The 954,230-nt window shown below is 40.0% G+C and overlaps 12 protein-coding genes and 1 long non-coding RNA gene across 35 annotated transcripts; 6 read left to right on the top strand and 7 right to left on the bottom strand.

Annotated features, from left to right (window-relative positions):
* Positions 1 to 118,082: 118,082 nt before the first annotated feature.
* On the bottom strand, positions 118,083 to 347,225 carry NEDD1 (NEDD1 gamma-tubulin ring complex targeting factor). The gene is made up of 18 exons (XM_080392626.1): positions 347,066 to 347,225; positions 345,846 to 345,989; positions 343,890 to 343,984; positions 342,337 to 342,453; positions 340,976 to 341,116; positions 333,421 to 333,650; positions 332,215 to 332,416; positions 331,086 to 331,272; positions 327,936 to 328,067; positions 327,682 to 327,729; positions 327,022 to 327,245; positions 326,139 to 326,295; positions 325,685 to 325,841; positions 323,104 to 323,170; positions 310,412 to 322,399; positions 167,331 to 178,048; positions 150,769 to 165,953; positions 118,083 to 127,117 (listed from the first exon to the last, which is right to left on the bottom strand). The coding sequence occupies exons 2-15, from the start codon at positions 345,979 to 345,981 to the stop codon at positions 322,295 to 322,297; spliced, it is 1,998 nt and encodes a 665-aa protein (XP_080248752.1). The 5' UTR covers positions 345,982 to 345,989; positions 347,066 to 347,225; the 3' UTR covers positions 118,083 to 127,117; positions 150,769 to 165,953; positions 167,331 to 178,048; positions 310,412 to 322,294.
* A 1,112-nt stretch (positions 347,226 to 348,337) lies between these two features.
* CFAP54 (cilia and flagella associated protein 54) lies at positions 348,338 to 496,213 on the bottom strand. The gene is made up of 72 exons (XM_080392625.1): positions 496,076 to 496,213; positions 480,825 to 480,900; positions 479,616 to 479,764; positions 470,981 to 473,773; positions 465,521 to 465,626; positions 461,574 to 461,717; positions 459,306 to 459,477; positions 457,425 to 457,483; positions 455,966 to 456,109; positions 455,421 to 455,534; positions 455,224 to 455,325; positions 448,443 to 448,641; positions 447,273 to 447,368; positions 446,008 to 446,120; positions 445,722 to 445,890; positions 445,001 to 445,086; positions 442,863 to 442,997; positions 441,663 to 441,813; positions 439,796 to 439,854; positions 438,658 to 438,786; positions 437,831 to 437,978; positions 436,991 to 437,068; positions 436,788 to 436,909; positions 433,705 to 433,878; positions 430,506 to 430,598; positions 427,896 to 428,081; positions 426,733 to 426,875; positions 423,999 to 424,146; positions 422,863 to 423,018; positions 421,123 to 421,245; positions 418,187 to 418,330; positions 416,811 to 416,907; positions 413,762 to 413,851; positions 412,708 to 412,834; positions 411,701 to 411,812; positions 410,598 to 410,746; positions 408,773 to 409,003; positions 408,186 to 408,322; positions 406,308 to 406,486; positions 405,386 to 405,613; positions 404,953 to 405,176; positions 404,721 to 404,856; positions 403,897 to 404,011; positions 402,709 to 402,861; positions 402,003 to 402,200; positions 400,991 to 401,078; positions 400,365 to 400,571; positions 398,489 to 398,555; positions 396,125 to 396,307; positions 393,287 to 393,373; positions 392,133 to 392,255; positions 389,271 to 389,324; positions 387,664 to 387,880; positions 387,219 to 387,313; positions 385,421 to 385,590; positions 379,867 to 379,969; positions 378,294 to 378,432; positions 377,170 to 377,327; positions 376,796 to 376,972; positions 375,399 to 375,525; positions 373,878 to 374,033; positions 372,658 to 372,766; positions 369,995 to 370,100; positions 369,141 to 369,233; positions 368,484 to 368,625; positions 366,176 to 366,376; positions 364,723 to 364,931; positions 361,555 to 361,740; positions 360,171 to 360,277; positions 359,159 to 359,348; positions 357,749 to 357,826; positions 348,338 to 355,164 (listed from the first exon to the last, which is right to left on the bottom strand). The coding sequence occupies exons 4-72, from the start codon at positions 471,175 to 471,177 to the stop codon at positions 355,045 to 355,047; spliced, it is 9,558 nt and encodes a 3,185-aa protein (XP_080248751.1). The 5' UTR covers positions 471,178 to 473,773; positions 479,616 to 479,764; positions 480,825 to 480,900; positions 496,076 to 496,213; the 3' UTR covers positions 348,338 to 355,044.
* Positions 496,214 to 496,483: 270 nt separating this feature from the next.
* Positions 496,484 to 589,019, top strand: CDK17 (cyclin dependent kinase 17). Of its 6 annotated transcripts, none has more exons than XM_080392650.1 (18): positions 496,484 to 496,933; positions 534,982 to 535,130; positions 539,667 to 539,705; positions 549,322 to 549,486; positions 555,802 to 555,935; positions 572,387 to 572,512; positions 574,784 to 574,840; positions 577,290 to 577,404; positions 577,928 to 578,022; positions 578,831 to 578,893; positions 582,007 to 582,130; positions 583,137 to 583,257; positions 583,800 to 583,897; positions 584,227 to 584,332; positions 585,127 to 585,169; positions 586,380 to 586,470; positions 586,703 to 586,780; positions 587,225 to 589,019. In XM_080392650.1, the coding sequence occupies exons 2-18, from the start codon at positions 535,013 to 535,015 to the stop codon at positions 587,260 to 587,262; spliced, it is 1,611 nt and encodes a 536-aa protein (XP_080248776.1). In that variant the 5' UTR covers positions 496,484 to 496,933; positions 534,982 to 535,012; the 3' UTR covers positions 587,263 to 589,019. The 6 variants fall into 6 exon arrangements, with proteins under 6 accessions (XP_080248776.1, XP_080248780.1, XP_080248779.1 ...); XM_080392653.1 differs by lacking the exon at positions 496,484 to 496,933 and adding an exon at positions 497,061 to 497,084; XM_080392652.1 differs by lacking the exon at positions 496,484 to 496,933 and adding an exon at positions 497,234 to 497,377.
* Positions 557,997 to 571,670, bottom strand: LOC308065961. Its single transcript, XR_013928987.1, has 2 exons — positions 566,643 to 571,670; positions 557,997 to 560,047 (listed from the first exon to the last, which is right to left on the bottom strand). It is a non-coding gene; the product is annotated as an uncharacterized lncRNA (long non-coding RNA).
* A 5,614-nt stretch (positions 589,020 to 594,633) lies between the features above and the next one.
* Positions 594,634 to 658,364, bottom strand: ELK3 (ETS transcription factor ELK3). Of its 3 annotated transcripts, XM_080392648.1 has the most exons (5): positions 633,909 to 634,040; positions 616,862 to 617,070; positions 605,918 to 606,712; positions 600,079 to 600,201; positions 594,634 to 596,259 (listed from the first exon to the last, which is right to left on the bottom strand). In XM_080392648.1, the coding sequence occupies exons 2-5, from the start codon at positions 617,066 to 617,068 to the stop codon at positions 596,161 to 596,163; spliced, it is 1,224 nt and encodes a 407-aa protein (XP_080248774.1). In that variant the 5' UTR covers positions 617,069 to 617,070; positions 633,909 to 634,040; the 3' UTR covers positions 594,634 to 596,160. The 3 variants fall into 3 exon arrangements, with proteins under 3 accessions (XP_080248774.1, XP_080248773.1, XP_080248775.1); XM_080392647.1 differs by lacking the exon at positions 616,862 to 617,070 and having other exon boundaries at positions 633,909 to 658,364; XM_080392649.1 differs by lacking the exon at positions 605,918 to 606,712.
* Positions 658,365 to 677,580: 19,216 nt separating this feature from the next.
* LTA4H (leukotriene A4 hydrolase) lies at positions 677,581 to 693,242 on the top strand. The gene is made up of 19 exons (XM_080392645.1): positions 677,581 to 677,910; positions 678,935 to 679,065; positions 681,151 to 681,271; positions 681,786 to 681,854; positions 682,521 to 682,625; positions 684,965 to 685,017; positions 685,617 to 685,689; positions 686,002 to 686,142; positions 686,383 to 686,406; positions 687,420 to 687,490; positions 687,598 to 687,709; positions 688,632 to 688,776; positions 688,858 to 688,961; positions 689,303 to 689,373; positions 689,937 to 689,991; positions 690,807 to 690,902; positions 691,397 to 691,479; positions 692,282 to 692,386; positions 692,713 to 693,242. Exons 1-19 carry the CDS (start codon positions 677,596 to 677,598, stop codon positions 692,831 to 692,833), a joined length of 1,995 nt encoding a protein of 664 aa, XP_080248771.1. The 5' UTR covers positions 677,581 to 677,595; the 3' UTR covers positions 692,834 to 693,242.
* A 148-nt stretch (positions 693,243 to 693,390) lies between these two features.
* Positions 693,391 to 710,161, top strand: HAL (histidine ammonia-lyase; the record flags this gene model as incomplete). Its single annotated transcript, XM_080392646.1, has 20 exons — positions 693,391 to 695,865; positions 696,304 to 696,364; positions 696,538 to 696,565; positions 696,860 to 696,934; positions 697,033 to 697,105; positions 697,190 to 697,256; positions 697,440 to 697,477; positions 697,557 to 697,682; positions 699,120 to 699,259; positions 701,134 to 701,181; positions 701,918 to 702,065; positions 702,148 to 702,243; positions 702,374 to 702,432; positions 703,265 to 703,345; positions 704,836 to 704,901; positions 705,014 to 705,179; positions 707,611 to 707,745; positions 708,687 to 708,795; positions 708,900 to 708,969; positions 710,012 to 710,161. The coding sequence occupies exons 1-20, from the start codon at positions 695,619 to 695,621 to the stop codon at positions 710,159 to 710,161; spliced, it is 1,983 nt and encodes a 660-aa protein (XP_080248772.1). The 5' UTR covers positions 693,391 to 695,618.
* A 3,506-nt stretch (positions 710,162 to 713,667) lies between these two features.
* On the bottom strand, positions 713,668 to 730,975 carry AMDHD1 (amidohydrolase domain containing 1). The gene is made up of 9 exons (XM_080392657.1): positions 727,132 to 730,975; positions 725,319 to 725,425; positions 724,274 to 724,338; positions 723,406 to 723,683; positions 718,915 to 719,140; positions 717,321 to 717,445; positions 714,825 to 714,918; positions 714,265 to 714,425; positions 713,668 to 713,798 (listed from the first exon to the last, which is right to left on the bottom strand). The coding sequence occupies exons 1-9, from the start codon at positions 727,266 to 727,268 to the stop codon at positions 713,684 to 713,686; spliced, it is 1,308 nt and encodes a 435-aa protein (XP_080248783.1). The 5' UTR covers positions 727,269 to 730,975; the 3' UTR covers positions 713,668 to 713,683.
* Positions 730,976 to 731,115: 140 nt separating this feature from the next.
* On the bottom strand, positions 731,116 to 732,438 carry SNRPF (small nuclear ribonucleoprotein polypeptide F). The gene is made up of 4 exons (XM_080392658.1): positions 732,281 to 732,438; positions 732,018 to 732,143; positions 731,731 to 731,795; positions 731,116 to 731,233 (listed from the first exon to the last, which is right to left on the bottom strand). The coding sequence occupies exons 1-4, from the start codon at positions 732,281 to 732,283 to the stop codon at positions 731,167 to 731,169; spliced, it is 261 nt and encodes an 86-aa protein (XP_080248784.1). The 5' UTR covers positions 732,284 to 732,438; the 3' UTR covers positions 731,116 to 731,166.
* A 22,952-nt stretch (positions 732,439 to 755,390) lies between these two features.
* Positions 755,391 to 824,223, top strand: NTN4 (netrin 4). 9 transcript variants are annotated; one of them, XM_080392636.1, is made up of 13 exons: positions 755,391 to 772,530; positions 772,659 to 773,509; positions 774,393 to 774,500; positions 776,868 to 776,942; positions 777,052 to 777,581; positions 796,167 to 796,454; positions 806,798 to 806,924; positions 808,209 to 808,397; positions 814,551 to 814,767; positions 815,482 to 815,594; positions 816,778 to 816,846; positions 818,671 to 818,841; positions 822,480 to 824,223. In XM_080392636.1, the coding sequence occupies exons 2-13, from the start codon at positions 773,404 to 773,406 to the stop codon at positions 822,614 to 822,616; spliced, it is 2,130 nt and encodes a 709-aa protein (XP_080248762.1). In that variant the 5' UTR covers positions 755,391 to 772,530; positions 772,659 to 773,403; the 3' UTR covers positions 822,617 to 824,223. The 9 variants fall into 9 exon arrangements, with proteins under 9 accessions (XP_080248762.1, XP_080248763.1, XP_080248761.1 ...); XM_080392637.1 differs by having other exon boundaries at positions 755,391 to 773,455; XM_080392635.1 differs by having other exon boundaries at positions 755,391 to 773,509.
* Positions 824,224 to 857,173: 32,950 nt separating this feature from the next.
* On the top strand, positions 857,174 to 879,351 carry USP44 (ubiquitin specific peptidase 44). 8 transcript variants are annotated; one of them, XM_080392629.1, is made up of 7 exons: positions 857,175 to 859,587; positions 862,441 to 862,556; positions 865,269 to 866,777; positions 875,340 to 875,538; positions 876,032 to 876,140; positions 877,363 to 877,568; positions 877,926 to 879,351. In XM_080392629.1, the coding sequence occupies exons 3-7, from the start codon at positions 865,347 to 865,349 to the stop codon at positions 878,126 to 878,128; spliced, it is 2,148 nt and encodes a 715-aa protein (XP_080248755.1). In that variant the 5' UTR covers positions 857,175 to 859,587; positions 862,441 to 862,556; positions 865,269 to 865,346; the 3' UTR covers positions 878,129 to 879,351. The 8 variants fall into 8 exon arrangements, with proteins under 8 accessions (XP_080248758.1, XP_080248755.1, XP_080248757.1 ...); XM_080392628.1 differs by lacking the exon at positions 857,175 to 859,587 and adding an exon at positions 859,628 to 859,872; XM_080392632.1 differs by lacking the exon at positions 862,441 to 862,556 and having other exon boundaries at positions 857,174 to 859,587; positions 865,275 to 866,777.
* A 6,696-nt stretch (positions 879,352 to 886,047) lies between these two features.
* Positions 886,048 to 903,040, bottom strand: METAP2 (methionyl aminopeptidase 2). Its single transcript, XM_080392656.1, has 11 exons — positions 902,773 to 903,040; positions 901,861 to 901,962; positions 898,514 to 898,579; positions 898,069 to 898,171; positions 893,509 to 893,670; positions 891,622 to 891,803; positions 891,445 to 891,539; positions 891,264 to 891,360; positions 890,640 to 890,743; positions 888,085 to 888,200; positions 886,048 to 886,838 (listed from the first exon to the last, which is right to left on the bottom strand). The coding sequence occupies exons 1-11, from the start codon at positions 902,951 to 902,953 to the stop codon at positions 886,586 to 886,588; spliced, it is 1,461 nt and encodes a 486-aa protein (XP_080248782.1). The 5' UTR covers positions 902,954 to 903,040; the 3' UTR covers positions 886,048 to 886,585.
* Positions 903,041 to 920,165: 17,125 nt separating this feature from the next.
* On the top strand, positions 920,166 to 933,956 carry LOC308065943 (melanocortin receptor 5-like; the record flags this gene model as incomplete). Its single annotated transcript, XM_080392619.1, is given in 3 exon segments — positions 920,166 to 920,252; positions 920,256 to 920,915; positions 920,917 to 933,956. Coding segments are annotated over 3 exon segments (1,296 nt in total). The 3' UTR covers positions 921,466 to 933,956.
* Between the last annotated feature and the right edge of the window lie 20,274 nt (positions 933,957 to 954,230).

The following is a 954,230-nucleotide window of genomic DNA, read 5'->3' as shown; positions in this document are numbered from 1 at the left end:
CTCAGCAGTGTTCAGGAAAAAGCAGATGAGTATACCACATACAGATGCAACACACCAAACTGAGAAAAATATAGAAGTTTTTAGTGGGTTTTTTATGCCTCCAGCAGACTTACTTTCTTTTACAAAAGAAAACAAGTAGAGAAAGCAAGCAGGGTCTCTGCTGACACCTTGTAATTTGCAAGTAAGAAACTTTGTGCTTTATGCTCAAATCTCCTGATTAAACTGAGTTGAAAGATACAGTTTCAGGCTGTTTTCCCTTTCGCTTATGGTGTTTCCAGAATGTGGTCCCAAAATACACATTTAAAAATTAACAGGAGCTGAATGGCTAAGAAATGAAAAATGCATCTTAGCTTTAACCATGGACTGCAGCAGATACGTCCATAGGTTCCTCAGAGAAAATGGCACATATTTATAACACTCCAAATATTTCTTCAAACAGTTATAAAATGGGATGCTAAAACACACACGCACATGGAGAAAGGCAAATGGAGTCAGCATTACTGGGCTAACTTTATAATACAAAAATCCATCAACATTAGCTTCATAAATACCCTTTACTGAGGAATCAGCAGTTTCTTAACATATCCAAATGCTTTGGAAAGAGCTGTTTCTCCCATCAGTGCTCAAATGGTGCTTTTAGTAAACTCAGCAAGAGGTCTGAGAATGCATCCAGGAGGAGACTTCAGCTTTGCTCTTGGTCTGAAGCACACATTTCGTTAACTCAGGGTACATATTCTCTGTGCAATGCTGTCACACGGGTTCCAAGCGGTGACTTTGAGGGGCACAGCTTTAAGGGGTTAAACATATTAATGATGACATACTGACGTTTCTAATGCTAATGTTTAAATGGAATCTAGTTGATTAATGAGGTCTTTCATTTGCAGTCACTACAAAAACATTTTTTTTTTATCTTACTTGCACAGTCTACAGTACTTTCAAAGACACTGGCTGCTCATTATGAATAATCACACAGTGTTCATGAAAGAAGAATACACTGAAAATGACAAAATCCCCAAGTTATTAATGTGCAAATATTCAATATAAAGTGATAATTATTTATAAAAAACACTCTGAAATGTTGTAATGTCATTTGTATAATTTCATGGTGGAAAAAAGAAAAAGAAGGGATGCAATTTTATTTTTTTATCATGTTTCTAATATTTGCTATGCCCAGGATTAATTTTCAAGAAAAATGTAAATCTTCTTTTTAGACAGCTGCTTCATTGAAACTTAAAAAAAAGAAAAAAATAAAGAAATCAATTTGGTTTAAAAGAGTAAGAATATAAACACCATACAATTAACTGTTAATGATGTTGTAAAGCTGTTTCTTAAGAAACATATTTAACTCCTGATATTAGAACTAATCCTCAGATTTACATTAAAATATATTCTCCTATCTCAATTTCTGTTCTGACATTCAAAGGTGTCCTTTTTCTCTGGAAACATATTGATACAGAATCATTGCAATAGCCTGTTTTGTGAGCTTCTCTGTTTCAGGTATTAAAATAATAACAAAAAGAAAGCAAGCATGGGAACATGTTAACATCAAATTTAACAAATTCAAGGACAGAACCTTTCCACATGGTGCACATTTAACCTATAGAAGACTTGAAAAATAAAAAGCGTCTTGGAGGCAAGGAATAAGCTTCAAGGTGGGAGTCAGTCTGCAGCTGTTGGAAGCAGGCAGGGAACTTATTAGGGCAGAATAAACCGTGCCTGCCTTGTGAAACAATCCGTACCCTTTCTATTGAAGTAGCTGGTAACAATTAGCCACACGAATTTACATGTTGAAATGTAGGCACCTAAATTTGTACCGATACACTCCATCTATAGTACATCTAAGGTACCCACTACCACAGAACATGATCATCTAAATTATCTCCCATTCATGATGCTTTTTTCTTAGGAACAAAGTAGAGAGACTAGGACAGTGAGTGTGACATGCTGCAGCATGTCACGTGGAGGTATAATGAATGAAACAAGCATCTGGCCTGGGTATGTCATGGTTGAAGTAATGCAAATCGCAGCCTTGAGAAAGCAAAAGGTTTGAAGCCAACAAAAATAATGAATTTGCTTAATTTTCCTGTCGTGGAGCTATTTGCTGGCATTTGTTTGCTTATTTGGCAGTCTAATTTAATATACAACAGTACTCCTTGACATACCTAGGTCTAGGGCTCAGAGATTTCTAGGAGATTTTTTCCCCTTCCCAGACACAGGAAGTACACATACTTTATTCTGATGCAGATCTCCACCTTTCCACCATGCTCCTTAGTGATACCAAAAAAAAAAAACCAGGTGGGAAGGGCTGTGATTTGAAAGTCATTTTAGCCTCTATAGGGTTTTGAAGGCCTTTGAAATGTGTTCTGAGTTTCACATAACACCTTTACTTCAAAGCAATGAAAAGCTTAAATTAGTGTTGCTTGAGAACATTTCAAGACCGATTTTTCTGTAAATTAATTTCTTGCACTATTTTCGCTGCTTTTGGCTTGCAGTAATTTAATCAGTCTGTAATCTTCTATCAGTTATCATGCCATGCTATAACGTTCCTTTACACTTGAATGGAGTCTCTGAGTATGCTTCCAACCTATTGAGGGGACACATTCTAGGTGCTGCTGGTCCCAGATTTCACGTTTCAGCATCTGAGAAGCACAGACATGATTAAAATAGGTTGATGTCAACTTTAACTATTCTATTTTTCTCATTATGTGCACTGAAGATAACCTACCCTCACAGACTCATTTAAAGTCCTATATTCAATTGATAGTTGGTTTATGTTTCAACAGAGATTGTTTGGAAAATATGGAGATTCCTTAGATAAGATTATATGAAATATCCTAAAAGGAAAAAAATAATTCCTGATTGTGCAGACCAGTTGCACAAAAAACTGTTTCTGGCTGTAATTTTTATGTGTTGTTTATGACAATTTACAATAGGCTTTTGCCACAAATCCTAGGCAGAATCTATCAATCTTTCTGCCATAAAGTAAAACAATGCTTCACTCCCTTTGTGTGACCCTGGTGCTGTAATATTTTTCTAATTAAGATCACTATAAAATTCATTTTTCCTCTACTCCCTCCTCCACATCCCACTCCAATTTTCTCTCAGAATAAGAAGGCTACCGTTTCTGTCTACTACCAACATAAATCAATTCATAGCAAATAGCCTAGTGTGATATCTATTAACTTGTCACCAGGGATAAAATTTATTTAAAAGTTAAGAAGTGTTTTGCAATATGAAATGCTACCCAGTGCTGCAGTAAATAGTATATGCTTCCTTAATAAAGCACTTTTTCAGGCACCATTTTTGGAAATACAGTCTACCGGTACTGGAAGACTGGATGCAATTCACATACCATGAACATCTTTAGTGATTAGTGTCCCAGGAGTAACAATTACTATTCTAGACAGCTTGCCTTGTATTATGTCAACAAGATTTTTCATTGGTTTACTGTCCCTTCCTTTTTTCTTATTTTCCCAAAGAAGCAAATAGATCACCTTTTTTAGATAGGGACCTAGGAAAAATACAGAGCAGATGGATAGTCCAAATAATTTTCCTTATACATATCATAGCATGGAACTCAGCTAATTCCATCTTTCTTTTCTGCAGGTTTTATGGTGATTTGATTTTCGTTGCACAAATATGAATGTATCTGTTAATCAGCTTTGGCATGTGCAAAACTGTGAAAGAAATCTTCCCCTATTTTCTAGGGAGATTTAAAAAACTCTGTTTGGAGGAAATCACCCCACTTGATAGGTGTATAAAATAAAGTAGGGTAAAATATGCACTACAACATTTGTTTGCCTAGTCAAATCACTTGTATTTTTCTGTTTTGCTCTGTTTATTAATATCTAATGAGAAATAAGAAAGAAAAAAAGACACAGACAAAGAAAACAAATGACAATAAACCAGTATTTCATCAGATTACTGAAAAAAGGGAGAAAATAATTCATCTCCAAAGACTTACATGAAGTTTTTTAAAGATAACAAGCGTAAAGAAAATAGTTGGTATTGTATGTTAAAGTTCTCTTTAAAATCCCATTCATTTGTAAAGTAGAAAACATTGCCGTATTTTTCCAGTTCCATGTACCGCCCTGTGTTAACTTCTCCTCAGAGATGTGTTGGATAGGTCATTTGCAATTTTGCATAAAATGGAATGTTTCATATTTCCCTTATCTAAGTATGATTCATCTAGCCACTAAAATTGCTATTGAAACCCATTTTGCATCATTAGCTGATATTACTAAATCGTTCAGCATGCTCAGAAAACACAACCATGGGAAAACATATGTTCATGTGAAGCACTTTTGATAAGCTGTTATAAAGAGAGTTCCAGTACATAAACCCATAACTTCTGCCTATTAAAGGAAATGTGCAACAAGTAGGCCAAATCTTGATTATATCTCTGATATTAAAGCTGCAATTTTGGTTTATTTTGCCACCATTTGTCGTGATTATGCCATCTGTGAATGACCCCTTTAAACTCCTCTGCAGTCCTGCACAAAGTGAGAAAGAGCCATTTTTATGGTTTACTTCCATTTCATATTTAGTTTTTGTTTTGGACATTCCCAGTTCATGAGTTCTGGCCTGGCCTAGGAATAAGGAGATATCGGGTTTCCTCCCAGCCCTCTGGCCTGACCTCTGCCCAGCAGCCATAATGCAGCTCTGGGATGAGGGGATGCTCCCTGCAGCACGGGGCGGGGGGGCAGACCAGGTGGCTGCCTGCAGCTCCGGAAAATTTCCCAATTAACAGAGTGTGGTGGATACATCTTGTCCTTGCTTGTAATAGTCAGGCAAGGCAAGAACCATCTCTTTCTTTTTCATCATAGTCAAGCAAGGCAAGAACCACCATAAAACATTTTTACAAGCAACCAGTTGCTATGGGGTTATCGTTTTTCTTTGAAAATCTGCAGCAATCATATTGATTCTTTACTGAAAAAAATACAGGAAAGCCAAAGCTATGTGTATATGTTCCTTTGACTGTATGATCAAAGCTCTTTAAAGTACAATAGGGTCTCCTTTCCAGAAATCCAGTCGGTGAATTGGCATAATTTCTACCTTGCAGGTTTTTGCATGTTAAATCAAGACAGAGTATTTCCATGATACTGTCTGGACCGAAGCTGTGATTTGGCATCTGGCAGCAGATCTTCTGTGGCCAGTCACTGTCCCATCCAGCCATCCTTTCCAATGGTTTGCTCCTGGCTGTGAATCATTGTGTCCCTGCTGCTGTGTTTCTGTCCATGTGGTCAGGTAGGGTAGAGAACTCCATCCAGCTGAAAAATAACCTCTGGAAGTAAATAAACAAGAGTGTTTACTTTCCAGCCTGCTCCACTGCCTGCATGGAAAAAAAGCTGTGCCAGCATGGGACTGCAGGATGAGGAGAGAGGCATGAAACACAGGGCAAGAGCCAGCAGCAGGGACAGCTACTGCTTGTGCTGGTGAGGCCACCAAAATCTGTTCAGCACGCTGTGCCCACAGCACCGTGCCTGTCGCCTATTTGATTTTCATCATCCTCTCTTTAATTGAAGTTCTGCCTCCTTCCTTGTATTTCTCAGCAAGCAATTCCTCAGTGTGTAAAGGCTTAGCTCCACTTACCACTAATGCCTCTACTGCTCTGTGCAGAGGGAAGAGCCGGCACCCACTCGGGCAAGTCAGCAGAAATAGCTGTCCTTCTATCTGGTCAATGGCACCAATAGGCAAACATTTCTCCACTGGGTTGATCTACCAGCAAAACAAACCTCTCACGAAACTCAGTTAAATATAGCAAACCCACTGTTTGCCTTCCTCCCTGAGAGATATCACAAGGACATTTGGAAATTAATCTGAATGGCATTAAGTGTCTTTCTGACACAGGGTAATGATCAATTCACCAGCAGGTAACACACACAGGTTGACAATGAGGTGCCCTTACAGAAGTGACAGAGGGGAGGTGCTTTTAGTCTTCAGGGATCAGTACTTCCCAAAGCCCTTTCCCTTGTGTTGCATAGGTCCTCCACAGCAGAGGGGAGCTTCCATGGTTTGGTTCAGATAGGATCCTTCCAGCAACATTTTGCAAGGCAAGTTGCAGGCACTAAGCAGTGCTCTAGCAGGCTGCCAATGATCGGTTTAGAAACAGTACCAGCACAGAGAGCTAATTTGAAATACTTTAAGTGGTGAGAAAATGCTCAGAACATCAGTATCTACAGTACCCAACTCGCAGGCACGTTGGAGAGGGAAAGGGCATTGGCAGTAGGGTACCTTGGGCCAGGAGCAAGTTGCTGTCAAACACTTTTGAGGGTTAAGATGACCCTTCCCGTGTCTCTCTGATCCCTGCAGCACCAAGGTGAGACAGAGACAATCCACAGTGATGAAAAATACAGCACTTTTACCTAACCTGTGAGTCATCAAAACAATCTTATTCCTTGACTTCTGGTGGGGGAGGATAACTCCTAGAAAAAGCTGATTATGGTAAGTATGCACACAATGTTTGCTGGAGACTATCACCTTTCAGTACAGGCACACAAAAACATGAGAGATTTGTAAAAAACATTGAAATGCCACCACTGTATGAACCTCCACAAATCTAACTGAAAGATTTTCTCCTTTCCAACAGCATAGCAGACTCACTCGGTACAGCTGCTTAGGTGCTATTTTTGTATTGTATTGCTCAAAATCATTGTGTCTCACTGCCGAGAGGGCTGTTGGGCAATAGGATGAAAGAGAAACAGTGATGCTGTGTCTGAGGAGTCATTTTAAAAGCTCCGTGAATTTAGTGTAGCTCCACAGAGGAAGGTAGTGTTGCTAGCTGACAGGATACTCTCTACCATTAATTAAAGCCTGTTTACTTAGGGATCATATCTTCATGCAAAGGAAGAGAATTATTTTTAGAGAGATTTCACCTTTATTGCCATTGAATAAAATTAACGTTAGCTGAATGGCTCACACAGAAACATAAAAAGCAAAAGCATTTTAGAGTGTCAATTACAAGCATAATGTCTGGAATGGCTCTCACCAGCAAGCAGCAGCTACTGGCCCTTGTGAAATGACTCCTCAATGCCCTCTCTTTCTGCTTCCCACCGGTGAATGTGCTGGCTTGTGATTCTTCAAAACAGCTCATTTCACTGCAGACAGAAGCAAGCATGATTAACCCACTGTCCAGGCTGACTAAAGCTATCCATGTTCATGGCAGCATGGCTACAACCCCAAACCTGCCCCCTTTGAAAGAAATCGTTACACAATATTTGTTCTAAGCTGTTTGCCTGGTTTTAGGGCTTATGTTTTGATGAGCTGGAGACGTACCTTTCCCTGATGAAACCAGTCGGTTCAGGGACAGCTTTGATCTTTGCATGTCTTCCATCCAGCAAAAGGATTTTGCAAACAGTAACCTTGAAGGAAGTTGGCTTTCAGCCATGAGCAGGAGAAAGTAAATATTACACACCAGTTAAGAATTTTATGGAGAATTTGGGAGTAAGACTTTGTTTTAATAGAAAGCAAATTTGGGAGAAGTGAAATTTTTCTGTCATGTTTCAGTTTCCGATGTGCAAAATGAAAATGAAACAGATTGGCTTATGTTGGATTGATCCATGCAGAACTAATTTAGTTTGCTAAATACAATTAAAATACCTTGTCTCAGGACAGTTCAACATTAATCTTTCCCTGAGCTGCCACAGTGCTTCGCGGGAGCTACAGTTTATTCTCTTCTGAGAGGCAGGTTACCTGACAGATCGCATACCTTATGGTCCACACAGTTTTAAATGAGACTGGGAAAAATAGAGATTGCTTCATTTAATTTCATTTTGATATGTTACCTTTGGTTAAACAAAAAACTGCAGGGAAATTTTGGATGAGAATTTAGGAATCCACCTGTCTGGAAAACTAAAAATTCTTTTGTACCATTGTCTGCAAAGTGCAGAAGTAGATCGTACCTGGCCCTCCAGGCAGGTGGTGAACCTGCTGGCTCTCTGGAAATGAACGGCTTCTGTGGGTAAGTTTGGAGAACCAGGACAGCGATGCATAACAACAGCTCAGATACCTCAAAGCGAACGAGGAAAACAAGCTCAAGGTACATAACCCAGACTTTTACACTGCAACACTTCTGTGCAGAAATCATCCACCGTGATTGCCAAAGGTGTGATTTTATTGCTCTAAAAGCTCTCTGAATTATGCCATTCAAGAATAAAGGCAGCAGCTTTCCCCTCGAAACATCTTTACACAGCTGGATACCTTGTCATTGAATACTTTCCTCTCAGGTTTTTTTTTGCCTTTTTTTTTTTTTTCCCCAGCACAGTTTCAAAATTGATCTCTCTCCTTTCAATAAGCTCAGGATTTTGAAGGGTTCAGCTGTAGAGGTAACAACCAGTTTTCACCACCGAAAATGCAAGGGTGGAACAGTACACACTTAGAAGTAGAGTTTCAACGTTTTATTTTCACAGAAAGGCTATTTCTTTCTAGGACACTAATGAGTAGAAGCCTGTATAGGAAAAAAAAAATTGTCATACACAGGTGGCAAAGAAATTGCTGAAGAGTTTTATCCTTTAGTGAAGGCATATTAATGCCAGCCGTGGTTACTCCAGGCTGCTGGCTGAGCTGAGCCAGGTTGCTCCGACCGCTCCCACCGGAGCTCTCTGTCCCAGGGAGACAGGGAGGGCAATTCACACAGGGGAGTCGGCGGCTGCTGGGCACTGGGAGCTGAAAACTTCCAATTGATCTTTCTATTGATCTTCTATCATGGGGCTTTAAAACCACTTAGTGGTTTTGGGGTAAGGGGCGTGGGGGGATGTTACAGTTTCATAAAAATCTTCTCTGATTAAATGGCAGTTTCATTATTTTGGTGATAACTTTGGATCTATGCATGCACACACACAAGCTCCAGCACATATTGTTTACAAGATAAGAAGCTTAGAGATAAACAGTTGCCTTCTTTTCACTTCAGCTATACCACAAGCAAAGACAAATACATAATGCAACAAATCCCCAAGCAGTGAAGTCAGTGAAGAAGACTGATTTACACCAGCTGAGGACGTGGAGCGGAGCACTCACTTTTTTCTTGAGGGAGTATATTCCTCATTTCTTTCCTAGGATTTTTCCTGCAGGCTGTGTGGATCATTAGAAATGAACTAATTATACAGAATGTTTTAAAGATATTTTATTTAACTAGTGACGTACTTTTAGTTTAATGAATACCACATGGCAGGCTCTACATTACACTAGATGGAATTAGGTGTTCAGCATGAATCAAGAAATGGCATTTCCCTTGCCTAACATGTCTACTTACTAACATCTCACTGCAGGTGTCTTTTCTAACTTCCACGATGTAGTAACTTCCTAAATTTTTTTGAGGGATTCTATATCAGAATGCAGGTAAAGATCAAAGTTTAAGTTTTACGTAGGAGTTTGTGTCCCAGTTTCAAAATAAATTTATCCTATATGCCCTTATGTCTCACCAAAAGTCAGTCACAAGCTTTTAAGTGCTCATTGTATTGAAAAATTAATTTAGATGTATCTGAAGACCTTACCTACTATCCAGTGCAAAATGAATTTTATCAGTGAACAAATTATTATGTTAACATTATTGTCACATTATTTTTAAACCTTTGTCTGGTCACAGCTTAATGTTCTGTGCAAGTTCAGCTTCATCTGCACTTATTGATTCAAAGTGTTGTTTAAAAAGAACTCATTACTAAATATATTCTGTCATTCTCACTTATTCACTGCAATCACAAAACAGAATTAATTTCAGCAACAATGAAGTCCAAAAATATAGCAAAGAATAATGACAAAGCTCAGAGAGTATAAACTTCAAATCATGATTATCCATTGATGACTGAAAAGGTATTCTATATTTTAAATACTAATATTTGTGGGCTTCTACTAGTGGTAAAAGTACTGTGCTATAAATAGTGCCTTTCTGAAACAGCATATTGGCAGACAGCACTGTGGGCATGATTCTGATTTGTCTTTGGTAAATAAATACTGCAGTTTACCCTCCTGTGATTGACATCTCTGTGGTAATAGTCTCTACTTCTAAATTTATTTCACCATTTTCAGTGCATTATCCCTTATTTCAAGTCTGCTTTAATTTGCCTTCTAACTATTTTAATAATATGTAAACTGGGGAAATGGGAGCTTTTGCTCCCCCTGTATCCAGAGTTTGCAGATATCCCTCCTACCCAGGCCTGAGAAAGCAGGGGTGCCAGTAGGCAGGAGATATGATACCAAGGGGGAAAGGACAGGATCCGTCTCATTTTAATGCATCACCTCAGATCCCATCCGATATGAAAGAAGTCATCCTAGAAGGATTAACTATGGTTTGAAATATTACCTCCCAATCAAGCGACATGTGCATGTGCAGGTCCAGACAAAGTTTTCCACTTGTGCTGAGGAAGTAGAGGATGAGGATCTGAGAAAGACGGGATTTTTCTTTGCCTGAATAGTTTAAAAGCTGTGGATGCTGGATCCGTGAGTACTCTGTCCCTTTCCTGGTCCCTACCCCTCTCAAACCCTTTTAGATCCTCAAATGTGGCCCTTGAACTCACACAGGTTAAGGAAAAAATGCTACATTTGATAGTAAATTTGAAACATCTTCCCCAGGCTGTCAACTCAGGCTTGAATGAGCTGAAGAGGACGTAGGGTGCCATGTTGTGCTGGCTGTCCTCTCTACTTCAAGGAAAAAAGAAGAGACTAAATATGGTGCTCCATGACTGCCTCAGTTAAGATGAAATATTACAATTTTGTTTCAATTTTTGCTGAGACTGTAACTATGAGAACAAAACCTATCAGAAGAGAGGGACTCAGGGGAATGGGAAAAAATGTGAGAGAAAGTGTCTGAGACCTGCATCCACATCTCTGTTCTAGATTGATCTGTGCATGAGATCTGACTTCCTTCCATTGCTCCGTATTCCCTGAAACAAAGGTAAAGCCTGAATACAAATATTACTGACTAGGATGTGGAAGAACCCATCCTAATCTCTGATGGAACCAAGCAGGCTGTGTGCCTTTTAAAACACAAAGAGTTCACCTCTGTGGAAGGAACCCCCCTGCCTACTGGAAGCTCAGGGAGTGTGAGCTATCTTTAGCATTTCCTTGCTCTTCTACTAGCCATTGCTGGAGACAGACTATTGGATTTGGGCATCTTTGGTCTTACCCATTGTGTCTTTCTCCATGCACTTAGAGGGTCAGGGTTGGACTGTAAGCTCCATCCTGGATCCGAGAAACGTCTTTTTAATAAAATTAAAAAATTTAAATGGCAAATCTTGCCTAGTCATGCATAAAATCCTCCATTTCATGAAATTTGCATTTTACAATAAAAAATGAGCTCTATGAAAAGACTTATGACACCATGAAATCCCCACATACTTGTCATGGAATCACAGAAACACAGAATGGTCAGGGTTGGAAACGACCTCAGGGGATCATCTAGTCTAACCCCTGCCACAGCAGGTTGCACAGAATCGCATCCTGGCAGATTTTGAATGTCTCCAGAGAGGGCATCTCCACAGCCTTTCTGGGCAGCCTGTTCCAGTGCTCTGACACCCTCAAAGTGAAGAGTTTTTCCTCGTATTCAGAAGAAACTTGCTGTGTTTCAGTTTGTGCCCGTTGCCCCTTGTCCTGTCACTGGGCACCACTGAAAAGAGCCTGGCCCCATGCTCTAGACACCCACCCATAAGATACTGGCATACATTGATGTATTGATGAGATCCCCTGTCAGTCTCCTCCAGGCTAAACAGGCCCAGCTCTCAGACTTTCTTTGTAAGAGAGGTGCTCCAGTCCCCTGATCATCATGTAGCCCTTCACAGGGCCCTCTCCAGTAGTTCCCTGTCTCTCTAGAACTGGGGAGCCCAGAAGTGGACACAACAGTCCAGACACAAACTCACCAGAACAGAGCAGAGGGGGAAGATAACCTCCCTTGACCTGCTGGCCACACTCCTCCTAATGCCCCCCAGAATACCACTGGCCTTCTTGGCCACCAGGGCACACTGCTGGCTCATGGTCAGCTTGGTGTCCACCAGAACACCCAGGTCCTTCTCCCCAGAGCTGCCTTCCAGCAGGTCAGGCCCTGGCCTGTACTTGGGGTAGGGGGTTATTCCTCCCCTGGTGCAGGACCCTACACTTGCCTTTTTGGAATGTCATTAGGTTTCTCTCCCCCCAACTCTCCAACCTGTCCAGGCCTTGCTGAATGGCAGTGCAGCCTTCTGGTGTATCAGCCACTTCTCCTGGTTTATACCATCAGAAAACTTGCGGAGGGTTCATTCCGACCCTTCATCCAGTTCATTGATGAGTAAGTTGAAGAAGACCAGACCTGGTACTGACCCCTGGGGAGCACCGCTAACTACAAACCTCCAGCCGGACTCTGCGCTGCTGTTCACAACCCTCTGAGCTCTGCCACTCAGCCAGATCTCAGCCCACCTCACTGTCCACTCACCCAACCCATGCTGCCTGAGCTTACCTGTGAGGATGTTATGGGAGACAGTGCCAAAAGCCTTGCTGAGATCAAGGAGACAACATCCGCTGCTTTCCCCTCATCTACCCAGCCAGTCATTCCATCATAGAAAGCTATTAGGTTGGTCAGGCATGATTTCCCCTTGGTCAATCCATGCTGACTATTCCTGATAACCTTCTTTTCCTCCACATGCTTAGAGATGACCTCCAGGATGAGCTGTTCCATCACCTTGCCAGGGATGGAGGTGAGGCTGACTGGCCTGTAGTTTCCCAAGTCCTCCTTCTTGTCCCTTTTGAATGCTGGAGCGACACTGGCTTTCCTGCAGTCCTCAGGCACCTCTCCTGTTCTCCACGGCCTTTCAAAGATGATGGAGAGGGGTTTAGCAATTACACCTGCCAGTTCCCTCAGCACTTAGGGGTGCATCCCATTGAGGCCCATGGATTTGTGGGTGCCAAGTTTGATTAAATGATCTCTAACCTGATCCTCCTCAACCAAGGAGGAGGTTCTTCCTTTCTCCAGACTTCCTCTCTTGCCTCCAGGGTCTGGGATACCTGAGGGCTGGCCTTGGAAGTAAAGACCGAAGCAAAGAAGGCGTTCAGTAACTCTGTCTTCTCAGTATCCTTTGTCACCAGGGCACCCACGTCATTCAGCAGCAGGCCCACATTTTCCCTAGTTATCCTTATCCTACTGACGTGCTTGAAGAAGCCCTTCTTGTTCTTGACATTCCTTTCCAAATTTAATTCCAAACAGACCTTAGCCTTCCTCATCACATCCCTTCATGTTCTAACATTTCTATATTCCTTCCAAATGGTCTGTTCCTTTTTCCACATTCTGTAAACTTCCTTCCTTTTTTGACTTTTGCCAAAAGTTCCTTGGTCATCCATGCAGGCCTCCTGCCCCCTTTGCTTGATTTCTTACTCACAGGGATGGTCCCTTTCTTGAGCTTTGTGGAAGTGGTGCTTGAATACTATCCAGCTCTCTTGGACCCCCCTACATTCCAGACCCCTACCCTATGAGGTCCCTGCAGTGAGGTCCTTGAAGAGGTCAAAGTTAGCTCTCCTGAAGTCCAGCCTTACAATTCTATTTGTTACCCTACTTCCTTGGCAGCTGGGGAGAATCAGAGGTATCCTCCAGAGGGATTGGATTGGATTTTTCTCAACCCTGCTGAATCCTTACTTAGAAACAGCACCCTCTTTTCACAGCTTAGGAGAAGAGAAAGTAAGGAAAAGCTGAGACCAGTGGTTTTGTGCCTGAAATATACCTTCTGTAAGATCATAGAAGGCAGCTGTGCTAACAGCAAGTGACCCAACAGCACTAGAAAAGGCTTCAGAGAAATGTTGGCCATGCCAGGGTGCCTGCCACGTACCCCAGGCCTGTTGAAGAGCTCCTCAGGCTCCAGTGCTTTCCTAAGAAGTCTCCAAAGGCCTTTATTGTCCCTACACTGTCCCAGTGCTACAAGGTGAACGCAGGGAGCAGAGGCAGGGCTAACTGCTGGCCAAGATACTTATGTAATATCTCATTAGGATCTGTGATAAACATAAAAAATTGTCAGACTGATACCCAGCAACACTTCCTTCCCAACATTTTTGTTGTTGTGGAAGGTAGGCATGACCACACTGAACATCTGCTTGGTCCCAGCCCTCCGGCACCAGTGTCTTGCCTTGACCAGTCAACAGCTTAGCGGGTGCCAAGGCAAGGACAGGAACCCTGCACCACAGAAACATTTCTATGTGCCAAAGTATACCGCAGTTCTGATACATAAGATTAAAACCACTTTTATACATACATTTTGAACACTGCTGTAGTAAAATAGTTGGAACACCAATCTATTAAATAACGTTACCAGATAAAACATTTGTATTTCATCTTTGTAACTATAGAAGCAATGAGAAATCAATGAGCTACAGTGTGAAAAATTTTACTTCTGTTACATGCATGAAATCGAAAGGTCACATGCTGTGAAGGATCGTAATGGTCTTAGGAAGAGAGAACAGTCCTCCACTGTTTTAGAATTACAGAATCATACAATGGTTTGGGTTGGAAGGGACCTTAAAGATTGCCTAGTTCCAACCCAGCTGCCAGGAGGAGGGACATCTTCCATTAGACCAGGTTGCTCAAAGCCCCATCCAACCTGGCCCTCAACACTTCCAGGGATGGGGTATCCCCAGTTTCTCTGGGCAACCTGTGCCAGTGCCTCACCACCCCCATAGTGAAGAATTTCTTCCTAATAGCTGATCTAAATCTACCTTCTTTCAGTTTAAAGCTATTACCCCTTGTCCTATCGCTACATGCCCTTGTAAAAAGTCCCTCACCAGCTTTCCTGTAGGCCTCCTCTGGGTACTGGAAGGCTACTGTAAGGCATCCATGCAGCCTTCTCTTCTCCAGGCTGAACAGCCCCGACTCTCTCAGCCTGTCTTCACAGAAGAGTGCTCCAGCCCTCTGAGCATCTTTGTGGCCCTCATCTGGACTTGTTCCAAAAGGTCCAAGTCCTTCTTATGCTGAGGGACACAGAGATGAGTACTCCAGATGGGGTCTCATGAGAGCAGAGTAGAAGGGGAGCATCACCTCCTTTGACCTGCTGGTCGTGCTTCTTTAGGCGCACCCCAGCATATGGTTGGCTTTCTGGGCTGCAAGGGCACATTGCCAGGCCATGTTGAGCTTCTCATCCATCAACACCCACAAGTCCTTCTCCTCAGGGCTGCTCTCCATCCATTCTTGGCCCAGCTTGTATTTGTGCTCGAGATTTCCCTGACCCAGGTTCAGGACCTTGCACTTGGCCTTGTTGAATTTCATGATATTTGCATGGGCCCACGTCTCATGCCTGTCAAGATCCCTCTGGATGGCACTATGTTCCTCTGTAACTAGAGAAAGACAACCAGCATACAGTGCTAACACATTTTATCATTAAGCAGCATCTGCAAATGCCAAACTTATTTACGGAACTTACAGTTGTATGTTATCTCTTACAAGCAATGCAAAAAAGTAATATGCTTCACATAGATTATTCCTTGTAATTCTACACTGCTTACTCACAGAGATAACTCTCACTCACTTTGTCTTCTCATTATCTAAACAGACATGCCTTTCCTTAAGTCATCAACAGAGGTCATCACACAAATGCCCTTGTGGAATATTCATTAATCAAACAACTAATTTGAAATGGATCTTCAAAGCATTATTCATTCTCCATCATTCTTCATACATCAATTTAAATGCTTTATGTGTATAATGATTAGGTTGATGTTTAATTAATTGTGAAAATGTGAATTAAAGCTAAATTACAAGACAAATTATTCCACAGCACACAAAAAGCTTAATTCCCCACTGTTAAGTTTTGAAATCTCGGCAAGATTCCACAAACACCTTTGCCAGCTTCATAGTGTAAGATTATAGAAGATAAATTGGCTACACTGTTTAATAAAGGTTATAGTGTCAATGCCACTTATTTACTTTCTCCAATGGCAGAATAAACAAAGGTTAATGAAAATACACATCACCTATTTGTAATTAAGAATAAATATGTAATTTGTTATTTGAGAAGCAACTGAGAGTGCTCAAGACAGGGGGAGATACACTGGAACGTTTTGCTCCAGAGAATTCATCTAAACTTATAAAGTCCTGAGAAATAATAATCAGTTTCTCAGAGATCACCAAAGATAATCCATCATCTACAAAGTATGAAGCAAGATGATACACTATGTGATGTACATGTCTCACACATGGCAAAAGTCAGTTGTTTTTTTGACAGAGTAGCGTCCAAATTGCAGCATGTTAGTTACATCTGTCCTATTTACAAACCAGTGGCTTTAAAGTGGATAAACCATTATTTATGTTCCTCCCTACAGGTTTTCACACATTGTTGCTCTTTCAGAATGGATACTTCTTTTAAATGCCAGGAGTCATAAATGCCAGGAGCCATAAATGGATGGCTGATCTCAGTACGCCGCAGTCTGAAGTACTTCGGTATGCCTTCTGCTAAAATATATAAAGTAACAATACAGTAAGCTGATTTATAAAAAGAACTTCCCAAATTTACACATGAAAAATAGTAAAATATTTTTATGTAACAAGAATGAAAACAACCTAAAAAAATTTATTTCGTTATAGCTGAAATACATACGTATGTGTACATAAATATAGGCAAAGAGTCTATATATGGCCAAAGAGGTCCATAGCATGATGCAGGTTTAAAAAATAGTTATGGTAGGTAAGGATCACATCTAATTTTTATTACAAAAGTAAATGTAACTTCTAAACAGATTTATTTTCCACTGGTTATTTAATGGAGATAGGACAAAAAAGGGCACTCGGATTAAAATTTTTTCTTCTGCTCACACAATAAATATGACAAAAGCTGTGCAAAAGGCACGATATTGAATTCAAACGACATCAGAACAGGGAATGCATTTTACAGGACAGGGTAACAGCAGCTGGCCCCAGTGTGGCAAGGCAGCAAGCACAGGCATTTGTTAGCCATGTTCTGAACCTTACTTCTTGATTAGAGTTCACATACACTCCAGCAATAACATCTAAAATCACATCCTTCAGGCCTATCCATATGCAGTATTGCACCAAAGTAAAAATTAAGGTTCCATTAGTTACATGCTTAAATGTATTGTGCGATAAGGCTATATTATTGAATGGATGATGTCTGAAGGGTAGGCAGGAAGATTTGTACAGGGCTGCTTAGAATAAGGAGATTTTTTCTTTCTTCTTTTCAAAAGCCTATATGAACGAGTCTGAGGTGTCTCCTTATTTGTACAGCTCAATAATGAGAAATACTGAACACCTACAGCTCTCACTGACTCAGAATCAGATGCACATCCAGTAATAAACCAGTTCTCTTAGATTTACTTTCTGTAAGCAATCAAGGAAAAACACTGACTTTTACAAAACACTGCTATTTCTGCAGCAAATCCTTGAGTGCACAGACCTAGGCCACCAAAGCAATATGAATATTAAGGATGCTGACTATTAGTCAAGATGAAATTTCAAATCAAATTAATGTCAAAATACAATGCAGAAAAAGCCAAATAGTCAAGCAGCATCTCATTAATTTTGCTGTTTGGAGAAAGTTCAGTAGAGGTTTTCAGATGAACCAAGAGTTTTCAATTTGCTCAGCTGTCTTGAATAATAAGTATCTTTTTTTCTCTTTTTTCTGTTTCGTTTTGGTGTTTCTCTGGTTTGTTTTTTTTTTTGTTTGTTTGTTTGTTTGTGTTTTTTTTGTTTGTTTTGGTTTGGTTTTTTTTCTTTCCCTCCAGCTGGGTTAATAGCTTTATGGTCTACAGGCCACACATGCTAAGAAGCAGCAATGTCCAAATTCCAGTTCAGCACATCACAACCATTAGCAACTGATAAACAACATTAATAAACCTGGTCTCATCCAAGCCAAAGCAGATATCATTCAGAAGATGTAAAATACAGTAAAAGAGATTGAAGTATATGTCTAGTTTTTAGTGATTTATTTATGAAATTCCTGGGGGACATAGCCACACAAAGGTCTCAAAGCTGTGGTCTGTGGTAAATAGTATGTCATAATATATTTAACAAATGATAATTCAAACCACAGAAAACTACAGAAGGAAAGGTTCAGAACATGTTTCCTAGCTAGGAAGTTACCAAACACTTGGTTTTAACAGTTTTATTATAGCTTAGGGGTAAAGTCACTGCTGACTCTACAAATAAATAATTCCTCTTCTTTGTAGTAGCAAAGTCATTTGCTCACATTAAGATTGTTCAAATCCTAGAAAAATTACAGGTCAAGATGTAGAAGTTTCCATGAAAATGTCCCTGTGGATTGTCAGACACTAATGAAGGAACCGTTTCATATATGGCAGTAAGCTTTCAGAAATTATTCAGAACCAATAACTATAACAATAAAATATGAGCAAAAGAAAATTGATCTAACATCAGTGAAAACCTCAGGTGCTATAACATGCCAGCTCTCATAGTTAATGACTGAAAAATAAAGGGAAATACTCTACAGAATTCTGTATTTGATTCTGTAGTGCCAAGTGTCTGTAACTGTAAAAGGCCCACACAACAGCAATCCTATGCTTCTCAAAAGATCATTCTCTCACTTGGTACTGCTGCTAGGATCAGCACTTACAAAGTCTGCCAGAATCTTCCAGCCCCCTATTCTATATACTTACTGGCACTTTTTAATGCCATAAGTAATCGTTTCCTTCCTTTGATGCTCAGATATGCCAAGTACTATATGGGAAATGCTATTATCAACCTTATGGACACCTCTTATAGTACATCTCGTTCTGCTTCCTGCTGCATATTACAAGTGATTTACTCCTTACACATTGCTGCCAGCCTGAAGCCTGTTTCCCAGAAGTTTAGCTGCATCACCTTTCAGTGTCCCATGCTACAATTTATAGGATATGTACTTAAAGGATATATATTTTCATTGCTGGCTGCTTTTACTAAGACAACTCCGCAGATGATCCACTAGTTTCCATTTTCACAAACACCTGAATAATGTTAAACATCGGAAAAAAATTGACATGAATTTAGTTCGGGTTTGGCTAGCACATCCTATTATGCTAGCAAAAGCTTTAGGCTGCAAAGTCTGTCATGCTGTGCCTGCTCTCAGTCCAAATGCTCAGAGAAGAATGATGTGTGTGAAGTAACCCTAAGCTATGGATTTGTGTCAGAGGAAACCTCTGAGTCTGCCTTTGACTATTGCAAAAGCCCCGTGCCAAAGTCCATTAGGGCTCTGCTCAGGTTATCTCTTAAATAGTTGGGTCCCAGCTCTCCTTTTCTTGTTCCCCCTTCCTTCTTTCTATTATTTCTACTAACTTTCTGAAAAAAAACCAACCCTACTGCAAAACAACAAACACACAAGCCATACAATCTCATTAAGCCTGCATACAAAGTTCATCATATGCAGTGATGAGGACTGCAGAAATGTCATTCTTTACATGCAACAAATATGCTTCAAAATCCTAACCACATATCTGACTGCCTCCCAGGAGACCATCCTATAACTTGTCATATTCACATTAATTAATTCAGGGCTCAGGGCTTGTTTGTTTTGTGCTAGACTTATTTTTTCTTCTTTTTTTCTTTTTTTTTTTAAGGAAAGGCTACTGGATGGTAACAATGAAAAGGGCAAAAGTCACGTAGATAGAGTCTTCTGAAAGGTCAAGCCATTAAGAATTTGCTTATATCTTTTATTGTGTCTGCACTTTTGCTACTGATATCCAAAAGATGAGTCCCAAAGCTGAGCAGGAGAATCAATGGTCCTGGTCCCAGTAGATGCCACATCAGCCTCCATTCATCTGCTCTATGTAACTTGGCTTCACTGAAGGTTCTCACTGAAATTACCTCCAGTGTTTTCCATCACAGCCCTTTCACTCTGTGTAAACAATTCAGAATATCAGAAGCCATTAATACCTGTTTTTAAACACTGCATCCTTGGAATCTTTGACTACTCTGACAAGAGTGAATAAAAATGTAGATTTAACAACATATTACCAAAAACCTTGCAGTGACTACAGTGAAGTACAAGGTATACTTGCCACCAGTCCTCCAGCCATTTTGATTGTCTGCTCTAAGACTTTTCCATATTCTTTTTATTGATTTAAGAAGAAAGTATTTAAGAACACCTATATTCCTGCTACACACAGATTATTGTCTGATAACTATCATCAAAGAAAAATAAAAGACCAGTTTAATCTTATTTGCCTCTTGAAAAATACCTCCTCAATCAAGAGAAAAATCAGGACACGAGATGATGAAATAAAACTCTTTTAGAAGAAAACATTTTTACCAGCAAGGAAAATAGCCCGTTCAGTTAGCTTTTACTGTTCAGTTCTGTTAGAACTGGTCTTGCCTGCAGACTTCTATTTTCTCCTGGATCTCCAGGAAGATAATTCCAGCTGATGACTTGTGGAGCTCCCAATTCCCACCTTTTATTCTTTAGCAGGCAGTAGAGAGAAACATCTTTAACAGCTTAAAGCTTCAGTTCCTTTACTAGCACTATTATTTGTCTTCAAAATACATTTTTTCATCACCCATCCAACATAATTTCCCAGTGTCGGTGCAATACAATAGCAAAGTCTGTGGTTTACTAGTACATGTCACATTCCTTGCATTTAAAATATTTGCCACTGAAAACTACTCTCTCTCAACAATAACCCCATGGAAAATGTTCAATTCATCAACAAAGTAATTATTTGCAAGGACCTTCATTCCGTAAAACAGTGGAAAGTGTTTCAGTCTGTCTCTCTCTCCCTCCATCTTTTTTTAAGACAAATAAATTTCAGAAGCAAGAGATACCTGAAACAGAGCTCTGTATTTTACTTACAATCAGCAAATTTTCCTGAAGACACTGAATTTAATTTGACACACTCACTTTTTTTAAAAAAAAAGGTGATGGGGATATTTAGTAGCTTTTGATAACATCAAGATGGTGATTTTGGGATACCTATAGTAACTTACCCAAGCTAGCAGGAATGTTGCTTTGGCACTTCATACAATCCAACCCCTGCTGTTTTTCCTTCCAGAATACCCTTCACTGATTTTAGCTTTGATTTCTGCTACTCTGAAAACAGCGTCAGACATTAACCTCTTCCAGGTTAATCATGCAGCCTCCGAGGTCTGTTATTTGCCTTTGGTGAGATGAAATGTGAAGGTCTATGGATCTTAAAGAGATGTCAGGACAGTCCTAAGTGCAATGTCTTTCAGATCTGCAGCACAGTACTGAGTCAGCAGTGTCTCCAGGCTGTGGACTGCAAACCAGTACAGGCACCAGTTATAGGTCATTTGCAGCTGCTTCCTAGAAATGCCTAAGGCCTCTGCAGGAGGTTATAGAAACTTTGGAAAATAAAGGTTCCTGGGGTTCTGTGGTGAATTGTGAGGAAAGGTAACAGTCCGTGAGCCAACAGCATCCCCCAGGGCATCTATGTCAGATGTATTTACAACTGTTGCAATTCTAGTACACTCAGACTGGTCATCTCGGAGCACGGCATCAACATTATAATTGCATCTTCTTTACCAGTCACAGCTGACCTGGATCTCAGCCTTAGCACTAGGCTCACCCTGAAAACAGCACCTCCAGCATCTATCACCCACCCCTTGTGCCACTGCCAAGGACTGGTCTTTCCACCATAAATGGTTAATGCAGTTTCCCAGCAGTGTGAGGCAACCTGATGGTCAGTCATCTGGGGATAAAAGGATAAAGCTCTGACATGCGTGTGGTGTTAAATACTCCAGGGTCAAAACTGGACATGAACACAGATGTACCCACAGAAAATGCTTGTATCAGCAGAAGTTATTTTGGTTTTAGTTCCCATGGGGTAATAAACTGCACTGGCAGAATGTGCTGTGATGCTGGCCTGATGGTATCTATTCTGAGTTACAACTTCGGGAGACAAAAAGCTCATACCCCTAGCAGACAGAGGTGCAGCAATTAAAAACCTGCAGTCAAGCGGAAGCCTGGAACAACAATAGCAACACATGTACACAAAAGGTGATGATCCTTTGCTTTTTTGGACCTCAGGCCAGCTGGGAGTGTGCAAGGGAGGGAGACTGGTGCCAATACCCCAAAACAGAGTCGCAGCTCTCCTGGCCACCTCCCAACCTACTCACACACACAAACACACACACAGACACACATACACATTTCAGCATTATCAACACAACTGCTCCTGCACCACGCAGCAAACCAGCCGGGGGTTTAATTAGTTGAAAAATTAACCCAGAAAGTGAAGGGGGAGAGAAAGTTGTGGGGTCTTTTGCCTCAACTCACAGAGCTGTCACATGCAAGTGGCTGAGCTGGCACTGCTGAGCAGGAGGACACTCCCTTCGGGGGGCATTCTCCTGTTTTGTTAGCAAACATTTTGCACCATGAAGTCACAAGCTGTGACACTGCTTTGTCCCTGTCATCATTTTGATGTATTAGATAGTTGCATTGTTAGTCTCCCTTTCTAGTCAGATGTGGACCTACTTCCATTGCCGGACTAAATGCCCCCTGCTCAAAACAGAGTGCATATTTTGAATTCGAACTGTAGAAGCAGGTTTTCATCACTACATCCCATTTCACTGCTCTCTACCTGTTTTGGAAAGGGGGTGGAACTTGTATATCTCTTTTTAGACATTTTACCTTTAGTTGTCTAAGTACAGCCTCAAGGATCTGCATGTGTGTCACAAAGCCCTTAGAATATCAGTCAGCAAAACCTGTATGTAGTTTCAGGCAATATCTGCCTTTCTTCTACTCCTGCAGTCTAACCAGACTTTCACTTACCCAAATCACTTCTACTACAGGAACACAAGACAGCGGTAATCTTGTATCCTTGATTCCTCCTGCTCTGTTCCTATGTGCTGCATAGGTAAATGAAAGATGGACTGTCTTACGTTGCTGGGGTGCCTTCCATCATTTTCAGTGCACTTCCACCTTGGAGCAGGATTTGGCTGGAAGGCTCCCTTTGCTCACCACAGACACCACCTTGAAATTGCCAACTACGGGAACATGGATATCTAGCATCAGAATTGACCTGGACAGGATTTAGAAACCATTTGAACAATGACAAACTGCAATAACAAAGCCATAAGACTTCCAAAGCAAGTGATGTGGAAATGCAGAAAGATGGGCTGCCCTTAGCTGCATTGGGAATTCTTTTGGAGGCTCTGTTAGGAACTTTAGCAACCACTGAGTTCGAATTTCAGCCTCGGTCACCACATCCATCAGGCCAGTGTTGCATCCTCCTGCTCTGGACTACAGCCATTATCTCAAATATTTGCTAACAATTCAAACAGAAACGTCTTGGAATTACTCTATATATCACACTATTCTAGTTTTTATCTCATTTACCTGATCAGTGATTAAAGCAATAAACTTCTGAAAGTCACTGGAGTATGAGAAAACACTTAATAAATGGGGCAAAATCCCACTTAAACAGCACCGGCAATACCTGCTGGAAGGAAGCCTCTAATGTTAGCAGTTAAATTCTGGAGAAAGAAACTAAAAAATGAAAACTTGTTAGGATTATCTGTCCTGTATCCCTTTAGCAGAAAGCTAACTGTCATCTATGTAAGTAAAGTGGTACCAGTTATGTTGTCAGCTGTCATGTTTAGGATTAATGCATAATTTTGTCTGTAAGTTAAAACATTAAAGAATTAAATAAACCAAAGGGCAGCAGGCAACCCAAGTGTAATAGCTAGCATTAATGGAAAGACAACATAAGTCTCACTGCCTCTTGGATACCAGATTTTTTATAAAGTACAGGTCTCTCATACCTTCCATTAACTTCGGTGAGAATTGCAGGTTCTTAAAACTTCCCAGTTTAGAGACTGGAGTCAGAAGCTTTCAACAGCAGTGAGAATCTCACCTCGTATGAAAGGCAGAGGTAAAATGTTGCATTGCTCAGTAGGCAACAGGTTGGTGTTACTTTACCAAATACAGATGATGTCTCCTCGCAATATAGTCCACCAACTTCTTCATTACTCAAACACCACCTATGCCAGAAAGGCAGTCCTGCGTAGGCTGAAGAATCTCTGTACACAGAAAGCAAGTTCTTGCTGGATTCAGAACAGGACTTTTATTGGGAGTGTTTCAGGGTTCTAAAAGCATCAGACACTGCAGACACTCAATGATAAGGAGGTTTGTGGTGATCACAAGTAAAGTTGGGAGTCACGGGGAGACCTTAGAGGGTCCCATTTTATTCCCCCTGCAGTTACAAGATAAGATTAAGTTTTTCCCCTTTACGAAGTGAGTCAGTATCTGTTCTGAAACACTGAATGAAGTCCTCTGTTAACCTTGCTGCTCCTTGCCATAAATTTTGGCCTACTGCTAAGGATGAATAATAGTACAAAAAAATCCAGAATAATTCCTTATGTCTCCCACTGCGGCTTGAAAAAGCTATCATATTGCAGGTCTTTTTTATTGAATGTTAAGACATTTAAGGAACGATTTAGGTGTCATGCTTTGAAAAGGATATTGGACTGCGAAGAGCATGCAATTATGAGGTACTTACCCAGATGTTGACTCAAGTGTTTGTTTTTGATATTTGTGTAGGATATGACTTGGCTGGCTCCTGTCTACTCCTGAGCAAAAGCTACTGAATGAATGTGCAGTACAACAAAAATAACCAAACCAGACAAAAAAAAAAAAGTGCTTTATAATTTAAGTAGTCATTGAAAAGACTGGATAAAACCTGAGGATGGAGCCTTTTCTTTCATCCACTGTTTTCTCTTACTGTCATGAAAAGATACTACATCTAAGTATTCAACAGAGACTCATTATTTCAGTTAAGTAATAAATAGCATGTCAGCTTGACGTGCTCAAGGAATGCTTCAGCAGTATCTTTGGTTTTCCTATTGGAGGAGATATCAAATAATAAACATTTTTTTCAGGGTGAAAAAAGCAAAAAGCATTACCGTAAACTAGTCTGTACCATACAGCGGACAGAGAACAACTCTTTGTCTCTGGCTTCTGTAGCTCTGTACCAGAAGCAGCTGTGAGCGTGGAGCCCAGCTTGGCTCCTCCTGCTGCCAAGAGGCCCCAGCCCCCAGTGCTCCAGTCAGCACAGAAGTTTGATGTGGGTTTGAAGCAAAACAAACTCATCAATGAATTTTAGTGAGATAGCAGGAAAAACTGTAAAAGCATCGAAAAAAAAGACCACAATAATAAACAAAGGCTTTTTTTTTTTTTTTGGCAGGGAGGGGTGTGTCAGCCAGTTTTTTGGTTTTGCATGGTCTCTAGGATTCTCACATTTACAAAAAATGTCTCAATAATGTCTCCTTTGTTCCCAGACTTCTTTTTCCTTCTCATTAAAGGGAAAAATCCACAGTGCTATGAGTAAACACTAAGACAAACAATATAGGAATGTTAACAAAATTTTCTAAAGCTGAAGAAACCTCAAGTCATATCTTCAGATACCTAAGTGCCAGGTCATCTGGATTCAGAATTTGGTCTAAAACTATGGATCAAGGTGAAGACATCAAAAAACAACAAAACTGAAATTGCCAAGTTTTGACCTCTCCAGAAGGAGTGTTTCTGTCCAGGGTACAGTCAACATCCCTGAGAAGCAGCAGCAGAGCATGAAAGTGAGTTCAAGGCATGTTTCAGGGAAGAGGTAAATGCCAAACCTCAGGTGGTTTGTGCACTGCTAACCCCTGCCCTCCTCTCTGCACTCCAGGAAAATTCTCTTGAAACACACACTGTGCAGTGAGCTGGGGAAAATTCCTACACGAAAAGTAAGAGGGCTGAGGATGAAGATGAGTAACATTCAGTCAACAGCAGCTGCTTGGGGAGGGAGGGAAGGAAATCTAGAAATACAGATTTTTTGAATTCTTATTAGAGCAACTGACCAACAGGACTCAAACCCAGAAGCTGGGAAATGTGACAGCCTCCCTTTCCTCCCGGCTCAGCCTTGTGCTAAGGGCTAGGGCTGCAGCTGGCTCCAGAGCAGCTGCTGGAGAGATGCTTGGAGCACCCCACCAAGGCAGTGCCACACAGCCAGGGACTAGCATGCCATCAGTAGTGAAATAACTTTGGGCTGCATTACCCTCAAATGAAAAGGGATGCCGCTCCTATTGTTGGCAGCAGAGGACCTGAACACTCACAATTTTAATTGTGCTCACTGTGCTGCAATTTAAAGACCTGAAGAGACAGATTTCCAATCTGTCTTTGCTGACCCCGAGACCCTCCCTATTTCAGGTTCACTTTTGTGCATGTACCTTAGGTCAAACAGATTCGGAAGTCTCTCCCTCTGTGTGACCTAACTGCTCACAGAATTTAATTTGTGGATTTGTCCTGGCAGAATAAGAGGTCAGCTCCTGAAAACCCAGCCTTAACATGTCCTGTTGACAGCCTCTCAGATATTGCCTATCTGCTACCCATATCACAGCACCTGTATTCTCTCCTTATAACAGTAACAAACCTCCCTTCATTCTCTAACCTGTCATCTTTTCCCCCTGTGAATTTCCAATAACATCCTACAAAACCATCAGAGGCTGAATGAAAGAGCTGAGAAAATATTGCAGCTGATGTTATGCTCCTGCATAATCCCCTAAACCATGGCATATATTAATATAAATCTGTAATAAGAATAAAGCCCTGGAACAAAACAGTACAGGTTTCCCCTTGTTTGTTTGTTTGGGTTTCTCTTTGTCACTCCATGTATGTTAATATAAAAGACTGTAAGCAGCGGTACACGACCAGTGCATTACTCTCAGCTAATGCGTGCCTATGAGGCATTCCAGCTGCTCCTTCAACCTGAGCTGTTTTGTAATGCATGTGAACCTTGTTTGAGCTGGCATGATATAGTATCTGGAAGAGCAATTTAATGCAATCTCTCATCTATTTCACTGATTGCAACCATTTAGTGCAATCTTAAAGAAAGATGATTAGAACTCACTGGTTCTTAATGTTTAATTTATTTACATTCATGTCTGCTAGAGAGCCATTTCATTCATCTTCCAAATGATAGCATAAAATCATTGAAAAATGATGTCCAATAAACATTATTATTATACTGCTGTCCTCACTAGCAGATAACAACTGCTGTCATTCATAACACTGATTGACCTATATAGCACAGGTCTTTAAATTCTAGCTGTAATAAAACACAATACAGGCATATCAGTTCCGTATTGATGCCTGGCACAGTAACAGATTTTTAGTTAAAATAAAATTTAAGCAAGACTGGCATTGCTGTGCAGGTAGGTGGAAGTACAGCCACTCTTCAAAAGAAAAAGACCCGACACATAAATGTCATATTAGCTGAAAAGAAAGGGTGAATTTTTGGAACCATGACTGCATCCTAATTGGCACTTCTGGTGTTGTTGCCTGGTGCAGAGGCATTCATATTAAGCTGAACAAATGCCACATTTGCATTTCCGATAAGTGCTAGCATTTTTCACATTTCTCATGCATCTCTTGTTTAAATAAGCATATCTGAAAAGTTACCTAATTTAGCCTGCCAAGATAAGTTACTATCTCATTCTCATTGGCAGAATTGTGGTATTCTTATAATAATAACCTTGATTCAAGGTAAAGCATCCTGCCAACAACATTTGGGAAATTAAAATAAGAGCAACATCAAAAGTTATAGTGGCTGCAATGGATAACTTCTAACAAAGCAGAAAACAATATCCGGTGCCAAACAAACACAAAGTATTTAACAGAGTTTCTAGTAAATTAATGCATTAATGAGTGCAAACCTTTTTTTTTTTTTTTTTTACATAATGCAGATATTTTTTAATTGCAATGTTATAAATTGCTGAGGGTTTTTTATATGGCAAAAAGCAATATTCACATATAATTACTTCTTTCAAGGGTACTGTATTATTATGAAAGAAGGTATACATTTTTCCTGATGGAATTAAGGTAATGAATAAATGAAAACTCATTCCAGCTGTGCAGTGCAACTTCTAAGTTTCTAGTAAAAATATTGGAAGTATAAGTTACTCCTGCAGTATGTATGGATACATACATAACTATATAATAAATAAATAAAGGTATAATGTTTTAAATCATCCCCCGCAAACACAACACTCATTAGACCTATCAAAGTGTTTCTCTAACAAGGAATCTGGAATTAAAATTCAGCGCTCATTCAGGAAGCAACCATGCAAAATGGGCACTTTTCACTTACACAAACTAAAACGGCATGTTACTTTTCTTGAAGCTCCAACACTGAAAGAAAGAGACAGATGGAGGGTTGGATGGACTCTGTTCTCTCCACATCACACCTCATTGCCAGCTGAATTGCTTGCCAGGTTCCAGCCTGTGACACATGGGCAAACCCTGGATGGTCAGTGAGGTTGCTCAGGTATTGCTGCCCTTTGACTGCCAAACTGATATTACCAAACTGGTATTACTCAGGCAAACTGAGCCTATCTCCAACTTCAGGCTGAACTTCCACAGCTGAAAAGTAAAGGAACTACCCATTTCATTTGATGCAGGTTGAAAATACTGCACACAAAATTAATCAAGGACCAAAAAAAAAAAAAAAAAAAGAAAAAAAGCCAAAAAAGCCAGAATCCACTTTAAGTCTCTTTTCAGAGAACAAGCTAATGATTTTAAAATTTGGGTACTTGGGAATTCACAAAGGAATAACTAAATGAGGGTTAGTAAGTAGTTCCCACCACTGTTTTTTACTATTACCCTATTTAATATTTATGCTTGCTGGTATTATTTCTGTATATACCCACACACATACTCACACTGTTATGGCAGAAGGGGGTGAGGGAAGAGTCTGAAGAGAAAGCTGGTGAGCTTGGAGATCATGACGGCAGTGACATGGGAGCATGACCACAGGGATCCAGGGATTGCCCAGTACTACTCTCAGCACTGCAGAGCGATAGCTTTCTGCAGGGTTTGCACCCTGTGAGCACCTAAACAGTGGCTTCTATGAAGGAAGGGGAATGATCTTATAAAGGTGCACTCTCTGCTCTTCCATAACCACAATCCCATACTCTATAAATGCCATTTCTATAGCATAACTCTTGAACAATCGATCTCTCTGAATGGAAACATAGCCACTTACAACAACTGTAAGAAAACAACTCAAAACCCCAAACAATCAACTCCAAACATGAGAATTTCAGTCCAGACTCAATGATGGACAAATGGCACTGGCATTTCCTTATAAATTTTGTGTTTACCTTACCAAATTTCATGGTTTCCTCTTAAAATATTGGGTCTTCCCTTCTCTAAATAGCCCTTCTTGGGACTGCTGGAACCAGAGGTTCACAGTAAGACTGTTCAGGACATGGTGCAGCCACTTCCCTTTTCTAACCAATGAAGCAAAACTCTTTGGGTATCAAGACAGCAGTGGCACCTTTCAGAATTCATACTCAACTTACATTGTATCAGCAGAAAAAGGACAAAACCAGAAATGCTTTTCTGATGTCCTCCCAGTGTACCTAACTGCTATATGCTAGCCTGAGGTGGCTGGGGTGGCAGGGCATCAGTTCTGGAGGTATCTTTGTGTTTTAGTTCTCTGGGGGTTCTTTAAAACCCAGTAAAACTTGCTTGGAATGCCTCGGCATACAATGACCCAGTGGTGCAGTAGAACCACCACTGTGCAAGGAGCATTTGCTTTCTACTGGAAGTAAAGGTTCACCTGTTTCTACTGAATTTTGAACAAATTTCTTTGCCTTGGCAAGAGGTTAAGAGTTCCTTCCCCACTTTCATCCATTTTGCCAGAGGAAGGAGAGAACAGCTACCCCAGCTGTGCTGTCTCTCCAGCATGGTGTATGCATGGTCACCAAGAACAGCTTTCAATAGCTGGGTGGCAGTCCTGTCCTGAAGAAATGAAGCTATGCTAGATACTGTAAAAAAAGGAGTAGACAATGCTTGGTGTGAAAAAAACCCACCAAAATTATCTGTTTCTCCATTTTCCAATGACCATTATCACTGCTCCCTGGATCCAGTTGGACTAAACCATCCTGGTGGCTTCAGCTGTGCTTGTTCCTGCTTCATCACACTAGCACAGGGCAACAGAGTGGATTCAAAAAGCTCTGGGACCATCACTGTACAGATCATCACGACCTTCCATTAATACGATGTGCTTACTACTACCCTGAGTATTACTCTGGTCACTACAAATGTGAAGGGGCTTTCTGATAAAAACAGATTTTGGTGTCAGGTTAAAAAAACCCACAGTCCAATAGGTTCAAAGTATGTACAGTATCCAGCAGAGATGGGGGAGCAGCGGAGGCAGCCATTAGTCAGCCAAGTTGCTCTGAACCGGCAAACTCCAAATCAGGGATGTGCAACTGTACCCCAAGGAGGGACCCTCCCTGCTTCCAGTCTTGCACAAGCAGCATTCATACCTTTAGCTGCTATTCCAGCCTTCCTGACTGCTTAGGCTATGGACACATGAACATGTTAACTTTTGGCAAGCTATCATGATTTTTAAGAACTGTAAATGACACCCAACTCTTAAAAGCACTGCAGACTTACCTGAAGAGCAGCAAAAATATCAGCAGATGAGTCAGGGCAAATCATGTCACACTTCCAATCACTTACTTGCGCTGTGTAATTTGCTCCAGGTTTATGGCTTCAGTGTCAGCTCCTTGCTCAGGGGTGCCTAGTCTTACAAAGTCTGAGCTAGTCACACAGCAAGATTTAATGTCGGTAACTCTACCTCCCAAATTCTTGTTATGTATGTGCTGTGGATAGCACAGGATGGAGCAGGGAAAAGGCAGCAACTGCTCTCTTAAGCTCCTTTTGAAGCTTCTGGTATTTCATGGCTATCCGAGCGCCAATTAGGACTCTGATTTAAAGTTTCAGCAGTCCCCAAGGACAATAGCAGCCACAGCAGAAAAGTAAATACTCAAGTTTTCCTTTGCCTTACACTGATCAAGGAAACACTGATACCAATACATTTTCCCATTTCTCTGCGACTATTATTTGCCACCAAAAAATAACTTCTAACCAACAGAGTAGAAAGAGTCAGGCAGAATGGTGAATTGGGCCCAGTATGTTTTCACAGGAAACAAAAGAAATTATGATATTGTGCCAACCAGGACAAGGCTGCAGGAGTCAACCTAAGTGGATAATTCCTTTTATCTGATCACCTCTTACACTGTACGCATAAGCAGAACAGTCCCTCTTCTCACTAATTTGGCCCATTTTTTCTCAGTGCTTCTTTAGAAATTATTGGGAAAAGCAGTAAATTATGGGCCTGGAAATCTACATGTTTCTGTTTTGTACAAAGCATTGTGACCTTTTTCTGCTCTCCAATAACTACAAAGTGTCTTGCTTTTAAAAGTTCAGGCTTTTCATGTTGTTAATCCTGGATGATGACAAGCACACACCATATATTTGGAAGATATTGATTGGAAAATAAGAATGATATTAACATTCAAATTGATTAACCTTTGCAGGGATATCATATTATACTGACAGAAGATGGGTTGGACATCAACAGTACTATTCCAGGTGTCTGATTGAAATGCTGTGATTCACCATCCCTACAGTCACCCATTTCCTTCCTCTGGCTCAGGGGGAAAGCTGGCTTCTTCACAGCATCTTCTGCCTCTTCCACTGTTTCCTTTAACATGATTTAAGGCATGACACACACTTCCAAACTACCACCATCCAAGCAATGGTGCCAAGGATGGAAGATGAGGGTAGTAGAAAACCTTTCCCAATCTGCCTAGGTTCTGATGGTTTTCACTCCTGGATGGCCATTCATAGGAGCATCCTGCAGGTACGGCCCCACCTCAGGTGCTGGGGCTCAGCCCAACGAGCTTCCCAATGTACCTTGGCTGTGGCCCCATCCACCACTGGGCATGGCTGGCAGGGGATACTGCCAGCCGCTACCTCCTGCGGAAGATCAAATATGGCTTTTTAAGTGCTCCATTGGTGTTTCAGCACAAAGTCAGCCATCTCAGCTTAAAGGCAACTGTGCCAGTCTCACTTCTCCAGAAAGCAAGGGAAGGACTAACCTGCCTGAAGCTATTCCCTAGCCAGGCACAGAGTCCAGCTGGAAGCAGCAAAGCCTTCCTTATGCAGAACTAGAGGGTAAAAATGGACAAAATTGCTAATGAAGATACTTGTAAAGCCTCTAAGATTTCTGAAATTCACCATAAAAAGCAGTAAAAGTATTGTCATATCTGTATCTGCCATTCAGTTTGGGTACCAGAACTTGGGTTGTTAGGAGTTTTGATTAAAAAGAATTTATTTATGTGTTTATTTTAAGAAAAAGCTCTTAAATTGCTTCTTTTAGAGGCAACTGCACCTCTTTTTTTTTTTTTTCCTGGTGTTTTTTTTTGTTTGTTTGTTTGTTTGTTTTAAAAAAGAATAATCAGTGGCCAGGAGTGTAAAACAAAGAATGAGAAATCTCAGGTGCTTGAGAAAGGTAATGAAACTTGGTATCTATAGTAGTAGGAAGCAATATATTTTTCCTCATTTCCTATTCTGTGTGAGATGGGGCTTACACTGTGATATAGGGCAGTATGAACCAGAAGAACAAGAATTGACACATCTTGGAAAAAGAAATAGGAATGAGTGAATGGGAGCTGCCCTGCAGAAGAAGTGTAAACTGCAGCGATTTTATTGCTATTGTATGTCTTGAAAAGGGGACAATCCAGTGTAGGTAGGCGAGGAATGATAGGGTACATTAATTCAAATTGGAAGACAATCTACTTCACATAGATTTCACAAACAGAAGACAACCTCTATTTATCACAAAAAATTATTTTTATCTAGGTTTGTGCAGCTTATGTTATCCTCTATAAATGGACAAATGATGCCATTCTTTTCATTACCTAGAAAGTAACATTCAAGGAAATAAAGCTCTGGCTAATAGCTACAAAATAATAAAAAAAAGTAAAAAAAAAAAAAGTAATATGCAGGAGAAACCTGGCTAGACTTAAAGGGTATTCAGATTCTTCTCCAACCTGTACAACAATTGCCTTCTTAGGCTATAAATTGTGAGAATGAGAACAATTGGAATCTGAAAGTGCTTTTATGATTACCGCTTACTGTTGTGGAACTGGTATGTTTTCAAAGGTATCACCATTACATTACAAACTCTGATTAAAAAGATGAAACATAAGAGTTTTATTTGTAAGTAATACTAAATAATATTCTGCTCCTTTCTATTGCATATAAAAGCTAGATTAGAATTTAGAAGTTGTATTGTTAAAGCTGCTGTTATTAGCCAGACCAAAATATTACAGGAATGTTGACCAAATCATATATAAGGCACTAAAAGTGCATAGAGTTCAGATCCTGTTTCTACTTAAATGAGCAAGCACTTTGTCCTGACTTCTAGAAGAGTTGAATCTGGGAACTGTGTAGGCAGTGACTCATCCAGTATGGGTCATCTTCCTTTTGTGTATCTCTACTGCCAATCTCCACCCCTTTATCCTGGGTTTAGCCCTCTAATGGGCTCCAACAATTTATCAAAGAGATTAAAGAATGAACAGGACATCATCTTCCCACTGTGCTAAACACCAGGTTGAGGAAGGGAAAGCCTAAGGAACACTATCCCCAATCCACAGCATTACCAGAAGATACTTCCTCCTAATCTGCTTTTGGAGTACCAGGCAACCAAATCACCTAATGAACCATAACCAACAGTGCACACCAGCTGCTAAACATACCACCTTGTTTTCCTTTTTAAATTCTTGGGGTACTTCCATATTGTTAATTTTTCTCTAATTGCAGTCATGGTTATTGTCTCCTGCTGTATTAACATGCCAGTGTATTTGCAAATCTTTAATAATTTAGGCACCATCTGACTGACCAAATTCTGTGAAGGCTATCACTGCTTCTTTCATTTTCTGCAGTTGCAATGTATTTACTCCTGGGTTACCCTTTCTTTTCTTGTACCTTCCTCTTTGTCCTAAATTCTTACCCTGATTTCTACCCCTAGCCACTTCCCAATGATCCTATGTATCATCCTCTCATAAATATAAGAAGAATATCCATAGATTCCACTGCAGTGCCCTTCCATCTAATAATAACATCTAATAAATAAAGGAGCAAAGGGCCAATATGCATATAAGCAAACTGCACAATCCTGCATCTAGACATCCTGTGACCTGGTGGTGTCTTGCCCTGCAAAGAAAGTAAGAATAAGAAAAAAATACCACATCTACATCCCGAAATTTCAGTGCCTGTGAAGAGCCTCCAGTCTTTCATTAGGCCATTTTTGACTGTAAAAATAAAATGACTGCTATTCCAAAATGAGTGGTGGAAGTTATGATACTCCTCAAATTCATGAATAACATCATGAACTTTCTTATTGCAGTTATTTCTCCTCCTTCCATGAAGAGTCTGCTTTCAACATAGGCTGAGCCAGGACATCAAATTTCTACTCCCTTCCTCTACCAGGACTGAAAAGCCCCATCCAAACCCCTAGATGAAATGTTGCCAGCCCACACCAAGGCCAGTGTTCTATGCGTGCTGCTGAAATCACTGCCAATCTGGTAACCACAGTAGCTTTCTACAGTGTTGAGCTGCTTTAATGAGTAGCCCCAAATAGTATAAAACTGGGGCCCATGATGTACTACTGACAGCTCAGCTTGTAACATTCAGTGTGGAAACAGGTCAAATTCAGCTCCGTTTCTTCCCCATGACTGTGATGATGTTACTGAATATCCATCCAGTATTGCTGTGAACTAGAGACAAGGTTCGAGAGAAACCATTTGCTGCTCCCTCCCCGCTGCCCCCTGCCCAGCACTAGCAGCTGCCAACACATAGAAATGTCTGACTTGCAGTCCAAAATCATCCACTGCTCTTCTGAAAGCACCTCCAAAAGCAAAAGTACTGTGAGAAAATTCCTGCCTTTTGTGCATTATGTACAAATGAGCATATTGTTACTATTCCCCAGCACATGTTTTGATACAGAAGTAGTGCAAGAAAGGTGTATGTCCTCCCTTTCATGACTATAAGCCAAGAGCCTTTAAGCTGCAGCTTTCTGATACAAAGCAGCAGTCACAACACGTTTCCCACCATGCAGGACAAGCCTAGTGCTTGCAAGAATGACAGTACCTGTGCAGTTCCCAAGGGATCAAGGATTTGTCTTCCAGCTTTGTCACTGCTAGGCTGGAAGGAGACTTTTCTTGTTTTCAGTGGGTTAAGAAACAAAACCTCTTTGTTTCTTAGACCTGTATTAATACAACATATTAAAATCTCTCTTCAGTGGGCAGGGCTTCTGGTGTTACATTGGCAAGGTTGCAAAAATATTTTGATCTTCTCTGTCAAACTTCTTTCTGGAGTGTTTGGGTTTTTTTATAATCTGCACTGACTTCCTGGATATTTTTTTATTTATATAGTTATATATATGAAACTATTGATATCTCTATGTAGCAACAGATACAGCTCACATATTTCTAACAAATGAGGCTGTGTTACTGGATGTATACTATGAATTGCCTGGCCATACTACTGCAGAACGGTATGTTTTATCATGCAAGTTGAGAACTAAATTGTTTTGTTCCCTTGTTGACTGCAATACACACAAGAAACTCTGTAAACTCCAAATTACAGCTGCCAAACTTTTGCACATTGCCTAGTCAATTCAACAAAAATAAAATGGATTCTTGACATCATTATAATCTGAAGCAACCTGGAAAATGTGTGGGTGGAACTGATGGAAAGATGGAGAAAGGAAGAAAAATGCACCAGGATACATAAAACAAAACCACATCTTCCTTGAAGTTTACTGCTTACATGCCCATTGATGGAGAGGGATGCAGCAGCTGGGACAAATGATATAGTGTAAATCTGAAATCAGTTATGCTTGGTATGCTACATAATGCCAAGGTTTCAAATCTACATTAATGGCCCCCACATATCAGTTTTTATACTAGCTGTTCAAAGGCCATGGAATCACTATATCAAAACACAGTCAGTCAAAAATACAAATGACAATTGCAAAGCTCTCTGAAGAAATTAAGATGAAAGGCTCCGAAGCTCAGCAAGTTAGCAGACAATACAGCCAAAAAGTCTTCTTTCAGTCAAAAGAGGAAGAGTCTTCAGTTGCTGCATCTGGGAAAGAGAAGATATTCTACCACTTTTTGCAACAGCTGCCCAGAAGTGATATAAAAAGAGAACAACATTGGGTAGTTAAGGGTCAGTATCTGCATATTTTCTTACATTCCATTATGGAGGGCAAATTCTTTTTTCAGCTGGCTGAAAATATGAGGGAAACTTTTTAAAGAAACTGTGGACATACCAGCTCCAAGCATTTAAAAATCACACATAAAGACATGACCTTCAGGAGTCATTAATTCATCTTAAACATCTGAGATGAAGACTTATTCTCAGTGAAGTAGATGGCAGATTTGATTTCAAGAGAGTATGGATTCCACTCTGTCAGATTTCCTAAAAATCTTCAGGTTGATTTAATTCTCAGGTCAGGTTATTAAGCCTGCAAGGTGCATTCAAGTTACATTTTCAATTTTTTCCCCGCAGAAGAACTAAAAACCAACAAAACTTCAATTTTGGATGACCAAAATTCCATTTGAAAAAAAAAAAAAAAAAAAAAAAAAAAGAGGCACAGGCCTGGAACTTGGAAATATGCCACATTTGAGACACACAATGAGGCAACACTTCCACGGTTCAGGGCTGTCAAAGCCCACCTAGTTAATAAACTTTAGCAGGAAGGAAGGGACTAGTATCGTAAAGTCTGCTAAAATCTGTTTTGTTTTGTTTTAAGTAATGGGTTCTAAATTAACCCACTAAAATAAAAAGCTTGAGTTTAATTTTTAAAAAAAAAGCCATTTTAGGGTATGGTAAAGGAGCTGCCCCCCTAACGATGTATGCACCAAGGTCTGGAGTTTCAAAAAATCAGGGACAGTTCTACTATCTGTCTTACCAATGCAGGATTTCACCTGGGGATAAATTCTCTCTTTCCCAGGCAGCTCATTTTTGCCAGCAACCTTTTTTGAAGTTTTGCAGTGCTGAAAATTCTGAAACCACAACCTGTTACATTTATCAATGATCAGATACAGTGACAAGGAGCACAGTTTTGTACAGAACAGTCAAATTTAGAGAACAGAGGAGTGCAACAGGCTGTAATACATTTTTTGTTGGAAACGTAAATGCTATGCACAAACACACAAATTTAGGTCATTAAAATCTACCAAAGTGGAGATTTTGTAGGCCATTAAGAACCAAAAAGACAGGTTTTCATCCAAAAGCTCTGGAAAGACAAAGCAAACCCTTGCCAAAAAAGAAAGAAGGGAAGTATTTTAATTGGTCCACCCAAAACTTTACTTGACTTATCAATTTATAGTAGCCCACAGGGTTACATGAGGAAACAAGAGTCCCCCAGAACGTGCTCACATTGGCTGTGAGATGCACTAGTAACTTGTAACCATGCTGCATTGCTTTTCTTCTCTGTTTCTCAATTTCTGTTTTTGTATCTCTCAATAAATCTGATTAAATTGTGCTTGCTTAGTGAAGGGCAAAGGAAAGAGGAGATGGAACTGGCTAGGATTGAAAAGAAAAGCAAGGAAATGAAAAAGACAAGAAATAGAAGTTGGGTTATTTTTCTTAAAACCTTATGTACCCTATGACACTTAACACTGTGCAACTTAAAACAGAAAGGGTTTTTGAAAAGCTCAGAACAAATACTGTAAAACAAAGCAAAAAAACCCAGCTCTAGATGAAACACTTTTCTAAGCTTTGTGTCCAAATAAAATTGTAATAGTATAAGCAGAGGCACGGGTTAATTTCTAAGTTACCTGTTAGACTCCAATCTGTTAGATTCCAATGTAATCAGCCATGTAACTAGCTTAAAAATTGGGAAGCTTTTCTCCACTTTGAAAAGTTACAGAGTTAGACATCAGTTCTTCATACCGCTGTATAAGCCTTTATGTCACGACCACTGAAAAGAGTTCTTCTGAATACACTTCAGACACAGGCATGGAAACCAAATACAGAAAGTAGAGTTTTTTCATTTAATCCCCTGAACAAGAAATCACAGTCTGAGAGGGGAGGTGAAACTCAGTTTTCAAACCCTACATTCGTTCAGGGTGCCGTGTTACTGTCAATTGTGTTGATGGCTGTCCTGTAAAGGAATTTGTGAAGGATTTTCTAAAAAAAAACCCCAACTAATAAAGAAAAATCCGTGCCACTTGATCAGGTTCACCGCCACACTTTTTAGCTGACTACTCCATATGATCTTTTGTCTGTCTCCACTCCTCCCCGTCTGTTCAGATGGAACAGTGCCCACTTGCAAATTGGACAGTCCCTGTTGCAGAGATGGCAGATGCAGAATGAATACTTGAACAAGAGGAAAAAAAAGTAGCTTACAGACACTTCTGACTGCCAGTGAGACACAGCTGCATTGCAGAAAGCACATTAAAAAAAAAAAAAAAAAAGTGCACCAAAACCCCAAGAAACAATTGTGGCTAACTTTCAAAAAGACGTAGCTGAATTACAGTTGCGAAGTAGACAATTGCCTCCTCAGTCATGGGTGTGAGTGCATTGGCAGGCCAGCAGTTACTGGCAGCAGAAAGTTATTAAGAGTTAAGATTTGCTAGATGCACTGATCAAAGGAAAGAAAAGTTTTAAGTGGGTCAGCTCAGAGGGTGCATTATTTTCAACACCCATCACAATGCCAGAGGAAGCTCTGGCCAGCAGTGGTTTACCCCCGTTAACATTTCTCACGCTTCTGCTCATAAGGTAGTGATAGGCTGCAAATATCAGTAGGACTGAGAAGTAACATTTCCTTCATTTTTTATCGCACTAGAGCCCCAGGAAATGGCACTTGCCTGCACATTTACTTCATCAGATACTGAGACTGACATTTTATTCAAACCTATCCCATTTGTTTGTCAATAATTGCAAAGTAGTATATTCTATTGCACAATAGAGAAATGAAGGAAAACAACAGGGACATGAGGGGAACACCCAGGCAGTGAAGAGTGCACCCAGGAAAGCTCCAGACCCAGTGATGCTCCCCACTACCACTGTCCAAGAGTCTGTGTCTGTAAAAAACATTTCTCAAATTTCTTCTGGTCTCTGTGGAAATGGGTTCAGGAAAACACAAAAAGTAGCCAGTCAGATACATAACCAGGGTTGTCTTGCCAGAAGGTCAGGGAAGATGTCTAGAAGAGGAGAGCAGCTTTTGCTGATGGCTGAAAAGGTGGTGATGACCCATTGAGTTGTTGCTTTGCCAGGATGAGAGGTGAACTTGGACCACCATTTGACTGTTTTATGACCTCAGTGGAAGTTCATGTAAGTAGCTGAGATAGATACTGCTTAAATTCTAGACTAAGTGGTAAAATTTTTGGGCTCAGTCTTACAAGGGCGCAGTCCCAACTGATTTCAGTGTCCTGCTGAAAAGCCCAGCAGCTGCTATTGTTTCCCCCCACCACTATGGCTTCAACTCCATGCCCTTTTGCCTTAAATTGCTATGAAAAGGACTGGACAGAAAACATATTTTTAAACAGGGAACAGTCATTAAATGCTAAATTTCCACCAACATAAGTCATTTAGTATCAATAATTTCGCTACATAATTAGCTTTGCATAACAATAGTAGCTGGATACCCTCACACTGTAATAAGCAACAGGCTATTCTGCCCTGGAGACAATACAATCAAAACTGACAAAAGAGGAGAAAAAGGATAATGTATGGAGAGATTAAGAGAATGTCCCAAGGTCACACAGCCTGTGTGCCAAAGAGGCTGGAGCTGAACCCAAAGATGTGGAGTTACACCAGCAGCTGCTGTTACTTTAATGTTCCTAAAGCAGACAGCCCTAAGGAGGCACAGCAAGGGAAGGTGTATTACGGATCTAACTTCCACCTGAGGATTAGTTGTCCCTAAGGCTAACCAAATCGACCAGGAGAGCAGGGTCTGATCCATCTGCAGTTTAGAAGGCGGTCTTTCATCCATCAGAGCTCTGCAGTGAAGGCTGAAAGAGTAAACAGACATCTCCGGTGGCATCATTTAGTTTGATGTTTTAGACTGTCTCTGTTACAAATGCTACTGAGACAACGTGAAAGGAGATGAATGTCACAGCAGTATTAACATGGAGTGATGTTAATGTTTATTAACCTAAAAGGTTTGGGGAGCATTAAGGAATAAAAACAGCTGGGTGTCCTGCAAAATCTTTTTCCCTGCCAAAGCATTGTCTCAATTGACTGTTTGTCACCATAAGTGTCACTTACATGACTGTTTCTGGTTTTGTCCCTGAATGTCTAAGCATTTTAAATATCCGGTGAGATAAGGATACTTCTTTATTTATGTGATGACAAAGAAAAGGCAGGAAGAGGTAGCACTGCTTATCTGCTTTTTTATTGTCAGAGTATTAGCAGGTTATCATTATCTCTGAATGCTATAGCAATTTGATTTTGAAACTGGTTTCATTTCTGCCCTTTCCACCTCATTTCTCAGAACATTTGGAGTCACATTCTCCATTGATTCTCTTCCTCTGACCCTACGGAGATTGAAGAGATACTTAAGCTCAGGTGTAATGTTCACTAAAAACTCAAGAAAATCCTTACACACTTTCTCCATCAAGGCTTTGTTTTGATCAGTCTCCTGGCCTATTTATAATCTACTCAACAAGTTACATACCTAAATGTGGTAGTGGGTTTTAGTATATTTGTGAAACTATTCAAGGGCTGATTATTAAGGTATGTTCCACAACCACCCGCTACCAAAACTCAATCATAAATGCAAATAGAACTTGCAGACAACAAAGTCAGTCATGTTCCCTCTGCCATGCTGTGAGCAATAGTACATTCATTGCTTTTTCTTTCATTGACTGAATCTTTGATACATAGATAGATCCAACTTTGAGCACCATCTTTTAGAACTGAATATAACTTATGGTTTTCAGTGTTGCCCTCTATATTTAATTGAAGGTATATGTAGTTGAAAAAATTACCTTTAGAACACAAAGATGCTAAGGTGCATACTCTGCACTCCTGTACTTGGGAGGAGAGCTGGGCACATCCTTGCAGTACTCATGAGTAATTATGCCTGAACAAGAACGCTTTAAAACTGATCCAGTGTCAGTCAGTCAGTCAATGACTTTGGCTAATAAATCTGGGTCACCTACAGAACTTATGACAATAAAACCATGCCCTTCATTTGCAGCACAATTTTTGATCATGTCCCTGGGTTTGGGCAGGACTTTGAACAATTTTCTCTGCTTATGAAGGTTGTAATGGCTTGTAGAAAATGAGTCGCTTTTCTGCATTTTTCTGCATACCACAGAAAAGCATTAATTCTGGTGAGCTCTGTGTCCTTGTTTTGAAGCTGTTTGCCTGTTTTCTTTTTTCCCAGTAATTCATAGGTAAAGGAATCGCTCTGTTACTGCACCAGAAACATCTACGGAATGCATACATTTTATTTCATCTTCATCACTTACACATACAAATCATGTCTTCACCATTGAACAAGGGTTTTATTCAAAGTAGATATCCTAAGAAAGAAGCTTCTGCCATCAGTCTCTTCACCAGTGTATTCAGATACCTACCTTCAGATAGTCTGCCACAAGTTACAGCCAGTACTATACCAATATTATTTTATATCACATCATTATGAATCACCATAAACCAAAAAAACATTCTTCTGCAGCCCAGGCAAGGCACTAAGGACACAACACAATTGACAGCAACTTCACTGCACTGACATAATCTTTTTGCTTGATACCAGATTATCTTTAAATCTAAATCACTCAAATACATAAATGAATGAGACACCAGGGAAGAATCTGATTCTTTGTAGGTGAGAAACTCTGCTACCGATATCACCAAGTCAGCCAGGAGCAAACCAAATCTTTTCAACTCAAATTGTCTGATCTGAGGTGAGTTCTCATTTTTAACAAGACATTTACTAAACTTCTGCATATATATAGAAAGCTAATGTACTTCTTGAGAGATCAGTCATGTTACTATCTCAATCTAATTAGAGTAAATTGTCCTTAAAACAACATTGATTTTAGATTAAAGCTTTCCATTGTATTACCAGTAGGCAATGTTTCTCTTATTTAACCCTGGTGACAGATAATGTTAAATTCAACAAAAAAACCTATTTATTAAAGAGCATAGTTAAACCAATTTTGACTCTTAAAAGAGAAAGTTAGTTAAATTGTGCTGATTGTTGTATGAAATAAATATAATACATGCTATTATAAGGGCAAAAGTTGCATAATGCTTTTTTGTTATTCATAATGTTGCAGAAACATTAGAAATATCAGAAAATGTTTCTGCTGCACAGATGAGATTTATTTCTCATCTTATCTTCAGGTCATGGTTTAACTCCCGTGCTCTTTTTCACTGTTTTGTGATTTTTCTCTAAAGGTAGGTAGAAACTAGTGTTTACGCATCTGGTGTCATGTCCAGTTAAGAACCTAGTTTCTTTTTTCCTAAAATGTACTTTTTCCGAAATTAGTTCTCCTAAAATGGACAGTCTAAACCAGAAGATCTTCCAGAAGATGAACCTTTCAGTCAGACAGCACATGAAATTTGGTAAGTTAGTTTGGCACATCTATAAACAGAAAATCAAGTGCCTCTTCCCCAGTAGTTTGAAACAATGAGAGAATTTGCTTCAGTGCACCAGGAGAATAGCACACATGGAGCTATTCCCACTTCCATCTTCAAAAGTACATCAGACAAGTGCAAATGGGAAACCGAAGGCTGGCACTTAGCTGAGACCATTTATTCACACCAGATGTCTGCCAAAGAATTCCAGGTGGTCAGCATAGATACTTGCCCATGATTTTAAATAAGCTTTGATTCGAAGCAACTGAGGAAAATATTTTTAAAAAATATACTGGCCCACTTGTGGATTCAGTAGCTGACAACCCAGGCTGTGAATGCACATTAAAAAGTGATGATGTTATGACCAAGTGGTATGTTCTGTTCCACTAGACCCAAGACAAGGAGGGTGATCAAGCCACTAGAAAAAAACCACAAGCATGGAGAAAACGAGATACTTGGGAAAAGGGCTAGCAGTAAAGAGGGAATAATATTTGGCTTGACTCTAACTAAATATATTAGCATTACTGGAGAAACCAAGACAAAGAGAAGCAGTTTCCAGAAGTATGTTTGAAAGATGTCTGATCTTGAAGCTTTTTTGTGCATTCGGAGCATGCCTACACCTCCAGCTACACTCTTAGTAGACTGTAATAGCGGCACTTCCACAGGTAACGAGTAAATTCCAGTTATTACGATACTGTTTTCAGTTCATCATGGTTACAATCCATATTTTCTTGCCACAGCTTGTATGAATGATGGAGAATGTTGACAATTTTACATTTACTATCACTTTGGGTGTTGTTTTCTTGGTAATATAGGAACTTACCGTAATAAAAGCAGTCAATGTGTATTGGATGTTTTCATTCAGTACTGTTTAGTGGGCATCTGTTCCCTATAGAAGTTCTGGAAAGCTATTCCTGGCTGCAATGAACACGCACAGATTACCTCTCCTTGCTGAGATCCAAAATGCATTAAAATAAAAAAGTTATGAATACAATGTTTTTAGATTTTTCCATACCTGGTCACCTCTATGAGTTACAAAAGAAGCATTTCATGTGACCAGGCCACACGCTGCTGCAGGGCAAACAGGCGCATGACCACAGTCACTGCTCAGGACTGAGATGGAGAACTGCATTGGTAGCACAGTGACCGTGCACCTGGGGGCAGGGACAAGTGTGATCATCTTCAAAGCACTTCTAGTAAACCAGTGTCTGATTATTGTTAGTCCTCATTCTCAATGGTCTCATCTCCTCCTCCACACACACTTAATCTCCACACACTGGCATAAGACAATTTTGAAGGCCATTTATCCTCTGAAGTTTTTTTTTCTCATCCATAAGGAAAACAACAAAAAAAACCAACCAACCCCCCAAAAAACAACCAACAAACCAAAAACCAGAGGTTCACTCCTCTTGAAGAGATTCTTGGCAGAAAACAACACTTGATTATAGCCTTGCTATTTAATTAGGATGGCTTACCATTATTTTATGTTTTAAGAAAAAAAAAAAACTTTAAAGTCCAAACACACTGATACATTTTATTAAATTTATATTATGCTACATGTAGAAAGGAATGGAAGATCCTGTAAAGGCAGAACCCGTGCCTGGATCTGAGTCTGTGTGTTTACTGTCAACAGCACTTACATCCTGAATGTCTGTCTAAGCCACCCAAGTTCCCTACTCTTGCCATACTTAGAAACGACTAAAAATGGAGCCCTTAAATGCCAAATCTATCATGGGCTGTTCTTCTCACATGCCAAGTATATTTTTCAGGGTTTACATAACTTTTGCTGCCACTGATTTTCAACAACAGGCCTGATTAATTCCTACGAGTTTTTGCTAAACATTGGGTAAGTCATCACACAAAAATGCAGAAAAATGAAATAAATAGTCTGGATCTCAGTGAGCTCTACTTCTGATTATCATTTCCAAATTATAGTCAGGCAGGTTTAAGCAGTCAAACCTTTCTTGAGGGTAGGAGGAAAACACCATCTGCAACGCGTTCAAACCAACTCCTGTCCTGTGCCAGGAGTGACCGCTGGGACCACAGACTACTGCCTCCTCTGAGTCAAATCATCTTACCCTTCCACTTACTGCCATGTAAGCTGGGTAAGGTGGCATCACTGCACCAGAGATCATCCTGTGACAGAACTGCTGTGTACTCACACCTATGCTTTATTCTGATGAAGCTAAAGGGTTTTAACTCTGGGTTGGACCCCCAACCCCACAGGCTGAAGAAGGGCTGAGGGTCTGCTGGGCCACTCTCCATCCAGCACCCTAGGTGAGGAACCACCCATTGGTCCTAAAAATAAAATGCACGTATGTGGGAAATGAACTGGCCACTGCACTTGGATCAGGATACCCATGGGAAGTGACACCAAGAAGCACAAATTCAAAAATAAAATGAAACACATCAGCTTACAAACCTCTAAACATAACTTTTTTAAAGGACCTTCAAAAGACTTTAGTGCAAACAAGTGAAAAGTCACTCGTGCCTCACAAAACAACAGGTGGAGAAAGTAACACTGATTTCTTGGTGTTATTTTATCTTAGCATTTAATGTTTGAAGATACTGTTACACTTAGCTAGCAAAATAGTCTTACGGAACCAAGAATCCTCCCTGTTGATGAACTGCAGATCAGACATAATGGGGTTACATCATGTTAATTCTTTCAAGAGTTCCACTATCTACTCACTGCCATTCCTCTACTGGAAATAATTGCAAATGTTCTAGTGCCAATACAATTATTTTTAAATTGTCAAAAGATAAGAAAATGTTGTGCTGAAGTTCATTTTTTTAAAAGATACTTTAAAGTTCTTTGTAACAATTCCTTTTGATTTTCACTTCTTCATTTCCTGCCAATTCTTACAAAATGTTTCACAAGAAAATGCAACTGTCTCAGACTGTATTTGCAGAGTAGATGATGTACATATAATGCTTATCTTCATAAACATATAGATTTCTAAAAAGAATGTTGACTAACAACATGAAAAAATAAGAAACCTTTAAAATCAGTTTTAACATCAACCTTTTCCATTTCAGTAGCAGCTGCTGTTCTTTCCACCCTAAATATACTCATGGGCGAACTTCTGGACCAGTAGTCACTGGATATTGTTTTAAAAATGACTGAAGTACACTAACTCTCATTGACTTTCAGTTTTGCTCAACATGGCATGCCCCCTGAACAGTAAGTGACAGATGTGTCTATTGTCCACAGTAGGGCTTAAAAGGCATCAGTGCCTTTTTGACAGGATTCATTTTCCCACCTAAAATGTTCTGTCAGACAGAAGTTGGCAGAACTGCCATAAAAACTCCTTCTTGGATCACAACCATTAAAACAGAGCTTTTAGAAAGACATCTGGATGGCTTCGGGACCTGGTATGTTACCCCACGTCCAAGAAAACCAATGCATCTTGCTTAATGATGGATTCAGGAAGAACCCAAAGCTTTGAACTGCTTCCTGTGAAAAGAGAACTAACCTGCTGTCCTTTGAACATATAAGTCCACTTTGTTTTATTTGTGTGATACTATTTTAATTTATTCTGAAATAAGGCCCGTTTCTAGTATGATGAAGCATTTCCATGCCTATTGTCCCACATAGCAAAGGGGCTGGCCTTTTCCACCAACCCACATCAAAGGGAAGATGCAAAGGGATTTTGCAAATTTTATGGGGCTAAATGACCATCAGCTTTATTGTACAGGCACAGCAAAGAGAGGCCACAGGCAGCAGCCAGGTGTGGCCCCCCAGCGTGGCCCAGGCAGAGGTTAGGGCTGCAGCAGGGCTGATGTTCTTTCTGATGCTGACAGCAGAGCGCAGCGCATCAAACCTCCCGGTGCTCCCGGTACAAGCAGTAACCAGGTTGTCATTGCCAGCTTTATGCCCATATTGAGACCTCCTGTAAAGGCAGAATACTTCTCAGGAAATCTCTGGTTAGTTTAACGCTCCTTAGCGCACAGTAATCAATCCAAGAGAGTGAAATTAATGAATCTAACATTAAAAGGTAAATTTGTGCAACCGTGTCATATTTCATTGCAAGTAGCCTCTTGCAACCCTCAGACCTTGCGCACTAGCCTCTGTGGGAAAGACAGCCAGATCTCCAAGGAAAATGGACCGTCCTGTACAAAGATTTTAACAGCTGGGGCACGAAAGAAAATCACGGTACCTGGCAACCATCTCTCTATAAATGTTTTCTTTCAAGTTGGATCTGCTAGGAAAGCTCCCTTTAAAGTTTGATGAGCAAATGCTGATTGCACCATGGAGACAGTTTCTACAAGTTACCATGAGGTAGTAAGGAAGAAGGCAAAGGTCTGTAATATTCAGGGGATGCCTCCCTCTGCTAATCAGAGAAAGCTGAAAGATCAAATACTTGCTCAGTGGGCAGCTGTTACTGGGTTTGCTTTTTAGTTCAGTTCGATAAATTGACTTGCTTGGTTGTTTCTAAAGCAGATTATTGTTAAAGTGCTTCTTGGTGAACAGCACCTCTTGATAGCATTTTAATTAAAATGAATATGTGTCTCATTTATTTTTTGGGGTCTAGTATGTGACACTTCAGAATACTGACAGTGTCAGATGCCATTTTCCTCAATTAATCGGTATATAATTATTCTCAAATGGCTGGGAAGAGTGCAATCTTTTCCTTCATGCCACATTTACCACTTTGATACTCACTCCATTGGTAGTGCCCAGTACAAAAGTCATGCTTTCCCTGTGAGAGGAGACACCAAGTTGAACTTGCAGATCAGGCTGCTGTTGCCTACACTCATACTCATCTCAGCAGCAGCACCTTGTCTGCTGGCTACACCAGGCAGCTGCGTGCCTCTGGCTCCAGACTTCAGAGGGGCAACACCAGGCACAAAGGGACACATCCCTGTTCCTGGTTCAGCCCTGGAGGAGACGTGCAGTCTTCAGCTCAGAATGAGGCATTTCTGTCCAAACCGGGCAGTGCAGCGTAAGGACATCACAGCTGGTTGTGCGTGCAGGTTGGCAATACCATCACCACGTTGTGTGGGATCAACACGGACATGTGAGAAAGAAAAGAAATAAAAACACTAATGCAAAGCAAATGCAGCCAGGCTCACTAATCTTTTCTATCCTAAGAGGTCTAGCAGGAGCTTGGTCTGTTGAGCCAGAGCTCCAGCCAGGGCTGTCACTGTGAGGCACTTATATGCAAACCTGAATGCATGTAACTCATGCTGCTGCATTTAGGAATAGAAGTAATATCCTCCCACTTCTACATTAAGGAAGCTGAAGCACAGGGACTGGGTCAAAGACATGCAAAAAGAATCTCTGGGCAAACACAGCAAAAGGACGTGGGCCTCCCACGTTTCCAGCTACCACATGAATCACTGCATCAAGTTTCCCCCTGGTATTAATGGTAAGTAGTCAGAATCACTGTTTTAGTTATCATACCATGCATCCTTCTTGTAAATATATATCTAATTCCTATCAATGATAGATTGTCCCTTCTGGCCCTATCTGCAGAATAGGGACTATTCTTTCCCTTTTGTACCAGTCATGCTATGCTAAAAAATAATTATTAAAAAACCATGGAGATCATCCTGCTTCTTTAGTCCTGGCATCCCCCTATCATTATAAATATTTTCCTACACTGTTTCTGTTACATGGGTTCTGTAATGAACTATTTGTTCATCAGGGAGCTAGCTTGTAAGCTGTAAAGATCAGAGCTTTATTTCAAAGGGAGGGAAAACATTACAGCGTTTCATCTTATGCGCATTTGTCGTGGTTTAACCCCAGCTGGCAACTAAGCACCATGCAGCCGCTCGCTTACTCTCTCCTGGTGGGATGGGGGAGAGAACTGGAAAAGTGAAAATGAAAAACCTCGTGGGTTGAGATAAAGACAGTTTAATAGGTAAAGCAATAGCCACGCACACAAGCAAAACAAAACAAGGAGTTAATTCACTGCTTCCCATGGGCAGGCAGGTGTTCAACCCTCTCCAGGAAAAGAGGGCTCCATCATGTGTAATGGGTACTTGGGGAAACAAATGCCATCACTCCAAATGCCCCCCACTTCTTCCCCCAGCTCTATATGCTGAGCATGACATCATAGAGTATGGAATATCCCTTTGGCCAGTTGGGGTCGGCAGTCCCGGCTGTGCCCCCTCCCAGCTTCTTGTGCCCCCCAGCTGCTGGCGGGTGGGGTGGGGTGAGAGGCAGAACAGGCCTGGGCTCTGTGTAAGCCCTGCTCAGCAGCAACTAAAACATCCCTGTGTGTCAGCACTGTTTCCAGCACAAATCCAAAATATAGCCCATGCTAGCTACTGTGAAGGAAATTAACTCTACCCCAGACAAAACCAGCACAGCATTTAGGTGAATCTATAACTCAGTTACAGGAGCTTACTAACAGGCACTAATGCACCAAAGCGGTGCAGCAGAATTTAGACATTTTAGGCATCTCCAGAAAGAGGTGTAGACTCCATTCTGCAACACACATATCCAACAATCAAAGAAGTTACTCTGTTTTCAGTGCTTATAAACTTCCTTCTGCTGCAACCCTGCATTTGTGCAGGTAATTTTTTTTATTATTTTTTTTTCTGTTGTGGACACCTGGCCACTTGGAAACATCTAAGCCACAAAACAGCTGTCACTGTAAAACTTCTGGTTACTCTGAACCAGGGCTGGATTCAACCTAACAATGACTGAGAGGTGAGAGATTTAGTATCATCTTATCAATTTTCTGAGCCATCTGGTTCCAAATGTGCAATTTAACAGTGCACCATTACCATGGAGAAGCTAACAGCATTTATGAAGTTTAAGACTAGAATTATCCCAGATAAAATCCTATCAAGTCCAGCGTTATGTGTTTAAAATGTAGCTACCATTCACAGTGAAGCAAAGATGTCTGTGTATCATTAAATCTAATGCAATACAAAACAATGCTCATATGGAAGTGAAACCTCATCCAAATGTTTGATCTGATGTCAAAGTAACACATGTAAATGAAGAAAAAGATACCAACACAAGATAAAGAATTTAGCAAGAACATGTGTACAAATCTCCATTGGAGTGCTTCACTTTTCACACACGAGGTAGAAAACACCTTCTCATGTATTGCACTATCTGCGTGTAGTGCCATGAACTGCACCGGTATGAGACAGTCTTCAAAAATGGAAAGAAAGAATTTAATAGGTTGCTTTCATCCAACTCACTGCTCTAATTGCTGAGTGTCCCACAAACTTCAGCTTAGAGCAATTCCTGCTAGGATATCCCTTTCAGCCTTCCTTCTTCCACCCCTCCTTGTGCCCATTTTCCAGAAGGGGAAATGAAGCCCAGGTGCATACCAAGACCTGCTGGAGATCACACAAAAAATCTGTAGCAGAGGACTAAGATGACGGACTTCCTCTAGCTCCAGGCTTGTGTTCTTGCTGAATGACTGTGTGACTCCTCATTCTCCTTCTACAATGTACACATTATTTTTATGAGTTTGGAAGCTTGGACTTCATACTGGGTGGGTAGTCCTTGCAGTCATTAGGAAGCTCAATAAAAGTTAATACACATCTAGGAACGGGAGGGCTATCCTCCAGATTGGGCTACTGAAATAGTAGTTTAATATTATTTAATATTATTTAAGATTTTATTTGAACTTTCAGTAAAATATTCATTCATATCCTGATCCTACTATAAAATTCTTTTTTATGTAGTGGTACTGATTTTCAGACTCTCACGGTTTTAAAGTAGGCCAAATGTTAGGTTTAAATACCCTGAAAATGTCTTTCTAGGAGATAATAATCAGTTGAATGTAAAATTGAGCTTGAAAGGTAATACATCTGTATGGATCAGTGCAATTTTGAAGACTAAATTATGTCTAATTAACTAGGCTGAGATAGTGGCTTTTTCCCCACCTCATATTTCATTTCATTTTTAAAAGTCATAATCTATACATTTACCAGCTCTCCACCTGAAATGCGGGGGAGTGCTGCCTGCAGAAGGCTCCAAAGCCAGACCTAAGATACCAGGCTCTGCAGTTCCTCGCAGCTAAGAAATATGTCAAAAACAGCTCTCCGTTGTATCACATGCCCGACATTGGCTTTCAAGGAAGGATTCAGCCTGAAAACCCCTTTGAAGTGGAACACAGAAACTTTGAAGGCAGCATCAGAACAAAATCACGTTCCACTCTTCACATCTGTCTGTGCACTTGGCAGATGCCGCACACCAATAATTTAAATTAAGGCATTTTTCATTCTCAGGCTTTGTGATAATTCCAGGGCATTTCCTCCATCATATTTGTAACCTATTCATTACACCATTTTACTGCATAATGAAGACAAATGCCAACAGTTTAGCAACAGATTTGGATAATGACAAGATGTACAGTAACACAGAGTAATGTGACCAGGCCTGCAAGTTCTAATTGAATATTTTTCTGATACCGCTTCCATTAATTTTTCTTCCTGTTTCATTTTGCTAGCCATTTTACATGTCACCTGCCCCCTTTCCCCTTTCCTCCTCAAACTGCGTGCTGAAAGCATTTTCAAGAAATAGATTCTGACTCAATTGTGGAGTCAGGCTTTCTCCTTATCAACATACACGGCTCACTTGCCGATGAACCATTGAGCTTCTGATGGAGGAAGCAGCGTACATCCCAGGCGTGGTACTTAATTGGTATGCTGGCCCATGCGAAGCTATCTGATTGCATTCAGTAACTGGCAGGGACAGAAAGCATTTCCAAGGGAAATAATATCTAGCTGTGAATGTGGAATATGTGTGTAAGAACTGAACAGTAAACACCAGCCTTAATTTTAATATCTCACATTTTGCAAAACTTAAAAAAGATGAGTGCTCTGATATTCAAACAGACCCCTGCGGGACAGGAATGTTATCATAAGAATATTATAGAAACCAATGTAAAATATCCAGCTGCTGTGAGAGTTTTAGGGGCATCAAATGTTTTTGAATCACCATTTTCCTTCCACAAATGAAAGTATTTACCTATTAACAGCAGCAAAACTATATTATTTCACTGGGCTGTACGACCACAAGCAACATTGCCTTTCAGTTTAGGCTTTGATATGTTAGTGCTTAAAGTCCCAAACAGCCCTTAAAAAGCTCCAAGGTGAAAATGTAAACCCATAATCCAGCCCTAAATGGTCATTTAAAAAATGATCATCCCAAAGCTCAGGAGTGCCTTTATCTGTTTATGAGGCATTCCAGTTAAAATAGTTATACTAGGAATGTGGGGAGGATGATACCTATTTAATTTTACGGTGTTTTTCTCTCTCTCCAGTGATAAAAGGTGTCTGGGACTGCAGCAAGAGCCAAATCCTGTTTGCCTTATTCACACAACTAGTCACACTGGCTACAGTGGGACTGTGGAAGGGATTTGGCCTGAACTCTTATTGTGTCAATTACCTTTCTTTACAAGCTGGTTTCTCTTTTTGTCCTACTCTCTAGCCAAACTGTTACTCATACGCTTCCAGACGAAATGTGTGAGACAACAGCAAAGATGTGAAAGCAGCCAAAAGAAATATCAACTCAGATCAGTGGGTTCAGATTAAAAACAAAACCTTGAAAAAACAAAACTTCTTGCTGACACAACTTTTAGGGAATTGGTCCAGGAAGATTTATGCGGAACTGTTTAGACAATACCTGTTTTGTTCATTCCTTAGAATTTACATCTGCTTTCCCAGAAATAAGGAGGAAAGAATTTGTGATACTCAGACGCAATTTGTGTGCAAATCTTGACCTTCATAAAGATGCCCAAATGTTCACAACTCGATTTTTTATTTACTTTTTTTTTTTTTTTTTTAAAGTAATGTGTGACATAAAGAGAATTAAGTGCCTGTCTGGCTGGGCAGTCATTTAAGCTAGGGCAATAAGTAAGCTCAACCTGCCAGAACTGCGCAGCTCCTTCTTTCAACCCTGTCCAACGCGTAGCCCCATGAGCTCATGCTGGGAGCTTTTCACACCTCAAAGCTAAATCTCTGCAGTCTTGATCAGTTCCTGGGTCAGGCACCTCCTGAAGCACCTTGGGAGCGTGGTGCTGAGAGACAGTCGCTGCCTTGGTTTTGTTGGAACTGCTGCTGCTGTCGAGAAGGACCTTTGCCACTTCAGACACGCACCCCCACTTTCTCAGCCTGGTTCCAGCTCTGCTTGCCAACTTCTTTCAGGCTTGCTCCTGAACATAAATAAAAAAAATCAGTTCTCCGATGCTCTCCCTTTAGGACTCTCTGCTCCAGGGTAAAGAAGAGAAGATGGCATATCCTGGCCAATTTCCCAGGCTCCACTTGAATCTCTCTGCTTTTGAGGGATGGGGAGAGGGTTGTTCTGTAAACTCTTTTTTTTTTTACAGGTGGCAGAAGAAACCTCAGCAACCTGGACAGCCTAGCTCCTTGTAGAGCCTGAGATCTGTGACAGAAGGGGATCTTAGCATCACCTGAGGGATATGCCTCAGGAAGAAGGAAAAATTTCTCTGTAAAAGCCCAGACCTTCACCCTGAGATACCAAAGAGCTTAGCATGATACTGGTTCCTTTTCCGTGAGCCTGGAAGAAGCACAGAGAGGGCCTGGGAAACTAACAGACCTAGTGAACAACCAAATTTCCTCTGCTTATAATCAGAAATCTCAATACCGTGCCCCACCCCCACCCCCCCCACCCCGCCAAAGAGAGAAAAAAAATTCTAAACAGAAAACCCCCACTATATTGTTTCTGGTGCATGAATACAATGATTTAAACACCTGTTATTACTGATTCTTTCAGAAAATACGTGGATTGTATGTTTATTTGGGACCAAGTCCCAGTCATCCTCAGACCTTGCAGATCCCTTCCTTCATGTGGAATAATAATGGGGAAAGGTGCAAACCTTAAATGATATTTTAGTATCAGAGATAACAGCAGCAAATTTCCTCAATAGCATAAATCTTCAATTTACCATATTCAATCACATAGTTTTCTTCAATGCTGCACTTTAATGGACATAAGGGACAAAAGATTCAATACACAACTCTGCACCCTTTGTGCCCTGTTCTGGATGTGAGTGTATGCTGCAGCAATTCAAGATGTCAAGTCTAGCTGTCAAGGGAAAAAAGAACAGAGATAAATGGTCACCCTGTCGCACAGTCGTGCTTACTGCAAACTAAGCACAAACATGGTATTTAGAGCCGTAATATCTGAATAGGTTGCAATACACCTCTGAATGAAGGAAAGTTTCTGTAATTAAAGGATGAAGAAGTTGACAGAATTTCTTAGCCTTCTTGTACAACACTTTTCTAAAAGACAGAATTTGAGGGCGATTGGCTTCGCCTCAGCAAGGTATGGTGCACAGTGAATTGTCTGATGCTTCTTCCCCAGTATATTTTGCCAATTTGATCACCAGTAGTAAATTGGGTGAACTTTTGAATTTCAATGCATGAGACTCCTCATGCGTCAAGATGAGATAATTCTGTGACTTGGATGATTACTTCTGAAGGCAAAAGGCCAAAGTTTTCTCCTTGAACTTTACATATGAATTGATCAAGTCAATGCATTTTACATAGTTTAAGGTACCTCCCTGCTTTGCCTAGCCACATCAAGCGAATACAGTGGTAAAAAGCCATTTTCTTTCTACTTGCAGAACATATTAGCATTTGAGAGGGAAATGTCTATAAAAGACCTTATAAAAGTCTTCAGAAAATCCATTAATCCCAGACATTTTGTCCATAGTTCCTTGCAGTGCTATCGGAGTGTCTAGGCTATTGACCTATAATCCATTAATAGGATTTTTAAGAGTTTTGTTATGGTTACTCTTCAGGAGATGAGTGAACAGATGGATAGGATGGTCACCCCTTTGCTATAACCTTTGCCTAACAAAGCTGATTAATTCGGTCTTTCTAGTTGATAAAGCATCAAGTGTGGCTTTGTCTACAGATAATTAACTAAGATATGAGGCAGAGGAGTCAGAGGAGGTGAACAGCAAAGTGAACTCTCTAGGCTAAATCCAACAGATTGGGGACTAGAAGCAGAGGTGAGGTAAACGATGCTGAAAAGTATAGGTCAGTAACTACCACTGCACTAGCACAAGCGTTCGTGAGCAGCGGCAAGATATAACCTAGCAAATAAGCAGGTAGCGAGCCATGCCAGACACCACGAGCACTAGCTGGAGCTCTGACACGGTACCACCCCTGCAGCCCAGTATTTCACTCACCGCTCATTACACTTACCTTCCCAACACCTTGAAGCTGCCTGAAGACAGTCCACCTGCATTAGGTGGCACTGAACATGTGGCATACAGTAACACCCCTGCCCTGCGAGTACAGGGGCAGTTCCAGAGCCAGCAGAGCCACAGCTGCAGATGCCCTGCAAACCCCCACAGGCATGGTTCCCTCCCTTCCCATTTGCTTTTGTTTGGCTGTTTGGAGTATTTACGTGGGCCTGCACTGGACTGGAGGCTAGCAGCTGTCTGCCTTGCCTCATTAGATGTGAGCAGTAGGGGTTACAGCCATCTACCACACTTAAGACATTCAGAAGCTCCCAGACACATAATTGAGTCTTAGCTCCTTTCAATCCCAAAGCAAGCTAACTGCAGTCAACAATGATGAATAAAGAAAGAATTCATGCCTGGTAAATAACCTGAAGTAGAACAGCTGCATTGGGAAGGGGACCAGCCAAGTGAATTAAGCCTCCCATGTTCCTTGCTTAGCCTTGCTTTTCTCTCCCTGACCTACAGCTGAATACAGCCTTTTACTACTGCTCCTCACGGCTTGCAGCTGCACAGTTCTGAGCCTGCCAGGAGCCTCTTAGCTCTCCTCTGGTCAGTAGTACGGAATTTGCACCACCAAGGCAGGTACACCATGGCGCTGCCCCCTTTACCTGCTCCTCTAAAGCCACATCTGCCTTTGTTGGCATCTTCCCAGCTCACCTCTGAGGCCATGCCAGTGAACACCACCGACTGCACGCTCCTAAAGCGCTTATTGTAATCAAGCACCTTAGGAGGCAGTCTCAGCCACCTTTTTTTCAGCAAGGAGGTGGACACAGCAGTAGGTTAGCTGGTTCACTGCCTCACCTTGCAGTGGGAAGCGGAAGGAACACACAATCCCTGCCTTGTTGGAAAACTGGAGGACAAACTGTTTTTCACATGTTCAGTTTTAGACTAACGCTTTTAAGTGTTGCATCTCATAAGTAGCTGTGCACAGGTTTTCATTCTGTTTCTGAACAATAATAATAAAAAAGAAAATTCCTTGTGCCAGAACACCAATTGTTTGGTTTTTTTTTTTAAGAGCAGAGGCTGAAATTTTATCAGTACTGAAATAGATTGTGCAAAAGCACTGGGCTACAAATCACAGAGATTTTCACACATAAACCCCAAACTCTGATTTATAAACTGTTGATCCACCTGTGAGATAGTACTATAGCTACCCAAACATCTGCTTTGGGATTGCAGAATTTTGCCTAGGGCAGCTCCCAGAAATAGCCCAGTACTGCTAAGACAGTCCAGCTCTAACCCCATTTTATGCTTATGCGTTGTCAGACGTCACAAATGCGCAGCCCTCTTCTCACAGGCTAATTGATAATTGAAGGTTTCTCCGGGGTGGTACCATGCTGAAGCTGTCTCACTGAAAACAATGAATTATGGTTCAGTTTCTGCCCCAAGATCTATTTAATGTATTTTATCTCTTTCCATTTAAGGTAAACTACCTAAGCAGTCCACAGCAGAGACCAGAAAGCAAGCAGATGCTCTGAGACACTGGTCAAACTGACACACAATCCCTTCCATGAGGAGCTATGATTGACCTTCTGTAGTAACTTTCACTTCCTAGAGAATTTTCTTAAAAGCTGAAGATTCAACTTTAGTGCCACGCAGGTAAAGAAGAAACTGAACTCAAGTCTATCTTGTCCTAGATGAGCACTTTGAACACCTAAATAATGTATAAAAAGGAGATAGTGACACTAGTACAGGCACAATGTTTTGCAGTTAATTAGACATAGGAATCCTATCTGAGCCACATTCTAAAATCCTACATATCTACATACAAACTTATATTCAGGATAGTACATAGACCAAATTTCAGGAGAGAAAATTTCAGGGGACACGCACAGTTAAGCAATTTTGAATAGTCTGTTATGAATGTTTAATGCATTCCTGTCTAGCAAGGGTGTACTTGCTTTCTTTACTTCAACGAGCAGTGTCACCAAAGAGGCTATTCATGTGAGCACAGCAGCATGATTTAGCCCTATCTGTTTTCTAAAACTCATAGTAATCATGATACAAGCTTGAAAATCAGGGCTGACTTGGATATTTATTAACACAATTATATCTGCAACCCATCGTAGACTGAACGCAATTTTGGTAGTAATTTTCAAATCATTAGCACACTGTTTTAGTAACATCTTCTCTTAGCTATTAGACAGGCTGTCCTTAAATTGAAGTCATTATCAAACACTCCATTACTGTATTGTTTTGCAGCATGCATTTAGTATATTGGATTCTTTTGTAAAGTAAATAGCCTCTACATATGAAACAAATCCACATATATCTACAAAACATAATTATAAGGCATACTTTGAATTATATAAAATATTTTCAACTTTTACATGAAATACTTCTAAATAATAGAATTTACTGTACATGATTAATTATAGCAGTGATGCCTATCTATCTCTGCTAAAATATGGCATTTTAATTTTCTATATCACATCATGGATGAAGCAATTCTGAGTCCGAGATATCCCTTTATGGGATCTAAGTAGAGCTCATAAATTACTGTGGCTTTTAAATCTCATCTATATTTCTGCAGGGGTGGGGGCAAACCAATACCATGTTCAAGTCTGTAGTCTTCTTCAGGTAAAATTCCTGTTCATTAAAATATTGTTAGGGTGTTTTCACAAGAACAGTGCCATATGGCTAACTTCCTCTGGAAGAACAACTTCAGTTTCGGGTATTTCCTAGGGTAGGTAATTTTTCTCTTTTGGGATTTTTTACAGAAAGCCAACACAGTGCTTCCATCACACTCCTTGTCTCCCTCAGAAGGATCAGTCCCTGCATCATGGCTTGGAAATTCTGTTACTTCAAATTTTTTCTCCACTTGAAACTAAAAAATCCCCAAAGCAGTACCTGAACTGAACCAAAATGCCCAGATGCCGGTATCTCTCTCTCTGCCTCTCTCCCAACCTAAGAGATTCAGAGAGTGTGAAGGGGTTCTGGTGAAGACAAGGAAGCCTGGCTGGTTAGAAGCACAGTACCTGAGTTACCAGGGTACCTTCACAAAGGAAGGTACCAAAATGAAACAATATTGTCACCAGCAAGCTGGGGAAAAGAGTGATTCAGATACCTGTGGGAAGAGCTCTGCCATACAGCATGCAGAACAGTCCTGTATCACAGTATTATCTAGGGACAGGAGTGGGAGCAAGAGGTCACCTTTCTTTTGATTTCTGTTTGGCACTATGTTCAAAAATACATTCACCTTTCTTCTTTGTGATCACTGTGTTGGTACCAGGCAGGTTTGTAATGCATCCCTGAACAATGACCATGGGTCTTCAGGCAAGATGCCATGCTGCACCTGAGATGGATGCTGATATGGATTAAAAAAGGCTTGGTTTTGGAGCCTGAAGGAACCTGAAGTGCCAAAAGGGCTTAAGGTATGGTGGATGCTGAAACTTTGCCTCAGTTTGCTCCTCTGTCCAGCACAGCAGCTCCTCCAGGCTTGCTTTTCCTCACCAAAGTCTTCAGAAGGATCCCTTGGGTGGCAGCTTTGCTGCACTGCACAGGGGGAATCTTTGCTGCGACACCCCTGGAAGATAAACCTCAGATCTTTACTTCCTGCCTTTTAATTAGAATTTAGAGTTTATATAAGAAGCAAGGGTCTCTTGGCTCGTAAGTGTCCTGAACTGTGACTTTCTCTCTGGACTGCTGCTGCTTATTACTGCCCTGATCCACACCTGGGGAGCCCACACTGTCTGCATCCGCAGGTAGCTCTGCAGCCAAGCTCAGGGAAAACCTGTCCCTGTGCACAGGCCACTGTCTCCGGACGTGCTTTCTGTCGTGCCTACAGGCCAATTTTCTGATCAGCTGGGAACCAGGGAAGCTTGCAGAGAAGACCATTGCTCAGCAGGTTCAAAACAAAAGAAATAAGCATGGAAATTTGGTGTTTTCATTTGGAAAGAATACTTAGCTCAAACCTGCCACACTAGAGCCTAGGTTCCACCTCTAGCTTTATCAGAACAGTGCTGAATAATGTCTGGATTAACTTAATCTGATAGCACAACGCAGAGCAGCATCATGTGGATGAAATGCAAAAAAGCAACATCAGACCATGGGACAATGGTAATTAAGACCTGGGATTTCTCAGCAACTTGTAGGCAAAAGAGGAGCAAAGAGATGAGAAGCTGTACCCCTGCTTGTGCATTTCTTGTCTTTTTCTGTTTTGCAAGGCTGGTGGCAGGGGAGCAAGTTCAGCACAGGTGGAGTTTGCCATGGTATTCACACTACTGTCTTCATTTGCAAATTTTTGCCCATGCACTGCTCCTTTGAGAAAGACTCATTTAAAGACAAGGCTGGACAAGGTTGTGTGGCTACGGCAAACCTACTTTGCTTTCATTAACTTGTTTCTAATACTTGACTGTAATATTGACCAAAACGGCCACACTGTCCCATGGCAGCAGGGGTAGGTGGGAGGGAAGGTCTTAGGAAAAGAAACAGCAATGAAAGTTCCAACATGGTAGCAGAAAAGCAAAAATTATGGACAAGTTCAATAATAAAATTTACAGAAGGTGTTCACTAACTGAGCCGCTGACTTTTTTCTCTATTCCAACTATAAAAATGGAAGACCAGTGGAAAAAATAACATCCACTACAGCAATATTTGGTTATAAAAGTGACCAAAAAAAATAGGTTGTCATAGCAGAAATTCTTATCAGAATGATGCAAAGGAAGTGTTCTGTAAGAGCTTGCTTTATAGCTCTTGGAGTCCTAAGAGCACTACTGTGCCTCATGCAATGCAGACAAGGAATGACTCTGCAGCTGCCTATCAGAAGAACAACTTCTTATCACTTTGATCCCTTTTCAAAATATTTTAATGCATATGTCATGCTCAGTAGGACACTTGGCTGAAAGCTGTGGTTGGACATAAATTTTCAGAATATGAATCAAATTAAGCTTCCATGTACTAAAAGCTGAAATGGTCCTCAGATGTCATGCTTATTTCCAGTTTTCTTCTCCAAGGTCAGAGGAACTAATAGCTTTACAGGTAAATTTGTCAATAAGCAACTCCTCTCTTGAGTTGTTTTCAGTAAAAAATTCTTTTTCTGTTTAGCAGACTTCCTGAAGGTAATATGCCAAACACAAGAGAAAATGTTTAGGTTTTTTTGTTTGGTGTTGTTTTTTGTTCTTTTTGGTTTTTTTTTGTTTTTTCTTTTTTTTTGGTTAAATAAATGCTTATTGAAGAAATCTGATTTAGCTTCCTGTAAGGCTTCCAATGAGAATAACATTTTCGAAAACTACATTTAGAGTTTTCATTTGGCTGTGTACTTTTACTGCTTTTAGCAATCTCCTCTAAGTTGTCCCTGATTTGAAAGCAACTGCAAGGGATGAGGAGACTGTAAAAAATGGGAGAGACAAAGTGAGACCTTGAGATGAAAAACATCTGAAAGAAGCTTTTCTTTTTTTAATCCAACCTGCATTACTATTGCCTAAGAGATTCATGAGAAAATAGCACAGTTCAGTAATGCAATATACTATTATGTTAGGTGCCCAAACACATAATTGTACATTGCTGCAGAGATGGATATCCTCCTAGAAGATGAAAGTTATTTTGCATTCCAAGTTACTTATAAGATTTTTTTCTTTCTGTACTTCTATACATCAGCTCTAGAATTAGTTTCACCTTTCATGTTGTTATCTGCTGTGCCATAAATTCATGGTGATCCCTATTCCTTATTTATTCCTTATTTCAGTGCTCTATGTCCAACTCCCCCTGCTGAGGGCAGCCTCAAGAACTCTCAATAGCAGCAGGGGAAAAACAGCAAGTCAGGCACAGGGAAACAGAGTCTAGGAGCAGGTTGTCCTCTGGACAACCTCAGCTGCTTGCTCCCATGTTGGCAGCTCTCAGCACATTCCCATGAGCAAGGTCTTGTAATGACAGAAACACATGTATTTTACTTCTTCATTCAGTTTTAGGCAGATCCTTCCTGAAACCAACAAAAAGTTGATGGATTTGACCAGGAATTCACACTCTCCCAATTAATAACATATTTCTACCCCTATTTAGCTGCTGTAGCCAATGGATCTGGGGAATTCCTGTAAGCAAGATGTGGAAATCTGTCACAATTTCCATCCCTTTGGGTATTTCCTACTTTTCCATAGCTGTTCCCATCTGGCATAAGTTTGAGAGATCAATATTATTGCACATGTTATAATGTATGAATAGTTATGCTTGGCTAGAGAGGCTCCCTTGATTTATTGCCCTAAAGATGAAGTATCAGCTATTAAAGTTTGTCCTAGCTTAATGAGATATACATCTCTTTAGTGTATTAGATGCAGTAATATCACGATAAATATCCATGTCTGGGATAATCCTGAATGAACCATCACATACAAACTTACTAAGGTTTTCTAATATGCAAGTACAGTATTTCTTCTCAGTTTAGCACATTTGAAATGCCACTGAATGGTGATCTACATATTTACTGAATAAATTACATTTTACATATTCCTCATGCTGTTGCTTCATGGGACTTAGTTTTTCTTGCTGCACCTTCTGAAACATCTAATGCCATGATCTCCTCTGTGCTATCTGAAATCTCCTCATCTTTGTTAGACTATGCTAAATACTGTTTATAATTGTGTAAAAATCAAAATATACATATTAGACTTTGTACAAGTTATAAAATAAACATCGCTTTTCAGCACTGCATATTTTAATCCAGAGGAGCTGGAATTTCCACCAAAGTGAAACCTGGGACCAGACAATCCCATGCTATGATAATATGACAAGGGTAAAAGCAGGTTTTCTCAAGTGGGATGAATACCTCTGGACATCATTGTCTTCTGGCCTGCTACATGATGGGTCTAAATATAGGGAACACAGAGAAGAATTAGTGTGTAAAAGAAAGAAGACACCTGTTCAACTCAAATGTACCTATTCACCTATCAAATATAAGGTTAGGTGGGGATGTGGGGTAATCTAAACTATTAAAACAACAAAGAACTATTTATAAAAAGAGATCAGTGGGATTTGTAGATATGACAGGACTGAGGTGGCAATCTCACCAGCTGAACTTATGGTGTGCATGACTGAATTTTCAGTATCTGTTACTAAGAAATCATTGCACTTTTCCCTCTCTCTGCCTCCGTTCAAACTTACACAGTTCATGTGTGTGGAATATGACATGGCAGGACACACCACTGTTGACAACCCCTCAGAAGAACTGTCTGAAACACAGGTTGCACTATGATGAATAGTAACTGGCACTGTTTTGGTATTATTCAGTTTCACATTCACATGGAACAGAATTACAACTGAGAGTGTTAATTCATATGTGCTTCAAGACTTATCTCCCCCTGCCCAGTAACCACTCATCAGCCAGCCCCAAGCAATGTCTCAGAGATGTCTACCACAGCAGTGCCCAAGGGGCCCTGCTCCCAGCTGCACAGAAAAGATCTGGTAGTGCTGAGATTCTGGGATGACATGGGGCTTCCAGCTGCCTGACATGAAGCTGATACCCAACCCCCATATCAAAACAAGCTCCAGCACACCCAATCTCCCCAGACATGACAAACATTCTAACTGTGCCATCTCCAGGAAGCCATGAGGAATGGGTCAGGTTTTCAGGGTATTCTGCCTTCCATTAATCAGAGAATTGCCAAAAAAAACAAACAACCAAACAAAAAAAACAAACCAAAAAACCAACCACCATCCCAAAAAACACAAAACAAACCACTAGAAGAAAAAACAAACCAAACACCAAAGAAACTAAAAAGCAAAAAAAAAAAGGCCAAACTTCTTCATTCCAACAGATCAATGTTTTTGTTGGACAGCAATAGTTCCAGGGTCACAGGGGACAATGCTCTCACTCCTAGTCATGATATTACTTTCAGGGAAAAAGTGCTTGCAAGACTGCTGTATTTTGCATTTGCAAAAGGTATCACTGAGGTACCAATGGAAAAGACGCTATCAGAGACTAAAGCAGTAGTACATATTAGTATTATATTATTGACCTGGAAAACTGAGAGATCTGTTACCTTTGGTAGTTAGCTATAGCCAGGAAAACATGAAGAACAGCAACTCACAGGAATGGTCATAGGGGAAGACAGGATCAAATGATGTGGTATACTTTCATACCAGGATCACTATGTCCTGACAAATACTCTAGAAAGACACTAGCATCTACCTCGATTCCAGGTAGAATCTTATCGTTAAGAGAACTGAAGTGGCCTCAACACGACAAGACACAAAAAAAAGAAAACACAAAAAAAACCCCACCATGGACGTTGGGTTTTTTTTGTTTGTTTGTTGGTTTGGTTTGGTTGGTTTTCTTTAAATCTTTAAATACCAATACTGCATGTTGGCTTGATGTTTGAATCTCTCTGCAGGTGCTGTTCCAAAAAAGCAGTGTCTCCGGAGAATTAATAACATACGATCACTGAAATAACTTTTTGCAAGTTCTTTGAGTGTCTGTAATTAACATGTTAAGCTGCACTTAAAGAGTAAAGTATCATTATCCACATAATAAATCATTTCAAATTACTGAATTATTTGTCTGTACAATTACCCAGGTAATTATCTAAACTTAACTAATAAAAGGTTTCATTAACTACCACTTACTCTGGATAGAACTAACCTATTGAGCTTTCACACTCAAATGCATCCACAATGCAAAAAATATAACACAAACACTATAGCTATTTTAAAACTAAACATGAATTATATGCTGAGCTCAGTTCATTCTGAAGTTGTATTTTTGTTACGTAGGGTGCATTTCTAAACTAAGCTAACTAGAGATAGGCACTGCAATGTAAAGCATAAGAAAGGAACTGAAATTTTTGCCAAAATGTTATCAGCCAAGGTGAATCTTTGGCCCAAGATACAAGGTTGCAATTGAAAAGAATTGACCTGAGGAAAACTGCACATTCAAGCAAGTTTTCATACGAGTGTGGCTATATTCGTTTAAAATCAGTGCTTTTCTTCAGCAACATTACAGCCTGCTAAAAGTCATATGCATGGTGGTCGATGGTTTTGTGCTAAGACAGAGATGAGATAATAAAGTGAGAACTAAAACTGACAACAAGGTGTCATTACCAAAGGGCTGGGACCAGTGCTTAAGGACGGGCTTTCTAAACAGCACAGGTGGCTGATCGTACACATGCCACTGCTCTGAGGGCAATGAAACCTGAGGGTCTTGCTCTTTCTGGAGCTGAAGCATATCAGATGCAGATATGTGAGCCAAAGGGGATGACCTTAGCTCTAGTGCCATGGCTTTAATAGTTTTACACTAAATGACAATTGCTGTGTGATCTCATTATAGGTAAGATGTAAAACCTTTGGGAGGTTTGGTTGCTTTCATTTTAAATGAAGTCAGTAATGACTTTGTCACAGCTAGAACTTGCTCCGTATGCGGGATTCATGCATGCACTTGATACTTCACTATGGCCTCGGGTTCCACCACATAATCCAGCTGCCACACATCAGCTGAGCTGCAGTAATTGCTGCCAGCCCTCAGCAAATGCAGACTGAAATGATTGAACTGTGATAGGTTTGGGGTGTAAGTGCAAAGTCGTATTTCCTCCCATTTGCAGCACACTAAAAGCATGTACACAGACAGCTAGAACACTACAAACATTCCCTCTGCAGCTGCCTCAGCCATAATTCCAGCGCATGTCTAAAACTTCAACCATTAGAGCACGTGAAGAGATAGGCAATGTTCTATATACAGATTCCCTTGCCATTTATAAGTTGCACAATCACATTCTTCTCCCCACAAATCTCGTTTCTGTTTACATGGCTTTCCAGGAATTAGGCACAGAAATACCTTTGTTTTTCTGGCCCTGGGAGCCTACCTATTCCTAAACTTCATTCACTAGCCTTTTCCTTCTAAGGTGTTCCAGTCACAGCTCCACAACTTGTAAATGTACTCTATACATCCTAAATTTTCTGACTTCTCAAAACGTCACATCCCAGAGGCATTACTGGTGGTATTCATATTTCTAATCCATCTGATGAGTTGTTAGGATGCTCAAGACTTTGCCTAAGAGCTGTTGAACTCACACCAGATACCTGAGGTGGGATCCATGGAGAGGGAATTCCTCAGTCTTCCCAACTGAAGTTGTTCCACCTGTCTTTTTAGCTGTGGAGAAGGCTAGGATCTGAGTGTCAGTTTCCACTGGGTTTGTTATGCAAACTGGGACATAGAATTAATGTGTAACTGAAGACTTTATCTAAATGCACATAAAAGATTGCATCTTCTTTCTGTTGAGAGTTGTAGTTTCTTACATTCCTAAACACAGAATTGGGCACCTTTGCTTTCTTCTTTGCTCTTGTGTACATTATTTCATAAGTTTTTAAACCCCCAAATTCCATCATATGAACCAAATGTAGTTCATTAATACTGCTGGAAAGGTTATACTCAGTGCATAGATCCTCATCTCAAACTAGCATGGCACTGCTGAAATTTCTAAGTAGATTGTGGTTCTGAGGTTTTGCTTTTCATTTGTTTGGGGTTTTTTGTTTGGTTTTTTTGTAATCTGCCTGAAAAAGACTCCAAGCATAGAAAATTTCAACCTCAACAAGGTATTGATGATTGAAAATGAAACCAACATATTATAACATAAAGCACCGCGCAAGTTTGACTTCAAGAATCACTACTTCAGATGAATGAAATTATAGAAATTATAATCATATATAGACTTTCACAGTGTTTTTCATCCTTTGATTTCAAACTGCCTTATAATAAAGGCCTATCAGGAACACTGGCTTTACCTCAGCTAGAAAAATTGTCAGGACAGACGTGGCTATCATACAACTTCCAATTCAAGCTGCAGCCTCAGAAAAAGCTTGCTAATTACTGTGATCTTGCTCTCACCCTCAGGAAGGGAAGCATGTCAGGTAGGAGCATCACCTCTGAACCAGCCATACTGCCTGGAAACAAACTTTGATTCTTAGACACACAAGCAGAACCTTACAACTTGGAGGCATATCTGTAAGTGCCTGGAGGCTGAACAGGACTCTAGCATTTCTTCTTCCCTTGGAACGTGAAAATGCACATCTTCACCTTTGTAAAGTTTGGACTCCCATTTTTCCCTATTCAAAGGTATTTCTCTGCCTTGAAAAGCACAAGAGATGGAGTTAGGAAGTTATAGTTTCCTCTAATAGCAATTGTTCAGGAACCCACCATGCCTCTGAAAGCATGCCTGGAGCTCACAGAAGCCCATGTAAGTATCTTGCTGTATGTCAGGAGCGGCCTGGAGAGCTACGCTCCATTACTCATGCAGGCATGTGGAAGGAATTTTTTGGAATAGAAATCCTGCCATGACAATGGAATTGTTGCATCCATGTCCTCACACTTGTGTAGCCCCAGACTGCTGCCCACAGCTGTGAGGGAGGACACAGGCCCCTCTGAGGGCAACTGCCAAAGCAATTTGACTCAATTGTATTCATAGTATTAGAAAAGACACAGGCTTGAAATCAGAAGTCACATATCCAACACTGCCAGGGGTTTCTGCCATTAAAATGTATGAGTACAAGACACTGAAGGTCTCACTCCATCTATGTACTTGCTACCCAGGCTCCACCAAACTCATGCTTGAGAAGCAGCATGTTGCAGAACAGCCTGTATCACTCTAGCAACACTCATGAGATGTTTTTCAATGGACAGGACTATGCAGTTACATTGAAAGCAGCATTGTTTTGTCAAGCTGCTGCTCATTAATGACATTAAGTGCAGTTAGGCAATGCATTTGCTCCCTGTGTCAAGCTGATGATGGCAAATGACCTCCAACCTACCTGGCTATCTCTGAAGTGTCCCCCAAAATTGCTGGAGAATGTTCTCTACTTCCACCCAGGGCAGCAGAAAACTGAACATTGTCACAAACTGAACAAAGACACCCACTATTCTGCCCAGCTTCCTGCACTCCAGAAAATGCCAGTGGTGTAAGGGTTAAGAGCCTCTCTGACAGCAAACTAGTCAAGTCATGCTGAACTCTTCAGTCATACTGTTGTCAGGCACAAAAATGTATTTTTCAAGATTACATATCTCTATAGGTTATACTGTCTTTATAAGAAACTGCATTTACACAGTAAGGGAATTTAAGTTGGAAATGTGACACTGCTAACAAAAATCTGAACTGGGGGAAAAAAAATTACCCAGGAAAGAAGCACCTTAAACCTTTCATTTCAAAGAATCTGTGCTAAGCCTGAAGAGAGCAAATAATGAGCAATGAAAGGAGTCTTTGTTACACCGTGATTTCAAAGCTCTGCCAAAATGTCAAATAATCCATTTAATCAATCAGAAAATTAAAGAATGTGGTAAATTCCCAAAGTAGTTTAAGGCTTCAGCTGTGCCAAGTAATTCAGCTACTGCATAAAGCTTATGTCACAATAGCAATTACTTAATAAGTCATTTTTGTCTAACTGTGTTGATGTAAAAATACAATTTAATTTTCAAATTATTTGCAGCTGTACTCTTATTTGGATACAGCATGCAGTACCTCAGGTGTTTAAATTTGTTGCTTCAAGCACTGCTTTAATTTTTATCATAATATATCCTTCACAAAGTTCCTATTCTCTCAACACACTAAGAAACAGATTTCTCAAAATGGATGTTCACGAGATCACATAAGAAAAGGAAGGCACTGTCTGCCAATACACATACAAGACTCATTACACACCTCTGACACCAATAACAAAACTCTTGTAATTTCAAATCCAGTTTCTTTATGGTGTTTACATTTCAAATTTTGTGATTTATTTCAGGACAGAGTTTAACACTCTTGAGAACCCTGAATTATCATGAATTAAATTCTGGAAATGTAAAACAGGTTACACTGAACATTTTTTACATTATAGACTATTTATCTCCTATCCTCTCAAAGGACAAATTTGACAGAGTGGTTACAAAGGTAGATTTTTGCTTCTAACAAGCCTAATAAAATTACAGAACCATTTTGTTAATGTGAAATCAAATACAAACGTTTTATTAAAGTAAAAAGTTCGTTGAGTATTCAGATGCAATATGTTAGTTCAGAAAACTCAAGAATACTGTCTGCCAAAATAATTCGCTACTGTTCAATAAAAATTATGAAGTTCAGCTTAAATTTATTAAGCCTTTAGTTTCATTTCCTACACATTTGCATACAGATTTCCACGAATTTCTTTTGAACCCTACCTTGGGTCAGTGGCAAGACATGCATACTATGTCTACCTGCAACAATATGGACAATACCTGTTTTTCTTTTTTATCCTTGAAAAATGGAAATGCTGATATGCAAGAATCATAAACTCCATCAATTATATACCTACACTTGGGTTTTTAAGGGAAAAAAAGCATTCAACACAGCAAACAAAGCTTGATCTGCACTCATGACAGCAGGTGGTGAGCGTCTTTGTGATCCTGGAGCCTATTAGCATGATCTCCTTCAGTGACTGGATGAATAGGGACCTTCCTTTCAGAAGCCACAGTGAGTTTCACAAAAGCTTCTGTGCAGGGGAGGGCTGGAATGAATCCAGAGCCATGCAGCTTTCACTAACCCACTGATCCTTTCTTTAGCTCCCCATCTCCACTGCGTACCTACCTCTCTCTGCCCCCTGTGTCTTGTTTCCTGGTCTAGTCTCATTTCCTATGGACAAAGACTACCGTGAAGATAGTAGAAGCATCCTACAGAAATGTATTGAAGTGGCTGTAAGTGGAGAGCTCCTCAGCATGACTAGGATTTGCACTCACAGAAAATTCTGCAGAAAACTCAAGAACTTTGGCCATACAGTAAGCACCAAATTTGTATCAACTCAGTATGGTTAGTCTCCAGATTTTCTCAGACTAGGACATCTCCTCACAGCTCCCCTTCCAATGTCCTTCAGAAGCACAAGTGCTCCAGTGCTGAAGAACCAAGGAGACACCACCCTTCTTGTAGTTTCCTGCAGGCGTAGGAAAAATTAACCTAGAGAGCAGGAAATGTAATAACAACAACAATCCTATTTGTCCCAAGTAGGTTTACGACATTATTTTTTTTCTGTAATGATTCTTTGAGTTTCCCTACTTGCTGAGGTTCCAAAAGTAACAAAGATAACTTATTCAAAATGCTGTTTCAGGTTGCCGAAATCTATTGAAAACTTAGGTCCAACCAAAGCTTTTGATTTCAAAGTTGAAAAAAAAAATATTCTCAAAAAGTTCAGCTGTCCAAGCAAATAATTAGGAACAAGGACCCCGAGTTCTGTCTAGAAATGTGGGTAATGACATAACAAGAGGTAAGTTTGTAAAGATATGTAATATTTTTAAGTAAACCATCGTGTTGAGCTGGAAAAATGGATAAAATTCTGATTTCATTGGAAAGAAAATGCTAGTTTTATTTTAGCAATGACTATTGAAGAGTAGAAAACGAGAAACAAATGTCCCCTGTGTTGACAAGGTAGAGAGAAATATCAAAACTCATATAACATTTGTCAGACAGTCAAGTTTTGGGTGATAGTTTGTAATTAAAGAGTGTATGACAGGGGACTGGAAAGTTGTAATACACTGTGTATAATATTTTTTAAGACATCTAGAAAAACAAAGACAATTAGAATACATGCTAAATATTGTTAAGGGTAGTAAAGCACCAGCTTGGTAAGTCACCTTTCAAAATAATCCTAGGAATTCAAATAATACTGAAAAAATTTGATCAGAAAAAACTTATGCATCTTTCTCTCTCTTCCTCTGTGTATAGATCCTTCCACCCCTAACCCCACAAACTGAAATCGCACCCCAACCTTGCCTCATAACATCATACCTATTTTTCCAAAACTCAACATGATGTTATGGATGAAAAGTCAACCGATACTCACATCAGCAAGACAATGATAGTGCTAGGAGAATAGATAAGTGCCAGTCTCCAGAAACAGCCTTTCCAATTTTATATTTATACAGCTATTGCAAATCTCTCTTCTTCCTCCAGTGGCATGGCCCTCCCAACAGTTAAAAAAGTCTTTCATACATCCAGATTGAATTCTGTAATTTATTCTCCATGATGCTACCCTTGAAGACTGCTGTTTCAGCAGAAAACAACTGCCCTTGATTTTATATTCCTGGCACTGGAAAACACCACACACTACTCTTGTTTTCAGGGATTTGCACCATTTCACAGGTGATGCTCAAGCTGTCTGCATCGTCCTAGAAAGGCTTAACAACATCCTGCTTGGATTTGAGACTGCCAAGAGGTTGCTTCTCCTGAAAGCTGGTATGTCTGTTACCTAAGCCAGTATTTTGAAGGCATAAGTTGCATATTGCCTTGCTCTTGACTCAGGCTGATAATAAATAAGGAATGCATACAATATGGACATTTACAAAATATTAAACAAAATAGTAACTTTAACATTTTACCTCTGTGACAAGACCTTGCTTTTTTTTTTCCTGACGAGTGACTACATTTTAAACATACATGCACACACTTTTTAGTCAAACTGACACTGACAAGAAAAATACTCTCTTCGTCATCATGGCAAGGTGTGACTTAACACTTGATTGTCCAGTTCTTATAACACATAATTCAAAGAGGTATTTCTGATGTCATGTTGCAGGATTTATAAGAAAGTATACTCCTTGCTCAGACAAAAAAAAGGAAATAAACAGATCAGCTCCACCCTGGAGGCAGAGAGAAAGGAAAGTAATTAGGGTAGAAATAGTATTTTTTTTTTCAGGAAAGAATAGACTGAAGAAGGTATCTACAATCTCTTTGGATAAAATACTACTACTACAAAACCAACCAACCAACCAACCGAAACCAACAAACCCAAGCTGACACTCTCTCCTCCAACAACAAAAGAAAACCACATGAGAAACCCAAAAACATGTTTAAGGTGTGACCACTCCAGGATATGTCATTGCTCATTAACTCCTGGGTTGAACACTCATGGCACTTGGAGTTGCTTATGAGGTAGTCAGTGGTGTCACACCAGAAGACATGCCATGAAGAAAAATACCAAAGTGCAATAGCACTGACAGGCCATTCCAGTGCCTAGTTTACAGGGATGTATTTACCTCCAGTGTTACTTCAGAGGATTGTAACTTTCCCTGCATTTCTCTCCATACATTTCAGTGTGACACTTTATGACTTCTATTTGGAAAATCAGATTTCCAAAATCCATGCTTAAATTTTTACTCTTATCCTATATGCCATTAGGCCCATGGGACAAATAAAGTTGGCAAGATGAAAGCTCCTGCAGGTATGCTGACAGGCCTTGTTATGGCAGACGTGAACTGGTCCTGCTCACGCTCCAAGGGAAAAGGTTTGCTCCCAGCAGACACAAAGCACTGTAGCTGCATTAGCGTGACACAGAACCAAATCTTGTTTTTTTCAGCACTTCATCCCAGAAACACAGGCAGAGTAAGCCCATGTCCATGACCAAAAGGTCAGGGAGGCACTCTGTATAATTTATTGGGGGTGGGTGGGGGGGTGGGAATGGATATAAGTCTTTACTGGTTGAATCTCCTTCAGGTCATAGAAAGCATGTATATTATTCCCTGAGTGAGCACAACACACCAGTTTGCACAATTAGACGTCCCTCGCATGAAGTGCAGGTATGACAGTAGCCCCAGTGTCAAAACCTGCCTTTTGAAACTCAGTTCTGAGTTCTCTCCCTTAATCCTTACTATTAGCCAAGGTGGAGGCAATTGTTTGCAAAGTGAAGTTTATGCTGTGCTAATAAAGCACCGTGCCTCAACCTATTTATACTGTTATCTGAGGGTTTTAAAACAGCATTAACTTATTCAGAGAGTACGTACATTGAATTGTCAGAGTAGTTTCTGCTAAAATGCACAGTACTTGTTAGCTTACTTTGACCACTGCAGAGCCAGAACTGCTACAGGACAATGAGCTGGATTCTCCTCATCTGTTAACAATTAAGTTATTTAACAAGTTCCAGTCACACCTATGTAAATTCATTGAAAACAATGGCATTCCAAAGGAAAAAATCTAGAAAGAATAATGGGTTGGTACTGCTTAAATTGAGGACTTAATTTTTGGTCAGTAGAGACCTTCCAAATAGGTGCTGACATACAGGAAGAGCTCCATTTTCCTTTTAAATGCCAAGCCAAATGGTTGAACATGGTATCTTAAAGGAGTACTTCAACTTGAAGAAAATTTGACTCTGGAAGTAATTTGGAGACAAAATACATTACTGAAAATATACTGTACGGGTGGGACTGTAGACTACTTTTCAAAGTATATTCTGAAGAAAAGATGAATTGCATATTATTTAAGAGTGACAATATATTTTAACCACAATTCATCATTGAACTGGGAGAAATGGAGAAGATGAGTACAGGAGCCCATGTGAATTTTTTTAAAGAAATTTGTCTCGGCTCTCTGAAAAGTAATCACCAAAGTATAGATTGAAAACACGAAGACAACTTTTATCTTAGTCAAATACAAAGCTGAAAAATAAGCCCAGTTTATTCTCTTGGCAGTACACCCTCGATATTCTTGGAAGTAATTTTGTTAAAACATAAGGAAGAAAACACTTAGCCTTTTAACAGGAGTCTGAAGGTAACTTTTTTTACAGGTTTTCATAATTTTTTCTTCACATGGCAGCAGTGAAGCAAACCAGTATCTACCATCTCTGTAAGCCCAAGTAAGATTGAAATAGTTGCCCTACAATGTCTGTGAATTTAATCAAGGTTACATTCTCTGTGTGTTGTTTGATTTAAACCAGAAATACAAATTTATAATAAAAATGGTAAATACACCTCCTGCCTAATTATTGCTGGGGCTTTTCAACAGATGATGTCCTTGGTTATAATAATGAGAAAGTACTTCCTAGCAGAAAAAAATTCACAACTCAGAGAAATAATAAAGGAGTCAAAGTACCAAAAAATCAGTAATATTTTATTAACATATGCTTCAGAAAAAGAATACAGAAGGAAAATTGTAAATAGTTGCATCAGAATAAAAAACAGTCCCCAAAATATTCTCAGTGGAAACTGGTACCCAAGGGAGAAGCAGACAGAGCAGTAAGGCAACACGTGAAATGGCAGCACTGTAAGGAAATTGTCAGAAAATGTTTTCTGCCCCCAACACTGTCAGCCTTTATCTCAGTTCCAGAGAGAGAAAAGATCATGCACTTTTGGAAAGACACGTAAACAGGGTAAACAATTCCTTTTTAATCCCCAGATCATCTCTCAGACTTGCTCTCAAACATGGAAATAAAGAACCTGGACCACTTGCTGATAGGGTAGACCTTGCTTTGATTCCTTTTTAAATTGCAAGCATTTAGAAATCCATTGGCTCTTTTTTGTATTCATTTTGGCATGTGTTTATTAGCTATATTAAATCCTTAGCTTAGTGTTTCATATACAGTGTTATCTTTGGCAGAAAATGAAAGATGTATGAACAATCTAAACACTGAACACTGATGTAAAGATGGACCAGCTCGTTGCAAACTGATTTCCTCTTATCAAACTATGTGGGTGAAGGATGAAGAAACAAAATGCAAAAACATGGTAGTCAACGCGGTGACATACTAAATCATCTTCCAATCATTCTCAATAACTCTACAACTACAGCATGCTATCCTGATGGCCCCATCTGAGTTGATGATTTTTCACAATGTATTTCATGGCTTCCATCCCTACATGAGACTTTATTACTATCACATAGGAATAAAAAGCCATAAAACACTAGAGTGAATTTATCTTGATCAGATGCAATACTTATTTTCTTCACATGATTTCACCACCATTCCAAAACTAACCAATGATTTCATGCTACATCACTGAACATTTTAAACTACATTTCAATGACAAGAAAGACACTGACATGGTTACATCACAAATTAACAGAGCTTTAGCCTGTAAACACATTCCTACCTACGAGAATCAACAATCACAAGACACAACCATTTAGTTCACTGATAAAAGACAGGACACCACAGAAAAATATCACTTCCACATACATCTTTCAACACATAAGGAAAGACAAGAGACACAAAAGAAACTGGTATAGATTAAAGCTATGAAAGCACCACTACCAGCATCTTTTTAAAACTATTTTCCATAGTAGCTTCCTGGCATGCATCATATAAAAAAATCAGACTCCATCACTAAGACATCTTTAAGACATCTGAACTTAATTGGAGAAACAAAGAAAAATACCCTGCTTATGGCACTGAAACATCTACTACCACAGAGCTCCTAGCTAGTATGACTCACTCATCCCTAGGACTTCTACCTTCTTGGCTACAATAGATTTACTATAGCTCCAAAGTCCATATTTCTCCTGATGAAAGACCAAATGAGACAAATTATAAGATACCCTTATTTTCTAAGCCAGACTATGATACTGAGGTCCTGGTCTGAAAACAGTTATTTATTAATGTAATTACTATTCATCTTCTTATTACTACTAATTGGCCAAGTTGAAACACAAGTCTCTAGGGTCATTGGAAAGTCAATACAATAATTTAACTGCCATTTGAAAATAATTTTGCTTGTACACTTGCAAGCAAACTAAGCTGCATCAGAAATGTCTTGTTAAGCTAAAAGTCTCTGCTTTACAAAAAAATATTTTAGATTTTCCCAGCCATGTAACCCCACTGGCATGGTACCAATATTAATTCTGATCTACTGTTGACACTAGAACTAAAAATTAACTCAGGTTTGATTTATACACTGCTACCCTTTCTTGCCTACCAAATCCTATTTCTTGCATAATATAATGTTGATAGCATAGAAAAGAGCAAGAAATCATTAAATGAAAGGAAGTGCATAAATAAATTCAATTATCATGCATAAAACATGCAAATGATTTAAAGACTGCATATGAAACTCTAGTTTATATTCATTAATCTCAGGTTGCACTTTTGAGGGAGAAAGAGACACTAATCGGGTCCAGATTAATGTACTCCCAAACCTTCCAATTTGTTTTTAGGTGAGGGTTAAATGAGATGCATTAAAATAAACACAGCTGCTCACCTTCCCCGACCCTGTTTCATTTGTGGAAGAAGGGGAAAACTAAAAAGTGTATTGCAAGCTTGGTGTAGTGAGAATTTGGGCTTTTCCTGTGCTCCTTAGGACTGCCATTTATGCACTGCAGCGCCTTTTTTTTGTTGTTGGGTTTTTTTTTGGTTTTGGCTAGGAGGATAACTTTGTGCTGGAAACTAGTCCAACAACCAAACTAGTGACTTGACATGGAGAAGAGGGCGGGGACTATTTGAGCTTGCCTAAATCCTGCTCTGTTTTCCTCCCTTCCCTACCTGGAATGATGCTGCAGATGGAAGATTTTGATCTGTGTGCACTCACTTTTAAAAGGCACTCATTCCAAAGCTGGCACGTTGGTACTGTGTTGCTCCTTTAGGTGGGAAATGGGGATTCATGAGAGGACTTGAGTAGTTCAGCTTTGCTCACCCAGCCAGCAGAAACACCATACATAATGGGGGAAAACCCCTTTGACCCACCACCTGCTCTGGGTTTCGCTGCCCAGGGATTCTCCCTAGCCTCCACCAAATTAGCTGAGTATAAAAGTAGTGGTCCCCCAGCTCCTCCTTCCCTCTCTTGCTGGAGCTGAGTGCCAGCCCCTGCCGCTCACCCTTGCACAGAGGGCACCTGGGGACAACTGACCAGCACTTGCAACAGCAGAAAAAGAGGAAGTGGTTTTCCTGAGGCTGATCCCGCCCCAGGAGAAAGGGAAGCACATGGGAAGGAAAATGGGTTTTTGGCCCAGAGACAAAAAGGAAAGGAAGGGCCCATCCCATCTGCTGGCAGAGGAAGGTTAAATAAAGCAACCAAAAGAGAGGTCACCAAATCAATTTTGTACTGAAAACGATGAATTTGGATGAGAGACCCAAAGGGGAAAGGTTAGGGTTTTATCAGTGACATAATTTCTCTGCCCTTTTGTCAAAGTGATTGGAAATTAAAGTCCTCCGGCACAATGGGACACACTTTCTGCAGGGTGGGAAGAATTCAAAACCTTACATTTCTTAGATTCATTTTTAGATTTTATCCTCCTGAACTACAGACGTTACACTATGAAAGCACAAAAACACACACATGTAGACTCAAACATATATTCACATATACGGTTTCAGACACAGACCCACTCCTGCTGCCAGCCTGACTCTGAGAGCTTTTTATTAAAATTAATTTCTGCACGTTTGCAGATGCTAAATTAGTTGCAATAAATAACAACAATAAGGCTAAAATCTGTCAACATCTTGACAAATATTCAGAGAGCCATTTAGTTAGGAAATATGCTTATGATATTCATTGCTCCTAAAAGAGAAAATGATTATACAGTAACTAAACCCTAAGTAAGAGCTAAAGATATTCACCTCATGAAGCCATTTCTCAACTAGCCCCTTGGCACTTGCTGGAATTATTCGCAGCACGAGTTCTACTTTTTCATTTTCTGCTGACTCCATGTGGGTAATTTCTTTCTCGTGATTAAAAGTGAGCTTGGCAATTCCTTCAAAGCATTTCCTTAGGTGTGGTTGGACATGGAGTGGATCCTTTGTCTCAAAAAGGATTCCTGAGAGATCATTGCTGCATCGAGAGAAAAAAACTGAAAAGAATAAAAAATGAACTTTAGAGGTATTTATATAAACATATTTTACACCAACACCAACAGCAGACAGATGAAATGGACTGTTTACCTTGGAAAGAATAGTCTTTTCTTTGCCAAATAATCATTCAAGGCCTTCCTGAATGTCATCCAAAAGCGATTCTGCCTCCTTCAACTTATCCAGCATCTGGGACTGTGAGATAACCCTTGTGGCATTGGTCTCCTTCACTGACTCCTTCGTTATTAGCCTCCTGGTGGGTGAGATAGAATACAGTGAATGTAATAACCATACTTCACACAACAGGCTCTCTCTCTCTTTTAAATTGAAAATCCCCTTATTACAAAACAAGGGGTGTTCTTTTTCTTCTACCTTTAAGTAGGACTGCCACATTCATTGCTTTTTACAAAAACGCAGCTGCTTTTTAAGCTACAGATAAATAGAATCTGCTAGGCAGTAATTCTGCTCAGTCTGAATGCATTATTTTCTAAGTCACTTTGGCGAGGGACTTTTTATTATAAACTGGAATGAACAAGGAAAGTCCTTTTCGCAACTAATTATGACTGCGCTTTGTTCTATACTATTAACTTACAATGCCAGATTGATCAGCTTTCCCCCCTCTCCCCCCCCCCCTTTTTTTTTTTTTTGCTTAAGCCAGTTCAATAAATTAATATGTTTTTTCTGGGAAATTAGAGAGCTAATTATTAAGATTTTATAGACTAATGATGAAAATATAAATAACACAGAACAATAAAGAATGGTGTATAAATAACATTCACACAATCCCTTTGATGTGCACCATGCAATCTCCCATTTTAACACCACTGATGCATGGACGACAGTTACTGTGACTCAAGCTACAGAATATTTTCTCATGAAGATTTGTTAAATTGGATATTTTCCAAGAACTAAGGAAAAAATAGCAAAGCTGAAATACCATTTTTCATATACCTATCCCTGGCACCCATTTTGTTTTCCTACCGTTAGACTTCCAATTTGTAAAAATCAGGAATGAGAGAATAGAAGGCAAAGCTATAAAGACATTAAACCAGACAAACATCAGGACTTGTGTTGCTGCTTTTCCCACTATAAGACATAATGTAGCATGTTTTATTTGAAAAATAGTTGTATTTTTATTTTTTTTAATCAGCTAAATTCAAGACTGGCTTGCTTTGCAGAGTTTCATACTCGCCAGTAATACCAAAAACCAGAATATAGTTCTTAGGTTTCACGACCTTCAGTGATACAGAATGCTTGGCTTTGACAAAGGAAAAGATACTCAACTCCATTCCAAGTGGACACAGCACATTTAGCTCAACTGTTGTCCATGGCTTGTAACTACCGGTACACAAACACTCCAATAAGTGAAATGTAAACATTTAGATATTGCCACACCCTTACTTTTATTCAACATATACTGTGATGAACTGAATTTAAACATATAAGAAAGGATTTTTTCTCCTTATTAACTCAAATTTACTTTCAATACTTATGACTTGAAAACCATCAGTACACTAGAAAGACCTGATGACAGAATTGCTTCTGTCCACCACAGGATTACAAATTAGAAAGAATCCTGGAAACAAGAACTTACTCAGTGAAAGAAAACTCACACTGCCAGTGTCTTAATATCCTACTTGCATTCAAAATAATCCCATCCCTATGTATTTCTGCCTGAAATATTATGAGGGGGATATTTATTACATTTTTCAAGCACCTACTGTAAGAAGATACTTACTTACAGCCAACAACAGCCTCACTGCTTTGAGATGTTAAAAACTTGCTGCTTCCATGAGGAATTTCTCGGTCCTCTGATACACTTGGCAAACTATGGACCTTTTGAGTTACTGGTCTCCACATGTGGAGGCCAACCTGGATGCTGGAGTGCCAGGAGAAGCCTAATTCATGTAGAATTAAGTACAGCAAAACTGTCCTACTAAGCAATAACCTAACCCTACATGTATCAGTGGGGCTTCTAAGATGTGAGAGTAAATGAAAACATCCACAAAAATATTCATTTAACTGACTACATTTTATTTTAGTACCAAGCTGAGTGTTTCTGTACACTCAAAACATGTCCTTTCATATTAGTTTTGAAACAAGGACACTATCTAGCATACAGCCAATTTAGGTATGCTATATTTTGTACTAAAATAATAAAGGAATTTTCAAAGGCTTATTGCTTGCTTAAAAATATATCTGGATCTGTCCATTTAGCAACACTTATTTTTGCAATGTGATAGTACGGACACTAAAAGAACTGTGAATGTGAGAAGGCTTGCCAATGTGGGGTACTGTTTTCCCTAAATTAATTTTGGAATTAAAGATATTCTCAACAATCTTATCGCCAACTTCCAGGCATATGACTGGCCTTTGTATTTTTGACTATCCCGCTTTTAACATTGATAATATCAATGGTGCACAATACATTTTGATTAAAAATGAACCTATTTTTTTTTCATCTGAATCAACTGAAGACAATTAAATAGTCAAATTGCACCCTGTGCTCATCCTCTGCTAAGTACTGACAGCTTTTCACAGAAGCTAAGGTTATGGTGCAAAATAATTAAGTGACTCAACAAATGTTACAGCCCTACTAGAGGCCCATTTACATACAGGGACAAGATCTATAAACTCCCAGTTCTCTACTTTATTCACCTGACCATGTTTCCCTTCACTTCAGAAGGGAAAATCAAAATGAAGATGACTTGGGGAAAAAAAACACCAAACCACCACATAACTTTACCAAACCTCTTTGTAGCTACTGCTTTGTCTTGCAACTATATGTAAGTTAGCTGCTTGTGCCTTCCAATTTATTTCCTGCATTATTAAAAGCAAGTGTTTTACAGGTGCTTTATGACATGGAAGCACTTTCAATATTCTGCAGGTCATTCAATAGCACATCAGATATAACTAAACACAGACACAATACTCTGGGGGAAGTGAGAGCAGCAAAGGCCAATTTTTATAACTTTCCCCTGCCTGAAAAGAAACAAATCTCTAGGTCCTAACCATATGGGGAGTGAGTTAACAGCCAAGAGCTTACCATTTCCTATTGATAGCTCTCCTCATGCTGTCCTGGCGTTAATTGTGAATGAGAATTTGAAGTCACTACTCCATAATACCCTGCATAAGTCACAAAAGTCACAAAAGATATCCAAATGAGTTGAAAGAAAAGCATTTTCTCCTAGATAAAAAAAAAAAAATTGACATCAAAACACCCTAATGAATATTTTGCTAAAAATGTCCTTTACCTGTTTCCAGTTTTACTTCATTGAGTATCAGTGAGAAACAAGCCATGCACAAATGCTTGTTTGCCTTTCTCACTTGAATGATTCACTAACTTACTGGGAGGCTGTGTCTCTATTGTTCCTGAGCTCACATCATAAAACCTAAACAGAAATCAATTTAAGACAATGAACTTTAAACTTTATTTCCCCCCTCAGTATTCTAAAGTGGAACGGCTAAGTTGGAAAAGTTTTAAATAATGAAAGTCACTGAAGCCTAAATCACATACAATAGTGAAAGCTGAGATGTGAGATGGAGATGAAATCTAAAAGCTAATTAAATTCAACAAGAGTCTCTCGAAGGCAACATACCAGCTTAGCCTCCCATGCTAATATCTCGTTTTGAAGGGTGCAGTAAACGGAGGGTCTTTCATGGCTGTAGATTTCACAATGTGATCCACCAGCTAAACCTGAGGGAGAAAAAAAAAAAGATTAGATGCATGGATTACTGTACTGAATAGATGCCAAGGCCAAGATAAAAAGAATAGATAAGTTAGGGCTTCTGAGGAGCTAAATTTGAAGCCAACCAGCAAAATGGATTGAACCTTATTACCTCTAGTCACTGAGAAATTCCCTAGACAGTTGGATGTAATTTGAAAAGGTCAGAAAAAAATTTCCTTCACAGTATTATTGCTTCATGGTTTAAGGCTGTACGTTTGTGAGATGCCAGCTCTAATCATTTTTATTGACTTGCTTTAGAGAGACAGACAGATGCACAGGGAGGCAAGACAGATGGGTAAGACATATATTACCTTTGTTTCCTATTCTAAAACATATCACAGCATTAGGTATGTTTTAATGTTAATCATTTTAGTTTATCATTTGCCATCTCTAAGAAGAATGTGATCTGTTTCTCTAAGTCACCCACAAAAGGGGGGGAAAACACCCTGTGCATATCATTGGAAACTTGCAATTTTTCATATCTGAGTGTTCATTGAAATCCACGTGAATCTGAAATATGTAACTGAAATTCAGTAAGTGTAATAGGATTTTCTAGACAATTTTAGGTATGCTCTGTTAATTTTTCTATTCACCTAAAGGGGAGCAGTTCTCACTGAACTGATTATAAGAATGACCAACATACTGACAACCTTTTTTATTAATGTGGCTGTCCTAGAAAAAATCTCAAAATAAAGGCTCCCCCCAAACTCAAAAAAAGAGCCCCACCCCAGTCAAAAGCATTTAATTCTTTCACTTAGCATACGCAGGTGCTTGTAATCAGATAGGAACATTTGCAAGCATTATACTTACAGTCAACTTTTTTGTCATGCAATTAAAATCAAAGGAGATTTAGCAACACAAAAGCAGAATTATCCACCCCAACCCCTGGAAATGCTTAATTAACATTAGATTTGCTTTTGCTCAGAAGACATTTGTCTTCCATTCATAATACAAACATTGGTATTCACTGTACCCTGGCTCAGAATGCACTGCAGAGGCAATTTTAATGGCCATTAAAGTACAGCTCTGTGAGTTCCTTTACTGTATTATGTTTATGGAGCTTGCCTGAAAGCTGACTAAAACTGTTTCCACTTGGGTAAGAAAGCCATTTCCATATGGTCGTGTTCCCTTCCCTCAAGCCTTGTGCATTCAGAGAGTAACAAGAAATTGCAGCAGAAGACTTGCATATGTATTAAATTCTCCAGAACTTTATAGCTCTGAACGGAAATCAGAAAGGCTTAACAGTAGCAAGGAACAAAAAGCACAGGGAATTGTTCCGCTAACGGAAGCTGATACCTTCCATTGAAATGGGACTGTTCCCCAGTAGAAAAGATTCACGGACCATTTAAACATCACCCCTTCTTCAACAATTTAGCAAGCTTTCAAAAGCAGACATAAGCACCTGTATATATGGAAAGGGGGCTGGGGAGAAGTAATCACATAGTATATTTATAACAACTGATTTAGACTCTATTACTCTTTTTTTTTTTTTCCTGTTGTTTTTTTTGTTGTTGTTTTTTTTAATGAGAAAACCCTGCGGTTTCAGGATGATCCTGAAACAGAATAGGAATTTTGTTTTCTAAGGCCACAGATGAGTAACAGAGAAACCCTCCAGTTTCTGCAGCAACATGACAACATTGTGATTTTTATTCTTCTAACTTTTTCTCCAACAGGAGCGATAAAGAAATTAAGTTTTGTCATCCTCCTGATCTAAGCTCAAAGATGAATTCATGTACCGTATGAATCTTTTTGCCGAAACCCCCACCTTATTCATCATGCAAATAGGGAATGTTCAAGACACAAACGTTTAATGTCAGAGACTCAATTTTCCAAAGAATATTCCTCCAACATTTTTTAATGCCATTTATAACACAGTAATGTGATGCCACCTCAGTCTATCTTTGAAAGACCCTCACTTCTTCTGATTCCTTTCTTGTCTCCTCAAGAGCAGCACGTGTTAACAGACAAGTAACATAAATCCTGATTCACCATACCAGATGTAGAAGGGAAGGATAGCAAGAGTGACAGCACTTCTCTGACACTATTAGTAGAATCCACTGCCTGGAGGGCCCAAGACACACCGGTAAGAACACATTGGCTTGGCTTGAGATTCAACAGCTCTAGTTCCCATGGGAAAAGGGATTCTGCCTTTTAATGGTTTTGTTCTCCCCTTGTCGATCATTTCTTCACAGTGGCATGGGCCATTTTACCTAGCTTCTTAGAAGTGATGCTGCATGACCTTGCATATCGTCACCTCTCTCTAATCAGCCAGGATTCAAAGACCACTTAAGGAATGGAGAGACTGGCTTTAAGATGCTTAGTATAACATCCTTCTCACTCCATCTGAGCCAACAAATACGTGGGGAAAACTGGGACTGTGACAAGACAACCAGCTTATGATGCTCTATCCAGCTCTATCATGATGCTGATTACCTAACCCTCACTCACTGGCATCAACACTCTCCTTTTTCTAAGACTGCCTCCCATCTGTGGCTTTTATTTGCCATGCTGATGGTAAGATTAAACAAAATTCAAATTATTGTTAACTTGCACTGAAACAATAAGGTTAGTTAACCACTGAAGCAGATTGCTCAGAAAGGTGAGAAATTTTCAGTTACTCCTATTCAGGGTCTATTTTTAAACAATATTCTTGCAGTTCAACCACAAGTTGTTCGGTTAGGTGCAGAAATCACACTTCTTTCCAGCTTTTACATCTATAGAACTGTGACCCAAGTGGAATGTCAGTTAGTGTAACAGGATTGCATCACAGCGGTGATCTGGTAGAGCTTTCTTTTTGTCTTTCTATGTGTGACCAGAAGACTGCAGCTTGTATAAATATTAAATTTGAAAATAAAGACCTCACAGTCCTGTGTCCTAACAATGACAGAAATTGTAGCTGTCTTTGCCTTGTGAACATTGGATTACTGAAACCTGTTCAGTACATTATTTTAACTGTAGCCAACGAAAAAATGGGAATCCACACAATAAATTCTGTTTTCTATTGGAACCACATACCCCTGTGAGCTACAAGACAGGTATTCCCTGTCCATCTTTCGTTAGCTGACTTGAATGCCTCCTCCCCTTCATTTCAGAGGTGAAGCCCCTCCTCCCCACACAGCTGATATCAAAGTGAAATCCATTTTGTCTGCCCTAACAAGCCAGACATCACAAGACTTGAGGGAGGACTGGATTCTCCTTTCTGTTTTACCAAGTCTAGAGGTTGCCCATGCACTCTTCAACTGTGTTCTGATCAGCAGAAATGCCCAAGCTGTACCCCTCTTCCTAAAAGAAAAATGAAAGAACAAAAAAAAAAAATACAAAAAAACCCACAACAAAATGTGAAAAAACAACAAAAAGCTGGCTACAGAGCATGTCCCAGACACAATCCTAGTTTAAAATGAGCTCCAGTGTCACTTCAACATGCAGCAGGCCATGTTGCTCACCAATATAGTGTACACAAAAGAATTAGGTAACTATTTTACAGATAAGGAAAAAAGGCTGGAAAGATGGATATGAGTGCCATTACTAAAATTAAATCCAATAAGCAAAGTTAGCTGGTAGCTACCAGTTTTATTACTTCCAAGTACTCCAACAGATCTTCTCCTTTCTAAATGGAAAAGGCTAAATCCTTTTTTTTTTTTTTAAGCTCAATATAGAAACAGTCTCAAAGAAAACACAGGAAACATTCCAGCTTCTTACATCATATTGGGGCAGCTAAGCCCGTTTTGTATTCTTCAGAATGTGTCTGAATAGACACAATCTTAAAGGTCTTTTCTGACATAAATGGTTCTATGCTTCTATGTCAGTTAAACATTTACTCCTCATCTGCTGTCTTAAAAGCCACTCTGTGACACGCATAATTTGAACCTGTCATTCTTGCTACACAGAAGAATTAATGCACTCTCAAATACTAACTCTCAAATTAATACCCTCATACAGCCAGTCCAGATGAAACAGAAGTTAGAAATGAAAAAGAAACAAAGTGACTTGCCTAAAAACTTCCTTTTATCCCTCCTCCACACATGCATGGACATACAGTCTTTTAGAAGAGATGAAAAAGAGCATACAGAGAAATATACTGTGCAAGTAAGGAATCAAAGCTTCTACTATAATGAGGAAATGGGGAAAGAATTAAGACTGTGTGTAACATTTTACAACACGCTGACATTGTTGAAGACATATTCAAGTTGTGTAAGTTCAAAAGGAAAAGGACAATCATGGCAAAAACATTTTAAATTTATACAATCTAATGGGGAAAGAAAGGCCAGGTAATGATAATAACAAGATTTTATTTTACACATCTGAGAACTCATGTGCTTGGAAGAAAATATTTTGTTCCACTGGGAATTTGGCTGAGCCTTCTTCCTTCTTTCTGAAAGTACAATTTCCATTCTCATACCCAGAGAGAAAATTAACATAAAAACAGTCTCTGATTTAAACATGGTCTGATACTACTCTGGAGACTAATAAGCATACAGAAAATTTGCATCTAAGAGAAAAAGAACTTTTTTGTAGAATATTTGCAAAAGAACACTGGTAATTGTTGGAAAATGCTCCAAATTTTGGAAGAATGGTCAACCAAAGTGGCATTGGAAAGAGAAAGTACAGAAAGGTGGTGAGAGTTTTTATAAACTTCCTGTGTGATCTTCGCAGCCATTTTGATGGTCTATGCATTTCTACATGCATACACATATGAGTATATCAAATACAGATAGAAACAGACTTCCTATACTGTGCAAAAAACAATTTTTCAGGCAGGTCTTTCAACTAGTCTAAATGCAATTAAGCATATTTTTATCCGGTCATGCAATTTTCCTACTGAGAGTTTGTAGACTTGGGAAAGCCATTATTAAAAAATAATGTATTTTATAGTAGGTATTCCCAAATAAAATGTCCCATGTTTATGACAACATAAAGATGCCATGCACAGATTGGTTAATAACCACCACAGAGTCACCACTCAGCACATATATACACGCTTTGGAAAGAATCAAACTAAATGCAAATATGTGTACTGCTTATCCTACTTCTCCAATTGTGCAGCTGATAATTGATGCCTGAAATAGGTCATTAATATACAATCTAACAAGAAAATTTACTGTCTTATGTTGAGGTTTAATTAATTTCATGACAGTTCTGTCTGAAATAGGAACTAACCCAGAGCATGTATATCATAGGTTTACACATGTGCACATACACACACAAAAACACACACACCATATTTACTAGAAGAGAGACTTGCAGCAGCTTTGATTTAATCATCAATGGCCAGCATAGACGAAGGAAACAGAGTAATACATGAGGGAATTTTAGAAGAGATGTAGTGAGACTGGAGCTATGCAAGGACTAAAAGAAGACAAGAACTTTCGATTTAATGTGATTGACAATGGAGCTAATAGAGTTAATTAAGAAAGGGATTTATTTACATAGTTTGAGTCTTCCTTTCTGGGCATTCCTCCTGCACAGACATGGACAACCACATGAAAAGCAGAGTATATCTAATCTCACAGAGAAGATGGTACTGATTTAGGCTATATTATGTAGGCTATATTATAGAACAGAGAAAAATTTAGGAAATTTAATTTTAAAATAGATGTAGTAAATACAAGTGATGAGAAAAAGAAGAAATTTTTGGTTATCAGTCTTGATTTGATGGAAGTTGGCAGATAACACACAGTTACTGCATTTGCCTTTTTGACATACATATTGGTGGCTTGTAATTTAGACGTGAAATAAACTAATGGATGACAAAACAGTAGGTTGAAGCTTAATCTGAGCAGAAGGGAGATAACAGTGCCTAGTAGAGACAAGCATGTGGAAAAGTTCACCTACAAAATGAGTGTGATTAAAAACATTACACAGAAATATTTGATTAAGTAGAAGTTTGCAAGTCTTTTTGAAATCGATACTGACACAAGACAGAAAAAATTATTCACTGTTGATGATAGTACTTCTAGAGGTCAAGAGTCGCCTACTAGATTAACGCTTTGGTTTTGCCTATTAAAGATAAAAGATCTTTTCTTCAGGTGCATAGCCTCACTCATACGCTATTAAAAAGAAACAGCAACTATAATAAAGCAAGACAAGCCAGAAACTCATGGCCAGCCCAAAGATCTTAAAGTAGAAGCAAAATATGATCAACAGGAGAAATCAAAATTACCCAAATTGTGTACCAAGCGTAAGGAGAAAGGGCCAGAGAGGAAAGATGATCGGGGTAAATGGTGAGGCAAGATATAGTCACAGTACAGAAACAGAAGTTAGAGTGAAAGGAAAAATAGCAACTGGACTATAAGAGAAAAAGAGCCTGGAGAAGGGGGCACACAGAGCCTGGAAGAGACTAGAGGAATCCAGTTCTGACCAAGTCCTGATAGATGAGGTTTTAAACAGGGACCTTCCATATCAATGGATATTTGGAGCTGGAACATGAATATAAAGAAAAAGAACGTTACATATGCTCCTTTTTTTTTTTTTTGGGGGGGGTGTGTGTGTGTGTGCATTAATTGCATAATGTTATAGAATTAACTTCAAAGATAGAAAATATTTAATTGATTTAAATTGTATAGATTCATTGGAGAATAAATATATTCACTTAGTTTAGCAACAAGAGACTGTGCAAGAGATATAGACCAAAACTTACTTTAAAAAAAGTTCAAGTAAGTAACTGAACTGTGCTTTCCTGTAAGCGAACTGTAAGGTGTTCCTGTAAACTTACAACAAAAAGACTACTTTGGAACACAAGCAGACCAGATCTCAACAATTCAACATTTCAATTCAACAATTCAAAAATTCAACATAGGATAGATATGAAAAATGTCAAATATTATTTATAAAAGCAGAAGATGCTTTTTGACTTGCAGTCCATAAACATATTTCCCAATACAGCAATAGCATGCTCCTTGCTTTGAGAAGTACCTACACACGACAAAGTGGTAGCCAACAGAGACGGTACTGACACACTAATTGCTTTGAAGATCAGAAGCTTTGCACTCAGTTTGCAACAGCAGAAACTTTGAATCCAGTGGAAATATCAGAACAAAAATAATGAGTTTGTACAGTCACTCAGTTCATTCACTGAGCAGTAACCAACACAAAACAGTGCTTCATCTTTCCTTCCAAATAGACCCTGTATGACAAGAATTACAATGCAGACTGCATGCTGCAATAGAAAAGACCATAAGCATTCTTTAAGTATATCAGTAGCATATACAAAGGCTTCTTCAAGTGCATCAGTAATGAAAGGAAGACTAGGGAAAATGTGGGCCTGCTGCTGAATGATGTGGGTGCCCTAGTAACAAAGGATACTGAGAAGACAGAGTTACTGAATGCCTTCTTTGCTTCAGTCTTTACTTCCAAGGCCAGCCCTCAGGTATCCCAGACCCTGGAGGCAAGAGAGGAAGTCTGGAGAAAGGAAGAACCTCCTCCTTGGTTGAGGAGGATCAGGTTAGAGATCATTTAATCAAACTTGGCACCCACAAATCCATGGGCCTCAATGGGATGCACCCCTAAGTGCTGAGGGAACTGGCAGGTGTAATTGCTAAACCCCTCTCCATCATCTTTGAAAGGCCGTGGAGAACAGGAGAGGTGCCTGAGGACTGCAGGAAAGCCAGTGTCGCTCCAGCATTCAAAAGGGACAAGAAGGAGGACTTGGGAAACTACAGGCCAGTCAGCCTCACCTCCATCCCTGGCAAGGTGATGGAACAGCTCATCCTGGAGGTCATCTCTAAGCATGTGGAGGAAAAGAAGGTTATCAGGAATAGTCAGCATGGATTGACCAAGGGGAAATCATGCCTGACCAACCTAATAGCTTTCTATGATGGAATGACTGGCTGGGTAGATGAGGGGAAAGCAGCGGATGTTGTCTCCTTGATCTCAGCAAGGCTTTTGGCACTGTCTCCCATAACATCCTCACAGGTAAGCTCAGGCAGCATGGGTTGGGTGAGTGGACAGTGAGGTGGGCTGAGATCTGGCTGAGTGGCAGAGCTCAGAGGGTTGTGAACAGCAGCACAGAGTCCGGCTGGAGGTTTGTAGTTAGCGGTGCTCCCCAGGGGTCAGTACCAGGTCTGGTCTTCTTCAACTTACTCATCAATGAACTGGATGAAGGGTCGGAATGAACCCTCCGCAAGTTTTCTGATGGTATAAACCAGGAGAAGTGGCTGATACACCAGAAGGCTGCACTGCCATTCAGCAAGGCCTGGACAGGTTGGAGAGTTGGGGGGAGAGAAACCTAATGACGTTCCAAAAAGGCAAGTGTAGGGTCCTGCACCAAGGGAGGAATAACCCCCTACCCCAAGTACAGGCCAGGGCCTGACCTGCTGGAAGGCAGCTCTGGGGAGAAGGACCTGGGTGTTCTGGTGGACACCAAGCTGACCATGAGCCAGCAGTGTGCCCTGGTGGCCAAGAAGGCCAGTGGTATTCTGGGGGGCATTAGGAGGAGTGTGGCCAGCAGGTCAAGGGAGGTTATCTTCCCCCTCTGCTCTGTTCTGGTGAGTTTGTGTCTGGACTGTTGTGTCCACTTCTGGGCTCCCCAGTTCTAGAGAGACAGGGAACTACTGGAGAGGGCCCTGTGAAGGGCTACATGATGATCAGGGGACTGGAGCACCTCTCTTACAAAGAAAGTCTGAGAGCTGGGCCTGTTTAGCCTGGAGGAGACTGACAGGGGATCTCATCAATACATCAGTGTATGCCAGTATCTTATGGGTGGGTGTCTAGAGCATGGGGCCAGGCTCTTTTCAGTGGTGCCCAGTGACAGGACAAGGGGCAACGGGCACAAACTGAAACACAGCAAGTTTCTTCTGAATACAAGGAAAAACTCTTCACTTTGAGGGTGTCAGAGCACTGGAACAGGCTGCCCAGAAAGGCTGTGGAGATGCCCTCTCTGGAGACATTCAAAATCTGCCAGGATGCGATTCTGTGCAACCTGCTGTGGCAGGGGTTAGACTAGATGATCCCCTGAGGTCCCTTAGGGGGATAGGACTAGATTATGTCCTGAGGTCCCTTAGTGATATTGGACTAGATGATCTCCAGAGGTCCCTCCGAACCTGACCATTCTGTGATTTATGGAAGAGATGCAGAGAGACTTTCTGCATTTGCAACAGGTTGGTCTTTCTGCTGTAGAAGAAAAAAGTGAAATTCAACAGGAAAGGTTGAGTAAGGAGCAAGACACATGAGTTGAAACCAAGGATACATATAAGCAGTGCTAGAAACCATTTCTATTCTTTGATGGGCTTCCTGCTAACCAGAGCTGTAATGTCACTACATCATGTGGGGATGTAAGCCCTGCGAAGGTGGTGCTGAATGAGGAGGAGCTAGAATCTCCTTTTCTTTTCTTCCTCCTTGATTCATATCTGCAGTTTGTGTTAGGTACATTTCATCAGAACCAAATCTCCTAAGATGGTTTTTAATATAATGTTTACATCCATAGCTTCCACATGTCTTCTGCTTTAAAGCATTTCACTCCCAATAGACAAAAACCAATGTATTTTCCATAAGAATATAATGACCACTCACTTTTACTGCTGAAGATTTTTTTTGAGAAATAATAATGAAACAGGGAATTAGACATGACACTATTTTATTTTTTTCCTACATGATTTTTTGTCTGTCTTCGTTGAGGGTTGACTGCACACCTTGTAAGACACCGGCTAATTTTCGAATTAGAGGGCAAAGCCAAAATAAAGAGGTAATAGCATCTTACTAAACAGTATTGGATCTATTTACTAAGCAGTCTTGAGCATAAATTGTAGAATGCATAGTTTAGATATAGCAGGTGGCAGCTTTTGAGTGTCAAAAGATACTAAACACATCTTTAGTTTGCTGGATGGAAATAAGAATCCACTCCAATGCTAGGCCAAATTTTGCAGCTGCGTCATGTAGATGTCCTGAGTAGGAGCTGATCAACCAACTGAATTAAAGATTACAGAAAGGTAGAAATATCATTTCAGTTCTGTATGTTTTCAGAAACTGTTCATCTGCTATTGCTTCCACCAAAATTCTGGCCTGAAACTCCTATTCTGAAGGCTAAAAGCAAATATTGCACACTCTCACTGATCTTGCTCTCAAACGATGGTTGAGTAAAGGTCAAAGTTTGGGGAAATTTTCTGCATCAAATGCTGCCTTTCTTAAGACCATTATGTGGAAGTTGCTACCTTATTCTATTTTTAAAAAAAAGCTGTGGTAGTTTATTTTAGACAATGGATTAATCTTTTATTCCATTCATCTACCAGTCTACTTGAAGATCATTACCTTCCTAGAAGAGCTTACCTCTGAATCATTTATTCCAGTATTTTACCAGTGAAAGCAATCAGTGGATGAAATTTTTTATTAGGTTTTCAGGCTCCATCTTAAAACTAGTTTGGATTTGTGTGTCTGCCTCTTTCCCTTTCTGTGCTCCAGAAGGTGATGCTTCTCTTTCTTGTTTACTCTTTCAGCTACACCTTGCATAACGAAGTCAAGCTTTCTTGAGAGTGGTGGAGTACTTGTCAATAAATGGTCTAGTATAACACTTTATGACTCAGAATTCCTGATAAATATGATTTATTCAGGATAAAAGCTCTTTACTAGGGCAGAAATCTGGACTGAAGAGACAGTTCATTGTGGAGGATCACTCATATTTTACAGCAGTAATAGGAATGAAATGATTCTTTTATCATAGTGGTCCAAACCTGACTTGCACCACTATTCTCCTCTTTTGCCTGAGTTAATTGCCAGCAGAACAATGCAGGTATCTGTGGCTGACTTATTTAGGAATATGTTCCATCTCTAAAGCCTAAACCGATGAAGTACAAGAGGGCATGACAAAAGGATTCAGGTTTAAAGCTTAGGAGCTTAGATAATTATTTGCAGAAAATATGATCAGTCAACTTACACAAAACCAAAACTATTGAACCTTTTGGAAAAGGAGCACTGTGCTCCTAAAACCAAGCAACCAGGCCAAATTCTATTTGTCATAACCATGGAATAAAAGTGTTGAAAGAGGTCTCCCATTGCAACACACAAGGAAATAGATTCCAACCAATTTAAGTTGAAAGATCTGACACTTGTAACTATAACCATAGCTACGTACACTGAATTGGGACCATTACAGATATCTTGACAACATTTATGCAAGAACTGTCCAAATATGAAAATCAGAACATTACAACTGTAACTATTATTTTCGTAAAAATAGTTAGGCATGGTACTTATAATCCTTGCTTTGCATTTTGACAAGACTTTGTGGGAAAAGTTTCTGATGGAATTACTGAGTTTCACATGGGAGCTGACCTCTGAATATTTAAGCTCTGAAGCAAAAGAATAAATGGACTGAAGACTGGGTATACGCGGTACAGATGCTGATCTATATTAAGAACACATTAAGTCAATGTATATGCCCTAGATATTCTTTTACACTACCTTTAAACATAATTACAATTTTGCATCTAACGATTAAGAGGGATTAACTGCATTATCTGAATATTGAATCTGTACTGTTCTAAATAAAAATGTGAAATTATTTCTATTTCACAACATAGTTTAGTGTAATCAAGAGCCTTTCCTCAATAATTTGAAACACGAAGCCCAATACTCCTCTTATATAAAAAAATGACATAATTTTGTTGTTGTTGCAAAAGGAAAATCTGTTTTGCAAAAGATCTCTGTTACTGAGATCTGTTTAATCTTTCTGTTATTTGGTTTTATTACACTTACTATCTAGCTTTATTAAATTTGCAAAATAGTTTGTTTATCTTCATTCTGGGAAAGTAGGTGGCTATAATTTGCAAATATGTCGGTCAAAAATAGACCAGTTAGATGTTCTTGGCTGGCACATTGTCAACACACACAATGAGTTCCTCCCTCCTCTCGCTCTCTCACACACTTCTTTCTCTCTCACATGTACACACTCAAAAATATCTCCAATAGAGTAAAATACCCACATTAATACTGGAAGCGATGGAGAAGAACCCCGGCTGACATCCCATCTGTTCCCATGAATTAAATTTAGAAATCATATGTAATATAGACATTTCTGTCTGAATATCATAAAGCCCTGACACATTCAGGCTTTCATTAAAAAGCTCTGAGATGTGACTTGAATAACAATCTGTCTTAGCTAATTAGTATTTTCAGTTTAGCATATTCACTTTCAGACGTATTGCTGTTTGCACATGGTAATTTAGGTAAACAGAGCCCATCCACAGCTGCATCAATTAACACTGCTAATCAAAACTGAATTCAGGTAATTAGGCACATTTATGCAAAAAGTGTGTAATTTGTGGGGAAAGCTAGATTCTTCAGTAATATTTCAATAAGTAGGAGTCTCTTTTTGCAAATAAGACAAAGAAATAATGGTAAATCAGCTCTAACATATATGTGATGCATACTCAGTGACAAATATCTAAATTAAATCTCACTAATTGGTCTGTATTTTCAAAAATTGGACTATATTTTTTCATATAAATGTTTTCCTCAGTGTTTCTACATGGAAGAGTGGATTCATTTCTGACTAAAGGTTTAGTGATTACTCAAACAGGACTTTAAAAGTTAATGTTTCCTCAAGCAGTTTTTGAACTGTTGAACATAATGGCCCAACTTGTTCTCATTTCCAGTCAGGCAATTTTTAATGAAAATGCCCTCACTTCATTTTCAATTTAATTTCTTCAAAGGGGCATATTTTAGTTTACTTTAAAGAAAAGCTTCTAGAAATTTCTCCCACCACCCATTTATAAAATGTAAAGTAGTAAATACTTCAAAAACATTCTGCCTTGACCTACAAAGTTTTACCAGAAAAACTATAGCTTTCACAACTTTCCCTCCCCTTCTCCTCACCCCAATACCAGCATTTGAAACCCTTCAAAACCTACAAAAAACATTAAAGCAGCATAATAAACTGTATCTTCACAACAGAATTTTCATTTCTATTGAAATGGAAAGAAGAAATGTTCATTCTAACACTACACTCCAAAAGTTTGCATATGCAGCTATTCAAATTCAGCTCTGTTATGTACTCTTTCAGAAAACAGCAGAAGTCTGATGGACAAAAAATGCAATTATCAGCTTGCAGCTAATCTTCCATGATAAAAAAAAAATGCCTATGCAATTACTGATTTTTAACAGAAGCCTAAAATGAATCTATCTACTTCCACTTTCCCCAAAAAACAGATAAGACAAAATAATTTTACTTCCAAAGTATAATACATTTACTCAGACAAGTCAGCATGTATCTTCTGCCCTGATTTCAGGGTAACTTTGGAGGGGGCGCCAGGGGGGATATACACAATACATGTTCATTGTGTGTAGATTTTCAACATGGAATATGTAGCTTTTGCTAAAAACTTCAGTGTAATGAAAATAAAATGATTGAAAACTTTAAGGTCTAATGCTACATAGCTATTGAAATTGAAGTGTGTTTTTCAATCAGACACAGTACAGTGCATGTATAACTATTGAGAAAGTTTTCTCTATATGGAAAAATGCTTAACCCACACTGCAGTTAAAAGGGTATTAAACCTCCAATTTTCATTTAGCTATTGGCAGAGTAGAATACTGAGAGAATATTGACAGAGTTCAGTAGAAAAATAAAGCTTGTGGAAGTGATAACATTTTGAAGTATTTTCTATTCAAATAATCACACTGACTACTGTTAATGTTAGAATGGTGAACATGAGCATTTCTAAACAATTATCAGACCAGCTAAAAAAGTACATGCCATCCTTGCTGGGGGCAATGGGAAACAGTGTTACAACTTCACCTTTTTTCCATTTTTCTGTTGCATGACAGAAACACTCACCTATGTGTCACACCACACACTAAGCTGCTGTCTGATCTCTCACATGGCTTATTAGCATTGATAGACAGCAAATATCATCAAAACAATCTTACGTGATCTGTCTGAAAAAACTCACCCTGTTTGGTAAGTGCTTCTTCAAAAGAGCAAAACAGAAGGTGTAATGACTAACAGTGTTTATTTTAGATGTTATGCTCTATAGGAAGTGAGTACAGTGACAACATCCTAGCCTCCCTCTTCCCCACCCACCTTCTTAGTAATGTTTTACCTAAAGTAGTCAGATATAGTAAGTATTCCAACAGACTTTCCAGAAATATTTTACTACGCTGCCCTGTCTCTCCTGCCTGACTACATCAGTAAGTATAAACAGACACATTTAGGAGCATCTCTTCAGTTAACACATGATGCATCACCTATTTGAAAGCTTCACATCATGCTAGAGTACTATTTCTTGCAATTTGTAAATTTTTTTTTGTGTTGAGGTTTAATAAATGTATGGCAGTATTAGCTGATAACAGACAAGTGCATAATGGATATGTCAAAAAAGAAAATATTATATGAAAGTCAGCTGGTACAATAGGAATTTCTCACATATGCATATGCAGCCCCGCTCTCTTTCCTCTCCTGCATTGCTCTGCTGTAAAATATGCAAACAATGGGGACAGCTAACTACTAAAATTAAAAAATCAAAACAAAACAAAAAAAAGTTACGTGCTACACACCTACTATTGTTAACTAAAATATGTCAGATACATATGACTAAAAAGATCCAATAAAATTGGTTTCCTCAGTTTAAAGAAAAGTTTCATCCTACTCCAAGCACTCAAAAGCATTCCAGGAATATAAGCAAAACAATCGATATTCAAAGTTCATATTTATTTTGTCTATAGAGCATGCATTTTGTTATTCGTAACAAAAACTGTTGAAATGTTTAATGTCCCCAGTATTCATAGGGTTAAATAAGAACATGCAAAAATTTTAGTCTGAGAAAAGCAGTAGCAAAAGCCCAAAGCCAACAATTAGTACTCTACACCTTAAAAAAGGAAAAAAAGCTAAATAATTTACAAATGTTGAAGGAAGTGCTAGTTCCGTAATTAAAAATCAGGCAGAGATCCTTTTGGCAAATGGATCTCTTTGTTAAACATCCTACCAATCCAAGCCTGAAGGTATAATTCAGTACCCTGGAGGATCCCCTCTATACTTCTGCCAGCTGTTCCATTTAGGTCATTCCACCACAAGTTTAGCTTTTATCTATTCCTCACTTTCTTTACTGGGCCCCAGAAGCAGCAGCGCATCTCTCTGAAGGCTGTTTAAAGTGTAAATGAAAAGACGAGGCAGAAGTGAGCTGCTACCTCAGGGTCCTTAATTTCTGAACTGCGATTCCTTGGACTTCCCTACCTTGACAGATGCAATATGAAGTCTTCCTTGATGAAAAGTGAGGAGGAAAACTGAATACGGAATGCAGATACTATATTCCTTATAATTGTAATGCTTTGCAGCTGCGTGAAAAAACAGCAAATTTTACTAGGCAGAAAGTCCACTCAAGGCCAAATGATTGCAGTAGCCCTTCAGCCCAGTTCCTGGCATTACTGCTGCTGGCATGCAAGAACAGTCTTCAAAGAGCCATTTTATCTCTTTCAGGTGGTCAGAGAGAAGTGGACTCCAGGGGCCAGGGGTGGCCGGGGGGGGAGATGTTAGTTTGATCCAGCACACTGTGTGCCAAGGACCATGATGAGCCCTGGGTGCAGACCTGACCCACTTGCCTCCCCTTCCTGGACCGGCAGGCAAAGGAAGGAGCCAGCGATGCTTCAAGGGCTTGTTTATGCAAACTGAACCGACCTCAAGTAACTAAACGGCTTCCAATGTGCCACTATTTTGGTGCAAGGCTTTTTAACAAATGCATTATTACTTACCAAAAGCAACAAAGATATGAATTTAAAATGGATCCAACTATAATGGTTCTAGTCAGTATAAAGTTAAGCCCTTAGGGAGTCACTGTAGTCCTCCAGAACTGCTTTTAGACAGTATGCTGTTTAATAACAACACACTGATCTCTTACTCAGCAAAAATTCAGTGTAATTCATTACAAAACAAACCACTGCCCTGACATCCATTTTTCTATTAAAAAGAAATAAAAGCAAGGCAGGTACTCTGTGAGGAATTTCTAAGTGTTCAACTTTTAATGAAAGTTTCATAAAACATGCAGCAAGCGTATCTCTGAGGCCTTTCCAATTTAATATTAATTAATAAAGTTTGCACACACAGATACCAACTCTAATGTGAAACAGAATTATAAAAACTATTGCAAATTAACTCTTCAGGTTTTCAAAGGCTGTTCAGTAGCATAGCCACGGCGACTCTGATGACCATCTGCATGACTAGATATGCAAATAACCAAGCCCACAGGATTTAGTCAACTGCAAGGATCGTGTCCTGACCTAGCCATGCAGCATGACGTACCAGCTCCAACCTAAGGAGCCACCTGTGCACATCTAGTAGGAAGGACCGGAATCACAGCGTTTAAGCAGCGCAGCAATTCGCAGACCTGCACTTAGCCTGCTCTTGAGGAAGTGCTCTGTTAGTCAAAAAGTGCAGTTCTGCATGCTTGTAAATCTGACTTTGAAGAGTTACGGAGAAGGAAGAACAACACAAAGAACACCACACATGCAGCTTTACATCTAATTCTGCAATGGCTCGCACAGGTAAGCAACCCCGCTCTGTCGAGCTGCCTGGCAAGGCTGGGCAGGAGCCCTCACCTGTATTACGCTGCCCGCTCGTGTGCATGTCGGCCAGCTCAAGGTCTACGCTAGCAGATAAAGCATATCCACAGTGATTTTCACTGCTTACCTCGCTGACATGCTTCCATGCACTCCTGACAACATTCCTGCATGTGACGGTTCATTGCAGACAGCTGCTCCCAAGTTCAGCATTCCCGTGGCACGGCTGCTCCAGCAGTGACGAGCAGAGGGAAGGCAGGTTGCCACTGGCCAGTTCTACCAGCGCCCAGTCGTGCGCTGTCTGCAATCACATCTCACTGAGTGCAAAAGGAAAATTAAAACATTTTTTTTCTCGTACACGTGAATGACACAGCATACTGTTCTGTGTTTGCATTTAAATTGGACAGAATAATTTACCACTGGCTTTTAATTTCAGAAGGGTTAATCACCTCAGCAAAGGTCAATCAAACTTTAATCTCCAATAAAATTGCAGCAGCTTCAGTCACCTGCAGGACATTTATTATATTCTTATTTCCATGCAAAAGAATGCATCACTAATCTTCTAAGTCTTTACATTAGCACATTTGCCATTAACATTTTACTAAAATTATTAATTCCTCTGAAACTATTACAAGAGCTCATTTCTACACATCTCAGAAGATAATCCTGTTAAAAACCAGCCATATCTACTGTGACATTGCTTTAGTTGTCTGCTCTAATCCTCACAACCGTTTGATACTCCAACCAAGTTCTAACAATGCACAAATTCTCAATTACACAAAATATTACAGGGTTTAGTTTAGAACAACAATAAACTGTTTTACTAACTTAATCTTCCCTATTGTCTGCAATCACAATACTAATCTATTTTGTCACTGTTCACAGCATTTTCTATTCAAAACAAAATATAGATTTTTAATTTTGCTTAGCAGCTCTTGAAAAGCAGTATATTTACAAGGGTAAGTTAAAACCTGGAATCCGTTACTTGCGACAGGAATAATCATGATTACAAGAATATTTTTCTGGCTGGAAAAAAAAGTATTTCCTCACAAAACAGAATTCTCTTTTGAGGCATAGCCCATTACCAAATAAAGAAAAAAAAATATTTAAGTTGGTACTTCCAATTTGGTCTACTGATAAAAAAATAATTTACCTGCTACTAAATTGACTGAGAGCAGCAAAATATCTCTGAAAAATTCAAGTCAGGATTAGTTTTAAATTACCATTGCAATAATATCAGCTCAAAACTAGAATATTACTTATCTCTAAATAGAAAACTTTAAAATAGAAAAAAGCGCATCCCCAAACATGTTTTTAAATAAACATCAGGTTTGTTAGCTATACAGCAATACATTCCTTGAAAAGTCTACTGTAACAATTTCAGCTGAATGCTCAGAACTAGTTTACATGCAAAGACACAGAAAAGAGCAACAGAAAACTCAAGGAGAGCTCATTACAGAACTGAAATACAATGCAAAGAATTTATTTCCCAGATTTTAGAAACTGGTAGCAAAAAGTCAAAATTACTTGGGCAGAAAAATACTAATACCACCAAAATAAATGGGTCTCCCTTATCCTCCTACCATGGCCATATTAGCTCCTGTGAAAAAGAGAAGGAGCCATCATATGCCATCTCTCATGTCTATTTAAAATGGATTTTTTAGCCATAATAACATTTTGACATACCGTAATGTAAATAAACTGTTCTTTCCCATCCCAATATTTCCTTCTCTGTCTCTCTGTCTCTCTCTGTCTCTGTCTCTCTCCTCTTTTTGTTTTAATATATGGCACACAGACAGACACACGCCCCCGTCACTGTCAATATGCACACTCATTAGCAATATGTCAGGCTGGCATTTCCAACACATACTCCAGAGCATAACTGAACTACCATGCAGCATGCACACACACATGTAAAAATACAAATGCAGAGAAGAAGAGCTCAGTGGAATCATTTTTAACTTGGAAAACTAGGTAAATGTACAGAAGGAATAAGTGAGATTCGCAGGCAATATTTCACAAAGGTGCTGCAAAGTGGATCTCCAGCTAACGGCACCGATGCTGCTCTCATTTCACACACTCAAACACACACAAATACGTACATACAAAAGCGCATATTTTAGCAAGATATTTTAATCCTGAATTACAAACACAAGAATACAGGGTTTTCCCTGGGGTTTCTCTTGCCTTTTAGATTACATTCCAACTTGAAGCAATGAATGACAAGATACATTACAAAACATAAACCTGAGCTGAACTACGAGTTCAACTGTCAACAGCCTCTGTAGTTCCTCCAGCGGAGAAAATCAGCTGCGAAAACAACTGCATTCATATATTTTTTGCAAAAAGCATCTGGCAAGACAGCGAAGACCACTTAGGAAGGGTGAGTAGCACTGAACTACGGTTTTGATTATTTGCCTTTCGATGCACTGATGAAACGTATTCTAGATTGTTATAGCAACTGCTTTAAAATATGACAGAATAGCTTCACGTGGCACCTTGAAATGAAAGGTAGCATCAAAGGACCATCTACTTCATTTTTCAAAAGAACAAACAGGGAAGAAATGTACGGGGAAAGAAACATACCTTTAGTTATTCCAGCGAACGACTTCTCAGCATATCTATATAGTCCTGTGGCTCCACCAGTACAAAAGTCGACACTGCAGCGCTTGTGATCTGTGACAATGGCATCATACTGCCAGCAATTTTTTCGATTAAACTTCTCAGACATGGTAGCAACTTTGTTAATTATGATATTAGCCAGCTGGCGGGTACAATCAATCATCCACTGTAAGAAAGCCAGACAAAGAGACATCTAATCATTGCAACCAGAGCAGATAAATTTTGTTCCTTTCTTATACGTGTCACAGATTCTATCCCTCCTGACCCTCTACACAGCCATCGACTGTCAAATTTAGATTCAGCAAGCTCCCAGCTTTTCTTTATCCTTGCCTTAGATCTGAAACTCCTGGTTATCAGGAAGACAAGCGTCACCAGCTGTCTCAGAACAGGAAGGCAATCAGGTGAATAGTACTTATTATCTCTCATTGCCTTCTGAGGAGTGACAAGATTGATTTTGGACCAACAACACATCCAGATCTCAGGCACAGCTACTACGGTGTCAAGTCTAGAATGCGGTGCAAACGTAAAGCCGACCTAAACCTTTATTAATACTGCATACCAAAAGTTTGAGGGTTGCCCCTTTCTTTGTTGGTTTGGTTTAGCGTTGGGGTTTTTTTGTTTTGTTTGGCTTTGACTTTGTTTTTTTCTCACCAAGAGAACTCTTAAAGTGCACTTTTTTTATTTCACAGCTGCATTAGATGCTCCCTTATACCAGGCCTCCTTCCTCCCACCTCAAAAAAAACAGGCAAGCCAACTGCACCATTACTCAGGGGACCGTGTTTCACAGTTGGATAGTCTTAATTGGGCCCACAGAAGCAGTTAGCTACCATTAAAGGCTTCTCTGTATACATCTTCCTCTCAACTAGTCTGATCGTGTATAAATCCCCACTAGTGAAGCCTACGCTTTGAGAAGGTTAAACATGCAAATACATTATAAGTCCAAAATATAAAAGCATCCTAACAAAATTTGAGCTGATAGTGAATTCAGCATCACTCTGGGAAACAATAATATGTTTGGGCTTTTCATTTACAGTAGCATTGGATAATCTTGTGCTCCTGCTGTAAGACCTTTTTTTACAACCAAATACATTGCAAAGTACTGGAAGATAGTTCATATAAAGTAGAAACAACAGTTACAATGGAATAAAAGCCACCACAATAATGCATTCTGGTACCAAAAAAATCCCAACTTGGTACATGTCAAAATGCCTGCTGACAATTCCATTTAACTAATTAGAGCAGAATACATTAGTCAATTAATACAAATATAGAAGGACATGCAAAAAATTTTATGACCACTTTTGGATTCATGGTACACTGGCTACCCTGATACTTGGACCAAAGACTGCTTTTCCAAAACTATATCTTTTCAGAAATGTGATCTTATGTTTACTTCACGTTAATTTAAGGCTAGTATCCAACAATACTGCGTCAGTCTTGAACAAGAAGATGCTCTGGACTTTGCAGCATGAAATTATCCCTGTTTTTAGTAAATCCATTCAAAACAATAATACTTTCTTCAAAGTTTTTACATACAATTCAGATAAAATTTTCACATTTTCTTGAAATCCAAAAAGAAAATGGCAGCTTGTGAGCCTAACAATCATACCCTGACCTCACTCCCTTGAAATTACAGTGTTACCAGAACCTGCTTTGCCTTTCAGAAGTCAAATTTTTCTTTTATGTAACTATCTTATTTGGAAAGTTTACAAGGCCAAATACAGGAATCGTTATAGCATTCATTAGTGGTCAAAACACAACTAATTGCTTTCTGATATTTGTTGGAAAGGATGACGGCAGGAAAATAAATCACATCCTCAAATGTAATGTCATAGCTTCAGTCATTTTGGATGACTGATGAAGTGTTCACCTGGTTTCCCAGACAGATATTGAACATTGTGCCAGTTCTGTGCTGCGACTTATACCCAGTCTAAGTCTAGATCTAACTCAAGCACCTCCACACCACATTGTCACCAATGAAACAGCAGACATGCTGTTAGAAAGCTCAGTCCTAGCCCAACTAAAATGACTAATTCACTTTATTAAAATATCTACCACTGAGAGGATTTTACTCAGAAGTTAAGGAAGCCCTTCGTGCATTATTCCCTCTCTTTTCTGTTGCTGTACTCAAATCAGATCCTGCTTTCTTTAGACAGTCTCTAAATATGAAGAAGTAGTCTTGATTCTAGCAGAGCTTTAAGGCAAGAGGAAATAACTGAGTGTAGCAAATGAACAAGGGACTTGGGAAGGACACAAAAATCGGGGGCTGCCGTAACAACTGATCAGTTTTTCCAGAAAGTGAACCAAATGCATTAGATGCATGACTACCCAGAGCAGTATCTCCAGACAGCCACCAGCATATAAGCATATACCTGACCAGGTTTCTAAGCTGTCAGAACAGATCTGAGCTGGTGGAACTGGAAAACAGGCAGGATGGTCTCTGACAGGTCCAGACTGACAGTTAAGAGTAGCAAGAAAGAGAGACCCCACTTGGTACCCCAGCAACACTTACATTTATTAATTTTCAATAAATACATTAGGATTTTTTCTCACTCACACTTTTTCATTACTTCAGAGTTCACTGTAGAAAAATACGGAATTAATCTCACCTACCCTCAGCTATTAGAAACCAGGCAAGCAGGCTGGTCATCTATGCTCTCCTCTGTCACCACTAGGATGAACGAGAGCATGACAGGTTTCTGCCGAGCATAAATTATTAAACCAATTCCATACTTGGATACTGGTGGAACAACTCGTCCACTGGACGTACTGCTCTTTCTATTAGCTATCATGGAGACTACAAAACTGGTCTGAATTCAGTTTTAACCCTGCTTGGAGATGGAGTTTGGGCTAGTTGACCTGAGATCTATTCCAGCCTGAATTGTTCTATTAATCTATAAACTGGCTAACACAAAACCCAACATAAATAGTATAAGTTGTCAGATGATCCAAATTACATGAATTACATGTGTAATTCTTTCAGGAGGGCAGGGCAGCTCCTCTGAGTATTTTGGTCCTCACCTTCCTCAAACCTTTTGAAAAAGCAGCCATTTTTCACTTTCTTTCCCCCTCTACTGAGACCAAAAAAAAAGTTACCAAATCATCTATAACAACAAGTTCAGAGAAAAGGAAACATATCAAAAGGGATTATACAAAGAAAGTACACAAACACCTCCACGCAAGCAACTAGATGACATACCTGGTATAGGAGGAGAAAAGGAAAGTGAGTGGTAAAGGAAAGTAAACTCAGGGTCAGGTAAAAGAAAAGTTTCCTTAGCAAGGAGGGAGGTACAGCAAAGGATAGGCCATGGTTAACCTAAAGGACATTCAGTCTAAAAAAGCACGAGCCATGACCATAATAATGGTGGTCCAGGGTCAAAGGAGAGGTTTATTCTGGTAAAGACAAGAATACTCCAGGAATTCCATGATATTTGCTGCATTCTCATAACACAGAAAATTGCCACCAAAAAACCCCAACCAAAAACAACCTATAAGGAAGTATAGAAAAGAGTAGGATCCATGACCTACAGTAAAAAAAGAAAAGAATATTATAAAACATTTTTATCAATAGTCACAACAGTATTTTACAACCCCAGACTGACATAAATCCATTTAGTTTTAGTTATGTATACCTATTCATAAGCTTGACCTTAAAAATGCCTGTCTAATAAACCTTCCATTTGTACTCTCTTATATCCTATAAATCTTCCATTCAGTAACTCATTACAAAAAATTAAGGGAAATTAAGGAATAATATATGTAAATTATACATTTAAAAATAATGGGCAATGTAATGAAAGGCATACTTTTCACATTGTAATCCAGTGGCTTTTAAATTAACTTTTTACGTTCAGTCGCTGCCAAGTAATAAGTAGCCTATAGATTTGACTGTGCTAGAACACAGAAACTAGGGGAAGGAAAGGAACAACACAAGGGCATAAAGCCAAAGCAGGATGGTGCACAGATGCTGGTCAGCAGGTTTAGGGGAACACATGTGGCAGAGCCCGGGTCTGAGAAGCAACATCCCTCTGCGGTGAACATTTCCTAAAGGCAGGAGCTTCGAAGGCTCAGTGACACACTGACCCTCTTACTCACCAATTCACCCCTCACTCCAAGAAACCACATATGTAGCTACAGACAGAGAGCTTATGGTATAGTTTCTCATTCTGGCACACCATATGCATCAAAAATAGCCACAGATACTTATTTTTTTAAATTTTGTTTTTAGCAGTGCAAATCAAGTTACCCTGCATTCTAAACTGCACGTACATTCCACTGAAAAGACTGAAACCATAGAGTTCCAGAGTGCAGAACAATGACTGCAAAGGTCATGCATAGCTTCTCACGTAGAAAGTGCCATGAAGCAGATGTGAAGAGGCCACATGTTGTGTCAGTCCTTAGCACAAAATGAATAGAGGTGAAATATTAATGCCTTGCAAGAAAAACAATCTTGTTTACATTCTAGGAGCTGACCAAGAAGGAAGAACAGGAAACAGACCATTTCTCCACGTGCATCACGATAATTGTGTCCTGTTTTATCTTGCTATAGTATTGTCAGTACACATGAACTAAAGGACTTTTGTTCTATTCTGCTCTGGCCAGCTGCAGGCAAGCCTGAAAACAGCGATTTTTTTTCCTTGCTAGTCCCTCTTTCTTGCACCAATGTACTGTTTTTCTGTTACCTACACTAGCAGTCAGACATACCTCTTTTTTAAACTGATCAGTAAGAATATGTACTCTGGCTCAGATACCAGCATCCTGTCTTTGACGATGCCCGGTAGCAGGTGTCCAGGAAAACATGTAAGGGCAAGCACAAAGCAATTTTTTCTTGGCATACACTCTGAACTTCTTCCCACCTATGGCATGGAAGTTTACTTAGTATATGAAATGTCAGGATGGCTTAATGCAACACATGGGACAACACTTCAATACAGTTCTCCTGTGTTGCAGAATGACAAAAATTAGCATCAACAGTTTACAGTTAAATAACTGAAAACATATCTGTAAAACAGGAAGGCTCACATGAATAAGAAATTAAGACTCAGCTGAAATCTACAAAAGTAATTGTATCTTATTTAAAAAAAAAATAAGGCAAATCATTCATTCATATGCAGACTACTAACAAATCTGGATTAGAGGGTTTTGTTTGCATCATTTTGTAAACATGAGACAATACAAAACTTGCATTGTCTGAATGGCAATATATTTTTCATAAATAAAGCACCTTCCCAGAGAGCCCCTCACTATGTCATGTGAGACACCCGAGCACCACGGCTCCAGGAGCTGGCAAGAGCTCTTCCCTGAAGGCACAATATGCACCATTTCAGAAGAAACTCCTACAGAAATTAATTCCCAATTTTGTCGTTAAAAAGCCTTTTCTAAAGCCTGAAGCCTTCTACTATGCAGAAGTTCACACCTGCAGTAAATTGGAACTGGGACGGCAGACAGACACATAGAATGAAAGAACAACTGAATCAAGCTTATCCTGGAGACAAAGAACACAAAATATGTTGGGGAAAATATACTACCATGTTAAAGCAACACGATCTCTTTAGATTATATGGTACTGATTTCTAATGTGTCATTTTACATTTTTTCCCCAAAATAAAAGATGCACTTACAGCTGAAGTATCCTCCTAGAAGAATCCATCTTGTCTGAATAAAACTGAAAAATGTAAACCACTAATAACGTAGCAGAAACAAACTCTGGTACACGACCCATTAGAGAAGTCCTATCTGCAGTGATCCAAGCAAAGTGATGTAAGCTAAAATACCCAACTGACAGGAAATAAATAAAAAAAACAACAAAATCCAACAACCTAAACCACTAAAATCATCTGTTTATAATGCATTTTTAAATAAAAAGTGAAAGAGTTAATATAGTTACATTTGGGTATGGATTCACCAAAGATAGGTCTCAAATTGTGAAACTGCCCAAGACGACCATTCAGGATTTTAATAATTTTCTAGATGGACTTAATGAGCTTCTTTCAATACAATTAGTTAATTTCCTGACAGATAAGACTTTACACCTGATTAATTTCAGAGCAGTTAAAGGGCAATAGCTCTAAAGGCAAATTAGGAAAAAGAAAAAGAAAAAACCTAGAAAGCCAAGTCAGTAATCATTTTTTTCCCCAGATTCTAAATTTCTTTCTTATATACTCTAAAACTGGACTCTGCATCAATGATTGTTATCTACTATTTTCAATATCGGAGGACAGCAAACTCTTACAGCTTATCTTATGTCAAGCAGTACCTAAAAGAAGAAGATCTAACAGTAAGAGAAGCATAATTTTGGGGTTTGGGGGCATTTTGTTTGTTTGGGGGGGGGGAGATATTTATTATACCATGCAAAAGTTATCAAATTATCTTTTTTGCAGCAGCCACAGATGTAATTGTATCATATCAGACTGAGGCCCTTTTATTTATTTTTCATTATTATTATTATTACTATTATTAATAATAATAATACATAATATAATATATGCTATGTTAATAATATTAATAATATTAATAATAAAATGTTTATTTATATTAATAATATATATTATATTTTTCATTACAGAAATTACTGTTAGGAACAGTGGTGTCTACCTATTCCAGTGAAATCAAGCCTAACACAAGTCATTTTGGGAGGCCAATTTCAAAAATGCACATTACAAAGTCTTGCAATAAGGAGTACATGACTGTGTTATACATCACCAAAGTTTTTCAAAGCAGCCAAAAGGACATGGATACTGAAATCTTCCACATGTTCAAGTCCATTCTGCATGGTGTTGTGTTTCTACTAAATAAAGCCTAACAAGTTAAAAAGGAAAAATGTTGCTGTTTCCCAAAAATGAGTGGTTTATGCTTTTTTTCACTTTCTAAACATAGTATTTGTACAAAGATATTAACAGATTCCCATGTATTGTAACTGAATGGGTCATATGTAGTTGACCAAAGAAGCATCACTGAGAGATCCGTCTCCAGTTAGATATGGAGGGTTCCCCATCATGTAAAATAAACCTCCCTGGGCTTCACCACACCAAGCAGGGAGAACGAACAACACAAAACCCACAAAAAGTTCAATGTGCACACGTTTCTTATTCCCAAAGACAAAATATGACCAGTATATGGAGTAAAATAGGAAACAGGTCTGCGTATGCCACGTATGTAAGATGCTGGACGGCAGTGAAATATATCAAACCTCTTCTGAGCAGACTCCTCAAGATTTTAGCTGCTGCAAACCAAAAGCTCTTTGCTCACTTGAAAATGCTCTTGCCACTGTAGCACTAATGATCACTAGAAAAATTAAATTCCTACTCTCATTTAAAACTGAACTCTGATTTAAATCTCTTTGAGATGGGAATTTAAACTCTATTGAATAAGTGCAGGAATCAAACATGCCATTATAAAAAGCTCTGTTGACAGTGCTAGTTTCAACTAAAAGGTATTATAAAAAACTGATCTTTTGCTGGTTTCATTTGAAAAAGAGTAATCCCTTGTGGGTTGTCATATTTAAATTGGGGGTGGATGTGGTGGGGTGGGTAGAAAACCCAAAACCTAACTCACTCACCTTTAACTGAGCTAGAACATGGAATGTTCAAATGACCTTAAATCAAAACTGCCTGGAGCAGAATAAACCCACAGCTAATGAGAAGTATCACTGCTTAATGGTACCTAAGGAGCTGTCTAATTTCGAACAGGAATTTAAAAGGGATGAACTTAAATATGTGCTCCTGTGTTTGACTGTCGAGGTGCTACACCTCAAGAAAGTACTGCATTATAGCAGTTCTGCAGAATACTGCTCAATGCTGCTTCAGTTCAGGTGTCGATACTCCGCAGCAGACTACTACAAATGTATATACTGTCACATCCTATGATTCTTTGGTTTTTCCCCTATTTATCACAAATACTCGGTGTGGTAATCTGCAAGTTTGTAAAGAATCACATTAATTCCATTTAAGAATTCTGATTAAGGCTATAAAATGCAAAGTGCCAATCCTAAACAAACATGGCACTCTGGGTTTTTGCCTGTGTTGTTAAATACCCGTACCAACTTAATTATCATTATGTTAAAGTTGTGCAATCAAATTCATTGCATATAAAAAGGCATGCCAGAAAGAACAAAGTAAAATTGATGGATTTGAGTGAAAAAAAATAAAATAAATAAAATGAAGCGCTAGCTAGGACTTAGGAAGATCATGCATTAAGATGAAAGATGAAACAGATGCAATACACAGCAAAGATCAAAGAGCTCCATCAATTCATTCTGAGAGTCAAAATCCAGCTGAGCATGGGAGCCCTGGCCGCATAATAAGAAAGGTTGACTAAAACATAAGGATTAAACAGATGAGCTGTCTCCAGTGAATGTATGGCATAGGAAGCCCTGCTGAGCCACTTGTAAAGACACTTTGGAATTGTACACCTGCTACTCCACAGTGAAACCTACAGGAAGCCAGGCTGGAAGGAGACAGAAAACCACTAATGGACTAAATAGCTATCTTTAAGAGAAAAAAAGCAAAGTGTCGATACACGAAAACGGCAGCTAACAGATTTGCTCTTTCCCCTCCATTTAGTTTATTTACCAAATATTTCCATCAAAAATGACTATAAAGGAATTGTTACTGCCATCCTCTTGTTCCCTTGAAATAAAAGAAAAAGCACATAGTTAAACTGTGAACACAACCATCCATATATAGCAAGGTCAGCCTAGGATTCTCAAATGAAAATATCTGCCTCAGTATTACTGGTTTGGAACCTCCTTTTGTACTCCAGCATTTATGTTAAATAGCCCAAGCTCTAATAACTTCTGTGCTGCAGGATCAAGTCTGTCAGTCACTAAAATTTCTATTATTCCTAATATTGATGGCATTTTAAATAATGTTATATATAAATCTTCACTTTTCTTGACTACTCATTAGATAGAGATGGAGATATTTCAACAATCAAAAACTAAAGGTAGCAATTAATTTATTTTCTCTTATTATCATTGGTAATGAGAAACAAAACTAGGAAAAAGTTGTTAAGAACAGGTAAGAAACACTATTTAATTGAATGTATTAATTCAATTAACTCTTGTATTAAAGTAAAATACCTATGGTGTGCATTTAGCCGTAAACACAACCCTTAAACACAAGGAGAAAAACATAGCACCAGCAGTCACTCCATTACTCAAAGGAGTGAACTGCAGAGGTTTCTAAAACCTCCAAAGGGTTCAGTGTTATACACTACACCTTGTTGCAAGGAACAGATAAAGCAAACCCTCACATCAGAAGATGGCAAACCATAACTTAAAACAATTGGGGAACAAAGCCAATTGAATGTATACACGCTCACCAGTTTCTTAAGGCTTTGCTTTCTGCTAGATGTTCAATTAATGTCAACTGCCTGCTACAGGTGGCTCTTTATTTATTTTTTAAATGAATGTTACTAACCTGCTTGTCCCAGAAATGTTATTTACAATCACATCTTTTATTCTTGTTTTAGTTGACAGGACAATCTCTTCAAGGATCTGGCCAGAGCTGATATATTTGATTTTCAGGTTATCTACTGCCTGCAGATACAAGCACTTTGATTGTTTACAATGCAGGAGTAATTGGTAACCATTAAATAACTCCAGAGACTGATTTAAGAGTCCTTCACCTACTGCATAAAAGTAGGGCTTCATCCCACAGTCCCTAATCTGGCTAAATACTTAAAGACTTCACTATGAAAACAGGATATTAAAAAATTAGCAAATGAAATGATAATGTAAGTCATCAATCACATGCAAGCATTATATTCCGTTTTAATGATTTAACATGGATTTATATTTCATACTGGAAATTAAAATAAGAAACAAGCGTTTTCAAATATCTCATTACATTTCCAAAGTTAGTTGTAAATACAAATTTGTATAGCATAGTTTTAAGCAGAATTTCTACAGTGTTTCTTTCAGCACACCAAGACAAAATGAGAACGGTAAAACAAAATTCAGCAAGTATTCCTATGAGGGATTTTATGTGTTGTTTCACTGGTAATACATTACTTCCTGATTGCATATATTCAAGCTGTGGATAATATTTAAAACAACTTTTCAAAACATTTGCCTAGCCTTGAGCAGTCAAATGGAATTACTTCGCTATAAACAAATCAGGCTAATTTTCTGTTTCAGCAAAAAGTCACAGAGCGCATCTTAACTTTTATTTTCTGACGCCATTTTAAGGCCACTGAACTTTACTGCTTCACAAAATGGTGTGGAAGCCCAACGGTGTTACGAACACTCTGATTGCTGATGGAACTCCTCTGAGCTTAGCACTTTGTACTGGAAAACAGCTAATGAAATACGTCACTAAAGGTAATTATGTACCAGACATCACCATCACGGATGCAGTCTAAATCAGGTGCTGAAGCATGCTGCGCAAGGCCACCCAGTTAGTACTGCAGGCAGCTCACCATGCCCACGTTCACCACAGACCCCACATTCACCATGACGTAAGGAGCAAGGTCGAGATATGCGGCAGGACACAGGGTACCCCGGTTCTTCTCTGCCACTGCAGCTCCTCTGGGGAATGCTGCACTGAGGCTTCTCCACCACTTCTACACAAAATTAATTTGGGTCTTACAGGGTTGAATGGCAGTGCCACCCCACCAGTGCAGTTCCACCTGCTCGTGGACAGAAGGGAACACTGGTGGCAAAGCGTGCACGCTTGTGCAGGACTGTGGCTGCTTTGAGGACTCACAGGATACTTTCCAGCTCCATGCAAGCCTAACCAGCCTCTCAATCCCGCTCGGACAGGGTTCTCTTTTCAAAAAGAAGAAAGTCCACAGAAAACTAAGATTGCTCCTAAATCTTAACAATGCCAATCGCCTGACCTCTTGGGGCACAAACACGTTTGTTAGCGCACTGTGAATCGGTCAAGAGGAAGACCAACATTTTACAGTTTACAGCCAACCAGTGAATGACACCAGGAGTCCTGCAAACCCCAGGTGCACGTCCTGCAAAAAATCACGTAAGATACTAAGTGGAGACTGAGCCAACTGCTCTTCCAAGTAACGTGGTAGATATACTGTTACTAAACTTTACCACCCATGGGAAAATCACGATACCTTCAGACTGAATCACAACCGTTTTCACAGAGACGTTTCAAAGACATTTCTCTTGAGAGAGAGCTGCCACCTTGAAAAATTTCGACCTGTTTCCCCAGCTGTTTTGGTACTACAGCTGTCATTTAAAAGGTCATAGCCATTCTTTTTTGTAATGAAGGCATTATTGTACTTTCTCTTCCTTTAAATACCACTGGATACTTTTAGATACATTCTTGGACTAACTTTTGCACTGGAAGGATGCAGTAGGAAATTTTAGAGCAGTATGTGAACAGTTCAGAAGCTCATGACAAGTCAAATGCATAAATTGGCTCTTCTGTAATTTTAATCATTCAGCTCTATGCAAGTTCCACAGCGGGATGTGTGTACTTGTTTATTTGTTTCACTTTTTATTTGAATACTACACCCTTAGGTCCTACTATCAGTAGTTTTAAGGTTTTTTTCCAACATATATGCATATAGATTCAGCAGGAGGGAAACAACACATTACCTCATTCTTTCAAGTAAAAAAACCATAACAAATTCTTTTTAAGCTTTATAGTTCACCTGGGATTTTAAAAAATATCATCTGACCATATAACTATGCTAAAGAAATGGAAGAAATGCTCTCGCACCTAATCCTGAAACATTCTTTGTGTTTGGACCCAAACCAGACCTAGTTTTGGCTCAACAGTAAATAAGAACTGTGATTACATACAACATTTTTTAGGGAGGCAGGACTAAAATTTTCCAAGTCATACTGACACATCACATGTGCAAGAGACACACAACTAATTAGTTTTGCATACTACTCTGGCTTGTCTCTGTAAACTTAGTTTGCTGGATTTCATTTCCTAGACTGAAAATATTCTTCATATTTCTTGGTGGAGAACGTCAGAGAATAAACTAAATGGAAAATATAGTGCCGTTTTAGGGACTATAGCTACCAGTGTATTTTTTTTTCTTCACTGTTCTACCTTTCAGTTTGCTTGAAAGTCCTACAGCCACTGTACTTTAATCTTAGTTTTTCAACTATACATCAATCAGGAAAATACATTTTCCAAAATAAAAAAGTATTAAAATTGATACAAGTTTATTGAATGAGAGATGAGTTTTACAGTCGTATCACACACACAAAATCCTGCCCTTATGAAAGTGTCCATAAAAAGGTTTGGTTTTGTTTAAAGAAAAGACAATGCACAAAAACACACACAAGTTGTAAATGCTATTATAGCCAGCATGAATTCTATTGTTATAATTTGCTTTGATACAATGTCAGGAATAATCTAACTGTGTCAAATTCAAATATTCAGTCTCATCTTGAAACCTCACTGTCCATATGTCCAACTTCATTTAAAGAGTGGGTAAGGTGTGAGAACACGGGTAAAGGAGTTTGACCTACAGTTTGATTCTGCAGCAAAGGCGATAACAATATGAGATACAAATGCAAATGAACAAAAGAAAAAACCTAAAGAAATTAATTTCCTTTTCAGTTTAAAATAAATGCCCCTACACAAAACCGGACAATATTTCCTCAGTCTTTCAGGTTCAACTCCTACTGATAAAGACAGCACTGCAATATTCACTCGTACGTTACCATGCATACATAAATCCATACAAAAAAAATCTTAAAGCCTTAAAGAGTTCAGAGTCTGAGGTCTTTAAAATGGATCACTAGCATTTCTTCAAGTAATTTCAGACACCAGAAGTTATAAATACATTTAAACTTGCCTCACTTCACCAATGATCATGCATTTACTGTAGTTTTCATTATATCAAAAATGCTTCAGCTTCTTCATCAACAGACGTATTCATTAATTTCTTTATTAATTTAAACGATTTTTTTCCAATTTTTTATAAGCTCCAAGGTTCTCTCAGCAATATTGGCTCCTTCTCTGTTCCATAAAATTGTAATCAATCTCTATTATTGTCATGAAAATGGTATTTGTCACTTTGCTGAGAAAAAAAATAATCAATACGTCTTTCAGGGCAGAACAGGCATTTAATACAGTGAATTGATGCCTGTTAGAGAAATTTAGCTTGCCAGCAGTTTGGGACAAGCTAATAGAAAACCAGAAAATTCACTGAAGGTTGACAGATGAATATACAGACATGCCACAAAAATTAATATTTGGGCATTTTGTATAGCCTGTCATTTCCTATGCTGGAGAGAAAATAGATTTAGACAAGCAAATCCCTAAGGAAATCCTTTCGGCTTTTAAAAGGCAAAAGCCAAAAGCATGTAAAAAAATAAATTCTTCACTGTATTATTTTTATGTTTATATATGCTTCTTGAAAAATAAGTATTCTGAAACAATCTTCCATTTAAATAGTTTGCTTCAGACATGATACTGAATATGAAAGCACTGCTGAGTGATAAAATAGTGCAAAGTCTCTGAGGCAATACTGAACTCCTTGATCCTTCTAGAGAATACACATTACAAAAACAAATCAAAGCGTTGCTTCAAAAATTAGTACATAATCTGCACAACGGCATTGTTCAGTAAAACATTGTCATAACCTGTATCTAGAAAGGAATCCAGTCATACTTTTAATGACAAATAAAATACTCTCAAAGGAGCTGCTAGAATTATTTGAACCTTATTAATAAAAAGTTACACTTTAGGAATGCAATCCTCCCTTCTGTCTACTGCCATCTGCAGAAGCTGTCAAAACACTCCTCCTTCCAATTACGCGCTTTCTGTCTTTCACTTGCTCTACGATAAGCCTGTAATCTGTTTAATTCCCTTGTTTGTCTCGTTTAATAAACAATGCCTTTAAGTTGCATGGCTTGACAAACCCAGCACCCACAACAAGCAAGCTGCAGTTTTGCATCCCTCCAGGAGAGCACCAGCACCGCTGACCACAGAGACATTACACCGTCCACAGCAGGAAGGAGCACAGGGCACCCGGTTTGGGATTTTTGATGCAAGGCTACCGCTCCTTGAATTCCATTCTTCCTAAGAAATCCCCCTTATTCTGGATTGGATATAAATGGGACACCCTCTTCAGGGACCTGCAGCTCCCAGCAAGCTCTAACAGCATGAATTTTAAAACCTCAGGTATCCACCAGATCACAGAGCAGCAAACGTGTCTCTAAATGCCTAAGAAGGCAACCAGGTGATTGCTCATGGTGAAGCAATCATGCTCTAGTTCCAGAGACAGAGCAAACAAGCCTAGCATGAGTGCTGTTTGTGGAAGAAGAACAGTTTTGTCATCATGTGCAAAACAGCATTCTTGGGCAAAAGGAAGGTGATGCTACAGATGCCAGTAATTTTACATAGCTTCTGAACAGTCAAACACCCGTGTTCAAACATAGGAGAACAGAAGCTACAAAATTTAATACCTCCTTGCCTGTAAAACTCAAATAAGACCAGGCAACAGGAGCCTGTAGTAAGGTGGACATTGTTGCAAACCTGTACCTACTATTGCCTTCACCATTCTGTCATGGATTTAAAAATACCTGTGTAAATTAGAAGTCCCCTGTCATTATGGCACTCCTTTCTGACGGCAGTGGTGCTAACGCTGAACTACTTCGCAGCCATCAGAAATTAACTGTAGAAAGTGGAAGACTATTAATATTACTGAGGTTCTCCAAAAATAGGGAACTTAATCCAATTTTGTCCTCATTTGTAAAAGAATTTGACCTTCAGCCTGACAAAATTCAGGCTGAGTCTCTGCCACAGCAAAATTTAAGCTAAATGATAAAAGGAAAATAAATTTCTATTGAAACATTATCATCAACAATTTTTCAAGTCTAGTAGAAGGCAGACAGCAACACTATCTGCAAAAGTTTTGCATTCGTAAAAAGATGTCATACTTCATAGGAATTTGGCAATACTAACACAGGGGTCCCCAAAAGCCAACTGTATGATTTTTATACAATAACTGAGTTCCAGCTGCTACTGTACATTGTAGGATCATGCAGTAGGTGGGAACGACAAGAAGTCACTGTTGCATGACACCGTCAACATTTATATTTATGCTTTGCATGAGCGCAAACATTTGTAATTCACCCTTGGAAAGTTAAAGGGTTATTACAGACGATGACAGAGTGTTGGTAGAGCTAGTTCAAAGTAGGAGATGTTTCGATATACACTGTCAAGTCTGATGCCTCAGATTTGCATGTGGTGAGAAAATGAACACACGTGTTATGCCCTGGAAGTTACATATGTATTTTTGACAGAAGTGCAAAGCACAGTTCAGTGTAAATGCAGGTTGCTACACATTTACCAACACTGGAAGCACTTGCAACATCACTGGCCCCATGTGAATCCATACACTGAATCTGTTTTCACCGTCAGTTGTGAAGATACAAGCACAGACTCAGTATTAAGCATGGATATTTTTCCACTGTGGTGGACCCTGAGGGAAATATTCCCATTGATTTTTCCTTGAGCTTTCTAAGATAATTTGTACAAGACTGATGGTGAATTTGAATAGGTTTGAAAGCACAATCCCACTGAGGAAAAGGGTAAAAGGTATTTCCCAATTAAACTCTTTCAGATTAGCTTACTGACAAAGGGACATAAATTTGAATCCACAGCACATAATAAAAATTAGATGAGCTTTTACTGAATATGGTAAATTTGCAGATTTTTTTTTTAATTTCACAGAGATTTTTCAGTCATTTCTGTATGACCAGCCAGAAGTTCTGCTGTATTCATAGAACAGATACCAAGTAACAGCACTGGCAATGAAACTCACCCTTTACTACTTTCCCCAGTCATCGAATGAGAATTAAACCACGAAAACACTTCTAGCACTTGTTATTAATGCAAATACCATCTGTAGGAATTATGATCTACTTTAAAGTTTTCTTCCTCATTCTCCAAATACAATCTTTATGTAATGTTTCCTCTGAAATACGAAGCATTTTCAGGGTCTCTGTGAACATTTTTCCAATAAGACTCAATAAAATTATGATGTAAGGGCACAATCCTACATCCACTGAAATTAATAAAGAGTGTACACCAGCATTAACAGGACAGGAAGAAAGGCTAAAAAAATATTAAAATGCAGCCAAAACCAGGGACTTTCCATCTAACATCTGGCCTCATTTACCAGAAGTGCCAGTCACCACCATTAAATAAAGGACAACTTAGAAAATGGCTCCAGCTTGATTCCCGTGCAACTACAGTGCCCATTAGCATCAGCGAATACTTCTGCTTCAGATGGAAAAGTGTTTTTCAAAAAAAGCAAGTAGGTATCATCTTGATTTCACATTTTTCTATTAATCAATAAAAACTATTAATTGCTAACTACTGAATCACTACTACTCGAGTTTGGATTTTGATTTGTATTATGTAACAGAAGGCTTTACACCATACAGCTTTTCTTCTGAATCATCTCATTCCCCTCCCTTCATATCTGCAAATGAACCTAACTGATCATCAGACAAGGGTTCATACAGTATTGAACAAAAACCCGTGATGAAAATAAACAATCTTCAAATTCCTTCTCAAAAATCTTACCTTCATGTCCAAGAAAACTGTGATAGGTAATTGCACAGCATGCCCTTTAAAAACTAAATGATTTAGTTTTGAGAAAAGTCTTTGAATGGATTTTTTCATTCAGGATCTATTTCTGCTCTGTTTTTTGTGAAGGGCATTACCCTGCTTACACAGTAACAGCAAAGAAAAGGTGGCCACACCGACCCACAGCTATGAGCAATTAAAGGCAGCAGCGACAAGCTCTAGCAAAGACTAAGTTGTCCTGGTTCTGCTGTGCTTCCCCCTACAAAGTGTGCTAGGACTTCTCATTCGGTGTTGTCTATTCAGTTAGGAGATTAGAAGTCAAAGAGTCCCTAAAGTTGTCTGTCTGCTGCACTTACAACGGCATACACCAGCATTTTACCTATTTTGATTTTTAAGTAAAATGCCTGCACTGACCAATTAGAAATGCAGACAGGCATCTGACAGCAGCAAAAATGGGCTATGCAACACTCCCGCCTCCTCCCTAAGCTTCTTTTCTTGTCTTCACTTAAAGCCTTCAAAAGATGTTTGCGGCCAAGTCCACGCCTGCCTTTTCCTCCTGTTCTGTCCTGCTCTGCTCCCTGCCAGCTGAAATGTAAGCCAAGGAAAGGGCCAGCCCTCACAGACACCAGCAGAAGGAGACAACCACCACCACTGAGCAGAAGGGACAAGCTTCAGTGGGTTCACCCACTGCCTCTTTGCATCCACCAAGAGGGATCCATCAATACGACCTCAGCCCCTGCCAGAGCACAGAGGAGTGAAGGAGATGGCCACTGATGATAAGAGATACCACTGTGCACTTCCTAACCTCTCTCACTTTCCCAAGAAAGTGATTTCAAATCTTAACCCATTAAACACCAGGCTGCCAGATAAAACCACAACTTAGTAAGCTTCGACAACACTTTTCCTTTGCATATTACTGAGAAAATGTTGAAATCCTTTTTGGTGCTATGTGACAATATAAGCTGTTATAAGCCATTTTTAGTCTTCTGAATTGTATGAAAAAATACACAATATCCTTGAACTTCAGGTTTGTATTTATAAAAAAAAATTAGTTTTATATGAGTATAATTAATAATTAAAAAGTGTTTAAATGCACAAGAATTTTAGCACCTGTATTTTTAATCCTGAGTGATCACAATTAAAATTCAATTGTTCAGACTTCCTGTATTTTTTAACCTAAATCTTCTGTGAATTTAAATTTTGGGGGAAAAACAACCCACTAAAACCAAACCTGCAAATAAACCAAATTATCAATGAATATTAATCTACATATGTTGGTTTTTTTGTTTTGGTTTTTTTTTAATGTATATGTATACACCTACATACAAGCTATCTGGTCAGGTCAAAAAGAAGTAAATGAAACTTCTCTATTGGTGATTTCCATTGAAACAATTATACTGATTTTAATGACTGTAGGATAAGGGAGAATGGATTCAAGAGTCAAACGTTAAAGCTGAAGGCCAATAACTTTGTTGGCTCTGCCATAGTACCTGGTGGTGTTTGACACATTGTGCAGCTGCATTGGTACATTGACTACCTACTGCGGACATCAAAGAAGCTGATGCACAAGGGAAACCCTTAATATCCAGAGACATTGGCACCGATTGCACCAAGGAAATCCTCCAACAGGTCAACTGGAAAATACTTCATAGCAGCTCAAGGCTAGTTTGTACTGTGCTTGGACAACTGTGCTGCTCGAACAGCAGCATTTCATCCTATTTAACAGTGGTGTTTTGGATGTTATCAGTGTCACCCTGATGTAAATTAAAGTTTAAGTTAACTAAGATAGAAAATTATAGTTTATGGAAGATTTAATGACAGTGCATGTCTTCAGATCACCAAGAATATGTCAGAGCCATCTAATTCTAAGCCTATAAATGATCAAAATACCTTGCCATGGAATTAAGGCTAAGAATTCATACAAAACCAAAAATATACACGTAGCTTTTAAATAGACTAGTAGTTAGTCCAGAACCATTGACATAAGTTCAGGGGAAAAAAACAAGGCAAACAAACTGCTGTGAGCAGGTTAAACCAGGAAATACAGAAGTAAGATGACCAAAAATGCTTTAATTTTGGACCATTTATCTGTCTTAAGTAAAAAGAAAATATGTATAAAAAGAGTCAACTTGCTATTAATTTCTTAACATCATGAATGCTGAAAGTTTTTAAACACAATCATATTATACTTACATGACATTTTGATTGAGCAGAATCAAGACACTTTAGATGCTGTAACTGTAAATTCCTGTATTCTGCTCAGCACACTTTTTTAAAGTGGAACTTGAAATCTGAATGCATCAAGTGTTCTGTGCCTCTGCAACTGTTAAAAATTCCTAACTTGAATTCCACATTAAAAAGTTGACTGTTTTTGCTGTACAATGGCATCAATTCACCAAAAAAAAAAAAAAAAAATAATGTCATGAAACACTATGAATAGAAAGCTTATCTATAATTTAAAAAAATAATTAAAATTCTACTAAAACAGGTAAATATAAGATTAAATCACAGCATTAATTTCCTTCATCTTTCTGAACACTGATAATGCTATCCATTTCTGTATGAACTAATCAATCTGAAGAGCAGAAAGATGCTAAAAGGTATACATAGGTGTGAGAACGGAGTACTGTATTTATACAATACCTGCCTTGTGAGCCGATTTTTACTACTATTACCCTACTAAATGTGAAAATATACTGTTTCTTTTTTTTTTCTTTCTTTGTATCAAAAGTATCAAAAACTTACAATTAGATTCTTCGGTGTTCTTAAAAATTTTATCAATCTGTGTCTCAAACATCACTCAGCCGTTTCTCTCTTAGCTGCAATGTAGGCAAAAGATGTTTAATTCACAGTTTGACTCCTCACTACTTGCGAGAAGCCCACATGAGGACTTGTGCTTTTGTTTCATTAATAATAGCAAGAGACAAGGTGGTTGTCAGAAGCTCAAGGAGAGCGCTTTCCTGTGGGCTCTTCTCAGTGAGGCTCTGCTCGAACTGGGAAAGCGAGAGAAAGGAGATAAGGATCAAGAAAATGGCAGAGACCAATTAGTCAACGCAGCCTGTCAGAGCAACCCAGAACTGGGAATGAAGAAGTTGTCTCACCACACACCAAGCCACAGGAACAGCAGGTGAAAAAAATGTATATTTGGGCAACATAAAGTAAAACATTTCTCACATAAAGAAAATAAAGGGAAGGAAACTACCTTTTGTATGAGGTTGTTGACAAAAACATATCAAAAGAGAATCACTAACTAGCAAGTCAGGATCTGATTAAGACCTTGAAACTGTGATACTGGGATTATGTGGAATATGAAAAAGACAACCAAGAAAATGGGGTATTTGGAAAAATATCACTGCCAAGTACAGCATTGATCTATTTGTCCAGCCTTCCGACATAGTGATCTTATCACTTCGCTCTATCTGCCAAAATAAGCCGGAAAGGCAGTGAAAAGTGGCTGCAGCAAATTCCTGCACAGAATGCCTTCTCACAGAAAACTTGCTTAAAGAAAGGGAGAAAAACATTTTAAGACTGGAGAAATTATGGCAAGAGGTGGTGGCTGGGAAACAATGTTTAAAGAAAAACCCAGAAACATAACTCTGTGTGTGTCTGTCTGTCTGTCTGTCTGTCTACCAAAGCAGCAGTTTTGAAAAGTAAGATGGAAAAACCCACCTCTGAACCAATGCTCCAGGGCTAGGATCCTCATAAAGCTAGGATGAAGACATACTCAGATATTTAAGAACTCTGCAAGATGAGACTTCACTTCTTGTGAAGTGTGTGTACCATTCATTAGGCAAATAACAAAATAAGGAAATGTTCTCTTTTTTTTTTTTTTTTTTTTAATTTAACCATTGAGGGCAGAAAAGACAAAACTGCTTTGAGCCCACCAGTAGTAAATGCTTTCATTTAAAGAACTAACTTCTATGAAATAGTTCTTGTAAGAGACGTAATTAATTTCAAAGAGAAAAAATATACTTTGTAAAATTAAAAGACAAATAATTGGATGAGTAACTACTAGAACAATTGGCGATTCCTCTTTGCAGTGATGTTTTGAAGAAACTCCCTGATTTTCCATGCCCAGTCAGATCAAAAGTCCTCTTTCTCTGAAAACTTATTAAAACTTACTGGACTTAAACCAGCCTTCCTTGATCTCTTTACAAAGCCAGTTTTAATCCTGCTTTAACTGCATGAAAGAACAGTTTCTGTTGTTACAGTGCACATAGCAATGGTACATGACTGAGAAGGCACGACACTGTTCTCCCTCTGTTCGCCTGGTTCTGATCTGTAAAGTAACAAAGCGACACTGTGGCCAGAGGATAACACTGATACTAAGCTCATTTCTTAAGAAATTAAATGTAGAAGTGTATAAACGTAGAACACACAAACATCAATTATAAATAAAACCCATCTTAAAATGCTCCCTCTATGTATTCCCCTGCCTATATATATTCCCCACAGTGACATACTCTATTTCCAATTCTGCTCAATGGAAATAATTTGAACAGGGACTGACTTCGAGGTCTTCCAGATTTAGAGTAAGATTTTATTTGATTCAGTGGGTTTTAGCCTAAGTATTCTGACTCATTCAAGCATCAATAAGTTGCAGGTGATGGGGAGCAGAAATTATGTCAAAGCTGGGGAAAAAAAATCAGTTTCAAAAGCCTGAAGATGTTGTTCAAATCATGATAAATACATTATGTGATAGTAACCATTTTCTATACAGTTTCAAAGGCTTGGCTTTATTTGGCACTTCAGTGATTAAAAAGTTAGCTTGTTAGGGCCCTAAACGGCTTGTACTATTTCAGAGAAGTATGGACTGAGGCAGTTAAAAAGAGAAAGAGCATCTTACATCCATGGCTGTCTCTAAAATTAATTTAAACATCAAATAGATGTAAAAAACCATACACATACATATTTAAACCACTCTTTCAAAATATCAGGACATCTGTCTTGTAGGAGTTATTGCTCTTGGTGAAAATACTCACAGCAGAACAGGGACTTCTGATAATTAGTTGAGTCAAAACAGGCCTACATATTACAAACAACAGAAAATACAATCCTTTCTTACTTCTGCCTTCTATATTTTGGGTTGTTTTTGTTCTCAAACAACAAGGCATTCCCATGGTGGTACCCTGCAAAGCTGGAATCTCTCCTGTGACTTTCAATCATAATATCACAAGCACATTAATAATGTTATTTCTGACTCAAAAATTTTACAAAAATGTAAAAGTGGTAGCTCTCATGATTAAAATAAAACTAAAAGACACAAGCAGGCTACAAGCACGCAGCAGAAGTGCTACCACCCATGATTAACCGAGTAGAAATTAGTATTCTCACATGGTGCTTCATTGTGCACTTGCAAGAAATAATACCAAATAATTCAATAAAGCAGTAATTAAAAACCTGCCTCAATTCTCCTGGTAGTGTGGCAATCATGCTCCCACAACCTCGCAGCTGAGCACGGAGAACTCAGCTGCCTGCACTGCACTGCAGAGAAACAATCCACCCACCACTGACTCCTGCTGTTTCATAGGGGATCCAATTACTGGTATCATTCTGACACTAGAGATTAGCTGATTGCCAGTTCAGTGTGCTTACAAAATCTTATGTGTCACAGGAGGCCCTTTACTTGTTTCTGTAAGACAAACAGTGTTTTTTCTAAATCTATTAAAAACCCACTAGTATATATTCTCTCTCATGTGTGGCACTTCAGCCCCATCCTGTTGGACTCAAAGCAAATTCCCCCTTTAAAATTGCTGTACAACTAATGCGTGTGGCAGTAGCAGCAAAAATACATGTTTAATTGTGCTTTTCAAAGAAGAGACTTAAAGAGAAGCAGCAGCCACATATGCCACTATTTTAGCACTCAGAGAGACCACGGATCTGTTTGAAGTCTGAGATCACGATTAAAATTTTTCCTAATGAAGAAATATTCATAGAACTTTGCACTGATCTTATTCCAAACCTAAGAGCACACTGCAACAAGCATTTGTGAAAAACAATGGCTTGATTTCTACCAGAAAGATTTATGTTAGAAAGTTGTTTTTAATCTCCAATGATGTTAATAAAATTAATTAGGGCTGCACAATATCAGTCAGTTAAATTCTGTTATTACTCAATGACAATACATCAGTGGGGCTCCAATTCTCTTTTCCTGTTCCAGCTGTTGAACTGAAACAAAAAGACAAAATGGAAAAGCAAACTACAAGTAGGGCAAATTAGTATCTAAGCATGAAAGGTCAGATGCAAAGAAAAATAGAGAAGAAAGACAATGATGAGCAAGAAATATTTCTATTTTCTCACTGCCAACACTGGTATTCCTACAGGCAGACATTGTAATGACTGCTGATTATTCAAGTGTCTAGACTGTATCTACATATGAGATACCAAGAATACCCTCTTTAATGCTCTGATGAACTTTACCATCCGTTCTAGAAAACAATGTCTTCATCAGCTGCGACCAGACACATTATATTACTTTGAATACCTTAGGATTTTACTGTAAATATCACCATCTCTAGAGAACAAAAGTTTAAATTGATGTGGGAAATGATGTAATGCCATGTAGACACAGAGTTAAGAGGGACTGTATTTGTTTAAGCTCCTATATAAAAAAAACAACCAGAAGGGCATTTTTCAATCTCCATTTTAATTAATTTCAACAAATCTTCCTCAGATAAAAATGGAACTTCAGCCATAAACTTCTGAGCTTCAATTTTGCCCAATGACAATACGCAAAATTTTGTTCCAGATTATTAGAAAGACTTCATTCACAACATATGAACAAAGAATACTGCCAAATAATACAAAGCCAGAGTTTAGATAGTATTAGATATGCTGCATTTTCACAAGTTGACTATTCTCTTAACACCCTTGGGAGAAGAAAGCTATGGAAAATTGCTGGTCAAAAGCATGTTAAAGCTTTATTTTATACCCTAACAAGAGTAAAAAAAAATATACAATCATAAAACAGTTTAGGGTAAAGAAGCTGCTTCATTTCAGAGTTTCTAACCTCATTGGGTCCCAAACACAGCATAAAAACAGAGCTGGGCTAGGCAGGGTGGGTAGGGATGTCAGAAGCCATCTCACCACCCCTCTGCCCCCAGCAAGGATCTCTAACCTGCCTCTGACAGATGTTTGCTTAACTCATTCCCAAAATTTGCAATAGAGGTGCTGCAGCATCTCAAATCAATCAGCTGCTGTCCTTCACTAACCTTACCTTTAGAAAGGTTTCCCTAATGCCTAATTTATATGTCCCTCACTACAATTTAAGTGCATTATTATTCTTGTCCTGTTCCCCATAGACAAATAGGGCAGTTTATTACTTTCCTCTTTGCCACAACCTTTCATGTATCTGAATCTAAATCTTCAATCTTTTCTTCAACAGACTAATTCTTCCAGACTGTGGGCTTTGTGAAAGTTTTCTAGAATGCTGATCCTCTTGGTTGATTTTCTTTGGACTTGTATGCAAGTCATGGACCAACTAAAGTACGATATGCAATTTTAAACACACTAACTTCCACAGTGTTATCCTCTTTACTGCCAACATACACAAACGGCACTTGCTCACTGCACTTAACACTTGCTGAGTGCTGCTGTTTTTAAACTAAAACCGTCCCTCAGCAGTTTTTACTAACAAAACTGTCAAATGGGCAATAAAACCAAGTATCTGCCTAACTTAAAATCATTGACCAACAAAAAAAAAAACCCAACAAAAAGCCCCCACAAACCTCATTAATTCAAATTTTGGGCTCTGTTCTGTGGTGCGACTTACCCTTGCATCATTATCCAATGCATACTGTGTCTAAAGTGTACTCTTTCATTAGCTACATTTCATTAGTAGGTTGACAGACATTTCACATGCACCCATTCCAAGTGGCTACTCAAATGCCAGGCAAAAAAATAAATATCATGTGCTCATGCACCTGAAAAAAAGTTACTTCCATTAAGCAAGAAATGTAAGTGCAATATATTATGAAGATGACTAGTTCCTTTTCAAAGAGGTGACAGTGAGCTGTAAGCAACAGGGATGTACTAAATCAGAGAGATCCCCTTGCTCCTCTTATCTCACACTGGTTAGGTGTCATCGCTCCTTTGGCTCTTGCTTTGTCAGCCAAACTTGCTAGCCAGTGTCCCCAAGGCAGAGCTGCTGGAGCATTCAATCTAAATCATCAGAATAACAGTGATGATATTACATGTTAAGCATAGGTAATTCTTTATTAACCATTAATTTTAAACGATGTTATTGAATGATGGCACCCATTGTTAATGAAACAATGAGCTTCTGCCTAAATAACCTTCACCAATTCAAGTTCTATCACTAGCATTAGCAACAGTGATTATTTTTTTCACTGAAGCAATACTACTCTCTCCTGACACTTGCCCTAAGTATTTTACTATACCCTGTTGCCAGCGTGATGTAACATTAGCAGAGCGTGAGCATTCCTGCACGCTGTTTCCTACTAGTCAAAGCTATCCAGGAAAGCTGAGCATATGTACTGCAAAAATAGAAATATATGTATGAGACAACACATTCGGAGTAGATTTGCCATTCTGTGGCACTAAACATTTCCAACCACTTATCAACTGTAGAGTTGCTATTTGCATTTTGTAGTCTATACTTGAAAGCATTACAGCTGCCTGTGGCAACAAAGGAAATGCAAAACTTGTTGGAAGAAAATAAATAAAATAAAACAGTTTCCTATGGGACAATTCAAAGTCTCACCTCATCATCCTGAGACATCAGGGAGTCTGTGTTGCCTCTGTTTTTTATTAATAATGCAGCAACAGCCTTTCAACCACTCTTTCTGAAGAGAAGCTTTTTCTTTGGAGGTGATATGAGTCATGTGATTACCTCACTCATCTAGAGTCAAAGGCTAAAAACAGATAGAGGTTCTCACTATCAACTAGTCTATAATTTGGCACCCAGAGAGGCAGTAATAAATGGGTGTTTATCTACTCAATGGGGAATTTCATTCTACTCTCCACCCCCGAAGTCATTACCTGCACAATAGGAATGAGCAACAGAAATTCACAACATAATAAACTATTACAGGCTTACTGCTTAAACTGCATCTCAAAATAATTTTCTATACCGGAAGCTATAAGCAAACTGTAATCCACAACATGAGAACTTTGTTGATACGATGAAACAAGTGGCATTTACATCTCTTAAGAGCAGAGAAATGTATTATACTCCAGATAAACAGTTTCTGCTGTTCTTAGTATTGTCTTCCTTGCTGAAAAAAACATTAAATACTCCTCATTTTCTTTTCTTAGAAGACATTTGAATAAACCAGTGTAATTGAATAAAAATTGGATAAGGGTCTTTCTGTCTAACAAAGTTGAAATACATTTTCTATCGTGTTGAGAAAAGCTTATCTGCTTGACAGGGTAAGTAATACAAAAATATTGTTCAATCAACTTGGTATAACATTTACACTTATGCTTGGAAAGCATATTGCCAGTAAGAAAAGGAATAATACTTCTAATGTAATATCCAGTTAAAAACATGCACAGTAACTTACTCTGAAAAACAAAATCTATTTTTCTAGACTTGGCAGATTAATAGGGAAAAAATGAAAATACTTGTGAATCAAAGAACACTGAAAATGGTACACAGTCAAAATTCATATTTCTAGTCCATTTTTTTTGTGAAAAGTATTGTGGTACCATTTTTAAACTAAGGTATGAAAAGCTAGCACAGTTTCAAGTAATACTTCTCCATGGCCTTAATCTTAACAACCTAGTTTCTAACGAGTGTTATATTTCTTCACGCATGAAAAGCATAACCTTTTTTTTTCCTTTTTTTTTTTTTTTTACATATTGTGGAGGTATTTCAGTATAGAAATCTAGCATAATCTACTCCATTACTGATATCACTGAAGTAGCTGGGTAGTCATCCTGTGATCCTATGCAAGAAAGCACAGTAAGAAAAGTAGGTAGTCATTAAGGGAGCAACAGAAGCCACTTGCATAAATTACTGTACAGTAATTCAAAACAATAGAAGGACAAGATATGTTTGAAGCTTATGCTTCTCTGTTCTTTAAGCCTGCCCAAAACTTGAGAAAGAGACCACAAGGTAGCTCCTGTTTAAGAGAACAAGTCAGCATTTCTATTTTCTAAAAATAATTCATTTATTTTAAGCAGCTAATTTGCTCTCTCTACTGTTTCTTACTACTTTTGAGTGACGGGACTAACTCCTTTAATGCTAAAACAGGCAATAGACCATCACAGCCCAACGTGCTTTTTTTTCTTTTAAGTCGCAGAGGAAACTGAAAGCGGTAAGTATGCAATACTTTCTCCAACTGGAAGGAAAGGAGTTCCTTCTAAAAATGTGTTTTTACAAAAGCATTATGTTTCCTTTCCTAAAACTTACCAACACGATAATTTACATATTTTAATTTATTTACTTATTTTTTGTCTATAGGAAATTAAAGACCACTGAAAGGAACAGACAGCTCCACAAAATTTACAGTTAAGATCAGGTTCTCATCCCAGAAGGTACCACCTACATGCTCAAGTTGCACAGCTCCTGCCAGTACAGATGATTTCGGTCCCCATTAAATGGTTTCAGCTCACACCCTGGACTTCCAGTCCTGCCTTCAGGTTCAGAATAGTTACAATGAAATTATTTCACATTATTCAAATTATTTCTCAGGCAATAAGATGTGTTAATTAGATGTTTCTCTCCACATGCCAATGGATAGGGTTCTCCACAATTATGTTTACAGCTGTCATTCTCAGCAAAGGACTCAAAATGCACACAAATTTTATCTGCAAATCTCAGTGTTCCCACACCATCAACCTTTATATTCTGTCAGAGTAGAGTGCAGAAGCCTTTTTTCCCTTTTTTTGTGCACCTTTAACTAAAAGAATAGTGGATTTCAGTCTCTAGCCACAAAGCACGCACCTTTCATTGACAATAAAATTGCAAAAGCTTTATCTTGCACCTGAGTGCAATCATAATAGCTTAGAAACCAAAATTCAGGGAAAATATTGGAATTGTAAAAAAAATTAAAATCTATATATTGTCAGATATGAGGCCTGACTCATGTTCTTTCAGAACTTGACTTTTTTATCATACCTTGACTTCTACCAGTCACTGACTCATGATTCATCAGAAATTAATCTATGTTCAAAATCAGCATTCTTTCTCTGTGCTCTCCAGTACTGGCTATCTGAAACTGGACCTTTACTAAGAAGCCATCAGAAAGGCTGAGGGAGATACGGAAACGTGCAACAGAGAGTAGAAGAAAGCAGGATGAATTAAACCTAAGCATTTCTCCTTGTGGGTGACTCTGAACATTTATTCTTGCTCTAAGACTCCCAAGAAGAGCAACATGGAGCAGAAAAAATCCCTGACATTATTTTTTAATAATTATTTCAGGACATACTAATTAACTGTGCTCTGCCAGGAGAGAGGAGTAGATAACCTAAAATTTCAAGATCTTCAAATTAAGAATGTCTGTTAGAAGGCTGTGTGCACTATGGAGGGCAAGCGCTGACATTTATTTTGTATAATGGTGCATGTCTTGAGGATAATTGCCAGTGGAATATTATCCCCGCTCCACATGTCAAATATTAATGTAAAATCAATAAGAAGCCATGCTCCCAACATTTTTCACGCACCTGTGTTACCCTCCGGAGGGTGCTGCCACACTCGGTGCCAGGCTCCCCCCAGCTGCTGGCAGCGGCTCGCCGCAGCCGCCCTCCCCAGCACCGCCTCACTGCCGGCGGTCAGCAATGGCTCAGCAAGCCCCTGGCATCTGTAGAGCAAAAGCACAAGGTGAGATGACGATTTCTGGTAACTTCGCTGCTCTGTCAGCAAGTCTTGAGAAATAGAAAGTATAAAGGTTGTTTTCCACAATATAGGTGACATCCTAGTTTGAAATGACACAGTTGGAGTTGCTTTGTGACAAGCCTGGTGTTAAGACATGACAGAAATAAACCCACATGAACAGCCATCCTGCCAAATACACTTAGACTCACATAAAAGCTTCACTTGATAGCCCCCAAATAATTATTTTTTCCCCAAGAACATGGTTTCCTTTCAAGCTCGTTATAAATTAAGCTTTTCTTCACTTTACAGCTGAACCAGGCCTTTTATCAGGCTCTACACTTCAATTTACCTCATGGCAAGACACTGGGAAAAACTTCAGAGTTAATCAAAAGTGTCACAATTATGAGGGAAGAAAACCCCAATGCACTATTGTTCTCTGCAAACAAGCCGTAGCAGATCTCCCTCCTCGTTTCCACTCTCCTGTAACACCGCTCAGGCAGCTGTTCCTCAGCTCAACATTGCAAAACTGCTGGTCTCAAAGGAACTTCATTTTCTCAGAAAATGTGCATCCCTGTAAGTCACTGGCACCTTTCAAACCAAGATTTGAAAAGACTCATATATAAGTTAAAAGGTATTTGAGTGTGTAAGGGTGCAGTTCTAACATGTATCTTCTAGATCAGGTATTTGTATACCAACCTACTATAATGTATATAGTTAGAAAATTACTACAGTCTATCACCCTCAATTTAAATTACACCAGCTAAGGCCATTTCCTACTCCTGGTTGTTCATGTACCGAATCATTGCTCCTAAAAATGGTGATTGTAGTGCTCAGAAATACACGTGAATTCCCATCTGGATCTTGTTCCTGGATATGTTGCTTTATGGAATGGAGCTCAGTTATTTCTCTCCTTTTTCTCCACCTCAAGCTTCCAGAGCTCAAGGCCAACATTTTACTGAGGCACGTGGGAGAAAAAGGCAGCTAATTTCCATGGCACAGATGGAGAAAAGATCATAACCACAGCTCCTCACCTTCACTGACTGCGAAAGATGCCATGCTCAGTTATCACTGCCAGGATATTAGATATTGTCTAATCAAACACCACCAGTGAGGGGACTATTCAGAGAAGCAGCTCCTGCCTGCCTAATTACTGAAGATGAGGAGGCAAATATGACCCCAATATTGTATGAAGCATATGTGGCAATTTCTACTGTTTCCTCAAGCAATCCACTCCACTCTCCCACTAAAACTCAAAGCCAAGAAACTTATTATCCTGGACTAACATATTTGTGTATTTTTCAAAAAAAAAAAAAAAGATTTTCAGAAGAAAAGAGATCACTGTGGAGAGATGACAGCATGCTCAGTCTCATCTGTGGATGCATACTGGCAGCAGATCCTGTATGGGGATGCCAAATGAACTCACAAATTTGCAGGAGTCCATGTAGTTTGTTGCCTTTGCTTGCATAAAACAACAGCTTTTACAACAAAGGCCCTTACAGACTGGAACTAAGCAGGCCTAAGGTGAATTTTGAACCTACTGAATTTGTGTTGTTGGGTGATGCATAGCACGTGATGTGAAAGTCATCTAAAATACGATGGCACACACCCATTTCCTTACCATAAGAGATCTTTTCTGTTTTAATCAATGCTCACGTTTCTGAAAACAGACTGCAACTTTTCAAAGATTTGAGAGTATTTTATAAATCACTGCACAGACAAGTCATTCAACCAACCACTGAAATGCAACTTTGTTTTGGATGGATGGCAGAAGAGGGTGGGTATAAATTATTGGCCTATGACTATACAGGAATTTGGCCAAAAGTAAGAGCTTACCATTACAAAAAGAGCAATTATGTGCTTTTGTAGCTGAGAGAATCCTCGATTATAGATGCGTAGGAGAACAACCTCCACAGAAAAAAGATCTCAACAGAGCTCATACTATAGGCTTTACAGCAGTGAAGAACCAATCAATCCCTTCTTGGAATCAAACCCATGGTTGCAGACAATAGAAGTATTTCAAAAATCAATGCTTAGATATAGTTCTCCCTCAAAGGTCAATTGGTGAATGTAGGACATCCTGCTGAAACACTGGCTTACCCACACTGCTTTGAAGAAACAGTCAGAGAATGGAATATCTCAAGCAAAAATTACTGTATAATGAAAATAGGGCATTTTTTAATACATGCAACATTTAATCAAGCTAAAACAATTACCATATCTTTATATTAACCAATAGTTTCAAAGTGTTAACTCAAAACTGCCCACCTGAACCCCACACAATCATGAGCAGAGATGTTAGCCCCTTCCTATCCCTAGCTATGAGGCATGGGAATTCCTCTGTGGTCAATTGCAAGTATCACTTGTCTGTGTACTGGTACCTACCTAAGTAAAAAAGAGCTATCGAAAGAAGCAATTCTGCTAGTGTTAACTGGCTATAACATTAAACATTTTTGGCATACACAAACAAAAAATTATTCCTATATCCAAATACAGCAGAAACACAAACTGCAGGAAACAACTCCTCCAGTCCTCATAGAATATGCATTAAAACATTCAACAAAAGATATTATCTCAGCTAGTACATTTACTATTAAATTATTGATGAGCTACTTCTATTGTCATTTATACTTGAGTTACTAGAAATTAAAGCAAATACTAAATTCCTCAATACAGCACGTCTGGAAAAAACATATGTTCATAGGCTTCAGGATTCCCCGTATTCCCAAAGGGGTTTTCATAACCTCACAGGTATCTTCAAGTCCTAGAATTTGCATTCTGCTTCCCAGCTCAGCTTGCAGATGTTTAAAAATACATGCAACAAGACAATTTGCTTTTGGCTACGCACCTAAAGAGGTTCAAACATCTGAATTATTCTGTCTGAGGTCAACTACAATATATGTGCCCAATTAGGTTGAAATCCATCTGGGAAGAGTTATGAAATACCAAGATCTTTGGTGCTTGGGAACTTGTACCTATTTCTGACCAATGCACATCCCCTCAGATCCTCTTCCAGGAAAAGGACATATTTACAGGAACCACATCTGAAATACAAGCTTACGCTTTATGAATTTGTAGACTTGTCTTTTAAATTTTGCCATGCAAACAGATACAAAAAGCGGATTATAATAGCAAAATTTTGTAACAGTCTTCATTGGTTTCTGGAATACTAGAAGACAAAGGATGTACATGCCGTCATAGGCACTTGTGTGCCAACAAGATTTGCAATGAAGATAAAAGACAGGCTTCTCTGGGCTTTAACAATCTGTATATCTACACTGTTTAATACAACCAGAAAATATTTTCCAGGAGTTCAGGATCAAGGCATATATTCTGCTAAAGAGGTATACACGAAGGATAATTCCACCAAAATGTTGTTCTACTGTAAAGATATAGTACTCATTATATATATTTTTCAATTTAATTCAGCTAGTTATCAAGAGAATTAATGTTTATCACAAAATGTATGGAAATATTTTTTTGCACAATTTTTTGCACAATTCAAAACTGTTTGACTAGTAACTCAAGTAACTCTTACAATTTATACTCTAAAATAATTTCACATAAATTTCTAAGTGATGGGAGATATTTCGTATCATAATTATTTCCTGAAACATTTCAACACAATTAAGGTAGAGCTAAACAGAACTCAAGTGGTTCTGCTCTTCAGGGATTCACGTTTAAGTGAATTCCCAACCCCCAATCTGAAAGCAATCTTTGCTTTCTTTTCTCCTGAAATAGATAGCACCAGTATTAAAACTACTCTTGGGAAAGGACAACTCACAACAGAATTATCGATAAATGAAAATGGTAATAAAATCAGCGTATTTTTTCTTCACTAAAAACACCAGATTACAAAACCCAAGTAGGAATTTTAAACAACTAAAGTTAAATAGTTATCTGCCTTCAATACTGTTAATCTCTCTCCCACTCACCCCAGCCAATCCCTACCAGCTCCCCAGTCTTATCTTACTTCTCCTTCCAGGAACAGAACACAGAAAAATCAAAGAGCAGTGGAGAATGGACTGAGATGCACTTGTAAATATTTGTTTCAATCCTGAAGAACACAACAGTATAATTCACTATGTGCCAGCCATGGTTTTTTTCAGAAATAATCAGCATAGTATCATAAACCTGGAATGTAAGCCTCAAATATGCTTTAATGGACTGATTCCAAAATGCTCGAGACTGCTATCTATCAAGAAGGTATGGAAAAAAAGAATTTGTGTTAAGTAATTTCTGGTATTTGTTTATTCCCTAACTACCTGAAATCAAAATCTAAATAGGTTGTGTTCAACCAAAATCCTCTATTTGTAGCAGTATGAAATTAAAAAGAAAAAAAAAATCACATCATCCTTATCAGAGAGAGAGGAAGAGTCAGAATCTATTAAATCTATCTTGTCTGACACAGAATTACATATGTGATGTAAAAATCTATCTTGTCTGACACAAAATGAAGCTGGTCATGACATAAATTTAAAGGACACAAACCATCACAAAAGTAGTAAGGAACACTGTGGCATGTGGTTTCTAGAAATATGAAATTGAAACATCAGTTGGATTCATTCTGTAAGCCGAGCGTGCAACGATAAATACATAATTCCTACCTCAGACTTGCAGAGCTGCCCAAAAAACAGAAGACTCTATTAAAAGATACAATGTTCCTGATCTCTATTGGTTCCTAACGAACATCTGCGCATTACCTCCTTACCCAAGTCAGACTGGAGCCTGAATAATATAATCTGACAATCTACAGTGCATCCTTTAAAAAATAACAGAAATATACACTGAAACCTCCTGTTTCTGGAGAAGAAAATCTAAGGCCCCTAACCTGCAAGAAGTCATGCCAGTACCCTGAATGCTGTCCTTGACCATGGCTCAGAGCAGGCAGTTAAGGAAGAGTATATAAACTAGGACATAATCCTCCTGCTTTCTGTTAAATTGGAGATTTAAAGTGAACTTGAATGAGCAGCCTACATCTGGGCAGTTATGTTTTATAGCCACCATGGAAACTCCCCTTCATGAACCTCCCTAATTCCATTTTAACTCATTTCTACCTTTGTCCTCCTTAATTTCCTCTGGCACCGAGTTCCACTACCCAGGTTCACTGTGCCAGGAAGGGTTTTAAAACTTGCTTTTCATGGGCAGCCTGAAGAAACCTTAACTAGCTCCTCTCTGGTCGTCTTCTCCTCACATATCCTGGTGGAGGGAGAGCCAACTCTGAACTAATTGTACCATGAGATAGACTTCTGTTTCATTTTTTTTTTTCCTCCCCAAATTCTTATTTCAACCTGTTCGGCTTGTTGTGAACAGTTTTGTGTTTTGGTTTTTTTTACAGCAGTAAATCTCTTCTTCAAAGAAACTCCCTCTCTTCTCCCAACATGCTCCTGCCATAAGACTCACGACTGTTCTCACAGTCAACTCTGACATGCCATTTTGGTCTCTGGAGTCTTTCAGTACCTCTCTCCCCAAGCTGACACACCTAGACGTAGCTGTATCTAAATTAGCCATAATATAAAACAACCATTCAGGAAAGCCCTCTGATCTGCTAGGTGATTCCTTTATGTTAGCATTGCCTTTAACCTGGTCAAACCCGCCACTTTATATATAGTCCCCAAGAAAGCTGGAGGGCTCAGGGACTTGCTCCGAAGTGGTAAAAAATTCCTCTGAGGTGAAGTGCATGAGCACTAGCAAAAAGAATACCATGGAGGAAAAGGAACTTGATGGAGAATGATAAAAATAAGACACAATTTCTTTAAATTAGAGAGAACTGATGCTAACTGAGCTCCTTTGCCTGAACCAATGGCCAAGGGAACACATTTGCCTGTATTTCAGCAGATTCAGAAAATCACAGTGTGACATGGAAGATGATAGTTTTAATGAGATGACATTAAGAAGGGAAAAAAATAAAACTGAATAGTAGAAAACACCATCAGTTAGTGAGATTTGTTAAGCTAAGAAATAGTCCTTTCTGTCACTGCAAGTTGCATTTCTAAGAATGTTTAAAGATGGAAAACACATTTAAAGAGATAATTCCACATAGGGAGGAAAAAGAAGAAAAACAAAACCCCACCAACAACTGAACAGGTTGGGTTGCTTTCCACTTGTACTATTAGTGATTCTTTAAGAAAAGCTCTACAAATTCCTCAGCCTGAAACAATCTCTACAGAGTTGCAAATGCTGATAGATGGCTATCATATACTCACAGGGCAGGCGGCCCCTGCGGAACAGGGATAATTTGTAGGATGAATGGTATTAGGTCAAGTTACTTAAAAGCCCTCTTCTCCCTCTGTTTCTCTCCATGGGCACTATCTTGCATGAAGGCGATATTCCAGAAGAACAATGAAATTTGTAAAGCAATAGAGGGAAACCTCATAAGGATGGATTAAAAAAAACTACACAGAAGCAGAACCAAGGCTTTAAAAACTTGCTTCCTAACTCTTTCTTCCAAAAGAAACATTTGGAGAAAATTCTAATATTTGCTCCCCACACACACACCCCCACACTCCACACTGCAACAGTAGTACTATCATAAGTTAACACTGTTAACATGTGATAGGACCTATTGCACTAGTATCTAAGAAAATTATATCAAAACTGTTATCTTTTTTTCCCTTAGTGTGACTCATGCCAGCTGGACTAGTCTAAATATTATTAAACATCATTAAATATACTACATTTGAGCTTAACTCATGCCAGAAGCACTAGTTAAGAAGAAAGGAAAAAATAGTGTTTTAATAAATTATGTTCAGAGGCTGTGGTGGCAGGTGCTACCCTAAGAATACCAAGACTTACATACAGTCTCAGTTATTCTCCTCAAACGGATAGGTACATCTACCAACAATTCTGGCAGCATTTCTATACTGCTGTCACTTGGTAGAAGATTTAGAAGGCAATCCAGGAAAGCCTATGATTTGCTATAAAATTAAGAAGTGCTTTCATCACTTTCCAATGGGAACTTCCACACTTACAAGACTAAATTTCATTTAGACTGTCCCTGGAAAGTGACCTGCTTTCTGTACTGCCAGCAGTATAACCCCGCTTTCATCCTGGCATCTCTAAGAGATACTCAAAATAACGAGTCCTTGTCAGCACAGCGCTGAGGAAGACAGCTATTATGAATAGAGTGATTACTTTCCAGTAGCAAAAATCTACTGAAAAGTGCTTTTATATATTATGGTATCTACAACTTTGCAACACTCAATATTTTTATGAAAATTCTACACTTGTACCTGTGTATATGTACAAACACTCCAAGCTATAGCAATTGATGTGGTTTGGGTTTTTTTTATGAACTAATGATGTTTACAGACTTAGAAGCTTTTCAACAGTGACAAATGCAGTATTTTAAAAATTGCATGTCAAATCTACCATGCCTCTGGGAGGACAAATCAGCATGTGTTACGTCTACAAGTCTGCAAGCATAACTGTTAAGTATATTATAATCAACAGGAGGAATGCAAATTACATCAAAGGGAAAAATAAAACTCATAGTAGATAGTAACCACGGCCTTATTTTCCAGAAAAAAAATACTAAGATGCTGAAAATTGCTCATACTTAAATCACTATTAATTAAAATAAGACTTAACTACTTATTCCACTATTCCCTACTCCCTTTCCTCTCCCTGCTCCCACAAAAGACAGAAAAATCAAAATGTCTGTGTAATGGAAACTTACACAACTTTCTGCAATTGACATACAGAGGTGAATTAAAATTCCTTTGGTTTACACTAAAGTGGAGCTTCAGTTTTGGTAACTTTTTTTTTTTCATTTTTCTAAAGGTAACTGAATTTTCCATATGAAATTTTAGAAAAAAATGTTTATGAAATGCACAGAGAAAATAGTTCAAGTGCCTCCCTTGTGCATATGACTTTTTCCAGTAAAGTAACTTTTCTCCTTCTACCTAAGCAGCCACTTTGCTCTTTGCCCTCATTCATCCCCACAAGCAGATTTTTTTCTTTAAAATTTCGGAAGTGCCTCTTAACTGAGGCATGAAGGGCAGGAATTTATTCCTTGCCATAGAGCTGAACTTCAGCTAGATCACCCAACAGAGCTCCCAGTTAACCGCTGTCTTCTGATCTTTGCCACCACTTTCTTTCTCTAGAGAGCTTTGTCAGCAGCATCACCCAACCACATGGTCACAGACGTGGACATTGGATACACCAGCGGCCTTGGGGAGCAAACCAGACCCTGAGTACAACATGGAGAATGGGAATATTCCTGCACCCATGTGACAGGACAGAGAAGGCAGCATCCCACTGCCTCCATTCTAGGATTCCCAGGATCCCTGAAGGCATAAGCCAGAGGGACAGGACAGGACGGCTGAGTTTGAGGAGAGGCACGCAGGTGCACAAAGACATCAGCAAGTTGGTTTCCTCGTTCTGCTTTAGCATCTGCATGGATGGGAACTGCAATACAACAGTAAGTTGTGGAGTTCCCACCTCTGATGAATGTTTGTTTTTTATTTTCCTTAATTCTCAACAAATTTTAAAAAAATTACTAAGAAGCTGAGTCATAATATTCTAAAGGTTAATACAAGCATCCAAGAGTCACATTAACATAACAACAGCAAAAATCAATCCACAATGAGATTGAATACACTAAATTCAGCCTTAATGCCAGCTACAGCCTGTTGTATCAATTTTCAATTTTATATAAAAAATTGATACAATTATAATTTCCCACCTCCTAAATCCTTCGAGGGAAAAAAATAATCTCAGCAATTTAAATAAAACAGAGGACTGACAAATAATTCCCTTTTTCACTAATACATAATAACCTTCTTCTAAGATCCTTCTTGGAAAAAAACTTCACAAATTTTTTCTGGAAGCATTGCGGGTCTACAAAACTAGAACTTGCCAGTGTAGGGACAACACTGGGAAGAATGAAAAGAAACGGAAGAGATCCAAAGGAGTAACAGACTTAGATCCTGCTTGCAATATGGGTACAACATACCAAACAGTATTTTGCAGGCAGAATTCTGCCAGAGTTAATATCTAGTGTAAGTTCATGGTTTAGAAAGCCCCTTTGTGCCATCCTTGAAGTCACTGCATTCAAAAGGATGAAAACAGGAGTGGAGGAACACCTTTAAAATGCATTTCATGTTTTCTTCTAGTCCAAAATTACAATTACTACACACTTTATAAGCCTGCAGCCAGTTCTAGTAAACTGCTACTTACAGCTCATGCATGACAGCTAGCAGATGAAAGTGGTGAGTGAGAGCTCTCATTCATTGCTGCTAGCAACCCACTGCCTTTCTGATCCCTTTCTTCAGAAAGATTAGGTGGGGGGAAATAAGGTAAAGGGTTATTTTGAAAAAGTCCGTATTTTAAAATCACCATCCAGGAGCTGGTTGAGTTGAGCTCTTATTAGTTGCCTCTCATCTCCCACTTCTGTTTCCATAGAAACCTCAGCAGCATCGCCTGCCTCACTATCCTGAAGTCTTTAGATTCAGTCAGTGCCAAACCTGGCTGGTCAAGCCAGCAGAGGATAATGGCAGCACCGTCTCAGTGCCGAGGTCCACATTGCTGGCCTCCCATCACGTGAGGACCATATTATATAAAACAGAGAAGTCACCTCTAGCATACTGCACAGATTGGGGCAGAAGACTGATACAAATCCCAGCTGCTTCCCTCTTCTCCATCACCCCCGGACATATGCATACATGGACTGGAATGAAGGATACATCTCAGACCTCATAAACTAAAGCCCACAAAGGCTGGAAAATCAGTGAAGTCGAGGGATATTGATCTACATAATCAGCACAGCAAAAGGCAGCCAGCTGCTAAGCAGGGGACTTCAATTCTTGTTCCCTTTTCCTCGCTTCTAAAGAAGTGTAGTGGACAGTGTCAGGAAATGGATTGAGAAAAAAATTATCAGACTCAGTATTCAGGGGCACATCGTAACAACACCTGTACTGTGGAAAAACATATTTGGAAAGCCTTTTGTCCATGGTATTTGTCTACTTTAATTAATTCATCTAGGAAGAACACTCCTTCTAGTGTCAGTCATTTGTTTTCTAGAGAGAAGGTACTAGCAATTAATTTGTATTTATTTATTTACTTAAATAGTCTGCAAATGAATCTTCACCAACATTTATTTTTTTTTTACCTGCTGCAACTTCTCCACCACCTTTATCCCAATTGGAATATACCCAAAAAAGTGACATTGTGAGATGACAGCTATGAGTCACCAGGTGACCAAAACTGACTAGTCAAATGCAAAAGAAGGTACTGCTCACTACAGACTGCCCAAGAGGGCTACTAAAAACCCCAAGATGGTGAATTCCTCTGACCAAAAGGAGCAAACATGTTCAGCAAGACAGTCCCTCAGTATGGCTTCCCCTGCCAACCCCAGTTCATCTCATTTCAGTTTGAGTAAATCGTTCTTAAAATAGATCTCACCTTCTCTCAGGCACACTCTCTTAGGGAGAAGTGGGTTATGGAAACAAAACCACAATAAAGACTGCCACCAACATGCTAACAAGGGAGCCTACAGAAACACTCAATACTGAGTAAGAGGTGGCAAAATCTGTCCTATGGAAACCCAAAGAAAGGAGGGGACCATCCTTACATTTCTGAGAACTACTGCAATAATATCTGAACAAGAATCCTCCTCTTTGTACCTATTAGGCCCTGCAGACAGTTTCTGTTCAAGAGATGTTCCCACAATGTGCCAGACGTTCTGACAATCCAGAAGCAATAGAATTGATTTTTTTTTCCAATGTATTAGAGCTTCAACCTCTATATGAAACATGTACTCACTGAAAAATCAAACCATACAACAGATTTGGAGTTTTGGTGGATGTGGGTAGGCCTAGAGGTTGCACAATAAACTTGATTAGCATGTGACTATATATGAATATACACCCACAATGTGTAAGTTATAGATACTCCTTATCTATTGTTCTAAATGACAAGCTAAAGCAAACTAACAAACCAAATGTGTACCATGATACAAGAATTCATTTGCATAATTAGATTTTATTATATTTAGAGATGTGAAGGATTTCTAAATATAAAGAACATATAAGGGCAAATATTAGTTTTTAAGCTAATGTCATGGACATGGAATGTGACAGACTGAATGGAAAAATGTTAGTTTTGTGCAATAACAGTTTTGAACCAATATGCTGAACACAGCAGCAATCACAAGTTATTTCTCAGGAACACTGTTACTTTCTATGGTATCAGTAGACATTCATCTACATTGGCAAAATTTTGTGTCCAAGCCACTTGAGTTTCTTCATCCAGAAAGCAATTTTCTAAAATTGTGCATGTCAACCTAATAGTAAATAATTTGTTTTCCAATAACACTTTTCAAAAGTATAGTTTGTGGGGCAATAATACTCAGTATTATGGATTATTTTTTAAATGTCTGTTGCATCTCACTAAATGTTAAGTGTGAATTTGGTTTCTTAGAGAAAGAAGGTCGTGGCTTGCTCAAATCAGCTGTCCTGGTGTGGGACGTTACAGTTCTCATGTGGGTTGATGCAACAACCCTACCAAGACATGCCAAGCTGATCATTTCATTTGACAAACTGACAGTGCCCCAGTCACACTCACTCCCTTTCAATTTGCCATATTTCACCAGTGACAGAAACCAAGGTTAGGTCTATGGTTAAATGGAAAAATGAAGGCTGGTTCAGTGTCCAATAATGAATTCCTTTTTCAAATCTACAGTTTCCAGCTGATGGCCAAGTAAGTCTGAGAGGCCTCAGTTCTCCATTCCCAGATGCAAAGGCCCCATCACAATAACAGGAATTAAGATTTTTTAAGAAGATAGTAAACAGTAATAAAAACAAGATTTCTACAAAAGTTATTTGTAGAGATCACATTGCTGCCTATACAGTATAGCTGATGTAGTAAAATTTAAAAATTCAATGCAAAAAGCTGAGAATAACACTACAAAAATGGATTCTTTTAGATCCACGTCAATGCCATCAGCAATGAATACACTACCACCATTTTCTGATGCCACAGACTCAGAGGAAGATGACAGCTGCTATTGAAGATAAAGATGATTTTGCAGAAGTGCTTGAGGAATTACTAGCAAGAAATGAAAGAGCAAACTTCTCCTACCTCTTTAAAGGAGAGGGTTGGAACCCATGTAATCAATAACAGCAGACTGAATAAAAGCAAAAGAAGCTAAAGGAAATACCTTGATGGGCTAGAGAAAAACCCACAGAGCTAAGAGACACCTCTGGAAAATGAAACCTATCAATTTTAGTAGTGCACTTGTGATTTAATCACAGATGGCACACTGAAAGAATTGAGAATTGAATCTGGAATTTAAAAGGGTCTCCATTCTTATTCAGGTGTAAGCAAATAAAATCTTTAAGAGACTGACCTATGGACTGATCCAAATGTTTTTTTGGAAGCAATAGCATCACCAGTCTGGAGCAAGAACCACTGTATCAGATCTCATTCAAGATGCAAGCACAGAGAAGAAAAGCATCCTGATCAGAACGCTTTTTGACACTCAAAATCACCAAGGCAGGTGTCTTTTGCTCCAGAAAGCACAGGAGCAAGAGAGACAGCACGGTGTGCCAGAGCTGCTTTTCCACAAACACAGGTTTTTAGCTCCCGTTGAAGCTCCAGTACTGCCTGGGCCAAAAGGGCTGAGCTGCCCTCTCCAGCCTCGTGCCGCCTTACAGCTGCCTCTCTGGCACTGACGCCAGGGCGTGAGCAGCCATGCAGTCAGCTGGAGCAGGTGATTGATCTGTCTGAAAACTAACCCTACCAGGAAAAGAAAAGAAAGATTAGTTTTCAGTTGATCAGCAAAGCTTTAGAAGTCATTTCTACAACAAAGAGAAGGCAGGACGGGGTCAGCTAAGCTGCTTCAAAGGCTCTTGCCCGCTCCTTCGCGCGCACACAACCACCACACAGCTGAACAGGTGACCCTGCACCAGGTGACTCACCACAGCCGCCTGCGCACGCAGCCTTCAGAGGGGTGTGCAGGGTAGGGAGGGCAGCCTAGCCTGCTGTTCAAGCACAGCCAAATTACTGAGCAGCTGCCCCAAAAGATCTCCAGCCAAAGAGATGATAACCACTTCTTCCTTGCATTTTGCAGAGAGAACACTATGCCAGCCCCTATTTGGGGCCTGAAAATATTTGATATAATTGGTCAACAGTATCATCAGTATGACTGAAGATGATGAAACTGATAGAAAGAGACAAAGCAAACTGTTCTTGCTTGGCCAGACTCTGGCAGAACCTATTGATTTACGGCAAACAATATTCAGACAACTTTGAGGTTTTATTCTGGCTGCCACTTTATTTCAGCAAAATTGATGCTATTAAGATCTGTAATTCTCACAAACTGGAAACTGACCACTCTCTCCTCTCTCTCTCTCTCTGTACATACATACATATAAACACACAGAAATTAATCTTAAAGATTATGATAGAGGGTACAAAATTGTCAAACAGCAGGAGAGGTACTAAAATTAAGGTTGATGATGAATTCAGAATTAGACTTCATGATGCTGTGTTTAATTATACTACTTTTCTTCTCTTTTTGAAAGGACGCCTATCTCATTAAGTGTGCAGGAAGACTTTACGGAGTAATGCATTATTTAATCTGAATTACTCTGTTCTCAAGCATCTTCAGCCTGCAAAGTGATGTACAGGTAATAGCCAGGATAGAAAAGATGTCCAGTGGAGAGGAGGGCTGGCATACTGATGATACCTGGCTCAACCATCAGATGTTAAAAGGGTTTGCTCAGCATCAAACTTAAAAGTCCTCCTCTGTAGGTAGAATTAAAACCACATGAGACACCCAGACCTTGCTTCCACCCTCCATGAGACTTTAGTCAAGAAGATATCTCAAGAAAGAGACAAAAACATGAAGTCTGGTGGCCAGTCAAGACACTGAGGTGTGGCAAATTATGTGGGGAAGTTAAGAACAGGAATACATTAGTAGTCCTAGACCAATTAGTTACATATAAATGCATGTCTGATGATAAAAAGTGACAGTGATAGAGACAAACACATGGTGTTTGCTTGTGTGAGAGACAGAGGACTGCCCCTAGCCTGTGCTCAGGTGGGTGACACAGTTGTTCCAGGTGAAGGGAACAGAAGCCAAGGGCTTTTTCCCCAATAAACCACTGATATCTCACTTGCCACTTGTGGTCAGGGGCACGAGCAGCCTGGGTAAGCCAGACTTCATCTAGGAGCTACCTCCTTTGGTGTCCCCAACATGTGATCTGTGCCAAAGCTGACAGCAAGTTCAAAGTCAAAAACAAAGAAACAAACAAAATATTTAGTTTATAATGCCTTTAAACTGTTTTACTGGTGTGTGATCTACTGTAACCTGGTATGGTGTAAAAACAAAAGAAAACTTAGTCAAAACTAAGCATACCTTCCAGAAATTTATTTACACACAGTTTTGGCTTCATTCAAAAGTCTGAAAGTCATGGAAATCTGTTTTACATGTCATAGCTTGCTCACTGTGGGTATATGTGAGAGAACATGCATACATCTTACAAAAAAACACAAGGAAGAGGAAAAAATACCCACAAGATTTATGCACTGAGTTATAGATTATATTATGACCTATTCTTCTGCTTCTCTTCCAAAAGTGACTATTAGTTAACATTGTTAAAGGAGTCTACAGTGAATATATCCAAAATAGGTACACGCTATCAGCAAGATTACATGAAAAATCGTGCATTTTAAAGAGGAAAAAATACAGGTTTCTCCACTGCTACATCTTTATTTCAAAACCTGGACTATAAATTAGCCAATAAGGCAGCTGTTGACAAGAAAGAATGATTAACTTTATTCACAGGTGACCACTGATTAAAATAAGCTTATAAATATTTCCTATTTTCCTGCAGGAATTTGTAGTTTGATGGATTTTACTTATATTAAGTTTCATAAATAGAAAGTCTCCTACAAAAATTAAAACTGCAATACCAGTAAAGGAAACTTGTTTTATAAGGTGAAGGGACTCCCAAAAAATGCAGTGATTTTTTTTTTTTCTCTCACTTTTGTACTCCACTGAGGTAGTGGTGATGTTTTTGCCAGTTAATCACTATTTTATATCGCACTACTGAAATGTGAAGATATAATATCTGTATTCTCTTCTTTTAATTAGAATTCTGGAGCTCTGAAGTGAGCATTTCAATTATTATACTTGCATTTAGAAGAACAAAATGTAACAAGAACAAGAATAAGGACATACTGTGTGTCGATCCTATAAACCCTTATTCCAAAAGCAATTTCTGCCTCTGTATGCAAAAACCAGTTAACTTAAATACAGGTGTGAAAAAGACCAAAGATATACACCCTTCAACAGAACTTTCATTGTTGTGCTATCAAATTTAAATTTTTCATAAGATAAAAGGACCATTTTTTCCTTACATTTGTAGAAGCAAATAGTAAACACTGAAATACAGTCGACTAGTCACAATAAATTACTTCTGATCAGTATTTTAAAATGTATTTCTAAGACATTTCTCTTTCAATATTTAAACATTTAAATAACCAAGGTCTTTTCCCTTGGTAGTGCTTAAATAAAATGGTAATTAAAAAAATAATCAAAAAGTCTACTTCCAGGTGTGCAGGACTGGTTTTACAGTTTCTTATTGTATAAACCAGCCAGTATATAAACGTTGGCCTGTTACAAAGCACCTTTACAAGAAGAACATCCAGGTTAGTTCTGTAACTAGCATTTCAGACCATTTTTAGCAATAGCTACTAATAACTGTTACTCTTAAAAGCCCTGAAGCAGTAGCACTATTGTGAACTAACCCCAAGGAACTGCCTCTGCAAATTCTGCTATCAATCTGACGCTGAAAAGCAGCTCGGTAGTTCAAGAAACCTTTGTAAATTCCATCTCTCTGAGAATTTATTCCGGTAGCAGTTATCATCTACACAGTACACTGGGAAAATCTGTCACCACTGTAGATTCAAATTTTAAAAATTCACCTCAGGAAGACTAAAAATTGGCTCAATGGGCTCAATTAAAATACTAAGACTCACTGCAGCCTATTACTGAAAATAAGCTATGAAAAAAATCAGGCTTCAGGAAATACTACTTTTACTTCCAATACACTAGCTTAAAAATGCATACAGCTGAAGAATTATTTTTGTTGCACATGTGCTTAGCTATACTGAACTCAATTACAGCAACCTATTCCTTCCATTTTTAAAGAGCAAGAGTTTGGATTTTTAACCAATATATTTATAATACTGTCAGGAACTAAAATCAACAATTGATCTGACTTTTCCCTCAATGGACTAGTATATCTATGGTAGCCAATTTAGTAGAAGCCATATTAACATCCAGCTCCATACAGTTTTATTTATTTATTACTCTAAAAACAAAAAAAAAAAAAACAAAACAAAAAAAAAGAAAACCAACCAAAAAACCCACAAAGAAATCAGCAGAAGATTCTGCTTCTGCTATTGGGCATTCAGTATCACATTTGCTTTAGTGTATGTACAACCTGAATGACTACCAGCAATTTTGAATGCAACAAAATGATTACTGCTCATATTATATCCCCCACTCTATATTCTCAATTACCTTTTAGAACAGCTCCTACTGAAAGAAATTCTAAATATACATGAAAGACTAAGCCCCATTAAGAACCACACAAGTAGTACAAGTCTGGTAGTAACAAATAGCTGATATTCCTTGAATACAGAAAACTTGCCTAAGAAACTAGGAATTTCCTACAGCCAAGCCTGTAGTAATATACAGTTTATTAGACTGCAAATACTTTTACAGTAGTAATAACAAAGTGGCAGGCAAGCAGAATAAAGTGTATTCCTGACTTTTTAATATCTGGACAGAATAAATATATTCATAATTGATCAATTATATATTCAAGCGGGGGAACACAATGCTGGCCTTTCATTGTCAGTTGACATACAGTCTCATCACCAGACAGCACAAATGAAATGCTAATGGCAGAGAAGATGAATGCCAATTTCCTTCACTTTGCTCTAAGTTTCAGTGGCTCTCTACAATAAAAGATAGCTGTTTGTGGAGACTGGCTTGTTCCATACCATTAACTCAGAACAAAACATATTTTTAGTGGGACAGCAGTGTTTACTTGTAAGAACTGATGAATTGTACACCACCATTTATCACTTGTAGACAAAGACATTCAGGCACAATTTTGGACATAAATCAAGGTACATGCTCCTAAATAAAAAAGGGATTGCTTAAGTCCCTAAAACTGCATAGATTGAGGTCAGATTGGCCATAGCAACCAAGAATGGTACTTAGGCCTCCAGTAAGACTTAGCAACCAATAAATGAGCTCAGATCTCTTTTCATCTCCACTGGTGTGAAAGCCAAAATTAAAAAGATTAGATCACGCTGCACCCATCACAATAGACTTCACAGTGAAAAAGTCATTTCTAGCCTTTGATTCACATCCAATAAATAACATTCATCCCTTCCATAATGAACAACTTTCAAAGTAAATTGAATCTCCATAGTGCTGCTTTCCCTTGCTGCACCGTATTTACATAACAATATATCACAGGAAGCTCAGAGCGGGTCTTGCAAATGGAAGACGCGTCTTTAGGGTTGATTACGCTATATTCAGCTTTAAAATGCTTACCACTTAAACATAATGCTCTGTAGATTATAACAAATAATAAACAACGCTTTACATCTTGTGATATGAAACTCTGTCATGATTTCAATATGGAAATTTCATAGTAAACAGCTCCCTCCCCCTTCCCTTTCCAGTCCTTCCATTTGAGGATATTCAGCAAATTCTACTTTCCACGAGCACTGATGATACTATCTGTCTAGCATTTCCAGGAAAAGGGATAGTACGTTATTTCATTTTTACTGCCTCTTTTCACACTGTTGTTATTCTCTTTTAGATATATATTTTCAAGTACTCCATCAATTCTTTTTAATGCTCCAAACACGTTGGTAACCTATTACTCCAATGTCACACAAAGCATTAGGTATTGCTGTATTTCCTCTCCCTAGAGCAGTAGTTATTTGTAGATAGGTGAAGCTGATCACAGTTGCAGGAATCTAACACAGATCTAACACATGAAATCAGAAAACGTATCCAGCAAATGTTTGCGCTGTATTGTCACAGTATGCCCTGTATTTCCCGCACTCAATTTGTTATTATTAAAAATGGCTCGTCATTCCTTTCTTACTCCAGGTTGCATAAAGTGACATTTAAAGGAAAGTGTTTGAAAGCTATATATGGAAACAAAAATTCTACACCTAATTAAAAATATGCAGAAATAATTTCAGACCTCTGCAGCAACAACTCATGTAGATTATACTATTTGAACTCAGCAGGGAACCTCATTAATTTTTAAAAGTCTCTGACCCCGGTGCAGTTAAGGGTGTAAAAATAATTACAAATTAGGGTTGAGGGAGCACTGTTTTAATATTGCATGTGTGCTATCAGCCACACAACGATTTATTGGATATGGATATTTATTATAGCTAAGCATAATTTGAACATAGCAAAAATGAAGTTTCATGGTTAATTTTAAAAACGCAAATGTTAGAAATGTTGTATTTTTAAGAACGTAACTATAGTAGCCCCCGCTTCCAAAGGAAAACCCTGCCTGCTTTCTGCAAACATTCTCGTAACACAAAGCATGGCAATTACCCATTTAAAAGCTAGTAACAGCCTGGATACGGCAGTATACTGAAATATTTCTATAACAAGGCACATTTGCAACCTAACAATTTCTAACTTATTTAGCAGGCTATAAAATACTTGGCTGAGGGTATAAATATTCTCTCTTACCTAAAACTTGTCAGAAGAAAGGTCCTTCTCCATTGTTGTCACCTCCAGTGCCCCCTCTTGCCACCATGGAGATTGGTTCTGCTATGTTTATTGCTCTGTGCCTCAGTTACAGCCGTGACACTAATCTGCCTGCACAGACCTGCAAAGGGGTGCGTGTGAGTGTGCTTGTGTGTGCCTGCGTGCGCGTGTGAGAAAGGAGAGCCTGCTGACTTCAGGACTGGGAGCCTAAACCTCAGGCCAAGTCAAGGCTGAATGAAAATGATCAAAGCTCTGTCCCTCATCAACAGAGTAGACAAAATTTCTCGCCCCCACCCCCACCCCAATGAGAAATCGGGCTGTCATTAGGGATTCCCACTAAAAAGCCTCTAACAGAGGCAGACCTTCTCCAGATTGCTAGTGCCTGCCCAGCAGTCCATGCAGAATACAGGTAGCTATTGTTCCTGAGACAGATATGTAGCCAGCCACTCAGACTCTGACAGATCTCAACAAACCAGTGAGCCTGCCTTCAGTTTAACTCTTTATTTACTAGCGCTTTACTTTTTACAAAGATCTCCTCTTGCCCCGGAGAGGGAGGGGCAGGGAAGGGGGAAAAAAATAAATCAGTAAATTGTTCTGGTTTTGTTAAGAACATTGTTTACAATTTTCAGATACATAGGCAGTAAACCTATGCAAATTTAGGACCACTGATTTTAATTTTGAATGCTCATCTGGTCTGGTGTTGGACAACACAGCAACAGCACACTTCAGCAGTACAACAGGATTCCAGTTCTGTAAGGTCAATAGCTCTTGCTCTGCCTTCCTCAGAATTCTCAAATTCAGGGGGAAATAAAGCAGTTACAATAGATAACATGCATCTTTGCTCAAATATTCTAGGAGAAATTTAGTGCAAATGCTTCAGCGGTTTTTCCGCCAGAAATCAGTTTTCAGCATTGACTGGAAATGAAGTTAACGTCTCCGAGAGAAAACTGTGCTAGAGCAAGTAGGTAGTGAGCCAATTATTTGGCATCAGAAGCAGCAGATACTCATTTCATTCTTGCAGCAGTTTTGTATTTTGATAAGGAGATTTTACTTGCACAAAGAGGGGTTTTATTTATTTTATATGACATGGAGGTTAAGAATTTATTCACAAAGATATTGTCAATGAAGCTGTTAGAGAAAAATCCTGACATTTACACTCTGTATTTGACTTTAAAGGAACTAATGTGTTATTATATGAAAAGCTAATGATTCTGCATTCTGTATAAATATTGTATAAGTTCAGCCCAGGTGCAGACTTCAGCTTTAAAACACTTTTTTTCCCTTCCTCTCTTTAAGCCAGTTTTAACTTCATTTCAAGCAGGTTACAGTAGAATGCATATGTGCATGGGTATACTTGCCTTAGGATGGGTGGGTTGGATTGTTTTAAAGCAATTTTAAGGTGTGAAGGTAGAAGATTACCAGAGAACTTTTCACATGGCAACAAAATCAGATTTATACAATGCAAGTATGTTTGGTTTTTTTAATATTTCAGATTGCTAACCAAGTGCAAATTAGAGATATGATGTCAAAACCACTATTTTAACCTGGCAGAACCTATAAACTCAGAGAACCCTCCCTACCCATTACATAAATAATCATTTTACCAGCAACTTCAAAACAACATGCTAAAAAAACTGCATGTGTTTATTTTGAAAGTTGACATTGGTCATTTCATAGTGTTTCAAAGCAATCTTTTCCACATGTTTGAGAATTTAATTACACTCCTACAAAAATGCCAAGTGCCCAGTGCCTTTCAAAATTCTTCCAGTGCAGTGAGGAAGCAAGCAGACAAACAGGAAAGCAAATGAATGTTATTCAGCGTAAAACACCCTGTGTGGCAGAATACCTCTAGACTGCCAGATGTGCTTTAATGAACCAGGACCCCGCATTCACAAACTCTGTTTAATTCCAGAGTATCTCATTCACATCAATCAGAATATCAGTCCTTAAGGACAGAGATATCCATTGAACTGCACTTTTTATCATCGGCTTATCTAAATGCCTGGCATTATGTAGAAAAAAGAAGCTTTACATTATAAATATTTTGATAAATTAATAGTGTTCTTAGCTAAAAAGATTAATTTATTACAAATTCTGAAGCATTCTGCACCAGTTCCTGTTTTGAGCAAACTGGTAACAAACTGTTGTCACTAAATTGAATTCAAAATTGCTGGGGAAATATATGCCAGGCAGATCCTCTGCTGCTCATGTAGAGCGTGGAGGAGAGAAGCTGTGTGAGCCCCTCACAGGTGAGGATGTGATGCTGAAGCCATAACACCAAAGGGCTGCAGAGTACACATTACTGCCTGGACATGCCTACCCTACACAGCACACATATACCACTGCAAAATGGAGATCACCCATACCGCACCATGGAAAGAGAGGTCTGAAGCCCCCTGGGCATGGTCCTATTCGATTCAACCTCTGGTTAGGCCTCGCTCAGTGTAAAACCCTGGGACATTTCACCCTGAACCAAGCCTCCCACATGTCTTCCAGTGCCAAATTATCCTGGTACGTCCTCATCAGCTGCTGGCTTGGTATCTGTATGAATGCACACGCCATTCAAAAACAACACAGCATTAAAAACCACAAGTTTATGGGATAGTGATAAAGAAAACTTTCTGCAGTGAGCTCATGACAGAGTTGGGCACCTCGCAGGAAGACGGAAAAGTCGGCGCTTGCTATGAAGGTGTGACCTCCTCCTCTGAAACCCTCCCTGTTTTTACTGGAGCAATCCCCAGGCTGTGTCCATGATGGAAACAACTGTGTTCAGGTTTTGACACAAGAGTGGAGAGAAGCGTTCTGCCCCAGGACTTCCTGCACTCTCTGGAAGTTGCCTTTGAGCGGGAAGATGGCCACTCTGCCCAGCGAAGTCTACCCCAAGTCACCGGTAACAGGTGCCTTGCTATAAAGTAAAAATTATGAGATTTATGTAAAGGGTGATGTTTGTTTATACTGATTGGTGCTAATTTCTTTTTGGTTTTTGTTTTTAGCCACAAAAACCACACAAGCACACAGAGGGGCAAGGAAAAGGGGGCTGCTTAAGGGGTAGGAAAAGCAAGGCTTTTTTTCCTTTTTTTTTTTTTTTACTGGTACAGCTCATCTAATAAAAGCAAGCACATTGGATAATTAGTCTCATGTACTGTAGGATATTTGAACAGTTTGAATTAATTTGAACAGTTTGATTTGAACTGACCATAAAGAAAGCCAGGTATGTCCTGTATAACAATCCTGTGTCTGAGAAATTTGCTTGAGAACAGACTGCTGAAGTCATTTCATGCAGCTAACCCACACGGCCCCACTTTGGTGAACAAAGCCACATACTGGTATCAGATTTCCATTTTCCTTTGGAGATTGCATTTTAATGATTCTTTAGTATACATCTTCCTATGTAGAAATTATTCATACCAGATATAAAAAAAGCACAGTGTTTTAGTAATTAACTGTGTTATAGAGGTGAGATGCACATAATGTATTCAAAGTACGCAACCTCAATTAACCTTTTGCCTCAGTTTGTGAAGAAATCTATCTATAAAAAGTGAGCTCTCCCCATGATTGAAAATCAGTTTTACAACTTCACATTGTCTGTGGCTAGTTCCCCACGTAAAAGCACACAACACAAGGAGATCTTCATGAGCTGAAATTCAAATTTAACTCACTGTTATTCTTGATCTTAATTTCCTTAATATAAAAGCTACTGTAAAACATCATATGAGAAAGAGCTGGTATTTTTTTAAAGCAGAATATATTTATTTAAAATGTGGTAACTAGACTTTATTTATCTCAGAAAATACTGAAAAACATGAGATAGCAAACATAAAGATATAAAAATATTTAGACTGGAGCCAGTGCCTGTTTTGCTAGGATGTGGGCAAGTACAGCATGTAGATTAGAAAAGAATTTACAATTAACATAAGCTCAGCTAGGTTTGTACACTGTAGTATAAAATAACCAGGAATTACAGTTGATAAAGTATCCTCATCCTTCCTAAAATTTGAGAATATATACATACATTTATATATATATATGTATGTTTATATTATTAATAAAATAGCTTTTCTTTAAAAAGCTGTGCTAAAAAGCACAACTTTTTTCCCACCTCAGCTCCTTCACAGAAACATAATTAGGGTATTGCATTCTCCACTAGATGCTTTGTGAAAGCAAATGTCAGGGATTACGACTCAGCAAGATAATTACTAACATTCTACATAATAACATAGGGAACCAGCATCAGAGGTACATTTCATCAGTTCATGTTCCTCTTACAGATTACACTTTTGATACGTGATCTGTTGGGAAAAATGAGTGAAGTTGAAAATACCCTTTTTTTTTGCTCCCCCAGTTACTTTAGAGCTAACACCAGCAGACCAAACCACTGTTCAAATAAATGCTTTCCCAAATACATACTTTGCAAAACCTCCCACCATTCAGCACTGTGCCCAAACACTTACTTAGCTAACTGGTAGCACACCAATTACAGCAACAGGGCATATTCACACATTTTTGAGTAATTAAACCACCTCTTTCAATGAAGTTTACTTTTTAAAATCAATCTTATACCCAGTTTCATATCAGGATAAGAGATAAATAGAATAAATACAAGATATTTCCTTATAAAAACAAACAACCAAAAATGCCACAAAAACCACCCCAAACCCCCAAAACACCACCACACACACACACCGCCCCCCTGCCCCCAGCCCCCCACCCCTGTCTGATGAACATGAACAGAATCTTTTCTCTTGGTTCCTTAAGAACAGTAGTTTAAGTAGCCAGACTACGTTACAGATATTCCAGTTTGACAAGTCACTTGTTAGCAGGAACTTATATTTATCAATTGTTTTAAGCAGCTTAGATGGATTTGAACCTACCGTTTTAAGCACTGATCCATAGGAATTGCTGGTTTCAAAGGGCCATAAGTAAAGTAGCTGGATGGAGAAAAACTAGTAGCTTCAACCTGCCGTGGATAGTTTTCTTCCTTGGAATCTTTTGATAAAAGTCAGAACACAACATGATTTATTAATGTAGCGAAGTCATTACACTTCAGAGCTAAAAATGTTATTGGACTTCCCTCCAGCTAGTGCTGTTTAGGGAAGCCTTTAAAAAGCAATTTAATTCCATTCCACAAAGTCAAATTTTCTCCACAGATAATTGGTTTCCATTATATGTATAAAAAGGTGCAATGAAGCCAATATGTCAAACTATATCTTTTTTTAGGATTTATGTTTATTACTGAAAGTGACCTGCTTTTGCAAGAACTATATTGTCTCTGGTTTTCTACTGTTAACCTGAAATCTTTACTGTTAATAACATAAGCACACACTACAGTAGGATTCACCAATATACTATGAAATCTGAATATAATCAAGAATTCTTCTGGCCTCTCATATTTATAGCCAAATAATTTCATGTTGTCATCTGTCATAGATCAAATCTTCATATATAAACTTGTTAAACAAAAGTTAAAACATTCCCACTGTTTTGAGAGCTTGAAACACTTGGTTGGAAAGTACTTGCCTGGCTTTGGTCATTATCAGTATATTTTAGAACTGCCATACTAAAATAAATACTAAAGTCTGTTATTGTGTAAATATATACAATATACAATAACATGTATTACTACTGGGCATGTTTATATTCAAAGAGCCTAGGAAAAACAGTGCTCTTTAGAGCACTTGAAACATCAGACTTGCAAAGCTTATACACTAATTACAGCACAGCAACAAAACAAAGAAATCCAAAAACTATCAAAGTTGGAAACAGAAAATCTGGCATTAAATCTTTCCATAATCAAAAACCTTCACAAAAAACACACTCGTTCAAGCCCTCATCTTGTTTATAGCAGATACGTATGACTAAAAACAAGTTAAAGCAACCGAATTCAATAAAAATACTTACCAGGTACCTCATCTTGCTTAGAATTCATGTCTTTTTCTCGCTCTCTCTTTTTTTTTTTTTTTTTTTTTTTTTAAATAAGACAAGGAGTTTTAAATTTGCAAGCTGAATTAGTTACTGTCCTCCTGTTCCTGCAGCTCTTCAGTTGTAGGTACGGAGGAGCCTGGCTGTATTGTTTAGAGATAAAGAGAGTGGCCTGTGTGAGCCAAGATATTCTGTACTGTCTGAGGATCTCTGCAGTGGTCTTAAACTCCTCCACCGAGACAGGTATTTTTTGCTGTCTGTTGTCCAAACAGGTTCATCAGAGCTCATACAGTCACCTTCATTTTTCAGTCGTGGAGGCCCTATGTGCTGAGAGGAGAGAGGTTTCTTTCTCTCAGTATTTATTTGCTTTTGGATTGGAGGAAGAGGCTCTGAGATTTTCAATTTGAGATCAGACAGGCGCATGCAATGGGACGAAACATAGTTTTCTCAATTGTGCTCAGAATAGTAGTCCCTGAGTTCCCACAGTCAGCGTTCCCAGCTCCTTAAGCTTCACGGGGAAAAAAAGATGGACAGTTATATATATATACACACACATAGGCACACACAGACACACACACACGGACACACACACATTTTAAATATATTAGTTTTCCCCCTTGCAGCACTGCAGTCTCTCTATTGTTGAATAATAACTGTATCTGAAAAGAAAGCACTTAATAAGGCTAAGGTCAGACTGCTTAGACTTGGCATTTGCTGCGATAACAAATCAGAAATGATAGCATCGTACAGATTTATGAATTTTTTGCCCCCACAGTCACAAACATCAGACGTTTACTTTATAAAGAAAGCTTTTAGATTCTTCCTGCAGTTTCCATAGTGATTTCATTTTTTCCCTTTTATCACAGATTGGCTGAAGTACTGCTACCCTTTGTGCTTTAAAAGGCTTGTGCTACCAACTGTCGATATAAAGGCACTGTAGCTAAAGCACACATGCAACACACACTGTCAAAAATAATTGAAATAGATAAATGTCGGCTAAAAAAGGTTTTGGTATTTTCTCTGCTTGTCCTGAAGAGTACAGTAGAACAGTATTTCATCTGAATAAATGTAATTAACTTGAGCCAACCATACTACTATTCCATTTCCAATAACCTATGATACTTCTGTTAGAGCACTCATCACACAAAAAATAATCTCTTCACAAAAAGCTTGCATCATGCAAAATACCTACACTCGTTAGATATAAATGAAAGCACTTCCATTTGGGTTTTGAATCTTTTAAAGACAATGCTTATGCCAATGATATTCTTCCTCTTTCTAAAAAGTTTATTCTTTTAGAGAACATGATGGTTTAAGGAACAATTACACTGTTTCTGGCAAAGTAAACAATGCTCTCTCCTGCTGGAAAGAAAACCACCTTTCAAAGTAAGCCTGAAGGATTAGTTTCTATTTAACCCCTTGCTAAGCAAATGAGACCGTCGTCTCCTCAACAAAACAGAACTCAGATAAGTAAACACTTCTGTTCAGTTATCATGAATTTAAAAATCTAGTCTTTAGACTACAGAATGCAAGCACAGTATTTCCCTACCCCTCTTTCAATCAGCTTAATAGAAAGTAAGCGCGTGGTTAACCCTAGCCAGTTGCTCCAGTCTCATGAGAGTTTCTATTCTTTTAAGTCAGAAATGGTCTAACATTAAAAATAGTGAATTCATATCATGTGGCGATAAGTATATTACAAAAACTCTTAGAGCTGGAAATTTTCCGGAAGACTATAAAAATAATGAGATTCCTTAATTTCATACAAAATTGGCAAAGTAAATGCAAAATTCACAGGGACAAATACTTTAAAACCTTCAGTATACAGTACAGTTAAACACAATTTAATTTAGAAAAAAAGGGGGAAATCGGGCAACTTTCTTTTGGATGTATTTATGACAATGAAGTCTTTCCAAACAGTTTATCTACAGAAAACTACCAAACTCCCTATTTTATTGTTATCTGTTTATGAGGGGAATTATACAACTGACTTTTGCTGTTGGGATATTAAAATAAATGGTTAGGCATTCACATCCACTAAACAGGCACTAACTGTGGGCCTAAAATATGTTAATACTTACTGTCAATAAAGTTTATTGGAAGAAAGAGTTTGCAGCACAATGTAAGTGAAGGACTACATGTAAATCAATTACCAATAGTGATTTAAAATAAAAAGCAGACAGTTAATAAGAATATGTTGATTACTGACATACTCCACAAGTGGTCCTGGCCAAAACAATTACAGAGAGATGCAGCAGTTTTGGAAAAGATGTAGGTACAGCTGATGCTGCCTTGGGACAAGAGGGTGGGCTAGCCAAGCTCCCCAAGGTCCTGTTACCCCTCAGTAAGCAGGCACCAAACTGTCACTTGTAGCAAACCCAAGAGAATGTGGACCTACTCTTCAATCTATTTTCCACCACAACTATCTCAAGGGTTATTTACTAAGCCAGTTAAGCACTGCATTCAAGTAATCAACATCATCTGACTTACGATGATAAATACTGTCTTTGTGCAGATTTTTCATGCACTGATTAAAAAAAAATAGCCCATGCTAAACATTAGTGATTAGAATTCTGACTTTCTGATAGGATTATGACTTCTCACACTCCCTTTTTTAAACTTTGTAGTTATTTTAAAAACCTGCATGCACACATACCTTAACACATACCTGAATCATTCTAGGAAATTCTCTATTCAATAACAGAAAACCACTGTTGTTGTTTAAAAATAACTCATCAGTAAAAATAAAAAAATAAATAAAAGCAACATGAAAAGGTTTTGCCCTAGAAAAATAAGGATGAGAAATCCATCTTTTACAATACAAAACCCATCAAAGCCAGTTTCATGCTACCTAGAAACACTAAAATCATGTTCTCACAGGACTTTCCTTCCAAATTTTACATACATAAGATGTTCAAACGGCTCCTGCAAGATTCACAGGCAGCTGACTTTCTGAGGATTGTATAAAACTGGTGAGTTTATCCACTGTCTTTCTCTAAGCCAGAACACCCTCAGGAAATTATTTTTATAAAATGAAAACACAAACTAAGTATTTTTATTTTTTTTAAACACTGGGGACTAAACAGGGCATTTGAAATGAAGAGTTGACTAACAGTCTAAGTTAAAAAAGAATTTCATGCTCCTTTACACACGGCTCTGTATCTTCTCCTTGGAGAAAACTCTTAAATACAGCAGGAATGTGCTAACTAAAGGAAGTAAATATTTGTTGCTATGCACTTTTAGTCAAATCTCTTTTAGTATAAACTATTCTTTAGGCATGCACCTGACAGGCATCCAGGACATTCACTCATTCTCTTCATCAAATAAGAAAAATAGGTCAAGCTCAGAGTGTGACAGTCCTCCCCCCCTCCGCCACACACTCTGCAGGTAGACCTCACGCAGACACTGTTTGTCTTTTAGCTTAGGCAGAAGAGGCTAATACTTTTAGATCTCACAGTTATTTATTCAAATACATAGTAAAAAAAAAAATATCTAAGTGAATTCTCCTTCCTGAACAGTTCTTCAGCAATGAGACTCTTCTCATCCTCCAGACTAGGGAAGAAGGGATAAGGGGAACAGACCACATAGCCAAAGAAACAGACTATATAATTACTGGTCTCCCCATATCACCCTTCAAACTGCCCCACAAAAGAAATGAAAAATACTTTTCCAGTGTCATTCCTGGACACATAGTGAGGGACCACATTTGCCTTTAAAAAAGAGAAGAAAAGTCCTTTGTTTCACTCGCCTAGTGTTTTCTTAATTTTTCTTCTGGGGAAAAGAATTATTACTTTCTCAGGTTTTTCAGGATCCTCCTCCACACCAAGTGTGTTTATTCAAAGACTAAAAGAAAATCTGCAACCTACCATGAGACATAAACTACAAAATGTTTTAAAATGGACAGTCCCAGTTCAATCAGCCAAAATCTCTGCAGTCTTAAATCAGAGTATTTTAAGTTGGAAGGGACCCTTAAGGATCATCGAGCCCAACTCTCTGCGCCTCACAGAACTACCTATAACTAAATCATATGACTGAGTGTCATCCAGATGCTCCTTGAACTCGATCACGCTTAGTGTTGTGACCAGTTCCCTGTAGAGCCTGTTCTAGTTATCAACCACCCTCTCAGTGAAGAACCTTTTCCTAACAACCAATCTGAACTTCCCCTGATGCATCTTCATTCCATTTCCTTGTGTCCAAATGAATCAGCTCCTGACTTGCTTATCCACCAGCTCTAAAAGTCAGTAGTCTATTTTCTACCAGCCAGTGTCAAAAGCCAGTGACTTACGTAGTGTCAGGAATTCCCTATCTAAGGTATCAGTCCAGTCATTTCCCGAGATAGAATAACCAAAGCTCTCCACTATCCAGAATTTCAAATTTTTGGAAAAAAAGGGAAGCATTTTAGACTATCTTTAAGGTCATAAAGATGTTCCTCTTGTGCAATAAGTGCAATCTAGAAACCACCTGCTACATAACAAGAAAAGTAATTGTCAAAGTACAGGAGGTACAGCCTGAAGTGTCAGACTAGTCACTGGGAGCTACTTCTAAGCTCCTAAAGGACAGTTAAACACTCATTTTATTTGGGCCAGTGTTAGAGAATACATAAGTTCTTCACTGCTTTGTTTTCAGTGACATCTCAACTTGCTAAAATATGCAGATACAAAACTGTTTGCTGGAAATCTTCCTTAATGAATGAAAGCATCAGATGCATCTAGAAGAGTGCCAGCTCTGAATCAAGGACATAACCAATTGCCTATGCCAGTTCAGTAGAAAATTTGCACACAGATTTTTTTCCCTTCAAATACAGGGAGTGACATAACTGTGCTACATAGAAAATGCTTAAATGTGTTTTATCCATTCATCGTAAAAAGACTGTTTTCAGACATTGCAAATTTTTGCTGAAAGACAACTAACCTGAATTCCATTGCTGGAGTACCTCACAACTGTACCAGGGCACAAGTGCACCCTCTCATCACTGGAAGTCAACAACTAATCACCAAGAGATAAATCCTTTTTAAGCCATATCTACTTGCACATTACATAGGAGTGCTCATGCATGACTACTTCTGTACACGCATGCACCAAAGCTGTGAATGCATCTATCTGCAGTTACTACAGTGTATGCATTAAAAACAACCGCCACCGATTTTGGCACATCAGCAAGATACACACATTAAACTCTTGTCTTAATAACACCTGAGCATCTTCTAAAAGGGCATACAGCAATATGATTCATACCTATCATGCTATTTGGTCCTTTCCTTTTCTTCACAGCTGAGAAGAATGAAGAATTAAGATGAAGGGAGCTTTTTTTTTAATGTAATTGTTTTCTACATATTGTGTATTTACACAGGCAAAGTCAAAAATGTTCCTACTGATAAAAGCAGAGATTAAAACAAGATTTATGGTGATTCTAAGCTCCTGGAAGAATCCCAGAGTCTTACATGAGCCCCAAGAATATTCTGTCTCCTACAGAGATGATGATTAGCACTACCAAAGAAACTTACATTCCAGCAAAAGAATGACACTTTTAACCACATCTTCATCTTGGAGCTTTAGGCAACCTTTAGACTAGAAGAATCTATGCAAGGAACCTGCTCAGAATCTCTGACTAAAGTAAGGTTAATGTTAATTACATACCATAATAGCAAGAAGTGGCCTGAAGAAGTAGTAGAACGGTATTTAGAGAAAAAAGAGAATCACACGCAACAAACACGCACAGAGACATGGCTAACTTTGCAACAGACATAGATAAAGTATCTGTAGTTCCTGGTGTCAAGAAGGCTCCTCCCAAAGTCCTCTAAACTTTGCAGAACATATATTATTCCTCATTTCTATGATGCACCTTTTAGTTGCATTGATGGAATTTTCCAACAATACTTCTGATGTAAAAAAAAAGTAACTTTGCAGCAGGTCTGAAACAAGAAGAGAAAACAAAGAACTGCAATGCTCATCTTCCAAGGAATGCTGAGAAAAGGATCTTGGACCTACAGTCTTTCATGACTGATAGCAATCTGATTAAAAATGACAAGGTAAAAAGCCAGGCACCCTAAAACCCCAGCATTTTACTCTTTGTCCTCCCACTCCAGAAAATTAGAATCTGTTTTTACTGTGTAATTTGTTTTTACTTACGAAATGTTGAAAGAATGCCAAATGAGTGTGATTTTAAATTATGTTCTTCCTTTATACTAGAGCCCGAATAAAATAATTTAAGAAAATCTCTGAAGAAAAACATTTTATATATGTTAACACAATAACAAGCATATATTCTTCGGAAGGGGAAGACCTGTACAACATTTGCATTTCAAAGACTATCTCATTCAAGAAAACTGATAATGTGCAAAGCTTTACCAGTTTTATGCAAGTACAAGTTAGCTCTCTATTAAGATGAATCATAAATGTTTTCAACAGTTATTTTGTTAAATCCCTTATTAAGTTCAGGAGAGGCTTTGTGAAAATCTAAGGGAATCAATATTAACCTTACCCCATAAAGCTGTGAATTAAGATCCAAACTTGATCATTTTAGAATGCAATAGATCTTTTAAAATAATACTTAGCATTTATAAGCTACACTAATTAAGCTTCAACATGCCTGTGAGGCAGGCAAATAAAACCTCATTTTACAGACAGACACATTTAGAGCAGACAGAAAGGTTATGTACATTGTCACTGATTAGAAAGAAAAATCTCTGACCCATAGTAGGAATTCTTTGAGCAAATTGTCAGCACACATCCACACTGTCAAGCTTCTCCTTAAACAACTTACATAGTTTGCATTAAATGTGAAACAAGAAAAAGTCAGACAAATACAGAAATGTGAACATATTCTCAAGCCAAAAAACACTCTGGACAAATAATACTAGAATGGCCAACAGCATGCCTTGGCTTACTTTCACTTCCTCAGAGTTCAAGGAAAGACAAAGGTGGAAGTCAAATGCGAAGACATAGATAAGTATTGATAATTATAAAAATGCTGAATTCTGTCTAGATCTATCCAAGGACTTAAGAACAATTTTCTTATTAGAGTTCTGTGATTACCTGTGAGTCAGGTATAGTAGGAAGTGTCCACAGAGGCAATCCTGGATTCCACTGAGCAGAAAATATCCCTCAGGGAACTAGTTTGCTCTTTTTCTGAAGCAAAGCGGAAAGCACTTGGTGTTCTCTTGGATAGAAAGAGGGATCTATTTGTGGTGTTTGCTCCCATCTGGAAGAGTGACTTGATTACTAAGTCTTTCCAAACTCAGCTGCAGGAAGAGCTGCTCCTGTTAACTTCATCTGGATGTAGCCTGTCTAGTGCACACACTGCTGCAGAAGTGACAAGCAGGTGAATGTGCCACTTCCAATGACAGATTGGCCTCTGAGCTGAAGGATCTGAAATACACTCCATTGTGGCAATTTATGTAACACACCCACAGTGGCACCGTGCTGGGAAAGAAAAGATTTAAATGTTAGTATGACAACTCTGCTTAAGTTCTTTTATACATAACCAGATCTCCACCTGCATGCAAAGCTAAACATAGTAAGATTAGCTAAATTCTCCAACATGTTTTGGAGGTATCATTCTGTAGAAATGCAAGAACTGGTGTTTAAGAAAACATGAAAAATCATCTCTGGACTCCACCTTCAGCCACCCCCATCTCCCACCACTCAAAGTAGTCTTATGCTCAGCCTGGCAAACCAGGACTACTGGAATTGGAAACAAACAAACAAAAAAATCAATTAAAAAACCACACACACACCCAAACAAAAAAACCACAAACAAACAAACCCACCAGGTATCTCAGGTCCAAGTTGCACAGTGTATATTCAAGTATCTCAAAACGGTGCCTTGAAAGTTGAGATTGCATTACCTGAGAAGTACAGAGACCAGACAATGTCTTGGGGTCTTCTTAAAATGAAAGAGACTTAACCTGCAAAGAATCTGTAGACATTCTATTGGTCTTCTTAGTTAAAGTAAAGTGGTATTACTTTCAATTTATTCACACACACTTGGGATTTAGAATCAAGAAGGCATAGTCTGGGGTTCTGCTAAAGAAAATTGGATCTTTCAATAATCTACATTTTCTTCTGCTAAAGATATGGAAAGACTCATTTATTATGCCTTCTTCATTGAGTTGCTGCTGCATTTATTAAATATGTCAGGCAAAGTAGAGATGAAATGGCAAAGTTTTGCATGGGCTAATAAAGCTCAAAGCAGAAACATGCATTTCCATACTGATTTTGATTAAACCAAATCACAGAAACCAACCATCATGCTAAAATTTATTTGCTGCCTCCTTAGGGCTGCTGTCACCCTTTCTTGCTTCCCTCTTACATTTGTCAGGAGAGCAAAATACCACAGATGAGGTTGTATAAAGGCCACATTGAACCAAGAGACTTGAAAGTTTACAATTCTAGCATGCTATAAGACAAATTAACATAATCTAAGACCAAGATAATTTTACTTTTCTGATGTATTTTTTTTAATGACACCTGCTCTGTTTCCTCATTTGGTGGAAGGACAATCAAAGAAGGCAGAAAGGTACTGAAAACATAATCAAAACCTTGAGGGAATTTGAAGCAACTGGCCTGCATAGGCAACATTCATAGAGTTTGTAAAATAAACACAGAGTAGTTTGTTGATACCAGAAAGTAGGGAGTTCTTCCATAGCTACACAGAGGATGCCGCCTTATTTTGGTCAGAGTTAATGCAGAGTAACAGGGAGCTGGACTGCTGGAAGGAGTGAAGGAATAGCACAACAGATTCCAGCCCCTGTCTGGGTCATACTAGAACAGTATTCCCTTGATACAAGGAAGATTTGTTTTGGCTTAGACTTTGTGGTATTTCAAGGCTGGGATTTGAAACATGGTTCAAGGGTAGGCTGAATCTGACAAAACCTAACTCTCAAACTGTTGCTCATGCATCTAAACCCATAATGATTCAAAATCTTCTCTGAACATTATTCGAAGAAAGCCTAAATAAGTTTACTGCACTTCTGTGCTGGTACTTGTATATTCTGAAGAAGATTAACGCCTCAGCTTTATATTACATTTGCATTCTATGTACTCGTTCCATGGAAATAATGCATTAAATAGTTAGCATATAATTTGGGTGCATAACAGCAAAGCGTGCACTCTACTCTCAACATTGGCTTCCCACATTAAAATTGTTGCTAGACACTGAACAGATTAAATACATAAGTGAAATATACTCATTAGCCTTAAAACGATCATAGCATATCTACATCGTATCTTCAAATTGCTTTTCAAAACCTGGTTTCTATTTTTATAATCAATTTCCTAACTACATTCATCATTATGAAAACAAATCATGTAAATCATACACACATTTTTGCCTCCTTGTGACAGACATTGATTGAGAAAGGAACAACTAGTTTCAACCTCCAGTAAACAGCTGGTATCCTTAGATAAGAAAATCTCTGCACATGGCCAAGCTTCCAATATTGTGAAAAAATGATGCAGTAAAAAGAAAAAGACAACAGAAGCCCCAAGTGCTTACAAGAGACAACATAATTTATAACCAATATTCATAACATAACTTAATTAGCAGGGGTTTTTTTTGGTATTCTGTCACTAAAGTGCAACCACAGCTTCCTTTGGCATCACTGGATTTGTTCCTGGGAAAATAAAACACATCACATCAGGAAATATCTGACTTTTGGTATGAGAAGATCAGAGGAGAACAGTTGAAGGATAAACTTACGCAATAATTAAGCTTTGATATATGACAGTTCAGCCTTCATGACTCATTCATAAGATCTGCATGTTCTGAAAAGTCAGAGCCAAGTTCAATCCCAATACCATTTTAGCAAGTATCTCAGGGTAGAAGTGGAGTGTCTGATTGTCATTTTAGCATAAATACTGTAAGAGCAATTCAAATATGTTTCTCTGCCTAGAAATCTTATCACTGTATTTAATAATTTTATTTAAAGACATGCCTTTTATGAAACAATGACTCATCTAATATTGGGCAAATACATTAAACAAGGGCAAATAAAGACTAGAACTTGAATAGGGATAATTGTTGTTCAAAGTCACATTCTGGCTGATTCGTACGTATCATGTATAAAAGGCCAAGAAACTGGCTTGCAGTGACCGTACATACATTTCTCTCTAGATAAACTCACAACAAAAATATCAATTAGTGATGAAAGAGTAAAAAGTAGGGATTTCTTTTTGAATGAAAACCCTTTCCCCTTTTTGTAAAGAAAAGAAAAAAGAGATCTAGGAGATGTTAAATAACCTCCTTTAAAAAAAACAAAACAAATATGTATGTATCTTTTGCCAATGTAAAAGGAAAGCTGAAGAACGTTCCACATGTACTTAATCTAGACTAGGCCTTCACAATCCTTTCTAAATAAGGGACAGAGTACGATAATCTCCTTATTGGCTCGCCTCTTGCTCCAGGATGCCAGTTAAAAAGAAATCACCAAAGAAGCTGCTGTCCCTTCTATGCAATACACCATATTCTTGGAAGGCTAGGCAGGAACAAAAAGGCACGCATGGTACTCCTTCAATTAAGCACTCAGGGCAGACAAAGTGGCCTTCGGCTCCCATAATTAAAGAAGAAAAAGGCAGTTGGCTCTCAGGCCATAAACTCTTGCTGAAAGAGTAGCTAAGATATAAAAGAAGCAGGAAGAACTAAGGATCCAGATAACAAAGCTTAGTAGAAAGAAAAAAATAAAAAGAACAAAAAAGAGGGACAAAGAAAAATAATGCATTTAAATAACTATCAAAGGGCATTTTCAACCTCCTCTTTTGTTTTTTCTTTAACTCCTTGCTCTTTTCCATCAAATTAAATTTATTTTGATTTTTAAGTAAGCATAATCCCTTTTCAGAGACTGTAGATTATTTCCTGTTTTAGAGCAACAATGTAAGCTATTGAGCTTTACACATGAACAATAATAAATCACACCTCCAATATTTTTGGTCAACAACACTCGGCCATAATTCCAAACACATTTTTGTTTATACTGTATCTCATGTCATTCTGGAGGCACTCTGGGGTTTTGTGTATATTGAACTCAGGTAGATGCTGGTTCATAATGGCTGGTTGCAAGATATGTTTTCCATACTCTTCAGGAAAAGAGCATTAGTCAGGGCTTGCTTGTGGGATAGGAACAGGGATATGGGACTTTATGAGCTTGACTATTGATAAACATCTTAGCACTAGAACTTTCCAGGAATACCCACACACATAAGGCAGCAGGAGGCAAAAATAGGTTACTACTACTATCACTGAAGAAATAAAACCCCAAACCACAATCTCCTTTTCTTTGGGTTACTTATGAAATAAGGTGATGTTTTCACAAACTACAAATCCAAAAAGGACCAGGTGTTCTAGTGACTGCATGAAAAAATCACAAGAATTCTCTAAAAATTTTTTAAGGGGCCATGAGGAGGTGGAAAGAAGGAGGAGACTGAAGGCATATGGCATCATAATCATTCTTTACCTATGCAATAAGCAGAGATCTTTAAACAGAAGCTTCCTTTACAGACTCCCTACAATGATACACTAGTAGACTCACTTGGTCCAACACCTCAGCTGGAAAACACCTAAAGCTTGCTGGTGCCGTTGTCCTGCACAGAGATCCAAAGGACGATACCAGACCGAAAAGCCAGCACAGAAGAAACTTGTCCTTCATCTCCTGTGCTTTCCTACGAGAAGCATCTGCTCACACTGTCTGCCAGTCTGTTCTGCAGACCCAGTAAAAATGTACAGCTGAAGAGACAGACTTAATTTCAAATGCATTAAATCATAGCCAGACTGCTATTTGGCATAATGAGAAAGAGCTTGCCCACTCCTTTTCTGTTTATGTATAAAAATGCATTTGTATTGCCTGTCATTATTTGGACCGACTGACCTTGCGGGTTTGTATTTTTTGTTTTGTTTCTGTTCCTTTTTAATGTGCATGCTGGAGAAGAAAATACTGCACAGTGTGACACGGCGGAAGACTTGGATCGGGCGAGTTCTCTGGTTTGTTAAAATAGTATATCATCATTGTGTTGTCCACAATGGGCTGAACTGCTCTTTTACCTTGCTCCTTTCCAGCATATGTAAAAAGAACTGATTAACTGCTTTCAGCAAGTGACATTTATATGTCATTCCCATAAGCATTTTAACACATGCTCCCCACGGCATTCCAGTCCTTGGAAGTATTGCACGATTGCTGTGGCACTGCAGCTGGAAGGCTGAGCAAAACTTCTTCCAGAACATTAGCTTTCTGAGGAACAGGAGCACATCACCTGTGAAGGCTACCTTCTGTCTGATATCTAATACTAGCCAATGCTACAGAGGTCCTTTTCCTGAGGTGAACACAACATATGCACAACATTGTTGAAACCAAAAAGATAATAAATACCTACAAGGACACTGGCCTCTGCATTCCTCAATGTTTAATGATCTTTACGATTGGCGATGGTTCCAGAAACCTCTCATGTGGGAGAAAAGCTGTACCTCATGAATTAAGAAGGCCCCCACAGAGAAGATCGTGTGTGTGCACACAGGCATGCAGGCCATATCCAGGACTATATATGTGTATCTATACTACACAGAGATATATACACACATACACCCTAGTGTTACACTTACAGCCAACAAAAGAGTCATGCAGCATCAGTTTGGGATGACTTGTCTATGTTTTCACTGAGACTTCCTCCTCTCAAATGGAAAACCAAGAATTCTAAAGCACACCAGCCAAAGCAAAGGAAGGAAAGTTGTACCTAAAATGTTTACCATGAAACCAAGACAGTTATGAGTAACTCGGTGTGCAAGAAAGACGGAAACAAGCACCAGCTGCCAAAGACGTGCAAGCTGACGTAGGGTGAAAAAGAAGGATTAATGCAAGGGAATGTCAACACAAGGAGCTGTAACTTTCTGTGTGGAGTACTGAGGTTTCTTCTTTCCCCTTACTCAGCGTGCACGCAGTGGCAGATCAGGCAAGGCTGACTCTGAAAGGAGTTTCTAAATTATATTGTATTACCTGCAGAGTCTGTTGAGTAGAAAGTAGTCTGATTTGAGTTTATAATCCCTGGAGACACACATTTAAATTCAAGCCAAAGGTTATTCCCTTGGCTTTAAAGTTTTCTATTGCTACATCTGAAAGGAGAAAGTTTTGACAACTGAAATTTAGATCTTTGAGAAAAGAATAAAAAGACACTGAATAAATGTCTCTGAATATAACACTGCAGGGGTCCTCCTCACAGACTGAAAGATACCCAAATAACAGTTCTAGACCTGTCCTTTTCTAATATTTTGTCTGTTTTCTTGCTGAAAAAGGTAACCTCTTTAAAAAGGGAAATTCACCATCTTTAACTCAGTTTTAGGAAATAAAATGGATTACTTTAGTACTAATGAGCAGAACAAAAAGTAACCATCCCATCTGATGAACTTGAAGGACAGAGTCCTGAGGGTACATTTTTCAAACGCTTGGCCTTCAATTAGCCAATCTTCTTTGGAATTACTTTGTTGAAATATATCCCCTTCCATGAGCAATATTAATAATGTTGCATCAGCCTATTTGCTATGCTTTTCCCAACAGAAACAAAGGAGAAAACCATTTCTCTCTCCTTCCTTTCTTGCAACAAAACAAAAATCAAAAAATGTAGGTCTCCTCCTCATTGATTAGCTACTGTTTGCCTTCACATCCATGACGGAAGGAAGCAAGGTCTCTCAATTATTCACTCTTCATATGTTAAACAACACAGCTTCCCAACTTCTACAGAAAACAGATGACACCAAGATTAGGTTGTTTATTGGAGTTTGTGAAGCTTAAGACAGGACAGGAAAATTTACTGTTGCAGGGAGCAGCAAAAGTTTCAAACGCTGGATGGGAGTTTCCCTTTGAAATCCAAGCAAGAAGGTTTAGAGTTACAGTAAGTCTCGTGCAAGACTTGAGAATCTTAAGGCGTTTTCAGAAGCTGACTTTTCTCCAGCTCAGTTTTTCTTTCTCATCTAGTTTTCAGTGGCTCTGCTGATGATAGGAAGTCTCACTGTATGGGTTTCAACGGTGGCCGATACAGCTCTCTTTGGGAGAATTGCTCACTTGTGCCCATTCCACGAGTCCTGTCCCATCCTCACACCATTTCTCGGCAGGGAAGGCACAGCCAGCCGTTAAACTTTATTTTCATAGGTATGCTCTCTCTGTAGAGACAGACTACGTCAGAGCCCAGAGTGACAGGGTAAAGAGACACCCCGCAGCCTTTCCCCTGACCCGCCCTGGGCTTTAGCTGCTCTGCTCCAGTCTGGCTCAAAGAATGGTGTCACTGGGTGAGCCTGCATCAGCTGCTGGAGGAAGAAAACCTGCCGCTGCCCCTCAGCTCAGGAGCTGGATTTAAGCTCCAGCCCTTGGCCCTCCCGGTGCGGTGCGGTGCGGTGGGTACACCTGCGCCTTGCTGGTCCTCACCCGCGGCTCCCGGCTTGCCCTCACCTCCACCAGCCCTGGTCTGGCAGGGGGGTCCTGCCCGGGGGAGGGCCGGTCACGGCGGAGAGGAGACGCGGCAGCAGAGGGCAGCACACTCAATGCTGAGGGTCCCTCCTCAGCCCTCACCGGTGCAGAAAAATCCAGAGAAGGGCTTTAAAAAGCCTGCTACACGATCTCACTGCCCAGCTTGCACTAGCCAGCGCAAATCACGAGCAGAAATACGCAGAGTATAGTTGAACTCTGTGCCAGTTTTAATTGATAAACTTCACCTGTATAATTTCTATTATGTATGTTGGCAAATAATAATTATGGGTGTTTAAAAAAGACTGTTGCGTAGGGGGGTAAAGATAGGTGAGCCGTGTGTGATGGAAGGGAGGAAGGTAAACCTGAGATGCCGAGCTGAGCGAAGCACGGGATATTGATTGACTCGGCTGCTTATTTCCTTGCTTTTTGTATTTTGCGTTGGAGGGATACGCAGACTAGCACATTTCACTCGCACTTGATGTCATTTTCAGATGCACTGTTTTATACTTACATTTAAAAACATATACACAGTTAAAATTAAGGTTCCATTAATATCATGGGCAATCAAGACTCAGGAAATGAAAACCTGCTTCTACTAATTGAACAAGCTGTACATCCCATCTTTTAACCATTGCTATTAGCACTGCTGAGCTATTGACAGCATACAGAAGGCAATGCATAGCTTGCCAGAAAGGGAATTTCTTCCATGCAGAGCAAAACAAATGGTAATATAATAAGCATTAGAAATTAAAACAAAACAAAACAAAACAACCCACCAATTATTTGTGTAAAGCAGCTGAGCTAGTGCCACCATGGGAGCATTCACTTTTTCATTTCCTGACCTCAGAGTGTCAAAAAAACTTTACCTTTATTAGAAAAACTAATCCAAAAGTTACCAGCTCTCCCAATTTTATTTGTTTCTCTTCCATGATGCAAAAAAGCATCAGCACAAATGAGACTGCTAGCCTCCAACTTCTGGCTCAAACAACATATAAACCCAGATATTTCACCAGTTTTTCTAAATAATTAAGATGGGGATTGCAAACAAAGAGAATACACCTGCCTCATCTTACCTTTATAAAATAAGAGAGTCAAATTCTTAAAGAGTTGTGTTCTTTCCAGAAGAATTTGAAGGAGAAAAGGAAGAAACTTCCGTTCTTGCTTGTTTCAGCCTCTACCATATCACTAGAAGAAAGAAATAAGTGATTTAAAAACAAGCTATAATATCAACTTCCAAGTTCCACCAGAATTTTTCTCCTTCATTACAAGAAATAGCCTATGAATCACTACACTACAGCCAATCTAGGGCAGTACAATGACTTCGTAATAGCAGTAAAAGTCAACCTACCTACCTATTTATATCACACTTATCATAATGGCATACATTTTCCTTGGAACTATAACTTACCGTGAGTGATTCCCACTTCCTATAACACATGACAAGGAAGTATTAGAGGTTACATTTAATTTTTATGTCTCTTTTAACGCGGTTTCCTAGCTGAACAGGTTTATGCAGTCAGTACTATCAGCTCTGTCAGCCTGCTTACCACCCTCATTAATCACTTTCTGAACTGTTAGTTTGGCTGAAATTTAACTTGGGGGTGGAGAGGTTAAATACACTGTTCCCATAGGTATTGTCAAAAGAGACTTCTGGTGAAAGGGAGAGACCTCCAATACACACCCCTAAAGAGGGACAGGCTGTGGTACAGATGTGTGCACCACAGAAGCCACCATGGGAAAGAGCTCAAGCACAAAACCTATGCAAAGTTTCAATCAGTGTTTGTATCTTTCCAAGGCTCTAAAGTAAAGAATCAAGATCAAATCAGTAGAGATTCCATTAGTACCCAGTGCTCAAGGAACTAATTGCTGTTAGGGTGTACAAAGAAGAGAAGTGGTCTTCTCTCTTAAGAAATACTGTGTTTATCATATAGTGAAAAAAGGGAAGTAAATGGTAAAATGGCAGTATTGTAAACAACTTTGTATTTCTCTTGTATGTGCTGAAAGGAAGTAAATTATACCATACTGTTGACATTGTAATGGTTTTTCATTAAACAGCAAGAAAGGATACTACCAGCCTATTCTGTCCTCCTTTCCAATTCCTGTTTGCAAAAAAAAAAAAAAAAAAGGAGAATGAAAAAAGCAAGGGCACCATTCATACATATAAAACTTAATAATAGCCCTCTATGCATTGAATGTGGACTGCTGCTTGCATTAGCATAGACAGCTAAGGGGAGTCCATAGCTAAATGAAAATAAGTTTTTAAAAACAGTTGTCACAAAGTATACAGATAAAACTACTTTAAAAGCATAAGAATCCCATGTTCCATATAAGAAGAGAAACAGTTTCAGGTTTTATTATTTTAGTCCCTTACCTTTCTGAACAATTGCGTTAATTGTTAAAAGGAATGCTGTTGCCCCAGCACTCATGCGGTAGCAGGTAGATCTCACAGATTTTTAAGGTTACCACAGAGGTAATGAAACATTCAAAGAAGTTAACATCTAATTTTCGTGGACATTGAAAAATGGCAAATTCCAAGCAAGATTTCAGTGATCCAATCTAAAATAAAGCTTCTCACAATGTTTTTTTTTCCCCATCAGCATGGGTTCCTTCCAAAGCTGGGGTGTGTGTGGGGTGTGAAGTATGCATAGGAATATCCCCACAATTTATAACTTCTTCACTTACATGCATTTGAAGGTAGGATTTTTTCAAGCTTGCGTTATAACTATATATCAAGAGATCTCACATGAAGCAACTCAAACTTACAAACAAAGAACAATATTGCCTGTGAACAAAACCAGACTTAACAGAATTTAGAAGTCATAACTTTGTAGAAAACATAGCATAGACCTAAACCAAAAAGCAACCTTCTAAAAAAATTGTTAATCCCATTTGGTTAAACAGTTTTAAATGTTTCTTTGAAATACTATTCTCCTCTCTTGATGACTAATATTATTTATATTTTAATTCACTGAAAGAAATTTACGTAACATATGATCAACAGCATATACAGACAGCACTGTTTTGTCCTCAGATAGCAAGCAATAAATGGAGCAGGCAGGCTGCAGAGCAGACACTATGCTTCCTTCACATTTATTGAAGTTCTACAGTGAAGAACAGCCCTGAAGCACACAGCAGAGTAATCTTACCCAGCATCATTTCTGAGGTGTGCTATTTCTTTGTAAAACTGCAACCGTTCTCCAGGAAGCCTAATGTGGAACATTAGGCTGCTGCCACTGCTCACATCCAACTCCTGTTCACGGTTCACATCAGCAGTTCCTCAGTTAGGGTCCACATGCTGTAAGACAGGATGTACTTACAAATGAGATCACTGACCCATGGGATATTCCGACTGCTGCAGATGAATCACAACCCAGAAACATGTCACGAGCCCCCGAGAAGGAAACTTCAGGAACTGCTGTGTGGGTCATAAAAATGAGAGTAGTAGTTAGGAGAGATGTGGGCCCAATGCGCCAGCAGCAGGTGGTACACAGTTCCTTGGCTACACCAGGCAAAGAAGATGAAGAGGAAGAAAACCTGTAGAATATGGCTTATTTCCTCAGAAAGTTAACTTTTCTTAAACCATGTGTCTAAAAATTACAATACTTATGTTTGTTGCAGTCCTTCCGTAACAGTCTGTAAAACAGGACATCTGTTTTTCTTCTGTCCACTTTCCCCTTCACTGGCTCGATTTAGGCAGACTGATCTGCCTTACATATATGGGATGACTATGCTACAAACCTTGTCTTCCCTGGGAAGGAAAACCAAACCCATCAGCAGTGGTATGGTTCAAAAGGCAATTCAACATATGGAGCAACAGCATCTCCAAACCACTGCCTTTTAAAATCTGACACCATCACTTTCATTACAAAAGAAACCAACATGGCATGTGTGTCATGGTGGTCTCCAGGTTGCTGCCTGATAGAACAAGGAGGCTGCAGGACCCGTCCCTCCCAGTGCCAGAGACAAACCATGTTATGAACAGCCGAGGATAGCCCTCCAGATGGCTGGGAACAGCCATAACTTGGCTTCAAAGGCTGCTGAGGTAACAGGGGCTGGAAGAAAGAAGTAAAAGTCCTCCCAAAATCTACCTAGCTGGCTTTAGAAGCAAAACCGACAGTCTTCAGAGTGTTTTGAGACTGACTCACCCAAAACAGAAGGATGCAGTAGGAGTGCAATATGCTAATAGAGCATTGCTTTTATTTGTATGCAGATGCACAGAATTATAGGCATAAAGACATTGGAAAGCACCTGAGAAAATATACTTTCTCCCTATAAAATATTTACGACTGATCTAATCTTGCATTAAATGTTTCCTAATAATGGCAAACATTTGAGGCATTATAGTCAGTGAATTGCTAGGGAATGCCATGAAACTAAATACTTAAAATGTAGAAATTACCTTCAAGTCATCTCATTTGAATGAAATTATAAAAAATTAGGTTCTATTCATTAATTTATGTGGGTTTTATTATAATAAACAATGTGGTTTGGGTTTTGTAACAAAAGTATCCTAATTAGATCTTTCTTAAACAGATACAAGTTTATTAGTTAATGTATCTGGGGCAAACCATCCCAGATAATGCAGCTATTGCAGCTAATGCCATATTTTAAATCTTGCCAGTTGCTAGAGGAATTATTTATATGCACAGCATGGAAGCTTATACTCATGCTTCTTTGACCGCACATGAAAATAACGGACATTCAAGCTAAGAGAGTAGAAGATTAACAATTCTAAATCTCAAACCACCCTACATTTTCAATAAAAGACAAATAGATGGACATGGCATGATAAATAAAATATGTGCTTTGGCATTTCCTGGTTTTAGCAGACGATTTATACCTCTCAGGTGAGAAACTGCAAGGAATACTTCGTTCTTGAAAACTGGCACCTAACTTAGAAAAAAAAATTAATTTAATTTTGATAATTGTCTATTAATATTCTCATGCATGTTAAAACATTAGAAGCTCTTCCTTGCCTTTCCTCTCCCGAGTGTGACTTTCCTTATGACAAGAGATAAATTTGTCCGAACTCCCTTCCTTCCAAATGCCTTCTGTCAACACAGTTTAAGTTAAACAAAATCAGTGAGAGAAAGCGGGGAAGTGTCTTGTTTTAAAGTGTCATTGCCTATGTTACAAATTCACAGGTATCAAAATAAATGAAGACAACTGAGGAATTACAGATGATATCAGCCAGTAAGCGATCCCCTCTCCAACCTAAAGAAAAATCCTTAGTTCTGTGTAAAAACACTGATCTAAGTACTAAACATATTTCCACATTTCTTTATTACAAGCACTGTATCTTTTTGTCTCCTTTTAACATTGCTTTGGCCTGAATTCTGAAGAAATTAGGCTTAACGAAATCATGTTTTTTTCTAGGTACAGTGATTTTTTTTTTTAACTTCTTAGCCAAATTCCACCAAATCTGGGAGCTGGACAGTGATCTCAAGTCTAAACAGTATTAGAAGTATTTTATGATTTCAGTAGCTTACTGTGGTAAGCACAGCAAGCACGCCTTGGAATACAAACCAACATCTCCACAAATGCACAGACCTGTTGAAATCCAACAGTAAGCACTGTCAAATAATCCCAAAGAGAAAGAGAATGTTTTGTGTTGAATTACTTTTATTTTTACCTTATTCTTCCTTTTAATGCAAAACAGCTTTATTGAAATTGTAACAATAAAGTAAGTTGTCAAATGGTAACTTTTCCATTGGAATTTCACCTGGGCATTCTGGAATCACCAAGATTTCACATATTCTTATTATCACAGTTCATGATGTATTATATTAATCGCTTATTATATAACTATTATATACATAAAAGTGTATTTTACATACATTAATATGTGTATATACACGTGCTATATTGAATGCATATACTGAATACATGCATACATGTGAATATGTATATATACACACACACACAAATTTGTGCCAGTTGAAATCTTTCATCTTTTCTTAACCAAAATAATGTTCTGTTTGTATGTAACAGTTCAGCGTTTCTAGAAACAATCAGATATTTGAAACCACGGTGAAAGGTAGCTTAGATGTAACAAAAAATAGAGCACTTTTTACAAGAAGTCACATGGAAAAGATGAGGGGTAATGGGTACAAGTTACTCCTGGGGAGATTCTGATTGGACACAAGAGGAAAATTTTTCACAATGAGAACAGTTAGCCACTGGAATAATCTCTCCAATGGAAGTGGTGGATTCCCCAACATTGGACACTTCTAATATTCAGCTGGACAGGGTGCTGAGTCATCTGGTCTAGACCATGTTTTTCCCAGGAAAAGGATCCTTGAGGTCTCTTCAAACCTGCTATTCTATGATTAATTAAGTTCTTCACTGAGAGGGTGGTCAAGCACTGGAACAAGATCCCCAGGGAAGCGGTCATGGCCCCAAGCCTGTCACTGTTCAAGAAGTATGTGGACAACACCCTTAGATATATGGTTAACTTTTAGGTTGCCCTGTGTGGTGTCAGGAGTCGGACTCAATGATCCCTGAGTCCCTTCCAACTCAGGAGATTCTATGATTCCATAATTTACTACCATGGGTTCCTGGAGAAATTGAAAACAAAAAACACATGCCAAATGGATGTTTCTTGTGAAAATAAAACAGTAAACTCTTTCTTAATTACAGTAAAATTTTATATTATTGAGTAATATAAAATGTAAATTTCTGTAGAATTAGGCAAACAACGTAACTAACTCCTTGGGTTCAGGGCCCATTTATGAGGAGATGTAGTTTGTGGTAAAATGGATAAAGAATAATAGTGAACATGCTAAAATAGAAGCATTTGCCTAGTGCTTAATCTCCTCTTCAGTTTACTCCGCCTTATAATTGCACAGTACAACACACTTAAATAATGATAGGAGGTATTACCACATGAATCATGAGTTACACATTTTAAACAGATTTCCAAGAGAAGCAACATTGGTAAGGAAAAAACTGTCACCATGAAAAATACGATCTTTCATTTGTCACTGAAAAAATAAAGTCAGAGAATTATAAAAGTTATTTTGTTAAAGCAAAATGAACACATGGTATGAATACATTTACCCTTACTTGGACAATCCGTTCCTTCTTCTTTTTCTTTATATGGACAAGTTTAAAGCAATATTCCACCATGATCCCTTTGTCTCTTTTGATCACATTTTCCTAGACAGGAAAGTAGCAGAAGTAATGAACCAAAAAAAAAAAAAAAAATTACAGATCTCAAATTAAAAAACATAGACATTTCAAATAAAAAAGTTATCTATTTATCACTACAAATTTGGCACTACTGTGCCAATATGGGCTAGAATTTCAAACCTTATGGTCAATGAAGCATAAAATAGATTGTCAGAAATTCTCTCTGAAATATAAATCCACTGAAAAAAATGCTTAAAACACCTAAGATAACTTAAGAGAATCAAAATTGACTGAATATACCTCTAAAGAGTCTCTACCTCCACTTCTCAATTAATAAATGGCTTTCTCCTAGGTGACTGTTTCATAGAAGTAATAAAAACAAGCTTCCAATTTCTACATTTGAAACACTGTACCTTTTTGTGGTAAGGCAAATCACTTCTTATCTCAAAATTATTTACTGTGTAATAGAAACTAACAGCAAAATAGTAAGCTTTCCTACACAGAAGTTATCTTCTCAGAAAATTCAGGAGGCCCACTGTCATGAAGCCCACAGTGTGCCAACCATAATGATGTATGAAGTAGAACATAACCACAGAAAACAAATTTTTGTCATGAAGAGGAACACTGAAATTTATTTTTTTTCTGGCTGTAACTCAAAATGGAATTAAAAGAGGACTTTAAAAAAAATCATACTCCTTATACTCCCAGTGAAAATAATCATCCCTCTACACACATCTGAATTTTGGTCAACCTGAATTCTACTGTTCCACATTAAAGCTCATTTAAGGACAAAGCTGGCTACATCAAGTTGTGATCATTCTCTGACCAGCTTGGCTGACTGGACTAGATAACCTCCTTAGGCCTACTGTCAGGGTACCTGGACAAAAGCAAGTTAATGAAGCACTGAGTACCCTTCTTAGTTGCTATTTTGGCTGAGATGGCTTTGGCCCCACTGACACTATTCCACAGATGGGCTACTCTTGTTTGTGATTGTCCTTTCATCATGAAATGAGGATGCTACAGAACTAAAAAAATCCAACACTAAAATAAGAGCAAATACGTCAAGAAGAAAATGGGTACTAAATATCCATCTAGTTCATGCTTTCCCTACTACCAACAATGATTAAAAACATTCTTATCTTCTTATCCTGATAGTTTATTAAAAATTATCACAAGCTAATCTTTTGATATGTTAAGGGGGGGGGGGGGGGGATCTATATGTTTTGACTACATTTTTCTCCTGTAAGAATAAATAAAATGGAATAGAATAAGAAAAAAAGATTGAAACACCTGGAATTAATTTTTGGTAAGTCAAAATTCATAAGGAACGAAAGAGCAGCTGCATTCATGTTGAAAAATATCAGGGTCTAGGCTCAGAACACCCAACTGTGGCTTCTTTCAATACATTAACTGTTTCCAACACAGAATTCCTGAATTTTGTAAACAATCTCTCACCTTTGGTTCAGCCAGTAGAGAAGAGGGGCTGGTGCGGGAAGCACACAGACTGCAAAGAAATCACGGTGGAGTCACTGCCACAGAAAGACGGCAGTAATCCAGGGTTGAATCAACCCTGCTTCTTGGCACCAGCTCAGAGTGATGTATTATTTGCAGCTGAAAAAGGGGGATGTCTGACTGCTGTCAGAAAAAGAGCTGATGGCCAGGTAGAAGGAAGGAGAATGAAACAATTGCCCTTTCATCATGCAGCTACTAGAAGGCACTCCAACGCTTCAAGCTTTCTTTGTCAAATTTTCTCCCCTTCTCCCCCACTGCATTCAGTCCCTGTAATCACATAATATTCAGAACACTTTGGTCCAAGCCATTTGCCCGATATGGAATCAGGAAAGGTTGGGTCTGGGGACTTGTTTCCTCACTGAGCCCTGCAGGCAATGATCTGGTAGCTTTTAGCATCATTTACAGTGATTCAGAGGTAGGGTTGTAGGAAGTAAGATTAGTGCTGATTTGGAAGTCTGAGAGGCAAGCTAGCAGTGAGTATCCCACGGCAGCTTTCAGCGCATATTCAGAGGCAAAGATGTCCAATAATTCTCAGCAGTAAGCCCCCGGACTGTAAATATAATAGCAATCTGAAATCTTCATGAGTTTCCATTTAGTATTCTTACATCATGAGTAGCAACACGATATTTACCAGTGATTGATATCCAAGGAACATAATCTGTCTTACACCAGGTTATTTATACATGAAGAGTCCTGCAGCTCTGTCTGGTGATGGAGCGGATGCCCTGTGAAATGGAATGGATGCGTATGTATGCCCTGTACTCAGTGTCAAACTGTGACATTTATTTAAAATTACTTAGGTGGTGCATCTTCATTCAATCTTATGGCCAAAGTAATGGCTTATTGATGTTAGTAAAAGAGTGTGGCCAAGAACTCCTGTCTCCTCCTCCTAGTTCAGATTCCTTCACAACTGGGATTCTTCTTGCACATAAAAACAACCACCAGTTTTTTAAACATACCTTCTTGCTTCTCACTACCATATCTGCAAACAAATCAAACAGTGAACTCAGGAACACCACACACACATAGGCATGCTTAAAGTCAGCTCTTACTCTTTTGCTTGAACAAGACAAAAGCGTAGTTGCAGCTTAGTGCAATGTTCGTTATTTGTATTAAAGGAAAGTTAGGGAAGGTAATTTGTGGGTATCTGTGGCCAACAGCATTCCAAAATTACTAGCTGCATAGAGGGTAATGGGGTCCATTCTGAATATTCAAAGTTTTTTATTTAAAATGTTATGACTTTTAGATCAAGGGATGATTCCTCAGCAAATTCCTAAGTAAATTACACTAGGGGCAAGGATTAATCCCGAGTTTTCCATTCCTTTGATGAAAGCATCTAACACAGAATTCCCACACATCCCTTCTCAACATATAAAAGGGCAAGATCCACAGAGATGTTGTTGAGGGTTATGTTGTTAATGCTTATAAAAAATTCTTCAATGATGAAAATTACTCTCTAAAGTCATATTCACATATGCCATGTTATCCTTCCATTCAAAGTTCAGAAGGTTGCAGATCTAAAAGACAGGCAAGACTTTTATTTCTGCATCACAGTTATTCCTGGGGGAATCACAGGAATAATTTAAATAAATAAATAAATAAAAGTTTTAATCTTGAAATACATCAGACTTCAGAAAAACTCCAGTCTACGTGAACTCACATTAATATATTTGGCACCTATGAAATTACCCTCAAGCTCCTTCAGGGCATGCCGCTGTATGGGATATCTTTATATGCACATCTCCAGGCAAGGACTTGATCTCACTGTGATTGATAGAGGCACCTACCACAACAGAATCATAATCAAGACCAAGCTCCTTTGGAGAAATAAAAGCAAATAATAATGACAGTAATGTTTTAATATCCTACTAAGCAAGAATTACCTCTGCTTTCTTGTAACTTAACATTTTTTCCCTATCGCTTACATCCATTAAGTGTTGAGACTACCTGATAGCGCTATGACCACACTGGGCTTCTGCAGAATACCAGACATAATTAAACAGCAGCATGATGAAACAGTATACACATTCAACAAGTCCAGGTTGTTGGTTTTTTTTATATAAATATTTTTGAAGTTAAAGAACTTGCCTACAAAGCAGAAAGGAGAAGCTTGAAAGAGCAAGGGACAATTTTATCATTCCAAGAAAGCAAGAAGCCCAGCATTTCAGACCACCACTGTATGCACTTCCTGAAAATGGATGCATTTGTGAATTCTGGGGGGACAAGGGACTGTAAGAACCTGCAAAGATTTTTGGTTTGGAGGTATATGAAATGTGTTGGTTTGGGCCAGTAGGGAATGGCAGATGAAAAGTTAGTGGAGAAAGGCTGGGTAAGGGGCTGAATTTAGAACAAGGGGTGAATTATGAGGCAGGGGGAGAAGCAGTTAAAACAGTGACATGAAAGGATTTGCACTTCTCTCAGACCTGTGTTCTTTCTGCAGTTTATGGACATGAGAGGCTGGGAGCAGGGGCAGGGGGAGCAGTACGAATGGACAGGGCAGACTTTACATGCGGTAGTAAACAGAGAGAATGCAAGAACAGTGCATCCAACCAAACACGTAAGATTATTTGTTATCTCCCTCCTTCTCTGAGGTCCCTAAGACACCCACATTCCCTCTTAACCCCTGAAAAATGCAGGTAAGACACAATGTTTTATGAAGATAAACTCCAGATCTTTCAAAATAAAAACACATCAACTAAACAGATAAATATTATATGGCAAGGCATATACCTATAGTAAACAATTCCATCAATGCAATGCAATATGTAATCTCATCTGTTGATTTTAGAACAACGTCTTTGTTTAGAATCTGCAATAAACAACCAAATCTTCTTTCATCAGAAAGTGCAAATTAACCAAGTTAGTTAAGAACTGTTCTAAGAACACTTAATAGCATCCAGATTCAGTGACTGATTTTCTATTTTAAGCAGGCAGGAAGAGAGGTACAGCACAAACAATTTGCAGGATAAAAGCCTGACAGCAAAAACTCCACACACACCAAAGAAAATAATGTGTCTATGACAGTTACAACAGCAGCAATTTTCATCTTCTTACGCTACTCATGCAACGCACTTTGCAGTCATCCTTCTTGCATAAATCTGTACGTTATAATTTTGCGTTCCAATGGATCCGTTTGTATGCTCCGTATCTGCAAATGAGCCAAATAATACAGAATGTGAGAAGTGATTTGTGCTATCAGTGACATCAGGAGTTTTGCAGCTGTAGTTATTAACAGATATATTTTCATCCAGCAGCATCAACTAAAATCAATCATTCTGATAACTAGGCATGGCTTGAGCTGTCCGCCCTGTCATTTCAAACTGATTAATCACACATACACAGACCTTTACCTTAAAGGAGCAATTGTTCACATTTAATCACAAAGATACATTCAAGCATACCATCACAGATTACTAAATTTAAGTGCAATTTATGTCTTATATTTCAGCAAATACATTTATGATAATATGTCTTCAGCATGTAGATTTATTGTTTCATTCATTTCACAAACATTAAAATCTAAGCTAATGTGTTGTACTTTGAATCATTTACCACATCGGATTTGCAGTTTCTGAAGCTTCCATTATAGACATATCTTTATCTGCTGATTTATCCTAATAATCCAGATACAGATAAGTTATTAGTTGTTATGTCTTCTTCAGATTGTGCTTGCTAGATAGTAGCTATCATCTTCATCATAGATGAAACCTGACTTCACCTAAGCATCCTACACTCTGTTAACTGGCCCTCCTTTTGTTTCAATTTTCCTTTTTATCCTTGGAACAAAGCACAGCTCTTCCATTAAGAATTATGCAAGAGTTGTTCTTTCTCTTTCAGGTTTTGGGGTGTTTTTTGGTTTTTTTTTTTAATTTGTTAGGTTTTCTTTTTAAAAGGTAAGGCATACACGAGACTCCTTACATAAGCATAAAACTCTACAAGTTAAAGCAGAGTGCTTCAGTGAAAACACACTGCTAAAAACAAGTTGAACTCGAGATCTGTCAAACTGGTAACATACTTGACTTTGCTAGAAACATCCTACACTCCAGATACACTTCTTGATAGGCCTAAGCAAACTAAACATTGAAGTGTCTTGGGATCCACAACTACTCAGCAAACCATATAGACAAATGTTTCACTTCTCAGTTCCGAAGCAAATGAAATAAGAATGTGCTGAAAATAGAGTGTAAGCTTAAGTGTTCTGCTGATACAAGTGGACCAAACCGTTATCTTTAGCTCTGCTGCTAAACTTGAAGTCAGACATAGCAAACTGTATTATTTGTTATGCATATTCATCAGATGACTCCTTAAGCTTTTAGATTCTTCAAAAATATAAATTCACCAACAATTCACAAATAAATATATTTTTCTGAAGGCTCAGACCCATATACTAGGAATTGTTTTTATTTACTGTTTCTGTACTAGACAATACTTATGCTTTATGATATGTACTTTTCCAAAGTCTGTTGTACTTGACTCTATATATGAATCGCCTGATTAACTTTCTTACATTTTACATTTAAGTAAGTACATTTTAAAATTATTTAATAAATATTTTATTCAAATCAGGCAAAAAATACTAGTTAAAATATAACAATTAATACAAACCAGATCTTTCATTCATTTGTAGCTCAGTGTGCAGGAGGCCCCCAAATGACAGGCTTCTGTTCCAACTGCTCCCAAACTGGGCTCTCAAAAATTGACAAGCTGGATAGGTTGACAAGCAACTAAACACTTGCAAGAGAACAGAAACCATTCTTCTGCCAAAGAATTTTGAAGAGAAAAGCCAAAGTGTCAGAGGCAACCAAAGAGTTGTTTATGTTTAAATAAATCGCAGAGACATACTTGCAACAGAGTGCAAGTAATTACTCCAAACTGCACAGTGCGTTTATTTCCTCAGACCTGAACTGGGATACAGAAGGATATTGCTTTCTACCACATGTCATGCACCAACAGTATATCCATTACAGCACTTCCAGAGGTTCAATCATCACTCAGTAAGGCAATCAACAGTAGCTATGCAGAACGTAATGAAAGTGTAACCACCACTAGAAACTTCAATGTAAGTGCTCTTTAAGATAAAGAAAGCTGACTTTTCGAAACGTTCCTCCTCATCACATCCTAAAGTATTTTTAAGAGCAAGAACAATTGTTAATATTATTGTACCCACCCAGTTTAGCAGCAAAACACTATCAACGTTGCAATGCACCTTTATCAGGTAGAAGACAGGTATCAGCAACCAGCACAGCAACCTGTATTTTACGCAGAGTATCTTATGGGGATGTGCTACAGCAAGGATATTTTTGATCTTTAGGCTCTGGAAAGAAGATTAAAGCAAGGATTTTTGTACATATAGCCATACACAAATTAGGAATCTAGAAAATGCAACCACAGATCAGAACATTAGTCCACCTAGTAGGTAGCCCATCTCTATAGCTGCTACCGTCAAGAAACGCGCAAAATACCTGTCATTAATAAATGAGGATATATCTCCCGAGTCACAGGCTATGTCCACACCATTGCCTTTATAGCTACTCATTAGCCAGTTCTCTGTTGATTTTCCAGTCTCTTTTTAAATAAGTTTGTACTTTTGACCTTCTGAAATAGTAGAGATGCACCCCAGAGTTTATATTCTGTAGTTGAGGGGAAAAAAAATGCTGGCCTTTTTTTTTCCTGTCTAAGCCTACCAGCTCGTAATTACACTGGATTCCCCTGGTTCTTATGGAAGATGATGACAGCTAGTCTCTACTTATCCCCTCTGCAGCAATCATCTCTGTATTCGCCTCTACTATAGCACTTCCCACATATGTACCTCTTCTATGCTTAAAAGTTCCAGCCTGTTCAGCCTGCCCTTCTATAGAAAGTCATCTAGGTTCACTTTCTTGGTTTTTTTCTTAAGACCATTTGATAAAGAACTTGATAAAAAATAGTCTGAAATTCAAAATAAATTAAAACTATGTTTCCCTCTTCAAAATTTGAAAAGCTGTTAACTATTTCCCACTAAATCACATGTTATTCATTTGATCTATTTTCAGCACCACACCACAGCAGCTCTCTGGAAGAGTTCTTTCAAACATTTGAAATTTATCACCTTACTGTTTTACTGAATATTCTGTTGTTATAAAAAAAAAAAAAAAAAAAGGCTAACAAGAACTATCAAAAGCATCTTTTTGAAGACAAGAAATTTCAGTCTTTTTTGATTTCTTCTTTCAAAAATGTTTTCATGCTCAGGGTTTTCTGTGTTCTCTCCAACATTTTTGTGTTAAACTAGTTGATACAATATTGCACAAGCATTTCAAATGTAATACCTTTCATTGATTTAGAAAGGCATACTAACAGGTTTTGACTTCTTTATTCCCATTCCCTATGTCTTATGCTGTATCCATGACTTTTCACCCTGTAATTGGAAAACCGACCTGCCCTGATTGATGGCAAGAAAAGCAAACAGTACAGGATATAGGATGTGACAACTTTCCCTCTCTCTACTTGAGACCTCACAGGTGGTCAGTAGCCTCTTCAGTTAGGGTTTCCTCATGTAAAAATAAGTGAGTGAGTAAATATATTTACACAGACGTGAAGAGTAAAACAGAAGTGGCTAATTCTATTCATCACATACAAAAACAAGTTGTTTTTTTTTAATGTAATGATGCATTTTTAGCCTTTTGAAAAGAAACACTTGTTTTTATTATACAGATTTAAAGAGTTGAATGCCACAAGACACCACAGAAGCCAGGAACTTCAATGGGCCTTTTCTTTTTTCCCCAGATCATCAAAAGTATCCTTCAGGAGAGAAGCCAAGCAGATATCCATTAACTGGGTAGGAAGAATTTCCTTCAACAGATTATATCACTGTCATCCAATAAAATATTTACAGATTATATTACTGACATCCAATAAAATATTTCTTATATTTTCCTATGAATAACAGTACAGGCAAAACAGGACACTAAAGAAAAAGCAGTGGCTTGATGGATTATAAATATGTCACTGACACAGCAAAAGCCCTTGACTTTCCAAGAAGGAATGAGGCAATTTGCCTGATTTTTTTGGCTGACTGATTGGATTATACTATGAGGGTTTGGGGGGTGGTTGGTTGTTTCTTAAATATGTTTTAACTGGCCATTGTATGCTCAAGATCAATTTCTGTTCCTTTATTTTTTAACTTTTAATAATAACAACAAAATCAAGATGCAAAACACTACATTACATCTTCTCAGTTGGGCTGACACCTTTTGCAACTTCTAGCGTATGAATATACTTCATCTGTAAAAAAAACAAATTTTGTCTCCTCAGAGAAATTTACCAACAATGCAGCAATATTTTGGTCAACTACAATTTTATAGGACTCAATTTGTCAAGGAAGGTTTAAATTTTAAAGGGATTTCTGTGTAGGAAAAATTTAAAGAAAAGGTTGTTCAGAAAACCTAATACATACTACTCCCCTAAAATTCTAACTTGAAAGTTCTCTCTAAGAAGCTATAAATGTGGCCAACATGATGTTCAACACAATCATGTAAATAAGGCCTGTGCAAAATACTATAATATTATTTCAAGAACATACTTTTCTTAATGTGCCCAATGTCAGATTTTACCTCATCCGTAACTGTCATATTTATTTTTAATTCATTTCAGAAATGGAAGTACCTTTAGGAAACAAGAAAAGTTGAATTCATCAGAACCTAATCTGATACATTAATATGGTGTAAGTAACTAACTGAGGAATATTAACTACAAACTATTGCTACTGTCCTACTCCAGTCCCATCTGGATCATGTAGACGTCATGCAATTCTTAGAGTTTAAACATGTTTTCTCCTATTTAGTGTATTTCAGGAAGTCAACATGGTAGGCATTTTCTAAAAAAAAAAAAAAAAATCCTATGGGGGGAAAAGTCTAAAGTTGGTTTTTTTCTTTTTCAAATACACTGACTTTCTCTACATTCTGTTAAAGACATGTCACAAGAAAAGTAATAAAGAAAGAAGATGCTCTGAATTCTGTGCTCGTGTCCTCTTATGCTAACCAAGCCCCTAGACAGAAAGACATCTGAAAGGAAGGCTCTTGCTGATTTAATACAATGACTAGGTAGAGAAGAAACTAAAATAGAAGAGAAAACTTCTCAGTATCTCTAATCAACATTAATACAGGGGGGGTGGGACACGACACGGATGACAACACCAGATCCAAAATGGTATTTTAAAATAAGGTCACTAACATTTTGTGCATATTGTATCATTAACTGATACGAATATACACAAAAAAACCCACAACCCTACTAAGACTGTAGTATTAGAAAACTCTAAAAATCGCATGGTATATTCTAAATGCTTTCAACCGTCACGTGAGACATGGATGGTGAGACAGGTCTGAAAACATATATAAACTTTTCATTTTTCTTTCTTGGTAATGTATTTGCAATTATGACATTACCTAAATTCACCTAAATTCAGCTTTGATAACGTAACAGATATCAAGACACTGTGCACACCGCAAATTGCTATATATAAGAAACAGGAGCTGAGCAGGCCTTTCCTTTTAGTTACATAGCAGTGATATGGTCTTAATTGACAGTTTTGTCACGTTGCTGAGTAAGTCCCAGTTTGTGCTGCATAAATGCACAGAAATTCAGCTGCATTTCACCACTCTCTTTCCCTACCTGCCATTTTCCTTTCTGCTCCCTTACTCTCTGTCTCTTCCTTCCAGTCTTTCACCACATGTGAGAGTTCAATGTTTTTTCTTCCGTTTGTTGACAGGAAAAAAGAGGCTATGTAGTGTCTGTGGACTACATGGTCCTGATCAAAAATCAGCAAAATGGCAACCAACATCCAGATAAGGTCCTGTAATTTCATTCTGAATATGAAGCATAATTTAAATCACAACACTGCTAATGCTGAAGTTAAAAACAAACAACACACACCACTAAAAGGTAAAAAAAAAACCCACACAAAATAATTCAGAACATGTTATGAAATGACAGAATGAGATGTGATTTATGGTGTACATCTAGTTCTAATTTTTATAGAATAGATTTAAGATAGGACACATCAGCCATATTAATATTCAAGTCTATCCCTTTAAGTATCACACAGTCACTAATCAGAGCTGAAGGGGACTAAGCTTTTCTCACAGTATTCATTCTCATTTTAAAATGACTTAATTTTGAACTATTTCATATTCAAAACACTTTTATTTATCTGGCATGTAACCCCTACAGTTTAAGTAGTTAAACAAACAGCAACTGATTTCATATTCTGTAAAACTGATTTCAATACAGCAGCTGATGAAAAACAGAAAGGTTCTAGTGTTTTATAGGTATTTCCAAAACTTGTCCCTCCAGAATTAAATCTTCATAGCAGCCACTTCATAAACAAGATTCATGTGTTACTTACAAACGCAGCAGAATAGATTTCACAATACACCTGGTTGTGCTATTAACATATAAGCACATCTTAAAAAAGATTAAAATAACACTTATTGAAAAGTAAAGATTTCATCAGAGAATTAAGAGCAACTGCGGTACCCAAAACCAATTGGGGCTCCTGGCACCACAGCACTCATACATGGGTTCTGTTGAGCAGCAATGTTAGCTTCACCGTTATCACCTCTCACCCACCTGAAACTCTCTTTTGCTTTTACAACAGGCTGTATCTACTGAATTTTCAAATCACCAGCATTTACCATTCCCTTGTATTTTAGCCTTTTTTTTCTTTCTTTCTGTTTTTTCTCTCTGATAATAAGATTCAGCTCGTCTCGTCACACTTCAATTGCCCAAGATAATCCTTGCTTTCCCAGGCCAACACTGTTACAAAACAGAATTACTGGAATGCCAAGTGCGATTTTTTCCAAGTCCTGGACTAACAGGATTTTTCCTTTTGAGCATCGTGTAGAAATGTAAAGCATCTAAGAAGAGAGAAAAAACATGACGGCAACACAGAAAGATGCAATATGAACATCTTAGCTATTTTTAGCATCCTAAAAGCAATTGTTTAGTCTTTTGTGTCTATGGGGCCCAGCCTGAAGACACATCTTCCCATTAGCTTCAGGCAGCTTCGCACAGAGCCCACAGGACTGGTGCAAGGTCCTCCCTCTGCCTCAACTACAGCAGCACTCCGAAAGCGTGGTTGCACATATGTGCGAGAGAGCTCTTACCCATCAGCGCTTCCTTTGTTCACACAAATGACTCAGCAATGCCATGCCGTATTAGGGCACAGCATGAGAAAAGCCTGGGCTGATCCTACCAGAGAACAGAGCCTCTGAGGATGGAGATGGCCATGACCGCAGTTCACACCAAACCCCTCCCCACCCCAGCAGCGTCTAAGCAAAATCCTCCTACCCATCCCGTGCAGAAAAAGGCGAGGAAACACAGTGCTGAGCTAGGAGGGGACTGAGGGAAGTATGTTTACAGGCAATGACTGCATACAGCACTTTACTAAGAGCACTAATGGACCCTCAGAGCACCTACCAATGCACACAGAAGTAGAAGAGCCAGCTTGTCTCTGAACTACCCTTTCAGATGCATTAAAAACTAATTGAATACATCAGCACCACCACTTTTCTCCATATTTCTGGTTCCACTTACACAAAAAGCCAAATTCTCATGGCATGAATCTCCCCCTCCCTACTTTGCCACATTACTTGTCAAATCACACACAGACTTCACTGTACCAGAAAGCAACAGGCAGTGAGATCCTTCCACATCTGGGCAAGAGACAAACAGACCCTTCTAGGACTTCCTAATTTTGCCTTATGAACTATCATATTGCCATTTTGACATGAGACTCCAACTTACACATCTTCTCTCTCCAAGCCCACATATTTCACCCACCTTCCCTCCTTTTTGCTGCCCACTTGTCCAGAGATCACAACACTCCATGAAGCCACTCACACTGTAGGACAGCAGCAACCACAGAACATATTGCAGAGGTTAAGTGAAACTTGAAGAAAATCAATATTTTCTCTCTGAGCTTTTAGAAGGAAGATTTCAGAAGGGGGAAAAACACTGATATGAATAACATCACTTACTCTTTTTGAGCATGTCTTCTACAACATTTCCACCTAGAGTAATTTGGTCATCGCACTTCTATTTTTCACTGAAGCTACAAAAGCCTCACACTCCCATTCCCTGATCAAAGGTGCAGGCCTGCATGGATACAGTGGCTATACTCAATTTGTCCTATGAATTTGGACACAGGTAACTCTCCCTTCAAAAGCCTGCCATCAGTGCTAAGTAGAGCCTCTCTCACCCCAATGGGAATTTTCAGGGGGTATAAAGCATTTGGAGGAGAGACACACTTCCCTAACAGCTCACATGGCTGCTCGTATGAAGTACCCTCCTGTGATTCCACCCACAAAAACAATTGTGAGAGGCCAAGTTTTCCAGCAACATCTCATTTCTTCCATGCAGAAGCCCCTCTCCTGTTGAGGAAAGCCTGCTTTGTTGAGAAACAGCTTCCTCAACCTTCAGTCTCTCATGCCTTTCCTGTCTCGTCACAACTGAGAAATGTCTCCCTTTGAGTCACTTTTCCCATGCCATTTTGCTCACTTGTAGATTGTCTATTAAATTGTCAGCTCAGTCACAGAGGAGCAACTTTGTGAACAGTTGTAATAACAAAAATCACTCCAGTGGCAGTGTTCCCTCCATATGCATACCAGTGGGGTTTATGTTATGCTCATAAAAAATTGTTGGAACTTTCTTGTATATTTTCCACAGAAACTGGGAAAAGATACACATCACCTAATCCAATAATAAAGAAAAAAATATTCTCCACAAACTGTCCCTTAACCCATCTTACAGTTTGACGGCTCTGTTACTTATGCTGCTTTATACTTATCATCAAGGTGGTCTAACCCTCTCTGTGCCATTGCCTGGTGCCAGATACCTCTACAAGCCACACACAGAGCCACATCACAGCAATCTCCCCTCAGCTGCATGCTGCACCAAGTAATGGGCATCAGTGCCCAAGCATGCATGAGTATCAAGAATCATTTGACAGCTGTTAGATTTCACAAAGTTTAGGTGACAGCACTGCCTACCCACGTTCCTTACCTGTTTGAGACCACAGCAGAGAAGCAAGGCTGGTTGGTTAACCACATTGACAGGATAAATGCACGCCCTTGAAAAAGCCACAGTAAAAAGCACGGGATTGGGTCCCCTGTCAGACACAGAGAGCAGACATCTGCTTCAGTGCGAATGCAAAGAGGAATTCATTAAGTCAAGCATAGTCTTATTCCAAACCAAACACTATTAACATCTGAAGTGCTAAAAATTTTTAACAAATGTAAATTCTCTTCAGTCTCTTGATTTCCTGTGTTAAATAATGATAAATGTTCAAATCATGAATTTTATGATTTCTTATTATTTTATTAATTTTGTTGAAGCTTCTTGATACTTCCCGTGCGCTGCTCCCCCCTCCCGGTTCTATGCATTTCTCCCCCCTGCTGTGTGCATCTGCTGTGTCTCTCTCTCACTTGCTCTCTCCCTGCTGTGTACATCCACTATTTCTCCCTGCCACTCCTATATGCATGTTTGCCATCTATCTCTCTCCCCCTCCTGCTGTGTGTATTCACTACCTCTCCCCCTCCCCCAGTACGTGCATCCATCGTGCATCTTCTTCCGTTTCTGCTGTGCACACGAGCCTTTTCTCAGCAACTCCTACAGGCATCCATGTACACCCTCCTCGGTCTGCCTGTCTTCCTTCATGTCCTCTCCTCTTTTTTTCAGCCTCCCTTTACACATCCTTTATCCCTGCTGATCTTTATCCTTTTCTTCCTTCCATCTTTTTGATATTCTGGTTCCTTCTCTCTCCTTATCTGCACCACCCTTCTCTCAGTCTCCCCTTTGTACCATTTCTCTCCAGCTCTCTCTGATCTGTTCTCACAAATTGATTCTACAGAAAAAATGTTTTGCTCTCATTTGCAGGAGGTGTACAAGCCTGTGTTGCAACCCAGTCAGCACTGTGACAAATCTAATGGTAGCTGGCTTAATTTGCAGAAGAATCCTTGCTTCCTACCAAAAGGCATACAAGGTAAAGTCTCCCCAGACACTTCCCCTGTCCTTTTTAACTCATACTACTGCACTGTTGAGTTCATTTCCATGTAAAGCAAAGTAGTTAAGGTATCCCTGTGCATGCCAGTCAGGTCTTACTGACAAAAGAAAAGGATCTGTTATGACACTGAACCTAACCTGTTGCAGTTTAGGTCATGACAAACTAAACACATGCATTAATTACTACAAAACAGCTGGATAGCTGTGAAATATTTTGGATGTTTATTACCCCTGTGAAGGACTGATCAGTAATGTGTAGAACACTACAAGACTATGGAAACTTGGTTGTCTCCCCTCTCCTTGCTGGGAGTAGAGCCGGTCATCACAGCTCAGGAGGAACAGGGTATTACAGGCATCGGTTCTGGTCACGCAAGCTTAGTACCAGGCATCCCTAGAGACTCTGCACGCTCAGATGTCCCCAAGGTGGCCAGGCTGAGATAGATGAGTTTTACAAGACAGGGAGCATCTCCCAGGCTGGTTGACCTTTTCTGGTTGATGACTGCTTCAAGATGCTGCTCATGATTGGTGTAGCGAGTCACCAAACAAATATTATTACGGAAGTTTAATTCTACTATTTCTGCCAGTGACACAGCTTTCTCTGTAACAACTGTATAATTGTGCTTTATTTAACAGAATTACATCACTAACAACTACACAGCCACACACAAAAGGTCAACCTGTGGGCCTCCAACATCAGTCCAACTACTCTAGTTATGTCAGTTCAGGAGGCCAACACATTATCTCCAGCTGCAGAGATTTCCATTTTTCAGCTCTCAGTATAATCAGAGTCAACAAGGGAGGTGGTTATTATATGCACATGCCTTATTCACTGTTTAACAAACCACCTTTTCCAGATAATTACCAAATCAATTACCATAGTTATCCTGACCAAAAAAGGGATGAAAGTAGCCTTCCCTTTCTTTTTCTCCTTCCTTCCAAATAACCCCAACAGAAGAGGGATTCTGAAACTCTCAGTTTTCTAGGAAGACAAGAGTTCAATTTATGCAACCATGTTCATGCTTCCATCCTTCCTAAACTGGCTGATGAACCTTGGTAGCCCAGCATCTCTTGGGCTTTTACCTAGCCTAGTTCTCCGCTATTGTGTGTGATGTGTTGCATGATTTTTTTCATAAAGTTTTCTTCCAACACCATCTTCAAACTATTTCACTCTCTTCCACTGATCAGGAGGTAAAAATTCCCTTCTCTGTTTTTAGAAAGCTTCTAATCTCCAGGTTCATTCCAAATTTATCATATCGAGGTTACACCACCTTGTTCATGTGTTAGTCTCATCTTTTATGGTAAAAGAATCGTTCTTTTCCCTGGAATGAAAAAATAATATTCTGTCTCAGAGTCTGCTAAACCAAACTTAAAAGTTTATTTCCTGACAATTAAACAAAATTGTCAATTAGTACTTCTTAAAGACACTCCTCCATTGTCTTGAATAACGACAAATTCTTCTTTCTGTACAGAATCAAATTCAAATGCATCCTATGATTTTTCATTTCCCTTTCCAAGTGATGTATAATAATAGTGACTTAGCTGATCACTGAAGGACTAATCGACACAAGTCCTTCTCCCTCCTCATCAGCAAATTCACTTGAGGAAAAATTGGACTGATCACAAGACTCATCCTTCAGGAGCTCCAATAGTGACACCTACACAACCCTGTACTTGCTCATTCAGCACTAACTAGTGCTGTCTCTCATTTAGCTAATCACATATTTTACTTATATGGATTCCCAGTTTCCCACTATTGACTAATACCCAGATATTAATTTCTGGATATCCCATACAGACGTTATCAACCACACCCTCCTTGAAATTCCTTAATTTTAGCAAAGAAATACATCCTCTTCGCTTGGCATAATGCACCTTTAGTAAAACCCTGCAGCATTTATCCCACTTTGCATTATCTTCAAGGCTTATATATTTATATTTCCTGTAAAATATGTTCTATTGGCCTGCTGAGGCTTTGTTTAGCCTTCTCTTTTCAGAACATACATGATAGATTTGCTATATGCCCACATCTACCTTTTTTATTGGTCCTACAATAACATGTACTAGTTCTTTTTCAGAGTCTAGGATGGAAATTATGCAATCTTTGGGGAAAAAAATAGTTAATTTTCAATTTGGCTCTGCTGACTTCCACTTATATAAGCGGAAGTCTAGTCTACTCGCATCGCCTTTGTCACTTTTGTTTGTCATGGCCACCTCCACAGTTACGTATTTTGTTTGGGATTAAAGTCCTAGGCAGCTTGCTAATCACTCCTAGATCTCCTCAAATGCATCTTTCTTTTCAACTCCTCACAGGTGGTTACATCTGGGAGCCAGTGGCAACATGGCACAAGCAAGGGTACTGAACTCCTGAACGCCCTGCTCTTTCAACCCCCTGAAATATGACAGAATCATTTCACAGGCAAGGAACATGTTCTTGGTTATGTTATTCCCACATGTCTGCAGTATGTCAAACCTAGAAGCACTAACAAAACACTACCACAGCCTGGCATTTGAGAAGGCATATATTTATGTTACAGGCATGCATGTGTAGCCCCGCACCTAAGTCTTGCTCAGGTTTTCTAGATCATCATCTACTTTAAAATAGACTGGAACTACCATGCATCCTTCCGATTCCACAGTGCCCTGTGACAAATCATGGACCACAATGACAATGATTTGCAAGGAACAGATAGTTCAGGATCATCAGGTGGTCTTGATGTTCATAGAAGAATCCCTATAAAGCTTATCTCAAAACAGACCAATAAAACCCAACCTGCACTTCAAACTCCAAGAACTATGAACAGGATGCCTTCAAAGACATGAGTTGGTGATGAAGAAGAATCTAATTATAAGAAACCTGTCAGTTCTGACCCTAAACTTGGCTAAATAGTTGGCAGTTCCTACTCTGAAAATGCAGCCAGATCTATATTTTTTTGTCAGAGTCTTCTGTTACTGTGGTACTTTACCAGACAGATTGGAAGTACCTCCAGAGCTCCTGAGAAATTTTATTGAACCATATGTGAGTTGGTAAGACAGTCAGTAATATATTCCCCAATACTAAATTCAATTTACTTTTCTTCCATCACAGAGAGCACTGCTAATCTTTTTCTAAATGAGGCGCAACTTTATAATAAAATGCATAATCACACCTGCTTTATATTTTGTATTAAATAAGTACATTCTGTTTTAAAAGTACATGATCAATGTCCTTGTAGCAGGAGGAAATTTTGGCAGTTGCACAGAAAAAAGGTATGACGGATTCAATGCTTATGAAATGACCTGGGATTAAGAAATAGGCTCAGCTGCTGAACACCTCTGTGAAAGTGATCAACACAAAAATGGATAACATTGCCACTGATATTTTTATCACACAGTTTGAGTGTTGACACTCCAAAGAGATAATAAAAATGGTCCAAAAGATCAAAGTTCCTGTTGCAGGCTTTCTGCACTTTCAAGGAGATGATAGTACATCAATTTATACCTGGTTCAATACTTGGAAATGTTCTTTTTCTTTATTCAAAGTACTTTAAGTCTCATCTACATGACTTTGTGCTAATGAATAGATTCTACAAAGAATCACAAAATAGGCAGGTCTAACCTATAAGTAAAAGCTTAAAAAGTGAACTAGGATATTTCTAATGAAAAGCACTTTATAAACATGAAAGAACAGTGGGAAAATATTAAGGGATATCCTTTTCCACATAAAAATGCCTGCAATATTTTTGTTACCTTCCTAAAGTTAAAAACTCCATTTGTCTTTTAAAGAATAAGTCACCACCACATCCCAACTAGACAAAGTAATTTTATCTTGGTCATCTAGAAACAGGTCAAACCGGTTCTGAATTTCCTGCCTCTTTTGCCAAACAAACGTTCTTCATTTGAGAACAAATTTCCATGCCCTGATGGAATAAGCTGCTCACAGGGGAGTGATCTAACAAAAACGACTGAGGCTCGGGATATGAATGTAAAACTGATTGCTTGACCTGCTCTGTAACACAGCTCATATCATGCATATGCACCTGAGAAGCTATTATGATTTGCCCATCTTCTGTTTGAATGACTGCCATCCTACCTGTAATAACTTTACCAGTTAAATCACCATCTGTTTCACAGGCTTTCTAATGTTTATATCTCCCTTTTCTGTCCTAGAAAAAGAATAAAATTGTTTTCTGTATTGTATGAGAAGTATCCCTGCACTCAGCTGGAGAGGTAAGCCAATGTATCTTAACTATCTCTGTCAAACCAAGACACAGATTTTAGCATTCAGAGAAAAAGAAATGAAATCCATGATCCTGCTTCCACTATAGAAGGCAAGATAGATCAAGAAACATATTTTCCTTCCTCCTCCCATCCCATCTAGTAATGTTCCTTAAACACTAATGTAACAGGTGATAATGAATGTACAACAAACAGATCCCTGACATGTACCAATAGAAATTACACAGCATTTACAGGGATCCCATGTAGGTCCTACGTAAATACAACCAGGAAATTGGGATGCTCCCAAGTTATAAACTTCAGAAACTATAGGCACTGTCCTCCACAGAATCATCAATTGGAGATAAGTATCTTCTATACTGCTGTTCAATTCTTTGTTATTAAAAAACAAACAAATGAACAAAAAAACCACCCCAAAATACAGCAAAACAAATTGCTCTCCTAAACCCAAACAAGCACCAAACCAATCCCAAAACCTCCAAAAACTAACAAAACCACATTGACCTAGCCTTGTCTACAAAACTCAGGGAAACAAGACACATGCCCTCCATCATCACAGGAGTCCATAATCTCATCCCTTACACTTTTTACTACACAATTATAAATGCAGACAATGCCAGCATCTGCTATAGGTAGCTCAGAAACGATACTGTGCAGGTCAGAGACTTATAGAGGTCTGGTAGGAAGGGGCTCAAAGGGAATATTTGCAAAAGATGTCTCAATATGGATTTGCAGAAGTATTCTGACACAGTCAGAATTCCTATTCAGCTCCCAGGACCCTGGATTAAAAAGTCAGAGTAGAGATCATAGTGACTATATATAAACTCTTTCACACTGAACAAGATTACGATTAATCTGTTTGTCTCCCTTTATGCCTCTCCTGGACATAGTCAGAATCTTTTGGGTTTTGTTAATGCTGAAAAAAGCGTTACTCAATTAAAATGACAAATACGCATTAGAAACTGACCACTTACAAAGGAGCTTCTGCTATACTTCTGTATGCTGCTCTATTATTTAATTTTACTGACACAAAGAAAAATTACTTTCCACTAGTTGTTTGTCATAGTCTGCTCTCTTCCCTCCCCACGACAAGCAGTTCAGAGAGTTAGCGATATGGTGCCATCTATCAGGAAGCACAGAGGCAAAACAGTTGTGAAATCATTTTCCTAATGCTCATACACACTTAGTTCTCCCCTCCGTTTCTCTCTCACACACATACACATCTCTTTTGTTAGAGATATTTAAATTTGCTGAGAATTGCACCCATATCTGGGATGGATACATTTGTCAAATACAACAACTGAGCAACAAGCCTTTCCTGTTCACACCTTGGTTCTGCCCTCTTTGATAAAGACCCTTCAGAGCATTTAGTTGATAACTTAAAGATGCAGGCTTAATGCTCATTACCGTAACACCTAACTATGCTGGCAGAGAAGTCAACAGCCCAGGAGACACTTGTCTGATCCCAAGCAGCGCGGGGCAAAACCCCAGAATGGTATGGCAATCACAAGGAGTCCTGGGAGCGCACTCCATCGTTCCCTTGCCCCAAGGCAGGGGTACCTACACCAGCCCTTTTCCCAGCCACAGGCCACCCTTACTGAAGTATCTCCAACAGCAACGTCTTCACAACCTCCCTTTGCACACACAACTATCTAGTAACAGTGACCTCTAGTTTGAGTCAACTGTAGCCATTGACCAAAAATGTTTCCGAGCAACCAAGCAAGAGTTAAAGCTTTCAAAATCGGTCTCATTGGCAGAAGTCGCAAAAGTTACTGGCACAGAAGGGAAGGGAATAAGATGGATACTAGTTCAGAGCAAATTTTGACCAAAATGATTGAGAAAAGCAAATCTACTTAATAAATCAAAAAAAAAAAAAATCAGGGAAAAAGAAAATAGAAATTAGTATGGCTCTGAAGTTTCTCAGTCCGTTGCTACAAGAAAATGGGAGTTGTTATGCTACTTAAAAAAGCTGCAGAGCATTCTCAATGGAGAGTTACCTAGGAATCTGAAACCAAAGCAAGGCTTCCACGCTGGTATTCCAGGATGAAAAGCAGGGCCCTGCAAGCTTTGAGATGTTAACCTCTCTTTTTATTTTCTAATTCTTTTTTAATTGCAAGACTACTAGCAGGGAGAATATCTTTGCTTTTATCTGCTCCAAATAAAATAACTTCCAAATGTTCAAGGGGAAGCTGGAAGCTGGCACTGCTACACTGACTGCAAAAGGAAAGAATTCATGTACAAAGTCAGTGTCTTCTTGCTATTAAAGCAAGCAACAGCTGAAAAACCCTGCTGCATGAAGCATCTCTAGTCATCTTCCTTGTAGTCACCTTCAAAAGTCACCCAGGATTTTGAAGTACAGGGCACTGAAACAAATGTTCAGTGTCTTTTAAAGTGTCCAGAAATGAATGAGCTGCCAGACTCATCAATTTCTAGAAACCAAGGTGACAGAACTATCAAAGACCCTGAGAAGTAACCACTGCATTGTCTTGCCTGACCTTCTGTGATGATGTGCAGAGGAATGCAGGAACCACAGGCCTTATTACAGGGAAAGAGAGCTTTGTTCTTGTAGCTTTCAAAACAAAGTAGAATGATCTTTCCCTATGCAGCTGAAGCAATTCTATCACCAGTGTCATTTTTTCTGATGCCTGAGCTGCCTCCTTCAGAACCAGTTCTCTCCCTAAACACAAAGAGCCAGCGAAAAGACAGAACACAAGTAGCTGGTCTTTCATCCACAAATCCAGCAGTGATCCTTGTTAAAAGAAAGATGTACACTAAAAATAACAGTGATGGTCTGCATATGGTCATTACTGTTTATTTGCTGTCAGATGCAAGTCCAGATAGGGAGGCAGCTAAAAACATGGTCCAGGTCCCTTGCATGGGTAAGAAGCCCGCTGCTTGGAAGGAGACAATGGAATGAACAGACATTTGGAAAAGCAGACTCCCTGATAGCTGGATACCGCTTTTTCGGCACTCAAGTGCTCTGACTGATTATTCCACCTCATTTTCACAGTCTCATAGGACAGACTCTATCAGAAACCCGCTCTGCCCTTCCCACTTTCCTTCCACCCGCTCCCTCACTTCAGCCTCAGCCTCCCTACTCCTCATTTGTTTGGCGGGGGTTCCCCCACCCCTCTTGTTCCTCAGACAAAAACAGACAAAGGAAGATGACCTGAGGAAAGGACCAGTCTAGACACTGAGAAAAAAAAAGAGGCCTGCCTGACATGGTCATCAGTAGATTACACAAACAAGATGACCTATAGTGACAAGTGCCCCGACTACCTGTCCTGCACAAGACAGTTCATAAATTATTATTCTGAAAGACAGAACTTAAAATATGACATCCAACCACAAATATGTACGGAATAATTCAAGTACAGTTTATCTGATAATGGATTCAACAGTTTTACCTACTTCCAAAAAAAAAAAAAAAAAAATCGAGATCCTTAATAAACTCTCTACTTTACATGAAATTTTTAGAAAATGTTGTTCAGTTCTCATACCAGTCATGTCCAGCCACAACACCAAATTAATGTAATGTTTAATCGATGATCAGACTGTCTGGTGGTAGGCTTTTCCTTTAAGCCTGTGCTACAGAAAGCCTAATTTAAGCTAATTTACATTTCAAACAAGAAACAGGTAGTCAGGGAATTAGTATTGACATGTTTTGCTTCCTGAGATCAGTAAACTAAACATAATCTCCAGAAAGAACTTAAAAAAATATGTATTTTTAATGAAAAAATGGTTTGTAAAATAGACATGTAATACAAAAATAAGAATAGTTATGGTTGAAACTGCAACTTAAAAATCTGATATAGCAAGGAAAATTAGAGCTAAGATTTCAGCTGTCTTTTTAATTAAAGTATTTCACCTCTTAAAAGATATTTCAGTAGTACAAAAGAACTTGAATTGCATTCTGTTCTCAATTGTCTGACATAACCTGTCAATTTACAGTGAGATAAAATGAAATACTACAGAAATACAGTGAGATAAACACTGAAACACTAGACCATTTATTAATCAGTCTGCTTTTTGAGCTGAGTTTTTTATTGATATATTATGAAATCTAAATTTGTTTTACACAGAGAAGCATGTATAAAGTCAACAGCAAACACACTGTAATAGTAAAAACAGTTAGTGCTTTTATGTACAGTATACTGCCGTAGAAATTAAAGCGGCAGATGTACAGAGTAACAATAGTAAAACAGTGCAAGGTATTAAAAATTGTAAGAAAGAAAGAATCTTACAGATAGATGTACAAGATTCACAATGCTGAACTACAGTCTCGTCTCTTGTATGTACATGGTTACCTTAACCCTGTAACGAAAAATCACAGCCTCCTAAATAACATTACACATACACTATGTCTACTCCTCTTCACCTCCACCTAGATTTGTACAGATGCAGTGCTTTCTATATTGACAATTTGCTACTCTTTTTGAATACTTACATTAATATTATAGTTCATTCATTATAAGGATCATTCTACTTCATTGACAAAGGTTTTGCTATTAAAGCTTTAAGGCAGCATTGGAAGCGTGACTGCTGTTAACGCTAAGATAGCGCCTCACTCTGCGTGTGCCCAGTTGAACGCTGTCCCCTACTCCTGTACTGACAACCATCTACTTCTCCCTTGGGTTTATTAGACTTGCTATGGAGGCACCCTTCCAGCTACTTCATGAGACAATCATGCTTCTGTGTTGATCACCCGGTAAAATGGGAGACAACGATCTGGTTTATGTGCTTACTTGCTTAGTTCCTTAAAGATTGCTCATTTTAAGGTTGCTGGGCTATTTTTTTGCTTTCCAAAAGAAGTTAAGCATGACCGCAGACAATGCTGAAGCCAAGGATCTCACCAAATTCTGAGTGAGCCAGTAGACCTTTACAAATCTCTTTCCCAAAATATCATGACTCCCAGGTCCTGGCTCCGAACGGACCCTACTGGCAAAACCTGCCCGTATGCTACCTTTAATAGGAGTGCTGCAGGGTGTTTCTCCCAGCCTGATGCACTGTGCTTGTGAGGTATCCAAGCAGCAACTTCAACTAAATTTAATTTCAGCAGGAAAGACTTCTCAAATGTAACAAAGAAGATATTACTATACCTAACCTACACTTAATCCTTTTTACCAGATTGCCCTACATTGCTTTGGGTCTGTGGCTCAGAGTAAGAAGTGACTGCATGCAATTTTCAAAGGGTTCAAAATGACTGACAACAGCATGTAACACCTTAAGTAAAAAGTGAAGGAGACGGTCCACCATCACATTATTGTGACAAACAGCAATACCCTTTCCTTAAAAGAAATCCCTTTGCTAAGCAATCCTCTTACTTTACAATGCCTCCACCCCAGTGAGGACCTTTATTCCCTGCTTTTTCTCTGGACTGCGTTTCTCCTCAAAAGAAAACACCTCTTGCCACCACCTTCCCATCAGACATGGGGAGACAAGGTCGGTTTTGGCTGAGATGTGGCAGATGGCACCCTCAGAGCTGAGATGTCCCAGGATCCTCTCCCCATGGTTGCTATGGCTTGTTAAAGCAGGCAATAGCAATGTCAGTGCGCAAAGATTGCCTGTATCCATTTTTTTTTTTTTCTGCAGCAGCAGCAGCAAAGGCATTTCAAAGGAACGGCCATTAATAGCAGATTTCCTGATTCCCCCTGATTGGCTGTTAGGAGCCCAGAAGAATTGATACAACAGCCACGGAGACAGATCCAGAGAGCATCACATGTCCCCAGTCACTGACAGTCTCTGGCTTTTCCAGAAATGTCAATGCTTACAACACCCAAGAAGCAGGAAAGAAAATGCAGAAGCTCCCAAAGTATAAATAAAGGGAAGGAGCTTTTCCTTCCTCTTTTTACACCAGGTAAATACCTAGGCAAATAATACTGAGGTCATGTAGAAAATTACACTATTATACCATACACTACAAACATTACTTGATGCTTCTTATAAAAAATAAAAATTAGAACAGAATTAATGTATATATCCTTCTTCTAAGTACAGAATTATTTATTCAGCTTTTAAATTGTATGCAAACATGTACAGGTACTTCAACTTACCAGAAGAAGAATTATAAACATACTTCTGTGGTTTAAAACTGTATTTATCACACACCTCTGACCTCTTTACTTACGATTAACATGCTAATATATATTGATCGATACTAGTTCTGTGATGACAAGCTTCACTGCTTCAAACATTTGGCTCTATGGGGAAAAAAGCCCCCCCCCCCCAAACAAAAACAAAACCTAAAAAATTCAGAAATAATTTTTATTTCTATTCTCAAATGTATAAATAACCCTTCAAATTGTACTGCCTTTAGGCTTGGACAGTCAATACTGGTTTAAAGTTTTATATTCTTTCATTGTACCACAGAAAAAAACAGGACCTTTCATTCCTTCCTCTGTTCTTCCTGATACTAGATCTAACAGATCACAAAATCCCATAACTTAAACCCTTCAACACAACACTGCACACCTGTAGTTTTGCACTGCCTCTTAAGCAAGCCTTTGGTTATATGGCTCTCTCCCTACTCCTTGACTTCATCAAACAGCAGTAAACCTAAATAATTCCACTGACTTCAGAGACAAATTTGGGGATTCAATGCATTTCTGGATGAGGGCTGGGGGGGTGGGAGGGGAAACAGGGAAGGAGAGGGGCTACAAGGGGACGTGGGAACCATAGTACTCAATGCGGCAGTACTGCATTAGAAAGCACCGCAAACAGGAATTTAAAAGCTTTGGGGACTGTTTTTGCACACATAGAAGGAATGTGCTTTAAATAAAAGAAAAGCTGAATGCCAAAATGCCTAGAGGGTCAGACAGGCTCTTTGTGAACGGCCAGACAGAACCAAGACACTGGAAAAACTCAAGTGCCACTGTGAATCTTGCTGTCAGTTATTAGGCAAAGAAATAATACGACCTGCACAGCAGAAAAGGCCCTGCATCAAAACGGATATAGTAGATTAGAGTATATACAGGTATCTGTAGACGAACCATCTCTCAGCTTGTTAACGGAGGGTTATATGTCCTGGCAGGTCTCTGGAGACTGTATTGCGCAGAACGAAAACATCTTTGCAGCAGTTTCAGCTAACAGGCCTTTCTGCTTCCTAATGGCTCCAAATATATCTTTTGTGATACAAGCCTCTGGCTTTTAACTAGCTGAAGTTTGGTGAGTTACTTATCTCAAAAACATCAGCACCGATTATTTGTATGTGCCCAGTCTGGGAAAGCAGTCAATACAGGCTTTCTTAATTCAGAATGGGTTTGGCAAGAAGTTACATCAAACCGCAGAAGTTCAAACTACAGAATAGAGAGCTGGATGCAGTAATCACCTGAACGGTCCAACTCCCAGCGGCAATTACCAAGGCTGTTTTAGCATACTTAGCATCCTTCATACCTCATCCGCAAATGACAAATGAAGTTAACATTATTCTAAGCAACATTATTTCACAGTCCCTCTGTAAGCAAAAGGATAATAGCCATAATAAAAAAATAAATTAAGCTATAATTAAAAAAAAAACACAAAAAAAATCCCACAATAAAAAAAAAAAAAAAAAAAACACACCAAATCAGCTTACTTATATATAGCTTTCTATGGGAAAGGATTTAAAAAAACCTCAAAATCAACACTTGCACTGTAACTAACTTGTTTTGTAAAAAATAATGGGAGTGTAGGTATGTCTCTGCTTGCAATCAAAAAGCCTCATGAAATTCTCTGCTGGCATTTTGGATAAAATTTTAGCAGTCTCCAGTCTGTCTAATTGCTATGATACTGTACGCAGTCTGCCTCAAAGCACAAAACATATGGCATCCTCAAAGGATTTGATATTGGTTTTTTCTTTAAAATGTGCAAGTCAGTTGGTCATTGTTACCCCTCTGCGGAATTACTCAAACAGCTGCTACCTTCCAACTAAGACGGAAGAAAATCTTTGTCCTTTTTGTTGCTGTTAATTTCACTGACACACTTCTGTCATATCATGAGAGTCAGTAAAATGCCTATAATGCATTGTAATGTTGCATATTTGATCCATGGTGTAAACAACACTGTGTTGAAGACTGACACCTACAAAAGGATGCTTTTCATGTTGCTTGCAAAGTAGTCTGAATCATGAGGCACATTTTTTTAAAACTGTAAGAAATTAATATTTAAATCTATTTGAATAATAATTCACTTTTGATGTTCACTTCTACAGAATCACAAATGTGACACCTGAACCCACTTACAATGCACAAAATGTATTGTCTTTAGAAATATTGTAAACTCTTTATCACCAAATAGATTATTTCTTTTAAAATTGTCCTTTATCTACCAAATAACGATTTGCTAAAATGTACTTTTAGTTTATGATTTGAAAGTAGATGTGTCTAACGATACCTTCTTCATTGTACATACAGCAGGGTTATGAATTTCATAGTTTTCTGAGTTCTTATCTTCCATGGTTCACAGATCCCATCTCTCCTTGATCATCATGGTATCTCCCCAAACTGAACCTTTTTTTTTCTTTCTGCTCTTTCAAACTGACAACTTTTTTATTCTCTATCAGAAGATTAATGAAATAATAACTAAAGTGAGAAAAAGAACACACCAGCAAAAGATACAATGATAAATGACTAAAAACCCGAATCTCACGAAGTAGAGAAAAAAAAAAAAAGAAATGAGAAAGGGAGACAATATAATCACAGAAACCATGTATGAACATCATATCCTCCTCCCATATGTGAGAGAAGGAAAAAAAAAAAAAAAAAAAAGCAAGACAGTTGCCCAAGCTTTGTTTTCCTTATTTCTTTCCTTCTTTTGAATTTTAGTTGTAGCTCACATTTCTTAACACATATGACCTTCTCTTGTGGCAGAACACCACTAACGAAGTTTCCAGAACCAGCAGATGACAAGCATTATTTTTATAACCTAAAGACCACAATTTCATTACAGTTTACTAATAAATAATTTATACCATTATAGAAGAAGTGCATAGAGTCCCTCCTGATACTTACAAGGCTCATATTAAACCATATTTTCAAAATCTTTCTGAATTCCAACACACAGAAAAACCTATTCTGAAAAAAAGACTACCATATTACTATACATTAAGTGCCAACAGTACGTTCTTGGCCCTGTAAGAGATGTAAGCAGGCAATAAATCACTGAAGAATACTACCTATGTAAAAGATGCAACATGACACAATAAAGGAAGAATTCACAAAGCGTCTGATCCACAATATACAGCCAGTGGGAATATTTCCATCAACTTCAAAGGCTTTTAGATAGCTCCTAACAGATACAGATCAGCAACAGTTTCAGTTTAACATAACTACCTGCTCACCCCTCCAGCTTCAGATGTAATGGGAGAGGAAAAGAACATACAAGTTAAATGTGTAACATAATATAATCTCAGCAAACATAACTTTCAACAATTTCAGAACTAATGATTCAAACAATTTATTAGAATTTATAATAGTCCTTTCACGTTTAAGTCCAACCCAAAACTCAAAAATACAAAACACTTTAAAAATAAATAAATAAATAGATAGATAGATAAGTAAGTATATAAATAAATAAATAAATAAAGTCATTGTGCTGTGATGCACCATTCTTCCTAGACTTTTATAGTTTCTCCAATTCCTATACTCTCATAGAAAGACATCCATCATCTTTTTTATCAAAAGTATCTTCTTTTTATCATGGCTCCCTCCCACAAAAATATTTCTATTAAGTTTTTCTTTTACTTTTATGAATGTAGGGAATTGTTAAAAGTATCAGAATCTTTTCATTGGGATCTAAGTTACCTTGAGAACAGACATACATTCTTTTGCCAAAAGATGAAACAGACATTTCTCAATTATTTCAAATTTCAGAAGTTAAAGGAGATAGCTGGATACATGCACATGCAGATTTACATTACATGCATCGTATGGTAAGGATATATTCTTGTGTACAAAGCCCATCATCAGCTTGAAAATAAAATTACTAGCGAGGTGACACTATCATTCTCTTATGGCACAGTCAAAAAGTTACAGATAATTATTACCATTTTACAATTTTCACTGATGGAAGTCAAGAGTTTCTGCAGTGCAGGGAAATTTTCTTGTCAAATTATTTGTAAGATCTATTTGAAAGAAGTGTTACTACATACCGTTCCAATCATTATTTGCACTTAAGCCTGGTAGTATAGGGAAACCAAAGACATTTAAACAGTAATACTTGAGGTAGTCTGCCTGCTTGTTAAAACATGGGAGTTTAGTTAACTTTAAAAAAAAGTAACCACAGTGTATCTATGCAGCTCTTGGAATTAAGAGCTGTATAACAAACAACATTTACCAATCATTAACTTCAATGCCTTGGTAAGCTATGTGAGCTCTAAAGCAAAAAATGTCTTACACATAACACATGGTTACACCTCAAAGCCGGCACAAAAATCAAGGGGAAGAAATAAGCACACATACACACAAATGACAGTCCCATCCCCTAAGCGTTCACTTCTGCCCTGTGAAGACATTAAATTTTGGTCTGTCCTGTCAGAAGCCATGCTTTTCATTTTCCACCTGATTCTAAGCAGGGGAAGGAACCCTACTCAGAAAATGTGCCTTCTATTTAAGACATAAAAGAAAAAAAAAAAGTTTGAAGTATTTTGACAGCTAGTCAACCAAAAAGTCAAAACTAAAAAGCCCTGCACCCCTCCCGCAGTGGCATCAGGCTGGGATGGCGTGAGAAGAATTTCAAGACTTCAACAGACAGTTCAAAAGCTGAATCCCTGGTTCCCCCGTGAGTGAGTGATAGCCCTTCCTTGCTGATGACACTGTAATGGCCCTTTCACACCGTTGTGAACTTTCTTCATTAAGTGCCAGCAACCTGCTAAGCAAATGGATGATCTACTTCAGAGACTCTCAGAGCAGAGGACAGGCCCTTCTTTCAGCAAAGCCAGCTGAAGCAGTTTCACCCCCTCCACCATCCTTCTCCCCCTCCCACCCCCAAAACTCACCCCCTCTCCTGCATTGCCATCTCAGTTAAAGAAAAATGTCTTTCATTGCCATACCTCCATATATGATATTTCATAAGACAAAAGGGAACTCTGAGCAACATCTGTTTTGAATCATTACAGACTGATTTCTTAGCCCTGTCTGTATTAATAAGCAAACACCATGCAGTTAACAGAAGATTGTAGTTCGAAATACAGTTTAATGAACTTGTAAAAAAAACAACAGTAAAACCACCCTTGAATGTATGAATGATTTTAAAATGCAGTATTCAGTAAGGAAGATGACAGTAGGATAGGAGTCTTAACTAGCCATCTATACGGCTGCGAGACTTGCAGCAGGGAACTTCAGCCCGCTCTGATCATGCATGGACTGCAGTCGGCAATCCTCACGTGCATGCATCGCATCACCCACAGCTTCCCAGGTTATGCACAGATAGAAGGGAAAAGCTAACACCTCCCGTTCTCACATATGGTGCTAGCATATGCTGGACAGACACCAGAATTGTAGAGCTGCAGACAAGGAAGCAAGAGCCTCTGCTTCAGTCCATGGAGTGAACAGGGTCAATCCCAGCAGTTTAATACCAGCAGTATGGCAAAGTACAGTAACTGAGCTGCTGTGGTAAAATGAGGTAGATTTAAATGATCATCTGGTTGGCAGCCTGCAGATCACACTGTTAGAGCAGTTACTGGTAGGATTACACAGAGCCGACAAAATAACTGGTATTTGGTCTCTTTATTAGAGGAGGCAGACAGAAGAAAAGCTGGTGTCAGTTTAGATAAAAACATATAAAACTCTTAAACCTAGATTATAATGCTGGAGTATTAGAAAATAAGGAAGTGCTTCAGATCTGTATTTCTGGGAGAGTACTAGACTACATCATGGCATTGGTACATAATATTAAGAAGCAAACCACTTTCAACTTTTTTTTTTTTTTTTTTTTTGTGGCTTAAAGGTTTTAACTGTTGGCTTCATTTTTTCCCCAGTAGAGGGAATGAGTTTTGGGGGTGGGAGAGGCTGAAGGACGGCAGAGAGGGAAGAAGTATTCTTCTGTTCATTTAGTGAAATGGCAAATTATACTTTACTGTCACATTACTGAACTCTGGATTTTTACCATGGGAGGTGAAAATCATGTAAAAAACTGCCTAATGCAGTTTAGACAACGGCTAGTTATTACTGGCTACTCTCAAAGACATGGCATGTTTGAACTCAAAGAATATACTCTCTCTATACAAGCACAGCACAGAGTTCTCTGCTCCAACCCACTGTGCGAGGAGATTTGTGCTCAAATCACAGCTGTATGCCTGGTTATCTGCAACTAGAGAAAGGCAGGGAGCAAAGTATTGTAAGTGCTGTGCCAAACCAAAGTACCTAATAAACATCGTTAGCATTGCCCTGGCCCATCTTGACATCAGCCACCTTAAGCATCTGCTGAAGAAGAGCAAGGTTTTACTATAATGATGATCAAATAGCTCACAGTCACTGACAGGGGTGGTCCGGTCCATCCTTCGTTGGTGCTCCTCCGCCCCCAGAAACACAGTGAGCACCTCTCCTTAGCCCAGTCCTCAAGTAAGGTGGTCCAGACTGTTAAAAGCAATGCATCCCCCCCCCCCCCCCCCGCCTCGCACTCCCCCTCCCCACCCCCTTCTTTCCATAGGTTAGTTTTCTAACAGTGGAGTGAACTGAAGTGATTCAGCAATGATCAGATGAGCACCAGTACCAGCAATTCCTGGTAGGAGAGCCAGGATGCATAGAAGCAATTCTAAGCGGCAGCAAGCCATTAGATCTCTCCAGTCACTTTGTGTAACCTCAGCCTATGTCCAAAGGATCAACGGTTACTTTGTTAACTGTGGCTGGAGAAGAGGGGAAATGGCAAGGAAGACAACTAATGGAAGTTTTTTATCCAGCCTTTCACAGCAATGAGTGAAGTATTAATCCTGTCCATCTTTTGCATAGGCAGGCACAAAAGTGCTTTTTTATAGCTACGGACTAACAGTTAAATTTAAAAGCACTACAGAGACACTTTAGTACAGAGCGCTAATTTGGCAACCTCAGAAGCAGCCAAGTAGGTTCAGATGTGAAGAAAGATTTGAGGCTGTATTACTAACTTGCTAGGAAGCTAAAAAAAAATAAATAAAAAGGCAAGCAAAAGCAGTCTACAAGATGCCAGAAAAGCAATTGATCTAAGCTAAATTTGGAAGTCAGTTCTAGTTACAGAGAAAGCAAAGAACAATTTTATCCCAATCCACTAATAGCCTGTTCACCCAGGAGAAAGCAGAAAGTTTTGAAGCCCTAAGTCAGGGAAACCAGGGCTCCAAACACAGAACTGCTTAAAAACCAAAAGGATTAAACAGACTGGCTGTACACCTTGCTTCAAAACCCATAAGCTCTATGTTTCAGGCCTCACAAATATCATGGTCTTCACATTAGAAGCAGTGCAACTTATAGAAATCACCAGGCCACCTAGCTCAAAGCTGCAAGTAAAATAATAAATATCTTTTAAGAACAAGTAGAACAATCACAGACTTGAGAATCCTGCCAAAGATCAGCTTTCAGGGCTTTAACAACAGTTCAGGGAATACACATCGCTACAGATCTCTACAGGATGTGCAGCTTTGCGGTACCATGTCTTGAAGTGCACTTCCCATATGAATTCTAAAAAAAACGGCACCAAGTGCAGGATTCTGTTTACTGCCTCCTAAGGATCCATCATTTCTAAATGAAAATACAGTATTGGTAAAAATTAAGTATCAGATCCTTCAACTCATCTCAAGATCTTATGCAGGATGGCAATTCCTTTATTGCATCATTAATTAGCATTAGCAATAAAAGGAAACACATCACCAAAGATGATACTCCAGTGCAGCTGTCCAGTAATTTCATCATCTTCAAACTATCCTCTGTTTCACCAGCACAATCAAAGAGCCTCCAAAGATTCGCACAGGGATAACTTGCAGCTATGTATATAATGTCAATAAATTATATACCAAAAATGAACAAAATCCAGACTGCTTGCTTTCAGTTACCCCACATTCTTCTTAGCTTTGGACAGCCAAAGGTAGGACAAACTTTGTTGTTTGTCTTGGTAGGTCTTGCCTTTTTCTCTTCTTTTTTTTTTTTTTTTTTTAATATACTAAAACATCCAGATACAATCACAATTTCATAAAATGAACACATTTGGGAATAAAGTACTTCGTGGGATCTCATATCAGAGTAGAATTGCTTTTTAAAATCCAAGTTATGCCATGATCATTCATTACAAATATATATGACTTCTACTGCATAGAAGCATGGCTTCCTGGTAATGTAAAGCAGCTTGCCTTGCTGTACTCTGGTGATGCCAGATAACAAAGATTAAAAACCAAGAAAAAATTGCATAAAGGGAATACTGTGAACAGTCTGGTAGAAAAGGTAGAGACAACTGATGGGGATGGGGAGAAAAGGAAAATTTACTAACTTAATTTTCACCTTCAAACCAAAATCTACAGTAGCAGTAATAAAAACAGTCACAACTGGGTGTATTCAGATACCTTAAAAAATAATAATATACTAAATAATAAAACAGTAAATCATATTTATTTGTGATGTCAATATCATAAACTGAACAGGAATGGTGATAAAGAGGAACAGGGATAAATTCAGCATCAGCAGGCCACAGAAAAGTATGTATATACACTGTGCATACACCTCTTCTTACTGTTTCCATCACTACACAAATACTCACCCTGTTATATGTAGCTACTCGTCCCAGCTGCTGCTGAAAAGCCACACATCATCAATCAAGCTCAACTGCTCGCACAGAATGTATTATTGGAAGGTCAATCTAATACTGGACAGCCAAGGTAATGTTGAAGAGAGTAAGATTATAAAGTAAGTTTGACATTTTTACACTAAGTCAATTCTCAGTTGTGTACAGATATTTTTTTTTTTTTTACAAAATCCTCAATTTATTTTTTTTTAAATCACAAAGTGATAAAATACCAGTGCTTCAATCATTGAACAAAATAGCCTAGGCAGTTAAACTCACACTTTCCACAAAGTCTGTGTCCTTCTATAGGCTACACATAATCCATTCTGTGCAGAAAAGAACTTCCCATTCCCTACAGTTTGCAAGTGGAATAAATCAACTTCAAGTTTAAGCTGATAACTGTTACATAAATTAAGTATGGATCACCACAAAATTCAGAGAGTCATAACTACCATTCCTTAGCACAAAAAAAAAAAGAAACAAAAAAAAGCAGTAATTTTACTACAATACTTTTCAAATATAAAGCCACTAAAATCCACATACGAAAAGTATTATCTCTTTACTAGAGAAGCTAAACAAGCTCCAAACAACGTGAAAATATCTCCGTAGGACTACCCAAACACATACTTTACCTAAGCCTTCTCCATGGCAAGCTGCTATTGCATCAGTCTTATGTTCACACTTGAACTGTTACTGTGTACCATGGGTCCATATCACCTCGCATCTCAGCTGGAAGGTCAACGAACAGTTGAGAAATGATGAAGAGCAGCTTTTTGAACCACCTCCCAGCACACGGACTAGCATTTTTAGGCTGCTTCAGAACTTTGACAGATATCCTAACAGCCCAACTGCAGTTAGGGCTTGTTTCACTTTGCCCTGAGACAGACCACAAAAACTTCACAATCTGATGCTACATCTCAGCTGCAATGCCATAGCTAAGGAACAAGTACTGGACATTATGGCTACATGACACACAGCATATGTTCAGCCATGAGATCAGGTCCCTGGTCTGTTACATCCATCTCATAGTTCAGCTCCAGAGCAAGCATGTTCTGGGTGACTTCCAGGTCAATATAAGGCATGAGAAGGTTCGAGATCTCTATACAGGTATAGCCAAAGACTGTTCACATCCCTCCTTTCATACACAGTTTACTAGATCAGTGTGTAGATGCACTAAATTAGAGAGAAGGAAAAAAATATGTTGAACAAACAATTTTTTTTTTAAATACTGCATACAGATTTTCTCTGTTAAACTGCAGTCTGCCAAATGTGGTTGCATTTATCTATTTACAATACTAAATAATCCCCCAATAAAACAACTTAGCTAGAGGAATATCACAGAAACCTAAAAATTACCTTCTGAGAGAAAAAAATATTTTGTTTAGAAAGAATATATATTGTACTAAGGCTAAGGCATGTCAATGTGAGCTAAAGGAAAGGAAGGACTCCTGTGATGACCCAAAAGCACTATAATTCACAGGATTAAGAAAGTGGATTACTCAAATATACTCTAAAAGAAATTATCTTTATATCACATTCTCCAGTAAAGACTGCTAAAAACAAACAAATGAAGGAACATAAACATAAAACATGCTTAAACCAGACAGATGCCTCAAGTAAAAGCACAAAACAGGATGATGAAAACAAAGTTTCTGTTACCAAAAGTCAAGTATTTTTAAAAGAATATCTTCTCTAGTCAGCTGAATACCAGAAACTTCTGATCGAAGAAAAAATTTATCCTGACTGCCAAGACAACCGTACTGCTTTGACTCCTATGAATATAACTTGTCCTCCCTGATGGGAAAGGGGAAATGGCACCGAATTTTTGCAAGTCTCTTGGTAAAAATAGGATTCCCAGGGTTCTCAGTCTGCTTGCTGCATCACAGGGAGATGCAAAAGCTTCGGGAGACTGTTAATTAAGACCAAAGTGCTGATGTTCTTTGAAGTCTCTTCCAACCCAAACCATTGTATGATTCTATGACGTTCAGGCATTGAGAAAAGCCAAGGAAGACCACAGTCCTCATGTAGCCCACCATATACTGCAGAAAAGCATATGCTCTGGCAAAAGTTTGTTAAAATTGAAACATTTGCAGTTTTCTGAGCTAGCATCTTCCAATGAAAAATATTTTCTTCAGCTTTCAGTAGCATTTAAAAAAAATAAAAACAGCAGGACAATGATAAATTCAAAGTCATTTAACTATTCAGTGGAAGAATTAGAATGAAGCTCTGCAGTCCCTGCCATCCACAATTGTGGTCTGTTATCACAAAATCCTTACGATTTTGTGCTTCATCTGGTGTCTCATAATTTCTTAGCTTTCTATGAGGACAGACAAAATTGGGGAGCTGGTCTTGTTTGGTGTAAGAAATGGTACAGGATGGGGAACACCTTGTTTCATTTCACTGGGTTGTTTTTCACCTGGATAAGTCCCTTAATTCAGTCACTGCACTGACCACACCGGCACTTCTGCCAATACAGCTGAATGGTCGACAGTGGGAAAGCTCATCAGGGAGCAGCAACATCAATCCGATCCTGCCAGAACATTTTACAACATCAAACCACAGTGTCTTCATTAAATTAATTAATCTCGATTTAATTAACAAGTGAATTAAATAACTTGGCTTTCAGAGATGGAAATCCATGCTGTCAAAAAGATCCTAGACTCATGACAAGCTCAGATCCTAATGTGCTACATCTGCTTTTGAGAAGACACTGTAGGCAAACACTAGAAATATTTAACAAGGTCAGAATCTGTCAGTGTCATGAGGGCTTAGAAATGTTTTACAGCTCTGCATCAGAAGCCCTCAGAATGCCTGATGTGAAGGAAAAACTCACATGCTACATCCTCTTGCTGTAGCCACGCCGCCTTTTAGGTCTGGGGCCAAGTGGTTATCGTTAGCTCAGGAGAGACCTGCATGTGTTCTCTTGTGCAGGGTCAACGTGCAGTCCCAAACAAGTGGAAACATGTTTTTGAAATTAAAGGTAACTATTAATATAATTTTTCTGAAAACAGAAAGAGTACAATTACTCAGTGTTACACTTAGTAGATTACCTCAGCTGAGAGGAAGTGTATATCTGTGTATCAAGTCTGTGGTTTATCTTTAATGTCTTTTATGTTTCTTTTACATTATGATTACCTTTTACTTCTTAGCAATGCTTTGCTTGGGGAACATTATAATACATCATCAAGTACCTTTCATGCTTGTGCAAGTACTCATATCCTCAGCCTTAACTTCATTAAGACAACTGTCAGCTGTTGTTTTGGGGGATGGAGTTTTTAAACCAGAATAAAATGCATCAAAATTATCTCACGTTTTAAAACCGCAAGAGTGGTGTAACTACGGTAATCACTTCTCCAGTCTTCTGCATTCAATCCCACATAATATCAATAGTAAGAAATACCACTAGACAAAAGGATACAATGCTGATAGATTATGTGTTGATTTACATGAACACCAACATATTGGGAAGCATTACAAACCATTTAATCTACCATCAGAGTAGAGAACATTCAGGAATAAAAAAAGATCAATAGTGCTTCATACACAATTTAGCTTTAGAGACCAGATGTATTAGAGCTTCCATATGTCTCAGACTACTAAATGCATTTTTAATGGCAAGTTCTTGCAGAGCAAAATCTGTACCATAGCTTGGATAGTCTGTCAAAAGGCAAGAATCATTTCATCCAGATTTGCCCTGAACTTTATTTCAATGATGCTTCTGCATATTCTGAGAGCCTCGCAGGGGTCACAGAAGGGACTGAATCATCAGAGTGCTCAATTTTCTAACAAACCATAACAAGTCTTTTTGGATATTCTACCCATGTCAGGGGCATTAAACACAGATCACTGTTCTTATGACCCAGTATCTCAGGCCATACTGACTACGTATATTGATACTTTCTACAGATACTGATAGATCCTTAGTACTGGAGCACTACCAGACCAATTACCCATTTGTGTATCAGAACAAGCAAACACCCCTCAAACAACAGTGTTCAGGGCACTGAGCTTCCTCAGGTCTTTCAAATTTAGAACACTTTTTCTTGTTCAGTACCAATTCCAAAGGCCCCAGAAAACCCCTGTGGAATCAAAACCAGCAGAGTCCTAAGTTTAATTGTACAAGCAGAAGCTCAAGATAAACAAGGCACAGAACATTCACACCTGGAAATTACTTCTGACAAGAGGAATGAAGGGCCAAGCAAGTGTTACCTGGTGCAACACAACTTGCCATTTGATACAGCCCGTTACTGGGATCTCTTCTCTGCGTTCCCCAACATGTATTGTTCTTTGAGCCAACATAATAAATCCCAAGTTTTGTAGGGTAATTAGCATACCTTTAATAAATATTACAATGCTTCAATGATTTGAAGGCCAAACTTCTGGTTTTATAGAAATAATCTGGATGCATAGGATCTCAACTTTAATTGAAATCTGGTAGGACTCAAGAGTTAAGAAACTGCCGAGCAGCACTGAATGGGATATCACCAGCCACCCGAGCCACTATAAGCTTTTACATGCACTTAAGAGTGTTTAGTGCAAAGGCAACGCGCCTGGACAAATTACCTCAGATCTGCTGCATGCTAACAGTGCGTGCACACTGTTCATTGCAGGGACTTTAAGCCACTGTAACTTCACTGCATACTTGATAACATAGAGTAATATTTCTACATGTCTAAAAACAGCAATAACTTACATCTTGAACCGGTAAGTCATGTAAGAGCAATTTTAAATATGGAAAAATGTTGACAGAAGATTCAGTGAACTTCTATTTTTGCTACCAGAAAAAAAAAACTAAATTAGGATACATTAAGGGGTAATTCTGTTGTAACCTGTCAGAACAAAAAGATCCTTAAACTCATATATTTGTAGCTCCTTATATGGTTAATTGCATGGACAAGTTTCTGGACTTCCAAGGCAACCTGGAGATTCTCAAAGTGAGAGCTGTAAAGGCAGTTGCAAGGAGGGAACAGATTTTCACCTGAATGGCCATGGCTTATCCAATAGATCAAATTCAATTGCAAGGCAAAGAAAAATCTCTCTACTTTTTAAATGCAAAAGACAAGTTTTTCCCTACCTACCATCTGCAACAAAACTCCATCTAAAGTACCTTAAAAACATTCAGCCTTTAATCATTGTTTTCCTGCTCTTTCCATATGCATATTTTATGCTCAGAAAAAACAAGCTTCTTCAAACTCATGAGGAAAATTTTTAAACCAACTACTAGATTTACAAGATGCTTCACACAGACTTACACTACCTACAAGATTTATTGCAAGTGATTTAATGGTATCAAGATACCTCTTTATTCTGTAATTTGCTTTATGCTGGAGAAACTTCCACCATTTTGGACCTACAAAGTTCTCCGTTCAGGCAAGGATGTGCTTGCATAGATCAGATTGAGTGATGGAGATGTCAGTTAGCCAACAATAAGTAAAAAAAATAAATTAATAATACTAATTATACTTTAGTATACTTGCCAGATAGTTATTCTGAAATCAAATTTCAACATCCAATCACTCTTAATCCAAACAGCATAAGGAAGAGAGATCATTTTGAGGGGTTTGGTTGTTGGGGTTTTTTTTTTTTGCTTGTTTGCTGCAACTTAGGTATGATCCTCTTTTTGTACTGGCTTAAGAAAATAAAAAGTTCTTATATTTATTACATACTGGAGAAAAAGAATAGGAAAAAATCCCAGCACACCTTCTTCAGAGCTAATTGGTGGAGGCCATTTCTAAACTGAATATTGCAAGTAAAAAATTTCATGTTAAAATCTCATTACTCTTCACTTCTCCTGACTTTAACCCTGAATTTCTGTTTTCTCTGATGAGTATGTTTATTGGAAATGAGAAAAAGTAAAATCTTGATGAACGACAGACTTTGCACCTGGCACACTCTCCTAAAGCATCACATCTGTCAGACACAGGTTACTTATTGCAGTGTTACATCAAATGTCTTACCCCAGTAGCTAATTACTGCCTTTCTCCCCATCTCTGTCAACCCTAGCAGATTAGTTAATTTATTATTAAAACCTTCACCCACACCGGGTCTTAAACATTTAAATACGTCAAAGACCGCTCTTCAAAATACCTTTTGTTTCCTAAGGAAACTATAAACAATGAAATAATTTTGCAGTAGCCTAGACTTGCTACAAGCACTGAAACAGATCAGAGTTGCTCTAGCATAATTAAAAAGCAAATAGTATGTAACAGTAAATTTAAAATTGGATATAAGAGATTATTTTCATTTAAGTAGCATGACAGCCACAGCACCTCAGTTGATAAAGGCCAAGGCCATATGCCAATACATGGCGTACGTATTATACTTATTTTTGCTGACTCTGACCCCAAGTATAGGGGTCTGCACCAGCTACAGAACTCCTTATAAAATTAGATACAGCTTCTAGGTAAGTAATTAATCAATTTGCAATCACCAACATTTCCTTAGAGTCTTTAGAGCTTCTTTAGGAAGCTTTCTGTGTAGTCACAAAACTCACTAGCTAAAACCAGCTCCCTGGCAATTCAGCATTACATATTTCAATTCATATCAAATCAGCTCAAGTCAGTCACTTTGGGACTGAATAAGACAGAAGTCAAAACACAAAAGAAAGGCAAAGACAATAGAAGTCTTCTGCCCTTAAGCGGGTTTACAGAACACACTCTGCACCGAGTCCCACACTGCTAAAATCAGCAGTCAGTGGTTCCATGCTTCCTGACCATGGGCAAGCAAGTAGAGAGGCGCGCAAAGCTGAAAGGACTACAGAGCTCAGGGTTTGGGAAGACTTGAGACTTTCAAGCTCCCTCTTCTGCAGCTCCTACTTAGGAAAGCTTCAGGAAATTTGGTGTTTCTTCACCCCGGCAGTGAAAGCACAGTTCAAATATGGTAAGCCATGAACTAGCCAGATCCTGGAAGTTGCATTTGCACTGTATTGTAACAGCATTTCTCTACCCCTTTTGGAAGAACTTCAACTTCCCCAGACTTTGAGGTCCGAGTAGCACAATTTCACAGGTTATGTTTTCAGGTTTTTCTCTTCCTGTATTTTTCAAAAGTTTAAAAAAAAACCCAAAACATATTCAGTTCTTCTTCATAAGCCAGCAACCGGAAATTGTTTAAAACTACAGAAAAACATACCTTTATTTCAACTAGCTTGTAAGCTATATTCTCATATGAAAAAGGCACACTGAGTATCTTATATCCTACCCAAACTATATTGTTTGTTCATATTTGGAAAATGTGGCTTTTTCTTTAATAAGATTTTTGCTAATTAGCTGTTGTTATTATGTCAGAACAAAACAAACAAAAAAACCCAAAACTAATTTCTGCCTCCGAGAGGGATGAAATGATCAAGGCACAATTAGTTATTGATGGCACACAATACTCTGACATACGGTCAATTACAAAACAGAGGTATATCACACCATTTAGTGGCCATTTGATGAAGTATGAGTAATGTTTGTATTTCATCAGTTAAACTCTGTATTGTTTATTAGGAAAAGATACACCTTGCAGAATACACATCCTGTTAGAGCACCAATAGTCATGACATAATAGGCAATGGCACACTGACTTTTATCTCATCTTGATACCTCTCCAAAGTATTACCCAAGATTCTTAGGGATCAAATTAGATCTCCTTCATACTAAAACCCCTACCCATTTAGGATTTGTAGTAGATATCTAAGTCCCCTACTCCATCCCAAAAGGCCTAAATGAGATTCACCACCTACCCTACCTTCCCTTTCCAGTCACATTTGTGTTTTCTGTATCAAACGTAAAACAGCAGAAAACATCTTGGAAAGTTTTTTTGGAGGTCATTGTAAAATAATGATTTTTTTATACTCAATCAATCATCTATTATAGTGAAAAAATATTTTTCTATATTCAAAATGAGACTATTTATGTCTACACCCATTAAAAGATTCAAATTCACACGAAGATTAACTGAGGAGTTATACATAACAGAGATTCATTCTTTCCCCTCTACTGTCTTCCAATAACAAAAGAGCACTGGAGGTAAAAACGTAAGTTATACAGGATGGAAGGAGAGCAAATAAGCTGACTATTTACAACTTCAGGTAGAGTGCTCAGTATGTAACAACAAAATACTAGGAATTTTCATGTTAGGTTACTTACCAATTGGAAGCAAAGCAGAATACCTTTTGTAAAGACAAATCATGTCGTTCCTACACTTTGTGGTTCCTGGAAAGCTCACCAAAAAAACAGACAAAGTAGAATGGATTGATATTAACTTGCATTTCCAAACAGCCTTTGACAAAGTTTCCCCTAGAAGACTTAAGGAAATTGAATAATCACTATGTGTAAAAACAAAATCACAGGCCATCATAGAACAGAAAATAGCCAAGGAACTGAAACCTATGTCAATTTTCTTGTTCATTCATTTGTCATTTGTTTTAAACTATCATCTAAATCTACCACCTGAAATAAAACTTATAAAACATAAACACTGACAGGTGACATATGCATGAAAATTGCTTTAAAGCATTTTGCTTAAAGAGCTTTATGAAATAAAGACTTCAAAACACTTTGATATTACAAACTGAGCAAAAATGTTAGTCATAGAAAGACTTTTGCCTTCAATAAAGTATGATTATCAGAAAGCAGACAAAACAAGCATATACTATAAAGTATAAATAGCAATACCACACAAAAAAAAAAAATTTAAAAAAAATGGTGTTTTCCTAACTGTCAAAGACATTCACTGCAAAATGGCAGCTTTCCATGTCTGGACAGCTGAGGGCACCATCTGTACAAGCCAACTGTTAAATTTTCAAGCAGATAATTTCACATTCTATGTTGTGATACCCTCACAGGTGTGAGGACTTCCTCAAAAATATCTACAGAGCCAGTTAAAACCCCATCATGCCTGGCCTCCTGTGGTAGAACCTTGCAGCCCAATGAAAGAACCCAAGATACCCATGCACCAACACCACAAATCCTGGTGCTACAGGATCACTCAATAATATAAATTTGATCCAGATTAAATATCAGCACATAATCTAGTTTTTCCCACATTAGCAAGATCACACAATATCAAGTTTCTGTTGGCTTTATATTAGCTCTGGTAGAAGAGATGAAACCTGATCTGGTACAAGACTTGAAAATGTACAGCTAACCTGCGACAGCTTTATTTTTTAAAACATATTTAAAACAAATGGTTTCATCACCACTGCCTATGACCCTCAATGTTATCACTTCACTGCCTCCGTACCTTCTTCTACTGTATGAAATGGTTGCCTCCTGTCTTTCAGCCCTTCAAGAGGAAGGTCTTTCTTTTTCTTCTGACATTGTAAAAGGCTAGCAAACCATCTTAGTCTGTAAGTATAGTAATTCTAGCAAACAATGTAGCAATAAAAACCACAGTAATAAAAGAATCCCAAGACAACACAACACATAACATAAAATTATTTTCTCTTTAAAAAGAAAACAATTATAATCTGAAAAATACATTGTCCTTCTTTGAGTAATACTAGGCAAAGTATTAAATACTCTAATCACATTAATCATCTTTGTACCATGTATCAGAGATCTGAAAATTGATCACAAAAACCAACCAGGAAACCATCCCACGGGCCTAAGCACACAGCCTCCAGGAAAAAAACTTGTTGACCCTCACTTCCTCTACAAAAACCATGGTGAAATGTCAAGACGACAGTATGCTTTGCTTATCTTCCACTGCCATAATGTATGGTAAGTTTTAACTGCAACAAAATCACTTCTGATAATCAGGCAGATGTCATTTTTCCTCACTGCCTTGAAAGGAGATAAATTTTCCTACTGAACTTATGAAGTACATGGCATTCCTTCATACTGGAGCAAAAGATTTAGAGTCTGGTATACAGATTATTATTAACTTTGTACAACAACTTGGTTTCCCCCCCTCCTACTTACATCAAGATAAGGGAGGAAACTTCAAAACAAACAGGGGCAATGTACTGGAGTTTAGGGGCAAGTAGTAACCACACAGCAAAATCTCTTGATAGTTACCTAGATTGGTAAAAGTAGAAGAGGTACTGAAAAGCTCAAGAAGTCATTAAAAAAAATAAAAAATAAAAAGCTACTTGACAACAGCTGCAGAAAAGAACATTTTAATCATTGCTGCATGATGTTGATGGGCTCTTAAATAAACTATAAAAATATTAAAGGAAAAAAGAAGTTAGAATTAACAAGGAATGGGTTTGACAACAATAGTCAATAAAAATACTGCCCACTTTCATTATGATTATGATACAGAATTATAGTTGTGATGATATTCACACCACAGTACATATACTTTAAGGGTCCTCATTTCCACTTCTGAGAACTAACATCTAAGTGGTTGGAAATATAAATGTCCAAATAAAAGCAAACATCAATTACTCTGCCATTTGAGGACAGTTTAAAGAAAAAAAAAAAAAAAAAAAAAAAAGGAAAAGATTTTTCAGGTTATAAATGGAAAATCAACATGATATGAACAAGTGAATAAAAATGAGAATATCCAGTATCCTTAATCTGTACAGACCTTTACATAGGACACAGCCCCCAGGACACTGCAACAGAAGGGAACAGAACGATACCATTGCTCATTTTTCCATTATGGGAGTTCGATACCTTCCTCTGAGGGTAAACTTTAACAGAGAATGAAGACTACAGGTCTAACTCATTCAAGCAATTCCTGTTTCAGTTAATGTTTCACAAAATTTACCAATATACACCTTAAAACATTTATCACATAAATAAAACACAACACCTTACAAATACAACATGGCCAAATTAGTGTGCTGAAGAAAGAGAGACTGACAAGTGAATTGATGACAGGGAAGAATCCAGTCACAAATTCAGTAGATATTATATAGATAATATAAAGATACTACATAGATAGTATTTGTAACCGTGCTGCGAACAGTTAAGAAAAGATACAAATGTATCCATAACCCTATATGTATCCAAAAGCCTACCAAGTTTTCATAATGCAACATTTCTTTGGTATCAAACCAAATGTGAAGAAAAAATAGCTTACGAAAGCTGACACAAACTCCAGCAAACTGTGAAAGAAGAATTAAAACAACTGCTCGGTAAACCGGTCTTCTAGTGAAGCATCATCCAAAACAGAAGAGTATGTCAGGCTTTGTTCTGGAGCAGGCTCTTCTATTTTATCAAAGAATGTGCAACCGACCTCGTTTAGAATAAAGACTTGTATGGGTCAGACTGAATCTACGCATGTCCTCTTATTCAAGAGGCTCTGAGAATTTAAGAGACTGACAGCAGTTAGCCTGAGTGTTTTGAAAACCTACACATTCCACTCCATCTACTTCAGTCTGGATAGGAGACATAAGACTTAGCGACACGGCTTCCAGGACCTTTCTCTGATTTAAGATGATATACATGGTATTATTTTCAGAAGTCTAGATTCCTATACACTTCCATATTAAAAACAGGAGTTGTTTGTTTAGTTTTTTAATTCAGTGATAAGATTTGCCTGTTTATTCAAAAGGTTATGTTCCCTGTGAACAAATTAACTGGAGTGGAGAAAAATTGCTTTCCTGTTGACTTACACAGAGAACTCTTAAAAATTTTATTGAACATATTATGTTTTCTATTTATATAAATACTGCCATTAAATTACTTTACAATTTATTTTATAGAAAAGCTTGCACATTTTGCTTATATAAACTGCAAGTGAACTAGTCTTGCCCTCAGTGTTTACCCTTCAAACTGTTGCAGCCAATTTTGAAAGGAAATGTGGTGCGGGGAGAAGAAACAACACAAGTGCTCTTTTCATGCAAGGAAATCCTACTTTCTTCTCTCATTTAAAAAATAATGTCTCTTAAGATAAGTTCTTCAAAGTACACATGCAAAATAGGGACATTCAACAGATTTTCCCTAATAAACTGATAGCATGTCTGTCGTTAAAGCAGTCAAATGGATTTACAGAACTTAGGCAAATGCTTAAACAAGGGGAATTAATTACTACTAAAGTAACTCCCCAGCCATTAAATTTTATCAAATGCAATTTCTTCAATCAGACAGCTCTTGACAGCTGACAAAATGTTAAGCTTTAAAAATATCACCAAGCCTAGAACTATCTCCAAAGGATTTTGATTTTCTTACTAATGCCCCTGTAAAGATGGCACTAATAGCTCCATACTGATAATTTCCTTATTTTCAACAATTATTAGGGAATAAACACATAGGATATAAAGCAATAATAAAAGAAAATGTGAATTAGCGTTTCAGAGTTAACAAAATGATCTGGCAAGCATTAAAATGCAGTTTATCAGATTATCACAACTCTGGCACAGTCCCCACAGTTTGTTCCTGCTGAGTAATGACAACTGTCTGAAAGGTAACAGGAGAACAACAGCTTGATAATATTACAGCACAATCGCTGTGACAATGCTCCTCCGATTGCATTTTGCTTAGCTATTCAGTCATTCAGGTAGGGTGCTTAAGTAGACTGCTGACATGTAAAAACACTGCTTCTTTGAACATTTTAAGTGAAGCATTCATCCTGCAAATGTCATTGTTATTTTGATCATAGTGTTCATAAAATGGTGAAGGGCTAATGGAAGCTCCAAGTGAACACTGTATAATCCAAAACAAACAAAAATAAAGACTCTGAAATACTATCAGCCTTCTCCTGCATTACATTAGAGTTGCAGCACAGCAGAATATCCTGTGACTTACCCGAAGCATCATGCTAAAATAACAAATTACATTAACTTTCCTCCAGCTTTACTCAGCACACAATATACTTCTCCTAAAATACGGAACACTACCTCCTCACAGAAATTTTTAGCAAGTGTCTGTCCCCATTCAAATGGGAAATTAATTTTAAAGCACCTTCCTCAAGGCAGAAGTTTTGGAAGAAAATTTTCTATTAAAAGCTTTACAAACTGTTACATCTAAGACATGAAAGTTTTCTTCTGTATAACAGTATTTTTCATCGACACATATACACATTGATGAATCACATAGATCTAAAATTAATTGTCCTGTATCTGTAACTGCCTTATTCATAACTGCCTTACTCATAACTTTGTCTTCATTTTTTTTGAGGGTTTACAGGGAAGTTTCTCCTAGCTTAAACCCTGCCAGAGACAGCTTGACTTGTATTCCCTCATCTTTACAAAATCCCTTTGGCCCAAGACGCAGAACAAGTAATAGCCAGATTTAATATACCAAAGATCACTCCACAACAGAAAGAGAAGCTACATATCACTGAAAAGCATAAATATCTGTCACTTAAAAGGTAGGAATTAAGGCCCATTGATAAACTTGCTGACTAGTAAAAAGAATATTCGAAAACTATGTTCTCTGACTATGAAGAAATACAGGAATATTTTGTTTGTTTACAATGAGAACTATGAATGCCTATCTAGAGCCTAACAGTAAAATCAGTACATCAAGCTGAAAGAGAGATAACTTTGAGAAAAACACTCCTCAGGAACTTGGCAAAAATTCAGAATTGTTCAGCTAAAAACTAAGTTACTGCCACCGTTGTTTGTAAGAGCTGTAATAGAGTTGTCTTGTGATCTCGCTGTGGGATCCTAAGCAGGATCCAGTGTCCCCAGCCAAGGTACTGTGCAGACCTCGCGTTGCCATTGCCCCCACACCCCCAGCCCTGTGGGCACAGGCTGGGTCAGAGTCCCAGCCCCAGAGGAGTGGGAAGTCCCCAGGCGCTGCCTTCCGCAACAGCTCCTTCCACAACCAGCCCCTCAGCCCTCATCTTACCTGTTTGGAGACAGCAAAACCACCCACAGGAAGAGTTGAAAACAACGGATTATCAACCAGCATTGCTCACATTTAATCCAACAGGCTGTCAGTGAGGGGGGTTTCATTGATGACTGACTGTCAGTTGAAATAAAATGTTATAACTTTAGTTTGGTGAACAAAATAAGCATTACAGGCCTTTTTGCTTCCTTTGTCTGAAAGATTTCCACCGATGCCCCGGATGAGGATATTTTTTCAGCCAATGCCTGGGTATACACACCTCTACTGCCTTGCAGCTGCCACCTGAGAGATGGAGGCAAACATTGCTATAAATGCCCATTGGTGTACTAAAGTTGCATTAGAAGGGTCAAACTTGTGCACAACAAAATCTGAATCAACTTTCAATTTCTTTAAAATTGCAATAGAAAGCACTCATTTTAATACAATATTTGGAGTCTGGCTTCCCTTAGGGTACTACACTCTGATTTTGCAAGATCCACAACCAACCAAACAACATAAGTGATTACCACCTCTCTGATTTAAGTACACTGGAAGCATTGACTGGATGCTTTCCACCAGAAGCCCTCCACAAAATACTTGCTTTCCTCTGGAAAAATAAGACTTCTCCCTGTCTTACATTAAATAAAGCACTAAAGCATTTTGTTGTTGTTGTTTGTGTTAGAATACACTGCCAACACAAAACTGTTTTTTTGTCAGTCAAGAAATCCATTGCAGTACTGAACAAAAAAAAAAAAAAACAAAAAACAACCACCAAAGCCCAGTACACTTAAGCCAGAGATTCAAGAAGAATGAAACTACCAGTTATGAATTCTGGTTGTAAAACAGAGGAGTGTTTATGTTGGTAAAAGAGGGGTGGTGGAGACTAGAATTCAGATTAAGACATGACTAGATGCATGTGAAAGTAAGCAGCTGAGAATTAAAAGTAGACCATACAGAAAAAAATCAATGTAGAAACAGATCATAAAAAGTCAGTTAGTATCCCAAAGACAGGCAAGCCAGGTAAGTACGGGAACAGATTGGTAATTACAAACTGCAAAAGAGAACATTGCAATAGCAAGATGATAATGCTGCATAGATGGGAAAGTAAGTCAACAACAAAAGACAGAGAAAAACAAGATAAGCTAAAAAGAAAGCATCTGCAATATGTGACAAAAACTTGTCTCCAGTTGATTTAGCATTTCTTCCTTTCTTCATTTCCAGTTTAACGTTCTCTCAAGCTCACACTATCACATACATATAATCCAGTAAACAAGAAAGATAACGATCACACCTCATACAATAATCATTACAGTTGAATTTTGGTCTTTATACTAAGTAACCAGTGGTGTTGATCACATACCTAACTCCCTTCCCTGACGAAAAGGTACGTATGCAAGCAGTTCGACCATTCAGCCAAGCTAGTCTAATAACCCCAGGCTGCCATTGCTAACTGTGCATTCAGCACTGGCATGGCAAATTAAGCAGCTTAAAAAAAATAATAATCCCAAAGCCTAGTATCACCACTGCCATCCCTCACAAGTTTAGCTCCCTCAAACAGAAAACTCTATCAGAGAAGTAAAAGAATCTCATCTAGAATGTGAGACCAGACAACAGCATAGGAACAGGGCTAGCACCCTGCCTCGGTGCCAGGCAATTAAGTTGGATTAACTTTGCTGAGTCATGAAAGCACATTTGAAAATCCTGAGCATCTTCCTTGCCAGCTGAAGATCTATCAATAAAACAGTAATAAACAGGAAAACGATTAGAAGTTGAGTAGCTTTCTGTAAGATCTTTGTCAAAATGCACCCCTCTGGCAGACTGAAACACATTATCCATTATATGTACTAATTTGAAAGCCATTGGACTAAGCACTACATGTATTCCTGGCGAGTTTGTCACAAATGAAGTTAAACTGGGCTGTCTGCATCTCATCTCTGGCTTCATTTTCAGTATCACCAGCCTTCCCACACTAAACCATCACCTGCTACATTCTAGAGCAAGCCCGAGGTCACTAACACTCACCTGGAGCTCCTGGCAGCTGGCAACTCTGGAAACACTGGACCCTGAAAGGAGCTGTACCTCTGTTTTTTTAACAGTCTTCCAAGAACTTAGTATCAGTATTCAGTAGGTCACACTTGAAATCTGGCCAACCTTGCAGCCTCCGCAGGAAGATGATGAAGTAATTCTTTATTTAAAGTGGCCAACAGACTTCCCCTTGGCTGTTTTCTCCCCTGGCCCGGAGCAGCTAACAACAAAATCTCTTCCAAGTTTCAAAAGCAATTTTATACTCAGGTTGCTGTAACATTATCACATACAGAGTCATTGGGGGATCGGGTACTTGACAGACTCTTGCAACAGGCAGTCATCATTTGCTTGTTTTATAGCTTCCTTTAGAGCTTTGGGCTCTAAGTATTCCCTAAGAACTTGGATAATGCCACAAGCGCTGTCTGCAGTGGGCTACGGGTATCTACCCAGGTGACAAACGGGATGTGACAAAAATTTCTATTCTCTTGCATAGTAGCCCACCTAATACCAAAACTCTCATGCACTTCCTATCTGTGTTGGGCTGGGCAGGCACTGAAAAATCCAGGGTCCTAAAGAGGCTTTTGACAGACAGTGAATTTCTGGCAAATGAACACCTGAAGAACAGTACAAACATTTTGATACTGCCCCAAAATAACTCAAAGTCCGTCTTCAGAAGTTATCAATAATGAAGAGCAAAAGCCTCCAGAACATAAAAGCTGCTGACAAAATCATCAGTGCTGCGCAGTGTTTGACAAGTACAGAAGCCAACCGGGAGCTCAGAGGAAAGAAAATGTATTCCACTACCCAACTTGCAGTCACCCAGAGCTCACCCTTTAACCTGTAAGTAAGCCTGATCCTCATCCTCCAGCCCTGCCCATGCACAGTGAAAACCAGTAGGCACATTACAGAGACAAAATTGTCCTCATCACTAGAGTTGGATATAAAACCTTTATAAAAGATTCAGCATTCACTGACTAGATGGGAAAACAAAAGCCTAGTATCCTTTAAAGACAGCACATTTTATTCTTGAATTTGAGCCTGGAAGACACGTAGAAAGGAATACTATAGCAGAAGTAGCACACTTCTTTGAAACTCATTCCCGGTTTGAATACACATTCATTTCAGTAACATAAAGGAAAAGTATTTTTCATCTTCCTAGTCAATGAGAAAAAAGAGGACTGACTAATTGAAACCTTACTTGCTTTACAACTGTTAAAAAAAAATACTTTTTCCCCCCTTGTTAATAAGCAAATAGTGCCAAGTCGTTCTTTGTAGTACGGTCATTCTTCTCTTTCTGTTTTTTCATTGCAGAAGTGGAAAGAAATTGGAGCAGAAAAAAAATATGGGAAAAACAAAAGTGAAATGGTAATTTTCTCCTATTATCATAAAATGATAAAGAACACTTTGAAGAAAATCTCTGCTGTTAAAGACCACTAGGAAATGAAAAATTGCAACCAATTGTATAATGATAACAACTAATCTCTTAAGATTCATAAAGTCAGTACGTTCATCCTCTCAGTATAAATCTATTCTGCTGCTTCTTAATAACTACTGTAACAAACATAATACATTTAAGTAAATTTCAGCTACAAAGCGTGCTCTACTATATGCTCATTTTACATTTTCAGGTTTCTAGAATATTCAAACTATTTCTTACCATTCCTAAATAAAGCATTTATTTCACTTAAAAATTTGGCAAAACCAGAGATTTAGGGGGAAAAAAACCTTCACATTCTTCTTTCAGAATTAAAGCTATCAGTCATTTGCTGCTTTGTTTTTATCTTCTGCCCCCACCGCCCCAACCCCTTCCCCAGCCCCAAGGCCTACTAGAGATAAAGCTCCTATTGCTCTGTATGGAAATGGAATATATTGAAAAGCAAATTGAAAATAATTTCTGTGCTACAGGAAGTGAGTTATTTCTAGATTCTAATATTTTAGCCCTAGTGTTTCATTAATATAGGGATTTGTCTGCTTGCATTTCTAAAGGTAGGTTTTATTTTAGCTTGTCATTAAAATGAAGCACAGATCGTGTTTCTGATGCCTAAATACCATACAGTTGAGTTACAAAATGAGCTCCTGTCTGACCTGCAAGTTGCAAGCAGCTTTGGGTATCTAACATTCACCTCTTTGGGGGGAGGAGAGAAGGGGGAAGATAAGAGGTTACTTTTGTTTTTCATCATTCCTATGATAGACCTACTCTGTCAAATAATTTCAGTTTTGTGTGTGCCTCCAATATTAATTTGCAGTATTGTAGTTTACAACTTTGTTGTGTTCATTGTCATACTAAAAGACCGAAAGCAGCTGTTTCTGTATAGGAAACTAACAGAAATACAACCTTTCTAAAAACAAACCCTTTGATTTATCAATGTTCAGTAATGCTGAAATACAAAGGGACACATAGACTTTACCCCAATGTTAATAACATCGACTCTATTTAAAAAAAAAAATAACAATCTTGAACAAGAACTAAAATTTAAGCCAAGTCTCTCCCCACAATTCTGAACAACTGAGAAGAAAGCACCACGTGAAAAACTTGCCCCAAACCTTGGAACACGTATTAACATCCTTAATTTACAGGTAAAGAAATGATGCACAGATGTTATACTCAGAAAGGAGCATGTACTTAAGTGAAAACAAACATCCAGAATTAGCATGCTCACCTATGAATAGACACATTGCAGAGCTGCACATAACCCACATCTGTGTAACTGCATCACACAGGTATCTTGGGTAACGGGGTTGTTGCTAGGATTCCTAGGGATCTCTCTTTTAATTAGCTCCTCACCAATTCAATGCAATGATTTGACTTACGATGCCTTCAGAAAGAACTCGCTTGCCCTATTTGAGTGGAGGTGGTTTTAGCTCACAGACGTATTCAGAGTGGACAATTTTGCCTCGGTAGTTGCCTTATTTCTCTTTGTTTCTGCTGGATCCATGTTACAAGTCCAGAGAATACATGCCTCCTATTTGTTACTGCAGCTGATGGAAAGATGATGATGGAGGGCAGCAGCAATGTTTTACAGCGTTTAATCAAGGCAGATTATGATTCTCCAGCACTGGCAATAGCCACATTACAATCACTGACAAGGCAAAGCAAAACACCTACTGCATGACTCAGCCTCTCAGGCTCTTGGTTTTCAAAAACTTGCAAGCCTGGTGCAAGAACATGGCTAGTTGGCTGGAATGACATCCTTGTTCAGAAACAGCAACAGCATCATGTGAGGAAGATTCCCATTCTTGGAACTGTGTGAGAAACTTGTCATGACCCATCTTAGCAAAGACATATAACACAGGCCCAGGGCTACCTGCTAATAAGTGAGGAGATCTGTAGTTTATTCTACAGCTATCCCAAAGATACTGCTTATGCAAATGCAATTATATTGATGGCCAAATGGCCTTCTGCACCTTTCTGAAGCCATCAACTCTACATGAATGCCTACTGTTTGCCAAAACCAAAAAATAATAACACTCAAATGTTATGCGTGCATTGGCAGATCAGAAACGAAAGGACACAAACATCAACAGGAGTCATGCAAAGGTGGCAGGACCAGTTTACAGAAGAAACCTAGTATGTACCTGCTTTGATATTTTTGTTGGACGTGGTGCTTAGGCAGTGTGCTTGCCCAAACATTACATGGGACCCTGCCTTGAGATATAAACATGCACATCAACATCCAAGCACAATTGCTCTTTTCCCTGTCTTTTCTGCATTGAGTACAGCATCTGCCATTCTGCACAGCGCTGGAGGTCTATGAATGATACTATGCAAACTAAATCCCTGTTTATTACTCTTCCAATAATTCCAACAGGATAAAAGATATTTCTCTCTTTACACACCTTACTTCTTGTTGCATGTCAGTTCTTTCAGATTACAGCTCATCCAACATTTTAAGATTTAAGCAAGGATTTTCATGATCTCTACATTCTCACCCTCCACAATATTAAAAAAAATCTTCTGGCTTAGATACAGTATTCTTGCTACATTAGTAATATTCAGAGACATCCAGGTTTCATGTTAACTATAATTTATCGTATATCTCAAAATAGAGTTAACTTCATTATTATTTGTCAAAAGTACGCAGTCATACATACTCAGAAATGCTCCAGTTTACTATTATTTTTTTACAAATTAGTCTTAATCTTATGTTTATGTGGAAGATTTTTAAATGTAGGAAAAATTTATTAGTCTAGGTTTCTACCTTGCCCTGGATTAACAAGAGACTTTCCCAACTCTTCCATTTTCCCTTTTTCTTCTGTCATTTTCTTTCTATCTGACATTATCATTCCTTCTTTTCCAGGCTGCATCTTTAGAAAATTTCTAGTTTAGTATGTTTTTTACTTGCAGTAAGTATCACTCCACCATTTCTGATCATTACTTTTCCCCTTCTGATCTCTGTCATTTCCTAACCTGTCATGCTAACAGTATTTTAGGAGTGCAAGTCCCTTTTTCCTTCATTAGCTAGGTACTGCTAAATTCTATTAATCTCCCAATGGTGTATATAATAAGTACACAGCAGTTGTTTTATCAGTTTAAAATCCAAACTGCATGTGGAAACTACATGAGAAGACAACAGTAAGGACAGTACATAATAACTTTTTCCCTTTAGCACCATATTCTTTCTGCTATCTGGAAACTAATTAGCTCAACATAATCGCATATTTCCCATCTAGTAAACACAGAAGTTTCATAGGAAAAAATAATTTGTATCATGAATCATTAGCCACTGCTTAATCATAGTTTTTATGTAATGAAGTGCTTTAGGTTAACCTCTGATTTGCTACTCCTTTCTGAAGCAGTAAAATCACAAAAGTTATATAAAAACTTGAGGCAATTTAAATTACTCATGTAGGTCATTGTAAGTATGTGGTACATTTTTGTAGATATTTTTTCAAATGTAACATTGGTAAATGATCATTTCAAAGAACTTTTTTCTCATACAAAGACATACATAAGAAAAGAATGCAGTAATAAAACTAAACTCTCGGGTATCATCTAACTAACGCATTAAAAATTCAATGCCCAACATGAACTTAAAACTTTAGCAAAAGGTGCTTTTCTTCAAGCAAGTCAACACACCTCGTTTTTCATGCTGACATTTTGCATATGTATTTATGAAAACATTATGTTTACAAGCAACATTAATTCAGATAGGCCATGAAATATGGTATTCTGACTCCAAAACTAGTTTTTAAAGAGAGGCTAATTAATTGGTTATCACTGAATGTTGAGACTGTGCCAAAAACCACTGCAAAAGTTGACAACACAGCTTACAGCAAAGTAGCCTGGGAATAAAAACTGGTATTTCTTTTCATGGTTCCCTGCTAATAAAAGCATTAACTTTAGAGCACATATGAAAGGAAGTGAGGACCTCCTGCTGCCTCTCTGATACAGTATTGGTGGCAAATGGGCAATTTCCATATATGTGGCAATTTACTAGTGTTACAACCCATACCCAAATGCCTTGAGGCACTGAAATGCCAGTCAGGAGAGCAGAATCAGCATTAACACACGATTATAAAAGAAACAGGAAAAGAGAGAAGGAAAAAAAGAAAAAAAAAAAACAAAACCAACAAACTGAATAAATGCTTCAGTGAAAGTTGCTTTGTAGAAGTGTTTTTAGAGGCATGATCTGAAATTTCATGTTCTCAGAGGCACGATGCAATTCACTCCTTTATGAAATATTAAGCCAAGGCAGTAACCCTCCATTTCCCTATGACCATTCCTCTGAGTTCACAGATAGCTAGGTTCATGTGGAATTAAGTGAGTTGTGACAAAATTAAATAATTTTGTTATGCAAGAAGATGCATGTTGTAACAGAAACCAAAAAAGTTTGCAAGACAGGGGGCTGGGCTCAGTCACTACCATGTAAGAGTTCATGAATGATTCAAATTATCCTGTGCTTGCCTTACTGAAGAAAATACCACAGGAAAGAGAGATCAGATGTCCCATCTGTTCATTATTTATCATACTGTAATACCTGGGAACTGTTTACCTTTCTCTTTAAATGCACAACACCAACTTATATGAATAAGACACCAAAACATCTGTCCCATTTAATACACACTCTTGAATTTCAAGTACTGTCAAGTTCAAGATCCCTTTGTTTAGGAGGCCAGATTTTTTTTATATTGCCAACTAGCAGTGTTAAAAGCGGCATCCGATATTACTATAGGTAAGACTAGGAACACTATTAAGGCTTTTAAGATGATTATCTAGACTTTTCAGTTTGTTCCCTTCATAGAGGTGGTAACTTGACTACAAATAAGTGGATTCTTTTCATTAAAAACACCTAATCGAGTTCCAAACCTGTTCCCCAACTCAGAATGTAACTGAGGGGAAAAGAACCCACAGAAGAAATACAATAAACAATAAAAGGGGCAGTAAAATCAATAGATGCAGTAATAACAACGACTTTGAAGTTATTATTTTTTTAAAGTTTATATATTTCAAGTTCATGAAACATTTCTTCTGTTCAGGAGCTAAGCAGATTAAAAGCTGCCTGAAGAAAATTTTTTGTCCCCTAAATTACATACATTAATTTTATTCTGTGGCAAAAGAAGAAATTAAAAAAAAAAAAAAAGAATTGGCACATAGATCCCTTTGCATATGCATAGAGTTTTTTAGTTCACTGGTCTTTAATCATCAATTACTTTCTCATCTAAAATTATTCAGTCTAGGCCTCATACCTCTCAAACACACTTTTTCTTCATGGGACACATATCTGGAGTGGTGCTGCACAACAGCTCAAATACTCCTTGTCACTTTCTGAATAGCTAATACGTTTTACTGGTTAACAACTCTCCATCACATTTTCCTAGAACAGATACATCCACAAACCCCAACGGCTGATGTATGATTCAAAAAAAAACAAACGTCTTCTGCACTTTCTAGAGCAAATGTCAGGTGGCTTCTGCTTTGAAGTCTTCTTCTTCAGTACACAAATCCAGCTTGCACATTACTTCCAATATTCCTATTCCTTCTTAAATACTGAGCCTTTTGGATGAATCTGTGCTAAACAGAGCTGTAAGAAACATGGGCACAGGTAGACCCCATGACGAACACTAATTATAGGAACACATTCACTCAAGTCCTGGTTCATTTGCAAGGGAGACATGTTTTATGTTCAACATATGCAGTATCCAGCTCTTGAATGTTCCCAAAACTTCCACATACATTTTTCATATGCAAGAGGAGTATCTAAAACGTCTTGGCTCCCTGCCACCCCCCTACTTCCCACAGTGCATTTTTTGAGGAATCAGTTCTTACCCATTAAGTATTAGGACACAGAAAAAGCAAAAATTTGTGCTCTGAGGAATCTGGCAAATGAGCAGTAAATATTTACCAGCTGCTAAGATCAGCTGGCTGTTTTGAATTTAATCTAAGTATAATTAAATAATCAAACAAAGATACCAGGATTGCATTTAACAGTTCAACCAACATTTAACCATTCAAACATTCTTTTATTTTAAAGTTATACCAGCATTAATGACCATCAATGCAAATTCTTTATTTCACTGCTAGACAAGTATTAGTTTTTGGCTAACAACTAACATCACAACAGCTTCATAAGTCATTGCCAGATATTTGTAAGAATGACATCTGAGAAGCATTTCATTTTTTAAGAAGTTCACTGTCGTAACATAAAAATGGTTTGCCAAAGCAAACTTGTCTCCAAAGAAATCATGGTTTCATTTAAATGAATATCAATTTTTCATCTAGCAAACACTTCCCAAAAAAGAACTATAGATTTTTGGCTTGCTTTCTTAACTTGGACTTTTGCCCAAAGAGTTTTCTTTATTTCTTTAGGAAAAATCATTAAAGATTTTCTTCTTCTTTTTATTTTTTCTAAAGCGTTTGAAATCTCAATTTCAAATCTCAATTTTCAGGCTTTCAGACTGCAAGTCATGCATTACTGGTAGGAGCAGGTGGGTTTGAGCTTTTAACAAAGCACAATAATTTTCAAATTCATTCAGGCACTGGAGTTTAATAGATGCTAATAAAAGCAAAGCAATATAAGGTGCCCTAACACTTCTATCAATTTATAGGCTTCTGGTGTCTTGTCGTGTCACTATTCCCTCTTTCTTGGAGGAAGAAGATTAAAGAAAAAAAGTATAGCATACCAGATTTCCTCTGGACACAAACAGCTGGTAAAAATAATAATAATAATAAAAAAAATTTCTCACCTACCTTAGGTTAGCTTTATAAGAGATATAATCATTATTTTTACAGGAAACTGAGTCTTCTGAAATTATAAAGATTAAAATAACTTCCACAGCTGTGGAAGATCTGAACTTAACTAGCACATTTTTTAAGTAGAAATGGTACATATATTATGTCTAGGATTACAAATGTGGAATACTTCAGTATATGACAAGAAACCGAATTGCAGGGAATCTAAATTCCCAGCCCTATACCCCATCACCTCTACAGTCTCACAGCACAGAATATCAATGTTTCTCCTCCACAAAGTTCAGGAAAACAGGTTTTCAACACAGAAAATTTTGAACCATCCATATTTTCTACCATCTAGCATGCACTCTGTTTCTAGTTTGTTTCTTTAGGACTTCTGGTGACTCATTGACTTTTTTTTATTTACAGATTTCCTTATTAAAAGTCAAAAGATAGAAAGAAAACCCAAGTATATTTAAAATCTTCCTCCCAAAAATGTATGCACATTCACTTTCTCCTTCTAATTCCTGTTATTATTAAGTCCACTAATTCCATAGGTAAGATTGGGTGAAGCCTGGAACGGAAAAGAACAAAGCAGCATGCTCAAGTTGATATCTAGAGCCATGCTTAGTGGCTTTGTTTTGGTGTCTAATTTTTGTCACTGACTGGATATTCATTTTCTTAAGTCTTCAAGAAAATGATAATTCAATGATGGAAGTAGACTAAACATCAAGTTTGACAGTGTAAAGACACGACCTATTCTATTAAATTAAGAAGGTAAATTTAACATGCCTTCTACCACTCTACTCAAAGAAAGCATATGGGTTACAAGACTGATGTGTGGAATGTAAGAGAAGAGGGACTGTAAGCAGAAATAAAACTCAGCATGATGAACAGACTGCACATGGTCAGAAAACACATGATGCAGATCAAACAGGATCTGTTCTAACAGACAAGTAATCAAATCCTGCTTTTCAGTTTCTAAAAAGCAAAACCAAAAACACCAGAAATGTGCAGCTGAATGTGTGGTAAGCTATTAATAGTCTCCTAAGAATTAAGAAGCTGCTTACTGAACACACAAGTTTAGTGTCATACTAGAAAGTTGACTTTTGATATTTTTCTTGATCACATGGGTTTCTAAGCTCAGCTAAGAAAAAATGAGATGTGCCGATAGCTCAACATTGCACATAAAAGCTTACATTAGTGGTCACTAACAGAGGATGGGAAGTTGAAGTCACTCGTTACCTGTTTGAACCCCAGTGCTAAGAGAGACAGGAAACTAAAAAAAGAATTAGGCTGAGAGAGAGAGAAAATTCAGTGTTGTCTACTGCACATCTTGCTCAGCGTTCCCAGCTGTGGTTAGGGGAGGCTGGGGACTATTGGCCTATACAGAATACAAAAAAACCCACATGGATCTTACAAGCAGTCTGGTAGCTGGGAGCGGGCTAATTAGCCCTTGGATGCCAATGATTCAGGATCCAACTCAGCTTTTAATTGCATTGTATATCCATTCCTGGAGACACTCCAAAGCCATAGGGACATGGTCCTGGGCAGCCTGCTCTAGGTGGCCCTGCTTGAGCAGCAGGGTTAGACCAGATGACCTCCAGAGGTCTCTTCCAACCTCAGCCCTTCTGTGATCCCATGACCAGGCGGTTACACTTAGGATTTAAACATGTGCCACTGTCAGAGCCCAGACCACATCCTCCTTGTGGGCTTTAAGCTAGCTAAATCCAGTTTAGCTGGCTAAGTCCGAGTTCAACTCTGTTGCTCACAAAAGTCATTGTGAAGAAAGCTAGAAGGGAGGTCCTGCCCCACCGTTCTCTTGGGAGCTGCTTTTTGGCTGGGGATGAACTGCTGGCTCCCCTCTGTGCCTCACCGTAGCTGGGCTGTGGCTGTGGCTGCGCCTGCTCACCCACTACTCTGGTTTTCAGCCTGGCCCAGACCTGCTGGCTCAGCTTCAGACATGCCCCAACTCACTGTGGACTTGCTGGGCAATCACTGGACCATTTCTGGCCCTGACTGCTGTCTGCAGACCTAATCCTGACCCCGACTTGCACTCAGCACCCTGGCTCCTTTTTGGGGAGGTCACTGCTCCCCACCTGCCTTGTCACCACGCTCTGTTCCCAGCCCACTTCTCCTAGCGAGCAGCCGGACTTCACTGCTTCCCAATGGCCCCAGCATAAAGACAAATTATTTTAATTGGTAGGAAAAAATGAAGACAATTCAGCGGTATATTGGTACTAAATATCAAAAGGCCAGGAATCAAGAGGAAAAACAAGTCATTATTTCTATTATTTATGCTAAAACAGTTTGAGATGGGTACAAGGCAACAATATCTGGAAATGCAGTACAAACTCCTGGTGTATGGTAATACGTAATAAGAATAATACAACTTTAACTTACAATATAATAAAATCTAAACACAAAAAGGACAAAAGAATGGTAGCTTTATCTGGTAATGCTACAAGGAATGCAAGATAATAGTGAATGCTACATTTAAATAAACATTTTATTTGGAGCCTGAAGGAGTCAGACTATACTCCAAAGACTACAAACACATTGCAACAAAAGTATAAAATGGTCATTTCCTAGCTAGCGGTATGGCTAGGTGCAGTCAGCTGACGTCACAGTAAGTAGCAGGGGAAGAGAAAAAAATCTGGTTAAAAATATCAGGACAACATCGTATTTTTAAAAAAGGCTCCCTTTGATCCTTAGTGCCTATAAACAAAAAAGCAAGTATATTTTTCAGTAGAGAAAGAAAAAGGGGGGAAAACATGTTCTTAAGTTCTTCCAGAGTAAACTCCATAGGTCTCTGTGAATTGAACTCCTTGGGAAAATACATGAAGTTCACTCTGCTGAAACTGATGGAGAGAAACGGAAAATGAGATATTCCCACAAGCTCAAAAACCAAAGTATTTCTTTCTACCTGCACTGTACTGAGACATGCTCAAAGTGAAGCAACCATGAGGAAAACAATGGTACTAAGATTCAGACCAGTCTTTTTTTAATGTACTATAAATTAAACAGAAAAGCCAATTAGGAAGAATGTTGGCCTCTTACTTTTATTAGAGGTGGCTTTTGTTCCATTTTCTAAGAGCCTAGAAAATTTGGTGGTTCACAAATTTCTAAGACATCACATCTTATGTGAGTTTTCCGCCCTTGTAATCTCTTGCAGACACACACTCTTTATGCCTTCTAGAATTAACACCTAGGACAGGATTACTGTGGTCCTGTCCCAGACGTCATTCATGCTATGAATTTCATTTCAAATGTCGTATTTTAAATGTAGATGTTTAAAATCAGCTGTTTCAATACATAGCCAAGCATTTGAGCAACAGAGAAGCAGTTTTCAGAGTTGCTTCTCAATGCCAGTGCCCATGCAGAGCCAAGCTGGAGAGGGGAGGGCTCTGTTTGGAAGGACATCTGACATTTCAGTTGAGAACAAGGTGACACATAAAAGGTGACTTTCTCTTGGCCCATCCCTGTAACCATGAATTTGCGTGATGGCCTAGGCTCTGGGCTGACCCTGCTACCACCCCCAGCCTGCCCATAAGTAGCTGCCTTCAAATTCTTTCCACATCAGGGGCGTATTTCAGTAAAGGAGGAAACATTAATTTTTGGGGGCTTCATGTGTCATTTCTGGGTTTTAGCAGAATATCTCTGAACTCAAAGCTCCAAAACAGATTTCTGTCAGTCAAAAAAAACAGTGAGAATGAGACAAAACTGCTTCTTCCCCCCTGCAGCTGCTCCAAGTATTCTTCAACAGACCTTTAGTGAAAGATCTCCATCACACGTTCTCAGTGGTGCATCACCTCCTGACAGTTCACTAGATGCGCTGTGAAATCCTTCTCTTGTGAAGGAAGGAGGAACGTATGATGAGGAATGCAGGACAAATTAGGATGCCAAGGTACAGAAAACAGAAGCATTTAAAAAAGACATCTAAATAACTTCAAATTTGAAAGATATCATTGTAATTCAAACACTTTAAAACCTGAAATATCCTATGGTTGGTATGCAGGAGACTTATGTAATGCATGCGCAATATATTCAACACCTTTATTTTTACTAAATAAACAGACTTGTTCCTCTCTGTGGGGGAGCCTCGTTTCTAACTCAATTCAAGTAAGATTGAATTGGGGAAAACAAAACAGCAGTGCTTCACGTAGTCCCACTCGCAACCTAAATACAACCTGCCTTAGATGACAAAGTAAGAAGCTCCTCACAAGAGTTGAGGTTCTCGTGCTTGAGCCACCTCAATTAGTATCTCCATCAAGAATTAAACCATTATAAATAAACAAACAAACAAACAAACATCATCAGTAGCAGACAGTTATAATCCCCCTCTCAGTCTGAATACCAGCTGGGCTTATGCCAGAGCTAAGGAAGTCTGGAAATGGAAACTGCTGCCACCAGACACGTTTCTTTCTCCCCACCTGCAGACCGCCTTGTAGGCAAAGAAACAGCAAACACCATAGCCACAGAGGAAATGGGATGGTGTAGATGGCCACTTCGGAGTCGAAAGAGCTTAGCTGGATTATGGGTTTGGGAGGAGTTTTCACAGAATCACAGAAGGGTCAGGGTTGGAAGGGACCTCTGGAGATCATCCAGTCCAACCCCCTGCTAAAAGCACGGTCACCTACAGCAGGTTGCACAGAATTACATCCAGGTGAGTTTTGAATGTCTCCAGAGGAGGAGACCCCACAACCTTTCTGGGCAGCCTGTTCCAGTGCTCTGTCACCCTCGAAGTATTCAGATGGAACTTCTGTCTTGCAGTTCATGCCTGTTGCACCTTGTCCTGTCACTGGGCACCACCGAAAAGAGCCTGGCCCCATACTCTTCACACTTGCCCTTAAGATATCTGTAGCCATTGATAAGATCCCCTCTCAGTCTTCTCCAGACTAAACAGGCCCAGCTCTCAGCCTTTCCTGATAATCTTATAAATAATCTGCTAATCATCTTCATAGCCCTCTGCTGGACTCTCTCCAATAGTTCCCTGTCTCTCTCCCCATCTTGTTTTTTAGGGTTTTTTTGTTTGATTGCTTTTTTTTTCGTTTGTTTTTGTTTGGGTTGTTGTTTTTTTTTTTTAATCACTGAGCATCTCTTACATCGTATGTGCTGCTCAAAGTTACTGATTCAGTCTTCTTAAGAAATCAGGCAGGTATCCCTATCCCACTCACAGATCCAAAGTCATAGATTATTCTGAACTACAAACATTCTAGACACAAGGAGCCTCACTGAAAAAAAACCAACCAACCCACAGGTCCAGTACAGTCTAGAACAGACAGCATGCAACAGTACTGCAATCGAAAAGTTTTGCTAATCTCAGCTTTTCTAAACACACATGTCCCAGCAGCCACATGCTCTTGTGTCTTCTGATCTCTGCCTGCAAAGGGCATCTTTATATCATTGAAAAAGAGAGACTTCCATTTCCCATCTGAATGGACCTGAAGACGTGTAAAGTTTCTGGATAAAACACAGGTAATTTTTTAAAGGCCAAACTATTGTACTTCTTATGAGCCATTTCAGTTTACTATTAAAGTAACTAACACACAAGTAAAATCCCAGTACAACACTTGGGATAACACAGATCATTCCCACACAGTTCTAAGCAACGTAACTCCCCCAAACTCATGACAATAGAAGACTTCTAAATATACAAATTCCATATAATACACATTATATGAAATTCACTCATTTCAGGTCTGATCCCACTGCTATCAATGAAGGCTAAATATGGCCTTTAGCTTTGTAAATAATTACGGCCAGTAACTGTATTAAAGCAGAAAACCTGAGTGGAAAGGTTCTGCAAAGACACCTGCCTGAAAGAGTTATCACAGAAGTACAGAGTAAGCACTGCTGAACAATGCAAAACCTCAAATACACCTAAGTATTATCTTTAAACACAAATCACACATAAGGGATTAAGAATAATACCAACAGACTGGTTAAAGTTTTACTCTGAACTAATCCTAAATATTTTCTTCTGTTACTTGTATGGACACAGTCCTGTAAATTTATATCCATTAAAGAAAATTTCAGAGGGCTTATTCCAAATAGGCATATCAAGCTAGAAACAAGTTAGCACCTGGCTCGAATATGAAGGCTGAACAAGTAGTAAACAAATTACTCCATGTGCATCTCTAATATAATACAGCAGTGGGATGCACATACATTAATACTGTACATACATACTCTACAGTTGAAAACAGGGCTATCCACCACTTTTCGCTGACATCTGTGAATTCTAGCTTATGAAAATAAGTACTGCTGTTGATTCTCTCCACCACAGTTTCTCTTCTCCATCTCACCCATGGCAAAGAAAACAAAAAAGAGCAATGTACCCAAGAGAAATTAGCTTTTCTGCAAGAAATATTTTTACTACAAACTACTCTCTGGAGAGAGAGAAATTGAGAGGTCACTATAAAGTGACTTCTCAAAATGTTACCTATTCAAGAGATGCTTTTCTTGCACCTCCCTCAATTAGGCTCATAAAGAAAAATTACCTCCTATAGACTTTCTATTTCAATTTACACAGTCATCTCAGATTCCCCAAGGTGATGCTGCAAAACAAAATCTGTGCTGAATTAAAAGTTTTGGCTGATGGAACTTCTCGGGCTTTTTTGGTAAAATCATACTACAGACCACAGGGTTTAATAAAAAGGAATGGCCCTTCCGATAGCTCATTAACATCTAGCTATGATTTATAAATTAGATGTAGCACATGCACTACCTCTAAATAAAACTTAAAACGTTTGCATTTACATTTACTGTGAAATGGTTAATGAAGAAAACTGGTTTCATCTTCAGCTTAGTAACTGTATGATATTTTCCAATTCTCACATTCTAGTAGAAAGCATTTATGCAATCCTAAGCAGTGCTAATAAACAATATTTGCTGCCATTTTCTAACAACAAGTGCTACCAGCTGTCACCTGGATAATGTAAATACATGCATGCAACTTAAGAGATACAGGGACCGAAAAGGAAAGAAATATAATTTTTAATTAATATTGTTGGTTTTTTAATATTTCTTTTTAAATAAAAAAAAACAGAATAACTGTTCTTTGCCTTCCGCTTCACATTGTTAAATATTCTCTGGGCTAGTCTTCAATTTTTAAACACTATAGCCCTAGTTCTCTGGGCTGCTCTTCAATTTTTAAACACTGACAAAAACCTAAGAATTTTGACAAAAAAATGCTCAGTTGAGAACGACTTTTCACTGCCACCTCCTTTGCTCACAGAACTCCCTGTCTGGAAACTTTTCCCCCACCCATAATTTTACAAAATCCACTTAATTACAAATTTTTTTATGGGATAATTAGACTTCAAAAACCTAAACCAGACAGATATATCTTCTATACTTCATTATTTCATATATACAAAGACATCAGCAGTGACCTCTGGGGTTGAATGCATGTGTAATTTGCAGCTTCTAAAGTATACTACAAATACAGTAGTACTTGTATCTCAGGCATGCATAACTCATGCATAGATTGATCGCTACTAGAAGGAAAATCTACCCTTAAGGTTCAGTAGTGAAAAATTTGAAAGCATCTTATATTTTCTAATTCTCTAGCACACAAATTGTTGGTAGAGCATGTTAACGAGTGCCCACCAGATAAACAGAGCAATGAACCACTAAATGCTTTTATATCAAAGCTGGTTCATTATTTTGTTAACAGTCAGAACTAAAAAGAGAGAAATCTTACATGATCGCTTAATATTCCTACAGCTTTATATCAACTTTCCTAGCCCCTGATTGTAACAAAACACACACCTGCATGAGATTAAAAAAAGAATGTGAAAACATTTGATTTTCCCATAGTATCATCCAGTGCTTAAGTAAGTCTTCCTCCAGTATTTCCTGTGCCTATTGAAGTTGCTTGTTACAAAGTATCATCATTTCCAAAGTCTCCCTCAGATTCTGCCATCACTTTCTTTACCTGAAGTTCCTTAGGCATAAAATAAAATTCACTTAATCTACATTTTTAAAACAGAATTTATAGAATACAAGTATCACATTCTTTCTATAATTATGTGATACAATATTCAGAATATTTTTACCACTGTTAACAAAAGCCATGTAAAAACACTAAAATAAAGTAGTTAATAATTAAATTGAATATTAACTGTGCTGCTGAGGTGTAGTTTACAAATAATTACTGATTTTTTTAAGAGCGTGAGCTATAGCAGCATTATAAACTCCATTTGAAAATACAAATTTATGCATGTTACTATATTAATAATGATTAGAATATAAAAATAAAGACAACATATGAAAGGCCTCTTGCCTAGAGACTGACCTTTTCAAGCTTATTCCAGTACTTTAGCTGCTCCTAATTACTGTTCAATATTCCATTCCCAAAAGCACACTGATAATAATAAAAGGAGGCTAACAGCTATGATGGCTGATTTAGAGGTTCAAATTCTTTACAATAGCAATGAGATGGTTTTTAAAAAGACAAAATGCCAGTCATGAGATTCTACCAGACTATTGGTAAACTACTGACAGCAGCACTACAGCAAATCAATCAACAATGCAAAAAGCTGACAAAGAAAGAAGAAAATAAAGGCTTGCACAACTTTGCAGTTTACAGGCTTTTGTTGATAAATTGTGCTGCCTAACGACATTTTATCTTGTATTACAGGAGATTTCCAGATTTTGGTGCTGGGACAGGTCAACAAAATCCAAATAAATTTCAAATTTAGCAATACATACAAAAAATAAAATACTCTCTTCAGACACAAAAGAAGAAGGCATAAAGACAACCACATTTCAAAATAGAAATAACCGTTAAAAATGGCTTTCAAAACCAAATAACTCTGGTAGCATTTCTTCTGCCATTTTTCCAGGTTGCCATTTTCAACTACATTATTTGCATTAAACTTGCAATCTAGTTGGGAGTTAGAAATCTCTGTTAGGGCTAATTGACTTTGCTTCACATGCATAAAAACTCACTAGATTAAATTACAAGCAATCAGTGGTATTTTTCATTTGAAACAGCCCTTGGTGAGCCTCATTTATAAACAAATAAGACACAGCATTATTAATTTATTAATGGACTCAGCGTAGTATATAATGGCATCATTAATACCAAAGTCACTTCTGTTCATGTAACTAATCAGAGTTCTGGGAGGGGAAAACTTAATGTGACAAACATTTGGGAGAAAATATGGAAACAGTAAGTATGCAAAACTATTTTTTAAAAAGCCTATTGAGACCGCTGGCTGACAAACTTCCGATGAGAACAGGCTGTGCACAGTGGTCAAAAGGGAAAGGTCAAAAGGGAAAGGAGGAATCAGCTTGTCCACCTGAAGTACCTTGATACCACACCAGAATAAACTGACTGTCTAAACCACCAACAACAAGATTTAGAAAACATCGGTATTACATATTGTTGCTTATTTTTTGTTTGCTTTGTCAGGACCCTGACAAAACAGATAGGTCTTGCTGTCCCAGCCCAGCCTCGTCCTACCCTGCCCATGGCCCTAGACCCCATTTCAGGTCAGCCCGGGGCTGTCAGTCCCTGCCCCAGCAACACCACAGCCGGACCAGTCCCCAGCCCTGCCTCCATCGCTACCTCCTGGATGGATCCTGGACCTGGGTCATCGCTCCCCTGGCTGATGGAGCCTGTCACCAGCACCCAGCTCTGAGTGCAGACCCCTGGAGACTGTGCCCCATGGGTGAGAGTCACTGTCAGCTCCCTGTCTCTCAGCCAGCTTTTGCTGCTCCCTGACAATTTTAACTGAAACTGAAGCAGACAAGTACATTAAAGTGGAAGACAGATGGTGGTGTACTGAAACAAAGGTTTTATGTTCACAGAATAAACAGAACTTCCAGTTAAGTCTGCCTATGCACACATTTAAATAGTTTAGCTTAGGATGCAGTTTTCTAAACTATATTGCTAGATTTTGTTGATTACTTGCAATCATTTTGTAAGATTCTACAGAAACTTTACAGACCTTTTAAGTCTACAGTAAACACTGGCTTTCAGCACCTCCATTTTAATTCATGCAGTGGGTTTTTTTCATAGTTATGCTGACTGTGTTAAAGTCATAACTAATTCCATTACATGCTGCCTCTTTTTTTTTTTTTCTCTCAAACTGCGTGCTTGGGGAAGCGAACATCCTCCTGTTCTGCTATCCCTGCCAAACCTACTAGCTCCCCAACTCTGAGCCTTTAGAGGTAGCAGGAGACACCACAGCGATGCACCTCCTGCATCTCCTGCAGGTGCCTTTCACTCTCCATGTGGATTCTTAATGAATCTCAAAATTACCCAAATACCGCCTGAGCAGCCACTTGTTTGGGACCAGCTATCCTGCAGGAGCCTCACTTGAGAGCCTGGCTGATGGTAATGTATGCACCCAGAAAATATGCTATGGTTGGTAATCAGCCCTGTGTAGCAGGTGTGGAAAATAGCCTCCCCCAGACCTCTTTGATGTGCTACTTCTGATTCACCACCAGTGTTAGGAGAGCACTTGGCAGCCCGAGCCATGCTTCTTTTGGGCAGACATAAAACAGAAACATGGAGTTTGTTTTAAGACCTTGCAGCCCTTTTATGTGGAAAAAAAAAAAAAAAGAATAAATGAAAGAAACAGAGATGTGCAATTTAAAGCAATAATTTATAAAATAAAAACTTTGTCCACCCAACAGCTTTCCAGGTCACGTCTTGTCTCCTGGATTGATATGGCCCATGCCACAGGCACCATGTCAGAGACAACCAACAGAGGGATGCAGGGCAGGGAGAGAGTGGGCAATGAAGGATTTAGAAGAGATTACAAATTAGACCATGAGAGAAAACGTAAGAGACACGATGAGGAGAAGCCAAGCACTGAAGGGCTAACAGCACAGGCAAATGGAAGAAGCTGTCAATATTGCAATGCCTTGATAAATTAGGCATTTTCAGCAGTTAAAAGTCAATTGACAGCTCTGCCACATCCTCCATCTCTGGCAAGTTTAGAAAGGAAAATGCTCCCTCCCCCTCCTTCCCACTTTTACAGGCAATTTCAGACTCCAGAAACTGTTAAATCTTTCTTTCTTGTTACAGAAGGTACAGCCCCACCAGCCCTGCTGACAGAGCTCTGCCCACCTGCCCGCACCTCACCCTCACACCTCTCCTTCAGCTTTCTCAACACCCCTGCCCTGTTTGAATGTCTACTGGGGTTTGTGCCATCATCAAGGCCAAGGCAGCAGAGGTAAAGGCTTGTGAGCCCACTGGTCAGTTTTTACTGAAAATGCTTGCAGAATGGAGACTTCAAACTCTTCCAAAACAAATTTGTCATTTTATAGCCAATATTTCAAACTCCTGGTGATTCTATGCAAAGGTATGGATAAGGCAGAAAAAGAAAAGTGGGGACATGCATAAAGACCGCAAATGTTTAATGCCACATTTCAGATTCTTAATTTTTCCAAGAACTGTGAAAAGTACTGTGTGCATTTATCTGCATTACTGAGGGCATGCGTTAGGTCTTTCTCAATAAGCACCAATTGCTTCCCTCCATTAAACCAATTCTGAAAACTGAATCAGCCCACAGACGTGCTCAGCCATTGCTGTCAGCTTTCCCAGAGGAGAGAGAGAGGGGGGCAGAGAGAGGGAGGGAGGGAAAGAGAGAATAAGGAAAATTAATCAAGACAGCTGGGAATATTTTTTTTTTCCCCTGAAAGGAAAGGAGTGGAGGAAGAAGAAATACCACTTCAAGAACTTTGTTTACTTTTGAAAAGTCATTCTAAATTGATTTAGCCTAGAAAGTTCAAACCTACTTTGATATGTTTGATGATAGTAAGGGCTTGTCTCTCTGATTAGCATTGTGATACTAAAAGAATTTATTAACATTCATTCCTGTATAAATTATGACAGCAATTGATTCTTTATTCCCATCTGCAATTGATCTGAAAGCACATGCGATACACCCAGTCCAGAGAAGTAGGATAAAGCAGTGTCCCTACCAAGAAAGGGAAAGTCTGAACTAAGCTAGTATCAAGCAATCAACCAATAAATGTTTTCTGTGCATATCCATATATCCTTCTCTTGTCATATTTTGGAAGACGACATGTAAAGAAATGCCAAAAGCAAGAGCATAAGCTATACTTGATGCATGAGAAGGGTTTCCTATAGTGAAAAACAGGCTGAATTCACTCCTATGCCACTGCAAATTGAAAACCACTTGGCATAAAATAATCTATCATTAAATTTCATAGAAATTATTTAAATTTACCTACCTAGGATAAATATTGTGTGAAAATTCTATACATTTCATAATGGAGAAAAAACATTTAATCACAACCAAAATGTTCTGCTTGTTGCGAGAACATACAGCCCATCTGTTGATACCACAGAAGCCACTGACAGGGAAGAGCTTGATGTGTATTCAGGACATGTGACATGCTGTCTGGGACAGCAAGATGTATGGTGGGTAATTCCAGAAGAACCATCTGTGCTTTGGTAGCCTAGGTGACTGATAGAATTGCAGAATAATTTAGGCCGGGAGGTAGCCTCCAGAAGTCATTTGGCCCCACAAACTTGTCACTGAATCTAACTTCAAAGTTAGATCAAGTTGTTAGGGATAAGCAATATCCAGTTAAGCTTTGACCATTTCCACTGATGGATATGCCCTCTCTGGGCACTTTTTCTAGTGCTTAGTCTTTATCATATATGAAAAATTATTTCCTTCTAATATCTAATCAGTTTCATCTTGTAACCTGTACCTGTTGCTTCTCGCTCTTTGACTGCACAACCCTAAAAGAGATCTCTATAATTTTTCATTATATATCTGAAGGTAGCACTAAGATCACCCACTAAGCTTCTCTTCTCCAGACTGAAGAAATCCAGACACTTTAGTCCCTCCTAATGTACCATTTCTCCAGTGCTCACCTTGGTGACGCCACACTGGAATCTTTACAGACAACATCTTTCTTGTGCTGTGGGCCTGAAGCTGGACACGGTACGCCAGCTGCAGACTAACAAACGGCAACAGAGGATGAAAAAAAAAATTTTTTCCCTCACCCTGCTGCCTACATTCTTCCTATTACAACCCAACTGCAGCTGGTTTTCATGACACACGTGCACTGCTGACTTGTGTTCAGCTTGCCTGCCACAATGCTCAGGCCTTTTTCTGCAGAACTCTCTTCCATGCTGCCCTTACACAGCCTGTATTGTTGCACACTATACCTGTCAGGAATGGCAAAATCACCACAACCCTACCACCTGCTTCACCTATGCCAAAGCCCTGAAAAAGAAAGCAGTCTGCTGCAGGGTAAGCTGGCATATGAAGGTTGAGAGCTCTGTCACAGAAAGACGAATGGATGCTCTGCCCCTGCAGTTGAAGTCTTTTCTTCCACATGTCTATCCCTCTTCCTAATGAAACAAGCTAAATCCAGAATCTAGCCCGAAGTGTATCTAATCTGCTTGCTATAATGCTGCAGGAAGTTGTTCCATTTCAATGCAAAACTGAACTGCCAACAGAAGAGGATTCATTGGCTTTTGTCATGAGACAATATTTGAGAGAAATGCTCAAAAGATACTCAGCATTTCAAATTTTAAAACTTTATAAGGACTGAACACAAAATTTTATCTAACATACAGAGAAGGAAGCAAAAAAGGCTAAAGCAAAATATTTGTAATAATTGTCTGCCACAGAACAGGGTATCTGGATGGGAATTTGAGAATGAAAACCCAGCCATACCATTTTCCTCCTGTAAAAATGAAATAGATGTGTTAATCATGCTAAGGGTAGGAACTTCACAGGCCTTATCCAAACCTCCCTCCAAACCGCCTCTCCCTTTTCTATGTGTATTGCAACAGGAATACAAAGCAGAAGGTATATATATTCAGCAAATTACATTTACCTCCCTCAAACGTCTGATAACACACTTGTTACTTCAGTTGTGATGCGCTGAGGTATTTTACCTAGCAACTTACTATCATTTCAAAGCCCTCCCAAATTCTTGAGGCTTCACTATGATCATAATACATTCCCCTTCAAACATTTCCCGATGATACAGTATTGCCCAGAGGAATACACTGACCCTTTACAACAGACGCTAATGGATACTACCATTTAAGCAGCACTTTCTTTTTGCACAATATTCACCATCAGTTGCATTAGTTTGGTACTACTAATAATACTACTCTCCTTCCCCATGTCAAAAATTAGATAAACATTCAAATACATGAGGCGCCATCCTTTTTTGATAATGGATTAAACAGTGGAGTTGCACTTTCCTTAAGGATGGCTAGACGAGAGACTATCTGGGCTATCTGGGAAAGCGTGTACGCCGTCAACACGAATGTAATTCTTCGGCTGAGCAAACAGAAGACTTTTTTACAATTCTCTGGCTGGCTAGTAGATTGAAAACAATCCAGCTATCCTGGTTTCAGCTGGGATAGATCCTTAGTAGCTGGTGCAGTGCTGTGTTTTGGATTTGATGTGAGAATAATGTTGATGGCACACTGATGGGTTTAGTTGCTGCTGGGTGATGTTTACACTCAGTCAAGGACTTTTCAGTTTCTCAGGCCCTGTCAGCGAGAGGGCTGGAGGGGCACAAGAAATTGGGAGGGGACACAGGCAGGACAGGTGACCCGAACTAGCCAAAGGGATATTCCACACCACAGGACATCATGCTGAGTATATAAACTGGGGGAAGAAGGAGGAAGGGGGGGACATCCGACATTATGATGTTTGTCTTCCCAAGTAACCGTTACGCATGATGGAGCCCAGCTTTCTTGGGCATGGCTGAAGTACTGAACGAATTCCTTGTTTTCCTTTGCTTACATGTGCGGCTTTTGCTTTACTGATTAAATTGTTCTTATCTCAACTCCTGAGTTTTACATTCCTTTCTGATTTTCCTCTCCATCTCTCTGGGTGAGGGGGGAATGAGCAAGAGGCTGTGTGATACTTGGTTACCAGCTGGGATTAAACCACAACACCAGCAAACCCTTAAAAGAGAAAAAATATTATCTGTAAAAATGTTAATATGAAAGCTTAGCTATGTTTGTAGCATAACATATAAAATGGACAGCTGAATGGTTAGTTATGACTCCCAAGCTTCCAAAATTTATAGTTAAAACCCTATATGTATTTTGGTGCTATAATACATTTCTCAATAAATGGCAACATTTAACTACTCTATATGAAAGAAGCAGTGCTAACCCCGTCACCAGTGAAGCTTCTCAATATACAGAGAGATTTCTGTCAAGTCTGTCTGAAAAGACAATGTGAAAACATGGGAATCAGAAAGGAAATGCAGCCAACGTCTTTTAAAATAAAATGCAGAATCACATGCAGAGTAACTGAGGTTGGAAGGGATGCATGCAGATCACCCTGCTCAAAGCAGGGCCAACTATAGCAGGTTGGCCAGGGACAGGTCCACTTGGTTTTAAATGTCTCCAAATATATTTTTTTTAATTATTAATTAGTAAATTTGGGCCCATCGCCTTTTGTCCTGTCACTGGGCACCACTGAGAAGACCCTGGCTCAGTCTTCTTTACTCTTTCCCATCAGGAATTTATGCACATGTGGAGTTCAGAAATCATGGCTATTATTAATTATTAATTGTGACTTATCTGCTTTACACTTGTACAAAATCAGACAAGCAAATTCCTCCTTCCACATACTTGTGCTTAGATACCATTTCTGAATTAACATGAAACTGAACTATATATGCATCTATAAATACAGTCTATATTACATAAACTACAGAATATAAACAGAAAGCAAACTCTCATGCTAAACACCCTTTCCGCAATTCATAAACCATAGTAACGTAACATTCTAAGAGGACTTTTCCCAGTTTAAATTCAAAAAGTAACAAGTTATGAGGCCACCTACGGTGGCAGTCTGGGGTCTTCTGACATATTACATATTCAATATTTACAAAGTAGCACTTAAAGGACAATTGTAGGGGGAAGTAATAAAGAATTGGTATATGAGGAACAGGACAGAACACCCTGAAAGAGGGAAAGTCAACCATTCCTAGAATAACATACATAGCTTTTCAAAGAGTATGATCTAGAAACACATAAAAAACCACAGACTTCATAATAGTTTTTTTCAAGTTTCACAATATACCTGAAATTTAATCTGGTATAGGAGATACAAGTAGTCCTTGCATTCTTCCCTACCAAAAAGGAGTGTCGCTGAGCTTCAATGAGTACAAAATTACATGTGGGCTTCCTAGGTAAGGTAAAAGGTACCATGTGTATGACAGAACTGTGAAGTACTCATTTACAGAATTTCAGTCTTTTCAGTAACTAAAATGGATGTTTCAGTAATTAAAGAACACTTTCATTTAAACTAACTTTCATATGTTATTGAAAATCTCTTTTGATTTCACTCTAAAAACCATGTTGGCTCCCTTTTTATCCTTATTCTTGGTTTCTACCCAGTAATTTGTCATATTTACATTTTCCAGTAAAAAAATAAATTCTCTTGAGTATACTTATTGCTGCACAACACACAGTTTTTCACCTATACAAATACTCCAGATATAATACTGAAATAAGCAATTTTTTTAGTGTTTTAGATTTAGTAGACTTTTGTTTTGTTTTGGAGGGGATTGCTTGTTTGGGAAGGTGAAGGAGGGGTCATTCTGTTTTTAAGATAGAAACCCTATTCCTAACCTAGTCCTATTCCTATATCCTGTCACAGGAATCTGTATCAATAAAAACAGCTTGGCAAAAAAAATAGTGGCCCATCACACTCTGCATTAAGGTTTGATCTACTGTACACAATTTCCTGTATTTTAAAATACATTAGAATATCAGAGAAAAAAAGGGATTTATATAAAATAAGGAAAAAGACATTTTGGTTTTTTACAAGACAAGTACTCTACACTCCTGACAGATACATCTTTCCTTGTGCCATGACATTTGTTTACGAACCTGTAAAGACTGAGGACCCATGGGATTTTTTGGGTTAATACATAAGTCATAAGTACCACAAGTTAAGAAAGAGAACTGCATCCATGCACCAAAAAAGAGAACAGTGTGATTCATATTGCATTTAGAACAAAGGGAACCGTACTCCACACTCTCAAGCAACACTGCACAGAAACTTAAACCGCACTCATTTCCTGAAGAAGTTCCTGAAGTTTTGCAGAAATGTGGTTAGCAATAAAATGAGTTGGCACTGTTTCATGAGAGATTTTTCTTTTTTCAGTTCAGCTGTTAGAAAAATAAAATTCCTGTAATAAAATCCTCCAGAGGCCAGCTTTGCTAGAAGTAAAACTATCAGGCTTCCCATCCTTGCTTAGTTACTGTGCACTTAGTAACTGTAACAAATATCCATTGCTGCAAGCTGTTCTTTTCAGTGAAGTAAAAGAAAATTTTCCAACTATCTGCAAGCTATAGATCATTAAAAATGATCCCATACACACAGCCACCAGTAGCATCTAGAGTTACAGTGTTTTCCTGATCCCTTTCTGCAAGCTTCAATTATTCCTTTTAACTTTAGAGTACAAAGACATTCCACAGATAAATTTTAGGTTACATTATAATGCTTTGGAAGACCCTGCACCCATTTCTTTGAAGTTCACTGATTCTTTAAAATGACACTGACACATTTTTAATCCCAAAAGTATCAAATATTTCTGTGTTCCTTTCCTTGTAAACTCTGACTTCACACATTACACTTTCCATAAAGTTCCCGCATCTTGTACAGGCTAAAGCATTTTCTAAAAAGGGGGAAAAAATAAATCTGTGAGGGCCACCCGATGTTTTAAAAGAAATAGAGAATCATTAAAAAGTAACTGCCTGGCTTCACAGAGTTTTCAGATGGAAGAAAATGCAACCTGTACTTCATATTAAAATGTAACTACAAAGCTCTAACATACAACAAAAAGTAGAAATTATCTGTTTCCTTTCAGAAAAACCCTATGTTCCTAAACTCTGTGGGCCTCAAATATCAGCCAGAGCCACATGACTTCCGTAAGAGCTGAAACAGGTAAAAAAGCCTAGCTTCAGATAGGGGCTACAAAATATTTTGGAGTTGAGCAATGTCATCATATCTCAAGGGAAGAGCTGCCAACAAGTCAGCTGAGGTTCTGGTTGGATAAAAATCTTACGGTCTTCCTGCCAAGACTTTCAGGGAAAAAGAAGTAAAAAAACTGAGCAGCTCAGCGGCAGTCTCTACCTACTGGCAATGCCACTTCTAGATCTCAGCAGCAGCATCTCTTTTTATACCAAAGAGCAAGAGATTTCCAGATGCATGTTTTTAAGAAATGGCCAAAACTCATTTACTTCAACCATCTAAAAGGCTCAAAAGCCAATAAACTGTTTTTTCAGAAGTATTCTGGTTTTAAGTCTGCTATCTTCCCCCAGCCTTATTTCCCATGTTACGTCCTGCTCCTTGTTTAAAACAAAACTAGACGATGACACTTTACATGCCCAAGGATTTCTCTGTTTTTCTGTTCTCTGGAGGACACTCTCTCTCTCTCTTCTACCTGAAGACCACTCAGCAATATTCTTCCAGCTGCACATACCATTGCTTCTCGCTCACCATACTGAGGAGGGTCCCAAATCCCCACCCTCCACTTCCTTTTCCATCCAGTCCATACCATGACAACCCGGTCTCCCATGCCATGTGTCATGCCACAAGCCTGGCCTCCTTTTTCATTCCCTGTGAGGGCTTATATACACCTGAACCATCCCCTCACAGAGACAAATCATTCTTTTCCTGCAGACTGAGAAGCAAATCATTATGTGAGTTAAGGTTTTAAAACCGAAAAGGTGATGCTTTTAGGCTGGAAGGTAACCATTCAAGGTAATTACTGACTGGTTTAGGTTCTACATGTATAAATAGACAATGAAGTTGATGGTGCAACTATTCATCTACTCTTCCATTCATCACCAAAATGAATAAAATTCTACCCAGAGATGCCTGAAAGATGACTTAAAATTTTCAGATTGACCAATGCTTCCAGAGTTACCATACCAGCGACTTGCACAGAGATGCCATTCAGAGAAAACACCATTTCAATCAGCCAACAAAGGAAAAACCAATCAAATGTCAAAATATTTCCAGGTTTATAATGCTGTTAATTCAAGCCTAAATATAAAATAATTATAAAACACAAAACTTCCCCTCTAAAAGTCATTGTTTGATAATTTCCTATAATTTTAAATCACAGGTTTAATAACTGTATGTGAGAATGGATACGATCATACAAAAGACATCAAATAAATGTGAGTTAAAATTACACAACTGAACAATCAGTAATATCTTATTTAAATTTAAATAGGCAGGTCTAAAAAAACTAGGAGAGAAAAATACCTAACAATTTAATGGCAAAATTAACTAATGAAACGTACATGTTGGAAGTTTCTGCTCATATTTATTGTTATTAATACATTAATCAAACTACAACTGAAAAGGGAGATTAAAATATGGAAAAACTCGGCCACAAAGAACTGAGGAATCAAGCATCAGGGTAGCATTTGAGGAGGTTAAATATTACATTAATTAATTAATTAATAAACCCTCGACTGCTGTCTTCCTTCTTCTGGCAACACTATTATGAAGCTATCCACCTATCAAATTGCTGGAAGAAGGGAGGGTAAAGAAACCGAAAGCAGTGTTAAGTTTGTTCTGTTATTTTTTTCCATCTAAGCATCTGCTATTGGCCTCTCCTGGAGAAGGGATACATCATAAACCTAACAGCTTTTTTTCTGATCACCCATTACAGACATTCTCATGTCATGCTAGGGCAGAACAACTTGCTTTCTCTGAGACAATTTCCATTTTGACTGAGAACAGGAAAGAAGAGAAAGAAACCTTATTTGTAGCTGCTCTTCTGCGCAGATCACAGCCTTCACACTGCCCTCAGAAATTTCCAAGCAGAAGCTGGAACCTGCGCTGCTGTCATGGTATCAACATTATTCTCATCATAAATCCAAAACACAGCACTATACCAGCTACTAGAAAGAAAATCAGATCTATGCCAGCCAAAACCAGGACAGCTGCCACAGCTGGCTTACTGTCTGCTCACACCCCGACTTACAGAAAGAAGGGTGGACACTGCCCCATGGAGCCTTGGGACCTTTGTCACCCTGTTGTCCTACAGCAACTTCAGCATCAGCAACACCCCTGAGGCTGGGCAGAGCTCCACACTGCGCTGACTATGCAAATGCAGAGGGTAGCACAGTGACAGGATTCCTATCCCTGACTGGTCCAGCTCCCTCCTCCTTTCCAAGACCCCAGCATTTATATCAATAATAAGCATTACCTTCACGAGCACGATGGGAGAAGCTAGGATGGTGAACATGTCTCCTCCTCAGAGCTTTCTGAAAACAAAGTGTGATCAGCTCTCCTGCAAATCTACACAGTCAGTTAAGTAATAATGAAACAAATGTTTTTCCTAATTTCTCCTTTTATTATATTAATGTCACTTGTGGCTTTCTGGTAAAAAATGAAAGGGGGTAGATTTTTCAAGGATTTTAGTTTTTAAAAAGTCCTGAGAAAGTCAAGAAAATACATGAGATCACAAATTTTTATCAGCATTTATGTGGAAGAAAAAAAACCCAATTCTCATAACAATGCCTTAATGTCGCCTATTTAATTGATGAGGCAAATCTATTGTTAAATTTTATATAAAAATCAAGCGGTGATTTATAGAATGCACCTACTTCTGTGTGCACCTATATATACGTAGCACAAATCTTTCACTTTTAAAACCTGGCAGACCAAAAGATACAAACCAGAAACCCATCATGAGCTCAGAACAAAATAATTTCCCAGATTTGACAACAGGTGGGAGTAGCTGTGTATTCATGCTTGTGTGGCTTTGCATGCACAACAGCACAATAAAATACACAGACTAAGCAATATTCATCCCTGGTTGTTAAAAAAAGAAATATTCATATGACAAGTTAATTTTCATAAAGGAAATAAGATAATTGTTTGGGCTGTTTAGAAATATCTGTCATAAGTGTTAAAGTCCATGACAGATTAATGGGCAAAATACAGGCAGGACAGCTGGGAGTTTACAGTAAATGAAGAATATAACACATCTGACAATTTTTTCTATTGCATGTAGCACACACATCCATATATACTCATTTACAAAGCCCTAGTGGTAGAATTAAACCAAACCATTTTCTAACTCCTAAATTGGCCAATTGTAAGAAGCTAGGCTGTCTGATCTATTTTAAACAAAGACTCATTAAGCAGTAGCCTCCATTTCTTTCCTTGCAAGACACCGTGAGATGCAGTTAATGATTTCAGAAAGAATCTGTAGGCTACAACTAATGATCCATTTGGGTCAAAGCTTCCATTGAACTTGTTTCTTTCCATTTACAAGAGATTACAATGTCTTGTACAAAAGATGGTTACATCTCTTGGTCAATGTCCTTTCACTGATAGTCCAGTGGATCTGCTGAGACTCCATGTCAAATGAAACTTACATGTCTTATGAAATTTGTGTATTTTGGGGCATCCTAATCAAAGACCAACACCGTAACATTGTTTTAATTTGTTAACATAGATCAAGGTGTAATCTAATACTTCCCTGTTTGGAAAGTACTTGTAAAGAACAGATTATTCTAAAGCTGCTTTGCCTTCTGCATACACGCAGGATAACTGTGGGAAGTCTCTTAGATACTGGTTTTGAATATGTTAACCACTTCAAGGCAGACTGACATTACTCTGGTTACATAAGAACGAATGAAGAGTCATGATAAGGAGAAAAGGGGCAATTAAGATGGCATAAGCAGCTCAACTATTAAATGCATAACCACAATAGAAACAATTTCCTACAACTCTAGGTAGAGAACAGACATTCAAGTGACAATGAACTTGCATGGGTACAGAGGGGAGGCTAAGGAGAGCTCTACCAGAGCAAAGAACTGGATGAAGGGGAAGGGTTGCAACTATTTGTACTAAATGGGATACAACAGGTAAATTTTCCCATTCATTTCCAAAGCTATATGTTCATGAACATGCCTGCTCTGAGGAAAGGCTTTTGTTTTAAGAAAACACTAATTTGCCACATTTAAATGCCATCACAATGCTCATTATATAGAACACTTTTTCACCAGACTTCCTTAACTGGGAACCTGGCTGGCCAGTCATCATTTCTGTCCTTTCCAATTTTCTTCAAAGCTACCTGATGAACCAACACCAGAATGCCTTAAAACTCAAGTTTTTATTACTCCTTGATTGATGCTACTACCATCAGATACCACATATATATACATACATACACACAAGTATACATCTATATCTGCTCATGATAAATCTCATACCAATTTGGATGTCAACATTTCAACCCAAAAGAATTTTGCGGCAGCACTGCTAACCTTTTCTCCTTAATGGAAACCAAAACCAGTCAAGGCAACAACTGTAAAAACAACAGAGATGAGTCTAGAAGCCAACTCTGAAAAGCCATCATTTGTTTTGATAGGTAGACTTCCTACCAGATTGCTATAAGAAACTTGCTGCAAAGAGATTTTTTTCAGAGGACAAAGCTCTATTATTTTCATCTGCTTGCTCCTGCCAAAATCTGTCCTTTCAAATTTTCAAACCTTCCTTCACCTAGTAACTCCTCAACCCAAAACAGCAGTTTGTTTCCCTCTAGAAAAATATATTAGACAACTCTGTGAAGAGTAGTTATTTACAGTATCAGATGAAATGCGTATGTGCATACCAAGGAATCTGTTCCAAGTAGGTGGCTTTCTTTCCTGAGGATGAATTAACTGATGCAGAAGAAACAGTGGCACTGGTGAAACCTCTTGTTTACTGAGTAGACAGAGTTGAGTCAAAGGATGGCAAGCCTGTTAAACCACAATAGGTAGTCTTAACTAGGAGGGAAAATTAGATGGAGGTTAAATGTTTACTTTCCATTTTTCTTCATTTTGTTATATGCCAGCTGAAAAAGAAATTCTGGCTGTAACACATTGCCTCATTACCAGTTAGAATTACTATCTTTTCTCCAGCTCTTTTTCTACATTATCGCCCTTTCAATTTCTGATAACTACCAAATATACAGTTCTTCTAGAAAATAGCCAGGTCAGACCACTCGCTATCTTTCAAGAAATTGAAGGATTACAGACTGAGCTCCTGACAAAATTGTTGATTGCACTTCTATTAAGATTCTCACCCAATATAAGTGATCCTGAACTTTACATCTCCACCTTCATTAGATTTCAGCATACTTGCAGTCTGCTTCCTCTTGTGGGATGCTATTAACTATCGTTACAAATAACTTTTGAAAAGGAACAGAACATATCCTAATACTCTGGAGCACTGTATCTGCATGTTGCAGGTACCTCTATTCTAAATTATCCTCCCACTCCACTATTACCTCACCTCCCACTCTCTGCAATAAAAACAAGATTTGCTTGATTTATAAAGGAAGTAAACATACTGTTTCAGTAGTTTATAATAGCGTAAAACGGACTGAGTATGGTTCAAGGATACATCCACACAACTGCTTGATCTAAAATTTAACTAGATTGTATTATTTCAGCTTTACACTTTAATTGGCTTCAAAAGCAAGTTATAGAAACTGCATTTTTAATGCAGTTTATCCAAGGAGTCCTGATATTTTCTAACACATAAAATGACATTTGAAATAGTGAACAAAAGTAAGTCTCAGAGGACACCAAATGACCGAAGACTGCCATTATTCAGGCTCAACAGGAATCTCATTCTCTTCTTTAGATTTATATGAATAAATAAAGATCTCCAAGACTACCGTTGCCTTGTGTTGTTTTATTACACATACAGCAAAAAATCAAAATATTACAAATTTCCCAGATCATTTTGTTCTCAAGACATCCATGTCCTCACACATTTTTGCAGTTCAGACAAGTTTTGTCTCAGAAGTTCAAGAAAACCCCAATCTAACTAAAACTCAGCCTGTTAAAAATACATTTTTTCAACTAGATCAGTCCCCTGATCTGTTCACAATGAAGCCACACAATGGTTGGCGCATTAACTAGGTAGGGATATGGGATGTCTGCAGAGAAATCAGAAGAGCAGGAGAAAGTAAGGGGGGGGGGGGGGGAAGATGTGTTGAGAGGGAGAGAAAAAGGAATAGCACACTGCTGTGCTTTTAGTGGCAGTGCCAGCTCAGGACCATGAGGAATTCACAGAATCCATTTCAGGTCACTACTCATTTGTGGCCCTGCTACTTCAGCTGTTTAAAACAAGTTTTGGTGAAGAATTATGCTTCCAGTAAAACTAGACACTGAAACTGGATGTCCAGCATCTGCCCGTCCTTCCGTACTAAGACTTTGAATCGTAGTGTAATTTGGATTGGAAGACCCTTGTGGAGGTCACCTTGACCAAGTTCTCACTCAAAACCAGGACAACTTTTATGCTGTTTCAGGTCACTTAGGGCCATGTTCAGTCAAGTTTTGAGTATCTCCAAAGAACAACCAAAGAGAGATTGAGACTGTGTATCTGTAATTTGAAAGAATACCTGGTGCATGCCAACTACTGCCTAACCATCTGCACCAATCCTCTGTTTTAATATTTTTATTTATGCTCTACTTATTTAAAGAGTCAGTGGAAGCACCAGCTTCTACTCCATATCACGTTGCTGAAGAGCCAAAAACAGAGAGGAAAATTATGAAATCACTACCTCAGCTCTCAATCACATAAGGACTTGGGGTTTCAGGAGAAAAAAAAACCACCTTTGAAGAACTGAAAGGCAGTCATTTTAAGGGAAACAGACATTTTTACAGCCTTTTGCATCACTTCACCTTAGTTAAACAAACAAACAAAAAAAGATAGCACACATTCTAGCTACGGAATATGCCATAGCTTCACTGGAAAAGCAAGTTACAGGAGAAACAAATTATTATGGCCACTAAACACCACCCACTTTTGAAGCAAGCTAGACAGATACTTCTCTGAAAAATGACTCAGCTAGTTAAGCTCGCTGCAGACATCTCTCACCAGTCTACATAAATCTTAAGACAGAGAATTTGAGGAAGCTGACAGGGTAGCTCCAGTGACAGTAGGGGAAAGATGAAGAGTAGTGGAATGAGGTGCCTTCTGTCTCATTCGCTTCTATTTCCTTCCAGCTCCTGCCTACAAAGACAAGAAAAAAATGGAGCAGTAGCAACAGTGCCAGTACCAGCAGCAAGAAAGAATTTGGCACCTGAGACCACAAAGGCCTCAGGTGTCCCACTGATACTGATTACTTTTCTCCTACTGCTGCCCCTAAGAGACATAAGTAAAGATTTGGTTTATTTATAATGCTGTGTATGTTGAAAACACTGTTGTTGACTTGAGCTCAACATATTTATAGCTTATTAAGTAAACGGGATCATTCTAACAAAGAACAAGCCACTGGGACATATTCCAAGACAGAAAAATACATAAAAACAAATGTTTACAATCAATTTAGTTTGTTTTCAGAACTATATAGCAACTGCACAGTTATGGCAGCCTTCTTTTATTGATTTATTTCACCTTTAAGAAACTTTCAGGGAGACTAAAGCATTTCACATGTAGTTAATGGGATAAACAGCCTTTTCACCTGTACTTCAAGGCATGCAATCCCTAGCCTGCACTGCTAGGGACTGAAAGACATTATCATCTGACAGTCCCTCACTGACTTATGTACTGGAGTACCACAGAGTGTCTTTAGTAAAATTATATTGAGAACTCTTCCAGATACCTCTCCATCCCAAAGGCTACATTTCATTACCACACCCTGAGTTGGAAAAAGTAAAAAACACAAATAGTTTGAGAGGCTGACTTGGGAAAGAAATTGGTAAAAAAAAAAATATGGAGCCTCTCCGCTAGTCACACATATAAACCTGCATTACTTCCAAACTGGATACCTAATTAAGACTATTTAATTAAGATATCACAATTTTCGTGAAAGCTCATATTACTTGGATCAAAATGGGCTCAGACAATATGGCATAGATCACACGTGTAATAGCTTTCATATTAGCCTCCCTCCACACCTCCCTGCTGGCATGTTTGGCAATATTACTCAACCAGCCCGGCACATAAATACGTTGAGCATGCCTGCATACTCGTGATACATGCATGCATCCTCCTCTCTGCTAACTACTCTGCCCACACTTTCCACTCAAGTTAAAATTCCTGTTCATACACTTACTCTACTCAAAAGCCCACAATGACTCCTCTCCTGAAAACGTTATATACTGTGACCACTCCGCCTCACAACTCCTGCCCCACCTCTGCTCATTGTATGTAAGATATATCCTAATTTGTGAAATGCTGTAATAAAGCAATCTTAGGTAGAATACTGGATCCCATGATATGGGCTTTGTCAGGACTTTCTGTTGATCACGTCCAACACTACTACTGCTTTAATGATGATAAAGCATTAATAAGAATATCATAACCATAGATTTAGCTCTCTTCTTTCCATTGGAAAGACTCAAAAACAAAAAGGGTAGTCAAAAATTATGAAAAATTAAGAACCCAGCTTGTCACCTACCAGTGTTCCTTCCAGGCTCCCTACTTTATGACAAACCAAATTATTTACATAATATAGTAGCAAATTTGCACTATTTCCTATTTTGGTTATTCATTTTTCAGCATTGTTAGCCAATACCTTTGGCTGTGGACTGACAAAATGCACTCTGTGGCCTCTCTCCTTTCTCAACAGTAAACACCTCTATACAATATAAATGTATGTCAGCATCCCGATTTCACTTTTTTCCTATAACACATTATGGGAAAGTAGTTGTCCTCTTCCCTTTTTCACATTTTAGAGAAGCATATAGAGTCTCTCCAGGTACATACAGATGACATATCTGTAACTAATTTAAAATCCTTGGTAGTATTTTCCTGCATAACTTTGAAACAAGATCCTTACCATTTAGTGCAGTCCTACAAAGGCACCACTCTATTTCTTGTCATTTGTACTGAATCATGAAAGACTTGAAGATTCATATGAGAACAACCTAATTTTAGAACACCACCAATAAAAAAATTACTCAAATATCCAGAAGAAAACTGTAGACTTGACTGTCCCTTTTACATGAGTATCAACACAGCAAATACTGATCAATGCTCAAATGTTCAGTGAAGCAAAATGATCTGCAATGGAGTCCAGAAATTTGTTCATTTTAATAAAAATAACCAGTATATTAAAACAGAACATTCCTTTATGGAACAGTCTCTGCAAATAGTTTTTCAGACAACTTTTTACTGAGACAAAGAAGAAGAAAAAGCCTGCACACTAGGACAGCTGATATACTTGTGGAATTTATTAAGTTCAGCATAAATGCTAAGACTAAATGAGCTTCTTTAATTTCCATAATGAAATTGTTTTTGTAAAGTTAAAAATACTGTAATGAGGCCAAAACGGTGTGCTTTCAGAGACTCCCATGGTGAAACAAATGAGATTTTAGATTCTCTAATTGGGCATACTGCAAGCTGGGCTTGATGCTGTCCTCAGCACAGGATGTTTGTTATCCCTAACAAAAAGAGGTCTACAGCTGTCAGCATAATACCATATAGCTTTTCTGAAGCCAAGCCATCAGGAGGAAGGCTGCTGCTCTCTGACTGGGACCACCCAAAGGGAGAGATCAAGTAGAGAACAGCTCCACTCTTCCCTGATTAAGAAGTTATTCGTAAGGTAATTTGTTTACAGCTATCACAGAGAAGCTTTTGAAGCAAGGACTGAGTATTCCCAGAATCCTCCAAGAGAATTTTATTTGATTAAATAATGAATATGGATATTCCCTTATTCTTTCATTTCCACCCATCCCTTTTCCCCTTGCTTATTAGATCTCATTACCTGTCAAGGCAGAATTTCAGAGCCTGCCTGTTCCACCAGCAAAAATAAAAATGTTAGAGGCATTGTGTTACATCTGTATTGCCAAAATCTGCTGGTTTGCTGCCATGCACCACACCACAATGCTGACCTCCAAGCCTTTAAGAACTTAAGAGTCATTTTGAGCAAATATTATTTTCATTTTCCCCCTACACTTGTTTTCAGGTGTGAGCAACAGTGGAAAAACAAACAAACAACAAAAAAACCCACCACCACCTAACTTAATGTTACAGCAGTAAAAACCATCCAGTTAGTCCTTTCACAACTAAACCACAATTTCATATTTGAAGCAAGAACATTAATTCTATAAAGGAAGAGAGCTGAGTACTATTCAGGGCTGAAACAGAGGGAATGTGACTATACATACTTTAAGAGGCTAAACACAAGGATATGTAATTCTAGTTAGTTACACAAAGAAGAAAGACTTCCCTATAAATGCACACTGATGGAAATTAGTATTCCTTTTCTCTAGACCTAAGCCATCATTGTAAAATCACACTGTTTAACCCAAGACAGAATGTTTTACAGGACTAAGAATGTCAAGCCATAATTTTAAAGTGACTGACTTACTATTTTAATTTTGCTATAACTATTTCATTCATTGTTTCATTGTCACATTCAGAATGTTTACATATTTTGATATCTAGTCTTTAATTTCTTTCCTGATTTTCTGCTCTGCTTTCACTCCTCAAGCATTTGATTGTCAACCTGCTAAAAACAATGGGTTTTTTTTACAGAAAGGTTTTTGTAAGCTTGATAGTTACCACGTGATCCACAATTCACCCTCTGCTGACTCATAAAAATATAGGCAGAACAGCTTTTATAATAAGAGAGCAAAACATTATGACAAACGATAAAGAAAAGTGCATTAGAAGTTCAATAGAGCTTAACAAAAGTAATACAAAAAGTAAAAAAAAAAAAAGGAAGGCACAGAAAAAATAGTATTACAATCAAATTTTTAAACCATCATGATCAATGATTTTTTTGCATATGGATTTTGCCTTTTTGCTTAGGTTTTGAAGATTGCAAAAGATTGTAGCAAAACTGCACAGAAAGAATGAGAAATAAAGTTCTCCATCAGCAGTCAGAATGTTGCTAGAATCGTATAAGGCATTCATTTTAAAATATATCTTAGCAGGTAAATATTTAGAAACTCTTGTGAAATTATGCTCTTCAACTTATTTCCAAGACCTCTGTGTACTGCATTAATATTTTGTAAGGCAATGTAGGGAAACGTTAGCAGAAGATAAGTGAATCATTAAGTTTTTTCATTTTAATTCAAACTTTATTCATTAAAGCCTCCCAAACAACCTCTACAGCAGATGAATCAGATTTAAATAATTATACGTTTTAATTAATTTGAACTTGGAACTTCATTTTGGATCACACAAACCTTAGAGGATACTCAGAAGATCAGCATGGGGTAAAAGCAAAATAACACATTACCAGAAGTTCAAAGAAACTATGTCTTGAGAGTCTCCTACAAAGACAAGGATGATTCCAAGGAAAAATAAAGAAATTTATGACAGGCTTTTGTACAACTGGTTTTAAGAGTATCCAAGAGTACCTATCTTTGTGTCTACTATAACACAGTAGGCTAGACAAAAATTATATACTTATTGCATATAGTTTATTAGTGTGTGTAGTGAATTATTCAAAGTATAGCCTTTTAGGTTTTGAAAGAGCATAGTAAGTCTGAGCAAATCCGCCTTGTATACCTACATAACATTGTAAAAGATGTTATGCTTTGTATCTACATTAGCTGAAACGAGGGTTTAGATTATGCAGCCTAAGGGACAAACGTCAATGTTACAAAACTGCCTCCTGAAATAGGGATAGAACAGATTGTAACTGGCAACTGGCTGTCAGTTTTCAGAAACAACAATATCAAAAGATGATATTGGAAAAAATTTAAAACATTAACATATAGGAATTTGCATCACCTCAGTTTCAACATTCTAAAACTGTTTTTTACTAGACCATTTATGTCTTAATGTAATCTAAAAATCTTTCTCTTATGATTGCATTATAAAAGGGAAAAATGTTTAAGTGCAAAATATCTTTGTCGCGCTGTTTTCCTTTTTACGTATTTATACTATGATGAACAAATTACACTGTCCCATTGAGGGGCACATCTGAACAAGATCTATTCTGACACAAAGCAAATAATAAATCTCTACCCGTAATGAGTTCTGCTTTCTAATAAATTCACCCATTATTTTATTCTAGAACATTAAATGTTATAAAACCTATAATACAAAGCACACACAAAATGTACATACATATATACAAACAAACCTTGGCATTAGACCACATTTTGGTATTTGCATTATTACACGAATAACATCACCTTTATTTAAGCTGATCGGACCAGCGTTTCTTTTCTGTCAACTGAAGCAGTTAATTTACTTTCATTGACCATCCAGCAGTATAATGTACCACCTGCTTATTGTGATTCTTGATGGCTAGACATAAAAAAAAAAAAAAAATCTTTTTCCTCCCCCATTCTGTAATTTAACTTTGTACAAATGTAATCTTAAATTCTTCAATTCTCTGAGGCATTCTGTGAGTGAAAATGCTAGGATTTTTACAGCACCACATCTGTGCATGCACATTGTGATTAATATAAGACAAATCCTTCAGGCATATTGCAACTGATGCAGCAAAGCTGAACTTATTTGAAGCACTGCAAAATTATCTGTTTTTTCAACTGCCAATTTATTTGTTTGTAGCAAGAGAGGTATAGAAGATTAAGCACCTTTTTTCATTGCTGTATGAAAGTAGAAGCAGCACATATGGTGGTAAAAAGGCAGAAAACAGTGTTGTAATAGATTCTAATATTTTGGAAATAATTTGCTTTCCAGTTCAGTTCAATATTTTAAACAACTTAATATCCTTTAGAAAGTCTAAGTCATAACGTGATGAGGAATCCTATCTAGTCAAATTTACTTTGCTATTTTTCCCCATCTAAGACTATTTCTATTGCTCTGTAAACATTCACAACCCCACCAAATGCTAGTTCATACTTACTGCTAAAAATCAGAAAAAGGAGCCAGAAACATGTTATGTTCAGTCTGATACTTCATTTTGGGTTAAGAGAATTCAGTTTTGACAGTAGGGCCATCTGCTGTTAACTTTCCTTCTCATCATAATATCAGTCCAGTCAAAAGCAATTAAGTGTGTTTTGCCATTATAATATGTAGATAATTATGATAAATTACAGTTTTTAAAATCAGCCTCAAATTATGCATATGGTAGGTATTTTCCTTGCAGTTACTGATATAAAAAATATTCCCACATTTGCAAAATATTTCAGCTATTGATGATGCTAGTTCTGTAATGAGATATCTACAAGGAAATTTCTTAGGCACAGAGCCTGACAGTCATTAGAAATCTATTTATAGCTCAGCAAGACATTTTGCCAAGTAGATAGAGTCATAACTTTTGGCACTGCCATTATACAAAGTACTCAGAAAATAGTCTATTTTATTGTCTCACAACAATAAAAAAACATATGCAAACACACAAATAAGTAGCCAGAAGAATACTTTAGGTTTTGTTACAATGTAGAATTACAGGCTAAAAAACCTGATAAAAATATCACTTTAAGAACTACACACTAACGCTGTTTTCTGTCAAGTTCCCTTTGACATTACTCAAGTGAACCCCAGGATGAGCCAGGCAAAATTAAGCAACAATTCACAGTGGAGTCAGTAAAAATTCTTCCTCAACTGTAACACTGGATTTATCTTGAGGGTACTTTTTCAAGGCGGGGGCCACACTGTCATACTTTCTCTGAAGTTTAACTGAAAAATCACCACTGTTAATATTTTAAAATTTTTATATGTTTCCTCAGCATTTCCTTGCTAGTGAATGGACTTCTTGAGAAATAATCAATCCCTACAATGCAACACCACACTTTTCATGTCCACACCAGCAACAAGTGATAATCCAGGACTGTTTGTACATCTAATTCTTGCCAGGAATGTGCTACCCACTCTGAAAGCTGGCTCATAAATCCAGAGCACTAACTGCAACCTGCAGCCCCTGAGTCACGGCAGGCCACAGAAGAACAAGGAGGAACAGAGGAAGGCAAAACCGTATGACACAATAGCGCCAACAGCAGCAGACTAAAACCTCAGCTCTGTTAAACACATGGAGATGGTGTCTGTCTGACAATGGCCTTACCACCATCTCCTCATTATGGTCACGCAGTGTACAAATACAAGTCAGAGACATAAAAGTTAGCAAGAGATAACTATCAGTTCAATTGACTCCAAAAACTTGGGTGTCAAAGAGTACTTTGTATAAAGAGTACTTAAACCTTCCTCAGACAACGCAGCAGAGCTGTATTTCCGTGAAGCGGCAATACAGAAGGAAAACCAGTGGTCAATATCTGCTCTGCTTAAATGTCAGCTAGCTTGCTCTTCAGCTGTGCTTGCAATAACCACGTAGGTTCAGAAACAGCAGATAACAACAAAACAATAGCAGAATATCTCTATCTGTGCCTTCTGATTCTGAGCACTTCAAGACAGGAAAGGATAAGATCTCTGACTAAAAGGAATGGAGCCTTTATATAATTCTGCTCATAGAATAGATGTGTTTTCTCTCCATATCCCTCTGGTAGCTGAGTCACTGCCGTTAACAGCTGCCAGTGCGTTACCATACTTTTTTCTCCTTGGCAGGACAGGCAAATTGCTCCCTACAGAGCAGATGCCAGTCAACATGGCAAAAGGAACTGTGCTGAGCATAATCTGCCTTCCCATAACACTAAGTTGTTTTCAGAATGTTTGGTTTCCATCAAACCACTGCTTGGGGTGAGCTGTTGCTTCTAGATTTGTTTTCTTTCGAGCATAACATTAAGTTGTACTGAATTTCCATAATCAATTAAGAAAATGCAGTGGATATTTTTATTTCAGAACTGCTACAAAATTTAACGAACCATTCAACTGAAAAAGGTCTTGTTAAAGAAGCTATTGAAAACTTAAAGTTTAGCTCATTTATGTTTACAAGATTACTTTTGCAAGGTATCACAAACTCTAAATTTTACTGCTCAATATAGTTCTGTACCAAGGATTTCAGAAGAGGATATCTGGATTGCAAGGCTTCATGTCTAACACAAGACATGGCAGGTTTGAGTGGGGAGAGCTGCACGTAGCCTATAAATTGCAGTATATAAATATACACACATGGAAAGTCTATCCATACCTTGGCTGCTGCCTCAAAAGAAAATGTTTTGCCTTTTGTAAAAAAATTACATTTTCTGAATAAAAACAAGAACTGCATTCTCTAACTGATGAATTACCTTGAATTCATGCATGAGCCAGCCTACCCTCAGTCACTAATTCATGTGTCTGTTCACAAGCACGCAGAATGACAAAAACACTCACTGAAGCGTTTGGGAAGCAACAACGCTGATTTCTACCTCCTTAAAAATGTTATGTCAAGATCCAAAACAGCTAAACAGAAATGCAAGTAAAATTCAGCAAGAAAAGTCTCCCTTTTAAGCAGAGAAGTTCTCAGCACATTTATACCACAAATCTGCCCTCAAAAACCAAATCTTACAACAGAATATAACTAGCATCATAGCTAGAACTAATAATAAGCTAAAGGGAAACTGACTTAATATAACAAACTAAACAGACCTGGGGAGGCCATCTCAGTGGGGATGTTTCCATTTGATATAGTATTGTATGTTCATTTTTAGTGTTGCATGAATAATAATTGGCATGACTGTATTCCAGCTGAGAAACACCAACCCCAAACTGAAATTCATACAGCTCTGGTACCTCCAGTTTACAGACAAAATTTTCCTCTTATAGCATTCTGTATGCCAGTTGTGGGCCAAAAGGATGTCAAGGTAGGAGGCCCATCCGCAAAGCATTTCACTGTTGTCCTGTAAAATACTTACATTTGAGAAGTGAGAATGTTTCTTATTAAACCAGGTAAGATACATAGGACAACATCTGCAAAACATTATCCGCCACTGATGCCTAAGCAACCAGTTTTGGCACCTAAGGCAGAGTGAAGGTGTGCTCCTCTGAAAGTGATGCCTTGGTGCTCTATGTCAGCAGAACAAGAGCCTGGATCTTTGCGAATGCATCAAGCTATACCTGGTCTTCAGCAACCAATTCAGGAAGCGATTTTTCTGGTAAGATGGAAAGTAGATAGGATGTTTGCATGAAGTCCTGTTTGGCACTAATCTCTCCTTAAACCTAAACAGTGAGATGCAGATGAAGCAGAAAACTTGAATTATCTGGGACTAAACTTAAAAGACACCAGTCTTCACCACCTTCACTTGCATCAACTGTATTTTCAAATTTTGTCTGACTTCCATGGCACTACAAGCATTTTCCACAAAGCTCTACTGCAAGCTGTAGTGTTTAATAATGCCTGGAAAACACTGATATTTTTTTGTTTAAAAAAAAATAGTTCCCCAATTTTATTCAACACTGATGTCTTCTGTATCAAATAAGGTGTGGTGCAACTCTCTACAAGCACTCAAAAGGAACTGTTAGCATTTAATAACCATTCTTATCTCTCTTTCGTAACTGCTCCCTCTCTTTTGGTCCACTGTCCCTCAAAAGTGGTTTCATCTCCCTGAAAGCACCCTTCTGCCACGGGCCTGGAAGCCAAAACCCCTGCAGCACTGTGAGGGAAGTACAAAGCAGGCTGGATAAACCTCTGGCACAACCTTTCAAAAAGATACTACATCAATCTTCCCAGAACTGTCAAAGACACCAACTAACATGGGAAAGCAATGCCCACGCACACGGAACAAGGGGGGGCTAGGGAGGGGGAAATGCTAAATTCACCTGTTTGGTGTACATAAAGAAGAGATAAACTCGACATCATTTAAATGCCACTGGACTTGTATTGTTATCATCTGTTCTCACTCTCCACTGAACCAGTTATCTGTGTTCCCAGACAGGCCCAGACAGGCACAAAGACCTTGAAGCCCTCAGTAAGATTAACAGTGCAGTAAGCATCTCGCAGGCAGCCTGCCTCCCCCCCGCCCCCTCCCCCCTTTACAGATGGGCATCTGCAATCACCAGAGTTAAAACACACAAAGCGTGCTCACCAAGGTGCGCGCTTTGGCACAAGACCTGTTATTTTTGCCCTCGGAGCACTGTGTATGCCTGAAATGCTTTGAGATAGAGCAGGAATCACTGCATCCCCAGGAAAACCACTGTGACTCTGTTATTGTCCCAGATCTATCAACTAACAGGATTTACAAAAAAAAAATCTGCCTAAAAGCACAACTTGTTCAGTATATCCTGGCTTAAGCAACAGTGAAAGTCTCTACCTTATTCTATTTTCAAACCTTCCCAAGTAACAGATGAAGGAACAAGATAATCACACACAAACAATTCTGAGGACCACAGAATTATTTTTTAATACTATAAATATGCAGAATAAAAGAGTAGAAGTAAAAGATAAGTGGTTTTCTATCCAGGTCCTCACTTGCAGTGTATGCTTATTTAATGATTGTCTTTGGACATACAGGCATACAATACAGAATCTCTAATACCTTCAAAATGCAGACTCTGTCTGCAAACCCTTCTGAAGCAGAATGTCTTCTCGAAGAGGGTATTGTCGTTACTTTTGGATGCCTGCTATCCAGTGTCAGAAAATCATAAGTCTTTAAGCAATGCAGGAATGAGCAATAAATCGGCTGACAATGCTGTCCTTTAACTCAGATTCAACACTAGCCCTCGCTGTGCCCACTTCCAGTACAAGGTAATATGCTAGCACAAGAGAAATGGAAATCCTCCGTGCTCTTTTTACAATTTTTATAACATTGATTCAGATGCTTGGCAAAAGAAGCAGAAGCAGTAAAAGTAGAAATATTCACCCAGAGTATCTGAACAGTAAAGATAAATTTCAAAACGCCTTACTCATGGTTTAAAATAAAAATCTGCTGACATCTGGTATGGATCAGCTGCCTGAATTGCTTTGATTACTCATCCACAGCCAAGTTCTTTTTTATTTATTCATTTACTCATTTATTTCATGGTTATAAAAATGTGTTTCATAATAAATATGGAGAGTGACAACACAATGCTGATTAACAAATATGATGTTCTCAATTTCTTTAACAGATTTCAGTTTTTAAAAGGAATTGTGTGTCTGCAAAAATGTCAGTCCTAAATTTTATCCATGCCTTTGCTGTCACAACTTGTTTTTGCCTTTCTTTGGATATGCTAAATTTATAGGTGTTGACAAAGTATTAAAAACTACAAGAAGAAAGTGTCTGTGTAGAGCACTTCTATGAAATTGTATTATAAAGACTCGTTCTCCTCTAGCACACAACAACCCTGAGCTGCAAATCACAGAAGGCTAAGAGACCGTCCCGGGGAAATGGAAATACAAATACAGGCATATGTATATTCACTCTGCTCTAAGCACCTACTATAGGTCACCAGACTGCGCTTATCACATCTCTGGTCTGACCTAATGCAGTATATCTGCATGAACTAATTTCCCAAAAGAAGCAGGAAGGACCAAAAAGACCCAAACCCAAACCCCAAATAAATAGTTCTTAGATGGAGAAGGAGAAGACTCAGTCAATGAACTGAAAAATATTAGAAACATTAATTTGGGTTGAAAAGGATTTCAGGAAGGCACAAAACTCCTCACTCCAAAAAGAGCCAACTGGCGACAGATCAGCATGTTGAGGGTCCTACTGAGTTTTTAACATCTTCAGAGTGGAGGTACCATAACCTAACAGCCTTTTCCAATGTTGGCGACCATTTTGGGGAGGGGGATGTTCCTGATCAAACTTTCCTTGCTGCAGCTTTTGGTTGTTTTCTCCTCTTAATAAGCACCTCCAAGAAGAGTCTTGCTCCAATTCCCTTTAGACAACTGAAGACAGCAACTAGAGTTGCCCCAGACTTCCCCTTCAGCCCTCGGTTCTCTACACTAAGTCAATCCAGCTCTCAGCTTTTTATGTTTCAGCTCCCTTTTTATCTTGGTGTTCTGCAAAAGTGCCTTCTAGCCAGGCAGTTCTCAGTGCATAATGTTGCATGGGGTTGTTCCACCCTAACTGCATGAATTTCCATTTGCCTTTGCTGAAGGCAAGGTTCCTCTGAGCCCATTTCTCTTCAGCCTGTTGAGAGCACTCTGAATAGCAGCCCTGTGCTCCAGCAAATCAACCACTTCCCTCCAGAAGAGCAACACAGAGCAAACCTACTGAGAATGCATGTCATAGAATCATACAGATTATTAGAAAGATGTTAAGTAGTACTGGCTCCAACACTAAGCCCTACAGAACTACAAGGTCACTGCTAATGGGTGACCAGAACTTCAGACCACTGACCCTAAGCCTCTGAGCCCAGCTGTCAAGCCAGTTTTCCACCTATCTTATAATCTGCCTGATCAGTATAATTGCTATTCACCATCCTCACTTCCCCCATGATCTTAAACTCCATCACCTTATAGCTGTGTAGCTGGGGCTACCACGGACCTTCACATTCTTTGCCAAGTCCTCTTTATTATGAGCCCCAGATCCAGCAGACCATCTCCTTTGATTGATGGAGCCAGCCTTTGCATCGAAAAACATCCTCAACACATTCCACAGATCTCCTTGACTGCTTGTGGCACACCACGTTACCCCTCCCACAGGTCAGTCACTCTCAAGAAATAGTGTTTTTCAATGAAGCTTCCTCCATTCCCTAAAGAAGGCTTCATACAGTTCCTTTCCTTGATCAGGCAGTGTGCAGTAGACGCTCACGGAGACGCACTCCTGTTGGACTGTCCTTTGATCTTGACTAGCACGTTACTCCTTCCAAAGCAAATGTGGCTCTGCAAATTCAAGCCATTATCTGGTGTGGAGGACAAGCCTTTCTCCCATATTACCAGCCAGTGCTTCCAAAAGAGTCTGTGTTCATCCACTGCAGCACGTCATTTGTGTGAGCCATCCCACACCACATTTCTGTGACCCTAAAAAGGTACAGTGATGGTTCACAGACTTCTTGTTCCTCCTTTTTGCTTCTTACGCACTGTGTGTTTCTGTACAGTTACTTGAGATGGGCCACCAGGGAAAGTGTGAAACGCTCACTTATACTTCTGCCATTTAAGTACCTCTCTGGCCCTCATTCCTCCACATCTCTATGAGCTTCAGTCTCCATTTCCTGGTAAACGGAGGTTAAATCCCTTCTCCCTACATTAGCACAAACAGGTGCAAGTGCTAGAGAGCAACAACCTTACTACCTGCAAGCCAGGCTGCTCACTTCCTCTCACTCTTACAGTCATGAAGGGTACCTTGGACAACATGAATCTGGCACACATTGATGCAATGCTTACTTGAATCTGCAAATGACCTGAAAGGACAGTTCTAAAAGATACTAGCACCCATGCACCTTAATCAAAGCTTTCCAAACAGCTGTTCAATATTAAGATCAGATGTGAAGCATTCTTCCCTGAGGATGATCCTCACATTAGAAAGAAATTAATTTATGTTCATATTGTTGAAGAACAGATCAACAAAAAACACAGAACTACAATGTGTACAAGATGCATGGCTGCTCTTATGATGAATTACTGAAATTACAGGAACGCCACAACTGTAGGTGGTTTGATTATGCAATGAGATAAGGATGTACATTAGCCTTTCACCACATGTTCCAACAATGTTTCTTTTTCTACTTCATATATGCGTGAAGCAGAATTTTCTGGAAAAGCAGTTGTTAAAAACAAGTACAGTAACCTGCTGAGTACTGAGAATGAGCTACTTTTATGTCTGAAACTTCCCACTGCTCCTAAACAGATTTGTGACTCCAAGCAGACTCATCTAATCTCATTAACAAGAAGTACTATTAGAGGAAAGACGGAAACCTTTGAATTTAATTAAAATTCAAGTACATTTTGTCTGAGTGTACATTTTTGTGTATGTTGTTACTAAAGGAAGAGTATTATAAAGTTCTATCTACCCACTTGTTCACAGAAAAAGAAAAATCAGCTAATATTTTGAGAGAGTGCCATGAAAACATTCAAGGGGCCGGGGGGGGGGGGGGGGGGGGGGGGCGGGGAATGTATCACCTACGAAAGTTTGGCAGCTCCTGCTTATAGCTTATCTTTGCATTCCATGGCCTACTCCAAAAGTTACCCAGTGGAGAAAGATGCATCTTGATACCACAACATCAAAGTGATCTTCAAATGTGTTAGGCTGGAAAATAAGAACAGCTGAGGTGCAGAGGAGCACAGAAATCCACTGATCAATCCTGGCTCCTGTTTCCATCATCATTTGTGACTAGGAGGCTGCACCAATTTAAAATTTTTAATCATACAAACATATTTTTCAGTAAACTTTTAATCTCTTAGAGGAATATTTGACAGTTGCTTTAGCTAACTAGTGATCTGTGTAGACTGCCTGCATAACGTGAAACACAAAGCGTAGCCACTATAGGTTTTTTAATTATGTGCTCAGTCAATATCACCAAACCTGTGATCCCATTTCAAAAGAAAAACTAACAAAAACATGTATTACCAAGAAAATACACAGAGGAAGAGAGGAGGCTCATGAAGGTGTTGGGGAGAGGAGCAGGGGAAAAGCTTAAAGATTATTTTTGCTACAGAAGACAAAGCAGAAAATCAACTCTAGAAGAAATAAGCACAGAACTAAGCCAGAATGAGTTTTGACTTGTCTAAATTTTGAAATATTTCTACTGACATCACTGAAAGCACACTTATCTTTTCTATCCCACAAAGCCAGGAAGGAGAGGCATTATCCAGGGAGGTTCTCTTGACTTAAGACAGTTAATGAAAAATTCTGCCCTCATGCTCAGTATTGTACATTCTGATTTGCACAGTAACTGACAAAGACAAGACTCAAATAAATATCCACTTAGCTACAGATCCTGTACCTCTACAAAAAAACAATCTGATGGCCAGTAAAAAAAGCAATCAAACCAGACCCAGCCATAACAATTTCAGCGTCCATAGAAGACCCCCTACTTTAGAAGCCAAAATTCATCTGAAGAAGCCCATGCAAGTGGTGGGTCTCTCCTACAGTCTGGGTATCTCATCCTATGTTTGAAGACACGAGTTTTGAACCAATGTCCTGCAGTAAAGTCCCACTGACTTTTAGGCTCCTTTGGTGAAACAGTATCAAAGGGGAGACATTTGTCTTGCTCCTGTTTTGAATTTAATTTCATCAGCCACTTTCTGTGCTACCCTCTGGTCACTCCTGCACACCTGGTGTGGAGCAATTGCAAATTCCAAGAGGCACAGCTACCATGTATGCCCTAAGGCAGCTTCTGGAAGCGCAGCTTCCCCAGTCTGAGCACAGCCACCAGTCTCCAACAAAGGCAACCCTACCTGAGGCTGGGAGAACATGTCTCTCTGACTCACAGCTTCATCCTTAGCAAGCAGAGTGGTAACACTAACTTCATTTGAGCAGGCTGCTACTGTGGCAGAATGGGAAAGAAAGACAGGTTGATATGAACAGCCCCGTATTTAACAACAGTGCTACTGGACTGAATAAAGCAGCACACATCCCTGAAGCCTCGTAACAGGCCCACCTGGCCCGTCTCTGGAAGCATGCACTGCCCAGTCTACAGCACTCCATCAGTTTACCTACCCAATACATGTGAGGTGACTTCAGTGCCAACAACAAGCTCCTGGACTGCAGTCACACTGTACCTCGTAAGTGGTGAGATCCTGAAGTCAGGCCAACAAGGTCCCAGTGGTAGGACAGGCCTGAGAGTTACAGGGATCAGTATCCAGCCCAGAGACCATACTCCTAGAGGCCAAAATGACAAAGGCTGGAAGCCCAGCCTCATGACCATTATAGCCTGACCAGGAAAAGCAGCAGCAATGATCCATCCCTGTGATCTGTCAGAGCCCCACACCCTTGAGATCCAGCACTCCAGATCACGTCCCAGTCAAGACCGCCTACCCAGCACAGGTGATGAACCTCCCAAACATCATTCAGGCAACAATCTTTTCTGGGTCGGATCAAGAGGCCACCTAAACCAGCAGAAAACTGCTCATGCTCAGAAAAAGAAGTATATAAGAAATAAGGGTAAATATGGAATGGTCAGGTCTTGTCTTCTGGCTTCCAGTGAAGACCAGTGTTTTCTTTTCACTGCAGGCACTCTTCCCATGAAATCCTACCCCAACAGAGTGTACTGGAAGCTGATAAATATCAGAACAAATGCACAATCTTCTTCTATCAGTTCCATAGTTACAAGCACCTTTATAGGAGTAACAATCTTCTAGTTCCTGAGATACAATATTGAGCCTCCCTTGCGCTGCCAACACTCACTCAGTATCACACTTGCACAAGTCATTGATTTGACAGCTTAGTGGCATTCACATATTAGACAGAGGTCTAATATGGCATTAACCTGCAGTTCCTAGTATTCCAGAGAGGATACCTTGTTTCTGGGAAGTCACCAGTCATTTTTCTAATTAAGACAACTGGCATGAAAGTTTCTCACACAAACAAAGGCTGTATGCCAAGGAACAACCTCTCCATTTTCAGGAGCAGTAGGACCCTGAAAAAAAAAATACCACAAAAAACCCAAACAGTATACTGAACACAAATTTAAAACCCAACAACAACAAAACCCAGAAAAAACAAACAAACAAAACCACCCACACACAAAAACCAGGCTGTTTGTACTGTTTCATGCATATGGGAACCAGAAGGAAAAAAAATTCAAAAAGGACCAAACTTCATGGAGGCTTGGTCCCTCAAGTCAGGCTCCCAGAAACTTACCCAACTTTTGCTTGCGAACTTCAGACTTCAGAAACCGTGGGAGTTTTCCACTGCAGTGAAAGGCAGAGCTTTAAAAAACTACAATACTTTAATTAGACATTATGATAGCCTTTTCCCAGCTCCATCCCCTAGGATGTGTTCAAAGGGAGCTGCATTTCACACACTGAAAACATGAACAATTTTCAGCACTTGTAAACAGCAGTCTGGGTAAAGAGAAGAAAAGAGCATTAACTTTCAAGACTTTGCTTCTACAATCTGACAGAATCAGGCAAGCTGGAAAACTCTACCAACCTATCTCTGAAATACACCACAAAATTTTAATTAAAACAGTTTTGTGCTTGTATCTTTGATCTAGGATCAAAGTGATTGCCCCATATAAAGCTGAACCAAGTATTCAGGTATTTCAAATGCTGAATGACAGGCCAACTGAGGATTAAAGGTCAGGCCAATAGCCTGAAATCTGGTAAAAAGAGACAATGCTAAAGAACACTCAGATATTGACAAAACACAAATAGCCTTCAGGCTTGCTGTAAGTTTACTCAAAGTAAGACAGCATGATCTATTGAAGTAGCACTCCAGGCTGGATGCCTAAAGACAGGATTGTACTCATGACTATGATATCAATTTCCTACATGATCTATTCTTTTGGATCCACCTATATTTCCCTACTGACAGGGCAGATTTATTCTGCAGTTTTACATGACTATCATGGGTCCGGTTCCCTGCGGTATGTATATCATTTTATGTTGGGCTTCTTGTTATCTGTCCAAAATGCTTTTGCCTGCTAGTTTTTCATATGGCTGGAAATGAAGCTGAGGTCTCCTCAACGATCATGGTTCCTCAGAGACTATATATGAAATTGTTATTGCTCACATAATAAATTCCCTGAGTATAGCATATCGATGAAGCCAAGAATGCTCTTTCCAATGATTTATTTAGTTGTTGACTTTGTTTCCCTTCCATATATGAGCTTTTTGATTTTTTTAATCAGAGATAAGCAAATCTCCGAAAAGTTCTTCTAGTTTAATATTAGGTTATCAGATAATTAAAGCATTAACCATAATTTATTAAGGACCACTCCGGTCTTAATTACCAGGTTTTGATTGAGATTGCCACAACCACCACAGCCTTTATCACAGGTCTGTCCGAGCAACTAACCTCAGCAAGTGAACTTCATTCAGCTACATGTGGTAACAAGCATTTCTCAGCATGGTATCAGAGGAAGTAACAGTACTTCTACTCCTTGCATCAAGCTGATACTATAGTACTACTGTAAAGACACTGCACGGATACTACTTCAAAATATGAGGGTATTAACAACAAACGTACACACATCCAAAAGGAGAAAAAAGCGGGGTGGGGCAAAAATGTGATTTGTTAAACAATCCCATCTTGAAAAACTTAAACATTTTTGTCTGGTTTCCAGAGAGGGTGGAATTTCGTGCCACTGAAGCGTAGACGCTTACATAGGCAGGTAACTTCCTGTTGGCTCCTCAATACTCAAAACAGAAAGGCAGGCTTCTGCAGGAACAAATTCAGAGCAGAAACTCAGTATAAGCACTTTGTAGAAACAATTCTTTCTAGAAGTGCTGAAAACATAAAAGGAACACAGGAGAAACTAGCTGACTGAGGCTAGGTGGTTCACACTGGAGCACAGAGAAATAGAAAATAATTTTCATTGTATCATACTATTTCTTCAAGCTGGTAGAGTTCAATGAATTAAACTTTTGAGATGACTGGACTACTGCCTTCTCATATCTTTGAGGAGTATTGCTCTCTGCAGTTCTGAATAATGGCCACAGGAAACAGATCTCATGGATATATTGATAAGAAGGTAAACAGAGGTCATATCCTCCCAGCATAGAAATTATAATGTTTATCTAGTCTTTGGCTTTTTTGCTATACAATTTAATTAAGCTTATGGCAATATCAGCATGATCTGTGGTATAATAAAAGATGAGGCTTCATTTACCTCACTAATTTCACTTTTGCTGTGAAGTTTCAAAGCATTAATTGGGAAAACTGAACACAAAGAGTCCTATTATATTCTATGAGAATCCTGAACGATACAAAAAATTGCTATGAATTACCTTCAATATGTAAACTACTGATTAACTATATTATTTGTTATTGTGCCAGTGTAAGTAGTATCTTTTAATGTTACCAACATATACAGCTGCATTATGAAAAGGTGATAATATGAGTTTATGTCACCCAGGACTCAGGGATTCACGGGTGCTCATCATCTGGGTGGCTAATAATCTTATTCATGGTCCTGGATTTTTTTAGAAAGCAGATATCTTTAAGATAGAGGACTTGGGTCCTTGATTTCATTCGATGTAAATCATGAGATCATAAGCATGAATTTTGCAGGACAGATGTTTTTATGACATTTTGCTCTGTGAAAAGCAATGATATCACCATTCACCCTGAGAAGACCTGAAAGTTAGGCACAGCGTATGGTGAGAAATTCACACCAAGTGGTGGACAGAATGGAGATCTTCCCATGGAATGGAGATCAGATCTCCAGTCCCATAGATCTTCAGAACTTTCTCAAACAAAAGATTTTATGATTTCCTGGTATTATTCAGAGGGTTCAACACTGTTCAGATGAGTTCCATTATTGAGGAAGTTGTTATGGTAGCATTCTGAGATGTTACTCTTGCTAGTTGTCTTTTGTTCTAAAAAAAAAAGGAAAGAAAAAAAGAAGGAAGAAGGGAGGGAAGGAGGGAGGAAGGGAGAGAGGAAGAAAGGGAGGGAGGGAGGAAGGCAGGCAGGAAGGCAGGCAGGCAGGCAGGAAGGAAAAAAGCGTAATATTTAATTAGAGGAAAAAACCATAAACTTTGACATTGTTACATTTCTTCAGTTTCAGATTTAGTCAGTTGGTAAGCATTTGCTCAATTCTTGCCCAAAACACTTTTTCACACCGGTAAAAAATACACTTAAGATTCAGATGAGTTGTAGAACATGTAACAAACCATAATCCTGGCTATAGCAGTTGACATCTTCATATCTGTTCCTCCACCTGGTCAATGGGTACAACCATACTAATCTTGGAGAAAGATGAGGAAACCATTATGATGAAGTTCCATTAAGTCATATATGAAATAAAGAAGTTTACACACTTCACATATCGATGCATAAAACATCTTAAGTACTCTTTCAAATGTGGATCACTTGTTACTACTTTTAACATCTGTCAGATGATACTTAATACATAGAAAGGAAACAGTATGAAAATACTGGACATATATCTCAGATCTCCTCTTTGACCCAAGACCTTTTCCCTCCACCAAGTAATTTTTGTTTTTATAATAGTTATTTTCACTCAGAATGTTCTTAGGAATATAAATTGCTGTAATACAAGGGTTGCTAACCAGCGAGATCAGATCTGCCTAATACCATATAGATAATAACATGTTATGCCTTATTTGTACTTTTAATTTTCTCTGTGGATTTGTGAGGCTGGATTCTTCTATGAGTGATATGATAGCAAACATATGCCGTAACTTAGGTTTTTTCCCCCAGGTGTTCTTCAATGCTTGTTGCGGAACAGTGAGTGATTATTAACATTTCTTAAAGGAAGGGCTAGAAGAAATGGGAAATGCAACCACAGAAGTGCCATAGTGGCCTGGAATAATTTCAGAAGGGAAAGAGAATGCAGGGCACAAAATTATTGATACTATATTATGCAAGTCTCTTCAGTACAAACAAAGCATAATCAGAAGCTCATAAATACCACCACTGCCTTTTTGGATTTTCAATGTCTGGTTATTTGCAATGGAATTTTAATCAATAGAAGGAACAATTTCAGGAACAGAAGAACAAGTAAAGGACCTTAAACTTAGTATACTTTGAGCAGCTAAAATAATTAGCCTGGCATCTCGCATGTCCCTCACAATTCCATTTCCATTCATAATCCCAACATCTACCATTGTAAAAGCCCATATCCTCCTAACATCCCCAGAGCCATGCTACTATATATCCAAGTTTATTCCTAGACTCTTCAACACAGTACTTTTATCTTGTTCCCTTTTCTCTCAAACAGCGAAGCTCCTTCTGACAATACATACTAAAAACAAAGGTGATAAGAGCAGAACTCTGCCTTCCTTCTTCACAATGGGGATATTACCATGGGTGTCTACTCCATATCAACACCAATTATCATACAACCTCTAAGAACTCAACAATTTTAAGATCTTGCTTTAAATTGGCCAGAAGATCCATAAGCTATTAGAGCACAGAGAGAGATGGAGTAATGGCACATGCCTCATTTCCTTAAGCAGGCAGGCAACAAATTAGATAAAAGGATGCATTTTACAGAAAAAATGCTCATGTCACTGCTGTGTGCCACCTAACATTTTTAAATTTACAACATTTGTTCCCTGCTGCACATCCATTTGAAAAAGGCAAGGGAAGAATGTTAATACAAAAATACCCAAAAAGTTTTCTTAGACATAGCGATACACATCCCAACAGTATGAGACTAGTTAAATAAATAAAATCAGTAATATTTAGCTAAATAATAACAATAAAGTTACTAGTGATACGCTTTGCTGCCTTGAGAGTAACCAACATAAAAGATTTTCTTTAAAATGTTCCCTGTCATGTAAATGAGCTAAAATTCTGCTTCCTGAATAATAAAATATTTGGACCACGCTATGCTACAGCAAATCTCTATAAACAGAATATGTAGTTAACAGCAGAGATAATGGAAAACTGACACCTTATACACTTCGTTATTTTGCACTGCCTTCTGAAAGACTAGAGTAAAACACTGTTATGACACACTGCAGGAAAGACCAAGAAAAGCACTCGGTAATTAAATTTCCCAAATGAATGACATTTCTCTTCCCTTAAGAAACTTCATGACTTAGAGTGGGGTTTTTTTCTGGTTTTCCCTAGGAAAAAAACAATTGAGATAATGATAGTAATTGGTAAACAGATGAGTGTGAAATCCCAAAAGCAATCTCACATTAAAAGGCCACACTGGATATTACTGAGTAGTAACACTCTATAACATTTTTGGTTGAGTCATAGATTTTTATTTTGCTCTATTATTTATTTTTATTAAAAAGAAAACTTCCCAGAAAACAAGAGGACACATTAAGATGATCTCAAAAGGTCATGTAATTCAGCCCCCGCCCCTGACAGGATCAATCACTTCTGCCACAGATATCCACGTAACTTCTCCAAGTCAGACTTCCAGCAGCAGAGACCCCACAGCCCTCCCCAGGCACTAGATGAGGTTGCTTCCCTCACTTTCACAGATGTCCCTTGCTAACATGACCTGAGTCTCTCTCATTGCAATTTAACTCACTGCTTCTCCTAGTTTCAACAGGCCTTGTAACCTTTTCTCTTCTATTATTAACTTCATGATTCTGCTGTTTATCCTATGTTTGTTGAAATTCAGTGCCCCAAACTTGATAACATCGGTTCAGCCAAGATCCCATTATACATAACAATGTAGTGCTGTTCAAAATTTTTATTTTTTTAAATAGCAGAATAGTGTTGATTCACATTTAGTGTAGTATTCAATACAGTTATTACAACCTTTTCTTCAGTTTTGTCTAAGCAGTTGTTTCTCCACCTTATGTTTGTGCTTTTAATTGTTCTGAAGTGTAGCACACTGCAACAGTCCTTACTAAATTTCACCCAACTTTTTATAGACTATTGCTCCAGTGTGTTTATCCTAATACTGTCTTACAAAGTTCTTGAGGCTTCTTCCTCATGATCACCTGAAAAGTAAGCAAGTATTCTAAGCAGACCCAAACTAAACCCTCCAGAAACACCTTCAGCCCCCTATTCAATAGCAGATGCTTCACACAATTAGTATACAGTTTCCTAACTACTGGTTGATACATCTTGCAGCTGTTTCATCTACCATGTATTTCTTTTGCCTGCTTGTAAGTGCAGCATGCAAATTAAAAGTGGCCAGGTGTTTAAGGCAAGATGCATGTATCTACAGTTTCTCTGACACGTAAAAGACCTGCCACTTTTATAAAATTAAATTAGACTGGTTTGACCAGAGTTGCTCTCAATCAAGACACCCTGTTGTGTTTTATTTCAAAGTATTTGCCAAAGATTGTGAGCTCCAGCACTTTTATTGAATTTAAGTGAGGTAAATTGTCTGCAATTCTCTGATTCTCTTCTTTCACTTCCCTTCTCTTACCTTTTTCCATTTTTCTGAAAATTTACCCTCTCTCAATGTTTTCTTGAACTTGAATATTTCACCCATTTCCCTAAATGCTTAAGGATGACATTCATCGGGATCTGCCAAAACAACAGCAATCTCTCCTCCTCTTTCTACTCCCCTGTCATTTACAATAATAATGCTAGCTACAAAGAAAGATCACCAGTAAATCCCTTTTTCCCTTTTAATCATTACCCATAGACTTCCACACTCAGATTCAACTGCAGCCTGCACCTCAGAGCAAGCATGTACAACCTTGATAAACCAATGTCACTTCTATTAATAAGGCAATGTAAATATTCAAGCCTCTGAATCACATCACTGAATTTTTTATAGCATATAACTTTAACTACTAATAAGGATTTCAGTTCTTCCTCTTTATTTCTTGAACGTCTTGCATGGCATTTAGAAATTTAAGATGGGCAGCAAACTGCTACTTTTTACTCTCTTCCATGAGCCCATTAATCATGTACTAAATATCAAGATATCCTGAGGTTACCAATGATAAATACTTTAACATCATTGTGCCATTTTTACAAGACTTCATTGACTCTCATATCAAATTCTCCATAAGAGATAAAAGCCACATTCCCATCCGAACAACCACTAACTCAAAGTAATCCATACCCAGTACCATCCTTGCTCACCTACCAAACCAGATTTTAACAACAGCAACCCCAGGAACAAAAGGCCCAGCCGGACAAAGCAAGAGTGAATCTTGGCTATAAAAGCAGAGGTTATATCATCTCCAAGAAAGGACACACACAAATCTTTATCTGTGATGCTTTCACCCTGCTTCACCCTCCCCTGACACACAACTCCACTTGTCTTTTAAGGCTCCCAGACAAACAAACTACATTCGATGTGCTCTCTCAAACGTAAGTGGACAGAAATCTTTTCCACCGAAAGCGGAACAGACTAGCAGTAGTAGTCATTTTGCAAGAGTACTGAGACCTCCAAAACTCAAAATATAATTCTAAAGTAAATCTTTCATAAGAATAGAATCAATTGTGTTTCAAGTCCTACAAAAGTATGTTTGAAAAAATTAAACCATCTAGCTTCTGGTTTTGCTATTAGAAAAAGATAAAAGGAAAGAAAAGTAGAGCTTTGGTTTTTTGTTGAGGTCTTCTGACCTTGATACTTCCAAGGAGGTAGATACCAAGGAACCTTGCTCAAATTGCTCTAAATCCAGAAAAAAAAAAAAAAAAAAGAGAGAGAGAGAGAGAGAGAAACAAAGTCACAGCCCTAAACTTTACTGTTACTATTGCCTTTTAGAAACGCGTACAGCTTATTACAGCTGTACTTTATTATGACTTAGTGTTATTTCCCTACACTACTTCACAGTATTTTTACAGAATAAATTATAGTGAATTATTCTAAGAGATGAATCCAATGCATATACAGACAGTGACAGGAACCTGTAAAGCAATGAGATATGAAAGAAGTATCTTTTTAACAGGAAAAGCATATACATGTACATTTTACAAATATCCACAAAACCCACACTAACTAGAAAGATTGAGAGTATGCATATGGACATGCACATGCATAGATCCCCATCTCATTTTCTTAGTCATGAATTAAGTTGCTGGGAATTCATAGCAATAGCCATTGTTCTCACCTGTAGGCTGTTGTGTATCTTTAGTGTGTGTCCAAGTTCATCCTTTTGTAAACTTGTACTAGATCACTGTCCCCAGAGAAAATGTGTAAAAATAAAATAAAACTAAAAAAAAAAAAAAAAGACTCCATCTTAGACTTTAGGAAAGAAGCCTCTGCACTGATTGCAGTCTCCAGTTGAATGGTATCATAAGCCCGTAACTCTGTACATGATCTAGGTTTAGCCATTCTCTCTATCTCAATTTCCAGAGGTGCTGTGAAATTCCAGAAACAACTGGATTCAGTGGAATTTGGGGTGGCCAGTGTAACAAGCACTGTTAAAACATGGATCTCCAGGAGACATATCAACTTTGAACATCCAGTACTGGCAGGGTTCAGAAGATTTGTAAACTGATGGACACCATATTCAACAGAAAACTGAATTTCTTCTTGTCTTTCCCTACCTCTCCTCCTCCAATAGCAGATACTAAATTCAGTTCGCATATGAAGATACTGATTTTACCAGTTCTTTGGGAAGGGAGGAAGGGTTCCCCCTTTGTTTTCATTAGAACTTTAACATTGTAATTTAGAAAAAAGAAAAAAAAAAGGCACAACAGCTTACATGATAGATGCTAAATAAGACAAAGGCAGTAACTTTTAGGAATTACTAATAGCCAGATCCTTCTCCCCTACAAAAGCAGGGCATATGCAAATTGCTTGTTTGAGGTAGTACCATCTTAGCCATACTCCTTCCTACAACTGCATCACCCAACAAGATGTACCTGTCATATTAAACATGAGACCAGCTGAACCGTAGCCCCATAGGTAGAAAGCAACCTGGACCAATTCATTAGAGTTCCCAGACGTGAAAAGCTATCAGATTGCCTCTACCCCACTGAACGGGGAAACAGAGAGAAGCGAGCTGCCTGCCTGTGGTAGTATTAACTATACAAGCATGCCCTATATAACCCTCCCAGGAAAATTCTAACACACATCCCCAAAATTCTTTCTCAAATGCTGTTTTATGTTAACCCCCCAAAATACACAAAACTTAATCAGAACGTAAAATGGAAAATGCAATTGCCAGTAACACAACTTCGCTGTTAACATACTCTTCCTTTCTCTGAATCCCAAAGCCAGGTAAAAGATGAGCTTTTCGCAGATTTCTACCCTTTCCGCTTTTTCTTTTGTAACTGCCTCAGTATTGCCTCAACGCAACTACTGTATTTGGGGTTTTGTTTGGCTGTTTTTTTACAAAAGATGTTTGGCAAAGTCCAATATAATTCACAATATAAAAAAGCCATAAATATTTAAAAAAAACCTAAATTATATGCAATATTCTATACTATCAGCAAGCCTCTTCCTTCTTGCTATGTAGCCTTTTATTAAAATCTAATACTAACACCAGATTAATGTGACAGCCATGAGCATACAAACCAAGTTACAAAGGAAATAAGCTTTTATTACTTTTGCAAAGATACAGCTAGCTTAAAAGTAACAGAGGGATGATGAAAATTGCTGAGGGGGGCGGGGGATAAAAGTGTTTCTGGAAAAAATATTCAAATTGTTAATCAGTTAATTGGATTGCCACGTTCACAGCTGATACAGCAATCCTCCTGACACAAAGTCTTTACTTCAGCTGCGTATTTCCCCACAAATAAACCAAGTTCAAGAGAACATAAGTAAAACTTTTCTTTAGCATTTGAGATGTTTCAGTTCCTATGATGGAGTTATACCCTAGCACACGGTACCAATACAGAAAATAACCAGGACCAATAACAAGAAATAGAACTGGATTAGTCAGATGTCAAAAATATGCATAACAAACTGCCCCAAAATAGGTTCTGTCCTGCTGGAATTCTCCAGGAGTGTCACGACTTCAAATGCAACAGTTGCAGAGCTCCAGCTGGAAAAGTCCTTCTCAAAAAGGTGTTAGACATCAGAGTGAGTCATTCTTTAGTGAAGATTAATGATAAAAAGCTTCAGTGCCATTAGTGAAGTCAAACGTTAAACTTCTTCTAAACCATTAAACAGATGCTCCAGCCTTTATGCTAGCATGACTTTTTTCCTAATTGCCTCAATTATGCCCTACCAGGAGCCTCTTGTTCCTGCAGCTCTGCACAGGACTTGAACTTCAGCCACAACTTTTCTCATCTCCTTCCACCTCTGCAGTTCCTTCTGACGATTCTCTCACAGAGGGCAACAGCAGCTAACACCTAGGCTGCTAGCGAAGCAGGGTCCCACAAGGCTACAGAAGTGATGGCAGCAGAGAAGTGTTTCACAGGTGGGTCTGAGCACCAGGAAAGCACAGTGGTGGGATGGGAGGTAGCGCATTGCAGAAACGGGCCAGGCACAACACCAACTATCCTGTTTGCATGTAGTCCACAACAGAAATAGCCCTGGGAAGGAAGTACTTGTTGGCGTAGGTTAATGGCCTGTTAATCACAGTACAGGTCTTTAGAATGAAATGTAATTAAGCCTTTTCTCTCCTTTTCTCCCCCTTGCCCTTGAGGAGGTAACAGGCCCATGAGGCTAGGGATGAAAGCAGAGTTCTTTATTTTTAGAAGACAACTATGAATGGCTTCTAGCTGAAATGTTAGAAATCTTTGCAAGTAAAGTGACTTGATATGACTCATTTGCTAATGTCATAAGCCTGTGGCACAAAACATCTTAAAAGATAGTTTTGTCTAACTGCTTATTAAATAGAGTCAATTTTTATGTTACTATGTTTTTATTTTCCTTCTACATCTCAAATAATCTAATTTCTAAACAATTAAGCAGTTTGTTTTAATATACTCCTGCTGATTTAAACAGGAAACAATACAAGCAAAAGGGTATAATCTTTATTAGGTCAATGATCATTTCAGTAGGTTGCAGTAAATTAAAAATTTCATTACACGCAATTAAGCAACTTCATTAATATAATTACCATTTTCCTCACTCTTTCGGTTTACTATATTTAGTATATGCAAATAATTATATTGAGATATACATGCATACATGTACATACATATACTTTCCACCTACTATCCCCACATTACTTGCTGGTAGAAATTGGTAATGGGCTTCTGAAAGCCAGTTAAGAAACTACACCTAAAAAACCAGCTTTCCGCCAATAAAAGCTGCTCATCATGGGCAACAGTGTAAGAACTACCCTCACAGCTGTGTAAGTGAAGCACACAGGAGCATATATGTACCATACTGGCTCATTACTTACTCATTCTCTTAAATGTTTGTTTTCTAGTTACAAAGCCTGGACAAGGTTCATAACCTGGACTGAAATACCATGCCGCAGCACAATGTCAGTCCAGCAGTTGATAGAACATTCACTCGTCTGTTCTTGGAAACATGAAGTTTTACTTTGCAAAAGAGGCAGCTATGTTATGAAACTAGTAAAAAAAAAAAAAAGTCCAAAAATGTTATGACTGTCTGTCTTGCAGAAGGGAAGCAATTTCAGCCAAGTAATTGGTACATTTTCTTAGTGCATTATGTTTCTCAAAACATGTTACTGTAGGTGGAGATTAGCATCCCTTTTCTTCAAGAGGAAAATAACTTGTCTTCTACAGTGACTGGAACTGTCATTCCAAGAGCTGACAAATGTTAACAATCTCTGGATGTGTTCTTTACAAACATCTCAAAAATAAATAAATATATTGAGATCAAAGACCCAATGACCAAAGAAAGGTTTATAAATAGAAGGAAAATATCACAGTTTGAATATTCATATGCAGCCTATATATATCCATTCCAGCGTAAGGAAAACTATTTTAAAATAGTTTATTTATCACATTAACAACTACTACCAAACTTTGCCAGAGAGAGGACACAGAAATATTATTTATTAACAAAAGTTTGCTGTACCTTCCATTTTGCAGATAACATCAAAGAAGAAATGAAACGAGACAACAGTTCCTTCCCAGCCATCCATCTATTAATCTGTGTAGACATATCAGAAAAACCCTACATCTGCATTTAGAAAACTGTACAGTTCTTTTTCTTACATTATATTTTTGTTGTTCTTCATCACAACCTCACTGCAATTTCTTGAAAGCTTTTCCAGTGCTTGCAATGACAAAACATGAAGCTGAACTGCATTATCCCACATGCTGAAAGCAGGTCTACAAGGAAAGTCCAAACCAACCAATTTTCTCAAATTAATTTATTAAACCACAGTACTGTAATTTGTTTAAACTATAATGCCAACACCCCAAGACAGTGCCTCTATGTATAACACAGTTAAACATTTAAAATTTTAACAATAAAACTCATCTTTCTTTAAAAAATTTATAGCAATACACTAATACACAGAACACACAAAGACATGCAAATACTTTTCATTTGCCTTTGCAAGAAATTTTCAGTCACAAAACAAGGTACTTTACTGAGATTTTGACTGAGAAACTGTCTTCCTCTTACCCTTTCCATAATACTTTGGAATAACAGCTATTAAAATCCAAGGGGTAAAGCTTCCCAATTTGAGATTTTTGCTAGGAGCCAACTACCAACATGTCAGAAAACATTAACTAAAATTATGACTATGCATGATGTAGGAACACCTTCAGAGAACTACAATCTGAACTATCATCAAAATAATAGAAAAAAATTAGCAGTCAATTTAGTCAAAAATAGTCTCATATTCGTATGAGTCAAAATCGAACTCACTAATATAAAATCCAAGGAAAGAAGGATCAGACTGGGAGATTCTTATTATGCTTTCAAGACTCCTTATTTCTCAATCTCCCAGTGTAAACCAAGGATATAATTTTAATATAAAACTAGCGCCCTATCAGATAAATATCAGAAATGTAAGTCAGCCTTGCAACTAGTTTAGCCCAGGACTATAACTAGCTCTTTCAAATGAACCAAGCAGCACACCACAGAATTCTCAAATGCATTTAAAATTAAATCTCCTTCTTGGCAGAGATGGACCTTCTTTGTCCTGTCCAGAGTCAGAACTGAGCATTACCTTTGAGCACATGATGATGACATGATGGGCTCTGCCCAACACACAATTCCACATAAATCCACAGACTAAACAGTGGGATTTAGCAACAGCTGATTGAAAAATAGACTGTGAGAAAAAGGGGATGGAGGACTTAAGATATAATGACTCTGGTTGTTCCTTAAAATCCCCTCATTCCACAGGTGGAAGGAACTTAAGGCAGCTAGCTCACTGTGAAGGAGCTACACCGGCCTTGCCAAAGAAGCATGTCTCATGTATACTCCCACACTTAGCCAAACACCTAAATCCTGCAAAGTTTAAGAAACAGAATTACGCAGCAGAATCAGACTTCTAGCAGAAAGGTAAAGACATAAAAATTTTCTTCTGTTGATGAGATGAAAATGGGAGAACATCCTAGACCATTTAAGACTCTGAAAGGCTTAAATGAAAGACTAATTATCATTTACTTCAGCTTATTACGTAAAAGTTCATAGAGTGGAAAAAGGAAGTAAGTTGTGATACCTTATCAATCAATGAAAGGTCATTATTTTTAAAGTAAAAGTAATTCATTAAAGGATGAATATGTATTGTAGAAAATACTTATGTAATAGAATATTCAGTATTATTCATAGAATACATCCTGACATTATACAGGTTAGAAACATGAGAAAAATACTGTTTCTCCCGAAGACAGAATGTCACATCCATACAGCCAAAACTATTTGATAATTTTTACATCTTTCTTTAAGTAGGACTAGGATTATTCATTAGCTGACCGAAGCCTGCACTACATCACATGCACTGACTTGGTGCAGTGCCTGTTATTAGGGACTTTTTTGATCATACAGCTTCCTTGTTTGCAAATAGGAACCGTTTTTTGCATTAGTCATGGTGAGGTGCCAAATTAACTTATACTAGAACAAGGAAGATGTGGGAGTAAGCCAAAGTTAAAACTTTCTGATACTAAACAGCAGGTTGCCTGATGTCTTCAGCATTAGCATTTAAGTTCACTGCAGCTCAACCCATTTTGTATCAGAGGAGATTTATATCAAGCAGTGGGAAGGTATGTCGCCTTCTGGTTCTGTCTTACAGAATTACCATCAAGAACACAGGTTATAATAAGCAACAAATAAAAGCATAGTTAGGCGGATATTTCAAGTGCTATCAAAACTTGTAAAGGTTACCCTGGTGCTAGAAGTACTTTCTAAACATTTCACTCTTTGCAGTACTTTTTGAAATGAAACACTTTCTTTTCTCTTATGGTTGAAGCGTATAGTGCAGTGGAATTTTATATACATGCAAGCCAGTGTCAAGCTACATAATTTCCCTTGTCTTACGCCATTCTGAAGTGAAATTTACTTTCACTCTTCCTTTTGTTCACGCGTTAGGCTGAAGTCCCAAAAGGCTTAAGACAGTGCCATCTGCAAATATTCACAAGGGTATTTGGATCATCTCTCGCTACAGCCAAAGCTTGGTATGTACCACATCCTCACTTACATATTATCTTAGAATGGTTTGGCTTGGAAGGGACGTTTAAAGGTCATCTAGTCCAACTCCCCTGCCATTGGCAGGGACATCTTTGGTATTACACAGTAGGCACCATTTTTCCTTCACAATTCTTTCCCTTGAAAATAGGTACTTCTGCTTTACAAAAATTGAAATTTATGTTTGAAAGACCAAGCTTGCTTCTTTCTTTTATAAACAAGACAAATAACTATCTTACAACAAAATTTCACTACCATTGGATGAACTTCAGTTGGATCAACAACAGCTCCAAGGATTTCCTACCAGACCTCTTCCATTTTGTCTTTGTTCTAGGGAGGCTGGAAAGTCTGTCAAATGTTAATTACAAGCAGTAAATTAAAGCTTATTTTACCATAGACAGTCGATACCTTTATCCAAGGAACTTGCACCTGATTTTAGGTAACATTAAATTTCTACCTCACACACAGTCCTAGAAACTACTGCATTCCTACTTCCTATCACTGAATACAACTTGGAAGAAAGATGGCAAAAAACATGCTGCCATGTCCTTGCTAACCCACTTAAGGTATAATTTATGTGAGACAATCTGAGCACTGAGCACAGACACAGTCTGCCATTTTAGACCAGACTTGGTTTCTTACTGCACCACACAAATAAAACCTTTTTTCTAAGGTATATGAAAGTTTTTCAAAGACCATTCACTGGATAAGGACTTAGCTGCATGGCTGCACTCAAAGCGTTGCAGTCAATGGTTTGATGTCCAAATGTAGACCAGTGACAAGTGGCATTCCTCAGGGGCTGGTATTGTGACCAGTGCTGCTTAACATCTTTGTCTGCAACATGGACAGTGGAATTAGTGCACCCTCAGCAGGTTTGCCAATGACACTAAGCTGTGTAGTGTGGTCCACACGCTGGAGGGAAGGGATGCCATCCAGGGGGATATCTTGACAGGCTTGAGAGGTGGGCCCATTAAGTACAACAGGGCCAAGTGCAAGGTTTTGCACCCGGGACGGGGCAATCCCAAGCACAAATACAGGCTGGGCAGAGAATGGACTGAGAGCAGCCCTGAGGAGAAGGACTTGGGGGAGTTGGTGGACAAGAGCTCAACATGGCCCAGCAATGTGCACTTGCAGCCCAGAAAGCCAACCTGGGGTGCATCGAAAGAAGCATGGCCAGCAGGTTGAGGGAGGTGATTCTCCCTCTCCACTCTGCTCTTCTGAGACCCCACCCAGAGCACTGCATTCAGCCCTGAGGCCCCCAGCATAAGAAGGACATAGACCTGTTGAAGCGAGTCCAGAGTAGGGCCATGAAGATGATGGGAGGGCTGGAGCACCTCTCCTATTAGGACAGGCTGGGAAAGTTGGGGTTGTTCAGCCTGGAGAAGAGAAGGCTCTGGGGAGACCTTATAGCAGCCTGCCAGTATCTCAAGGGGGCCTACAAGAGAGCTGGAGAGGGACTTTTTGCAAGGGCCTGTAGAGGTAGGGCAAGCAGGAATGGCTCTACACTGAAAAAGGGTAGATTTAGATTAGATATGAGGAAGAAATTCTTTACTGTGAGGGTGGTGAGGCACTAGCACAGGTTGCCCAGAGAAGCTGTGGATGCCCCATCCCTGGAAGCCTTCAGGGCCAGGTTGGATGGGGCTTTGAGCAACCTGGTCTAGTGGGAGGTGTCCCCGCTTATTGCAGAGGGTTAGAACTAGGTGACCTTTAATGTCTCTTCCAACCCAAGTCATTCTATGATTCTGTGATCTTAAGTATCTAGATCACAGAAGCATGAGATTAAAAATGACAACTCTCCAAACACCACCACCACCACATTATTTTTATTTAAACACAGATTTTAAAAAATGTGTATCTCATCAGCATGACAGAAATAAGAATTTAATCTTTAAATAATGGCAGTCTTACATGGAATATCAATTTAAATAACAGTATATCAACACTTCAGCTCTGACAGTTTACATTAACTGAGCAACTCCGAAAATAATTAGTGTTTATTCACTTAACCAATTAAAAAACAATGTAGGATCTAAAAACTATCTAATGAATCCGGAGAGTGAGTTTGGAACAACTTACCTGTTGCATGTAAGACCTCCATAAACTTTCTTTAGAAACTACTATAGGTCCTAGTCTTGCTTTGCAATTTTTGCATTATGGTATTTACATCTTTTACCATTTTTTTCAAAAATTATTCCTGTTATAAACATTTTCTGGTTTTGAAAATGTTAGTATTAGACTACTCAAATTGAGAAAAAAGCACCTTAAGAGTAAAGCCCAGCTAATTTAAATTCTGAAAATCACATTTTCTAACTGGGAAATAGCAACAACAAAAAAACCCCAAGTAAGTAAAGGTCCTTCCTCTCAGAATATTACTTGATTAATAGCAACTCTTATGAAACACTGATTCATACACAAAACTATTTCCAATAGCAATGAAATATTTGGCTATGTAACAGAAACATAAGGAAAAAAATTTCCAAATTTTCTCTTTGTTCAAACATACAGCAGCAAACATCCTTTTTCAAACACAGCATGATCACTTAAAAGCAAGGAAATGTCACTGTGTTAAGACAGAACTTCTTTATTGGAAAATGTTTGACTACCAAGTCAAAAAAAGACCACATCCAAAAAATCCCTCCCTATTGTTCCACTGCATTCCATTCCTGTTACATCAACCCAATATTTGTGACAAATTAACTCTGCCCTGCAGGCCAGTGAATTTTTATTAACAACTTCTTATGGAGGAAAGTAAAAACAGCACAGTCAAGAGCTCTACCCATCAGACAAAGCAAGCTGTCATTCTGCTTAACTTCTACAATGAATGTCCTCAGACCCACAGAAGAGAAAAGAAACACCATTTGGCATTTAAACCTGAGGTGCCAAGATGCATTAAAGCAAAAAACAAGCCTGGATTGATTACTCCGATTTTAAAAGGTCAAGAATTGCTAAGGGTTTTTTGTTTGTTTTAATGCATATTTAGTTGATTTCAAGGCAATTGTTTTAAATTGTAAATTATAACCCAGTATAATGGGCACTGCCTTAATTAGATTTTAACTATACGCTAATCTGAAAGTGTGGGGATTTTGTTTTATGCTTTCTCAATGTCTGCTAGCAAAGACTGCATATCCCATAAAAATACCAAATCAGATCAATATAGCTAACACTTGCAATTGAGTGTATCTTTGTAACGTAAAGTGCAGGGCTTCCACAAACAATGACCATTTTAAAACATTTAAATTTCATTTGAAAATGACATTTTTGCTTCCCTCATATGACCTGTGATTTATACCAACCATTTTCCAAAAGGACATGGAGAGGGGAGCAGTGCAGAGAAGAACACAATTACAGTAAAATAAACAGACCAACTCATAAAGGCTGTGTGGTTTCAAGATGCATCACTAAAATTAAAGTCTAGCGTGGTCTTAAAATCAAACCAAAGATCTTCTAGAATTAGCATTACACAACTTATTCACCTTCAACATTTCACTCAGGCTTTGCTCATAGATTCAAACAAACCCATAACTGTCTTTTTTCTTTTACAGATTGTACTGATTGTTTCATTTTTAATCCCAACAAATTTACCACAGTGATGACCAAAGAAAAGATAGGAAGCTTATCAGTACTATCAGTGGTAAACTATCTGCAGTGCTATTTTCACTCATAATCTCATCTTTGAAAAACAAGCTTTCTCAAAAGCATTTCTCCTTAAAGAAAATAAACATTCTTCAGGCAGCAATGTCAATTTAAGTCACCGGAGATATAGAAGGAATAAGGCCAGGACACCTGATGCATGTACACCGACAATCCATTAGACTAGGAGATTAGTAACATCCAAACCAGCCTCACCCTCGCTTGTGAGGTGGCAGGTCCCCAAACCAGAGGAGCATTCAGTCAGAAGGGAGCAGAGGACAGCTGCACAGCTAACAGGACACGTTGCTCCAGCACCCAGCCCCAGTGCAGGAATCAGCTGATATGCAGCCACCACCAAAAAACTGCTTTAATTTAATTTTATTTCTCTAATGTCTTGGTAACAGGAAGAAACAGAAATATGTGCTTAAATACGCTGTTGACATCACACAAAAGTTAAAGGCTGATCTCGCTTCCTTCAGAGCAATTATTCCAATGGAAAATAGGTACAGAGGCAGTTCTGTTCAACCTGACCTTCACAGCAGCATCGCTGTCTACCACCTCTAACCAAAATTACTGCACACAGACCGTTCCTCCCCTTCCCACATCTCAATTTTCCATGCAGAGCCACGAAGTTTCATCTTTAGAGTTTTAATTAATAGAAGTATTATCACATGGATTAAAATACATTTAAGGAAACTAGTTGAGACTTACTTAACTGTTCCAGGAATGTCAGAGCGTGACCAACAACTTTACAGGTAAAGCTGTCACTACACAGCATATACAGCACCTATGAAAAATTACTAGTACCTCCTCATGCTTCTGAAATGACCACAGACCAAAAATCTAATAAGAAGAAAGAGTAATGCCCATACACTTGTCCTCATTATACATCACTTCAGAAGTTCTCTTCTGGACCAAAATGCATCTGAATTTCCTTCTAGAAATTACATGCTCAGAAGTCCAGAAATTGATCCAGCAAAATGCTCAAATACTCACAATGTCCTCTAAAATCTGAGCAAAAACGCACAGGAAATCATACTCAGAAATGCAATGAGATGTGGGAAGCAAATTAATCTTGATTTGCTAAAACTGCCCACCTGGAGCTGGTAGCCACTTCTACATTTACACCAGTACTGTAAAGAGCACTGTAGTGAAAATACCCGTTCCTCTTGAAGCTGCACGCCTAACTTCCATCGTTAGCACAAAATGCTGCTTCTGTCCTAAGCAGCAATCTAGACAGTATACTTACAACTTTTGTTATAACTTGGGTTATGTTTTGTTGTTTTGCATTTTTTCTTGGGGTTGTTTTGTTGTTTGTTTTTTTTTAACTTGAAGGCAGTTTATTCTACTCTTACACAAGCAAATTGTTCCTTTCTATATCACACTGACAACAATCCTGCATAATAAAACTGTGCTAACACTTCACAATGAGATTTTTCTGTTGATGCCCAGAAACACATCTGCAAGAAAGGGTTTATTCAGAACTAGGTTTGTACACTAAAATAATAATGCTCGTTTGCCCCCTTCTTCACAGCTGCTGCTGATTACAGGCTCAAGATGAAACATATGAAGAAAGACTGGTTCTGAAAATACAGCCCTTAAATATTTCACTTTTATTTCACTGCTTACCTTTTGATCTGACACCTGACATCCGCAGTCTATAATTAACAAACATTGTTAAAAGCTTTCACATTTTAATTAAAAATACAGGCAGAAACAGTTCGGCAGAACATGGGGAAAAAAATCCCATCGTGGGGCTGGCTGTCTCCAAAACCCTGCCTGCCTCCTTCACCCAGCAGATAGACAACAGTGCTGTTGGAAGGGAAATTATAATGTCCTCTGGTGATAACTAGAATTTCCCAAAGCCAAGGGAGTTAAACATATACCTGTGCCCAAAGTCGCCACACGCAACGCTGCTGTGCTTTCTGCATGCTGTGGGTGCACTTGTGAAGGGACTCATTCCAGCATGCTGGAGAGTCTGGTTTCCTAAGCCCTTACCTAGCAATGAGGCAAGTAGACACTCAGCTTTTAGGAATGAAAGGGCCTTGGGCTTTAAGCACATCACACAATGACGTTTTGGACGCAGGTGTTGGTTTAATATACATGCTTGTCTTTAAACACAACCTTTGGATGGCAGTGCTACATTAGCAGCGACCACCATCAGTTCATTAGCATGAGATACACTGCTTAAGCTTCAACAGCATGAGAGAGTAAACAGACTGATACAAACAATTACCAATTTCTTTCTGACTAATTTAACAAAATCATTCATGTTGGAAGGGACCTCTAAAGATCACCTTGCCTAAACCTCCTGCTCAAAGCAGGGTCAACTACAGTTGGCTGCTGAGAGCTGTACCCAGTCAGATTTTTAGTATCTTCAAGGATGGAGATGCCACAGGCTCTCTCAGACTCTCCTTACATATCAGATACTCCAAAGCCCTTTCATCTGTCCCTTTGCTGGACTTACTCCAGTAAGTCCGTATCTTGTGCTGAGAGAGACAGCACTAGATGTAGCCCTCCAGCTGTGTCTCACCAGGGCTGAGTAGAGGGGAGTAGGATGCATAAGGGTGTAATTTTAACTAGATCCACTGCTGCACAGATCCTCACATCCTTCCCACATGGCTGAGACGGAATAATCAACCTAAAAGTGAGAGCAATGCTTTCTCATATTTCTGAACTGGAGGGTTCAAATGTATACTTCTAAATGCTGTGAAAGTAAAACCACCTTCAACCTGTGTGGTAAATCTAACAGTTAAAACCTCTGGGCTTGTTACCACATAACCCATAAAGTAGAATACAATCAAAATTGTCCTTCCACTTGTCCAAGCCTCTCATGCCAATGCCAAAAGCAGTACAACTGAACAAGTATATTTCTACAATATCAGAGAATTATAGAAGGAAAGAAAATCGTAATTTATATAAAACTGTTATGACCTCCAGCTTTTAGAAGTGCCAGTACAGTAACATTAGATCTACCCTTAGAGACTTATAGTAATAGCTAGCCTTCGCCATGTGAAATCTACAGGACTCCGTTTTTGTATTTGTGTATATATATAAATTACACACATACCCACACACACAATCCTAAAAAAAAAAAAAATCCAGTTCATTTTAGATCACAGATCTTGCAAAAACTTCTAAGCAAACATGGGAGTAAATATAGCTGAAGTTTGAAACACTTCCTCCGATGATTCATTTGATTTTGCCATGTGTCTTGTGCAATGGGTTCCATACATTAGGGCAACGAAAATGCCTTCCCCTGCGTGGGCAACACCTAGCGTGCTGTCAAGGCTACTGAAATACAAACAGGAACAGTAAGACTAAAGCCAGCTTTACAACGCATAACGTTTACACATAATTTAGAAAATAAATTTCCTACCCCTTTTTTTGGCAGCTGAATTCCACCTTACCAGATTACACAGTCCAACTCTTGGTAGCAGAAATTTATGTAAGACCCTGCATTACGAAACTAACTGACATAAAGGGCATTTTTAAAGGAGCAGCAGGGTAGTTACTAGACCAAGTCACCTGCACCTTAACATAAATACAGGTTTAGGCTACCTTTAAAAAAAAAGCTGGTCTCCTAACTCCATATAACTTTTCACTTCCTTACGCCTAATATTTTATAACAGAATGAAAGAATTAACAAAGGCATGAACATATCTCATTTTTGTACTATGAGGAGAAATCCTTCAAAAGTAATATGGTCCCGTGATCTAAAATCTTGCCGGGGCCTCCTCTATACCTTCAGAACTATATGTAATACCATATGAATGGATGTCTAGAATATCCTCAACTTAGGAAATACTGGAGTGTCATGCATTATCATAGCCAGTAGACAATCTGTAACCTAAATAAGCATCTGGTTAACTTCAAGTAGTTGCCCTTTTCAGCCTTATAACTTTCTGTATGTCATCTGTGACTATACATATGTATGTGTGTATATATATATATATTTATCAGCAAAGGCTTACAACTACAGCAGTCAGTAAGGGCAAGCTCACTCTGGCCATGCATTAGGAAGACATTTCTTAGTGGGGTACAACTGGCTTGCACACAGCATCATACATACCACAATCCCATAGGTTCTCTGGCTTATTTCTAGCTGCTATTGTACACCAGGTGCCTCTGCACCAAAAGACTGTTTAGGTCCCTATTGTCACCTATTTGGGTACTTTACTCACCTTTTTGCCTTCTTTAGATTTTTCTAGATCTAGTTATAAAACACTAGTCTGTCAAAAATCCCATTTTTCTAGCAGTTATTCATGAAGTTGGGAGTTTAAGGAACAAAAAGCCCACAAAAGCCTCTATGCCTTCTTTACCACCTTCTAAAGTCCCAGTGTTATGTTCTTGGGATTCAGCACAACATTGTATTTACACCAGGAGAAATTATTTCAGGTTAAGGCAAAGATCTGCCAATGAAGTTCAGCCAAAGAAGATATTTTCATGGCCAGTTCTACCAGAATTTCCTATTCCCCTCCAACTTCTGTTTCTCGGGTCAGTACCTGTATAGAATTGACAATTTAGTTCAGTGACAAATAGGAACTGTTTTGAAAAGTGATTAATTCCTCATTAGTTATTAATTACTCCAAAACAGTCACTCAATAGACTGTCACTAGCATAACACAATCTTATTTTAATACACATACTGCTGATATTCTTCTCGTTATAGGATCTTTACGTACCAATCTGAATTTGACCTCTCCCTGCTTTGCAGAAAGGAGTAACACAAATGATGTCAAATCTTTTTGTTCAGGTATAAAACTTGCTGCTAGAGACTAAACACTGAAGTTAGAAGGCACAGCCTTATTAAATATTAATATTCTGCTAGATTTTTATATTCTGTTTCAATATATTTGTGGCCAATAACCATCCATTTTCCCTCACTTGCAGAAGCTGAGCAGGTGTGCAGGTAGCTGGTTACCAAGACAACATACTAGCAAGGGATTAGAGCAGACACTTGTATGTGTATAACGCTGAATAATGCAAACACTGTTAAGTGATACATTTTTCATTATCTGAACATCACATGATGTTTTACGCCATTTAATTTTTTTTTTGCCTGTTGAACATGCTCCTGTTAAGAACCCAATTCAAACCTCATAAGCAGATGTAATTATAGTTTCATTATAGTGAAAATACCACTTTACGCATTTCTTCCATGAGCTCAATAAGTAGTTATCCAAACATCTGTTCCATTTCCTACATCTCACATTTAGAAGAACTAAGCAGCAAGACACAGACATTTATAAAAACAAAAGGTGAAGAAATTTGTAACTTTATCAAACATATCCGCACTTCACCAAGAAGGCTGGGTACTTTGAAGAGATACATCTCTGCAGTAATTCTTACCCAGTTGCTCTAGAGACAGATACCAGTCCTTTAGCAATACCTTCAATTTTATTTTTTTAAACTGTGGAAATCACTGCAGAACATTTGACGGTGTCCTATCAATGAGCTATGAATTATAATGTTAAGCAACTACCTAACAATAAAAAAAATAAAATCATGCAAGTGGATAGAAGACCCATAAAAGCTTTTCTGTTCTTACGAGATAATTTGAAATGCACCTATTCAAAACAAAACCTTTACACAGAATAGAATATATACGACCACATGCTAATTTTAATGGTTCATTTTTATTTTACACATGCTGCCATAGGACAGAAAACCTATGGCTTTCTCCATACTTCTCAGTAATAGTACACTTCACGTGTACCAAAATATGTCACCTAGGAATGCACAAAATAATGAGAAATGGCCTTTTTTTGATCCACTATAAATCAGATCAACAAACTCATACAAGATCAAACAGCTGTGTTTTATAATTCAGCAAATCTCAATCTCCACTTTACTTATCACAATCATCCATAATATGAGAGAGAGAAATGCTGAAGTTTTCTCATGTGGATGGAAAATGTTAAGTGTTACTGTTTTTCTGTCCTCAGCAACATGAAGGAGAAAGAGGTTCAAGTACAAAGTCCTTCAAGTAAGTATTTCTAGATTTGAAACTACAAGCAAAAGGTTTAAGTGTCGCTACTTTAATTTCATAGATTTCAAAATGAAGCAGATAAAACCTGATGTATTTTAATGGATACACCTACACTTTCCAAAGACAAAGAACAGAAAGGATAAGTTCATGTGCTTTTCACCCTTCTTCTATACTGCAACCACTTCCTGCTATACGTAAACCACCTTCCCTTGCCCAAAACTAAAGCAACACTTCTGCCTCAACAAACATTTTCAGGGATGTTTCAAAAATTTTATCAACATCAAATCTGCACAAAATGCTGGAAGTTATGTAGGCTTAATCTCATACCAAAATTTTAACTGAGCTTAGTAGATGTAGAGGTACCTGGTGGATATTAAAAGCATTTTTAGTAACTGAAACTATCCTCCTTTCAAATACTTGGTTAGGTAACTCACCTGTCCCAGTGCTTCCGAAAGTCCTACTAGAAACAAAAATACTTCTGAAAAACCTGTACATTCGGCAATTAAGGGTAGAACCTCAACAGCTGAGTACTTAGAAGTGGGCTTAGACTGCTGAAATTTGTGGGGGTGAAGGAAGTGTCTACATATTTCTCAGTACTGTGGCTCTAGGGCCTTCAATATCACAGAAAGTCAACAGAAATTTGACTCCCTGAGCTTTGACATGCCTGAGCTTGAAAAACCTTACCCTAGATCTTTACAGATTCAAGATGCAAATCCTGGAAACATTTCAGCACATGTGACTGATCACTGGGAAAATCCCATTCAGTTCAATGAAGCAACCTGCATGGCCAAAATTATGCTTAAAATTAACTATTTCCAGGATTAGGGTTTTAAATTTTGCTGCAGACTGCTCAGAAAAGATGAGAGACTCAACCTGTCAACTGCTTCACTAGACAGAGCTGCAATTCTCTGACAAGCTTCCTCCAAACAGCCATCTGTCTCATGTTGCAAACATCCCTAATGTCTCATCCTACTTCATACTGAACTTAGGAGTAATACCCCTTAAAATCAAACTCCAAATCAGGCAAACAGATACTAGTAGAGTTAATGCCATCCATAAGATCACTGAAGCCAGTGCAACTTTACAATAACTTTTTTTTAAAAAACTGCTCTAAGTATTTTGTCACAAACATCAACAAAGCTGAGCATTCTAATAGACAGGCTTTGTCAGAATCCCAAGGGTACCCCCAACCCAGACTGTCCCTGCCCAGCTCCCTGGAGCTCCCCTGCATCCCGCTTAGGTCTCAGGAGCCCCCTGGGGCCATCAGTCCCTGCCCCATCAATGCAACAGCAGAGCCAGTCTCCAGCTGCCTGCATCCCTGCCCTGCCAAACCACCCAGCTGAATGCTCAGCTACCCATGGTAATGAGGGATGAGAGGATTAATCAAAACACCAGATAAAATAAAATATATTGAAATTAAAAACGGTACAAGACTATCTCATACAGTCATTTTTAAAGAATTCAACTGGAGCTCTGCAGCTGTAGCTTTTCATAGAATTGTTTCTAACATGCAACAAGCGATGTAATATACAGCTGAAGTTTCTTATAAGAAGGAAGACCAGTATCTGCCTCTTTATCCAGAACTTTACACTTGTGGTGGGTTAACCCAGGCAAACAGCCTAATATCCACCTGCTTGCTCATCCTCAGTGGGATGGGGGGAGAAAATAGGATGAGAAAGCTTGTGGGTGGAGATAAAGGCAGAGATGCTGCTTGTCAATTACCTTCACAGGCAAAACAGATTCAACATGGGGAAAATTTGTTCAATTTATTGCCAAGAGAAACACAGGCAAATGTTAAAGCAACTCCCTTCCCTCCCAGACTCAACTTCACTTCTCCGGATTCCACCACCCACCCCACCCCTGAGCAGTGCAGCGGGATTAGGGGGACAGGGGCATTACAGTCAGTACACAGCAATTCCTCTCCACCACCCCTTCCCTCTCACACTTTTCCCCTGCCCTGGAAAGGGCTCTCCCCAAAGGCTGCTGTTCTCCAGGAAAAATTTTGTCTCCAGCCTGGGCTCCTCCTCAGGCTGCAGTATCTGCTCAGGCACCATGAAGCATCTCCTCCTCCCCCTCCCCCTTCTCCTTATTACTATTCTCTGACCTCTGTTTCCCTCTGCTGTTTGTCATGCTTTTTCCCTCCTCCTCTCTCTGTCTGGCATTTTTTGCCCCCTTTTTAAATAGGTTTTTGCAGAGGTGCAACACACATGGCTGATGGGCTCAGTTATGTCCTATGGTGGATCCACGGGAGCTGGCCATGTCCAGCATGGGGCAGTGGCTTCTTCTCAGAGGCCACCCCTGCAGCTCCCCACCCTGAAAACCCTCCAGGGACACCCGGTGCAATATCAAACAGCATCCAGGTGCAACACCACAAGAGTTTTCAGAAAGAAACTGAGACTGAACAGTATATCCAGAGTCTTAAATCTCAGGCAGAAGTTAAACATCACAGCATCGCCCATGAGGAATTACAGGTTAGAGTGAAGCAAGAGCAGAAAACAACCCCTTGTTGCAGCAGCACAGAGCTCTGGAGATGCTAAGAGGCCGCAGAACAGAATCCACTCTCTTGAAATAGGACCAGAAAGAAAACTACTTCATTTTAGCTCTTAGGGATGGCAGGGGGACTTGGGGCACAGGGAGGGGGGGGGAGTGGTTCACCATCACGATATAACCACAATTTCTCAAGTGCATTTACAGCAGACTGCAAAGGGCTAAGCAATGCTGACCTCAGTGGTAGAACGGAAGAGTTTGTGCTGGAGTGATCACAGGCATCTGAATAGTTATCCACTCCGCTCCACACAACTCCTTTCCCTCCAACCACTTCAGAACTTTTGGTTGATGAAATCTTGTGATTCTTAACCTTTATGTTATTGTTCTCATGTCGTGACCAATTATACAGATTTTAGGTTGGTGCATTTGTCTAAGAAATTGTCATTGTACTTATCTTTATAGTTTGCTGTTGTCAAATTTTGGTCTCTTAAGCTTTCTTTGTTAAAAAACGTGTTTGTTTCAATGTACACTCAGTTTGCCTACAGCATTTCCCTCGCTGAAGGGGGCTCTCTTGCACACTTTCAAAGAGGGCCTTTCAAAGATGTAACATAAACATGCTCCTGTTCAATTTTAATTACAACAGAAAGCGATATTCCCTGTGGTCTCCGGCAGTCCAAACATTACAGAGGAGAGACTTCAACTAAAAGCTAATCAGATTTAAAAAAACTTGCTTGCAAAAAGAATTTTACTTCAAGCATCCATAATGTTCTAGTATTTTATAAAATATTTTCTTGAGGTTATGTTTGTTATCTATTTAAGCAAGAATCTAATTCTACATTTTTAATAATAAACCTAAAGCATTTAAACTAATAGCTTTAAGAGATTCACTATACATATACCAATAATGGCCGCCCTATTAGTCATTATCATGCACACACAGCTGCTTGTACAAACTGTGATGGCCTCCAGTAAACGAAACTGGAAGAGAAATTAAATTCTCACACGACTATAAATACAACTCAGCAGCTTCTCATTCATAAATGATACTATTTATATATTGAAGTGATATTTTCAGACAAAGGAAATTATAATCTCTTACAGTACCATTTTTCCATGTTTTGGGTGGGGGTTTTTGTTTTGTTTTTTAAATCGAAGTACTGCTGCAAGCTGATCTTCTAATTTGTTACCATAGCCTGAAACTTCCAAATTGCAAAACATTAAGTTCTGCATCCTGCTGTTGATACTTCTTTAATGAAAGAGAGCAAACATTGCTGGTCATCCTCTCCAGCCTCTCAAATAGCTTTTACGTAATCAACTTCATAAGTCTATTGAATCCTGTAGAGCTAAATTGCAGGATTTCTGATAAGGTTTTTATCAAATCCAGTGCCACTCCAGAAACTGAGTATTAGTAGTGTTTACAGAACTACTCCACCATTTCCTCCCACCATTTGGGGGGGACATGACCAAACAACCAAAACAAAACCAACTATGCAGGTTATAAAATCTAGTAGCTGTCTTCCATACTTTAAGTCTCTAAAGTCAGCAGGATTGCTGTCATTTCATACCTCTCCCTTCACAGCAAGAGACAGTTAAAGGCACCTGTAAAGGAAACATTTTCAGCTGAGAGCTCTTACAGGGAGAATTCTTCCTGGACTAGGATGTCATCCTGGACAAAGATGATGTGTGCTACAACACCCTCAGTAGCAATTACTCATCACACTTTCTCTAACATACCTAATCATCCAAAGGGACAGCTAATTTCTTTTATAGTTTTGGCTAAGCAGAGTGGCTAAAATTCAGCTCACGTGAAGCTTAGGCAATATGGCCAGAACAGAAGAAATCAAATGTAAAAAATTAGCAAGGACTTCAACTCATGTTTAAAAGGGTATGCCTCCAGTGTGTATTACATGCTGACACTGTGTTTTGATACTCAAATGGAAAACAAGTAACTTCATTCTTTCTGCATCCACAATCATCTATTCTTCATGCTCACATCTACCACAGATGTAAAACTTCCCAACAGCCTACAACAATCTCCAGTTGTAGAGCAGAACAATGGAAGGCACAAATCTGGTGTGAAACAGAAAGAGTCAGAGATTAAGGGGACTGTCAATGAGCATGGAGGACCTGCGGTAATAGGGAGCTAGCTAGATTTGCTTTCTCAGGTGATCCTGAACATAGATTGCACCTATAGTGAAAAAAAAAAAAAGGAAAATCCCATCAAGTCCTGCTGGCTCCCAGCAAGCAAGCAGCAGAACGCTTGAAGCCTACCTAGCATTTCCATAATATGATCGTGGTACAGACACGCATAATCAAACATTTATTCCTTTCCCAAATACTAAGTAAACAGCTAAAAACATGTATCTTAAAGCTCTTGCTATAGGCTGACCTCTACCTGTCAGAAGACTTATTCCATTAATTGAATAGCATCCAAAAACCCCACCGTATACACACACACCAGTCTTGGTAAGACGAAACAGTCACCTACTGCAGATGCAGCTCCGACAAATCCAACTTGCCTTTGTTTTACAGTGTGTGCAGTTTGCTCTGGGAACGCTGCTTACCCCAGACAGTTAATTTTGGAACTGATATCCATTTCTTGAAAAAAAATTGAGGTTAGGGTACCTGAACCTTTAAGGAAAAAAAAAAAAGCTATGGCTTTCTGAGCAAAACTACAATCCACATGGAGTCAGCTCAAGTTCACAGGGACTCACCCCCTGCCCTGATTTGGCCCTAACAGACCTGCAAAGACACAGGTGGATCTGCACTGCATCCTTCAGCACTCCAATTCTGGGAAGACTGGCTAACTCGGCATTAGCATAGCATGAAAATCTGGACTCGTTTCAGGTCCAGTGCTCCAACCTGACAAACTTCCTAGAAACTCAAGCAGCATTTCATGGACCCAACCTGGCCCTACAACAGCTCACGAGGTCAGGCAATGTCCAGAAACAGCAGCACTACTGAGATGACTCAGGAACAGCATAGTTCAGTCTGAATCTCACAGTACTGGAGCTACCAACCCCTGCCAGAACAGAGCAGGTTCTTCACACGGCCAGCTCTGCCATCATCTTTTGTAGTCTGATCAAACACTGACAGCGGGAACCTGATCGTATTCCTGTGCCAGGACACAAGATGTGGACAGCCTCCTGCCATTGCTCAGTGCTATCTCTGTATTCCTATTTTCTCAACCTTCTCTTACAGCGAACAGTAACTGCTCTGCATCTTCCTCTGTCCTACTCCAGATGAGAAGAAAGGCAATTGGTAGATGCTGCATGATGCTGAAAACACCAAACCAGGCTGGAGAGCTGACTTATGATCAGGCTAGTACAGTAAAGTCCTCCTCTTCCTCAGGTGACAACTGCTTCAACTTCCAGAGTGCTGCAGTCAGGGGGATGGTTCACAGTGAACACATTTTACACATGGCAGCAGAGTAAGCTGTATTACCTTTGAGTAAAGCTACTAACTGCAGCATCCCAGTTGCAACATGTTTCTGTGCCCTTTTAAGCAAGGTAGCCTTTCATAATTTCTGTCTTTCCACAGAAACACCAGATGAAAACTAAAGCACCTTCCTGCTGCTTTGCAGTTTCAATTTGCTTGCAGAAGTTAACAAAGCATCTATTGATTGTCCACGCAGAATTAGACTGGTGGTTTAGATTAATTCAGAACTCACTATATAGCTAGGTCCTTGGCATGTAGCAATTAGAGCTGGCTAAAATTTTTGAAAAAGCATGCTGCTTCTGCACCCACTCCAAGATCAGATCATCCTTTGTGTGTGAACTTTCTTCAGAAAGAAAAAGCTGACACTGAAAGTCTGCAAAGCCTCTAATTGCTAGAGTTCTAAAAAGAACCAGAAAGCTAGATCAATGCATTCAAATTCTTCCACAGAAACACTTTAAAATTCTGAGGTTTATTTTGTGATCTGCTCCACTGGCAATGGAGCTGCTCTGAAGTATTTTAGAAATATTGGGCCTCTTCCTGAGTAGGTCACAAAAGGCCCAATGCTAAAAGAAGTACCTAGCTTCAGATTAAAGAAAAAACATATCTATCTGCAGACCATAGTACTTTTTACAGAGGTGCACGCACTTGCTCTCATTGTCTTCTTTGTTATTTGCAAGACAACCCACATCATCCTTCTGCTCTTCCACAACCATTTTCTTTACTTCCACAAAGCAGAGACCCTCCATGATGTGTAAAGTGAATTTCTTGAAGTAAGCAGTGCCAGAGCTATTAAATCAGCCTCTGCCCCAAAGCAAGAAGGTCTTGTAAGAGAAGGGTCCAGCCCCAACTGGGTACTTACTTCAAGTGAAGGAGAAACATTAAAGAGAGATCTTTTATGTGGAAGAGGGTAACTGCTGAATTCCTTCTGCTGTCCTAAAACTCACAAGCACCTATGTCCTTGGAGTCCATGAGCTACAGAGATGATGCCAGCATGAGACAACCACATTTTAATTACAAAAAAAAAAAAAAAAAAAAAAAAAAAACACCACCCAGCACATTAAAGAAATGCGGAGTTCTTAACTGGAGTAGGGTAGATCTCATGTGAAATGTATACATAGCTCCCCAATCAAATTACTATCTCCACTCATTTTCAAAAAAAACAAACTGATGCTGAACAGTGGACCAGACACACAACACCTAATAAGAATGAATTCTCAGAGACAGAAATTACTGAGGTAGAAGCAAAATCCAAACAGCTTATTGCTGTCGAGTCTGGGTGGCAGAAAAATCTTAATCACAGAATACGAAAGAACTGGTACCCGAAATTGCTAGTCTGATTGCACAGATATTAGGTAAATTCATCAAATGAGGGAGTACTACATGACTGAAGATAACCAAATATGGTGCTTAAACTTGAGATGAAATACAAAGTGGAAAAAGTAATTTTGGCAGTACAGATACATCAGTCATCTACAGATAGCACACAAATCCTGAGGAAAGAATGGAAAACAAAAGGAGATCAAATGAATTACAGAAGACAGATCATGTCATACCAGTCCAAAATCTTTCTTTTTTATTTTATTCCCACAAAAATATTCTGAATGTAATCTGTCTGGATTTTAATAAATCATTTGCCAAAGCACTACACAAGCTAAACTGGAAAAAGTGGGAAAAGTCAGCAAAAGTATAAGATGCATAAGTCAGATAAAGGATAAACAAGAGTAACTGTAAAGTACCAGGCAGAAAGCCCCTTAATAAGGAGCTTTCTTCAGAGTGGTCTTCAAGGACATGGAGTTGAGAATCAGAAGGGAAGAAAAGCATGACAATGAGCACAAGACAAGGTTTAACAGTGCAAGATGCAGCACGTATAAGAATTGCAGGTGCAAGTGCAGGATGATTCTAAACTGTCAGCATGGTGCCATCATAAGACCAGGGAAACGCAACCACAAAAACAGGCAAATGCAAATGATGATGCTTTCAGAACTATTTTGGAGAAGAGCCCTGAGGCTGGCCAGAGCTTTGAGGCAGATCACATTATACTGAACCTTCTAAAGAAGACCGCAAGTTCTCTGCAGCAGACTTAGGTCTTCAATCTCAAGAAAGCTAGATTCTATCAGGAAAAAAAAAAAAAAAACCAAACAACTAGAATACTCTAGTTGGGTAGGGAAGACAACAGAAGTAAGAAGGGGTTATACCCTGGGCTCCCCTTGCCCACTGAAGCCCTCCAAGGGCAGGTCTCTGCTTCCTGACTTGATCATTCAGGAGGGGCCTTCTGAATTGCAGCTCCTCTTGGAGGCTCTCACCCTCTGTGCTCCCTACAGCCTCTTTCTGCTTTAGCTACAGACTCCCTGCTTATAGGAAAGCTCCTCTGCCTAGGCATGACCACAGCTCCACACAAAGGAGCAGCCTCCCTCTCTCTTCTGCACATCGGGATCTTCAGCCAGGCTTCTTAAAGCCATTTAAGAAAAAATGCAAGCAGACAAACAGCAAACACTGCACGTCACAGGCAGCGACAGAATGCCATTGGCAACATCATCCAGGCATGAGGGGTGCTTTAATTATGGACAGCATTATGACCAGAAGGTCAGCCCACCACAGAAAAACCAACTCGGGCAAGTGCAGAGAACTCCTCGGATATTCACGTGAGCATCAGGGATATGTGGGAGGAAAAGCCTAAAGGAATATGGGTTCTTCAGCCTCCTCAAAATCCTGAGTGCAGCTGGCAGCACAGCCAGTACAGCACACAGCACAAACAGCAAAATCCACCCAAGAAACATCTTGAGCATGAACCCGCTTACCTGGCACTGACCTTTACATCGTCATGATGGTGCTGCTAACAGCCTGTCAACCAGTGAGCTCCAAGGTATTCTATGTGTGTCTACAGGGGCACACTTGCAGCAACCACTCTACTGCAAAGCATGCTCAGGAGGTAAAAGCCTTGCTTCTTCATGTAAAAACACCATGATTTGTCTAAGCTAAAATGAGCAGGAACAGTCCTTCAAACCAGAGGACAAAGAGGAATACATGGGCTTTTGTTGATGTGGGCACAAAGAAATTTCAACTCAAAATTACATGGGTTTGACTTCTGAAGAGTCTGGTTCTAGAGCAGCTTTTTCAGTAAAAGGAACCAGGGGAAATTGGCTGACTGATGCTAGGCTGTTTCTGAGGAGAAGCTTCACCTGTAGAGGAATATATGGTGCACCTGACAGTGTTAGCAGAGCCTGAACCCAGTGATGGGGTGGTGCTGCCTACTAATTTCCAGGCCAAACCAAGCCACATCAGACCACGCCATCCCATTCTCACCTCTTCTTTTCCCTCTGCTTGTGTGTGTCATTTATGCGCTTTCTAAATTCAGATGGTAAACCCTCCAGGACCATCGCTGTGACCTGTTAGGTATACATATGGCTCCTGAAAGAAGCCCCAGCAAAGGCTCAAGGCTTTATCAAACATACGTCGAAATGATGCAACCATGGATAAAGCAGTGGAGCTTAACAGGTCAGCAGGATCCGTGAGTGCAATTGGTGCAATTGGTGTCTGACACAGCAGTTCAGAAGGAATTTAGACCGGCTGAGCTGTTAGATCACACCGTTTGCATTTGCTGCCTCCTGTATGGAACTGGTAAAGCCCACATTACAAAATCAGTCACATAAAACATTGATCAAAACTCTTTGAAAACATACCAAAAAAAAAAAAAATCCACAAGACAATTCTTGTTTTGGATAACTTTCATCCTATTTAAATCATGTCTCAGGTGCACAACTACTAATAACAGCATGTTTTCCCAAAACAACACAAGAATGGAGTAAAAGTATAAACAGAGCTCAAGTAAAGTACACGTGAACGTGTTACCAGACAAAAAGTATAAACACTCTCTCCATCTCAGTGCCAACAGACACTTATCTCTGCGTGAGAGAACTCAAAGTGCAAACGCAGTGGCAGCGCTCATGTTATGCAGGCAGGCAGGCAGAAATCAATGTGGAAAACCTGGTACCCAACCCCTGTGCCAAAGGCAGAATTTAGGCTCTCACAGGGATCCCTTTCTCACACTTATGTAGCTCCTTATAGAAACCAGAGAGGGATGGGATTGAGGACCTAAAAAGAGGTTCAGAGACACACCTCTGAGCAGCCACAGCATCTTCCAGTAGCAGCTCCTGTCTTTCAAGCCAACCTCCATCCCTCTCCCACCCTGGGCCACCAGGGCCCGTGTCCACATCCCTCCTGTCTTGTTCCTTCCCTCTTCCCATCTCCTGACACAGCCTGGTTTGTATTTCTTCCACATTTAAATAGCCTGCTGGAAACAGAAGATCCCTTTTCTATTTCAGGATGCAATTTAACCTCAGCCTGCAGCAACAGGGAACTGCTTAGGGAGGTCTGTGTGAGCTCCTAGTAACTCTGGGATGCTTACTCAGCGAGGATGGACTATCCACTGTTTAATTGCACAGAGATGACAGGTAAGGTTTCAGAATTTTATTACTGACACATATTTTTCAGAGACTTCTAATCTCGGCAAGAATTAAATAGAAGCAGCAAAAGAACAATTTTCATCTAAAAACACAGGCTTCTGCCAAACCTACCTTGCAAAGCCCATGACACAGTGGTTGAAGGACCTTTTGCAAATGCATTTTTTCACCAAATTCATTCTCAAAAAGAATCCTAAACATTTTGATAAGACAAAAAAAAAAAAAACCACCACAACAAACACAAAAAACCTCAACAACCAAAAAACAGAAAAGGCAGCCTACATGAAAACTTTCAATCCCAATGCTTGAAGAGTTTACTGTATCTTACCAGGAGGGAGCTTGGAGGCCTCATGCAAAAAGACTATTCCCATCTTACAGTTCAATAAGCCAAATGTTCTTGATGCCTTGAGGCTCATACTAACTTCACTTCAGAAAGTTGACTACATGTAAAGCAAAAGACATTTACTCTAGCAGAAATATCAGAGACCATTTAGAGTCAAGAAAACTTCACAGATAGGGCTTTCTTTTTAATTTCGGAAAAGACTAGATAAACTCAAGAAGGATCATCTGGTACAGATGAAATTTTAGGCCAGAAAAAAAAAAATGATCAGCATCAAGAACTACTTTCAGCTTTATGGAAACCACAAAAAAAAAGGAGGCTTACAGAACAGAAATACCAGCGCAACCAGCTCCAGTGGGCACTGCAGTCAGCAAAAATGCTAACTCCATTGTATTACGGGCGGGGAGGGGGGGGAAGGAAAAAAGAGGCACGTTGACTAAGATGTAAACATAAGCCTTAACATACCATTGTGTTCAGAAAACTGACTAACAGCATGCCAGCCTGGTACCCAACAGACTGGTTCTCTCTGTGTAGTTCAAATCACGGTAGCATGCTGAGCACCACTGCCTTAACCGAACTGTGGCACTGCAAAGCCCATACATTTTAGAAACACCAAGGCAGGCAATACCAGATTATACTAAATTTCCATTTACAAAGGGACAAACGTCTCCATTTGACCAGAGTTAGGAGAGTAACAGCAGAACTAATGATAACGAGTTTCTGCAAGTGCTTCCATTTTTGATGGCATGGCTAGAGGTGAAACAGCACTAAAGGAAAGAGTTTAAGAAACCCTAACGATGACAGTGACACCTGCCCCTTACAGAAGAGGGAACCCACACAAGTCCTTATTACTGATGATGATTGTACAGTATGAAGAGCTTACCCACAATCTACCAAGTTAGCCAAAACTGGCCTCCCTTCTGGACTAATGTGTAAGATGGCTGAAAACATACCATACAGCCTGAGAGTGCTCCTCTGGTAAATTCTGAGCCTGACAGAGTTTCAACCATCTATGGCACAAGACTCAAAGCATACAACGGGGAAGAGCTGGAGTACTACTCACTGGTTTCAGGGATGTGTGGGGAGACTGCAAGTAATGTGGGGAACCAGAGGAAAATGTGAGGTACTGAGGGTAACTGGGGAGCCGGGGATGATGGGTATCAACGCGGGTGTATACGTCACGAGAGAATAACGCTATAGAAAACCAGACTGTTGACTCAGATATTCACAAATTACTCTTTCTTTCTTTGTTGTGGGTATGTTCCATCCAACCCAAACTCATCGTGGTGAGGATACAGAAAGAGGGAAAGAAGAGGCGTAACACCACGCTCCTGTATCCCACTCTGAAAGACTCTACATCCAGCCCCTGCTACTCACGCATACAGCCAATCCCACCTTTATTCACCTCCATGAAGCAGTTTTACATGAGTGTGAGAAAAACAAGGCTGCTGGAGGACTGAGTTGGGACTCTCACATCTAATAACTTCTCAAATATTACAGCAAATCCCTTGCTGTTCTCTCCAGACATCTTACTCCACTTACTATTTCATTTCCTGTTTGTTCCATTATAGGTTTCCTTTTATTTAATCTCATGCAGCTTGGCAGAATAGCATCAAGCAATTAAAATGAGGCACAAACAGCACTCACAAAAACACTGCAGAACTCTCCAATGTTCTCTACATCATTTGAATTAATTCACGTTTCACAGATACAGGCCTATAATGCCTCTTTCAGTCTGTGCTTCACTCCCATTTGTGGATATTATAGTTAAAATATATAATTGAATCAATATTCATCAGTAAAACATCTAATTACCCATCAGTTTTATACCTTCAATGTCTCTCAATGTCAGCCCAGAGAATACATGAGTCCCAAAGCAGGAGAGTTTCAGGAGCAGGAATGCAACCATTGATCTTTGCACACAAACACACGCTAGGTTTTCACTCACTGTAGAAATTACTAGAGAAATTGCTCCTTGAGTGTGGGACCTCACCAAAATGTAACTTTTAATCTGAAAACAAAACACATTCCCTGCTCTCACAGTTGTGAAATCACTGACATGAACCAAATGAAAACCAGTGCAGTATCATTTTCTTTACTCTAGAGAGACAGTCTGAGCAAATCTGAAAAGGTATGAACAGAGTCATTCATCTAATCAGGTTGTTTCAGAAATCTAAACCGGGGGGGGGGGGGAGGCGTGGCGGGCAGGACGGGAAGGGAGGAAGGTCTTAATCAATTTTGTGTCCCTGATAAGCTTCTCAGAAACATCCAGTTAAAATTGTTGATCTACATTCCAAACCGCTGAAGTGCTCACTGTCCTTTACTAAGCTGTAAAAAGTCCAAACAATCTCTCTGAAATCCCTGTTTTGAAATATGATGTATTTATTCACACAATCCTTACAGAAGCACAGTTAAAACATGTATGAGAGGTTTAATTTCTGAAGCCACTCATAAATAAGATCATCTGTAACTCCAAATCACAAGGGGGCACCACATGCACCGCTCTAATTCAGCAGCAATTAGCACATTGTTTGGGAATGAGCTCTCAAAACAACCAGTGCATTGTATTATGAAAATAATAATTTCCCCATTTTTCTAATGAACACAGAACAGGAAACTTGAACAAATACTCTGCTGGTATAGATCCAGTACTTCAGTTGAGTTCTGTTACAAATAATTTCAGCTTTATTACTTAAAAAGCATGCAAGGAAATAACAAACCATTTGAAATTAAAAATCTATAGCACTTTATGTGGATCACCACATGACTATTAAGATAACAAAATTAATCACTGGTTTTCTATCTCAGCCTTGGTGGTTTTCATGGTTTCCAGTGTTGTAGCAGTGAGACCATACTTCTCTCTGAAAACACTGCTTAGAAGTTAAAGCAGTTTCCTGAGTATTTCTGTTATCACAGCCATTCCCAGACTATGAAACTCCAACGCTTTTTTACCAGCTGGTTATGTCTCTCCCCTAATTTCAGGATAACCAACTCTTCACATAATGCAGCTTTACAATCTCAAAGAGCAAAACCCAGCCATTTGTCTTCAGCCAAGCAATGAAGAAATAAAGTGAACATAGTAATTTTCACTTTTAAAAAGCTATTGTTCTCCAAAATGGGGTAATATCCTAACTTGTTTCAAATGTATTGACAAGTTGTTTACCCATCTCATGCAGCCCAAGAAAACTACAGGTTCATTGCTCTGCCCTGGCTCAGCCACATTTAAGGTCCTTTATTTTTCAAATAAACCACAGGTTCATCTCTGCTTGCTTTTGTAACACATTTCAAACCAAATAACCGTTAACCTTCACATATGGTCTCAAGCATACATTTGACTTTGTTTTTGTTTCCCTCTGCTTCAACACCTCCTCAGATTACTCAGCTTAATTCTCTCATACCAAACACCATTAGCATTCAGTCTTGTTTTATTTACTACCTCCGCCTGGGTTTCACCCACTTAAGATCTCCTTTATGGTTCTTCAAACCCGAAGCTGTATAGCACCAAGCGCACAGTGCCTGTTTTTCCTGTACTACGAAATTCATGCTACAAGCATCACTGTGATTCAACTCCAAATGAGCATTAGAACGGTACCTGCATTAATTGTTTGTTATTTCTGACAGCCCTGGAGAGTCTTCACATTAAGAAATGGTCTCTTGAATCCATTTTAAGTTTGCTTCCCCACTGTGTGGCAACAAAAGGCTAAAATGAAAGGAAAGAAGTAAGAGGACACACACCAGACATACATTAAGAAAAGCTACAGAGAAGGCAAAGAAGATGCCACTCTGCTGCCACTCTGCTCTGTTTTAACAGAAAATGCACACAATAAAAATGCCATAAACTGAGAAGAACTTGTTCTAAGCCCGGGGGGGGGAGGGGGGCAGAGAAGTCACTGAACTCCACATCGTTTGTCACAAAACACAGTGTTCGTATAGACCACTGTTAAGGGTAAAAACAGAAAGTCATTTACATTGAATGTGAAACACTGCCCATTATACTACTTCAAATTAGAAGATAAAGAAAAAATATATATATGTATATATATATATATGAAAAGCAAATCTTTGTCCAACAAACCCAAGGAGAGCCTTCCTTCTGGGCAGTTATTCAGTAATTACTCACACCACCAGGTCTCACGCCTTCCTGAGGCATCAGATTCTAGCTAACATCAGAAATAGAGTATTAATCCAAACCACAGTGTTTAAGGACTTAACCCTAACAATTCAGAAACACAGAGTAAAGCAGCAGTACTTATTTCCCATGCCGACAAACCTTGCTTTTATGAATATTTGTGACACTGTTCTTTATTGCTTTATTGCTGCCTATTAGCCAGAAATGCACTGCTTTCCTCCAAGTAAGCAGCACTCTACTAGATTTTCTACAAATAAAAGCAGAAGCTTAACATCAGTGCAGTGATAGAGGAAGGATAAATAAAAGCCATCATAAAGTAGCTAAGATGAGGAAAAATGTTTTAAAAATAAATATTCACAACAGCTGATAAAGAAATACGCACATACACTGCCTTAATCAACATTATTAAAATATATGAACCCTGAATCATTGCTTTTGCTTAATGTCATATGAAATGTGGGTGTTCTCTTGTTTCTGTTTTAAATGTCAATGGCCATCACTGTTAATAAACAAATGAAAGATAAGAACAGTCTGTAGGGAAGAATGGGGAAAAGGGAGAAAACGATCTTTCAATCATATGAAAATGACTCCTTCATAACTTCACAGGCACCTTGCTCTTCCCGTGTCCCTCTAAGCATACTACTAAACAGCAATCTTCAGGACAGGTAGCAAACCTGAAAGGAGCCAAGACATGACTGCAAAACAGAGGAAGGAAGGATGTACACCTACTACACAATTTTGAGCTCTTGAATGATCTACCCAGAATTCCAGCCATAGCCTCAATGGAGGGAAACACTCCCCCAGGGACTTACGTTCCCCTTTGCCCCCACAGAAGCAATGTCTCTTCACTGGCTGGAGAAGGGGCCCAGCAAGGCTAGCAAGCCAAGTTCAGCATCCATCCACCTCTCCAAATGTCAGACACTTTCTTAAGCCAGCCACGCTAGGAAGGTAGCCAAACAAAGTCTCAAATGCTGCATTCAGTTGTCAGTGTCCCCCTCCAGCCACAGCATGTGAGAAAGCACGCAACACTGCATCTCTGACCAGTGACCCCTTCTGCACACAGATGGAGGACATACACCCACACATGTTACTCCTGACCTCTTCCATAGCATCTAGAAGCACCAACCACCAAACTTCTCATTTCACACCTATGATGCTACCATGGACACAGTATCTCCAAACATCTCCTACCCAGAGTGCTGTTACAGGACAGCAACCCAAAGGGTCGCTGGTGAAGATCCTCTTTACCCAGGTACGTTTCTCTCTGCTCTGCCTCTTGGCTCACCACTGAACACAAAGTTTAGTTCGAAGTGTCTCTCGATAAAGGGGGACAAAGACCTCTGTAATACCTACACCACCTACTGAGGGTTTTTTTTCACGCTAGGACCACAGCTCCCAGCACAGCTGCAAGCTATCAAAACCAAGAGACTACCTCAGGAGAAGCCAGTCCCTGCTATGGCGTCCACAAAGCCACACAACTCACTCCTGAGAAGGGTATGAATAACCACAGAATCCACCGTCTTCAGAAATGAACACAAATTTCCTCTCCCTTCCAGAGCTGCAGCTGTTTCACACATAAGCACAGCCTCAGAAGAAAAGTCTTGCCAAGTTGAAACAGCTACAAAACAAGAAAAAGGTGATTCAGCTCCGAGGACATGCTCTGCTGTGCTCTAATAAGCACAGAAGCCTAAAAAATGGAACTAGTGAGACAGAGGCTTTCAAACCTCACTGCTGCCTTTACTTCTATTTCCTCTCCTACTGACCAGAGGCCGATAGGACATTTTGTTATTGTTAAAAGATACAAACAAGACAGTCGAAATAGCTCAGAATCCAATCAATACCTTAAATGGTGGCCACAAATAACAATTCCGATCACAATTTCTCACCCTGTATAATTAGCTTTAAGGTCACCTGGCCTTATTCTGGATATCATCACCTCTGCAGATATTTTTCTCTTACCACACTGACAACTCCTTTAACCCATACAGAATAGCCTGAGCTGAATTTTCAACAAGTCAGAACAGGTATATGAATCTGTGGTAAAGCTCCAGGACTGTTAGGTACTTAAATGCACCTTTAAGCATCTAAGTCCAAAAGGTAAGCGCTAAAGTTCCCACCCAGCCCCCATAAGCACCCGATGGACCCCACACTCTCTGCTGTAAGGCACAGGAAGAACTGCTAAAATCCTGACAACGCTGAGCAGCTGTCTGCCATCGTCTCCACCCAGGCTCTGGAAGGCACTAAGTAAGACTGTGCCGTGACTGGGCTCATTCACAGGACCAGAACCAACACGAAGAACAGACAGGTGGGGAGGTAGGTAGATATATGTAGATACCTGTATCTGCCACGCAGCAGCAGCCATTGAGAGAAATTAGATTCTGTGAGCAAGACTCCTCCTTTTGGAGTTGAGAGATGCTGTCCTCAAGTCCCTTCAAAATTCACATCAAAGGGAATGAGAAGATGAGACTGTACATTTCCACTCCTTTAAAAGACAGAACTGAGCCATACAGAGCCCTAATCCCACCAGAGCACGCTGATGCAGCCCAGCCAACTCAGCATCACATCTAGCGCTTTCTCTTGGTTATCTCACACAGATGTGGCATTAATAAGGACGGCTGTTCTCCGACAGCTGTCAGACCTCACGCTAAGCGGGGAACAGGTCTCCCATCCTGTGACCATTTCAAGACTTGAGATAACTTTTCTGGTGAATGACAGCGAATTTGACAATTACCAAAAACTTACGGCAGAGCAGACACGTGCTTAGGGTACTTGTCATGAATGAGGGGAATTTTACTTCTAGTCCCTGCTCTACCTGAATTGAAATACACAGAAATACCAACTCACGTTTCTGTTTGACCTGCCTGAGCTCCACGACATAGCTGAAGCAGGGTACCCCACAGGGTCGAAAATCACCCGGACCTTTGACTGCAGGGTCATGTGCAGCCTCACTCTATTAAAGCTGCATAAAGCAGCAATACTGGGTTAGAGGAGGTCTGGTGCTCTGTCAGAGAGGTTAAAAATACTCACTAAAATAGTTCAAACTACTTTTTCCCTTCCTCCCTTGCTCTTGGGTGTAGGAAGTCTACTATTTTCACAGTGGAAGGAAATGAACCAAGGTAAAAGAGATCATCAGGTAGCATCCTATTTCTCCTTTCACTTCTTCCTTCCACCCTAGACAGTAACACACGTCCTGGTGAACACGTCACGTATTAATAACCAAGAACAATTATCAATAATAAAATCACTAGAACTCTTTGAAATGCATTTAATACGATAATATCGCTTCACGTAGCCCTAAAATGAAATTTAAATCACTCTGCATCCTTCAGCGTAAAGTGCTGGCACGAACATTTATTTCAGAGGCTTCTTCCCACAGGGCACAGGCTCCTACGCAGCCCAGCGCCGTGACCCGCCGCCTCCCGCGGGGCACCCGCAGCGCCCCGCACCTCGGCGGGCGGCGGCTGCGCCTCACGCTCGAGTCACTTACCGGCAGCGGCGGCCACCGCTCCCCGCACCGCGGCGCCGTCCCGCACACGCCCCCGCTCCGCGCGCGCTCGCCCGCAGCCGCGGCCAGGTGTGAGGCCGGACTCTGCGCACCGGCCCGGCCGGGGGGGCTGCGGCTGCGGCTGGGGGGGGCGGCGGGCGCCGCGCCGGATCCACCCGCGGGGCGGGAGCCGCCGCGCGGGGAGCTCGGACGCGCGTGGCGGGCGCGGGGGCACCGCGGCGCGTGGCGGCCCTGCCCTCTGCGGGGCCCGGGCGGTACTGCGGGCGCCGGGGCCGCGAGCGGGGCGGCGCGAGCGGCGGGGGGCGGGCTGCCGCGCCGCGGGCCTCACGCGCGAAGGTCATCGTGCGCTGCGAGCGCGGCGCCAGGGGGTCCGCGGGCGTCCTTGGCACGGCCAGCCCCGAGGAGGCGAGGGCGGGCGGATTCCGCACCCGCGGGGGCGGGACCGGGCGCGACACCAAGCGCGGCTCCGCGCCTGCCCCGCACGCGGCGGGACGGCGAGGCGGCAGGGCGGCACGGGCGCCCCCGGCCCGGCGGGGAAGGGGGCCCCGCGGGCGCGTCACGCTCGGGGACAAGCGCCGGCGCCGAGCGGCGGGTCGTGCCCCCTGCCCCGCGCCGCAGCCGGGCTGCCTCGCGTCCCCGCGGCCGAGCGGAGGCCCGGCGCGTTGCCCCCGGCAGGTTTAACGCCGCCCCTCCCTCCACCGCTTCCCTGTCAGCGCTCCGCTCCCGACCCCACAGGTGCCGATTTCTTTTTTTGTTTTTTCAAGCCCTCAGACGAGCCCTCAGAGGTTCGATCACTTAACGGACCGCACCCTCAGGGAGGTTAATTCGGTCCCTCATGCTGAAATAGCACCAGGAGCAGGTGCCTGTACCCCTCTTGTCAGGGCTGTGCCACGGCACGATCAGGAAAACCCAATAGGTGGCTGAGGTAAGTGTATGGATAGGAAAGTTTGTTTATGCTTAGCCTTGGTGTGCGATGGAGTGGATGCTCATTGAAAGAAGCATTTCAAGGACCTGGAGGGCTCCTGTTATTGAAACCTCAGTGTGGTGACTCAGTGTGTGGCAAGGGCTGTAAATCCTCTGAGAGTTGTTTTCATTCCCAGGTGCTTTCAACACACAGCAACAGTGGCAAGAAATGTCTCCATTTTTTCCCTTTGCAGCTCGAGCTGGCTTCTATTAGCCGAGCCTTGTCATCCCCAGGTTAGCTTACTACTGAGCAATTTACTAGGAAGAGCAAAGACTAGAAAAGCTTCGGTGTAGAAAATAGGAAACAGATGATCTGCTGTGTAAGGGAAACGAATAGAGGCAGTATTTTTTTTAAGCATGTCAGTTGAGAGGAGCTGTTACACCAGTAGTTAGGGTCTTCTCTTCAATTGCAGATCAGCTTCAAGGTCCCTGTCTTCAAAGGAGATCAGCAGGTGAACCAGGTTAATTGCTCAGTCATCAGTCTGTCTCTCCTCCCTCCTTCCTAAGGATGCTATCTGTGATCAACAAGTACAGTCAGGTTTCTCAAGGCCAGCATCGATTCCTGGGAAAGGAGGGCAAGATACACCAACACAGTAATCCCAAAGGTGGGGTCTCCCCTGTAGTCATACTCTCCATCCAGAAAGGAAGCTGCTGAACTGATTGACAGCATCGTAATCAACACCGAATCTCTAAGAAAGACAAACGTCCACTTTCTGTTCTGTACTGTTCCTAATAACTCTGGTACTACATATGCAGAGACTAAACTGATGCAAACATGCAAAAGTCAGGAGCAGAGCAAATCATCTGTGAAATCCAAGGACTAGATATGAAATACTTTCATTTCTTCACCTTGCACTGAGTAGACCTCTTGACAAAGATGATTGTAAGGGGGTGAAAAGACTTTTGTCATTTCTGCAAGTACAACATGCTTGGTCATTGTTGGGATTGAAATACTGACAAGCTGCCAATTCCTCGCTCAGTATGCAATAGCTATTCCCACAAAGTCTGCCACACAACTGCCACTTAAGTAAGGCAGAAACACAAGCCGGCTGCTTTAAACAGTGAAATAAATGCATACACTACATGTCTTGACTTGGTATTAAACACAAGAGGTCAGCATCAGTTAAGTACTTTAATTACATGACATTGGAGTACTTTCAACTTTACAAAGAGGAAAATTTTTAAAAAGGTAGAGCAATGCTTAGCTTGTTCTGTCCAATGGTGCTCATATGTCATTGTTATAAATTCCTGTATTTCTAAAAAGCACGCCATAGCTGTCAAACCACTCGCATCACTGACCCCTCTTATATTGCAGTTACAGATGGAGATACCCAACACACCAATGCCATTGTTTACCTAATAGCTGGTGTAGAAAGTAACCTCAAAAAGACCAAAATTAAACAAAATAAATAGCAACATCAGCTATGGGATGGCCAATAACAGAAGTCATGGTATCATCATTCGAGAAGATTTGTCTGTCACAGTCAGGTTTTCTGTCACTTCAAAATAGCACAGGGCAACTCTGATACACATCGCTGAAGTGCAGTTACTTCCCTGCAACATCTCCTGTTGTTCCTGGCTTTTTCCTCTTCTCCATTCTGAAGCATCAAAGTTACTATGGAAACAAGCAAGAGCATTTACGTAGGTATTTGTGAGCCCCACCCATAAGTGCCATGTGAAGCAAGTCTCAATTAACAGTGTGACCTACATGCTGCAGGAAGCCCTGCAGCAGGTTATAGGGCCTGGCACGATGAGGCTTTGCTGTGCACCACCCTGAAGAGGGGCTCTAGGAGTGGGGCCAAATAACCTCTGAGGGGAAGGAGACTTGGAATTGCTTTTGCGTTACTGAGAGGTGGGGAGTCAGTGGCCTTCCCACAGCCAGTGGAGCTGATAAGACATCAGACTCAGGGAACAAATACTTTGGACACAGCAGTGACATCCCTTCCCATACCACGTGGAACACAGGAGTGGGAGCTCCAGCACCACATGCGACTCCTTTAAGGACATCACAGCATGGGAAGAATTTATGGCATAAGAACACGGGGTCCATTTAATTCAAATTAGCCTTAATTTCTAAAACTTGCTGACTTTTCTTGTCAAGAGGATAGACTTCAGTAATAAAATAACTACAGGAAAAATCTGCAGACACTTGTATAATGCTGGAAATTTAAAACTTGAGTGGATGACAGTAAGTAGCAGACAAAAGTGCTCTATTAAAGCATTAGACAGATCTTGCACCATTTTGTTTATTCAGGTAGACTTGGATAACAAACTGCATCAGCATTTTGACTGGTAAGTTCAGTGAGGAGAGCTGGAACAGCATAAACCCAGAACTGCCTGACTTTAAAAGCTATGAAATTAAGGGGAAAGTTCCATCTACTTAGCCCAAAACTTTCAAAAAATGACGAACGGGATTTGTTTGCCCTAATTTTTGATTGGCTGCCCTAAGACCTTATGAAAATATGAAGAACTTGCTGTTAAGAAAATACAGCTCTCTCTGTAATTTGGTATTTATAAAAAATATCTCCAGCTGGACACCTCTGGGTATTCAGCCATTCTGGTAACTAGTGCTATAGTAAAGCAACGGGGCACTAGTATTTATTTATAGCACTAATTTTTTAAAATGAATTGTAAAACATTTCTTCCCTCTATTAGCTAGTACGTGCTTTTATAAACTGTAATGACACTCGTTTGTAAAGAACATGTATAGGAAATTGTGTTCTTTTCTCACGTGTCTTTTTCTCTCTGTCACTTCTTTCCTTCTCCATTACTCAAAGGACAAGTAGGGATGAAAAGAATACATCAGAATTATTATTCTCCCAAAATAAGAGGCTGAAAAAGCATTCTCTCTCAGTAATTTCCATATAGACACCAAACTTTGTAGTGTGAGAAACTGGATGGGAACCATCACAACCTTCAATTACATGAGCCTCAGTATTTTTAGATAGAATAAAAGGACAAACAATGAATGCAAGAGAGATGCAGAGCCCAAAGCACAACCATTTTGTGCTGCAACTCGCACCTGTTAGAACTAAGGGAGAACAATGATCTGCTAGTAAGAACAACCTAAGTTTCTACAGCTAGAACAGATTTCATGTGATCCTCAGGGGTATAATGACAGTTTTAAACTCCCTCCAAAGACAGTTACTTCAACAGCGAAGCCCGTGACTACATGGGACAGCCAGTGACACAAAGCTGGGAAGTTGCTTCTGAGAACCACTAGTGCTAGTATGTGATGGAGACTAGATGGTTTAGGATGCTAATCAGCTGATTTTAGAGCCCCAAGATGACGCTTAAAACATTCTGACATGGCAGAGCCCCAAAACGCCACTGGCATCACTGTTCATGCTGCATCAGCATTTGGATAACAGAACTGCTTCAGGACGGGCATAGTCAAAAAAAAAAAAAAAAAAAACCAAAAAAAACAAGAACAGTTGTTGCTCCACCAAACATCTCCAGATGAAAAGAATGACACTTTCTAATTGAGTTTAGGTTTGAATGTTTTAAGTAGCAGTAAGGCTAAGGAGTAACTATCAGCAGTCCACACTTCCCTTTGCTTTAGTAACCACTTGTCCAAATCAAGGTGAAGAGAAAATAACCGGGAAGTTTCTGCAGATTTAGTGGAGGTTTCTAAGCTTGCTTCAACATCTGAGTGCCCTCTGGACCAAGAATAATTTTTCTTATGTCACCACCCCCCTTCTCATAAGGGCACTCTTGAAAATCCAGTTTTATTACGTGCACTGCTCCCCCAAAAAAAGCTTCTGTCAGTTTATTTTGACAACGTTAGGTATGCATTCTAACCACAGGCTAGCTTTCCACAGGAAGAAATGAAAACATCTCTCACATGAGACGCCTACAAATATCTTAAGGATGGGTGTCAGGAGGATGGGGCCAGGCTCTTTGCAGTGGCACCCAGCAACAGGACAAGGGGCAATGGGCACAAACTCAAACACAGGAAGTTCCTTCTGAATACGAGGAAAAACTTCGAGGGTGACAGAGCACTGGAACAAGCTGCCCAGAGAGGTTGTGCAGTCTCCCTTTCTGGAAATACTCAAAACCTGCCTGGACGCAATCCTGTGGGACCTGCTGTAGGTGAAGCTGCTTTAGTATGGGCATTGGACTACATGATCTCCAGAGGTCCTTCCAACCCTGACCCTTCTCAGAGTTAGTAACTTCAGTGAAAGTGACTATTTAGCAGAAAGCGTTATTGGCAACCGCTGCAGATGCAATACTAGATATGACAGATCATTGGCCATGCCTGAATACAGATTCCCCTGGCTCTTAGACCCAAAATATATCACTGGACTGCCAAAAATCAGTTTTCAAACCCTACATACCTTGAAACTGCAAATAAACTTCCCATCGCAGAAAATTTGATATGTGCATAAGAGAGAAGGGATTAAAAAAAGAAGCATCCATAAATTCAGTATTAGGAAGATGCAGGATCTCCCAACTCACCATAAACATAGGAGACAAGATTATTGCCCCCACCTAACACATCTACTTAAACATTATTTTTAGCTGTGAACATGATCTCTCTGTCATGACTGTAATTGTTTCCAAGTTGGAAGGGGGAACTGTACATCTGTTCTTTACTCCAAAAGCATGAGGTAGCATGAACATTTCTGTGAAAATGATTTGATGATCTACGTGAAGCCACAGAGGCAGAACACAGATCACGGAAGTAGTTTGGGTAGATCACTACCTGTTCTTTGGATTAGGCTCTTCCTTGCTGAGGTAGAACAACTGCAGTATAGATTATTCTTTAATAAGTAGGTCACCAGAGCATTTTTTTTTCTCAAAAAGGTTAAAACGAGCTTTATTTTAAACGTACAAATCAAATTGTGTACAAGGCAAAACATACTCCTATGGTGGTAGGCATACTGGGTCTCCACACAGCATGTGTATCCACTTGAGCTACAGTAATCCTGAGATATGGAAAAAAGCCCTAAGAATCTTTTAAAAAAAAAAAAAAAAAAGAGGAAGAAATATCCCCTTTTAATCACTCTTATAGTCACCTCCATTTGGGAATTATGAAAAACATTATACAGTTCTTAGTCAAGAAAAAATATCTACAAGCCAAATACCCAAAACACTGGTCTAATTCTCTGCTGTCATCTGGGTATACTAGCAAGAGCACTTGGGGAACAAAACAAGAGATGCAAATATACAAGGTTACTTCATTAACACTGCAAAGCATGCAGAAGAACAGTAAGGTATTTTTGCTACTTCCAACAACTATTGTCTTCCCAAACTGTGTAGTCAATGTGTCAAGCTTACGCACCCTATGAACTTATGAAAAGTTCTCTATACTGTGTGTTAAGTTACTAAAAAAAAAAAACCTAACTTGCTTTGCTTCCTTTCACTATGAAGTTAAATGTGATATAGAAATATTTTTAAGAGTTTATAAAAGCAGTACAACTGCAGACACTTAAAAGCCCTGTCCCTCATATTAAAGACTACTTGAACACCCTCATTTACTACAAGATTGTACTTGTCATTAACTGATGTGAAAAGAAAAAAGTTTTTTAAAAAAAGTTAAAAGATAAGGAAAAGGTATAGATGAGTTTTTTTAGTTTTACAACATATAAAAATAAGTTACACTATATATTATGGCTTTCTCATTTAGTAGAAGAGTGCCATCGTGTATTTAAACACTCAAAGTTGTAACTAAACTCTCACCATGTTCTCAAACCTTCCTTGTTTGAGTTTTGATTGTGTGAAAAGAAACAACCAAATATTAGTGGGAAAATTAAGAAACTCCCAGAACAATTTAAATAGCAAGAAGCACCTGAAGTCTTTCAGAGAAATTTTTAATTTATATTATTTTTAAAATTTAAAATTGAAGGTTTTAGTTAATTTAATCTCTTGGCACAAATAAAGGCCAAGCCAAACCTCCCATGAACTTCTGCAGATTCAGAACATCATACTGAGCTTCATTTCAGACATGTTTACCCACAACTATGATACTATGATGCTACTGAAGTAATGATTTTTCTTTAATGTTTTCTTTATAATCTTTTTTAATGATGTTTCTTTAATGTAGACTGCATCTACACAATGCAATGTTATTAATGGCTGAGTATACTTACATTTTGAAGCCTAAAGCGGCATTCAAAGTGGACGAGCTATGACAATATTCAAATACATGTAAATAAAAAGAGTTCTAGTTTCGTAGCTGAAGTTGTAACAGATTCACTGTGCAGTTGCAGTAGCATTTGCAACAACAAAGTTTACAGCAAACAAGCACAAATGTCAGACTTACAAATACAGTAAGAAAGATCATGGCACTGAATTTGGGAGTATTTTCAAGCTCTAGTTTTACTTAGGATAGAAAAGTTGCCAACAGAATAAAGTTAACCAAATACTGTACTTTCCAGGTCCTTATAAACAGGGTTCCATGTCATGCAGAAGATGAGCTCTCTCTCCCCTTTTTCTCTAAGAAAAAGTATCTGAAAGGCAACCTACAGTAATTGTTTCTGACAGCAGTAAAATAGAGAAGCAGATAGAAAAGTAGGTATATCAAAAATTTCGTACAGAAAAGGCATCCAACCTGGTTTGGTTTTGTTTATAAAAAGGCACTTCACATGTTGCTAAAAGTGCGGATAATGTACTTATCCTCTTAGTTTTTCTGTTAGGAGGAAGTAGTTCAAGGTGGTTAGCATAAGCACACAAACTTTTTTATACAATGTTTATCTGTTACAAATTTTATAATTACATATAGTATCTTACACCCTTTATTTAAAAGAAAAGATTCATGTTCAAAATAATAGCAGATCTTCATACAATAATTCAGTGATGATGGATGATCTGTCATAAGCAACATACCACCTGTAGTGAGTTCATGCTAAATCTTTCAGAGTAGCAGCGTAAATCTTTCAGAAGTGAGTCCTCAGCCTTTTGTTTTCCTCTCGTAGTCTCTCAATTTCAGCTACTAAGCTTTCATTTACAGAGTATCTTTCAAGTAAAGCATGCATTTCATTCTAGAGAAAAGAAATAAGTCCCAATCAGTAGCTATGAAGTTAATTATTCCAGTTTTATCCTATGCATTTTCATATCACTTTTGAAAATTAAATAACCATGGATAATACTGTTTTAAAAAACTTTTGATAAGAAAAATTATTTTTTTTATGCTGACATACAGTATTTTGATCATTAATACATTAGTGAATATTCTATCAAAGAATATTTTGCACTTCTCCAGGATAAGAATCTACTAATGCAGGTTCCATTCAAATGTTCAGTACCCAGAAAACATCTTTTAACGCAGATCAAAAGAACAAAGATTCATAAAAAGGTGAAGTTAAAGAACACAGAACACAATTCAGTATGCATGCAATACCTGTAAGTAAAGCTTTCTATTTGAATTCCATCTACCTCCTCCTTACCCCAACCCTTGGTCCTTCCCAAAGGACAGCTGAATTTGTTTCCCTTTTGTCTTTTTATAACTCCTGAAATATGGAATTCATGATACCTACCCAATGCATGTGTTCCCTTTATTTATCAAACATAAAAAACAGTTTCACAGATTCCAATTCATAGTTTCCCCCTCTTTCACATCCAGTCTTCCCTTTCTTTCTCTTAACAAACAAAACTGATTTTCAGTTTTGAGAAAACAAGTTGGCATGCCTTGGTATTACTGAAAATGAAAACTGAACATATTTCCCATCATGCTCTTTGTACCTACCAACTGCATATGGAATTGCTTGATCATCTCCACTTGCAAATTCACAATATCCCGATGGCATGCTTCTCTGGGGGAAGATTTGCAAAAGGACAATGCTTAGTATTACTTAGGAAACACTAATTCCCTCCAGTCCTCAGCACCCATAACTCCACAATTCCTCACCTTAGTAATGTGGTGAAACTAAGAGTCTAAAAACCCTTAAGCCATTAAACATATTCATCTATGGCTTATTTTTCTGGAATCCTTTGTTATAACATTGACTTTCTTTTTGTACACTTAAACGAGACTTAGGATCTTTTCTGTTTAGGTACAAATCTGTTTAAATATATACATGGTGATACCAAGACTGTGTTTTCACTTGCAAGCTGTGAACTTCTCTCGTTTTACCATTTTGATTACCACAGAGAAAGATATTTATCAGTAACTGAAGATACAGCTTTTCAGTACATCATTTTCAGCATTCTTTTGTGAGAGGGCCCAGAACATGAACAGTGATACATGACACATTACCCCCAAGCTCACAGAATGGTCCAGGTTACTCTACATAAGAGGTAATTGCAGTGTTGTCCATGAATTGGCAGGAGTTTGTCAATTCACGGGCAACTATTCCACACTACATGAACCAAGCTTGGAAATACCCTTGGAACGATATGCTAACACAGGGGTCTTCAAACTACGGCCCACGGGCCGGGTACGGCCCCCCAGGGTCCTCAATCCGGCCCCCAGTATTTACAGACCCCCCCCGCCCCCCCCCCCCCCCCCCCCCCCCGCCGGGGGTTGGAGGGGGAACCAAGCAGCCACAGGTGACTGCCTGCCACTGCATCCGCGTGCCGGCCCCCTGGTTAAAAAGTTTGAGGACCCCTGCGCTAACACAACAGTCCCAGATGCTGAGAAGGAACAAGGAGAACAACTCACAAAAAAGCAGGCAAGCTCATATGCTCTTCCTGAACAGCACATCACAGCGCAATCATCTGAGACCAAATACTGCGCTATGGGTACCACTGGCCTAAGAAAGTAAGGCACTTAAGTAGACACAGATCTTATTTCATTCTCCTTCCCTAAAACATATAGCAAACCCAAAGGGAATATATTCTTCACTTTTTATTTCAACAGGTTATTGTGCTTCAGAACTCCTATTGGAGGCAAACAGTCTTCAGGTGTATGAAGCATAGATGCCAGCTGGCAGCTTAGAAATGCAAAAATATTAGTTATCGCCCAAAGACAGGAATTTCAAGAAACAAGCAGCTTTTTGGAACCAAATGAGTTACATATTCCTCCTGGTCCTTTTCTAAGGTACTTGGGTTTTCCCCATTACTTGAAGAGGAATGGATTTCGGACAAGAGCAATAAAAATTCCTTCGTCAGATTCCAGAAGGTGAAAGGTATTTATGTCAATGAGAAGCTTGCAATGGCTCCCTTCCCTTTTACTGACCTCAGTACAATCTTTTACATTCAGTTTGAACGTATCCATGATTTACAACTCGGAAAAGGGCCAGCAGAGCCTTCCAGGCACTCCAGGAAGCATAGGTCAGAAAAGAAACACAATCTCTGAGGCTCCAGATCTCAGATACTGGAAGCACAAGACTGACAAGCATACCTTCCAACATAGGGATGCCTGAACACAGACTTTAAAGAAAAAACATCTGCAATCCATAGACTGCATTTTAAGTCACGTGAAAGTTACAGTTTAAATCAGATGTGTGATTATTGCCTAAAAGTCCCAGGGGAGTTTTACTATACTATATTCTTATTTAAAGACATTTGATAACATTCAGTCTATTTTTATGTTGGCAGATACAGAACAGCCATAGCACACAGACCTACTATCCTAGTTTCGCATTGCTTTTTGTCATTGAGACAGCAATACTTTCCCTGCCTGGCAATCCTTTTCCCCTCCACCATCTCACTCAGTCTACTTCATCTTAAACATGAGTTGGGAAGTGATCTAGATACAAGTCTCTCAACTACTCTACCTCCTCCAAACTCCACTCTAAATCCACGGTAATTTGACTTAATTCTTTTATGACAAGTGAAATGTTAGCTGGGTGTCCACAAACAAAAAGTAACCTGACACCAACCATCACTTACAGCACCGACGCTATTGTAATGTAAAGCTTCACCAGTAGAAATACACAGTGTTTTACCTGACACAGCCAAGCTAACAACAAATCAAAGTCAGTAAAAGTCAGCTGTCTAGATCAAACTCTCCACATTGTCAAATTTAAGAGACATTTCTCCTGCTGGGAGAGGGGATGAATGGGGAAGGAAAGAAATGGGCACAAGGCTTCATGAAAGCAGTAAGGACCTCGTTATCCAGATAAATTTACCACCCAAGAAGTATTCAAACACTTATTCTGAAAACATGTTAGCAAGGCCATGCATTAACAGCTCTCAGAGACCTCAATCTATAATTAGTCATCAAATCTATAAAAAACAAAATTTCATGCCTAGATTTGCAAAATTAGGGCTATTAATGGTGTCATGTTCTAATGCAAGCAGAAATTTGTTGAAGTAGAAGCTAAAACATCTTACCAAGAAAACAGGTCATTGAAAACAAAAATGTTCTGCGTGAATACCAGTACCTGAAGTCATCCATTGTTTCTTGTATCATATTCTGAATGAAGTTTATTTGGATTGATGTCAGCGGTGCATTTGGTCTGCTACTCCCAATGGTTTCTACTATTCTTTCTGACAATGAACTTGCAACTCCAGCAGTGACAGATGATACTATCTTTGGACCTTTATAATTGAAAATATAATTAAAGATACTAAAGAAACCACACAGCCTCTCGTACTACATGACATTGATTTTTATTTGTCTTCAGGTTTGTCAATATTTTATCTCAAATATTATTTAAAAAAAATAGATTTAGAATGAGTCTTTTCAGAGGCAACCAGCGATGTTCTAGAAGACTACCTGGATTTACAGAAGATTCAGGATTGTACATCCTGTTTCAAGGCTAAGGCCATTTTATCAGGTTTCACATCGGTTCACAATCAACCATACCTAACACTGGGCCGAAGTGATCAACTTACTTGTTGAGGTAGTACCATTCACTGGTAGATCATATGCAGGATGGGCCTGAATATTCTTCACTAGTCTTTCATTTGTGTCAGGAGCCTTTATAGCAGTGGACGGTGGTGGATGACTTGAAGTTACAGATTCTACACTTGATGAGCTTGATTTTGAAGGCTGACAATAAAAATCATAATAATGTCTAAAAAAATATGAACACTACTTATTATCTAGTTGCATTTGAAGACTAAGTTTTCAGGAATGCACTTTCAAACATTTTTGGGTTTAGGCATCTACACAAATACATACTTTTAATTTTCTAGCAAGACATCTTAAAAATTGATGGCTAAATTATTCAAAATTGCCTCAAGTGCACACACACAAAAGGGAGCGCAAAAAGTAGAGGCCTCTCATTTTCACATCAAACATTTTGTGGCAAAGTTATAAACACCATTCCTAGCAAACTCAGACTTCTCAAAAGCAATACAAAAGCAGCTAGGGTCTCCACAGAAGTATATCAAACATATCTCAGTAAGGAAGAAGAGGGAGATGGAGAACAGGGAAAGAAGAGGGTGGAATTGACCTAACAAACAATCATACTGGTGCAACCAGCTAACGATCATTCTTGATCTTCTAGAAAAATCAAATTACTCCTCAGGCTAGCCCAGTTTTTTTTCCTGTGAACTTTTGTAACCTAAGCTTATTTAAGAGAAGCATACATTTATCTTCCGTTGCTGAAGGCCAATGCACTTAAACTGCGCATTTTACAGATCTGTGTCAATAGTGCGACCAGAGCTGCAAAATAAGATTAGATGGGACACTACTAAGGATTTTGCCTTCAAGTAGTAGTATTCTGTCAAGATTCTAAAAAGACCACTCGTAACAAGAATTAGTATAGTATACCTGCTTTAAGCCTTCTTTAGTTTCTTGTTTTCCAAGATTTGTTTTCTTAGTGTCATTCTCTGGATGTTCTTCCTCTTCTTTAACTGGAGATCCCACAAGTGCATGTAATGGGCTAGACCCTATCCCTTGTGCACTGCAGCCCACTGGGTTTCTTTTTACTGGAAGAGCAGTAGTGAGCTGTGGGAGAAAATCCAAACCCAAAACGTAGGACTGATAATCCAGACCTAAAATGGAAAGGGAAGGGTGAGACACACAAGTCAAACACTACCAACCCCAAACCCCACAATTAAGACACCTGCACACCCACATAAAAAAAATCCCCCAAAATTGTACCCCACAAAACCTAAATCCTTAAATCCAACTTATGCTGTCACTGTCCTTATGAAAATAATAAAACATGAAAAGCCTCTACATAGCACTGTAAATTGCATAATGGAAAATCAAAATCGCTTCAGGACCATACTCTTTGATTTGCTGTTACCACGTTGTATCTTAGCACCACAACATGTCAGACAATTTCCACAAAAGTTCATCTGTTTCAGTGTCTGCTTTCAAAGTTTGTTTATTTTCAGTGGTACAACAAAACGAGCACGGAAGAACCAGTGTAGGCCTCCAAAGGCCTACCACTGACAAAGAAAAACACACTGAAAGTATGTTTACCATCTCCTTTTCCTTCATGATCTTCATTCGCTTTATTTGCAATATCATCTACAAAATACCAGAACACAGACAAATTAAGTGTTTATTAAATGAAACCTACATCAATATTTGTATCATTGTGTCAAGTTCATGATCAAAGACAAATTAAAAAACCAAGCAGGTACACCAGTCAGTAACACACAAATGTCACTATATCAATATCACACTACATGCAGATGAATGATGCTTTAAAAAATTCAGTATTAGCAACTTACCATCTCTGACTGGAGAAAACACATCTCCTATACTACTTCGACTCAAATCACCAAATTTATTCAAAACCGCACTTTTCCCATGATCTGTTTCTTTAGATGGAATCACATCCAAGCTGCAACTATGGGGGAAGCCTTAAAAGGACAATAACATTCAGTTATTAATTGACATTTTCCAGAAATAACATGTCATACAATCTTCATGGCAAGCATGATGCCTGCTAAGTCCAGCAAGAACTTTAGAACCTTCTACAGATTCCAGTTAGAGGGTCAACTTTAACTTCCTCATTTGGGCTGTCAACCAAGGTGACTAGAACTAAAAGCTAAGATACTTAGAAACAAAAATAAGATGTAGTTGGATTCCTTTCCTCTTTTTGAAAAGAACAGTTGTCAAACTAGAGAACACACTCATTTTCAGATCAATCTACATAACGGATGCAGCAAATTTATGGGGTATCAGGTGAAATGAAAACTAGTGAATGCACCTTCCACTAAGAAGGTAACCACATTCAGATGATCAAATTTTAAATTTATCCTGCAAGAAGAGAAATCTGCTTCACTGGGACCATTAAACATTCTAAGGGATACTAGGAAACATCTATTTTTATAGCTTACCTGATGTTATGATATTTTCTGCTTACTTCTAATATTAGAAAATCAGAATGGGGTTACAGTTACAGACAAAAGAAAGCTGTTCCTAGACCTTTCCCTACTACACCCTCAAGCCCCAGCCCTGACCCAATCAGAAATAAAAAGTTAACTTTTGTATGCATAGTAGCAGGGACAGTTGTCTGAAGAATGGAAGCAAATCTTAAGTAAAAAAAAAAAAAAAAAACCAAAAAACCTGAACAGTAATTATTCAAGCTACAGTTTTTAGATGGGGAATAAATTAATCGAACTGCTAAGATAACCACCTAAATAATTTTTACAGTTTAATATGTTTGAAAAACAGATCAGGGCTATAAACAAGCTGCTATTCTGCCCTCGCTGAACTGCTAACTCAAGAAGTGCCTAGATTTTGTATAGGTTAAGATCTAGGCAAAGAGCATTAGTGCCATGCAATAGGTAAATCACCTGTACATACAAAAGCCGTACTTTCTACCTACTTTAATTAAAAAAAAATATAAGCCATTGTTCATAAAACCTGCAGCTAAAACTCTGTGTGGGATTATTTGTTCAAGGGATCCAAAATATGCCTGTGTGGATGACTTCAATCAATCATGTCCACGTATTTACATAAACTGGAACTCGAGTCAGGTTTTCACTTTTAAATGGATTAATGAATCACATTTTCCACTCCTTCAGGTGTGTCAGCTGTGACACAAACAGGACTGCACTTGCTAGGTGAGTAAATAATTGGCATACCAAATGAAACTAGAGGTGCAGTATTAACCTGTGCCAGAACCTACAGAGAAGCTACATGGAAAAAGTGCAATACAAAAACCAGGGCAATACCTACTCCCAGTAATCTAAATGTAGTAAGTACCTAAACCAGAGGATGGCTGTCAAATAGAAGTTTATGGGAAGCCAGCTCAAAGTACATCCAAACTTCTCATCACATTCTGACATAATTTATATTTTTGTACTTTAAAAAGCCTCTGACAAAAAGCTCCATTCAGTTTCTAAACTGTATGAACAGATGGGGTTTTTTTTTTGTTTTAAATATGCTATCAGATCACTTTACTGAATGCACCTTATTTCTCAAAAGTTAAACCCCATAATCAGTGTCTAGAAGAGTTTCCATAGAACAAATACAGGTTGAGCTCTCTCATCCATTCCAGTTTAGACACTATCTTCTGAAATCTACAGAGGTCTTACTTCCAAAGTGAACACTCAGTTTAATAAAAAATATTTTGTTTACTTTGTAAGCCTTTATTTTCTTAAGACAATTATTTATTATGCATAGTCCTGTTTAAGGGGTAACAGCCGTTACATCTTTATTTGAAGAGAACAAATCATATATTTTACTGAAATAAAATTTTCCACACCATTCGGTAACTTTAATTAGCAACACTTCTTGCGTACATAGTAAGCATTCTACTTCACCTCATACTTTACTGCATACCCAAGGGAAGTCATTAATACACGTCTCTATGGACTACAGTGCCTTACTGCCTAATTACTGTTGCTAAATGTATTTCTCCTTATTTAAAAAGGGAGGGGAAGAGTGCTGTTGCATTAAAATGGCTTGAGGATATTTTTTTTTTTCAAGAATCAAACTAAGTGCTACTGATTTGACCATATTTTCAGAACTCTTGAATTAAATAAAATTTTAAGAGTACATTTCACACAGTGGCAGAGTTTTAGAATTATGCTCAGAATTCTCACGAAGAACTCGTTAATTTCAGAAGCATAAATAGCAAGTACAGTTATACAACTAACCATACTTGCAACTATATTTAACATCTTTCCTACCATGTGATATTGGAATCGTGCCTCATATAAAAATACAGTTCAGTTCTCACTTGGATTTTTGGACTAGGTTTGTGGGTTTTTTCCTGTGTTTTGTTTGGTTGTTTTTTTTTTCAGAGGAGGCCTGTTACTCCTGGTTATTAATAGAATTACAAACTATTAGCTCTGCATTCCATACAGACATTGCATCAGTAAATACATTATGGACATAAGGATAATCTACAGGAAGTCAGAACGCAAGAGATGGCCCCACAATATCACTGTAGAGTTTTTACATGCTTTTACTTCAAGTCCAGAATTTTAAACTTCACGTCTTAAGCTTGTAGTAGAGGCCAATTCACCTACCACGGTCTCATAATAAGGGAGGGAAATGGAGGGTGCAGATGTGCATGCACGTGCACATGGTTTTTCCAAATGAATGCCCTTCCCTCAGTGAAATTTTTTACACTGTAATGGTCAAACTATGAAATATTCCATCCATCTTCTACATCAGGGGTCCTCAAACTTTTTAACCAGGGGGCTGGCGTGCGGATGCAGTGGCAGGCAGTCACCTGCGGCTGCTTGGTTCCCCCCCCAACCCCCGGCGGGGCGGGGGGAGGAGGGGGGGGGCAGGGGGGTTCTGTAAATACCAGGGGGCCGGATTGAGGACCCTGGGGGGCCGTATCCAGCCCCTGGGCTGTAGTTTGAGGACCCCTGTTCTACATTATGCCAATTACAGTAAGAGTAGGAAGACACCACTACCTGTTTTCTCCTGAGGAATGTCTCCTCCCTTATTCTCATTTGGCAACGTCAGATGAGACGAAACTGTGGCTGATGCTTGAGAGGCAACATTTTTGATGTCAGTATTTTGAATTCCTCCAAGATGGCTACCAGTTTTGACTTCTACTCTTTTGGATACAGGTTTATTTGAAGAACCCGTAAGGTTAGACTGAAGAAAAAAACCAGCACAAATTAAGAGAAGTTATTATTCCTTCAGCTAAAAGAAAGAAAGAATATTGGCTTATATTTTACTTCAAAATACTAATAAAATAAAAAAATCCAGTTGGAAAGGTTGCCTAGGAGATATACCTTTACAAATATAAAAAAAAAAAAGTATCTTAATGTAACTCCAAAGAACATGGGAAACATCCGCATTATTACAGAATTACTGTGTAGGCCTGCAGAAGAATAGCAACAGAACTTAAGGTAACAATGGAGTGGACTGGCATAAGTGAGTTTTGATCCTAGGCTTAACTATAGGGAAAGTAAGAGATTACATTACTAGACACTCCAAATTGTAAAGGAATAGTCAACCACTAGCAGCAAGTGTGCTAGAAGACCAGGAAAGTCTCAGAGCAGTAAAGAATCCACTTCAAAAGTTTTTTCTCCACTGAATGGATGCGTGGGGTTTCTGGATACAGTAGAGCCTAATTAAACCTCTTAACACTACTCCGTTATCTAATCAACTTCTCTACTATTTATACATCCCTGCAAAAGACCATATATGAAGACCATGCAAAATACCTCAAGACAGGCAGCAGCGCATCCTCCTTGTAAGTGGAAGGGCAATTACAGACCTTTCTGCTACTGCCTACAAATCAATTTTAAGTGCCACGAAATTATCTGCATCAGCGGCATTCACACCTGGAAATTAAGACTAAAGTTTCACTCATTTCTACACTGAGGCTAGGTGCAGGGGGAATTCCACATCAAAACCCCCTGAAATTACACTTAAGACTGTGCAGTATCTAATTTCTATGTTGGTATAAACCACTTCTGTTGACATCTCTAATGCTTAGAAATGGAATGAGAAATTTTTTTGACAACTTAATCTTATGCTTTGCTTTCATTACTTTGCGTATTGAGCAATAAAAAGGAAAGGTTTTTTTACCTTGGAAAAAGTGCTACTGAACTGAAGACGTATGCATTTTACACAGCCTTTGTGAGCAACAACTGTTTTCATCGGTGATGTTAGTAGTCTTAAGTCATACTGGTAGATTTTTCCCCGGGAACATCCTATCGCCAAAGTAGTACCATCAGGCATGAAGTCCATTGTTGTCAGAGGAAAATCAGCTACTATTGTTGTCAGTAATCTTCAAATAGGGAAAGGACAGGACAAAGAAGCTTTTAGAGGTCAAAAGCCAGACTTTTCAAAACAGAGTACCAAAAAAAAAAAAGCTTTCTTAATTCAGCCACAGGTCAGTAGTTCCACTTCTCCACTGTCAAGGAAATTCAGCAAAACGTCTTATGGAACAGTGGATTAGGCTTATACGAAGTGGTCACTCTTAATGAATTAAAGACTGCATATGCCCTGGAAGACTTCAGCAGGACAGGATCAAATTGCCTTCGTAACAGCAGTTCTGACATCAACATTATTTACTGGTATCATCACTTCCAGCAGCAATCATAGTACATACATCCTCTAGCTTCCCAAGCCTATTAACTCTAACCTTCCCACAACTCCAGGAAGAACTTCAGGTCCTGGTTTGCATCCTTCTACTACAGCCCTCCAAACTAGAGTCAGACTCGAACCTTTATTCAGTCTGCACAACCTGCACTAAGAACCAAAGTCTCATCATGAAACCACTTGCCATTCTACTCTCTTACTACACAGTCCCATCACCTAGGCCCCATACTTCCTGCTTTTTCACCAGTCCTCTCCCATATATAACTCACTGTCTCAGCAGCTCTGTGGCACAGGTAGGTCTTGAATCTCTAAGTAGAAAAGGAGCCAAGCTAAGCTCAGGTGGCTGAAGGTCCTCACAGGCTGTACTGCCCCTGACAGAAGCGAACTGCTCTGTATCAAGAAGAAAAGCCCATACACAAGCACTTGGGAGTGGTCACCCACAGCAGCACCTCAATTAGCTCCCACATGCCTTGGGTTTTTTTTAATTGTTTGGGGGATTTTGTTTAATTTTTAAATAGAAGCATGAAGTGGACTACAGGACAGGTTCTCCAGTAGTAATGTGCCAACCACTTCAACCACTCTGAACGTGGTCTGAATTAAGTATTTAATGTCATAGTCAGGCATGCTTTTTCAGTTTATAAAAACCAAGTGAGGATCCTTCAAAAATCAAAAGGTCTTTAATATACTCACTTTTTACTTGAAGTGTCATAGAGAATAATTCTTTTATCTAAACCTACAGTTGCAACCAGCAGCTTATTGACTGGAGAAAAGCAGATTTCTGAAGCTGGTGCTTTATGAGGGCTTTCAAAATTATGATATGGGTTCTGGCTATTTACATCCCACAAAGTTACATTTCCACTGTCAGAAACACTGCCCAGCAAGGATTTCTTAAAGGCTGAATATTTCAAGTGTCGAATAGGCTGTAAAACAGACATAAAAAAAAAAGAATTGTAATACCACTATTAAACACCATATTTAATTATTTTCTAAACACACAAACATATTAGGAAGGAATACAGATGTTGCATTAAAGTAGTTTACAAAGGCTAGCCACTCTGAAAAATAATAAGTTTTAAAAAAGTTCATTTTGCATTATAATGCAGTTTTTGTTGTTAGGGGGGCCAACTACATTTTTTTTTTTTTATATCAGTATGGGGTACCATATGAGCTGATGAGCAAAATGATCAAAACAAGATCAGACCTAACACAAGAGAAAAACAACTTCTGGAAAAGTTTCTCGACTTTTCAGCAAGTATCATGCTATCATACACACTACAAAAAACCCCACACCACATCTAAATTAAAGGAGTGAAAAGCTACATTATTTCACCAATTGGTCTCTAGCCAGGAATGTTAAACTTAATTCCCCTCCGCTGATTTTACATACTTGGATGTAAGCCAATTTGAGAAGACACACAGACACCACAGTTACGCAATTATGTAGGTCCTGCAGAAGAACCAACTTCACGCCATGAGCTAGGACCACAGAAAAGGATAATATGCTTGGTTTACCACGTGCAGCCTTGCTATCACAGAACCATGTAACACGGAATTTCCCTTACCTTTCAGAAGCATTTAAGTACTTTGTTGCCACCATATTGCTTCAGAGAATGTTTCAGACACCGCTCTAGTACTAACTTGCAGCACTCAATTTCCAGGTAAGTTTTATTTATGACCCATTTTGTCACCACTGTGACAATAATGCCCTTACATATAAATTGTCTCCTAACTCCCCAGTGCTGCTTTTCCGTTTTAATAAACGGCCACCTCACCTTTCGGGCTTTATTTTGCTATAAACAATAAGCAAGATTCAGTCTCCCGAGACTGGGTTTTCAGTACCATCACAGTCTTTTTGCAACTCTCCCAGTTTGAACCTTTCTTGAATATGGACAAGCAAAATCTTGTATGGTCCTCAAACATTTTGCTACTGCCTTTGCAAAGGCAGTTAACACTTCCTCTGTTTTGTACCGTAAATACTCATCCTGATATAACCTAGCTTACGGGGGGGTGGGGGGGGGGTTTGTGATCCAGTCTGTTGTGGTTGCTCATTGCCATTTTATGACCAAGAAGCCCGAGTCCTTCTTTTACCTTAAGAATTTTCTAGGAAGAAAAGCCTCCACTGTGACCTAGGTGTGGTACTTTGATTTCTATACTGTCATAGTTGTTCCTGTGTCTATTACTTCAATCATTTATGGGTACTGACACAATCTTCTCTCTTAAGGACAAGACCTTCCAACTGTGTCTCATCATAGCTCTACTTCTCATATCCTAACCATTACTGAAAATATTAAACAAGATTAGCTACTGAAAACCCAAATATTTTCTTTCAATATTATCTACTGTCTTCTTTTTTATAGCCAATTTCTTATCTATCCTCAGTTCTTTTCTAACCTCCATCCTCTCTAATATTTTTTCACCAGACACTGAATCAAGTGCTTTACTCCAGTCAGGTGAGAGTCATTACATTTTATTTTTCTCAAAATGCTCTCAAAAGCTATTATATTATTCTAGTATAGACCACACTGCAATGACTGTCCTGGATTTTATCCTATTTCACTCTTTAACTTCATTTTAAGGGGCGTTATGTGTTGGTTTCATATGCCTTCAACATAATTGCTAGCACTTGTATTGCATGTCTTGCTGAAAGCCTAACTGCCCCATGAAGAATTGGCACCCTCAAATGCATATTCAGATAGGACACAAGATGACTGTTGATTATCACTATGGTTCTCTACTGATCATGGAGAATTTTTATCAACCACATTTTTCATTTATTTACATTAAAAAATGAAATACTGAGAGACTCAGAAGTAACAGCTTCAATTATGTACATGATCTATATGGGAAACATGTTGTCCCTTACAGTTCTCTCAGTTCTTCAACTCCAAATACCTTCCTTACTGCCCTGGCATCTGTTCATCTTCCATTGTCCCTCTCCTCTGTCATCCTGCCCACCAAGACTACTCTCTCCTAGCTCTCCCCAAACCTCCTTTGCTATCCTACTAAGTCCTACATTTCCTTTTCTCATTTTTCCTTCTAATCTCAAAGGCCCAAGGCAAGTTCTCCATTTTCTTTTATACAGATACCTTCCCCCTATTACCGCTATTCCCCGCTACTCATTGAAGTTGTCGTGTTTCCTCTGAGCAGCCTAACAGTTCAATTCCAGGTTGCCAATGAAAGAGCTGTGAGGAAGCTCCTATTCGCTCCTGACTTTCACTGAATTAGGTTAGCAATAAACTTCACTTGCAACAATGCAACTGCTCGATCAGACTCAAGGAACAGAGGTGCTTAAATTTGTGCACGCTTTTATGAGACAGTCAAATGTATCATATTGGCATCCCTGGCAGTATGCTACATGCCCGAGTTTCAAACTCCTGCCCAGACAGCTGGAGGCACAAAGAACCCTCATTTCTGAAAGGCTGCTTGACAAGACAAAACTAAAGCATTTCTCCTCCCAGAAATGAGTCACTTGAAGTTTTTTTTAAAAAAAAGCTTTCTCTAAGAAGCACCTGTGTGAAAGAATACAGCTTTAAGCTTAGCACAGTATAGAAACAGCAGACAACCAAGCCTCATATGGGAAAGCATTAGGTATTAAGATGCAGATGGTCAAACTACATTACTTACAGAAGTCTGAGCTCAATTTTCCTCATCTCTGCATGACATCCATAATCAAAGAACAAATTAGAAACTGTTTTAGAATGAGAATAGGCTTAATGAAGTGGCATTCTGTCTTCATCTTTAAAATACTGACTCAAGTCTACATGCATTTTACAACAATAACAAAAAGCCAACATGCTATCCAGTGTTCACTGGAGTGACGTTAAAACACATAAACTATGAAAGCTAGACAAGTTTACACAGAAAAGTTTTTTTTTTTTGTGACCCAGTGCAGCAAGGCAATGGGACTCCTTGTACAGGAACAGAGGAGCTATTACACTTGATTAGACATTTGAGCTATTTAGTCTTATGTTGTACACATAACTGTTCAGTACTGACATTACGAAAAAAGTAAAAGGGACCCCTCCCCACTCACCACAGGGGGCAGATCCAGGATAATCTAATGCTAGGCATAAGTGTCTTTCAGTTTTATCTCCTTTACAGTATTTCTTTTGTTGTAATTCTCAAGTTACTTTCCCAGCCTTCTCTCTTTGATTACATTTATTGCCAAAGAGGATGCTAAAATAAAGAATTTTCATGAAATCTTTCCTTTGCATGCACAGAGAAAATGTTCCTTTATGTCCCTGAATTTAACATTTTTGTTTAATACTTCACATAAAAGCATAGTTATACTTCTCTTTTTTTTCAGTCTTTCTGTTTCCAGTTCCTTTCTTTTCTCTTTACCAGATTTCTTTCCTACTTTTCATCCCTCTTTACCTCTGCCAATCCTAATTCTGTACAGATTTTTGAGCTGTCACACATACTATTCTAGATCAGATTCTATCACCTATTTTTAGTTTCAATACATGTTTATCTTAGTGACAAGAAATTAATATGTAGTAACAGTTTTTAGACCAGTCTTTAAAACAAAAAAATGTTTATTTTGGGGTGACGTGATGAAGTCACACAGAACTTTAGCACACTTGTAGTCAAAAAATTTTCCTGAGGAAGCTGAATTTCACTTACTCTGTCCCCTTTTTCCTAAGTTACAGTTTAGAATCAAAACTTTTGTTACTTGGATTTTGGACACCAGGGCCTCAAAGTCGGCCTAGCTGAAAACCACCCCAGTAGAGTTCCTTGGCCTCTGTAATGCCAGCAACAGGAATTGTAAGGCTAAAAAGGGCCCACAACTCATATGGTTTAACTGCAAGATTTACTAGTTACAAGGAAAAAATCAGCTGAGGATGTGTGAGAAATTAAATGCTGGTACTTTTCTGAAAAGAAGCCAAAGAACATTTACAGATTACAATTTCATCCACAGAATCAAATGGCAAATGTGTAGGACAGGTTTCGGGGGGGGGGCAGGGATGTGTGTCAACTAGCAAGCCTAAGTATAGCAAGCCTAAGTATCTTTTAAATGTCTTACCTGGATTGGATTTAGGGGGATATTTAAGATACTTGCTTTATTTTAAGTCAGCATAGCTGTTCACTGGCTGAAAATCAAATGTATGAACAGAAAACAGATGCCCCCTTCCCACTTCTAATGCTTTTAGTTATTAATACTAAAATAATTTCAAGATTATTAGAAATGATGCAGTTATTTGGAAAAAAGACATGTTTTGGAACTAACCTGTCAAGACAAAGAAACCCACAAAAACACACAAGTATGAAGCGAGTTTCACTACATCTTAGCAAGTACAACTCCTGATGATTTCTGGAAATTCTGTGCACACAGAATGACCAGAAAAACATTTAGCACAACGTACTGCATCCACAAAAAGACAATTAAGTTGTCTCTGAAACATTTTACTGGTCAGCATAGCACAAAAAGCTATATGCATCTTTTTGTATTAGCTGTGATTGGAGTAGATTTTCTGTAGAAAATAAAAGTACGAAGCTTCACAGTAAGGCAGCCAGACAAGGAACAGCGCACTTCAGAAAATGGTTGGTCCATTGCTGAGAAGGACTAGTTACACTTAGGATTGTTCACGGTTGGAAAACATGAAAAGCCCAAAACTAAACCAAATGTAGTCTAGCATCATTGATTACCTTATTTAAAGATAGTATAGTTTCTTAATGTCCTTTATACCTCAGTGAGCCTTTTAAGTGAGAAAGCAGATGTAAAGACAGTTGACAGTCTTCAGCTTTTAAAGCTGTTTCACTACACAAAGTGACCAGAACTTACCACACTCCTTTACAAATCAGCCAGCTGTTCAAACAACTAAACTAAATCCTGTTGCTAGGAGAATAGCACCAGGCAGTGAAGACTTGAACAAACATTATGTTTCAAAACAAACCTTAATTCATCCTCACAACAACAAGCGGATAAGAATCTGGTAGCCTAAATGAATACCAACAGCAAAGACAAATTATGGGATCTGCAAACAACTCTGTGCAAGAACTCAACTCTAATAAAGCACAAAGGTGTTTCTAAATCAAAATAAATTAATAGAATATAGGCCAATACTCATATGAAAGAAAATTGTTTAAGGTCACAGAAAGCACTGCAACCTTGGGCTATTCTACTACTTGCAGAGTCTACACAAAATCAGAAATTAACCGGCCAGGAAACTACATTCCACCATGCTGAATCAAACACAGACAAGCTAAACTTATAAGGTTAGTTTGACCTCACATTCCCCAATTGTAAAAAAAAATTACTAGGGAGTGGTGACCCTTACTAAACCAGACAGCTAGTGCCAGGATCAAACAGGACAATACACAGTCTATCTATTCAAGCTTACTCTTAGAAAACTGGGCCCCTCAACTATAAATCAAGTAAAGGGGCTTTTTAAATTTAACAGAATTACAAAAGTCTTCAGATATTTGCTTCACTGCACAATTAAACCTGCAATTCCCTACAAGTACCAATTAAAACAAAACAAAAAAGTTATTTTCGTACATAAAAGCAAAGATAATTTTCAGGATGTAAGATAGGCTGATAAACTGGGACATCTAAGTAGCCATCCCATTACACAATTATGGCTCAAGTCCATTTTAAATGAAGACCACAATCAAATAACTGCCCCCTTTAGAAAATGCTACAGACCCTTCAGAAAGCGAACAGTAGCTCTGTGCTTTGCAATTACTTTTGATTTAACACTCTAAATCTCTTTGCCCATCTTAAAGGTCATTCAGCTTTGCAGTAGGCCTCTTGATTTCATCTGCCAAAACAGCTATTCACTGCATCAATTATTTCTAATCACTTTTTTGTAGAAAGAGTTGAATATATCAAACAGGTTGATGCAAATCATCCTCATAAGGATTTCTTCATTTCACAATTAACTAGCAGCATTGTCCCCACTCTGGACAGTCACCTAAGCTGTGTAATCCAGCCATGGATTTCCCTGTAGCTCCTGCCTCACATCCACATTTTTCATAAGATCGTAACAATCAAATCAGAAAAACGAACTGACTATATAGATAGATTTTTAAGATCAAACCAAGTATGAAGTACAATTTTGCTGCAATATAAGTACGAGACTGGTGATAGATCAAAGATGCTGCAGCACCTAAGGGCAGAGATAGTTTGAATTTAGCAGAGATTTTTCAACAGAAACTACACCACAATTCCCGTGATGCTATAAAGTTGTAAGAGATTCTTCATCAAGTTATATTGCTCACGCTAGACAGGAGAAAAATTTAAACTTCATACACTATCTGCAGCCTAGGACTGAAAAAGCTGTTGCAGTAACACAGAATGAGCCAGTCACAACTTCACTATTCCCTGTGACATTAAAGGTCAGATTTAGGACCAAAGCAACAGTTCTGTATCCCCTGAGCAGCTACTACCTCTGTAAAAATTATTCTAAAAAATAAAAGAATGCCTAGAACACTAACACTTGTCTGTGCCCAAGACAACATTCACACTAAAAACGCATACTGGAACTTCCAGTGGGACAACACAGCTCATTTACTGCTGCAGATGCCCTTATATCAAAGGAATTCCCCTAATGATACCCACTAATTCTCCACTATCTTTTGAGTCTGCAAAAAGGAATTGCAGTGGAAAACCCTACCAAGGCCCTCAAGTAGTACACATGCTTTGTGTTTGTCTTTTGCACAGTTTTCCTTCACATTAGTTATCCAAAATCTTACCTAAACACCTAAGTAGGTAATATAAAATCTCATTGCTTTTCTCTTTGAGAGCTGTGCAATTTTAATCTCCAGATTAAATAAATTTATTATTTCCAAATGCAGGTTTATATTCACCCCTACTGTACAGATGTCTCTGTTCAGTTGTGAATCTGATTACTTTGGGTAAGTCAGAACCCAAGCTGCACGGTCTTTGTTCTTTGCAACAATATACACTGAGTCATGCATTGAAATCCTGCTTTGGTTTGTAAGGCCAACTGTTTTTTGTTCTGTTCTAGGTGGCGCAGAATTTTGTTCTTGAGGAACCAGAGTCTACAAATTAAGATTTGCTGTAATGTGTATGTAAAAGGTACTTAAGAAATTTGTATTTCAATGCTACCTATTATTTAAGACTAGAATACACAGCGGTCTGGGTTTTTTTCCTTTCCATAAGTGTATCCTTAAAAATTTAAAGGAAACAGATTAACAAAAAGCTCTTGACACGTACTTTCGATTTCTAAACACTGTGAACTAAAGCTTCATACCTGAAAAAAACTTAGTAAAGATAGCATACCTGACGGCTGCCATAACCAAAGGGAGTACTTGATAAATTGGTGGTAACGCTGTGTAGGATAATTTCACCACTCAAAGATCCAGAAGCAATGTAGCAATCATTCCAATTATATGTAACACATGTGACTTCATCTTTATGATCCTGTGGGGGAGGAAGGTTATAAGGAGAGGGTTAAAGACATTCAGGATAACTGTGTTTCTTCCTGATCTGTGGTTTTGCAGAAAAACTTCAGCTTGATGTTTTTTCTCGGACCATCTGTAACATTTAAAAATATAATTTAAGAGTTATTATGGAATATTCAAAAATACAGGAGCAGAATATACTGAAAATCAGCCATAATATTTTAACCACTCCAACAGTTTCCAGAAAACTATTTCAATAAATTAGTAAAGATGATGCTGTGATTATATATAATATTTTAATAAGACAACCATAGAGAGATCTACCAAAGGTATCAGTAATGTTATTTTAAAAGTAAAGTCTTCCAGAAACCAGCAATATTTGAATATACTTTCTGTTGATCTGATATACTACAGCCAACTTCCCTTTCTGTTACTTCTAATATTAAAACATATATTTACCAAATACCTTTCCAGTATAGTCATTTGCAATAATGATATTGTGTTTACTGAATACGTAAGGATAATCAAGTACTTCTAGCCCAAAAGGCAGATAAAGATATTTAAAGCATTGTATTAGCTGTTCTGTAGTTTTGTTTCAAACTGTAACTTCAGAAGTCCAAGAAAAAGAAGGAAAACCACCTAAATCAAAGCTAAAGTATTATAGCCTCTTTAACAGTGGTCCTAAATGAGGAAGAATCATCTACTGAAGGTGTCATAGAAACATACTAAACCATCCTAAGTCTTCTGCATCAGAAAAAGGTGTTAGAGAATTCATACCAGATCTGTTAAAAGACAATGACCACGTCCCAGTTTTGCATAACATTAGTTCTACTACAGTATTCTACAAATAAAAAAAAGTGTTTTCTTGTCTGATGTATCAAAAACAGCAATTATCTGAAATGCTACCCTTGGAAAAAATCCCCATCAGAGAATTATCAATTCCAATTCACAAAATAAGCCTATTCTGAAAATGTAAACATATATTTTATAAAATCATACTCTGAAGACTTCAAGTTAAGTATACTTGTTATATTAAATTTGCTATTTACAGCACAAAAAACCAGAAACTTGAGTAAGACACATATGTTTACTCCTATATGTGAACTTGATCCTACAAATAGAAACTCCAAGAAAGTTTTGGGGTTTGGGTGCTTATTTTGGTTTTTTATTTTGTTTTTTTTACAGTTGGCAGCAAAACCTGGAAGTCACGAAAGCTCGTTCTTCCTCAGGCAAACTTACCTTAAGGCTACGGTAAAGCCTTCTGGATTTCAGATCCCAGATATTAACAGTGTTATCAAGGCCTCCACTCACAATATATGAAGAACTAGAATTCAAGCTCACACATGTCTGGTTTGCCTGATGAAGAAGGGGAAAAAAGTATGTTAAAGATAATTAAGGGATTTATTCAAATCTACTTAAAGCATATTGATGTGTGTTTTCATCTTCATTAACACACAATCCCAATGAAGAGCAGAATTATTGGTACACTACAGTCATTTCCCATCCAAAGGCACTTAAAATCCAGTCCAGTTTGGGTATGTTAGTAATGCTTCAAGATCTAAACACTTTAATTAATAAGCTCTCAACTGCTCACACTTTTCCATTCCCATGTCAATTTTTTTTAGCACTTTTTCATTCAGTATGCATTTTCCCTTTAAATTATAGCTCCCTAAAGTGCAATCACAGACTTATATTCAGGTATTGAGTTTTAAAACGAAAATGCTAACTTTAGAAAAAAACCTCCTTAAAAGAAAATCAAAAAAGTTGTCTAAGTCACGTGTTTCACATTCCCTAAACATTACAAAGAATATTATAGCAGCAAACCTCATAATACTGTAAAGTGACTCTTTTTAAAATAATCACTGAAGTATCAGCTTTTGAAAAAAACGTCAATCTTAATGATAGACCTACATTGAAGACAAATTATTATTCAGGTCTATCACATTGAAAATTCACTTTTAAGTTCCTGAGATTTGAATGAAGAAAAAAAAAAAAAACCAAGCCCATCTAATTTTTGACATAGTAAAATTGGAAATGATTGCACTAGTTGTAGATCAGATTTAGTGAAATCTGCAGGACAAACACTCCACCTCTGAAAGCGTTTTCTTCAGCAACCTAAAAGCCCGGTTTGAACACCTTTTCAGAAAATTTCCAGTCCAAATTAGCATTACAAAAGCTATCCAAGGACACACTAACAAGTAATTCAAGTAACCATGTCAAGAGACTCTTCTAAAATTAAGTCCATCTCTGAAGAGTTCATCATGCCACACTTCCATTTAACAGGAAGAAAAACCCCAACCACAACAGAAGTTCTCCTATTTCATGTATTTCCAGAAGGTAGCACACATACTCTCCAAGAACAACCCTTACGTAGACTCTTAAGTTTTTCAATGTACAATTCACAGACATGCATGGCACTGACAATTCAAGCGGGGAAAAAGTTCCAACTTCAGCCCCGTTCTGTCGCCTACGCATTAGATCAAACTTGAACCACCGACTGCCTTGGGCTATTACACTGCAACTCAAAAGGCAAATTCCTACAGCAGAAAGCTATCAGCATCAGATGCTAGCATAACCACATTTGTATTTTCTTACTGGTAGAACTTATTTTAAAAGCACTATTCCCCCTGACTCTATATGCATTTAACTATACACAAGGAAACGTTTTTATATATGCATTATAACTAAAATTAAGTTGATCCCAATACACAGAACAGATGTGATACAAACAGTACACAAGGTAGAGCAGGCAAAACAAACAAACAAACAGGGAACAGCATACCCATACTTACTCCTTCAGCTATTTCAAAGAGTGGAACAGGCTTGCTTTTACAACTCCAAACAACTATTTTATCACCAGCAGCAGAAGCAGTGGCCAGGTATCTATCTTAGTCACAAGTTACGGACCATAGTTCCACTATACTGGTGATTAATAAAAGCAACTGTAAAGTTTTCCTAACTGAACAGAAGATAGATTGCCTAAACAGTCCAAAGTACTGTACCTTGAAGGGACCTAGAAATAGACACATAAGGTTATTTTCCAAGCTTTCATTAAGAAGCTCTCACATTAACTACAGCCCTTCCTTCCCAATACAAGGCACAGCAATTTTTTCAGAGAGCAGAAATACCTGGCAGATATTATCTAAGAGCTCTTTAACTGCTAAGGTAGCTTATCCGGTCTACAGTTTTGTTTCCCCACGATCCTCAAGTAAGTAAGAGCCCCATTTATCACTAGAGTTCAAAGGAATGTCTGTTGCTTTTAGCAGGCTAGGGATTTAAAGAATACTCTTGTTCACGGAAAATGTTAAATCTACCTCCCCATACAGTTTCTAGAGTACAAAGAACATTTGCTAATTTGTCTCCTTCTGTACTGAGGGAAGAAAACCAAAAACCCCAAAAGAACCTTTTATGACATCAGGTACCTCAAAGCAGTAAGAAAAGCTTTCAATATGGAACTACAGAGCAGGGAAACTGCCTCTGCACCCCCATCAACCATTTAGATCTGTGTCCTGTATTGCCAATGCCCATTGTGATTTTATATGTGTTGATTTAAGAATAGAGGTTAATTGGCTGGATTTAACACCAAAGAACTTGTAGACTGATTACTGCTTCCTATTTCTTTCATTAAAGGCACCATTTTTGCTTATAGAATTACACAGAACCAAAACTAATGCTTTATCCCTAACAAATTAACAAACATTCACAAGCATATACAGTAAGTTACTTCATTGTTTCAGTATAGGGGATGAAGAGGAAACTACGTGGAAGAGAGCATAACCAGACAGTCTATAGTTAAAAGTTGACTAAATAACACATAAGTGTATATCTATATAAGTATACAGATATAAGAACATTATATCTACGTTTCAATTTCTCTGCAAGCTCCATAGCTAATTTGTGCTCTGCTTATTATGCTCTTTTCTCATACATCCACTTATTTGCAGCCTTAGAGGACAGACATTCAGAACGTGCAGGACTTCACTGTTATATGCCAGCATCCTTTCCTTCTGCTGCCTTTTCCCATGACAGCCATACAAGCTGTTCACCTGACAGTGCACTCTTTTCATGAAATTTCTCATACATTCACCTCACACCTGGCACTTCATATCATTAGCTTATAACAGGCTTCCAAGACAGGTGGAAAGGTCTAAATGAGCCAGACCCGTTTTCATACATGAATCACCACCGTCCTATGGATGTTCTCCCACACATCCAACACACTTGTGCTTCCTCTGTAAATGGTACAAACGGTGCAAAGAAAACGAGTGCCTACAGAGTAAGGGGTAAGTGTACACTATCAAAGGCTACCAGAATCAATGAGATGTTGTTCCAGGAAAACAAAGTCTTTCCTCTCTAGACTATGTATAGAATTTTACTATGCTACTACACTAGCAATTGCTTTATTCAACCTTGTAAGTAAACTAAGCACTGCCTTGGAAGTGAATATTGTAATCAACTATTAAAGAAACAAATGAGTAAGTTTTACAGGTGGTAGGCAATTGAAGCATATCATAATCGCTAAAAAACTGTTAGCCTCCTAAAAGGGGAGAAAATTCTCCAGAAGCATTTGCTAGCATGAGTTTATTTTGTATATCACTTCATCAGAGAACCACAGATATATACAAATATTTTTATACAAGACTTCAAAACTGCATTAGGCTTGTGAGTTACAGACACTTTCATTTTCAAAAATTCACTGAAATTCTGCAGAACATCCACAAAACTGTGGCTGAAACTGTAAAGGATACTATTGCTGGCCCAACACAGCGAGCTGACTGGATGTGGGGGTGTATGTGGGTTGAACTGCTCCACCACAGTTAGAGATATGGAATCCCATATTTTAACATCATCTCCTGCTGAAGCAAAACGTATGCTTTCTTGCATGGCTGCACCTGTTTTTTGCAAAAATAAATAAATAAAAAATGAAAATGAATGTATACAAGAAGTAAAAATACACAACAGGCAACTTCACAAGTCAAAAATAAATTTCCTGGTTATCAAGAAAACAATGGTATAGATTAAATTATTTGAATTACACCATTAGTACTGTTCAGCTGAACAAATTACTGGAAGCAGCAGACATGCCACACTTTTGTTACTTGAACTCTTGCAGAAAATGTATACTTTCCTTTTCACAAAGGAAAAGCTATCCCCTCCATGGTATCAAGAAACTAAAACGATGCTCGGATCTCCGTTTACGGCTGCCTAACAGGAAGCCGTATTTCACGGACACACTTCCCACCAGCAGATGGAGATGCACAAGCTAGAATCAAACCGATTCTGAAGGCTGGGAGTTTGGGCCTGAAGGACTCACTTCACTATTCATCTCACCACCCTACAAGGGGATACCCGAGAATCCTTGAAAATAGGGCTTTAACAGTAGAAAACAAGGGTCAATGAGTCACATTTCAACGCAGCTTACATAACATTAAAAACAAAAGAGACTGCTACCACCACCATCGTATTACTACTTGTTTTGACAGACATTCTTTTAAGAGTTAAAGCCAGGTTAACCGAATCCAGGTTTGTAAAGTTTATTCTCAGCTTTTTTACTCTGGGCAACTTTAAACAGGCGAAAAACAAGGCCTCTTAAAGGCAAACCTTTTCTTTCACCTGAAAGCATAATCACCCTTTAGCCAAAAGTTTCCGGGACGGTTCTACATAGCTTCAGGCCACTAATGCTCGCTGCCGAGAACGCTTAAGAGAGACGCGCAGCGCTGACAAAGTCACTCAGGGAACTCAAGGTCCTCATTGCCCAAGGCATCGGCCCGGGGAGCCGCTCCCCCCGCCTCGCACGGGGCTTCTCCCCCCGCCCCACTCCGCTCCTCCAGCACCGGAGGCCGCGGCACGAGCCGCTCCACACACCCGCGCCCCACGGCACCGGCGTCGTCCCCGCCCAGACCTGGCCCCAGCCCCGGCCCCGCTCTCGCTCCCACCAAGGCGGGGCCCCGCTGCGGGCCGTTCCCACCTTCCGCGCTCTCCCCGCGGCGCGGCGTAGCAGGACGGGGCGGGATAGGACAGGACGGGGCGGAATGGGACGGGACGCCCACCTCCCCCGCCGCCGCTGTCCCACCTGGAAGGGCGGGCACCGCGCCGAGCCCGAGCCCCTCCGCCACCCGGCCCGGCCCTGCGCCTCCTCAGGGGTCGGACCCGCCACCAGGCGCCGGCCGCCCCGATTGGCTCGGGCCCTCCTGCTCCCAGTTCTCTACGGGGTCCGCACACACTCCCGGCCAATGAGCGCCGCCCTCCCGCGCGCCCTCCCTCGCGTGCCGACTTTCCGCGCCGCATCCAACTTCCCAGCCCGTCCCAACAGCCCCCGCGCGCCTCCGTCCGCGCCTCCCGGCACTACGGTGGCCCGGAGGGGGCGACGGGGCGGATGAGTGTGCGCGCCGTACCCGCCGCGCGGGCCGTTCCCCGCGGCCAGGGGCTTCGCCCGGCGCGGAGCGGACGGCCGAGGGCGCGCCCGCCGTGCGGCCGGGCAGAAGGCCCCGCCTGAGGCCTGGCCCGAGCCCGGTGTGCGAGGGGCCGTGGCGGGGCTGGGGATCTGACCGATCACCGTGCGCGGGCGGAGGAGCCGCCCGGTGGGGTCTCTGGGGGGACGGGGCGGCCCCGGCGCGGTAGCGGGTCGCTGAGCCGGCCCCAGCACCGAGCCCCTCCCTGGACGCTGCTGGAGGAGGCCGGCGCCGGGCGCGCGTGCCGCGGTGGATCCCGCTGCCTGCGCGAGGCGCGGTTGGCGCCGGGCGGGTCTCTGCCGCGGTTTGAGTGGGAGGCTTGGAGCAAGGGCTGGATTCTCAGTACCGAGTACAAAGCGTCCAGCACAGCCGGTTCTTACTCTGCACGGGGACATCTTGGTGACAGATCGTAATAAACAATGGTAATCAATACGTTCCGCACTGCGGAGTTCCCGCTCGGAGCCTGTCGGCTCAAGCCCGTTTTTAATTACGGCCTTCGTGTTTGCAACAAACCTACTCGCAACGCGCCGTTACACCCCTGGGGTTTGGTTCCAGTAACAGCAACAACCCAGAGTCGCTGCATCTGTAGCCGGAGCTGGAATACAGCTGTGACTCTGGTCATGCCGAAGTTTACAGCAGGAGGGATATTTATTTTTGTTTTCATTTGGTAAAATAAAAGCTACCACTTCCTCAAAGTAACATGTATTTTCGTTGGCTCTGTTTTCTAAACCTAAGTAGAAAATCATTTAGCAAGTGATTGCCGTTAAGGGTGATGTGAAAATGTAGCAAAACTGTGTGACTGTAGGGATCTGGTTTCAAATGAGTCTTCATCTTGTGTACCCTCAGAACAGGTAGATCTGAAATGCCCCATTCACTTCCCTTTGCCCATGGAGTTTTGATTTTCCATATCCATTTCATTCCTAGTCTGTATAACTGAACTCAGAATCAGGAAAAAAAAACCCTTATTGTCACTGTTATACAATTGCCATTATGATTTCCCTACAGCAACGAGGATCATGTCTTTATTGCATCTGTTCATCCTCATTAACCCATCATTAGTCACATTTTATATCATCTAGCATCTGTCTCGACATTCCTACAAGTCTTCTACTCCCACTTCACTTTATTGTCCTAATTTGCTTGTAAACCAATTGTGTTTCACTTCTAAGGACAATTATCGTTATTCTCTATCTTCAATACATAGAATCAAAAGCTTTTTCTCCCCTGTAACAATAACCTCTGGGTTTGGGGTTTTTTTATGTCCTCACTGTGGAGCATAACCGTGTTTACAGACAGGTAGGTAAGTACCTGCCTTCCAAGCCCTGAAGCCTCAAAGTTGAAAAAATTAGAATTTTTTGGCTTTTTACGAAACCATGACCAGCATTTTTTGCTTCATTCTATGACACCCCTCAATTAAATCAGTTTTTCCTGCCACTAGGATCTTTGTTGGCTTTGTTTCTTATGCCAGTGACTGTGCTGTGTTTCTTCTTGGTATTTGTAAGAAACCGCTGGGACATCTTGGCATATCATGTTGGGGAAAGGACCGCAGCAAGAAGCCCGATTCTCAAAGCAGAGCCGTGCTGCCACTGAAAAGGATGGAGGCCGCCGGTGCAAAGCAGGGCATGCCAAGAAATTGTGCAGGGCTGTAAAAGAGACTTCCTGAGAAAGTCCCGTCATCTGAGACAGATAGATCTGGTTCAGAGGGAAACTGCCTTGCAGGTGGAAGGGAAATTCTCTCCATAAAGCTTTCCAAGTGAAGAGAATTGGCCCGTCTCGGGAAATCTCAGCCAAATATACAGCCTGTGACAAATGATTTTGGATACACCCCACCCCACCCCAGGAAATAAAGAACTTCCAAGTGCAGGATGAACTCCTTTCATCAAGTGTTTTGTTGTGTGCACATTCAGATTTCAAAACAGATGAAAACTTTCCTACCACTGCGAAGAAAAAAGGCTGGTACTTACATTGCAACTGACATAATGACGCAGTGTAGGGAAATCCTGTCTGGGCAGAGGCCTTGAGAAGTGGAGGCTGAGGATGCAGCAGAGGAGTACAGGTGTGGGATGAGAAGGGATGGAGCACATCCCTGGCACTGGAGACCCCGCGGTTAGAAATGACTCACCGTCAGTTAATCATAGAATCACAGAACAGAATCATAGAATCATTTAGGTTGGCAAAGACCTTTGAGATCATCAAGTCCAACCGTTATCCAGGACTGCCAAGTTCATCACTAAACCACGTACTGAAGCACCACATCTATGCGTTTTTTAAACACCTGCAGAGATGGTGATTTCACCACCTCCCCGGGCAGCCTGTTCCAATGGTTGACCTCCCTTTCAGTGAAGAAGCTAAAGACTTGCAGATCTCGTGCTGGACAAAAACAGTTTTCATGGGTAATGAAGTGAACTAAAACCAAGCACCTAACACATGTAGAACACCATATATATTGAATTTAGATATAACATGGAACGGCAAACCCATGAAGAAAAATCAATGCGTACAAGTGTGCTAAACATATAAAAATTACCCCAAAATGATCCTAGAGTGAGGGAGAAGAAAGCATCAACATCATATTCTTCCTGGCCCATGACTCCAGATGCGATGACTTGCCCTAACAGCTCCTCACACACGCAGGCTGGCACAAAACCACTGACCTTCACACCCAGGGGAGCAGTTGAAGTGTGAGCATTACACAGATGAAGAGGGGTAAAAATAACCACAGTTTATTTAATAATTTTACCTGTATTATTACTTTTATTATTATTTAAACTTTTTCTGCATAGAAGCATTCATTCTTTTCCCATAATAATTAGACCTGGATTAATAATTATTCTTGAATCAGGCAAAGATTTCAATTACACTAGCAAATTTTTGGCTTTAAACATACGTAGGTTTCCTTTTTGCCCATACACAAGGTTTTCAATGTAGCAGCAGTGACACCGTGTTCTGAATGATGAGCCGCAGAGTTCCTGGGGGATAAGGCCAGCTGGGACACCAGGGATAAAACAACCTGGATTTCTTCACTGTTATAATTGTTCTTTAAAGCAGTTTTGAAATAGCTGGTATTTTTCTGCGTGGTAGTGGAATCATAAGAACATAACAGAGCTAATTAATATACTACACATTGTATGATAATAAAGTGTGTACATTAATTTTATAGAATAAATAGAACCTTGATTTTTACCTCTAGCTCTGCCATATTCTAGCTCTATGATGCCAGTATCCATGGGGAATGAAGCGAGGCACGAAGCGTGAGGCACAGACCTAGTTCTGCCCCCACGTTGCGGAGCAGCATGAGTGCTGCCAGGCACTTACAGTTCTCACGCTCAGAAAACCCACAGCAGAGGCTCCTGTGCCGACCCCCGCAGGCCTCGCTGAGGAGAACACATGGCTGCCAAGAAGCAAGTAGCTTTGCCTAGGACAGAGGCATTTTTTGGTGGCTGCGGATATACTCTTTTAATTCTGGATGTCTGGCCAGGAGCTAAGGCAGCCCTGACGGTGCACTGGCTCTTTGCAGAACTTCACCCTCCACACAGCTGTCTGAGAACAGCCCAGACAGACTGTGGAGCTGGATCCATCACCTTGTGATGATTTCTTACTTAGCATATTCTGGTTTTCCACTGTGAGACACTGAGATTTTTGGTGTAATTTGCTTCAACACTTACTTTTTTTTCTTTGCGCATTAAGTAGAATCCTAAATCATGCTGACATGGAAGACAAATGAGAATAATTCTAATTATCTCTGGGGTTTCAAAGTGGAAAATTAAATTGCAGTGGTAAATATTTGACTTCAGCACTTGCCTCTGGACCCTTTCACCCACTCTATTTTAAAGATTAACCTATGCTTCATATTTTCACTTCTCTCATTTGATGATGTACTCAGTATCTTTAACTCAAAGAAAATCTTTGGCAAACATAAATGGATCTCTTTTGCTGGCTTAATTAGTTCAGCATATTAGCCTGTAATTCCAACAATTAATTCCAGTTCCATCATTATTCTTTTTTGAAATATTTCTTCTTGGATTTCACTAAAAATGGATTTGGAAACAAATTACTATCCCTTTTATGTTGTGTCTCAATTGAAAAAGAACTTAAATTCCCTGCCTCTTTCATTCAAGGTTCTGAAAATATTTTCCAAATGTTGATGCAGAAAACTTCAAATCCCTCACTGATGAGGGGATTACTGTTATCTTCAGATAAAGAAACTGAGGCATAGTGAGGCTAATTATTAGGATTATTTTGTTAGATTGATGTCATCCAAAAACTGGATAAATACTTAGACTAACAAAAAAATGATCATGAATTGGAGCTGTAGTGGAATTTAAAAAACAGTCACATACAACTGAATAAATCTGTGTGAAATTATTAATTTCCACATCATAAAATTAATTCAACTGGAAATAATTTCAGGTTGCTGTGTATTTGTAGGCATGAGACAAATCCTGTGAATGCCTTGAATATACAACTCCCTGTCAAGGCAGCAATATAACTTAAAACTATATTGAAACAGTATTTGAAAAATGAAGTATTCTAAAACCCATTCAGACCTGTCAATGTTAAGCTCCCTATTCAATTTCAGTTTGAGCCCTAGCACATTTTTGATGATGCAGTTATTAATTACAGGACCAGAAGCTGGTTTTGTTCTCAGGACACTTAACGTCATTCAGTTCACAGAATGGACAATACCAAAGGCATTTTTAAAACCCACACCTCTTTTCACTGTTCTTTAGTTCCCTGTGGGATCCTTCTTGTTCCTTAACCAGGGGATGCACTAAAGATAAAATGTCATTCATTTCGGAATCCTTTCAATTTGTCCCCACAGTGCTCTTTCTCTTTCCTTGCACTGGCCCACAACTTAGCAGAGAGGGAAACACTACCCACTCCTTTCACAGATGTGGTATGGAGAATACTTCAGTTAAAATTTGAAAAGAATTGGTAAACATACCAGTGGTTCAAAACCATCAAGGTGGTAGGTAGCCCTTCGGTGGTGTCGTATGGGGCAGATCACAGGGCAGACCTTCATATTGCAGGAGGGCCCTTCCTTACACTTCAGACTGTGAAATCAAAGAAGGTGACTTTCCCTCTTCCTTTTTAATTTTGGAGACAGTGACACAGACAAGTATTCTATAGAAATTTAATTGAACATGGTGCTGACACAAATTTATTCTAGTCTCCCATATTGAAAGCTTTAGTCTGCATTCATTGGTAAGGAGAAACTCACCCAAACTACTATAATACATGAAACAAGATACTACAATACATAAACCAAGAAGCAATTTACTTTGCAATTAGCTTTATAAGTTTTTTTCTGTGCAATTACTGGAGACATTTAGATATGAGCTTCCTTCCTTACAAACAGATTTTAACTAAAGAGTTTAATTATATGCTGGAAGAATAATGTTTTCTCCAATGTTTTCTTCTGAAACCTGCATTGAATATTTAATCTTGTGTTTATGAGTAAAATCTGCTGCTATGGATACAGTGAGGTCAATGTTTCAATGTTATTATTTTACTGTGCTATGTTAAAGGAGATGGTAGGATAATATTTTTTTGTTTCAACAAAAATATCTTAGAAAGTTTAGCATACTTTAAATGCATATGTAAAGCATTTTATTTAATATTTCTCTTTCAAGTATAGGAATTATAACAAGGTCCAGACTGGCAGCACTGAAGAAACACCTGGTCTGTAATAGAACTTTACTTCCATTTTCACCTGATGTTATAAATTGTTTTAAAAATACTAATTAAGCTGCAAAAAATAGGACAAAAGTCCTATGATAATCCTCAAGGTGACTCCAAAAAGAAAAAGGTTTATACTATTTACAAAGTACAAGGGAAGACTGAATAGCTTTTTCAAAAACACCTGCAATTTTTTACATGTTCCTTGTAAAAGAAAAAATACTAATGTAAGTTTTTATTTTTCCTGCCTTTATAAGAACTGCAGAACAATAAATTATTTTAATTGAAAGAATAATGCTAAGGAATATTTCCTCCAAACTGGCTATTAGGCAGTTGAGTTAAATAACCATTCTAACTCATTTTTTAAATTGTCTTGCAAAAATACCTTACCTATCAATTACTTGGTTTTTACTTTCTTTTTATCATTGTATCATAATCCTTCTAATTTTCCTGCTACCCACAGCATTCCAGAAAAGGCTACACAAAATAAAAAATAACACAACTTTTAAAAAGCTATACATAACACAGATACATCCAGTCTTTTTTCTTTTATAGGAATAAAGAAAAACAGCAGAAACCCTCACCCCACTTCTTCATGTTGCTGATCACATTTAAGATACTCATTATGCTGCATCTTTTACCTCTCTCTGTCCCTCCCTCCAGAAAGGAAACGTCACTCAACCAGGTAACATTTCTCTAAAAAGGGCAAGCAAAGGTAAATCTGCAATTTCCAAATAGCTCAAAATATTTTATCTTTTTATCACTGGGCTACAGCACAGGAAGAGCCTGACTGAAGTGAAAGGGGCTGGTGTTCAACACAATTGTTTATTTTTCACAGAAACTGAACCCAGTGATAGGACAAGTCTCACAGGGCTCCTACCCAAACATCCTGGGTTTTTTGCTGTTTGTTGCAAACAGATTACTGTAACTAGTAAAGAAGTGCCTGGCCTTGTGATGTGAGCAAAACCAAAGGGCCATGACCACTCTCTTGTGTGGCCTTGTTCAACTAACTAATTTTTTTGTGTCAGATTCCCCATCTCTAACACTAGACAAGCCCATTGACTCAGGTGGCTGTTGTTAGGACTCACTAGGGTTTCTTCAGCACTTTAAAATAATATTTGCGGTATTGGCTGCATAATAGAGGTTTTGTTTTTTAGAGTGATCTCCAGAAATGTTCTATGTAGTCTATAGAAATTTTATTTTTCTAAATGGCCTCCCCTCCCCTGAAAAATGCTCTGAAATTATGGAGACATCTGAGTGATCATTTTCACGCTGAACAGCCTGTGACGTCGTTTTAACAGAAGATAGAAAAGTCTGAAACACTAGTTTCAAATAGCAGTGTAAGAGAACAAACTCAGTGATGATTTTAGGCCAAAAAAAATTATCAGTCTTAGAAATAAACCCAACTTTTGATAAATGCAAAAGCAATTTAAAAATGCTGATGAGAATAAAACTTCAGGGGAAAAGCAGTTATCTATTAGCAGATGCTAGAAGGCTACAAGCCTATTCAGCTTTTCTAAATAAGAAATTATTGAAAAGCTAGAAAAACCCCAACAAAGTCACTTAATTATATATGATTGAATATTTTTAATCCTCTTGTTAAGAAACTACTTTTAATACATTTAATTTCTAAAAATGTGTTTTAATTTTAAAACATATTAATTTTAAGTAATTAGAAATAAGCTCAAAATGAAAATTATAAAACACATTAGGAGCCAAGTCCTGGTGTGATTAATGAGGTTGTTTCATAAACACCAGAACTTAAGTCTAAATCTATAGCACTCAACAATTGATGAAGTTACTGCAAAAACAGAATTCAGTGAAACAGAGAAATGATCCAACTGAAGAGGCTTTCTTCAGTTATTATATATCCATTGGCAGGATCAAACATATCTTCCAAACTTGCTATTGATTGCAAAGTAACATCAAATGGGATCTGGGAAAAAAAAAAAAAACACAAAACACACACACACACACACACACACACACACAAAAAAAAAAAAAAAAGAAAAAACAAGCAAAGGACTTTATTAAGTTTATAGGTGCCAGAAAGTACATATATACAAATAGCTCCATATTAAAGCCAGATTTCTGAGCTACAACCAATGAATAAGTTAGAAACACTCATTGCCTCAATATTAATTTGTGGTTAATGACATCTCTTGCAAGAAACTAGTAAAACAGGATTAAGGGGAGGACATTTTGGTGAACAGTCTTGCTCACAAAGTTTACCCTGATCATCTGTAGGTAAAATGAAAATATCAGACAAGAGCAGCAAGAATTATTAATAATTTGGAAAACTTTTCCTAAGATGAGAATCTGAAAGAATTGAGCTAATTGTAAAAGGTGAAATAGAGGGCAATGATAAACTGGTTTGTATGTCCATTGGACATAAGAGAATTGTCTAGCTGATTTATATATTAAGAAAAACTAACTAAAGGAGGATAAGCTTGCAACAGGCTATCTAGGGAGATTAATATTTAATGCAATTGTTTTATTTATAAATTTACTTTTAACATTTAAGATTGGAACTTCCAAACACTACGCTTTATTATCTCCCTCAAGAGCATAGCTATTGATTAAGTAGCTGTAAAAACAAGCTGGCTGATCAATTTTTGTTCTTAAAACATGAACAGTAAAATAATTTTAAATGAATAATTCAATAAAAATGCACTTTTTCCACTTGGAAATATAATTCAGTGCTGAATCAAAAGCACCGTAAGACACATAAACAGAAAAAAGAGGATCAAAGAAGAGACACTGGAAACATGATAGGAGTTAAAGTGTGACAGCTCAGAGAATGAGAAAACAAATACCACAAAGCAGAACTGACTTTATCCAATTAATTCAGAAGATGATGAGCAAAAAAAAAAAAAGTGTGCAGTGGGGAAAAATGATGTAAAACTACATATAAGCGATACATCTGCTGCCTTCTCCTGCATACTTGAAAACAGGAAATGTACTACCCTATAGTATACATAGTGCCACTCTGAGCTTTCCACCTCTAGCCAAGAAGACTGGGTAATGCACATATAGAACTTATTTGAAAGTTTGGAAGTACTGTTTAGAAATATGCTGTACATAATGAAGTGCTGGCTTCAGAGAAGAATGAAGATACTCAGCATCTTGAAAGATTAGGCTTCACTCACTCAATCAATCTGCCAAATGTAATAGCACCTTAGTTTGAAATCTCTTATCTGAAACTTTGTCATGAAAAGCCCATAGTTTCACCTGTTGAAATATTTTAGCTTGATGTGGCATTTAGCCAGTATAAAACAGAGCAATTAACATCATATTCTTACTGGCAGGACACCACTAAATTTGCTCCCTCGCTTTCATGGTAGACTCACAAAGAGAAGCAGGCAAAGTCAAGAGGGATTCCCGAGAATTTAAAACAGGTCCAGGAGGTCCACACGATCGAAAGCTTGGCTTTACCTTCCCCTAGGTGTCTGTCAGATCTCTTTACCATGGAAGATATTTCAATGGGACTGAAAAGTATAACTTTGCAGACTGAATGTGTGTATATTTTGATGCATTGATAAAGCCAGATTGAGTGATACAAAAGTCTGGGAGTCATTTGAGAGAGGCTTTTTAAGATGGATCACTGGTGCAATATGTATAAAAGCAAAGTATGTACTCCCAGGTACCAGACTGCAGGATGCACAGGACAGCATTACAGATTCTCCCTTCTAAATAGGCTGCTAGCCAAACTGTTCCCAGGTGAGACTCAGGATTCCTTTCTGGTAGGAAGAGCTACCTGACTGGAAAAGAAGAGTACAGTGGACGCCTTATCTGTTACCATTCCGTTGTGAACAATTACAGGCAAGATATCTGAGGTTTAGTCGGAGGGAGTGGTATGTTACAGTGGATTCCAAAATCTTCCTTGGAGTTCCTTGAGCCCTGGCCACCGTGGTCCCTTCCCTAGGGATCCCCTAGGGTGGCTGAGAACACTGAACAGCACCGCTGCCCTCTGCGGGCCAGTTCCCATAGCCTGCTCTGGGGCGCTGACTACAACTGGGTAACAAGATGAATACAACATGGACCAAAAAAATGGCGTGCTGTCTCTCAGCTGTCATGGGCATGTCATGGGCGTGCTGTCATGGGCATGACAGAGAAAGCTAAAGAAAATAGAAGGAAAGTCTGAATAATTGTAAAAACACCAGGATGGGAAGAAATTGCATTTGACAATTACATCATGGAAATTCACTGGTGTCTCTGTAAACAATGACCAGAAGATGGTGAATAACCTAGATGAACCCATTGTGAGTGAGATTCATTTTTAATACATTTCTGTATGTATAAAAAGGTGATTATAATGAACAGTGAAGATACTTATAGTTTGTAAGCTTGCACATTTGAATTTTGTTTATAAAAATGAAAAAATAAAACGCAAACAGAAAGTCCAACAACGTATAAGAAAAATAAGGGAAGATACTTAGTGGTATAATCCATGTTTCAGTTTAACTGAGCAATTGTTTTATTTTAGAAAACAGATTTTTACTATTAATGTGAACACGTACCTCAGTTAATGGCAAGGACAGGGCTGGAACAACAGATAGCAGTGCTTTGACTTCAGATAAACACCTTTTAGCCATTTCCTACGGTATAAAACAAGAAAAAAGCTAATGCTGTACTACCATTCTCCTCTGATAAGGTAACAGATGGCTTTGCTTTACAAAATTTTTCAGAACAATCAAATTTTAGGTTATTCTAATTGAATTCAGAACAAAATAAACCTTAGCTGATGAATATAAATTTTCTGCAACACAAATAGTTGTGTTTGCTGTACAAACACAAGTGCCCAAACCTTGCGGTGTCTACTGAGGCAAAATTGCCCCCGGCTCAGGTATTAAATCCAGTGAGCGAGCATACTTCTGCTACGTGTTTACTGAAGACATTATAAACAAACAGTCTGACAAGATGATATTTATACATGTATAATGCATGGCATGTTAATCTTATTAGTATTCTAAACATTGCTTTTCCAATTACTGACGTATATTAATGAAAGTTTGAGCAAAACCCTTCAGGTAATCAGAAACACCCACTAAAGGACAGCTCTGTCTACCCTCCCAAAACCACTGTGATTGGCCAAAGCATCATTTGTTCTTCAAGCTGGTCAAAATACAGCCTCAATGGCACAGTGCACAATTGTCACGGTTTCACAGCATCCATCAGACAAAATGACAGCCTCTACATCATTAATCATTTCGTATAATAGATATAAAGAGAATCCTGTCACATGATAAATGTCTCCCACTTCGAAAATAAACGTCTATTTTGCCTTGGCATTTATCAAGCAGCAGTTATGCTGTGGCAACATTCTATTCCAATGACATTATCTCAAACAGACCACATGGAAAATTCTGAAATTATCTCTTTTGTATGTTTATGTGGGGGGAGTTATTTGGTTGCAGACCATATTCAGCCTTGCTAATAAAAAAGAAAAGAGGAAGGTGGCGTAGTGAAGATGAAAACAAATTCACTGCCAGTTTTAGTCCTCTCTCAATAACATTAGAAGGTTCTTATTTCAAAATCACTGCCCATTTTGCATTGAAGATGTGTAACTGATTTTTAAAAAGCACTTCTGGGTTAATCGCCGTGCTAATTTAACACTCTGCCAAGGATTTTCAGATGTAGATTACTATAAATTAGGCATCAATTCTCAAATCTATATACCTGAAGATGTAGCCTTTATTTTCAAGTGGAAGGCTGAAGTTGCCTGCTATTTTTGTGAAGTGACGAGCAACATATGAGGAAAATAAAAAGTTAAATATAAAATGAAAAGTGAAAATATTTCAGCATTTCTTGAAAGGGCTGAGGGAAATTTAATCTTTTATGTCTGCCTTCCAAGTTACCTATCATTTATTTTCCCCAAAACAGACATCTTAAAGTCAGGCATATTTAAGAGCAGAACTGTTCTCACTTACTTCTGTTTTTTCATCAAGATGCACTTTTGCAACATTCATTTTGGGTTTTTTTGAAGGAATTATTTTCAGAGTTTCACTTCGTTCAAGAAAACTTGTAGGTTCTGAAGCTGAAGAAGAGCTTTTAGAACTTTGCATCAGCATTTCAACTTGCTGTTTCAGATTAGATAATTTCTTCCGTAAAGAAATAATTCTGAAAAAAGACAAGATTTTTCATTATTGCTGTTATAAAACAATAATATTTGCTGTTTCAAGGTTATAATTAAACTGACCTAGCTTTTATTACATATTGATTATATTCTACTTTTTCTTTCATTTCAAGACTGATCTCATAATTTTACAAAAAGTTTTCCATTAGAGAAACTGGAAATATGGAATGCATTAGGTTTTTGCGTTAAAAATGGTAATAAGAGGTATTTTAAAAATATCTCTCTAAGAAAATATTTTTCTTATGCAACTAGCACAAAGTTGGCAGAGGCTGCAACTCTTCTTGGCCCGTTATTCCTTGCCCTCCACCTGCTCAGCGGTTCCAAAAATTCTTAGGCTAGATAAATGACAAGGAAGAAGTAATGAAAACCACCATAGGATGTAAAATGAAGGGCTGAGTCTGGGAATGCATCTAAGAAAAGTTCTTGCATGCTCAGAGTTGTAATATGTGATGGAGACAGTAGATGAACAAGTGAGAAAATAGGAGTAACTACTGGGACTGCTTCTTAGATGTGCTAGCGTTTATTTACATTGCCATACCAGTTTAATATAATTAGCATGTGTTACTCAATTCCTTAAGAATCAAAACTAAAATGATAATGTACAAACAAGCATATGTTTGGATGGGTTTAACACAGTGCACAACATCTTATAGTTTTTATAGTGAAAAATCTCTGAAAAGCAAAGATGAATGCTTTTAAAGATTTACAGCTCTTTGATATTTTGTAATTTATTTTCTCTGATCCTAAATGGTTGACTGATCTTTAATACAGCATGAAATAACAGGATAAAGTCAGTGATTATTTACCTAGGCAATGGAATCCACAAATGGCCAGAAAACATAGACGTGGAACTGAAAGTCTTGATGTTGCTAATCTTGACAGGCTTTGTGTTATAAGCATAAAGCAGCAAAACCTGTAAAAGAGATGGAATGGATAAGCTATAATGCAGTATGGTAGAGTAGACCTGAGCTATTTCAGTGATACTAGATTATAACTATCAAGTACAGTCTACTGATGAAGACTTAGATAACTGACTTTCAAAAAAAGGGGGAGTGTGGTCTCACATGAATTTGTACTAAGTTTTTATAGGTTTTAAAGCAATTTAGTTATGGATATAATTTACATGGGTTTGAAAATTAATATACCCTATAGAGTCACCATCAAAATCTCAGTGTTGTCCTGTCCTGGTCAATCAATCCCATCAATCAATCAATGTCCAAAGTTCCAACTGCAGGAAGGCTGAACAGAGAGCTTTTACTGAATTTCCAAAGGCCCTATGTAATTAATTAGATTTGCTATATACCCTTGTGCATGGCTGTCATCATACTAGGTTTAAATCCATGAAGTGCACATAACTCACAGTCTAATAAAGCTGTATCAATATAAGAGCATAAGAAAATGAAATAGAATGTTCTCATCTTTCATTGAAATAATTTCCTATTATGCTTAGTTGTTTTCAGGAGTTGCCTCTGGATCTTTAATTATCTGTAAGGTCATGCTAAAGTAAGCTGCAAAACTATATTGAAAAGTACATTATTTGCAGTAACTTCACAGGGCTTCTATCAGCTTACTAATAGAGATGAAAAGGATCTAGTGGAAATTTTTACACTGATCTGCTATGCCAAAAAGTTTGGAATCATGGATTTCTATTGCAGTAGCAGAAGTTTTACCTACATGCTGTTCCCTTGTTTAAAAATAAAATAAATTCCATGTCCTGGTCTCCTGCTTTCCTGCAACCCTCCAAGCTCTCTCATCTTTCATGTTTAGTCAGATTTCTTAAGGAAATGAGGTTTATAAAATCCTATTTTCCCTGTGTACACAAAACTTCGCTTTTCCAACAGCCTCCCTCCAAACAATATTGTTTGAATATATTGGTCAGCTCTAACCAAACTTAACAGAGTGGAGGTCTTAAAGACACCAGGGACCTACAATAGGCATGAATACAACATGGCCTGGAAGCTCTATGTGATCAACAATTTCTTTGGTCCACCACCAAAAAACTGTCAGGGCATTGTTTGTCCTGCATAGCAGGTTTGTAGCACAGTAAATACATAGCTTCCTGCTGTCCAGCTTGTCAATCAGCATATGGATAATTCAATTAAAAAGCTGAGCAGTCATAACATAAATATTCATTGGAAATGAAACTTAATTTGTTCCGATACCTAAGGAACTGCTTTGGTGTAGTTATACCTTAGTCTCTGTATCGTTTGAAGGCTTTGCCAGAGAAGGAAAGTACCACTGAATGTTAATTTCCTTATTTGAAGCATTTGCTGCCCTACTCTCCATCGGACTGTCTGCCTCTGCGATGACAGAAGCTGGAGAAGCTACTCTCACACGAGACATCTTTGATGTCATTCCAGTAATTTCAAGAGACATCTGAAACACAGAAGAAAATTTTAAATTGTATTTTTTCTAGTGTAACATGCAAAATCTGTTATAATCTACTGTCTACTAGAATCAGCATGAATTTCACTCCTGCACAAATATATGTTTTTTTAGATAAATGGGTAATTTTAAAAGGTGTCCATTTTACCAGGTTAAGGTTTTTCGAAGTACACATGATGAGACATTTCTAAAGTTAATACAAAGGACCACTGGGCTGACTTAAGAGACACCTAACAGGAACAAAGATTGTTATTTTTGACTTATCTTCCTTACAGTGTTATGTTTTTTGCTGAAAAATATTATCTGACATGCTGACCATACAAGATTTAGTGCTGAAAAAGTAATTTGTTGGCTATACATATTGATAATTAAAATAGCAACCTGAATATTAGACTAACACTGTATTTATGTTTACCTATTTTTTTCTCTTTAGCTTTGCAACTAAAAAAGCTTGATACCTACTGAAAATTCAGTTACTTAATTTGTAAGGATTTGTCATATGTCATATTAACTAAAATATATATGAAACATTAATAGACTGTTCATCAAAGAGTTTCTGTTTGGCTGTCATTTACCAGGGAAGTAATGGAAGAACACTGTCAACCAACATTCATTCATGAATAAAAACTTTTTTTTAAATTTTAAAACATTTGATTTAAAGGCTGAACAATGCCATAGCATTTTTACTTTTTAAAATATTACGCAGATCTGCAAAGAACAGAGAAGGCAAAACAGTGACATTTTGAGGTAATGCTGAAGCTGTTTGAAAAGGTTGTTAGTGTCTCCATCATCGACAGTGAAAATAGCTGCCTGGGGAGTGGTTTTTTTTTTATTTCATTTTGAATGTTCATTGCTGAGAAAAACTAGAGTATTATACTCACTCTATTTTCAGAAAATACAGCTCATGAGGGAAGTAAATCCAGGTGAGATGGAAGATGGATGGAAGAAACATCCAGAAGATGGATGTTTCACAGTGACGTAATTTACTTCATAAAGCCATTTACCATCCCACATCAAAATATAGTCAAAGTGAAGACAAAGCCATGCATGTGCATTCAAGCATATGGATATGCGTTCAGATAGGCATAGGACAATTAACTGGGGATGATCCATGCCACATAGATTCTAAACACTAAGGCAGCAATAAAAGTGGCTATAATCCATGGTATGCCATGAGGTGTGCATAGATCATCCCCCTACTACAATAATCTTCTACATTCAGGATCTTTATTTTGGCAACGAATCACCCACTATTCTCTTAGCACGGAGCATGAATGGAATTATTTTCTTTTTCATGGAACTGCATCTTTTGTTATCTACATCATGTTGAATCTTTTGAGGAAGGACATTACAACTGCTGTTGTCAAACTGGAGGGTTGCTGAATTACATACATAAATATTTATCTATTCAACTTTCTCTGAAGCCTGAAAACAATAAACTGTTTTGGTTAAGTGTTTCCAGTCCTACATACCATCGTGAAGTGGAATAAAAAACAAGCATGCAAAATGTAACAGGGCACACAATTTTAATTATAGCCTTCTTAATGTAATTTGGATTCTTTGTTCAGCAGAGCTGAAAAAAACTTCAAGTCAAAAATAGAATTACAAAAACACATCTAAGCAAAACAACCTTGTACATCAAAATTATTTCAAAAATTTTACCTATTTGTACTGTTAAAAATCCTAGTATCAAATTACAGTAGTTTTTTTAAATAACTTATACAGCCTTCTGAATAGTTAAAGCTTCTAAAAATGTGATAAAAATCAATGAAACTTAGAATTAAAAAAAGTAAGAGCTTTATGCTTGTTAGCTGTCTACAACAGTGAAGCTAACACATGATTAATGCAGCTTGCACCTGTCACAAACATGACAGTGAGCTCTGACGCTTATTATTCTAGGACAGTGTAATACTAATTATGTCAAAAACAGAACAGACAGAGTAAAATAATTTTATATATACGATGGCTGTTATAAATGTCACATACCACATATTTACAATTTATTCAGTGTCACAGTCAGCTCTTTGTTGGGAAATGAGTAATGATACGCTGTATCATTACCGCAGAAAGTTCACCAACTCTAGATAAACTACTTTCATGAAAGTATTTTAATTCCTTTTTATAAGATAACAAGTTCTTACTCCTCAAGGCTCCCCTGACTCCATCTAATACTGAACATATTAGGTAAAAAATAAACCATAGAGAATAACCTGTCATTTTAATTTTTTAGTATTAAGTTAATTATTAACATGAGAAGTGGGATGGAGAAACTTTGAAGACAGTAATTTTTACATTGACTCTTCAAAGACTTTTACCGTTCAATATTCAATACATATGCCATGGTCAGTGTAGACTCCAGAATTCTAATTCAACCTTTCTCTGAGTAATATAGACTGAGCTACCTACATTTGAATGCTCAAATAGGCTGTTCCAAGCCAGAGATCTTAAAAGACTGATTTTCTAGCCAGCTAATAATTAGTGAAAAAAATTGGCACACATGGCTTTCAACCAATTTTGAGAAAATATAAATTATATATATTTTTTAAACCATGCCTTTATTATAGACCACATTAACAATGTAGAGGCTTGTACATAGAAATGAAAAAGCAAACATCAAGACATTTTTGGTATGAAACATGGGAGATCTACAAGATTAAAAGCCTCAGTCCTACCAAATAACACAGCCAACTTTAACTAATAATAAAATCATCTTAAGTCTCATTCTGCTTACTCTTCTAGGGTTTAAATACACTGGGCATGGGATAGAGATAATTTTTGCAGGAATGAATAACACAAGGATATTTGCATTTGTTAACTATGTTCTTCACTGCTTGCACAGGATTTTAGTTTTGCATTGATCCTCCGCATAATGAATTTCATTCTTCTGTAGTGCTCTCAGAAAAATCACCATTGGAACTAGCAAGAATCTGAGTATAATAGATATTTTTGAAACATCAGAAATAAAATAGGTACCTTTGAAGAATCAGCTGGCCTACCAAGCGGCAATTCTAAATCATGTAGCTCTTCTGGGAAATTCTCAAGACAACACATTGAATATTCAAACAAATGTTTTTTGAGAAAGGAATGCATTTCTGCTATGCGTAGAGCAATCCCTGTGTCAAAAACAGAACTAAGGTGTCCGTCTCTTGCAGAAAATGATCCAGGTCCTGAGCTAGGGGCAGCTTTGAAAAGAAATTTTTATTACATCATCATTTGCCATTATAAAGTGAAGTTTCTACAGCTACTCAATATTCATATGTTTTGGAAATATAGTAAAATATGTAAATTGGTTCAATATGAAATAAATGCATTTCCAACAATTACATTGATTGTCCTTAAATACTACTAGGTTATGCTATTTGTATTGCAATTTTTCACTGGAGATCTGATAATGAAACAAACCCTGTGTAGACATTATAGAGTAGCATAAAATGGAAGGTACAGTTTTGAGGTTTAGGTACTTAAATTTAGATGTGTAAGCATCAGTATGTTCACTAGATGTCTAAGTACCCACTAGGATAAATGCATATTTATTCCGTGCAGTCAAAAGAAGCTATATGGACAAAAGACCATAATTTAGACAGGTAGTGGCTGATCAGCTGAGTTGCTCCCTAGGCTCCATCATCGGTAACTACAGCAGAGATACATGTGCACATTTCAACACCTGCTTCTACACACCTGACTGTCCTTGTAGTTCTGTGCTGAGGTAGAATACTTTCCTTTCATTTGGCGCCACAAGATAAAAATCCAGCCCCCTCTGAAATTACTATTTTCAGAGTTGCTAGGTTTCTTTCTTGGCAATCTACAATTGTACAGTCTAGATGTACAATCTAGTTCTATTCTCACTGATCAGGTCATCACTTGTATATCCAGCAGCTGGCCATCAGATATAGATACATGGTATTAGGTCCCTGAAATTAATGGATTCTTACTCTGTTTGAAAGGTCCTATCTATTACCGTAAACCAGGTATGTACATAACATCTGGGGGTTTAGTCAAAACACATTCAATAATGTTCAGCCTTCCCATTTACATTCAACTAGTTTCTCACAAATAGCACCCCAAACTGAACAATTTATTTCTGATGTGACTTAAGTCTGATGCATCTAGAACTAAAAATAAATATAGATCATGATTTTTTAAAAAATGCTTCAGATATAGTAATAGCAATTATGTTTTGAGGGATACTTTTCCAGGTATCATGAAGGCTTTTGAATAATTATGGGGGAAAAAAGGTAATAATACTTCACTTCCAAAACTTGTAAAATGACATAAATCTTCATTTCAGTGAAAATTTATTTTGCATTTATACAATTTAAAGGAACTCAAAATGAGACTAATGATAGCCTTTGAATCTGAACCTGTTAGCACCCAGGAACAATATCTCACTTATGGCAGTTTTCTGGAAGGAAGAAAGAATTCATACCAAATAAAAGGTTTGTGTTGTAAAGTCTTTTTAAATAACTGTGGTAGTGAATTAAGTGAACCCATGTTATTGACTTTTTCTTGCGGCTGGCCTTGGTGGCAAGACTTTCCGTTCCTTCACTCTGGCTCTGCTTGTCTTGTGTGGCTTGTTTGTTTTCAGTAGAAGAAACTTTGGCACTTTCAGAGACAACATTGTATCCATCTGCAAATCCAAAACCAGTTTAACAGTACACATTAAGTGAATGGTTGCAATTCAAAGCTATTTCTGCACAATTGGAATTGGCTAATCTGTAACTAAAAATGTAACTTGTGAACCTGATTATGTTTTTCATAAGAGGAAAATTCTTTCTATTCTGCTTTAATATGACTTGAACTAGTAAAAGTAAAGAAGGTATTTCTCAGATCATAGTCAGGAATCTGACTGGTCCTTGCAAGAGGCTATAAGGGGTAGAGACCAAGGTGCTCTCTCTCTCTCTGAATGTAAATATAAAGCCATTGTTTCTATACATTGTTCAATAGCAGATGTTTCCTAAATGGAAACAATACTAGGAGTCATCAGTCATAACTACAGCAGTTGAACTTCACAGTTAGATTGACCTGAACTCAGAAGAGTTAGGTACTCTGAAATATTTATTGTTAGTATCAATCCAGTCCCTTTTAGATATTAAGCATATTATCAATGCAATATGTTCTTGACAATGGATTAAAAAAAACAACACTTTTTTTTTTTTGTGCTGCCTAAAAGTTATACTTATGCAAAAAGTACAGTTACAGTTATCACTACATGACTGCTTAAATTCAGTATTTTTTTCACTGTATTAGTACATGGTGCTCTCAAAAGCCTACACAATTCTTCTGCTGTTTCTCATTCCAAATTGAACAAACATTATGTTACAGTTAATCCTAATAGTAAACTTCCAGAAAATAATTATATGTGCTTCTACCAAATCTGAATGTCTCCATTATTCCTGATATTTCACTGTCAATTGTAAAAACAGAATTAAGTTAAAATGGACACATTGTTTACAGATGAAACTCGAACAATGTCTTTCACTAATGGTTTTACAGGAAATATTTAGCATGCTGTGCTGATCATTTCCATTTCAGTTTACCTTTATATATTTTGGCCTACTATTGCTTTTCTACATTTTCTATTCTTCTTTGTATTGCCTAACAGAACTATCAGGAGAAACACCTGCTGCATTTGCTGAAAGAAAAAATTATCTGTAATTATAAGCAAATGGAGCCAGTACAAAACAATCAGATTGATGGAAAGTCTTAGCATCCAACACTTGTTTTCATAAACCAATCAAAACACATATGTTTAAACACGGTACAGTAAGCAGACATTGCTCAACTTTGCCAGCAACTACCAGACAGAGCAATTCAATCTTTGTCAGTCACTTGGGATGACTGCAATTAAGCCACTGAACCAAAATTTTATCACTAAATTAATGGTTCCTAGTTTAAAAATAAATTCAGATATTTTGCCTTAGTGTTTATATATTATCTGGCAAACATTATCCCCAGATTCCTAGTTTCACTGAATGTTTTTTTAAATCAAAAACTTCATCAACTTCAATAATTGTAAAATAAATGCAGAAGTTGGAAACAAACCAGGCAAAGGCAAAGTTCTACCAAGCTAATGGAAGCATCTCTAAATGATAATCCATTCAACTGGAAAGACAGTAAAAATAATTTATTATACTGATTTTAACTTTTAGAATATAGTACCCGGGCAGATAACTTTGCAGGAGTTTTAGTTTGTTGGTTTTGGTGTTTGGTTTGGGGTTATTTTTTGGGGGTAGGGCAGGCAGGACAGGGAGAGACAAGCTCTTCAACACCAACATCTCTTTGCAAAATCAAAAGAAAAACTTAAAATCTCCAAGGAAAAGCTAATATACCTAAGGAAAAAGTCTCTTCTAAATCAGTGTTTGAAAAAAAAGCAGTGATGACTGATGCGGGGGGCAAGACTTACTCTAGAAGTATGGGGAAGTCCTGTGACAAAGGTCCATCTGTTTTTCTAAAAGCATGGAAATATGTGCACTTTTGTCTTTCTGAGCAACAGAATGCAAAAAATGCAGTTTTTCTTAACCTATTGAACACAGGCATGTTCACAGACACAGACCCACTAGGTCTACTTAATATTTTGTACTGCTATGCAGGATGAGGATTTTGCTTTTGCTTTCAAAATTTGACTTGCAATTTTTCATAAATGAAAATTAGATATTTAATGTTTACTAGATTATATGGCATATATAGTTCACTAGTTATTTAATGTTCTAATATTACTATGAATAAAAGAATACCAGGTAAGAAATCTCTGTATGAAGCAAGAATATCCATGGAAGCAAATTCTGGGATTTTCTGTTGCACTGCATCCTTCATGCCGTGTTCTTTAACACTCTTCATTCCATTTAACAGCTGAGAAGCAAGCACAGCTTCACTGACCTAAAAATAATATTTATTTTATTCAGAACAAGTTCACTACAATGTTTATATAATTTTAAAATCTGAGAGTAACAAGATGATGACAAAAAATTAATTACTCACCATATTATGTTTTTTAAAGTCAGGAAAATATTCTATTTCTCTCTGACATATGGTACATACTATACTTAAATAAATCATTACTGCTGACAGCTTAATTACTACATAAGTGATTTTAAATCAGATATCCTCACCTGGATGCCACTGATGTCTACCTACATGTCAAACATATGCACACACATATCAGGCAGTGTGCTGTTCTATTTGCACTGAATCAAAGTTGAGGTAAACAGAGTCAGATCTGTCCAAGAGAGATTAAATGCACGACTCGGACAGCTTCCATTTTAATCTCCCCTAATAAAACCCACGCCAGAAATTTCAGGAAACCTTAATTCCTGTCTTGCTTGCTTGTCTAAGTATCATAAGATGAAATGAAAGAAAACCAAAAAATTACCTCTTCAGAATATTGCACCAACCTGTGTAGCTGCTTTTATTGCAATCCAGGCTTGTACTTTGTAGCCTTCTGATTTCAAAGCCTCCTCAGATGGAGAGAGTTCTCCAGAAGAGGTCTAAAATTAAACACCAGTTCATAATTAGGATTCTAAATGTATTATGGCAAAATATATTTTAAATATAGGAAAAAAAGCCCTCCTGTTTACAGAATTCAGAATTAATGTTTTCTTTGCAAGTTGTAAAAATCAGCATTGATTGTAAATCCATGGATTAATTGCTAAAATTGAAAAAATTGTCCAGAGCATACTAAAATTGGCTGCTTTTGAAAAAAATTTCTCAGAGCAGCTCATACTATGGTCACCACTGTATACAGTTTTGCTACAATTTTCCACTTTCTGGAATCTTAATTACCTCTTTTTTGTTATACACTATGCTTTCGGTTTGTGGCTTGTAGCCGCTTTAATGTGGCTGTCACTCATATTTGAACAGAAAAATTGAAATTTGGTGAAGTATAAATATTAGCACTTAAAAATAGAAATATCAGCACTTTGAATGTTATGTTTTCTTTGCAAGGTACAAATTAATTAGTACTTAATTAGAAATTAAAAGACTGTTGGTTTTGTTTCTTCCTATTTTATACAGAAAAATATTTTAAATGTCATCATTTAATGCAATAAGCATAAGAAATAACATCAAACAAGATAAAATCCTACTGCCATACTGTATGATTTCTTTGTGTGATTCTTCTAGTAGGATCTTCAGTATCGGTATGATTTACAAGTCACTGTAAGTAACAGTCTGGCAAGGTACAGAGTGTTCTAACAGAAATATATTTCCTGCTTTGAAGAGGCCAATAACCAAAAGATAGAAAACATACGTTTGATTTGGAAAGTACCATCTTATCTGTCTGTGACAAATCCTCATTATCTGTTGCAAAATGCAAATATAATAGTGCTATTTCAAGGTATGATCTTCTTATTAACCTATAAGAAACAACACACAGCTCAATCAATATTACTATCAAAGTAAGCATTACAATGATACAATCTGACTCTTGCATAAGACTAGCCAGACAGCCTCACCAAATAAATCATTCATCCAGCCCTCATCATCTACTTAATGTGTCTCTTCTTTCAGAAAGCCATGTGATCCTGTTTTAGAGTCTTAGTGAGTCTAAAGCATCCCGACATTATGCATAACAAATAACACATTGATTTAGGAGCATGTAAAATATAATTTGCATTATGTGCAATGAATATTGCATAAATAAATTTCAAATGTTCAGTAAGAACACTGTAATTCTGCAAGGGAAGTGATCTTTCTGTACAGAATCTGTATGGGTTCCACTTCCTTCTTCACATTCAGGCCCTGAAACATGGGTGGCTTAATTTGGGTATGGGTCTTCAGTAAAACTCTTCCAGAAATTGGCAAAAATACCCATAGTGACCAAAACAGTCTTTCATTTCTTCACTGGCCTCAGCTGAGGAACCTTCTCAGTTCTGAGTTCTGTACCAGAATACTCTACATCTTCAGACAGTGTTCACCAGTTCCTGTTCTCGTCCTACACTTCCTTCTCCTTTCAGTTATTTTTACAATAATATTATAAACCAGGTAAAAATAATAGAATTCATAGAATCACAGAATGGTTTAGGTTGGAAGGGACCTTTAAAGATCATCTACTCCAACCCCCCTGCAATGAGTAGGGACACTTCCAACTACATCAGGTTGCTCAAAACCCCCTCCAGCCTGACCTTGGAATGCTTCCAGGCATGGGGCATCTACCACCTCTCCAGGCAACCTGTTCCAGTGTTTCACCACCCTCATTGTAAAAAATTACATCTATTATAATAATATAGATATATCTATATAGATATATCCTTATATCTAGTCTGAATCTACTCTCTTTTGCCTTAAAGCCATTGTCCCTTGTCCTACTGCTACAAGCCCTATTAAAAAGTCTGTCCTTGTCTTTCTTATAAGCCCCCTTCAAGTACTGAAAGGCTGCAATAAGGTCTCCCTGCAGTCTTATTTTCTCCTGGCTAAACAACCCCAACTTTCTCAGCCTTCCCTTACAGAAGAGATGTTCGAGCCCTCTGATCATTTTTGTGGCCCTCCTCTGGACCCACTCCAACAGGTCCCTGTCCTTCCTGTACTGAGGACCCCAGAGCTGGATGCAGTACTCCAGGTGGGGTCCCACCAGAGTGGAGTAGAGGGGCAGAATTACTTGTCTCAACCTGCTGAAAATCGCTATACCTGGAGACCTTCTCCAACATTTCTATTTCCTACAGGTTTAGAACAGTCTTTTTATGCAGGTTCCTCCTGGCTTTTTAGATCTCTCCAGACCTCCCCCATGAATCACTTTTGCTAAGCACAACAACAAACTCCTGCTTATGTAGTTACTGTTCTGCATAGAATCATATTGCACAGGGTTGGTTGTTTATATAATACAATAAATTCCAGCTTTGGTATGATTTGTGTAACACAAAATACAGAAGACAAAGAGTATTGTACAGTTTAAGATAGGGCAAACTAAGCAGGAAGATGGCAAGTTCTACACTTTGTTGGTGACAATTTAGTGAACTCTCTAGTCTTGCTAACAAAAAAGTATTTGAGATATCAATAAACAACTTTAATTAACAATCCCATAGATATCACGGGACTTGTATAAAGGTGATTGGGATGTTTAGTTCTCTAAAATAAGAAAGCCAATGTCCATTGATGTTGCTGTACATTCTTTTAGAAAGATAGCAGCAAATTAAATAAGAGTGTAGCAAACTAAACCTGCGAAACATCACCGCAGTTCATTTCCGTACTATCTTCCACCATGCTGACTGCTTGTAGAGGTTTATTACTGTGCTACTGCTTCTGTGTTCAGAGTTCTGGTTCATTAACTTAGTAACAGAATACCCAAACAAGCAAGGTAAATTGCTGCCTTTACACCCTCTGTAACCAGACTTGGCACATTATTCATTAAAACTAGTCAAGACACTAAAAAAATCTAAAGTCCAATGTATCAGAGCTGCTTGGCAGAATTTATTGGCTGCCTTGGCGCAACTCTTCAGGCATCTTCTACGCTGATAACTAATGCCAAAGTCACTGTCCTGATATCTGTTACAAACACATTTCCTATGCTCCTTCTGCCTCTGTTCTTTGACTGTTTCTGGCTGCTAACCTTTTCAAGTTGGATTTCTATTATCTGGAAGGGGACAGACCGCAACTCATCTTCTGAAATATGAATAAAACTTCTGTTTAATTGATAGCTCTGTTCCTGGTGTTGACAGAGAGAGTACAAATTTGGAATTAAACCAGAAAGCTTTAACTTTGTATATTCTGAAATATGCTTTTAAATGTTCTCAGCATTTGTTTTAAATAAGGAAATAAATATATAGTAGCTTTTCTATACTGAAATAGAAGAAACTCTCCAAAACATAAAAGGTGCTTCATAACAGAAGTCTGACACCAAATTTCAGAAAACTGTCAAAAAAACTATATTCATGTGTGATTAAAATTATTTTGAAAGGTATATAGCTTGCTCCTTACTCAAATTTTTGATCATGTTGCTGGCTGAGTTTTATAGCTTCTGAGAGGGTTTCAACAGCTCGAGATGACTTGTTATTGCCTGTTTCAGTTATCTGGCGTTCTACCTTGCCTAAAAAAGAAATATAGAAAGCAAGATTTGTTTGGGGTTTCTTCTGTAAGACCCAGACTGTTTTTCCCTCCAGGAAAGTTGAACAGCATAGTGCATTATCTCTTTTCTTTCTGATAAACAAACCAGAAAAGACTGCTTAAAATGTAGTGCACAATGCTTTTATAGCAAATCATAGAGTAGCTAAAACAACCAAACTTTGGAATCATAATGACTCCTAACATGTAGTGATCCTAAACAGAACACCATTTTACATGGAGGAGTTAATGCATAGGCCTGATCTGTCCTACGCTATGCTGCACATACAGTGTGACCTTCAGGCCTATGTTGTGCTGTGCACATCCCCTAGCCACAGGATAAACTCAGTACCAGTGATTACATCACCTGCCCTTTCTATGAAAGTGCAGCAAGAAGTTCTTATGTGAATAGGCTTTTTGTTTGAGAATAGAAATGATAACTAGAATTGTTTTCTTTTAAGTCCTCTAATAGCTCAAAAGACAAAAATGAGGTAACTTTTCCACAGACAGGATTTGCATGTTGTGCTACACCCTGATTGGAACACCTCAGCATCTGAAGGTACATAACATGATTTCCACAATCTTCTTTTTCTTTATGCTGTTAGCTCAAATAAATGGCATTTTAAGACATACTTTATGGGATCTTGGGTGTCTTTCTGGCTGGGATCCTAACCAACCAACATCTCCTGGTGCAAAACATAATGGCACTAAAATCCAAATGCATGCAAACACTGTATAATTCATTAGCTTTCTTAAATTACTTAGAAATACTTTCTAAGCCACTCATCTTCTTTAGTTCTGACTGATGCAAAGAAGCTAATTAGCTTTCTGCACTGTCCTTAGTCTCACTGGCTACACCTTTGATCCCTGAGAACATACAGGTTGGAGAAGTTTTACTGCAGTTTTGAAATTATTGTGTAATGCATCCTGAATTATGCTGGTGTGATACTAAACATGGGAGAGAGATCTGCAGCTAGACAGGGTGAGAAATAATCCAAATCTGTTCTATTTGTACAGTAAAATGTCTCCATTTTAAGAGAGACCACAGGCATAACATTGCCTAGAAAGGCAGTCACGATGTACAGTGTTTTATTTACCTATCTGAAAAAGAAGTTCGGCTTCCATATCTAATTTTTTTGTTGCAGATGCTCTGCAAAGCTTCAGTGCTGATTCTAAATGTTTGAGAGCACCTAGCCATTGCAGTGGATCTCCTCTTGCAGGTGTACAAGCTACTTTTTCAGCTAATGTGTGTCCTAAGGGAGAAAAAAAATACAGTTCTTAGTAAATTATTTAATAGAAAACCAATTTATGCAAAAAGAATTACCTTCCTTTGAACAAAGGCTGTTATATATTTACTATTACAAACCAATTCCCCAAAATCCTAGTGATTAATGGATATAAATACAGAACTGTAATGCTGTTTCACTTCTTTATGATGCCCTTGAGGTTTGCCTAGATCATCCAAAAGAAGCTAAGGCTACACAAATCAACCCTTTCACAATCTGGAAAGACTAGCAGTATGCTAGTCGTAGCCAAGAGCTAAACATCTCTGAGCATTTCCAAATTCCCAAATTACTTTTGTAGTAACCAGTTCTAAAGGCTGCATACCTCTTATACTGATATACATCTGTATTCATAGGCTTTTCCTAAAAATGTGAATTCAGAAACAGGAACTGGGCAAACACGGCCATTACTATGAGTGAGTCTGGCCATGCCTGCACTGACAAGCAGTAAAGCACAGTAAGGGTGGATCTCTAGAGCAAACCAGCCAGTGTTGAAGACCTGACAGCCACAGCTGATGCACTTCAGAGTGTTTACTTTGGACTACATTTATTCTACTCCTAAAAGCGGAATACAAAGTAGTGGTTGGAGTGCACCAACAGGCTCCTGGAGCATATCTTCCTGACAAAGGTCCAGAACACCCTGAGGCTACTCTGCAATGCAAACCCAAGTGCAGTAAGTGATTTCTAGATTTTCTAGTCCATTATAAGTCAGATATACACCAAATTAAGTTTAACAGAAGGAATATGGAGACAATATCCCTTTCGCTAAATGTGCTGTACATCAACAAATCTCAGACGATTCTTAAAGGTTGTCTTCTGTTACTATTCAGCATATTTCCAAGCTTCTATATAAAGAAAAGTTGTTAAATCAAAGGATGACAACAATAACAGACACTATTTTATTGTGATAGGGAATTATCACTATTATTCTGTATGATTTGATATCATTACATAGTTCCTAGCGAGATGGAACTGCTTCTAGAGAGATGGAATATATACAGGAAGTTTTCACAGAATTAATGCTTCATACAGAAGCTGGAAAAGTATTGTTAACTTCCACTTAAAAATTTGAAGTTCCCATTAGTTTCATCAAGCTATAATATTAATATTTAAGCCTTTGCTGATTATAGTTCCCATAAGAACTGTACCTTGCTTACACACATTGTATGGAGCCAAACAGGCATCTATTATTGGTTTTCAAAATATGTTGTTTGTATAATGAAAACAATTGATTTACTGCATTCACTTCTATGTATCAGTTTATCTGCTGTTGCACAAAATATGAATGAAAAATACTGAAGAAACAAAAATAAAACTGATTTGCATTTTTCTTACCGATTCTCATTTTGACTTGAGCTAGCAAGTTGATATGTGGCAAGTAGATATTTTTTGTAGGTAGGACAAGGCAAGTCAACGTACTGTCTTCTATTTGCTGTTCAATGGGTTCTCCACAAACAAAAATCTATGAAAAAAGCATGCTTTGTAAAATCAAGTTGCAGACAGCAAATTAAACAGCAGTTTGATAAAGTAAGTTAGGTATTGCAAGACCCTGGAAGTCAAACATGTCATGTAAAAGACAACTAGAAAAGGGTTTGATACTCCCTAAACTCCTTGATTTTGGTTTGTACTTTTCTTTGCAGAGGAGTTTTGTAGCAAACAAACAATTACAATGAACTCTTGATCAAATTTATTAATGTTAGGCTTTGGTTTCTAAAAGCAAACATCCTCAAATCAGTCTAAGAAATAGATCTAGCATTAACCTGAGCCCTAGAAAGAAGCTGTCATTTCTACAAAGAAAGCTGACATCCAACAAAGGCCAGAAAAGAAAAAGAATATCATGTGTATGGACTAGTCAAACTTTTCATTCATGGAAATAAGGTGATGGGGACATGCTGTAAAGTTTTGAGTCTCTTGAAGGGTAGCAAGTCTCACAAGAGCAAGTCTGAGTCTGAAGTGATTCATACGATTTGTTATTACCTAGAAGAACAAATATTTCAATGGATTAAACTTCTGTATTAGGAAATATAAGAAAAGAATTTGATCCAAAAGCTTTTCTTTATAAACTGTTTCAAGAATGGGTAGAGACTGCAGAAGTGCATATCTATTTTTGAATCACCAAACAGGTAAATGGTTTGTGACTATACAGCCCTCTCACAGATTTCATGTCTTTGGATTATTATTTTTATTGCATATTTGATTTTTTACAAGGAAATGATTTCTTCATACTGATTGTAACAATCTGTAAATCTAAAACATCATAACAATATGCTACTCTATATAGATTCTCTAATACAAATTATTCTAAGATACAAAGCTAAATTCTTAAACGTGGATGCTCAAGAGTTAGGAGTTTTATGACATGTACATCCTCCCTGAGGTACTCAGTATGAACATATCCCTCACTTAAAATGGGAAAATTGAGTGTTCCACATCTCTTTAAAAGTCCAACTACCTATTTCTGTTTTCACATATGGATGTACATTTTTCAAGTATGCTTTCATACATTCCTTCAGTTGTATGAAAATACCAGACTACAAACATGAGTATGCCTGATGAGTATACATAAATAAGTTTTATAAGATGAATTACACGATGTAATCTAGGGAAAATTGAAGTAATCAGGTAACAGGAACAACCCTTTTTAATAAATTGTTTAAATAGTTTCCATAATAGATAATCAAGACTGTTGGAAGGATTTGCAAATGCTGTGTAAATCAGCAACATATACTCACTGCTTTAATGGTAAGTTCATGTGCCAAAATAAGTAAGTTTAATGGCTCCACCGTAGAAGAGCAATGCTCTGTATCCTGCAGTGTTAGTATGTCTGCCAGCAGAAGCATACTTTTCACAAGAGTCAAAGAAGCTGGAGGGGAAATAAATGTATCCACTTGGAGTAAACTGATGATATTCTGTTTGGACATAGACAACATAAACCAAAGTAGTTACTACTTTTGCTGTCTATGTATGAGGACAAATCACACAAAGTGAAAAAAAAATTCTATTTTAGAGGTACTATTTCAAGCTTAATTAATGCTGGCATCAGCTGTTCTGACCTCATGAAAAATGCATCAAAGAAAAGCGAACAGTTTCTCCTTTGTGCACAAACCTGCAAAAGAAGTTTAATGCCTGCCACGGGACATTTTTCTTGCAGGTCAAGAATAGCAGCTTGCATCATCATTTCAGCCTGAGTCTCAATATCTCCAAAGGCTTCTGCCTCTAGTATTACTTCTTTTATCACACTTCTGCGTTCAGCCACATCATTTTCTAAAAGAAGAGAATATATGAATAGTAAAAATACAATAGAAATAGTATAATAGAATAAAATACGTGGATAGTAAAAATACAATGAAGAGGTTTTATGGTATCTTCTACCATTCCTAAGAAGTCACTTCCACTCTAAAAAGTTACAGAAAATCTGACATTATAGATTCCATATTTACCATTTCATCGATTCTGTGCCAAATTTACTTTAAAAAGAAAAACCACTTAGTTTTTAAACTGCACTTGTTTTAAGTTCATCCAAATACATTCTTTGTCCATAAGGCACCAGCATAAATAGTTTGTAGATCAGATATCATTCTCACCCATAAAACCTACACTACATACTAAAAAATCTGATCTTAGTTATTATTCCAAAATCGTAACAGCTTTCACAGGAAATAACCAGAAGAGATTAAATAAGAGTTTGGCTGCAGACCTAGACAGTGATTTTGATTCTTTAGTGAGCGTCAGAGTTTATAATAAATTCATAGAACTAAGAAATTAAGAACATTTTATTCATAATCAAACTGCAATAAATGTATTTTGTATTATCTTACTTAAATGCTTTTAAAAAAAGAATCTGGAACATTTTTAGGAGATATACAGGAACATTTCATGTACTGAGATATAAAAAGTGGAAAAAAAATCTGAGAGTTTTAAAACTAGAAGAATGTAGCAACAGTGTTTTTTAAAACAAGCATATTTAATTATTCTAGAACATTTGAAATTTTTTCACACACAAGTGATTTATCAAAAGATAATGATCATTAAATGAAAATTAATATAATGTTTTGTGTTTACATGCTTTAGGGAGAGATTGTACTCCGAAATGTATTTTTCTTATTGCATTGGATGAATTTAACACAAATAGTTGCTCAGTAATAATACAGCCCCAGAATTAATGTTAATATTTTTTATTTATGAATGAGAATTGTGTCTGAATAGGCTTACTTGCCCATTATATAATACCTTTCATATCCCCAACGCCATGTATCTGTGTTACTAGTGCAGTCACTAACATTGTACGACACCTTAGCCACAGATGTACATTCATACGATCTTGTGCTGTTATACTGTGAGGCAGTTGGACATCTTCAATGTAAGATTCCTAATAATTTCCAAAAGCAAGAGAAATGTTACTTTCTGAGTCAACTACTTTACTGCAAACAAAGCCACAGGGCACGATCAGTCTAAAATAAATCAAATTAATACAAATGTATTACAAATAATATAATTATAACCAGAAGTTTTTCTGAAGGGTGGATACATATTCTTTTAATAACAGGAAGCCATTTATTATTTAACTTTTAATCTATAGGAAAAAAAGAATTGTAACAAATGAAAATTAAACCATTTTTTATGGGAGATTCCATAAATATATCCATATACTATGTGTGTCATGGAGAATAATTCTAAGAGTTTGGACTTTATATTACACAAAACTCTAAGACACTTACATAAAAGTGTAATTGTAAAGCAGGATCAATTTCAAGTTCTGGTACTTCACTATTATTAGAAATATTTTTTTTATTTATTTATAGTTTTTATTGTTTCTGGTGATTAGAAACAAATGTTAATGTAATATAGTACTGGAAGTGTTTGGGAGAATTCTCAGCTCAACTCAGTCTGCCATCTTCACATAGTATAAACAGTCTTTCTATTACAAAAATTCTACAATCCATATTCTAAAGATTTGCTCCAGCAAGCAATAAATGGATGCTGCTGCACCTGTGTTTCACTTATTCAAAAATCGTTATGAATGACTTGTGTTGATGCAAATGAGGAATAAAAGAGCCAGAACTCTGTTACTGGTTACAGGGCAGTCCTAAGAAAATGTAGGCGCAAGTGCAGAAAGACAGAAGACCCTGATAGTCAACACAGACAGAGAATAATTACACTGCATGCAGGTAACTCCAGTCTTGTTATGCATGTTACAAAATCTGATGTGACTGCCCAACTGCTCTGTCCATGTAAATCAGTTTGACTTACTGTGCACTGGCGAGTGAATGTGTGGTGCATAACCAATAGGTTTTGTACATTGGCTTTCCAAAATACAGATCAGTATCCCTACATGTTTGTCAACAGAAGTCAGGTGAAATCTTACTAAATTTAGAACACAGCAACAATGTGAACTGGTTGGTCTGGCTCTTTGAAATAGGATATTCTGTGGTAGGTTTTCAAGCAAAAACCCTAAAATAGCTTAACTGAATAATAAAAGATATTCACCTCATAGCTATTTTTCCCCTTTCTGTTTGTATGGGGTTTTTAAACAAAAGGAGACTTTCAATGCTGCCATTTGAGAGTTTACAAATAAAAACTGTAATTCCTAGCCACATACAAATTAAAATTATGATTATAGACATACTGAATATACTATAGGCAAGCAAGTATCTGAGGCAAGTCATACACAATTTTCTCTCCAGGTTAATGGTAACCACATAATATAGATGCCCGCTACATTCTAGTATTCTGAAAATCACTCAGCACTAAATAAAAGACTTCATATACTAAACAATGGTTTAAAACAAATATCCACACATACCGAACACTCCCTTTCATCCTTTTCTTCTTGAAAATGTGTCACTTCCATCCTAAAAATTTTTGCATCTTGGAGAAGTCGAATTGCAGAGAAAGCCAAAGCAACACTGTGATACAGAACAATGTTATTAAAAAATACTAATTATATTTGCCATTTTATGCTTTTATTATAATAGGTACTTCAATTTCTGAGTACATCAGATATGTCTATCAGCAGTTATCAATTTTTCTTTAGTAGAACAAAAAAATTGCACTTGGACTATATTCCAAATTTGTAGGTACTGCAGTATGAAAGAGGTAACAGCAGTAAGAGAAAAAGTTTTGCCAGTAACAGACATAACCTGATAATAATGGATAAACCAAGATATATCATATTCTGTTAGAGCAATCAAAACAGAACTCCACTATAACTTTCAGTTACATGTATCTGTCTTCGGGGATGGGCTTTTAGAAATTAGAAGCTGTAAATAACTGCAAATGACAAAATATATTAGGAGAGCTCTGCATCTCATCCACAGCGAGAGAGGTAATAAAACACCTTCCTCCTTAAAGATTTTTTAGGCTATATGTTAATCCTTCTGTTAAATCAATATGACCAAATGCTCACAGGATCTTAGTAAACACCATCAACCAAAAACTGAACCAGGTGCCATCCTGGCAAAACCTTGTTAGTAAACAAACATGGCACTGAAAAAAACCCCAATCATCAATCCTTTTCTGGAGTTCACTCCAAACAGCATCTAGAAGGATACAGACGCTATTAGGACTCGTGCAGCATTCAGCTCCACATGTCAAAAACTTGGAGCTCAAAATATTGTCAGATTTCTTAAAATATGAACTACTAGGGTTTTTTTTTCCTTTTTATGCTGTCTTTTTAAAGCTTTCAGATACACTGTTCAAATTTCATTACATCTATTAAAAAGTGTATCTATAACAGCACACTTTGTGAATACAATTATTTTCATGATATGAAGATGCCTGCAAAACCAACATAGTGAGGTCTTTTCACATAGGTTTTCTTGCCCAAACAACACACTATTCAACATACTGTGAGAAACTCCCAAACCCAATGTCTCATATTATTAGCTTTCCGTCTCTAGTTGTATATTTTCCTTTACATCTGTAAATGTCTACTTCCCTACCTCTTCTCCAAAACATTTTTGGGGTTGCTTATTTTTTGGTTTTGTTTTTTTGTTGGTTTGGGGGGGGAGGTGTGTTTACAATTCTACTTATTCTTTACCTACTGAAACAAATTTTCCTAATGATGCAAAAGTACCTGAGGGCATCCCTAGCTCACCTGTGAAAAGATTTTTCAGCAGGTTATTTGTTAAAAATGTATAACCAAAATTCTCATACCTGCTGTCTTTTTACATAGAGACAGTCTCTTTACATAGAGACTGGCTGCTGTGACACAAAAGAAAAAAAAGTAATGTATGAACAACTTAAGTCCCTTTCACACTGCTAGAACACTGTAAAGAGCTTTTAACGCAAGAGAGATTCAGACTCTGCATGAATTTACTGCTTTTGAGAAGTTCTAGACTAATTGTTGTAAAGGCCAAGTTCTTGATTCATGCACAAAGAAGTCAGAACAAGAGCTTCACTACTCTGAAATTACTCACATTATTCTGCCAACATATAATTAACCACAGAATGGATAACCTCCAGAGATAAGAGGGTAGTTAAAGTCTTCCTGTCATTCCTGATTCTATCCTGCTGGCTCTTTCTGTGATACAGACCTGGATGGATTACACCAATTCAGCACAAATAGACCCCAAAGTAACAATGAGAACCAAAACCGTTAATATCTTGCCTTTCAGCTCTCAGAATTCAATCCTTATGAATCTCCTTCATCATCCCTTTACCTCAGTTTTATTCAACAAAATGAAAACAGAATAAATCAATTGTGAATTTGATGATAACCTTCTCTCTAACAATGGAAAAGACAAACCAGAATTTGCTTAAAAAAGCAATACATACAGTAAGGATAATGCAATGAAATATCACAACTGCATTTCTTTCTTTTTATTAAGAAGAGCTTTCCCTTGAAACCAGGGATCAAAGTAAAATTACAGCAAAACCTGATTTTTTCAAAACATTGTTTGATATTCTATGGTTAACATTTCTCAAATAAGTTGGAGAAGGTGCAGCACCCAAGAGTATCTACAGGCTTTTAAGAAATAGTAACCTTACATCTTGAGCACCACTGACTCCAGGTAACTGCTGTTGTCAACGTTTAGCAGTTCTGAAAATGAAGGTTATTTTTACCTACATGCTTAAATATAAATTTCATGAGTAAAATGTAGACCAGAAGCCCAAACGTTCATATATGTATTGCTTTAAGCAGTCATGTATTCACATAAGCAAACACGTATTTAGGTAATTAGAAAGCTCACATACTTTGGGGGGTCACCATGTAAATACTCTCCTTGAGATCAACAGGATTAGTCCTATACATAAACTTATTCTGAGGCATAATTTTTTTGCAAGACAGAAGCTGTAATGTAGAAGCTTCCCTTGATGAAATTTTTGTGACCCTCTTCTGCTGTCAACAAGAGTGATGTGTCTATATATTTCCCTTGACAAAATACACATCCTTTTATCAGCTGAATCAGAAAGTGACAAGATGATCAAAATAGGAAAGTACAGCTGACTATAACGATTTCACCACTAAGTCATTTTGCCAAAGGAAAAAAATGATGAATTTCTGTAATATCATGCAAAGTTTGATTTCTAGGCTGGCAGGCAGGAAACATTCAGCTGTCTGAAGGAATGTTTCATTTGTATCTGAGGCAGATATATCAGCAGTTTCCAGGATGGCAGTGCAATAAAATTGTAAAATAGGTTAAAAAAAACCCAAGCCCTTGCTTTGTTTGTTGGTGGGGTTTTTTCCTGCTATCTGACAACTATCAATATATAAGGCCCATTAAACACCCATCAAAAATTTGAGAATCCCAAAAAATGATCCATAAAGTGCTTGACATCCATTGGAACCCCTGATACACTAAAAAAATTTCTTCGATCTGAGACAAGTTATAAGACAAGAGAGAAACTACACTCTAGGATATAATTGCATGTCAAAAAGAAGGTTCTTGCACTGAAAATGGCTTACATACCAGAATCAGTTAAGCAAGGTGAGAAAGTGTGCTGGTTTTGGCTGGGGGAGAGTTAATTTTCTTCATAGTAGTTAGTACCGGGCTGTCTGGGATTTGTGCTGGAAAGAGTGTTGATAATATAGGAATGTTTCAGTTACTGCTGAGCAGGGCTTATGGAGAGTCAAGGCCTTTTCTGCTCCTCACACTGCCACACCAGTGAGGAAGCTGGGAGTGTACAAGAAGTTGGGAGGGGGAACAGCCAGGACAGCTGACCTGGACTGACCACCAAAGGGATATTCCATACCATACGACATCACGCTCAGCATATAAAACTGGGGGAATAAGGATAGGGGAGCCATTCAGAGTGATGGTGTTAGTCTTCCCAAGTAGCCATTACACATGCTGGAGCCCTGCTTCCCTGGGGATGGCTGAACACCTGCCTGCCCGTGGGAAGCGGTGAATGAATTCCTTGTGTTGCTTTGCTTGCGTGTGCGGCTTTTGCTTTACCTATTAAACTGTCTTTACCTCAGCCCACAAGTTTTCTCTACATTTACTCTCTCAATTCTCTCCCCCATTCCACCAGGGAGGAGTGAGTGGCTCTCTGGGGCTTAGTTACTGCCTGGGGTTAAACCACAACAGAAAGTTTGGGTCAGAACTAATACAGGTTTTACCAAGCCTACTATCAAGCTAAACCAGGTTTATGCACAGGATATTTCATAAGTCTGCATACTGGTCCTTTGTTACTAATATGATAATTTTCTAAAATCCACATGGCTTTCAAAAGCACAATGAGGTCGTTGGCCAGTGATTTTTTTTTTACTCTTTGACAAATCTATGGTAAATTAATCTAATTCAAAAGGCACTGAAATGGATTAATAATTCATGATGAGAAACGTCCACAAGTAGCCTACAAGTTCTTACTTCACATCTTCAATAATGATTTTACTACTAAATTATTACAGTCCTAATATCTGAATTCTTGGGAAACGTCTATCTTCTAAAATAACATAAAAAAAAAAACAGGTAGAAAGACCATGCTACAGTGCTCTTACTGTTCTCATTTCGGTAGTCCATAGAGCACTGTGAAGCTTCTGTCCTTGTTGATTTTATTTTTTTATTGCTGTACCATAGCAGCTAAAAAGGAATTGAGCTATTTTTAATGGTTATCTGATTTGGAGGTTTGTTTATTCACCTGAGACAGCTGGGAGAAAGAAGATAGTTTGCTTTTGACATAGAAGAAAACTATGTTAATTTTTTCTTAATTGGGTAGAAAGGAAAATATTGAGACTGGTTTACCTGTTGGCCTGCTGAATCACCTACTACATCACTAAGTGTTACAGCCATCTTCACCAGTATTCCAACAATAAAAATTTTGCATTTTGCTTGGTACTTACGATAATGTAAGATTTACTGTAATAATTTTTGCTGTGCTTAGTCAGATTAGAGCTAAAAAAAGTTATAAATATTGATTACATTGTACCTAATCTCAATATAGCCTGGCAAGTGACTGTACTACACCTCTATGTGCTGCATCTCTAGTTAAAAATTTGTACCCACAAAGATTTTTCAACCTAATAAAAAATTGGATAAAAAGACCTTGACACCAATAAAAGTGATGTATTGTTAAACTATTATCCTTCTTATACAAATTAATTTAAAATTATAGGTATGATGGAAGAATTCTCCTAGCTAAAAGATCAAAACAGTGTTCAGAATTTAACCTCTACAAAGAGTTAATATATTTCTGTATGTCCCATATGCTCAAAGAACAGCATAATTATAATTTCTTGAAGTTCTCCAAAACAAATCAGAACCTCAAAAAAATCACAGAATTTGGAAATTGTAATTTGGAGAAAATATCTGGTAGATCATGTAAATACAACACTATTTAAAACACTGTTGCTAAAAATATAATTCACACCTGCTCAAAATATATTCTAATATGTTAAAGGTTACATCAATACTTCCAAATCAAATTAATTTTAACATTTTAATTTGACACCAATAAGTACATCAAGAGGAGATGTTCTTTTAGGACAGTAACACAGGGCATTCTAGAACGACGTAGAATTCAGTAGTTCAGAGATAATGTTAGTGGTCTGCTGGACACTGTAACATTACAAAAAAATGCATAATCCAACATATCCAGACTTTCACTTTTGCAAAAACAGTGAAGACTGCAGCTTTTTCCTTGTTTTTGTATAACACTGTATCACAGAAACACCTCACAGAGAAATCATAGGCCAATAACTGATGAACTTTTAAAAAGTAAAAAAAAGCAATAATAAAAAATGAAATGCCAGTGTGACTTACATTTGTAGATACACTACTGGGGTTGTTATGACTGGTTACTAAGATTTAGAATACTAATGCTTACATAAAGGATTCAAAGGGAAAATTACTGGGCTTTTTAAATCTTCTGTAGTCAAGGCTGTGCAACATAAGGTTCTTCATAATATTATTTACCTGAAAGCTGCTTGATGCCTTTGCTGAGAAATAGCAGCAAGTTGAAGTTTGGCCTCAATAAGAGTCTCTATATCTTCAGCAGAACACTGAGATACCTCCCCATCACAATTGTCCTGTATGTTCTGCACAAGATGGCTAAGACTTTCTTCAGCTTCTGTCAATAAAATTCCCTAGAAAAGAACACAGCATTGTATGATTTCAAAAAATTAATGTAAAAAATAAAAAATTTCTTACAAAGTATTTTATTCTGTCAAGTATATTTATTCTGCTTACTATCACTGCACCCTAAAACAAATCAACTTGGATACAAGATGCCTTTTCTATAAATAGCAGGAAGGTTTCATTTTGCTTTTTTCAGGTTTACAGATTCAATGTGTTGAAACTAGAAAAACCTTAATCATGCCTGTAACATTGCAATTTATCCTTAAATACATATTATAAGGCTTAGCAATACTACTTAATAATTTTTCATTCTTTATCTCACAGTTATACTTGATAATTTCATACTATACTTCTTACTATGCTTAGTAATTTTAAGAAGTAAAATACAGTATCAAAATACAACATGAAAGATGTTGCAAGAAATATTACAGTCTTTTCTATCTATATTTTGACAAATCCTTGAGTGCAGTATGTGTCCTGCATATTATATGTATGTCCATATATAATTTACAGTCCAACTATAAATTACAGTCTTTCTGATAAACAAAGCTATAAGAAGATGTGAAAACCAAATGTAAAAGAAAGTTGATTTGAAATAGAATCTCAATGCTGGAGCTTCCAGCAGAACTAAAAAGCAATTCAAAGGTTTTTATCATCCAGTATCTTTTTTTGACCAGTTTCCTCAATGAATTCAGAGCTCTAATTAAAAAAACAGAATAATAGAATGGTTAAAGAAAAATCAGAAGGGTTAAGAAATATATTATATGTCTTAAGTGACCCCCATCTAAATTAATTTAAGATTTTTATCTTATCTATATTCAAGATGCTGTTTTGAAGGTAATTTCAAGCTATACTAAATTTTCAAGTTTCTAGTGTATGGCATATACCAATAGCCACACAAAATCATCCTCCACTTCTCCAGATATATTTTGTACATTACTTTGTTTGTAACAGCAGCCAAAATCAGATACTTCCAAAGTGGAAGACCTCTCTGAAAGAAGAATAGGGCAGCCCTCAATTTCGGTCTTTTTGTCATGTAAAACTGCCAAGCATGAATTTTACAATTAAATAAAACAAAACAAAATTGATGATGTCATAGGTCTTTTCCAACCTAAATGATTCCATGAAAAACTAAAACCAAAACAAACCAAACAAACCAACCCCTTTCAAACAAAGAAGCTAATAAACTAATATGTTTTCTCCAAAATAAAATATCAGAAAGAGGAACATGAAAACTTTGAGACATTTCACATATGGTAGAGAATGGTTTTCCATTTATTTGTAGAGCATACTACCCCATCAAAGCGTCTCTGACATGTTCTACAGCTACCAGCCTCTAAAAGGTGATGATTTTATCCATGAAATCCTATTCAGTCTTTACCCTTGTTGCTGCAACAGTCATAGTGAGATCTGATTATGAGAATATTTTCCATGAAGACTATTTGAAAAATTGTACCAAACCACCAAGATTTCATACATGGTTAGTAAAATTACAATCAGATTAGAAACAGAAATTTCTAGTCCCCTCATTCATGCCATCCTCCAATCATAACTTCTGTTACATTGAAAGCATTAGCAATGTTTTTGGAACAATCTGCAGTTTCTTAAGCCTTTTTTTGCTAAAAAACAAAATTACCTTTAGCATGGCCATATTTAAATCATCTTTACAATCAACGAGCTGCACCATTGTGCCTCTTTGTTCCTGTTGTCTTGAATTCTTATCAGCATCAACTGTCAAATACATTTCAAATGAAATTTCAGATAACAGACACAGAAACAAAGCATTCTCAGTAATTTGAAGAATATGCCCCTTTTTTCTCTGTTTATAACTGGGACTTTCAATATCAAAATAAGTGAAGAAGAATGGAATAGAACTTTAATAATTTTAGAGACATTACCTAAAAAAAAACTTTAAAAATCTTAATGTTTATTTTTTCAATAATGACTCATTTTTGAAGCAACATTTAATATTAATTTTGTTTTTAATGTGACAGGTTAATTCATATGCAGTTAAAAGTGGAAAAACTATGCTTGAAACAAGCTGCAGAATAGATGCACTTTTCCACCACCTTTATGATTACCTTTTATGTTTGATGCTGTAATTCTGGTTGGCTCCTTCAAGCTGTTGTTATCAACAGAATAGATGTGTTTTTCCACTTTTTCAGGTATATTATTTATTGTGGCAGAAAGGCAAATGATGAAATGCATTTTGGCTAGAGCTAATTTATTCATAATTTGTTGGTTGCACAGTGACACCATTGTTAAAGACAGACTCCAATTAAATATGTCTTCCAGTACCTACAAGAAAGTTAACAATTGGGACTATTTGAAATTACATATTTTATATTTTTCTTATTCAAGGCATATTCTACTTCTATTAATAATGATGTTTACAACAATTAACAAGAATAATATTAGTAATATGCTCTTAGTCATTATGGATGAGTTGCTGTTTTCCTTACCAAACTTAAGTCACCCCTTAGCACTAAGGCTACAGCCTCAGTGATCAGTTTTCCAGTAGAAGGTGAATCTATAAATTTTTAGGTATTACTCTGTGTGAGTTCTAGTTTTCTGCAGTGTCCATAGCATTCTTTGAGCTAAGGTGGCGACAAAAAATATGTAGGTAAATCTGTAGTTCAGAAATCTCAACTCAAAGGAAAGTCTGTTGTTACAATTCACCCTGACTAGAAAGATTAAGCAAGGAAAAGCTTCTTGTATCAAACCATTCTGGCATATTTCATATAATCTTTTTGTTACTTGTTACAGCATCCTTGCCTTATCTTGAGTTTAATATTCTCACTTTAGATTAATAAATTTAGAAGTTGAAAGTCTACACAGCTTTGCAAAATCATAACAAGAGCAATGAGTCCCATATAGACTGTGAAGTGTTCAAATCAAAAGTTGAAGATAAAGCACAACTTCAAAATAAATCTGAAACTAGTGAGATCAAAAGCTGTCAAGGCAGACATCTCGTTTGTCTTCTAATATCGATAGTTGTAGGAGACACACAAGCTTACTGTAAACAAAAGAGAGAAAAGTAGAGGGAAAAAGTGGGGGTTTTCTACTTTATCAATTTGGTTTTATGGTACAGCTTCTTTTCCACATTCTGCTAACATTTACCATTACTAGCTCAACGAATCTGTGGCAAGGCAAATTAAAGAAAATGATTAAAACTGAAAAACAAAAAAGTCATTGACAAACGTGATTTTAATTAAAATGAGAAATGACTGTTCATTAACTGGTTTACAGAATCACCTTTTTTTCCCCAGAAATGGGCTTCAACCCCAATCTCAATTACATCTATGAAGACAGCTCTGATTGATAGAAATTATAAGGCTAGATGACTGATATTCTTGGTATTTTAGCAGGATAAACACCAGACCCTACATATCATGACAAAACCTGAATAGTTCTTCTAGCATGCTTTCCACAGACAAGTCACAGATTTGCACACCTTGGGTCTCCCATCTGAAAAATGGTGATAATGATACTTGCCTCTCCCTTGAGAGGTCAGCCATAAAATCTAAAACTTAGGAAATGTTAAACTGTTAAAAAGAATATGTTTTTTCTTTAATGTTTTTTACTAATAACAAGTATATTTTCTGATCCAAATAATCTCTAACTTATGCCACTGAAATAAATACTTATGTCTAGCATAACATTTTTTATTGTTTCAGATTTTTTTTACCTGTAAATTTGTAACAGTCAGGAGAGATTTTGAGGAGTCAAATTTCTGTAAGGCCTGTAAAATGGACAAACCCCCAAATAAGTAACGTGTTACAGTATGAGTATAAAATAAATCAGTTCGCAGAGCAGTGGACAACTGTAATGCATTTCCAACTATACTGTGAGGGCTCTGAAAATACCAGCAATTACTTAGCTTCTATGGGCTTCACATTTCTGAACCATAACCCAAGACCCAAAACTATTCTTATATCTCCTATGCCATTCACCAGGATTCTTCAACTTGAAGCAAGGGGACAAAAAGGCAAAAAACAAAAAACCTTTTCCAAATTCTAGGAGCTCTATAAACATCAACTATCAATTGCCTTTATGTTCTTCACATTTCTGAATACCAAATGTAACTCCAAACTTTGCACATGCCACCTCTGTATTCACTAGAGCACAGAGATCTGTGAATGGACCTAAAACAAGAGCTACAAGTCAAGATGAACATGAGACCTCAGCCTCCTTGAGGGCTCTTAAAACAACTATTTCTTCCCTTATACATGCTTCAGTTTTCTGAACCCTAACCCTAATTCTAGTCCATAGTCAAAAACCCTTTACCTTTTCACCAGGATACAAACCAGTCTACCGAGGAAAGGAAAGGAAGGAAAAAGCAGAGGTAAAGATCATTTCCATCGATAACTGGGAGCTCTACACAGAACTGCCACTTGGGTTCTGTGTTTTTTATTAACTCTTTTATTAACTCTGTAGTCCAGATGTAGCCCTCTATCATCTCTGTCATTTCCTGGATCATGGGTCCTTCTTATTCTGAGAGCTGTGCAAAAGTCCAGCATGCACTTAGCTTTACATGCATCACACCCTAACCAGAGACCTAATGCTGAACCTTCTCTGCTGTTCAGCCACTCACCTGTGAACTCAGTTAGAAAAAAAAGACAAGTGACAAATCAGCCAGACTTTGTCCTAACTCTGTGAGCTCTTCAGACAATATACAAATTAAGGAAAGGATTTAAAAATGCATTTTAACCTGACTAGCATCAGTAAGGAGTAAATGCATTGTACTATAGCCACGAACAGCGAAGCTTCACAGAATCAACTCCAGTGAGGATGCTCATAACTCTTTAAGGCTCAACCTAATAAGAATGTAGTGTAGCTTGTGCTCTAAGGAAAACCAATATATTTCAGTTTCTTCCCATGCAGTTAGTATGAAAGTGTCACAGGAAAATTAAAAAGGTCACCTTTTTTGATAAATATTTTAATTTTTATTAAGTTCATGTTTCATTTAAAAACTAGTACCACTGCGGTTTATTCTAGGAGTGCTTGTCCATATTTCTGTTTTTTTAACATCCTATCATAAATTTGACATCCTATCATAAATTTAATCATAATTATTCCCTTATTAATTAGCTTAGACATTGATTTGTTGGCTATAGCAAAAAAAGATACTGCTGCTCGGTGCTGGTTATAGCTGTTGTGAGGCTGCAATGTAAGGACAGTCAGTCCATGGGCTGGAAACTCCCTCTCAGGGTTTGGTGAGCTGGGAGAGGGGAAATTTCCCTTCAAATCAGCTCAGTAAAATTAATTTGTTCTGCAGTGTCAGCTTCACCATCTATAACACAGGGTAAGGGAAGCAAATGTGAAGTCATGGAGGTGGGTTAGGAATTCCTCTTTTAGCACCAGCCTCTAACTCTGACCAGATTAGAAATACCATCCTATTGCATGTGTAGAAAGTGGCTGTACAATCAAGTTAAATCCACACTGCTGTCAAAAGGGGTGTTCCACTACTCTTCTATCCCATGTTCAGCCCAGCTCCCTAGTGCTGGCACACATACTTTGTCATGGGGTGACACCTACCCAAAAGCATCACTCAGGTAAGGGAGACCTTAACTATATCCATCCAGCAACAATTTAGTAGATTACTTTCGTAAGTGCTTGGAAAACAAGGAAAGGCTACATAACTGTTAGGGGGGAGGCTTGCCTGATAGCTCTGAACTGTATCTTCCTGCACAGGTACGTTCACAGGTAAGACAAAGACCAGGTCAATTGTTACCAGCTTTATGACCTTGCAGTACATTAGTGATCAAGGTAAGATCACTACTTGGCTTTAGATATGGAGAAAATCAAAGAAATTGACCTGGGGTGCCGTGACTGTTAGGGCTCTAAAGGCGCCAACAGCTCTTGCTGCCCAGCATCTCCTGGGGCTCCCTGCACTCTGCCCACAGCCCATGACCCAATGTCAGCTCCTAAGGCCATCAGTCCCTGCCCTAGCGGCGCTACAGCAGGGCTTGTCTCCAGGTCCCCACCTCCCGGACCTGCTGTGGCCCCCTAACCCGCACCCACCCACTGGGGGCCAGATCCCGGCCCAGCCTCACCCAGACCCACGACCCTGTGCAGCCACCGCAGAGCTGTGTCGGAGCTCTCAGTTCTCAGCAGGCCTGGTCCTTATCCTGAAGGCTGATGTCCTGGCCCAGCCTCGGCCTGACCCCAGCCCCACAGAGGTGCCCGATGCCCAGGGCTGGGGGCCGCCCCAGCTGCCTTGCTCCGGGGCTGGGGCAGGGGAATTCTGCCATTAATGGGGCAAGAACTCTACCCATATTTGCTTTGTCTACATATGAAATCACAGATTATTTTTTCAACAGTATAATCTGCATTACTCCCTGTATAAAACAGACAGAATGTGTGTTTCAAAATTTTTTTTCCTGCTGTTCAGTGAGAGAAATTCGTGTCATTCAATGCTATTTGACCTGCCTATTGAAAGAAATAGAATTTTTTTAGGAATGTGTAATAATTTGCAGACATGGAGTATGTGCAGTTTCATGAAGAAATTGAGTGTTACAGTTCAGTGTTGTACTTTTCTGGTATTTACCTTCATTTGTTCAATTTTTCTATATCCTGCAGGAATTTTCCATGGAATTCTCTCTCCACAGTTCAGCAAAGACAGCTCATGAAAGGCCTCTGTAAAAAATCCTATATCTGTAAGTACTTTAATCTGTGAAAAAAATAAGAAAACCTTTGATTTAAATAATTTTCAGTTATTCTTTTTGCTCAAAATAAAATGTATTCAAAGGTAATTTTCAAATAGATTTGGCTACTAGAATAATACATTGATGGAGAATGTTATTCACTGGAAAGAAATATTTTTTACATTTTAGAGTAAATAAGTGAAATCTCAAAGATCAGTCTTTCACTTTTAAAAACAAAAATAATAAAAAAAACCCAAACACCATATTCTTCAAAAACTTGCTCCTGCAAAGGAAAATAACTTAACTCATCTGGCTAGAGCTCTGAGTGTCAGTCTGAGATCAGCCCCGTATCAAAATCTGTTTCATACATTTTACTCCTCTTAGCCTCACAGTACTCAGCTACTCTCCCTAACCCATATTACCATTTCCTGAAAATATCTAAAAACAATAATACCTTGACTCTAACTACAAGTTAGATTCCTTTAAAAAAAACCCCAAGGTATTCAAAAACCCCAAAACAAAACCAAAAAGTGAACATCAGTGAAATAACAAAAGTCTGTTTCCAGATGTCTGAAAATCTGGTTCCACCGTGACACTGATAATAAGTCTGGAAGTGAACACTCTGAACAAAAAATAATTTACATTTCTGACTTAAGAAAAGATAGAACAGTAGAACAAGATAAGAAATACCAAGTAAAAAGTTCGGATTTAAGAGGGAAAATCTTATCATCATATCTTTAAGGAGAATGCTTGTTAAATGGAGGTAGAAAGAAATGATGGAAGTACTTAACAGTCTCTGTAGGACATTGACAGTAAAACTGCATAAATAACTCCACATCCTACTAAAATGGAGAATGTAAATAATAATTGCATTTAGAAAGTAGTCCTAATCAAAAATCTGTTGTGCGGAGAAACACTAAGCAACAGCTGAACTTTAAGGCACTATTTTTCATAGTAGCGATATATGAAGAAATATTAAGTCAACTACATAACAAAATCATGAAACATTTACTTGATATACAATGTGCTATGATAAAAAGAAAGTTTGTTTGATTACCTTGAGGATTTTTCCTTCAATACATTTAGTTGGGTCCTTACAAATCTCAGAAACAAGGTACTGGTATAATGTAAACAATGGTAAAATCTGTAGGAAAACATTAGGTCATCTAGCTATAAATGTCACAAAGGGTACAATTATAGAAATGCACATTGCAATTGTATATCACAAATGTATAGATAATATAGAAGCACTGCTTTCACTGCCAATACCACTAGTACTTTTACACTCTATGAAGGATGAATGTGTTAAAAAGTTCTTCAGCTGGCTAGATAACCCCTTATACTTTCTTATATGTGATTCACAACATAGAAAGTAAAGTTTCCCCAAACTATTCTCTGTGTTCAAAGTGGAGTTTTTTACTATACCATCAGTGAACAAATGTGCTGGAAAGATGTTGATATAAGGGATTTCTAAAACGGCATTTTGATGCAATAATTTTTCAGTATAAGTAACAGAATAATAGAATTCTATAAGCTTTATAAAAAATACACAATGAAGTTCTGCAACTAAGTAAAATGATACCAATTGTAAAATAAACTGGATGGTGATGAGGTTTATTGACAAATTTATTCACTTTCATTTCAAACAGAAGTTTTTGTAGGGGCAACTAGCACAACAAATTTTGAAACTGAGTTCTAGTAAAGTATACAAACACTGTATTTCAGAAAAAGTAGATTCTTTCCTAACATTTCTTTATTGAAAATGAAAGAATTTCCAAAATTTAATTACTGTTCAGTTTTTACATTTTTCTTCACTTTAAAATCTCCCTGAGCTTGCAAAATGTTAGCAGCATTGTTACTTTTTTGTCAAATGCACTTTTAGTTTTCATAAAGTAGCTTAATACTTCTGAATTTGGATTACAAATGCTTGAGCTAAATGTTTTAATTGTACCCGTATTGTTTCCAACAGATATTTGAAGTAGTTCAACAAAATTAGTCTTTTAGGTCTTATTTTTAATAAAACTTTAATCTTGATATATTTTGGTTTAAGTGTCAAATCAACTTAGTGCCCACCAGGGAAAACACTCCCACACATTAAGCATTCAGTAGAAATGAAGTTCTCATCCTGCTGAAACTGCAATTGCTTTGATGATGATCTATGACCTGGATCTATATCCTGCTAATACAAGCGTAGAAAGAATCAAAAATGTGCACGCCCATGTGAAGCAAGCAGTTAAATTAAGTGTCTCTGCCACCAGGTAACTGTCTGCTCCTTGATCTTATTTGATCTCTCCTAGTGAGGGCAGCTAGACAATGCTTAGCAACAAAGTGAACTCCTGTAATGCAGGATGGGAAGAAGCAACAGCAGTAGGTAAGACAGACACCAGCCTGAAGTTCCAGATGAAATTAATCCAATAAACAGCTTGCTGACAAAAAGGGGTAACACCTCACTGCCTTGTCCTAAGTCCTCTTCCATCTCTACCCACTAACCCAGGCGTCCTCAAACTTTTTAACCAGGGGGCCAGCACGCGGATGCAGAGACAGGCAGTCATCTGCAGCTGCTTACTTTCCCTCCCCAACCCCCGGCGGGGGGGTTCTGTAAATACCGGGGGCCGGATTGAGGACCCTGGGGGGCTGTATCCGACCTGCGGGCTGCAGTTTGAGGACCCCTGTACTAACCCTTGTTTACTCCCCTGCTGCCACCCACATGACCTTTTCCCCTCCCTACTGCCACTTGCAGGACTTTTCCATAAGAGGATTCTTAAATGGAATTTCTTATGGAACTCATTAAAGCAGAGAGAACTATCTGCTGATGTTCTCTGTCATGCTGAAAGCTGTTTTATTTAAGTATACAATAATCACCTGACATGAAAATCTGTTAGAGCATACAGGACCAAAGAGAGATAGAACTGCACCTTTTTGAGTACTAGTAAACAATTCAATCTATTTATTCCCCATGTACAGCACTGCACCTTTGAAAGAAGTTGGATTAAAGTGGAAGTGGTCAGTCATTAAATGGAGGAAAAAAAGCACATGGCCAACATAAGAGAGAAGCTGTAAAAATGCTCCACACAGAGGAATAAGAGAACATGAGAAGAAGAAAGACGGAAGGGATTTTACTTACTGAATGTGGGGGGAAAAAAAACAAAAAAAAAGTATTACTGAAAGCATTATGGACATACTGCATTTAAAGTAATTCTCAGTACAGTGCGCTTCCAACTGTAGGTATGGAAAATTCCCTCTGAAACACCTAAACTAAGTGGGCCATATATTATCATCTTCCTGAATAAACAAGTACCCTGTATAAACTAAAAATTGTAAGCAGCAAGCTATGCTTTGCCTCTGTCTCAGTGTCACAGAACCTAATTATATAGGTATTTTGCTGTAGAGGAATGAAGGTGGGTTAATTAACATTGATAAAATACAGCTGTGGGCTGGCTTCAGGGGCAGTGAGTTGGCTGATGTGGATAAGGTGCAGCTGTGGCTGGTTCCTGCTAAGTAGTTAAATAGCTGAAAGGGGTATGGAAGAGGAGCAGTCAATGAAGAGAGACCTAGAAGAAGCAGAGTGAGGAGAGAGGGTGTGCCTTGGATGAGGATAGACAAGGAGAAGGCAGCAGAGGGACTGGCCTGGAGAATATGAAGTAAACAGCACAAATAGTAGATGGACCCTAGAAACCTTGTAGGGGATTGGTGGCCGTGCTAGGGCAAGGCATGCTAACTACTTATTGAAGTTAACTTGATATGTGATGGTAAAAGATCTTGTTGCAGCAGGCTAGTTTTGAGAGTGCTGTGACATTTTGCTAGAGCTTCTGAGGTATCTTGCAAGTACACTCACACACAAAAATAAGACTTGATGTCTCAAAATTAATTTCCAGAGTATAAAAATAATACTTACTATTAAATTTTGTTTTGCACAATGTAATTCAAACATAAGGAAGTTCAGGCTTGCAACTACAGTAGAGATATCAGCTCTGTAGCGATCAGAGAACAAGTCAATACCAGGAACAAGCATATTTGTTTCATATTGTGCAAAGTCACAGTCAGATGTCGGATGTGGAAGAGAAGCTCTGAACAGGGTCTGAAAGTAATAATAGTAATGAACTACTTGTGAAAAGATGTACAGGCATTAGTGAAACACTATAAAACTCGAACCCTTGAGACTCACAATGACTTCATAAAGGAAACTCAGCCAATATGTTAAGTACCCGGTTGTTTCTAGACAAAACCATGAAAAATCTTTTTAGAGAAAATGCCTTATGTGTGAACTTGATGGAGGAAAAAAAACCAGGCTGTAAATAGTCTAAGGACAGCATTTTACAAAACAAGCAAAAGAGAAAAACTTATCTAGGTGTACAAAAATAATCATGAAAGATTCCTCAGCAACTACTCCCCTGTTAGTGAAAAATCTTCCTAAAAAGTCAATGGAATTTGTCTCAGATTCCAGGTCAAAGCATACCAAATAAATCTCTGGAAACACTAGAAAAAAACTAATAAAGCACTAGGGGTTCTTACAAAGATTTCTCAGATTAATCTTAGGATAAGCTTTTGATCAGCAGACAGAAAGAACTTAATCATTTATTCAAACATCTCCATAATCAAGGAAAATGCATAAGAAAAATACATATTTCTGGGGATGCATTCAAACATTTCTTCACCAGTCCACATGTTTCATGGAAAATATCTGCCATGAGAAGAAAAATCTTTTTCTTTTCCTCACAAAGTAAGGTATTTGGATTTTACTTAGCCTTAAGTCCTTGCCCCACCACCACCTCAGCTGTGGTTTCTGGGAGAGTTGCTGATTTTAAAGCCTGTTAAAAGCTAGTCCCACCCTAGTTCCGCCTTTAACTAGGTCAGCTAGTGTAGCTTAAACCATATAACTTAAAACTGATGTGAACTTTCAGGAAGTAACTTAAATGTTCCTCCTTTAAAAAGGGAGGAGTGCTAACATTGTCTCTGATATCAGATATTCCTTCCCTATTGTTTCTCTTGTTGGAAGTAGCAATGATATGCTAGAGAAATATGAATTTACATACCCAGATCTGAGATATTAACAAGCCTAAAACCAGAGGTGGTACCAGAGGTGGAATTTAAATAAAGTTGTAAAAGCTTTCCAAATCAAGGAACAAATTATGGGCTTGAATTTCGCAAGGTACAGCGACAGTAATTGATTATATTTTTCAAGAGTCACCCTGCAAGCTGCCCCCATCCCAATTAATATCACTTCAGTCGAGTCCCAATTATTTCTACTGTTATACAACTGGAACAAATGCTTACTACTATTTCTCTCAAATGGAGGAATCAAAATTGTTCAGCTTTGTACTACCAGCAATTACAGTGCTAGAAGCTAGTCAAAATTCTCCTTTACCTCTGGTTCTTCAACTTGTTCTCCCTTTGCTGAACTTAACAAGGTTTTAAATGTGGCCTAGCATAGGTCACACAGTCACAATCAATGCTGGTACAAGACATTACAAAGTGGCATGGGTTTGTTTGGAAGAAGCCAACCAACTTCCTGATGCTGAGATGCTGCACTGATAACCAGCTGAGTAAGCATTGATCCGAGTGCAGTATGACTGGCAGAATACTTGCAGTTCTCCTTCCTATATCACTTTTGTTACCGGTATCTTAAAACTTCCTTTTAGAAGTGAACTGAAACCCTTTTTTCCTCTATACTTGGTTTCTGAAAATTTGCAAACTTAATTTTAGTGATATAATTTTCTTTGCAAATGAAATTGAATCATTTTGACTATCCTCTATTTTTAGAGCAAACTTCTAACAGAGCTGAGATTTTAGTGTTACAAACCAGTATCTTTAAATGCTAAAAGAGATTTTAAAATTTCTTCTCCTAAGTCTGTTCTCCTGGTTGAAAATTTATGACAAACTGTGAAGACTCTGTACAGATCTGACAGAGAGAACTCGGCTATCGATTCCATCCAGCTCTTCCTGAGCAGAACACTTCAAGAGAAGGAAAATATATTGGACTGCCAAATATTTCAGCCATCTTCACTTTTCAGTATTTCATTATTTCTCTGAGACAGTAGACTCTTATTGAAGTGATAATTTTTAGGCTATAATACAGGAACACTGTTAAAAAACAGAGAATAAAAACATCTCATCTAATGTGCATAAATTGTCAACTATGTCTGATCTCCAGTTTTCCTTCACAATCAAAATGAAAATATTTTAATAGAGGCTTATTGAGATTTAGATTTTAGAATAAATTTGTCAACTTCATGAATTCTAACTGAAATTTTATTCTTACCTTAAAAAGCACAGCAGAAAAACAGCAGTATTTAGTTCTTAATCTCATCTTTGATGTTGTTATATACCTAAAGTACAACACATATGAACGTGCCCATCAATATAAATTATTAAAAAAAAAATTTTAATCTAGCATAACAATGATATTAACACAATCTAGATGTTTTCCGTATTGGAAAAGAGCTGCCTGTTCTGTAGATAGGTGCTCAGCCATGCCATGTGAAGTAAGGAGCATTTGACCAAAGACATATCTAGACAAAGGGAGTTCTCTGGATACTCTTTAAAGTTAAAGGAGGGAAACAGGCAATCTAAGCGCAAAATTCATCTCATACAAAACTAGAAAAAGCAAGTCAAGCAACTCACACCTTGAAGTGTATTTCTTTCCATAAAGGAAGCCTAAGATAAGTAGCACACGTGGACTTTCACATAGTAGATGTCTAGCTAGATTAAATTAATCACACACAGTACCTTATCAGAGCTTTAAACCACCCTGTTAGCAGGGTAATTATCTGATCTACAATATTAGAAATCTTTAATACAGATTAAAGATCAAGGAACAAATTATGGGCTTGAATTTTGCAAGGTACAGCGACCGTAATTGATTATATTTTTCAAGACTCACCCTGCAAGCTGCTCCCATCCCAATTAATATCAGACCCACTTCAGTCGAGTCACAATTATTTCTACCGTTATACAACTATGATATATATATAATATATATAATATTATATATATAATATATATAATATACAACAATATAATGAAAGTATTCGAATCCTTTCATCTGAGACAAAGTCACTCTAGAAAGAGCAACTCAAGGGAAAGATGTTTAACATCTTCCTTTAAACTCTGTTTGACCCAAGTCAGGTCTGAATAGAAGAGATCTGCCTGAGGGAGAAGCTGAGAGGATAGCTCCCTCCAGATCCCTGGACTTGGAGGGATTTGAAACGGGCATATTAGCAGTAAAGGAATCATATGCAGTGCAGTAAATATGTGCCGCAAGCATCTGTAAACAGCTAGGGATTCTGTCTTGCCTAATTGGACCCAAAAATGCACCACAGCTCAGAATTAGAAGAGCTGTGGTTTAGAATCATCTTCAACTCATCTTTTCCTCTTGGGTGCCAATTCAGAGTGTGGCAATCCTGAAATTTCATCCTGAAATAGCCATGCTAATACTTTCAAAGCTACCTTGGTTTACAGGTACTTTACAGTGTTATTAATATGACCTGTTTCTCAGGTAAGACAGTTTACTCAGATGAGTCTCTGCCCTTTCATGGGTATAATGCTTCTAAGGTCATTTAGAGCTGGCTTAGATATTTCTAAACTTTACATTTTGTACTTTTTTATATGGTACAATACATTGAGGAACAGCTCAGAATTACATCCATAGTATATTACCAGCAGTCAAGGAGTACTGGACAGAAATATTTATTGATGGTAGACTTTAATACAGTAATTCAAATTTCATTTAGTTGTAATTCACCAGAAAATGAGTACTTTAGGCAGTAAATCTGCCCTCAAGATACATTAATATTTAATACGTGCAACGACTTGGAAGATATGATATTTCAATTGAAAATCAATATGATGTAAAATCCTTGTGCTTATGACTTTTTATCATTTTGTTTTATCTCAATGATATCTTCATATAATATACAGCTGCAATTATTATCAAAGATGAGCACTCAAGGAAAGGGAACAAACAATATTCTCCAAAAGAACAACTTTCTTCCTGAAAGGAAAAATTCCTCTGGTTTTGATGAGTCTTTTTTATAGCAACTCATTAGTATTTTCATTTAATTTCAAGTTGTCTAATGTCCTAGATGAGCAATTTTTTTAAAATATGAAAGAAATGCAAATACAGATAAAATACTTACTGAGCTATCTTAGCCACTAAGACTGCTGCGTGTAAACATCCCCAAACTCCAGCCTGAGAAAGAAATTTCTGACTAATATCGGTTGATCTTCCAACTGCAAAGCAGTCTGTAGCATTTTTTTGAAAATCTAACTCTTGCCAGTTGTTAAGAGCATCGGCAGTGTTGAGTGTTTCATCAAGGGCTTGACACCAATATTTAAAAGCAGCTCTGTAACACATAAAAAATGTTCTCATCATATTGCTGACATTTTCCAAAGTGGAAGATAAGACTCGCTTCATTTTACCTTATTGCCTGAGATACAAGTAATTCTGATTAGATCAAAAACTGAAATACAGTTTCTACAACACAGAAAGATACCATTCCTGGTCAACAGACTTATTGAGATAGCAATAGATATTACTTCTTAAAAACACATAGAGATGCTTAATTAATTTGCTTAATTGCAATTAGCTAACTAAGAAAAAAAAAATCCTGAAAAAAAAGTCTCAAAATATAGCTAATGGTGAGTTAGATGAAAGGTTGTGTGGACTTGAGGACAGCACAAGAACTTACAAGACAGCTGGAGGGTATATGAATGCCAATTAGAAAATGAAACAATGCCCTTTTTTAGTCCAATAACTAGGTACCTTTTGTTTCCAGCATAAAAGTGAAGATTTCCAAGTTCATGTAGAGCCTGAGCCTTGAGGTCTCTTTGGTTGTTTATTTCAAGGATTCCTGTTATTTATTTTTTTAGCAGATTAGAAAAAAAATATTGTAACACCATTAAATCAGTGAAAAAATCTTGAACAAATTTTGCATGAGAAGTAGACCTGCATCAACATGTAATTCAACGCATTCATATTTTTGAAAGATTTATTAGGCTTTTACATTTTACCTTCAAATGTACAATTTCTTATTTCTACTAACTTTAAAAACAAGAGTAGGATATATTTATAGAGCTGTTTACCTAAGCTTTTGTATTTTTGTGTTTTCAGACCTCTCAAATTTCTTCCTCTTCAAGAGATAAACTGGGAAGCAGGCCATTGGCCCTGCTAAACAGCACTGGCTGCATACAGCACAGTAGCACTGTCCTGAGCTCATTTCTGGTTCCCTTAGTTCAAATAAAACAAGTTATCCCATCTGTTGACCTGCTGCACCTCACCTATTTCGTCATACAGCAAAAACAGTAGTGCTCATCTGTATTAATACTGTATTACTACATACATATTAATACATCTGTATTACTGTATTAAAGCCATATTAGAATGTAAGATGGAAGCCAAGGAACTACGTCTTATATTCAAATGCGCAGAATCCAAAAGGTCTGTTTTCTAGGGAAAAAAAACCTATCATGGAACTAAAATGAATCTGCTAAACACTACAGCAGAATTTTAATTTGGGAATAATCAGTGCACCACCACTGAAGTAATGCTTTTTCGTAAGATGAGATAACTGTAGAGGTTATGAACCAACCAGTGGCTTGTTTAGGATCTAAAGCAGATTTTCTGAATCAACAGAAAGAAGGGTGTGTGTTTCTGGAAACCAGCTTTCAGACAATTATAGCTGTCTGATGGAGGAAAATAACACTGAAATAAACATATATGATAGGCAGAATGATATTACATCTTAGCTGTAAACAGAAATTTATGAAAAAATTACCAATTGTTTGTTCATAGGAAGAGATAACTACTGAAAGCTGTGACTGTGGTATTGGTTTACTCTCAACCATACTGGAGAAATTGAATTTTTCTTGAGAAAGATCACGTGGTGTTGGTAGAAGTATCAGTTCAGCTCCCACAGTAAATTCCAGCCTTCTGTTTGAAGAAGTATGACTGCCAATTGCTCTTCCAGCATTTTCTAGACCAGAAAAGTGATTTATATGATCAGTTTGGAAAAGCATTATACTATTTTCCAGCACCACAAATATTTCCACACCACATTACTCAAACATAGAATTCCTGTGGACCCTATTCTTATCTGGTTTTCTATACTATGATTCTGTCTTTGTGTCTCCCAATTAAACTCACTGGACATAACTCACTGGTCAGTACAACCAAATGAAAATACGTGCTCTGTCAGAGAAAATAAACTCTTGAATATCTGCCAGTCAGTCCTTTGACAGAGGTTTGACTGCAGACAAGTGACACAGCTGCATGAAAAAAAAAATATCATTTCATCACAAGAGAGAAATCATAGGGAAACAGGCTTAGAGTACAGAACTTCATCTATAACTTCATATTCTATGTTTTTTCTAATTGTCAATAATCACTAAAATTTGAATTTAAAATTATATTCCTTTCACTCTTCACTATTTTGACTGCTTATACACTTTATTAAGTGAGAAAAACTTCGATAAATAACTCACCTTGTGTGCTTGCAAGAAATAATGAAAGTAGTTTTCTGCTGTGTCTCAGTGCTCTGCTGTGATATTTACATTTTTGTAGAGTTTCTCTGAAACATTTCAGTGCATCATTCACATCAAGAGGTACATAAACTAGGGCTTTCGCTTGACTACAATCTAAAAAGAATTCATAATTATGGAGAATAATTTTGCATTACATAAATATATATATTTTTTGTAAATCACCTTGCAAAACATACTTTTTAATAATTTCATAACTTTAAAACTAAAGTATATTAACGTAATCACCTTTGCATCCTATTGGATTATGCATTAAAGAAAAAATATTAACCATCAGGATCACTTCTGAGCATTTATATCTTTTCCAGTGTTATATTTTAGTTATCATGTGACATCTATATCCCCTGAATTCCATCTGCCCTGGGAATGCCTCAGCTCAGCTCTCTGCTCTGAATTCCAGTATCTGAAGTCTTGAAACAATTTTTTTACTACAACTGCTGATCCTATTTACTACAATTACTGTAATAATAGTAGTAATAATAGCAAAAGTCTTTTAAAATTATAAAAAAATAGTAAAAATACTGCATAATACTATCTACTCTTCTTACATACAGTGTTATTTATTGTTTAATAACTTTCCTCAGCTGAATTCAACACAAAGCTTTGTGTGCAATACATTGACATCTGTGATATGAAGAACTGTGATTAACAAACTTCCATTAAAGACTATAACATTTTAATCCTGACTGATAAGATCAACAACTGTGGGTAAAAGAGGTGTTTTGTCAATTTATAGTTCAGTTTTTCCATTGATTCTATCGATAACAGTGCAGGCTCACATTAACTTCAGGGTATATTGCTGAACACCCAACAATACCAATGGAAAACTGGACCAAGACCACCACGCTCACTCAACACACTGTAGGTCACCTGGCAGGTGCATGACAACTGCTTTTCTCTGCTTTCAGATACAGCCTGAATATATTTGGAAAGGTCTTGAAAAAATTAATTTCCATCCAAAATATCAAGAATAATAATCTGAAGCCAAACCTGAGTTTCTATTAAAAGAAACAGATTATAGAAGCAGTGGAAGACCTATGATAAGGAGGAAAACAAAGAAATACCCTGTTTGAAAAGAAGAAAAAGAAACGAGGGAAAAAGAGAACTCACAAGACTGAAATGTGTTCTGACCTGTATAATCATTTCTCATCTCAGGATAGAAAAAGCATCCAGGAAAAATCCGTTCACTAGCAGAATGGGCAACAGGCAGCTGTAATTTCTGCCCTATGTAGTTTCTGCAACTCATCTAAAAAGCAAGTTTTGTTTCATGATAATTGGCAACTATTCAGAAATATCAATGTTTGGTGCTTAAAGTATCTAAATACTCAGTCATAGAACAAAATATAAGAGGAGTGATTTACTAAGACACAAGTACCACTGTCAGTAAGAGGTGAAACATTCACAACACCTAAATATTGGATAAAATATATGACTGTTTAGTTGTTAATGAATTAAACTTGTATCTTATTTGGTATTTGCCATAATCATGAGCAACTCGTTGATGTTCAGCAAATATTCCACCTTTCTTTGTCTGGATAAATACAGCTTGCAAAGAACCTGTCAGTAGGAGCAGTGTTCCAATGCAGAAACAAAGCAATGTCTTTGCATTTAATTTTAATTAATTGCAAAGATTGCACAATATCCAAATAAATGTTTTCAGGTTAAAAGAGCAGCAACAAGAACTAACATGAATTAGATTTAGGAGCATAGTATGGAATCGGTACATTATGCATGGAAGAAATTTTCTCTGAGTCATCAAGTGCAGACCTCTGCCACTGCTGGAATCATGTCATATAAGCCTTTTCATGCACTTCAATCAATCATGTTCATTAATTTATTATAATTTAATATTTGTGAACATTATAAAAAATCATATTAAATTAATCAGTGAAGGTACTTCTCCATATTTAGTTCACATTAAGAGTCAGTGCCCAAATAAGAAATCTTTGGTTCACCTTATGTGCATTATCAGACAGATATTTCATGAAATGAGATTCGTGGCTTTCTGGGCCACTGAATTGCTGTATCCTTTCCAGCAGCTTCCTCTGAGCATATACCAGCAGCGGACTCACTTGCTCTGTGTACCTCTCACTGAAAAAAAGCAAAGTATAGTAATTAAGAAAAATAACAGTCTATTTAACTATATAACGTTGCTTTTTAGTTTAAATTAGAGTTGGTGTAACTTACTGTGTAAATATGTTAAATTGTACAGCTATGTGCACCAGTGCTTCCCACTTCTTCATTTGATACAACAATTCTATTGTTTTAAGAATCAGATTACATATCCATTTCAAGTCAACCACATTCACATCATCCAGGGGAGACTGTGGATGGAGATTAGAACCACCATTCTCATCCATAATACCTCCTAAACAACTGGGAATGCAGAAGTCTCCTTCAGGTTCCACAGTCTACAGTGAAGAAACATTATTCTACCTGTTATTTTCAAACTTGGTTTTAGGACAAATCAACTTATAAAGATTAGAAAATCTTTAGTACGGTAAAGTACTAAAAAATTATTACAGAGAATAACTTGAACATATCAGAATACAATGCAAGAGAAAGAAAACTACCTATGTGATAATAAAGAGTATACTGTCTTAATAGAAATAAATTTTACCTTAAGAGACCTGCTTGCTTGTAGTTCAGTTATCATATCAATGATCATGTCTGATGCCAAATAAAATGGCAACCAGATAGTGTTTCTAAGCAAACTCATAGTAATGGGAAATATATCCATATGAGAATGTGAATGGTTAGCAACCAACTGTAATTCTTGAGTATAGTTCCAAAGTTCTCGACAAGCATTTTGAAGCAATGTCCAGTGGCCACCACGGTGAGCAAGAACCTATGCATACCATTCAAAATATAATTATACTTCAGAAATACAGAAACTAAAAGCTTCATTCTTTTCTTGCAAAGCTTAAGTAAGGTTTCAAAATTACAGTCTATAGATCATCCTTAATAACAGATCATTCAGTATTTAAATTTCTATAAAGCATTACAGAACATTGATTTGGAAGTTTTCATAGAAGCACTAATTTATAATTGAATTTAATTGTTGCTTTTGGTGTGAGAATAAGAAATAAAAATTAATTCACACCACTTATACATGTGGATTTACTTGGGTTTAGAAGGATTTATGGGAAGAGAAGTCAGTCTGTATTTCCTTTTAATCACTGGTCCCCTTGTTTATACTACCGAGTCATTCACTAAGACCTGTAAATGGAAAGGTGAGCGTGCAAGTATTTTTAGAAAGATTTAACAAACATGAGAAGGAAAGTTACAAAGGCTAAATGAAAAATAATAATCTTTATAAACTAATACATCTTTGATAGAAGTATACATTATGATAGGTGATATCCCTGACATTTCATACATTGTACTCAGACAATTTGCAGAAGATAAGAAATCATTGCTTATTCCCCACTGAAGTTTTCCTGACATTTCTGAAGCATGGTTTTTTTTAATGTAGAAAGTAGGAAGTATTGTAAAGCAATGCTTAGTAATAAATAAAATGTTAATAAGAAAGTGTATCTTACCACTGCTCTTCTTAAATGCAAAAAGATTTCTGTAAAATGCTCTAATAAAATCGTATTTGACAGAAACTGGTTGTATTCTTTGGGTGAATGAGAGATGGATATTTCTGTATCATTTGCTGTTTGAGTTTGAGGAGTATGTGTTCCACTCAGTTTAACACTGTGCTCAGATTTATCTGTACCTGAAGACAAAAAGTTCACTGGTTAAAAATCAGTTAACATTCTCGTAAAAATAAGGAAGATAATGTTATCAGCCAGCTAGGATTTTCCTGTGGCAGCTAAATACTTAAATGTTAGGAAATGCCAATGTTAAGGTTATCTTATTTATAAGACTATGATATTTAAAATATAAGATGCTTTTACTCAAGCATTGGAAGAAGCAGGGATAAAAAAAAGTTTGAGCAAGATAACAATGTGTACTAAATAGTTTCCAGCCTCAAAGCCAAAATACAGCCTCATAAGAAGTTAAGTTTTGGAAAGAAATCACCATGTAGCAAGCTCCCAAGAACATTTCTGAAACAGAGGCCTTTTAAAAGGAGAAGTTAGGAAGAAGGGAAGATACCTGACAAATTATGTGGTATGTGTAGAATTGCTTCATTATTTTATTCAATACCAAATATCCTCCAAGGGAAACACAAAGATTCAAGCTTGTAGGATACAGCAGTATCTCAGCTAAGCTAATTTCAAGCTAAATGGTATTTGAACTCTATAGCAAACTGCACACTTCATGAAATTCATTCATTCATTCAGAATTGCTGCAAAGGCTAGGAGGTAGTAAACAGTATTCTCACCAGTTTTCAACAAGTTTCAGTGACTTGTAAGCATCAAGAGTATAACTAAGCTTACTTTTATTATAACTAAAAGTAAGCTGTTGCAAAGAGAAAGAATGACTTCAACTGCTAGTTTTTGTTACAGCTCCTTGGAAGAGGCAAAGAGGATGGCAGATTCCTACCTAAGGAAATCCTACATGAAATCATAGTCAGGTGTGGCAAGAAAGTTCCCTGAAGTGCTGTTGAAAAGATCAGGCTTGTGATGTCTTCTTGAACTTATGGTGGCTAGGCAGACTCCTTTGCGTTGACTTCTATGTTATCACCAACATCTGAGGTAATCTAAGTCCTATATTTCACAGTTACTTACAAACAGGAGCCTTTTGGCTTGTGCTGAAACCTCAAAGGATGTTAGGGAAAATAGCTAGGATAATAGAACAGTCAAATGTGAAAGACAGAGAATTGAAGTAAAAGTGGTAGAAAATAAAAAATTGAACCTGAGGTAGGCTCTGCCACAGGAAAACCCTAGGGAGCAAGCAGTAGAGATGGAAACCTAAATTATTCTACTTCAAATTTGAAAGATGATAATAAACTTCAGTCCATAATTTTAAGAAAGACTTACAGAACCATCCAGGTAATTATTGACCTGTTAGGAAATCTATATGAAACTAGAGACCAATTAACAACCACAGAAACTGATTAAAATTATCATTGCATTTAAAATAATCTGGAATATTATCAATTTAATAGGTCTAGTAGCACGGCTTCTGCAAACCAAAAACTGTATCACTAATTCATTAGAATTTATAAAATTGTTACTAAAGTATAGGATAAAGAATAACCAATTGATTAAAAGTAACATATTTATCAATACAGTAAACACTATTCAGAGTTAGTATAAATGCCCCATTATTGACTATGACTTCTTTTATATTACGTATGCCAAAAAGAAAAAATACAGAGACACTTCTGAAATCCAGAAACATCTCTTTAAATTGGCATGAGTCTTTTTTCAAAGGTGATGTGGAGAACTAATGGTGGAGGTCAAGACAGAATTTAAGAGAAGGTTAAAGTTGAAACTGATTCCAGTTGTACACTCATTAAAAGTTCTTACAATTTTGTTTTTCAGTCACTCCTGACTTTTTAAGGATAGGTGGTGTTGGTGTTCTCATGTTATTCTCTATGGCTTCTCTCACCACTACAGTGCCAGAATTATTTAATGAGAATATTTCAGGATCCAAAATATTGTAACTGCAGAATGGGAGAAAAAGGAAGAAAGCACAAAAAAACCCCAGATATCATAATAAAAAAAAAACTTCGATATATATGCACACAAAATTAGTTTTCTCAAACGTGAGTTTTGATTACTTTCCAGCAGCGTTAGGAAGCACAAATAATGAAGTATTAGGAATCAGAAAGAATGAAGTATAGCCAAAAGTTATAAGGAACCAAAAAATAGCATAATATATTCTATTTCAGAAGTTTCATCTGACCAGTCAATGACCAACCACAAATGTGCATGTCACCAGTCATTTGATGGAAAGCAAAACTTGTTACATAGTAAACCAATTTGCATTTGGAAGCTGAACTGTTCATATGACAAATTGACTGATGATACTGTAATTCAGGTCTGTTTGCATTAATGGCAATAACAGAATAATCTATATTGATAGCAATCACTGATAATGCAATAAGATATACCTGTCCAGATACTGTGAACCACAAATTCCAATGTTATATTGCTCATCCAGTTTCTTTTTAAGTAAGTTGTAGTGTGCAACTGCCAGATAGATATTCATCTGAGACCTCCAGGGCATTTCTTCAAGACACATGTGATGAAACTTCTTTCGGTTTAAGTAACTACTCACAATTGGTTTCAGCAGTACCACCAAGGTGTGACGAGCTACTTTTTGCAACTTTTCCTTGTATTTCCTAAACCAAAATATATGCAGTAGCAAAAAATGAAATTGTGTTTTATTGAAGCTCTAGAAAAGAAAATCATGGGAAAGATACACAGAAATATCCCATTGCATAACCACATACTTTTATTAACTCAGAAGCACATTACGCATTTCAACCAAAAGGATTTTTGCTGCAGTCAAGAAAAGCAATTGTGCTTTCCCTCTTTATGTACACTTAATACACACTAAATCCTATCTTATATTTTACGCACTTCCATAAGGTATTTGTCTTAGTACTTATAAAAAGCTTAGCTCTGTGCTTGATGTTATTTGTACCTGAATCATCCAAACAGATTATTATAGTGAATACAATGTGGTTCACACAGTCTGTTCAGGAGATGGAGGGTTTACTATTATACTGTAAATTTCAATCATCCTTTTTATTGCTGTGTTTTGGTAACTAATCATCCTCAGTGTGAAGAAAACATTTCATTTCAAATTTGCATGCCTGGTTTTAATTTCCAGCCATAGAGTTTTTCTATGTTTCTCTGCCAGATCAAACAATTCTGAATTACCTAGCACATACAATGCTGTAGTCAAATCAAGTATCTTTTTTTCTTTTTTATAAACTTTAAACTGATCCCTTTATCAATATAAATTGTTATTCTGCCTGTTTCTCAACTTTAAAATATGGGCAGAACAGTATACCACATACAACATTGATTACATTATGCTGCAATATTATTATGTAAGATACAAAAGAGTAGCCAAAAAAGCAAAAAGCCCAGGATAAGTTAAACAGCCCCACTGAAAGCCATGAAAAACATGGTAAGTTGTGGGGGGGGGTTCTGTTGAAGTCAAAAATGGGATGGTTTAGATAAATATTTAGATGATAGTGTATAGAAGACTTTTCTTACTTTCTTTATTTAAAACACTTCCAGATTCAGTTATGTGATTGTTTATATTCAGATATTTCTAGTTTTTTACTTGCTAACTGCTGGAAGCATAAGTGACCAAAGTACCAGGTAATAAGTACTAAAAATTCTTTTAGGTTGGAATGTACCATTATTACTGACTTAACCAAATATATAGAAATATTTGCCAAAAGAAGAGGTGAATGAATTTTCATTTGTTTTCATCAAGAAACAGTTTTTTGAAAGCTACAGAACAGATAATCCAAGAAGACTAGCAAAAGGATGACAAAAATCACTCTGAAACTAGCTGAACATCAAGAACAAATAAACATTCTTTATTCATTTCTAACAACCAAGCTCCTCAACACAGTGTGAAAAGCTTTATAGTATACAGATTAACAGCTTTTCCACCACAATGAATGCTCAAGCTAACACAACTGAAATACAGTCTTGGATTATTAATACAAAGTCTTCAAAATCATCAACAGTTTTTTTCTTAAATAAATATGAGACAGATTATGATCTCTTGAGTGGAAGCCAATTTTATACCAAAAAAAACAGTAAAAAAAGTAAATGGACTGTCCACAAATTCATCCCTCTGATAGAAAAAAGTTTTAAAATACACTTCAAAATACTTAATATTAAATAAACTAAATTTCAGTTAAAATACTTTTGTCCTGTATATGAATCTGACAATTTATGTTCATATACCTTTGTGCTTCTGGAGATTGCATTATGTTTGGATGTTTCATTAAATACTGTCTAAGAGTCTGTCTTTTTCGAATAGGACTCAAGGCTTCTTTTCTTGTTTTCTTCAAAGCTGATGCCTCTGGTTCCTTTAAAAGTGACGTCTCTGTATTCTTTAAAAAAATCTTCCGTTAAAATCTTAAATATACTTCAAATACTTCTTTATACCTACATTATTAATTACTTGAGGTATACAGCAGTTTGGGTTATGCAGGAACAGAACAGAACAGAAAATAAATTCTGGAACTGTTTGTCAAAATAAGACAGCAAATGAAATATTTAATATTCCAGAAAGCTTTACAGTCTTATTGAAGGTATGTATCAAGTGACTGACACTAAGAAGTCAGTCAGGTCCCCAAATATTTTCTTACATATACCAGTGTTTTTCATCTCAAAAATAATGATAGTTCTTTTCCTATTATTATAAAAAGTAGAACTTTGCAATACAAAAACTGAGACAGAAAACCCTTTCCCTAATCTATCTCAGATGCTAGCAGTATTGCAACATTACTAGAGGGTTATAAGGGAGAAAACTCTTCCTCCAAAACAATACAAATCCTTATACTTGCCTTCCAAAAAAAGAAAAAAAATATTTTAAAAGAATTCTGAACAAAAAGTCTTTATTGTGCAATTAAAATATCTGCACAAGGACTTAATAATGAACAGCTACTCATGAAAAAGTATAAGTACAACATACTGTAAAAAATGCCTGAACTGATATCCTTTTCTTAATGTGATGGTACCCAAGGCATTTCCTACTAACATACTGGGGTTTTTTAAAGGTAGCTGATGAAAGGCAAGCTTTCATTGATTTCACTGATGCATTACTCTGACTCATCTTAAATTCCTCACAATTGTTGGCCTTCCAGATAAATCCCAGATCAATTTTCTTCCTGGTATCAGGAGTGCAGAGGTGAGCTGAAGACTAGAATTTGTACCTCAGATTTTTGTAATTATGCATATCTCTAGCTGAAGGTTTTATGAGACAGCTTTTAAAAATTTACTTTTGTGCTTACAGTATTGCTGCCTAGTAAAGACATACATAACTCCTTAAAAATAAAACTCACTTTCTGAAATTCCATAACTCCTGTAGTGTATCTATCCATGCCTTCTGGCAGAGTGGGAGAACTTGTTTCTTCTGTTGAAATTCCATTGATAGAGAGAAGGTGGTTGTTCCTCCTGACAAAAAACATGATCTTAAAAACATCATCATCATCATCATGTTAAACTCCTTTCATAGCTAATGGGTTATCGTTAGGAACAGGTATAGCACATGCAATTTCTATTTCATTGGGAGTTTTAAATACAGCAGGTTTTCTGTCCTCCTTCTCCTTCAGACAATAAGGAAGTGCTCACTTTCAAGGTTTATTACAGAAATCTGAATTTATAGGTAACAACCCTCTCACCTTCCTAACTCCTAGTAAAACAAAACAGTTTGCTTCGTTACCCAAATTCTACTATGGAATTCTGCAAAGAACTTTTCCATGTCCAATTTTTTGGTGTTTTGTAACAGCAATTCCTGTTCCCTATAATATACCTTCTCTTCATTGATTATTTGCATTTCAAATTTTAGAAATATTGGTGTGCATTTTTAACAAAGTTGTAGTTAAATTTCTTTGGGATCCTTTTAGGTAAGTATCTACCATTTGATTCCACTTACCTTTTAAGTACAGAAATTTTTTTAGACACTACAGTAGGCCCTGATGAGTTTGCTTTTGATTTAACCCAACATACTCCAAGTTATCCCCCAAATGGCCATATTACCAAGTGGTGTCTGCGAAAAGGAAAATCCTGGGAATGGATAATGGTAGGCTAATGGGGTGGGAGTTTTGAACAGACAGAGCTGAGGAAGAACCCTCCTTGTGTAATGAGGTCACAATACAATATTTTCTGTAGCTATATAACCCTCTGTTCATGGAACTTCTGCAGACTAGGAGCCATCAGAACGGCTCCAGATGGGTCTGCTACCAGGTACAATTTACAGTTTGTGCTGTAACTGTGACACTGGTAAATCTAAGTAGCAGTTTTTCACTACTGCTATAATAGTAGTAATACAAATGAGTAATAACTATACCTTTTCAAGTAAACTTGCACATTGCTTGCCCATTCCAGAACACATTGAAAGTTCTCTTCATTCAGGATTTTGTGCAAAACTTGAACAAAGAACTCAAGAAATCGTGATTTCTTTCTGAATTTCATCACTGCAATAAAATAACAGATAATTAACACAGTTTTTGTAATTATGCTGCAACAGGTTTCTAAATTCAGCTATAATTATAGCTACGTATGTCTCAAAGCATATACCTATGTCATGTTGCATGCTGATGAAGGCAAGGTATGCTGATACTAAAATCAGATAGGTCACAATATACAATAACAGTTGTTAAATACTTCTTGTGACCAGGCATACAGAATCACAAACTCACTCTATTTACACTCCTAGAATGACAAACATTCTAAGGACTGAGAAAACAATTTTGGAACTATTTCTGTATTATGCAGTACATAGTGAAAAAATATTTTATAACAATATTCAACATGCCTGTTTTTCCACATGCTGGAAAATCCTGAAAAAACAATAAAGCAAGTATAAATAAAGCATCCTATTCACTTGGGTTGCTCTTCTCAGTGACAGTCATATTACTGTACAAAATCACAGTTCTCATTGCAGCAGTGGAGCTGTGATGTCTAGATTTTAGGCAGCTTTTTAATTGCTTGCAAACGGCTTTTACTGTTTGGCTGTCTTTGTAATTTTTTACCATCAAGAAATAAATAAAGTATTTACCCTATCTGAAAGCTATACTAATTTTACAGGCTAGGCTCCATTTTTATTTTGAATACCAGCATTAAAAAAAAAACCATAAGGCAGCGGCAAAGGCCACATACCGAATCTTAAATCCTATTTCAAAAATGCAGGTGTACTCAGACTTCCATGAATTCTTTCAGTAACATAATTTAACATGGAAATGGGTATCTCAATTTAAAAGAACATTCAACACAAACATATTCGTGAACAAAATGAAGAGAAATTTTCCAAGAGCTTATTCCAAATAAGTAGTAGATGGCTTTACTGGAAACATTGTGAAGTAAAGAAGCCTTTACATTAAAATAAAAAATAATTATCCTACCTTCTCGATAAGCACTGTTTGGTGTCCAACATGAAATTACAGGGTAGAGGAACAAAGGATCTTCCTGTCCTGTAAGTTCTAATCCATGAGCTACATTGATAACCAAATCAAAAACATTATGACAGGCAGTGATAGTGTACAAATAGAACCTCTACATGGAATCGTAACTGAAGACTAGAAAAAGCCTTTAGCACAGAGTTTTCTTTTAGATCTCTCACTGTCAACCAGAAAGAAATTCAAAAGCTTGCTCTTTTCTTCTAACTTAAGTAGCTGTGCCACTTAAAACATGAAGAGCTTATGGATGTGACTACCAGCTACTAGAGTAATGAGCAAGATGTCTGGAGTTCATCAGAGGTCTAACAAAGGTCCATAAAAATTATCTGTGGAGGAGGATGTGCAGTAAGGACATGTCCAAAAATGTATTTAAAGCTATACAGCATGAACTAAACACATGATGCTGCTGGTGAGTAATGCTTAAATACATGCTCGGCATATGGATAGCATAAGTAGACAAAGGAAATTTTTCCTCTTCACCCAAATATTTATATAAATATATGCATACAAATGTATTTATAGTCTATAAGTAATATATTAGATATAGGTGTAAATAATACACACAACATATAAATATAACTAGTATATATAATACATAGGAGAACAACAACTTGCATTCAGGCTTCTGAGAGTTAAACACAACTGCGTTACCAGTTGATGAGCAGCAGAACAATGTGACGTGTTAGTTGCTATTTTGCCTTAATAAAGAAACATGACCCACAAATTTTGTGCTTAAGCAAGTTTTGTGGTTGAGAAAGATCAATGCAGCTAGTCCATGAAAAAAGCAAGGTTAAAAATGCACTCTGGAACAACCAGTTGCGATAGTGGATCAATAGCAACACTCTCCAGAGGCAGCAGTCAGTTGAAATCTGTTGAATGCAAATAATGTCCGATTAAATAGGACAGCCAGCAGGACAAGGGGGGCGGGGGGGGGGTGTATTTTCTTTTTCGGACAAGTCACACCCTTTATTAGTACTCTCTCCTCTTTGACAAGTTAAAAAATGTATTGCTTCAAATAAGCATTTTCACAAAGAATAATACCTCCCAAAAATTTTGTACAGGAAAACATCTGAAATTTCAGAGTTCAAATTGTACTGTGTATGAAATATTTTGGTTTTCTCAGTTTCTTATGAAAGGGGCAGATTCAGCTCTTCCATTTTTCTCATACAGTATCATCAATGGAATGCTAAGTGTTGATCTACTTTCAAGGTTTTGCTATGACATTATTTTTTTCCAAAATATTTTTAACAGCATGCCCTACAGGTGTGCACATTGTCCTAAACCCCTTATACATATTTGTAAGGACAGCTGTAAGATTTATTATTTATTTTGTATGGCTCAACAAAAGATTTCCCTTCACTTTGTATCCTGAAACTTATTGATGAATATGCTATTTCAGCAACAGAGCAGACTTCAGACATCAAGTATTTGCCAATTACTGAAAATGTGTTTTTCTCTAACTGGTGAACCCATTAATTTAACTTTCTATTAAGTAAGAATGGAACATCATTTTATTAAGTAATCAATTTAATTTTCAATTAACTTACAGAATTCATTCATTCTGTAACTTGTTCTGCAGGAATGTAGGCATCAGTGTCAGCAGCAAAAAATTAAGTATTAGTACACAGACCAATGGAATTATTGCATCACTTTTTATCCTATTTATTACAGAAATGCGTTCTCTTTTAAGACAAATGCATATACAGAGATGATGGACAATAACTAGAACATGAGTCAGAAGCATGGCCTTGCAGCAAAGACCAATTCAAACTGGTTTGTATTAGAAACAGCATAGCCAGCAGGTCAAGGGAAGTGACTATTCCTCTCTATTTGGCACTTGTGAGACCACGTCTAGATTACTGTGTTTGGTTTTGGACACTGACATACTGGAGTAAGTACAGTGAAGGACCACCAAGATGGTAAGGAGCTAGAGCGCCTGACAAAGCAAGAAGAGGCTGAGAGAATTGGTTTTTTTCAGTCTTAAGAAGAGAAGGCTAAGAGGAGTCCACACCTACCTAACAGAATGAATACCGAATGTGGAGACAGACTGTCCTCACTGATAGCACAAGAGGCAATAGACACAAGCTGGAAATCAGAAATTTCCAAAGAGATATAAAGAAAAACTTTTAAACCGTAAGGGTTGTAACTGTTGGAACAGGTTGCCCATAGCAAAATGTTTCTTCAGAGAGATTCAAAACTTGACTGGAAAAGTCCTAGAGCAACCTGATCTAACTGTACCTGTTTGAGCAGGTGGCTGAAATAAATGCCTTCCAGAAATGCCTTCCAAACTAAATTATTCTACGATTCTATCCAGGGTCCAAGGATTACAAGATGCCATGTAAATATAATGGAAATATAATGGAAAAAAACATCAGGAGTGGTTCTGTGTTTTAAGTTCTAATCTAATTTCCTTTATAAATCCTACTTATTAATTCATCTAACTTTGGCAGAAACATTAGCCTGAAAATTCTTGTGCTTAATCCAGACTCTAAGATATTTTAGAGTTGATGTATCCATTCCTGAGTTCCAAGGTAGTTAAATGCTAGTATACATGGAATTCCTACACAAAAAGGACAATTTCTGTTAACTTCATTCAGGAAGCCTTTTCTGCACTAAAATTTCCTGCAGTGGTCATTACTACCAGCACTGGTAGAATAGTAAGACATGTGATAAATGGACACTGGTCTTTGCCACTGCATTTTGTGATTTAGGAACCAAATTTACACAGATTGGGAGAACTTATATATTCACAGAATAGCGCAAAATACTGTTCCTTTCTAAGAAGGAATCAGTATTTTCATGGAAATGATAAAAAAGATTAATAAAAGTCATTATACACATCACTACAGTATAAATAAGATCACTGACATTACTATTTTAGTTGATTTATCATGGGAGGTATGTGAAATAAAAGTACTTCTTAGGTAATTAATAATAAATAAACCATAGAAAATTCCATAGAAAAAGGTAAAAAGTGTTTTAATAGTATACCCACCTGGTTTTGTCAGTCTGAGGAGATTTGATTCAAGAGCACTTAGATTTTCCGTTGCTTTTGCCATTGCAGCTAAATGGGATGTCTTTGCAGAAGTGGTCTGAAATATCCAATAGATAGTTACGAAAACTTAGCTTTTACCTAAAACCAGCAGGTCAATAGTGGCCTATGGGTTAGATCCCAAGTCTTCTAAATCTATCTGATAATTTCATCAATATTGTCTTATTTTTCTTTTCAAGCGAAATAGAATTGATGTTCATACATTTTTTAGTACAGCATCAAAAACCTGGCCATGGTTCAGTCTTGACTGATCTCCAAGGGAGTGAGTGGAGTTGCTCTGCCACCAATAAATTTTTAGGGAAGTCCCACATGCTCCTACAACAACATATTTGAACAGAATGTTTGACAAAATATGTTGTTTTCCACAAAAATTATCTTTCATAGATTATTTATTGCCTACAGAAATCAAAATATTCCTCTGGAAAGAAAGGTGGATTTTTTTCACTTCAGTGGAAATAAAATTTTCAGTCAGCCCTACTTTGCTCAAGATGCTATATTGTTCCTATGTTCTTAGATTTCTTTCTCTTTTTTGGCATGAACCTGGGAGCAGTTAACACAAACTCAGCAATGAACAATGGAGGAAATTTTGTCCTGGATCCTATCAGTGTCCTACAAATTTTCTTACAGAAACCCTTCCCTGTAAGCTGACTGACGTTTTGTCCCTCTAATATATCTCAGTTTCATGCTCACAGTGCTTCCTTTCTCTGTCATTATTTCTACTTTCTTAATTCTTTTTCAAATTTCCTCTCCAGTAAAATCTTTTCTAAAATCATTGAAAGAAAAAAGACAGAAAGGTATGGAGAACCAACACTTTACTGATTCTAAGTTGCAGGAAATCCTGCTGCACCTCTTTGCAATTGAGGTTGACAGTTCTTCCATTGAGAAATATTTTTCAGTACCAATTTATTCTCTTATGACTCAATGTCAAGCAGATGCTACACAAAATGAAAGGCTGTTTCTACATTATTAAGGATATTTTTTCTCTTCTTTACTAATATATTGAATTATCTTTTCAGTCTAATAAAGCATTCCTCGAAACTATATATGAAGATCAGTTAAGGATGCTTGTATAAATATCTGCAGGATTCTCATAGCTCTGAACTGCTAACCCCTCTCCAGTTCAACAAGATGAGACCCTGTACCCACAGCAATCTGCAACTGGTCTTAACAAAGATGGCTACTGTACTTTGGGAACTCTTATTCTACAAAGAAACTCTTAGCCCATAACATCACTTGTAAAACAAACAGTTAAATGTAGTCTTCAAAATAATACAATACAGTATTCAGAGAAAAGAAAAAGTAAAAATCAAAGCAATTACTTTAACTCCTTTATTAGTGTGTGTTTCTTCAGTTTTCATAGCTCCTGACAGGCAGGGTGAGGTGGTTGTTGAGGAATTCAACAGTTTTTTCCCATAGTTAACAATAATTACTGCTAGTTCATATTCTTTCCATGAACGTAGTACCTATTAAAGAATCATTTGTTATATATTTTTTACATAATGTAATGTTTCATTTTTGTCTACTTATAACTGTCAAAATGCATGAATATTATAAATAGAAATTAATTACTCAATACTTAAATTTCTTTTCATTTAAAAACAGGACTATAGAACTGTAAAATAATTGGAAATTAAGATATCTTATCTACGTGTTCTACTTCTGCTTAACCTATCCCTCAGAGAACAGAAAGATTTAACCAGAAATATCTGCTGCTGTGATTGACAGTCTCCCTGTTCTCAGGCAGTACTGCTATCAAAGAATATAAAGGGTAACTAAATGATCCTCATTTACGTCTCTGGTATCGAGTGCCCATTTGAAAATCCCAACTGTATTAGTGAAAGGAATGGTGAAATTTATGAAATGAACAGTGTAGGAAATGCTTTTAGATGGCTTTATCTTCTTTAGATAGAACTCTAAAGGACGAAGTGTTTCTACTATATGCAAGGTAACTTAACGTTAGGTTGTTTGTCTTTGGGATACAAAGTGTATAGATTACTTTAGGATAAATACAGTGCATGGCCTGACTGTAACTCCACAGAAAACCATATATGATGGATTAATCAGAAGCATTTGCAATTCACTCATTCTGTTTGCTATTCCCTTGAAATGGTGTCTCTAAGGAAAAAAACCAAAATCAGCAGTACAAACAGACAGTCATTTAACTGAGGAATCTAGCAACAAACACTGTATGAAGGTGTTAACGTTCTGTTAGGTTGTCCTGGTTTCAGCTGGGATAGAGTTAATTTTCTTCTTAGTAGTTAGTACAGTGCTCTGTTTTGGCTCTGATGTGAGAACAAGGTTGATAGGACACTGATGTTTTTAGTCTTTGCTGGGTGATGTTTATACTAAATCAAGGACTCTTCAGTTCCTTGGGCCCTGCCAGCCAGAGGGCTGAGGGGGCATGGGAAATTGGGAGGGGACACAGCCAGGACAGGTGACCCAAGCTAGCCAAAGAGGTATTCCACACCATACGACGTCATGCTGAGTATATGAACTGGGGGAAGAAAGAGAAAGGGGGGGACATTTGGCGTTAAGGCGTTTGTCTTCCCAAGTAACTGTTATGCGTGATGGAGCCCGGCCTTCCTGGGGATGGCCAAACCCCTGCCTGCCCTTGGGAAGTGGTGAATGAATTCCTTGCTTTGCTTTGCTTGTGTGTGCAGCTTTTGCTTTACCCTTTTTCCCCACCTTTCCATTTTGTTAATATTATTATTGTTACTATTATTGTTATTGTTCTTACCTCTTTATTCTGTTTAAATTATTAAATTGTTCTTATCTCAACCCTTGACTTTTACATTCCTTTCCGATTCTCCTCCCCATGCCTCTGAGTGAGGGGGAGTGAGCGACTGGCTGCATGGGGCTTGGTTGCTGGCCGGGGTTAAACCACGAAATAGGCTTTATTGGCCTTGATAGCCTCCACCTAGGCCCTCCCCCCATGGAGCCAGAAGCTCCCTTTTCAGCTCAGTCCTGAGCCTATGGTCCCTGCCAGTTCCTACATGGCAGGAATGCTGGTCTCCAGCATGCTCCAAGCCATGCTTGGGCCTGGCCATGGATTCACTGGTCTGGACACCTGACCCGTGGATGGGCTCCTCAGCTTGACCTCAGACTGCTTCCATCACAATGGACCAGTCTGCTGGGCTGTGTCTTACCCTAGCCACGCTCACCAGACCTGATCCTGACCTGCAGATCGACTTCCCAGCTTCAGCTCAGACCTGCCTCAGCACTATAAACTCACCCAATGATCTTAACTCCTGGTTGAACCTGACTGCCATGTGCTGCCTTGCCAGCCATGACATTGCCCTCAGCTTCTGGTTCCCCAGCCCTCACCATGCCCTGACACTGCCCTCACAGCCATGAAATCATTGATTGATACAAAGAAAATGATGACACTAAGGCTTAAAATACCCATCTTTCTAGAAAGAATGAAACCCAGGTCTTCTTGAAGTACACTTTTAAGGATACTTGACACTGATCTGGTCTTGTGAGGTGAGCACAGAGATCTAGCTCCTATGAAGACTCAGATGAGAGATCACCAACACAGGGGAATCCCTCAAAGAATCAGCCACAGCTCAGCTTCAATAACAAGCTCTTAGCTGAGGTGTACTCAAAGCTAGAGGAAAGCTGACTTTTTCCACATCATACATGTTTCATGGCAAGTACTTTAACTCTAGCATGTCTCTATACCTGAGGAATAAACTCCTACTGGTACCACGTTTCTTCTTATCTCACTAAACAGACTGAGAATCTGAATCATAAATGTGATCTACAGATATGTATTATGGTTAAAAATCATGGCGCTTACGTTCTTGCCAGCCTGTTGGACTAAATGGTATAGCCTCTTGTATCTGAATAGTAAATAAGCCAGATATGCTAATCTGATTAAAACCACAAATATGGCCTATTTGCAGTAAATAAACTTTTAAATTTATATATTACATATAGGCTTGATTGAAAACAGTGCTACCTTAAATGTAAAAATAAACACTATAATATAAAATACAGATTTCATGTCACGGACCAATAGTTACAGTGTATTTTCTGAACAAATGAAAATTCTCAATTCTATTAAAAAGTCAAAATGTCATTATTATATGAAATGCACTGATACAAAGATACTAATACACATTTCTACACCTTTACCATTTTAGAGCGCCAGTTCTCTAAGATACCACTTTGAAGGACAGTTTACCAACTTTCTTTCTAAATAACAAGAGCTATATTTTAAACTAAGCTGTAAGGACAATAATCCACACCCTACCTTTGCTGCATAAAATGAAGTACAAGCTATCATATGCTGAATGCTCTCATAACATCCTGCCTGTCTCCTCTGCAAAATGGCACTTGGAATTTCTTGCAGAACAGCCAAACACTTAATGAGGATCTGTAAATACAAGGGTTAAAAGATGGTTTGGAGTCTGCAACACACTTACAAGCTTGTACCTCTGTAAAGCCTGGTGAACTTTAAAAATGCTTTGAAATCTAATGGATAACAAAAGCCAATAATAAAATTTCCATTTAATTTAACGGTGTCAAGATTTCAACCACTTTGATTTCAAGCCCTTTGGAATAAATCACATGTTCTCATAAAATCACAGATATTAAATTACAGATACATAATGGATATTTTTGCTGATTTAATTAACATGAAATCAAAGAATGCTTAATTCAGTGAGATGACATACTCCTAGTAGAGGACTGCTTAAAAATATATCAAACTGGTCAGAATTTTAAATGAAAGAAAAATGTTTCCAGTACGCTCTAAAAATAGAAGACTTTTTTCCCCCCATTTTTGTCTATCAGGCATGAAAAGAACATGTGACTAAATTATTTTTCCCTTTAATTAGGAAACCTGAAACAGAAGCCATTTCCAGTGGCTAGCTGTGCCTTTAGTAGGTCATTACAGTCAATGACTTCTTAAGCAAGAGGCTATCCCTCTATGTAAATAGGTGGGGTTGTTTTTCTAAACACTCCTAAAAGCTTCTCGGGGCCCTGAGTGCCCCAACAGTCATTCCGTGAGCCGTCCCACATGGGGCCTCCCCTCACACCTTCTGCCCAGGGGCCCGGGAGTCCCAGTTGAGCTCAGACAAAAGCCTTCAGTCCCTGCTCGAGCTATGGTATTGGCATGCTGGTCTTCAGTTCTGTCTCCTGGATGGACCCTGGACCTGTGTTGTAGCCTTGTCTCCAGTCTCTGGCTCTATCTAACTCCTGCAGCTCCTGAGTTTTTCTCCTGGATGGACCCTGGGCCAGCCCAATAACTTCAGCTTCTCTGGACTCTCAGTGGATCCCCTTACCAACACCCTGCTTTGTCTGCTGTTTTGCGATGCTGCTAGTCTGTGTCTTGTCAGCACTGCAGTCACCCTCCTCATAGAGCAAACACGCTCTTACTGCTGTTCCCTGACAAAACTACCCAATTAGGGGGAAAAAAGTTGCATGTTTCTACTGCATCCTTGCTAAATCTACGAAACACCTCCACTGCTTCAGAAATGGAAGGAAAGGATTCAGGTACTCTGTTTTCAAAGAGAAAGTACTTGCTTCTGGAAAAAAGAGCACATGCCTGAAAACTAAAGACTGCATTATCAAAACAACTATTAGCCTTCTTTTTTTAAGAAGAAAAGAAAACTCTATATGAAGCTAACATTCCAAAAAAAGCCATAGGCAAATGCTTTTCTTTCCTCAGAACTGCTGTCTGCAAATAGCATTCAAGTAAAGTTACGTCACAGATTCTACTAGAGTTTTATAATATCAACACATCATCCTGAAGAAACAATCGCTATTCTGCAGTTACTTAAGCGTATCTGAGAGCAGAATCTGTGCAGCTTACACTGAACATATGTGTTGGGAACACATAAAACCATTAAAGGCTTTTCTTTCAGCAGCCACTAAAAACCCAACATCTAGATATTTAGCTCTCCCACCGTACACTCCATTATAAATTTAATTTGAATCACAGTAACTACAGGAATTGGATGCCAGCTGCTTTGTCTTAAAATTCTCTCACCTGAACTACCGGCACTGAAGAAATCTTGTGATAAATAATTGGAGCAAGGAGGCCATAACATTGTACTACAGACTGCAGGGTGTAACTCGCATCATTTAACCAATTGCTAAGTTCAATTGCCACAGTCATTCTTTCACATTCTGCTAATCTAGCAACCTGTAAAAAAGAAACACATTTTGATTCAAATACAAATTCTGTTGTTTTAAATCGTTGAGAGTGAAAGAAGACAGATGTTATTGCAGCTTAAAAAGCAGTGTAAGCGGCAAGTAAAAGTTTAAAAATGAATCTACATTGATACCTGTTAAAAGTATACAAACAAATGCAAAATTATTCATGATTCTAAAGGAAACAATTGTTCTTGACCTAATTGTGCCCTCTGAATTTGCCCATATAATTTACAAAGCCTGGTTAACAACCTCAGCCTGTGTGGAGTGGAAATTTCACATGCTAAGCTCTCAGAGGAAGTAAGGGGAGGATAACAATTCCTTCCTTCCCTTCCAGTTATCTGCTGAAGTCCTTGCATGTATGAGCAGATCCAGTAAAGTCACCGAGTAATTGACTGCTCACATTTTTATGAGACAAATACTTCAGCAAAGAGTGGAATAGGAATGTAATAATATGGGAGGCAAATCTTGACTATTCAATGTAAAAGAAAGTCCTTTGTGTCATTAACATGCCATTATACTATAAAAAAGTCTGAAATAAGATAAAAACTTAGTATATTAAAACCATGAAGCCCTGTTAGAAGTTCAGTATTAATGAAAATATCTGTATTAAATAGCAGAAATATTTAAAACCAAAAATCCAAGGTGCAATTTAGTAGAACAAAAATAACAATGATTGAACTTCTTTCTTAAATTACAGTCCACCACCACTGAAGTCAAGGAAAATCCTTCCTCAGTTAGAATTGGTGGACTTTGGATTAGGCAAAAACTCATTCAGAAACATCTTTCCACCAGGATGCAAAATAACCAACAGCAACTAAAATACTTCAGAAAGGAAGACCAGATGACTCACAGAAAATGCAGTATTCTGTAAACAGGCTTAGTACATTGCAACATTTATCTTGTGATGATGAAATAAAGCTGATCAAAAAGTAAAATCAAATCCAGTATATTATTTTAAGCCACACATACTTGGTCCTTATAAAGTATCTTGTTGGAACAGACGGAATCACAGAAGAGTGCTCCTTCCATGACATTAATGTCACAGACAGCAAATATATTCCTTAGAAAGAGGTGCAAGGTAATAGGAGAAGTTCGAGACAGAGCTTCAAAACGTAACCTACAAAACAAAAAAGCACAGTAAAAGCATGTTAATGATGATTCAGATATCACATGCCTGAAATTGCATTATATTAAAATGCATTCTTTAATTTTAAAATTACAGAAAAAAAGGATTACTGTAGCTACTTCTGGAAAGAAGATTTATATGCAAAACTGAAAAAAAGCATTTAAAATTTCTAACAAAAAAATAAATAAAAGGGATAAGACTTCTTTTCAAATTGTTATCCACCTTCTACTATCCTAAAAGAGCTTTTCCTTAGTTGTTTCATCCAATCCAGTGAAATTTACTTTGAACATTTTTAAAACTTGGGATGATAAAGCTTATGTATTTTAATGACTCCTTTTACACATTATTTTTCTGTATTCTGACAATGACGCATGCAGTTGTGAAGTCCATTACTAGGTGTTAGTAACAGACTCCTTTTCATCACTGATGTCTTGTATTACAAGTTTCAAAAGAATCTCTCTTCTGCTTGCTTTTTTGTTGGACTTTTTTTGCCTTCCCTGGGGGTAGGGGGCATTTGTCTTTGGTGGGTGTGTTTTTTTTGTAATTATTATTTTATTGTTGTTACAGGAAAAATCCTATTATTTTGAAGTATAATAAATAAATTCCTCCTCCTCGATTGTATTTCCTAAAAGAGACTCAAACTCAAGAAGGAAGATCAAATAGACACATTCACATACTTGACATTACCAAGATATCAGCAGCGCTTCTGGCTGGAAACAGGTTTCCTTTCCTTCCAGCTCCCTCTACTGTATCGTTAAGTCCTATGCACTTTCAAGCTAGTCCATCTAATTTCTTAACTACCGATCAGTAAAACTGAAACCTCTTTATTTCAGGTCTGATACTGCAGCTTTGAGAATCTTCTATATTAAATGCGGGGGGGGGGAGGGGGGTGGCGCGGAATTAGGCTTGGACATCACTGTCAAAAAAGCAAAAACCCTGAAACTGCTTTGCACAGCTATTTAAAATTTTCTGTCTTCGTTTGACGTATCTGAAAGTAGCTTAATTCACATCATGTTATTTCTGCAGCTGTATGTATCGGGGGGGGGGGGGGGGGGGGGGGCGAGGGGGAGGGGGAGTGGAAGGAGAAGAACTGATCAGGAAAAAATATTAGTGAAAAACAATTGCCAAAAAAACCACAATGGCCAGACTTGCATTCCTGCTTTGTTGCCTAGGCCAGTGATAGATTTAAAATATCCACATCATCATGAAATAGGATGTCTAGTGATTATCTGTGTGCATCAATGCAGTCCACAGGCTGCCTGTAAATCCCAAATGCTCTTATGGCATCTAACATCAAGACCTTTGGTAAATTTGTATGCCTAGTATCAGACACAGGGTGGCACCTGAAGGACATACAAGAGACATACCAGTAGTCTGGCTGAGCCTCAAATAACAAGTATGCTTAGACACATTACTCTCTCCTACAGGATTCAAAGCACACACAAGCCTACATTATCTGCTTGCACCCAAACAGCACTGCCATGGAAAAAAACACTGGCTCTGATGCAAGTGTATCAAAACAATCTGGAGAAAATGCTAGTTACATTATGTCTTAGAATAGCTGATTACTGGTCGTTCTGTCTGTAAAGTGGAAATGGAAGCATTCTGACAAAACTTTTAGGAAATCCCCCTAATATCTATTTCTTGAAACAAATATCTTTATTTATTTCTTCTTTAATTCTTGAAACATTCAGGAACTATTAACACACAGGCAATAAGGTTGCTTCTTGTCACCACGGTTTCAAGACTAAGCCAGTCTGTCAGACTGAAATGGAGATGAAAGAACTAGTCTAAAGAGAATTCCACACAAGTGAAGATGATGATTTGCGTTCAGTTTTATTGGATGTTAATTCATTATCAAATTGTAAGCAGTTGACTAACATTTAAAACTATTTTTTTATTACAGTATTTCATGTCTATGATTTCATACACATCTCTTTCTTTTATCTGGGAATTAATTAGGATTTCAATTGGGTTTGCATTTGGTTCTATTTAATTTCAGTGAATGTAACTGCAAAATTTTTAACTGGGCTTTGTCATCATGAAAAACCTATAATATTATGGTTGAATATTTGAAATTTACTTAAAAATTAATTAATTTTAAATATATCTCCTAAAGCACTTCAGTATATTCAAAGATTATTGGCAGATTATCTAGCCTCCACAAAACAAAATTAGCAAGAATTTACCCCTTTTGGGTGGTGTTCTTGACAACATTTTCACAATTTCTGAACTTTACTGCTCCCTTAATCGAAAGTCAAGAACCCAGTGCATATTACATATTTTGCATGTGAAAATGCATCACACTGAATTAATAGCCACTTCATAAATGTTTTCCAATTATCTTAAGAAAACAATCATTATAAAGAATTAGGTATGTAAATGTTAGCAGTTCCATATATAATAAAAATCCTCTGCTAATTATAAAACACTACATTTTTATAACACATTTCACACCTTTTTTTTTTCCAGAATGTTTTTCATATCAGAAGTCTGAACAAAATTTCACAGCCTGGTACTCTTCAAAATAAAATGTGCACATCTATAATTAACTGCTACTTTGGTTTTGCCAGTTACCTGTTTTCAGATATAGTCAAATTACTGCTTGCAGAAATAACAGCTGCATTGGCAGACAGTGGAGAAGAATTTGAAACAAAATAATCCCACATTGGTGAAAATGCTTCTCTGGCTAATGTATAGTTGCCAGTCTGATAGGCCACCTACAAAAAACCAAAAAAAAAAAACAACAAAAAAATTATCAGGTTTCCATGTTCATCAAATAACCAAGACAAACATGATTATGGTACAAAGAAAAGTTTTAAAACTCTCCCCCAACATGTATATTTACAATTTCTGTAAGAATATTCTAACATATTTGAATAAAACAAATGTAGTAGCAATCTGATTCTACTAGTATTAGTTTGCCTTCAGAATTAGCATCAGAGAAGGCAGAAGAGCTTCTTGACTGTTAACCAAGGATCTAGCAGCCCTTTGTGGAATAATTTACAGGTATTGTACTGCAGTTTTTGAAGGCATATTGTTTCATCTAGGTTCATTTTACTAATACTGCAGAATGCCCTACTGCTCTGGATAACAAGATATAGATGGAGCCACACACAAATAGGTATAAATTCATGTGGATATCCCTTACTCTGGAATATTTTAGAAAATTTTCTAACTGTTGCCCATTATCTAATTTACAGGACTAGACAATTTGACTTTTTTCCATGCCACAATCTGTTTTAAATTTTCTTTTTAAGAATACCAAAAATTATGATAAAGGTCTGAGAGAGCCTTTGTGGTTTTCCACAAGACACTACGAAAATAATTTCAATATAAAAATGGTTGGATTTGATACCTGTCAAGTTCAATCACATTTTTCATCCCATACTGTAATGACTAATAAGATGATTTCCAGCACTTGGTTTCAATCACAAAAATGAAATAATAAATTATAAAACAGAAGAAAGAACCTAAATGCAGACTGAAAAACAGGAACAGGAATAAAAAAAACTAGCTAAGAGACATCTTTTCCCTTAAACTGGAATTTCCAGTAATTTTGAATTAAGAATTGAGTTACTCAAATATACCATTTTTTATGTTACAATTGTGATTTGTGCTTGTCAAGCTTTTGGCAAGAAAATCTTGAGGTTTTACCAGAAGTTTTAGAGCTACCAGTGAAAACAAATAATTACAAGCAAATTAAATTATGCATTTATTATTCAAGACTCTAATCCTACCTCAATGAGATAGGCTCGAACAGTAGTAGCAGAAAGAGGTGGATAAGCAAGGATTGGCTTAGTTGTTTCCCCAATGGCATCACCAATAAGTTTTCCATCAGAAGAATATGCTGCGACTGCAAATACGTATTTCTCATTGGGATCTAAGCCTTGTATTTCCAAGAGGCTTTTCCCATCAGCTGGTATCTATCAATAAAAATATTTTCCACTTACACCCACTATACATATCAAAAACAAATCTCAAACTCTAAACTTTTACTGTTCAATAAATTATTTAATGGTGTTGGATACAATCAAAGTACAACCTAGATTAACAGACACGTCATGTTTCCACATGGTATTAGGTTCTTGAAGACAATGAGAAAACAATGAAATGACAGGGGAAAAAATGTATCAGCTTTCTCTGGAATGCAGTTGAGTATACAGAGCACATAACCTAAGAGTACAGTTAAGCACCAGGACCTGGAGTTTCTCTAAGACATTTTTGTCCATTTCTATATTCACACCATGAGTGCACGTGCTTGCAGTCATTGAGCTGGAAACATTCTAGCCCTGAGTTCTGCTTCCTGAGAAAGAGCATATGGCTCTCCTCCACACATGCCACATGCATGTATTAGATATGGGCAGAGGATGTCTCGGGTCCTTTCAGCATCATTAAAAGGACTTTGAAGTTTGTGAAACAAACAACATATTTTCAAGATCTTCTCTTCATATTTCCTTCAAGTAATTGTCCACCTGCACTTTAACATTGCGACTCGCTCCTAACAGGCTTTTCCACCTTCCTCTCCATAACCAGGACAACTTATATAAAGGAAAGTTTTATGGTCTTGAAGCAACAAACAACTGACACAGTGACTGAAGCACACCATGAGAAATGAGACCATCCGAATGTAGCATCAACATAGTGCTGTTATACAAATACTGTCTGGCCTTCATTAGGAGACCTCTGAACAACAGAAATCCCATCAAATGCTGGGGGTGAATCCTGAACCATTGGACCAGAAATTAGTGTAAGACAGTCTGTAGTATCCCTTTAGAGCAAGCTTTTCTCATGTTGCAAGTTGATAGATCATTACACCACCAAGAATTCTAAACCTTTTCCATGAAGCAGGTAGATAGTGACTTTGTCTGCAGATCAGCATTTGCAAAAGCATATCCTAAAGCAACAAGAAGTTCCACTGCTAAGGCATATGGGTTAACCTCAGGTCTGTGCACCTCTAGTGCCTGCCAGAGCTAAGACAGTCAGTGGCTTGGATGGATTGCAGCAAGTTCAAAGAAAGAACAGCTAGCAGTGAAGTAAAAGTCTCAAATGAAATACTTAATTTACCTGGAGCAGTACAGAATACTGAAACTAGCTCACTGGACATCGCAGGAAGCTTGATTCTCTGGATTTGATAACAATAATATAGACAATAACATCAAAACCTCTATTGCCAGTAGCTACACACACCTTCTCTTTTTATACACTTTCCTTTTTGGGGAGGGTATAGGACAACAGGCACAAAGGGAAAGATTTCCCCTCCATCACCAAATACAAGTCTGTAAATGTTAGTATAGAGCTTGGTCACAAAACCAGGAAAGCTTGAAATATTAGGCAAAAGAGGTTGAGATCATTATTCTGCAACACTGCAAAACAGAGACCTGCCCTGCAAAGAACAGAACTCTTCAAGAAGATTTCCAGATATAAAAATGATCACTCAGGTCTGAGATAACAGTCAAATTTGCTGAAGCAAATATGATGTGATGAAGCTTTTTTGTCCCATTCTTTGAACTCAAAATTAAGAGTATTTGGATGATGAATCACAGTCGTCATTCAGGTGGACAATGCAACAGCATGCAAAAGCAAGTATAAACCAGAACTCTCTCAGTCTATGCAAGAACATCAAAGTGTAATCTAAAGGAAAAAAAACTACACTAACACAAAACAAAAAATGCAAAACAAATTAAGAAAATAAACATCAAATTGCAATGAAGAAGTAATGTAAAAGAGCACTGACAGTCAGATGATCAATCATAAGTAATCAAAGTTTTGTGGGATGATTTGTCACACCACATGTTCACAGCACCAAAGGGAAAGAGCATGAACCTAGAAGTTCAATCATGTCTGAACACAAAGGTTATTGAAGAAGTTATATCATCATGTTGCCAGAATTAAGTAAGCCAAGGCCTTGTTAAGAAGAAATAGCCAATAGAAGTTATACAATTAAGAAAAAATTTTTACCTGTTTAGAATTTCTCTTTTTTTGAATCCCTGGAAACAGAAGTGTCTAGGGCACACTCTATAAATACATTATATACTTTATCTTCCTTCTGTATTTCTTAGATGTCACTCAAAAAACAGAGTTATAACAGATGGGACAAAGACTTGTCTAATATGAAGGTTTTGTATCATTTAATTCACTATCCTGAACAGGTTCCTAGAACTTTTTTTTTGTTTTGGTATCCCTTCAGCCTAGCAAAATTTCAATTGCTTAAAATAGAAATCAAAAGGTTTGTCAAAGGATTGGCCAGTTACCTGATTAAAAAAAGAGGTTAGATGTATACATTTAGAAAGCTGGGTTTTTTTTAAAAGAAGAGAGAATGATCTAAAGGAGTTTTACCTCTGTCTTACCTCTTCTCCTGCATTTGGAAGTTTATTGTGTTTTAACCTTACTTTCATATTACTTCCTCCTGCTACAGAGCCCAAAATACTGTACCATGAAACCTTTGAAGAAAATGAGAACAAAATTAGTTGATATATAACAGTATTTCTAACTTTTGCCTAATGTAGAGTTAACTAGTTTTGTAAAAACAGTCTCTGTGGAAAAAAAAAAACAAACCAACCTTAGTTATAAAATGTATAGTCTAACTGCACTAGAAACATTAATTAATTGATTTAGCTGGAGAACTAGATATACTAAAATAGCAATAAAAGCAAATGATTCTTCATTATTCTATCTCCTACATTGACTTACCCTGTACCTCAAACTTATCCCAAAACATAAACTCTATAGGCCATCCTGTAGATTTAAAGCCATCTCAATCTATTATGTGATCCTTGCCAACAGTACCCTTCTAAAGCTGACATGTTCTGATTCAGTACACTACTTGAGGAAAGATCCTTAAAAGCAGGCAACAAAAACACAAATATGAAATAATGCAGTAATATCTTCTAAACAAGCCATGTTCTTATTTTCTATTTAAATCCATTTATTTTTTTTAATACTCTCAAGCTGCTGATAATCTCATTGAGCATATTATCTATACTTCTTAATATATTTAACCAAGGAGGAATGTGAGTATGCAGTCCTGAATCAGTGCTTGGTTGTGTCCAGTGAGATCAAACATGGGAACTAATTTTGATTTCATCTCTGTAGAACTGGGCAGATGATTTCAGTAAGTTATGCATCTGATGAAGTTCTAAAAACTGTACTATTTACTTTCAGTAGACATTTAAATAGACCTGAGGTTTTGCAGGTGAGGTCATTTTTTAACATTAAACAAATGTTAATTTTTCTTGTATAATACACATGATTTGCCTTGCAATGAGTTCTGACTGTTTTTCAGAAAGAGATACTGAAATAGAGGTGATTATTTTCAGGAAATGAGCAACTTTAAGATCGGGAAGTTTTAGAGATTGACTTCTAGTACAAGAACTATATACGTCTAATTAAAGCCTTAGTATCCATTTCCAGTTAGTAAGTTCTTCGATAAAAATGCCTTTCACATCTGCTCAACAGAGTATCTGGGCTTAAATTAGAAGACTAATAATCATGTTGCGCCATCTAGTGGCCCACTGTTTTACATTCACTCCCCTGTATCGAACAAAAAGAAGTGTTAACAGATGAGCTACCAGACTTTAAAGAGGGGTTTTTTTTAATTTTATGTTCATTAGGGATAAAAAGGAAAAACTTTTCCAAATTCATTTCTTTGAAATTAACTAATCGAAGTGAAATAAAACTGCAAGTTATAAAACAATTGTTCACAGAAAAATTCTTACCACTATTAGTAAGATTTGAGTTCCTACTGGTTTTATACACATTGTTAATTTGAAGAAGTTTGCTAAATCATTATGAAAATTTGTCTCTTTAGAAAACTGTGGCTAGTGAGTTTTTCATACTTCAACCTGTTTCAACCCTTTCTGGACTATGAAGGAGAATAAGGTGATTTGGAACAGTCAGCAAGGATTTACCCAGGGAAAAAACATGACTCATCATCATGATTGGCCTCTGTGACAAAATTACTTGATTTGCAGAGGAGGGGAGAGGAGTATATGTCATTTATCTTGACCTTAGGAAGGCTTTTTTTTTTTCAGCACTGTCTCCCAGTAGTCTTACATCCAAGTTAGGATGATACAGTATGGGGGTGTGAACAGATAAACGGGTAAAACAATGGTTGGAAGGTCAGGCTCAGAGACTAGTTGTTAATGGTTCATACTCTACCTGGAGGGTGGTAACAAGTGGACTACTGTAGGGGACTATCCTGTTCAATATCTTTAGCAATAACCCGAGAGAAAAAGTGAGCACTAGATTTGAAGATGATGCCAAATTGAGGGAAAAGATTGATATCACTGAGGGCAGGATTGCTATTCAGAGGGACCCAGAGAGCCCAGAGGAATGCGCGACAGGAACCTCATGAAATTTAACAAGGACAGGACAAATGTGAAGTTTTACACCTGGGAAGGAAGAATCCCTTGCAAGGATATAGGCTGGGGACTGATGGGCTGGGAAACAGCACTTAAATGATCTGGGGGACATGTTAGACAGCAAGCTGAGCATAAGCCAGTGGTGTGCCACAGCAGCAAAGCAGCCTGAAAGCATCTTGAACTGTACTGACAGACATACAGTTAGGAGACTGAGGAATGTGATTATCCCCCTCTGCTCAGCACTCATTAGACTACATCTAGATACCACGGCCAGTTTCACTCCTGTCCCCATCATTCTAACAAGAAATGTTGAACAACCAGAGCAACCAGAGTCATTACAGCAAAGGACCACCATGATGGAGCACTAGCACTTTGAGAAAAGGCTGAGCAAGATGGGCTTATTCTTCCTGGAGAAGAGGTAGCTTCAGGGGACCTACCAGGAGCCCTTGAGTGCCTGCAAGCAAGTGATGAAGAAGATGTAGCCAGGCTTTTCCCAGTAGTGCATGGTAAGGGTACAAAAAACAATAGACCTAAATTGAAGCAAGAAAGATTCCAACTGTACATAAGGATAAATGTTTTCTCCATGAACAGGTTGTCCAGAGAAGCTGTTCAGTCTCTGTCCTTGGAGGTTTTTAGAGGTGACTGGATAATGCCCTAAGCAACCTGGTCTAATCTCACAGCCAACCCTACTTTGAGGAGAAGGTGGGACTAGAGACCTCTCCTAAACCCCTTTATGATCTGAATAGTTCTGTGATTCTACATGTCCAACAGAAGGTCACTTTTTCCACCTGAATTATGGCACTTCAGCACTTCATTAACAGAGACTTACTTCAGTGTGGTACTTTCTTGCATCACATGATGCAACAGCTTCACATGTCTTTAGAAGGTAACTATGTCAGACTAAAAGTGAGAGAATGAGATTTTGACAAGTAGAATAAGTGTTACATGACAGAAGCACCAAGGAACATGATGCATGAGATTAAGAAATTTTCATGCAAATGTGAAGATCAAAACAGTGAGTCACAACTGACTCACAGAGCATGGGGGGAACAACACAAGTCAGAATCACATAATCTTCTCAAGAACAACAAAACAAACTGTGATGGTATTAGCACTGTTGAAACAACTTTTTCTCCCTCATGTATTGTTTAGTTATTTCTTATGCAGTCATCATGAAAAACATTACCTGAACATCTGAAGAGAATGGGGCTGGTTTAAAAGTCATGGAGCAATGTGATCTAGAAAGTAATAGTGGAGGAGGAGGAGTTCTGCTTTTTTTCTTGCTGCTCATAGTTTCTTTGAGACTATGATACAACGCTCTTTGTTCAGCTTCAACTTGCTCAATTAAAGTTAGTGCTTCCTATGATTTAAATTAAAACAAAAGGGGAAAACTTTTAAAACATAACAATCAGATAGATTTAACACTTTTAAACAGTTTTCAAAATGATCATTAAAAAATCCACTGCTATGTAGAAAACATTTCTAGATTTTCATATCATCTTACATCCTAAATCAGGTTGAATGGTACTTTGTGTAAGCCTTACATATACTGATTAATTTCACAATGTACAATAAAGAGAATGCAGGGTTGCATATGAAAGAGGCAGGGCTGATGCATAACCTGTTTTGGAAGAACCTATAGGAAAAAAGAAAGTGACCACAAATAATGTTAATTAGCAATTAGTGTCAACCAGTGATTAGCTCCAACAAGAAACAAAAAAGATACCAGCTCTTATTTAGGAGAGAGCTGGAGACATAATCCCTGGACTTTCTGAAGGAGCTGTGGAAGTGATTAGACTGATTTTCTGTACTCCAGAAATTGAGGAAGTAAATACAGTCCAGAAATAAAGAAAATGGAGGAGAGTGCAGGCCCAGAAAAGTAGGGCTAAGACACTTCCCTTGGTTAGCTGAAGAAAGCTGAGAGCTAACTAACAGTCTAATAAATGTCTTCAAAAAAAATGTGGAGGCCTCCTGCACATAGTGATTATGTGGACATTTGGTTGGAGATCAGAGTACATTTTTTTCTTACTGGACAGAATGGCAAATTGATAGGTTTCTTTACTTTGTTTGCATTGTCAGGATAAGGGAAACTTAACTTGGAAATTTAATACTAAGAACTTAGTACTTTTAAATCTTTATTTGTGGGAGCTGTGCAGTGCAAACCAAAACAAAAAAAGGCAGCTCCCAGAGATGAAGAGATCAAGGATGCCTTGGAGAAATTACATTCTTTGGGGAGAAGATAGATCACACATTTCTACAACCAGGGTTTTTATTTTAAGCCTTTTAGTACCATACACGGGACCAAGGATTTAGGCTGAACTGAGTCTGAAAGATAAACTGAGAAAGAAAATCTGAAGTTATTGGTTATTCAGTGACAATCCTATAATCTTGCACCTTAACAATTCCTTGTTTCTGTCCTCATACATTTATAAGGCTATAAGAACAATACCAGGTCAGACCACAGATTGAATAAGCCTTGTATCTCATGTCCAAAAATGACCAAAAAAACAGCCATAGATTTACAGTGAAATGGGGAGTTAAGATTTAATAGAGCCTTAATCACATCACATAGCTAATCATTTGCACAGCCCCTCACTTCACTCAACTTCCTCCCCCTTTATATTAAGGTTGTATCCACCCTAATAATAAATGTTTAAGGAAGGATATAAGTAAAAAAGCAAGATATGGACTGACTCTTTCCCTCACACAACCATTCAGCTTTTGCAATTGATAATTAAGAAACTTCATTGCTTCTTCAAAAATTTTACTTCTTTATGGTAAGCTGTACTGTGATATGTATATGATGTGATGGGTACACAGTAGCTAAAGCAGTTAAGCAGTGTGACACATTTGAGTATACACATGACTCAGAAGCTGCCTCGTGGTTTACTGCATGAGAAAAGGTTATTTCTATGTTTTCCAAACAAATAAACCACTTTCCTATTTTGCAGTGTAATAAAAACAGATTTATCTCATATTGTGCTGAGTACAGTAGAAAAGACTGGAAGGTATGAGCGGTTCTATATAGACGTCTTGGATGGTCTACGATACAAAAGGCAAAATCCTCTACAGAGAAGCATGAAAATAAAGGTATGGTTTTGCTATTCATGAAGTGAGCACCATCCACCACAAGGAGGAAAATTAATTGAGCATATAATTACATATTTCATCATAGCACAAATATCAAAGAAAATCATGCAAACTTTGTCCAGGCAAAGTTAATTCTGGCATTTTCTGGCAACTGGCTACAAATATATTGTATTTTTTTACCTACATGTTTCTCAGTGAAAAGTGCACAGAAGTAAAATATACTGAAGTTCACTACAAGGCCTTTGCAAATGTTTGTTTGAGATAACCACATATTTCTTGGGAATTGCTTGTAAAGCCTCACTGGTGACTAGTTACAAATTTCATATCATATCACTACATCTTCTATTCATAAATTCCATATATTTTACAAATATATGAGAGAGATTTTTAGTGTATATCTATCTGGTTTTTGCATTCTTCTGACGTGTGTGTTAATTATCCTGCTCCCAAATTTGTAGTACTTAAAAGAAAAACACTATCTAGCAACTTCTTGTTTAAAATACTTTTTCATATATTATATAGTAAGACTTGCAGATTCTGTTATCTGTTGCACAGGCTATAAATAAATTTTATGCCCCACTGATGAGAAGGCAATTTTCATGGAGAGATGCTGGTACAAAGCTCAACGGAAAGACTTCCACTGATTTCAAAAGACTTTGAAATGACCCCATGAAGAACTGACTTTCAGCCTCAGTAAATTCCAAAATCTCCAACTTCTAAACTGTTTATTTAACATTAATAAAATAAAGTCCATGTCATCATCACTGAAGTAATCTAAGACAGCTTATAGATCTTGGAAAAAGAAGGATGTTGAAGGTTGCAATGGGGAGAAGGAAACCTGCCTGACATTTTGGCAGGGTATAGGTTCATAATTGCAAAGTCTAGGTGGTTAAGTGTAGAAAGAAAGATTGTATCTTCTTTCATGTTTCCTGCAATCTGCATGTGTGCACAGAATTTGGGGATGTGCTCTTTCCTTACTTTAAGTCACTTCATTCTTTCACCATAATGAAACTTCTCAGGGAAATTTTGACAACAGAAATTAAAAACACCCATTGTCCCTCGAGTTCCTTCCATTTTTCTTCTTTTTATAAGAAGGAGTAATCAAAGTCATAATAATACAGGACATGAAAAACTGTAATAATGATAAAGAATTTCTACTATAAGATATTATTTTATTACCTCCAGTAGCTGCCTTTGGGAAGAAGTGGTTAACTCTTTAGGGAACTTCTGTGCAGCCTTTTGCATCAAAAATATTGCTTTGTATAGCTTATTCTTTTTTATTTTTCCCATTATAAATGCCTCTGTAAAACAGATATTTTAAGACATTTATAAAACAGCAGCAGTAATTTATTATACTTCTAAAATCTTATAATAAGCCTTACCTGTTAAATAACAGAAATCTTTAATATTCTTCACATGAGACTTGCTAGACTTAACACTTTCATCATCCTTTTGAGCACCTATGTGGGAAGGAAATCTTGAGTTACTCATTCTAATAGTGGTACTGAGAAAATTTCAGTAAGGGGGGTAAATATGTAGTTTTGTAGTAAAGTTCTGCTCCATCTCATGTTCTTTTGTTTGGTTCATGCCACAAAGAATATTCCACCCTCATGTTTTAACATCTTTAGTAGCTATACTAACATCACAGGAAAAGAGTAATCTTATTTGATTTTAGGGAGCAGTGCACAGGGGAACTCTGCAGTGTCAAACTCATACTAGCTTTTACTTTAAAAAAAAAAAAAAAAAAACAAGAATGGGAGACCAAGTAGAGTTTTTCCAGACAGCATTTGGCAAGTGCGGGATATCTGCGGACTGTAGAAATCTGGATTACAAAGAGCACTGAATAAAATACTCATCATTCTCTAGAAAGAAAATTAGAATTACAGGGAAAAAAAATACTGTAGAGCATCCCCCAATTCTCCCTTACTGATACTGTTAATATTATAAACACCACCAAAAAAAACTGTCTAAGAATCCAATCCAGTACTTGTTAGCAAAGTTTAACTTACATTGGTTGAGTAGACGTTAGAGATTCATATCATGCAGTAAATCTAAATTCTGCAAATTCAGTACATTATTTCAATCTGTAGGTGGCATAGAAACTGCCCAACATCAGCTCCTCTTCAGAAAGTAGGTACTCCTTTATTTCTTAGTATTACATCATATGTTAACAGAGAACTCTAATCAAGATATGAAGATCATTTAGCTTTACTGAAACCTACCTTTTATCATTTTAAGAAGTTTCACAGCTACTCGATGCTGGGCCTGAATAAGCTCCAAATGTAAATCCATTAAAAAAACATCACCTGTTCCTGTGTTATCATTACCACATCCCAAAAGAGAATTCAAATCCTGATCATTTGAGTCCACCTAATAAATAGGAAATGGCAATTAAGCAAACACAAACTTTTATGACTTAGCTTACTGCATTTATCTTGATATTGATATTATTATTTCAGTAAATTGACAAAACACTGAAATTTCTCATATCTATGTAATATGCAGTCATTCGAGAAAACATGAAAAGAAGGAGAATGACTAGACAGAGAAAGCACAGAAAATGGACAGAGAAAACTAGACAGATCCTGAGAATCAATAGGAAACTAAATTAATAATAAATACGCAACTGCAGAAAAATATGTTCTATTGTGTTGCCAGTCCACAAAAAAAAAGATCATATTGGTGTAGAATGATAACATTTAGAAAATCTGATCTCCCTTCAACAGGAAAAAATGTTAATAATAAACTGTTGCAAGCAATGAATATGAAAAGAATTTCTGCTTTTATTTTATAGGAGAAAGTTATAAATTATAATTATTTCCAGAAGAAAATAGCAAAGAAATCCTAAAGAGTTACTGAAAGAGAGAAATGCTGTTTCTGCTACACAGAGATTTATTTCTTCTGTTCTCCTCTTACATGAGGCAGGAAGATCAGGCGCATTTGATAATGCTAAGATTTCTAAGTATGAAGAAAATATGAGGTTTGTGTCATCAAAATCCAATATAATATTTATAAATTTTGATGCAGTGTAGCTTCTTGTAAACTTTACCATTGTACAGCAGTTGTCAAATATGGACTTTCCATCTGGTAGAAGGGTCATTAAGCGAGATGTGTTCATTCCATTAATTGCTTTTTCAAGACTTTCATAAGCAACTTGTAATTGTTCTGTAGGACTTTTCTGAAATGAAAACACATAGAAACATGCTTTATTAAATAACAGCATTAAAAGCTATAATATGGACTATCAAAAGTAAAGTGCTATTATTTTCAGCTGTTGCAGTTTAAACTCTGTCAAATAGTCTTTACATAGGCACTGCTCCCCATGCTTTCATATTGACATACTAATGTCAATGTTTTCAATTTCAAGTAATTTTAATTAATTTAGGATTGATATTCCCTCAGCTGTCAAAGAAACAATTTACTAACTCAAAGAGTTAGCTTACAGCAGAATGAAACTGCAGTTAGAAAATTAAGTTGATGAACACAGCATTTTTCACACTTTTCAAATGTTCCATTAAATGCTGTTAAGAAAATACTGATTTTTTTGAAAACAACACCCTTAAGTAGTTTGTCATTGAATCAAAGTTTCACCATGGGTGTAAGTATTAAGACATATCATTGACAAAATTCCTGAATCCTCAGACTAATGTTTGCCTTCTTAATGTGCTTTATTAAGTAATTTTGAACTATTTTGTTGGACACTTCTGCAAAGTGCTAAGCACTGAACACACTGAACAAAGCAAAGAAACTCAGGATCTTCCATCTATTCCACATTACCCTTACAGAAACAAACAAGCAAAACCACAACTCAAAATATTTTCCTAAATTAAGCAAGGACTGAAGTTTGTATGACCTTTAAAAAATGCATTATTAAACCATTTAAAGCTGGTACTATACATCAGCATAAAAAAGTGCACGGCAGAAATCAGTATGTTCATACTGTAAAAAAATTTTCAAATAAAACTTCTTCCATATCACAGATTACTAAAAAAGACTATAGAAAAATTTTCAGATTTTATTTCATTTGGAAAAATATCTTTGCTTTTCTCCTCTGCTCTAGCATGATTGTGTGAAACATTTCAGCTTTATAAAACTAAATACAAAATTGTATTAAAAGCTTCAAGGAGAAATAACTGTTCTTATGCTATTCAAAAACGCTGTATTAATGAAAATTAATTAGATGTTACCATCAGTATTTCCGGCATATCACAGGTTTCATCTTGCAAGAGAGAGGCACTTCTTTTTCCTTTTTTATAGGAGGAAAATCAGAAAGTGAAAATGAAATATACTCAGAAAATTTTAGTACCATTTGATTAGCTCTGCTACTTCCTCAAGAGTCTGGACATAATTCAGTTCTTCAGTACTTGACTATGAGATAATTACATTGTTTCTTGAAAAGCTTTTAGGGGTTTAAACACAATAGCTACATAAGTACAATTATACTAATTCAGTATATGCTTATCCAATAATGTAATATTTTTAAATGTATCCTATATTTCATAGCAGCATTATATCTAAGCCAGTGAAACTTGGACCCATTTCAGAGTTCCTTAACATTGTTGTAGCATTCATATAAATTTTCCATTTTTAAATCAATTCACATATATGTGTTATCTTATTCACAGCAGTTTGCACACTAATTTAACTTACAAGAGGATTTTTAAATAAATGAGGTCATATTCTTGTGATACATACTATTTCAATTTAATATTTCTTGAAAGGGGATTATCACTTTTTAAAGTTCATTTGGATTGTTTAAATTGTTTTCATTTATCAAGAATGCATCCAGAATTTTGTTTTCCTTTCCAAAACAAGAGGAAGCAGATTCTTTGTTCTTGGTTACCACCCCCTAGCCTGTCAAAATTGTATTTCTTTGCTGAAATAGATTCATTTTTTGCCCTTTCAGAGGGACAACCTTCCAGTCACTCCTGTACTACTTATGCCACTTTAGCCTCTTTATTTCTGCTTTTTCACTGTCTCTATCTCATAAATAAGAAAATCTATATTCACTAAGCATTCAGTAAAGACTCTTCTCAGCATAAATGTGTGCTTGACTGGCTATTTATTAGCGTGTGTTCACCAATGGTTCCTATCTATTCAGCCTTTTTTCCTCCAAAAAGATACATTTAAACTGAATGAAAAAGAATAGCAGTGATGCTACAATGAGGATTCATCCATTTTCCATCGGAATAGTATGATTTTCAAAACATCACAGAAAACAATACCTTCTCTACCTTTATAATGAATAGTAGTGTTCCAAGATTTTCTTACTTTGAAGAGAGTAAAAGGTATTGTCATTCTCTTGTGTTCATAGATACACTGTAAAAGGGTCCTTAAAATCTACTCTTTAATTACTGCAAAACATTTATGAGAACTATGATTCATATTCCAAGATACTACATCCACAACAACAGAGAACTTCTTTTAAAAATATGTCTAAATATTCCTATTTTACAGCATTAGTCAGCTTTTGGAAGGAAATTTGTTTAATGTGATGGTGGTTGCATTATATCTCAATGATGTCAGCCAAGTTAAGTTAAATTTCAAAGACAATAGAATTCCTACACAAAAATCAAGACTTGTGTAGACTAGAGATCCAAATTAATGACCCAAATAAAGCAAAAGCTTCAGTATGACCTCAGTATTTTCCTCTTCTGTTTGGCCTGCCACTAGTCAACCAGCACCTGAATGCTCCAAATGAGCCACAGTGCATACTGCCTTCTGCCTAGCCAATATTCAGAGAACATACAAGTGATCTGAGGCTGCCCCAAAGAGGTGAAGAGACATGTAGAAGACTTCTGGGGAGGGTGAGTCATAAGAGATATGATTTAAAATGGGGTCACTTTGGTAGAACTGGAAATGTAAGGAAGGCATAAATCCTTTGAAAACCAGGTTTCATTAGCTCCAATTATGGATGAAATTGTGTCTACAAAAAACTATTCTACTCTCTATGAAGCTTTTACAATAATTTTTTAATATGTATATTTGTCAAAGATTTCAACTCAGAAAAGTTCCAGTCTTGAAAGAAAACTAAATTTGTGTTGAAAGCTTTACCTGTTTTTTTCATAGATTTACTTGTAGAATCAGCTATGTTTTCCAATATTGCAGTTAGATGTAAGGTTATCTCTGCAAGCATTACAACATTAGTGTCTGCTATGTTGCTTTTCTGAATTACTTCATTTATTATCCAGAGTACTTGAACCCACTAAAAATGAGGGAAGGAAAAAGAAAAAGAATGAAGACAGAGTTAAAAGAAATTTTTGGAAGATATTTATGTATTGCAGAGGTAGATAGGAGTTTGCAGTCAAAATTGTTTAAAAAGATTCACAAACATGGACACAACTCCCTTCCTGGAATTGGCTTCTTTTTTTGAATGCCACCAGCCTAAGATGCTGAATTTATGCTGCTCCAAAGCTCCTATTTCTTCAGATAGCAGACTTTTTTATTTTAGAATAGTATTATTTTTTATTATTTTAGAAAGGTTTATGATTGTTCTACGGGCACAGCTTTCATATCTTGTCATAGTGCGGTAAGCCTTCCAGCAGATTTGGTCATTTGCCTCTCATTTATCCCCATATCTTCCCACTTAAACACTGTAAGATGTGTGAATGCTGCTGTTGTACACACAAGGAAAGTAACTGCAAAGTAACCTTCTGGTGAATCTCTGAACAATTTTACTATAGGGATACAATACAAAATTAACTCCTCCAGAACTGCTTGGTTAGCATCAACTGGCAGCCCAGAGAAACTAACGTAAATTACCCTTCAGAAGACTGCATTCACCAAGAGCCTCTCAGCCTCAGGGAAAGTTCAAGGTAAGGCTGTGGCTCCATCCAGTAAGCCAAATACTATTGAACCCCATCTCCCTTCTGTTAAGCTTTTTTTAAGATTTTTGCCACTTTGTTCAACTAATCTAGGGAACTTTCTTGAAATATATTGATATTTTCCACCACAACACACCAAATGCTTCTATTACATCATGCCCGAATACTTTCACTATTTTAGCTTCTTTCCACTATGGCCCACCGGCAGGGAATGCGTTACTTTACAGAGAAAAGGCTAAGAGGTATTTTGATACTGGCATATGGGAGCACAGTGTGTTCAAAGTGTATCTACAATTCATATTTTCAGTGAAGACTTAACTGCATTTTACCATATGAAAAAGTACTTAGACTGGACAGTAAAATTTTATCTTGGCTTTAGTAAAGCAGGCTACATTCATATTAAAACAAATACATTATAATAAAGGAGTACTTGGTAAGCTTTGTATTTGTGGACATATTGTAAGTAGTCACTTCCACTCATTTGGATTTGCTGCAGTCCCGTTTTACACTTCTGCCACAAAAACATTATCACATCAACAAGTATTTCTTCGTCAGGTTGGATATTCTGGAAAGAAAAAGAAGATATAATTGTAGAAACAGGTATGTATATACTCTCAAAACAGTCAGTACATAAACAGTTTTGAAATTTCTCAAAATAAGTAAATAAACCATTATCATATTTAAATGTCTTATAAGGGATAACAACATTTTGAAAACTTAGGAAATATTTTTTAAAACATAATTTCTGGTAGACCACCCAAGCTTTTCTTCTCCCAACAATACAAGTGGGTTTAAGAGGTATAATTTTTTTTCTTTTTCTTTTTTTTTTTTATTTTCAGGCTCTTAAAAGTAACACAGATGAGGAAAGCAGTGAGATGAAAATTACATCGGAGAGACAAGCAAATTAACTATCTGCAAATTTTTACAACAGTCAATACATTCTGGGGAAACTAAGTAATGCAATTTAATAGCTTTATTTTTTTATTGAAGTATTTAAATATTTGCAGAAGATCTAAATTAGTAGGTTACATTTTGCATTGACAGAGTACTTCCATGGATTGTTGGTGCATCTCAGATAAGGGAGTAGTGAAAAACAGCTTAAACAACTAGAAAAAATGTTGGAGTGCAATATCTAACAACTGAAAGAAATGTTAAAACACATCTATAGCTAGTGAAGAAAAAAAAATCAAAACTCTATTAAATAAAATTCTTAATTAACACATTTTAAAAGTCCATGGAGTCCATCTACGCTGTGTTAAACACATTCTGAACAGTGATTAAGGTTTAGTACACATCTTTATTGTCATTTATACCAGAGTTAGATGAGTACCTCAGGTGCAATGAAACTCAGGCCTGCTATATCCACACTATCTGTCCATTCATACAGGTATGAGTGTAAGATTTCAGGGATATGATATTGATATTGATATTGAGAAGAGAGGGGAGAAAAGGACTGAAAAAGAAGTAAATCAAGATTACTTTTGCCACTTGTTTGGTGGCAACAAACTGTTAGATTGGCTCAGCTGTATCAGGTAACTTCACCATCAGTGAATTCTCTGTTAATCAGAGGAGAATTTGTCTTTCTTCCCTGGACAGATTAGGTACCAAGGAGATTTGTGGGGAAGTGTAAAAGAACCAGAAGAGTTTAAATCCAGGTAACCTGTCTCTATGATAGAGTGGTCATGTAAAAAACCTGACAAATCATGCTCTCTAAAGGTATAACTTATCTCACAGGCAAAGTATATTTACTGAAAATATTACACTAAATCTAGAAACGTGTGTCTCCAGTTAACCTCAAATTGGAGCAATATTAAAATTGTAACTAAGATAAATTTTGCAGTTAAGACATATGCCATGTTATCAGAACAGGTTTTTTCTAAGGAAGATTTTTCATTAGTATTTTGGATCACAAACTGTTTTAATGTAAGTGCTAGTGGAGACATTGCACTGTATTTTTTTTCCCTTCACAGTAGCACATTAATGGAAATCTCAGTTTGAGCAAGTAAACTAAAAGTGGTTACTCTGGGAATAAACAATCAGATACGTAACTAGATTATTCTGTAGAAACTTCAGACCAAAAAGTTCCACTCTCTGGTTTCTTTGTTGCTGCTGCTTGTTTGTTTGCCATAAGCATTTATGTTAAATTGCAGACATACCTGTGCTATTATCATTCCTTAAAGTAACTGCTCCCATATCTATAAATATTGCAGATGTGTTTTCTACAGCTGAGTATATTTGCCAACCTATATCTAATATACTTGAAGAAATTTGATCTCTGCTTGATTAGCCGAAACATGCAATTAGCCCTATCATCTTCCAAATAGATTCAGTATCTATTAAACATTTTAAAGTAGCCTGATTACATAGCATCAATTAAAAAAAAAAATGAAACAAATATTTAAAACAAAAATCACAAAGTTATGACATTTCATAAGTAGGGTTTTTTTCATTTTTTTATATTCTTTCTGTTAGTTAATCATGCAACTGATTCCTTTGGTATTAAATTATATGCATTCATTACAGATTAAGTGATTCATTGAGAAGAAATGTCTTTAATTCTCTTATTACCTGCATAGATGTGGAGACACAGGAAAACACTGTTGTTGCCAAAACGATAAGTTCATGAGAAGGCTCTCCACACTTTAAGGAACCATCTACACTCAACATTTATCAAAAGGAAGAAAAGGAAAGGCAATAGGTTACTTCTAGTTACAAACCTGTGTTTGAAAACAAGTGAGAGAATTGACTTACCAGTTTATGCCAGCAGATAATATGGTCCAAGAAACAGTAAATACAAAGGGGACAGGTATTCCCAAATTTATTCCCTTCTGTGGAAAGTAAGCACTTTTATTTTTGAAAACAGAAAGTTTTCAAGATATTTGCAGTTTTTTGGAATGTCATAGAATTAAACTGCAGTTGCTTTAAGAAGTTTTTCTTGCTTCAAAGTCAAGAAATTCTATGTAAGTGAAGTATAAGAACAGACAAAAGAAGTTAAACATGTCTGTTCTGCTTTTGTCCTGAAAATCTCTCTATAGGCATTCATCCATTTTACATCTGCATATAAACTGATATATGTTTAACATGCATCATGCATTTTCACACACAAGGGAAATGGTATAAAGTCATGTTTTGGCAAACAAAAATTCAATAGGTGGCTGTTTCTTAATTGCTAGTTTTTGTCATAGAATACTACATGCACCATGTTACATAGCTTTTTAAATAATAAACAAAATTTCTTGCTGCAAAAATATTTGAAATGTAAACACAGCCATAACTGAACAACACTCACTTCCAAATGTTTGCTTCATTTCAGAACCATGAGGCATCCTAGTTTCTTTGGTATTATTTTCACTAATAGAAAAATCATGTTTAATTTTTCTTGGAAATAGTAAAGGTTGCATCAGTGTAAGAAGTTTGAGTTCCATTTCAGCTTTCTTCCATGTTGGGTCATCTTGAGCCTAATTAAAAGAAGAAAACAATACAAATTTGTCTTAAAAAATATGTACTTTGAATACTCTTCCTTACCCTCATAGGAAAAGACTACATAAAGAATGTCTAAATAGCATCTGGATTACCTGAAGAAAATCAACAACAAATCCAATAGCAGAATCAAACACATCCCACTCTTCATAACTGAAAGCTAATTTTATGAATTTCACAGCAGCATCTCCAGACACTCCCTTTTCTCCTGCAATGATGACAAAAATACTTTATCAGTTTTATATATATATTTTTTTTATATATGTATATTTATATATATATTCAGATATTTAATTGAAGTTTAATTTAATTTCATAATTTGGGTATTGATAAATACAAAGATAAAGCTCCACATGTTTTTGAAGAGTCAGCACAATCTTGACATATGCTTTGATAGTTCTACAATATACAACAGATTTCTTATTTTGCTGTAATGTCTATGCTTACGTACTACTTTAATGATGTATCTGCAATGTCCTGTTACATTCCAAAAAGGCTCTACTATTACTGATAATAATGTACTTGTGCAGAGACTTTCAAGGATCTAGTCCTTTGTGTTGCAGAAAGAGCTTAAATCTGAGTATCACCCCATAATGGCCCTTCTTATCAGAAATTTAGTTTAAAAAAATGCATAGAAACATGAAAATTTTTTCTGCCAGATAGGTGAGCATTTCTCATTACTGTATCAAAAAATGTGTATGTACACATATGAACTCTATATTTTCACTCTTCAAGTTTATTCAAACCGCAGTAGGGCAGAAAGGGGATCTCCCAGTCCTTGGAACTCTAAGCAAGTGTCTTAGTTAATATATTTAGCAGTGTTCTGCAGTCCAAAGAATATGCCATAATCATTGTTGTATCACCTGGGCACGTGGTCACTCAGCTAGAAGATGTTAGCAATATTAACTTAGTAATAGACAGCTATTATTTTCCAAAGTAGCACAATGATTGGTCCAAGGACTCAACAAGCTTACGACAGTCCTTATGTTCCTGCATCCCACTTCACTTCCATAAGAATGTACCAGGACATTATTGCAGTATTTGGCTTTTGAATAATTGTTTAGAGACATTAACATATCTAGATCAACTGCTATGTGAACAGTATGTGATTACATTGTCTCTATATTACTACATGCTATTTAGATAATACTTGTGTTAAGAAAATCATGATTGTATCTGTACATAATCCCTTTTGAATATCTTAACATTACATGTATAAACAAGCATATCTCATGCAACGAGGACAGAATTTTGCAGTCCCTTTATGCACAGAACTGCTACTAATATGAAAATTAATTCTGCTCACCAAGTATTTTCATCACTGGGTACAGAATCCTTTGAAAATTTGAAGCTAGTTTACCTGTCAGTATCAACTGTAGAAGGGTTGATGATGCATTAATTATACCAAAATGATCAGTGCAATGACTTCCTTGAATACTAGTACTGCTCACTCCACCTTTTAATATAGACAATTCATTAAATCAGTTTATATTGTATTTTACTTGTATTGCAATTAGACCATAATCATATAAAAAAAAAAAAAACGATTCTGAAGTGTATTTAGTTTATATATATTCTTTTACTAACAAAATACCTGTATATCTATATTCAACCCACAGCCCAGCAAAAAAAGGTTTGGAAGGAATCATCAAGTCCAGTGTTTTCCTCAAGTTTTTAAATTTAGCTTTGAGTGACTTAGAAGTTACATAAAAGATCATGGTCTGTTGACCTTGCCTGGCTTCCAGACCCCTACCCAGCTGCTCTCTCATTGCACCTCCTCAACAGGACACAGGGAGAAAAGAGGATGGAAAAGCTTATGAGTTGAGATAAAGACAGTTTAATAAGAAAAGCAAAAGTTATGTCTGCAAGCAAAGCAAAAAATGAATTTATTCACTCTTTCCCATAGGCAGGCAGATATCCAGCCACATCCTGGAAAGGAGGGCCTCAGGATATGTAGCAATTGCTTGGGAAGACAAACACTATAACCACTACTGTCCCCCTGCCCTCTCCCTTAGCCCCCAGTTTTATTGCTGAGCATGATGTCATATGGTATGGAATAGCCTTTGGTGAGTTCTGGTCAGCTGTCCCAGCTATGCCCTCTCCCAACCTCCTGCCCATCCCCAGCCTACTGGCCTTTGATGGGAGGAGGGTTGGTGAGACAGCCTTGGTGCTGTGCAAGCACTGCTCAGCAATAGCCAAAATAATGGTGTGTTATCAACACTGTTTTAGGCACAAATGCAAGGTGCAGCACCATACGGGCTGCTATGAAGAAAGTAAATTCCACTGTATTCAGAAAAGCCATACGTACATTACTGTAGATTTTTACTGGTACAACAGACCACAGAGATCAACCCAGATTTTTATTTTAAAAGTTATGAAGGTAAGAAAGTTTACCTGCTTCTATAGGTGCTATTGTTACAAATGAAATATATGCCTTCAGGCAAGTTCTTTCTTTTATACAAACAAAAGATAAAATATAATGGAGGTCTGGCCTCCTCACCAACACTCTTTTGCTTCTTTGTGCTGTTACCTGAGAGGATTTCCAAGCCTGCAAAAAGAAGCTCTGAAACAACATCACGAATTTCCACTTCATCAGGACCAGGTAGAACAGGGTGCAACACACGCCTGCTACTATCAGACAGAGCTTCCAGGATGGCCAGGAATTGAGCTGCCACACCATCAAACATTTCTGTCAGCAGCCGTTCAGTAATAGTGCGAGGCCATGGCAACTAAGTAAGAAAAGATAATGTAAGCCTTATAATATCTAACCTGAGTTACAATACAGCAAGATTTCTTTCAAAACAGTTCTCCATCACAAAGTAAGTACATGTTTAAAACAGAAAATAATATACTGTAATATATATTGTTGTTATGAATTTCATGCTTCAAAGACACAGTAAAACCTCATGTGCAGGTACAGGACTCAAGTGTCATAATTTCATAGCAACCACACTGCTGCATGGTATTTCACTTAGAAAACAATACAATAGAAATTATAAGTGAGAGTATTAAGGCCATGTAGTTTAAAGCCACTCAGATCTCTCCTTATAATAATACAAAGTTGACCATAAAGACTAACTCCTACCCACTTTGCAGAAAATCAGAGAAAGATTAGGGTGCTCAGCACTGCAGTGAAAGTGAAATACTATTATAGTCTCTCAGTTGCACATTTCAAACAGCATAACATAAAATTACAAGGCAGAACACACTAAAATGTATTTGCAGTATTAACTACTAAGAAATCAGATATCTGTGTAAGAAAATATTCTAAAATTTTATTTCAATGTTTTGTTTACATGGTTATCAAACCACTACCAGACATAAAGTAAATCAGAGATACGCTACTTTAAATTGTTGCTCATAATCCATCAACATTTCAGTTCTATTTATTTGGAACTTTCCTAAATAAAACCACCAGATCTGTTCCTAGGCACATTTAACTAGACAAAAATGTGGGAATTTCTTTCTTGCTTTGCTGGATCCACATCCTTTATTTTAGCTTCCAAATTACAGACCAGCTCAGATGTGTTCCTGATGGAAAAAGACTGATCTGTTCAATATCTGACAGCATGTAAAGTATTAAGGTTAATGAGTTATTTTTGTTTTCAAATAACTTACATAATGAGCCAGCCTCATCAATACTATAACTATCTGTCAAGAGGAACTATTTCTGCTGCAAGTATAGTAAAAGTAAACAAAAAAAGATAGTTAAAATCGGATACTGATGGAGCAACTAATCCTAGAAACCATTTGTCCTGGTTTTGGCTGGGATAGAGTTAATTTTCTTTTCAGTAGCTAGTAAATACTGTGTTTTGGATTTAGTATGAGAATATTGTTGGTAACACACTGATGTTTTCAGTTGTTGCTACCTAATATTTATACTTAAGTTAAAGACTTCTCAGTTTCTCAGACCCCCAACATTGAGGAGGCTGTAGGGGCACAAGAAATTGGGAGGGGACACAGCCAGGGCAGTTGACCTGAACTAGCCAAAGGGATATTCCATACCATAGAACATCATGCTGACTATATAAACTGGGGGAGTTGGTTGGGGCCTTGTGATCACTGCTCGGGGACTGGATGGGCATTGGTCAGTGGGTAGTACGCAATTGTATTGTGCATCATTTGTGGGGTTTTTTTCCTTTTGGATTTTATTCCTCTTTCCTTCTCTCTCTTTTCCATTACAATTGTTGTTGTTATATTTAATTTTATTTCAATTATTCATTTATTCTTATCTCTACCCACGAGTTTTACCTTTTTCCCAATTCTCATCTCCATCCCACCAGGGGACAGGAAATTGTGAGTGAGCCACTGTGTGGTACTAGGTTGCCAGCTGGGGTTAAATCACAACACCATTCTGAGGCCCATGAAGGTCAACAAAACCATCCGAAGTAGTTACCATGGGTTCAAGAAGGGGAAGTCATGCTTGATCAACTTGATACACTTCTATGTTGAGATTACTTGCCTGGTAGAGCAGTGGCGAACAGTGGATGTTGTCTACCTATATTTCAGTAAAGGCTTTGACAATGCCTCCCACAACCCTCAGCAAATTTGCAGACGACACAAAACTGGGAGAAGTGGCTGATATGCCAGAGGGTCATGCTGCCATCCAGAGAGGCCTCAACAGGTTGATAGGAACCTCATGACATTCAACAAAGAAAAGTGCAAAGTCCTGCACCTGGGAAGGAACAAACCCATGCACCAGTACATGCTGGGGGACCACCCAGCTGGAAAGCAGCTTGTCAAAAAAGGACTTGGGGGTCCTGGTGGACACCAAGTTGAACATGAGCCAGCAATGAACCGTTGCAGCAAAGAAGGTTGACAGTACCCTGGGCTGCGTTACGCAAAGTATTGCTAGCAGGTCAAGGGAGAGGAACCTTCCCCTCTACTGGTGAGGTCACACCTGAAGTACTGTGTCCATTCTGGGCTCGCCAGTGAGACACATGAATATACTGGAGAAAGTCCAAAGAAGGGCCTCGAAGATGTTTAAAGAACTAGAGCATCTACCCTATGAGGAAAGGCTAAGAGAGCTGGAACTGTTCAGACTCGAGAAAAGAATGCTCAGTGGGGATCTCATCAGTGTATATGAATACCTGAATGGAGGGCGCAAAGACAACAGAGCCAGGCTCTTTTCAGTGGTGCCCAGTGACAGGACCAGAGGCAATGAGCACAAAATGAAACATCTGAGGTTCCCTCTAAACATCAGGAAACACTTTTTCACTTTGGGGGTGACTGAGTACTGATATAGGCTGCCTAAAGAAGTTGTGGAGTCTCTATACTTGAAGATACTCAAAAGCTGACTGGACATAGTCCTGGGAAACCAGCTCAAAGTGGCCCCGCTTGAGCAGAGGGATTGGACCAGAAGACCTCCAGTGAACCCTTCCAATCTCAACCATTTTGTGATTGTGATGCACATTCTCCTAACAAAATAACTCAAAACCAAATTTTCAACATTTTTTTTAAATAAATCCTCATAATAATGTTAGCAGACTAAAAAAATTTCAAAGCAAACTACACATTTATTTTAATGTTTTGTGTCATTGTATTCAATATATCTTTTTCCACACACTGTGGATTTGTTTTTATGAGCCAAGTCAGAATCAGATCTATGCAAGCAGAAAGCAATATACATCACATATATTCCAGGATAGGATAAGCACAAATTGCAGGTTTTGTTTAAATACCTTCATTAAAATGCAGAGCAGAATAGGCATGTAATTTACTACTACTATTTTTGCATAAGCATTGTCTTTTCATGTTCAGAAAACAAATATTGCAGTGGTGTAAAAGAACCTCAGAGTGAAAGCTAACAAACTAAATAATTAGACTAGCTTGTTTCCCTTTTCTGAGGTGATTTAAGTACAAAACCATATTCCACTGTGTACATACTAGATGAGAAGGAAGAGCTTTAATTCCTTGATAATCCAAGCATAATGTACTCTGTAACATGCTGGACTGAGCTCTAAATATAACTATTCTACCTGTTATAGAACCTGTACAATGTAGTATAATTTAAAAAGGAAATTGTTTTGAAAGTGAAAACATTAGGCAAAAATAAATTTCCCATATTTTTGCATTTACTTGACACTTAATAAACCTACAAAATATTCTGAAATAATTAAATAGTGCTTTCAGATTTTAAGTCATTCAACAAATCTTGTAAAAAACTACAAAAGGCATGCAGAAACAAATATGAACATTCAATATAATCCCTTCTTAAATAAGGTAATGAAAACTGTTATGACACATTTTAGAAGCAAAATATTTTAGTGGGGGAGTTATGAACAGTGTAATTTCTAACAATTTGTTGTTACCTTCAGGCATTCAGTTTCGTCAGACAGTCAAACATACTGCCAAACAAAATTAGCTACTGAAGATTTTTCAAGCTTCTGGAGATCAGATATATGAGATTCCTGCCATGTGACAAAGGTTCCTACTAACCTGACAGGTGTCTGATGAGCAGATGCCCTATTTGAAAGCATGTTGAGTTCCTAATATCCTAATGGTTCAGCCAGACTTTCAGATGACCATCATTCAGAACTTCAGAAGTCTTCCAGAATCAACTGACCTTGAGAAAGTTGACCAGTACCCTTATATGTGCAAACCACACATACTTGAACATGCTGAAGTCCGGGCCCTATCTTGGATATTTCCAGTAAGTAAGTTTTGAAACAGAACAATTGTGCTGTCCACACAGCTGTTCAATATTAATTACAATTCATACTTGAAACTGAAGTATCAGATAAACTTCAAAAGGCTTTGATAAGTAACTTAATGTAACAGAAGTGTTCAATACAATCAGATCATATCTGTAACATTTTGGTATAACTTCATTATAATTTTACTATTAACCAGAAGTAGTTCAAATGAACAATCTTAGTTGCTTCTGTTAAGTCTTTCTAATACAGCCAATTTTCTTTAAAAAAACACTAACATACTAGGGACTAACAGCAAAGAAATAATTAAATAAAAATTGACCAATATTAATTTTTTTTTAAGACAGAAAAAACATCATTGTTCTTTTGATTCAGCTTTACTGTACCTAGTGCAGTACATGTTTTTACATACAGCTTATCCCAAAGTATTTTATGAACAAATTAGATAATTATGAACAAAAAAATCCAGATTAAAACTATTAATTCAGGTCTGAATGTTTGAATCTGTTCTAGCATTAGATAAACTGTGGCAAAGGTGATGTCATTTTGTAGTATCTTGTTCCTTTTGTCTCTCTAAAAATGCAAAGGTTCCTCAATTTTGCTGTTATATTATGAGGTACATATGTAATGGATCTATACCTACATCCTAAGAATTAAAGGATGATGGAATTTCAGTCCAAGGAGACCTTGAGAAACTTGAGGAAGTAGTTCTACTGGGAGAAGTGCCAAGCTCTGCATCTGGGGAGTAATACATCTCTACAGATTGGAAACCAGCTTCTGGAGTAGCAGCATTGCCAAAAAAGACCTGGTTGTTAAACTTAAGCCAGCAGTGTCCTCTTGTCACAAAGAAGGCAAACTTCAGACTGGGATACACTGGGGAAGTGTACAACACACTGAAAGGTTATTTTCTTCTGTTACTTAGAACTCATGGGGCTCTACAGTTTTGGGCTCCTTTGTGTAAGAAGGATGCTAAGAAACAGGACAGGGACCCGTGGAGGTCTACCAAGATAAATAGGGGCATAAACCACAAAAGAATCGGCTGAGGAAGCCTGGCAAACAGGAGGCTAATGGGTGACCTAATAGCTGCCTACAACTACTTGAAGAGTGATAAAATTAAGCAGGCCAAGCTCTTCTGAGTAGAAACAGACAGTGTAACAAGGAGTAATGACCACAGTTTCAACTTTGGGGGACTGGACTAGATTACTTCAGATGATTCTGAAAGCATCAGGGATGACTTGCAGACTGGACACTAGAAAAAGTATGTTAACTAGGAAAGTAGGGCAGTACTGGAAGAGGTTCTCTAGATTGACTAGGGAATCTTATTCATTGAAGGTTTTGAAGACAAAGCCACATCTAATTTGAGCTATCATGGGCAAAAGTCATATTTCAAGTCAGAGGCTGGACTAAATGACTTTCAGGAGTCCCATTCAACCAACATATTTACTCCTGTGATACTGTTCTTCATAATGCAGTATTTGCGAAAGAAAATAATTTACTTAATAAAATCAAACTATCTGTAGTTATACCACCATCAGCTAAGAACATTCCACAGAATAATGGTTTTTATCACAAGAGGGTGTCACAATGCAAAGAGGTCACAATCTTTTGCTTACATGGGTGCAAAGCATCCCAATGAGTAGGCAATATTACTCTAGTAAAAGAATGTGGTTTGGGGAGCTTGCTGATTAGTGCTTTCAGTCACTCTCCTCTGCCAGCTTCCTATGGAATACTGCAATAATTAAATTTATTTAAATCACAGTTGCAAACTGTAAGAAAACAGAACAACCACCTGTCCATCATAAAGGGAATAACCACTCAGACAAAAGCATCCTCAATCAACATGAGAACTTTCTGTTCTATCTGTGCAGTCCTGTATCTAGGAAAGGTCTCGAATTTGAAAGACCTGCCAACTCATGACTAAAAATGGGTGATACAGTTTAAGTAAGATGCACAAACATTACGAACCCACACAGTAGCATAATGGCATAAAGATAAAATTAACTGCTAAAGTTTGATATATTGAAGTCTGCATGCCGACCAAAAAAGGGACAATGCACTCACACAAAAAAGCATTTTCTCTGCTTATTTATAATCCTTATCCCAATGGATAACTCGTTTTTGACACTGCCTGAAAACAGCACAAGGGAAGTGTGAAACTTGAGGAAATTCATTACTTCCTTAGAAGTCTACTTTGTATCCTGAATGTCTTTCTCTAATTCATGAAGTGGCCTTCAAAAATACTTTCTCAAGACTTAAGAGAGTTCTCCATTCTAAGTATAAATAAATTTAAAAACACATAGCTTTTTTTCAAAGTACCCCTTTTTCTTCACAGTAATTTAACACATCAGGGCAAACTCAGGACTCCCATACACTTGGTATGAATCTGAACAAGATTTCTTGTATTTTTATTGCTAACATAATTGCTAAAGGAAAAAATGCTGGAAAACAATCACTATATTCCAAAGTAGTAATTACTACATCTTGACTCTTGTCAACTTTGTTCTGAATTTTAATAATAAATTATGTTAACTATGAAACTGAAAGAGTAAAACTTTCTCTTTGTGAATAGCACCATGTGTATTAAGCAGAATTATATCACATATTCATCCCATGCAAATAGTAAACAAATAGAAGGATTACACAAAATGTTTGACTTACATTTTGTGCTTCTTTCAGGCTAAGTCTTAACTTAGGTCGAAAGTAGCGTTTTGGCTTTCTTCTGGACTCATATACTGCTCTCTTGAAAATCATTACTGACATCTGACACAAAGAAAAAAGTAAGTAAATAACTGTGTTGTGTTCTGTTCATAGATTGTAACTATTCTACCTGTTTATAATGAATTGTAGAATGATACCTTTAGAGTGGCTTCTCTAAAAATCTTTTTTGTCTCTGAGTTTTCCAGTGAAGAACTGATGCTTTCTAATTGCTTCAGTTCATCAATTTTAATCAGACCATGGCGAGCAAATATCTGTCCGAAGCATTAAAAAAAATAGTTATACTCTGTTTTCATATTCTGTATGTTGGTACTTAATTTTAGAATTATATCATTCTTGAATTCAGACAACTACAAAGAGCTGCAATGCAAAGACAGGTCATGAACAATAACTGAAAAGGAGATGAAAACCTTTGCAAAATACCTTCTGTATATGTGAATGGGAGCTAGACACTACTTAATGCTGGAAGTCTATGACTGTGATTATATTACAAAGTATTATTACATTTAACTTCTAATTGATTACGCATTTACATGTGGAAACACACCTCCACTTTGTAGTTGAATTTTGGAATACGGACAGAACTCTAAATACATATGAACTGATAATAAGCAGGAATATTTAAATAAATATTTATTTCCCATTTGATCACATTTGAAATGCTATGTATGATAAATCGGGATACCTCTCCATGAATGCTGGCTTGACAATCAAAATAACACTGAGAAACTGCCGTATATAGGGTGGATCTCCACGTCAAATAATGTACAGATAAGAGTGGAATGGATGATTCCATACATATACTGGCCCACAGTAAATATTCCAGGACCTGTATTGAAGAAATCCAGTTTCAAACTGAATGCATTTTAACCTACATAAATACACTTGCTATTACTAAACAACACATACAAAGACTTATCCTCACCTGTAATGTGTTTTATTGGCTGTGAAGCATTTCTTCTGCATATTATTGTTTTTTTCCCATCTGAAACTGTTGTCAAGTATTATATTTTAGCCTCCAAACTACCTTAACCATTCCAGTTCACTACAGCCTTGCCACCAGACAAAGGTCCTGCCCTTCCCTCTCATCTGCTCTTATCATGAGAGATAGCCCTCTCCTTTGTGTCATCTCTAGTGACCATTTTTTTTCTGTTAGTTTTCAGCTAGATCAGCAAGGTTATTTGGAATGCAATGGAGTCTGCATTCCTTGGTGACAGGCTGAGCCTGAATTATTTTACAACCATGGAACTACACTATCAGCTCTTAACATGAGGGCCAGCATAGTCATTGCAGCAGTCTAATTTTAAGAAGTCCTACTAAACTGATTGAACAATATCTTCCCCTTGTATTTTCTTTGGGTCAGGTGTTTCCTGAGGTACCCAAAATATGCACAACCTTAATCCTAAATTAAGTCAATATACAGATTTTCTGTTTGTCTGAATTTAAAGACTCTAAAATATACCTACAATAAATTCCTCTGTTTTCTGTACAGTAAAAACCTGAATATGTTAAAGAAGGTGCTAAATCACTTCTGATTTCAATAAGAGATGTTCAAAAAGAAAAAAACTCTCTCCTGCTCGATGAAAGATTAATATAACCAGCAGACAAGAAAATATACTGGATTAAGGCTGAGTCAGACTCTCTTCCAGATTTAGGAGAAAAAAGTAAAGCCAAGAAAAAAAATGCATTCATAGTTAAAAAAAAAAAAAAAAAGGGCAAGGGGTAAAGGCCAGGTCTTTTTTTTGTCAAGTATTTACAACTGAAAACCTTGCCACCAGGTGTCAGTACATTTCCACATCTTAAGAAACAAACGACCAATTCCTGGGACTTGATACAGTTGTCAAAAAAAAAAAAACATGCATCGAGAACCCTCTGAAACAATCCAACATATCTCATCTCAAACACCAGCAAGACATTATGCTGGGCTCCATTCCACAACTAAGGAAAAGGCAGAGTCATGAAGGCATGAGGGCTTAGAAATCAGCTATTTTGCAATCTAGACATTTTATTCCCTTGTGACAAAAGTGCTACTTTTGGCAATGACAATGTTATAGAAAAGTCAAGAGTATAGTGTTATGCAAAATACAGGTGTATTTTCAAATCTTCTGTAAATTTTTAAAATGCTTCTATTTATTTGGCCATACCTTAGCAGACTGACCTAGCATCATCAAACGTCTGCATATGGTGTAAATATGAAGAGTACCTAAAAAAAGAAAAAACAGAAAATAGGCAAATTCTATAATCCTACATTAAATTTGTTAAACTAACCAAATGAAACTTCTTCTTAATAACTGGGTTGTTACTTCCAGAGACTGAAAAATAAACTAATTATTTTTCTATAACTACTTTTAAATTAGAGAAGGTGGAGCCATTAAATTCTTGGGCATTATTAGCTTCAAAAATACTAATACAATGAAGTAGTATAATAGAAGAATGAAATCTTAAAAATATACTACATAAAATTTTTATTAAGTAACAGACAGAGGGTAAAATCTTATTTTTATCCCCAAATGCCAGGCTCTTAAAAAAAAAAAAATTACCTCTCCTCACAGATCTTACCTTACATAATTGTTTTAATCTGTCATGGCACTGTCCTGGCAGACAACGCCACTACTATGTGACAGTAAGTATGATAACTTAAATGAAGAAAATTGTGACTAGAGTTTTCAAGAGCATCAAAATTACTTACAAATAAAATCCTGTCAAAAAAAATCTTAATTTAGGCTATGTCACAAAATTGCATTTCAAAAATCAGCCCTAGAAGTATAAAAGATATTGCGGTTCTTGGAGGGAAAAAAACCCAACTATTCTTCTGTCTGTATGAATATTCAGAATGGGACACCTATGGCAGTGGGAGGCATCTCAATGTCAACTGTCATAGCTAGAAGGGTATTATTATCCCAATAAGCATGGAGCAAGCATTAAGAAGATTTCCTTTTAACAGTCAAATCTGTAATAAGGCACAAAATCTATTGCCAGAAATTGCAGAAAAATGGTCAGGAACTGGGGAAAATCTGAGTTATTGCCAACTTCTAATTAGGTTAGATTAGATTAGATTATTGGCTAGGCTTGGTACAGAGACCTGTCCCACACAGAGCTAGTGGGACTTAAGAATGCCAGGTGAGTATATTTTAATTTTAATTCTTCTCCCACAGAAACAGTCAAACAAAAAACAGACCTCAAAAATAGAGACTGATGGCAACGGCAGTCCCAGCAAAACAAAATTATTAAGATTTTTGACCAATTAAAGCTCAGAGAAAGTACATTTTCCAAAATTAAATTAAAACCACATTATTGTCTCAATTTATATTGCAACAACTGACCATAGTAGAGCAAAGTAATAACAGCCTTTTTACTTTTGACTAAATAGCACTGCCTTTCAAACCAAAAATATATTATTGCTCTTCTTGAAATAAAAATCTTGATACACCAGTCTCTATGTATCTACTTCACAGAAGTTTCATTTTTTCCTCTTTGGTTTTTTGTTGGGTTGGGGTTTTTTTGGTATGTAGCACACTAAAATCATATACAGAGATTCAAATTCTTAAATGTCATATGGTATTTTTTGGAATAGTGTCATTATTAACTCTATCATTTAAAAAATGGAAAGACATAATGTCAGACAACCATCTTCTACTCTTAGATCTGCAATCCCCTTTCAAAAAAAAAACCCAAAACTAACCCAAACTCATGAACACAAATATTTTATTGATTAAAAAAAATTTGAGGCTTTTTTTCAATCAGGGTTCACTTTAAAATGCTGTTAGATTTCATTTTGTTAGTACACTCTAACCACAGGTACGATAAAAAAGCTATTACTTCTACAACAGCCCACTTGAAAAAGGAACACTAGAAACTTCAGTTTAACAAATCCTTATTTTAGAAAAAAAAAATAAGAAAACCTTACTGTGATTGAAGACTAACTAGAGTTTTATTCATTATCTTGGATTGACCTTAAAGAATATGTATAGTTTCCCTCAAAAGGTTTGCTTAGCAAAGAAATGTAAATGGAAAGCCTGAGGTACCATTGTAGATAAGCCAACACAAATTCTCCTGAGGTAGAGCCACTTGCATAGTGAGTCGTAATGAGGACAAGACATTGAAACAAGTCTTCAGGGACTCTTGATTCTGGAGATGTCTGTCACCGCTGCAAACCATCTGATAAATGCAAACATTTCTCTCTTGCAAAGCATGGAACTAGAACACATAGAAATATACATAAAATTAATATAGAGAGAGATAAAATAGATGCATATGTCAGTTTCACATCAGCAAAGTACAACAAAATGATGCATATGAAAAGATCAAGCATACCAGAAAACAAATCGGCATGATGTTGAAATGAGCATTAGAATTTGGAGAAAGTCCTAAAGCTTTAAGGTTGCTGTACCATTAGCCTGAGTGAGTTTCCACTGTGTCCTAGGATGAAAATGCACCCAGTGCACTAGGGCTGCCTAAAGGGGTGTAGGGAGAAGGGATGAACGAGGCATTAAACTGATACTCAAAGAATCTGGCTTCAATTCTTGGCTTCTCTGTAGATGTCCCTGGAAATTAAGGCAAGTCTTAACTTTTCTGCACCTCTCCCTCTGTATCACAGACACATTATTCCTTACTCTCATCCATTATTTTTCTCCTCTACAGATGCATTGCTCCTTCACTTCCTTGTAACGCCTAATATGATGTGATCTCAGTCTTGTCTGGAGTACAGAATCATCTGAACAAACCAACATGTGAGAAAATGAGCTAAGTGGGACATGACCAGTCAGTACTTATCAACCTCTAAGAAGCCTGCTAACCTGATAATATTTGAAATTATATTAATTTTTTTGCAGTTAATTCACTGAAACTGGAAGATTCAAGCCCTGGAACTCTATTTCTACTATTTCCTTAGTGTTACACTAAAAAACAATAGCCAGCCGCAGAATTCTGGCAAAAAAAATTGACATACAAAGCCTTTAGACGTAATCATTTGACACACTATCATTATCCATTTCCAATTGGAGAGATCATTGTCAAATTAGATTCCATACCTGAAAATGTAGGGATATTTATCTCAGTGTCTAAAGGCCAAGTGGTAGAACAGGTATTTTAGTATAGACACAGGATTGGTTCAAAGTTTAGGCAGACATGCAGAAAACAGGAGAAGCCATCTCTGGAACTTCAGATTTATTTACAAAGCATTTTTTAAAAACCAAAATAAAATTAATTAACATATTCTTTGATCATAATCTCTCTAGGAAGCTGAACTATGTTTGAAAAACAAAACAAAACAAAAATAAACAGTGTATCTCTTCTATCGTGACATCTGCTTCTAGCTTTTAAGTAAACTCTCCTCACTAAACACCTATTTACAATCTAACTCTGACTAGAGGAATATGAATTTGATTAGCTCAATACACAGGAGATGCCTACAGTTTCCTTTTGTTGTTCTTGATCACAAAATAACTTGAATTAGTTTATTTTGAAGTATCTACCATGTACTGAAAATAGAGCTTCTCAGCAGAGAACTGCTTAAGATAAAATCTAATACATTTTTAGCATTCCCCTTACACCTACTGAAATGCTTTCTTCCATGGATAAAAAATGATAAATTAAAAGCCCCTACCTCAATAAGCAATTAACACAAAAGAATGCCAACATACCCTTGACATCAGTTAGCTTCCCAGAGCTTAGAGCACTCACAAAACTGTTCAGCATTCTGCCTCTTATGTTCATAGTGAGCAAATAAGCTATTGATAGTAATCCATGCTGCTTTTTTACTGTCATGAGCCTTTTTTTACATGTAGTAGTTTTGCACATTTATGGTACAAATTGCTGTAGAATGTTTTAATTCTCTTGCACTCTGCCCAGTTCTTAGATCACACCATACAGAAATTTCTACAACTGCAGGACAGTTATCCAATTTTGTCCATATCCTGATTCTGACAGTTGTTAATAGCAACTATTTCAGAGCAAAAACTGCTGCAGACAGTTACAGAATAACCCATTCAGAGAAAATTGCCTTTTTAACATTCAGTTGATAGGTTGGCTTATGCCAGAAAAGCATAAACACTTATATTCTCTTGAAAATGTCCACCAACTCCAAATGATCATAGCATACACATGACTTAAACCTCAATACAATTTATATTGACAAACTGTTAAATATTAGTTAATATTATTATTTAATTCATATGAAGAATATTTATGGAGGATAAAATAGGCTACTTATTTTGAGTCTGTGTATGTCTTTGAAAAAAAAACAACAACCAAACAAACAAACAAAAAAAACAAAAAAAAAAAAACCAACCTACCGTAAGTACTGCATTTTTGTCTCTGAAACCATTTGGAAAAAAGATGGATGTAAATTGATGCACATCATCTATATCATCAAGGTTTATAGAAACAAACTGCTGAAGGTATCTTCCATAGCACTGTAGAAGCGCCAACTTATATTCCTGAAGAATAAATAATATGTTCTTTTTATAATTTGTATATTACATTTCAATTTCTATAAAACATGATTTTTTTTACTATCTTTTTGGAAAAAAGTATCAATATGAAAGAGCAGCTGGAAGTGAAACAGTAAAGTTTAATACAAACATTCACCAATGTAATTTCTAACGTGAACACTCAGCATAAGAAAGGTTGAGGTACTTAAAAGAGGAGCTTGTGGTTTGGGAGCTTCTGTTTATTTTAATCTGAAATATGACATATCAGAGAACAGCTGTGAAGTATGATCCTGGGCTAATGTAATAAACTCAAAGGGTTCCTGGAATGTCCCAGCTTTGCAACAGTAATGATGATGATACTACACTTCTGAGAAAAGTACTTCATAATGCAGAACATTATAAACAATATACAGACATCATCACTTCTCTCTCCCTTGTTTCCCTGATGTCAAAACCTTTCTTTGTAAAAAGCAGAGAGGAAGAAAAGACAAAGAATAAGATGCATTAAAAAAGAATGAAACAAGTGACAACTGAAGTTTCTGTATGGCCAAGAAGTCAGCACTAGCAGACCAGAAATTGCCCCTGGGCCTGTAAGAATGGTTAACAAACAGGATGTTGAGCTTTATTCATTCAAAATAGAGCTCCCCAGCAGCATGTTGAACCACTGTAACATCATGCTGAGACTATAGTTCAGCTCTGACTCAGACGTGGAAGTGTCATTTACTGAATCACCTCCACCACTTCCTGCAGTAAATATTATCTAGAGGTTTCTCTACCTCTCATGACACCAGTCATGACAAATTCTGGGGAAAAAGTAACTAATTTTTATTTGCAAAAATGATCCTTTAATGTTTAATCACAGAAAATTCAGAAGTATTTCCTTGCACTCACTGTTTTCAATATAAATTCCTACCACCACAGTAACACTTACCTTGAATTTTTAATCATCTGAGGAGTCTAACTCACATGGCCATATTGTCCTCTTCATTGTGTGAAAGCAGCAGCCATACACAGAAACTTTTACTTTTTACTTTTACTTTTACCGAGTGCTGTGGGCACTCAGACCCGTGTATAATCTAATACCAGATTCAGGCTATAATAACTCCTAGAATCCAAAGTCATGGACCAGAATACCATTAAGCTAGTTGCTGATGTATAACAAAAAGGTAGCTTCTCCCTCAAACAGTTTCAAATACCTGAATATGGCCAGAGATAACAGGCAGATACAGGCAGAGAGGGAGGGGGAAAAAATGAGTCAGTACTGATCAGTACGATGACTAATGGGTTAACCGATATGACACAATGAATTTAGGTGTGTCCTAAAAGATACATAGCAGATGTATAATAGGAAGGAATCTAAACTGAGAAGGCATTAAAAAAAATAACATGAGGACAGAAAGTCGGTGCTCACCCGCTGACTACTCATATTCAATAATTCATTTTTAAAGACTACACATCACTAAGTATTATATAACATAAAGGCAGATTGAAATTTAAAATAGTTGTCAGCAGTTTTCAACTAGGAGTCATGAGGGGTATTTATGGAATAGGCTTTACCTCACCTATCACAGCACTTGGTGTTAAGAACATTCATCCTTTCAGTAAAATTTGTAACTAGCATCCATCTCACTTTTTTTCTTCTTTTTTCTTCCAGGGAAATAAAAGGATAGAATGAAAACTAAATTTGTAAAGTCAAAGAACTGCACTTTAAAATGGGAGTTCCAAAGAGAACTCATTTCAAATATTTAGGCTGGCCAGCAAAACTACTTTTTCAACAACATTGACAACTTTACTATAAAAAAAACCACGTTACACTAGAGGATTGAAGTTGCAAGCAGAAGTCTTTACTCAGAATTCTAGACTACTTTTAGGCAATCTAGGGCCAGGTCATTAAGCATCTTGAATATAAGGACCAAATTACTACATCTGAGTTGTGCTATAAGCCAGTGTAAAGTACAGAAAGCAGGGTTTGAAGCATTTGAAATAACCTTATTGAGTACTCTGTGAGAGAAGCAGCTTCCAAGCACTAAAAGCTTCATGTAATATTCCAAGAAATTCCTAGGGCCCCGAAGCTATGAAAACTTGAAGAAAACATGAACATGAAGAAAACATGAATGGAATTGCCCAGGCAATGAAGGGGCTATTAATTAATGCAGTTATTCAAACTTCCTTAAGAATTTGTGAGCATTCCTAAACCTATACCATGAGCCCTAACTTCAATTAAAATTACTCCACAGTTATGGACTGTTGTATATGCCTTCCTCAACCTACCAGTGAGTGCTGAGAGCTGCTGAAGTTCAGCTTCAGTTTGCTGTTCTTGACTCAGGAGGCAGGCCACTTCTGGGGAATTCTTTAGGGCAGATGCAGTGAAGGATATATAACACTTCATAACATCTGCATGATACTCATACCTTTGCCATAGTCTGCCGAAAAGCTCCCCTAGTAGCCACATATATATGTGCTTTCCATAAATAGCATTTATCCTTGCTGGATTCCATAAATGAAGGACATAATAGCAGAAGTTTCCCTGGGTATGTTCCTCCAAAAGACAGCCCCTCAAACTGTATTGACAGATTTCCAATTATGCTTTCTTCTTTTCTGGGAAAAAGGTTTTAAGCTAGGAAAGTATTATTGACCAAATAAATATCTTCCAATATGTTTATGGCAAAAAGTAGAAAAATCCAGGGATGGATCATTACAAACATAAAATCACATTAAGCAGATAGCATCTATTTAGGAGCTGTCCCTTACTCTAGATTATGCTAATTGTCTACAAACTTTAGGTGTATTCTCTCAAGCAACTTTTCAAGTACTGGACCTTTAAAATAAATTAACCTATAATTCTGTAATGCTTCAGTATTTCTGCTTCATAACTGTATCACTCAGGACCACACATACTTCTTCAATCCTAAAAAGAATGACTTGCAACTAGATTTCAACTCTACATCTCCGAGCTGCTTCTGAGTGTCGTTTAGTAATTATCCTTGAAAACTGCAGTTTTTAGAACATGATCTTCTGACACAAATATCACTGAAGTGGTAAGTGGCACACATTTGAGGGCTTCTTTCCCAGCAGACATAAAGGACAAATATTATATAAGAATATAACATAGGACCAGCCTTACAGAGTCAGACCAATAGTTACTAGCCCAGTATCCCATCTCCAACAGTAGCCAGTAACAGATGATCAGGTAAGAGTATAAAAAGAGAGTCACGTAGTGTAACATACCTCAAATACTCTCAAAGTCTTCAACAATCTAGCTCCTGAATCTCTTTTAGTTGCAATTTACCCTTTCTGAGGAGACCAAAACTGCACACAGAATTCAAGACGCAGGACCATTGTTGATAGATATAGTTGTACAATGTGTAATTGCACTCCCAGTTTTGTTCTCTCTTCCTCTCCTGACAATTCTTTACATTCACATTTGGTTAACTGAGCACTGAGTTGACATTTCAGTGGAACAAACCAGCACTGCTCTATCATTGTTATTTGTGTTTAAGCAGCATCTACAGGTGTAGTCAGATACTGTACTCTACTGTGTTGACATATCAAATAAATATTAGAGAAATATTTTGGGGTATTCAAAAAGGCAATGGGTGCATAGAAAATACAGATATAGTAAATATAAAAAATCAGGGCAACTTTACAATAATAAGCAAAAGACACAAACCAACAACTCTCACTGGAATTACTTTGTAAAAGTTTTTGCTAGCTTCTAAAGTTTACAGTAAAATATTAAAAATTAAAGCAGCATAGAAACATAATGAAACAGACTGTGACTGAGCCTTTTCTGTTTTCATATGACTTACTTTGATCTGAACAAGGGAATCACCAACTTTCAGAAGTTTTTCATTGTAATACCACTCTGGCAGTCGAGGCTTATATTTGATCCAGATATTAAACAAAGTATTTGCTCTAAAAAAAATACAGGAGAGAAGGTTTCAGATTAAACTGGCAGTAGACCTGTCATGACAAGTAAACAAATAAAAAAACTTCTAATTGTGAAAACTCCTTTCTTCCAAATCTATTTGAACCTCTACGTATTTCAAAACAAGTGATCATTAAAACTAGTTTTAACAAGCAGCCAAGGACATTTCTGGGTTTCATTTCTGTCACCAGTTTTTATCACACATTTAAAATGGAATTAATTTTCTCTTGTGTAAATTCTTACTAAGATGTCTTCATATTAATCCCCTTGCATTGTTCAAACATGGTCACAGGTAGAAAATCTGTCCCACCTTTCAGCTAGTATTTGAGAGGTTCTGTTTGAAGAAACAATTTGATAATTTAAAGAAACTCAGTGAATTACAGCTCACAGCAATTATTGGGCTGGAAACTACAGATGCTAAGAGCAGGAAAAAAAGATCCCAAAATAACATTGCATGTCAGGTAGCAGCAAACTTGGGAACTAGTAGCCATGGAATAAACCACAGAGTTATGGTATATGGAGCTATAGAGCTCATGGTATGTAGAGCTATACCATGAATCACAAAAGAAGAAAGTCATTAGAAAACCTCTAGCATAAACTGCATTTAGTATGAAATGTTCAGACATTTTAGATCATAAAGGGTAGGATTCAGAGAGAAGCAGATGACACATTTATTAAAATGGTTTTCTGGCAATCATTGCAATGCTCTTCTCTTGCATCTGCCTGTTATTTTAGCCACAGTTGTCATCAAGGATGATTTTGAGTAACAAATTACTTATTTGGCTGAACCAGCAAGCCTCCCATAAACAGTAACTGGCTCTAAGCAGTTTGCTTCCTCTACAGCAGAACTGACTACATCATGCCAGGTTTATAGTCCCTACTGACTGCTGTTTGATGGGCTAGTGCCTTCATGTGTACAACCTTCCCACCCTAGACTTCCTTAAGAAAGCTATGTTCAAACTAGAAAACAACAATTGATCAGACAGACAGACTTATAATCACAGGGATTTTTCAGAAAAGAAACCTGTTACCAAACTATTAAGAGTATTGATTGTGTTCACAGTGCCAGGTATCTCTTAACAAATCACTTGTACAGAAACCTCAGCAAAGAGTGCCTTGTGAAACCACCACAGCTTAATTATTCATAGGCAGCAATTTACAAGGAAGAGAATGGAAATAATGTTTGAAAATAACCTTCTGGCTGAATTCTCACATGTAAACCTGATGCTTACTGGTATGAGGTAGCTGGAACACTGTCATTTAAGACAGTGATGGTAGACTAGAATGCAAGACACTTTCTTAAACTGTTTTCTGACATTCAGGAACTTGGAATCCATTCCCATGGTCTCCCAGACAGCTCTTCATTTCAGCTTATAAGAAGACTCCAAATAAAAAAATCACAGTAAGTAACACCATTTTTTCCACACAGAAAGCTGCAAGACACCTTCACATTTCAAGGTGAAACAGATGGCTTATGAGAAACCTGTCAAAATGACCTTTATACCACAGAATTACAACAAATAATCCTTTTCTTTCTGAAAGTATCATCTCAGCACAATTCTGTTTTTGAAAGTAAGCAGCAAAGAAATAAGGAGGACATTCTAGAGGCATATCCCAAAGGAAAAATGTACCAACAGCACAAACTAGCTTACAAAAAGCAGCAATCTGAGTAAACGTTCTAAGGCATGGGTTTTTTAAAGGAAACTATAGCCCCACCTAATGAAGAGCACCTTCCAAACGGGGAATGAGTTCCTGCATAAGTATAAGAATGGTCCATAATACGTAAACAATTAACAGCCTGCGTGGCTACTGACTTCTTACACAGAGAGAAGTATCCCTCTACAGTTAGTAGGGATAAATCTGCTAAGAGGCTCCAAAGTGAAGGAATCTGTCAGGTATATGAGCAGAGTTCCCCTGGCCTATCAAAGGAAGAAACTTAGGATGAGACTTCCAGAGTCAAATAGTTTTGATGGATACTACTGGGAGGGGAGAGAGAAAGAAAAGGAAGAAAGACAAAGAAGAAGAATAGGAAGAAGAAGAAGAATTAGAAGAAGAAGAAGAATAGAAAGAAGAAGAAGGAGGTCATTAATCAGGTTGTAAGGCTGTAAAGTAACTGATAGTAAGAATGACTGTGAATAAAGCTCTGGAAGGTGAGACTAATAAACTTCTTTAAGATGGATCAACTGAAAAGTCCCTAGTGAAGGTCATCTTCACCTTTTGTTTTGAATGCTCATATTAACACATGAGCTTCTTTGATATACTAAACAAGTAACAAGTCTGTAATAAACTAGTTTAGTAACATAGTGACAAATCTGACTAGACTTTCAGCTTCAATGGGAAGATCAAGGTAAATCGTACCTGCTACAATGCCCTGACTAACTACTAATGAATTCATGACACAGGAATGTTTCTTTGATACAGACAAAGCAGGAGAGTGAGGCACTTTCCAAACAGCTCATCAGCCTTTGCTTTAAACAGGCTATAGGACACCTGAATAACAAGTTAAGCAAGTGGTTTCTTTGAAAAATACTGGGCCGTTGAAGCTCAGAGATTAAGTTTCTTTATTTCCAATCATTCTATGAATTAAAAAAAAAAATTCCCTAAGGTTAACCCCATAATAGTGTGCACAGGGTAAGGCCCACATGACTACACTTCTGGGCCAAAAGTCTTTACTACAGGTAGTAAAGGATTCTCTCACACTGATGAAAAGATGCCTTGTTAAATAAGGGTGGCTACACCACATAACACAAGATAAAATCAATAGTTCAAGATAATCCTTGGATAGCCCCACTGCCAAGAGAAATGGGTAAAACAAATTCTCATTTAGGTGAGGAAAAAAATGGTTTTGATTGCTACTTCTTTTGATTGAAAAGATTCATGATTCCAGTACAGGGCAAGTCCTCAGTAATTTTTGTTTCTAATTTCTAGTGTTCTAGGTGTGTTCTAAGTGCCTAAATCACAGCCTTACTGTTGACTTATCAACACCAAGGGCTGGCAGCATTGGAGAAATTAATCTGACAATTTTACTTTTCTAAACTGAACATACTTGCCATGTGGAAGCTGGGCTTCTTGCTTGTTGAATAGCAAGAACACTTTAATCTCAACCCATGTCAGGAAAAGTAGTTTGATAAATGGCACAGCAACAAGTCTTTAGAGCATTTAGGAAAGCATCTGTAATAACCATTACCTTCAGAAATTCTTAGGCACAACTAGACTAAGGCTGGTTCTGCAAATAGCACATGCTCCAATTTTGAGTTATCAATGAGAGCCAAGAGAGAAAAGAAACAGCTCTGAAATTTCACAATCATAAATAAATACTCATAACTTTGCTAGCTGCCTGAATATATACTAAGAATCAGAATTCCAGTCTTCCATCTCTGTACTGCCCCTATACAAATGAATAATGCCAGAAGATGCAGAGCTACTGGGAGCTTCATGTTACTCAACATACTCAATGCCCTGGAATTTCTGTACATATCATCACTACCAGTAACTTCTGGGATCAAAACTCAGATAGCATTAGTTCTCATTTCCATGATGAACGCTGCAGAATTCTTTGGATGAGAAAATACTCTTATGCCAACTGAGTTATGTGTGGACATAGGTCACATCTACAAAACACCAGTTTGAATAAGACAGAGACTACTCAGGTCAAAAAATTCCAGAAGGTAAAGTAAAGAAAGACTTGGAGACACTTCACAAAAACTGATAGCTTGGCATGACATTGCAATCAGATCAGATTCAGCATGCCCAACTTGCAACCAGAAGATACAATGAATGTGTTCATTATCAGGCGTTTTGGTGGTGTCGGAAGCAGCTGAGTGGTGTTCCTTCTTCTACGGGGCCTAGAGGGAATAACTTTCAAAATAAGAATACAGATCAGCTAAAACAACAACAACAAAAAAAAAAAAGGTCTGATGCTACAGAAAGTCTTAAAAACAGCAAAGCACTGAAATCAGCTGCTGAAGCAATATAAAAAGCCAATACACTGAGATTCAAAACACTAGAGGCAAAAGTCTGGAGACTGATATCTGCATGATAGATCTAGGCCTAGACCTGATGATGAACATGCAACATAAACAAACTGGAAATCTAGATAGCTTAGAAAAGGAAAGATCTCCAGTGCAGACAAGTGCCAGGCTGCAGAATCTGAGAACATCCTGAAAACATATACAGCTCCTTTAGAGGAGAGTTGTTTGTGGACTAAAGTACCAAGTGAAATACTTAAGGGTAGAAGCTGCACCTAAGTGATAAGCTAACCACTCTATAATCTAACTCCTGTGCTGTTTTTTGAATGAACTTTTGATTACCTGGGAAACTTTCAATTTTTCTGTTAGAATTGTATATTTAGAATAGAACTCTGCTCAGATAACAACTATATAAAATCAACCTTTTACCCTAAAAGAAGCAGTTGAACTTTTATCTCATAATGTACCTAAATGCAGCAGGAAGAACTACATGAGAAATGCACAGTCTATAAAAGACATGTGCATGCACTATGAATCATACACTGACTCCAGTTGCTCTATCTTAACTGCATTACAAAATATAGATTTATGCATACCCACAGATATGCATGTAAGCGAGCAAACAAATATGCACCATTACACTTGCCATATGCTCTGCCCGCATCTGTGTGTATAAAAATATACCAATGTAGACACAGACATATGCACAAAAAGAGCTGTGTCGCGTTATCCTCATGTGGCCCCACTGCGAACGCATCTTTTGAAGGCGTGTGAGTGCCCACAAGTATTCACCCTCACACGACTGGCAGGCTGCCTAGTTGCTCCAGCACTGTGAAGGGATTTTCCTACCAGAAAGCTCAGGCAGGTTTGATACAGTCAGCAGTGGTGCTGCCAACTTCCACGCCACCTTGTGCTTTCCCCCTAGAGCATTAACTTCTAGGAAGTGCTGAAAAAGGAGGTGTTCAGATTTTTGAGGGTTTTCGATTAAAAAAAAAATAATAATGCGAGCAGTTTTCCAGTGTTCTGGCACACTGCTGGAAATGCTGACCCAGGTGAACAAGCTCCTGGCTAGCTCCCAGGTCGGGGCTGCGGGAGGGAAGGGGCTCCCCGGCCTGTGGGGTGAGGAGTGAGCCCGGAAGGAACGAAGGGGTGAGGAGAGGGGGGCGGCGGTGCCCGGGGGCCGGGCCGGGCAGGCCGGGCCGGGCGCCGGGGTGAGGCGCCGCGGGGAAGGGGCAGGAGGAGGCGAGCAAAGAGTGCGGGGAGCGGTCGAGGGAGGGGTGGGGGGTGAGGCAAGGGGCAGGCGGGAACGGCAAGTGGCTCCCGGAGCGGGTGGCGACGCGGGGACGACAGGAGGGCGGCAGCGCAGCCCCTACCCGCGGCGGTGCATGTCGTGGCGCTGCGGCTTGGCCTCCCCCGCGCCTCCCAGCCGCCGCAGGAAGCCCAGGACGTCCCGCAGCTCGGCTTCGAAGCTGTCCACCACCGGGTTGCCTGGCGCCACGGCCCCGAAGAAAGCGGCCGGCAGGGGCTGCGGGACCGAGGCGGGAAGCGGCGGCCCGGCGGCCTCCGCCATGCTCCGCTCAGGCCGCGGCGGTAACGCGTCGGCGTCGCCAGGCAACGACCTCGGGCAAACGGCCCCGCCGGGCGCGCGGGGGCGGTGGAGGCGGCGCGGGCCCGGCTGCGTCACTGCCCGCCGAACTCCCCGCTCCCGGAGGGGCGGCGAGGGGCTGAAATCTGCCTGCGTGCCCAGGGGAAGGGGTCTTCGCCTCGGGGGTCGGGCTGTAGCCCTCGGGGGGCGAGCGAGGGGGCTGGCACAGCCGGAGGGTACGAGCCGCGAGCCCCCGCACGAGCGGGCGAGCGCCCTTCTGCCGCCCGAGGCTGCCGCGCGCTGCCGGCGGGGGCGGCGATGCCTCACGGGCACCCTGCGCAAAGGGCGCTGCAGTATCGAGGTGGTTTGCTGTGCGAAAGATGCCGGAGGAAGGTTGGACAAGGCCAGGGGGTACCTTATGGGGTGGGTTTTCAACAACGTATTTCACCATGAATGTCGTTTTGAACTTACTGATTGCATCCCTGAGCCTGCCTAGTGCACGACTGCAGGGAAAAAGAACGCGTGATAACCTTCTAAAGGGCTACAGCTGCCTATTAAAAAAAAGTGGCAAACTAGGAAACAACCGGGCCGTATTTATCAATGTTATAGGAGGCAACCATTGCAACCTGTGTGTTTTCGAGTTCTTCATGAGCATTGTGGTAAAGGGGTTTAGGAGGGATGTGAGGAAAACCGGCTGTGTTACCATGTTCATCATCATGATGAGTATAAAGGACAGCTTAACTGAAACATGACAGTGAAAGCTTAGAAATGTAGTGAGTGAGCAATGAATTCTGGCAGCCCAGGCCAGTTGGGGGCAATTTCTTGACACTGAATACCTGAAAAAGTGCATCCAAGTAATTCACAGATGATAGTAAAGGAACTGTCCTTTGAAAGACTAGACCTGCAGCATCAGTGTGCTGAATGGTGGGAATCAGAAAGTACTGCATTAGCCAGGCCAGAGAGATGATGTGGGAATCGTTTAGACACTATGAGGAACATGCAAAAATTTTAATTAATTTATGACTAACCTGTCTGACTCATTTTACACACTGATTTTATATTGTTACCTGCTGGGAGTTGTGTGCATCCATCGCCCAACAGGTACTATGTATGGGAAGGCATTAGCAGGAATCAGGCGATTCATATGCACGGAGTTAATTCCAGGGATAATGGCTAGGCATTTAGGTGGCAGCAAATGGCTTAACACAAGAGGGAGTGGGTTCCTCAGATGTCTGTTTGGAGGCAGGAGAAAACGAAGGCTGCAATGAAGAGACATGGCACAAAGGTGCTGGTGCTGGGATTTAGAAACTGGGTATAGGGACGAATTTTACAAGACAACTGAAATACAAGAATCTGTCTGGAATCTATCACGGGAAGCTCTTTGGCTAGTGTGACAAAGCACAGCAAAATATTTAAATGTAGCAGTAATTGCTCTCCGTGATAGATTCCAGATGACTAATAAACACTGGTCTCTTGTGAAAAGCAGCTCGTACCACTGTGACTACCGGTGGTGGCATCCTTTCAAAGGCCCCGTGAAGATCTGAGCTAGTTTGCCTCACTAGATGGTGCTGCATCCCAAAGGGCTGGTCTTCACATTCCCGGGAGGCGGAGATGTGCTTAGAAGCTTCAAGGGGAACTTGAGGGACTGGAAACGAGACTGCTGAGTAAAACTTTGTATATCTCTAATATTTGGCTAGCAGATGGTGGACTGAATGTAACGTTTGCAGTTTGAATTAGTGTTTCAGCCATAGAAACAGTCAAAGAAAACAGTAAGAGGAAGGGTGTATTGCCATTTCCCAAAGGGGAGGGTTACAAAACTATGACAGCAAAGATAAAGCTTTAGCCACTGTTAACCAGGGTGTAGCTGATCAGTCAGGTCGTGAAAACTGTTCAGTCTAAAATTCCTGGGTCAGAGCTCAACAGGGTCCAAGTATGCACTCCCTGCTAGGTGGAGGTTTAGTGTAAGGAGGGCAGTTCTGACCCTCTCGGCACACAGGGTAGAAAGCCATGGAGAACAGCAAGGAACTACACTGCAGCAAGCATTATGTTGTGTGTGTGATGTCAATTTTGGATGCTTAAAATATTGATTTCTACTTTATTGTTCTGGAGAAGACTCAAATTTACACTCCAGACAGTCTCCATCTAATACGTAATGGGTCCAAAAGGCAAAAAGGCTTATAGTTAAAAGAACAGAACTTTTTAACTTCAGAAAGGTATCAGTGAGCATAATCTAACATTTACAGAGAAAAGCTTGGTGTATACAAAACAGCAAGAAAGTGACAGCTATTGAAGTTGCAACTACGATAGGAGAATTTCATAAAAAAATGGGAGTTTACCTGTCAGTACCTGTGTGACTTGGAAAGTTTATAGTAATTCTTTCAAATACATATGTTCCTACACCCTAAAAAAAAAGTGATTTGTTGATTGGAAGGCTAGTGATTTATTCATTGTTGGTAGGTCAACATTTAGATAGTGTTATGGTTCAATCCCAGCCAGCAACTAAGTACCACGCAGCTGCTCGCTCACTCCTCCTCCTTCCCCCTGCAGTGGGATGGAGAGGAGAATTAAAAAAAGGTAAAACCTGTGGATTGAGATAAGAACAGTTTAATAATTGAAATAAAGTAATAATAATAACAACAACAACAATAACAATAACACTAATAATTGTAATGAAGAGGAGAGGGAGAGTGGAATAAAACCCAAGGGAAAAACCCCAAGTGATGCACAATAGAGCTGCTCACCACCTGCTGACTGATGCCCGGCCAATCCCTGAGCAGCGATCAGCAGCTCCCAGGCAACTCCCCCCAGTTTGTATACTGAGCATGGTGTTCTATGGTATGGAATATCCCTTTGGCTAGATCAGGTCAGCTGTCCTGGCTATGCTCCCCCCTGGCTTCTTGTGCACCTGCTCACTGGCAGAGCATGGAAAACTAAAAGATCCTTCATTTGGAGTAAGCGCTACTTAGCAACAGCTAAAACATCAGTGTTATCAACATTATTCCCATACTAAATCAAAAGCACAGCACTGTTAACATGTCACAGCTGCTAAGAAGAAAATTAACTCTATCCCAGCTGAAACCAGGACGGATTGTAATGTGAAGTACAATAAAATTAGGGAGAAAGTAGGTGAGATTACGGAGAGCTGGCACAGACAGGATCTCAAGAAATGCAATTTAGGTAAATCCATTGACCCAAGCAAAGAGGTCATAATAACCTGTGGTTTAATATCACCAGGTCAGATAGGAGGAAGCTGCCTCAGAAATAGAAGACTCGTAAAGAGTCAATGTAGTAAAAATCCATATAGGAAGTATCTGCTTTCATGGCTATTGGGCCAAAAGTATGCTTGAGTCAGAAAGGGGAAAAACTTTGCTGCTAACTCATCAAGCTGCCTGCTTACTTCTTGTGTGTCAGTTCCACTTGTGTGAGCAGCAGTGGTTACTAAGACCAAACAAAGGGTGGAAACACTGTATAATCACAGCAGTGTTGGGCAGGAAGAGTGTCCAGTGGTGTTGCGTACAGGGGCTGAGGTAACATCTGCCGAGCCCTATTTAGTACATCAGTCAAAGTTTGTTTCCTATGAGTAATTCTGAGATGCATGTTCAGATCCCTTCCCAGGATATTTGTAGCAAATGTACACCTGAATTATGGTGCCTGTAGATTTTGCTGTTTGATATTCAGAGACAAGAGGCAGTCATGGATGCTGTATTACCAGACTTCTGCAGGGTAACTTGACTGTCCACAGGGATGAAAGAGCTAAATTTATGTCATGTCTTCTTTGACACTTTTAGGAAAAAAAGTCTGAGTTGTGATTCTGGGCCATCAGGTAGTCTTCAGGCTGATAGGCTAATGAAGACATGGGACTTTAAAATAATGTTTAACATATTTATGGACTACCATATTCAAAACTGGGATCTACGTTTACTCTACTTGTGGTATGCCTGCCTGGTTTTAAGTGCCTTTAAGAATTCACAGTTCTCTCCCTTTGAGTGGGAGTGCATTGCTGGATTTAAGAAATAGAAGTAAATCCAGAGAAAGAAGTGCTGGCAGGTATATGCTTATTCTTATGAAGAAATGAAGTTTGTGGGTTAGGCAAGGAAAACAAGGTCAAGGAAACAAAATGTCTTCACCGTTTGCTATTCACATGGGGGAATCAGATATGATACAGAAGAATAGCTCTAAGTTGCCTGATAAAGGTCCTTAAAAAGCCATTCTTTGAGAGAGCTGGAAGAGGTGAACCAAGTTACTGAATGTCAGGAGTATACTTTGTGTGACCAATTTGTCCAATGGGAGGAGAAAAAGGAAGAACTTTTACTAAGTTTACAAGAGGCCAACCGCTTGCTGGAATCAACATACCTTTCAAATAACTAACTGTACAGGAAGCGGAGAGGTGCAGCAGACGTGCAAGTTTGTTGCTATCACAATCTGTGGCAGCTGTCTATCCCTACAGCTGATGAGACAGATATGGGAGTACAGGGCTTTTATGGTTAGTTGTGAGGGATTATACTGTTCCTTCCCATCCTTCTGTCCTTTGTGGTTTAGGGCTGTTTGTTAGAGCTGCTTGTGGCTTATTGATAGCATCTTTAGGCTCAGATGCCTTACTTACACCTACCTTTAACATTCGAACAGAATTTGTGGATTCCTAACCTTATCTAAGGGCTACCTGCAGCCCTTCCATGGAAAAGTTAGTAAGGAGATGAGGGTTACACTGTCACATTTTGATATCGTTTGTAGTTTTTGCTGTACCATGAAGAAACATGTCCTGAATTAGGAAGGTACATACCTGACTGCAGGGGTAGGGAAATGTGAAAAGATGGTGGAAATTACTTATTTAGGACACAATACAGATAGATTTTCAAACAGAGCAGCATATTGAATCCTTTACTGAGATGGTGACACATATTTGTAAAGTATTCCAGCACTGTTCCGGTCACTGGGCAGTATACAAAAATTGTCAAACATGGAATGGTCTCTGAACTCTGGAACATACATTAACAAAGTAGCTGAAGCTTGTGAATCTTTTGACAAGCAATTGATGGTCTTTTAAGATATATCGACAGCGTGTCTGGGACAGTTTTAATGTAAATGAATGCTAAGAGAAGGAAAATACCAAGTTTTTACTTGAAAACAGTTCTTGGCTTCCTTTCTGATCTAGTGTGTCAGTGTAGTAAGAGGAAGGGAAAAAGTGATCAACACAAGAAAGAACTGCAGTGACTGAGAACTGTGAAACTGCCAGGTTCTTACAGAGCCGCGTTTGAGTTTGGGGTGACAGTTGTCACTGTGTTTTGGTTGTATCATATGAAAAGTTTCAGTGCCAAATTCTAAAGATGAAGTGTAACTTTTGAAGGTTAAAATATAGAAGTAATATTTTTTTTTCATGTGAGTGGGAATGCTCACAAAAAGTTCTTAGTTTTTTGGTTTTTTTTCATTAGGGAAATATTCTTTGGCATATAGATGAATTCCAGTTGATCTGCAGAAAATGTGTTATATGGGAGAAGTGATCTTGTTCAGTTAATGCACACACAACGCATGCAAACACCCACACACACCCACACCCACACACCCCAGCACCTGCCCCTCCAAGAAAGCATAGCAATGTGCAATATTTTTGTGAACAATCTCGAAGATTTGACTCACCCACTCAGGCTGTATTGTTCTACCTTGAGTGGGTTAACCAGTCTTTGGGGAGGGAGATGCAGCAGGTTTTTTATATAGCTGCATTATATGAGTTTGTAAGAGGTTTAAGTTGAAACACAACAGATTCTGAGATCTGCTTTATGGACTTGAGGTAGCAGTTGGTCACATCAAAGTCCATTTGTGACTTTTCAAAAGATGGAACTATTGCTTCAATGAGATAGTTTGCCTAAAATTCCTGTTATTTTCTTTCTTTGATTAAGACATGGTTTATTCCAATTTACAAGTACATTCTACTGGAGCAGACAACAATTGATACAGCTTATTTTGGAAAGACTTCCAAGGACTTGCATATATTTCTTCTAAGGAAGTACTAATTTTGGTTCACTAGACTGATCATGGAGGTAAACTTCTTGTCTCAGTCAAAGATCTTGTCTTAAATCTCAAGAAGCTGTAGGCGTTCTTCTAATGAAGAAGCTATGCCTAGTATGCTAGAGTACTAGCAAAGAAGTCTTGTGCAAAAGCCCAAAGCCCTGTACATCTCTTCCAAACGTGAGAAGGTTAAAGTCTGAACAAGATTTTTGGTGATGTGCGTGAAAGCTGCAGCTTAGAAACACACTAAGAACGCAGAACATTTAGCTGTATGTGTAAAAACCTAGAGAGAGGCCTGAGCTAAAGACAACATCCAATTTATTGAGCAGAGAGACTGGCAAGATGGTTATATTTTCTACAGAATGTGAGAAAAGAAGCAGAGATGGAACACAGAAATTAATTCTATTTTAGCTGCATTCAGCTTAAGCTGATTGCTAGGCATCTAGTAGTTAAGATTTTATTTTGGAAAAAAAGTAGTGACATGTTTTGTTTAAAACCATCATGCATTTTCTTCATTTAATAAAGATTCTCAAGACAAACCTTAAATGAGAGGAAGTATAGCCTATTCCAAGAAAGAAATTAGTTCTGAAAACCTTCCCAAATCTCTCTTGAAGCCAAATATGACAGTGCATTTTTATTCATATTCTCCTGATGCACATTTGCTGTTATAATTCTGAGCTCCTACAAATGCTGTAGATAGAAATCATCTTGGGGAAATAACACTATTGTTTGTATGTATAACTCCAAAATAGCTAAATGCATCCTTATCGTAACACTTTCTCTGTTGTGCATTTGGTCTGGGAGCACTCACAGGATCAAAATAGACTTCTAGGAATTAATCATTGGGAGCAAACAAAGAGAGACCTAAAATAACCTGGTGATGACCTCCAATATTTTTAGATCAATGCATTTCTGTTCAGGCCATTTCTTATTGCATTACAGTATGAATTTTGAAACTTCTTGGCATCATTACTTCCATTTTCCATTCTTAGCTTCTCACTCTTGTAAGAATATTTCACTCCAAGGTCAAAATATCTGCTGATTGAGTTTTGTTCAAGCAGCTGACAGAAATTGTTTTGAGCAATAGCCTGACCTTGGACTGGGAGATTTAGCAGCTTGGAAGTCAGCAGTAGAAAATTATGCAATGTGGAAGTAGTTATTTGCTGGCTATTAAGCCTTGCTTATTCAAGGAAATAGAAAAAATATCTTTGTCTTCACAAAATTATTTGGATATTTCATATCTTTCACAATACCTTTTTATTATTTTATGTAACTACATTTTCTAGATTATTCTTTCTAATAATGTATACCATTCTGAGCTTTTGGTATATATTATTTCTAGTAATGATATATGTAAATATGTCATTGTGAGCTTTTATCTCAGTACTTCAGAATTTTAGAAAATTAATGTTTAAGAACAAGTAATTGTTTTGCATTCTACATATATGTGGGAAGGTTACTCATCTGGTTTCTAAAATAGTGCAACATGGCCATGCTGGCTTTATTACAGTTTAAGTAAAAATTATAATAATTTCTTTTTAGAGCAATTGATGCTGTTGCCTGATTGTATTTTATGAAATAAAAACTGTCCAGAAACAGGATTATATGTTTATCAGTACATCTATAGATATGCAGATACTGGATCATGAAATCCCTAGTAGGGCTGTAGGAAAAGCTACAATATCAAAAAGTATAATGACACTAAAGAAAATAGTTGCTAGAAGGAAGATTAAAATCCCAGAGTTGCAACCAGCTGCGAACAAGAATGAGTAGAAGTGCAGGTGTTCTCTGCAGCAATTCTAACATCTTTTGGTGGTAAACCACTGATTGCCACTGATACGTAAACCTACAGAAATTAAGCTGGAGAGCAGAAGTAGACTGTTACAGGTAATATAGTTGAAGTAAGCCTTCCTATAGCCTTTTTCCCCTTAAAATTTTAAGGGGCAGACCATTATATTCAATATTAGTTTCAAAAGGAATAGTAGTATGCAAATACTTAATGGGAGTGGAGTGCCTTTATTAAATTAAAAAAAATTTCTCTTCCTGGTGTTTGGTCCTGCATCTCATAATCAGCGTGGCAAGTGATTTCTAGTTTTGACTGCAGTAGGTTTGAAATAGCTGATAGTTTCATATCTCTTTCTTCCTTTTCTGAGCCACCCTTGTTTGCTATGTATTCTTATTATTAATGCCTAGGATTTTTTTCTGGTTTGATTTTATTCAGATTGTCTTTTTGCTAAAATTTTGGCTAGGGCTTATATTTAACAGCATTTATTCTATTTTTAAAATACTTTAGAATGTTATAATAAAATGATATTAAATGTCTATAGAGTAACTTGGAAACACTGTTTTATCAATCAGAATGAGACAATTTAATCCTTATTGCTCAGACTGAAAGACCCTCCACAAAATTGTGAACATACCTCTCTTAATAGGCAGACTAAGTGAAGTTTATTAGCTGTACAGTTGAACTTCTCTATAATGCAGAGAGAACTCCGATGGTATAGTATTCCAGGACTGAGCTGGATTCATTATGAAACTTCAGGCTGAGAGCTCTCTCTTTTGAGATGAACTAAAAGGAATGCAGAGAAAAAGAAGCAGTAAAAGACACAAACCTATAAAAAATACAAAAACTATTGTTTTTGGAATAAAGGCCTTGGTGATTTGCAATACAATAAAGTTTAGCTTGTGTGCCTTAACATACACTTTCATCTAGCATCAAAGTGTAACAAAATAATAAAAAAAAAAAATAACTGGCAAATAATCTCTAGTATATAGTCTGTTGGGAATCTCCATTTAAGAAACAGTAACATGATTTTTGGAAAGTTATGTGAGTGGAGAATCCTTCAATCATCTTATAATTTGAGATCTTATACATGCCATTTTCCAGGTCTGTTTTTAATATCCCTATTATAGGTTTTTAGAGAAGAAAGGCAATAGGTCTTAATTCTTGTCGTTTTATCATTCTGTTGAAGTCTTAAACCGCCAGACTGACAACTCTTACAGTATCCATTTTCTAATGAACAAGAGACTTTTACTTCTCATTTTCCAAAGATTACTCTGAAGCCATGCAATTAGCCCCTTACAAATATATCAACAGTATCATCCATTCCCTTAGCATAGCAATTTGTATTGCCATTTTATAGAATATAAAAGACAATTATATACCATATATATATATATATATACACACACACACAACTACATGTATTCATGTATTTCTGGTCAACATACTATCAGCCTGCTCTTTACATTTTTTCTTTTAATTCAAGAAATACTCTAAATAGAATTGTAATCTTTACTCTTTTTTCCCTCAGAATTTCAAATTAGAAAGATCAAACTATTGCCTTTTCTCTATGTGATGGCACTACAGGAAAAATAGAAATTGTTATCAGCACTTTACCTTGTTTAACTGATGCAATAATAAAAAGTATGTAGATCTTGGCCACTCAAACATAGATGAAACTTTGGTAGCAAGTTTTGAAAATTTTGCTAAAATGCATTCAAGTGGAAACATGGCTCTTCATGTATTAGGTATGGCTATATTAAAATGTCGATTTTTTTACTCAGTGGACCTACTTTGTATACTCTGGCATATCTATTACGTTTAAAGACAAAAGCATGGTATTTACCTTTGTAGAATCAAAGTAAGACAGATGTTACTCCTTCTTCTGTATTGTTAGCAATAGAGATGCTTAATAAATTATCCTGAAAGGAAAAAATTTTGTTATGTTGTACCTGTATAATTCCATTATAAGACTGACAGAATGATTCCTTAGAGAAGGCAGACAGAGCTTCACTGAAATAAAGCATTATACATCCGTCTGAATTAGCAAAAAGGTAACTTAAATATAATTTAGTCATCAGAAACATAATCACTATGTATCAAACATGAATAAAAAAAACCCCAAGTTAATTGGTAGATCTGAGATTATGGTTCATCTACTTTAAAAATTTGGTTGTGATCAAGAGTGCATCTTTGAAGCGGCCCCACCTCCTGCACTTGTTTCATGTTACGGAGTGACCTTGAGTGCATGGGTTGAACTCTCTCTGAATTGGAACTACGCTGAAACATGCACTCCATGAGCGCACCTGAAATTCTCTAACTGGTCCTGGAAATGCAGTCTCTAGGAGCAGACTAGAACAAGTTCAAAGTAAAAACCCCAAATGTGTATTATGCACAGATCTGCTCCAATTGCACTGCTTCCCTTGTGAATATAGCTAGAGCCTGCTTTGCTAATTAGGAAACAAATATTTTTGAAGCAATATGAAAGTCAATTATGCCATTTCTGGAGAGTTGCTTTTAAAAATATTTGTACTTGAACAGAAAGCCTTCCAAGACACCACTGCTACCTCTACTTTTCTTTGCAGAGAGGAGAGAGAAATTGCTTACAAATGTTATGCCACAAGTCAAACAAGTCTTACTTGTCACAGAACTGTATCTTCTGTCTTAAAAAGCTAAGGAGAAGATTTGCAGTGTCTACTCTGTGCCAGCTAACAAGCTAACATAGAAGACAAAACTGCAGTGATTATAAATACCAAAAAAAACATGCCAGGGCATTGCACATGGTATCACATCTGTTACAAATAGGGTCTATGCCTCTGGTTTGTAGTTTGTTTCATGATTTAGTTAAGAAAAAAGAACCACATACTAAGGTCTGCTACAAAAAGTGTCCTCCAGCTCTGGAATTATAACATCCTTTTCTTTAGCTCTTTGGTTTATTTCCTTAAAATAGCAAACTCAATGCATCATGTACTTTCCTAGGAGCCTCCATTTTTTCCATGCTACTCTTCATAGGCCATCTGCATGTAAATACTTCCCTAACCCAGAGACCACTTGTCTGTTAAGCTCAGTTAGTAGGCAGCAGATCAGTTACAGACCAGAAGATTCAGTGTGATGGCTATTCACACTGTTTTGCTACAATCATTTGCAAGGCCTGATAGAATGGAGAGCCTGCCCTTATCTGTGCTGCAGATGTACATGGTTCCTCCAGAGAACCCATAATAACTTCCTCAAAACACATACTGAGAAGCATGTTTGGGAATAACGGCTATCCTACTGTAATACTGCTCCTGTTCTTTCAGCTAGCCCAGCAATACCTACCTAGCCCTCACTCAGCCACATGCGCACTCCAAAGAATGTGCTTCTCCTCTGTGACTTTTCAGCACCTGTATGATCTTCACAAGTTCACAAGACCCTGATACTTCAGGGACAGTGAAAACTGCTGTGTTTTCAGGGAACTGTGAAGAAAAAGAAATGAGTTGACCAGGGCCAAAATTCCAAATCGCAATTTCAGTGAGAGGTCAGATGACTGTTGCCAGTCTTATGTGACATTAGATGCAGCATCTGAGCCAATGTGAAACAGGCTTAGCCACTTGGCATAGTGCTGTGCTGTGTGGAAATACCAAAACAATGTAATTACAGCAGAAGGACGTACCAGAACAGTCTGTCTCTGAAGTTAGTGTATCTGGGATCATGTTGTCTATTTCTGGTAGGGTGTTACTTTGCATAGTGTGGGTATGCATTTAATGGCCAGTATTCATAGCACCACAAGTGCACAAAGTGAACGATCTGGGAACATAAAAATATGGAGATGACAAGATGGGAGAGACTGGTGCTAGTGGGATGCAGTAAGAGACTGCAATTTGCCTTGGAAAGCTCAAGGGCTGTAACATGTGGCATCTGGCATACAGGGAGAGGGAAGTGTAGTAGATGATAGTACAACTTCTGTCGTAGCTGTACAGGATGGAAAAGAGCATATGAGTAGGATTTTCTTCTGGGGGGAGAAGAGGAGAAAGCCCAGAAAGAATATAGGAATCCACAGAAAAGTACTCGGCAAGGAGGCAAAGACAGAACAAAGTGATGAGAGAAGTCACAGGGAATAGCAGAGAAAAGGAAAGGAAAATGGGCTGCAGCACCCTAAATGCCTATGATGTTTAAGAGTAGGGTCTCAGGAAGAGAGACTTCCCATAAGAGAAAAGAAATCATGCCTTGAACACTGATGGAAGTCGGTCTCTCAAGGATAGCCCCAGAGGCTGCTCAGGAGAACAGTGAGAGACAGTCTGGACAGAAGAGGGAAATACATGAAAAAGAAAAAATAATACCTTCTTCAGAATTCTTCCTGAAAGAGATACTTTAATTTTCATAGATATGTTTGTTGTGGTTTGAGTTTTTAGGCAAGAAACAAGATTACATTAGCTGTGGCAGACCCTAGGCCTCAGTTTCTCAGATCTAAAATCGGGCAAATTTCCCTTTGATAACAGCAACACTGACTAGTATCTTGCTCCAGCTCCCTGCGTGATAGTGACGCTGGCTTCCTTCACACATTAAAAGCTGGGTTACAGGCTCATTTCCTAGGGAAAAGGGCCTTAATTTGTTATCACAAAGAATATGGTGTCAGTAGCACCCTGAAGTGTTTCTTTTATTGTCTTTGGAAAAGCTTTTGTACCATTTAAAAAAAAAAATGAAGATTTTTAGTGGAGGCAAAGGTGGGGGTTAATGTTACTGTTCCTACGATTTCTATTGTCTAAGATGTTTTTCAGAGAAGCAGCTGGAGTACAAGGCAGAGAGTGGGAGTGCTGAATGGGAAGGTGAGAGGGTCGGGCAGATCTCCACAGAGCAGGTGGAACTGCCTGAAGCCTCTGACTTAGATTTTCTGAGTCAGAGAATTCAGGGTTGATGGTGGCAATTATGTATGCTGGGTACAGCAGAGATCTGTGATAATGAGATAATGGTCTTCCTTACCAGAAGAGAAAGGCAGTAGCTGAGAGCAAGAGGAGAAAGTAAGAAGAAAGGAAAAACACGAAGTGGGAGTAGGTCAAGGCATATATTTTAGCAATGGTGCTGGAATTTCAGGTCTTTAAACCTCTTCAACAGGTGATACTTCCTCTCTGGGGCTCTGTAGCTATTAATATGGAAGAGGCACATTAAAATGTAGAGAGACAGTCTGGCACTTAGTCTCTGAGAAGTTTGCAGACAGGAACCTGTGGGAAACTTCCTCAAGAAAAAGTGTTTTGCCCTGAGGGTACAAGTGGTGGAGCATTTCTTCAGGGTTATTCCTAAGCAAAGGGAGCTAGGGAGGTTCAGGCCAAGATAATCTTCTCTTCATTAGTGAGCTGTAAGAGGTCCCAGTGTGTTTTGGAAGGCTTGAAGAAATTGCTGTTTCTAAGTGTCATGTGATGACTTTTCAGGTTCACCCTGTTGTAGCCTGAATGATTTGATAACGCCTTGTCTACACTACACTTCTCTTACAGTCTAGGGATGTCTTTGTACTTTATTAATTTTGTTAGTAGTATGTTTGTTACCCAGCTTCGGTCTGGTGACTTAATTTTGTGCCCTTCCTTTATTTAATTTGATTTTATTTTACTTCATTTTTTCTTTTTAATTTTGCCATTTAGTGTGATTACTGCATTTTAATAATAAATTACTGCAGCATTTTGAAAGTAAACAGTTGATCACTAGTTAGGCTGAATCCAATTCCTTTAAAATTGGGCACTTACCCAATGACAGGTCACATGTGAAGTTAAAGAATTAGCAACAGTAGCCTGAAGCTATTCTACACTGTACTAGTAAGCAGATAAATTTGTTAGATTTCAATACTAATAGTTGCTTGGGCATCATTATTATATATTAAAGTATTCATCTTTTTTTCCTGTTCTATGCATTTCTGTTGCACCTCTATTATTACCTAATTTAGTACGTTTCTATCATTTCCTTTGACTATTACTTTCAATAGAGAATACCTGAAGAGTGGACACAATTTGATTACTGAATAATGCAAACCACAAGAGAGATTTACAGAGAGAAAAAAGAAAATACAAGCTAATAGCTAGTTCAACCCTCATTAAATACAAAATGTAACATTTATGACAAGGTTTCCAAATTCCTTAAGCATCCTACATAGCCTACGGCCTTTGTTTCAACCCTAGAGCTGTGCAGCCCCTCCATTTAAAGCGCACAGTAACTGTTCAGAGGAAAGGAGATTTTTGCATTTGCAGATGCATATGCATTCAGTAAAATAGTTTCCAGCAATTGGTGAGTAAAATTCAAGTTCTTCAGATCATTTCTACCTCAGTGGGACCTGCAGAGCTTAGAAACACACCGATTGCTGAATCCCCTCCTAAAACTCCCTCTGATGTTGGAGACATTTTTTCTTTATCTCAACTCTATTTATCCTGGTCAGCACCTCAGCCATCTTCTCTTAGTAGTTACTTGACATCCATCATTAGTGCACACTATCAGGATGTTCTAATGCAAAGCACTAAAAATCATCATGGTGAATGCTTGTATCACTCCAGAAGACATGATTTTAAAGACTGGACCTGTTAGAAAATAAGAATGCTGCTTCACTGTATGTGAAAGAGAGTTATATTAGTATGAGGAGAATCAAGCTCTGCAATCAAGCTACTTCCTGATACCCATCTCTTCAAAGCACATGTCACATGGGTATTATTTTAACAGGATAAATTGAAGCAAAGCAAGTATCTTAATTTTACTTCTCTGGGTTTTGAGGGAAATAGGAAATACAAAAGGGAATTAATACATCCAGCACTCTTGGGTAATAATTATTATAGGAGTTTGAAGAACAGTCACACAGAGAAGAATATATGCAGAGTCATAGACTGCAGTGACCTCCCACACAACAAAGTTCTTTAGAATTACTGAAATTATAAACAAAGTTAAAGCTCTTCATTCCCAAACAGCCGCCTTGATGTCACTTGTTTCCACATTCCGGCTTCTGTCGCTGCATCCCACACTCTCTCTGTTGCTAAGTGCTTTAGGCTTCTGCAATATGTTCCTGCAGCTCCTTGTTTCTCTCAGATCTCCAAATGTGCTATCATCTGAGAGCAGAATGTCTAGGTTTATCTGACATGGTACAAAAAAAAAGATTAAATTGTACAAATTACAGCTTCCTAAAGAACATGAGAATTTTCTATACAAAAAAAGTCCTTGTAATCCTGCAGGCCCTTTCATAACATTTTGTTAGAACATTATTTTCAATTCACAGTAGGATATGTGAGGGATGGGGGCACATTATGGCTCTGGCGAACAGCTATAACTAAATCTTAACTGTAAGTGACAATAGCAGCACAGAGCACAGAGTACTTGCTTAGAAGCTTACATCAGTGCTGTCAGTAAGCTATGCAAATAAACTCATAAATAAATGGAAATCGTAGGAAAAGTGAAAAAAAAAAAGACAATACAACAGTTAAGAATCTATATACTTTTGTAATTATATTGGTAAGTATTGACTGTTACATCTAATCATCATTCTGGCTTAAACATTGTTTGGTTTCTTCTACCCTTATAGCAGGCATGCAGTAACTTCCGTTTAGGAGAGAATGATATTGTCACAGTTATTCATCCTGCTATGTCTGGGTTTGGTTTTGTTTTTTTTCTTGGTGGGTAGGCATCTTACCGAGTGCAGTTTTCGGGCCATGTGCCTTTACCCATTCTGGGGTACAATTCCACCGCTCTCTCTATATCCTCAGCTACAGTACGAGCATGTCTACTACTGTGATTGCTGGCAGATTTTGCTATATCTCTTCCATTCAAGTTAAGATGAGCAACGTTAATAGTGATTAAAGAGCTGTCTTAAAAGCTAACATATATAAAAAACATGGTGCATATCCCACCTATCAGATACAAGAAACATTCTAGGTACATGTTTATGTTAGATTTGCCATATCCCAAAGCCAGCTCAAGGTACAGGCAAAGTAGGCAGTATTGTCGTGAGAAAGTAATTCAGCACATTAGGAGTAGAACAAAACAGTTAATACCAGGGCACCTCATTTTTCCGTAATATGTGTTTTGGAGGTTTATTCTAGATTATATTTAGCTTGGTCCCTGGAGCTACACCTCCGCTACACATTTGTTTCAAAGCTTTCTGAGGAAAAGGAGTGTTAGGTATGTGCTAGAGGACCTTGTGGCGATGCAGCTCACACACTATTTTGGAACCTACTGTCCCCATTAGCATTAGGGTGCATGTGGAGCAGATTTGCAACAGAGCTTCTGTTTTCATTTCCTCCTTCAGGAATTTAGTTTGTATGCTAAAACCACTCTGAGAACTGAAACACCACATGGTAAATGGAGACAATGACAGGATTTTCCTCCAAATTGCACTATTGCTTTGAAACAAATTGCTAATGTAGACACAGCCTTTGACAGTTACTGAGGGCAGCCATCTACCCATTCTGCTAAGGCCTAGGAGAGATCAGCTGCTTTAGGCTGAATCTCTTCCCTCTGTGCAGACCACCTTTCAATATCACTGCAGACTTTCCAGCTCTCCTGTCAGTGCTCTGTCTTCTTCCTTTTCCCACATCTATTTTAACCTCCCGGAAAAGGTCCCTGGCCTGCCCCATTACCATCTGCGTCAAATGTAAAGAAAGCAAACTATGGCTGCTGAAAGATGATGCAGGCTGTTGAGCAAGGACTGACAACTGCATGAGACCTGAGCATGGAGATGCCACAGCCAAAGAGAACTGAGGGAAGAGTGTCTCTAAGGTGGGGTGGGCGTACACAGGTTGTGAGAGAGGGGTGTAAAAGACCCCACGGCTTCTAAAGCTCTGCTGTGTTTTTTTACACCTTGGTCGCTGCCTCGGTCATCCTCACTCAGCCTCCTAAAATACCACTGGCAGTTCATAGTACCCCTCAAACAAACGAAGACCCCTCCCAGTGTCCCCATTTCTTATTCTGAATAATATTTGCTCATCCACTAGTGCTGCAAATTTTGATTAAGTACACAAATACAGAATTTTTAAAACCATGTTTCAGCAGATGCTTTTTCTCCACCTCATTCTCCTCACACAGAGGGAAAGAGAGTTTCTGCTTATCTGCCTAGTTTCTCCTGGTTCCTAGGCCTCCTTTTGCCGCCAGACATGTTCTTTTAATAACCACATGCTGAGACAAGAGATATCTTGACTCTGTCTCCATTCCCTCAGTTAGTTTGGGCCTGAAACCAAAGCTGATAACCGCTCTTTCCCTTAATCAAAACCCAGGATAGGATGTTCTGTTGCTTGACACCTTAAAAAGCCTCTGCGGAGGGCTGGGGTCAGGACACCCTCTACTCTACAGTAGCGCTAAATCACCTGAGTTATTTTGAATTGGAGAAGAATACCAGCCGAGGCAGACATCACTCTCAGCTGGGATGTGGCAATTAACAACTTAAAAGCAGTGTAAAAATCAGCTGAAAAGCATGCTTCGTCCCTTTCTAACTGGAGAAAATAATGGCATGGCCCTCCTGTACCCAATCTGAGGCCTAGGCCAAACACATAAGGTACACATAGCCCCTGCACCACTCTACTTCCTGCTTCTTTTCCCCTGAAGCATGGATTAAACTGGGGAAATTTTACAGTGTAGTCATATGCTTAACTTGCTAATAACCAGCACAGTGTAAATATTGACATGGTGCTGCAGAGAAGCTCAAACATCATCGCAGTCGTTCCCTTGGATCACTTCAGCATGGTGAGGAACAGAGGGCAACATCAGGTGCCAGAGGACAAACAGGTGCCCTACAGCAACCACAGGGGAGCAAAAAGGAGGGAGGCAAAACAGTAAGAGAGCTGGTAAAGCTAGGGTCAGCTGGAGTCATCCAGATAAACTCTGATATGGTGGAAAAGTAGCACCCAACAGAGCAAGTACAGGTCTGCATGAGGTGACACCAGCAATAAGATTTTTCAAGATTTTTCTGTGTAGAAACACTGAGGGCAAAAATCAGGGGCAGTAGCCAAAACAGTTTTGAATTCAGCTGACAATGGCCAAAAGCAAAATGTGTTTGTCGTTCATTGGCTAGCATCCTATTAAAACAAAACCAAAAATAAAACCCCAGCTGTAATGGGCAACAGTCTGACATCTTTGCTCATATGCTCCTATGAAGGCCATGGAATAATGCAGGTAGAAGTGACCTGTATCTCACGTGTAAGGAGGTCAATCTAGGAAGCATCAAGGCAGGTTGTATTGCAATGCTGTGCCTGCTGCAATTGCAGAAAGGCAACTCTCATATTCCCTTTAACAACCACAAATGTCTCTTTAAGGGCAGTATATACAGAGACGTGTATTCCCCAAACTTTATTCTTGGTATGTTACCAAGATACGACTGTTTCTATGGAGAGCTTATTGGTGGGCAAAATAAACTGTTTTGATGAAATTAAAAAAAGGTAAATTAATTTTTAAAACAAAGTATTGCATGAGAATGCTAACGGTGTGAAATCACGCCAATATAGAATTTCAAGTACATAGTTCCTTCCTCTTTTTTATTATTTTTCTTTTTAATTTCTAGTAGATATAAATTAATATCTGTCCTGCAAAATACTTAACTAACTGTAACTGCCACCTATGTAGTGGCTACAAAATCTCCAATTGAATATTTGTTTTGAAAAGCTAAGTAGAATTGTACAGTAATATATGTGAATTGTAAGTATCTACGTGAACACGAATATGCCACATTGTGAAGTGAACAAAAGAGCTCTGAAATAAGAACAGTAAAGGCAAAGAAAGAGAGGACATCTAAGTATGTTAAATAAAGCTCAGCATTTAATTTTAACATGCTTCTGTGGTAACAGCTAGACTCTACAGATGACAAGTAATAGATATGTGGGGGTTTGTGGCATTCCTGCTTCTTTTTTGTTTATAGCTTTAATTATTTTATACTGTTCTGAAAACAGACCTTAAAAAATGTCGTGCTTGGGTTACTTAAGAGAACAGTTTAGTTGATCAATCAATGATTTGGCAAAGTAACTAACAAGAAGCTACACAAAAAGAAAACAGTGAGGAATTCCACAATTAAACCAACTGGAATTTATGAGTGACCTCTTCTTTTTTTTATCTTTACATCTGTAGGAATTATTAATCTCATCTGAAGATGCATTTTGATATTTTCAGTGTCAGAAGTATTCCATATGTTACATATTAGTTTAATTGGTTATCTTTTTTTTGTTGTTGTTGTTCTTCATAAGAAAGCCAGCCCAGGATCAAAATTCAACCTTAAATCCATGTGCAGAAATGTAGTTTCTCACTGGTACCCAAAAAGAAGCTTTTCTTTCCATAAGCAGATAGAAGCCACCATCTACACTCTTCTAGTTTTATGCCACATTTTTTTCTCTCTCACTTGGTTGCCATCTTCCAAATCTAGCACCAACATATTAACATACACACGGCTGCCTAAAGCAGGAGAATTCCTAGGACAGCAGAAATTAAAGAGAAGCCTGACTGATCTGGCTGAGCTGATTTTAAAAAAAATTACAGATCACATAGCTTTGTCCCTCCCATGTGCCAGCAGGTACCAACCTTGTAGGAGGTGTGGCAGAAGAAACTATGGGGATCTGACTCACCTGCCTCTGTGTCCTCACTGGTGGTTAAAGCTAATTGCCACACTACACAGGGAAACAGGTATGGTTCCTGTCTTCTCTCCCTCAGGGTGTAACAACTTTCAGCAGAAGGGTAGGGCAACTAGCTGGGGCAGTAATGCATTAAAAAGTAATGTCTTAATTCTACCTATCTACCCTGCATAGTTAGTGTTAATAAGATTATGAGACAGTAAAAGCCTTTGGCCTAGACTAGGTAAACCCCTACATCTACTTACCTCCTAATTTCCTGCATTCTTTTCCCATATCTTCTCTCTTGCATGCTCTTTCATCCATTCCAGCTCTCCTCCTGTCCCCCTTCTACCTTAGTTCTTGTTTTGCATAAGGCTATCTCCCACTGACATCTCAAAAGCTACCATTATACATTTGAAAGCAGTCCTGACAGCCAGCTGCCAGTGCACAAAAAACTCGAAAATGTAGTTGACGTGAGCATGCACAGGGATCTCTAGAATATGTAAGGAATTCTCTGCACATTGACAGTACGTTGTATATCCTTGACTGGCGGTGCACAGAACAATGTGTGCAGTACTCAGTCCTTCCTACAGTAGCCTGTTTCCCTCAACCCACTTCATTCTGTCCCCAGATTTCCTGTACTTCATTTTATCTCCAACATCCACTACATAAGCGATTTTCATGTGCCCTTTCTCATACTCTTCATATTCTCTATGTCAGTTTTTAGCTCCAGTCCTGCTTCTTTTATTCCCATGTCTCTCCATACCTTCCTGTCCAGCCTTTTAAGGTCAGACAGGATCACTGGAACAGATACCATCTTTGCTAGAACAAACTTCCTTTTTTATGTCACAGGATTACAGGAAAGTAACCAGCTGTCATGACTGGAAGAAATTTCACTTAAGTCCTAAAACTCTGGAGAGAGCAACCATTACAATAAGGAAAAAAACATAAGTTTGACATCTATAATATTGTAACTGCAGGAGTCTCTGTGTATTTTGTGCTTTATTTTCAAATCCACCAAGTACTTTGAACTGGCAATGGTACAAATGTTCTGAGACTCACTGATAGCATTTCTAATCAATTTGGTGAGTAATGATTGCAAATTTCTATGAAGCAGTTTACTTATAATGAAAAAGAGAAGGAGATGCTTGCTATTCTGAGACACTGAAGGTACATGAAAGAAACAGAGAAGAACAGGAGCTTCTTCCCTGCTATTTCAGATTTTTTTTTCATAAAGGAGAAGTGTATCCCTGAATGGTACTTGAACAGGAGAAGCAGCAAAGGTGTGCACACACAACTAACCAGCCTCCATTACCTGCAGATTTTCATTGTTTCACTCAAATTCTCTTCAATGGTTTTAGTCACGAAAACGAAATGTAAATAAAATATCAAAAAAATCTTTCTTTCACTAGGCTAGAGTTTCATAGTGACCTATCTTCTACTGCAGAAACTTCATTTATAGACAATCTACAGAAAATACCTCACCGTTTCCTATCTGAGTATGATAATTGTACTGGGTTGGGGTAGGTCTCATATCTTTGGTTTTGAAAAGCAGGATGTCCTGCCTTTCAGAGCAGTAGCAGAGAAACAAAGGAGTGTGTAGCCATTTGTTTGCAAACCTGGGCAGAAATATAGAGAAATAGCACAGTCCCTCTCTGTGCTATTAAATTCCATCTAAAAGGATTAACCTGACTCTTGCTGAAGTCAATGGAAAGACTTAATTTATATTAGTTGGAGTAATCTCCAACTAGAGAAAAAAATCAAGAAAAATAAAACAATGAAACTAGATTTTCCACTAAAACCATGCCTCATATCCCAAAAATACGCACAACTGGTAGACGCTTTGAATGTCCAAATCCCAGAAATGCCAGATATAAATAAAACCATCAAATCAGATATTGTAAAGACATTATTATCTACATGAATGATACATAACCAAAATTTAGTGATACCATGTGTAAGGAAATGAGAAATAATATTTAAATAGCATTTTGATTGGATGTTGTGAAGTTACATATGGGAACTGAAAAGTTAAGCAACATAAAGGAATAATAATAATAAAACAGTGACAATGGTATGTCATATGTTTATGTCATCTGATATACAATAAATATTTATATGCTATAAAATGACAAAATTAAGAGATAAGGGATAAGCACAGGATGACACAGACCTTCCAGTAATGGTAATTTCTCCAGCAATTTATCAGTAACCAATCACCAGGATAGTTACACAAATGCAAATCTCAAGTGTAGATAATAAACACCCCACTATTTGCACTTTGGGAACTCTTTCCTGCTTGCCAAACAAGCAAGGTTTACAAGAAAAAACAGTAGCTTTCCCTGTTTCTATCTGAAATATACAATGCAACTAAGCCAATGACTAGTTATCAGTTACTTAAATCATGGTAGAGATAGCTACAGTTCTTGTTAGCAGAAGTACGTAGCTCTTTGTTTCTTGCAAGGGTGACCTTCTTGTCACTACTTCCTGCTCCCATTCATTCACAGAGGAAGGGGTTTGGTCTTCCAGTGACGTTAAGAGAATTTCTTTTTTTTTTAGTCTAGCGGCCTGTATGTATTACTTCGTGCTAAATCCAAGTAACCTGGAAAATACTTTATATGAATACCAGCTTGGTATAAGAAAGCAAGAAGCTGTATCAATTTATTTTAAATGGACTGGAGTTTTGTGTAGGTGGGAGACAAACATTACAGAAAGGAGTGCTACACAGAGTAATATATAAATAGCTTGTGCTGTGAGCAGAACAATAGCTCTCAGAGCACAGATACAATTAGTTAGAGGATACTGCATTCTTCAGAAATTTTTGGCATCCAATAGAAAAAAAAACAACAATTGCATTTAAAAACAAAATCTTGTATTTGAAAATCATTTCCCCTTTTAATTACCTGCCAAGACTTTCAGTCTTTCCCTTGCAAATGAACACATCCCTTGTAGTTGAGCACAATGCTTTCCCACACTGCTGGCTGGTTGTGAGATCGCTGACTTCTGCTGCTGTGACGCAGAATCCTGAACTTGGCTCTTGGGAGTAAAGTATCTGCTTTCTACATACACTGTGTTAAAAATATATATTTCTGTAATGCTTCCATCTACCCTTATGTGAACATGACTGATTTAACTCCTATACTTTTCCTGTCACAAAATAACTATGTCCTTCTGTTCAATAAATGCAGAGGCAAAGCCAGTGTATTTATATTCAAAGCAGGAAATCTTGGTCTCCTGACAACACTGTATACCTACTGCTGGATTTATATTCTAATGGCTGACATAGATTTCATCAGATTGTCCAGTGACAATAATTCATTCCATGTAACCTGGGTGTACTTTGTTCTTGCTGGCTTAGAGAGCAGATCTATTGCACTCACCAGCCAATCCATCTTGAAACTAGTTTAAAATATTAATAATCATAGTTAGCTAGATGGAAATATGATTGATTGCTACATATTCCACTAATAAACCAAATCAATAGCTATAGTTATAAAACCAGACTCATGGGATAAATTAATCAAAATCAGTGCCTATGTTTCAAACTTACGTCTGTCACTGTCTCGCTTCTGTACTGTCTTTTGCCCAGATGTGAAAATCTTTCTCTGAGGGCACCAAGTGGTGGTAGATACAAAGGCCGAATGGGTATCACGTTACACTCTCACAGACTTCCCTCTTAACAACGTATTATGCTCCCCATTACAAGTAGAAAACCTTAAAATACTCTCATTGCACTGTAATCAGTGTTGGCCCCTTATTTCTTTGGTGACTCATCCTAACTGCTCGGGTTTTAGCTTCTTCTTTTGTTTGTCATAATTACACTTCCTGCCATAACAGAAGTATCAATGGCGACATGAATACATATAATGTAAAACAAGCATATTTTACTGATATTTTTAATATTTGAGAACAAAAATGGCTTCATAAACTTCCAACCCACCTTCCCCCCATAATTTATGGAACATAACTTACTTGGACGTGCTGCAATAAATGCACTCACTGCTGCGCTATCTCAAAAGCTTGTTTTACTAATCACGTATATAATAACAAACTTGCACAAAATAATTTCTAATGCTATTACTTACCCAAAATAGCCTTCAAATTGAGTAAGATAAAACACATCATCTTGTTAGCATTCCAAGATCAGGAGAACTGGTAGGTCTAGCAAGAACTGGTAGGTCCTGAGTTTTAAAGAAGATCCATAAGGGATATCTTTGCATTACCAGGAAGTTCAAAGCTTGAATGGCTGCTTTCCCTGTGTCATTAAAAATCCCACAAGTTTTGCAAAGGTAACTATTCTACATCTTGAAAACATTCAAAAAGTAATTATGTTTTGTCTCTATAAACAGCAATTTTGTTTGAGTCATATTTACTTCTTTTTATCCTAAACTGATCTCACCAAAAGTCTACATCAGCACGAGCAAAGTGAATTTCTGTGCATGGAAGAAGTGGTTTTATACTTGCTCTCCTTTTTTAGGCAAGAACAAGTGACTCCTGTTTACTGGGAAACATATTGATCTGTATTCTGGTTTCCTTGTGCTGCTAGAAGGGTGCAATGGAGCTGGAAGCAGGGAAATTTTCAGCTGGCACTGCTCCTGCAAAGGCAGCTTCCACTCGGCCCTACTGTGGAAGACTGGCTAGAATAAACTGCACATGGAGTTCCTCAAAATGTTTGCTGCTGCTGCAGATTAAAATACATACCGGTCTCCACCTAGACAGAGCATAGTGCAGACCTGCTGGCAGAACGATGGAGCTCTGGCCTCCCTCAGCATATATAGGAATGTGGCAAAGAAAAAACTCGAAAGACCTATGAGTTAGGTCCTCTTACGGAGCCTGAGATGTGGCCCAGTCAGTAACCCTGGCCTGCACTACGTCTGGAGACGCGTTTTGTGAACGGGCCCTGTGGTCGTGATACAGAACTTCAGCTGACAGAGTAAGCAGGCAGGCAGCAAGGACAGGCACATGTCCAAAAGCAAAAAAACCCAACACCAATTTGCCAGATTCTGCCCTTAAGTGTACTTAAGACCCAGTACTTCACGTTCAAAGCCATGTCACTGAAGTAACTTGGCCTTCCTATTGTATTTTATTCTTTGTGTGGTGGAAACCTGAAAATAACAGGTAATACAGAATTACTGGCTCACAAGACTAGCTTTTACTTTTTAGGTCTTGTTCAGTAACACACAAAATTTAAGAAATGTAGGGGTGGAAAGGGCTGATAAGCGAGGGAAAACAAGCTGGAGGACTCCGAGAGGAAGGTTCTGCACAGGAAGGAAGCATCAGAGTGATCACATGGAAGACAAGAGGAATGGTTCGGGGACCGTGAATGCAGGAGACAAAGGAAAGGAAATTCAAGGATAAATGTGGAAAGGATGAGTGAGAAATCGATCTACAAAGCCACATGTTTTCCCTTAACTTCAGTTACTGACTTGCCAGCGGCGGGGGGAGCAGGGGGAGGATGCCAGCCGCCTCAGAGGTGAGCTGAATCACCCCACAAGACCAAGAAGAAATACCGCCAAGAGCCGGAGAAGACGAAGCAGCGAGCAAGCGCCCCTTCCCACACTGCCCTCACCGAAACGGCTCGGGGAGACTCCTCGGGCGGCCGGAGGCGGGCACGGCCTGGAGCCGGTCTCCGGTGCCTCTGCCGGGCACATCCGCGTCCTCCCGCGGGAGGAGGCGGCTGCGCAGGGCCGCTGAGGACGAAGCCGCAGCGCCCCGCTCGGCTCGGCGCCTACGCAGCAGGGAAGGCCGCCCAAGGAAGGGCTGCGGCGGGAGCCCCCCCCTAGTTGCCTGGGGCATTCCCCGCGGCGCGGGCCCCGCCCTCCGCCCTCCCTCCGCCGGGCCGCCCCGCTCCCCGCGCACCCCCGGCTCAGCCGGCGCCGGGCCGCCGCAGCCGCTAGGTGTCGCCGGCGCCCGGGCCTCCCCCGCGGCCCCTCCTGCGCTTCGGCTGCCGGCGGGGCTGTCTCAGTGCGAGCCTCCGAGCTGCGAGCGGGCGGAGGCGTCAGCCCGCCGCGGAGACGCGCAGCCCGGTTCGGCTCGCCCTTTCGCCGCGCACCCCGCGGCCCGACTCAGCTGACGCGAGGCCATCCGGGCCGCTCTCGGCACCCAGCGGCCGGCCGGGCGGCTCCCGAGCACGGCCTGCGGCCCCTCTCCGGCGGCGGTGGCGGTGGCGGGGAGCCGCGGCAAGGCGAAGGCTGCTGCGGCGGCGGCGGCGGGAGCAGCCATGTTGGAGCGGGGAATAAAGTGACTTTCCTCGGGAAGGGAGCGCGGCCGACGGCCCGGCGGAGGCGGCGGCTGCTCTCAGGGCAGCGAGGGGAGGGGGTGGGGGGCTTGGCTCCCGGCGGCCGGATACCGCTCCTGGGCGGAGGAGGAGGGGAAGGAGAAGGGGGAGAGGAACCGCCCCCGGACCCACGGAGCTCCGGCGCTGCTGGTGAGTTGTGGCTCCTCATTGTCTCCCGGCCCCGGGGTGCGGGTCCGGCTCACAGGGCTGGGGCCTGGCCCGCGGGGGCTGTCGGCCTGCGTGTGCGTGGGACGTCGCGGGGGGGGCGAGGTGAAAACGCGGCCCCGGAGGAGGAGGGAAGGTGATGGGAGCTGAGGCGGGGGCGGGGGAGCGCCCCATGAGAGGGCCGAGGGGCTGCCTGTGGAGCCCGCGGCCGCCGGGGCCGGCAGGGCCGCTTTGCGCCCCCGGGCAGGGCAGGGCCGGGCCGGGGCGGGCTGCGGGGGATTTCCGCTGCCCGGTGGCGCTTGGGAGCGGCCCCGCGGCGCCGGGGGGCAGCTCCGGGGGGCTGAGCACCGTCCACGGGGGGAGCCGAGCGGAGCCGGGCTTGAGGGGTGAGCCGAGGCGTGCAGCCGGTGAATGCCGCGGGATTTTTTGGTGAGCCTGTGTTCGTAACCGTCCTTTCCCCGCCGCCTCCTCCCCTTCAAGCGAGGCTGCTTTCTCTTGACAGCTCTTCTCGCAGCCTCCGCACGTATGACACATTCGCTCCTATTGCAGGTCTCCCCACACACACCCCTAAAACGTGTAGGTTTCTGTGCGTGCTATAAGAGATTTTGTGCCCTGGGCTTTGAGTTCGTAGATGACAGGATACGTGAACATTTGCTGACCCTGAACTTCTGTGAACTCCGCTTCTCCCTCCCCTTCCTCTCAGATAAGTAATGGCTTGAATCCAGTGAGAGCAAAATGGTTCTTCTCTCGCAGGGACGGGGGAAATCAGGTGGCATTAGTTGTATTTTATATTTCATGGGGATTTGTTACGCCCACCAGTTCCAGTACCGTGTTCATAGGAGTGGATTAGCTGCTGCGTTGGAAGAATGCTGACCTTGATCCCTTTGTCTCTCCTGCCACAGTTTTGGGAGCCGGCTGGAGTTGCTTTAAACTCGTAGCTGTCTTGGGCACTTCGGTAGTGGTGGTTGTTGTGAGGGAAACAGGGCTGAGGTCTATCATAATCCAGATGCGATAATTGAAAAAGCATCTGTTTCTTTTTTAAAAAAAAAATTTGATGAATAATTTATGTGTGTTTTTTTTTCCTTTTTGTAATTTGACAGAAGATCAATAGCAACTTTCTTGTAGCTATCTCGGCATAGATAGGAGGAGAGGAAGCCCGGTTTGAAAGTCTTCCATTCCTCCCCCCTCGCCTCCTTTTTTAATTGTATTAATTGAACTGGAAGCTAGATGACCAAAGGTTAAATACATGGAAGATGTGGGACAGAAGAAAACATTTGTGGGATTAGACTTGGTGCCAAATTCAGGTTTATTTTCTTGTTAGAATTGGGTAAAAGTGAAGTAGGTGATCGGGTGTTTCATGTGCTTAAGATATTAAAGAAATTGCTATATTGCTTTGTTGCAGTAATTCTGTATCCTCATACACAGCTTTTGTTATTTATATCTGCACTTCAGTAAGTGATGTGAGAGACTTGTTTTAAGTAATTAACACAGAAGTAACAGATATGAAAACATAAAATAGTATGTTTGAAATGCATAGTGAAAAATTTCCTTAAAAATTTATACTTGAAAGAGCAAACTGAATTTACTTCTCTAGTATAGAGAAACCATTATAATGTTAACTTGGAGTTAAGATGAAAGCATCTTTTTTTTCATGGTGTTATTTTAATACTCCTTTGACAATAATGAGTCTGGCTTACAAAAATTCTTAGGAGGGATAACGCAGTGAAGTTCATACCTTGTATTTGCATATTGTGTGGTGTAGCCCAGTGTTTACCCGGGATGGAGCTCTACACAAATCAGTAGGTGGGGTCTGCCTGCATCCATACTGAAGAGTTTGCAAATTGGAGCCTGTGTTGTCTAAAGCAAATTATAGTTTGAAAGTGGCTAGTCATTTATTTTAAGCTTGACTAAGGATGTAGTGCTTTAATTGATCTTTTTAATATGTAAAATGCCACTAAGGTGTAGTGAAATACTTGATATATAATTAGATTTAGAGCAACTGAAAACCAGGACAGGGCTCTGTTTTTCCCCTGAATTGCTCTGGCTTAAATTTCTGCCTGACACTGCAGTGTGAAAGTATGATACAGCTTATGACATGGATACTAAGATGTTCTGTATGCCTGTGTTATTGTTACAACGTGGAGCTCTTACAGTAAAAATAAGCAGAATTTTTTAATGGCTTACTAAAATAAAAAGTCTTCAAATGCCTTAAATGACTGCCTGCTGCAAGAAGAAAAAAAAAATGTTTCACTGGTCTTAGTAAGTTTTGATTCAGTACGGTATATTTGAATAATTGTACCTAAAAAGTGCAATCAGGAGAGGCTTTGCTGGAGACTGATTCAATATCTGTGTTAAAACCTTTTTGGGCATTTGCTTTTTACCCTCTTTTCACATTTAGTGGGAGCTGTTGATATTTGATGTCCTGATCAGCTTTTATTTGTTGGCCAAGAAAGCCAATCAGCTGTATTTTAAAAAGGCATGTATAATAATTGTGTCCTTATTGAATGCTTTATCTGGTGCAATGTGAATATGGACAAGATCACATCTAAAAGTCAAGCTCAATAATAAAGCTTTTCTAGCATAAACTCACTGCATGTTGCTTACAGCCCTTAAATTACAGGTATCTTAAACGCTTAAATGCGTGCTTTTTAATGCTTGGGGTTTTTTAATTATTTTTACAGCAAGCTGTGAATGTGTATCTGCAGAGGCATGTGGACTCCACTGTAATCTGTAGCACTTCAGAATTTGATATAAAACATTACTCCACAACTTTAGCATGTAAAAATGATTTTAAAATGCCAAAAGTTTACTTGACAGTTAATGCTTCAAGTGTAAAGAACAAACTAAACCAGTGTATTGCTAGTGATTATTGTCTTTTTTGCAATGCACATAATTGTAGCAATGACTTTTTCCCTCTGAGTGTGAGAATTGGAAAATTTTTTTTGTGCCTATTCACATACTGATGTACAGGCTATCTTGCATATTAGAAGTAAAAGCATTTTATTTTAAAATATTTTAATTGCTAGACAACAGTTTTCATTTATTTTTGAAAAAAACCTTAAAAGTCTAAGACTAGGGGGCTTTTTATTAAACTTACTAAATGTTATATATCCTACTATGTATACCTGGTAATGTTTTTCCCCATGAAGTGGGGAAGAACAGATACAGCCAGGAGTACTAGATTCCTGGAAATGCCCACTAATTGTGTGGGATGTTTTCTTTTTCCTGTGTATTTTGTTGAAGAGTCGTGATATGCTTTTAACAACTTTTCTCTGAAGAGTTAATGCTTGTTTAGACAAATGACTTATTTATAATTCTGTAGTGAATACAAATCCATACATGCTCACTGTTACCTAACCTGATGGATTAGCAATTCTAGAGTTGTTGGTTTCCTGAACTCCTTTTAGTGGCGATGTCATCTCCAGAGTTCAGAAGAACTGGCTAGTTGAAGTGTCTACAAAGAACGGTTTAACCATCAAGCATTTAATAACTGTTGTTGATAGTACAAGGAATAAAGAAAACTGGAACTTGAGCTAGTTTGCCAAGGCGGAGCACAAGAACATGAAAAAAAGAAGAGTTCTCCGTTAGTTCTGTGATCCAGTTATATGGAAAACAATAACCTTAGTGAATGCATAGATTAGGTAATTTGCATCAGGCCAGCTTTTCATACATCAGTCCTTGGATAATAAGGCTTTTGCCACTTCCTTGGAGATCGTTATACCCCTCTATCTGACTGTATTATGCCATAGGCACACGGATACTTGAACTCATTGTAACTGTGCCTTACTGGCATATTTGGGCTTTTGTGGTCTGGTGCCTGTTTTTAAAGGATTAGAAATTTCATTCAGTAGGGGACGTCAGGTTGTCGGGTATGCATGAATGTTAGAGGGGAAAAAAAATGTGAATGGCATCATCGGAAAATGCAGCAAAAGAAGAAATACCTATCAAATCATGTTTTAATTTTTCATGTTGTGAGGCAGAATTAGGCATAATTTTAAAAAAGGGAAAATACCAACTTTATAACATTTTAAAATAAAATTGAAAGCTTCTCTGAATTTCAGGACAATGTTCTGCTTGCTCATTTCTGTAATACCTTGAAAGTACACAGTCAGTTGAAGAACAGTTTTATCCTAGGTTTTGATTATGACTTTTTTTCCCTTAATTTTTTTATTTATCTTCTCTGGTACAACTAGTTGCACATATATTATGAACAAGGCAGTGTTATTCCAGAACAAAGAAACAACATGTCTTTCATTTACACTCCTAGCTACAGTTTTGCTTGTCTTTGTATTTTAGGTTGGACTGGCAAGGTATCATGCATAAGTGAATGTTATTCTGTGCCCTCTAATCATACTTCATTTAATTATGATCTGTACCTCATAATTGTACTACTTTCTTTGTCTGCTGCTGTTTTCAAGGCTTGGTAGAGTTGCGTGATGGTCTCTGATTTTTAACATTGCATTTTGTCAGCTTCACTAAGGGTACTTGCATGCTTTCAGTTAGTGTTAAAGTTCGTGACTTTTTTTCCGTGTTCAGTGGATAAGCACATTTTGCAGCCATGTAGCTGTGCTGATACACCTATGTCGTAGTGAACTGCAGTAACCTGTGTGGTCTTTCAGAAATGTTTCTGTCCAGGTATTTCTGCCTGCCTACTCTTCCCTTACTGATTGGGAAGTATTGACTTGTTTGCATGTTGTTCAGGTATGTGCAAGATGTTAAAGGTAACATTTGATGAGGTTTACAGTAATGGGTGCTAATTGGTGCTCACTAAAATAAAGATCTTTGGGCAATATGGGTTACTAAGAGTTATCAAAGAATATTAGTTACCTGCAAACCCACTGTCTTGTAGTTGAGAGAAAAGTTTTTAGGTCAAAAAGTTTGCAGTGGCCTATAGGAGTAAAGAAGCCAGTTTACAAAAATGTGAAAAAATTGAAGTTACGTGAATATGATAGATAAGTCGAAGACTGTGATGCGGAAAACTCATGCTGTCACCAACTATGACCATAAGGCAAGGCGTGTTTTGGGAGGAAAATGAATTCTAACAGAGCCATCAGCTTGCTACAAATGCTAAAGAAAATGTTAGCATTTGATGATCTTCAGAAGAGGTGCATTAAATACTGCTGTATTCAGAAGTAAACCAGTGATAGTCACATGGGATGCTCTGAGACACTTCCTAAGAGAACCTGAGGGTGTTAAACAGCTGCCACTGAAGTTGTGTGTTAAGTAGAAGTTGATCGGATGCTTTCTGGAGTGTTAATGCTGATCATGTTTTCAGTATGTCTCAGAACTCTGAGAGATTATGTAATTTCAGCACAACTTAAGGTTTCTTTTAGTGGTTTTAAAAGTAATATGCATAGTAATGGATATTGACAGACAGGAGGTTAAGTAAAGGAAGTAACTTGTTCAGCGTGTATTTATAGAAGACTGATCTTGTGAAATTAACTTCTGGTTCTCCTGATAAGATTAAAAACTGTGTGATACAATATTGTTGATGTGGCAGACAGGCTTCTCTGAAACCTTTTACTTGCCTGTTATGTGACATTTTGATTAAGGAACTAAAATGATAAGATCAAGTGTCTACATATGAAATGGTTTAAAACTTGGCAGATAATGTGAATCAAGTGGGTAACTATAAATAGTTGTTGTTATATAACTGTATGATGAGGGCTTCTCATCATCAAAGTACGTTCATGAAGGAGCACTGGGAAACCTGCTCAGTGCCTGCTGTCTGGCATTGCCACTAATGAAGTGAAAGCCAGTGAAAATTGCTGATTGTTTTTGTAGCTTGCAGAAAATTGGGAAAACAATAGATACTGCAGAATGGGTCATTAGTGCAGCGTGGATGCTTAGAAAAATGGCAGTTTCCTAATTGTTTGCTTGATGTTACTTGATGTGGCATTTTATATCAGGCTTTAAAAGATTGAATACAGTGTATTAACTTTTAAAATAAATTATTTTGTAATTAAAACAAAATACAAGCAGCTATTAATACTAATTTTTAGTTTGGGAATTTATTTTGTAAAACTTTGGAATAGTTTCGCATGTATAATACAGAAAAGATATTAAGTGTTGAACTGCATTCAGTATGTGGGCTTTAGGGAAAGCTTTTAGTTTTGAAAGATATTAAATACAATTAATAATTCATTAATAATATACAAGAGGAAGAGAATCAGTTATGAAATAATGGAATACATTTTATTTCCACTGCTTTTCTGTATATCTTGAAGCAAAATTTAATTTCTAAATATATAATTCATAAACATTATATAGTCAAAAAAAGTTGTGGCCATATATATGTTCACCTGGGGAAAATTAAAAGCCATATTTTCGGTCTATCCCAAATTTATTGCCAGAGCAGCTTCCTCTGTTTGTTCTCTCTTTATCAAGATCTGGTTCTTATAAACAGCAGCAGAGTATTTATGTATGCAAGAGGCTTGTTTCCTTCTTAAGCACTATTCAGTCTTAAAGCTCTGTCATAAATATCTTACTAAATTGTTTAAGTGTCTACTTATAAAACGTGAAACTACTTCATGGTTCACCTTATTTATGTTTGCTCTGAAAACTAAATATAAAACTTAAGTCTCTCTGTATGACTGTGGGAGATGATGCTTGGGCAGGTGCTGCCTATGAGAAATTTTGCTGCTCCACAGCCAATTTAAACTGGTGTAACTTTGGCACTGTTGCTTAAAGCCGTGGTGGTTTTCCCCTTTGCTGGCTGCTGCTGTCATCCCCATGCCCCTGCGCCAACAGGTGTCTTGTGACCATTTGCCTGTGTCAGGGAACCGATGGAAGTTATAATAGGCATTTGGGTTCAACTTTACTTTTGTTTTTACATGCAAATAATAGTCACTTTCTGCAGAGTCAATGGAAAAACAACAGCTTGTAATTATTTTTTTTTTTTTTTTTAATATCCTGAGCAGATGGGAGGGGAGCTTTCCTGTTGTACAGAGAGGAAAGGAGGTCCTCAACTGCTAAATATAGCAAACATATATTCTGTACTAAAGTCTTTTAAAAATGATGTGTAAAAAAGCAGCCCAGAAACTTAATTTGGTACTGAATAAGAAGGCACAGTGGGGAAATAATTACTGATAAATCTTATAAAATACATTCTTAATTTTAAATATGGGTACATCTTTGAGGTGGGATTTATGAACGGAAAGAAGATTTTTGGTGTGGAAATTGTTAATGTTGGAGAAAAGAAATCAGCAGAAATGGAAAATATTTTTTTCTTGAAAATAATATTTAAAAACTGAACTACATAAGCTGAAATTGAGCTATGTTTAAGAGTTAAAAAAATTTGGAATAGGCAACAATAAAAAAAAATTGTAACTATAGCAGTCATACTTTAAAGGGGCCCAGTAGGGAGGTTGTGCAGGGTACTTGTTTTTTTCTGAAGAACTGATAACCTCAGGAGAGACAGGATTAAATCTTTGGCTTCATTGAAGCTACAGTTTGGATTAAATCACTGAAATTTACACTGAGCATTCCTGAGAATAATGTCCTGTGTGATACTCGGATAAAGCAATTTCAGACGCAATTCCAAAAGTTTAAGATTCTCCATAGTATTTCATTACCTTTGTCAATATGATTCAGTAGGTTATGACGAAGAAGCAAAATATTTTAAAGCTTATGCTATTTACCTTCAGGATTAAACAAGATAAACAGCTTACAGTGTTCCTGTTTTGCACAAGTCACAGTATTTTTAAACCTGCTGCTTGTAATTCTGGGTTGTTTATCAGGGACTGCAGTTAACCTGAATGTTTTATTGTGGCTTGTTTCTGACACTTCTCAGTATAATTCTTAAAATCAAAATGCTTGATCCATAAGCCAAAAAAAAGGTTTAAAAGGTATTTAGGCAGGAGAAGGCCTTTCATTATTAGCATACACTTTTTTTTTTTTTTTCTGGACAGCACAGCAGAAGCAAAATAATGGTGTATAGTAATTAGTTTGCTCAATTGGTATATGCATTTCTTCTCGAATTATGCAAATTTAGTATTTTAGGAGCAATACGAAGGAGATCATGAGTTCTGAACGTATGGATTTGATATGCTTTGGTAGTAAGCTCAGTTACTGCATTTTAAAATGTGTTTGGGTTTAGTTTATGGATAAGGTATAAAGCATTGAGTGTTGTTAACAGTGTTCTGAACCTGCTTCCTTTAAAATTGGCTTTTTTTTTGGTGGTTGTACATTGTAGGAGGTTTACTGGTATTTGTGAGTATTTCCGGTAATGGAAGAGGTAGATGTTAGTTGAATATTTTAGTCCTAAGTTGTTTGTCATTGTTAAAAGTTATTTTGGGGATCAATGGATGGCCAGTGATGATTTGCACCTGTAGCTGCGTCTTAACAAAATACCTATATCAGGGGTCCTCAAACTGCGGGCCGGGTATGGCCCCCCAGGGTCCTCAATCCGGCCCCCGGTATTTACAGACCCCCCCGCCCCCCCCCCCAGCCGGGGGTTGGGGGGGAAACCAAGCAGCCGCAGGTGACTGCCTGCCACTGCATCCGCGCGCCGGCTCCCTGGTTAAAAAGTTTGAGGACGCCTGCTCTATATCCTTTATAATTATCTGGTTCTAGGAGTGGGTAGATAAAACCTGGATTTTTTTTTTTTCTCGGCAAATAATTTGTTCAAATTTTAAATATAAATTGGCCAGATTGATTGATTTGGGTTTTGCCCTGCCCCCCTGCCTTTTTTTTTTTTTTTAATGCTCATCTCTATAATCACTAGAGAGAAATGGGTTCAGAGGGTAATCCAAAGATCTCAATATAGAGCTACCTCTCTTTCCATGTTTACCTTGGAGGGAGATCATCAAGTCATTGTTTTTGTATTACAACATTACAGTTTGAGCGGAATTAAGTGCTTGCTATAGAATAATTTTTTTCTATATAGAATAATTTTTGCTGTATCAGTAAACTGAATAGGTTTCCACTACTGTCTGGAAAGTACTGGAGGGAAGAGAGGGCAGGAATTACATGGTTGATGGTGAAGAAGGGAGGGTGGCTGGGTGATGCAGCCAAGCATTTTCTTACAGGTGGTGGAAACTGTTAATTGACCCCAGACCTGATACAAAACTGTGTCCTAAGTGCCTCAGGTGCCAAAAGATGAATAGTGTGATCCCCCCCACCCACAATTTATGCAATTGGGTCTTTAATATGTAAGCAAGAAAATACGCAGATTTTTCTTTATTCTTCACTATTTCTTGCAGGTGCTTATCATGAATTAAAATTCCAGTCATGTGAGTAGTAGCAATAGTATGTTTTAATATTGAAATAGGTTGCAGAATGCTCTGTTTTTATTTTCTGTCTCATGGCAATTTCAGAAAACAGGGTTGCAAGGACAAACAAAAATTATCTGTTTTATTGTATTATGAGAACCTAGTTCTTACAGTATATATGCTCCATGATAAAGTAAGCCTATTGAATTGTAGTACATAGAGCATGTACTACACCTGCAGTTCATGTTCATTACTGAGTTTTTAATGACATTACACAACATTAAGTTAGTTGTAAATTTATGTCTTTGATGATTGGATTGTCTTATTTGCTCTTGGTAACTGAAATTGTATCTTAATTCAGAGGGATTTTTTTGGTTTTGCTTGGAAGATAGGATGTAAAATCTCTATTTTACTTGTATATTGATAATTATTTCCTTGGGTTGGTTGACATTTTTTGCCAAGTTTTACGCTAGTTTAGATAATCTGTTGAAGAAGTTATTTTAGGATATAACTGCAACAGTTTTTATGCAGTGACTTTGGCCAGTTTTCATGGAAAGTAGTGCATAAGTAGCTAAAGAAGTATGTAGGGATGTATTATGTCAGTGTTTGATCACTTAACTTGAGGCTTCTTTAAGGTACTGGTCTTCAGGGTGTGAGTGCTGAGGACATTTTGAAAATCAGCCTTAATAGTGTTTACTGCAGAGACCTGTTAACAGAAATAATACTCTGGCAGTTTCTAAAAACCTGGTGGTATAGGTTCTGGTAAACATTTATAAGAAACAACTGGAAGTGGGGATGGTCTAGCTATAAAATACTGGTGATCCAACTTTATACTAACACAAAAGGGTAGATTTCTCCTTTTCTGTGGCTAGGTAGTATCTTGCTCTCAGTCTTTTTGTATCAGTGTAAATTAATCTATCCTGGACTATTTAACCTACATTAGTGCTTTATGCCTCAGTCTTGTTAATTGCACTGGACCCTTTCCAGTCCTACAGAGCTAACACATATGTAACCCCACTGCTTCCAGACAGGCCTGAAACACAGACTTGGAAAGCAGTCCTGTTGACTGTCTTCTACAGGAAATAGTCTCTTAACTACATCGAGTATACAGAGCTTCCAGTATTAGACTATTGGGGGGAAAAAAAAAGTCTTTGTCACTTAAGGAGGAAAAAAAACCCCTTCAAACCTCTGATAAAGCACAGGAAGTGAAATTGTTGACAGAGAAAATTCCTTTTCTGTATAGTCACTTTTATGAGAAGAGCCACACCCCAAAGGTAATATATTTAACTGTTAGTGGATCCTAGTGACATAATGGAATATTTTTCCATTGTGTTCAGAGGTTTAAAAGGGATAAAGAAATGTATGTGGGTTAATGCCCTTTCAAAATTTTGTGGTAGTTGCCGCGTTATTTGTGTTATGTTCTAATTTAAAAATATTTGTCTCTGTATGATTATAAGAGGCTTTGGAAAAATAACATGTTACATTTTGTGCAAAAGTGGGAGACAATTGTGATGGTCTTTTCATCTTGTTTAACTCCTGACAAAGCTCCTTCCACAGTGTGCAGAAGCCTTACTTTTTTCTGCTAGTTAGTAGTATTTCAGTTGGATTGAGTTATCATGGCTCTTTTGTCACGAAGTCTAGGAAGCTTTATGATGAAGGAGTCTGAAATACAGAGAAGCTGCACACTGGTTTACAGCATGGAGGTGAACATTTGTTTTTAGTGATACCCGTTTATCCTCCTTGGATGGGTTGCTTTGCTGTATTTTTGAACCAAACCTTAGGGATAGGTGTGGTTTTGTTCGGTAGCAGAGGGGATGAATTCAGGTGTCAGAACTGAGGGAAGGCGTGCATAGCAAGGACCAAAGGAAAGCTTCACAGGTAGAGCATGATGGAGTTCTAGCATGCTGCATCTGGAATCGGATATTACTGGAGTGTCTTCTTGTGAAATACTGGGAATCTGGTGGTTTTTCTATTTGTTTTTTAATCCAGAGGAAGGCCTAGGGGTTGTCTTAGGGCTTTGCTGTGTGTGCTATCAACAATATTTTGATCTAAGAAGTCAGACATCTGTGTTTATCTAGTAAAACAGCGTATGTAAATCTGTTCTTAGATCCCTGTACTGCAGGTTTTGTTTGAGAGATGCTGGGTACAGTATTATTCATGAAACATGCTGATTATGTGTTCTAAGGATAATTAGATGTTTTGAACTTCCATAGGGTGTATCCAGGTATCCATTTTTTTTTATTTCAGTCATGAAATGCTGTAAACTGAATAATACAATGTTGCTCTCAAAAAAAAAAATTGCTCTCAAACCCGTGCTCTGCAGCATCAAAAGTCTTATGACAGAGGAAATTGAATTGAGGCTGAGAAATATTTTGTGTGTCCTAACGCTTTGTTTTGTAGTGATACTAGTTTAATTGTGTCTGCAGTTCTGACATGATTTTTCATTGACCAGCCATCCAGCAGAACACTGTTCACTTCAGTACCTCTGTACCCATGAATGTAGTGCTGGTCTCAGAATTATGCTATGAAATGCCTTGCACTACTCTTTCTTTTTTTTTTTTTTTTTTTTTTTATACCTTGAAGCTTTAAGTGTATGAAACAAATACTGGGACTTTATTAATAAGGTTTAAACTTCCTAAAGGCAAAAAGCGGCTTTTCTCCTTAATTTCCAGTATAGTTTTGTTACCTTTTTTGTCTATCAGTATTTTGGGAAGTTCTGTGTTTCCTAGAAAATGTCAGTAGGGAGCATCGGAAGAGGCATGCTGTGTTGTTGTTGAACATTTTTGTATGCATAAATCTTTGCAGCTTATCCGTTTTTTGTCCTTGTCTGTTTTAGTAATTTGGATGCTACTAGAAATTATTAATAGTTGCATTTTAGATTCATGTTTTTAAATGAGTTTTAGATTAATTTTTTTTAAAAGCTCTTAGAATAATCTTCGTCTGCCTTGCTCATCAGATGGCAAAGCTGATGTTTTTGGTGTTGCTTCACCCATCTAGCATCACTGAGTGGTAAAGTTAGTTATCGAATCTTATTCTCAGCCCAGGCTTTCCTTGCTCTTTTCTCTTTCCTTCATATGTGGTGCAGAAATCTATTTACTCAAATAATTACATGTTAAGAGCTTCTGTTGCTGTAATAACAATTGAAACGTGGCTTCTGATCTGTAACTTTTTGATTTATTTTAAATGATTAATTTTAAAAGGATTTTAAAAGGATTTTTCAGTATGCAATAATGCAATATTTAGGGCTATTCGTTTTTCTACAGTGTAACACTATATAATACGGACTTCAGGTTTTTTTGCAGATACTGTTTGGAGCTCTGCTGGTGTGTATGCTTAGTATTGTTGAAGGCTGGAATCTTCATCTGAAAATTATGTATTTTAAACCAAGTTTAGCATAGATTATATACATTTGTTCCAGTTGACATAATTTCCTAGGATGAGAAAGCTATGTTTGAAAACAATAGAAGATTGCCCTGTAGAATGATTTAATTCTGTGCCGTTTAGATACTAGAGACAGCATATCTATTACATTGATTTTTTTTTTAAATGTTGATTTTTGTTTTAGAAGTGGTGTGCAATCTAATTCCAAATTCAAACAAAAAGAGAAAATATGACCTATATTAAATGTTAGTTAAATTCGTAGAAAATAGAAAAGCAGCTGATGGATAGAAGAACATTATGACCTTGTAGAAAATAGGTGTTTAGGATTATGATAAGCATTAGTAGGCTTTCTGTACTGTATGCCATTGTATATTTTGTTTAAGAGATCTGGAAGTAACTTTATTAAATATGACCTATTTTTAGATGCAGTTTGTCTTTTGGACTATTGAAAATCCTGCTTATGATATATTTGGGACTTTTTTTTACTTGAAAGATGCAGCAGAAATTTTAGGTATTTCTTTAGTGAAACATTCGTGTATATTGGGAGGAGGAGATTAAAATTGCAATTTTATGGCTGGGTGAAATTTGTATATAGCAAATGAGATGTAAATGCAACCACATTTTCTTCACACATGCAAGAGCATGTTCTGTAAGCAATTTTTGCAGTTACTTTTGTTGCACACTTCATGATTAGTTTATGTACATTAGGCATGTTATAAATGCATGTCTGGCATATCAGAATATGATTTATACTATGTAAATCATAAATACTTTATTCAGTATTTTCACTGCTCATTACACAGAATTTTCTAGCAGCACTCGAGAGAGTAAATTAATTCTCTTAAGACATAAGTGCTGTCATCAGCAGTATCTGCGTTTACGTTCTCGACTGCATGGGCAGTACCTGGACCACTTTTTTAAATAATCCACTGTGTGAATAAAGATTGTTCAAGTCTTTGTCATGCTGAAGTAGAAACTTAATACAAGCACTAAATCAATTAAAAATAGAGTTCTTGTTGGTAGTGAAACTGTCTCAGATTTAGACATCTTGTCTCAAAACAGCAGTATTGATAATGTAGTAGGGTTAAAAGAGAAAGTTGCTCTTTAACAGCTCTTTGTAATTATTCAAAGTTAATTGTTTATTTTAAAGGGGGAAGTGAACTTTCTTTGTATGAAATGGTATACAATGCTAAAATTAACCTGATCTGTAGTATGTGGTGTACTGTTTAACAAAATGATGCAATGTAATTTAGGATCGTTTAATGAAAATAGCAATGTCTTCAGTGTTTTTTATTATACAATCAGATCAACACAAATAACCTGGATTAAAAACAAAGTTTGAGGATTTGTTACAAAAGGTGGTCCTGCTCTAGGACTGGCATTCCTGACCTGGGTGTGTGGGTGTATGTAAGGCTGACAGGGATTAGGGCAATCCAGGGACTGGGCTCTTTGTAGCCTGGCTGTGACAGGGACAGGGACATGGCCAACCATCTCTCCCTTTCTTGTGGCTCTGGTGGGTGCATTCTTTAATGATAAAACTAGATTGCTACCTCAAAGCTCAGAAAAGCATCTTGAATCTTTGTATTAATCCTCTTCTTTCAAAGAGCATTATTTGGTAAATTCCTGTGTTCCTGTCTGTAGTGTCACTAACGTGGTCATTTGGTCTTCCTAGTCAGCAGACATAGACTCTATGAAAACTTTGTGTTGTTACCAAGATAAAGGTTTCTGTCTCTAGGGTCTAGATTAGGTTGAGAATATGATGAGCTACAGAGGAATAAACATCCATTTCCAGGGTGAATATTTCATCTGTTTGTGCTCTGTCTGTTTTAAGGAGAAAAAGAAGTTGCAGTTTAAGAGTAGAAAAAGCTTTGATGTGAATATTTATTTACTGTCACCTCCAAAAGTCATTACCGACTATATTATATACCAATGTGGGCATGATCCTTTCATGGTAAGGTATTTCCTTAGTTAATTCTACCTGTACATATAAATGCTAGTAAATCTGTGTGTTCTTCGACATTTATTTTCAGTTCATAAAGTTGTAAGGCACAAACAAGAGCTTTGCTTTGATACTCTAAAAAGGGTTCTTGAACTGAAGATTTGTGTCTGACATTATTCCCTGCTATTCTACAGATGCAGTGGAAAAACTGATTGTAAGCCGGCTCTGGTGGCACTGGTGAATGTCTTTATATGCAAAATCTGGATAGATTTGTGTTTGTTGAGTACCAAGCTGTTCTGAAGCGGTACACAAGATTGAAAACAAAAGTGGACTTTTGAAAAAGTAAACTGGAGATGGCCATGCATAATTCTAACTCCACTTGCTTTAGCCTTGTCCCCATGCTGTGTTTTCCATGCAATATGGTTGTCATGAGCCTGAGGTAAAAAGATGGCTTTTTCCATCACCTGGTGCTCCAAGGCACCTTTCCTGCTCTGCAGACTTCACCAAAGGAGGATTCCCACAATATGGCTGCAAAAGGTGGTAAACACGCAGCACTTTCCTCTCTGGGTGGTAGCTTAATTTAATGCTGGTTAGTGGAGTTTGTGATTAGTCATCTCTCTCCTGTGTCAGTTATTTGCTATGAAGCTATCTGCTCTATGTGCACTTCGACCTAAGCATTAATGTGTTGAACTGCTATTCTTTCAAATGTGTACATTCCAAAAAATTGCACATTTTCCAATTTGTCCTCCAAGATGCTCTGCAAAATACATGTAGTGTTTACATAATGGAGGGAGATGGTTACATCTTTCAGTTGACTTGGTGACTAAATTAGGTAATTCTTACAGAGGATACTTTGACACTGGACATAAATTAAGTGATCACGTGAAACCTGTTCATTACAAGCCTAATTAATATGAAATATTTATTCTATACTTACTCCTCATATCCTCACCGTGTTTTACTAAATGTCAGTTAGGATAGTACATAATTAAAACATTTTGAACAATTTCTCAAGTATCATAATAAATTGTAAAACAAATTGTCAGTCCTCTGAGTCATAACAAAACAAACTGCTTATTGGGATGTCTTAAGGAAATACATTAAATAAGAATTTTTGCTGACGGTTTGCAAAACGCGAACTGCAGTGGAAATGAAGGTCACAAGTTGTTTATTGAGCAGTAGATGGAATAATAGTTTTGATAGTAGCAGAAAGACACCAATACTTATTCCTGCTTTTAGTTTATTTTGAAGAATGAGTGTTTGAGTATGAGGGGTTCAGTGTGTTACTTAGAACTGGATTTACTTTTACTATACCTGAGAATGAAAAGTTTAGCAAGTCTTCTTACTAGTATGAAAGGGCAGTATCTGTGTTTTGATTCTTTGCCTCCCTTATTTTTTTTGATGTTCAGTTTGCTCTGTATTACTGTGAAGCAAATATATTAATGTGTATTTTAAAGAGCTGATATGAGATGTAGAATATTATTTCAAGTGTTAAGAAGTCATCAGATTTGGCTTAAAAAGTGTACTTGGCCTTTGCTTATACCAACTGCATTGGGACGCTACATTTATGTAACTTAATTTAATAGTTCTTAAGAGTCCAGTTTTGTTTTTCTCTCAAAAGCTGTGTTCCTTCTACCAAATAAGAGTTTAGTTTGACCTGCTATATTTTGGTATCTTATGTCATCTTGCTGGGATACACATGAGCCTTTAAAAGGTTAATTTTCTTTATATTAGATCTTGGATCACCTAAAAGTCTCTTCTGCTGGGCTTTCTTCGTTGTCTCTTACACTGTCATGTTTGAATGGTAAGCAAGAGCTAACCTAGTCTGGAAAAAAGCAGGATACTTGGTTTATGTAATGCAGTTGTAATAGATTTGTGCAACGTGCAGAGTGTGTGTAGGAAGAATAGGCTTAAAAAGCTTTGGTCCCAACCTTTCTTTGCTTTGTGAATCAGATTTGAATGTTTAACATACAAGTTCAATGATACATATATATTCAAAAAACAAATAGTTTTTTTAACTCTAGATGGGTGTTTCTTTAATGGCATGATGAAGGTTTTCACTGTGAAGTCTTGTTAGAGTGATCAAGAAGTGTGGAAGATGGATGTGGGAAAAAGGACAGCTTGCATAGATCAGTCAGTCTCATCCCTGGGGCATCCTGACTCTGTGTGTGTCTTGACAGTCAGCATGTGAACTCTTAAATTATTTTTTTCCTCTGATGTCTAATATAGGACAAGTAGTAAATTTCTAGCAGGTTGTCAGGTGGTTTTATGCTTAATTACTTCAGCTCAGAAGTTAAATGTGCAAATATGTTCATTTGTTCCCTGTTGAAGGCATGGCTTTAACAGGTGTAGTATAAATGTCATCTGCATGAGTTCTGCTCTTTTCATGAATCTAAGATCAGCTATGTGTGGAGGCATGCAAACTGCATATAGTTATGTTTGCATGTTCAGTATTTGTTATTTTTCCCTAGTCCCTAACACTTCATGAAGTTCTTCAAGCTTATTTCAGATACAGACTGATTCTTGGGAAGGTAGTTGATCTGCACCTACAGAATTTGTTGCATGTGGGAAGCATATGATCTCTGATTAGAATTCATAGAAGCGTGTCATGGGGAATTAGGTGTTGGGAAAAGAAGTACCTCCATGCTTGGTTTGTGTCGGATTTGCTTTGGTAATCTTGGAATGCCTTTGCTTTTTTGCTGTCAAAATGTCATTATTTGGATCTTTCCCAATGTTTTTATTCAAGTGATAGGAAACAGAAGGGAAGTACTAATTGGTGTGAGTCTGGAAAACATGCTCTGAATACATGTACAAGTGTTTGTGCTTTCTTACCCAGATTTTGAGCACGAGAGGTGTGACGGCAGAAGCATCGGTTTGGGAATGCAGTTAGAGCTCTTGGGGAGTCCAAAATGTTTTTTCATCCTATTGCCACCAAAGGAAAGTGTGGGTATTCCTCTCCTTATTGAGGTTCTCTGAAATTCTTGCTTTATAATGAAGAGCTTGTCTTGCTAGTTCATTAGTAATTGCTACCTCCTACCATCTCTTTTGTCAGCTGGGGGTAGGATTGCCTCCTACACCCAGGGGGGGAAAAAGAAAATTAGATAGTGATAGAGGCTAAAATTAAAGAAGTTTGAGAATAAATAGGCCAGGTTAATCTCTAATCGGAAGACAGCAATTCTTTCTTTAGATTTTAGATGAAAAGAAATCATTCTTTTCTAAAGTGTTATCTTTAGGGGGCCAGGCAACACTAATGTTACTGGCAGAGAATTTTTCCACATGGGTCATCTGCTTGGACTTGGGCTAGCTAGCATGTATTGACGTTACATAGTTGATAGAGGCATTTCTAAGTGGGAAACTACCTGCAATTCAGAAGCAGTTGGCATGTGATACCCTGGTTGCCTCACAGCAAGAGGCCGAGGCACTTTTAAAACTTAGTAAAAACCTAAACTGTGAAAGCTTATAATTCTCTTCGTGCTTCGGCGTGCTGTGAGGACAGCATAGGTAGCAACACTTTTCAAACGGAAGTGGAGGAAAGAGGAAATAAGTTTGTCACAACTGTAATGTGGTGGCTTGTGTGTCTTTTTCATGATTTCAGCCACTGTCAGCATTGCAGTCGCAGCAGAGGCAGTATCTGGGCTGGCTACAAAGTAATCGGTTTGCATACTATTACTGACAGCAGCAGTTTGTTGGTATTAGTTGCGAAAAATGTTATAAAACTTTCTGTGAAGTCTTCCAGTCACCTCCCTCCGTGACTTGAATTTTTTTTTATTCCCTGCAGGTTAAAAACCTTTCCTTTTCAGTTTTCCGTGTTCCGTTTAACTCCAACATTCGGCAGCTCGAGGAAATGCTTTTTCAGCAATTAATCTGTTCCTCCGTCTGTGATTGGGAGTGAACAGTGAATGTTATTTCTCCCTCACCCCATGAATTTGCTATACAATTTAAAAATATATTCTAAGTAAGTAGAATAAAAATAGTCTGTGTCGTGCTGAACTTGAGGTGTTTGTTGAGGCTGTGTGAAGCAAGAGCTTGTTTGGAAACCATGTGTTTTGTTGGATTGTCATCACCTGTTGAGAGTTTTCAAAACTAAAGTAAAAGTGTCAGTACTAAAATATGCAATAACAGAATGTTTTATGGGAAATAATATTTGACAGCCCTTGTAATATTCCCTTCTCTGAACTGTTGTCATGATAGTAGTTTTTTTTTCTTGTGGGGGTAGACAGCTTATAACTTCCTTATGTGATGTGTTCAAAGAAATGTGTAAGTTTAAGTGGTCACGATCTCTGTTTGAATCATCAGTAAGAGTTATGCTATAAAACAGGTTGTGTAGCATGGCTGACACTTTATTCCACTGAATGAGAAAATTACTTGCAACTTCTTGCCTTTAGACCAAGCCTTCTTTTTTTCTATATCTGGAAAGTCAGGTAATTGGTTTTCAGGAAGTCACTTTTGCCTTTCTTCTTCTTCCTTTCTTTAATAGCTTGATTATTTTGCCTGTTCTTTAGACAGCAGGTGTCCACAAGCACAATAACTGTATGCATTAATTGGCTTTCATACTGTCTAATGGCAAGAATGAGACATAAGTTCATATAGAAAAGACAAATAATACTCATGAAAAACAGAGAGGGAGGAAAAAGAAATGTATTTTCAAGTGTGAAGAGTATGAAGTTGATTGGTTTAGATTCAGATGACTCCTAAGATTTTTAAGGTTAGGGTGTAATGTTAATATATTTGTGTTGATTCTCCAGTCTATATGATAGGAAGTGTTGATTCTTGGAGATCAGTACTTGGGGCAAATATTTTGATGGTTGATGAAGAAATTGACTCAGTATTTCAGATTTGCTATTGATGTGCAAATTACGGAGTTTAGCCAGAAAAGCTAAAGCAAATGTGATCTTTATTTTTCAAAGGACATGATTGTGTATATCTTTGTTGTGGTCACTGTTCATTTCATCAGCTTTTCTTTGCAATAACTTACTTGACTCAAGTTTGGGAACTTCAGAAAAATGATCTGATTTCTTACATATTTCTTACCTATCCTGAAAAGGATAGGATTTCCTATGGAATTCAGTCATCATCTCTCAACATTAAAAATAGATCTGTGAAATCCTTGATATTTTTTTTTTTGCAATATCTCATTGTAAACATGCAATGCTGGGTATTTTCATTTCTAATAAAAGCTGTAGCTAAAGTTTAAACAAACTTTAGCCTAGCTTGAAAGTGGAAATTTTAAAAATCAATGCTAGAAGAGGGGAAAAAAACAGTACTAAAAGTATTTGTCAAGATTTTAGCCTTATAGTAGGTCATTTCTCGTGCTTTCAGTAGAAGTCTCAGTCACAAATTAGTATTTTTGTTCTGTAGTTTTCAAGTCTTCATTATAGCTTCACTTACTTGGCTGTATCTTATTTCTTTACATGCAGAAAGGTTACCTTCGGCAGCGCATGAGAACTTAATGTCTTGCATATCTACTGCAGTCAGGAATAAGCTGTGACACAGAAGGAAGAGTGAACTAAAGAGCAGAAATTCACATTAACGTACACTTACATAAGGAGAATATTTTTAAACTATGCTGGCCTAGTGGTGTGGATTTTGTAAAGGCACTTTCATATGGTCCTGTAAACGCAAGCAGTTAAAAACCAAGACGGTCTTGAGCATGAAACTTTTGATTCTATAGAGATCATGGAGTGTTAAGAGACTAAATCTATTGTCAGTGCTCTTTCTTACTTCGCTTGAAAGGTTTGAGGGTTATTTACTGGGGTTTTTTGTTGTTTATACTTCAGAGCCGCATTCAACTTGCGTGCAGTTTGCAAGAGCTTTCACATTTTCCTTTATTAATGCTTTCATAACAAAAAAAAAAGGGGGGGGAGGAGAGAGAAAGATGGACACACACAAAAAAATCCCACTACCTTTAAGGCATATTCTAGATTCTGAAAATGCTTTTCTGAGTGATGTCCACCATAATGGAATCTGGATCAGGCCAGAAGCAACTATAAGATGCATTTACTTCCTTCCATTGTTAGAATACCAAGATGTGAGCTTCTAAATCTGGCTTTAATATTTGATTATACTATTACATAAGATAAAATAATCATAGATTAGATAATGGACAAGAGGATGGAAAAACTAATTCCAAAACCACGTTCATATTGTTATGCTTTGTTGTCAGGCTTTTAGTTGAATATGTAGCAAGGTAAACTGTAGGGGAAATTGCCAGGAAAAACAGGTATGTTTTTGTAGTATTGACTTCCCGACCACTTTATATTGTTCCTTGTTTGATTTTGATGCATAACTGTTCTGCACATGTTTCATGTTTCAACTCTTTGAAGACTTTTCATCCCAGCACTGAATTTCAATTTGTCTATTGCATGACTTAAATGATCTCTCCAGAGAACTCAATATTACTAAGTACATTTGTCCAGAGCAAATCCTTCACTGAAGAGTAGTATATAGGTGTATTGTTCACATGATTCTCTTTCCAGATGGAAGTTATGATTTTTTTTGTCATGTTAATATTTTTGTTGTTAATTGTATCCATTTGGGGCAAAATGGTGAGACTGTCTACTTTCAGGGATGAAAGCATCAACTAGCTGGTCAATGGAAGTGTCTGTATCCCTATATATTTTTTTCATTCTATTAGATATCTGTTGTTTAGCCTCTTACACATAGTTAAATACTGCAAACATTTTAAGTAACTGTGCCTTCAGTAATAATGTTTATTCCCAAGTAGTCTTTTTTTTATGTCTTGCTGTTCAGTGAAGTTAAAACCGTTTTTAAAAAATGTGAAGCATTTAGAAAAACAGAAAAATCAACACTAGTCACCATATAGCCATTAACTATGGTCCTGTACTATAACTGTATAATTAATAACTTTAGTGTATTGCTTTTCATAGTAAAGAAGAGTCTTTTTTGCTTCCAAGAAATCAGCTCAGTCTTTAATATTTAGCCTTGAGGACTATTATTTTACAGCTGTTAGTGTATTTATCTTATTTTAAGGATATAAAAAAGTTCAAACTAGTTGCAGGTTAGTAGTTTATTGTATTGGAAATTTTAGTTGTAATTTCTTCAAAGCCAGATATGAACATACAAAATTCAGAGGTGCTTCAATGCAAAGTATCAAATCTTCCTGTCAGATTGGCTGAGTCACATATTTTGCTCAAATTTTAAAGCTATTTCAAATTTAAGAAACTGCTATGCAGGGTACAAAACAATTAGAAATAACAGAACACTTTACTATTTTTACTTGAATAGCTTCAGCTGCATGACATTTAAATTGGCTATCTAGGCTAAGGGGCTGAACATGGATGGCAGAGTAATGGCTGGCTAGCGATCTACTTCATAGCTGAAAGGACCGCTCTAATTTTATAGGCAAGGATATAAACTTTTAAAAACAGTTTAGAAAAATTGATTATTTTTTTTCAGAGCAAGCTCATTAAGAGAGGTAGAATACATGATATTAAAACTGAGTAACTTTTAAGTGGTTTGCCTTTGCTTTTTAAAATGTATCAGATTTAATAAAAATAGTAAATTTTTTTGCAGCACACATTGAAAATGTTAGCTAGACCATGCAACTAAGAAATTTGCATATGGCTCTGTTTCTTATTATATGTAAGAATCATTTGTTTTTATGCTAACATCCTCACATAAATCCCAGCATGTGTCTTCTGCTGTTTCTGAAAAGGAAATAAATTGTTGTTGGTTTACTTGCAGGGAATGAGTTACAATTAATTCTGTTAAAGAGCCATTTGGAATATTACCTTATTTCTGAATAAAACTCAATTCCTTTCTGGGTTTTGAGGACTTTTAATAAAACTTTTCGTAGATTTGGTTCTTCAGTTTCTCATGGCCAGACTTCTGGTTTCATCACACTTTTGTCTTCTGCCTTCTTTGAGGGTGGGATGAATGAATAGAGTACCAAAATAGAGCTTGCATAGTTTATGTCTCTGAGGAATTAGATCAATTTCTGTTGTATAAGTAGGCATCGTTCCTTTGGCTAAATGCTCAAATAATTTTTAGATAGTAACACTACATCAACTTACGGCTTCCTGTGTATGGTAAATGAAGCCAGCAACCTTTGAAGCTTTGGAGATCTTGTGTCTCATTCCCTTTTAAAGATTAAAACCTGTCATAGGCACTTAAGGGTTCACTAACTGGATGTGGCAAGTCATTAACATATTTGTGGTAGAGCAAAAGTGATGATAAATCTTCAACATGTCTTGCATTAATTTTATAAGAAGACTTCACAACTACAAACTAACCCAAACATTGTCCTTTACTTGTGTCCTTCTTGGGGGTCATTTCTAAAGGAACAATTTGAGACTAGATACTTTATAGATACCTGACTAATTTTGCAAAGTCATGTAAAAACTAGTAATCATGGCATTGAGTAAGGAGGAGAATGGTATCTTGACTGAATGCTTCAGTTCTTGCTCCTATGCAAGACAAAGCCTTAGTTTCAAGATGGTACTGTGGAAAAATTGGTGTAGTTCTTAAACTTCTTCCTTGAAAACACTTAAGAACTAGGAAGGTGAAAGTTTGGAAAACAGAAAATTTCCAATTTTACTATAAACCTTCCTGAGCTCATGTAAATTTTGGAAAACTTCTATTCATAAATGAAATTTAAAGCAAGCCATTCAGTCTCTGAGGTGTTTTCATGTTGGCCTAATGGTTTTCCTGGAAGTGGATGGGAGTTTTAACATCTTCAGTGGGAATCAGGTCAATGATAGAAATTAAAAAAAAATAATTACTAAATCAAGTAATGATGGAAAAGATTTCTTTAAACAAAATGCAAAGTAGGAATGTTAATGTGTAATTGTACTGCTTGTAACACTTGTTTCTGTGATGCCTGGACTAGGGCACTGTAGGGTTTTTTGGTTGCTGCTTTACTCTGGAAATCTGTTTGTACAACTAGTTTTATGTGGGCTCGTGTACCTCAGATTACAGCTTCACCTCTAGCAAAAATGGATTTGTTCATTACTCTCATGGCAGGATCACCCATCAGTGCAAACTTGATTCAGGTCAAGTGTAAACAAATAATAATGCTCCTGTTGACTTGATCAGAACATGCAACAATGCTGCTTTTCAGCTTTGTGGTGGCTGTGGTGGGACAGCTGATCCTCTGTTCAGTGTAAGTTTGGAACAGAATTGCACTTACGTGTTTTAAACAGATTTGTACAGAGAAGCTGGAGAGCTCTGGTGCTTTGCATTGTGTGAGTGTGGGTTTTTGATCCAGTAATCAGGCAGCCTAATACCTGGTTTACTGTCTTGAGATGTAGCTAAGTTTCTTGTCATAATTTTCCCTTTTTATTGGTGACAGAACATGCTGCATACAGCTTACTCCAGTCCTTCCCCTTGCTTCTTTTCAATACCTTGTGAATGTCCTGTCTGCTTTGCTTTCTCCTCTTTTGTCATTTCATAGTGTGCATATGTCTGTCATTCATTACCCATTGCGCTTCCTTGTAGCTTTAAAAATGGCTTTGTTGTAACTTTTAAAATTGTAGATTCCAGAGTAACTTCCCTAACAAGAGCAAGCTTGTATGTACTGCTTCTGTTGTTTGCTCAGTCTTTTTGTAGTAGTCATTTAAATATTGGTGGGATACTAACAATGAAAATAGCCAATACTTCTTCTTTTTCCCTAGGACTGTATGGTGATAGAACATAATTTTTCTTCAGTAGCTCATATGCTGTAGTGTAATTGAAGGCTGATAAGCTGAGCAGACAATTGAAGTAGCTTTTATATAAATCATAATGTGGACAGCAGAGTACAGGTTGAGCTGTTAAACAGTAATAATCACAATGAGGTTAGGCTTGTGTTTTGATCTTTATAACCTGTGCAATTCTTGTATGTTTACTTGGCTGCTTGCCACCCTCAAAGACTTCGGTATGAGATTTTGCTATCAGTTTCTCTTACATCTGTTTGGTTTCAGTAACAATATGCCAAGATTATATATATTTTTAGTTGTTACTTCTCTACAAATTGAAACGGATCTTTTTTAGCAACCGCTCTAATTCAACAAAGTCAATCTTGATTCTTAGAAACCACCTTTTGCTTTCATTAACTTGAGTATGGTTTATTTTTTGTGTAAAGCAAAAATGAATGTACTTCTACTGCAATTTTAGACAGAAGGCACTTCATGCTTACCACATTTGCTGCCATCGTCAAGTTTCTCCTACAGCTTTTTTTCTCAATAAAGTTAATGAATTCAGAAGGGAAATATTTCATAATCACATAACAGTTTGTATCTGTTTTTTCTTTCTTTGTGGTTAATAATTACATTTTGGACTCTGCTTCCAACAGCAGAGATAGCTAAGTTGTGAAGAACCAAAGCTGTACTGGTTTCTGAAACAATTTTGTAAACTTTCATCATCTTACTATGTTACGACATTGTTTTAGTTCTGTGGTGAGTTCTGTTATCTACCTTTAGGTTTTCATAATTCAGTTGATGTCCTGAGCTCTTCATCATGTTTATGCATGCAACCAGGTAAAGGAAGGAGGAGAGTGTCAACATGTAGTCCTCCTTTGACATGGAATCTTGACATTTTATGGTCACCATAGCATTATAATGAAAGGAGAACCTGAAGTGCTGAGGCAGTGAAGATTATCTAGAAGAGCTAGGAAATTGTCAGATTACGTCAGAAGTGCTTGTTTAAATATCCTGGTAAAAATTCCTTAAAAAAATGTTCCTTATGATATCTGGTAGGAACATACTTGGATCAGATATTGATACTGGAGGAATGATGTTGTAAGTCTCTCTGACTGTGAGGAATAGAAGCTATGAATGTCCCAAAAGGCTGTTAGAGCAGTGAGGTGGTCTCAGTTGTTTGACAATTAAAAAAACCCACTTGAGCCCATGAGGTAATTTCATTCAACTGATGCCTGCCTGTAGTATTTTTTTGAAGTGAAATACCTCAGATTTGCTCTCAATTCCAGTAAATTTAGTCAAAGGGTATGGCTTTTTCCAGTGACTCATTCTGATGGAAGAAATGGTAGTGCCTACAGGATTACTGTTAGAGATAGCACCTCCATTACATGCACCGTGTTGGTAAGAAGATGATGCGGGTTTGTTATCGTATATAAATATACAGTATGCCTTTAAGTGGGATACCAGCTAGACTGCAATCCAACAGTTTTTTTCATGTGATTAAAATCAGAAATGGCAGAAATGAGAATGCTTCTGAAGAGTTCAGCTGCAGGAAGCATGCACAGTTCAGTAGACATAAATAAATAACTTTGCTGTTTCTCTGTTGTATGGTTGCTGTAGCCAGGCCTTCATTAAAACTACAGTTTCTTTGTTACTAGCAAAGTTTACTTACTGTTACTGAGCACAAACATGAAGTTCTCTGATTCTGTATGTGTATTTTCTCTCTATATGAAGTAAACCTATAGTTTACTACATTAATTAGTAATAGTGGAAGCATCTGCCATTCTCATTTACCATTCAGCTTGATGAGAGGTTTCATTCTCAAGTCTTGTTATAAAGGTGTACTAAAAATAGAATCCAGGGAGATAAAAAATTAAAGCTCACTTCATGGCAACAGTCTAGCAGATTTTTATTCTGAAGTTTTCACCACAATGTAAGAGTGAAATAATTCTATAAAGAGAATCTTAAAGGGGATTTTTGTAAAAAAGTTATTTGATAAAAAAAACCCCAAACTTCTTTAAAAGCAAATGTTTGGTTTTCATAATAAAAACAATTTAACAGCTAGTTTTGTTTACTTCAAAGATAGATCTGTTTTGCAGGTGTTGTGCCAAAACTGCATTCAAGATGTATAACTTAAATTTCAATGTGATAGTACTTGATTGTTTTGTGCTTTTACAAATTACTAATGAGTCACAGATGGCTAGTCCATTTGAAGACGTTCTCTTGGGCTCCCTTTTATTGAACTGAAGTGTGTTTTAAAGAAAGCAAAGCTATAGATCTAAATTACAAGTACTACAAGTGAAAACTAGAAGCTTCTTGGGTGGTTTAATTTAATAGATCCTAGTTATCAAAAGGAAATAAACTGCAGCAGCAGGATTCTTCTGGTTACTCTTCAGCGTACTTGGATATGTTGAAAAGTAGCATACTTGGGTGGTAAAACAGACAGAAACTTCCTTTAGAATGTAGATAAGTTTATTTTAAAGAATATTTTGGCAAAAAGATACTGTTTTCCATGGTTGTTGAACTTCTTAGTTCAAGAACAGCTCAATTACCTGACAAAGAAGCAGTAGTTTGATGAAAGGACACTATATCCTCAAATTTTCAAGAAATAGGTTTCATCAATCAGTCAAAACACAACCTTTTACTCTTTGAGGAGACAGATGACATCAGTTGGGACTTTGCTGCCTTTCAACTTTTGAGATACATACTAGAGCAGGGTTTCCATAGGAGATAAGAAACAAAGATCCAAATAGCTAGTGAGAAAAAAAATAATCAAAATTAATTACTAAGATAGCATCTGTCACCCTTAAACTTTGCATACTAATTTTGAATGTTAATGCAGCATTAACCTGAATTCTAATATGTGTATCTTCATCTCAGCACACAGATTCCAGAAAGAAAAAAACATGGAAACCAAGTTACTGAAAGAATGTAATGCGAGAGGAAGGAAGGAGTTAGAGGAGCTTGGACAGCTCTTTTGCTGTAGAGGGGTAAGGGTCCCACATGTCCTTGAGCAATTCAGTTTGGCCTGTAGCAACAGGACAAGGGATAAGGGTTTTAAAACTAAAAGAAAGTAGACTGAGTAGCTTTAAGGAAGATTTTTTTTTGTTTGTTTTACATTGAGGATGTTGAAACCCTGGAACAGGTTGCCCAGAGATGTTGTAGGGTTGTAGATGCCCCAGCCCTGAAAACATCCAAGGTCAGGTTCGACAGGGCATTCAGCAACCTGATGTAGTCAAAGATGTCCCTGTTCATTTCAGGTAGAGTTGGGTTGGACTTGGATGACCTTTAAAGTCCCCTTCCAATTTTACTATTCCATTATTCGAACTCTACTGGACTATTTTGAGGGTTATCTTTCCTGGTGACACTATATATATAGTAACAGTTAGGGCTTTTTTTTTTTTGGGGGGGGGGGCTTTTTTTTTTTCTCTCTCTCTCCCCTGGAGTTTTACAGCAAAACTGCTTCAGTACTTCCTTAAGTGAAAAACTTATTTTCAACACAGATCTATATTAGGCTGTGATATTAAATGTTGCTGAAGTACGATTCTTTAGGGAATGTTGACTGTCTGTAGAGGCATTGATTTCAATTCACCTTTTCATAAAATATTTTCCGTTTGTGAGAGAAATCTTCCAGTTTGGCAGCCTTATCCAGGTCACTGGCAGCAGTAGCAATATCAGCCTCTGCAACAGGATGAAGATCCAGAATGGGAATTGGTTTGCTGTGGAAGGGGTTGGCCCACAGTTACACTGGTAGTCCTTGGCAGGATGAGCCTGCACAGGTGTTAGGCTCTAACAGCAGAAGAATGATAGCGTTTGTAATTCAGAGGAAATTATTTTGCAAAGAAACATAAAATTTCACTTCTTTCTTCTGTCAGAGAAACAAAAGACAGCAAATGGGTCTGCCCAGCACAAATACGTGTTGGGGAACAGTGCTCTGCACATACTGTGTGATTTTGCTGCTGCTTTACAGAGATTTCATAATAAAATACGCAGCCATCCTTAGTCTGCCTTTAAGCTGTAGCTTGCAGGATCCTAGAGAAATTCTGCCTTGCCGTGTGTGTGCCTGCTTTTGTTGAAAGTATCAGTGTTGCCTGCCTGGTAATAGTCACAGTTATTTTTTTTTTAAACAGAATTAGAAAAGGTAAAATAATCTTGAGACTATTTGCCTTTAAGATTTTATTTGCTAATTATTCATTTCTGGTTTAATGTTATTGACTGACATTAATAGTCATTACTTTCCCAGGTTTCCTATATACCAATGCTGTCTTACTGATCTGTCACTCACAGACATGTAGTTTTCCAATTATCTGGTTGCCATTTGTCTCCTCTTCACTGACTCTAGCTGACATTTGTCACTGTCTCAATTCTGTATCACCTGTTGTTGTTTTTTCGTAATCTTCCACTGATCTCTCTTCAAGGTCCAGAAAACTTGCTTGGATACCTTCAGGTAGAGAAGTGGTAATACTAAGAGAGGTTAGTGTAAAGGTCTAGGAGGGGAGTGGTCTCAGACTGATAAGCTGGAGTCGCCCAAATTACATATTTACAATTTAGTTGTTCTGCTTAGTTTTTTGGGAATTCTGCAGAATTCGGGAACCCTTGTCTGAATAGTCTCAGTTACCTGGAGGAAGAGCAATATGTAAGATTGTAAAAGACACACAGGGAAGAATTACCTGCATAGGCAAAGAAAAGGAACATCCAGGGTTACAGAAAGATCTCAGTCTCCAAATGCGTTAGTCTGTATGCAGGGTTCTTGTTTTTGAGCCAACAGTGGCAGTTCCGACAGCTTGATGCATGGCAGTTGCCATATTTTGTATGTTTAAATGAAGATGTACTTTTTTTTTTAAAAAAAAAAAAAAAAGATTTTTTTTTCTCCTGCTCCTTGAAAGTACCCTGAAAAATACGTTTTGTGAGGCTTGGCAGGATGACTTAATTTGGGAGTGGGATGTTGCTGCAGAAGTATAGGGACAGAAAAAGAACGATATGCATATGGTTATTTTGCGGCAGGAGTTGTGATGACCTGAACCTGTTGCAGAGAATGAAAGCACTTGGCTGAATTGTTTTATGTGATATCCAGTTGTTCTTGTTTTCCCATGTCATCTTTCCTTAACAGCATTTGTTGTTGTCCTTTATTTTGTTCACAGACTGCATTCATTTCAGATACCATTTTTTGTTTAGCTAGACTAAATAAGCTTAAGGCAAAAATCTGCAGGTTTTCAGGCTACTCTTCTGCTGCACAACAGTTATATCGCAGTGGCTCCAGTGAGGACAGTCTTGCATTTGATGTGCAGCAGTGATCAGTGCTCTACTTCTGTGGAGGTATTAGATTGGCTTAAGCAGGCTTAGGCTTTGTCTTGTAGGGCATATTGCCACCACCTTTTTGTTGCTAACATAAGTATTTGCAAAGCCACTTGGCAAACATATGTCAAAACTCTTATTTCTTTCCCAGGTTGTCAGCTATCTAATCATTTGCATTAGGTATAGTGTCTTTCTGATGTGTTTAGTATCCTTGGCAATGGATGCTGAAATGATCCGTGTGTGCATATCCAGTTGACGATTAAATGGCAACGTGAACACTTCAGACAGATGTAGCAACATTTGTCTAAATGTTCTAACAGAACAAATTGGTCCCATGCTAGGACATCTTGACTGATATGTAAAAATTGATACAGCAGAAAAAAATGCAGTTTACATATTGTATGGAGATTTTCTGCCTATGTGGAATCTCTGAAGTTGTATCAGTTACAGGATTGGAAAAGGGAAGAAAAGACAATAATTAGTGACTTTTTTAAAAATACTGAATGAGAGTGATTTGTAAGTTTAGGTAAAAGACATTCATTAATTCAAACACATTTTTGAAACACAGTTCAAACTCTGTTTGTTGCAAGAACAGCTTTATTTTATGTCCCTTTGGAATTACCTTTAAAATATCTCAGTAGAGATAGTACGCGTACTCAGCCTGACTTTAAGAAACTTGTTTAGGCTGTTTTTCTGTCAGTAGTTTCTTAGCTGTAGCCAAGGTATTCCATCTCTCTGTTGCAGAAATAGAATTGTACCACAGCTTATTCTTGTCAGAAATCCCTAGAAAAATACAGAAGAGACTGATAAATATTATGCATTAAGTCTACAAAGAGTCTGTTTTACCGTTTTTTTTATCTTATGCTTTCAGTGTAACAGATTTTAAATGTGGCCAGTTATTCTTAGCAAAGATATACATATATGTTGTCAGTACTGTAGAAAGTGATCTATACCATGCTGCTTGTAGTGTCTCTTATTTGCGAAATGAAAATTCTTCCTGAGTTCCTGTATTGTGCTTTCTTCCAAAAAGTGAACAAAACAAACCCCTCAATTACTGTGAAACAGCTTTGATTCTCTTGCTTTTTTTGTCTTCTGCATGTGCATAGAAGTGTAAGAGAAATGCATTCAAAGCTGTCTGTTTTTTAAATAATTCCTGACTCTTTAATGTTACTCGTATGCACAGATGTGTATGCTTACAATAATAATGGAAGCGTTTGGTATTACTTTTGCCTTGTAGGTTTTAATGTAAGGCCTTTCTCTGTGCATTACTCAGTGGGGTTTTTCTTGTGTTCACACTATACAGAATGTGTATTGAGGTTCAGCAAGTAATGTGCCCAAAAATTTGACATTTGGAGGAAGAATAGTGAGCTGTAAATTTACCAATATACAGTGATTGCACCAATTAACCACAGAAAATTATTTTTTTATGGTCTTCATTCTGCTGCAGTTTTAATAATTACAAGACTTTTTTCCTGGGTTGAACTCTGTTATAGCTCTGACATGATGGTTAATTTCAGGCAAGCCATGATAAGGTTTCCTCAACAGCTTCCCTAGTGCAGTTAATTTCTGTTTTAAGAGAAGAAGGCCAAAAGAAGGGTAAATTTTGTTTAGAAACTTGTGCCACTGTTCTTTGTTTATCCAGATCAGAAGAGTCTTTATTTTTTCTCTTGGTTTATATTGCTATGGTATATTTGTTGTGTCTCTTGGTGCTTGATTCAAGAATATCAAAGTAAGTTGAAAGCTTTTCATTGCTTTAGGTCTTGAGTTGTAAATATAACATTTTTGCAAGCACAAGAAGAAGCAAATGTTGAAAACTCTGGTCATGGAAGTTCAGGTGCCCACAGGAAAGGTGGTACTGAGCTGATAGCTACTGGAGGTTGGAGAGAAGGTTCTTCAGTATCAATTTCTTTGATTTGGTTTCTGAATCATGGCAGGGGAAGCAAGCTTTAGTTTTTGAAAGTCCATGCTTTTTATTGACCAGATTGCTCAGGCTTGCAAAAGATTGCAGATGCTTCAGTCTTAGAACGAACATTGTCTTCTTGAGCCTAGAAGAGGTTTTCTGCTAAGTTTTCTTCCAAAGACTGGCTCATTTGCAAAACTGAGGAAGTTGGTCCTAGAAGTGATGACTGCAACATTGCATATCTGTCACTAAAATAATCTCAGTTTAGCGAGCAGCAAGCTTTGTGTGCACAACGTACTACTTTTTTTTTAGATGTTTTTTCTGAAAGCTGTAGTAAGGCTTTGTGCTTGTTAATCAAAGCACATGAAATTACAGATGTTGCTTTTTGTTTCTAGTGCTTATTATGTCTTTTGAGATGGAAAGTTCCATGGCTTATTGGTAGTATACATACTACATTCATGTAACCTTCTGATTTTTGCCTTGCCCTTCAAGACAAAAAAGGCTTTCAGTTTATGAGTTTGACAGCAAATGCAAGAAACTTTGCCAGTCAGCTCATTTGTTGGCTTAAATGTCAGCCAATTTAACCAGACTTACACTGTGTTTTTTCAGTTGGCTGCTGAGAGAACAGAACCTTTGATAATTAATGTGAAACTATTCGTCAGTACAATCTATGTAATCTAGGGAGATCTATCAAATAGAATGTGTCTCTTGGTTTTTCTGTTTGATATTGCTTGTATCTGTATGGGGTAGAATATGTGTGTACATTTTAAGAGTGTAAACTTGCTATGATTACCTAAGTAAAACTTTGAGTCCAAAAGAAAGAAGATAAGCATAGGATATGAAAAAAGTACTGCAAGATTTGACCCTTTTGGCAGATTTGTTGGTTTTCTTTCTTTCAAGTTCTGTACCAGTAATAGTTAAATATTCCTGTGGTAATGAGCAATATATTTTTTTACTTAAAAGACAATTTAAAAAGAACCACCATCTTTTGATTTCTGTCCTTTGTTACTCTTTAAAGGCAAAGGGATTGGAGGGCTGAAGATAAGAAAAAGTATTCACAATCTAAATTAAATTAGGACAGGCTAATTGCCACATATTTCCTCTGTTTTGCAGAGGTTCTTCCAGTTGATCTAGTTCAGGAGCTGAATATAGGTGCTCTTATTTCACTTCAGGAGGAGCCTCTTTGCCTGTATTAACTAGTTAAACTAGCCTTGGATAGGAAGTTAACGTTTGTGAATACCTTTCTGCCTCCAGTTGTCAGTAATTGGTTATGAATCTATAAATACATAAAAAGGGGCTTCACCTCAAAAGTTTAATTCCATGTTGAATACTGTTTTATTCATAAGGAAAAGTCTGTGAAGGTCCTTTTGCCCTTTTTTGACTGGGAGGTCAAACTAGGCTGTGGTATTTGACTTCACAATTATTTTTCTTTCATTGGTAACAAAGGCCTTGTTTGTCAGGTGTCACTTATATCTGTACAGTGTCAGTTCTTTGACCTAATGCAGCATAAAAGGTACTAACTTGTTAAGTAGTTCTGTTCCTGACACGAGAGTCTAGTTGACCAGGTTCATGTTTATAAAGACTGAGTGTGAAAAACTGCAGTAGAAAATTTTTTTCACTGATACGAGTAAATGTGAGTTGAGACAAATACAAAGAACAGGTGCAATGAGTAAGGTGCTATGTTTGTAATCCATTCTTGTGGAGTAGAATTGTAATTGTAAGGAAGTGCATCTGTATTAGATATGAATCTTACGAGTGCTCAAACTGGTGGTTTATGATCTTAGGTAAAATGTCTATATGTTTCTCATTAATGTAATTAATAGTTTGCTCTGTGTTTGATGTACAACATATGTGATCAATAGCTTTTTTCCCCTTAATTCAGGTAGATTGAGAACAGCTTAATAAACACTATGGAAAGTTGGTTTTCTTTTTAGATTAAGGGGACAATATCCTTGACAGGTGTTTCCTGTTTCTGTTTTTAATTAATATGGTTTGCAGTAATCTAAGCTTTTCAGACCTCTCTTTCTGACACAAGCTTGGATTATCATGTTCAGAAATACTTTCAAGTCAGATACGTATAAGGTTATTAATGCAGCCAAACAAATAAGTGGTGCATAGTTTATTACACGCTTGAAAATATTTTAACAGATCTGTAACTGGTGTAATTAAAATGCTAGTGGAAAGTTAAATTAGTATCTGTTCAGACTTGAATTATACAGTGAATGATACCATGAATTTTGAGAATCATTAACAACTGTAATGCTGAGGACCATATGAAAGAGAATTTCATGGTTCTTGTATTTCTTGTTTCTAATTGTGTGGACTGCTTGTATTTTTCAGTCAATAATACTTGATTTTTCCATCTTAGATCCTAAAAATGTAAACCTCTTGACAGAATCTTCAGATCTCTTCAAAGCTTTGCCACAATACACCTTTTTGCAAGTTTTTTTACTCATTTTCACAGAGTTTGGTCAACTGCTGTGTAAATGTACCTATTTGGTTGTAGCGATTTTATGAACTCAGGTGGAGTGTCCTCTGTGTGTTTGCACCTCCTCCTGTCCTAGGAGTTCATACGGAGTGCTGTTACCTGCTTTCTTTGATGTCTTATGCCTGTGGCTTTAGTTTGTTAACCCATCTGTAAGGGCCATGCTGTGCCCATGCTGTGCCCACGTGCTGCTGTTAATGTAGGGTTTCTGTTCCTGTCCTTGGCTCCTGCTTCAGCTGTCCTCTTCAGATAATGAGTTTTTCAGAACAAGAACTGCCTTTAGATGTTTGGAAAACACCTACCATGTTGTAAAGCAGCTCATAAAAACAGTCAAATAGCAACTTCAGTATGTATCTAAGTGGAAAAGTAATTTTAAAACTCTTAATCTCTCTGTAGATGTGTCTTAATGCAATATAACTTCTGGAAACAGAAGAGTCAGCACTTGATCTGATCCAAAGCTTATTGAAGTTGAAGCACAGGTTCCCTTTGATCTCAGAGGACTTCGTATCAGCAAGATCTTAGTGAGCTTGTGGTATTTGTGACCCTCCTGAAATAAGCTGGCTAAAATTTAAGCTATCAAATAACTTCACTGCTTTTGAAAATTTTAGGTGAAGTTGTTTTAACTTACAAGGATTAAGTACACAGCATATGATGATTGCGTATAAAGACCTTATGCATTCCTTTTTTCCACATTCAGGGTACCAAGGGTCTGGGAGCTTGGAGGGAGTGGTGGGTCTTTTTTGAGAATTCTGTTCATTTGCATTATAAGGCCTGTGATTTTTGGTGAACAGATCAGTGCAGAATCTAGTTGAGTTATTACTTTGAAATCAATATGCTTCAATGTCTACTTGTTTATATATCCAGGGTGTTGTGAACATCTGTGTTTGCTAAATGAGAATTGCGGTAGTACAGGTGTTGTGGAAAGGATTGGTCTGATATAGAGAAAGGGAGCCAGAACCCACTTGTTTGAATCTCATCTTACCTGGATGATTTGAAAACTGTGGAGTTTGTTTTCAGAACTGTATTATAGAGATCACTTTTAAAGGACATTATGAGTGAAGTGGGAGTTTAAGACTATTGAAGCAAACTTAAGCTAATGACAGTGCATGTTGGAAAAGAATTTCCTGCAGGTTTTAAAGAGAAAAGCATATACGCAAGGTAAATTTCAGCTTTGTTTTCAAAGATTAACTTGTGTTGCTTTTAAAGACGAAAGTACCAACTTTTCAGTTAGACTGGAGATTGATTGTAAGAAGTAGCAGTTCCTTTAATACATTGTCGCTTCCTTCATTTTGTATCAGTATAAGGATTGAACAAGTATTTCTCTGCCAGCTTTTCTGGGTTTATCAGATTGCTTGTCCTCATTCTGTCTGCAGAAAACTAGAATTTCCATTAGTTGTGTTCAAATGCATCTATCTTCCATGACATCTAACATACTTGATTTGGGTATGACTTATTCAGAGTAGATAAATTTATAGAATAAAATAGTCAGGCCCTGGACTCTTTTCTAAAACTCAAAAATAAAAACAACAGTGTATTCTTTTCACAATTATTACGAACTTGGGGGAACATCAGGAGTCTTACTGCATCTAATCATAGTCACTAGATGTGTATTACTAAGCAAGTAATTCCATTTTGCTTTTAAATTAGATTTACTGTTAAATACAAAAAGAGGTATGTATTTGTTAGGACTGGTGAAAATGAATATCAGACGATTTCCTTTCAATTTTGTTAAACTGAACTAAAATTTCTTTTCTGTGAAATTGCTGTAATTTCAGAGAACCAGTTCTAGTTTTGCATAGTATATATCATATTTTCAAAGCTCTGTTCACTGAGATCTTCTCAAAGTACCAAGAGTTAGCAGGTTCTTCAACTTTGGCCAGAAGTGATGATAAAGAAGTAAAAAAGGTAGGATGTTTCCAAGTGCTAGGTAATGGTCACTCCTTCTTTTCTTTTTCTTTTTTTTTTTTTTTTAATATATGCATTCTTCACACATCTGAATTAGCAAGAATAGTGATGCTTTAAGAGAGGAAAATTTGGTTTTGTATCAGTGAGCATCTTTTCCTTTAAAAAAAACTGAATTACATTTCAATAGAAGCATTCACTCACAGCTTGAGATTTAGAATGTCTCTTGGATTTTCTAACCTATATGTCTGTTAATTTCTGTGTAATATTCTGCAGCATTAGACCTTCTTTTTGATTAAAAAATTGTGTAGGCTTAAGTATTTGCAAGATCAAAAGCCAGGAACAGCCTGTTTCTATATGAAGGCATCTGTTTTTTCAGTTGCTGCCCAAGTGGAAAATTGGAAAGAAATTGTTGTGCTCTCAGGTAGCTTTAGGGCATTGCATAGCTAAAAATTGCATGTGTCCTTTTTGAAAATAATGTATGTAGGAAGATGCAGGTTTTGGAGCACACTGTAGGAGAATTGGGTTAAACCACATATAAAGGATGTGTCCTTCCAATTTTTTAAAAAACCCTAAATTTTTAACATAGGCCATTGTTTTGGAAAAGTTAAAATAAAGGTAGAAATAAAGCAGTTTCAAGTAAGATCTTTAAAGCAGGTCCTGAACAGGAAAAGTAAATGTTTCCATTGGAGAATGTTCTCTGAACACGGTTTCTTAACAATAAGAATATCCTGCTTTTGAGAGAGTGAGCAAAATTATTCATGCTAAGGTGTGGGTCTATTGCATATACAGTAACACATTAAGAGGGCAGATTAGAAACTGCTGGCTTAACTGTATCTCTAGCAGTTATATTTTTATTTCCTACATACTTGTACCTGGTGTCTGACTAGTTCTGCTTATAGTAGCTGGGGTTGTCTAAGGTGTTACCCTGTTTTGTAACTCACCTCTTTCCCCTTGGATGCAGCTGCTGCTTTGCAGTGATTGTACTATTCACCTGAAAGTTTGGGGTCAGATCCCAGAGGTGTTCTTTTATCTATCCTTCTGTGTTACTTACTGTCCTGTGCAAACTGGTCTTGTGACGGTTTATAGTCTATGTATGCATTCCTCTGCCACAAACAACCACTTCCAACTTGTTGCACCAACTTGTTCTCCTTTTTATTATGTAGCATCTAAACAAAGAGTAAGCTGTACAGTTGAAACATATATACTCAAAGGGACAATGTCAAAAAAAAATCATATTCACAATTTGATATTAAATGTAGATCTTTAACATACTACTTCTTGCATTTCTTTGCTTAAAGGAGGACATTGAGGAAAATGTGATTTTGTGTGTATGTGTGTGAATTATGCATTCTTGAGTGCAAAGAGGCTGATGCAGGAAAAATATATGAGCAGCTCAGATTTAAAAGTATGCTGTGTTTGTGTTTGACACTGCCTATATGATTCTTGGAGGCTATGAGCAGATGAATAAGTCATTGTGAAGTAACATCTACGGTGAATTGTCCATATGGAGTAACGAAGGACAGAATTGTGCTTCTTGTTGTGTAAGGGCAAACATATGGTGCACTGCAAAGTTCACTTACCAGCTTAGACTTGTGGCAGCATGTTTATTGGCATGGACCTTTGTTGTTAATGCTTGTTTGCTTACTGCTTTCCATGGAGAAAGTGCCTCCTGCTTTGTTCCCAGTTTTTAGTCTTACTGCCTGACTGTAGAGAAACATCCTTTTTAGCTGCTGTTATCAGCCCCTGTTTCCCTAGGTGGGATCGGGTTTGAGAATTGCTTTTGTGTTTAAGGCTTTTGGTGTTGTCCCCTTCCTGCTTTTGTGAAAAGGGCAAAATACGGAGAGAAGTTCAGTAATTTCTCATCCTTAAACAAACAGTGAAAGAGGGGTCCCAGCCGCCACCACCTCAGTGGGTTTGGTGAAAGAGGCTGCAGAGGAGGCAACAGAATGCACACTCATCACGTTATCAGATGATTCTTTTATTATTGGATTGTAAAATTAGTGATCAAATTAGCTGTTTTGGGGTTTTTTTGGAAAATAAAGATTCTCTTTTTCCCTAGCAGAAATAAAAATTGCAAAAATGTATGAGCACCTACCTCTCCAGACATTCTTCTTCAGTAGTCCAGTAATCTTGTTTCAAGGAGATTGTTTTAAGGACAGCTTGCATATTGACTAAATTTGCTGTAAGCCTTCCTGCATTTTTATGTGAGGTAATTAAATTTCATTTTCTGATTAACTGATTTTTGTCCCACTTTTTGCTTTTTAATCTTTTTTTTTTTTAGGCTTCCTTAAGCCAGACTTAATATCGATAGAATGAAAAAGTTTAAAAGGAGACTTTCCTTAACCTTGCGTGGAAGCCAGACCATTGATGAATCACTGTCTGAGCTAGCAGAACAAATGACAATTGAAGAAAACAGCAGCAAAGATAACGGTAAGCGTATCTTTCACTTTCCAGAAAATGTAAGTATTTTGTCGGCTCCCAGTCCAGTGAGCATTGTTGGGTTTTATTCCAGTTTTCACAATTGCATGGACTTCCTCACTAACCTTTTGTTTTGATTTATTTTACGTTTGGCTACCCTAGTTCTTTCAACAGGTTCATATGTTGATAAAAATTGGTTTGCTTTGATATGGAACTGTTATGAAGCTATTTGTCAAAAGTTACCTAAATCAATATTTAATGTGGTGTGCAGCAAGGATGGTAGATGCTCTTTCAGTAAACAAACCCATTATTTTATTAATTTAGTGGGTCTCACATCAACTTCATATGGCTTCAAATTCAGCTTTTTTCTCAAAAATCATTATTTGGTAATATAATTGACAATAATTACTTAATTATTAGAAATAAAACTGTTTACTTTATCCTTAGTGATGTAGTGCACTAGTCTGAGAATTCTGTCACCTCTTCGTGTCTTTGAATAGTACTTCAGCAGTATGAAGGTGACTAGAAACATTCAGGATAACCAGCTTGCCTGTATTTTCTTATGCAAGTCTTTGGCTGATCCCATAAATACATTGGCTGCTGTAAAGTCCACATTAATGATAGATACTGCTTTTGAAGGCAATCGGCAGTAATAATGACTGGAAGAGATTTTGTTGCTTTGTTCTGTTTCCTGGGCTGTGGCATTTAAGTCGCAATTTCATCTTCAGTGCTGATTAGTGTTATTTCTTGCTCTGCTGATATCTAAGGTCTTGTCAAGTATCAAGTGATCTGAATATTTTTTTTCTTCCCCCCACTTCAGACCAATAAATGATTCTGAATTTTCCCACTGGAAACTGACAGGGCTGGGAAATTTGAGCAGAAGTAGAGGAATTGGAATTTGCCCTACAGACTTCAAAAACCCTATCTAAGATTTATTGCATACCAAGCTTTTGAAAGCTGAATTCACCTTTGGCAAAACAAAGCTATTAATATTTTTCATTTTTACCCTTAATTTCTGGTATATTCATTGCTGTTGTCCTGTCTTCATCATGGGCTTTACCCAGTAGTTTAGAAAACAATGTTTATTACAACTTTTTATGTGTTGATACAACAGGTCTACCCTGAAACAGTAATTGCAGTATTTTTGCACTGATACTTGGAGACACTGAGCAGTTGTCACACATGGTTTCACTTGTATTAGCCTTTGTTACTGATGCATATTGTGTTTGGACCTGTATATACTTCTGACAAATTGATTTAATTATGCAAAAAAATGCTAAGAATATTACTTTCACACTGGGAAATGAGCATGAAAAATCATCACCAGCATCAGTGAATGTAGTGAACTAGGATGCTGAATAGATTCAGTTGAAAATTGGATCCTGGAAGAATAAAAAATTTTTACTTTAAATTGGACCATGTTCTGGGTGCCAGCTCAAGGGACAGGGGACACAATAACTTGTTTACAGAAGCATAAGCTTATGCTATCTTAAACCATGTATGAATCTATTTGCAGTTTGTAATATTTATCTGAGAATTATCGCAAATAGCAATACTTACATGTCTTCTGCATGCTTGTTGCCAAACTTTGTCAAACTTCTCAGTAGATACTTAAAGTGATAAAGATACAAGTCAAGAAAATGTTTTTAATTAAAAATTCATTATTCAGCTTTTAATGCTCCTTTTATTTTGCTTTTCACGTTATTTCATTGGCCAAAAGGAAGCTTATATGCTAACACTGTGTGATACAATACTTGCTATGTTTGCAGCTGCAAAATTTAGTTGATTCCTGAGTAAAATCTTTGGATACCTAGAGGCATTGTTGATCCTCTTGAAAAAAGAATAGTAAACTGTACTTTTGGTATGCCTGATCTTTAACTCATATTTTTATGTCATTTAAGAGTTTTATTGACATTTGCTTCCTTTTTCTGATACTTCTAGAATGCTGGTACTAGTATCTGTCCTATCTTTGATCTTGCAGAGATGAACAGGATACTACTATGTGGGGTTTTGTTTTCCTTTGTTTTTCTTTTCTTTTCCTTTCCAACCCTACTTTTCTTAGAAAGTAGGGTTGGAAAATGCTTCTTACACTAGCTAGTCCTGCTTTTCTAAAGGAAGCTCTAACTTTCTCATAGATCAAGATACTTTGGAAGGAATAGTTTTCAGAGAGACTGTAGTAATTGGGCAACAACAATTGCTGGAAAAAACAGTCAGGAAATGAGTTCTCCCTTTTGATGAAATACAAGTTTGGTAGAGAACATAGCTTGGAAAAAAATCCTTCAGTGGATGTTATTTTGAAAAGTTGCTCACAAAGGAGTGCTAATATGAGAAAAGTTTGCTTTTGCACCTTACAAAACCAGAGTGCTAAGAAGCCTGTACTAACTGTCAATATCCAGCTGGGACACATGAGAGAATGTAGTTTCTATGAAGTGATAGCTGCGTTAAGATCTTGAGAGTGCATCTTGTACTGCGATGGTGCTGATCTCAGAAGGCCCGAGTAACCATCTCTGTAGTTTTGCTTTTAAGAAGAATAAATAGCTCCTTTACCCTGTGGAACAAAGAAAAACAAATGTGCCCAGTTTGCAGGCTTTGGATCTGTTCTTAAAGGAACTTAAAAAGCAGTCTAGTAAATCAAAGGCAAGCCAGTATCTTGATCTACAGAGAATCAAAGTCAGGGATACAAAGTCTTCAGAAACTGGTTCTTCATGTGTGGTTTATTTTCAAGCATTATTGCTTCGTGAACTTGAGAAATGAGGGTTGAAGGACATTGCAGCTGTTCTTCTCACGCCACAAGGCAATGATAGACCCTGAACACTGAAGGCCTTCACAGCAGAATTTGCTTCCATTGTTGTTGTCCCATTTTGTTCTTTATTATTTTTCTCTTCCTAGCAAATCACCCATCTTGTCTCCCATCATTCCATTCTGATGGCTGTGTTCATTGAAGGGTATAATTTTATACTCACTAGCTTTTTTCCTTCCTGGAAAAATGGCTGTGTTACTGGACCGTAGAGGTTGTAGAGGCTGCATCCATAGAAGACCACATCTATGCTGATCTGGGATCCATGCTCATCTCTACCTGATTTTTTACATAATATCCTGCAAAATCTTTTATTATGAAGTTCCAGTCCAGCACTGTGATTCCAGGTTCCAACATGCACATAGTACCAGGGACTTTTCCTCATGGTCACCCTTTTGCAATAACCTGTCTTGTTCAGCCCCCTGCCAAATGTTTACTCTCCCAGAACAACTGCCTCTGATTTCAAATAACTACTGCTCCAATCCAGAGGCCCACTTTGTCATAAGGTCCAGCTTTGATGGGTTGTTTGAAGACTTTTAAAGAACAGTACTCCTAATGTGGAAGAAGCTGTCCTATTTGTAGTTCACAGGCATAAAAATAGATACGTAACTTTTGATTTCTTCAGAGTGCATTGATACCACTGAATCGGCTAACCTTTTGTGTGCTATCTCATTTCATACGCAGCCTCCTTCATTGTGTGATGTCAGTGCAATCTCAGTGTGCAACACTCATCCAGCAGCAAAAAAATGGGATTAGCAAGGATCAACCCATATTGTTCAGTGCAGTAGCAGAGAGAGCTATTGCACTGAATGTAGAATAACCAACAGTTTTGGTTTGGGTTTTCTTTGGAACACCATCAAATTATTTAGTGACCAGAAACCTATATGTAATTAAATCAGCTTTACAAATTATGTTCATTGTAATTGGCTTCTGGGTGAGGCAGCGTCGCCAAAGCAGATGCATAAACCATAAATAGAGGGACCAGTGAAATGCCTGGTATACAGCTGAAGCCTTATGAAATGGGGACTGTATGAAGTATACTTTGGGCTAGTCTTTTATCTAAGTACAGAACCTTTTCATGGTCTCTAATGTTTTGACATGCAAAACTAATTAATTGGATTTTTGTTTATTTATCATTCTGTCTTGATTGAAGCACACTAACAATGTGCTGTCTTGCTTTTTTAATTCTAGGTTCTACCTTAATACATGTATTCAGACTAATATTAAAAATACTAAATGATAATTTGTAGCAGTTGACAACTAAATTTGCTCCTGAAATTTTTTCCTTGCCAGTGACATACTAATGAAATTTGGCTAGAAGTAAAATCCAAATCATGCATATTTAAAGCCTGATTAACTGTAAAATTTATGCAAATACTTTAACTACATATGAATATGCTCTCTAATGAAAGCAAAAAATGTGGCTGTATTGTGTAATATTATAAAATACATTATTGCAAACAGCGAGCATGCTTTTAAGATTAATTACAAGTTATGTTCAAAAATACATCCATCTCTCTTGCATTAATATATAAGTAACTTGGAAAGCCATTCTGTATTGTCAGTTTCTGTTTTTACATATAGATATATATGCACATACATACTAAATTAAAGCAAGTGAGATTCTTACAGAAATGGCTTCATTAATTTCTAGAATAATACCGATCTCCATTTGGTCTTTTTTAGCTCAGTGATGTGATCGTAGGATCCCGTCTCACAAACACTTGCATAATTTTTTTGTAATTTTACAGGTGTGAGTAATAATGGAAGAATCAGCTACAGTAAAGTGCGTAAGTGTTTTTTAGGTTTAAGGCCTTAATGACTAGTTAATACTCTGATAAGAGGAATGAATGTTTATAAAAATTGACAAATTGCAATACTGTCTCAGAACATCCAAGTGTCTTTCTAGTTGTCATTTCATATCACTTTCAGTACAACTAAGAAACTCCCATTCCATCTGCTATGTGTGATTCCTTGAGTATGGAAGGAAAACTGTGTTACAATATATTTTTAAGACAGTGTTCTTGAATTGGAAATATGAACACAGAAATACTTACTGGTAATAAATAAATATAATTTCTTTGTTGATACTGGAAGAAAGTATCAATATAAAAAAAAAGGGGGGGGGGGGGAGGGGGAGAATCCCCAGATGTGCTAGTGCTCATTCTAGTGCTATAGATTACTGCAAATAACTGGCAGCTGTCACAGCTAAATATTGAACCTTGTACTGTCCCTTATACAGTACTGATGTACCCTTTTGTGCTGTGGCATACATAAATTTTTATTATTGTTGTTTCATGTGGTTTCTCCATCCCATGTAAACTGCACAGCATAGCGTTCTTTCTTCCCTTCTGATTTAATTTGTTCTTCCCACAAAACCTGGAGGTTCTATTCATGTATAGAAGTGCTTATAAATTGAAAATTCAGTGCCTGAAAGCATGCCGCAGAGGCCCATAGTCTTGGGCAGGGGTGTCCACTCGTAAGTGTTTTCCTTCACAGGCTGAACACAGGTTTTGCAGGAGAACATGATGCCTAGATGCAGAAGTGGACTGTGAATACACCAGATTTCTGCTAGTGTAGACTCACTGATGGATACATAGAGATTTGTTCTCAACTGGAATTCAGATGGTCTTGTTAAGTGCATAAAAGTAAAATACATGTAACTATGTTTGGTTGGCAGTGTGGCCTTGCAGATGCTTGTGTTGGGACCTACAGGGTAGTTGTGTATGGGGGTGCAAGGATGGAGGCTACAGATCCTTGTGGATTGGCTACAGTGCTGACTCACATTGATTTAAAATATACCTGAAACGGTGTTCTGAAGGATTTGGTGTAGTGGGATGCCTTCTGGAGTTAACGCTTTTTAAAGGGAAGATTAGTAATTGATGGTGTGTCATGCATATGTGATTGGAGGTATGGGACTACCAGGCTTATGTTCCAATATGTGTTCTGATGACTGAAAGTACTATCTTGAGAATTAGCTTTTAAACAGTATGAAATACATAAATCTCAAAGGCAGGTTTTTGACTTTGAGTATATTTCATTTGATTGTGATCTTTGCCTTGGTACCTAGACTGAAGGTAAAACCTCATTGTCTGTGAACTCAACTCTGAAAGGCTTTTTGTAGTGTTTTTTAGATGCCTTGATCTCATTTTTTGCCATATGTATTATCTCTGGGTTTTGTAGTTTAAACAGGCTCCTTGGAAAAATTTGTCCTTTTTGTCCCAAATAATAGTAATAATTAAAAAAAAATTACAGGACATTACAGGGCCATTTTAATTATTGAGGTATTACTTCATTTCTGGGAGAAACTTGAAGATGGTGTTTCTTTAGGTTTCTGTTGGCTTATTTCTTTAAACATGCTACCAATATTTTTGTCCTTTGTTTTCCAAGATGAAGAAGGTTTGCTCTGGACATGACTCCTATATTCAAATGGATTAATGCTGAGAAATGGGAGGAATCCCTTGAGGTTCTGCAAGTTTTTAATATTGTAATACTTAAGAATTCGAAGGTTTAATCTTATTACTTAATGAATAAATACAGTTTTAAGTGGTATTGAGTCGTTGCTGTATTTTTAGAGTGACAGTGTTTTCCTGGAGTCCAAGGGAACAACCCCATAAAATAATGTATAAATATACAGTATTGTATACAGTGCTCCTCATGAAGCTCCCTGAGTACAGATACAGCAAAAGTATAGCCGCTTTGGGTTGTTTAAATATTTCTTCTATGGGAGCCATCACCTGTGATTTTACTGAGTGGGTCTGACAGCCTTACAGCGGTGTAATTAAATACTGTACAGTGCAGCATACCAGCTCTAAAATTTCAAAAATTCACCTGCTTACATTCTAAAATTTCTAAAGAAATAAAGGGCTTCTTGACAACAGCTTCCTCAGGAAAGAAGTTTGTTCAAAATATTTGCAAGTCCAAAAAAAAATTGGTCTTTATTGCCAACAGACATGTAAAAATTGAGTAATCGTTAATAGAGCATACATTCAGATTAGTTAAATGAATGTGTGGTAGATGTATAGCTTAATCATATTTTGGCATCAACAGTAGCATTTGAGACAGTCAATGTAAATAATTTTAAAAGGTTATTGTGATGAATCACAAGCTTCATGAATGCAAGGCTGTTTAGAGAATGAATATTTAGTTTCATGTGTGTAGAGTTCTGACACTTCCCCGTTCTCTATCAAAATGGAAAAGAAAAAAAATTTGAAACAAAAAGCCCAAGCAACCTTGGAAGGTGTCTGGAGCAAGGATGAGGTCAAAGTGGGTGGAAAAGAAAAAACTGCGTAGAGTTCTGCCCTGTAAAAAACAGTAGCTGATTCTGAGGGCGTTTAGTGAGACTTTGTTATAGTTGAGCTGGTCCAGTGTCGAGCTGCAGTTAAAAGTGGTGAATGAGGTTCTGCCTCCACCCTTATGTCAGCATCCATATGCTCTGCATGCCCTGTGATGATCTAGTTCAAATACCTAAATCAAAATTACATTTCTCTTTTGCAGGGGAAGGACCTAAACCACTTTTTTGGTAGCAGCAGTGAATTGTGTCAGGCTTGCTGTTGCACGAAAAGTTCATCCTTACTTAGAGTATGGAGCATGCCTGGGTTCAGTCTCCATTATATACCCAAATCAGAGATCATAAATGTTGTCTCTGATATCTGTCTTATTTTGATTAGAAAAAACTCCTCTTGTGTACTTTATATAAAATTAAAACATGTATTTATGTATTTGTATGGTTTCCATGTCCAGAATGGATAGTAGTTACTGCAAGAAAATATATTGTTCAGAGTTATTCAGCTCTATCAGAGATGCTTGATTTAAGAGAAAATGTCACCATGTATGACAGGTGATTTTGATTCTTTATTAAAGCTAGCTGAAGCAAATATCATTCCAAAATTTAGGCACTGAAATATGAAAGCCAGCTTGGTCTTTTTGTCACATTATAGAGATACTCACAGGACATAAGGAAAAGAGGTAGTTGAATGTGTGGTATTATGTATTCATGAAATGTGTTTTAAAATGCATTTACATTCCTAATGAAAACACTTTATTTCTTTAATCCACCAGCTGACTGATGTGTGACAGTATGTCAGTTGCTGAGGCCTTGCATAGAAATGCCAGGCAATTCTGCAGGCTCTCTGGAGCTCAGATTAAGTAAATCTAGCACAGGAGAGAAGGTGGTAGTGTGGCTCTTTGTTAAGATAGATGGACAAAGAAAGGGAATATTGGGGATTTATTGAAAAATTGCTTACCTTGGGAATAATTTCAGGTCAGGGTTTGTGGTTAATTTAAATGGCACTTAGAGGAGACATCTTTATAGCATCATAAAATAGTTGGTTTTAACTAATTCATCAGACAGACTTTTTGGTTATATAGGCTATTGTTCTACTTGACTCGGCAGTTCTCATAATTAGGAAATAAAAAAATCAGTTCCACTTATGTTCAAGCATAAATTTCTGTCACTTCACAATTGAAAGATTTCAGCACCTCATTTGAGTTACTTTCAGTTCTTATATATTTGTTAGCATTGGTGTTGGCATTATTTCCAAATTTAGCAAAGCAGTGGTACCTTACTGGGTACTGTATTTTCTTAAAATATATGTGTGCGTTCTAAAACAGATCAGCAACATGGTCTAGCAACTCTTACAACATTGGTAAGCCAGGCTGGTTGTATTGTAAACAGTATTTTCTTTGAATAATGCTGTTATATTTATTTTGCATTATGCCAATAATAACGGAAGTTTGAATGACAGGATGAGAGAAATACAAGAAAATTATCTACATGAAATAAACGGGCAGCTCAGCATTTGCCAGACTTGAAAATCAAGTAACACAACAGTGCATAGTCACTATACGTTGCCCAATTTTAAATCTCACTGAAGATGCATACGTAAGCAAGAGAACATGAACATGGCATTAAAAGAAAAAGTGTATGTTTGTGTGTATGTGTTACATAGATATAAAAAAGAGTGGGACACATTTAAGAAGTGTTCAGGGGCATTGAAAAGAAAACTGGAGTGTTCATCCTGTACACCGGTAGAGTATTTATAAATATTCTCATTCAGAATGTTTGAGTTGTGTTTTTTTAACATTTAAAGACTAGCTTTGCGTGATAGTTTAGTAGATTGCATAGGATCCGTAAGAATTGAAATGGCAGTGCTTGAGAGAGGACTCAAAAATGAACTGATTTTGTAGTCTATTAAAGAGAATATAGTAACAACTGACCAAATACAATTAAAAAAGAACCTCTGAGAAGTCTCTTTTTCAGCTTGCTTTCCATATTTATAAGTTTTATCGGTTTGACATTAGAGATTGTAGAACAGGGTGAGGACAGAGAACTAGAGATAAATAGTTAACAAGGCCCTTACTGAAGCGGTTGGGCCAGCATGAGCCAACACGAGAGAACTTCCCAGATGCTGCAGAAGTCTTGTGCCATAAGGGTGGCTGGAGTTCTGCCTGTCTGTTCTCCAGTCTCTCAGGATGACATTTGAGGGCAAGTCTCGGATTAGAGCCCAAAATATAACACCATTTCCCCAGAGTACTATACCAGTTTCTAGTTCAGAGACTTCCTGAACGAGGCAAGTCTCTGTGCAGTTCGCAACGCTGAGCAGATTTCTCGTTCAGTCTCCCCTTGAGTCTTGCAAGCTTCTGATAGTTGTAACATCCTGTGGTGAGGAGTTTCTATAGACTGTGTGGTGTGAAGAACCACTTCCATGTGCACCCTGCCACAGCTGGCTTTTTCAGTGACCCTCACTCTTGTGCTGGAGGAGGTAGGTGATGCATGCAGCTGCTCCTAGGTGCCCTGTTCGTCCCTCCTACAAGTCTGTGGGTCGTATCGTACTTCTGCAGTTTTAATCTATTTAAGAGAAGATGACCAGAACTGTGCCTGGTACTCAAAATGCAGTAGATCTATACGCGTTCATAGTGATTTTCTGGTGGTTTTCTACTCCCCTCTTGATTTCTATAATTCATTTTGTCTGTGGCTGAATATTAAACCAATAGCACCATGAAATACCTACTGTACTACTGGAATCATCTCCATGTCAGCTAAGCCTTTGAGTGGTTACTGAATTATATTTACCAAGTACAGCGACACTAACATAAGTGTTAGCAAGTTTTGTATAGGGAAACATTTTTTTAAAGACAAACCAAACCTATAATCACAGAAATAAAATTACAAGAAGCAGTTCATATACACATGTAGTAAAGGCATTTAACTTTTACAGTCTGACTCATCTTACTCAAGACCAAGTAGTTGCACTAAATTCACACCTTAAAAACTGCAGCGTTACCCTTTAAATCTAGTGATTCAGTGCATTAATAATCCTGAAAAAAAATGAATTCTTTAAGTCAGTTAAATGAAACTAACTTTGGAAGAAGTACTTAAGGACCTTCAGACAGAGGGAGTTAAATACTTTTTTCAAAACCACTTTCTTTAAATCTTGTGTCGTAAATGCACGAAAATAAAGTCTTGTAAATTCATTTGCAGCAAGAGTTTGCTTGATCATTTTCAGTATTTGTTCCAGCTCTTAGCCGTTATTGTCACATTGCAGGGAGGAGGCAGCACACAATGCAAATTCATGTGAATGTTTCTTTAAAAGTTTCTAGTGTAGGACAATGTAAACTTAACTGTATAGAACAAAAATACTTTTCCAGACTGTAAGCCTATATGTTATACCATCATAAAATGCCATATGATTGCTCCTTTTTGTAAATTAACATGTACTAGGATTTTAAAAAACATTTGTAAGCAAGTACTATTAATACTTCTCTTACTCAGAAGTATACTTGTAATCTGAGAGTTTTTGTAACCTTCATTTCATTGTCTGACAGTAGTTAGGCCTGTCCTACTACACGACCTAAATTATTGTTGCTAAATTTTATAATGGGCTCCATAATTTAGAACAGCACTTACGACAGTGCAGAAGGCTAATAGGTGCCTATGATAGCAAAAGTTATTTCTGTAAAATCGAATTGTATTATGTCAACCATTTGTCTTTCATTTTTATATAAATATGCTGTTTACTTATTGGTGTGCTCTGTGATTATCCTTATATTTGAGCTGAACTTTTCATGTGTTGGGATATTTTAGGAATTTTGTTTTAAACTGTAAAGTATGTGCAAATCAACCTGTATCACAAGGAAAACAAATCTTTTAAACAATGATCTCTGTTCATGACACCGTCATGTTAGTGATTAACATAAAAATTAATCTCTATTTAGTTATGCAGTGTATTCCTAAAAGTTCGCCTTTTTTAAATGCTACACAGTTCATGGAGATTAATTTTAGCATGAGTAGACAAAAGCCATAACATATATCAACTGTGCTCAGTGAATGCACCAACAGTCCACGTGTGTATACACTTCAGTGTGGGTAGTGGTACTGGAATCCTCAGCGACTGCGAACGTGAAAAGGCGGTTGTGGGTGGCTGGGGTGGCTGAGGCATGTACTGTCACACTCACAGTTTTGCTTTCAGCTCTGTGGCCCTGCCCCTTTCCTGTGCTGCTTCTGGTGCTTCTCTGACCACTGTTGAGATGCATGCTGGCATCTTCACTTTCTTATTAGGATGAGAAAAATAATGTTTACTTTGATGTAGAATTTGCATTTTAGTGTGTGAGACAATAATCTTGCCATGGTAGATGCATTTTCAGTTACCAAGCATCAGTCTGTCCGAGCACTTTGCTCAGGATTTAAGTTACCCTCCAGAGTTGTAAGGCTATTGACACTAGTGGTGGAGTTAAAATACTTGAGTGTTTTTTAACAGTACGTTTCCATACTCACAAAAAACCCCAACCCTGACAACTTCTTCCAAGATTCATTATTAGAGCTTCAAAACAAAATGAAAAACTGAGGGACTTTGGCTTTGCTTGATGTAGCAGGGCTCGGTCAAAGGGAGCAAGTTTTTACTTCCCCGGGTTTCCCAGAAAAAAGCATCTCTTTAAGTTGGCTCTCCTTTTTAATAAATTAGTTTTAGAAACAGTTAAAATTATGCAAAGTTACATGCTTAATATATATTATTTAGTGCTTATATAAGGAATATAAATGAAGTAATAATTTAAAAGTTATGCAAACTAGCCACCAACACCTACCAGGCATCATAGTAATAACTGGTAACTCTCAAAAGAACAAATTATGTACTCATTGGATATTTCAATTTTCAGTGTTAACATTCATTTGTTCAGTGCTGTGTGTAAACTCAGCGTGAGGTTTTTAGTCTAGAAACTAGATCAAATTGAAATTAAAGATCAATAAGAAAATTGAAAAGCAGAAAGCAGATTTTAATATATAAAAAGCAAAACCAGTAAGTTGCGCTGTACGTGAACCTGTTTCCTGTCATGTGGAAGTAGCAATAGATCCCATTTAAAAATTGATGAGGAATTTTCTGCCTGCTGCCCTAGGATATAAATCTGCTGTTGGAGACACACAAGGAAGCTGATACCATTCTTAAATCAAACGGGATGATGCAGTCTGTTAGAAACAGAAATAAGTATTTGGGACAGAAATGTGCAGATTTTTGAAGGTGAAGACATTGATCATACTTCATGAACATTTACATGGATGTATGGTGTATTTTTCTTTGTGTTCACCCACTTTGAAGCTGTGGTTATGATGGATGCTAATTGAAAGATGCAGGCAGGTTCTTAACGGTGCTTTCACATTCTGTTTTTTTCCTGAAGCATTTTTTTGCCTTTATTTTTTTCCTGCAGCATCTGAGTTAGTGGTGGGGGTTTTTTGTCTTACCGTGTTTTTCATGTTTATATATGCAAAAATTCCTTGCATAATTTTTTTTAAATCGCTGGCCTGTCCCTGGGTAGCTCGCTCTGTATATTTCTGTCTCTTTGCTTCAGACCAATCATCATAATATATCCAAAAGGGTTTTTGGTACATGTGGGGAGGGAGGGTGTTCGCTTTAGGATCTTGTTTTCCTTAGGTTATTAGGTATTTGTTGCTGTTCTTTTCCTTACTCCTTGACATTCTGCTTTCCATAAAATAAATTCTCCCTAGCTATATATTCTTCTTATCTTATTTTGGAAGGGAAAGTGAGCTTTTTGGGGTCCCTGCATTTGGGAATAGTAAGTAGAGCTGGTGAAATAGCATCCCAGACTGCTCCCTGTCCCAGTCGGTGTGAGTGAAGTTCTAAGCAGATCCTGGCTGTGTTACACCCTGGGAGCAGTGGCTCCAGAAATGCCTCAGGAGGTGCTACTCCATTCAGTAGCACTTGTGTGGCAGTTGTTCAGTGCATGGCTGCTGTCTTTTCTGTCTTCCAAATAATACCAAACAATACATATCTGCAATGTTGATAAGAATCAAATGATGGAATAATAAAATTACTTGAATCTAATGTGTTCTTTGGGCATATCTTCTGGTGGTTTTCCTAGTACAGGGACAGTACTTCCATGTAGCTACTGGGTGACTCTGACCCCTGAGTATTTTTTCTGTAGTAAGAGTATTACTGCTTTAGTTTCTTGTATGAATGACTTCATCAGTGGTTCTGATGTCTGGTTTTGTGACAGTCAATATAAGCTGACATTTATTCTGCTTCTTGTTGGAGTAAAAAATCCTGTGTTTTTTGAGTTAAACTGCTTCTAGTACCATGGCAATTCTCAAGTGCTAGTCCATGTGTGCAGAGCCAGTTGCTAAGAGAACACGAACACTCAATTTCTCTGTAATTTGCATATAAGATTGTAAAATTTCTAATGTTACATCATTTTTAGGAAGTGTTTATCAATAATAAAACCATGACTGTAATTTTTTAAAAAATATTGTCTGAGTACAGTGAACTGTTTTAAACACAATCCAATGAAAAACCAAAATAACTCATTGAATACTTAATTATTCTGATATCCTTTAATAACCCTAATTATGGCATGACAGCTCTGGTGGGTAAAGACAGGTATGTTTCCTGTAAGGACTTCCAGTAGAGAGGTCTTGCTACTAGTGACTCACAAGAATTTTGAGAGAGAGAGTATTTCTAAAGGCTTGTGGTTGTATTTGCTCATCATGTGAGTTGATCTAACAGCTGGTCTGTTTAAATTATAGTAAAGATGAAACATTGTGTGATATAGACAGTTCATTAATTAGAAGAGAATTATGCTGATATTGAAAGTTATGTTCTGGTTTTATTCACATTGTTAGACTGTATTTTCTGATCTAGCAGCAGAGTGACAGAATTTAATAAAATTAAATTTGGATATTACTTAATGCCATGTTTTGTATTAATCTGTTAATAGAGAAATGGCAGTATTATGATGGTCTACTGTTAGAATCTTACCAGAGTGGTGATTTCCTGTCTAGTAACTGTTTTTTTTTCTTTTTTTCCTTTTTTTTTTTTTTTTTTTTTCCCTTCTGGCATGTTCCTGACGCTCCTACTTGCTTTTGGGAATGAATATTTTGATCCCTGTGAATTGTAGAGCCTATTGTGAAGAATGGCAGGCCTCCAACGTCTCACAGCATGCACTCATTTCTCCACCAATACACAGGATCTTTCAAGAAGCCCCCTTTACGGAGACCCCATAGCGTCATAGGGGGCAGCCTCGGCTCTTTCATGGCAATGCCCAGAAATGGGAGCAGATTAGGTAATTTACTACATTGTTTGTTTTAAGTTCATTTTTATGTGAAGATTGTCTGTATTGATTCTTAGCAAGAGATGTGGTTATTCTAATGCTTTAATAAATCTCTGGGAATGCAGTAATCTTTTTCTGCTGTTGTTAGAGAAACTTGTTTTTAAGGTAGTGAATGTCTTAAATGAAAAAAGGTTTTCAGGAGGAATGCAATTACAAGAACACACAGAAGTCACCCGTGAATTTTTGACAAGTTGCAAAGCTACAAAAGTTAGAAAATATTCTTTGTTAATACTTTGCAAGAAACCTGCATGTCCATCTCAGTTAAGCATTGGTGAGAACTACCATAAATTGAACATGATCAAAACAGAGGATAATCATCCTGTTTGTGGAAATTAAAAAGAACTGCTATATTACTTAGACTTCTGATTATCATGAGAAAAAAATCTCCTTTTTTCAGTGATAAATTAAGGCAACTTAACTATAATTAGCTTTTTATTGTGGTTCTGTGGGGAAAAAAAATTACAATTTTTTTTTCTTTTCCTTCAAGTAATCTGTCATGTTGTTGCCTCCAGTCACCATTAAAGTTTTACCCTGCTTTTATGTTATTTTAAATTATGCTTAATCAATTGATAGTAGAAAATGAAAGTCACAGTTTAATTAGATTTTTATGAATTTTTCGATCTGCTGCTCTCCTTTACAAGTGTGTGATAAACTGCTTTCCTTCAAGATTAAGCTATAAGTCTTCAAGATAGTAGTCAAACCACTTAAATCCTCCTCTGCTGTAACATCACTCGTCATGTTCAGAACCTTGCCTTTTTATTGTTTGTGCTACCATTCAAACTGAAAAAATAATTGTCCTCTTGAATGGACTTTAGCAGCTGTTATCACAGAAGAAGACAGGTTAGTGTGCACGGTTTGACTACTGTAGCAATTTCTGATTTCCCTCAAGTCCTATATACTTTTTTTTTTCTTTTTTACCTAGCCAGGCTTTGCTTAAGTTGCCAATAATCTAACAGGAAGACAAAAGTAATTGTGCACTTGAATCTCAGTTTAGGGATATTTAGTCTTTTATGGATTATTTGACAAATCAGATGTATATAAACGGTGTACAGGAGCAGCAGAGATGTATACTCTTGTATAAACATTCTAAAGCACTTTAAAAATGTAAATTTACCAATAACTTACTTCTCTTCAAAATTTAACTGACCTTCAAATCAGCTTTGCAAAACAAAAATTGGTAAACAGTTTTTGGTTTCTTTTAGTGATTTTCAGGTTTTCCCAAAACATTATTTTTCACCTGAAAAAAATACTAACAGGTAAGTATTGCAGAAGAATGCCATTAGTTTTATTTTTCGCAGGTGATCAAGTTTATGGGTGGTCAAGTGTTTAAATAGCACTCACAATTTTAATGTGTAGTCTGTAGGAAGTGTTTTAATAACATGTTTTAAATAGCAACAGATTCTTGTAGAATTTGTAATTCTGTTGAAGGCGTATGGAATAGATCCTACTGACTGTACATGTGAATATGTCGAATACCTCTTTTTGCTTTGGATGCAGTGATGCTATTAATTATGCTGGTGTGTTTTTTACTCCTCATTTGATAAAAATTTAAGCTACTTGTACATACTATCTAGTGGTAGAAAATACACAAGTACAAGCATAATTACTAATGTTCTTTATGCCCCTTCACATCTTCCCTCCTTTTGTGCCTGCCATATGAGAATGGTTGTTACTCAGCAGGATGCTGAGGTTTTCTCTGTTGGGGTAATGACATCAGAAATGAAATGTTCAAATAAGCTACACTACATGAGACTTTTTATTTTCTCTGCTTTCTTCATTCATCCTCTTTCTTTCCACTTTTTCCTGTATTCTAGTGGTGGAAAAATGCTATCAGAGATATATCCTTGTAATATCACAAAATGCTGGCAGTTAAAGGATGATTATGTGGTTAAAAACCAGGTTAAAATCAGACCTCTTAAAGGTCTTTTGCTTTTGAATGAGATTACTAATACAAAATTTGGTTGAGAAGCCTCGGAGGGTTTTGGAGATTTGTTTGCTTTCTGAATGCTGAACATGAGTTCCTACTGTTGTGGTAACATGTAAAATCCCCAAATACTTCTAAAATAGTTTCTACTTGGAAACATCTCTGTTAGCTTTAGGTTTTAAAAAATGTTTTGTAAAGACAAAAATTCTGAACTGATCTCTAAAAAGTGTGCCTTTGTTTACTTTTTTTGTAGTAATTTTTAATTTAGTATTCAGTTATCGTGATGATTTTAAATAACATAGATGATTCTCATGCCAAATTGTGAATCAGCCATGCCACTGATGCAAACAGAGGTCAAGCTGAGTTTTTTTTAGCTCACGTGTATCTATACAGCTTCTAAAGTCTTGCCAGAAGCATTTAACTGCTGCAGTCCATGATGGAGCCAGAGCTAATAAACCCTTTTTGGACCTGACCTGGCTGAATGTAGGGCCAACTTAGTTGTCCTTGTTTCAGATTTGTGTTACTGGAAACACTGGAGAAGCATTTGGAATGTGAAAAGCCAACTGAAGCTGGCCCACCTGATGAACCCCAATAGCAGCCAGGGGAGAATTCATCCCTGCTTCTGGCAGTGGTGTTGGTATAGTCGTGGAGAAGTTTTGTTTCTTTGTCATAAATATTGGAATATTGAAAGCTGTATGGAAGCATCATTCCTTTCGTAGTTTGGTAATGTTGACGGCAAAGGCTATTTCTCACTATAGCCTTCCTCAGCTCGAATTGTTATTTATGAAACTAATCATAAAATGTAGCCACTTCAGAGAAAAGTAAGCTTTGGAAAAGTGCACCTTGGAAAGAATCCAATATGCAAGTCACATGATTATTTTTGTAATAATTTGAAATAAGATGGAAAGATCGTGCAGTCTGACTCACTACTGACTAATTAGTGGATGTTATTTTAGCTCACTTGGAGGAGTTCTCATTTGCTGCACTGTAGGTCCCCTGTATGAATTTCTTCTGTGGTGCATTCCTCACAGCTGAACTAAGGACAGCTTTTTCTTTTAAATGTACTTCCATAGTTTTCCTGTTGTGTTGTAGTCATCTACAGCTTTTCATTACATGGTCATACCAGATATTTAATTAGATATGTAGAGTACGTTCAAATAAACATCTGTGTAAGAGAACAGCTGGGGTATTCAGTGAAAGCAATTCAATAAATTATTGAACCATTAAAATCTCTGAAGACCATGCAAGCTGACTTTGGTGCAGGTGAACATACCCGTAGAAAAGTGTAGAGAAATTAAGGAAATATTTGCATGATTTTCATCATTGCTTAATCAAATATTATCATCATGCATCTGTGTAAAATGATTAAAATTACTAGGTTAATGCCTTTTTCCTGGGTTTGTGCTACTAAAATAATGAACATCAGGGTCTACTAATGCCTTTTAATTGAATAAAATAAAAGGACACATTTATATTAGATGATAACACAGTCAAGGTTTTTTTAAAACCTTAGCAGTATCTCTGTTTAGAATATAATTAAAACATCTGCAAACCCTTGTAGATAGGAGCATTTGGGTATTTAGCCCATCAGAAATTCAGGCATGTGTTTAATGGTAGATTTTTGGATGCTACAGTCAGTATCCTGCTTAAACCCATTGGGTTATGGGTGCATAGCTTGTCCAGAATTGCCAGAGTTAGTCATATCACAGTAGGCTTCAAAATAGACAGACCATCATCTTATTTAAGTCTGAAACGCTAAATTTTTAGATCTGGGTGGTATAGACCCGCTTCGTCTTCACATTCCTGATTATAAAGAGCACAATCTCCTTGTGCCTCAAATGTGTGGGCTTGTGTTACTAGTTTCTTAGTTGTGTATAATTGCATAGGTGGTCATCTTAGTAGAAGAATTACCTTTGTCAAGTCGAATATTCTTTGTAGTTTTGAGTGTTGCATTTTGAAGTGTCATTTTTTTATAGTAATTTCATAATATGTACGCTTTTGTGAATTGAACACAATAAGTATGATGGTATCAATCACATGATTAATGTCACTTTTTAAAGAAGAAATTGGGTAATTGCTTCATGGCCTAAAATACAATAATTTCATCAGGTTTATTTTTGAGGTTGTCCAGATAACTCTCTTGTCTAGCTTCAATAAAGAAAATAGACTCTGGGGCCCAATCAATGGGCTTATACTAAATCATGAGAATAAATAGATTGGGGAGCAATTGTCAGTAGCTGTTACACTTAATTTTACAAACAGAATCTCAAGAGCTGTAATGGCTAAAAATGGATTACATAATCTCTCAGAAAAATATTTTAAAAGAGAATCTTTATGAAATAACCGATACGGTGAATGTGCTGTTTACCAGATACAACAATGCTGGCAGAACAGCTTCACTGCAAACAGTGTTTTCAGTATAATGGTTTTATATGACTAAAAATAACTTCTACAGTTCGATAGAGATTTTTAAAAAAGACAGCTATCAAGTCACTACAGCGAATAAGAGTTTTCTTAGAGACTTGACAAAAATGAGTCACGTTCTGTCTGCTTGGCTTAAGGTTAAGGCTGATCTTTAGGGACCACTTCCTGAAAATCTTTTTCTCTGGTTCAGACTGCTGTGCCTGTAGAAGCATTGAAGAGTATTTACCTCATTTAAACCATAAGATTGCTGCTTACTATGCCAGGCGTGCAGCTTATTTTTTTCTTGTTCAGTCCAAATCTGAGCATGATTTGCAGGGAAAATTTTGGTGCAATGTGGATTTTTAATCGAAATCCAATATAGATCTGCATTTCTGCTGGAAGATTTGCTTTGTGCATGAGATACCTGCTTAGTTTGTGTGTTTGATTACAGTACTTTGAATTAAAATACATGATGCTAATACCTTATGAGTTAATATTTTTATATCCATTCTGGTTTCCGTAAAAGGAAATTATTTGTACTGAGGAAGAATTGGATCCTTTGAAGTCTACGTGATTCTATGTGAGCTGAACTAGACAAACATTTTAGAAGATGTGCTGATAACCAAACATTGGCCTAAAGGCTTTGATTTTCTAGAAAGTCTAGCTTTCTTGCTTGTTGATAAAATTTGTATGTTCTCTTTTTTATTTTATTGCTGTAATGCTGTGCAAATGTTAAATACTTTCAGGTGTGTTGGAAGTAAGGCTGAATTGAGCTCTGTATGTTTTGCTAATATTAACATTTTTAATGGGTAGAGTTCTGGGAGTTTTAGTTGTTCCTCAGGTTCTCTTTTGCCCTGTACAAGATAATGCTTAGTACCAAAGATCAGGAGGGCAGGGAAACTGGTGTCTTTTGAAGCACCTCCTTTATATGTATAAGTATTTAATCTCTCCAGTAATTTGGAGTTCAAATATTTAGAGGTAATGATGAAGCATTACTTGCAGTGAATTGCTTGTATGACCAGTTTCCTGTTGTGTGTCCTTTTGCAAGTCACTTGGCTCTTTATGCTATTAATGACACCACCTTGATCCTCTCTTCATTTATTATGGTGGTTGTGTTCCAAAGTCTGGAAGATCCTGTGGGGCTTAAGAGTTTATGGATCTTATGTATATACATTACTTTTGTGTGTGGATGAAGCTAACGGATTGTGTTAAAGTACCAGTTTCAGTTGACATGAAGATCTTGCAGCATCATATAACTCAGGCAGCCTGTTACCAAATTCTTCCACAAGGTCACAAACTTCATTTAATTGCTCTAAATACCACGTCTTCTGTTGAATCCACTTGTATGTTGTAGGTCTCTATTTAAATGGTCAGAATATATCCTCTTCTTCCACATGTGCACACTGTTGGTTTTTATATCTGAAGTTTCCACATTTGGCATTTGTGAAAATGATACCTATATCTTTCAGGGTTCTTTTAAGCTTTCTGAAGATAACGTTTAGGTTGCTAACATCAGGTAGTCTGATTTGAAAATGTTAAATATTTTCAGTAATGTTTTTAGCCTAGAGCGGCTAAAAGAGGAGAGATAGTGAGGGGTTTGGGGAACTGAAGCAGTGAAGGGAAGGTGGTTTATAGGAATTAAAATTAGGGTTGGACTGCCTGTCTTTTGTGTTGGGAAACTAAGTTCTGTTGCAAACCAAATAAGAAAAATAGTGTTAAGTATGTATATGTACGTATATGTGTATGTATAAAGTAATCCTGTTCATTTTGTGATTCCTGAGCCATAAAAAGTCTATCAAGACTACCCTGACTGTGATGAGTCTTTGACTCCACCATATAACCCAATACATAGTAATGAAACAGTTGTTATCCATCTGTACGAAAGAGATATTTGGTGGAATACTGATGAACTGTTTTCATGTCTTTGGATTATTTTTAAGATATTGTTCATGAAAATCTGAAAATGGGGTCAGATGGTGAAAGTGACCAAGCTTCTGGAACGTCATCAGATGAAGTTCAGTCTCCCACAGGTGTTTGTCTCAGAAACCGGATACATAGACGAATCTCAATGGAGGTAATTTACTTTTCACATAAGGATCATCTAAGTTGACCGGAGTTGGAGGGCCCTTTAACTGATTGTTATAATTGATTGCCTTCTCAATTGACTGTAACTGTTCTGGCATATATTTCATGCAGAGAGCATTATTTTATTATTACTTAAATTCTGTCTTCCTTTGTTACACAGAAATCAGATGGTTATCTTGCCTTGCTTATGAGCTGTTAATTTTGAAAATCTAAATATGTTTTGAAACTTGAATTTGTGGGAAGAATTTAAGTGTAGCCTTTGAGTATCTTTCTGCCACATTCTGTGCAATTCACTGAGTATATTCAAGAAGATAGACTGTTTAGACACTTTTTAACTTAAGACTGTTTTCTAATCTTTATAACTAATGCTACAGCACTGATGGCCCGGACTGCTTCAGCCTTTCCCTCTCTTCCTGTTTTTTAAAGAACGGAACTTTACAGGATGGTAAACAAAAGGAGGAAAAGTACCATATGAATAACTGTGCACATAATTTCCTTTATTTATGAGTCTTATTATGAATACTTGCCACCCTTGTGCTTGCTTTGCTGTCATTTCCTTTGGCGAAGAAAACCAGAATGCTTCCGTGTGTGAGTGTATAAAAATTACAGTTATAATGATGCCTTTGTTACAGAAGCATGTAAAATTTTAGTGTTGCTGCTTTATAGCATACATACCAATATGCGTAGTTTGTAGGATTTTAAATCTTCATTCAAAGCCTGATATCAAATACAGGCTTGGGGAAACAGATCTGGTTAAGTTACAGTAGGGTGTACATGCCAAAAATATTTTATTTGTGAGGCGTTCCGTTATGCTTGGAATTCCAAGACTCCAAGCATGTAATACTGATACGATTTCAGGAACTTTCGAATTAGCTGTATTATTTCTATCATTTCTTGCACCTGGGGGGTCTTGTCTTCAAATTCTTAAATGTGTATGTTAATCTCAGGTTTGATCTAAAGACTGTTAAACCATTTACTTGAGAACTAAGGTAGGTCTATTGATTTATGCAGGATGATTAAATTAAGAGGGAAAAAAAGTCACTGTGAGTACTTGCACATCACAATGTATGCAGGAGAAAATAAATATCAAGGAAATTACTTAAAAGTGTTATTTACCTTTTGTTTATTGTCTGTTTGCATTTTGAAATGTGCATTTAGAAGGAAAGAAATACGAAAATTACTGATATATAATCAATAAACTGAAATTGAAATGCGTCAAGTCTTGCAGAGACAAAACTGACTTTTGAATTTAAAGAATGCTGTCATTGAGAGTTTTTTGGTTGACTTAAGTTTATTTTTTAGAAGTGCTTTGTAGCAGAGTAGGTGGGGTTTTTACCTAGTTGTGCATTCCAGAGGAAAAAAAATATTAACAATCTTTGTGCCTCTGGTTAAAATACCTTTCTCATCATAATCTTTCAGCTGACTCTTTCGTTGCCTAAGTGAAAAGGCCTTAAGTGATTACATCATCTGCCTGTCTTTGCCTCCTCCTGTTTTTCCCATGGGTCATTTTCTGTCAGTTATGACAGATGAATAGAATTCTCAAATGCTAATTTTCTATTAATTTCTGTGAAAAAAACTCAGCTTTGAGAGAGATTGCTAATGTGTCCACTGCTAGGAAAGATGCAGCCTTTATTAAACACCAGAGTATCCACATAAGAGTTAAACATCAAGATGTACATCCATAGAAAACCAAGTTTTACTGGTTTTGCTGTCCGTGGAATGGGATCACTTGCTTCCTTGGCCTTTGAGGCAACCAAGTAAAGGTTTCCTCTTGTACCACATCTTGCCTGCAAGCCTTAGGAAATTTGTGCCGTGGAGCTGGCTCGTTCAATAGTAGTAATTTGATTATTATAAAGTGGAAGAAACAATCTTTGTTGTGAATTAAATTTTTGTTATTTCAGTTCTGTTTTGCTGGTTTGTGGGGATCTGTCATCTCTAGACATCACTGGGTAGCCTTGAAGCCATGTTCCCTTTATAATCATTGAGAGTGAATTATAACTGTATGCTCTACATACAGGTTGGAGTAAATTAATAAGTGTGTGATAGTATGTTTTTGCTGTAGTCTGCTGAACTCATTAGTCATACTTGAAATCCTTAATAGAATGTGTTTGATTGAATATACAAAGTTGGATAAACTCAATAAAGCAGTACTGCTTGTTCCTCTGCATTAAGATGAATGTGCCTGCTACACTATGACTATATCCTTTTTTGTGTTTAGTTTGGCCAATATTCATTGGATTTGTAATATTCTAGTACATAATTTCTCAGTTAATATTTGTTTCTCTGCTGAATTGACAGAAGTCCCTATTTGTTTTGAAGGTAAATAATCAGGTAAAACTGAAATCTGGGAACGGTCCTTTTTACTTGTAAGAATTTTGCATATATACACAAATTTTTCATGCTCAGCTTGAATTTGCTGTAGAATTTTGAAAATTAGCATCCCATCAGAAAAAAACCCAACCAGTTTTTTTTTAAAATGCTTGCTAAAAACATGCATACCGTAATCAAAGTGCTGATTACTGAGTATTAGTATTCCTGAGCTGTTTTGTGCATTACAATACACATTTTGATTCTTAGTGTCCATCTCCACTGCAGTGAATCATATAAAAAAGTTGCTTTCTCTGTAATTTTTAAGTAATTTAGAGCTATAGATAAAATTATAACATGGTCAAAGAGCAGATTCTCTTGTCCAGAGTATATGAAAGATTTTATTGGGAAAGAAAACTTGGATCTTTCTAGAATTTTCATATATAGATACGCTGGAAGATAGAGAAGTGCAAAATAGACAGTGGACATGCAACTGGAAAGTGTGTTTGTTGTAGCAGAATCTCCAGTAATAGAACATTGAAATTTCATCACCTTAAGTTGATCTGGTTTAGACAGGAAATCATCAGACTGCGATGTAAGCTAAATGTGAAGCTTTTTAGGTACAAAGTGATGATACTGCAATGAGAAAGAATCCTGCTCCACATTGGAAAATCAGGTGGGGTGAAAACTTTACATCCACAGTAGCAGCCACGGAGATACCAGCATTCAATCCGTCACAGACACACACAGACACCCCCACCCCCCAAATGACATAGAATTTAGGCCAGCATGACTGTTACAGACAGGGAGATGATATGCATTGGCCTCTGAATTTGACAGCACTGCAGTTGTAGGGTTAGATTATTTTTTTTTAATGAATGTTCATTGTTATCATGTGCTTTGAAAACAAAGAGAACATACCAGAATCTTGTTGTGTTGCCTAGATAAAGTTTATGCTGCCTGTAATCCACAGGCTACAAATGGTACATAAAGCAGTTGCTTCCCCACCCCCCTTTCCTTCCCCTCATTCAGGAACCGTACTGACAGTAGGTGTAAGCATCTATTGTGTGAGGAATTTGGCTTCAAACAGCTGTTAGGTTTTAATTAAAATGTCTACTAATCTCATGCTAATGTTGATGATTACTTAGTAAATTAGTAGAACTATTTATCAAAACAGATGTATAGAATAAATTCTTTCAAGTGCCAGAAGTAACACAACCTAAGAATGAATACATGTGGGTGTGTATTTTAAGCGTAGGTGCTTTTATCACGTAACAAGAAGCACTTCTCTGGATTATGGAGTTACAGTTTAAAGCATTTCCACTTTGATTTGCTGGAAAAGAAGACATGGGCAGTAATGCATTAATACAAATTCATGTTTCAAGCCGTAAGTGTTCACTGGGGATCCAGTGCCCATGCACTAGATAGTGAATGCTTCATTAAGAACTGTGGTGGGTAAAAAATAGGGAGATACAGTCTGTGCAAATGGAAACATCTGTTTCCCTTTCCCAGAAGTCCAAGGTCTGTAAGCTGTCTTTGCATGTGAACTGGCAAAGGGCCATAACCCACTGTTCACCAGCCTGTTTCACAGATACTTTATCCTGAGAAACAGTTCTTACCCATCAGACTGTCACATCAGTGGCAGGAGTGTGTTCCAGATCGGGCTGCTCCTGCCATACTGCTATAGGGTATGCTTCTTCCCGGGAGGATTAGCTGCAGGATTAGTGGTTTTAGTTGAACAGAAAGAAATGCAAAGTGATCCTGTAGTCAAGTGTGTGTTCTATCGGTCACATTCTGAAAGAAAGAACAGAGATGAAAAATAAGTTTTTGGTGAGCTCCACCCTTTACCAGAGGTGTGACTAGTTCAGGGGTCTTGACGCAGCCTGAGTAACTCGATCTGCTCCTCTTAGGTTCAGCTGGGAAGTGTACCTTCTCCAGTGAAAAACCTGTAAAATTAATTGATGTTTCAGCTGACACTGCTAAGGTTTTCTGTTTGTAGATTCAGATTAGAATGTGGTTTGTAGGTCCCCATTCACATGTGCGCTCTTGGCTCTGTTCAGTTGTTTAAGATCTTGAACAGCAGACTGGATGGCAGTACAGTATTTTTTCTCTTGTCATTAGTTTTGGAAGCAGGAAGCACTGTATCAAAGACAGCCTGAGCATTCAGCTCTGCATCTCTTGCCATTCAAGATCCCCAGTATCCTTGCCCTTGGGTCCCCAGTAGGCATTACTACATGCCTTCTCTGAGGAAAGGTGGTTCCTTCCCCTTTCCCTCTGTCCTTGGCAGCTGTATAACTCTTCCTGCCTTATTTACTGGATTTTGTCAAATTTCCTTCTCTGCACCTGAGAAATGTGTAGCTTTTCTTCTGATTGTCTCTTCTGTGAATCCAAACATGTGGCTGTTTGTCAGAAGATTTCAGTACTAGACAGAAAAAAACTGAAGCTGAATAAAATCAAGACTTTTTTGATTTTCAGTGGTTGCTGTATTATTATTATTATTCAGTCATGCTTGGCAGCTGTCTCAACCTTTTGCAAGGCTACGCTAAAAAAATATGCTATTATTTTTGTAAATTCCTGCTTTCAAGTTCACATGAAGCTTGATATTTTCAAAATCCCTCTTCTAAAAGACAAGTGCATGTTCTAAATTACTGGTACAGTTTTGACAAAACAAATGGACCTCCTTTTGATAATATTTGATTAGTAAACTTCCAACTACAGAAGAAAACTGCAATTAGAAAAGTAGTTTCCACTTGGATAACAGACAGGCTCTGATCTGCCTTTTACTACATTTTCTAGGGGTAATTGTCTGTTACCACCAGTTGATGCTTTTTTGCCCTTCTGTTAGGAACCTTTGTAATCTTGATGCTAAAGCTCTTGTATTCCACTTGGAAATGCTGCTTCCCTTAGAAAAATTACTGCAGTAGCCAATGCCTGTTCTATAAGGATGCAATACCTGCTTTTTTGTTTCTGCTTTTTCATAACTTGGTTTCTCTTTTAAGCTCTGTTTAAGAGTAGTCTGCTATTATATTGGATGTGTTCAGCCATCTACAAAACATATCTCTATTAATCACTGAAACGCAGCAGATGAGAAGTCAGTATTCGGGTGCAGTTTCATGCCCTGGACTCCAGCCTCACTGTGCTGTCCAGGAAGGTCAGGTTTCTAGTTTCCATTTTAAGGAGGTTGGTTTATTTTGAATTAGCCAGTTTCTTCATGGGACTTTCCCTTTAGTACTTACAGCTTTCTGTTGATGTGAATGGTTTGTGTTGGCAATTAACATCACACAGAACTCTTTTAAGGGTCCAAGTTTGCATTTTTGCAGTGGTATGGTCTGTTTTGTTTCTCATGGTATTTTTTCTGGTTGCTCTCCACCTCATTTTTGTAAGCTGATAAACTTACGCTACCTTTTTCTCTTGGGCAGTTTCTCTTAGTACTGTGTTACAGAAAGTGATGAAAATATGCAGAAATCTATGTTTAAAAATTAGGAAGATGAGGCTCTATTAGTGTCTTTTACTGCTCAGCACCTACTACTGAGTGAAACGGCTGTCGGACCCTGGATGTCAGCAGGGTTTATGTTAAGGCTAATACTGCGGAGTAGTATCTTGTGAGGTGATAATTTAGCCAGGCAAATAAAATCAGATGTGATCTTTTGATGGTTATTACTATTTGTCTTATTCCTCCTTATACTCTCTGAGTTCACTTCTTTATGAGTTCTGTGAAATGCAATAAAATAATAACAAAACAAAGAATTTTTAAGGATTTATGGCCTAATTTTTCCACAGTTTTGCTATGTGTTTATACACTTGATAAAAATGAAGTAATCCTTGCTCCTTTGTCAGATTTTTCAGAACTGGTTTCATGTCACACATGATTTGTTTTGGTTTAGTTTCATTGGTTTTGAGTAGAAGCTCCTAGAATGTAGTTTCTGAATACTGTATTTGAGCTGAACAGTTTCCGCCTTTCACCTTAAAAACTGCTGGAGTAAGTGAATAGTAAAGCTGGAGTAAGTAAGTAAATAAAAAACAGCTTGTGGGTTTATTTTTTTTAAAGAATGAAATTGCAGTTTTTATTCAGCTAGTCTGTAAGCAGCATGTCCATTAAATTCTTGTTAAAAGTATTTTGAAGACGAAATAGTTCAGAATTCATATTTTTGACTCCTTATATGAAAAAAGTCCTGTTGACCTATAGTTCTAATTTTGTGGGTTTGAAAATACCAATTGTTACAAATATTACTGACAAGATACTTAGAAGATTTCTTTTCATAATTTTTTTTATTGTGCTAAAGAAAATAAAAGTTATCTGCTTGTAATTCTGGTTTCTGTGCTTTTAAAAAAATTACTCTATATTTTTGAGTGGCCGTAGCTATTGTACATATGGGCAATAACTTGCTTGATGGTAGTAGAATATGCTGGGAAAGCATGACTCTGTGTCCCAAAATAGAGATTAAACCTTAACCTTAGAATCTTAATAATATCAGTGTTTCACTTAATACATTTTGCTCCTTGTCTTTTCCTAGCATCTCCACATCAAATCTGACAAACATTATGTTGGGGAGGGGCAGAAATCATGCAGTATCTGTGGTCATTGGTATTTCTTCTGGGTCTGAAATAGCCTGTAGAATCAATTTCATGCTAAAATCCCTAAAGTACTTGGTGTATTTGATTTGATTAGCATATTGGAGAAAAACCTCTTGATTTAATTGATTAATATTTTCGGTCATTTATGTCCCAAATATACAAACCCACTTGATTTAGTGCTCAAAATTGATGCTTTTTTAAATTGTGTTGCATTTCAATAGACTGGCTGAAAACCAGCATGTATTTATGGAGTGAGAGGTAGCAGTGATCCTTTGTAGGTGAATTTTAAGTTTATATTTTCAATACTGCTTCTAACAGAAGAAAATGTTCTTTGATGACCCTTTGCTCAAATTAAACAGTATATAATTGATTAATTGTGATGTAATGTTTTCAGTAAAATAACAACAACATTGAAGTATAAAGGAAAGATGTAGTATTCAGTATACTATTCTGCAGAAGGTAGAAAAAAAATGTACTTTCTGCATCACAATGAAATGTTACACCTGTCAGTTGAGTGTGGGAATGCTGGTGGTTTTATGTACCTATAAGGAAAACTGGTATAGGTAACTCATCCCAGCTGTTAAAATAGTCTTTTTGGTTACAGTAATTGAGGCTTATTTATAAAGGTATTAAAATAGCATGCTGCAAGCATGCTATAGGTTTCTTTTGATGGAAGTTGTATGCTGGTGTTTTGCTTTGGAGGTCTACAGGGCTGTAACCAAACAACAGAGTTCTCCATAAATATATTCTCTGATTTAGGCTTGGGTTTCTTCTGTTTGCTTTTGGCTCTAGCAGTCTTGTTTTATGTCATAATTCTGTAGAGGATCCAGTTGGCTTCAACTGTGCTCTGTCATTTGACAAAAACGCGCTGAAATTTGGTAAGGCAACCTTCAGAAAAAACTCCACATGGTCTTTGATACTAAAATGGTACAGAAGGTACATATGCATCTAAGATTGTATATTAGAATGTTTGAATTCTCATTGGCCATAAGCAGATGTTTTCCAATTGATTTGTTGGCTTTGTGTGTCAGGAAGTAGGACATAATCTATACATTTTTATTTAAAATATACAAGGAAAGAATACTCTTAAGAAGTGGAATATTTTTTTTACAGTAAGCATGTCATGAAGTTGAACTGTGTTGCATAGAGGGTTATATGATGTAGCATTTTAGATCTGACAGCATTCTCCAGTGAACAAAAGCGCTGTGACTTATTAGTGAGCAGCTTGTGGTTGCAGCTGACATGTCTCACTGGTGCTCGCTGAAACTGGTGAGAAGGCTAATTCAGACTGATGCTTTCACAAGAGAGCAAATGGTTTTCATTTGATCTGTAGTGGATTGTTTGGGCTGGCAACTGATGTCTGTAGACTTAGAAGAACAATTATTTTTCTTTGTGAGGCTGTAACAAAATTTTATGGATGGAATTCAACAATATTAACTCTTAAAAGATAAGATAAAATTTCAGGCAGAAGGGGAGCGCTTGTTGTCTGCTGCTATATAGTAAGTACATACCTTAAGTAATGGTTGGTCTGGAAATGTAACTCATCAATAAACTGAAGAACCAAAACAGCTGGGCAATACAATGTGTGTCATCCACTGACTACCTGCTCCTGACAGAGCCAGCTTCCCTCTCCTCGTGGCTCCTAAACTTGCATCAGCAGATAATTACTTGCTTTGTTTTGAAGGAGTATTTTTCTGCCAGTTGACTTTCTTGTACCACATCACTGTGTTGTTAACTTAGAGCCCATTCTCCTCCAAAAAGCAATGGGAACATCTGGCCACAGGCAATGAAAGATGGGAGGTAGTCAGCTGTTAGATGAGCTAAATGAAACATTCAAGGAATAGTGAACTGAGGCTGATGCTGTCATCAGAATGAGGCTGATGCTGTCCTGGTTTTCCCTTCCAGTTTTTCTGGACAATTCGTTTGGTATTACAGGATTCCCCTTTTTTCTTTTTTTCTTTTTTTCTTTTTTTTTTTTTTTTGTCTCCTACTGTTCTGCTGGCAGAAGCCCAAATCTTTCTTCTCTTCCTGCAGTTGAGTGCAGTAGCAGCCTGAAACAGCCTAGCAGTTGAAAGTTCAATGGCATTTGTAGCCCAATAGATTCAAGACAGATTTATTGTTACTGCAGCAAGAAAAATTGGCACCTTTGTTAAAGGATAAAAATAAAAAGTAATCTCAGTTTTTCTGCTTTTTGTAGCATAGTGAGAACTGTACTCAGGGAGACCTTGAAATCCTTCTCTGGGGCAGTTGTCTGGTTACTTTTTTTTAATTATTGTTATTCTGTTTTGTGAAAATAGTAGTGTTTATTGTCTAAATGTGCTATGTAAGTCAAAGATGTAATGACTTGAGTCATTAGAAGACAGACTAAAAAGTGTGAATATTTCAAATTGCATCTTTTTAGAGCAGTATTAACATGTAGAGTTCAAACATCCTATATCCTGATTTAGAATAATCTTTATTTTATTTCAGTTAAATTGACGGAAGTGTGTAGTAAATCTTGTAAAAAAATAAATGGTGAGTTAAAGAAAAATGGTTGTTGATTTTAATACCTGATTTGAAGTGTGAAAAGTTAACAGTGTTGCTTTCATGGTTCATTCTGTGGAAAAATACACTTTTTTGACAGGGTTTGAGAAGTGAAAATTGATCTGTTGGCCAGGAATGAGACTTTCTAAAGTATCATACTATGGCAGTAAAGAATATTATATGGGCCAAGTCAAGCAACTGGCAAGAGGAATAGCTGGTGAGTTTGTATCGTGGAGTATAAGAGATGAGAAAAGGGCAAGAAACAAAGGAATAGAGTTGTTTGAGAGTCAGCTGTGAAAAACAGAATGTGGTAACAAAATTCTAGTATTAAACTCTTGTGAATGGTTTACTGTGGGTGGCAAGTCAAGAAGCTGATGCTTGCTACAGTATTTTGGACCATCTGAAAGGGGACCAGAAGTAAAGAAATAAAAAATGTTGACTTTTTTGTTTTTTACTTCCAAGTATGTGTGAAAAACAGGAGGTGTTTTTTTTTATTTGGAAGAAATATTTGTTTACATGTAATGTTAAATTACGCAGCTCACAGGACCTGCAGGATTAAAATTGAAACACCTGCCTCCTTTTCTTGTGCCCAAGCATAAGTAGTCAGTGGTAGACAGAACATCTACATCAAGTTACAGCAACGCGCTTGGATGCTAACCAGATGGAAGAAAAGGCTCGACAAAGCGAGGCTTTTCACAGAACATTTGCTGTAGCTAGCATTAGAAATAGATGGTAAAGATAATCATGCTTTGGGGTAGTTTATCTGTACAGAAAACAAAGTTATATTAGTGTCACAAGTGCTTACATGTTTATCTGCTATCAAGCAGAGCAGGACAAATGTGATTCTTATTTCAGGCACGTTATAAAAATAGTATGTATTTCTCTGCCAGTAATACCAGTAGTAAAGCAACACTGAGAATAAGCATTGCACGTGAGGGTAGAAAATGTGCTTTTCAATTGTAGAAGGAGGGCGAAAATGCCGCAAGCATTTTGGTTACACTAGCAAAGCAAATGGTGCCTGAATATGTTCTCCAGAATATTTTCTGGAACTGGATCAAAAAATAGCTCATTAAGCCACATATGGTTAACTGTAGGCATTTGAGCATTTAACAGTACTGCATTTACTGAACACTAATGTATTTTGTTGCAAGTTCACTAGGGATAACCATAAAAGAATCAAACTAGAAAATGTTACAAATTGACAAGAGCTTTTTCATAAATTAAGTTTAATTTAAAGTGACATACAAAAAAATACTCTCATTTTAATTTTCTAAAAGATAATTTGTTTTACCTGCAGTACTTTGTCCATGAAGACTAAGGTTTTGCATTCCAGTAAACCTTTGCTTGTTAAGAGTTACAAAGGGGTGCACCCAGATTCCCTCTGCATAGTTGAGGGTCTGTGTACACCACTTACACACCTGTAATGTTTAGAAAAGGATATATAACATCGGGAGTTACTCTAATTTACTATCTATAAAAATGAATCAAAAATTTGAAAGGTTCATAAAGGGATGCAAAATTAGTGTTAAAAATGAACATTTAACTGGAGTATTGACTCAAATCAAAAATTAAAGAGCATAGGGAAAATTATCAATCCTGTCATGAATTTGACGTGCTTCCTTATTACTACTATTCTTTAAACAGCACTGTAGCAGGATTGTGTAACAACCCACATTTTTAACAGCCTGCTAAAAAATTCCATGATAAAAGATTTCTTGGGTTTAGTAATTTTCATTGATTTAAGGTGTGTTTTTCTGCTTTCTGAGAAATGCTAACACGTCATTAGATTCAGTTGGACATTGAAATTATTGTGGATAAAGTCCTCTGTTCAGAATGTGTCTTTTTTGTTGTTTCACAGAATTCCACAGAGGTATGAGAGAATTAGAAATTCTTAAAAATCACTGTTTCCTACTGTTGCTTGCTCTCCTGCCTGACATCATGCCAAAGTAGCAGCAAGCCATGGGGTTCCCAAGAGCAGGCTTTGCTACTACTAAAGCAGCAATAGCAAGATTGCAGTGGGATGGACGCACTAGCAGCATGAGGGAGCAGAGCTGGCAGTTGCCATGTGGGCTTCGTATGTGAAGGCCAGCCTCTCCGTAAAGGCTGTTGGCACCAGTGGGGGAATGGATTGCTTCCCCTGGACTCGACAGCTGACCCAAACTGGCCAAAGGGCTATTCTGTACCATGTGATGATGTGCTTGGCAATAAAAGCTGGGGAGGAGGAGGAGGAGGAAGGGGGGACATCTGTGGCTGTGGCGTTTGTCTTCCACTTCCCGAGCCGCTGCTGGGCATGCTAACGCCCAGCTTTCTGGGAGGCAGCTGGACACCTGCCTGCAGATGGGAAGGTGCAGATCAGTTCCTTTTTTCACTTTGCTTGGGCATGCAGCTTTTGCTTTCCCTATTAAGTTGTCATTAGCCCCACTCACAAGTCTCTTCACCATCCTTTCACCTTCTCTGCATCCCATGGGAGCAGGGAGCAAGTGCTCAGCTGGATGCAGCTTGGCTGTTGGCCGGGGTCAGCCCACAGTGGAGGGGTAAGTCTCTTGCTACTGTTGGCTGAACGGGTGGGCTAAGTGTCAGCAAACTGCCTGGTCTCGAACACTGAAGCTCAAAACCGGTTGGTGTATGGTAGGGTTCCTGCTTTTCTTTTTAAGATAAACTCAGTTAAATTAACTGGGTTTTTCAACTGTGTCAAACTGATGTAATTTTAGTTTCCAGTTTTTCTGTTTAGCCACTAGGAAATGTTGTGCTTATTTCTCTCATGCATGTCTAATGAATCCCCTTTTGTGTTGCTGTATAGTATTTAATTATGATTGCTTTCTTTTCCCAAGAGGTGGTTGCTTCAATTATTGCAAAAACTGTGAGGAATTAAAGTGTTACAAGTAAAAAAAAACCCATAATAATGTCTGTCTTTCAGGTATTTGGATTTGCACTGTAAACTATTTTCTTTAATTTTGCCTATTTTAGACAGGTAAAGAATATGTATGTGACTTTATATATGATCTTTCAAATATTGGTGTCATGAAGGGTTTCTAACTGGTAGGTAACAATTTTAATATATGGTTTTAAAAAAGAAGTCTTGACTTGGCTGACATTTCAACAGAGCCAGTATGCATGAGTATTGCAAGTAAGTAGTAGTGTAGATTATCAGGAGGAAAAAAATCTATAAAGTACCTGCTGCAGTTTCCGTTAAATCATTATGGTTTTCTCTCAGAAAAGAAACTTTCTTCAACTCTAACAAGTTAAGGAGAATGGATAGTGTTTTTATTTACTTACAACATGACAAAACTTTAGGCTTCCAGCATTAAATACTGATTTGGGCGGGATGGGGATGAGTGATTACCGCCTTGTTTTGTCCCTTATGTTACAAAGGTAAGTAGAGAAATTGTGTTAAAAAAAGATACTATGATTGTGAAAAAAATTTCTTCCTACTTTTCCCCTTAGGTTGTGGTGTGGGTGGGTTTTTTTTGGTTGGTTGTTTATTTTCAGACAGACTTTGGGGGCGGGTGGGGATGAGGGTGGGTTTTGTATACTTAAAGTAGACTGTTGTTTGTGGAGGTTTTCCCAAACTGGAATAGATTTTGACCTTACATCAGTAAGTACTTACATTCAAACAGTATCTGTATTACGCGCTGTGGAGCACTGTGTATACCAAATGTAAGTTTATAGCTTAAGCTCAGTTTGGAACTGAGGATATCACATGGATCTCTGAAGTCAGTCATGGGGAGTTTTGAAGTTGCCTATTGCAGAGTGTTTGAGAACGAAAGAAGGGGAATTCTGTAATAGAATTACAACTAGCTCCCATTATGTTTTCTGGTACCTAAAATACTGTTACTTCCCGTTTTTATGGTAGCTGAACTCCAGAGTAATGAATTCTTGGTAGGTGTAAAACATCTTAGACTTGTTTTGTTTCCCTTCCTCTGCATTTGAAAAGGAATGTGATTATTGACGGCAGGTGCTGTGCACAGTTAATGGCGTAGTTTTCAAATTGCCATCACAGCTTAAAGGCTGCTTTTGCTTCTTTCTTCCTACATACCCATCAACTCTGTATGCTTAGAAATGTTTCTTTGAGGCAGTGGAGCTAGGTGTGGGCTATGCCAAGGATGAGTGCTGTGGGAGGAGAGAAATTACAGATGGAGAGCTTTGGGGTGCAATCGACTCGGTATTTCATGAGGCCTTTGAATTGTGGTCCCTGATTTCAGTATCCCTATAAACAGACTGTTAAAAGTACTTACTGTCAAACAAGCACTATGGGACAGTAAGAAGACAGCACTACAGCAGATTTCTATGCCATAAAGTTAATAGATAGGAGTAAGAGAAAGCTATTTTGCCACAGCGTATATAGGGTGTATATATGATATATCTATGATGATGATATCTGCTGTGTTCAGGAAATTATATTGAAAAACTCAGTTCAGTGCTCTTTTCTTCTGCTGTCTTGCAATTTGTCAAATATCTGCCTTATTTTATGTTCTTGAGCAACGGGAGAAAATCAGGATATTGCCCCACCTTTGATTTGGGATTGCAGTGGAAAGGTGGAGTAGAGACTGATGCTGGTCCTTCTCCTGCCAGCCCTGTCTCATTCCAGCAGTTGCACAGTTTCCAGCTGCAGTGAGATGACAAAGCTGCTTTCTTTAAGGCAACATGAAGCTCCTTCCTTTGTGCTCATCAGTTTTGATGAGCTACTTGAATTTTCTGAAGTATGCAATAAATTATAGGGTGATTTTGTAATTTTTTTTTCATAATTGGAAGCCATCTTCAGTAGGGGAGAGACATTTATCTTTTCAGATGATTTTAGCTTCACTGAATTTTAGTTGCCTATTACAAAAATGGCATTAGCAGAGCCTGTCAAAAATTAGGAAGATTCCTTAGCAGACAGTACTGTTTTACTGTAGGATTACTGCTAGCTCCTATTGTAATTAATTAGCTCCTCCACTCTCCCAAAAACCGCACAGGTAGTTTAAAAATTGCCAGTGTTTTGAAAATTTGAAATTCCAAAGCTGAAAATTAGTAAAGAAACTAGAAGCTACCAAAGCTGGGGCATCCTTTTGTTTTCTTTTAATTTAACTTCAAAATGTTGGTCAAAGCTGCCATTCTGTGAACAGTACTTTTTTGTTTAAAGACAATTTAAAAATTCTGTGTAAAATAGTACAGGCACTGATTTTTCCAGTTATGCAAGGAAGCAGATGTTGGGTAGCAAAGTAGAAGCTAACAGACTTTGTGCTCTATACCTGAGGAGGTGTGAGGAGTGAAAGGGTCAGCTACCAGAAGTTAAACTTTGTTGGTATCTCTCCAAAACTTTCTGCCTGTATCTAATGGCCATAGTGAATAGCATAGGTAGATCAATCATCTGGGGTATTATTAGCACTCCGGTGCTACTTGAAATGCAACTAATTGCCAAATTCCATTCATTTTTTAAATACACATATTCGTAACTGATATTTTTTGCTTAGCTGTTGCTCTGGGTACGTGTACGGATCATGCATTGTTCAAATATATTATCAACACTGAAAGCTTGGCAAGTTGTCCACCAAGATCTCAAGTCCTGAAAAGTCTGATGATCCAGTTCTTTGGCAGCCTAAGCCAATTTAACTGCTGGCTTCCCAGGCTTGCCCTGCTACCTTTCTTGCCCTGTGTTCAGGCTGTGAGACTGAACTGTTTGGAGCACAAAGCTGGCAGAAAGCTACGCACCTCTCCTGAGATAGTTTCTCGATGATTTAGCATGCTGAAATAGTTCAAAGCTGCTGCAAAGACATGAGTAGAAACACATGGCCAAGCCTGAGGGGAACCGAATAGGGATGTAGCTGCCAGTGTTTAGGTGAGCTTGTGATTCCCAGAAGTCAAAGCTGGAGGTGATAGGTAAGATAGAACAGGGTAACATCAAAAAGCTTACTGCTCTCAGGTCAGTATTGATTAAATCTGAGGACCATCAGCAGAAATCTGGAGTTGCCCTCTTCTGCTGGAGAGAAGTGTGAAAACAGTGGCAGTCCCAGAGATGTCCTATTAACTTCAGAGTAGAATCTGTGGGGGTGGATTGTATAGTTTGATGCAGAGTGTGATTTTCTTTACTTGGATAAACTACCTTCACTGAAAAACAATTCCTGCTGTTTTGAAAATTACTTCCTATTTTCTGTGAGTTTGCATATGATGCCCTTTAATCTCTGTGGTGGTGAGTGGTCGCTTTAAGGGAATATTTGAGATTTCATTTTCTGGCATGTTTGAGATTAAAGCCAAACTGAAGATTAAAAAATTGTAAGAATGTGCAGTGCCACCCAAAAACTCTATGTTCGTTGTGTCCCCGTCCCGTCCCGTCCGTCCCCCCCGCCCCGTTTGCTGAAGGGCAAAGTAATTTTGTTTCCTTCTGTCTTAGAAATAATGTTGTTGATTTTGGAAAAATTTACTGGTGAAAAACAGAATCTGATGTAGAGAAAACTTTTTATATGATGACACTTTGGTTTTCTAAAGATCCTATAGTAAAACCTTTGCTATAGAAAAATGTATTAACATTTGTAATAGTTGGCTCCAATAATGAAGTGATTCTGTTTTGAAAGACTGGAAAAATTGAAATGAAAGCAAATTTATAACTTTCAGGAGTCAGAGAAAGAAGTGGTGGTATTTTTTTTGAATCGTGGAGATCTCTTGTTATTCTAGTGTAATTACTATATGAAAAGAAATTAGCAGCCTCTGAATTCTCAGTTTCTGGTATTCCAGGTATGTATAAGTATTCAAGTAAACTCAGTACATTTATCCACGACGTATTTAATTACATTTTGGCATTTCATTCCTCTTGTTAGAGCAATCAGTTTGTAAAGCACTGGTTATTTTTTTAACCTATTATCTAAGGAATTTGAAGTATTATTAGAAGAAAGTCTTTTTTTAAAACAATTTCTGTGATATTACTTATTTTTCATTCATATAATTATTTGTTTTAAATCGTAACACTCTAAAAACAGTAACACTACAGGTATTAAAAGATGTTTTAGGAAATTCTGAATTATACTTGACCCTTCTCTTTATAAACATTATTTATCGCAGGATTTGAACAAGCGCTTGTCCCTGCCTGCTGACATCAGGATACCTGATGGCTATCTTGAAAAGCTGCAGATTAACAGCCCGCCATTTGACCAGCCAATGAGTCGACGATCTCGCAGAGCGTCACTAGTAAGTGTAATGTACCTGCCTTACTAAACTAACCACCCAGGTCTTCAGATGCCATTTAATGTAGATGTCTGTATATCATAGGCATGATTCAGCATCATTTACACCGTGGCTTTCATGTCCTGAACTTCAGTGTGCACATGTCAAAATGCATTGAAGAATTTCGCCTCTTCTTTCATTTTTCTTCTGCAAACTTGGCCCTGTCGTTTCACAGTGAAGGTCTTGACCCACTGAAATTGGTCACTAAACTCAGCTCCCAAAGTGCATACTTAAGTCCTTTTGCATTTTAGAGCAGGGATTATCTGTTTGAGAAAGTAGGCCACATAGTCTTAGGTCAAATTTACATCAAGTGATATAGTAGGAAGGCTCTAAAGCAGTGTAGTATGAAGGCAGTCCTACTCACTGTTCTTTTTGGATTTGATAACAAATTTTCTTTCTCAAAATGGCTGTTGAGATGATAGTTTGGGGTTTTTTGTTTTTAAAGCATATGTGAATTTTTAAGACAATGAATGAATAAATTATACATACCTTTTTAGATTATTGGATTATTTTAAAAAATAAGTCTTTTCCTTGGAGATAACAGAATGAGGATTCCTATACTTTAATTAGAAAATAAATGCTAGGAATCTTGGATACTGATACAAGATGTGCACGTCCCTGAAATAGTCCAAAAAATATTATTGTCATATTTTTGTAAAAATTGCTGCATTTCAATCATCATTTGATCTATCAGCTTTCTTAATGTTCATTGAGGTCTTAAATAATTGCTAGACCATTACTGATTTCCTGAGCAAATTAATTGGCAAGAAATTCTTTACAGAGGAAAACTGGATAGTGTTGTAAAATCCACATTGTTCTTTTTTTTTTCTCTTGATTTGATGGCTTATTTGCTGAAAAAATTAATACGAAAGTAGGTGTAGTGAATTAGCTTTATTAACTGTGAAATACCTTTATTTTATTCTTTGTGAATTAATGATGTCTCTAACAAAGCAATGGTTGAGTTTTATCATGTGTTTTTCTCCTGGAAAAAAAACAATTTAGTGCACTGCACTAAAGCTCTGATCTGCATGTCACCTTTTACAAGAACAATATTAAAAGAAGAAAAGATTGGATCAAAGCTCTGGAAATAATAATGTAGAGAGCTTAAATATTTGCACCAGAATTTTGTAGCTCATTAACCACTTAGTTACTGATGTAGCATTGAGCTGAGGAATAAACTTCCTCAAACCTTTTCAGATGCTTACGAAGTACCTTTAAAGTAGTACCTTTTCAGTGGAGTATAGTATTTGGGGGCTGAGATTTTCCTGTATACCTAAATCCCCTCTCTCATCTTTACCTTCTAAAAGACAGACGGAAAAACAATGCCCTCTAATGAATATGGTGTGTGTATGGAATCAGCTTCCTGTCACAAGGTTGTTTTGTTTTGCCTTTTAAAAATGGTTTCAGGGCTTAAAAGTCCAAAATGAAACATGCCAGCAGTGCTGTGGTATGCAGGCATGCATTTGCTGCATTGTCCTTTCATGATTTCAGACTAACCTGTCAAAAAAAGAAATTCAAGGACTCATTATTCTGAGATTGTCACTGAAAGCTTGCTAGCAGACTGTTAATTACAATTACTAATATTGTGCTCTGCTTCAAAGGCATGTTTCTTTTCAAGGCTTAGTGGGAATCAAAGGAAAAGGGATATAAAAATTATTAAGTGAGGACATGTTAGACTTTAGTGTTTTCCTTTGAAATACAAGATAAAATAGCTTTTATGGTAACTATTTTGTATATACATTTACAGTATTGCATGCACAGTAGCATAAATGTAACTTCTATGCACCAGCCATTAGAAGTGAGAAAGCATAAATATGGTGCATCAGTGTTTCTGTGTAAGTCAAGATACAGATTATATTGCAGAAAAAAATTCAATAGTTCAGTTATTCTGAAGGAAAAATGAAATCGATCTTAGTTTGAGGAATGGAAAAATGAGTTTTCCTTACAAGTGGTAGGCAACCAAAGTGTCCCTGTCTTAAGTAGGAGGTAGGATGAAGTGCGGTTTTGATCTTAGCACAACTGGGATACACAGTAGCCTGGCTGACGTTAGGCTTGGACGCTGGGATGCATTTATATCAGAATATGCTAAATTGCTTTTAAAATAGCATAATTGTGTGGTGTTTGGTCAAGTACTATCAGGTATTTTTCTGAAACAAAGTTTACCTTGCTGATTGAATCCTGTCTACATAAATTATTCAGTTTTAGTAATCAATTTTCCATTTCTTTTTGTTGCAGTCAGAAATTGGATTTGGAAAAATGGAAACCTATATCAAGTTAGAAAAGCTTGGAGAGGTATGTATAACTTTCTTTTGGAATCATTACTGCTTTGATGACGAAGTCTTATGTAAAATTTTACATAAGTATTGACTGATAATCTCTATATCCCTCAAAATACCCATTGAATTTGTATTTTCAGTAAACCAAACATATTCAATGTGTAACAATGTCACCACCACACAAAGTTCAATACATAAATAATAAGAAAAAAAAATGGGTGGACAAGAAAACCATTACTGAGCTGGGGAAGAGCAAGACTCCTTTAGCAAATGATCTGTGACTTTATCTGTGTACAGATAGACAAAATTAATCTGGCAATAATAAAACTAGTGAAGTCTGGTGTCCTTCTGCCATGAGCTGGGTGTTAGGCAGCACTCACGCTGGACAAGAAGTCGGCCCTCGCAGGAAGCAGGCAGTAGCTGTGCATGCTCTGGGCGAGATGCCTGCGCCTGTGCTGGGCAGCCACACAGGTGCTCTCAAGTGAAGTACCTAACACTGAGTTTGCCTTTCCATCTGGGAGGGCAGCAGTATGGCTTTCTACTTCCGCTCAGCCTCTGGCTTCCAGAGAAATAGTAGAATCCAGGAAGGGCCAGATATCAAGTCCTGTCCAGTTTGATTGAGGTTGGGCAATGGGATCAAAAATGGATGGGGAGCACTGGAATGGGATGCATTGAATGTTGCAGAAGAAGGCAGGGCTGGTCAGCATCTCTGCTGTGAAAATTGCAGCCAGTCCTCCATCTGCAATGTTTTCACTTCTAAACGCATTAATTTTTTATTTTGCCTTTAGTACTGTTAGGCGGCTCACTAGACCTGACATAATGTTGTGTGTCTTTTGGAGGAATGTTAACCTGGTAGCTGTCAGGTCATAGCTGGGCCATGTACATTGTCTCACTTGCTTACAAAATGTAGTGGACAACACCAGGTATGTAGAATCATAGAATTGTTTAGGTTGGAAAAGACCTTTAAGATCGAGTCCAACCTTTAACCTGGCACTGCCATGTCCGTCACTAAACCATGTCCCTAAGTGCCACATCTACATGTTATTTGAACACCTCCAGGGACCGTGACTCAGCCACCTCCCTGGGCAGCCTGTTCCAATGCTTGACAACCCCTTCAGTGAAGGAATTTTTCCTAATATCCAACCTAACCTTCCCTGGTGCAACTTGAGGCCAATTCTTCTTGTCCCGTTGCTGCTTACTTGGGGGAAGAGACCGACCCCCACCTGCCTACAACCTCCCTTCAGGTGGTTGTTGAGAGCGATAAGGTCCCCCCTGAGCCTCCTTTTCTCCAGCCTAAAGAGCCCCAGTTCCCCCAGCAGCTCCTCACGGGCCTCGTTCTCTAGACCCTTCCCCAGCTCCGTTGCCCGTCTCTGGACACGCTCCAGCACCTCAGTGTCCTTCTTGCAGTGAGGGGCCCAAAACTGAACACTGGATTTGAGGTGCGGCCTCACCAGTGCCCAGTACCGGGGGACAACCACTGCCCTGGTCCTGCTGGCCACACTGCTCCTGATACAAGCCGGGATGCTGTTGGCCTTCTTGGCCACCTGGGCACACCGCTGGCTCATGTCCAGCCGGCTGCCAACCAGCACCCCCAGGTCCTTTTCCTCAGGCAGCTTTCCAGCCGCTCTGCCCCAGGCCTGTAGCGTTGTGTGGGGTTGTTGTGACCCAAGTGCAGGACACATCATTTAGCCTTGTTGAACCTCTTACAAACTGGTATTGACCTGTCAATCCACCCTGTCCAGATCCCTCTGCAGAGCCTTACTGTACAGTAACCTAGGGCAGTTTCTGTAACTTTGTTGCTTCCTCTCTGTATTTGCTGGGTTTAGTTGTCCCTACTTGCTGTTTTGTCCTTACGTAACATGTCTTGAGAGTTTTGAATCTCTTGCTGTCTAAGCAAAAAACCAAAAAAACCAAACAAACAAAAAAAAGGCTTCATATTTACTGTTCGTTATGTCAACCACAATGAAATTTTGACAAGTGTCTGTCCCCATCTTGCCCCCCCCCCCAAAAAAATAATGTAAAATATGTAATAAAGACAAGAAGCTATTGTAAAAGTAATGAAAGAGTATGTCTGCAGCCTTGACAAACATAACTGCTGCATGGTGTAGAGATACCTGAGCTAGTTTTAATCAAATAGCAACTTTAAAGAGGGCAAATGATCCCAGCAGTGAACTTAATGCTACCTGATCTGACTTCCTTAGTAGCTATATGATGGTAGCTTTGGTAGCTTTCCATGTAATTTTCAAAGCTGTTAAGCATACTCATCCCTTGTGTCTTCTGTGTGTTCAGACCTGTGCTTACAAAATATTTTTGTAGTTTTACATCTAGCAAAAGGCAACAACATAAAAACTATTAATGTCCAAAATGAAACCTATTGGAACCTCAGACATAAGTCTATATTTTTTCAACTGATCTTTCAGTGAAGGAACAACTTGTAAAAAGTTTCCTTATTTTTCATTTTGTAGGGTACTTACGCAACAGTTTATAAGGGGAGAAGTAAATTGACAGAGAACCTGGTAGCTCTGAAAGAAATCCGCCTGGAACATGAAGAGGGAGCACCATGCACAGCCATAAGAGAAGGTGATAACTATTTTTTTTACTGTTTAGAATTTCAGATACTGCTGGATTTCTTTTGGATTTTTGACCAAAGTACTCTTGCTACTTGGAAATACATAGACTACATGGGAGATTAATGAAATTGGTGTTGGTTTAGATGAGGAAAATTTTAGTCTAGACATACTGAGAGTTCATGCTTAAGTTTATTTACTCTATGGGGAGTGGTCAAATGCAGTGTTATAAATGGCTGATTTTATACTGAATTAGACTATTACTGGTGAGTAACTTTCAGGGATTCAGAATACATTGTACCAAATGCTACTTCTGCCTGAAATGTGTAATTTAGGAAATGTTTACAGTTCATTATTCAAATGTCTCTTTGGTATTTTGATCCAATACCTTTCTTATTAACTTAATCTATATGAGTATTATGTTATTAAAAATAGCTTTTTAATTTGAAAAAAAAGTTTATTTATATGAACTTGCTAGAAATGCATTTACTGCTTGTGTTTTGCATTTATTTTATACTTAAAATTCTCTTTTGCAGTGTCATTATTAAAAGATCTGAAGCATGCAAATATTGTTACATTGCACGATATTGTGCACACAGATAAGTCTCTGACTCTTGTTTTTGAATATCTGGTAAGTACTTAAACAACTATCAAGCTTTACATTCATTTTATTGTTTTTAATTAACACAGACATAAGAAAATTCTGTGCTCTTTTTAAAAATACTGGGACCGTTACAGTTCTCTCCTGCATCTAGAATCATTCAGCTGAAAATGAGAAAAGTGTATTTAGTTCTTAAATTGCTGTAAATTAGTAAATACTGTTCTGATCATTTCAGAGTTTCATTAATAGCAGTTAGTGGTGATCTGCCTGAGCAAACTGTGTACTGTTATTCAAATTACATTTTTCTGTTATGACACAGCTCTCACAAATTAGCTAAGGAAAAGAGTATACTTTGATGTAAATAACACATTCCATCTTTTCATAACAATCTTTTCAAACAAGTATCCACAATTATGCATCTCACTTGCTCACCTCTTGCACTGTACGCTTTTCACTTTCTCACTGAAGCTTTACTTAATGACCTTGCATATAATATGCTGAAATGTGTAAGTGTAATAAGAGGGATGAAGTAAAACTCTTTATTTCCAATGTAATTGAATATAGCAGTTTCATAAAATACTGTGCCACACACAAGGTGGAGGAGAAGGCAGTAACAAATAATGTTGCCTGAGATGATGCAGCTTGCTGGGAAGCATGGGCATTTATATCCTCTGGAAAGGCAGAGTTTTCTTCATGTTCAGGCTTTTGAGTTTATCACTGAACAGCTTTTGCAGAAAGCTCAGTTTTCTGATGAATTATTTCAGTTCTAACAATAAATAATATTCATGTAATCTGTTGTCCACAATTTTACTGAATAATGGTAATGGTGTTTTGACAGGACAAGGATCTGAAGCAGTACATGGATGACTGTGGTAACATTATGAGTATGCACAATGTAAAGGTGAGTATTTTCAGTGACAGTGACCGTCTTCCAGCTTCCTCTATTCTAAGAAATTGGAAGAACTTAATAATCAGGAGCTATATGGTTTAGGGCTTTTTTTTTTTTTTTTAATTTAAAAAAAGAGCCCAAAATAAAATTAAGAAACAACTTCCTTTTTGACCTTTGGACCTGGCTTAACTATATTTGACATCACATGGAGTCTTTGTTTTTGATGGCTTTTAAGTGTTTCAAGCACCGAAAACATGACATTACATAACTTTGTTTTCATTATCTTTTAAAGTTATGTATTTAAAATAAAAAAATTTCTAACAAGTAATACATTCATAACTCTTTTGATCTCTTTTTGTCATTCCATTATTTTATACTTACTTATTAAGTTAAGTTTGTAGTTTCATTTATCCTCAAATAAAATTTGTGTATGCACACTGAGGGAAATGTAGCCTCAATCATGAATGTGGGTTTGGATGCCACTGCCTACCATATAAGTAAGAAATTAGACGTACATATTTAAGAATGAGTGATGTTCATCTTTCCATTAGTAATAACAAGGAAATTATTTTCTTGTAAGGTTTCATTGTTCCTTTTTAACTGGCCAGGTCAAGTGACTCAGTTTCCAATCTGGCCTGCTGAAACTAACTGAGGTTCAAGTGTTACCTCTCTCATAACAAGCAGGTTTTGATTTGGAAAACTGGAATAACTCTTCATATTCTTTAATACTTAAGGGCTTTACAAACAAGCTTCCAAACAGAGGACAGTACTGTCTTGAAAGGGTTAATCTTATCACCCTGCTGTGTTGCAACCTGTGGTGGACTGTACCTTCAAAACCTCTTCATTAAGCCATATATAATTCATTTAAGGGATGTTATCTATACAGTAGATGTTTCAGAAACTCTTCCACACCTATAAAAAAAAATTAACTGTAAGCTGTGATCCTAAAGAACAAAGCCATGAATGCGCATGCATGGTAGGAAAATTGTCGTCTTACACAGTAGCACGTGGCACAAATACAGTATACAGCACAGCGTACTAAATACTGTGATGTGATGGGCTTTGTGTGCATTCCAGTAGAGTTGTCATCCTTATTTTTGGCTTAGTTGCATGTTGAGAAATCTGTTCTTAGTGGAATTGCATACGGGATTCGGTCTAGATTACTGTTTGGTTAGCTTTCTCTTTTATTCTGTTGTCACATCACAGTACGTATCTCTACAGGAAGACATCTGCCCTTAACCTACTCTGTTGCTTCCTTTGAGTGTCTGCAAAGGGCAAATCTTTAATTTCTGTCTACTTCAGAGAAACAACAAAAACCATAATTAAGCTTGTGTTTTTAATTAACTACAAGTTAATAGGTAGTGCTTTAAGCTTAAAAAATATAATAAAGAAAAGCTCTTAGTGGGAAGCTGACTCCTATAATAAGTGCAGTTAGAGAACAACCAGGATCTGCTTGTGGTAATCTGAGCTAAGCAGAGGAACTGTTTTTCCTTGTTTGCCTATGGTTTAAGCTGTGCCTGAAGAGCAGACTTACTTGGTCAGTACCTTTGGCACTGGGAAAACAGAACAGCTGCTGAACTGTGGTAGCTGTAGGTGCTTACTGTACAATAACTGTGGCGGTTTGGGTCATTATTAACATTTGAGAGACCTCCCTGTCATCGCTTCCCTTGCATTCCTTGGCTGATTTTAGGGGGTTTGAGTCTTAACAAAATGAAGTTGTATGATAGAGCGATGTGTGTGATCTCTGCAGCTATTAGTTTCAGGCAAAATTCTGAGCTAATATATGTCTTCCTGTGCATTTCCAAAAGGATCATTGCCAACTGTGGTGAAGATCCACAATTTCTATAGAACAATCTGCTTTGCCTTCTTGACTAATCCTTGCAGTCCCAGAGTACAATAGAGATGGCTATCAATTTCCACAGTAGTCCTGTTAGTATCACTTGGGACTGACTACCCCTGCAGCAGTATGGCCATGAGTAGATGGAATGAAACTTGTTACTACTCATTCTACTTTTCAAAAAAAGAAAGAAAGAAACAAATTGATCCCAATTCCTTTTTTCTAGAACAGATAAATCCCACATAAGCAGACTGAGAACAGATGGATGTAACTACACCTGCTGTGTATTTGTCCGGTTTATGAAAAAGAATTTGGTGATGTCACCTGGTAGAAAAATAAACTGTTGTGTTAGAAAATGGTCATACAAAACCATTCTGATGTTTCTTCTCAAAAGTCCTGTTTCATGCCGAGTTTGTCACATCAGTAAACATTGCTTTCTGTAATGTCTGTATTTTTTCATCGTATATTTGATCTGGCTGAGGACTGTTGTGTGGTAAATGCCAGCAATGGCTACCTAAAAGTCCCATGCTCAAGATCAGACCCTTTATACATATAGAAACTGCTAAATAGTAGTTCTTAACACAATTATGCAGTAAATTTGCTCTGCTACCCTCTGCTAAACCTTTCCTCATCCCTTGCTACTTTTATGTCTATATACGTGCAGCATTAATATGCATGACTGAAGTTGCTTGCTTGGCTTGCTGTTCCAAAGGACTAAAATAAACCTGTGTGTGTCAAGGTGAGGGGATGAATGTAAATGCCAGAGGCAGTTGCACTGTTTTAGTAATCCTCATTTCCCCATTTCTCCGTGTTTTGTGAGCTTGTGAATCCAAGTGTACTTTTCCAATAGCATGCCAAAATATTCTTTATGTAGTTTAGCACAATTGGATAGAAAGGATGCTGAGCTGCATTTTCAGAAAGGATTCTGTGGTGTAAGGGAACTTGAGTATACTCAAGAGACAGTTACCTTTAAAAACATCAGTGTGGAGAAGAGCATTGGTAAATGCTTGTTTAAAAGCAAACAGCCCTGTGGTTCTTTTCAGTTAAGCAGAACAAATTGCTCTTAAAATGTTGTAAAGTATCATGTTAAAGCAGTGCATAAAGGGATTTTAAATCTGTAAACAATAATGAAGATGTTCAGAATGTGTTTACGAAAAAGTAACTTTTTGACAATTATTTTTGTCCTGCTTACAATACAGACTTACCTGTACCCAAATGAGCTGTTACAGTCATGTAATCTGTAGGTTAACATTTTTAGTCTAATTTATATAAATGTTCTCTTTTGTAGTTATTTTTATACCAGATTCTTCGTGGTTTGGCATACTGTCATAGGAGAAAGGTATTACATCGTGATCTGAAGCCACAAAATCTACTAATTAATGAGAAAGGAGAACTGAAGCTTGCAGACTTTGGTATGGCCTGAAATTATTCTGTAACATAGTTTCTTCACTCAGCAAAAGAGAGGCATCTTTCTCTTTAAAGGAAAGATGAGAACATCACATCTGTAGTGAATTTTTGTGTTCTCAGATGGAAAATGAAAGTCAGCCTTTTACAGGATGTTAGTAATATAAGTAGTATGTGTATGGGTAATACTGTCGCTTGACTTGTGGTTTGAAAGTAGTCTTACACCTTCCTTTGAAATTGTCACTTAGTCAGATCCTTAAGGTGGAGCTCAAGTTGCTTTTCCTAAGACTCCAGTCACTCCAGAGCAGAATAACCATGATGGGAAAGAGGAAGCATCTGTCCATGTGCTAAATTATCAGGTGTTACTCCACTGCTGACACACCAAGTTCCTTTGGGATTTCAGTGGAGAAGGGCATTCAGAGTTTCCTGTAATCTTCTGTGTCAAGAAGGTCCTTTGAAAGTTGTGCTACCGCTGGGTTTTCCCCTTGTGTGTGAATGAAAGTTGCTCAGAATATTGCATCTAACAAGATAGACCTACCTTTCATTGAAGACATTACTGACAAACTGACAATGTTAGGATGAAAAACCCCTGCTGATCCAACACCGATTTGGTCTGTTCAGCAGTTTCATTATTCGTTTGTTGCCTTCTGCCTTTTGCAACGTAATTCTCAAATGAAAGTAGTGCAGAAGGGCTTTCATGGGGGGAGGCATCACATTGATCTAATGCTTTGTCATTTTAATTAAATTTATAGGATTACTCTGCATCTTGGTCTGTTTACCTGTCTTCCGGGCTTAAAATTACTGAACATGAGATTGCTGTAAATACCAAGAGGCAAATGACAAGTTGCAGAAATGTGTTTATTAGGACTTTTTAATAAACATTAGGGGAAGGTATTTAGCAAGTATAATAAGGTTTATTTAGCACTTTAAAATTCTTTGTCAATTTTATGAAAAAAGAAGAAAAAAAACACTTCAACAAGCTGCACGTGACTTTTTATTTCCCTTTTTATTAAGGATTGGCTAGAGCAAAATCTGTTCCTACAAAGACCTATTCCAATGAAGTTGTCACATTATGGTACAGACCACCTGATGTTCTCCTCGGATCTTCAGAGTATTCGACTCAAATTGACATGTGGTTTGTATAGCTTCGTCTAATTTAATTTTTTGTTCCCAGTCAAGTTGAAAAAATGTCATCTTTATTGTTATGTAGTAGCATTCACATACTAATCCTTTGAATTTTTGAAGGCTACAGTTGAGTTAGATTTTTAGACAAAGGGTTGGCAGACAGGGAAAATGCTATTATTTCTGTCTGAAAATGTAGAGTACCTTTTTAATGCTTAGAGTAAGCAGACATTAGGCCCACAGTGTTAGGGAAAAAAACCCCAGATATTCTCCTAATGACATGTATTTTACTATGAACTTTAATACAATTGATAAACTTGACATCTGAAGGAAGAGGATATAATATAGCTATGACACAGGTTTTGTTTAGTCTTTGACAGTTCTTTTGTTGCTAAATGTCTTTCAAAACAATATTTTTAATACTAGCTAGCGTGTGGCTAACGGCTAATTTAGTAATTTGTTTTAATTGAGGAGAAATCACAGAAGTCTTTAAGAGCTGAAAGCTTAAATTAATGAATTGTTTCTGATCTATCTTTTTCTCTTGTTTTTATGAAGGGGTGTCGGATGCATATTTTTTGAAATGGCATCAGGAAGGCCTCTTTTTCCTGGTTCGACTGTTGAAGATGAACTGCATTTAATTTTCAGGCTTCTGGGTAAAGGGATATTTTAAGCAGTAATGTTAATGCTATATGTTTGTTCTTCTAAACACTTTTCCACAAGAATTGTAGATCTTTATCTATAAAAAATGATATTTTTATATTGCATTGTAATTAAGGTGAATGAGTATACTCTTGAAAAATGATTGAGCTGAGTGCACAGCTGAGTTCATACAGCATAGACTCATTGATTTGACTAATTTTTCTTTCTTTTTTTTTCTTTCTTTATTTGCTGTTTAAATTACAGGATTAAATGCTTACTTATGTCAAAGTTGTTTCTTTACATTTTTTAAAGATTAATTTGTTGCCTTTTTTTTTAAATGCAGGAACCCCATGTCAAGAAACATGGCCAGGCATTTCTTCCAGTGATGAATTTAGAAACTACAACTTTCCTAAGTATAAACCACAACCCCTCATCAACCATGCACCAAGGTACTTTGTGTTTTAATCATAGAAAATATGCATCCTTGTGGCTTTGCGTATTTGTAAATGTGAACGCATTTCCCAAATACTGTCTGCTACTGAATGCTGGGAAGCTACACGTCAGCTGTGTTATTGTGGGCAGATAGCAATGCAAAGCATAATCCTGATACTTTGTGATTACTTTGTCTAATACCATTCAAGGTACCACCACTCTTTAATGACCTATAGAACTATAAATACTGATTAATGATGCCTGCATAGTAGGAGTATTCACACAGCGCTTCCTAAATAACCTGTATTCTCTTCTGTTGTATAATAGGCCCGTTGTTAAAAGATTTCTTTGAGCAGTCTCTTGGAATAACTCAAAAACCATTATGAGGATCTTGAAGGGTCTGCACAGTTAATATAAATAAACTCTATAACAACAACTACAACATTTTTTATCAACTCTGAAGAAAAAAAAATCTTAGCATTGTGTCCTTCTAGTAAATGAATAGGTAGGCTTTAAAAAAAAAAAGAAGTTTTTCTGCTGAAATAAATGATCTAGGTCAAGCTAGTAAATCACAATCAAAAGCTCAGGATTTGTCTGTCCTCAGTGTTTTTCAGATAGTCCTGTTCTGAGATACTAGCAGTTGTCTGTGTACAGATTAGAATGCTGAAAAGTTGTTTAGGTGAAAGCATTTCCATGTTTAAATTTAATTTTCAGGTTTCATATCATTTAATAAAATCAGTTCCTTCGCAGTTTTACTTTTGTAAATGTAGTTCAATAACTTTTAATTTTTTTAAAATATTTTTATTTTTAGGCTAGACACAGAAGGAATTGAATTGATAGCGAAGTTCCTTCAAGTAAGTTGTGTTTTGTTGCTTTACTTTATAAAAAGTGCAGATTTAGAGTTTTAATGTATTATTTACAAAAGGTATTAGAAGCATAGTATCTGTTAGATCTGTCTCAAAGTGGAATATGCAGCTGAGTCTGTAGTGAATGGCAGATTTGGGAAGGACGACCGTTTGGGGAAGCCTGTGTATTAAGAATTAAAAACCTGATGTTCAGATTGTTTTTTTAGTAGTTTGGTTTTTGCCAAAAGTGATTTCTTCTCTTACTACTTTTTGTAAAAATAAAATTGATTCTATATTAACAATTCCCTGATAAAACGAAATCTCTTGTGAAATATGCAGTTAAAACAGAACTTTTAATTACAAATACTAAATTATTGTAACGATGAACTTAGCTTACTACTAGAGAAGCAGTTATTAAGGTGAAATATTACTCTTTGATCTTGCAAACTATATTCAAAAGCCGAAGTTGTATGTGGGTTTAATCTTTTAATCTGTATTAAAAATGAGCCAGAAACAAGATGGAAGGCCAACTCTCAAGTCTTTGAGTAGATGCAGAAGCACTGTAACTTCATAGTGTTAAAAATTCTTAATACATAAGGTGGAGTGCAGTTACTCTGCTTTGCAGCCTATAATTTAAATTCTACGTCATGTCTTCATCTATTTACACATTGTGTCAGAACAGTACTTGCAGTCCTTGTTCGGACTGTTCCTGTTTGTATACAGCTTTTTCAGTGTCTACGCCTTTGCCCAAATGTGCACGTATGCCAAGCAGGAGACATTTGAACACAAATTGAAGACGATGTTGCCTAATGTTCCACTTTAAGCAAAACACTGCAGCATAGTCCATCGAATTAGAAAACTTTGGTGGCCTTATGTAATAGCATTTCATTGCAATTTAATATTAGAACATAATGCAGACAGAAATCTGTTATCTAATCATTGTTATATCTTTAAAATCAAGTATATTTTTGACTTGCATCCATTTACAGCAGTTATTTTGACTATTCTAGCAATCTTGTTATATGTTGATAATACTGATTTAGGTAACACGTTAGTTTTTCACGTGTGAAATAAAAGTAATGGGAACAAATTTGTCCTAGTGAGTTGGTGGGAGATACTGAGCAAGTAGAACACTTCCTTCTCCCTTTGATGAAATCACTTCATACAAACGAGTTTTTTTAATGACAACCAACACACTTGTATCCTTTTATGTTAATAGTATGAATCGAAGAAGAGAATTTCAGCAGAGGAGGCCATGAAACATGCATACTTCAGAAGTCTTGGAACAAGAATACACACTTTGCCTGAAAGTAAGAGAAGTAGTAAAGTAGCAGAGTAACGTTAAGATAATACATTAAAGCTAAGTACAGTGCTTAAGGAAAAACTCTAAAACCTAATCTATTCAAGAGTCTGGTATATATTGTCTTAAATATGTGGGAATATGAAATATTTTTTAATCTAAACTATATCATTAAGAATAGAACTTTGTTCAGTGAAGCATAGTTGTTTGGATATGAATTTAGTTTCTTTTTGACATTCCAGGTGTTTCAATATTCAGTCTAAAAGAGATTCAATTGCAAAAAGACCCTGGCTTTCGAAATTCCACTTACCCAGAGACAGGTATGGAAAGCTTAATATCTTCTCATATCTGCAAACAGAATGCTGTGTCAGAGGCATTTGGAACTGAAAAATACTTGGTTAAATTGGTCTGTGTGAATGTACTCAAACAAATACCAAGAATTATTTCCTCAGATTCCTGTAGAGACAATAAGCTAAATGCATAGAAAGAGGTGAGTTTGACCAGGGATGGGCAGAGGGACTGTTAATACTGAGAGCATCTTGGAGTTTCAAACAATTACTGTGTGGGTGTTGAATGGTGGCAAAGTAAAAAAATAAAATAAAATAAAATAAAATTACAGTAAGTGCAGTTAAAAGAAGACGCTGATACGATTTCAGGACAAAGGATATTCTTTCAAAATAGAAAGACAGAAGATACAAATAGTAACTGAATACCTTGTTGAGCAAATGCTTTGGTTTCTTACCGTGGTCCATGTTCTGTTGTAGGACATGGGAAGAACAGAAGGCAGAGCATGCTTTTTTAAAGTGGGCGATACAGTCAAGCCCAAGCCTATCCTGTCAATCAAGGACTGGGATCTGAAGGCAGTGCTCTCTGTTGGTGGACTTGGAATCACAGTTTGTCTACACTGTCCTCTTCACAGTGGAGTCTTTTTATTTCCAACCTGCAGATTATGTTTTTATATTTGTTGTCACAGTGTGACAATTTTTTGTACAGTTGGTTTTAAGGTCTCCTCTGCCACTAGAGCCAGTAGGTTACAGCTGTTGATGTAACTGTAGCTGCAATTTTTGTGCAGGACTGAGAAAAACAGTGCATTATTTATTGCGGAATCATTGCTGCTAAATAACTACTGTCTGTATAGTAACACAACAGTTCCATGCCTGAAGAAGTTGCAATGGCTTTATAATATGTGAATGCATCTGTTTCTCTTCATAAAATGTTCTACTGCTGCGGGGTTTTTTTGTATTTCTTAAACTGCAGTGTTTCCTGGAATGTAAACATAGCTTTGCTTGGCTATAGGTGAACCATCTTTAATGCTCTAAGTTCATGGCACTTAATTCCTTATTTAACATTGGAAGTATGTGTTGCAATAGTTGAATAATTATAACGTTTTTGAAAAGCACATGGTGTGAAAGTTGATTCAAACAAGTGAACAGACACTATTATTTGCTCTCAGATCCTACATTAGTTATTGATAAATTAGAGCGTGGAGGCTGGATGATAAATTTTGTCAGGCTTACTCCAGTGTAAGATATTTGCACGTTGTTGTGCATATGGGGCCTGCAGAAGCAATGACTTGCAGAAGCAATGACTTTTTTACCTTGTTTTTAACATAGAAGTACAAAGAGTAAAAAGATTATTCATGTACATTGGACCCTGGCTTACTTTTGAAATTTAGAATTTTGTTAGAGGAACAGGACAACTAATTACAAGAAAATGGGAATAATGTCACACTTTTCCCACCTTGTTGCTCTCCCGTTTGTGTATTATTCACTTGAAATCAACTGGAAAGATGCAAGTTTGTACTTGATAAGAACTCACTATACCACAGAGCTTTTACAGTGGGAACTTAGAGAGTTTTTTCAGATCTTAGATGTTATCTGTTTACCAGAGACAGTAAACACGTTACTACTATGCTTATGCATCTCAGTGAGTATCATAAGTACACCCTTGGTGATGGTTACAGTATTTTTAAGCATTTGTGTTCACCTTTATGAACTTATTTGTTTAGTGCATCTTAAAGAAACTGTAAATCTTATTGGTATATTTTGAAATGGTCATGTAAATCTTTGGCTGGTATATCATGAAAATAGTCATAGGTAACTTAATTTTTCCTGACATTCACTGTAAAACGTTCAGGGGTCCTACCATTTCTGTTCAGGAAATCTTGTAGTTTTATTGTTATTTAACAGTATTAAGTGAATTTTTGTATATTTCATTTTAACTTTATTTGTGAATAGTGATTGTGGCATGTTTGGGGGTGTTTTATTAATATTTCATTGATACTGGTAAATTTTAATTGGGATTTTTTTTATTTTATTTTCTGGAAGAGAGAAATTCATGTGTAATGGTGACTATTGGACCACTACTGCTTTTCAGCCTTTGTAAACCGGTTTTACGTTAAATCTTGTAGACCTAACAAACTGCTGTTATTTCTAACTGACCGACCTGTATTAATATTGTACTTTTGAAAGTATAAATATTATGTGGAATTCTTTGGTTTTTGTTTTGAAATTTATAATAACAAAGGCCCTGTGTTGTTAAAAATACAGACTAAGTGAACTTGCAGTTCTTGGGGCTTTGTTGGAAACGTTTAGCTAGATCTGTGTGTTGTGGGAGTCATCGGTTTTAACTTTGGCTGCTTATTAATTCATGCAGTGCAGAAGTAGTGGCAGTGGAAAGTAATGTGACTCATCCATGACTGAGGCCATTCAGGTTCTTATCATAAACATGGTCCGCAGTCTAATTGCTGGCAAGCAAGTCCTGCATGTTACACGGTATCAGAAGCGTTGCCTGGGTCTAGGAGCGTAATACGGGTCTCAGATACATGCGTGGGTCTCCCACTGATACCGGTGGGAGCGTTATGTGTGTGTCAGAGGCAGATTTGGCACTGATGAAAAACCTTTGTCCTGAAATAGTTGTTATATATTTTTTTATAGTTGCTATGGATCTGATCTAGATTTTATACTGATTAACTTTGTAGGAAATATGTTGTAGACGTGATGGTGTTGAAGCAGGAAGTATCAGGAAAACATCTCCTTTTTTTACAAAAGTAGTGAAGATGCAGAGTAAACGTTCACTGTGGATAAATGTGGGATTAAGCATTTCTAGAACAGTAATGTTTTATAGGTCATAAAAGAACAAGTAATAATGTGACACTAATGAGTAAAGGACTTAAAGGTTTAACTGGTAAAATGAAGTTCATTAATAAATTTAGAAAGGGATCAGCTGCGGCTAACAAAAGGACGTTTCCATTTTAAGTAGGAATTCAGGTTTTTTGTTACAGATGAAAAAATCTTCCATAAAACTAAAGCATTCTGCTTATAAGAGATTTTTTTCCTAAGGGCCTATAAGTGAATCAGTCGTCTTCATTAGGAGGTAGCTTTTAAAGGATGTATTTCTTAAGAAACTTGGCATCTGTGGTAAAGCCAGTTTGTGGGGTTTTTTGTCTATAATCGAAATTCCTGTGTCAGCAGAGACAGTTCTGTGGCAGCTGCCTGTCTGGGGCAGTAGTCAGTGAGTCTGAAGTTGCTGGGCATTTCTCTGACGTCCTTTTCATGCAGTTCAGTGTTCTGCCTCCTGTCTGGCAGCATCAGGCACTACGGACTTTGTTTCACTGTCCCCAGGAACTGTAGGGAGCATTGGCCTTTCGGGGAGAAGACCTCAACCGTGATGAAAAACAAGCAGATAGTCGCTAAAAATGGGTGACGCTTGAGATCCGGTATGACAGCCTTTGCTTGAAGATGAGTGATCAGTTAATGAGAAATGGCCTGCAAGTTATTGCTGATTTTAAGTAGTTAGTTTTAGAAGATACCTGGTGTATTCCATCTACCCCAGGGTAGGAATGCCAAGGTGCGTGTGTAGGTGTGTGTAGGAATAAGGTGGTCTTGAAGACAGGGAAGAGGCAGGTGGTGAGGTTGCATGCACATGCAGGTGAAGGATGAAGGGGAGAGAGGGTGGGTGGAGGATGGGGATGGACAGGACAGAGTAGGAGATGGAAGAGGCAAACCAGCTGCTCAGCAATGCTCTAGTGGAACATGCATCTCAACACGGCTGTGTTATTTTTGTGCTGCTTTACCACAGCATTAAGTAGCCAGAGTGTATCCCTGAATTGGGCAATAAAAGTTAAAATAAACAATTATTAAAGAATCAACATGCTTTGTATTTGCTAATCATTTGAAAAACTGCAAGGTAGCATTCTTTGGGCTGCTTGCTCATTGTTCACGCATGAGTTTTTCAATGGAATAAAGGTACGTTGTTCCTGTTTTGCAATGTTAAGATTGAATTAAGGTTAAGTATCCATGCAGTTACTGAGGACAAAATATACGAAAGGTATGTTGTAAATATCCCCAAGTCAAGTATTAAAAACCCAGGAAACACCCGGAGTTAAGGTCAGACTTGAAAGAAATCCAGACAAGTATGGAAATACACGGCTATAGCATGTAATGACACTGAAGAAAAATGAGATTGTACCTTGTCTGTGACAACATTTTATCTGGTCACTAATGGGCAGAGTTGAAACAATTCAGGCACCGCGTTAGCATGTTTTGAAACCTTTCTTTCCCCCGTAGTAAAGTTTGGCTTGGAAACAAATGCAATGTATCTATGAAACTTCTTAATTTTGTGGAGGAACTTGAGTGCTTACAGGGTGGGGTTTTTTTCTCCTTTTTCCATTTCAGAGACTGGGCTGTTAGATTTAATGCTACTGTTTGGCCTGCGTGCCAGTCAGCATCATCCATGTATCTCACTGACATCCATATCAGACCAATTTAAGAGACTGACAAGATAACAAGTACAGATTGTAAAACATGAAGGAAGTACTGTACAAGTGCTTAGCTAATCGGTACGTTGTAAAGTAAGCTCTGGCTGTACAGGTGGGGTGGTTTTGAAAAGTAAAAGCCAAGTAGATACATAGGCTTTAATTCATACCATACAGTCTTTTCATCTGTGGAGTTTAGTTGCACAGAAATCATCACACTCTTCTTCCAGGCTGCAGTGGATATTTGTGTTGTCAGAACTGGGATTAGAGTTTAGCTAGCCTAGATTTTTTTTAATCTTTTGTGTGTGAATTTTAGTGGGCTGTACAGTCCCTTTCTCATTTAACTGAAAGAAAAAGATTGATGTCGGTGGAAAAACACGTGCATTACAATTTTCCATTATTTTCACATGCTTGCTAAAAATCCCTTAACTCATTTAAGTTCTGTAATTTTTGAGCCAACTTAAAACTGTGAATGCACATGTATGCATATACTTACCATGGGAAGTAACTGCTGTGTTTATTGTCCTGGCTGCATCCTCCAGAACCATTTAAGAAGCAGGCCTGCCTGAACAGGTTGCTTTTACAGTCCTCCTAATGAAATGCGAGCCTCGTTCAGCTCAGAAGCCGTATCTTGAAACACATTTTTCCCCAGAGAGCTACAAAGTTCCTTCATTTGATGCAGTGGGATCTTGCTCATGGATTTGCCATCGCTCTGGGTTGCAAACCAGGGAGGATGCTCTTCCCTATCCCCTCCCCAACAGGCTCTTGCAGAGCACCTCTCTCCAGGCCCTGCATGGCAGGGTCAGCACTGCCTGCTCCTCCTCCCTCACACCCTGAGCTTGTTTTTTCAATTACTCTTTTCCAGGAGGAAATGTAATTTCCTTAATTTGCAGGAGGCGGCAGCTGACCTGGAGCCATGTTAGGAATAATTCAGGTGATGTTTGTCCGTTTGCATTTCTTGCAGAATAAACACAAACTGATGGGAATCTTTTAAGAAAAAAATATTAATGTATCCTAGAGCCCTCTCTTATAGCATGCTTCTCTACAAATACCACCCCACCCAAGGCAGGCCGTGATGCCGATTGTCCCGAGTCCTTGCCCTGAGGTTCATTCTTCTTCCTTCATTATTTAAATTCGTACCTCTCCTCACTAATGCTGTCAGTCTCTTTGCCTCGAGAAATAGGTTTGTACTCCACCTGTGTAGGCAGAGCACTCACGTATTGATTGGTAAGAGCAGTTACAGTTTGGGGCTAAAACGGATTTCTGAAGTTGTACTTTTCTGACAACTTTGTAGAGTTACGCTTAAACATGAGTGACCAGTGTTTGTTTATCCTACGGTATAAACAGGCAGTCTCAAGATCAGAAGGGAACAGCGACGCCTTTACATAAAAGACTACCTGGACTTACTATGCCTTTTCTAAACTCATTTGGTGGTCACGGTGGCTTCTGAAGATGCTTCCTGTAGGCACAAGATCACGCAGCCTCTTAATGCAGAAACTTGTTCTGTTAAAATTAAATGCTGTAGAGTGTTTTAAAGGACCATCTCCCCTTTAAGCAGTCATCTTGTTGACAGTTCATTACTTCTTTGGTAGGTATTTCCAGATTGGCAAGTACCTGTCTCATGAGACTAGTTTTACTCAGACAAAACAAATTGTTCTTTGTTGACATAATGGACACATGTCATATCTTACTTTTTCTGTAGTTTGTTATCACCCATCACTGTTTTCCTCACCTTGAAAGTTTTCTTTAGAACTGAAGCCACTTACCTGTGCCAGGGCAGATGTGTGCAGTCTCTTGGCAAAGCTACCCAGTAGCTGTGGCCTTACTGGCGGATACTTGCCTTTCTGAAAAAACAATGTGAAGGTAAGCCAAGAATAGCCTAAGCATGCACCCAGCCTGTATAATATTGAAAACTTTTTGTGTGTTGCTGAAGTGTGAATAAAGTGTAAATCATTCCATAAAATCCCTCAAGTATAATCAAATTGCATTTACTACCATGAATACTGAAAACAGTAAATCCCGTTTTGTTCCCCAGGATCGTTGGCTTGGAACTCTCTGTGCCACAGAAATACTGACACTTTGACAGTATTTATTTTATAAACATTTATTTGGTTTTTCTCTAGAGTTAAAAAGGTATCTGTTAATAAAATTCAGTAGAAAATTACCAATAGAGTATTTTCTTCGAGGCATAAGGCATAACAATCTAGTGGTTTAGGTAAGTGTTACACTTGAGAGGCTGGACTTCATTTGTATAAGTTACTGCTGGTACGAAGAATTTTTGTTCCACATTATTGACCAATTCGGAAGGCACGTTTCATTTTGACAACCTGGCTTTTTTTAATTGAAAAGTCAGCTAGAAAAAGAAGACGTGTTCTACTGCTGGTTTTATTCTCTCATAGATGAGAATACAGCACTACTTTCCTGGGTGTCTTCCCTGAAGTTTTATTGGATTCTCTCAGATCCTTTACAGTAATTTGTTAAAACAGATTTTTGTTCCCAAACTGCTATTTTCTGCTGTCTTTAAAAGAAAAGCAAAGTCACTCAAGGGGCGAGAGGGTGGGAGGGGAGGTGTGGGTGTGTCAAGGTGTGTTGAGCCTTTTGAAAAGAAAAAAAATTGCCTTATGAATAGTAAAAACTTGGAAGAAACAAAATCATGAGAATCTGGATGCTTTAAAGAATCTCTTCTCTCTCGCTCCCTCCCTCCTCATGTTTGTCTGTTCTGTTGCAGCGTGGTAATCAATAGTTATTAAGTCGAAGACCAAATTTTCTTGAGTATTTTGTCTTTTACTTTTTAAACTCGTAGTGAGAAACACCTCATCTCTATGCCTTGTTCTCCCATGAGCTATACTGGCGTGTACGAGGTGAGACTACTGAAGTAGGTGTTCACGCTTTTTCAAAAATGAGATGAGATTTGGGTCTAGAGCGTGAATAATTGCGTCTTGGCAACTTCGCTACTGAAAAATATTCCATGTACCTGGGAGGAACCTATTGACAGAGAAATGTTTGATCTGTAAGCCCTTGTGATTTATCTCCACCAGACTAGTCAATCCCATCAGTTACATGCTGTCTTTTCTTCCAACCTATTCTGATTTTACTTGATATAAAATTTCCCTTCAGTCGTAAATCTTGCATAGGTTCATCTTTGCGTTTTGAGTGCGTGGAATGGTACCTCTTGGAGCTCTTAAAACACAAATGACTTCCCATGCGCTTTGTTCTTTTTCCTTATGTACTGCATCTAATTGCTGTGTTTATCAGCACTGGTACTTCACACTGGTACAGCAGTTTTTTATCCCATTAATTACTGGGAGTGAAACTGAGGAGTCATTTTTGGTTGTGCAACCCAGGAGCCTGAGGAAAATTCCTGCTGTCTTTTGTCAGACTACCTCTGCCCCAAAAATGGCTTTTCAACATCAGAACTGCATTAATAAAATGTTTATTTAGCACCTTTCAGGTTGAAGGATCCAAAAGCACTTTACAATTAACTACACACATCATCACTGAAATGCATCCAAGCAGAAAATCAGCAGACAACTCACTGCATAAATTTCAAGAGTGGACTTTTAGCCAGCTGCTTGGCAGAGAAAGCAAAGTAGAAGCTCTAATGACCTGTAGCAAACAGGATTCTGATTTTGATTTGGTTTTTGAAGGTCTCATCTGAAAAACCTACATGGTAAAGCTGCATTCAGCCCAATTTAGCCACCTCAGAAAACTGAAGATTTGCATCAGCCCTGCCAAGATTAGAATCTGTGGTGCCAGCGAGTCTAGCCTAATCCTAACCTGACATTTAGATGACTAAACCATCACCTCAAGGTGGAGGACATGCCCAGTAAATTCAAGTTGCAAGTATATAGTAACACAGTGCTGGGTTTTTTAATCCAGAATTCAGATGTTTATACATAAACATCCCACATGTACAGTATACCTCTTTACAAGCACCAGGCATTAATTTACAGTCCTGTAACTTTTCCAGCTTTGGGGGAAGGGGAAATACGACCTTCTGAGCTTTAGTAACAAGAATCAGCTTTCCAGGGGAATTATAGAAGGCACTTGGCACGACTGAACAAAGCACCTGGTAATTCTCTATCGGGAATGATCCTCATTCCCTGGGAAAACAGAGATTACCTGCAGTCCTTCCAGCTGTTATGTTGACCTTAAGAAGTACAGGCCGAATAAATTCTGAGTAACGTCTCCTTTTTTCTACAGGAGTGTTCTCAAATGCTGGAAATCTCATTAATATTGACAGCCCAGTTCCTCCCTGTTGCATCTCAACAGAAGAACTTGGGCATAGATGTGTAAATGTGGCTTTGTTACTCCTAAATGCATCTTCTGACTGTAACGTTGATTACGTTTTCCACTTCAGCAAAGAAAAATTATAAGGCTATTTTTATACAATTTGAAAGCACTTAATACAAAGTTACATGAATACACTGCGACATACGGCCTATCCATGGAGAATACTGAAATACTACCATAGGGCTGTTCAATACTAGTTTTTTCTTTCAACTTTTTATCTTAATACTAGAAAATATATAAATCATTTACATGACAATTATGCAAAAGAAGGCACAGCCGGTTATAGTTTACACAAGCACAACGCATAATATGCAGGAAAAGGGATTAGAAAGAAGCTTCACATCCTTATTAGATACATTGTTGCAATCCATTAAGAAAAGTACTTCATCAACAACAGAAGTGTTCAACACTTGAGAGCTATGATATAAAAAAATTATAATTCATTTAATGCAAAACAGATTTATATATACTTTTATATATAAACACTGTTTAAAAATGCTAACATAATAAAAGTAGATTATCCATGTAATGAAAAGTGCAAACCGAAGTAATAGAGGGTTTCACAATGTCCTTCTCATGACACAGGAAAAACTAGCCCATAGGAATGAAGTGTTACATCCACCAATAAGTCCTTGGTGCGATAAGGCAACATCAGGATTTCTGAGCATTTGGAGAAAGCAGTACTGGAGAAGAGGCTCCGTCCAGACTGGGAAGTGGCACTGGTATGTGACCATTTAGCAGAGTTGGAAACTGTAAGAGGCCAAAAGGTAAAAATTACTCTTTATCTCAAATCATTCAGCCCAGAAGCAGATGGATATAGCATTAGCAACTGACTCCAGATGGTTTCAAGACTTGTGATTTCTATATAGTAAGATACACACCAAAGGCCTGCATCAGCTATCAGGGATGTAAAACAGAGGATGAAACCTGAATAATTTGTAATGTACAGGGATGTATAAATCTATTATTGGCTACATTTTATAGAGAGGTTCACGGAACAACATGTTTATCTCACCCAGGGAAAGTGAATCCTATAGAGAAATTTTTGCCATCCGTTCTGCTTCCAAAAGTGTTTTTCAGTTTACAAATTATTAATTAAAATACATCCTTCTCATCTGTCCTTCACAAAAGCTAAGCAGGAAAGAGCTTTGCAAAACTGAAAGTAGCGATGTAGTTTTATGGTAGAAAAAGTACAATTGTGAATACAAAGCATGGGGAAAATTACTCTCAAGTATTTACAGTTTCCCCTCTGTATTCACTGAAAAAACATACATCAGCTATGCCGGATCATTCAGTATGTGAAGCAGAATATATTGTCACTTAGTATTAACCTGCTGCTGAACTATTGTGCAAAAAATACTTATTCAATACATAATTTGCATATTCCTAGTTCATGACAGCATCCTGTCTGTAACTTGCCTGCAGTGACGTGTAGTGACTAGTCCTTAACATCTGACCAGAGAAAAAAGGCAAAGTGGGTGGAATAAACTTGCTGCAGCATGAGGTGGGAATTATCCCAGTGGTAGATACCGATCTAGCCTCGAGGCCCAGTTCCAGGAGCGGTGCTGGGCTTTTGTGGGCTTGAGAGAGAGAGCTCCCGACTTCACGTGTCTGGCGTCTGGCGTATTTTTTCCCCTTATCAGATCAGTTCTTCAACAGCCGGCTGTGGTGTAATCAGCCTCTACACGTGCGTGCATATAATCTGCTTGTAACCAGTTTACTCTTCCACGGAGATGTTAGTTAATGGTACCTGTCTTCAACACGCAGCTGAAAACCGTGCCAGGCAGCGCAGGCTCAGCAGTGTGCTGCGGGGGCTGGCACCGCACTCCTGGCGTGGCCAGGACTGGCTGATGGCTCTTGTTTTAACCAAACCAAACCTCGGGAAATGTGTCCATCACTTCTGCCAAGATTAATTAAAGCACAGAACTTGATTACAAGCTCTTGCTTTTCCAGTCTAGGTCTCTAAGGCGAGACACGTAAATTATAATGTGTTTCATGTGATTTCTAAAGCTAACATAGAGTTGTGTGATCTTTGGTGTCTGTTGAGGCAGGTGGCATGCTGGCACTATGGCCTGAGATGCAAACAATGCTAATGTCACCATTCCTTCCTTCCCCTGGTCTCCACCCCAACCCAGCTCTCTTGTCCTCCGTCCTGTTGTCTCTGTAGCCCCTGGGGCTAGGACAATGCTCTTTATTTGTATGCCTCCATGCAGTGGGGGTCTGGAACTTGACTACACCCTCTCAGTGCTACCCTCTACACAGCAGTAACAAAGAAAATACGCTTAATTTAGTTAACACTAAATTCAAGCTAACCTGGTAGTCCTTATATTTGGCTGCATTTTTTTTGAATTAGCCAGTTCTGTGCAAGTCTCTTTCTGTTATGTGATTTCAAACTAAATGGATGAAACATCAAAATAAGTTTAATTACAATGGCTTCAAAGGGAAGAATTCCCAGGTAGGTCAGTATATCAAGGTAAATTGTGTGGAAGGAGACCGCAGATTTCAGTGATGCTCTACACAGGGTGTATAGACATAGATGTATGGGAGTTGCTTTCACCTCATGAACATGGAAGGAGAGGTTTTACCAGTTAATAAGCATCTGTGTGCTCTGTGAGGGAATATGCACATAGTTGTGTCCAGCACTGCCAGAACAGGCTCCTCCTGCTTCATTAAAAGAGGGACCGTACTTTCCCATAGGCTTGTTCTGGGCTTAGGGGGACCGTGACCATGGATGGCTCCTGTCCTAGTCCTTGTATTTATACAAAGACCAGTACTAAAGAACTGTAGGCAACGCCAGGCATAGTGCTACTGTGACAAGCAGCACACGCCTGAAAGAAAAAGAAATAGGGGAACCTGGTCTGTCCTCCATGGGTGCTAGCAGGCAGGGGTGCAGGGGCAGGCAGGCAGCTGCAGAGCTGCCCTAGCCTTGAGCTGCTGGCAGGATTCCGACTCCGACAACAACAACCAAGTGTTCTTTAAACTCCCAGTGCAAAGGACCAGGTGAAAGCAGAAGCAATTTGTGAAGCATCTCCAGCACTTTCTTCCGTTCCCTGACCAGCTGCACGGAGCATGGGCTGGCCTGTGCAGGCAGCCAGGGGACAGCTCTGCCCCGATGCCCACGTGGGCCAGCCTGGCAGATCTTGGTGGGGCTGGCAGCTGTGGTTGTCATTTAACAGCCTATCTGCTGTTAAAATAAAGCTTCATGCTCTACAAACTTGTCCTTGTAGCCTTTGCCTGAATCAAGCATCGTTTAGAAGGCCCTTTGGGTCTCTCAGAAGAGAGTGAGCCGAGACCACTCTCCACGTTCATTTCCCGCAGGGGGTGGCCAGCGTGTGTCCGTACAAGCTCATTCCAGGCCATGGCACAGACACTTCCCTCTCAAATGGAATGTCTGGCTGTTTTAACCACATGTGCAAAACCAAGATCCAATAGGGACAAATGAGTTTATCCAAAACACAAATAAGCAGCCCTAGGGCTCCACGCTCAGCTGTCCCACTGGAGGTAGAAAGACTTACTATGCCAGTGAGGACCATACCTGAGCAGAGCGCTTGAGCCAAAGCCCAGCCCTGGAGTTGGGCTGTCAGTCTCCCTGAAGGTTCAGAAACTAACACGGGGTCCCTGTCTACTAGCAGCAGCCCCCTCTTCTGTTAGTGTTGGCCCTCCACAGCAGCTGGGGAGTTCATTCCAGGGGTGTCCCTGCATTCTTCAGCTGCTCAAATGGCCATCGGCTTCTTGTGCTTCTTGCCAGTCAGCTGATCAGCAAAGTGTCTTCTGTGACTGACTGAATCAGCTGCTTTGCAACAGCTACAGCTGGAGCTGCTAATACACCATCCCCACCATCCTGTTCCTAAGCCTTAAGCAAATGCTGCAGCTGAGTGCTGTGGCCAGTGTGGTTTACTTAAAAACTTTTGTATTTACCATGTCTCTATAAAATTAATATAAAATCTATTAAAAGAGTTTTTCTCTTTCAGTACCCATGAGTGAGAGGGGACAACGCTGCCTTTCTCCTGTTACATACAGAGAGGCGCTCAGAGGTATGAATTAACTTATGGTTGAGGGCAAATAATTTGCAGAACTGGAAGTAGAGCCTTCAGGTTCAGAGTGCCCTTATAGTAAATACAACTGTGCCCTGTCTTCCTGAGTGAGAAGTAGCTCATTGAGCCAGAAGGATAAACCTACACCCACCTTACTGAGCGAGACCCCAACTGGTCTTGGTTTTCCCAGGGTCCACGATGCACTACTCGCCTGGCTGGTCCCTGACCGGTCTGCGCTCTCTTCCTGACGCTCTGAGAGCTCAGCTACCGACTGTTACTGGGGCCCAGCATTTATTTCTGTTTCCTTCATGTAGTATGTGTGTGCTCGCTGCAGTAGACTGCCCTGTAGGTTCTGACCGTGCTGCCAAGGGTTTAAAGAGGGTACAAGTAAGGCCTCTCTTTAAAAGTGCCTCTTAACTCCCATATTCGCTTAAACTATTTGAAAAGCTCCGGACCACTGTGAGCAGGTGTTCCCCTGATGTCTCCTCCACATGTGCGCTTTCAGAAATGAAACCTGTGCATTGGAAAGACCTACCTGGAACAGAGTGTTTGGTCCCTGCAGCCTGGCAGGACTCAGAGGAGCAACAGGACTGAGGCTACTCCAGAAATGAATGCTAGACAGCAGTGGGCTTGGGGTCAGCAATAATCCATTTGGGGTCTGCAAAACAAAAAAAACACCCCGTGATGCGTGCCTTGGGAGTTACAGCTCCACACAGTAGTCACAGCCCCTAAAGTCTTAACACTTCACCTGCTGGCTCCTTTTCCCAGTCAATTCAGACGCACAGCACGCCCAGTCTACTGGCCAGCAGCAATTGCCCGCCCAGCCCTGCATCGGTCAGTACTGGATACCTGCCCATTTAATATTCCTTCGTATGCAAACCGATTTCATTGCTGTTGCAGTTTGCTTAAGGAGAAGCACAGTTACTGTTTATTTGAACCACACTCATGCAACTGTATAAAATACCACGTGTACCCAAATGTCTGCAAGCAAAGCCTAGTCTCCTTCGGAATGATTTTTTACCTTTTGAAGGGCAGCGACTGCTTGAACTGACTGCAGCTTTTGAAGCATTAATACAATTGCATGTGGAGCCCAAAGAGCCACTGCCGGCCTTTGAATTTTACTCCTCTGATGGCGCCTGTTCAAAATGGAAGAAGTTTCAAGAAACTGGCAGCGTGTAGGCTGATGCAGCAAGAGGCAGGTGTATGGGTTGGGCGCCCAGAGAGACGCAAAGAGCACATCAAATTGTTGGAAAAGAACCAAAATGGCAAGAACTAAGAATCCATGGCTCTTCCCAACTTGGAGGTAGCTCCTTCCAGTGCCATGGTGCGTGAGGACTGCTGGGAATGCTCTCAGCACTTCTAAAGCACAACTGGAGGGGAGGCAGAGTTAAAGCACATGCAAATCTCCATTCAAAGGAAGAATCACATGAATTATTCTGTACCCAGAGTAATTTTATCTTTCCAAAAAAGAACATGAAAGCGACGTGACAGTTTTGAACAAAGTATTTGGCATAATGAGATAATCTCAGCAGTAATCTTGATGCCAATTACTAAAATCAAGTCTTATTTAGCAAAGCATTTAATGGAATTTGAGTGCACACTTAGCATGTAAGTACATGTTTCCCTGTGTAGGACAAGTGCCTCGGTGCTCAGCTGAACCAGGGCATCAGTTTGTCCAGGCTTTAAAATATGTAAACAGAAGACAGAAGGTAAGGAGCGTCTCCCCCTAGTAACGAGCACGTCATGCATTCTGGTACCTGCTAGCTTCCCGCCAGGCCAGAAACATAAACTCCCACATACGTCAACTGGAACCAGGAGTCTCACGCAACAACTGCTTACACCACAGGCTGTCACATCCCGTTGCCAGGACTCTGCGGTGAGCAGGCTCAGAAAGGCAGGTACCACAGAGCATGTGGATTTTCAAATACGACAGGCATATGATTTGCAAAGCAGTGCCTGAGGGATCAGCTGTGGTGTTCCAGGCTCTGTGCAAACACCCAGGAATACAGACCTGCTCTGACATGCTTGTACTAGAGTTCATGACGGGGTCACACAGTTTAACACCAGCAGAAGAGATGGGAGAGACAAGAAGCAGCAAAGATTAAGGTCCTCCCAGTGATTCTGTCCCAAGGTGTCTGAAAGGCTGTTTAATACAAAGAGCTTGGATGCTCTTGAAGGGGGTGATTTCTCTTAAGGAATCTCAAAAAAAGCAGGGTTCATGGGGAAATGGGAAGGGAAAGGACACTGCCATCTCCCTTGTGCTGAAGAAGGGGGATCAGAAACACCAAACCCCCCCAGAAGAAACCACAGTTATGTCCCAAGGTGTAATAAACATATGGTATTGCTGGGAAAGCAAGAGGTGTTCATGCAGTGGAACAGCAGGTATGGTGGCCACAGGCGTACCAGTGAGGCCAGGGCCTGGATCTATCTGGATGACAACAAAAGGGGCAAAGAGCGCGTTAAGGCCTGGCAAGGAGGAAACTTCTGTCTTGATTCCATCAGGTGACAGCTCTGTCAAGATACTAGAAAAAATACTTGACAACCAAACACCTGGGAATGGCTCCCTCACAAACACCGTCCTCCCAGGACCTTGCTTTCCCTTTGCAGGACCCCGACCTGCTTTCGCAGGGCAGGAAAACAGCAGTACCAGCGAGAGCACCTTCCCTGTGCCGCATTACACACTGATGCTCCACGGGCAGGCAGCTATTGACAGGGATTTATGGGACTGACAACATACCGAATTAGGTCAGGATAAATACTTGGAGATCTACTTACTACTAGCCTTAAAACCAACGATGTAAGCAGCAAGACCCAACAACATTCAACTAAGGACACAGTATTGTGCTAACTGCACTAAGAGGTCCAGTGAGCTACGCCTCAGCTCTTTATTTTTTCTCTAAGAAGCAGCAGGTACCCAGAACTGAAAATGCGGTTCTTGAGAGAGTCTTTTCAAAATAATGAAGAAAACTTGGAGGTGTTTATTCCTACCCAGATACCGCCACAGCAGATCTTTGGAGAGAGAGATTTGAAACTGAGCCGTCCTCCATTCAACTCTGGAAGCGTGTTAACACGCCTAACAACAGCGCTAACCAAAAGCTCATGTCCTCTGATGATCAGAGCACTAATGTCTGCGGGTTCTGCCAGAGCCAAGAGCCAGCCAAAGCAAGCCTCCAAATCTGTTAATATTTAATGCAAAAAAAGAGCACAGGGCCTCCCAGGCTTGTTCTCAGTATCGCCACCAGCCAAGCAACAAAACCACCAGAGGAAACCTAAGTGTAAACAACACCACAGCACAGGCTATCCTTGAATTACATGCGGAAACTCATGTGTCACTTCATTTTCCGCCCTCACGCAGCTGTACATCTGGTATTAGATGGGGAACCCAGTGGGAAGTTCCTACTTTGAAAAAAATGTCATTATAATCTAAGCATAGGAACAGTTTAAACAGAAGTAACTCACCGCACAGAGAGGATTATCTTAAGCAACGATGCTTAGGGCTCCTGACTTCTCTGACAAAGAATGCGTGTAAGTACCATCTGTCTTGTCACTTCTAGCTGTCAGGTAACGGGCAAGTGCTGTCACACGTACATTGCTTCCCAGGTCATTAGGCACGTGCCAGAGCCTGGGTGGTGTATGTGGAATACAGACCATGCACATGCTAGCTGCAAGCACACTACTTTGTCTGTAAGGAAGCAGCATGTTGTAAGCGTTACAAATGCTAAAATAGAGGCCTGAAGGAAAAGAGTGAGTCAAATTATGTATCCACATTGGCCAAGGGAGAGCCAACAAAAATAACAAGCATAAGGAATCTGTAAAATAAGCAACTACTGAACAAAATCTAAATATCTCTCTTTGAAGCTAATCAAGTGGAAAGCTGACATTTCTCCACCAAAGTATGGTACTGTATGTACTGACATCTTCAAACCCATTTTTCTGTTCTGAAATTGGTTGTGCACATCACGTGCCCTTTCACAGGGCTCCACGCAAGGGTATTCCTTGTGATTGGCAGGTACAATGGAAAGCCATCCAAAACACCCTCTCAGGCAGCAGGTCCTTCTCCAAACCTACAAGACTCCTTGAGCAGCAAGTGGTGTCTGACATCCTGCTCTGCACCTGCCCCATGCCAGCAGGCATCTACCCCTGGGATCTGATAAATTAGGGTTCGTTTGAGATACGATGCATGCTCTTCCTAGGACGATGGGATGAACTGCAGATTTCCAGCCTAAAACATGGCTGTAGTTATTCTGCACCGTGGTATTACAGCTATCTGAACACAGCTGTTACATAGTTTTTATTTTATATTCACTAAGTCAACTACTTAGGATGCAGGGCACTTCTTATCCACACTAGAAATAGAAGGCTAAAAGAGAGGGAAAAAGCTATGTTGCTGTATACCCAGAAGTTTAAACAAATGGACCCAGGAAGTACCCTACACAGCTGCCGTCTGCCTCTTCCGTGATACGACAACCTGTCAAAAAAGATTTGTAACGGCACTAAGTTGGGTAACGGTCATCACAGCCTTAGCTAGCCATCCTGCTAAAGGGCCACAATCATCTACCTAATTCTTTCCTATGTCTTTCAGGGGCAGTAAGTACATCAGTTCATAGATAAATGGGAAATTTAAATGTTCAAAGAAATAATTGCAAAATAAGGCAAGAAATTTCTGCTCACACTGAGTTTTGGAGCAGCAGTAGATTAAAGAGTTTGTAATAACTTCTCCTGCCATTGTCTCTGGCTGGCATCTGATACGATTTATTTGTCAGACTTAGTCCCTGTGAACAAAGTTACTTACTATGGTTATACCACCGTTACAGGTGGTATAACCATACCGTGGTGTGGTTATACCACACCAGATTATGTGGTTAAGATTTCCAGATTTATTAACATGGTTATCATTAACATATAACATATAATTTATAACATATATATTAACATATAATACATTAATATTATGTTAATAATATTAACATAATATGTTAATATTATTATCTAGAAATCTGGTTAAGATTTCCAGATTTGATATTAACAGATTACAGGTGGTATAACCATACCGTGACAGGAGTCTGTCAACGCACCTCAAGTTTGGTTTGCCACACTTCTGTCCTTCCTGCCAAACATAACTTCACTCAAAGGCTTTACAGTGTCAAAAATGGCAGATAATGGCCCACAAAATCCTCTTTTCTTTGCAACACAACTTCGTATCTCGGTGGCTTACAGGTGTGCCTGATGTGCAATGGCTTTGCACAAGCTTGCCGTGCAGCCAGCTGAAAAGCTCAGTAAGAGCAAGCGCTGTGCTGGCGGTGAGCACCGGCCGCTGCTCCCAGCCCTGGCAGGCCTCCACCCTGCGCCGGCACACCGTGCTGCCCGCAGCCAGCTCCGGGATCTCTAACATCTGGCTGCACGGCTGGCATCGCCCGTGCAAAGCCTCTTTGAACAGGGAAGAGGTAAAAGGATTCTGGATACAGTGTGACCCTATGACAGCCAGAAGTAAATCAGAGCTTTTAATGCACGCCTTGGCATTTATTTATTTACTGATCAGTTTGTTTCACATAGTGCTAGTATTTGCATCAACTTTTATTTTGCAGGTGGGAGGGGATGTTAGGGGTGTTCCCCAGTGGGATAATTTTACTCTTGGACTTTTTTGTCTAATTCTGTAGCGGTAGCATAAGACAAAACTCACTGCTAAACACAGCAGGTCATTAGCTGTGCGATTTTTCCTCTTTTCCTCTGAACTGCTAGATTTTGTTCATAGACTTGCTTGAAAGTGAGAACTCACCATTGACATTACCACAAACACGGGATTAAAAAGAACAAAATAACCTACTGGTTCAGTAGGTGTGTGCTGAAAGGAAGCTCAGGCAAGTACTCTGTGGATCTGTATGTAAAACTTGGGAAATCAAAACTGGCTTAAGAGCCTGTCTTAGAAACCACTTAATTTGCTCCAGATTCAAAAACTGATAAAAAGGTCACACTGAACAGATGCAACATCTAATACAAAAATCTAACCAAGAACCCCACAATGCACACACTCAAGGAGTGACCTACAAAACCCCTGTGTTTTTCTTGTTGACTTTTTCCTCCTTGTTTTGTAGACCTGGAGGCTGGTTTGAACCGGTAAGCAATTCACTCGTATTAACTAATGGCTGCCCATCTCATTATCCTTCTGGGCAGTCTGTGAACTGTGATGGCTTTTTCCATACTCATGCAGGAACCCCAGCAGGAACCTACTTTCCACCCTTTGTTCAGGCCTCTGCTACTTCCCCGTATGCTGTTCTTTTTCATCAGAGGATGACAGGCCCATAGGGCTAACACCCTCGGCCACACGGAGGGAATACCCGGCTAACACAAGAGCACAGGAGACAGGCAGATCTCACCTGTGCAGTGAAGAAAGCTGGAGTCAGGGATCCCGAAGGAAGCGCAGGGCTGTTGAGCGCGATGGAACCAATGTCGGTGCTGGAGAGAACCATAGGTGGGGCGGAGATTTCCAAGCCTTTGGGTTTTTTAGCCTTTGGGGGAAGAGATGGAGATTTTGCCTTGGAGCCTGAGGAGAGGTTCAGAGGCTCAAGGGAATCTGAGTCGTAGCAACTGGACTCAAGGAAGAGGCTCCTGTGTTCTGCAGGGAGGGGCGAGGTGGGAGACAGGGACGGCGACCGGGAGGAAGATGATGATGGAGATGAAATACTGGCACTGTTGGGTAGCATTAAGGAAGATATTTTAGCTGATACTGACGAGCTGAGAAAAGCAGAGGCAGCTGCTGTTTCGGAAGTGGAAGGCAACGACACCATGGGCCTCATAACTTGTTTGTCTGTTTTGTTTGTCACAAACCTTATAACAGTCCGAACTTCTTCAACTGGCGTGTTTCCCTCTGACTTCTCCTCCAGTTTTTCTGTTTTGATTGGCTTGTAAGGGTCTGGCTGGTTCTGCAGAGAGTTGATAGTGAAAGAGGAGTACAGGCCAGAGTGGATATATTCATTACGGCTTGTGCTTTTCAGTGCTGACAAGCTGTGCTTGTGCTGATCCCTGCTCTCGGAAGGCATCTTACAGTCGCTGTCCTGCAGCAAAAGGCTCTCTCTGCTGATTTCCACAGCATGTGGATCCATTTTTAAAATCTCAGGAAAGGAGACAAACTTGTACACAAATTTTTGTCCGATCACTTTCTTGATGATGTTCTGCAAATACAAAAGCAGATGCTAGAGAGATCAGCATTTTAGAGGCACTGCCTACAGCAAACATAAGGGGGTTCACGAGGGTTCTCAAGCTGAGCAGGCCATTTCAGTGGGGCTTCTAACGCTGCTCATCCTTGTCTCACTCCCATACCTCTGCTCAGCCAAGGAGACCACTCCCTGCCTCTCATGGTGCCTAACAAAAATCACCATTACTAGATGATAAAGACCTACTGGTGGGCTGTTTTCCTCCTCCTTCCTCTGAGGTAGCTCAGGAATATTTTCTTTCCACTAAGAACAAGCCTCCACCTTGCAGAGCCAAGCCACGCCACCATTTGCATTTCACAACGAAGGCAAACTCCTTCATTTCTGCTTCCCAAAACCAACACCAACTATCCCAAGTATGAAATACTCTTAGAATGTCCACAAGGGACAAAACCACCTCAGCCTCCCTGCTCCAGTCATTGACCTTCTCTTCCTGACTGTGTGCGGAAGGACTGACCTAGGCTGACGGTGAATGTCCTTTCAACAATCATGAACTACAACTGTGACAAATTCAACCGCTTGCACGGTTTGGAAAAGTAGTGTCCTGCTGTATCCCCATGCTATCTCCAGGTTTGCATTAGGCTCAGGATGCTCACTGGGGCAGGCAGAAATTTTCCATCCATCTAAACCACTGAACTGAAAATGATTATTGAAAAAAAAAAAAATCCCAAACCTCTCAAAGATTTGCAGTACTATTTATTTTTGTCATCATATTCGCCACACTGAAAGTGTCCCCTTTATAGAAAGAACCGATTCCCTTTGAAATCTTTCGTGAGGGTCCTGTTTCCAGCGCTAACTCTTCCTGCAGACCCGGGTAAGCTGCCTGCTCTAATACAATGCACAGTATCCCCAAAGATGCCATGTAAGCGCCTCTGCAGAGGCACTTTATGGCACCAGGTACTGGCCTGGCCTGGGCTAGGAAAAGGACTGGAACACTTTACCACCCTAAGGAACACGCTGTGGAAGATAAGAAGCAGTATTTCCTGAGCTTTCCAGTGATTTCTCTCTCCTTGAAGCTCCTGGTGGACAGTTTGTCTTTAAGTCACCTGTGAAAAACCCTTTCCAAGAAGCTTCCCTTCAGTGCAGCACATCTGCTGCACCTCCAGCTGATACTCTGCAAACAGACATTTGCTTTGCTGTACAGATGGAGATGTAAATATTTACAATTTTCCTAAAAATCTAGTTTGTTTTTCATTCTGCCACAGATTCTGAGACCGGTAGAGGAAACATTTGTTAAAATGACTGAAAAGGGTGGGGGTGGGGGGGAAGGCAAGAAAAAGGAACGCAAACATCATCCCTATTTATATATGGACAGTACTTAGTGCTAGGTGCTTGCAGTGCCCACACTACATCATTTTTGTCACAAAAGCAAGATTCATTTTGGGGAAAGAAAAAAAAAAAAAGTCTGTACTTGGGTATCAGAACCTCTTCTGTCTTTCAGCTGAACTCCTGCATTCTGTAATTCATCTGTCTGAGTATCCTGGCGTTTCATTCAGGTACCTTCTTGAATACAAAATTAATCCTTCAAAAAGCCCTGGGATGTAGCTTTGCTTCACAGGTCAGGAGCTGTGGCACAAACGGAGAAAGCTGTTTCCCAAGCTGATAACAGGGATCTGCAGCAAGGAAAATTAACTTCAGGAAGCTCAGGCTAAAGGCACAAAACTGCCCTCTTCCATGCCAAACTGTATGCACATCTACCTACCTGGCGGGTCCTGCAATGCCTATTTTTGCTCTCCAAAAATGTTCAAGACATACAGTTAGCCAACAGGATCACAGTTTGCATAAGCTTTAATTGCCATGGCTTTGGGCTTGACCCAGATTGTGTGTGTGCTAATTAGGTGAAATGTTTTTCTGCGCTGACTTGACTTTTTCTGCGCTGTCAATATTACATTCTTCTTGAAAAAGGCAAAACCTCTAAACTACTCACAAAACCAAACATCACTACTTGATGTTTTTTTCTTCTTTAATCTACATTTTTTAATTTAAAATATACCTTCCCTCTGCTTCTGGCAGCTTTGAGTTATTGTTACATCAAGCACTGGCCAGTGAGATCTTATGTGGAAAATGTGACTCCCAGCAGAGGAAGATTAGATGTATTTAAAGGTGGCACTTTTACACTGGCGCAGGTTTGAAATAGAGGAGCATTGCTATAAAAAGCAACCAAACGGGCTGGTGAGTTTACACTTCCTCTGCTATTATTACATATAGTTACATTTTAAGGTCTCTCAGCGCAGCTCCTCTGACTCTGTAAGCCTGCAGCAAAAGCCCACTTAATGATGGCTGGAGATTAAAAGGATTCAAGTGCAGATCCCTCAAGCACTTCACAGGCTTCTCTTAAATGTGGAGCCTGAGGAAATCTCCACCTGCATGTAGGAGAAAACAAGGACGCAAATTAAGTGCCTCCAAAACGCCAGTGGCTTTTCTAATTTTTTTGACAAATAATTGAAATGAAGGTAAAAAGCAGCTTACTCTTACCATCACCTCAGTGATGTATCAGAATCGTTCTGAGCTGCGGGCAACGGTTCAAACCACAGAAGACAGTGATAGGCATCATGGCAAGCAGGGGTTTTCCACCCTCAGTTTGAGATAAAAAGGAAATCTTCTTTGCCAGGGACTGCACTTGCAGGGAGACTAGACCACTCACTTGGTAGCAGGACAGCAAGTACCTGCGCACATTTAGCCGTTTGGGGTTTTTTTCTGTTGTTTGAATTTTCTAGGTAAATTCCCTCATGAGCAGGCTTGCAAGGAGTGCTGGTGGCCGCGGCCAGGGCTGCGGGGAGCTCTGGGGCTGTGCTGCCGCGGAAGGCTCCGGAAGGGCCAGTGCAGCTGCTGGGGAGGAGAACGGGGCACCCAGGCCAGGAGGAGGGGCTCCAGCCCAACAGCTTAAAAAAACAACAACAAAAAAAATCTTACCAAGAGACAGCACTCTGTGACATTTAAACACAGAGAGCAGGGAGCTGGGAATGCCCCTCTTCTGCTGGTTTCTTGACTGTTCCTCACTTGAACACTTCACGCTTCCCCATCTGTAGGACAGCCACCACCGCACACGTGAGGCGCGCGCCCCGCTGCAGAGCGCTTCGAAAGCTGCTGATAGGAACCGGGCCCAGCACTGCCCCGTGCCTGCTCCGGCACATCAGCTCCGTTGGGCTCAGGCTTATTCACACCACACCACTCGCTGCGGGAGCACCTCCACAGCCAGCCTCACCCAAGTGCTCTGAATCACCAGCCCTTCCCCACAGACCAGCTGGCCGAGCCAGGCGGCAAAGGCTCGGTGGCCCGGTTCCCCTCCAGCTTAAACCAGGCTATAACGTGGCTGGGAGTTTTTTGTGTCAGCTATGCATATGCGCTACTACTTTTGGAAGCCAACCCAAAATACACAGGAGCTGTTTGACACCTCAACAGCATGTGACCTCTGGGTTTCTTTCCGGTTTTTTATTCCCTCCCAGAAGTCTTCCCGTGCGTTGGCACAACTCAGACTTCATTTCTTCTGTCTTGTGTTTGTGTTTTATTCGCATCGCCTCTGACCCTTACTCCCTGTTTGAGCCATTTAGAGCTAAGGTTTAGCTATACTATCGGTGTGACACATGGATTTTAGTGGCTTGGCTCAAACCTGTTAACTAGCAAGTTTGGTGGCTGCAGGAGCCACTCGGGAGACTGAGCTGGGAAATGGGACCCAGTTTCTAGCTGAACTAGACTACTGAGGGGCCTCAGGGGCAAGAAGATGAGACTGGGACTTTTTTCCTCCTCCCAGAAGTGACCTGTAATCAGGCTGCCCCAGACGTCAGAATTTACAGCAGAACAGGATAAACCCTGTAGGTACCAAACGCCCCTGCTTGGGAAAGAAGGACCAGAGCTGTAGCTGCTGCACCTAACTCCCATTTGGACATGTTGCAAGTTCCCTGGCTCCAAGAGTACTAAGGGATGCAACATGTGTAGGGACACTTAGGCTATGTCCTCACAGGACTCCATGAGGAGGGAGCCAGGCTGCCTCCAGCTACTGGGAACCTTACCCAGGGAGAGGGCTGCTCACACCCAGTGTCTGAAGTACATAAGCTGGCAGCAAGTACCTGTGGCTGCACGGCTGGCTCCAAAAACCAGGGCACATGTCCACATCAGCGTGTGCAGGCAGGCAGATTCTGTTAACATCACACTTTATGCGCTTATGCTTATTATACCGTGTGTGCAGAAGCTAGATTTTGTGGATTTTTTGATGGAGGCACAAGTACTGTACGCCTGTACTGACCTTTGGAAGCACAAGGCTCACTTAGCTGGATTTCAGCCTTTCCTCATCACCTCCATCTGGAAAACAAAGGCTATTCCTCTGGTTGGCACCTCTTCCCAGGTTCTCTGCTCTCTCTGCTGCAGTTTGCTGGGCATCTCTTTCCTCTCAGATCAAACACAAACTATTTGTCACTCCTTTCACAGGGGTTCTTGGGTTTTCTCCTGTACCCATCCCCTCTTACTGAATATCAAATTGTTTAGTCCCATCTTCCCATAAGGACAGCACTCAATAACCACTTCCATGCGACTTCAGACTTGCACTTTCTTTCCAGAGTCATGTACGGAAGTCAAGAAGCTCCTTCCAATTCTCTATAAAGCTATATTCTAATGGTCCTTCAAGTATTTCCTTGTAACATCTTACCTGTACCACTACAAAACATATAGATGGTACTCTAGCACCATCATACTGCTGTTGTTTCATTGTAATACTCTATTTCCCCTGAGGTACCTCAAAAGAAGACCTTCCGAAAAGTAAAATAATGGTTTTCATTATCATTTCATATCCTTAAGTTCTGTAACAAGGCCAAGCAAGAGACCCTCTTCCCAAAAGAACTCTTGCATGCTGCCACCTACACTTCAGCATTAAAAATAGGAACTAGTAACCAGGCTACTGGGTCTGACCTGTTACGGGAGGGGAGGGAATGCCATGGGCATATCTGAATCCTAACAGCACCTAAAAAGCTCTGTCCCCTGCTCTCCAACAAGCACAAAGAAGCCCATATTATGTATATACTATACATGATACTGCCAACCCATCTAAACAACGGGCAGCCATTAACTGAAACTTAAACGATTTATTCTGTCTTTAGAAGACAGACTGAACAGCACTCACTAACTAAAGCCTGGGGCCACATGCTCTTCAGAGAGGATGCAAAAATATTGAAGAGCTGCTCGCTGCAACAGTATGTAACTGTAATTAAAGGTGCAGCACAACTAAGGCAAACATTAAGGTTACACAGGGAACTGTGATTCTTGCATTTCCTAACTTCTGAGGGCTTGACTTCCCAACTGTTACACCCTATTAATGTCAGTATCTCCATGTAACTTCCTGGATTTGCCCTCCTTCCCTCAAAAACAACCTAAAAAACTCCTGGAGAAAACTCACTAGCTTCCCTCTTGTGGTGTCATCTTGCAATATTCATGGAGACCTTTAGTAGTCCTGAAACCCCTGGAGACTTCCAAAACGTATCTGTCATTACATTACAGCTACCAGAAAAACAAAGTAACTGGGCAACCTCAACAAAAAGAAACCAACTAATCCTACTTACCAAGATATTTTAGTTCTACACATCAAGCTAAAGTGCCCTGCGTGGGAATAGATGTGAAAGGTTTCCTTGCCTGAAAATGTTACAGGAGATTGCTAACCAGCAGCAGTGTGTGACATGATGAACACGCTGCTCAAGCTGTAGGTAGAGAGAGTGCAGGATGCCTTTCCTCAGCACTGTCATCTGTTCTGCTGCTCTGTTGAGGTAACAAGGGAAATGCATTAAATAAAGAGAGGGGAGGGGAATTTGGGTAACAAACGGAACAGGAGATGGAAAGCCTTCAGATTATCTACAAACCTTTAGCAACCAGAATCACGGTAGTAAACGACAATCAAGACTTGCCACACTCTGCATTTCCTGGGGTGCTTTATATGTGAATTTAACATAAATCTAGCCATCAGCCTCAACAGCACGTCATGCTCGCTTTCAAAGCCAGCCTAAGGAACTTGTCCTAATTGTGTTATTTTTCTTCAGTACTGCAATTAATTTACTTTTAAGTTCAAATGAATCAGATGATGAATTTTAACAAGCCAGCATTCCCCCCCAAGCAAAATGGCAGGGCTCATAAACCTCCATTTATCCAGTGATCAGTTTTTATTTCTCCACGGTGAGTAATTTCAAAGGCAAACCGTGAAGCAGCAGCTGTGTCAGCCGTATGCAGTGGCAGTGGAGGGCAGCCCAAGAAAGGAATGCCCATCCCGTGTGCCACCATCACTTATAAAAAAAATCACTGCCCCTTGCCTTAAACTCACATATGCTGCCAGATCATTTGGGTTACAGCAGAGAAGCCCCTGCTGATAATTCCACAACCCAAAGTCCTGTGCAGAGTGCTGCCTCTTGCCTTTCCTGCTGCCATCCCCAGCCTGCAGCACAATGTTTATCCCGTCTGTTCAGCGTGCACCCACTGGCCCCAGCACACGCAGCTGCCAACACATCCATCACTGCCAAGAGCCACAGAGGGGACAAGGATCTCAGGAGACTCCTTAAGGTTACCTCAGGGTCTAGACTGCTTTATCGCACAAACGAGCGAATGGTCAGGGGAGAGGAGTGCAAAAGGCTGAGAGAGGCTCCCTCACCTTCCCAGCCCTTCCCCTTTCGTTTTGCAGAAGGCGAAGAAGAATGCCAAGGAGCCTTTCCTTCCCTCGACTTCTTCCCATTCTGTGCTATGCAACGTAGACTGAACTGAAGGCAGGAGATGCGTTCAGGATTGAACCCAGTGTTGAGCACTCCCTGCCAGCCCACAAACCTGCCCTGCCAGATTCATTATCCGCTACCTTATGTCGGTATCTCTCATGCTTCAAAACCAGCAGCAAGTTCCCCTGTCCCTCTGCACTCTCCTAATAATCTGCCTTTCTCCACTGCCTGGGAACCAACAGGACACAACACACCGTACCTACACGGAGAGTGAGAAGCTCCCACTGTTTTCTGCTAAAGGAGTTATTCCTTCAATTTAAAGAGCAATAGCTGCGGTTTTGGTTTGGGGTTCAAACCCTGATCACAATACATGGGGAAGAAAGAGCTTATCCTTCTTTCCATCTAGGACCTAAAACCTCCACTAGACTGCAGAACTCCTGGAAAAATGGCCAAAATCCTTGTGCCACACCTAGATAAAATCTGCAGATCGAAAAGCCCTCAGCCAGAGCCCTGGTGAAGAAACTGCACGACCACTCCTCTGCCAGATGCTGCATGAGCAGAGACAAAACAGATGACAAAGACGTGTATGCTGGTTGAGGGGCAACTGAAAACAGTACAAGGGTAAAAAAAAATAGTTAAGGGATAAAAGAAGAACCAGAGCCTCAAATAAGGAGCCATTATAGTCCATTGATTTTAAGAAATCAGAGGGATCTCAAACAACAAATGCTAGAAATACCTCGTGCCTTGTTTCTAAGCAATGTCCGTCTGTTCAGTCAGACTGTATTTAGGCTCTGCCTGAATCTGCTGTTCGTTCACCAGCAGGCACTCTGTCTCCACTGATCCCAGGCAAGTTTATAATCCAAGGGGTTGGAGTCATACAAAGAAGCAAGCTTCCCCATGCTGAGCAGAAGCCTTTTTAGCACTTAGTGAAGGGGTATTCATCACACCAACTGCTTGGCACTGCACTGTCCTCTCCGAATCCTTTTGTGCCTTCTCAGTCAAGCCATCTTTGAAACATGTTAAATGGAAAAATCTGACTTCTAGTGGACAAAATACTGAAAACGTTTAATTGCAGAACTTACAGCTCTAAATCTGAAACTAAAAAATTCTTGGAGAAGGAGTCCTTCCACATTCCAGTATGAGTAATGAAAAGTCCGATCACCAAATTGTGCACAGTTAATTTGCAGTCAACATGGTTTTTTTCACTGCTGTGTTAGGCTGGCCGCATAGCACCCAGCCCCACCGCGCCCTTCAAGAATTAGTGCACTGCAAATAACACAGGACAACAGTACTCTGAGCTCAGTTCAGCAACAATATCTTGTTTCCTCCACCTTGCGCAGACAGCAAACATGCCATAACCGTGCTGAACACTGGTGTTACTTGCTGTATGATCTCATCTCACTGCCTTTTCTGAAAATCAAGACGAGAACAGACCACTAAGCATGGCTATGAAGTTTTTCTTGTTAATATACAAAATCTGTAGCAGTCTTTCTTTCTAATATTTCATCTTCAAGAATATGGGAAATAGTAAAACCTATTATTTTAGACATATCATAAAAAAATATCCATTTAAGGGGAACTAATCCTGAAAAGATTTAATATTAATTAGTAAAACCAATATAATGTTCAACCAAAACAGGCTGGAGAAACAATTTGGAAACTCCTTGAATTTGTTGGAGTTTAAAACTGAGAAAGGTGAATATGCAAGATATTTTAGCACCTCTGTATTTGTGTTCTACAATTTTTTCCTTCTAGTATCTTGACACACTTGAGAGATTTGTTTCAAATATCTTTCTGTTACAGTAATCTAATACATATCCTCATTACTCCCTGCTCTCATTTTTGCATTCTCTGTTGTACTGTTGCCGCCTCACTTCACGCTGAAAAGTAAGACCAAGGACTAAATGTCAAAGTGAAAGACCGTTTCACAAGAGTGACAGTGATCTTATGAACCCCCACTATACCACAGAAATTTTATTTTCAGAGATGCTAGCTACCAGCAACCTCTACTGGCCTCTTCTAGATTGTGGGCACGCTCATGATGTCTGAAAATCAGAAGCAAATTGATTGATGTAGTAAATAATACCAGATTACGATGTTCAATATGTTATCATTCCAAATTTCAGTTTTAAATAAAGAGGTTGAAAGTGGAGCTCTCAACAACCAACAGCTCTGCACTAAGTGTATGCCTACACTATCTGCCTGTAAGCAGCTTCTGAAAGGCTGCAAATAACAACAGCTTGCCCGTTATAAGGTTGCTGCCCAAACTGTGCTGACTCCTTGGGTCTTATTAGTTCTATCAAACCTCAAAAGATGTATCCACAAAGGAGGGACAAAATTCAGTAGGTCTTGCAAGGGCAGAAAAATTAGATGAAGAAACCCTTACCAAAGCACGTGTTCCACTATTTTGACTTGAGATGTCCAGAAAATAAGTTCCCAAATAGAAATAAATTTAACATTGTACAGTAAATACAGTCTTCACCTGAGATGAGCTCAGCATGAGCCTACTACCTTGGCAAACAGACCCAAACACACACCTGCTCTGACATCCACCAACTGATCAGCCACTTTTCCCTCTGTTTGCTGCTCTTACTCTGCACTTTCATCCAGTAAGACAATCACATTAGTGCTCTCTCATATATATCGCTGCTAGTTAAATGACAGCAACATATAATCTAGACCATTCTTGAAGCTAACGCAGATTTTGTCCTAAAATGACATCGTGGAATATTTCCAGACTCTTAGAAACACTGAGCATTAACAAAGGAATAGTTACAGTGAGATCCTGCTGAGTTAATACTGCACCACTGTAACTGCAGAAGTGTTTCAGCATTGTATTTCCAGCTAATAAATTAGGACCCAACACAACTGCAGAAAAGTTGCACCAGAAAGCTCAGGCAACACTAGCTAAAACACTGACCAACAGGATCTATGCTCCAAAATATGTGTCCCATAAGAACTGCAGAAACTCAAGCCCGCCCTCTATGCCATTGGGTTCTTTGTCTTTTCCTTGTTCTGACATGGGTAAAGCTGCCATTCCGCCTGCTGCATCGCAGTATCACTGCTTTCTACCATCTCCCTGCATTCCAGAAGATCCTACGCAGGCTGTAATAATCAAACAGTTCTCCATTATCAACAGCTTTTATTGTTGCCAAAAGCTACAGAAAATGCTGGGTAGCCAAACTCACAAACACATGAAAGCATCGGTAAGTGTAAACCTAGGTCAAAACCTCCCCTCCTCAGGAAATGGGATGTACAGTATCTTCCTGTGCGTCTTTTAGCTGCCCTCTTACCTCCACTGCGATTGCCTTCAATATCGTCTACTGTAAAAACTAGTTAGAGGAACTTCTCAATAGCTTCCACACAGAGATGAAATATTAAATGGCAGTGTTTCTGTTTTCTTAGTCTGCATGAGAATAACAAAATTTACCTTGTCATAATAGTATCTGAGCGCTCGGCTCAGCTTGTCATAATTCATATTAGTTTTGTTTTTTCTGAGTCCCCACAGCTTAGCCACTTCTTCTGCCTTGAGTAGCTTGAATTCGCCATCATTAGACGTCCAGCAAATCAGGTGCTCATGTTTCTGGTCTAGCAGCAACTGCAAAAGGAACTGCCACAGTGTGATTGCACTCTCCATACCTACAAGGGACAAAGGAGACCAACAGTGTGAAAAACATTTGGGAGCAGGTGTTCTACCCAATGCTCATTTCAGTTATAAGTTCTGTGTAGGAGTCATTCTACGTAACAGAGTAAAGGAAGCTTACTATACCATTTACAACCAAACATCCACAAGACCTATGAGTCTTGCACTCCCGTTTCGGTATTTTTTCCACTGCTATTTTCTGAAGGGACACATATTTAGAGTAAGTATTTAGAAAAGCATTGCTCACATAGTTCACATGGTACAGGGTCATCTCCAGTTGGTGTCTTCAATTCAATGAATGCAACCACCTTTCAAAGGGACATATGGGGGGCGGGGGGGAAAGGACTTGATGGAACTATCCACTGAAATGAGCTGGGAAACTGCTGTTTACTGTCATGATAAGCCTACTGAACTTATTTGGGTATGTAACTGTGAAGAAGGGAAGGAAAAGGGAAAAACCAGAGCAGCTGTCTTTGGCTGACCAGAAACTACACTCTTTCTCCCTCCCACCACACGCCACCTGCCTTCCCAGTGCCATACGGCCTTTGTCTATCCGACGTCATATGGCCTTTGTCTATTTTGTTTTTTCCAGGCCCTGAAATGGTTCTTGCTACTTCTGTTTGCCAATTCAAATAGCTCAAATGGTACTATGTATTTTGCAGAAATGCTGAAAGTTCAGTACGCTTAAGCACAGTAAAGTAAGTGATGTTTACCCTGAACCTTTCTCTAACAGGGATCTTTCCGTTCATTATCATATGCACAGCTGAGAACTAGGAATATTTTAACAGTGCCCACATCTCACTTCTAAGGTTGTTTGAATATTTTTTCCTCTGCGAACTGCTTGTACTACTAGTAGAGTCCTCCCTAGAATTAACCTTTTTTTCAGGTATTGCAACAGAAGCATAAATTTAAGAATTACTATTTTCCAACTCAGCACAGGCATATACACCACTTAAAATTTCAGAGTGCTGCAACGGAAGACAATTTATTATTGTAGCGAAGATGCAGCTAAAACTGACCTTTTAAACTACAGAAATACAAAATAAGAGTTTGCCTCACTTTCAACGTTGCTAGCCTTAGCATGTTAACATAACAGGGTATCAAATCATGTTTTCTTAGCCTCTCCTGATTAATTTGTAAAGTTGATGGACCCGATGATGTTAAAGGTCTTTTCCAACCTAAACGATTCTATGACTATATTATGTCTAACTAATGCCAGTATTACTGGTTTAACCAACTATGATGCTAACAGGGCTAATTATGACCTGACTTACCTTTGTATATACGACAACGTATATTTTTGTCTTTACCTAAACAAGCTCATGATTTTTAACTTTCTTTCTCATTTTGTTTCCTAACACATTGCTGTTTGTGTCCCAACAGATTAGCTGGCCGGCAGACGCCAGGCTCGCTGCCTGCCGTTCCCTTCGGTGTGCTGGCCACACGAGGGCGCAAGTCCCCAACTATCCACCGGGGGGACCCGCTCAGCGGGCGGCTGCGGGGGCATCTGCCTTCCCAAGCCTGCCCCAGCACTAAGGAAATAACGTTGCATAAGCTTCACTCGTATAAAGGAAAATAAATTGCATAAGCTTCACTAGTGTAAACGCAAGTTAAAGATGCTAGAGAACGTTGTCAATAGTTTTACAGAAAAACACAATTTGGAGCTCTATTTTGGTCCAAATAGTTTCTAGGTACACTGGCCAAACATGTGTTTGCAGAATTAAAAGCGCTTTTCTTATCCCTGCATTTCTCTAATGAACTGAGAATCCGGTCTGAATGACAAGGACAAAAATGCCCCTCCCTGACACCCAGCTATGTACCACAGTAACTGCAGAGCACCTTCAAGAGACGGCACAGGCTCCCAGGACTGATCCGTATCTCTAAAACAGACCTGCCTATACAGATGATCTGGCACTTTCAAAGGTTTGCATTTTTTAATCACTTTATACAAATCCTTTTCCACATAGTGTAAGGCAAGAAGAAAAACGTACAGCTAGGATTAAATATACCTGAAGGTTTTATACTTGCTTTACAATCTTTAAAAAGTTCCTTTAAACTATACCATCTGTGCAAATCTTAACATCTTTAACAGATTATCTAGAACATCATAGCTAACAAAGTATCCCTATTAATCTGGTATCGTATATACATACTTTTAAATTAATATTTACAAATTTTGCCACTTACTTCACTAAATGTGTGGGTATACAGCCATATTACTTCTAAATGGTATTAGTTTCTGAACATCAAGTATTATACAGTGATACTTTGCATAATTTCAGCCTCTATCACACAACTCTTCTGAACAAGAAATCGCAAACAGAACTTCCTTTGCTTTAGAAAATTAGAAGAAACTTACATCTTTCCACAAAATTGTATTAAAATGTGCACAGGTGTCCCATGCTACAAAGACCTGTCAGTTGAACTTCAGCTAAGGAAATTAAAGATGGAAGAGAGTTATAGTAGCATCAAAACAAAATCCACCACCATGCCATCAGCCAAAACACTACAATACCTCAGAGATACAGTTCTCTCATCCAGACTTTAAATTACGTCTTCCTTCAGATCATCAGCAACCATGCCTCTTCAGAGGGTTTAGGTGGAACTGAACTCACAGCAAAGCACGTTTTGCTGTGGTCTGCTCCATCCCCATTCACCTCTACCCAAGAACAGGGTAACCTACAGCTAATGGTGCACTACACTTTCCATTATGAACCCGGTTTCCGACGCTTACCATTTGTAAAATGTAAACAGTTTTGGATTCCATTTTATGTACCATTATATGTATATTTGGATTCCATTATATGTGGGTCTCATGGTGACTCAGCCATAGGCATAATGTAAAACCCATGAAGAGTGCAAGCCCGGGTGAGAATATCCTACAGGAGTACCTGCTCTGTACTATCTGTCCCCGTGCCTAAGGAGAGGCGAGTTCCATCAGGTTATTACATAAAAGGTTACTGCCACCTTTTTCAAAGTGGTTCAGTTCTTGGTGATCAGTTCTTCAACCAGCTGAGACAGACACATAGTCTCTGGGGGCACTTCAGGTGCTGGACACAGGGCAGATGGCTGTGGTGGGGTTAGATTTAGGCAGCTCCTCATCACCCTGCTTACCTTACCATCAACTCTCCAAATGCATAGCTCTGAACAGGCTTTGTAAAGGACCTGCGCACCTCACAATTCAACATCGATGTGCTTAACGGGTACACGCATAAATCTTTTCTACTGGATATGACCCAAGTCTGCCCATACAGAAATGAGATTAAAACAGCTCAATGCTGCATTGTACTTCTTCCTTCCATCTGCCACTGAGTTCCTGTATAAAGCTTCCCATATTGCTTGTATAGCAACTGTAATGTATATGATTCCTACATGAGGCAAATCAGGCAAATTACATTTTCAGCTGATCATTAATTGTATGGTCCTTTTCTTCTAAGCACCCAACCGGAGGCACTCAGGTCTGAGTTGCACCAAATACTCACAGCTGTAACTACCTCTAATAGAAGCTTCGTGCTCAGCATACATGGTGATGTAAAATCCTAAATACCTTGAATTCAGTGAACTGGTGTCAATATCTGCATCTCATTTACATTCTCTAAAATGTGATTTGCAGAACAGTCAAAAATCTAAGATCCTGTGGTGACAGAATTTTTTAACTGATGCAAAATATTTCATTTCCAGCCAGGTCAACAGAAGTATTAACCTGCCTTTCACTACAGGCACCATTTTAGGGTTCCACAAAGTATTAACTGTCCACACAGTGTACTAAGCCTTAACTTGCGCCTCACTTGAGTGGTGGAGCAAAAGAATCACAAGACAGATATATTACAAGACATGTAATTTAATCAAAAATGTTTGAGCTATATTAAAAGTTATTACAAATTATGATTGGGAGGAGTCAGAAACCTTCAGAAAACATTGTATTTCATTTATGTATTTTCTAACTGGTTTGCAGTTTTACTGACAGAGGAAATTCAGTGTCTTGTCTTAGTTTGACAGGAACAGGTCTTAGGATGTGGTCACTTCTGACAGGGCATATATTTCACATTTCATTCAATTCTTTATTAATATTAAATAGTAACAATAAATATTCTTGTTACTTCTGTGCTCAGTACAGGATTTGAACGCTGGGCAATAAATAATACATGGAACCACCATGAATTACGTGGATTAGGATAAAAATAGTTTTTAAAAAAATCACTTATTTAGATAGTGGCATCCATCTACGGTACAGACCAAGACAGGCAACCTATTTAAGAAACATATATTCTGTGTCATGGAAGGCCTAATCAAAATTCATATAGACAAGAGAGTCTAATTTTTCATCCATTAACTTTAACACAGGTCGTTTTGCCATCTTAGCATTTTCCAAATATTTATACAATGCATTTGACATTCAAAGATATTTTCTAAGCCCTGAAACAAAATGTGTTAGGTTGACCTGACCTAAATAGCCTAATAATTTTACTTTGTGATCAGTTCCACTACCACCAACGCAAATAATCACTAGCATAGCTAGAAGGAATTGTACTTGGAAATGCTGTCTTAGCCAGCAAAAGCATATTTCAGGACAGAGTTTTCGCTGTGACAGGTAACCACACTAACACGCTCTACACTACCAATTTATATTCTTTCAAATGTGCCCCCCGCCCATCCCCTCCCAATACAAAACCTACCAACTGCATGATCAGTGTGATACAATGTGATCTCCTCACATCAAATTTAAAGTTCAGGACTGATGCAGGAAGGAGGCAACTCAGAATCTCTCCGCTGATAATACTGCCCCTATTCATTTCAACCAAAATAAGGGACGAACGGAAATGCCTCAACTTAGAGCAGCAGCAAAGTCAACACTGTAAGCTCTCCCTGAAGAGAATAATAGAAAAGGACAGAGATATCCACAGGGCAAAGAATCCCATCTAAGATATTATTTTCCTGTACAAGGGATGCCTAAATTCCTCACTTCGGTGAAGGGCCCACATGCCAAACCCTAGCTCTCCCCATAGTGTACGGAGACTGACTGCTACCAGCATGAGCAAGCATTATAAAAGGATTATGCAACTCATACTACCAACAGTACATAAAAATTCAGGTGCTGGTGAGCTGCAGTACCATTTTTTTTGCCCAAGACAATACATACAAAATTCTACGTAACAAAATGTCAGGAAAGTGGCATTAAGGTCCAAAAAACCCTAGTCATTAACCTGCTGGACAATGTAAAATAAGTAAGTAAACCATCTTAAATCCAGGCAGTAGAAAACCTGGAGGCTCAGAGACAAAGAAGGCTAGCTAAATAAAAAGCTCAGTATCAGAAAGATTTATGACATGAACTGTAAGATAAGCAGGATAGCCTTTGGGGCATTAAGTTTTGTAGGACTGTTCCATAGGAAAACCTAGAAGAAAAAAAGCTTTCCAGCAGAAAGCTGGAAAGCAACTCTGTAGCATTCAGGACCTCTACAGAGGTCCTTAGCTTCCATGCAACTATGTTACAGATGCGTTCTTATCTTCCGTTCTCCCACATACTCCAGGTTTCCTACGGGGATTCTTTCTCCCCACTCCATGTCAGCTCCCCTCGAGCCTTTCTAAAACAAAAAGATATACTTTTGATCCTGGACAACCGACATGAACAAGTTCTGAAGGCTAAAACTAGGAATCCCCCAAGGCGTTTGGATCAAAACCAGCCCCTTGTCGCTTCAGAGGGTCCGCAGAGGAACATCTGGGACGCTGAGCTATAAACCAGGTCGTGGGACTTGGGGCCGAGGAGGGACAGCTGAGCGGGATAGACTGGCTGGGGAGCCCGGAGGCTGAAAAAAATCAGCTGGAGATCAATTAAATCAGGAAGACATAAAAGGTGTTAGCCAGCATTATGCACTGTAGGTAGTCACACAGAGATGGTGATCAGACATGTACATGAAAAGGATTAAGAGGCAGAGGCAGAGCAGGGAAATTAATTTCCCTTACTGTATGAAGAAACTGCTGATTCCTTCTGTTGCCAAAGCAGCTGCAAAAGATTGAGCTCCTTTTTGTATGCCCCACCACAGCAGTCACACACCTCCACTTACATTTCCCTTACAGGCAAGTGTGTGCTTTTGCAAGCACACAGCATTTCTCTGTAACAGATGCCTTTTTTTTCCCCCTCCTTTTTGACGTCTCTGGAAAACGTGTGTATATTTTTTGTACATCAACTTACTGCTTTTGTATCCTAATTCTGGCCAACAGCACGTTTCTCTGAGCAGCGTGACATGGGGCATTGTTAGCTTCTCATTCACTTTAGCATTCGGCTTCCTTTATTTCTGCAGGTTGCAGCCAGGAAACTGGAAAATGGACCACAGGAAACCTGGCCTCCTACATCTGTCCCAGTTTGTAATAGCAGCTCTGGTTTTATTTTTCTAAGTGTCTCAGGTTCATTTTAACCCTTGAGATGACTGCTGCAATAACATGTAAAAGAACATGACTGTTTTGTCATTATTTTTTTAACCACCGTTTCTCAATACTAGAAATTGAGATTTTGCTAAACCATAGTTATTTTTGAAGTATGTTAATACTTACAAAATAAACAATTGTGAGAGTTCAAAAAAACTTTTGTTGGAAATTACCAAAACAATTCCATTCCATAATGACAAGTATCAAAGAGTATATTTAGAGAAAAATATGGAATAAGGCAGTCTCTAGCTGTTTCAGCTATATACATTTTTAACATAGTTCTAAAGTGAATGTCCTTATGGAAAGCTGAACAGCTTACAAATCCTCTAGGCCAATTTTTCCTCTTTTAAATTTTAGTTTCTATTAAAAAAAATTGAAGAACACTTGTTTTGCATTTGATTACAGCGGCAAAAGGGTGCTGATCAAGAAAAGAAACTTTCCTAGAATAATCAAAAAAATCAGTCAGCCATAACATTTTTCACTAAAAATTCATCTGTATAACAGTGAGTATATCATGAGAGGTTAAAGACAACTGCCAAATATGCCCAAATGTTTGCTCGGAAACATTTGAAAGAACAAGGCGAAAGTCTGAGTCAGTCCTCACACTTTATTTCTCAACAGAGATGCTTCAAGGATGATAAATAGGATGTGGTTGGTAAAAAGTTGGTGATTCCACCAGAAAGGAGGAAAAACAAATACAAATTTGTTTACTCAAAGTTTTCAAGGACTCATCAAAGGAGATCTTACTGCAAATTTAATTGACCTTGAAAAAATAAGCTTGCAGCTAAGTGTGTAAATATACCTGTTTCAACTTGATGCAGAACTTTCTCTCTTGAAGGTAATAAATCAAACTAATGGTGCAATCCATACCCAGGGCACTTTAGGGAACTGTGTGTATGATACAGAATGCTGGTAATTTTTCCACATCCAGCAACCAGGACATTTCCTGCCAGAGCATCCTCCGAGTTCTTCCATTGTGTTGAAACTGCAAAAACTTTCTAAATCAGGACTTCCTCCTATTATATTTTAGAGGCGTCTTTCTGGGAAATGCAGATTCAAGTGAAAAAAAAAAAAAAAGAAAAAAAAAAAAGGAATTCCTGCAGCACCACCCAGTGGAAACATTAGAAAAAGTTACAGAGTGCCCCAACACGCAAGTTCCGATTTGCTGCAAAACTGCAGTAATATTGCCACACAAACTCAGGCTGGTTTACGGATGTGCCAAAAAAGCACAGAAGGTTTTGCTGGCCGATGTACTTACCAGTCACATGAGGTATGCCTACTCTGCCGCTCCTGCCTAATAGTCTTCTCTTAACTTGGTGTTCTAACGTAAAAGATTATTCACAGTAATAATTTACAAGGTCTCCTTCTCAAGCAAGAATACCCACTGTTCTGGCCCAGCACATTTAGAAAAATAAACAGGCTCATGTGGTCAAAAGCAACACAAAAGAGACAGCAGCAAGATCTAGCAAAATATCATAAGCTAACATCAAGTTCTACTGGAGAAAAGAAAGCACTCGCACACATATCCAGTAATGCCTCCAGTAGGTACACCTGGTAATACAATGTTTACAGTTTTTTGATTTTTTTAACTAAGTCAAAGAAAGGCGGAGGCAGATGTCCAAAGGAAGAAGGCTCTGCAACCTCCAAATTAATACAACAAAAGGACTGGTCGCCTGCCAAGCAGAGGTGTGATGACACCGCCTCTAGAGCACGAGTGTTTTCAGATTCTCCGTAAGGATGCAGTTCAAGAAACACTTTTAATCTGACTGGAATAAAAGCCCTTAGCAGGAGGGAATATGGCTAGCTGTCTCCCTGTGAAAGGCTTAAAAACATAACGTGCTCAACTATTTCTAAAGCTAGCCGTAAACAAAACTACATAAACCCATAATGGCTCCAACCATTCACCTTGGGACATAAAATGAATGCAGACTCCTCACACTGCTTTCTGCTCATGTGGTGCACATCTGTGGCACGCTGGCAATGCACTACAATGCAATCTGAGGGACTTCTCCTTTCAAAGCCAGCCCTATATGTTTATTTTTCCCATATGACTTTCTCTTACATTTTTTGTCGGCATCAGTAGCACACAGATCATAATTATTTGACTGCCCTATATAAAACTTCTGATAGTCCCTTTGATAAATTCAGAGAAGATATGCATGAAAACAAAAAAAAATAGCTAAAGAGGGCACAAGATACAGCCTCCAGGAACAGTGGTTATTCTGAAAGTTTACATGACATATCAAGTGATGATTACTCCCAAATGTAAATGCTTTTTCCTTACCTGCACTCCCTTCTTAAACTGAAGTATTAAATTTTCCAATTTTGTGACAACAGAACAAATGCTTTGTAACTTATGCTAGTGCCTATAATATTTCAAATGGTGTATTAATACTACCAACTGTCTCAAATGTTGGTTTTAAAACTTTTCATATTCAGATTTTTTACCTGATCTTCCCTTCTCAACTGATTTTTCCTAGACTAGAAACTTAGATAAACTACCACGTCTTTTTAAGGCCATGAGCAGAGAGGAACGTGGCCAGAAGCACGGGAAATGTAGTCCTGGGAGTTCTGTTCAGGCAAACTGAGGTGGCTGGCAATTTCCACAAAACCTGAAGCAAGATCATCACAGCTTACACTGGCAGTCAGAGCTCACCTTCCCATGCACACTGAATTTTCAGAATTTGCTCTATTAGCAAAATGAGCCATCAAACTATTAAAAAATATACAGGCTTACCTGCATACTGCCACATTGCAAGGGGAGTCAATTATAGCATTATACTGAAAATGGCACAACACAACTCAGCAGATGGTAACCTACATACACATAGAGGTATTTTACCTGGATAATTTCTTCCCAAAACTTTAGTGCTATTGCAATAGTTCTTGGAGCATGAGCCAGGGTGTAAGTTCCTTAGTCATAAAAAATGAGCAACTAGTCAAGGTCTGTATTTTTCACTTTAAATGCTATTATTTCTGCGTGCAATGGTCTCATAGTAAAAACCTAAATTAAGAATCACTCTTACAAGTCAAAATCTCAAAGATCTGCTATTCTCCTTTCTAATCAAAGTTCTAATATGCATGTTTATCATGCGCCAAGCTAAACTGAAACCCAATTAAAAGATTCTTATCTTCTGGCATTATTCACTTGCCTACTACACCAACAAGAACCTGAAGGTCACACCCACACATTTCCCCTAACATCATTCATTAAATGCTGGAATACCCAACAGAATATATAAAAAAATACATGAGATTTTCAGCCAACAGAAGATCTGATTGTTACTTTACTGTACTGTCTGTGCCCTCTGTACTTAAACTAATTCCCATGGCAGCTGCAAACTATGACGGAGAAACAAACGGGACACTATTTCGAGGATTACTGGTATACAAAGTGCCTAGATTGCCCATGTTTAGAATTGCTATCAATACACCAACTAGTTTGTTAGTGTCTGATGCTCAGGATACATAACAGCCACTATTTTGATTTGTATGCTGAACCCTGGATAAGATTCCACATTTAAATAAAATTTAAAGCCTCTTCCGCCTCTCCTCAACTTGGATGAGACTGTACAGTCAGTTTTATTGTACCCTAGTTCCAGGGAAACAATCCAGCCTTGGTACTGTGCAGTTTTGGAAGCATTTGCATCACAACACTTCAGTACTGAAGCAGCAGTACTGAAGGAGAGCTGCAGTCATACTTCCTATACCAGTCCTATTCCACGCTCGCAGTTTGCTAAACTAACCACACACGCCAGTTGCTCTGAGTCTGCTCTGAGTCACCAGACTTCACAGAGGTCTGTATCTAGAATCTAAACCCGCATTCCCATCTCAGCTATATTAGTATAACATGGAAGATATTCTCTGAAGGTAGTCAACTTTCTCCAGATTTAGCTAACAGAGTTGCAAAAGGAATTTGTTCTTACTTTCCAAATGCTTTTAAAAGATTATTTCTTCTCATGATTTACTGTTAATTGCTGGGAACAAATAATAGTGGTACTTGAGTCTATAAACTTTTTGTTTGTACCATATTGTGACTTGATACAACAGAGGCCACTCAACATTACCACAATATAAACATTTGAAAACAATAACACTCATTAGCATCTTTCCCAAAAAGCTTAAACTGAAATACATCTGATCAATTTTCTTCATATCAAAAACCAAAACAAAAAAAGAAATATACAGAGAGGCAGTAAAGAGGTGGTATCACCACAATAGAGGCAAATGGATGCGTAATAGAAATCTGTTTTCCAGATGAACTGTCAGCTGTTTTGCAAAATGAGGATGGGAAACTTACAGGAGGGCATTTGATTAAAACCATTTAGATAGAATATAATCTTTTTTGTACAACTGTGAAAACATATTTTACACAAACGTCTTTGCTTGTTCACTAGTATTTTCAGAGAAAGACCTGTTTTGTAAAATTGTATTAACAGGACTTAATAGGTTAGTGCTTAGAAACCTTCTACCACATTTGAATGATTGGTAAGAACCATAAAAATTACAACCAAATGATTCATTACATAATTTAGTGACAGTTAAAACTAAAAGACAACATGTAAGACATAAGTTTTCCTCTCCCAGTACCTCAAATTATCTTCAAGTTAGGATCCACAAAATCAAAAAAATTGTATACTTTAAAGCTGAATAAACTAAGACAGGGTTGTTTGCGTGAAAGCCAAAATACATTAACATACAGTAACTGGTATTTCCAAGGAATATCCAAAGTATATTCTGAATCTTAAAATACTGAGTATTAAGTTGGCAAGCAGCAACACAGATCTGATTGAAATGACTGAAATGGGTCTGAGGAAAGCCAGAGAATGGGCAGTATCCCTCACACACGCAATACATCCTGACACTGCAAAATTTAGAGAAAAGCTATGGGAAAACTAGGAGGACACTCACACAGGGCAAGCAAGAGTTACTCCAACGCCTTAGTTACATTCAAGGCCTAGGCTAGCATTTAAATGTTTGCAACATGCAGTTAATCTCAGTGCATTAACAGAAGTGCTGACACACTCAAAAATAAATACATGTCTAAGTGCTTTAAAAGATCAAAACAAAGTAAGTTTGTGGTTTCCTACAGAAATCCTTCTCCTGAAGACCCTGAGCTGTATCTAACTGCTCAGATGTAGACAGAGCACATGGCATAGTCTTTAGAAACTTTTCTTCACACAGCTGATTGATATTTGTCTTAGTTCATAGGTGTATCCATTTCATAGGTGTCATCATACAGGCAAGCAGTTTTCAACATGTGGCCCTTGACACAGAAGTCTATGGGTTCCTCCTAAAGGAGGGGCAAAAGTACCACCGTCCTACTACAGTTGGCTCAACTGCAACATAGGCATCTGCACAACTGCTCAAAAATAATTATGGCTCCACAGATACGAAAAGGACAAACACCACTGCTTTAGTCACAGCAATGCTACTTGAGCAAATCAGATGTGATGTTGGTAACTAACTCCATAACTGTAATATAACTATAAAATAATTACTTAAATATTTAGTATTTCAGTACACTCTGAGATACCAGCCATGAATTACACCGATTAAGCAGATCAACAGTTCCAGGGTACTTTTTGGTACTGCAAAAACTACCACAGTATTCATACAAAATTAAAAATGCAAAATGACTATACAGTTATTAATTGGCATTGAATTAGCTGGTAGTTAGTGCCTTAGTGATATTTTCACAACGCTTATGGCAGGTATTTTCTTTAGTCTTTGCTTTTAGAAAAGCAGCAAGTCTCCTTCAAAGATCTTTTGAATGAATATCCACTCTTAACAGCAAACAATTAAGAATTTGAATTCTGACACAATTACTGAGTTAAGGAAAGCTTTAAGGACAAAGACGCATTTTCTTTTTGTGAAGCGCACAGATGAGACATACTTTGTGCTTCATCTGCTTTGTTTCCATACATGCAGCCCTGTATTTTGCGGTGCAGTGAGCTAGACTTCCTGTGCCTACACCTTGACATTCTCCTCCAAATCATGACTAATTCTTTAATCATTCATTTTTCAACAAAATACTTCAACATGAGAACACACATATTCAGTCTTTCAAGAGCTTTCAACAGCCTCCAGAATATTAGTTGATTCATTTAACAAGCCACTGACAAAGTAAGTATCTGTCTAATGATTCGAGACTGTGAGATTCCCTGCTGTGGTGAACACCAAGGAGAAAGCCACGTGAATCAACCCAGGGATGCACAGCACAACAGGATTTTCAAAGGCCCGTGAGTGACAGCCTGCTGCATGAACCCTTGGGTGCGGTTATAAAGACACACCGCAGCTCAAAACCAACAGTGCTCTTTGCAACGGGCTCAGGCTGACAGTGTCCTATAATCAGTGCCACGGCTCTAGATGGATTCAAGCAGCAGCATCCAGGCATGCTGCACATCGGAGCCACCACAAGAAAACTGGTAAACGGTTTGAATGGCACAAATGAGTCCAACCTGCCATATCTCTGTGGGAAGTCCTAGCTAGTTTATCTTTGCTATCCTAGATTATTTAGTACTATGACCGACAACTGCTCACAGAGATAACAGTAACTACATGAGCATACGAATTTTACACCAGGTCACCAAGATACACTAGTCAAAGTAAATTTTTATAAATACACGCTTCACAAATAACTGTGTGTTGGTTCTCCTGCCCTTATCCCACTCTCCCTTACCTTCAGTAGCCAAACGTCTGTTTATTTTGGCATCCATTTCTTTCTTCTGAAGCAACATGTTGTCATGTGATTGCATTCCCAAAGCTAAAATCTGTATTTTCTGTACAGCTGATAGACCTCCACATCCGTATTAGGTATACCTATCTTCCTACATGTAATCTTAGGAACCTCAGAGCAAGCAACAAGCTCCAAGCACCTTAGTGAACCTTCAAGATTACTTTCATTCTGTGCCAAGTCCTCCAGAACAGATGTTTAAACCAAGGTAAATTTCAACTTCAGTTATACTAAGTCACTTGATCAGTAATACCTTCCCATAAGAATACCTCTATCATAAGAATGCCTCCATCCCAAGAAGGGCATTACAGCAAGAAGGTAAATTTTATGTAACTGGACTTCATGCACAGCAAAGGGGAATACTTCAGCCTTTGGAGTGAGATACTTGATTTGTTTTCATGATTTAAGTTTAACGAAATAACATTAAGTAACAGGAGCAAAGAACCACTGTGAATCAGTAAGCAGGAAGAACTGCAAATGAATAAAATAAAATATTTTTGTTTCTACACATAAAAGCATCCATGTTCACAGTGGTTTATAAAAACAGTCATGAGGAAGACTGTAGCTGAGTTTCTCCCCCTGTGCTTATTTCAGCTGTTGCATCTAGCTGGAGTTGGTGACATCAGAAAGAATATAAACCTGTAGGTTTCTTCTTTTTAGGAACAACTCATAGACGGGATTTGGAAAATCAACATACAAGCAATGATGATAATATCTCCTCTCTTAGGAGATACTATGTATTCTTCTCACACACCTTCATATTTTGTAAATTAAAACAGGTAAAGAATAAAATCATACTTACAGTGAAAACACCTTTATTTTTTTGTTTTATTATTTGAGTGAAAACCATCACGCACTATTTGATATTTGGATTTTTCTTTCTGTTCCAAACAGAACTGTTGTATTTTTGACACATATATAGATTACTTCTTATTCACTTTTTCAAATATACAGAACACAACTAGTACACTACTACTACATCTGTTTTTCTATGAGGACATCAAGATGCTTTTATTTATGCTGAGTGAAAACAATGTATGAAATTTATACAGTGTAGATAAACTACATATATATTTATCTGTATATGTGTGTGTGCTTCATCTACGCTGATTCATTAAATGGCACACTGAAATTCCTTCAATATTTAATGCAATAAGTGGGCAATTTAATGTTCGTATTTCAAAGAGAAATAATAAGAGCTAGGGAACGCTCTTCAGTACGAGTTTTGGTATTGTACACCACACTAACTGTTCCATAACATATTCAACAGATTTTTGAACATTATGCCCAGTAATGCTGTTAGAATTTTACCAAGGAAATAAAACTCCTGAACTCCAAAAGCTCTTACTACCTGATGACTGCATTTGACTGAAACAGAGATAAGGCATTTTTTGTTTTACACACTACTCAAAAATTTCTTCTCTGCTCAACTAGGAAATCAAGAGGCATCAGTGTATGGAGACTGTACCACAAATCCAGTAATAAAAGTCCTCAGTAAAGTGATGTTAATAAAGAACTTTTCTAAGCAGCTTGGACATAGGAAGTACAGGAAACACTGAAGACCCTCTAAGGTAAACACATAGTATATTGCAATTAGTTCTCCAACCAAGTACTACTTTTTTGCACAATATTTGCTAGTTTAGTGCTATCAAATGATGACTCACATAAGTAACTAAGTGTTATTTCCTATTACATGCAATTTTATTCACATTTTTTGACATTTCCTCAAGTCAAAACTCACTTGCAAGCAAGACTCCATTTTCTTTGTTTGCTCCAGACCTTTTTTTTTTTGCACAAAGTTGTTAACTTCTAACTTAAAGATCAGTGGGGCATGGCAAAAATCTTTCTAATTCTGAACATAGACTTCTTTCAGGACCACTATGAAAATAAATCATCATCATTAAATAATTACACAAACCACTAAGACAAAAGCGGCATGTACAAAATCTCTTGAAAATTAGATATGTAAAGCACCAGTATGGGAGGGTTATGTGAGTGAATGTACACGACCATCACCTCAGTATCTTGGCACAAGAGCCTTCTAATCGTGCAGTTACAACTGTCACAGATGCATAGCACATACTGGTTGTAACACAGGCTTCTGTGTACCCCATCTCTGCACTTCACCCTATGAAACTATCTATGCATAAATTACATTTAATCTGAAATAACTGAAAAGTCTGTATGAGCAAAATACGAGATGAAGCATGACCTTCTGCTTGAAATTAAACAAAACCATTGGCTTTTGGAGTCCTCATGACCAAAAAGATGCTGCATGGTGTAAACTTGTCCTAGCACTACACCCCTAAGTAAATAAAGATGTAACTTGTCTCCCTTTCAACTGCAACGTTAGAAAGGCTGACAGGGCTTCACAAAACCCTCCTGTGTTAGCGAACGGAAACTCCTAATGAGATTAGTTGGTGTGTGTGCAGACATTACTTAGCCATGACTAAATGGGCTCTCTTCCTGCAGCCAGTGGAAAATTCAGGGAACTTTTTCCCCCTGCAGCATCAGAGTCCCTCTAACCTTCAGCAAAGCCAGATCCAAAAACAACTCTCCACTTTCTCTCCCTTTCTCTCTCTCTCCTTCCCCCCACCCCCACCCCTTCCCTTACAAACATTTTTAGTGTTTTTTCGGCTGGTCGTGGAAACTATCCACGTCGGCCAAGGGGTCTTGGGGCAGGGGGTGGCTAAGTAAAGCGGGGAGGGGGAGGGCCAGGGAGAAGGCAGAGGACTACAAAGGAAACTCTAAAAAGGAGCAAATACATAAACCTGAGAGGGAGAAAACCACAGAGTTTCTTTGTGAGCTGCAGTGACTCATTTTCAAGATGTTGTCTGCTGCCAGTTTCAAACCGGAAGCGCATGGCAATTAGTCTTGCTGTTTCCAGACAAGCCAGAAACTCTCCCGACACTTTTTTTTTTTCCCTTTCTTTTTTAAAGCCCCTTCTGCAGTTTCTGCAAGAGCCTTCCCGCCCCCGCCCCCGCCTCGCCCCCGGCCCCGCTCGGCCTCGCAGCGGCGCTGGGGACCCCGCGGCGACCCCCGCCGCCGTGACAGGCACCCGGGCGGCCCCCGCCGCCCCGAACGCCGTTATCGTGATGCCGCTCCTACGGGGCAGGCCCCCGCGGCCCCGGCGGCCGGACACAGGCGGGGAAGGGGGGGTGGGACACGACCCGGCACCGCCGAGGGGGCTGCGGGGTGGAAGGGGGTCCCAGGGCTCCCCCCGACCGCTCCGCCCTGTCAGGCAGCGCCCCCCTCCCGGCCCGGTCTCCCCTCACGCCCCAGCCCCTTCCCCCGCGCCCGCCCGCCCCGCGCACACGCTCCGTCCCCTCACCTACACCGCGGCTCCCGGGGGCGGCAGGGCCCCCGGGGCAGCCCTCGACCGGGGCGAGGAGTCCCCTGAGGCGGCGGGAGCCCGCGCCCTCCAGCCGCCGCCCCCTGCCCTTGTTGCCGTCCGCGCTGCCCGGGCCCCACCTGGCCAGGACCCCCGGGCCCCCCGGCCCCGCGTGGGGCTCCGGGCCCCCCTCCCCGCGCTCCTCACCTCCAGCCCGCCGTTTGCCCCGCGGCGTCCCCCGCGCTGCCCCACCTGCCAGGGGGGCGCCGGCCTCCTCTCCCCCTCCCCGAAGACCCCCGAAACTTTGCAGGAGTCGGGGCAGGCGCCGCGGCACTTGTACCTACCCAGCGGCTGAGGGACTTTTCCGCTCTCTCCTGGTAGTTTAGAGGGAGCTGGGTAAAATCCCCTGGTTCTCCATGCTGACAGTCTTCTGCTAACGCTCTGTTGCTCTTGTAATGAGATCCTGATTCCCCCCCCCCCCTTTTTTTTTTCGGCCGGAGAGTGTGTGTGTGTGTGTGTGTGTGCCCGTGTGAGAGCGAGCAGGAAGTCAGAGCAGTCAGACAGAGCCGGCTCACTTCCTTTCCTGCATTATTCCCCAGGCGGTTTGCAGTCTGTGTAAACAGGCTTTTCCTCCCCTCTCCCCTCGCTCTGGCCACTGATGTGCAGCATGGCTGTAATACAAGACACACACATAGTAAAACGGGTAACGGTAACTCCAGCGGCTCGCAGGGAGCTCCAGCGGCTCCCCCGACCTCCACCTCTTCCTGTGCTACACCCCTGGGGAGGAGCTTCCCACCAGCCCGGCGCTGGGCCCACCGGCGGCACACGGCTACCAGCCGGCCGCAGCGCCTTGGCGGGACCGTGCCCGCTTGTCCCCGGCTGCCGGTCGGGAGGTGCTTGCGAGGCGCCCGGGAGCGGCGCTCCGTCCTGCCGGCGCATGGCGAGGGGCCTGGGCGAGGCGCTGGCCCTGGGAGCGGCGGCCGCCTGGCCCCGCCGGGCTGGGGGCTCAGCCTTGGGTGCCCGCGGGCTGGCGGTGCGCCCTTGCTGCCCGAGCGTGCTGGGGCGCCTTCCCAAGCTGGACCTCGCATAGACTGCAAAATACGGGAGCGGCGCGACATGGCACAAGGACATAAATTATGGGAAATGGCATTTTAAAAGTCAGTGGGCGCTCCTGTTGTCAAACCCGAGCTGGGTCTTCCAGCTCAACATCATGCCTCAGGCAGGCCAGCGGTAGTTTGCTGATTGGGATTTAGGCTTTGACCCTGAAGCTGTAGACCTTTGATCTTAACTGTTGGTTTGGATTTATTACAATGGGCAGATTTCCCGTGTTTGCAGTTTACAGCCTCTATGTCTTTCCTTGTGTCTCATACATCTGCATTGTACTATTTCTAACTTTATTTGGAAATTCTCCGACTGAGTGACATTATCTTTTGTCTGCCCAGCACATCGGTGATGTTCAGTGCATAACACTTTATAATCAATACTGCACTGCTACTTCTTTTAGCAGTTACAAGAGGTTTATCATTCCAGCACAGTAGCTGCAGTTCTAGAGTGTTCTTGATGTGCAAGATAGCATAGAAAGAAAGCGTGATTACTTTTTATCACTCTGCTGGGTTGTTGCTGATTGCAGTGTGGCAGTGTCCTTCCCCCCGCCCTCCCCAGACCTTTGTTTCCATGACAGTGCTCAAGTAATAACCATCTGTGGGGGTCGCGATGTCTGTATCAACTCAAAATGAATTCAGGGGAGAAGGATAACAACACAATAGCCAAGGGCTATTGTGAACAATGTGCCCACTTACCAGTGCTGGTCAAGGTCCGACTCAAGCTAAGAGTGAAGGAAACTAACTTCTGTAGTCGGTATGCAAATATGACTATGAGTCAATTACCTTGCTCCATAAATAGTGGACAGCCCAGGGCCCGCCGACCTCTCCTGCATGGCAGCAGACTGCATGACAGCATCTCCCCTTGAGTAGGGACGCCTCTCGGGGTTACTCCTTGAGGCAACAGACTCAGTAATTGATTAAGAGCATCCTAAACTTTGAAATCTTAGCTAAGTGGTATAAAGGATGGATTGCACATACATAATCCTTTAGATATAAGCCATTGTCCAAGTCTGAAGCGAAGCTTGGATCTGGCTGCATCCAAACTCCCCTCTGAGAAGGAGTTTAGAACGCAGGGGAGTCTGTTCCGAACCTCATGACTCAACAGGAGGGTCTACTCAACAGTTTGTCTGACCCTGTCCTCTATGCAAGTAGACAATCAAGTGTACCTTGCCATCGAATCTTGTTAAACTACTGTCACATTTACTATCAAACTCTGTTAAATCTCTGTTTTATACCGATAAACATATTGGCACTTCTGCCTTACGAGTGAAGCGCATCGCTCCATTCGCGACACACAGTTGGCCACTAAGCATTAGTCAATAGCATCCAAAAGGCTGGCGGTGAGCAAACTGCGAGTCTCCTGTGGAAGTCCTTCAAGTTTTTTTCTTCTTGTCTTCGAACGTGCCATGGGGGAGTAGGAGTAACACAGTACTGGCACACTGAATTATGTAAATTTGTTATTTTCTTTAAATTATTCCCCTGTAGAAGTCATTCTGAATTTTAGAATACAGATATGAGGTCTGCTAAATCCTCATTTTGTGTTTCCCAAATAAAGAAGCATTAAAATGTTTAACTTGAGATAGTATATTTCCTAGATTAAAATGCGCAGTGGATAAAGTCCTCGCTGTGTTTAAGTCATCAGGATGCAGGGATCAATCTTTGTTTGGAAACTACAACTGAAGACCTAGGTCTGCAAAACCAGGGCAGCCAGAGAAGCTTTTATGGTACCAATATGCAATGCTGGACTGACAGCTGGGGGAACCAGCATTCATCTTACACATCTATCTTTCATTCGTTTTGCGAACAAGAGGCAAAGCAGAGATACTTCAGAGTTACCTTGTCTGGTTATTGGTGTGAAGATCTGAGAGAGGAAAATCTCTAAATCAATATAACTCTTCTTCTACAAAAAGTAAGTAACACTATGTCTTTAGAAAAATGTTTAAAAATGTAAATGTTTCTTTATTTATTATCCTTTGACTTGCTTGACAGCACAAGAGTGTTTTTTTACAGTGCCAGTCCTTTTTTTGTCTTGATAGTGAGGTAGGAACCTAAATAAAGCTGCCATGATGGAGACTGGATGACCACTGGATGAAGGCTCTTCATATTACCTTACGGATGCTGGAGAAGGAAGTGCAGAACTTGTTTACTGGAATAAAGCCATCAGGAGATGCTGGAAATGAGGAATTCAAGAAAGCTCTGCTGGAATTGGAAGAAAATGGGAGCTTTTGGCCAGGGCTACTGATTCTAGCACTGTGAATGTCATTGGGAAATTTTTTTAGGAACTGCACCTATGTGCTTGATAAAAGCACTGTGCTTTACAGAATGGTTGCTGAAACTCTCTTATCTGTGATATCTGCCTGGCTAAATTAATCTAGACTTATAGTTATCCTTAAGGATTATCTGCTGCAAAAATACAAGGTGATGAATTAGGAAAACTGCAGGTTTGTATTGTGTAAGAAACCTTTTCTTCTGCAAAAGCAATTCCACTCAGAAAATCTGTTTGTTAATGTAGTCACAAAAATGGTGGTTACTTTTTTAGTAGACTCAACACTAGTCAAATTCTGTGTCTCGATTCACGTCCATTCATCAACACATATTATCATGACAGCTGTTAATTATAAAGCCTTAGTCCTGCCCTCAAGATGTGAAGATTTGGAGGTTTACCTTTGGAAATTGTTCCTTGCTCAAAGCTGATCCAGACAACAGCTGTCACACTTGTAAAGGACTAAGTGTAACTAGAGGCAGTTCCTACTCAACCAGTAAGGCAGGCTATCACTGCTGAAAGTCCTAATCTGATGGGTTCAGGTGATCCTTGAACACATACATGCTCCCAGGATGTCTCTGTGTCTTTTTTATATAGGCATGGTGCAGTTTGTAGAAGAGTCTGTATTTATAAACCTGTCCTGTTCAAAAAATTGCCCTAAAGCATTCCTAAGTATAGTGACTATAATTCTGCTTCATTTTTATTAGATTACATCAATTAAGAAACCAGGCTTTATCTGTCCTTTCAGATTGTTTCTACCATATTTTTAAACTGTTCATAAATCTCATGTGCTGCTGTAATTAACCAATCTAAAAGAGGGAAACAAAAAAACAAAGGTAGATTTGCCGTGTTCCAGATCTCTATTTAAGCTTTTCAGGCTGAGGCTCCTATCCACGTTGGTCCAGGCTTTAATGTAATTTCACTCCGAGCCTTGAGTCCCACTGTAATTAAATTATTAAGTTAAATTAAATAATTGCTATGTCAGTTTGCGGTACACAATTTCCCTTAAATATACATCGACACTTATAATTGTGTAATAATCAAGAACAAAGTTGAAAGCAGTTGGACATAATTGTTTCATTTAATATTTTAATTGCAACTATATTTAATGAATGTATACATTGTTTCACCCTCTCTAAACATTTTGTATTTCTAGATTACAAGATCTGTAGTGAAGAGGCTTCAAATTTGTGTCTGCCTTTATAATAACACAAAAGGTTCTGTGGGATAATCATAATGATTCTTCTCTCTTATTTTGTAGTAATTCTAGCTTGAATAACCACCTGCCAGGTTACAGGGGGATTTCCAGGGGGTTTTGGAAATTGGGTATATAGAAACTAATTACCTGAGTTGTAATGACAGCCTAATTTATGTAGGATTCTTCGTTGCCCTTCACAACATACTACTTAAATGCCTTGCAAATGTTGCATCAATATTGATGAAATGTTCCTCTAGCAGGTTTGGCTTTTCTCTTTCACACTTTCCTGTAGCTGGACAAACACGGGCTTCAGAGCCAGCAACTTCATTATCACAAAAAGTCCCAGAGGATCCCTTATTGCTCACAAAGTGGTCAGGTCCTCAGTTTTATCTCATCTTACAGGCAGCTTCACTGGCAAGAAAAGTGCTGTCTACAATACTGTACAGTGCTGCCTCCAGGGTGTAACACTGACTCTAAACCCGTGGAAACTCAAGACTAGACTACACGTTTTCCCCCAGCAAGCATTATTTCTTCCTGGGCTTTTTGCTGAGCTGTCTAGAGTAAAACTGTGAGCTTTGGGAAAGGTTTTAGGTGGCAGACATCAACAGAACTGTGTTCACTGTTGGGAAACCTCTTGTTTGAAGTTGGATCAGATTAGCGGGAAAAACAATTGCATGTCATCATCAAAAGGTTCAAAACCTCATGCCATATTTTGTGGAACAAAGAAATTCTTCGGGTTTTAACCTAAAATTTTTCCTGTCAGAGGCAGAAGGGCTGAGTGCTTCTTCACACCATTATACGAGTATACTGTGCAGATGGCAGGACCTATGCAAGAAAGCAGGAGCTGCTTCCATCCTCACAGGGACTTCTTTTTCCCTCGGGGAGTATGTTCCAGTCCCTCGTGACAGAGGCTGTGAATGAGAATTACTGCTGGGTAGCAATTAGAAATCTGCCTTCAGCCTTAAGGGAATGATGTTTTGGAGTCCCCAAGGTTTTCCTCTTCTCCCCTACCCACCCCCGGAAGGCTGTGGTGCTTGATCAGGAAGGAGTGTTTGGGGAAATTACTGTTTTTACACTCCTCTTCCTCTGGCACATTTTTGCTTTCCTGAATATTTTGCTTTCCCTGTATGTTGTTGTAGAATAAAGCACATGACCCAACATGTTTCTAGTAAAAGCATCACTTGCGTGTGCAATTTCATTAGGTTTGCCTTCTTAGTGAAAGATTTATAAGGAATCACCTCCTGTGTGCAGTGCAATTGCCTATGATTTTCTGTCATTTAAGGAATGTCAGGTCGATGATGTGTGTTGAAGGAGCCTACAGCACCTAAAAGAGCAACCCCTGAAACTGAGGAAGAGGATTCCAAGAAGCTTTGAATAACCATGAGGTCTAATCTAACTGCAAAGGTTAACTGTTTCAGAGGTCACCGCACTTCTCTTAAATCTTTTAATCTGTTCTACAGCAACTTCTTTTCCAGGCTAATTAATTAAAGGTCTGAGCTAGAACTTTGCTTGCCTTTTATTGATCCCTTCCCCTCATCTCCCATCTGTCTATTTTAATCTAACCCAATCTCTAAATATAACTTAACCAAGGTATTTCTACTGCCAAATACCACCATAGCATTTGAGTATAATTAAACTGCTTTTACTGTTTGCAAATGCTTTTGGTCAAATGGAGTGCAACTCACTGCCACTTCTCTTCAGACCACACTAATTCTGAGATCTTTAGATGACGAATGAAATTGTGCAGATTCTATCTTCAACATGTGACCTTATAGCTTGTATGTTTCCCAGTGTGACACACACTTTGAGACAAATTTCTACTTAACAGTTTTCATTTAAGTGCAAATGACATGTTTTTTCTCTTCTGTATACTGTGCCTTTGATTATGATGTTTCAGTGATTGTATTATCATGTTTGTAGTTAAAAAGTTAATTATGCATGTTCTTGGTCATACACATTTTCTAATAAAATAATGTTTCTTAAAGCCCTCCCTGTTCTCATACTTCATAGTCATAATTATAAACCTCATATAAAAGACACTTTGGAAAAGCAAATAAATCTTCAAAATACCTTTGGGTTTTTTAAGTCAAAACTAACCCCTTAACCAGTCATTGGTGCAGACCATAAAGTACATGCGTGATGTGTTTCTTGCGAGACATAACTGCTGTTAGCATAATTGTAGCTGCTTTTTGCTTGCTAGAAGATCCTTTTTCTATACCACATAATATAAAAAAGTTAAAAAATGAATACCTTTACCTTACATGTGCATGTGTACTCATTTTTCTTGAGGAATGGTAATGGAGAGACAATTCAAAACATGTAAGTTAGGACCCTGATATGAATGATCCAGAGGTGCCTGCTTCTGTCTGCTGACTATGCAGGGATCCCAGGAAGCCTCCCCAGCCAACTCAGCCACCCATATTAGGCGCTTAGAGTTTGAAGACAGAGATATCCCTGAGATTCATATTCTGCCTTCAGTATAGCTGGTGTGGAATCTCTTTATTCAGAACTTTTTTACTATACATTTGAACTACAACTATGAAAAGCTTTCAGTGTAGAAATGCTCACATCTAAGTCATTTAAAGGTGACAGCGTTTATATCCTTCTAAAACCTCCAGTAATGTAGGCTTGCAAGGCAAACAAACTTGTTCTTCCAAAAATTTCCAGTTCATACATCTTTCATATACTATACACATTTGTTCTGTATTAGATCAGGAATGCTGTCTTGCCTGTGCCTTAAATATACACATTGAAAAGCTGATACCCGTTTGCCCATCTGATACTCTTTTATCACATACTGGTGATAGTTAACAACTCTAAGAAGATTGCTAGTGTGCAGCTAAAACTACAGTTACATGAATATCGCCTTGGCTGCTGTTGTATGCTCTTGACTGGATGTTACCAAGAGATGCCACTTTTAAATGGAACGCTTTTTTGATACAACCTGCAGGCTACTTCCAGACTTAGCAAAAGACCATAAACACAAGCCTAAGTCCATACTTACTAAACAAGTTCTTAAGAGTCAGCCATGTGCTCTTATGTTGTGCTCAACACAAAATAAGTTCAAGCAACCACAAACCTATGGGAACAGCTAATATGGCTGTGTATCCCACCACTGGTACCATCCAGTGAAGGATGGCTGCTCCAGATGAGAGGACTGGTCTTTAGCTTTAACCCTCTGATGCACATTTCAGCTGCATGCAATACCAGGTTTAAGCACATTCTTAAGCTTTGCTGAAACAAGATCTTAAATCCTTGTGTAAAAGGTGTTAAGGTTTTGGTGAGTTTCTTTTGACTTCAGTGGGTTTCAGTCGGGCAGTTATGGTGGAAGTGGTCTTCAGGGAGACTTTGGTTAAATACCAGGTCTCTTCGAAATCCTACACAGATTGTAGCATAAACTTGTTAGTCCTACACTTGCTTGTTCTGTTAAGAGGAGGATGCTATGCCAAATAGATTATTGCTTACATTACTCCGTAGCTTGCATAATTCATTACAAATGGCTTTGAAATATTATTGCGAGAGAAACTGCAAAAATACATACTTATAGAAATGTGTAGTGAAATATGCTGTAATGTAAGTGTTTTAAAACATTTAAAGAGAAAAAGGAAATGTTATAAATTGTTGGTAAATTTTTTGGATGCTGTTTATGTTTGAACTTTTCGCTGTTTTCCTGTAAAAACTTCCGTATCCTCTTCCTGTGTCCCTACGAAGTTTTGTACAGTGCAGAACAAGAAATGCTACAGGGATTGTGCTCCACCTTTCTCCTTCCTGCTGGGATATCCTTTCTGTAGAGAAATGTAAAGTATGTAATATTCAAGTAAAAATGTTATATTGTTCTTTATCTCAGTCATTTTATGCTATCTACAACATATCAAGCTGAGACTACATTGGTTGCAGGACTACACGGCTATTTTCACATTTTTATGACATATGAGTTTCTCAGCCAAAGGTAGCTAAAATCTATTACAAAGTTTCTTGTTTTCCAGAGTCTTATCAAGGGTTCATGTCTAAGCCAAACAAGACAAGGGTGGGTTGGGTTTTTCTCTTCATTGTTTCAACTGAATTAACAGGAAGGGGGGAGTGCTTTACCTGTCTGACACTAGAGCAATATTCATTAGCTCCCACTTTCGACTTCTCTGTCTGTCCAGACGCTGTCTGCATCCTTGTGGGAATTGTATGGGAATTTCTTAACTCCAAGTAATAAATAAGGAAATTAGTAATGGCCTTTGATCTGAGTTCCAGTCTTAATTTGTTCTACAAGTCAATAGTTACAATAAAATAAAGGATCAGGACTTTAAAAGCTTAGTTAACATAAATGGACCATGTTCCTGAGCAGCCAGTGTAGGCTTTTACCATTGTGCTGTTCCTCTGTATGTCTGTTTTATAACCCTACACATATATAAATACAGTTGCATATATGTATATTTCTCATTTAGATCATTTAGCAGTTCTTCCCTAGCAATAGCAATAAGGCATGATGGTGGTCAGGATAGAAGAGAATTATTCTGTAGTTTGGTAGACAAGGAAGATCAGAAAGCAAACTGAGTATTTGTTTCAAAGGAAGTTAATGTATGTAAAATAATAAACAATCCACAGGGCTGCCAAATTAAAATATTGCAAAAAGGCAGTGTTTAAAAAATATCCAGAGATTTAAAAGATTTGTTGAAATACATAGCAAATAGGAAGTAGATGTTTTAAAGTTTACCTTTAAAATAATACAGAACAAAATCCTACCTCTGCATGAATGAGATCTGCTGAGTGAAAAGTTTCTTACCATTATCAGTCTTTTATTTTCCCCTCCACCTTTTCTGATAATGTATATATTTTATTGGGTTGTTTATCTTTCTTTTTGTGCTAAATAGTACAGGCAAACAGAATAAGGGGAAATGTTTGGACTTGTAGGAAATCAATAACATGAAGAACAAAAATAGGATGTAGCCAGCAAAATTTATTATTTAAAATTTGTGCCTTTAATGATTACCAAACTGATGAAGAATTATATATCAATCTAACCTTTATTTTATTTAACATCCTTATTTATATTATAATGTTCTTGCCTGACCTTTGTTTCTATTAAAAATATTTATTTAATAATAAGTAATTTAGCACAAAGCTAATATGTGGTAAGGGATGGTCCCTAAAAAACACCCCTGTGTTCAAAACTGATACAACGACAGTGTAAATTGACGAGTGGGTCTTTTTCCTAAGCAAATCATGAGATTGCAGTTAAGAGAGGGAGCTATACTTTTGCATGTGGCAAACATTTATGATTGTGTTAGAGCATTCTGCTTTTGTGGTTAATGGCTTTGAGTCCAATTCCTGTTCTGCTTAGGCTCCCTCATGTCTAAATTAGTAGAACTGTACTGAAATCAGTGTTACTCTGATTTTTCACTGGCTAATTATGAACAATTTCAGACCCTTGTTGGTGTTTCAGAAATAAATATTGGCTTCCCAATCCCAAAAAGACAGAAATAACTTTAGCCCAATTTTTAAAAGAAATTACTTTTTTGTTATGATACACCATATAAGTGCAGGTAAAAGAACCTATGCCTGTGCGACTGTAGGTTTACACCTTTTGATGTGTTCGCATGGTGTCTGCCACTTCTCCTGGACAGCAGGTAACCCAGCTTTCGATTTCAGCCAGATCGACAGAAGTGGTCTCAAAGGTCCAACCAACATTAAGTTCCATGAAAATTCTGTGAAAATTAGCTCTTGGAAAGCAGACCCTGTTAATGCTACATCAGGAGGAAGTGTAACTGAACTCAACAAGACACGGACACCAGTAAGCCCACATGATGATATGCTATAAATGCCTTAATCATGTGATTAGAGTCAATTGGAGTTTGCACTTATTAGGCACCAAAAATCCCAGTCAAAGTATGTCAAGCCACATGAAGCCAGACTTCATTACCTCTTCCTTTCTGGAACAACTTTGGTTTTTCCACAGCTCCACAGAGATATAAATTCTCTTCTTGTTCAACACGCACAAGAGGCTACTAGGAAAGACTGGACTGTCTTGGGGGCCAGTGTTATGCCTGTTAAACATAGATTACTTAACAGTCTTCAGCCTGCTTCTCCTTCATAAGGTCTTTCTTCTTTTGGTCTTTTTGGTTCTCTCGATAATCTTGATTTGCCTACCAGAGCCTCACGAAACCACATTTCAGAAGGTATAGAAAATTCTGTTCTGGTCTCTGGATTAACCTCAGAAGCAGTGGAAACCATTCAATACCTTCCCCCAGAGGATCCAGGAGTCTTCTTTCCTTGAGGGCATCAGTGTAAAATTGCACATGTGCTAGTGATCTTAACAAGAACAACTTTTATTAAAAACAAGTTGAAAACTCAATGAAAACAAAATAAATGTGTCTTTTACCCTAATTTATTAGTTACGTTTCAGAACATCTATATTAGATAAGACAGTTCCAGCTGAATTTTACACTGGAGAACAATATAAACAAGTAGCTTGGTGAACAGCTTGCTTCAGTCTCCAGAGGGTTCCCACAGACGTTTTTGAACTGGTGGCTTTCTGAACTAGTTTCCCCAATTACCTACATGTATAAGGCTGTAAACTCATTGCTTCCTCTAGGACACGTGGAAACCCTTATGTATCTGAACCAGCATTAGTAAAAGTGAAGTTACGAGTCGCATAGACGGTTGGTTTCCTGTGATGATTACATTAGCACACTTTTATCACTAAGTTATTGCTTGGTGGTGTCACAAGGGGAATATTGGGCTCCATGGAATTGGACAGGGATGCTCTAGTGAACGACTTTTTACTGAAGGTAAAATACAGCCTCTTGAAAGTTTAGCAACTATTTCAGAGCCTGCATTTTCAGGGGTTTTTTTGTTTGTTTAAACCTCACTACAAGAGTATTTCTTCAGCCCATAAAAAGTTTCATAATTTGATTAAATTTAAAAAAATCTATGTGTGTTTTTCTATGAAGATTTTACTGAGGTAAAGATGCAGCAAAAAGATGAATGCTCTGTGTAATTCTGAGAACAGTAAAGCCAGAATCATGACTTGTGTCTCCCGTGGGAGGTAACCAAGTTGGGCATTTACCATGATGCTGAAAGGGTTTCCTTCCCCTTCCCTGTACTTCCCCAATTAGCATGGTCTGCAAGACCTCTATGCACTTAAGGGCCACATCAGTAAATCATGGCCATAAGTCATATTTAAAGCAGGGCTGCATCTGCCCCTGCAGGTTCCACAGTCTCTCCCAGAAGCAAAACCCTTCCTTTGGGGCCTGACACTTTCCTCAGTTGAGCAGAACAGCTGTCAAGGGAGTTTGTTTGTGAAGAAGCAAAAATGAGTCACAGGCTAAAGATTAATTTAATAATCTAGAAACAGATGCCCTTGAGGATGTGTGGTATAGTAGAGGAAACAGCAACTCCTGTGATGCCCGTCTTTCTCCCAGCAAGAATCACCTCTGTCTTGCCTCGCTGCAGCTTTGCCAGATTCTTTTTTGCCAGTTTAGAGACCTCTAGGCACAGAAAATATGGAATTATAGTATTTCCATCCTTTTTAATGAGTTCTTCTGCTCACAAAACTACTTAATTTCCATGGACCTCTATCCAAACAGAGTTGGCGCCTTTTTTCCAAGATACATGTTTCATCACCTCTCTTCATAGTTCTGTGTAGCTGTTGAGTGAAACAGGAAACTGAGATGTTCTGGGTCTCGTGGCAAGGGTGCCAGAAAATGATGAGTAGTTATTGATCATGGCCCTTTGCTTCAGGAATGGAGAACTTAGCTGTTTCAAGATCTTTGCTGAACTGTAAGAATATTTTACATCTTTGAGGGAATACTATCTTGCAATGATTTGCAGATGACTGTATTGTCACCCTTCTCAGGTCTGGAGAAAAAGAGAGGTCATCTGCCTAAAAAATACGTATTTGTACTTACATGGGGAGAAGGTGAAGCCCCCGGTGTTGAAGCTAGGGCCTCTGGCATTATCTGCTAACCTTTTATGTTGAATTGCTTAGAAAGGGGAGGGCAACCTCTGCTGGCAAGATATCAATCACCCTGTCACTCTATAACAGGTGTATGCTATTTGAGTGACTTCAAGCAAGACTTACAGTGAGTCACCTGTCTGGAGATGACAAGGAATCATCCGTTTGTGAGGTAAGAATGAGATTCTTCTAGGGTATAGAAGAGAAAATATCAAAGATCAAAAGGACATTAAACCCCACTTAATTTAGTATCTCTGGCTTCCTTGTATGCAGCATGAAAATGGTCTACTCTGAAAAGCTGTAAAGCAAACAGCACATTCTGTAAAAGGGAAGAGGAGAGGAGAGGGAGAAGAAAGAGAGTTTAAACTGTGTTCAGCTATATCTAACAGCTTACACAATATATACCAATATCCTAAATCAGGAGTTATACCCTCATATGTAGCTGTTTGTGGGCTTGTACATCCAACAGAAGTTCTATGTATTCACTAACATTAATGCCTGTGTTCAGGATTGCTCTGTACTGATTGCACTACTATATAAGATTACAGTAAATTACTGGGTCCAGCATGAGGGGCTGCAGAAAAATATTGGTCTGTAAGATATGAATTGAAGAAACTTGAGGAGTGGCTGATTTGGGCTGTCATCTTGCCTCAGTAGTTTCAGAAATGCCTTGCACTGATGTCCTAGTTAAAGAACTCACTTTTTTTGGTCAATGACATCAATGAAATCTCTGGGGAAAAAAGAAAATATCAAAACTGTTGTCACATTTTCTTTCCAGTATTTTAACAGTTGACATCTTGTATATTGTAAGCCAAATGCATCAAAGAATTAGAATCTGTACCTGTGTGTGTAACTTCTTACATGTCTTAAAATCATGAAGAAAAAAATCAGGTAACAACCAAACCCCTGGTTTTAGTCAGATACATACTTAGGATTTTTTGAGCGAGCCTGTATTTTGAACATCAAAGTTCACTGAGAATGAGGATTAATTTGCTAGTGGGAATAAGGATTGTAGCTGTGTATGTTAAGTGTTCAACAGATAAGGATGAAGCCTCTACCTTCACATTTTTTTCTATGTGGGTTTTCAGGTGCAGCTTTTATTATGCTTTTCCTCAAAAAAGTGAGAAAAAAATCAATTTATGTTATGTATGCTAAATTGATTAACTTATAGATCTCATTGGTATGAATTTTATGCTTAGCAGATCAGTTGTATTTTTTTAAAACCTTTCAGCCTGGAAACAACCCACACACTGCAGTGGAGTGTATGTGATCTTAGTATCTGGAAACTTCAAAGTAGCCTTAGTCTCTGATTTATAAAAAATAAACAAACATCCTTTTAAGTAGCATGATCAGCTGCAGAAATGTTATACTACAGCCTCATTAGGTTCAGAATTTAGCAAAGTAATTCTTGATGAAGATAACATCATCTTTTGAAGTGTCATCTCTCCAATTTTTTTTCCAGCTATGATGCAGAGACTTCCTTTTGCTAGCTAGGATTATTTTATTTGCTCTCCTCAAGTCATGTCAGCATTTACTTGGATTCTGCAGATCCTCACTCACTTTGTTCTTTTCATCAATTTTTTTCAGGCCTGTGATGCTGTATTTTCACCTTATTTTTAACTTTTTCAAATACGTTGTTCCTGTGTTTTGAGGATATCAACGAATCTGACTGGCTGTGCAAAAAAAAAACCAACCAACTTTTATAGGTCTAGGTTTTATTCTATATGCACATTTATATTTTTTTCACATCTGTTTCTTTTTTGCAAGTATTCTGAAGGAATCACTTTGCTTACTTTTTATTTTTCTTTTATAAAAGAACTCAAATTATGTTCCTATTTATTTCAAATATTTTTGTGGTAGCTATCTGCAAAATAAAATTAATCTTCAGCTCATTCTTGTTTCAAAATAAGAAAACCCTATGGTTTTAGTAGGCAGACAGGAAGTTATGCCCCTTTGACCCGAAGAACTAAGAGGAAGGTTGGGAGGAAGATGATAAAGAAAAAGCAAAGGAGGGTGTGATTTGTATACACTGGTCATAGTTCTTCAAAGTTTCAAATTATCCCAGTAGGAGGTATTTGGGGAGCAACCCCAGGCAGAATGTGGAAACACGTTATAGTCCACCACGCTGTATTGACTTCTCTCTGACAATCCTATATTGTATTCTCCTGTTCCCTGGAACTGTAACTTGGGATATAGCTATTCCATCACATTTCATAAAAGACTGGATTTCTGTGTTCCTTGGAACAGGTTCTGTGTGAAATTAGTGTTTCTGAGCACAAAGTGCTCCTGAACAGTTAAGTTGATCTAGGAAATGCACACTACTATGGAAGTGGAAGCCTCATCTACACAGATACTTGGGTTCATGATTTCTTTTCTGCTCCTTCCTCTTCTTCACTCTTTCTCATTTCTTTTTTTTTTTTTCCTTTTACTTATATACTTCTGTGTCTTGCAGCTTTTTCTCTTTTCCCCTAGTATTTATGTTTATCCTTTTTACACCTCCCAGCCCTCTTGATAATCTTCCAGTGCCTGTTGTAAAGGAAAAAGGGGCAAAACTTATCTTTTTCCATTCTGCAGATGAAAATCCAGAGGATGCGGGCAGAGAGATGCAGAGAGAGAGAAGGAAAGAGTGCTGTTGCTATGGGAGTCTTCTCTGCTTCCTCTCTTCTGCAAGAGCTTATCTTTGGAGAGCCCTGCAGGATCTCGGGGACTCAGGACAGGAAAGGGCTCTGAAACTCTTGCCTGAAACAGAAAACAGGTAACTTAATCCTTCTGTTATCCCACAGGAACCTGAGGATGAACGGGTGTGCCCTGTAAGCGTGACAGCAAGGCAAGGAATTAGAAACAGTCCTGTGGAGGAGGAGGCTAGAAGAAAAGAATGGGCAGAGATGTCAGGACAGTGCTTTATACATCTCCTTGGCCTGCAGAAGGACAGGGACAGCAAGGAATGGCACTGACCCCCTCCTGCATTGGCCAGGAGGTACAGCTGGACAGTTAGATAAGTTACTCCCACCACCAAGCGGGAGGAAGTCTCACCGCCGGTGTGTCCCAGTGCTCCTCCTGGCCTGGGGCAGCTGAGTGCAGACTCCTCCTGAGACCGCAGAGCAGGCAGAAGGGCCCAGCTAGTAAGGCAAAGTGACAAATGTGTACAGGACTTCCTCATAAACTTAGCAAATTTTTCTAAGTCTATGTCAAGACATTTTACTCCTTGCCACAGATTTTTCTTGGTGAGTAAAACACCTTGTACAAGCAAATCATTAGCTGCTGCAAAGAGCTAAACTTGTCTTTAATTAAAACTCTTCCAAGCATCTCAGATGTTTGAATTCATGACCTCTATATTTATTTAACTAAACTTAAATACATCTGTTGGATTGAATTGTTATTGGAGCTTATGTTTTCAGACACTTACACCAGACAAATATGAGCTTAATATCACAGTCTGAAGACTGTGATGAAATTGTGGTAGAGAAGAATTTGGTCCAGTCTCTTCAGAATCAGGAATATATAGGCAGGTGTAATAATCCTACTTCACAACTGCATGGGTAGATGCACATTAGTTTCTCATAAATTCAATTACTTCATCCTTGTTGATCATCTTTGATAGCTTTTATACATACTTTTCCACTTAATATCTTCCCAATACATTTGACAATGAATAAAATTTAAAGTTGCTGGTAAGTTGAATTGCATGTTTCCACTTAAATCTGCGTTGCTTGTTGGGTTTTTTTTTTTAGAAATGTTTCAGTATTTTGCCTACTGTGTTTGGAGTGTACCTGTACTTAAAAGTTCTTTCATTTCCTTTGTCTAGCACAAGATGCTGTTATTCCACAAAGACTCAGGGAGAGTAAAAAAAAAAAGAGACAGAGAAAAAATGTTAATTTAGGGAGTAAATCTGCTCAGTGTTTTATCCCAGCATCCTGTCCTCCTGCTGCTTTTTATATGACCTTTTGCACCGCACAGAATTCATTACCATTGCAAAAAACATGGTTTTGTTTCTTACAAAATTTCAAGAAACCCATTCCCTGTTTTAAAGTGGAAGGGATTTACAAATGGAAAAAACATACCTTCTTCCAAATCTTTTTCATTCAGTAGCAACTCCACAAGTTTGCTAATTAGATCCACTAAACAAAAACACCCCAGCAATAACACCATGCAAAAGGAAAGGAGAAAACATCGTTATGCTCCTTTATTTACCATTTCACTGCAGGACAGCACAGGAACCCTAACCAGGTCAAGACTGCATTGTGTCAGGTGCTGTACACAATAAATAGCAGTTCCTGCTTCAGGAAATGTGAAATTTGTACATATATTTATAGCCAGGTTTGTGGCCCCATGGTAACTCACTTCATGATTACCCCTACAAACGCTAGTGTAGGCACCCAGAAATGTTTGTTGCAGGACACAAACACCTGTGGTTTTCCACTGGCTGAAGCCCAGTATAGTTTCACCTCCACAGAAGAGTAATAGCACCTTAGTGTAAATGGAGTGGAATAAGACTCAAAACACTTCGTGTTCTTTAAATGAAAGACACTTTATGCATATATATGTTTACTGAAAGGCCTTTCAAAGAGGCATAATTACGCAGGCATCTCTGTGTAATTCGCTTGGGTCAATGCTAATATTAGAAAGTACTTATTCTGTGGGTCAGACATATTGCTGCAGTGTGCAGTCCCTGGCCTGCGTGTCTGCAGTAAATCATTCCACAGAAGAACTAAATTAACCTGTATCTGCCTCAGCTTTTTTAATTGCAGGCCACAAACACTGATAGGACCTAAAATGTTTGTTCAGTCTAGACAGAGTGGAGAAACAGAAGGCACACACTGAATTTGCTCTTTGGGGGGTGCCTTCTGCTCCTGTTAAGGAGGCAAAGTCTACACGTGACACCAGAAATGCCAGACTACATCTAAAAGCAACAAGCGCTATAAATTGTTCTTTAAAAATAATTTAGATTAATATGAAATAATCCGGTTTGCGGGTGTACTTTTAGACTTTTGGAGTGCATTTAACATCTCTGGAAAGTGCTGGGTCGAATGTCCATCCACAAATAGGAGCAGCAGGTGGCATGCTGCCACCTTCCTGGTCCCATCCTAGAGGGGACCCATCCTTTGTTCACTGAAATAAGCTGAGGAGCCACAAAGGCTGGCATGGGAGACACGCCAAGCCATCCCATCTCAGGCGTCCCTTCCCCACAAGGGTGGGCATGCAGGAGCAGCCACCCGGCCAGCCGGCAGGGGTGAACCTGCGACCTGAACTGGCAGCTGATGACCATGTCGATGCTGCGAGGTCTCTTTCTGCACACAGGCAGCTGCAGGGAGGGACACGAGCCCGCTCTTCCAGAGACAGGGGTGAGGAGGTGAGGCCCTGCGGACTGTTGGTGTGAACGGGGCTGCTGCTGCTGCTGCTGCCTTCCCTCCACCAGCAAGCTGGGTGCCCCGTTTCACTGGAGTTAACATTAAAAATGGCAGCCAAGGCCAAGTGCTGGGGTATTTGCAGTCTGAAATTCCCACAGTGCTGTAGAGTGCTTGGCTTTGGTGGCAGGAGGGGGGCACGCTGGGCTGTGGGTCAGCCTCACACTCCTCAGCCAGCCCACGGCTGCTGTTTGAGGTCTCCATCTTGAGCCACAGTGCAGGCCTCTGAGCCAGGTGGCTTGCACTCATGCTTGTACCGTCCACCTGCGGCTGGTGCATTTGTCACACCGCTCAGCTCTTCTCTGTGGAAATCGCGCCTTCCACTGAAAAGAAGAAGTCACTTTCTAGCTCTGACGGGGACAGAGAAAAGCCCAATGCGACTAAAAGGCTCAGGAGCCAGAAGGCATATAAAACCAACTCCAATTGCCATTGTTTTCTTGGCTTTTTTCTATGAAACCTTTAGCCCCAAAACAGCTAATTCATGATGTCTCCAAAGGTGGGGGGGGGGCGTGCTGTGGCTGTATCACATGGGGCACGGTGGCCTTCACCTTCCCTGGCCTGAAATGCAGCGGCCATCACTCTGCGCCACACAGCGGGGCAGTGGGCAGAGGTGCCCGCGGTGGGAAGCGTGCTGCCTTGTCAGGGCTGAGGGGTGCTCGGAGCAGAGGTTGCTCATGGTTTTGCCTGGCATCCATCTTGGACACACGCTGTGGGCATGGAGACACTCCTCTGGCCGATTTTCCCTTTTCCTGTGATTTCCACCCAGGAGTCCCTGAAGACTTTTCCTAAGAGACCTCAAAGCACTTGTTTAAGGCCAGTGCAAGCAACTGTGGGAAAGCACCCCGATGGGAGAGCTCCACCCAAAACAGGACCCCCGAAACAGTGTCCTCGCAGCCCTGATGCTCCCACCACCCATGCCAGCCACCAGGACTGGCCATGGTGCCGCTAGACACCGGGGGGGCCCCTCACACCACAGTAGAACTGGAAACCAAAGGCAGGAATTCCTGACTGGGCTGACCTGAATCCAGATATCTGAGATTAAGAATGAAAAAAAGAAATAAATAAAAAAGCAGTTAACTCCTTTCAACTGAGTTAATAATTGATGCATTTTCCAGACTTGCCTCTTGTCTGTCTGGGAGCAGGAAGCAATGCCTCTGAGAAACTTCTGAGACACCATTTTCACCTGTTGCCTTGGCCCATGAGGGTCACAGAAACAGCCTACTGCCCGAGATGCCCAGGGTTCCTCTGCCTGTAAAAACACAAGCACCCAACATCCCCACATCCCTCCTCAGAGCGCAGGATTGATAGGCATCAGTCTGGAAAAGGCTTTAAAGGGTTACCCGGCTGTGAGAGGGAAGGGTGGGGAGCGGAAGGCACAGGGGAACCGAGGTTCTCTTACAATCATCAGATCAAGTCACAGGGTGGAGGAGGATTTTCCAGATCCTCTGACCTTAAGGTTGGGGAGTGAAAGGAAGAGGAAGCACATTTGCACAGATCCTCTGTCAGAGCTTCCTTAGGGAGGGGCTTGGCCCTTCTGGCCCTTTGCTACATACAGGGCCATGCACACACATACACACAGCTAAATAAACATGGGAATGAAGTTCAAAGGAGACCCACAGGAGAAAACCTAATCTATGGGAACCTGTTATTAATACTTGTGTTCACCAGCCCCTCATAACTTAAACATTAAGTGTTTGACCAGCCATAAAAGAAAACATTTGCTGGGTACCAGCAATACCTTGCAGTCCTATTGTACTTTCTAAGATTTTTCAGTCACCTTATGAGCTATGAAGCCTGATGATGCCTTTGGGTAGGCACTTTAGAAGACTCTGTAAAGTAGGGAAACTGAGGCATAAAACATAAATTAGTTGGTGGAGTGAGCCATTTGGGAACCCTGTGGCAGAGCTGGGCAGGGGGCAGAGATCCCATGGCTCCCCATCACTTACTTTGCGCTTGATTCAAAGCCCATTGAAAACACCAGGAGTTTTTTATTGACTTTAATAGTCTTTGGCTTAACCTGCTCTGCCACAAAGACATCATTATTAGTATTTTATAGCACATCTGTCCTGCAGAACAGATGTTTGAATCCCCAGCATAGGTTTCTGAGATGGTAAGACATAGAAATAGGCATGAAAGAATCTCATTTCCCTTCTTGCTTTTTTCTCAAAAAGCAATCATCAAAAGTAGCAATTCAAAGGTTCATTAGCAATACAACCAAATATCTCCTGGTTTTCTCCTTCTCCCTTGTTTTTCCACTTGGCCTTTTTTATATTTATTTTTCTTTTTTTCTTTTTCTTTTTCTTTTTCTTTTCCTTTTCCCTACTCGTTTTGTTTTCAAGCTACAGGAAATGTTAGTATGGGCCATTTTAGATTAGACACAGCATTCAGTGGGTAAGACCCTTCCTACAGTAGATTTTGAAGAACAATTAGGACGTTATAACTTTGAAGAGGCACTCAGACCTGCAAAACTGCTCAGTAGCTTATATTTTCTGATCCTGGATAATTAATCTGCTGCATAACTTTAAAAATAATAACCTAGCATGCAAGGAATTCATCTCCTCACAGTAGCAGAACAATGGCCTCAGCCAAAGTGTCACATTTGTAAGTGCTCTTTTCAACAAGCATTTTTTTCTGTTCCATACATTATAATTGTGTGTGTGAGTGTCTGCAGCTGTGTAGCCTCCCGGCAGGTGAAGCAGCTGAAGGCAACTGAAACTTTTTCTTGAGTCACTAAGTTAATTTGGTGAGGGTAGCAGCCATGTTAGCATCTCCATTGGTAGCTGGATCTTCATCTCAAGTGGGAATTCAGTTCAGGTTCCTCAACTGTTGGTCTCAGCATTTGCCCATTGTTGGTTTCTCAGTCTTTTTTTAACATAACTGAGTCATTCTGCTGCATTTTCTTTTCTATCCACCTGTACTCCTAGATCTCTTCCTTTTGTTGCTCCTATGATGCTGATACACAGAGATGATATAGCTCTTCAAGTGACTGTGTATTTTAATCTTTTGACATGAGGTGGTGTTTACATAGCGCTCTGTTCATCACAGCATGGAAGAAACAGATTCTTTAAACAGTGATTTACAAACCCTTCAATCTGACATTTCCATATCAGAGAACCACTGCTTCTGACAAATGAGCCAATACAGCTGAACATTGGTATGCTCCATCTTTTTAATGTTTCTTTGCTTCCAGTCAGCCACTTTGGTTTAGTCTACATATCTCCTCTTACTTCTGAGTACTTTACTCCCATGAAAGAGATAATGATATTGGGTATTACCTTCTGGAGATCTAAATTTTATTCCAACAAGATAACAAAGATAGCAATAGGCCACTTCTGATTAGATTTTTTCTCTGCCCATTGGAAAAAAAACACCCCACGATTTGCACAGATAAAAGGACCAAGACAGAACAAGACCATTAAATGCCTTATCCTTCAGAGACAACTAAAATCTCTTGCCTTTTTGGTTTACAATTGCCTGTGAAAGGGCTTTGCCATCCAGAGGTCTGCCAGTAGCAAAACCCAGGCTCCAGCACATCTTGCTCACTGCTGCATTTCTACCAGCTAGATCATGGTGCAGAGGCAAAACTTGCATGCTGGTGAAGGACCGCTTCCAAGTCATCTCCACCCAGCTCCATTCTGTGGAAAGTCTCCAGGATGTTCAGTATAGGTCTTCTTCAAGAGGATGGAGGGTGAAGAGAAATGGCAGAAATTGGCCATCTTAGACTGAACTTGATGTGTGAGCACTGGTACTCACTCAATTGTTCTGGAACATGCAGCACAAAAATACAGCTTCATCTCCCAATTCTTGATACTATCTGTCCTCACTGATGCCATCTTGATAAATATTGTGCATATGACCTAAGTATTTATTGAGTTTTGACATATTTAGACTCCTGAATGCTTCTGAATAACTCTAATATTCAAGACAGCTAAAACTTCATCTTCGCTTTGTAACTGCTGAGAAAATTGCAACCCTGTAATGACCTGCAAGCTGGACTTACGAACACAGTGTCAGAGCATCTTTAGCATCAGCAATTCATCTAGTACCTGTAGTTTGTTGTAGGTGTATCTGTACTTGTACATTGGGAAAAAGCTCCCTTCGGTACAAATTCTGCTTGCCTGGTTCTCTGCTTGCTGACTGAGGCAGTACAGCCACATCACACTGATGCTTGTCTCGGCACCAGTCACCAACAAACGCAAAGTCCATTTTCCAGTCCTCCAGATAGGAAAGTCCTTTGTAAGAGGTCACTCCTTTCTGTCTCTGACAGCACCTTGCTTTAACATCTGCATCTGGAGCAGCAGCGATGTTATTAGTAATAGGAGGAAGTTGACAGGACTAGATTAAATCATACCCCTTACTCACATAAGAGACAAGAATGACTGCAGGCTTCGTGGGTGGAAACCAAAGGGAAATTGCATTTCTTCAACTCAGCATTCCCCTAGTAGCATTTTGGGCATACACCAGGGAGTCTCAAGCAGTAATATCTCACTATTCTAAAGCATAGTCCTATGGGTGAGGGGAGAAGGACAGACAGACTCTTTCTGAGGCTGCTATTCCTCCTGTCTAATGCTGGGGACACTGTCCTGGACCTGGTGTCATGGGCTCTCCCATCAGCAGTCTCTGTGATGACACTGGTGACTGCTTCCTCCCCCCTCTCCGGAGCCACCTGGAACAGGTCATAGCTGGATGGGGTTCCCACAGGAGGACTTGGTGATGTGAACAACCTGCTGTGAAAGCTGAAAACCAGCACAAAGCTAAAAGGAGCTTGGTGTTTCCTCCCTGATGTCAGGAAGAAAAGCTTCCAACTTTTCAGTCACATGTTTTTTCTCTGCCTTGTGTGGACAGAGGAGTCGTATTTGTCTTGTTTCAAGGCTCCCAAGAGAGGCCAAAACTAAGCTGCAGCAGATTTTTACATTTCAGCAAGGACATATTGTGGTCTTTGAAGGAAAAGAAAAAACAGTGCTGCTGTTTACAGCTCGAGCCGCAACTGGAGCAACATGGGAATGTCTTTTTCATAAACCAGTCTGTCTTTACTTACTAACTGGACCAGTGCTCTCACATGAAATCAGACTGCTTTTGTGTGTTATGCTCTGTGAAGCTTGCACAACTATCCCATCTTGCCACCTGCAACAAGCACTCTACCAGCTCTGGTCATGGTTCCTTTGCATGAGGTCCTCAACTTTCTGCCATTTTGTGAGGCTTTAATGCCAAGCAGGCAGAAATTTGAGGCAAGATCCCAGATCACGTTTTGGAAATATTTTGTTTGCATCTCCAGGGTCTGTCTACTGCTAGTTGAGCGTTTTGAACTACAAAAAGTGGTGGACGTTGTTTAGAGGGCTTATGTTCTTCGACAATTTGCAAAAATTATTATGGTGTTGAATTAATTTATGCAATGTTTTCTGCCTGAATACCATATAAACACCCTTACAAGGGTTAAGGGGCAATCTTCTAACAATGAGGCCAAAATTTAATAGTATGGTCAAATCTTCTGATAGTCCCAGCTCTGATATAGTCATGAACAATCAATTATAGCTATCAAACATCTGGAAATCTGACATAAGCAAGAAAAAGCCTTAAAATTTGTTAGGGCATAATTCCTGAGCAGAAGACAGAAGTGTCTGGGAAGATCCATCTGTATAAATCCTCAATCTTCCTAACTTTTCTGCTCTTCTAAAAAAATACTGTGAGCCAGACTTTGCTAAAATTTTCATTTTCAAGTTTCCAGTCTTGGAGTGGAGCACCTAATTAGCTGAAACTACTCAGGAGAGGGTTGAAGGCATTTAAAGCTGCTCCTGAGGAAGCAGCAGCGCCTGGCACCCTTGGCCAGCTCGAGGTGTGCGTCAGAAGTGCAGAGGTGGCACTCGGGCCAGCACTGCTGCTCAGGCACACTGCAGAGCGGGCTTGCACCTAGGCAGGAGAAGGTAGCAATAGTCCCGCATTGGGAGTGTGCTGGCAGGCTGCCTCCCTCCCCTGCTGCTGGAAAGGTAGATGTGATTAAGCCAACTGTCCTACCCATTACAACCACTGCAACGGTAATTGCAGAGCAAAGGTGAGTCTGAGCTCCAAGTATGGGGACACTTGGATGTGATGGATTTGTTTAGCTTGTCACAGAAATGGAGACCAATGTTAAAATTTGAAGTGTACTGGTCACTGCAAGTATTATGGTTTTTAGCATGTGAATTCCTTTAAAAAGCCTCTCTCTTTCATCCTCTTACTGTTTTTTTTTTATTTTCAAACAGGTTAGGACACTTGGAAAGTGACACTTAAAAGGAGAGTGGATTATTCTGTAGCAGGAGCCAATAATGAATGAATCAATCAACTTTTCTTTTGAAAGAGGAGGGAAGAAGAGGGTAGGGAGACAGGGGAGGAAGCGCTAAATGTTCATTTAACCGAATGAACTAACAGGCTAAACTTTGGGGAACGCTTTATATGATGTATTACCATGCAATTAAATGGCAGTCTGGATTGCAGTGTTACATCAAATTCCATTTAATTTCCTGCAAGCTCGCATGATGAAAATGCAGGTGAAAGCTGATTCTATTGATCTCTCTTGCTCTAACCTACTGAACAGCTCTTCAGCGGACAAATGACTGTTTTCCTCAGGTTAGTTACATGAGTGTCATTTGGACTTACACACTGTGAGGTAACAATTTGCTTGTGTAAATGGCTTCACTGAGGCAACTTCACGTTTGCCTGCGTCTCTGCGTCTCTCCTGGGGCATATTTGGGATGTCATCTTAGTGAATGTAGAGTGTGGATAGCTTGCTGTGTGATGCTAAATTGTTATTTTCTTTCAGTATTGTCAAAATCCATGACAATGACTAATGTTTTTTTCCTGTGCATAAGTGAGTCACTTTTAAAGTGGCTAAAAAGCAAAGATCAATGTGGGAGGTGGGTGGGTGGGAGGGGTGGGTGGTGGGTGTGCGAGTGTGTGTAGTGTGTGTGTGGGGTGTGTGTATGTGTCTGTGTGTGTGAGAGAGAAATTAGTACGGCAGGCTTCTACAGCCTCATTTTGACACCTTGTATCAGTCTTCAGTCAGCAATACTCTTTTCATCTGGGGATGAAATGACGTTCAAGAGTAACTATTTACTTAAAGCATAAACAAAGAAAACCAATAGGTTTGTGTGAATGAGGAAGGTTAAACTAACAGAGGAATGCATTGCAAAGTAGGGATGTAGTTAAGTATATTCTTAAATACTCAAGGCTTTAATGAAAATCTTGATTGTTAGTCAGTTACTACAGCACTGAAGTATTATTATATCATATTCCTCTCATTATAGAGAGCTTGACCGGGTTTCATGCTAATCTCAAATTGCGCAAAGTTTGTTATTCTCCTTTCGTTCTCTTTGCATCTGTAGTTTCTATGGTGCACTACCAGTGTCAGCCTTGAAAGGAGCGTAACCTGGAGAAAGGAAGGAATGCAGCAGGCCAGGACTGAGCTAAGCAGAAAAGCTATATGGCAAAGATTACTTGAGATACACTAAGACCATGTTAGTTTCTACTTACTGATGTTAATTTGTAATCTTCATGAGTGCCATGATCAAATAAATTTACAAAAACATAATCCAGATTGCTGGGGCAGAGGAACGCTGAACACAGGGCTGCTCTAACATCCTGTGTATTATTGGCCCAGAGCCACTGCCAGCTGCAATGTTTTTTCTGTTAGAGATGAAATTGCTGCTCCTGAATGCACACAAATATTTAAACAACTGACACAATATAAAGCAATGGATATAAGGTCTTAAGAAATAAAACAGCATTTTGGCAATAAATGTTGTCGAGAGAGCAACAGCTTTGCAAATCCCATCTAACTTTTAACAGAGCCTTAGTCCTAATGCTGACCTCTGCCAATAAATTTGTGTGTAGATTTGATAGCAATCCTAACAGTTTGGGGTCTTAGTTTTCCTTTCACCCATCTGTTGCTAACACAGCACATACTTGACATGACCGTTCCACTTCGTCTGAGACCTGCCAAATAAAAATTCTCTTTTATTTACATGAGTAGTAACTACTAATTATTTGCATTTACAGCACATTGTACCTTCTCTTGAAAACTGAAAGCACTTCGTAAATATGGGAAATGGAGATTTTTCCAATACTTCTGGGAGGCAGTGTATTATTTTCCCTATTAGAAACTACAGAAGCTATCACAGAGAAAACATCACATTCAGTGTTATGGCTGAAAGAGAAAGGCAGAGCCTTGAGGAGGCTGTGAGCCCCTTGAGTGCTTTTGCCACAAAACCACGCAGCAGTAAATGAGAAAACTACATGCACCATAAAAAGGGTAGTCACACTGAATGAAGGCAGTAGCGGCACCTATGAAATACTAAGCCATTTTAGAGTCAAAGAATTTTTATGAAACCTGCTCATTTGAAGTATTTCCCGTGGGGCATTTTGAGTCAGATTCAACCTGCTAAATAGAAGGAAAAAGTGCTAACTCACATTAAGGGAAAGGTCAAAGCTCTACTGACTAGCAAATGTGGGAAATAACCAGGCTGTCCATGGTTCAACCTGATGGATGCTGGTAACTGGAGACCTCAGTCCTCCCACACCACATGCCTCAGCAGACTCCTGCTGACTTGATGCTCCTCACAGCAGCAAAGATCTTCTCACACAAAGGCACTTTATGGCACTGAAGCGTTCAGTAGATTCCTTGTTCTGCACCGTGAGGGTGGAGGGAGCTGTGCTGATACGAAGCTGGGTCTGTACTGTCTCAGCGCCTTGTGATGAGAACTACAGCAATATGTTGCCTAGTAATGATCTTTCTAGGGACTCAAAAAGCTTTATAAATTTTTAATGCTCCAAATTCAGTTTCTGATAGCCTTAACACAGGTTTACAATTTCAGCCTGTGAAAAAATATCTGATGCATGTTCACAGTTACTAAGGTCCTACTGCATTTTTTGTTTATTTTTCAGTAGTAACTGCTTTGTTCAAGATCACTTTTTTAACAAGAGCCACAGCAACAGTTTTATCCATCTCAGCTCACTATTCTGGGTTAGGCACAAGAAGGGGTGATTCAGGTCACATGCAAATCAGTTTTAGAGTGGGTTTAGCTCCCTGTGGGGTGGCTCCTCCTTTACACAAGGGTAAGTGCAGGATAAGGATCAGGCTATTGACATTTGCAACTTCTCTTCCCAAGGATCTGTGCAGCAGAGTCTGCCTCTGTGGTACGGGTAGTGAATATATCCATTCTGCTCTGCTTCCAGGCATTCATTTCCTGTAACATAATTTTTAAGGAGTCTCTGGCAGTTCAGTGGAAAGAGATTTTTTTTTTTTCTTTTTAATCTTACTTAAAGCCCTATTACCACTTTTAATTACCACTGTTTAACTTTCAGGGACAAAAAATCTGGCAGACTTGTTGAGCTGCTTAAGTCTCTCATTAAGTGCTCCTAGTTAACACAACCGCTGTGTCAGCTGCAAGCCAAATGAAGGAGAGGGCAGCAGAGGCAGGGACCATGCATCTACCCACTCACATCCCTTTGTGGCATGTTGGTACCTGTGCTTCCCTGCTTTTTATGTCTTTTTAGTCCTTCCTCAATTCTGTCATGGACACATTGGCACCATAAGGCCTGCAGGACAAGACAGTCTTTGCCTCTGCTGGTGACATGTCAGGACCTAAAGCCCCCACCATGGCCAGCATGCAGTGCTGCCTGCTACCTGTGATTCTCACGCTGCCATGGTCACCAGCACAGCTCAGAGCCACCCTTGCTGCCCCTCCTGGGTGGTGAATGACCCAGTGGTGACTCTCCCACCACTGAGCGGTGCTGGTGCTGTGGGGCTGCCTAGCCTAGGCACCAGGGCTGACCCAGTCCAGGCTATGGATGTCCCAGCCACCTCATGTCCCTGATGGACAGAGTGGGGGTGTGTCAGGTGAATACAGTGGCAGAGCAAAGAGCAGACAGCAAAAGGAGACAGAAAGGAAAAATATCTGGCTTTCAAACCACCTGGCTGCAGCAAGCTGTGAAGCAGGTGAGAACATTGGGAGGGCAAGTGCTCAGTGCTGCACATCTGCAACACAGCAGGCTTGCTCCTGCCTCCTACACAAATTATGTGTGGTGAAAGCTTGCCCAGTGTCACCAACAGACAGTGTCTGATCATCATGGATACAATCTCCTTCTGTTCTTCAGTGAAGGGCTGGATGAATACCCTGACACAGGTGATGAAATGCTTATGGAGATGGTTGGTGTGTGGTGTGTTCTGCTATCTGAAGGGCATGGATAGGGGTCCCCTGTCTGCAGTTCTCCTCTTCCTTTATGCTTCTTCCTTTCTTCTTTTAAGAAAACTTTACAGAGGGAAATTTCTGTGTTTCAGGCAATCATTCGCTTCTATCAGTGCTTCTTGAAGAGCTCATGATTCCTGGTTATTTATCTGATGTGTCTAAATGAGAAAGTGTCATTTGAGTTGTGTTCAAATAGAGAGAACAAAATAAATAACGGTATGATGTGTTAGGCAGCTTTTCCTCTTGAAGACATAATGTGGCTGTTTACTGCTGGATCATTGTTTTCTGCAAACTGTTGTAAAATCTCTTACTGCCACCATCAGGACAGGACATCAAAATATAAAATACTTTTTTATACAGAACACAGCATCAAGGCCAAATAAGTCGGTACATCAAATAAAAATATGACTAGAATATAAATCTTTCAGATGTACACAACAATATATACTGAATTGAAAATTATAATAGTGTGTCTCTCCGGAGGGATGTTCATAAAGAAAAGTGTGTGTGGGGGGGGTGTCTGTAATTAGTGCAATAGTCATGTAGTAAATAAAAATCTAAGCAAAATAACTTGCATTGTGTGTATTTGTGAATGTGAATTAAAGGGGTATCTAATAATAACACTGTAAAAACATTAAGAATATTTTTACCTGTACTTAGTACAAAATCCACATAGATGCTGACTGTATTTGTGAATTCTTAGTCAGCTTTTGTGTATAACCTGGAAAACTAAATTCTTCAAAAGTTCTTCCTGCCACTTTGCAAATGCAGTCACATTTTTTTATGTAATATTCTACTAACTAGCACCAAATATAGCCAGGAAGTACCACATCTATGTGGTATCACTTGGCTATCATCAGGAAGTCCTGGTTGAGGCTGGCCTGTGCAGGGTGTCAGTAGATGGAAATTATCTCCTTCTAGCATGATTTATATTAACAGAGAATTTGGTTTTATATATATATATATATAAATAACAGAACTCTGTAGTTTTATGTATAGCTTTGTGTAGTCCAAATAAAGAATCACTAATGCAACAATAAATAATAAAGACTTTTCTGAGTACACTGCAATGCAACACACCAGATTGTTTTTAAAACCAAGCATGCCAGGAAAGCCTCAGCTGCTTTAAGTTATTGTTTACTCTTATTCACTAATATTGTCCCATTCCAGGAGAATATGGTTTGTATGTTTTCAATTAAAATTATATCAGCCTTAAATTGAACTGTCTTTGTTGAAGAAGTTAAGCCACCCTCCTTTAGTATTAGTAGCTCTCTACCTACTGTGCAGTTGCTGCTCTGCTGTTGCTGCTGTGACTAGGCACCCCAGGACCCCCAGTGGGTGTGCAGGCAAAGCAAATACATACACATTTTCCAGGCACACCAACAGTAAGTAGTTATTTATTGTCAGCAATTATGTGCATACCTGGGTCCTCATTGTCCGAAGACATCATATATGTTCTAAGGGAAGCCCTTGTGACTTTACTGTTTTCATTTGTGTAACCAAGCACTGAAAAATTTGTAGGAAGAACCTTTGCTGCCCCAAATCAAGAGGGCCTGGTCTTTGATAGCAAGCTTTTTTGGGGACACATTTGTTCTTTGCTGGTTGTATAAGAAAGAACCTTCCATAATTCCCAGTAATTTATTTAAAAGGAGAGGCTCGTGAAAGTGGAAAGCAATGGGAGTAGGGGTGGTGGAGGATTGAACAGTCATTCATTGTGGTCATTTATGGGAACAGTTTTCAGAACAGGGGGAGGTTTCTCCACAGCGCAGTAGAGAGAAACATTTGGCCCCAGTGGGGTTACAGGAAAGACCACAAGGAAGTCTGAGGGGGAAGAGGCCACGGGAAACAAAAAGAGGTGCAGAGTGAGGGCAAGCAGCCTGCAATTCAGTGCCGCACAGCCGGCAGCTTATTGTGGGAAGGATGGGGATTTCTTCTGGACTGCATTCCTTGAAGTGTTGAGGAAATACCTGGGGGCAGCAAGGAGGCTATGAGAGCAGAGGGACAGGAGGACTGGTGGGTTTGGGGTGTAGGCCTGAGGCTGGCAGAAGTCTTCCAGACCTGGAAATGGAGCAGGAAGGTTCCCAGCAGGGGAACTCCCTGTAGCTGAATTTTGGCTTTGGAAGAGCTCTAGACCAAATGACTGGGAAGCACAAAAGCACCTTCCCAGCCTGCTTAGGGCAGCTGATTCCTATGGGGAATCGAGGCATGATATCAGCCAGGTGAGCATTACTGCAGACCAGTAAGGTCCAGCAGGCTGCTGGGAGGAGAGGGCTGCACAGCTGAGGTCCTTCTGCTGAAAATTACTCCTGTCCTGGGTGCACATTTATAGATTTTTAGGAAAAATGCCTCTGATTATCTGAGTTTCCATGGAGGTCTTTGGAGGAAGATGTGGTCCTTCAAGACCTAAACCATTTACCATCCAGTTTTACACAGCGTTAACAGCTCAGATTACATCCAGGTGGGAAAATGGTGTGGCTGTGTCATTCCTTCAGCCAGTTCTCCCCACCGTGGAAACATGCTCTGCCCATGCTTTGCTTGCTGAAATGGATGACTGGCTTAATTGCCTTGCCGTATTGCCACTTGCACTTGCACTAGCCGGGGTTTGTTAAATAACTAGAAGCAGAAGGAGTAGTTTTGTGTGAGGTGGAACTAGGCAGGCCTGGTAGCCTCTCATGTTTGAACTATCTGACACCTAAGGAGGTGTGAACTCTAGCAGATGATTTTCCTCTTGTTGAGAAGAAATGGTTCATAATGGCTCTTTTCCATGGTGTCTGAAGAGGGCAAAATGTCACAGTCTTCCCCTCAATACAGGCACTAGTAGCATTTTTCTTCCCTTCTCAGTTACTTATTTTCATTTAATTTCACTGAGCATCGTTTCTTCAGCTCACAGTAGCTGGGCTATGCATAGCTGGTTACTACGCCCCTGTTTGTGACTGGTCTCAGACACACTGAGAGTGATTTTGTTTTGTAGATGTTCACCTCCAAACCAAAGCTGCTGGTCTGCCCATACCAGCATACTGACCACCTGCTAGCCTTCCAGCAAAGAGCTAGAAGAAGCCAAAGTTAGAAGGCAGCTGTATTCCTGACATAGCAGAGTAACAGCCATAAATGGGTGTTTGTGACCCTCTAGGGGTGCTCTTTGCAGGAAAGGTACCCCAGTAATCAAAGTGGTGGGAGTCCTGCTCTCAGCTCTGGAAGACATATTAGGATCGCACTGAGAGTAGGGCTGCAGAAAGCTGCTATTTTCTGCACTGAGAGCAATACAGAGCAATCTGAAACAAAATCTAAGTGGGAACAACCACTCTTGCTTTATGCTTTCCAGAACCAGAGGCAAAAATGCCTCCTTTGTGAATTAATGCACTGGATATATGGATGGCTCCCTCTGCTTTCTTTCCACATTTCAGGTATGTTTGCATACTGCATTACGATTATCTACAAATGTGTTTTATAGGGACAGATTCCAATCCTGAATATTTAAATAGTCAGACTGGACTGCTGTGTCTCGTACACAGATGAGATTCCCTTTGTTTCCATAAAAAGGCAGGGAAGGGTGGTGGGGGAAGGCAAAGGGGAATGTGGGGAAGGTGTCGAAAGATGAGGGAAAAGCCACCTGGAAAGGGCAAAGGGAAATGGAGAGCTCTCCACACACAAGCCTACTTTGGCTCATGAATTTAACATGTGTGTAATGTTTCTTATAAGAAGTCATGTGAGCAATTTAAACTAGCCTCTAGGCAAGTCTAATCTGAACAAGCTGCTCTGAGACAAATTACAAATTGCAAGGTTTAATAAAAAGGGTAGGCCAGAGTCAGCAGAGCAGAGGATAACACAGGAGGGGAAAAGGGCTGATATAAATAGTATCAGAACTTGAAATGAAGTTTCCATGAGCAGATCTTAGTAATACATGACACTGAGAGCGGAGACCGAAGAGGAGATATTGCATTAAAATTCTGCAAAGTTGGGTATGTAAGTCATATAAGATATTCTGACATTTACTTCATACCCAAGTGACAGTTCTTTTAGTTCATTTGCACCCGTGCTGTATCTGTGTCTTGCATTGTGTCCCTGCCATTAGGTGTCACCACTTCACAGCAGTAGATTTCTGAGGAGATAAGTCTAGAAAGTCTGGTCTAATAATGCAAATGCAGTCTGTCTTTCTTAAGGGTTCCCAGGCTACCCCTACAAAAGGATTTTCTTGGATAACAAGCTACGCTACTACAGCAGACAGCAATTGGATGAGGCTGGGCAGATCCTGAAAACCTCTGGCATTGATGGAACAGTTTGGTATCAGGCTCTTAATATTGAGGTTCAAATTCTGGGTACATTCAGCCTCAACACTGCAAAGCAAAGCTCCAGCCTGTCCTTCAGAGTGCCTTGCTTGCCTCGTTCCTTTGCTCATTTTCCACTTGTGACTGGGACTGAGCCTTTGCTGCTGCCCCCGATGGGCGATCAGCTCGCAGGTGGTGCAACTTGGCTTCATGTCATCTGTGCTTGTGTGACAGACCACAAATCTGCCTGTGAGTTCACGAGACCCAAAGTGACAGTGGGGTTAATGTGGCTAGTTTTTGTTTTGTGAGGAAAACACAGCTCCAGAGTGTTCTCCCTTCTCTGTCTTGTGTACCATAATGCTCTACAGCTTCCCCATGAGAAGAGACTGTACTACAGAGAGTTAAACACTGTTAGTACAAAACTACTCTTGGCACAAGCAAATGTCATCTGCTTGGCAAAACTGATTTTGGAAATTATGGCAATGTTTGTTAACTGATTACCATTACAGGGATGGACAGCAATCCTTACTGCAATTTTCATGGAGTTCAATGAGTCATTATGCGGAAGTTTTCATCATAACCTGGAAACAATGGCCAAAACATCTAGAACAACCAGATTTGGTCTGTGCAAGATTGGCTTCCTAAAAAAACCCTCAAGCAAACAAAGAACTTGTTGGCTTCTGGTGCTTCTGCCTGACCCCACCACCTGAAGACTGGGAGAGCTCCAGCCCCCTACGCACAGTGGCCTGGGCAGCCGCATGAATTTCCAGACTGCAAATGGCAATGTCTTTCCAATTAATTCAATACCTTCAAAAAACCAAGAATTCTTTGGAAATTCAAAGTAAAAATAACCTCTTGTAATCAATATTTACTCAGCAACATAAACAAGCAACTGAAGGACAGAATGTGAGTCATGATGTGGAATTAAAAATACTAATCTTCACTGATAGGTGACCGCTCTGTCACACTAACTGCTGCCAATGAGCTCATTTTGGCCTGAGACTCTACAGACTTGTTTCTCTGATGTGGCAACCTCTTCTACACTGTTGGGAAAGCAAAACCAACCTAATGAAGTGTGAGAACCCCATGGTAATAGTCTTCTCTTTCTGTCTTCCATCCTCCTCTCATCAGGAGAGGAAGTTAAAATGGTTTCTTTCCTTTCAATGTTCTCTTGCTTCTTAGTTAGTTGTATCCCAAGAGGCTGCAGAGGCCCCATGATGCTGTTCTGCTATAGTCCATATGCCTTCCCAACAAAGCTTTGTAATAAACATCACAAGGTAGACAAAGCGGAAACTACTCTTGTTAGCAAAAAATTCAAAATGTGCCACAAGCAGTCTGTAACAGAGCCTGGACATGCACAATGTTCTCTGAAAACCCAGTCAGAGTTTGTGACAAGACCCTTGCTGAGCAGACCTGTGTCCTTCCAGCCAGACACTATACTTCTGAGTCCGAATGAGCACCTTGCAGGAGGAATGGCCTGCCAGGGACAAAACCAATATAGCTAATTAGGAATGTACCTGATTAAGAACCTCCAGAAGCAGGCCAATGCAAGGGCCAGCTTCACTCAATATCTTCTCCCTGTTTAAGGAGAACAGTATAAGAAGGATGAAGTATGGAGTGGTTTTCCCCCGGTATAATCTCCCAGGTTATAGAAATCTGCACTTTATAGTTCAGGAGTTGAAAGCTGCATCCACTCAAAAATGTTTTAAAGGCACTGTTAGATCTAGGCTTCACAACTGTTTAACTGTTCTGAATCTGTTTATACTCCCAGTGTCCATGACATCCTGTGACAAAGATTTTCATAGTTTACATGGCTGCATTTAACTCATTTAACTGCCTGCTTGCCAAAAATTTCATTGGGTGCCTCCTAGTTCTCCTTTTATGAGGAACAATAAATAACCATTCCCAGTTCATCTTCTCCAGACCACTTGTAATTTTATAGACGCCTACTTTCAAAAATGTTTAAAAATACATTCCCTGAGCTTTTATCAATGTTTTCACATCAACATACAACCTGTTTCATATTACTTAGGTTGAAGCCTGCCATGGCTATTGGCCAGCTAAATATTTTAGTAACAAAAGTAAATATGTCCAGCTGAGCCTCTTGCATTGTTTTGTGTATTTGTCTGGCAATATTGCTTCCTCCTTTTTTAGGGTTTGGTAGGAAGTATTCATTTAAAAGCAAGTCTGGATGCATACTTCCCTCATTGGACTGCCTCAAACAGTCACGGTGCTCCAGACCTTAACTGGAGGAAAATCGGGGAGGGGGTGGAATCCTGTGGCATACTGGCAGTGTAAGATGGGCAAGCACTGCATACCATGTGAGCTGGACTGACAGATGGAAAATCTCACCTGACAATGGATGCAAGTCCCAGAAGGCATTTTAACTTCCAGTGCCTCTTTGTGTGCACAGAGATTCACCCCATGGTTTGAGGTTTGCTGTCAGCCGGGAATAGGCATGGAGCACAATTGTACATTAAATGCAAGCTGAAGTCAAAACTGGGTGTAGCTTCTTACTTCAAATAAATTTTGGGACAAAGATTGTGCAGTGTGAAAGGTCATATGTAAGATTTCCTTTTGCTATCACCTAGGCTGCTGCCCCAGAGGAAACAGAGGCTGCCCAGCATGTCTGTGACTGCTTGTCTGTTCATCTGTCTGAGGTGTTTAGTGGACTTCTAGCCTCCCTCTGGCAGCCCATTGGTGTAAAATCTACTTTGCCAGGAGACACTGGTAAGATAATGAGGGGAATCAGCCAGAAAAAAAAAAAAAAAAGGGGGTGTGGGGTGTGGGGGGTGGGGTGGGGTGGGGGCAGAGAGAAGAGAGAAGAAGAAACTCAGCCACTGGAAAGAGAAATCTATTGACTCCCAGCAGAAATAGTCCTTTTTATATTCTGGGAGTGGAAAGACATTGAGAAGGCTTTGTGCTGCGCTTCATAAAAAGCAGGAGGGGAGGGATGCTGGGGAGGCTTTAAGCTGTTATACCTGGTTTTGGCACAAGACCACCTGTGGTCTGTCTGCACTGCTTCTGAGACCCACCTCAGCGGGGATGGCCAATGCTCAGTGGGGCCATGAGCTCCTTGAAGGGTGGCTGAGGTATCTCCTGCCAGCCCCACATGGTGGTCCCCACAGCCCAGTCCTGGCTAATGGGGACAGGAGGGTGAAAGGCGCCAGTCTAGGGAGCTGGGGTATGTGCTGTGTTGCTCACAAAAGCCCAGATCCTTCATTGCTGACTGTTGGCTCTCCTGGCTTACTGAGGGCATGGGTGAATTAAGGTCTCATCACTGGTCCTGGCATGTCCCGATTTCCAGAGCTATGGAGGGAATGCAACCCCCTTGGCCACCCTGGAATGCCTGAAACCATATCCCAGACAGTTAAACAGGCTGCCTGAGGCTTCAGCCAAAGACTCTGCAGAAAGTCAACCGCATACAAAATAAATGTATTTGAGCATGTCTTTTAAAGAGTTCTCTCAAACTTATTCTTTCTCCTTAGGGAGACCATCTGAGCCAAAATGACACCAGCTTCTGCTAAAGAGAGCCATCCATGCTATTTCTTCAGTCCAGGCTGTGCAGCATCTGCTCAAGCATCCCAGTGAGTGCTCAAGGTACTTCCCTGCCTTTCAGAGGAGTCCCACCAGTTACAAGCAGTATTTCTTAATATGCCTGAGGACCTGCCTGTACCTCTGCCATATTCTTGTTCAACCAGAATTTTCAGCTCTGATCTCTTGGGCCTTCTTGAAACTTTTTCTCTGCTGAAGATGGTCCTAGACAACGCAGCAACGACCTTTCTTCAGGTCTTGTGCTGAGCACAATGAAAAAACATCTCAGGCAGCCCTTAGCCATCTGAATTCAGCCAGACTTAGGCAGTAAGGATGCAGACCCAAGGCTTTCCCTTGGACTGGGGATGTATCCCACCTGCTTCTTCCATTCATGGCCCAGAATAGCTCTGCACAAACCCACACAGGAGCCCTTTCCTCTGAATCCATGGCCTTTCCCAAGAAGGTCTCGTTTCACAGTTTCAGAGCTATTCCTGCACAGAAAGGGCATGGCTACAGGCATCTTGGTATAGCAACATCACTTGTCTGAGGTTACCCATGGTGGGCCAAGAAGATAACATCTCTCCCTCTAGTAAGAGCACCACAGGCATGGAAACCTAAATGGAAGGGATGCTCCATAGGTTTCTGGTGAAGAGACTGCCACCTGAATAGCACTCAACTTACATTTGATCAGTTTGTATGTTATGTTGCATGTTATGCAATAAAGTGGAGGAAAGACAGAAAAGCACCTCTGCCTTATGAAATAGCCATGATAAAAAACAACTGAGAGAAATATAAGTTACTGCCTGTGTTGTGAATTTGGCTGTGCCTGTGGTAATCATCTCCAGCTGTTCTCCAGCTTAGGGCATCCCCATTAGAGACAAAGGGTGAAGTCTGCTAGTACATCTGTCTAGAGACTTGTGGAAAAATTACTAAAGATATATTATACAATTAAGGCAATTTTAGGGTAAAACTGCAGCTGCTACTTCCAGGATGGAATGCAGTTGGTATGCATGGAATTTACTCCCCAGCAGTTTCCCAGGCAACACAACCTGAAACTTTAGCACATGCTAAGATGAATTGAAAGGAGGGTGGAACAGAGTGGAGACACCATGGCCAGGCTCTGTTGCACTTCCTGCAGAAGGGGGACTTGATGGCACCATGTACTGATAAACCTCATATCAGCTGTCAAACAAGAAAGATAAAGGAAGAAGTCAGTTGTTAAGTCAGCAACTGTGGCAAAATCACTTCACTTGAGTGAACTCTTTACTCATTATAATCTCATTGTAACACCAAAGCACAGCTCCATCTCAAAGCTACCCACGTCCAAGGTACAACCACCCGACACAGAGCATGCACTTTGTATTTTTATTGACTGTACCTTTAAAGGTAAAGCGAGAGAATTTTAGACCTATCAGTAATGTATGAATAGAGTCACTCAACCTCCACCTAGAAGTAAAGAAATAATATACAAGTGAGTTAGGAAGGAGAGAAGTTGGGGAAGACTCCATCGTAATTGTTGAGATCAATCAACAGGCCAAACCCGTCTTCCTCCCCATAGGGACACATATGAGGTAAGAACTATACTCTGTATGCACTTAATGATTAACTCCATCTGGTTTTTATTAGTGATTAGATTTTGTGTGTATACAATTTCACACTTGTTCTGGCAGTCAGTGTACTATCAACAGCAACCTTGAACCTTAATCTGTCACACATTTGTATAATAAAAAATTCTCAGCTGAAATCCATTTTGTGTGAGTTTCTGGAAACTTGAATAGTTGATTTGACTAGTGAACCTGCCACCTTGAATCCGTGAATAGGACAGTCAAATCACCCTCTGATACAGTGTGCTGTCCAGTAGAGTCCCTATAGCAAGCTCTGACAGGCTGGTCAGGTGCAAGGGTCTCGTCTTTCCTGGGATGTTGATAGGCTAGTTGAACATAAAGGGTTGGAGGGAAACCTCCCCCTTAACATGACAGGAGTCTTCCCTTTATAGCAAGAACACTGTGTGGGCTTTGTGAGTATTTCTGCAAAAGAGCGGAGATCTCCAGGGCAAAGGAATAGCAAACAGATGAGTAATGAAGAGAATTGTGGAGGGCAGCTCATCACTGCAGAGTAAATGGTGGGACTTGTTAACCTATAGCCTAAATGAGGATAAGTGAAGGCACACCTGGGTTTGAGATATAAAGAGGACAACACACTGTGAACAAGTGGTTGCTGTTCACACCCTCATAGTCCTTTACTGAGGAGTGATGAACACTCACATCATCCAGTGATTTTGGAGAAAGCATTTCTCTGGCTCTTTTGATAATTCTTTTGCTTCCTTTCTCTTTTTTTTTTTTCCCCCTCCTTCATAATAAAGTATTGTTTGATTAAACCTCTTTCATTGCTTATGGTCAAAAAGCAGTTTGTTAAGTACTGACATGGAATAACTCCATTTTCCCAGCTTGACCTCTGCAAGTTGAAGCCAATGTTACTGCCAGGCAAAGCCTGGCAGAAGGGTCACAGAGGCCAATTCCAGTTCAAACACATGAGATTCTTCTGTGCCAGACACAAAGCCTTTGAAATTTGGAGGGACTGGCAACACCACATGAGCATGTATAGTAATATAAACATTGCTCTAATGCCAAGTCTTCAGATCACACTCCAAGTCTACATATAAGAGAGGGCAGAAATATAAAAGTAAGTGGTTTGTGAAAATTTCCATTGGTTAGTGCTATGTTAACAGCAGAACACTGCAGATGATGTGAATGTAGTAAACCAGGCAGAAGAAATAAGCAAGCCCTCTGCAACCTCAAAAATTACGGACAGATACTGTCATATTGACTGAAAAGCGGAAAGCACAAGGTTTTCTTCCAAAATTGTAATAGAAGCTTTTTCTGTTTAGTAAATATTTCTTCTCTGCTCCCATTCTTGAGTGAAGACATCTGCAGTTGAGATGTATGAGCCTTTTGGTAATAAGGCATTTTCCTGCACATTTCATTTCTACTTGTATTTTTGCTCTGGTTTGCATTCCTGCACTGAACTTGGATGTGAGAAATAAATATCCAGATAATTACATGCAAAAGCCCTGCACTGTCTCCCTGAATAATCAAAAAAGGGCTCAAAGAAGCAAATCTAAATTAAAAAATTTGACTAAGGGAAATGTAACCTACGAATGTAGACTATTGGTCCAACAACGAGTTCAAAAGCAGCCTAATTACTGCATGTTACACCGACCAGAAGCCATTGCCTTGTGTGGAGGCAGGAGGCAGAGGCATTTCTGTGCATCTGTTGGTGAAAGTCAGCACCAGATCTAGGTGCAATTCAATAGCACTCCTACCCCTAAAACAATATCCTGAGTTTATCCAGAGGTCAGTTTGTATTGATCTCTGAGGAAAAGGTCATTTAACGCTGAATCCTATGAAAACAAACATGAAACCTCATCTTGGAAACATTTAGATACTAAACAACAGAAACAAAAATACCTTTTGTGGTCATGAAGTTTATTTTGCAAGGAGATGTACATCTGCATCCTATTCAAGCAAAGTGCTCATGAACATGCTCTGTGTGAAGCATACATACTACCCCTTTTGTTTCAATGCCAGTTCTTGGATGTTTAAATTTTAGTATGAGTTTGGTTGGTTCGCTGTTCCTCATGGAACAGAAAGGACCCAACCACGCCGAAGCAGATGTTTTTAAAAATGATAATTGAGATGATCATGAAGCTATTAGTAAGTATAGATACATAGAAAACATAGATGATTTCTTCATATACTGCAATTGTCTGTATAATAAAGTTTTGCGTGCACTAGGCTTCTCAGATGGAGAAGGATGCTGCAGCCCACTGTTGGTAAATGTGAGTAACATGACCAGAAAGAGGAAGTGTTTCCATCCATGACATTTCAAAAGCTTGATTAAAGAAAATATCTGAGAAAAAAACCAAAATACTGAGCAGGCTAAGGGGTGTAATATACATTTAACATCAAATTAACAGAAAGGGTAACTATGCATCATCTGGATTTTTGTTTTTGAGGCAGGAATTGTCCTTACCTGAGCCTGTCATGATGAAATCTTGAGTTGCCAGATCTCTGTGTACAGTTGAATAACATAATCTGGAGAATAAAACACACCACATACCCTGAAGTGGTAAAAATTAATTGTGTCATAGCTGTGTAGAAATGCAAATACAGTCAGTTCAAGTGGAAATTTTAAAGTTAGTTCTTTAATTGTGTATCCCAAAGTTGTAGGTTAACATTTTCAAATGGGTATTGTGATTTTTGAGTGCTTTAATTTTGAAATAATATGAGTGACTCTGAACATTAGGTCTCTATGGTACCTTAACCTAGCACCTAAAAGCTGAGGCTAATCATTCTGGTGGTGTGAGCTATGTGCATGACTAGCAACATGGAACTTATTAAAAAAAGATTGCATGTGCAAAACTATTTTAAAAATCAGAAGGAAGGAGGAACCGAAAAAATTACAAAACATGTTCCCTCCAAATGAAAAGGATGATGGAAATTATATTTAACAGACCATCTGACATGTAGAAATACAGCTGTATGAAATGGTAGTTGGCTTCCACGGGGAAGACAGGACTGAGAAACTCCCTTTCTCAGAAAAAAAGAAATAGAATAAATGCTCTAAATGCTCAAAAATAAATGCAGGATAAACTATTAATAAGATACTGCTTTAAAATACTTTCCACCCTATCTGCCCCAGGAAACCGAATCCATTACTAGTCGCTCATGTATAAAACTGAACGGTTCCTTGTAAATCATTATGCTTAAGTATTAAGTGCTCAGTATGTTAAGAGCTACTGGAGAAAAAATGGACACCTAATTTACCCTTATTATAAGCTAATATGGAAACATGCCAGGGTAGTCTGGAGGAGTCATAAAACCACAGTACGCATCGGGATCAAATGCCTGATGGTGGCCTGGGTATTTTTTAATTGGCGGGTAGGTCAGCGTCCCATATGGCTTATATTAGTGCTGCTCCACTGACCCAAGTGGGGCTGCAGCAATGTGCAGCACCTGAAGACCCAGACCTGTGTAAAGACATTGGAAATTTTCAATGAAAGGATTCAGTTGCCAGCTCCTTGGTGGCATGCTGTGCTCACAGACCCACACGCTCCTTTGCGAGGGTTGGTGCGCCAGGGAGTCACAGGGGCAGGGTGCTCCTCAGCAGCTGGTGGGGCCGTGCTCCCACTGGCAAGGGCACTGCCCCACAGCACCCACACAAGGCAATCAGGGCAGGGATGGTGGCAGCGACTGGGGACAGCCACTGCCCAGCTATCATCCTCATGCAGCTATTTTCCCAGGAGATGATCCAAGGGTGGCAACAGGCCCCATCACAGAGCTAGCAATACAGCAGTGTTTGCTCTGCCAGATTTCATTAGAGCCGGCCACCGTTCAAACTTTCTACAAACACTGCAGGAAGCTTCCTGCTGGTGCTCCTTGCCTTGTGCCTCCTGTGGACTTTGCCCACGGGGAAGCCAGCCTGGACCACCCCAGAATTCTCACAGAGGTCCAAGGTGGCGTGGGCAGCTGTGGCTGGGCTTGCTGGCATTGCTGCTGGCATTCCAGTGGTGCTGGCTCCACACTGCCAGGTGGGGTGCAACAGCACCGTGAGTGTGCATGGGAAGAATTTGGTACCACAGGACAGGGGAAAGAGGCTGAGCTCCTTGGGGAGACTTAGGTGAGAACAAAGTACCCCACAGAGGGAGAAAGGTAGACCTTGTAAAACCCTGCTCAACACCCTGAGCTACTTGTTCCTCTTCCTTTTACCTTTGCCCATGCACAAATGAGACTGACTTCCCGGGACTCTGCAATGTGCAGGTCTATAGCTAAACTTTGCCTCTTGGGTAGTTTGCTTGTGCACAGTGAAAGCTTAATCTGAAAACAGTAACCCCAACTAAGCAGGTATCGAGTTGCTTGCAAGACTTTATGCCTGCAAAGCACCATCAGCATATTTCTGTCTTGAATGCATTGCTTTTCTAATCCCTTATTTTTTTATTATTATCCCTTATTGTTTTATGACAGCTGAAATTGCCTGACTGAGTGCCAACACATATGAGCTAATAATTCTTTCTTACATTTTATGGTCCATCCTGTTTTGAAATAAACTGCCTACTAAACAAAACCAGTTTCCTTGAATTTCTGATGACATAGATATGTGGATTTTGAGAAAGGGAAGTGGGCATGGGAAGAAATTCAGAAATCGCAAAAGGAAAAATGTTGAGGTTGTTTTTTCTTCTTTCTACAATACATGCAGCAATAGACCTGCTGAAACTCCCTTCCTCTCCTGTTTGGGTTTATCTGGGCTTGTCTGCATGTGGCTCTAGTCCAGCTCATTTATACAAAGCTTCAGTGTATCACTGTGGATGATGCATCATGTCACACACCCTCTTCTTCATGTGTTTCTCACGTGCCCATCTCAGGGTCACAGCCAGATGGGACAGCTGAGGCAGCAGGATGCTCTTGGGAGGCCCAGGGGCTTTGCCACCAGCTGGTGAGCCCACAGAAAGCACCTCTTGGTCTTGCACTGTACCTCAAGCCTTGCATCCATCCTGCACCTGTGGAACCCTGAGCTCCTGGTATGCTGCTCCCACAACTGTGTGCATGCAGGCTGAAGACGTGATTTTGGCAACTGATTTCTGAGGGTGACAAAGGTTAGGTTCTGCATTCAGTGATACGTGTCTGTGGCTTCTGGAAAAGTTTTGTCAAAAGTAATTGCGCCTTGTTTGCCGTCAAATTAGATCTTAGCTTTTATTACATGGAGACAACGTCCTCACTTGAGTCCTTGCTGCTGTATTTGTGTGGTTGATGTGAGGTCACTTGTGGTACAGAACAATTTGCTTTCAATGCCAGGGTCAGGGCATCAGATTAATTTTATTGAAACTGTCTTAGTGCACAAAGCCAGGGCCAGAGCAGGGCCCTCCAGACCTCCCACGCTAAACACCAGGCACGCATCCCGCACCCCTCGCAGCCAGATGTCTTGGCCTCTTGCCTCAGGTCCCAATTCCTTATCTCTTTTATACACGATCAACTGTGGCATTCTATCCTGACTTGGAAAAAGAGAAATTTGGGTCATCACATTGCTTGGCATCTGCTGCCCGCCCACAGAAATGAGGTTATGTCTTTTAGCAACCTTGCGCTGAAGTGTCAATAAATAAATAAATAAATAAACGATGCCTTTCCGCAGAAGGATTAAAAACACACATACATGCAAAAAAAGGAGGGTTGCCTAAAAAGGTTTTTCCAACGATACTAAGTACATGCAAGCAGGGACGCTGGAGGCTCACGCATGTTTTGCAGCAGACCTTTAGCTAGCGCAGCAGGCGGCTGGCAGCTGGCTGCAAGTACCAGCTCCGGCTGGGATCGGCGCAGCCTTGGGGGTTCCTAGTCTCCAGAGTTCCCACTTTGAGGATTAAAGTGAGGGGCTGCATTGCTACAGGCCAGGAGGCTGCCTTGGCCTTCTGCCGTCCCTCTTCTGCCACATTTAACCCGTTCTTCTTCCCATTGTTTCCACCTCACTGGTTTCGGTGAGGCTGGGGTGTGGGGCTTTTTTTCTTCCATCTTAGTTTAACAAAAAAGGCAAATATTTTTGGAAGGTTTAATCAACCCCCGTGTTCAGCTGTTTGAGCCATTTAACTATGAAAATCCTTTCCCCAGCCGTTCTCTCCGTTAAGCAGCTGAGCTTGTAAAACCCTGCAGCTGCCCCAGCGGCCTCCAGGCCCCCTCAGGCCTGAGGCAGGTAGGCAGCCAAGCCCCAGCTGTGTTTTTCTTCTGTGCTTCCTGTTTTAAAGCCGCGGTACTCTACCAGCGCTTGTCTGCAACAGCTTTAATTTCGCAAAGAATTGCTTTGTGCCTGTAGGGTAGGGGCCGCATCGGCGGAGGAGGGGAGGAAAAGCAAAACAAGTGTACCTCCCCGTCGGGGAATCGAACCCCGGTCTCCCGCGTGACAGGCGGGGATACTTACCACTATACTAACGAGGAACTGTACGGGTACAACTGCTCTACCAGCCGCCACATGGTGTCTTCGCGCTCCCAGCCTGGCCCCGGCTCCGCGCGGCCAACCAGGTTTCCTGGCGCGCTCCGCGCCGCCTCCTCCCGCGATGCGCCGCGGGCCTCGTAGTTCTCCGCGCGCTGCCCTCGCGCTTCCCGCGGAGGGCGGGACTACGCCTCCCAGAGGCCCTAGCGCGGGGACCCCTCCCGCACTAGGCGGGGCGGCCCCGGTGCTGCCCGCGGTCGCGCGGCTCGGGGCAGACGGCGCGCGAGCGATGGCGGCGGACCCCAGCTCCTTCGCGTCGCCCTCCTGCTGCCTCACGCGCCACCTCTACCTGCGCTGCCGCGTGGACTTCGGCGCGCAGGCGCTGCGGGGCACGGCGGCCCTCACCGCGCGCGCCGAGCGCGAGGCGCAGCGCTGCCTGGTAACGGCGGGGCGGGGGGGAGGCGCGACCCCCGCGCAGTCCGCGGCGGGGAAGGCGGCGGCCCGTGAGGGGCCGCTCCGGGGCGCCCGTCGGAGGGGGAGCGGCGGGGTGCGGGGGCCGTGCCGCTCGGGGCCGCCTCGGCGGTGCCTCCCCTCGGCCGTCGCCCCGGTCCCTCCTTCCCTGCCGCCGCTGGCGGCCACCTCACCCCCGGGACCCGCCGGTCCTGCCGCCTGCCGGGCTGGAGCCGCCGGCCGGTCGGGCGCGCCCGCGGCCCCTGCGCGCTCCTCACACCGCGCCGCCCGGGCCTCCCGCTTGCCGCGCCTGCAGCCGGCGCGTCGTGCAAGGGAAGGGCAGCGATGCATTCGTTCCCCTTAAAATGGCGAAGAGCCTGTTGCCGAAAAGATGGGAATGAGCCATTGGAAAACTGCGCTTACGGCTTTTTCACGTCTGTGTTTTATTATGCCAGCTACTTTCTCGGTTAGCTACGCAAGTACACGTATAAACTTCATCAGCTTTGCTTAACATGCAAAGTGAAGTTTGGGGGTTGTGGGCTTTTTGCATGCTGGCTCCATAAAATCGATTTGGTCGGCACATCTTATAGAAAACCCCCAAACCATCCTGTTAATAATAAAAGAGTAACACTTCAGTCATGCTGCGTTATTTAACTCACCTTCCATTGCATGGAAGTCTAGATTCTTAATGGGTAGTTCTGGGTGGAAACACTGGCAGGGCCTTTTCTATCCTTCTCATTTCATAGCAGCACTGGGAAGTCCCTTCTAGTTACCTTGGTAAACTCCTGTTTTCCACTTCCACGGTCAGAAGTTGGTTATCATCCTCTTTGCCCTCCAGTTTTCTAATTTGAGTGCTGCTCTCTTAAAACGCTGGTTCCTAGTGCTCAGTCAGTTTTTCCTGTTTTTGCTTAGTAAATACTTCTTCCTTCAGAGACACTTGTGTTTAAGATTTTATGAGTGCTACATTCATTATTGCACTATTTAACGGGTATGTAATATTTGCTTCATTACAGGTCTTGGATACAAAAGACCTACAGATATTTAAAGTGACCGTAAATGGACAGGATGCAAAATTTGGTTTTGGACAAAAGCACAGTTTCAAGGGGACCCCCCTGGAAATCACACTTCCTTTTGAACTAAGAAGGTATGCATTTTTCCCTGTTCCTTTAAGTGGTTTCCAAAATGCACTGTGTAAAGTGCTTATGTGCCTGTAGGATCGTTGTGTAAAGCTTGCAAACACTTCATAAATTTAGGGTGATGCATTTATTTGGCATGATCATGTAGATAAATTTAGTATTTGGCTTTCATTAGACAGCCACAACTCTGGGAGTCTTTGTACGGGTCCCAAGGGCTTACACCATGTACAAAATGACTTGCTAAAGAAAATAGTGGAATGATGTGTAATGCATTACAATTTTTCCAGTGCTGCTTGTCAGTAATATTCTTTCTGCTTCGACTACCTGAATTTTGTCATGTTCAGAATTGCTACAGTATGGCACATACCAAGTTACAGGCCCTGTTTGCCTTTCTTTCATACAAGAGTTGATCCTGCATTTCTCTAGAACTGCAGGTTACGACTCTGATTATATAGAAACATGTTTTCAAATAATAAATTTTTTATTGTATTGACTATGCTAGGCCCGAATCCCTAAAAACTGAAACTTGAGTTTTAACAGCATGATGAAGAATGAACTATCATAGTCTACCTTCTCAGTTGCAAAACTAAAAAGTTGTTGACAAATTACAGTAAATTTCTTGGCAATTTGTATGTTGTAACTGCATGGTATGGCATGTGCCCAACCTGCAAGCTGTGGTTGTATAAGGAAGTTCCTTTATATAAATAAAATTGTATACTAAGTTGGTTCTGATTGTTTTGTTTTCAGAAGTTTACTACCTCTACAAACTCATGTCTGGTTTCTACTTATTTTTTGTTGTCATTGTTCTCTGAATTAGTGCAATTTAGAAACATACAATGTGGAAAAGAATGTCATACAATAGCTGCCCTTTCTAGGGAGACGCTCATGATCTGATATGAAACTGATCAAATTAAGTACAAACAGGCTACAGCAGAAACATAGGCCAGTTTTTGTTTGACATTCAGCTTTTCTTTTTATTGCTAATTTCCTTGTAAGAAAAAAGCTACAAAGAGGGACTTATGAGTTGTGATCGTAAGAATTTATAGTCTTGCGTGAGATACAGTCCCCCATGAAAATATCAATAAAACTGTGATAGGAAAGGGTAGGAGTTACAGCTGAAAGCCTGACTGTTCACTAAGCAATGTGCCTTAACAGTAATATAAATTATTTTCTCTTTTTCTTGTCAAGTATGTACTTTGGAATACTGGTTATAAACCAGATACATATACCTAGTCAGCTTATCTAGTGTCCGGTTCCTCTGATCAGCTGAAGTTTGTTCTGTTTTATGCTTGGATTGTTAATTCCGGAGAGTTGCATGTGTAACCTGGAACTTTCCCATAACAGAAGCAAGTACTTCTGTGTGCTTTTGGTGTCAGTGATGGTTATGATAATGGTTTTAAAAAATAAAAAGTATGAATGTCAGGTTTGTGTGTGTTGTCTTGTTAGAGAGCTGATACCTGTCTTGCACAAAACTGTTAGTTTTTACTTTAGACCTGTTCTGAATCCCTGAATTAAAATGTGAATGATTTTTATTTTTCTTGTTAACCCTACTGTTAACAGGGTTTCTCAGGATTACTGTTTTCAGTATCGATGTATGTTTTTCTGCTTAAGGATCATACTTACAGAACATAGCATCAGCTGCAAAATCTGAATTTCATTTACAGAATACACAAATCCTATGTTATTGAAACATGTATGTTCTTTTATAGGCTTTATAGACTTTTTTGTTTGCTTATTGCAGTGAGGTTTTTTTATACTTATGTGTACAGCATTAGATAGTTGGGACAAAACTAGATGTACATAGCTCATCCAAATTGGTTAAAGTCCATGTTCGCCTTGCAGAGAGGAGAGGAAAAATTTCTGCTTAGTAAAGAAAATAATAGAAGTGTCTTGGGACGTTAAAATTAAACTAAACTGGCTAATTTTCACTATCATAATTTAAAGGGAGAGGTTGTTTTTAATGTGCTACTTGTTCTTAATTTTAATGATTTTGGACAGTGCTGCAGACCTGTTCTTCAGAATCTTTGTGGAAGAGTTTCAGTAGTGGTTGGGAGTTGTGTCAAAACAGTCTGACTGTATTCTTTATTACACAGGGGACAAGAAGCAATTGTTGAAATCTCTTTTGAAAGCTCTCCGAAGTCTTCAGCTCTCCAATGGTTCACTCCAGAGCAAACTTCTGGAAAGCAACACCCGTTTCTCTTCAGCCAGTGTCAGGTTGAGTGGATTTTAAAATATCTTTTTTTTTCAAACTCATTGACATACTGCTGTAATACCCCTTGGTTTCCAGAGAGTTGGAGAGGAAGGCTGACATGGGAAAAAGTACAGTAGCCCATAACTTGTTGTGAGTGTCAAAGGTCTTAAATGAAAGCAGTTAATAAGTCAGGACATGGCTGAGATTTTATTATATATTTGCAATTTAATCATTCCAGATCTGCTTTACCCTCTCTAGTGTTCTTGTTGAAGAACATGCAGTCCTCTGCAATCAATACATGTGGCTATTGATCTGTCTTACTTACTGTTATTTCGTTTAGAGAAGCCTTAACGATGAAAACTACTATATGCTATGTGATAGGAAGTGTTTGTTTGTAGGTAATTAATTCTCTGGATGAGCTGTATAGATGCCCAATATATTATGTTTGATTTATTTCTATATATCTGCATTATCAATGTCTCTGCATTAGAAAGATTGTTAGTTTAGCTGTTGTTGGGTTTTTTTTATCCCCTCCAGGCTATCCACTGCAGAGCCATCTTTCCATGCCAAGACACACCTGCTGTGAAACTGACCTACTATGCAGAGGTAGATGAACCTAAGTCATGTGTGTCTAAAGACACACGATGGGTGAATTGTAGTTTTTTGTAGCTGCCAGCATGTGGCCTAAAATAAAAACAGAGAATGACAACTGTAATCTTAATGTAAGAGCCATGTTCCCTGTGGCACTTCCCTAGCTTTACCGTTTTCTTACGTATATATCATCTCCTTTTTCATTCACATGTATCTTTATTTCAAAAAAAGGAAAAAAGTGCTGTGGTAGAAAGAAATATCTTCTTAAATCAGGAAAAGCTGTCAGTAAGCAACAAACAGTGTTGTAGTACTTGAAATTACTCTCATATATGCCTTAAGTAATATATACTGGTACATAGTTAAGGGATCTTTGCAGTCCTGGTATAAAATAGTCTGATTGTTATAAGAAAGCAAAAAGCAAGATGTGCAATATGACATTACAGTTCAGGAGTATGAAGAAAGTGAAACTTTTAACTTCTGTCAGAGGTAATTTTTCTGGTTAATGAAATATTGCCAGCTTTAAGACAAAATTTTCTATATGCCTTATATTCTGCTTGGTAGAGAGGAGTTAACAGAATAAATCTGGGCTACTCTCTTTGCTGTTGCTGCTTCTAGTATATTGTATAATCATGTGTGCCACCTGAGTTCCTCATGGTTGGGTAACCAAAATTTCTGTTTCAGATATCTGTTCCTAAAGAGCTGGTGGCTCTTATGAGTGCTAATCGTGATGGAGAGGTGCCCGACCCAGAGGACAGCAGTCGGAAGATATACCGTTTCAGTCAGGATGTAAGTGCTCCAGGCTAGTAAAGATGCTTAAGGTCTTATTCAGAACTCGTGCAGTTCATGGTCACTTCAGATAGGGTTTTGATGTCATTGCTAAATCATGTGACTTACAATGGATCTTTGCCACTATAGAAATATGAGGTATTATGAATCTCCCAGCTCTGGAAAGTCACCCAGAGCAGGTGATGTTTACTAGTTGTTTTGGCATTCCCCGAAAAGCCAAATTCGAGTTTTGAAGATGTTTAGTATACTGAAAGCTAGTACTGTCAAAACCCTTTCTGTCTGCGCTGATTCTTGGGAAGTAATGCATGGACTTGAATAACATGAGAGTGAGTTTTGGAAAACAGGTCCTGCAGATTTTAAGTTTACCAGGATCTCAGCAGTGAAGCTGAGCATTGGAATCGATTTGTAACTTGAAGTTAGGCAAATTCTGACAACATATTTTTTTATTTTTATTTAAAGGTGACAACTTTGGGTTTTATGGAAACTATCTCTAGCTAATTAGAGATTACCATTCTGACTGTGAAGTTTTATTAAGTGGTGCAGCTAGTTTAATGATACCACTGCTCCTAAAGTGGCAATCTCAATTTACTGTTGTGGCATTTTTGTTTTACAGCTTCTTGGGTTACAGTTCTGATGTTTATGGGGTCCCTTGGTGAACCAAGTACATTTTGCTGAACAAGCAGATAAAATTAACTTAAATTTTAAAAAGAAATTGTTTTAGGGACCTGATCGGGGCTGCTGAGGGGACCGAATGACTGCAAGGAGGGATGGCATTGTGTGACTGGCAGAGAAGAGGGAAACCTACTCTGAACTGCAGCAGCTGTTGGGTTGATTTGGCTGCTGTGTGAAACCTGAGAGAGGCGATAGGGGAGGGAGAGAGGAAAGTAATTGTGACCTTATCTGTGAGCTCTGTGTGTGGTGTTCTGCCTTCTCTGTGAAGCCAAAACATTTGCTGCTCTTGGTCTAGTGCATAAGGCTTCTATGTTGTATGTATCCAGAGCTGTATGTTATCTGGAAATACACTGTTGGTAAGTTTGGTGGACCTGTACAAGGAATAACATTTAGTTTAGTTGAAATTGTACTACCCTTTCTAATATAGAAAGCTGTTAAAATAATTTGTTAGAAAAGGCATGTGTTTCATTCAACAAAAGAAGTCAGAATGCATTAAACACAAAATAAATCAATGAAAAAAGACAAATGCATCACAAAAAGACATATGCATTGTCTAACATACAAAATCATGAGACTAATTTTTTTTAAAAAGGCATGTGTTTCCTAAACAAAAAAGGAAAATGCATCACACTCTGGGGTATGCATGTGTGCTGAGCTCACCCAGAGCTACTTTTTTTGTTCCTGCGTGGCCAAGCTGGTAAGAAGCATAGTGGTGAGCAGCCTCTGTAAAAATGAATTTATAACCCAAGAGCCACTGAAATTTGAAGTAATTTCAGAATTTCAGGTTAACAAATTGGGCATCAAAACGTAGGGCTATATTGACAGTCTTAATAACTTGTCTATAACACAAGTCAGTGGACTTAAATCTTTTCAAGAATATATTCTGTGGGTTAATATGTTAAATTAAAACACATATTATATGGGTATTTTAATTATATTGTAATGGTTTGGGGATACTAGTAGAACAAAATTTTTCTGAAATGTTGTCTTCAAGTAATTATGATTTAAAGTGTTACATATTTAATATTGTTTAGTCAGATAAAATGGAACTTTTACAGGGACAGCTGTATTAACCCCTTTTTTCCCCAGAGCACTGGGATGAAGCATTTCTCTATAAAGATACTGTCATTTTGGAATATTTTTCATTAAAATAACAAATATTTAGAATTTATTGTAATTCCAAATTTAGAAATAAAATATATATATATATTGCTGACTCTTTTGTATCCATAAATATTCTTGTTTACCTGAATTCAATAAAGCTCTTCCTGCATCTTTCTGTGTGATACAACTGCCCTTTATCTGAGCAGTATCTCTTAACTTCTCTTCCATAAAATTTAATGGAACTGGAGTGAATATGGAAAACTGATTTTCTTTTTGACCAGTAGCTGAACTAGTGACATTTTTGTAGGCAGATTTTTTTTCAGAGATGCTACTTACAATTTTGTGGCCTTTACATGAAACATTTGTGAAACAAGTACTACTTGTAGATAAAGAAATACCATTAGGGGAGAGAAAACAATGCCTTTGTTATAATATAAGGCAGGAAACTGTGGAGGAAATACGCACACTTCTTCATTTACATACCTTTGTTTTTCTTTGAATCAGTTGTGTTGATAGCTCACATTGCAAATAAGATTTCTTTTTTTTCTCACATTCTCCACTAGGTTCCCATACCTTGCTACTTGATTGCTTTAGTGGTTGGAGCTTTAGAAAGCAGGTGAGTGCATCTGCACCAAGTATATATATTAATAATCATAATAAAACTTAAGTTATTCTTTTTGTTTCTTGGTCTTGTTTCTAGTTTTAAAAGGTCTTTCAGTGAACCAGTGTGTTAACAAACTGCTTGTATCTTGATTCACTCTTGCATCGTTTTCTCTATAGAGTATACTTTTGCTGTAAGTTAAGTAAATACCGTGAAGAATTTGAAATTGATTGGAACCGCTAAGAGCTTTTTCTAGTTCTGGGAATAGTATCTTTTTCCTCAGGTAACAGATGAGCCTCATCATATACAAGAGGCAGAAAATTATAGCTTCAGCCTCCTTGCTCATCTGCACAAGGATGTGTTAATCTAACCCATAACAGTGCTTTTATATTACGGCTTTGCAGAAATGTACGTTCTATTTACGTGTCCCGAAGAGTGGATATGTGTGCTTTGTTTTGTTTTCTAAAATTTACTTTAGTAGTGGAGAGGAAAAAGTGACAAAGATTCAGCAACAAGGTGTACTTGTGAGCAGTTAAACATGTGCTCTCTGTATTAGTTTCCCATAGAATTATTTCTGGCTCATCGTGTCTTAGTGGCATTTTTACTTTCAACAGAAAGATTGGCCCAAGGACACTGGTGTGGGCTGAAAAGGAACTAGTGGATAAGTCAGCCTATGAATTTGCTGAGGTGGGTAATTAACAAAAAAATCTTTTGTAAACTAACTTTGTTTAACATAGTATTGGAAAAGGAACAGACTGTAGTTCAGTGTTTTGTTCACGTATAGCTGTGCTTTCTCTACCTCCCACCCCAAAAAATGCTGCTGTTCTGTTGGAACACAAAACTACTACTGAAAATAAATATTGATTCGGTCTTGTACTCATTTTGCATGTGGGACATGCCAAGATGAAACAGAACGAAGTACAGGATCCGTAGCTTATTACTTGTTCGGTGTTTGTAGTCAGAAGTCATGTTAGAAACTAATGTGAATTCTTGTTTCAGGCTGAAGCTATGCTGAAAATAGCAGAAGATTTAGCAGGACCCTATGTGTGGGGGCAGTATGATTTGTTAGTCTTGCCACCTTCTTTTCCTTATGGTGGTATGGAGAATCCTTGTCTTACTTTTGTAACTCCAACACTATTGGTAAGTGTAACACTGACAAAAGTCAGCTTTTGCTTAGGGCTTGCTTATCCATCAAGTGATGAATATTAATCACTGGATTATTGGATAATTAAATTGGATTAACCTTCCCTTTAGCAAGAACTGTAAATGTTGCTGCCTGCTTTGCAGTGAGGCAGGTAGGGATCATCCATGAAACTGCATTAAGTAGTATATATTGATGTTTACTTGAACTGACAATTCCCTTGTCTTTTTATTTTTTAGGCAGGTGATCGATCTCTGTCAAATGTAAGTGCAAAATAGGTTCATGTCTTCAAGTAGAATGCAACTTGAAGTTGTGTCTTAACTTTTTGTAATAGATACCTGAAAACTTGGTCTTTTTTTCATTGGGGGAATTAAAAGTTATGGCAGTAACTCAAGAAGTCCTATAAAGTGAGTTTTAGTTTAAAGTAAACTTTAGAAAACTGGAGACACATCTATTTGTATAACAAAGAGATGAAAACAACATGGGTGTCTGTCTGCCTAGGGGGCTGACTGAAGTAAGCTGGTCAGTATCTTTTGTCCTGTCCTGTGTATAGATATGTTTAAAACCCACAACTGAGTTGATCTCAGTGAAGTTGTTCGTAGAGAACTTCTTTCACTGTATGTCTGTATGCACTAGAACTCACACTGTGTACAGCTTTCTTTTGAAGCAGAAATCATGAGTATGATTTGAATAAATTTTGTTTTTTCTGGAAGGTTGAGTATTCTGGATGCAGTTTTATCTCACGTCTTTCTACTAGACTGATACACTGCTAAAAATAAAAATAATGTTGTCTTATCCCAATAGTACTGAAATATTTGACATGGATACTTTTTAATATATCATGCTTCATTATCCTTCTGGGGGTGACTGTTTTCTTACTATTTGATATTTGAGAACATCTCAGCACTGCAGAAGTTGCTTAGGTGGGGAAAGTAGTACTAGCCTGTCACTTGGCATGGGTCCAGCATTCTGAAATGTGACTTCATAAACCTGCACTGTACTACCAGAGGAATTATTTTTGCTGATCAGTGTGACTCTATGACTTGCAGGCTGGCCATTCAAAATTATTCCTGGAGAAGGTTTAGTAGCATAGTGTTAGTCCTCTAAATAAAATTCTTATGGATAAGTTTACAGAGCTGTGAATGCTAACTGGCTTTGGGGATGTAATGCAGGAAATGAGATTCCATTAGGATTTTTTTTTTTTTCTGTTGGGATTTGATGTTCATTTTTCAGAGGAGTCTAAATAGTAGATCTGTCATTGTTTTCTGTGGTTTAGGTTATTGCTCATGAAATCTCTCACAGCTGGACAGGAAACTTGGTAACAAACAAAACATGGGAGCATTTTTGGTAGGTGTGATGTTCAATGCAATGCAAATCATATTTTATAGTTAATCTGTAAAGAGACCAACTAAATTCATTTTACCAAACTGCTGACTTTATCAATGTATTTCCAGGTTGAATGAGGGACATACTGTATACCTGGAACGCAGGATTGGTGGTCAGTTGTTTGGTGAGCAGTTCAGGCACTTTCAGGCCCTGGGAGGTTGGAGGGAACTGCAGAACACGGTAAATATTTTTAAAGTTGTGATAACTTCATGTTTAAGCCTATACCTAAATAAAATAAAGCTGATTTGTTGTGTTACCTACAAATAAGACTTGTCTAGTCAGCTTTTCTAAGACTTTTTTTATTAGAGGATGAACAACTTTGATTCCAAGATATATGATCTCTTCCCAAGGTAATAGTTTTAATATACTCAGACTAGATTTTTGAACTGTTCTAAGCTGTTTTGTAAGGGTGAATATCTTTATAGGCTCTCTTGTTTGTTCTGGGTATGGCTAAATTGCAGTATTATCTGTTAACATACAAGCAGCTGAAAGCTTGTCAAAATTATCTGCAAACATGACCATCAGAATTTCCAATGCCTCATGTAACTGATTTTTCTTTCCTGTGTACTGCATTATAATTTAGCATATTCTTAATCTGTTACAGTCTAGGAAGGTGGTTTAGTTTTGTGTTTTAAGTAGCATAGTTGAACTACAGTTTTCAGATTTCCAGCCTGTGATATTTCCAGCCCTTTCATTCAGTTTGGTGATGCAGATTACCTGGTTTACTATGAGTATTTCCTCGGATTTTATTCTTTATACCACCCATCTAAATCAAGTAGTTTAAATAGTTTGTTAGTAAACTATATTTATCCCTTTATTAGGTGCTCATGATTATGACAGACATGACAGCAATTAACTGCTTTGAGACAACTGGAGCACAGAGTGACTGATCCTAACACCTTTCCGTTTGATACATCAGACACTGATAAAACAGATTAGTAAATAGGTTTTGTGCAGATTCACAATGTGAAGAAGGAGAATGAGAAAGAATGCTTTGAAATGAGGCCACCCTAGTTTTGGATGGGTTATAAATGGGATTAGTAGTGATTTGCAAGAGTGCTAGTTTTCCTAGTGATTATATTTTCTTGTGTCTTTATAACAGATAAATACTCTTGGAGATAAAAATCCTCTAACTAACCTTATCCCTAACCTGAGTGAAGTAGATCCTGATGTTGCCTATTCATCTGTTCCGTATGAGAAAGGCTTTGCTTTGCTTTTTTACCTTGAACAACTTCTTGGAGGACCAAGTAAGTGTTAGTCAGACTTTATGTATTACTGTTTCCTATTTCAATTTCAAATGCTGAAACAGTTTGTTTTTTAACTGCTAGATGTCTTCATTGGCTTCTTGAAGGCTTACATTCAGCAGTTTGCTTATAAGAGCATAGTAACGGAGGACTGGAAGAAGTTCTTGTACTCATACTTCAAGGATAAGGTTGGCTAGCATTTAAAACTAATTGCTTGAAACCTTTTAATTATGTGAAACTATGGCATAGCTCAGGAATTACCTTCTTCAAAGGACCTGTTCTTTATCTTTCTCTTATTTATCTCAGGATTTTAATATGATGTAGTCTGGCCTCTTACAAATACAGGTTTGCATTAATATGCCTTTTTTTTTTTTTTTTTCTAGAAAGGAATATTGTTTTGAAGTAATCTGTATAGGATTCTCCAGGGTAATTGGAGAGATGTTAAAAAGATTGAAACTAGTTTTCGTAGGATAAGCTTTTCTCTAAAAATAACATATAAAACTGAATAAGAATTTGTGTTGCTTTCTAGGTAGCTGTTCTTGATAAAGTTGACTGGAACTCATGGTTTTATGCTCCAGGAATGCCACCAGCGAAGCCTACGTAAGCTGCATTCTTTCATAGCTCTTTTGCTTCTCCAGATTGCACATGATTTTCCAAACACAGTCATGAAGCAGTTTGTAAACAGGGTGAAAGTCTTCCCACAAACCTTTTATTAGAAAATGTCCTAGTACTATGCAGAAATTCATGTAGGAGAAAAATGCGTAGCTGTTAATATTTTCAATTTTTTTATTCTGGTAGAAATTAATTTTGCTTTGAAAGTTGCCAGGACAGATTCTTTTTTTCTGGCAGTTTGTTACAGCAATATTCTTCTTTTGGCTATAAGCTATAATAAATGTGTGAGCGTATGTGCTCAAAAGTATTGGTCATTTTAGGAGTGTATGGATCAAAGGATAGTATCACCTATGCACAAAGTGCTTCTAACTAAAACTGAAATATATTGTGTTTTAATAGATCTTCTGAAAATTTTGTTGCAATATTGAGTTCAAGCCTACAATGAACAAATGTGGAGCTGTTTGAAAATAACGTATAAACATTCTTGTGAAAATATTGCAGGAGCTTTTTGTGTTTCCGAAGTGTGATCCTTTGTTTTTAATATTTGACAGGTATGATATGACACTAGCAAATGCTTGTGTTGCCTTGAGCCAACGATGGATCAAAGTGAGTGGTCAAAGAACACCGAGGTGCCTGTATCTTGAAAAGCTAGTTCTCTTCGTATAGTGAGCCATTCTCTTCTGAAATCTATCATTTGCTGAGAGAGAGTGTTTTCATGGCTGCCAGGGATTTTGCATTTCATAAGCTAGCCTTTTATCACAGACTCTGTGGATTTGCTATGACTTCTGTATGTGAAGTGCAGTACGTATTTTAACAAGACACACATCCAGCTTTTGTTATGTGTAATAAACAAACTGGGAATAATCTTTTTGAAACTGATGTTACGGCTTGATTTAAAAACAAATGCCAAGGTATCTCTATATTACTGATTATATTGTATCAGCCATAGTTTCCCTACATTACACTGGACTAGTATGCATTTCTTATCAAAATCATAATAAGTAACTAATACCACACAATTTTCTCATAATTTTAAGCACAGAATTCATACAACTAATAGAGAATTCAGCATGCCTTCCTTTTGTTAGCTCTGTGGCTTTTCACTGTACTTAGCATGTTATCTTTAACTTAATGTTACTTTTTACATAAAAAAGTAGTTGATTTTTCACTTTAACACAAAGGCAGTGGAGATAAAATGTTAGTGGAGAGAAAACAAGTTAATTGAAGTGAGGAATACCAAGCATCAGGCGGTAGCTTAAGTCCCTCCCTTCCCCTTCTTGTAACATCCTGCACAAATACAGATCAGTATCTTTTTTTTATGTGGAATGACACAATAGTAAATGTGGATTTCCAAACAAGAAATTATAGCTGATTATGCTTTGAAATACCTATTAAAAACTTAAGTAACCATTCTCTTTTAGGCAGAAGAGAGTGATTTGGGCTCATTCAGCTCAGCAGACCTCAAGGATATGTCATCTCATCAGTTGATTGAGTTCCTGGCACTGTTGCTTCTGGAGGTAAATGTGTGCCTGGGGTAACTTGATTTTGGTATCATAAAAGCAGACAGAACTCGCAAGTGTGCTTTGGAATTAAGTTGTCTGTTTTCTTCTAAAACTTGCTAAAATAATCTGCTCTTGCCATACATAGTTACTAAAATGTTCATCCGTGCCTCGCTGATTATGTCTGGCTCTTCAGCTAACAAGTGACATACAGAGTATTTTGGACTGAAAGGTAAAAGCAAAACTGTAAGGTGCTTAAATTTGTCTGCATTTGATGTTAAGCTAGAAATAAAATGGAATGAAAATACTGGATATGGGAATTTGCTAACGTTTATTCCTTGCTCCTTCCCCAATACTATGAGAAGGTGAAAGGAACAAATACAAATATTTGTCATGGTAAACTTTTAATTCCTTTGTAACATCAGTCTTCTTGCATGAACCTGTTTATTTTTGGAGTATGTGGCTTGAAGTGTGCCTCTGGCTTGTTCTGACTATGCAATATACTTTTTCAGGCTCCTCTTCCAGTGTCACATGTCCAACGAATGCAGCAAGTGTATGACTTCAATGCTATAAACAATTCTGAAATAAGATTCAGGTTAGTTCTAGTATGGGCATTTTTCTACTGTTAAATGCTTTCATAAAACAAAGTGTCCTGCTTCATAAATGTCTGAGACATACTGTTGTACAGAACTGGTGTAGGTTTGGGGGGATTTTTGTTGTTGTGGTGGTGGTTTTTTTGTCAGTGCACGTGCAAGCATGCTTACCAGAGCACTTTGTATTTAGACATGCCAGTTGTTTAAAAAAAAAAAAAAAAAAAAAGGTATTCTTGAGGACATAAACAGTCTTAACAAGTATCTTGAAGTATTGCATATTTTGTTGCTGTTATGTACTTAGATACATTTGCAATAATCATGGTTATTCTGCCTTAACTAACTTAGAGCTCTTTGTTTCTTATTAAAAAACCTAAATATTTTAAATATACAGTATAGTTTCTAGTTCTTGTCAGTTTCTTATTTTTAAAACCAAACAAGCACATGCCAGTTGCTGGAGTTGTTTTGTTTGGGGGTTTTTTTGTTGTTTTTTTCAATCACTTGGTCAAATACGACAAGTGCCCTGTAATTCTGAGTGATGCATTTGGACACTACTGTAATATAAAAGTTACATAGCTGCAGAAGATCATTGGACCATTTTGGAGAAACTTTGAAGCAATTTTTTCCTATTTTATAGAAAAGTCCACTTCCGTAATGTGGTAGTCAGGCACTAAATATTTAATGTTGAACTTAGCTAGAATCTCATTCCCCTGGTGACACAGCACTGCCCAGGAAAAGAATTGTGAGCTAAGTAATCATCACAAATGAACATAAAAGTGTAATTTTAATTTTATTTTTTCTCCCCAGATGGCTGCGCCTCTGTATCAAGTCCAGGTGGGAAGAAGCTATTCCTCTGGCTTTAAAAATGGCAACAGATCAGGGCAGGATGAAGTTTACTCGACCCTTGTTCAGGTAAAAGTAATGTCCAAATTGTAGGAGCTCATGCTGTTGACATTTTTAGTATAATGGAATGTATAATACTTGACATTGTACGTGTATTTGTTATGTTTCAAAGTGATATAATACAGAATTTTCTGTATACTGTGGACAAACTTATCTTCAGAGTCACTTTCCACTTGCTGACTTTTTGGATAGAAGAAAGCTTAGTCTTCCGGTATACACTTTAATGCGAAGCTTTCAAGGCAAAAGTAAAACCTTGAGAAAACCCCCATTGTACTATTTTCAAGGATTTTTGTAATAATGAGTTGGGTTTTTTCTTTTTTTTCCTCCTTTTACAGGGACCTTTACAATTTTGACAAGTGTCAAGATCTGGCTGTAAAGACATTTCTGGAGCATAGAGCCTCTATGCACCCAGTCACTTCAATGCTTGTGGGCAAAGACTTGAAACTGGATCAGTGACAAATTTACTGATTTCTCTGAAATGTTCTTGTTGCTGAAAGAAGAGGCTGATTCCACAAACTGTTGATATGCGTGTTTGGTTATGCCATAAAGTGCTCTGCTGCTTTAGTACTAATTTAGCTTAAAATGAACTTTCCACCTCAAGTTCGGTACTTTCTGTTTTGCATTTCCAAGTAAAACAGTAAAATTGCTAAATCTCTGGTATCGGGAGAATGGTTTTGTTACAAGCAATTTTTAGAACACAGATAAAAGCTGTTCTAAGATGTAGTCGTTTGTCAGTCGTGGAATTCAAAAACACAGAAAATTAATTGGTGGATGGTACGGCTCTTTGTGCACAGCTTTCTTTTTCATAGCAATGTGGTTGAAAGGTCCACTATCTGAAGTCTGAAAAATAAATCTTTTCATTGTCTGCTTGTCTGTGTATTGATCTGTATGAAAATTTTGAAATAACAGTTTTATTTACTCTTCTTTGTTGTGGAGAAATTCTTATTACGGGTCTAAGAGGACTACAAAAACCTAAACAGATTTCAACCCCCTATGTATTTTCAAAGCTTCTAATTATTGCAGGGGGGCACTAAAGCCCAAGTCTTTCCATCCTCAGCTTGAATTTTTTAATATTTGCAATTTTTAATCAATTCTGGACATGCTAATATAACAACTTAGAGATAAGTTTAAAAACTTTAAAAAAGGCTGTTATCCTTACAATTCTTGCAGCACTTCAAGTCAGTGGTTTAGGTGAAACTGTTGTGAATACTGCCATCTGTAGATTGGTTTTTGAAGTGAGTTTGAAAGAACTGCTTTTCCTGGAGAAGATCAGTTAGCATTAGATCTGTTGACACAGATTTAGATCTGAGAAACCCCTATATTAAGGAGTAACAAACAAATAAAAAGCACTGGTTTAGAGGAGGAAGGTACCAAATACATGGCAAAAGGCTTGGATGTAATAATACCACTTCAGGTGGGTGTGGAGAGCCTACCAATCAATTTATTTCTGTTCTAAGTGTTGATCAGTATAAGCTTTCAAGTAGATGAAGTTACGTACTTTACCATAATACAAATAAAGGCATGAACATACCTTGTTGGATTTTACCAATTTGAAGCATGCTGAGTCCTTCCATTCAACTTTAACTTATGTATGTCTAAGTAGTTTATGTAAAAATGATAGAAAAACTAACTCCTAGCCGATTGAGGCTCAAAAATCAATTTAAATACTTTCTATGAATATTGTGATACTCAGTTTTTAATAAACACAAGAAAAGACTGGCTTTTTTGGGAACAAAAGTAGTGTCATTTCCTTGTGTCTGAAGAGCAGGCTTTCTTCCTGTGTTAAGGACCTAACGAGCCATTCATTCCCTTCTTGCTAATCCTCTGAATGAGTGATAACTTCTGCTGGAAAACTCACTGAAAATAATTCTTCTATATTTCAGGTTAGAAATTTCTTTGATGTGATTCCAAAATCTAACCAGGTTTCTGCTACAGCATCACCTGATTGGGGATTCTCTCGGGTGGGGCTCTGGTAGGAGGAGGAGGGTATCTGGTGTTAACAGGTTCTGGTTCAAGCTGTCAGATTGCAATGAGAACTCCTGTGCCTTGTTTTAGAAATGTTTTACATTATTAGTTTTGTGGCAACATTTTGTTGTAAAAGCCAATCTATCATATATAGTGATTTGGCAGTTGGAGTTCGTGCTGCCAGGTAATTCTGGCTTCTTGCTGTTAGAGCTGGGAAAAGAAAAAAGTGATATGCATGGCTTTTGGTAGCATCCTGCTCTGCTGGGGCAGTGTCTCCCACACAGAGACTCCCACCGATAGGTCTTGAGTTAAAATTCCTTAGAATAGTTCAACGCCAGGTAAGTGCTCTTCATAGTATTCCCTTTGCTGGGAACGCTTTTGTGGATGGCATGGACTACGAGGTGTTACTGCTTTGTCTTTAAAGACAAAAGTATTTTCAGCTTCAGTGCAGACGTGGTTATTGCTAAACTGTTCTGGCACCATCTAACAGATACTTGTCCCCATCTTTTCCTCTTCGCATCTGCCTGCAAAAGGAGGATGATGCAGCAGCACCAGGCTCAGTAGTGTGCAGGTGTGGCCTTATGTTTGTTGCTACCTGTTCTAGCAGCATTTTCCAGAGCATAATGAAAGGGTAATGGAAATTCATGAATCTTTTCCTCACCTACAATACAAAATTATGTTTTCAAACTTCAGCATGGGACTGAGCAAAGTGGGCCTGCTTTTATCCTGCTCTGCAGAGATGTAAAAGTACTATAATACATTCTCCTTTCAATCCTAGCAGCCACAAACAACCCATAATAATGGGGTGACTTTCTTCCAGCCCGGTCCCTCATGCAAGTCTTCACTACTGTGATCTACTGCCAGGTGACAGCTCTTAACTCCTGCTAAACCCTTCAGTTTTTAGGACAGTTGCATGTCAGCTTAGTTTGATTTATTTATCTATGCTTGGTACATAAGCTCCAGCTCCTGGATTTTCATTTATGTATTCCTGAGGTGATCTTTGGAAAAAAATTCCTGTGGCAATGGTTGGGGGAGGGGGTTGCCTTTCCATGAAAAGGGTGTGCTCCCTGGGTTTGGTTTGGTTGGATGAAGTCAGCCACGTACATGGATCGTGCTTATTTACAAAGGTGGGGATTTTGAGGGTGGATTTTTGCCTCTGCCCAATTGCAACACTGGACTCCAGCTGGACACTGCTCTCCAGGCCATCGCGTGGTAAATGTAAGGCTGCTGCACGCTGCAGCCCTTCTTGGTCAAGGGACAATTTTGGAGAGAAAGCATGCCGAGATACACTGTGCATGTCCGAGGGGAATGGCTGGCAGTGCCGTGCTTAAGCTGCAAGAACACAGTTGGGTGGCTGGGAAAGGAAGCTGTGAGACGGTACATGAAAAACAAACCTGACAACGGGGGATTCGCCTCAGTGGAAGAAGTAAAATTTTATATTCGAAGGTGCAAGGGACTTGGCTTGCTGGATCTTGATGATACTGTGGAGGATGCTCTAGATGACAATGAATTTGTTGAAGTTGGTAAGCAAAACCTCAAGCAACACATTGCAGAGTGATTGCGTTGGCGTCTGGGTCAGCAAACTGGCTTAGTTTATCTAAAATTGTATCTTACATAGTATCTAACAATTTTTATGGAAAAATGCCAAAGTGTTTTAAGAATATGTAATTTTTAGGAACAGAACTATGCAAGGTTTAGAAGGTACAGGATTCTATATACACCATCTGTATATGATGTCATATATAGTATATGTTTGGGTTGGGCTGTTCTGCTTTTGCCTTTAGAGTACCTTAAATAAATATATACTCCTTTGTTATTTTCCTGAAAGCACATAAATATGTTCAGGGCTGGTAACTGCAAGTTAGAATTCTTACTGCTGTGTGTTGTAATGAAAAACAAATCAAATTACGTGTAGAATGCAATTTAATCCCATTTGTGTTTATTCTGCATATTTCTTCTAGTTATAGAAGGAGATATAATGTCTCCAGATTTCATACCATCTCAGCCAGAAGGAGTTCATTTGTATCCTTTTTTGAGCGTTTTGTGAATTTTTTATAATTCCAGATTTCTAATTTTCTAGATTTCTCTGTTCTTTTAGAGTTACTCCATTCTTAAAACACATTGCCAGCTGTAATCAAATGGTCACTATCTGTGAAATCCTGTCTGCCCTCTTTTTTCCTTTACAGAACTTTCAGATATAGCAAATACCGAGAACCAGAACAGGTAGGAATTGCCAATGATTTTACAACTCAGTAACGAATCCTGCTGTTCACCAGAACATGCTGAGAGCTGAGCCACTGCAATGTTCACAAGAGCAGGGGCTGTTAGATTGGCTGGGTCTAGGAATCCAAATTATACTGTGCTTATTATGTTTTTGTTAGCAAGTTCCTGTCTTACAGGTAAGCATGGGTAAGCTTCCTACGATTGATGAGTTTTGATACTTTTTTTTTAATTCTGATTATTAAGCAACTTTATATGTATACATATCCCAAACTAAAAGATGGTTCTTTGGTGTAGTATATTTCTTTAGATGGCAACAGCTTAACAACGGAGGACTTGGTCAATTTAGGAAAGGGGCTCTACAAGATAAAGGTAAAGATTCTGAACAAATGCAGCTAAAAATTACATGTTTATCTTTCTACAGTTAAATAACGACAGATACACTAATGTTTAAACTACTCATGTTTTAGCTTACGCCTGAAGCTGAAGCAAAAGTCAATCAATCACGAGAAGTGATTGAAAGGATTGTAAAGGAACAGACGGGTAACTGTTTTTATCTCTGACTATTAATTGTTTAGAAAACTTCATCAGGTTCCCTCCGTAACCAGCAGTGTATGTTTCTTGCAGTTGTTTATGGAATCACCACTGGATTTGGGAAGTTTGCCAGGACTGTCATCCCAAACAGTAAGCTGAGGTAAGTTGTGTGCATGGCTTTCTCTGTCCTTTCTTTTCAGCAAGGGAAGAGGGAGCAGTTCAACCCTGTACATTTATACTCTGTGGTTAGACGAGAGGGCTGCTTGCTTCAGTATTTCCCTGTTTTGTGCAAAATAAAACGTGATGAGATTTATTTGAGGTTTTACATGTATTTTTTTCATAGGGAGCTTCAAGTGAACTTGGTTCGTTCGCATTCTGCAGGTAATGAGAAATGGCTTGATGTTTCCCTTTGCTGCTGCTGTTGGTAGTGGGTTAGTAACCAAGAGGGTTACTGTTCCAGGTGTGGGGAAGCCTTTGAGCCCAGAGAGATCTCGCATGCTATTGGCGCTGAGAATCAATGTCCTAGCAAAAGGATACAGTGGAATATCCCTAGAAACGCTCCAGCAAGTTATTGAAGCATTCAATGGTAAAAAGATGTTTAAAGAAAATCCCCTTTTGCCTTTTTGTTTCTCTTTCTCATTTAACTGTTTCATTAAAGGGTATAGCACAGTAGGTCAAGCTACAGATGTTGGTCTTTCAACTTGGTAAGACCAGAGCTTGGCTGTACAAGTTTACAACTGGAGACCATTCCTCTCTTTAAGAACTTGGGATATGAGAAGAACTGATGGGAGAAGCTGAGAGAAAGGGATGCAACAGGCAGAAGTTTGGGAAATGAGCCTCTGAGAGGTCAGGTTTGAGACTAAGCTTGACCAAGAGCATGACTCTTGACTCTGGGCAGGCTCTTCTACAAGGGCTCAAATCTCTTAACTTTTGTCCTGTTGGGTGTGTGCTGATGTGTGTGCCACCGTCATTAGGGATGCTGGGATTTGTGGCGGGGCGTGGGGGTGATTTCCATGTAGAAAACTGCATGTGCTGTTGTTTGCCAAGTAGACCTGCTTGAGCAGCACCTGCTATTGTTAGTAGACCCCCTGAGACTTACACGAGTGTTTGTAAGCAAGGGCTACAAGGCAGCCACACAGAATTGCACAGCTAATCAGCAAGTCAGATGGCCACAGGTGTTAAAGCTGGGTGGCCTTGCTGGACGCTGCAGCACAGAAACCAAAGGGGTGGCTGTGCTGTTCGTTAGCAGATGTCCATTGATGGTCCCTCTGCTAAAGCATGCCGGTGCAGCAGTGATGAGCAGAGAACACCCTCTCCCTGTGTTAGAGTGTTAGCTTCAACTTTCCTTCTCTTTTTTCATAAACCATAGATTGGAAGGTTGTTGAGGCTATGGACCATGCGTGGGAGAAGAGCCGTGTGCATATACTTGAGGCCCAAAGATTACAGGCTTTGTGCTGCCCTCTGTTACACCACCTTCCTCCTGCAGTGGGTGAAGGAGCTGCAATTCAGTGTTTAGCTTTGCAAAAGCAGAGAAGCAGACTGGTCCCTTCCCTGCTTTTTCTGCAGTTCCCTGGACTCCATTTCTTCATTTCCACTCATTCAGTGCTCAGAGGAGTAGGATGGGGGCAAGAGGGCTTGAAGATGGTTTCTAGCAGTAATCCAGTGTTTAGCAGGAGGTAGCTTTGTCCACACCAGATGGTCACCCTGCAACAGAGAGCTGAGAGGAGTGATGTTTTACCTGCCTGGCTTATGTGGCTGTAGATGCAATTGCCCCTGGCTGTGGTCCCCCCATTCTAAACCTAAATGCAGAACTAAGTGCAGAAGGGGGTTGATTTCTTTATAAACTGCAGCTAGCCTGTGAGCAGGGGCAAATCCCAGTCTGCGGCAAGAGTAGTCATGTTGGTGCCATTGGCTATGATCGCAGGATGTTAACTGTGACCACATTCATGTGCTGGCTTCTCTGTTTTCCGTGGAGTGTATCGAGGGGAAGCTCTAACAGGAGTCGTTTTTGCTTTCTTTGTAGCGTCCTGCCTTCCTTATATCCCAGAGAAAGGGACAGTTGGAGCCAGCGGAGACTTGGCCCCCCTCTCTCATCTTGCTCTGGGATTAATTGGAGAGGGAAAGATGTGGTCCCCAAAGAGTGGCTGGGCTGATGCTAAATACGTAAGATTCCTGCAGCTGATTGCTTTTTTCTGCTTGCTGGCTCATTTGCCAAATTGCATGTAGCCTTGAGAGAAAGAGCTTTTGTTCAGATTAATAACATGTTAAATAACATGGATTTTTTTGTACCAGTTTGAATTGGGACTAGGTTGCCTTTGGCAGCTCATCCTCTACCTTGAGGAAGGTGGATCCATGAGAATGGAATAACTGACCTTACATGTCAGTGGAGCAGCTATGTTATTAAGTCCTAAAGAGGTATCATGCTATAGTATTGCAGTACAAGTTACCACAGTAACATCACTTAGGACCTGGAGAGAGGGACAGGGTGTGATACCAGCTATGAAAGAACTATTACTGTGTCTTCAGCTCTATGAACATCAACACTGTTCCAACAAACCCAGTGTCACCTCACAAATTCAAAACTTCAGATGCTGAGGATGACTGGAGATTTATTGGAAGTGGTAACTTATCAGTAAAATTTATACTGATTTTATAATGGCTTTAAGTGAGTACACAGGTTTGCACATTTAATTTTTGATAAATTGACTAGCATTACAATGAATGATTATGATGGAATTAATTTTTAATTAATTGTTATTCTGTCACAAATACATCAGTAGACTGAATTAGTGTTGCATATCTCCAAGTCTGGCCCCTTCAGTTTTTCATGTTCTGCTACAGCTATCACTTCAATCCAAGAATATTTGAACACCAGATTTATTCATGGATTGATAGCTGTACCATCACTCTAGGCTGGAGAAGTACTGAGAACTACACAAGCAGAGGAGTAGGGAGGAAGCAGGCCAGTGTGTCCTGGACCTTTAGGACCAGAAGTTACAGTTGTACACCTCTGAGATGTATTACCTCTTCAGTTGGAAAGGTTGAGAGGACTCTAATCAGAATCAAGGTTATACTGTCCCTCCATTTCCCAGAAGAGCAATTGCCCTATAGAATAGGCATGTGTAGAATAAACTGAGGAGGACTCCTCTGTCATTGGAGATTTTCTGTAGAAAAGGTTAGGGAATCACCTATAAAGGAACAGTTTATGCCAAGCCAAACCTGCTATGAGGCAGGGTGTTGGCAGAACTACCTTCCCAAGGTGTTTCCAGCCTTCTCTCCTCTTACTCTCTCCCATCATAGAATCACAGAATGGTTTGGGTTGGAAGGAATCTTAAAGATCATCTAGTTCCAGCCCCTGTGCCATGGGCAGGGACACCTCCCACTAGACCAGGTTGCTCAAAGCCCCATCCAGCCTGGCCTTGAACACTTCCAGGGATGGGGCACCCACAGCTTCTCTGGGCAACCTGTGCCAGTGCCTCACCACCCTTACAATGAAGAATTTATTCCTAATATCTAATCTAAATCTACCCTCTTCCAGTTCAAAGCCATTCCCTCTTGTCCTATCACTACATGCCCTTGGAAAAAGTCCCTCTCCAGCTTTCTTTCAGGCCTACCCCCACCCCTTAGCCTTCTCTTCCTTCTCCAGGCTGAACAGCCCCAACTCTCTCAGCCTGTCTTCACAGGAGAGTGCTCCAGCCCTCTGAGCATCTTCATGGCCCTACCTCACTCCAACACCTAAATACACAGTAGGTGTTAATATGCTGTGATGGTATTTCACTTCAGTGCTCCTGCTGCCTTCTTTTACTGGCACTGGGAAATGAAGCGTTAGTTTGGAAGCCAAAAAATGTTGTCCCTTATTTAGCCCAGCAGAAAAAAAAGCATTTTAAATGTTTTGATACAGAACTCTATTTCTCCCATCACTTAAGGAATTTGTTAATATTTTTATTTATGGACACAGTTAGGATTTAAAAATTTTGGTAATTGAATTACTGAAAAATATTTTTCATTGATTCTGTTGTCATTAAACTCCTCCACAGGTCCTGGAAGCCCATGGTCTGAGACCAATTGCCTTGAAACCAAAAGAGGTAAAAAAGTATAATGTCAGCTGATGGAAAACAAGCACAGTCCGTCACTAGTTGCTTCATACTTACAATTTAAGCATGAAATGAATTAACAGTTGCTTTAAATTAAGCTCCAGAAGGATATTAATGTAGTATTACCAGGAGTGGGATTCACTTCTTGTAGTGTCACCCTACTTGACTTGAAATGTCAGACCCGTACTTGGATGTTTAAATTGGCTCTGTAGTTGGTGGAGAGACAGGCGTCTCCAGAAAACACATATATCACCCTGAAACAGCTGTCCAAGAAGCCTTCTAAAGGTACCTATCTGCCTTTTGACCATAACAGGAGCTCAGATGACTGACTTGAACTAGGTATCTGAATTCTAGATCATTAAAACTAGGTGAGATGGTTTAACTAATAACTTAAGCAGAAATAAATATAGCATTCCACTTCCAAAGAACTGAAAAAGACTACAGATTTCCTGTACTTTTCTTGCTTAAGCTTTAAATAACGTGAAATAAACCTCTTGCTTAGAATTACTGGAGCTCCAAGGGTGTATATAAGTGACTTAGTAGGGTCATGAACACTGACAATTTACATAGCAAAGAGTCAAACATTATGATTTCAGGATGATCCAGGAAGCCGAGTGAAGGTCTGTAACTCATTCATGTGAGAGGAAAATTATCACAGATAGGGGAGTTGTCACAGCGTGTGGAATAGCTGCAAGGAGTTTGCTTAACGTCTGCTCTCTTTTTGAAGGGTCTGGCTCTCATCAATGGGACACAAATGATCACCTCGCTGGGATGTGAAGCGGTTGAAAGAGCCAGTGCTATAGCTAGACAAGCTGACATAATTGCTGCCCTCACACTTGAAGTCTTGAAGGGTACAACGAGGGCCTTTGACACTGGTGGGTGCTGGGCTGTTCCTCTCTGTTTGCGTAACAGTTGTTGACACGAGAGGCAAAACCTAACAGTCTTGACTTGTGCTAGATATCCACGCAGTGCGCCCACATCGAGGGCAGGCTGAAGTGGCATTTCGATTCAGGTCCCTTCTAGATTCTGACCATCATCCATCAGAAATAGCAGGTGAACAATCTCAACCATCACCCTTCCAGGTTACCGGGACAGGCTGGGTTCTTCAACCGTAGCCTGTATGCTCAGGTTCCTCATGGTTATGTGAGGAATACTTGTTTTTTTCCTCCCTTGTTCCTTCTAGAGAGCCACAGATTCTGTGACCGAGTGCAGGATGCATACACAATGCGCTGCTGCCCTCAGGTAAGAACTGACTTTTATTCCCTTTCATAGCAGTAGATAAATGATGGGGAAGCTCCTACCTCAGAAATACCGTTATGTGCTGTCTGACTCCATTAGAGGAAGCCATTTTATTTTGCTTCTCCCTCACTTTGAAGTTAGTGTTAATGGAGACTTTTCATTGATCCTGTGCACACACCCATCGGGCAGCATCTAACACAGCTGTATTCAGTCTGGAAGAGGCCAGGTGTCAGAAGCAGGGGGAAGGTGCTGGTTTGTGTTTTTGCAGGCTTTGTAGGACATTTCTTCTGCATTGATGCTAGGACCATGAACTGGGGAAAGGTGTTTGCAGAAGCAGGCAGAGTGTAGTACCTCAAACATACTGGAAGAACTCAATCCTATGAGTTTTAACATGAGCAAAGCTATTAAATCAGTCTAATTAATGGAAGATAATTAATTAATGAGAGGTTCTGTTTTCTATGTGGACTTTGTAGGGCTACTTCTCCCCTGATAACAGTTCTGCCACTGATTAAGTATCTTATCTTCCATTTAGGGTAAACCAACCCAAACAAAGAATGACATATTCAGATTCCCCTTTTAGCACTGCTGCCATAATAATAGTAAATACAGTCTTTCAGGTGTCTAGGATGGGCAGTGTCCCACACTGGTGCTCCTGATTTTAAGAGCAAATACAAGACTATCTTTGTGTGTGGATGTAAAGAGCAAATCCAAGTCCATCTTCATGTGTGGATGTAGAGACTGAGGTGATGGGAAAGAGGGTGCCTGCAGCTCAGCGTTCTGAAGATTAACTAAGTGTAGATACTAAATTCAGGTGCTAATGTCTTTTTTTTTCCAGGTCCATGGAGTTGTAAATGATACAATTGCTTTTGTGAAGGACATAATGACAACTGAAATCAATAGTGCCACGGACAACCCTGTATCTTTTTGATGGCTTTATAACTATGTAATTTTTTGCTTGGCCTTTTTTATCCTTTTTGTCTATATAATTATTTGCATAGGAGGCAAAAAAAAATCATAACTAGCTTTAGTCAATAACTGATTTGCTGCAACATCAACCTCTCTTCCTTTCCCCATGTCTGCATTGGTGCGTGCAAGTGTGTTGGGGCAAGGAAATCACGTGTGCATATGCTTTGGTGCATGTTAATGGTTTCCTAGATTAAATTCTATACACTTATAGTGCATATGTAGATAGATGGGACTTGGCAACCACATGGACGTAGACAGATGGTGACTTGTCATATGAAAATCTGTTGATGCCGAATGAGTGAAACCTGCACTTACAGAGCAAGATTTGCACTCAAGTCAGGGCAGGCAGACAAAAGACATGTGGCTGGTAAGCCTCATCGTGGCTCAGCCGGGTAAATTCTGTGCACAGTTCTTGCGCTAGTACTGAGCGAGGCTGGGTTCCCCTCAGCCGTGTAGTGATCCTATATGTAATATCATTATCAATTGCTGATAAGCATTACTGTTTGTAACCTGTCTAATATTGTATCTGCCATGGATGTAGTCAACTGGCTCTGTTATTAGATCAAAACTTGATATTCAGACAAATTATGTAAATATCTATAATGAATATGAAAGAATTTGAAAAACAGATGATGTTACCCGTAGTTAACGAAACATAGCCTTGGGAGAAGGGATAGACACCATAAATCCGTCAAGCTGGGGCGTAACAAGATAAGCGCAAGGAGAGCCAAGTGGTTAATGAGACCAAACAGAAAATTACTTGAACTATTTGTAAACTATCCAAATTAGCATACTACAAGATCCCCCTCGAGGAAAGCAAGCTCCCTACTAATAAAGCCCCCTCCCCACTGAACATGCGGGGTGAAAAAGAGTACTGTACCTTTAAATGGAGGTGAGGCTCATAAGAACCAATGAGAAATATATGTGACTAAACGTAATTGTAAACAATTGTTCAAAATGTATAAAATGTTTTACTGTGTTAAGAGGTGGGCTAGCTTTGTGGATGTACCACCTAGCACCCATCTCTGTGCAGACATGCAGTAAGTGATATCTCAGCTCTGTGTGTGAGACTGGCTCTTTGCACAGTGAGTAACAAACTCCGTTTGTGAGACAGCATTGGAGAGAATATACCAAGGAGCTGAGAAACTATGCTAGGGTCTGAACATGTGTTTCTTTGCACCCCTCCCCACCTTGATCAGAGACCTCATTTTGTGTAGCCTATTTGGAAATACACATGTCAAAACTGTATCTGTAGATCTGGAGAACTGAGATTGAGTCTTCATTTTTTTAAAAGTGAACATGCAGATGTAACATAATGTGCTTGCAAATAAAAGCCTATTAGTACAAACATTCCTACAATTGAGATATTCCAATTATTGACAGATCTCTGTCATGTAAACTATATTTCACTCATATTTGTGCCTTAACTTCTCTGTCAAGATGGTGTTTGCTGAAAGAGCAGAGACTATTTCTGGAGGAAATTTTCATGGTGAATATCCTGCAAAGGTAATTAAGTATTTGGAGAAAAAAACAAACAAACAAACAAGCCCTTTAGTTTCTGTTTGGGTTTTTTGATTGTTTCTTCTGTCATTTGGTTTAATAAGATCTTCTTTTATAGGCTCTGGACTACTTGGCAATTGGTGTGCATGAACTTGCTGCAATTAGTGAAAGAAGAATTGAGAGGCTCTGCAACCCCTCACTCAGCGAACTGCCTGCATTTTTAGTCACTGAAGGTGGTCTGAACTCTGGCTTCATGATTGCACACTGCACAGCAGCTGCCCTGGGTGAGTGCTTGAGCAGTATCATCAAGAGAGAAAGCTAGAAAGACCCAATTTATATTGAGGCAGTTGTAATTTGATAGTAGATACAAAGGCATCTCACTCCTGTTTTCCATCTTTTCTCCACGTGCTTTGTGCTGTCTGGCTGCAGAGTTTGAGTGGTGAGTGCAGCTGCAATTATTTTAGCTCAAGGTTCTTTATTCTGCACTGAACCCATGAGCAAGTTTAGTGCTCTGAGCAGGCAAACCCTTAGGTGGACTTTGGTGGGGATGCTTGCCTGCTTGAGTCTGTATGGGATTTGCAGGGAGTGCTCTGATTTACAGTCACCGTCATAAGAGCTCGGGTTGAAATCTGACAGCTGTGTACACAGGAGCCTGCAGATCAGCTCAGTTAGGGCTGTAATTAACTGCAAACACTGCATGCAACACACATACATCTGTCGGAGCTGTTCTGCTGAAGGTAGAACCTGCTAGAATAGTTATGGTCTGTAAGCAGGTGATAGCTCTTTCCCTCACTTCTCACCAGCATGGGGACACCACTTGTCTCAAAGCTGGGCCTGATACCCTTGGTAGTCAGGGTCTCCATTTAACAGCCAGGTCTGTACATCAACATCAGACTCCGCAGTCCTCAGGAGACTGGAGTTCCCAGAGATGGTTTTGGAAGCACACTAAAAATAAGCATTAGTACATTTTTCCTCTGCTACTCAATGACTAAGGCAACAAGAAGCCTGCTGGCTGCTGGGATTTTACAGTTCGTAGGTTCAGGAAAGTACGAGCCAACATAAAGATAAACGTGCTATGAACAGAGGGCAAGTCATAAGAGATGCAAACAGACAAAGGAACAGATGATGTCAGATAAATGAGTAGATAAACATCCTGCAGAAAAAAAGCCAATGAACTAAATTGATACAATAAAGGTACCCTGCCCAGAGGCCATTTTGGGAAGTGGGACTGGAAAAGGAGCTGAAGTGCTTGTCCCCTTCAAAGACTGGAAACTTTTGGTTTGGCAGAGTTTTGGATAGCTTCAGGCCTTAGCTGTTGCTTGGCTTCAGGTTTCACAGCTCACTTCTGCAATCTGGAGCAAAAGATTCTGGGGCCTTTGTGGTCTCTGCTGCAGGGAATGAAAATGACAGCTCTGCTTCCTAACTCATCGCTGCACTGGCACCAGGAGTCTATGGGTTAAAATCATCTTTCCCTGGTCAAAATACCCAGGAATTTATCTAAAAGTGAAGTCAGAGCTTTTTCCTTTTCTCTTTATTTTTTTTTTCTTTAACAAGGTATTACTAATAGTTTTAAGGTCTCACTGCCGGTTTCTAAGGTGTTTGTGTACCAGCTAACCAACTCCCAGGGTTAATAGATAAAGCTGCAAAACATTTGCAAATGTTTTGCAATGCCACTGGATGTGTCTCCCTTTCTCACTGGTAGCACCGTGCCTGCCGGACCAAACTGTTTGCAGTAGCCACACGCAGTCTCTCTGGGACCTGCTGTTACATGCCTGAATGTGCCAGCTGGGATCTGGCCCTGGACTGTGTCACTCCAGCCTATTTACAATTGGTGTCACCAACTCTCTGTTGCTTTCACTGCTTTTCTGAAACCCCTAATTTGGTGAGGGTGTCACGCAGCGTCCTCTTGGGGTTCAGAAGGAAAAGTTCTGTGTGCAGCCGGAGCACTGAATACAGACTTTGTTTCTTCCCTTCTAAAGAGTGATTCTCAACCTCAGATTGTCACCGGATGGTGCCTATAGCCCTTCCTGCAGCCAAATTCTCCCTGCCTTCAGGTGCAGCTTGAGAGACTTGCTCCAAGTCTCGCAACTGGCTTTGAAAGCCAGAGCACTCCCACCCTCAGGGGTGTGCGTGCCTGGAGGAGGGTCATGGGCAGCCTTGTAGAGAGGCAGGGAGGGTGGGAGAGGATTTGTGTCCTGCTCCCGCATCTTCCTGGAGCAAGTTCTGTAGGCGCCTCAGCTCTGATGAGAAGAGGCCAGATGTTGAGCTCTACCCTCTCCTTGAAGCCAGGGGAGGGCCAGTGTCTGTGACCGAAAACAGAGGGAACCAATGCTCTTTTCAAAGAGTTGCCTTGGAGTGACAGGCAATACCAGGCTTGTATTTCAGTTGTGCTGTCCATTCTTTTTCTTCTTTTCCATCAGGCCTTTGAGCCAGGGCAACCCAATCCTGGTGTGGGGGGAGGAGCGAGTAGTCTTTCTACATTTGGTTAATATTTGCATCTGAGGATGGATACTGGTTACTGTTTTCAGAGGCAATAAGTAGTTTTCAAGGTGTTTATCACAAATTACTCAGTCCGGGTAAAAAATGGATGCATCCTCAAAAGAGGAGCAATAGTTGGACCTGTGGTGGTGGACAGGCTCTTTGCTCCAGGTTGGCCATTGGTTCTGCTGTCTTGTGCCTATTCTGTCCTACATTCATTGCACTGGATTTTTGCAGTTTCTGAGAACAAGGCCTTGTGCCACCCCTCTTCGGTGGATTCTCTCTCAACCAGTGCTGCTACAGAGGATCACGTGTCCATGGGAGGATGGGCAGCCAGAAAAGCTTTGAGAGTTATTGAACATGTGGAACAAGGTAAAATTAAGATGCTGATTTCCAGACAGACCTTATGTCTGTCACTAGACAAAGATATTCATGCCATTTCTCTGTATTTTAACAAAAAAGAAGATAATGCCATCTGAAAAAGCTATCTAAAAATATTATATAAAGTACATATTTTTACAAGCATTTGGATCTTCCTAACAGAAATTAGGTAAATCTAGCATAAAGTGTTTTTCATGGGAAAAAAACTGCTTACTGCAGGACACTCGGAAAAATTTTCCTGTCTTGCTTACAAGGACAGATTGTTCTCTTGCTTTGTATTTATTTATTTGGCAGATGGTGTCCTTAGCTACAGATGTCAGCTGTTGGTGGAAGAGCAGAGTAATACATGGCACACAAATACTGAACTCACTTGCCTACTTAGGTTTATACATCTGAGTGCTCTGAAGACTTAGTTCTGTAGAAATACATTTTTCTGTGCAGAGAAACGAGTCTGAGAAACACGCTGACAAACAGTGTGTCCTATATCCAGTTGGCTCACTCAGTTCCTTGGGTGAATTGGCTTGTGAAAATGAGGAACTAATGACAATAATGATCAGGTATGAGATGTGCAGATAGTGGTGTAAACTTCTCCAGACAGAAGAGTCTCTTCCAAAGCTCTGTAATTTTACTGGTGCTATCATGTAGGCTCTTGCAAGCTTCATAGGCAGAACTTTTATAGCTCAGACCCCTTTCTACTCAGGCCTAAGGAGGTTTTCTGATTTATGGTGGTCATTGATGCTGGGCTGCCTTTGTGGGGTGTGTGGATCCCCTGCTCTTTTCACATTGCCTGAAACCATATCATATTAGCCAGAGCAAACACCAGGGATAGCTTTAAAAGGGAGACCTCGCCTTGAGCTGTACCTGCTGAAAATCCCTTTTGCTCTTCTGTTTTCCTAGTTCTGAAAATCCCTTTTGCTCTTCTGTTTTCCTAGTTCTGGCTATTGAGCTGCTTGCTGCCTGCCAGGGCATTGAATTCCTACGCCCTCTGAGAACGACAACCCCATTGGAGAAGGTCTATGACCTTGTGCGTTCCGTTGTGAGGTAAGATCAGATAAATGCCTCCCCCAGAGGTTACCCGGCTGGAGCCTGGGGGCCGGCAGTGGTGGTTAATGTTTGGCCAATGTTCACCATGTGTCTCGTTACAGGCCTTGGATGAAGGATCGCTTCATGGCCCCAGATATCGAAGCAGCTCACAGGCTGCTCGTGGAGCAGAAGGCAGGTGTTGATTTTTGGCACATCTGGTAGGACTGTCCTGAGGAGCACGCTGCAGCTCTGTTTTGGAAATACCTCTCCATGCGTTTAGTGGCAGGCCTCGCTAAATGCACTCTTCTGCCTGGGGTGAACCCAGCAGATCCTCTGCGATTTGCTTTTCCTTAGTTTTAGTGGGATAGATTTAGAAATCAGTTCCTGAATTTGCCCTGTGTAATAAACAACTTTAAATCTGGCAGGGTCCAGACATGGGTCCAACTTTGAATTGTTTGAGAGCAGGGTCCTATAACCAGAGATTATAGGTCCAGAGAAATTGGCAATCTTTCCAGATGGTGATCCTGAGCGTTCCCCAGCCTTGAGGCACTTGGGCATGGTCTGGAAGCAATAAGAGGATGTGCATGAGGGGATAGCAGTGGTGAAATGTTTGTGCAGCTATGGGATCTATCTATTTTATTTGTTTGTCAAATGTAAATAACAGAAGAATTGAGGAGAGTAAGCAAATGGGAGAAGAAAACAAGAAAACAGCTTGCTTGCCTTCCCCCCCACCCCCCCCCACCCCCCCGCAGCCCTTACAGGAGAAGAGACAAAAGAGACTGTATAACATTTTTCTTTTCTGCCTTAAATCCCAGCTGCCAATCCCTCCCCTTTTTCTTTGTCCGTGTCAGCTGGCATTTTGCTTCGCCATCTCCTTCACGACCAAGTGGTTTTACAGCAAGTGACAGTGATCCTCTCCCAACTATTGCACACAGAGCATTAACCTAGTAACAACACAAGACACAATGCTTTCGCCTTGTGTCCCTTCACCTTGTCCCGCTGGAGCTTTATCTTTTCCCATTCGCTGTCAACTGCATCCACACATTCATCCCTAAACCTCGCTCTGCCTGCCTCTCTGCCTCTACTGATCGCGTACAGCGTGTCTGCGTAGGTCTGTAATTCTCACCTCCATCCCGATAACTTTTCTACAGGGTTTCCTGGACTTGTGCACTGATGTCTTACCTGACTGACTGTTTTACCCCTGACTCTGCTGTTTCACTTTCTTGTTTCACAGGTGTGGGAAGTGGCTGAACCATACATTGAAAAGTACAGGAGGGAACACATCCCTGAATCAAGACCCATTTCGCCAACAGCTTTCTCCCTGGGATCACTGGAAATGAATATGGGTGTCGGTCATGACCACAGGCATCAGGATGAACTTTAAGAGTTGTGGTCCTCTGGTAGAGAGCAGATCCTTTCCAGGACCTTGCCTGAGGGTGGCCGTTCTACTCAAACTCGGTGTGGTTTCCCCAAGTGCCCCAAAGGACCTGACTGTTTAGCCTAGGAGCTCATACAGATAGTAGAGAGATGGCTCACTAGTCTCCTCACGCGTGAAAGACAGCTTTGTCATGATAGTGTGGTTTCAACTGAATTTCCTGAGCTTCCAAACACAAAACATTCAGACTCTTGCTGAAATGGGTGGATATTTTATACAGAGCTTTGCTTGTTTTCTCTTCATCTGTGCCAATGGTATCAGCCTACGTTTGATATTCTGAACTACTTTTTTTTTTTTTTTTTTTTTTTGGGGGTGGGTTGGAGCGGTAACTGCTGTGGTCCCCTCCATTCTGCCACAAGCAAAATTAATCTTTACACTTAATTCTCCTCTCTTTTGCAGATCATATGTGAGGTACAGGTTCCTGTATAACAAGGGCATTTTTAGGGCAGGTGCTTCACAAATCAGAAAAGCTGTGTGCATAAAAATGTGCTATGGACATCATTGCTCCAGAACAAATGTATTTTATTCTGGTGATGTACTACACTTACTGCAACTTTTCAAGAGCTATGGGCTTGCACCTGCAATGAATAAACTGAGGCTTCACATACGGCTGTAGCCATCTATTTTCCTGTCGTGTGTGATGATGAAAAGCATAGGATAGAAATCTTCCCAGGCTGCTGGCTATGCTGCAAGGGGCAGCCACAGTGCTGGTGTGGGGCTACCCTTGAGCATCTGAGACCTGCTGTGTTAAACGTGCCCTGAGGAGAGGACTCAGTGCCTGATGGCAAGCTAGCAGGGAGCCACCTAACCTGGCCACAAGACCTGGGAACTAGGGTACCTACGCATGGCACATGAGTTCCCAGCTGAGCTCCTTCTGGCAACTGATTTGCAGCATCTCCAATCTCTGTCTCTCCCTCATGTGCCCAGTAAGACACTAACCTTTCAGCTCCAGGCTCTCTGTCGCAGGCACATCTCAATCTCCTCCTGAAGCTGTGCCATTTTGTATAAAATCTAGGCTTACACCTTGTAGGGTCAACCATTTGCCTTCAGCCGAATGTTATGGCTGAACAATAAGGTTCCTTCAGCACCAAAGTGTCCCACTCCCAGCTGCTGTGAGAGCCAGGGCAGTGAACATCACCGCTGAAGTGAGCCATGTTAAAACCAAGCAAACAAAAAGCTTCCTGCATCTCAGTAGTGTGCGTCTTCCCTGGCAGGTGGTGACAGCACTGCAAGCGACGGCAGGACTGTGTAGCCAGCTGTGCCACTGAAGTATAACTGCATGCTCTAACTGCAAACCTGCCACTAATTACAGCCCAGGGGCATGCTCCGAAACGGCTACTGGATTTGGCTAAGCTGGTCAGGCAAGCGTGTCGCTTGAGGTTCCTGTCAAAGCTCATGTGTGAGAGTAGAATCCCCTCATGTCAGTAGTTTCAGGCCATGAATGCCTATTCTTGTCCAGTGAGAGAATATTTGAGGTTTTCCTTATGCAATGCTGGGCCCCCAAACGCCTTAGGTACTTAAGAGAGGAGGTGCTGGGCATTGCTTCCCACTCACCTCTGCTTTTGGCTGCCTGGGACCAAGAAGCCACCTGCCCCTGCCGCAGCACAGTGGCCTCAGCTTTGCACCAGCCTATGCAAAGCCGAGAGGCACCACTCCGGCTACACACTGCATAGCGGAACTGCCTGTGCTCGTACCCTGACAGCTTTCCACAACTGCCAGCATCAACATTATTTATGAAGGCTGTCATGGGCAGAATTGACCATGAGCTCACACACTTCAGATGTTCTTCCAAGCTCTATAGAAAAAAAAGTTCACACCCACATCTGGTACAACATCTGCTTGCAGAAAAACACATCTAGTGGTAAGAATGCCATCAAATTGTTTTAAAAACTGATTTAGTTGGCTAGCCTGCCTCAAATAAAGCATGATCAAAGATACTCTAGGGGGTGGGTTATGTATTTTGGATGTTAACAGGTATGCCCAAGGCTCAGGGAGATCAGAAGCTCACACATGTTTGTGAAGCCTCTCAAATATCTGTTAATCAGAATGAGACTGTTGTCCTTCCTCAGGGTTCTAGTTCACTAAAACACTCTGCTCTGTACCACAGATTATGTCACACTGCTTTTATCAATAATTATTTTTGATGCTAAGTTCTTCATACTTGTCAGGTGTAGTTTTATGACTTCATCTGCAGAAAGTTAAGCCCTTTTGTTTCTGCAGCCACCATCCATTTGAAAAGTTGAAAAGTTGAAAAGCCTCAGTCAGTGTGTATTCACAGATTCTCCCTACTCCAGACCTTCTGCCAAAACACTGCAGCAGCGTGAACTCTCCAGAGCTGTATCATCCTTTTTTCTACATACCACATCCCTAAATGATGGTACAAGCCCCAGAAAAAAATAGTAACTGAAAGAAAAAAGAGCACTCTAAAAAAACCCAGGATCTTGATTTTTGACATTACTCTGAGTAGCTGTCATACTCACAAACTTATCATCAGATGTACATTCAAACTTCCATGAACAAACACGTCTCATGTTATTTCAGATTCAGCCTAGAATAAATGAAATCAGGTCTCTTCTGGAACATCTGTACAACACTGCCTGTGATCTTTAAAATTTCAGAGTAATTGAAATTCTGAGAGGTTGGCTGTACTCACCAGACCTCACTGGGCTAACTGCCTCCAAGAGCAAACTGTAAGGTTTTGGCATCACCGATTTCCAATGGTAGGTCTGATTCAACCTCTAGCTTACAGTGCACTCCAACTTTCAGCAGCCCAGCGGGTGCTGTACCTGATTGCACTTTCCTCCTCTCCTCCTTCTTGTGCTCATACAGCCCCAAAGGAGCTTGAGAATCTCAGCAAGGGACGAAGTTGCAGACCAGCTGATAAGCAGCACCTTGCTGGGCTCCCACTGAGTTTCAGGGCTGCAGAAACCAGGAGACTTTGTACTTTGGAGAAGTAAGATACCATGCTTCCCACCACAACTGTGGCTCCTGCTATCTACTGGGTTTGAGCCTGCGCAGAGATGGGACCTATGAACATCGCCTCAGGATGCTATAGCCTCCCAGCACCGCCAAAGGCCATGCCAAATGTGCACGACTGAGCCCCTGGCCCTCCAGCACAGGTTACTCTTCCCAATAAATCTTACCTGGATCCAAACCTCTTCATTCATTGGTGGGTTTTGGGGGCTATTTTCAAATACAGTAATCTTGTAGATTAATTGTATAGGAAACAATTTTTGGAAACTGCCTTGTTTCAACTGGATAGTTAGAAGTTACTTTCACGTGATGGAGAGAAGGACAAGGGACATGAAGATGCACCAAATGGGTAACACTTGGTAAAGTTTGCTTGAAGAAGAGGGCTGGTAAGGTGAGCAGGCAAACAATTTACCAGTAAATACAAGTCTGATTTGTCTGTTGCTTTGAAATACTCCACATTTATTTGATTACAGTAGCTTCCTAAATGACTGTCTTCTCTCAGTAACTGCTCATTGTCCCACACTTCTCATTTTGATAGATGACTTTCCCTTTAACTATAACATAGCTGATCAGTGCTTCATGTCCCCCAAACTGGTAAATCAAGTGCTCCCACCTAAAAAGACAACAAGTGGTTTACAAATACCCAGACTTGCATAAAAGCAGATCACATACCTAGTATACCTGGCAATTAGAAAAGATTTGCTTGAACCATGAGAAAATACTGTTCCATGTCTACATGTCGATCTCTTGTTGCATGAATACAGTGAGTTAATGTACAAATCAGTAAAGAATTCCTTCCACAAAATAAACATCTGTAGATATTTTGTAATATCTGTAGATAATTTGTAATTAGGCAAGGATCATTTGTAATATTAGCCCCAAAAGTCTTAGGCTTTATTTTCCACTGAAGTGATTAAGGAGAATGAAAATGGCTCTAAGATGCTAGCAATGTCCCTTTTTTCAGATTAAAATAACTTCTAAAGCACGAGGAATTCACTAACCTCTCCACTAGCTAAACATCATGAAAAACAAAGTCCCTTATGTTAAATCCCATATCAAACAACAATGGAAAAACAAACCTTGATGAATTTATGATAACAAGATCCCCCTGCTTGCCAACCTCTATGGAGCCATGCGTGTCCGACTTTCCCAGGGCATAAGCTGCATTAATGGTGGCAGCTGCTAATGCTTCATTCATTGACATCTTCATGTTTACACAGGCTAGATGCATCACCATAGGCTGGTCGGCAAATTAAGTGGAACATGGGAGTTACCAGTCACATAAATAAAGCTTTTCATGCCTCACATCCCTAAGCACTCTCCTTCCTCCTGGTGCAACAGAAGGAGTTGTCCTGCATAAGGCAAATCTTGCCAGCTCCATAATGGGAACTCTAAAATCAGGAAGTCTGAGAGCCTTTTTTATAAGCCTCTCAGTGCATATGAAGAATAGAACCCCTTCTGGTTTCAAGAATTTCTGGCAAAAACTACCAATACAAATAAACATAAGCAGTTGCCTAAGCAGGGCATACAGGTCTCTGCGGTTATGAAGAATGTTTTAAGTGTGCAAGATCTATACACAAGCTGTACTACAAAGAGATTTCATAATTTTGTGGTGTCATGAGTATTAGGAATAGCTTACCATTGAAAAGCAGTATGCATTAGGATTAAAGTCACTGCCAAGAGCAACTATAACTCCTTCTTCTAACATTTTTCTAGCTTGAGGTTGCTTCAGTCTAGTGGGGAAAAAGACACTTGTCAGTACAATTTGCTTAGTTATTATATGATGATTTACAGGAGCAAAAGTCATCACTCAGTTTGGCTACATTCATGCATTCAGTTACACTAATCCTTCTGGAGACAAAAGCCCAAATTCTTCTCTTGACTCCCTACCTATCACCCTATGGACAGCATAAATGGGAAGTGTGATCCACTGCTTTTGCAGTAACAGCATGTGGCAGCAGGCAGTACAAACTATCAGGCTCCAGGTCACCGAAGTTCTGGTATTTATCCAGACCTCAGCCACTTTGAGGATTTACAAGGTGAAAATCTTCATTTCTCAAAAAAGTAATTTTCTAATTCTTATAGCTTCAAAGACAGGCTCCCAAATACGAGCAGTGGCACAAGCGATGCAATCATTCCTTCCTGATTCTGCTGGCAATTCAAAATAGTAAGTTCAGGTTGTGAATTTAATTTGTGTAGATTTGAGGATTTGCTCACTTAGCAATGTTAATGCAAAATAGATCTTCAATAACTTCAATATCTGGAATAGCCATTTCAAAATTGTTTGGATGCTGGATTAAACTGGGTAGGTGTTTGCAAGGGTGGGCACTAGGAAATACACTCCCTAAGAAGTTTTAACCACAGCTGCTAGTAAAGCCAATGCTGCCAAACATGGTGTCTGAAAATAAACTAGTGTAACAATAAAAATGAAACATTACAGCAACTGCTGCCCAAAAAGCAGTATTAAAAGCACTGCAGTTAACAGAAAAGAACAATAAATGAGATCTCAATGAAGTACTTACATTTGGTATAAGCCAATCCTCTCCCTATAGAAGCCTCTTAGCAGATTTATGAGAAAATACCACCTGTTCACGCACACCACGATGTCCTGGGAGTTAACTGTGTTTAAAAAGATTTGTCTGAAGAGCCATTCCCCATCCTCATGTGTCCTTCCAGCCTCTGCACCCCCTGCTGCGCCATGCCGCCAGACTCCTTAGGGGTACTGCAGGCAATGGTTAGCAAAGGCCAAAACAAGTGCACTTACCATTAAGCGGCTCTCCAGCTGCACTTGCCAGCTCAGCTCTGGCCATCAGGTGAAGTCCTGACCACTACTGCTTTTTTTAAAGCCAGGGGACAGTGCAGGAGCCAGACCTCCCAAGGTCTGAGCTCTCATAAGTGGTACAGAAGGAGCTGAGGGAGGCCAGCAAAAGATGCACCACATGACATCATAGCAACTCCTTCTCATACATTGCACAGATTTCAGCCCTCTAATACTCTTTTAATGAGTATCTCGCTCATGGCTTCTTCATTTTTAGAATACGTCAGACCAGGAGGCCTGTTTTCAGTAAACAGTGCACCAGACACCGCAACAAATGAGGCCTCATTTCTTACAGCTCATTATTATACCCATCTTAGGCTCATCCTGAGGTTATAAACTTTCCACTGCACGGAATCTCTGGAGTAACACGTGAGTAACAGCTGCAGCTTTTTCCATGGGTGGCTGTGCCTCTGTGTGTCCTTTACCTCCCTGCCTGGGAGGGAACACACATCCCCCCTGAGATCTGTATCCTGGCCATGCGTGTAGTTGCAATCAGCCAGTGGTTCAAAAGCACTGGTGCAGGACATGAACAACTAACCGCAAACAGAAACACCAGCACGGACATAGGAGTGAGCACAGGTGGCAATGGCCCAAGCCTCAATGCTTCAGAAAGCAGGGTGTTGAAAATAAACCAATATCAGCTCAAGAATCTTCTCTTCATGGGAAGGAAGGTGTTATTGGGTCATGGTCCTCATCACCTAATTGGCTCATTTTTGGCATTAGGGGTAAGCAGGTGATCCACCTATGTTTATCAGCAATATCTGCATATGGAAAATTGTGTTCTTAAGGCAATTCTGCTCAGTGTTGCCTGGGTAAAATCAGACGAGATTTTTAAAATGCTACCCGCAGTCTTTCAGCTTTTTTGATAACCAAAGATTAACTTCCCAGCAAAACCTTCTGCAAGAGAGCAAATACATATATTGCAGATATAATTACCTGAAAAGAAGCCAACTCAGTTTTCAAAGTCTAAATAGATTAAAGAATCTGAATGGATTAAAGGTCCAGTTTTCTCCCTAAATGAATGCCTGATTATTACCTTAGCCTGTCATAAGGGTTAAATTCCAGTGCTGACTGAACCACTCCACATCTACTGTGAGACTCCTCAGAAGGGAATGGTACTGCCTCATTTTTGAGGATCTCCTCCAGAAACAAGATGTAAGGAGTTTCATTCAGTTCTTTGTATTTGTGATTGTCTTCACTGATCCAGCCTGATCTTTAAGGCACAGATACAAGCTTATGCTTTTACATTAAAAGACCATGAAATCACAAACATGGTTTTGCTGTTACAAAGGTTTCCCTCCAATCTGGTGGCCTTACCTTAGCATGTAGGCAGTTGTTGGTAAAAGGACAGCAGCGCACTTAGCTCTTGCCATCGCCGTGATACCTTCATCACTAACTTCTTCCAGGTGGCTGATAGCCCGGGCTCCTAGTTCAGCTCCAAGCTACACAAATTTTCAAGAAAGTTACTCAATTCAGTAAAGCAGTTGTTGTTCTCAAACAACTGGAGGAGACATTTCACTATTAATGTAAAATTTACTAAAAGAAAAATCATAAAGAATACTTAAAAGAACAAACAGAATATAGAGAGAAAGCATTTGCTAATTTACTGCAGGAAAAGTTGATCACAAAAAGGTATTAACCATCTATTAAGTGCAACCATACCTTTGGTGGGGTTTTTAATCAGCCTACCATGCAAACTCTGGGACTGCTATGGGTAAACCCATTATCAACTCCTGTTCACAAAGTATCCAGCAGAAAACAGTTCACAAAACTGACACTGGTTGCTGAAGTAGTAGTGCTGCTGCCTTCAGTGGTGAAACACCAAAAAGGCTTTTATGATCAATCAACTTTTTGTTTGTTTTTGGTGTTTTTCAATTACAGCAGACAATAACTTGAGTTGACCCCACAGAAAGGAAGCAACATTTAAATGATGGTGAAACATGGTCTCAGAGTGACTTTTTTTAATCAAGATACGTGGGAGCCTATTCTTGCCTAAACCATCCCTCTGAGTGTGCTCACTGCACATCTGACTTGTTGACAAGACATTTAAGGAAAAAAGATTTTTCAAGTTCTATAGAAACTGTGGTTTTGCCATTGCTGTGTTCACAGATATCCACCTTCCCCATCTGTATCCCATGTGGAAGATAAGCAAAGTCAATGTTTGATTGGGCAGTGAATGTTAGTCCCAGAGGTCAAGGCTTCCTCCCACGTCCTTAACTCCAAAGTGCAGAAGAATGGCTGCAGAAGCGTGGCCTTAGAATCTCTGAAGATCTGCACAATCCAGGCCTGGTATTAGAATAGGCCTGTAATCAGAATTGTACTGAAGCTGCTGTGCTGAAGATAACAAGAAGGTAGCCTCGAGCTATTCTTGAATCCTGAGACTGAGTAACTATGTTGTGCCAACAGGCCGTGGCTGTAGCAAGCTACAGCTGTTGGGAAGGCAGGTGCAGGGCCAAGAAAGATAGGGACCGGTATGGGAAAATAGGGAGTAGCAAACTACAAGGCTGAAGCACAGCAACACAATTAGCTACATGGATAGAACGCTTATTTTAGTCATGATAATTAAGGGTGTGAGAACCGTGCGCGTTTAGAGACTACTAACCAATTATATCTCTGCTTTACGAATATGCATGTGTATCGGTTCTATATAAGTAGTGTTAGAAACTAATAAAGTTGAGCAAGATGCATAACTCATATTGAGCGTCTTCTTGACTCCGGCAAACCCTTCTTCCAACACCAAAGCTGCACTAGGGTTGCACTTTCTATCATCTGATAGAAATAGGTGTCTATGAACGGTCTATTTTATAAAGTCTTAGAAAAGAAAACCTCAGGTTTGAAAACTGCAATTCTTTCAAAGATTCAGCTGTCACAAGAGCAAAAATGGCTTAACTGAATGTTAAGAAAGACCTACCTCAGCAGATTTCATTGGATGGAGTTCATCACCATGGAAGTTAATCTGTAACCCTATATCTTTTCCAGCTTGAAGAATCCTCCTAGTAGACTCCAGATCAAAGACTCCCTTCTCACAGAACACATCTATATTGTCAACATGTATTTCACCACTTAGTTTCAATTCTTTCAGTTTAGGGAGATGGTTATTGATAATGTCATCTGTGGCTTCAGTAGCAGTTTTCCCTCTAATGAAAAGAAAATATTATATAACATAAAAGAAAATATTAAATAACATCCTTGAAGTCTGGCAAACATTCAAATCGTACATGCAATTACAAGATTATTTAGAAAATGATGCAAATACAAATCACTCAACAAACCTGCAGATTTAAAATTTTAAAAATACTGTAATTCATGTACTCTCAAACATGAGTTACTTTCAATTCAAAGAATATTAGCTTGCACTGCTATATATATTTTATAAGGTTGGTGTCTGGAACGCTAACCAAGATACAGGTTATTTTAAAATTAATTATTCTGCTTACCTATTCATATATTCTGACCTCCTTATACTGTATTCTAAAACACAACTATTTACAAAAATGTAAATTATTATATATGTTAAATAGTATGCATGAAATATTGTTATGCAAGTATCAAAGCTCAAAGGGGATGTACAGCACAAATCATTAAATGTATCTCTCCTCCTTTCATATCATTCAGAGCGATAGCTGGAAAACCGTTTCTAAGTCAGAGGGGCCTCTGGAGGTTCAATTTGCCAAAGCCAGAACCATTTGTGAACCCCCTATTATGCAAAGATAACCCGGGACAGATCAGTAAATGCTTTTGAAAGAGCAAACAATCCCAAAATATACAGTTAAGTTAATATTTTGCAATTTTAAGATCTAAAGATAAGTGACATACTGCAGCTAGAGGTGCCTGTGACATCTCAATCCTCCCTTCAGGCCCTGCAGGGCATGCACAGACCAGCATTATTCAAGTACCATGTGTGGGCGACTTGGGAGTTTTACAGCAGCAGCAAATTCAAGAAGCCAAATTCTGCTTAGATTTATAAATGAGGCTGTGTGGTTCTAAAGCAGAGCAGAACCCAGCTTATGGCCCTTCTTTTGTTCGCCTCTCACTGTAACAGTCATTGAGGTTGCTCGAGCTTCTCCCTTTTCTTCTTTTACTCAGTAGCCTTTGGAGGAACTTGGACTAAAAAATGAGGACCAGAGCCAAGGCAAAACAGAGGGAGACCTAAGTCTTGGTTTCACTTTTTGGGGGACATAATGCCCAAGAATGCATAACTGCCATTGTTTTAACACAAGAGACTTCTGCTCGGGAAACCACTTCCAAAATGTCATCCCAAAGATGAAAAGGGCACAATGCACAATGAACCCTCGCCAATCAAAAAACAAACAAACGAACAAACAAACAAAAAAACACCAACAAAACCAACCAAAACCCACAATTGCAATCAGACATCCCCACAATCATAAATTTGATTCAAAATTATGACTAAAGGGATGATAGAGCAATTGTTTCTTTGCCCCCCCTACTATAAGCATTTTAGATTCAATTCCTAAAGAACCGGAGATACTCGAAGTCTGGAAGTTCCAAGGCTGGAAACATTTCTTAAAAGGAATGGATGGAACAAGGATCACTATAAAGAAAGCAGCCTTATTTTTCTCTAGGACGGCTCAGACTACAGTCGCCTGCCCTGCTTGGTGCACACTTCACTAAGTACTGCGTATTACCATTACCATTATCATACCATAATACTGTGTATTACCAGTGCACTGTATCACAGTCCCACAGATTTAGTGTTTGTTTGTAAAGACCACTGGAACTCATCTGACCCAACCCCTGGTGCACAGCAGGGTCAGTTTGAATCATGTTTCAATGGTGCCTTCTAGAAACAGAAAACCAGACGGAATCACCATATGCCTAGAATCACGGACAAATACACGCAGCAAGTTCTCAGCATTTGCCCAAAGCTAATTTCCAGGTGGGAAAAAAAAGAATAACCAATACTGGCAAGTCTGGAGGTAGGTTCCTCTTAAGACTCTACATACTGAGGCTTTATAAGACATGCCACATACTGCAAGACTTGGCAACATGGAAGAGTTGGCACTTTTGCCAATTAAATGAACTTTATGGAGAGGCTTCAGCTGTAAGAGGCCAGACTTGCAACAGGAGATTAAACCAAGTACAAGACGTAAACAAGCAAATGCCTCAGCAAGAACTTAACAACGCTCCTCGGCAGCAGCCCTGTGGGGGTCTCAGCAGCAGTTTCCGTGAGCAAGCATAGTATTGCTCTCTTGTTTCACATTAAATAGAATGATTTTAAATTGATTTCATGTTAGCAGATTGATGGTAATGAATTTGCATGACCACGATCATTCCAAAACCATCACAAGATTGTTAGACTTTTAACGGCCATCTACTCAAGAATAACCATTAAGTACCTGCCACAAAAAACATCTTGCAGGCGTTGCATTTTAAGACCTGCATAAATCAAGAAGTTTTAAATAAAAATTGTTAAATCAATATTACTCTTCTGTTCATAAGATTTATGCATAAGTGAACTACAAGGCAGTTTTATGGAATATAAAGATGAAAGCAAACTGCATGAGCTTAAATGACTTGGAAGATGTCTGTTTAACAGCTTCTGGAATCCACAAGATCATAAACTCATTTGCATATGTAATATTACAGAGCAACTCCCAGCCCCAAGCCTGCTTCCCCTTGCAATCCTCCACTGTTACTGAAGCTACAGGAAATTCAGTTTAAAATTGCAGCTCAGCAAAGCAGGATGCTTTCCTCAGCTGAACCCAGATGTTCAGGAGCCAGCTAAAGGATGAGGACCATGGCTCTGATCATCAGGCCTTGGATGAGGGAAGGACTGCAGAATTCCTCCTGGTCAAAATAAAAACCCAAGGCAGAGACTAAGTTTGAAGAGTAGCAGGAAACTCAAGCAAAATATTCTAGATGTGAACATCTGAATGAAAAGAAGATCCAAGTTAGAAAATACAGGTAATTCAGTATTTCCTTCAGGAAATTTCTTCAATTCCCCAACAACATTTTCTACTTACTTAAAATAGAATATCCTCACTACTGTATTTTGTTATGCTTGATATGCATCAGTGGGGACAGAACCATGCAGAGAATGAGATGGTACACCTGTCTTTCTAACACATAAGATTTGATATATTTGTAAAAACACTGGAATTTATTTCCATAGTTTATAGAAATGCTTGAAATATTTTGGTGGGAAAGACTATTAATCGTGATTTTGACCAAAATCTTCCCCAGGTTTTTTAGAGGAGGAGGAAAGGAAGGGCTAAGAAATATATATAAAGTGGGAGTAAAACCTCAATTTTATTTAACCACTAAGTCCTCCAAATTTTAGTAGAGCTTCTTGAAAGAAATATTTGATGTTTTCAGCAGATTATACTTATTTTATTCTTAACCATCTTCCAGTTACAGAAGATGATGTAGGATTCCTTTTGAAGAGTTACATTAACAAAAGAAAATTTCCCATCCTGCCCCAAATACACAATAATTAAATTGCAAATAATTTTTTCTAGGTCATGTTTTCTTGAATGCTGGAAGAGGTAGGCTTTTTCTGGAGTAAAAAAAATATTTTTTTTAAATTAACATCTCATAAACATTGCTACAGTATCACTGTGATGCTACACCTGCCTCCACCTTATGTGCCTTGTTTTGCAGCAGCCTGCCACTTAGTCTGTCAAAATACATGGGTCACATGCACCTACCTAGGTAAAACTCCTCATTAATTTTTTCACACAATGAAATCTGGTAACTTGAAGATGTTATTTTCATCATAAGGAAAAAAACATCAAGGTGAGGAAGGCTTGTTATGGTATGCCTACTTCAGCCATCAAAATAGTTGTGATTAAGGACATTAATTTTCTACTCATGCCTATAAGACATATGTAATTCTTCACTGCATGGAAGCATAATTAAGCTTTGTTTACTGAGGTATTATTAAATAATATTTATTTATTTAATATATATTTCATATATTTATATATATGTGATGTTTATAATTATATAAAATTAATTTTATAAATATTACATATATTTAATATAATAATGATATATAAATATTAAGTATACAATAAAATAAAATCTAAAAATAAAAGCTCATGGCAGAGACTAAGCTTGAAGGATAGCAGCAAACTCAAGCAGGAGAACTCGCTGTAAAGGAATATTTTGAAATATTGTTATGCTCACTGTGAGCACCAGCGGGAGGAGGGTGTTCTGTGCTAAGCTTATGCTGGCATTTAGTACCCATTAAATAATGCTTCCCCATCTTCTTTCAAATTAAAAAATTTAGGAGAGCCTTCTTTAAATACTGGCTACCATTTCAAATACATTACAAGTTAGGAGGGCTGGGCAGAAGAAACCTTTCTGAAAATAACAGCCAATATTCAATGCAAAGCAGTAATACTTAACAAAAGCAAGAAAACTCAAGGCGTATTACTTTGGCACCGAATGAGCTCCACAGTACGTTGAAGAAATGCCAATATCCATGGTTTGCTTAGCACGTTCAATCACCCTGAGCATCTTAAGCTCTGTGTCTAAGTTTAAGCCATATCCACTTTTGCACTCAACCAATGTAGATCCTGCTCTGCACATGCGTTCCAGTCGGTGTTTGAAAGTAGTGAACAGCTCTTCTTCTGTAGCCTTCCGAGTGTGTTCCACAGTAAAATGGATTCCTCCCCCAGCCTCATGGATATCCATGTAGGACGCACCTGCCAGCTTTGGGGAAAAAAAAAGGAAACAAAAAACAACCCACACACACAATTAGCTTTTAAATGTGCATTCTCTATCCAAGGGATTCTGGAAAGTGATTTGAGGTCTCTTTGCAGTGAGAGAGAAAAAGAAGCAGGGGGAAAATTCCCATTAGTTCTTCCCCCCTCCTCTTCTCTACCCCCTCCACTTGAGTGAAAAAATGATTTAAGAAGCGACATAAAGAGAATGACTCTGAAGACTTGCTTCCCCCTGAGTCCAAAGGGAAAATCTATCTCTAGCTCAAAAGTTAACTTGTGTGGAAGAAAACAAATAATCAAGATTTGAATGGTAATAGAAGGCAGCACTCCTGTATTGCTGCAATGCAAATAATTGCAATTAATGCAAAAAATATATCAAGGCTGGCTGCAAAGGCTGCTGTTACACTCCTCCCTCAGCCTACCAGTATGCAAAAATCATCCCTCCTCCCTCAGTTAGATTATCTAACAAAAATTATATATTTTTCTATAAATGAAAGATGGGAGTCACTAGAAAGTAGAAATAGTTATGCATAAAAAAAAGAGGGTGAAAAATCCATCTGTGCGATTTTGTGCCATTACCTTCATTGCAAACTCATGAACCCTATCACCAGCCCATACTGGATGTGTGTGTGCATCTACCAGGCCTAAAGAAAACAAAGTAAACAAACTCCAGTTATTTCTCTGTGTAAGAGAAGAGGTTATGAACATGGAAGCAAATTAAATGAACAGCAGAAGCTCCCCTATAAAGTCTCTATTGGTTAGAGAAAAACAAAAATCCAACCAGTCAAAAATCTAGGATTTTCTTCAAAAGCTATACATTTTCTGTCAAATTTGTAGGTGTCACACCTTATGCAAAATGTCTCTAGGTAAATGCATCAGTTGCTGATTTTTTTGTGTTGCTTTGGTGGTGTTTTCAAACTGTGGAAAAAATGATAACTGACAAACTTTTAAAGAGTTCATTAGACTTTAAGTTTTTGTTCTTTCAAAAAGGCAAACTGTTTAGGCTGGGCTTAGTATGCTAGCACTTGCTCTTACTCCAGCAACAGTCCACTTACTCCAGCAGGAGCTTTTTCTGCAAGCTGAGAAGCCAACACTACTGGGTGCCCAAGGCCACTGCAAATGAAACAGAGGTCTAACAGTCATGTGCTAACACTTGCAAAGTTTAACATGCCGTAAACTTGCTCAGGTTTATTTTTTATCAGGTAAAGTTGCAAAATACGCAGCTTAAAATTCAACCGACTGCGGACAGGCTCGGACAGACTGAGCTCCGTGGCTGAAGGGCTGATGGGCACAAAGGGTGCAGAAAAGAGAGGTGAATCTGAAAGTCACTCGGCGGGCCAACTACATTACTGTTGTGATCTATGCTACAGAGGAACAGATGTAAGGTGAAACAGGAGACAGATCTCCACTATGAAGTCCAAAAGAACCATCCCGAGTACTGCAATTTTCTCCTTGCAGCAGTCCTGATGAGGAAGCTATGATACTCTGCACCCAGCACAAGGTATTACCAAACCAGTACTGAATATAGAGGAGAAAGGATGGAGGGACATCTAACACGCATGTACTTTGTCTCTAAGCTCTTGCCACCATTCAGCACCGTATCTTTATGAAAAAATATGCCTACCTGGTAACACGCACTTCCCAGAGCAGTCAATTATTCTTTCAAATGTTGCTCCTGAAAACTGATGGCGAATAACATCTGCCTGGCCCACAGCTATGATACAACCATCTCTGCAAACGGCAGACAATGAACAAAGGGAGCATGAGCAACAACTCTCCAGAGGCAGGGGTAGGGACGTTCAGCAGGACTGCAGCTGCACACAGGAGGTGGTTTGCTAATCTTATAGATTCACAGGAATCGATGGGGTAATGCCACACACTTCAAGTTGTTTGCCATAACACCTGTCATGTCCTCTGCTTAGACCCCTCAGGACAATGCCTTGGTACTCTTTTGCTAGACAACAGAATCTTTCTCTTGTGGATCGGCAAATATACAGCTTTCCTCCAGCAAGTGTCTGCAGGGCATTTTTCCCCCTCACGGACGTCAAACTGCCATTGCTAGCCTCCACCGCCTGGACCTGAATCATACCCTTGTGCCCTTGGAAGCCATAAGGATAAATCTCTTTGGGGCTGATCATCGGTTCATCAGCTATTTTCTTGAGGATGGTACTGGGAACCCCAGGCTGCACCTGAGGGCTGCCCTGTAGCCATGCATGGGCTGCACCCCACCTGCACCAGAGGAGCTTCCTGGGGAGCACGCAGCACCCCTCTCCTTCATGCCCTGCCTTTCTCCAGCTCTTTTCAAGCCACTGGGATAGTAACAGGGAGTCATCGTGAGTACCTCACTGAAGGTACCTCTGTGCTACGCAGCTGAGTATTTACAAGATGCAAATAGCAGAGCATTAGGAAATGAGAGAGAAGAGACTATGTTATTATTTAGTTAATTATAACTATGTTATTAATTATGATTTCATTAATCACACAAATTATTTATATGACCGCTATTGGTTTGCGTCAGTTCACCCAGAAACGGAGCAGAGGCAGAAGAGGGTAACAATAACGATCAATAAGTTATCTTCCCCAGGCTGGAGGCGCCAACGCAGTATGACAGTGGAAGGTATCGACACATTGACTGACATAATCAACGTGATGAAGGCCCGCCTCGACGCAGGCCGGCGGCTGCAGCCCCCGGCCCCCGCAGCCCGCCCCGCCGCCGCTCCCGGGCGCAGGCAGCCCCCGGTCCCGGCAGCATCCCGGGCGCAGGCAGCCCCCGGTCCCGGCAGCATCCCGGGCGCAGGCAGCCCCCGGTCCCGGCAGCATCCCGGGCGCAGGCAGCCCCCGGTCCCGGCAGCATCCCGGGCGCAGGCAGCCCCCGGTCCCGGCAGCATCCCGGGCGCAGGCAGCCCCCGGTCCCGGCAGCATCCCGGGCGCAGGCAGCATCCCGGGCGCAGGCAGCCCCCGGTCCCGGCAGCACTCCGGGCGCAGGCAGCCCCCGGTCCCGGCAGCACTCCGGTCCCGGCAGCACCCCGGGCGCAGGCAGCACTCCGGTCCCGGCAGCACCCCGGGCGCAGGCAGCACTCCGGTCCCGGCAGCACCCCGGGCGCAGGCAGCACTCCGGTCCCGGCAGCACCCCGGGCGCAGGCAGCACTCCGGTCCCGGCAGCACCCCGGGCGCAGGCAGCACTCCGGTCCCGGCAGCACCCCGGGCGCAGGCAGCACTCCGGTCCCGGCAGCACCCCGTGTGCAGGCAGCCCCCGGTCCCGGCAGCACCCCGGGCGCAGGCAGCACCCCGGGCGCAGGCAGCACTCCGGTCCCGGCAGCACTCCGGTCTCGGCAGCACCCCGTGTGCAGGCAGCACCCCGTGTGCAGGCAGCACCCCGGTCCCGGCAGCACCCCGGGCGCAGGCAGCCAGCCCCCCGCAGCCCGCCCCGCACTCACAGCCCCACCACCAGGCTGGCGTCCCGCAGCACGGCCAGGCCGCCGGCGCCCTCCCGCCGCAGACACTCCTCGCCGCGGCCGCAGACCAGCACCAGCTGCCGGGCGTTCTCCAGCAGCAGCCGGTGCCGGCCCGCCATGGCAGCGGCGTGTGGGGGCGGCGGCCGCTCCGCTCAAAGTCCCCCCGGGGCGGGGCGGGGCGGGGCGGGCGAGGGGCCTCCTGCCCCACCCCCCCACCTCCCACCACACCAGAGGGCGAGGGCAGGGCAGTGGGAAGCGAAGCCGGCGCTTGGCACAGGCACCGGGCTTCAAGGGCGAGCTCGGCAGCAGGCTGCTGTCGGCGGGGGATGCTGGATTTGGTGTGGTCCGAGGCACGGACATGCGCACGTGGTGCTGGTCTGTGACAAGCTCCGAAGCACCGGTCCGGCCGGCGGGGGGTTCCCAGAGCCTTCTGTCCCCGCCGCACCGCCTGGAGATCTCCCTCTGCCCAGATAACGGGAGCTCCTGAACTGGGAGCGTTTGTCTGCCCACGTCCCCCCTCCCCGGCGTCCATCACCCCCCCGGCATCCCAGCGCCAGCCTCTGAGGGACCGTAACACCTCTTACCGCCTGGATATCCTGGCAGGCATTACTTCATCCCGGCAGACATTAATTTATCCAATTCCATTATCAAAAGGTTTGTGCGATTCTGCTACCCCCTATAGAATGAGGGATGGGAGAACTGGGAGCAAACATTTACTCCTAATGTGGATTTTTGGTTTTCTTCTCTCTTCAAACGTTCATAGAGTCTACAGGGCTTCAGTAATTCCCAGATGGAAAACAGAGTGTCTTTCTGAGTGGTCCCTCAAACACCTTTCTAATGATGGTAATCTTCTTTAGACATCCTTTTCTTTTAGAAAGAGGATCGATTTAAAATGCTTGTAACACATCTCTATGCATACACACATTCCTGTAGAGCAGAAACACATACGGGCTCTTTGAATGAGCCTTTCTGGTGAGGTCCTGTTTGCAAATGAGGCAAGGTATGCAGCTAAAATACAGTGATTTGCATTTAACAACAAACCTGAAAGGTGAGTAATAGTATCGGGTATCATCTTCTAATACTACTTCACTGGCTCAGTGCACTATGACATAACCTTCATCTTCCTCCTAAGCATTATTCTCTCTCACTAGGCATGCGGAAGATTGCCAGGAGATGGGGTAGATGGTATTTTACTGTTTCCATGGGTTCCTGCTGCTGACTTTGGCTTTCCCCGGCAGTATGTTTGGAAGCAGAAGTTAGAGAGGAACCTTGCAACAGCATCATAGCAAGGGCAGGACGCTCCACTGCAGGGGGAATGCTTAAGAAGCAGTGGTGGGGTGAGAGCTGGTGTGTCAGGAATGAAACACAGCAGGCTGTGGTGGAGCCTGGCACCGGCCAGATCAGCCCTGCCAATAAACCAGCGGGGAGGTGGTTCAGCCAGAGCAGAATCTCACTTCTCTGTGCATGGTGGGATGGTGGCAAATAAAGTGCTACAGTGAAGCCATGAATTCTCTAACAAGCACTGCCATTCTACATCGAAGAGTTCTCACCCCCTAGGAAGGGAATCGGAGGAAGTGCTGTGCATCACAGGAGGGCTTTAGCTCTCTCTGCAGCGCGAAAACATTTTCTTTACCCTCTGGAGAGGAATAAAGCATGCTGCCTGTATTGTACAACTTGAAAGACATCTCTCTAGAGATACATACTTCTCTGCAGTTGAGGAACCAGTCACATTCACCTACATACACAAAAGTGGTTCAGCATATGCTAGGGCTTCCCAGTTACTCTCTAAAGCTGAAGGACTAAAACACTTAGCATGTTATTGCAGTGATGGCACCATCTGGTGATCCAGTGCCCAGATCCTGCATTACACAACTCACCTCCAGTCCTGCTTTGCCTCATGTGGAGGAGCTGCTTTCAGGGCAGTGCCAGGCCACTCGAGACAAGGAATGAACTGTATACTAAGATGACAATCACAATCATCTTCTCCAATACTGATACCACTGTAAATATCAGTAACATGGAAAGGGCACTATTCTGCATCATGCAGATGTTAAACTGGGCATGCATCACAAACCAGACATCTTTTTGCCTCTCATTCCTGCAACTGAAAGTGTTCCAAGAACGCATTTGCTGTAGTTGTTTTCAAGTTTCCTAAACACTGCTGATTTAAAAGTACTCATTTATTCTTGTGCTAGTGCTGATTTTAGCTTAAATAGCTATTTTCACTTTTCCAATGAGATTATAAGGTACTTCTTCAGCAGGCCTAGGAAGTAAGCCTTCAAGCTGCCAAAAATAAGGGACTAGTTAAAGTAGTAAAAGGCCTTCACAAGTACATCCAATGTGATTTTTCAGTTTATGGCAACTTACAGATTTAAATATCAAAGGAACACACACATGTTCCAATTCCAACACGAGAAAGAAACAGGGCAGTATTTCTCTGCAGGAGCTATTCCCACAGGCTGGTTTTCTCCCAATTCACATAACCAGTATTAAATCCTAACACTGCCCAAAGCATCCAGCACTCTGTTCACTCATCATCTCTGAAAGGATGCATGATCCTAGCCTAAGGACCTGGGGATCTGCACGCCACATGTGCCTACCACAGTTGCCACCTGTGTAGCTTTTATACAGAACTTTTCTACTTACTTCAGAATGCTCTGAGGAAGAAGACACAGCAGAAACTAAGGTACAGTTGCAGTGGCTTGCCCAGCAATTCAAGCCGCACTGGTAAGTGACCAGGGTCTGGTCTCAAGTTCCATGTCAGTGAGATCTACTTCCACAGCTGGGTCCCTGCCTAATTTTTATGCCAGAGACTCACAAAGTACACTCCCATTTTGCAGTGCGTTGTCTTAACTCCATTAATCCTCTGAATGCTATGGACCTTTATAGCTGGCAAGAGGCTTTTGTTTGTGTAGATATTGGCTACAAAGTTGATACAAATTTGTCCTTCTTTACTAATGATTGCACAGCTGCACTTCCAGCTTTATGGCTCAAAGCAGCAGAATATTTCTCAGATACACTGAGATGTAACAGATCTCCACATCTCACCTGCAGTGAAGTCTTCACAGCTATCTCCAAAGAGTCTGCAAACAGGTTTAAAGATTAAGTGTATTTAAAAAGTAACTACATAAATACTGTAAAATATACAGATGGCCATATTTTCCTGTTTCAGATGGGAAAATAACTGGCATTTTGCCCACAGCCTTCGACTGTTAAAAGCAGAGACAGCTAAGAACGAGGTTCTTGCAAATACTGAAGATGACTTAGTTTTGTCACTTAAGAGGTGAAACCTTGTTTCTACTAAAAAGGGCTACAAAGCATTATACCTGTGTCCTCTTCATTAACCAATTCAGAGCTGAAGGAATCATCACCAAATCGTCAGCAGCAGGCACATCAGCTTATTTTTTTCAAAGATTTTTTTGTTTACTATTCCACAGTCCATACTATCATCAACATTAGAGAGAGAAAAGGCTATTCCTGCAGCTCCTTCAATCTACTTAGCAATGCAGCTTAGAATGACAGAAGAAAGTCACATATACGCGGCAAAACGTTCTTCACCCTCTATTACATGCTAGTTTGCACTGCCCGTATGCATGTCTGACAGCAGATGCTGAACTGAGCCAACGCATGAATGAAACATCAATTTTCTTCTGGAGTACACAACTTCAAAGATTTAATTCATTCTGGCAATCACTTAAATTCAGGTATTTCCTTCGACAATAATGGCATTTGTTGATCCTGGCAAGACTTGTAAGTTGTTCTGGGGGGCTCTTTTGGGTTGGTTGGTTTGGTTTTTTTCAATACTGACTTTTCACTCTAATATTTTCAGCTTTAAATGGAAATAATTGCCTGACCCTCCAGCATTAGTTTTTTGGATATCAATAAAAAATTAGAGTAGTTTTAAAGGATTAACTTCCCCTATATTAAAACACAATGGGGCAAAAAGTAAACACCTTATTACAAAAGTATGGAAAACAAAAAAAGAAAAAAAAGTTTATTTCCAGATATACAAAACACCTATTCTCTCATTTCTCCATCTTCTTCCTCTTCTTCCACACCTCTGATGTACAAAACATTATTACACCTGTAAATAGAACCAAGAGCTCCCTTAGTTGTTAATGATTTTCTTTAATACAGCTTTTCCACAAAGTTCACTGCAATTGCACACACACCACCACCCCAAGTTTATAAAAGTAATAACTGGCTAACAATGCTGTAGAAGAAGTTTTTACTTCTGAGTTAACAGTTACGGTCATGTTTAACTTCCAAGCATGCAAAACGTTTTCAGTAGCAATGCACTAGTTATAATGCCAAGCGATTAACAGATATACAATAATCTGGAAAAACGAAGTATTTCGTTACCCAAAGGAGGGATTGTAAATACTTCTTATAGAAATATTTAAAAATTCATTTTTCCTCCCCTGCAAAGAGATCTCAATTTCACATTGTCACATTCATAGCCTTCACATAAGAGCTACATCAATAAGTTAGACAAGAAAAAGCACCTACCAATACAAGTTTTAATGCAAGTGGTGAGAAAGTTTGGAAAGATGCTGCCTCCACCGTAAATACTCTAATTACCTTATCAAAACTTCACCCAGGTGTCCAGACAACGCACCGTCTATATACTCCTCTGTGTTTGCAAGCTTGAGAAGGAAGCCGGCAAAAGTCAGAACGATTATAACAGCAGCACCTCCGCGAGGCACGCGGCGGTTTTGTCCCGCAGCCCGGTTGCGGTCACCGGGGGAGGCCCAGCGCCCACCGGTGAGGCACCGCCGAGCCTCTGCAAGCGCCCCGCTTCGCCCCGCCGGGGCCGAGGCCTAGTGCCCCCCCCCGCAGCCCCGGCGCGGCCCCCGCCCCGCCCTCACCTGCATGTTCATGTAGCCGTCGACGGAGACGAGGTAGCCCTTGTACTCCATCCCCCACTTCAGCTTCACCATCACCGGCTTCCCCGTCAGCCCGTTCAGGAAGGGCTTGGGGTTGAGGGGCAGGCTCTGCCGGGGAAAGCGGCCCGTCAGCGCCGCCGCTGACCGCCCCGCCGCCTCGGGGCCGGTAACGGCCGCGGCTCCCACCGTCGTTCCCCCCCGCCCCCGCCGCCCCTTCCCTCGCGCAACGCGAGCACCGCCCTCACCATGGCGACGCGGCGCGCGGCAGAGGCGCGAGAAGCACAGGCCGACGCGGGAACCTCTCGTGCGCGCCGCGGGATGCGTGAGAATAGGCACAGCCCCGCTCCCGCTCCCGCTTCCACTTCCGGGGCGCCGCGCTCCCCTCTGACCCCTCACCCCGCTGAGCCGAGCTTTCGATAGGCTGGGGCACTCTCACGCGCGAAGCGAAAAGCGGGGCTGCCCATTGGCTCGGCGTCCCCTCGGGCCTCTCTCATTGGCCAATCTGGCCGCCCTCCTCCCTCTCCCAGCCAATCGTTGGCGCTGCGGGGCGCTCCGTGCTCTGCGGGGCGGAGCAGGGCCGCGCCGCGCTGCCGCACGCCGGTGGGCTGCGGGGCCGGGGACCGCGTTCTTGCGTTCCGCGGGTCCGCAAGGCTCTTCCCTGGCCGGTGGCCGCCTCGCAGGCCCCAGGGGGCTGGTCTCACCCCGCGCAGACCGGCAGCAACCTGATTTTGCCTTGGAAGCCAGGCGGCCGGAGCGGCAGCTGCCCTGCGGCCGGGGGCGGGCGCACCCCTCCTGGGCAGTCGGGCGGGCGCAGCTCCCGGTGGCGTACGGCTGCGTGCGCCCCGCGAGAGGCGCCGGGCCCGGAGCGCGGCCACTCGGCCGTGGCCGTACTGTCGGTGCTGCCTCTGCTCCCCGCGCCGGCGCGTCCCCACGAGGTGGCGGTGCTGGCCTGGCGCCGGGGCCGTGGCGCTCCGCGGGGGGCGGCCCGATGGTACCCGCGAGTCTTGCAGGCGGTGACAGCGTGGCGGCAGCGAGCCGTGTGTAAGAGTAGATTTGCGGACCAGTAGGTTTGCGTCGGTTGAAAACCTCGGAGTTTCGAAGACATGTAAGCGATCTCCTTGCCCGTGTAAGAGTGCTACAGCCGGTCCCGCGATGCCCAGGTGATGAAGTTGCTGGAGCTTTGGTTGGCTGTAGAGACCATCAGGCTGTGCACCCGCATGAAACATCAGTCCTGCTTTATTACAATTTGTGGCTCTTTAACCTTTGACAGACTTAGTATGTTGGACCAACGTTTGTACCGTTTACTAATTTGTCACGTCTACACTTAACATCTTCTCTATGTCTAAAGTCATTAAATGTCACAATGTGTATTTATGTTCCTGCATACAGCCTGTTCCCTTCAATGTATTAGATACTCAATGTGGAAAACATGCGTTCAGGAAGTAACCTTTCTGTAACAGAACTATTAGGTTTCTTGTGCACTTCACCTTCCAAAGATCAGTCTAGCACCCTAGTGTCGAAAGCAAATCCATCATCACCCACTTAAATCTGCGTGTTTAATGGTATTGACTCAACAACCTGTCTTCTCCAGGTCCAGACTGTCCTCACACACAATTGTTGTGATACTTTTACAAACAAGTAGGAGTGAATAAGAGTTGGAATTTCTTCGTAACTAGCACGTATCAAATCTGCACTCAGATACTTGTTTCCGTGATCGTTAGAAATGAGTGTGATTTTTCTTCTAGTGAGTGTATTGGATGGGCAACAGAGACAACATAAAATTTATGCTAATAGTCTTTCTGGTAGCAAGACTCAGATTTTTGCTACTCTGGTAGCAAAATGTTTCATGTTATTTGGAGTAAAGAATAGCTAATTTCAAGTGATAACATGTATAGTGTTGCAGAGCGCAATGAGCTTAGAGGAGTGTCTTGGATAAAATCATACAGTGGGAGTAATTTTTGCACTTTTCAGACAACTACCAAGGATAAGTATGTGTATCTGTGGGTGGCAATGTAACAGGTTTAGTATGCTATCTGTAGAAAGCGCTTCTTATTTTCATACTGAACAAATTTTGATCACGTGTCATGCTCATGTAGGGAAATCTTTCTGCGTACCAAGAAATACAGGAGCAATTACATTTAACTTCTAATACACTCTGTCCCTCTGACAGATGAGTAAATATTTCAGCCCTGTTGTTATAAAGTTATCAAAACCCAGAAGAATTTCCGAGGGTCACAGATAGCAGCATAGAAGTCAGAGAGCAGGAGTGCTTGACTTCTTTCATAATCAGTGCATGAATTCACGCGTCAGTAATCTCATCAGCTGTAGACTGGGTCTGGAGCAATTTTGTGTGGTGGTAGGGTAGAAAGGAGTACTGAAAGCACAGAATGCGTGACTACATCTGATGTAGTTAACTGGATAACTTGGTTAATCAGGAAGTGAAATAGCTTTTGCTTTTTTTTTCCCCTGTGAAGAATTTGCTGTTCATCTTGTTGACTGAATCATTCTGACTCAGAGACAGTTTTCTTATGCGTGTCTTCTCCTGACCTTCAGCGCAGGGGTGAAGTTCACCTTTTGTCTTCTTTGTATTTCCCCATGTAATAGGGGAAGTAATCATGTGCATTCTTTTCTGCCTTTGGGTCAGGGTATTTAGGCTGCTTCTCACCAGGAAATGAACAGGAAAGATTCTTTGTCATAGATTAATCCAAACCTTAGGTCTTGAGTGGATAGATAGGATTTTCTCTTACGGGTCAGGGGTAGGAATTTAGCACAAGCACCTACACTCCGTTCCTAAGGAAACACATTAAGCAGTGGGACATCCCACGGCAGCAGCATTTCTGATGGAGGGACTCATTAGATGCCGTTCTCTGTGTAAGTGCAAATGCTCACTGACGTTATTAACGTACCGTGTCACCGTAATGCCAGGCAGAGAGGGCTAGCCCCTGTAGCCTCACATCACTGAGAGGAAGCTGAGCTGCCTAGAAATATTTCCTGATTGAGCTCTGTTTGCTGAGACAGGAACTCCCTGCAATAACCCCCTTCTGCCTGCCGTAACACATTTCTTAAGCAAACTTCCAGGACTGCCCTATCTTCCAGCTTCTGAGCTGCACATTTAGTGACCATCCCGTGCCTTTTCCTAGTGATATGTCAGTGTAAATGGGGTTTTGCTCTGCTGCACTCTTCTTCCACATCAAGCAAGTTACTTCTGATACCTTGCAGTTCATCTCCACTGAAATAGTAGCAGTGTCAACTTTGCCATCACACCGTAGACATCATGAGAAGGTTGCAGGCAGAGAACTTAAAGCAGCGGTGAAGGCACATCCCTGAATTAAGGCTGGGAAGAGCTGAGTTAACAAAAAGGAAGCTCCATCAGGAGACAGTACCTTCAAAGGACAGGTTTGCATCAAAATAAATCCAGTGTGGTAGCATGGAGTTAGCCCTGCTACGTGGTGGATGAACCTCAGCTTCTGGTTCTGTTGGGTTCGTAATTGGCAAAGCTGTGCAAGAACCTGCTGCTCTCCCCATACCAACCTGTCCCAGGTGAAGACATACCACCCTTCTTCCTCTCTCTTGCCAAAGTACCAGACTGCAGTGTCTGGTTCTTGGAAATATTAGGTGATATGATGCCTCAATCTAAGCTAGATAGTTGTTAAGTAGTCTTGTGCAGACCGTGAGTTGATTTCTGACAAGCTCTCTATTCTAACTACTTAGGGATGCAGTGGTTATAACTCTCACATACTTAGAAGGATTTTGAGGCTGTGTGCATCCTTGCAGAGTTTTGCTGCTGTAGCCGTACTGCTGAAATGTAATAAGGATCTAGGACTCAGGCCAACTCTTGCCATGAAGAAAATTTATTTTTCCTTCAGCAGTAGGCATAATGGAAGATTTGCTGTTATAAATCACACTAATGGAAAATTTGCTCTTGCCCACAGATTTTCTGCAGAAAATACCTGATGAAATTTTGCCTAAAAATCTTTTTCAATAAGAAACACATTATTTTTTTTGTATGTGCAAAAAAATCTGTATGAATTAGCAGCTCTTGGTGTTTTGAGAACTGCTGTGGCAGTATGGGTAGATTGTCACTAGCCCTCACATAAGGTACAATCCTGACTTTCTGGGACTGTGCCAGGATAAACTAGTTTGCCTTCAAGCAGTATTTTCACAGAGATTTTTACCAGTACAACACCTTTCCTCTCTGTACTGACAATTTATTATTTTAATAACACCATCTTTGATCAAATGAGGCAATAACTGTCCACCACAAACCTTCACCATGGATCAGGACTGGGATCCAGTAGGTAGTGACATCAGGCTTCAGACGAACAGAGGTCTGCAATTTCTCTGCAAGATCCTCATCAACCAAACCAAAGCAAGCTGTGCCACAGGGGTGGGTATATAGAACCCAGGTGCAGGGAACCACAAAGCTGGTTAGCCTGTTTCAGGTTTGACCCAAGTGACATACCACTTTCCATATGCTGCTATGTTTTCATCTCAGTGAAAGACTGTAGCCTAGAATTTAGATGCTCGGTCTTGCTGAACAGTGTTTGGAAACAGCTGAATGGAAAGGCACAGGGGAACCAAAAAAACCAAAGGACTTGCCATCGTCCCTGCGTGCCTGGGGGTGGCTGGCATACTAATGTGAGGAAACACAAGCAAGATGCAAAAGTCTCTTTAGGATGAACTTGCCTAGTGAGCAGACTGTGCTGTGAAGGACTCCCAGGGCAGGAGATGGAGGCGAGCCTGGGAAGATGAAAACAGAGGGTTTCTTCTTGGGTAGGGGTTTTATGTGCAGTTTCAGATCAACACAATGCCTTTTTCCCACAGAGTGATGTTGGTGTGACATGAGGTTTGGGGGGTGGCAGGTATATGCTAACAAAAGGCCAGATCTTGATGGAGTTACAAAAATTTTTTGCCCCCCTACACCACAGAGGTTTGCCAGAGTGGCTCTGCTGTGAACCTGTCACCAGGCTGGGCTGTGCCAGTGAGAAGGGGCATAGGATGGGTATTGTACAGAAATTATGGGAACATTAAAGCCTCCTTTTATGCATGTTGAAAACCTTTATTTATTTGTGCAAATAGTATTCATGCAAATTATGCAGCTACACTGAAGAGAGGCCCTTTAAGAATGTGTCTCTGAAAACACAGGCTCCTTTGCCAAGAAATAATGGGACTTCCTTAATTATCAGCTGTTATCTTCTGGTTTTGGCAAACTTTTGTTGCTTTATGTGCTGTTGCTTCTTTTATGCTTTGACATTAATGAATTGGAATTGAAATTATGTGCTGAGGAAAACAAAGTGATCTGTATAAATAATAAAATGGCATTCTTGTGTGTGTCAAAAAGCGAGGGGATCAAGCATTGTGCAGAAGGAATTTGGAAACTGCTTTCACACAAACATCTTAATGGAAACTAATAGCTGGCTCCAAATCACAGAAGTGGTTCAAGAGTTGGTGTTTTGAGAAACCTGTCTGAGCAGAGCTCAGGAAGGCTGGTTGGTGCTGAAGGTTCTCTGTGCTAGGTGGCAACCTGTATTTTAACAGAGGAGCTTGTCTGCTGCTTCTCTTGTCCTTTTACTTCCAGCTGTGGCTGAAATTCCAGTGGTGGTGGTACGAACCTAACAATAGTTTCTAAACCTTAATGGCCCTTTTTTCATGCTGAAGCCCTCTTAGACAAGCAGTTACCCTGGCAAACAGAGGAAAGCAATTTTTAACAGTGAATCCTGGCAGGGCAGAGGAGAGGAAGGGGTGTTTAGGCAACAGGGCACTTGGATGGGTCAGCAGGAGATCACTGGTCAGGAGAGACTAGAGGTTGTACAAAAGGTTCCCTCACCATTTCAGAGAAAGACCTGAAGGAAACTAGCTGGAGAGGAGAAAGTAAGAGAGAGGAATGCTGCTGGTTTAAAAGAAGTAGCTAAATCCATGATTCCTGAACTTCTTGGAAAACTCTCTCTGAGCCCAAGCCATATTCTGGAGACACGAGGCAGAGAAACAGGAGCTCGGGTCCCAAGGAAACCAAGGCTGACAGGCAGCCTGGCTGACAAAGCTGACCAAGGGCAAATACGGCCTGAACTCCCTCAATTACACTGTAGGGCTTTAATGTGCTGTGGTTTTATTTTTTTGGCCAGATACATCTAATCTTGTGATAGCCAAAGGGAAGAGTGATTTGGGGTTGGAGCCTCTGCAAGGTCTGCCAGGCTGTTTGCTGTTTGCACCTCTCCCAGGGGAGCCAGAGCTGGTCCTCGGACAGCTGGGCTAGAAAGTCTCGTTTCCAGGAAGGGTCTGCAGACAGAAGAAAAATCCCGCCCCCCTGTCCCGCTCTGAAAATGTTCCAGAGGCGACGTCTGCATTTTGTGTTTGACTTGAACCTGAGCCCAGGGCCCAAATCTCAGCTGGGAGGCAGCAATCACTGCCCTGCATCTGAGACCAGTGACTTGCGCTTCTCCGCTAAATGGGTGGCCCTTTTGTGAGGACCTCTCCAGGGCTAGGGAGTGGTGAGGGTCCGCTGTAAAGTCAAACATATGGGTACAAACTTCCTCATGGAGCAGAATGGAGGAGAAGCTTTCGTGCAACCAGTTTCTGATCAGCTACCAGAGCCTTGGAGCATCTCATTGCCTACCTGAAACAGGCAGGAGTCCAAGCTTGTGTAGGTGGGCAAGCTTTCTCAGACCCCACAAACCCCTTAGGCTTAGCGTACCTGAGATAGGAAGGGTTACCAGCGCCCAGGAATGAACTGTGGGGATGGCAAGGACCTGATGCCCAAGGCAGACAGCACAAAAGACCGCAGCGTGCTCAGGGCAAAATTAACTCAAAATCCTGTAACTCAACACACATCATCTGATACAAATCCAGGGAAAAGAGCCTGGGTATAGCTGTTTACACTGGTTTTATGCCAACCGCCCCCACATTACCAGTGCCCTGACTTTCATACTTCTTGGGGCAGTGCCCAACTGTGTGCTGGGTGCAGTGTGTCACCAGGGAAATGCCTTTCTTCAAAGTGCTTCAAGAGTTCAGTAACTGGAGTTTTGGCCAGCAAAGTTTCCACTGCATTTTGTTAATGGCAACAGAGCTCACAGAAACCAGCTCTGCCTGGTTCATTTCTAGTCAGGAGGCCACTGATGTGCTGGTGTTCTCTTGTCACAAGTGCTTTCTGTAACGCTTGAAATTATCATTTAGTTTGGCAGCGTTTTGGCGAGTACTCTGTTAAATCAGTTAAACAACTGTTACTTTTTTTTTTTTTTTTCCCCAAAAAAAGAGTAATGCACAGAGGATGGGAGCTGGCTTCTCTTTGGCCAGCAGGAGTTTCTGAGGAGGCAGCTGATGGGCTTTGGGCTTCCCTGCCTGGGCACCAAGAGCCTGGAGAGCCACAAGCAATTTCAGTGCTCCTGATGGTGCACTGACAGTTCCTGATGCTCCTTGCATGCCCTAGGTGACCTGGCCCCACTGCTGCACTGCTCCCTTTGGGTCCTTTTCTGTTCTTTACAGCCTGTAGCAGCCACACTTGGCATGGGTGTCCTCAGCCACATAACATGGTCTTAGAGACATTTACATCCATTTGGTTCCTCCCTTCACAGAAGTGTCTTCTTTGTGGCAATTTACATTGCAGATAATGGGAAGGGCCAAGGAGGTAAGTGGAGCCTGTTCTTGCAATAGGACCCAAAGATGGGCAATGGGGGATCCACTCTCCTGCCCAGGAATGCAGTGACAAACACACTTGCAAGGGTAGGCGCTGACCAAGCAAGTGAAGAGAAGATCAGGCCATGACCATATTGTTTACTGCAATGCAGGATGGAGATCCTTAAGCTAGTTTGGGTAATAAAAACAATTGAAAAAAAGCCTGCTTCTCTGCCAACATATTCTGGTGTCTGAGCTGGCTTGCTCAGACCAACACCTGCAAACTGCAATAATTTGGAGGATTAGGGAACGTTCAGGGGTTAGACTGTGGACACATTTCACAAGCATAGCAAAAGGTGTACCTTAAAGACCATTTATTATGACACCCAAGTATTTGCTCCAAAGCTCATTATCATTTTTTTCCAGAAGAAACATGTTATTTTATTTTTTTAAAATAACAGGAAAGGAACATTATTTTTTTTTCCAAGCACCATTCATGGAAGTGACCTTCCTGGCTGAAATTTTCTTGAAAAATATCAGCTTGCTGCAGATACTTCCTGCTTCCAGGAAAGCTTTTCTAGAGATCTGCCTCCTGTAACTGTTTATACAAACAGTTAAAGGCTGCCAAGGAAAGAGGAGCTTAGAATGGAAAACAGTGAAACCTCAACAATAGCATTGCCAACTTCACTTAATAAACAGATGCATTTAATATGGGGTTTATATAATAAATGCTAGCTTAGATGTGAAACTATTGTACTGGTTTTTTCTACACAATAGACAAAGATTTAGCATATCCATGCAAAATGTTGAGTATTTTCTGGCAAATGTTGTGTTTCTTAAATTATCCTTAAGGTTGTTTGATCAGTTGTAGGTTGCAATGGACTGATACTGATGTTCCTTTCAAATGATGCTTCACATAAGGCAAGTGACGACTTGTTTTGACAGATGGTATAAGGTATGTAATTAGAAGGGGGAAAGGGCTAGTTCATACCTGTGATGCTTTATGGATTTACATGCTTCTGTGAATTGGGCACAAAACACTTCAGCTCATCTGTGGTTTTGTGGGTTCTTGCTTTAAATGCTCAAGAAGAGGCTCCTATCATTTTCTATCTCTGGGAAAGGAGATCTAGAGGATTAAATGATGGACTTAAAGTTTTATTTAACAACAGATATCAAATCCACAGCTAAACAGTCATGTGTAAGCTTAATTTGCAGTACTATCATGTTGAGACCCCAAGAATTTTAATGGAGATATGACTTCACATCAAGCGGTTTCAGCTAATTCACCATAGAGTCAAGTGGATGGCAATTCCCATGCCCCTCTCAGCTGGGCTGCTGGAGGAAAAGCACAGCTGCAGTGGCAGGTGACAAGCATGGGGACACCAGCTCCCACCAGAAGACCCCGCCAGATGCTTTACCCATCCAGAAGATAACAGTGGCTGGAATCCTGACAGCCGTGATACTTGTTCACCATTTAATGATTAGCGGAATTTAGTTGTGCAGAGGGACTTTCCCACAGGCCATGTTGACAATAACCTTTATAGTACGGCTCTACTTTTTGTGGTTGGGGAGCAACAATTACTAGACTTAAGAACCTGTACTTTGTGAGGTATCTTGAAGGTTATATACAACTGATCTCTTTTCCTCTAATACACTATTCATACAGCACTTTTTCTTTACGGGTCCATTACTTGCAGTGCTAAACTTGGCAGAATTTCAAGGAGTTTATTCTGAAAATAAAAAGTTCATTTGCATGAAATTGGACTTTTTTCCCCCCAAGTAGTCGACATCAGTGAATTAAGTACAGATGGAAAATACTGCAGACCAGTGTTTCTGACGCTGAGCAAATATATGAGTATATAATAGCTTGTACAAATGAAAAAGACAACCTTTTTGATGTTGCCAAGTTGATTCCAGCCTCAGATAATGGGCTAAAAGGTGCAAGCTGAGCACATTGATTGCAGCTGTAATGTCTTCAGCAAATGAGGGAAACAATACCTTTTGCCTACATAACCTTTGCCTTCACTGGTTTTGCTTTATTCGCATTTGGAAGTACACATCATCTCCAAGTGTGTTTAAATAGCAGCAGGATGGAAGTAATGACTGCGCTTTCAAGGGCAGAATGCCCCCGAGTTCCATGGGAACTGGATGCTAAATTATACTAAAAAGTCATAGAGCACACATGACTCAGACCCGAGTTGTACATCCGAAATGTTGTTATAATGAAAAGCATTGCTTAATTATTTATTTTTTATTTATTTATAGCAAAGACAAATCCAAATCCATTTTTATATAATTTAAAAGTTTGTTTTACTTTCTATATTTTCTCTGGTTTCATACTTATGTGTGTGTGTGTGTGTGTGTGTATATATATATACACACGATACCACAAAACAGTGCAGACCATACCATGCATATTAAGATATATTTGTGTGCTGCACCTTATATGTATATGTACTCTATATTATTTGCTAGCAACTATTTTATTTCAGACACCAGAAAGATGTGGGATTCTGCTGTGTCTGAGAGCACTGATTACATTCACAATGGTGAACAGATTAACCGTTTAGTTGCAGGTATCAAGGTTGTCACTCAAACTGGCAGCACCTCAGAATAGCTAAAGCTTATCAAAAATTGTCTGGATTGGAAATGACAGCCATACATGCATGAATGCGTCTGTATGGCTGGAAGACTGTTGAAGTGTGAAGTGAAGAAGTTCAGTTTATTTTTTATCATAATTACTGTATTTCATAAGGGAACATTGACTTGCAGCATGATAAATATAAGTGGAAGCAGAAAGAAACTTCATTCTCTTATCATCTTTGTCTCCCAAAGGTCACCACGTTTGAACAAAGAATATTTCTTTCATTCCTTACGCATTTACGTAGCCATTTACTGTACTCTGTATAAGTGAAGCAGAATAATTTTTTGCGAGACTAATTAAAAGTTGCATGGTAGAAAATGTTTTTGTGATCACACCACCGTAACGAAATTGAGCTGTCTTTACTGACATGTGCTCCATTTACTGGGTTTTTAAAACATATTTCCCACACTTCCAGCACATCATTGTTTTTTAAGAGCAAAAACATGGTAAAGTTTTTCATCCTATGCAAAGTAATATCCTTAATGAACATATTATAAAAAAAAATCTTGGCAATTTATGTCACCTTTATTCTATTTGTTCTGCAGCTTTATACTGCTTCCTAGCTCTATACCATCTCAGGAAAATTCCATGTCAAATCAAGAATAACTAAATTGGCCCTGAGTCAATAGGATCGATGCATAAATTTTATTTGTCTCCATCCAAGTGGTGTTACAATCTCCTTCAGTTCCAGCATGAAATACTAATCAGGCAATTTTACCATGTTCTACATTTTGGATCACACGTGGAATAAACATTTAGCAAATGGAAGAAGCCATTAATTTAGGTATATGATTTCCTCGTAGACTGTTAATGGAGTTGAGAGTTGTGCTGAAAAAACCTCAAGGGTTTACCATGCCAAATAGAGAAAACCAAGCTTTTATTTAAAAAAAAATAAAAATTAAAATCCCCCAAGTTAGTTCAAACCACAGTTAAGTCCTTCCCAGTGTTTGGGAAGAATTAGTTTTGTGGCTGACGTTTTTGAGGACAAAATGGTCTACCAAAGAGAGGGGAAGGTCCAGTTTTAACTGGCACAGAACTCCAAAGTGCCCATTTGGCTTCCACAGATAATTTAAAAAGTGTTCTTTTTCTGGTGTTATGTGCCTAATTAAAATCTAATAATGAATACTGTCTGTGTATATACTCAAAGGCAACTACTGTATCTGAACCGGCCTGTGGATAATGTGTTGATAATAGCAGAAGTTCATGCTATGCCCCAAAAGACTAAAACGTGGCAGCTTTGATGCATTCTGTCATCACAGGAGTGGGGCTGAGGACCAGTCTTACCCCCACTGCTGGTCCAACAAGTGGCCTTCAGCAAGTTGTGAAACTCCCATTTGCAAAGCAGGAGCAATTTTTATCATTCTGACCATCATTGCATCATTTTATTGATGTTATGATGGCACCTAGAAGACATGCAAGATGGAGGCTCTGTGCTGTGGGGCATCTGAACAACATGAAGAGGGTGCCCTGCAGAGATGCCAAACCTCGGGTGGGGAAAAGCAAGCACCATGTAAAAGGTGGAGAACGGAGGTGGGAAAGATGATGCTTAAATGCTCTACCTGCCATTCAGGAAGTGAAAAAGGCACTGCCAGGGTATGGTAGTTTTTGTTGCAAAGCTGTGACCATCTTAAGGCACAAACCCATAAATATTTTTCTCCCTTCCTGGTGGCTGACCACATGAGGGAAGACGAAATGCCTTCTTTTCCAAATGCGTGCAAATGGCTCTGAGATATGGATAGATACGGGATTGTCAACTCCAATTAGTTGGTGAAATGACCTACTGTACTTCTCTTCTATAGGTATTAGAAAAGCCGTTCCGCCCATGAATTAGGCGTCGGTGAGAAGCTGAATTTAAGCCCACTATTGTATGGGAATGTCCACTCCGCTTTGCCACACTAAAGACATTCAGGCAGGCAGAACACCCTCCACCGACTCATTAGGGCATACATTAGAGGCAAACTCGCTGTGCTCGCCATGAACCCACAGTGCTCTCTTGAATGGTAGCCCTTGGTGGACGCTTGCAGGGCAGGCCAGTTCCCACAGCACCCCGCTGATCCCCTGTGAACAGATTCGCAGCTCCCCGCTGGCTGCAGAAATGGATTGCTTGCCCCATCCTCACCCGCCACTGACAGCCCTCATAATAATAACCTGCCTGGGAGGCGAGGGACGGGACGGGTTGCTGACAACTCATTAGCTTGAGATACGGTCGGTTCCTGCCAGGGATTGCCACCACCATCGCAGAGGGAGCAGGGCGATGCCATGCAACACTGGTCGGACCCTTTGGGATCATCCTTTCCCCAGAAAGTTACTTTCATCCTCAGAAAGGAGTGCCTACAGAGGGTGGCTGCGCGAGGAATCCCGAGGGGGGAAAGCCCAGGAAAACTGGCAGTGCAAGGAGTGCTGAAGAGAAAAGCGAGGCCAGCAGGGGCTCGTATGATACTACAATGAAACCACAGCTGCTCAGGGGGGTGGAGGCTGCCTTGGGCTGGGGCAGCACACACGCATCGGCCGCCTCCCAGGCAGCAGTTCAGCTCTGAGGTCCTGGGTCTGATTTCTGTAGTGCTGTCCCTCCTCCTCCTTTGGCTTCACCAGGACATCATGATCAAGGTATTACTCTGGGAAAAGAAACCAAGAAAAGAACCAGGAAGACTCCATTAAATACTGCTTCTCACTGTTCTTTGCAGTTTGTCTTTTAAAATCCAGATGCACTGAGCTGCCCTGTGATTTTTTGGTCCGGTTGAGAACTACACGTGAGATCCTGCCCACCCCCTGCGCCGCCGGAGCGGTAGACAGGGCACTTCCGAGGCTGGCAGAAATGCTTTTGGGGTGTAACTGGTCTATGAAAACCACCAAGAAGAAGTTCCTCGAGCTGGTTCAGCAGGAGGGGATGTGGAGAGCCGTCCATAAAGAGCCTTTTTTTTTTTTTTTTTTTTTCCTGGCTGTCATGGAATGTTGATAGCTTACCTCCAGCTTGGAGACTGATGCTTGCAAGGGAGAGATCTTCATTCAAAGCACCCAACAAGAGCAGTGTGGAGTGGATTGGTCACTACAGCCAAGAGATGCCCTTGCTTATAATGGGATGGGAGCAAGACATGGGAAGTCTTAAAGGAGGTCATATATTTCACCTTCGCTACGTATCTTTTGTGTGATATCAGAGGCAATTTTCTCTGCAAACTGAAACCCTGGACTGCATGTACTCTGACTGATGTTTTCAAGTTTAATCATTAGACTCAGAAGGAGCAAACCAGTTGATTTATAAGGTCTGTGTCCGGCTGCATATTGGTAGATGATGAAGATTTAATGAGTTTTCTACAGATTTTCATGCAAAACCAAGAAACAGCTTCACTAAGAGAAGTAAATTTCAGCACTACTGTGGAGAAATACCATCTACCAGGAACAGAGTTGGTCACTCTAAAGCAAATGCCAGCAAGACCTAATCTGACAGCACAAAAAGTAAAAAACAATTTAGGCCATAAATAAGTAAATACATTAAAAGAATCATCACAGTGTGCTGTTCCCATAGCTCATCTGCTTTGACAATAAGAATGAAGGCTTTCTGAGCCACAGCTCTCAAAGTACTTGAGTGTTGTGGTCAGGGAAGGCTCACAGCTATTGCTAAAGTGTTGGCAGGGACGTAAAATCACAAAGAAACAACTTCTGTTTCAGAAGGGAGGGAAGTGGGAGGGGTTGAATCCACAGGCAATGGTCTAAAACGGTGGTATTTTATTATTTCTGTCTTCTAAACAGCCTGTCTTGTAGGCAGGACTTGAACTATGGAGGTGGAAAGATATTCTGGACACCACTGGAGATATTTCAGGCCCTCTAATAGTTCCTCTTAGTCATGGAAGCAACAACACATCGTAAATCATACTGAAGGGCAACAAAAGGTTTTTAAAAATTGTATTAATAAACTGCAAAGGGAGGAGCATGTCAGTGACATTAGTAGAAAATGTTAAATTTGAATGTGTTGCAGGGAGAAAAATGGCTCAAACACAATGTGAAGATTAGAATGATGTGACAGGATTGATACAAAGTCATTCAGTTTCAGGAACTGTAACTGTTGAAAAGGAAGCCAAATACATTGATCTGGGTTTAACATTGCTTCCCATAACACATGCAGTCTGTCCAGAGAGCTGGAGGAACTGACCTTTTGTAAAAATAGAGGTTTGTCAGATATACGCCAAGGTGACATCACCTGCTGGCAAGTGACAGCTGGTACTGTCCCGCTGGCCTGAAACACAGCGATTAAAGGAAAAAAATGCAAAGAGAAAGAAACTAAATTAATCCAAATTAAAAGTCTGGCCCTTTTAATTTAAAAAACACGGTCCAACTCTGTCGTGAGATACTGCTAAGTAAACAAGGTACATGTTGTTCCCAGACTGTCTCGAGGAAGGTGTGAAAAAAAACCCCTAGATGCAGTCCTTCATGGGAGACTCAGGCAGGAGAGGAATGAAACGGCAGCGGCTGTGGGTGTGCGCTTGGTCAAAGCCAGGGAAAGTCAGTCTGCTGCTGGGATAAACAACAGAAGTATCTTGTCCTTCCCACCAGAAAGGTTCAGTTGCTAGAGGGGGGTGGGGGTGGGGGGCTCTAGCTTTTTGAAGAAGGAATTGTGATCAGCAGCGTAGGCAGGAGTGCAGCTGGGGTTTTGTGCACAGTAAAATGGTCTGGGGCGGGGAGGTAACCACGTACAGCTGAGGGGCTTTCCTCTGGAAGCACTCCTCCGGGGAATTCAGCGATGACACCAGTGTCCAGTTTTCTGGAACAGGTTCATATTCCTGAACTGCCTTCAAGCACAGTACAAAGCAGAGAGCAAGCTTTATTATCTATTTCCAAGGAACTGTGGCTTGCCAAACTAATATCAAAGAAACTTTCTTCAGGTACTAAAAACTTGTTCATGCAGAAAAAAACCCAACCTGACTGAAAATGCACATTCTGATGAATTTTTTTGTCTTTCAATATTTTGTTAGGAGTGATCTTCTTGTGTATGGAAATTTCTTCTCGGATGGAAAACACTCATCTTCCCAGAGGTGACTGTATTTTTCAACTGCCTACAAATTTGAATGTGGTTGCAATCTTACTAAAGGCTGTTGTTTGAAGTGATTGCTGCACTTGCACACGGATGGACTCCAGCTGATGGTGCCACATAATCCAACAGTACAACTGTAATTAGAAAAACAGGTGCTTTTTTTCAAAGTTCATTTTCAGCACTGAATTTGCAACGGACTCAAAAAGTCTAAGGAAAAACAAAATGCAAAACTTGACTGGGCCAAAAGAGACATCGTCCAAAGGAGCAAAGGTTTCAGTGTTGCATCTCAGAGCCACTAACGGAACTGTGTTGGTTGCAGTCCCCCAGTGAGACACACATCTTAAAATCACAAATAAAGTACCTGCACCAATATTCTCACTGTGATCCAGACCGCAGATTTGCAAGTAAGGTGGAGTCCAGTGTTTGAAGCTGAAAGTGCCTGGTAAAATATAGAAGTACGGAGGCAAGCGAGTCAACAGGAATCCACAGAGGAGGAGGATCCCTTAGAGGATACTCATGCTAAGGGCCACCACTTTTGTGAATGCAACAAACAGCAGCTCACCTGATATTCCTTGGGGCAGAGGAGCTGATGTTACTTTTCCTACTGTGTGAACAGCTCCACTTCCTGCCTGTGTGTTCATATGCAAGTATCTAAGACAAGGAAAAAATGGCTTCGGGAGATGAGTCTTCCCACTTTATGACACGAAGACTATATATAAAGTATATTTTAATAATGTTTGGAGAGCCTTCAGAGTGAGCCATTTCAATATATTCCACTGAAACTATTTTTCAATGGGAAAGCAAACATGTAAAGAAAAAAAGAGGATACTTTCCAAACTCTCCAGGAGATGTTTTTGGCTTTCACACACTTCCTTCCAAGCCCATTAAACACTCTTTCCCAAAGTCAAAACACTTCTTTCACTAGAGCAGGCTGAATGAGCCCAGAAAAGCAGCCAGCCCTAAGTTCTTGGTGCCGTTTCTGACCTCTCTTATAATATTTTAGATACCTTAGATATTTGTCCGCCAAGCTCTCTGAAGGCAAGAACTGTTAAATCACATCTGTAAACCAAAGCATGGAGAATTCTTTACATGTGTAAAATTCCTTCTCATTATATACAGAGGAATAGTTTACAGACTGCTCTGAGTACAAGGCGAATAACTCACCAGAACAATAGGAATAGTATATACAAGCCTCTTAGCCTTGATGATCTTGTTTGGCAACAAATGTCTGAATGGCTTGACTGGATTACTTGAAAGTAGCTAAATTAAATACTCTTTTGTTCATCAGCTGGGAGATTTTTTCTAAGCACTCTACTCCAGTCCTGAAACATCTGCAGATAAATAAGGAAAAGAAAAGAAGGCAAACCAGCACATAAAGGGGATTTAACTCTCTCTTAAACAGAAATGCAAATGAAGGGATTCTGGCTAGCTTGGGAGATCCCTGCTCTGGGAGACTGATGCTAGAGACTGGACAGGAATGATATGAATATAAATTTCTAAGAGTATCCATATCACCCAGAGCTGAAAAACGGGGGGGGGGGGGGGGGGGGGCGGGGGGCACCCATGGTCATATTCAGAAGACAAGATAAAGTATTAGTACTTATATAGGGAAATGTCAAGCAATCAGATCAGAACCTGGATTCCCATGTGCTAGGCTGAACTTACACATATAAAGACACTCTCCCAGAAAGCTACTGCCCTCCCAAATGCTTGAGTTTCTCTCATGAAACTATACTTCAGTACATATAGTACAGGTATTTGAAACATAGTAAGCTGTGTACATCCATTGATGCGTGGGTTTGAGTGCTGTCTGACACATTTTCAAATATACCAAGCTCCGTGTATTTGTGCACTGCTGCTGAGACAGCAAATCCCTGGATAAATGGAGTGGAAGGCTTCTGTATTTTACTTCCTCCAGTGCTCACTGCTTTGTGTCTGTACCCTGATCAGAGGCAGTGGTTGCCTGGTCCATGATCTCTGAAGTCCAATAACAGAAGATCTGGATCCAGGGAACAGCCAGAGAGAGCCCTGTTTTGCAGCCATGGGGCAAACCTCACAAGTTTTTTTTCCTGGACACATCCTTTGTTTTCCACCTGGAAGTTTTGCTCAGGTGGCTTTTGCCAGCTCCCTGTAAGTGCCCTCGGTTTTCTGATTTCCCTCTCAGCAGAGAGGTGGGACCTTGCTGCACCTTTCCAGGCTGCTCCGTAGCACTGGCTGCTCCAGTCATTGCAGGTGTGCAGTGGTGTCCCATGGGCACGTGTTTCTGAGCAGGACAGCAGGTCTGTGCTCAGCGGGCTCCTTCCCCACTGCTGCTGAGTGCCACTGCCCTCCCGGGCACATCGTCCCACCTGCAGGTGCTGACGCCCGTCATGGGACCCCAGGCATACCATGTTCTTACATGCTCAGCAGTAGATGTTGAAAGGTGTGCTTTTAGAGTTACTAGCCATTTTTGTCTGAAGCATCTGCTCTACTGTGTGCTTTCTTGCTGCCTCTTACTCCCTCGAACAAGGAAGAAGCCAAGGTTTTGCGAGCCAAGTCTAATCCTGTTTACATGATGCTTTTAACTCCTGTATTACTAGTTCAAAGCATGTGTCCAAATTTAGAAGCAAGACTAATACAACCTCAGGCTTAGCACTCATCATCCTGCTAATTAAGCATGTTCAGGCCTGGTCTGTCCTGGATGGAAAGTTGTCAAAAAATTGTCTGCCTTGACTAGGAGTGGTCTCAGAGACTGCAGGTGATGCACTCCTCTCAGTAATCAAATACTGTCCCAGCCACGCTTAGCTTGGCAGTTTTGAACGTCTGGAGCAGAATTTGGTTTAATTACATGCATAGCACTTCGTGCTTATTTTTCCATCTGGAGAGGGAAAGCCAGACTGATTTTGAAGACCAGCACAGGGCTACTTGGCATTTAAATCCCAAAATTCCTGTCTGGAGGACAGAGAAGGACTTTGATGCTGCAGAACATGTGTGCTTGCCATCTGCACAGCACCATCTCCTAGTGCCATACCCTGAATGCATAATGAAAATGTTGATGTGGCAGGCTGGGCTGCTGCAGATGCTCATTTATCATCAGTAAAATACTGAAATATTTTTTGTTTAAGGAAGGATGTTGATTGAGGTAACTTACTCCAAAGAGGCAAACTATTCTCTTCTTTCCTGTATTCTTCGTCCTGCCTATCCATCTGATGCCTACGCTCATCTGGCCATGCTGCTGTTACGCACTTCTCACATTTGAGTGGAACTCAGCCTGTGTTTAAAGGGCTAGCATGAGATCCACAAACAACCTGTATAAGGCTTCAGTGTGAACCAGATTTATCACTGTATAGCTGATAGCTGAGTTTAGCCCTAAAGAAGGTTTTGCAAACAGCTTGGGGATGGTCATTGCAACACAAGTGGCTGTAATAAACCACTTTACATAGAAGACACTATTTTGCCAATGACAAATGCTCTTCAGTTGGAGAAAGTTTAGCACATCTACATGGAAAACTTGGCAGCAAACTTTCTGCTGCAAAGTTTTAACAACTCTGTAACTCCCTAGCTATGCTGCAAAACATGAAGGTCAGCTCATCAGGTGATAGAAATGCCCATAATGCTCATAATCTTTGCCACAGGATTGATGTCTGGTCCAAAGCAAGCCAGGATCAACATCTTGAAGTTATGACATGCTTCTGATTTCACATGAATTGTCAACAAGAGATAGAAGGTAAAGGGGCAATTTACAGATCCAAAGCAAAGACAGATTCCCACCTACAACATGGTACTATCTTTTAACTATTTGTTAAGAAACTGTCATATTCAGCACACATTTTGAGAGCTTCAACCAGTTCGGCTTTTCAATAGTCAGTAAACAGCAAAAAATACAAAGCAAAAATCAAGGTTTTTTTACGAACAGTGTCTAATTCTGTTTATATGCTGTCGGATTTAGAAATAGCAGTGTTCCCCTTGCAGCTAATTGCTAATTCTAGGTAGGCAGAAACTATCGATATGTTTTAATTTGAAGATAAAAAAGCTCTCTCTTCTTCGTTAGTAATGTACATAATCAGCACAGCTTTGCTCATGTTTTGCTGTGACTTCTAGGACATCTGACTGAACAAGACAGTGTGCTGGTGGTGGAGTGTAATGACAGAGAGCCACCAGCTATGCGGCAGGCTAGGATTTGTCTGTTATTCCCATTTCTACTTCTCCCCAGTAAGAAAGTACTCATCCAAAACCTGAGTGCCTTTGCAGTTGTCAGTGATCAATTAACAATTAAACTTTAAATGCCCCACCTTTCTCAGGGATCATAGCTCTGAGAGCAAAGGGCCATTTCAGTGTCTAAGGTGAGTACTTCTGTAGCCCTGTTGGGAAAGCAAACAAAGGAAGAAGAAGGTCTTAGTGGTATTGGTAGTTGGTCACTGCAGCTATAAACTAGCTTTACTCTTTCCCTGGCATGCCAGGATTTTGGCAATAGCCCAAAGAGCATATATAGAAACATCTTGACTGCTGCAGGGGAAAAATAACCCTGGCTGGAGCAGGTATCCTCTACCTTCAGTCTTTCCAAACAGAGGTGTCATCACGTTTCTGGTAAGGTATCACACTATCACCCTTAAAGAGGATTGTGCTTGGGGGTAACTTTTCTGGTGTCAATTCCTCTTTCTTCTCTGCTCTGACCATGTACCCCGTGGTAGAAACTGCTTAATCCGATGAGCCTTGCTGTGCATCCTTGCTGCACCAGGGAAGTAGTAGCCTGTCACTGTGGGATGCCACCAGCACCGTGAGATCCCACCAGGACTGTGGGATGCCCTCGGCACCCTTTTAAATCCCACAGGAGGGAGGTGAATGCATGGGAAGGACCTTGTGCCTGATCCCTGCCCCATCCCCTCGCTGCTCAGGTGGACTCCCCCGGCCTCTCAGCCCACCACACATGGCGTCTCCTTTTGTAGACCTGTCAGTCAGGATAACGTCCTTGACCAGGCAAATCACAGCCACTTTTCAGCTGGAAACAATGCTCGAGCCTCAACATGGTATTGTGCTCAAAGCGGATTACACAAGCAGAGCTGTCTGCCTGGCATGATATTATTATATCAATAGGACTTTTCTTTCTCCCGAAAAACGTAAGCTCTGTCATCTTTTAACAAAGAAACCCAATGCCAACCTGCTGCCCGTCGGCACTTTTAGCAAAACACTGCTGCTTTTCTTGGAAAGAGTGCTAACAACTATGGCTCGTTTGTGACAAAAACATCAGGGGCTCTGGTGGGGAGAGAGGGGAGAACTTCATCAGCAGTCCAGTTTCCTCTTCCCAAATCTGGTGATGAGCAAACAAAAAAAAGGGTTCCCTGATGCAAAACCCTGCCCTGACGCAAAGGCCGTGTGTATCGGCAGAAAGCCCTCAGCTGGTGGGTGCGTGCAGTGGGGATGTCCCACAGGCGGTGGGGTGCGTGTCCCTGCAGCATCAGCGGGGTCCACATCTGGCACTGATGGTAAGGCAGGAGGAGGAGGCCAGTGGCTGTAGCAGCAGAAAAATGGCACTTGCCAAGAAATATCTTTTGCTGTTTCAGGGCTGTGTTTCTGACCACTCCTGAATGCTGTGGAGACCTTCACTGCTGGCTGACAGGAGGTCAGTGATAGCCAAAACGTGCCCCCAGGTCAGCTTATTCCTCTCAGTCCTCAGGTTTGTTACATTCAACAACTTCTAGATGCATTTTCCCCTCTGAAGCAACGTTGCACCGCCGTTGCCTTGCACTCTCTGTTATCTCTGGCTTGATCTGGGCTATTTATTTCTCATGACATAATTCCAATCAAGTTTCAGAGTGCTTGATTCCTGTAAAGCGGCATGAAAAGGCTGTTGCTGCTGTGCCTACTGACTGTTGGTTAAAACAAACATGATTCCATCTGGCTACATCAATCTGTCATGTTCGGCCATCTGTGGTTTTGCCTGCCAGTTAAATTCATTTATCATTAGAATAAATCCCTTTCAAAAAAACAGGAAAAGAAAAGTAAGGCCATTTGTTGGGCTGCGTTTAGTTTAATTTGAGATGCCTGTCTGAATCTACCCAAGGAAATCTGTGAGCAGCATTCTCAGCTCATGCAGGGAAATATGCCTGTTTTCACGGAGATTGAATGTATCTGCTTGCACAGGAGGGCTAGAATACAGCCAGATGCATACTCGGGTATTGCAGGAAGATTGTCCAAGGGGTGGTCTGGTCATATTTGTCTTTGTGCACATCAAGAGAAGCCTTACTGAAATCAGGGCAGGGCATTGATATAAATCTAGCGTATGCCTCATCAGGAGGCAGTGTGTTCAAAAATGCTCAATCACCCTAGGTCCTGTTTTTGAAGGTGACCCAGTAGAAAAGGCCAGGATTTACTGGTGCCTGTCAGCACCTGTAATACATATGTTCACAGCATAAAGTCTATGCACTTTAGCGTAATTTTCCAGTCCTTCTCCGTTTTTCATCTACCAGTTGTATTTCCAGAGACTAATCCTCTTCCCAGTTTGAAATTTTCTGATCCTAAATCTTTCAGCCCCTGTTGGCCTAAGCAGGCACTCCCTGTCCTTCATCAACTTTAGTCTTCTCTGCTTTGCTCCTTATACAAGGTGAAGCCGCTGACATTTCCTAATGGGATGCTCAGTTTCCTCCTTCCCTGTGGTACTTACTCTCCCCAGGCCAGTGTTTGCAGAGCTGCTTATGCACCTTGCCTTGCAGATAGGAAGGGGCTTGGCTCACACAAGCCAGAAGTCTTGGCTGCCTTGAGATGGAGCATGTGCACGATGCACCTGAGCACTGGTACTCCTGTGGGTCCCCACTGCAGCAGTGCTTTGTAGCATCCCCAGGCACACACCACCTTCCAGACATGAAGAGGTGACCCAGAACTGGGCCAGAGATGCTGGATGTACACTGGAATAAACCACTGAGCCTCTGAACGTGAATAAGCCAGTCAGCTGTAGTTCGTTACCACCTCAGTCATTACTTCACAAATATCTGGACTTCTGCCAGAATTCATCAACATATTTCTGGATTCCAAGAGTGTCAAGAATTCATACCAGCTGTTCATTAGTCACTACTTACCACTCAACTTGCTCATGCTAGGGAACCTTGGTGTTTGCTTAGGGAATCAGAAACCACACTGGCTCACCCTTGAGGCACCCCAGTCACAAAGGTTCATTAGTGTAACACCATAGCCAACATTTTGTAGGACACCCATAGCTGGAAAAGTATTTGCCCAGATACTCAGCTAATGTTTAAAAAAACCACAAATACTTCAGACTCATTTCCCAAAACTATACACTCCCTGCTGCATGACTGACTGCCCTTAGTGGCTTTGACCAGGGGATCTGCAGAGGGCTGGTGCTAGGGCTAGGGCTAGGGTTGCAGAGGGCTGTCACTTAATCGCTGCTCAAAGCCTTCTTGAGTGTCTACGTGCCATTTCAGGGGTGTGTCAGGGCCTAAAGTCCACATTGGACAAGGCTCTGGAGCAGAGCCCCAGGATCAGCTCCTGCTTCATTGCATTGCTGCATCTGGCTCTGTCTCAGGAGGCAACCTGATGGCCGCACCCAGGTTCACTTGTCTCTCCTTGAAGATAAGGCTCCTGCACTGAGGTGGCTCTGAGCAGGAGCCAGCTGCTTCTCAGCGACGACTCCCATTTGATCCGACCAGCCTCAAAGCTTGCCATTGCCTAGTGACGGGGTCAGTGCTCTTCCAAAGGAGAAGGGAGAGGAGGTGAAGCAATGTGGTCAAAGCAGGGTTCTCGCTTAACCATAGAAACCCATCACAGTCCCCAGTATGGGACTTCACGTGCCAGCCTTGCACAGACATATTCCACAAAGACTTTCACACTCCTGTGAGGCTTTACTTGAAACTGAAGAGCTGCAGCAGCTACTCCTTTCGTGTTTTGAGTCAAAACAAGTAAATAGCCATGTCCCAGTGACTCTGCAGTGTGCAGCTTAGCCAAAGCTGCTGCCTGCCTTAAGTCACCGCAGAGTGGTAGCGTCAGTTGGTCCTGGACATGTTACCTTCTCAAAGACAGTCCTTCGCTGGCTTTGTTTAGTGCCAGCATCTCCTTTCTCCTGTTTCACGTGCTCCTTCAGTGTTACAGACCAAAGTGCGTGGCCCTGGCTTCTGAGCACTGCCCAGGGGCATACACCCCTGCAAATGGGCACCGGACCCAGCTCCGCTTCCTTACCTTTGCTCTGGGCAGCCTTGCGTCAGCGGGCTGACACCTTCTGCCCTGGGACTCCCCAGGATATACAAGAAGGAGGGTGACACCCAGGAGGTCTCTTTATGTTGGGAGAATCAGCTCCATCAGGCAGCATTACCTAGTTCTGGTATTTTGGGTTGGATGTTTATAGATGCTGGTCATCCACAAGAGGTGGGTTTGGCTCTGAACCGAATGTCTCCAGCATCAAGAAGTCTTTTCCATAAGCTCACTCATGCCCATCTTTGCTAAAAGATTTCAAGTGGGAAATTACTGAGGAGAAACTAAATGGTAAATCTGGAGTCCAGTGTACTAAATGTTTGTGCAGATGAAAGGAAATTGCCTCTATTACAGGGAGGTGAGGAAGGTACGTAGAGTTTAACTAAATGGTTGATTTTCTCCAGTCAGTCCAAAGGAAAGCTTTAATTTCCCTAGAAAGGACAAAAGAAAGAAAAAAGCACAGCCCAAGGGAAGGGAGGAAAGAAAGACATTCAAAAACATAAGACAGTATTTCCCATTATGAAAGGGGCTTTTTGGAGACATAATGCTCAGAACTACATTATTACAAGATTTCTTGTGATTTATGACAAATCTTATAGCTGACAGAAAATACTTGACATAATTCAGTTAATATTACAAAAGGTCTTTGGAACAAGCTAGCACAAGCTTTAAACTTTTAACTTAAGATAAATTAAAATTCTTACACCAAGAGCCCATAAAGACAGCGCATGTCCCAGCAACATCACGAATGTTACAGTTGTTATGTGGACATATGCAAGCCAGTTGCTGGGTTTTGGGGATTGTGCTTTAGTCCTCTTTTTTAGAATAATCTTGAAAATTAACTAGGAAAAAGAAACCCAAACTGCATGTCATATCTATTCTTGCTTTCAAAAATACAAGCAATCGTTGCTGCTCACTGAACACTAAAATCTGCTTTCAGACAGTTCAGTGTCAATCCCACCAGACATTGTTTTCAGAAAATACAGAGCTTCTGTGTAGGAGGCCAGAGACAAACCTGCATAATTACTCACCAAAAAAAATCCGTTGTCCCAAGACAGAAAATATAAATCGCTGGTCTGAAGATGAAGACTGGGGACTAACCCTTCACGACTGCAATCTAATGAGTCACTACTGAATTTTCTCCAGGCTCTGTTCTGAACCTATGTTGTTGGTTCTGCCTCTGCCTTCCTTTGCAGGCTGGGATAATTTGTTTACTTTCATTGTGTCTGTATTTCTGTTCATAAAATGTATAAAAAATAATGTGTCCCACGTCTCCTTCCCTTTCAAAGAATAGTGTAGTTTGCTCAGATTTAGTGATGTATTGCTGCAGCAATGGACAACATAGGTTGGATAAAGCAGCAGCTCAAAATGAGTTTTACTTTCTGTTGGACCACTTTAGAACAGAATTTTTTAGTGAAATGGCTTAAAAACATGATTTCAGGCAAGTATAAAACTTATTTTATTCAAGCCCTTATAGAAAAAAACAAGCAACTTTCATTTTTGCTTCTTCCTTTTCTCTGGCCTTTCTACACTAGAAAGGAGGAATAAAGACTGCAGGGTAAGGGCGATACTTCAGTTTAGATCAGCAAACGTAAAGGCAATATTGCTTTATACATTGAAGGATGGGTAGAGAAAGAAAAATGACCCCTTTGGTTCCCTTTAAACTGTATCAACCCCCTAAACTTGTCCTGCTTTCATCCAATCTGGAAAGGGAATTCATGGCTTGAAATGTGTTTAGAAATCAGTAATTATTTTCTTATTAAAATCAGAGACATTTCAAGCACATCAACATGATTTTATTGAATGAAAAATCCTTTTTCATCTGACCTCATTAGATACTAGTGCTGACATGGCAGTCCTCTGCTAGATACACGTATTGAGCTGATGGCTTCGTGCTTTTTTGCATTCTCCCTTTCATCTCCTTCTTCTCTCCTTTGTTCTGTGGCGGGTTTCTGAACAGCAGCTTGTTTTTCTTGGCTGCCTCTCAGGAACGTCAGTCGACATTGGATCACTGGATCACATCTTCTTTGATTTCAAACCTATTTTAAACCCATTAAAAGTCTGAGCCATTTGTCCTGCGGTGTTCCCACTCCTGCCTGGTTTCCAGAAGCTTAAATGTATTTAGGCAAGGGCTGTAAGATGCCAAAATTCTTCCCAGTTCATGGTCTGAGCTTTGTCCTGGCTGTCCCCTCCCTTGCAGGACACAGTGCTGCGAATGCTGCAGTTACACAAGGCTGCTAGAGCCCATGGCCAGACCCTGGCACAAAAAAGCGACCTTGGGGCACGCCATGTCCCTGCCAGGGTTGTTAGAAACCCTGTCCCCAAAGCAGCAGGTTTCCAGGGGGCATCAGGGGCAGGTGGGGTTCGGAGCTGTTGTTTCAGCCTGTAGACTCCTGTAGACATTTCTGTACCAGGTGCCTGTGGCGGGATTAGGATATTGCTGGCCTACAGGAGCAGCGGAACACATTCCCACCACCTGGATCTGCAGTGATCGGTGAGGAACATGGGGAGAATTTTGTTACCTCCTTGCACCCCCTTGCACTTGGGAAATCCTCCCCTTGCTGATGGCGAGGTAAAGTCTTGGTCTCCAGCCTGGCTGTCAGGCTGTTTCCATGCTGAACTTCTGACAGCTTCCATCCACAACCCTGCCCAACCCTCACAGTCAGTCCAGCTGTTAGAAATGTCTAAATTTATCCATTATGAAATGTGACTAAGTGGCTTCTTATCAACTCCTATGTCTCCAGATGTTTGGGGATCTCATCTGTCAGGAATGTATTTAGAATTTTGTCCAGTGCCAAAACTGCAAAGCTATAAAAAATATTTCCATCCTTACTAACTCCTGGATCATTCTGAATTCTCCTCTTAAGCATTGCTTATCTCTCTTCATGCTTTTCCGGTGCTTTCTGTTTTTAAACCGAGGAAGAACATTAGCTCAGTCATGATTCAGTCATTCATCATCCCATCTCTGAGAACGGCTGAGACCTGATGAAGAGCCAAGTTGGCCCAGAATGGAAAACTATGAAGTGATTTGACCATAGTTAGAGATACTCCCCAGAGCTTAGTGTCTGCTCTGTGTCTTAAAAAAGGTTTTGATCCTGTCTATTGCTACAGACTGTTCATTCATATACAACTATGTATGTGTTTATTTGCTTCCCTTAAAAATCTTAGCTCTGCAGGTCAGCACATTCCATTTTATGGTCTGTAAAGATACAGAAACTGGAAACGGAAAAAGGGGTCTCTCATATGTCTCACTCTCTCAGTGCTGTGATATTCCTATATTATGCATTATTATTATTTTTAAGGACTTGGAAATCCCCTAATCTTGTTACATTTCTTCTTTTATTTCATTTTTCCTGGCATTCAGTTATGATTTCCTTTTGCTCAGCTGTGCTGCACACTGTACTTCATTGAATAACCATACCGTGGCTCGTATACCATCAGTATACCATCAGTATTTCTCTCCAGTTGTTCGGCCGGATCAGACTGTTCTCTGTCCATCTAACAGAAGTCTGTCCTCCCACTTTGATTCCTCCTGCTCTTATATAAATCCCTTCAGCATGTCAGCATCTTCTCTGCAGTGGGGTTCCCAAGGTGGTAAATAACCCTCTAGGTTCTGTCTTTTTCTATTACAGAGAAGGTCTTAGGACATAAGCAACATTAATTCATTGCCTGTGTTGTTGGTGGGCAGTGAGCCCAATCCCCCTGGCATCATAAAACTTGAGCTGAAGGACTCGGGTTGAAAGGCTTAGCAGTGCTTCAGTGAGTAGGAATGCAATTTCCACTGGGACTGGGGCCACAAATAGACAGAAGTGTTGCAAATCTGAGCATCCTGTCATCTGCTTTTTAGGCATCTTGCCATCTTCCTGTCTGTATTGCCCTGAATGAGCTGTCTGTGCTCCCTGTAAGGTGATGGAGAATGCCAGGTGCCCAGGAAAGGGAATATGGGGGTCAGGGCATTAGAGATCCAGGGCATGAACAGGTAATTCATCATGCTAGATGGATCAGTAGGTTAAAGCAGCATCCACCCAAAGGTTTTCCTTTGGACTGTAATGTCTCTACCATGCATGTGGCTTATAGCTGCCTGAAAGACTGGTTGTTCATGTGATCCCATCTGTGCCTCTGGGTGCTGGAGTGCTGCTGATGCCTCAGAGCTGGGGCAGAGCCTCCAGTTTAGTAGCCTCTGAAGGAAATTGCGTTCTCATGTGCCAGAACCGCTCTGCAAATTCAACCAGTGAGCAGTAAGTGAAAATTGTTAGGGAATTTGTTTACAAACTGCGCTACTGCTCCTGCAATGCCAAGACTACTTCCATGCTTGTCTTTCAGAGGTTTTACGGGCGTAACGGTGGAAACACGCCACTGCATTGCTGAACTTTGTTGGTTTCAGATGCTAAGCACAACAGTTACCTTGTCACTGCAGTATTGTGCTTGCCCTGTGAAGGAGGAGTTTCAAGGCTATCAACTGACACTTTCCAAGAGGTCTAGGCTCATTTTATAAAGACAGAAAGCACAAAGGGTGATTGTCTCGCATTTTTTTAGTTCTGCAGATCACTTGGCTTTCAGACTCATGCTTTATAGCACAAAGTAAGGAATTTTATAATGACCCAGAAAGGTACGGTCTGTCATGCTTGAGCATTTCCTTTATTATTTGATTGTCTAATCTTCTTCAGGGGTAATTTCTTACACACAAACTTACACTAATTTGGTAAAAAAGGTAACAGCAGAAGAGGAATGAGGGAAGAGAAAGAGGTGGGGATGCAGAGGGCAAGTATGAATGACAGATCAGGGATGAGAAGATAGATATCCACTGTAGGCTACAGGGGTAGGATTGGTTTTGTGAACAGGAGGAAATTAAAGACCATGATGGCAGGAAGTAAGGGATGGATCTAGGCTGCAACATGGAAAAGCAGAGAAAGTTTGAGATTCAAGAACTGATAGTAAGGAAGAAAACAAGAAGAGATGAAAAAGAGACAACAGAAATGAAAGCTCATTCATTATTATTTTTGTTTTCCAGCCCAAATGGACCAGTTTTTTCTCCTTAAAGTATATGGTATGTGTTTCAGCTGATCAGTTCAGGACAAGGAGAAGAAAAAAAAAACTTGTCAAGGCTTTGATTCACTGAAAGATGCATTTGGAGTAGCTGAAAATACTTGTGGATTAAGCACATAGATTTGGCTATAACAAGAAATAATTATTTGGAAATGCTGGGATAAACCTTTTCATAAGAGCCACAGCAACTTTTATTACTCATTTGTGATAAAGACAAAAGTTTAAATTCAAGTAGTAATAGTATCAACACCAACTGCTACTGGTGTCATCCCAGTTGAAATAGCAGTCCCAGCTGAAAATGCATCCTTCAGGATGCACGAGAATTTGTTTCTAGCCCTTTCACTACCTGCAGACATTTGCACTTTTATCTCCTACCACACTGCTCTGTTTTTTGGAGGGTGTTTTTCAGTGTGCTCCTTTTCCTAGCTTCTGCTGACACTGTGCGTCTGTGCATATATATTTACTTTGCACTTGTACATATATCATTGTAGAGATAGGCTATTCTTCACAGTGTGGTACCCAAAGCACCAGGTGATAAAGCCATCCTCTCATGCACAATCTCTCTGCTGCAGCAGGCTGCAAAGTTTGCTAAGGAAATCTACATAGGTAAGAGAAAACACTGAGAACAATTCATCCTACAATAGCTGGTTGGTTAGGATGCGTTTCTGAGATGGAGGTTTAATTCTGCCCAGGACTCCAATCAATACTTCACTGTTCATGGGCGAGGGCATCTTTCAGTCCTTCGGCTGCTTTGGGAAACTTGACATTTCAGTATGTTGCAAATGGCAAAAAGCAAAACATGCACCAAAAGTCAATGATGTTCGGATTTTCATTTCAGAAGTAAGAAAGGGCACGATTAGTGTTGTTCCTTGTGTTTAATGTGAGGTTGTCCAAGAAGAAAACAACCACATTTCTAATCAGATGGTGAAGTGAAAAAAAAAAGTTACTGACTCAGTCCTAGGTAGTGATTTTTATTTTCTTGAAAATGATGCTTCCATGGCCTTGAAGTGCTACAGAAGCACCCTGACCCCCAGTGATTTCAGGGACCTGCCATTGAGACAGCTTGGAAATCCATGAGGACTGACAGTGTAATGTCTGATAAGGACCTTCAGCAATGTCAGTAAATGAACAAGCTGAATCTCCCCAACCTAAGCATCAAATCATACCCTAAAGGGCAGCTGTGCCAGCTGGCCCCAAGCAGAGAACCCACCTAAGGCTTAACAGCAAAGCTGGCAGGGAACCAAGTCAAGAGCAACAGCAAAAAGAGAGCAAAACCTCCATTTTGAGCATGTCCCAGTCTAAGCATACACAGTAACTCAAACTCCTTCTTCAAAACTACTGTACAAATGTCCCAGTTCCCCACTGAATTAACATACCCTTGTGAGCAAGGGTGTCATGGCTGTTTATAGAATGGTCTCTTTCATACAAAAGTAGCATCTGGCTGGTATCCATCCCTTTTTGTATGCTTTTTTCTCCCCCAGCCGTGACAGAAGCACAGTCACAGCATCAAGTACTGGTACTTGAAGGAGGTGCCAGTTGCCCAGAAAAAGTGGTCTTCAGCCACCAGCTATCAAAATTACCCTGCAGATTTCAGGCAGAATTTAAAGCAATCCCTTAAAGAAGGCTTGCCTATTGAAATGTCTTTATAGGAGTCCACAGGTCCATGCTGAAAGACCTAGATGAACTGTTGCACCTGGCTGTGTGCAGATGTGGCAGTCTTGGGTACCTCTTGGGTAAAAGCACATGGCCAGTGTGTCCTCTGGTAACAATCTGTCATTTTACTGGTATGTACTGCAAAGTGCCTCCAGATCCCCATGTTCCTGCTGGATGCTATGGAACCAGAGGCCCACACACCAGGGTCTGGAAACCTGAGCTGCTTTGAGGAGGATGGAGATCTGCCAGAGGACTCTCTTAGAGGAGATCCAGCATCTTTCTGGCTGTGCTGATATTTCATGTCTCCACTGCCGCCTGTTTGAGGTTTAGAGGTACCAAAAATAGCTGTAAGCAAGAGCTTAATATAGGCTAATTTAGCTTAATTGCTTAATTTTCAACCAGAGCAGAAGTCATGAAGTCCCTGGCATCTTTAACGTATCCTGGAATAAGGCAGCTGGGAATAGTGTTACTTAGGCTGGTTCCCTGGTTGTCTTCCCATTCCGTACATGTCCTACATCCACGGACACACTGAACAACCAGGGCTGTCATATTTAACTAACTATAAAAAATTCTGTTTAAAAGCTCCCTAGTGATCCAAGCTTGAAAGCAGCCACAGGGTGACTAGACTAAATGCAGACTGACATGCATGAGCTACATGAATCCGTATCTGCTACATTAAGCTGCCACAACAGTACAGACACAGCACATTCCACATTTATGGAGCTCTTTCAGTTTAAAGAGCTAAGTGGTCTTCCATTTCCACTTACAAGAAGCTAATTAATTTGACGACATGATATATTCCGGATAATTTACTAGATGCATGTTAGACATACAGAACAAGAAATTCCCTTTTTAAGGTGTGTTTTCCACTATAAATTATGCAGCACTCGGTGATACGCACACTCAGTAACCTGCAGCATGAAGTCTGACTATAATGCATGCACCTGGACCAGCACAAACTCTTTCTGGCACCGAGCCTTTCCACTGCATCCCAATGTGGTGAGTCTTACTGTAGAGTCTTTTCCTGCAGATCAGTCTGATATGTTCAAGGAATCATAAATATGAAATGGCTTTGTCCTCTGCCTGTCAAAATAGAGGAGATTATTGTCAGAGACCAGAAATAGCCATGATGTCACCCTGTGTGTACGTCCAGCAGAAAGCAAAACAATGTCTAGAATAGGTGGAAGGGCTGCCAAGACCCCATAGCAAAAGCAACATCAGAGCTGAGATTTTGATACTAAGGAAAGGGGCATGGGGACAGACAGATTTCTCTAATATGCTGAAAGTCAAGACTTTAAAGACAGCCTTGTGGTTTGATCAAGTGTCATCTCTTTACTATCTATATTATTCACATTCTCCTTAGTATAAACAAACTATCTCAGTTTAATTTTCTGGTGGGGATATTTAAATAAGTCCCCTCAGATTTAAAGATCATAGCAAGCACTAATGATGCCACTGTATCACACACATTACTTTTTACAGCTTACCTGCACAGATGTTAAGAAGTTTGCAGAGGGAGAAATAGAAGTGTGGCCAAATTCAGGCCCCGTCTGTGCCATAGTTCTCCAGACAGATAGTCTGACTTACCTGAGCCCAAAAAGAGGCATGACCATCACACTAGGATTTCTCTGTGCCTATGTGCCTGCATGGGTATCCTGTTCTATGCCCAAGAGGTTCCAGCACTTGTCCAGGCTGTATTTTTCTGGTTCCCAGCATGCCCGCTCTGCCTTGCAAATCCATAAAGGATGGCTGTAAAAGCAACATTTTGACCCTGAACTAACAGAACAAAAGACGACGTTGAGCCAGCAGGGCAAATTACACCTATTTGCATCTTCCACCAGCACAAAAGGCATAGCCTGAGCCCACTGTCAGATCCAGTGCCTGGTGGTCCACTGTCTGTGCTACCACATTCCCTTTCTTTTAGCAACAGTGTGTGACACTTTCACTCGCAAGTGGACAAAAGGACCAAGCTACACAAGACTGAATTAAGACTTAGTGTGTCTGGGATAATGCGGGGCTTTTTCTTGAATCTCGTTGAAAGGAGCAGCATTAGCAGGAACCCCTGTAGCAATGGGCACCCACCACTGTGCTAGCGCTCACCAGACTGCACAGCTAACAAGAGTGGGACTGGTAAAAGTGACTGTGTGACCAATCTGATGCCCCAAGGAGAGATTCAAAAGCAAAGAAATCATCACACAATTCTCACTAGTAAATAAGCAAAGTGAAAAAGCCTAGCAGAAAAGGGTCTGGGGGTGCTGGTTAATGTCCAGCTGAACATGAGCCAGGCAAGATGCCCAGCAGCATCCCGGCTTGTATCAGAAGCAGTGTGGCCAGCAGGACCAGGGCAGTGATTGCCCCCCTGTACTCAGCACTGGTGAGGCTGCATCTCGAATGCTGTGTTCAGTTTTGGGTCTCTCACTACAAGAGGGATGTAGAGGTGCTGGAGCGTGTCCAGAGATGGGCAATAAATCTGGTGAAGGGTCTAGAGAACAAGTCTTATGAGGAGCAGCTGAGGGAACTGGGGTTGTCTAGTCTGGAGGAGACTTGGGGAGTCTTATTGCTCTTTACACTTACAGGTCTTTTCCAACCTAAGTGATTCCATGATTCTATGAAAGCAGGCAAGGAGTGGACAAGGACAAAGGCCAAGGTTTTCCAGCTTGGTTTGACTTCTAGTGCCTGGTTTTTTTAATGCCTTACCAGAGACACCAAGAGGGTGCATGCAGACTGTGAGTATTCACACTGCATGTGCTCATTTTAAGTGCCTGAAAATGGGGACACTGCAGTGTGACTGAAAGCCCTGGTGGCAAGGTGCCACTGTCAACCACCATCAAACCTTTCTGCTGTTTCTGGCACACTGAGATCAGCAATTCATGTGAAATAACTGCTTTTACTGTCATCCAGGGTCACGTTCAAAGGAGTCGTTTTTAGGTTGTTCTATGTTGTGTCCAGCACATGCCTGTTCCTCGCTGATACTGGGAGACACGAGTGATATGCACTGTTTGGGTTGACACCGTGAAGGATGGCCTGGAGGCTTCCTCTGAACCAGATTAACCCAAAATCCATGTTGTGAGTCTGAAAATACAGCCTGAGAAACAGCCAGAGCAGGACACCCATGGGGCCACACTTACCTAGCCATGCTCTCCATCTCACCAACGTAGGTGCAATCATAAGAAGAAGGGACCTTCACATGACGGGGCTGGTATCCTCGGAGACAGGGATCTGGCTCCTTTGGGTTCTTCCTGATGTCCCAGTTGCAGATACTTTGTTTTCCAAAGAAAGGATGGAAAACAGACCTTCTTTAACACACTTTTCTGTCAGGAGAGCTTCCCCACCAGTACGGAACAGATAGTATTTCTTTTGTATTTTCATGGAGTCTCTGCTACACAGATGAGAAGAAGAGTGGCTGCCAGTCATGTCCCTGCCCATGCTGCCACCCTCAGGACCATGGCACCTTCCATCTTTGCTGCTGGTTCACTGGCACAAACCCCATCTCTTCTGTGTGGGGCTCTGCCCACCTCCGGAGGCGGCAGCGCGTGCCCTGCAGCCAGCCTGCTGGCCCCGAGGGCAGCAGCCCTCGCACTGCTTGCCAAAGGGACTCAGGCTCAAGAGGGGACCAACGCTCCTGGTACCTCTTAGACCCAGAGAGGAGCTTTCTATTCCAGCAGCTCATTCAGCCAAAGTGCAATCATTTAGTCAGTGTTTTTCCACATGTTGTCTGGCAATCATTTCTGTTTCTTTTTCAATGGGGTCCCATGAGATCACAAAACAATAACCTACTTTCCCTAAATGCTGCCTTTATTGCTATGTTTGATAAAATGCCATTATTTAAAGAGACCTGTAATGCCTGGAGGGGGTGATTTACAACCACGTAACCCTCCCCAAGTTTGCCATGAAACCACTGCCAAATGCTTCTTTAAGCATCTCTAAACGCAGTTTGTCAGGTTTTCATTTCTCATCCTGTTGATCAGGCAGATGGGGGAACATTTTTTCCAGTCTTGCTTTCTACTAATACCATCTTTCCCCCGCATGAGTAGTGATTGTAACTGAAGGCTATTTAAATCTTCAAATTTATTTCAAATGTAATGTGGTTCTCAAACGGTCCTGCTGGGGAGGCGGGTCAGCAGCAAGTCACTGTCCTGGAGGAACCTCTGACCATCCAGCACCTTACTCCTGACTTACAAAGTTACATTTTAAGCCTTTTTTCTAAATTCATTCTGCATTTGCATCTGAGAGGCCCTGCAGCTGTCTCTGCTTAATTACCTTTCTGTATGGTGCACTGCAATAGGCTTGCGCACGCGCTTTGGTACCAAATTCCCATCAGTCAGGTCAGCATGGAAGAACTGGATACCATGACAGTCCCCAGGGCACTCGGCAGCCCAGAGGTAAGGAGGATCATGGAAGGATGATGCTCAGGGATGGAACCAAAAGGCAAAGAGAAGATGCTAAAGGGAGTGGCTTGGCCCCAGCAACAACTGCATGCCCATACACCCAAGGTCTTGCAAACAAGTCCTGCTGGCAGATGCCCTGGCTGAGAGGCAGGAGCAAACACAGCTGCCTTGCCCTCCTTTCCCGCTGCAGAAGGCATGAAGGAGAGCATGGCACAGTGGTTTCTGTCTCCACACACATATTAATGCCAGCTGGCAGAGGACACCTCCCTTGGTCACCTTGAACCCCAGTTTTGGGGGTTTGTCTCACCTTACATCAGCAGTGAGGCATAGCAATGCTGGGAGTCATTCCTCCACCAGGAACCGGGACACGGGCTGCAGTACGCCATAGCTGGCCCGGCGCTTCTCGGAGATGAAAGATGAGCTGACCCTGCTGCACTTGGTAGCTTTCCAGCAAAAGGCATCATTCGGACCAGCTCCCCGTATGGGTTGGAGGGTGGCAGAGAGGTGACAGATGTCCTTGCCTAACCCTTCTCCCTCTGCCTCGCTCCTCCCAGCCCCACATCCCACGGCTGCAGTTGCTGCTGGCTGCTGGGCTGCCCTCTAGCATCCCGCTCCCAGCTTTCAGGCTGGGTGCCAGGGCTGAAACAAGAGCCAGTGAGGGCCTGGGAGGGCTGTGCCTGGCCTCATCCCACTGCCAGCCCGATGCTGCTGGCCACGGCTGGCTGCCTCACCACCTCAGCCACCTCTCGCCACCCCGGCTGCCTTCCCTGGCTGCCAGGAGTGTTTTGGAGGCTTTCTGCCGACTAGATGCTGAAGTTGGCAGAGGTGGCACTCAGAAAGCAGCCAGCAGGTTAATCCTCCTAATAATTTGTAGCATGCAGGATGGAGTGGAGAACTGACATAGAAAGTGTCTGTGCTGTGGATTTCTATGGCATTTAAATGTCATCATTATCTTGATATCTGCATATCAATTACCCAAGAAAGGAAGGAAGGAGGAGGGGCAGAGGTTATGTGGGAGCTAAGAAAGCAGTGACAGAATTAATCCAGCAAGCGCAGGTCTTACTGCAAAAAAATTACGCCAACTGCCTACCAACACTTTTCTTACTTTAGCAAGTCCTCCCCTTCTCCTTCTTGCTTTTGCTTTGCTTTTTTTCGTCCTGAATCCCCTCTAAATGGAACATGGGCAGATTAGCTGGTTCCCCTTCATTCCTGCTTGTCCAAAATGGATAGTAAGAAGAGAGAGAGAGAAAGTGAAAAAAACCCTCAAGATGCCTGGAGCCATGGGTTTTGGATAAAAAGCAGCTGCATGTGAAAAATAATTGATGTGGGTTTTGAGCTACTACAGTTGGAGAATAAAAAGCCATTTTTTCAAAGATCACCTCTTACTTCTAGAAAGACAGCAGAACCTTTAAAAGGTATTGTTGAAAATAGGGGCTTGGGTTACATTTTTTTCAGCAGTGGATGCAGAGAATCTAATGTACCTGAACCCAGCCCTTTGTGCTGCCAGGCATTCCCCTGCGGCACTGGGCTCCGGGGGCTGACCTTTCTTCCTAAAACAAATCCCTGTCAGAAGGTGTTTTGGTGTTGTTAGAGAAGTGTAGCAACTATCATAAGCACCTGAATGAGCCTTAACCCTCTCATCCTTCACATGAATCCTGAGGGTGGAAGTGATACCTGCTTTCATGATGCAGGTGATAAACCCTTGTTGGAGCACAGGCGTCCCTTTGACTGCTGCAGGGAGACCCTTTTGCCCACTGGAAGGACCAATGCTATAACCAGAGGGAGAAAGATTCAAATCTTTACCAGATTACACAGTAAATGGGTTTGCCTGTGCTCAATAAAGGGATTTATCATTTTGTGCAGTGTGCAGAAGTCTACCCAAGAGACTGCAATGGTCTCTGCTTTGCCCACACACAAAATTAATGGCAGTGAGTAACTCCAGGGTTTCTTCTTCCTCTCTTTCATGTTCCCTGCTGACCCTTTGCATTTTTCCCTCTGGTGGGCAGAAACAGGGTGCTTTCCATCCTCATTACAGGCTTCTGAAGAATGGCACTATCACTGCAATAATGCTTCTGTGACTTGACTTCCAATTACACTAAATCCCATGAAAGTGCTTCTGTTCTCGTATGCACACTGGTCCAGCATGCAAAATAGCTCCAAAAAGTCGATCACTGGGTACAGGGAAAAGTTAAGGGCACTTTGGTTCCTTCATTTTCTGCAGTTGTCTGTAGGGTGATGCTTTACATCAGAACTCAGCTTTAACAGGAACTTAAAAAAGGAAATACAAAACTTTAATCAGTAATTATAACTCTGGCTCATCTTTTAGTTTATTTTCATACAGAAAACTTAGGAGTCAATCTGTTTCAAAACATGACGAGTCAGTGTTTTCATCGATCATTTGATGACAGTTGGAAGATTTTCAGTGATTTGCAAGAAATGGAGAAACACAAGACTTAACAATGGGTTTTAATAAAAAATGTTAAAGATGTGGCACCAAAGAGACAAGAGGGAAGTGGCTTCAGACTCCATCCAAAATCCATAGATCAGATGCTGACTTCCATTGACTTCAGTAGACTTTGAATAAAGAGCATATTTTTTCTTGAAACAAACAAATTTCTATTCCTTTCAATAAAGCTTTTTTAACATGTTTAGATGTGCATGTGGTACATCAACCTCTGTTCATGGCTGGAGGAATGGATCATCTGAAAACAGCAACAGCCACCAGATCTGTTTCAGCCAAATTTTCTTTAAAGTCAAAAGGACTGCTAATCCAGTAGACCCCTTGTAGAAACAGTAGCATCACCATTTCCAACACAGTAGGGCAAAGGACCAGTACCATATCACTTACCTCTATCACCTAGACATTTTATGTTGGTCATCCAAAACACTGGGAAAAGGCAAACCTGGTCAAGTAAAAATGATGTGGAGCAAGCCATAGCTGCCACGGGGAAGGGCTCTGTACAGGAGTATGGTGATGGCTCTTTCTTGCGTAACACAACACGCTCTGCACCAGTGCAAGGAGGGCATCCTTTTGCCCCCGTCTCTCCCACCAGCAACTTACTGCTGAGCCATGCATGAGATACATCCAGTCCTGCCCAGAGGACATCTGAAAGGGCCCCTTAATGAAAAATCACTAACAAACTAGAAGTGAGCATCTCTAGAGCTAAAGCACGTAGGTAATTGTTCTACTGGAATTGCTGCCCTGTGGTTAGGCTGCTTGGTGGAGAGCACTCCAGTCCAGCTTCTCGTCTTCCCACCGAGGTGCAGTGCTCCGTTTGGGTATCACCTCCGTTCCCCACACAGAGCCGAGTGGGCCATGCCCAGTCCGTGGGGCAGCAGTGAGTCACGGGCAGGTGCAAGACGGCACATGTGACACCACGTAAAATAGTCAGACGTGTCTGAAGGACCACGCTGGCCCCAAGGGCCTCCTGTTAAACTGTAACAGGAGTTCTGCATACTTAGACAGATGCCAATAGAGAAAATAGTGATCTTTGAACAAACCTCTAGTTAAAAAGTAAATCTGATCTTTTGGATTTTCGAGTTTTCTATGACAAAAGTCTAAGTCAGGCAGCTCTGACTGAGTGGTAGGTGAGGTATTCCTCCTGTGGTTTTTGTTCTAAAATTAGCTTCACACACTGGCTTGAAAATTTTAATCCAGGCTCATCCCTACCCTTGGCAAGGGGCTTGGGGGAAGAAATTTGCAGAGGATCCTCTGTCATCACCCAGTTCAAGGGCCAGGATTTCACTCTGACAGAAAAGGCCAAAGGGCTTCTGCTACCTCTCTCCAGGGATGGCATCATGCCCTTGGGCACCTCTGCCAAAGCAGCAGGCTCTGCTTCTTCCCCCAGGTTACCTCCTTGGGCCTGCCACCCCTGCTTATTCCCCTCTAGCTTGCTGGGACACATATACTCAGGGAACATCATCACTCTTCAAGAACTTCTTAAGTGTAATCAAAAAATACAAACACCAGACAAAAACAGGTGATCTTCACGTTTCTGGGCCTGTCTGTCTACTTGGCTACCTACAACGACTTTGCAGGAATGACAGCTGGAAACATCTTTTGCTCATCCTTAACCAGCAGTACAGCGTGAACCCAAAAGCCTATGATCCTGAAGAAAATCTGGGGAGAGGTAAACACTTTGCTTCTCTTAACTACATGTTTTTCTCCTTTGGCACCTCAAGAGGCAACACTGACAGACAAAGAAAATAAAACTGGGCTGAAACATCTCTGTGCGCTTCCCCACAACCTGCTGAACTCCCACCAGCCCTGTGAGGCAGCAAGCAGCGACACCTGCCCTGGGAAGATGCCCATAGCTTGTGGCCATACACAGTTCTGCAGGGGCTATTCAGTGAGCCACCGTCTTGGGTGCATTCATGGATGAGTGTTTGTGCAGGTCCCATGGGGCAACCAAGAGCCAGGAAGGGGGTGTTGGGAGGATCTGAGCTGCCTGTGGCCAGAGTTGCAGACTATGTGGCCTCCAACAAGTAAAACAAATTCTTCTAGGAAGAGCAAACAGGTTTTATAAGGTTGCAGAGCTGCTAGGCAGAAAGAAAGTGTAACTCCATTATTTGGCTTATGTGGATCACGGCATGCGAGCCGTCAGCACCTTGAAAGAGCAGGCTTATGCTACCAAGGGGAAGGCAGTTCATGAGCTCTCTCAAATTTTCAGATACTCAAGCTGGCTTTGGGATGTCCTACCTGGGGTTATCTGGAAATTGCCCTTTATTGTCCCCAGTTTTCTATGCCATGGATCTGTTTCAGCAATATCAGACCTCCTGCCCCTGCCATTGCTGTGGGCACGTCCTTACCACATGTTCTTTCGCTCCTCTGTCCCTGTGATTCCATGCCCACAGTGTAGCCTCTCTCCTTCCATTTTCCCTTGCTGGCCACTGCTCTTCTCTCTCCTTTCGAGCCTGGTATCACTCTCCCTCTCCAGACACTGATACCGTCATCCATCTCTCTCAAGATTTTGTTCTGCAGTTTTTCAGTCCAGATCACCTCTTTCCCTGCTGCCCCAGGGGTTTCCCCAGAGCCACCCTCTGACCCAGTCAGCCCTGTCGTCTCCTTCCAAGACAATTACTCCTTCTGTTCATGGACTTCAGCCTGCCCTATGCTCCTAACACCAAATGGGTTGGCACAGCAGTGTGCTCAGGTCCACCCGGACTTATCACCCTAGGGCAGACTTATTACCAGGCAGTTTTGACGTAGGAGGAACTATGAGCGATGAGTTACAACGGAGATAAATTCCTCGCCTGTGGCTTGCCCTTTCCCTTTCCCAGCCCTGCATGATGTGACTGCTGCAACCTGGCTTTAACAGCACAACCCCCCGTGTGATTCCTCAGCAGCCCATCACCCTTTTGCAAGATGTGAGGCAGACACCCTCCAGAACATCCTTTTCCTCCATGGCCACTGCTGTGAGGAGGCTCCAAAGTGTGGGTGCAGCCCCCATCATGGCGAGGACAAACCTCTGAGTAGCTCACAAGTGGCCATGGGGGCTTGACGGCTGCCCGGGGGCTGGAATTCCCTGTCTAGATGTGCTTTTCTGGAGGGCAGAGAAAATGACAGTGGCAATGCAAGCAAAATGCTTCTTGATGGTATGTAAGTCAGCACTGAAAAATTAGAAAGATGACCAAGATCAACGTACCTGTACCTTTTAAGGTATAGATATAGAGACAGCACCGCCCCGTGAGCCAGATGTTTGACTGCTGTCAGTAGATTATGGACTAAATAGTTCTCAGGGAGCATTTTGGTGACGATACAACCCTGAGCAGCCCTGAATGCATGGCATTTTTGAAATCCATTGCAGAAAGCAGCACGGTGGTCTTAAGATACCATCATACTGTTTTTTTAAACCGAGTCGTTCTTAAGTTATCCAAGTTCAAAGTGCAGAGAAAGAAGTACTAAACATTTTGTAAGGCTTGCAACACTCTCACTTCCCAGGTTAGATTCAGGTGAGTAAAAAAAGCAACCGCTCAGAAGCGCTTAGCCCTTGCTTTCCTAATGTCCCTCTGCTGAGAACTGAAAAGGTAACGGGCTGGCCGCAAAAAATAGCTGTAGCTGTGTCTTTTCCGGTTTTCAGAGCCCAAAACTCCTGCTGAGGTACGGTGACCGGCGCTGTTGAACCGACCAGACCGTGTGGGACTTGGGGGCTCTGGAACCTGTGAGCTAAGCCACAGATCGCCAAGTCCTGCCAACAGGGAAAACTTCTCATGCTTACGTGGCTCCACCGGTCGGTCCTTCAGGTGCCGGGACCGGGCCAAAAAAAGTCTCCAAAGCCCGTAGCAACTCGGTCTGCGGTGGCTCTTGTGAGAGGGAGCCGGGCCGCGGGGAGGCTGCGCTTCACGGCCGCGCTCGCCCCGCTCCGCCCCGACAGCGCGCCGGGCTCTGCAGCCGGCGCCTCCCGGGGCTGGTGCGGGACAGGCCCCTGCCCCGGGGCGCGGGTCCCTCTCCCGGGCACCGGCCCGCCCGCCTCGGGCTGCCGAGCGGAGCCGCTCGGGCGGCAGGGGGGGCGGGGGGCACCCTGCGCTGCAGTACCGCGCCTGGCCGCGCACCGGCAACCGCCCCCCGCGGCGGGGCTGCGGCGGCGGGGAGGGCAGAGCGGCGGCGCGGCGGGGCGGGGCGCGGGGCGGGCGGCGGCGGGGCGCTGCGCGGCGGGCAGCGGGCGGCGGGGCGGCGCGGTGCGCGGCGGGCGGCGGGGCGGTGCGCGGCGGGCGGCGGGGCGGTGCGCGCCCGCCCGCCGGTGCCGCGCGGGGCGCTGATGCCGCGCGGGGCCGGTCGCGCCGCGGGGCGGCGGGGCGCGCAGGGCGGGCGGCGGGCGCTCGGCCATGGGGCGCGGGATGTGGCTGGCGCTGCTGCTGGGCGCCGCCGCCGCTGCAGGTGGGTCGCGACCGTCCGGCGCTCGGCGTCTTCCGTCCTCCGCAGGCGTACGAGGTAGATACGGGGCCGTACGTGCGTGTGTACGCGTGTGTGTACATACACGTGCGTGCATGTATATCCGCGCGTGTGCACGCACACGGGTGTGTGCGGGTACATAGGCGCGCGCACGCATCGGGTGTCACACACGCGTGTACGCGCCGCATACGCACGCGTACGTCCGTGTGTGCACGTATCTGTACACACGCGCGTATGCATGTACCTACGCATATATGTCCGTGCGTGCCGTGTGTGCCCGTGTCCGTGCGTGCTGTGTGCGTAGGTGCGCGCGTACGCGCGTGGAAGGGCAGGAGCACGGGAACGGGCCGGGGCGGCGCCGCAGACAAAGAGGGGTCCGGGCGCGCGGCGCGGCGCGGGGCCGGGGGGGCGGCGGGGCCGGGCGGGCTCGGCCCGGGGGCTGCGCTCGGGGCAGCCGGGAGGCGACACGGGAGCGGGGCCCGGCCGCGGAGTGCCGCGGGGAGCGGCTGCGGGGGGCAGCCGCGGGACGCGGAGGGTGGGCGCTGCCCGCTCCGCAGGCGCTCCGGGGCGGCGGTGCCCGAGCCGTCGGGGCGCGGAGGCGGCAGGCGGGCCGGGCGGGGCAGGGCGAGGCGGGCAGGGTTTTCAAAGCCCCTTCCCGCAGCACAGACAGTTTGCGCTCAGATCTGCCCGCTGCGGGGTCCTGCCGCTCCGCGGCAGAGACAACTGAGCATAAACAGTTTGCATAACGCTTCCTCGGCTGGTTGCGAGCCGAGTGCCAGTTTTCTTCTTTGAAAAGAAAAAAACGAACCCAGATGGGAAATAAACATTTAATCAGGCACAAGATACAAATGAAACATCACAAGGCAAGTGTTGCTAAAATGCTTAAGCAGGAAGCATATGATTTTCCATGGATGTTTTACAGGTGAGTCATGGCATTCGCTTCGTGCTCTCGTTACTGAAGATCCCAGTCCGGTGGCATGTACAGTGTGTAGAATGGGAGTATTTAGTTGGGCAGACTCATTAAGCACAAGTAAGGAAAAGCACCTTTTCCTGGGCTGTAGCAGAGCAGTCATGAACTTGTGGCTGGTGGCGTGGAAATCTTTATGCTCTCATTTGTCCTTTTACTGAATTCCTGTGGCAGCCAGCATTACGCTAGAAAGCTGTCACTTTTCATAACATGCGGTACTCTGCATCTGTCAGGCAACTCTTTCCCATTCAAGTGAAAACAAACACCCTCTCAAAGGGGGTTTCCTCACCCCCCTTCCTGCCCCTGGGAGCCATGTCTGTGTGCCAGCGGCATTTCTCAAATCCTGCTGAAGCCAAGGTCCCTGGCCCCAGGTAAGAGAAGGACCCTCTGTGCCTGGCCTGAAGACAACTGCAGTCAGTGGCTGTGTGTGACCGGGGCTGGAGCATACCAGGAGCTGGGAGCAATTGAATACTCTCAGCTCCCAGAGTCTCACACGAAAATTTGGTAGCCAACCCCTCCTGGCTGGCCTCAGGAAGAGCTTTGCCCCCCACCCAGGGACAGCTACACTGAGCCCTGCCACCACCTGTCACCAGGGAACCCCCTGCTGAGCAGGTCCTCCACTGCCTCCCCCGGGGTGGCAATCAATGGTGTGCAAAAACCAAAAGGACCTGATGACCGCAAAAAATAATATTGACCTGTCTTGGGCTGCTGACAGGGCTCACTGTTCTTCTTACCTCTTCCCAAATCTGCTTTGCAACCCCGCAACTGACAGAACCGCAGTAAATGTTCATCTGCTTGTTTAGCGGCTAACTGCGCTGTGTTACACGTAGCCAAAGAATCCAGGAAAGCTGCCAAAGATATAAATTAGACCAACTTGTGGCAAGCCTAACTGATAATATGATAATAACACTTACTTACCTACCCCTCAGGAGAGCTGTGTAGGTTAGTTAATGTTTATACAACGCTTTGAAAAGGATGTTCAGGAGATGTAAGTGATATTACATTAATTTTACAGTCACGTTTGTTTACTTTTCTAGAGTAAACGTATTCTGCACAGTTAATGTAGATCATCTCAGGTGTGGTTTTACGAGGTCTCCATAAGAAGCTAACTTGACTGAGCATTTCTTGTTCACTAAAAATTTTGCAAGACTGTTTAGCTGGTGAAATCCAGAGGCTGGATTCAGAGGTGCTATGTAATGGGTGCATAGCAAGCAGTGGTCCACATCTGTTCTGAATAATCGGTACAGAAAACCTGTATAGACCTTTAGTGGTAGAAATATTTTCTTTACAGGGGGTTTCTTGAGGAGCAGAAGGAGTGGGGAATGCTGTCAGGCTCTGAAGGGTTAGCCTCTGCTAGTGTGTAATATAGCTTAATTGCAACTATGACACTGTAGACAAAAGCTGAATAAACTCCAAATAAAGGACTTATTGGATGCTAGACTGAAACGACCTTTGGACATAACAGAGGTGCCAAGAAGAAGCCAAAATAATTGGTGCACAAAGCTGACTATGTGTGATTGGCCAGGTGATAAAGGCGACATTATGTACCTCAGATGGTTTGGCCTGCCCACATCCAAGTCATCAAACCTTTATTTTTCTTTTTGTGTTAGACAATTATGGTCGATCAAATACAGCCTTGACCTACTGTTACATTTATTAATAAAGACGTGGAGAGCCCCTAATCAAACATTCCTGCACCAGGAGGGTTACATTGCAGATGGTTTCACACCAAACCCCATGGTGATTTTTTTTTTCTTTGACACTTTAACTGTGGATTTTTTAATCAACAAGGCTTCCAGAGAAACTTGAACAAAAACCACAGAGCCTCAGCTATGAGGCAGCTTGCCAGCATAATTTCGACGAAGGATTATTTATTTCCCGACACCCCCCCCCCTTACACACATCAGTGACAGCCTTCCCAAACTTCAGTGATGCTTCAATTCAACCATGACCTCGGCGGCAGCAGTTTGGGACTGTGGGGAGAACTGGCATAGGGATGAAGGGGTGGGAAAGGGGTAAAGGTTTGAGGTTATCAGTGTCAGGAGATACTCCTACCAGCTCTTGCACCCTGACACCCAATCTGCTGCATGGTGAGCTGGGGTGCAGCCATGCTGTGCCCCACAGCCGTCTCCTGGCCTCCCACCAGCATGCTGCCTTGGCTACCCCAGCGTTGCTGGCAGCCCGTCTTTCTTGTGCTTTTCTCCCCTTCCCCTGTACCACCTGGATCCCAATGAAGGCCTTGGAGCAAGGGTGGCACGGTCACAGTCACTGCCTGTGAAACCTCAGTGCTGCTCTGGGTCCCTCGGGGTGGGAGGGTGAGGTGGAGGCATCTGTCCTGCCTGCTGACTGCTCTGCTCTGCAACTCTTGGTAGGGATTTTCCCAAATGCAAGGAAGCCCTGAGGGTTTTTTGGTTTGTTTTGCTGTTGTAGACACACTGAGCTCCATGGAGGGGAGAGCTGAGCAGCGGTTCCACGCTGTCCCTCAGCCCCTCCGGGGCTTGGCAGGTACCGTCAGCATGTGGTCTTGGCAGGGGCAGTGTCCCTGAGAAGTGCGCCATGGGGCGTATCTGCTTCCGACAGCGTGGGGTGTCATCCCCTGCTCTCTGCCTTGCAGGTCTGGTCAGCGTGGTGGGAGCGGTCAGCCCCTGCGAAAAGGCCTGCAACCCTCGGATGGGCAACCTGGCACACGGGCGGGAGCTGCGGACGGAGACAGCCTGTGGGCGCCATGCCACCGAGCCCTTCTGCGCCTATGCCGAGGATGCCCAGCGCCGCTGCAAGCGTCCCACCTGCAGCCGGTGCAGCAGGGCCCACGCGGGGCTGGCCCACCCCCCCGCCGCCATGGCCGACTCCCCCTTCCGCCTGCCCCGCACCTGGTGGCAGGCGGCCCAGGACGCCCCCCGCGAGACCATCCGGCTGGACCTGGAAGCTGCCTTCTACTTCACTCACTTGATTGTGGTCTTCAAGTCGCCCAGGCCGGCCGCCATGGTGCTGGAGCGCTCCCAGGACTTCGGCGAGACGTGGAAGCCTTACAAATACTTTGCTGCTAACTGCTCGGCCACCTTCGGGCTGGAGGATGATGTGAGGCAGAGAGGAGCCATTTGCACTTCCAGATATTCAAGTCCCTTCCCGTGCACTGGAGGAGAGGTAGGTCTGCCTGGGTCGGGAAGAGAAAGTCCTTGCTCCAGCTCCCTTTCCTTCTGCAATCTCCACTCTGGCATTTACCCATCTTATTTTACTGCACTGTCATCCCTTGTCATCACATTTATTTTGATGAATTAGCACAATTGATTCCTAGGTAATGTAGGCACTGCCCTGCCCCTCACTTTGCTGAGCTCCTAATTCCTGTCTTTTCCAAAACCTCCTGTCCCCTCACCCAGTGAAACCCCACACACAACTGCAAATGAGGCAGATGATGCTGATTCCTCAGGAAAGCCAAAGGGAGCATTGCCCTTAATGGTCTTCTCAAGATCTTGCAGTCTTGTGGTTTTGGGGGGATGCAAATCAGTCTGATTTGGGCCAAAATGCAAGTATGTTAAGATTAATGGTCACCAGATTAATTTTTAATAATGACCGCCTTCACTGAGAAGTAACTGTGCAACCAGTCAAAACAGCTGCTGACCACATTGAGTTATGGTTCCCATAAACCAGAGTAGCCAGGTAATTAACAAGCTTAGACCTCATCTTTCTTTTTGTCTTTTTTTTTTTTTTTTATGCACACTTATTGTCATGTGAAAAGATCTTGAAAAAAAGAAGAAAGACATTACATTGCTAAGAGGAAAAATATATGTGAAAAAATGCAATTATTTTCAATATCAGAAACAGCAGATAGTGAGTCATGCATTTGGAGGTGCTAACAATAACACTGTTCCCTTTGGTGCCTAAGCCTGTCCTGCAGTGCTGGAGAACCTCCCCTGGGTGCCACAGCCGTGGGGTTGTCCTCCCTCCAGTGTCCCCACTCGTGGGGACATGTCCCCAAGTGACCAGCTCTGGACTTTTAGAGGCTGCTCCCTCTAGTGGCCTAATTTAATGAGCTTGTCTGAAAGTTTAATCAAACTTTAAAATTCCCCTCTAACATAACACAGAGCAGGGAGCAAATCTGATTATGAATCGGGGGTTCCGTTATATCATGGTAGTTTCTTCTGAGAACTGGTTTTGAGGTGCAAGCCCGGTCCTTGGAGACCAGCATTCATGTCTGAGAAAAATCACCTGTTCAGACCCCTTTGCAATCATTTGGGGTCACCTCTAGCCATGCTCTGGCTAGGAAGCCACCTTGCAGAAATACTGAAAGCTGTTTGCTCACCAAAGTGTGTCTCTTAGCTGCATTTCAGCTAGGAGAAGCTGCTCTGTGCTCTTGTCAGCTCTGAAACAAGGATCTCCAGACCTGCCAGACAGACCCAGGATAGTTATTTCATTAGCAAAAGGTTTAAGTCAGATGGTTGGTGACAGAACGTGCTATCTTCCTCTCTTCTCCTGCCTCCCTTTTCTTGTGCCCCCAAAAAGCTGCCTGAACTTCCTTTCACAGTGAAGCACTTAAAAGGGCTTGTGAGAAAGATGGAGAAAGACTTCTCAGCAGGGCCTGTTCTGACAGGACAAGAGATGACGGTTTTAAACTGAAATTGGTTTAGGCTGGATATAAGGAAGACTTTTTTTACTATGAGGGTGGTGAGACACAGGAACAGGTTGCGCAGAGAAGCTGTGGATGCCCCATCCCTGGAGTGTTCAGGGCCAGGCTGGATGGGGCTTTGAGCAAACTGATCTAGTGGGAGATGTCCTTGCCTATGGCAGGGGGTTGGACTAGGTGGTCTTTAAAGGTCCCTTCCAACCCAAACCATTCTGTGGTTCTGAACTGGGGCTCGCTACAAAGTGGGACCTAAAAAAGAAAGGCTGCATGTACCCCACTGGGAATTTTCCAGGCCCTCAGCACTACTGCCAGCCTCTGTGTCCCAACACCAACAACTATGCCAGCCTGTGACACAGGGCAGGGACTGAAATCTGTAGCTCTCAGGCCAGCCAGTGGGACATGTCTGGGGTACTCTGACTTGCATGCTCCTTTTTCAGCTTCCCCAGGGAGCGTTCTCAGGGACAGCAAATCCAGGGCATCACTCAGGGCAGTACTTGCTTCGTTTGTGCTGGGCCCCACATAGCTAGCACCCCAGTGCAGTTTTCAGTGTGGTCACCCCAGTCATGTACCTGCATACCAGGATGGGGGCTGCACCCAGCAAGAACCTGCGCAAATCCCAGCTTCGGGTTGGCTCCTCTACAGGTTGGTGCAATGCTGAGGGAGAATGATCAGCATCTTGTGTGTAGAAACCAATGCCTATCTCAAAAAGAAAAGGGATTTGTTGGTGTTTGATGCATCCGCAGTTGCATGCTGGAAAAACAGGGTATTTACCTAGCTTGCTCCTGTGGGATCTCTTCTTTTGGCATTGCTTTAGCCTGTGTTATTGCAAAGAAGCTATAAAAGTCAAGAGCATGTAATTATGCCGGGTTTTAAACAAATGTTGAGTCCAAGGCGCTGGAGCTTAGAGGATTTTATTTGAGTGGCACACTGCAGTTCCCTGCACTTAAACACCACTTTTTACCTGCAACGTAATAACAGCAGCTGTCTGGTGACCAGATGGCAAGCTGGATGCTTAGCAAATATGACATTTAATTTATTACAGGGAGCTACATTCCAGCAATTCTTGTAACTGCCAATAGCAACATGTATCTCACCTAAAGAAACATTGGAGTTTTGTGTTCTGTTTGGAGTTGTGTTGTGCTTTACTCCCACTTCTGGTAGCACTTTATTTCAGACACATGGAAACAGTAATTTCACTTGAAACGGTGGCTTCAAATATGCAGTCATCTGAAATGTCCAGGTCTGAAGGGCAGTACTTAATTGCAGTTCAGTTGCCAGGGTGTTTTTTTAAACCACAAACATAAATTCTGCAACTGCAACTGGACTACGTTTTAAACTTCGTAGAGTTTTTTAACTGAGATCTAACTACTGTAACTCGTGATTCAAACTTGTATCACACCATCTGTGTAGCACTTTCTTCCACTTCAAACATTTCAATGCCACATGTGCATTTCCTGGCACAGAATCAGGATTTTGCAGGACTGTGAGGTCTCTGGGTGCTGCTGGAAGCTGGGTGACTGCTGCCCATCCCCTTGGATGAGCAATTTGCCTCAGGGGAGGCCTCAGGAGATGTCGGCTCACCCTAAATGACACTGGAGCTTGGCACAGCCCTGTGTAGCTGGTTGGGCTGGTGGTTTCTGACTTTAGCCCCCTGCAAAGAGCAGGCAGTGCTGATCCGCCTGCATGTCTGCCGATGGTTACGGTGCCTGCGAGCCCTGTTTCAAGGCAGTAGCATGCAGAAGCCCATAGTACTCACTCAGGGGCTTACAGCCTCTTTTTAATAAATCACCTGTATTAATTTGGAGCAAAGCTGTATCCGCTCCAGTTTTCATTGAAAAGAAAGGTCAGGTTTTTTTCCATTTCTTCGGCCCTCGTTATCAGGAGTCATTCCTTAGATGCCTAGTTCAACTCCTGCGACAAAAATCCTCCCTCATCACAGTTTGCCATGATGTTGATCTTGAGAAGATTTATGATAGCACAGAAAGCACTGCCAGGCCTCTGGGTTCATTTCAAAGGTTCAGAGCTCAGGGCTGGTGGAGAAATCAGAGATGCTGAAATGGCTCTGGGAGATGCCTTTCATCTTTCTTCTGTAGTCGAGCAGCTCTGGGCTTCCCTTTGTGGTGGTGGGACTGGGGTGGTGGAGAGCATTGGGAGAGCAATCTGTGCTCAGAGGGTGGGACTGTGGCTGTGGTCACCCAAGCTGGATGCCACCACAGCAGTGGGAGCCAGAAGAGGTAATGTCACATGCTATGTGTGGCACTTGACAGGTCTACTGGTGGGTCGGGTCACCTAGAGAGGGACTTGGCAGGTCTCTGCTCTTCTTTGCTACCTATGACTGATGCTGCAAAACCACAAGGTGTGGGTATCCTCTGCTTTGGATGCATCTGAGTCTTTCACACAGAAGCAGGCATGAGCTGGAGGATCAACAGCTCAAGGGTGGGATTAGGAAGGAAAGGACAGAGGCTGAAGTCTGCATGGCACAGTACTGATGTCAGGAACACTACACTGATGCCCCAGGTTTGGCCTTAAAGGCTTTCTTCATGGAAGTAAGCATGAGTTCATGGGTCAGCTCAGAGACTTTGCAAAGCTGAGCCCCATGCCGGAGCAGCCTGGTTGTAATCTGGCCTCATGCAAAGAAGAATCACCACCACTTTCAGCAGCCAGGAAAGCAATGACTTCTCTGCAAGGATCCAAGAGCCAAACAAAACAATTGAGCCCCTCCTCAGCAGGGAACAGAGGAAAAGGGCAGATTGCCTCCTGCCCTGGCATCCCCCAGGCACTCACTGCATCCTGCTCAGAAATCCACCCACAGGCTGGCACTGCTTTCAGAAGCACTTGCTGTTCAACACCTAGGGCCAAGCTGTCCCCCATCATGGGGTCCGTCCAGTAGTATGGGTGAAGGAGAAGCAGGAAGGAGGAGGAAACCTCAATACAACCAACGCAGGTTTCCATCAAGCTTCAAGCATCTGCCAGTTTGAGGGGTCAGATTTGCAACACTGTGAAGGGGGCAAGAAACTCCTCCCCTATCAAGGAATAATTTCAGATCAGCTGCACGCAGAGGGGCCACTAAAGACTTTCCCCATGTTTAATTTAGTAAATTCATTTTTTTCACAGCAGCAGTTTATTTATCATAGGCAGAAACCTTTAAATGCTGGCCTTATGTCATCAGTGTTTTGACAGAAAGGCTAGGGCCAAATTTTAGCCTGGATTATACAAGTGTGCTACATATTCAGAGTATTTCCACAGTTTTACAGGGTGTAACCCTTCAGACACATTATTGCAAGGGAAATCAGAACTGGATTCACCAGCCAAACATAATCTGATCTAAGTAAACAAGATGCAGAAACAAACTTAGTTTCATGCTCAGACAGGAATGCCAATTTTATTAGTATGCATAAAAGGCTATCTTCCCTCCCATGGTTCAGATCATATTAATTTTTCTTCTTTTACACCCTAATCTTAAAATTATCCTCGGCCTGAGATCACTGTTAAGGGCTCATCAACAAGGGGCCCTCAGCAGATGTTAATTCTTTAACTGTGAGCGAGAGTGACTGTCCACTCTGCAATGCAATTATCTCATTCACTTTACATTCCCATCTGTGGTCAATTCAGATTAGCTCGCCTGAGTGTCCCCATTTAGACAAGCTCCAGGATAAAAGGACTTACTGAAGCAGAGTCTCCTTGACAAGATTTTAGTAAATTACTAACTTATTTGAGTGTTCATCTATTCAGAATACTGCTAATAAATCACTTGGAGACCTCAGCTATTGTTGCTCCTTGCTGCTAACAGGAGAGGCGTATTTGCAGTTTGACTATATTCCAGCAACAAATTCTAACGTGCTTTTAACTTTTGAAACATCACATACCACTGGTTTACTGTAGGGTGTGTGTCTTACTGAGCATTTTATTGATCTCTTGTGCCTTCTGTAGCAGAAAAACCTTCAAATGTTTTGCCATGCGCTGTTACTGCATGCAGCCTACCTCTGTTCCTTAAGGATTTGGACACCAGTCCTACTGATTCTACCTGAAATGAGCTGTGTAGAGAAGTAAATTGTGTCCTGCTACTCAAAACTTTGGCCCTGATACACAGTGAGAGGAACTGCAACACTTGCTGACACAAACAGGAGTTAAAGATGCTTGGTATTCTTTATTTTGGAGCCCTAATTTTGGGTTGTAGAAACACTCTGTTGCAGCCTAGAAGCTTTTACCCATTTTTTTGCCTGTCTTTTAGGCCTGAATAAGCTTGGGTTTTAAGCTTATCATTGTTGTCCTTAAATGAAGCTGCATCTTCAATGCTCTCATCTCATGGGTCATGAGAGATTTGAGTTGTCACTTGCAGGACTTGGGACTCCACAAAGAACCTGGGCAAATGCAAGAATAACCTCAAAGCAGCCTGGGACATCAGCCCATTACAAGGCTGCAAATGGCTTTTTTAATCATCCTGTGCCACTGATGTCTGCACAGACAGAAAACAAAGGCCCAATTTGATGAGAAGGAAAGAGGGATCCTGGCTGGTGTTCAGCAGTGCTCAGGACACGTGAGGACATGGGTAGGGAAATATGTTTTCACGTCCCATCTCTACACTTTGTAGACGTGCTTTTTGTAGGAAAAAAACCCCAACCTTTAACAGCATCTTCCTTATCATTCTGTCTTTGGAAAAGCAGGAATAGTTGGGCTCTGCACAGAAATGCCACGTGCAAAGGAGAGTCTGTTCAGCTAGGGGCCAGGGGTGATGGGGGTGATGGCCAGCCCAAGCCCAGCTCTTTGCATTATATCAGTGAGTTTAGCAAGACATGGGGGCATTATTTCATAAGCACAAGAATAATGATGATTTCTAGGGGAACAGGTAATGAGACAAAGTAAACAAAGTCAGGCTGCAGTCAACGAAATTATGTAGGAACGAGAAATCCCAGGCAGCGGCAGCTGCCTATTCAGTGCAGGGTGGCTGGGGAGGGTTTGTGAGAGTCAAGCAGGACGTGTGCCTGCCACCCAGCGTGGCACGGGGCTCCCTGCTCACGGCAGCAATCGCAGCGACAGCACATCAGCAGGATGCTGTCCCCCACCAGCTGACGGCTGTGGGGAGGTGTATCTCTTGGCTTGGCCCCCAAGCTTTCCCTCCTGGCAGGAAAGCCCGTCTTCCCAAGCCCTGCGTAGGGTTTCCACTGCCTTTAGCATAGCGGGCCAGAGGGTGGGAACCTTTAAATAAGGGGGCAGCAAAAAGAGGATTCAGGGAAAAAGGTGAAACCTGAACTTAGGTTTTACCTGTGCCTGGGAGGACAGGAGCTGAGAGCAGCTCTGGGTACACGTGGAGACAAACCTTTGGTCTCCAGGGAATTTTACCATAAAAGATACTTTCTCTCTAGAGTTCAGGCACCGTCAGGGCTGAGCGACACAACTGCTGTTTTCTGGGCACCGGCACTTGCTTTTTAAGCTTTCCATACATGGAGTACCAGCAATGAGACCGCCAGATCTCTGGGTCAGGTTGTGACACATACCTCCCCCTCTCTCATGGGCAGTCCTGGAGGAATGAGTTGTCCTTTTGCCAGACCTCCCAGGTGTTCTGCATCTCTGGAGCACCAGCATGGTCGAGGAGCGAGATGCTCCTCCAGCCTGCCCGGTGAGTGTCTGCATGATTCTCCCCATTGCAGCTAGTGCACAGGAAGGTCTCATTGTCTCCTTTTCTCTCTGGCGTTCCCAGTGCTTTTGGCACTTGGAGGTTGGCCCTCCGCTTGGCCAGCTCTTGAATTGCAGCCGCCTCTGGGATGGAGCACAGCCAGTGTTTAACAGTGCGTATCGGCAGTCCCCCGTTTAGAACGGCAAGTTTCTAACAACTGCGGATCAGGGCTTCTGGATCGGCCTCCAATTATGGCTAAAACAAATTATTCCTCGGAGGGAGCTTGACCAGTCTGTGAAAAGGGGTATATTGTAGGCTGCCAACAGCAGGAGGGAATGGGTCCCAGGGCTGCAGGAGACCCTTTCCAAACTTCTTATGTAGGAAGTGAAGAGCACTGTACCCACATGAAACGAGGAATTTGGGTAGGCAGAATTTAATTCTCTAAACTGGCATCTGGCCTCGTTAGCAGGGCTATTGCTTCCCTTGAGAAAAGTGCCACAGGATTTTAGCAGTGCAGCCAGAGTCTCTCTTCAGGCACTGCACCCCACTGCTTCATTTCACAGTTCATTTTTGTCATGGAGAGAGGACTGGCTCACTTATTCAGCTCCAGTTCACTGGCTGGAAAGTGGAGCTGCCATGTTTCTCTTTGGGAATCCTGGATACAACTGGTTACAGGGGAAGCGTGTAACCTAAAGCAGTGAATTGACACATCTCAGAAGTTTTGGATCAAAAGCTCATGGGGACTTAATCTGAGATTAATCATCACACACAATGGGCGTTGGCATGAGATATCCGGTCTACCACTGTTCAAAATCCTACGCAAATTGAAGTCCTCAAATTCTCCCTGGGCAACATTTCCAGGAAGAAAAGAAGTTAATGTCCAAAAACAAACTTACTAGACACATGCCATGACTCTCTGTCACCAGTCTCCCCACAGCATCCCTCATTGCTGTGGTCAAAATCTATAGCCATGAGTTGAAAGATGGGTGCCATTTCTCATGACCTTTTTGACAGTGCATATTTGCATGTATTTCAGACAGGTGTTCTTTTTCCTAAAATTAAGCGTAGGTCACGGTAACTGGATGGTTTAAGCAGCCGGTTCTATAGACACAAAGCCTTTTCATTATAGAGAAGAGCAACTGAAAAAGATTCATGAAATCAGGTTACTCTGAGGCTGAAAGAAATCCCCTTGATCCTTAGTACTATTGCAGTTACTGAAACACTAACCTGCTGCTTTGCAGGCTTTTGCAGTGGTGCGTTGCACTCAGAAGCTGTTGAAGGGGTTATTCTGCAGTTCTGGGGAGTGAGCCAGCTTTTCTCACAGCCCTGCCTGTGAACAAACAAGTCCAGTTCTTTGTTTGGCTCTTTGGAGGTAGCTCCAGGTTTTCTTGGTCTTCCATATGCACAACAGGTACTGCTGGCAGGCCAAGGCCGAGAACATAAATCTTTGTGGGGATAGGGAAAGGAGGGGAATTGCTGGAGGGAAGAGTATTTAAATACCATCTTTCTTACTGGCGGGTCAAAGACTTTTTCATATGATCAACTGAAATATGCTGTTTCATTTTCCTATGCAGGATAGTGCAGCTTGGAAACGGTGATTCTGAAGCTGAGGAAAAAGCAAAAATTATTTTCCTTGATAGTGCATAGCTGATGATATCATGCATCTGGAGGGTTTTGTGAGCCAAGAAACTGAGTGTTTCTATCTGATGAGTGAAAGTAGTGATTAGGCAAAATAAACCCATTGTGGAATAAACTGTCAATTCTTGGAGAAGCACTGTTAACTGGAGGTGAAAAAATCCAAACCTTTTGAGCTGTTTTGAGCTGTTTTGAGCTGGAGAGAGATTTTTCTGGTAAGACTGTTACTTCTGTGATCATTGTCTGCATGAAGACAGGTGTGACCTAGCAGTGTTTCATTTTTGTCTAAGGAGATTGTGTGGCAGGGTGTTGAAGGGAAGAGAAGATGACTCTCATCTGATTGATTATTGCTAGAGATGTCAAGGATCATGGAGAAATCCCAAGGTGCTTGCTTAGCTCTCCTTGTGCCTTTTACAGCCCCACACCAGCCAGCTGCTGCACCTGAGTAGGAGCTCTTTCCATACAGCTTCTCACTTTTGAGAATGGCAGAAGAATGCCTTGAATTTCCAAAAAGATAAAAATTGCCTTGGTATAAATCAATTTGGCAAGGCCCCCACAAGGGCTGGTTAATTGAAATACCTGGATTCTCCTCCTGAAGTCTTTGTAAGATTGCATCACTCTTGGATGGTGAGACAAGGGATCGTTTGCCTTATGTGCAGCAAAAGATTGCAGAAGGGTTGTAGGCATGGGCCAAATGCTGTTCTTTTTCAAAATACATGAAACAGCCGTAACAGCTGCAGGAGTGCCATTTCTCCAGCATCTCAAGGACCTCAGGGGGTGCTGGTGGTAGTACACAGTGGGTTTCTGTCACCATTGCTTGGGCATATGACAGAATGCTTCACACTGTGGCTTGAAAGACAGGCTCCACTACTCACTGTGCTCTTAGTGTTTCTGATGGTCACCTCTCTGCAATGGTAAGGCAGGTTTTGCAATCTCTGTTGCTGTTTCATCTTCACCCAGGTGTTGCTGAACTGTACACCATGAATGTGCACGTGCAGGGGTTGGTCAGAGCTCTCTGTGAGAAAAAGAGAGGCTCTTCTTCCCTGCAGTCCACTTGGTCTGAGAGGCAGAAAACCAAAATGTCTTAGAGGAGCTGGTGAGTGATACCTGCCCAGTTTAAGCCAATGAGCTTTCCACACCATGTGAATTATTTACAGCATCTGCCAAAAAGTCCTGTTTTAGCCTAGGATCATTGCAATGAACATAGCACAGAGATGCACATGGATTTCTCTCTTAAAAGCTCTTTTTCCTGGTGTGTTAATACATCAGATAAGTCTGTTTTGCCAATAGAGGGTACCAGCACTGTGGCTCTAGCAGCCTGCTTCACAGGGGGAGGAGTCCACCAGGCTTGATTTTGTGAAGGGACAAGATTGTCTTCATAAAACTTTTAGGATCCTTTAAGATATATCTCTGGAATGTGGTTGAAGTTAGCCAGTAGTTTCAAAAGTTTTTAGGGTGGACTGACAGACAGACACATAGATACACATGCAGTGCAATGGCACAAGGCCTGTTTCGGTAGGAAACTAATCTAAAAGACACGGGAAGGCTTTGCCAGCAAAACAGACCTCTGCAGACATAGCTCTCCCCTCCAGGAAGAGCCAAGGAGAGAGCTTGGCAGAAGTTGACCACACTGATGCAAAAAATCCCTGGAAACTAAAATACTGACCATGAGGGTAAACACTAGTGTGGAGTTGAGCCCTCAGTACTGAAACTGGGAGGCAAGAAAAACCTTTCTGCAGAGTATGTGTCTCTCTCAGGGGACGTATGTGGGCAGGGAATATGTTGGTTGTTGTAGGTACTAGGTCTGGTGGTTAGACCATGCACCTGATAGACAGGGTGCCTGAGTTGCTCCTGCACTGGCAGGGCTGAGGGAGCCCTGTTGAAGCAGGCAGCTCTTGTGTCTGAGGCTTCCCGCTGTAAAACGGGCTTCCCAAACGTGTCAGGGCAGGAAGGACTGTCGCTGCTCCCCATGGGTACCAAATAGGATTTATTGCTCTGGGGTGAGTCTTGCCACTTGGCACAGCAAACCTTGAATAAGCCATCCTCACATGTGCAATAAGACAGTCTCACCTCAGTCTTTCTTGCACATGCTGTTGGGTGATAAGCGTAATTGCTCTTTCCTGGGAAGGCACAGGGGAACGAGCACAGAGCAATCTCAGCCCCAAGGTTCCCTGCATCACCGCAGGGTGACCGAGCAGGGCTGTGCGAAGGAAGTGTGAGGACATCGTCTCTGAAGTGGGAGCACCTGGCTGGCACTGGATTTCTGCAGCTAAATTTACATCCAACTCCATCTGCAGGTGAAAAAAAGAAAAGTGTAATCAGGCTGTTGTGGTGATGATGGGTTTATTGCTCCTAATGCAGTTTCGTGGGTGGAAGCTGAAAGCAGACACTGTTGCAGGTTGATGTTACAGACAGACCCAGTGAGCACATAGGTGTTGCATCATTATTACTGTTTTTTCAATTACTCATTCCTACAAATCAGCTTTATTGCCCGCTGTGAGCTTTCCGTAATGTTTACCAAGAGAAATTATTACTTTTAACTTTTACGTCTATTGAGAAGGAAAGCTTAATTGGCCCAATAAAATTTCCCAGCTAAGCTTCTCTGAACAAGTCCAGCCAAGCTGAAGGCAGTTGCCACTTTTGGGTATTCCCAATGGGAGAGGGTCTAGGCCATTGGACAGGCTGGGCTGGCAGTGGAGGGAGGCACGGGGGGACAGGGTGCAGACACGCAGTGGCTGGGGGTGGCAGAGGTACCGAGCAGCAGATATAGCACAGAGCAGCTCAGCTTGTGCTGTGGCTGTGTGCAGCTGCGAGCAACAGCCAGAACCCATGGGCACAAGATGTGAGGCAATGCCAGGCACACAGCTGGAAATCCTGGAGCCCGGAGGTGGGAGACAAGGGCTCTCTTCGCCTTAGCTCCAGCACCAGGCAGGCAGTGCCTCACCTCGGCTGTTGCTGGGCTCGAGGAAAGCTTTTTGGGAGGCAAAGGGATGAAGTCCTGGATGTGCTGGCAGAGCTCCACCACTGCCTTTACTGCTTACATTTTCAGAGCCTTGTCCAGGCATTAAATCAGGGGTCCTCAAACTACGGCCCGCGGGCCGGGTACGGCCCCCCAGGGTCCTCAATCCAGCCCCCAGTATTTACAGACCCCCCCGCCCCCCCTGCCGGGGGTTGGGGGGGGAACCAAGCAGCCGCAGGTGACTGCCTGCCACTGCATCCGCGCGCCGGCCCCCTGGTTAAAAAGTTTGAGGGCCCCTGCATTAAATAAACCAGATAGCTTCCATGCTGTGGAGTTTCAACGGGGCCCCATAATACAGGCCAGTTAGCCACATTTATTTCACACCTGCATACCGAAAGACACTGTAGACTCCTAATGCAAAGCTGTTTCTGTTAAACGCTTCCCTAAACATCACATGTCCTTTTGTAAGGTGGTGCATGTCCCCCATTGCTTTTGCTATCTTATCTATTTGGAGAAGACAGCAAACCTTACATTCTTTTTATTCTTATGATTTTTTTACCCGTGTTCCTGTAAAATGCATTGAAAGGAATAAATCCACCAGCAAAAATCAAATAAAGCCGTACTGAATTTATCAAATGCCCATGAGCCAAATAGGTGAATTACTATTGGTCATTATTGTAGAGTGCTTGTAGATGTGTTTTCATGCATCCAGGATGGATGATACAGGGTAGAGTCCACCAGTCTCTCTTGGAAAGAAACCACAGATCACTTCATGCAGTGTTACCACCTTGTTTTTCATTTATAACTAAATAAAAATGTGGTTATGTTTTTAATATTTATTGCTTGGTTATGATTTTAATATTTATTGCTTTTATTTCTGCTGTATGCCTGTTTGTTGACTTGTTTCCAACAGCAAACCTTGAATAAGCCATCCTCACACGTGCAATAAGACAGCCTCACCTCAGTCTTTCTTGCACATGCTGTTGGGTGATAAGCGTAATTGCTCTTTCCTGGGAAGGCACAGGGGAATGAGCACAGAGCAATCTCAGCCCCAAGGTTCCCTGCATCACCGCAGGGTGACCGAGCAGGGCTGTGCGAAGGAAGTGTGAGGACATCCTCTCTGAAGTGGGAGCTTCTTCCTGACTTCTTGAGTCTTCCATCCATTTATACCCTCTGTTTGTAATTTACTGGTGGTGTCATTTTGTGAACGTGTCCTGGTGTCTTCCAGGTTCAGGGGGAGAAACTTCGGCTGAGGCTGGGCTCCTGGCTGGAGGTGGGAGTGTGGCACCTCTCGCCAGGCACAGCGACCCAGGGAAGGGGCTTATGTGGGGGCTGCAGGTCCCTGTCGATGGCCTCTGCAGTTGTGCCTATTTCTGGAGGTCTGTGAGGAAGAAGCTTTTTGTGGATCATGAGTGTGTCTTCAATGTCATGGGCATTTGCGTCCCAAAGGGCCCCATTTTATTGCTGTGGACACTTGTGTCTTGACAAAGGTCCGGGCCCTTGTAGCTGCAGTGGGTGGTGCATCCATGACTCATCGAGAAGGCTGTGCTGGTGGCAAATCTTTCATTGGTTTTGTTGACTTCCTCAGGCAACTTTGACTTCAGAGCCTGTTTTGTTGCCTTCCTCAGGCAACTTTGACTTCAGAGCCTGTTTTGTTGCTCTCAGCATCATTCATTAGCATTTTCCTTCCCACTGTGGAGATATATATAAAGATGTCCTTTCATTGCCTCTCACATGTAAACATACTAGGGTACTTCTTGCGAAGGGACTTTTATGTATTTATAGATGGAGGTCACTGCAGTGCAAGCAGCTAATCGAGTGCGCCGTGTTCATGGCTGCTGCTTTGTGTGCAGGGCTACATTACTGCATCCGTGAATGGCAAGTAGCTAAGGCTTCTTGCGCCACTAAGACAAAAACGTGTGAAGTAATCAAGAGAGCAAGAGTTGCTCATGACAGCCCGTAAGGAAATGGAAACGCTGTGGAAATGTGTTAGAGGGTGTCTGTGTAATGACGTGCCCAAACTGCAGACAGCCGGAGCGGTCTGGCTGAAGAGTGACATATTTTTACTTCATGGCACATGCAAGGTGCTGCAGGGCAGCTTCTCCACTCCCACTCCACTGGGAGTGGAATGGGCTCCCTCCTGCCACCAGTGGGAATCCCACCAGGAGGTTCAGTTGAACCCGACCCTCTCAAGGCATCGCAGTGACCTTTGTCCCTCAGGGATTGCACTCTACAGTTTCTATTTGGCTGTGTAGAGAGACTTCCCCCCACCGAAAACAATCCCTGTGCAACTTTTAAATCACTCCTCTATGGATGTTGCTTCACGCAAAGCCCGCTTTTATAGGACATGGGATCCAACAACATAATTCCATGTGATGTGGAGGGAACAATTACCCCAGATACTAGAAATTTTTTTTTGAAGACAGAGGTTCTTTTTATTTGCCTCCTGGTTTGTGACATTTGCTGAGCAGATATGAGATACTGCCAGATACTTAGTTTTCAATGGAAGCTGAGGTAAAGATTTGGTTCCTGGGGCTGTGTTTAGGAAGAATCCCAAGTATCATAAAAATTATGGTGAGCTAGCAACACTGGGGATGAAAATATCTTAGGATCTTTTATAAGATATATTATGGCATGTCTAGCAGAGAAGTGCTGTGAGGTTTCAGTTTGTTTATTCCTACTTGTTCTACGAAATAGAAAACTTGGATTAGTGCATGCACTAAAAAGCTGCTGAGGTAAACATCCAGGCCTCCCACGCTTTGCTATCATATGTGGTGCTGACTACTGGGGAAAGTCACATTGTCTGCCAACCACTGTCATACTGGGTTTTGACGTGTTGTTGGTAAGACATGTATAGAGGGACAGGCATGAGTGGGGAAGCAGGAGGTCTGGTCACTGTGGGGTGCTTTCTGGTGAGGCTTGCTGCGTGCAGGTGGCCACATTGTGCTGCCACTGCTCCACCACCAAGGGGATGTGTTCTCTTGCATGTGGTGGAGCTTTCTTCTGACAGAGGCCTCACTCTGTGAAAACAAGGACATCATCTATCAAAAAAAGATGTTTTTCTATGCCTTACTGAGCTATTTTTACAACATGGCTTTTTGGCAGGACCCTTGGGCGCAGCTTCTTCCAGTGTTTTTGGGACAGTAAGAGTAATGGGCTTGATGGCTCTGCAGACAGAGGCTTCTCTGGAGGGTGGGAGGGAACTGCCATCCCCCCGTTGTGTCTGGCAGAGGGGCTGCCCCAACAGCTGAAAAGCTGACGTGACATGTGCCTACATCAGCCAAGACCACAACCGTGGTGGTGGAGCTGCTGCAGAGAGCTTCTCTCCCTGCAGGCTGAGCCTGGCACGCATGTTTTCTGGGTAGCTTTAGCAGGATAAACCCAGAGGGCCTTGGGAAGCTCTTGGGAAGAGGAAATGATGGCTGTGGATTGAGCACCTCACCACAAGCATTCCAGAGCAGCTGGGGATCGCTGGCCCAACAGAGTCAATCAGAGGAGCCAGCTGCCCCCGGCCATGCAGTGGGACTGAAGTCCTGCCCAGTGGCACCAGGGAGATGATGGATTTGCAGAACCCCATCATTGGATGCACATATATGTCAGCAACATGTTCTCAAATCCTGCCTACATTCTTCCCCTGCACTGTTAAAACTAAACAGTATTTTGGTTGAGGGGGCCTCCGACTGAGGTAGCTGGGGCCTGCTGGCTCCCCTGATCGACTCCGCAGGGACCAGTGCTCCCCAGCTGCACTGGGATGCTCATGGCAGTGGGCCCAATCCACAGCCATCATTTCCTCTTCCTGAGAGCTAGGTGAGAAAATCTGGTCAAGTTTGCTGTGGAAACCACAGTTCATTCATGGACAGAATGCTACAGCCCCGAGCCTATCCTATCGGTGGGAGAACTGCACGGAAGAGTACAAGGAGAGATAAAAGCAGGAAATCTGGCACTTGCGTGTGTGTGTGTATGTGGGGCTGGGGTGCTGGACAGCACAGGAGCGTGGACCCATAACAGCTATATGAGGGTGGTGTGGCCCCAGTGATGTGCTGACTCCTGAGATGGGATGGGATAAATCAGCAAGGTTAATAACTGAACAGGGAAATCGTGCTGGGAAGCACACGCTTGACCTTATTATGCAGTCTCTGGGGGCTCCAGCTCAATCTGCTGGGGCAGAGCAGAGAATTGCTGCTTGTCTGGTGTCCTACATGTTATAATGACTGGTTTGTATTTTATTAAAGCAGGGTTACTAGCGTCTGGGATGGAGGGATGAGGGTGTTTACTGTCTTGGCAGCACCGAGAACAGGCTCACTATGCTACATTGCAGTGCTGCAGGGTGCAGCGCAGCTCTGAAACTGGGACTGGGCATCACCAGAGTGATACAGGACAGCCAGGGGGGGAGCGGCTGGGAGCCCACAGCCCCTGGGAATTACAGGCAGGGCTCATGTTTAGCATCACTGTTTTCAAGTAGCCATAAAAAGAAATGTTTGTAATATTTTAGGGCCTGAACAGGAATACTGGCTCCATTGAAATCAGCAGCATAACTCCCCCTGAATTCCACACAAACAAGATTTAACTCTCTCAACATGAAGGTGCTCAGGGTTATTGACTTCCTCGCTGCAATTGTCTTTGCTAAAACTACAAGCGTTAGTCACGTGCATTAAATGGAGACAGATAAACAAGAAAAACTGAAAATAATGAGAGGAAAGCCTGCAGCTGCATCTAGCGTAAATTCTTCCCATTTATGTATTTGCTTTGCTTTTTTCCATCTGAATCAGGAAAACAAAGAATTCTCTGAGATGCGATTTATGTAATAGCGAGAAACCCAAAATGCTAGTTTTTACAGAAAATTCTCAGCCCAGCATTTTCCATCATCTCCACTAAAAGGAAATCAAAGGAAATCCAATTTGGATCTTTCCCAAGGAATTTTCTTTCCATATCTGAAAGCATCTCGTGTTCATAAAGCCACTAATGAGTAAATATGATCAGAATGACATTGATTTAAATTTTGGTGAATAACAAGCCTTGGGGAGAGGTGCAGGACTTGATAGTTGGGTTTGCTTGGGTTTCTGTTCATATCTTCTTGATGTTTTTATTTTAGGAAAGCAGGAAAAACTCTGTATGTTCCTCAAAGAGAGGGGGAAAAAAACACTTTTGAAATGTGTTACTCTATTAATATTCCTCATCAGGCTCAACACTTCTACATAAGGGGCATACTGTTCACCAGCCTTGTCCTCTGACCACCTCTCCCAGTTAACCTTCTCCCTTATCTCTGTCTTTCTGGCAGAAGATACTCAAATTTGTTTGGGAAGGAGAGTCTGCAGGATGGCGGTAGGGTGCTGCAGCCACGATGTGCTTGCCAGTGCACAGCACCCAGCACCAGCACACCCAAGCCTGGCTGTCACCGGCACGCTGGTCGCAACTGCATTTGGCAGGCTGACAGGATGTGCAAAAGTACACTGCCGCCATTCAGCTCCAAAATGAGCTCTAAATCTTCTTCCAGGCTGGGACAGAGCTTCCTCCAGCTGGATCCTGGCAGCTCTGGAGAGGAGCCAGGTCCTGGCCAGGAGTGGTGCCAGCAGTGGTGGGGCTGGCAGGGGCAGCAGCTGACAGGCAAAGCTCGTGGGCAAGCAAGCTGGCAGCACTGGGGTCATTATTTCCAGGATCTGTGAATCATGGTGGAATAAAAGGGAAGCCTTCATCCGCTGAAGCATAACAGCCACATCCTTCAGGAGAAGTGGATTTAAGGAGAAGAGGCTGTGATCCCATTAAGCGGTGCCAGCAGCTCACACACTGCCTGCTGCCCCGCACTCCACAGCATCTCCTGACAAAAAATGATGGTCGCCCTTCACTGCCGCACACATCCTGGCTCTGTAGGAGGCTGGCCAGCATTTCGGGTGGTGTGGGTGGTTATCAGTGGGGCAGCAGGGTGATTTGAGGAGGTTTTAAGCCACGGCTGGGAGCAGTGCATCCAGCCATTAGGCTGCAGCACGCCCTCAAACACTCATCAAGTGACTGATCAAATGTTGCTTGTAAATATTGTAGTTCGTCAAGCCTTCAGTGGCTATCCAGTAAAGAGCTATTTAACTATTTAGAAAGTAACTTCACTGTAAGTTGAACTTACCAGTAACTAATATGCATCATAAATATGTCATTTTATGCCAATGGTAGTTATATAAAGTGTATGCTGTTCCTGATGTCCCGCTGTAGGCAGTTAGACCAACAACTTTAAAATGAACCTCTTCAAGAAAATTGGTTATTTTTATCTAGTGCTCTCAATTTTCAGCTTGAGCCAATATTTACTTATTCAATCAAACTGAAGTTAAAATAAAGACTGACTGATAAGTATCTGTTTAAACTTCAGAACCCCCCATTTTTCTTTCTTTCTTATCTTGGTTTCATCAACTATCAGCTTGCTGTCACTAATTGCCATACTTAATCACTTTCCTGCTTGGAAGCAGCCTGGGACTCACGGATGCCAAATATTTAGAAATCTGAGCTTTATTTGCTAAAAAATGCACCCATTCTGGGGGACAGAAGGTTAATGAAGAGTGCCCCACCTAAGCATCGCCTGCCAGGACTGCCGGTCCCTGTGCTGGGCCACACCATGCACCAGCGGCACCAGCCTCTGCTTTAAGTTAATAGCAAAATGTCACTTGATGCCCATAGGCTCAGCACTTTGCTTAGGGACATAGAGGATCATGGGGGGGGGGGGGGGGGGCTGTCACTTTCACACACTGGGGGTGGAAGTAGATTTGCTGCTCCTGCTGCTTGAGGAAGCGGAAGAGCACCATGAGAGACCAGTGCATGTTCCCAGGGGATGTTCCCATTGCCATCCCACCCCCCAGGCCACCATGGGGCTGGCTGACATCCTCCTTTCTGCTTCCCTTGCTGCATTTCTCTGCCCAGGTGATATACCGAGCCCTGTCACCACCTTACGCTGCGGAGGACCCATACAGCGCAGAAGCCCAGGCACAGCTGAAGATCACCAACCTGCGGGTGCGGCTGTTGGAGCGGCAAGGCTGCCCCTGCCTCCCACCCAGCCCAGACCCCCAGACCCCACAGCCCCCACCACCCCTGCACTACGCTGTCTACGACTTCATCGTGAAGGGCAGCTGCTTCTGCAATGGCCACGCTGACCACTGCATCCCTGTCGCTGGATTCAAGCCTGTCAAGGCAGCTGGCGTTTTCCATGTGGTATGTACATGTGCCCGACATCATCTGCACTGCAGGAAAGCAGAGTTTTAAGAATGGTAGGGATGATATAGAGTATGGCATAGATCAAGAATGTGGTATTTGACACGTGATGCCCTGAATTCCAAGCACAGTGAGCACAAGTGATCTTTACAAAGGAGGTGGTCTCCATGTCAGGCTAAAGCGCTGGGCTTTCCTTGTGCTTTGGTGTGGGGTCCACCAGGACTCTCACACTTCAAGGGTGCTCCATGCTAATTTATTTAATGTGAATCCCTAAAAAACATTAAGATTGCTGTCTCCCTTCTTCCCCCAAATGCTAACTACCCAAATGCAATAAAACAATACCTAAAAGATAATAAATGCAGGACATTTTGATGACAAAGAAGGAGGAAACCTTCTCCAAAGGTACTAGGCATCTTGTGATTGCCGTTGCTTCTGGAGGGTCCTCAGACACAGGGTTGGGTCCTGAACCAAGGGGCCAGAGAGCTGGGTTTTGGCTCTCATTTTCAGGCTTTCAATCGTACTTTGCAATACCTTTCTCTAGATAAAAACCCTGTGCTTCGGTTTTGAGGGGACTCCCATCACAAGAGCTCTGAGCTCAAATCCCTTGTGATCCACCAAGACTTAAACCCCAGTCCTCCCGTGTCCCAAAGTGACAGCCGCTTAACCTGCTGGGGAGGTGATGGGCACAACAGCGGCCAATGCGTTGGACACCTCGCTGTCCCCAGCATATCTTGTCCTTTCTGCCCATCTTGGCTGGCTCTGAAAGTCCTGGCTTTGCTGGCAGACAAGCAGTAGGGAAAGCCGGGGCAATCAAACATACTGCGCTGAATAATGTTAGAAAGGGAAAGATCATAAAAAAATCATAAAGCAGTTACTCGAGGTAGAGAGGTCTGGCATCTGTCCAGCTCTTCAGGGAACTCTCATTTCACTTAAATTACCGTCTCAGATGTGAAGCAGACAGTATGTTTCCCTTCTAATAGAACTAGTCTTGCAACCTCTTGAAAATATACCCATTTGAAAGTGTGCAGCACTATGATTGATAAGGCTGTTTCAAGTAGCACTGCTCCACTTTCCGCAGATGTTCCCTGAGCAAAAGTCTTTGAAAAGGAGCTGGTTGCTCAGGGTTATTTTGGTGGGATACAACTGCATGGGGGCATGTCCTAGAGCACCGCTGAGAGTTGTTACAGAGCCTGCAGCCAAATCTGCTTCCACTACAGCTAAAACCATAGTGCACAGGTAACAGGCAGTGCTGTGAGAAGGAATCAAGTGCCAAAATCGCGCTGAAACCCAAAGCAAAAAACAGCAAAAAGCCCCTGCGCCGTCCCCGAGGGGACTGGAAAACCGTTATAAATGTGTGTGTGGCAAGAGTCCCAAAGGTGATGTTTCTGCAGTAAGGCTGACTCATTTTACTGTGCCTCACAGCTTATTCCATATGTTCCATAAGGGATGTGCTGATGTAGGGGTGACATAGCCCCATGGTTTGCAGGGAGGGTCAGGGAGTAGTAAGGTGTTTATTCTCCCAGTACCGTTTTTTCCATCACAGGATTGGGGCAGCTGGGACTGAGCCCGATCTGTGCCAGGCTTCTGCCTGGAGCAAGGCTGCTGCAATTCGGGGACTGCAGTGGCACCCCACCTGTGCATACCAGGATGGGGTTTGCCAGTGTGTTGCTTCAGGATGGGAAGAGAGGATTATTTCCAAGATGTCAGCAAAACGTCCCGTGAAAAGGGATGAAAGATGGCAGGGTCTGTGGCTGCTTAGCTGAAACTTCTGAAAAGAAAGTGGGGTTTCAGAGAGGGAGCATTTTTGTTCATTTCACCTGAAAAAGTCATGTAAAAGGTAATTCTGAAGAACAGCAGTCATTCAAGTGTGAGATGGGGACTTCAGTCTTGTCTTTATGTAATTGCATATACATGGGGATTTAGCAGAAACTTCACTGTAAAACTGAGGATGACAAAAGCTGGGAAGCACATTACCCTTTCACAATATGATTATAAAATCTGGCTCTGTCTTTATGCTTGTTTAGACCAGGGCACTCCTGAAGAATATATCCTAAGTTAGAGAGTTAATATCAAAATCTAAGCAAGTTTAAGATCCTTTAAAAAAAAACCCAAACTTTTCCAAAAAACATATGTGCAAGTTTAACTCCCTGCTTGGTCTCAGCCCACAGGCAAAATCCTAACTGCAGGCTTTGTTGGAGTCCCTGCTTGGCCAGTGGAAGACTCAGATGTAATATAGTTGATTTTCTCTCGGGCTGTTCTGGGCAGTAAGCTGGGGTGTCCTGGCAGTGCTGGGCATAGCTGCCAGGTCTTGGGCAAGTCTCGCAAAGCAACCAGAAGCATTTCAGCCATCTTACCCAGAGAGGATCTGACAAAGCCATGCAGGGATGCAGGGATGCAGGGATGCTGGTAGCTGCTGCTCAGGCAGGTTTGATGTAGGGACCTGACCTGGGGGGCTGGGATGCTCCACTCAGCTTTTGACATTGGCCCAGCTTGCTGCCATGGGATGCCTCTCATCAGATGCATTTTTTTCTCGAGGGCTGAGCTATCATGTTCTGAGAAGCTGACAGGTAAGGTAAATGTGGCTAAAAGGAGGCTAGAAGTCCATCTTGGCCATGAGATAATACTGACAGAGGACATCCTTGGGGTGTGCAGGTGGGATGCAAACAGGGTGGCTTTGTGGACAAAGAGGGGCTCTTCCAGCCCAGAAGAAGCAGCTGTAGCTCCATTCACTGAGGTGGGATAACCTCCTTTGTGGTCCCTCTGAGTCAAGTGAAAGCAAAGGTGGACTTTACAGAATCCAAACTTTCACTGTGAGAAAAAATATTCCACATTAGTCGCAACAGCAAAAAACAATCACCAGGGCCTGACAAGAGAAGAGGTTTGGTTTTGTGCCCTCACCACTGCCTAGCTGCAAAACTCTCCATGATGCGCCTCTCCATGGCAGTCACTGTGTAGGTATCACAAAGCAAATCTTTCTGGCAATTCCCCTGCCTGCCCTTTCTCCTAAAAGGAAAAGGAATTTATGTAGGAAAGCTCTGGGTTCGTTTGAGCATCAGAAATGCCATGTCAGCCTTTAGGTGAATTCTGAATATACAGGTGGGGCTCCTGTAGTGGAGGGCGAAGACTACAGAGAAGACCTGGCTGTCTTCCAATGACAGCAAGGGCTGCTCCTCATGGGTAGTGTCATCCTGACTGTCTCTTGTTATACACTTCTGTGCAACAGACAGCTGTCAGGGTATACAGACACACTTCCTTCTCCTCCCAGCTTCTCCCAAATTTATTCAAAAGGTCACTACCCAAATCTCATCGACAACAGCCCCATGTGGGAAGAAATGTGCATGGACAAATGCACCTCACACCATGCAAAGCAGTTGGATCAGTTTGTGAGCTGCATTACATGGCGAGCTACCAGTGCAAGTAGAGACATGGATTCACCTACACAAGAGATCCCTCCTGATCCTCAGTAGCTGTGGGAAGATTGATTTTTTGGCTGATCTGTGACATAGGAGCTTCTTGCCCCTTGCCAGTATCTCTTTGCATGGAGCTATTGCAGCGCATGCTTGGCCCCTTACCAACCCTCTAGCTTACCACTTAAAGCATCCCCATGGCCTGCTTGCAACTATGGCAGGGTTGTGAAAGACAAGATCACCCTGGAGATAAGTGGGATCTTGCAACTTAGGACTCCCAAGTGGGGAAAGCAAACCCAGAGATACCCCACCTGGGCTATGCAGTTCTGTCTCAAGGGCAGGAGTCTGTCCATCTTGGAGACTCCTTGGCCCTCCCTGACAGCAGAATCCTGCAACAGCTAAGCAGTTTTCACAGTTGGCATGAGTTATCAGTCTTAGAGGACTGTGTCCTGGCTGGGGCTTCCTGCTTTTTTCCTATAAGATGAGATCCCAGTATCAACTGATGACTTAATTATCTCATTGATAATCCAATATTATCAGCTATCTAATGTTTCCCACTCCGTCCTTTCTTTCCTCTCCGGCACTCCTGCTAGTGCAGCCCTATCTGCACATCTTTCACCTGCTGAACAGAGTGAGAACAAATGAAACGGTCTGGTTCTGTTCATCCTCTTGTTCTGTTTTTCCCCTCAATGACAGTTTTAATAGGGTGGTACAACAGCTATCTTTGCTCTGAAGAAAGAAAGTGGGAAATAAGAACTTAGAGATGAAGAAGCTTCAGTAAGCTTCAGACATGTGCTCAAGGTGGTTTGGTGTGGTGCTGCTTGCCATACTGAAATGGTCCTGCTGCAATTACACTTATACACCTCTTCAGTAGTGCAAGGTGCTGTGTCAGTGTAAGTCAAGGGCTTTTCCAGGAACTGTGCTTTATTTTCTAGGCTGAACAAACCAGTTCAGGATCCTGATTTCTGGAAGCTGCCCAACAATTAGGCACCAAACCCCAGATACACCTCACCTAATGTTTAGGCACACATTTTGATATACCCAAGATAGCCAGCTGATCTCCCCGGGCTCCTTCGGTAGTTATGAAAGAGTGAGGGGATACAGTATGGTTGGGATCCTGAGTAAACTGAGCTACCGTACTAAAGCACTTCTGTATAGTCGGGCAGGGTGAATGTTCCTCCCTCTTCCCATGTGGCCAACCCAGTGGCTGTTATAAACTATTATCGTGCTACTGACATCAAAAGATGCTGAACATCTCCAGTAACACTGACAGAAGCCTATTGTTCAAGGAATTTAAAAAAAAACCACCAGACAGCCCCCACACCCTGGACAACAAGCTTTGTATTCTTTCACAAGAATGAGATAGGATATGAGAATTTTCTCATGCATAAATTTGGTTGTCTGGTGCTTTGGGAAAGAATACCTCCCCGCGTGCTGACAGCAGCCAGTAGGCATTGGTTCTAAAATTGGCACAGTGGCTCAAGCACAACAGTTTAAAAGTTATCGTTAGAGACTCAGTATGAATGCCATGATTTTCCTTTTGGCTGATATCATGCTCATTTTCCGTGAAAGTAAAAAATAAAAATATAGAAAACACAGTTATAGCAGTTCCAAGAAAGAAATTTTATTAAAAGCAGTTGCCCCTCCCAGCTATTTAGCTTATTTATGTTATCAGGTCTTCAGGACATTGATTTTCTTCTAGTGTGCATTTGTGTTGTACTCTATATAAATCAGTTCATAACAGGTGACTGAAAGTATTTTTCCCTCAGGGCAGCATTTCTTTCTCACTGCCCAACATTTTGGAACATGATAAATAGGGGGGAGTATTTTATAGAAACCGACTAAAGAAAAAGCCCTATGTATTTGCAATCTGAAAGGAAGTGCTGGAAGGTTATAATTCAGCAACAAAAGGCTCTGGAAGGAAGCATGCCCTAGCAACTGTCTTTCTATAGAGAAATCACTCGCTCGTTTATCTTGCAGGAGTCAACTTTTGTAACACTGTTTGCATTGTGCCCTCTAATGACTGACGTTGTGATGGGGCTGTCAAGCTAAGAAGGGAAACAGTGTGAAAGTGAACTGGGATGTAAAGACCCCATGACAAAATGAAAAATGCTATGAGAATGCTTTGCTGCTTAAATGAGTCAAGAGCCATGTGAATGCTTAAAGAGGTGAGACGTACTGGGAATTGTGTTTGTGTACTTAGCGATGCTCCAGAATGACCCAAGTGGGTACGCCTTACAGTTAAATGTAAGTTGAGGTGAATTAAAAGGGAGGACAGTATGTCCTCTTTCCCTTGTTGATGTGTGGGGAACACATTCTGCCTTCGGAAAGGTGCTGAGGTACTGGAGAAATCCCTGAGGCCAGGCTCATCATTTCCCTGCTCTACCCTGGGTCCCAGCAAAGCTGCTGGGCTGGTTTCTCAGCCCCAGCTCCCAGCCGCTCTGTAGCATGATGGGGAATTTACAAGGCACCACTGTTTCACATCTGGCCCTCCTGCAGCTCTCACAGGCATTAATTTTGCCTGGTGTAGACAGTCTGTTGGCTTTTTTTCACCTGCTGCCACTTCTCTTTTCCTTCTATTACCCCTTCTTCTTGTCCTGTTTTTCTCCTCTTTTCACCTGCCACAGTATTTCTTGACAAAAAGTACCTGTCTGCCTATAGGCTGCAAGAAAGGGCTTGCTAACATTCACCTTCTTTTGTTGCTTCCAATGCATAAAAATCTTTTCTGTCATGCTGGAATTGTGTAGAAGAAATAAGAGATTTTCTTCAATGGGATAAAGCTAGGATGGAGAGATTTTTTAAAGCAGAGGTGTTTTAGGGGGGGTAATCATTATAATGCTGTTGAAAGAGAGTAAGTACATCAGCCTGACGCAAGGTTTTTGAAGCACTTGGGTCTGACTTTCATTAAAATTCTGGGAAAAGAGGGGGGAAAAAAAAGTATTAACTAAGCTGTTGCACTAAGAAACAAGTTATTAAAGACCCTGTTTGCATCCCCTCACTCAGTCGAGACTGGCCATTTAGCTTGTCCATTAGTAGGTCTGCACCCCACTGCCTGGCTGAGAGGAGTCAGGGCCACCGTGAGACCCTGGGGGGCCTCAAAGAGGCAGAGTTTTCTCGAGGTCCAGCCCATTTCAGTAGCACCACTATAAAGGCTTGGCACTGCGGGAATTGGGAACCCTGCTGCCTTTTCCAAAGCTTGCTCCTGAAGACCAGAGCCTGGGTGGCTGCATTCGATGCAGAAGCAGGGCCAGATGGGCTGTCATGTCCTGAGCCTCTGCGGGTGCTCAGGCAGACGTGAATCCCACTGAGATTCACAGACGTGAATCCCCAGCCCTGCAGCAAGCAAGGGGCCCACAGGTTTGCAAGGCGTTCATAGCAGGCTGCGCTAGTGGATGGCCATCCCAGCCCATGCCAAGGTGAGTGAAGGGGATACAGGATCGACAGTGCGATCTGGGCTTGGGAGGGAGCATCTGGTGAAGATGCTAATGCATGCGGTTGTGATAAGTGCTGGAAGAAAGATAACTGCAAAGTAGTGCCCTTACGATAAGGACTGGGAACATGTGGTTCCTCCTGACCCAAGCTGCAACAGCACCCACCAAATCAGCTTTATGCAGAAGTCAGAATCATGCTATTCTGTTATTTTTTAACTTTTTCAGACAAATGGTTTGTTTCTTTTGCCCCAGGTGTATTGTACCTTTACAAGCTAGCAATACCAGGAGCATCATGCCCTGCTCTGCCTCAGGGTCTATCTAAACACCAGATGGCTTGATTTGCACCATTTCCACGTTTGGCTCTTTAGCAGCGCTCTTTGCCACAGTATCTGAGAGCCCACAAGCCTGCTGTTGCTGCAGCAGTTTAAGTTTATAAAACCTCTTTAGAGTTCACATACAGATTAATATTAATAAGTTGGCACACAGCTATTTAGTGGTTTACTTATTAGCTCTGCATGCCAAATTAATGGCTGCATGTCAAGTTCTTGGGATACCCATCCTCTTCTGTTTTATTTTCACCCACCTCCCCCTATTCTGGCAACACAACATGCTCTATTATACAATACTTGGGCTTTCAGAAAATGCAGGCTCTTATGCCTTGGGACTGTGAATACTCCTCAGCAGGGAGTTTTGCTTCATTTTCTGCTGGTGTCTTGGGGTGCTTAATCCTTTGAGGGTTTCTTAGGTGCTGCTGAGTTTCAGAGTCATACATTATTAATGCTGAGCAGTTGCTGGCTGATTGGTTGAGTCTCCACTGATTCTTTTTGCAGCTTTGGCAAGGGGGGAGCTGAATTTGAGGGGTGATGCTGCAGGCTGTGGGCACAGGCAGGGGGAGCACAGATCTCTGCAGTAATCCCAAGAGTCCCCGTGTCTGAGGCATACCCTTGCTTGCAAGTCTTCTCCCATGTACTTCTTACTTCAACACCATGATCACCAAGGGACCACCTGCTTTTGACATGGCACCCTCTGGCTCCCTCAGGTCACCTTCCCCTCCTGATCCCACATGTTGCAAGTCTAGTGGGTCCCTCTGTCCTAACAGATGGGACAGTCCTGTGAGGAACAGGTTGAAAGATTTCTCTGGCCACAGATATGGTTCAGCCTACTACAACTTGTTTAGAATTAACCACAAGGGCCAAAGGGCCTGCAATAAACCCCTACCAAAAAATGTCATCAGAGAGTTAGGGCTCCATCAAAACCACCTGAAGATGACCACATGACCAATACAGGTTTAACCAATTTCTGTTTTTAAGCAGGTAGATGCTTTTAAATGTGTGTGAAGTAGCTCTGTAACATTGGTTTGTGTGGACTTTATATAAAAAATATATGCAAGAGAGAAATTTTATTAAAGAGTGATAATTCAGGGAAGTGAGGCATCTGAGAGTTTGAAGAACATTTTGTGGGTGGTAGCAAAAATGAAAATATGAAAACACAAGATATACTTTGAGATCTAAATATTCCCTCTGCAAATTTTTTTTTGTTTCTTTCTATATTTGCTTCTCATTCTTTTAAACATTCGCACACGTTTCAGCATATATCAATATGATAAGCCAGACAGACCAACTAATATATGTGGTGAGACCAACTGATATCTGTAATAAGGACAAACAGGACCAAAAGCAATGTTACCTTAGTATTTGTGCTTTAGCTTAAATGCTTGCACATTCTGTCTGACTCCCTCTCTAGCTGCCCATTGATTATGTAGTCCACTTGCTGTACTATATTTTGCTTATTCCTGCTTTGACGATCCAGGCATTTTAATAAGGCGGGAAAGGATCACTTGAAAAGCTTTTGAAAGATTTTGCATTGCAGCTGAAAGTCTTTTAAGGACACTTTTGACCTTTTTTTCTGTACTGTTACATCTGACTCCTATAAGATAGCAGCTGAAATCTATTAATTAAAAATAAATAAATCAGAAGATCATCATTAACTAGAAGTGAGTGTGGTGGGTGTGCACCTACGTAACAGGCAGGAGCTGTTTACTATGTGTTCAAGGTACTCTTCTGTTTTGTTTACTGCTCAGGTTTTTTGGCAGGAACCTTTTTTGTAGCAGTTTTTGGCAGCAAGTCATACAGTTAGGAGCACCACACTTGTGGAACCACAAGTTAAACAGAGTGGAAGGCAGCATTTTGCAGTAGCAGTTAAAGCCGTGCCCCAGCCCTGGGCAGGATCACCAGGCACCCCGACCGCCCTGTGCTGCTCCCAATGCCAACAGCAGCCGGCAACTGGTGCAGCTCCATTGGTTTTATGGTCAACCTGTAGCATGGTTATGGGGCCATACTGGCAGAGCAGGCTGAGGTCTCTGGCTTGTTACTGAGCAGTAGAAGCAGCCAAACCATGCTCAGTTTATTCCCTTCCTTTCTCTATCACTTTCCCCATGACCAGTGAAGGGGCAGTGGGGTGGTAAGGCACCGCTCAGCTCATGTTTCAGCAAACGCAGGATGCCAGTCGTGCCTCCAGCCTGGCCACGCATTGGACATCTAGAGAGACTTGCAGCTGAAATGCTCTCAGTAAAACTGTGTTTAAAAGTACAATGTTGAGCAGAGTAAAGCTGCGAGCACAGGCACTGAAATAGCTATGGTAGGTAGCTGCCTGCCGCACTCCACGGGAAAAGGCAGGGCCTTCAGCCGTGCCGGCAGAGCTGTGCTGCTTCAGAGCTTGATTTCATTGCATCTAGGGGCTGCCGGGCTGCTCTTGCCCTCTGGCTATGTCCTGTTTTCTTTGCATTTGCCAACAGTGTGAGTAATGCCATCGGCTGACAGGGCAGCTGGCACCAAGTGTGCTATGCTGGCTTTTCATCTCTAATTACGCCCTTACACTAGGCTGTCTAGCTGTTAAATTATCTATCTGTCATTAACACATCCGAGCATAGTCACTCATGGTCCTTGTGCTATCCTTGGTTCTCCCTTTGTGGGGCACCAATTCTGCCTCAGATGAGTAGATACCTGTGTTTCAGGGAGCTAAATTTTTTTCTTGCACTTATTTATGTTGGTGATGGCTATGCACACGGAAGTGGGTGCTGAGGTTGTGGGCGCTGTTCTTGCAGTACTGCAAAAGTGTATTCATATTTGGGAGGGAGAAAAAGAGAAAAGTTTTACAGTGTTTCCCAAGGATGCTTTGAATCTTGGCTTTTTTAACCTCTCCTGGAAATTCATGCTGCAGCTAGAAACTCTCTGCTAAAGATCCTTTAAGATCTAAAAAAAATAGGGTACGACTGTACAATAACATGACATGCAGATCCACAAATACTAATGTACTTGAAAGTGTAACTGCAGAATATTTGCCTTTGACTAAACTGGATATCAAGGCAGACATCATGCTAGCCCTCTTTCTAGTCTATGTGATAGCATCTAGCTGGTGTGGGATCTCCTGTACCTGGGCACTGCTTGTGCCCCGGACACTCTTTGGCCTTTGCTGTGGGTGATTCTTGCTCTCTTTCCCCTGCTAGGTCCATGGGAAATGCATGTGCAAGCACAACACAGCGGGGTCCCACTGCCAGCACTGCGCCCCGCTGTACAACGATCAGCCTTGGCAGCCTGCCGATGGCAAAACCGGAGCCCCCAAAGAGTGTCAGTGTAAGTAGCCAGCTGAGAACAGTGTCTCCAGAGCCTCTGCCAGAGCACAACACTCCCTCCTTGTGTGTCTTTCTCCTGTGTTTCCAAGAGGCAGCAGATACCAGGGTGGTGGACAGGTGCTTGTGAAGCAGGTCAGTGAGTGGAGAGCCACAGCTGCCCCATGTTTGTATGGCAGGGACAGCCCTTCACTCAGAAATCCTCACAGGACCATGTTCTCAGTTGGTTTGGCCTTCCCGTGGGACCCCAGCACATCTCCTTGAGATATGGTCTTCTGCTGTGGGTAGACTGCAGCCTGCCTGCCCAGGGTGCCTTGGAGGTGATGGGGGGCCAGTGTTGTTCCTTCCATGGGCACCGCTGACAAAGATGTTTGTGGGAGGTATAGCCTTCTGCTGCTGGACCTGGGCTCTGCTCACCCCCTGGGCGCTGGGGCAGGAGGAGCCGCAGGCTCTGGGCAGGTTTGAGGATTACTTCTGTGGTGCCAGGGAGGGTGCTCGGGGTGAGTACAGGCTGCAGGGGGCTGCAGAGGTCCTGAGGCAATCAGCTTCTGTAACAGGAGCAGTCTGGCCAGAAGGGTGCCCTGGGAAGGACTGCAGGCATGCTGAGTGCCATCCTGCCATGGCTGTGACGCTATCAACACTGAAGCTAGCATCAGCCTGCCTGTGCAGGCTGTGGTCACGCTCACTGCAATATGGATGTTCCCCAAAGGAATGATACTGAATCCCTGTTTCCACCAGCAGCATTTGATGAGCAGGGGTTGGAGCAGGTCTCCCTTGGCCCCTGACTTCAGGTGTGTAGGCATCCAGACTTCTTCCACTGCCAGCACAGGGAAAGGGGGATGCTCACCCTCCCTCACACACCTCCACTCCGCCTGCCTTTTCCCTCTATCAGATGCAAGGAACATCCTGACAGCACCCAGGTGGCAGTTGCTGCACAGGGCACTGCTGATTTCTAAAGCAGGGAGGGAAGGATCCTGTCCCAGCAGGACCAGTGAATGTGGGAGATCTCCCTGCACTAGCCTGTCTGCATTGCTGTCCTTGTACTGGGAAACTCATACTGGAAATAAAAGAGTTAAAGAAATCACTTTTTTTTTTTAAATGTCACCTCTAGAGATTGAGAAGTGTAGGTGAAAATGTGATGTTACTTAATGCATTTTGAACAAATAACAGGTTCATAGGTCAGGTCTCCCATTCCAAAACATGGTTTGGTTTTTTGTATCTCTTTTCTATAAATCAACATCTTTCACTGCTTTAATGAGTCTTTCTGTTCCCTTTGGCTTCATCTCAGCGTGCAAGTGTAATGGGCATGCTGACACTTGCCATTTTGACATGGATGCATGGCTGGCATCGGGCAATCGCAGCGGTGGCATCTGCGACAACTGTCAGCACAACACAGAAGGGCAGCACTGCCAGCGCTGCAAGCCGGGCTTCTACCGGGACCTCAGGAAGCCTTTCTCTGCCCCAGACGCCTGCAAATGTAAGTCAGCAACCTTTTGCTGGTAGAATGCTTCTCAGGTGGGAGGGTGTCAAAGGTAAGATCTTCCTGCCTTTTCTTGGAGTAATCTTCTTGCTTCAGTGAAGGACAGGGGGCAACTTGAATTCCCTTTTTGATGCTGTTTGGAAAAAGCAATGGTGCAGTTTGCAGGGCAAAAGCCTGCAAGATGCTGTTGACAAATATATCCCAAGGATCCCTGTAACCTGGGGGCAGGGGAAGAGATGATTCATTGACTTTCTCCTGCTATTTTTGGAGAGCAAAAGCTGCATCATGTTTTCATGTTCTCCTTGTTTGGTGATTGCTGCAACCTCAGAAGCAGGGTGCCTCAGCCAACAGGGGTGCAGCTGATAAATAACATTGCCCACCAGTGTGTGTTCGCAGCAGCAGCAGGTGGATATGGAGTGAGATGTAAGGACACAAGTTAAGTGATACTCCAGAAGCCATGACACTGAGGAGGCCAGGCCAAAGGCAATGACTTGGCCACATGTGAAATTTAATATTTCCCAAGCAAAAGCAGTGATCCAAAAGCTACACTCCCCAGGGACCACTGTGAGGATGGTGACTCACTGTGCGGGACTCCGGATCCCCAGCATTACACTGGTCAGCTAAATATAGGATGCAAGCATGCTCTGTGCTCTGCACTTACAACCACCCGCTGGCTTCTCCAGATTTCTCTTCACTGGTCCAAATCTGGAGGAGGACCTTCACGGGTGGGAGAAAACAATCTGACTGACACCCTGCTTGTGTCATTTGAGGAGACGCTGAGCACATCCCTCTCCTCCAAAGGAGAAGTACCTGCTTTTAAAGGAAGATAAACCCTTCTAGGGTAGGGAGCTGCACCCGAGGCTGGGAGCGTGTGTGCAGTGTCACTGTTATCTGAGGGGTTGGGTGGGGAACAACCACTTTTGCCCCACTCCCATGCTGTGCATCACCCTCAGGAGACTCCCAGCAGCCCCCCCAGCCTGCCACAGAAGTGCTCCTCCTCTCCACCTTTCACTCATTGCAATGAGGAGCAGCAACAGCTGAACCACCTGTTTTACAATCCTAATTCTGTTTATGAAAACAGTTCTCCATTACTTGTGTAAATAATTACTTCACTGCTGTAGTATTTACACAAATTTGTTTTTTTAAACAAGGATTGTAATTACTTTTTAAGGCTCCTTTACCTACTTGTGTACATTGAAGCTCCAAGTCTCCTCCTCTGAAATACGAGATAGTTTCCTTCTGTAATTATTGCCAGAACTTAGGCAATGGGCTTTTGGTTTGGAGTCTCATTAGTAAAGAACCAGATTCAAATCTTGTATATAGACCCAAAGCAGGGTCTTGAGGGTTGGGGTTTTTTTTTCTAACTCATGGATTCAGCCTTGCTGATTAAAAAAACCCACAACTGGATTCATTGACTCCTGGTAGATAACACAGGATAAAAGACTGAAATAAATTCTGTATGGGACCTTCAAGGTTTGAAATATGCTTTTACTGGAGTTGTGCTGCCTTTCTTTGCTAGGATTGTATTTCCTGATGCTCTTTATGTGCCAGCTCGCATCAGGGCGGAGCATGCACTTCTCTGAGGTCATTGAAGCGAAGTCAAGCTTTGCCTCTGATTTGGCTGTCATCTTCTGGACATCTAAAAAGCAATTTTTTAAATTGCTAAACCTAAAAACCTACCAGCTTCACCTTGGAGGTGGTAGGAGTGGCTGCCATCTCCTGTGGCGTCTCACGCAGCCCATGGAGGAGACAGAGTTTCACAAAGGACCCATCAAAGAGTTTTCCTAGTGCCAAAATGCCCAGTCCAAATCCTGTGGCTGTCTGGAGGGTCCAAGAGGAAGTCAAATGGCACCTCCTGGGCTGGCCAGCATGGAGCCTCCTTCCTTGCAAAACCAGATGGAAACAGAGGTCTCGGGATGTATCACTGCAAAACAGCCACAGCTCGAAGGGAGATCTGCCAACAGTGTGCGTGTGCCTGTGTGCAAGTGAGACCAGCACTAATGAAGTCAGGCATTACATCACATCATTAGCTATATGGTATCCAAATACCAGGAGAGTTGATTAAAAAGTTTTTCTCAGCCCTTCTGGGCAGGAGGAAGCTGTGGAGATGAAATGATTAATGGGTATTTTTGTTGATGTACGCTGGTGCTCAGTACTCTCTGTTTTCTGCATTCATTTCTAAATCACTGGCCCGTGGCATTCCACTTCTCACATTTTTTACCCCCCACAAGTGTACCTCACATAAAGACTATAAACCTGTTTCCATTACTCTTTAATGCAACAATCCAGCCTCTTTATGGACCAGTATGTATTCGTGAACTCTAATATTTAAAGGCCAAAGGTAACATATATTTGACAAGAACTGTAAGATACTCTTGAGTGAGAAAAAGTCTGCCCTTACCTTCTGTATTAAGTACATCTACTTTGTTGCTCTTTTTTTTTCTTGTGTTTATGAATTACAGAGCATGAAGTACTTTATCTCAGGGAAATAACTTTCCCCGGCAGAAACTGGGTTCCACAAAAATGTAGGGATTATCTGAATGCTTTCCTTTCAGAGACCTTATTGGTACAAACACACAGATTATTTCCCTCGGGGCTTTTCAAACCCTCACAAATGGTCTCCTCCCTAAGACCCCTTCACCATTTCCCTTCTAGTCACCCTGGGACACGGCATCTCACGGGGGAGCCCAGCAGCTTGCGAGGCTGTAGCAAATGATTAATGACTGTTAAATTAAATTATATAAGACTGATTACAGCCTATGCCTGGCACGTTTCCAAGTACCGTGCCATGGTCTGCAATAACAAGGGACATGCGTGGTGCCCTGTTATTCCCTCTGGGAAGGCTGTGGCATTGCCTGGTTGCTTCTGGCTCAAGGCATTGTTATTGCTCAACCATGGGGTAGCACTGAATATTTAAAAATACCAAGGTCAAAGTAAATAAAAGAGTTGTTAAGCCATAATCTTTAAGGATACTTTAAAGATTCTCCTAGGTAAAGAGTGTATATAATATTTGCTCAGGAGTAGGTGTGTACCCGATAAAATGAGACGTTCTGCCATTTAAAGCAGCAATCTGATGACTTTTTCCCCCCGCCTTACCTATCAGTCCTTTTCTTTACATCCTTTATGAATTTTTAAGCCGCAGCTACAGTATAATTGCAGACAATAAATTGGGTTTTATAATTGCCAAGTTTATTTCTGCTTTTCAACTGTAGGTTTTTGAGGGTAAATATTTGTCATTTCCAAAGGTTAACTGGCAGCTGAAGAAACCACAACAGTATCACCAATCCAGGGCAGTGAAATGCAGCTCTACTGGAGACCAGTGGTTTTCAATCCCGATCAGCACATGCAATGCTGGGACGGGTGGCTGTTAATTCAAATGTGCATGGAAATCATGTGCAAAATACTGCTATGCAGTACAGGGTGGTAAATGGGCATTTTAACGATGCTGCTTACAAATTGAAAAGAAAGCTAAAAGATCAAGCTTGTGGAAGGTCTCTCTTGGTCCCAGGTTAGCGATGCCCAGCGAGCCCTTCTCTCACTGGAGCTCCCTTGGCCTGGAAATCCCCAGTTTCCCCCGTGGGGTGGCCATGGCATGAGACAGACACTGTCCTGAAGCCTCACACTGACAGTCTCATGCTCTGCCACCCGTGTATCCACCGCAACGTTACATCCAGCTGTGTCTGTAGTTGCTTTATCTGCTGCTCAGCTGCTCTTCTCACCTTCCTGGAGGTGAGTGTTCTTCTGCCTGCACTACAGTGAGGTGCAGACTGGGTAGAAGGAGAAAAACGGGGTCTAAAACTAACAGTGCAGCAGCCCACGAGGGAGCAGTAGCTGCAGCTACCAATGTTGTGTGATCAGTCCTGCAGTCCTTTTCTTCCTGCCATTGCCATAGTATGGGAGCACTTGATCCTATTTTCATGCATTTCTTTCAAAGTTGGTATGACATACTCACATGGGAGCTCTGGAGCCTCATTTCTGTGCTTGGGGCGTAGTGATGGGCTGCACTTTATGCCTCTGCATTGCTCAGCACGTTCCCATTGCAGCACATCACAAACACTTACTGTGTCGTAAACTTGCCACCCAAAGCATCCATTTAACACCACCCAAGGTGCAAGACCAAAAAGCTTCAGTTTGGTGCCCAAGGTTGCCCTTGGCAGCTCATAGGGGAGGAGCCAGGAAGGACAGGGTCCATGGAGGTCGGTGCACAGCCCTTGTAGAAATGACCAACTTTTACAGTACATCTCTGCAGCTTTTGGTAAAAAGTATAGCCAACTACATTCTCATTTTAATTGCGTGTGAGCTTGCTGCTGTATTTTTCATAACAGCCTTTGTAAGTTTAATATGCTTGCCTCACCATGGTGTTGCTGCTGCCATTAAATTTTTCATTAGGAAAAAATTATGTGAAAGCATTGTCTGAAACATAAAAAGCTCCAACCTCAATAGGGCTGGGTGCAAAACTCAGCTGAAACCAGACTGAACCAGGACCAAATCTCTCTCTGAGCAGTGGGTTTAGCTCACTCCTACTACTGCAGGAGAATAGAAGAGCTTTAAGTGCTTGATATTTCCCCTGAAGGGGCTGAGGAATGCCAGAAATACCCACCACATCTAGTAGGAAAAGAGAACATTAGGCTACATGTGTCAGGTGTAAAACACTTCACAGACTTCAGGAGAAAGGTATGTGAGTCTTGGTGAGCGCTGTTGAAAACTATGCTATTAAATGTACTGGAGTTCACTGCCTACAGCTAGTTATGGAGTTTGTGGAGAGGCTTTCTAATCTTTTAATTTTATATAATTATATTTGTTAGGGAATGGAAAGGGTGGGGAAAATTTGGGGATTACTTTGGCAAAGTTTTTGGAATTGTAGTCGCCTCTAAGTTAACTGCCAATATTAATCAAGCCTTTAACATTTTGAAGTGACACTCCAGGTATGTCAAATCCCTGAAACCACAAAGATGTTGTCAGAGAAAAATTAAATATATGTGCACAGCAGTAAGTATCTCAAGAGGAAGAAAGGTTGTGTTGCATGTAGTGGCTTTTCTGCTTTATTGCCTTCACAGCTGCAAGAAAAAAAAATTGTATTAGAATTTGGTAAAAATTCTCCTTCCAAATGAAATTTTCTTGGGAGATCTGATTTTTATGTAAATGGGGTTTTAGCAGAAGTCCTTCAGCAGAGGATTTTTTGCCATAATGCACAAGGCTGACCATAACACATCCTGGTCAGAGAACCAAACCCTGAGGGAAGGAGAGCATGGGCCGTCCAGCTACTGGTCCTAGAGGGCACTGCTTTGCCTGCTGGCCAGGCCAAATGGTTGGATTACAATATTACAATAAATATTTCTGATCTTTGGAAAGGTTTAACATCTTCTGGGGGGGAAAAGGTTGTAGTCTCACAACAGGCACAAACTACGTTTATGCAAAAGAAAAATTCTAAGCAGCTGGGCAAAGAAAACTTTATGCCACCTAATTTAGGGCATCCTTTCAGATTTGTGAGAATATCCATTTCTCCCAGTGTGTCCTAGTATGCTTCCAGTGCATCGTTCTGCCGCAAGGGGTTGTGGGGGAGGAAAAAAGAGCAGCCACCATTTCTGACATGCACTCTTCAAACTCACATCCCAGAATATATACAAAAGCACGTCTCTGAGCCATGGGTGTCCTCATTCTTATATTTTTAACATTTTAAAATGATAGCGGTTAAAAGAAAATCAGACAGAGACAAAGGGGTACTTTTTGCTCAGCCTCTGCTTTAATTCCAGTGACCATTTTGAGGGGGGTTTTAACCTCCTGGATACAAGACAGTTGTTATTCATGTTTACAATGAAGCACCCACAGCTGCTTAAACATCATTGTGAGCCAGGCACATCGCCAGCTACTTGGCTGGACTGGAGTCCAGATGCAATAAGGAAAGTAATAACGACCTGTTTGGTAAAGCTTAGCCCCAGGCTAGGTAACTAAGATAGCTCACAAAAGTTAAAATCATACAGATTCCAAAGGGAGACTCTGCTCAGATTTATACGGGCGAGGGGGAAAAAAGCCCAGAACCCCTCGCTGGTGTCCCTAGGCAGAGCGGCATTTTCACAGGCATCTCCTGCGCCTTTGTCCTGCAGAGCTTTTGCACTCACAGATGCTCTCCCTCCATGGTGTCCCCTGCAGCTTGCTCCTGCCACCCCCTGGGATCGGCCGCGCTCCCCCTCGGCCCCCGCAGCTTCTGCGACCCCAGCACCGGCGACTGCCCCTGCAAGCCCGGCGTGGCGGGGCCCCACTGCGACCGCTGCCTCCCCGGCTACTGGGGCTTTGGTGCCTATGGCTGCCGCCCCTGCGACTGTGCCCGCAGCTGCGACCCCCGCACCGGTGACTGCCGCAGCAGCAGGTGAGTTGGGGGGACCCGGCCACCCACTCCCAGCCTCACCATACCCGTGCCATCTCCATCCCAGGGAGGGTACTGCATTGGTCCTATTTATGCATGGCACGAGGGCTGAAAAATATCCATTATATAAAATATTTGGGGTTTGGTACGGTCAGGAGCTGGGGATAGAGTGGGAGCTGAGGCTGCAGTCCAGCTGGATGCCTGGCACACCGTGGCTGGGCACCAGCCATGTGGGATTATTGGCTTTCAGCACTGGTGTTAATGTATCAAGTGTTTTCCATAACCTTCACAGTTGCTTCCTCTCCATGAGCAAAATATGGGCCTCAGGGACATCTGAGTGAGAGGAGGCCAAAGGCTTAATATTTTTGCTGCTTCAACTCAGCTTGCACTGACTGTGTTGGACTTAGACTCAAGCTCTGACTTTTAGAAGACAGCACATTTTAATGATACCCCATTCTCTGGATCTTATATGTTGCTTTTCTTTACCACACAGGGGATATTTATAGCATATAAATCCTTGTAATGTATTTTAAAGCCAAAACGGATTCATGACTCACTCTGACAACACTTGGTGTGTTCACTTTCCGAAACTGCCTCTCGTGTTTAATGTCCCCAAGACATGCAGTCACATTGCACCCGCAGGACGGGTTGGTAGTAGCCCTGCTTTTTGCTGGCTCCAGGAGGAAGGCTAACCGTCTCTCCCTTTCCCCTCAACAGCTCGGATGTGACATGGCACAATGAAGCACCTCCGTTCCAGGCAGTAATTAATGAAAGCGATCCCACCTGGGGCTGGGAGGATGAGCAGGGCTTCTCGGCACTCCGGCATTCTGGTAGGATGGCGGGTTTGCACAGGTTTCCTTGCCTCATCCCTCCCACAGCAGCCAGCATGGATAGAGTCTTCTGCACTGGCTTTTATTTAGCAACCTGGCAGTTTCAGGAAGGGATGAATGCTCCCCCATTAACATCCCAGGTGACCACCTCCTTCCCCTTCAAAAGCTAGAGGAGCTTTCTGGCTTGTCCCATCAATGTGAGGACATGCAAACCCTTGAGGCAGGTTGCTCCGTGCTGAAAGCCTGCACCCAGCATTTAGCTGTCAGTAAGACAAGAGTTGCCTGCCTGAATCTGCAGTCCTTGAAATTAATTTCAAGGCTGAATACTCTCATGTTTTACTTGGCCGTCATGTTTTAAACATGTCTGTGTATTCACTGGAACTACTACCTGTTGGGCAAACCAGCAACGTTATTTAGAGGGTGAAGTTTGCCACTTCACTGGCAGGTAATAAGGAAATGTCTAACGCAGAATTTGTTTCCCCAATGACCAAAACAATTTTGGCATCAATGCAGCTTATGATGCAATTCAAGATGGCCTAGCATTTCAGCTACGGCTTCAGCTGGGGAAGTAATTTCCCTCCTGTACCCCCAGTCTGGAGGAGGCTGGTGCTGCGTGAGGTTGCTGTGAGGCAGGATGGCCCCGCAGCACAGCATCAAGCCGTCCTCCCTTGCCATCGCTGCATGCAAGCAGGCAAGCATAATTTCCTCCATCTGCAGAAAACAGCATGATAAAATCTTGAAGATACAGTAATTGAGTTAATTGAGGGGAAAGCTCCATCATTTGTCTGGGCAACTTCATTTTAAACGTAAATAAGTATATCGTGTTATTCTTTGTTCTCAGATCACGGAAGTCATTAATCTGCCTGAACCTCTGCAACATTTCCTTTAAAAATTTTGTCTGGTACATTATGGTGTGGAAAATACCACAGGGAAAGACATGCGTGTTATTTGCATCCCAAGGCAAAATAATAAGTCCTTTGTTTCCCTTCTCTTCAAATTGTAAACAAGGAATAATTGCCCTTGGACTAAGACTGTATATTCCGCCTGGATCTGAAAATAGGGCTTTTTTTGCATGAGGCTTGTGGATCACATGAAAATCTCTGGCTGGTCCAAGGCTCTGACTGTGAATGCTCCTGTCTTTGAAGTACAATCCACAGCCATTTGCTTCCTTCTCTTTCCCCAGGTAAATGCGAATGTAAAGAGCAAGTTTTAGGGAATCCCAAGGTCTTCTGCGGGATGAAGTACACCTATGGTGAGTTGTGGGTGAGGTGGCAGGGGTGTAAAGGGAGGTGCTGCAAGACAGTGCAAGAGTGTAAAGCGTGAGAGGTGCTGCTGTATGCACCATTCCATGCTGGTAAACCCAGCAGCTACTTAGTCTAAGGGCAGATCTTTGACCTTTCCAAAATGTATAGATATCATGATGCCAAGTCAAGATGGCTGAAGTGGCTTGCTCTATTACACATCTCTCTTGCTACCAAAATACGCTTGTGCCAAAATCACGGGAGGACAAAAGCTGGAAGTGTCCCTGAGAGGTTGTCTAGGTCCAAGACAGACTGTAAAGGACTGTTACCAAAAACAGGTCACTGAAACTCTCTGTAGACCAGGTGCCCCAAGCATGGTCTAGAAATCACTAAATCTGAGTTACACTGAAGGTAAGGAGGGGTGGTGATCACCACACAACACTACATGGAGAAAACGGCTCCGGCAGCCACTGGGAACTTCCCTCTCTCAACAAAGTTCAGCTGTTGCAATGGGGTGATGTATATACATCTGATATATATACATGTCTGTGTGCATATTGGATTTAAATGAATGAAAGGAGGCACTTTGTTTCCCAGGACCTCTCTGTCAGTGATCTGCCTCCTTCATACCACAGCTGAGCAAGGAATGCTCTGTGTAGTACTCCCTTCCTTCGCAGTCTTCCAGGGGTCTCTTGCACCTGTTTCATCTCACACTGAAGTTGAAAATGCACAGAGAGATAACCCATAACTCTGCAGGCTGCGGAGCAACCCACAAAGGGAAGTTCAAGGGGCCGACAGCTGTTGAAATATAGCCCTGGCTTAGCAATATTAGGGAAAAATCTGATTTTGCTTTGCTTTGCTCACTGGCTGTGATAGTGACTGTGTTTAATCTTGCAAAAGATAAGAATAAAAAAATAAAAAAGTCACAACAACTCTAAGTTCATAAATCATGTCTAAAGTGCACTCAGGCTTTCCACCCTTTCATCACTCAACATGCAAAGGTGTCAGCTAAACTGGAGAGGCAGATGAATTACGGGACTCATCACGAGCTTCAGGAGGCCATGCTGTAGGAGGAAAGGTTTTCCTGAACTTCCTAACATGTGGCGTTGAATAAAACACCATCATATGGTGATACCTACCAGTGTCAGCATCAGCACGGTCAGGGGGAGGCTCACGCACAAGACCGGAGCCCTGAGCCTCCACCACACAGGGGCTCAGCAGGTGGGATACCAGGCGGTGGGAATTGTGCCTGTGGGTATCTGTGAGCTCAAAATACTCTGTGATTTGCCTCAGTCCCCAACCATGTCTCAGTCTCCGCCGCTGCATTTGGATTTGGCAATTCTGCAAAGCAGGAGGACCAGCAGCAGGAGTGCTCACCAGGGTGGGATGGGCACAGCTCCTCACACCCCTGCCTGCTGCCTGTCCTGCCGGGGCCAAGGCCAGCAAAGCCTCCAGGTCCATCCCTGAAACCAAATATTTTCACTTGATTTCCAAAAGTGCTCAGGCAGCCAAAGTCTTTGCTGAGCTCCAGGGGAAAATGGGATACTCACAAGTTTTGAAAACCAGGTCATTGGACCTCTCCCACTGCCCACGTGACAAGCCCAGGGGCCGTGGCCAAACCAACTGGTGGCATTCCTGTCCACGGGTATGGGGTCATATGTGTTCCCCCATGGCTGTGCTGACCCCAGGCTCCCCAGCCAGGAGCACTGGGCTAACTCCACTGTAGTGAAGTAATTGTCCTCACTGCTTCACCCAGACACCTGCATTAGACCCCAAAAATAGAGCGCACTGTAAATAGTTTTTATATCCCTGGTTTTGAATTTGTGTCTTCCCAGTGATCAAGACGAAGATTTTGTCAGCTCATGACAAAGGCTCCCATGCAGAAGTCAATGTGAAGGTCAAGAAAGTCTTGAAATCTACAAAGCTGAAGATCCTCCGTGGCAAGAGGACGCTCTACCCTGAGTCCTGGACTAACAGAGGCTGCACTTGTCCCATCCTCAATCCCGGTAGGTTTCACTCACTCAGCAGTACATCCCCAGCATGTTTACACAGATTTCATTCCCGTCCCTCCATCCCCTCATGTCAATGAGCTGAGATTGCAGCCCAGTGTTATTAAGAATTATTGGCTGTCATATAATTTGGATTCCAACAGCAATCTCCATCAAATTTGAATTTTCTAGAAAAAAACTTAATTCATTCTATAGATTTTCAAACATATGATTCTTTTTTTGAAGCATAACAGTTTTACAGCTTTACCACTCTCAGTCTGTTCCCAGAGGGAGGGAGGTCCACATCACACCATGACTACATGACGTATCTTTTAGAAACTAATGCTAAACTGAATACAGAAAAACACATTTAAATCTGATTTGAGTCATGATATTGTACTGAAGTTCTCATCTAAACTCAAGGGAAGATGTCTTTTTGAAAGTAATGCTAATCTGTATCTACAAGATTTGGAAAAGATTCTCTTATGCAGTGAGAGAAGAGCTTTGGCTTCACAGGTTTTTCTTATCTTCTTTCATTGAAACAAAGTATTACCAGTGGTGGCTAAACAGGGCATGCAGGCTGGTACTGTGGAGGAGATGCAGATGCAGGGGGTTCTTCAATAGAGCAAAACTAAGCTCTGGCTGACACACCTCTCTTTACAACTCCGAGATAAACCAACAGTTACCAGCTAATTCAGATAAAGGGTTTTCTTGCCATAAGGTGCACACATCTCTTGGAAATCAACCAATCGCAATGTTGACTTCAGTGCTGAGATGTCCCTTACATCTGCAGCACTAGGAACTTCCTTTGAGGGGGGAGGAAGGGCTGTCTGTGAAGCTGGATCACACAGAAAGGTTATTCATTGATGAGGTGTTTGCAGTCCTCTTTCATCTCCACCAGAGTGACTGTCTTTGGCTTTGAAGGCAAGCTGCCGTGATAGCACAGCTGTAGTCAGGAAGCCTTGTCAGGTGCAAGGGTCAGATGAATCAGCAGTGTTAGGCAGGAACTTACTGTTTAAGTGCAGTAAGACTTTGGATATTGGTAAAACACCATAAATCTATAATTAACTAGATACAGCTGTTTTATTTTTCCATAAGCAATGCAAACGCAAGCAAGAAAGCCCAAAAGCGGTTGCCTTAATATGAACCTGGAAGAATGCTGTGGAAGCTGTCGGACACCAAGCAGGCAGGGCAACCCCGCACCTGACACCCAGCTTTGCAACTCCACTAACTTAAGAGGTGCTTCACTGATTTTCCCCAGCATAGGAAAAGACAGCAGTAATCACAAATCAATGAAGGTCACTTGGACACCAGTGGAAGGGTGGAGATGCAATTCTCTTTAGGGACAATCCAAGCACCTGACACATCAGGTGTTACTCCCTTGCCAGTTTTCATGTTTTACACTGCAAAGCTTGGTATTGTCTTGAAATGCAGCTGCTGGAGTCCCATGAGTATAAATTAATCTCAGCTTTCATGCTGGAAAGAAGTTGTAAATTTGATCCTAATGAAAAACTTGAAAACATCAACTGGGTGCATTGTAAAGGTTCAGTCATTTCAAAGGGGGAAAATAAGGAATCCCAGATACTTTTTAAAATCTCATTATTTTCTTTAGCTGCCACGTTCATTTCTGAATATAAAATAGTATATTATCAGATTTAACCCTCTCTCAGAGTAAAAGCTTCTGACCTCCAGATGAATAAACCAACAGCAGCCAGATAAAAAGCCAAGCTGACATAAAACAATTTCCTGGCATACAGCTATAATGGAAATCACATCTCCCAAAAACATGGAGGAGATCAAAGATTTAAAAAAAATAAATAAATACAGACAGACATATTTTTATTCTGTTTCAGCACTAAAAGGATACCAAAAGGAGGGTAGGCTCTTCAAGGCTCTGGCAAGAAATAAAAACTCCAAGCATTTATCAAATCCCCATGGGCTCTTTTCAGATGATAAATGTACTTAAGTTCCTACAAGGGCAACTCTGCTACCCTTGCACACCTTCCCCTCCACACACACCCACAGAGGCAGGTTGGATTTCTGGGGGGACACTGAGCTGAAAACTTTAAAGGTCTCTGCAGTCTGCAAGGGAACTGGAGCCCTTCTCCTTCTTGGCTCTGCCAAGCGCAGACACAAATAAGTGGAGAGCTGCCTGCCAGCAATGCAGGGCAAAACACACAGCCTCAGGTCCTGGCTTGTGGCATCTCAGTCGTTTGATTTATTTTACTTTTACACTTCTGTAAGACAGATTGAAAATCTAGAAAGCCCTGCAGAATCAGCAGCTGCAGCAATATTTGCTCGCTTTCTGAGGGTGCGTGCCACATTTCCTCTCTCGAGGGAGGTTTAGGAGCCCTTAAAAAGTGATGTTTATAACAGCAGGATTGACCTGGCCAAAATGAATGTCTTGCAAAGGGTGATACTGCCATACAGATATCCTGTGTTTACGTGGCAGAAGAGAGGATGTGTGTGCCCAAAAACTCAGATGAAATAGATAACTAATTGTATTGAATTAAACAAAAACATGCTTGACCTTTAACTAGGGGACACTCTCCTTTTATTCTGAACTACAAAATTAAAACCCAAGAAAACACAACCAGGATGGAATAGGATGACCGAGAGCACTGGGGGAGGCCCATCTCCCCAGGCTAGTTTATACTGCTACGCGGTGCTCCTCAGAACGGTGAAAGGAGGAAGGGGTACAGGGGGCTCTCATGCTTGCTGTGCCCCAAGCATGCTGCCGAGAGACGCTGGCCTTGGCAGGGAGTTCCTCCTGCCACGGGAGGGTTTACCCTCCTTGTTATCCCTATTTGCGGCACCATTTTAGGTGTTTTTAGACGTCCCGTTTTAGGCTGTTGCGATCTGCAGCAGTGTTTCTTTAGCTAATTCAAGCCAAAGGCTTTGCCATGTCCTGCAGCTTAGCAGTTATTGCCTGGCTCCAAGCATTCTTCAAGTCCTGCTCTGAAAGCCAAGTGCAGATCTGGATGCCTGGGGCAAGCCCTGTGGCAGGGCACTGTGGAACCATGCTCCAGCCCTTCTGCTAGGTTCTGGACACTAGATGCTGCTGTCATGGTCTCTAAAACATCTGGCAGAGGCAGAAATTAATGAAGTTCTTTTCAGAGTGGCTGCCACCCCCTCGGGCTCTTCTAGGGTGCTTGCACCAGCAAATCTAGTATTGTGTCTTGTCAGGGTTTGGCATGCCTTTGCCTGCAAGGGGGCACTGGCCATTTTGAGCAAGACATCAGCACTGGGCCATCCTGCACTGTCATTACTGCAGCGCACTGAACTGACTGATTTCCAGGCCCAGGTGTATTCAGGGAGGGGTGAGGCAGGTGGCTGCCAAATGAAGGTAATAGCAGTTCCCAAACAAGCTATAAAAAGTTGTAGTGCAGCCCCCAGAGTTCAGCTTCCATTTATATTTACAAGCTAAAGAAATCTAAGTTTGTATACTGCATCTCGCTGACAGATGCACCACAGGGGTCATTTTTCCATAGATACTGATATAGGTATAGAGATACACGAGAGAATCGGTATGTATAAATATTTCTTTGTATAAGCACTTTTTCACATGGCACTAGATATCCAAGCAGACTTTGCAGCATCAGTAGTCCTCTGAAGCATAGTGCTGTGCAGTCCCTGACCGCTTTGCTGGTTTCCAGGCTTGGAGTACCTTGTGGCAGGACATGAGGACATCAGAACGGGCAGACTCATCGTCAACATGAAAAGTTTTGTCCAGCAGTGGAAGTCAGCTCTTGGAAGAAAGGTCCTGGAGATTTTGAAAAGAGACTGCAACTAGAGGTGCGCGGCTGCCTAGGGTGTTTCTTTATGCACGAAATGCAACAGCCTTCATGGAGAGAAGACCTCTAGGATGAAAACTGGAAAGTAAGAAAATAGTGCCAAAATGTGTAGCGAGGCATTCAGAGTTGTAGGCACTGTCTAATTTAACCCTTCCTGGCCATTGTTCATTCACGCACCTGTAGCTTCCTTGCAAGGGGCTCACCTGAGCCCAGCTCATCGTTACATTGAGGGAAACAAAAGGAAGGGTGGACGCTCGTCTCGCTCCAGTGCAATGTTGGAGCAACTCTTATGAAGCCACTGATTGCCCCAAACTAAACTGCCACCCTAGAGATGGAAAGCAGGCCCATGAGCTGCAGCTGAGAAGCAAAACACCACTGCCAGTCCTGCCAGCGTGGATTCTGAGTGACTTCCAGAGGCTCCCGAAGGATACTGTGGGGAAGATGATGGCCGCAGTGGCAGGTAGGTGCTGGCAACAGCATGGCAATGACAACAGCTCTTTAGAAACACCCCCTCAGGTTAGGACACGGGACCTGTCAAAGAGCATGGAGTGCCACTTGCTTTTAACCTGGTCAGCCTGCTGAAGGTTTCCAGGGCTAAATTCTCTGCTGGTGCTGGTGAAGGTGGAGTTGCTGAAGTGAATCAAATCCCTCTGCCTTGGCACAAGCGTGACGCAGGGCAGAGGCTGGCTCTTCACCCACCGCACGGCCGCAGAGAAGAGCCAGCTCTGGAGGGTGCAGCGTCTCTGAGCTTTTTTCCTTGAAGTTTTAAAAAATGAACCTAGCCCTAGTGTAAATATTTCATTGTATAAAGCACTTTACTACCTGCCAGTTCATGGTGTGGGAAGTCTATTTGTGTTGGGGAAAGAAGAGGTTGAAGGTGTCACATGAAAAAAACTCCCTGAAACAGAAGCACTCCTGAAGACCCCCTCAGTTGGACGGCGTTAACGGTATAAAGGGAACAGCCAGCCTGGCACTGGCCACTCAGAGTATCTGAGGATGCAATCTGAAAGATAAAGTATTTGCACTGAAGTCCCAGCTTCAGACCAGCACTTGGACCCCGTGGGCAGGACTCCAGCAAGACTTTGCAAACAGTGTGAGAAGAGACTTTGAGATAAAAAATGCAATTGCCGGAGGAGAAAACCTCTGCCTGCAGAAAAAGGAGTGGATGCAGGGAACTGAAAGGACTCACATTCACATATCACAACCCAGCGATTCATGGTGGGCCTGGAGTTTATTTTTATGTTAGTATTTAAAACCGAACATTTTATTTGTTTTCTTCTGTGTTATTGTTTGAGATATATACAGCCATTATACATCCTCATTAACACCAGTATGGAATATAGCACAGTTTACTGCAGTTTTCAGCACTAAAATATATCTTTTATGTAAAGCATCCTTAAACCACATTGCATAGAGTGTATTTTGTTCATGAGTGAGAGGGGAAAGAAAAGGAAGCCATACAAAACCTGGAAAAAATCACGAGTCTACCAGTCCACTTCATGTATGTATTTTTCTTTCAAGGTCCTGTGGACTCACAAAAAAATTATACTATTTTGGTAATTTGTTTTTGTATCTCATGTATGTAATAAATACAATATGATTTCAACATCTTCATCTCCTGTTACTGCTTACACCACTGGCAATGTGGTCTTCATGCCTGTGCTAAAGAGCACAGTGAAAATGGCACTGGGTGAGGAGAAGCTGCCATGGGGGATATTTTCCTCTCTGGAAGGGTAGCGTTCACCATGGGGTAAAAAGCCAAGTAACGTGGATGGCTCACAGAAATCTCATTTCACCTCTGTTTTGGGAGGCTTACAAGCTCTTCTCATAAGAAGGAATTGTACCTAAATATTTTCAAAGCTGGCCAGATCCTTGCATCCACACAGACCTAATGGCTGAGCTGCAGAACAGCTACCCATAAAAAACAAGCTGGGGATGGCAGAAATCAGGCTCACTCCCTACATTTGAAACATTTGAAACTGTAAAGGGAAAAAAAAAAATCTGTAGGAAACAAGCACTGTGGCAGAAGGTCTATAAAAACACCACAGACTGAAGTCGAGCATCAGAAATGAGTGGCCAGGGGGTCAAGGCATAACCCACAGCGTGGGCAGCAGCTCCCTGGGCAGGCAGTTAATCAGTGACCACCGGAGCACCACACTGCAGCAGCACCCATCTCCTCGACAGGGGAGAGGGCAAGGAAAGAGCCCTCCTATGGAGACACTTGGACACTAAGAGCCTCCAATATCTCTGTTTTGATTTAAAACTTTGTAGTTTTACCTGTTTGACCTTTTTTCTTAGCTTCATTTTATATTAACGCCATTAAAACTATGTTTGCAATGGCTGGTTGATTAATGTGGCATTGTGAAAGCTGGAAGGTGTGAGCAGAGAGGCCTGCAATCCCAGCCAGCTCGAGCACCGCAGTGAACTGGGACGGCTACAGCAGCAGATGCTGCTTGTGGCATCTTGTCTGACCTCTGTCTTAGCCTTTGGTCTGGACACTGATGGTTTTATGAAGGAAAAGGATTAGCTTCCATAGGACAAATCTGCCCATGAGAGATTCCTGTGAGAGGATTTTGGCTGGAAGAAGACATGTCCTTTTACCAAGACCGGGCGAGCTGAATATCCCTCTGTCCCTATGAGATTGCCCCACAGCAACATGAACACCAGCCAAGCCCTTCTCAGAGAGAAAAGCTTGTTTGGACAGTAAATCTTCGCAACTGAGTGAGTTCATGGAAGCAGCCTGCCTGGTTTATCTATTTAATCCCATCTGTTATATGTACGAGAATAAGATGTCTGTCCCTTGCCCACCTGAAGAGTGTATTTATTGCTTGATGACTTGAGGACAATGCCTTAACCAGTCCTCCTGTGTGACAGAAATCAGTGGCAGGAAAACCAAGCCATCATAATCAGAGTTGGCAGCAGCATCCACAAAAGGGTCTTTTCTTCCAGAAATATGCCTCTGGCCTTACAGACAAGAGTTGCTGATGCAGGCAAAGCTGGCAGCTTCCCAGAGGCTGAGATGTTCCTCTCTGGACTGTGCTGCTCCTGGCAGAGGTGAGTGCTGGGGTTTTAGGGACAAAAGTGGTGGCAGTGGCACCAGGAGCTGCAGCAGCTCTCCACAGACCATCCCCATGTTGTCCTCATGCCTCACCTGTGCCTAAAGATCAAGTACCTCCCTGCTGCAGAAGAAAACATGGTGGAGTGTTCGACCATCCCTATTTCCAATGCAGGAGGCTAGATGTAAGCAGCGGCCAGGGGTCAGTGACAAGAGCTAGGGCTGGCTGCCAGAGACCCCATGGTACTGGTTGTCTGTCAGGGTGGCAGCAGTGGCTCTCAGCTGGTGACATGCACTCAGGCTGGAGGAGGTAAAGCGGTCGTGTTGAAGCCAGCTGCCACCACAACACAGACCTTGAGTATCCATGGCAATACAGCCCCCCTCCAGTGTACGTATGATCAAAACCTATATTCCCTCAAGGTGCTCAAAGGAGACCTCTCTAGATCTTTCTGGTGGGCTCACACATGAGCTCTCAGCAGATGCTTTGGCACAAAGAAAGGAACACCCAGGCCCAACAACAAGCTTTCAAGTCCCTCCTTGCACTCTTTGAGCCCAAATCCTGTGCCACGAGGGCTGTCAGGACCAGGCGCTAAGCCCAATACATGCACTGCTGTGCGAGTGAAGCCTTCTCCACTGCCCTCTGCCACCACTGCTGCTTGTGGCTGAAAGCAGGATGAGCCACCCAGATCTGCACGTCACTTTTCACTAACCTGAAGCTGGGTGCCTGCAGGAGTCTGTGCTCAGAGATGTCCCGCATACTCCCTCAGAGAGGTCACCTTACTGTTCGGTAGCAAACATCTGCAAATGGGACGAGCACTCCCACTCTGCAGGGCCTGCGGGATGGTGTCCTCTGCCCATCAGGAAGCAGGAGGTGACTGGACAGAGGTGTTTAGGTGAAACATCTGCTTTTATTCTGTTAAAAAGCATTTTTCTCTTTGGACCACCTCAACAGATACCAAGCATGCCTACAGGCTGTGAGTGCAAGGAGGGATGGGGAGAAGCCAGCTGCAGCCCTGGTCACAACCTCCCGCAGCAGCATGTACCCCCACTGCCCAGGAGGTGTTATTGACAAGGGCCTCCTCCATCCTTGACATCTCTGCGATCAAGCTCCAGTGGGCTGCAGGAGCGGTGTCCCTGCAAGAGGCAGGAGAAGGCTTGGGGCTGTGCCAGCTGCACGTGCATGGGGTCCGTCTGGCCAGCCATCGCTTGCCCCAGAGGAACGTCATCTTCCAGTCACAGTGGAAAATTACAGGCATGTTTAATATAGTTGCTCTGGCAGGCTAAATCTTCTGGGATCTGACCATGTTGCTGAAAATGACTGAACATCTGGTCTTACCGGCCTGCTTAAATGGAAAACCGGGCTGGTATGGGTAAACATAACAACTCGGGAACAAATAGCTGCAGTGTATTTTTTTTTTTTTAATCTTTATTTTTAGTTATCATATTGACTTCAGTATCAACACTGAATAGAATAAGCATCTCAAAAATGTCTGATGGCTGCTGCCCCAGCATCCAGAGGAGCTCTCTCTCCGATAAGGCAGGAGGAGATCAGCTGCCTGTGGGCCTTCTGGGCTGATGTGTTGATTTTTCGATGACAGCGTTTCCAAAGCATGCCCTTGCCCAGGGGTCACAACTTCTTCGCCGCTCTTTTCCCACAGTTCAGCATAGAAGCATCACAGATGCCTTTTATTGCTTCAAGGGAAGGCAACGTGGCCTCAGCAAGGCTCATATGCTGGGAAATATACTATATATGGAAAACTTGTTGACGTATTGAAAATGTTAACATGGCCGAGAGGCCAGCAGGCTATGGTGAGTATCGACAGAGCCACTCTCTGTGCGCAGCCCAGCCCCAGTCTATGCCCATGTCCTCACTTCCCCATCACTCCGGTGGGTCCTCCGGAGCAAAAAAAATGCTGGGTCGCTTGCAGGTGTGATGTGCTTACGGCTGTGATGTGGTCACGGCTGTGATGTGCTCACAGGGGCGATACGCTCACAGGTACGCTTAAGCCTGACTAATGCATGTAGCCCAGGGAAAATTCTGTCACACCCAAACCTTGTTCCCTGCACTGCAATCTGCAGTTCAAGGCAACTCCAAGCTCTGCTTGGACACTTTCTCAGGAGTAAAAAATGCCTAAAAGAAGTTGCCAGGCTGCTGTCTGGGGAGATTGTTGGTGTGGGTGCTGGTGTGTCCCCATGGAACTGCTCGCTGCTTCATTTCCCAGATGATGTTTTCTCTGCTTGTGTCTCTGAGCTCCCTCTGGCTGGATAGGTTGCTCATACTGCCAACATTTCTCTCTTTGCCCTCATCTCCCAGCCTTATACATAGAAGCTACATACGCTTACTGAGCACAGGAGATGGATTTTAAGCCATCTGGAAGTCAGGACTGGGAAAATGCCCTCAGATCTGTGTGAAAATTGTGAAAATTGCTGAGAAGAATAAAATTTCTTCTTCAACCCAGCATAATGAAGTTTCCCTGAAGTGACTTGCTGTGGATGTGGGTATGGACCCCTTTCAGTTAGTACAAAACAGTCCACCTCCAGGCTCAGGACACACACTGAGGTACTGAAACACAGGGAAAACAAATCAAAACCAAGCAACTGTCCCTTAGGCTGTCATTAACCTAGGATAAAGAACATTCCTTACTGTATTCCCAAACCTGATTCACACATATCATCCCTACTTGGTTGAGTAGGAGATATTTCTAATATCATAACCTTAAATATATACCTATAAAAACCATTTTTTAATAGTTGTGCTCTCTGTCTCTGCTCTTCATCAGAGCTCTCCTTTGTTTGCATCTGATGTAACTCACATCTGGACCTTGAGCACTTGTGCAGCCTCCATGTGGTCAAACCTGCTGCACAATCTCTGCTTGGGCTTTATCTGAATAACACCTGTAGGAGATAAGGAAACATTATTTCAGGTACACAAACAAGGACTGGAGATTCACCCCACCTAGCATGAGGGTGTCTATGGCAAATGGCAGGCATGCAAGGATCCCCTGATTCCCCCCAGGGTTGCGGAAGAGAACCAAGAGCACCCCAAGGAGTCCGTTACAGCTGCCCAACTGTCCCACAAGGGCAGGTTGGGGGTCAGGAAGGTGCACAGGTACTTTTGTAGCTCAAACAGCATCATGAAAATGCTCTAGGCAGAAGACCAGGGGATTAACCCCATCCTAAATAGGGGCAGGGAAGTTAAACAGAGCAGAGAGCCAAACAGGGACACCACCAACTCTGTGGCTGTGGGCAAATGCAGGGACACCCCAGTGGTGGGAGATGAGCAAGCCTCAGCCATCGCTGCCGTCGCCTCTTGCTTGGCATGGCTGCCCAGACCTGATCAGCCCCTTCTCCCAGAGAACTACAACAGGGGTCATTTCTTGACCTGCAAAGCAGGTCTTTGAAAAGGCCCCCAGAGCCACTGGGGCAACTGGAACAGGGAGGCCAGTCCAAGGGAGCCCGAGCCCAGTCACTGCAACGCGTGCAGCTGGCAGCCACCTGAGGAGTTTGAAAACACTCACACTGATCCATGTGTGCAAACTGAACATGTCCAGAGCTCCTCTGCAGTGCAAACAACCCATCTGTGCCATCAGACACCTCCAAAACAGACATTTTGGGAGGGATGCTGGCCCTCAGCAGCCCCAGGCCAGTGGGTGGCGAGAGGATGAAGTGGCACAGGAACGCTGTTAACAACTTGGCGGTACAGATGATCACCTACCAGTGCCTGGAAAAGTTCCTGAAAACTATGTATTTTATTCACATGTCTGTACCTCCGGAGAAGCAGCACATCCTGCCCCGTGACTTGGCCCGGGCTGCAGCCAACAGCTACAAAGGCAGGAGGAAAAAAACAACAACAAGAAAACAGAAGCCAAGTTATGCAGCAGAGGGGGAGAAAAAATATTTCCCTGGTCACGGTGGGTGACCAGCAGAAATCCCAAAAGGCACTGTAAATTACAGTGTAATGCAGCATGGACAAACAGCCTGGCCTCAGCACTCCAAGGAACCCAAACGCTCCACGACAGCGCTCTGGGTACCGGGGATGGTGGTGGTGCTGGTGGGACAAGCCAGCACTCCCAGTCCTGCGCCAGGACGTAAACAGGACACCCCACCCCGGGCTGATACCGATCAGAATAGGGAAGAGGTCAGCCCCCGCTGCGCCCCGGTCACCTCTGAAATGACAAAGCAATACTGCAAATGCAAAATACAAGCAATACTACAAAAGGCTTCACGAGGGAAGGGCGAGAGGAGGAGACGGCCTGGAGAACTGCTGCAGCATGGTCTGCTCCCTTGCCCGCACTCCATGTTGGTGACTATTTAACTTTGACATGTTAAAAGCAGTAACAACCAAATTCTTCTGAGCAAAAAAGCACTTATAATTGGATAATGGCCATGGAGCATCAGTAGCTGGGTTGCCTAACGCCTGAAGGAAAGCATGAGAATTTTTTTTCCACCCACAGACCTATTATGAAGCTGACAAGGTCCTGCTCTCTGCAGTTCCCATTAATTTTGCTGCTGGGCTTCAAGATTTATGACAGCTTTGTCTGACATTCATGGGGCAGACAGGTATTGTTACATGCCGACATAACCCAGGTAGCAGCCACAGGTTGCTCTCCACAAATGACTGCACTCTCAGCTTTGGAAAAGTCCCGGCTTTTGTACAGGGAAATACTAAATAAATGAGAATCACTTTAAATTCCAGTCTCCCTTTCCACCCTCAGGGAAGCCCTACACATGCCAGAGAAGAGGGATCACTGCTCCTCCTACATTCAAACAGCAAGCAAGCTTAAATCCTTAGAAATCCTCGAATACCCAGCAGATGATGACATACACCGAAGACATACCATACCTGTCATTTAAATTCTCTGTGATTTGGAAAAAATCAAACACACAGCAGTTACATTAGCCAGGAGCAAAGGAGGAGTGACCAGCTGGCATCCTCATTCTTCTCCTTCCAGAACTCTCTAGTTTTCTTTAGCTGTGCAGTCTTTTATATATATATATATATATATATATATATTTATATATATATATATATATATATATATATATATATATATATATCTCGCTGAAAATAGGGAGAAACCCAATAGAACCAAAATAGCAACAGTACAAGAGAAAATACCATCAGGATTTCCTGTTCACAAGGCTATCCTGGCATTTATCTGAGGCTGTTGACATATTTAATAGCCATCCAGTCTCTGCCAGCTGGATGCCAGCTTCAAGCTCAAATCCACAACTGAGGTAACTTCAAATCCACAACTGAGGTAACTTCTTGCTTCATGCTACAGTTTCTGCACTCTTATTTTCCCTGTAGTGTGAGTTAGCAGCATAGCATATTCTGGGGACAGCTTATCCAAAGGCATCCTGAAAAATAAACCTATGTGGCTAATCCCTGAGTTTCCTTTACCAGGAAGCAAGGATTTTGCTTTCATGTTAATTTTTTTTCTGAGTGAACTGAAATGAAGAAAGCCTGTTGTAAAGAACTGTGAGTGTTACCATGACTTCAATACAGTTTCTGAAATCTTCTGTATGTTTATTCATTATACTGAAGAAACATTTGCATTTTCATTATCTGTAGCTCATGGGGATACATCTATGGAAAAAGGCTGGGGAGTAACAGGGCTATAGTCTTCCCAGTTCCCCCTCCTGCACCCAACTTGTTGGTGGAGGCTGGTGCTGGGGTATACTAGGTGCTGCCCAAAGAGGTTTTCCCCCAAAGCCTGCAGGGTCTGAGGGCTCCAGGGAGACCAGGGCTTCAGGGAGAAGCATTGTTCCCCTTGTCTTGCTTGCAGGATGTGGTTTTCCTTCTCTGGCACTACTCAGGAGCAGAGCGGGGCTGGGCTTTCATGACTGGCAGTGCTGTCATGGTAAGACCACCACAACTCTCACTTGCTGCAGTCCTCACACAGATTTTGCAGAAGGTCAGACAGCCTGTCCCCTCCTCTAGCAGGCCACCATCAAGCAGCAGATGCTACAGGAGCAGAGGCAGAGCCTGCCATACCGCTGCAGGAACCCAGGTCCTGGGGATCACCTGTGATAGCACCCACCCTGCTGGTTACAGCTTAGTTGCCATGAAACAAGCCTGCCAAGAACCAGTAATATATGGCACTTCAAACTCTCGGCCCACTTCTTCTAGGCTTTGGGCATGGAGGATCCCTCAGTGAGAGCACAGAGTTTGAGAGCAAGCAAGGGTCACCTGCTGCAAACCAGAGGTGCTACAGGCCTTCCCTGCTGCAGCCAAGTGGGTTTATCCCAATGACTCACAAGCTGCTGAGCACTGACCTCCACTCTCGCCTTGCTACTCCTTGAATAAACACTATTTTAATAATAATGCTCCATACAGGTTATTGACTCATCCTTTCCCTTCCAGTTAAGGAACTGAATTGGTCTATTATCTTAAGCATCACATAACTCAAAAAAAAACAGATTCCTGTCAAGGGATCCACTGTGCTGCCCATTATAAACTGAGAAACTGTGTTCAGGTATCAGTTCCCAACCAACACAACATAACACATTTGTATGTGTTATAAATAGATCCTGGTTTTGTTGCTGCACAGTCCTGCAGTTGCAGTGCTTCCCACTGCAAACCCACACAAACTGTGTGACTTAGCCAATGACTTTGACCTTTTCTCATCAGTGAAATACAATGTAAGCTATTTTCAAGAGAGCATTTCTGCCTGCTTTTTTTCCCTTGATGCCATCATGCAACCGTGATAACTCTATTAAGCAGAGGGGGAAATAACAATAGTGGTCTATTGTATTATATACTGGGAAATATATTTTTTTTAATGCAAGTGGTTCACGATAAAATTCATTTTGACTCTGTTTCATGTTATGTGACAATAAGGTAGTGAACAAATGGAGATAGCTACCCTCCCCACGCAAAAAGACACAAAATAACAGTTAAATTTTTTCCTTGATTTTGCCTCCCTCGCATTCACAGCCTTGGAGCCCTCCAGTATCTTTAGCTGCTCTGACCGGGATGATGGTGAATTGCAGGTCCCTGTGCTGTGCTGGTCCCTTCAATGCTTGCTGCCCTGGGAAAGTCCCTCCTGGCACTGGCTGCTGTCACATCCTACACGCAGGAGCACTACAACAGGTCCTTAGAGCTGGTTATCTGCTACATTTGCAGTGGCTTGGCACATGTTTCAAGGCACCCTAACACAGGCAGCGGCCCTGCTGGGCGTCATCCCTGCAGGCAGCAGGGGCTCCTGGCAGCCACAGTCCTTGGGTCCGAGGGCAGTGCTGGTGCTAAGGGTGAGCATGGGTTGCTCTGCTTTTGCTGGGTGTTGGGATGCTGGGGTGCTTCTCTGAACATGTGATTGCAAGAATGGAGATAGGGAAGGAGATGAAGTGATAATAATGTTCAAATGGGACAGAGCTGATTGCTGTAGTTAGAAATGCCCCTGCTATGCGTGAGTACCATGCATTGTGAGCTTCTCAGAAGACAGCATCTAAAAATATCCTTTTAAAAAGAGAAGAAAGGTAGCAGTCATTAGTTGGTGGCAAGGAAGAACGTACAGGAAAACATCAAGTATGTAAAAAATCCAGAAAGTGGGCAAAAAGGACAACTGCTCAAAAAAACACCTCTACTAACCTAGCAGGAGCTGGTACCCAAGGGCTTGAACACTTCAAAGAGCTGCAGATCCATAAGTCGTGTTTTGCTTTCCATTACAAATCACCCAGTCATGTTACAAGACAATGAAATCCTGCATTTCATGGTGAGTAAGCACTTTCCTTGGCGGGTCTGAGAGGCGCACATGCACAAGGGAAACTGAGCAGCAATCTCAGCCCAGGTGCCCAACGACTTGTCTGTTTTTCAGCTATCCCTCTTGTTTTAGTAAAAAGTGTCACTCCCTGCTGTGTACCTTCTTTCACCTCTTCCCTTGGACCATCACAGACATAATGCTGACATGATAGCACTCCAAACCAAAGCACCCTAAAGGCAGAAATGGTTTAGCCGCAACCCCCCCCTCTCCCCAACCTGACCCCGCTTGGGTCAGGGACCAGCTCCTGCCTGGAGCCAGCAGGGCGCCAGCTGGGACCGATGCCCACAGTGGGAACAGTGCCCTGGCTGGCATCTCGCCGGCCTTGCTCCCAGGCAGCTGAAGGCAGAGCTCAGCTCCTTGGGTTGAGTGCCACACGGAAGGTCTTCAGGGTGAATTGCGCAGTGGTACCTGGTGCTCGGCAGGAGGCACGGATGTGCAGCCGTGGGCTGCAATTTGCATTTAAAGAATTAATAAAAATTCCAGGCCAGAGAGTTGTTCTGGTGTTTATAACCTTGACATTTTTTTATCACCCCCTGGCTTGTTTCTTTTTCCCTTTATAACCAAACAGACCCATACAAATTAGTATTTGAAAGCATGCAATTAGCAAGCTGCTCCTGCAGCTATGCAGTTCTGCCACCCAGTTTCCCAATGGGACAAAAACAACAATAAAGAACAAAGAAAAGAATTTGCTGCCTCATATTAATGACTGCTCTTTGAGGACAGCATTTGTATTTTAAATTAATAGCTTACTGAGGACAAAAAGGTCAGAACTGCATTTTATGGTAGCAATAGAATAGCAAGAGGACAGAAGAAAGATGAAAGCTGCAAGCAGAAAGACAGAACACTCTCTGCTTGCTGGAGAGGTTGGACCAGCACCTGGCCATGCTGAGGCCATGGGTCCAGGAGTCAAAATACGGGCAGTCCTACAAGGTGGTGAGAACAGTGGTGGGAGGGGAGAACACTCACCTCACAGCGAAGTCAATGAGTTCTGTGGCACACAGCATGGTTCGGGAATGATCAGCTCAGTCCAGTGATCCCTCTCCTATATGGATCCATCTCGTTGCATGTGGAATTTTTTTCATCAGCTCTGGTGCCCTGAATGTGCTCTGTCCCCCAAGATGCTGCCTGTGGGTATGCAATAAGACCCTGCCAACATCCATCGTGAAAGCCTGTGCCTACGTGTTGAGCTCAGCTACCTGGGAATGTGCCCTTTGCTACCTTAACGTCTTCAAACTGCCTGGAGTTAAATCTAAATTGAGAAACTCAAATGAAACCTGATTCTAGTTCAAGTTATACTGCAAAACTCCAGCCCTTTTCCATGCGTATTGATCAATACCTTCAGGACAGCTCAGTCTGCTGGCTCTCTGAAGCTTCAAGATAAAGATGAGCCAGTATGGGACTATTTTGACCAAAAATATGCAATGAGAATGAAATAGCTGCAACACAACTGATGATAAAGCTTGCCAGAACGGAAAGTCAAAGTCTCCAGAAGGGCTCTGGGATCCCTGAGGTGGACACCCTATCTGGGTATTACCTGAGCAAAGCAGAGCAGCCAGCTTATAGACAACTTCTGCAAAGCTGTCGAGAGGAGTAAGAGGTTTCTCCAAACACAAGGGCTTGTGCCACTAACCTCTCCTGGTGTGAAGCAGGCTCACAATGCCCCTGGGCCAGAGGGACTGACTGGATCTCCCCAGCACTGTGCCTGTGAGGTGTGGCTCATTGCTGGGGTGCCAGACCCCTGCGTGAGAGGTGCCATGCATGGCACCTGCAGGCTGTCTGTCCTCCTGTGCATGTTTTGCTGCTGGGCTTTGCCCAGGGACATCCCTGACCTCCTCGGGAGCCTCCTTGCTGCTTTGGACTGTGGCACCAGGTCTGTGCAACTCTGGTACGCTGCCAGAGAGAGAGTGAAAGCTGGTGCCTTGCCCTCACCATCCCTTTCTATGTCCACAGGTTTTATTCCTGCCACTCTTCGGTGCCCTCTCCTCCTCCTTCTTGGGCTCCTTCCCGTTGCTGCTGTCACCTCCTGCTTGCTGCACATCTCCTGGCTGCTTTCCCAGGTGCCCACAGCAGTCGGTGGGGTCCTCGTACACCCATTTAGGACCTTTCTTGGAGGACAGGCATCTCTCTTGCCCAAGACTCACTGCAGCTTTGACTTCAGGGCAAAGCTTTTGAGGAAAAAGTAGGATATGTTAAAGCTGAGTGACTGGACTGCTGAGCTCTCTTATTGACTATAATAAGACGGAGAATAACGTTTCATTAAGTGCATGTTTCTGCCAGTGTAACAAGCCCTTACCTGCAATCGTGTGTGAAGCACAGATGGCCTAAAGGCATCACACCTGAAGGAAAAATTCCAGTCCCTTCAATAAAGTATTAACATTTTTAGCATGCATTCAGAGTGTTTAATGCAGTAGGAAAAACACATGTTCTGGTCTTGGCGGCCTTGGTAATCCGTACGAGACAAGAAGGAAGGCTGCAGCTTTCCAGCAGTGACTTCCCGGCATGCATCCTTTTTTGAAGTGTTCAAGCCAGGAGAGAAATCAGAAAATCAGCTGGAAAACAAGGATGACCAAGCAAGGAAATGCACCTTTTGAACCAGAGCAGTTCTGAACATATTCCTGGAAAGTGTGACTGTAAACCTGTGAGCCAGATAATAAAACTGGTCCTCTGCCACCTCGACTCCCACACCCCGGTACTTCTGCTATAGCCAAATCACCCAGCACCTCAGAGGTGCCTGAGAGTCACTCCTGGCTTCTCTCCAGGCACTTCAGCTATGAAAAGGAGTAGCTAAAAAAGTATCTCTTTAAAGAAGTGTTTGCATGGTGCAGGTTAGTCCTTGTGTTGAGTAGAGCTGGCAAATAACCCCAGTCTGGGCAGGAGGTGGGGGAAAAGGTGTTATGTCAGGAATTCTCATCCAGTAGGACTGGCAGTCTATTCATGGTGTGTTTTCGGCTATAACTGAGCTGGAAGGAAAGGGGTGCTGGTGTCAGACAGAGTGAAGGAGCAGGAAAGGTGATGGTCCTTTACTGCTTTGTCCTCCCACTGTGGCATCGGACGTGCTGTACAGAGTCCTGGCTCGAGTGTCCCCCCAGCACGAGCAGCCGAGCACAGCTGGGGTGCCTTGCTCTGGGCCTCTGCAGGGATTGGTGCTGGCTGCATGGAGCACCAAAGGCATCTGCAAGAGCAGCTGAATGGCTATCACAGCTTCAGCAGTATTTGTTGGGTGTCTCCAGCTGCTGGGGGTGGACGGGTGACAGCTGGGTCCCCATGTCCCTTCTGGCAGCTGGACCCCCCTGAGAATAGGTGACAAACCGTCATGCAGCACCCCTCTCCTTCCCCAGCCCTGCAACAGGCTTCTGGAAGCAAAACAGCTATTTTTGCCTTGATTTTTCAGTTCTTCTTATCTTAAAATCCTGGTTTGTTTCTGACTTACAGGTATTGATAGAAGAAATGTGCATGAGTACACTTAAACCACTTCAGGGATGTAATTTGCAAAGTTTACTTACTTCTGCCTTTTTTCTGTGCTTGCACCAAGGTTTTACCAGCCTACAGCCCAAAGGTCTGCCTGAAACACCTTGAAATATTCTGCATAAACCATGCCAAAGTTCAGTAAAACCAATTTGCTGGCACAAGCAAGAGACTGGAAGCAGGAATTCTTGAAAAATGCTAGTAATGTCTCAAACATGAACCATTTTTCCCTTAGCTGGGAAATCATTCTGCTTGAAATAGAACAGAGAGGTGACAGAAAATTTTTTTAGCAGTCCCTGAGCCACAGGAGAAGAGCAAATTTTGTTCTGTTTTGGGGTGGCTTAGAAAACCCTTTCAGCCCTTGTGCACAGGTGAGCTTTCCATTTTGCGGAAGGGAAAATACCAGGATTTCTGGCCTCTGGTTGCACTTTAAGCCTCTGTACTGCCGTGGAGATGGAGACACACGATTTGAATCCATTTTTCTCCACACTGCATTAATGTGATGAAATACATTCGCAGTGTGTAAATAGTGGACTTAGCACAGCAGCCCTGCTTGCATGAATAAGTCTTTTGAGTTCCACTGCCCTTTCTGCCCCATGGTTGCGTAGATAAATACAGATAAGGCCTTATTGAATTTGTGGTCACTAAAATTAAAGGTCTCTGCTAAACCAAGGAAACTAAGCCTTCACATTTGTCCCCTGCCACTTGCTGCTCCTTAAATCCCTTGGTTTAGGCTCTATAACCTGGTGGGAGAGCACTATTCTGGGAGAGTGTTAAAGCTGGAGATGTGGTTACATACTGACAACAACGGGGTCTTTGCCAGATACAAAGCCCAAAGTCTCACAGCTGATGTACTACAGCCCCTCGTTGTATAAATAGACAGAAAGCACTTTATCCAGGGTTATTTGTATAATCCAGGGTTGTTGAGATGTTGTTAAAAGGGAGAGAGAATCTTTGACAAATTTTTGCACTTGGAAACCCATCTGGTTTGAACATGGTCAGTTGGGATATAGTTGTTTGGGGGGTAATCCTGGAAGCGGATTGCCAATTATGTATCCATCCATCCGTTCAGGTGAGGACTGCCATGGTTTTTGGAAAGAAAAAAGAGAGGAGAGGGAAAGGAAAGACTATTCCGCCCCAACACTGCCTTCTTCCCCCTGAATCTCGCAACCTTCTTGCCCCAAAGCCCCCAGTCCCTGTCCCACATTCCGTGGAGTTCAGGTGTGCCCCTCATATGCATCTCCATTCCACCCAAGGTATCATCCCGGCCTTGTCCACAGCCACCAGTGCTTCCCAACTGGGGCACTGCACTCTGCACACAACCCTTCCCAGAGCCCTTCCATCTCCTGCATCCATGTTGGAGTTACCCTCCACCCCACAGCTCCCCACCTTTCTTCCCTCAGGTCCCAGCAGTCACTCCCCCTTCTCCCCACAGGCCCCCTCTCCCAGCCCTGCTCCCCAGGCATTTGGGGACCATGGCTGTTGTCCCCTCTCTCCCTTGTTGTTGTCCCCTAACAGCTGGTGGAGTCACCTGGCCTGGCCTTTGGTGGGCTCATAGATCCTGTGTCAGTGGGTGAAATCCCAATCCGTGGCACTCCTTCAGGCAGCTCCACAAGACCATGGTCTCAGTCAAGTGGAGTCAGATTTTCCAGGGGATGTAGAGCTAGAGTTGGGACATGGAGAGTCCCAAATCGCTAATACCAGCCTGAGGGACCTTGCCTTTCACTTGTCCTGGGCTCTCCACCACTGTCTGGACTCCTTTGCACTGTATCAGTCCTCAGGAAAGTGTTTTGCTTTCCTTTAAGAAGTGGGAGAAACTGTGGGGCCCAGACCTCCTACCCTGTGCCCTCAGCCACCTGTGAAGTATTTAGGAGTCAAAATCAGGGGCTGAAGGGCATGGCCAAGAAGGTGCTGGGAATGGTGGGATTAACACGCTCAGCATCCCTTGGAAACTCTCTGAGCAACACAAAGCTTGCCTTGGATGCTTCAAACAACACTCTTCAAAGAGATTTAGATACCTCATGGCTAAATTGAACTTCTGGTGTTTTCAGCAGAAGGTAAGTGCCCGGTGCCACCCCCAGCTAGCAATCAGCATCTTTCTCTCCTCACCTGTCCTGGTGCCTTTCAGCTTAGCGCTTGCTCCCAGCAAACCCTCCCACCTGGCAAACCTTTGGGTTTGCAGACTCAGAGCGACTAAAATTTACTGTTCGCACCTGGCTTATATCACACTCTTCCTCACAGAAATAACCCTGTGGCCACAAACCTTACCATGCCTTCAGGGTGCTCGGCTCCCCATCAGACCAAAGTGTGCAGCACAAAATAAATTCAGTCCACTTTTTTATATCATTCTAGGAATACCTTAGGGGGTGAGACCATCTCAGTGTGCAGGCAGACAAAGGGTCAGCACTAATGCAGGGCTTCATCCTTTCCATGCTTGGTCTCCTTACAGTAGAAATATTCCTGCTGTGCTAAAGGGATTAAAAAGATGGGTATCTAGGTGCTAAGAATTAAGAGAATTTGGGTTCAAAACACTGTTGAGTTTTCTTTTGAAATGGCTATGTAAACACACAAACGATTAGCAGACAGAGATCAAAACTTCCACATTAGTAAACACAAAAATGGACTTGGCGATTTTTCTTGAACTAAAATGTTATGAATGTAAGTGAAGTTTACTTGTAGGCCAAGGCATTACCATAACAGAACATAAACTTTCAGGGCAGCCAGTTATCTGGCATAATAATTCTGTCTTTACTCATTAACAAACATCAGCAAATCCACGCCGTAGGCACCAATATTGGGAAGTATCGGGTACAGTGGCTTCTTTGTGAATTAACGGTCTTTCTCTGAGAACTGAACTGCCAGTAATTAATTATCTCAATGTCTTTGATCTATTTACTTTGTGCATATTTCATCTGTTTTGGTTTGTTACTTGCATTTCAATGATCTCTCACATTACGGAGTAGTTCCTTCTGTTGGGAAAATTGCCTTTCCTTTTCCCATGGGAGCATAGCAGTGGACTAACTGCTCCTCAGAGATGACAGGTCCATTTGTTACTTCTGTGAGCATGACTGCACTGATTTAAGGAATCTGCCCGTATACAGCTGAGGAATTCAGTTTGCTCTTACGAAGCCTCTGTGTGCATTTATAGCAAACTGCAGACTCTCTTTGGACTGTGAAGCTCTTTGCCTGCTCTCTGTTTTAAAGCTAAAATGGTAGACAGAGATGGCAAAGGATCACTGTCATTAAAGATCTGTCTCTTATCAAAAACAAGATCATCTCTATTTCTAAGTACTGATTAAACAATTGTATTTAACCCAATTACATTAAGACTGAGAGTGTATTTGATTGACCTCAGATTTTCCCAAGAACAATTTTATTACCATTACATGCTGTGAACTTGAGCTCAAAATAAAAGGATGGCTCTTTTGGTTTTTTGCCATGACAGACAATAAACCCATGCTGATAGCACAGGGGTCAACAACCCTATTCCCTCTGTCTCCTTCCCTGTAAAAAAAACTTGAAATCTGTGTGAGCTTTTTCAAATTATTGGTGTTGGAACAGGTTGGGAAGTTTTTGAATCCTTCCTCCTACAGGCTAATTTCTGAATATCTGATGTTTTGCCTTTAACAAATTATGTTATTTCATTATATAAGGTAGTAAAAGCAGACTTGATGAGACACTAGCAAATAATTTATGCATTTTTGGTTTCCTTTCCTGAAAAACAACATTGAAAAAAGCACAGCAAACAACATTTAACTAAAACTGCTAAAATAAAATCAGAGTTAATTTTGCATTTGAAAACTATGGCAGAGTCCGGTTTTAGTTTGTTGTAACCCTACCCATTCCCATACAAATCAGTACCTCACCTCAGACAAAATTAACTCTGGGTTGACCTATATTGGAGATATTGAGCTCAAGACAAGGAGAAGCTAAGGGCAAATTACCAGAAAATCAGTTTTGTCACCTTGTGGTTGCAGGAGAGGGACAGCAGGGCTCTGCTGAGGATGCCGGAGCACAGGGTCAGTGAGCACAGGGCGCAGCGTGTTTGCCTAAGCATGCATGCCCTGTGCGGGAAACATGATGAGACTTCATGCCAGAGCAGGGGAGGACGGACTCCTGCAGGCCAGCAGTTCGTCACCAAATATTGGTAAAATAGGACAAACCCAAAATCAGCAACTTAAACTAGAATCAACCCTGACTCAAAGCTCCCTTCTGATTTTCACAATGCATGAAGCCAGATTTCGCTGCCCTCTGGCTAAAGCACATCTGATTTATGCAGAGGCACTTATCTAGCAAATTCTAAGGCTATAGTGATTGTGGGAGGTTCATGAGAACTTTATTTTCTTAAAACCTAAACTATACCCAAAGAGATTCAGCAGTACATTAGGTGCATGGGTATTTTTTTCCAACACCAGGGGACAAATATTGTCAGAGCATGCTCAAACCTCTGCTTGGTAGCTTCAATAACATCAGAAAGAGCTTTTGGAGCTTTCTCAGTCTGATGGTCTGTTATAACTTAGCCTGGAAAGCACAGCCCTTTGATTTCTATGAGAGTAATTCACACCCTATGGCTGGAGGCCAGGGATTCCGTCTCCTGCCCTTGAGCACTGCTGTGGTTTGAATGTGAGCCTGCTTCTGTGCTCTGGCGTCACACTGTCACCAGCTGCCTCTGTGTTTGTTTCCCTTCGTAGTTCTTCATGCAGGAGAGGCCAAGATTGATTATTTTTGCCTTCCAAAGTGATAGTGGGACGTAAACAATATATGCTCTCTCTTCAGTTTTTATTGACTGAACAGCTGCCCTTGAGCTGTGTCATGAAGCAAATGTATTTGTCTGAGCTAATAAAAGTGTGAAATATACCCTGTATTGGATAAAGAGCATAGCAAAAGGATGTTTTCACAAAAAGATGTTTCAGGCTTCCTTTGAGCCACCATGATGCCCAGGCAAAGGAGGGAAGAAGAGGTGGCATCCCACCAGCTCTCCCAGCTCTGGAGCTGAAGCTTGCAGCCAGCTTTGGGGTTGTCCTCTCTGCCACTGCCCCACCAGTCCTTCAGCAGTACCTTGGGAAGCAGCAGCCTCTACAGCTCTAATTCTCTTTTCCCCTGGACCTACCTCTTGTGCCAGGGGATGGGAAGAACAGCAACCAGGGGCTGGAGCGGCAGTGCATTTTGTATCTGATATGGAAGAGCGGTGGTGGTGGCATTTTAAGGCACTCTGCAAGGGGTAGCCATTGAGTGACGCTGTGGGAAGTATTCTGTGTCCGTTCATCAGTGGCTTATGCTTAGGGGACACAAGTGCCTTGCCCAGCACCACAGGAAGACAAGTTGGGACTTGAAGAGGATGAGATTTTCTCTTCTATAACCCAGCAATCAGACTAGCAGCAGGTGACCTTTCAAAGCCCTGCACCAGGCTGGCTTGTTCAACATTAGAGATTATGTGAACTGGGAAAACTCAGCAGGAACTAGGAGGGTCGTGGTTACCAGTCCCCTTTTGGCAGGACCTAGCCTCATCAACACAGAGCAAAACCTGAGAGCTCCTTATAAATGCTTCTCTGAAGATGCCGAAGCTTCCATCCCTGCCTTGTGGTAGCTCTGCTCTTTTACCATGAGCATGTGCTGCTGTGGTCCACTTCCCACATCAGACCACATAGTTTTTCCTCTGAAAGGAAATTTCAAAATACACATTCCTAGTACGAGAACACAGCTGTACAAAGTTGAATCTCATCTCTCTGACTCCTGAGTTCAGGACTCAGGCATTATCTTTTCCAGGAAAGCGTGAAATTAACTGTATTTACTGTAAATGCTCTCCTTTTGCAGCCATTCTGTGTCACCAATTGCAAAAATCCCTTCTAAAGTTAAACATAAGATGTTGGTTTGAGACAAGCAATTCATTCCTATCAATCATCTTCCTTTTTTTAATAAGAAAAACTCGGGTCTGTGCAAGATTACTTGCTTATGTAGTTATCTCAGACTGCCCTCTTATGGCAAAATATTAAACTGTAGGTTTTCTTAGGCTTTTCAAAGGTTTTGCAAGTTCTGTTACTGAACATTCCACTCTTACAAATTACTGAACCAGACAGAAGTAGTCATGGTTGCCTCATTCATTTCCACCCCATACAGGTCATGTCACCGCTTCATCCCGCTGAGCCCAAGCACTGCCAACCCCCTAGTCGGCAGCTTGGCTACCGCCTGGTACCCTCTTGCTCGCCCATCCTTCCTCCTCTGGCAGAAGTGTGCCCAGCTGGGGCAGGGGTGTATTTGGGAAGCTTGCTAACATGCTTGTGCATGTATGTACATGTACTCATTGCTCTTCGTACATATTATAGGAGGGCTGACTTCATGAAGGGCGTCTTTCGCATGGGATGAAGGCTGTCAATGGTCTCCAAATCCTGGCAATCTAGAGGATTTTCTCAAACCCAGGGGCCAGCTGCCGACAAACTTTTGCTGAAGCCACAGGTGAACTCTCTCCTGCTGCAGAAAGCTCCAGAAAACCAGGGCAGCAAAACTGCTGGCCACTGAAATGATCCTAGAGACCGTTTCAGCTGTCTCAGACAAGTGGATGTGAGAGGGCTTTGCACAGGTGAGGAACCCCAGCCGTGGGTGGAAATGAGCAAGCAGGCAGGGGAATCTGCAGCCTCCTCCCCAGCCCTTCAGAGCCACTGTGCCCACTGTGGTCCTGGCTGCTTCTCCCCTCATCTTGCCCCACACACTGTGGCCAGCATGGGGCAGTGAGTGAAGAGGGTCTCATGCAAAGGAGTTTCTCACCATTTTAGAGCAGGGGTAGGGAGGAATTGATCTGTCTGTGGATTCACAATGTCTGTGCAATGTGCAAATGCCTTAAAAATCAGCAGTCACTTACTACAGACACGCAGTCTACACAGCTGGCAGAGAGAGGACTGGCGAGTGCTCTTTTCACTGTCTCCTAAGCCTTTGCGGTCTGTGCTGCGGTGGCTGCCTGGACACCTGGAGCCTTGCAGTGGTGGCACCAACACCTCGTGTCATTCATTCATCTCCCTCTTACTCTTGACTTAAAAAAGTGTTTCCACCAGAGATGGAGCCTTGCAGCATGCCTGAGCTCTTCTGAATCCACCCACTAGAGGACAGCAGGAGGGTGTCACATAGCCAGCTGTTTAACACAGCTACTAAACGCATCGAAAACAGCAGAAAGTAGTCTGTACACGTGACTGACTGCAAGGAACTGGCAGCTCAAGCGACATGTTGGTGGTAAGGCCTGGCTCAGGAAGGAAGCCAAAAAAGAAGCTTCTGCCCCGAGGCGGTGTCAGCTCAGCCACCACTGCTTTCTTCTAGGGCAGTGCCCTGGGTCTTCTGTAGCTGTGTGACCAGGAAAAAGGCCCAGGACATTACCTGCAGTATACAGACCCCTGCAAACTGCTCAAATGCCCCGGCAGAGAAAGGACGCTATAGTGGCAGCATCACTTGTACTAGCCATGACCTGGAGAAGAACTCTGTCTTTTGTTTCCAGCCACATACAGCCAGAGATTACTTAATCCACAGATACATTTACATCCTCCCAACCAGCACCAGCCTGTCTGAGGTGCAGCCCTCTCCTGACTGCAACAACCTACAGGCTGGTGAAGGGACATGCATCACCTGTATGACAGTACAGCCCTCTGGAAGGAGTTATTTTCTCTTACAGCTGATTTATAGATAGTGAGGTAGGTGGAGTAGGTAAACACATACTTGACTCATCAACATTTTTATCAATCCCATTTGGCTCCCAGCTCTTAGTGTGTGTTACCTTGCCTGAGTTATAAAGTCTTGACATGACCTTTTTTATTTAGATATTCAATCTGGAAAAGCAATACCCTAGGCTTTCGCTTTCTAAACCAGAAGTCATACCTGGTTTATGCATTACAGTCCTGCATAGAGTGAGGAGGAAGCCCATTTATAGCCCCCGAACAGCAACCTTAAAACTTTTCTAAGGATTTGACATGATAAATGGTTATATTGTATGAATGTCAGCAAAACACCTTCCTTTGAAATTAGAAGAATATAAACAAGAAAGCACTGAGTTGCCAGAAGACCAATATGCAAAACATGAAACCAATGAGGAAGCGAAATAAATAAGGTCTGGTTCCTTTCTAATGAGCAGCTGCCCCTGCTGTGAAAACACACCCCCAGGAGACAACGGCTTACCTGCTAATTCCTCAGCTTGGAAAATGAGGCTGTGGTCCCTGCAGGGACTTAGAAGAAGTTATTTCTCTCCCTCAGCCATCTGCTTTCCTGTGTGTGAAGTGGAGATGATCATCATTACTTTTTCTGCCTTATTCATCTTGGGTGATGGATTGCATGAGCAAGAGGACGTTTATAGGCTCCATTCTGCTTGTGCATGGAATATAGCATTTGAGCCTCTACTTTGCAGACTGCCAGCTTTGGCACACAAAGCCCAGCCACATCCAGCCTCCACTGCGCACCCCCAAACAAGGGTAGGTTTGAATATGAGATGCTGAAGCACGGCTGTGCCGCTGCCGAAGGAGGTTCTGCAGGGTCCCCTGCAGTTCCCCTTCTAGCTGTTTCCTCTGGAGCTGCTGTGAGCAGAGTTTGTTTCCTGGCTCTTGTCCTCAGGTGCCCTGATATCCAGCAAACCCTGACAGTTTGCACACAGGACCCCAGTTTAGCCCCAGTCCCGTAGCCAGGCGTCCCTCCCAGGCCTCAGCTGCCCCTGTGAACCTTTAAAAAGGTTTACTACTTCCTTGGGGATCCTGCAGGCAGAGGTGCAGGTTCTATGTTTTGGCTTTTCCCAGCTGTTTTCCCCCATGTGTGGCTGCAGGCAGGCAGTATGATGTCTCTCCTCCCTCACCCTTGACAGAGTGTCTTGGAGTCTCTGGCAGCCCTCAGTGGAGGGCAGGCAGCATCTCAAGCCTGCCTCCTTCTCCAGAGGTGGTGGAAGCTGTGCCTGAGGGGTCATGGATAAAGGAAGTTTTTTAAAAAGGGCTTTTAAATCATCAAAACCATGAAATATGTGACATAATTCCTTTGTCTCTAAAATTCCTTCATCTCCATTCTCTCCCAAGCATAAAGCAGATATGGGGCAAGCAGGAAAACCCCATGCCAAATTCTCCAATTCAGGGGAAGCCAATTCAGTGCAGTGCAACTGCCACTCACAGTGAGGATGAGGAGCTGCTTTGCTCCAGGTTAACCTCTCATCTAGAGCATCTAGGTCCAAACCTGGCTTTACCCAGCCTCACCCAGCAACGTTTGGTTATGTTCAGCTTTCTCATACATGCTGACATCCAAGACATCTGAATCATTAGATGTTTTGAGAACCCCAAACAAAAACATACCAGAAAGACAACAACCTTTCCCCATGAGGTGACAATAAAATCTCTGCTTGAGCTGTCCTGGAGAGAGCCTGCATGCATCTGGTCCTGGGGCATGTATCAGGGAGCAGCAGCAGCAGCTACAGCTGTGGATCCACAGGGATCAGTTTATACCCCAAAAAAAAGCAGAGTCAGGATTTCATAAAGGATGTTGATCGGTGTTTAACAAAATTGCAGGCGGGGCAGGGGGAAGAATAATCGCAAGTATTTTTAGTTTTAAAAATAGTTCTGTTAACTGAGGACACTGGCAAAAAATGGGCACTTTCTGCAGCTGCAGTGACTGTTTTGTTTCCCATAAGACAGTCTGGATGTCTTTGCAAGTGCCCACAGATTCCTGCTGGTTTTACCTTTCACTTTATATGACAATTTGAAAACTCTTCTCTGTGGTTGCCATCCTTCCAACCACAAACTACCTACAGTGGTCACCACTGGAAAGCCCCAGTGCTTATCGCCAGTGACCACACCATTTAAGGCCTGTACACTGCAACTGGCTGCACAGCAGCAGTCCGGCAAGTCCGTGTGATGCCCTTTGTGTCGTGCCCAAGACACCACAACATCTAAACTTAGAGCAGGAAATGCCTGTGGTGTTGCGGTGAACACTACCAACAATTTCCTTTCTGCTGCTGCTTGCAAGAGGTTGCTGCTGACATACCCAAGGAATTATTTATTATGAGCCCAGCTAAACTGCAAGAGCAGTGTTATTGTCTCTATCTTTCTTCCTGCTTCCTTGCCCTGCCTGTACTGATGGGTTTTTCCTTGCTTTTCATTTAGCTTAAGTGTCTCAGTGGAGGGACCATGCTTTCATCCTATGGTTACAGCATCCATGACCATGAGGCCCAGATCCTTGATGGACACAGTGGCAAGATAATTGTTCCATGTTAGCAACATGCATCCTGGCTGTGAGGCTGAAGAACAAGCACTAACCACCCAACACAGCATGGCAAACCTGCTTTGCCGGTAACTCAGATTAAAACTGACTTTGAGAGGCTTCTGGTGCATATTGATGGGCCCTGGGCAGAGGGCAATGGTATGGAAGGAATAGGTTATACAGGAGTACAACCTCCTAGTGTAAGGGTTATCTCTCTATTTCCAGTTTAATATCTAGAAAAAGAGGATTTTTAAAAATATCTCAAATACACCCTTTTCATAAAAAGATTATGGCCCTACAGTGTGAATGTAGCATTGTCTTGTTCTTTTACTTCACTGGAATGTTTTTCCCTGTGTATATAACATACGTCTGTGTTGAAAATTACACATAATTTCTATTTTCTTACTCCCAATGGCAACCAAGCAGAAGTGACCAGCGCCTGCAATACAACAAACCTCTACCCATCATGAGACCTTTTTTACCATTTCCCCTTACTTCTGCTCTACACACACTCCATTCATTTCCAGCTTAAGTAAATCCAGTTCCTTGAGCCTTTCCTAACAGATCAGTCTTCATCCTTTTTGTTGCTGTCTGAACCTGCCCACCATGTTTCTTAAATGACAGTTCCCACAGCTGGACACAGCGGCCAGGCAAGGCCCTCGCTGGCAGCAGGGAGCATGGGGCAAGCACCATGTCACTCCTCCTCAGCTCCTGCTGGCCGGGCTGGCTTGGAGGGAGGCACAGGTCCCATGGATCTGACCCATGAGGAGAAGCAGAGGGACAGGGGCTGGCTCAGCCTGGAGCTGCGGTCCCTGATGAGAGGATTATGAAGATGGAGCCAGGCTGCTCACAGCCTGCTGGGAGAACAAGAGGCAATGGGCATGAGGTGAAAGACAAGAGTTTCAGACAGGGTATAAGGCCACATTCTTTCCCCTTTAAGTGAGGACACTCAAACAGTGGGATGGGCTGCCCAGAGAGGTTGTCCAGCTTCCATTCCTGCAGCTTTTCAAGTCCCAGCTAGATGAACACCTGAGCAACCTGGTCTGATCTCACGGCTGCTCCAGCTTTGACAGGAGGTTGGACCAGAGAACTCCTCATGTCCTTTCAACATTAAATAGCCTGTGGTTCTCTGAGCTTATGATCTTCCAGATGACAAAATTGGATACATAGCCATTTGTATGTATTGTATAAGCCATTCCCCACAGAGAATATACATACAAAACTAAAGCAGAAAGATGTTTGAAACAGGACTCATGAAGCATATAGGAGGACCTAGTTCAGTGCTGTATTCCCAGGTCAGTGTATGCTTCAAGGAGAGGCCTACCAAAAAGATTAATTTTGGTGAAAAGCCTGGGAAGTCAGAAAGATCTCATTGCTTTGAAATCTAGTCAATTAAAAAAATCAAAGTGGTTTCAAAGGTCGTGCCTGCCAAATGCCCTTTGCCGCCACCAGTGGTTTCACAATCTTGTCCTCCCATTCGATTGCAGTATTTTCTCACCTTTACTGCATAAAAGACTCACTCGTGGTGAAGCACCAAAAAGTCCTGAACAGCTAGAGAAAGGAGACAAGCAGTGAACCTCATTAAACCCACAATGTTTTTGAGGGTTTGACGTAAACAAACAGGAAAGACGTTTCCTTGAATCGCTTCAAGTTCTAGTACACTAAGCGGGTGGTTTTACCCATAGTAAGTGAAATATTTTCAGAACTGGATTTTGAACTGGTGTTTCTTAAAGTGACATCTTGAAAACTCTCCCTGCCTACAAAGAGCACACATCAGAGCCTGTAACGAGCCTTGATTTCTGACTATCTTGGCAGTAGATCCGTGAAAATTACACCACTGCCTCCGTAAACCAAAGTGTCTCATCTGTTTTGTAATTGCAGCTTTTATGAAACTTCACTGCAATAGCACTGAGTGACTGCAGTAAACTGTGCTAAATGTCAGCACTGGATGACTAGAAGTTGTCAGAATCCTAGGTTAGGCTCCAAAGTCAATGCTTTCTTCTTGAATTTTTCCCTGTGAGCAACAGTGGAGAAAAGAGAAGGCACAAAAAAGTTTACAAGAATTGAAACATAAATGTAAAATATTCTAGCATCAATATTATTAAAATAGTGTCAGGCATGTATTTTAAAAAGGAAGTTTTTTACAGGCAGGAAGGCGTGTGCTTTCATGCATGTATAGAACAGTGGGAGCGAGGATTACGTTTCTCTCCTCCAGGGGCTGCCTTTGTAGGCTGAGGGAGCACCCCTGCTCCTGGATCTGGCCACCCTTCCTCTTCCCCCACCTTGTTCACAGCCAAGGCCTGGGTGAGCAAAGGGGCCAAGTCCTGAGCTCTTTCCACAGAGCAGTCCAGCCTTCACTCCACTCCCCTGGCCCCTCCCTGTCATCTGGAAAGGGAATTTCCACACTCTGGAGAAAACATCATTAGCTTTCCAGTATGTTTCCAGATGTTCATTATTTTTCTTTTTATTTTTTCTTTACGTGAGGGCTTTTTAAAAGGCACCTCAAGTTTTGGGAAGCCAGCTGTCACTCAGAAGAACTTACTGGTACTTAGCCCTATGCAGGTGAAGCAGCCCAAGAAGCATGACAACTACAATAAATTAATGCCATACACTTCCTCGCCTGTCTATATTATCAACTTAGTATACAGTCTCTTCATTGCAGGAACTTCCTCTAGCTACGCATTCGTACCATGCCTAAAGGAGCGGGATGCTGCTGTCAGTCGGTCGCACCTTGTGGGAGGTGAACTCACATGGCTGCTTCCTCGCACTCCTCTGCGGCGGAGCTGCCCCTGTGCTTTTGCAGGGCTATGCTGCAGTTGCCCACCTATCCTGTGGATCCACCTGTGAGCCTGGCTATCCAGACATGGCATTGATACGCCAACACCTTGGAGCCAGTAAGGGAGATCCGAAAGGCAGTGGCAAGAGCACCTGAGCATACGTCTCCTCATGGGCCTTGAGAGTGGCTTTGGAGGAGCCTGGATGAGAGGCACAAGCAGAGGCATACCTGCAGCCCCCTCTTTGGGCACCCGCTCTAGGGTCTGCCAGCAGCTGTCCCCTCCTGGCATACAGCTCATGCAGAGACTCAGACACCAGGTCATGCCATGGTCAGTGTCAGAAGCTCTGGTACAAACATTCTGGTAGACTGTTCTGGTACAAATGAAAGGTCATGATTATTTGTTGCATGTTTTTTATACATCTTACTTCCATATGTATACATGCACATCTATGTGGGCACACACCGATCTTCCATTCACACCTCTGTGTGAATGTTTCCAAATACACAAAAAACATGGAAAAATAAATAAATGAAGCATAAATCATCCTTCAAGACCAGTCTGTGATTCTTGCAAATCCTCAGGCTCCCACTGGAGTCAAGGAAAATGCAGCAAGCACAGAAAGCGCACATTCAGTAGATATTTATTTCTTTGCCTTCATTGCTGTGTCATGGGCGCATGTGAGGCAGGTGTTGGCTTTTCACTCCCAATGTTTAGGCAGCAACAGAAGGGAAGCAAAACAAGAAATGCACAAGTAGATATAAAAGCAAAACCCCTGGAAACGCACAAGTAGATATAAACAGCTGGGATGAAGAAACTTTTTTTTCTTAAGTTTTATGGTTTTTGCTTCTCTCACAGAGGGACTGCTGGGTGAAAAAGATTGCAACCACCAGAGGATATATTTGAGTTATTTGGAAGTCTGGAGAAGTTTGTATACAAAACTATTCATCTGATTGCTACAACTTGTAAAACTGAAACTTTCCAAGGCCTTTTTTTTTTGCTAATGCAACTTTTTTCCTGACTTTAAGCCCTCATTTGAACATGCATGAGGAGCATTTTCTGCAGAGATTCAACAGAGAACACTGCAATCAGCACCAGATTTCCAAAGGTTTATTCTGGGGGACAGTATCTAATTCAATGGCAGATCTCTTCCTGTGTCATATGGATGCAATTTCTGTCTGACCCTACTCTGGGAAGGGACCAAGGGAACCAGAGGATACCCATTCACGCCCTAATCCACCCCACACAATAAATGTGCTATTGCTGGCCTCTCTTTATTGCTTATCTCCTATCCTTATCTACCATCCTCTTTATACACCTCTCTCACCATCTACAAATCGGGAATAAGGAACAGCAACCATATAAAAGGCTGTTCTACAATCAGGGAAATTGCAGCAAATTTTGTTTTTACAGTCAGCTATCAAAAACAACCGCTTTTACAGCAAGTGTGTTCTTATTATATGTGCCACTGTCACATTCTGGTTTTGTTTCCTTTCTGTAATTTACTCAGCAGGGGAGAAGCATATAAATTTCCTGTGCGTGCTCCCAGCAGTTTTTGCACTCGAAAGCTCAGATCAGCAGGTAGCGAGATGGGGCTCCTCGGGATCAACGCGGAAGCGGCAAAATCAGCGCCGGGATCTGTAGGCAGCAATGAAATGGCATTAACTTGGTAGGGGTGTAATTCAGGAAATCTGTCCTTGTTACATACCTTGGAAAATAACAACCACAAGGCCCGCAATAAGTAAGAGTGATAGCAGCCGTAGGTAAAGGTAAGTTTATAATTCAAGTAAGAAAAAAAAAAAGGGGGGGGGGGGGCGGGGGCGGGAGAAAAAAAAAAAAAGAAAAAAAGCCCAAAACAGCTTTTCATTGTTTCCCAGGGCTGCTCTCCTGCAACTTGAAATAAAGTACTGGAGCAATATACTGTTCTCTAGGGGTTAATGTTACATTAATCAGAACTGACAAGCATGAAAATCATTCTTTGTTGTCTTTAAATTGCTAATTTAAGATCGAAATCTAAAACGCTTGAGCACCGATCGTTAACACTAAGGCTCAAACAAAACCCAAGTACAATCTTCTCTCCTATGGGCCACTACACAATTGTTTTACATTTGGTTGAGAAAACAAATGCAAAGTCTGTAACTAAATCCTAATATATCGTTTAAGTGTTTCCATTCACAGGCCTTCTTTGGCTAAACTTCAACGAATTGTACTACAGTTTAATTGAAAAGCAGCATTTGCACAGGCATTTACATCTGAAGGCAGAAATACTGGCATTGTACCATGCAGTGCAATGGCAGCAATAATTCCCCAAAATCCAAATAATTTTTTGCAGGTATTATTTTTTCCAGTTGCAGAGGTATTTCAATGAGGAGATTCTCAACTGAGGTATCAAGCAAAGTCTGAGATATTCAGTAACAGAAAGCATATTTAATAATCTCATTAGATTTAATAATCTCATTAAAAACCTGTTAAGGGGTACAGTCCAAATTCAGCACAATGGAGACAGGCACCAGACAAAATCAAGGGGAAGAACACGCCATCAAACATGGGGCTACAAAACTAACAAAAAAGTATGTAGTAGCAAAACAAATGGGACAAAAGCATGTTCTCCTCCTGCCTCTTTAATGGAATTACAGATTGTGTTAAGGTCCAAACCAAGTCGTTCCTGTTGCCAGCTTGAATATTTGCAGGTTTAGGCCTATTTGCAGACACAGCTCCCACTGAATTCCATGGACATAAGCACTTGCAGCTGAAATAAGCTGAAGATGAATCTTTCGCTTTGCGGAAGTAAACTCTGACCTAAAAATCATTTAACTCCAAACCCATCAGCCGATCTGGTTTGATCTGGTCCCTTGTGATAAGGAAGGAAGGAGAAGGACATCTGCAGTAGGGTCACACTCTATGTGACTGTACAGATGCTCCAGCGGATGCTTGGCAGGATGAGAGTAGAAGGGCTGGGGGCAAAGCAAGCTGTGCCCTCATTCTTCCCTCTGAGGAGCCAGTGAGCTACAGTAGCTGCAATAGCCAGCATCCAGAGTGAAGAATGACACATTTATCACATCCAGGCACTTCGCCTTTCTTTGCAATTACAGTAAAGCGGGGGTTGAGCTATGCAGACATACTTACCACATCCATTGACCTCGATGGGAGATCCATAGCAAATCTTAGGGCAGAACTTGCCACACAAAAGACGTGTTAAAGACACAAGCACTGTCATGCAGAACAAGCTCTTAGAGCAGAAGAAAAGAACTCAGCATTTGGCCAAGGAGTGGGGTCATGCACTGAGGGTGCTTTGTATTCTGGGGGAGGACATGGGACGATGGCTCTCCAGGCTCATGCAGAGCAAAGGCAGAGGAACATAGGGCTTAGGGAAAGAGAAAATTAATGTAGGGTGTGGGGAAAGAGAAAATGTGAAAGATTCTGAGTGTTTTCTCATCTGGTAGCCGGGTCCAGAATATGAAGGTGCCTACAGAGGAGGGCACTTATCTTTCCTTCTGGTAGACAGGAGTATAAAACTGCTCTTGTATTAAGAGTTCATCAGAGCAACATTCCTTTGTTTGTCAACCTCAATATCACTAAGAAATCTCCTTCTGGTGTCTAGACTCAAAGTCAGATCTAATGTAAGTATAAGAAAATCAAATGTCCGTTGCATCGCATGCTCCTCCACAGCACCCCTTGTGTATAGTAGTAGAGCAGGTCCCAGTAGAGCAGATTACTGACAAGCATGTTTTCACTAGGATATGTTGGATTCAGAGACATAGCGGATGACTCCTAAGTCTGAAAATTAAAAACATTTTTCACTATATATTTGTCCTTACAAGAAGCAGTAGAAAGATTTGATTGATAGATTTTTGTTGCATTAAGTTCTGTCTCTTGACACTTAGGATGCATGTTTAGTTGGTTTCTATGAAAGACTGGCAGAAAAAGAACCTATCTGGGCATTTTTAGTGACAATATTTGTGTTAGAGCTGGGACTCAGAAGTTCACCAGCAGCACAAGCAGAGCAAGTCAAATGCCTAACATTGAAAAGGAACCTTAGAGCCTCAGATTTTTCAGTAAAAATCAATAGCACCTGCCTAAACAACTGTTGTTAAATTTTCACTTCTATTTCAAGCTATTTAAAAATTAGAAATTAGAAAAACCCAAAGGGTCATTAAGCATTTTAGTATATTTAACGTTGTCAATAGGCCTTCAAAGCCCTGGCCCAAATACTTGCTTATTGTTAAATCATTTTAGCCATGGGTTTGTCTGCATTTGCCTGGCAAAGCCAGTGTGAAGAAGTGAAGGGAAGCTGAATGGGAAAGAGTGAAATAAGCATTGCATTAATCTTGACAATGACAATTTTCCTTCAAATCAGCATTAAAACGAGTATTTTCTGTTTTCTTTATCGTAATGCAGAAAAGTAGGAAAATGATTGGGAAAATATGTAGTGTTTTGTATTGTCATAGGTACACTTTAATTTTTTTGCTTTTCTTTTAAACCTGCAGATCATTTAAAGACTAGGGAATGCTCCCAAACTTTCATCCCATTTGTGAAAAACACATATTTTCAAACTATATCTTCTACGTTCAGACCCAGTCAAACTTGAGTTGAGTAGGGGTGGGATCCAGTGCACCAGGCAGACACCCAAACCTAAGAATCTGCACACAGGCTAAGCGCAGGATTCCATTGCCTAAGGAAGAAACCTGGGCTGGGGAGAGGTGCCCAGCCTCACAGGCAGCTCCAGGAAGGTTTGGTTCTTCTGCAGACTCTCCATCATGCCAGTCAGCCTCCGAGGATGCCTTTGGTGCCCACAGCCATCTCTAGGGCCTATATTTAGGCAACTAAGCATGTTTGCATTTCTGTTATAGCCAACGGAGATCCAAGGCTTGATTCAGTTGCCTACGTATTGGCTTCTAAAACAATGTAAGAACCCCTGAAGTATCTGAGACATCTTCCTGGAACTAGCAGATATGGCACAGGACATATGAAAACTGATGCCTTTCCAGAAGCGTAGCCTGAGACACAGCTGAGCTGAGAAGCGTAGCCTGTAGGACATCCCACAGCCTCCCTAGTCACATTAGATGTTCACATAATTGAATGAGCTCATGGTTAGTGTATTCAAAGGAGTCTAGAGATTGATTTGTTTAACCAGCCATCAGCTCGCTGCTTAGGGTCAACCTAAGATCTCCTGTCCTCAATTCAGCTGTCTTGGCACCCAATACCATTTGAGAGGCTATAGATTACCCCATCTTGTTTCCAGTTTCTGCTCCAGAAGGGCACTGCAGTCCTGCAAGTTGTGTGCCAGGTTGCCCAGCCCTGTCTGAATGTCTCACATACCAGAACCACCTCAGATAGATTCATGCAAGCCCCTCTGCAGCCCTACTGGGAATTAAAATACCTAGCTCATATGTAGACACAAACATGTACGTATCTTTGTCTTGAATTGAATTCCAGCCAATAAGTTTCACAGGTGCTGGAGGAAATCCTGTGTTATTTTCAGGGTCACACACAGACAGAAATTATCTTTGAGTCCTGAATCTGTTAATAAATAAAGTATTTTGTATGTATCAAGAAACATGGCAACACAACAAATGCCCAGTGCAGATGTTGCATGAAGGTAAGCATGCAAACATTCCCAAAACATGCAAATACTGGTTCATATATGTGTTGAGCTTTTAGATGAGCTTTCCGAGGGTCCCCTTCTCATATGTTGTTTTAAAACACCCTCACTGTTTTAGAAAAAAAAATTTCCTATTTGTCATCTAGAGCTGGACCAGAAACCAGCAAGCTGCTCATATTAATAGATGCAACTCTGTGATTTATTATCACTCCCATCACCCCATCTATTTTGTGTGCCTCAGATGTGCAATTAACTCCATATTGTTGGCTCCATCTGCTTATGTCTACACAGGACATGTCGGTACTGTCATAAAAGCAAAAGAACAGATTTCCCGATCACCAGTACTGCCTTGCACTTCAGGGAAGCCGGCTGGCTCTCCAGGAGGAGATATTTCATATAGGAGTGGCTTGAACTCAAAATAATTCCTGGTGTATGCAGTGTGGATGCAGGCAGCTTGAGACTAGAGCGGTGATAAATGTGACTTCACATCGGAGCAGTGTGGCTGCCACGGTGACATCATACCCTGCAAGCGCCGTGGGCATGCAGGGGCACCATTCCTAACTGGGGTGCTGCAAACAAGTAACCGCATTGACATCAGCCAGAGCAAAAGACGGCTCCATATCTTTTAAAGCTTGCTTATAATTTCTTTAGCTTATGCAAGGCTTTCTCTTTGTCTTTTTTTTCTTTTCACCATTTCTGAACTTTCAAACGACCCAAAACTAGTGGAGACAAAGATGCCTATGCATCCAGTCTTCATTGCTGTACCATATCAACTCTCTTTTCAGATAGACTCTGAAGGTTTGGTTAATTTACCCCTTTCTTGTTCTGGAGTATTACAGCCTATGACTATTTTATAATTATTTTCTATTTGACAGAAATTCAGAATTTTAGTAACTTGTAGAAGTTTAGATGCTTCATTTGAAATAACAGCTCATGATGCCTCCACCCATCAAACAGACTAAGTATTTTTCCAGCTTTATTAATGCAGTAAGTATACACAGTGTATATAATGCTGGGGAATATTTAAAAAACACATTACAACTATTTGCCATATTGGAAAGATTTTAGCATTGAGTTAGAACTGGTGTTTTCCCCTGCAGAGAATCTTTTTACACATAATAGGAAGATATGAGGTTACATTACTTTTAGGGATTTACTGCATTTGCTTGCTTCTTGACAATATATTCTATATGTGGCATAAATTTTCATAAATGCCTAATGAATTTAAAATTAAATCACATTTGGGAAATCAATTTCTGGCTGTCTCAATAAATCACAAACATTATAGCTGTGATGTCTGGATGGTGGAAAGGAGCTGGGTCTTATATGTGTCCCTAAGGCTCAAGAATTCTCTTACCAGCCATGAATGTTTTTAATGTGGCCATTATTTAGAAGAATAAATATATGACTGTGAGAAAGGTTAAAGGAAAGTGAAAAATTGTAAGCAGGTTGTCACTGAAGGCATATATGGAGCAGGATAGATATGGTAAGAACAGCACATACCAATTCAGTGATTTACGTGTTATGCTGGAGCCAAATCCCAATTCCAAATCAACACTTTGCAATGTATTAGCCAATGTGGCAGGAACAGAGATTGAAGGCTGCCCTAACCCAATAAGAGTATGAAGTGTGCTTAGTGAAAGTCAGCTGAAACGTTGTTCATTAACACAGAGAACAATCCCCCATTCCCCACCCGCCCCCCCACAAAAAAAAGGACCTTTATCTATTCTGTGTTAAATCAGATATTGCAGAGATAGCAGAGACACAGCAAATCTCTGTTATCACTAGAACAGAGTTTTGAAAGATAGGGGCTATTTGGTGAAAGAGAAAGGGGTAGCACTGTGCATTACAGAAATTATAGGCTAGCAAAATCAAAAATAGTAACTAAGCACGAATTTCTCAGGATGGTAATCACTTCGGGAATGGCTGCTACAAGTGGCCGTTTAGGGCATAAAGGGGATTGGTGACAAGGCCTCAGGCTGTATCTGAGTGAATAATCAGCTCTGGAGTGAAGCTTATGCATGGCTGAGAGCCACCATTTCCCATTTACATTGCAGGCCCTAGCCCTCCTGCCAGCTGCCCAGGATCAAAGTCTGTCCTGGATGCTTAGGAAAACCAGGATTTGGGATTAACTATTTCTCGGTGCCCTGAATGGTAGTTCCCTGAGCCTCACCTAGACTTCATCCACACGGACCACACGGACAAGACCTCCAGCGTGTGCAGAGGCACCAGGAGCTTGGGCTCTCCCCCTGTAGAGCCTTAGAGGGGCTGAGGAGCTCAGGTGAAAGCAGTCTGCAAATGCAGCTGATGAGGTTACAGTAGGGATGGGAGTCAGATCGGTCTCAAAAGCAGATCCAACAGCCGCTTTTAACCAACAGACAGACATGCACACAGAACTGGATTTAGATATTGAGCGTGAGAATATTGTAAGAGGATTCCAGAGACAGCACTACGGGAGGGTCAGTTTGCCAACTATGACTGAAGAAAATACTGCTGCTGTTAAAGATGGAGGTAGTAACTTGGCAAAAATAAATACAGCTATTTGGAAATTGCTAAGGTTGTCTTAAAAACACCTAAGAGGGATGTGCAAACACATGGAATCACTGTGTACGAACAGCTTTCATAAATATTTTGATTAGGCAACAGTATTCCTCACTTTAAAGTTACAAGTTAGAAACACACTGGAATCAGGAGAGAAGCTTAGTAAATTTACTTTATCTATACACTCTTTTTATGAGCTTCTGAAAGCACCGTGATAAAGTGAACCTGAAGAAAAGCTGAATTGCCTCTCTTGGCCACATCCTGCTAACGCCATCTCAGCAGCCTCATTAGAAACAGCAAGAACTGGAAAGCACCACTGGAGGAGAAGAGAGACAACTGGGGCCTCTAGATTTCAGGTTTTAAACTGAAACACATTTGCTGTGATGACACAATTAGAAACGCAGAAACAGATGTGCGAGGAGGTTTTGATGCCGTCATGAAAACAGCCTGATGCATGATGGATCGAAAATGAGTGGTGTGATCTGTAGCGCTCACATTCTGCATCAAACCACTGCTTGTTTATCGTGGCTAAGCTGCAGCACGCACATGCACACACACCATGACCACGTTCTGCAACTGCTAGCAGCACCAGGCACCAACTTTCTGGGCAGGTTCACCTAAAATAAAAACCAACCCGATTCAGCTTGGGTGCAAAAAGTGATCTCGGCCCCATCAGGAGGAAGTTTTCTCTGGACAACGTGCAGCCTGTGCACGGCTGCCCAGCACGTCCCAGGGCAGAGCAGGAGGCATGCGTGACTCTGAGTTAGCTCAATTCAGGACAAGCAGAACTGGAAAGCAGCTAAAAAGAGCTGGCTGCTTTTCAGAAACTGTTTTTGCCTATTTAACTTTCTGTAATGAAACCTGAAGCTGGAAAAGTACCCGATGGGTAGGTAACAGGGGCCTGGTAAGAGCTTTTTGTGTGTGTGTGTGAGCTGCCTGGCAGGAGTTTCCACAAGCAATAGGCACAGGGAGATGTGAAGGAGTCTCTCCGTCCCCTGCACGGTGTTTTGGACGCCCCTCGCGTCCGGGCAGGCAGCGCCCAGGCCAGGCACGGCTCCGGGAAGCACCTGCGAGCCCGGCCCGGCCCGGGGCGCAGCGCTGGCCGCCGCCCGCTTGGGGAAATGCGGGCGGAGGGCCCGCTCCGGCCGAACAAGGGCGACGCCGCCGAGGATAAAACAAGAGTGAAACGTAGGAAGGAAAATAAGGAAACCCGCCGGGGAAGCCCGGGACGCCGCGTCTCCCGGTTGGGTGCAGACCCGCCTGACGGAAAACAAGGTGCCCTGCGGGGACAGGCCGTGGCAGGAGCAGCCCTCGGTGCCTCGGGACCCGGCTCCGACGCCCGCCCGCCTCAGCCCCGACCCCGGGGCGGCAGCCCCTCCACTCCCCGCCCGCCTTCCTGCGCCCGGCCCCGCGGGACCGGCCCGCTTGGCCCGGCGGCGGGCGGGGGCGGCCGGGGGAGGTGGGAGGAGACGTGGGAAGGACTTGTGTTGCCACTACAAATCTGGTGACAGACCCGCCGCCGGCACATGGCGATCGGCCCTTCCCGCCCCGCGCTCGGCAGGTGGGTGCGGGGCGGCGGGGCGGGGCGGCCGCGGGGGGTGCCTGGTGGCCGCTGCCCCGCAAGCTCGACGCCGCTTGTTTGCCCGCGGGCCCTCCCCCGACGCCCGCTGCCCACCCGTGGGCGAGCGGCAGCGGCTGAGGGGCGGCGGGCGCGGGGATCCCGCGGCGGGCCGGGGGGGGTGTGGGGTGGGGGGGCGGCCGCCGCGCGGCGCTGACGTCGCCGAGGGGCCGCTCCGAGGAGGCTGTGGCTCGGGGCGCCCAAGATGGCGGCAGCGGCGGGTGACGGGTGCGTGCGGGGGCGGCCGGCGGGAGCGGGATGGCGGCTCCGCGACCCCGCCGCCCGGCGGGGCAGGTGGCCGGGGCAGGGCGGGGGGTGGTGGTGGCACTCTTTGCCCCGGGGAGGGGCGGTCGCGGCGGCGCGGTGCCCGCGCTGGGATACCTGAGGAGGGGGCGCCCGTCGCCGCGGGGGCGAACCGGGCACGGCGTGGGGCCAGGAGAGCCGCCGGGGCGGGAGCGAGGGGGCTGCGGCGGGGGAGCGGCGCGCCCGGGACCGTCCTCCCCTGCCGGCAGGAGACGTCCTGCCGCCTCCCCGCCGCGCTCCTGCGTGGGGCCCGGGCCTCTCACCCGTCCCGGCGGGGTCGGGAGGGCGTCGAGGTAAGGGAGACCGGGGGCAGGAGGAGGGGGCGGCGGTGAGCCGCGCCGCCGGGCCGGTCCCGCGGGGCTCCTGCGGCCCGTGCCGCTCGTCGGCGAGAGGCGCGGAGTCGCGCCATGTCGCGGGGCGCTGGGGAGCGCCGGACCGTCCTGCCGAAGCGGCCGCGGGCAGGCTCGGGCTGCGGCGTCGAGCGCCGGGTCAGCTCGGCTGGAGCGGCTGTGCGTGCGCGGGCTGTCAGAACAGGGGCCGGGCGGCGTCCGAGCGGCTGTCAGAGCGGTCGGGGATGCTTATTTTTCTAAATGGATAGAACCGTCAAGTGTAAATCCAGACTAATTAGAAATGCGGTGGTTTTCATGCTTCTGTGAAAGTGCTTCGATCTGAACTATTTGTTTACCTTGAGTTCTCAGCTGCTGGGAACGACCGGTTATTTGCAGCAAGAGACATAGAGTGTAATGCTGTGCCGGTGTCCTGGTGTAAATGACTACTTCTAGGCAGCATAGTGTATATACATTCCTTAGCTGGCGGGAGAAAAAGGAGAAAAAAGTTAGGTGACGATCTGTATGGCTCCAAAGAAAGGAGGCTGAGGCCTTTCTTGTGAAAGGCTGTACTGTTAAACATTGGAAATAATTTACAAAACTTCCTTTTGAAGTGCTGCTTTGATTTTTAAGTCTTAACTGCTATGCCCGCAGGACTGTACCGCAGCTTGAAGCTGTGCACATCAGTGTTTTGTTGGGATGCTGTCTTTAAAAAAGGAACTGTGTAAGAAAGCAGTACATATGCCTGGTATTTAGCAGACTTGTTATCTAGAACTTTCAGTTGTTCAAGTACCCGTGATTGCTGGTTTTTCAAGTACTCTGAACCTGACGAAAATCAATTGGTAAAATGTCATCTGATGTAAAAACCAGCATATTAATAGGGCACATGGGGGTGTAAACACAGGCACACAGACAAGCATACGCACACACGGACACACACATACTTATATATTAGTAAAACTGTATTGCATTTCTAGTTCAACGCTTGAGATAAACTGATTTTTCATTTACTTGCCAAACAATTAATTACAAAAGTCGTGACTAAGGGACAAAGTCGTCACTAATGGAAAAAGTTTCCTTTCGTTTATGTTTAGAGTTACAATTTTAAAATGTACTAGCTGTGAAGATGAATCTTAATTTCTTGTTTACATGGAACACAAATGGAAGAAACCCAGCCATTTTCCTGACTAAGTTGGATGGGGTTTTTTGACATCAAGTACTTTTTCAGCTCATGTGTAACCCCAGAATGTACATTTTACCAGCCATTCTTTAGTGAGACTGAAGAAATGAGTATGCCAATAAAGTTGAAATGTGTTTCAATGAAAAAAAAAAAAAAAAAAAAGCAGAGCTATTCCATATACCTCTATTTCTAACTTGTGAAATTTTGGTGCAGAAAAATATACTTTTGTGTTTCTTTTTACCAGACAACTTAATGCTTCCAGTGGTGCTATTCTGTGTGTTGGTACTCGTTATTTTGCTTACCACTTCTGCTCAGGTCTGTGCTAAGAACACAGGGGGGCTTGATCTCTGAAGTGCTGGTCAACTAATTCACAGTTTCTTTGTGTGTGTGCACAGAACTGAATCTCGGGAGAGAAGAATGCATAAACTAGCGCTGAATAACTTTCTTCAGGGAAATTTAACATTAGAGTATTTGCTTGTACTATTTTATTCTGGCTGCAGCTTTCTTCTAGGCATGGGAATGACTGTGCAGTATTTTTTAGGTTTCTTCCACCATTATCTGTCACCTCACCCCTGTTTTTTCCCTGAGCTATTCTAGTTAACAAGTCTTGGTTCTAAGGTAAAGTTTTTAGATTTTGTGACTCGATGTAGTCAGTCTCAGTCCTTCAGTACTCCACATCTTAAAACATTTGAACTGTCATCATGCTGCTTGACGTTCAGCTGAAACTTTCTTGGTCTCAGTTTTGTAATTCTAGCTTTTTCAAAGACTTTTCAGATATTTCTGTCTTTTTGACCAAACTCTGCGTTTTGATTTCTTCAAAGAAAGACTTCTCCCATGTCAATGATTTTCCTCCCCCTCCCCCCTTCCACCTCATCTCCTTTTCTCCACACGACGTAGGTGGGAAAATGTCATGCTGGCTTGGTTGTTGGTGGGGGAGCTGGGGTTTTAGTTTTTTTTCTTCAAGCCGCTGATCTTGTGCTTTCGTAGAATCGTGTTGCTTTTGCATGAAGAGCTTGATTGTGCAACCCTGGTTTACACAGTGGTCGTCCTGAAATCAGCAGGCTGTTTTGTCCTCAGTCCAGTATCTGCTTACATTGAGGCATGTAAGTAGTTTCACTTTTGATAATATTTTTAAAATAGAGAAACCCACATTTTCTGACCATATATTATTAAAAATAAGGGTTAAATAGGGCACAGTGTTTACACAGTGATTTTAACAAAACCAGAAAGGGTTGACCTGTCAGACTCCTCTGACTGACAGCATTGCTGTGTGTGACAGCCCTGTGGGAAGGCAGGGTTTAGTTTTCTTTTCTGGCCTGCTGGAAAGGACCGTTACTAATACATTATGCAGGACAATCTATTTCTGTTAGCCCAAAAACACAAAGATGAGTCTTGTCTCTTAAAATCCTCTCTACTATATTTAATTCTTGCAGCACACTTTAGATATTACTTTAATAGTCCAGGAAGGATTAACATACATAGTTCAACTCTGAAATTTATGTGAATTTTATCAAGTGCTAGAAAAGCTCAGTTTTCTTGGGGGAAAACAGGTTGTCAGACTAGAAGAGGACATGGGATAGCTCTAGCAGTGATTGTAGAGACTAAAAACCAAACTTGGTAAGCAAAGCTATTTGTAAAAGGATCTCATTAGCAGCCTACCGATAGACTACCTTTTAGAAGGAAAGAATTTTGTGGATGATAGCAAGCTCATCAAGCTGTTATTTGTGTGATCTGTTGACCCTAGCACACAAGGGATCTGGATCTCCTGTAATACACTTGTGAATGGTACTTAACCTGGGAAACTGAATGGGTACCTAGACGTCATGGTTCCTGAAATTCTTCAGTGTAGTCAGAGAGTACGGACTAGAGACAAGTCTTAGATAAAACTGAATGAGAACGATTTATATAGGTATGTAAAACTGTATAATTTATTAGTTTCACTACAGCTGGCTCAACCTTTTCTGTATTGCAGAGTAACACCTAACAGCGTGTTGCAGTGCTTGGTGCTGATTATGTGCTTTAGAGTTATTATGGCTCTTATGCTGGTGTCTATATTGTAACATTTTAAAAGGCAGTAGCTGTGGGCCAATTAAGCAAACAAAAGCAATTTTTTGTTAAATCTTTTAACTACAGTTTTTATCTAAGTACCAAATGAAAATTAAAGGTTCTTTTCCTATCTAGCTGCAACTTTTTACCTGTTTCCCTCCCTTAGCAGTGTCATGGCATTGTACGTTAGGATTCCCTCAGTCTAATGCTTATTCTGACCTAGACATCTGTTCTAAGTTGAGTAACCTATTATTGTGTATTTCTGAATTGTAAAAATGGAGAAATATTAGTATATTTAAGGATGATAGCGGGAATATAATGTTTTGGGTTCTATCCAGAGTTGTCTGAATCACTCAGTATTTTTGTGATGTGGTTTACTTATCTGTAAAACAGAATCCTGGACCTTGATAATTTAGAGCCTAGGTCAGGTCTACAATCTGCATGCATTTTTAACGGTGCAACTTGTCTTAATTGGCATAGCCTGGATATTTTACAAACCCTTGGTACCCCTCAGATGAATTAATCGTTTCATCTGGCAAATGCTGTGCATAATGATACTGGTGCCATGTGCTGTTTAGCTCTTTAGCTAGTGACATCGTGGTACGAACATCCCAGATCAAATACAATAACTTCCTGATACATGGTTTCTCTCTAGAGATAGTCGAAAGATGGCAAAAACAAAGAATGAATCACTGTCTCTTTAATTCTTGTTAGGCAGAGCCTGCCTGTTTGTTTTAGGTAAACGCACCTTATAGGACAAAGCAAATACAGCAGCTTTGAGCAAGTAAATGCTACCACATAAACTTATTAAAAGATGCAAGCCAGTGTTGGCCAAATTTTTAAATAATTTTTTGAAGACATGGATTAGAAAGATCATTCAAAATGCAGGTTTTTATAAAGTTTACAGCAACTGAGGTAGATACCTAATGGTATTTCTGTCTTATGAAGAAAGCAAGTTTTGCTTTTTAGGTCACACTTTTGCTTTCAGAGGTGTTAGGATGACATGTTAAAATGTCCTTATTGAAGATACATGATTGTAGAGAGCATTGGTATTATGGGCTTGCCTGAGCACAAAGGTGCAGTGATTTAATTAAAGGTGTGGTTTAATTAAGGGTTTGAATTGTGTAAAGCCTCATTTGTCTGAACTGTTGGCACTGTGTAAACATAATAAATTTAAGCGAACTTTGTACTTCTGCACTTTATTGCACTTATGCTTAGGAAAAGAATTAGTAGGAGCAGTTTATAGCCATAGTCTCACAGAACGGTTTGAGTTGGAAGGGGCCTTCAAAGATCCTCGAGTCCAAGCCCCCTGCCACGGGCAGCCCTCCTTGCACTAGATCAGGTTGCTCAAAGCTTATCCAACCTGACCTTGAGTGCTTCCTGGGATGGGACACCTGCAGCTTCACTGGCAACTTGTCCCATTTTAAGTTGTGTTTGTATCCAAACTCTTTAACAGTGTCTTGTAATTTAATGGGTGCCCTGAAAAGAACAGGCCTCATCTGAAGTGTGGCTAGTATGTTTCAGTCCTGAGTCCGAAGGTACTGGGATCACAGTGAGATTGAGACCATTTAGTCTGAAGGTCGAACTGCAGTTGATGATGATGTTGATTGTGCCCCCACGTAACTGACTGCCTTTATGTGTTTGGTGACACTTAATTGGATGGCAATCATGATCTTGGCCTCAAGTATGAGTTTGGTATACTCTTGATACCTGTAAAAGTGATGCACTTGGGTATTTATGCACTGTAATTTATGACTTCTTTTTTTTAGTTGCAGATTGAAATACGGACAGCGAATAGTTTGGATGATGTGTTTTGCCAGTGTATCTCTGCAAGTTCAGTTCTAACAATGGATAAATGTAAGCACATAGGACGTCTGCGTCTGGCCCAAGATCACTCCATTCTCAATCCTCAGAAATGGCATTGCATGGACTGCAATACTACCGAATCTGTGTGGGCATGCCTCAGCTGCTCGTATGTGGCATGTGGAAGATACATTGAAGAACATGCACTAAAGCACTTTCAGGAGAGCAGTCATCCAGTGGCATTGGAAGTAAACGAGCTGTATGTTTTCTGTTATCTCTGTGATGATTATGTTCTTAATGATAATGCAACTGGTGATCTAAAACTGTTGCGAAGTACGTTAAGTGCAATCAAAAGTCAAAACTATGAGTGCACTACTCGAAGTGGAAGGACTTTGCGTTCTATGGGCACAAGTGATGATTCTTACCTTTCACATGGTGGTGCCCAAGCCTTGCTTCGGAATGAAGATCGTATGTTCACAGCTCTTTGGCACCGACGGCGTGCATCCCTGGGAAGAATATTCAGATCATGGTTTGAGTTGACACCTACTGGAAAAAAGATTTTGGAAGAAGGACGTAGGGAAGAAGCAGAAGAAAGAAGGGACAAAGCTAGGAAGAGAAGACAAGAACGAAAGCGTGAGTTGAAAGCAGAGATGGAAAAGATGCCTCCAAGAAAGAGCAGTCGTCTGCAAAATCAGATTAGAATGTCCTCCCAAACAGCACCCTGTCTGCAAAAACCATCTCAGAACATGGAATCTGTGGCAGAGTTGAAAGAAACGTATACCTCAAATGAAGTAAGATTGAAAAAAATAAGTGACTCTCCAATTAAACGAAGGCCCACAGTGACTCCTGGGGTAACAGGACTGAGAAACCTGGGAAATACATGCTATATGAATTCTGTCCTGCAGGTATTAAGTCACTTACTTATTTTTCGAGAATGCTTTTTAAAGCTTGACCTCAACCAAACTCAGGAACTGCTGGCAACAGCAACCAATGATAAAACCAGATCTTCATCGAAACACCTGTCAATAGCTGCCTCAACATTACATGTGAATGAGAGCCAAGAGAAAGTAAAGGGATCATCTTCTGTGAGGCGGCCTGGTTTATCCTCTGGATTAAGTGGAGGAGCATCAAAAAGTAGAAGTATGGAACTTATTCAGCCCAGGGAGCCCAGTTCAAAGCATATTTCTCTCTGTCATGAGCTGCATACTCTGTTCCAAGTTATGTGGTCTGGCAAATGGGCACTGGTGTCTCCTTTTGCCATGCTTCATTCTGTGTGGAGACTAATTCCAGCCTTCAGAGGATATGCCCAACAAGATGCTCAGGAATTTCTCTGTGAACTTTTGGATAAAGTGCAGCAGGAACTGGAGGCTACGGGAACCAGATACACAGCTGTCATCCCTGCTTCTCAAAGAAAACTTATAAAACATGTTTTGAACGTGGTTAACAGCATCTTTCATGGACAGCTATTAAGTCAGGTATGTTTTATGAGTATTTTTTTAATGTAATGATTTGTAGTTATGGATTTATACTGGCCAGTGGTAGGCATACTTAATATAATTAGCATACCTTAATATAATACTGAAGGTCAATACAGTTGTAACTACTGAGGAGGCATGGGGAGGATTAAATACACACGGTTTCAGAAGAAAGGTCATTTGGGTACTCATAAAACTTTCAATAGAAGAGTCACTGGATAAAAATGAAAGTTTAAATTTGGTATTCTAAAGCACTGAGAAATATCTGTCTTTGCTATTAAGCACCAACTAATTTGTAGGAATAAAGAATTTACAGTCTTAAGTATATAGCTTATCACTATGGTGATACTAGATAAAAAGTGTTAAGGAAGGTGTTAAATCTTGTCTAAGTGGAAACTGATGAGGTAATGGCTGCCAAGCAGGGTATTATTTCAGTAAATAGCTTGAATTTGAGATTCATTACTACGGAGTAATTGCGTGTAATGATGCTGTGTACAGGAATACTAATACTTCTTTTCTGTTGCAACATAAAGGTACAGAAGGTTCTGTCAGCACAGGAACTAAATTTGTGGGATGAAGGCAACTGTTGTTTTTCTTTTTTCTGTCTGACTGCTCTCCTTTTTTCTTCTTTTCGGCTTCCTGTTAAGTACTTCAGTGTGTCCACTTACTATTATGCATATCCCAACCGTGTGTATGTACAAACGCCTGAGAACTGACTGAACAAACAAATGCTGGTTTCTGTTGAATTAATCTAAAAACTGACCAGACTGCAGCAGGAACAGAGGTTGGGGAAGTCTTGGTCCCCAGGAACTGATCTTTAGTATGCATGCACACGTTAATGAAGGAGTACAGAAGCATTTTATGGATATGTCAGGTAAAGGACATAGTTCTAACACAGATTAACAAAAATGTGGATGTTGCTATTGTTCTATTTTGATTTGTAGTTTAATGTTTTAGTATGTGGAGTTAGAAATCCAAGTTGTTTTTTACAAAGGTAGGATTGTTTACTGCTATGATACTGTAAACTTTATCATGAGATAACAGGGTTGTTTGCAGCATATGCTGGCTTTTAGGTTATTTTAGGGTTTGTGTAACTACAAGAAACTGTTTTATCAACTAAAAAAAACGGATAATCCTCTACCTTCCATTTGGCCCAGTGTAAGAGCATTTCTGCTGGCATACCTCCTTTCCTTAAGGTAGTTTATATATCTTGTGTCAGGGTTGTGCTAAAGTGTCTAGTATATTATGTCATTAAAGCTTTCTATTTGAAAATCACGTTCCTGTCCAAAATAGTAACTTTGTTAGTAAAACAAAGTAATTCTTAAGTATACTGACAAGGTTTTGTTGCATTCCAAGCCTTCTTACGAGATCTAATTTTTTGGAAGTATTTTCAAGGTTTTGAAGGCACACGCATTATTTCAGTAGTACCGCTTTTACGTGCTTTTAGGTTTGTTATGTGAAGAGGCTTGTGACTAGAAACCCTCCCACCCTCCTGAAATCAGGGAGGGGAATAGTGATAATTCAGTCAAGTGTCATCAAGTAAGACTGAAAGGGAATTAAACAGTTTTGAGCTATCCTGTGATTTCTGTGACTACAACACATATTTCTTTTACTGCAGCTGGTTAATGTCTGTGTGCAAAATACAGCCTTGATGAACATGAATGCCTCAAGTGAGGGGAACAAGGAAAAGAGCATTGAGGCTGTTATCTGTAGTAATTCCTCCCTAGCTCATTGGGCAGTTCCACAGACAATGTCCAACACTTCATCTCCTAACGTTCCCTTTGTCTTCCACCACTCTTTTGTTTCAGTTTAAGTGTTCACTAGCACTTTTGAACATTGTAAGTATTAAAAGCAAAAGGTAACTCCTGAAGATTTACATTTCTTCCTTGATAAAATGTATTCAGGTCATCTTATGATTCAGTCCCTGGTGTTTGGACATAGAACGGTAAGTTTTAAAGACTCTCATTAGGCTATTACTTTTCTCTCCTCAATAAGCTGCCTGCATCATGATTTCACTAGGCATTTGTCAGAACCGGCACAAAGTTCTATAGTGCAGTTAACAAAAAAGGCAAGAAAACATCCATGCAGGGCTGAATTAAAATGTGACATACTTCTTGCTGTGTCATCACATCGTTGACAACGTTACTTATTAAAAGCAAGGAGTGTATGCTTTGTCCCTGTAGGTTTAATTTTATCTACCTACAAGCTGTAACAGCATTACAGTTTCTCTCTAGAAGTTTGTTGGAGCTGTAGCCTGTTGCATTAAAAACAGGATGGGATTTTAGTCTACAGTATTTAATAAGCTACATCTTAATTCAGTGAATAAGGGGAATTGAGAAGTTACTTTCTGTGCGCAGTTGCCTTCCACTTAAGGATCACTAAAAAAATTATTATCCTTACTGTCCCTTTGTACTGAAGATGCCAGTTGAACGTACTTGATTCTGTGAGGTACTTAAGCATAGTGAAGTCAGTCTTCTTGACCTTCAAACCTCAGCAATACTATGAACTACTCTTGATACAGTACACAGAGGATCACTTACAATGCAGATAAGCTGTATGTTTACTTAGGTTTCACATTACTTTCATGCGCAATAAAACATTGTCCCTATTCTTCTAGCTCTTCTATTTTAACTTGAAGTCATAATCCTGAGTTTGCCTTCAGTCTCTTGCTATTGCAGTGGCTGCCTGGCTCAGCACTAATTTAGGATATAAGATTAAGAAAGGAGAAAATTGGGTGTGTGAGAATCTTACACAGATTATTTTTTGATAATTAGGAAAAGCTTAAGGCGATGTCAAAACAATTCCACATTTTATATGAGTTGTTGTTTTGTTATGTTCTTGGCTGATTTAAAGTGAGTATTTGTCACCTACTACTTGAAATCTTTTATTACTTTATGGATACTAGACTAGGTAACAAGTAACTTCAGGAATAGCACAAGTGGATTGCTTCTTGACTTTTTTTTTAATTTTTTTTTAAATTTTATTCCAATATCCTTTTTAGGATCAGAGCTTTTTGCTTTGCAACACAGACTGAAACTTCAATACCCAGTACATCTAAGGGGAGTAAAGACAGCATAACTAGCTACAAAACCCTTCCCCTCTTTTTCCTTTCTCACATGCTAGTCTTCCTCCAGTGATTGCCTGGAGAAAGTTGTGCTGTAGCACTTACTGGACAAAGGAGTATCTTGTAAACATGGGCTTTTGGAGACAGATCTGGAGCAGTGGCTTGTCCCTCTCAACCCCATTGGGAATGTAAGCAGGTGCCAATATATCTATTGAAGTCCCAGTTGTTTTCAATCCCTCAAGTGTTTGTACTCGTAGAAGGTACCCGCTATCTTCTGTCCTCAGTCCTTCAGTGGGAAAGGAGAAGATACTGCACTATGAAGTTATGTGGTACACTGATCTACACTGATCCACAGATCTTCAAAGTACACTTCAAGGGCTCAAGCAGGTTAGCTGCTCTCTCTGTCAAGAGTTTTTTGGCTTGTGTTTTTTCAATTGGTCCCAGCTAAATAGCACAGTATCTTTAAAGTATCTTTATTTCAAACTCTGTCCATATTAAGCAAGGAAGTGGGCAGGTATATATGTAAAAATCCAGAGATTGAAATAGCAGATTTTAGCTTCCAGGGTAAATGCTTTCGGAGAATTGTCCTGCGTATCTGCAGAGATCTTATAAGCAGTAACTCTGATGTGTGTAGTTGTACCAGTGTTAAAATTTTTGTCAGGATGATTTATACCGGGTAGGGGGGAGACAGGGAAACTAGTATGAAGTATTTGTGAAAGCTGATCTAGGCAATCTAGCTGATCTAGAAAGCTAGTTTAGCAGGTCTATTGCAGATACTTAACGCTGGCAAAATCTCATGCCATAGTAGTGGCAATGTTGATTTAGTAACAAGTTTCCTCTACAGATAAATTGTGATTAGTTACCATTTCTTCTTAGGACAAGCCTGTTGTGGGCTGTGAGACTTTTCCCCAATAATTCACCATTATATTATAGAAATGCTTAGTAAGAACTAATTTTGGTATCTCTAGGCATACTTAAAAAAATCCCAAATGGTTTGATTACTTCCTGATCATTTTTAAGATGGAGTCTGAGCAGAATGCCTCCCCCTGGACCCTGGGAGAGTAAGTGTGCAGCGCTCAGAGAAATGAGTATGTCAAGACCCAGAGAGTGAAGTAGGTTCTAACCATTGTAGGATGTAAACTATGTTTAAAATTTTAAAAGGCGCTGCCTTCCCTTGCAAGTCTTGCTCCGTTTACTTTCTTAACCGCTACTTCAGGACAGATTGACTGAGAGAAAGGGAAGTGTTTGACACCCTTTGGTTTTGGGTAGTATGCTGTGAGTTAAGGTTTGGGGGAGAATGCTGAAGCTGACTTGTGCAGAGCTGGGTGTTAAGTGTCCCACTGAATACACTATTAAAAACTATGAGAACTTCAGGCAGGTCATAGGAGAATGTGCACTTAAACCAATCCGTGACCTGCGTACTGTTTTCTGTATTCTGGTATTAGTCGCTGTTTTTATGTGTAGCATGAACCACAAAATGGTTGTCGAGTTGCTTTCTAACCAGATGAAGGTGACATTTTAAGTTAATCTACAAGAGGCCATTGAATCATAGACCATGGTTTGCTGTGGTTATGCTTATGTTATTCTGTTAAATAGATACAGATAACTGTGATGATGCTGTATACTCATCACTACAAAGTTTAGGGCTTTTTTATAACTGCAGAAATACAGTATGGACTGTCATGTAGAATTTTGTATTACAGCAGTATCCTAGAAATCCCCTTCTACTTGGATTACTTTGTGGAAAAATGCAATTACTGCTCTTTCTATATATGTTTCACATGGTGAAAACTTAAGTAGTAGTGAAAGCACAAAAATGGGACTGGCCATCTTGCTGTTCTTAAAAAAAACAAACAAAAAAGAATTAAGAGCAGAGATAGTAACAGTTGTTTTTCTTCCATGCAAGTGCAGGCAAAATAGGCAAAACAGCTGATGATGGAATTGGCTTCTTCTGTAGCAAAATGTTAACTATTTTCTTCGGCTGCATTTAGGTTGAATGCCATCCAGGGCAGTGGCTGTCCATCAAATTATTGTGGGCACAATGATCCTTGTGCAAGTGGTCTCCATGCTTAGCTTCAATCAAGCAATTTGATCCATCTCTTTTCAGTCCGGCCTTTGGCCCATGATTGAATACTGAGCTTTAACCAAACAATTGTATATAAGTACCCATGTTTCAAGGCATGAGAGGGTGGTCAGGGAAGAACATAAGGTAGAGATTTCAGACTAGCTAAACCCAGGAATTTACTTTCTTTGCTCTAATGTAAACTTCTCATGTAGCTTTGCTACAAAGGACAGCATTAAGGCTTCCTGAAATAGAAATTATGGAATATAATGGGGAAGGTGAAATCAAACTCGGAATTTGTAAAATGTAGTCATAAAAAGATACACGTCATTAACCAGATTGCTAGAGCAGACTAGGTTTTCTATTACTGTTATTCATACTCATACCATAGAGAGCTACACTGGAGAGATGTATAAAAGTTTTTGCCAGCCCTGTGAGTTTGTGTGTTCAACCTCACGTCTTGTTCAACTTTTGAGCAGTTTATACAGTTTCAGTGCTCTTCATGAAGAAGAAAATCTGGGTTGCACTTTGTGAATGGAAGTGGAGTGTGAGATAAAGGAGTGCCATTTAGAACTAAAAGAGGAGTGATGGGAGTGTTGTAAAGCCTGTGCTGCACAGGCCAGTGCAGATGGATTCCACCGAAGGGTAGGGATCCTCCTACTTGTTAAGTAACCCAATTTATGAGCTCAGGCCTGGCTAAGAAAAATACTTCCAACCATTGTTCCAGCCCTGATTTGCCTCTCATTTACCACTGAGTGAGCGTACAGGAGCAGTTATACACAGTGGCTGATACAGTTGGGTGTATGCGTATCCGAATACTGCAGGTTACTTGGCTATTACGCAGATCCCAGTTGAACTCTTTAATAAAGAGTTTAACTCTCCTGCAGACTCAGGGTGAGGAGGACTGTCTTGAGTTGGAGAAAATAAGTGCAGCTCTATATCAGTACAGGATTTTGTCAACACAGGTCAGCTTTGCTTGCAGTTGCATGATGATGAGAAGCAGCACTATTGCATTAGAGTATTGGTTTTTTAGTTTTTTTGAGAGGCAAAAATCAGAAGCTAGATCAATTATTTGTTTCTTTTTCTTTGAGGTAGTACTTATTAGCTAGTTGGGAAAGAGGATTTGAAAATAACCTAGTCTATTAACATTACATGCTAAATTTTAAACCTCAGACTTGTTAGAAATTATTAGAAGTACATACTGAGTTCATGTATGCAATTCATCCTGACCTCTTTAATCTTCAGTGTGTGTTCGTGTGCAACAAATTCTTAAGTTGTCAATTAAATCAACTTTTGGCCCAACAAAATCACCCATTTATACAGTAGAATTCTATTAGTCATATTGTTTTTATGCTGGAGTTAGCTTGAACTGTGGCCAAACATATTATTTTGTCTCCAAGTCTAGATTCTGGCTCTGAATTACTAATAGTTTGTGGCTTTGAAATGCTGCCAGATGTTAGCGCTTACAAAAGAAGCTCCTGTCAGTGTAAATTAAAGGAGAAGATTATCTTTTCTGCCATGTAAGTTCAAAGTTTTGTTTTCTAAGAACAAGGCAGTGGCATTTTCTTCTTCTTAGAACTTAAAGCAGCTACCAGCTTTCCTAACTCCACTGCTAAACATGTACAGGTGCACAAATACATATATGCTAATGCATAGATCATGTACAAGCTGTTGTAGCTAATGAATGTATTAAATACTAGTTACTCACAAGAACACCTAGAAGGAAGATTCCATAAGGTGACAGGTCTGTCATTATATAAATGATCATGAAATAACAGTCAAAGCAGGGTGAATAACTGTGTAACAGCAAACTTGTAGAGGAATATAAAGGAACTCTCGAACAAAACCAAGTGTCACACTTGTGTGGGCTTACTAACCTAACTGAAGAGAACTACACCAAATTTATGTAGAGCAGCAACGCAAAGGCGTGCCTGTGAAATAACATTTGGATTCCTTGTGGATTTTTTCATTCCTTTATTACTACGTCTTTGTATTAGTTGTTCCAAACAACTTGTGGTATTTTCCTAAATAGGAAGCATGTTTATAGAGATTTAGTTTAGAATTACTTACCCTTGTGGTGCAAACTTAAGGAAATACTTGATATTCCATTTACTTTAAAAAACATGAATGGTGGTGTCTCATCACACCTGGCTGTTTTTCTGAGCTGATAAATAGCAGTATCTTGATAGTAGGTTCTATATGAAAATTCTGAGTTCCTTTAATCTTATTGGTGGGGAAGTTTAATTGTTGGGGAAGGGGGTGGGAACATGTTAGATGCTTATGGAAGTTCTGTCAAAGCCATCTTATCTAAGCCCAATTAAAATTCAGTGTATTTTCAGAATGTATCTTTTCTAGAGCAGTGAGGCTAGAGCTGCTTGAGTTAGTGGTCAACTGCAACTTATAAGCCAATAAATACATTAACAGTAGAAAACATGGGTAATTAATCTTCAGGATTGTATTGTACTTTGTTGTATTGAACATACCAAGGTGAGTGTATCTTTAGTCTCAAACACACACTTGATATCTACTGGTATTTCTGTATAGCCTTTATGAACCATGCTTGTTGCAGTCTAAATGGAGTTTCACTACTGCGTAAGTTCAGCTGCTAATAGAAGTTATTAATCCACATGGATCATGGAAGGGTGGAGGTCCTTTGGAAGAATACTCAAATGATGTGGCACTCTTCTGTAAGCAGCTTGAGCTGGCTTTTAGAAGACTGCATTGTGAATCAGCACCTAGTGTGTTGTCATTCCAACTTAGAGAGCTACTGGTTTTAACTTATTTCCATAAATATTGGATGTTATCATAATTGTCCCCTGATGTATTATCTGCATTTTCCAGGTTGACTCACTTCACTTCTTGACATTTTATTTATGTTGTCTTACTGCTTGTCCTTTCCCTAGTGTGACGATGGATCCACTTACTGAAAGAAGAAATAAATTATTTTTACCTGTTAATTTTTCTTTGAAGAAGTATGCTTCCTAATCCAGGCTTCCCTGGAAGACTTACAAAGTAAGAAGGATATGACTTTAAAACCCCCAGCTGTTTTTTTTGTTTGGTGTTTTTTTGTTGTTGTTGTTTCTAAACTTTAGTTTCTCTCTCTAATGTGAATTTTATTTTTGGAGTGTTTCTTTTTGGAGAAAAGACTCCTGAGACTCCACCAGCTGCTTTCTCTTGGACAGTCCCAGACAGACAATTCTGACACTGCTTTTGTTTCTCTAAGAATATACCTGTATGTGATAACAGTATTGGACATGCTACTTCAGAGAAAAGAAATTATCTGTACCATTTCTTCTGTTAAATGACTATGTCTTGTCTTTGGTTGCATCAGTTATCTCTAGGGGGATTTTTTTTTTTTTTTAAAAAGCTATTATTACGGTACTTTTAGCAAAGTAAGTTTTTGAGTGTAAGCAACTGATGAAATATCATTTTACAGGTTACATGTCTTGCCTGTGACAATAAATCAAATACCATAGAACCTTTTTGGGACTTATCCTTGGAGTTTCCTGAGAGGTATCACTGCAACGGCAAGGAGATGTCGTCTCAGTATCCATGTCTGCTGACAGAAATGCTGGCCAAGTTTACAGAAACCGAAGCTTTGGAAGGAAAGATATATGCATGCGATCGGTGCAACAGTGAGTAAAGACAGTATGTACTCATGCATACATTCTCTGTGTAAAATGTAAAGTAAGCTGACAGTGAAAGTACAGAAGAAAATACTAAAAGTCTTAGAAGTATGTTGCAAACAAAGTCGTCCTTCTTATGTCCCGATGTGGTCATTTGACAGCTGTTACTTGCCACCTAGAAGATTAAATTGTTCAAAGGATGTGTTGAAGTGTGATGCTTCTCTTAGATAAAGTCTGATCACACACTAATAGCAATTCTGATACTCCCAGCTGAAGAACCCATCAGCTTTTTATATTAAGGTGACTAACCTAAGTGACCACAAGTATTTCATACTTACATCATAAAATAATCCTTGCAAAATGGCTCTCAGTATATCCTTTTTAAGGAGGCACATAACCAGAGCTATTCAGGTCCGCACAAATTTGGTGCATAAATCTTAGACTGAAATACTGTTAGGCTGTTATCAAGATTTGTGTTGTGTAACTGTGTGTTTGGCCTCAGCAAAACGAAGGAAGTTTTCTTCTAAACCAGTTATACTCACAGAAGCTCAGAAGCAGCTTATGGTGTGTCGACTACCTCAGGTTCTCAGATTACACCTTAAACGGTTTAGGTAAGTAGTACCACAGCAAACAGTACTGCAAACTGCCCCATTCAGTTCTGCTCTTCTGTTGTTTGGGATCAGTGTTTTTCAGCATCAGTTTAATTTCCTTTCACTGGTAGGATGGAAATAGTTATTCGAAACTTCTTTTTCTTCTTTAATTTAAATGCCAATAAGATACACTGTAAGTAGAGAATTGACTTTTTGGATACACTTGCTACTTTAATAGCAAAATTATTTCATCCTTCTTTTCAGTCAAAACCTACTAATCTTGCTGTGAACTCCGTTGGTAAAAATTAATCTTGTGTTATCTTCAGGTAGAGTAAATGCTCATAGTCACTAACGTATAAACCGAGATTGTATTCAGTGGAAGTCTCACATAGCCAGACAGAACTTTCTCATATAACCAAATACATTAATATTAATGCATTAGCTTGAGAGCTAGGAAGTGGAGACTTCATCTGTGTGAACTCTTAGTCCACACATTAGCCTGTGCCCAATACGAAGGAAACTGAAAATGAGATAGAATAAATGAGAAATACTGATGGATATCCTACAATCATTTAGGTTGGAAAATACATTTGAGGTCAAATAATATGTGGAAAGTACTTCCCAGTCACTGTAACACAGATCTTAAGATGGATGTTTCAGAAGATGAGAATCATAAAATCATTTAGGTTGGAAAAGACCTTCAGGTGGATCCCATCTGACCCTATAGAGGTGTGTGTGTCTAAGGGGAGCAGAAGGTCACTGTTTCCTCCTGGACTGTGGGGACTTCATTCTGCTCCTTGTCCCTGTCTTCTAGCTCAGGGGGCTGAGTACCCTGAGGGTAACTGGCCTTGCTATTAAAGACAAGGCAAAAAAGTCATTAAGTACCTCAGCCTTATCCATATCCTTTGTGGCAATGTCCCATGTCCCCGCCCCAGCCCCCTCTTCCAATAAAGAATGGAGATTATCCTTGGACCTCCTTTTGTTGCTAATATATTTCTAAATACATTTTTTGTTACCTTTTATGGCTGAATAGTAGCTACCATAGACACATTTTAAAAGGCCTTGAAATACAGAAGTGAAAGAGGAAGCCTAGAAAAGAAGTATGCAAATTAGCATTGATCTTGTGCACAAAGACAACAGTGATGATAAAATTTGTTATGTTAAAACATATTTCAGAACACTTTCTTTCTTTGGAAAAAAAAAAAAAAAAAGAAAAATAAGTTTTCATTTGACAACCTTCCAGGTGGTCAGGACGCAATCATCGTGAGAAGATCGGCATACACGTTAATTTTGATCAGATGCTGAACATGGAGCCTTACTGCTGCAGAGAATCCCTCAAGTCCCTCCTACCTGACTGCTTTATCTATGACTTGTCCGCTGTGGTAATGCATCACGGGAAAGGATTTGGCTCAGGGCACTACACTGCCTACTGCTACAATTCAGAAGGAGGTAGGAATCAGCTGTGAAATAAGGAGTGTGGGAGAGAGGGGTATTTGTAATTCTGAACTGATAGGCTTACTGTCTTCTCTCAAAAGCAGAAGGGGAGTCACTTGTAGCTGAACTGCCTGGAATGAGAATTGCAGTTCTGTAGAGCAAAACAGTTCAATTTTTGTATTGGCTTGTTAAATGTGTTCTGGCTATAAACTCTTCTAAATGTGAGGAAGCTAATCTGGGCCTGAAACAGCATAGATAGGGTTCACATACAACTCCTTGAATGGGACTGAACACTGATTGGTTATTAAGTGTAACACAGTTACTTCAAATCAGTGTCCTGATGACTTTTTTTGGTGTATTTCTTCACTGCAGGATTTTGGGTACACTGCAATGATTCGAAACTCAACATGTGCACTATGGAAGAAGTACGCAAGGCTCAAGCCTACATTTTGTTTTACAGCCAACGACTTACTCAGGCAAACGGACATGGTAAAACACTATGTCCTAGCACAGCTGAAAGTCAGCAGCACACAGAATTAGCTGGCTCTTCCATGGCCAACAGTAGTAGCAGCTAATCCAAAGCCAGTCAACTGTATGGTAAAAGTTTGAATTGTCATAACTATATATTTTTAAATGAAACAGAAGTACAGTATTGTACTTTTTAAATTTGAATCTTTGTACAATGTTTATGTACTTTTGTATGAGTTAAAGTGCTCTTTACAATTGTTAGTAAACAGTAAGTAACTTTTAAAGTACCTAGAATTTCAATATAGCTATTTTTTTTAAGAAAAAAGATTGCTATTTGCATTTAACTCTTACCTCAGGCTGTTTGTTTGTTTGTTTGTTTTTAAGCTGGTTTTGTATTTTGATAAAAGTTTTGAATTGGTTTAGAAAAATGACTTTCAATGGGCAACTGATGTTTCTCTGGTTAATTTTTTATATATGCTTGTGTACATTTTATAGTATAGTTCTAATGATACCGTGATTTTTACTGTCTGCAGGAATTGCTACTAAGTTTTAGAATACTAACATTCACAAGCAAGGAATGTTTTATATGTCAAATAGTAACTGAACTTTTCATAGGTAACACTCTGTATATTCTTTGTGACTAAAGTGAAATTATTTTGCAAGTTTCAAGGGAGCTACACTAAAGATACATTGATAGAATTTCTTAAAGTCTGAAATCAAGGAAATAGAGCGTGAACTTATTTTTATGTAAGAGGAGCATCTAATAATGCAAGAATGTATCTTTACCAAGACTTTCCATGTTTTAAGCCTTAAAAAGTCTGGGAACTTAAAACTCAAGTGCCATAGTCAAAGTACTAACTTGACAACCAGGGGCTTTTTATTCCAATAACTCAGAAAGCTTTCTTAAAAAAACAAAAACACAAAACACCACCAAAACCACAAAACCACATTCACCCACCTCACTGTCATTGCTATTAGCACCCCTCTTTCTTGCATTGGGCAAGCTCAATTTAAACTGTAGCAAGCATTGTTGGTCTTGGTAATCTCTAATTCAGACCAAAAGAAGCTGTAACATTTCTCTGAAAGTATTTTCAATCTGACTGTTTCCATTACCTGAAACTGCTGTACCTTCTCCATGGTCCTACCACTAGCATTAACAGAACTGTGCACTGATAAGAACTAACAAGCAGGAATTATCAGCCCTCCACATACAGTACTTAATGCCAAGTAAATTTCAATTGTGAAGTTTTGCGTAAGTCCTATGCAAATTGTTACCTCATCTTCTGCAAAGTTTATACCTCAATAAAATGCCTTTATGTGGACAGGAAAACGTGTGTACTGGAATTAGCTCCTACATTATCATTACAATCTTTCTAATTATTATTTTAAAATTTTGTCTAATGTGGGTCAAGCCATTAACTATAAGACTGCTTTGGCCATCTGTTACTGATTTAACAGCTAGGGTTTTTTTCATGACTTTTCCTATCGTTTCTATCTATGTTTCTGAAAGATGCCATATTACAGGGAGTACATAGTGGTCTCAGTCCTCTAACTTTCTTTGCCTTGTGCTCATCCTAATTTAATGTGCAAGAACTGTTTGCTTCTTTGGGTTTTTTTATTTAAGCCAAGGGCCACCTGCTGAAGTGAGATGATCTGACAAATCTACTCGTTATGGCTGTACAGTCTTTCAAATACTTTCCTTCTCTGTTGGCCTTTCTGATGAGGAAACAAATGTCATTTAAACGCTTCTTTCCACTTATAGGTAGTTCAGGGGAATAGAAAGGAAGGGGAAAGAGTTGTGATAATTGCCTTTCAGACTCCTGATACTTTTTCTTCTCCCAGGAGTATCTCAACTAGATATGTAGGAGTCCCGAGAGACTCAAGCATTAGTGGAAGAGTTTTATCTTGGGACTGGGGGGGTTGGGGGAGGAGAAGGAGGTTAATTAGCCTCAACCATCAGTATTAAGCACATAATCAAGTCCCTTAGAAAGGGCCTTATCCTACCAGGATTGCCTAGGCTGTGCTTATAGCTGTCCCCCTGCATTTTCTCTTGCTGCAGCAAGCATTGCTAAGTCTCGAGGCTTTCTCTAAAAGAGATCATTAGCTTAGGAGAAGCAGCTTCTGCTTTCTTCCCATTGGTGCTCTTTTGGGTAGAACAAGAGAAGGAGAAAGGACATACTCAGAGTTCTGGTCTTAATCCAAGTTGTAGCAAGGATAGAGATGATTACTGCAGTCCAGCATAAGGATGAGCTAATTCAGGTGCACTTCTCAACAGCTTCTGCTTGGGTTCTTAATACTTGCCAGGTGATGCAGCTAGCTCTGCACCCTTTTAAGATGGAGTAAGGCTCAAGCTCAGTGTAAGTCTACGTGCTTATGTTCTGCCTTCCTTCACTCAGGTACGTATTTGAAATAGCACTCCAACTGGAGCCAAGGAAGTGGCAAGGTTCAGGAGCAGAAATACCACAGCCAGTGCAGAAGCCTACATCGTGCTGACCTTAGGAAACCAAACAGCTATTTGAGCAAAGGCCACCTACCCATTTTAGCGGCAGCTGTGGAACCCTGACCCCAGGAACAACTCAATCGCAGTTCTGAAGAGTGGTAAAGCTAAGGGTCCAGCAACTCGGCACCTATATCAGCAACAGGGGTATAGTTAGGTGGAGTTGCCTAAGAGACCCAGGCAAACCCACCTGATTGATAGTTCCAGAGCGAGCTCGTCTGGTAGCTTAAGTTACTGGTATGAAAGATAATCGCGTGAAGGCATCTCAAGAAGCCTAACCCTTGTTTCCTCTACTCGCCACCTTCATTTTAATCTACACTCAGAAAAACAGGTTCAGTTCCATTGCTACCTTGCTAAGAGCTGTCTGAAGCTGACATACAGGCTACCTGGTCACCTAGAGCGCCGTACACTGCCCTTGCTGAATTTTCTCATTGCACAAGCAATCAGTGCTTGTAGCAACTAGATAAAGCAATTACGTAGTAATTATTTTTAATGAAGGGTTCAGGACCACCTCACACACACAGTAACTCTCCGTGAGTAGTAATTTGGCAGCCAGCCACACTGAACATAGAAATGTTAACACCAGTTATGGTTTTGCATGCATTTATGAGGTCACTTGCCAACTCCCTTCTGCAGCCTTCCAGGAGTGATGCTGGTTTTTTTTCTCCAGCTACACAAGGGAAGTGGTAGTGTGCCTTAACGAGTTACCTACCAAGTACATCTGAGGAGGGTACACAAAACTGTTGATAGTGGAAGGGGCCTGTGGAGACTGTAGAGTCCAACTCTGCTCAAAACACGGTCAACCAGAACAGATCGCTTAAGGCTGTGTGCAGTCAGGTTTTAAACAGGACCAAGGATGGAGACACCACAAACATTCCAGGCAGCCTGTGCCAGTGCTAGACCATCCTCACTGCACTGACTAAATGGTACTTCCTGTGTTGCACTTTGTGCTGGTTTCCCCTTGCCCTGTCACTGGGTACCACTGAGAAGAGCCACCCTCCCCACCAGGTGTTTACACACAAAGGATAAACTCTACCCTGAGCTCCCCTTCTCCAGGCTAAGCGCTCCCAGCTCTACTCGTGTAGGATGCTCCAATACCCTTTCATCACCTTTTTAGCCCTTTGGTGGGCTCCCTCCAGTCAGTCTGTATCTTGTACTGGGAAATGCAGCACTGGAGCCAGCCCTCCAGCTGTGTCTCTCCAGTGCTGAGGAGAGGGGAAGCATCGCCTCCCTTGATCTGCTGGCAATGCTCTGCCTAATGCAGCCCTGGAGGCAGTTGGCCTTAGTGGTGGTGCCTGGGGTGGGACGTCCCGGTGTAGAGCTGCACGAGGTCCCTTCCAGTGCGAGATACTCCAGGCTCCTGTTGGCCCATCTCCCCAGCCTGTCCTGGTCCCTCTGGGCATCAGTGCCCCCAGCCGGCCCAGCCAGCCGCTCCTCCCTGCTGTCCCCCACCCGCCAGCTTGCGGAACGGTCCGATGCATCACGCAGGGCACAGCAGCCCACTCTTCCACTGAAAAAGAATCCCATTTTCCCATCCCAGGTGGTAATGATGTATGCATCCAGACAGCATGCAGTGGGATTATGCGTTTGCACTTCTATCAAGTGGTAAATAGGGCTTCCATACAGCTCTCTCCCATTTAAGGATTTGGAGATTTGGCCTTACTGAGGTGGGGGAATATTTAAAAAACAACTAGGCCAAAAGGCTTACTCTTTATCTTAACTGCTGACAACTGCTAACTAGGCAGTTGTGGTTTGTTTTTTTTTTTTATAAATCACTGTAACTTTGCAAAAGAAGTCGGCATCAGTAGAAATGCAAAGCAAAGCTAAAATTAATACGACTTTTAACCTTAGTTGAGTGGCTGTCATGGCAAAAACACAAGTCAAAAATTCTGAAAGAGTCACAGGACAGCTGTCTTAATTATTTTTTCTTTTACTTTAAAAGTAGTCAAACATTCAACTGCCTCTTGAACCCTTGTAGAAAAAAATATACTGTATATATTTCATATAAAAATAACATCCTGCTTCAAAGCACACAATGCTTTTCTGAAGTTACATGGTCTTTCTCTAAATACACCTTCATAAAACCATTTGGCAAAACCACTATTTTGTGAATTACTTAAGAATATATACTGCCTGCCTTTGTTTACGGACAGCTGATTGATATTCCATGGAATGCCAAGTACCAACAAGTTGGAAAAGCAAAATCCTGGCAAATAATTAACACAAGAAATACTAACCCTTTTCTTCCTTCCTGTAAAAAAAAAAAAAAAAAAATTAAAGTAAGAAAGATTTGGCAAAGTTCCTCTGCCTCCAAACACCGCCTGTAAAAATCAAACGAACAAATTCCAGTCATGCTTACACATCGTATCATTTATGTTTCCATGATACTGTCTTACCCTGGTTTTGTACTGTTATGTAACGCTAATATTATTTTGATATACTGAAGGTAACACAGCATGAAGCAATTGGAAGACAACAGCAACTTAACCTCCCTCCCTAGATGCCCCATTTCAGCTTCCTCTTTGGAAAGTTATAGTTATAACTCACCCTTGAAATACCTGCTCCCTTGCAAGCCAGGTTGCTACACAGCAGCTTGCACAAAGCTAGTGCTAGAACTGCTTCGCTATTTCACAAGCCGGAGTCTCAAGTAGAAAAGCATGTTCCCAGGGGTATACCTTACAGTTCCTACTTAGCACCAAGTTCACTTCAATTTTCAATAAAATCCACCACTAAAAAGGTGAAATGCTGATTTCTCTTGTAGGGTGGTATTTTTAAGCCAAAATTTGAAGTGCAGAACTCCAAGGAAATCTACCATCAACACACAAGTGGAAAAATAGTTTTAAAAAGAAGACCAGGGACAACAAAACAAAAAGCTGATGCTTTAGTTCAGGCTTTCACCTAAAGAAGCCAAGAAAGCAACTGCGTGTAGCAAGTGCTGGAGCTGCCCTGGCATTTTCCCTCTGGCAGCGTGCTCCTCGGCTGGAGCTGGGCCTGGCACGACGCAGCGTAGGAGGCCCACGTCAAATGCCTTTTACAGGGTGGGACGGGGAAAGCAGGGCTGCAGGATGCAAACACAGCCAGCTTTTTGTTTTGGGACATAAAGTTCACTTTGCTTTTGCAAGCTGCAGTCAGGAGTCTCTGCTGCATCCTGCTCCTTGCATACAGGTAGAGGGGCAGGCTTTAAACGTCTCAACCACCTGGGAAAGACTGCTGGCACAAGGAGCACGTGCACTGCATTAGGGTGCCGCTAAGGCAGGTAAACACAAGGCAAAGTAACTTTGCCATTTTACAGGCATAAACTTATACAAGACTCCATGAAGCTAACAGAAGACTGACTCAGGTTGAAGACTTGCTCAAGCAGGTGATCAAAAAGGGGAGGAAAAAACCCAACCCAAACCCAAGCCCCACATTGGAAAAGCATGTTCTGGGACTCTCCCGCACCTCTAATGAATGTACTCACTGCAAAAACTATTACCATTTCTGGTGCTGCATACTTGAGAAGATGATCCCCATCTCTGGGTATTCAAGAAAGACAGACTTCAATATCTGGCTCAAAAGTCTTTGAAAGAAAAATAATTTGATTTTGCCAAGTGACAAGACAGTATGATCCAGTTATCAGATCGCGTGGCCAGGACCTTATAACTACACCTACAGCAACAGGAAAATGCAGCCTATACAGCATGAAAGCCATAGAAGAATTTTTTTTCCTTAATGCAAGGTGCAAGGAGGTAGAAATAGGGCTTACCTTCTACACTGACTGTAAATGCAGGATGGTCAGCAGCACAGGAAGCATGTATCCAGACAAACCCAATTAAATTTAATGGCAACAAACAATCCATCATGTTCTGCAAATGTTTTTGTGAAACATTTCCTCTACAACTTGTTATGCATGATGATCAGCTTCCATATGTGGATTAGTAAACAGCCAGTAAATTACAAAGGTAAAAGAATAGGCCATAATCCAAAGTAGCTCTGCTAGTCCAGATCTTCATACTACATTCAGGTAAAATAAAAGACAAAGGGAGGAAACCAAATCATGGATCTGCAATACCAAGTGTTCCTGAAGTAACCATCAGTGAAGATAAAAAAGCCTTAACCTGTGGGAACAGTACCAAGTGCCACTGAGCTAGTAACAGATGCTCTTTCTAGACAGGAAAGTCTGGAATTGGCAGTTAAGAGGCTAAGCACTGAAGCAAATTTGTCTTACTTGTTTCTAGCAGAACTTGCAGTAACCTGGTTTGTTACAAAAACAGGTAAGTGAACCAGAAGCCATCAATTCCACCACAGCCTGCTCGTATCAAGTCAAAAAGTGCATCAGTGATATGGTCCTGTTAGCATAAGTAAAAAGAGCAGCAGCTGATGTACCCAGCAACCCTGTTCATCACAGATTCTTTCAAGTACCAGTTTTTATTTTGCATTGTACAAGCATGTACACTAGTTACTCTTTGTTTGGAAGTTGAGACACATGCCCATACAGCTGCATAAATCACTTAAAATCCAATGCTGGGATGCCAAGACCCCCAAACAGCAACAACAGAAATACACATTTCAATATCCCGTTTCATCCATTTCTACAAGTTTGAACGGTACTAAGTTTAAACAATACTTACAATTGGGGAAAAATACCACTGATGTATATTATTTTTAAACTGTTGCCAGTGCTCATACTACTTGTGTTTTTAAAAGGACAAAGTGCAGCTTTTACTCAAAAGACAGGGGAATTGAACTGGTATTTCTAAATTAATATGAACTCCTCTAACTAAACACAGGCTGTCATCTATGAAGGAGCAGGTGAAGTGTCTCTGTTTCGTAAGCAATTGTTTAAGGCACTGTTGTGGATCCATTAAAGAAGCTGTCCTTTTTGTTACTTTTGTATGTAGAATTTTAATGTGCAAGTCACGAGGCAAGTATATAGCACTGAAATACATACTGCACCTAGGCCTGAAGAACCATTTAATTTAATAATAAATAGGGATTTAATTTACCTTTACAAATGCGATTCAGCAGATTCACTGCAGCAGGAAGACAGATATGACCTCTTATGTCAAGATGACATCAATTACTCCAGATTTGTTTGCCTGTATAGAAGAACTTTTAACACTCCAAAATAAATTAATATTTCATTGCCCCTAAAACATGTCCAATTGAATGTGAACTTTAAGGAGACTGGGAATCACACGTAGGAAAATTTTACTCTGTGCAAGAGGGCATGCCAACCACAAAGAATATATAGGGATATATACTAATATTCACAGCTGACTTCAGCCCGAAGTTGCACGTTGCTGGTAACAGCAAAGACCACCAAATGCATTTGACATGTTCTAATACAGCAGAAGTCTGAAGACCGGCACACTCAAAACCAAATCACACCACGCACCTTTAATGAAGTTGTCCCATTCTGTCCTGCAAAGAGTTGATGACTTCTTACCCTGTATCCCAGTACTGACAAGACTATTTAAATTAGCACTGAAAGGCCACATTTCATACTAAGGGTAAGACAGATCCAGTTTCAAGACAAGAAATGGCAAATCAAGTTTGTAAAATATTTAATAGAGCAGTTTCCGAGCAGACTCCTGACTAGAATCATAACCAGACTTCTAAAAAGTATATATATTTTTAGATCTGAAAATTTGTCTTTATTTTTTACAAAATGGATTCCAGGAAGTTTAAAAGGCAGTATCATAGAGGACTTGGGCGCAGAAATCAGGTGTAGTCATTCAAAGCATTCAAGTAGGAATATGGTAATATAAATATTTGAAAAGCATCTTTTCTCATAAATGTTCAAAACAAAATGTATAACTCATTCCAAACTAAAAATCGAGCTTTATAGCACGTATTTCCCTGAACAAAAAAAATAAGTAACTTTTGAAATATTTCTAAAGGCCTGAAAGCTTTTTCCTTGGTTAGTTACATTAGAAGACTTGCCTTTGATTAAATTCCTTCCTTTCCAAATACGGAAAGTATTACATCAGTCCACTGTTAAAACAGACAATATGTTGCAAATTAATTCTGGTATAGTATGTTCCGACAAAGCCTGGAGTATAAAGGTGCTGAGGTGGCTTTGAGTTTAGTAGTCATCTCCTCTGCTGACAACCTCCTTGCACGTTGGGCGCAACAGTATAGTGTGCTCAAACTGTGCCGTGTATGAGCCTTTAATGTCGCACAAGGGAGGATACGGATCCACTATACCCAAGTCGCACAGGTTCTTCAACGCCATTAGGTATTTACTCTCTCCCAGGCGATCTAGCCATCTGCGGCAGAAGGCAAGAGTACCAAAGTTTTCATTGATAACGTTTAGCAAGTGTTTTGCTCTTGGAAGCCTGAAGAAAAAAGAAGTAGTAATTTGAGAAGGAAGAAGTATCACCAGCAAGTATTCCCTACAGAAATGAAACACGCTAATTAAGAAAAGGGTTAGATTTCAAGGTATTTTAAGACTGCCCAGTCTTGGGATGTCTTTCTACATCAATGAGATGTTCTGTTCACAAAAGAAAGTGCATTTTCCTCCTGCAAAAAGACATCCTTCAAAACAAAGCTGAATGCTGCCAAATATCCTGGCCATCCATTTTGAATGGGGGACGTCAGACTGGGAACATATCTGCATCTAACTATGCAAGCAAAACTAAATGCAGTGACAGGAATAGTTCTCTTAAATAATAAAAGGACAATTCGTTTTATACGGAAAACCAGAATTCTTCCTGATCCAAAGTGGTTAATAATCTGAACTAACTTAGGCATGGGCCTGGTAGTTTAAAATGCTGAAGTTTTACTTCTGAAGCAAAATACTTTTTATTCATACTTCTTGCGATATATAAGCATAAAAATCAGAGATTTATAGATCTGCTAAGAAATAAATTTACTTCCAACCATAAGATGTTCCTTTCCAACCCTTAGGCTAATTCTACAACCCCTCCCCCTTTTTCATATTACTAGATAGGTCTATTTTGTTTCCACAGAACAATCTGGAAAAGCATGTCTGCCTGCTACAGTTCTAACCATAACAGCCTTCACTTCAGAAAACAGATTGCACTCCTAGAAATGTTAAAACGCAATCCCAGTGAAAACTGAACATTAATAATCTATTTCATTTTATAGCTATGCACTAAAATAAGAACTTAAACCCCACAAAATATCTACACAAACAAAACAGATGACACTAATAGCTTGATATATTCTGGGAACAGCACTAAAATAAAGATTCTAGCACACAACCATAATACGGATGTTGATTTTTTTTTTAATCTATACTTTTAATATATAGACTAATATACCACCATAATATATTATTAATTGTTAAAAAAATATTAATAATAGGAAGATTGTTAAAAAACAATCTAGGTTTCTGAAGACGTAATAATGTATTTTCTCCTTTCAAGACTCTTTGGAATAAATAATTCCATATTGTTCCAGACTTACAATCAGAGCATATTTCATAACAAGAACATTGCTACCACCACCCTTTGAATCCTCTGACAACCTCAAGAGAAGAATCTGCATTGTATCAAATTTGAACCTTAAGAGGGTGGTAGCTCTAGCACAAAATACCAACAAAAACCAACAAAATCCAACCTTATTGGCACATGCCCAACATCAAAGTTCTTCATGTAATGAGAACATTCCATATCATCATGAACAACACCTTTTCCCGTGCTACCGAAGGTTTCTATAGCATACACTTCGCCTTCCTAAGGAGAGAAGAAAAAACAAACAAACAAACATGTTGCAATATGAAAATAAGTGACATCAGGCCATTCTGACATGACAATCTCAGTATAACAACTTCTGAATACAAGTAATTAAATGTGAATATATTCAATCACCGGATCAATGTAGAGAAAAATTTAATACGGAGATTTCACACTTCCAGACATCTCCAAATCACCAGCTATTTATGTTAGTACCATTTGTTTCAAGCGATAAATATCAGCACATTTCTAGTCACAATTTCTCAAAGTCATTGCAGTTAAATTGTCATAGCATATATCTAACATAGCTAAGAAACTACATTCTGTTGTAAAACATTTGCTAACTGGAAACAACACTCCTTTTCTATTCAGATAGAAGTCCTAGGAAACGTATAGTTTAGACATAGCAAATAGATGTTGATTACAGAGACTTACTGCACTGAAGAACTTTCTGCCCAATTTCTGCAAGAATTTTCTGGTAACAGCTGCTAGTATAAACCCTTAACCTGCTCATTTCCACTCCACAAGATGAATTTCTTCAAGAAATGAAGGTGATAAATATCTGCAAGGGCATTATCAAAATTCTAGCCAAGAACATACTGAAATGCCATTATATAAACTCATTTCTGGCAAGTGCACTCACATATCCTTAACAGTAGGATTGTGAAAGGGACTTCACAAGATAGGGCATCAAACATTAATGCACAGCAGGAGCTGGGTTTTTCAGTTTATTAAGCTACTTTGAAAGTCACAACCCAAAAATAGAAGCCAACACAGCCTTCAAATTCAAGACAAACTCTTAAAGATGCCCTTGAATATTTAACTGATTTAATTTAAAAAAAGCGCCCCGAAATACAAAAGCACAAAAACCTGCACACAATGCCACAAAAACAAGAAAACAAACAAACAAACAAATAAATCACTTTACACCCACTTTTTCAGAATAAGGATTGTCAGAGGCTATATTTCTCTCTGTCACAAAAAACTCACTGGATTGCAGTTTTATACTATAATTAGTACGGTACAGTAAGAGCTTGGCTATGCTCCACATTCTTCATTGGCAAAACCCACTGTCTTTAATGCTGTAGGATTGTGTCCTAAGTAACCTACAGAAGCTGAAGAAATTTAAAAAAGGTCTTCTCCCCAGTGTCTGGATATTCAATTAAAACAATCTCAAAGCTCTGAAATCTGTAAGTAAGATTTGCTTAAAGAACTTAAATTTTATACTAGTAATAGATGATGGAAGATACACAAGACCTAACCATTCACTAAGCTAAAACAAGAATGGCACACAAGTTTTTTCTATCTTCCTCTTCCACCACTCTTTCATCCCTTTGAACACTCCTATAGATAAGATTAGAGTTAAAGCGGTCTCTTTGCTCACATCATTAACAAGGTGATCCATAATTATGATACAAGTTTTAGGCGATGAGGGTGAGCCTACCTCAAAAAAACCAGTCCTGTCCAGACCACACCTGTCCCTGTTCAGCTCTTACAAGTCTTATTTACTCCGATAGGCTTACCAGTGATCATTGCTGATCAGTGATCAAGCTTAGAATTAAAATTAAAAGCTTCTTATCTCATTATCAATCTTCTAAATAAGCCTTCCTTTCTTGTTACAACACGTTTACATCAAAATGGTGGCTGAATCTCAGGTTACATGTTTTAACATTACATTTCCAATTGGTAGTTGCCATATCATGTACGGCAATTTCTCTTCCCGTTCTCCAAAACACTATTCAAACAGCATCTTTCATCCAGCCTCTCACATTAACTAGAAATATGCTTGATTATCTTGTATCTGCAAAGAAAACCTGTGCTGGAAGCTTCTCAAGAAAGTTAGCATATCTAACTGTACTTGCAAAAAGTCATCCAAAGGTAGAACACTACATAAATATTTCTCAAGAATTACTGGAGCAAGAGAAGATTGTTATTTCATCTTTTTAATTACAGAGTGAACAAACAAGGAAAGTGTGAATGACTGGCAAGTCCAAACACGTTTCAGGAAAACTCTGATCCCAAAATTTGAATTCCTGTCTTTTTCCCTGCACTTAAGTGCAACATTCCAACACTGCATTAAGTAATATATACACACTGAGAAATAAACATGCAAGAGTTTCTGTAAGCATCACTACGGCCATTCAGAATTCAAGGTTTTTTTGTTTTGGTTTGGGGTTTTTTTTTTTAAATAGCAGGGTCCCTAGGCTTCAATTTCATAAAGTATTAGATACCAGAACACTCCAGGGCTAAATGTAGAAGCCACTGAGATGAAACAAGAGTGATCACTCTTTTACAGTAACACTACAAAGTACAGATTTTCTTCTGCTGCTATTACCAACCAGCATCACAAATACCACACATCAGGAGTGCACAGGAAATAATAATACTCTTGCAGTGACAGTCAGGGAAACTAAACAAAGATTTAATAACTCAATTTACCTCCATTCTTGTTGCTTCTCCTCCTTTCACAATGGGCACTGTTTTCCCAGCATGTATCCTATATGGCCCAATCGAATGTCCATTCAAATTGCGAATTGGTTTCACTTTTGAAGAAAACATCAGTATTACAGGCAATTTCCTAACAATTCCTTTAAGGCAATTTGGTTTGCTAGCCCGTATTGAAAGTACAATAGTGACTCATCATATTGCAGAGGAATTGAACACAGAACTATCCACACATCTTGTACAAATCCCAACCAAGACACAAGTTAGTTTTGTATGCTGTATCAAAACTTCATTATTAAAGACTAGCAACTCCAACATTAACAAAAGCTTGTTAATAAAGTCAAACAGCAGGTATCAAGTTATTTGCACATTTTGAAACAGTTGTTTAGCCTTCATCTTATCTGTTGAAGATACAATACTTGTAAGGATAAACGAAGAAAATCCCTCCAGAGGAACGGCAAGCCAGCCAGAAACCTGTATTTATGCAAGACTCGTACCATACTTCTAGTACAGAGTTCTTTTCAATATGATACATATAAATCAGTATTTGTACAAATATATATAGATACACATACACTCTCTAAGAACAACTATCCTTACATAAAGAAAAGAACTTGCCTTGGTATGTTTTGCCATCAATTTCAACCTCATAAGACTCCATAACTTCTTGTATGGCCTCCCCCACATCACAGAGACGTACATCTATTCCAGCACACTGAAAACAAAGTGCAAATATAAATGGAAAATAATCACAAGGTTTACTGTGAGACTTGGTAAATTACTTACATAATGATCATACCTTTATTCCAGTATTTGTGGCATCCTTTACAGCTTGTAATAGTCTGTCATATTTTGGATTGAACGTGACTGTAAAAGCACAGTCAATAATACGACCTGAAATCAGCAGAAATTAATTAGCTTTAATCTTTGCACTGAACAATGTTCTCAAAGTTTTAATTCATAAATAAAAACTAACCACTAATATGTGTCCCAAAATCTATTTTGCAAATATCATCATATTGCAGCACTGTTGGATCTCCGGCATTGGGAGTGTAGTGGGCAGCACAGTTATTCAGAGAGCAGCCAGTAGGAAATGCAAGACCTGCATTTAAACCATTCTCCTTTATCAGCTTACGTGAGCAGTCTTCTAGTTTTTCACTAAAAGGCAGAGGGGAGGGAGAAGGAAAAAAAACAAACATAACAGTTGTCATCAATACTTCTTATGATGACTTCAGACAAATCAATGCAACAACAAAGCCTCAGAAAAAATATTCAAGCATATGTTTTAATGTGAAATCTTAAACTACTTATATGCTAACTAGAAGGAGACCCTAGACTGGAAAACGTAAGTACAACAATAATGATCTTCAGTTCTTTGTGTTGTTTCTTCTACTGGTTCTTGGCCAAAATGGAGGACTTCACTAGCATGTTTACTCTAAATTTAAAATATCCATCCTTTACCAGCTACATTTAATCCATTCCTCCTGAGCAGCAGTTATACAACTAAAATTCAGGCAAATTAAATAAACTCTTTAAAATTATCGGCATTTAAAAGAGGGTGGGGTGGGTGGGGGAAGGCAACAGTATAGTCACTTCGTTTATTAAAAAAAAAAATCTAATTAAAGGACTAATTTTTTTTCATTTAAGCAGTAACTGTAATAAAATAAAACCTTATGAGACTAGCATTTGTTCATGGTTTTTGTCTACTCTCAAGCTGCTAGCTACTGGAAAGCTACAGAAACAAACACGTTCACCACTGTCCTATAGTGGCAGTAAATGACGCGCTCACACCAGTGCACCATACTCCGATTTCATTTAAGAGCGCTATTCACTCAAAGCAATCTGGAAAAAGAAGAGAGCTCATTAAGAGCAAGTCCCCACAGCCTGAGGTATTTTAGAAGGAAAAGTCATGTTTTGAGAAAATTACCGCTTTTAACTGTAATAGTCAAACTGTATAATTCAGCATGACAGATTTGTTTCAGCCAGACTAGTTATTAAGGTAGCTGTCTGTCTTCCACTTTCCCTGATGGTCTATTACTTCTTTCCATTATCCTCACACACTTACCTTGGGGATCCACTCAGATTTGCTTTCTTACTATCCTACTCTTGTCAGCACAGTCCTCAGTCATAGCAGGCTGAAAACATCTGATTTTGGAATCTAAACTGTCCTGTATCAGTGCAGTACTTGGACAGTAGACATTCACTCCAGATAAACTGAAGGACAGAAAAAGGACTCAAGTCTAGCCTAATTAATTCTTTAAACTTCAGCTTAATCAAACTCATGTTTATCTTAATCCATTTGCTAAGTTATTTCTTATCAGCTGAACATAACACAAAGAAACACTGCCATCAGCCAGTGAAGACTAAATCAAGTCAGTCTTCCTGCCCTGGACCGAGTATGCACCCACCCCATTTTTATGCTTCCTCACCCTCCCAGAAACAGACTGCACCCATGTTGCTCATTCACATACAATTTCACTGACAATTCTGGCAAAAGCCAGGATGTTTACTACCACTATTGCTGTTTCTCTCAGCACCGCTGCAGAACTTGTGTGCAAGAGTAGCCAAGGTACTGAACATTAAAATCAAGCATGTGCTCAAAATTAAGTGAACGCAATTGAAATCTTAAGTTTGAAATTCAGTATGATCCCAGACCCTGTAAAACTGCATAAGCTAAGAAGATGTTGTAAGAGGAAACTCAGAGGAAGTAGTTTGGGATACTGGTTGTGTACTTCAAGCAGAAATCCCCCTCAACACTCGTGACACGGTGAATTAAGCACACAAAATTGAGACTAAATCCCACCCCCACACAGAATGAAGAAAAATCTACAGCAGAGGTCTCTGAGAAGATCTGTGTGCTCACCAGATTTCTATCATTGTCATTCCAGGTTTTATCCAGCTCATAACATATTTTCTCACTTGTCTGTGTGCCTCTGCAGCCTCCCGAAAATCATTCCAGATTTCCTCACTGGCTTGGTCTAGCGCTTTCTTTTCTTCATTAGTTGTTCTCCAAGCAGCAGTTCGCCTTCAAAATAGATTACGTGTGTCATGAAGTTACTCAGTTAGACCACAAGCTACACTACCCCCTTTACACTTTCAAAAGCCCTACCTCCCAGCCTTCCCAAAAGCCCAGAGAAGCAGTGTCCTTGAAGGATGCATACTTTTCAACAAGACAGAACAAGCATATAAAATTCATATCAATGCTTGCATTTCTACCTTGAGTTTAGCAGGGCAAATCTCCGCAACATGCTCTGCTCATGCAAAGTTTATTTTTTGAACAATCTTGCTCATTCAGACAGTGCTCTTCCTGTATGCAGGAGAATCTCAACATTGTAGCATTGCTACTTGGCCCAGAAACTGTTACTGACACAGAGACAATAGCTCCTTCAAAATTTAAGAGCTTGCAGATCCAGTATTACTTTCACTCACCCTCAGAATTACCTAATGCAGTGCGTGGTAACTATGACACATGCCAGGAAGTTACTTTCTAAATTTGTTGGATGGTGAATTAACATTTGTTCCAAGAGAATACCACTCATTTTGGCTCTTTTGTAGGTTCATAGAACAAACAGAAGAATGATTTTCAATGCAAGACTAAATATAAGATCAGGTTGGAATGTATTTTTTTGTTATGCAAGAAACGATACAACTAAGTTTTGAAGAAAGAAACAAACAAGTAATTTAAGCACTCCAGCAGCTGTCAGAACTTAAATACTAATTTTCTGACTACAAAGTAGATACACCTTCAAATGGTGAAGCTGCAGTACTGTAATAATACAAAAAACCCATAGTGCTAACTCAGAGAACTCCATACACATTGTGAGGGACAAATACTAATAAAAACAACAGATAGCTGCACATCCCGCTAGGTGGGTAATAAAAGAAAAGCCATGGTGGGCAAGATGGACCAAAGATGCTGAACTGTGCCAAGGTTTCCAAGTTTAGAAACTAACTTTTACCTTTATCCAAGTGAGCTGAATATGCAGTGTTAAAGGATTACTTTTTGAAATTCAAAGGTGTAGCTACTTATCTGTTTTATAGACATGTGACTTGGCTCCACTCTAAGTTTCCTTCACAGCCAAAAACCAGGTATGAGTAGCCAAGAGACTATGTCCTGCAATTTTACTGCATTTTGAACTTATTATTTATACAGTGTTAAGAGGCCTAATCCTAAAGCAGAGATGAAAAGATAAAGAAGGGTAACAGGCTATTCCATAAACGTTTTCTCTGGATGACTAGAGGATCAAAGTATTTTGAGACTCTTTTGCTTGTTTCCCTTGAACTTTTTGTCCCTGCTCAGATAAAGTAACAACAGTGCGAAGGAGAAATCTCATGCTTAGTTTTCTGAGCAGTTTTCTGGCTCCGATAGCAAGTCTCATGCATACTACTCTTAGAATTTGCCTTCCACCAACAAAGAAACAAAGCAACAGCCTGCAACACCTAAGCCACCTTACTGCACTTGGAAACTGGACTACTGCCAACAATGCAGTCATGGCACAAGATGGAAAACGTGTACTGCAGGAAAACAGTGGGGAGAGGCTTGAGGATCCTTTCAGACTACTCTGGATTCCAGCAGGGAACACCCTCTGGTAGCAAGAGCTGCTGACAATCTGGGCAGCTGCTCTGCCAGTCACAGACTAAAGCACAAACTCCAGCAAATGGGCAGGAAGCCATCCTCACTATATCCTACTGCATTTCAGCATATAGTCACTCCATGCAACACAGCCGAAGGACAAAGTAGCCCCTACATTTAAAAATACCGTATCAGACCCAAAGCATTTTACTGCCAAAGCTGCACCACTGCCACCTGGGAGCTCAGGAAAGGAGGTGACAAGAAATCCTGTGTGGGTCTAAGCACTCGAGACATGCGAAAAATCAGTTTATCAGATAAAGGTCAAACATCAAACATCAAGTCCTCTGACAGGTACATGAGCTAACAAGCTTTTCCAAGGACAGTATCCTAATGTGCTGGCTACCACGTGTCAACTTAAGAAGTTCACCTCTCGCTCCAAGCAATTTGCTCCCATCTTTTCACTGCAGTTCACAGCCCCCAGTTTTCACTAGACAAATCTTTGTAATACTGTGCTGTAAACTAGATTTTAGTGATCAAAGATAAGAATTCCAGAAAACAATTCCCACAGATTACCTTAACCCTGACAACACCACAGAGGAAGAAACAAGCAGTCAGGGACAAGAATTCCTTAATCCCACTTCAACAAAATCAGCGTATCATGAAATATTGCTTAGAGCTTTTCCGTCCTCCCTGTCACGTCATTTCAAATTCCGGTGTCTTCAATAAAAAACCCACAAGCCTTCAAACAAAACCAAATACTTGAGATATAAAAATATCAAACCTGTTAGTCTGTTGCTTATATAAGGATTGATTATCTGCTATTTTTTCCCCTGAAAATTGAATGATACCCACCTTAGTTCAACTTCCTACACAAAATATACAATTCCAGGTTGATGAGAGGTAGCTTCAGAAAGCACTTGACACCAACAGCTAAGCACAGAAGTGCGACTCTTTAAAAAAGCAAAGACAAAACCCTACTGCCCTCTGAATGAATAAGAGAAGCAGCACAAAAATGCTTCACCAATATATAAAATGAAACTGTTCTTCAGAATAGGAAATACCCTAGCATTCGCTTCACCAATATATAAAATGAAACTGTTCTTCAGAATAGGAAATACCCTAGCATTCATGTCAGTTACTAATTTAAGTAGCTACTTGTGTTCAAAAATGCTAAAGTACATCATAAGATGTAAATATTTAAATTAGGAACAAAACTAAGCATATATTTGCTTAAGCAAATTATATAAAGAAATAATTTCAAGTTCCTTAGAAGAGTATACTCTTTTTCCATAGCAGAATGCTCTTGGTACAGAAAAGATGCTATACTTAAATCCTGTTACAAAACGCGGTTTGTTTTTGGTTTGGTTTTTTGTTTGTTTGGGTTTTTTTGTTTGAGTTTTTTTACTTTTCAAATGAATAATAGCAAACCTAGAGTTCAAACATTTAATCTTCAATAGCTGGATATATAACAGATGTGCAAAAATGGCGTGTTAATAAACTATGGAAGTGCTTAAAGACATTTATAACCTAATTTTCTGGACTGCTTAAATCATGTCTATCTGAATGTGTCATATGCATATACAGACAAACACTTAAGCATAAAAGAATCACTCCTGGATCAGCCTGTCAGGATTATTCTGATAAAAAGTTTAATGCACACAAAAAGGCAGTAATTTGTAAATAGATATGAGTACACAATGTGATCAAATTAAAGTCATTACAAAGAAGAAAAGCTTCCTCAAAACCGAGTTTTAAACTCATAAAAATGAAACCATATCTTCCATGAATATCTGAGTAGAATTTATAGGATATAGTAGACTCTTTAGTTGCTTACACTCTGAGAAACAGGCATTGACCGTAACCAATAAATGTTTCAAAGTAATTCGATTCTGAAAACAGTCACTGAAAACTAAACAATGCTTTCAAAAATATAAATATTTATCTATTCCCTGCCCCTGCCCCCCCCCCCCCCCCCAGCCTTTCATTTAAACACTTCTTTCAGAGTTTTAATGCAAAATTTCCCAGGAATTTTTCAGTAATACTTGGTCTTTTCATTCAGATTTTCATGCAGTTCAAGCTATTTCCACACCACCTCTCATTCCATAGCCCCATATCCCCAGTAAAATATGACCTTCCATAACACTTCATGTAGGAAAAAAATCAGGAAACTCAAGTCAAGCTGGTATATTCTAGCTCCTAACAAAGCACAAGGAAACAGTAGTACTCTATGAAAACCTAAGAATGCAGATCTTTGTTCCAGTAAACTGCTAAAAGTTGTTGCTTGTTTAGTAAAATTGCACACCATTCCCATGTCTGAATGAATTATAAAAAAGTTTGTTATAATAAATACATATTCATACAAACGAGAAGCAAAGTGCAGAATGTACCACTTAAAGAATATGAGACAGTTTAGTTTAAGTCTGACACAGACACCTCTTCAACAACAACAAAAAACCCCAAACCAAGTAGTTGACATCTAGATGCCCCCAGAACTGCTGCATAAGTATCTTACCACCTTAAATTTTAAATCTTCACTCAGTTCTAAATCAGAGTATATTTTTCTTACAAGCTGCCTACCAAAATCCTGTTGGCCCCTTGCCTCATAGCAATTCTGCTCAGGCTATACCTTAATTAAAAAGGTAGGGAATGAGAAACATTTCTGAACCAAAGACTTCCAGTTAAAAAAAAAAAAAGGAAGAAAAAAAAGCAAAAAAAGTAAAAGCAAAAAAAAAAAAAAGAAAAAAGCACACTACAACTACTTTGTCCGTTTAGTCATACATTAACAGTTTTGCAATTCAAAACATCTAGATGACAGCAATTTTTTTTTTTTTTAAAGCTTAAAACACTCACCCATCTTGTGTTGGTGGGTATTCGCATTCTTCCCCCTTTGGGAATATGTTGCTAGGAAATAGATCACATATTGGAATAGAAGGTGGATCTGTCTGGACTTTAGCTGTTGAGTATAATTTAAGAAAGTTTTAAATATGGTACATGGGAAATACTAGGTATCTTATTTCAACCATAAAAGCTAAATGGCACAAATTATTTAAGATCCCCTTACCAAAATTTAGGCTTCTACCAAGGTAACATCATTATCACAATGCCCTCATATGACTTTATTTGGCCAACGTTTAACATGGCATTCAGTGATACCAGAAAGAAGAAAACTCAGCCAGACTTAGCCTACAAACTCAAGATGCACCCCAAAATTTGTTTCTACTGCCAAGAACAGCACTTACACATGCTTATACCAATATTCATGCGGTCTATCTTTATTTTTGTGCCCGATACCTACGTCCTTTCTTCTTTTTCTTCTTCTTCTTCTTTTTCCCTGTTGCTCCATCTCCTTCACCCTCTCCATCTACAGGAAAGAAAGTGCTCAGGTGAACATTAAGTAACTTTAAAACCTGAAGAATTCTGAATGAGACATAAAACCATCTGGAAACACTTCTTTCACAGCAGAATTTAATGGATTAAAAGAAACTTGAAGCTGATACCAAACCATTAGCATTTTCCGTCCCTACAACAAACACAGATCTAAGAAAATACTTGCTCAAGTTGAGACTTAAAGATATCACCAGAGAAAAAAAAGTTGTTCAGGGAAAGAGCTTTCAGAAAGCCCTACTTAAAATTTCTCTATTCTCAATTCACCCAAAAAGATGCATGGGGTAGGGGAAAGCATGCAAGAGAACTGTATTAGACACAACATGTAACAAAAAGCTCAGAACTACTGCTTTGAACCCATCTTCTGATGCTTCAGCTAAAGGAACTTCTGGAAAGATAAAAAACCCGAACAAGTAAAGATGACAGCATTTAGGTCAGGATGAGTTTAATCTGGAGATAACTGGGAAAGTCACAACCAGCACCGAGCAAAACTACTGCGTGTGGGAAGTACGAGTGGGAGGTTTTCAGAAAGCACAGCATGTAAGCACCAAGAACTGGCCACACGGCATTACAGGCACATTTGAGAGTTAACAATAACCCCATGGACTTCACATTTCGTAACATCTAATGCTTAGTTACTTCCATACACTTCATATATACTTCATATCTGGTGTGATACCATCTAACTAAACCTTCTGGACCTCAACACAAATGCATTGCAGAACCAATAGGTACTAGTCATCTACATTTAAAACATTTTTTTATCTAAAGTGAGAAGTAAATCAAAAGTACTTTTAAATGAAGTAAAAGCACTGCCATTTTGAACACATTTATACAGAATTTTTTATTTGCTCCTTTATTTAAAAACCAAACCAAAACACTGACCAGTTGTTCCAGTCACTAGATTTCAAGCCTCTCATGATGGTCAGTGTCATCTGCATTTTTATGCCACCGTAAATGCTCCTGCAGCTGGAGCAAATTTCAGTAAGGTGTCACTCCCACCCCTCCCCAGCTCATCTTGTCATTAAGTATTTTAATTTAAATTCTTGTAAAAAATCGCAAGTATAAATACTTTGTAACTACAATTGTAGTCCAGCCTACCAGATTCTCAATCAGTCTGTATTTCATAGGCAGCCAAAAATCCTTAAGAGTGCATAAATTTCTTCAAAATGTGGTAATTTTGCCACATTTCTCTTGACCTTGATGTCAAACCATACATCAAGAAATAAATTAGACATGACTCCAGTTCATTCACCTAGTGATTTCTGGATATTTGTTTTTTTAAAACACAAGGCCTAAACTGCAAAAAAAGTACTGTTGCTATCTGCTTATTATGGCTTTTTCATACATCACCGCACGTGAGTCAGCCAACTGCAAGCCAAACTAACCCAGCCTATGCTTTCATGTCCTTGAAGGCTGCTGCAGACTAACTTATGCTTCTGCCACAAATTAACTACTGCATCTGAGCAATACCCTGTGTGTCTACAGGTTATTTAGCTGATAATAAAAAAAAAAATTTCACCAGAAAAGCAATTCCGGATCTTTTCAAAACTGAAGCCCAACCTTAAGCCATTTCGGTATAGCCATTTAATAACTTAGCCTAGGATCATGCAAAAGTCTTACGTATCAGCATGTTTTAACACTGCAGTGGAGGTCGGAAGTGTAACCCCTAATCAGTCCTGGACTTCAAAAGGTATGCAGTCTCATTTCTGGGGCCACTCAGTTACGGGCTTATTAGAAGAAAAAAGAAAAGAAGGGGGTGGTGGTGGGAGGCTGGTAGGTATTTTATTGCTTTTAATCTAACGCTGCACCATGTCTTAAGCAATACCCTTGAAACTACACAATTAAGATGGCAAGTGGTGAGGATCAGTATAGGCAGGAACACACAGTTGTCTTAAAACCCCCTTACAGTAATTTTTATTTTTCTGCAAAAATATTACTGCTTTTCTAAAAATAAATCCAAGTCTAATATATGGAAAAAAAAATACTTCAGTGATAGTACCACTTCATTTCTTTATACCTCCTAATACTGTAATACTAATTGCTAATACTCTAAAAAGGATAAAAGTACATAGCACTTGACCTGCAACTAACAACCTTATTTCTCCTGAGATGGAACTATAGTCATTCTAATAACTTTCGAAGTATTCTTTTTATTGTATGAAGTTTTCACTACTCTCTTCAATACTTATCACTTTTGTTGCAATGATGGAAAAGCAGATATTGTATTAATTATCTTTCAACTATGTAACCTGAAATATAGCATAAAACAACAATCCATCAGAATATACTTCTGCAGAAAGTAACTGCATAAAACTGGATGCTATATATAGATTAATAATGTTCAAAGATCAATCTATTTGTAATTTTCTATATCTCAGCACACTTGTAAAAAATGTCTGTAACTAATTTATTAAATTCTGGAATGATGAATTCCAACATTAGTCAACTAAGAAGATTTCTCAGCAAAACAACAAGAAACGTTTTCAGGGTGCTGAGCAAACTTTACATGCTAATGCACACAAAGGAGATTAAATGACTAACTTAAGATTTGTATTTTCTTAAATGTTCACTTCTATTGAGAAACATTCATCAAAACAAAGAAAATACAGCATCTTTATCTGATATTCCTACAGAAAAGACGCATCCAGCCTGGATTTCAATACTGGATGCTTTTGAGGCATTTGCTTTGAACATCAGCTGCACAGCACAGGCAACATACAAGGTGTATACCTTCCTTGTGTATTAATCCCTTTCCCGTTCTGTTTTAATGAAAAATTAGGATTACAGATGAACAGGTTTCAAGTCACTGATAAAGAGACTAAAACCTGGTATTAATTAAAATGCTTCCTTAAAATCTGTATTTTTTTGTTCCAAGTCAAGTATAAAAGACATAATTTGGAACAAATTTATACTGACCATAGTAACTCAAGTTAAGAATTATTTGTACCTTACCTTATCTTAAGCTAAACATCTCCCTTCAGTAATAAGATCCATGAAAACAAGAAGCCTTAATAAAGCCGTTACCCCCATTATTCTTTATACATATCTGCATGTGCAACAGCTGAATTGCTGCCCAAAAAGTTGAAAAGTATATACAGGTGCATTTTACCTCTCACAAGACAACCCCCCCCCCCCAAAAAAAAAAAAACAACTAAAAAACCCCACAAACCCAAAAAGCATCTGTAAAAGTTTTGTTAAAATAGGAGTCCAGGAATAAGCTGAAACTGGAAATGTCAACAGAAAAGTTACACTTGCCTTCATCATCATCATCTTTTTCTTTCTCCTCCAGTGCTTGTTTATCCAACTGTTTTGCTACATCATCAAGAGCACCTTCCATTTCTTTATCTGTTTCTTGTCCTGTTTGTAAAAGTAAAGTATGACTTACAATAAAAGATTAGCTCCATAGTAGTAAACAATAATGCCCAAAACTTTATGATGCCTTTTTTTTTTTTTTTTTTTTTAAAGCAGACCCAACGTAGATAGTAGGGCACTACAGTGACAGGTGCTGTTACTGAAACTTGCATAAAAAGGCAGCACTACCCAGACACTTCTGACTACTTTTTTTTTATTTCCTGCCAGGGCAACTAATTCTTCTTGCCATAGCAGCAACCTGCTCTTGTGAGATAATATGGGCGTGGAGTAGATAATTATAAAGGCACAGCATGATCATCACTAACTGCTACCCTATTAAACAAACCCAAGCCGTAGTTCTTTTACGCTATTTGCCCAGACTTGCTCCAGCTCTGAGAACCTGGGAGGGTACGGGGAACCCATAGAGACTCCATCATGCGGGATGACTTTTACAGCAGCAGTCTTACGCCTTTCCCCCCCGCAAGGCATGGGAGGGGATAAGGGAAGGGGTGGCTTCTCCTGCGCGCACCTGAGCAGGGAGGACTTTCCTCACCCCTGCTTCCCAGGTGCCGAACGGCAGCGGCATCCCCTCGGCACCCGCCAGCCCCCTCCTCGCCGAAGGGGTCCCCCCTCAGCCCATACGGGGCGGCACGGCGGCCTCGGGGGCGCCCATCACCCTGCCCGCGCCCCCCACGGCAGGACCCTTCAGCCACCCGCCACCGCGTACGAGGCCCGGTCTGCCGGGTCGCGGCCCCCTCAGCACGCCCCGCCGGCCTGTCAGCGGAGCGTCCCGACGCGGCGCGGCCCGGCCCCTACCCGCGGGGCCCGCTTTGCCCTTCTTCTTCTTCTTGCGCTTCTTCTTGGCACCATCATCGGCGCCGAGCCCCACCGCGCCGCCCTCCGCGCCATCCTTGTCCTCAGGTTCCGGCAGCAGCTCGCCGTTGAGGTGCTTCTCCGCCTCGGCGGCAGCGCTGCCCGCCAGCCCCACGCCCGCCATGTCGCCGCGGCCGCGCCGCCTCCCACTCGCGGTGCGAGCGAAAGAGAGCGAGCGGCGGGGCCGGCCCTCCGCTCTATGGTGAGCGCGGGGCACGCCGGGAAGGCTGGAGGACTCCGCCGGGGAGGGGAGGGCGGAGGAGGAGCGCAGGGGAGGAGGGAGCGGCCTCCCCGCGCGCCGGGCCTGGTGAGCGCGGGCGGCCTGTGAGGGCCCGGCCCGGGTGGTGGCGGCGTAACGGCCGCGCCCGGCTGCCCGCGGCAGCCCCGCCGTCCGTCCGTCCGTCCGTCCGTCCGTGGGCCCGGCCCCCCCCGGCCTGGCCGCCGGCTGCCAGCCTGGCCGTGCCGTCGGAGCGCCGCGGCTCGGCGGCCCCGCTGCCCCCCGCAGCCTGCGGCCGGGTCAGGGCCCGCGGCCCGCCGCACGACTGGGCGCCGGCACCATCGCTGTCGTAACCGCAGTCCGCCGAGGCCGGTCATTGACGTGCGGAATTAGACTCTATAACTCGAAAGTTATAAAGTAGGTATGTTTATTGCGCGCAGATGCACGGGGGATCGCTCCTCCACAAGCGTGCATACCCGAAGTGACGAACCATCCCACATTTATACAATGAAACAAATGAATATTCAATTAGCGCCTATACATATTTGTTACCTAAACCCCGCTTCGTATGTTAATTAGCTTATCAGTCCGTTTCCTGGAATGTGGTGGTCTTGCAGGTTTGTAGGTGATTCATGTTCTTGTGACCATCTAATCTTTTTCAGCAAGGAAAGGTGATTCATGTCCTTGTGACCATCCAATCTTCTCCAGCAAGGAGACTTAGCACTCCCTCCCTCTAGATAGCATTTGAATGTCTCTCATCTTCTCTCATTCTCTTTTAAATAGCCCCTTTTGTTAGAGAAAGAAGGGCAGGCGTCTCCCCTTTGTTAGAGGAAGAGGGGCAGGCGTCTCCTCAAAAACTGTAGTTGTCTCCTCAGAGCTGTGTGCCTATGTGACCAGACACCGCACCCATGACTAGTCACCATACCCACATTTCTGAGTAGACATATACAATCACAGTCGGTGTTAAGCGTCCCCATTTCACACTATTTCTCCATATCAATCCCCCCTTTTTATTAAATTAAGTAAATTCTTTTACTTAAGCAGTCTTCCCGAATGATATAAAGCATCATACATAAGTGTTACCCTTTTAAACATTCTCCAAACCCACAAATAGAACATAATGGTTAGTATTAAGGAAATTCCTAAACTGATCAGTAAGATCACAATGGGGTGTACCATAGTGTTAAGAATTCCTGTTGCAGAAGGTGACCAGCCAAAGAGAGTATTCCACCAATTATGGTTTCCATCCTGTTCTACCTTTTTTTTTTTAAAAAAACCTTTCTTGATCACCTCTATATCATGATGGATCATAGGGTAAAGTTAGATGTAAAATAATTTGAATATTGTGCAGTCTCCTTTATCTCCCCATCTACAGTTACTGTGTTACACTTAGTTCTCAAACACGCACATCCCTTCCCTGCATATATAATTACTGTTTTCAAGTTTGCATTTGGTCGGGCCTCGAAATGGCATATTTTCTGATCTGTATCTAAACAAGTATCCTGAGCCATTATAGTATTGCTTTCACAGAGGAAGCCCTGCTGTTCTCGCATAATACAAGATTCTAAATCTACTGGTTTGCCACTTGTCGCCTATCTTTCTGGCCCATGTTCTATGTTCAAAAGGATATTTTCCTAGGCATATTATAAAGATGGGCTCGGTTAAGGTAAAATTGTGCCAGCATTCCCGTGAATTAAAGCACATGGTTGTATTTAGAAGGGTAAATTCCTTATCTACCTTTCTGACATTAATCAGGGTGTCTCCTGAAATCTTGGTGTCATCTTTTTCATTATATGTTTGACACCCTACTTTTATCCTATCTCCTAATTTTCCCCATAATCGGTCGACTTTGTGTACATCCTCCCGATCCCATTGATTCCTTTGGTACACCTTATTTTCAGAAAAAAACACCATAGCTAGTTTCGTCTTTGAGTCCACCTTTCCCATTATTCCAGTGTGTTTTTTCTGGGCATGATTCCAAGGCCAGTTATCAGGCTCTTGGTTGTAGGCAAGAGAGAGGGTACAAAAAAAACACAAATGGTTTAAACCCACTATTGATCATTTTAAGAATCTAAACGTTCCTCACATATACATATAAAATCTGTTTTGATCAAAAATATCTTTGTTTGAGTTGGGGCTTACTGATAACAAATTGGGCAAGACTGGCCACTGGCTCAGTCCCAGACTCTTTTGTTCTATATTTTTTGTTGTGGTGCCCTTCCCATATGGTGGATCCACAACCGCTCAGGTTCACTTACTTGTCACCCACATTGTTCCCATTTGTCCGAGTAAATTTAAGTTTCAGTTCTTTTTTATCTGGGGTTACTTTCCAGGAAGTTGCAGGGGCTTTCTTGATCCGGGTATGGTGAATCCAAGAATTCTGTCCCTCAACCTTGATTGCGGTGTAGGTGGTGAGTAGGACTTGAAAAGGTCCGGTCCACTGTGGTTCCAGGGTTTTATCTGCAAAACACTTAACGTATACATAGTCCCCTGGTCGTATATCGTGAACAGGTCCATCCAGACCCCTACTGCGTGTTCCCATCACATGCTTCTCAATTCTTATCAATTGTTTGTTTAGTGCCACCATATAGGAAGTCATTGTTTCTTCACCAATCTGTGAAGACGTCCCCTTTTGTACCCCATAGGGTCGTCCATACAAAATTTCAAATGGGCTAAGCCCCTCTTTTGCTCTTGGTCTAGTTCGAATTCGTGTAAGAGCTAATGGCAAAGACTGGGGCCAAGTTAGATTTGTTTCTTGGCCTAGCTTGACAATCTGTTGTTTGATTAGATGATTCATCTTTTCCACCTGGCCACTCGATTGTGGTCGGTATGGGGTATGTAATTGCCAATCTATTCCTAGATGGTGGCTGATCTGTTGCACTATTCTGGACACAAAATGTGGTCCTCTATCTGAGGACATTACCGCTGGGACTCCAAACCTAGGTATTATCTCTTGGAGCAGTATTTTGGTCACTTCCCGGGCTTTAGCAGTTCTGCACGGGAAGGCTTCTGGCCAACCTGAAAAGGTATCTGTTAGTACCAATAAATATCGATACCCCCCTTTTTTAGGAAGTTCTGAGAAATCAATCTGCCAATGTTGCCCTGGAACATTTCCTTTCCCAATTTTCCCAACTTTGGCCCCTTGGTAATCTTAGGATTAGTCTGGAGACAAAGATCACATTGTTGGGTTACTTGTCTAATAGTAGTATACAAATTTCGTGCTATTATGTTTTTAGTGAGATCCTTATATAGAGCTTCTGCCCCCCAGTGCCTTTTTCTATGTTCTTCCCGAACTACTGACCATACCATGTAGGAAGGAATCACTATTCTCCCATGTGAGATTACAGCCCACCCTTCCTCATTATATGATCCCTCTAGGTCAGAAATCAGTTTGTGATCTTCTTTAGTATAGTCTGGTTTACCTTCTAGAGATATTTGTCCATCGGGTATTAGCGCACCCTCTACCTTGATTGCTTTTCTGGCTGCCTGTTTTGCTTCCCTGTCCGCCAGTTCATTTCCTCTTTCTAATTCTGTGCTCACTTTCTGGTGTGCCTTGATGTGCATAATTGCCACCCTTTCAGGAAGCTGGACCGCATTTAGGAGTTTCAAAATTTCTTCCGCATGTTTGATGATTTTTCCTTGGGAGTTTAACAGTCCCCTTTCTTTCCATATTGCTCCATGAGCATGTACCACTCCAAAGGCATATTTAGAATCAGTCCAAATATTCATAGGTCTTCCCTGAGCTCTCTCCAGAGCTCGAGTAAGGGTTATGATTTCAGCCTTCTGTGCCAAAGTGTCAGCTGGTAGCGGTCCCGATTCTATCACTTCTTCAGAGGTTGTAACAGCATATCCGGAATGTCGTTTTCCATTCAGCATATAGCTGCTCCCATCCATGAACCAATGTTCAGCTCCATTAATAGGAACATCCTTGAGATCTGTCCTACTAGAATAAGTGGCTTCGATTGTTTCTAGACAGTCATGATCGACTGATTCGCCAACATTCCCATTAAGAAACGAGGCCGGATTGACGATGTTTGTAGTCACGATCTCAACATCATCTTGTTCCACCATTATGGCCTGGTATTTTAGGAATCTCTGTGGGGAGAGCCAATGCCCCCCTTTTGTTTCAAGGACTGCAGACACTGTGTGGGATACTAAGACAGTCATTTTCTGGCCCAAGGTAAACTTCCGGGCCTCCTGGATGTTTAGGATGACAGCTGCTACTGCTCTCAGGCAACCAGGCCACCCTTTTGCAGTGGCATCCAGCTGTTTAGAGAAGTATGCCACTGCCCGTCTGTATGGTCCCAAATCTTGTGCCAGTATTCCTAATGCCATTCCCTGTTTCTCATGGGAAAATAGGAAAAATGGCTTACTCACATCAGGAAGTTCTAGTGCTGGTGCCGACATTAAGGCTTTCTTCAGTTCATGGAAAGCTCTGTCTGATTCAGCATCCCACTGAAGATCCTTCTGATTAGCTGCTATCAGGGAATATAATGGTTTAACAAGCAAGCCATAATTACATATCCAAAGCCTGCACCATCCTGTCATTCCCAGAAATGTCTGCAGTTCCTTTACAGTTCGTGGTCGGGGGGCTTGGCATATGGCTTCTTTTCGGGCCTTCCCTAGGACCCATTGTCCGGCACTGATCTTGTACCCTAGGTATGTGACTTGTTGTAACACCACCTGTGCCTTCTTCTTAGAAACCCGATATCCTTGTAGTCCCAGAAAGTTCAGCAGGCTCACAGTCCAAATAATACAAGATTCTTTGGTTCTGGTTGCAATAAGAAGATCGTCTACATATTGTAACACTTTCCCTTCTCCTGACGGTGGTTCCCATAACTCCAAATCCTTTGCTAATTGGTTTCCAAAAATTGTGGGGCTATTTTTAAACCCCTGTGGCAACACCGTCCATGTGAGCTGGGTCTTTCGACCGCTTCTGGGATTTTCCCATTCAAAAGCAAAAATTCTTTGGCTGGCTTCATGGAGAGGGAGGCAAAAGAAGGCATCTTTTAAGTCTAAAACTGTGAACCAAGCTAGGTCAGGTGTCAGGGTGGTTAGTAAGGTATAGGGGTTAGCTACTACAGGATACAGATCCTCTGTTATTTTGTTAATGGCCCTTAAATCTTGAACTATCCTATAAGACCCATCAGGTTTTTTAACTGGGAGGATAGGTGTGTTAAATTCTGACTCACATTCTTTTAGTAGTTTTAATTCTATGAATCGCTCTATGTTTGGACGAATTCCTTCCCTATCTTCCCTTTTCAGTGGGTATTGTTTAATTCTTATCACACTCTGTCCTTCCTTTAATTTTACTATAACAGGTGATGCATTCTTGGCACATCCCGGTATGTCAATTGCCCATACTCTGGGATATACCTGATCAATAATTCTGGTATCAATTTCCCTTTTTATAGGAGTACTGGCCAAAGATAGGCTCATAACCTGTATGTATTGGTGATCATTTACTTCCAGAGTAACTTCCCCTTTTTTAAATTTGATTGTTGCCTCCAATTGTTCTAATAAGTCCCTGCCAAGAAGGGCCTTTGGGGAATTTGGCATTCTTGTTTGTTTTCTTAGTTTGTACTTTAAAGGTTTCAGGATGTTTTCCTGGTGGCCAGCAGCTCCCACAACTGTAACAAAAAATTATTATTTTTTTTACTGAAGTTCAACAAATAAGTTGGTTTCGTATTCACTAAAATTCCACCTCATACCCATTCCCTGCCCTAAAGGGGCCGTTACGGGTCCTGTTGTACTGCAAATGCTGCAGCAATTGGGGTGACATTGTCAGGTCCCTCAGCTCAATTGTCAGCAACAGCAACCCCCTCCTCCCCACCATCAGGAGGATTCCGGGCAAGAGATGCTGTTCCTGCTCTGCAGGTTACACAGGCCTGCCTCTGCAACAGCAGTTCTGTTTTAACTCTTTCTTACCCTGAATGCAAATCTGCTACTTGTTGCTTTAAGTCTGTGTTATTACATATCAGCCTTCGCAGGCAAATAGCAAACATCCTGCCATGCGTCCAGCGTGACTCAGCCGCACCTTCGAGGGGCTACGGGGGTTTGTACAAACTCACCCCAATACTTTAACACTTTCACAAGGTCTTTGATTCTCCACCACCCCCCACCCCCCTCAGGTTTTACATACATTAGTACAAATTTTTATCTTACAACGTGTTTCATTCTGGTTGCTCCACAGAAGGAACCGCAACCTGAGCTTTTAAACACAAAAATTTCAACAAGAACATCTTTCTAGTTTAGGTCTCAGTTGTTGGTTTTGTTTTTTTTTTTTCTGTTTTTTTTTTTTTTTCCATCCTTTTCTAGAGCCATAATCAAAGATCAGGTGATGTTAATCCCGCACTCTTTCTAGTGCTAGTACCATAGGATCCCGAGGGGGTACTAATCCACAGTTCTTTTGCCACTCAGGTTTGTCCTGGAGGACGAAGAACATGTCTGTATACGATACTTCGCCCCATTTTCCCTCTCTCCTCAGAAACAACATTAATTGCAGGAGAGTGTTATAATCTAACGTTCCTCCCTCCTGAGGCCATTTCGCATCACTCCAATTTATACAAAAGCCACCACTGATTACAATATTTAATCAATTTCCTTCTATTTTCAGTACCACCATGTCCTACGATATCACTCCAATGTTTTAATATACAACTCAAGGGCGATTTTTCACAGGGCTTACTCCTTCCATTTCCCATTTTACAATTTTAATTACTTTGTTTTTCTCCGGCCGCCTTAGCCACCCAAGGTCGGAAACGCGGATAGAGCTCCTTTCTCGTATTGCACTCAAACGCGTGTCTCAAGCACTCTTGCACTCACACTCAGTCAAAATAATTAAGCTATACACGGAAAATCAAAATGCGCATCTCAATCACACCATTCACACTCTCCGGGCAGCCCTCAGTCACACAAGCAGTATGTTATACGGTACCGTGCACTTATGTACAACTTTTAGGAACACTGACAGTTCACAAAGTATGCATTTCAATGAACAATTGCCAAAAAACAAACAACAAACAAAAACCACATTTTTCCTGGTCTTAAGCAGAGTGTTAAGTTTTCCGCTATTTGCCACGAATTACCAGAATATTATTATTTTTCAACATACATTTCATAACTCCAAGTTTTGAACATGTAACAAGACAACACATAGAACAAACAAGACACAGAGCGCTATTTCAGTTGTTATATTCTAGGAATTCCCCAATTCTTAAGACAACCCAATGGAAGTTTTTAGCTTCCCCCTTTTTTCCTACGCAAAAGTTTCCCTTTTACTTTTGCTGTGAGGTCCCTCTTGTTCCTGTGAGATTCCGCCTTATTCCGTCCCGCCCCCCGCTTTCCGTCACGAGGCCTCCGGGCTTTTAGGAATGGCAGTAACCTCGGGTTTGCTCGATCTGCCCTCAAGATCGCTAGCGGCCACCCCTTGGTCAGCAAGCCCCCTCCCAAGGTACCTTTCCTCCTGGGGACTACGCTGCGCGCCGGACGTCTCCGTGCGTCTCACCAGCCGCCCCGTTACTAAACATACCGTTTTATCCGTGGATCCAGGGGTTTCTCTTCTGCTCCCGGGTGAACAGCTGAGAAGAGGAGGCTCCTCCGAGGAAATCTCCCGGGGCGCGCCTAGGAGCGTCCGCTCCGCAGCTGGTCCCTCAGCCGAGCAGAAATCCTCCTGCCTGGCTCGCCAAGACTGACGTGCGGAATTAGACTCTATAACTCGAAAGTTATAAAGTAGGTATGTTTATTGCGCGCAGATGCACGGGGGATCGCTCCTCCACAAGCGTGCATACCCGAAGTGACGAACCATCCCACATTTATACAATGAAACAAATGAATATTCAATTAGCGCCTATACATATTTGTTACCTAAACCCCGCTTCGTATGTTAATTAGCTTATCAGTCCGTTTCCTGGAATGTGGTGGTCTTGCAGGTTTGTAGGTGATTCATGTTCTTGTGACCATCTAATCTTTTTCAGCAAGGAAAGGTGATTCATGTCCTTGTGACCATCCAATCTTCTCCAGCAAGGAGACTTAGCACTCCCTCCCTCTAGATAGCATTTGAATGTCTCTCATCTTCTCTCATTCTCTTTTAAATAGCCCCTTTTGTTAGAGAAAGAAGGGCAGGCGTCTCCCCTTTGTTAGAGGAAGAGGGGCAGGCGTCTCCTCAAAAACTGTAGTTGTCTCCTCAGAGCTGTGTGCCTATGTGACCAGACACCGCACCCATGACTAGTCACCATACCCACATTTCTGAGTAGACATATACAATCACAGTCGGTGTTAAGCGTCCCCATTTCACACTATTTCTCCATATCATCATGTTGTGCTTCCCGTTGGTAGTCCCCCCTGGCACGCAGAGCGGTGACCAGATGACGTGTTATGTGTGTCAGTGTTTTAGGGGGAGCGTGTGCCTTTGAGTTTGAAGGGCCGCGGTTTAGTCTTTTGGCGTTTTCCTGCCGGCTGGAATCGGGGGCCCAAACTCTCTGGGTGGCACAGAGCACTTCCACGTAACAGGGTTTCAGTTTGGAGAGGGTCAGTGGAGGCACAGCAGGCGGTGCCCGTCCCAAGGCGGGGGGTTCAGAGGGGCAGGCTGAGGGCACTCGGCAACTCCAGTTGTTACTGCGTATTCATCAGCAAGCGCCGTCCTGGGGAAAGAGTGAAAAATGGAAAATCCTGTTAAAACAAAGCAGTCCTTTCCCAGCAAGAGCAGCTGCCATGGAATGGTTTGTACCGTTTAAGTTTGTTAAGGTTTTATGTCTTGAGAACATGGCAAATTAAGTCGTATGAGAGAGAACGTGTAAAGAAGGAAAATAATGTCAGAAAAAAGAACTTGTTCCAAGTCCCATGGAGCAAAAAAGGGAAGATTCTAATATGTGGCAAAGGGCACTGCCTTGTCCCATTTCCATCTCTACTTAGAAAACCAGTGTTACCAGCATCCACGAATAGTTCATTAAATCAGCCTGATTCTTAAAATTCCTGTACCAAGTTTATGCTTTTCACAGCTTTTCTACTAGTATAACCATGCTGTCTAAAAATACTTCCCCCACCCCCCCTTTCTTACTGGTTTATTTTAACAACTCTTGCCTGAGATGTATTTATAGTCTTTAGTATAATGTAGTGTCATGACAGTTTATAACATATAAACATTATACACCGGCATAATCTGCATAGCTGTATTTTAAAATGCTTCTGCAGCTAGGTCTGTGCTTGGGAAAACTGGTAGCGCCTTGTATCTCACCGAGGTACGAATTCTGGCCTCTCTGACCCACTGAGGCTGGCTGCCTGCTTCCATTCCCCCTGCGCCCAGCTCACACCCGTGGGCATCTCCTCACTCCTGGGCTGCTACAATTCTCAGCGGACAGAAGGCTTCAAAATGATTTCCAGCCTGGTCTGTGCAGGTTTCACAGCAGCATGTTCTCCACTGTTTTTACTTGTAAGAGTACTTGAACAAGGAAATATCCAGCTGGGCCTTTTATGAGACCAGGATGGGTGCAGGGAAGCTGACTGCCCTGGGTTTAAGGCGTGTTCAGAGCAGTGAGACATGCCTCACCAGTTGGGAATGGCTGTGTTACCACTTGTTCACCCTTTAAACCATGTTGTTATATGTGGGTGTTAATTAATAGAACTGGACCACCTCCAGGAGGGTCCTATTACTATGGTTAAAGCAGAATAAACCTTGTATGATAGAGCAGGTGAGTGATTTAAGTCTTGCTGCTGGTTTTCTGCTGTTTTGTTGCCCCTGCTCCCGTGAGAATTGACGTTGTCTGAGGCTGATGAAGAGAGCAATGGAGGAATAGCTTTTTATCATAGCGAGAATGGATGACACAAAAGCATGTAAACTGATGTTGCTTAGAACACGTTTTGTTTATTGCTTATAATTTTAGTTTTCTAATTAGGTAGAAGAGGAATCTATAGAGCAGTGGGGGTTTTGTCATTGGTGGTAGAGGGAGGAGGAACATCACGGGTCGAATTCCCTGAATTCTCCATTTTGAGTCATCTTAGATCTTCCTGTTGCATATTACCCCTTGCTATATCCCCTTTGGTGCCTTTGACAGCTTGAAAAAGAGAGTTATGAACTTCTGCTCCTGGTCCCTTTGCTCTGGTATGTGCCAAAACAGACAAGTTGCCATGCCATGGATTTTGTTGGCTCTAGAACTGAAATCGCAGATTAAGTAGGCCATAAAATCTACAGAAGCCCAGGGAATACAGAGAGATGTTGACCAGAGACAGATAAAAGAAAAATAAGGCGGGTTAAGAGTACATCTCGTGCAGAGGCTGCAGACATGAGATTCAGAAGTAAGGGCATCAGAAGAAAAAGGACAACAAGCAGAACAAATATTTCTGTGATCAGCTGAATTAATGAAGCCAGTTAAGAATATGAAATATTATGAAATAATGAAAGCAGAATCAGAGGGTTGTTTATTTCCTCCCCAGAATGACTCCAGTACCGTTCATAACCACTGTGATAGCCCAACGGAGAGAGAGATGACTTGTGCTGTAGTAATGTCTGTGCAGTTGGCCAGCTGACTGCTTGCTGCACAGTGGGGACACTTCCCGGGGCCTCTATCGCCTACTCAGCTGCTGACTTTCACAAAGTAGTCCAGGTGTCATTATTTTTGTGTTGTTCTGCCAAATTTGGCTGAAACTGGGCATTTGTATAAACCTCCTTTCCTTAAAAAAGTAGGTTGACAGCAATTTGCAGAGGGGAGTCACACTTTACTTAACAAAGAATATGAATAAAACCTAGAAAAGTGAAATAAAACTGGCAGTGAGCTAGTAAGAGGCAGGATTAACAATGTGTCTCTACAGTTTGAGGTGTTACCGGACCCAGGAGCACTCCATAAGCTGCGTTCATTAGGCTGGCGGAGAAGAGGGCTTGTTGAGCAGAGCGAAGTTAAGCACCTTCCAGGTTACACTGCTTCCAGCCCAAGAATTAGCACTATTATATAGTATAGAAGATAGCCAGCAGGATAATAGTTTAATAATCAACGTGCAGAAATGGGAACACTGTATGAAAAAAATTGCAAAGTGTGAGTAAGAAGCTGGACTGACTGCGTTAACAAAGCAAACATTAACATGAACAGACTGACAACCGGATTCTGTGTTCCTCACTTGGCTGCTTTTAAAAGGATCCAATCTCTCAGAAGCAGAAAGAGTCACATCTTGTAGCATACCCTTACCAGCTCAGATGTTTTTTGTCCTTCTTCTGTTATTGCCGGTCAGCTGTTCCGATATTAATGAATGCTGTGTTTTCCAATTTCATGCTCTAGGCAGCGTGATGAGAAGACAGCATCAGACAGGCCATAGGCCAGACGAGTTGTGTGAATACCATTTTTAGCTGGAGAAAGATACTGGACTTTTTTGTTTTCTCACAGTGGCTATTCCTTTTTCGTAACCAGTGTCCCAGACAAAGGTAGGCGGTGGCTGGAGAGTTAAGGGAAAGGCTGAATGCCGTCCAAAACATGTAGGAACTAAGCAGCAGGACTTGAAACACTTCCTGGAAAAATGGTACAGAGACTCACATTCTCTTTTTCTTCCAAGGAGGCAGTTCCCATTGCACTATTTTCCTAGCAAAAGGAGTATGATCTTCAGGAAAAGACTTTTTTCAGGGTATGTTATGTTTTCTTTTGTGTTTTCTTTTCAAGCACTATGTAAGTGTCAAGGAATGGCATAGAATGGGGTAGAGGGAGCTGCCTCAGACCACTGCAGTTTAATCCTGCAAAGGGGGAGGAAGGACGACTAGGGAGTAAGTGGCCTGTATCAGTCCCAAGAAGAATTGAACAGAGGGATGTTATGGTTTTTTCTGTTTGTATTTTTGGGACTGATGCAATTATTTATGTGTTTATGATGCTTTTAATACTCTTTTTCCTAGCTTAGGGCCAAACTCATAGTCCTTACTGAGCTCTAAAAATCCACTGAAGTCAATGGGACAATTTTTATGACCAGAGGCTTAATATTGGGCCTAAAGGGTGGATGTAAACAAAGAAAATATTTCTTGCATGAGAGCAAGTATGTGTTATGAACTCTAGCAGGAAAGATATTCCCCCTCAGCAATTGCTAAGGACAGAGGACACTTGTACATTCTCAGCCATCATCACCCACAGCATTTACTGTGGGAATGACAGCTGTCACCAAGAAGTGTCTTCCTTAGCATGAGCAGGATAAAGGACTTCTTTAATTCTGAAACCACTCCTACTCTGAGATTTTACTTAAAACCTAGATGAAGTAGCTAAATCAAAACTTCAAGTGACAAAAGCAGCCAAAGATTTCACATTTAACACTGTTCACTATGGACTTCTTTCCACATTCCTCAGAGATTTCTTTTTCTTTTTTTTTTACCAAACACTAGTTTGATTACAGCCTGTCAGCCATAATCCAAATGTATGGGTTTGCATCAGCTAGTGTCATAACATCTATGTCCTTTGGAGGACAGATTTTCAAAGGATGCAGTGAGTGTTTCTGAAAAGAAGCAAATTTCATCTCTGTTACTGATGAAAGTAACCTTGAGAAGCACAGACTGCTGTTTGTGCACTCAGACTGGGACAAAGTAAACGCTTTTCAGTTTGCATAAATAGATGCATGCTGTGAAATATAAAAATAAGTCAGTTTATTGCTGCCTATGGAGCTCATTTTTTAAATTGCTTTTAAGCGACAAGATTCATATGAACAAAACAAGCCATTGTCTGTACCAGGGCTTCTGGTTCCTTGTATTTCTGTGATAAGAAGCATTAGGCATGTACACAGATATGTGCCTTAGGGTGTGCTACAGTGAGTGTAGACAGCAGATCTCAGTGCCTGTGTGCAGTCTTGGTAGGGGTTGGAAGGCTGCACAGAGTCCCCACACTGGTATCTTTCAAATAATTTTTTAATATTTATGATGAAGTCATAACTCCCCTTTTTAAATAAAAGCATATTTATTGACGTACTCACTGAGTCATAACTGCAGATGCAAGCAGTCTTTTTCGGATATCAAACTGAGACATTGCCTATCCTTAGAAATAATGGTAGCTCATGTCTCATGAAAATGCTAATTTAGAGTAGTGTGCACCTAAGTTATAAAAAAAAAATATTTTGATCTTCAGTTTTTTTGTCATAGAATCACAGAATGGTCAGGGTTGGAAGGGACCTCTGGAGATCATCTAGGCCAGCCCCCTGCTAAAGCAGGTTCACCTGCAGCAGGTTGCACAGAGTCATGTCCAGGCAGGTTTTGAATGTCTCCAGAGAAGGAGACTCCACAAACTCTCTGGGAAGCCTGTCCCAGTGCTCTGTCACTCTCAAAGAAGTTCTTCCTCATATTCAGAAGGAACTTCCTGTGTTTCAATTTGTGCCCATTGCTCCTTGTCCTCTTGCTTGGTACTACTGGAGAGTCTGGCCCCATCCTCTTGACACTTGCCCTCAAGATATTTGCAGACATTAGTAAGATCCCCTCTCAGTCTTCTCCAGGCTTAAAAGGCCCAGGTCCCTCAGCCTTTCTTCATAAAGGAGATGATCCAGTGCCCTAATCATCTTGGTAGCCCTCCACTGGAACCTCTCCAGTAGTTCCCTGTCTCTCTTGAACTGGGGAGTCCAGCACTGGACACAGCACTCCAGGTGCAGCCTCACCAGGGCAGAGCAGAGGGGGAGGACAACCTCCCTCGACCTGCTCTCCGTGCTTCTCCCAATGCACTCCAGGATCCCATTGGTCTCCTTGGCCACAAGGGCATGTTGCTGGCTCGTGGTCAACTTAATTAATCAACTTCATATAATTTAATCTACTGATGCATTAATGTATTCCCATTCATACAGTGCTGGTTCCTGTATTATTTGAAGCAGATTTTCAAGGTCTTGCACAGAAAGTAATTCCTCAACTTCATTGTTAGTGTAAAAAACATATACAGTTTCTTTCTCACAGCCTGCTGATATAACTATTTTTCCTCTGGGGTTCTCCATCTCTTCTTCATTTGAGGGAGTAATGGGTATTTCTTTGACCAGGTATTTTCTTTTATGTCCAGGATATTTTTATGTGGTGCTGTCTTATGCACCAGCGGTGCTGTCACAGCTCCCACTCTGGCGGCTGCTGCAGCCTGCGAGGCGGGTATGCAGCTGGAGCGGCTTTCTGCTCTCTGTCACCACAATGGCGTGGGACCGCAACAGGCCCTGACATCTCTTTCTCTCCTGCAATCCTGTTTTACTTCTTTCTTATGTTCATTCTTGTCTTTCTGGGGCACTTTTGATCTTTTTTGCTAGAGCCCAAAGCAAACTCTTGGTGAGTTCAATAGTTAGCTGTTAGCATTTTCCTTACACCAGATAAGGTGTTACATGAAGTACCAAACAAAACACCTTTTCCTAAAGATGCATTTCAGCATGCATCTGGGATGACCATGGACCTCAGGAGCTCTCCCAAGGGCTCCAGACCCAGGCTTCTTGGTATATGACTGAGCTATGCTTGCTCCTACGTGGCAGGGAGAACTGTATACCTGCACCTCAAGTCCCCCTGTCCAACCTCTTCCACTTTTCATCTGTGGAAAGAAAATACCAATGCAGGCTTTGCAATGAATGAAGTACTCTTTGCCCACACTGGCAGTCCAGACATGATCTTTGTGGCCTTGGAAAACAGCAGGCACCAACCTCTTTGTAGCGATAATTTATTTAACTGAACAAACAAAAGAGAGGAGCACCAAGATGATGAACATCTGAAAGACCAGCCTATTCAGTCAGGAGTCCTCCAACTGGAAGATGAAGCCACTCTTGGATTTTTCCCAAGAGAATCCCCGTTACTTATCCTTACAACCCACCTGCATGCCTCCACCCACTGCTAAGTGGGTGTCCCTTCAGTTACTTGCTTGTCAAACTAAAATGCTTATGGCTGTTTGCTGCAGAAATATAATGATAAAAATCTTTTTTTGGGAGGAAGGTGTTTTTTTTAAATTATTATTTCATTCTCTAACATAAACAAACTACATCTATCACTACTCCAGTTTTCAGGCAGGTATATTTTCTGCAAGCTTTGTAATATAAGGGAGTTTCTTTGTCTAGCATAGACACTTGCATAGATGCTGTTATATACTATGAAAAAACCCCAACCCCTTAATCTGCAGAAAGGTGGCGATTTGGAGAAGCAGAGACTTTTCATCTCAAGTTAACTGCAAATCCTGCACGATATTTGACTGGTTGGCTAGTGGATAACATAAGGGGCATTTGGCAGTGTCAGGAAGGTGTGTGTTTTGTGTTCCTTAGTCTGTGCACAGAAGCAGAGCCCATTTGGTAAAGAAAAGGCTCACACTGATTTTTCTACCTTTCAGGTAAGGCCCAGAATGAGCATCAGCTGCCTGACTGCTAGACCCACGGAGGGACTTCAGCCATTGCAGTACTGAGCTTGGAGTTTATCAGCTCTTAGACCCTGTGAAACCCAGGGGAATTCACACCTGTGTTGGGAAGCTCTGGCTCCCCGCACGATGCACTGTGTACTCCTTCCACGTCTATATTAAAATGTCTATTCTAGCAAGGGGACTGGAACACAACCATTTATTTGTTCTATTTTTTCACACAAACTACCTGAGTTAGATCTTTTAGTGGTGAGACAAGCTTGACAGTATGTCCCCTGCATTTGACAAGCTTGACAGTATGTCCCCTGCATTTTGTAACAGTGTTGTTCTTGCAAAATTATAACTGTGAATATAAGACAAATGCTTATAACAGTAATAAGCCTCCCATTTCAATAACAGTCTTTTGTTTTTATCTCTTTTGGAGTACTATTGCAATATGAACTTATTGTCAGTGAGTATTAGCAACAGCAGAGAAGACAAAAAAGAAAAGCGTTTGGAAAGAAGCGTGCCTAGTGCTTAATATTATAAAAAGCTCATAATGAATTTTAGATCAGAAACACTGTTCCGTTAGAAAGACAAAAGAAGACCACTAGATGGTGGTAAAACCCCAAGCCTTTGCTAACAAAATCTGTGAAAAGAGAAGTTCAGCGGGGCAAAGAAGGGGAGGAGGAGCTACAGTTTGAGTACTGAAATGATTATTGCTTGGAGTCTATAAAAAGGCATTTGCACAGTAAGTAATTTATACATGGTCAGCCTTGACTCTATGGATTTACTCATTCCTTTTTCTCTGTTTTTGTCACCTCTTCCCACCAAGGAATCCCAAGCCCCAGATGTCAGGTGAGGAGGGGGCTCTGTGGAGGAAAGGTTGCAGGCGATGAAGAGCAAGAGCAGCTGAAGGAGCAGCTCTGGTAGATAGGTACAGTTAATTCTTGATTACAAATAAAAGGTTAATTTTAAAAACTGAGAATTATCTTGATATGCTTTGAATTTTATTTGCAACTGACATCTTTAAGTGTTCCCCTTCTTAAGAATCTGATGGCTTACAAGTTTGGCTTGAATATTGTCATTACCAAAAATGCACTGAATAAAATATGATCTGGAATAGAGAACTTTTTTTTATTACAGAATTCTACCCATACCAATTCTTAATTCGTAACCTTAGTGTACCCTGAAATGTATGGATTTGTCTTCGTTAGGTGTTTAATACTATGCTTTTATGTAAGCATGTTAGTATTGTACAGGTAAACTGTTTATAACACCATTCATATGAACTTAAGAAGGACAAAGGCCAGGAAAGCATTTAATTCTTTTGCTGAAAATGTTCAATTCTTAATTGTGGCAATAATTTAAACTTCGGTATGTTGTATTCGAGTGAGCAGTTTCTGCTGAGCCTAATACTATATTTTCCTACATTTCTGGGGTCTGAGAATTGAGACTTCGAAAACTGTTTGTTGTTTGGTTTTCAGCAGAATTTCCAGGACATTGTGCTCACTTCTGCAGGACCGAATAGAATAAACAAAACTATGAATGAAGAGTGCATGAGTCTCTTGCTATCCATCCTTACTTGGAAATTAAAATACAAATTAACAAATCTCTATCAGAGGTTAATTTAGAATCAGTAGAGGAATATGGTGTGGAAGAGGTGGGATGTGTACAAGCCAATTTAAATAGAAATGGGTGATATTTGTTTTGTCAACTTCTGCCTGTTCTCGTCATGCTATATTTTTTTTGGCAGGGTCTTTTGCCTTTTGGAAAATGCATTTATCACACTCCTTGGCAAGTCCCTCAGAAAGAACAGAACGTGTTTGCTTCCATAAATGATGAACACGTCCTCTCAACTGTATGTTTCTGAACTAAACCTGAGTGCCTCTGGTAGCAACTTTACTGTGTCTACTGTCAAGAGCTAGTCATTGCCTTGTGAGCAAGTCGTCATTGCAGCTGAGGTGTTCCTAACTCTGGGCATTGTAAGCCTCCTTGAAAATATCTTAGTTATATGTGCAATAGTTAAGAACAAGAACTTGCATTCACCCATGTATTTTTTCGTTTGCAGTTTAGCAGTGGCTGACATGCTGGTTAGTGTGTCCAATGCTTGGGAGACCATAATGATATACTTAATAAACAATAGACACATAATTATGAAAGATACCTTTGTCCGTCAAATAGATAATGTCTTTGATTCAATGATCTGCATATCTGTGCTGGCTTCCATGTGCAGTTTGCTGGCTATAGCAGTAGACAGGTATATCACTATCTTCTATGCCCTACGTTATCACAACATCATGACAGTGAAAAGATCAGGGCTTATTATTGCATGCATCTGGACCTTTTGTACGGGTTGTGACATTATCTTCATTCTTTATTATGAATCAACTTACTTGATCATTTGTCTCATCACAATGTTTTTTACCATGTTGTTCCTCATGGTCTCACTAAACATCCATATGTTCCTCCTGGCTTGTACTCATGTGAAGAAAATAGCTGTTTTGCCTGGGTACAGCTCTGTCCGTCAAAGAACCAGCATGAAAGGAGCCATCACTCTGACTATGCTACTTGGCATCTTCATTATTTTGCTGGGCTCCATTCTTTCTTTCTTTTTTATTCCTTCCTTTCTTGCTTTCTTTCTCTTTCTTGCCCTCACATTCTTTCTTCCTTTCTTTCTATCTTTCTCTCACATTCTTTCTATCTTTCTCTCACATTCTTTCTTTCTCTCTCTTTCTTTCTTTCTTTCTATCATTCTATCTTTCTTTTTTATTCCTTCCTTCCTTTCTTTCTTTCTCTCACATGCTGTCTTTTCTTTCTTTCTTTCTTTCTTTCTCTCACATTCTTTCTTTCACATTCTTTCTTTCTCTCTTTCTTTCTCTTTCTTTCTTATTCCTTTTTTCCTTCCTTTCTTTCCTTCTTTCTTTCACTCATTCTTTCTTTTTTCCATCTTTCTCTCTTTCTTTCTACCACATTCTTTCTTTCCTGCTTTCTCTCTTTCTTTCTTTTTTATTCATTCCTTCTTCTTTTTTTTCTTTCTTTCTCTCACATTCTTCCTTTCTTTCTTCCTTCCTTCCTTCCTTTCTTTCTTACAGCGGTGTCTTACAGAATGTCTTGAAGAAATGCACACTAAAATAACTCTGTGTCCCTGGTGCTCAAATCGATGCATGGCTTAATTTTCCAACTACTTCTCCAGATTGCTTCTGAGAATAGAGAGTCTGCATTACCTGCATCCTTTTTCAGCAGCAATCCTGGGCTGTACACAAACAGTGACTGTGACTGATGTGGGAAGTTGAGGTAGTTCATGTGAAGGTCTAACCTAGGACTGATCTGAATTACCCATTTTTCTGGACACCCATCTTCTTCCTAGACGTTATTTTGTTTTTCAGTTGAAGGTGCATACAATGCACATTCCCTCATTCTTCTATTGTGCTCTTCAAGGCAAAGAATCGTTTTTAGCTCTATAAGAAGGCAGTTCCCAAAGCTTCAGCACTTTGTATTCATAGCAATGAACCATACTTTCTATTGACAGGTGTTGTAGAATAGGACTGACATTAACATCTGTCTTGATTTATGCATCTAATAATAATCTCTCGTTCTGTTTCTCTAGGTTGGATTTTCCAACTGTCTGACTCAAATTCTGAAGATATTCACCAGAAGCTGCCTTTTTGAAATTTTTACTGTGACTCACACTGGCCATGCTGATTAGTAAGGAGTCTGAACCTCCGCACTCTGCTGCAACTCAAGGGCAGAGTCCAGTGACAAAGTGCTCAAAGGTCTGTAACAAATTCAACAGGTGATGGGGCTATTTGCTGATGTTTGTGAGGCTGCCTGAATTCCTAGATAAATTAGTAACCTTAATCATTTCTCTCTCAGCTGAGAAACTCAAATCAAAGTATGTTTTCTGCTTAGGTCACACTTCATTCTAAATTAATCAAATTTTTGTCTGAGGATTCTGCTTAGCAAAAGCAGAGGTGTAATTTTTTTCCTCCCACATGTAAAAGAGAAGAGCAAACACCTAAGCTGAAAGAAGTGGAGTTTGACAAACCAATTATTCTCCGGCATTATGGTGATCACAGAGAAGAAACTTTATCTGAGACATGGAAGGTTCAGACTGGCATGACTGTCACAGCAGAGCTGACATATAGCAAACCTCAGATCCCAGTGATCAAGAAAGCAGGCACAACACAGAGAAAACTGCACTATGGACTGAACGATGGCTCATCTTCATTTAATATCCTTTCTGTTTACACAGCACATGTGAATTCTAGCAAGAGTGTGAGAGGTGGTGGGAGGACTTTTATGGGGGGAAGACTCAGACTTCTGAACAGCTTCCAAGACTCTGCTATGTGAAAATGTTCATTTCTTATCAGGACGTATTTATATAGTACCAGAGCTATAGCCAGGTAGTCAGATTATAGCAACAAAGCCCAATATGTGTCAGGTGGGTGGACATGCCTCAGAAATAAATTTTCCAGAATGAAGAATGCAGCTACAAGTTAATGGTGTCACACTGCAATCCATTTAGAGTATAACCTTGTGTTGAACAAAGATAACTTTTATCAATCATAGTCATCAAACGGGGTAAGGAGCAGCCTGCCCTGTCACAGGGAAAATGACCAAAGATACTGTGCTTCATAAATGTATTTCTGATTCACGTGTTGCTTCTGTGAAGATCACTTTTGGCCTGTACCAGACATGTTAGCTTAGTCAAGTGGGTGGATTTTGTACTGAGAGCCTTGCTCATCCTCCGTCCCTCCCAACCCACTTGTTCAGGGAAGGAGATGACTGGGTTAGTAACTTCACTTGTGATTATACACTTGGACCCAATACCCAGGATACAGAGCTGATAGAGCGAGTTAGTCCCCTTGTTCTCTGCAGGGTCATGTAACAGAAGCCATAAAACTGGAGAATGATAACAAGTAAACTCCTTGACTAGTTTTAGCTGTCCTTCTGAGTATCTTGATGTTTGCCAAAGCTGCTGCAATCTCCAGAGCGGGCGTTTCTGTACCAACATATTTAGCCTTTCTCCACATCATTCTATAGTTGGAACTTTCACCCCTTTTGGATGTGGCAGCATCTGTCTTCTTAGCAGGTAGGTGGATGCACTATGAGCATGTGCTTGGAGCTGCAAATTAGAGCAGAAAACATGAAGCTATACAAGGATGTGAACAATGTTCAAAACCATAATGGGCATGAGAAAGATTATATGTTGTGCGATACCGTATTTTTTCTGCAGCTTAGAGTCATAGCCTAGTTGGGTGTCTAACAATGGATTGGGTTTATTTTGATTGTTTTTTTTGCATCTACCCTCTTCACTCAAGAAAGTGAAGCCAGGCACAGTCTTTAGTGACCAGGCTTCTGCTCAGACAGACTGGTAGTCCATGGAGAGTTTGGCATTGGAGGAGACTGACATCTACAGTGTGGGAAGATGAAAAACACCACTTCCATCATCTTTGCAGGTCAGCTGGAGGTGAAGAAAGCTGGAAGTGAAGGTACTTTACCCTCTACAGGTCCCATCTAGGAGTAAAGTGCCACCATTTTTTCAAGCAGCACAAAAGCACTATGTTATCTAAATTGCTAAGCTAGACAGAAATTGCTTTGACAATTGAATTTCCCATTTGTGAAGCCCATGCTGTAAGGACAGGATGCACTTTGGCTTACTAGAAAATTTACACACACAAAGGAGAAAGCACACATTTGGGGATCCAGCCTTCTGGCTGCCTTGAATGTGTGAGATGAGCTGCAGATGGATATTACACACAGACAAAATGCAGAAACCCTCTTCCTCCCTGCACCCCGCCACTTCTTGCTGCCTCACAATGCAGTGCATTATACAGGTCATAAAAAGAGCTGATCAAATGTTATTTGTTCTATGTATTGTTCAATCATCATTACAATTTTCTGTATTAAAAATAATTGGCATAACTTCATGGGGAAAGTGGAGCTACTGACCTAATCTGGAATAATTTACACACAACAAAATGCTGAGATCTTAGTGACTGTCCACCAGCAAATATTTGCAAACCTGTTTGGCCCTTCCTTCTAAATGTGTCTGAGTGACTTCTCTAAGTCCCTTCCAGCTCCTTTTTCCACAATCTGTTTCTAATAAGCATAAAAATTAGACTATAATTGTCTTCACTAGATCTTAGATGCTTGTTTTAAGAAAAATACTTCAAAAGGTATTACTCATGGTTTTACATTTTCAACTTGATTATATTCCTTTCACTGGGTTACATTTATTCTCTGAGGTTTAGTCTTACACTTTCTTTTTAGGATTTGTTTTGGATACTTATCCTTCTATACAGTTTTCTTCCCTTCGTGGGTTGGTCTCCTGCCTAAAGGGACATAGATAGGTCTGTCATTAAAATGCTACCTAATAAAAGCTGCAGGATGAACAGCGATATTCTCAATATCCTTGTGTCAAATCTCAATCTCAAATGCAGTTGTAAAGAGCAGATCGCCACTTGTGGAAAGCAAGCACACAGGTGATTTCCTCTGAAGTTTCAGACCCACCAGGCCATGTAAATTGAACAGTTCTCTTCTGGGTAATGTTACTCTCTGTTTGTATCTCTCTGTGTAGTTTTTTGCACCTTTACATGATATGAATAAAGGTTGTCATTGATTCCTACTTACAGCACAGTCTTTTCCTCAGTTTTTCTCTTTTATGCTCCTTTAGTGACTTTGGAGTACTCAAGGCATCTGGCATCATGCTCTGCAGAGAGGAACGGTAGCTAAAAATGAGGGACACATTAATTTGCAACTGCCTTCATTTTTAAAGAAGCCAAGTTCATTGGTTTACCATCCTGACTAAGATCTTGGGACTGGAGGAATATGTTTTACTGGAGCTGTGAAGAGAAGGATTATTCAGCTCATATAGAAAGACTTCAGGAGGAGTTTAATGTCCTCATAGCTAGTGGAAGGAGCTGGCCCTTATTTATATATATAAAAAAAGTCTAGGAGTCCAAAATATAAAAAACGAAACTGTAGAAGAATGGCTGCAGAAGCATGGCCATAGAGTCTCTGAAGGTCTGCACAATCCAGGCCTGGTATTAGAATAGGCCTGTAATTAGAATTGTGCTGAAGTTGCTGTGCTGAAGATAACAAGAAGGTAGCCTTGAGCTATTCTTGAATCCTGAGACCAAGTAACTATGTTGTGCCAACAGGCCGTGGCTGTAGCAAGCTACAGCTGTTGGGAAGGCAGGTGCAGGGCCAAGAAAGATAGGGACTGGTATGGGAATATAGGGAGTAGCAAACTACAAGGCTGAAGCACAGCAACACAATTAGCTACATGGATAGAATGCTTATTTTAGTCATGATAATTAGGGGTGTGAGAACAGCGGGTGCTTAGAGGCTAATAACCAATTATATTTTTGCTTTGGGAATATGCATGTGTATTGAGTCTATATAAGTAGTGTTAGAAACTAATAAAGTTGAGCAAGATGCATAACTCATATTGAGTAATTTCTTGACTCCGGTGAACCCTTCTCCCAACACAAAACCATGTTAAACAATTCTCAATTGTGATTTAAAAAATCAAATCAAGCAAATTCACTTACACTGGCCAAACTTACATTATGGAAAAGCAAGCAAAAATACACAGAAGATATAAAGTGCAAGCATCAACTCTCAGGATTCCTGGTGCTTCTTGCTTTGTCCTTGTTAATATGTATGTATTTTTCAAAACACAGTGGCAACTCAAGAAAACGTAGCTTTTCTTAAAAATTCAGTTGCTGTATTCAGTTGAATTGTGAGAAAAATCAGCAAACTTAGGACTATCTCTGGTGCTTCAAACAGTAAGTCCCACAATTTTCCAATCCCCTGTGTCCAGGGAAGACCATTGATACACAGAATACACTTAAGAACCCTTTTTTGATGATTTGAGGACTTTTTCCATGTGTTTCAAAATTTATGTCTTTCTGCAGGTCACCAGGTTTTTTTTTTACTTATGGGTAGATAAAAGAAGTATCAGAATACTGTTATTCTTAACAAATATTAAGGATAGAGACATAAAAATCTTCCTGCAACTGTCAGCTGAAGGCTTATACATGAATGGCACCTATGTGCTGTTTTACTTTGTTTCTTCCTTTAAATTTACACTAGAATTTCAAGTGTTTTAGAACTCCTAGGAATGTCCTAGTAAGTGGAAATGGCATTAAAATCACACCTTTTGACACCAGTTCCTTTTTAATTTGTATTATTAAAACAAGAATTTAACTTGACTCTTTTGTCTGTATCACAGGGATACCAGCCTCACAGGCCTGTAGCATGAGAAAAGCTTGATGAGGGAGCGGATATGCAAAGTGGCTTTTGAATTAAAGACTCCTAGATCAAAGAGAGCTTCTTGGATTGCTTAGGTTTTACTGAGATACACCAGGAAAAACAGGTTTCATATTTCTACTTGATTACAGCAACCCCGTAACAGTCATGTTTAGTCAGGAAGGAGGTCTGGTGACTAATGAAGAAATGGTCAGAGAATGGAAATGGCCTTGGGATAGCAAGCTTGCCCAGCCAGCTATAACACAGGTAATACTTATTGCTTTGCTTTTCTTACTGATGTTCTTACCTTTTCTTATTTTTTTAAATTGCACATTTTCTGGCCTCTCTGAGGCGTCTTAATTGCAAGGAACATGGTACCTACATTTCTTCTCCTTTAACACATTCTTTACAAAGAATGGCTTTCTCAGCAGCCTCTACATGAGTACCTTTACCTCTGTTTTACTCGTGTGGCATCTTAGCAAGAAGAAAGAAAAGCAAATTGCCTGGCAGTGCTGTAACTCATGATTTCAATAAAGCAGAGGCCCATCCTCCCTGCTGCAAGCATCTTGGAAGCATCTTTTCTGAGCTTGGGAATATGAGCAAGCAATTCCTCATTTTTCTTTTGGGCATGTTCAGTAGTAGGCAGTTGTTTGCCTTACTTCAGGCCTGATCCGATTTCCACTGACGTCTATGAAAAGTTTCCTCCTGCTTTGTAGTTACCAGAGCTGGGCCTAGCATGCTGCAAAAATACCAGAAACAAAGGTAAAACATTTGTGACCGAAGTCGGTAAGCGTGCCTTCAGGCACAGAGTTTGTAAACACATCCATTATTTTCAAGGCTTGGGTCAGGTGATTTTTTTATTCCTTGCTACCTAATACAGAGCTACTGTCATCATGCTTAGTGTTTTTTACAAGGCATACATAAGACCCTGACTGAATGACAGGTAGCCAAACCCATAACACATTTTCTTTACTTGGCTCATACTACTAGGCTGGCAGCTAACATGAAGGAATAACTTCAAACAAATGGCAATAAAATTCTTAACAGCTGCCATGGCTGTTTCATGCAGGCAGATACTTATTTGGAGTTGGATTTTTTTCCTGTAAACCGACTTTTGTTTGTTCTTTAAAATCTGCAAGGCTTTGAGACTTGCAGAATACCATGAGGTATCTGCAGTTTTGGTTTTTACAAAGTCTGTAAAAATTAAATCAGATAATTATTGAAACAGTTTGGGTCATCAAATACAGATTATAGAATGTTACAGATTATAGAATGTGAATTATATGGTGTATCAAATTCATCTGACGTTCTTCAAGAGCCATATGGAAATGGTAATGAGTTTAGTAAAGCTGTTAGTTTTTGCAACATAATATTTGAATGGGTAAGAGTGTCAGAGGCTGGTAAAGGCTGGTGCAAACTGGCTTTTGGATTAAATGGGAGTGATTCTGAGTCCCCTGCTTGGTGTCACCAGGGCATTCTTCATGGTCTGTGTGCACAGACAATGCTAAAGGCTTCAGTGACTGTGATTTTAAGAAGGTACTTTGTATGTGTCAAAATACTAATTCTTTACTGGTGACTAAACATTGATCAAATCCTGCTCTCTGTCACCAGCAACAGTAATTAAAGGGCAAGCAAGGACTAGACCTTCCCGACGAATAGGTCCATGTCTGACTCCACAGCCTCTGCTGCAGAAGAACACAAGCTTCCCTTACGTGGTTTGAGAGTTGGAGAGTTTCTCAGGTCTTCCTGCTGTACAGCATCACCTTCCAAAACACGCACATTTGCTTTGGGCAGGGGTCATCCACATATAGGGCTGGGAGCTGTCTCTGGCCACAGCTCTTACACCACAAGCTAACTTTGCAGGTTTCAAATGACAGTGACAGCACTTGTTTGTAGACTTAGGCCTAGAGTAACTGATGGTTCCCTCACCTATGACCAACTGTCTTGGACACCCTTTGAGACTTCAGTCTGCCTCTTCCATCCAAACATAAATACGAAAATTTGTTGGAATTTGTAAATCTCCAATCTCCTTTTTTTCTCTTTCAGGTTAGTGAATACATCCCAATGATGACTGGAGAGTGCTTTGCAATTAGTTTGATCTACAAGTGGCAACATGAAAGTGTGTGCTTGTCTTTGTTACCGCTGCAGGGTGCGGCTCTCCCACAGTTAGAACTGGTATGTTGTAACTGCTACAGTAATGCATTTTATGAAGGCCCTTTAAATATATTATTTGTTCTGTGAACTCTGGAATTGATGAGCTTTCCCATAAAACACACTTTGCAAGTTTATTTCTTTCTAAGTGTGCTAAGTGCAGTCACACAATGATCAAGGAAGAACTTACAGAGTTTAAGTGTAAACTCCAGTGGATTTATGCCAATGTCCACCTACTACAGGTCTGGCCCAAAAGGACAGTTATTTCTATGTACTTAGGTTCCTTTTGCTGACTTTTTTTTCCTGGCTGATTTCCTTAATGATTTGATGTATTCCCTGTTGTTGCATGCTGGTCTGAGACCAGAGCATGGTTCTGTTTGTATTCTCGGGAACAGAATTAAGACTCAAAACGGAGTCAAGAGCCAAGGAACTTTATTTGCCCAACAATAAATCTGCGAATGCAAAGGGAGAGAGAGCAAGAGATAAAGAGAGAGGAAGGAAGGAAAGAAAGAAGAAAAAAGGAAAAGAAAGAGTTCAAAGCAATAGCTACCACCCTGGAGCTGTGGCATCCCGACAGTCCGATTTGTTTCCAAGTCTGGTGGGGGAACGTTCCCTCTGATGTTAGTTGGTTCCATTTTTTTATAGAGTTGTTACAAGCTGTTCTGCTTAACCGCACCTTCCACCTGGCAATGGTGTACCTGCCCTACATTTCTCAAGGGCCTCCAGGCACCTTGACCCCCCTAACTCCAAGCCTGGGCACATGCACAGGGGTTTGGTTAAGCTTTGCAGGATCAGCCTCCTCTGTTGCTCCATGGCGTCAATCAGTTTTCTCCTTTAACAATGTATAGATAAATCTCTGTGGTGGAAGTGGTGTTATCTTCCTACCTTAAATCTCTTCTGTGGCAGTGGTGTTACCTTCCTGCCTTAACAATGTATAGATCATTCACTGTGGTGATGGCGTGAGTTTCCTGCCGTAGCAATGGGGAGACAACACATCTGCTGCGGCGATGGTGGGTCTCACCGGCGCAGTCTCTTAACACCTATTCACAACTTTTGGTGATTAAGTCCCTACCACCCTACTTCCAATGCTTATAGGTGCAGCTAGAACACAGATTAATCTTCTTTTTTGCTCAGAAAGGATGGTTAAATATTACCTGTAATTTATCTAGAATTCTCTAGTCTATGAGATAGAACACTAAGTGCATTGACAGCCCATTCTGATGTAGGTGTAATTTATTAAGTGTAGGTGGCAAGCCTACACCTAATGAAGCCCCAAGAAATCCTGGTCTAAATCTTTTTGGTTTTCATTTCCATGCAGTGAGCTGCCTGTCTAGCTAGGTTAATCATCCAGCCAAACCTCTACATCTTCATAGCAAATGCTGTCTTATATTGGATTGAAATACACTGTTGGTAAAATGTTTTTTTTTTGGTGTGATCTGGAGGTCAGGCAAAAGATAGTTACAAAACAGTTGTTGGAAAAGCCGAAGAAATCTATGATCCAAGTAAAACAAAAATAAAATTCTATTTGTTCAGAGGTTATTTCCTCCTTCCTGTTATATATGAAAGCATTTAACCTAGGAAAAGTAAAAGCACACATTGCAGGCCTATAAAAGGCATGTATATGTCTCATTGATTTTAAGAGAAATTTAGATTAACTCCCGAACATCTGAGAAATTAAATTTTCAGAGTTATTAAATGACATTTTTTATTTTTTAAGAGTTTCACAATGTGTAGCTCCTAGGCTTAGATATTAGAACACATTCTGTGAAATTACCACAACTAACATCACCATCATTAGCAAAAAAACTCCCAGCTTCTCGTTTGCACACCTTTCTGCTTACGTGGGCAAGGAAACATTCTAAATGAGGGAAGATAAAAGTAGTGAATTAACGTATTCAAAATCTATTTTTTATTTGTTCGGAAACAAAAAACCAATCTATGTTTCATAAGCTAAACCCTAGATTTTTTAAACAGTTTGGCAGTTCTTTGATAAAAGAAGATTGAGGTGCTCTTAATACCTCCCTAATAAGCTGTAACGATTTGTAACAGTGGGATGAGAAACAATACCTTATTCCTTCTAATTCTGGAAATGGCTGGGCCGTACCAATAATAGAGCTACTATAATAGAGACCCTGTAAGACTGCCATCTGAAATGCCAACAGAACAAAAAAATGTTCAAAAAAATTAGAGAATTTCTTCTCTCATTTCTTCTTCCTGTGCAAAAAAATGGAGAATCTAAGCCTCTCTGAAAGCAGAATTAGGGAAGATGAAGCACCATGAGGAATTCCCTGGGTGTCTTTCACTGGTGGAATTGGAAGGGCCACTGCTCTGAGGGACAACAAGGGAACATGGAGGATTGGTCTAACAGGAATAAGCCTTTTGGCTCATTCACACCCTTAAGTAGGTGTTTAGATTTTATCCAATTCTCTGTTCAGACCTACTTCTTTACACATAAAGCTTTCCTTGACACAGCACTGAGGTGGAGAGTTTGGCTTTAAGAGGATTTGACTTTAAATAGCTGACATGGAAAATTCCACCTGCAAAAAATTATAGGAAATATATGGCGAACAGCTAAGTTCTGAGTCAGAGAGAACCTATGTCTTCACTTGTTCTACTGGCATGAGGGTGTGTCAGTAAAAACCTATGAAGAAGGTAGGACCAGAAGCTTTTATTGAGTTATTTTAGTTGATTATGGGTCTGTACCCTCTAAGACTCCACACCAACTCATTAAGAGGCACCCCAGCAACACACACCAAATGTATATGATATTCTGCAATCTTATTGTCCTCCCTCCTCCAAGCAGATCTGTCATTTTAAACACTACTGGTCCAAAAGAACCAATTATTTTGAAAGGTCAGACTTTTTTGAAAATGCATATGAGAAGGTGGCATTTGCTTACATGAGAAATATCAGCTGTAGTTAGTGGCATTTTAAATACTTCTACATGTTATTTAATTATAGATTAACTGACCACACCAAAAATGGTCTAAACTTTACAGTAAAGCATTTGTCTTTGTACTTCGCCCTTTGTTTCTTATTAATGAAAATTATCTTTCCTCTGAATTTCAAACAGTGCTTCTTACTTATAATCAACAAGAATATCTCTCTTAATCTTTTTCTCTTCCAAAAATCAAATAAACTCCTTTTATAGCAATTAAAATAGCTCTATTTTCTTAGAGTTGTCAGCAATCCAAATAATTAAAGACAGTACACAGTAAAACCTCATAAAACAACAAATATTTAAATGCCGTGCAATGAAAACTGTGAATCATCATAGCAGAAATGATGAATACTCTCTTTAAATGCAGTTAAGCATACCGGGTATTTGTCTTTCTTCAAGTGGTAGATTCTAAGCCTAACATCATTCTTTTTGTAGTCCCATTTAGCATCCAGTTTCACATCAGTCCGCGCTCCCTATGAAGGTTCTTCACCCCGAGAACTCTCTTGCCCTAGACATGGTCTTCATTATGAGGAGCTGGCCAGTAGACAACATAATCCATACCCTGCTGCTGGCTACACCTTTAGCCTGGGCAAGCAGCGTAATCGGAGATCATTAAAACCAGACATATTGACACTACCTGTCACTTAGTAGTTGCCTTGCATTTATATTTTCTACCAGCAGAAAATTATTTTCTTCAAAGCTGAGATAATTTGGACAAACTATTGGAAGGACCTGCTATTTAGAGGAGACGAGAATTCATTCTGAGAATTTTCTTCTGATTCTTGTCTCCCTAGCCCTCCAATATGTTTAGCCACAGAGACTTTACATTCATTTCTTCTGAAAGGTCTAGGTAATATATAATTCACAGGGGCAAATCTGAAAGAGAAGGAGGAATATTTTCAGGTAAATTTAAATTAATAGTTACACTGTGGCATGGTAGAATCTGCAGCATTTTTAGAGAATACAGAATGCTGGCATGCAAACTAAGCTTTTGTTAAAAAGAAATAAAAAATAGTTACATTAACCTTCAGTGGGTAAAGTGACAGATTGCAAGTGAAGAGGCAGGTATCAGGCTGATTTTGATTTATGCAAGAAATTAACAAGACCAGATCTGCATAGAATGAAAAATATACTTCAATCTTAACTGGAGAGAATCCTACAGCTCTGGAGAAGAGTGGGTTATCTGGTATCTACTCAAATTTAAACAACTGGGGAAACAAAAATAAAACCACAGCAGTCCTGCCATAGCTACCTTCTGGGAAAAAAAAAGAATCTCAAGGGGTGCAATATTAAAAATGTTTATTTTCATTCTCGAAGTATTTCATTTAAGATATGAAGTAGATATTCTGTGTGGAATTAATTTTATATTAACTTGAGGTTACATTTATATTTTTCAGAGGGGCCTAACTTTGTTGTTAATTTTCATTTTCCATAGTTGTCAGGGGCTCTTTCAAACATGCACTGATATATGACTTACTGTTTGTAAAATGTTATTACATATATCACATCATTACTGTATGTTCAGAAAAAATTAAAGGTAGAGCATTTGTTTGGAATGCAAAGATTTAATTGGTTCTAGATTCAGTGAAAAATCTAGCCGTCATATATGGTTCATGTGCTTTTTTTTTTTTGCATAGTGCAAAGTTCTGTCTTCTTTGGTCCCTAGAGTTTTCATGGGCCCAGCCAAGCAGACAGATAGTAAGACTATTTACTCTGCTTTTCAGTATTTGTAGTCTCCTTTGTCCAGGTTAGAAGAGAGCAGGATTCACTATTGCAATTGTTCTCCAGTGATGGCTGAGCTGGCTAAAAAAGTTTCTTTTTGAATTATACCTTGTTCTATCAGTAACTTGTACTTTGTACAAATACTTGAAGCTATTTGTATCTTTCAGGCATTTGATAGTGTTATGTCAGTGTCGGCGCCATTAAACACCAAATGGAATCATTAGCTCCTTTAATTTGTTTTCCCATTGTTATTTTTTAAGGCCAAAGTTGACGGAGCTGTTGATGAAAAAAGAAGTTCCAGAGGCAACTGCAAGCCACATAAATGACATCAGTGCAGCCAGAGAACGGAAGAATTTGCAGAGGAAGATCTGGAGCATTGTGGGTGACTGGCTGCAGTATTATCACACAACCCTAGGTCAAGCACGGTCATAAACCAGCTGGGGACATGGTTTTATGAGGTTACTTCTATATCAGCTGGTACCAGAGTAGACTAAACAGTGCTATGAAACGCAGTCCCAGACTGACCATCAGGGAATATAGACACTGCCGGCTTGAACACTGAGCTAGAGCCTGTTACTCAAATTGGCGAGCAGGTACTTGGGATACATGTTCCTCTGAGGTCAGCAGGTATTTCTATGCTGTTTCCGTACAGCATGGCATTAAAGTTGCCAGACAAAAGCTGAAGAAGCCCACCCCGCAACTGACAGCAGTAGAACCGCATCAGAGCGCCACTGCATTCGGACTGGTAAGTCATGCAGGAATTGGGCCGTTTAGCGCAAATACAGCAACATGTTAACACACTGTACTGTTCCCAGGGCCAGGCTAATACCTCTGTGTGGTACTGCACTGAGCCAAGCACATCGACTCGGTCAGGGATTGCTGCAGTGAGGTACACTGCGCAGTACAGATGCCCTGTGTAGATCCTTGAGATATAATTAATTGGGTTGACAGACAGCAATTTCCAGTCCTGTACTGAGGAAACTACTGGGGACGTCAAGACAGGCAATGACCTGTCTGATTCCCTCCTTCCTTTTCAGTGCAACTTTTGTTAGACTGAGACTGTGGAAGTGGAGGAAGAAGCATTCGAAAAAGAGGAGGGAAAAAAGTGTGTAGTAACTAAAAACCTTTTTTGAAGACTGTTGCTCTATATCCATTAGCTATGACTTTTAAACGAACTATCTGATAAGGTAATCCACTGTGACTTCATATAACTCCTGACAGCATAAAAGCCAGGCCTGGGCAGAAGGCTAATATAAACTTGATTTCAGCCTTGAATGGAATGAAATTGACTTAGAGAGCTCATGCTTGTGCATTACATGCCACGGGAATCATTCTGTGAGTGCTTGATACATAAAAGCCTCCTTAATAATACAAACAAAAGCTATAAGAACATGTTCTGGTTTACAGAACATTGTTCAGTAAATTCAGGCACTGCCTGAATCTGGTTTCTTTTCTGATTAATCTAGCAGAATACACATTCCATATATTGGAGTCCTCTTATAGGGAAGACAGCTTGAGCTTCACTTTGTTCCTTTGGCATGATTCATTTTCCCTTTTCCACCTTGTTGACATCGTTTTCAACACTGGTAATGTTTTCTTCTGGATTACAATCTAGCCACCAGAAAAACCTGCCAACCTGCCAATTAGTTATACCTAATCCAACAGTAGAGAATTGGTTTTGGGCAGGAGGAGGGAGATATAAAAGGCTGAGGATCAGATTTAAGATCTACCATTTCAGTTAAGACTTTGGCCTTTAGGAGGTCAAGGGAGGTGATCCTTCCCCTCTGCTTAGCACTAGGAAGGCCATACCTGGAGTACTGTGTCCAGTTCTGGGCTCCTCAGTACAAGAGAGTCAGGGATATACTGGAGACAGTCCAGTGAAGGGCCATGAAGATGATTAAGGGACTGGAGCATCCCTCCTATGAGGAAAGGCTGAGAGAGCTGGGACTGTTCAGCCTGGAGAAGAGAAGGCTTGAGGGATCTCATCGGTGTATGTAAATACCTCAAGGAGGTTACATAGAGGACAGAGCCAGGCTCTTTTCAGTGGTGCCCAGCGACAGGACCAGAGGCACTGGGAAAAAACTCAAACCCAGGAGGTTCCCTCTAAACATCAGGAAATGCTTTTTTACTGTGAGGGTGACCAAGGACTGGCACAGGTTGCCCAGAGAGGTTGTTGAGTCTGTGGAGAGGTTGCTGGAGATATTAAAAAGCCATCTGGACATGGTCTTGGGCAATCAGCTGTCTCTGGCCCTGCTTGAGTAGGGGGGTTGGACCAGATGATCTCCAGAGGTTCCTTCCAACCTCAATCATTCTGTTGTTCTGTAATTGTGTGATTAACTTTCACGATTAATTTTCCAGTTTGGATCACAGAGCAAATGAGTTACATTTATAAGTGCAAAACCACCATCAGTTACTGGGCCTGCTTTGTCACTGATTTCAGCATTGGTGGTGTATTTCAGGAACGGACCACATACACCTTCAGAAAATGTCTGACCTTCCTCTGTGACCCTTAAGGAAGGCCATAATTCAGTCTACAGATGCTCTGTCAGTTACTTCAGGCATGCAGAGATCACAAGGGAAGAGGAACAAGCCCAGCCAAACTTCCAAGTCAGAAATCCCTCTTCTAAATCAAATGCAGTTGACTCCTCCTTACAGCATGCAGCAGGAACCATACTTCTATCCTGTCAGGTAAATGAGGGGGACAAGGGGAGGAGATGAAAGAACTGCTTTTCCCCCAAGTCACTGGTTCTTTTATGATAGCTTACTTATGCCACACAGTAAGAATTTACATTCTTTTTCCATGAGATGTTATTATCAGTACCTCAGAGCTTTCATATATACTTGGATGATACTCAAAAAGCAGCAACAACAATGAAGCAGCAATTGCAAAGGTTTGGAAAAATGCCCACCTTAGATCCTGAAATACTATTTTGGCAAAAAAGATTATTTTTGCTTATTATCAGCAATATTTATGATAGTAGGAACCTAAAAACTCTGTCTGGGAGCAGTGCCTATCTATACCAGCATTTATGAAGAGGCAAGCCCTGTGTGTCATGTGCTTGAATGATGCTTTGCTCTTCCAAATGCCACCACCTGTCAAGTATAATATATAGAAAATCTGAGCTTCAGACTCATTTTCTAAGAGTTTCTTTAGAGTCATAGTCATACTACTTTGTTTCATTTCTTGAAAATGTGTAAGGGAAGTCAGAGAAATGGAAGGAATGTTGTTTTCAATATCTTTCTTGAGTCCTTGCCTTTTCAAGTACCAGACGGTCTGTATTTGATTTCAAATTATCTGATAGTCTCAGACAAATGTCTTTTTATTCAATCCATTAAAGCAAAGAGGTTTACAATATCCTTAGCAATTCTCTCAAACCTGACTTCACCTATCCATGGCACATCTTGCTAATGCAAGATGCTTGTGTGTTTTGTTTTGCCATTAAACTTTCACTTACTTGCTGTTATTTTCTCATATGGGGATCCTGTTTTACTAAGTAGAAATACCAAATCAGAGAAGGTGCATACAACTCAGTTCAATGTAAACAGAAGGAAGGTACTATATGTCATTAATTCATGGCAAGGATATCTAAGCTAAGGCTGGACAATGATGTAAACATTTGATGGTAATAGCTTACGGGCAGTTCATTTCTGGATATGGTTTAAGGAGCTCACCTATGCTTCCAAGCTGTTACACCATTGCATGGGATGCATTGCATGTGGATCAAAAGCAGTAGTAACTTTTCACACCTAAGTAATCTACAGCTGTCATTCATGCTGTGCCTGCAGTTTCTCAGAACAGGAAAAAAAGGTGACATGATTCCTCACTGTATTTTTGGTGGCTCAAGGTTCCCTTGTGTCTTTGAGGCGTTTGCTTTTACTGATAACTTTCCTACAGGTGAATAGCAACAGTGCTTTTTCCAAACTCAATGATATCTAAAAATGAGCAAAATAAAAGGAGCAAAGTATTTCTAAATTCATACAACTAGTTTGTAGCTCAACTAATAAAGTAGAAATACCATAAATCTCAAGCATTTTATTATTGCTCCTAGTATACTGAAATTGTAATCTTGTTTTACATACATTTGAAGCTGAAAGCCAAAATTTTGCACATTCTCCTGCTGCCTGTGAGATCACTAGTGGTCTCTTTTCCCTGATCCATTTATTTTAGAATTATTTCCTTTTTCCTTCTGCTCCTTCCAGCACAATATACCCCAAGTGAACATCTAATTCAGGCCAGTGCTCCTCATAGCTCTCTCTGTTTTAATGGTTTTCTCTTGGCACATCCATTTAGGGATTGATCCAGCATTCCCAAATACAGCATCAATCTTTCCATTAGCTTCAGAAGGGCACAGGGGAGGCCTGTGGGATTTAGAGTCTTCTATTTTTTTTTTTTTTTTTCCTTGGTCCAAAACTTTCATAGGATTTGCTCTCACTATGAGGAAGTTTCGTTCAAAAGATACTATCACCTAGAGAGGTGTGGCAGTTTCTTAATGTTGACGTCTTCACTAGAGGTGTGAAGATAAGGCTCTGGAACTTGGCACTCCTGCTGCCTGCTTTACAGGACCAAACAACCTACAGAATTCTACCACCCCCACCCCCAAATGGCAAAGGACTTCTCAAACAAATTAGTCTTCACCATACTCATGAAAAATAAATAATACCAACACACATAGTACATACACATGAATATAAAACGAGTATACTACAATCAGCTGTCTGAGATAAGAGGTGCCTATGAGACCTTCAAATAATTAGGGAGTAGCCTTTGGAGTCTGCCCTTAGCTGCTACCGAAGTTAGCCTGGCTAGCTCATCTGGCTAAAGCCCATCCCTCTTTCTCCTGTTGGCTTGATTTCAGAGGCTGTGTTTTGGGAGAAGCTAGGGACTCCACAGCACTCATGGTTGCATCAAACCTTAAGAAAGACCTGAAACATGTAGATAACTGCACGCCTTAGATGGATGACTGGGCCTAGGCCTGTCATTTATAGGGCTGATATTAAATTATTCTTCAATCTGTACTTGATTTATTTTACAATCTAAGTTGCTAACACTTTCCCCTATTTTCTCTTCCTTGTGGCAGGGACAAGCTGTGGGTCACATTGCAGACTGTTAGTCCTGCTGTCCTTCAAAGAATTATGACTGGCGAGGAAGGAAAGACATGCAGGTGCAGTAATCATCAGATTCCATATGTGTCAGATCTGGAGTATGATCACCTCATTAACAATCAGTTGTCCTTTAAGGAGCAGATTATAGTGGTCTGTGTCTCATCTTCACAAACAAGGATCCTAATGAAGACAAGATAGGGCAGCTGTATAAAAGAGAGAATCAGCAGAAGTATGCCTTGTGCTCAGGTGGGTTTCATCAGACAGTAGATAGTTTTTCCAACACTATCAGCTAAGTTGAAAACTTTAAAGAGTCTTTTTGGAATAATTTTCTGTTTATCTGGTTGCTAAAATACCTGAAAAGTTGTCTCACCAGAAACGGCTAACTGATACTACTTCAAATGTGCATTCTACAGGGAATTTAATATTAAAAAAAAAAATTAGGAAAAAAGTTTAGAAATGCAGAGTTTTCTACCAAAAAAGGCCATTTAAAAAAAAACTGTTTCTGAAAACAAAGTATTACTTGAATCTGTATCTTTAAAGATGGAGAAAATCACTATTCCCAACTTAAAGGAATTCCTCACATCATTCTTTTTTTCTGGAACAGCTGAGGGAGTAACCCTGAATAATCCCTTGATGTAGACCAGGGACCTCAAATGTTGATTGAAAATCCCTAGAACTGAGTCTGGGGGGCTTTCTAGCTCTGTGGCAGAGTGCCAGAAAACCTTGGGGGTGGTGATGGTGGGTGGCTACTGCGGCATAGCCAGCTCGGAGGATTAGTAACCACAACAGTATTTTGCATCATTTGAGCAGAAACCTGTGATTTGGTAGCAGTGTGACAAAATATCTTTTGTTGAAACATTTTGGTTTCCAGGAATCAGCACTTTCTAATAAAAATGAATTTTAAAAATTCTACACGGAAGCATGCTGCTAGAACATTTCAAACCAGCTCATTTTCCTTACAGTATAAACGTACTGAGTAGTGATTTAATACAAGACTCTGTTCTTACATTCCCATGACCAAATAATAAGGGAATATGCAGCACAGAGTATCTTTGTGTAAGTGTAGTTAGAAGGACTGGAAATATGAGTAAGTCAAAGTTCAGAAGGGCAAAAAAGCAAAAGTAGGCAATATGAGAAATACTTTAAAACAAGGAATGTGGGTTTTTTTTTGTTTCAATGTCCCCCTGACATTGTCTATTCTCATAATTACCTGAAAAAATCTCAATAAAGCTAACAGTGGAAGTGGTAGTAGAGACTCAACAGGCATTTTTATCATCTTGACATAGTGGGCACAACAGTAAACACCAGTGACTGCTGTATTCAAAATCTTCCGCTTGTCGCTAGACATTTGTGGAGCTGCACTGAAATTAAAATGTTAAGAGGATTTGAGTCTGCGTAGATGCAGGTCCAGTACAAATTAAGGCATTAAAATTACTTCTTTCACTCTGTCTTATTTGTCCATTCCTTGAGAAGCTGGTCACACAGCAACTATAATTTCTGATTTGCATTTGAAAAAGTTAGCATAGAAGGGGTCAAATTCTGGCCTTCATGAAGTCTTTGGGAAAACTCCCATGCATTTCAGCACCAGCAGGATTTTTAGTCCAAGAAGCAAAGACTAAATCTGAATTAAATAGCTAAATTTATATAAAGAGAAGAGGAAGAAAGTAAGGGTGTTTTCAGATCTAAATTTTCACGTTGTTGTTTCTTCCTGGAAACCTGCCCCAAAAGCCTATTGGGAAATCGGTGGGAAAAAGACTTGTGTCTTGCCTCCTTGTCTCATAGTGTAGTCCTGTAGTTGGCCCCTGTCCACTAATAGCAGGAGCACAAGACTTCTGGAAGCCAGGATTCCAGAGGATTATGGAATCCATAAGGAGGTTGCACAATGACTAGCTACCACCTCTGTTCTTGCAACTATGAAGTTTAGTTTTATAAGTCAGAGGAGATGTTTCTTTTAAGAAGAGAGAAATACACTCACAAAGAACCTGAGAAATTTAGAAGCCTCTGTCATCAAACTTGGAGTCTAAAGTACCACTGCTACCTGGTCTGAAAGAGAAAGGTAATTCAGCTGAGTTCATAAGGACTTATTTAGAAGGAATGTTACTAGCTTAATTGTTCAGGAAAAATTTACCGCTTAATTATAGAAATGTATTTCCCTTGTTGTTTCAGGGTTCTCTGGATTCCTTTCGCCTCCTCAAATATGGTATCACTCCTGCAGATGCATTTACAGATTGTAAGGGTTCCTTATTGGAAACAAGACATAGGGTAGCTCCTGGCATGTTTTTGGTATGTTAAAACTATTACAGTCAATTATTTAAAACTTTTAATGCTATTACTGTGATCTGGTTACAAAGAGTGACTTTGGGATTGTCACATGTCATGAGTATTCGGGCCGTCAGGAGAGTGGAGTGCTAATATTCCTTCTTCAGGAGTACTGACTTGTCCCAGCAGCCCCAACTCCTCTTTGTCTATTAGCAGTTCAGGATTTACAATGCATCAGGTCATTCTCATTCTACCCGCAAGGGGCAAGAAGCCACAGCATTAGAAAGGGAACGTGATTTCTTCCTTTAGACTCTGTGGGTTAGATCTAGCCATCTATATGCGCTTAACCCCATTTCTGCTTCATCTGTGGCAAAAAGTCTTGAAGCACATCACACAACAGCATGTTCCGGTCTTTAAAAAAAGAAAACACTTCTGTTTTCCAACATTCTAGAAGTACTTTTTGCAAATTAGGAAAAGGTTTTAAGAACTTTAAGGTTAGTTAGGAACCTTAAAAGGTCAGTTAGAACCTTAAAAGGTCAGTTAGGAACGAGCTATTCCTGCAGAAAGAAAAACTTGTCTACATGATGCCTGTCTGTGATCAACTTCTCTGTCCACTGGGTGACACCAGCAGACTATCTGACATTGCTCAGCTGTGTATAGTACCACAGAACACATGTCTGAAGATTAAATTCTTAACTACACAGCTTCTTTTTTCCTGGTAATATTAATATTTCTTTCCTCTCTGGTGGCAAAGTGATATAAATAAATAGGAAAAACACAATGCAGAAAAAACCAAACTTCTCCCAAACCTCTTACATGTAGTTTACAAAGTGAAGAAGACAAAGCGGAAAATACTCTGTAAAATACAAAATGAACTGAGAGCCTGTTGCAGAAAAAAGATGACGATGACACACTTTAGTATGAATGACCCACAGCTGATAAAAATGATTGTTAACAGTTCTGAGGAACACAGGTAACCAATTACAGAGGTGCAGTTTGATTCTGCTCCATGTTACCTTTTTGCATTCCCATAAGCAAATGACTTATTTTTGAAAGAAAAATCAGCATAACAAGCAATTTTTGTGGCTGATGAACTGATTCATTCTTAGAACAGCTCATAAACTATTTTTGTTTTGAAAATCATTTAAAGACATTCTATGGTGTATGTATGTGCAGCATTTTGGTTTGTTTTGGTTTTGGTATTTTTTTTTACTTTACCTGTAATTCGCTGCTATAATGATAAGCCACCAGTACAAGCTCAGTTTCAGTCAGTACCTACATACAGATGGAAACAAAAGATGCATGAGGAGTAAAATCTGAAACCTAATTAGCCTGTCAGCATGGTCTTAATTACTGTTTGTAAAAACTGAATAGTTCTTTTGCTTGAACAAGAAACTAACCATTGTTTAAGGAAGAATGGAGTTTGTTTTAAGAAGGAATGTGTTAATAGTCCTTGCTATCAGTACTCCTAATGACTTTCAGATGGTAAATAATCAGTCCAAGCAAACAAAAAGTCATAGAATCATAGAACCGTATTTCACCTGGTTACAACCCCTACAGCCTTTCAAATGATACAGTGAGCATTCTATACAGATGAAGCCACCTTTGCTGTTCACAGGGAGCTATTCACCCCATCCTCAAGTAGATCCCAGACATACTCAGATGTTACCATGCTCAGCCAGAACAGCTCTATCTACCAAAAGCAGTAGCAATTCAGAACTGTTTCGCAGGACTGGTTTTGAAGAGCAAGACTTCACCAGAGCTGTACTGCAGGATACAAACATTCTCTGTGGACCAGGGGGCACTAAGGAAACATGCCAGAGGTAGCAGCTCCAGCTCTCATGTTATCTTCGCACAGCAGTGACTTGCAAAGACCAGGAGAAAAGTGAGAAGCTGTCAAATGCAACTCTACCAGAAGTCACAAATTGGAAAGGACCACAGTCACTTCCAGAGCAGCTCAAAAGCAAAATAATGAATAATATTCAGAAATTCTGGAACCTAAAATAGGCTACGGTGCTTTTCTGTTGGACAACAGCGTGACTTCTGCTGAGGAACTGGGACTAGCCTGAGTGCACTTTAGAAGTAATAATCACTAAGAATGAAGTCACTACATCTAGGGTAGAATAGAACTGTCCTTTTTTTTTTTGCAGTTCTGAAAAATCAGTCATGTGTCAGAGATGACAAAATTCCAGGTCATGCTTGATTGTCTGGAATGCTCAAAGCTGATCACAGAGAGCTCCAAAGGATTGTGCAATGCTCAGTAACTAATGATCAGTTGGTGTGTGAAATTCACTGTCAGTAACTGCAGAGTAATTTACATGGAGGAAAAGCATGGTAATTATTTATATAGCTGCAAAGATGGACACAATAGTTCTTAACACAGAAGTAGGAGATCAAAGACTCGTTCACTGACACGTTCCTGAAAACATCTGATAAGTGCTCTGCAACGGTCATAATGTAAGCAGAATGTTAGTTAAAGGGTAGATAAAACATTCTTGAGATTCTGGTATACAGCACATGACTGCCTTCACTACATCTCAAAAAAGGATGTAGTATGGCATGGCTGTTTGTGTAAGGAAGGACCAAATAGGGCAGCTTACAGAAGAGGCTAAGATGAGTATGAGAAAGCTTTATAAAGCAAAAGTGGTGTGGCAAAAGAATAAGAAATAATTATTCATTGTTCCTTAAAACACAGAAATTATCAGACACCAATGAAGAGATAAGCAGGGGATTTAAAACTAAAGGAAGTTCTTTTTCTCACAGCACATCATTAAATTGTGGAACTTTTTGCCACAGGATGTTGTGGAAGCCAAAAGAATAAGTGTGTTCAAAATGGAATTAGATACATTCCTGAAGGTTAGTTCCACTGGCAGCTATCAAACATGGTGGTCCAGACACAGCTTTTGGTTGAGGAAATCCCTGAATTGTTAACTGCTTATGGCTGATAACAGGTCACAAAGAACAGGATTTTCTTATAAAAGCTCTTCCACTCCTCCCCCAGCTACCAACCACTCACAGGGACAGGACTGGATGGGTTAGATGAGCCTTTGGTATAATCTTGCACAGCTGCTTTTACACCAGTATGTGCAAGGTTATTGCTTTAATTGGGGTAAAACTTTAATAAAAGGATTAGGGGGGAAAATGCACAGAGGTCATGAGAAGAATGTTCTTTGCCTCTGAAATCATGCTCAGTGACATATATCAAACAATGCTGTATATATTTTCATTTGTAAAGGGTCAATAACGCACATTTAATGTTCCCAGGAAGGGAAGGTCTCTCTCAAACTGTGTAAAAGTAGGATTAAAAATTTACTTAATTTTACTTGCTTTCTTCTTGAGGCAGATAACTAATTTCCTCTGTTCCTTGGGAATTTCCTCAGATGATCAGGAAAAAAACTTCAAAATAAAACGCAATTGTCCTCTGTGCCTAATGACTCAAAAGGCTACCCTTAGTACACTTAGAAGGACAGAGTCCATCCTTAATTTCCTACTAAAATAACTATTGTTCAGCTAAATAAATATAAGTGAGTTTAGGAGAAGGAATTTGTGGCTTCAAAGGCAAGAAGGAAATGTTGTATGATATTAAACATTTGCTTTTAGACAGCTTTCTATATAGCCTTTTAGATGCCTCAAGGAAATGGTTTTACAGAAGCATTACAATAATGCAGTTGCTCCCAGGGGCAGTTGCTTCTCTCTGATCGTGGCATGCACTTCCTGCCATATGGACAATCCCACTCTCCCCCTGCCCCCCATCGAAAGAACTTCAGCCAGGACTTAATTTTTGTGCCTTCAAAATGTTAGGGAGCTGTGTGCTTGAGGGGCAGGAGGCAGAAGGGAACCAAAGTTTTCATTTTATTTACAAGAAGTGGCTTTTCAAAAGCATTGTTTGTGCTGAGTTAAAAAACCCCAACAACTAAACACCAAACATTCCTGCTGTTTTCTTTCCCATAGTATTTCCATTCCTCTTTTTTCTAAAGTAGATACCTTTTCTGTGTAATTTACAAACTTCAAATCATACATGATATGTGAAGAAATTACTAGGACAACAAACATAAAGCTAACAATAACAAAGCATGGTGTGCTTACATACATAGGCAAACACACACTGCTGTTGCAGGTTAAGAATGAACTTAAGCCGATGTAATTGCTTTAATCCATCAGTGCTGTACTACATGGAATGATGGTTAAATACGGTGAAAGCTAGCTGAGGGGAAGTGGCATCGAATAATTAGATTTCTAGATTTATAATCATCTCTGGATGTCACTGACTGAGGGCTAGCAGCATAATTCTTAAAGATTGCATTTCCCAGTTTCTGGAGCATGTCAGACTGACACCGTGATGCAATGGAGAGGAGAAGGCAACTTAAGGTCAAAACCAGATCCATGGGTCTGGAAATGTGTTCCTGCCCTGAAGACTGCAACATGAGCTGTGAAAGTTCCTTACGTTTACTTAGCTCTCGCTTGCAGTGCGGCTATGCAGTAACAGATGGAAAGCAGCAGCTTTAGACTTCAATCCATTAGTCCAGATCCTCTGTTTATCCCAAACCACAAAGGGAACTGGCCTCTCCAGCAAGCAGCAGTGTACCCAGTTTATGCCACTGGTGGTAACCTGCTAAGTGTGAAACAAGAAGTTTCCCAAATGCGTAAGGAAGATAGAAGAGGAAAAATAAAAAGGGAAACAAAGCAGGAAGGGGAGAAATCTTACCCTCATCAACACCTGCTGCATTTGCCATTAGTGGTGAAATTCATACACACCTGTAAGACATCTGTGGAGAAATCAGCCATCCAAGCATAGATGCAAGGCCTAGGATGAAGAGCAGGAGAATCCACGGTTTTTTTCCTCCCAAGATGGGAATATGTACAAGACTTCCAGAAAAGGCCAGGTGAAACCACAGCCTGACTTTAACCTAACCCAAACTTTCCCATCCCCAACCAGTGTTCTGGCATGGAGGTTTGAGATAGGAAACGTAACACAGGTTTCATTAAATCCACTAGTGACTTTTTTATTGCCGTTCCTACAGGCTGAAAATATTGAGACAGCCTAGCGATAAGGGCAGTACACATTTATAACTGTTTGTACAAGCCAAGCTAAACTATCAGTGTAAGAAACTTGACAGATGAGGTTTTCATGATTCTTCTCCCTTGAAAAATAGAGTACTGTCCTGGAAAAGGTGAGGGAAAATCACGACAGTCCATTTCATTCCAGATGATCTCCAAAACTTTTTAATGGAATGCTAGGTTCTATAATTGCATTTGCCTTGCAGCCTTGCCAGCTTCTTCAGTGCACTCACTGCAATACAGGCTGAATGCTTTGAGCTGATTGTGCAGCTCATCAATAGCATGGAAGGATTTCATGCAATTGAGGCCATTCAGTGAGTCTGGACTTCTCTGGATTCAAGAGCTGATGGCAGTCTTCTCGGAATATAATTCAAAATTGTTTCTGCCATTTTCTGCCGCAGATAATCAAGATTACAATGTTTTTTAGTAATTCTTCTCCAGTAAAAATAATGCTTATGAAATGAGCCCAGGATGTGCGATCCCCTATTTGTACACAGAACCTAACAACACACCCAGCAACTGTTTGTACAGTCTTCTGTTTCACAAAACCTATCCTGGAAAGGCCATTGTCAGGAACTCACAGGATAATCAGTCTCTATGCTTCTTCTACTCTTAAACTTCTTTGACTAAGTAAGAACACCAGTTTGCTCATTGTGTGCTGATAACGTACATGTTTGCTTATTAACCATTAGATTATTCATTATCTCATTCCAAATTGTTCAGCCAAGCAGCTGTCAAACAGTAACAAAGTTTTGTTACTGTCATCCTACTGAACTTCTGTTTTCAGTTAGGTCTCTAGTTTGGCAGATCTTCTGCAATGACGGTTCTTTATTTCCTCCATAGTCTAGACCAGGGGTCCTCAAACTACGGCCCCCCAGGGTCCTCAATCCGGCCCCTGGTATTTACAGACCCCCCTGCCCCCCCCCCCTGCGGGGGGTTGGGGGGGAACCAAGCAGCCGCAGGTGACTGCCTGCCACTGCATCCGCGTGCCAGCCCCCTGGTTAAAAAGTTTGAGGACCTCTGGTCTAGAAACAACCTCAAGAGGCCACCTAGCTTTGCCATTTTCACCAGTACAAAATTAACTATATCAGTGCTATTACGGAGACAAGAGATGGTACGGTCCTGGCAGAGCTGTACACACCTACAAAACAGACCTTTAGTCTTGAATTGGTTTTCTAAAGTCTTTCACAGCCCCCAAAGGGAAATGGGCACTTCCATACTGTAGTTAATCTCCTTCCAGTGTAGAATGGAAGCGGGTCAAATGAATCACATGCTGGAAATGCATTTTTCTCCTCCATGGGATTCAGCCATAGGTGAGGTGAATTCCACTCTTGCTGTTTAACCTGCTCATAAAGACTCAGTGACAGAGAAGCCACAATAGACTTACGAAAATATGGTCTGAATGCTTTTATACTGATATTGCTTGACATCTTTGTCTATTTAATTTTTCTTCCTGTCGTTAAAGCCCATTATTTCTTGCTCTTTTTATCATAGACATGGAAAAGAGATTGTTCTCTTCCTTTCTGTAGCAGGTTATATTTTTATGTCCTTTCTGTCTCCTATAACTATACTCCCATAGTCAGTTTTCATGTCTGTATATCAAACAAACACATGTTATGCAACCTTTCTTTATAGTTCATATTTTCTGGACCTCTAGTCATTCCCCTCGCTTTCCTGAAGATTCTTTCTGGTTGATATGCATTTGGCCACTTCAGCACTGCTGAGCTTACAGGTTATATTTTGTATTTCACAGGTTGATTCCTATTTGCACACCCCACAACGATTAAAAGTTATATGTCATCATCAGCCCAGATAATCTGTAACATGAAAAGGACAGCTCAACTATCTTGTTTGTACATTACCAGCCCAAGAAGGGTGGTACTACAAAACCCAAACAGATAAGAAAGCTTTCATTGAATGTATTTCAATGCTGGTGATTAAATCTAAATGAACTTTAGCATGGGCAAATCTTTTTTTACTTGAACATCTGAATGCACATGCATGTATATACATGAATTTGTCAAGTTGCTTCTCTAAGGGGCAATCTGAATGAACAGAGTTGTTTCTGTAATACGAACGTGTGAAGTTTGCTAATCTGCATGAAATATTCCTCGACAGAAGGAAGAAGGAAATTAACCTTGAGAATGACCGTCTCGGTCAAAAAAGCCAGGGAAAGAGAACTTGTGGTAACTTTTAGACAGCCACATTTTACTCCTTCCGTCAGCTAGAAAGATGTTGAAGGGCACATAAGGGGAAAAGTATGGGCTGAACTCCCAAAACCTCTACTGTGGATTGCTTAATGTCTGTGTTTAATATCTAAAATTTCCCTTTCTCCCAAAGGTTAAAAGGAATCAGGACAGAGATATATATGCTTATAAAACCAATCTACCATTGCCAATAATAAAACATCTTTTATTTTGGCTTTTTTTTAATGTTCTGACATATTATTGCTCTGAAGTTCAGAATTTCTTTAGTATTAAAGTTCATCTTTGACCTTTTGCCTTTTTATGTGGAAGAATTAGTCAAGGAGAAAAAAAACATTCCTCTTTGCCCTGGCTTGCTTATTATGACTCCCTCAAGAATTTCAGTCTGAGGCCATTTGCCAGAACTATGTTTAGCTCTGAGAGGAGAAGGAACCTCCCCCTACTCTGAAATGCTGCCATCCAAGTTTATCTCTTGGCTTTCACTAAAGTCTTGGGTTTTAAAACACTCTGGATTAAATTTGCCCCAGTAAGGGTAAAAGAGTTTTGCTACGCCTGTTTGTGTCCACTGAGAAAAGTTGACCTTCAGAGCTACTTGCTAATGAACCTTCTTATTCTATAAATTCCTTGTGTTTGTGAACCAAGCCAGAAAGATACCTTCTAGAAGATAAAATTCTTACTCATGCCATAAAATGCCAGCCTGTGTAAGTCACATGCTACAGAAGGCCATAATGAGAGTGACAGGAATTTGAAAACCATTGGAAAACTTTGACTGGTAACATTTATGTATTATGCAAGCAAGCAAAGCTTCAAGCATACTTGAATTTTATGCTTGAAGGCACAAATTGATTGCTTGTGGTGGAAGGAATAATGAAATTCCTCCATGTCATAACATCACAGAATCAACCAGGTGAATTGTAATGGAAAGGGCTACATTCCTCTGACAGCGATGGTGATTGCCAGAGGCAGCCTTCTCATTTATTTTCACTTAGCAAAGTTGCAATGTATTGTGTATTCATGCATCAGATCATCTTTGGAATACATTTATCTACCCCTTCTATCAGCCTCTTCATTTTGTACAATTATAGAACACATACGTATCAGAGAACAGGGGTGATATTTGCAAGGCATTCTGTGCGCAACCCTGCAGTGGTGAAAGGTTCCTTCCCTATCTGCTTGTTACAGTTTTCATCACTAGCCACACTGAAACAGATTCAGAGCTCTGAATGAAATAACAGAACCGGTACACAACACACCACATTTTGGCAGAATGAATGATAATGCCAGTGGTTAGACAAAGCCAAAGTGTTGTGCGTTGCTTCCTCATTCATGTGGCCATGAAAGGCAATTAAATGGACAACACAACATCTAAGGTTTGCAGCAGCAAGCAGCAGCTAGTTCTGATTATCTGTATCAGGAACCCGAAGGCCAGAACAGACCAGGGAGTGGTGACCAAACCAGAGCACAAATCCCTGGCATATGGCTGCAGGTGGCTGCAGGTTTCTTCTCTTGCTCTCTGTGCTCCCACCATAGGCAAGGAAAGAATATGCACAACTGAGGGAGAATGATAACAGAGATACAGAGGAAAAGTATGAGAGACTGGATGTCAGATCAGGATGTCTGTGTAAGGAGAAATGCAATAGGGAAGCGGAGGTAAGACCAGTTATGGGAAGCAAGAGGAGGTACTGATTACAAAAAAAGTGAGAAGCAGGGAAAGAAACATACATACATGTAAAGTATGAGGAAGAAACTGAAATGAGAATAGGAAAATGAAGAGAGAGTCAGGAAAGTCTGGGCAAATAAGAGTTTGCCTCAAGGCAAAGCACACAGACATGAAGGGGTACATATAGCCAGAGAATCAGTAGCTGAGGCCAAATGTTACTGTCATTTCCACCTGCTGACGTACACTCAAAACTGTACCCCAAGGGGAGCTTACAGGAGTCCCTTTGGTGAGATGCTGATGCTGCTCACAACACTGGATTTAAGCAAGGGAGCAGAGAAATGAGGACCTGTGTCACAGTGTAACTGTATTATACTGCTTATCCCTTCCAAATCTGCACGGTTCTGAGTGCTCCTCTCACTCAGGTAAACAGACCTCTTCATAATAATGAGACAAGCTACTTGACTGAAAGCAAAATGTTTCAGAGCTGCGTACAACAGTGCTGTCATAATAACTTTTGCCTATAAAACTGAAAAATGCATGATATAAAATGGTTTTTCCCTCTCAATTTCCCACAAGTAAAGGCAGTGTTCTACATCATGTTCATTACTGGCTATATTACAGATGAGTACGTACTGGTGTGAGCATACGATGAAAACAGCTCAGTGGTCCTCTGGATCTTCTCATAGCCAATACAACCATTGTTACTTGGATGTGTGTTATCCTGAAGTATTCGAAGCGTCTTGGAGTCCTGCATGCTGAGAACAAAATAAGCCAGATGCTTCCAGTTGTGTAACACTGGGGACATCCCACAACACCAGCAGCTTTAGATAGTCCATCAGCTTAAAGGATTCTTATAAATTCAATGAAGCCGATCTGCACTTACACAAAGGCTCCTGTGCATTGCCAGAACGACACAGGCTTTCACATCAGTGAGAATCTGGCCCAGCTATGTTACTGCTTCTTTACTGACCGAGAAAAGGCTGATGCTCTCGCCTTCATTCTTTTTATATCTACTATTTCAACAGTCTTTTCTTTAAGTCCTAATTTGGAGATCATCCATATGTTATATCTTAGTGGAACTGTCTTTGCAACATGTGGAAGAAGTATTTATCTTTTCTTGAACTTGCTGTGGTAATTTTGAGTCTGGGGACATTACATCCAAAAGGCCCAACTCAACAAGCCAATCCAAACCAAACTGAAAGAGTGTAACAATCCAGAAGGCTTCCCCCTTTCATTTCTTGAGATCTTAGTACAAAATGCATCATCTACCTTGTTTAAGAATTCTAAGTTCTAGCACAAAACAGAATTTGGCTTTTAACTCATCTGTTTTGTTGAGGATGTCATAAGATAATAATCTACAAATGCCAGTTTTGGGAAACATGCAAATGATTGAGACGCCGTGAAATATACTTCAGAATCAAAAGCATGATTGAAACAGCGGAAATAGAGCTGGAAAATGTTTCTGGATCTTTCTGAACAGTTCTGAATTAGCTTTAGTCTCCTGGTTTACTTTTCCAGGGAGAGAAAATTGCTAAAGTTTCAGATTTTTCCTGTATTTTGAATCCATATGGCTTTGAACGTCAGGCCTAGTTAATTCCTATAGATTTACAATCACTTGTTAAATGGCCTTGGTCACCCTTCTTCTCTGGAAGACCATTTCAAATGAAATACAGCATTTAAACAGGAAAGGTCACTGCTACTTACAAAAGTTTAGAAGTACGAGATTCTACTTCTACCCATTAGAAAAATAAATAAATAAATAAATAAATTTAGTTAACATATGCACACCCACCCCACCCCCCCCAAATAAACAGCTGTTTTTTCCTATGCCTAACATATCTGTCTGTGTTCATCTTCAAATATGTCATGTTATGCCAGACCTAAACTGAAATATTACTGGGATGGATGGTAGTGGGTTTTGGTAGCCCATGAAGCAACATGATAAATGTTGTTCTATGTGCTCCAGTATGCTGTGTTTCGCAGTCTTGGAGGGACTAGAAAAAACAGGAGTTCTATTTTTTGATTTCTTAACTGTATTAATATTATTTAAATATTTATATATATTTAAAAATAAAATAAATAAAATATTTTACATAATGAAGTCATGAAGCTGTAAGCCATAACCAAGCTGTAAGTCAGGCTACCCAACAACCTTTGTTTCTCAACCTATCATCGTCATTCAGAATAATGGTTGCTCTTGCCAATTCTATGGTTTTTTTTGTTCTCTTCTTTGGCAGATGTTCGTTCAAGGAAAGCTACTCTTTGCCAACTATATTTTCAATGGGTACAGCAAGTCAACTAAAGACCTTCAAAAACAGCCAAGATGAGGATTGATTATCACATGGGTTAGTGTTTTCCAAGCGATTTCAAGTTCAGGTATTTCTATCACGATGGTTTTTAATCACTTTATCCTGAGACCTTTGGCTTCTTTGTTCAGTTTCTTAAATGTAAAGCACCGTGACTCTGAGCAGCAAGTACAGCAGTCCCAATATCAATGCATTTGCACCTTTTCTGTGTGTTTACAAGTTCTCCATCTTGTATATTCCTCTCTGTCCCATTCAACAGTTGGGGCTGTCTAACCCTACCTGCCGAGCTACAGAATCTTTACTGGCAGTTACTGGCAAGGAGGAAATGAGAAAACAGATGAAGGTCCTGGACTCATCCCCCATTTCTTTTCTGTATATCTGAATAACACATTTTATGGGCTGTTATATTTACATTTTGGCACTATCCATAAAAATTTAATTGCAATTAAAGGACCAATTACATTAGTCAGGTGTCTTCTGGCAGCTAGCTGCTTCATTTAATTAAAAGTAGCAGGGAAGCTTTAGAAGCATAACCTGGAGAAAAAGCAGCAGATGGTCCACTACTTCACAGCTGCACACCGAGCATACAGCTCATGGAGGGAGCGTTCCCAGGAGTTAAAGCATATGCTGCAACAGTCAGCTCTCTTATAGAAGTTTCCAGAGCAGAAACAATGACAGGCAGAAAGGGGAAATAATTGCAACTTTTGCAATTTATTTATTACATAGCATTTGGGAACCATATCATTACTTTTAATTTAGTGGTGCTGCAAACCAGTAATCCAACCGGAACTTCAGAGTGCCTGGTATGAATGCAAAGGCCACCGCATTCCACTACTGATTTAACCAATAAATTTTGCAGGGTGTGATGATGATGATGATCTATTAAATGAGTGCTAATAGCTGGGAAGCAGTTATTAGCAGTGACAACAAAGAACACAGGATATAACCCAAAATGAAGTGTGCAGTCTTTTGCTGAGCTGCTCTTAGCCAGCTTTGACAGGTCACGGAAAGTTCGTTCCTTTCTTGTCTTTTTCGGTTTAACAAAACAATGTATTTCATTTATATTGAACAGCAGAAACCAGCACATATTATAGCTGCAGTCCATTCTTCTCTGAAGGAAGCTTCACATGTGTACACAGAACAATTACTGGAGTAGTAGAGAAGTTAGGGATTAAGTATGACAGGTAATTAACAGTAGCATTTTCAAAAGTATTAATTACCGGCCTACCGTGTTTTCCCTCAGTCAGTGGCAAGCTTTCTTCATTGCAGTCAGGACAGATTAGTTTTAGGCTGGGTGTTTTTGCAAATGCTTCTCTGAGTGACTGGGAAGGCTGCACTGGCCTGTGGAATTCCCTGTGCTGGTTCTTCTCTACACTAGAATTTTCCTAAATATCTCCCACTGTGGCATCATCCCTAAATGCAACTTTAGAAGTAAATGTATGCAGTCGCACAGAGGGTGTTTGCCTAACCTACGTCTAAGTATAACTGATGCCACGTGTGGTCAGAGCCAGCATGGTTATTCTGCATCTGTGTTTCTTCCCCTTGCTACCACAGCACCACGACAAGAAATCCTTAAATGGGACACTCCACAGGGTTCTTTCATGCACAGGCTGTGAGCACACAAGCAGGTGCAGCTGGGGGCACAAAAACAGTCTTAATGAAGGAGAGGGTGATGAAGAGTCTGAGAGACAACCAAGGCTAGGTGACATAGCTATTTCCATATACACTACTATAATTATATAGGTGGTGCTAAAGATGTGATTAATTTAATCCTTAAGTAAGTGTCTAATTATAGATGAAACAGTAAGTTCTCCAAGACCTGATGCTCCTGGTATTTTCCCTCTTGCCAGCGTATCTCCCACCCTCGGAAATTGCCAAATACTCAACACATACGTGCATGTGCATGTTCTGTTCTTTTTCTTTATTTCAATACTTCGGGTCCACTGTAATTGACCTCTGAACTCTTTCCTCCTGGATACCATGCCGCGGAACAGGTACTATTAAGAGTACACCTGGAGGCCAAGGAAGATCCTGCACTGCTAAAAAGGAATTAGCATCAGTGAAACACTGAAAATCTTGCTTTTCATTGGGAGGGTAAAAGAAGCACTGTCATTGCTCTATCTGTTCACGGAATTATTTCTTGGGAGATGGCATTTTCTTGTTTGTAAATCAGGTGTTTCTCTAATGGAAATAAGCAAGCAGATCTTACCCTGCGTTCATTTTTTCCTCTTCATCTACCT

Source organism: Falco punctatus, assembly GCF_963210335.1.
Source record: "Falco punctatus genome assembly, chromosome: 6".
Lineage (NCBI taxonomy): Eukaryota > Metazoa > Chordata > Aves > Falconiformes > Falconidae > Falco > Falco punctatus.
Note: the sequence above shows the minus strand (reverse complement) of the source record. Positions and strands in the feature narration are given on the sequence as shown.

What these genes read in the sequence shown, in the direction of transcription:
- NEDD1 (XM_080392626.1), bottom strand. Translation starts at nt 345,981, where the DNA reads ATGCAAGAAAGCATACGTTTTGCTTCAGCAGGAGATGATGTTAAAATA. An exon ending in GCTGTGTTGGGCCAGCAATA is followed by an intron (nt 343,985 to 345,845) that starts GTATCCTTTACA and finishes CTTGTGACTAAG; the next exon opens with ATAGATACCTGGCCACTGCT. An exon ending in GTTTTCTCCAGTCAGAGATG is followed by an intron (nt 327,730 to 327,935) that starts GTAAGTTGCTAA and finishes GGTATTTTGTAG; the next exon opens with ATGATATTGCAAATAAAGCG.
- CFAP54 (XM_080392625.1), bottom strand. Translation starts at nt 471,177, where the DNA reads ATGGCGGAGGCCGCCGGGCCGCCGCTTCCCGCCTCGGTCCCGCAGCCC. An exon ending in CACGACATGCACCGCCGCGG is followed by an intron (nt 465,627 to 470,980) that starts GTAGGGGCTGCG and finishes TATTTTTTTTAG; the next exon opens with AGCAAATACTTTGTTTAATA. An exon ending in TTGTGGATTCCATTGCCTAG is followed by an intron (nt 359,349 to 360,170) that starts GTAAATAATCAC and finishes GTCTTTTTTCAG; the next exon opens with AATTATTTCTTTACGGAAGA.
- CDK17 (XM_080392650.1), top strand. Translation starts at nt 535,013, where the DNA reads ATGAAAAAGTTTAAAAGGAGACTTTCCTTAACCTTGCGTGGAAGCCAG. An exon ending in GATCTCGCAGAGCGTCACTA is followed by an intron (nt 572,513 to 574,783) that starts GTAAGTGTAATG and finishes TTTTTGTTGCAG; the next exon opens with TCAGAAATTGGATTTGGAAA. An exon ending in ATGCACAGCCATAAGAGAAG is followed by an intron (nt 577,405 to 577,927) that starts GTGATAACTATT and finishes TCTCTTTTGCAG; the next exon opens with TGTCATTATTAAAAGATCTG.
- ELK3 (XM_080392647.1), bottom strand. Translation starts at nt 634,682, where the DNA reads ATGTCGCGCCGCTCCCGTATTTTGCAGTCTATGCGAGGTCCAGCTTGG. An exon ending in CAGCTTTCTTCACTGCACAG is followed by an intron (nt 600,202 to 605,917) that starts GTGAGATCTGCC and finishes TTTGTTTTGCAG; the next exon opens with ACCCCAAATGGATTATTGCT. An exon ending in GACCAAACACTCTGTTCCAG is followed by an intron (nt 596,260 to 600,078) that starts GTAGGTCTTTCC and finishes GGCCTCTTACAG; the next exon opens with TTTCCAACTCTGCTAAATGG.
- LTA4H (XM_080392645.1), top strand. Translation starts at nt 677,596, where the DNA reads ATGCGCCGCGGGCCTCGTAGTTCTCCGCGCGCTGCCCTCGCGCTTCCC. An exon ending in GCGAGGCGCAGCGCTGCCTG is followed by an intron (nt 677,911 to 678,934) that starts GTAACGGCGGGG and finishes GCTTCATTACAG; the next exon opens with GTCTTGGATACAAAAGACCT. An exon ending in ACTCATACTTCAAGGATAAG is followed by an intron (nt 688,962 to 689,302) that starts GTTGGCTAGCAT and finishes GTTGCTTTCTAG; the next exon opens with GTAGCTGTTCTTGATAAAGT.
- AMDHD1 (XM_080392657.1), bottom strand. Translation starts at nt 727,268, where the DNA reads ATGGCGGGCCGGCACCGGCTGCTGCTGGAGAACGCCCGGCAGCTGGTG. An exon ending in GGAGCTCATTCGGTGCCAAA is followed by an intron (nt 719,141 to 723,405) that starts GTAATACGCCTT and finishes TCTTTTCATTAG; the next exon opens with AGGGAAAACTGCTACTGAAG. An exon ending in ACAACTGCCTACATGCTAAG is followed by an intron (nt 714,919 to 717,320) that starts GTAAGGCCACCA and finishes TTTCCCCACTAG; the next exon opens with ACTGAAGCAACCTCAAGCTA.
- SNRPF (XM_080392658.1), bottom strand. An exon ending in ACGGCTACATGAACATGCAG is followed by an intron (nt 731,796 to 732,017) that starts GTGAGGGCGGGG and finishes TTCCTTCTCAAG; the next exon opens with CTTGCAAACACAGAGGAGTA. An exon ending in CTGGGTGAAGTTTTGATAAG is followed by an intron (nt 731,234 to 731,730) that starts GTAATTAGAGTA and finishes TTCTATTTACAG; the next exon opens with GTGTAATAATGTTTTGTACA.
- NTN4 (XM_080392636.1), top strand. Translation starts at nt 773,404, where the DNA reads ATGGGGCGCGGGATGTGGCTGGCGCTGCTGCTGGGCGCCGCCGCCGCT. An exon ending in GGCAGACTCATTAAGCACAA is followed by an intron (nt 774,501 to 776,867) that starts GTAAGGAAAAGC and finishes TTGCTGTTGTAG; the next exon opens with ACACACTGAGCTCCATGGAG. An exon ending in TCCCGTGCACTGGAGGAGAG is followed by an intron (nt 777,582 to 796,166) that starts GTAGGTCTGCCT and finishes TTCTCTGCCCAG; the next exon opens with GTGATATACCGAGCCCTGTC.
- USP44 (XM_080392632.1), top strand. Translation starts at nt 865,347, where the DNA reads ATGGATAAATGTAAGCACATAGGACGTCTGCGTCTGGCCCAAGATCAC. An exon ending in ATGGACAGCTATTAAGTCAG is followed by an intron (nt 866,778 to 875,339) that starts GTATGTTTTATG and finishes ATCATTTTACAG; the next exon opens with GTTACATGTCTTGCCTGTGA. An exon ending in CTGCTACAATTCAGAAGGAG is followed by an intron (nt 877,569 to 877,925) that starts GTAGGAATCAGC and finishes TCTTCACTGCAG; the next exon opens with GATTTTGGGTACACTGCAAT.
- METAP2 (XM_080392656.1), bottom strand. Translation starts at nt 902,953, where the DNA reads ATGGCGGGCGTGGGGCTGGCGGGCAGCGCTGCCGCCGAGGCGGAGAAG. An exon ending in CCACAAATACTGGAATAAAG is followed by an intron (nt 891,361 to 891,444) that starts GTATGATCATTA and finishes CTTTGTTTTCAG; the next exon opens with TGTGCTGGAATAGATGTACG. An exon ending in TGATGGCAAAACATACCAAG is followed by an intron (nt 890,744 to 891,263) that starts GCAAGTTCTTTT and finishes TTTCTTCAAAAG; the next exon opens with TGAAACCAATTCGCAATTTG.